The sequence below is a fragment of the Neolamprologus brichardi genome, chromosome 11 (genome assembly GCF_056152115.1).
Source record: "Neolamprologus brichardi isolate AB-2024 chromosome 11, ASM5615211v1, whole genome shotgun sequence".
Classification (NCBI taxonomy): Eukaryota; Metazoa; Chordata; class Actinopteri; order Cichliformes; family Cichlidae; genus Neolamprologus; species Neolamprologus brichardi.
Window position 1 is genome coordinate 15,183,573 of NC_142114.1, and position 1,074,127 is coordinate 16,257,699.

Sequence of the window (1,074,127 nt, forward strand, 5' to 3'; positions counted from 1 at the left end):
CAATGATGAAGCGCACACTGAGCCGGTGGCCAGGGGAAACATCGGTAGTCAAAACGAATCAATGGTCTGTTTTCTGTACATGTGGTAGTCAGAGAAGAGGATAATTCAAACTAGCAGTCAGTGCTCAACAAGGCCAAAGCCATCAATGCGGTGCATGTGGTGTATCCAGCCACTTCATGCATCAGCTAAGAGAAAGATTAGGATCAGTTAAGGAAAAACAGTTTTGAAAAGCAATGCACAGTGTGAAAGAAGTGAAACTTTGTTTTTTAGACCACGCTTTGTGGATGAAGTTTATTAAAGTAAAGTCAGGAATTCTCTCAGCTGCTTCCGTTCTACAAAGTTTCACAAAACTGAAATATACACTATATTGCCAAAGGTATTCACTCATCCATCCAAATAATTGAATTCAGGTGTTCCGATCACTTCCGTGGCCACGGGTATAAAATCAAGCACTGACTGCATGCAAACTGTTTCTACAAACATTTTTTGAAAGAGTGGGTCGCTCTCAGGAGTTCAGTGAATTCCAGCGTGGTACCGTGCTAAGATCCCACTACCAAATTTCCTCACTACCAAATATTCCACAGTCAGCTGTTAGTGGTATTAAAGTTGGGAATAAGAGCAATGCAATTACAGAGCCAGGACAGACGATGTTGAGGTGCATAGTGCACATTGTTCACCAACTTTCTGCAGAGTTATTTGCTACAGACCCCCAAACTTCATGTGGCCTTCAGATTATCTCAAGAACAGTGCAAAGAGAGCTTTGTGTAATGGATTTGGCAGTGCCCAAGAGAACAGTCTGACTGCATTGGGCCAATGTGTGAGCTGTTTTGCAGGAGTTGCGCTTTTAGTTCTAATGAAGGAACTTTTAATGCTTCAGCATACCAACACATTTTGAACAATTTCATGCTCCCAACTTTGTGGGAACAGTTTGGGGATGACCCTGTCCTGTTCCAAAATGGTTGCACACCAGTACACAAAGCAAGGTCCATAAAGATGTGGATGAGTGAGGCTGGTGTGGAAGAACTTGACTGGCCTGCACGGTCCTGACTTCAACCTGATCCCAAGAACACCTTTGGGGTAAATTACAGTGGAAACTGTGAGGCAGGCCTTCTTATCCAAAATCAGTGTCTGACCTCACAAATTCCCTGTAAACACTTGTTTCCCAGACAAGCTAAAGCTGTTACAGCTGCAAAGGGTGGGCTGACATCATATTAAACCCTATCAATTAAGAATGGGATGTCACTCAAGTTCATTTGAGTATGACGGCTGATGAGTGAATACTTTTGGGAATACAGTGTAATTGGGATAGATTTACTCCACCTTAAAGGCCAAAAAATTGCAACACAAGTTTTGACTTAAAATGTTACACATACCTTAACCCCTGGCATTAGGTAGAGGGGCATTACCCTTAGCTGTATCTTCCTGTACACTGTGTATATTTCCTGTATTATGTAGCAGCTTTCACTAAATCTTTAAACAGCTACAACTTTTTAAGTACTTAGGACCCAGACACTGAGCAGTCACTGGTGTGTTTACCCGATCTCTTTGCCCTCTGGGTCCTTTGCATGCACAGTGAGCAGCACGGATCCTTTGGTGATGTTTTCATATATGGTCACATCCAGGATGTCCATGCTGAACTTTGGAGCCTCATCTACATCGATGACCGACACAGAGAAAAAGGCGGTGGACTCGCTGCCATACTTGAGACTTTCCATCAGCGGCTCTGGGTTACGAGCATCAATCTGGAGCCTGTAACTGGGAGAGGTCTCAAAGTCCAGAGGCTGTTAGGAAGGAGGAGAAAAAAAGGTTTTAGAGAAACCACAAAAGAAAAGAGAGGCAGAGATGATGATGAAAGTTTACAACAGAGTGTTGAAAAGCACTAAAATCCAAATGAGTTATATGGACATGCAGGTTTAGGGGTAAACAAGGATCATTTACTATGGCCATAAAATCATATATGACCAAACGCTAATGTTGCTGTTACATGCATGATGACTACTACCTTCAGCTCTTTCATTTTCAACAATTATAAGCAAAAATATAAAAAAAGATACAAATATACACAAAGACAACAAAAAACACAAGAATTTAATAATCTGAACTATTTAAAAGGGACCAGAATGAGAAATGTTGGAGCAGCTACTTAAAGATCAAAGTTTGCAAGAAATGAAACAGAGAGAATGGAGATCACCACCTTAGCCAGAACCAGATAACCAACACCTTTGCCGTCGGTTTCCACGGCAAAGACGTCGTCGGTGTTTCCTTCAGAGATGATGAACTGGATCTCCGAGCTGCCGGTGTCTGGGTCGTCATTATCTGTCGCTTTGATGGTCAGAAGTGTGTGTCCCAGAGGAGTGTCCTCTGCCAGAGTCTCGTTGCCGTACTGCATACGTAACAATACCAGCCAGTCAGAATGAGGAACAAGAGCCAGCGTTCGAAAGGTTCACATACTTACATCATTCTTCTCAAACTTGGGCAGCTCATCATTGACGTCAATGACCTTGATGACAACCTTACAATTTGTGCTGAAATCTGTGAGAGAAAAGCCATAAAAACTTCATCCAAAGTTAAAAACGTTAACTAAACTCAGCCTACAGGTGTGCTTTCATACAGTATGTTACCTATGTCACTGACTCGGACATTGAGGTTGTAGACCGCATTTTCCCTTCGCCGCAGCGAGCGCAGTGTACGAATTGTTCCAGAAACATTGTCGATGGAGAAGGCTTTGGAGTCGGTGGGTGGATTTTGGGACAAGATGGTGTAAGTCAAAACAGAATTCAGTGTCCCTTCTTTATCGCTATCATGAGCCAGCAGCTCTCCTACGAGGCCACCTGGAATAAGGAGATGCAGTGAGAATCCCTCACGTCTATCATGAAACTTCGAAAAACTTTTTTACAAATTAGAAATATTCTTGAATTCAACAGGCTGCCTGTGGCTGAAGAAACCACCACCTATATGGATGCTGCGCACCTCGACAGAGACATCCTTACCTAAAGGCTCATTCTCCTGGAACTCAAACACAGTCTCCTCATCGCACACAGGTGCGTTGTCATTCACATCCTCCACCAACACGTAAATCTCCATGGGTGGATCCACTTCGTTGTCATTTTCATCCTTTGCCAGCACCACCAGGATGAACTGGAAACAGAACCAACTGAAGCTCAAGAAAAACTCCTAGAAGTGAGTCTTTATGTTTATATAACTTATTGAACAAATGTGTTATCTACCCTCTCTTTTCTTTCTCTGTCCAGCTTCTCTGTCACCATTATTTCTCCATTTTGTGTGATCTCAAAGGGGAATTTCAGCTCTCGCTCCTTCTGGACCAGTATGTATCTGGCATCAGGGTCATTAGATTGGACCTGGATGGAGAGAGCGAGACAGGCAGGGCCCAGACTAGGATGGTCAGCTGATGGATAAAGATGAGATGCAGTTAGGAGTATGAATATATGAATCTCAGCACACCTTAGCAATGGTTAGTGGGTATGTTTCCTCTAAGTTTTCTCTAATGTGTATGGGTCCGGGATTCTTCCACAGGTTTTGCTGCACAGCAATCTGGACTCTGCTGTTTCCACTTAGCGCATTCTGCGAAGCTCCTTCCAGGTCCTGCACGCGCACAAACAGGGTGTAGTCTGGGTCTTCCAGGGGGTCCAAGTTTTGCCGTCTCATCTCTGACACCACAAGTGGAGAATAAATATTTCAACTTGAACCAAGGAGTTTTTCTTTGGGGTAAAATTCACTAAAACATTCCAGGAAATCTCTCATTCTGAAAAGCTGAGTCCGATGGACACGACTAAACCTCTCTCCCCAACTGAACTCATCAACTCAGCACCCAGCGCTAATTGCTGACAGCAACTTCTTCATTACAGTCTGTTTATCTACATTAACACAATCCTTTAATCTGCACCATCATATGCTCCTACTTTAAAGAGCACCATCAAAGCCCAGATGTTGTTGTCTATGTTCTTATTATTCTTCATCCTTCATCGTGAAATTTCTCCACTGTTGCAGATGCAACTCAAGCTTATTTTCAATATTAATTGTTTAGATGAGTAATTGCTCCATTAAACTGTTCATCTTGACTATAAACCGACGATTCCTTTGGAAACAAACCTGCTCTCTGCACACAGGTGAAGAAGGGGTTGTGTTCGTAGGGGACCTCCTGCACCGAACAGTAGTCATCGAACTTTCTCTTCAGAGTTTCAATGCTCCGATCTTCTCCCCTGGCATACTGGATGCCCTCCCTTGCCTTTAGCAGCTGCTGCCCTGTTAAAACAACACACACGCATCAAACACCAGCGAGCATGCTCACACACATCACAGACGCGCTTCAGGTGATCTAAGAGGGGAAACAAACTCCTAATTGAACTCAAAGTAATCAGTGATGAGCATCACGCGACACATTTAGGCAACCTGCCTTCAATCAGCATTAATCTTGAGTACACAAGATGATCTGACAGATTACAGGCAGAGACAGTGGCCACAGATTAAAGACTTTTCCACGGATGCCACACAGAGTTCTGTGCTTCTATGGCTGGCTTCAGGTCTCTGTGCTACCCAACGTTATTATTGTAATCTAAAACTAAACTAAAATTAGATGTGAAAAAACCCAAACATTTTATTTAACTGTGAAAAACATTTAAAACCAACTGAAACGGTTTTGTAAACTTGGAAAACTAACTAAAATATATAGTATGACCTAAAACCATTAAAATAGTGGTAAGTGAAGAAGTGTGCAGAGGTTATAATAAATATATATTTATTTCTCCCTGTATGAACCGGTCATATATACACATGTCAGGTGTGCAGAGGAAATGTCCTCACTTGTTAATTTGGTAAAATTTGTATCACAAACTGCCTGATGAGGATTCAATGGATGTTTTTATTGAGGTTTGGATGTTTACAACCCTGTGAGTTGACTGCTTTTAAAAATGTTCTTTATATTGTAATATCTAAGCTGATTTTCCAAAATCTTGCCTCTGGTATTTGCTATAAATAATAAAGTAATAAGGACAAAATTAACACTGAAACTAATAAAAATTAAACATTTTAAAAAACAATAAAAAATAAGGTAATATCATAAAACCCAATCTGGAAACCAAAAAGTCAAAATGAAATCAAAATAAATACTTACTAGAAGCGCAAATCCCCCTGAAGCTGTTCTAAAACTTTGATGTTTTCATTACAATATGAAGACATCGCCTGGTTGTGGCTTCACTGAGATTTCGTAGTGCTTCTTACTGAAGAAATAAAAGGCGTGTTGTGCAGCTTTCTTCATGTGCTTTCACATGATATATTACTCAATATTGTTTCTTGAATTTTCTTTCAAGCTTAACTTTGACCTTGGGTGCTAACAATGAAGGTCAAGGTCAAATGCTTAACCAACCCAGATACTGGCCTAGTAAACTGTTGTTAAACTTGAAAAAACAAAACAAAACAATGGGTAATGTAAGGATTTTCCTGATTTTCACATTTTGTGTGACCTTCACCTGATTTTCACTAAAAACAGATCAGCTCGAGCTGTTATTGGTATTTACCATCACACTGAGTGAGAATCGTAAAACTGTGGATGCTGCACTGCTAACAGACAGACTGATTACATACTCCTTCCCTCTCCGGGGGGAGAACTGTGAGAACTTTGGTGCTACCTTGCTCTGTGGTGGAGATCTCTCCAGTGTCTGGGTTGATCTGAAACAGCTTTGTGTCTCGTATGCTGGGGATCTCGCTGACCAGGCTGTATCTCAGACGAGCGTTTGGAGTCTCCGGGTCATCCTGATCCGTCGCAAACACTCGGGTAAATGGGACAGCTAGAGCCACACAGAAAACTTACGTTAAAGTCATAGAGACAGGTATGGTGACTCACACTGTCTACTTAAAGAAATACTGCTTAACCCACATGCATAGAAGGAATCCTTTAAAGGGTTCTCTGAAAAACAAATACAGTTGTGCACGCTTTATCCTTTGAGCTACACATTAGCTGCACTTTAATTTAACACCAAACATATTACTATGTACTCAAATTAATGGTTGTAGGGTGGCTGGAGCCAGCTGCCATTAGCAGAGAGGCGGGGTACACTATTGGCAATATGTCACATGACCAATACAGAGAAACAGTTGCACCTATGGGCCAATTAACTTAACCAAACTAACTGCATTTCTTTGAACTGTGGAAGGAAGCCGGAGTACTTGTGAGATCAAGCAAACTCTACACAGAAAGGTCAGCTGCAGGTTTCAAACCCAGGACCTACTTGCTGTGAGGTGCTACCACCACGCCACACTACTGTCCCAAAACTCTTTCATTTTTGACTTTAAAACTCAAATGTGTAGATCTAAACAATCTTGGTTTCACAACTTGAGTTTAAAGTCCCAGGTTTGAGCAGAAAGCATTCAGTGGCAAAATGAAAAAAGATCAATCATCCACTGTGATGAATGCCCGACTGCACTGAAGACCTCTGCAAGCTGATTTTCATAGTCAAGTAAAATTAAAGCCTCGAAGGGGAGAAATGAAGATCTAATTCTTTCATCTGCTTTGAAAAATCACTCTCATTAAAATGAATAGCACATGTAATTTGCAGGTTATGGACTAAAACATGCAAACTCCTTAAATCACGTGTACTCTTCAGCATAAAGGTTTACTTAAAAAAGATGAAAGTGTTGAAATCAACAGGGGGCAGCTGTTATTACTGCCCGTGATGAACTAGATGTAAGGCCACCTGTTCTTTCGTAAGTACTTTAAAAAAGATCGATTGAGCAAGGATAAAAAATTAAAATATGCAAAGCAAAAATGTCACAACAGGTAGAAGTGTGCACAACCTGCTGGGGTATTCTCCCGAACCACAGCTGTGTAGACACTCTGGTTGAAGTACGGTGCTTTGTTGTTGACATCCAAAACATTTATGGTCACATAAATCGGGCCCTCCACCACTTCTTCATCTGCCAGTGCCTCCACCTGTGCGCAAACATGAGTTTTTATGCACGAGTGTGTGTCCCGTGTGCCTAATGCAATGCGCGCACGGTTTTCCATGTGTTTGAATAAAGATATTGTGTTACCATGATAATGTAGTGCTCCTCTCGCGACCAGTCCAGAGGTTGTTCCAGATAAAGCCACCCATCCTTTGAAATACTAATGTCTTGTCCACCTTCTCCACTCAGCCTGAAGTTATTAACATGTGGATCTATCACCTGAAACTAAGGAGTGAAAGAAGCAGACGAGAAAAATCAGGACACTTTGACCACAAAAACCAGGTCTGTTTGCTTCTTGAGTTTCATTTGATCTCAGACAAAAAAGTGGTAACTTTTTTAGTGAACAAAAAGGGGAAAACACCATAACTTCCTTAAAGGATCACATACTTGACAGTTAATCTGAGTATGACTGCAAGTTTCTGCATTAATGGAAGAAGTACTCTTCTGCATTTTAAACCAGTATATAAATACAACATATTCAAATACAAACACAAGGATGCGCTGTAAAAACCCCACTGAAGTAAAAGTGCACAAAAGTAAAAGTGATAAATGTTAAATGTTTATATTAATGTATCACTGCTAAGTAACATCCAGCTGCTGTTGCCATTGGTCCAGTGGTTTCCAGATCAGAGGCTACACTAAAAGAATGGGGTGTTTAGAAATATCCCTATTTTTAAAAGAAGCATGTATCTGTTTTTTAAACTGAAATAACATTAAAATTAACCAAAAACTCACACAAAATGCCTAAAATGATTCATGGAAACATTAATCGTGAAGCATTACTGGGATATCTGTAAAGGAGTACAGAGCCCCACTTTCAGCAGTCTTTACCATCAGCATGTTACTCAATGAAAATTCATTGCATTTGGGCACCGCTACAGCTCACCTGGCTGAACCGATGACTCATATGCCAAAAGGTTGCCGAGTTCTGGGTCTGATTCTGGCCCATGTTGCGTCAACATATAGAAAGCACTGTATAAAGATCTCAGATATAATGTCACATTTGACCTCTGACCTCTCCTTAAAGGTAAATGGACTGATCTGAAGGTCAAAGTGATACTAATGCAGAGCTGTTTATAACTATGTTTTTTACTGCCATTGTTTGTCTTGATGACAAGGTATACAGGGCATATAGAGAATGAAATATGGGCATTCTAAATATCAGATTAATGTGGACCTTTGACCTCTCATTTCACATCTGCCCTTCTTTCAGGTTCACTCCATAATGCGCTACATCACTAAAGAAAGTGTTTGATGAGAAAGAGAAGAAGCTGCCTAGTTATCTAGAAATAAATTGTAGTGTAATATTGTATAACAAGCTCAGGTTATTCATGTCTAGTTATTTAAATCAATACCTATTATCCATAACCTACTGCTACATAATGTTTGTGTATTCAAAGTAAGCATCTGTGATACCACTTTTCTCTGATTTATACTGCACTATAAATTTCTTAAAGTACTTTAAAAAGAAGAAGAGAAAACATAATGAATATTTCCAAAATCCAATTAAGTTCCCTTAAAAGTAAACACTGTCCAGAGAGTGAGCTGCCTTGGTGGAGGATTGCGCTTTTATTTGTTTTATTAATAAATTTGATTGAGTGCTGAGTGTCTCGAACTGCAGGCTTTGTGGGTGTGATTATGCACTCAGAGCGGTTAAAGAAAAAACTTCCCCCTGGAGCCAGTCAGAGTATTCTTGTTCTAGGAAGTAAAAATGTATTCCATGTGGACATTAAAAAAAAGAAGATGGATGTAGCACCTATTTTCACAGAACAGGTCAAACTGGTTCGGACTCTCTAGAGACTAAAATGGTACCTACAAAACCCACAGAGTCAACAGAAAGGAAAAAGGTGATGCCAGGATGCTGATCTTTTAGGGCCAGCTAAAAATAAAGAGTTACGTCTGAAACTGGCTACCCGGTGGAGCCAGTTATCTTCAACAACCGGACAATGGCCCCAAATACAGCTCCAAACTGTGTGACGACAATTCGAGAGGAAGCAGTCAGCTCATTATGAAGTGCCCAGCGTGGTCACCGGACTTCAAACCTATTAAGCTGTTGTGGGAATAGTTTGACTGCACGGTGTGCAAGAAATGGCAATGAAACAAATATCTGCAAAGCTACAGTATCAAAATTTCAGGAGCGGGACCATGCCTCCAAACACACTCCTTCTGGTTCTTATCTATATATGTTCCCCCAGTTCTAGAAGCTGTTCATTCTCATTTACGTGCCCCTCCCTCCCCTTTTTAAGTCTTTAATTTCTTCACTTGTATTTAGTACACTGGGATCTGCTAGGCCTAGGAGCTGCCACAAGTCCCCTTCGAGGCCTTCTCCAAACCGCAGCTCAATTCACATCCAAGCCATTCACCTTTATCTACTAAAACACTGTCAAACCTAAAATGAGAACACGCTCCCAGCTAGTGAAATAACAATATGATGATGATGTTACCAAACTTTTACAGTAAACGTGAAGGCTTGTGAGATGGCCGACAGAGGAGCAATAACAAAACAACAAAGATCTGCAACAATACTTTATATTCAGAGGTTTTTTGTTTTTTTTTTACTATTTATTATTTTCCTATCTTGATTAAGATAAGCTAACTTCTCAGGTGCAGGTTCTGGTTTAGTGACACTTATCTGACTGAGGTGTTTGATAAATGGAGCGCATGGCACATGTGCAGCTCATCCACCTCAAAAATGGACAATATTACACCAGCAGAGCGCAGCGCTGCTGCCATGCTTATATTACCTGAAACAAAGGATAGGGCACTAGGGTCGCCTCTGGCACATCCAGCACTGTGTTCTCAAAGGGGCCCTTCTTCTCCTCCAGATCCTTCCCACCAGCCTATTACAGCACAGAAATAAAGGTTAAAGGTCATCGAGTACAGAAAAAGGCAAGAAAAAATGAAAACCTCTCACACTCATACCTAAATTTGCCATTTTAGCTTTAGCTCCGGTGAAATCAGTCAAGCATTGAGGGCAGTATTTACGGCCCAGTTATTTATTGAACCAAAATGACTTAACAGTGGAGGAACTTTTATATTCGAGTACATGATGGGAGAGCAAAGTCTACAGACAAAGGGCCCACGCTCCGTTTAGCAACCCTTTCTGTGAGTGTTTTAAAACGAGTCACTGAGGGCTGTTTCACAGACTCTTTGTTAACCTTACTGATAGTTGTAAGTGTTTTCTTTCATGCGCTCCCTGTGTAGCATTAATCAACGCTGACTATTTCACAGATCTTTTAACAGGTTCATGCATTTGAATATGTATTGAAGAACAGCAGCAGCAGTTGGCTGGCGCTCGTGTACTCACAATGCTGAACAGCAGCGGGAGCAACAACAGATGCACCATGGGTGTCATTATCACAGCCTGAGAAGGAAGAGGAAGACGAGGAGGAGGGTTAGAAAAAAATGTTTAAGGAGGTTTCAGAGGTTATGTCATTTTTGTGGAAAATATTCACTGTGCTCTGCTGTTGCGTAAACACTAAAAAACCCATGTAGTGGATTATTACCAATTCCACAGAGGAATCTTTAAACCCTCTCAACCCTTTTCTCCGTTCAGTGCAGTGTGTCATTGATGTGCAATGTCGACAGTGTCACAAAGAAAGCGTGTCCTCTGTCCTTGAATCTGCATATGTGCACTGTATCTCTCTTTGTGCATACTTTGTGCTGAAGTGCTTACACATGGGACTCCACCTAGACCTTCCAGGTGAACCACCCACCCGAGTGCACAGAAGAAAATGAAAGTCGATGCCTTTTAAAGCAGCGTCAGGTGTTCATGTCCGAGTCTTTCTCTTTCTGTAAAGTGGGTGTACACATATGTATATATGTATATGACACCAAACCAGTGCAATGACTTTAGGGCTGTCTCCTCAGACGCTTGAATAAACATAACTTCAATGAATCTGTAGATTTTCCTGCATTTTGCATTTAAAGCAACCGTTTCCCCCGAAAAAAATGTACTACACTGAATGCACTGAATGCAGAAGCATCCAAGTTATAAGGCCAGAGTAATGCTTGTTTACTAAAGAAATAATGTGACAGTCGCTACTGACAATTAAAGAAAACTCACACTTTTAATTCTTTTAGGTCTGTGCTTAACCCATACATCAGGAATAAGTTGGTAAATAAGATATGTAGAGATTCTGGAGCTGTAAAGTGCAAGCGAAACAGAAGGGTAAAGTCAAAGGGTTGAGTGAAGGTGACATTGAGTCGAGCCAAATGACCTTTTTGTGCCAAAGGACACTTTTAAAGTCACCCCATTGTCTGAACACCTTATTTATCTGCAGGTTTTCTGCATTTTATAAGAATATCTGTCTCCATGTTGTTAACTAACATCTGCTGCGAAGCAGACCTTTAACTGGCAAGTCCCTCAGCAGTGTCACTAGTTTCTAAACGTCCACCTACAGCGACTTAGCTGGTATCCAGAGGAGAAACTAACAGACGTTTGACACTTGATTAAATTGAAGCTGGGAGAAATACACAAACATGGATCCAAAGCTACAGGCCCCTCTCGCTTTATCCTCTTAGATCAATGACTGGATGACCTTTGTCTGGCTATATTCAGCTGCTATAATACCAAATTTAAAGTCCCGTTCACTTACCTTCCTCCTATTCTAAAATGCTGAGAACAACCCAGGAAGAAGGAGAGCAGTAAGGCAGTAAAATATGCCAACACCTTATCTAAGGCCCTGCCAAAGTCAAGTCAAGATCATGGCACTTCAGCAATAATCTGAGAACATTTTAAACCCGTCATCGCACAATCTATAAAAACCAACACAAGCAGTCCTGTTGGTTTCTGGCGACACACCCGAAAAATAATTCTCCCAATTCTCCTGAAACAAACCTGAAACTTGGGAGACAAGAGAGCGAGGTGGCTTACCTTAGAGGAGAGAGCAACTGAGACACTCGTCAGACTGATCTGAGCAGCTCCATCCTGTCCTGGTCAAACGTTAACCAGCCACTAACCAGCAATGTTTTATTGGATCTAATGATTGTCTAATCACCCTGCCCTTCTGCCAAGCTGGCCAATGGGAAAGAAGCAGACAAAAGCAACAAAGACAGGAAGAAAAGAACAATTATAAATAAAGAATTCAATAAAACACCTGTCTATTAAAGTAAGATGGGGATTTTATTGAAACACTCAACTGCTTGTGGATTTATAGAGTACTGATTAGTGTTTGTAAAACAACAAACTCTTTAAAGGGAACGTCTCAGCAAAGCATTTCTGAATTTTAGCCGGCATGTGCGTGAATTCTGGACAAAAATAGAACAAGAAGCGGGGACAACGAGGGGGGTAAATTTGTGAAATCGTTCTCATTTCTTCGCTGCTCATTGTTTAAGTTTCTGATTACCTCTTAGACTTTGACCTATGCACCATTGCTGTGCTTCCTGGCAGATCTTCCATCAGCAGCAGTGCCTGATAAGGAGCTATGCGTAGACAATAGGACCGACTCGCTGATTGCACTGACAATCCACTGCCTCATGGGAATGCAAAGCTTTGAGGTCAATTCAGGAGGTCAAGACGCACATGAAACTGTAAAAACAGGAAAAAGAAGGTGTGTCTTAAAGACTTCATCTTTATGACCCAACCTCACACGTATCAGTTGGAATTATCTGTTATATGACCTGATGCATAAAGTCATCCTGAGCTGAGAGGTTTACAAGCTGTGGAGAGCTGCTTGGACACACAAACCATAAAACTGTGCGACTCCGTAGGAAAACAGGCTGCGAGTGAGTCACTGTTTCACAGGCCTCGCTATTTAACCAGAACCTATGACTGGAGAGTCGATGGTTCAGCGCATGAAGCTGGAAGTGACTCTGTTATGTAAAGCGTGGCTCTGTATGTGCACACAGCCCGGTATTGCGGCCAACACCATCTGCCCGACGCTCTCTGAACCAAACACACACACTTCCTCTGAATGTTACCTTGGCAACACATTTTTCTGCTTTTGACTGTTTTCCCAACAAAACCGAGCTGGAAAGCTTGTCAGGTGCCACACTGGGAGCCAAATCACCGTACCCAATCAGAGGCGCAGGGGACTAATGTGCTGAAGTAAGTTCAGGTTTAATGTCACCACCTGACTCATCCTGCATCAGCACAGCGTTGCTGCGAGACCCTATTTGTGCTAGTGTGTCTCCTTTGTGTCAAAGCTGAGTCACCCATTATCATTTCTCATCAGTGATGTGGAGATGGCAGACAAAAGAGTGTTATTTTTTTTCCCTTTCAAATGCTGTCATGTCACTTTATTTCATCAAGCAACACTTAAAACAAAAAAAAGATACATTATCAATGTGGTTTTTGTGTACAACAAGTGCAAAATACGACACGTATAAATAAAGTAACTGTCAAAAGATCATCGTACACATAATCAAAGACATTAACTGCACAAAGTAGCTTACAAATCATAGCACTTTGGGATCAACAGTCAAAATTTGGCAAGAATCGGAGCAAACTGATCAGGAAAAAAGAGAAGAAAGGAGAGAAAAGGCTGTTAAAATGAGTTTGTTCGAAACACAAACAACAAAATAAATAAATAAATAAATAACTTCCTTTTCTCAGTTTCCATCAGCTGGTCTCCAATCTTAGACATTTCTGTCACACAGACACGAGGCCTCTAACAAAGTTCATTTCAAAGGCAGACAATCTAAGCCGAGTCCTCTCAGTCTGTGCTGGATTGCAATGCGTTCCTAACACCGTCCCGGCTGTTTGGAGGGTGGATGTGAACACCGTGAAGGCTGCGTGTGAACCATCCAACTTTGTAGCCACCTCAGATGTAGGCTTATCCTCCACCTACTAACTTGTTCTCCTGCTCAAAGGTGTGATGTAGATCTGGCTTCATCCATCAGGCTCCTACAGCACAGAGAGATCATGGCAGGACTTGGATTTCAGCCAGAACGCCACGCTGGGGTTGTTCTTTGCCACCACTTTGTCAAGGAAACGTTTGGCTTTCATAGGGATGCTCTCTCGGCGGGTAGTGCAGCTTCTATGCCTGCGGCGTTTGTTGGCTTCTTTGGAGTCCCGTCGTAGACGTAGCTGTCGCACTATGCCGTGGAAAGCCTCCCAGACGTTGTGCTGCATGGCGGCCGAGGTCTCGATGAACTTGCAGTCGAACACAGCGGCACAAGCGCGACCCTCTGAAACAGGGAGGAGACAGTTTCAGGCACTTGATCATCTTATCAAAAGAAGAGAAGCATAAACAGACTCAGATTAGGCCTCCTTACCGCTCACTGACACCTCTCTGCGTCGCACCAGGTCACACTTGTTCCCCACAAGGATAATCGGTGTGTTCTGGGCAGGGCGGAAGCGACGCAGGGTTATCCGGAGCTCAGAAGCTCTCAGGTATGAGGCCCGGTCAGTTATAGAGTACAGCAACAAGTAGGCATCCCCAGTCTGCATATACTGCTCGTACACACATTCACTGTCAGTCTGCAAAGCACACACAGGGCTTAGTATGCTCACACACAGGCAGGTGAAGTCTCTTCTTTGATTCATTTTGTAAAAAAACTCACCTCTGAATCCCAGGTGTCAATCAGAGTTATAGAGGCAGGCTCTCCATCCACTTCAATTTCCTTTTCAGTCACTTCATCTGAATTTAAACAGGAATCAAACACTTAGATCTTAGTGAAACCAGCAAAACGTCAAACAGCATTATTATTAGAATAACTACAGTGCTACGGTTTTATTATAGAATAAGATTTATTAATCCCATAGCAGGGAAATTTACATTGTTATTGCAAATTTACATTGTTATAGCAGGGCAGCTAACCTAACCTACAATGCAAAAATAGAAGACAAATATGCACTATACAAAGTAGAATAAATACAATTTATTTCTTATACTTTATGATTTCTACTACTATGTTATTTTATATATATTCATATAACAATATATACACGAGCATTACAGGAAGAATAGAAGTGTAACTTTCTCGGGCACTTTAATAAGGTCTTTCTCTCACCTCCACAGAGCTCGCAGTCGTCGCTGTCCATGCTGTCCGCTGCACCGGCGAAGATGCTGGCGAAAGCCGTCTTACCGACCCCGCTGGCCCCCAGCAGCACCACCCGATACGGTCTCCCGGGCTCCGCGGAGTGCTCCCCGGCGGAGTCGGTGGAGATGACTGAGTCCGAGGAGGACCAGCTCCCTCTGCTCCCGTCCGACTCCCCGGCGGAGCTGGCGCAGGATTTGGAGCGAGAGATGCAGGCGGGGACCCTCGCCAGGAGGCTGTCCGAGAGCGGGTGGCTGCCCGCGTCGCAGATGCTCCACCGGTGGAGCTCATTCTGCAGGCGGAGGCTGTGACGGCGCACACTGGACAGCATGGTGCCGGCGGCAAAATCGGGATGGACTGGATTATACACAGCGGTGGGATTAAACCTCTTCCAGCACAGAAACAAAGAGCCTTCTTACTTCTTAAAAGACACTTCAGAAGCTTTTTATCCTTCTCAGGTGAACCAGAAGCGTCTCGTTTCTCTGAGATTAAAGGTGACTAAACTTAGTCTCAGATAATCAGAAGTTCCCCCCTGTTGGTGTCTACTGCATTAACTCAGCGCCCACGACCTCAATATGCTGCTTAAACCTGTTTCTGCGGCACACCGATTTCAAAGTTTAATTCGTGCATTTCCAAAAATACAAATAAAACACACTTTCTGGATAAATCCCGGAGCGAAATTCACAGCTTCTGCCTTCTTGATGTGTCTGCAGCCTCATCCCTCGGTAATCTCCAGCTGAGTGAAGTCTCTTAATGCCCTGATGGGGTTTCCCTGCAGTTTATATAGACGGATGGGGGCGGGGGGAGGTCACACAAGTAGAGCATGGGAGAGTGGATGCAAAGCCGTGATGTGCTGGGTACTCACTGTTTTGGTTCATGCGCAGGGTGTGCGGCAGCTCAGATGATATTAAAATGACTGTGCGGCAGTGACATGCGGTTCAGCACCACCGCATTACACGTGTGCAGAGCCTGTAACACTGATATGCTCCTATAGAGACGCCTCACTGCTGAAATTTATTTTATAGGATTCAACCAAAGGTTTGTGACACGTTTCCAATTCGTATTAGAAAGTTTATAAATCCAGGATCAATCTGCTTCTGATTACTGTCACAATTACACTCACTGGCCACTTTGTTAGGGACACCTATTCAACTGCACTTAATGCAAATATCAGCCAGTCACATGACAGAAACTCAATACATTTAAGCGCAATACTGAGCATCAGAATGCGGAAGAAAGGTGTTTAAGTGACTTCAAATGTGGCATGGCTGTTAGTACCACACAGGCACTAACAGCCATGCCACATGGCTCAGAAACTGCTGATCTGCTATCTGTAAGGTATCTCTAAGGTTTACAGAGAAAGATCTGAAAAAGAGGAAATATCTAATGAGCCACACTTCTCCAGGGGAAAATGCCTTGTTGATGTTAGAGGAGAATGGCCAGGCTGCTTTGAGCTGATAGGAAAGCTACGGTAACTCAAATAACCACTCGCTAACGGCAAGATATACAGAAGAGCATCCCTGAACACATCAAACCTTTAAGCAGATGGACTACGGGAGCAGAAGACCACTCTGGGTTTCACTACGCTGAGCTAACAGTAAGAAACTAAGGCTTGGGATTGCCAAAACTGGACAAGAGAAGATTAGAAAAACTTTGGCTGGTCTGATGAGTTTCAATTTCTTCAGCAACATTCAGAAGGTAGAGTTAGAACTCGGTATATATCATGAAAGCATGGATCCATCGAGCCTCGTAACAAAGAGAGGAAAAGAACAACCGCTTTCACTTAGCACCATTTCTTTGAAAATGTGGAAATTCAGAGTTTATAAAAAAATAAAACCTTTTGTTCCTAGAGTTTCTGAATAAACTTGTTAGTATATTAGGATCCAAGGTTCTCAGTCATCCAGGTCATCATAGTGTAAGGAGCTTGGAATGAAAAGCGTCTGGACTTCTTTAAGTTGCTTGAAGACGTTTCACCTCATCTGAGAAGCTTCTTCAGTTCTGAAGGATTCATAGGTTTAGATCAATACAGTAATTGAATTATTGAAAAATGTAAAACAATCAGTAACGTATGTATGTTCCCAACTAAAATGCCTTTTCTTTGAAATTTAATACCACCACAAGCAGAATAAAACCAGCTACAATAAAAACAACAATATCTAGACTTCAGTGGTAACATAAACATAAAACAATCAAAATGACTATTTGGATGCTCAAGTTTTATAATGTTGTGTCCATCATATGACCAAAAACAGTTTTTGCTGTGAAAAACATCTTTTATACAAACGCCTGGTGGGGAAATCACTTGTGATCATTCTCTCTTGTGAACCTCCAGCTTTTTCTTTTTGTGAAATCTGTAATTTGTGAGATGAAGGTCAGAAAAAAAAAGATTACATAAGTTTTAATCAATGGTTTTATGATCTTTAATGTTTGGAATCTAAACAATGTAAATTTATCTGCACTTCATCAAGAGAAACTGGTCAAGGGCTGCAGATGAAAACAAGCTTTTACCAATACATTTCAGAATATTGCCAATTTTTCTGTTCAAATAACTAAATAAATAAATAAATGCATGCAGTGCATTCAGGTGTAGTTATATAAATATGGGAGCACTGTGTAAGCCCATGCAAACAGGTCACGGTTGTAAGCATAATAAAAACTCTCATAGAGCGTATTCAAACTGCTTTGGTCTGATTGAATGTCCTTGAGGATAACAGATGGAGGGAGACAGCGCGATGAAGAGCTCGGTCCTTCATACTGTAAATATGCTGTTCAGTGCGACTCGTTCAGACATTCTGGTTTTTCTTCTTACCCTGCAGACGGCATACTGTAAAGCTGACATGTTAACAGCAACCGGTTCACATAAAAGGTTTTACTCTGTACACAATATTTGTGCCGCAATGTTCAGAAGCAAGTGGGAACAACCGCTAGTATTGTTCTTTCCACCTACACTTTTACCATCTGAAAGCAACAGGCGTGTGTCAAGAACACAAAAAGCCTTCAGTACTATGGTACTATTATGCTAACAGAGCACGTCGCCCTCAGACTGCGAGCTTACTTGTGGTTCCTAGTATTTAAAAGTAGAATGGGAGGCAGAGGCTTGGGCCCAGTTTGGATTTGGGAGACAGACACCCTCTCTACTTTTAAGATTCCCTTTTGATAAAGCATATAGTTATGACTGGATCAGGTGACCCTGAATCCTCCATTAGTTATGCCTAGACTGCTGGGGGCTTCCCTTGATGCGCTGTTTCTTCTTCACTTTCCTTTTTTCACTCACTGTGTTTATAATGATTATTATGTTATTATTCATCTCTGGCTTTTTCCCGTGTGCCTTTGTCCCGTACTCCTCCCCTCACTCTCAACCGGTGGCGGCACATGGCCGCCCCTCCCTGAGCCTGGTTCAGTTATAGGTTTCTTCCTGTTAAAAGGGAGTTTTTCCTTTCCACTGTTGCCGAGTTGTTGCTCATAGGGGATCTTCTGAAAGGTGGGATTTTCTTGAACTGAATTAAACTGAACCAGAGCTGCAGCTATTAGTAATTAATTGAATGAAAAGTGAAATAATGATAAAAAAAAAAAATCTTTAGTGTTAACTTTTGCCACTTTCTTTTGTCTAACATGACTGTAAATAGAGATCCCCTTTTATAGAATACAGTAACAGGTTAACTGATAACAAAAACAACAGTCTTTAACTGTGAGTACAAAATGAAGGTGAATCTGCATTGTGCCTGCTCAACTCTGCTCTAAACTATAACAGATGCTGGATTATTTTTTATATGGAGGAGTCAGTAATTACCATTATTCATGTATCAGCGTTGAGAAAGTTCTTTGAGCATAAATGAGCCACACCTCTGCTGCTGCCTGGCCAACCTGGCAGATGATTAACAGACATATCATCATGGAACAAAGGGAGCGCGATTTATTCCCAAATCCTAGTTTTTCCCCAATACAGACCTTTAACATGGCATAAAGCAGCTAACAAATATCAAACATTAAGAAGTAGCATTTAATGGGTTTATTTTAATTTACTAAACTTCCTGGTTAGGTTAATCACATATCAAAAGCTGTGCAATATTTCAAAAAATATTTAACTAATTTTAAATTCACTACGTTTTATCAGCACATGCAAAACAAAAACAGAGATTTGTTCCATCTAATTAGCACTAATACTACAGTGAATGAGGCTGCACCAGACGCTGAACAAGCTTTGAAGGAAAAGGAGTGGCTGCACCTGATAACAGAGTTTTATATCACAGAATCAACACACCCTGGCTACATAGATTTATTAGCTGCAATTCAGCAGTCGCTGGGTTAAGAAACTGATAACTATCATGTCAAACACCCTCATTATCATCGTACGGTGATATTTTCTGTTTTCTGTCAGAGAATCCTCTTTCTGCCAGAAATGTCTAAATAAAAGCTGCCCTGAGATCGGCTGGCAGCAGCATACTGCCAACGGATTGTAAAAAGCAGTATTTTATGAATGACCTCTCTAACAACATATGCAAATGTCCAGAGAGACTGCATTCAACTTGTAAACTGCATTCAACTCGCAAACATGAGATTCTCATTAGGAAAAGCACTTTTTGAGTGAGGGATTGAGCGACTGAGGGTTATTACAGTAATTGTCGGATTATGCAGCCCACCCCCGACTGTTGTTTTTCCAGACTTTCGGGACTGACGGGCTGCGCTCTGATCTGCGGGACCTGCTGCTCTGCATTATAGCTCTGATCTGCTTGACAGATGACTGGGAAACATTAAATCCTTGTTAAGTGCTGGAGCAGGCCCAGGGTCAGGAGGAGGGGATTGAGGGAAGGGTTACACTTTGGCTGGCTGCAGATTGGCAGGGTGATGTTGATGGCGAGAGAGTGAGAAGTGACCTATTTTTTTTTTCCTATCGCCTAATACAAAACAGATTTTGATGAAGGTGCTGCTCATACATGGAAGCTGCCCAGTTCAACCCCGGCTTAATCCCAGTCTGATCTGATGGTTCATTTTGGTGTAAAACATGACGCAGCAGACAATTTAAAGACAAATGCTACACTTGGGGAGAATGTCTCTTGGAGGAAGTATAGTAATGACAGTTGGTCATGTACCTGAAATTAGAAGATGGACGTGCACCTTAAAATAAGGAGCAGCCTGGAAAACTGGGAGATTCAGTCAAAGTTGAAATGAAATGTAAATGCTGGTGGAGGCTAAGGAGAAAACAGCTGCGCATAAAAGACCAGGAAACAGTTTTAGCTTTAATATTTGCTTTTGGGAATTTACACTGAAGTTGAATTGAGTTTTTGTTGTTGTCTAGATGTGTTAACTGGTTTTAATCTGACAATATTATTAACCTGTACAAGTCAGGCAGCATGTACTGCATTTACTGATCGTCAATCTGTGATGTTATGTGTGTGAAATCGTTCCTCGGCACAATAATTGTCATCAAAACACCTACACCATCTCATTTGTACTGACTTCCAAATGATTACAGTGACAACTTTTATTATATATTGTTCTATAATTGATGCAATTATGAGGTCTGAATTAGGAAGAAAAAATAAAAGCTTAATACCGTGACTCAAAAGCAGCTTGGGGCACCTGGGGAACAGGAGATAGAAGGGATGCATAAATGTGCCAAAATATCTGTTTCTTCTGCTTCTCCACTTCAGGCTCAAGGGGAGGATGGAGTCCATCCTGGCTGTAACAGGGCGAGAAGCGGGGAAGACTCTGGGACAGGTCGACGTTCAGTTGGAGGACTAATACACATAAACACAGACAACAATTCACGCTCACATTTACACCTGCAGTTGAATCACCAATTAATTAAGCTTATCTGATTTATGTCTTTGTACTGTGAGGGGAAGACAGAGTACCTGGAGAAAACCCACACAGGCCTGGGGAGAACATGCAAACTCTACACACAAAAGACCCGCCTTGGATTCGAACCCAACTCCTTCCTGGAGTAACGTCTCCCAAACCTCATGCTACCCACAAAAGTGTTGTGATGTAGACAAAGAATATTATCTTCAGGTTTGAGGGATAATCACATCTGTGTGTAAGCTGTTAAGTAGCGAGATAAAGCGAAACCAGATGGAGGCGCACAATCTTAAATATGTGGATCTCAAGCTTTATGCATTTTATAAACCAATTTAACATTAACTGGCTTTTCTGCCTATGCAGTTGCTGCAGGAATACATATTTAAATTTTAAAAGGAGGACTAACACATAAACACAGAGAAAAAAAATGTGTCTGTGATTTAAAGATTTAAATTTAAAGATGTTAAACTAATATTTTCTATATTTTATGCCCTTTATTTCTAATCCTGTAAAGTTATCCAGAGAACAGTAGAGGAACAATAACAAAAGAAGCACCACAGAAAATCAGAGAATAAGTAGGTTGATCAATATTGTCCATTGGATTGGATTCCAGCTAACTGATGGTGAACATTTGTTTCAGAAGGGCAGTCTGCTTTTCAACAATGTAAGCTGTTAATTCTTTGCTAGGTAGCAACTACATAAATCTGCTAAAGCTCAAGTGCGTCCACAGAGGAGCCACCAAGCATTGAGTTCACATCCTGAATCCTAAATAAGAAGCACAGATGGCATCTAGTGTCCATGCTGATGCACAAGCATCTGAATATTTCTGAAACATTTATCCAGCTTTGACGTCAGAGACACCTTGACTATTAATGAATGAAATATGGGAAATGCAACCTCAGTGGGGGTTACATCAGAAGTTTGGCTATCCAGCTGTGACAGTGTAGTTAGATCTTCCACTCAGGTCCTGGGATCACAAGGACTAAGTGTCCAATCTGTCTTCATCAAAACCACCGTGTCCCTTTCTCCCCCTCCAGCGGCGGAAAGTCATTCACCCTTTAAATCGTCGAGCTGGAACTCGGCTTAAAAGGGGGATTGGAGGTTCAGCCAGCGGCAGCCAGTAAGAGCTTTACAGAGAGAGAGAGGAAGAGAGAGACAGACAAATTCCACCTCACGAACCCACCAGCACATGGCCTCAAAGACCTGATTAGGATCAATATCCTGTTTGGAAGAGTGACACTCGTCAGTCCGGCACGTGTCCGATAACAATAGCGAGGAGATGCGACGCAAAATACAATTACTCTGAAACAACAAACAGCATCTTACATCAGCAAAGCCAAGCTGCAGCAGGATCCGTAGTAAGTTGCTTGGTGACAGTTGCTAAGCCACCACTGGTTTCTGTCTAAGGTCTCTCTCTCTCTCTTTTTTTTTTTAAATATCTGAACTCAGGGACTTTCAATTGTGGTGAAGATGCTGTCCTTACTTTACGAGATTACCAAGTATTCAGGCAGATTACCCTGAAATTTTGTTTAATGGGGCCTGAACTAAGTTGGGGAATATTACACACATCAGTAGAATTCTTTTTTAACTTGGTTCTATTATTCACCCACTAAAAGGACTAAAACTAATCAGAAGAGCAGGAGTAATCAGCCTCAAGGTGCTTTATGTTGTAAGGTAAAGACCTTACAATAATACAGAGGAAGCAGAAAACAATCAGATAGCTCACAGAAATCAGAAATCCAGTATTGTGAGTCAAGAGTGTTGCATTTCATATTTTATTACAAATTACTATTTAAACAGTATAAATACTGTATGTAGGTATCCTTCAGCCTAATTCAGTACACGCAGCTACAATCATGTGGGAAAACTGCAGATTAAGATCTGGACAGTTCTCCACCCAGAGGGTAAGTCGCACAAAGTCACTGTTCAGGATGCTGCAGCGAAGCCTGTTGTTGGAAAGTTCACTGGAAGGGAAAAAGTGCAAAAAGCAACCTGGGTGATGGTGACCTTGAGAGGATTGTTAAGAAAGGTTAATTCAAGAACTTGGGAGAGGCTCACTAAGACTGACTGAGGCTTGTGCTGGAGCACCATCAGCACAGATGTCTTCAGGAAAGGAGCTGTGGCTGTCATATTCCTAATATCCAACCACTTCTGAACCAGACACAGTTTTACGTCACTGTTGCTCAATGATCCAAGGTAAGTAAACTTTGCATTTCATTTTGAAAGGTCTGGAAGAACTGTGGAGAGGGGCACAATCCAGTACAGTTTGGTGACTCGGTGGGTCATCTGCTGATGTTTGCAGTGGTTGCTCCTCTGTGTTTTACCAAATCCAAAGTCAGTGAAGCATTTAACAAGGAAACTTTAGATTCAGAGAATTAATGCTTCCATCTGCTGATCTATGATGAAAAATATCCGACTCAGAAATACAGATGATCTGTAGACTGCTGTAAAAGCAGCCTGGGTTTCAGTGATGCCTCAGCAGTCCAACAAGCTGATCACCTCCATGTTACAACACACTGACACAGTAATTTGTGGTAAAGGAGCTCCAACCAAGAAGTAAGCTTATAAATAATTATACCTTTCAGAAGCTGTTAATACCTGTTAATCTCCTTTTTAAAATAAAATTGGTCTCAGGAATTATTCAGTTCTCCGGTATTTCCTGTAAATATAGAGCACTAACAATAAAAATAAATGAATCTTTTTTAATGGCTGATTCAATTTTATTTATTTAGCCCCAAATCAAAACAGTCGCCTCAAGGTTCTGACAACATCCAATATGCCACCTCCTCCAGGAGGACAACAAGATGTTTCCAAGCCAGCCAGATGAGATAATCTCTCCAGCGACTGCCCCGTGTCGCGAGGGCCTGGTGGCTAGGCCTTAGCCCAAAAAAGTGATGTGGGTTCAGTGCTTAGTAGATCAGATGGCGGTCACAGGTGAAAGTCCTGGCGCTCCGATCCCTGGCGTTCAAAACTGGCTATATTAACATGGAAATATTTCAGCTCACGTTTATTGAAAATAAAATATATGGAAGTTTCTGAGGAGCACTAGTATACTAAAACAATAATGTATAATACCACATATCTGTGTACATCTTGGCTCTGTATGTAGAAGCCAATTATCTATAAATTGTATTCCCAACACTAGTCAGTTATCAAGTACCTGCACATCTCAATTAGCATCCACACATTTACTTAGGCAGGCAGGTTCATTTTGCTGTTTTCTTTCATATACTTGCACTTCTCTTTGTGATTTCTACATCCTAAACTGATGAGCTTCCAGAGGGCCTACATTTGATAGCAAAATGACATATTTAATATATTGCACAACATGCAATGTTCATATGAGGCCGAATCCTGGCACAGGAAGTGTTGTGTTTCAATTCCCATTGTGTCCACAGAATAACAGCAGGTGTGTGCGTAATCGTCCAACTGTCATATGCATACAAAAAAGTTATCATCCCAGAGACCCATTTATTATACAACGAAGTTGCTTAACAATCACACACAGTGGTGATCCTCGAATAAATGATAATTGCACTGCATGGAAATGCATTGTATACTGGAGCACAGTCAATCTGACAGACCGAGACTCAAATCATATGTGAATTCTGGGTGTGCACACTCACATGCACATGCACACGCACACACACACATGCAGACACTACATGCTGTAACTCCCACGCGGCAGCTTTGTGTTGAAGAGCATGAACAGACCAGTGTCATCCAAAATAATAGACTGAACAGACTGCAGTATGGCCCACATCGACAGCCCAGCAGATTTGCTCGCTCCACAGTAACGTGTGTGGTCATTGCATAACAAATTCTGACATTAAAGCACGAAGGTGGAGGCAACGACAGTGGAGGCCAGAGACCCCCACCCCCCACCCATCCCATTGGGATGGGTGGGGGGTGGTGGGGGGTGGGGCTCATTCTCACTAAGCAAACTGCTGTAAACAAATTCTTTTGAATGTAAACACATTCTCTCCATTCACTGGGCACGCCACAGAAACATAAATCCTACCAATAATAAATATTCCTTTGGATAGAAATGTCTGTTGAATGGCTGTACCCATGATATAAATCTGTATTTTATATGCGCCTCTTTCACCAGCAAGAACTTTTCAAACACTGACAAATGTTAAACATTTCTTAATCATTTATGCTTATTTTATAGAATTTTACAGTGAGTTATTTTGCATAAATAAACAAAAGGTGAAAATTTTAGGGCAATACAGAATCGCAGGAGCAAAGCGGTTTTAAAACTACTGGAAATAGCGTAACGTGCAGCAGTGGTGGAGCGTTATTCATACGTCAAATCGAGGCTGACAAAGTCCAGAGGACCTGAAGAGGTTTGTGCAGAAAGCTATGCGAGTGTGCGTCACGCGAGTTGGTTGTTTACTGGGTTGCGTGAGAGATGGTGGTCTGGAAGGCGAAAGTGATGTTGTTTCGCGCGTGATCGAGGTAGGGGTCGGAGAAGGAGTGTGTGTCACCGGAGAAATGTCTCCACTGCATGAGTTCGGACATGCTGAGATGCTTCTGTGTCGCCCCCTTACGGTCACCTTGGCGACCGAGCTGGCAGGGCCGTTCGGAAACCAGCTCCTCCTCATCTGTGATAGCTGAAAATGAAGACCGCAAAGATGTGAGGAGGCATGATTTTCAGTCTTTTCGTGCTCTGGTGTCAGCGTGTGTGGCGTGTATGTGAGCCTACCGCTGAGTGTGCCATCCATGCCGCAGCCACAGTTCAGCAGGTCATGAGTCAGGCAGGGCGTCTCCGTCAGGCTGAAAAGATCTCGCAGGTCACTGGTGGAGAAACTCGTGTGCTCTGCCCCTTTCCCCATGTCAACCACGGTTCCAGAGAGTCCCTGTTTGGACACCTGTCGCTGAAATATACGCTCCTCAATGGTGCCTGAGAGAAATAAACAAAACTTTAAAACACTGTTGATATGGTGCACTTTTTTTTTTGTTCGGAATTTGTATTTACGCGTCCTTGCCTGCAGTGAGAAGACGGTAGATGTGCACAGTCTTCTTCTGTCCATCTCTCCACACCCGAGCCATGGCCTGGACAGAGAAGAGGGGGGAGGATAACACACACGTATTCAGTGCCCTCTGCTGGATTTGCATGTACTCGTACACAAGGGCAGCTTCACACTTATTCGATTCATTTCATCTGCCCTAAGCAACGACCTCCGGGCCATAAATATTGGGCCAAAGTGTGTCAAAGGAAATCAGTTCTCACAGATTTCCATATTAGAAATGCCTAATTTTTTTAATACCTATTTGATCTTTTTCTCCCTGATAACAACACTGATAATTTTCAGTTTCTTTTAAGTGTGTCTTAGTGAAATCCTTCACATGTTTTGGTTCCTGTCATTTTCATCGTGGGTTTTTTTAATATTTCCGTGTCATGGTTACCATGTCCATCTTTTACATACAGCTCACAATGGATAACAATAAAACCAAAGGCACTTTTAGACTTCATACAACCCCAACTTTTGAGTTTTTCTACCTTTTCAGACTTACTGTTTGTATTTTACCTGAATGTCATTGGCAGGGTTCCAGTCGATGTCATATAGCACCAGGTGGGAAGCGCCAATGAGATTAAGCCCAACCCCACCTGCTTTAGAGCTCAGCAGAAACAGGAAGTTCTGAGAATAGGGACTGTTGAAACTGTCGACCAGTCGCTGCCTCTGGTTTGTGGGGGTATGTCCGTCCAGCCGACAGAAGGTGTAGCCCATGTGTACACACAGGTCCTGGAGCAAGTCTAGCGTCTGAGTGTAGTTTGACACTACGACCACCCTGCAGGAGCACACCTACTATCAAATGTGACGCTTGATAAATAAAGTAAAAAAAGAATCCAGATGATCCAAACAACCAATATCGTCTTAGCGTCACACAAAAACACACCTGTCTGAAGAGCTCAGCTGTCTAATGGCGGCAAGCAGGTCTGTAAGAACCAGCAGTTTTCCAGAGTCAGCCATGGTGAATCCTCCTGAAGAATAGGATTCTGGGAAGAGATCTGCCAGCCCCTCATATAATGAACTCTCCACAGAGCCAGCATCTGTCCTCTCCTACCAACAGAACAACCCATGTTCATGGTTAGGACTGGGATTCACGATTATATATTTACAGTTTCCACTATGATCACAGGTTTCTGTCCCCCCCAGCCAGCTCATAAAAAAAATTAACCTTAACAGTGACGTGGAGCAGTCCGGGGTGATTACAGAGCTTTTTCAGTGCGGTGATGCAAGCCAGATGTGTGTGGGTTTGAGTGGAGCCCTGAAGGCAGGCCCTGAAGACTCTGTGGCAGAGGAGGTGCTTGTACAGCTCTCGTTGCAGAGGGGACGGCTCGCAAAACAACGTCCAGTCGAGGCGAGGAGGCAGGTAGCGGTTGATGATTTCCTGCGTCCGCCTCAAGATGAACATGCCAGTCAGACGAGAGAGCTCGGCCGCTCGCTCCTCTCCCAAAACTCTCTCCTCCTGTTGGCAGTGGAAGATGTAAGATCGGGTTTAACACCAGATAACATTTTTATAACAACTGCACAGGAAAGAGAAAGGAGATAGGATTACCTCTGTGCATGAGGGCTGTCTGGAGCGCAGGATTGGTTCCTCGTATACTTTTCTATAAGCAGTCGATGAGCCCAGAATCCCAGGGTTCACAAACTCAATGATGGCGTAGAACTCCTGCAGGTCGTTTTGAACTGGAGTGCCTTCAAAAGCACAAAAAACAGTCTGTTATAAAACATCTGCAAGCAGTTGTAGCTGCCATTCAGAAACTCCCTTCAGAAACTCCCTTATTGCTTTCACCTGTAAGTATGACTCTGCGATTACACTCGAGGCTGCTGAGGGCTGATGATGTTTTGATGTTGCTATTCTTTAATCTGTGACCCTCATCACAGATTATAAGACCAAAATCAACTTTCTGGACCTGAAAACAGAAGGAAATTACAAGATAAGAGTACAAAGATCAAACAGCTTCTTTGGAAAAAGCACGCTATGAGACATCGGGAGAACATACCTGCTCCAGGCAGCGCAGCAGCATTTCGTAGCTTATCACAAGAACGGTGTGCAGTGGGGACAAAACGAATTGCTCTATCCTGTGGTCCTAAATACATTTCAATGAAGAAAAAAATGGAATTACTTAATAAACTCCAGATTAAAGTAGATGATTCATTCAGATACTTGTTCTCATTTTAATTATTTACAAAAAAGATATTAAATCAAGAAAAGCCGGCAATAAAAACGGAGTAGCATAATTAAGTCATCGAATAAGAGAGAAGAATTATTGCAATAGAATAAAATAGAAAGCTTATAATAAAATGGATGGATTTTTGTTAAACCACAGACATGTACCTAAGAGCATGTGGGTTCCTTCTGCGTTTTAAGCAGTGTGACTTGTTGCAGTATGCACTTTAATACAGAATGGATAACAGGACATATACATATGCACTAAAGCAGTGAGTTCACATTCTCTTTCCAAATAAAATCATGTTGTTTCATGATTAACTGAACCAAGAACTTGTAATTATAAAACAAAATAACCTGATCCACAGTGAAAACGCTGATCCTCTCACGGCCCAGCCACTTGTTGAATTCTGCGGCCCAGTTCTGTACCAGGCTGCCAGGTGTAACCACAAGCACACGCTTAGCAACTGGCCTCCCACCATAAGGTCCCTGCTTCAGCAACGTCCAAGACAGCGCCACACTCTGGAGAGTCTTTCCCAGACCCATTTCGTCGGCCAGGATCGCACCGTAGCAACCTGCAGCTCTGAACCACAGACACATAAGCACAACATCAAACCAGTGGCTCCGTTTTGTTTCGTTTTTTGTGTGGGGCTACAACAGATTGATTAAGAGGTTTTTTGCACAGCATTTCATGATAGCCAAACAGCACTGTCACCTCATGCCCATGACACACTCGTAAAGGAAGAGCAGGCCATCCCTCTGGTGCGGTCGCAGGTGTGTGGTTAGGTGTGGGTCAAGCACAACATCGACCATAGGAAGCCCTGACTTGTTATTTAACCACTGGTGGTTGGCGGAAGGGCGAGGCATCACCAGTGCACCTAAAACGATATGAAATAATATTATTAAAATACAATATAAATATATTTTTTGCCAATTTATGTAGGTAATAAATTAATGCATCATCAAACTCCAACTTTATCCACACACCTGGAGCGAGGGGGTCATGGCGAGGTCTGCGGGTTTGTTCCTCCTCTGGTTTTGTTTCTCTGTGGCCCGCTCCGCCCACCATTGTTGGAGGGCAAAAAGGTTTGAATGCCAAGCGGCAGGAGGGTGGTGGAGCAGACTTTGTGTTTAACTCCACTCGCTCTGTTTGGACCTCCTGAAAACAGCGCCCCTTGGCAAAGTCCTCAGCAGAAATGACTCCCATCACCTCCACCTCTTTCCCACCAATCGTGAGAGTCTCTCCCTCAGAAAGCGAGGCCAGCTCCGACACCTTGTAGCCACTACCTACAGTTCAGATATGCACACTTGTCAGGATCACATGTACTAGGAGAAATCAACTAGTATTGACCTACTTAGCCCTTTAGCATATTTTAATGTTTAATGCAGTAAGCTTCAGTTAAGTGTAAAAAGTATGCTTGTAGAATTTTATTTAAGATTTGAGTATTTAATTATTTTCCAGTGTTTCATGACTCTTTCAAGAGTCAATAATACCTTACTTGACAGAAGCCTGGGTATTTCCCTGTTATTTTTATATTTGATCTTGAGTAAATTAAATGTCAGGTAAATAATTGTAATTACAGTACTGATGACTTTGCTTTCATTGAGTCTTAAGTCAGTCTTAATTTCTTTATATTTTGCAAGGAAAATGTGAAATAAACAGGTTCAGCAATTTACTGAAATGTGTAAACAGAGTTTTTTGGTGCAAAAATCACATTTTATGCCTTTCACACTCTGTCACCTTTGATATTCTTGTTAGATTAGACCATAAGTGTCAAACTCTGGCCCACGGGCCAAATTTGGCCCGCAGCCTAATTACATTTGGCCCGCGAAGCCATACCAAATTACTATTAGAACTGGCCTACTGGTATTATACAGCTAATATATCTATATATTATTTAGTATTAAGCTTTGCTTATTCCATATTCAGTTTTTCAGCAAAACTTGTTTGAGTCCATAAGAAAAGATTCATTCTTATATCTGGAGGAAGATTTTTTTTTTCAATAAATATTAATGTTAGCCCGCGACTTTGTTCCAGTTTTGAATTTTGGCCCACTGTGTATTTGAGTTTGACACCCCTGGATTAGACAAAAGAAATGTAAAGAAATTATGTATTTTTCTGACAGGCTGCTAATGATAAAGTACTTGTGTTTGCCAAGTTGTTTGTTATGTGTAGACACCACACTGGTTCATCCTTCGAATTAGGTGCCTTTTTATTGCTTGAATGATTCATAGATCTGCATTTACAAGACTGCACTGAAAATGAGTGAAAAAGTAGCTGATGTTCAAAGAAAAACTCTGAAAGTCCTCAAGAAAGCCTGGAGAACTACAAGTCTAGCTCCTTGGAAGCCAAATATAAAGAAATGCAGGCTATCTCAAGGCTTTTTGTATATAGTCCTATATTTAATTGGGCAGTTGTCATTTTAAATACAAGCAACAGCTACACAGGTGACGAATTAAAATTTGATGTTGGTGTCCGTCTTACCCTTTCCAATATCCTTCCCCTCCATATCTTTAAGAGTGACTGTGCGTCCTCTTGTCACCAGCACTGCGTCTCCCTCCCAGCGCTTATGTTTCTTCTTGCTGGCCTTACACCACACCACACTGAAGTAACGCGCCCCATCCTGACTGCAGCCGGAGTCTGAGCCTGCAGGAGGCTGAGGGGTTTGGGGAGACCCAGGAGGGCCATCATTCACTCCTGTAACACAAAGACATAAAACAAAGTCAGATCCACCAGATGTACACAGGAAATTGACCAGCAGAGGTCACTGTCGCATCAAGATTTTCAGCATAAAGGCTTCTACACGCCATTGTTGGCTCCACCTATCATGGAAACAAAATACAACATGTACAAGGCTCAAACAGTTAGCACAGTGAAACAATGCAAATGTCAGCAGATGCGGTCACCTTATGATCTTTCATCAGCTTCTACAAGGCGGATTAAAGATTTCCTATAAAAGTGGAACACGTGACTTAGAAATAAACAGAGGACCAGAGGAAAATGGTTCTTTTTAATACAAACACGTGAACGCATAGACAAACAGTAAGAGAAATGGGCAACACTTGTATAACAACAGTACAATACAATCAATGTTGAACTCACAATAAATAGCAGTAACACCAAAAACCATCAGGGCCCCTCCCTTCTTTTGTTCGCGCAACCGGCCAACAGTTCAGCAACCAGCGAGAATTACTCACTCGAACATTTTTGTTATCCCAATAACAGATTAAGGCCTTCAAAAGTTTACCTTGTGCTGCAGTCCTGGTATCTCTAAAATTTGCTACTACATGAATGGTTTTTGTAGGAAATCTACAGAATGAATAAAAGCGGCTATAAAAATTGTTTTGATAACCAAAACCTCTCCAGAATGGGTGGAAATGTTCTTTATACAGAGATAACAACACGTCACTCACACTGACATCAAGTACTTTAACTCTTACATTCATATTTTTCCAACAATCTTAGACAATAAAGATCATTAATGCCTTGCTGGCACTCCTGTAATTAGAGACTGGTGGTAGGTGTAGGCAGGAAGAGCACCACTGAGGTACATTATCAGTCAATACTACAAATATTCCCTTCCAAAATTTGGACTTTTATACATATTGGCCTGTCACAGTGTTATTGATGTGAGCTTTGTTTTATTACATAGATGTTTGTCCCTACTTTTGGTACTCATGGACACGATGATGCATTTTTAACACAGACAAGCACAAAGACAGATGGCAGCAGGTGTTATTATCCCAATTATCCTGCAGGACGTAAACAGGTTATCTGTGTGTATACGAGGCACTATGTTTCCAAAAGAAAGTCAAGTCCTGAAACTGATCTCACACAACCAAAACAAAACAAAATTGGTGACTGCTCCAAAGCGCTTTTTTTCTTTTTCTTTTTTTTAAAAACTGTACTACTCAGAGCCCCTCCCTTTCTCACAGTGACCACAGAAGTGCATGTTGATACTTGTTATAGAGAAATGGGCAGTCCGTGTCTCAGTCGGGTTGCCTTCAGTTTCTCCACTTTGATCTTGGCTCGCAGCAGTTCCTCCTCCAGTTCCTGCTTCCTCTTCAGCCCCTCTCTCTTCTCCTCCAGGTACAGGGCCACCTTCCTGTGATTGGCCAGCACCAGCTCGTGCTCCTCTTTGGCCAGTTGCAGAGGCCGAAATCTGTCCGGCTCGTGGTGAGGGTAGATGTCGTTGGGGTAGAGCTCATGGCGTAAGGGCAGCGGCGAGGTGGAGAGAGGGATGTTAACAGAGGAAGGAGCTGGAGATAACGACGCTTCATAATCATGGATGCTGCCCAAGTCCTGCTCTCCCTCTCGCTCCTGGCCTCCTTCCAGCCGTGGTCCTGTGTGTGCTGGGAGGATGGGAAGGTCTGGCGGTGGTTTTACATCCTGTTCAGCGTCCAGCTGGACCACCTCATGGGGGATACTTGGGACAGATGCAGAGTAATCCTGAAGTCCAGCCAGAGATGAGCTGCTGCCAGGATGTTCGATAGGAGAGTTGTGCTTGCTGTATATTAATCTACAAATGGGAAAAACAGGATTAAAAAAATAAATAAATAAGTGAGCCTGGAGTGCTTAAGCAGCATTTACTATATCTTGTTTATGTGAAGTGTGTTGAAACCTCTGCAGGTGGGTAAATCAATCAAAGAATTAGGTGAATGATCAGGGAACATTAAAGGGAGTGAAAGGAAAATAAAGGATTTGGCAACAAGTCTTGGTGGTTACAACCTCACACGTGTGAAGCGTTTTTGATCCCACTCTTATTCATCACTAGGATTTCTAACTGTGATGACTGCCTTTTAATCTGAATTATTCAGTGTATTTTTCTCCTCTGCGTACTCTCTTAATCCAGCATGAGGATATTTAGCAGCATCTTACTTTTTGTAGTCCTGAGAACACGAGCTAAATAATTATTTTGGAGCCAAGTTTCTGATAGAATTATCAATGTGAAAACCAGACCTATGTATTTTCCAAATGTACTGATGAGCCGCCAGTAAATGATGGCAGGTCATGCAGTATGTCCTCTTGAGCCTGACAGTGTGCAGTGAGTAATCTGATTGGGTTTGGGAGCATGAACGGCAGCCCCTCCTCTCCCTCAGTATGTCCAAAACTCTCATGTGACTTGTGTTATCCTTTATCTTTGTGTGCGTATGTGTTCTCATAAGTGCAACCGTACCTGCGCAGCGCCTGGTCCTTTTCGTGGATGGGCACGTGGTGAAACAGGTGAGGGATCATCTCCATAATTCTCCTGGTTGGCTCGGAGATGCTTGCTCTGTACTCTGGCTGGGCGTGTCTCCTCTGCATCACTTCCTGCTTGGCTGACTCCTTCAGTCTCTTGTAGAGGGTCCGGAGGCCCTGAGCTGTGCGATGGGGTCTGTCTCCTCCCAGGGCATTGTACTGTTCAGCAACAGTGTCCCAGCACTTGTTCTTGTCCACGATGACCGCGTGCTTGTTGGTGTGCTCCTCCAGGATTCGGATGTGAGGCCGGACCAGCTTCAACAGGTCCAGCTTCTCAGAGAGGGTGAAGTTGGAGGAGCGGGCTTTACCCACCATACTGGACAAAAACACAGAGCTGGATGCCATCTTCTAGCATACTGGGCTCACGCAGACCAAGTCTGGCCTATGGCTGTCACCCTTTAGTAACCACACTCAGTAGTGTGGGCTCCTCTCTCTTCCCACCTGTCTTTTTTTCAGTCCCCGCCGCTCTCTTCTCCTGGTCCACGGTGACACACCAACACTGGTCTAACTCAGATACATGTCACATTTCCCCCCTTCGTCTTCTTCCTCTCCAAATCAAACATAGGCTATGTCTAACAAGTGCATGGATTCTCACACTACTCCTGGACTCCCTCTCAGCTACGTTGCACAACAAAAACAGGCTGTGCTGCACACAATAAGAATCAGGCTTAACTAGGCCAGCCTCGTTTAGGCCCCCGCCTACCGCGGAGGGCTTTGGATGAATTCCTCCCAGCTTAGGCTGACGTAGCTAAGCCGCTTAAGCCCAGCCCGACCTACTTACAGCTCGGTCTCTCTAAACCCCAAACCGAGCACAGCACAGAGCACAGCAGAGATACACCGGCTCTACAGTGTGACAAAGGGAGTGCTGCAGAGGGACACTGCCCTCTGCACATGTGCCACAACAGTTTGCAAACAGCACACTGTAAGGTGTTAAAGTGTCACATGTCTAACGTCCTAAAGTGAGTGATGCTTTGAATCAGCGCCGGCTTAACTAACTGAACCGGGGGGGGAGGGGTTTGTGAGCGCGCTGCGCATGTCCGTGGAACCCGCGCTTCTGGCCGTGCTTCAGTGTAAAACGAATGCAGACGGGGAACGCCAGCTCCGCAGCGCACGCGGCGACTCCGTTGATTAAATACGTGTGTGGGCGCGTGCAAAAACAGCTCCAGGAAAGCGTGCTCGCGCCGCGCGTTCTCAGGAAGTAAAACAGAAGCACTGGCTGCTCTGACAGGAGGAAGGGGAGGAGAAGGAGACGCTGATCCCGAGCACAGTCCGAATCTGGCCGCTAATTTGCATAATGCTGGACCTGCTGTCACTCAGCCTTCGCCCGCCCGGTTTAACATCTATCCTATGTGCGTGTTATTATTAGACAGAGCGGAATGCTATTTATATAAACGTTATATCTCATTATAGTGTCTGCTTGCAGCCTCTGCGCGGGGTTTGCTCGAGTTAGACTTTGCAATATAACAGCGAATTTAAACAGCAGTAGTTGGTACGTGTAGGGCACATTATGAGGAATAATCGCTAATGTGGTGGTGATGACGATGATGATGATGTCCATGTAATTTATAACACATGGACAGGCCAGTAGCTGTAAACTCTCTTTTGGGGCCAGCCGTACCTTATTTTACACAGCAAACATGAAAAGGCTTCAGGTCCTGAATGATCCATTTAGGACCGACAACCTCAAGCCAAATATTTGTGATGAGTAATGTCCCTGCCTTTAATGCTGTAGATCGATTAACCGATTATACAAATGTAGCCCAAAAACCCCCCAAAATGATTGCACGACACATTTTTAAGGAATAAATTACAAAAAATAAAAAGCAAAATGCCTGATGTTGCAAATATGATACAAATTTAATCTCAGTGAATGCAAAGTAGATGGTGTGGCTCAAGTAAATATACAGCAGAGCTTTGTGTTCAAGGTGACAGTGTTTGTATCATCTGTCTTTCTTTTAAAAAGGCAACAGAATCAGTATTGTTCTGTATGTACACATTAATATCCATGATGCTTTTTGCCTGAGGCAAAAAAAAATTGTCAGCAGTGTGACAACATCTGTCCCCCTTCCTCATCTTTTGCATATTTGTCACATTTACATGTTTCAGATCATCAAACAAATTTAAATATTAGACAAAAATAACCTGAGTAAATTCAAAAAGTATTTTTTAAATTATAATGTATTAAGGGGGGAAAGTTATTCGAGCCTACATGAAAAATTAACTGCCACCTTTGTAAAATCATAAATTAACTGATTAACCACAATTTTTAGAAAGTTAAGTTCCGTTTCTCTGTCTACACCCGAGTCTGATTAATGCCAGACCTGCTGAGTTACTAAAACCAGTCTGACAAAGTGAAGTAGGTTCAAAGATAAAGCAACACATCATGCTACGATCTAAAGAAACAGCTGAGAAACAAAGTCACTCACTGTCACAACTGTCAGTCAGGCTTTGGCTTTGGGTCTCCAGTGAACCACGCTGACAGCCACAAATGAAGAAAACTGAACAGCGGTGAACCTTCCCAGGAATGACTGGTCTACCAAAATTACTCAAAGAGTGCATCGACGAGTCATCCAGCAGGTCACAAAAGAACCCAGAACAGCATCTAAAGAAGTGCAGGCCTCATTCACCTCAGTTAAGGTCAGAGTTTATGATTCAACAATAAGAAAGAGAAGGCATCCATAGGAGTGTTCAAGGAGAAAAGTACTGCTGACCAGAGAGATCACAAAGGCTCGTCTCACATTTGCCAAAGAAAAACACCTTGATGATCCTCGAGACTTTTGGGAAAATATTCTGTGGACTGACAGCACAAAAGTTGAGCCTTCTGGAAGGTTTGAATCCCGTTACATCTGACGTAACACAGCATTACATAAAAAGAGCATCGTACGAACAGTCAAAAGTGGTGGTACAGTACTCTGATGGTCTGCGGCTATGTGGACAATTTGCTGCAATTGAACCATGAATTCTGCTCTCTATCAGAAAATCCTGAAGGAGAATATCCCGCCATCCTTTTAAGTCCTAAAGCTTAATCTCAGGTTCTGCAGCAGGAAATTGATCCAAAACACACCAGCTCATAATGGCTCAAAAAAGGAAAAAAAAGAAAGAAGAAGAAGACGGTTATGGAGTGTCCTAGTCAAAGTCTGGATTTAAATGTGTTTGAGAGGCTTTGACATGACCTTAAACAGGCCGCTCATGCTGGAAAACCCTCCAATGTGGCTGAACTAAAGTAATTCTGCAAAGAAGAAAATTCCTCCGTAGTGATGTTAAAGACTCATTGCTACTTATCGCAAACACTTGATCGCAGTTCTTGCTGCCAAGGATGGCCTAAGCAGTTATTAAGTTCAAGGGCAATTACTTTTTTCACACAGCATCAGGTAGGTTTAGGCAGCTTTTCCCACTTAATAAATAAAATCATCATTTAAAAAAATAAATAAATAAATTTTGTATTTGCTTGGGTTGTCTTTTTCTAATATTAAAATGTATTTGATGATGTCAAACATGTAAGTGTGACAAATATGCAAAAAAAAAAAAGATTAGCAATAAAGCAAAATTAAATCTTGCATAGATTTATTGCTTCAGACGCCTTGAGGCAAAAAATGATTGAAAACCATAATTAACGACATTTTAGAATATTTGTCATAAATAAAGTACAATTATCAAAAACAAAAATAGTCCCATTAAAAAATATTAATGTATAAAATATAACGGAGCCCACAGCTTAGTCACTTGAGAGCTAATAAAACAGAAACGGCTGTTTCAGTAGAACCTTCATGACTAAACTACCTAGACCTAATGAGGCCACAGGTATGCTGCATGCTGAGGCTTGCACTGTCTTTGTCACTGTAACACACAGGGTTAATTGGTTTAGCTTTTAATCTCACCTGCATTTAATTAAAAACTAATTGGAAGTCTTGTTTGATTTAGGAGCAATCCATCTTAAATAACAGCTTGTAATGGAACCATGATTTTGTTTTCTGGTGGAAATCTTGAAGCTTTTCTCATTTTCAAACGTTGCATCTCCTCGTCTCCTCAAGGAGAGGGGAATGCTTGCTGGATTAACTTTAAGCAAAGACACGCAGGTATACTCTTCACAGTCAAGAAAAATGGTGTGAGGCACAGCTGGAATACTTAAATCATGGTACAAGAAGAAACTACCTCTGAGTTGTAGCAATAACTCAGTGATCACACCATCAACCCTTCACTATTTGTGGGTGTGATTAAAAAAATAACTACATTTAATTAAAAGAAATATAAAAGTCATCATGAGCAATGTTATGTCCATCTGATTCATCAGACTCCTTTCCCTCCTGGCCTTGCACTCTTTGTTGTGGTCTTTTTTTCCTCTCTCTCTCATATGAGGCAAACATATTTGTCCCCATATTTGTCTTTGCACATTCCCTGACATACATTGCTGAAACTATGAGAATCTCCCTCCAGGAATCAACTGACATTTGTGAGTTTTTATATTGCTGCTATGATTATTAAATTGGGCATAAGAAGTGAGAAGATGGGGTAAGAAAAAGACAAGGCTTTACATGGCTGTATTGTTGTTTTTTACCTGCTGTTTTATAGTCTTCAGCAGAGGCTCCTAATCCAAGGTTCTGATGCTTTGTCTCAGCCTCATTTTCCTTACTCTCAGTTGCACTGAGAACACGAGCCAGAACCTTTGACAAGGCTGGGGCAGCTTCAGGCTGGACGTTAAACTCTGTCTTACTTGCACCTGGTGTTGCAAGGTTTCTCTGGATCTGCGAAATGAAGTACGGACAAAAGAGAATTCTTAATATGAGGAAGTGTGATAAAAAAATAATGGAAAATAATCAAATTAGAATGATAAATACTGAGGGTTTAATACTGTAGGAAAAATGTTGAGAAAAAAACTTACTTTATCCAGTGCATTGCCTGAACCAAGTTTGGGGGTCAAAGGCTTGGATTGAGCCACAGAAAGTGAAGTACATGCACCAGGTGGCACAAATCGAGGCTTTTTCACTGCATTACCCAAGAGCTTGCTGGGAGCTCCAGAGCGCCGCATCTTTCTTTTTCCTAAAGACAAAAAGCAACCAATACAATAGTCAGATTGTCTATTCTTATTTAATTCACTTAATGTACAGAATTCACGTGCTTGCTGCATACATGCTACTACTGTACATTACCTAATGTATATATTATATATAATGCCCCCCCCCCCCCCCCCCCCCCTTTTGCACAAGTCGAGGAGCATGTCAGGTTACATTTCACTGTGTGTTATACTTGTATAACTATACATGTGACGAATAAAGAACCTTGATCCTACAAGCAGATTAATAACTGCCATTATATTATTTTTCTTAGCACATTATTGCACCGCTTTAATCAGTGACGACGAAAACAGCACATTCTGAAATCAAAATTTTCAACCCTCTTGAGATTTGATTCAGTGTCGTGAGATGTATTTTTTGCACTGTGGGTTTCATTCTCCAGTAAGTCAGTGTTTCATCCAGTAATAAAACACTAATATAAAGCTAGAAGACGGGTAGCTTCCTCCTGCTTTTCTCTTCTTTTGTGTATATTTCTGATCAGTGATCAGTTTTACCTCCTCATAAAATATAAGAGGAATGTATGCACACTAATATAGTAAATTTAATGCATTACGTTTTATGCAAATACAGTAACAAAATCCCAACAAACACCTGGACTTGCCTTAAGGCGTTACTGCATGATTACCGCTTATTACAGACGGTTTAATATACTTTGAGTGGTTTAATATCAGGGGGAAAAAGAAAAAAGAAAACAAAAATATCTTCCTCAAAGGTACTCACTTAATAACTTCGTAGGAGGCATGTAGCAAAAACTATCTCGTTAGCTCAAAACAAATCCAACTCCAACACTATTTATTTTAATGTCACAGTCCTTTAGCATTATATAAACACACCTAGCTAATGATTTGTCCCTATTAATAACAAAAAATTGAAAACTTGGATTATTTGCATATGTAAATTCTGCACTGGGTAAACTGCATATCGAGACGAAAATAACTCACTCAATCCTTTTTTATCATACATAAATCCTTGGGGTCACTATCCCTCTGATGGCTTTCTAGCTTTTTCATGTCCTCAATTCCTGCTTATGCTGGAATAATCGGCATATCAGGATAATTTCTAGATAGCAACATGAACCTGTTACACAGCCAGCTAGCTAACACTAGCATAAAGATAATAATAACGCGGTTGGAAGTCTAATTTAGGCTTTATTATCAAGTCAGATAATGTGTGACAACGTATTGTACATACCCCGACGAGCTAAAAGTTAGATGAAAACACCTGACATCGCAGCCTTTAACTCAATTGCAACAGAACTCGTCTTGTCTTTCCTCTTCAGTGACTCTAGCACCGGTTCAGTTTCTCCCGCTGAACAGTTTGAAGAATCTGATTGGGCGAACCAATACAAATGGGCGTGGTTAAAACGAAAGGGTACGTTTGGTTCTTCTGTCCCTACAGTTTAGCCGTCGCATTCAATGGAGTTTATATCCCGCTTGAATTTCAGCAACCGGTCGATCGATAACTTGTGAATCGAGCTCACCTACTACTCACTTCACCCCTTCATTAAATCACAGTGAAAGCGTGAAAGGAGGAATATTTGGGAAATATAAATATTGGTATAACCGTTTAAGTAAGCTGCTATTCGTAATATTTTGTTTCACTAGCACAGCTACCACAGTAAACTCGCCTCACATGTTTTTTTGCAAGGCTAAGGCAAACGTGTCAACTTTTCAAAATTTACCGCAAATTACTCAATTTGAGGGTACCTGAAAGTAATACTTATATAGTAGTTGTATTAAGTTATTTTCGCTAATACTTAATTATATTGATATTTAATAATATTAATTATTAATACTGATATTAAATGATAATACTGACAGGACCTTTATTAAGGGGAAAAAAAACCCTATCCAAACCTCCAAACCTTTCTGCATAATTCAAGTGAGATTGAGCTTCAGGGTAAGAACGGATGGCTGGAGATTCTCTGTCAGGATTTTCTGGTAGACAGTAGAATTTATGGTTCCGTCAATTACAGCAAATCATCCAGGTCCTAAAGCAGCAAAGCAGCCCCAGACCATTACACTATCACCACCTTGTTTGACTGTTGATATGATGCTTTTTTTTAAATGAAGTGTTAGTTTTATGCAGTTAGTTTTATGCAGAGGTAACCAGACTCAACCCTTCCAGAAAGTTAAACTTTTGTCTTGAGGATCATCAAGATTGACGTATAATGACTTTCACTGTGGTTCACTGGCATCCCGAAGATCTTTGTCTAACATTAAAATTAGTTTGATGATCTGAAAGATTTAAGTGTGAAAATATGCAAAAAAATAAGAAACCAGGAAGGGGGAAATACTTTTTCAGAGGACTGTATGCATAAGAGAGCTTTACTTGGTACGGGGTCCTTTTGAATTACTGTTTGTGTGATTGTAAGTCTTACTGAGAGGATATAAAGAGAACAGGATGATGAGTCCAGGCATTTGGTGTGCTCTTTGATTTTTGTGATCATGCGTTCTTGTGCCATCTGATATTGAGTCTGTAATCCAATCATGGAGGGAGAGAGTGTAATCCATCTTAATCCCACATTCAGAGAGAGAGAGAGAGGGAGAGAGGGAGAAACCTAGGATCGGGTGGGTCATTAAGAGAGAGAAAAACAGCTGAAGGACAGCAGTAATCTCTGAATGCTTCACAACAGCAACACAGGTTTTTAAAAGCTAGACAACAACACTGCTGCAGAATTTGTCTGCTTTAGACTCAGTGTTCAGTGTTTTACTGTAATTCGGCCTGTCTCTCTCATCTGATCTGGTCCCGTCTGACAGCTGCCTTCCTGTGTCCTGAACCCTTGTTGTCAGGGTTACCTCTCCACGGAGACGCACTGTCAAAGGTAGGGGAGGGCTTCAAAGGAGAGGAGACCCTCACCTTTATGGTGTTAAGAGCGAGGATGTGGCAGAGATAGGACGCCAGGTTGCCTGTGGAGGAAAGAGTGGAGTCAAAACCTGCAGAAAGAAGGAAGTAGGAGTTGGTTGAAGTGAAAGTTGACATCTGAGGTAAGATAAAAAAAGAAAAGAAACAAATGAGGAAACAAGACTGCTTCCTGCTTTCCCCGTGTGTTGTTTAATCTGTTTAACTTTTCTTTTTGTTTTTTTATTAGGATGGGCTATGATCTGGAGAGGTTTGTAGGTTACGTGAATGAGGGTCTACTGTGCTGTGTATGTCGAGACGTGCTGGAGCGCCCCCTCCAGGCACCCTGTGAACATGCTTACTGCAGCTCCTGCATCAGCACCTGGCTGGTCCATCACCACTCCTGTCCCGAGGACAGACTGCCACTGGATGTGGGTAGCCTCAAACCACTGTACAGGTCAGTCTCCGTCTCCTGCAGCTGTGCTGCTTCCTTCACCTCCTCGTAACCATGCACTCTTAAGTTTTGCAGATAAGTTTTCATGCAAGTCAGTAGCGTTATAACAGTATCCTGCTTTTCTCACTCTAAGAGTTTCTGTCTGTGTTGGTTTGATTTGCAGGTACATGCGTAATGATCTGAACCGTCTGCAGATCCGCTGTGTGAATGCAGCACAGGGGTGTGAGGTGGTCTGCTCCCTGGAGAGCCTCCACTCACACGAGGACGAGTGTGAATTTGCCTTCATATCCTGCGCTAACACAGGTACATGACAACATCACACCGGACAAAACACTATTCATGCAGTGTGTTTTTATGAGTCTTTATGACAGTAAAAGTCAAACTGCTATCCTCATGGATGTGTATGTTACAACTGTAATGTGACACGTCTGTGGGGGTGAACAACAGGTGGGCCCTGTTGTTGTCTTGGCTACCCCAGGAACAGGTGCACTTTTAGGACAGAAAGCTCCCACAAGCCTCACACAGAGAGCACTGTGTGAGAGTCGGCTTTCATTCATTCTTTAATGAGTGATTTTTAGGTCTGTTTGAGACATGTACATGCAAGTGTGCGCTTTTGTGCTCACCATGTGTCTGTGACCCGTCTTTGGCAGGTGGAGAGTACATATGTTACCACTGTGGTAGGTTGAATCACATGTGGTGTGCGTGCATGCGGTGTGCAGTTTAAGTCACTAAAAACACCTGAAATTTCTGCTGTTGTGTGACTGCAGTGATCTGTGACTACACTGTAGATTTAATAACTCTACTTTAGATACACAAAGTGTTTACAAAGTACATTTTTGGTGGTGTTAGTAGATTATCTCCTCTTTGTACACACAGATGATTTTTATGGAAAAATTTGTGCCTGCAAATAAATTTCATCTTTGTGGAGATGCTTTAGAAGCCTGTCTTATACACTGATAACGTGGTGGCTCCATGCGAGCCTTTGCACCCTTGTGACTTTTCCCCTCTCAGGCTGTCCCGTGCAGGTCGAGAGGCGGGGCTTGGAGGCTCACCTGTCAGAATGTAGCTTTCGCAGCAGGGAGTGTCCTAATGGTTGTGGCCACACGCTGCTCTCCATTGACCAGTCACAACATAATTGTGTAGCGGAGCTGCGCACTGAGGTGGAGATGCTCAGGTAAGCTCTTCTGTGCTCTCTTCTAAGCCTGAACTCAGAGGTAACACCACCATCATAACTTGGTCTCATTAAATGTCAACTGTAGGGTGGAGATGCTGTGCAAGGTGGAAGAGGTGAGACGAGAGATGGAGTCTCGGCTGGACTCGCAGAGGAGGCACATGGTGCAGAAAGAGTCTCAGCTGAAGAACGAGGTGGAGGAGCTCAAGGTAAAATGTCCTGTTACCACATAAATGCAACAGAAGATTTACTATATGAATAGTACTAAAGCACAGATTTGTGACCTTGGGATACATTTACTATGAAAGTACAATGCAGTGTTTTGCAAATCATTTTAAAAAATGCTGAAAGTTTAAAGGAAAAATGCTTTTAGAAGTCTGAACTGTGTGAATGTCAGCTTAGTATTCAGACATTTTTGCTCGGGTGCCATATTTTTTAAAAACAGTGAGAACTGTTTTTTTCACTGTCCTTTTGAAATAAGCAAGGCCTGAAAATTATGTCTGATTCCTCACACCACAGGACACCTTCTCAGGCCTATAAATGGTGGCAGTTTACAGATCTTTTTTATGTCCATAAAATCACAGTAAAAAAAGCTGTTTTGGAGCATTAAGATGTGTGTTAAGACAATGCCAATGAGACTTAACATCAGTAATGATATTAACAATCTGGGAAAGGTTATACGGTAATTTCCAAACTGTTTGATTATACAGCAAGGAAGATTATTTACAAGCAGAAAACACTCAAGACAGTTGCCAGTTTTCCCAGAAGTGGATATCCCAGTGTCAGACTGTGCAGTGCTGAGAGAAACTGTAAAAAAAAAAAAACCCAAACTACCTCCAGACTCTACATGCCGCAATTTATTAAAAGTTGAAGTTCATGACAGCACAATTAAGTATGGCGTGTTTGGAGGGGTTGCAGGAGAAAGCATCTTCTCTTTAAAAAGAACATGGCACACAGCTTAAGTTTGCAAAGATGCATTTGAACAAAGAGTTCTGGAACGATGTTATCTGGACAGATAAGATGAATATTTGGAAGTCAAACACAGCATATCAAAACAAACACGTCACACCAACTGAGAAGCACGGTGGTGGTGGGGTGATGATTTGGGCTGGATTTGTATTCACTGGAATACACCTTGTAATCATTGGGTTAACCATGAACTCCTCTGTCTCCTCTGTCCTCAGGGTCAGCTATCCCGTGTGATGTGTGACATGCGTGCACTGCTAGGTGCAGAGCGTTTGAGGAGACAAGAGCTGGCAGAGGCAGAGCTGGAGAAGAGAGAACTGCTACAGCTCCTCAGAGACCTGCAGCCCACCAGGAGCCAGAATCCCACTGAACAGGCAGCCAGGGACCAGCATCAGGGAGAGGTGCAGACATCAGGCTGGGAACTCCACACCGAGCCAACCAGACATCAACAGAGAGAGGCTTCTTCACATGCCTCCAGTCTGTCACTGCATTCAGCCCAGGCTTCACATGCATCAGGCCCACCCCCATCACCACAGCTGGGTGAGGTAGGGCGCAAGGGTGGGACCCGGAGTCTGACCTTGGACTGCATCAAAAAGAAGAGCAGGGAGGTGACAGTGATCTGAAAAAGCTGCAATATATGAAATCTTTATTTTTGTATTATTTAGCAACAAAATTAGGGTTTGGGTAAAACGTGTTACAAAAGGAAGGTTTTGTTACGCTGTGTTTTTAATGCTTAAAGAGCAGGTCTTTGTGTGTTGGATTTCCTTCAGACCCCCAATAAAGATTATTATTATTTGATCATGAGATCAGACTAAACCATCATTTTAAGTGTATCGTCAGTGAGCTTCAAGAAGTTGGAATCCCCAAACATATATTTTTACAACTGAGGTTAACCACATAACGATTCAGCGTGGGTTTTTGTGAAATTGAAAATGCAAAAAATAGACAAGTTTAAAAAAATTATGTTGAATTCATTTTTTCAATGGGAGAGAATGTTCAATAAAAACTGAATTTTTCAAAAAATTTGAATTTTCTAGCAATTATTTCATGGCTCCGACTTTTAAGGGTTAACGGTCACATATTCCACCTATTTAAGATATATTAATGTTAGTCCCACATGACCACATAGTTCAAGTTTCCATAATATCCCATAATACCAACTGTGCCTGTATACCACTGGTTTTGTGCTCCTTTTAGAACAGTTTCAGGGTTTGCAGCTTTAAATGAGATCAGCCTTAGAAATAAAAAAAACTAAAACAACAACAACAAAAACGGGAAAAACTGAATAATTCTGCAGCCGCTGCAGCTGTTGCAAACAGCGATAGACAGCACAAGAGGGATCGCATTTGAAACATTTTATCTGAGAACCACAGATGATTTATTTATTTGACATTCCCTTAAAAAAACACACACAAAGGCCTCATTTTGCTATCACTTTTACTTTCTGAATACAGCTAATAATAACAAAACTGAAAACATCAACACAGTCTGTACATTATTTGTGACAACATCATACCACCACGTTTCCATGGAGGCAGCATATATAATATCCTGATTGGCCCTTTTGTTGCCGTGAGAGGCTGCAGTCATTGTCCAGGTGGATTTACCTGGTGAAGGAGCGAACATGTCTGCCCCTCCCACCTCCGCTCCCTCCTCCACCGCTGAACTTGCTCCCCTGAGATCCTCTTCCCCCTCCACCGCCTCCACCGACGCCTCCCCCGGCACCACCGCCACCTCCTCCGCCGCTAATCCACGACAGGCCAGTACCTCCTCTGCCGCGTGGAGCTCGATCCCGAAGAGCCAGCCGATACGCACCTGAAGTGTGGAACGAGTGAATCAAACTTTTTTTTCCCCCTATAACACCTTTAATACAGGTCAAAGCGATAAAAAAGTAAAACAAATGCAATAAAACAGAACATAAAAGACTGAAAAAGAGAGCGTATAAAATGTAAAACTGTGTGTGTGGTCCTTACTTGCAGGGGATTGCCGAGAAGGCAGTGGCCCTCGAGTGAAGTTGCTCTGTCCTCCGCGGGGTTCACTGTAGGTCCCTCTGTGAGTAACAGCTGGAACCTGACCGCTCCACGATGACCCTCGGCCTCCTTCTCTCCGAGTGTAGTTTCCTACAGAATGGGAAAAAGGGGGGATTTGTCACCCTCTGCTGGACAATTGATGTATTTTAGTTGCAGTTTGTGCAGGGCTAAACTAAACACAGTATTTCCCAGGATAATGACCAGGATTCCCTGCTGTGTGCTGCATGTAATGATGAGGCAACTATGACAATGTCCTGGCAACTATGAGACTCGTGTGTATCTGATAGTACATACCTGACAGCAGTACACCTTTAGGCTGTGGTGGAGTGAAAAAGCGAGTCTGGCTGTGGAAAGTAGCTCTGCCTCTGTTACCAGTGAACAGCCCTCTGGTGGGAGGTTTGGGCGCGCTTTTTGGAGGTCGTTTAGGAGGCAGAAGCCCTAGAGGGGTCGTAATGTCTTTAAACTCCGCTGCAACAAAGTCATCCACGTGCATGCTGGGAGGACGGGAAGTATTCTGTTTGCGCAGGCGGAAGATATCATGCGGTCGGGAGACATTCTGCCCAAACCCTCCTCGACCTCCTCGGCCACGAGGAGCAGCCATGATGTGAGCTCTCTTTGCAGGCTCGACGTAGTCAGACTTCCCGCTGCAGAGACAAACACAAGATGACACCATGAAACTGATCTTAAACTAGATTCTGTGCGAATAAAAATATATAGAAATCACAATGACGCTGTACCTAGACGTAATGAACGTCTCATGTTTGTGTTTGCCCAGCCGGAAGCCTTTCGTAGGTTTTGTGTGACCCGGAGAAGACGGCTCAGACAAGAAGGAGCGCTCCAGCTCCGCCTTCAGGTCCAGTTCTGGACAACACTCCTGAGCCAGACCCACCAGATCCACCTTCACCTGCCACACAGACCAAAAGGTGATCATACATATAATGTAGAAAACATAAACAGACCATGTAATGTTGTTGCTTGTGGTATTTCCAAATTCCTTACAAGCCAGAAAAGCAAAGAACCTCAACTTAAAAAAATCCTTTAAATCCCTTAAACATAGAGAAGCAAAGAACGTTTACTTAAAAAAGAAGAGGAAGAACATAGCACTGAACAGAAAGTACTTAAAATATGTGAGAGGACTCTAAGAAGTGGATAGTAGTAGTAGATATATTATAAAATATTCATATAAATATCCAAAATATAGGACTCATCCTACTGAATCTTCCTGTCATAGTAGTCATTTTACATCCATCCCATCCTCTTCTGCTTATCTTGGGTCACGAACCCAGAGAAACTCAGACCTCGCTCTCCCCATCCACTCCCTCCAGCTTATCGAGGAGTTCCCTCGCCAGACCAGGTAAGACATGCCCAGAACACTTCGCCCAGGAGGCGCCCAGGAGGCATCCTAGTCAGATGCCCAAACCCCCTGGACTGGCTCCCGTTAGATGTGGAAGAGTAGCAGCTCCAGTCTGAGCGCCTCTCAAACGACTGCACTCCCTATCACTCACCCCATCACTAAGGGAGGGCCAGCCACAACAACTGCAATTTTGTAGTTACACCCATATGGTGCACAGTGAATCAAATACTTTTTTACAGACCATGATGCTCCCACTAAGCTAACATGGTAACAGCAACAAATATATATATATTGAGTTTCAGTAGCAGAATAGGATTCATAACTGCTGGTGATGTGAAAAAAAATTCTACATCGACAAAGATCAAGTTAAAAAAAGAAGAAGCAACAATACAAAAACGCATAAAACAGTGAATAAAACAGAAGCTGTAATCAAATTTTCATCCAAAAATGATTAACTGTAAATGTGCGCGCCAAACATAAGCTCTAGAGATTCTTGGAAATGTGCTCACACAGACACACACACACACTTACCATATCAAGGTCTGTTTCAATGTCATCAGTCTGGAACGGAGAGAACCACAGAGCCTTCAGCTGCTCATCCAGAGCTTCAGACAGAATGAAAACCGTCCTACAGACAAAAAAGGCCCAGGGCAATGATCAGTTTACCGTTCCCATTAATTTTTCACATGGCTCATGTGTAAGTGGTTGTTGTTATGAATATCTGATTCAATCAATCTGTCACCGCAAACTGCAATCCTCCCTCGCTCCAGCTGTATAAGCTTCACAACTCAAAGTGATAAGAGAAAATGAATCAGTATTAATAGGTCACGCGGAGGACCAACCTGTGATTAAACTGGGCCCCGAGTGTTTCTGGTGCTGGCAGAGTGGGCTCGGTGTCAGCTGCAGGAGGCGTGTCTGTGGCCGCCTGCAACGTCTGCCTCAGAGCAATCACGTTCTCCAACATGGTCTCCAGGGAATCGTCATCTTTACATAGTTTCTAAAGACATAGACAAAAGCATTGAAAGTTTGATGTCAAGGCAGCCCGGACCTTTATTTTGATAAACACAATGTACTTGTGTGCATCTTTCATACCGCTATCTGTTTTTCCAAAGCAGGTAGTGGATGTGACTCCGACTCCTCCCACTGGAGCAGAGCTTTCATTTCAGAGCCCGACAGCAACCGTGGAGGAACAAAAGCAGGATCCTCGCTCGAGCCGTGACCCTCTTCAGCACACTGGATTAAAACGAGGACAGGTACAGAATGAAGAGCAACTATGATCGCAGATAAGCTGGAAAAAGCTCGAGAAAAGAAGCAATTATCAGAAGGACAAGACAAAATAGGCAATGAAAAAGCCTTTCCTTTATGCAGAGCCAGTCATTTCTGTGAGGCGATGCATTATTAATAGAGCTTTTTTAAGGCGGCTGCAGAAGGAAACTCTTAGAAAAGGAAAATTAAATTGCTAGCATGAACACGTAAGGACAAGGAGAAATGCTTTCAAAGAAGCGACGTCCTTGCTGTAGTCTCTTTTGTAGTCTTTTGTCCAAATATTTTTCACAGAACTAACACTTACTTAAAAAAAATGATCCTGCTTACACTTCTAATTAAACACCAACCGACTCTGATCAGCTCCTCTTTATTACTCCGTCTCTAAAGAGGATTGTTTGTTTGCTTTTATTGTTTAGGGCTCCTCCAGACTAATCATTTAGCTGTACGTATTCCTTCAATGCTTCATTTGTTTTTTTGAAAAACTGCTCTGTTCTCAAACAGATTACCTTTAATCTAATGCTGAGCCTTTCTTCTGTTTTTATTGTCAAATATACAGTTTTATTTATTATGTTGTGATTTGTGTTTGCTGTATTGCTTTGTTCTCTGTTAGTTTAAAGCAGGGGTGTCGAATTCCAGGCCTCATGGGCCAGTCTCCTGCAGGTTTTAGATATCACCCTGGGTCAACACACCTGAATGATTAGTTCATTACCAGGCTTCTGGAGAACTTCAAGCCGTGTTGAGGAGGTCATTTAGCCATTTAAATCAGCTGTGTTGGCTCAAGGGCACATCTAAAACCTGCAGGACAACGGCCCTCAAGACCTGAAGTTCGACACCTGTGGTTTAAAGGGACAGATCCTGATTTTAATGATCATCTAAGCAGTACTTACCATTGGTTCTGTGTGGAGGATCTGCCTGAGAAAGTCGAGCAGAGATGAGAGCAGATCTGCTGAGTCTTTGTTGAAGGACAACACCAGCCTCTTCAGCAGCGAGCACAGCCCAGCGCCATGTTTCTTCAGAGCACTGAAACAGAGATAATCAGAGGTAATCAAGGTCTCCTTTAACTAAGACAAAGGCACAGTGTGCCGTAGCAACATGGCAGGGTGGTATTGGTGGGGAAGCAGTTACGCCAAATAAACAAGAAAAGGTTCTTGTTTACACTTTGAGGTGGTAGAGTCCGTAGTCATGCTCTGTGAGGAATGTCAAAGTCCTGATGCAGGTGAGGAGGAGGGGCACGCTGCTCTCTGCGTTCCCCAAAACCTCCAACAGAGAACTGCACACCGATGACATCATCTCTCGTCCCGGAAGTGCATTGGCCAGCTGCTCAGCCTCTGACACACAGCTTTCACCAGGTGGAGACACCACGAGAGAAATGTCCTGGTGAAGACAGTTTTACAGATTTTAGTATTTTTCCATTAAAAGATTTTTTTTTTAAATTTGTGTACTTCCAGCTTTACCTGGTCACACAGTGACTGTAATATTGTCCCCACTAGTACACTGCACTGCTGCTGATGTATGGAGTGATCCGTTGGAGGAACCAACAGAGACAACAACAAGGGGAACAGGTCGGCCAGCTGTTCATCTCCAGAAACTGACCCGGACAGCAGATGCAGTGTTGCACTCTTACAGGCTCTCTGAGACACCAGAGTATCCATCAAAGAAAGGAGCCGCAGGACCTGGGTCCAGGAGACGCTTTTTCCCTCTGCCCTGCAAGTAACAGGTTACAGACATTTGAAATATGATTTACAGGAAAAAACACAGACGCTATGTTGATGTGTGAGTTTGTGCATCCTTCACTCACGGCTGCAGCTCCTCCAGCAGGAGCTCCAGCAGGGTCTTCATGATGTGTGTTGCAGTGGGTGAAGACAGGTCTGCCAGCTGAACGCACACTCTCCTGAGTATGGCCAGGAGAGGAGGGCAGGTGGTGGTGCACACACATTTGAATGCCTCGGAAAACACTTTCCACTGTGCGCGAATGTGCATGCTCCACAGCTTCCTTGTGTTTAAGGCTACAGCCACATCTTGGACTGATGTCACCTGTGGAGCCAAAGGCCTTCTAATATTAATGTGTGTATGAAGACAAGAATATCAGAGCAGGTTAAAGCGCAGGATAGAAGAGTTACCTGAGTGCTATGCATTGGCAGTGGAAGAGGCAGAAGCTCAGACAGCAGCGTCAGACCAGAGAAAAGGCCTTCAGAAGCTTTGAGAAGTGAGCTCAAAACCTCCTTTAGCATCAGAGACCACGTGTTGCTGGCCAGAGTCTCTTCTGTATGGGTCACCTGTAGCATGACACAAACATGGTGTCTCTTAAAAATCTCAACTGAAGCCCCATTTAGTATCAAAACTGTTATCTGATGCCACACACACCTCTTCATTAACACCCTGCGTAAAGGTGAGCAGGACGTCAACAATGAGCACTTGCACTCTGGTCTCCTCCCCATCGAGACGCCCAGAAGCAGGAATGGAGCACACTATCATGTGAAGCGTCACCAACACGCTGGCCACGCGAGTGTCCCTGAACTGGAAAGCTCCGCCGCGCAGCAGCTCGGTGAGCATGGTGCGAAGCAACCGGAGCGTGCTGATACATATACTGAGGATCATGCAGCGCTGCGGCGTCGGACCCATGTGCCCGTGCACGCGCCACGGCTGCAGTAACACGCTGCATAGCTTCTGCAGGACACGCACACACGTATCGAGACCCTCCCCAGAGAAAAGCTGGACTCCTGCAAGGCTCCACTTCAGATCCCTCTGCTGACCTGTGGAGTGGAGAAGGAGCTGCTGAAAAACCATCTAATCTAATCTCAACATAAAGTGAAAACTATGAAAAAGCAAACAGAATAAAAACAAAGTCATATTTGGGGTCAAAGTTTGTTTGGGGTCCTTACCTTCTACAGCAGGAGGTGGGCAGGCGATGTGACAGAGGACCCTCAGAGCAGTGACCAGCCCGGTTCCCTCAGCAGTTAACACATTTTCTACATTCTGGAGTCAAAAGAAAACCATGTTCAGGATGACAAACCTCTTTGAAAAATACATCACACAGCACTTCAGTGAACTTTTTTTTATCCCCCTGGATTTTTCTGTGGATTTCAGAGATGTGAGTCACCTTACCAGCTTGCGTAGATGCTTATAAGCCAAAAAACATTTCATTTACTTTACCTTGCAGAGTGCTTAATGAGTGAGAGCTCTGTACCTGTTTGATATAGTCGATAAGGGTGGGAATGCTGCCAATCTCAAAGCGAAGCTTCTCCACTGGCTCCAACCATTTACTGAGCTCTGAAGAAACGCACACACAAAGACACTCAAACATTTAAAGCTGTCTTAAATAGTATCATCCAACCCAACTGAAAAGAAATTCACCATGCTGTGTAAAATATAAATAAAAACAGAATGCAATGATAAATCATAAACGCACATTTTATTCTCCTCCTGAGGGCTTATGTGATGGTAAAAACCAATGAGCTTGATTTCATTTTGGAGAAAATCGGATCAAGATCACAAAAAATTTAAACAATATACTAAGGCTTGGGGGACATCGTTGAGACATGTTTACTGTGTAACACCCCCTCTTTTAACAGCAGTCCATAATCTTGAAACTAATGAAACCCATAAGAGATGGAAGTGAGTACTGAGTACAACAAGCTAGATGATCTCTTCAGTCTGGAGAACATGGTGTCCGTGTTTTCCACTCTGTACATTTTAAACAAACTTTGGCCCAGAGGAGACAGCAGTGTTTCTGGATCATGTTCACAAAGGGCTTCTTCACTGCATGACAGAGCTTTAACCTGCATGGTGAAATGTGTTTACATTTCTGGAAGCCTTCATGAGCCCATAAAGTGATTTCAATGACAGAATCGTGCCTGTTTTTAATGCAGTGCCACCTGAGATCAGCGGCAGCAATACTGATTTTCTTGTGCTCAGATATTTCTCCAGATTCTTGGAATCATTTAAAGATGAGACAGTCAAATTCTTTACAATTTACATGTTTTGCAGACCAATTCTTACTTCTAAGAAACTCAGCCTCTCTAAGATGTGTTTTTTTATACCCACTCATGTTACTGACCTGTTGCCAGGTAACCTAATTAGCTGCAAAATGTTCCTACAGCTGTTTCTCTTACTTTTCCAGTCTTTTGTTTCCCTCTCCCAATTTTTTTTAAAACATGCAGCATCCCAACTATATTTGAGCTGGCGCTTAAATATAGTTGTGACATTGATGAGAATTACCTTGTAACTTGGCATTGGTGTCATCAGCCTTGGCTATAGAGAGCAGCGGAGCGGCATATTGTTCCATCATCCGCAGCTCATTAGAATTCTGCACCACCAGTAAGACCAGCATGCAGGCGTAGTTATATGTCACCGCTTTGCGAGCCTTTCCCTCACTAACAGAGGAAGAGAGACAAAAAAAACATGAATTATACTGAAGTCAAATCAGAGAACAAGAAAAAAGGTTGGGGAGAAGAAATGGTAGGGAATAACAAGTGTACCCCTGTCCGTCCTTGCTGTGGTGCTGGAGCAGCGTGACCAGACAGGAAAGGTTATTATCCAGGCTGAAAACATGAGCTACGGCGCTCCGTCCAGTCTGCGTAAAGGTCATCAGGTAAAGCGCGTGGAGCGTGCCCAGTATATCTGGATTGTCACCTTCATCTAGACCTGCACCACCGTCTCCTCCTGTAGCCACATGGCTCATGAGTTCTGACACGCCTTGCAGAGCATGCAGGGCCTGTATCAGCCACACGCCAAAGCCCTCTTCACCGCACCCTGGCCCAATCAGACCCGCTTCTCCCCCAGTACACATGCTCTCCTCTGCCTCGGACTCTGCCATCGACGCCAGGAGGCGCAGCAGCAGGTTGGTGGGTGTGGGCTGGGCGAGAAGGAAGAGCAGACCCGACTGGGTGAGCGACAGGAAGCGCAGAAGCTCTCTGACGGCTTGAGTGACCCCAAGATGGCCGGCTGCAGCAGCTGCTGACAACACCACTGTTGTGCTCTCCAGAAAATGACATGCATGCATATACCTGAAAGAGGTCCAGGGCAAAAATACACATTTATTAATGTGTCTAAACTATATTTAAATTTATGCTACACTGTGATGCTTATGTCTGAGTATGTACCTATACAGTGATGGGTAGGGGTTGTCCCTCTCCTGTGGCCCTGTAATTCTAGCAGTAGTGGGGAAGGCTTTCCCAGGAGGTTGCACCATGCAATGAGGGGCTGTTTCTAGCAGGTGATGTAGCTCTTCCAAAGCACCTGCCAACCTATCGAGCTCTGCCTCACTCAGAGCGGTGGAGCTTAGCGAAGGCTCCTCTTCCATAGGGCTCTCTGCATCATCCATCTCCTCCTGAGGATGATGGCCAGGCAGGATTACCACAAAAACATTCTCAGCCACTGAAACATATATGAAAGTGTGGGTGTGAATGGGTGTTGTTACCTGTTGTGGTTCACTCAATGCAGCTGCTGCATGCTGTAGGTCAACCAGCACCTCATACATGTGGCTTTTCTGTAATATGGCATTTCCAGCTGTTATGACCCTCACCGTTTCCTCATGCAGGAACAGCTGGACTAGACGCTGTGAAGCAGGATAAAGTATAGATGGTCAGACTTGATCAGTCAGATGAATTATTTCAGACACAATCATCTTAATTTCGATGTGCATAATTTAAAGCTGCTTTAATATTCAATTTATTCTCTAGAAACCAACAAGAACATCTGTATATGATGGAAATAAAGGTAGATGAATGATGATTGGATATTTCTTGCTAACCTGGTAGCCACTCTTCTCTGAATTTCCTGCATGTAGGAAGGCCTCCACCCCTGCAGGAGCACTGATCAGAGCATCCAAAGCTCTTAGGATACTCAGCTTCAGTGTGGAGGAGACATGGTCTGTATGGAGCAGCTCCAGCAGCACATTCAGAACCCCTTCATGCAGCAGCATCGTGAGACCCTGAGGACACTCTGCCAGGTATGAAGCCAGCTTAGCACCAGCCTTCAGCTGTCTGAGGTTAAGGGCAATGGGCTGTTTGAGAGCAACCTCCATACTGAGAGCTTGGAGAGTCCACTGGACTAAAACTCTAACAGAGTCCTCTATCTCGCCCTCTCCCCTTTTAACTAAATAAGCCAACCCTTTGGCCAGAAGTCCGGGAGCCTCTTCCAGAGCACTGACCCATCGTGCATCTCTGTCATCACCAATACTAGCTAAGAGTTCTTTCAGCTGAGCCACAGCCTCAGCTTCCTCTCCGCCTGCTGGTCCTTCTGCTCCACCTGCCTCCTTGGGCTCCTCCACAGTGGCCTTCTCAAACTGTATATCAAAGCGAGTTTTGTATGGAGGCGTGAAGTAGAGCAAGGGTCGGAGTTCTCGTTCATATGGGTCGTACTGGACCGGTGGAACAGATGCAAGATCCTCAGGAGTGTAGTCCATGTCAAAGTTCTGCAACTTGAAGCTGCCGTTATCCAGATCGTCCTCATCGCTGGAAATCTGTTCATAGCCATCATTATCTATAAGAAGGTGGAAAGGTTGTTTAGCAGGGAGTTTATTCACTGTAAAAGCATTATAAAAATCCATCATCTGTTTCATAATAATGTATATAAAACCGAGTGAGAATAAGGAGGCCAGCGGAAACTATATAGTCCCTTTCTCATACAGAGGTGCATACACTCACAAACCTGGCACCACCTGGCAGCATCACTCACAACATGCAGGGTTAGTTTTGCATGCATGACGTAAGTACAACAGAAACTCAGCGATGGCTGTGAGGACGTGTCAGGAAGACATCCACATGTCGGCTTATGAAGTCTAACCATAAGCCTTCAGAGCTGCCCTCAGGGGTGTTCTGAGAGTTTGCTCCACCCAGCAGTTCGAGATGGATGCAGCATGCCAGAGCACACACTCTCACTCTCAGTCCCAAATGGACCCTGCTCCCGTGGACCCGAGATATCTGGCAACCACGAGCAGAGTTGATTTTCTAGAGGAGAAGCGTCCATTTGGGTTTGCAGACAATCCTACTCTTGCATAAGAACTCCCCTACCTTCCTCCATCTCCTCTTCCTCGTCCTCACCCTCATCCTCCTCCTCCTCTTCTTCATCCTCCTCCTCCGGCGCACTCCCCTCAGTCCGTGTATCTTCTTCCTCCTCCTGCTCCTCCTCTTCCTCCTCCTCCTCGGCCTCTTCTTCTTGTTCAGCATCTGAGTACGCCTCGTCAGCGGGCAGCGATCTTTCAGGCGACACGTTCTCCAGGTAGTCGTCACGGCCCTCGGTTGGCTCTTCCTTGGCCGCGCCCACTGTAGATTTTACAACAACACACACGGCACACAAACATACAGAGTACAACCCATTTAAAAAAATAACAAGAACTCATTAATAAATGATACTGTATCATTCTTATTGAGAATGTGTTACATTACTTCTCCCCACTCTTACTCTAACCAACAAATCTTATCACCCCATTGTTAAAGAGTCTGCACTGGCTTCCGGTTAAACTTGGGTATAAGTTTAAAGTCTTGGTTCTTACTTTAACAGCCTTATGAGGTGAGGCCCCCACTTGTACTGTCTATCCACCCCATTTTTCTAAGCAGGATCCTCAGGTCCGCAGATAGAGGTCTTCTACTCATTCCACGTACCTTTCTGAAAACTACGGGGGATTCATAACCTCAGCGTTAAAACTGGAACAGCTTACCAATCTTTCTCCGCACCCTTGACTCTCTGGCCTTCTTTAAAAAACAGGTTAAAACCTATCTACTAAGAAGTTTGGTTTTGACATTGTTTATTTATTTATTTATTTATTTTTCACCTCTCTAAAACACTTTGACACTTTGGCCTTTGGTTTCATATTTTTACATAACTTTTTAGTATGTGGAGAATTTTTCTATATAAAGAAACACTTTATTATTATTACTAATTACTGTCTCAGCAGCTAAAGCAATAGCCAAATACGTTTTTTAAAAGCGGCTGAAATAGTGAGATATATTATAGTTCATACCCGTCATTTGAACCTGCTCCTCATCATCATCATCCGGGGGTGGAGGACCAGGTGGGGTGCGAGGCCCTCTGGGTGCTGGTCTTGGTGGGCTGCCATTGTACTGGTCATCTTTTTCCCACTCTTAAAAGCACAATTTAAAGTAGGAAAATGTGGGAGAAGAAGAGATTTACAGGTTTGCAATCACTATTTTTTTTCTAGTCTTGGGGAGGTTTCTGCCCAATGAATGTATTTCTCGTGACGGTCAGTTTTAAATCACCTTGTTTAAGGATCCTCTTGTGCCCGCTGGGCTGTTGAGGGGGTGGTGGTGGAGGGGGAGGAGGTGAGTCTTGGTCGTGTCCATGCGGCCGCTCCGCTGTCCCGTACACCGCAACAGTCAGAGTCGTGTACCAGCCACGCAACACTAGGCCATCTGTATTCACCTGCATGAACAAATCCATTTAATTATCCACAAATCAGCAGGGTGGGAAGAAGAATGAAAAAACCTACTCGTCCATGAATGACCATTTACCTTTCCACTGGGTCTGAACACAATGGACTTGTTTTCATCATATTCCAAACTGAGGGCAGAAAGCAAGACAGAGCAGGTTAAAGCGAGAGTGCTAATATGAACCAGTGATAAACTCACGTATGTTTGTTCTTCATGAGTCTCTGTGTTTATTTTCAGCACGTGAGTTTAAACTAGCACATAATTGCTGTGTAGCTATGTCTAAAACACACATACACCCTCATCGTGCTCTATATCGCACTCTGCCCTTACTTGCTTACTACTTCTAATAAAAGGCATTACCCCCCGTTAAGGCTTCTTATGTGACAGGTCACATGACATGATGACCTCTTCTAAAATGATAATTATCTGGTTCAATTGGTCACAACATACTGACATATATGGTAGTTATTCCAAGCAGATACAGTAGTTTGAGGGTTTTACAAGTCAAACAAGTCTTAATCAGGCTTCATGTTAGATTGATTTGTTATCTAAGAAATGTTGTTCATAAATATTACATTCACATCTATTAAAACATTTGTAACATACTATGAAAGCAATCACACTGGTTTGACAAATCTCCTCCCAAACTTCCCAGTAGGGATAATAAGTCGGGTGTGTTATGTTTGCACAGTTTTTTTGTTTTTTTTAATAACTCTGACACAATGGCCACCTTTAAGTACAGGCTTACGCTCTGGTGCTACTGCATACACCTGTGTCATTATGAGGTTAGAACAAAAATACTTGACTCAAGCATTCCACCAATCACCTATTTCACTGAGACCTTGACATTTTTTCTGCTGCAGTGTGGGCACGGTTTCTGGAGAGACCAGTTGACCAAGCATAAGAACAAAGACACCTGAATATGGGAGCGTGCGTGAGAACAGGTCTCAGATGCTACCGTGACTGGTTCTACAGGTGAGACAGACTTTTTGAGATTGAACCAGGAAATGGAGAGGTCGAGAACGAGAAACGGTTTAAAAAACAAAACAGGACAGGGGAGAGTGAAAATAATTCTCACCTGCCCAGTCTGTGGAAGGTGGGGCTGTTGGGTTTGGTAACATTATTGAAGAACAGTTCCAACTGGAAGGCATGAGGAGAAGTCTCTCTGGAAACAGAAAAAAAGAAAGAAAGAATCAGGACTCGAGTATCCAGAGGACCTTATAACTCTGAGTGATCATCAAATCATCAGTGACCATCAACGATACGATTTGATATTAAACACTCAGTTGTAGCTACATTTGTAAGTACACAAATAGTATTTAATGCCTAAATTCTACCCTGAGGAATCTTATAAAGCCCAGTTTTTACTGACATCTTTAAAAATGCTTATATAACTCAGGTCAAAGTTAAAGGTGTGGTTGCAAATATTAGAAAAGCCACCACCTCCGTCAGCAATGATCCCAATATAAAAAATGAAACTGATTTCAACAGTTATGACAATCAACAAAAAACGGATCATAGTAGCTATGATAAAAGTCGCTTTTATGGCAGAACTTTGAACCAGATGTTACTTATACATCATGAGTTTCATGGATAAAATTAAAAATAAATGCACTTTATCACAATATCAATACTACCACAATGCATACCAATGCTAGAGGACTGTGCATTCTTGAGTCTGTTCATTCAGCTAAATTACATCACTCAGCAGGTTTGGGGGGAATTGAGACCTGTTCAACAATGGAGCTCAGGTGTCAAATGCACACACTTCTTTATTCACAGAAGCTTCTCCATTTCCCCCAGACACACACATTTATCTCAGGTATCCATAGCAAAAAAACCAAACAAAAAAAACAGCGACCCCAAAACATCTCTAAAGGCAATATAGCAATAACACCCAAGGTTTTTTGCAACTGAAAACCAATTCAACGTTCGCTTTTCTTATATAATTCTGATTTCTAGTATTGGGACAAAGGTGACACCATTGAGTATTGCCTCTTTTCCACTAGCATCTACTTGACTTGACCCAGTTTTTCGGGGTTTCCATTAAGTGGTAGTACCAGGTGCAGTTTAGTACTTGGCCAGGGTTCCAAACGACTTGAATCGAGCTAAAAATCTGACACTAACAGACTGCATGTCATTGATTGGCCAGAGAATGATATCACTGGATGAGTCAAACGCCTTCACAAGACTCAAACATGCCATTTTTTAAAACTCAGCAACGAAGAAAATGCAAACAAACCAACGCCGTGTTCCAACAACGAGGTTCAGATATTTTTGTGCTGAAGGTAGCCAGAACACTGTTGTGTTTGTGGCAAGTACAAATGATATCAATCAACTTTCGGGCTGCATTGCTATAACGGGCCCACCCACATTGAGGTGGTACACAGTTATAAGGACAAAAGACTAAAACTGAGTAGAATAGAACCCACTACAGCAGAATAGAGTCGAGTCCAGTCAAGTCAAGTGGGTGCTAGTGGAAAAGAGGTATTTGTTATACCAAAATTAAAATCACAATTACAGACCTAATGAGAGCACTGTTTAAAGAACTCTTTCCAAATGTTCTCCCTCAGACACTTACATCAACATTACAGTATTCCAGAAACCAAATTCATAGTGCACAACACTGTGTGTGAAAAATGTCAAGCACAGCTATCAACAGTGTCGGCTCTTCCACTGAAAACTGGACTGGTAATTAAATGGCACTTTTCTACCTTAAACAGGAATTTATGCTTCAGCTGAAAACATACGCCATGACCTGACAATAACCTCTCTAGAAATGTAACTAAATGTTGGGTCAGCGCAGCCCACAACAATTGTTACTGGCCTGTTCAGTACCACTGATCCCTCATGTGCATTTCTGGTTACCACAGTTTTTGAATTTATTGGCGACAGAATAACAATCGTCACTTCAGCATGAGAAAAAATAACCATAGATATAAAGACCCCTGGAGGGAGATTACCAAAACTATCGGAATGGACTTAAGGGAAGGTATAAAGAAGTGGAACAACTACAGGGACAAAAGTCACATCATTTCATTTGTTTCTATCAGCTGGCAACACATAAAACACCGGGACATCACTACAAGGTAATTAACATGTAATGCACCAGCGCAAGCTTCAACGTCAGCATTGACATCAGCCATTTATGTAGAGTGTTGTAAACTTCCCCATAGATTCCCTATAGAAGTCTGAATCAGACTTGGCTCATGACTCAAAGTGCTTTAGCCCATGGCTTTAAGCACTTTCTCAATATGATGCACAAATCAATGGATTCATCTGAGGCAATCTGTGTTCTGAAATGAAACCTTATCAGTTCTATGCAGAAGTTAAAGGTTTCTCTGCACAATTCTGAGGTAAAATGGTCCAATGAGTCATGTAAAGCTCCGGTTGTGGTTTTGCTTTAGTAGGAGACTACATTGAGGAGGACGGTAGCCACACTGAAATGGTGTTTGCCTTTTAAAGGTACAGTCTCAAAATTAGTAAAAAGACAACAGTGCGATATACATGCTGGCAACGCTATTAGAATTCATTTGGCTTGGCTGGGTGTATCCAGTAAGATGCATGAGTGTGTTTTCAAGCGGGGATGGTGAATCTTACCCAAACGCTCTGCTGTCAGGTAGGTTACTATGAGCTTTGATCCCTGGAGGAATGACCCGCACCTCTGTGATCAGCACCCCGCAAGGAAACCGCACCACGTCTATGTTGGTTAACTGAAACAAAGGAGACATGATTGCTGATACAAATAATGATGAAATGTTTCATTTATAACCTCCGCCTTCCGCAGAAGTCACTTTTACTCCCGCTTCGAGGTAAACATGCTCCCTGACACTTTAAAGTTAGCATTAGCCACCTGGCTAACCACCAATCAAACTGTGCAAAGACACAAAAGACGGCAACTCTTTGAGCTACTAATGTATGAGGATTAAATTCACATCAAACAAACGCGTTATGTATAATTGGGCAGCTGTGCAGTAATCGCTGCTTAAAACCAGGATAATGACATCACATAGCTGCTAAGGTTAGCTAACGGCGTTAGCCTGGAAGTTAAGCATCCTTCCTCAAAACTCCTAAATGCGCTTGAAACTAACTTTTAATGCAGGTAGTCATGGAGTAAAAATAAAAGCGCGTGTTTAAGTGTTAAAAAACACTACCTCTGCACTCTGATGCTTAAACGTATCCAGAAAAAGAAGCTCCGTTGAAGGGTCCCCCGCCATCGCTCCACTGCTATCGGCCGGGCCAGGGGTAAACTTCCGGATTAAAGTCAATACTTCCGGAGCAAACACCCCTCCCTACAAAAACAAAACAAAATAAATAAAATAAATAAATGATTATTATTATTATTAGTAGTAGTAATAGTTGTTGTTGGTATGAGAAATATAGTTGGAAAATTTATATTTGCTTCGATTTAGATTTAGGAGAGAAAAAAGTTGAAAAGTGTTCTGAGGGATATTTTTTCTGTTGTAAGACATTTTATTTTGTATTTAAAAAAGTTTAAATCAGTTAATCATATCAGAAAATCATAATTTAATAACTTTATGATTTAATAACATGATAGCTCCACTTGGTCTGTAGTAGTATTTTTTTTAACTGATTTCACTGATTTTTCTTTCTGTATTTCAGCAAAAAATTAGATTTTTTTCTCACACTCATTTTCTCTTCTTCTTCTTCTTCTTCTTCTTCTTCTTCTTATTATTATTATTATTATTATTATTATTATTATTATTATTATTATTGTCAATTCCCTTAAAAGACAAAATATTTCTTTTTTTAAAAAAAAAAAGACTACAATTCGAATTATTGAATTGTTATAGAGACATTTACTATTTATGAAATTATTTTTAATAATTGACTACATAGTAACTAAAGTGTATATACTTCAAATTTGTTATTATTATTGTTATTATTATTTATTTATTTTTTATACTAATAACCATTTATTACCTTTTCTGTCCTGCGTGAGCTGCCACGTACTAAACTTTGAACCACCTGAAAGAGGGAGGGGCCAGGTAAAGGGGTCACGTGGTCGCACAGGTAGCTTCCCTACAAAAGCGGTGAGCGTTCAGCCATTGCTTCGCGATGGTGACTGCGGGAGGCTTCACATAAAATCTCACAGGCGACAAAACTTTGGATTTACGGGCTCACCTTTGCGCTCAGGTGTCAGAGTAAAGGCGTTTCTACCTCCCGCGTCCTGCTCGCGTCTCACATCCCGCTGATCTTCAGTCCCTTTTAGTCTCGTTTAGTATTAGATTAGTTTTCTGTGTGTTTGCGGTTCTTTTTTTAAAATTCAGATGACGGCGCAGGTAGACTACCTGGTGGTGGTTTTCACCGCCACATCTGGCGCGAGCGGAGATCTCCTGGGGTCTGACGAGAAGGAGCTCGTGCAGTTGGTTTGGCAGCTCGTGGATGTAAAGAACAAAAAGGTAAAAACTCACTTGTAGGCTGCTTGTTCTTACTTGCTAATCATCGTGACTCCAAAGCAGGAAATGTGGTGTTCAAAGGAGTGGACAGGTGGACTGCAAACAGCGATACATGATGTCAGACCAATATTAATAGGGAAAAAAAGTGTGCCAGGGGGATTTTTGTGGGATTCCTGATTACACGCACCTGTTCAGAAATCATTGTTCGCTTTAATTACAAAAAACCTTCTGCCTTATGTGTAAGACGTTTAAATTGCTCCTTTGCTGCTTTCCACTGTGATAATATCTATGTAACAAACACACATATTTCACGCTGGTTTTATTATATTGTTCCAAAGCCTCTGAGTTTCTAGCTAGGCTGGCTGTTTCAAGGCTGACTTGTTTTTTTCCTCTCTGAACCAGTTGGGCAAGGTGAATGAGCTCCTCATAAAGCCTGACCTCTCAGACTTGACAGAAGAAAAAGAGGAGGAGGATGTGGTGGAGGAGAGCGTGGAACAGGAGAATGGATCTGGAGCAGACTGTGTGTACAAAGCACCGAGCGTTGATAAAGCTTTAAACATGGTAATGTCTTCAAAGTAGCCAGAAAGCCATTAATAGGCCATTTATTGATTATTAATTACAGTTACAGCACTGGTTAAAGCAGCTGTATTAAAGTCCATACCTCTAAATGTTTTTACAGTTTCATCTGCAACTGACAAATGAGGTGAACAGCGCGGGCGCAGGCACGTCGGTGTGTTTGTGTACAGACGGGCAGCTCCACATCCGCCAAGTGATTCACCCCGAGGCCGCGAGCAAGGTGAGCGGGGCGGGGGAACACGCCTAGCAGCCAGGGCGGATGTTTCACTCACTCACTGCTGCGGGAGCCTTCGACGCTCTCAGAGGGCTGTGTTGTGTCAGCACCGCACTGCTCGCTAAACTTTAATGTTAACACTGAAAGTTGATCTACAGGAGAAGCCACTGCGGTGGCACACGCCCATGCGCATACCGCACACTCGTGCACATAAAAGACAGGCACACAATGATGCTCATGAAATGTCTCCCGAGTGCCTTCAAACTGTGTGTTAATGATACAAGAAGTAGGCAGTGCATGCTCTTGTGGCCTGTGCAAACATGAGTTTCACAGCAATAAAAACAGCAGCTGCTGATGGGCCTTTCACTCACACTGTATTCCTCTCCAGAACATCCTGGTCCCAGACTGTTTCTACTCTTTCTTTGACCTTCGGAAGGAGTTCAAGAAGCACTTCCCCGCTCCTGACCTCAAAGCTCTGAATGTCCACACCATGGCGGAGTGTATCCTTTTAACACGTCATCTGTTTACATTAACATTTCATGTCCTGTTGCCCGTTTACGCCGTCTAAGTCATGGATTTCCAGACATTTGTATTTTTTTGCTCGATTGATTTGATCCTATTGATTGGTTCTTTCTCATACTGTGCATTGCATTACCTTCAAAAATCCACAACACACGCGCATTAAGCTGTTGGCTGTAGGGATAAAGGTTTTGAAATGCAAATAAGGAAAGAGTGGCAGCACCTTACTAAGCCCTTAGTGAAAGAGTGTGTGTTTACCCAACAGGACCAACCCCATACACACACACACACACACACACACACACACACACACACACACACACACACACACACACACACACACAGGTACAGGAAGAAAAACATGTGAGTGTATTGCTGTTCTGTTTTCACTTTTTTCATTTTTTCACACACCTGTGTATTCTGTCATGATTTGGGGAAAAAAAATTTAGTGCTGGCAACTCTAAATACAGATGAACCTCCTGGTTAAATGGAACTCAAAGTTACCAAAGAGGGCCTGGTTACGGCCATGATGATCGGTGTAGCGATCTTGCGGATATCCTGCCTTTTAATACTCCAGGTTGATTCAGAGCAGGTGTAGAAGAAAGCTGAGAGAGTGGGCTCCACCCAAAGCATACAACTCCAACTAAATTGAAAATGGACTTAGGAAATGAGAGAGAGGAAAAAAAAGAAGAAAACAAACCTCCAATCCTGCTGGACCATGATGCATTCATGATTAATAACACTGTCGCTCCCTTGCTTGTGCTCCTTAACCACCTCCTCCTCAGCTCTTAGTATACCTGTTGATGTGCCCACCATGTGGGACCCCTCTGCCACACCGGATCCATCGGTCCCTTTGCCTGCAGAAGTAGCCACACAGCAGCTTCAGGTTATGTCCAGCGTTGTCCTGGCACTGCTATCCGAGCCATTTTGTAAGTACCACGTACATTACAGAGTAATGTTAGCAAACACATCAGTAAATCGATTTACTACTAATGAGTTCCAAAACTGTGTTACTTTAAGTAAAACCTTGCTGTGAACTAAACTATAAAATCAATTAGAACCTCTTTTGAGGATAACTGTTAATCATTTCCCCCCCCAAAAATGGATGATCCAAGATTCATAGTACTACTTTTGAGCGTGCCACTTAACAAACCGGTAATTAAGAAAGGAAAGAAATGTAAGGTCTTTCCTGATTTAGACTTTAACCATTTGCTTTGCCTTTTAAAAACTGTCTCAGCTTGATTACTTTGTGTGTTATCATGGTGACTCTGTCACTTTGCTGTTGCAGGCCACACGTTTTCGAACCCCGAGAGAGTTAGTGAGAAGTTCGAGAGCGGCACTTGGTGAGTAACATTTATTAAAGATACACGTTGTTTTTGTTCCCTGATAATCCACTGTAATAATACCTGTGTGTGTGTGTGTGTGTGTGTGTGTGCAGCAGTAAAATGGAGAAAGTGTGCGACAACACGGTGATCCGAGCCAGAGGATTGCCGTGGCAGTCTTCTGACCAGGATATCGCTCGATTCTTCAGAGGCCTCAACATCGCCAAGTACGTTGCTGACATCTTTAAAGGCGCACATTTTTACACTGTTTATCATCTCTTTTTTTAATCACTGATGACACCCAGAAAGCTGCTGCTGACAGAGGTTTTCAAAGAGGCTTTATAACCCCCTTCAAATGCTGTGCTCTTTAGAGGAGGGGTTGCGTTGTGCCTGAATGCTCAAGGGAGGAGGAATGGAGAAGCTCTGGTTCGCTTTGTGAGCGAGGAACACAGAGAGCTGGCGTTGCAGAGACACAAACACCACATGGGGAATAGATATATTGAGGTAAGGCGTCTGGACACAGTAGAATCAGCCACATCACCAAATTATTGTCCCATCACTAAACATTGTTCCCCTCTATCGGCAGGTTTATAAAGCAACAGGAGAAGACTTCCTGAAGATAGCAGGAGGTGGGAAGTTCATATATCTGTTAGCTTAAGTGCAGCCGCCTGGTTTATGTATGTATATAGTGAAACTGAGTTGAAAAAGAGGACTTTTGAAGTCTTTGAGATCTTTTATGGTGCTATTTTAGTAATTCGTCAGCAACTTCTTATATGAGCTTGAATTCATGTATTTAGTAATAATTATTTTTAGGAGTTGAAAATGTTTCAGGACCTTTGTAAATGTCTCCAGGTCCATTGGGATTTTTCCTTCATGCCACTTGTAATCTTAAAAGGAAAATTATTATTAGCACAAAAAGCTGTTAGTTATGACTCAGTGATACCATTTAATGGCAACACAGCATTTTATGAAGGGCAATAAGTTTGTCAACAAGGCACAGCTCAGTGATGAGCTATTCAGGTCATTTGACCTGAATATTAATTTTACTCACATGATGAACGCCTCCCAGAAACCAGAAGTGACCTCATTACGTAAAGCTAAAGTTTATCATCATACAGATGAGAGATTTAGACTATTACTCAAAATCACAGAGGCTTGAAAAGTCAGATTTAGCATCACTCTTATCAATTGCAGAAGAAGAAGGAGGCCAACTAACACTAGTTGAACGGGCTTGCCCGTGTCATTCTCTCTGTGTCAGGTACGTCTCATGAGGTAGCAATGTTCCTGTCCCGCGAGGACCAGATCATAGTGAGGATGCGAGGCCTCCCTTTCACCGCCACGCACGAGCAGGTGCTCGCCTTCTTCTCGCCAGAGGATGAACTTAAAGAGACGTGTCCCGTCAGCGGGGGAAAGGATGGCATCCTGTTTGTTCGCTACCCAGATGGACGTCCCACCGGCGACGCGTTTGTTTTATTTGCCTGTGAAGAACATGCTCAGTGCGCCTTGAGGAAACACAAGGAAATCCTGGGGAAAAGATATATCGAGCTTTTTAAGAGTACGGCAGCAGAGGTGCAGCAGGTACGCCGGGGTGTTTCTTTGCTTTGTTTTACGGTGTGCGGTGGAGTGAAATGTGCTTGATGGTGTGCTCACTTGTAGGTTTTAGAGGAGAAAAACTGTTTGTTTATTTGGCCACAGCAGCAAAGAGTGACAACGCGAGGGTGTGTTTCTTATTTTCTCAGGCAGTTGTAGGCATTATAGGAGAGAAGCTCATGGGTGGGGACCAGTAAAACAAGGTGGACTGTGTGTGCATGTTTCCCTACAAACGGTTATTCTAGCTGCTCCTTTCTCTTTTGAACTTTCTTTCGCTCTTTGTGTGCTCCACTGCTCTTCATGTCTCATGGCATTCATTTTCTTATCTTTCTGGACTGATAAGCAGACAGTCCACCTACATTTCTATGCAGAGGCCTTTTGTGGTGTGTGTGTGTGTGAGACACTTGCGAGCTTTATTGGTCCTCTCCAGAAATGCAAACACGCTGGTGTCCTGTTGGCACCACGCCAGCTCCTGTCTGACGTTGCGTCATATTTAAACACAGCTTGGACTTGGGCTTTTTTCTGCTTGAGATGTTTGCTTTTGAGTTATGGTTAGTGACTTTTACCTGTCAGTACTAGAGGAGAAAGGGTTTCCTAAAACTTCACTGCGCACTCAGTAGGTTTTTGCTTTAGGCAGGGTATGTAATATGATACTGTGTCTTAGGTGCTAAACAGGTACTCCTCAACCCCTCTGATCTCCGTGGCCCCTGCCCCTCTGATTCCTGTGCTGCCCACGGTGTCTCTTCTGCCCCCTCCTGGTGGAGTGAGAGACTGCCTGCGGCTGAGAGGGCTGCCGTACACGGCGAGCATAGAGGACATCCTCACCTTCTTGGGCGAGTTTACACAGGATATCAGACCGCATGGAGTCCACATGGTCCTCAACCAGCAGGTACATGCAGCACCCACACTGACACACCCATTGACTCACATGCTTTCTAGCACAAATTTACAGGTGTTGCGGAGTAATCTCTGATTCGTCTCCGCTTTCAGGGTCGTCCGTCAGGTGACTGCTTCATCCAGATGACATCAGCTGAGCGAGCGCTCCAAGCTTCGCAGCGGCTTCACAAGCATGTAATGTCCAGCCAGCGTGGGGCAAACAGCCGCTACGTGGAGGTGTTTCCCTGCAGCGCAGAGGAGATGGGCCTCGTGCTGATGGGAGGCTCGCTCTCGCACACGCATACACACACACACACCCGGAGCAGGAGTGGGACAGGGCTCAGCCCGCCGCCATGTAAGTCAAGACGTAAGTGCTGCTGGGAGCTGGGTTGCTTCGGGACTGCAGGGTAGGTGGGCTCCTGCCTTGTGCAGGGTTGCTGGGTTTTTCTCCAATCTCAAACTGTGGGAGGATGAGGAAATCTGGTCTAACCAGGAGGATCGAAAACTGTGTGTCTGAGAGTTTGTGTCGGTGTATGTGAGTGTGTCACCTCTTTGTAATTTAGTGTGATTAAATTACCCATCTGCATGACCTAATAAACCTAATGGGGTAACCATCCTTTTTTTCAGTTGTTGACTGTGTTCACACATTTAGATGAAAATACTGTAGTTTGTTTTTAGTGGCATGTTTGTCGATCTCATAAATTCCACTCTCTTACACTGCTGAAGTATTTCATAAAAATCTGAAAGGGTTGGGAAAGTGTAAGCAAGACAGTTTGATTCCAGCTATCTTCATAAAACATCAAAAATGGCTTACATCTCTCTAATCTTATCAGATGAGTAGAGGTGGTTGTGGGATTAGGCCTCAATGGCCTGGCACACCTCTGGTGTGTGCATTTCCTGTGCTTGTCCAATCAGGAGCTGTGTAAAAGTTGTGGGCATATCTGAACGCTGGTGCGTAGATGGTGCATTGATCTCTGTGTGTGCAGTCCTTCGACTTAAATGTGGACTCTTAGTTTTCAAAAAGAGAGGATTATAACACGTCTAATGGTTATGAGCCGTTTAATATGAAATAGTTCACATGAGTGAAAGGGACACAACACAGGGATTCAAGGCTAGACATGCAGGTTTTAAAAAGGGTCCATGATGAGATGAAATTAAATGTTGAAAATGCATACACAGACTGCAGGAACTACCAGAATCACCATGCAAGGAGGATAAAGTGCTCAGGCGGCACTGTCCCCTGCATTTAGACAGTGTCTCTGTTCTCTGACAGCACTGTGGCTCTCGTTTTGCTAATATTTAATACTTGGAAGGCTTTTTGCATGAATGCATATGAGAAAGTATAATACAGTAGATGCTGCTAAACACTGACAACTGTCGAGTGAATTAAAAGCATCTTACCTGCTCTGAAATTACACAGAGGTGATAATAAAATACTGAAATAATGAAACATACAGGTTACAGGCCCATCGGTGGTCCAGCATAGTGTACAATACGCTGACGCTTTCATTGTTTGCCACGTGCATACATTCAAAGTGTGTCAGGTGCTGAGTGATGTTGTGGAGGGTCATTGTTTGTAGATTTGCATGAGCACCTCTCCAAAAAACAAACAATGACCTTGCAGACTTCTCCACCATGTCTCTGTTCACGCGTGTCAGTGTTTGTCTGGTTAAAAATCTTTTACCTCTCCCTCTCCTCCTCGCCAGGTTTATCGCCACCATCTTATTCCTTCACACCTGCTCCACCTGTCCTGCCTCCAGAGGCTGCTGCTGCTCTCTACCCTCCCATTGGGCAGGTGGTCCTGGCTCCTCGCCCCCTACCACCAGGACATGCCTACTACCCCGCCTCAGCTCAGCTATACATGAACTACGCAGCCTACTACCCCAGGTAAACAGTGGTATTTACAGATGAAGGGATTTATTGAATCAGAGATTAAATGGCTCAGCTTGTGAAAATGTTTAAATATTAAATATTTGCATTGGTGAATAGGTGAGAGGTATGTTAGAGGAAGGTCCAAAGGGAAAACTCTCTTCATTGCCGAAATTATTATTTGATTTTATCTGTTTGAAACGTTTTGATTTGTATGATTAGTTTGCATAAACGTCACAGAAAGTTATTGTTTTAACAGTGTGCAGGAATTCTCACAGTTTTTACCTCTCATAATATAAGTAGTAATATCAGTAATATCTACTAAAAATCTCAGATGAGTTCAAATCTCAGTGACCTTGACAGAGGTCAAGCTTTCTGAAAATCTTGTGAACTCAAAAAGGAATTCACCTTGTTCCAGCTGAAAATCTGTAAATATGTACACATTTACCTGAAATATCCTTGATGCTTTGTGAGAGCTTACTGTTGTGTTTCTCCCATTAAGTAATCTTCCTTTCTCACATTAAATCAACCACTCCTGAATTTCTATAAAGACATTTACGAGCCAACCGACGCTAAGCCAAGGCTGCCGGGTGGTGTTTACTTGTGGGTTGTTTACTGATGGGTGAAGTTGCTCTCACACAAACTCTCAGATCCAGGCAGAGCTGCCATTTCTCACATGTAGCACATAAGACGGGGATTCCCCGGTCCTGGCATACCCCTGTGAATGAAAATAGTCCATTTGGTTTAGGGAGCTGCCCGTGTAGAGCTGCTGGACACTTATTTACTTGCTTTATTCATAAAGATATGCACACCTTGTACTGCAAGGCCGGCAGGTTAAAGACTGAGCGTTGGACTTGAGTGATTCATATATTTATAATTCTCTCATAAAGCCCTGCAAAAGTTCAGGATGTGCATAAGAAATGTGGAACTGCTATCCACGCTTAATCTTCTTCATTCTTAGCATAGCATAGCATAGCCTGCATAGCATCAATCAAAAATAGTTTTACAGAGGTGGAGCATTTTGTACTTGGTTGAATTATGTACTGCCAAGGAGAAAGGCTGGGGCAAGGGTAGTTAATGACTGAAGTCTGTGTTATCAAAGTACTTGGTAAACAAGCATTGACCTCTGGTTCTCTTTGGTGAGCCATCAGAGACTGAGAGAGCAGCTCACTCAAAGACAACACCCAGAGTTACTCCCAGTCTTGTTTTTCCTGAATCCTGCTGCATGCGTTGTGTTTTCTGAGAAGATACATGTTTATGCTGGTTTTGTACGTAGGATAACAGTCTCTCTCCTTTTTCCCTTCTTGTTGTTTTCTTTTTTTTTTCTTTTCCAGTCCACCTGGCTCACCTAACACCTTAGGTTTCTTCCCCTCCCCCTCCTCCATTGCCTCGCCGGGAGGCCTGGTGCGTATGCCCGGTCTGACCTACAACAGCAACGGAGTCAAAGAGCTCATAAATGCAGTGCAGGGTTACCAGGTAAGTGGTGGCGTCCTTCAAATGCACCGTGCACTTAACATTTTATTAATGTAGTTCCTATAATGGAGATTTTCTGTGCCTTCAGAGCTCTCATACCTCACTGTAGGATCCAAAGTGTTGTATTCAAATCTCCTCGTATTATGGGTGTATATTGTCAGGCATCCACTGTGTTTGCCCAGAGGCTATCAAACTAGTTTATCCTGTCTCCTCTCCCTGTTCTGTCACACACGGATTGCTGCTTGCTTCAACTTGAACTGGAGAATCTCGGATCTTATTTAAACCTGAAAGAGTGCGAAGATAAATTATGACATGATAAGGACTACTTTAAGCAATATATTGAGACAGACTGGGTTTTGTTTTCTGTATTTTAAAGGCCTTTAGATTAGTGTCTATGGCTACATGTGTCTCAGCCCCCATCTCTGTCATTCCTCCCCCTTCCTCATGCCACAGTATGCTCCCGAGGATGCTTTCATGCACGCCCACGGGCCCGTGCACACTCATGACCCGACCAGGACATTGCTTACGCAGCCCAAAGAATGGGTGTGTATTTAAGGTGTCTGAGGCAGGTGGCAGGTAAGGATTGGCTGAGGGATCAGTCAGGGGGATTTAATTTAGAGAAGGTGTTGTAGCTGTGGTTTTACTGGTCACCAGGGCTTACAGGGCACCATTTTCCACATAAATGGGGAATTTTCAGGTATTTCCTTTTGACTGGGTTAAATGATTGGAGGAAATCTCTTGGTTTTTAGGTATTTCATGGGTTTTCACATGGCGTCTGTTTAACTTTTTTTCTGTCCACTCGTGAAGTCTTTAATGAAAACACTGAGCACCACATAGCCGACTGACCGTCCACTGAACCCTCTCCCCTCTGACTGTACAGGCATGGTCCAGCGTGAAAGTCAAATAGCGGGCGCAAGAAACTCCTCGTTCTCATACCCAGAGAACCAGTAATAAGTCCTCATTTTTAGGTGTTACATTGCAGTATTAAAGATACATTTTTTTAATGTTTCATACATCAATACAAGGATATTATGGGTATGTAAAACGAAAAAAAAAAACTAGGTATGAAAATGTATATAGTTAAACTAAATTTAAAAAAAAAACTTACCTCCCTCCCCTCTCAAAACTCCCCCTAAAACTAACTAAAATAGCATTTTGTACTTTATGCTCAATTTCTTTTTGAATGCATTAATCCTGAGGAGGTAATGACACAGATGTTTAGTGAGACTGCGATATCCACTTGACTGTGAGTCATGTGTTTTTATTGTAACGCTTGTTCTGAGCTTCTAGAATTTTCCACCTGATAAATGATAATTAGAAACACTAAAAAGAACACAGAAACTAATAAAAATGAAACGGTAAAGACCCTACAATAACAGAAGAAAACTGCAACAACACACCTAAGGGCAAGCGCTTGGCAACAGTGAGAAGGAAAAACTCCCTTTTTGCAGGAAGAATCTTCTGGCAGAACCAGGTTCACTGTAATCTTATATATATTAACGCCCTTTATCAGACATTTGTGATTACCTGCTGCTTCACGCCAAAATGTCTGCTGCGAAACTGGCCTGCTGAAGAGTAAAATTACTTTACAGAACAATTGCAACAATACCTAAGGGGGCGGGGCTTAGTCGACGGTCAGATGGTGCTGTCGCAATGAGGTAGTGTAATAGATGGGTAATAACAGCTTTAGCCTTTAGGTGATTGAGAAGGTGATGGGTAATGTCTGGTGCAGGTGCTCTTTTTTTGTTGTTGTTGGGGGCTAAAATTCTTTCCTCACCCTTGTTCTTCTTCTCTCCGCAGAATCCTGCAGAGTCTGTTTCCCTCCTGAGCAGCAGTCTGATTGGTCAGTGCAGCTCAAGTGAGGCTCCTCTTATGTCACTACCTGCTCTCATGACCAAGCCAGGGGGGCAGTATTTGGATTTGACCCTGCTCTAGGGTCACATGTGATAATTTGGTATATGTCAAAGACTTGTTAGATTTTTTTTAAATAGCCTTTTAGATGTGTTATTTATATCGTTAGCAACAGAAATTAATGTATTTTATACCAAATTCTCTGTGGCCTTAGCCAACGATAGCATTCTCATCTTATATTGCACATTGTGTATTTTAAAAGCTTTATAGAGATTTTTTAACCTGTTCTATTGTAATCATTACGGTACATATTTGTTAGCCAAACTAGAGAAGAGTGACTTAGTAGCAATTGAGCTAAATGTTTAAGCTTTTCTGTGAAGAGTGAAAGTGTGTGAGTGTGAAAGAGATGAGAATGAGTATTACGCATGGCTGTGTTGAGATGTTTTATTACATAATCTGTTAATGCAGTACATTGTGTGTGTTTATATACATTTGATACAGTACACAGTGATTGTATTGGAAGCTTTAGTGCATGAAGAAGTTAGTAGTGAAACTTTAAGATGTTTACATAATGCCAAATATCAATGCACTGCTAATCAATAAGACTACTAATGAAAATAATAGCAGTATGTTTGAATGATATCCTATATGTTACACTGTGAGTTTGTCTGATAGCCTGGACCTTGTTATGAGGCCTCAATTTACAAAAACTGTGACATCTCACACTTCATTAGCCCCCTCCTTTATGTGTCTGACAAGGGTATTTTTCCATGCTGCGCCACGCCAAAGTTGCCTTGTTGTGCATTTGGATTCAGCTGAAAAGAAGACGGTCCCACTTCTCAGTAATTTAACTACAAATTTGCATTCTTCAAGAGGGCTCAGATCACAAGCTCTCAGCTTACTGTGCAAAGAGTAAAGCCAGAGCTGGTTTATGACCACTTCTGTGACATATTTTTAGCAGTCCATCACACTTTCCTTGTCTTCTTTCCACCATCTACGCTGTTATTGGAGAACGTTATTGAACAAACAGGTTGCTCTAAGAAATCTAATCACCGTACTTCTTTTGAACCTGTAGATTTTTAGGAAAGGCGAAAAGGAAAGGAAATGAAGGACATGCCGGATATGTTTCATGTGAATTTAAATGCCGTTTATGCTCAGCATAAAGTTGATGTTTGGGCTTCATGTTTCTGTACGCATGTCCCACAGCAGGATTTAATCCTCCTCAGGACGCCCTACTGCAGGCATGCTGAAAAAGAAAAACAATAAACTTAACATGTCAAGTTTGTCATCCTCCAGCTGTTTGATTTCACTGTTTACCTTCTGATCATTTCACTTTGCCGTGTAGTTATGTTCCTGTTTGTGTCTCATGAGGGTTTTTAAAATGCAGGAGTGCAAATATGCAGGTGGAGCTTGTCTCGTGACACAACGTGGCTCAGGGCGAAACTGTGGGAACTCCCTCTCACTGTCCTCAGCGATTACCTCTGCGGTGCCCGCATACACATGCTATAGCAAAGGAGCTATTGTCATCTAGACACACTGAACACATTATGTGAGAGGATGGCCTCTCTTTTTACTGCGTGGAAAAGAGCAGAAAATAGATCAGGAAGTGGGAAGAGAGAAGGAAAGCAGACAAAACCATGTCAGACCCCCTCAGGGCAGAGTTACATTGTGTAATACAATCTTCTGCACCCCACCCAAATGATCTCTTTTAAAAACACTTAGTCTCCCACTCACAAAACACACACACTCACACACACACACTGTCCAAACCAGCAGCAAGAACATTTTTTTTATCCGTGTGACAAAGTTTTTCTTACCTTTTTGACGTCTGGAAAATAAATGTATTGTCTGTAAGATGTTGTTGAGAAATCCAGTGAAGTTACACTGGTATGAAAAAAGTGCAGATAAGTGCAGCTGATTTAGGGAATTTTTAATTTATTGATTGAACTGAGCACGTCTTAGATTTAAAGAATCAGAGTAGATTAAATCAAATCTTTTATTAAGAAAATAATCCAGGGTTTGTCAGGGACAGACAACTATCAGGAAAAGGGAAGTTTTTTTTAATAACAAGAGGATTATTTTAGTTATTTAACATTTAGCAGGAGATGATCTTTAATCTTTTTCATGTTCCACACTTATATCCTGTCCTTGCAACATTTACTTATGTGGATGAAGTCCCCACAAACCCAAAGAAACCCCATGTCACTCAGTATGAAATGTTTTTGGAGCCATTTTCACGGAACTAGTGAAAATAAGTGTTTATTTAAAAGTGTATAATAGGTATAAACTACCTGTGCAGGGGCGGGTCTAGAAGGTAGCACTTAATATCATTCATGAGGTATGTTTGACATATGTTTTATAGAGGCCATATATAGGCCAGTTTAAACACAGGCAATCATTTTTTCAGCAAATACCTGAAATCACTTATTGGCACAACACTGTCCATGTGATCTGAATGCTATCGCTATCTTTTTTCAAATAGCAGAGACACAACTGGATATCTTCTTTCAGTGAAGTTGAAAAGTCAGGTTGATGAAGCAATGACAAAGAAAAAAAAGAACTTATTATTATTATAATGGAGAGTTTTTTAACATTTTCAAAATGCTGATAGTTTAGACGCAGCATGACTGACAGAGAAGATTTGCAGTGGTCTGCAGAGTTACAGCCTGGAGTAAAACATGCAGTTGCTGCACACATAAATGCAGTGGCAAAATATGGATTCTCTACAATGCACATAGTCTGGTTGTAGTTGATACAGTTAAGCTCCTGAGGAAGCATGTTCTTTAACTCATTTGAGAAGCCATACACTTTCATGTAAGGCTCATACATTCACAACGAATGGCTGGAAGTTCAGCAAAAAATGTGTAGAGGCCAGCCCAGAGAGCTTTAGAAAATGAGCATGCAGTCACTTTGCATGGTGCAATATGATGGACAGTCTACCTGCAGTGCTCCAGGTCTATTAAGATATGTACAAGTAAAGAAGGTCTGTGGAGGTTTAGTATATAGAGTTATGGAGGGCAACATATTCGACTGTCTACCCACTCTTTTACATTAAGTACATTAAGTGAGTCGGCTTTCTATTTTTGCCTGTCTTTATGTAACATCATGTATGTCATTTTCTGTCTTTCTGCAATGTGACCTGCAGCAAGGTTATTATAGCTAACTACAAAACATATAAAACATTTTAGTTGTTTTGAAGTTGCACACATTTAAGTGTGTTTGTTAGTTTGAATCAAAACTTGCCTTATGAGATTTTGAGAGACAAATATCTATTGTGGATGTCCACGACACTGTGAGTCAGCTGCTTTTAGAAAGTTCTGTTTTTATTGTAAAACCTGTACTGACTTTCCAGAATCTTGCCTCTGACACACATACATGTACAACATAGTTAATGAAGATTAAAAATAACACAGAAACAAACTGAAGTGAATTAAAGAGTGAACAGCTTTTTGTATGTAGTGACAGTTAACTGCAACAAGCTGCCTAGTTTCTTTACTAAGGCATTCTTTTATTCCCCGATGCAGTCTAACAAAGGGTTTAATGACAGAACAAAAGCGTCTACGTGTTTTATATAGTTTCAGGTGTTTGTTTCTTAACCACATTGTCCTTGTGGTTAACAGGAGACCATTCAAATTCCACTTAATATTGGTTTTTAAAGGCGTGGCTGTCACTTTAGCTTACGTGATTGGCTTCCTTCAGCTGCTCAGCTGTTAAAAGGTTAGATTTGTCCTGTTCATATGTAAAACTTCTTGTTTGTGAGGGAACCAAGCCCTGTAATCGAAGTATTTTATCATCTATAGATGTGCAAGAGGGCACACAGTTTTTAGAATGTAAAAAACGTTAATCATTGTTTTATTAATGCTTAAATGTTAATCAACCTTAAAAGACTGAGCCCATTAAAAATGGTAGAAACACCTCTGTTCCTTTAACTGTTCCTGTGCCTGTTAATTTCTCAAATATCAATTCCCAGAAAAGCAGAAGATCCCATTTGTTGTGGTCACCATAACTGCGGCGTTTGCTCGCCCCTCCTCTGCTAATGTGCAGCTTTGTAAGAAAAACAAATTCCACAACGAATTTAAGCTTGTAATGCAGGTTGAGCTGAGAAATTATGAAGGATGATTTTGCAGTGGTTTCAAAGCCAGTGGGAGGGCCAAATGCCGAAGTCTCCGCAGGCTTCCCCCATTTTTAAAAAAAACCTGAATCATTTACAGCAGAGTGTGTGATTCACTTCGAAGCAGTTCTTCTCTCCCTCCCTCTTTCTGCCGTGCTGCATCTCACCTTGAAGATGAATTATCTAACACTGAGTTCTTCACAAAACAGAGGTACAATTAACAGGCTGACTCACCGCACTGGCAGATACCTCACTAAAGTCCCGCACAGCACACATCTTTTGTTCCTTCGCAGGGAGGGTGAGAGGCACATACCTAACAAACCGGCAGGCAGGGCGAGGCCGAGCCACATTCCCATGTCAGGAAGGAAGAAAAGAAACAAAGATGCTGCTGCAGAGTTGTCAAACCGATGATGTGGCCTTTATTGAGATCCAGTCCAAGGTAGGAAAACTCAATCAGCAACATACAGTACAGGTGCAGATCATGTGCCGCCTCGGATTGTGACAAAGAAGGGCTGAAGTGAAGTTTTTGTTTTTTGCGCACTAATAAAATATTTCCAAGGGTCTGACCTCTGAGGCCAGATTTGGTTTTGAGCTGCATGTTAAAAACACAGCAAAGGGACGCATGAGCTGTTTTTCATGAACACCTGTAACACAAGATCAAGGCTGCTGCCACAGGAGCTTTGGCGCCTCCTGGTGGGCACACGGAGACTGAGGTGTCGATGTCTTCTGCCAGTTTTCACTTTCAACTCACACTGTTCAGGATTTTCTTTAAAACCACAGACGCTGCTGATGTTTTTTTTGCGTGTAAAAATGGATATCTGATATAGGAATTACAGTACTGAGGTAAGCATTTACAACACCTGCTCTGTTCTCAGGATATCAATGAGTATTTACATTTTGAACAAACTGATTTGAAAGTGAAGTGACTTTCATTTCAGGGGTGCTTTTTACATGGAGATCAAAGCTTCAACAGTCGCTGTCTGAAACACAGTTTAGGCATCAGCACGGACACGGCGATGAAGACGATGAGGATGAACTCACACATAAACAGAAGTCCAAAGCAAAATCCGTTAATCGTTTAGGGAAACATATTAATCATGCAGGCAGCACCAGGAATACAGTCTGTAGCTTGTCTGTAATGCATGTGAGTGAATCCACTTGTTTCCTTTTCACTTTTTTGTACAGGTTCAGTTCAGTTATTACAAAGAGCCTTCTTTCTAAAATAACAATTAAGCAAATATAACAACCGCCTTTATGCAAATATAGATTTATAACTGCTAAATGTGCAATGCAAGTATACAAATGCTGACTGACACCAGTGACTTTGGGACTTCTTAGCTTCCGTCTGAAGGGTCGAGGTCTCAGAGCTCTGTCATCAGGAGCGCTCTCAGGATCTTCTCTCTGTCCACCCTAATTTCTTCTCCGCTGCAGACACGAACATACGATTTAACAACTCAAAACTTGAACTTTTGTTTCTGCAACAAGGTGAGATATAATTTTCATAACAGAAAATTTAAAAAAAACAAACATTTTACAACAGTAACTATGACAGAAACAACACAAAGTCTGCTTTACAAAGACAAAGAACAGCAGCTACAGGATAAGAAGTTGTCTGGCAATTTAAGCTGGTCATACACAGATCTTACACTCATCTGATGCTTTGTTAGGTACACCTTGCTAGCACCAGTTTTTACTTTCAGAGCTGCTTTAATTCTTCATGGCACAGAACAACAAGGTGCTGGAAACATTCCTCAGAGATTTTAAGGCCCACATGACATGATAGCATTGCGCTATTTCTGCAGATTTGTCAGCTTTGCATCCATGACATGATTATCCCGTTCCATCACATTAAAAAGCTGCTCTATTGAACTGAGATCTGCTGATTGTGGAGGTCATTCGAGTGCAGCAAACTCATCGTCATGTTTAAGAAACCGGTTTGAGATGATTTGAGCTGTGGTGCGCTATCGTGCTGGAAGCGGACAGACACAGTAGCAACAATCTTCAGGCTGTGGTATTTAAATGATGCACAGATACCATTGATATGAGCAGGATGGGTGGATGTTTTCATGTTGTTGTCAGAAATAGACCAGCAACATTTTTTCAATCTTCTATTTTCCAATTCTGGTGAGCCTGTGTGAACAGGAGCCTCACTTTCCTGTTCTTAGCTGAGTGGAACCTGGTGTGGTCTTCTGCCGCTGTAGCCCAACTGTTTCAAAGTTTGAGGTGTTGCGTTTTCAGAGATGCTTTTCTTAGTTGGAACATGTGGTTATTTGAGTAACTGATGGTGATGATGAGTTTCCTTCCCACAGCTAAAAGCAGTCTGGCCATTCTCCTTTGACTTCTATCAGCAGGACGTTTTCATGCAGAGAATTTCCTCTTTTTCACTCTTTAAATCATAGAGATGAGTGTGTGGGAAACTCCCAGAAGATCTGCAGTTACTGGAACACTCAGACCAGCCTGTTACCAACAACCATGCCACCTTCTAAGTCACTTCTTCTCCATTTGGGGGCTCGGTTTGAACTTCAAGAGGTCATCTTTAACATGTCCAAATGCTGCCACGTGATTGGCTTATTAGATATTTTGTTAATGTGCAGAAGAAAAGGTGTACCCAACAAAGTGGCCAGTGGGTGTAAATCGTGTTAGATAACATGAACTTCATGTCATCTAAAGGCTGCAGGGAATGACTAATGAGCTAAATGTCTAATTAGCACGTTCATAAAAGGCTAACGTCGCCACAACAAGTCATGTGACTTTCAGTGAAGCCAGAGGCTGCGACTGCTTCTGATGGGACTTCTCATTATAGTTTATCAAGTTTTTGTCTGCAGTGTAATTAGTTACTGCACTTCTAATTTAATTTTTCTAGGTTATATTAATTTGCGGTGCATATTAAGTTGTGCAATATTATTTAATGTCGTTGCGTAATTGAGTTTATTATGTGATTGATTATTTAATTAGCACTTTATAATTTTATGTGAAACTTTTAAGTTGATTATTGTAGCACCTTGTGAAAGGCAATTATAGTTCCTACTTGCTTGAGTACATGGTGGGACTGCTTAGAGCGTAACATACCCTGAGTAACGTGGACTTTGGAGAAGAGTGTGATGCTGGCTGTCTCGCCATGTTGCTGTTTATTATGGAATTTGTATATATAGGCAAACAGATGAAGTCAAAAAAATTAGACTTAAGTGAGCTTTTACTGAATGTGTAGCTCAGCCTTCAAGCTTCTCTGTCACGTCCTAAAGAAATGAGCAGCTATTTTAATCAAATCAAATCATCTTATTGGTTTTGGAATCGCTGATGGGATTTTATTACACTGCATTATGTTTTATAAAGTGGTCAAAGCAGCCCGGCTGCCAAATAAATGTAGAAGATTAAAGTAGCATGAAAGTGAACTGCCCCAAAAGTTAACTTTTCAGTGGAGGCTCGTTTTCAGTTCTAGGGTGCACGTGTTTATTTTTTAAGCTGTACTGAAGGGGCCATCTCAAACTTCATTGACTGAAATGCAGATGTTGTTCGTTACGCTCAGCTTCTGCTGCAGCTGTTAAAAAAAATAAATCAGTGTCATTAGCTTATTATTGGTTTAAGGTTGCAATTTACACCCTGATAAATAAATATGTGGGCGATTTTGTGTGTGTGTGTTCGTCTTTTGTGATGTCACTGTAATTCTGGGCTTTTAATGATTTCTTAGAACTGTTTGTTTTCCAGGGTGCAATGATTGTACAGCATATTTGGGGAATTGGATGCACAAGTTTAAATTTGCTTTTGGATTTTCTTAATCTACACAGAGTCCACAGTATACATAGAGGCTCAAATGTACCCACTAATATTTGGTTAAATTTCCATTTAGCAAGTTGCATCTCGACCGGACATTTTTGGCAGCCTCAACAAGCTCCTGGCATAATTCCGGCTCGATATTTAATCACTCTTCTTGGCAGAATCCATAGAGTTCATTTCCTGGAACAGATCTAGTCCACGAATATTCAATCGGGTTGAGGTCAGGACTTTGGGAACGCCGTACCAGACACTTAACGTTGGCCTGCTTTATCCATTCCAAACTAGTTTTGATGTGTGTTTGGGATCATTGTCCTGTTGGAACAAACAACCATGTTCAAACTGTCTAGCTGTTGGTTTGAGGTAAAATCTTTGGAGGTAGTCCACCTTCTTCATTATTCCATCCACTTTGTGATGGTACCACTGGCAGGGGAATAGCTACCGCTAACACCACTTATTCCAGACCTTTGCAAAGTGGAGACGCATCCGAATAACTTGTTCTTGTGTACAGCTGTTTGAACCGATGATCCTGAAATCTGCAGTTTTTTAGAAATGGCTCCAAGAGACCTTCACAACTTCTTTAAATCTACTATTCTTCTCCTCAGATTCTTACTGAGTTGTTCTGAGTATTAGTCAGTCTAATGAGTGCCATCCAACAAATCAATGAAACTACTAGTTGCAGTCAATCACAAGCAATAAGGACAAGTTAAAAGGTCTTGGCCTTGTGAAGATGAAAGACATTGTAGAATCATCGGCACCGCTTATTACAAGATTTAAGTAAGTCTGTGTGGATTAGAGAAAATAATAAATTCAAACTTGTGCTGTATGCCGTATGCTCATTCCACTTTGGAAAAACAACAGCTCAAAGAAGTTAAAAGCCCCAAATTATCATGACATCCATTCTCGTGATGAGTGGATGTAAACTTCTGACGATAACTGTAACCATACTGTAACAGGAAAAATAGTGAGATATTGTCTTGATATTTTCAAGATAATATCAAAAACTAGTCTGGATCCAGACATCCTTTTGGATCCAGGGGCTCAATTCATGCATGGTGTGGAGGGTCATTTCAGCACTGGTGGAGGTACGCAGTCTCGGACAGCTCTTGTTTACTGCTTTGACATGCTGGAAATAAGATTTCCAATATTAGCCAGTTTTCCCAAATCTCACTCTGAAAATCCTCCTGTCTGCGTCACACGGTTGTTCACTTTGGCCTCACAGTTCAGCATCAGCTACTAACTGAAACAGGGGATTGTTTTTCATGTGCAAGCATCAAACAAGAGCCTGAGGCTTCAATACAGCACTTGAGCAAACCAGCGCTGTATAAAAGTGTCCAAGAGATAAGAGCGAGGAGGTACGTTTACCTGTCATTATGGGCAGCAAGGTAAGGAACCAGGTGAGGAATGGAGCTACGGTAGTAAGAAGGGGAGAGATGAGGGGAGGGCGAAGGAGAGGGACAGCATGGACTACTCAGCTCCAGTGCTGGCATATTATCCCCCTGCAATATACATCAGTGTAGACACACACACACACACACACACCACACAGACAGACAGACACACACAATTACAGATAATGCAGAGAGGTGTGGAAATAATCCCCCCATAAGTGGAGCATAGTGTACTACACCAAGACCCATTTTAAAGGGTTTTTAAAGTGTGTGTGTGCGCATGTGTGAAGATGTGTGTTACCTGTGGGTAGATAGACGGCTGTATCTGTTTGTCCAATGAGCTGCTAGAGCCCGACTTTGCTGTACTTTGGGAGGAGATGGCTGCGAGTGCTTCAGGGAGATTATCTTCATCTTCGTGGTTACTGATAAGCAACAAATGGAGAGACTATAAGTGGCTTACACGACCTACAGATCGCTCTGAACAAGATGTCACTATCAAAGAGCAGAGATAGCACCGCTGCTGCTTCAAGTACTCTGTGGAGTGTTCATTTTCCACTCACAGCAGGCGATCTGTACTCACAAGCTGAACTGCCGGACCAGCCGTTTTCTGCGGTTGGTGCTCGGGTTGGCTTTGGGCTGGAGCCTCTCTGGCGTCAGGTTGTGATCTTGCCTGTGGGGTGTCTTTTCTGCTGTCAGACTGGATGCCGCCGAGTCTTGGGAGGAACTCTGATACCTGGAAATGAGAGCAGTTCTTCAGGAGGGTAAGTTGTGTTTTCAGAAAGAGGTCTAAACATGTTAAAAAGCGGATGAGCTACTGGCCTCTCATTCAGGGTCTCAGTTGAGCTCTTCCCTCTGGGTGTTGTTGGGGCTTCTTTCTTTATTGTGGAGAAGAAATGGATAGATATGCTGTTAGTGACACCGCCAAGTGCGCAGGATGTAGGTCAAATAGCCAAAGGAGAGCGTTATTTGGTACTCACTCTGAAGGCTGCCTCCATCTGGGCCTTGAGGATGTTACATTTGAGGTGGTCGGGGAGCATGGCTGGGGAAGCAGGAGGGTGCAGAGACTTTTCAGACAGCTGCTTCTCCTCTCCCTGCCGGGAGAACAAGGAGAGGTGAGGAGACTAAATCTCAGTGAGTAAACATCGTGTGGGAAACGTGACTGACCTTGTTGTCGATGTTGATGTGCAGCGAAGGCCAGGGAGGAGAATCGCTTTCAGACTCCAAAGCCTTGAGCAGCGACTGAGAGATGTCAAACTCATCTGCAGGGAAGAGGGGTGCTTGACGTTCTGATTGAGACAAATTGTAATGAGAAAAAACAAACAACAAGTCACGTTTTTACTGTAAAGACACCACAGACCGTTTGACAAAGCAGGGATGGAAAATGACTATAATCTAAAAAGGTTTATAATTCAATATACGCTGGCACAAGAGTTTGACTGTCCTTAATTTCACCAGAATTTGATGATATTATAAATGATTAACAGCAATTTTGGCTGGGTGGGGGCTTTTTGGTGTTTGAAAGTTGGCAGGTCAAAGAAAGTTTGAGAACCGTGAGATACTTTAAATCCATATTAATGTGTTTGGAGATGCATCTCGACTTATAAACAATGCCCTTAAATGAAGAGTGCAAACACAAGAAAAATTAGCAGTATTTAACCACGTTTACTTTACTTGTATCCTAGCTCACTACAGCAAAAGGCAACTGAATTATGTTTGATGTTCTCAAACCAGAAACCCAATTTAAAACTGCATTAGACACATTTAAAAGCAACCAGAATCATCCCTCCTTCACCACTGAGGAGTAAGTTCAAAGTGTTTTCACCAAAAATCTCCACTTTGGTCTCGTGTGTCCAAAGGACGTTATTCCAGGAGTCTTGTAGACTTGCTGTCATGAAGTTAAATATTTAACATGCTAACTGAGGCCTGTAGAGTCTGAGATGTAGCTCTTTGGATTTTTTTGTACTTTGTCTGAGCATTGGACCTTGGGGTAAATTTTTGCAGGAACATCCACTCCTGGGAAGATTATGGTGAATAGTCCAAACCAGTAAATTGCCAAAGTGCTCAAACAACAGTTGCTTTAAGGTAAAGATCCTATATTAATACAGAGGAAAAAAAACCCTGTGAGCAAGCACTTAGTGACAGTGGGACCATATTCTTTATTTCGGATCATCCAGGTTTGAAACAACACACTCATATCATGTGCATCTTTAAATCTGCTTTTACAAAGTTGAAATCAAACTACGTCACGTTGTAGTGGAAACATTACATCTCAAAGTCCTCAAAGTGAACCTCAAAAACAAAAAGAGCTGACAAACAGGCGGCACCGAGCATGAAAAGAAGCATCAGCGTGGCGTCTAGACACACCACAGATGTGTGCAGCCCAGCCTCAGGCTGACAGTACTCACTGTTCTTGGTGTGTGTGTGGCAGAGCGTGTCCTGGCTGTGTGTGTGCCGACGGTGGCGGTGGTGGATCTTGCCAGAATACGAGTTCTCGTTCTCCTCGACGCTAAACTGATGATCTGAAGCGAGCCCACTCAGCGGGAAACTGAAGATGACACATGCAATCAAAACACAAACAACCCCCCCCCCCAAATAAAATCCCACTTAAATATGACAAAAAGTGTAAGTACCGCAAATAAGTAATTATCGTGTAATAAATCCAAGCTCGTAATGTGAGTTTTTCATAGCAATGTAACCCTCCCTGTGTGGATGCTGAGCTGACTGTGTAACACAAAACCAGAAGTGCAATTTCAACAGTGCATTTGCTTTTCTACATGGTAAAGAAACACTGCTTTGGACCTAAAATGTGTGTAAAATTACATGTAATTTCTGTTAAATCTGTTATTGAATCATTTGTGTTACTTCATTAGTAAAGTACAAAGAACCATGTGGGGGCATTTATCAGTGGGAAAAGCTGTAAAGCTTATAAAAAAATACAGTTAAATGTCTAAAATTTATGCTCTTATTACATTTTCCAAAGCCATCCAGTGGGCCAGATTGAATTTGTTTGCGGGCCGATTCTGATCCTGGGCCTTATGTTTGACACTTCTGGTGTAAGACAATGAAGGAATGGGCTTTGCAGTTTCTGCATTTCACTCATAAACCCTTTATTTCAGAAGCAATACGGCAACAGTCCTAAAGGCATAATGTGATTGGAGTAAACATCGAAAGTAAAAGGCGACACACTATAACAGCAACACACCGGCCACATCTTCTGTAAACACTTGGTTAATTTAGCAAATCCATAACCTGATGTAACATTAATATAATGTTTATTCAAAAAAACCAAAAAAACAAACAAATATTCACTCTGAAAGCACAACACCACAAATGCAAGATTCAGCTTCATGTTTCTAAGTTCACACTGAAAACCATAAATTATACACAAAGCAGCTTAATCCCTAACCCAGCATTCACTAAGTGCAGGACTGGACCCCTTCCACCTGTTCAGAATCACTTTATTCAGCACTCACAACACTTTATTTCAAAAGTGAGTTTAAATAATTTAGATGTCACACGATTTACTGCAAACGAACAAAGAAAAACACGAAAGCACTCTTAAAGGCAGATTTGAGATCTGAGCAACCGTAATCACATAAAACATCCACAAGCAAAGCAAGGCACAAACGCATCACACCCGGTCCTATCTTTGTCTTATTTCTGTTCCACTGGCATCTTTTTTTTCCTTAAATATGATGCTGAATGTTTGAATGGAAAGAACAGAGTGTTTGAGAAGTATAAGAGCTACGTCGACTGGGCATTTAGAGCCATAATTAAATAATAACAATATTAAAGTGCAACAAAATTAAAATATATCATCTTATTTCAACAATTCTTAGCTTGTTTTTTGGCCTTTAGTTTATTTATATTTTAGCAAATTGCCACCTAATACAGCACCAAGAACTTCCTGTTTGAACGTCCCTGTGAGTGCACAGAAAACTAAACACGTGATTATTTTCATATGAAAATAAAGTAAATTTTCAGGCACAATCTTGATTTTTATAGAAGATGCTTTCAACATTATTTGAAAATATCCTCAAAGAGACTTTAAAAATGCACCACATTCTTGTTTTATCTTTACAGAGGAGCAATTATGCCCATTTCCAGCTTCATAATGTTATTCTTTGATTTTACTACTGTAGCTCTGCATCACTTAGAGTTGAAAATAACCCTTATGTATCTTATTATGGACCTTGGTGCAGCTCCTCAGTTTATCCTGTTGGAATAAGGCTGTTTAGCTCATCTCTCTCTAATCCTATATTTTTCAAGCACTCAATTAAAAAAGAATAATAATAATTTATTTATTTAAACATCAGTAAATTAGCATGAGCAAACTCTTTTCCTGCAAAAATCATACTTATCCGTTTCGCTCTGTATTATTTCCCCAATCATTTGTGCACAACCTGCAATGGCCCCCACCAATCGGGAGGTTTCAACAGCAGGCAGGAACATCCACTCTCAAGGGAAATAATACGGAAAAAAATCTGAGTGTTTTGAGTGGACTCTCATCCTGTGATTGCAGCTTTATTATTAAGATGAAGGCAACCTGTGTCTAAAAGGATGTGATGATATAAACTGAGCTATGACCCGCAGAATGAGTAAACTGTAACGATCAGAGGTGTCGAGGCTCTTTACCTCGATCGCCTTCGTGATCTGTGTCACCGCTGCGTAACCACAATAAATAACTTCAACATTCACCCACCCAGTCCCCTTACCCGATGTCTTTGCACAGTTCTCCCTCCACGTGACCCCCTTGAACATTATAAACCTCCATCCTGCTTGATAAAGTCCTTTGCACTTGATGGGGGTGTGTGTTTTTTTTTGCTTTTTGTCTAGTATGCAGACACTGAAACACATGAGATGACGTGACAAATGGATGAAGGCGTGGGACATTTCACGAGGATGAACGGAGACAGCTCTGTCACCGGAGCGTCTCTCTTTGGGGGTTGCCAGTCTGTGCCTGTGAGTTTTGAAATAGATTCCTGGGTTAAGAGGGAGGTCAAAGTTCGGTCATGACCTTATCCCTGTTAACCACAGCCACGGATCCTTTGGCGATGCTGCTCTTTCGCTCCGGGACGGGGGGAACGATGGATACCGGACTCTCAGCATCAAAGGAAGGCCTGAACGGTTGATGAAGGGACGCACACACGGATGTAGGCAGACGAGACACACAGGAAGACAAACAGACATATGAGGTGTAAGAGGGACATGAAATGTGATGAAAAACAGAGCATGTGGACACATCCTGAAGCTCTTCAACAATCCTGTCCTTTGTCTCTTACCTGTGAGGTGATGTATGACTGGAGGGCTGCAGGTAAACTGAGGAAGTGAGCGTGGGGTGGGGTGGATGCCAGGGCTCGTGACCAATGGGAATGTTGTGTTGGTACTGGAGAGGATCGAAGAGATGCTCAAATTAAGCGTCGCTACTGGGACAAAGCACACCGCTCTCTGCTGCTTGTGTTACATTTTGAAAAGTGGGTTAACTGAGGTCGCTTACCTGATGCAGACTTGGATTGGGGCTGGCGTGAGAGCTGTGGAGTAAAAAGCAGTGGTATCAGATGTGTATCATAACTTCTTTTTAAAGCAGGTGCATATATATTACTTTCGAGTGCACTGCACAAGTAAAACCCTCTCAAAAGCAACAACTTCTCTTTTACAAAGGGCTGTTTCTGTGTTAAGATTAGCCAGGCCATTAGGTGGATTAAGGTCAAGGTTAGAGGAGGAGGAATGAATGCAATAATCTGAAAGTGCATGCGTGCATTATTTATGTCTGTGTCTGTTTCACCTGATGTGTGGAGGCTTGGCTGGAGAAATCGCAACTGACGGAGAGAGAGACACAAGGTCAATTAGAGCAGAAAAACACAAAAGTCAAAAGCAGCTCTGCAGTTTATCTGCGAGTCTGTGTGCACTTTTTCAAATGCCCTCTCTGGTCTAACTGTGCCGTTCAGTCCAGACTCGCTGCAGACATGTTATTACTCCAATGCTGAGCTATTACCAACACTCAACTCTCGGTTCATTCGTATTCCAGGGCTGCGTGACGAATTCAAATCCAATACATAAAAGGTGTTTGGACGTCAATACTGACAGTCTCAAGGTAAATACAGTTTGCAGTGTGCATTTGATCATTTATGTGGGATAGATTAAAGTGAGCTGCAGGCTGCTGGACCTTTGAAGCCTCTGCAGCTCACAGAAGGTGGGAATTATGGAGGAGTGAAGAGTACAGCAGGTGCCTTTGACAAAGTAAAAAAGGTGACGCTTAAATCTAACAACCTAGAGTTTCTGAGCACTTTCATTAGAAAAGAAACCAGGGCTGCTTTTAAGCCTATTGAACTTGTCAAATTATCACTTAGCATTGGACATTTTTTAAAAGAACAGCCCTTGAAAAAAAAGGAAAAAAAAGGAGGGGGGGGGGGGGGGGTCCACTTTCCCTTTCCTCTGAAAAATAAAACAATATGTTCAACAGTTACTCTCTGCAGCAATTTTTACATTCTAAATCTGAAAACACGCTGAACTAAAACAGCGCAGAGCCTTCGTAACAACGCTCGCAGCACATAAAACACAAATCAGGCGCAGATACTCGTCGTCTTTTGTATGAGCAGATAAAACTCACTTTTGCCCAGCGACTGTGTGCGGGACGGGTAGCGTCTGCTCGGCCTTCTCTCGAATGTGCTGGCCCTCCTCAGTCTGCCTCCATGAGTGGCCTGGTACTCTGTTTTCCCACTGAGACAAACACACAGCAGATGCGGGTGAAGAGTGGAAATGATTATTACTAAAAGCATCGACACTAATGTCAAAGTGCCACTGAGCTGCAGTCTGACCGAATTCACGGAGTTCATCAGAGGAGACTTAAATGGAGTTTCTAGATGATTATTCCTTTTGGCGTGAATTTTCCAAAAGTTTTCATCAATTGTTTAGAATTTAGAGTTGTTTTTATGCACAGTGCTGCGTTTACAGAGACTCGTTCGCTTCAGTTTTGTATTTAATAAATGAAAAGTGTGAACGACTTTGGCTTTAGAAAGTCTTGGGTTGGTTTTGCAGTATGCCTAAAGTCTTTTAAACTGACATAAACTTTCTAACATGCTTATCTTAAAACTTCTCTAACGAAAACTCTGAATGAAGACTTAAAGTTGGCACCAGTATGATTGTTATGTCAGACTGCAATACACACAGTTCCAGTGTTCCTGTTTTTACTTCCACCACCTGTTACACAAGTGTTTTTTTTTAATCCACAGAGTGCTTTTACAATGCTGTGATTTAGCTGCTCCGACAAATGACAGGAAGTGCCCTTCAAGTGAGAGAATTTGCTTCGACCATGTCTGATAATAGTTGCAAGAAAACAAACAATATAAAGGGAATATCTCAGTCACCATAGGAACAGATCCGTGTAACCATAGATACCCTGTAACCATAGATACAAAGGCTCTGTTTTATGTGACACATTATTCCACATATGCTGCTAACGAGTGCTGGCCACAACTACCTGAGAGTGCCAGCTTCTATTATCCCCCTTCAGCAAGTCAATTAGACGCTGCTCAGATGAGGCGAGACGCCGTCGCTGCTCTCTACCTGAATCTGAAGCGGGACCCGAGTCGCGTGAAGTCACTGTGGCCGGCCCTGCCCGCCGTTGGCTGGCGCAGGCGAAAGAAAGCGTGACTTTCCACGGCACACTTCCACAGGTGTTTGCAGCTCCTGGCGCTGGCCAGCTCGAACACGAAGGTGTGCTCCTGCTCCCGACCCTTCACAACAGAGAATAACCATAATAACCTGTTAGTCGCCTGAGAGATGACCGCGCGCGGTCACGGCATGCAACGTGAAGACACAAACCTGATCGTCGTCCTCCACCACCACCAACGTGAGTCGACTCCTTTTGAAGTCCAGCCGAGTGATTTTGGGCCTGTGCAACACACCGAGACACACGGATGAATGACAAACACACAAAGAGACACAACAGTTTGAGTGTAAGTACGAGTGAGGGACAGGTGATGAGAGCATGCAGTATGAAACATCGGCTCCTCGCAGAGTGATTTTGGATTTCTTTTCACTTCCCATACCTCGTCCTGCCCCTTGGCGAACAAATACTCAGCTCTCAGTAGCTCTCTTTTTTCCTGGCATGCCCTTCCTTCAAAGTTTGCAAGGTCCACACCCTCCACCCAGGCTGAGCCCGTGCCCCACTTTACGTTTTATCACTTATGCCACATTTTGATTGGCTCTTGGTTGTAAATGTTGACACATGCCTCTCCAGAAACACGTGGTTCAAAAAAAAAAAGAAGGAAACTCATATTCAATTAGCAGAAGAATAGCAGCAGACAGAAGTAGTAACAGTTTAAACTTCTTTTTTTTTTACCTCCCAGAAAAGAGCAATAATTAATTTTCGTGAACAAACTCTTGTTTCTGTTTATTTTTCACTTACATTCATTAAAAATGTCGCTACATATTAAAACATCAGCTGTTTGTGAGATTTCCTTTTCCAGTTTCATTATTTTTCATACAGTTCTGTGCAAAAGTCTTGAGTCAGCTCTTTTTTTTTTTTATATATATATACACATTTTGCTTCCAAAGCAGTGGTGAGTAAAAGTTCTCCAGGTCTTTCTGAAGGTCTTTCAGGGGTTTTCTTTGGACATTGGCCTCTTCTTCACTTATTTTCAGTCCAGTTCTTGTTCCTGACAATTTTCAGAGGAATGCTTTTCTGTTATTTGCTAATCCACTCAACACTGACCTATGAGTCATTCAAGCATAACAGCGGCACCTCACTCAAGGAATGAACCAGTGTTGTGTCTTAACATCAGAGTCAAAACACGTTTATCCTGAAGGACCAATTTTAAATGGCATCTTTAGGCATCTTTTGTTGCCCGCCCCCCCATTGGTCATACCAAACACTGACGTTTCTATAATTCTGCAACAGAATTGTCCAGACTCTGTTTTTGCCTCGAAAACTGTACTTCCGATGATGTTTGCAAGTGTTTCAATAAACAGCTGCACATATTTCCCATTTATCTATCCAAACACAGGGAAATGAGGAGTGACTCCGGACTTTGGCACAGTACTGTGAGCAATTACTGGATTGTTTTTAGTTGTTAGGCTCACTGACAATGTGAAAAAACAAACAAATGGTCCTTCATGGATTTCCAGAGCCTAGGGTGACACCTCAAACCATCTTATGTCACTCAGGTGAGTTTAAACTGCCAAATTCTCCTAATCTAAATTTACAATGACACAAGTGACACAAATAAGTGACGCAAGAATTATTACTTATGACGACAGTTTTGTTTTTTCATTATTGCATCAGTAAGGTTAGGAATTTTGGAAATGTACGGTGTTCCTACATTCACATTCACTGCTTGTGTTTTCTTACATTTTTGTGTTAAAATCATTTACATAAGAAATTTAAATGAGCACATTTCAGGAAACACAAGATGAGAGTTGTGCTCTTACCAAAAGAAAAGCCCGATTTTGCTGACGCCCTCATATACCAAGATGCCAGTTGGAGTGAGACCCAGTGCATATTCTCCTCCATCTCTGCCCTGTGGACGAACGAGCACACATTTATTTCTAACACACCTGAACTTCAGTGTCACACTAAAAACAACACTGGTGATAATAAAACTTTCTCACGCACCTTGACAAAGTGCATATCTACTCCGTAAAGTTCCAGCCACTTGCATTTGTTGAGAAAAGAAATCTCTGCTTGAGAAGGACTTTTTCCCCTGAGGAAATAAAAGCAGACAACACGGTGAGTTTTCACAACAACAATACCGCTCGCTCCATCACCTGAAGCCCCGGCCACTATATTTGGCAGCTCAGTCGAAAAGAGAAGGAGAAAACTATCAAAATCGACGCTTGCTGCGTGACCTCTGCTGGAGATTGGTGTTAGTTCTGAGGGAGACGCTCAGTGAGTAACTGTCTGTCTGCATCCTGATTCAGTCTTTGTGTGTAGGCATGACTCAGTGAACTCGGTCTGTCCTTGCGTGGCTAAGTCGGCCCAGTGAAGCGCGGCATACGCGTATGTAATCTAATCCGAGATGGGAGCAATCAGTGCACTGCTGGGTTAAATACTGCCCGGAATCAATCAAGACCCTCCGGGAATTAATCCCATAATCCTTCACGCAGACCAGCGATAGCCAGGCCGAGGAGGAGAGCACAGAGGGACGATGAAATGAGATACCCGGTCAGTGAAAACATTGGTGCTGAAAGGCTGCAGCAGAATGACTTCCTTTGCTGCTCAGTGCTCAACTTTTTGCCCCACTTGTTCCATCCGACGAGGAGAGAAACCAGCTCAGGTCAACTGGACGCCCTCCAGTAAGCTGCTTTGACACAGCAGAAGTATTGTGGTAACTGGTGCAAAAAAAATGTTTGTGTCCTGGGTTTTAGTTTTAGAAGATCCCAAATTTAAGATGACTAGAAACACAGCAGGCTTCTCACCTGAGACTCAGCCACTGGTTGAAGATGTCTGCCTCCATCGCTGCGCTCTGTCTGGGAGTGAAACGAAACTCTGACACCAGCTCGGGAGAGTGCTCCAAGGGGTCGCAGTCTCCCAGCTCACCTGCATACAGATAATTCAATTACACATGCACAGATGCACATCAGGTGAGCAGCATTCAGACCTTCGCTTACAAACAAAGCTTTATTTAATCAATAGAAAGCAACAACACAATAAATTGCTACAGACTCAGCTGGTCTGGTTTGGCCAGTAGCTTGTAGTGACTACTTCCAAGGTGATTATTGCACCTTGGAAGTAGGTGAAGTTGTGCCAGAAATTTTTGCAGTGACTATTTTTTAGTAAGCTTTATATAGACACTGGCTTTATTGCCATTACCGAGTAAATTAGAGGTGTGACTTTCACTTAATTGTATGACCATCCCAGTAAAAAACAACAACAATAACAAAAAACCCCGAAGAAAACAAAAGTATTAACAAGAAAAAAAATCTCAGACATCTCAGAAACATTTGCGTGTTTTTTTTGTCATGGAGCCAAGGACATCACGTCTCAGGTAAACAGGATGTGCCACACGTACACAACAGCCATCGCCCTCTGAGCAGTTCCAGTTCATTTATGATGATAATTTCCTTTAGTTTGATTTTCATTGAACACTCATAACACACTGCAGCTGTTTTTTCCCCCTCTTACAAAAATTTGGGACTTTAATTTTGGAGGTTCTGGATCATGAAATGCATATTTTTGTGTCCAAGTGCATCATTCCTGTTTAAAATCACTTAGTCTGATCGTGACTTGCACAAGTTGATTCTATAAATTATCATCTTTTAAATATAACTAAGAAGAAATCTAATTTTAGAGCTTTAAATAAAATCAATCATTTAATTACTTGGCATTTCTTGCTTCTGCAGCACTCGACTTACTGGTTTTGCCGCCTGACTTTTGGAACCATTTTCAGTTTAAACAGACTGTTGCTTGGACACCTATATTAACTTTTGCATTTGGAAGCAAAAGCACCATTTCTAAAAGAAATAAAGATTTATTCATTTATTTTTACATTGGTTGTGCCACCTGACTTGGAAAGTGCACCAGCCTGCATAAGAGATACGTTTCTAAGCCTTTTCAGACAGCCACATAGAGTCCAAGGGGTCCTCTGTATAATTAAATATCACTTTCACTACTATTACTTCAAAATAAAATGTTTATGGTTGTGCCACCCTGGCATTTGTGAACATACAAACTGCTCGACAACATAGTTTTAATTATCTCAACAGCTTTTAAACTGTTAGTATTTATACATTTTGGTTATTGTATCAATAAAAAGTGTATATTGACTATTTTATTTTGAAATTCTTAGCATTTAAACACCCTTTTTAATAACCTTCTTAGTCTTTTCATTTTTAAACAGACGTATGTGCCGCCTGCCAGTTTGGAGTATTAGAAACCAAAATATAAAAGCATATACATTATGCCATAATATTATTAATTACCCTGCAAATGGATTCAAATTTAAAAAGTTTTTTGATTTATTTTACAAAGTAATGACACACAGATGCAAAAATATGAACATATGCAAATATTCTTACCTAAAATGACCCTGGTATGCCTGTGGTGCTGTTACACTGTGGATTACTCCATAAACATTACTCCACAGTTTGCTGATTAGTCTTTTTTGAGAGCGCTCATCAACACTAATATTAACTGATTTTACTTAATGGCTGGCTCCCATGAGTGTAAAATTAGGACAGTAACCTCATTGTGATGAGAAAAAAAAATAGTGGTTGCCTGGTAACCGCACTGATTTTTTTAAATTTTTTTTGGCTTATCAGTAATCGATTGCATGAAGGTGTGGAGACCACTTTAGATTGCAGGGTGACTGCACAGGTGGGAGGCAATCTGTCTCCAAACAACTGCAGTCTGACTACGGCTGATTCCTAATTAAGTAACAGCCGTCTAATTTATAAAAAGCCAGATTACAAACATGCTGCAATCAATCTGAGTCACTCTGAGCTGATGAGCTCAGTTTCTTTTTAATAAAGGGATGTCACTATTGGCAGAGGGACGCCTGTTTCACATCCTTGAGGTTTCCCGTTGGACTTAATGTGAATTTTTGTGGAACTAGACGACAACAGATTGCAGCAAATTGACTTTTGCCATTTTTGTTTCAATGCATTATCACAAAATGACTGTATGTAATCGAATATACTGAATTTAGCAGAGTGACTTCATCTTATTGCAGTTTAATTGTCCTCCAGACGCACCACAGTCACTTTGAAGACAGGGACTGACTACGAGTGGTCATAGATTAAGCCCCGTCTTTGAAGCGACCGTTTGAAAAGCAATAAAATCACAAGTTTGTCGCACACAGTCGCAGTAATTTTGGTCAAACTGCTCCAACCACTCTTTGCCCTTGTGTAGGTGTAGCAGGAAATCTTTGAGGTTATTAGCTTCTGTAAAAAAACTTTGGCATTTGAGATGAAAGGACAGGCATCTGGAGGGACTTATTTAATGTGAGAAGCCACAAAATCTCACATTGAACCATGGTTGTGGTTCAGGGGGTTTGGAAGCCGGTTCGATCACCAGCTCTGTCTGTCTTGGTTGTTGCGTCTTGGGCAAGACACTTCACCTACCACCTACTGGTGTTGGCCAGAGGCTCCGATGGCGCGATTTGGCAGCCTCGCCTCTGTCAGTCTGCCCCAGGGCAGCTGTGGCTACGACTGTAGCTTGCCTCCACCAGTGTGTGAATGTGAGAGTGAATGAATAGTGGAATTGTAAAGCGCTTTGAGGGTCTCGAAAAGCTCTATATAAATGCAATCCATCATCATTATTATTATTAAAATCATTCGGAGCTTAGTGTAGTACTGTTCTCAGGGTTTCTGCTGATGCATATCATGTATGTCAAAGTAAACACAAGTGCATTATGCCACAAATAAATAGCAGTTTTCCTATCACAGTGAAATAAATGGATATTAATGGCTTTGCACTCAGTCCAAATCAATCTAACAGGTTACACCAGGGTTTGGAAAACTGTTAACACTATGAGGAATAACTGATGAGGTTCTTGGAGAACATAAATCTCTGCTTAAGAGTATAAATAAACACTGAGAGTGAGTTTCCAAAGTCTACTTACTTTGTAAACAAAATGCCGCAAGCTCTACAGCCACATCATACGGACATTTCAACCTGGAGAGAGAGAGAGAGATGCTGATGGTGAGCGGTTTTTAATGCGAGTGACACACTGCATGAAATCAAAACCACTGCCCTGCCCATGGTGCGATGTGTACTCGTTATCATGTGTCAGAGAGACATAAAAGTGGATGAATGCCCTACGCTGTGTGTGTGTGTGAACATGTCAAGGAGGAGAGGCGCAACCCTTTTGCTAAAATAAGCAGCCCTCTGCTGTTCTTGATCTTGAGCTATATAATAGAGCTGGACTCCAGGGATCCATGGCCCAGATAGAGGCAGGAGGAGGGAGATGGGGAACACACTGTCTGAAGTGTGTGTTTGTGCAGGCAGGTCTGTGTTTGTGACTCAGAAGCAGATGCCACTGTGCACAAGTCTCCCAAACTCCAGTGTAGGTGACCTGTGTGCATGCCGCTACAGGTGAGTGTGTTTACTCCAGTTTTAATGCTGCTGATGAGAGCCGGATGTCCTCATAAATGAAGAGGAAGTGCCTACAAATGACTTGTGACTTAACAATGAGCCGAGCTAACCGAAAAAGGAGTGGCAACAGTTTTTCTCACCTTCTCTACAATAAAGAAAATATTCACAAAATATTCAGCTGTGTGTAAAGAAAACAATACCTTAGTAGGTAAACCTGTTAAACTGCTTGCAAGTAATCACATGGCAGCAACTCAGCGCACTTAGGGATGTATGACAAAAGACCTGCTGAAGTTCAAACTGAGCATCAGAATGGGGAAGAAATGTGACTTCAGTGACTTTCAGAGCAGAGGAGAATGGTGAGACTAGTTTGAGCTGACTAGAAGGCAACAGTAACTGCAATAACTAAGAGGATATGCAGAAGAGCATCTCTGAATGCACAACACATCGAACCTTGAAGCAGATGGCCTACAGCAACAGAAGACTTCACCAGATGTGATTTCTGTCCCTTAAGATCAGAAAACTGAGGTTATAATCCTTTTCAGGCTCCCACAAAATGTGTGGCCTGGTCCGATGAGTCTGCTGCGAGGTTCGGACCGATGGTTGGGTCAGAATTTGGCGTGAACAACATGAAATTATGGATCCATCCTGCTTTGTATTAATGGTTCATTCTCATTGACCGTATCCATCATTTTTTGACGACACTGTACTCATCCTCTGGTTCCACCAGGATCACACACCATGTCACAAAGATTACCAGTCATCAGATCTCAATCCAACAGAGCACCTTTGAGATGTGGTGGAACAGGAGCTTTATATCAAATCTGCAGAATGTGTGATGCCATCATGTCAATATGGAGCAAAAATCTCTGAGGAATGTTTCCAGGGCCTTGTTGAATCCGTGCCATGGGGATCCCAACCTGACACTAACGAGGTGTACTTAATATGTCATGCATGTGTGTGCGTCCTGGGTTTATTTGGAATTATTTGTGTGCATAAACTGTGACGATGAAACTTACTTGTCAGACAGAATGTCTTGTCGAAGCTGCAACACAAACAGATACCTGTTGGCGAACAAAACCGCAAAACAAACAAGTGAGACTCTCGCCTGAAGACAACATAAATCAATTGATGTATCAAAGGCGCTCCTCATGTCTGACACATAATTTGTTTTAACAAGTCTCTGTTCTTGATTTAAATCTGCCCATAGCAGCAAAGTAATTAGCCCCACGTCCCCTTTGGACCTTTACACCAGGCTCAAGAGAAAACAGTGTGTGTGTGTGTGTGTGTGTGTGTGTGTGTGTGTGTGTGTGTGTGTGTGTGTGTGTGTGTGTGTGTGTGTGTGTGTGTGTGTGTGTATTTTTACCTTGTAAATTCCTCACGCAGGTTGTTTGGCTCTGAAGAGTAAAACTTCACCCTGAAAAACAGCTTGTACGGCGGACCGTCTGAGAGAAAGATTAAAAGATATGCGAGTGTGACAGAAAGAGCCGAGGCCGGAGAATAATTCAATCAAATAAAATCTTCTCAGAATTTATTTCATACGTTTAGTCTCGTCGACTTTTCATCTGCTGCATCCATCACTGCCACGAGGTCGGAAATCATTTCATCTCCCAATTTACTTTAACCTACTTTCATACTTCTTCCCTGCTTCGCTTCCACATTGATCAGAGTTACTTTCAGGCTACAGACCTACCACCCTGTGAATAAACGACCGGCCGACAAGTACAACATCCATCTCCCCACCTCCCGTGAACCATTCGGCCCCCTGTTACAAGCCAGTGAGCAAACAAGGCTACGGCTCCTAATGCACATAGTAATCACTGTGTCAACATTTGATAATGCTCCACCTGCTCCCCACTCACCTGCTACCACATGCGCATACAGTGCACTGCACATTTTCCTACACACATGCAAATAATCCTAATTAGAAAAACAGCCCAAGGCGACCTGAGCTTACCTCGGATCTGCTTCTTTATAAGCTTGGACATATCCAACCAGTGCTAAGAGAGAGAGCGACAGAAAGAATAGAGAGGTGAGAATGATTTTCATCAGCTTGCTTTCCACATTGATGGATGTGAGAGCTTGTTACTCACTGAAACTTGATCCACGTCCATGAACTGCAATCCAAAGTAGTCTGTCTCAATCAAATCTATGTGATACATGATCTGGTCGAAAAGGTCCTGGCCTTTGGACTTGCTCTGGGAAAAGCGAAAGTAGAACACAGGAGGAGAAATTAGTTATTTCTTACACTATCTCTCCTGTCGTGGTGAGCGGATCTCCCACGGTGGATGGATTGAGCTTTTAAAATTGAGTTGGGGGCGTCAACCTGTTAGCACAAGCTTAAAAGTGAATTAGAAAGAGGCCTGGTGATCACATTGGGAGGAGAAATGACTTTTACTGGACGTGTAAGTGGGTGTGTGTGTGTGTGTCCAGGTCAAAATGAGAAGGACAAGCCCCACAGGGAAAGGCCCTTATTGAGGCCTTTCCTATAAACACACAACCAAGACAACGAGTCGGTGCACTTAAGCACAAACTGCAGCCGTTTGCCGTTAAATTTATCAGAGCATTTTACAGCATCCGCTGATGAAGACCTAACCCTGGTCTGACCCACATAAAACACAGTGGGTGTGTAGGAAGATGACAGCCTTGTACTGTGGATCCTGATAACCAGCCTAAACTTCCTGGTGGGTGTATGAATGAGTGAGGAAATCAGTGGTATTAAAGGATTGGGGACAGAAAGAAATCGCTCCTGCCCCTTCTCTCTGCAGCGTGCGTCGTTTACAGGGGCTGATTGTGACCTCCATCAAGAGGACGCGCAATCACGCGACTCGCAGAGTCACGCGCAGCGAGGTGAACAGCTCGTTCTTCCTGTTGTCTCCGGGCCTACACTCAGTTTCAGGTGACATACTGAAAGGCCTTATTAGTTGAATTTCAGCCCCGTTCAGTACACTTGTAGGAACAACAAGAGCACATGAACAAACTTGTTCCAACACACCTGTGACTAAGCCGGCAGCTCGTCGAGCCATGTGTCATTTTCAACTGTAATGCCTTGGCAGAAGTGGCGGCTTAGTGTTGGAGCTGTAATCTCGCTGCAGGACGAGAGAAAGGCTCTCCACGGCACAATGCAATGGCCGAGCGTTTCGGAGGTGACGCACGCACGCAACAGCTTCGCTGACACACGCAACCTTGGAAATGAAAACATCTTATGAGAAGCCACTTACGCACACAAGGGCCCACACGCTCGCTCATCATCCCACCTACCCCCTCGCACAGCTCGTAGCACTCGTCTGTGACACAGAGTCCCCACAGTGGTAAATCAGATCAGGGAGTCGGGGAATAGAGAGAAAGGAGAAGAAGGTGATGGATGGAGAGAGACAGAAGGAGGTGGAGGATGCACAGGAGGGAAAGAACAGGAGAAGAGTGAGGAGGCAGAGTGTGAAAGAGTAAAATGATGAGCAAGGGAGCAGGCAGCAGAGGGAGTGTAAAAGGAGATTAGGAGGGAGAATGGCACAGGGGAGGGGAGGTGGGGGAAAGTGGAGATTGCTTGAGGAAGATCAGATACAAGCAAATAGAGAGAAAAGAAAGTGAAAGGAAGACGTGCAAAAGAGCAAACAGGAGGGGGCAGCTTCATGTCTGACTTAGTTCCCAACAGTCAGAATGGGGAAGCAATGCGATGAATCGGATGATCATAACACCATCTGGAGCTGCAACCACTCACTGTACAAGAAGAGACGTGCTCACAGATACGCACACACACTACAGGCACTGAAACTTTGGTAAAAGGGTTTGTGCCAAAATCCAAATAAGTGCAGAGCACACTGTTTTCAGTTTGAACCGAGGGCACGACTAACGACAATGTTATTCTGTGGTCATGTTTTTTGTATTGTGTAGTTAAAAGTGCCAAAAACAATACCCCACATTCCAACATGAGGTCTCAGAGCTTCTCATTTCCTTGACCCCTGTGAAGTCTAAATCCAATAGAAGTCACCAGGAGCCAGAAAAGAAATTAAAGTGTCTTCACGTTTATTTGGGCAGTTAATTAAACTGAGGGGAGATATAAAAAAAAATCTTGCTCTCCCCCTCATGGATTAATCAGCAAGACTAATTGCCCGGGTCCTAATTTGTCCTGCATGCCTTTTAGATAAACAGAGTGGTAAAAGGCTGTAATAAGTACTCAGTTTTACACGTCCTCTAACTACTACTGTGCTCTGATCGTTTAAGAGGCTGGTGTTGGACCTGCAAACGGCTCTGACTCCAGGCTCGTTAATTTTCAAGACAGGAAAGCTGCCTCGCGTTTGTTTTTTGTTTTTTTGCTTGGACCCCCAGGAAGATCCACAAAGACACGACAGAGTAGGTGGGGGGAATACACAACTGATGTGCCTTGCCACTTGAGCCACTCACGGGCAATTCCACATTGACATCCGAGCCGTCCAACAGCAGGACCCGACAGGTGATGGTGGTCCTCGCCGTCCCGGCGGCCGGGATGTGAACCGACGATCCCCCGGTGACCACGGCGGGCGCGTGGACGACCTGCTGCTGGTGGGCCAGGAGCAGGGGGTTCCCGGATACCCCTCCTGCTCCCCCTCCTCCTCCTTTACCGTCCCGCTCATCCCTCTCCCTCTGCTGGAAGCGGCTCAGGGAGCGGCGGCTGAACGTCCGGCGCAGAAAGCCCATCATCTTCTTGATCCACGATGAGAGGAGGTCCGCGCCGCGTCCGTGAAAACTGCTCCGTACAACAGTCACTGCAGCCGGGGTCCTGTCACTGCTGCCTCCTTCACCACCTCCACCTCCTCCCCGGGGCGAGGAGTCACTCAGCAGGCACGGAGGAGACTTCAGGGCTGCCGATCAGTCCTCGGGCTGGATGTCGGCAGCAGGGGGGGACTCCAGCCGCATACTAATGAAACTACCACAGATCGACCACCGAGCAGCCAACCAGTTGATTTCCAATCATCCAGCCCTATGTGAACGGCAGGAGTTGCGGAAATACAAGCAGCCCTCCTCCTCTTCCTCCTCCTGTCCTGTCCTCTCCCGTGCACCTGCCTCCTGCTTCGCTCGCTGTTGCGCACCGACTCTAAAATCCCGGAGAAATCCCGTCCGACGCTCCGCAGTGGGGACCCCTGAGTCACAAGGGGCCGAGGGGGGGAGGAGGGAAGTCTCACCACCTCTGGACCGGACTTGACCCGGCGGCGGTCGCTGCTGATTATTCCCACCGGCGAAGCGAAACTAGTCTACCTCACAGGTAAAAGTCAACCAGCGAGAACTGGACAAACAGCGTGATCTGCGCCTGCGTAAAAACACAGCACATAACAAACTTCTGTTCCTCCCGACTGGCCGACCCATCAACACCGGCGAACCAGCGCCACCTGTCTGCCATGGACGCGCCAGGGCTGGGAATAAATCAGAGCAGATCATTACTCGGGTCCCAAGGTGGGGTCCGCGGTGCTCCAGGGGGGGCCTTCCCCAGCATAATGATGATGATTTATAACCCTCTGCTCTTCAGAGTCCTACCCACCGCTTTACAAGTAATTCAATCACAGTTTCAATCAAACTTTATTAGTGCAGCATCTGTCATGCAGTGTAATGCGACTCCAAAGTGCTTCACACACCCAACAAATGCAAATAAGTTACACATTATGAGACAAACGCACGCAAAAAGTACAAATAAGAGATCAGATCTGTAAAGAGCCAGTGGCATTACACACCCTCCATCATGCTTTTATTTAACCTGCTTTATTTTATTTATCTAATTAGACTAATAATTAGATGCAGGGTTTGTGAAACATCTGCACAGCTAAGATAAAAATCTGGAAAAGGAACAAAATGTAGCGAAAATCTGCTTAACTCCTTCTCATGTTCCGAGTTTATGAAATAAGTGCACATGCTCTACTTTTTCAAGTGTTTTTATTCCTGTTACACTTCCTAAAACATGACCTCGTTCTACACTTTCCCTCACTTTGTCACCCTGGAGCTTCCTCTGCTGTAGATATATACATTTCTTTACACAGCAGACTGAAAATATGAGCCCTGTGGAAGCTCCAGACCCATTCCTCCTCTTCTGTGATGAGTTCTGTGAGTCGATCTGTTGGCTCTGAATGCATTTATGAATGAAACGATCCTCTGATTACACTATTCACAGATTTTGTGGCATTATGTTCATTAGCGGGGATTTAAATAGCATCGCACTGAATCCCCACGAAAACAAAAAACAAAAAACACAGCACGGTGAATGGCACATCCCATTAAAACATCATCATCATCATCACGAACCAGCAGAGATGCCGCAGTCCTCCCAGCAGTGATACAGTTTGCTAATATTTTGTCATAACCACACCATTTGGGCTGATTTGTGATGCTTAGATAGCTTCCCTGACGTGATGCCAGCTGAAGCTTAAATGAGAGCGCCGCCTTTTTACCTCAGCGAGAAAATTCATTCTGTGGGAAGATGTGCACAAGACATTTCTTCAGCTACAGTAAAGGACAAAAGCAGACGCATCGGTATAAATCAGTGTTTATTGTGTGTCTTTAATAATTTAATAGTGATGGATGGTGCTCAACTTGGCGTGTTGCACCACCATGACTTTTTCTGCTGTAGTGATCTAAGGTCAGCCTTAATCTTCATCTCTGGACTCACGGACAGACTACAGATTACAATGATCCCAGTCAGCTTCAGCCCCCCCCCTCCGTTTGATCCACTGACTGAGAAGCATCAGTCTAAGGCACATGTAGCTTAATAGGCAGAGGCACCAAACCAGAGTGGCCTCTTCTTCAGAAATTAGCAGCAGCTCACGTCAGTCTTACATCAGTCTCTATGGAGACCACAGCCTCTATAAACTTAATGCACTTTCAGCAGAAACTAAGGCCAGCTAAGGTGTAAGATCCATATTCTTGCACAGACAGGCAGATCACAAACAGCTGTGCAGCTAGGTTCACTCTCGTTATCCATGTCTGTGCTCCTGTCCTATAAGAGTCTTATCTGTTTTGTTTTTTTTTTTGTTTGTTTTGTAGCTCTGTAGATCTCTCTGTGGAAGTCGTCTGCTATGAAAAGAGGCAGAAAAGTGCGGTTGTCTGGTCCTGGTGCTGATTTGGGTTACGGTGCTGCAGCTCTCTCCTGTTTCTCTTTGTAGACTCGCAGAATGGCTTCACACACAAACTGGAACTGACACTGCAACAAATAAAAACACAAAATATTATTAGTTACTAGGAAACAAAGCAGTTTCTGATGTGATAATACTGGCAAAATAATGTAACTTTCAAGAAAAACTCTACGTAGAGAGCGCACTAGCAAAAGACACAGTTCAGTGAGTTTGCAGTTCTGATGATGATGGTACCAGGACGAAGAGTCAGAGGAAGGAGATATTAAACTCAAACCCACATGTGTGACATTAGAGGGAAATCAGAAGAGTAACCGAGAGAACAATGTCACTGTGAGTAAAATAACAGCGCTGTGGTGAGATTGATAAAAAGCTCTCAAACAGCTACTGAGATGCCTGATAGTGTAATTGATTTGTAAGAAATTCATCTCCGTCCTGTTTTCAAAGAACTGCATTACCAGTAAGAGTCTGTCTGGGTGGTTAAGAAGCCTCAAAGACCAGAAAGATGAGGATTTTCATGGGATTTTAAGAAAAAAAACCAACCCCAAAAAGCACAGAATAACAGCCACATTCTCTCCCAACATTAAAGGACGTCCTCTGAATGTTTCCATTACTGATACACAAACATATGGGGGAAACCTGTGGAAGTGCTCCATCAGCACAAAAACATCACAGAGATGAATCCTCAGGGAGTGGCTCTCCTTTCCAAAATAAGGGTGATAGTGGTAGCAGCAGAGGCTCAGGAGTACGCTTGAAGCAACGAGTAACACCTGTTCTCTCCTTCGACAGCTACCACCGAGGTGCTACAAAGGACGGCTTCCAACCCCAGCTTGTGCTAGTGAAGCTTCTCATAAGCCGCCATCAGTATTATACAATGGCAGTCACAAGGTTCTTAATTAGAGTTACAGATGGCAGGAACCAGCAGATGTCCACATCTGTGACAGTGGGCTTATATAAAAGGGCAATTCTGGAAACAGCAAGTCTTCTCTCTCTTTCTGAAATCTCCTGTGGAGTTGCACAAGGTGGTTTAAGAGAAAACTTTCAAGCATGCAACTAATTCTTTCAGGATTCGAAAAGCCTTCTAATAAACCAAATCAGCTAGCTAAGCTCAATATTATTTTCCAGTTAATATCTGCATGTTTAATGTGAACCCATCCTTTACCCTCACGCAGAAATGAGCTAAATGCCTCTAACTCGGAGCACAGCTGCTCCAGGTCCTTTTGAGCTGAAATGTGCCAACTGGAGTGTCTCGGATGATCCTGGCGATCACCTATCAGCTGCTTGCCGAGGAGTTACAGGTATGTAGCAGCCAGAAAGAGACGCTGAATTAACCCCGGGCCCCTCTGGGGAGGAAATCAAGGTTTGGAACTTCCTCCCGGAAGTGTGATTTTTAATCTATGGCTCTCTTCCACAGCTTGTATTTGTCCCGTCTTCCTCTCTGACCACCAACTGGTTGCAGGAGATGACTGCAGCTCCCTGAGCCTGGTTCTACCAGAGGTTTCTCCCTGTTAAAAGGGAGTTTTTCCTTCCCACTACCGCCAAAGTGCTTGCTCATAGAGGGTCATATGATTGTTGAGTTTTTTCCCTTTTCTGTGTAACACTGTAGGGTCCTTACCTTACCACTTTGTTTAGCTATCTGTATAATCAATAAGAGCTGGAATCAGAGGAGTACACAGGCAGCCAAAAAACCTGGGGCTGCACGGCATCAACGCAAGGGGTGAGCCGCGTTAACTTGCTAACGGAGATTTGGGGCGTTAACGCGGTTATGGCGTTAATGTCATTTTAACAAGATTAACGCTGACAGCACTAGTTTTAATACGACTTTGGTAAGCTACGAAGCCGCACCGTTTGATCATTACGGCTACCGTAGGCAGGAGCCTTGCGGAGTGATACGTACTGTGCTTCAACATAATATTACCCTATTGTGTGTGTGTAACCTCTTTTTAAGTTTTGTGGATATTAAACATGGTTATGCTCAGGATATGTTGGCCCATTTCCACTGGAAATGGCCCATTTCCACTGGAAATGCTTTTTGGTTAAACTGTCACAGCAAGGAATTTGCATTTGCACTGTTAAAATTTTATATAGCTTTAATGCACATAAAAAACAGCTGCTTGTTTAAGTGAAAAATATATTGAGTTTATTGCACTAATAAAGTTGTGAAGTTGTAAAGTATTTTGTCTCGAGTCAATTATATCGTTACCGCAAATTTTCAAATATATATCATGATAAATATTTTTGGCCATACTGCCCTATGTGCAGCACACAGAAGCTACAGGACAACAGTATGTTCAACCTTCAGAAGCTCCTCCAGAATGAACTGAATGGAAATGTGACTAAAAGTACTGTGAGCACCTTTTAGGCTGTCTACAGTCCAACAGCCAATGAAAAGACAGAAAAACAGAAAGCAGCTAGAAAATCTCTTCAGATACAGATTATCATAATAATAAAATCATAAAATAAGGAGGTTAATGAGGCAGAGAACAATCACAGAGTTCAAATCCTTGTTCTGTCTCTGTACCGTGGTCTGAACCATCATGGCTCGTTGATCTCTCAGTGTTTTGACAATGTCCAGTGGGGACATTGGCTGACCCTGGTCCAACTGACTCAGCGCCGTTTCCATGGTGATCAGAACACCTGTCCGCCCAATCCCAGCGCTGCAAATGTAATTCAAAACAAACACGGCATTAAGTTTAGAGGAGATGAAGGTGCAGGGCGTGCTGGCAGTTTAAGTATACCTTGTGTATGTGTGTGTGTGTATTTGTGTGTTACCTGCAGTGTACCATTAGTGGCTCTTCACCTTTCCTCCTCTCCCTGACCGAGCTGATGAACAGCAGGAAGTCTGAAGGGTCGTCCGGTACGCCGTGGTCCGGCCACGCGACATACTGCAGGTGTGTGACTGCACGTTCCTCTCCCAGCTAAACACACGAGTACAAAAAACAGAACACACAAATGACAAACAGATAATGAGAGAAATTAAAATGAAAGCGTTGCATAATCAGTATTTAATATGATAAACATGGAGCCTTTTGGGAAATATGCCCACATTAGACGGCATGGGGCTGCAGGCTCAAATACTCTGACATTATTCAGTATGAGAGGAAACAAAACACCACAGAGAGAGCAGTGGAAAAAAAAGAGCAAAACAAGCATGTTGCCAGTAGGTGACACCGAGATTAGGAAGTGAGGGAGGGACGCAGAGAGATGAAAACAGGTGGAGAGTAGAGAGCACAGAAGACCAGAGCTAAAGGGGAAAAAAAGTGAAGGCAGGGAAGAGAGTGGCTGAGCTGAGAGTTTAATATGGGCATGTGGCCTGTGACTCCTGTGACTCCATGCAGGGATTAACTCGCTCCGCCAGAGGAACAGATGGGCCCACGCAGCAGTATCTGTGTACGCATGTGTGTGCATTCATACTTCATGCCTCCTTGAGCATTATCTGTTTATTTACCTGCTCGCCCAGAAAGGTGATGCGAAAGCCTTTAATCTGATAATCTACCATATTACAATCAAGCAAACAAACTTCTCGCAAGGATCCTCACGTCAGCACAGCAGCCCACTCCCACCGACACACAAACGGGGCCATGTAATTTGTCTGTATTCGCTAATGCACATGCCCACCCACGCACACATACAGGCCAAACCACCCACATGGAAGGGACTTGTATGTTGGCTGCAGATAAGTTTGGCAGCTCCCCGTGGTGAGCTCCGTTATGTGGCATATGGCACGAGCATGATACATGCTACTGCAACATATAAAGAGAAAAGCCATGTGTTGGGTCACTGAGGTCATGCCTCTCCGTGCTCCACGTGCACACGAGAGCAGGTGGGAACTTTGCTGTGGATAAAATGCAGTTCCTTGAATAGCCACTTGAGGCTTCAACTAAAGTTAATCTCCGTAAAAACCCATGTTAAAATGACCAACTTCAGCCTGGTACAAAAACAGTTTTAGTCTCTTTTGCTAATTTGTCCCTTTGTGATAACTGTACCGGAGTAAAATGTTTAAATAACTCACCTGTTTAAATGTTTCATAGGCTTAAAGTTTTGAGTGGGAGCTGTCTTTTGGACATTTCTATTAGTCACCTAATGCAAGATGTGAGTGGGGGTCAAGGCGCCTGGGAAGGTATCTCAAAACTGTGTTGTAGACGGCTGACAGTTGGTGTCATAAGCCATCCCCTCGGTTCCATAGTGGTCGTTCACATTGGACATACATGGCCTCTTACTCTCCTTTCAAGGAGTCTCGTAGTGGTTTCACACAAAACCTCTTGTGGTACTGACCCATACCTCTATTTAAACCTTGGCTCATGTGATGAGGCACATCATTAATAGTAGGGACAACCCCCATTAGGGTTTAAATACCTGGGACTCTCTACCATTTGGTTTCAGAACTCTTAGATTTCACAAATCTGAAAGAAGTCATCCACCTTCTTTCCAAGCTCTGAGAACTGACTGAGAAACTATGCTGGCACTTTGCAAATCAATTTACTACTGGTACTTGGATCCTCTCAAAAGCAAAGAAAGAAACTGAGAATCCCAACTGTGCACAAAAAAAACAGCCATGCAATGACGCAATGAAGAACAAGCTGACCTTCCAATGTTTTCAGTGTTTGCTATCTTTAACTTCACTCTCTGCAAACATCACTCCGAACTATGTTACAAAACAGTTGTTTGTTAAAACAGTTTTTGAAGCATAAACTTCAAATAAACAAGCTGAGATTTTCCCTCAAATCTTTGTCCAGCAAACCTTTCAGCTATGGGGGGAAAACTCCAGCCACACATGCCGTGAAGCTAAAACAGCAAAATTTTCCCCTTTAGTGATGCTGGTGACTTTTCCCTCATTAGCCTGTGGCAATAACACCACGTGGCTACAAGTAAATATTTATCTATCTACATTATTACTAAACCAGAATAATTGAGAGAATGGACACCGTTTCAAGTTAGACATTCATAGAAAATACAGGACAGACATTCAATGTTAAGTGCACAACACTAATCCACAAGCTCAAAGGAAGTGGTGAGTTTTTGGCAAGAGATATCAGATTTCATTTTTTTTTACTATCCCACATATCAGAACCAAATTTTCCAAGCTGTTAGAGCCATGTTGGAGGGAGTATTGAGACTTGGACGCCAATCACTCGCACATGTTTTGTCCCAAAATAAAGTTATTCTGGAGAAACATCTGTTTGCTGCTAAGTAAAATACTACAATATGGGTTCCACATTACTCTTGAGGTCTTCTCTTTCTGTCTTCTGTGGTTAAAAACACTGGTTTGTAAAATACTTTTAGTGGCCTACAATTTTTTTTTTACAAAGAATTGGTATAAATCCAAATCATCAAGCCTCAAACAATGACTGGACACTGATAACGATGGAACTAAGATCTAGAGCAGAAATATTTACTAGAAAACGATAGAAACAAACTGCTGTTTATCAATGAACTGAGGACGCCGCCGGCAAAGGAAGCCTTATGTACAATCTAGGGTCAAAATACGAGGGCAATCCCAAAAGTAAGGTCTCCTATTGTTTTAGAAATACGAACAGTATTGTTGGTTGACTTTCTGCCTGTTGGGACCACAAGAAACACTGACAGGTGAAACAGTGGAAAAACTCAGAACTGGAGAAGAGGAATGCTGAGCAAGGGTGTCAGCATTCTCCACGACACGGCGCGTCCACACGTTGCCCGTCAAACTGTCACTCTCCTGCAAAACTTTGGTTGGAACTTCATCACCCACCCACCCTACAGTCCGGACCCAGTGACTACCACCTGTTCCCAGAGTTGAAAGAACATTTGTCCGGAAGGCGAAACTGCGGCGGCGGCGGCAAGCAGCTATGACATTGGCATTGTAAAACTGCCACAGCGTCTACAAAAATGCATCGAGTGAAATGGCAGTTATGTAGAAAAATAAATAAGTCTTCAAGCTTTAAAATGATGTAAATATTATGGAAAATAAACAGTTGTTTGTATTTCTAAAACAATAGGAGACCTTACTTTTGGGATTGCCCTCGTACATTGCAGTAGTGTTTTTTTTTTTTTTAAGCTTGTTTTGTTTTCCTGTCTGTGTAATAAAAACGTAATTAGGGAGTTAAAAAAATAGAAAACAAACACACAGAATACGTATAATGTGCTGTTTGTAACTTAATCTAGATGTTTTTAAATTTGAAGTGAAAAAAAAAAGAAAAAAAAAGGGAATTTTGGGCTTTAGCCTGGTAAGCTGCATAACATATAATCATTTGTGGCTCCAAAAAAAGTGCATGCAAAAATCAAAACAGGAGTGTGATTAGTATGTTTGAATTTTGTATACAGTCTTTGACCTACGAGACAAAGCTGATTAAAAGAAAAAAAAATTGATTTTCCAGAGCACAGAGAACAGCAACTTTACCGCATGTGAGAAGTTTAATGAAAATAATATTTTCAATTATCAAAATAGTTGCAGGTTTATTTTATGTTGACTAATTTAGCAACAATTCAATTCAGTTAAGGTTTACATACATAGTGCCAAGACAATCGAGACAATTTATACTCCAAAATAAAGAGCCCATAGGATGCTGAAGAAAACTCCAACAGCAAAGTAACCCTTCTATGAACAAGGTCTTGGTAACAGCGGGAAGGAAAAACTCCCTTTTAACAGGAAGAACCCCCAAAAAGAAACAGGCTCAGGGAGGCCTAGCCAGTTTGAGAGGACAGAGAAAAGAAAAACTAGTCGATTAACCGCTGCAGTTGCTTTTGCTACTGTACCTCTGTGTGTGTCAGGGTGAACTGCCGCGTCACATATGCCAGGTTACACTCCTCCGAGTGGCACTTCACTCGCATGGGCCCATAATCCTTGGTTTCAGGCGGATGCGGCCAGTACTGGTGGCACTTGGTCTGCAAAGTGTATGACATCACCAACAAATTGCATTACTTCTGGCATGAGTCATGAATCAGGATAGAGTTTACTACTGCTACTACATCAGCTGCGCTCTGCTCTCAAGAAATCAAAGTCATATTAGCAGCATGCTATGTTCCACCTGGCAATCTGAGGAACAAAAGCAAGTCATCAGGAGCAGGATGCAAACTGAGAGTCAATATGTGTGCGTGTGTGCGTCTGTGCAATCCTCAAGTAGAAAGAAACTTAGGAGACTTGATGAATATCAGGAAAATGATCAATTAATGAGAACATCTGGTTTCCAAGCAACAGGCAAGCTGAGACAGAGACATGTGCATTCAGCAAGACCTTGATATCTCGCTGCCTCGGCGTGGATGCGCCTTCAACCTCGAATTATTTATCTCATTGGCATCCCGCTCGCACTTTATATTTAGCTATTCTGTACACCGCAAAACACTGTAATTACTCACAACAGTGCAAAATAGATCATTTCTGTGTGCCAACATCAACGCGGAACCTTCCAATTACAGCAATCATGTGACAAATTAAACATGAAACAGCATGTAATCACTATGTTAATGCACCGCTGATTGGGAGTTGTGTAATTTCAAGCGTTTCCCCTCTCTGTTCGCTCTTTACTCCTTTGCAACGGTGGCTGTTACAGGATAAAAGCTCAAAAGCATAAAATGACGTATACCCGTCCCCTCTCTGTTAGAGTCGTAAGCATGATGATGGTGTGTGTCTGTTGCTCCCAAACAGTCTGCCAAAAGTGAGTGAAGGTCTGTGGTAGTGGACCCTGAGCTGCAATGTAACGTAAACATACACCAGACACCGGGGGCGCCACCTGAGAGAAATACAAGGAAACACACACATATACACACAGAGAGACACACAGAGTGGATGAGTTTACATTAAAACATCAAACAGAGACAAGCCCAAGCAGCAACGTCTGTGGACGAAAGAAAGAAGCTAAGGTGGAAGTGCCAAACAACCTGCAGTTCCTATAGTGGCCACTTGAGGCTTGCTCCAAGAGTGAGTCAGTCCACACAGACTTCCCCCTCCTTAAATGATCATGTTTACAGCATTAAAGTACTTTTGGTCTCTTTAGTCAGTTTAAGCTAAACTGTACAAGGCATGCATTTCATAACTTAGAGCTCCAACCATATGTCCCAATAGAGTTTCTTTATATTTCCGCCTCTGAGGAGCCTGACTGTTTTGTCATTTTGAAGGTGGTTTGAGGTTGAGCAATTGTTTTCCCGACTTTCTGAAAGTCATTCAAAGGTTTTGTTTGGACATGGGCTTCTTTTTCACTCATCTTTAGTCCAGTCCTGGACCACTTTGAGAGTAACATTTTTTTTTGTGAAGCCACTTAGCACTGATCTAAAAGACATAACCCAAAACATGAACCGGTATTGTGTCTACACATAACAGAAACAGAACCAATCCTAAATGATATATTTAGACCTTTGTTACTAGCAGCCTGTTGCAAAAACACATAATTTGTTCCCATTTAAAGTTAGCGCAGTTTGACAGACATAAAATAGCATAGAAGTGACAGGTCTAAAAAAAATATTTTCAGTAAATGTAGAGTATCTGAAAGTCATGTCTTTCAGAAACAGGAAAAAAACCACCAAGACCTGACACAGTGCCTGAGAGACGCATCTGGACCTTTAGCTGATCTATCTACTCTTCACTGAAGCCTCATCAGAAATGGTCTCAGTGAAGGCTGGCTGTCAAGAACCCATTCTTAAGGGAGGGAAACAGGGAGAAAAGGCTGAGGTATGACAAAGTACAGAAGGACTGGACTGAAAATTAGTGGCAACAGTTCTGATACAGTGATAAATCAGGAAGAGATCAGGAGAGAAGTACAACTGTGTCTCCAGCCACTGTGAGAGCATAATGTGTCATGAACACTGCTGCATTTCAGCCAGCGGTGTTGGGAATCTTAATGAAAATAGGGTAGAACATACAGATTTTTATCCATCATCCATTATTTATGTCTTTCAAGAAGTCTGGAGAACTATTTCTGAACACTACTTAAAGAAATAGCAAGACATCTTTACTAAGAGAGGTCAGGATGTGTTGAAGAATAAAGGTTGTCATATCCAAATATTGACTTTTAAGCGTGACTGAACTGTTTTTGCCTTACATACTGTATTTTCATGTATACTTCACATGTTTCAATAAATCACTGCACATATTTCCCATTTCCCTAGCAAAATCTAAAGGAATGAGGGGTTTGGCACAGTACTGTACGGTCACTTCTGCATCCATAAAATCAACAAGTGTGCAGACACAATTTTGAATAAAAATAAGACTTGGAAGTGGCTGTTTCAATTTTTTATATGTAATCTATGAACAAGACACAGTTTCATATCAGTAATATTTACCGTGATGTGGCTGGCATTGATATAATCCTCCTTACCCTGCAGCACCACTCTGGTAGTGTCATCTGAAAGTAGAGGAGGACAGCAGTGTGAGAGGTTCACAACAGAGCTGTCAGCAGACCCAATTAAATTTCATGAGGAGTCACAGGAGAAACTTCCAGATCAAGGTTAGAAAGTCAGCACGGAGGTGGGTGGTGGGAGGAAGTGAGGGATGGGGAAGCACCCGGCTGTGATGAGACCAACAGCAGGGCATAAACAAAGAAAAAGGAGCACTTACAAGGCAAAATATCCCTATATCGATTCTTCTCCACATTCTCAGGGAGCCGAGCACAGCTCAGTGTCAAACCGGGCTTCCTCCTGTATAAATTCTAGAAAATACAAGCACGTAAACACACCGAGAAACATACACAAACTACAAATTCCAGGCCAATCACAGTGTCTTGGCTTTAAATCTTCATGGATCAAATTCAAGTGAAGATTAGGGCCAGCATCTGTTCAAACACAAACACTTAAAAGCTTGTTATGATCCCTCACATAACCGAGAGGGACAAACTAAATCCTGCTTAAAATAATAAAAAAATAACACAAATGTGCCCGCTCGACATTCATTCACGTCTATGAACATAGTACACCTTAAAATAATAATCCAGTATTCAGCTCCAATTTGCATCTTAAATACCTCGAAATGGAAACAGAGTGAGCCTGTCTGTATCCCCCTCTCTAGTTGCCTCATGGATTCCTCCAGTGTGGGAGGGCGCTCTGATGGGCCAGGTGAGCGTGGCTTTTCTTCCTGTGGTTGGATGTTGAGCGTGAGGGTGGGCAGCGAATGCAGCAGGGGTGTACCCCGGCCAGGACCTGTTTTAGAAGGACAGTTCAAGGCTGTAATAAATATTCATTGAAACATGACAGACAGAGTGCACACTTGGATCACATGCTGTCTCAGCACTTTTCTCTGACAGTGACACACGCACACACAAACATACACACACACACACACACACAAACCTTTACGTCTGATGAGCAAGGTCAGCTGCCTGGTGTGCGACTCTCTGCTGGCTCGTATGAACATGACAACCTGGTCATGTGTGTGTTCAGAAATGTCTCGACCGTTGATTAGCACCACCAGGTCTCCTTCCATGAGTTTGGGGTCGCTTCGATCTGCCTACAAACAACAGTAAGCAAACTTATGAAGCTTATGAAGTCATTTAAAAACATTCTTACTATCATACATTTTGTCCACCAGAGATGCGCGCCATGGCAGCAACTCAATGCATTTAGACATGTAGATATGGTCAAACCGAGCATCAGAAAGGTGGGAGAAAGATCCTTAAAGTGACTTTAAATGTGCCACGGTTGTTGGTGCCAGACAGGCTGGTGTGCTCATATCAGAAACTACTCATCTGAGCCAACCCAACCATCTCTCGTTTACAGCAAATATTCTAAAAAAAAAAAAAAAGAAGAAAGAAATATATATATAGGGAGCAGCAGTTCTCTGTGCCATAATACCATCATCCCGGTGGGTGATGGGATCCGCCAGGGCTGCCCTTTGATTCTGTTCATAATTTTTATGGACAAAATTTCTAGTCGTAGTAAAGTAGTGGAAGGCTTTCACTCGGGTGGTCTCAGAATCTCATCTCTGCTTTTTACGGATGATGTGCTTCTGTTGGCTTCATTCGGTGATGGCCTCCAGCTCCCACTGGAGGAGTTCCTGCCCCAAGTAAAGGAGTGCAAGTATCTCGGGAGAGCGGGAAATGCGGTTGCAGCACTAATCCGTCATGGCAAAGAGAGAAAGCTGAGTGTAAAAGTTTACAGGTCGATCTATGTCCCTAAGAATGAGATCATGGATACAAGTGGCAGAAATGACCTTCCTCATTTGGGTGGCTGGCCTCTCCATTAGAGATAGGGTGAGAAGTTCAGCCATCCAGGAAGGGCTCAGAGTAGAGCCGCTGCTCCTCTACATCGAAAGGAGCCAGTTAAGGTGGTTCGGGCATCTTACAAGGATGCCTCCTGGGTGAGGTGTTCCGGGCATGTCCCACCGGGAGGAGGCCTCGGGGTAGACCCAGGACATGCTGGAGAGATTATAGCTCTCGGCTGACTTGGCCAATAGATATAAGCTCGGACATAGTCTCTAAAATATTACATTTTTCTGTCATATTTATACAATTAGAGTGTCAAACATTCATATTAAACATGACCAGCATTTCAAAGACCGTGGTCAGCGTGTTTAAAAGTAGCCGTATGAGGTAAAAACACAGGAGTGAGATGACTCGTAACACTCGGTATCCAAAGTATTTCATGCTTGGCACAGATTTTCTCATATTGTCATCTTAAGAGGCAATATAACAAGGATGAAGAACTTGTCAACTCCCAGGATAGAAACATGGAACTGGAAATGATCATAACAGGGTCCCTTATGTTTTCTGTTGGGTATGACAAAGATCATTAAAAATGTCACTTAATAACACATTTTAGAAGCTGGCACCAGAATATTCCCCATGTAGATTTCATCTGATGAATTAGCTCATCATTAGTGCTTTATTTCTTTACAAATACATAACCACAAGCCAAAGCTGATTTTTTATTACGTGTTTATGTCTCATTGTTTTTTCATGTAAATTTGTGGAGCAATCTGAGTGCATTCTTACCGGCGAGTCGGGTTTAACATGCGATATGGCCAGAGGCATCTTCTGATCAACGCCACCCTAACAGGAGGAGGCATCAGAAAATTAAACAGAGGAAGAGTGCAGCAGTAATAAACATAAAACTCTGAGTGTGTGTCGTGAATAACAAGCACGGACCTACCTTAACATTAAACCCAAACTTGCCCTCCTTATCGGGGGCAATGCATATTAGCATCAAGTCACCGTCACCGGGAGCACCCTGCATAGATGATAACTCATAATCAAAACACATATACTGAATACACACACATGAATAAATACACCAAAACACACAGAGCTGATGGTAAGATAACAGACCTTATTGAACTGGGGTAAGCTATCCTCGTCTGTTATGCTGTCATCGGCTTGCAGTGAAATGTCATCTGTCGCTGGGTTATAATCGCCAGAAATGCTGAAAGACATTAAATAAACAGAATTTTTTTAACAGTTTGGATGAACCGAAAGCTTTGACACATTCCTACTGATGCAAGTCTGTTTTATTAGACAGCGTTTCTGTTATAAGAGATACTAACTGCTGAGGTGAACCCTGCCCCTCACTGGTCTTGGAGCTGCTCACAGACGCCCGGTATGTGTAGAAGACATCTTCCCCCTCTGACATGTCTTTCAGGTCAGTGGTCAGCTCCATCGAGGACGGGCGAGGTTTACGGATGCCGTGGCGAACTCGAGGACTTCGCCTGCCGCAGACAGGAGAGAGCGGTCACTTTTTTAAAATCACATTACAGGAAATGGCACAAGAGGAATGAAGAAAGGTTTAATATGAAGCGCAGCGGAAAACTTAGTGCTGGTGACTGTACCAGTTGGGGGTGCTCGGGGGCGATCTGGAGGGCAGACTCTTGGTCTCCAGGTGCTCCGATGACAGCGACCTCCTCAGGACTGGGTTCCACACCATCCCCCCGACCACTCGCTGGCAGACTGGCCCACTGCAGTCAAAGACAGAAATGGCAAATCAACTTAAAATTTCTTTGCCTTCCTGTGAATAAGTATTGCATGGATGTCCAAGGCCTCACCTTTCAGGTTTACTGTTGCCCAGGCCTAGGTGCTGTGTGATCAACTTTCTGTAGGACTGAAGTGTGGTGTTTTTTAGCCTGGAGCTCCTGGGAGAGCGGTTAGAGGAAAAGAAGCAGTGATGGTCCACACAGGATCGCCACAAGTTCTTACAGGTCTTGGGGCAGGGCAGAAGCAGAGACATCTCACAGTCCTGGGTTTCTCCCTGCAACATGCAAAGTTTAGGCTCTAACTTGGTCTTTATACTGTAAACTGTAGCATTCAAGGTCACATCAACTTATGCTGCTCAGGTTGCAGTTTTAACTGGCAATAAAATCTTCTATCGCCATATTTTCTGAATGATTTATTAGCTGTCAAGCAGAGAAATGCAGAAAAAATGTGCCAAAATTATGGAAATTAAAATCAATGCCATATTTCTGTGCGTCTGTGCACACGACGGAGAATAAAAATTTATTATAAATCTCCATGTGCCACAGAGAAAACAGATATGCCAGCCAAGAGTGTAGTGTAATTAAGAGCAAGAGTTTGCTGAGGGCAGACTTCCAAACTATTAATAAGGAATACTGAAAGGGGAACTCACGTGCTTTTGTTTCAGATGTATATCAAAGCGTTTCCTCTTAAAAGAAATCTTGATGATGTTTCCCCTGCATGGAAACAAAAGGACGGGATTGGTCGAAAGGTGATGAATCACGAGAAAAATCATAGAGAGAGAGACAGAAAGAGATGAGCTTTCATAGAAACATAAGACCCAAAAAGTTCCACATGACAAGATCAAAATAACAGCAAACATAACATATACACTTCTGTGCAAAAGTCTTGAGACACCACACGTTTAAAAAAAAAAAAAACAACTTTACTTCCAAGCAGCCGGACTTTGTCGTAATTTTCAAAGTGCTCTTGAGCAATAGTTCTCCAGGCTTTGTAAACATCTTTGGACATCGGCTGCTTTTTCACTTAGTTTCATTCGTGTTCTTGTACCTGACCATTTTTGGTACAATGTTTTTTTATCTGTTAAGCCACTTAACAGTGAACTATGAATCATATGTGAATCATCTGTTATGTGATGATCATTTCATCATAACAGCCAAATTAACAAAGAACCAGTTTACTTGATATCTTTAGGCTCTTTGTTACTAGCAGGCTGTTGCAAAAACATGTGAATTGTTCCAATTTCTTTAGTTGGATCTATGAAAAATGAAAAAGATAAAGTTTGACAGGCATAAAATAGTATTTTTGCACCAAAAAATTGTTTCCCGAAGACATATTAGTTGAAAACTTGACATATCTTGGTGTAGTGTACATTGTGTGCCTAAAATTGTTGAGGAAACTGGACAGGTGGATTAGAAAAGAAGAAATGACAGGTCTGAAAAACTGCAGCAGATGAAAAGTATTTTCAAGTCATGTCCTTACAAAACAAGAAAAACATCCAGAGACATACATCTGACCCTTCATTTGATCAACTTACTGTTCACTGAAGCCTCATCAGAAATGGCCACAGTGGCAGGTGGCAGACAATCCATTTGTAAGAAAGGGAAGCAGGAGGAAAAGGCTGAGGTACAACAAACTAGGGTGAAAATCAGTGGCAACAGGTCTTGTATTGTCATGAATCCAAGTAGGAAGATTTTGGTTCATCATCAATATATATGGAGGAGGTCAGTAGAGAGATACATTAGTGGGTGTCTGCAGACATTTGTAAAGCTCTGTCATGGTTTGGGAATTTCAGCCAGTGTTGTTGAAGATCTTGTTGAAATTGAAGGAATTATGAACACAGAAAAATACCATCCAACTTTGATCACCATGCAATATGATGTGGAAAGGGTCTGATTGGCCACAGCTTCATTTTTCAGCATGACAGTGAGTTGTGGATTGGCCTCCCCAGAACCAGGACCTTCAACATTATTGAAGCAGTGTGGGATCATGTTGACAGCGAACGGAACAAAAGGAAGTCAACATCCACAGAAGAGCTTTGAAAGCCTGGAGAACTATTGCTGAAGACTACAAGGAAGCTGCCCAACAGAGTTCAGGCTGTGATGAAGAATAAAGGTGGCTGTACCAAATACTGGCTTTTTTTTTTTTTTTAGGTTTGAACATGTTTCACACGTTACATTTTCTTAGCAACATATAAAGAAACGAGGGGTGACTCAACAAATTTTGGGAATGCAAAAATACCTGGATTTACATAGCAAAACAACAAACAAACACAAGAACAAAATAAAAGCTGCAGCATTAGGTTGTAATAGTACTCCAAATTAAAAGCTTGATTAAAATAAGATAAGCAGGACCATCACTCACCACGGGAAGAAACTGGAGCAAATCATATTACAGAATATTGCAACACCACTTGAAGCCAAACCCACCATGAGAGGGGCATTGTTGGTGTCCTGGGAAAGAGAAGATGAGGAAAAAGACAAAAACAATCAAATCTAAAAAGAAGAAGTAGAGGTCAAACCATGACACAAGATGTTAAAAGTTTAGTCACAGTACCGTGGCAGCATGCAGCTCCACTCCGTACAACTCTAGTGTCCGTGCTGTGTTGAGAAAACAGAGCTCTGCATCGCTCTTCTTAAGCCCTCTGAGAACATGCACAGTCATATATAACAACAGCAACTAACTGCACAACAAAGCAGCCATTTTTATTATTTCAGTGGTGGCTAGATGTAGTGAACTGTCTTAATTACTTGTGTTGTGGATGCAGATCCTCCACTTTAGATAGGAAGTCTTCATCCTGTTCAGGGATGAAGTGGCATTTTGAGAGGTAACCAGGGAGCCAGGACGGACAATGATCTCCCATTTCCGCTGCAGATGGTGGAAAGAGACATTGAGCATCCATCCACACAAAACAACATAACCAGCAGCAAACATCCATGTATCCTGACATCTGGTGTACTGTAAGAGCTGCTAATTGAGAGGATCGAGAGCATCCTCACAGGAATAATTACTCACAAGGTTATTATTGAGCCATTAATCATTTGGGTTTTTTCTAGGAAGAGATCGTGAGACTTACACTGCACAGCATAAGAAGCCAGCACTACAGCTGCGCTCAGTGGGCACTGCAACCTGCAATCATATTTGATGATTACACTAAACATAAGCTGTGCACAAGGGAGAGGATACTTGAATTTGATTTTCTGTTACTAACCGTCCTTCTCTAATGTCACTTCTGATCTGGAGGAAGTACAGGTGCCTGGAGGAACAGGACAAGAGGAACTTTTAACAACCCACACCTTTGTTCTGTAGCCTACAGAAAACCCTTTGAGGCGGTTTGACCTATTGGTACTGCTAAATATGTCAGCAGGCTAGCCTTACTGGCTACGAGTCAGAAGGTCCAGTCACACTAAAATATTTCAACAAAGATTTTCTCACACACAAATACCCCCAACTGTTCCAGGTTTTTCGCTTACGCTGTAAAATCTCTCACTGAGAATCAAATGGGAATGGCAGCACACGTTTTACACAGAAAATAACCATGAAATATCTGTTATTTTGGATCATCTGGTGTTGCAGATTTTGTTTTGAATGTTTCAATAACTGCTGAGGCTACTGAAAATCTACTTTCAGACATTCGTGTTGCCTTCAGGATGAATCCTAACAATTTTTGATGAACGGGTCCCTTTTCTATCCAGCGCTTCACGCCGAACAGATCACATAAGTGCCGTCAGCGAGAACATTTAGTTCAAAGTTTCACTGCTAGAATACCACAAGACTCTTCGTCTCGTGCAGTCATCATTTGGAGGAGCCACTGCTTCACATGAAACTAGTTATTTGGCCTAGGAGTAGGCCTGCAAGATGCAAAGAAAATCTCTGTTATTCAGTAACACTGTATAATACTGTAATGACAATATAACACAAAAAAGCAAATACTTGAGTGTGCATTTAAGATGTAAAAGCTTAAACAAGGGTTTTTCCTTTAGTTTCTGAGAGGCTAAGGTACATTGTTGTAATGCTCAGGCAGTGGGAGGTTTTCTCATTTTCCCACTCGCTATTATCCTGCTGAAGCTACTTTCCCTTATTCACAAGGGGGTCGCCACAGCAGGTAGCTCAGCATGCTTGACTTGGCAGATTTTTTACACCGGATGCCCTTCCTGACGCAACCCCCAAAGGGATCTGTGTCTCTTCCCAGGACCAAACCAGGGAGCTACTGCTAGCTACCTATCCTGCTCTTGGTATAAATATAATGTTCTCTGTCTGGCAGGTTTTCTTAGCCACTACACTACATTCCTTCTTTTGTGTTGTGTTTATCACATATCTTTGTATCCCAGTGACGATAAAAGTATTAACTAGTCATCACAACTTAAGAGTAAGCCAAACTACTAAAACCCAGTCGAAAAAATGAAAAAGCCATCTATGATAAGCGTCACGTACTAACCTTGTCTGTTCATCCTGCAGAGAGTTGGGATCAGAGATGAAAAATCGTACTCTAAAGTTCAGATAAAAGGGGGACACGAGGCCTGCAGAGAAATAGCAGCTTGTCAAAAGTGGAACACATCCATGGGCACAAGTTCACCTCAATCTTAAACTGTTCCTCTTCTATTAGACTCTCTCTTTATCTAAGCATTTAAATTATATTTAAAATGGCTAGAAACATAATTCCAGCTGAAGGCAGTTAATTCTCTGCAGGCAGAACAACAGAGATACCTTTTATCTGCTTCTTCAAGGGCTTCTCGGGCTCCAACCATCTCTGTAAGAAAGGCATTCATTAAGTATAATGGCTAACTGGGGCTAAATAAAACCATTTATGTAAGCATGCCCCGTGGTTATCATCAACTAAACAGCAATCAGCATGTGCAGTACATTACAATCTCCGTTGCAATGTGCAGCAGAGGAACAGTGAGCTCACTGGAGAGTGTGTGTTGGCTGTGATAGAGGCAATGGCTGTGCTGGATTCTCTGATCTGCAGACTGAAGAGCTGCCTCTCCTGCAGGCGCAGGTGGTCGCATACTAGGTCCAACAGAACCACGCCTTCATCCTGCTTCTGAAAGATGGAAACAACAACAAACAGCATCACAACCAGCCAAACTTTCCGGTTGCTTATCTGTACACAAAAATACACCGATCAGGCATAACATTATGACGGCTGACAGGCGAAGAGAATAACACTGATTATCTCTTCATCACTGCACATGTTAGTGGGTGGGATTTATTTGCGAGCAGGTAAACACGCTGTTCATGCGTTAGAAGCAGGAATAATAGCCAAACGTTGGCATTTGAGCGAGTTTGACAAGGTCCAGATAGTGATGGCTGAACGACTGGTCAGAGCATCTACAAAACTGCAGCTCTTGTTGGGTGTTCCCGGTCTGCAGTGAACCAAGGAAGGAACCAAGTGGTGAACCAGCGACGGGGGTGTTGGGTGCCAAGGCTCAGTGATGGATGTGGGGATCGAAGGCTGGCCCGGGAGGTCTGATCCAACAGACGAGCTACTGTAGTTAAAATTACCAGAAACGTTCATGGTGGTTCTGATAGAAAGGTGTCAGAATACATATAGTAATGGTGTCCATGCTGACCCCCATCCATCACTGAAGGCACCAACAATGCAAGCATCATAACTGGACCATGGAACAACATGGAAGAAGGTGGTCTGGTCTCATTAATCGTATCTTATTTTACATCACGTGGTCCGGTGTATATGCGTCACTTACCTGGTGAACTCCTGGCACCAGGATGCACTATAGGAAGAAGGCAACACCGGGGAGACAGTGTGATGCTTTGGGCAATGTTATGTTATGTGGATGCTACTTTGACACATATTACCTACATAACCACTGCCACAGACCCATACACCCTTTCATGGAAACAGTATTCACTGATGCCTCTTTCAATAATAATAATAATGCGCCCTGCCACAAAGCAAAAATGGTTTAGGAATGGTTTGAGGAGCACAGCAACGAGTTTGAGGTGATGACTTGGCCTCTAAATTCCCCAGATCTCAATCCAATCAAGCATCTGTGGGATGTGCTGGAAAAACAACTCGATCCATAGAGGCTCCACCTCACAGCTTACAGGACTTAAAGAATCTGTTGCTAACATCTTGGTGCTGGAAACCACAGCACACCTACAGGGAGCCTAGTGGAGTCCATGTCTCAACATCTCAGGGCTCTTTTTACAGCAAAAAGTGGGGCTAACACAATATTAGGCATGCCATTGATCTTATCAGGCAAAGGCACTATTAATCATCTCGATCTATTAAGTTTTGCTTTGCAGCAAGCTCCATAAGCTTATTTCTCACCATATTAGGCACTTCAACAAATTCTAACAATGGTTTTGGTTTAGATCCACCTTTCCTCAGAACACATCTTTGGTTTACAACTCTCCCTTCTCGAGAAAATTACTCTGTCACCCCCGGTCCAGCTGAAGCCATAACCCAGAAAGCGCTCTCTTCTTGGCTCATACACAACCCACATCTGACTTTTCTTTAGGCTACATTTCACACTGACGAACAGAATTGACTGAGGCATATGACTGCCACAGCTCAGCCACAGGTCTGCCACATATGGGCCAGATGTCAGGTGTCACACCCAGCACCTGTCATAGCCTGTGTCGCCACAGCTCATGACATTTTGAGCTACGCAACCACAGCCCAAAATGTGTCTACAGACTTTTTTCTTTCTTTTTTATGATGCTTTTCTTTTTTTTTACTGAACACCAACGTGACTTAGCACACCATGTGCAGACCCCTGCTGTGAAGTGTCTTGGCATGTATTAGTAAATCAGATAATGTTTATAATGTACACATCCAGGGATTCAGAAAGCCCATCAGCAGCACAACATTCTGTACTTTGAGCTGTTCACTGATTTATGAATCCCTCTGAGGGACAACCCCAAAGCTCATCTGCATTTCCTTCTCTCTTTTTCTTTCCACTTTCTGTTACAGGAAGCATATTCACATCACCAGAGGACCTTGTTTACTAGAAACTGCGGCAAACAAGGTGTGTTATTCTTTTGTAGCAATGCACACTATCTGGACACAAAATCCAGGTGATGATCAGTTTAAACCGCCTCTGCCTCCCTTAGAAATCTTCAGTGAAAGTCGGCGAACCTTATCCAAACAGAAGCAGCACAGGAGCCAAATAAAGACAGTAATGGAGAGTTGGAATTGGATGCTCTTTATGACCACAGCACTCTCACTGCTCTCCCATTGTTCACATAAAAATGCTGCACAGAGCCTGTCCTGGAAGGCAGTATCACGCCTGTCAGTGTGTATACTGCCATCAGAGGCCAATGTGATACGCCGACAGCGTTAAAGGCTTCAAGTGTGGCGATCACTAGAAGGAGATGAGCATGCCCTTCGAACCAACGTCGCATTGTTGAGTGAGAGATGTGGATCAATGGGAACAGGAAAGAATAGTCTGCCACTTCATCACGTGTGACACAACAATCATTAATAGAGTGCACGGGCAGAGAGAAGTAACATGTAATCTGCTCAGAAAGGACATGTGTCTGTGTGTTTATGGGTGTGTTTGCGTGTGTGTGTGTCTTACGCACACTGACTCTGAAGGTCTCGATAGTGCCGTCCAGCAGCTGAACCAGGCAGAGCAGGTCCGGTTTTGGCATGTCTGTTACCAGGGTAACTCTGCCTCCCTCTCAAGACAAACGCCCTGCCCTCAGCCTGTCGCCGAGAGGGGACCTGGAAACACACAATCACACACAACCACACAAAAGTGTCAGAGGTTTCCAGCCCGTTGTCTTGCACAGAAAGCACCTCCCTTCTGGATGACACTGTGTGGTGAGTAATATATGTGCCTGATGGAGCATCAGACTGCAGTGAGTAATGCACTGTGAATGTGAAGGAGTGACTGTAAGTGTATGTGTGCATGGTTTGTGTAATCCCTTATTATTTGGCCTGGGTCTGAACATGTCCATTCCCTCTCCCTGCTGCTCTCTCTCTCTCTCTGCATCTCCCCGCCTTTCACAGGCAGCTGAATGATAAGAATGTTAAACATTTTCAGAGTTGAACACGCCCCATCGACAGTGCTACAACTGATCCCAGACCAACCAGAAAAGGAATGCATGAACACAAAAACATGCACTACAAATGCACACATGCATGCCTCCATGTATTCATACATGTCTGTGTGCACGCACGCTCAAAGGTAAAAACAACTCTGACACTGCGTTCCATGTGCAAGCATTGCATGTGTATGTACATACTTACATGTGTGCAGTCCTCAATTTCCAGGTGAACCGATTACTGGATCTGGCAGGCCTGTTTCTGAAAGAACACACAATGTCTGAGTTAATGTTTGAACACAGTGACACACTCTGAATATATTAGAGCAGAGCTGATGTCAATCTGATGACTGGTTTTCCATAACAACCCGCTCACAGGCAGACCTCTGATGAATTAACAAGTAAATGTTAGATTTAAAGGCAGATTCATCATCATGTGGCGACTGTGGCTTCACTGCGTCCTTTGCATCTTGTACCTATTACTCATATGTTGTGGCTCAATCGTACCAACGAGGGAACTGGGGACGGATTAGCCTATTTTATTGTGGTAATAAGGCATACTTATGCTATAACGTTACCAGCACACAAGTTACAAACGTGTACTGTGGATAAACTTAGACGATAAAGTTCAAACAACCCGGTTTGTGCTGCTTTACCTGATAAATCACTGAACAAACAGGGCCTGTCTCAGTGTATTAGGCCCGCATTTCTGAGCTCCGTCTGTCTCAGCCTGTCGATAATAAACTCTGTCGTGACCTCGCTGTACTTTGTACCACAGCGCGAACAAGGAACCTGTTGACAGCCTAAAGTTTCTCTGCAGCTACACCCAACAGGAGGAACGCAAAGTACTGGCAAACTTTCCTCCAACCACCGCAGTCCTCGCTAAAGCCCGGCCAAGTTCGTGTTTTCTGGGAAGAGAAAGGTTTAAAGGACATTAAAAAAAGGCTTTACTACCTCAGTGGTGCCGCTTCAGAGACGGGTCATATCCCTCCGGAGTGTGCGCGGAGAAAACCTCGGAACGGGGCCTGTCGGAGGAGCCAGGTAAAGTAGGTAAATATCCGGGACAAGTTTCTCATCCCTGCCTGCGCTGACTCCGCGCGGCCCCGCCCCTTTCTGCGCGCCCACGCTGGGAGGCGAGCAGGCAAAGCAGAGGAAGTCTGGAGCATAGACTGTATATAAAGACAGCCTGTAAGAACAAGGCCCTGCATTAACAAGCTTGCAGTTTTATGTATGCTTGTGCTTCAGTAACAATAAAGCTTATCTTACTTTATCTTTTTAACCCCTCAAAGCCTGAATCATGAAATAATTGCCTTGAAAAATATTTTAACAATTAAAACAAAATTAATTAGATATTAATTAAAAGCAGAACAACAAACGTTATCGCAAAATTTTAAAGTGACATGAAAATAAAATACACAATGAAATGTTTTAAGTTTGCGCTTTACTCTACTCAAAGATGACATTTTTTTGTGATTATTAACCCTTTAAAGCCAGTCAGAGCGGACATGCTCCATTTTGCGTAACTATTTTTAAATCCCGGTAACACTGCAACCACGTAAGCTAGTGCAATAATTTTTTTTGCATATGAAACCGGAGGAGTTGTACTTACATCTTATGCCATCAGCTTGTCCTAGGTCACAGTTTCCTTCCACATATAGCTTTGCAAAAATTGCATAAAAAGCACTTGCAGCAACAAAAACATAATATTCCAGAAACAAGCTTTGCCGATCCGATCAGCTGTTTATAACACTTCCTACGTCCATCAGTGCGCCATGACCTGCCTGTCACCGGAAGTGACGTCATTTTGCGGAAATGTAGTTTTTTTTTACCATCGGGGCCTTATGAGCCTATACTTGTGTTTTTAAAAGTTATGCTTGACTTTATGACTTTCTGTGTCGTTTCTGGGATGCTTAGGACACATATTGCACTGCTAGATATAGTTTATTTTGATGCATATGCTGTTTTTTTTGCAAATTTGCATCATAATATTTATTTTCGTTTTTCCTGCAGTATGTGAAAATTGGTGTATTTCAAAAATAAAACTATGAAGACACTTAAAATAAATTTCCTGTGGTGGGAAACTATTTTGTGCAACTTTTTTTTATTTACAGTTTTGAGGGATAAGCCTCTTAAATTTCTCTAACTACAAATATATGTTAAAAAAAACAAAAACGATTTTCAATTTTGCTGTAGTTTATTGCACTTTTTTTTTTGCAATTTATGTAATTACTATGCACTTAATGCATATATATTATTAAAATTTGGGCTATAATGGTTGTATTGATGTATATCAACTTGAAATGCTCCCAAAAATGGCTCTACAAAAGTAAAATATAATATAAACTCTGGTGGACTTGGTTCTATGGTAGGTCTTAAATGGTTAAAGGTGACTGTGTCTTATTTTTATAATAATAATAATAAGATAATAATATATTAGTCTCATTAAGTCTAAGATCTCTTTTTCAAACCAGACACAAAAATTAAAAATATATACACAAATTAAGACAGACAGCCACCTAATAAAACAACGCATTATACATGATCACATATTATATGTTTAGAAGTGTTATTCTTCCCATTTATTTATCCAGGACTCAATAGTAGCTTTAATAGTTTTAATCTTTAATTTGTTTAGTTTATGACAGGTGCACCACTGAGGGTAATTCAGAGTATGTGAAGTTTAAAATCATGTTGGCATGAAATATTCATGAAATATTCTGAGAATATTCTGTATTAAAGCTCAATGAAGTGCTCTAGTTTCAAAACAGGAGAAGCAGTGCAGCAATGTGCAAATACATATATCGTTTTTTTCTAACAGCAGACTGATGATTTCGTAAAGCTGCTTGCTCAGAAAAAGGAAAAGGTGTTTTTTGTCCAACTTTAGGATTACAAAAACAAGAAAAGCCTCCAAGGTTCTTCATCAGACTTTATATGCTTCAAGAAATGTTCTGGCTTGATGTCACCATCTACAGGACACTTGAAGTACTGCGGCTCTCTCCTCCATGTCCTCTCATAGTAATACATAATAACAAAAATACACTTCCAATAGCTCATACTGACCAAATACGAGAGACATGTAAAAACAAAACTGTCTTTAACTGTCATGGTGTTTGATAGTAATGATATGCAAGTGTAAAATATTTGAAATTCCCACTTCAGACAGAGATTTAAAAAGTAATGATGGCACACAGTGTGAAAATCTGTCTTAAAATGTTCCAGCATAGTGATTTTAATTGTTCTTTGTACTGTATGTAAGCTGAAACAGGCAGAGATGAGATGCGTGCCAACCAGGTGCTTGTTCACCAGCAGTGAGTATTACACAAATCAAAGCAATAACATTGCTGACCACAAGTGGCATGCTGTTTCAGTAACACCCTCTGATCTTAACTGACAGCCCTTTGCTACTAGATGACTCATAGTTGGATGAGGCAGCCTTGTCAACAAAACTAATGAATTAAATATGTTTGATACATGTTTCATCACCTCTTTTATTACACTTCATGACTTAAACACCACAACACTCACTGACTTCTACCTAAACTCAAGTTATTATTACTTTATACTGGCACAACTAAGCTTGCCATATTATTGTATACCATATGTTCCTTCTCAGGACAGACTTCCACAACCATGTTTGCAGTATCTGTAGATTACTAATGTAAAAATTTAATGAATTTATTACACACATTTTTCTCTTAAATAAACATCTTAATATATATATATATATATATATATATATATATATATATATATATATATATATATATATATATATATATATATATATATATATATATATATATATATATTAAGATGTTTCTGATTCAAAAACCTGTGTCTCTGGATTCTTTAAGTTATAATTTTCTCAGAATGATAAAAAAAAATAAAGAAAAAAAAGAAATGGTAACTGGCCTGTATTTGTATAGCGCTTTTCTAGTCCCTAAGGACCCCAAAGCACTTTACACATTCAGTCATCCACCCATTCACACACAGGCAAGCTACATTGTTGCCACAGCCACCCTGGGGCACACTGACAGAGGCGAGGCTGCCAGACACTGGCACCACCGGGCCCTCTGACTACCACCAGCAGGCAACGGGTGAAGTGTCTTGCCCAAGGACACAACGTCCGAACTGGGGCTCGAACCGGCAACCTTCCGATTACAAGGCGAACTCCCAACTCTTGAGCGACCATCGCCCCTTGAAAAGGTGGTATACGATCGAGAAATAAATAGATTAATAAATCAAGCTCTAAATGTAAAACAATGCAGAGCTTAATAAGTCAACATTAACGAACTCATGCAGGTGGTCTCACGCAGAAAAGATATACAGTGGCCAGAAGTCAATATCCATTCATCATGGGCATGAATGTTATTTGTTTGTTTTCCAGGGTGGAATGATTGTACGGTATCTTTAATTATGTTAAAAAATAAAAATGTTTTAATTAATTTTGGATTTTCTGTAATCCACACATGTCAAAAGATATATACACAGGCTTTAATACATACACAGACTCAAATCTTTTTATAAGCGGTGCTGAAGGTTCTACGGTATCTTTTAAGCTGATGAGCCCATAACCTATTAACTTCTCATTAGTTATTGACATGATTGACTACAACAGTTAGTTTGTATTTGCCAACATAAAAAAAGATTTGTTTGACAGCCATCGCTAGAATGACCAATACTCTGAACAATGTGAAACTGCAAAGATCTAAGAAGGAGAATTATGGATTTACACAAGTTGTGAAGGTCTCTTGGAGCCATTTCTAAACAACTACACATTCCAGGATCATCAGTGTAACTACAGGGGTCGCACAAAGAATGGCCATGCATCATACTGATGTCTTCATAAGTTGTGCGCCTCTTGGACCACATGCAGAATAACATTAATGTTGTGGCTGTAGCCGAATCTGTAGCTCTGTATCCATACTAGTTCTGACCCACAATGCCATGGTTGTGCTCTCAGCCAAACTCTGGCCATGATAAAACGGGCTAACTTTAAGCTTTTGAAATGGCCTTCCCAAAGTCCCAACTTCAACCTTATTGAAAATTTGTGGATTGTTTAAAAGCTGGGTTTGTGCCAGGAAATGAACTCTACCAATTCTGCCAAGAAGAGTGGTCAAACAATGGGGGTATATGTATATATCTGACCCTGTGTGGATAATTTGAACCTTTGTGAATTAGGGAAAATCCAAAATAAATCCAGACTTGTGGGCCCAACTTTTGTTTCTTGTAAGTTATTTAAGCTTTGCAATCATTCCACCCTGGAAGAAGAGCTATTATGGTCCCTCTGCGTTAGGCTCTTGGTTTTAAGTTTTTTGTTTGTCCATTATTTTCTTTTCGGTTTTGCAAAGTTATTGAAGTTCATTTTCTGTATTATTTTATAGTTTGTTATAAAGTTATTTTGTATTTCCTTGTGCCTAAGTTTCGTTATGTCCTCATGTTTAGTATAGGTTCCTTATCGTTTAGCCTCATGTTCTTAGTTTAGTTATAGAGGACTCTGGGTTTATTAATTCCTGTTAGCATTCCTGTTCTGTTCCTTCAGTCTCCTCGTTGTGTTAGTTATTTTTGTCTTCCTTGTTCTTATGTTTATTTGTGTAAAGTTAATCCCATTTCCCCATTCAGTTGTCTTCCCTCCTGTTTTATTTTGGTAAGTGCTGCTCTGTGTTTGTGTTTTTTTTACTTCCCTGTCTCATTTGATTAGCTGCCTGGAGCTGTGTTCCCTACCTGCTCCCACTTCCCTCATTACCTTTTGTATAAATTAACCCAGTCTCTCCTTTTCTTTTCTCAAGGTTCAAAGAAATGATTAAGAGACCAAAAACCATTTCTAGCTGCAACTGTATGTATATTCATTGTAAATTTATATTTACATTGTGTCCACCTTTGGTACATTTGTCATACAGCATGTGGCAAGCTGACTTAACCTAAAATTAACAGATGTTCAGTGTTGTACTAAAGAGGAGAAAACCAAGGAAAAATGTACTCAAATACACTTTAGGAAACACAACTTACTCCCACAACTTATTCCCAAGTTACAGGCATATGCCTGTTTTAACTTGTTATCTGGTTTCATGATCACCTGGCTTCACGGTTCCATTGCTTCACAGAGACCCTCCTCTGTACAGTTGGGCAGGCTGATCTGGAGTCTGTGCTGTGGGCTTACGCACTTTTAGGACTGCTTTTGGAGTGCTGAGATGTGTGACCTGCGTTCAGTGTGACCTGGAAAGGTAAAACCAGCTCTGATCAGTTCCCATGCCGTCAGAGTGATGGGACAAGAGGTTTCAGACTGAGGGCAGTCCATCAGACCAGCATAGACTGGTTCACTTTGGGGTGACAGGGTTTCTAGCTTTCCCCTTCCTCCCCCCACCCCACAGGAAACCTCCCCCTGTTGCTATCCCAGGATCAACTTTCTGCAACAGCAACCAAGACACCCTGTACCAGCTCTACTCCGAACCCCACGGCTCCAAATTTAGACACTGGAGACAGAGGGACAAACTCGAAGTTATTTCAGTATCTGAACTTCATGTCCCATTTAATTCACACCCTCTTATTCTCATTGCTGACACGACTCTTTTGATCTTTTCCATCTGGTAACTGTACACTGCGGGATTTATTAAATCATCTCACAAGTGCTACAGTGTAGCATACCATGTAAAGATTTCTCACTTTAAAATTTCTTCTATCATCTCTTTCTAATCTCTCTGCAGCCTTCCATAAGAATTTGTTTACCACAACCTGTGCCAGACCCACCTGGTTCCTATTTCCATTCATTATATAATTTCGTGTTCATATCAATTTAGATTATGTAATTCAGACAGGAAGATTTGAATTTCACACGGCCTCAGTATGTAAATCCTATCTGGAACAAGCAGCTACTATGAATGTGAAATGAGTTTGATCAGATATCACAAGCATAAAACTCTTTAACGACATAGCAGGCCTTGCCAGTTTTTCAGACATCCAGCAGCCACGAGACAGAATGACCAACTTGCCATGTGTTGGAAAGCTGCCATGATACTGGGGTATAGTTTCCCTGTTGAAAAGGAAACCGAGGGCAACTATTCTGCTCTCATAAAAAATTATGTCTCTGAGTAAAAGCCCTTCTGGAGTAACATGAACCAGTTTGTTCTCAGTTTAACTGCCATTATTTATCCTATTTTAAATACAGTATCAACACTGTAGCAGTACTAGTGTTGTCACCCACTCAATGACATGCTGGTGGTTTCTAAATGTTGGTGGCTGGAATTTCTTAGGAAGCTTCCATACAGTAGTAAATGGGATCATAAAAAGATGTTACAAGTTACTAAAAAGTTCCCTTGACATCACCACATGGGCCCTGCAGGGTCAGCCTGAGAGCACGATTCCCCTGTGCTGCATTCAAGTGCCAGGAGATTATTTTGACAGCATGTTATGTGGACAAAAATACTGGGCCACCTACATATTACACTTAGAGCTTCTTGTGAGAGGTATTTCTTCAAGATTTTGGAGTATGTTTGAAGGAATTTTTTGGACGTTCATTATTCAGAGGAGCATTTGTGAGGTCAGATGCTGATGTTGGTCCTGGCCCACATTCTCCTCTTTGGATCATGTTAAAGGTATTCAGTTGGGTTGAGGTCACAGCCTGTGTGGGCGAATAATGTTCTTCAAGACCAGACTCCCTCCACTCATTTATGGCACACCCGGGTACAGTCGTGCTGGAAGGGAAAAAACCTTCTCCCCAAACTGTTCCCACCAAGTTGGAGGCAGAGGATTGTTCACGTTCAAGATTTCCCTTCAGCAGATACTCACCCCCAGAAAAACAATCCCACAGCATTATTTAATCCAGCGATTAAGAGGCATGACCCAATACTTTTGTACATCAGCAGTACTAATGTGTAATGTAACACCAGCTGACATATGTGGATATTAACAACTCAGTAAAGGGTTTACATTTAATTTTTAGCCATTCAAAAATTCTATTCTTGATATCAACAATTAACTTCTTGTTAGTGAAAAATACCCATTAGAGGCATCAGTAACTTCATTCAAAATAAAGTTATAATTCCATGTGGTCTAATTTGTGGTAAGTTAACTGCATTTGGGACTATTAGCTACATGTAAAGCACTGCTTACTTTATAGTCAGAGTTTGTCTTTCGCTTTGTTTGTTAGAGATAATGGTGACACGTCTGAAATGGAGTTGTTGATCTGAAATGGAAAATCTCCTTTAAACATTATGAAAAACAGTTGTAGACCTCTGTAATTTTTGTTTTTACTAATAAAAGTTAAGAATTTATTGACTATTAATAGATAATAAAGAAAACTGTAGCTTAGTTTTTGGTTTACTGGAATTCTAATGTTAAAAAAATGATTTACAAATGACTTACAGATATATAATCTAATGCAGGAACGAGAGTCCCAGATGCTGCCGAGGAAAAATGAAACATGCTGCTGGCCAGTGGCTTGTCGTAACTTACGGTTGTCCACGCATAATATAATTTGGACATCTCCGAGGGCACTTGAACGCAGCTTCACTGGTATTCAGCGTCTCCCCTGCGTCACCGGTCCTTAAACTAAACGGCAGGTCAGGGGCGACGTGAGACAAGTAGGGCACCTCAGAGAAGGACAGTCCACCCGTGTGCCTTCAGCAGCAGCTACCTGCGCTGTGCTCCTCAGATATTTTCTTTTTTAATTTTAATTTTTCAAGTTAAACCAGCTGGTCGTTTTTTTTCTTTTCCAGATGACCGTGTCTCAAGAAAGGCCCATGACCTATGCCAAGATGAAAGGCCTTGTCTCGTTTCTCTCAGGTAAGAACATTAAATATAAATGTTTAAGATAAGCTTTACTTTACCTGTGATCTTAAAGCAAGCTCGTGTATAGCATCTAATATAAAGATAAAAGCTAAAGAGGCCAAAAGAGAGTAATTAGTCATTACTGCATAAAATACCACAATGTTAAAATTATTTATCTTGACTTGAAAGGTTCAGAAAGTCTCCATATAATTAGAGAAGTTTGATCACTTGAGAGAAGTGCGGTGATAAAGTGACACCAACCTTCTGCTGAGTAAATACAGCTGTTGACCTCTTATGTAAGGGACTAACCCCCTTCCTGTGCTACAGCTCTGCTCAAGGGGAAGAAAGTGGGCTTCAGTGACTTCTTGCACAAATTTGTTTCCAGCCAGCACCTCTGCCAACAGTAAGTTGGCAACAGTCATTTTTTTCACAGCTTTTTTCCTTTGTGTTGAACCTCATAAAACAAACCCTTATATTCTGTGTCTGATCTCCCGATTGAAGCCTGAACACTGAGAAAATCCTGCGGAGACAAAGCAAACCGGGGAGAGGGAAGGAGGAGAAATCTACTTTGGTGAGTTCAGAGAGAAGACTTTTTTTTAAAAGTCTTTGCTGAGTGTTGACAGAAGATGAAACTTGAGCTGACCTCCTGACCGTCTCGTCCCTCTGTCTTTTCCTCAGAGCTCCACGAACACAGAAACCTCACAGTAAGTCATTTTCTCCCTTTACATCGGGAAATATTTTGTCTATGTTGTCAATGATGCACAATCTGGACTTAATAAAGTGGCCAGAAGGTTTTTTTTCTCATTCATGAGCTTCACCAGTGGCAACCTGAGAGTTATTTCTTATCATGCATTCACATCCAATTATTATGCATGACTTATTTGTACTCGGACATGCATTATTAACTGTTTTCTGCTGTTGTATTAACCAGGATGAAGCCATCAGACTTCGACTACCTCAAAGTCATCGGCAGAGGAAGCTTTGGAAAGGTGGGGAAAAAAATCCTCAGCACCTACCCCCCCGACCCCCCTTTAAGACAGCCGATTGGTCTGAAACATAAGGATTTGTTGTTGTTCAGTACAGGAGAGATCCACAGCGAATTCTCAGCATAGAAAAACACATTTAGACTCTGTTAAAACCTGCTTTTAAATCAGTTTTACACCCACTCCAAGTGACCAGCTTTAAGCATCAGTGCTCCAAACAAGCACTGGTACCCTGGATCTTAATTTCTGGCAAATTTTCGGTGGTCATATCATGATATCAGAGAGGTGGCTGGTCAAAAATAAGTTACAGCTTTAGGAATCGCTCATTTCCCAACCGTGATCCATTCTGTGTGAAAAATACTTTTCTAACATAGTCACAAATCTAACTCGTCGCTGTAAAACAGCTGGTTGCAGTTTTTTTACTCTCATTTTTTCATTACTTACAAACAAACAAACAGAAAACACCTACATGCACTCACGAACAACCTGGATTGCCTCGTCTCTGCAGTTTGTTCCTGTAACATCAATATTTCAGTCCTCGCCCTGTCTCTGATACATAAACACACATAAACACAGTCCATTTCTTTCTTGAATACCTCTTGAATTCTTATCTGATGAGTCAACAGCTCCAGGACATTTTTTTTCACTCACTAATTTCAGCCATTTGTCTTGTGTTTGTGGGTCTGGCTCGTACCATCTCAATATTTCCTCTCATATGATGAAATTAGAGCACTATACATGACCTAGATATGTCATAATTTTTAAGAATAAACAAATGAGCACACTTCCAAAATATTTAATACCAGAACAAAGCCAAAAAACACAAGAATTACTTACATTTACTACTCGACACTGTCTCCAGCTTGGCTGTGTTATAGGTAAAAATGTACCAGCTGTGTTGTAGTTTTTACAGTTTGTAAAATGTGTTTTTCTGATGCTGACGGGGTCAGATGGGAACTTTTTCCCCCAGATTTGGTTGACCTTGTAAGTTGCTGTGTTTGAGGTTGGTGCTGTGAGATTAAATGTGAAAATTCAAACTTTTACAGGTGCTGCTGGCAAGACATAGAAAACAAGGGGGTTATTATGCCGTGAAAGTGCTCCAGAAACAGTTGATTGTCAAGAGGAAAGAGGTAATCTATCTATCTATCTATCTATCTATCTATCTATCTATCTATCTATCTATCTATCTATCTATCTATCTATCTATCTATCTATCTGTCTATCTGTCTATCTATGGATAATGTGTGTGTTGTGTCTCTGTAGCAGAAGCATGTGATGGTTGAGAGGAGTGTACTCCTGAAAGGACTACAGCATCCATTCCTGGTGGGACTCCACTTCTCTTTCCAGACACCAAACACTCTCTACTTTGTCCTGGACTATGTCAATGGAGGGGAGGTGAGTGTATAAGATTAAGGATTTCAACATTTTCTGCATTCAGACATTCAGATGTTTAGTTGTTGTGTACGCTATGAGTTTGTAGAAGTGCATGTGTTGCTGTTGTGTTGAATTCCTCGCTTTGCTTTCAGCTTTTCTACCACCTGCAGAGAGAGGGGTCATTTCCAGAACCCAGAGCTGCTTTCTATGCTGCAGAGGTGGCTGCAGCACTGGGCTACCTCCACTCTCTTAACATCGTCTACAGGTATATATATATATATATATATGCATGAAAACACAGCATTAGAAAAGTGGCAGCATAGTCACCCTTCCAAGTTTTTCTCGCCTCTGTGCTCTCTCTCTTTCTTTGTGCATGTTTGATTTAAACACGTTCTGCCTGCTTCATTTATTCATGCGGAGAATTCCCAATGAAATTTTCCCACTCAAATCCACCATGTTCTCTGGCGCCACATTAAAAATTAAAGAGTGAGGAAAAGCAATGTGAAGCTAAAGGAAACTAACAAAGAAACAACAGCTAATGTGAGATTTTGCAGGACTCATTGTTCTTTGTTTTTATGCAGGGACCTGAAACCTGAGAACATCTTGCTGGACAGTGAGGGCCACGTGATGCTGACTGACTTTGGGCTTTGTAAAGAAGGTGTGGCCGCAGGTGGGATCATGCACACCTTCTGTGGCACTCCGGAGTACCTTGCTCCAGAGGTGCTACACGGCCATCCATATAGCCCAGCTGTGGACTGGTGGGGACTCGGCACGGTGGCTTATGAGATGATCTGTGGACTGGTGAGTGCAGGTGCAGTGATCTCTTTCCTTTACATCATCAGCATCTTCACCTTAAGCCATCTCCCTCTTCCCCTCCCTCTCTCTCACAGCCTCCATTTTATAGTCGCAGTAAACTGCAAATGTTTCAGAACATCCTTCACGGCCCTCTGCAGCTACGCAGCGGCATCTCTAAAGCTGCCTGCTCACTGTTGGAGGGCTTATTGGAAAAAGATGTCTCCAGACGCTTAGGAGCGAGCTGTGACATTGTAAGTGCCGCAACTAAAAAGAAGAGAAACAGTAATGAAACATGGCCACGGAAGGGTTAACTGTTATTGTGTTTCCAGGCGGAGCTGCAGGAACATCCCTTCTTCGCCGCTATCGACTGGGATGACCTCCTGGCCAGAAAAATCAGACCCCCTTTCATCCCAAAAGTGGTACGAGTGAATCAGAAATGAGCTCGACGCACTTTTCTTTTTAACCGAGGCAACATGGCTCACTCCTCTCTCCTCTTCAGGCTGGTCCTTGGGATGTCAGTTACATTGACCCAGCGTTTACGCGACAACCTGTACCTGCCTGTGTGAACGACAGGTGCCAGGAGGCCGGGGTCAGCGAGGCCTTCCCCGGATTCTCCTACATAAACCCTGTGGAGTACCTGGCAGCAGAGCCGGTTTCATAACAACACCGAATCCTCCGGGGGCGTGTTTGTTCAGTTGTCTCTTTTTTACGTCATTAATTTTTAAGTGGGTGTCTATTTTTAAGAACTTGAGCAAAAAGATTTTTATGCTAACAGTGCAACATACTGTATGTTTCATTGGATGTTTTGTTTGTTTTGTGTTTTTGGTTATTGATGTTAATTCACTATGTGGTTGTGATGATGGAATGGGCTGGTCACTATTTCATGCATCCTCGCTGCTTTAATGCATTATATAAAGCACTCAACAGTTTGGAGTAGATTTATTTTTCAACACTTTGCATTTACAGGATATTAAAATATACAATGTGTACTGCAAAATTCTCATTCTACCATTACATTCACAGCTTACAAGTGCACTCAAAATACTTCACTGGCTGCTTTATTGCTGCATAGTGACAGAGCAAAATACAGAAAGCATCTCCATGCGGTGTTTAGATAAGAAAAAACAACAACAGGATGCCAGCCTATTGGCAACACTAAAACACAAATTGGACCCCAGCTCCGACTTCACGTGTGGTGTTTTGGTGTCTAATTTTAGGGATGAACAGAAAAAGCCCATCACCGTGGAGAACCTAATGGGTGTCTTTCCCTCAAAAAAAAAGAGAAAAAAGGAGAGCATCTGTTCTGATCCTTTCTACCTCACTTCACAAGACTGTGGAACAGTTTGGACACAGGGAGGGTGGCTTTCAGTCTGTCAGTAGATGCTGAAGGAGGCGTAGCTCTGCTCACTCTGGCATGTGAAGTAAGCAATCAACTGACCGTTGCAAATCATCAGAAACAAGCCACTGCCTAGGGAAAAATGAAGAGTGACATATTTGAAACAGCTAACCTCATGAAGTTAAGACTGATAGTAACCGATGAGCTGGCAGTGTTTGTCTTACCTAAAGCCAGCCACCACTGCCACACAGTAGGAAACTCCAACATTACTGCAACATGGAAACAAAACGTGTCATTACACAATGCATTTGGTTATTCAAGCATACACCTGGGTAGATGCACTGATACATTTCTGCTCACCTAGGCTGGTGATCATTACATGCACCAGTGTGACAGTGAGAGCGTAGTCCCAAACCCGCCTCCTCACCACTGCGGCAAACAGAAGGCCACTGCAAAAGTAGGTGAGCTCCAAGGACAGGAGGTTCACTAGAAAAAAAAGAAGAGAAAATATATTATGTGTATAAAGCTGCCACTCTGTGTCAACAGCATTGCACGCATTAGGTGTGCTCACCCAAGTATTTGGAGTTGGATTCGGTAGGTTCGGTCTTAAAGTCAAAAGGAATCAGTCCATCAAAGTGGTCCAACCTGAGATGAGAGATATGATAAAGTTATAGCAGACAAAACATTTAAGCGCAACCTATAAGTAAATATCTTTAAGTAGAATGACTAGAATAATCTATAAAATGAATATCTTGAATAAAGAAGGATAACCTATAAGTACAATGATCTATTAGTAAATACCTTAAATAAATTAAAATGATCAATAAGTAGAATAACCTAAGAGTAAATAGCTTAAATAATGCAGAATGACCTATAAATAAAGTAAAATATGTTGAGCATAATACGATATGGCGAAACAAAATAGGTCAATAAGTTAAAAATTCCCCAAAAGAAGGAGCTCAAACAGAAAAATTATGAATGCAATAAGTAGAAATTAAAGTAAAAATATATAGCAGTTTGAATGGAATACAATAAAACATACCAACAAAAACCAAAAATGAATGTAATACATTAAAGAGACTGTGGAGAAAAATATTACAATAAATGTCATACGTTTAAAAAGGATAATAAAAAATACCTTATTAAATGTAGTTAAAGAAAAATAGCATAGCAGTGCAGTTTGCAGTCTGTTTTTAGGGGTGGGAAGTGTGTGATTGGTGTAACTTTTTTTCTCAGATTCTGAGATTAATCTTTGAATTCAGAGGGAAAAAAAATCTCCAAATTCTGAGATTAATGTCAGAATATTTCCTTTTTTATTCACAATTCTGACATTAATCTCAAAATTCTGAGGTTAATTTCAGAATAGTCTCCGAATTCTGACATTAATCTCAGAATTCTGAAATTAATTTTAGAACTCTAATGTCAAAATACTGACTTTTTTATTCAGAATCCTGACATTTGGATTCTGAATATTTGTTGCTATTTATTATAATCATCAATATACTTCCAGTTATTATAGGAGACAAACCCTCCTTTCGATCCCTTGCGCGTGCGTGGCTCTCACCTGAAGGCACCAAAGCAGACGCTCCCGATCATGTAGAAAAGCGAGTAAAATATGAGCAGACACAGCAGCAGGTTGAGGAGCACGGTCTGTTGGGATGGATAGAGAATGGGGCGTAATTTAAAGATTCTTGTCCGTCAACGCTACATATTTTCCATATAACGCAACATGAGCAAACACCAACCCAAAGCTGAGGATTGCACTCTCTCAGTATTATAGACGCAGATCCCCGCAGTGGGAGGGATATGCGTGGTCTGTAAGCAGGCAGACAGGCAGGCTCTTTTATGTGCTGCAGCCCGACCTGCTGCTGGTTTATAATATATAAGAGGTATGATATACATATTTAACGTGTGTGTTTACATTATATATAAAACAGCCTGTAATAGCCAGCTTATTCTGTTGTTTAACCGCACATAATTCCCACTTTCGATCCACGGCTTACAGAAACGCCTGAAAATCCACAGGACAGTCGGATAACCTCACAGCACACGATTTCCCCATCTTACCTTCGAGTCGACCGCTCTGCCTTTGAATGCCATCTCATGGTTTCCCTTTAATGTTTTATTCCCAAATAACGTGGGCTGCAGCAGGCTGCACGACCTCCGGTTAAATCCCCCAGCTCTCCTCCTAACAAAGTGGACTCCTACCGCCACCTAGCGGCCAACAGGAGACGCGGAGCAGCGCCGCCGCTTTTACAGCCCAGCTGAACTCGTTTCACCTCGTATCAGGGCGGCCTTTTTTATTTGTTTTTAACTGAAAACAATAAAGACTTTCCTCTGCATGTGCCACTTGTATGTCGTCGTGGATATTTGTTATATTCCCCAGCCCAGGTGTTTACCATTTGGGGGGATATACCTCGCATCTACAGCCTTGCCATTACCGTGGAAAGCCGCCCAGTGTGCATGGGAGATTTATACCGGCAGGTTAGCTGCTTATATTCTGGTTGAATATGAGTGATTTTGCACCCAGTACATACTTCCAAGCCCGTGTGGTGACCAGACGAGGCACCTGTGTGGTCAGGTGTTGCGTTAAATTGATAATTTGTCACAGTAATAGATACATAAAATAAATAAATCGTGCACCCAGCAGCCTCGCTGTGTTATGAAACGTGATGGCATCACCCTTATTGTAGTCGGATGATATTTCAGTGCATAAGATGTGAGATGTAAGACCGACACACCTCAGTACACGCCATCCGACATCCGTGCAGCAGCCCCATTGTGTTCGTTTTTCAAGTGATATTACAGGCCTGAGCGTTTATATCTATAGTTAGCGCCGGTGGTTGTAGTCTTATTAACGCTTGTGTCCTGAATATGTCCGCCCCAAACGCGCTACTACAGTGATCAGAGTGTGCTTAAAAAGTGGGAAGTGACCAGTTTTTGACCATCGGGGAAACCAACGGCTCCTCAGCGGCTCTTTATGGGGGGGACACGGTGCTCCCTGCGCTCCGCTCATACACAGTCGTATTTAACGCTTTTATATGCGGTTTAGGTCAAAGGGGGAACCCGGAGCCCCTGTCCGGCGGATAATTGTCGTTACACCGGCTCTAAATCGAGTTTTGGGGCGTGTTGTGAACGTACGCAGGCCCGGTATTGACCACCAACAGTGAACTTAACTTTTCCGAGACCCAAAGTTGTGTCAGGCAGCGCGTCTTGCGCGCATGCGCACCACTCTATCCAGCTCTAAATAAGAGTTAAAACAGAAACGAGGTGAGTTCCACAATTGTTAAACAATACGGGCGTTAATAATCATTTGTTGTCGTTGACGAGGACGGCGTTTGAAAAGCAGGCGTTCGTTTTTGTAAACTGGCGACAGTTTCCATTATTTCCACTCTGATTTAAAACGGCGAGAATAAATCGTTTTTTTCCAAGTTTCTATTGAAGAAATTAATCAAGCAACAATGTTAAAGCTCGTAACATTATCGCGGTGTTGTTACGAGTGTGCGTGATATTCTGTGATGTATCTGCATTTTGCAAATGCGTTTTCCTATTGTTATTAACCGGGAAACTTATTTATTACAGATCGTCCTTATAGCTGGCTCTGCATCCAGTCTCAATGCTACGGCTAGCCCTCTATAGCAGCCCTCAGTTCATATGAACTGAGTGGAGCTAGCGACTGTTAGCTTTATGTCAGCGCTAGCTAGCAACCTGGGCTGACATTCCGTGACAAGGGGAAAGTGAAGAAAAACGGCCAGAGTGAATGAAAACACCAAGTCAGGAAATTACACAGCAAGCGTTTGCCTGTGTTTAACGTGTAGCAGCTTTGCGGCATTTGTTTAAAATGGTAACTTGAGTAATTAACATAGTTTAAACGTGTTGGTGGCCTCTTCCTATGCTCCGCCATTTTGTATAAGACGAATGCTAATCATGGGCGCTCTTACATACACTTTATTTATGGCTAGAATAAAACTGAGGCATGGGATGCAAAGTCTAACTTAACCGAGATCCAGGAGCTCTGATTGTTGTTTACTTTTGACACGGTTGTGACCACGATGCAAGCAGAAAATATAACCTTAATTCAGTGTTGAACATGCGTCGGGACTAAAACGTTATATCGTATTATTAAGCGGATAAAGACGTTTTTAAGTTTGGCCAGTGAGTGCAGAAAACAGTGTTCTCCTTACAGCTGATAAACAAATGAGCCCCTCACTTGCTCATTGCCAGGCAAGCAGTCGGTTTTAAGAGATACTGTTAAAACAAGGAAAAGACGAACTTGTCTGGTTAACTTAAAGTTGAGACGTCTTTCCTCTTCTTTGTCAATGATCTGGACTAAGGTTTACCCTAATGGGGTCGTTTGTGCTCGCATTTCTTTGGTAGTTGGCCGGCAAAACAATATTATTATTGACTGTTTTGTCTGAAATCGAAGTGCATGGTGTATCCTGCACGCCAGCGCGCAGTCGCCATCTAGTGGTGATGCTGCGCAGAGCTGTTTACAAGTGCAGGGAGGAATAAAAACTGCATTTGTGATCGGAATCAGTTCGCTGATCAAGCCGTAGAGGACCGCTTGGCTCACTGCAGTTATCATGTACAGGGAAACAATAGGCCTGGAAAACAGAAGCGTAAAAGTCAGAGGTGCAGACTGTGCGCATAATACCATGCCTTTCCATGTGACTCTTTGCAGGTTGGTCATATCAGCAGAGTGGGAATGACTGACACTCCACCCAGTGATGGCCCCTCCCAGGGAGCTGAGTTTGATATGATGGGTGCCTTAGACTGGAAGGATGGCATTGCAACGCTGCCAGGCAGTGATATCAGGGTACAAAAGAGATTTTTGTTGTTGTTGTTTTTTGGTCCAGGGTCTTTCTTGCTTGTGCAAATATTTGTTTATAGGGGGAGGAGGCTATATCTATAGCTGTTTCTCAGGCTGAACTCATAATCAGGACCATAGTAGCACACCAACTTGGCTGACAGGAATGTGTCTCTTTTTTTCAGTTCCGCCTGACCGAGTTTCGGACTCTTGAGATTGTCACAGATTTAGAGGTCAAAGGGCAGGAGGCAGAGCCTAACAGTGAGACCTTGGACCCCGCACCATCTCACACGCCCACCCCTCCACCTGAAGGCCAGTCACAGACAGGGACAAGCAAAGCTTCAGCCAATCAGAGTAAACCAGGATTGTCTCAAGCTAAAGGTATGATGGCACATGATTGTCATTGTTATAATGAAGACTTTCACTGTTTGGTTTTTAAAGTCTACGCTACGTTTCGGCCTCAGTTTCAGCCCTTCTTTCTCCTCCGTCCTTTAGCTCCTGGTCCTGTGCTTTTGTCTTTAGAGGAGGGACCCAGTATGGAGGGCCCCAGTGTGGAGGTTGGGCCCAGTGTTGAAGTTGGTTCTAGTGCAAACTTGGGCTCAAATGGGGAGCTGTCAAGGTGCCGGGCCTGCGGTGGCCGTGCTCCTGGGGATGCCCTCCTGCAGGGGAAATTTTGCTGCTCAGCTTGTGCCCAGCCTTCCAGTGGCAGGTAAAACCATGCCTCTGTTATCTTTAATAACGCCCTCCCCCCATTTAAATTTTTTTTTTAGATTAACTTAATATTTTTTGTTTCATGTGGACCTTCTTTGTGTTTGTGAAGATCGTCTCCGGGAGAAGCACGGGAGGGTCAGGCAGTAGAAGGAGAGAGACTTGGCAAACGTGTGCGCAAAAAGAGGAAGATCTACATGGACTCTGGTGAGGAAGAGGAAGAAAACCAAGAAGAACCAGAGGTGAGGAATATACCATCAACACTTGTGTTCGGTGGTCAACTTCAGAGCTACATACATACCAGATGTTCAGGCTTAAGTTTCCTCTCATCTACGGGATGAGAAGAGTTGGGATAGTCCTGTGTAACACGTTTTGCTCATTCTGCTTTTTTCTTGTAGGAAAAGGCTAAAGCTACAAAGGGCAGGAGAGGAGCCAAAATTGCCAAGCTGGGTATGATGAAACTCTAAACATTATTAGAATCTGTTAATGCCCTAAATCATTTTTTTGTTGTGTTGTTTAGCTGGTGATACATTCTCAGCTTTCCAGACTGTCCTCTGATTTGATTGTCAGATTTTTTGATTAGCATTTGCATTATTTTCCAATTCATGAAACCTACAGGCAATGTATTTCTCAGAGCGACAGAAAGCAGGAATGAAGAATGAGTTTTTATTAATTTGGTTAGACTTAAACCAATATTATGAGCATGCTGTTTTTGCCCATTTTTATATCGGTACTTCGATAGAAAGAAAATTGTCAAACTGCCTAGAATACATCCACGTATTCATGGTTTTATATGCATTGTGTGTCATTGGCATACACTTAATACAACACTTAATATGTCACCATTTGTTCACCCAACCATTAGTTGCTGCCCCACCCAATAAGAAACGTGCATGGAGCTGGCCTTCTTACCTCGAAGAGGAGAGAGCCGTCGCTGCTCCAGTTAAACTATTCAAAGAGGTAAAAACCTGCATTGTATATATATATTGTATATACCTGCCATTTGTACCCTGTTAAGTAGAAACTCACAGTCTTGTTTATCTGACCTGTGCTGTTATTATTCTTGCAGCACCAGTCGTTTCCACAAAGCAGGAACAGTTTTAAGGTGGGGATGAAGCTGGAGGGACTTGACCCGGCGCACCCGTCTCTATTCTGTGTGCTCAGTGTTGCGGAGGTATTAATGCTAATGCTTGACTATGCTACCTATACGCTATAACATTTTTCTAGATAAAGACTTTGACTCATGGATGCCTGCCTCTCTTTGCATCCCAGATCCAAGGTTACAGAGTAAGGCTCCACTTTGACGGATATCCAGAATGCTATGACTTCTGGGCTAATGCCGATTCGTGGGATCTGAAACCAGCCGGCTGGTGTGAGAAGAACGGACACAAGTTATTGTTGCCTAAAGGTAACAAGAATACCACCAATAAACATGAAATTCAAGGTAGAATTTTTATTTTTTATTTTTTTAACAAAGTTGGGTCGCAACTCAGCTGACTGGGCTTGTCGTGTTGTAGGCTGTAAGGATGGAGAGTTCAACTGGAGCACGTACGTGAAGAACTGCAGGGGTCAGCTGGCCCCGAAACACCTTTTTAAGAGCCTCAACACAGTGAGTGTTAAACACATCTGAAGCTGTCAGATGGTTCTGTGATTCAGTGGATTTTATAGGCTCCGTGTGGCTAAATTGGCTAAATGCATATCATCTTTTTGTTTGTTTGTTTTTAGTCCGTGACTCCATCCGGGTTTAGAGCTGGGATGAAACTGGAGGCGGTTGACAGGAAGAATCCTGCTTTGATCTGTGTAGCAACAATTGCTGCCGTTGTCGACAACCGCCTGCTCATTCACTTTGACAACTGGGATGACACACATGATTACTGGTGAGAGATTATTACCCAGAGATGTTCGCCGGTCTGCCTTGAGGGCAGCTGGAGATTTGAATTTGTGTGAAAGCAGTGCTAATTTAGTGCCTGTCTATTGAAGACAGCGTGCCACTGTATTTTAAATAAACAGACTAGCATTGTAACTAAAGAGTTTCTGAACCTTTTTATTGGTGAATATTTTTTTCAAAACACCCAGTGTTATCGTTCGCCCATTTACTTGTGTTTGTTTTAAGGTGTGATGCCAGCAGTCCATACATCCACCCTGTGGGTTACTGTGAAGAGGCTGAGCTAACACTCACAACTCCAGCTGGTAAGACAGACCAAGACACATGTGAGTCAGTATGAATGTAATATACTGTAGGACCCAACTCTTGCAAGATCTGAGATGATTAATTAAAGGCCAGCTAAATAAAAAATGATAAATAAAATAAATAAAAATGGCAACAAAAAAAACCTTGAATCCTGAAATAGTAAAATCTGATAATAAAGCCACGGATGAATTATTCTGTAGAAAGTAAGTGTGCTCATGCTAAGTGTAATAATAGTAAGATGTAATTTCCTGTAGATCCCCATGTTGCCACCTATTTCTAACCTGCTGGGTGTTGTTGTTACACCTGTAGAATTGGCTTTGTTTACATGGTGTCTGTCTGCAGTATCCAGTGCACCTAATGAGTCTTTATCTCCTCTCCTTAGAATGTAAGGAACCAAAGAGTTTCTCTTGGGAGAAATACTTGGAAGATACGGGCACACAGGCAGCTCCTGCACGAGCTTTCAAAGTGGTATGATATACGAGTATGCAGATATTTACGGTACTGTGCTACAGTAGTCTAAATACAGTCATGTGATTCTGTGGGGTTTTTTTTTCCAGCGACCTCTGCATGGTTTCCAGGTTGGAATGAAAGTAGAAGCTGTTGATAAGAGGAATCCCATGCTCATTCGTGTTGCCACTGTAGCAGACACAGAGGACCACAGACTAAAGGTGGGAGATGTCTCTTCATCGTGATGCTTTTTGATTTTTTTTTTTTCTGTGCTCAGCCTTTGTTTAAATTCTTGTTTACCCTCCTCCTTCTCCTGCAGATCCACTTTGATGGCTGGAGTTCAGAGTATGACTATTGGGTGGAAACCGACTGCCCAGATCTGCATCCTGTCGGGTGGTGTCAAAAAACTGGACACCCACTACAATATCCTAACGGTGTGACACATTTTACGACTCTCTCTCACACTCACACACACAGACACACAGACTGTCCTTGTCTGTCCTGCTGGGTGCTGAGGGTGAGGTTGCCAGATTTCTAATTTCAACAGATGAGTCAGCACACTTGATCTCTGCCTTTATTTTACTTGGATAAGACATTAAGAGGAATGTATAATGAATTCAGAATGGATGGTTGTTTGCATAGTTTTATTAATTTTCCCGTTTGTGTGTGTGTGTGTGTGTTTCAGGCTCCAGTGATTTAGTGACTGCTCCAGGACAAGGATGTCCTACCCCGGGATGCAACGGCGTTGGGCACATCAGGGGACCTCGCTATGGGACTCACTACACGTTCGTAGCTCAACTTTTCACAGTCGTCTTTTGTTGCAACTCTTATGTCTTACATCTCCATTTTCATTTAAGATGTTTTATGCATTTCCCCAACTGCTCTCCCGGTTTACCTCAGGGAATATTTGTCATAGTTTCTCAGTCGCTGCAGTGTTGCCTTTCTATCCTGTTTTTAAAATACTTTTGACACTCTTAAGTGCACAACTTTCCAAATGGATTTCAATAAATTATCATAATTTCCATTTTTGTTTGTCCAGTCAGTCGTCAGGTAATGTCATATTGTTATATTAAGGTGTAGTAAACACGTCTTAACAGTAACTAAAAGATGAGAGACGTCTCCAGGCTCTCAAATATTGCTTTTATTTGTGTGGGCTGCCAGCACTCTACATGTGTTACTTGTGTGTTTGTCTGTATGTAGGAGGGCGAGGCGATATTAACTGCCTTTCTGTTGTCTGTGTTATAACCTCTTACTGGAGTTTTAAAAAATGAAGGCTGTGTGTCCCAGCGATGTTTGTGTCTCTGTGTGCAGTCAGGTGAGCTGTCCCTACTCAGAGGTGAATCTGAACAAAGAGGGTTTGCTGCCAGACCGTCTCAGCGGAGAGCGGCCTCCCACCCTCAGCGGGCCTCATCCTCGTGGGCGACGCCCTGACCCAAATGCAAACAACACAACACAAAACTCCTCGACGCAAGATCAACCCGAAGGACCGGAGGACGCCCAGAACAGGTTCAATCCTTTGTCGACATACTTTAACAGCTCCTATCATATCAGGGGATTTGCATGCAACTATATGTAGTGGTTTGTACCTGAGCAATGATTATCTGTGTTGCTAGGAAACCGGCGACGGTGGAAGCTGAGCGTACAGGACGCAGTAGCCAGGCAGAGGCACTGAGTGGAGCCAGCGAGCAAAGCCACAATGGAACGAGGCCTAAACGGTACCTGTCGCTCACGATAGCCTCACACTACGCTGCGCCTGATATGATTTGTTTGTTTCAAAGAGTCATTCTGTCGTTTTCATTTCAGGACAGCTCCAGTTCCCAAATACCTGAAAATGCATTATGTCAAAGAGGAGATTGGCGATAGTAAAGGTAAGCGAGGAAAAGTTGCAGAAGGAATCATACCTCACACCCTCACTTCCTCCCACTGACTCCTCTTAACTCTCCTCAGCCTCTCCAGAGGCCATCTCCCTCCAGCAGGCCCTCCACGAGTCGGTGTTCTCCCCCGGCATCTCTGCCTCGCCTCCCCATCGGGTGGCTCTTTGCTGGGACAAACACTGCCAGCTGCTGCCTGAGGTCCTGGGGCTGACTGCCAAGAGAGTGGCCACTTGGAGTGCCGAGGAGGTTAGACATGCTTAGACACTCAGACTGTGTAAACACAAGAAAAGCAGGCACACAAACTCTGAATCCACTCATCCAACATGAAGGCGGCTAGTTGTTCAAGGAGACCGCAACTGTGCATGAATATTCAGCAAGGGCTTTTCTGGGTGTTGCGGTGAGCTGGAGCCTTCATTTTGGCAGTCAGGTGAACGATTGAGGGTCAATAGAGGCATGTAAAGAATCACGATTAGTAGATAAACACGCATTGATTGACATCCTGCGTTTGTCTGAAGCTGTTTTCTGTATGTTTATTTTCTTTGTTCTTCAGGTGGCTGGTTTTGTCAAAGGGCTTCCAGGGTGCAAAGAACACGCTGCTACATTTAAAACAGAGGTAAGCACTTCAGGATGGTTTGTAAAAAGAAGTGAGAGTGAAAGTAAAAGCCTGAAGGATCGATGCCTCTGCATGCCTTGCATGTAGGGTACAGAACCATCACACATGCCATCACAGAACATAATTCAGCGGAATCACTACAGAGTGTAGTCTGGAGAGTTCAGCAGATATTCCAGAACAGTTTGAAATGAAAATGTGTTTTATGTAGGGGATCCATGTAAGAGTGAAGTGGGAGGCTTTACAAGAGGGTGCTGAGACCTGCTGTGACGTATGAGGATGGCTCAGAAAAAAAGACAGGAGGCCAAGCTGGTAATGTTAAGATTTCACTGGGAGTGACCTGAAGGCGGAGCGGTTGGGGACAGAGTTAGAGCAGCAAGGCTGAGATGGTTTGGACATGTAGCAGAGGAGAGACAGTAAACATACTGGACAAAGGCTGTTGAATAAGGACTGCAAGGCAGGAGGAAAAGAGGAAGACCTCAGAAAGAGATCATGGATGTAGTGAAGGAGGACGTGCAGAGGCTTGCATGGGAGGAGGAGACGCAGTCCCAACCTCCTAACTGATTTATGTGCACTTGTGTAGCGTGTTGTTTTACTGGTGTCCTCTGCTCCCTGTTTCAATCTGTGTGTGGTGTGTTTGTATTTTCTCTTAGTGTGTAAACACATACAGTGAAACAGGGAGCCAAGGAGATCACCAAAACAGAATTAGAATTAGATAAACCTTATTTTGGCGGTTTCAGCATCGGTTGGTTTACAGCGAATTATAGCCTCTTTTTTTCCCTCTACATTATTTTTTGGTGTTTTGTCTTTATTGGATAGTGAAGCAGTGAAGACAGACAGGAAAGTGGGGAGAGAGAGAGGGAAGACATGCAGCAAAGGGCCACGGGTTGGACTCAAACCTGTGTTGATGCACTCGGGCCGTGTGGCATGTGGCTGCCTGCTCATCCACCCACTGTATTTTACATTACTAGAGTGGGATAATGGTCGTGGATGTTTTGGCTCTCGCCCACACAACCTTTCTGTAAGAAGTACACGCTCATTTGTTTTGCTTTGAGATGCTGGTGCCCAGCACAGAAAACGGCTTTAAACAGGGCTTTAACTAATAACTGCTCATTGTTGATTATTGTTTAATGCTTTATCATTAGACAAATCAATTTAGAACTTGCTTTGGATGTGAGGCAGATGCTGTTGAAGGTTATTCATTTTTTTTTTCTGGATCAGTCCTTATATGTTATTTAACTGAGTAATTAATCAACTAAGGACTTCGGACAATACCTAACTGACCGAGGTTCAATCAGTTTAGCTTTCCCATTATTTCCTAGCCTTGTTCAGATTATCAAACGTGTGTATTTCCCTGCTGACATGAATGAGGTTATTCTCTAATCCAGCAGCTGCTTTGGCTCTCGCTCATTTCCTGTGAAGGGAACAAGTGAGAGGTCCTTATTTTGCATTTGAGAACATGTGAAGAAAGCATGCATAAATAAATAAACAAGGGAATACAAGTGGCAGCAATAAGCAACTTCATCAGTTTAGTCTGTGTGTGTGTGTGTGTGTGTGTGGTCTGAAGTCTGGCGTAAAGCTGGCTTAAAAATAGCTGCACATTAAATCGTAGATGTTGTTCTTTTGCATCAGTCATGGTTTGCAGTCTTCTCGGACACTTTTTTGCTGACTGCATAATTTCATGCAGTCTCCAGCTTTTTCATCTTGCATATATTTTCATAAATTTTAGGTTCTACTGAAAAATGAGATGAAAAAAAGCCTCAGTTTTAGTGCTTCCAAAACAAGTCATATGTCCACTCTAATGTAAATCCCTGTGCTAGTTCAGATTTACGTTGCACGTTAACCAATGGCAAACAAACCCTTAGTGATTTTTATAAAACAATAAAAATGTCAGAACGTTTGTTCTCTAAAATGAGCTTTTTTTGATGTCTAATTTTGTTTTGTTTAACTTTATTTAAATATCACAGCTACAGTAAGACAGAAAGCAGGGTTAACAAACTTTAAGATGGGGAACTCTGAAAGGCTGATCAGAGGACTTAGTGAGACTGATTTAGGTGACTGTCAGTGGAAACAGTTTCCAGGTTCAGACTTTCAATTTTCAGATGTACCTTTCAAAATGTTGCTCGGCTGAATTTTGCTGTTTACACAAAAGCGACGCCGCATGGGAAAAAAGCCAGCCCGTGAAGCAGACCGAGAATCCCGGCTGCACAAAAACAGCCAAACAGTGATGCAGTCGAGAACAACCAGACTTTCCAGTGTTCCTGGTGTTTATGCTAACTTCACTGTCCGTAGTATCGCTCCAAATTGTCTGAAAAATTAAGTTTACTAAACAGTTTCTGACACGTAAACAGCAAATAAACAGACTCTTTCCCCAAATCCAGCAAACCTCGCCGCTATGAGAGGAAAACCTGGCTCAGTGCAGACACTTAGTTAGGGGTGCGATCTTCCCCCCTCAGTGATGCTGGTGACTTTCTATGGCCTCCTGCTTTGTTAACGCTGGCTATCAATCGTTTCTTGCAAACACAGCAGACTTTACATTAGAAGTTAAATCATTTATGAGCTTGCCCGTTCACCTGGGGACAAGGTACTTTATTCATTCATTCATTTATGTATAAATAAATATTTATTTATTTGTTTATTTATTGCATTTTTGATTGTTTTATTTCTTCTCTTCTATCTGCATCTTCTCCTTTGTAATAATTTCATTTTTTTAGAAGTGTTAGCTGTTAAGTTGATCATTATTTCTTTTTGCTTATCAGATTATCCTAATGTGTATTTTAACTTCATGACCTGTAGTGAAACAATCGAAATCTTTGACAAAACTCATAACACATCTAAAAGTTGATCCTAAATACTTATTTTGTCAAATCGTACTTTAAAAGTTAAGAAGTGTTGCTGTTGGTTTGACCCCTCCTAATGCTTCTAGTATTAGAGGTGTTCTGTGTTCCTACTGTTTGTGCGTCAACCAGCGTACAATAGAAATTCTTTTAAAGTAACAAAGCCTTTACTTGATTTTTTTCCTCTTCAGCAAATCGATGGCGAGGCCTTCCTGCTGCTCACACAAGCAGACATCGTCAAGATCCTGTCAATCAAGTTAGGACCCGCTCTGAAGATCTACAACTCCATCCTCATGTTGAAGAACGCCGATGAAGAGTAGAACACGACTCCAGTGGGACTTTGTTTTTTGTTTTTTTGTTTTTTTTTAAATGTCCAGAACAAGTTTAACTTGTTGAGCTCTGTGACGGTACAGCTACACAAGAGAAACAAGCGGAAGTCATCATCTCAAAAAAACGTCCATCTCTCCTCCCTCCTCTCTCCATGATGGATGGCCCTGGTCAGCCTGAGGGAGAGTTTTTCATCATACCCCGAGGAACCCTTAACTTATATCGTGTTTGTTTACTGACTCTTTAAAAAAAACAAAAAAGGAGGAGAAGAAGAAGCTACAAGCACCTTCAAGATTTCTTAACATTGTACAGCCAACAAATTGGATTTTGCGTCACAGTTCTGTTGCATTTTTTAAAATCTGAGCTGTAATGAAACGTTTTTGTGTTGCGACTTACTTGAGAACGCGCGTCGTTTTTTTTTCTTTCGTTTGTTTGTTTGTTGTTTAAGCTGCAGAATACAATCGTGAGGCGGTGGGACATTTTTAAATGTGAAATCCAGTGGAGCAGAAGCACTATGTAGTTCATCTTTTCTCCTGTAGATGGAGAAAGAGGGCCACTCCACGGGCCCAAAGGGCGTGAGTGAATTTGGAGTTTAAGTTGAATGAGGAGGGATGGGATGGTTAAAAATACGTGTTTGTGTGCGAGTGTGTTTGAGAAGTGAGGATGCAATTTCCTACTATCCCGCTTGTGTTGGTTGGTCGTGGGGGTGGGGGGGTTGACAAACAGGGCCAAGGGCTAACTGTTAAATTAAGGAAGCTTGGAGGTTTTTTTTTCAGGTGGAACAAGCTCTGTTCTTCTACTTGTTTTTTTTGGGAACGCTCCATGAATATGAATGTTAAACACGGCTTTCAGTTTTGTTGTTTCTGGTCACAATGTTCTTGGTTCAGATTAACCTCTGGTCTTTTTACAGTGTAAATAGTATACAGCTACCAGAGTTTACTCCTGTTTGGATATGCAAAGGCTTCTCTACAGGAGAGGACGCTGTGGCAGTAAACTTTAAAAAAACACAAAAAAAACAGCCTTGCTTCATAGTTCTGGAGAAAGAGGAAAGAAAATACCCACAACAAACATATTCAGTGTCCTTGTAAATCTGCGTGTACTTCAGCAAGTTGGAATGTGTACATCAGCAACTGTTTATATGCAAACAGCTTTTATTTATGTATTGTAATTTAAGGGGTTAATGGTACGCCATTCTGGCTCCGAGGTAGCTCTGGCTGTTTGGAAAGTCTGAATGGGTGAAAATAAATGAGATGCACACTGTCGGCTGTCCTCATTTGACTCTGGACATTTCATCCTCTCCCACACACTTGCACAGACAATCTAAAACTGCTTTACACTCAAACAGCTAGTACCAGGTTGGACCCCTTTTTTTATTTTAATGGCACAGATTCAACAAGGTGCTGGAAACATTCCTTAGAGATTTTGGTCCATATTAACATGACAATTTCACACAGTTGCTGCAGATTGGTCAGCTGTGAATCCCCTGTTCCCACCATATTCTACAGGCGCTCTTTGTGAACTCATTATGTTCAAGAAACATATTTATTATTTGGGCCTTAGAATATGGTGTGTTGTATGAAAGTTACAATGTGGTCAACAACACTCAGGTAGGCTGTGCCATTGAAATAATGCTCAGTTGGTACCAAGAGGCTCAAAATGTGCCACAGAAAATGCCAGCCTCACAATGGGACCAATGCCAGGCTGAAGCATTGCTACAAGGCAGGATGGATCCATGCTTTCATGTTGTTTACACCAAATTCTGACCTCAGCATCAGGCTGTTGCAGCAGAAATCGAGACTTATCAGACCATTGATCCCATGTGAACTATGTAGCTTCAGGTTTTTGTTCTTCGTCGACAATGTCAAATGTCAGTGGCATCGTAATTATTCAGTAAATTTGCTCCAGACTTTTCAAATCTGTGATGGAAATTTAATGCAGAGTCAGTAAGAACTGGAACATCCTGTTTAAGCTATTGTTTTTTTAAAATCTAAGAGATAAATTTGATCACATTTGGCAGAGCCATCCGTAACATCACGCTGCAGTGAGGTCTCAATGGCCCACAAACCTAGAACTCAGTTGAGAGCAGGGGCACCTGGTGTGAGCTTTCACCCGGAGAACTGCTGCTCACTGGATATTTTCTCCTTTCTCAGATCATTCTCTGTAAACTCTACAGATGGTTGTGTGGAAAAATCCCAGCCGATCAGCAGTTTGTGAAATAAATAAAGCAACCCGTCTGACGTCAACAACCGTGTCACGTCCAGAGTTGCTTAAATTATATTTCTTCCACAGTCTTGATCGTGTATACATGCCTAAATGCAGTGAGTTGCTGCCAATGTGATTGCCTGATCCTATATTTGCATTAAAAGAGCAGCTGAACGGCTGTACCTAAGAAATCAGACTATTGCAGACTATATAGGTGTGCTTTTTTTTTTTTTTTTAATTTATTTGAAGTTTGATCTGTTGATGTTCACTGGATATGTGTTTGCAGGCTGTGGTAAACATTGTTTGTATGCTCTGTTTTTGTGCCATGCAGTCATTAACTTCCATTTATTTCTGTATGTTACATTAATTAAGCTGCAGATGTGAAAAATGCAAGTGGCGTCGTAATTATTCAGTAAATTTGCTCCAGACTTTTCAAGTCTGTGATGGAAAATTAACGCAGAGAGTAAGAACTGGGACATCAAAGCATCTGTTTCTTGTTTAAGGTACTTTTTTAAAAAAAATCAGAGAAAAACATTTGGTCAAGAGGCAGAGCCATCCGCAACATTATGCTGCAGGCAGGTCACAGTCAGGCCACAGTGGCCCCCCAACCTAGAACTCACTTCCTGTGTCTTGCCCACATATGGCCCACATGCAAACTTACCCACAAACCAGATTGCTAATTGAAACACATGTGGCACATCGGCAGCAGGCTGAAAGTCACACAAAGCCACTGCTGCGCATGGCCTGAATCTTACACTCGTAACCCAGAAGCTTTCAGGTATCTTTAATACTTATATTCCTGTTTTCATCTAAGCTGTAAAGAACTGCAGATGAGCTCTGAGTGGATGAAACAAAATGTGTTTGTGGTGATGTAAAAGCTACATCTGTTGGCCCGGTGTGACTCATTCTATCTTCACCACAAACGGAGCCATCGCTTACAAAATGGACCTGAAATCCCCCATATTTATATCCTGAATAGATTTTCACAAGTTTAAACCGTTTTTGTTTGACCTTATCCACAACGCAAGTTACCACTAACAAGATGGACTAGCTAGGAAATCTGGGCTTAAATGCTTAAAGGTGTTAAGCATTTGGACAGTTTGGACATTGATTATTTTGTTTGTTTGTGTTTAATTAAGTAAGGTGCACTTAATTGGAGCAGGATACATAAAGTTAGGTCTGTAATTTTTTGGACAATTACACAGTTTTGTTAGTTTCAGTGCATTTTAATTTAAACAGTCAAAATGTGACTGAAGTGCAATGTTTCAAGTTTAAATAAGCTGCTTTAATAAAACTCATTTTAGGATTTATAGCCATTTTATACACATTCCCCCAATTTTCAGAGGCTTGAAAGTAATTTGGCTAACTAACTTAATTTTAAATCTGAGAACTGTTTGTAATCTTTTGAAGTCTCGGCGGGCCTTTACTGCAGACACCTTCTTGTTTGCGGGTCTGTCTGAATTCAGTTTTGTATTTAATGAAATGAAAAGCAGCTCTGTTGGACAAAAATCAGGTGACTGACTTGGCCACTGAATAATGTCTTTGCCTTAGAGACTCTTGGGTTTCTTTTGCAGTTTGCTTTGAGTCATGTTCCATTTGCACTGTGAGGCGTGTCCAATCAGTTTTGCAGCATTTGGCTGAATCTGAGCACAGAGTATTCTTCAAAATTCATCCTGCTGCTTATATCAGCAGTCACATCCTCATTAAACGCTGGTGACTCACTTCCACTGGCATACATACGCACATGCCATAACACTACCTCCACCGTGTTTGACAGTGGTCCGCTTCAGCTCATGAGCCGTTTCTCTCCTGCATTTCCATTCATGAAGCCGTCTCTTGATCCTGGACCATGGCAATGATATACCTACATCCTCAAGACTGTTCCTGACTCGGTTAGATGTTGTGAAGTTGCTTTTGTTAACTATGGAAATAACTCAGTCATCATGCCCTTTAGTTGTCTTCTGTCTTTCAGGCCTTTCTTCTTTTCAAGGGTGTTCAAGGGTTGTTGTTTTGTCCTCTCCTAAAATGTTTTGCTGTCTCTCTAATAAGGTTATTTATGTAAGCTTGATGGCCTCGCTCACTCGCACTGACATCCATTTTAGCCTCGAATTTAAAATTATAATGAAAAGCTGTAAAATACAAATGTAACACTTTGTATCAACTTCAGATGTTAAGCTTGCTCCATTTGTCATGAAACAACAAAGGGACAGACCTTACCTGGACATTAAACTGCTTAAAAGTCAATTGTACAATTACATACGATGCTCTGAAAACAGGGGACTGTGCATAAATCCTGTAAATTCTACATTAACAAAACAAAACCAAAAAAGCCCCGCTTGAATTAAAGTCTGCGCTTCAGTCACATGTTTGATGTAAAATATAGAGTGGTGGTGTGCAAAAGGAAAACTACAAAAAACGTGTCCTTGTCCTAAAAATGATGGGTCTAACTGTATGGACAGACACATTTTTCCAGGGTCTCCTTAACAAGAAAATCCCACCTAGAACCAAAAGTCACTCTCTATCCCTCTCTCTCTATATGTGCTCATTTTATTATGGGAGGGTACGTTTCTGCATTTTTTGTATTTTATGCACTTACATATTCCGCTTAGAAAAACTTCTTGATGGGTGGTGATGATCGCAGAGAATAAATTTACCGTGGGACTGGCCTGGACCAGCCAGAGATTCCCACGACCCCTCCTCTTCACACACACACACACGCACACACACATATCGGAACACAGGCTGCATAGACGCACAAGCAGCGCAGAGACGGAGAGGCAGAGCAGCTTTGCACCACTTTTATCAAGACTCTTATTTTACTATAAAAGCCTCGTTTCAGGCTCCGTTTCCGCGCGGCACGCGCAGTCAATCCATGGATGAAAAAGGTCTTCATGTGAGGAGGAATTGGGTTAAAGTGCGGAATCCTCCGGATCAAAGTGGAGGAGTGGGAGGAATAAGTCAGCGCTATTTATTTTGATAATGCCGAGGAGCCAGTATCTGCTTCGGATTTACGTCCAAAACAAGGCAAGTACCCACTCCGACTGCACACACACTGCGTTAAAACAGCAGGAAGTGGATTGGTGTAGTGAGCAACAGTGCTGTCGAGCAAAATGACTCAAAATATTCTGTTTAACACGGATGCGTAAAAGCAAACTTGATCATCTGCGTTCGGAACCCCCGGTTAGGTCCACTTGCCTCGGGCAGAGTCGGGGGGAGGAATAAATTATGAGTTCAGTTAGCGCAGGGATGTGACTCCAGTTTATTTTTTAGCCGCAGTGAGATCGTGAAGTGAAATCATAAGGTCTTGAACGGGGTCAGTCATTGATGGTGGTGGTTCATGAGCTCCTCAGAGACACCAGCGGAGTTGCGGGAAGCTTGGCATCTCATTAACTGAGCCACATGTCTTATTAAAGCAGCTATTTCCTGTTGTGTGCGGTGCAGGCTTAACTGTCTTCTCCCCAACACTTCCAGCGCTCTCCTGATACTGCATCCAGCGCTTTCATGTTTCATTCCTTTATTTTCTGATGCCTCTCTCCTCTCCTCTCAGTCTGAATCCAGACGATGACAGCTGACACTCCAGTCTGCAGCCCTGCCTCTTCCCACTCTTCCCACTCCTCACCTGCCTGCCCCCCGGAGTGCCACAGACACCTGAGGAAAAGCAAAGCCCTCCAAACCAAACTGCCCCTGGCTTCTGCCCCAGGTTGGTGGCTCCTGCTGGGTGTAATGGTGGTGCTGGTGGGGATGAGTGTTGCAGTGGCGGGCTACATCTCTGCAGAACCGAAGCCCGTGGGGCGGCGCGGCACCACCCCCGTGGACAGGATGAAACTGGCTGGCCCCGTGGTAATGGGAGTTGGCCTCTTCATCTTCATCTGCGCCGCCACGCTGCTGTACGAGAACCGGGACCGTGAAGTCTGCAGGCGAGAGAAACCCGACGACCTGGAGGATCTGAAGGGAGGAAGCTTTTGTGAAGATTCCCAGGAGCAGCCCAGCTTCGGGTGCCAAGAGCAGTGGGAGTGTAAAGAAGGAGAACAGGGATCCTGGGCCGCTCCAGCCCACATACTTCCCCTCTCAGACCCTCCTCTTCCTCATTTGAACAGACACAGCACTAGCAGCAGAGCCTCAGAGCCACCTCCTCCGGACACACAAGGTAAAGATAAAGAGGACGAAGACAGGAATGAGGAGAAGGAAGGAAGGTCAACCCTGCTGGCCCGAGTTCTGCACCACCAGGAGCCAACTCCTCACCCTTCCTCCCCCTGCCTGTCCATCTCTCACTCCCCCGTCTTCTCAGACTCCTGCAACTCTAGTGAAATCAACTTCAACGTACGGACAGACCCTTCTGTACCGCCTCAACTCTGAACCCCATGCTGCCTCCCCCCCTTCCACTGTCTCATGAAATATGCATGATGAGACACACTTAAAGGTTTCACGTGCAGATACACAAGACTATGCAGTCCTCAATAAACAGATGAAATGTTTTTTGGGTATGTTATAGTGCCTCCGAATGGCGCAGTTGCTCTGAGTCACTGTCTGTGAAGGGTGTTTTTGTCCTACATCGCTCTCTGACTCACCCACATTTGAAAGATTGGAGCTGTGCTGTTTGATGTCAACTCACAATCTTGTTGTCTTTGAACTCAACCGTGCCCAAAAATCCCTAAAGCCACCACTGGATTGACCATATTAGGACGTGAGGAGGTTTGCTGAAAAGTTATTTGGGTGCCATACTGGGAGATGGATTCCGTCTCCTCTCCCCTCTCCCTCCTTCTGCTTCTCTGCAGAGGTCTACATTTGCTTGCTGGAGAGGTTCAGTAAAAGAGGATGAGCCAGATTAGGCTTCAAATAAGTATTTATCTTATCTCATACATAAGTGTAATCTGCTCTTTATCTGAGGAAATTGTGTCTTGGTACAAACAAGAGAAGCACATAAGGCCACACTCCTCTCACTCGACACCTACAGCCACTCTATAAATACCAGCTGGTGCTCTGCACACATGCAGGATCTTTTTTTTTTCTTTTTACTGTAATTCAACATTTCTTTTTAAATTCCTACTGTCAACTGCTCAGTTTTTTCCTTTTTCTCAGCCACGGCGAGGCAAGATCTTAAAGATTTTCAATCACAGGCTCTATGGAAAGAAAAAGAGCAACAACTTGACACAAAAAAGACACAAAAAAAATCTGGTGAGGCTGTTATGAGTTATTCCTGACGTAGCTTAAGTGAGAAAAACAAGTCCTGCAAGTGGAGTAACTGAAGCCTCCCTCTCCCACCCATCACGACCTTTCATCTCCTCTCTTATCATCCGATTCCCACGCTTTATTCAAATACTCCATCCTCCGTCTCCATCCTTGGCTCCCGCAAAAGCCGAGAAGTGGCGAAAAAAAATAGGGCAAAACAATGCAAAGGGAAATGTTAGCAGCTACAATTAAGCCAAAGTGAGAATGTTTGAACAGGGAAGAGGAGGAGGCGGAAGAGGAGGGGGTTTAATTTTAATTATCGCCAGCATTTTCTCCTCCAGTCTTTAATTACACTGGGGATCAGTGTGAAGGGTTTTATAGGTGCTGTAGGACTGCTGAGTATTTCCTTGTTTCGGCCCATGCTGGGATCCAGGCGACGACCGAAGTCTGAGCAGTCTACAGTAATTTGCAGCCACACATTTCACTCACTTAAAACCAGCACCCATCTGTGTGTCACACACACACACACACACACAGACAGACTCAATGGAGGGCTTTTGTGTAGGTACAGTATGCTGGCTGTATATTCAGCTGCAGAGATGAGCCGGTGGTGGTGGTGGTGGTCGGGGGGGTGGGGGGGAGGGACGCGTCTGAATCTTGCAACATCCTGCAAGCAGCCTCCTTCGCACTCATGCCTCTCAGAAAAGCAGCTCTGTGTTCGCTCTCTTCTCACACGTCGGCTGCGCGAGTGCTTTGCAGTGCGTGAGATGATCCGATGTGTTTACATTTGGAGGGAAAGACGATGCACCGTAGAGCTGTAACTTACAACTTTTATTACCATTTAATCTGCACATTGTCATGTTGCACTCAACTGCCAGTTTGTTGTTGTTTTTTTGGGCTTTTGTTTTTCAATTTTAAGTAAACCAAGCACACAACAGTGTTGCAATAAAACCTTCCCCCTGCAAATGTTTTTATTCAGAGCTTTTTATTCGACCGCATTGTGATTTTGGGAGCCTGCAGTTTGTGGTGCAATGGAGTTCATATTGTGTTACACTACACATCAGGTGCTACTTCTGCTTGTCCATCTGAATCAGAGAGAGGAGGCTAAATAACAGCAGCCTGTGTGCATAATCCAATAAAGCACCACAAATTACATCTTCCATACGAGTCATAAAGTTGCAGATGCCCTCAGGATATTACATTTACCACCACATGATCGAAAGTAAGGCAACAAACTTTTATAATTCAGAATCTGGAGCCTTTCTTTTTAAAAAACAAAGTTTGATGCTCGGAATTATTGCAGTTGTTACATGACTGAGTTAATTAGAAAAATAAGTCTCTTCAGATAAATGTTGTATATACAGAGGGATTGATTCACAGGACAGGGGGGAATCCCTTCAGCAGATTTCTGTGTATACAAACACTGCAGCACCACACAATTTAATAAATCTTCTCATGTGTATTTCTGTGTGGTTGTGTGTGTGTGTGGCACGTGTTACATAAGTCGGCTGCACAGCTCTTAATGCTGCATTGAGAATATAGCTGAATCGAATGCCCTCCTCTGAGAGGCCAGTGTGTGTGTGCGCATTGATACATATCTGAGCAGACGGACGGGTGGCTATAAGCTGCTTAACCCTGCGCTGACTCAGGTTCATGCAATTTCTCTGCTCCTTAACAAGCGAGAGAAGCTCTGATCACCGTTTCTGTGTTGGTGAAATGTTTTCCGTTACTGAGGAACTTCAAAAGTAAAAAGATGTCAAAACAGAAAGGCGGGTTCAGCTCAGCTCACAAATCTTTGTTATAAGTCAGAAACACGGTTTGCACCCATGTGGAGGAATCTTAACCTTTGAAGTAATTTGCTAATTAGAAACAAAGGCACGTGTCATCCTCTTGGTTATATTTTTGACACTGATGCTGTATCTTCTCTTGAAAAACTGCAGGTTTCAGTGCACATCTCTGCAGTTATTTCCAGAAACGTCACTTGTTTGATCGTCAGCACCCTTCTAGCAGCTGTGATTGGTGTCACGCAGGTGACAGGTGCATTCCTTACTAATCCAATTTCCCTCCACCCTCCGGCCACCTCAGCAGTCCTCATGGTGGAGTTGGTGGAGGAAGCATCACGCTCAAAATGAAAGGCCTCATATTGTGTGTTTTTGCCATCACGATGCTCACACCTGCTCAAGGTAAGCTGACAGAGTACCCGAGTTCATAGCAGGTGTTATTTTTAGTGCTCTAATGCTTTTTAAGGACATTTTCTGAAACTTTTCTTCCCTGAAAAGTATTTGCGTTTTTGGCCGATGGCTTGTCAGATTCTCACTGGCTGTAATGACTACATTTATTTATATCAGATCAATAATGTTTGAGTTGTTAAATTCCATGATTAACATCATCTGCAATACATTTGGTCTGTAACTAAAAAGTATTAATCTGCACATTATTTTATCACTAAATATATTAACTGATAAAGCATCACACAAACTGCCTCAGATTCTCATAGTGTAAGACGACTGCTTCAAACTGGTGGAAAACTGAAATGTATTCAGTCTGCTGCAGCGTAAGGCAAGATAGAAATACAAATGTTTGGGACTTTACTTCATAAAATAGTGACCAACCTTTGTTAAAACTGTTTTAGAGAGGTTCAGACAGGTGAGACCTAAAGAGACCCACTGCACAATGCAACAACAGGAGAGTTTGGTTAAAATCCTCCAAAATTACCTTCAAGTGAAACCATAACCTCAAAAAAAAAGTCTATTATAATGTGCACTAAGGAAAAACTTATTATAGGACTGTGTTACGCTGTATTAGACAGGCTTGTGGACTTTGGATCTTAGGTTATAAAAAGTAAGCCTGGCCCTTCCTCATAATGACCCCCCACCTCGGTACTCTTTTGTTTTGCTCATTCACCTGAGCTAGCTAGCTAGGTTAACAAGATGATAGGGGATAAGGATTGTCTCACCAAAATGCATCCGATTACTCTGAGGAAGAGATTAGTCCCTTTTGCCGACAGCAGCCAATCGCAGCACTAAAGTCAGCCATTTGGCAGCCAAAGCTCCCTATAACATGATATTCTGTTGTCTCCTAAAAGGTGATCTTTAGAATAAAACAGGACACTGATGATAAGCTTATTAACAATTTTCAGTTTTGTTTTATGGACACTAAGAAAATCTTTTAAAACTAGTGACATGATTCGGAGGGCTCGAGGAGTACATCACAGTAGGAATAACTGAGGTATTGTCCCCTGCCTGCATTATGTTTCCCTGCTCAAGTTTTCCATTAATCCCAGTATCTGTGCAGTTAATACAAACATGATGCTGCCCTATGACTTGGAGCACTCCCTGAATAACGCACTCAAGAAACAAATTCCAGACTGCTGCAGAATAAACAAAGCATTTCTGAGATGCTCAAGTGCTCAGCAGTTTGCTGGCCATGAGTTTGGCTTAATGTCCTGTAACAGTGCTGCAGTACTTCACACATCCAGCAACCCTGAATATTAATGTGCCAAAAAGGCTATTACATAAAATCTGAGAAACCCAAAGTATTTCATTAACTTTAGCCTGTTTATAACTTCATTTTTTCTGTTCTTACCTGTATTTGAGTCTTTCTCTTTACTGTTACCTGATTATGTTCAGTGTCCTGGTTACCAGATTTACCAGTGGTGCTTATTTGCTTATGCAAATTTAAATAAAGGATAAGAAATCTGCATTTTCTGTATCAGCCACATTCATAGATCTTTGGGAACGACTTCGTGCTTAACAATGGTTGTTTGGCATGTAATTAATGTCTTTCCATTTTCCTGTTATTTTTGGTTGTTTAAAATGTGTTTACACTTGAAAAACAATACCCAAATGTTAAAAAAAAAGTATATATTTTTATTGTTAAGCTCTGATGATTTTTTAATGGTGAGAGGCCAAAATATTTTACATGCAGGAAAAACCCTCTTCATCTTTGTCAGCTGTCACCATAATGGACACATTTCCATTTTAAGTTGTTCAGAAGAATCTCCTTTAGCAGCACATTCAGTAAAAATCATTGTGCATTCAGTGTTATTCGTTGGGCTCAGGTGAGGAAAAGGAGCAGGTAGAGCAGCTCATGGAGTCAGTGGCATTCGAAGCAGAGGAGGAGCATCTGGAGTGCTTCCGCTGTGATTTAGGCTTCTGGGATGCCTGCTACACGACTGAAACCAAATGCAATCTCGGGGAGCACTGCTACACAGGCCGTGGGAGAGCAGGTGTCTGTTTACCAAATATTATACGAAGAATACAAGAAATGATGTCAAGGTTATTGGATATAAAATACACAATGATCATGGCTCTATGCTACTGCCCTGTCTCCCCAGCTGATGCTTTGGATATAAAGATGCTCGGGTGTACCCAGGCAGAGGAGTGCGAGGTGGAGACGACCTTTGAGATCTTTCCAAACAACACCATCTTTGTGATGACCAAACACTGTTGCGACACGCCCTTCTGCAACTCAGCAAGCAAACTTTCCATCTGTGCACTGATGTATATCACAGTGGCTCTAACTACCTGGTTTACTGAAGAATCAGCATCATCATAATAAAGTGAACTTGTTTATTATTTATTACAGACTGTGTGAAGTGATGCTGAAAGGACTTCAACCATACGGTGAAGAAAATCTGCCAGATTTACAGAACTTTTTTATGAATGACTAAGAAGACATTGGATAATTATAGCATAAAAGATAATTTATTATATATTATAGAAACGCTGTTTGGTGTTACATTTCATATTTTTGAAGTGTGAATATGGTACTTAAACATAAAAAACTGTTTTTTGTCAGTTTTTTTGTCTTTTTTGCTACAACATAAGTTTCAGTGTTTCTTGGAATAAAGGTTCTGTCATTATGTATTTTGCCCCGGCGGTCTTCCAACACCAACCCAAAACATTTAGGAATGAATGAACGGACTGACCACGTGGTACAGAAGCGCGTTTGCCGCAAAGCCAGAAGCATTCAGCTGCGGTTTAGCAGATCTCCAGCAGAGGGCAGGAGCTCTTCCTTCAAGAACCTCTGCACATCCAAATCTTTGTCCTCCAGGTTCAAGCTAAGGAACTTCTCCACAACAAACTGGCATCTGTTACCCACAAACAGAAACATTTCACACACTGCTTTAACTGTGTGTCACTTTGTGCTGCTTAAGTTTAGCAAACCTCTTTGTCTCTTCTTCCAAGGATGCTTTTTCAGTCCGTTTGATGGGCCTTCCTACCCTGTACAGCTCAGACACCTTAACAAACACAAAAATCAGTCAGTCTGTCAGCCTATTTCTGTATGTGTGCGTGTGTGTGTGTGTTTACCTCCACTGCTCTCTGTACAAGGGAAGTTGGCAGGCCCGCCAGTGTAGCAATGTTGGCAGCATAGCTGGACTGGCAGATCCCTTCCTTTAGTTGGTACAAAAACACCAACTCATCTCCGTCCACTGCTGTCTCTAGGGTCTAACACACACAAACACACATACCAGACGCACACATACACCCAAATGATTAGTCATACTTGTGAAATGGGGTGAAACAAATTTTATTACCTAATCGGCCATTTGGATGTTTCCGTTCTAAACATTTTTCTGTAGCACTTTAGTTTACCATTTTTAAACTTTACAGAAGGTTTTTTTTAATCACTCTCAAAGTTTCTCAGTACCAGAAGAGACAGCAGGGCCGAGGATGGTAACAAACTCAGCTGCACCACACTGTGGAAGTTAGTAGCCACCAGAACATGAGGAACATCCCGCAGGGCTTTCCTCAGCCAGTAAGAGATCGATGCAGCCAGCAAGGACAGTCCGTCCACCTGCACAGCAACAACTACGATTTAATAATATTTTTAGTGACAGTGGGATTCTGTTACGAAAAAATGGGACATCAGTTTCAAATTTGTGGATGAAAAAAGTCCACCCACCAGATGCCCTACTTGCTCATTGTTCAAGGTGTTAGTAAAAAATGTCAGTTTACCTAATGCTAATGTTTTTTTTACTGGTTTTAATCATCCAACAGTAATAAATATCATACAGGTACACCTGTTCATCTACTTGTTAATGCAAATATGTAATCAGCCAATCACATGTAGACATGGTCAAGAAGACCTGCTGAATTCAAACTGAGTATCAGAATGAGGAAGAAAGGTGATTAGTCTGAAATGGTCTGAAAAAGAGAAATGAACATATAGCTGTCCTGTATGTTAACATTAAACCGAGGCTACAATTCACACAGGCTCACCGAAGTTGGACAACAGAAAATTTGAAAATATTTTCTAGTGTGATGAGTCTCGGTTTCTCCTGCAGCATTCGGAAAGTAAGGTCAGAAGCATAAATAATATAAAAGCATGAATCCATTCTGCCTTGTAACAGTGGTTCAGGCTGCTGCTGGAGGTGTAATTGTATGGGGGATTATTTACTGGCACGCTTTGAGCTCCTTGATACCAACTGACATTAAAATGCCAGTGTCTACCTGAACATGCTAACAATGTTCAAGAGAGCCACTGATTAATAATAACAACTAATAATTAAATGCAGATAGAGAGTGAAAAACCATGACTTGAATGTATTTCTTTATGATTCCAGTGCACCCATAGGAAATTCATATCATGGATGTGCAGCTGAAAGATCTGCAGGAATGTATTTATCGGTGCACCCAGGAATGTTTATATCTATGTTTGGATACCTGAAACAATTACAAAGGAGTAAAGTAACAGCAGCAGCAGATAAGATCAGCCGATGTAGATCTGTTCACTGGAAATTCTGTCTTTTTCCAACCATGTGCAGCAAAAAGACAAAAGTACACTGGGAAAGTCAGGCATCAACTGGTCTTTGCATGCATGTTATCAGGAGTGGGAGTTGAGTTTCTTTTTTCTGATTTTTTGAAATGTTTTTGGCCAGAACTGACACATTCAGCAGTTTCATAGTGACATTAGCTTTATTCAGGATAATAATCAACATTTCCTCTTTTTAAATTCACATTTCTGTGTGTGTGTAACTGTCCAGTGCCCCTCTGTGGTGTTTATTAGTTAGTGTGCAGCAAAGTTTTAAGAGCTTTTTTACTGGAAATGACAGCATTAGAGCAGTGAAAGTGAACAGAGACAGAAAAGCTTAACGATCCACTGAAGCTCATTACAAAGCTCTGAGGGGATTGAGGGGAGCTGCATATTTAGTCCATTACAGTGACTAATACTTCAAATTATCAAATTGTTTTCACATTGTAATAATAATTTTTTTTAATTATACCCACATGTTAACTGGATTAAGATGGAAGCTATCCTACACTGATATTTTGCTCTTGTTCTTTCTGCCTCTCACACCTATGTTTACTCTCTAGATGAACATAACTGGAGTTTCTCATCCCTCCTCAGTAAAACATGGTACACAGAGATGGATTAAAATGCTTTGTGTGCATAAGTGTGTGTGTGTATATGCACATACCCCAAAGTTTCAAAACTGCCCGTAGAAGGTGCAAAATAACACTTCTAAGTCTGTAGGTCCACACAGCTGCTGCTATTTTCTTGCTAATAGGTGACACATGTTTGGCTGAACCCAGAGTCTGTTTGTGCTGCAGCTCTAAACTTGTGACTGGTTTCAGGTGCGTAACATTAATGACATAGTGTTTCCCCTTTTACCCTCGTGCATATGTGTTCAATTCACAAAGTGCTGGGACAGTCTGTTCTTACTGTGTTAGTTCCTTTTCCGAATTCATCGATGAGGACTAACGAGTTGCCAGTACTGCTGTTAAGAGCCTGTGCCATCTAGAGAAAAGAGATGCAAACTGTTAGACTACACTTTGCATTTCATTGTGTGTGTGTGTGTGTGTGTGTGTGTGTGTGTGTGTGTGTGTGTGTGTCTCTCTCACATTGCTGTAGGCAGTGGTTGCTTTAAAAAATTTGACAGGTGGAGAGTGGGAGTGGAGCATGAAGAGAGCAGTGATGAAAATTCATATATTTCATTTGTACACCTACACACACACACATACACAGTGGGAGCTGCTTGTTATCATGAGATTTCTGTGTTTTTGTGTGTGCGTGAGATACCTGGTTGAGGTCTATCATGAAGGTGCTAAGGCCCACAGACACGGACTCTCTGCTCTGCATGCACGCAAAGATGCCGTCCACTAGACCAATCTCTGCCTCCTTTGCAGGCACGTCTGAGCCAATCAGAGCCATGAACACAATCAGACCCACCTGCAAAATCAAAATAGAAAGCAGGTTAAGCGTTAAGTTTCAAAAACTGAGCTGTCTCTTTGTTATTATGGAAATCTAAATATATTTTTCTGATGAGGTTGTAAATTTCGGAGCAATGCCTGATTAAATAACTAAAGTAAAAATAGTGTGGAACGGAAATAGATAAATGTTGTGGATCTTTTCTAAGGTGCAAATGCAGCTGCTGAGAGAAAAAGGCAAATTATGTGCAATAATGCTGATTATTTTTTTGTCTCTTGAATGCCATCATTTTTAAAATTCTTCTTCTTATTATTATTTTTAAAACTTCTTGCTTGGCTATTTGGCTCATAGAAGCTTGTCACTTGGGATCACAAAAGAAGAATAAAATTCAGTTTAGTTCAATTCATTTTTATGACAGCCCTACCTGTTTGAGGTAGATGCTCTTTCCGGATGAGTTGGGTCCGGTGATTATTTTGACTCTGCCCTCCAACTCAGAGCTGTGGAAGGAGTTGGCCACAAACACAGGAGAGCACAGCTCCAACAGCGGGTGCCTGGACAAAAACAAACCCCCCCAAAACAAACAAACATAAAAACAGTAAATACAAAAAAGTACACTCTTGTACCGCAGTAACAATTTTTCCTCTTGTGTGTCAGCGCTTACCTGCCCTGTGTGATCATTATCTTCCTGTTGCTGGCTAGCTTAGGCGAGGTGTAATTGTACTCCTGGGAGGCGCTGCTCATGGCCATCAGACAGTCCAGCTCAGCAGCAAGATCAAGAACCTATAAAATGTACAGATTAAATGCCTTTAATATCCTGAACAGAAGAGCTATTAGAATCCAACAGACCTTCCTTCCTACCTACAGTCTTCTCTGTTGATATAGTCGATATATGACTTTGAACACAAGTGGTCAACATTTAAGCAGACTGTGTTGCCCCTCTTTATTGAACTCAGTATTTCTTTTAAATTATTTCTTTTAAATCTTTTAAGTTGCAATATGATTGAAAGTTATTAGGGTTACATTTTGACCACAAATGCATTTGTTCTTAATGCTCGTTGTTCCCTCAAAAATAATATTGTTTAGAACAGCTGCAGTCACATAGTGCAGCACTCATACATCAATAGACAAGTATCACAGCAGTTAAAAAATAACTTGTAATGGGATCGGGGCCTGTTTCATAATCAAAGTAAACAACTCAATCCAACCAGAGGAAGCACACAGTTAATCACAACAAAACCCACCTACACACATCAAAAACATCACTTTGATGCCAGCAATCACTTAAACAGAGTGGGAGTCATGTGTTAAACCCTGGAATCTGCATACACAGTGATGAACACGAACCTTACAGAGGGAATCGCTCCTTTCAAGGACTGCGCTCTGCAAATGTGCCATGACTGCCATCTCCATGTCTGACAAACAGAAGGTTTGTGATCAAGGTAGTATCTTGAGAATTGCAGTTATTTCCTCATAAAAAATGTCAGAAACACGCCTGTGATGTGACTGTTTTGTGGGTGAAAGTAAAAGACCTCTAATGTCGCAGTGCAAGTCTCCGAGGAACTCGTTGAGCTCCCTGGTTCTCTGGCTGCGGTAGTGGAGCCGGTCGTCTGAAAGAAACTAGCCCACACACAGACATATAGAAAAAAACATATACTGTATATATGGAATAATGATCACAAAAATGTGTAAACAATGTAATTATTAGATACGATCATGAACATACCAAAAAATCAAGTCCCTCCATCTCAAAATCCTTTTTCTCTACCATACTAGGCAGTCGAGGCACAGACAGCAGGAATCCAATCTGTACAGAGAGTTTCAGACATGAAAGGTACTGAAATATATACGCATGGTGGTCCAGAGTAACAATTTCCTCAATATCTGATCATCAATAAATCAAAGAACTACTGCAGTATACAGTGCTGTGAAAAAGCATCTGCCCCTTTCTTGATTTCTTAGGGGTTTTTTTTCTCCATACTTTTCACAGTTACGTTTCAGATCATCAGACAAATTTTGACATTAAACAAAGTTTATGTCAATAAATACAAAATTAGACCTGCTGACTAAAGAAATCATTAAAATAGAATGTGTTTGACAAAGTGAAGTAGACTAAAATATCTCATAAAGCAACACATCACACCAAAATCTAAAGAAACAGCTGAGAAAGCCTTAGAAACAACATTTCTAAGGCTTTAGGACTCCTATGAACCAGTGAGAGGCATTAACCACAAATTAAGAGTGCTAAACCTTCCCAGGAGTGGCCGCCCTACCAAAATTACTTCAAGAGCGCATCCACGACTCTTCCAGGATGTCACAAAAGAACCCAGAACAACATCTACTCACTTGCCTCAGTTAAAGTCAAAGTTCATGATTGAACAATAAGAAAGAGACTGGGCGAAAATGGCATTGAACACCCCTGCTGAACAAAAAGTTCACAAAGGCTCATCTCACATTTGTCAGAAAACATCTTGATGATCCCAGAGACTTTTGGAAAAATATTCTGTGGACTGACGAGAAAAAAAGCAAACTTTTTAGAAGTGTTTAGTCCCATTACATCTAGGGTGAAACTAACGCAGTATTACAGTAAAAGAAAACATCATACCAATAGTCGAACATGTTGGTGGTAGTGTAATGGTGCTTTGCTACTTCAGAACCTGGGCGTTAAAAAGGTTGTTCGTGCTCGAAAACCCTCCAGTGTGGCTGAATTAACATAATTTAGCAAAGAAGAGTTGGCCAAAATTACCCCACAGTGATGTGAAAGACTCACTGTCAGTTAATGCAACCATTTGAATTCAGTTCTTGCTGCCAAGGGTGCCACAACCAGTTATTAGATTTAGGGGGCAATTACTTTTTCACACAGAGCTTGGCAGGTTTGTTCCTTTAATAAATGAAAGCATCATTTTAAAATTGTGTTATGCATTTACTGTTTATCTTTGTCTAACAATAAAAATTGTTTAATCATCTGAAATAAGAAGTCAGGAAGGGGGAAATACTTTTTTGAAATACTGCATGACAGATGAATTTGTAAAAAAAAAAATTGAGAAAGCATTGTGTGTGCCAGAATTAAATCTCGGACCACAGGGATATAGATGACACAGCAGGATGGGATTCGAGCATCCAGGTGTTCAAGTTCTCTTCTGGCAACATCTGTCAGGAAGTCAGAGAGCCCCATCATCCTCCTCTTCTCTGGAAGAGGGAGTGTAATTATGGGTTTAGGTCAACAGTCATACAAAGTTCACATGGGCTTACAACTAAAACAGGCACTTACTCTCATCAATGGCAGGATCCACATTCGGTTTGACTGTGAAGCGGTTGTCTGCCAAGCTGGCTTCAAAATCCACCTACATCACACATCAGAAATCTATTAACACTTTACAAAGGCGCCAAATGTGATTAAAACAATAGGTGTGATTTTATGGAGGAACTCACAACTCTGCTGATGAGGGAGGTGATATAGTTGAGATCATCAGAGAACCCTTCACTGATATCACGAAACAGCTGAATGGACTGAGGCAGGTGACGCGCTGTGTCCCTGATACACACTGCACTGTACACCGTCTGACAAACACACACTTTGTTGAACATTTAACAGAACCTGTCACATGGAAAAGGTGTGCTTAGTAAAACTGTCCTGCAGCTCCAACCTTGTAGAGGCTCTGCCAGTCAGTAACTTTGGTGAGAGAGAGAGTCATCCGCCTTAGAAGAGTCTACAGCAAACAGACAAAAACTGGATTTTGGTAGTTGTCATATCAGTGGTTAGGTGATGAATCTGTAGGTAATGGTGTAATTAAGTGAGAAATGATAGATTTGTTACAGGTATGTTTCGGATGTTGCGTAGCGATGACTGCAGGGTTCTCAGGGAGTCCGAGTTCTGAGGAGACGTGAAGAAACGTATCACTTCCTGCCTCCTTTTTAACACTTTCAGGTCTTGAGTCGGCTGCAGAAACCACTGACTGACAGAAGACAGGATGCCACAGTAGTAGTACAAACAAGCAACCCTCAAGAAACCACAGTTTGTTGATGAAATGCAAAATTACCTGAAAATAGGGGTGTTTTACCACCAACATTCAATACTACAAAAATACATTATTATTATACTAGTAAAAAAAAGCAAACGGTGCATCTTGTCTATAAATAAAATCTGCTTTATACAAACTCATAATTTCATATCTTGCAGAACTTCAGCACTACGGTTTATTTATTGAAATACATGAAAGAAACTCGACTGTTTATTTTTTGTTGCTATGATAGTGTTTGTAACTGTGTAGGATTTTTTTCACACATTTATTTGCTAATTAAATCATCTTTTTATTTGCTGCTAGGACATTTTATTTTGCTTATTATGCTGTAAGCCAAAACTACCTTTATATTATTAAAAGACGGTATTTGCTGCTGATCAATAACTTATTGTGTAATTGTACTTTCTTACCGTAGCAGTTTGGAGCCAAACTTGCACTTGCAGCGGTTCAGGATCCCTGTGACACACACACAATACTCGGTGTAAATACAACTGGATAAGAAAGAGCGATAATGCACTAACTACTATACATACCATAGAGACTGAGTCCCTCCTTTTCTCCTGAATGCAGCTTGTAGACTGATGGGTGCAGCTCTGATTTGAAGATCTGCAGAACACTGGAACAAACCTGTTATTGTCCCGTTTTCTTGTAGTGTTGTTGGTGAACTTTTATTTTACTGCTATTCCTTCTTGTATTTCCAAGAAGGAGCGTCCCCACTGTTGCCTCCCTTTATCTAGTCTGTGTGTTTGCACATTTTTCTACCTTGTTTTCCACTTCCTTACTTATTTTGTTATTGTGCTTCATTGTGATTGACTACTCTTCCTGTGCACCATTGTACAATCAGCCTTTTGTGTATATTAGTTTCACCAGCTAGTTTTCCCTTCAAATCTACCCTAATTCTTTGTGGCATAGATTTAAAAAAGTGCTGAAAACATTCCTTAGCGATTTTGGTCCATATTGACATGACAGCCTCACATAGTTTCTGGAAATTTGTCAGCTATACATGATGTGATTATTTATTTTCATTACATCCCAAAGGTGCTCTACTGGATTGGGATATAGAGACTTTGGAGGCCATGTGAGTACAGTGAACTCATTAGGTGAACTCATTGAGTGTATAGTCCTATTGTGCTTTGTTTTTCATTCTTTATGCTTTAGTTTTTGACATTTGCTTCTGTGTCCTGTGTTTGTTCTCTCTTAATACCACGATAAAAACCCTTGGATAAACAGTCAGAACACAAAACTGAAATTTCAAAAACTGTAAAACAATGTCAGAATAGATAAAGAACAGAACAGAAAAAGCAAAAGAAACTCCTAAAAGTTTCCTAAACAAGTAAACCTGATTTCAACTGAATTGAACAGTTGCTTGGTAGGCTCAGTTGTTCTACAAGGAACAATTTATGAAAACTGTACATCAGTATTAGCTTTTAGGGGCCTATGTAGGACAAAGACAGTTTATACACTTACCTGTATGTGTCTCGGTCAATGTACACCATTCCTTTACTACAATGAGAATGAAAAGAGAAGCAACATTTTTTATTCATGAATACTGCTGAATGGCATTAGGCTGGTCTGGTTTGCTAGATGGGCAGGAAGGAGATGCACTTGTGCTATTAAAACACAGTTGGACAAATTCATACTTCTGCAGCACGTCTGACTGACTAAAAACAGGCTAATGAAATTTCACACTTTGCTGAAAAAATGGTTTCAGGGTTCTCATTATAATGTGTAATCACAGTTCTCTGTGTGTGTGTGTGTGTGTGTGTGTGAGTGCTACATTTATGCAAGTCTCACAGTGTGTAGGCGTGAAACTGCAGGATGGGTACTCCAACACTGCTGTCTTCCAACTCCACTCCCACTCTCCTCCTGTCCAGACATTTCAGCAGGGCACCCACTGCCCTCAGCTATCCCACAGATGTACACACACACACGAGAAAATGATCATCTCCTGCAGAACCATGACTGATGGATAGGATAATGTTGTATGTAGACAGCTGGCTCACCATCAGGGACGAGTCAAAGGAGATACAGGAGGAGAGGTAGGACAGTTTGTCTCTCTCAGAAATGCAGGCGGGGAGGAAAGGCAGATGGGCAGAGAGCAACCTTTGCTTACTGACCTCCAGACCTTCAACATTGATACAAAATGAAGCCGGAAAACTGTGCAATTTCATGCTAGATTTCTTCTAAAGGATTGAGGAAGAGAGTATTACAAGAATGTGTTTACCAAAGTCGACATATGGATACGTGACCACCTCTGGTCTGTAATGTGGGTTTGAACCTGAGAAGCAACAGAGAGTAGTTTAGAAAAAAAAGTTGTCACTTTAGTGAACACAGTAAGGGCTACATAAAACATTACACTAATCAGCAGTTCAAAAATGTTGTCAATTGGAATTTTATGTCAACCAGACTTTATTATTAGAACTGTGAAGTTAATGAAGTAAACTTACATTTTCTATTCTGAGAGCCATATTGCAGTTTTGTTTGATAAACTCACCACTAGGGTAGCAGTGGGGCGACTAATTTGACTCAGGTCATTTAATCAAAAGGTTCACTTTAGACAGCTTTTGTTGTTAGATCTGAGTCAATCCAATCACTTGGTTTTGTTTATATTTTTGCAAGCGGAAAATAGATGAATACTTCTTGTTTATCAAGAATAAGAAGTAATGAAAATCTGGGTTGCTGAAAACATTTTTGGGTTTTGTTCTGTTTACCACGATGACCTGTTTTTGAGAAGCAATTTCGTCAGTGCGACTACATTAGCAGACTTCAAAGGGTCTGACTAATACAGAGCAGGATAACATTTGTTGGGGATGGGGATCCAGTCTTCTGTGGAGTAAACCACAGAAGAATGTAAAATAGCTGTCTGGTTAGGTTGTGACTGTAAAAATATGTTATTAAAAATACCTTCCTCTGACAGAATATTCAAAAGATGACATAGAGGCTGTTTATCACAGATATGAATACAAGTGCGCTTTGAAAGTTTGGCTTGCCATTTGGGGTACTTTGGTTAGGGCTGGCACTTATATAGCACTTTTTAACTTTATTTGTGGCCCATAGCCCATTGCTACGGGCCATTCGATCCCTATACAACCATTGCAAGGGCTTGGTTCGCATTGCCGGCAATAAGTCGGACTCGTTCCCTGTGGGTGATGGGCTCCGCCAGGGCTGCCCTTTGTCACCAATTCTGTTCATAATTTTTATGGACAGGATTTCTAGGCGCAGCCAAGTGGCGGAGGGCTTTCACTTCGGTGGCCTCAGAATCTCATCTCTGCTTTTCGCGGATGATGTGGTTCTGTTGGCTTCATCGGGTGATGGCCTCCAGCTCGCACTGGAACGGTTTGCAGCCGAGTGTGAAGCAGCGGGAATGAGGATCAGCACCTCCAAATCTGAGGCCATGGTTATCAGCCGGAAAAGGGTGGAGTGCCCACTCCGGGTCGGGAATGAGTTCCTGCCCCAAGTGGAGGAGTTCAAGTATCTCGGGGTCTTGTTCGCGAGTGATGGGAGAAGGGAGCCGGAGATCGACAGACGGATTGGTGTTGCGGCTGCAGTGATGCAGATGCTGCACCGGTCCGTCGTGGTGTAGAGAGAGCTGAGTGTAAAAGCAAAGCTCTCAATTTACCGGTCGACCTACGTCCCTACCCTCACCTATGGCCACGAGCTGTGGGTAGTGACCGAAAGAACGAGATTGCGGATACAAGCGGCGGAAATTAGCTTCCTCTGAAGGGTGGCTGGCCTTTCCCTTAGAGATAGGGTGAGAAGTTCAGCCATCCGGGAGGGGCTCAGAGTAGAGCCGCTGCTCTTCCACATCGAAAGGAGCCAGCTGAGGTGGTTCGGGCATCTGACAAGGATGCCTCCTGGGTGCCTCCTGGGTGAGGTGTTCCGAGCATGTCCCACCGGGAGGAGGCCCCGGGGCAGACCCAGGACACGCTGGAGAGATTATATCTCTCGGCTGGCCTGGGAACGCCTTGGTGTTCCCCTGGATAAGCTAGAGGAGGTGGCTGGGGAGAGGGAGGTCTGGGCTTCTCTGCTCAGGCTGCTGCCCCCGTGACCAGGGCCTGGGTAAAGTGGAAGAAGATAGATGGATGAACCTTATTTGAGCACACAAAGTATTTTCTTAGTGCAAACCTCACAACACTCACATTGTAATGGGTTCGGTGTCTTGCCAAGGATACTTCGACATGCATACTGGAGGAGCCAGGGATCAAACCACGACCTTCCAACTGGTAGAGCCACAGCCACCCCGGGAACAGGATGTTTAAAAACTGCACCACTGACTTACCACACGGGCTGGTTTCAGTGTCAGACATACCTCAACCTCATTCCTCTGACCCAGACTACATGTACCACACCACGTCTTAAAGGAAACTGTCTAAAAGGTCTTTCTGTTTTCCCTCTTTTGTGGTAAGATAAGTATCATCTCCCAAAGCTCACCTAGCTGTTGCAAAAAGAGAGTCATGGAGCGCTCCTGCTTTGCACTGGTGATAATTACATGGGGACTAACCTCCTGAATGACTGTAAAACAGAGAAAAAGAGAGTTTATGGCAACACAAGTGTTTTTTTAACACATACTGTAAGTCTCCCTGAGGGTTTTACAATTTACCATTGTGTGGAGATAAGTGTATCCATTCTACAATACCTGCCTCATACAGGTGAATTGCTTACCTCTGACCAGTAGGTGGAGCTCTTGGTTGTCGGGCGTGTCCGGCATGTAGTGTAAAGATGAGTCCTGACTGTCATAGAAGCAGAGGCCCACCTGCCCATGCTGGACCAAAACACTCAGTAAAACCTGGAAAACAGACATGCAAACGTGTGCCCTCAAACTCTCATATATCTCCCATATAACATTAAATGAGTGCTGCTGGTGAATGTGAAAATCAGAGCTTACTGCAGGAGAGTCCTCCTCATCTTCTTCATCAAAACTAATGGCAGAAGGTCCAAAAACCACACCTCCTCCTCTGAGGTTATCCAGAGCTGCTGCCATGAATAATTAATTCTACAAGGACAAGTCAGATTAAAGTAATTTGGAGTCACCCGATAAATCCAATATTCATTGTATTTTATGTGTTATGTTCTTCTCTGTCTTTTCTGCCTCCTTAGGGAAATATGGAGCCATTTAACTGCTAAATGAGTCACTCTCATTAACAGGCTGTCCAAGGCTGTCTGCCTTGCACTTTAGTGCTGAGCAGGGAGTATAATGTGGGTTTTTAGAGCTTTTTCACTGAAAATAGCTTACTACTACTGATGCTTAAAGAAAACCATGGCTTCCTAAAACAACTAAACTGCAGGTCAGACAAAAATACCCTTTTGAAACTCGCTATGGGGTCCTTTAAATATAAAAACAAAACATGGAATTGATATTACAGACATTATTATGATAATAATTGAAATTATTGTAGCTCCAGTTAGCTTGTTGGGCTAACGATGTAAGCTAGCTCGTTTAAGTTAACTATAACTTAATTATATTCTTATTTAGAAACCGGCTATAGAATTAAATTTCTGTTTTAGAGTACTGCCACTTCAATAAATGCCACGTCAATAAATCTTTTATATAACTGATAGAGTCCAGCTTATAACAGAAATGAGGCTGATAAAATAACTTTAACAGCGCTTGTTTTCCACAAACTCACCTTCAAGTGCTCAAAGGCGCCTTCCCGGTTGCCATAACAACCACATCTCTCTCGCTATTAGTTCTGTACGATTAATCAGTTCAGAAAGATCTTTCAACATATGAAACCTTTTTGTTTGTCTGTCTAGCTATCTGTCCTCTATGTAGCATAGGTGTGGGGTGGTTGATGGTGTGAGTGTACAGCTGATGGGATTACTGCATCCACTCCTGGTGGGACTCCAAACACGACTTTTTTGTGGATTACGTCGATGGAGAGGAGGTGCCTGTATGAAGGATTTAAACATGTCCTGCATGCAAGCATCGATCAGCAGGATTAGCAAACTTCTACTAGTTTGTCTGCCACCTGCAGAGGGAGCATCTGGTTCTTAGCAGGTGAGCAACAACACACAACACATCACACTGTGTGATTATTTATTCAACAAAAACAAAGCCAAAATAAAGAAGTGTGTGAAAAAACAAGTACAAAGCAGCCAGGTGACTGATTAACTAATCATCAGTAAGTGTGAGAACCTCTATAAAAGCTTCATTTTTGACAGTTTGTTGGCCTCGAGCATTACAGTGTGTGTTAACACAATATCAAGGAGGAAAAACATCAGCAATCATCTTAAAAAAGCAACTGGTGCTGCCCATCAATGTGGGGCGGTTTATAAAGTCATTTCCAAACAATCTAAACTCCATTATTCTATAGTGAGGAAGATTATTCACAAATGGAAAACACTGAAAGTAGTTGCCAATCTTCACAGGACTTGATTTCCCAGGAAATTAACCCCAAGATCAGATCAAAAAACCCAAGAGCTACCTTTCAAACTCTACATGCCTCACCATGTTAAATGGTAATGTTTATGACAGCACAATTAGAAACCTGATTCAAATTCTGTGCTGGGACCTTAGGGGAGCTGAGCTGTGATGCAACGCTGTAAGTTCCCAAACTCCTCCAGAATGATGCGAGAGACTGATGAAGTAATATAGAAAACCATTACTTCAAGTTATTGCTGCTAAAGGTGGTTTTATAAGCAACTGATTCGTGGGCTGTGCTTAGTTTTTCATACACTGCTTCTGCATTGTGGTCTAGTTTTTGTTACGTAATGACATGTTATAAAATCTTATGTGCTGTTGTTTTTAAAGGTCGTATTTAAATAATATTAGAACCTGATATGTCCTGATTGATAAAACCTTAGAATTAAAGAGGGTGTATTATTGCTAATGTCACAATATAACCTAAATTACAACTACAAACAAATGTGTGGAAGTATGGGCATGTTACAGTATAAAGGAATAATATGAGTACACCTGTATATGAGACAGGCTTTCAGTCACGTAAACAAAGTATATATCTATCTTGCCACTGTACTTGGCTTGTTATGCTGGTTAAAAACATTACATCAGTATTTCCATAAAAATAATGTTATGTTCCTTATTGGATCTGAGCTTTATTGTCAAAACCAAACATTGTGGTTTGTGAAAGGACAGGAAAAGAATAACAATCACTTGAAACAGCTCATTTATTAGATACACAAAAGAAGAAACCAGACCTGTACCACACAGAACTGCCTCTAAATCCCCCAAATTTCTTTTAAAAATAATACAAAACATCTATAAACATATACATTTGTAATAAATAAGATAAAAATAATTATACTAGTGCATATAATGGAAAATTTACAGAATTTACGTCAGTATTTCATAGAAAAGGGAATGGATCCTTGGTAAACTACAATAACTGATAAAAATATCCATCTTGTCAGTTTGTGTGGAAGATTAATGACTGGAAGCCAGGCAGTGCTGGAGAAAAGGGGGTAGAGGCAATTTGTCCATATGTTTTAACCTTTTCTGTCCTAAATTCTGACGAATCGACAGTCCACATAAAGCCATGAGGGATGGAGGATCTCCTGAGAACAAGCCAGAAACAACATAGTTTAGTATAAGGCTGTGTTTTATCTTTATATTTCTGCGTACAAAGACAAATAAATAAATGAGGAACTCACGTGTAGAACCATTCATGTAGCGCAGTCGAATGCAGGCTCCTCCTCTCACACTGCTCACTGCTGGGAACAGCTCCACGTCTCGAGGGAGGTCCTTAAAAGCTACGCCAAGGAAGCTGCCATTGACAACAAAACCCAGAGTCCCAGCATCGGCATCCAGAACCAGCAGGACACGCTCAGGAATGAGGAGAGGTGTTTGTGCCGTCTTTGCACTTGATGAAGAGGACTGTGACTTTGAATCAGCTGCCGCCTCAGAGTGACTCCTCTTACTCCCATTTTCTGGGTAAAGCTTCAGAGTTTGCCCACCATGCCAGAGCTGATTGGTTTTGAGCTCCCATCCCCAGGACTGTGAATCTTCCCCCACCAGCACATTGTACCCTGAAGACTGCAGGGGACAGTCCTGCCTCGAAATGCCCACGACGGCATGAGTCCCTCTGTGTTCGGGCCTCCACACCACCTCCCAGACATGCAGTCCACTCTTCACTCCTATCTCCGCCCTCACGCCATCGCTACTAAGCTCAGTGGGTGAGCGGGTCGCTTCCTGTTTGCAGGGGGACAGCAGGAAGTGAAGAGAACGGTGGACTGTACTCCAGTGTGAACGACTGTCTCCTGGGGAAACTGCAGGGGAGTTCAGCGTAACTGCAAGGCGAGAGGAGGTTGGGACGGCCAGTGGGAGGAACGCTGATGACGAAAAGGGAGGCCTGTCGGCTGTCCTGCTGCAAAACCAACGTGACAGACTCAGACCCATCAGTGCAAACGGCAGGGTCACTCCTATGTGTTGTCAGAGGTGAACTATGGAGAACAACAAAAAAAAAACAAAATACAACTTAATATTAAACCTTAGATATGCAGTCATTAGAGAAAGAAAGTTTGAAAAAACGAATTGGACGCTTAATGCTTCCATAGAAATTAAGAGTGTAAGTAGCAGCCAGGTCCTGCTCATCAAATGTACTTAATTAACTGATCATCAGCAAGCATGAGCACTTCTATAAAAGCAAAAGGTTTTCAGTTTGCTGGTCTGGAGCATTCACAGTGTGTAGGTTAAAAACCCTCATTCAGAAGGCAGGCAGGATTAAACAAACAATGAGCCTTAGTCCATGAAACAAAGTCCAAAAGGCAAGGCAAAGCAAAAAGTCAGTCCACATAAACATCACAAGCAAACAAAAATGACATCTAAAACAGGCAGGTAACACGCTGGTACGGTTAACAGATACTACCACAAGGACTGAAATTAAAGCCAAAGACAAGGACTGACAATGAAAGACAACGAGACAGGAGTACGATAAAGCAGATAAATAACTCACAATAAAATATGATAAAAAAAAATGGAATCACTAACAGAACCAAAGACTTGACAAGTACAGGATGACCCAAGAAAGGCGAACGTTTTTCTGTTGTTGAAAATGTCAACTGCGAAAATAAAGCTGCCAGATAAATGGACAGAGAAGCAGAAGTCCAAAGCAGTTTGGCATGAAAATATACAAATAGTTCAAATGTGTCCTTAAGTACAGTCCTTGAGTATAGGACTAAGTGCAAAGGTGTCGTATATTTAGAACTCATAACATTACTCAGTGAGAAATGCCTCCGTCAACGGTGGGTCTATTTAATTTAAAAACCATGAAATATGTGGTAAAAGTAATTATCTCAGACACACAGTGTTCTCAGTTTGCAGCAGGATAAAAGGAGGAGGTGGTTTGATATGAGAATATATATTCCAGAAAATGAACAAAGTTCTGACCCCCTGGATAGTGTTGTTTGGTTTTTAGAAATATTTTTTCTAACTAATCCTGAGTTTCAGTTACACAGCTGAGAAGATTGCTTAAGTTTATCTTACAACAGCGATGCATATATGTGTTATCTAAATAAAAAAGAATTGAATTTATCTTCGAAGCGTACAGATAACACTGCACAACACACACCAATAACACTGCTGTTGTGATAAATTTAGTGTTTCTATCATGAATTTCTCTGTCTTAATCTACTTTCCTGGCAACTTTGTATAGTTTTTACAGGAATTGGAACATTGGTGTAGCAGGGGATACTAGGAAGCTGTATTTCAACATTATACACTTGGATTTTTTTTTGGAAATTATTGGATAATTATTTATGACAGTTACAGTTTTTATATTTAAATATAGTATTTAAATACATTTAAATAGCTTAAAGCATATTTTTAGTAATAATGAAACAAATACAATGTTAAGGAACAGACAAGGGTGGCCAATTAAGCTAAAAAAAAATGGGGGTTTTAGCATAAAAAATTGCTGAATTTTTTTTGTTAACTACATAAAATATAAAGGAAACAAATAGTTTTATAAATAAATACAGATTTGTTAAAGGTTAAGAAGGGTACTTCTCCGAACATGATACAAATGCTCTATAATAAAATTCACCAGAATTGAGGAGATCGGGTGTTAGATGCACAAACTTTTGGGGGAAGGATCCTCAGACTTCTTCATGATATCCTCCCCATAAAGCCAGACCTACTCCCGTGTATTTATTTAACGTCACCTGTTAAGGTGGAGCAGAATAAAGTGAACTAGAAGAATACAGTAATTTTTTTTTTTTTTTAAAAGACAGAAAGTCTCCATCGAGCTAAGCAAACAGTGTAGATAGGGACTTCTATCAGCCTTACCCGCTGGTGTGGCTCCTTCTCTGGTGCTCATGAGATTTCCTTCACGAACCCTCCGCCTGGTTCCCTATCTGAGCTTATATGAGGCTCTTATCAAGCATCTCCTGCGTCTTATCGCCGCTCGGTAACGTAACCGCTCCGGTATTTTGGTGATGCTTCTCGACTCGACCTCCGGAACGGGAACAGCACAGTCCATCACTGCAGTCTGACGCCTGCAGAGATGCAGTGACAAGGACGAGAGAGCCGTGACGCTGTTTGTTGTTTATCTGCAGCCCTCATCACTTTCCGTCTTTATTTCTCCCTCCACCTTTTTTTTTTATCGCGTCCGGTAGTGGATGTAAACATAAATGGCAAAACATAGGAACAGAATCAGACTCGGACTTTTAATCAACAAGAAGAGAAAAATAAAATAAAACCCGAAGCGGCTCATCGTTTGACAGAGCGCAGGCGCATCAGGGGACTGTGGGTCTTGAAGCCCTCTGTGCTGTCTTACAGACATGTGACGCACTATAGAGCGCACTTTGGACAGAAGCTTCAAGCAAATAAAGATATATACTGATATATCTGCGTCCACAGACAACAGATTATAAATATATACTGCGTTTAGAGACAACACTCCTGACACTAAGATAGGATATTTATTTATCACAGGGCTATGAAACTCCTCTGTTACAGCAGTTAGATTAGCTACAGTACTTAAATTAGCAGAATATTATGTAACTCATTAGAATACAATGCAATACTACATGTTTCATATTTAATTAAAGTTGGTGTGTGTGTCTGTGTGTAAGAATGAGTTGTGTGGTTATGTGGATGTGAATTATGTGGATACGTGGGACTCTATTCAGTCCAAACAGAGAGAACATATAACTAAATAAATAAGGGTGTAGGATTAAAATAAACTGTTAACATGTGAGAACAGTTGATTCTTCTATGGACAGATGTGTTGCTCTCAGGCTGTTGTGATATTTGATACCACAAGTTACTACATGTGAAAAATGTGAAAGATGTATCTGTGATTATCCGTGATCGATAACAGTTTGTTCAGTGATCAGCCAATCACAGAGCTGACTTTCCTGATCAGTTTATTCAGTCTGTTGGGTCTATCAGCTCTGACGCTGCTCCCCCAGCAGAGCACAGTAAAGTACACCACACTCACCACAACAGAGGAACAGAAAATCTCAGAAAACTCATATCAAAGATCTCAGCTTAATTATGAAATCGAGCCTGCTCATCCCCTGTGTCGGTCTACCAGTTTAGCGTCTTTGGACCACCACCAATAAATTTTTGTGTTACTGATGTTTTTAATACTTGTTTTATGATTTTTTTTGTCAAATTGGAGATTCAGAGATTAATAATTAATAATAATAATAATAATAATAAAATTTGCTACAAGAAAGTGACCATTATTCCAGCAAATTGAAATAATAATGAATGAAGTATTTACATGCTCCCATTTGTTGGCTTTCCTAAGACCTTTAGAAATATGATCCTAGCTGTGAATCTCTGAATGCAACTCCCTGATGTATTTATAACCCTAAAACCCTGCAGACCATATTAACACAGTAATTAAATTCTGGCTTATTTATATAGTGCCAAATCACAACAGTCACTTCAAGGTGCTTTATATTGTAAGGTAAAGGCCGTTCCGTATTCTGGAGAAAACCTCAACAATCAAACGACACCCTACCAGCACGCACTTTGTGATGGCAGGAAGGAAAAGCTCCCTTTTTGTCAAGATAGCGCTGTGTGGTAGGCAGGAGTAGCACCCAAACCCAGGACTCATAACACAGAGGGATAAAGAAAAGATTTTATTTGCTGTAAAATCCAAACACTAAATACAAGGAAACAAAAACCTAAAACTGGAAACTAGGAATTACAAGGAATCCAAGAAGCACAGAGGAAACACAGCGATGTGGGGACAACACAACAACAAGCAGAGGATGACAGAGGACATAAATACACAGAAGACAATTAGAGGATGGGAAACAGGAGGGATCACAGCTGGAAGTAATCAGACACAATGAGACACAGAGGAAGAAAAACTGAACACACTGAACAGCAACGCAGCTGTCCCCCAACACAGCTGTCCCAAACCATCAACACAGCAACACACTGAACACAGGACGGGAGACTGTCAAAATAAAAAAGGAAACACAGAGAGGGTGAAAAGGGGAGAACTCAGACGAGACCAAGACAACCAGAGCACAAAAGGGAACAGGCTAAATGAACAAGAACCTAAGAATTAGAAATACAAATGATTAAACTAGGAAGAGCAAGGAAACTCAAACATGATTAAAACTAATTCAAAGAATATAAATTAAACCAGAAAATACACACACTGAGATACAGACCCAGGACCATGACACTATTAACAGAAAGAAACCTTCAGCAGAACCAGGCTCAGGGAAGCCCCTCAGCTCATCGTGGGGCTTCCCTGAGCCTGGTTCTGCTCGAGGTTTCGAAGAAAGAGAAGATAAAAAGGGCAAGTAAAGCACAGGAAGATGGGACAAAACAAAGCCTGTTGCTTTTGTTTGAGCCTTTAGGATTTGCCATCCTATCTTCTGTACTTAAACAACTAATCAGCATGGCCAGCAGTCTCATCTATAAGACACTACTGAGGGCTTCTTTAACCCATAGATTACCAAAAATACCCACAGGAGAGCAGGCTATAGAGGGGCACATAGCTTTGTTTACCACAGGAAAGAAAATGGAAAAACAAAAACTGCCGAGCTTCACAAATGATAAATGATTTCAGGTTTTTGGAATGAAGATAAAGTAGATAAATCAGACTTCTTGCAGATTTCTCTAAATTCAGCTTTGAAACCTGTGGGAATGTTGATATATGAATTGAGAGAGAAAAATGAGCACAGATAACTCAGCAGAGTTCTGTTTACGAACACCTGCTTTAAAGTATTTTTCAGTATCCAAAACCATTAAACCAATGTCTTTAACACAGCTGATTTTATTGTAGAGACATTATATGTGTCGGCTATGATGACACACAATCAGGACACTTCACTAATTTGACTTTAACATTCATGAACATTTGATATTGAGATTTTACTGATTTCTGCTGCTCACCTGACTTCATAAATACTCACATCCACAGAGTTGGTTGTCTTCTAGTATTCTGTAGCCCTGCTCTGTTATTTCAATTCAATTTTTATTGTATTCTGTGGAGTTCTTGGCTGAATACATCCTCAAATAAACAACAACACATGACATATCACACCAAGTCATTATTTATTGAACAAAAACTAAGCCAAAACCAAATACATAGCAAGTATAAAAGCTTATAAAGAAGAACTTCTAGCAGTAATGGTTTTCTGTGTGACAAAGATAGCCTCACATTTAACTCAAAAAATAGCCAGTTAGCATATTTGTTTGCAAGAGAAGTATATGAGTTATAAGTATGAGCTTAGAGAAAGGCTGTTCTTACAGCGTCTCATTGTAACCTGTATAAACTCAATGTCAGCATTCGTAACAGACACACTGCTTCTTTATAGCTTGCCTTAAATTTAATCTGGAGCTCATTATTTTGCGTTTATCCGTTAGATGGCACATGCTACACTGCCAGAGTTTATTCGTCCTGTTTGGTGACATGTCCAGCTGGCGTTATCAAGACGTGGCATAATTTTTAAAACTTGTCAGAATGACTGAATGTAGAAAAATATATAAATATTTAAATTTGTAGTCACTATCATTTTATCTAAGTGAAAATGGTTGCAGACCTTCAATACAGCGACGTCGCTGACAAGAACATTTACAGCACAGAGAAATCTACATAAATTAATGAAATATATAAATGTCATATAAATGCAAATATAATAGTTCAACTTGCCTTTTTTAATTCATAGTGATGGTTCATAAAAGTCACAACTGTTAACCTTTTCCCTGAAACTTCACCTCACTCGTTTAACACTAGTGTACGCCACAGCGTACGAGATTATGAATGACAATAACAACAAGTCACAAACTTCATCTGTTTTCTTCCTGAATATTTTTTAACTGACCAACCTCAGTGGCCAAAGTAAGGACATCTTTTATTAGCTCACAAACTCACAATGTTCAGTCATTTTATATATATATATATATATATATATATATATATATATATATATATATATATATATATATATCATAAATAATTTTATGCATTTCAATCTGAGTGTAAAAGTCTGATTTAATCTCCATCCTTCCATCACTTAACTACTTCAGGGTGGTGGTGGGGCTGGAGCCCAGGTGTCACAGGGTGAGAGGTAGGTGACCTGGAGAGGTCACCAGTCTGTTGCAGGGCCTTTAATCCACCTTAAACCTCATTTTCCCCACTATTTCAGTTAGATCGGCCTGTAGAATAAAAAAAAACAAAAAAACAACAGAGTTGAAATTTGTTCATTTTAGATTGCAGACATTTTGTGTTAATGTGTTAAAACATTAAAGTAAAAACTGCAGCTGCTACGGTAACCGTGACAGAGTTAGAAGTGGGAATAATGACTGTTAGAGTGAAATGGGGAATAATCAGCACACTGCTTACATTAACTAATGCAATTACCCAAGTTACAGTTTCAGAATTTGTCGTTCGAGGTTATTTTTGGTTATGTGTCTCACCTGTGGCCTTCCTCTTGTAGAAAATAACTCCAATAATTGGAAACACCAAAGCCAGCAGCAGCCCTGCTGCACCAACAGCAATCTTATTCTTCCCTGCTTCAGTTATTGGCACTAAAAACACATTTATCACTGTGTTAGATATACACATTTATTTAATATGTCTTATTTTAGAAGGATAACACCAATATGAGGTCTACTGATAAACTTTCCTCCAATCACTCTCTTACCCCAGTCATAAACCTTGGGCTCTGTGAGGCTGGCATGCTTCACCACGCAGCTGATTTTCTCTCCAGGGTTCGATGAAATCTCGATGTAGGAGTGAATCTGGTAGAGCCAGTTTCCGTTGGGTAGTTCATCAGTGGAAGTCACATTAGATGTTGCCTCCTTTCCGTCCCTCAGCCACGTCAGTTTGATTTGTTTGGGATAAAAGTTGTACGCGCTGCACATAAACAAGCCTGGATGTTTGCTATCTGCTGACTCAACTAACCTCAGCCTGACAATGGGCTTCACTGGAGGAAAGAACAGACAGAGCTATTTAATATAAAATGAAATATCATCAGTTAATACACTGATACTGGACCAATAACACTAAGTTTCTGTAATTATTTAGATTACAGTCAGACATGTGTAACAGTGGAACAGATGAAGAGTTTCAGGAGCTGCATTTTGCCGCGTATGTTGTCCTGATTCTAAAAAAAACATTGCAGGTGTTTCGACGATGATACATGAATGCTTTTCACTAAGGAAATGATCTGAACACTTCTTTCAGCCCACTTGATGAACAGATTCCTGCAATCATTCCCTCATAAAGGTCTTAAAACATTTTCAGAAAAGCCGCTCTAAAGCATCAAGTTGTTTCTAAAGAGACCCCAGAGTGAGCAGGCTGCTGAACCCTAAAACATCATTAGTTTCAGCTGTGCTCACCTGGTCTTGAAAGAATGTCCAACACGAGTGGGATGTTGGTTCTGCACTTCTCTTTGTTTTTTTTCTCATGTTCCAGGAAACCTTTGTTTTTATTGAGATTGTCTGCAATTTCTTTAGTTTTCTCTGTGTAGCCGACATATTTCCCCAAAGTGCTGTTGTACTGGCCCAGAAGCATCTTATTCAAGTAGACTTGCGCCAGATAAACAACATCATCTTTGGAAGTAAACAGGCAACGGATCACACCGTAACCAAAGTAAGCATCTGTAACACAAAGTCAACAATTAGCCAATATGGAAATGCTCATGTTTTTTTTATCTTCTCACACACAACAAAAGCACCAGTTTAAGGTTTGCTTGTATTTTTATTTCTCTAATGATATTATTGTTGTATTGTTGTAACACAAACAATATAGTTTATATATTAAAGTTACTTACCCGCTGTTGAAAATATCAAGAGCACATGTGGTAGTATCAAAAAGTTGTGAGTGTGCATGGTGACGAACACGAAATCACGAATGAAAGTAGCAATCAGTCTGATCTTCTCGCATAAGGAAGTGAATCTGCAGCTTGAGTAACAATAAACTTTTTAAAGACTAGGCGTGGTGCCCTGTGTATGTATGTGGTGTGATTTATTTTCACCCTAACTCACCCTGCAGACTGTAAAAACTTGTGTAAAATTTCACCTAAAGCTGGTTTAAACTGTTTTTGAAACCACATACAGGAAGGCCGTAACACATCTGTTTGATATCCAAGCAGTGGTGCCTTCATCATGGAGAGAAAAAAGAAGGTTTTTGTAAATGATAAAAGAAGGAACTGTGCTTGAGATGAATTAGTAATCAAAATTTGCTTCATTTCCCCGCTTGGGCAATTTATTATAGTGCAAACAAGGAATTTAGTTCCAAAATCAGAACTCTAGTATATTGTGTTATGTATTTCAAGTTGGAGTAAATTCCTAGCAGTAACGCCCTCTTTCCGTTTAAAATAACCTGAAGAAAAATTACTGCTGCAGGTCTGATATTTGTATCTTAATATTGTGCAGCGAATTGTGTGTATTTGTAGTTTCATGCCTATAATAGATTGAGATATTAGTTTCTTTTAAGTCCTTTGGGAATAAAAAAATATTTAAAAAAAACCATTTTTTGGACCTTATAAAACTCATCGGTTTTACATTAACCTGAATACCTGCAATATTGTCATTACTGACAAAAGTAAAAACGTCTTTTTATTTTTGCTTTATTCATAAGACTAAATATTTACCCCAGATTCTTGTTTGGGGTCTCTCCAGTGCTCCACGGTGCAGCTGTAAATGTCGCCCTCGCTCAGGCTAAACGTCAGAGTTGAGAACTGGTGGAAGGTTTGATCTTTATTGGGAACATACCGACTGAGCGACACCCTCTCAGACACTGGATGGCCGTTTTTGGTTTAGCTGAAATTGATGGAAGGTGGGTTGAAATGATTCACAAAGCAGATCAGGCTATTTTCAACCCCCAGCTCAACTTCTTCAGCAAGACAGAGGATGCTCTCAGGGGGTCTGTGGTGGGTTTAAAAACAACTAAGATCCATCATATCTTACCAGTTATGTTACATCAAAGATAAATGAAGTAAACAGCAGTAAAACTCATGTACCTTTTTCCTCCGGTGGATTTTTCTGTATTTTTCTGTAATGTATAACACATTTGTTCTCTGTGTTCTCAGATCTCCAGATATTTGACTTGGGTTAATCATAAGATAGGTGGGCACTGTGTATACAACCCCATGTCTTTTATAATTAACATTAAAAAAGCTCTTCAGCCTTGAATTTAATTAACTTATATCATTGTCAAAACAGGTCACTATTGCAACTGAGAATAAAAACTTAAATGATAAATGTATAAATTTATGTCAATAGAAAATTAGACGAACAAGGTCGTTCTGTTTAACTCTCGGGTATTTGGTTGTCTAGAGAAACATCAAAAGACGCCCATTGAAAGGTGAAGTTTGAAGGAATGTCAGAAACTCATTCTTAGATTGATTATTATGACCACAGAGCGCTTCATGTGTGAGTGGCCATTGTCAGGAAATTCAACATTGTCCAATTCAAGGCCACACATTTAATCTCTGTCAGGTCAATGAAAATAACAGACTGATCACACCTTACTTCCTAGGTTCCTTCCTGTAACTGAGACATTCTGAATTTGTCAGTAATTACATAAACAGTTCTTGCATCATCAGCCAGAAATATGAGAAATTACACAAGGTTATGAGTAATACACCACATTCCTTGGTTTTTACCACAGTTTTAGTCCAAAACTTTCTAACTTCCTTGTAGCACGTGTGATAAGAATGACTACACACAAGTAGCATAAACCCAAAAAGCAGAAGTTGAAGGTGTTGCAATCACAGCTGCAGGGTTCGCAGGTCCCTGTGGATTTACTATGGTAACGAAAGAAGTTACATCCAGTCCTTCTCACTAAAATGCACAAAATACTTTGAAACGTTCCATCCTCATAAACATCTGCAAAGAAGATTTGAATCACTGTTTACCAAACTGCACTGTTTACCTCATAGTTTATGGCTTCTTCTTTTCTGCCTTTGCTGGCATGTTACTGAGTTTGTTTTAACAACAACACATTAAATGCTTTTACAAGTCTCTTTTTACTTCACTAAAACCACTTAGTGGAGGAATTTAAGTTGTTCGGGTTAAACCAGATTGGTTTTTAAAGATTCTGATGATAAGCTAAAGCAAAAAAATTAACTGTGCCTACATGAGGAATATCAATGAGAAGATTGGTACTCAAGGTTTCTTAGCAGAATATTACAAAGCATCACACTGCCTCTGCAGGCCCAGCTTCTTACCAAAAGGCATCCTCGCAGCTATCTTACTGGCTCTGTCTGTCTGGTAATATTCTGGTTGTAAGGTTGTAAATATTTTTGCAACAGGACTCAGCTCTCTTACTGTGTTATTGAAGAGCATACAGTCAGATTTAATTCAACGAGATAAACGATAACTAGAAAAACTAACATCCGTTTAAATATAAGGTTAGATTTTAGTACTTGGATGATTCCTTTGCAGTCAGTAAAGGCCTGAAGTCTAGAATCAATAGACACCAAATGGATTTTCTGTCATTTGAGATGCTCATCCAGGCCTTTACTGTAGCTGTTCTCAGTATTGCTTGCTTGGGGGTCTCTCTGCCTTAAGTCTTGTCTTCAAAAACTAAAATGCTACTGCAATTATACAGAATTTCCTGGAGCAACCCACCCGAGGGATTAATAGCTTTATCTAATCTAATCTAAAAAGCATGCTCTGTTGGGTTGAGATCAGATGACTGAATTGATGAAGCTGTTTTTCCTGCAGCCTGAGAGCAATGGGCTTTGTTAAAATAATATGGTACTGTGAGGTCTGTAAATTTACGCAATGTGTAACAAGCGGGAACCACTAGATGTCAGCAGATAGCTGTCAGTTCTGCTTTCTTATCCATCCCAATTCAAGTACATACACTACACATTACACTACAGTGGCCATTGTAGGACAAACATGTTTTAGTCAGGCAAGACAGATCAAAAACACAAATTTTAGAATGCCCCCCACAACTGCAGCTGACCAATGTATTTCCACTACTGTTTAAAAAATAAAATAAAATAAAAATGCAATCAAGTAATGGTCAGTTAGATAGTTTTCAGTACTTTATGTTTTAATCCCAGAGTCACTTCAAAAACTCTGGCCACCTACCATCTGTAGTGAGTGTATTCAGATATGAAAGTGACTCTAGACCAGATTCACCCCAGAGCTTTTTCGCTATCTCTGAAAGGCTGTCAGTTCACTGTTTATCTCAGTTGTCAATGCCAGGTGAGAAGCATCCACCTGGCATTTACAGTTCAGTACAGAAGCAACTTTAGTGAAGGTGACAAATGATCTTCTTATGGCGCTCTGACAGTGGACTCATCTCTGTACTTGTCCTGCTAGACCATAATATTCTATTAGAGCGATTAGAGCATGCTGTAGGTATTACAGATAGTGCTGTAATAGTGTTGTATCATATCTAATGCACTCCAGTTTATTCATGTAAATGGAGAGTCTTCTTCACACACTGAGAGTAATTATGGAGTTCCACAGGTTCCCGTGCTGGGACCAGTTCTCTTTACATTATACATGCTTCCCTTTAGGTAGCATTATCAGAAGGCATAGCATACATTTTCACAGCTATGTGGATGACACCCAGCTTTATCTATCCATGAAGCCAGGAAACACACACCAATTAGTTAAACTGCAGGAATATCTTAAAGACAAAAGGATCTGGATGACCTCTAATTTTCTAATTTCAGATAAAAGTAAGGTTATTATACTCTGCCCTAAAAGTCTTAGAAATATGGTATCTAACCAAATTCTTACACTTGATGGCATTACCTTGGCCTCCAGTTACACTGTGAGGAACCTTGGAGTCATTTTAGACCAGGAAATGTCCTTCAGTGCACGTATTAAAAAATATGTAGGACTGCTTTGTTCCATTTGAACAACATCTCTAAAATTAGAAATATCCTGTCTCAGAGTGACGCTGAAAAACTAGTTCATGCATTTATTACTTCTGGGCTGGACTACTGTAATCGTTATTATCAGGATACCCTAAAAACTCCCTGAAAAACCTTCGGTTAATCCAAAATGCTGCAGTACGAGAAAGAGAGAGCATATTTCTCCTGTAATGGCTTCCCTTCATTGGCTCCCTGTTAAATCCAGAATTGAATTCAAAATACTGCTCCTCACATAAAAGGTCTTAAATAATCTTATCTTAATGACCCACATTTCACTCTCGGACTGCGGGCTTGCTTGTGGTTCCTAGAGTATTTAAAAGTAGAGTGTGAGGCAGAGCTTTTAGCTTTCAGGCCTCTCATATTTGGAATCAGTTTCCAATTTGTATTCGGGAGACAGACACTATCTATGCTTTTAAGATTAGGTTTAAAACTTTCCTTGTTGCCAAGCATATAGTTAGGCCTGGATTAGGTGACCCTGAATCCTCCCTTAATTATGCTGCAATAGGTGTAGACTGCTAGGGGGGTTCCCATTGATTGACTGATTAATTAATGTCTTTTGTCCTGTCTTCCTCCCCTCACCCTGGTTGCAGCAGATGGCTGCCCCTTCCTGAGCCTGGTTCTGTTGGAGGTTTCTTCCTGACAAAAGGGAGTTCTTCCTTCCCACTATCCCCAAAAGTGCTTGCTCATAAGGGATCATATGATTGTTGGGTTGTTCTCTGTATGTGCTATTGTATGGTTTAGCTTTTCATATAAAGCACCTTGAGGTGACTGTTGTGTCTACTGTAAAAACTTTACCTGAAAAGGACTTCAGCCTCTGCTGTTGAGACGGACTACACCATGATGCTACTGCCACCATGCTTCACAAACATGAACATCTCTGATTGCTTTTGTGCAGCAACACATGTTCTGCAATGTTTGTCTTTACTGCGACGGGCCCGACTTACTAAACTAAAAAATGACCAGCAGATGGCAACAAAAATTAATATCATATGCATAGATTAAAGTTTTTAATGATTTTACTATTACCTACTGTGATCACCTTTAAAATTCTTAATAACCTTTTTTAGTTAACATTAACGACTTCACCACACAACTCAGTTATCGTATATTTTATATATTTAGAACTGAAGAAGGCATCATCAATACAATTATGAAATAAATGTAGGAAATTATATATTATTTTATAAATATACCACTTAATACAAAATGTAAAAACAGTGGTGAAAAAAACTCAGTATACCAGTTCTATTTTTCTTTTCCTTTTGAGTTTTTGTTTCATTTTTCCTTTGTAATCCAGACCAAATTCAGCCCCTTGCTGGGATCAGGTTAATTTTGATATTTCACATCAAATAATCCTTATCCTGCCACATTGCTTTTGAACAACTGGGCCCTACAAACCTAAAGGTATCCAGTTCACACTTGACAAAGAAAAGAACGAAATCTTTAAGTTAAAACAGCTGGAACAAGAAAATAAAGAACATATTGCACGATGCAGTTTCACATTAAGTCTATAAATAAATCAGCTTGTTAGAATAACTGAATGACTAGATTAATAAAATATATCTATTTTATCTAAGCCCCAGATACATATTTTTAACATTTTCAGTAATATTAATAAAACATTTCACGATCAAGTAGACCTTCAAAACAGCAGCATCTCTGTCAACATGAACATTTACAGCCCACACTCTGAGAAATCTAAATTAATTAATTAAATAATTAGTTACATTGTTAATTTAGTTGTGATGTTTTATAAACAAAAGTCTTAAGTCATATTTTTTCCTTTTTTTGCTGAATATTTCTGAATTCTCCAGTCTAAATGGACAAAGTATTAGTATATTTTCCCAGTTGGCAAACTCAAAATTGACTTTTTTCCATTTGCTGCCATTGTTTCTTAGATGATTCCACCTTCAGACAGTACCTCCAAACAGGTAGATTAACTTGTTGGCACCAATATCCGGCCTATACAATAATAACAAGAAGACAGAGTTAAAATGTATCCGTTTTTAAATAACAATAATTTTGTGTTAATGTGTTAAAATTGCAGCTGCTACAAAGTGCGGTAGAGTTAGATGTGGAAATAATGACTGTTAGAGTGAACAGCTTGTTACCCACAGAGCAAGTAAACTAGTTATTCCTAAAATTTACTAATATAAATGCTCAGGTTACAGATAGAGACATTAAGGAGGTGACGTTTGTCATTTTTCTCACTTGTAGTGTTCCGCTTGTAGAAAACAGCTCCACCGAGTACAAACACCAAACCCAGGAGCAGCCCTGCTACACCTATAGCAATCTTATTCTTCTCTGCCTCGGATGTTGGATCTGAAAACACATGTGTCACTATATTACATTTATAAACTGTGAATTTAATAAGTCTTACTTAATAACATCACAAACCAGGATGAGGTCCAAGAATAAGCTTCCTTTCACTGTCTTACCCCAGTCATAAAATTTGGGCTCCATGAGGCTGGCGTGCTCCACCATGCAACTGATGTTCTCTCCAGGTTTGGGTATAATCTCCAGGTAGGAGTGACTCTGATAGAGCCAGTTTCCGTTGGGTAGTTCATCAGTGGAAGTCACATTAGATGTTGCCTCCTTTCCGTCCCTCAGCCACGTCAGTTTGATTTGTTTGGGATAAAAGTTGTACGCGCTGCACATCAACGTGCCTGGATGTTCACTTTCTGGTGACTCAGCTAACCTCAGCTTGACTGTGGGCTCAACTTGCAGAAAGAACAGACAGTCAGAATTATTTGGTATAAAATTAAATACCATCAATTAACACTGATTAGGCATTGCAGCAATAACACAGTTTCTGTAATGAGCCTTATATCCTTCTCTGGAGCTTCAGTTTTCCTGTAATCCTCTATTCCGATAGAGGATGGCGTGTTACCAGTCGGGCAAAAAGCAAACCAAAAATCAGATTTAAATTAAAAAATTCACAAAGAAAGCACAACAAAGCACCCTCAAGTGCACTAAAGAGTAAACAAATATGTAGTATTAAAAATTAGGTCTCTGTCTTCTAAGCCTTTGTGAGTAAATGATTTAATAATTGACAAACATATTGATTTGCTCCTATTACAAAGACTTGGTTACAGCAGATAGTTGAAATTAATCTGAGCCATACTAACTGTGAGAATCCTCAAAGCACAGACCAAAGAGGAGGAGTGGCAGCAATCTTCCACTCAAGCTTTGAATAGATCCAGATTTACAACTTCTTAGATTTCATTTGAAAGCAGAACTCTTAACATTGTAAACTCTAATCGGAAAACTCAGTTTTATTTGCTGTTAACTATCATTCATATGGCCCTTACTCACAGTTCCTACGTGAATTCTTAGACTTTCTAATTTAGTCCTCAGCTCTAATAAAAATAATTATAGTAGGTCATTTTAATATCCATGTATATCCTGATAATGACCTTCTCAAAATTGCATTTAACCTGTTAGTAGACTCAATTCTCTCAAAATGTAAAAGACCCCACCCACCACATTAATTTGGATCGTGTGGGAAAGGTGGAATTAAACATTTAACAGTATTCCCAGAAAACCCTCTGTTTGATTAAGCTTATAATTTGGGCTGGATCTTTTGACTCGGAACATTCCCTTAATTAATAAACTACGCTGCATTTAATCATTGCACTCAGATCTTCAGGTTTATCTCTGGCTCTCTTCCACATTGTGTCTTTTGTCCTGTCTCTCTTTCCTCACCCCTGACTGTTCATGGCAGATGGCTTGGGTATGTGTTACCTAGTGGTTGTCTGTTTTGTGGTATCTTTTTTCGAATTTTCGCTAATATTCCTCGCCATTCTGTCTCCTTGTTTCCTGGTGATGAATTCTCTGTTAGCTCTGTTGTTTCTACTAACTGTTTTATTTCGGGAACTGCTTTTTCTTTCGTGTCCTCTGAGCTTTTTACTTTCAGTCTAGGGTTTTCTCATTTCTCTAATTTGTTCATCCATCTTCCTGCTCGTGACCAGGGTTAATAGAGGGACATCTTAATTCCTAAAATGCATCAAGAGGGCTGAAGAGCAGTAACTAAGCACGCAGGGGTGTTTCTTTTATGGAAGTGTTTTCACTTTCAACATTTAAAAGAGATGGCGCACAAATCAGGAGAGATTTTCATTCATCAGTAATTCATCAGTTTGGAGTGTATAAGGAAGTTGAACACAGGGAGGTAATGGTAACTTCGCGCAAATCCACAGGTTGGGTTAAAACTAGGAACCTTCTTTTTGTGAGGCGACAGTGGAAAACACTTCAGCACTGTTAGTAATTTTCAAAAACCTACCAGTCACAGGATTCAGTCACTGATTCAGTCACCAGCAATCTTTTTCTCACGTACTTAAAAACATTTTAGGGAAAGTCCCTGTAGAGCACCATGCTGTTACCTAATGCTTTATTGATATCACAGAAATAAGAAGTGTAACTATCAATGGCTGCTGGAATCTAAAACATCGTTAGAGTTTCAGAGTTTTTCTATGCTCACCTGGTCTTGAAAGCACATCAAACACTAGCGGGACGTTGGTTCTGCACTTCTGTTTGTTCTTTTTTTCTTGTTCCAAGAAACGTTGGTTTTTGTTGAGTTCATTTGCAATTTCTTTCATTTTCTCTGTGTAGCCGACATATTTCCCCAAAGTGCTGTTGTACTGAGCCTGAAGCACCTTATTAAAGTAGAGCTGTACCAGATAAACAACATCATCCTCGGAAGTAAACAGGCAACGAATCAACCCGTAACCAAAGTAAGCATCTGTAACACAAAGTCAACAATTAGCTGATGCCGAAATGCTCATGTGTGTTGTCTTCTCACACACAACGCAAGCACCAGTTCGACAATCTTAAACATTAGCTTGTGTTTACTAAATAACACAAATGAATCAAACGCCTTTTTTATTTTTACTGTAAGACCGATAAACAGCTATTATCTTGAAGTTACCTACCTGCTCTTGAAAATAAGAGGAACATACTTGTTAGCAGTAAAGTGCAGCAAATATGCATGGTGAAAAAATAGGAATCACGAATGAAAATAGGAAGAAGTCTGATCTTGTTGCAGAAGGAAGTGAATCGCCAGATTGAGCAACAGTATTGTTATGCAGGCTTTTAGTAGGCGTGGTGCTCTGTGGGACAAGATTTACTTTTATTGTCGGATTTGTGCAGACAGTAAAGCTTTTTTTTTAAACACAGTCAAGCCGTAATTTTTATGTAAGATCCACAGAGTTAACCCTGATTCGTTTGAATTACTAAACACAACCCAAAACAAGCAATTCTCAAGTCTGAAGTTACTAAAAACATTTATATTTGATTTTATAAAACTTATTGGTTTTGCATTTATCTGAACACTAGCAGGCTAGCTGCTTATATCTATACCTATAGCATATCAGGAAATATGTTTTTATTTATTTGTAATAATGCTGATTTTAATGGCCGATGTGTTTATTTAATGGGACATCAGAGCTTTACAGGTTTTGTAACCAAAGATAAAGAGCTGAAAGACAATAGTCATTTTTTTTCAACAAAGATTTCTTTATTTTGCTGGTATAGAAAAGAAGATTAAATAACAACCAAAGTTACATAAACAATAAAACTGGTGTTTGGTTACAGACAAAAATTAGCTTCATTGCCCAGCTATGGCAAACTATATTTATTGTGCATATAATGCAAACATTTTAATCCAGTCTTCACTACTTGAGAAAACCTTGTTACATTTTACTGCTGCCCCCTAGAGACTCTGTTTTAGCACATTTTATTTATAATTCATAATAACAAGATACTTCTCACTGCTTTTGTGTCTCAAGCATGGCCAGCAGCTCCCTATCGCTTACTTGGCAAACTTTTCTGCCCTTCCTGACACAACCCCCAAGGGATTTGTGTCTCATGCCAGGATCAAACCAGAGATCTTCTGCTTGTTAGAAGAATGTGCAAACCACTACACTGCAGAGCTACTACTGCAGAAAATGACTGCATGTTAACTAAAAGTGCTGCAACAGCCTAAGCAAACAGCAGCAATTTAAATAAGGAAATAAAAAGTCAAATGGCCTTTTGAATTTCCTGTGTGAATCTGAAACACTTCTCACAATAAAGACTGGATGTGATTAGTGGATACTGTTTCATTACAGTTAATTTTTAACCTTTGGACTGACATAAATGTTGAATTATTCATTCTTTATTGAATGAACTGACTTTGTGCCCCAGTTTTGTTGTTTATTTGTGTGATTTTCATGTGTGGAATCTCTTTAAGATAGATATTGTTTTTTGTTTTCAAGTCCTTTTACAATTAAAAATGTTCCCGTTGCCACTCCCAGCAGGCCCAGAGTCAGGCCCACTGCACAGAAAACATCCAGTCCATGACTTTCATGGCTTTTCATTATTTCTGTTTCTGCAGAAGAAGAAGAAAAAGAACATAATTACTGACAACAGTAAACAAATCTTTTCATTTTATTTTTATTCATTAGGGCAAATATTTACCCCAGATTCTTGTTTGGGGTGTCTCCAGTGCCGAGTGCTCCACGGTGCAGCTGTAAATGTCGCCCTCGCTCGGGGTGAACACCAGAGTTGAGAACTGGTGGAAGGTTTGATCTTTATTGGGAAAATACCGACTGAGCGATACCCCCTCAGACACTGGATGACCATTTTTGGTCCAGCTGACATTGATGTCAGGTGGATAGAAGTAATTCACAAAGCAGATCAGGCTGTTTTCAACTCCCAGCTCGACTTCATCTGCAGGGTAAAGCATGCTCGCGGGGGGGTCTGTGGTAGGATCAAACACAATTAACATCATCAGATCTTATCAGCAATGTTACAACATGAAGTTAACACAAGAATAAAGATCCTTTACCTTTATGTTCAGGTGGATTTTTCTCCTCTACTGTCCAGTATGACAGAAGCGCTGGACATGTTCTCTTGGCTTTTTGTGCATTGTTATATACATTCAAATTCTGAAATGTTTCACTTGGGTTAAATATAAAATACCGGGGCACCGTGTATACAACTTCATGTCTTTCGAAATCTGTATACATAACCTCCTCAGCATCAAATTCAACCTGTGCCTCAGTTCTCCCATCATCAAAGCAGGCCACGACATAGGTCATTTCATGTGAAACTGAGGGAAAAAAAGACAAAAAATGCAAACAAGAGAATAACAATAAATGTATTAGTATGAACAGAATAGAACAGAATAGCCCTTTATTGTCACTGTACATAAAATATAAAGAGTAAGACATGAGTATTAAATAACAAACTAAAGGAAAATAAAGGAAACGTGTAACACATTTCATAACATCAAATCAATCATCAAAAATAAGACTGCATCACGAAGAGCAGTGATGAAATACATGCCAGTGAAGCTGGGGTGTTATTGTTAACCTCACAGTAGTATTAATGAACAAGAAAATTCAAGTTACCAGACGACTTGTTTTGCTGTTTTAACAACTATAGCCACAAGTTGAGAAAATTCAAACATACATTGAATAGTATGAGTTTATAGTAAAGGAGTAAATTAGAAATTCATCCTTACTTTGAGAGAAGACGCAGAAGCTGTTGAGCAGCAGGATTACGAGAGCAGAGCGCCTCATGTGTGAGCTGCAGGTGGCCATCATCGGAAATTTCCCCACTGGTCCAAACTGAACAAAATGCAAACTACGATCTCTTTCAGGGTCAGTTAACAATAAAGCCCGGCTACACCTTCTTAGCACATGACCACTGATGGTAATGCAGCAGTCTAACCGGTTGAACAGGCGAGATACCTCAGAGAGATTGTTTGCCAGTAGCTACATAACTTTCGTGCATTCACTGTCCTACAGAAAAGTTGCCTCCAAAATTCACATGATGTTATGAAATTTATTACACCATCTTTTTGGCTTTACCGCAGTTCTGCTCCACATTTCAATACTTTCCGACTTCCTTATCCTGCAGTTGAAGCTCATTCTGAGGTTTTTGTTCTAAGATGGGTCACATGTTTAGTTTCTCAAAAAAGAGGAACTGTTAAAAAAACAAAACAAAACTGCACTATAAGCTGAAGACCTTGCTTATAGACACACACACACGCGCACACACATAAGGGTATAAAATCCTTTCCCTCTTGTAGTTTAGAGAGAAAAATCTGTGTCTCCTATACTCACTTAAATTGTGGTTCTCATTTAATAATAATGAAATGATGATGTTTTTATCCACGTTACGCCACAGAAATCTGTACGTTTGAATTTTTTAAGTATACAGAAGTAGTAAAAACCCTGAAAGCAGAAGTGGTATATAATGAATGAAGTTAGTGTCCACAGTTGCAGGGTTCACAGGTCCCTGTGGATTTCTCATGTTCTCACCAAAATGCACTCTGTACTTTCAGACACACTGGATGCATTTCCATTTTTCTTAAATATTTCCAAAGGAGATCTGTAGTGAAGTTTCCTTTCACTGCAGTGTTACGTCATGGTTTCTGGCTGCTGCTTCTCTGCCTTTGTTGGTTTTTTGTTGACTTTGGTGGAACAGCTAATCCAGTGATTACTGACAAACATGACTTCAATTAGCCTGAAGTCTCTTCCTTTATAAGTTAAAGCAAAAGAAATTCCTATTGGAGCTCTTCACTAAATTTTTTTTCTTTATTTTTGAACTTGCTGTTTCAGAACAAAGACATCAAACAAATCATTCCCGAACTATATTTTTGGTGTGGCAGGGTGTGTCATCCTGGACAGAATTCATTGCCAACAGCGAATGTTATTGACTGACAGTAATTGCTCTGCATCAATGTTTAATCTACATTAAGGATCAAAGTAACATCCACATGACTGGTTTTCTGGCTGAATATTACATTGTATCACTTCCCCTGTGGGCTAGTCTTCCTACTATAATGTATCAAGTTTTTACAATAAGGAGAGATGAATTATTTGTATATTTTCTAACTGGGGACAGCTTGTTTTACTTGCAAAAAGCACATTATTTTTCACTCAGCAGCCTTTTTATAAGGTGTAACTTACTAGTATCACATCGCCTTCGGAGCTGCTTTAATGTTTGATGGCACAGATGCCTCGGAGAATTTCCTGATCCACCACATACCAAAGGTTCTCTGTTGGATTGATATCTATTCACTTGGAGGCCATTTGAGGACAGTGAACTAAATTTTGTGTTCAAGAAACCAGTTTGAGATGATCTCAGCTTTGTGACATGGTGTGTTATCCTGGTGGAAGCAGCCAGCAGAAGGTACACCATGGTTATACTGTTCACGAGCATTGTTACACCACCAACAGGCTGAACTGTTGATACAAGGTAGGGTGGATCCAGGCTTTCATGCTTTTTACACCACGTTCTGACTCTACCATCTGAATTTTGCAGCAGAAATCAACTCATCAGACCAGGCAGCAGTTTTCAAATCTTCTATTGTCCACTTTTGAGCCTGTAAGAACTGTTCTTGTTCTTAACTGACAGGTGTGGTCTTCTGCGACTGCAGTGCTTTTTCTTTTGCAAACCCCGGTTGTATCGAGTGGTTATTTTAGTTACTGAGGCCTTCCTATGAGCCCAAAGCCATTCTGTTCTCAACCTCTAACATCAACAAAACATTTAAACCCAAAGAACTGGCGCTGATTGGATATTTTCTCTTTTTCAGACCATCCTCTGTAAAACCCCAGAGACAGTTTACCTGCATTAACTGATTTTTGGCCACTTGAGGGCGGTAGAGTAAGCAAAACAAAAAAACAAAAAACCCCATCATATTACATTCAATTTTTAAATTCTCCTTTCCAAAATGAAGCAGACAGGAAACAGTACACAGCTGTTTGCTGGTGGAAGCTCAGCTGATGTGATGCAGAGTTTGGATTGAGTTTACAGTGTGAGGAGAAAATGTGGATGATGTGAGTCTCTGCGTGTCTGTGAAAAGCTCAGACGACAGTTTAAGGACAAGCAAGTCGACCACAACGTTTTACATAATCAGAACCAAAATCTCAGTGAAATCCAAAAGGCTGCTCCGACTCAAAGTGTGTCATCGGGGTATAAAACCTGCAGAAAAAAGAAAATCAGATTTATTATAGTCTGGTAGATGTTTCCACATCTGTTTCAAAGTGATGGAAAAATAACTGTTAAATATAAACATCTACCTCAGTTGTTGACACCATGACCCGCCCTGCAGAAAGGTTCAACATTTTTATTATTAAATCTTATCACAAGTATTGTTTTATGTTTATTAGAAAGAATCTCTCACCACTGGATTTTGTCTTGTAGTAAATGAGCCCAGCAACTGAAAACACCAAACCCAGCAGCAGCCCTGCTGCACCAACAGCAATCTTATCTCTCCCTGAGTCAGGTGATGGTTCTGAAAACACATTTATCAGCAGCAGCAGATTACATCTACATATTTTACACTGATATATATCAAATATATGAATCACGAGTCAATTTGATGACAATACTTTTACTTTATTAATAACTCTAAAGTGCATTAGACTACAATGTGTTGTATATTCATGCAGTATTTTATTAAGCTTCCTCGTGTGGATGGCCAGTTTAGAAGTACCAGCTGACCTAGAGTAACATGCTTGTCTTTGGACTTTAGGAGGAAGCTGGAGTAACTAGAGGAAGCCCACACACGCACAGGGAGAAACTGCATACAGAAAGGCCTGGCCAACCAGGAGTTTGAAACCAGAAACCTGCTTGCTGTGAGGTGACAGCGTTAACCACATCACTACTATGTCGCTAAATCCTCTTGGCCGTTTTTAATGTGTGGCAAAATCAGCCTTCTACTCTGTGAATTCCTCGTTGATGTTTTCTCATAAAATGTCAAATGAATACCTGCTGAAAAATGTTGATTGTATAGATCCAAGAATAAAGCAAAGTCACATTTGAATGATAATCAGTTATGACTGAAAATACAGAAATACCGGTAGAAAATGTACTTAAATCATTTGGAGTAAATGTAAGTGGAATTTACTTATTATTAAGTAAATTTGCTTTAAGATAACATGTCCAAAATAGCATGAAACACCTTTTATAACATCTCTTGTCTTAAGCTGACAGGTTTCTTGTTTTACGCAAACAAAAAGCAGAAAATTTGCATTTGGGTCAGTTGTATTTAGTATCAGCTAACTATATTTTATGTTTAAGCTCTCACTGAGTTGATTTAGATGTGTAAACCTGTAAAATGAAGTAACTAATGAAATACTGTGTAATTTTCTAATCTAATGCTCAGATACAGGTGGCATTAAATACTCTCTTACCCCAGTCATATATCATGGGCTTCATGAGGGTTGCATGCTCCACCATGCATGAGATTTTTTCCTCAGGTGTGGGTGTATACTCCAAGAAGGAATGGATCTGGTAGAGCCAGTTTCCATTTGGCAGCTCCTCAGTGGAAGTCACATCAGTTGTTGTCTGCTTTCCGTCTCTGAGCCACGTTAGTTTGATTTGTTTTGGGTAAAAGTTGTACGCGCTGCAGACGAGCATGCTTGGATGTCTGCTGTCTGCTGCATCCACAGACCTCAGCCAAACGTAGGGCTCGACTACAGGAAACATTCAATGCACACAAGTCATTAAAACAAAACTTGACTTTCTTTGTAGACTGAAAGAAAGAGAGACAGTTTCGAGATAATTGCTGTGATGTTTTGTGAAAATTACCTGAATTCTGGAGCTCATCATAAATCAGTGGGACATTTCTTTTGCAAAGGTTTGATTTCCATATCTGATGTTTCATAAAGCCCTCGTTACAGTTGAGCTTATCTGCAACTTTTATTCCGTTCTTTGTGTAACCGACTACTTTCCCCACACTGCTGTTGTATTGGCCTTCTAGCACCTTATTAAAGTAAAACTGCTCCACGAACATGGCATCGTGGCCGTCAGGGGAAGTAAACTGGCAATGAGCCACATAATATCCAAAGAGAGCGCCTGAAAAATGTTTTCCAACAAACAGTAGTTAATATGGCTAGTTAAATGTATATCCTATCATCACACATCACATGCTACAGCTAAACAGATAGCTGCTAAGTAGCTATTTGAGTCTGTTGTATCACTTTGATCAGCAGTATAAATAAAAAGTCTAACTTACCGTCTGTTGAAAAGACGAGCAAAAGCACAAAGAAAGGAAGAAAACTGCGAGTATGAGACATCATATTGTAGCGAGTTGACTGAATGGCATCACACCTAGACAGTAGTGGTTAAAGTTGGGACTGAATTGTAAAAATCAGGAAGTTGAGTTCCTGAAATGTATTGTTTTGATTTCAGTGCTCATAATGTCAGTGGGTCTCATATTGCCTCCTCAGTTATTTTTGCATAAATATTACCGATGGAAAAAAAAAAAGAAGTAAAAAATACATTTGGTTAAAAATCCGGAAGTAAAGATTTTGAACCAGCATTTTTTTTCATTCAGTCAAATGGAGAACTCAGGATTTATATATTTTCTAAGTGTAATTTATAAAACAAAACATTACACATTGCTAGTAAAGCAAATTTTGTATCGGTAGATTACAGTACTTATGTAAAACACAAAGCGAAACACACAGAATACAAAAAGCTTTGAATCACTTTATCGTCGTTTTGTATAAAATTTAGTGTTGGCTAAACAACCATGATGTGAATTTCCTGATCCACTACATCCTAAAGGTGCTCTGTTGGATTGACATCTATTTACTTGGAGGCCATTTGAGGACAGCGAACTAAATTTAGTGGTCAAGAAACCAGTTTGAGGTGATCTCAGCTTTGTGACAATGTTGTATTATCCTGGTGGAAGCAGCCATCAGAAGATGGTACACCATGGTCATAATGTTAAGAAAACATCACAAGCATTGTTACACCACCAGCAGGCTGAACTGTTGATACAAGGTAGGGTGGATCCAGGCTTTCATGTTTTTTACACCACGTTCTGACTCTACCATCTGAATGTTGCAGCAGAAATCAACTCATCAGACCAGGAAGCAGTTTTCAAATCTTCTTTTGTCCACTTTTGAGTCTGTAACAACTGTTCTTGTTCTTAGCTGACAGGTGTGGTACTCGGTGTGGTCTTCTGCTGCTGCAGTGCTTTTTCTTTTTTCTTTTTTTTGCAAACCTTGGTTGTAACGAGTGGTTATTTTAGTTACTGTGGCCTTCCTATGAGCCCAAAACCGTTCTGCTCTAACCGCTGAAATCAGCAAGACATTTAAACTCAAAGAACTACCACTGATGGGATGTTTTCTCTTTTTCATACAATTCTCTGTGAAAGAATCAATAGTTCTGGAAACACTCCAGTCTGGCACCAACAACCATGTCATGTTCAAGTTGGTTAAATCACCTGCCTCCCTTTTGATTTGACCATCTTTACATGCCTAAGTGCATTAAGATGCTGCCATGTGATTAGCTAATTAAATATTTCTGTTACCAAGCAGTTAAATGGATGTACCTAAAGAAATGGCCTGTGAATGTATGTCCTCAACCACACATGGATGGAATGTTTAAGCAAACACAAGTGTTATATTTATTATCAGTAGTTAAACGACATTAATGCTGAAATTGATTTACCATCCACACCAGGGTAGCTGGGATAGAAAGACAGGATGACACATGTTTGTTACACAGACTAGATAAACATGAATTTAAATAATTACACGTTTTCTCTGCAATGTCTAAATATTATGCCCTTACTGCCCATTTCCTGTTTTCACCCAGCAGTGCTTTACAGCTGCCATTTTCGACATGTGCTGAAGGTTTACCTGCATTAACAGATTTTTTGGCCACTTGAGGGCGGTAGAGTAAGCTAAAAAAAAAAAAAAAAAACCCCATCATATTACATTCAATTTTTAAATTCTCCTTTCCAAAATGAAGCAGACAGGAAACAGTACACAGCTGTTTGCTGGTGGAAGCTCAGCTGATGTGATGCAGAGTTTGGATCAAGTTTACAGTGTGAGGAGAAAATGTGGATGATGTGAGTCTCTGTGTGTCTGTGAAAAGCTCAGACGACAGTTTAAGGACAAGCAAGTCGACCACAACGTTTTACATAATCAGAACCAAAATCTCAGTGAAATCCAAAAGGCTGCTTCGACTCAAAGTGTGTCATCGGGGTATAAAACCTGCAGAAAAAAGAAAATCAGATTTATTATAGTCTGGTAGATGTTTCCACATCTGTTTCAAAGTGATGGAAAAATAACTGTTAAATATAAACATCTACCTCGGTGATTGACACCATGACCCGCCCTGCAGAAAGGTTCAACATTTTTATCAATAGATCTTATCAGTAGATGCTGTCATGACAAAAACATTATTTTATGTTTATTAGAAAGAATCTCTCACCACTGGATTTCTTCTTGTAGTAAATGAGCCCAGCAACTGAAAACACCAAACCCAGCAGCAGCCCTGCTGCACCAACAGCAATCTTATCTCTCCCTGAGTCAGGCGATGGTTCTGAAAACACATTTATCAGCAGCAGCAGATTACATCTACATATTTTACACTGATGTTTAATAAATAAATATATGAATCTTTCACTTTTCTGATCAGATAATCCTTTTTCTAATGACTACATAGTGCTTTGATGTCGTAATGTAATGTATTCACATTTAGATGACACTTCTTTTATATTATTAATAACTCCAAAGTGCATTAGACTACAAGTTGCATTTTAATCATACATTCATGCAGTATTTTATTAATCTTCCTCATGTGGATGGCCAGTTTAGAAGTGTGAGCTGACCTAGAGTAACATGCTTGTCTTTGGACTTTAGGAGGAAGCTGGAGTAACTAGAGTTACACATGCACAGGGAAAAAATGCAAACTGCATACAGAAAGGCCTGGCCAACCAGGAGTTTCAAACCAGGAACCTGCTTGCTGTGAGGTGACAGTGTTAACCACATCACTGCTATGCCGCTAAATCCTCTTGGTCGTTTTTAATGTGTGGCAGCATGGGACTTTTACTGTGAATTCCCTGTTGGAGTTCTCTCATAAAATTTCAAAGGAATGCTGCTGGAAAATGTGGATATATCCACAAAGAAAGCAAAGTTGCATTTGAATGATAATCAGTTATGACCGTAATGATTTGGATTAAATGTAACTGGCATTTACTTATTATTAAGTTAACTGGCTTTAGGTAAACATGTCAAAAATAGCATGAAATATTGTGTAATTTTCTAATCTAAAGCTCAGATACAGGTGGCATTAAATACTCTCTTACCCCAGTCATATATCATCGGCTTCATGAGGCTTGCATGCTCCACCATGCATGAGATTTTTTCCGCAGGTGTGGGTGTATACTCCAAGTAGGAATGGATCTGGTAGAGCCAGTTTCCATTTGGCAGCTCCTCAGTGGAAGTCACATCAGTTGTTGTCTGCTTTCCGTCTCTGAGCCACGTTAGTTTGATTTGTTTTGGGTAAAAGTTGTACGCGCTGCAGACGAGCATGCTTGGACGTCGGCTGTCTGCTGCATCCACAGACCTCAGCCAAACGTAGGGCTCGACTACAGGAAACATTCAAGTCATTAAAACAAAACTTGACTTTCTTTGTAGACTGAAAGAAAGAGAGACAGTTTCGAGATAATTGCTGTGATGTTTTGTGAAAATTACCTGAATTCTGGCGCCCATCGTAAAACATTTGGACACTTCTTTTGCAAAGGTTTGATTTCCATATCTGATGTTTCATAAAGCCCTCGTCACCGTTGAGCTTATCTGCAACTTTTATTCCGTTCTTTGTGTAACCGACTACTTTCCCCACACTGCTGTTGTATTGGACTTCTAGCACTTTATTAAAGTAAAACTGATCCACGAACATGGCATCGTGGCCGTCAGGGGAAGTAAACTGGCAATGAGCCACATAACATCCAAAGAGAGCGCCTGAAAAATGTTTTCCAACAAACAGTAGTTAATATGGCTAGTTAAATGTATATCCTATCATCACACATCACATGCTACAGCTAAACAGATAGCTGCTAAGTAGCTATTTGAGTCTGTTGTATCACTTTGATCAGCAGTATAAATAAAAAGTCTAACTTACCGTCTGTTGAAAAGACGAGCAAAAGCACAAAGAAAGGAAGAAAACTGCGAGTATGAGACATCATATTGTAGCGAGGTGACTGAATGGCATGACACCTAGACAGCAGTGGTTAAAGTTGGCACTGAGTTGTAAAAATCAGGAAGTTGAGTTCCCGAAATGTATTGTTTTGATTTCAGTGCTCTTGTTGTCACTGGGTACCTCCCCAGTTATTTTGCAAAAAATCTCAGATTACCGATGGAAAAAAAAAAAAGAAGTAAAAAATACATTTGGTTAAAAATCAGGGAAGTAAAGATTTTGAACCAGCATTTTCTTTCATGGTGCCACTTCAGTCAAATTGAGTGCTCAGAATTTTTTGTGGATCATGACTAAACAGTCATTACCCAAACAAAACAGAACATTACACATTACTAGTAAAGCAAGTTTTGTATTGGTAGATTATAGTATTTATGTAAAACACAAAAAGAAACACACAGAATACAAAAAGCTCTGAATCACTTTATCGTAGTATAAAATTTAGTGTTGGCTAAACAACCATGATGTGAATTTCCTGATCCACTACATGCTCTGTTGGATTGACATCTATTTACTTGGAGGCCATTTGAGAACAGCGAACTAAATTTAGTGGTCAAGAAACCAGGTTGAGATGATCTCAGCTTTGTCACACAAAAAGCTTTGAATCACTTTATCATGTTTTTGTATAAAAAATGTAATTAAATATATGTATATGCAAAGTATAAACAAAAATAACAGTTATAGTTTTATAAGAAGCACAATCTCTACAAGTTATGTGGTTAATATATCAAAGAAGACAAAATCAAAAATACAACTGATTTACATGATGTACATCGAAGTTTATTAAACACTGTATACATTGTACAAACTCACACTTAGTCTCTATCACATGTTGAGTTACTGCATTTGTTTTGTGTTAATTTTATTGGCTTTAAATGGTACTGTGCAGAAATAATATAGTGTTTGTTTATCATATGCTGACTATATTTAACCTCACAGAAGTTACTGTCGTTGGTGTCCCTTTACAAAGAAAAATACTCCGACTGTGACTCCCAGTAAGCCCAGACTCAATCCCACTCCACAGAAAATAGCTGGTCCAAGACTTTGATCACTGTTCATGAGCTCAGCTTCTGTAGAGAAAGTTAAAGACAATATAAGTCATTACAGACACAATGAAATTTCTGTTTTTAGTGACTTCATAAGGTCAAATATTTACCCCAGATTCTTGTTTTGGGTGTCTCCAGTGCCGAGTGCTCCACAGTGCAGCTGTAAAAGTCTCCTTCACTTGGTGTGAATGTCAGAGTGGAAAACTGGTGGAAGGTTTGATCTTTATTAGGAAAATATCGACTGAGTGACACCCCCGTGGACACCGGATGGCCATTTTTGGTCCAAGTAACATTGATGGAAGGTGGGTAGAAATGATTCACAAAGCAGATCAGGCTGTTTTCTATTCCCAGCTCAACTTTGTCAGAAGAGAAGAGGACGATTTCTGGAGGGTCTAGAGGAGGTAAAAACACAACTAAAACTTTCCTCACCTTTTTCTCAATCATGTCTGTACAGAGATTGATGCTGAGGTTGATTTACCTTTTTCTTCTGGCACATACTTCTCTTCCATTGCAGCAATGTCTGTAATTAGTAAACACCATTTCCTGTTTTCCAAAGCATCTTTAAGGATACTCAAACCCACCAAAACATGACTCGGATCGGGAAAAATAAAATTGGGAACGGTGTAGACAATCTCTTTTCTTGGGAAATCGGCATATAAAAACTCTTCGCCATCAAACTCAAACTGAACCTCTGTCAGGCCTTGGACGAAACAGCCCACTATGTAGGTCATTTCATGGGGAACTGAAAAACAAAACTGGTTACTACTGAAAAGTATAGATGTCAAGTAATATGACTGCTAATATGTACAGTTTATGTCTAATAATGTCTTTTCAGGCATTTGCATTCTTGAGAAACAGAAACAAAAAATTACTCTGGGTGCTTAACATGTCTCGACACATGAACTGCATGCTCCAGAACAAACAAGTTGCAATAAATGGTTAGCTTAAAACATACTTACTCTGTGAGAAGACACAGAAGTTGTTGAGTATGAGGATTAAGAGAGGAGCGTGCTTCATATCTGTTGTGTTGTGACATCAGTGACAGCAGACTGAGTGGTTCAGTATTGGTTTTAACTTTACCACTGCTGCCAACAGGGAACTTCACAGTGAGTCATATGACCAGACCAGGTCCTGGGGTGGAGTAAAACAAAGGAGTAACTGGAGAACATTCCATTTAAATTTGTTCCGTGAGCTGTTCTTTGTGGATTTAACCAACTAAATTCAAGAAGATATAAGCAGAACCCTATGGCTGATTTCCTGCCACTACACACTATAAAGCCAATATAACAGGTAGAATTTAGTGAGTGTAAATAAGACCCTAGATGTGATCAATCATTTGAATAACACAAAGTTAGCATACTTTAATTTGTTTTGCAAGACATTTCACGTTAAACATAGTCAACACATCATGTATGGATCCAACATTTGATTTTAAAAAATCTAAAAAAAAAAGAGTTTTGATTAACCTACAAATTTCACTTGTGGATCTGGGCTTTTTTTTATAATCTCTCACCTTCTTCTTTCATCTTCCTACATGTTTCTCCATCTCTGAACGCAACACGTTGGCATTTTTGTCTCCTTGGGAAATACAGCAACTGTGACAAACTGCAAAGAAACAGTTTGATGTTCGCTCACATTTGTTGAGGTCTTTGAAAATTTGCATTGAAATTACATGACAAAATGTGACTCCATTTATGCTGACATACCAATGCAACTTTATATAAAGATAGCTAGACAGAAAGAAGGTGGGGGGAGGGGGGATTCTTATTACATAAAAATGGCAATAAAGAAAGCAAAAAGCAAAGGCAACTACAAGTTTCTCGGGAAAACAACAGCTACATTTATCCTCTGTTTAATTTCCTTATACTAGACTTCCTCTACTATACTAAGATTTCAAAAATTATTTTAGTTTCAGACTGGTTCAACTGCTTTATTTATCAGAATTACCGAGGGTGTGTCTGTCTGGAGTCTGTTGCAATCTGGGTAACTGATCTAACCAGGTGTCCCAACTGTTTCTCCACGTTTGATCTTTACTTTTTGTTTCCTACAGTTTGTCCTGTCAAGTTTCGGCTGAATAATAACCTAAGCTTTGGAATAATCTTCCTCTTCACATTAGGCAATCGACGTCAGTGATGGTTTTTAAATCCAGATTGAAAACGCGTTTTTATTCACTGGCTTTTGACTCAGTGGTTGACTGACTTGTACTTACTTATATTTTATTATTCTTATGGTATCTATTATATTTCTATTGTTCAACACTTTGGTCGGCCTTGTGTGTTTTTAAAGTGCTATATAAATAAACGATGATGATGATGAATAATTAGCTATAAAATCAAATGTAAAGTTAGAATACAGCTTTATCTGATCAAAGTTCTTGCTGGCTAAGCGAACACTGACAAAATGTATAGATTTTTATCTCAAACTTTATTCTTTCTTTGATGTGATGATGCCAAAGTGGCACAAACTGATCAAATTGCTCTGTTTTTCTTCCTGTTTTTATATGTAAAGATGTTACGATGGTGACTTACTCTCTTAACTCAGAATGAACGTACTCAAAGTTGATTGAATTTCCTCCAATCACTGTTCTGGAACAGGAAACTCAGAGTTCCCATTTGTTGAACAGGTGATATGACCAATCTGTTGCCATGTCATCAAACCTGCAGCTAAATACTTTGTACACCTGAGTTAAGAGGAGCAGAGCTGTCAACTTATCACCACCTGGTGGAGAGTTTGATCTGCCTTTGAACTCCAAATGACAAAAAAATTCTCCTGCATGCTCGGGGACATGAAGCCGAGAAAGCCATAACTAAATCTGTGATCAGGGTGTCCCAGGGCAATGTTTTGAAGGACACTGTAAGAGTGTTTGTGTCCACCTGACGTAGCACTATGTATTTCAACTGGGCTTTGCATGTTAAAAGAATATTAAACTGAGTCAGTCACTAGAGGCTATTGGCACAAAAAGCAAATATGCAGCATGAGGACTTTGACTATTTTGGCTCAAATACAGTAGTACTTAATCTATTCAACTATGTACATGTTTTATATTTTCTATAGAAAAACTGGGCATTAAATAGTGATTAGATGGCTAATGCACTGATAACAGCTCAGCCCCATACTATTCAGTGTCCCAGTGTGTCATGACAAACTGACAGAGTCTGCAACAGAAACACAGTGAAATATGATTAATGCAAATATATATTTTTATTCATAGCTGTGACATGATTCAGTCCACCAGCAATATATATCAGGTTTCCAGTAAAAACATATGAAGGGTCACTGTTGGATGTGGAATTTGGATATTTACAGAAAGGTCTTGAGTCACCCCATGTTTCTTCATATTTTGCTGGAAAAATGAATTTATTGAAACATGCAAACATGAATGAAAACATTGTACATAAAATTACTTAAAGTAGTCTTCCAGGTGTCTTGTAGTTCACTCTTCTGTTGATGTTGGCTGTCTCTTGTTTTGTTGTATGCCTATATAACCGTATAATCGTTTGCATTTTTTCATGAAAAAGAAAGAAAAAAAAGACAAAATTTTATTTTTATAACAGGCTGGTTATGACAAAGTGCCTAAAGATGGAGGAGTATTACTCAAGTCTGGGTACATGGAAGCAAAATAAAGAAATGAATGTTTGCACAGTGCTGTACATAAGGTGAAGACTAGATGTTAGGGTCAAAGTGCACAGACAGTCTATTTTCCGAATATTTTAATATTGAAACTGTATTTCTAGAGTCATTGTTACATTTAGTTCTTGAATTTAAACTGCTAGAAATTTATATTTCTTTCCATCACCCCCCATAAAATTTACAAAAAAATTCATTGTTGCCCCTTGGAAGCTTTTTTCTGTTCCTAGAAAGTAAAAGTTGTAAAAACTTTGGCTGGCAGGTGGAGGCGCTGGAGGTCCGTGGACGGTGGTGGTGCTGCGTGTGGGAGAAGCCGCCTGTTGGTGCCGTTCTGGGGCATGTGGCTCAGAGGAATGGGGCCGTCTTCCACCCTGACCCATCGATGAGAAAAAAAGAAAAAAGGCGACCGAAAGGGGGATGCACAGCGGGGCAGGAGAAAGGCAGCTTTACAGGCGGAAAATCGTGGCTGCTGAAGCTGCTGAACATGGAGAGTCGCTTGGTTTGTGGGATAAGCGGTGCCGTGGGGGAACAGTGAGTTTTTAGCAGACACTGGTTTGATTTCCACTTTGTTCCTCGAGCCGTTTGCGTTGTTAAACACATCTGCAACGATGCGGGCTGTGGACCGGAGCAGGACCGCCGCGATTTTACTCTGCCTTTTCGGATACCTTTTCTCCAAAGCTGCGACCAAAACATTACAGGAGCACACGGCTACACAAGGTAAAAAGTCCGTGCGAGGTGTTTTGCCAGAGAAAGCGGCTCGTTGGTTGTTGTGGAGGCCAAACGGTGCCGCTAGCAGCTCGGATGCTGATGTGATCTAAACTTGGCTAACGTTAGCGAGTAAGCTAACGGAGAGCGAAAACTTCTCCGTCTGTGCAGCGCTGCAGATGCTTAATTATAAGCACGGTGCTGTGTTTAAGGGGTTAAAACCATTTCAGGTCGTTTTATATGAGATTTGTGGGGTTTAAATAAAGAAAAAAATACTTTGTTAATGGTCGGAGACGTGCCCTCATGTTGTCCAGCTGCTGTGATTTATCATTTAAAACACTGCTGCGTTTAGTAAAGTCGCTTTTAACCAAGTGTTTGTGTCTGTATATCATAACAAACCTGAACAAAGTCAGGTTTACGTGCTTTTTTTTTCAAAAGGTAACATGGCATTTTTGGAAGAAGGCAGCTGTGTGTCTGTGTTCCTTACATGTAAGGGTCGTGGTTCGCGTCACAGAGTCTGCAACCATCGACCTTACTCAGGGGTCCTGTTGCAAGTATATCAGTACCTAGAGGTTATATATTGTTCAAGTAAATCTTGTATTTGAGCTCGGGATTGTAGTACTTTTGAACCATGATAAGTATGCAGATTATGTTCGTAACTGAAATGCCTTAAAAGGGAATGAAAACAAGAGTCCACTCACGTTTTCTCATCAACAGTTGGGCACTTTAATATTAATATGTGCTAAAAATGTAAATTTCTGAATAACAATATCTCATCGCTAGATTATAGCTGTTTTGTGCTTGCGTATCGTTTTTGTTGTGTTAATAAAGATTATTTTTTTTAAAGAAATGACTTAATTGATATTACTAGTTACACTTCCTCAATCAGCTGGCAACTAATCAAATGTTTCCTCAAATTCATAATGGCTGCTTAGTGTGTATAAAACAGACTGTAGTAAACGTTGTGAGGATGTCTGACGTAAGAAGGGCCCGTTTGCACAGTGTGGATGCAGCATTTACTGTAAACAAAGCATGTAAAAACTAGCATAAAATGTACTAAATGACATAAGTGATCCAATTAGTAGAGTGACAGAAAATTAGCTAGCAGTTTTTTTTGATGAATGTGAGGAAAAGCAATTAATGGTATTGTAGGTTTTCCACTAACAATATGCAGGTTCTCTTTGTCTCATAAAAACAGAGTGTTTTTGGCTTTGGCCCTGTGTGTTATTAGCAAATAACACAGGGGGTTATATTCAACCACAGATTCAAACTTGTGCACCCAGTTCTTGTCGTTTTTTAAGTCGTATAAGATGTAGGCTTTGACATGATTCCCCTAAGAAAAAGTAGCAGTTCAAAAAAAATCATTAAAAGCTCACAGTTTACATTCAAAATCTGCCCACAACATTGCAACAGTATTACAAATATTAAGGGCAAAGTGAAATCACATTAGCGCCTTCTGTTAAAAAAAGAAAGAAAGAAAGAAAAACAGGGGAGCGTGCACGTTAATTTCCCTTCAGTTAGATCTGTACAGCAAACTTTTCAAGAGACACGCTCCTCAGTGTGTCAAACAGCATCCTTTTACCACAACAGCAAAGTTCCAAAGCAATTATAAATCACAGCAATCTGCTGGCTTCTCATTCAGTCTCTGACTTCAAAGCTACCTTGTCATACGAGCTACTAATGTGGAGCCACATCTGTTTAACCCATCGCTTTTATCTCTCACTGCACAAGCACACAAACATCAGTCGTCTGTGTTCGCTTAGGTTTTTCTTTTTTAATAGGGGGTGGCCTACATGCGGTTCTTTCACTACACCAGGAGTGCAAATGTAAACATACAGAAACTGTCACTGTAAATCAGTCAGAGTTGGAAAAGTGCAATGCTGGGCTCTGGTTTTCCTTTAAATCATGATTATTTCCTGATGTTTTATAACTGTTATTATAGCTTGGGAGATTCTAACCTAGTCTAGGTTTAAGGTTTGTGATCAGGCATGGAAATGGCTCGTTTATTATCACAACAAGCAGCTCTTGTTTGAGGTAAAAACAGGGCGTAGATGTTTTGAAAACTCGCAAGATTGGGGCACTTTGAAGTCGATCCCAGCCTCTATCTGCACTCTTGTTCCTTTCCCTTTTCTTTCTCTCTTCCTCTGGTTTTCATTTCGCCTCAGATTGACCTTCGCTTGTTCCCGGGGGGGTGCGTTCAGGTCGATGCTGAGAATTTCTCCTACACTGTCCAGCAAGTATGGATGAGTGGAGCCAGACAGACGATCTACCCGCAGATATAGATCTCACTCACATTACTGCTGCCCTTAATAGGCATGGCGTTGCATCTGAAACAGACAAACATTTGCTGAAGCTGGACAAGAGCTGCCAGGAAATACACCAATCAAATCATATTGTCACCAGCTAGCCAAGCTTGATTTTAATCACGAGATGCTGGCGTGAGTGTTAACATCAGCCTGCTTCAGGGAGGTCATGAGAACACACTGCATTTACAGACAGGGTGAATGACCTGCTTGGCCACAGAGGAGTATTGCAGTAGTACAGAGTACAGTATTTGACCTATATATTTACTGAAGTAAAATAAAGCAGGCCCATTTACCCCTCTCAACCATGATGTAACGCAGTTGCTTTGTCCCCTGCTGAGTTAATGGGATTGACAATCACTACCTAATCTTACTTTTAATCCAGTTGAGAGAAAATAGCAGGCTGAATCTACTGATAGCTGGTTTCTTTGCTTGCAACGTGTGCAAGAGTTTTGAACCACCCCTCATATCTTTACATTTAGCAATAAAAAGGAGAAATGGGTGCAGTGATTTATGGAAATATGTGCAAACATAGATGGGAATGCAGTGTATGAGGCAAAAACAGAGTTTGTACAATTTTAACGAGCTTGAAAGTCAATATTTGGCATGACCACCTTTATTCCTTATTGCTGCCTGAACCTTTTTAGATCAGCTTTCTTGTAGTGTCTGTAAGTAGTATTTAGGAATAGTTCTCCAGGCTTCTTGAAGGACATTGAAAGCTCCTTTTTGGATGTTGGCTTCCTTTTGTTCCATTCACAATCAACATGATCCCACACTACTTCAGTAATATTGAGGTCTGGGCTCTGGGGAGGCCAATCCAGGACTCGTAGTGTGTTTTTTCTATCCAGGTTTCCTTTTACTGCACTGGAAGCATGCTTGGGATCATTTTCATGTTGAAATGGGAAGCTGTTGTCAGTCGGACCATTTCCAGATGGTACTGCATGGTGGATGCAAATTTGACAAGTTTTGACAAGATCTCCAACCTTACTGGCTGAAATGCAGCCTGAAACCATGATGGTCTCCACCATGTTTTACAGAGGCCTGTAGACACTCACTGTTGTACCTCTACCATATTGTTGACAATTTTAACCAAAAAATTTCATATTTGGATTCCTCCTTCAGACCTGTCATTGGTTATTTCAGTCTAGCTTCAGTAAAGAAAAGTAGATGGATAAGCTAAAGGGTCAGATGCATTTCTCAGACCCTGTGTCAGCTCAAAGACTCCACTTTAGATACTGTTTCTCTTGCTGTTGTTTTTTCATTTTCTTTTAACAGTTCTTTTGTCCTCCACATGGCCAGTTTCCTCAAATTAGTGCAAAAATAAGTTTGTCTGTCAAAGTGTGTTATCTTTGGTATTTTTGCATAGATTCAGCTACAAAAATGGAAGAAAAAATGTTTTTGTGACAGGTTGCTAGTAACAATGTGCCTAAAATATAATTTAAAAATTGGTTCTTTGCCACATTTCCATTAGGTGTTGACACAGCACTGGTTGCCTGAGGAAGTTGCCTTTTTATGCTTGAAGGATTCATGGATCGGTGTTTAGTAGCTTAATAAACAAACAAAAAGAGCATTCACTAAAAATGATCTGATACAAGGACTAGGTTTGGAGCTATTGCTCATGACAACTCTAAAAATTACAAGACATTTGGGCTTCTTGGAAACGAAATAAAAAGAAAAGAGGGGTGGCTGAGGACTTTTGAACAATACTGTGTATTATTTTTCGTTTGCACCTGAGTGTTTCATGCCGTGACATGTCAAGGTCCTGTTTTGCAGTTTGTGTGTGTGTGTGTGTGTGTGTGTGTGTGTGTGTGTGTGTGTATCCAGTGTCCCTGTCAGTGATTCATACTGTCTTCTACATTTATGCCTCTATGTTGTTCTTTGTAAGATCACCACAGATGTTTGTCGTTTATCTGAAGGGTAAAATAATAGCCACAGTAATTATGATGCCTGTTTGTTGTGGTTAGACAAGCTATTAAACCCAGAAGCAAAAACAACAGTCTATTGGTGCCTAAGGTTGAAAAGGCATGCATGTTGTAGACACTATAGTCCTAAAACTGTTTTTGATTTGCCTAAATTATGAATTGTTTGGGGGGGTTTTGCCCAACATTCTTAAAATAATAATATGATAGCATTGCTGTTTACGTTTACAGGGCAGCACGTGTGTGATTTTTATTGTTTCTTCTAGTTTCTCACATGATTTCTCGGTCTTCTCGTAATCAGCCACGTGCTTCTGCTTGAGACGGTGAAATTACCCCCTTGATGTCACAGTTTCCTTGAACCACTTTAGAGCTGTAACCATTTCCCAGTCATTTGACAATGAGAATTACACGTTAACAGAGAATAGCATAATAGTCATTGAAGTAGCTTAAGCAAGGAAACTGAAGGATTTCAATTTCTCTCTTTTTATATTTTTTAAAATAATTATTTTTGACAAAGACATTTTAAGGGACATCATCTTGGAGTTTCAGTGATTTTTATTTTTGTTATCATTTCATAGACTTCATTTAACTTATTTTTGTTTTCAGCCATGCAAGTTTTTTGGTGCCATGTTTGCCCATGATGAAGTACATAAGCATGTCACAGTCTCTTTAGCAGAGGAGATTAAACTGTCCTGTGTAGCACGACAGAAAATGCGTAAAGCTTAAGCAGTTTTGTAGACAATCAGGCTCCAATTGGTTTACAAGGTGTTTAATTGAATGGCCTTACTGTTCTTACTTCAAGTGCCCAACACAATTTTGAGCTAACTAGACACAAGTTAGGTGCTAGTCTTGTGCTAAAAACACGTGCTTCAAAATATATCTGCAATCACGTGTTGTCGGTCTGATGGTAGCCAATGAAAATGATCATAGCTAGATTTAGGAAGATCTGGGTTGACCTGTTCAGTTGGCATCTTGTCAAAAAAAGTTATTGGGCATAAAGTTGAGTTATAGTTACTGGATTTATGAGTTTTTGAAGTCCGCTTGAGTCCAAGTGACAAATTGAAGTGCTTGGCTCTGAGTTTATAAATACCAGGACTGTTCCAGGACTAGCTTTAAGGCGTTCTTGTCCACATCAGATTAAAATCCCTTTTATAGTTTAGCCAGATTGCAAAAACATCCTGATATCTGTGTGTTGAACTTGCTTACTAACATGGGCCCAAAGATGGCAGAACAAAGAACACTCGTTTTAATTCGTTGCCTACCTGTTAGTTGATGAAGACATAGGAAACCAAACAGCTGCAGGGTTGTTTTCATATATCAACACAGGACTTTGGTGGGATAGCAGTTATTAGACTGATTCACATGACGTAAAGGCCAAAAAAGCTGTTTTACCCTGTTTTCTTGTTATTTCTGACCATCTGAAATAAAGGTCAGTTTACAGTAAAATGAACACAGTTAACAAAGTTGGTGTGGCTCTGATTTTGGAAGATTCACGAGCTGAATGTTTTGCAAGTTTTTATAATGACATCACTTTAAACTGGCGTAGCTCGTAACAAAGTGCTGATTACAACGCGCGCTGAGTGCTTGCATGCCTTCTGCTGTCATATTAAATATCTTCACTTAACCAAACCACGAGTGCAGAAAGCTTCTGCTTAACTAAGCTCTGCTTGGAAGAACACCAAACCATCTCACACGCCCAGTGGAGGCCAGCCGTGCTACCCATTCCTCATTTATCACACCTCATTTTCATAAGGCTGAAATGATCGCTCTCTCCCAAACTTAATTCAAACTAGAAGGAAGGAAAAAATCAGGTACACTCATTCTCTCTTCCTTGTTGTTTACCTCTTGGTTGCATCTCTTGCATCCAAGCACATTCACGTACACACAGCTATCCTGCTGCTTTTGCTGCTGAGCTGGGGATAATTGGTCTGAGATGGCAGTGCTGGTCAGGGGGAAACTCTTTGAAGCCTTTATTCTCCATATGGTGCTCAGTGCACACACAAATAGGCAGCTTTGGAGGTTTAGCTGGAGAATTGGGGGTATTGGCCATCCCTCAGGGTGCTCAGAGGAGACTTTTAGCTTGTTTAACAATGATGTCACCTCGGTACTGATTTATTGGACGAGGACTGGGAGGGGACTACATTTGTGTGTGTGTGTGTGTCAGTCTTGAAGTCTCCCAGGGGATTTTTTTTTTAAGCGAGCACAGCTGGTACCCGTAACAGCATATCAGGGGGAGTGGGACAGGAAGTGAGGTCAACAGCTCTCCAGTACACTCGAGAAAGCAGTGGAGGGTTTCCGTCATGGGGAAATCCAGTCTGCCTGTTTCCCAATTCTCTGCTGACGCAGTCCAAATGTTTAAAAAAATGAAATCCCAGGAATGAAGTGGATCTTTACACCTGTGGATAATTATGTGTTGCTCAGCCAGATCTTTTCTTGTACTAAGCAGCCTGTAACTTCCTCCCTTCCCAAGTTATAATTTGGTGCAGAGCTTGGGTTTTTTTTTAGGTGGAGCGTGCACTCGGGCTGAACTCTCTCCTACACATTGTCAGAGTGGTTTCCCGCTGACCAGAGGATCCCTCGGTGGGGGGAGGGGGATTTGTCAAGCCATGTATGTGTTACTGTGTGTGTCGCTGCGGGTGAGGTTTAAAGGAAACATTAAGACAAAATTCAGTGAGAAGGGGGGGGTGGGGGGGTGGGCATGTTTTGGTAATGGTAGGGGGAGTGGTGGGGGGGAAACCTTTCAGCCACAATATAAAGGCCACCGTTGGTCAGCCTGTGACCAAACAGGACGCAAATTGTCATGTGTGCAAAGATGGGGACGGTGTGGGTTTTTGTAGCTGTGAATTATAGTGCTCTCTACCAAGTTTTTTATGATGACTCTGGAATGTGAAGATTAAATTTTAACATTTGTTTGTTTTGAGTGTTTGACTTCCCTCCTTTAAGATCTGCAGGTTAGCTTAAGGTTAAAATTCTCAATTAAGGCAATAGTGGAGTGAAATAGGGGGATGTCTTTCTAGATATGACAGCTGATGTAGGGTTTCTGCAGTGAAAGACAATCTGAGTGTGTCACAGTGTGACTGCTGCAAGAAGTGTGTGATATCAGATAGATGTGCCGCATATTGATTTCAAAATCACTTTGGAAATTTAACATCGCACCTTCCTTTAGTTCACTTGATGTGACCGTATGTGTCGCTGCGTCTCAAACTTTATGTGGAATGCTCCAGTTCTGAAGCCTGTAGAAGGTCATGCCTCACACACCCTGCTATTTTAATCAATCATTAACAACAAACAATGAGACATAGTTTATTTTTGCTTAAACATATGCGCAGTGTTTGTTTTCCTCAAAGTAAATTTGTATACCCATTAATTTCCTAAATCTCACTTCATATTTTTTACATGGTTGTTCACCTACATCCTGCAGTTTGAGAAGCATGGGTATATGTAAAGATTCACTGTTTAAATAATATCTGATAATGAGGGTATATCAGGAAATTAAAAAAATCACGCAACCAACTCAAGCACAGCCTGATGGGTAGTGGTTGGTTGGTTGTTAATGTCTCCAAACCGCATTCGTATGACCTCCATTAAACTCTTTTGGAGTATTTCAAGAAAAATAAAAATAGACCGGTCCTGAAGAAAGCAGGTTTTTCCTGATCTGAAGTCTGAACCATAATGACATCAGTGGAGGTGTCATATTCTGTTGACTTTATTTTATTGTGCAACCTTGATTAGTGTGGTTCAGCTCAAAGTTTGTGGAAATATGGGTTGGGTGGCTAGACTATACAGAGCTCATTTGATGGAAAAGAGCTGCATTTAAACCTGAGAGCACTCTGGTCATGGCTTGTTTATTGTTTGCTATATTTTGAAATCAAGGCTAGTTTTTGTGGTCCTGAATGACTCAGGCTAATGGACGATAGAAGGTGGATACTCCCCCCCCCCCTAAATAATAGAGAAAAATCATTATGATAAAGTTTCAGGGCATACATTGCAGCAGTGATATTCACAAGCCAATTAGTTGTGCAATACATCAGGGCTTACCTGAAACGTGATAGTGTATACAGAACGTAATAGAGTCCAAGATTTATTAATACCAGTGTTAATGCTAATGGAACATTTTTATTACTCCATAGGCAGTTTTCGGGACACAACGTTTGTCTTTTAACGTTTTAATTATTCTTCGTCTCCGTCGGAGAAGGTGTTTGTATGTGCAGTTGTTTTTTTCCCCCTTTCAGCTCCAAGGCTTCTTTGAGAGAGGGAAATGGCCCATTGTTTAGAGGGGAAGTGGCACTGGCGGTTGTCCAGGAAATGGTCAGACAGCCATCACTGTGTGACTGGCTGGGATTTGGATTTGTAAGCCAAAAGCCTGGCACTGACGCTGAAAATAGCTAAGACGATGGCATTTTAGGTGGCTGTAATCATAGAGGCCTTGTGGGTTTCTTTTGTATGTATATCAATCACTGTTCACGGAGATTTGACATCTTACAACCGTTACAAATAATGAACTCTTGTCTTCACAGATGTGACTCTGAAGGTTCACCTGAGCGATGCCAGCACTCACCAGCCCCTGGTTGGAGCCACCGTACAGCTTTTTGCCAATCGTACTTCTTTAACAACTGAAACCTCATCAGCCGACGGCAACATTTACCTGCGTTTTCCCTATCGCCTTGGGACGCCGCTTGTTGTCACCGCAACTAAACAGGGATATGTGCCTAACTCTGTGCCCTGGACTCCCTCCAGATTACCTGGTAGGTGTGTGTGTGTGTGTGTGTGTGTGTGTGTGTGTGTGTGCGCGCGTGCGTGCGTGCGTGTGAGAGAGAGAGAGAGAGAGAACTTGTACATATATTTTGAGAAGTAACCAGATTTACAAGAACAGTGTCTCACTAAACTGTGGCATTAACGGATTATTGTTTTTATGTTTTTATGTGTGAAGAAAAAAAGTACAATTTTTGTGCCAGGTGTGTGAGCTAATGAGTGGAGTGCTCCATTACTAATTTATAGCTTTAGATGCCAAAACCCAGCAAGGGGGCTGCTTAAGCTTCCCTTTCACTAACACACACTCACGCAAAATACCTCCCAGGAGCCCGGAGTGTGTGTGTGTGTGTGTGGGAAGGGGCTTATTATGAGCCAACGGAATGGGGGCCAATTGGATTATCACGCTTACCAGCTCTGAACAATGGGCGAGTGAGGGGAAAAAAGGAAGGAAGAGCAAAGAAGTGCAGTTTGCTGGGTCAGGCTGCGGTCCTGCACAGCAGACAGGATGAAAGCAGGACTATTAAAAATGCATAAAGATGATTTAATGACTTGTGTTTCAGAGTGATTAGTAAAGTGGTAGATTAGAGCTTGTTTCTAATCTCATAGTGAAGTTATTCACACTGTGTGTGTGGGGTTTTTTTCCGTCTCTAGTATTTTCATCCATCAGCCTGGACCTGCTGCCAGAAAGAGCTGCAACTCTGATGGTGTACGAAGATGTTGTTGAGATTGTTCCAGGATTACAAGGTGAACACACGGTCTGTGTGTGTGTTTGTATGCATGTGTGTGTGTGTGTGTGTGTGTGTGTGTGTGTGTGTGTGTGTGTGTGTGTGTGTGTGTGTGTGTGTGTGTGTGTGTGTGTGTGTACAGTTTATTGTTTTTAAAGAAAATCAGACTTTTAAATAGAATTATTTTATTGAAATAGAAAGATTATAACATTTTGGTCCATCACACCTTGGGCAGACATATTGGCACTATCTCTGCGCACACACACACGCATAGGAAATGACTCAGTCATAATGTTTATAAGGCCTCGGTCACACTGGTGACCGGTCACAGACTCCATGGCAACTACAGGTCACTGTGGGAAACTGTATTCCCAAACCTGCTGCCAAGCGGTTCTTGGTATTACTGGGTGGCTGCACCACCTTGTTATTGCATTTAGAGCCCAACCGGCAGGTGGATATCATCACCTGATATTTGCTGTATCTGCATTTGTCATGACTAATAAATAAAAATTTTAAAAATTAAAAAAAAACTAAAGAAGAAACATCACTCAACCAAGCATTATTCTTTGTGTTACATAGTTGCTCCATTATAGGAATCACTGCAATTTCCCTGTTAGCAACACATAAAGCTGCGTCCCTACTGTAAGCGATTCACACTTTGTGCATTACTTTGAAGCTGAACGCTATTTGCTTGTGGGCGTTCCAGGCTCTGGTTCCCTCTAAACTTATTTACTATTAGTAGGTGAGGAAGACGGGACAAAAGATACACTGTGTAAGAGAGCCAGAGTTTAATAATTAATAATGACTAAATAACAGTAGTAGTGTTTAAACACGCAGAAAGTAAAAAAAGAGGAGTGAAGGAGAAATACTGCATCATGGGAAATCCCCAGCAGCCTAGACCTACTGCAACATAACTAAGGAAGCATTCAAGGTCACTTGATCCAGCCCTAAATATAAGACTTTTGAAAAAGGAAACTTTTAAGCTTTACCCTAAAAGTAGAGAGGGCGTCTGTCACCAGAATCCAAACTGGGAGCCTGAAAGCTGAAGGCTCTGCCTCCCATTCTACTCTTAAGTACCCTGAGAACCACAAGTAAGACTGCAGTCTGAGAGGGATGTGCTCTGTTAGGATAATTAGGTACTGTGAGATCTTTAAGATATGATCAGGCCTGATTATTCAAGATTTTATTTGTGAGGAGAAGGATCTTAAATTTGATTAACGGAGCCAATGAAGAGAAGCCAATATGGGATAAATGTGCTCTTTGTTTCTAGTCCCTGTCAGTACTCTCACTGCTACCTTTTGGATCAACTGAAGGCTTTTCGGGGGGGGGGGGGGGGCTAGGGGCTAGGACATCCTGATAATAATATAGTCCAGCCTAGAAGTAATAAATGCATGATATTTTCAGTATGACTGGGAGACAGGATGTTTCTAAATTTAGAGATATTCCCCAAATGCAAGAAAGCAGTGCTACATATTTGTTTAATGTCCTCACTGAACTACATACCCTGGTCAAAAATGACTCTTAAGATTCCTCATAGTGTTACTGAAGGCTAAGATCATACCAGCCAGAGTAAGTATCTAGGACAGAGTACAATAACCTCAGTGTTTGAGTATTTGTAAGAGAACTCAAGTTGTGATGTCATATTTTGTCATTGGCGACAAGTGTTTGTTGTTGTTTTTTAAACATAATTAATACACTCCTAATAAAAAAAAATGCTATTTTATATTAAATGGCCTGTTATCAGGAAAATATCTAATACCTGATATAAAGAAAACACACCATATAGACATAAATCACAAGCGTGTCTTTGTTATTCCGCTTCTTTGTTTGGGTGTAATTACATTAGATAAGGCTTTTTCATTCAGGCAAATCAATTTGGTCTCTTTGTCTGTCGACTCTTTTGTGTGTCTCTGGCCGACAGGGGAGTAATTTAACTTGTCAGCTGTGTTGTCTGACTAAAATAGATTTCTCACATAAATATACAGGCTCCATTAACATATGAACCTCTTGCATACACACTGCCCGTAGCACGTGGCTGAGCCGGGCACAGTCCAGCCCCCTGTCCTGCACAGTCTTTCATGATGCTGTGAACTTGGACACCCAGGGGACTGATGAACCCGGGCGTGTGGCAGAGGGAGGGATAATAAAAGAGGGGGAAAGGAGAAGAGGAGGAGGAAGGGAATGTGGTATGCATTGGGAAGTTGTGGGCGGAGAGAGTGGGAGAGAAGGGGGGGATGGGTCGAGCAGTGTCCAACAGAAGGAGGAACAGATGAGGTGAGAAAAAAGTGGAGGGAAAAACACAAAAAGAGTCAAGGAAGGGGGCACACAAAGAACAGCAACAGGCTCATTTCCTCTCTGAAAAACAGAACCGCAGACAGGAAATAACATTCACACCTGAATTTTTAGGACGAGCTTTAGTCTGAAATGTGAAAGTGTCGCTCATACTGCACGCCCAAAAATCATGTTGAGCACAAGGAGAAACCCAAACACAGCGAACACTCGTGTACAGCTTGATCCATGTCTCACTGCTCAAGAATGTGCACTCGGCACAGTTGGACCACAATGACATCACCTTGCTGAATCCCACTACATGCTTTTTGTTTTTCAGTTTATTGTTTCTAATCTATAATTTGTTGATTTGTTGAAACTAGATGCCAGGCAGCCATGATGACAAATCAAAAAGAAACGATTCATTGCAAAATATCAGAAAAGAGAATCACTTTGGCCAGGAGAGAAAGTCGACCAGGGCGTTATTGATCTAGAGCTGCCTCCATTAAGCTTAATTTGATGTCTGAATTTATAAGAAGGCACTAGGAGTATAAAGCTGCCTTGTAAAACATGTTCAAACAAACATCAGTGTGCATGATGGACTCTTGAGGTCAGGTGATTTCAAGGTTTTAAGCTCACATTGCTCCATAGTGTTTAATAGGGAGACTGAATATATCCTATACCTTATATATTCTATACTTATACGCTAAATACTAACTGAATTAATTGCCATTGTCTTGTATAAATTTGATGAATTCCGTGGAATTTTAGATGTCATTCCCACTTTCTCCACATTATTATTATTACTACTATTATTATTATTTTATGTTAAAGTCTGTGTCAATCATCCAACTAAAATACTCAGACGTATTTCAATAACATTTTAAATGGCAACTCAGTTTCATTTTCTGTGTCACAGGTTTAAGAGTCCAGCCCAGGGTTAGTTTCCTGCACAGAGCTCTCAGTCTTCCTCCCAACACATCGTACGCCAACCTGACCGCGCTGCTCACCGTGGCAAGCTCCCCCTCACACATCCAGCACTTTCCCCACCTGGAGATGCTCAGTGGCAACGGCACAGGTAAAGGTTAGACTGACAGGTCAGAGCATATAGTTAAAGACACCTTCATAGAAACAGGACCGAGGAAAAATGTGCTGAGAGAGGGTGAGGCGTGAAGAGTAGCAGGAGCAGCTCATCAGAAAGACACTACCCTCTCTATCTGACCTCCTGAAACACAATAACCTGTGTGTGTTTGTGTGTGTGCGTGTGTTTTCTCTCTGCTCTAACACAGCCCGCGTGCCCACACACTTTCAGGCACTCTTATCCACATCTTGACATTGCATGGACTACACTGGCCTATAATACGAGTGATGACAAACATGTTCATCAATATGTGCAAACAAGGCTTATTTTTTAACATAATACAAAAATATGGATAATTAGAGATGGTCTTATCATAACATCCAGAAGACAGACTCTGGCAATGTTTTTGTTCACAACACAGCCAGATAAATAATAAACAACGATCTCATAAATTTATTTGTTTATAATAAATATGAGCTGATACATCAACATCATAATCCTTAAAACCATGCAACAGACTGGTACGTTTTTTGTGTGTGTCCCCTTTTTTTTCATGTGACTTGAATACCCCTTCAAAGCTGTCTCCCCCGACAGAGCATACCTTCTTCCTCGAGGCGGCTTTGTGACACTTTCCATCTTCAGTCTTCAAGTTTTTTTCCGCCCTCCACCCCGTTTCCTTCTTTCCTGTCTTTTGCTTGTTTTCTTTCCTGTCTGTCTTCCTCTGACAGCCCTCCTTTATCTGAGCTGTTTTATGTTACCTCCCCCGCTGTCTGCTCCTTTCTCCGCTTCCCCTCCTGTGCACCTTACTCCCGCTCCCTTTCCTTTTCCCTTCATTTTTCTCTCTCACGTCCTCGTGTTTGCACTCTCACAGGCACGGAGAAGACGCTCGAGTTGACTCCTGTCGCAGCCATCTCTGTTCACCTGTTGGCCGGCGATGGAGTGGAGCTGCAGGTGACTGGGCCAATCACCTTCTCTGTGCCCCTCCCACCTGACAGTGGCCTGAAGGAAAATGATCACCTCCCTACTTGGAGATTTGACCCGCGCTTAGGTATGTATTAACAGAAACTCACACGTAAGCTTTTCTGACTTTCTACATTTAAGTTCAGGAAGTTTTTAACTCTGAAGGCTTTACTTCTGTTTATATGAGACCTGCCCTAGCTGATGTGTCGTAATTATTTGTGAAAAGAGCACATTACAAGCACTAACACAAACCACGTGCATGCTCACATGGTGCAGCCAGGTCATAATTTGTGGCTGTGTATCAGAGCGATGAATAGAATTATTCATACGATCATAAAAATTGCCAACATACAGCTACACATTAATCTCTTCACATCACAAGTTTGGACTGTGGATCCATAATCTGCCCGTGCTCAGTTAAATCTTGAACTGAACAATAGCTAAAAGCCCTGCGGTGTTGGCTCATGCAGCAGAGACATTTCAAATCTCTCTCAGCGCTCTGATTTACTCCTGCGATCTTAAATCTTTGTTGTCAGTCGTCCTGCACTGTGACACACCCAGTTCCTCTCAGAGAGGCTCCACTTAAAGACAGTGATTCGATCATCAGTTGACTCAGACGTGTCTGCACTACAAAACCTCCTTCTGCATGAACATTAGTGTCTCACCAGACCCACTGCTTCCTCGCATCAGCAGGAAAAAGCTCTGTTAGGACCCACTGGAATTATTTGGGGAAAAGCTGTAAACACACATCATAAGATTGACATACCACCTATTAATCTGAAGACTAGTGTATTAGCAAATATTATGTAGACATTCATGAAATTATCATTTTGAAGGTGCACTTCTGTTTATTATTAACTCTCCTTTAAGCTCTGTTTTCTGAGGACAGCGTTGGTTTTCAGCTGTTAAATGTGTCAGTTTGTTCTCCACCTAATTATATTATCACTGTTGTTTGTTGCTGTGCTTGTAGCAGATAATTTTTCACTAAAAGCAGCTGTCTGCTATGGCTGGAAAAAGGACTGATTAAAGCAGCAAGGGTGGGAAAACAAAGTCGTAAATTTCCAGTCCTGAAAAACAAAATCGTGAACTGAAAGATACTGAAACTTGTGGAGTTGAGGGGAACTCCTGGCCGGGCATATTTCTTGGTTAATTCATCACTATTACTGATATCTTACAATTGGATTAAAATCCTAAACAGGTCGTACTTCCCACGTGTCATGATATGTGTACTACATTGGTGCTACAGTCATTTCACAATAAACATTTTAGAGCTCTGATTTATTTGGCCAAACAGTGTCTAAAGATTGCTACTAGAAGTGTTTAGTGAGCTCTAGATGGGCAGATGAATGGATAGAAAGAAAATAAAAACATTTGAATGGCAAGTATTTTGAATTTCTCCTTCATTAGTTCAACTTTATTCCCTGTCTGTGCTGTGCAGTTTTCATCTGAACTGTAATCGTACGTCAGAGTGTTACACTGATTAAAAAACAGATCCACATTGGCTCCTGTGATAGTTTCAGGATCTCAGGAGTCTGTTTTAAAGCGCCTAAAGTATCAACATGCAGGGCTTATAAAAAGGGCTTTCATTAAAGCTGAATGAACACACACACACACTTGTATCCTTCTCACAGCCTGTAGCTGCGAGTGTTTCAACAACAAGAAGCCGTTCCCGGACCCCTCTCCAGGCTACATCTCATGTTCCTTAGCAACCCAACAAATAAGTAACACAACAGACCGGCCCATCTCCTGATTGAGTTTCTTCACTGAGCATTTAGTGGGTGAAATGTGTGCAAGTGTTAAACTGAAGATAATAAACAGACAAAAAGAAGTTTAAAATCCATCTGGTGCCTGCGGTGGAAGACTTCAGGCTGAGGATAGCAGCCTCACAAAGACGCTAGTATTGTTTCTGAAGTGCTCGCATGGAGGAGGCATGAACATACAGAGAGAGAGAGAGGGAAACTTGTTTCACTTGTGCAACTGGCAACATGTCATGTATTGTTTGATGTCAAGCAGGCATGGGGAGGACTGATGTCATTCACAAACAGATCATGTTCACCTGGGTGTGCGAGTCGGGAGTCTGACGATGCAAATAAGCGCCGCTCGCTCAGATCAGCCGACGACTCTCTGCGGCTGGCCGTGTTGGCTTTGTGTGAATGGGCGAGAAGCAGAAGTAATATATGGGCTGTATTGACTTTATAAATGTTTGCCTTGTGTCTGAGTAGCTGCCCTGCTGTCTGTCAGTGCTGTATTGTACCGAAGCGTGGGAACAGGTCCGTCATTTGTAGCTATGAAACAGGTCAGCCACACAGAGAGGACTCCCCTGTGGAAAGGATTCAGAGAGGGACCTGGGTGAATCTGGGCAGGGCTGGGCACAGTGGTGTGTGTGTGATCGTGTGTGTGGTGCTGAGTCACACAGCCTCGCTCTCATTTCTCTTCTGTTTCTTGTGCCTGTTCCCTTATCTCTCCTTCCACTCCTCCTGTTTATCCCCTCGTTTCCTCTGCTTGTGATGTTTCCCCCCGTCAGCATCTCTTGTATATTTGCCTTTCCTCTTTGAATATCCTCTTTACCCTTTTGTTTCCTCCTTTTATTTAACATTGATGCATATTCCTAACCACTTGATGTTATATAACTTTGTATAAACATAGAAACAAAGTAGGTCTCACCGCGTTAGCCCTGAGAGCCCGAGGATCGGAAGTGTAAAGGCACAACACAGTGTTTTCCTGTTGAAGCAGATTTACTGGGAGCCAATCAGTCAATGCCTCTAGCTTTGTAGTGGTTTTCCATTCTGGCTATGCGGAGAGCCACTATTGTACTCAGTGTACACTGCTCATAGGGTAACACTGTTATCTACACATTGCCTCCTTGTGGGAGAGTTAAGTACTACCAAAACACTGCCGTCTCTAGAACAGGTCAGGGCAGACGTTTGAGTCGTTAATCAGAGTATCTGCAGCTTTGGGGAGGGCAAAGAAAGTCACAAGTCAGTAGAAGACATTAAGCTGTGCGTATAGGTGGCACTTCAAACTATTATTTTGAATCTGTGCCACCAGACACATACACTGCTAACTAGACAGTTTATTATAAAGCTTCATCATCAAATGTTGATTTTAGTCAAAGAAGAGGTGTGTTTGGTCACCTTTTAGCCGTTCCCTTTAGCATCACCACAGTGCACAGGTGTCGAACTCCAGGCCTCGAGGGCCGGTGTCCTGCAGGTTTTAGATGTGTCCTTGATCCAATACACAGTACTCTTTTAATCCCAGTCTTCAGCTTCAGCTCTGCCACCTCCAGCTCCACCTGCTGCCTTTTCTGCCAGTGTCACCGTGTCCAAACCATACATCAGGGGTGGGCAACTCCAGGCCTCGAGGGTCGGTGTCCTGCAGGTTTTAGATCTCACCCTGGGTCAACACACCTGAATCAAATGATTAGTTCATTAGCAGGCCTCTGGAGAACTTTGGGACATGTTGAGGAGGTCATTTAGCCATGGTAATCAGCTGTGTTGGATCAAGGACATATCTAAAACCTGCAGGACACCGGCCCTCGAGGCCTCGATTTGCCCACCCCTGCCCTACATTATAGGTCTCACTGCCAACTTGTAAACCTTTTACTCTTATGTTTGAACAAATATTTCAGAGTGAAATACTGTAATTAAATTGACTGGTTTATCCAAACGGCTATCATTTGGCTAAGATCTTGACCATAAATAATTTACTCCTAACACATTAAGAGATTAGCTGTCTTAACTCCATCCAGCCCCATCTTTACATAATTAAGAGGAGGCAGGTGAGCAGTTGCTGCAGCCAGTCCTCACAGAGTAATCTTTACAAAGTTTGTTTCCACATACTGTGATTTTTGTGTGTCTGTAGGTATCTGGATAAAGAGCAGCTGGGCTCAGGTGCAGAGGGAGGGAAACCAGCTCAGTCTAACCTACATTGTTCCTCAGCTGGGGTATTGGGTGGCCGCCATGTCGTCTCTACACACCGGTAAGAAAATCCATAGACACAAATTAAATTTACTTCACAAAACACACATTTTTGTTCTGTCATTTCTGTGGTTTACTTGACTGCAGACTTCCACCAAAAAGCTTTTTCTCTGGTGGTTCAACACATGTCTTTGTAACAGGTCCAATGGTTGCAAAGGACATCAGCACGTACCACACTGTGTTTCTGTTGGCCATACTGGGAGGCATGGCTCTCATCCTGCTCTGTCTGCTCTGCCTCCTGCTGTACTACTGCAGGTGTGTGCAACGCTTTGCCTTTACACAGACTATAGCTTCCAGATTAATTAGGGAAGATGATTTCAGTCCGTTTCTAGAACATGTGTACTGCTGCTTGGGATTTATTTCTCCGTTATTGTTCCAAATTTTACCTTAGCAGACCGACAGGACAGCTTGGGCTTATCTCATCTCAAGAGCGGGAGTGTTTGTATGCCACATTTAACTGAACATTAACAATACTTCTTTTGAATACATTCCTTTTTTATTGAATCCAGCCCCATCTGTCATCCTTCTGTCTGCCTTGGTTTACACGTTTATTATTTCTTCAGTTGTGATAACAGTACCAGAAAACAAAGCCCTGTACTAATAAAAGTTCTCCAGAGTAAGTCACATGGCAGTAATATAATTTTTATGTTGTTCAAATGTAAACAATCTGGACCCGGGCAGCTGCGCTACACAGTAAATATACGCCCTCACAAATGCTGTTGTCAGTCTCAACTTGTTCCAACAAAAAGTCAGGGATGTATTTTTCACCATTAGAAACATTTGTGTGTAATTATTCAGATTTTAAAGATTAAACGTGCTCTGTGTCTGTGTTCATCCAGACGTCGATGTTTGAAGCCACGAGGGTCTCATCGCAAGCTCACGCTGTCCTCTGGACTGGACAGCAGTAAGAGGGACCAAGCCACGTCCATGTCTCACCTTAACCTCATCAGCAATGAGGTGTGTTTGCTCAGTGATCAGATGGCACAGTTTAAGGAATTTACACATTAATGACTGTTTAAAGGTGTTGGAAATAGAAAACACACCTAAGTCGTTTACTAAATATTCAATATTTTGGATGTTCTTTAAAGGACGTATTGCATAGCTAGGCTTTCTTTGCATTTGCTGTCTTTGTACACCCAGGCTTTGTACTTCAGGATCAGTCTGCGCTACATTAAAACAGGGTGTCTGATACATTATTTCACTCTTATTCTGCACAAAAAGACTGATTGTGTGTAGCCTACCTCAGCTGGACATACTATTTATTTAATGTATTAGGAAAAAACTGCTAAAATTACTCATTAGTTAATTAGTAAATATATTTATTTCACCACTCTGTTAACTCTAATGTGAAATAGCTGCATGTTAGAGCGCCAAACCTTAAACTGATTCTGTCTAATAGCCTTATAAAATGAGGAAATTGCATTACATTAATCATGATATTACATCATATTAGGTTAACATGTGCTGTTTCCTTGGGATAAATAACCTACAAATAACTTGTATTATGTTACCTGTAGTTCAGCAGTGTTAAACTAACTATTATACCTTCATTAATTACTGTGGGAATGCGTGACTCAACAGTTTTCATTTATACAGTGGTGTGAAAAGGTGTTTGCCCCCTGCATATTTGCCAGTGTTTCAGATCATCACACAATTTTTTAGAATTGGACAAAGAGAACCCGAGTAAAATGCAGTTTTTAAATGATGAAAATTTATCCAAACCTGTCTGGTCCTGTGTGAAAAAGTAATTGTCCTTGTAGTTAAATCATAAATTCACTGTGATTTTGAAAGCTGAGTTCAGTTTCAATAAAAAGCCTGATTACTGGAAGACCTGTTGAATTAAGAATTCGCTCAAATAGAACCTGACAAAGTGAAGCAGGCTAAACGATTTCAAAATGTAACACATTACGGTACGATTTAAAGAAACAGATGAGAAACAACACTGACACTGGCCCAACTAGTTATTAGGTTTTGGGGGCAATCACTTCTTGGACTTGTTTCCCACTCCATAATCAACTCCTTCACTTAGAAACTACATTTTATGTTTACTTGTGTCATCTTTGTCTAATATTTAAATTTCTTTGATGATCTGAAACATTTAAGTGTGCCAAACACAAAAAAGGGAAATCAGGAATGGGGTAAACACTTTTTCACACCTCTGAAGAACATAGAATCTACATCATTTTATAATTTTTACAGCTTGTCGATGGAGGGAAAGGCAGTAATATGTGGCCCATGAATTCAATTTAAAACAAAAAAAGAGAGAAAAAAAAAAAGACCGTGGTACCTGGTTCAGCACATGTTGCTATGGGGATTTAGATGGGTAAAAACTGAAAGCTCTGGCTTTAGGCTCAACATACCTGACTTGCTCATAGCTCACCCCTAGGAAGGAAAACATGTATCAATGCTGACCTGTGCTCCTTAAGTGCACTGCATGGTTGTTTGTTGGTCCTGTGCAGAGCTTCAAGCTGCGTTTGTGTGGTTGGTCCTTTAACTTGGCCCCTGGAGCAGAGAAGACAGGAGTCATAATAACAAAGAACTTCTTTGTAATAAAGTGAACCTGAGTGTTTCAAAATGTTAAAAATTGTCAGCTGCAGCCACTGTTTATGCTTTTCCCCTCATTTTGATTTTTCAACCAATCAAAAGGCTGTTTTTATGGATAACAACACACCTCCTTCACCCTTCTTAACACAAAAGAACACCAAGATGGGACCAAACACATGAATTACTCACACTATAGCACTCTACGTGTTTGAAATTAAACTACAGTGTTTGTTATGGTTTGCTTCATGTGATGGTATTTAAAAACGTTCTCACACCTGAATTTTGTTGTTGTCTTCAGGTGCAGCTGGAGCTTGTTTCCACGGGGACTGAGCCTGACATGACCACTCCGATGCTCAAGCCTTCCTCATATGAGCACCAAGACAATCAACGTCAACACAGCCTTATCCATCAAAACAAACACAGCCGCTCCTCTCTCGGCAACAACAGCCACCACGGATCATCTCTGGGCAATCTGACGCCTCGCAGCCGAGACTACCGACAATCTGTGGAGACGTTTCAACTGAGGGCTGCTCTATCATCGGGGACAGAGAGGGGTTACCGTCAATCATACACCTCCTTCTGTTCATCTAGCAACCAGATTTCAGATGCGTTGTCATCCACTAATCATGGTCAAGTGTCAGCTACACAGCTTAGCAGTGTTGGCATTATTGATTGCATCTCCCCTTCATCTCCTCCGCACTCCCCCAGCAGAGGGGAGGGAGGTGAGTGCAGGGCTGCTGACCACCTTCTGTCCCGGTCTGTGGACCACCTGGAGCGGCCCAGTCCCCAGTTGCTCTCCCGCCCAGGCCAGCTGCTCTGCTGCGGCTCTGTAGATCTGCTGAGTGGAGGGGAAGGCTACTCACGAGTGCGACCCACACTTGTAATCCCAGCACACTACATGCGGCTGCCTGGGGAGCACCCTCTGTCTGGTCAGGCACTCCTGCTGCAGACTGACCAGCAGAGTGACTTAGAGACCATCCAGGCTGAGCTCAATGCCTCACATTCCCAGCAGCCCCTAGGGCAAACCCCCACTGACTGCGACCCAGGTCCAAAAAAGCAGGGTAAAGGCGAGGGTCTCTCAGGTCTGTCAGAGTCTCTGTCTATTCCAGGAGCTCTCGGGGAGTCAGGTCTTGTGGAAATAAACAGCGAGGACACCTTGCTGGCTGAAAAGACTTTAATGGAGCTGAGAGGAGGGAAGCCTCTGCCTCACCCACGAGCCTGGTTTGTCTCCCTGGATGGACGCTCCAATGCTCACATTCGCCACTCCTACATCGATCTCCAGCGGGCAGGGTGCCACAACAACAACAACAGCACACCAGGTGCAGGAGGTCAGCAAGGTAGCAGCCGCCAAGGGAGGCATGGCAGTTGTAACGATGCCAGTCTGGACTCGGGTGTGGACCTGAATGAGCCGAGAGCGGGGCGCAGGGGGAGAGATGCTGAGCAGGAGGAAAGGGGGATTGAGAAAGACAGATCAAAGGGGGCGACGCCAGCCTCGGCCTACACTCAGCTGGTGTTTGTGGATGATCTGAACATGGGAGGCTGTGAGGAGGAGAAGTGCACCCACAAGGGCAGCAAATCTGGACCTGTCTTGTCAGACAAAGGAGAGAGTAACAGAGTGGATCAGGGGCAGGGGGATGCAGTGGGTAAAACAGCTGAGGGAGTCCAAATACAGGAGGAGCCACCCTCACTTTCCTCTGCATCCCCTACTTCTCCTCCGCCCCTGCCAACTCCAGAGGGAGTGACTTTCAGGACTGATCACGCGCTGCTGTCAGTGTCTCCGGATGAGGACGCAGCACACGATGATGCAGAAGAGGAGAAGAAAAGCCCCTGGCAAAGGAGGGAGGAGCGACCCCTGCTGGCCTTCAACCTCAAATGATTCACAGATGACAATTAAAGGAAAGATTTACATTTTTTCAAGTCTGTTTGAAGTAGAACACCAGTTTAAAGCTTTTTAAGTTGCCATGCTGTTTGTTTGTTTTTTTAAAAATCAGCGTTAATTAAACAATCTCTTTCCCATTCTGGGAAAAATTAATCAAAGTTAACAAGATGTTGAGCAAAGTTAAGTAAGGTTTAATCATAAAATCTCAGTGAAAACTGATCTTCAAGTTGAAATGAGAAGCACGCTAAATATTTAACATTTCAGACATGGGAGAGAGTCTCAGTATGAGTGCCATAAAGCAACGATAAAAAAGCATAACCACACTGCACAGCATTGCCGCTAAAAACTGGATTTGTGTGTTGCCGAGAGAGCTGTACCCCACCCCTCCAACTCACGCTCAAAGAATGAGGTGTCCTGTTCCAAGCAGAAGTGGTGTTGTTGAGGTTAAAGTGTCATTGTGTTCTTTTTATTGCTGTTTTGAGCATTTTCTAGTGAGCTAAGCAACTCACAAAGTCACATTAGAGGCATGCTCAGTGGCAATCCTGTCCACTAATGTGGCTGAATGCATCCATTCTGGGGAGTGCAACTGTGATTTATTTCCTGCATTTTTCAATACACTTACTTTCAGAGGCAGCATCTTTTCAGGCACTATGTGGAGAAGGAAAGGTACTAGGAGGAGGAAAAATGATCAGGAAACACACGTGCATGTCGGTTCTGCTTTGAAACAGACTTGGAAGAGTGTAAATCTGCCCGTTAACCACAACTCCTCCTCTGCTCAGACCACAACATGAAGGATATGTGTTTAAATTGAAGCCGTTTGTTCTTAATATAGCACTGAATCAATACTTTAGCACTGGGAGCCCATCTGGTTGAGAAATGAACACTTCTGCTGGACTCTTAATGACCACTGTTGTACTTCACTTTTCATGAAACACTACATAAACAGACCACTCGTCAGGCTTGGCGAACACATTGCCTGAGGGGAGACATAAAGACGCTGGAGGCACGAAATTAGGATATTTTATGCACAACAAATATATGCCTTTTTAATAAATAGCCTTGCAAGCATAAATGAACTGTAGTAGAAGCAGTCGATGGGTGGTTCATGGAAAATCCGAGACTACAAAAAACTTTTTCTTGAGCCATATTGGCCTCAGTCCATTAGCTTAATCTAGTAACATGCAGCAACACTCGTTTGAAGGTTATAACCCCGGTTTGTTCACACTGACTGATGTCTGAGATTATGAAACATCTGTGCAAAACGGGGCAGCCGTGTTCGAGGGATTTACTTTGAACGGTTGGTGGTATGTTGCTAGAGTTTAATCTAGCCCATCAGAAGGCTTTGTGGGAGATAAAGTTTCTGGACTGAGGAGGTTTAACCACTATCTGCTCTGTAGCATAATCAGATAATGTGACACACCGCTATGCTGGTGGGTAAGGATGTAATACCACTTCAAAGCCACCCAAATTAGTTGTGAGGGATATTGGTATGAAGGGTTTTGTAACTGTTGAACCACTGACTGGTGTATTTTTTTATGTTTTGCTTTGAAGGCTATGCATAACTTTTATATGGCTGCTTGATGCCTTTTTTTTGTAATTTTAATCATTATAATTTTAATTGCCAAACATGAAGTATTTTATCTGAGAATAGGCTATTTTTTTTCTTTCTTTTAAATATGTTAAGGGCTTTTCCTCCGTACCCACCTTAACGTTCAAGCTATAAAAGCAAACGCTCGATAACCTTTCACCTGAAATGCAAACTGTATTTGCTTGCTTTGTTTCACCTCCATTTGAACCACTCACCCACGATCCAAGTGCCTTTGAATAGCCTGACTCTACAGCAACTGATTACCTTATTTATTTCTCACCTCCTTTTGCCTTCGTCCGCCCTCCCCCTCCTTCCTACCTCAGCCCTTACTTTCTCTCCTGCTTGTGAAAGAAAGCATGCAGTAAACTTTCCTCAGCACTAGCGTATAACAAGCTCCACTGCAGACATCAGAAAATGTCTACCAGCTGCTGCAATCGTAAAATCCTCTACAGTAATCAGCAAGAGTTCAGTCTCCCTCAGAGTAAGCAGTTAAAGATGTTTTTTTTTTTTTAATGTGTGTGTCTGTGTGTGTGCGTGTGTGTGGCACTGGATATGTGAAACTACACTGCAGGTCGTTTCAGTGCATTTTTTTATTTTTGTGTTTTGTGGGTGAACGTATATCTGAAATGTGTTTTGCAGTTGCGACTGAGTTGATGCTGACTGATCAACATGCATCCAGTCAAAGTTCACATAGACAAAGCAGCCATATTACAGAGTGTGTATAGTCTTTCCTTACCTCTGCCTTATCAAAATAATGTGTGTCTTTGTGTTATGAATGGCCTTTTCTCTTTTAGTTTCCCACACAGCAATCTCCCCTTTTAGGGTGGATGAGCAATACAGTATCTTTGAGTGTGTAAATCAGATGCTTGCATTATATTTGAAGCCTGTTATTCTGAATAAACAGCCAAACTGGAATTAACTGAGTGTGCATCTGTTTGCAAAATTAAACCTCTATATCTCTTAGAGCAAAAACTGTGTTTTTAGGGGAGTGCATTTAAAGGACACTATGAGGACGAAGTACTGTTCATACGCTAATCCAGATAGAAGTTAAAATGTATTCATGTGGGCCACTTTATTGGGTACACCTTGCTAGAATCAGCTGGGAGCCCTTTTTGCTTTCAGGTGGCTGCATATCCATGATGGGAATCTCGAAACAGCTGCCAAGAAGATGTCCCGCACACCTTTACACTACCAGCCTGAACCGTAGAATCAGGATGGCTCGATGCTTTTGTGGTGTTTACTCCAAATTATGTCAGTACCATCTGATGTTGCAGCAGAAATCAAGACTCGCTAGGCAACGTTTCCCAATCTTCTGTTGTCCAGTGTTGGACTGTATACTCAGTTTTTTGTTTTTAGCTGACTGTGTGGTCTTCTGCTTCTGTGCTTCTGCATATCTTGGTCATAACGAGTGGTTATTTGAGTTGCTATCACCTCAAAGCAATCTGGCTATGACCTCTGGCCTCATCCAGAAAGCTGCCGCTCACTCGACCATTCTCTGCAAACTCTATAGAGATGGTTGTGTGGAGAAAAATCCCAGTAAATTGCCAGTTTTTTAAGAAACTGTTAAATTGACCTGTCTAGACCAGCCTGTTTACACACAGGGTGGTTCTTGGTGTCAGATTTACTTAAATCACTTTTCTTCTCTATTCTGATGTTCGACTTGAACTTCAGCAGGTCATCTTGATCATGCTTGCATTCCTAATTGCACCAAACCGCTGCCATTAGATATTTGCATTACAGAGTAGGTGTACCTAACAAAATCGCCGTTGAGCGTAAATTAATGTCCTTTCTGAGGCTAATTTTTTTTTAAAACAAATTTATTTGTAGTACTTATCATTATAAAGCTTGAGAACATACAATGGCAAAAACATTTCTCATCCTTATTTTCAGATAGGTCAGATATCTACAAAAACATCAGTTATACCTCCATGGTCACCAACAGTCCCAGACTCACTGAGGATGGTTTTTATTAATGGATTAATTAGATTAACTTAAGTAACTGAGAGGGATCTGTGTGTTTTTATATGTATTTGATATAAGAAAACTGAATAATCCTAAATGATATCAAATCCCCGAAGTTGCTGTCCAAAACCTGCCTTATGCAACGCAGAGTTGTTATATTTTTGTCCATTTAAGCAGGTATTTTTATTTAATTGTAACCTTTAGGCTTTTTGTTTCTTCTGCTACATCATCAGTTCTTTTCCAGGATGGTTTTGTTTACCTGATTTAAATGTGTTTAAAAATGTTGAAGTAGCAAAAAGTGCTACTTTGCACGTGTTTTTCTCATTGATAGTATGAATTTAGAACACACTTGCTGATAGTCCAGCAGATTTCCCAGTATCTAGTTTAAAAACTGACAAACAATTTATTTTTACTTTGTATTTTCTTATTTAAAAAAATAATTTTAGATTTTTGTCTTCTTTTTATTACCTGTAATTTGTAATATGGATTTATTTTCCCTCTCAGTATCAGAAACAAGTGTCTAAAGTGTCTCTAACATTTAAATGGCTATATGTTTGAAATAAGGTAAAAGTCTAGTTTGGGTACCACTCGGCTTCATGTTAAAGGCAGCAGCTCAGGTCTGAGTTCCCGCCTTTGGCCTCTAGGCGGCGCGATTTCCTTCGACATTTTCTTTGTTTTTTCCATCTCTCGCCCGCTCCCCGTTAGCTCTGTTAAACGGTGGCTGACTATATTTTTAAAACATTTTTATGATGGCGGAGGACAGTGAATCCGCAGCCAGTCAGCAGAGCCTGGAGCTGGACGACCAGGACACCTGCGGGATAGACGGAGACAACGAGGAGGAGAATGAGCATATGCAAGGGTGAGGGGTGGCCTGTCCGGTCGGCTCGGGGAAACGCAGTAACGTTATTCCAGGCAGCCTGCTTGTGAGCGGCTAAGGCAGTGAGCCTGCTAGTATTAGCAGACAGCAAACACAGGCCGTCTTGAACTGTTTATAACGTCGTGACCTCTTTAAAGCTCTCCGACTGAATGACATGGCGGGCAACCATTAAGACAAACCGCTAGCTAGCTAACGTTAAGTAGCTGAGCTGTCATTCGTTGCTATGGTAGCTAACGTTAGCTCTGTGTGCGGGTCTAGCCAGCATCCATCCTCATCGTTTGTTTTCATGTCTGTAGCAGTCCAGGGGGAGAGCTGGGGGCCAAGAGGAAGAAGAAGAAGCAGAAGAGGAAGAAAGAGAAGCCAAGCTCGGGGGGAGCAAAGTCTGACTCTGCCTCGGACTCTCAGGAGATCAAGGTGTGATGGTGATGATGACCCAGTGAAAAGAGTGCACACACCCTTTTTTAGGGCAGGGGATACAATACAAAACAAGCTTCTTTTAATATGCTGAAAATAAAAGAGGAGGGGTAAGAAAAGGGAAAGCAACAACCCAGAATTCAGCTTGTTTGCTGTCAATGTGTCATGGTCAGTAAGGTTTTTCCAGCCTTGGCATGCTCCCTGTTTGTATTCTGTGATAATACTGGAATGAGGTAGTTTATTTTGCTAAAAGGATATATCACAAACTTTTAGCCAGCTGTGAGATTTCTACATACTGCATGCTGCTTTAGAAAAATAAACAATAACTACATCCAGACTCTGATGTTCTGATCGGATGAAGAAAGCAAATCAAGCTTAACTAAATGATTTAATGACAGGGACTGTCATATTTGCGTTTTTGCATTTATAATTTAAAGACCATTGACTTCATCAATCATTTATACAGTGACATGATTAATCCGGTTTCTCTTGCTCAGTGGGAGTATCGTGTCCAGGAAAAGACCTGTGTAAACATGACTATAAGACTGTTTATTTGCATGCACTCTGATGTTGCCTCTCGTCTACATTTAGATTATTTAAAGCATCCAGTGTTTGGTTGAGTGATACAGACATTAAGTAATCTGTGTATGTGTGCCCGCTCTAAATCAGAACCCTGGGCTGCCCATCCAGAAGCTGCAGGACATCCAAAGAGCTATGGAGCTGCTTTCCTGCCAGGGTCCAGCAAAGAGTATAGATGAGGCAGCCAAGCACAAGTACCAGTTCTGGGATACTCAGCCTGTCCCAAAATTAAGTAAGTATTTAGTTAAATTCTTTTAAATGAACTGCACTCCTGTTTAAATTGGTATTATTTCCTCTGTCAACAGAAATTATTTTTTCTCTGCATTTTTCTTTCTGCACCAGCGCCATCTGCTGGTTTTATCTCCTCAGTCTGCTGATTTAGGCCAGTATCTTAGAAACATGTCAGCTGCAATGTACAGTAGGGGTCCATGCATTCCCACTGGGCATGCTCAGCAGCATTAGATCAAGCTGTTTCCATAACAGCCATGACCCAACGAGTCAGGCCTTTGTGCAGCCACAGGCTGTGGGGGTCGACGCAGGACAAACATCAGCAGATTTATATAAAGTCTGATTGATGCCATCAGCGGTTTTGTGCATTGCTCACAGTTTCAGGACATGGAGTTTTATGAGGTCCCGTGGAAGTGTGGTGATTGGAAAACAGTTGCAAACCTTTGACAAAAGGCTGTGCTATTTTTGTAGATGAAGTTGTGACGAGTCACGGGCCAATTGAGGCTGACAAAGAGAACATCAGACAGGAGCCATATTCTTTACCTCAAGGTTTTATGTGGGACACTTTGGATCTCAGTAATGCAGATGTTGTAAGTGCAGTCTTTGTTCAAAATACACCAATGAGATTAATCAGATTAATCAAAACAGAATGATTTATTGTCACGCTCTTTTGCAGCTGAAGGAATTGTACACGTTGTTAAATGAAAATTATGTGGAGGATGATGATAACATGTTCAGATTTGATTATTCTCCAAACTTTCTTAAATGGTAAGCTTCTTCGTGTTTATCACATGATGCAGTACAGTAGCTTTGAATGTATGCGGTTATAATAAAAACATGTGTTCCCCTCTCAGGGCTTTACGTCCACCGGGCTGGTTACCACAGTGGCATTGCGGAGTGAGAGTGTCTTCAAATAAGAAGCTTGTTGGCTTCATCAGTGCCATCCCTGCAGATATACGAGTCTATGATACGTGAGTGTTCATTACTTATTGTATGCATTTAAGAACAGCAGTGATGGGGAAAGTGTTTTACTCATTCAATCCATCCTTTTGTTTCTTTTCTTTTCTCGCTTGTGGCTCCAGGCTGAAGAGGATGGTAGAAATCAACTTCCTGTGTGTTCATAAGAAGCTGCGTTCAAAGCGCGTTGCTCCTGTGCTCATCAGAGAGATAACAAGGAGAGTGAACTTAGAAGGAATATTTCAGGCCGTATACACCGCCGGAGTTGTGCTGCCTAAACCCGTGTCTACGTGCAGGTATGTTATTCACTAGTCACACATGCTGCACATGGGCAGCATGTTAAAATATATAAAACTCCAAGGCACTCTCTTTTCATATAAAATTAAAATACTATACTCACGGCGTGGTCATATTTAACTTAAAGCTCTGATGGGGGAAAACCGAGTCTGAATCTTTTCCACCAGTAAAACTCCACCAGTACTTTACTGGTCAAGTTTTCCACTCTTAACCATAGGTTTTCTATTGGTGGAACACCACTAGAAAGATTCAGCCATTCAGTGCCATGAGAATATAAGCATTTTAATTTTTTAATGAAACAGAGTGCCTTGGTGTTTGTTTGTTGTTTTGATATGTTAGCTTATACGTATCTCTTCTAAAGAGCACATCTAGTGGAAGTGTTTTGAATCCAGGAAGCACTCCTTTTTTTCTTTTTAATCTTGGTTTCCTGTTTTGTTTTTTTGTTTTTTTTTTATCCCCAGGTACTGGCACCGCTCTTTGAACCCTAGAAAGCTTGTGGAAGTTAAATTTTCCCATCTGAGCAGAAACATGACCCTGCAAAGAACCATGAAACTCTACAGACTACCAGATGTAAACACTTACACTCATAAGTCCTGCATTTCGCTGTTCCTCTTGATAGCAGGAACTCTTAGAGATTTTAATTTTGCTCTCTCCACCCTGTGCAGAGCACCAAGACTCCAGGTCTGCGGCCGATGGAAAGGCGCGACGTCGGTCAGGTTACTGAACTGCTACAGAGATACTTGAGACGTTTCCAACTTGCCCCTTCTATGGGAGAGGAGGAGGTGGCTCACTGGTTCTTACCACAGGACAACATAATTGACACATATGTAGTAGAGGTGTGTGGATTCAGATTTGCAGCCTGATGTTGATGCTCTTCTGCACTTAAATGACATTGTTCTTGTTTTTATTTCCCTCAGGGTGCTGGTGGCATTCTCACAGATTTCACTAGTTTCTACACTTTGCCCTCGACTGTGATGCATCACCCTCTCCATAGGAGCCTGAAGGCTGCTTACTCTTTTTACAACATTCATACACAAACCCCTCTACTGGACTTAATGAATGATGCACTGATCCTGGCCAAACTGGTAATCTTACTTTCTGCATTTAAACACTTGCCAGTACCAAAGACAACAGCTGATGAGATCAGTGACATAAACATAAACAGCAACAGGAAGACGCACGTGTGAGGGGGAAAAAATGGCACGATACAAACCAGACTCATTATATAGATGGATAGATATTTTATTTTATGTACTTTTTCTTTTTTTTTCTTTTCTTTTTCCTTTTTTTTTTTTTTACACAAAGCCTTATAAATCATTGGGAGTCAGTGACGTTTGGTTAGATAGATGAGGAGTGAGAGTATGATCCAACATTTTACTTGTGCAGTAGAGGATAAAAATGAGAGAGACTGACCCGGTCTGATCTTTATTTATTTGAGGCCAGATCAGGGCTCTGTGCTGAGAACCAAGTTCCATGGTAGTTTTCTATTATCTCAAGTCACTTCCTCTAACATCGGCACTCAAGTTGATTCAGAGTTTCTGGATCTAGATACAAGCACATCTGACCAGTCAAACTTTTTATTGTACCGGAAGCTGAGTGTCTGATTTTACAAACGAAGAATAAACTGTAATATTAGAAAAATATGAAGAGGCTACACACAATAGAGAATGCAGGTGACACAGCTGCTGCAGAAAAGTCAGGGGTGTGAGAGGAAAAACAAAGTTTAGCCTATTTTGATGGCAGAAAGAAAAGCTGACAAAAATGCCAGTTGTGTGAGTTAACAGACTTACTAATATCACAACTTTACCATTAAGAAACACGAGAATCTGATGGGTTATAGTCAAGTAGTCCAGTGTTCAGATTTGCATATCGTGGTCTTGTTTTTTGTTTTGTTTTTTTCATCTGCACCCTCGATGGTGTTGAATGGTCTAAGAACATGTAAAGAACAAACACAAAAACAGAATTCAAATGTAGACTTAGTCTACCTGCGACTGATATGAAGTCAAGTAGAAATGGGTGTCCAGATTATATTCATGATATTTTTGATTAAAAAAACTCAAGAAATAAAATTGAACGAAATAAACCGTATTTATTACTAATAAAATGAATGGTGAAGCTATTTTCACAAGACTTGATCAGTCAGTAGGCGATATAACTGGATACCTAACTCAGGTTAGGTTTGCAGCATAAGTTACTATGGCGATGTACTCCGAGAAGAAGTGAACCACTTTCATAGTGCAGAAAACCCAGGGGTAACCCCCAAAGTTACTGGGATAAGCTAAAATCCTGCTACTTTGTAGTACGAGCCTGGTGTCAACCAGCTGGCAAGGCTACTCTGAGCTCTGCATACAAACGCAAACTGAGAGCAGGGTTTCCCCAGATACTTTTGATAATTTTCTTGCTGCTGTGTTAGTTATCATGGTGTTTGTTCTTTGTGTTTTAACAGAAAGGTTTTGATGTGTTCAACGCCTTGGACCTAATGGAGAATAAGGTGTTTCTGGAGAAGCTCAAGTTTGGGATAGGAGATGGAAATCTGCAGTATTACCTCTACAACTGGAAATGTCCCCCTATGGACCCTGATAAGGTCAGTCTCAGGTGGTAATCACGCACCAACTATTGGTCAGCATCCTGTGATAAGACTCCATGACAATTAGTGGAAAAAGTGGAAATAGTCTTTGGTTCAGATCTCAGTAGAGCTGCTTCTTGTGCCTGATTGTGCAAGCTTCACAGTCAAATAAGTCTATAGCTTTGAAGCAAATCCACAGAAGCCTGATAAGGAGAAATCATCCTCTGACATGATTAAGTATGCCTTAGATCATGGAAGCCTAGTTTTGATTGCAAAGGTGTATCCTGGGAAAAAACACAGGACTTTTGGAACAATGTCCTTTTGACAAATTAGACCAAAGTGGAGTTTCAGTGCAAACACCTCATACCAGCAGTCAAGCACGGAGGTAGAGGGTGATGATGTGCACTTGCTTTGTTAGCCCACGTCAGATCATAAAAAGTTTGATCTGTGTGTTTCAGGTTGGCCTGGTCCTTCAGTAGCAGCTCTCTTCACGGCAGCTGCATAAACTCGGGAGGCTCTCAGCGATCTCTGGAAATACCTTACCTGGACACGCAGGTGGCCCGAGCTAGACAATGAGAACTGCGACAGTAAATCCAACCTGGCGCCCGAGTGGAGCTTTCACTCGGCACTTGTATCATCAAAAACATTCTCAGTTCACCCAGAGGTGAAAACTCTTAAACCATCCAACATCCTGAATGTGAAGTCATGCTATGCCTGAGATACTCATACGACACAACGCTCCTGACATAAGCGCTCACGTTTAAAAAACACACACACACCGGTCTGACACTCGAGGATGCCTTGACATTGTGTATTCTGTTTTAAGTTCTTCTTCCTCAGTAGACACCAATGGACCGGCACGTCATTTAACTTTACTTACGTGGAACTATGTAAATGATAATCAACTAAGCAAGCAAGACCTGACATAATTAACAACTGTTGTAATTTTATTTATCTTGTCCATACAGATACTGTTCCCAAACCCCTTTCTCCTCCTCCTCCTTCCTGCTCCTGCTGCACTTATTTTTGCTCCAGTTTCATATCAGTGTGGTCAGTCGAGTGTCTCTGCTGGCTGTTTTGGGCCTCAGTAGAATTAGAAATGCTGATCTTAACTTTTAAAATGACAAACTGCAAACACTGAGAGGGAGGAAAAAAGGATTCATCCCACTGGTGCATTGATATACATGTGTTTTGTTAAAGAGCATATGGTAGTTAATTGTACATTTAAAGGCAGATCATATTTATTTGTGTAGTGTGAGTTTGAGGGGTTTGGGAGGGCTGATCCAAAGTATTCTCCTCATGAGTAGCTTAGAAGTCACCGAGTTTGTTCAAAGTGTTTGGGGGTTTGTTTATTTTTTTTAATGAATGTATTGCAGAGACGAAGCACAATTACTCCGTTCTTAAATATACAAAATAAATGGGTCCTCGTTTCAAATCAGATGGGATTGCCCTAGAATCTGTACAGCCAGGGTTTTTACGAAGGACGGGCGCAGTTTTCACCTTATAAAACCGTTTCTAGAGCTGGCGTTTTTTAATACATTAAAACAACATGTTTGGTTGTACACTCTTTGTAGTAACAAACCCAAGCGTAGGGTTGTTTGCATGTCAGTGGTGTGCTGTCCAGTTAGTAAAGCTGTTCAGTTAGAAGTAATAGGAGCTGGTCTGGTCAGTGCATAAGCAGGGCAGTGAGAATGACGCCGGTGAACGTGGGGAAAAACTTTCAATTTTATACAAAAAAGTTTAAAGTTTCTGTTTAGAGCCAGGTTTAAAAAAAAAGAGGTTTATTTACTATGGAAGGTCTCTGTTCAGCAGCAGTTAAAGCAAACAGGGCACATCTTCTGTTACTTTGGTCACTGCCACCCACAGCAGTGGATAAACTGCTTCAGAGGAAACACTCTGTGCTTATTAAACAAAGGACTTGTTTAATCACGGGTGCAGTGGCATCAGCTTGAAGTGTCCTCTCCTCCAGATCCGCTTTCATTGACTTCTCTGGGTTTATTTTTTTTAATGGTACTGTATTTTGTGTATGTTTTGTTTTTTTTCTACATGTGTTGTGCAGCTAAGTGCGTGAAACAGTTGTGATATTTATAACTGTACCTTTTTCTTTTTTTAAATGTCTTACATCATTTCTTTCTTCCTTTTCAGTATTTAAAACAAACATGACTGTCAGATTTGTGATTTAAGAGCTGGAGGAGGATCTTTGATAAAACTGTTTTATTTTTTTGTCTGTGGTGGAGCTGCTGGTTAATTTAAATGTTCTAGTTCCTTAATGTTCACGGGGCTCTGCGTAACTTGCAAGGTAAAGAGGCTGCTTTTTATTTTAATGACTTTATTGTTAATATTTGATGTACTTTTCTAATCATCCCTTTATAGATTAGCCAGAAGAGGATAAATATTTGTCCTGTTGGTGCTTCAGGGCTCAAAGATGTTGTTGTTTTTTTTAAAATCACTTAAAGGTTGAATGACGTTATCTTCTACAAAGGTGTTCCTGGCATTAATTTAACTGAGAGTGGGTCGCTGGGTCAAAGCTGTGTGCCTCATGGATGTTTCTGTGTCACAGATGTGTTGCTTGCAGCTGTCTGAATGAACTCTGAGCATGTCTGTTTTGCTGCTGCGTTGATTTATAGCATCAATGTTTCTAGCCACGCCCTTTAGCGAGAACTCGGTCAGAAGTACCTGCCTTATTTAAAGGTTGTTTTTTTTGTTTTGTTTTTTAAGGTTTGGAGGTGGGGTGCGGGAGGGTGTACTTTTGAAATGTCATAAAGCTTTCTCTAACTGAAGAACAATATTTTTATTCGATTCCATTGTAAGCTGTGAAAAAGCTGAAGAACTTGTACCAGCATCATTTAGACATGACCCCATGCAAATAACAATCTGTTTCAACACACGTCGGCTATACCAGCATGGATATTTGATTGAATAAACTCACTTTAAAAAGGAACACGAGTCATGACTCCTTTGTGACGCACTGCAGGAAACACTTTTTCACAGCACATATTTTGAATTTAAGTATTTGTAATTCAGGCACCACAGTGGTTAGCACTATTGCTTCACAGCAAAAAGGTCCTCAGTTCAATTCCACCATCAGGCTGGGATATTTTCTGTGTTCCTTCCAGGTACTTTGGCTTCCTCACACAGGATAAGCAGAAGAGAATGGATAGATGGATACTCGGAATTCTTTATCAAGACCACAGGGTACTCTCTGCGTGCTCCGGGTTTCTCCCACAGTCCAAAGACATGCAGTTAGTGGGGTTAGGTTAACTGGTGATTCGAAATTGCCCATAGATATAAATGACTGTCTGTCACTGTTTTAGCTCTGCGACATGCTGCTATACCCTGCCTCTCATCCCATGTCTGCTGGAATAAGGTTCAGCTCTCCTGCACCCTAAAAATTGGATAAGAGATCCACGTAGTTAGTCCATGTTAGTTATTGATAGTTCTATTTATTAATACTCATTTTATTAGAAATAAGTAATGGAGCTGATATTTTGTTTGGGATGTGTGGTGTTATGTCTGTGTCTGCAGAGGCAATGTCATTTCCTGCAAAGGATTAATAAAGGATCTTTCTATCGATCTTAATCTTTCCCCTCCAGCCATCGATTTTCTGCTTATCCGGGTCACGGGAGCAGCAGTCTAAGCAGAGGCACTCAGACCTCCCTTCCCAGGAGGGCATCAAGACATTCCCAATTCAACCACGTGATGTAATCTCCCAGTACCTTTGTCCATCTATAATTATTTACAGCAAACTAAACTTGGAAAATGATCATTAAGTTGGCTCATTTTTGCCTACCTGAGGTCTAAAATGTCTGCTTACATTTCAACATAAATGTACTACTACTTTCTACTTAGTACCCGAGTAATCCAGCAGAACAGCTCCAAGATGTTGGTGGTGTAAAGGCAGCCCTCTGTATGATATAGAGGAAATATATTTCATTTGAGGGTAAAATATTACAAGCTCCATTTAAAACAAACAAACAGCACTATCAAAATACCAGGAAAAACTTAATTGTCTTTATAAAAAACAATGTGTGCAGACCAGCTTTAATTATGGACAAATTGAAATTCAAACTTCAGTCAGACCATATTCAATTGTATAAATATGCATGAAACCAAATGCAATGCTACTAATCTGCTGAAACAATGAATGCAAACCTGAAGGTCTGAGGGTTCCCCAGATAAAAAAAATACTTGAGAGAAAAGTCTAAACCTTGTTCCCAAAAAGTTTTTTTTCTCTTTACGCTTCCAGAAATTCTTTATATAAAGTATTCACATAAGTAATGTCCAGACTGAGGCTGCAAGCACTGTTCAAAGTTTCTCCTTCACTTTACAGCTATTTCTTCGGCTTCCCTTTCTTTTTCTTTGCAGGGTTAGCAACGATTCTCTTCACCTGGAGCGGCTGCAGAGTGCAGGAAGAGGGAGACTCTGACACCTCCTCAGATTCACTTTCCAGTTTCCTTTTTTGTCCCCTTCTTTCACCACCTTCCTCCTCCTCCATGGCAACAGGTTCTTCAGGTTTAGCACCTTGCAGCCATGCCATGTCCAATGTAGGCACTCTGGGCTTAATGGCATCGACAGTGTCGGTAAACACCCCATCGTCACTGGAGGAGCACCGTCTGAACCCTAGGGCGAGCACGCTTTTCAGCCCCAGCGGCTCCGACACGCTCTGGCTCAGGCGAGGCACCTGGCAGGCCGGCACTCCTCTGGTGGTGCTCAGAGCGATCAGGTGATTGGTCATGTGTTTCGGTTTGACAGACTTGCACACGAGCAGCAGTCTGAGTTCGTTTCTCTCCAGAGCCTTGGTCACCTCGTTGATGCCAATGGCCAGCTGCCGTCTGGCTGCCACATCTGTCCAGCCGTTTTTGGAGGAATCGCTCACCTGGGGAACAGGTTCTGGTGCGACATCAGGTTTTTTGCCTTTCTTTTTCCTCCATGTGCGAAACACTTTCACTTCTTTTTTCTCCAGACCCATTGAGATCAACTTGTCCTTCAGAGTTTTCAGGATGAAGTGCATGTCCTCTTGGGGGAGTGGGCTCCATTTTGAGGCAAAGGGTGAGGTGAAGGAGGTCTTGGCTGGAGTCTGCTTTTTGATTTCCTTTTTAGTCAGCTTTCCGGGAGCTGCCATGACTGTTTGGAGCATAAAACAACCGACACTGTAACAAAAGAGAGAAAAACTGCTTTAGAGTCTGGCAACCAATCACTGGACACTTTATTAAGTACACCCGTTCACCTGACTGATAATGAAGGCAATCAGATGAGTTCACTGTACTTAACCTCCACAATCACTAGATCTCAATCAGATAGAGCACCTTTGTGATCTGGTGGAACAGGAGAGTCACATCGTGTATGTGCAGCCACAAATGTGATGCTGTCACGTCAACATGGGTCACATGTTGATCCCCCAAGAATCTTTCATGAAGAAATAAAGCAGTTCTTAAGGGAAATGGGGGTCCAACCCAGCACAAGGAAGATGTACCCTTATGAACTGGCCAGTAAATGTAAATAATTGTTGATGTTAAATTAAAGCACAGAAATGCCAAAGATGAGTTAAACAGCTTATTCACATATACAATACAATACAATTTTATTTATATAGCACATTTAAAAAACCACAGGTATGCCAAAGTGCTTCACAGAATGAGTTAAAAGCAATAATAAATACAAATATAAAGCACAAAATACAAATAAAATATACTAACAGGCGGGTGACATAACTAACCAATAATACACCAGGCATAGTAGGCACTAGTGAAGTCCACACACAATGCTGAAGGTTAAAACATAAACATTAACAAAGTGATAAAGATAAGTTCCAGTACACTAAAATTGTGGGCTCTAGGAGGCGGGGAAAGCAAGGCTAAACAAATAAGTTTTTAATCGAGATTTAAAAGATTGAATTGTATCAGACGCCCGAATAGCTAGGGGGAGGTTATTCCAGAGGTAGGGTGCGAAAGCGGCGAAAATTTGTAAAAAAGTAAAAGCAGTAAAGAGTAAACACGACTAAGAGGAATAAAGTACATTTTAAGATGAGTGAATAAAATAGAAAAAAAACAAGAGCACATTTGTTAATTGTTTTTATCCATAAGTCAGACTAAACAAACAAACAACGCCATTATACACTAATACGATTAGCAACGTTTTTATTTCGCATTTCTTTAACCCACGTGGAAATGTCGTTAAATTTCGGATCTTCTTCGGCTCTAATAAAAAAACTTTTCGCTTCTGCAGAAGCGTTAAAAACAAACACAGCCGCCGTTACCTGTAGTTAAAGCAGATAACGCATTTCTCCTCGTCTTCTTTACAGCTTCAGCCCAGCTGCATGAGAGACACGCAGGGCGCTGCCATTTTGTTTCAATTTAAATAACTTTATTAAAAAACCCCACAGCGCCGAAAAGCGGCGAAAGGGCGACACGACAGTCAAATCATCAAAGAGTCAGCGAAGGCAGTGAAGGTGGAGTTTAAGAGGCGGCGAACACTGTTATCTGACACTGTAGTGTCTGATGAAGGGGAAAGTGCATGAAGTCTCCTTCATGAATCCGTTGGAGTAAAAGTGCACGAGCACAGGGAATATAAAGTAGGCTTTTCTAAACCAACTAATCAATTCGTTTAAATGCACTCAAAAGTGATTTTTTACACCAAGCAATAATATGAATAAAAAGGAAACATATAAAATAAAAGGTTTATTTATTCAAATACTTCATCGTTAAGGAAAATGTGTTTCGTATAAACTGAATGTGCACGAACCAAGTAAATTTAATTTGAGCAGACTCCAATAATTGTAACATTTCACATTGTACTTGTGGAACAAAAAAAAAATCAAATCAAATAATAATAATACACATTCACATGTAATGAAATTAGTCCGCATTTTGGGCAGATTTAAAAAAAAATATTTTTACATGGAGTTCTGGAGGAAGCATATTGTGGTAGAGGTTGTATTAATCCTGCTGAACTGATATGATTATATCTCCCTAAATTTATTACACTGTTGCAAATGACACGTCATAAAATCGACGTAGTCAGTGGACTAGGTGCCATAGTCCACCATATCTCCCCACTTTATTAAAGTCCGTGCGCGTGTGCGTGTCGCTGTGAGTGAGGGTGACAGGCAGCCAATCAGCACCTCCGCAGCTGTCTGCTCCCTCCCCCTGCAAGCCTCTGCTTGGCTCTCAATAGTGCATCGATCAGCTGTGCTGCAATTACTGCTGCTTAAAACCCTTCAAAGCAGGACATTCATCTGCGCTCCCAGCCTTTACCTTTACCAAGATGACCCTCCAGGTAAAATCCTGCGTTTCTTTGCTCTTTTATTATTGTTATTATTATATATTAGATGCTACATTATCGCGATGAACCGAACAGCGCATGCCATCTTCTGGCCGTATGCAGTCATCCATCTTTGACGGGGTGGATGAAGGAAAGTAGTGCCTAAACGCGTTAATGCTCTCGGCTCAGTGGTCCTGATGCTGCTCTTAGAATATAAAGATTTGCTGCTTAGAAGCAGAAAATATGAAAACATGATGAAAATTCACTAGATTCAGAGTTTGTCTCTATGAGAAATGAGAACATGTGGAGGTAAACTGGATCTATATGCAAACATCCGCTTTTTGACCAATGGTCAGCATTCAGAGCTGGATCATTATATATTTCAGCTGCACCTCAGTAAAGAGTTAAAAGGTTTTTTAGGTCTTTGCGCATATTAAAAATGGTTCCTGTGATCTATAATTATCAGTTCTGCTGTGTCCCAGATCCTTTGAAAAGCAGATTATTTGAGTAGGCACACAGGCTCTGGTCTCATATAAAAGCCCATTGTTTATGTCAAGCTTGTGCAACAATCAGTTTCCCAGGACTGCCCCGTGCCTAGAATACCACACTCACATTTCTTATTCAGTGCTTGTAACTCATTAATATGCACACTCTCGTATTTGATGTAATTACTTTACATTCCTGCTGGACTTTATTGCAAAGAGAAGAAAGCCTCCAGTCCAGTGTTTTTCCATCTCAGATACACTGCTTATGTTTTCTGAATAATTAATGGAAAACATAAAGAGTGTTCATGTCACCTGCAGGCAGAATTTGACAAGGCAGCAGAGGATGTGAAGAAGGTGAAGGCCAAGCCCACAGACGAGGAGCTGCTGTTCCTGTATGGCCTTTATAAACAGGCGGTTGTTGGAGACATTAACACTGGTAGGACCGCTACAGAGAAACTGAATCACTCCCATAAAGAGTTCACTAAGTTCAGATTGTTTTCCCTCCTCTCTGTGTGCTTTCACAACTGTAGAGAGACCGGGGATGCTGGACCTAAAAGGAAAGGCCAAGTGGGACGCCTGGGAGTCGAGGAAAGGTAACAAGTTAGGAAAGCTTGTGAATGTTACATTTGTCCACGAGAACTTAACACTTTAACTGAAGGTGCTGGGAAAGTGATTCATTAGCAGGTTATAGATCATACAAGGATATATGAGACAGATATTTTTTTGCCAAGTTTGCAGCTGGAACAGTTTTTGGTATTTGTCTGTACAAAATAAGGTAAAGGAATTGGTTCTTTTACACTACGAGCCACACACACACATTTACACTCCACTGGATGCAAGGACGCATGCAGACTGGAGGGGCTCCACCTCCTGGTTGCCTGCAGAGTAGTCTATCGCTGTGTCCCATTTCAGGATCTGCACGCTTGAAGTATGCATTTTAAGTGCGGTTACGTCACCGCCACGCGACGACGGCTGTCCCAATTCGAAGTGTACTTGAAATGCATACTCCAAATGCGCCGTCGATTTCCCCAAATATCAAGCGTGGTCCGGTGCACGCTTCGTGGTCCCATATATCCCACAATTCATAGCGCGGCGGTGGGTGTGGATAATTTTGCCGCAAAATACGGCAGAAGGGAGCGGCCGAAAAGTGAACTGTCAAAAGTAAGTACTGAATATGACGTCACTTATTCATGTGCGAATGTTTAATAATGAAGAACATTAAAACATTGCTGTTGGCCACATGTCGGCAAAGTTATGTGACACTAGTGATGTTTGTACTTTCAGCATTAACTTGGTTTTAAAGCCTCTACTTCTAAATATACATATACATATACATATAGTCGACCTTAATCTTACAGAGAATCTGATGATTTTATGGATAATTAAAGTCAGTCATATATCCACAAACACAACAAGCTGAAAGTCAGTGATATATATATATATATATATATATATATATATATATATATATATATATATATATATATATATATTGTCAGATTATTATATATATCATAATAATCTGACAATACTATAATATTGGCCATATTATATTTACATTACCATAGTGAGATGACTTTAGTCTCATGAACAACATTAACTAATTATTATTTACTAGCTACTCTTAAATGACTGTTCAGTACAGAAATGAAGCCCAACAATCATGTTTTACAGTCCTGTGGTCTCAGCCTCAGATACTCAACTAATCAAAGTGATGTCATGACAAAAATGATTGACCAACAAAACAATTTTCTCCTTCATTTCTGTCAAACAAAGCTGTATGTAACGTGTCTCGCGGTTAGTATCATGGTTGCTAGGCAACCTGAACAGCGCGATGAAGCATATACCGTCCCATTTCACAAGCCTCTCACTTCCGCACTTCTCGTACTTATAGTACGCACCGTACGTAGTACGCGTAGTGCGCGTACTTCAAGCCTGCAGACCCTGAAATGGGACACAGCCTATTTAGTACTCAAAACCTGCTGAGTCCACAGGTGTAAGTCATGAGAATGAATTTTGTAAAAAGTGTTTATGGAGCATGAGTTTCGCCCCTCTGCAAACATGGAGGAATCTACTCCAAATTAGGTGTGTTCAGTGTCAACTAAGACTCACAGGAGGTAACTTTTAGGAAATTAGAAGTTAGTCATTGTCAAAACATCCAAATATTTTCACCACTTAGTTTCATCCAACATCACACAAATGTTTTAATTTTACTCACTTATTCATTGATTTTTTAAAGTAAAATTACCCTCAAAAAATGTTGAGTTAAGGCATTTGCAGGTTAACTCCATGATTTAGCTGCACACGAGCTGTTTCTGCAAGTCTGTGTTTAGTGTTGAGTACTTGAGAAAAAGGTGACTACACGCAGATTTTGTTGGGTTTTTTGTTGTAATAGGTTCATTTTTAGTGACATCACACTTGTGCAAAGAGTCAAAGGGTGGTGTTGAGCACCACTCATTTCTTTGTATTTTGCTTCCAATGACTCAGACCATGTAAATGATCTTGAGCAATAGCTCTCCAGGCTTTCTGAAAGTCTTTCAAAGTTTGCCTTTGGACATCGTTTGCCCCTTTAACTCATTTTCAGTCCAGTCCTTGTACCTGACCATTTTCAGAGGAACTGTTTTATTTGTTAAGCCATTTAGCACTGAATCATTCAAGGAATAAAAAGTTGCCTAACTCGAGTAACGATCGAGAGACAACTGATCAAAGTACCTTTTTTAATCTTTATCTTTAGGCCCTTTGTTACTAGCAGCCTGTTGCACAAACACATTTGTTCACATGTCTTTTGCTGAAGCTATGAAAAAAGCCAAAGATAACACAGTTTTTTAACAGAAGTATTCATGACACAGTTTATAATCTGGCAGCATGATAATGATCCCAAAAACACTGCACACATATACACACAGATTTTTAAAAATCCAGTGTTTTAAAGTTTTATATCTTTACTTACACATTACCGTAACAAAAACACAACCCAGATGCCAGCTTCCATTGTGGTGATTTATCAGAACCTGTTGAGCTCATAAAAGGAAGCGTTCTGTGCTGCCTGTGAAATACTCTTTGGGTTTTTTAAATTTATTACCAATAAACAGACCTGACCTTTTCTCAGCATCTTCATCATGAGAATTTCTCCCATAGTTTAACCAGCTTTTCAGTGCTATGGGTGAAAGGCTCTCTAAGCATGTGTACAAATAGGAGAAAACTCCTTTAAGACATTATTATTTATGTCCAAATCACTCGTAATTTGAACTCTTTCAGGAATGTCCAAGGATGACGCCATGTCGGCCTATGTCACGAAGGCTAAAGAAGTCATCAGCAAGTACGGGCTGTGAGATGTCCATGAAGTGAAGAGGCAGCAGCGATGAAAACAGACTACTAATTCAGACTACTAAAACAAAGCTGCTCTTTACTTAAAAAAGCAGCTTTGCTTCCAGAGGCCATAATTCTGCAAAATAATATGATTTAAAAAAATATCTTTCTATCCTTGATTTTTTAAATTACATAGCTCAATTGATTTATGCATTTTAACCATATCTATGCAGTCTTTAACATATTAATCTTTCTATATGTACTGCATACTGGACTTAGATTTGCAGCTTGAATCAAAACAGGACAATTTAAATGTTGGCAAATGTGAACAAACACGTTTTGAAGATTAAACCTTTTTCTGCACTGTTTCCTTTCTTTCATTTGTGCTTGTTTTTATTGAGAGGTTGATTTTGCTTTGCCTTCAGTTTAAATGTTGGCATCAATTATGTCCCTCTTATGTTAACACATAAGAGATGCTTGCCAGTTAATGACTGATAAATGGTGATGAACAAAATGAGAAAACAACCTACATAAAATCTTTCTAGTTTTTGTTTTGCTGGTGTCCTGACAGCTGCCGGCATCTTCATGGCATAGATTCAACAATTTTCTGGAAATGTTTTAAAATATGTCAGCATCACACAGTTGCTGCAGATTTCCATGATGCAAATCTTCTACTGTACCACATCCCAAAGGTGCTCTCTTGTATTAAGACCTGCTGACTGTGGAGGCCGTTTGAGTACAGTGAACTCATTGTCACGTTCAAGAAACCAGCTTAAGATTAATTTAGTTTTGTGACACAGTCCATTATCCTGCTGGATCCATGCTTTCATGTTGTTTCATTAGACCAGCCAATGTTTTTCCAGTCATCAGTTGTCTAATTTTGGTGAGTCTGTGCAGACTATAAACTATGTTTCCTCAGTTTCTTGTTCATAGCTGACAGGAGCGGCATCTCGTTTGGTCTTCTGCAGCTGAAGCTCATCTGCATTTAGAGATGCTCTTCTGCATGCAGTTGTTATTGCAGTTACAGTAGAGATGGCTGTGTCGGAAAATCCCAGTAGATCTGCATTTCCTGAAACACTGAGACCAGCCCATCTGGGATCAAGAACCACACCACATTTAAAATCGCTTAAATCACCTTTCCCCCTCATTCTGATGCTCGCTTTGAACTCCAGCAGTTCCTTTTGTTCACGTCAACGATGCTTTGAGGTGCAGTGTGATTGGCTGATTAGATAAACAGGTGCACCTAATAAAGTATCCGCTGAAAGGTGTGGGTTCATGTATTTTTCAGGCCTAATCTTTCTAAAGTTTTAGGTTGTTGCCACACACTGCCTGCCTGACCTCACCCTTCAAAGCCCCTTTATTGTTTCACTCATAAGTAATTCAAGCCAGGGCAATTGCCCGCGCATGCGCAGTGAGCTGTTCCGGGCTGGCTTGAGTCTATGGTTTAGTGGGGTAAAGGTGAAGGGCTACAGCTGCAGTCCAGCACAACAACTGAACGGCTGCTACACCGGCTTATATAAGAAACCAAACCCGCACAAGTTCACAACATTTCCGCTGAAAGCCTACAGAGCCCGCGGTAGGTGAGTAACGGGAGCTAACAGTCCAGGTTTACAGTGCAGTTAAAGTAAGCTAACGAGCTGCTCCTCTACTGTTGTTTGCGTTCGCACTCGACATTAACGCCGACAGGGGCGAGACGAGCGAGTGCACCTTATCAGCTCAGTGTTACCCGCTAATTAAGTGTTTATTGTAAACAGTTTGGTCGTTTGCACTAACAGGTCTCTGCCCGAGTACGGAGAGGTAGGAGTTTAATAGTTTTAATGTGGTGCTGATAGCTGAGCTCAGGATTTGCTGAGCCTTGTTCAGAAACATGTCAAAGCTGTCACTGTCTGTGACACAGTATGCAACTGCTCATGTTTGAGACTTGCGCAGTGCAAGCCTTACTGTTGTTTTAAATCTGTTACCCAAGGCAATAAATAATATGAGTGTTTTTAACTGGAAGTAATGATGAATGCACTTTCAGCATTGTCAGCTTATTATCCCGGTGTTGCTGCTTTAAGTACTAGATAAGGTGGTTGTTGAAGGTAAAATGCTATGAAATGCACAGTTTAAATGTTTTACAATGATTTTTTTTTTAAATGTCATAAACCACAAAAGCTTCATGTGTTCAAAGCAAAACCAGTCATAATCACAGGGTCTTCAAATGGTTTATAGTGCTGTTATTTTTCAGTATTAAAACAAATATATAACTGCTTTTAAATAAAAAAAAAACAGAGTAATTAGTGTTATCAAGGTTTGTCTATTGTATAAGTCCCCACCCTGGTATATCAGTGATATAAAGCGTGGAAAGGCTCTGCTTTATATCACTGTAATGTTTCTTTTGTGACAGGGGGAAAGAAATGGCAAATCAGCTGTCTCAGTCTCTGCCGGAGCAGACCTTTCAGTACCAAAACAGTCTGCCGCCCCTGCCTGTGCCCTCACTGCAGAGCAGCCTTTCCAAGTACCTGGATGCAGGTAGGATGTCTCCTGTCATCAAGTTAGTCGGTTTCCAGGCTTTTGTAAATATTTGTCATGTGAACTTTCAAAGTCCGTATGTCTTATCTGTTTGAAACTTGTCTGTGTCATAGGTGCAGTCTGTGTTTCACCAAAACAAACACCAAAGATGATACAATATTAGGACTAAACACTGAACTAGAGCAAAAACAGTCATACCGTACCCCAGTTTTATATTTGTTTACTGCCTGATTTTTGAGCATTTTTAATTTACATAGTGAAAAATCTTTTATGAAGTTAGTTTTCTCATTTTTTTCCTGCTCCAATTAAAAACAAACAAACATGTAAATAACGTTTGTAAAGCATGTTGTTGCAGTGCTGAGATCCACTTACTACTTTTAAGGCATCGAGTTTTATGAATATTCTGCTGGTTTCTATAAATAAAAAATAAATAATCAATTTATAACTCTTATTTAAACTGGATTAGTGGTGGTTGTGTATACGTTTGTGCAAACCTCCACACAGTAGATCATATTAGGATCAATATAGCATGTGTGTTCATTTTCTTATTTAAAATGTCTTGTTTTATACATTTTTGCAATAGTTTGTTTTTAGCTCATTTATGTGAGCATTCCAGCATAATTTATAGTCAAACTGTTGGTTTCATACACTCATTAAACTTAAATTAAACTTTGTGCACCCCTGAGCCTCTGACAATGGCTGTAAATGCTAAACAGTTATGGCAAAATGTCTGTGAAACCTGCTGAATCAAAGCTGAAGCTGTTACATTTTCATTGTTTAATTTGAAATCCACTCTTGTGGTGTGCAGAATTGTGTCATTTTCTAAAAGCTTAAGGATTTAACTGTAGCAGGAATCATGCAGGTGTTATCAGATATATGTGTGAATGTTTTAGAACAAGTTTATATGCGCTCAGTCAAACCATTAGAAACACCTATAAACACATATATGAGTATTTTCTGTATCCATCCATCCACCCAACCATTTTCCATGTTCTGTATCTGGGTGACGGGAGCTGCAGTCTAAGCAGAGAGGCAGCGAGACCTCCCCTCTCCCCTGACACCTTCTCCAGCTCATTTGGATGTTCCCAAGCCAACTCAGATATATAATCTGTCCAGCATGTCCTATATCGGCCCTGGGGTCTCCCTTCTAGTGGGACATTTACAAAACACTTCACCAAGGAGTCGCAGGAGGTATGTTGGTCAGATACCTCAGTTGACTGGAGCAGCAGTCGAGTCCCTATCTGTTTTGACTTCTGCTTGGGAGTGATAAAGAAGTGGGTCTGGTTTTTCCAACAAAAGTCCCTGCAGGTGTGAGAGCTGGTGGAAGATGATGTTTTCCAAGTGTGGAGCCATTCCTCTTCAGTAATAACAATGTTCAGTCCCTTTACTCTGCGCTGTTTAGCATAGTTTGTTTTGTCCTTATTCATTGTTACAATACTACGGTACAGCCGACTTACTAGACCATTTCTATTCCCTAAGTTTTAAGCATCCATGAATATCTGGATAACATTAGGGACTTTATTTGGACACAGACCTTTAATTTTTTTAGAAAAGTAAATCACAAAGCTGCAAATATCTGTTAAAATCATGTTTATCCTACTTATGTTTCTGACACATCTCCTTAAAACTACACAAATGCCACCTCTTGGCAATTCAAGATATAGATGTAATACTGCAGTAAACCCACTGTCTGCATCTTATGTCTTGTAATGGTGGCTTAAAAACAGGATTATAGGCAGGCCACCTTAATAATTTGATCTCTTTTTGCAGTTCCTAAGGATTGGCCACTTTCACCCACGCTTAAAAGAAAAAATGTCACCCACTGACTTACTGTTTTGGAGATTTCTCCTTCTTTTTCTATCCAGCCAAGTAATGATTATGTTGGTGTGTTCAGCGGAGATAATTCTGTTGTCCTGCGTCGATCCAAATATTGATAGTATCGATACCAACGCTGGTACTGGTAACAGGTCAATGATGGCATGATTGTTGTGCATTATCTTGTTGTTGTGGAAAGTAAAAATCACTGATTTACTGGTCATTAAAATGTGTCCAGAATTTGCAAATTGATGTTGATTCATCTCATAAATCATGACATGCTGCACTCCACAAAATAAGCTGCCTTTATGGGATAATTATAGCTTATTAATTATGGATCACTTGATATTGAATACTAAAATTACACTAGTACTCTGAGCTCCTCATGACTGAACTCCTCATGCTGACTCAAAGTTAGAGGCAAGCCACCCTTCAGAAAAAGCTCATTTCCACCTCTTGTATGTGCAATCTCATTCTTTCGGTCACTACACAGAGCTCACTTTGCTGTCTTTGGTTTCCATCTCTACACTGGTTGTGAGGAGGATTAGAAGGACTTCCACTAATAGAAGTGGAAATTCTACAAAGCGGCCACATTTTGTTTTCGTTACTCTCTCAACCAGCTGTTTAATGTGATCAGCCTGAGCTTTTCCAGCAGTCAGCACGTATGCAACTCAGTCAAACAGCTGGATTTAGGTTAGGTTTGTTTGGGGTTTATTGCCCTGCTTTTACCTTTAACATCAGTCAGAATTTCACATTTCTGCTGATCATCATCATCATCATCAACTTTATTTATAAAGCACTTTAAAACAACCACAGCTGACACAAAGTGCTGTACATTGGAACTGTAAAATAAAATTACATGAGATATAAATAAAAACCAAATAAAAGAAGAGTGAAATCTTTAATTAAATAACTACTTCAATTAAAAGAGAAACTAAGTCTCACTGAGGTTAAAAGCCAAGGAATAAAAGTGGGTATTAAGACGTGATTTAAAAGTGGACAGTGAAGGGGCCTCTCTAACGTGCATGGGCAAATTATTCCATAATTTTGGAGCCACGATAGAGAAGGCCCTGTCCCCTCTGAGCTTCCTCCTGGATCTCGGTACCTCCAGGAGCAGCTGGTCAGCTGACCTGAGAGACCGACAGGTTATGTGGGGATGAAGAAGCTCAGAGAGGTAAGGCGGGGCAAGACTGTGGAGGCATTTAAAAACAAACATAAGAATTTTAAAATTAACTCTAAAAGACACAGGCAGCCAGTGCAGAGAGGCTAGCACGGGGGTTATATGCTCTCTTTTTCGAGTTCCTGTTAGGAGTCGTGCAGCTGCATTTTGAACCAGCTGCAGACGTGAGAGCAATGACTGACTGACCCCCCAAGGCTCGCAAAATTTCAAAATCTCTGGTAGCCCTTCGGGCAGGCATTCTTCTGTTTTTGGTAGCCCAAAATAAATTTAAGTAGCCCGAATAAAAAAGAAAGCAATTTTTTAATGTTTTGTTTCCGTTACAGTATTATACATTAAAGTATAATATTGTAACGGAAACAAAAAATAATCAAAAAAATTGTTAAAATACAAATCACAACAACTGTATAAAAATTACAACCATCAACTCAAATACTTGGTTCAAATTGAACAGAAATTTCTATGAACTTGTAAGAACTGTGTAGGACATGAATCTGTCTGTGTCAGATCCTGAATCTGAAATTTCCACTGAAGTCACGGGTAAGAAGTAAGTGGAACCAAGATCTAGGCCATTTGCTTTTTGATGTTTGCAAAGGCTGCTAAATTTTGCCAATGGTAGTTCACTCTTTGCATTATAGCACACTGTTCTAAACAGCTTTTTCAGGAGTTCTTGTTGTGCTTGGTTTACTTTGTTTTTTTGCAATTGCCGTTTGTTCTGGGAAAGATACTGCAGACTGGGCAATAATGCATTTCTTGCATTTCTCATGGGTCCTGATGGGGTCTTTCTTAAAATTACTGGTCCCAGTAACAAAGGCGCTTATCGACTCAGAAATCAAATGATACTCACAACACACCTGGCAGAACATTGTTATTTAGCTTGTCATATTCCAGCCACAGAAATTCTTTTGTCCATGAAACCAAATAAGCTGCGCTTTCTTATAGCCTCATAGTCTGATTTGTCATAATTTTTCCGTTTTGTGGTAGGCTTTTCTTTGGCTGCCCCTTCTTCACCCTGACCCGTCTTATTTGGCTGAGCAGAACTAAAATACCTGCGTAAATCCTGCTGCTTTTACACACGTACTTACATAACGGTCAGCGATTCTTTGTGCACTCAACCTCTCATATGTTTAAGCTTGCTGCGAGAGATTTCACTTGTCGCGTTTGAATAGTAAGCTAATGAATGATAAGACGATGTCAGAGGAATTGGTGCGCAATTAATCGTCACTCACCAATCAGTGCTGCTGCTCTCTACACACCGTTCGCGCGATCGCAAAATGAAAGTGAAAGCAAAAAGCAAGCGCAAATTCAAACGTGATTTCAATATGTCACATATTGACAGTGACTCATCGATGCCAATGACATAATTACTCAGCTACATTGGCGAAAGAATGTAAAAGCATAGACATATATTTTCCTTCCTATGATAGCCCGACGGGCAGGGGGTGAGTTAGATTTTGGTAGCCCGACTGGAAAAATCGCTAGCCCCGGGACGTCGGGCTAGCGATTTTGCGAGCCCTGCCCCCACATAAAGTGAGTTACAGTAGTCCAGGCGGGAAGAAATAAAAGCATGGATCACTGTTTGAAGGTGCTGCCTCGAAAGAAAAGATTTTACTCTTGCCAGTCGCCTTAAATGATAAAAACTGGACTTCACCACTGCTCTGATTTGGTTGTCCAATTTAAAATCACTGTCCAATAACTGTCCGATAACTCGAACCATAATTTTTCACCTTATTTTCTCAGGGTGGTCCTGCCTAAAGTTTATGGACACTTCAAACCATTTTACATCAGGAGCCACATACAGCTCACTTTGATCTTATGTGGGTCAGACGTGACCCACATAAGATCAAACATACGTCAGTGTAAAGAAGTTTAACTACACATTTAATTGCTGAGATGTTTTAATATAAGACAAAGGAGCAATTTCAATAGTATCTGTTAGTTTTTCTACATTATGTAGTAAATGAATGAAATCTGTCAGCAGGACTGGGCTTAAATTTAAGTTGTAAATGTAATATTTAATTACTTTGGTATAGCATGAACGCCCATGGGGTATTTCGTTATCAGTAGGAAAAGCTGTAAAACTTGTAAAAATACCGTTGAAGGTCCAAACTTTTATGTTCTGTTTTATGTCCTTGACATTTTCCTAAGCCATCCAGTGGGCTAGATTGGAGTCTTTGCCCGGCCAGTTCTGGCCCCCGGGCCTTATGTTTGACACCCCTGCTTTAAACAATGTTAAAATGTTTCAGACTGACGGTCTGAAAGTAACAATGAGTCTTCAGTTTCTCTTTCATGACCAATTTGTCTAATAACATTGATTGAAAGAGTAGCATGACTGTTTCTTTTTCCCTCCCCGCTGTCACCAAGTGATTTGATTGTTGTGATTTAGCGGTATATAAATAAAGTTGAATTAAATTGAATAGGACTTTTTCTTTGTACCAAAGGCTAAAGAAATCATTAGTAAGATAACTTTATTAGTGTGCCGGAAGTGTGAATGAAAAACAAAGCACTCTAGCTTTGTTGGCACATTTGTGTCTCTGCATCATTTCATGTGTTTCATTTGTATATTTTCTGCTCGTTCTGCTGTAAAGTAAAAAAAACAAAAAGACAAAGAATCCTTTGAATAAACAGGTGCGATCAGTCTTGTTGTTTTTGAAAGCAGTTACTACATCAAAACAAAATGACCAGAAGCTGGCGCCCTTGTTTAACAGAGGGACTAATCTTCCATGTTTTCACTTTATTGTGCTTCAGTTCGTCCGTTCGCCTCTGAGAAAGACTTTAAAGCTACGGAGGAGACTGTGAGGAAATTCCAAGCGGGTGTTGGCCAGGAGCTGCACAAGAAACTCCTCCAGAGAGCCAAGACAAAGAAGAACTGGGTGTGTGTTTGAGAAGATATAAAAGCCTTGTTTTTGTCTTTAGCGTCTCCTCTTTAGTTACAAGTGTGATGCAGTTGACTGTTTGATGTTTTTGTTTGCTTTGACCTCTAGCTGGAAGAATGGTGGTTGGACACAGCGTATCTGGAGTTGCGCATCCACTCTCAGCTCAATGTGAACTTTGGTGGCCCAGCACCCTACCTGGAGCACTGCTGGCCACCTGCAGAGGGAACTTACCTGCAGAGGGCCAGTATTATCACATGGCACACACTGCAGTACTGGAACCTGCTTCGCACGTAAGACGGGCACACTCGCATGTATGAAAGCTGTGTTTTAGGATGTGTTGCTCTGTCTTTTTTACATTTAAATATCTTTCCGTCACTGCTTATTTTAGAGAGAGGCTGGCTCCTCAGAAAGCAGGGAAAACGCCGTTGGACATGGACCAGTTCAGAATGCTCTTCTGCACCTGTAAAGTACCCGGAGTGAAGAAAGACACCATCCGAAACTACTTCAAGACAGGTAGAATAAACTCTGCTCTTCTCTTTGCCGCAAACTTACCTGCAGCACTTTGACCCGTTTTCTCTGCTTGCTTGTCACCCTTGTGTAACGTGCATGCTGTGCTGTGTCACAGAGCGTGAGGGTCCATGCCCCTCCCATTTGGTAGTGATGTGCCGGGGGAGGATATTCACATTTGATGCACTTTGTGATGGAGAAATCCTCACTCCTCCAGAAATTCTCAGGTAAAGATTAAACGCACTTGAGAGTAAAACCCAATTAGAAACCTTGTATCCAGACTAAACAGACTGAAGGCCTTTACACAGTTAGTGCAGCCAAAAAGCGACACAATTCTGAATGTCTCAGATTCATACTTGTTGTGTAGCGTATATACAAACAGAAGTGTTGTGTTTTTAGATGTTTCAGGATGTCAGGGGGGCAATTTTATCTCAGAGCCAGAGCAGCATCTAGCTGTGTGTCTGAGATAAAATAGTATTATTGCACTATGTGTACTTTCAGCTTTGAACTGTGAGCACAGTGTTCTGATTGGTCAGATCTGTGTATTCACATGTAAAACATCTGAAAAATCAAGTTTGGTTCAAAATGAAAAGCCATATTAAGAATTAGTGAATCCAAAAAATAATTTTTATACACAAAATATTTGCTCATATTTTACATATCCGGCATTTGTAAGCCTCAACAGAACCAGTAGCAAAAGAAAGAGGACATAACTCTTTCAAGAGAAAGAGTTAAAAAAAATAATAACAATATTATAAAGCTTGTTGACCAGTATTCCTCTACGTAGCCCAAAGAGCTCTTCTGCCTCAGCTGAGGAGCAGGGAGGGTGTGGTCACATTTGGATAACATGGCAGCTTGCTTCTCTTTCTTTGCATCCCTCCTACAGAGAGAGGAGAGAGGGACAGAGAGTTGCAAAGATGGAGGAAATATTTTAGCAGAAGTATTTATGACACTCTATATTTATGTAGAAGTAAACAAGTAGAACTATTAAAGAAAAGCGCCTCGTCATCAGAAAATTTCTACTGTTTTTTATTTATCGTCTTGATGCATTCTCAATCATCCAGGAAAGTAAATCTCCAAAAGTTGATTCTGTTCATCTGGACATAGCGTTTTGTGGGAGAAACATTTCGTCACTCATCCAAGTGACTTCTTCAGTCTCAGCTGACTGCAGGTTTCCCCAAATCTTATAAACAGTACATTTACATAATGATAATGAGCCCACTGAGGAACAATGGGCTGGGAGGTCAGTTCCTTAATCTTAATTATGCAAATTCTCATGACCATTGATCAACAACCACTGACCAAAACCTACTGATCAAAGGCCACTGATCAATGGCCATGAGTACCATTCACAGAGAGTTGGGGAATGGCTGCAATCACAGCATTGTAAGATGGCAAAAGATGTCCCCTCCTCGATTCAGAGATGGTCTTTCCCTTTTCACGTAAATGGCCTCCTTGACTCTCCGCTCAAACCAGCGTTCCTCCCTGTCCAGGATGTGTACATCCTCATCCTTGAAAGAGTGTCCACTGGCCTGTAGGTGTAAATAGACTGCCGAGTCCTGGCCTGACGTGGTAGCTCTGAGCTACCTAAGATTAAGGAACTGACCTCCCAGCCCATTGTTCCTCAGTGGGCTGGTCTCAGTCATTATGCCAATGTACTGTTTATAAGATTGGGGAAACCAGAAGTGACTTGGGTGAGTGATGAAATGTTTCTCCCACAAAACTCTACGTCCAGATGAACAGAATCAACTTTAGGAGGTTTTTTATTTATTTATTTATTTATTTTTACCACCGTAAGAAAAGGCTTTAAGGTACAGTAAGAAAAAAAAAAAAAGCACACGAAACCTGAAATTATGCTATCAATTTGCCTTCTTCATATGCTACAGGTTTACAGCATAGTGTACTTGTACAGTGTGTCCACCAGGGGGCTGTTTCACATGCATAAACATATAAAACATGGACAGAACCATTGTGATGTCACCCACTGGGTTTGGACTTTAGCGCTGGTTTGGTTTTTCGAGTCAGAGGTTATAGTACGGATGCTAAGGGCTAGTATCGGACTTACCCAAACTGAGGCACAGACTTCTTGGATGATCAGTATCGTAGAGCGAGCAGTAATATTAGTTAGAGAATCTATTTAAAATGTTCCAAAAAAAGAAAAAAAAATCATTTTTTTCTCCATTTGATTATATAGCACCAATCCACACCAACGTTTGACTTGACTTTGTGCTTTTATATTGAAATAAGTCTCAACTATCAGTTGATTCCCTTTGAGGAAGCACTTGGCAACAGTTGTGACCTCCAGCAGAACCAGGCAAGCTGAAAAACGTAGCCCCTTTAGTCTCACGCAGCAGACTAGTGCTTGTTTGGATGAACCAATCAGCTTTCTTGATGCGTTGGTCAGCGCAACACACTGCTGAGATAAGTTAGGGGTGTATACCATTTCCTTTCTGCTTCAGTTTCAAGAAGATCCCCAGTATGCAGGAGGTTCATTTCATTTCATTTCATTTAAGCTGAAGTCTGTTTATGTTTAGTGTCGTTTGGCTTTTTTCAGGTTACATAAAACATACAGAAGTCTAAAATATTTATTTTGTCTGTTTTACATATTAAAGTGTTTTATTTTCGTTATTTACACTTTTAATGTAACAGAGTGCTTAAACATAAGCTGCTTGAGTCTTTTGGAGTTTCATGCAGCAAAAACCTCCGTCATGACTGCTAGCTACAGTTAACTGGCTCATCATTATGGGCTCAGCAGTCCACACTCATCGCCTAATCATCCATTCATTTTCCTCCAGATGTCCTGTATAATTTGGTTAAAGCTGCAGAGTGAAGAGCAAACAAGGCTGATGCAGCATGTGTTTGTTTACCTTTTCAGGCAGCTGAGCTATGTGAAGGAGCGCTGTGACTCAGAACCTGAGGGAGACGGCGTGGCTGTGCTCACCTCAGAGGAGAGGACTCGCTGGGCAAAGGTAGGGGTGCTCATGTTTGGAGGATTTTTAAAAAAAAAAAGTGAATATAGTTTGTGAAGAAGGTCTCATGTTATTGTGGCGTATCTCATGATTAGCGCTTTGTTTACTTTCACTGCAGGCCAGAGAGCATCTTATAAGCATCGATCCACACAATAACACCATCCTAGAAACCATCCAGAGCAGCTTGTTCGTCATTTCTCTGGATGAAGTGAAACCCTACTCTACCCCAGAGAACTACTCAAATGTACGGACTGCACAGATCTAAAATATGACTCGCTATTTAAATCATGAGAAAGAGTTGTGTCTGATTTACTTGTTTATTTATTTTCTTTCCAAATTTTGTACTTTTGAGTTCAGATGACCGCAGAAGCTCTCACCGGCAACCCCACCATCCGCTGGGGTGACAAATCGTACAACTCAGTCGTGTTCTCAGATGGCACGTTCGGATCCAATTGTGATGTGAGTGGCAGTGAAACATGCAGTCCAACCAAAATCAGCTGTTTTAATACATTAAAAACTCGACTTGTTTCGCAGCATGCGCCGTATGATGCTATGGTCCTGGTGTCTATGTGCTGGTATTTGGACCAGCAGCTCAAAGCTACAGAGGGCAAATGGAAGGTAAACACTTGACGGTGCACATCGTGTCAAACATTTCCTGACTATTCTTTTTATTTTTCTGACACACATGCATGTCTGGGATTTTCAGGGCTCTGATGCAGTCAGACCGGTGTCCTTCCCCGAGGAGCTGATGTTCACTATGGATGAAAAAGTCATTGGCGATATCAGTAATGCCAAAAAGCAATACATCGAGTCGGTGAGCTATCGTTAATAGAATAGAATAACAGAATAGGCACGTTTCCATGAACTTGCTGGAAAACACATAATTCTGTCAAGGAAAGATGTGAAAACACATTTACAGATACCTAATAGAATAGCATAGAAAAGCCACTTTATGGTCATTCAGAAGTTATATCAGAGCAAAGATTCAGCGCTTTTACTCGCCATCAGACTGCACAACATGAATCTAACATAAAATAAATAAATATAAATATAAAGATATGAAATATAAAAAAGGATCTAGAATATAGTCAAGTAAGAATATAATAAAATTGTATCTTTATATATGGATAAAATATTATTAGGGGGGAAAAACTGTACAGGAACTTAGGAAAAAAGCTTTTTTCACCCCGTATAGCAGCAGAAAAACAGCATACATCCACGACCCCAGACATAAAAAAGCTCTGCCGTGGAACGTCAACAAGTCGTGGAACGTCTTAAGAAAAGATGAGTGTAGCGTTAAAAGAACTGCTCCTACCCTGAGGAATGTAGTATGAAGGAAGTTCAACACCTAAAACCCCACACGGAGATAAATAAAAAAGGGTCTTTTCACACGTCATGTGACTCCTCTTTCAACCCACACAAAATGATCCCTTTGAGAACCGCCCGCTTCAATCAGATACATTATCAGAGGATGGTAATAAAAGGGTAAAAAAATACAGTAAGATGTAACACGTGCAGATTAATGCTGGTGAAAATCCTTAATCAAAAAATGTCTAAGTTTCAGTTTGTTTTAATGCTCCTGGTGCTGCTGTTTATTTGTGACATGACAGCTACAGATTAGAGATATGAAACTTGATTAGAGACTTGGAAATCACTTCAGTTTGGTGTAGATCAAAGTGAAATGAATTTTATTGATTGAACAGCTTTTCATGTTGTGTGTCCTCTGTTCTTAGCTGCAGATTAGAGTCAAGCGTGATAACCTTTATACATTTCAGTTATTGTCTTAAAGTCAGGTTTCAGCGACAGTGTGATGCACAGTTTGAACTGCTGTGTCTTTACAGCGGGATGTAATTCTTGATGTTATTAAGGTACAGTTTAACGAGCACATATAAAAACCTGAGAAAACACACGCACACAGGACACTCCTCTGAACAGCCTAATAGTACGAGAGTGGATGTTGTTGAGCTGTTCCTGCTGTGGTGAAACTAAAATCCTCCATAGATTAACTGCAAACACTGAATCTGTGATGCAAGGTTAGGATTGAAATTTGAAAAAAGTCACATTTGAAATAGTTGTGCAGCCTTTTTTCCACTGATTTTATTTTCCTGCAGAAGAAAATCTGATTGAGTTAAAATCCATGTGGCTGAACAATGAAAACATATTAGAAGCACAGCAGCGGAAACATAAGATGGGAAATTGATTATTTGCAGGCATCATCAGTCATGCTGATGTTTGCTTTGTGTTCCAGAGCATCTAACCATTCGTTCTCTCTCGGTTTTCCAGGTACAAGACCTCCAGGTTGTGTGCTATGCTTTCACAGCATTTGGTAAATCCGCCATCAAACAGAAGACGCTCCATCCAGACACTTTTGTTCAGCTGGCGATGCAGCTGGCCTACTACAGACTGCACAAGAAGTAAGCTGTGGTTAAGTGTAACCACGGTGACTTCTGTTCCCACTTCCGCTAGTCCCTTTATTGTGGCGGGAATGAACCCCATATAACTTCCGGGTCAATCAGCTGCATCTTCCCTGCTTCCCTGGCTGCTGTTGTCCCTGTGGTTGGCGTACTTGTCAGATATTGACAAATTTTACATTGCATACTAGTTGACAGCGTGCAATAACCCGGCCGATTCATTCATCTTTACACTACCTCACAATCGACTCAACGGTCAGGTTTTTTTCCCCGCGATCAGCCCTGATCAGCGCGGGATGGCGAGCCACCCAACCACCGCTATGTTGCGGTAGGAATCATAAACCTATGGACTGAATTACAAAAGCTGTTGTCACGTGACCTATCACAGGTCCATGGAACTGAACCAAATCTCATGCTGGACTAAACCTCGTCCCACCTCCTTTTGGAACATGATAAGCTGTTTTGTATTGTTAGCGTTATTTTGTTTGTGATATATTATACATATATATATATTTTTTTTTTGTATATCTGTCTCTATATTTATCATAACAAACACAATATATATATATTTTTGAGCTCTACTTTTGGTTTCCTGTGTTTTCTTCACACACTCAGGCTCCATAGTCGAGACTACTTCTGAGAGCTCAGTGTCTATGTAGCTGCAGTCAGGCGCCCTGGTCCAGGCAACCGCGTTACAAGTGGCGAGCCAGCCAGGAGCCTTTGTGTGTGAATATTTTGGGGTCACGAACACAACTTTTCTTTACTTAATTGCTTCGTTTTAGTTGAAAATCAGAAATGGATTCAGTTGCACTTTCCGGCATAAATATATCACAGTCTGTGATGATCTCCGGTGTGTCTAACACAAAAGCTGATACCGAAATACTTGATTACTTGCGTACTTATGGTAATCTTAAGCGTCATTTTTACGTAAATGATCCTGCGAGTACTTTCTTTAAAAACCTGATCGCTGAGTTTGTGGATACCTCTGCTTTTACAACTCTAGAGCCGCTTCTGCCTTACACCCACTGTTCTAAACTTGTTGCCGACCTTGTCTTCCGCGTCACAGCTTTGGCCTGTGAGTACGCCGCCACAGAGGACAGCAGCAGTCCCCCTCCCAACTACCTCAAGGAGCTCAGGCATATTGCTGATCGTAGCGGGCACCGGTTTGAAGATGTCTTGAAGACAGTAATGGGGCAGATTGGTCAACATTTGCATGACGCAGGAGCAGGTGATAATGGAAAAAGTGAATATGATGAGGAAAATGGAGCAGACGAGGACATTGGCGTAGAGGAAGAAGAAAGGGAACTGGAGCGGCAGAAACTGTCTTCACCTCCTACCAGACAGGTTTCCACTGACCAGCAGGGGGCACGACCTCGTCAGAGCCAGACTGGACCAGCTCCAAGAGTATCACTCACGGCACATGATCTCAACCCACCACAAATACAAAGGGTTGTTGTTGAGCATGTGGTCCGAAACCCAGACATAAGCGCCACAACTTCACTACGTCTCCGTGCTTTTTCAGGAAGGATTCCTAAGCCAAGTAGTGAAGCAGATTTTGAATCATGGCGTTCCCAAATTGATCTACTGCTCGCCGACCCCAGTTTGTCAGCTCTATACGTCACCAGACGTATCATAGAGAGCCTGTTGTCACCTGCTGCTGATTTGGTTAAGGGTCTAGGTCCCAACACATTGCCTGCAGTCATACTCAGTGTACTTGACTCAGCTTTTGGAACAGTGCAAGATGGTGAAGAATTGTATGCTCAATATTTAAATATTCTCCAAAATCCAGGTGAACGACCATCCGCTTACCTCCAAAGACTGCAGCTCACCCTCAGCACTGTTGTAAAGCAAGGAGGCCTTGCAGTTGCTGACATGGATAAACATCTGCTGAAGCAGTTTTGTCGTGGGTGTTGGGATAACACTATACTAACCAAATTACAATTAGAACAGCAAAAGGACAGCCCACCACCTTTCTCTGACTTATTGTTGTCGTTACGGACAGAAGAAGACAGACAAATTGCTAAGGAGTCACTTATGAAAAAATACATCGGTTCATCAAAACAAAAAGCAAACATCCAATCCCAAAGTACTTGTTCTTGTGGGCACTCAACAGCCAATGAAGAGCTAAAAGAAATGAAAAAACAACTCCAAACCCTCCAACAGCAAATGTCCCAACTTTTGTCCCGAAAAAGTCCAACCGAGTCAAAGTTTAAGCCACAACAAAACAAGACCTGTCATTCTTCACCTCAGTCAAATACCAAACCCAAGCCATGGTACTGTTTTAACTGTGGAGAAGATGGCCATGTTTCTTCCACCTGCAACAACAGAGCAAACCCCAGTCTCGTTGAACAGAAAAAGAAACAACTAAGGAAAAAACAGCAAGAATGGGATGCTAGAAATACTTCATCTTTAAACTAGAAGGAGCTTCTGCGGTGGGACACACAGGAGCTGCGTGCACTAACAGTCCCAGAAACCACAAGAGAGTTCCATTGCTGCCAAAAGGGCTGGTGGGGACCAAAAGCACAGGACAAATTCAAATCAAGGGCGACCATTTCAGCTGTCTTCTTGATTCTGGCTCTCAGGTTACTACCATTCCTTATTTCTTCTATAATACTTATCTTTCAGACCATCCAATCAAACCATTAAATGATCTGTTGGAAATAGAAGGAGCAAATGGACAAGCCGTACCTTACCTGGGATACATCGAGATTAACATGACGTTCCCAGCTGATTTTCTTGGTTCATCTATTAATGTTGATACACTTGCTCTTGTCGTGCCTGACGTCCAGCAATCACACCCAATGATACTTGTTGGTACCAACACTCTTGACGTTGCGTACAGCAAACACTGTGATACCCACTCTGAGCAGTCATTCCTGCCAACTGGTTCCGGTTACATTGCAGTTTATAAAATCCTCCAGTGTCGCCATGTCCGGAATTCAAATGACCAGTATGCTCCTGTGATCTTGAAGTCAGACCAACCACATACCATTACTGCCGGCCAAACCACTGTCCTTGAGGGATCCCTGGTCACAAGGCTATTCCAAGGCGAGAAAGCGGTTATTCTGGAATACCCCACCTCCAGTTCTCTGCCTGGTGGACTCCTGGTAAAAACCTGCCTTGTGGACTTACCTAAATGTCGGCCATGTTTTCTGCCTGTTGTAGTAAGTAATGAGTCTGACCATGAAATCCATATTCCAGCTCGAGCTATTATTGCAGAAATCAGCGCCCTCCAGGAAGTCATCTCCAAAGAGCAACACATGCATTATTCAGATCCGTCGACAGAGTCATTACCTCCATCTCAACCAAAATACAACTTTGGAGATTCCCCTTTGACTCCAGACTGGAAAGAACGCATTGTTCATAAACTCAACAGTATTCCTGAAGTATTTGCCAAACACGATCTGGATTTCGGCAGGACCGACAAAGTTAAACACCAAATCAAATTGTCTGATCCAACTCCTTTCAAGCAAAGACCACGACCAATTCACCCTCAAGATCTTGATGCTGTAAGGAAACACCTGCAGGAACTTCTTGACTCTGGCGTTATCAGAGAATCAGACTCCCCATTTGCCTCTCCAATTGTGGTTGCACGTAAAAAGAACGGCAGTGTACGTCTTTGTATTGACTACCGCAAACTCAATCTGCAAACAATCAAAGATGCTTATGCTCTGCCCAAATTGGAAGACACCTTCTCCGCACTTGCAGGATCAAAGTGGTTCACGGTGCTAGACCTCAAGTCGGGATACTACCAAATTGAAATGGAGGAGAAGGATAAAGCAAAGACTGCCTTTGTCTGCCCATTAGGATTTTGGGAATTTAATCGGATGCCACAGGGGATTACTAATGCACCAAGCACATTCCAACGGCTAATGGAAAAATGCATGGGAGAATTGAATCTAAAAGAAGTCCTGGTTTTCATTGACGATCTCATTGTTTTTGCACCAACTCTTGAGGAACATGAAGCTCGCCTGATGAACGTTCTCACCAGACTGAAAGATTTTGGCTTGAAGCTTTCACTTGAGAAATGCATGTTCTTCCAGACATCTGTGAAGTATCTGGGCCATGTAGTGTCCCAGGCTGGTGTTGAAACTGATCCGGACAAGATTTCCACACTCACCTCTTGGCCAGTGCCGAAAAACTTGAAGGAATTAAGATCTTTCCTTGGTTTTGCTGGGTACTACAGACGTTTTGTCCAGGGGTATTCAGCCATTGTCAAGCCGTTGCATGATCTCACTGCTGGTTATCCACCTTCCCAGAGGAAGCTGAGACGAACAGTAAAGCCAGAGAATTACCTCAACCCCAAAGAGCCATTTGGAGGACGATGGACGCAAATGTGTCAACAAGCTTTTGAGTCCATTATTGACAACCTAACTTCTGCCCCAGTTCTGGCATTTGCTGATCCCAGAAAACCATACACACTCCACACTGATGCCAGTGCCACAGGTCTTGGTGCAGTGCTGTATCAAGAGCAGGATGGAAAAAACAGAGTTGTAGCATATGCCAGCAGAGGTCTTTCCCAGAGTGAGTCAAAGTATCCCGCCCACAAATTGGAGTTTCTTGCTTTGAAATGGGCGGTGACTGAAAAATTCCACGACTATCTTTATGGTGCTCAGTTTACAGTTGTGACCGACAGCAACCCATTAACCTACCTCTTATCATCAGCAAAACTTGACGCTACCGGTTACAGATGGCTTTCAGCTTTGTCCACTTTCACCTTCAAATTAATCTACAGAGCAGGAAAGCAGAACTCGGATGCTGATGGTCTGTCTCGCCGACCTCATGGTGGATTGTCTGATGATCCTCTGTCACAGAAAGAACGTGAGCGAATCTGGAGATTCGCATGGCAACATCTCAATGAACCAGATCTTGTCTCTATTGACCAGCATACCATCAACGCAGTTTGTGACCGTCATCTGGTGTACAGTTCAAGCACTGATCCTGATCTTGCGCTGGTGTTATCCATGTCTGTCAATGTCAACAGTCTGCCTGACAGTTTCACGGACGATATCCAGTTCACCTCCATGGTACTCCCCCAAATCTCAACAGCTGACCTTGCAGACAAACAACGCCTTGACCCTGTCATTCGGCATGTCATAGCTCAGCTTGAGCGAGGAGAGTCACCACCGCCATTCCTGAGGGAAGAACTTCCCGAACTACCTCTATTACTGCGAGAAGTAAATAAACTGGAGCTCCATAACACCCTTCTCGTCAGGAAGAGACAAGTGGGAAGTGACTTCACATACCAGCTAGTGCTACCCGAGGAATATCGACCAGTTGTACTACACCACCTACACGATCAAATGGGTCACATGGGAATTGACAGAACGCTGGACTTGGTCCGTTCCCGGTTTTATTGGCCTAAGATGACTAGTGATGTGGTCAATAAAATAAGACACTGCGAAAGATGCGTGAGACGCAAATCCCCATCTGAACGAGCCGCACCTCTGGTCAATATCAAAACCTCTCATCCCATGGAACTGGTGTGTATGGATTTTCTCTCTGTGGAACCAGATCGTGGAGTCAAAGACATACTTGTCATAACTGACCATTTCACAAAATATGCCATTGCTGTGCCAACACCAAACCAGAAGGCCAGGACTGTTGCCAAATGTTTATGGGACAACTTTCTTGTGCATTATGGTATCCCAGAACGCTTGCACAGTGACCAAGGCCCTGACTTTGAATCCAGAATCATCCGAGAGCTTTGTGAAATGGCTGGGATCCACAAAATAAGAACCACTCCATACCATCCAAGAAGCAATCCTGTTGAACGGTTTAACCGAACATTACTGGATATGCTAGGAACACTGACAGCTCAACAGAAATCTCATTGGAAAGATTTCGTAAAACCCCTGGTGCATGCATACAATTGCACAAGAAATGATGTTACAGGTTTCTCACCATATGAGCTTATGTTTGGCCGCCAACCTCGCTTACCGGTGGACTTGGCCTTTGGACTACCCCATGCCAAAGAAGGAACAACATCCCACACACAATATGTGGAGAAACTAAAGTCCCACCTGGAAGAAAGTTACAAGCTGGCCATCGAAAACTCAGAAAAGGTGATGAAACGTAACAAAAACAGATTTGATAAAAATGTCACTGCGTCACAGCTGAATGTTGGAGACAGAGTTCTTGTAAGGAATGTGCGGCTAAGAGGCAAACACAAGCTTGCAGATAAATGGGAGTCATCTGTGTACATTGTAGTGAAGAAAGCCGGCACTCTTCCTGTGTATACAGTTCGACCCGAAGGCCAAGACAAGCCCCTGCGAACTTTACATCGAGACCTCCTACTGCCCTGTGGGTATTTACCACCTTCTGAAAAGGACATGCTTACTAAGCAGAAGAGAAAAATGCCTGCCTTACCTGTGTCTCATGTACATGCTGATGATGATGATGACAATGACGAAGAAGAACCCATCTCATACCTACCTGTTCCTGTCTGGGCTGAACCTGTTACCTTCACAACAACCATTGACTTACCCAATACTCCGCAACCTGTTCCAGTTATCAACCAGCCAGACGTCCCTGTAGTATTGGCTACAGAGGAAGAGAACGCTATTCTCTCAGAGGAACCTATACTTGTACCTGTTGAAGAGGAACAAGTCATTGATAACGTAACATTGGAAGCTGGCTCTGTGCCAGTTACTCTTGCTGAAACTTCTCCCGATGAAGAAAGTCTGTCTGCCGATTCAGAAGCATCCAGAAATAACTTGTCACAACACTCACCTACTGAATCAGAACCTCTCAGTCCTGAGGCAGAACCACCCTTGAGGCACTCAACCCGCGCCAGGAATCCTCCTGATCGGCTGCAGTACATCAAGCCTGGTAAGCCTCTGTTAAAGAGCGTTCAGACCTTTCTGCATGGGTTAAGTTCTGTCTTCTCCTTCGCTCTTCAAGACGATGAAGAAGAGGAGACGATGCCTTCGCACCCCAGCCAACCAGTCATTCGCTGCCAGCCTAGTCCATGTACGAGGACGTCCATGAGATTAGGAGGGGAGAGTGTAACCACGGTGACTTCTGTTCCCACTTCCGCTAGTCCCTTTATTGTGGCGGGAATGAACCCCATATAACTTCCGGGTCAATCAGCTGCATCTTCCCTGCTTCCCTGGCTGCTGTTGTCCCTGTGGTTGGCGTACTTGTCAGATATTGACAAATTTTACATTGCATACTAGTTGACAGCGTGCAATAACCCGGCCGATTCATTCATCTTTACACTACCTCACAATCGACTCAACGGTCAGGTTTTTTTCCCCGCGATCAGCCCTGATCAGCGCGGGATGGCGAGCCACCCAACCACCGCTATGTTGCGGTAGGAATCATAAACCTATGGACTGAATTACAAAAGCTGTTGTCACGTGACCTATCACAGGTCCATGGAACTGAACCAAATCTCATGCTGGACTAAACCTCGTCCCACCTCCTTTTGGAACATGATAAGCTGTTTTGTATTGTTAGCGTTATTTTGTTTGTGATATATTATACATATATATTTTTTTATTTGTATATCTGTCTCTATATTTATCATAACAAACACAATATATATATATTTTTGAGCTCTACTTTTGGTTTCCTGTGTTTTCTTCACACACTCAGGCTCCATAGTCGAGACTACTTCTGAGAGCTCAGTGTCTATGTAGCTGCAGTCAGGCGCCCTGGTCCAGGCAACCGCGTTACATAAGCACACACTTTTATTATCATTATTGGCAGTGACATTCGTGGCCCTGAAGGTGTCCTCTTTCCTCTTACAGGCCAGGAAGTTGTTATGAGACGGCAATGACGCGCAGGTTTTATCATGGCAGGACTGAGACGATGCGCCCCTGCACCCAGGAGGCTGTGAATTGGTGTAAAACCATGACAGACCCCACATGCAATGTGAGTGTGTGACAGTATTTGGGAAAATCACAGAAAAGCAGGAGAGAAGAAGCAATCTCATATTCGACCTAAACGTTTTCCTCTCAGGATGGCGTCAGGAGGAAGGCCATGCTGCAAGCCTTCAGTAGACACAACGACCTGATGGCTGAAGCACAGGAAGGACAAGGTTAGTTTACTTTGTGATTCCTGCTTTGTGCTTTTTCCTGACTACACTTGGCCCTGTAGGGTGAAGTGTCCCGTTTTAGTCTCAGATTTGAGGTGCAGCTACAAGCAGTGTGCAAAATAGAGATGTAGGGCCAAAGTATCATCAATAAAACAATGACTTTGATCACTGGTAGTTTTGTTTCTGATATTAAACTTGTTGGCTTAATTTTTGTTTGCCTGATTGAGCAAAATGGAGCTGCTCCATCCCCCACTGGACTCTTCTGAGCCAGTAAAAATCTGCTTTAGTTCAACATCTACATTTATCTGTTGTACAAAATCGTTCAGCCCGTCAGCTTCCCTGTGTAGGACTTGCGGGCTGAACCAAGGCTGCTGACATCAGAAAGAACCATATTTGTAGTCTCTTTGAGTTTTTATGCCCTACTTCATGCGGTCATGTGATATTGTTGCCAGGTTTTGACAGGCATCTTCTGGGGCTGTATCTTATTGCCAAGGAGGAGGGACGTCCAACCCCAGAATTATTTATGGATCCCCTTTACACAAAGAGGTACGCCACCCAGAGCTGATTTATCACATGAAAGTAGTAAATTAAATTTCGGCTCTACTAGTTTATAATGTATGATCTATTCAAAATAATTTAATTAAATATTAAATCCTAGAATGTTACAGTGCAGTATCCAGAAATCTGCTTCTCCATAATAGCTGCTGCAGAGCATTAGGTTTCTGTCTGTGACTGTTGTGTTTATGTCTGCAGTGGCGGTGGGGGTAACTTCGTGCTGTCGTCCAGTCTGGTGGGCTACACTACAGTTCTGGGGGCTGTGGCTCCCATGGTGCACCATGGCTACGGCTTCTTTTACCGCATCAGGGATGACAGGTGAGCACATGAAACGCGCTTTCACTGACCTGAAAACCTGTGTGTGGGTTTTTGATGAACCTGTGCTGCATATGTAAGATTTGCCAGTTCTGTAGAATTTATAAAAAGCAAGCTAAAGATGTATACACTTACTGGACACTTTATTAGGTACACCTTGCAAATACTGTGTAGCACCCAGGTTTACCTGCACAACTGTCTTAATTCTTCATGACAGACTCAAGGTGCTGGAAACATTCCTGAGATTTTCAGTAGCTGTATTCAGATCTCCACTCCTCTTTCTTCTAGGATTGTGATCTCCATGTCAGCGTGGAAATCCTGCCATGAGACTGATGCTCCATCACTGTTCAATAGCTTCAGTAGCTGCCTGCATGAGATGCTCCACTTAGCCACCACTTCTCAGCTATAAACCTACTTAAGCAGGGAAACAGGATAATTTAATGTCCATGTTGTACCACAGAGAGCCTGTTTTAAATATCAATGCACTTGTAGTTCTACTCAATGGTGACAGCTAGATCAGCACGAATCAATGCAAAGGTGCAGAATCTGTACCTGATATTTTTTTTAATGTAAACGTAAATTACTCAAGATTTTGTAGTTATTAACATTGCGTAAACTGTTCTTTTGGGTGTGTACTTTTTTTCCCCTCTTTCTTCCTGATTCAACGCTCGTTTTTATTTTGACTATATAGTTTGAAATCCTGACAGTATTATTCCACATTTTAAGATAAAATGTTAACCGCTAAGTGGCTAACGACTCCTGTTCGCCTTAGTTTTCACTGTGAAAAAGCTCTTTTCCAGTAACCGTAGAAAAGAGCTGTTAGGCTGAGTAAAGTTAAACACTACTGAATTGTAACAACTGTAGGGAAGCTCGTTTCTGAAGCTTTTGCAGAGTTAATTCAACATTTCTACTTCACTCTAAAAGAACCTGAAATTTGTACTAATGGATGGCAGAAACAAGCTTCTACTGACTATTATTTAGACAAATATTTGATCGTCTTGTCAAAACAGTGCCTACAGATAAAGGAAATGCACTTGAATACCACAAGAGGACGTGAATGTACCCCATCACATGAAGTGCACACACTGAGCTAATTTAAACTCATTAAAAGAGAGAAGTAGGCACGACTCGTGTAAGTTTGTTAAAGCCAAGGTTTGACTTCCAGTTTCTCCAGGTACCAATTCCTTCTACACACTATGCAGCTTTGTTTTTAATTTCATGTCCAAATGTTGGTGATTGTGTTTACTTTGGGTTTCAAAGAGTGGCTGACGTAAAAATCTGTTGAAACACTTTCTACATTTGGAGCCTCACACCAACGGGATTATTGCTTTGATAAGGTGAAATTTCACTGTGATTGTACCACTTTGAGGGAAGCTGTAGTCAATTTTTTGGTCAAATTTTCTGAGAATAAAGTTCAAAGATATCCACACTTGCTTTCTTCAAATAAAGGTTATTTATTTGAATATAAAACATTAACAGTTACAAAGCAGCACATCCTCTAAAAAAAATAGAAACAAAATTACATTTTAAGTGAATTCCACAGAAACTTTGCAAATGAAAATTAACATTTGCGTAGCATTTCCCAGGCTTTAACTGCTCAGGCACTTTGGTCCTCCAACTCAATCCAAGACGCTGAATTGAGTCTTAAAGATTTTACCCAAAACTATTCCAGACAGTGATGATCCCATCGTCAGAGACAAAACCACAGTGCATAGACAAACGAACAAAGAGGACTGGTCATTGAATTTACTTCTTTAGCCCGTTTAAAAAGAAGAATGCAGCCATTTTTAATTCCAGTGTTCTCCCTACAAGTAAAAATATCTACCTCAAAGGTCACTTTTTCTACTTGCACAAAAAGGCTCTTTAAAAGCCAAATCTACCGCTTAGCTAAGCAGGAAAAGTACACATTAATCAACTTTTATCCACCAACAGTGAGTAAGCAAAAAAAAAAAAAAAAAAAAAAAAAAAAAAAAAAAAAATCTATTTTACCGTTTACATCTGCACCCCACAAATGTCAAAAATCTCTTGTGGGAAGGACAGTCACAAGTGACAGCCAATCAGAATTCAGATTTATACATTTAGGTTTAAGCCACAGGAGCCACTGTCTGAATCTGCATGGGAGGAGTGATGATCTAAGGCACCAGTGTTTAATCCAGAACTCTCAAGATTATGGACACTATGGGTTATTTGTCACCGTGTCCCATCTGTCTGTTGACAAGCATGTGGTAGACCCCCTTCTTTGCCAGCAGCTGCTGATGCGTCCCCTGCTCCACCACGACTCCTCCCTGGAATACAGCAATGCGGTCTGCGTTCTGGATGGTGGACAGACGGTGGGCCACGACGATGCACGTCCTGCCCTTGCTGGCCTGGTCCAGAGCCTCCTGCACCACCTACCGAGAGAGCATGGTCTTATAAGAGCTCCTACTATGAATGTTTTCAGCACTAAAGATGGTTTCAATTTAAACCAGAGCTGTCATCTTTATCAACATGGCTATTTTCCTGTGTTCCTCCCATCATTAGGTTTAATGTGAACTCTCTCAGCCCAACATTTCCCCCAGTCTGAGTTTGTTCCCATTTTCTTGTGTGTGGATTTTAGCTGCAGCAGTCGTTTGTATGAGCTGGTGACTACTCACCATTTACTTAATCTCCCTGACAAGCATTACAGGTGAAAATGGAAAGATGTGCTCACCATCTCGCTCTCAGTGTCCAGCGCAGAAGTGGCCTCATCCAGGAGCAGCAGTTTGGGGTTGCGGAGGATGGCTCGGGCTATGGCTATTCGCTGCTTCTGACCACCTGACAGCTGTGTCCCCTTATCACCTGCCTGCGTGTCATATTTCTGCTCATGGAAAAAAACAAAACAATACAATGAGAGGGCATAGTTGTGTTACTATAGATTGTCAGAACTATACAAAGTATGGATCCAATCACTCACAAATTTCTTAAAAAGTGTACTTTGAGGTTTAATAATAATTGCTACATTTATTGCCAAGTTATTAAAATGCTGGCAGGAAATCATTTTCACATGTAGAATAACACATTCATCTTCAGCTGGCCTCCTGCATGATTACCATTCACATTTGTTGACTGATTATAAGGCTTAATGATACAAGCCCTCCAGTAATCAGTACAGATTCCTCTGGTGTCTTGAATGGGAGAGGTGGTAAACCACTTCACTGGGATTGTCAGGTGGTCACTGTCCTCAGTGTTACAGTGATTTTATGCCCATGACACGTAATGTGCCCCCTTCTGCTATCACCCCTTAATGTCCCAGCCTAGCTGTACTCCTGTCTCTTGATCCACAACCAGCTGCTGCTTCGTTCAGCACCCTCAGAGTGACTTGACTGCTCGTTGAAAGGCCTGCCCTCACACCCCCACTCTCTGTAGGAGCTTAGTTGTAGATTTAGCAATAAACCCTTTACACCCAACCTCCACCTTACTACACCAATTGTGTTCTGTCTGAGCTGCCATTTCCATCCCAGTTATGCTTTTTAACCTTCAGGTGGAAAAATAAGGCACCACCAAGTTTGTTTATCACAGCAGTAAAAAACACTGATCAAAGGTTTTTCAACAAAGGTTTTTCACAAAGGCCTCTTTAGGAGACTTGCATTGTTTCTGTAATTACCTTTGTACACCATTTCGCAATTTTTAATTTTAGCTGACTAATGGTCCCCTTTACAGCATCTCCATCTGACCTATGAAGCCTTATCTTTACAACATCTTAAAGAAATCCGGGGGAAATCACACCAACCTTTCATCTACAGCTTTATCATGACAAAATATTTCAGGTCCACGAGAGTGGAATAAATGTTACTAAACCCAACCTCGTCCCTCTTGGGGTTAATGTAGTTGAGCAGAAACAGAAAGGCACGAGACCTTTACAAAAGGATGGAGCTTTATTCAATGCCAAATAACAACAGTTGCTCAAAGCACTTTATATTGTAAGGTAAAGACCCTACAATAATACAATACAGGGCTGAAAGAATTACTCAAAGATGACTCGATACTGACAGCAACCACAACAGTTTGTATAGTGCTTTTTACTTTTAAACTAATGTTTGAAGATTTTAAATTGGTGGCAAGATCCCAGATCTCTCAAAAACCACAGACCAGCATCTAGTCTACAGTTCATCAGCAAAATGCTTTGAAACCACCACATTACTATCAAGTTTCAGTCTGCCTCCTGATCAGAGCACTTTAAAGTCTCAGCACTGACCAGTTAACTGCTTGTCAAATACAAGCAGCAAATTCAACATTTTAAAGGACGTAAAGAGCAAAAGAAATGCCAGCTGAGCGATCTGGATGACGAGTCTTAAACACTGTATCGAAGACATTTTGGAAGTTTCAAAGTTAAATTGATCTTCGTTTGTTTCTAATGTGAAACCATCACATCAAAAACCAGCAGTACTGAGAGAGCATAAAACAAACTTGAAGTGTATAGTTAGCTCCAGGCAATAAATCAATGATTTCTTGTAGTCATCTATTATCGGCAGCAGTGTTGCCTCTTACGGTTACGTTTTTTTAATCTTCTTTAGATGTTTATCATCATGTGATATGATAAAATTCTCTGGAGTAGGTGACACTCATAGGGATCATTTTATAGCAGCCTGAATCAGAAAAAGCATAAAGTTGAGACTCATTCTAAGGCTTTAGGTTTTGAGGACAACACAAAGACATCCTGGCTGTACTAAACTTCCCTCACAGTAAAACCCTGTGGTAGCTGGGCAGAGGCAGATCTAGGCAGCTTTGTGAAGCATTGAAAACAAAGCTGGACATCAGAGTCCACCTTTGGTTAGATTCAGTGTTTCAGCCTACTTTCTTTCTGTAATCCTGACTCTGCTTTTTTTGACCACCTCTTTATCCACCCAGTCTGTTTTACTGACACTGGATTTGACCCTTATCTTTACATAGAATGTTCTATAAAATAGTATAATGACATTACCAGTGGCAAACCCTCTATGAAGTTGTGAATGTTGGCTGCTTTGGCCGCTGCCTCTATCTCGTCCATGCTGACTTTGCGGCTGTTGTCTCCATAGGCAATGTTTTCAGCCAAAGAGCAGTCGAACAGCACGGGCTCCTGGGAGACTATGCCTATCTGGGACCTCAACCAGTGAATGTTCAAGTTTTTGGCATCAGATTTGTCCAACACCTGAAGGAGAAAGAGTAGCACAAATAGGCTTGCATGCTTTGGCACCTGGACCGAGCATTCATTTGATTGTGCAACATCATTTTAATCACCAAGCCCTGAAGGAAATGTCTGATTTGTTAATGGCTAAAAGCTTGTTTAGCTGAAGAACTTGTCACTTCTTACTTAAAGTTAATATTGGTTTTACATTAATTCTGAATCAGTGCAGAAATTCAGTTAATAAGTTATTTTGCCAGAGACTTTTTTTGTTTTTTTAAAGTGACAAACACAAACGTACTAGAAAACCTGCAATGTGCATATGATGTTCAAAAACACCAACAGGACACGAGACAACAGGCACACTATTCATTTCCCTCCCAACCAGATAAATGTTTATGCAGTAATCCAGATAACAGATCCTGTTACATGGACTTCATATCAGCAGAGTACTGGAAAGCACTGGCCAGCTAATCATTACCCAACTGTCAGTAGGTGAAGAGGCATCAGTGTGAGGTAGTGCACAGAGCGTGGGCGTGCAGTTGTTTTCTCACCACTTTCCCATCCAGCGGGTCATAGAACCTCTCCAGCAGCTGGACGGTGGTGCTCTTCCCACAGCCGCTGCTTCCCACCAAGGCCAGAGTTTCTCCCTTCTTTACACTCAGATTCAGCCCTTGCAGGATGGGTACATCAGGACGTGAAGGATAATTAAACTTGACCCTCTCAAAGGTCACATTACCATCAAATTGGTCCTGGAAGAAAAGAAAGAGTTAGAAATGTGGTAAAATATCACTTTTCTAAAGCTGTGTTTGGTGCGCGGGCTTTGCGTCATGTACCGGACAGTCTCCGTCCTTTGACAGATTATCAATGGCAGGCTCCTTGTTTAACAGCATCATGATGTGGGCAGCAGACAGTTTGGCCTTCGCGTAGTTTGGAGCGAAGGAGTTGACTTGACCGACGGCCATGGCACCAAACAGAACGGCTGAAATCACACTGGGAGAGGAAAGTTAAACACATTAGATTCGCTGTCATTGGGGTGTAAAACAGGATTACATAAGGCTAAGCTAACACGAACCTACGATATCTGTGTGCCCAGCATGTTTGTAATCACTGATAATCTTAAAGATGAGTTTGTGCTGTTCGGTCCCGCCGATAATGATGAACCGACTGACGAGTTTATGCCTACAACAGCTGTAGTCAGAAGTTTGCATTTACTCATCGTGGGCATGAATTTAATGGTAATCTTTTGGCCTTTAATGTTGCGTCACCACTTCGCCAAGAACTGGAAGAAGACCCAAACCATTAGTGTGAGATGAAAGGGAGCTGGTTAAGGTGTTCAAGAACAACCCAGGAACCACAAAGTCTGAAGCCTACCATGAACTGGAAACTACTGGAACACCAGCACCACTGTCCACAGTTAGATGTGTTTTACATCACTATTGACTGAGAGGGCACCAATGCCTCTGCTCAAAAGTCAATACCTTTGAGCTCGACTGAAAATAGCACACGCCCATGTGGACAAGCAAATGTCTCTTGGAGAAAAGTTTTCTGGTCAGACAAGAGAAGATTGAGCCATTTACCCACCACGACAAAACTTTGGAAGCGTAAAGTTGAGGCTTTCAAACCCAAAAACATTAGCACTGAACCAGTGTGGTGTTGGTACCATCATGCTCCAGGGCTGTACTGGCAGTGACAGCATTGATATTGCATAAATTGGCTGGAATGATGAATAAGCAGAACCACCTCCACATTCAACTCCATCTCGAATCAACAACTATATGGTTGACCAGGGCAATAATACCAAACACACATTAAAACTGGTTTAGAAAGGATAGAGCAGGTTAACACCAAATTAATGACACGACTGTCCCGAAGCACAAACCTCAGTCCTATTGAAAACTTGTGGATTATTTTTGCTTTCCTGGCACAGACCTGAATTTAAGCAAACTAAAATGGGCTCTACCAATCCTGCCAAGGAGTGATTAAATGATGCCAGAGGCTCGTTGATGGTTACCAAAGGGGTCTGGTTGAAGTGCAAGTTTCTAAGGCACATTTAACCAAACATTAGTGGGGTTGTTTGTATATATTGGAGCCTGTGTGGATCCAAAATTCACTTCACTACAGTAATGCTGTACAATCATTCCATCCTGGAGAGTGGGAAAAAGAAAAGCTCAGACAATAAATCAATAAAAGCTCAAAATTATACTCATGTCCACGATGAGTGGATGTTACTTTTGTCCACAACTGTAAATACAATAAATGAAGGTCTAGGTGTGTTAAAATGACTTCAAATTTGATTTGTGTTCTGTTGCACCAACAAATGTACAAGTCATTTTCAACAGCACTGAAACATTTAAAACAAACAAACAAAAAAAACCAACAATCCAAGAAATCAGGAAGGGGGCATGTCCCTGAAATTTCCTAAAAACTAGTATCCAAAATTATATTTTAAAGATGCTACTGCTTCGTCTTCCTAACTTCAAAGCAAGGCAGCCTCAGTTGGGTGTACAGTGTTCATTAAGAGGTAAAGAGTTCATATTTTCTTCTTTTATGGACTCTGAGGCTTCGGTTTGCCATGAACTTTGGACTTCCCAGTTTATGCAACACAATATAAATGAAAGCAGTGGCTCCTCCCAGCAAAAGAGTCTAATGTATTACCACACAGTGTACATTTGAAAGCCACCCCAACCCCCCAAGCTGAGGCTCTTCATGTGCTTCTGACTAAGATAATGATTAACAGCCACATGAACAGGTTCTGTCCTGCTTTGTTTGGATGTTACCATGAAGATACAAGCCAATGTCTCAGTTCACTCACAGAAAGACCCCTTCGACATTCATCCTTCCCACTATAATGAGCCAAGCACCAAAACGGAAACAGGCCGCATAAGCAAAATAGATCATCGCCTGGGAAAAGGAAAAGGTGAGGCCGTAGATGTGTGCCATTTTCTTTGAGTTTCTGTAAAAACATGAGAAAGGTGGCATCAGAACCTAAAGAGCGTATAATTGAGCAATCAGGTCCCTGTGGTACAAATTATCGTACTTGTAGGGCACATCGAGGTTCTCCTGATACAAAGCTTCAAACTTTTCCTCTCTTGTGAGGCAGACCACGGTGCGGATGTTCTCGATGGCCTCTGTGGCAATCTGCAGAGACGTAATGCAAATATCTCATGAGTTCAGAGTTTCAACAGACTGAGCCGTGAGGAATTTTTACTTTCACTCTGGCACATCTCGCACCCAATCCTCACCTTTCCAGCCTTCTCCAGCTCCTTTTTGTCTTCAGCAGCGTGTCCTGCGAGCATCTTCATCTCAATGGCTCCAGCCACTGCAATGATGGGCACCAGAGACAGGAGCAGCAGAGTCAGCTCCCAGCCGTACACAAAACCCAAAATCAAACCGGTGCCCATGTTGGCGAGGTTCTGAGCGAGCGTGGCCATACGCACGCCTGCAGCCTAAATGGATGATTTGACACTTTAGTGTGAGCCTTTGGTAACCGTTGGCCAGCTGTTGTTGAAGCTTACCCCCTGCACTTGGGCTGCATCTGTGGCCAGTCTCGTAGTGAGCGCACCAACACTGTTTTTTGGTTGGTCAAACCAGCCCAGATCCTGCAAAGGAGATTTGAAGGAAGCACTGAAGGACCTGACCAGCTTTTATTATGGCTGCCATGTAGATAATCGGTTCACTTTAGCCACCAAGGAAAATGTATTTTTCAACAACATCCTCCCTGCTCTCTCATTTGACTTTGTCACTTACATACCTGCCTCATCATGGACTTAAAGGCCCTCAGTCTGAGCGTCAAGGTGAGGACCTCTCCAGATTTACCAAAACAGAAACCCTGTTTAAAAAAAAAGACAACAACAAACAAAACAAACAAACAAACACAACCCCCCCATGAAATTAGCACACGTGTCACATCATCCGCATGTGTTGTCACATCAGCATCCTTTCAACTTGTGTGCACTCTCCTAAAGTTTGACAGGGACCTGTGTGACCATTTCCCTTTCATTTTTAACCTTTTTATTTACACTGTTATATCCTGCTAGTAAGTAGAGTTTACCAAGGTTTACCACAAACCCTCTCCCATCAACCGCGTGCGTGTGCGTTTGCATACCTGTAGAAACATGGTGACAAAGGAAACTGCTCCAATAGCAGCAAACATGAGGGAAAAGAAAACTGATCTTTGTCTGACAATGTCTTGGTCCGGTTCTGCAAACACCTGAGGGGAGATAAAAAGATGAAGCTTTCTACAGCTGCTGAAAACACCTCCATTCAGCATGAACATGTTATCAAGAGTAACCTACATTGATGATCTTTGAGAAGACGATGGCAAACGCAGGCTGCATTCCACCATTGATAATGGCACAAAGGGTCCCCAGCAGAATGTATGGCAGCTCTGAAGTGTTCAGAGCCATCACTTTGAGGAACGACACAGGGGGAACGTCTTCATCCTGCAGACAGGAGGAAAGATTAAAAAGGCTTTTAACGCAAGTGGTGAATGAATGGTGTGTATAAGTAGATTCTCAGCATGAAAATGATCCCAAACACATTGCTAATGCAGTAAAAGCATAGTTGATAGAAACATACAATAGATCATAATCAGTCTAGGGAGCCCAAACCAACATTATCGGATCAGTGTGGGATCATCTTGACAGAACAAAAGGCAGCAAACATCCAAAGAAGAGTTTTGAATGTCCTTCAAGAAGCCTGGAGAACATTTCCTGAAGACTACTTAAAGAAACTGCCTTAGAAAATAAATTGCAGCCCCAAGTTTTAAAATAAATAGTACTGTATAATTCAATTATTACTTGGCAGAAAAAGTAAGAGGTGTGAACACTCATCCAAGTGAAAATAACAATAATAAAATTTTTTTTTTTTAAATATTTTAGACTAAGAATAATTTTTTTCATATTTACTTCACATTCCTTTATTGATAGAAGGATTTAGGTGTTTGCTCACCTCCAAGTTATCACTAATCAACTTGTTCTTTTCCTCTTTGTCTCCTTCTGAAGTTTTAAAGGATGCACCTTTTGTGCTCTTCCTCTTGAAGAGAGAAGACTCAGACAACGACCTGATTCCTGGGCTTCTCTCATCTGCAGACGGCTCATGCTCCTCTTCCGCATTTTTCTGAAACGTCTTCAGGAGGAAAACCACAAATGCAAAACAAACAAATAAAGACTGGGTGCTGTGGAAGTTCCCATCTGCTAAAACTGCCTGTGTGCAAATATTACCTGCATGGAGACCAGTGTTTGGTAGACTCCCTTTCCTTCCATCAGCTCGCTGTGAGTTCCCACCTCTACAACCTTGCCATCTTTGAAGCCAGCAATAACATCAGCGTTTCTGATTGTTGAAAGGCGGTGAGCCACGATTAGTGTGGTTCGACCCAACCGGACCTGCACACGGGCAAGTTTGTGTGTTACACCGAGTTAAATGTTACTAGCATGCTGCTCTGATGTGAGGTACACAAGCATTTAACATAAACTTAAATGATTGCAGGAGGGTAGGTTTATGTGCACTGTGGCTCAAATCCACCATCCATGCAGGAGACATTTATACAAGACTATGAATCAAGTCAGATTGCTCCTCTGGACATGAGTTAACATTTCTGCTCTGTCTTTATTTTTTTTTTTATTACAGTGGTCTTGAAACAAGAATAAAATAACCGTTGATCCGTACCTTATCAAGCGCCGCCTGCACAATGGTCTCACTCTCAGCATCGAGCGCAGATGTGGCTTCATCCAACAGGAGGATTTTGGGGTTGCGGACTAAAGCTCGGGCGATGGCGATCCTCTGCTTTTGTCCTCCGCTCATCTGAGTCCCCCGATCTCCCACCAGAGTCTCAAACTTCTGCTCAACACAGAGTCCAATGATTAGCAAGTGGTGATCAATCATTTACAGGGACAGAGGAATTGTAAGTGTTGCCCTACATCAGGTAGCTTCATAATGAAGTCATAAGCGTTTGCTTCCTTGGCAGCTTGTTTGATCTCCTCCTGCGTCACGTCGGTTCGGCCATATCGGATGTTCTCTGTGATGGTGGTGGCGAAGAGGATGGGCTCCTGGCTCACCACCCCGATCATCTCCCTCAGGTGTCGGACGTTAAGAGAACGAAGATCGTGACCGTCAACAAACACCTGCATGGACACACAATACTCAGTTTACACCGTTGTGTAGATTCGCTGTTTCCATTTACTGGTTTATGCAGAGCCCTTTATACACAGAAGCCATTTAACAAAAAAATAATATAAAAAATTCCACATAAATCAGTTTACTGTATTTAAGCAAACAGACTCAATTTTCATAAGGAGTGTCCAAAATAAGCAAAGTTCTTTAAAAGAAATCCACTTTACATCTACTTAAGGCATCAAGTTGTTGAAATTAAAAAGGACAATAAATATAAAGGTCTGATTTCTGAACGGTTAAGTCTACACAGGACTGATCTGATTTGTACATCTTGCACTTCAAAGTACTTGAGGTCCCACTTACGTTTCCTTCCTGAGGATCGTAGAACCGCTGCAGCAGCTGGATTGTGGTACTTTTACCACAGCCACTGCTTCCCACCAAGGCAAAGGTCTGCCCCCTCTTCACAGTCAAGTTCAGGCCATTTAACACCTACAGACAACATGAGTTCGGGGATATAAAAATGTCCGCATGCTATTTTAGCACTTTAAAGTTGAGTATACAGCGGCTATGAGAACATACTTTGATATCGGCCCTGGAGGGGTAGCTGAAGTGGACGTTCTTGAACTCGATGTCTCCTTTGATGCATTCAGGTTTGTAGCCAGCCTCTGAATAGCTGTCGATACTGGGGACCTGTCGAGAAGAGAATCAAATATGGCAGCTTTCACTTCTAAGAGGCCAAACTAATACAGCAGAACAGGGCTTATTCTTTTCATAACCTCAAAGAAACAATGGGAGGAAATGCTGTTAGCCCTTCAGTTTCAGCTGAGCACATTTAGAAAGCACAATGTTTATTTTCACAGCGCTTTGCGTTTTCACTGCATCTCCTGTTGCACAGCTCTGTTATTCTCCCTTTTGCCTTGCAACTTACAAAAGCTGAGCTCTGTTTTGGCAGAATTTGACACTTATGTCTCACCTGGAAGCCTCATCCTTTACATTTCACCCTTGAACATAAGAATAAGTAGTAGCCACAATACAAGAAATGATTTCAGTGTGAAAACAGGTAAAACAGAAGTGACTTTCAAAGGCTTAATATCCTCCCCTTCAAGTTTGGAGCAAGGAACACGTTTCAGAGAAGATCCCATTTGTTTTGCTTGAGGTTGTGTGCATTTTCGTTTGTGTGCAAACAAAAAAGTGCTGCTCAGCCTGCAGTTTTTCAGATGAGGCCATCCTTTATCTGCATTTCTAAACTAGCATGAGTCTGTAGTCATACACAGAGACAAACACGTGCAACAAGCTAAACAAAGCCCCGTCCCAGAATAGCAACAGGCAGGAGTTGACCCTGCAAGCCATCCTTCAAGTGGCTCAGTTAAACAGACTGGTTATGTTCCAAGCTTCTGTGGCCATAGGAGCCCCTTTTAAATTCTACTAAAGCTTATTTCACAAAACACTATCCACCATCTTCACAGTGTCTGCAAAACTCATGATCATACTCGAGTTTTAATTACTTTTTGGAAATGAGTCTGATTCAGCGAGTGGAAGAAATTTACAAAAGCCAAGGCTGTGCAACGTCAACTGAATGACCTGCGGTGTCTTCAAACAGCAGGAGCTCCAATTACAGCAAAATCCAGCTCCAGGTTGCTGGCAGCATCAAAGCAGCTCACCGGAGCACCACCGTAAAGCAGCATGTTTGGTAATACAAAGTGACAACAGGGCAACAACACGAATGGGTGGAAAAAAAGAAAGAAAAGTAAGCGTTGAGTGAAAAACACTGCACTTCTTACGTGATCAATGATGTTGTACACTTTATACGCAGCTCCCCGAGCACTCGCAAAGGTCTGGATGTTGGGAGAGGTCTGTCCCAGTGAGAAAGCGCCAATGAGCACAGAAAAGAAGACCTTTTAAGAAAAGAAAAGAAAAGAAAAGAAAAAAAAAGAAGAAAAAAAAAAGAAGGGAAAAGCGCACTGTTGTTAGCCACAGCAAAAACCTCTAACTCACGTGCATGTTTATTCTACAAACTGACAGGTGACAAATCTACTCACAGTGAGTACGGTTCCAATCGTGTACTCGTCACCCAGGATGAGTGTACTGCCATACCAGAAGGCCAGAGCATAGGACAGGTAAATAAAGAGGAAGGTGACACCCATGGAAAGGTTAGCAGAGATCGCCTTCTTTATTCCCATCCTCTTAGCATCCTCTAGGTTCTTATGATATCTAGAGTGCAACACAAAGAGCACAGTTAGGGGCAAATATAGTATAAAATACATTTTTAAACTCCACAAACAGTGGATTTCTGCCAAGGCTGACCACATCTGCACAAATAATGCCATTTGAGGCTGTTGATAACGGTTAAAGACACGACACCTCTCGATCTCCTTCTCTTGACCACTGAAGGCAAACACAGTCCTGATTGAAGAGATCACCTCCTCGGCTACAGCACCGGCTTTAGCATATGCAGTCTGCTCTTTACTGGTGAACGATGTGAGCACCTGTACACAGACAAAAGGTGGTGATGCATACAGAGCCCAGGGTGTTTTAAGCATCAGAAACACAGGGATAAACTTCTGCAGCAGCTTACCATACTGAAAAGAGCAGCAGAAATGCCAAGCACAGGGCTCACAGCCAGGATGACCAGAGTGAGCTTCCAGCCTTTGCTCAAGCCGATGATAAAAGACACAACAAAGCTGGTGAAACCCTGGATCAGCATCCCCACCTTGTCACCGATACCTTCTTGGATCTTATAGACATCACTGCACATGCACATATAAACATCAAGCTCCAGTTTTGAAAAGTCAGATACTTTGAAATACAAGTGACAGACACACTCATCTCTAATTAACACACAGCACTGTGGGACCTTTAAAAATCACACACTTCTCATCTGTTACCCACTCTGTGAGACGCGTGTTGAGCTCTCCCGTCTCATTGACGTCAAACCAGCCAATGTCTTGCCGCATGATTTGGTGGAAAAACAGGATGCGGATGCGTTTGACCTGCCGACCAGCTGCCAGGGCCCAGAGGGCCACCTGTAGGTAGGCTGCAACCAGCACCCCAGCTCCCATGATGGAGAAGTATATGGCATGGCTGGGAGAGGACAAGTGACAGATGCGGTCTGATAAATCTGCTTCAGTCAGTCTCTCCGCCTGATGAGGCAGCTATGAGGTGTCAGGCCATGATGTCTTACCCAGTCATTTCCTCTTCTAAGGTTCTGTTTGTGGAATCTGGGGACACAGGAAGGAAGAACAAAAGAGTCATTTTACCCCTTAATGATTATTGCCGTGCTACCCATGTGCACACAAGCCTGCATCTGAAACTCACTGGGGAAAGTCTGCTGTATGAAGCTGTCCGTCATGTCGCCGAAGACAATGCACATGAGTGGAAGCACTACGCCGTTTGCCATTGACATCACCGTCCCAGCTATAATCATTAAGACATCCCAGCGGTCTGCAAACCTAAACTGCACACAGAAAAAAAATAATAATTTGAGTGGGAAAAAGCAGCTTTCATCTCCTCGCTGCAGGAGTCTGGTGGAGTTCACTGAAACAACGGGAGGATGTGCCTCACTCCCATCCTCTCCAGACTTCCCCATTCAGCACACACACCTTGCTGTTATGCTTGTAGGAATTTACAGTCTTACAAGGATAACTATAAACAGTCAAACCAACTTAAAACACTGCTGCTTCCATTTTGTCTTCACATGCACACACGCACACTCCAATAAAGAAAAATAATTTGCACACCAGAAAATAAAAAAAGATAAAAATGAGTCTTGAAAAGAAATAAGTGTATAACCTGTTTTTTTTCCTGGCAGCAGGTGATTAGTATGAAGATGAACCTACCACTTTGATGGGGCTAACCATGGGCATCTTAGGAGGCTTCTCCTTTTTCTTCTTCTTCCCTTTCTTCGAGTCATCTTTTTCAGTCTCCCTGGAGAATTCATAAATGCCATGATGTCAAATATCTCCCAAGCACCGATTTAAAAAAAAAAAAAAAAAAAAAAAAAAAGGAACTACTTTAGGAGTTTGACTCAAGTCAAACTGTCACGTAATTAGTAGAAAGGTGATTTAGAATCTAGAGTCTTCTTTTTTTTTTTTTACCCTGTATTTCCATTTTGTTGGGGTTTGGCTGCAGACATTTCCATCTGCTCCCTCTCCATGGCTGGGTCCTGTCAAAATAAAAGCCATCCCATAAACATGCCTTCGCCCTTTGGAATACATTAAGCCTGCAATAAAACACAGTCTGCGAAGTTAATCCTTTACAAAACTGAAATTTGAGGAATTTGAGGGGTGGAAAAAGTCAAAGTACAGTAAGTCCGTGAAAACCGGGGTGCAGATATTCTGCCTTTTGGATGGATTTGAAAGAAAAGAAAAAAGGGGCCCCCTCCCCCAACAACAGTTAGTCTTCTTTAACCTCCTAGGACCTGGCGTCCATATATGTGGACATCACATTTTTGGTTATTTAGACCAAAATACTCAATTTTGCTCTACAAGGGTCTGATATCCACTTACGGGGACATTATACTGCTACTATCAAAAATTTAAACAAATATCCTCATATGTGGCTCTCATTTTTCTTAAAAACAAAAATAAGGTAAAAAAAAATAAAAAATAAAAATCTGGTAATTCTTTGTTTTTACATTCATCGGGCCCCAATTAGCCAAAATATCAAAGAGAAATTAAAAATGCATGCCGTGGAAGAGTTCGGGTCTTAAGAGGTTAAATATTGAAATGATATAATTTGCTTTAAGGAAGTTGCTTAACGTACAAGTAGAGCATTGTGGTAAAAGTATAAACCATTCACTTATCGATATAATATATATATATATATATAAATAATTTTAAATTTGTTTTACATTTCCTTTCAAGCAGCTTTGAAAATGGCAACAGTGTAAAGAGCTAAAACATTGAAAAAATTAATAATTTTACCATTTAAAAAAAAAATAATAATAAAAATAAAAAATAAAAATCACATGTTAAACGAGTTAACACGTTTTTAGACACCGACAGTTTAACACAGCGGTTTTATTTCCAGCACCGTCACCACCGCCTCTGTCTCTGACATGGTTCAAGTATAAAACCATCGTCGTGGCTCTCAGTCAAATAAAAGCCAAATAAAATGTGTAGAAAAGAGTACAGACCCACCGTTTTTCCCCGCTGCTGTTCTTCCCTGCTTCTCCTCTGCTGACAGAGGTGTCGACCACGCGCATAAAATCGCGCACACTTTTCCTCTTCCTCTTCCTGCCTCACGCTCTCTGCTCCTCACGTGGCTTTAGGACGTCTAAATCGATGGGAGAACTGAAGTGTTATCCCCTGATCAGAGAAATGACTTATGAACGTCTCTTTCTTCTTCTTCTTCTTCTTTCTTACATATGTATTGGCTGTTGGCAAACAAGAACGTCTCTTTCCGTCCTGCTGTTTCTTTTTAAAGGCCGGTTGTCAGAATACCGGACGGTCGGAGGGTGTCATGTTTGGAGAACAGCCAATTATTGACCGCTGTCTATCAGCAGCTGTGAGGGGGCGTGGCTTCAGGTGCTGAAGTTTGTGGTAAATACCGTGATAAATAGTTTGTTTTATTGTATTTTTTATTTATACCAAGTTAGTGTACAAACTGACCATGAAGGCTGTAAGAAGGGCAGTGATTTCACTCCACTTTGTTGTGATCTTAATTATTTTTTTAATTTTAACGTTATTTAGTCTTTTGGGACAGACCAAAGTTTCTTGTTACATAAGATAAGATGAGATGCTGCGATAAGATGTGGTATTTCTTTAAAAGGAGTGACTGAGCAATGATTGAGTGGTGGCCTTGTTTGATAATTGAAGAAAATGAGAGAGGGGCGGAAAGTTAGTGATCAGGAAGTCAGAGGATTACAATTTCCTTTGTGGTATCAATAACTCTGAATCTCAGAGTTAAGTGGTCTTAAACTTTTGATTGGGACTGTATTTAATAATCGATTAGTTTCTTCTGGATGGATTAAGAATGCTTTTTTTCCCGCATTGCAATGCATCACAATTGTAAATCATTATACGATTAATTGTGTCAGCTCTATTAGATGTAAGATTGTATATTTTCTTTTGAAATGGGCAGTTTGCAAGGAAAGAAGGCTAGTCTACACCTAGCATCTGAAGAACAACATGCAAGACCTTCAGCACATTGAATCCAAAACCTGTTCCAGTTCCTCAGACACCGTCAGAGACTGTTTTGAAAGGCCTCTACTATCAATCTGGATAAAAAGAAACTTTGCCAACCACTGCAAGTATCAAGTGTTTTAAATTTTGTTTGACTGTTTAATATGCACTTATTTGTTTTTGGTTGTATTAAGTTTGATAATAATTAGATCAGTGCCTTTTTTAGTCATTAATTTGATTATTAAATATTAACTGTTTAGGGCAGCACGGTGGTTAGCACTGTTACTGCACAGCAAGAAGGTCCTGAGTTCAATTCCACCATCAGGCCGGGGTCTTTCGTGGAGTTTGCATGTTCTCCCCGTGTTTGCGTGGGTTCCCTCCGGGTACTCCGGCTTCCTCCCACCGTCCAAAGACATGCAGTTTGTGGGGATAGGTTAATTGATTAATCCAAATTGTCCATAGGTGTAAATGTGAGTGCGAATGGTTGTCTGTCCCTGTGTGTTAGCCCTGTGACAGACAGGGCGTACCCCTCTCGCCCTATGAAAGCTAGGATAGGCTCCAGCGCCGCGACCCTGAAAAAGGATAAGTTAACTGTTAACTGTTTAATTTAATCATTATCTCTACTGTTTTTTGTTTTTTTTGTTTTTGTTTTTTATGTTTCTAGCAAATTATGACAACAAGTCAAAGAATGTAAGTTTTATACCAGTTAGTCTATTATGTTTATTGCCTCATTTGTTGGACCTTAATTTTTTTTTAGACGACATTCTGGCTGCAACAGCTGCCAATAATTTCGTGTAAATATGAACTTTTGAATAAAAAGGCATGCTTTGTATTATACAGCTCTTCTGTGCTTTGTCAATAGGAGACAGTAAACAAGCTTATTAAAATGTATTTTAACCGGTTTACTTTATATTAGTTTTTTATTTCAATGTAATAATTGTACAAAAACCAAAGTTCACTGTGAATTTTACATTTATCAACAAGTATAGCGTTATATATTTTACATTATCACTATTTTCCACGGTGAAATTCTGGCAACCACAGCTGCCAGTAATTTACCGTAATATTCAACTTTTTAGGCATGATACCATGATACCGTATTATTTCATACAGTTTCACTATATTTAACAAAGTAAGACTGTAATCAGGTTAACGGAATGTCTGTTGTTTTCACATGAATTTATGTTTAAATTCAGTCATTTACTGTAAAAAATAAATAAATAAATAATTTACTGTGAAATTTAAGGTTACCAAAATAGGATACCGTTTTGTGTTCTACATTTATAATTTATTTTTCACGGTGAAATTCTGGCAACCACAGCTGCCAGTAATTCACTGTAAATTCTACAATATTTTTTTTTACAGTGTAGGACAAATGGGACTGGAGTTGTTAAACAGATTGTTTCACAAAGTCTTGGAGAGTGAGAGGAGAAGGAAGAAGAAGGGTACTGGTACTGATTTTCCAGAACAAAGATGATGTAGTATATATATGTGTGTGTGTGTATACATATATGTATGTATGTGTGTGTATGTTTGCAGGTGTATGTATTACTTGTACATATCTTTCTCGTGTAAATGTACTTCATTTCTTTCAACATGTAAATTAATCAGAACGTTTTTTTGTATGTAATTTGTATAGTATTTTTTCTCTCTTATTTTCTTTTCTAAATGTATTTGTATATTGTTCACATGTTGAAATAAATTACCAATCAATACACATGGTGAAATGCCAAACTGCCTTTCATTGTTCTTGTAACAGTGACAATAAAAAGCTTCTATTCTATTCTAGTAACTACAGAGGGATAAAGCTGACGAAACATACCATGAAGATATGAGAAAGAGTTGCTGAAGTTATGTTAATAAGAGAATTGACAATCAGTGAGCAGCAGTATGGCTTCATGCTGATAAAGAGTGCTGCAGATGGATGGATGAAGTATAGAGACAGTTAGAATGAACTGCACTGTGTGTTTGTGGATCTACAGAAACCATATGATAGGATGCCAAGAAAGGAACTGTGGTATCCATGAGTAAGTCACAAGTAGCAGAGATGTATGTGAGGGTGGTGCAGGACATTCAATTCAATTCAATGTTATTTATGCAGCATCAGATCACAACAACAGTTGCTTCAATTCACTTTATATTTTAAGGTAGACCCTATCATAATGCAACAAAGAAAACCACAACAATACCCCTTATAAGCCAGCGCTTTGGTGATAGTGGGAAGGAAAAACTCCCTTTTAACAGGAAGAAACTTCCAGCAGAACCAGGCTCAGGGAGGGGCAGCCATCTGCCGATACCGGTTTCGGTGAGAGAAGGAAGACAGTTCAAAAGACATGCTGCGGAAGAGAGCCAGACATTAATAACAAGTAATGCAATGCAAAGAGGTCTATTGGAGATTATGTATCGGAATTTCAGGAGCAGGACCAAGCCTCCAAACTCGCTCCTTCCGGTTGTCATCTATATAGGTTCCTCCAGTTCTGCAAGCTGTTCATTCTCGTTTACGTGCCCCACCCTCCCGCCCTCCTTGTTCTCAATTCTTTAACTTCTTCATTTCTATTTAGTGCATGGGGATCTGCCAGGCTGTGGAGCCATCGCCAGTCCCCTTTGGGGCCTTCCCCAAACTGCAGCTCAATTCATGTCAAAGCATTAATTTTTACCTACGAAAACGCTGTCAAACCCAAAATGAGGACGTGGGCCCAGCTAGTGAATTTACACATAGTGAGTAAGAAAGGTGACTAGAGAAGAGACATATAGGAGGACAGTGAGATAGTGGCAATGTCTGCTGTAGGAGTTGGAGTTCAAGGCGAGGTTGTGGACAGACTGACAGATGAGGTCAGGTAGGAGTCTCTGTGGACTATGATCTGTAGTGAGAGCAGATAAAGGACAGCCTGGAGAGGTGGAGGTATGCTCTGGAGAGAAGAGGAATAAAAGGCAGTGTGAATGAGAGGGAGCCAGGTGTAACAGATGCAGGGTGTAAAGATTAGTGAAGGTGGATGAGTTTAAATACTTGGGTTCCAAAACAACAGACAGGAGAGGTGAAGAAGAGAGTGCGGGCAGGGTGGAGTGGGCGGAGTTGAGTGTGAGGAGTGATTTGTGACAGAAGGATGGCAGCAAGAGGTAAATGGAAGGTTTACAAGATGGGAAGATGTAAGATTAGAAATGGGTACATCACAGAGATGGCTCAGGCCGAGCAGTTTGGAGACAAAGTTAGAGAAGTGAGCCTGAGATGGTTTGCACACGTGCAGACGAGGAACAGTGTATATACTGGACAAAGGATGTTGAAGATGGAGCTGCCAGGCAGGAGGGACTCCAGGATGTAGTGAAGGAGGATATGCAGAGGATTTTGTTTATTCTGCAGTCACATATTTATGCTGAGGTTGAGTGATTTACAAACAGTTCTCTTGTGTCTGCTAAAAAAAATATTTCAAATGACCACAATGACTCCGCTTTTGCTAGTTCTAATGAAACACAGTCAGGCAGCACACTCTCATTTCATCCTTCGCTTCACCTTCAGGGAAACCAGAGCAGCAGCAGCTCCCTCTGCAAATCATGTGACACAAGCTGAGCTCATACTGCGAAAACTAAAAGTTAATCCAAGAAGTCATTTCTACTGATATAACTAACTCTCAGCAACACCTGCATCGCGTGACCTCCATGTTTACATACAGTAGCTGCACATTGTGTCCTCTAACCTTTGTGTTTGGTAACATCAAATGAACGCTAACAGGAAATATCTGATGTCATATCTATCATATTTAATTTTTAGTTATTATTCGTCACTGGCTCTCTATCGTATGAGCCCATCGTTCATGTTTCCTTCCTGTGATTTTAACACTTTGTCTGAGTGTCACAACAAAACAGCAGCTGAAAACAAACCAAAGCTTTCTAAGGTGGCTGAAGTGAAGACTTGATTCACACTGTCCTCTCTCACTAGGGTTAAGTGCACTCTGATCTCAGGTATCATTATGAACAGTAATGAACCTCTGCAGGTAAAGCAGTCCTCACGAGCGCATATGTTTTTGAACTTTCACATTCCCATATTTTAAATTATATGGATTACTACAGCAGGTGAATACAATTAGACAAGAGACTTTTTTCAAGTACATAAAGAAGACAAGAATCTCTGTCAGTCAGCATTTTCACAAGGCTCACCTGTTCAAAAATCTTTCCAGGTGAAGCTGGTGAAGATGTTGAAGATATTGTGCAAAGATGAGACATCTTAAATGCGAACCAAATATTAGAGCAACAATATATCTGAGATTCATTCATTGATTCCTCTACTGTGAGCTAAGAACAAGAAACTGAGGCTACAGTTCACACGGGTTCACCACAATCAGACAGTGGAGTAGAATAGAGTGGAAGCACGATGCCTGGTCAGAACTTGGTGTAAACAACATGAAAGAATAAAACCATCCTGTCTTATATCAGTGGTTCACGGTTATGGTTGAGGTGATGGTGTAAAGTGTGGGAGTATTTTCTAGGTGACTTTGTGCTCCTTAGCAGCAACTAAACTGCAGATTCTCATGACGGATGCTCAGCCAACAAATCTGAAGCGGCTGTATGATGCTGTCATTTTGATATGGATTGAAATCTCTGAGGAATGTTTCCGGCACCTCATTGAATCTCTGTCATGAAGAATTAAAGCTGTTCTGATTAACCACCTGCTTTATCTTGTGAACCTGAGACAAGTCAGGACAAGTTCCCCAAACTTCATATAAAGTAGTTAAAGTTACACCAGATACTGTAATAAAATGCTCATTGAACTCTGATCATTTATTCATTTATTTTCCTGATAAAACACAGAAACACAGAAATTCTCTCTCAGTGGCATGGAATTATTTCAGGATAATAATACTCTACAGTCTAATTCTTAGTTATCATTTCATGTGTGAATTTTGCCTTTATTTGTGCAGCTTATCATTTCTCATTTTATATTGTGGTTATATAAAGTCAGTACGTGTCAGAGTTCAGTATTCAGGACTGGTAAGTCACGGTATAATTTCACAAGAGACACGCGAGCGATTAAAATCTTCACTGCGTTAGCCTTAAAAGGTCTAAAATGTTAGTTTATTTGTTTACACTCACATCACATCCATGATTTCATTTCCTGTTAAACTTTGACTTTGTGTGACTCACAGATAAAGCGCCATAAAGACAAAGATTTCACAGCATGGTGTCTCCTCCCCCACCCTTCCCCAAGAAAATACAAAATATACCAAAGGAATATAATTTATTGTTAACAATAAACTAAACAATGGTAAACTCAAACTTGTGGTTTTACCAATGTTTAATTTGTAATTGCGTCAGTAAAATTTTACATCAGAGATGGAGAATTCATTTATCTTAGCAGCAGTGCAGGTATGAGGCATGAGGGTCATGTTTACAACAGTGTCACATTGTATCCTTTTAAGGCACGATCTGCTCTTTCCTGATAACGTGGTTTGTGGTTTATCATAGTTTCAGTTCACATGTTTAAAAAGTGCAGATGCTTGCTTTGCAGAGGTTAATGGTCTGAAGCTAAAACCACAAAGACACTGATGACGTATTTGTTAATCCCCTGCCCACCAAGTTTTATTCACATTTTAATATCTCACAACCAGAGAAAAAAGTGTCGCTTGTGTAACTGAGGAACTGAAATGATGCTTGGTAGGCAAATTTTATTTCACGTGGAATAAGAGAGTGAGGTCATAGAAGTAGCTTTGGTACATTTGGTATTCTTCTTCCATATTTGGATTTTTCGATGGGTTTCATTATTGTACCTAGCTTGGGGGTGGGGGTCTTTAGAGCTTCTTACTTATGTGTGATTCCTTGCATTGGTTTATTTCCCTTTCATAGTCCTATCAGGCCTCAGCTAATGCTACACTATATTGCCAAAAGTATTCACGTGCAAATCCGTTAGGTTCACTTCCAAGGTCACAGGTGTATAAAATCAAGCACCGAGGCATGCAGACTTCTACAACAATCTGTGGAAGAGTGGGTTGCTCTCAGGTGCTCAGTGAATTCCAGCGTGGTGCCGTGATAGGATGCCACCTGTGCAACAAGACCTGGCATGAAATTTCCTCACTACTAAATATTCCACAGTCAACTGTTAGTGGTATTATAACAAAGTGGAAGTGATTGGGAATAACAGCAACTCAGCTAAGGAAATGGTAGACCACATAAAATCACAGTGCAGGGTCAGAGGATGCTGAGGTGCACAGGGGACAGAGGTCAGTTGCTACAGACCTCCAAAGCTCACGTGGCTTTCAGGTTAACTCAAGAACAGTGTGTAGAGAGCTTCAGGAATGGGTTTCCAAGGCCGAGGAGCTGCATCCAACCCTTACATCACTAAGCGCAATGCGAAATGTTGAGTGAAGTAGAGCATGCCGCCACTGGACTCAAGAGCAGTGGAGATGTGTTCATGCTTCTCCATCTGGCAGTCTGATGGATGAGACTGGGTTTGGCAGTTCCCACGACTTCTGTTTGGTCCCTTTGTTCCAGTGAAAGGAACTTAATGCTTCAGCATACCAACACATTTTGGACAATTTCATGCTTCCAACTTTGTGGCAACAGTTTGGGGATGGCCCCTCCCTGTTCCAGCATGACTGCAACCTGTGACCAAAGCAAGGTTTGTAAAAATGTGGAAGAGCTTGACTTCTCGTCCAACATTAGTGTCTGACCTCACAAATGCACTGGTCAAAAATTCCTCTAAACACACTCCTAAACCTGTGGAAAGCCTTCTCAGTAGAGCTGAAGCTGTTATACTGACAAAGGGTGGGCTGAAATCATAATAACTATGGGTTAAGAATGGGATGTCACTCATGTTCATGTGCATGTGAAGGCAGATGAGTGAATACTTTTGGCAGCGTATTATTGTATTTAAGGACCGGCTTGTAGGCCTCTCAAAATAATAATCATATTAAATCTGTTCAACAGTGATCCACTTAAATCCTGCAGAACTACCCTGCTTCTTTGGACTGCTTTTGCTTTAAAATGATTAGTGGACACTTTCAGTTCAGTTTAACCAATCCTCCCAGCTGGTTACTCCACCTGTAAGGAAAAATATGTACCTGTAGCTCACCTGCCCACTCCACCTTCCTGGAATCCTGTCTGCCTGCCAGCTGCCTCTCTGGATCACCTGCATGAGGACCAGACAAATAAGGTCTTACCTACTCATTCAATACTCGCTACACTTTTACGATAAAATCTGTAAAGCTGCAGCTGAGTCTAGTTGTTTCTGTGTGTGTCTATTTTACTATGTTAGCCTCTGTTTTCTCTTTAGTTTTGCCTGTGTCCTCACTTTGTTACTTTCAGGTGTGTCTTGTTACCCTGCTGTGTCCACTACCCTGATTACCTTCATGTGTTTCCTGTGTATCCCTCAGTCCCTGTCTTGAGTTTTTTTGTGTTTTCCTTGTCTAAGTGTTTTTCTTGGTCTCTCGTGGACCTTGCTCTTTTGACTGTGACATCAACCTGAATAAAGGTTCACATTGGTTTATGTTACGGGTCCCAAGGATGAAGACCACGATGACAAATATGTTACCTGTAAAAGCAGGTGAAGAGCGGAGTAAGGAAGACACGATGCGTCTCTGCTTTCCTCCAGAACGTGTCTGAGTCTGATTTATTTCACACAAATAAATGCTATATAAACACTAAACATGAGCTTTCAATATACTGTTCAGCTGGTTCCTCATTTACATCAATTACATTTACTTATTTCACAACCTCAGTGAAATATACTCTCTTTAACTGGTTCAGTTTCTCAAATTCACACTTCTTTCCATAGCATTTACATTCCTTTATCATATCAATAAACACATCACATTGTCTTCTGCAGTGTCTTACTGGTTAAACAGTTATATTCAATAACAGCATTGGTAAATACATCACATTTGTTGCCTTCAGTAATTTACTGGCAAAATCACTATTTAGTGCATCATGAAACACAGCTTGTTTAATTAACCTGTGAATGCCTCTGTTAGCTACACAGAGTTGCTCAGAGTGCTTGTGTTACACTAGCTAACCTACTCAGTCACTTTAACATAACTATTAACATTCACATCTCACAGAACTGATTTGTTTGGAGCATTACAACACATTTGCACAGAGCATAGGAGCGCACTGACTCTGCTTCACGAGCGCCCCACCTAACGAGCGGGCTCGCGGTGCGGTCGCGCGGGATACCCCTCTGGTTTCTCCCGTGTTTACATATAAATAACTCGGGCGGACCGCCTTAACTCTCTCATTCACATTAACGTGAGTAACCATGGTAACAATAAACAACATTTTCGGTGCGAGCACCATTTACCGACCTGTAAAAGCAGGTGAAGAGCGGAGTAAGGAAGACACGATGCGTCTCTGCTTTCCTCCAGAACGTGTCTGAGGAAGCAGCGGAAGGTGGGCTCCACTTACTGCACCCCAAAACTCCGGAGCAACCACCAAAGTTCCGCCCTCACTGCTTTCTAACATAAAATGAATCCCTGTTACATGGACTTTTAAAAAAACTGAAAATAAATACATATAGTAATGAAAAATGTCCCGTTACATGGGTGTTTTACACAAAATAATATTAATGTGGTCATTCCCTCACAGGGGTGCCACATTTATCCACAGCACCTTTACTTTCTGAGGCAAATTAAGCTGACAACCTATAAGTGGACTTGTTTGGAAGTCCATGAAATATTGTTCCTGATGTTTACTCATTGCAATTACTCATTATATTATGATGGGAATTAGCACAGGGATCCTAAAAAATAAATGGTTCACAAGTCATACATAGCAAAAAGCTTAGTTAAACTGAACCTTTCCACAATCAAACAGAATGTTAATAAGCACAATCGATGAGAAAGCCTATTGAGTTGTTTTAAAGTGTTTTAAAAGGCAGTTTTACTGTTTAAGATTTTCTTAAAAGTATGGAAAGTAAAAGTATTCTTAAAAACATGCTTTATGGTAGGCTTATGAGAAAGCAGCAGCATCTACTGTCCAGATAAGTTTTGTCATTCATTAAGACACCAGTGATTAAAACCACCCCCCCCTAAAAAAAACAGCTTAAAATAAATCACACAAAAATCTGTCCCTCAAAAAAAGAACCAAAAGAACCCCAAAGAGATCCCCCAAACTATAAGGTACATAAAGACACCAGAGAAAGGCTCAATGACTGATTGTTATAGAGCATTATATCATATCACAGCTGTTCCTGTGTATGTAAATGAATAATATTGTCATGGTCCCTGTGCCTCCCCGGCCAGCCCAGTGTGGCCACAAGTGTTGTTGTTCTCTCACGCTCTCTCTCTCCTACCTGTCTGCCTGGGCGGAGCTCTGACTGGGCTCCTGCCCTTGGCCACGCACCTGCTGCTGATCAAGCGATTGCAGTTCTCTGGCTTTTAAGGCTGGGGCTCTGAGCCATTCGTCGCTGGAATATTGAGTTTGACTCCACGTTAGTGTCATTAGCACCAAGTCCAGTGAGTACATGCCCGCGGTAGTCGAGTGTCCTGACAAGTTGCTTCTTGTTATTTTTCTCCAGGAAGGAGCAGGGAAGACAAGAGCAGCGAGCACGGGGTGCGGGGACACACTGGAGCGAAGACCACGGAGCACGAACTTGTGGGTGAAGACACGACACGGAAGTCAAGGGGAAAACATGGGGTTTATTCTGTGAACTGTTGTAAATAAACGCACTGCCTTCATCACAAGTCCTGCATCTTGGGTCCTCATTCCCCTCATCCCCACGGTCTGCCCCAGAGACCGTGACAAATATAACTACTTTACAGGAATGCAGGTTGTTTTGTCCAAGTATGTGAGCCCTAAAGTACTCAATATGTAGACAAACACACACGAACACACTTTTGATTTAAAAGGAAAGAACTCCGTGATATTTGAAGTATGTCAAAGGCAGCCAGCTGCTGAGCTGTGTGACCAGTCCAAAAGGTCCCGACCAACTGGTTTACTGATTGTAGGGGCTTTGTCCTTCATCTGAACTGTCATTTAGTGTTGTAAGTGAAATGTAAAATGTTTCTCTGTGAAGTGCAAATGCTAAAACCCCCTTAAACAAAGCGCATCCAAAAAAACCCCCTTCGTATGGAAAGTGTCATTGTAAGCAGGTCTTGAGAGGTCCAGACCCAAAGGACTAACCCATCATGCATCTGTGGTCTTTATTTACCCTTTCCCCATTTAACTCATTCCTTCAACTCTGCTATTTAGAAAGTGGAATAAAATGAAACAGAGGAGAAAAACGAAGAAGAGCGCATGGATAAGATTTTGGTGAAAAGAAAGAGTCTGCTGTTTTCATTCAAAACCACTAGAGGTCCCTCCCTCCGTCGACGCAAGTGAAAGAGATCATTATAAGAGCCAGGAGGAAACATGAACAGAAGCACATGTGAGTTTTAAGATGTTAAATATAAAAACGCTGTAGTAATACCGTTCAGGATTATGGTATGAAATCCCTGTTACTCACACAGAAGCTCAGTCTATCATCTGGTCGGATGATACACAGAAACTCATCACACAGAGGTCAGGCGATGGGATTTTGAAAGGAAATCTTTATTATAACAAACAACTCTTTTATTTATGTGTATTATTTGGTTATACTTTAGGGTTTATATCTTTTCCACATAATCATTTATAGCTCTGTCTTAATTATAATAACACATTTCCTTTATTATATTTAATAATAAAGGAGGAGTCAGAGCTTCTTGTAATTTTAAGGTGGTCTTGACTAATAGGCTTCCTGAAGTTATTTCAGGGTTTTTCTTTGGACGTTGGCTGGTTTTTCCCCCCCCACTCTGTCTCGGTCCATCCTTTGTACCTAAACCGAGAAGAAGAAAGAAGAAGAACACATGGATGCTGACCATTTTCACTGGATTGGTTTTTGTTTCTTAAAGCACTTAACACTGACCAATGAATAACGCAAGAATTACAAAGACATGTAACTCAAGGGATGAACCAGTGTTGTGTTTACAGGTAACAGCTTAGAAAATAATCAATTATAAATCGTATCTTTAGGCACTGTTACTTGCAGCCTGTCACAAAAACTCGTTTATTTCCATTTCTTTAGTTTAATCCATTAAATTTTTTTTAACGATAACACAGTTTGACAACTATAAAATAGTTTTTTATAGATTTTAGGGTGGCTCGAAATTTTTCCACAGTACTTAATATAATATAATATAATATAATATAATATAATATAATATAATATAATATAATATAAATAAGTATAAATAGAGAACTGTGTTAAATATTTGTCATTTTCTGGTCGGTTGCACAAGCTCTTATTTTGGAAGTTCCAACAGGAAGATCCTAGCGTGACTTATCACAGTTTTCGGGCCCCTCCTTCAGTGGAGCATCCTCTGTACCCCTCACAGACAGACGGGCGTAGACAGCTGGTCGTTCCCTGGCGCACCGGAGCCGTGGAAAGCTCACGGGGACCAGCCACAGACTCAAGCCCGGGGATGGCGTCGCTCGGCGTGGGTCTCCATCCCGTCCGCAAGCGCGTTGCAGGCAGGAGTGCCGTGGTGGAGAGGAAAAACCTGCTGACCGTGTGCAGGTGGGGACTCCTCATGCTCTTCAGTGCTTTAACGACAGGGAGGACAAAACAGAGTCTGCAGCTGAATTCATGACGGCAGATAATTTAATTTCAGAGTCAGGTGCATGCATTTATTAAAGGTTGGCTTTAAGGTTGCAGGATTACAGCCCTGCTCCATCCTTCAGTTAAACTATGAGCTAATGTGCATACAGAGCTGAGGGGAGGGAAAGTCACTGACTGTCTGCTGGGTGGGTTTAAAAACAGAGATGATCTCAGATCTGTTATGATGATGCTTATTTTGCACAGCAGGATAATTCAATTTTTCCTCATTCGCCCACTCACCCCAGCTTTACAACCCTTCCTTAAAACATTCATGCCACCACATTTCAGCTCACACCAGTGGAGAGTTAAAGCCAGGAATCTAGAAATACCCCCCCCCCCCCCCCCCCCCAATACATTTTTTTGACACAAACAGAAAAACTTTAGTTTTCTTTGGATTTTTGTTACCCCCTATACACACAAATGAACCTTTTCAAAACAGTTAAAACTCCTACACATAAAACCAATTCCCTCAAAACATTTATAAGCGATTAGATGTTTGGGGGGGGGTATCGATGCCGAGGTGTGCACACATGTCACCGGTCAGGTTCTCCTTCAGTCTCTTCCAGCTGTAGTGAAAAACACCCTGCTACATGTATTGATTTGTGGTGCTTTTTTGGTTTTGCTGGCAGATGTCAGTTACCGACTGATAGTCCCTGTGGTGTTTTTGAGGCAGAGGGAAGAGAATATGTGGAGGTGTCTGTATTTTGGCACCAAGGGAGCGTAACGACTCCAAAAACAAACTGATAAAAATGCTATCAGCTCAGCCTTGTTTTGAGAGCTGGCGAACAAATCCAGTTATAAAATCACTAACAGTGTTTTGAAGCTTCAGGAGACCTTCTGATATTGGTCACTTGAAAGGAAGGTAATTGGACACAGGTGCTCATACTTTCCCAGCTCTTCCTGCCTCCGCAACAGCCATTATCTCACTGATTGGCACAAAGAGAGGAGAGAAAACAGAGAAATCCTGAACAAAAGATTTGGCTTTATAGTGACTGCTGTTTTGCAGAAAATGAGCAATTTGAATGTCAAATTGGGCTTGTTGTTGCTCTTTCCATTTTTCTGACAAAACAATCGAATCATGAAAGGAAGATGGCAGACTAATGAACTGTACTCTTAAAATTATATAGATTTAGATAAATATATCTATATAAACCCAGTAAATGTAGTAATGTAAAAATGCTATGCATGTACAGATAAATGTACAGTGAAATCTCTCTGTTTTAGATGCTCTGCTGTCTTCAACATGATAACAAATTACTCAGCAGTCTCTCTTTTTTTCTCCCGCTGCAGTAGATGAGTAAACGGTGAGGATCACAGCAAATAAAGGGAAGTAAACAGAGGTCACCGACAGCATGCTGGCTTCAGTGTTTGCCCTGAGACCTTAAAAGCCAGCTTTAAATTTGTTTATGCTGTCACTCGAGTTTTACCTGTCACACTTACCAGTATAGTTAAAACACAGACTCATCGTTGTAAGTACTTACAGCAGAATCCATCCATTCATTTTTTCATGCTTATCCAAGTCAGGGTCATCGGTGGGTTGAGCATATGCCAGTTGTTATAGGGTGAGAGGGGGTCTTCACCCTGGACGGGTTGGCAGTCTGTCGCAGGGCTAACTGAAGAACTCTTTCCCCAACCTTATAAACCGGATGGCGAAAGACCATTGATCAATGATCAATGGTCTTTCGATCAGTGGTTGTTGATCAACAGTCATGACAATTTGCATATTAATGATCAACAAACTGACCTCCCAGCCCAGTGTTCCTTCGGTGATGCTAGTTTCAGTCATTGTGCAAATGTCCTGTTTATAAGATTCAGCTGAGACTGAAGAAGTCACTTGGATGAGTGACAAAACGTTTGTCCCACTAAAAAACGCTGCGTCCAGATGAACAGAATCAACCTTTTGGGATTTACTTACCTTGATGATTGAGCATGCATCAAAACTTTCCTTCCCACTGTTGCCAAGCGCTTACTCAAAAGGGGTCATTTGATTGTTGGGGTTACTCTCTATTGTTGGAGCGTCTCCACATTACATTATAAGCACTTTGTTGTGATTTGGTGATATAAATAAAGTTGAATTGAATGAATCTTTTCTGCATATCTTTGGACTGGGAGATGAAGCCAGAGAGAGGCATGGGGAGAAAATGCAAACTCCACACAGAAAGGCACCGGCCAGCCAGTGGGTTTAAAGTACTAGCACCTCAGAGCAAGAGGGTCCTGCTCTGAGGTGCTAGTACTAATCACTGTGCTGCCAGCTTAAAACAGAAATGGGTGAAAATTAAAATGATCCCTGTTTCCAAATGATGTGTAAGGATGCACTGTGGGCTTGCCAGAGACTCTGCATGGTTGATATCTTTATAATTTTTTGCTTTAAACACATGTGCACAGAGTCATCGTAAAAGAGTGGCAAACAAGCAGGTTTGCGTCCTAGGCGCCTGGAAACGCTGTTAAAATGGTGAACAAACAAGACGGCGGTGTTTGTATGCTGTTATAGAGAATCAGAAATAATTGTGCTTCTACAAACTACAGAAAGCTCAGCAAAAAGAGATGAAGCTGTGCTTTCTAAGAATCTGTGTATGGTCATGTATCTGACCACGCGGTTTCCTGAATGAAGATGAACGCTTGATTTACAGTCATGTGAAATATTAAGTACACCGCTATGAATTAAGAGGGTAAGTAACAGCCAGGTGCCAATAATCAAATTTACTTGATTAGTTGATCATTAGGAAGTGTGAGGATCTCTCTGAAAGCAGATGTTTTGGCAGTTTGCTGGTCTGGAGCATTTAGGTGTGTTAGTGCAATAACTCGAAACTCAATCGTCCCAGGAGTGAATGTCAAGTTAATTCACTGACTCTACTGTATGCTTGTTAACTTCACGACAATGCAATTAGAAAAAGATTGCGCAAGTATAGCTTGTTTAGAAAAGCCAGCAACCCACAAGACTTCTGGATAAAATGTCCTGTGGAGTGGATTTTTTTTTTTTTCTTACCATTTTTGGATTCGCGTCATAACAACTGTGAAGCACAGTGGTAAAGGGGTGATGGTTTGGGCTTGTTTTGCAGCCACAGTACCTGAGCTCCTTGCAGTCTTTGACATGACCACAAACTCCTCTCCATACCAAAGTATTCTCTAGTCAAATGTCAGGCCATCCATCCAACAGTTTAAGTCAAAACTGGCTCCTGTGATCCTAATCACAGCAGCAAATCTGCAACAGAATGGCTGAAAAAGAAAAGAATCAAGGTGCTGAAATGACCCAGTGAAAGTTCAGATTTCAACGTGACTCAAATGCTGTGGTGGGACCTTAAGAGAGCTGTGCATAAATGAATACCCCCATGGTGTCTGTAAGTTAAAGTATGTGATGTGTGATTAATTTAAGGCTTTTACTGCTGGAAATGCGTCAGTTTTTTACTTTCACACTTGGTGATCACCCTGCTGCTAAGCAACGGCAGGGAGAAAGAGAGGCAGGGTGCGATATGAAGTTAGATTATACACACACACACCGGCCAGTTTCATAAAGCACACACACAGTGACACATTGCATCTTTCTCTATTAACTTTCCTTCCTGCATAATCAGTTGCAATGAAATTAGGCAGAGTCGGTAGACTGTCATAGTGGGCTGCACATCATGGATGGTTTCATCAGAGGAGATTAATCAAAGGCCTCGTTACACGTACTGAGGCCATGTGTTTATTTTCTCTGCCTTGTAATTGGCAAATGTTAAGTGTGGCGGTTAATGTGTGGTGGTTAATTACGATTTGTTTGTTCTCGTGGGCTTTTGAGATACTGTGTTAACAAGTCCCGAGCTCTGGACTAGATCATTGCAGACGCCTCGTCTGTCGGCGTTTATCCTCGTCTTGGACGGTGTTTGGCTCGCATCAGATGGCAACAAGAAAAGTGTTTTGCCACTGTGGCTGTTTGGATGTCGGTGTGGAAAAGTGGGAATTCATGTCTCACGTGTAAACCTCAGTGGTAAAAAGCAGAGACTGACACATCCTAACTTTAAGCACTTAGTTGTTTAAGCTTCAAAAAACAAGTGAGACATAAAGCAGCTATCGTTCTCCCCCATCTGGTAAGTGAACTTTACCTTCAAAGACTCTTCCTGGACTTTTCAATGCAAGCCTTTCCTCTATATTTACAGTCACGTAGCTCTCCTTCTGGAGCTGAGTCTGTTTATACAGGCAATATTGGTGCAGTGTCCCTTTAAAACACAGACCCAATGACTGATTTTGATACCCGTGTATCTGCTTTTTATGTTCAGGTTTTCAGTGAAGACTCTGCTGGACCACTCCTGTTTCGAGACCATAGATGACTCATCTCCAGAGTTCATTAACTTTGTTTCCATCCTGGAGCACATCCTCAGCCATCGACTCAAAGGTAACAGAGCGGCGCAGCTGTAAAAGCCTGCACACATTAGCAGAATTAAATGTAATTTTGCCTTTATTTGATGAGCTGGTGGGCGAGATATATGATGTGCAGCGGAGGATACCTCAACCTCTTGTGTGCTTTAATCTGCAAATATACATTCAGGTTTGTTTAGATGTGAGCAACTCAGTTTTAATTTACCAGGTGAGTATCAAATATCAACAGTATTTGGGCTGCTTTTTGTTAGCGGTGCCATCTCCAAGACGTGCATCATATCAGGATGTCACATGAGACCTACTGTGATGCCCTAACAAAAAAGACAGGAGGCCAAGCTGGAGGATTAGAGATGAAGACATCAGAGAGTTCAGGTGGAGAGAGTGAGAGAGGCCGGGCTGAGATGGTTTGGACGTGTGCAGTGGGGGGATAGTGGGTACAAAGGATGTTGAAGATGGAGCTGCCAGGCAGGAGGAAAAGAGGAGAACCTCAGAGAAGATTCATGGATGAGGGTGAGGAAAATGGAAATACGTCACTGGTTTGTAAATAGAAAGAAGAAAAGTGTGTGGCGAGATGCTCCGTAAGTTTGACTATGAGCGTGCATATAAGATAAGATAAGATAAGATAAGACTTTATTGATCCCACAACGGGGAAATTTTTGCGTCACCTCAGCTCAGGTACAGATATATGAAGGAAATACAAAAATACAAATAAGTAGGGATGCAACGATACCAATTTTTTCAAACCGATACGATACCGATACTTGGATCTGAGTACTTGCCGATACCGAGTACAAAAACCGATACTTCTACCAGACACACACACACACACAAATACAATGAATTGGAAGACAGGTTTTATTTTATTCTCTGCCGATAAAAATTAAAATCTTAACAAAAATGACCACAAAAAAATTTCAAGTGAAAAATAAGCACTTCTGTTAAATTATTGCAGAGTCTCCACATTGTAATTTAACAAAATATTGGTTTAACTTTAATTTAACTGAACTATTGGCACTGTCTCGAGCTTTCAGAATAATAAATAAACACTTCTGTTTGGAATAAAATAAATACAAATTAGGTTTGAGAATAAAATAAACTTTTAAATTATTGCAGAGTGTCCATACTGTAAACAAACAAACAAAATAACTTAAGTATTCGGCATTGACGAACAAACTCCTCATCTGCCCGTGGATCATCAGTCCACTGTGCCGTTAAACCAAGAACTGACATCGCGCACACACTGCTTGTCTTTACCTCTTCAGAAAGTTTTGGCACCATTTTATCCCTGATTTTCCACGACCGGCATTGGCTGGTCATCCAGAGCGATAAAATGAGTCACAGCCTCTGTTATTTAAACTGCCCGTGGATTTTCTCTTGACATTTTTCATCGCTTTTCCAAAACCTGAGTTAAAGTTGGCTGTTCTGGTCCACACTGCTGACATTTTGCTTAGCCTAGCTACAGCAGCCTCCAGTTTCTCTTTTTTATCTGGAGCCGCCAGTCTCACTCGCCTAACCCTGTGCCTGTTTAGCACTGGATGTCCCCCTAGTGACCAATCTAAAAAAATACAACAGAAATGACAAGCCACCCTCTGATTAATGAAATAAGTTAGTATCGGTTCATGGTATCGGTTAACTTTTACGAGTATGAGTACACACACATTTTACAGTATCGGCCCCGATACCAGTATCGGTATCGGTGCATCCCTACAAATAAGTACAATCAATGAAAAAAAGTAAGATAATACACTATATACAATGGTAGCATACACAGTATGTGATTATGGATATAGTTGGAAATATGGAAGACATAAACTATATAGCTTGGAAGGTCATGGAAGGTCCATTATGCATGAAGTGGTGACCGTGGATGTTCACAGTGTCCAGTGACTTATGACATCGTGATTGAGGAGTTATCCCAACAGCAGTCTAACTGCTGTTGGGATGAATGATCTGCGAAAGCGCTCCTTCCAGCAGCGAGGGTGTTTAAGTCTCTGACTAAAGGAGCTGCTCAGCCCACTCACATCCTCATGCAGTGGGTGATGTGGGTTGTTCATGATGGATGTCAGCTTTACTAACATCCTCCCCTCACCAACCACCTCCACAGACTCCAGGGGACATCCCAGCACGGAGCTAGACCTCCGCACCAGTTTGTCAATCCTGCTCCTGTCCCTGTCCGTGCATCCACTCCCCCAGCAGGCCACTGCATAGAAAAGGGCAGATGCTACCACAGTGTCATAGAATGTCCTTAACAGAGTCCTGCAGACTCCGAAGGACCTCAGTCTCCTCAGCAGGTGGAGTCGACTCTGGCCCTTCTTATACAGGACATCTGTATTTGTAGTCCAGTCCAGTTTATTGTTGAGGTGAACATCCAGGTACTTATAAGAGTCCACTATCTCAATGTCTTTCCCTTGGATGTTCACCGGTGTTGTAGGGGGTGACTTCCTCCTGAAGTCTATGTTCATCTTCTTTGTCTTGCCGGCGTTGATTTGGAGTACGTTGGTCTCACACCAGCCAACAAAGTCACTGATGACCCCCCTGTATTCCTGATCATTCCCATCTGATACACATCCAATGATGGCTGTATCATCTGAGAACTTCTGTATATGGCAATCGTCCGAATTATAACAGAAGTCTGAAGTGTAAAGGCTGAACAGGAAAGGTGAGAGAACCGTGCCCTGTGGTGCCCCCGTGCTGCAGATTACCACCTCGGACACACAGTCATGGAGCCTCACATACTGTGGTCTGTTGGTAAGGTAGTCGATGGTCCATGCAGTCAGCTGTTTGCCTACTCCGGCTCCCTCCAGCTTCCCTCTCAGTAGTGCGGGTTGGATGGTGTTGAAAGCACTGGAGAAGTCAAAAAAACATGATCCTCACAGTGCTCCCCGCCTGCTCTAAGTGAGAGAGGGATTGGTGTACCAGGTAGATGACAGCGTCATCCACCCCAATTCCAGAACGGTAGGCGAACTGCAGGGGGTCCAACACTGAGCCCACCAGTGGCTGAAGGTGGTGCAGGATGAGCCTTTCCATGGTCTTCATCAGATGAGAAGTCAAGGCAACAGGCCTGAAGTGGTTGGGCCACGTGGAGCCGGTCCCTGGCAGTGACAGCATGGGAGGCCTTCTGAATGAAGCTGCCTCGGACTTCAGCATACCAACAAACCTAGGTCGTTTACGCTGAAGTCCTTTCAGCTCCCTGCTGTGACTCTTCACCTGCTCCCTCTGCTTGAAATGGGAGAATTTGGCCACAATAGGGCGTGGTCTCCCGGCCCCGACCTCTTAGCCCTGATACAATGGACTCTTTCGAAGGTGATGTTCTTCACGGTGTCCTCCAGCAGATTCAGGTGGGTTTTAATGAAGCTTTTCACCGTTGCTTCCGGTTATCTCTCATGCTACGGGCTTGTAGATCAATAACAGTCTCTTTTTTTTTTTTTTTTTCTATGTTAAGCTGGGCCACATTTTCAATAAGAGACTTGACCAAGTCCCGTAGCGTGCCGTTTTCAGCAGCGAGCATTTCTACCTGCTGCTGGGTGAACTCAGGGATTCTCTCAGGGAATTAAATTCATGGTGTCAAATCTCCACCAGGGACAGCCTCGCATCGAAGCTGGACAACCGCTTATCGATTGACGCCAGGATGTCGGTAAAGTCTTTGCTGGCAGGCGACGTTGTGTCTACTGGGCGACTTCTTTTCGATGATGGGGTCTCATTTTTGACCGGGGAAGATGCGCTCTGGGCCTTCTTCATTACTATACCCTTTTGACTGTGGTGGTCATTCAGTATGAATGCACATGCATGCTCATACAAATGCTTGTTTCTTTCTTTTTCTTTTTTTCCTCTCAGGTCAGATGTCTTGGTTCGGCTACGAGACTCCTCGGAGTTTCTGGGATTACATAAAAGCTGCCTGCAGTAAAGTACCTCATAACTGCATCCGAAGCATTGAGAGCATGGAAAATGTGCGATCATCTAGAGCGAAGGTAATGATAAAACTATCTGTTGATCTGATTTGATTATTCTGAAGCTCTATTTTTCAGAAAATTATCATTTTTATTGAACAACATATTTGATTTAGGAAAACTGTAGGATAGAAGGCAAAGGCAAAGTCAAAGTATCCAGATCTGCAGCACACACAGTGCAGAATCAGTGCGTCATCATTTGCTCTGCTTTCCATTGTCCTCTTGGGAAAAGAACAAAGGGCAAACTTGTGATGGAGAGCAAACAGCCGCATGGTTAACGGCCACGTATTTTACAGGCACATTTAGACGTGTAGCTGTTTTTTTAATTCAAATATCAGAAGCTTCCACTAACAGCTGCATGTCACCTGTTTGTCTCTGCAGGGCAGGGCGTGGATCAGAGTCGTCCTGATGGAGAAAAGACTTTCAGAGTACATCACATTTGCACTGAGGGACTTCAGAGCCAGCAGGTCTAAACAAACAGTCAACCTCAATCCAGTTATAGTTGTGTTAATGAAAGCTATAACCTACGCACTCAGTCTTTGCCCACTACTCCACGTTCGTATACACAGTGAGCCTTACTGATGTGTGTTGGCCGCAGGAGGTTTTATGAGGACGGAGCGATCATGCTGGGAGAGGAAGCTGGGCTGTTAGCCGACACGCTCATCGGACTCAACACCATCGACTTCAGGTACTCGTCCAGATGTTCTGAAAAAAGAAACATGTTGCCAGAAAACTCAAAGCTACTAAAATAATCAGTACAGTGGATTTGTTGCAGTTTGACACATATCCCGAAGGGTTTTTAGTAGTTTATTTATTTTTGCATTTTGAAAAATAGGATCATCCTAAATTATATCTATAAATGTATGAAACATTTTACCAGTGAGTGTGGGAATGTTAAAGTATTGGAAATGTAGGTGGCCAGCTGCAGCTACAGCTGTGGTCAGATCGAAGGCTTCGTGTTTCTGTTTTCTATTAGAAAACACATTTTCATATATTTAACGAGTCATCCGACCAAAGGAGCAGTGAAGTTACGCCATGGCCGTCTTTGATGTCAGTCTGTCCACAGTTCACATAAATCGCTATTCCTCCTACGGTATTCGTCTTAATTTAATCTAATTTAATTAATTTAATCTCAAACTCCAGACCTCGAGGGCCGATGTCCTGAAACTTTTCCATGTGTCCCTGCTGCAACACACCTGAATAAAATTAGTAGGTCATTAGCAAGACTCTATGGAAGCTCATTTTTCCAAACATTTACATTTACTTAAATTTGCTTGAGTATGGTTGGGGGTTGCTACCTCAGCATGCGGTCAAGTTCTATAGAATGGGGACACATTTAAAAGTTTCAGGACACCGGCCCTCGAGGACTGGAGTTTGACACCCCTGACCTAAAGGGTCTTCAGCCAGACTGTGCTCGAGGGCTAGTTGGATTTGCCACGCATGTTGTGTACCACTTGCATCCTGTTAGGTGGTAAAGATCATCATCTTATTGGTCACTTTCATGGATGAGTGACCCTGTTATGTTAAGATCAGTAACCTGGTTAATGAGGTGTGTGTGTGTGTGTGTGTGTGTGTGTGTGTGTGTGTGTGTGTATTCATTCCTGCTTTTTGTGGCCATTGTTACTGCTGACCATGTAGTCATAATATTTCCGAGGAGTTTCATTTGGTTCTGAACTAGATTAATTTGTCCTGTATATGAGTGTTTGCCAACCTGCCATTTGTGATGGAGTATAAGACGACAGACCAACAACATCACTGGCGTTCTGATCTACTGTCCTACGTACGCCAAGAGGGATCAAGCAAAAGTACAGTTCTGTGCAAAAGTTTTGAGCCACCACTCATTAATAGACCTTCTGAAAGCCTGAAAAACTACTGCTCAAGACGACTTTGGAAATAACAAGAAAATCTGTTTTGTTTTGAAGCAAAAAATATAAAGAAATAAGGGTGGCTCAAGAGTTTTGCACAGTACCGTAATTGAAAGAGTTTCATTATTTACTCTCAAAACTTTAGAGTAAATAATACTGCAGGGACATGATACCGCATGCTGTGAATGTTTTTGTGTTTGCAGTGCTTCTTCTGAAATTTTTTTAATGTTTTTCTTTTAAAATTATAACTAAATTACACCATTATATGGAAAATTAGTTACATAAGCCAAACGTTTTAAATCCGGCTTCATTATTTCTGATAAAATTAGAGCTGCTTTGGAGAATAAACTGTTATCTGCTCCTGATGAAGGGCCTGCTGATTGAAGAGTGCAGTTCAGGTGACAGATGCAAAGAAGTTGAGCTGTGAAACACTTCATCCTCAGGAAGCTGAGAGACGTCAGAAGAAGGAAAGGATGAGGGTGGACACTGAAGCTCTGATTAACATGCCATCTAAATTAATGTGCTGCATTTCAAACGGTCGCAGACAGACCCAGCTTTAATGTTTCATCTTGTTCTGTCTCAAGCTTCTGTCTGAAAGGTGAGGGTCTGGATGGCAGCTGCCCTGCTGTGATTGACTACACGCCTTACTTGAAGTTCACTCAGAGGTATGAGATCAAATAATTCACATCACACGGTCTGTCTCTGGTGTAGTGTGTATTTTATTAGTGTCTGAGCACTGATGGTGTTGAGCTTCATGAAACATGGCACGCGTATCCTTTGTGGAGCTACACCTCCCCATGCAAAAGCCATAAAATGCAAAGTAGCCCCGGTGCTGCATTTCACCTGTATTTATGAAACTTTGTATCCTGTATTGTCCTAAGATGTACAAACATTTTTACCATAAGCAGACAGGAAGTTGTGATTTTTGCACAATTCTTGCAGTTTCTTAGTGTCACACTTGAATAAACCCTTCCTAGAGATTGAATTAGATCAGTGGTGTTGAACATAAGGCCCAAGAGTCTTTGTCTAGTGGCTTTACCTTTGGATGTATAGCTCCAAAATGCTTGTACTGCCTTGAAGTCATGTCCTTGTCAATCATTTTAGTTTCAAGATTCAGTTTTGGTGCCTTTTTTGCCAGTTGTACTTTAACAACTGTCAGAGATTTAATCTGATCTACTGGTCAATTTAATCTAATGATCTTGAGTTGTGCTGAAACGTTTTTAGTTTAGATTGAAGTCATGCTTGCTGAGAGTTTGGGCCTGGAGACATCTGTGCGCTAGTACTGAGTCACCCTCACGGCACCACCGAGTGGTAACAGCATCGTGTAAAAAAACATCTGGAATACATGATATTTTCATTGTGGATTCAACACCGTATACAGCAGTGTTCTCATAATTAGTGTTTTCCAACACCCTCTAGTGGGCACAGGAAGTGATGGATTCGTGCTCTTGGGAATATCACAACCATAGCACGTCTCAACAAGCAGGAGGTGTGAAGGCTTGAAGCTTTTTAGTGGAGAAACCCTAAACAGTGCAGCGGGAGTAATGTACCACATTTTCCTGTATTGTATCATGAAGTCCTGAACAGTTTAAATGCACAGACGGTTTGTGTGCAGGGTGAATAATGAGGGAAGTGGTCTTACCACAATTTACTCACCAGTATCGACAAATCTTGCTAAACTCACTTGTCATTAGGCTTTAGATTGTATTGCTTTTGCAGGAATTTATAACATATTATATTCTTGAGAGTGACGGGACTTGTTACTACCTGAAAATAAAGGTTAGTGTGAACATGACAGTAAATGATGAAATCATGCAAAGCAGGTGTGGTACATTTCAATAAATGGCAGCATGCATTTCCCATTTTTATAACAAAATCTGAAGAAATGAGAGGTGTCTCAAGACTTTTGCACGGTACTGTATGCGAGCTGTGTAATAATCGGGTACATACTTTTGTCCTGTGCAGCGCAGACAGCATCAGTAGTGACGAGGAGGAGATGAGGACTCTGGGGAGTAGTGGCAGTGAGAGCAGCACACCTGACAAAACAGCCACGGCTGCCTCCATCTTTACTGAGCAGAGCAACCTGGTCAGCAAGTGCAAACGCTTCGAGCAGAAGTATCGCATGGCACTGGAACAAAAGGTAGCATCAGTGGGAGTTTCATACTAGTGTTAATTTGCAATGACGGTGCAGGAAGGCAGTAAATGCCAGTGTGACATTTTCCTTGGTATTTGCATGATAATTAGGAGTTTGGGTTTGTTTTTATTTTCTCACACAAACAAATATTCAGCTTTATTTTATATCTTCATTGTGGCTCCTTGCTGTGGTTGTTCCTGCTTCAGGGTTCTTGTTTGTAGTGAAAAGCAGGCCATTCAGATGCATGTGCAGCAGTTAATAAACCTGATGTGTATTTGTTTGCCTCAGGGCTACCTGGAAGAGCTTGTCCGTCTACGAGAAGCCCAGCTGTCAGAAGCTGTGTCCCAAAGCAAAGCCCTTCAGCAGAGCCTCGCAGACACACACCTCTCCCACACACTGGAGAAAGAACAGCTTGAGTATATCATATTGGAACTACAGGACCAATTGTGAGTCCATTCTGGTGTGTGTTTTTTTTTGTCGGTGTTGGGTGGAAAGGTTTGCAATTGCTCCAACTGTGAGTTTGACATTCAAGACACAGCAAGTAGCCTGAAGGTTGCAGGTGGTTTGTTTGTTGCTGAATCTATTGCAGTCAGCGCTGCTTCAGTCAAACGCCATCAGCTTTCCATTAATATTCTGAGACAGTGATTCCCAACCGAGTGCCACGTCGGGGCACTCTGGCAGTAGCCTGTGGGTATGTGGAAAGATTAGCTGAGCTAATGAGAAAAAACAGAAATGACAGTTTAATTACAAAATTGCGTGGAGCTCAATAGGCGTGAGCAGAGAAGCGTCATGGTCTTTGGGTCTTTCACTCCAGCTTACATTCTCTCGCCACATGATGCTGGGAAATGTCGTGCACCAGGAGGAACCCAAGACCCCCTGCATCTGCGAAGGGTCTGAAAATGGCTTCAAGGATTTCCTCAAGATACCTTATGGTATTTAGGGTGTTGTTGCCTAGCCTGTAGAGGTCTGTTCATCCACCCATGGATATGTCTCTCCACACCATAACTGACCCACCACCAAACTGGTCAATGCTGAACGATGTTACAGGCACTATCACTTCTACCTCTTCTTAAAGTCAATAAAGAGTTCTTTTACTGATGGCATGAAGTTGGCTTTAATGTTAGTTGTAAGGTCTTGGGGTTGTTACAGCTTCACCTTGATCACAAACTACGCCACCGTCAAACTAAAACATAACATAAAATTCAATGAAATAGTAAGACGAGTGAAATAAAGACATAAAATGATCTATATAACATACAAACGTACCTCGCTGGCTGACCCATGCTTTGAGGCAGAAATGAGCACTTTACAGATACTTTTAAGAAACAACTTTCTCTGAATTAAATTGGCTTCTCTTGCTTCAACTTGCCATGGGCGTGCATCTCCCTCAGGTGCACCAGTGGAACCAACATGCAGTACAATAGTTCCTACACGAGAATTTTCACAATAAATGACCTAATGGCATATAAAATATGCATAGTGCAAAACAAAATACATTAACTGAAAGTAAGGCAGTAAAAGGCACCATAATGTTCTCCATGGCTTCTCCAGAACCTTCATGTCTGTCACTGGTGCTCAGGGGGAACCTGCTCTTATCTGTGACAGCAAATTGGGCTCTAAATGCTGGGCAGTGAACATGGGGCCTTCTAGAGGACATTGTGGGCCCCTAGTGGACACCCATGAAGTCTGTTTCTGTTTGTTTGGTCAGAGACATTCACATCAGTGTCCTGCTGGAAGCTATTGTGTAGATGTTCCCAGTGCTCCTTCTCTAGTTTTAAAAAATCCTGATTCTTCTTCTGTTGTCCTCCATTTGTCCATTTTCATGTAATTTTTTAAGGACACCCATAAAGATTAGTCTCTAACATTCTTTATTCATTGCCAAAGAAACTGGTTTTAGTAGAGACAGTGTGCCGGTACTGTGGCCCAGGCCTAAATATGTCAAAACGTTTCCTGTGGGATTGCAGATGCCCCCAGAAAATGACTTTTCCACTCGCACCACATCCTGGCAACTGATTGATGAGTTTAATTTCCTTTACTATTGTTTGTTTATGTTACATATAAGCAGGCTGACATGTTAGGCTGATGTGGTGAAAATTGTAAATTGTACAGTTTCCTGCAAGATTAATTTACAGTTTGATTGATTTTGATTGACAAGATTGATTTAAAAAGTATTTCAATTATTTAGACTTTAAAGTTTTTTAAAGATGATTGTGACATTAGAATAAATATTACTTACTTTGTCTTGTGTTTTCAGGACAGTGCTTAAAAACAACGACTTGCGATCTAGACAAGAGTTAACGGCTCATCTGACCAATCAGTGGCCATCTCCCGATGCCATGGATGCCAATGCTGTTGCCTTGGATACACTGCTGTACAGGAAGACTACAGGACCGTGGGAGGAGTATGTACAAAGTCCTTGTAAAAGAAAATCTTCAGCCTACAAGCAATTATTTGGACAGTTATTTTGAAGTGTTTTCTACATTTGCTTTTATTTTGATGGTTACCAAGATATACTGCAAAGCAGGGTGTCAAACATAAGGCCCAGGGGCCAGAATTTGCCCAGCAAAGGCTCCTCCAAGGCTCACTGGATGGCTTTGGAAAACGTGAAGGAGGACATATATTTTTTTAGTTTTCTTACAGCTTTTACCTACAAGAAAAACCTCCCCCATTGCCATTTATACATAACCAAAGTAATTAAGTAAAAGAAAAATAACTAAATGACAGAAAAAGTCCTCTTCTTGTACTATCAATTATAAAAAATTCTGCTTTTTTTTTTTTTTTTTTTTTTTAAACAATGGGTCCAGTTTTTAAAAAAAAAAGCTACTAGAAACTTTTCTGTAACTTAAATGTTTATCTATTAATATTGAAAGATTTCTTTCATTTACTACAGCAGAATTTCTTTATCATGTAGAAAACAGAAAAAGAAGTTGAAATTGCACTTTTTTCATATTCATTTGGATTACATGTATATTTCATAGTGCTGTCAGCACGCTAAACGCGTTAACGTGGTCATCATGATTAATGCGATTAAAACTTTTAACTCTCTCAACCCGTCTGGAGTGCAGAATGGACAAACTTTGGACAAATTGCCCGAAATGCGTTGACAGCGACATTCCAGGGATTTTGAGACAGTCTGCGCTCCAGATGAGTTAATTGTTATTCGTGTTAGTCATGATGACGGCGTTAAGCTACCTTAACGCATTAATGCAGAGTAAACCCCACACAGACTAATCTGCGTTAACTCGTTAATGGGGATTTGCCAATTTTGCGCTGACAGCTGTAATATTTAAACATCTTTACAGATATTCAAGTTTTGCTGGTTTCGTCAACTTAGGATCAAAGTGGGTTATATATGGCCCACGATGTAAAAAGGCATCCAGACAATCCAGATGTCTGCAAGGCCAATAGTACAACACTCTATGGTATGCAAACCAAAACACTAAATGTTTATTATTCAAACTTTTGGGTTCAGATGAAAAAAAAAATTTGAACAGCCAGCAGGTGGAGCCTCCGTCCTCACGAAGGAACAAGTTAATTATATCTGCTCTCATTTACATCATTCAGGTCAAGGAACTTTAAAAATAAGCAAGAAGTGAAACAGAAACAAAGTGTTTCAAGGTTTGATGTGCTGTGTTCATGGATGCTCTTCTGCATACCTTGGTTCTAACAAGTGGTTATTTGAGCTACGGTTGCCTTCCTATCAGCTTCAAGGAGTCTGGCCGTTCTCCTCTTTCATAATACTTTATTGATCCCTAGGGGAAATTATTATTATTGTTATTATTATTGTTATGAACATTGTCTTTACACAATTTGAGTCCGTTGTTACATTTTAGTTTGTACACGAACTTTTGTCTTGCCCTAAATTACCAACACAGTGTATTTAAATGGCTTTTGTCTCATGAAGTACTCGAAGTACTGCCATCAAAAACTCATTCAACTGATGAATTTTTTGTTCCTATCAGCACCAATTATACTGTGTGGCCTTTATTGATCTTTGTCCATTCATTGCAGGAAGAGTTTCCGGAGTCTGGAGCAGCTCTCTGCAGACATGAGCATTTCCCAGAATTCTCTCGAACCGTCCCACATGCTGAGTCTGGAGGCCAGGTCGGCCAACTCAAAGTGGACTCACCAAGGTACGTCTGCACCTGGTAGCAAGCACTGCTGTCTGCGAAGCTTTCCATCGCTGGTGTGAACATTTACTGTACGTCTTGTCATCCAGGCAAAGAAGAAACGCCTTCTCTAAGAGGTCTGTGTGGCTCCCTGACCTCAGTCACCAGCTACAAGTCTCTGGCCAGCCTGAGGTCGAATGAATGTTTGGCCAGTCCTACAACAGAGGTCAGCAGCCCAGGTTTCACTCCTTCATAGGGAATGAAGAGTTAAAAACGCCTTTTGGCCAGGGCCAGATAATCCAGGAACCTTCTCCGTGTTGGAAATTGTTTGTAGAGGTTTATGTTATGTATGTGGAACTTGAGGATCTGGTGTAGCATGATCTTAACCAGCTCCATCAGTCTGAATGACGTCTTAATAATGTTCCACACCGATGAAATGACAGCGGATCTTCAAATGGAACTTTATCAGTATGTGTTCAGTGTTTAGTTTTGTTTGTTTTTATCTGTGGAGCATTGTTGATTTCTATTTTACGAAGTATTAGTCTGAATTATGTCACTTTACAGCCCAGAGGGGGCAGTGAAAAGGCTGCGCCTCTCTTAGGCTCTATAGATTATACCATACTGAAAATGCTGACTAGGTCGGAGGTCTGAGGGGGAAAAATGAAAGACTACAAACCAGAGTGTCACTGAATTGTTTTCTGTTGATAAAGGGATGTATTCATATTTTTGGTTCTGTTGGTGGTGCCATAAATCACCCTTTTCTTCTATTTGTGATGGTTAATGTGCCTGTGTTGTCTCAGTACGTCATCAGTGTTTGGGATGAGGCAATCTTTGTTGTCGGGTGTAGATGTTTTTCTTCAGTTTTTCATCAGCCTTATGTTGCCACTGTTGTGTATCAAGCAGTATCACATGGTTTTGTTCTCAGGTAAGGATCACTATGAGTAATAACCACCCCAAATTTCTGGGTTTTATTTTAAAGTTGAGCTTTAGTCCCTTTAATTATTAAAATGCAGTATTTCACTGTAATGGCTGGTTACCGTGGATAGATTATTGTTTAAAGTCTGTGTTGCGATTCAGTATGAATACAATTTGTATTGTTGGTAACTAAGCCGTGTACCTCAACACTAGACTCATTACTTTTTGCCTTCACCTCGTTCCAGCGGTCGTTTGCACAGACATACAGCAGATGTTTTACTGGATTTACCTTGTTATTCTTTATTTGAATAAACTCCACTGAAACACCGACAACTTGATGGTGACATTTGAGTTTCTTGTCAACAGCAACAGGTGTGAGAAAAAGGTAATCGGGTATAGAAAATGACACATTTTCATATAGTATAATCTGAATAATGCTATTTTATTTACACTCACGCTGTAGTGGCACTCTACTGTGCAAAATCAAGGAGACATTTTAGGGATTCTCACAACACAGAGGAGTAAAATGGAGACAAATCTTGTGTCTCCAATTTAAGGAGTTCAGGCACAGAGCACATGATCTCAGTGAGATACATGGAAAATATATTACTAATAAAAAGTCTTTCTTTGATATACTAGCGCCTAAACACGTCTGAAATGAACAAGGTGTAGATGAAAAATATTTATTTCCAACTTCACACAGAATCTACTGCATTCAACAAAAACAATGTAAAAATTAATATGAATAAATATGAATAAATTCATATCGATTCTGATCATCTTTAATATTTTACAATGCAGGAAGACAGACAGTTGTTTTTTAAACCCCATTTCTGCTAATGTTTTAAATTTTGGCAACATTAACTTTATCATGCTAAAGATCTGCACCGCAAAATAGGACATCTGGCTCATCCAGACAACTTTAGGAGTAACACTGTGCAACTTCTTGATTGTCTTGCACTATGAAAGGAGAATATGGATTCACCTCAATGAATTAACTGCTCAGGCCCCAATAAATCTATCTAAAAAAATACCATCCTTTCCTTGATCTCATGGAGCTCGTTGTGTGGAAAGTAAAATCTCTATATACAAACAGACAAGGAGTCCTAAAGCCCCGAGGCTACTTGTTCACCTTATATACACGTCTTAATTATTGTTAAAGTATAATTTAACATCATTCCAACCCCTGACTTTGCTCAATAACCTCAAGTTAAATCTACGTGGTTTGATAGTACAACCCTCAGGTGCGGTCTAGGAGTAGCTGTCGTCGCGTGCGTCGTTCTTCCAAGGGAAATCTGTCAGGGGTTGGTCTGCAGTGGTCCATGTGTCCTCTCTTTGTTGCGTTTCCTGAAAAAGGCCTTTCCAAACTCATAACTGCTGATCATGATGGCACAGGCTGGAGCCACTTTTATCACCCTGGGGAGAAAACCTGATAGAGAAACCACAGATATGAGAAGAGTTTATATACAGTCTAAACAGAATGTATGCACTCTTTCAGTAATAAGGTTTCATGTATCAGGACATGAAAACAATCGGGCCCTTAGCAAGTCTTAAAATAAAGGTCAATACAACCTTAAGACGAACTATAAGACAGGATATATGTATGTATTTAAGCTAAAGCACAGAAGCAGGGTTAAAAAGTAAGCACACACTTAAACTCCTAATTTCTATGGAAGCTGTAAGTAGCAGCTAAGTGCTACTAATCAAATGAAGTTTTTCAGCTGATCAGTAAGTGTGAGCACCTCTAAAAGACCAGTTGGTCTCAAGTATTCACGTGTGTTCACACAGTGTCAACGAAAAAGCTGCTTCTCTCTAAAAAGAGAGAGGAGGCAGCATAACTTGCATACATCTGAAAAAAACGCAAGACAGACGAGACCAAACTGGACATGTTTGGCTATAACGCATAATCCCACATCTGGCCAAAAGTCACAAACAGCATGTCAGCACAACTGTGTCATAGTGACTGTCGAGTACAGTGGTGGGGCGGTCATGATGAGGGCTTGTTTTGCAGCCACAGAACCTGAGCACCTGCAATCATTAAATCAACCATGAAATCCTGTGTATACCACAATGTTCTTAGCTGAAATAGGGTCATGCAACAGGACGACTGAACCTAAGAACAGCAGCAAATCTACAACGAAATGGCTAAAAAAGAAGTCAAAGTCCAGACCGTAAACTGACTGAAATGTGGTGGAGCGACCTGAACAGAGCTGTGCATAAGCAAATGTTCGTAAAGCTCATTTAATGGAAACAGCATTGTAAAGAAGAGTGGGCCAAAATGTATTTAAAGTCATACAGGAAATTATTACTTCATGTTACAGCAGCTAAAGGTGTTTCTACAAGGTACTAAACAGCAATATGGTATGTATGTAATATGCTGTTAATCTGAGGTTGTATTTACCAAATGTAAAGGTTGTCAAGAAGTGAAAAACTTTCATCATGTCCTGAAATGTAACGCTTTAGATTTGAAAGAGGGTGCAGGTTGTTTTTACAGCGAGTGTTTGTGACTACCTCAGACTCGCCACTCACTGAGTCAAGGGTCAGTGAAGTACTTACCTGCAAACAGCCCTCTAAACCCGTTTTCTGCCACAATTCTGCACATCACATAGAAGGTGGAGGAGCCCTGACCTGGCACTGCAAACACAAGAGCACCAATTAGCAACAAACAGCATCATCCAACCAAAAACAGAGCACAAGAAATGTGGGTTTAACAATAAAAGGCAGCAGCTTTGCCTCACATATTCCATCACATCCTTACAGATGAGCTGAGAAATATCTTCATCACTATGTTCATCTGAAGCTGTTACACTCTCTAAACTCCTCTGAGTTAGAATTGTTTAGGAAAGTCTTATTCTACACTGTGAGTGGATATTCTGCCAACCGTCTTCATTGAGACCGTTTGATGTTTACACCGAGTGGTGCACGGTGGCTTAATGGTGTTTTTAAGGAGCACATGCAGGAGGGCCTGTATCTCACTCAGCAGTCTTTAAAGGGCAAGGCTTTGAAAAGAGGAGTGGGGTCTGAAAAAGGAGAGAAGGGGTTCGTCTACAAACAGCTGGAGCAGCCATCACCATCATCCATAGAGGAGGAAGCACACACTTGAGGTACTTATTCGTGTTGCTTATCAGCACTGAGAAGGTTTAAGTGCTCTACAGGGCTTGACTTGAGATGCTTGTCGACTGTCACATGAAAGTGTTGTGGCCTCTTAACAGAATGAGGAAGCCTTTTTGATGAGAAGTAAAATGTTTTAAAGCTCATTGTTGCTTTTATTTAACTCTGCAGACTTGGGTTATTTACCATGCCAACACAAATATGAACATATATTTCTTTTTTCTTTAGGTCACGAGCAGTTGTCCAAGCATTTCACTACATATCATACTGTGTATGACTGTGTATGTGACAAATAAAAATTTGAATTTGAATTTGAATATAGCATCAACATAACCTCCCCAAGCAGCTGCAGATGTACATTTACAATCTTCAGAAGCTTTAATTTAAAAGAAATTAAGCATATTTACAGTTCTTTGCTTGCAGCTCTCCAAGCTCCACCTGTTTTCTTGTTTTGACGACATCAAAAGGCAAAGTTACAATAGATGCAATCTGAAAGAAATGACAAAAATGAAATAAGAAATGATACGCTGTAGTTTACTTCTGTTTTTTTGCTATCAAATATGTTTATCTGCAGGCTGGAAGTTGAATTCTGTGCAGTTTTAGATGAAAAATTAACTTACAGATCCTGAAACAGCTCCAGATACAAAGGTGATGGTCAGCGTGGGTTCTGTGATGTTAGACAAGCCACACAGCCAGCTCTTGCCCATCTCGTAGTTGTACCAGTACATGGCCGAGAAGGGAACGTCTCGGAGAAGCGTGGGCCCCCAACCCCTCCACAGAGACAGCCAGCCCTCTTTGGCCACTGCTGAGCGGATGCACTGGGTCAGCTCCCTGTACGACTGCTTCTGAGACTGCAGTTTAGTGCGGATCAACTCCAGAGGACTGATCACCGTCACCGAACCCACTTTCACACAGAGGAGGAAGACAAAGCAGTTCATGAAGTGATATGTTAGTGAAAGTAACATACTGCTGTGGCACTTTTAATGATTGAGCCTCTTTTTTTCTACTTTAATAATCACTTACAGGCCTGTAAGTTAGACTAAAAATAACACTAACATTTTCTAAATAAAATCTAGCTTGTTGGATAAAATCAGGAAGTCAAGGCCACGGTGCAGAAGGTAAGGGTGGCTGGCCTTGAAACCCCCAACATTGTTAAAATGCTGATGTCTGTTATTAGGCATTATATGGCCATTATTGTCAATATATGGCATATTTCAGTAGCAGTAAGACAGCAGTCAGCTCACCTCTAGCAGTAGCTCCTGCAAGGAGAGGAGCCACCTCAGCATATTCTCCCATCCTGACCCTCAGTGCTGCACAGAGCTGGTCGTAACATGTGAAGTAGATCACTGTCGCTGGGACTGCCATCACACTGGAGAAGGCACATAACAGAAAGCACATAACAGAAGGTACATAAATCATGCCTTAGTTATAAAATTTTCTAAGCAGGTAAAAGACAGCCACAAAAATGCATCTAAATTTAAAAACTGTGAAGAAAGTTCTGTTTAATGATGCGTAACATAAATAAATATTTGGTTACGATCATTGAAGAATCATTGCGAAATACCACATCAAAGGAAAACACTCTGCTGTAATCACTACTGACCCACCACAGCTCAATAACTCAGTATTAAAAGGAGGGGAGGTGCCCAATCAGGAAATAGAAAAAAATAGACTTTACACTCACAGTGTTGGAGGCAGACCGCTCCATAATGACCTGATTCCCTCACGCCGTACTATGTTGACAAATGCATCCTGCAGAGATTCAGAGTTAGGAGTCAGTGAAGGGTGATGTGCTCTGTGGCACTCAGAGGTTTTGTACTACAACACCTCTGCTAAATACAAGCAGGAAAAGTTCAATCAGCCACTAAAGCTAAGTTTAGCTTGTCAGACTGCTAACTTTAAAACATTATACAGAACAAGAAGCTCACTCTCTGCACAGCATTTACTTTTAAGGGAACATTATTGGATTTTGCATATATTCATTTTGTTTTCTGTTTCTTTTCTAAAATGTACTTTAAGAAGTTTGTAGTGCAGTAAAATCCACAGATGTATAATTTGATTATGCATCCATTCTGAAAGAGCAGGTAATGGATAATAGGTACTGATTTGTAAATAACTTCAGCTTATTATCTATTACACTGCAGTATATTTCTAACTAACTGGACAGCTCATTCTCTGATAATACTTTCTTTAAAGACATAATGCCTTTTGGAGTCAACTTGAAAGAAAGACAGATGTGAAATGTAAAAGTGAGGTTGGAGGTCAAATGTGCCATAATATTTAGATGAAATCTATAACGTGATATTTAGAACATGTACAATTTCTTAATTTTGCCAATAAAAACAAAAGCAGTGGAATTTAAAGCACAGTTTTACAGATAAATTACATTTTATGAAGATTAGACCTTATTTGATCTTGAGGAAAGGTTCATAGGTCTAAAGTAACCTGATATGTAAAATCTCCATTCCCAAAGCTCCCAAACAAAGGCAGCAGGAAACATAGTGGTAAATAGCTCTATAAAGCATTCTTCTCAATCTGCTGACCTTGAGTAGAGGTCAAAGGACAAATGTGACATTACATTTAAAATCTTTATACAAATAATATAATATTTATATTATATGTTCCCACTACACACCACACTTGTCACACATTCTACGTTATAAGGCTTTTTGTCAATTTTCGACCATTAAATCATTAAGTTGACCTTGACGACCAAGGTCAACTTAATGAAGCAAGGCTTAATGAAGCAAGGCTTAACGTGTTTACAGACAGAACGACACACAAATAGGGCTGTTCGATATAACGATATATATCGGATGACGATATAAAAATGTCTATCGTTTCATTTTACGCTATCATTTGTTTCTTGGTGTTGCAAAATAAACTGTTTACGGCAATATTTTTTCATCGTTTTGATGGTCACTATTCTGTCCCTCCTGTTATTTCTAAGGTATGTTTTTTATAAGTTTGTTACATGGCGGGTCATAATCATTCGTTCTGTAATTAACTGTTGCAACGTGTCAGAAAATATGTTTATTCCTGATCTTGTCTGGGCAAAGCCTGCCATCTAGTGGGTTGACAGGGTAGCGCCATGTTAGAGCGCAAGCAGTGGTTTTTAGTGATGGGATTTCCGGCTCTTTTTAGAGAGCCGGCTCTTTCGGCTCGGCTCACTAAAAAGAGCCGGCTCTTTCGGCTCCGATCCGGCTCTTTCGGCTCCGAACCGGCTCTTCAGGTTGTTTTGTTGCTTTAATTATTTAATCATTAACAATAATATAAAATTATGCAGAAAAGGAATTACTAATGTAAAAAAAAGTGGTTTTATTTATATATGTTTATATATGGCCCCTAGAGACAAAGCACGTACAAACTCTAAAGCATATACAAACTCCAAAAAGCACGTACAAACTCCAAAACACATTTCTAGCGTTTACTGAACTTCCAAAACAGAGCTACCACTAGCTATCACTTAAATTACACAATTGAAAACATGTGTGTATTGTTTGTGTATTTATAGACAAGCACTCATATTTATTCAAATAATTTAAAAAAAAAGTTCATTTACCTGTTACTACCACACACCAAATCCGGTTGTTGATACTTCCTGGCTTGTGTAGCCACTAGGTAACAAAAGCTCAACACTGGGCCCAAGAAACCTGGAGCACTTCTGTTGTCTTTTGTACGTGTTTTGGAGTTTGTACGTGCTTCTGAGTTTTTACGTGTTTTGGAGTTTGTACGTGCTTCTGAGTTTGTACGTGCTTCTGAGTTTTTATGCGTTTTGGAGTTTTTACGCGTTTTGGAGTTTTTACGCGTTTTGGAGTTTGTACATGCTTAGGAGTTTGTACGTGTTTTGGAGTTTGTACGTGCTTTGTCTCTAAGGTCCACTATAAATATACTCTATTTATTCACTCCACATAAAATGTAATAAATAAATCATAATACAAAAAACAACTATTTACATTTTAAACTTTTAACTATTTAAATTTTCAGCTTTTTCCTTTTAAACAAATTTAACGTGAAACAACACAAAACACTGCAAACCACAACACAATTAAATATAAATTAAAATATTAAAACAAAAAGAAGATGCACATTCTCTGTCATATGGGCCTGCATGATTTCTGAATCCTTTATCATCTGCAACTGAAAATAGCGGATGATTACTATACCTTTCTAATGTGACGTTGTTGTCCCTTGCTCTCTTTCTCTCTGGCTCTGTTCCTGTGCTACTGCGAGTGTAACTAACGCCCCTCCCCCCTCTGCCCAGCGCAAAGTACAGGCCGCGCATGCGGAGTTTAGTGGAAAAAAAGGGCGAGAGAGAGGGTGAGAGAAAGAAAGAAAGAAAAAAAAAAAACCCCTCACGGCTCCCAATAAGGAGTCGGCTCGCGTCGTTCACTTCAAAGAGCCGGCTCTAAGAGCCATTCCGTTCGCGAACGACCCATCTCCCAGCGCTAGACAGGGAAGGTCCATTTTAATGTGTCTCTGTAATTTTCTGCATCTGGCGCCCTTGAAAAGGCATAATCTGTAAGTGTGGCAAAACGGTTTATTGTTCTCACTTATTAGTACCTTGTTCAGCAAAGTAATGAGTTTCTTGTGTGTTTAGTGAGTTTGTTACATTACTAGCATAAGCTAGCTGTTAGCCCTTTCTTTAGCCTGCTAACGTGAAGCATACCAGCATGTGGTGTTAGCTGTATCTCTTGACATGTGTTGATACTGAGATTGTGTAGTGACTGTTTACACAAGTCAACAACATTTAATGTAATCTTTGTGTATTTGTATGGAGAGTGAATACACTGTATTCTGTTTCTGTTATTACAGTTTTAAAAAAAGAAAAAGAAAAATAAGGATCAGTAAAGCTCTGAAGAATGCCACGCGGTCTCCTGAGTGTTTACTGAAGCCATTTAATGTTTAGCTCTCTGCATAAGCTGAATAGAGACATTCAGCTGAGGGCAGAAGAGTAAAAAGATTGTCCACGCATCAAGTGCACTGCCAGGATACTGAGACACTCCACTCCAGCGACAGCAATCATGTCCAACCACGGAGACACCTCGCAGCTTTCACAGCTGGAAGTCAGGTCGGAATGCAGATCAGCAGCTTCACGCTGGTCAAACAGCTCAGCAGCAAGCCTTGCTGCAGCACAAACACAAGCTGAAGCCGAAGCTGCTCGAGCAAGAGCAGAATACGCCAAACGCCAAATAGACATGGAGGTCGAAAAGGCCCGGATGGAGGCAGCGCTAAATGCTCTGAAGCAGGAGGGAGAAGCAGAAGCAGCACTTGCCGCTGCGAGGGTCCTAGAGGCTGCAGTTCTGGACCAGGCAGAGTCTGTGAAGCCACCAGACATTCCTGCGGCTGTCAGTCGCACTCAAGAGTATGTAGATACCCACTTCCACAACAACACTAATATGGAAGGTGAGTCAAAACACAGTAGAGAGCAAAAATGTGACTTAGACAACACCCACACTACAGGGCCGGACATATCAGCAGCAGCTCCACGTGGGTACCCCCCCAGTTCTTCACCCGTTTGGCAGCCCAAACTTCCACCTCCCCATTGGTCCAACCATGTTGGAGTAGCCACACCACAACGACAAGCAGATGTATCAGACCTCGCTGCCCTCCTCTCACGCCGTGACCTACTGACAGCAGGACTGACAGTGTTTGATAACAAGCCAGAGACTTATCTAGCATGGAGATCTATGTTTCACAATGCCACTGAAGATTTAAATCTAAAGTGCAGTGAAGAACTTGATCTGCTCACTAAGTGGCTTAGTGGGGAGTCTCTCCAGCATGCTCTGAGAATCAGGGCTGTCCATGTTAACAATCCAGAAACAGGTCTTCAGCGTTTATGGCAAAGGCTAGACAGGATTTATGGCTCATCGGAAGTTATTGACGCTTCTCTGTTCAAACGCCTGGAGAGCTTGCCCAGAGTTACTCTGAGAGACAATCACCTTCTTCAGGAACTTGCAGATCTCCTCCTGGAACTTGAAGCAGCAAAAAATGAAGGATATCTGCCAGGCCTCAGCTTTCTCGACACTCCAAGAGGCATAAACCCAATTGTGGAAAAACTCCCACATACCCTGCAAGAGTCATGGATCAAACAGGGGTCCAAGTATAAGAAAGAACACAGAGTGCACTATCCGCCTTTCTCCTACTTTGTTCAGTTCATGAATAACAATGCTGAAATGAAAACTGACCCCAGCTTCATTCTACAAAATTACAGCACTGGGCACATGAAGATAGAAAGGCCACTGGTGAGACAATCACATTTTAGAGCCCCGCTAACAGCAAACAAAACACAGGTTGGGACACCCAGCAACAAATCTAACACTCACTCTCTTGATCCCGACAAACAGTGTCCAGTACACATGAAGCCCCATTCACTTGCAAAATGTAGAGGGTTTAGGATGAAAACACTGGATGAGCGGAAAAGTCTGCAGAAGATAAGACGTTTCTGAACATTATGCACAAAGAGTTTGCTAAAGATGATGCAAATAACTGGGTCGCTCCCCTGCCCTTTCGTCATCCCCGACGTCGCTTACCCAACAACAGAGAGTAGGCTCTCAACCGCCTCATGTCCCTACGGTAAACACTAAAGAGAAAGACGGAGATGAAAGATCATTATGTGGCGTTTATGAAAAGGATCTTCGACAAAGGTCATGCAGAAAGGGCACCCCCTCTCAAACCCCACCAAGAATGCTGGTATCTCCCACACTTTGGTGTTTACCACCCCCAAAAGCCAGCAAAAATCAGAATAGTCTTCGATTCAAGCGCCCAGTTCGAAAATGTATCTCTGAATCAAGTGCTGTGTAAAGGCTCGGATCTCAATAACAGCCTTGTGGGCGTGCTTCTCAGATTCCGAGGTGACCCACATGCTGTGATGGCCGACGTGGAGCAGATGTTTCACAACTTCACGGTCAGAGAGGACCATCGTGATTATCTGCGTTTCCTGTGGTTCCGCGATCACGACCTGGATGGAGAAGTGGACGAGTTTCACATGACAGTCCATGTTTTTGGGAATTGCCCGTCCCCCTCAGTTGCTATCTAGGGACTCTAGAAAACTGCTGTGGAAGGAAAGAAAGAATATGGCAGTGATGTAAGGGAATTTATTGAGTGCCATTTTTATGTAGATGATGGGCTAAAGTCATTTCCCTCTGAGACCCAGGCGATCGACGTCCTTCACAGAACACAAAGGATGCTGGCTCAGTCTAACATCCGCCTTCACAAGATCTCATCCAACAGCCCTGTAGTCGTCAGTGCCTTCCCAAGTGAAGATCTAGCCACAGGCCCGCAGGAACTCCAACGTGGACAACACACCCCACTCATGCAACGCAGCCTTGGGTTAGGCTGGGACCTGTCGACAGACCAATTGTCATTTCAAGTTGAAATCAATGACAGGCCTTTCACCAAACGTGGTGTATTGTCAGTCATCAACAGTTTGTATGACCCACTTGGCTTCGCTGTGCCAGTCAGCATCGAAGGCGGCTCCATTCTGAGAGAGATTTCTATGGACATTAGCGAATGGGATGCACCGCTGCCGAGGGAGAAACAGGACAAGTGGCAACAATGGAAAGATTCCCTAAAGCACTTACAACAGCTCAAGATCTCCCGCATGTAGACATCCATCTCACTATCTGAATCTCAGAGAAAAGAAATGCATGTTTTTTGTGATGCATCCACAAAAGCTGTTGGAGCCGTCACTTACCTGAAACTCACAGCAGGCAATGGGCTCAGTGAAGTTGGGTTTCTTCTTGGAAAGGCCAGGCTGGCTCCAAAACCAGACATCATAATTCCAAGACTGGAACTTTGTGCTGCTGTGCTGGCTGTAGAAGTGGCAGAAATGGTCCAGTAGGAACTTCACACTACTATTGATGAGGTGAACTTCTACACCGACTCGAGGGTGGTTCTTGGATATATTTTCAATGAAAAAAGATGCTTTTATGTGTATGTGCATAACCGTGTAGAGCGCATTAGGCGTTCTACCCAGACCCACCAATGGCATTACGTACCCACACAGCTAAACCCAGCTGACCATGCCACACGAGCACTGCCCGCTGAGCATCTGTCTCACTCTACATGGCTTAGCGGACCTGCCTTCCTTAAGAATTCAGGCCAATGACAAACACAGAAAGAACCTTTTGACCTTGTTTGCCCTGAAAACGACACCGAGCTGCGCCCAGATATCTTATCCTGTGCCACCTTTCTGTCAAAAAAAGAGCTCGGGACCACAAGGTTCGAGAGATTCTCAAATTGGAGTCGTCTGCTGAAAACCATTGCCAGACTGCTGCACATTGCCAAGTCCTTTAAAGGCGAAACAGAGAGCGCATGTCGTGGATGGCACAAGTGCAACAGCTATGCTACAGAAGAACAGCTTCAGCAGGCCAAGGTTACTATCATTTGTGCAGTTCAAAAAGAGGTGTATGCGGATGACATCAAACGCATGGAGCAGAGTGAGTCCATCCGCACACAAAGTCCACTTAGCAAGCTGAGTCCTTACATAGACGCTGATGCAGTTCTTAGGGTCGGCGGCCGGCTCGCAAGAGCTCAACTGTCAACAGATGAGACACACCCCATGCTCATTCCCAGTAAACACCACATAACCCAGCTCATAATCAGACACTTTCACGCACAAGTATGTCATCAGGGCAGACACTTCACCGAAGGTGCAATCAGAGCTGCAGGTTTTTGGATTGTGGGTGGGAAAAGAGCCGTCAGTAGTGTCATCTTCAACTGTGTCATATGCCACAGATTAAGGGGCAAGCAACAACAGCAGATCATGTCAGATCTACCAGAAGACAGAATGTGTACAGACCCTCCTTTCACGTGTGTGGGCCTAGATGTTTTTGGTCCGTGGCCTGTTACAGTCAGAAAGACACGAGGAGGTCAAGCAGAGGCCAAGAGATGGGCAGTGATCTTTACGTGTATGAGCACTCGTGCCATACATATCGAAGTGATAGAAGCAATGGACACTTCATCTTTCATTAATGCTCTGCGCCGTTTTGTTGCCATGCGAGGTGCTGTGAAACTACTCAGATCCGACTGCGGCACAAACTTTGTGAGTGCTTGCAGAGAACTCCAAATTGACAAGAAGGGTTGTCATAATGGCAAAATCAACACGTATCTTGGAGACAGAAGCTGTGAGTGGCAATTTAACCCTCCACATGCATCGCACATGGCTGGATCTTGGGAGCGCATGATTGGCGGCAGTCGGCGGATCCTTGACGTAATGCTGCTGCAGCACGGAAATGCAAAGCTCACACATGAGGTGTTAGTGACATTCATGGCGGAGGTCACTGCAATAGTCAACTCAAGGCCACTTACCACAGTTTCTGCTGACTCAGAGCATCCTGAGATTCTCACTCCTGCCATGCTACTCACACAAAAGGTTGGTGCGCCCCCAGTACCACCAGGTCAGTTCCACGATCAGGACCTGTTTAGAGCGCAATGGAGACGTGTACAGTACCTGGCCAACGTCTTCTGGGGACGATGGAGGAGAGAGTACCTCAGCGGACTACAGGGTCGTCGCAAGTGGAGGGCATCAAAGCCCAATCTACAAATTGGAGATGTGGTCCTGCTCAAAGAGGGACAAGAAAACAGGATTGACTGGCCACTAGGGCTAGTCACAAAGACCTTCCCCAGTCAAGATGGCAGAGTAAGGAAGATCGAAGTCAAGATCATCCGCAGTGGCGAATGTAGAGTGTACCCGAGACCCATCAGTGAAGTCGTCTTACTGGTACCTAAGAGCTAATTCTGAAAGACTCTTAATATCCTTTGTAATAGTGGGATTCAGCTTTAGTTGGTGTGACGTCCTGCAGACGTCAGGCGGGGAGTATTCTGTCTCTCCTGTTATTTCTAAGGTATGTTTTTTATAAGTTTGTTACATGGCGGGTCATAATCATTCGTTCTGTAATTAACTGTTGCAACTTGTCAGAAAATATGTTTATTCCTGATCTTGTCTGGGCAAAGCCTGCCATCTAGTGGGTTGACAGGGTAGCGCCATGTTAGAGCGCAAGCAGTGGTTTTCTCCCAGCGCTAGACAGGGAATGTCCATTTCTCTGTGTCTCTGTAATTTTCTGCATCTGGCGCCCTTGAAAAGGCATAATCTGTAAGTGTGGCAAAACGGTTTATTGATCTCACTTATTAGTACCTTGTTCAGCAAAGTAATGAGTTTCTTGTGTGTTTAGTGAGTTTGTTACATTACTAGCATAAGCTAGCTGTTAGCCCTTTCTTTAGCCTGCTAACATGAAGCATACCAGCATGTGGTGTTAGCTGTATCTCTTGACATGTGTTGATACTAAGATTGTGTAGTGACTGTTTACACAAGTCAACAATATTTAATGTAATCTTTGTGTATTTGTATGGAGAGTGAATACACTGTATTCTGTTTCTGTTATTACAGTTTTAAAAAAAGAAAAATAAGGATCAGTAAAGCTCTGAAGAATGCCACACGGTCTCCTGAGTGTTTACTGAAGCCATTTAATGTTTAGCTCTCTGCATAAGCTTGATAGAGACATTCAGCTGAGGGCAGAAGAGTCACTATAGTGGCTATATTAATTTCTTAAAGTTCTCTCTTTCTCTTATATTTTATATAACCACACTACAGATGGACTAGCGCCCGTTTTTAGTTGTGGTTAGCAACAACGATGGTAACACCATCGCGTGTCCGCTTGTTTATGTTCCACATAAACCTTTCACAATAAAGCTCAAGATCCTGTTGAGACTTTTCAAAATAAACTGAATGACGTGAAAGAGCAGATTATTTACGGATGAGAATTAAAAAAGAGCTGCCAGGTGCTAAAAAAATAAACCTTAGACTCAAACGTTAGAACAGGCTTTTCCCCGCAGCACGCCATGTAATATATACTCACAAAGGAAACGGCGGCCTTTACAACTTATGTCTAAAAATGTATCGTTTCATGCATTGGTTAAAACACTCGACTCCAGCTACATGACGCGCAGCTGGAAACACTTCCCGCAAGTCGAGCTGCCCGAAATTCACAGAATTTACAGAAAATGTTACATTTTTGTGATTTATATCGTTATCTGGCGATAGAATTCTTATATCGGGATATGAGATTTTGGTCATATCGCACAGCCCTACACACAAACGGTACCAAAAAACATGGCGGGAGGTAATTATAGTGGTAAACTGTAATGTGGATGTAAAATTTTACCAGCGTGCCACTAAAGTGACCTGGAGCTTTGTACCAGGCCTTGGAATTCCCATTTTCACATATACATATGTGGTCCATAAGTCCATTGCAGTAGACAAAGCATTTGCCTGAAAAATATTAACATTAACATTTAATACAGTGACATCAAACGCAGGCCAGCTGGATGTTCAGGTCAGCAAAATGCGAACATTTCGATGAAGTTGTTACTGGCTAAACCAATTATTGAGTAAAATTCACTGCTGTTTCTAGTGTGGTAATGTGAAGCTAGCAGTACAACAAGGGTATGAAAATGTATGGAAATATAAAAGCAGTTTTGGCGCTTTGGATGTTTCATTGCAGGTATTAAACTCATCCACCTTCACTGTTACACTGTCTCCCTTCCATTCACACACATGTATTCTGACTTTCATGCCTCCACTTCTCCAGGCTCTCTTCTAGCTGCTTCCTAATCCCACTCCTGATTCGTGTAGGTTATAAAGTTTATAAAGTGACAGTTTATACTGCCCTTAACGAAAATTAGTTTGACTCCCCTGGTTTAGTATATAATGGACCCACAATAATGCTTGTTTTTGCATGCGCAGTATCACGGTCTGATATATGTAACAGAATTTAAAAAACAAAACAAAAATACAGTCAGTCAACACAGTGTAAATTCATTTCACCTTTGGGAAAGGGATTTTTCTGTGCTTGTAGCCTGATCTTCACAACATCCAGAGGTGTAACTGTAAAAAAAAAAAAAAAAAAGCAACTCAACATGAGTGCCTGTGTTCAGGATGTTTGTCACAATTTTCATTTAATCAGAGAACAAACAAACAAAGCAGCAGTTCAGGAAACTTCTCCAAACCTCCGATTGATCAAAATAATTTTATAACACAATAACAAGTTGTACCTCATAAACCACCAGCTGAGTGTTAGTTATTAAACAAAGGCATGCTTATTGTAATGTAATGAGCTGAAGTGTAGGTGCCTCACCAAACAGCGACGTAAGGATAGCACCGGAGCAGGACGCCACCATCTGTTGGAGGGGAGTAATGGCGCCGGTGGCAGGAGGAGCAGGACTTTCATTATTCATCCTGTCTTCATAGAAAACAAACAAACAAACAGACAAACATTTGATTGCTTTTAATACGGCTCCTATTTAATATTCACACAATAAATCATGACAAGGCTACGATCCCTAAAAAAAATTACATGACAGGTCTCTGGCTAACTTTAGCAAGCTAACTAGCACAGCTAACTCCTTACCTACCTACTAAAGTCAGTCAGAATCAGCGACGTCTTTCGTGAACACGCACATTCCTCTCGGGGTTTAAACTATCCTCCTACTATGCCAGTTCCTGCTGTCCTAAAGTCTTTGGAAGCATAAACACGTGTGAAATTGCAGCAGGGTAGTTCCTGACGCAAACAGCGCGTGATGACATAATTTAATTTCCAGCTGAGCACATTCCTTGACTTTAATAATTGTATTTATTTTTTGTAACTTCAGATAAAATGACACTAAACATGCATGTATACTACATTAAAGTTATTGTAAATGATAAAATGTACTGATATAATTGTCTTCGTATAATTTACTTTAGTTTGATAATAGTGGGGAAACGCCACATCCAAGCATCAAGAATATGTTTACGTATTTTTTGCGTTGCCAGGTTTGGATAGTATTCCGTTTCATATCAACACCTCTGTTTTTGAAGCTATCGATAATTGGACGGCTGTAACGTTCATAAAAGACAAAGCTTCAGATAAATAATATTACATTTGTTCAATTTAAAAACTAACTCAATAACATAGCGCCTTTAACGTGGAAACGGTTACGAAGTTGGAAAGCGTCAAACATGGCAACATACACCGTCTCCGACTCCGACACCGGATTTAAAGCGGGAAAGGGACGTTAAGCAAACGGCATTGTTAAAGTTTATTATTTCTGGATGAGGAGCTGTAAACCCGTATAACCGTGGATATTCTGTGAGAAACAAATCTGCCGACAGAAGTTTAGGGACGTTTTTCGACATTTACTTGCATAAAAATGTGAGCAAAGAGGCTAATCGGCGAAGCTGTGTGTCCGCTGTGGAGGGAGGCTGTCAACGTACGTTAAGTTTACACTTAAGACCATTAAAATTGATTAACATGGGGACAGCACTCTGCTTCAGCTAACGTTAATGTTACATTTTGTTTACGCATTACTGTGTAATAGATGATTGTTTCCTTGCATTTTACGTCCAATTTTTCAAATATGCGTTTTCTTTTGTTTACACACAGAGGACTGACGAGGCCTTTGTGGAGTATGTTAACTCAAGACGAGGGGAGAAGAAAAGCAGCCTTTTCTCGATGAACGAGAATAAAATGAAGACAAAACGCAGTCAGAGGCTTCCAGGACCCAGCTGGCAAGGTACTTGTAGCGTTTATTTCCGTGTTACACCAGCCGCGACTTTTTCCGTGTTTTGCATTTAAAATTTAAAACGTAGATTTAACCAAACTAGCGAACAGCTAACACCGTAACGTACGAATGTAACGCTAATGGATCTTTTGTGAAGTTATTTGATTGTTACTTTTCTTAAAAATAAGCTGTTTTGATCCAGATTGACTTGAATGTTAAAACAGTTGATATAGGTTCGTTTATTTACTTAGCTGCTAATTCAAGTAAGGATAAACTTGATATAAAACGTGCTTTAAGCGTCAAGTTTGTCATTGGAGATCCTAATCCAATCTCTCTTTTTGTTTATGTTTAATCAGTGTCTGGGAAACTCGCTGTAAAACTCACTTGTCTGATAAAAATCACTTGTGAAATGGTTTAACATTTAAGTCTTTCTCTTGTGCTATAATGTTATTCAGGAAAAGGTGGACATACTAGTGACAAGGTGAAGCTGAGTCAGGCGAAACGTACATCAGTTCCCACACAAGTCAAGCCTTTTGCTGGAAAAGTGTTTTACCTGGACCTGCCATCAAACAGAGTTGCAGAAACTTTGGAGAGTGACATCAAACAGCTTGGAGGGGTGAGACATTATTTGGTTACATTCACTGGCTGAAACTTGCATTTTCTCACACTGCTTTACATAGCTTAACATATGAACTATGAAGCTGCGTATACACACCAGCCACTCTGTTGGGTACACTTATTCGTTCATGCAAATATCTAATCAGACAGGCTGGTCTGAGTATTTCAGAAACTGCTGATCTAATGGGATTTTCCCACACAAGCAGAAAATATCCAGTGAGCAGCAGGTCTCTGGGCAAAAATGTTTTCTTCATGTCAGAGGAGAATGGCCAGACTGCTCCAAGCTGCTATCAGTAACAGTAACTCAAATAGCCACAAACAATGTACATCACATCAAACCTTGAAACAGATGGGCTATGGCAACAAAAGACCACATTGGGTGACGCTCTTGTCACAAAAAAGAGCATCACATGCCTACAATTAAAGCTACAATTCACACAGCATCACTTAAATTGGATGACAGTAGACTGGAAAAAGAAGCCTGGTCTGATGAGTCTTGATTTATGTTCTAACATTTGGATGGTAAGCTCATTTAGAAAAAAACAACAAGAAAGAATTGCTCCATCCTGCCTTGTGTCAGTGGTTAGGTTGTTGTTGTTGGTGTAAGGATAGGGGGTATTTTCTTGGCTCACGTTGGGACCAGAGTCTTCTTGCTGACCATGTCCATCTCTTTATGTCCACATTGTACCATCTTCTGCTTTCAGCAGGGTAACGTGCCTAGCCTACATTTGATTTCTTGAACATGACAGTGAGTTCACTGTTCTCAAATGGGCTCCACAGTCACCAAAATCTCAATCCAATAAACCACCTTTTTGACATGGTGGAAAAGGTTTTTATTCACGGACATGAAGCTGATAAATCTGCAGCAACTGTGTGATGCCTTCATGTCATTATTGACCAAACTCTCTGAATGTTTGTTGAATTAACGTAATGAAAAATTAAAGCCTGAGGTCCAGCCAAATACTCCAGTACTTACTGGAGAAATAAGCCAAAACTGAATACATTTCACTCAGAAGTAGTATGACTAGAACATTTTTAGTAAGGTTACAAACATGACCAGACATTCAGTAATATTTTTCTTTTAAAGGCTCTGGGACACGTTTACTCTGTGAATCGAATAGACAAATAATAATTCTTGAGTTTTTCTCAAAAATTTTTATATTCTTTATCTTTTCGCTCAGACTGTGGAGAAGTTCTTCAGTAAGGACATCAAGTATCTGGTATCTAACAAGCGAGAGGCTAGATATGTGAACTGCCTCAGACAGGACTCTCCTGTTCCTAGCCCAGACTCTGGACCGAGTTCGCCGTATCTTTGCTCAAACCCACACCGGCCTGGCAGCCATGGCGACATCAAGAGCAGATCTCAAGGACAAACCGACACGGTGAGTTCACCATGATGTGTCTGTTTTACCGGGATTGATCTCACTTCTTCTCTGAACCTGTAGATCATTTTTCTAGTTATTGATATTCTTTTGCATTATCTGTTGTTGTTTTGCAGTTTGTTGCAAGCCGAGGGAAGTCTCTGGTGGAGAGAGTAGTGAAAGAGCAGGTTTGTTTTGTCAGCATGAATGATACTTACTGAGGGCTCTTAATTGCTCTGCTAATACACACTTGTTTGTTTTTAGGAAAGGATTCAAGTAAACAAGATCCTGTCAAATGCCCTGGAGTGGGGTGTGAAAATCCTATATGTAGATGGTATGTTGTGTGTGTGGTATCTGTTTTAGTTGAAGTAATTTTTCTTCTTTGTATGAAATTAAGTTCATTCTGCTTTGACATCTGTGACTTTTCTAAATGTATTTGTGCCAATTTCAGATTTAATAGCATATGTTCATAAGAAAAAAAAGATCATCAAAAGCTCAGTTCCTGCAGCCACTGTGGCCAAATTATGTGTAAGTTGAGAATTTCCAGTGTATACTAGGAAAAATAGTCCAACTTTATATTAAGTTATTTGTTTAACATTGGAAGTGTTCACTTTTTTCTGTCGTTTCTAACAGGACAAAGCTGATTCTGCAGCAAAGCAAGGCCTAGAGAAATGCAAAGGTAGACCCCACCCAGACAAATTACTGAGCTTTGCTGGTATATTTTAGTCGACCTTTTCAGGCTGGTATTCTTCTTCTTGCTTTGCTAATAAACGATCTATGTTTTGTATTCCAGGCGGGCGGATTGGTAAACCTTTCATCAAGGTTGAGGATTCAAGTAGGTAAGAAGTCAGTCAGATGAACCCAGCATCCACCTGCTGTCATGAAATTGTTCCTGTGATTTTTTTTTTTTTTTTTTTTTTTTTTTTTTTAAATGGTTTCCTTCTCTTTTGTCAGGCACTACCGTCCACTCTACCTCACAATGTCAAACATGCCTGAGTTCAACCTGAAAACCACTGCTCCCTGTAGTCCATTCTGTCCTGAGGAGAAGGATCCTCCTGCAAACAAACAGCGGGGACAAAGGTATTTCCCCTTCCTTTTTAAAAAATCTCTCGCCACTTTAACCCCACCAATTTTATACCGAGTGCTGCTTAAACATTTTAAATATGCTATGGAGTGCAGTCACAGTTTCTCCATGTGTCTTATGTAAATTGATCAAAAAGTAATATCAGGTCATCATGGGCATGAATGTCATGGCAAGTCTGGTATTTCAATCATTTGACCCTGAAAATGATCAAGGAAATCCTTAAAAGCCTGAAAATACCATGACAATTGTGCCCATGATAGGTGTAAGGCTATCTCTGATCATAGCTGTGGGTCTGAAAAGTTCTGAACCATGCAATTGTAAATGGTACTGCTGGAGCTGCTCAAAAGGTCTTAAATGAACTCATGAAGAGTTTATCAAAATACTAAACTTTTTTTTTATTTATTTGCTAATCCTCTGGGCTACTCTGGAAACAGATGTGTGAAAGCCTCAGTCAGTGAGGAGAGAGCTCATGGACGAAAGAAGAACAGAGAAAAGAAACGAGGCGGCTACTGCGAGTGCTGTATGATCAAATACAACCAGCTTACGATGGTAAGTTTGTAAAACTGTCACACAGCACAGTGCACACACTGTTTTTACAATCCTGCTATTTCTAAATGTGAGAACTTCCACACAAGCACTTATTTTGAAAGTCTTTGTGCAGATGCTAAGAGATAAATAATCCCTGGTGAATGATCTGGTATGAGGCGGTATGATTTTGGTTTGGTTAACATCCATGAATTTTCATTTAAACTTGTTTTTGGAAACAAAATGGAGAATCTTTGACTGAAAAACTCTAATGGCAAAATCCATTTTAAATGCTAAACAAGGTGGTTAGCACTGTTGCCTCACACCAAGACGGTCCTGATTCATTCCACCATCAGGCTGGGGTCTTTCTGTGTGGAGTTTGCATGTTCTCCCCGTGTTTGTGTGGGTTCTCTCCAGGTACTCCAGATTCCTGACTAAAATGTGTCATCGTTTTCGAAAAGGCTCCGGGTTCGCTGTCCACACTGCGACGCAAAAACTGCGTTTTCAAATGTATCTGCTTTGGAGAGCGTTTTCAAAACGCTTCGTTTTCCTTGACCAAAAATGCCATTTTAGTGTAGATGGACGGCCAAAACGGAGAGAAAAAGATGCGTTATCAAACGAAAACATATTAGTGTGGACATGGCCTTCGTGGGGATAGGTTAACTGGTAACTCTAAATTGCCCATAGATGTGAATGTGAGTGCGAATGATTGTTTGTGCATGTGTGTTAGACCTGCGACATGTGTCATATTTTTTATATGGCACATATATACAGGACCCACAGCGTATTATCCTTGTTTAATTACACTTATCAGTCAAAAAAGTCACACTCTTAATATTTTGATGGACTGCCTTTAACTTTCATGACACCATGTGCTATCCTTTGATAAGCTCATCCAATATCTCGAATCAAGAGAAGAACGTTTTTGTTTTGTTTTTGTAATTATCATTACTTTTTCACTAGGATCTTTTAAAGTCATTTGTCTGGAACAGGATAAATCTGGTCATAAGACCTTTTTTATAAGATTTGTTTTTTAATTGCTTTAATATTTATACTCCTTTTGCAAACTGTAGAGCTTTTCAGGATGACCTCAATGATAAATGGTTGGATGGCTACACAGCTGTTTAGTCTCAATCCCTTGCGTTCTCTTTGCATTGTATGTGTGCAAATGCTCTTACTTGCGCTTTAAAATACAAATTTTTTTTATTTTTTTTAAATTTTTTTTAATGATTTGATTTCACCAAATCTTTAAGTGATCTCAGGATTATTCAAGATTTATTTATTTTTATTTTTTGGGTGACCACTTTGTCAGACAGTTATTCACCCAGTTTCAGTAGTTTCAGCATCCTCCTTAGTAGTTTGCTTAGCTTCATGCAGGCTAATGTGTGGGTGTAATTCTGATTACAGCCACACATTAGCTAAAAGTGTTACAAAACACTGTTTTACTTATTGTGAGAACTGCAAAGTAAGAATTTCATTTTTCTGCGTAACCATTTGTGTTTTGCCGTGTACATGACAATAAGCTTCTTGAATAATTTGACCTTCTGAAACAGAGTAATATCTTCTCCACTTTGATGAGCTGTGTCTTCTTACTTTAGCGGTTTTAAGAGGTTACCAGAACATTAGTTAAGGTTAAATGTTTTAATTGCTGCAGTAATTATCTGATAGAAGGTTCTTTATTTGCTTAGCTAGCAGATGTGTGGTACATTTCTTTGTTGGCATTTCCTAACATCATGTAATATAATGTGAAACTAACTGATAAACTTGAAAACATTAAGTTTTTGTTTTGGGTGATAGATGTAGTGTATATGGAAAAAAGCAGATTTACAACTTTAGATCTGTTACTTTGATCACATTAATGCAGGTTATCTGGTCCAGAATGAACCACTTTTATTCCAGTTAAGCACAGTATTGCTTGCAGACATAGACAGAAATGTATTAATGATAAATTGTGTCAAATAAAGTATTTAACTGAGAAGAAAACTAACCAAACCTGTCTGTTCGTACATCTGTTTCAAGTCCCTCATCAGTGTTCTCTGGTGTTTAACACAATCATGGAAAAACTGCTCATTGGCTGCTTTGCTCTAATGGGTTGCTCAGTAAATTGCTTTTATTCACTGTGAACAGTTATGTGGCAGGAGCTTCAAATGCCTCTTTTTGTATGTAGGTGTTTGTGCCGTAGAGGCTCACTGGCCTTGGATGGACTGCGGTAATTCTCCATTATTTAACTGTCTTTTTTGTTCAGCATCTGCAGAGTGAGAGTCACAGGGCTTTCTCTAAGAGTGATGAGTACTTGCTGGTGGACAGATTGATTTCAACCTTGAACCACAACTTCATGCACGTTAAAGGAGCTAAACTCAAAAGGTAATTTTTGTTTGTTTGGTTTTTGTTTGTTTTTTTTTTTACCAAAATTTGTCAAAAAACAAAACCCAATTTAAATCTCTTGTAAATTGTTTTTCCTTAATATTTTTATCCCATTTAGCTAATTAAAGGTTTTGTTTTGTTTTTTCTTTGATTCCCATTAGACCAAAGTGCAGTGTTTCCTGTGTTCTGATTGCTCCTGGACCATGTAGAAAACCTGAACTAAGGTACAAGGGAGATCCTTCAGAGACGGTTCAAGAAGAGGAGCCATGGACTGTTGATGTGAACGAAGAATTAAATTCCAGACGGGATATAAAAATCGCGTCCGTGCCTGCCTCTGCTGAATTGATTGACAGAGAGGGCGACCAGAGGAACTGCTACACTTACTCAGACAGATCCAGGCACAAGTTGCTTGAACGTAAACGGATGTGCAGACAGAATTCACACACTTCCCGCACCCAAAAATCTAATCGGCCTCAAAGTCCTCAGTTTGAGTCAGAAGAAGCCCCATCAAGAGGTGAATTTCTTCCCTCTTTGCCCACCAGAGATTGCCAGGATGACCTGCTGGACCAGATACCTCATGAGGATATAAACAGCTCAACTTTGCGCGTTGATAATATGAACATACAGAATAATTTGTCCTCAAAAAGCCTCAGTTTTTTTGAAAATGAACAACAGTCTGATAAGAAAGTGACTGGAAAAAATGACTCTGGAAAGAAAGAAGGATGCCTTCCTACAGAAAGCTGCTCTCCAGTCCAGAAAATTCAGAGGAGGATAAAAGTTTACAAGCACAAAAGACGAAAATTGGACACAAACATCGAACATGTAGAGCCTGGCGATGTTTCTGATAACTCTTTATTGAAGCTCTGGAAGCTTTTCCAGTCCAGTGATGACATGGATGTGGAGTTTCATGGCTTCGAGGACTACAAATAGACAAGCTAAAGGGATTAGCTTGAATTCCTGTGTCCTGGACTACACAGGCTGTTAGATTTAAGATGTTAATAGAAGGTCCTGGCTTTTGTGTTTGATAAGAAATGCATCAGCTCTCCCTCTTCAATCAGATGATGGTGATTTTTAACATTTTGTTTACAGAGTAGTATATATTGTAAAACTTAGAGTGGCCCTAGTAATATTGTTATTGCTAACCATATAGCCCTAGTCTCCCCCCCCCCCCCCCACTAGAGCCTCTCTCTATGAAATCATATGGAGCTAAGAATGGGAAAAACAGTCTGAAGCCTAAACCTTTTACTCATTGACATTATGTTCATATACAGTGACATCTTTATATGAAGCTTTGGCCGTCCTAAAACAAACTAAATAAGGGAAAACACAAAAGAGTCCCTTTTTAAAAGGGACAGCAACTGCAAGTCAGTATTTTACATACTTGAACCTGTAAAAAGTACGTGAAATCAGTCAAAACATTTCTTTGACCAGAGTAATCTGCTGAGTACATGAAATGTAGTGCCAGCTTAACGTTAGCTCCAAGTCCCTTTTGCTCAGTCTACATCTGACTTGACTTTAAGACGGTGTGTGGTTGTGTGGCTCTCCTGCTTCTCCTGTGAACGGGCATGTGTTTAATAAAGGAAGTGAGCAACTGTCTTGAAATGGTCGTCTTCTGTGAAAGAATATTGTGAATACATTTCAGTATTTTGACACTGATGGGGTACGGTAATGTCAGAGCAGCTATGTTTTGTTTTATTGCCATTTGAAGAAAAAAAAAATCTATGAAAAATTGGTGCAATTTTCATTTTACATGATTTTCTTTCCATGAATGCTGACTGTAGAATATAAATAGTATCTTATGGATAAAAGGCAGCTTCAGTCATGACAATTATCTTTAATCCTCCAAGACATGTGGATGTGTAATTCAAATAAATGCCTGTTGTACTGCGAGCGTCTCTTTCTGTGTGTTGTAATGTGAATGACCTGCAGGTTGTCTGCATGGTATTTGGCGTTATGTGTGACATTTTAAAAATTCTTCCTAAGTGCACTTTTTATGACCCCCGCCATGCTTTTTTTTTTTTTTTTTTTTTTTTTTTTCCCCCTCCCTCTCCTCCTGATGCATTAGCTCAGCGTCTTCCTTTTCCCTGCATTTAGTGCATTAGCATAGTGCCCTTGTTCTCCCTCACCACTCTCAAATGGATGCGCCGGGTCAAATGGGAGTCTGCGCCACTGGCATTAAGAAAATGAGCATCGATGTGTTCTGAGGTACAAGCACAGTGATACTGACGACTGCTGAATCCTGACATGGCCATCTTTCATGCTGGTTGCATCCTGTTAGCACTGTTTTATCATCATACTTAACAAACCATCATTTCTGACCAATATGGCTTACATGCATACCTGTATAAATATTGGCTAATAATGGAATACAGCATATATTATATATAAAGGAAATTTAAAGAGTATCACAAATATATAGTTTGTCCATTAGAGGGCACTAAAAAGTTGCTTTTTTTCAAGTGTGTAAGGCCCTACTGAGCACACATATTGAATATTTCCTGCTGCTGTTTACTAAATTTAAAAATTAGGACTTTTTCTGCTTTTACTGGACTGGTGCCATGTTTGGGATAATTGTCATGCTAAAAAATAAGCTGTTGTCAATCAGATGCTTTCCAGATGGTACTGCATGGTGGATCAAAATGTGATGGTACTTTTCTGTTTTCAAAGATTCATCAAATATGATAAAATCCCCCAAACCACACTCTAAAATTCTGCCCCACACCATGACTGAGCCTCCACCGTGTTTCACAGATGGCTGTAGGCACTCACTGTTGTTCTTTTTTCCTGACCTCTTCTGAACAGCCAGAAATTTTGACTTTGAATTCATGACTACACAACATCTGTTACCACTGATTTTCAGTCCAGGTCTTGTGTAATTTGTCATACCTCAGCCTTTTTCACCTGTTTTCCTTCCTTGAGAATGGCTTCTTGACTGACAGCCACCCTTCCACTGAGCCCATTTCTAATGAGGCTTCAGATAACAGCAGATCAACTATAGGTACAGATACATCTCTCAGGTCCTGTGTCAGGTCTTTGAATTATTTCTTTCTATTTCTTAAGAACATGGGTTTCAGATACTGTTCACTTGTTGTAGATTTTGCTTTTTGTTTTTTTGTTTTTAGGCCTGGTACTTTTATATCTACTTGTTACTATATTACCAAGACAGCCAATAGCCTTTTGGCAGTCATGTTGTTGGTGCAAAAATATAATTTTATTTCTGTCAAACTATTATCTTTGATATTTTTCATAGATTCGACAAAGCAAATGGGAACAAGTGTATCTTTGGCAGTAGTCTACAGGTATGTATTAAAAGTGAGAGGATAAACCACGCACACTAAAAGGCCGCTGTGGTGTGATGGGTTTGTCACTGATCCTGGCTCATGTATTAACTTCAGTTTTTGAGTGTGGAGTTATCAAGTGTAGGTAAATATTTATAGGTAGTTTTGAATGAGCACAAATAAATGTGGAAGCCTACTGTACATTAACCGACTTTGGGATCTCCAAATTTACCTGATCAACTCATCTCTGAAGGAAGATGAAGAAGCAACATCAACAAATAAGAAAATATCACTTGACTGGAGAGACAAAATGGTCATTTACTCTAAATTGCACAATTTTATCTCATTTCTTGTTTTTGTTTTTTTCCTGGGTAGGGGTGAAGGATGCCTTTTTTGGAGGCCTGGCAGATGATGGAGTGAGTCATTATGATAACAACAGGCAAGACTGGGCAGGAATGGCGCTTCTGCAGCGATTTAACATGGAGGAGCTTTTATGTCGTCCCAGATAGGTCCAGTCGGCGGAAGGCCGAGCCCACATTTTCTCCTCATCCAACCTCCGCTCATATTTATGCATTAGGCGTCTCTGCAGTGAGCCGCCGAACACTGATGTGTTTTAAGGAGGTGTCCCTAGATCTCCCTCCCATCCTCCCGCCCTCTCTGTTTCTCTCTCTCTCGCCTCCAGCATTCTCCGCGCTGCTGATCCGCGGGGTTTCGGTGCGCTCAAACGCGCTCGGCGTTCAGACTCCTAAGCACCCCCGATGGCCCCCCATCAGCGACACTGCACTAACCAGACGACCAGCCCCGGCTTCAAGCTCCCTTAGCGAAGGCAGGACCCCGAGAGTCCTCTCCTGGAATACCGCATTGTTTATAATTTTCAGCCACACAGAAAGAGAGAGACGGAGGAGATGGTGCTGATGATGCGCCCGCGATGGTGGATTTCCCTTTTGTGCGTCTGTGAATTGATGCACGTCGGTCACCAGAGCAGCCCTAACGCCGGAGATGGTAACTGATGCTATTTTGGATGATGCATGAATTGTTATTGCGCAGCCAAAGCGTTAAATCACTATCAAAGGGCCTGTGTTTATTTGTTAATCAACGCCTCGTCTGCTTCATGCTTCCTGCATTTAAAAACATGCACGCAACCCACAGCTTTTCCACTGTGTGAAAAGGAAATGAAAATCATCGACATTTTAATCATAACTGTTTGTGATCCGCGCGTTTCTATCACTGCTGATCTCCGCGCGGAGGAACGGGGCGCGTAATGAAGTCGGTGTTTACCCCTTTCTCTCTATCTCTCTCTCTGTGCAGGAGACGCCTTGTCGAGCTTGAAGGCTCTTCGTGATGCGGGCAGGTTTGTCGGGAAGGAGGACACGGTGCCTCTCCGCCTGCTCTACAGCAGGCACAACCACAGCCAGATCACACAGGACGAGCTCAGCACCAGGATTAAAGCCAGCGCCAGCTCTGACTCCACGCAGGTACACAAGGTGCTTTCGTGTTGTGAGGGTGGAGTGTGCGATTGTGGAAAGATGCCTCTGTGTTTACAGTTGTCTATTTTATCCATTCAACCCCTCCCTACATGTCCTCACGGGGGTGGGGGAATCATTACTTAGCAAGCAGGGATACAGAAAAGGACGCTGACAACATTTTGACACGAGCAGGTCACACTAATTACACCGCCTGGAGGTGCTATATGGGTCATAAGCAAAAGAAGAAAAGGCCCACCGCAACCTACACCCATAAAATGCTTTAAAATACTAAGGTTAGCGATAGGACCTCTGAGTTCATTTATCCCCACTCAAAATGATCGACTATATGTCACCTGGTCAAACCGGATAATTAATATTTTAGCTTGCATCTCGTCCGTCCAGCTGGGTTGTTGTCTCAGCAGCTGTCTCACCTACCACCTCAAAAACGCTGCCTAATGTCCCACTAGGCAGCATTTTTCACCTTACACATGAAAACGAATGACCAGAAGCTTTCTTATTGAGCCTATGATCAGCAAACTTTGGCTTGTCACATGTATACCAGCGTCAGCATGTTCTGCGAGCTCGGCGATCACTGTTGACTTAGTCTTAGAAGCGCTCTGGCCTGTCTTATGGGTCATTTAGAAATAGGGTTGGGTTGTTTCTTTTGTCCACTAGAGGGCATTAAACTCTATTGTCAGCAAATAAAATGGGCGGTTCAGTATTTTGTATAATAATACTGTGATAATAACTACTTTAAGGACTCATTATTTTTTTAAATGGAGGTGGTGTTTATTCATAGTTATGAAAAATTGATATATGTTGCTGATGTTAGCTGATCTTTTGGGTATGGCTAAGTGAATATTTTAATATTTACTCTACAGTTCTGAAAGAGGACTGGTCTCTAAAATGGCAAATTACTTAAATAAAGACATAAATATTTAAATGCATCTGCAGCTATGTATATGATTGCATATACTGTGTACTATGTAATATGATTGCTTGCAGCAGCCCCTGTTTTTGGATGTTAGCGCCAAGAACCAAGAAATACACTGTAGACTTACAGGTAATAAAGAGTATGGTTGGATTACACTTTGGACATGATCACCCACAAAATTATTAATGTTTGAAAATTATTCAGAGAGCTGTTATTGAAAACTACCAGCTGCGGAAAAGCCTGGAGGCATTTGGCTTTGCCTGCCTACCATCACTAGTACAGTGCGGTAATAGTCATAATCAGTGTAGCTGTGTTCACTGAGTCAGTTCAGTCTGCTGGGTTCCTTTCAAGGAATGAGTCAGTTAGCATTGTACAAACATGTTAAGTGTTTTTAATTTGTATGGCTTAGGCTTGAGTAAGGCTAGCCTACTCAGGGCTCAGCGAGTGGAGAGGGCTACAGATGGCATCAGGCAGGGAGGTGTTAACCCTTTGTCTCTCTCACACCTCAGCCTGAGCTGCAGCCCATTGGGTAAACAAGCTAAGTTGAACCATCTGCCGTCAGATATCATTTTAATGTTTTCCTTTTGAAGCTCATTCTAGTCTCACGGCAGGTTTGTGGCACAGGCTTGCTGTGAGCTGAATTTCAAAGGTAGCGTTTCTGCAGAGCAGCACAACAGTTTTCTACAAGAGATTTTGCTCAAAATATGTCATATTTTGATCTAAACCCTCATTATTTCCTGAGCCACTCTCCTTCTCTGGAGTTTACAGCCCAGGAGATGCGTTTATTTTACTCTGATATCATATTGTGCCAACTCATAGTCATAAAAGAGCTTGCGTACAGGCAGCAAGTTAAAGCATCAAAGTCATAAAATGTACATTGCAAATGCAGATGATCGAGGATGGGAGGGTGAGGAGATTTGATTTGTGCTCCGAGTCTTTTAATCTCCAGAGAGCTGATGCTCGTGATGTCACTTGCGCAATGTTTGATCAGTTATTGGCTGTTTTTAGATCAACAGCCTAAAAACAAATCTGTCAGATAGTTCTGAAAATGTGCGACACACATGGAGTTATTTATAGGCTTCTCTCACATCGCCTATTTTTAAGTCGCAGACACAAACAGCACTGAATGAGCTGTGGGGAGTTCAGCAAGGTGCTCTTGTTGTTTTGGTGAAAAAACAAACACTTCCAGTGAAATCAGTCTAACTGTGTCGGTTTGCATGTTTTCCTGCCTGCCTCTCTGCAGAGCAATGATAGGCTTACAGTCATTCTTGAACAATCACGAGTGGAAAATCAGGCTCGCCATGACTCAGAAATCAATGCGAGAGGAGTCACCAGTGGTCTCCTCATATTGGTCCTGCTAAGTCAGGCTGGGATGTGCTTTCATTAACCACAATTACTGGTACCTCCTACCCTCGTGGATACAATCTGCCAGATTAGATTTCATCAAAGTGTGGAATTGCCATTTGCACATGCTCTTGCACACACCCACACAACCTCTTAACTGCTCATATATGCATTGACCGGCACAGGCACGCTCCTGCAGACAATAGAGTCTGTGATCACTGGGGACATCAGGCTATCCTTGGGTGAGCACAGGGGCACTTCCTGAAATGACAGCCTACACGCATGCACGCACACACACACGCACACACACACACACGCACACACACACACACACACACACACACACACACACACACACACACACACACACACACACTCTCTCTCTCTCTCTCCTTTGTTGTCATGTAGTGTCCAGTCTGTAAAGCAGGTAGCCCAAGCCTCAGGGAGACAGTAAGCCATGCTTAAGGTCTCCACTGGGGCTTTACTGGACCTAAAGGAATTACTGTGGGGAGTTATTATTATTGACCCAGGGAGCACACCCCATACAATATGTGTCCAAGACTTGGAATGAATCAGACCCTCCTCCAGCCACATCAATCAAACAGAGTCCATGCACTTAGAGATGAAGCAATGACTGGTGAAGAAACATTAAATGAGTCGGTGTAGGGTTAGAATTTTTTTCCCTTTTGATGGTAAACTTAATTCACTTCAATTCAATTTTATTGTTCAGCTGTATTTATATAGCATGAAATCACAGCAACATTTGTCTTAAGGTGCTCTATATTGTAAGGTAAAGACCCTTCAATAATAGAACCCCCCCCAACAATAAACAATTGATCCCAGTGAGCAATCACTTGGTGACAGAGGGAAGGAAAAACTCAATTTTAGCAGGAAGAAACCTCCGGCACAACCAAGCGCAGGGAGGTGCAGGCATTTGCTGTGACCAGTTAGGGTTATGTGTGTGTGCAGACTTGGCTTACTTCATTCCTACAGCTGATCGGTGCTATAAATACACAATGCAGCCGTCCATCAGTGTAGGTGAGACTTATCCATGTCTATGATACTGAACTGGACCATGCATGTGATAACGGGGACTTTAGAAACAGTGTGCAGCTTCTCTTCTCTGTCTTTTTTAGGTGAACCATGTGGCCCAAGCGAGCTTTCAAGTTGATGCTTTTGGTCGGAAGTTCATTTTGGATGTGGAACTGAATCAGTGAGTATTTCATTATTAAATCTGTCTGTCTGGCTTTGTTTGTCTGTGCTTGTATGTCACTGTGCCTACTGGGCACAGTCCAAAGACAGGTTTAGATTAATTAGCGATTCTTAATTGGGCGTGGATGTTCTCTCTTTGTCGGTCCAGTTCCAGCACATCCCTAAATTGGAGAGGCAAAAAAACAAACAAAACTGAACACGTGGATGCATCTTGTGAAAGCAAAGGTTGCCTCATTTTCCAGGAAAAGACTGTAGTGTGAGCTTGCTTGTTGAAATAACTGCTTCAGGTGTCAAACTTGTATTTCTCAGTGCCTCTTGTTCTTGTTTAGCATGAATCCCCCCGAGTGCATGTTGCACATTAAACTAGTGATGACTTCAGTGTTTAAGTGAAGTAGGTCACTGTGGTGCTGCAGTGCTGTTTATTACCTGTTTTAGGGAATGCACATAACTGTACCTCAGCGGCTGCTCTGTGGATAAATGCATACAGTGTGTGTGTGTGTGTTAGCGTGTTTGAAACCAGTCAGTTGTGTGTGTGATATAGAGGTTCCATCATAATAGGAAGTGATTTACAGTAAAGGCTCGAGCACAGCCCTGTCAGACACTAATATTGATCACAGCTGTGCTGATGGAAAGTAAGCTCCTCTCTCTCTTTCCAGCTCTTCTTCTGTTTCCACAGCTTTCACATTTTAGTGTCATCCTCTCTAAACCTTTCCCTGTTCTTGTTTTGCTTTGGCTCCAGCCTGCCACTTTTACAGTCCATGTTTGTCTCATTTATCCCAAAAGCTTGTGAACTTGGCATGCGCATATAGTGAAGCTGCCTACTCATCACAGCGGAAGTCACTCTCTTGCTGAGTAAAATGTTACATCAGAGGAATTCCCAGGTTTAGAGGATAGCCTGCAACTCCCTGAGTGACATGTTGGCCGGTTATGCGTGCATGTATGTTTGCACCATTTAATGCAGACTGCTATCCTTCTCTATACAGGCAGTGTTATACAGGTAACGAAATAAGTGAAAAGAGAAAAACGCAATAATGACACGAACAGGCGGTTTGCAGTTTGAAGGAACAACGGTGACAAACAGGAAGTAAACATGACACAGTTGGAGTCATGTGCATCAAGAGTGATTTCAGCAGGAGTGGAGAGAGATACGAAAGGTGTCAGATCCTCCGGTTTAGCGCTAAAGGACTCAGCATCGAGCCTTCTTATGATTAGATTAACATGGAGTGCTATAAAAAAGTACGCATATGAATAAATGAGTATAAAAGAGGGGTGTTTAGGAAGGTTCAGGGCCTGTAGGGCTGAGAGCAACATTGGAAGAAGGGAGTTCACATTATTAGCAGGATAAATTATTTGGATGCAGCCAGTTAGAGGTAGGCGAGTCTCCTCACCCTCACCTTCAGTCAGGTTCTGCATTGCCTGTTGGGGTATGCCCCTTAGAATCTGAACCTCAGAGAGCCGATCCAGACTTCCTGTACGGAGATAACTGGCTGATCCACACAGAGAGCCGTACAGCTGTGTGCAGCTGTTCCAGATCTGTTACACCCAATAATAGTAAGAGACTGAGATCAGTATGATCGAGCATCACGCTGTCTTTTTTTATCCTTCGACAGAAATGAAATGACTTTTTAGGGAACATATTAGAATGTATTAAAAATATAAATTAACTGATAATCGCTTAATTACTTTAATCACGTTCGGAATAAAAACATTTAACATTTCCTATTTGAATTTCCTGCTTTGTGAAGGTGAACTTTTGCAAACTCTTAGCTGCAAATGTTTTAAATTCATGATGATTTTTTATGATAACGTTATTTTAAAAAGAACAGTGAGGACACTTAATCGATAATTGATTTGTAAAAATTTCAAATTCTTATTGATGATTAAGAATTTTATTTCAATTGAATGTCTTTGAGTTTTTAAGCTGTTGGTGGAACAAGAAATAAGTTGTTGCTATGCATGTTTGCATCTTTGTCCCAGTGCCAGCTGTCTTCATTCATGAAGGAAGAGCTTCAGTTTTCCTCCGTCTCACCTGAGACCTCCTCTTCCAACTCTCGTCTCCCCCCTGTCTACTGTCACTCCTCTGTGAACTGATCCCCTGCATGACAGCCACACTGATTTTGTTTACAGATAGCTTTCATCCCAGACAGAATAAACCCAGTTGATATGTGAGTGGGTGCAGGAGTGGGAGCTTTTTTAGCTGAATGAGCCAACACTGTTTTTTGGCTCCCTGTAACAAAGCCTCGTTCTCTCAGTTTGATCAATGAGTGCTGTGCATTTTTCTGTGTTTAGCTGTTGCCATGAGCAATCAAGAGTGGTGGGTTTTTTTTTTTTCTTCCCAGTTTTCACTGTCGACTGTGTCTCGAGTGCTACATTACATGTTATTATCATCGTTTTTCTTTCTGTGCCTGGAGTTAATGCTTTGCTCATAGACTGTGAATAATAGAGGAGCGTGGGTGTTTTGTTATAAAATCATATGCCTTATGCTTTTTAGACACATGTTGGATACTATATGTATTTTTTTTAGTGTAGTCCTTGTCACGGTCTGCGGAGACAGGCCGTGCGGTGGTGTGTGTGATTGACCCAGGTGCGTACACAAGTGAGTAGACGGGAGTGAACTTAACAGAAAGTGAGCCTTTATTATGGCTGAAGACAAAGTGTACAAACAAAGCAGGGATAGCGTGACTAAACTAGACTATAACTAAACTGGGAAAACTAATACTGTGACAAACTAAGAAGTCTCAGAGACTATGATGATCACTGCAAAGACTGACCGTGAAAACATGGAGGTGAGAACACAGACGACGCGACACTGAACACAGCAAGACTGAGGACTAAATACACACATGAGGTGATCAGGGGAAGTGGAGACACATGAGGACACAGCTGACTAGAATGAAGCATAATTACAGCACAGGGGAGAGTAAACCTAAATGCAGTGAACAAAGAACACCAGACTCTTTCAAAATAAAACAGGAAACCCAGAGACATGAAGATAAATCATGACATGAACTTAACATAACCACACAGACATGAAACATGACAGGTAGACGCACGAATCAGGGAGACTGAGTACAGGGGGAGATGACAGAAACAACTAAGAAATGAAGGACTAAATAGCCACCTAGAAATTAACTAGATCAAAAATGGATACAAAAATACGTAAAACTCAAACACTGGGTCACACGACCCAGCCCATGACAGTCCTCTTAATGTCAGATGGAAAAAAGCATGATTGGAGATGCCATGTGAGATGAGTTGCTCTGTAGGTGACTGTGTTGCTTTTATCTTTAGTTTAATGTCCTGACAAATTCTAGATTCATGACATTTGTGAACCTCTCCCTTGCTTTTGGTGGTCCCCTGACTTTCTGCCTACATTCATCACATCACTGATAAATACCAGCTGATGTTTTCACCTCAGTTTTATTACACACACAGTATACACTGATCAACCACAACAATAATAACCTTCATCTTGTTACAATACAATGTTCTTTTGGGTCACACCAACCATCTAAACATGATCAAGTGCTCACCCTACCTCATAGCAGTGATACTCACTGATGGTAGCAGTCTCAGCCAGCACCTCTAAGAGTGCAAGACGCAGAGCAGGCCTCAAACTCTCAACATCCCAGGCGAGATGTCCATCTGTGGAATCGGCTGAAACAAAGACTGATCCACAGAGACCCCTCCTGGCAACCCTCCAGACCCAAAACGCAACCCACATCCCGGTGTTACACCCTACAACAGACCTGTGTCTGTGCTCTGGTGGGCTGTATTTTTTTGTTTGTTTTGTTTTTAATGATAGAGACCAACACTATATAAAGTGAGCGATGTTGTTGTGGCTGAGCGGTATGTTTTCAGATGGGACTGATCATCCATCCATCTATCCTGTCATGCATTGATCGTGTTCGTAATCATGACCAGGATCCCATTGTGCACTCTGCAAAAAGGCTTGAAAATGTGTTTCCTGTCACAGAACCTGGATCTAAACATTTTGTTTAGAGAAGAAATGCCCCTCTCTTCTGTGCTCACATGAACTAAATACATAATTGTGTGTGCTTTAGTCTTTGATGCTTTCATCAGTAACATGCCGTATTGACACAAGCCACCCATCTGAACTGTGGCAGTGTATAGAGAGGAAGTCAGGAGGGGGGTTGGTGGGTCATGAGGTCTTTATACCCTTTCTCGGTCTTTGTCTTCCTCCACTCCTGCATCTCAGCAACTGCCTGCAATTTTCCATTCATGGGACAAGAGTAAGCTGAAAATGTGAAAAGGGTTGGGGGTTGTCTCTCTTTTTTCAATCATCCTCATCTCCAACACACACACACAAATCGTCACCCTTGATTGCCCCACACCCACCCTCCACACAGCCCTACCCCTGCTACCTCTTACCCCACCCCTCCCACCTGCTCTTGCTGAATAATAGATGTCGCTATAACATTAAAAGGGGAGTGTGCACAAGATGGCTTCTTTCGTCGTCCATCACGTGAAGAAGGACATTTAAGCGATATATGTTTACACTTCTACGCATGACCCCGACACATGCACCAACTCTGTTTTAGTCCAGTGGCTACAGTATAAAGTTTGATGTTTGGTTATTTTGTGTCATTCATATTTGCTCATTTTTACGACAACTATAAATCTAACATTATTCATGGACATGTATCACAAGTTGGCAAATGTATGCAACAAAATAAACTGATTAGAGATTATTAACCCCCCCCCCCCCCCCCCAAAAAAAAAAAAAAAAAAAAGTTTATTTATTGATGAATAAGTTGGCAGAATTAAAATATGACTCTATGTTAGCATGTTAGTGTGTGTGTCTGACGCATCGCGGAAAATGTGGTCCTGGAAACAAACCTACAGTACTGCAGTTTCTCCACAAAGGTGGTTTTCAGCACATTAGCAGATGTTTATGTGTGTGTCTGTGGAAACATTTCGCCAGCAAGGGGGTTACACACCTGCAAGAAAAGTCTTATAACACAGTGTTGCAGGTATGGAGGTGAAAAAAAAATCAGGGGTGGGTAATTAATTTTCCCAGGGGTCTACATGAGGCCCTGGGACTGTTGTGGAGGGCCACACCAAGAAGCTGAACTCAGTTCTGCTTGATATTAGTTTGATCACTTTATAAACTTGTTGGTGACGCTCTCATATGGCCCCTTTGGGAAAATGAATTGCCCACCCTCAGGATTGTTTTTACTAACTTTTAAGCACTCGGGTTAGGCAAAATCTGATTCTGGCTTTGGAAATGTAAAGAAAAACAATATGCAGATGGAGAAGATGTAATTTTGAAATGATAAACCTACTTATACAGCGCTTTTCTACTCTATCTGAGTGCTGCTTTAGACAGCGTATCTTATTCCGCCATTTACACAAATTCAAACAAGGACTTTTTTAACGTTTAAGTGCTTTCTACGTAACATTCAGATGCATTTACACTCATGAACGCATCAGGAGCAATCTGGGCTTCAGTATCTTGCCCAAGGAAGCATTTTGGCAGCCAGGGATCAAATGGGGAGGTTTGCGTCAGGAAACATGGAGATCAACCAGAATGAGATTTTCCAACCAGATCGATCGGGGGCCAGGAGGGTGCAGGTGGAAATTGTTGTAGTGTTGGCTGAAGATAAAGGAAGAGAAAAGTGTGGATGGAGTTTTAGGATGAAAGTGCGCAGGTGAGAGAAGTGACTCATAGATGTAGGGGATGCGGTGAAGTGGAGATGGATGATCTGCTGTAGTGACCCATAAAGCGATGGTATTCCTAATGAAGAAGATTATGAATAAACCAGCAGTATATGATGACATTATGACTGCATAAATAAATATAAAGTCATCTTCCTACCTGATTGTGTTCTAAAATTGTAGACACTTCCCAACATCTTTTTCTGATATCAAACATTATAATTACTGTATCGTCAACAAATCTGCAGAGCTGTCACAACATAGTGTATGACTACCAGCAGCCAATACCAGCCTGGCTGTGCTAGTGTGTATGGTTACTGTGTGTTTATGTTTGTGTGACAAAAATAGAGAAAAACTGAAGACACTGAACATATCTGAATCATTTAGTATTTGTGCAGCATGCAGAATATGTACGTATGAAAATATGTGAGTGCAGACAGGAGAGGAGAGCTTCGTACATCCAGCTGGGACTGGAGTGTTTCGTAACCTCGCCTGTGTTATGAAATAAGCGGCTGCAGCAGCTTCAAGAGCCGAGGGCTTCTCCTGCTCTTTGTTGACACTGACAGACACTCTGCTAGTTTTGTTATTTCTACAACTGTGTCAAGTCTGCTTTTTCTGCATTCAGACAAATTCTTTATGCTAATGCGAGAGGTCAATTACAGGCAGTGCTAAATGCATTATTCATCTGTGTGAAGGCAGTGTGCACCAGGGAGGGCAGTGTTGGTGGGGAGGGGGGGGGCTGGAGGCAACAGTGCTCCAGTATAACCACAGAGTCCTTCCAGATAAATGTGTTAGGCAGGAAGCTAACCAAACATCCCATGGTTCAGTGGTTTGATGAATGAGTGACTACACGTTGGTGCATCTGTACATCAGCAGGATTGTGTATGTGAAGAGCAATAAGACATGAACTCATAAAAGCTGCAGAGTCTTTGTGTGTATCGTCTCGCTGGGTCTCAGGTGCAGAAGAGGCACGTAAAGTGCGGCCTTAATGAGAGATAACTAAAAAGGATTGAAAGGAATGGTGCTTAGACAGAATGAGAGAGGATCAATACATAAAGGGGGGAAAATTAGGAAGAATAATACAAAGAGAGAAAGGTACATGACGTGCTCATGCTTTGGTTTATTTTCACCCACTTTTATTGGTGATTTTAAATTGAATACTAAATTTGATATTTGAACTTAAACAGACTGATTTATTAATGTTTGCAACAATTTACTGTTATTTATGGAAATTTTAATGCCAAGTAAAGGATGTTTTTTTCATGTTTTTGCACTTGATATTGAAATAAACTCACTGTGCCTGTGTTTAGACAACAGCACAATGTTTGTACACACACCTATGAGCGCTATTTGGGGATTGTGTCCACATGCTGGTTTGCCCCATTTAGTAAAACCTCTGGCCCCAGGTGTCTTCTGTGCCGATGTGAGGGAGATTATTAGCCAATAAACCTGAACAAACCAGTTTACTATCTTTTATTTTTTTGCAAATAAATTTAATCGAGGCTTGACAAATGTGTTGAATGCTGTTTCTTTCACACATTTTTGCAAATCTGTTTTTGCAAATAATTCCAATCATGCATCCTTTTGTTGTGATGGTAAGAGGTTTGATCATAAGTTACAGGTGTCAGCACTTGTGCCTTTGTAGTATGTGCTGAATCTCTGTTGTACTTTGGCGCGGTCTGTCCTGTGAAAGAGATTTGGGACTTTGCTGTGATATTGGGTTGCAAAGTGATTTATATTGTAAGTTAAACACCCAGCAGTAATACAGAGAGAACCCCAACGATCAGATGACTCCCTATAAGCAAGGACTTGGCGACAGATGCAAGGACAGAAGGCACACTGGAAGAGAGCCAGAGATTTCTAACTAATGATTAAATACAGTCACAGTGAGTGAAAAGAGTTGAGTGATGAAGAAACACTCAGTGCGTCATGGGAAGCCCCCAGCAGCCTGCGCCTATTCCAGCATAACTAAGGGAGAATTCAGGATCACCTGATCCAACCAAAACTATATGCTTTATCAAAAAGGAAAGTTTCAACCCTGATCTTATAATTAGAGAGCGTGTCTATCTCCTGAATCCAAACTGGGAGCTTGAAAGCTGAAGGCTCTGCCTCCAATTCTACTTTTAATAACCTTTGAAACCACAAGTAAGCCTACAGTCTGGGAACAAAATGCTCTATTGGTTCAATATGGTACTGTGAGGTCAGATAAAATGGGGCCTGATTATTCAAGACCTTGTATATGAGGAGATAAATAGTAATAATAATAATAATAATAATAATAATAATAATAATGCATAAATAACTGTGATCCTTCAGTTTGATTTTTTAAGAAAAGAAGAAAAGGTCCCAGTGAAGTAAATCCGATGAGCAGGGTGAGTGGTGAGCTAAGATCTGCGCATGTTTTAGGAGCTTGTTGAAATCACAGGGACAGAGTAAGTGCTCATAATGAGACAACCACAGAGCCTTCTAAAAATAACCACAGCTCTGAAGGTGGTCTAGATTTATCTGAGAAGATCCTCTTGAAGGGGAGCTCAGCCAAGTTCAAACAAGCTAACTTTTTAAAAAATTATGTCTCATACATTTCTTTACAACTCTTTTGCAAATGTTTTTAATATATATTTTTAGCCAAGAGAAGAAAGATCAGAGGGAAGATGCACAGTAAACTCCCTCGATATATGTGCCACCTGCTCCACCCAGTGAGCTAAACTGGTGGTCTAATACCATCCAAGAATAAGATACCAAAGCTAACAAAACGAAATGATTATCCCGTGCAGAAGTTTGTTTTAAGTCACTAACAGAGAGATGGCAGGTTGTTGTTGTTAAAACATAAAATATTTTGTATAAGCGACGTTGGTTGCTGAGTAGCCTGCTGGAGTTACTGTAAGGTATAACATTAGTTACATTATGCTAGCTTAAGCTAACACAACATTAGCTTAGCTGATTGAGCAAAGATTTCACCACAGCTGTGTCAAACAAAATGGTAAAGTATATTTCAGGATAACCCTAGAAGGATATTGTTTTGAATGCTGTGTGATTTTGAGTTTAAATTCACCCACCTTAAATTCTTTAGGCGCTGTCTTTTTTGTGTGTCACTGAATTGAAAGTATTTCCTCCCTTGTCTGAAAACCATGATAGCATCAGTAAGAAAGTCCTGCCTTTGTTATTGATGGGTTGGAGCAGGGCTGTGTTGGCAGGTGCATGTTCTTTGCCTTCTTCTTGTTGTTGTTTTCTTTGTTAGATAAAGTAGGCATATTCTAACTTGGTACCTACTAATAGAAAAACCCAAAGTCTTGTTTTCATCATTTTGACATAGAAAGATCCTGGAAGGCATCATAAGTATCTGTTCTGGTAACATTGCTAGTGCAAATGTCCCCCCCCTCCTCGTGACCTGGAAGTCCAGGATGTCCACCATGGAGACAAAACTAATTAAAACTCTCCTCCAATGTTATTAATGGTCCAAAACTCCACCGGGTATAACTGAGGTAGAATTGTCCAAACTTATTATTGATTTAACTTTTAAACTGAGTGGCAAAACATGGCATGGTAGTTACTCCTGGGCCTCGGACACTCAGAGTAGCTGTAAATGAACAAAACATGAAGTTTTTACCTTTTTTCCATACTAAAGAGAGATATTTTCCTAAAATGTTGTTCTTTGTATTGATGATTCAGCTGGAAGATTTGCCCATCTAAGTTTTGGCAGCATTTTAAAATGCCAGTTATCTAACAGTGTCTGATTTTACTTCTAGAACTCTAAACTTTTAAAATATCTCCTTCCTACTTATGCTGGAGAAGCTCAGTGGGAGTAGCTGGTGGGTCTCAGAGTATTTTTTTTTTACCCGACAATGATCTCTTGTTCACTCCGAGAACAAATAAGTGCATCAAAGTGCCATTGAGACTTTGCGTGATTTTCAGTGGATTGTGTGGCATTTGCCGCTTGATCGATAAAATGTGAGTAGGCATCGAGTAGCTTGGGAATTACTGCTCTGTGTCTCTGTACTGTGCATGTGCCTGCATGTATGCAATTATTGCTCATCCTTACATCTTCACATTTGTATAATTTAATGATCTCTCATGTCCCGTTCCAGAATAGTCTATCATCCAGCCACAAATCAGATCTCTCCATCCCGATGTTGCTACAACCAGCTTTTCTCCTTTTCCACCTCCATCCTGGTTTCCCCTTTTCTATTCCCGGGCTCTGTAATTTATTACAGAGAGGCGTGATCAGATTTACGGCAAAGTTAATGAGAAAAACACTGAGAGGGGTGTGTGTGTGTGTGTGAGAGAGAGAGAGAGCGACAAAGAAAGAAGCAAAGGGAGACATGGATGAGTTTGGAAAGAGGTAAAAGGACAGAGGGAGGTATGAGGGTGTCCTTCATGCACCCTTGAGTTTGTGGGTGGGTTGAGTAAGTGCAGGAGATGGGGAGAGATACGGAGAGCACGCATGATAGAGATAGGTACTTGAAAGGAGTTTCATAAAAAAAACCTCCTCTCCTCTTGCCTCAGGCAGAGCTTCTCACTGTGATCCTTGTCAAACGTCTCTCTCTCTCTCTCTCTCTCTCTCTCTCATACATGCAAGCACTTAAGCTCATAGCTTTAGCTATCACATTGGGGATTATGTTTGTGTGTATGTGTGTATGAGCTAATATAGTGCTCACAGGTAGTATATTACAGATTGTGTTTGCTAAGAGGCTCATTGGCACATCCAGGACTGTGTATTTACAGTCTGTTCTGGCTATGAGGCGGCGAGCATCTGTGCTTGGAGGTGAGCGGGATTAATGTAGGAGAACAAATAGCATCGTGGATGTACATAATAGTAATGCGTGCTGCGGCCGAGGAAGGTGAGGCAGTTTGGAAGTCCTGCAGAGCTTCTGTGTGAATTTGTGAGAAGAGTGAGGAAGATCGAGTCTTTGGAAAGCAATACTTGTTTTCTCTGTTGTGCTTTAAAGCAGTGGTTTTGGTTGCTGTAATAAATTCTTCTATTTAGGGCGGACATTTGGATGTTTTTCTCATACAAAGTCAGCGTGAGTGGTAGCTGGAAACATCTGCAGTCCTTGTATTGAAGGTTTACTTGGTTCTGAGTCAGTTTGACTTATGCAGTTATTTTCAGTTTAGTATAAAAAGAGTAAATGTCAGCTCCATTCATCATTAGGGTTCATGCTTTTGGGAAGATGAATGGCTGTAATATCACAGCATATCACAGTAAGGCGTCCGGTAATTGTTGGAATTTATCAGTCTGGACTGATTGACCAGCTGACGCTATCGTGTCTACGCTAAGCTGCCATTTAAAGGACAGGGCTTGTGTTGCAGATACCCAAGCATCCTCTTGGTTTATCATCGTTTCTCTCCATATTCACATTATTTATCCCCCAGCCTGCCTCTCCCACCCTTTCATTCCCCCTCTCCTATGCTGTGCCATCTCACTCAGTGTGGAGGATTAGTGAAGACAAAGAGAGATCCTGGAGCCGGCTCTTGTTGAAGACAGAAACAGGAGGTAGACTGTTGTTCTCCCAGCAGGAAAAGATACTAATGCCTCACCAAAGACTATTGTCTCAGATAGCTTACCCATTTTATTCTTTCACGCTGAAGTGCGGTTTACTGTCAGGAGATGAACTGCTTAACAAAATTTACCAGCCTACAAAATCCGATGTGTAGATGGAGACCAACATTACCACCAAATACAGACAGAAAATGCAAACACATAAAATGACAGGGTGTATTAAATTGATGCACATTTTTGGGGGGATATACCTTAGTAGTTATTACTACTCACTCCCAAGTGTACAGGTCTCCAAAGTCTCTTTGTCTCCATTATCCTCTCTCTACATGACACGGCTGTCACAGATAGAGCTTTGCATGTTCTCCTTAGTTCCTGCAGTCTCTGCATAATTCAGGAGTCAGCTCTGGTTGTCCTGTATGTTGCGTGCTATAGACCTAAGTGCGCAATGATGCCAAGAAAGTGGGAATACTGTATAGCTTTCCATCCTTGTTTATTACCTCTACCAAGGAAGTTATGTAACTGTTTTTTAACTGGTTTAAAAAGAAACTTACAGATTTGCATGAAAACTTTACTTTGCCTTTTCTTTTTCTTTAAAGTTTTCAAATAGGGCAGAATTATGCACTTTGAAATATATATTAGTACATGCATTGGAATAAATATCACAGGCTAATGTGGATAAAGACATCCCCCCCTCTCATTTCTTACATGGGTTAAAAGGAATTTCAGTCTTGGCAGTCCGGGGCGGCTCTTGTTTGTGAGCATCAGTATTCCCTCTGCAATAAGAGCAGGGGTCCCAGGGAGTCTGCTGGTGGAACTGCAAGCCTGATAAGTGATTGGAGAGTGAATGAATTATAGCCTGGAGACCTGTAATGAGGCCTCAGTGGGAGGCAGGGGTGGGGAGTGGTGGGCAGGTGAAAGCAGCTGCAGCTTTCCCCAAAGAGAACAACCCCTCCTCAGTTTTTTCTTCTTTTTCTTTTTCTTTTGCCTTTTCACATCCTTATTTCTCTTACACACCTTTCCATCTCCCTGCCTCCCCCCTCATGCTTTCTCTTGTGCACTTATCCTTCCTCAGCACTCCCCCATGCTCATTACAGACTCCTGACACAGCACATGTGCCGTCCTTTGTGTGTCCTTATGTGTCCTTTTATTACTGGGTTAAATGTCAAATCCATACATTGAGTCCATTTGATGACAGCAGTGCCTGTATGCTTATGTGTCGCTATATGTGGTTAAATTTGCTGTTTTTCGGTATCTTATTGTGTTTGTGTGTTTTTGGGTGTTGAGTTTATTAAGAAGGTCCTTTTGAAAAGCCTGTGTGAAAGCAGTGAAAAGCCTGGTACCCCAACACTTCTGCCAATCCACTCGCTCACACGCACAAACATTAGTCCTGCCAATCAAGCCTTTTAGTGCTCTTTTTCATCCCAGCGCCACCGCAGTGCTCGGCGACACAGATCGTGAGAGGAATTTTAGACCACGCGGAAACTTCGTTTATGTGTGCGTGCATGGCTCACCTCAGGAGATTGGACGGGGTTGCCACAGCAGATGTCTTTGCCCAGAGCAACTCACAACAAAAATGCTTTAAAGGAAGGCTGAAGTTTTGATGTGATGGACTCATTGCTTCTCGCTGCTTCAGTCACTTTTTACCTTTGCAAAGGGCCATTTAATGAAGTTGAATAAGGCTTTTTAGAACAACAATTTCCCAACTGAAGCTACGTCAGTGCTCTTATGTTTCCACTGGTTCAGTGTGTGTGAGTGTTTGATGGAGCGGGGGGTTGGCTGACATTAAAATGTAGAGGGAGATGTGATTGCTATGTAAATGGCTGTTCTAGGTTGGCTATGAAACACCGTGGGCTGTAAGCGAAGCGTCTGTGGCTTTGCCTCCAAAATCTCCTCCAGGGCTGATTGACAGCCGTACGCCAGCTCTTAGACAGATGTTGCTGCGGCAGCAGGGCCAAGAAGACTCTCTTCAATTACAGCTGAGGATAAGCAGACTATTTATAAAAGCAATGAGCTGAGAGGCAGACGCTGAATGAGACAGAAAATGAGCGAAAGCTGTGGTTGCCTGTTTGTACTGTCCCTGTTGCAAGTGCACATCTGGGCTGCACAGATACTCTCACGTGCAAGACACAGCACAAATACAACAACGAGCCACATTATTAAAAGTGACAGGTGATTGATCTTCTCGTTATAATGCAGCGTTTCCCTGGATGCATGTTGATCTTAGGCTGGAACATTGATGCAGATCGAGCACACCTCGTCATGGCAACTGCACTCTCCTCCAGAGGGAGAGAGGGGTGGATTTTCCATTTACATCCCCCCAAAATATCAGGAACAGCAAAAGGAAAATGACAAAGAGGAAAAAGCAGTGACTCAGCCTGTAAAATCCCAGATCCCGCATTTGTTCAAGCATCTGCGGGATGCGCTGGTGCACGCCTGACAAACACAACCCAGAAAATCTGATGCCAACATTCAGGCACTGCAAACCACCCCACTGGATCTGATGTTCTGGCAACAAGAAGGAGGGGGCAGGGTACACAATACAAGGTGCATGATTTGGCTGATTTTGTGTGAATAGGTGCATGATTTAGACTACTTAACAAACTAAAAGTAATAGATTAAAGGTCTTAAATGGATCTGTTTGTGTTCCTGGCAACGACATCCTCAGCCTCATTTTTACAAACCACATTTCCCTGATCATCATTTACGTTGCGGATTTGCAGCAGAGGGCTAGACCGCATGTAAACAGTTTATTTCTGTCACATTATCTGTTTGATGGCACATAAAGACGTAGCTCTCAGTTACACATTTATACATGCGTGCGCTCATCTTAAGCAGGGGCGGGGTGTGGGCGGGTGGGGGATCTCTCTACATAAGAGTGTGTCGGTGTGGGGGATGGGGGTGAGGCTGAGTTTGCGTCTTTGTCTGCTCAATAAATTATTTAAATCCCACAACAATTAAAGCTGAAATCTGTTATCGGCATCATCCATTAGGAGCCTGTGTTGGTGCCTTGATGCCTCGCTCGCTTTCCCCCCCGTCAGGGCTCAGCATGGGCCCGCACAAAGATCACAAGCTCTGAATCTTAAACACACATCCCAGCAGAACAAAGGCTAACAGTGCACTCCTGTGACCCGAACACTCTTGAACACGCCAAATGTCTTCATCACGGGAGTGCATGAATATGTTCACGGTGCTGTTTTTTTTTTTATGTCAAATGTTCACCGTGTCTCCAGAGTCACGGTGTGTTTAATTTGCACTGTGGAGGTTTAGTCTGAGGTGATGTTTGCTCCATGCATGCTCTATTTTTCTTTCCTTTACAGACGTGATGGCTGTGCATGGGATATCTGTTAGGATCCCGAGCGCTCTATTCACACCTTGTGTTCCGTCTCTTTCCCTTCCTTCCGTGCCATTATTCTCCTCTTCTTTCCATTTTATTTCTCCCTCCTGTATACCCACACATGTTTTATAGCCATAGCAAACTGCCCATTAGTCATCATAGAAAGCAGCATCATTCCCCTGTGGGTGTGCGCGCAGCTATGTCAGGACTTTTTTCTCAATAAAACAGTATATATGTGTGAGTATCAGCATCAGAAAACTTTTGCTTGCTCGCTGAAAGCTCAGTTAAAATATGAAAAATGCACCTGACTTCAAAACTGAAATCCTTTAGTAAGCATATATATATATATATATATATATATATATATATATATATATATATATATATATATATATAAAATTTATTTTTCTGCTTGAAAGAGTAAATTTAGTATTTCGTCAAAGATCCTGCTGTTTTTGTAAAAGTCCAGAAACTAAGTGGTCCATGAAAAAATGGATATGAATAAATTAGATGCGGGTCTTTAAGCAGCATTATTAAAATTTTACTTGTAAATTGGGGGACAGAATAACAACCACTTAAACTCTGTGGAAGCTCTGAGCTATGCCTGATTTTCCTCCAATTATGACAACCTGCGTCTGTCAGCTCCTCAGAAAATCCCTCATTAACATGCTGACTTATATTTGTTTAATGAAAATAGAGACGTAGATAATAACTCCTGGTTGAGGGAGGAAAGCTGAAGAATGGTGATGTAAGTGACTTTCAGGGAGAGGATGACCTACAAAAGAGACAGTTACAACCAACGTATGCAGAACATCATCTCTGAATGCACAGCATGTCAAATGTTGACACGAGAAAAGAGAAGCAGAAGGTCTCACTGGGTTCCCGGGGAACAGGAAACTGAGGCTACAGTTCACACGGGTTCACCAAAATTAGACGATAAAGATTGGAAAAACTTTGCCTGGTCTGATGAGTCACAAGTTCTGCTTGTGACTTTAATTTGACTGGGTCAGAATATGGTGTAAACAACATGAAAGCGTGGATCCATCCTGCCTTGTATCACCAATTTGGGCTGTAGTGGTGGTGTAATGATGTGGGGAAGGTTTCCCTGTCAGGCTTTGGGCTGTTTAGCACCAACTGAGCATCATTCAAATACCACAGCTGGTCTGAGTGTTGTTGCTGACCATGTCCATCCCTTAATGACCACAGTGTATATTCTTATCTCTGCTTGCAGCAGAATAACTCACAAAGCTCAAAACTGCATTCAAATGTCTCCCACATTTGATCTATTAATCTCAATTGAATAGAGCACCAAAAGTGGCTCCAACCCAGTACTTGGAAGATCTATCATCTAATGATTATTAATAACCATGCTATTTCACCTGAAGATGCAGTGCCTTACTCTTTCTTCATGTTTTTCTGCACACTATATATCCAGTGTGAGCTCGTGCATCTTGTATCTTGTAATTAAGTTCCTTCAGTGCTCTTTTCTGTAAGTGTTTATTTTGTCTACCCCCCACTTTTCATTTTATATAAACAGATTGGAGCAGCTCAAGATGGTAATGAGGCTGATTACTGCTGTTGTTTATTGGCAGCGTAAAGTGAAATGTGGTGGTGATAATGAGCCCCGACCAAGTGCTGAGAAAAAGCAGCACCAACTTACAACTGGAAGTTTGTTGGGTAATTTTAGTGATACAGTCCAAATCTAGCCTGCAGACGTCACTTTATATGAGCAAGACAAAAACATTACAAAAGATTAATCACAATAAAATTGTTCAGTTACAACTGAAACAACAAGAAAAGGTTTCTAGGACTGAGCAGGTGTTCAAAATTATGAATGTGATTTATCTTCTCAGAAACGAATAAATATGTAGGACATTCATGTAGATGCTTCGATACAACAATTTTCCACATAAAGATAAACATAAACTTCAAAGACAAAACAGTATTTGCCCTCTTTCTGATGTTTTTTTTTTTTTTTTTTGCTGAAAATGCAGATTTTAAATAATGATTTCATGTATTAAATGGCAAAACCCCCCAACTAGCCAAACAGGGAGGTTCCAGTGTGCAGTTTGTACTTTTGTTGTGTCAAACATGTTTGTGCTCAAACTTTCTGACATATGTTCAGTCTTCCTCTACGCCCGCCAACCCGAACAAGTCTGTTTTCCACCTACTTGTCTCCTTATTGATGTCTGGTTGTTGACAGGAAGTTGGAGTAGATTGATAGCTCTCTGGATCAGTGCGGTGAGCGGCCTGCTCAAATACTGCATTCTGTTTCAGCTGCACATTTTATGTTGGTTATTGATTAATCCTGCCTGCTTAATTTAACTGCTACACTTGAAAGTCTACAATACAAGCTCAGTTTAAGAGATTTAAGAGAGACTATCATGCTGAGTCTATCCTCTGAGTACTGTTGCTCTCTCTCCGTCTCTCACTATATATATATATATATATATATATATATATATACACATATATATATATGTATATATATATGTATATATATATATATATATATATATATACATATATATATATATATATATATATATATATGTATATATATATACATATGTATATATATATATATATTAATATATTATATATTTATATATGTGCATGTGTGTATCATAGGTTACTGCTAGCTCTGGCGCTGATCACTAAGTGCATTAAAAGCTCCCACACCTTCATGGCTTTATATATGAGTAAACATTTGCCTCTGCGTCCATGTTTAGGTCACGTGTGTGAAATAAAAGCCTAAAACTTTTAGCTGGAGTATATTTGGAGATAGATGGAGGAAGGTACAAACCCCCATTCATATGCTGCATTGTGTGTGTGTGTGTGTGTGTGTGTGTGTGTGTGTGTGTGTGTGTGTGTGTGTCTGTGTGTGTGCGTTCACCTGAGCTCATATATCTCTGTCTCAGTCCAGGCCTGCAGTGTGTATCTCCACTGGGATTCTTTGGTCCAGCTCTGCTGAGAAAGCACACACACTGAGTTCCTCTTATTTATGTCAGTCTTTCTCTTCCTTATACTCTCACTTTACTTGCTGCCTCCTTTCCATTCTGCCTGCTTTGTTTCCTTTGCTGCTTAATGACCTTCATTTGTCCTTTGCTCCTCTGGTAAAGGCACATGCACACACAAGACAGTTGCAAGAGTGCGGCGTTTGAATAATTATGTTTGTGCGAGTTTGTGTGCTGGAAATAGCCGTGTCCCTGTATGCTGGTCGTAATTAGCTGGGCTGGTGCTCTGAAGCTCTGTGCCGCCAAGACAGAATGCAGCTGTAAAACACGAGAATACTCGAATAACTGAGTGACACTTGAAGGAAAATCGTACATTTTCTAACTTTAATTTTTCTCTTTTATTCTTCTGTTTCCAGTGATCTCCTGTCTTCGGGCTACGTGGAGAGGCATTCATCAGAAAACGGGAAGACTGTCATCACCAGTGTAAGATTCTGCAAATCATCTCCCCTCGTGCTCCCTCGCACTTGACATTAAAACCCCAAATTACCCCTGTGATTAAATTCTGCATATGTTTTTTTGGATAAAGAGCAACTGTGCTGCCATCCTGTCCTGTGATGACAGCAGGCAGATGTTTTCAGTGTGAAAAGTTGGATGAAACTACTTTAAATGACCTTTCCAGCGTTAGCAAAGTTAGCAACTAGCTGGTGAATGTACAGAGTCTCAAGGAGTGAAAGTGCTTAAAGAGTAAAAGAACAGAACAAAACCTCATCAGGTCTTCAGAAAACCTCCAGAATAATCCAATAATCATGTTGTTGATCAAGTATTTTCTAAATATCTAAATATTATTTTTAAATATGTTTTTACAAAAATCCAAAACAAAAGAGTACAAATAAGATCCCTTTGGCCAAGGAATAGGAATTGTTAAGAATTTGGCACTTCCGATTCCATTATTGATATCACTTATTGATTCAGTTCCGTATCCATTCTCATTGATTTCTCATTAGCGACTGACATCGCTAATCAGAACATCAAAGACATCACATTCATGCAAAGTAATCTCATGCTGTGGGTCAAACGTTTGTTTGTGTTGGAGGTATTTCCCTTTGTTGTGATCAGTGTTGGGGTCGTCACTCAGAAAAAGTAATTATTACAGATATCACACCGAACACTTTTCTTTAAAGCAATGCAGTACTTTACTTAATTAATCCCAGGAGAAAGTAATTTTATTACAATACTTCTTACATTACTTTTGCTTTTCTCCGTGAAATGACCTGAAAGGCATTGTCTCAGAATTACCATTTACCTATATAAACGTGTAGGCTACAGTCCCACACACCATGTCTACGCTGTAGACTGCGCCGCTATTTTTCCTCCTCCGGACACAAACTGAAATCAGCTGATTACAGTGCAAGTGCAAGAACCGCTAAGCGGGGTCAATAAACAAGTGGACTAACAATTCCAAGGAACTGAACTAATGGAAACCAATTTGCTACAAGAATCAGCTCTTGATTCCCATTCCTAGTTTGGAACATTGAAATCTTCCAGGATTCCACCCACGCACACTTGATTATCAGTGATTATCTTCTCCTGCACGTCTGGACCAGTGTCAGAGCCCCTGATCGCTCCCTGTCAGTCCCAATCGTACATGTGTACTTAGTACTTACATGTGAACTCTGCTTTTCATTGTAGACCGACATGGAGCAAATTTACACTTTCTGTCACAAAGAGACAAAACAGCACTTCCAGGGACTGATACAAAAACATCAGCACCACTGAAACTACCCAATTAACACATCAAGATTCAATCACAATGTAGGCAGACATGAGAAAGCGAGAAGCGTTACCCACACCGAGTAAAGGTCAGATGTCATTATCAAAACAACATTTGCAGACACTGCTCACATGCTAACACCGGGTGAGTAGCGCAGCAGGGAGGTAGAGATGTCTGACAGTAGCTCTCATGCTGTTATGTGTGCAGCAGCGGAGCTGATGGTTCCACTGTCGACCCTGTGTGTTATTCTCCCTCCTTGAGTTTTTTATTGGTTAATCAATCAGTTAAGTTTTCCACACAGAGATAAACCACTCTTCATTCAGCTGCCTGGTCTCTTTGATAGCTCGATGAATCTTCTGCAAGCGTCGACTAACGCAAGATTAAGATTCCTGTGATAATCCTCTAAAATCTGGACTTCAGTTACAGGACACCCGCTGAGGCATGGAGGGACATCATATAAGTAGCGGGGATTATAATGGTCAGGAATTACTCAGCTAAGCAGCAGATTAGTGAGATATTAGATGCTTTACAGCGAATGATCCAAACGATTACATCACACATCGTACATTATGGTCACCTGTAATTATGGCTCATTATAAGGCAGTCTGTAAATTAATTAATCTTGGAGCTGAATATCCACAACTGCAGCCCATCTGCACTCTTCTAATGTCATCGTTTCCCTTTTAGTAGCAAAGAACCAGAGCCTATTTTTGATTATTAATGCTTCTGTTCATGGAGGTTAATATGAGACAAGACCCGGTTGTTACTCTGCTCACTGTGGAGGGCAAAATGTCAGCCGATGTAACGCAGCTGCTGCTCTGATAGATCTAGGTCAGAATCCTCCAGTGCTCATGTAGCTCATACGTAATAGAAGTAATACAAACTCCTGAAACTGGAAGCATTCAGGCTTTCTGTCCACGATTTACCTTCAGTGCAAGGAATGAATGACAGGCTCCTTATCCTCGTTCTGCACAAAACACATCGCAGAGAGCAGATGCTATTGAGTTTTATATGGGATGTTAAACATGGCACCTGTGACACGATGATGGTAACAGCCAGATGTGGCCCAAACATCACAACACACATCTGTCGGTGGAAATCAGCCAATTCCGGTCGATGGATGGTCGATCGGTGTGCCTATAGTCCACATTAAGAGATGTGGGTCTGCAAAGCTCTATGTAGCATCCATTATTGCACTCATAATCTCAACATTAACAGACATTATCTTTAGTTTATCACAACACTGTCATCGTGGTTAAGTCGGGTACCATCAAGCAGCCATAAGACACTATGAATCAGTTTCTCTTCCTGAAAGCAGAGGAGGTCAATTTTAGCTCATCCAACCAAAGGACTGATGAGATTATGCCATGGTCACATCTTTGGAAACGCTGTGATATCTTTGCACATTCATCTCCTGCTTTGTGAGCATCAGCAATGTTTTTTCTCAACTGTAAGCTGATTTCTTTTGTTTTTTGCCTTGATGCTTTCTCACGTGATGTTTTTATACTGTGCGTAAATTGAAGACAACGTACTTGGTTTTACAAGCTTTGAGCGCTACAAAGTTAAAGCATATCATTGCACAGCAGTGGTTTGTTCTATGGCTCAATAAAAAGATACATTTTTAAGTTGGATAATAATACTGACCATGGTAAAAAAAACCAAACTTAAATATTGTGTGCAAATAGAATTAATTTGCACTTTCTAAAGTAAACTACTAGTTTTGTTTAAAAAAGTATATGGGGAAAATTTTGATGAAAAAATAAATTTTTCCTTATTAAAATACTTTCATTACCTTTTAATTAATCTAAATGGTGATTTCTATGAACAAAAAAAATGAAAGAAAAAAATAGAAAAGCCCCAATAAAAGCTTTTTTTAAAAATACTTTGTCTATAAGAAAAGCTTTGAAGCAACAACTTTAAAGTCTAATTTTTGACTTGATCCTCACATATAGGCTTGTTTGCATTTAATCCAAAACTGCGATTAGTAGAAAACATACCAGTTTGATTAAGGATCCTTTTATTGAGTGCACACTGTATCCCTGCATATTTGTAATGATTGGAAAGTTTGGGTTCTGCACTACAGCTGAAAACTTTGGTTTTGTTTGTTTTGAGGAAATACTGCATGCACAGAAATGAACTCGATCCCCTAATGAGGAGTAAAGTACAGCAAAGTGTGTCTAATGTCCTTATTTCCTTGCATTATGTGATCGCGGTGATCAAAGTTTCACTGACATTCAGAGGGCAGAGCGTCCTACTTGTTTACCGAGTGTCTAACCTCGACCTTTTTGTTGTGCATTGTGTTGTCCAGATAAGATGATTAATTATCCTCATGTGTGTCTTAAGAGATCGCAGATCTCACAAATTTAGCAACACAAGCTGAGGAGGTACCCACAGTGCTGATGTTGGGTGTTTCTTCCTTTGATGAGAAGTGGAGCAGAAGGTTCAGGGCGACGGAAAGAGGAGAGACGCTGGGATAGTGGAGCACAGCGCCACTTATAAATAGCCCTCTCTGTCTCTTCGTTTCACACTCGCTCTCTGTCTCTTTACTCAACCTCTTTCTCTTGTGGCTCTATTTAGGTTTATCTAGCAAACCTTTCATATGCTCTGACTCTCTGCTAATGTAAAAAAAAAAAATCGCCTCTCTTATTACAGTGATGGCAGCCTGCTGCTAACTTGCTTGAATCTTATTTTTCTATTCTGGATTTCATGGATAGGGCATTATGAAAATAGCGAGAGGCAGAGTTTGTATCGCGAAAAGGAAACCGATAGCTGAATGTGATTTAACTGGAAGTTGCAAATAAGTGGTTAAAAGGCAGGAACAAAGAAAGAAATCAGTCTCAGCCTGATGGGTGCAGTTTCACTTTGATAATTCAAAGATGATTGTGTATGCAGATGACTTCCTCACACTCACATACGCACTCATCTGTATTACCACAGTGTAAACTGCATGAATGCCTGATTCATTCAAATGAAAAAGACATTTTAGTGATGTTGTAAGCCTGATTCTAGTCTTTACCCACCACTCTAATTCACTGGCTAAATGCTTTGAATGCACTACAGTTTGATTTAAATGCATTTGCTTTATTTCTTGAATGTATCTAATAAATATATTAAAATGAATGACTTTAGATAAAATGGATGTGCCTTGTTTAAAGGAAGTTTTGATACTGTGCTGAACAAAGTTTTCCTTCCAAGGTTTTAGTTCAGAGAGTTTTAGCTCCATCTTTGGAAATGCAAATTGTTTGTAGTAACGTCTTTGTTAATTGGGATTTCATTTTTTTGGTTTAATTTGGTCCAACTTAACATGAAAATGTGTACCATCCACCCATTTTCTTAACCGCTTGGCAAGTTTAGAATCACAAAGGTCACTCCGTCTAAAGGTGGGGTACACCGTGTACAGGTTGCCAGTGTATCACAGGGGTACCACACAGAGACAGACAACCATTCCCACTCCTGGAGTTATGATGTGTTTATGCTTGCTGCTTGGCCCCTGTCATGTGGTGGCACATGCGAGTTTGATGTCACATCCTCTGCCACGCTTCACCTTATCTGTGGTTCTTTGGCCGATCACCAGTTAATCTTAACATGCATGTCTTTATATTGTTGGATGGTGCAGGAGTACCTGGAGAGAACCCATGCAGGCACAGATAGAACATAAAGGCTCCAACCAGCAGGTGGATTTTGAACCCAGGACCTTCTTGATGTGAGGCAACGATATGCTGTATAAAAATGATAGATTTCTGTCAAAGAAAAAAGGAAAAACTCTTTGCTGGAACAGTTGGGTTTAATTGGCTCCTCACAGGAGAGGGCAGAGGAAGATGAAACCCTGATTTGCTTGAGGACTGCTTTAATGTCCCTGTGTCCAAAGTCAGGCAGATAAAAGAGCATTTGAAAATTTGTCTTGCATGCACTCTGAACTCAATCCCGTCCGACACCTCACTGGACTCTGCTGTAGGATAATAAAGCACACAGATTTCCACATGCATGTGTAGTTCAACAGTGTGCACATACATGCATCCTAACAGAAGCTTATGCATCAGGATGGGGTCTACTCAGAAAGCTGGAGAGTGGAAGTGGATCTAGAGGTGCATTGCTGTGAACATGCAGAAATTGATCCTCTGATAAAAGCTGCGTTTCCTCAGGGAGAACTGCTTCCTGCTTAATGGCTGTTAGGTAGCAAGAAATGGACCAGGAAGAGATGGCCTGCCTGCAGAGCACTTAGGTACTTAGACATCATGCACATCTATAGACGATAAAAGTGTGCAGAGAGACACGTAGATCAAGAGTGAAGACAGAGAGACGGAGATGGTAAAAATCTGACTTCCTGCTGCAGAGAAGTTCGGATAGAGGAGTGAAGTCGCTGAGGCGTTAGCGCGCAGATGGTCGGATGTGAACGTGCAAAGCTCAAAGTGCAAATTGTCAAACAAACATGCGAACAGTATATTCACATATCTTCAACAGATCTTACTTGCACTTGCATGTATTAGCAAATGAATTCTGTGTAATGGATTGCTTTGGACTCATTTCCTGAGTAACCTTTGTGGTGTCCTCGGATCAAAAATGGTCCCCAGGCGAATGGCAAACAAGCATATGGGAATCCCGAGGACACCACAAATTAAACATGGTAGTGAAGAGGGGAATATTTCACTACATCATGTGTGTGAATTTCATCTGTGTGTATTTGTGTGTTTCCACACAGGGCGGAGAGCACTGCTACTATCAAGGAAAGGTCAGAAACATCCCTCACTCCTTTGTGGCTCTTTCAACCTGTCACGGGCTGCAGTAAGTACAAATAATACAGATGCGACTTTTTATATGCATGTGTGTGTTTCAGCCTCTGTTCTAAGTCCTGCTCCCATTTTTTCATTAGGTTAATGTAATTAGTTTTAGCCAGGCGTCGCTGCCTGTCTGCATTTTAGGTTTCATAGGTTATCACTCTGGCAGACGGACAGACAGACATCTTCTCTTCTTCTCTTTTTCCTTTCCTGTTCTCTTTTCTTTTTTCCCCCTTCTCCTCTAGCCTCCACTAACGTTGGTATTTTTAGCTTTTTCTGCTTGAGGCGAGACGGGTCAGAAACAAGGCCTGCTGTGAGGGATGCATGCACGCTTTATGCTTTCTAAGTCAATGTATGTAGTCTCCTGTGTATATATGTGTGTATATATATATATATATATATATATGCATGAAAAGAGGCGAGACGCTCTCCATCCCGCATGTGAGAAATTCACTGTTTGTTGGTGGATTTCATTGTTTGCACAGAAAGCCGCCGTGAATAACAAAGCATCAAACGTGCCTAAAATGAGAACCGTGTTTCCACAAAAAGTTACAATGCCGTGTGACATTTAAATAAAAAGACAATGCTAATGATTTGAAGCCTATATTTAATTAAAAATATACAAATACAACTTACACAGAGGAGACCAGCTGTTGTATTTTCATGTAGGACTTCAGCTCCTCAAAGGTTTGAAGTCTGCTTTGTTTGCTTATCATTTCATGATGCACCAAATTTTTAAGACTTATTTCTTAGTTTGCTTTATCGTGTCATGGAAAATAAACGCTGCTATGAAAAAGATGTCATCCGGAGGGCTGCATCTTATCATCTTATCTTTAAAAAAATAAATAATCACTATGGTATTCTTACAGCACTATCGCTTTTTATCCTTGATCTATGACCTAATTCTATTATAATGTCCTTATTGTCATCATGCTTGCTTGCACTGTACATGTCTTTTATTTTTATTTTTTATGTGAAACTCTTAGTAAATGCTTGTCATAAACGTATATACACTTACCGGCCCGCTTCATTGGGCACACCTGCAAAACATCTAATGAACCAATCACGTGGCAGCAACTGGTTTATACATGTAACTCAAGATGAGCTGCTGAAGTTCAAACTGACCGTTCAAACCCAAATGGAGAAGAAAAGCAACTTTTAAGTGACTTTAAATTCTGCATGTTTTAAGCTTCAACACTTGATATTTTGTACTTTTTAAATTACATAAAAACTATAAATGAGATGGAAAAATAATTTCTTGAAAAGAGGCTGAATTTTCTCCAAACATTTTTAATCAAATCTCATACTGTCAACACCATAAACTGCTGTATATTTTGAACTTGTTGCCCGTCATCAGTTCTTGTAGTCATGTAAAGAAAACCACATAATAGGAGCTCCTGGTCTGAATTAACCTTCTGCCAATTCAGTGTACATTGTTTAATCTAATTATCATTTTCAGCTGTTTCAGAGACCATGATTATTTACTTCTGATCCATTACGCAGTCTCAAAGCTTTCTCCCACCGAGTATATCTTGTTTCAACATAATACCAAGCCAAATAGACAGAGTAATTAGTCTAGACATGTCTTTCCAACTAATTAGGGGAAGCAGGAAGAAGCAGACTAATATCTGCTGAACAAGCTAAACTAAAGTCCAAGCCTTAACTTCTTTTATTCTTAAAGTTTTTTTTGTGTGCTTCATGAGAGTTTTGCATGAATTTGGGGAAAGTTGTCAGCACAGCAAATTATAAAATGCTGGATGCAAAATAATGAAAAGAAAGCAACTACCAAATAATTTATAGTATAGTTACCTGCGGTGAAATCTCATATTTAGAACGCAAGAGGTTGTAACGGGATAGAATCACTGAACTTTGAAATTACTAATGAGGAAAGAAAGAAGCACTAAAATGTTATGTGTGTGTGTGTGTGTGTGTGCGTGCGTGCGTGCGCGTGCGTGTGTGTGTGTGTGTGTGTGTGTGAGAGAGAGAGAGAGTAAGAGAAAGAGAAAGAGCGAGGGAGTCAAGGGCTTCCTGCTGTGGAGTGGGTCAGAGCGTTAGCCATTAGAGGGAGAGCATTCTCCTATGCTGAGTCAGGTGTTTACCATAATATACATCCTGCCCCCCCACCCCCCCCCCCCCCCCCAACTCTCTCTCTCACACACACACACACACACACACACACAGAGGCAAATTTTGTTCTTTGTTGGATTCATTGCCTTGATGCAGCACAAAAGTGAGCTAAAAGAATCCATCCATCCATTTGTTTCCTAATCACTTATCAAACTTAGCTATAATTTAAAGCCTTATCTTTAAATTAAAAGATTACATTTGCACGCTGAGCTGACTAAAACTAAAAGCTAAGCTAAACTTTCTATACAGTCCAGCGATAGTTCTTATTTGGTGTGTCAGTAAAAGTAAAGCTGCATCCCAAACTAAGCAGCAACGACATGTAAAGTCAGGTAAAGCCATAATAACTGAGGGGATTGTGTAGGTGTGGTTTGTGCACAGATGCATGACATCACCTTTCTTCCAAATCCCACTCACTCACACCAGCACTGAACAGATTTAAGCATAAAATACACACATTTAAATTCTTTCAATTTGTCTGACCAGGAAACCTGAAAAACACAGAGAGGGTAGAGTCGGAGGAAGAAGATAGATTGTGTATTTCCTGCAGTGTTTACCCTCCTGACTTCACAGTCTGACCCAACCAATCTCCTAAAAGCTTCAAATAAACTTAATTAACGGATGATGTGTTCATGCGCACATGAATGTGGGCAGGCGGCCAAAGACCTTCAGCCATGGTTAAAATGCTGCATAGCTCTGTGCTGTTCTCTCGCAACCGTATATGTGATGACAGCATGGATTTTGTTTTTATTCTAACAGCTGAGCCATTATGGACTAATTAGACTAAATTAATCCTTTATTATTATTCACCAACATTAACTTCTTGCAACTATGTCTCAGCTTTATAGTGTACATAGTATTTATTAGTCATACTTTTTACTCTTCTTTAACTAAACCTAGTTTTTATTTTTTACTTTCCTGTTTTTTTTAAATCACAGTTTTGTATATATAATTTTTTTTAAGTATAAGGCCCTTACTATGCGTATGTTTATTTATTGTAGTCTGTACTATTTTTATTCTTTATTCTGCTGCTGTAATAGCCTCCCTTGTGGAATCAATATTACATATATATATATATATATATATATATATATATATATATATATATGTGTAGAGAGAGAGATACGTAATACAGATATATTTAATGTTGTTCTGTAATAACCTAGTAATAGTAAGACTGTTCATATTATCCACCAGCAGTAATGTTTATTAAGTAGTTATCTCTTTACATCCATTCTGAGGATCTATACCCCAAATATATAGCCTTCTTACTTGGTGAATTTCACATTTAAAAATGTCTTGAATGGCACAGTGTATCTCTCTTTACTAGTCTTTATTAAATATGCCAGTGGTTGCACATTTTTCCAGCAGACACTGAGGTTATAACACTATAGATAGGTTTCTGTGCGAGTGTAATAAAAAATCTTCCATGGATTACGCTTCCATTGTAATCTCCACATCACTGTCCATTACACCTCCTTCTTCCCTTACTTTTCTCACAGTCATATCAACATAGCGTCCCATCTGTAAATATCCATAGAAGTCTTGCTTTTCTAATAAGCATTTCAAAACTTCAAACTTCAAAACTTTTTTTCATTACGTCGAACATAACTGTTGTTCCCTTAGCTGTCCAGTCCTTAAACTTGTTATCTAATTTATTTGCAGAAAAATGAGAGTCATATGCACATTAAGGACTGTAAGGTCTCCCTCTGGTTTATGTTCTTTTATAACAGTTTTCCATATGAAGTGACTAATCTGTCCGGAGGACTTGATTTATTCCATTTGATGCTGAAAAAAACAGCAGAAACCTGTACTGATATGTGCTCTCGCCTCTCCCCCTCTTTCCCTTTTCAGTGGGATGTTTTTCGACGGCAATCACACCTACATGATTGAACCTGGAGGACACGGCGGCAGCAATGTAAGTACTGCAGATGGCTCTTCTCAACAGGGATTATCAATTTGTCCTTCCTCCATGTTTTTGCATCCAGCTGCTTCTACGTCGTGTTGAGCTGTCTGAGGTCAAACAATTTGTTGCAGTAGTGCTGTGTTGTGTCCAATGTCCACCCACAGCCCTGCAAGTTCCTCATCACTGATGGTACCCAAAATCTTTCATATTGTTTTCCTTTGAAATTATTGTGAAATGGGTGCTCTTGAAAAGGCCTGGATAGGCTGTTTTTGTGGTGCTGATTTGGTAAAAAATTTGCACATCTGCTGCAGATGATTCGTTAGAACAGGAGAACAGGAGGTTCAGACAAACCAGAATCAGTTACAGATCACAAACCGGTCACTGCAGCTGAACCCTGAGTTCAGCCCACAGGTTTCAAGACAGAGAGATTCACTGGATTACAAAGCAGCAGAAAAGCCCACAGACAATTAGATAATAACAATTAGAGGCATTACGGCCAGAACGAACAGACAGATCCGAGATTTCCAGACAAGCCTTAGGCACGAGAGTGAAAGAACAAGCTGCTGATACTCCGTGTGTGTGTGAAGGGCTTACTTTCTATCTAATTAAAACCTCCAGAAGAAGCGTGTGTCTGGCTTTAATCAGTCAGGGGCGAAAGAAGACCAGATAAGAGAGGTCAGAGGCCTAGGTGTGTGTGTGTGTGTGTGTGTGTGTGTCCTTGGTAGTTGCAACCTAACCCATGGAGCTACTTAAGATTCATTCCCATATGAGAGTTTTTGTGCCGGCAGGTAGGAGAGAAAATCTGGTAGATGGACAGACAAACAGAAGATTAGGAGGTGGAATAGTGTGAAAAACCAAAATGTAATTAGGGCGCATGTCATTGTATTTTCTGCAGAGAAACTGCAGTACAAGAGGATCTAATCCAGTTTTAGAGGCAGTTGCTATTTCACAGTTAAACAGTAATGAAAAGGAGAGGAAACATGAAGTTAATTAAGCAATAAAGTGTCTTTAGTGTGAGGATGGAGGAAATAAAGTAGAACACGGAGAGGGAATGAGCGACAACAGTGCTCGAGGCCGCTGCGTTTATTCGGGGCCTGTTACGACTCTTCGTTGCTCACTCTTTAGCTGCTTCTGTCCTCTCCAGCGTTTTCTGGAGACACTGAATTATTGAAGCAACGAGAGAGAGAAGATTCAGAAAATAGGCAATCCAATTTGACAAAGTAGATAAACTCAGAAGGGTGCTGCAGCACTCTCCTTGCAGAGATACAGGGTGTGTAAGTATATCATGACAAACATTTGGCTGAAATGTTGCGTTTCTATAAAGTCTTTAAAAGCCACAGCTAAAGCAACATCTTATAGAGTCACTCCAGAAAGCCGAAAGACAGCAGTCACAGTCTTACTTCAGAAGATAACGTGGTCAGTATTTTGGCACTAACTAAAAAAGACCAGAGGCAGAGCTGAAGATGCTAAGATTTTTATTGAGAGTGACCAGAATGGACCACATTAGAAATGACCTCAGATTGAGCAGTTTGGACACAAAGTTAAAGAGACAACGCTGCGATAGTTTGGACATGTGCAGAGGAGAGACGGTGGATAAATGCAGCTGTCAGGCAGGAGGAAAAGAGAAAGACCTCCAAGAAGATTGATGGATGTAGTGAAGGAGGCCATGCAGAGAGTTGGAGTGACGGAGAAGGATGATGGGACAGGGTGGGATGGATGCCACTAGCCCAACTTGGCATTACTCTTTGGTTAATCTGAAAATGACTGAGTAATTTAATGTTTAACATGTGATTACTCAACTTTGTTTATGTTATACTAAAGCACATTTTCTATATTATTGTGATGATACTTTTTTACACTGGTGTAAAGTACAGTTATTAACAATCAGTGGCACAGTGGTTAGCACTGACACCAAGCTGCAAATTAATTAATAAATGTTGATTCTAAACTGGCAGGAGGTGTGAATGTGATCGTGTCTCTGCGTGCTGGCCTGGAGACAGACCCGTGACTTGTGCCTGAATTAGATGTGCAGTTAAGTAAAAGGATGGATTGATTTATTTGGTACTTCATTAAATATGTCAGCAGATGATGCGGATTTTACAGGCGAGAAATAACTTTTTTATAAATCAGATGTAAAGTCTGATTGTAGATAAAATTTATAACATTGGTTAAAACTGGCTTCACTTTGGTCTTCTACAGCATGAAGATCCAAAAGATCAAAGGTTTGAGACCCAAGAGGAGATGCAGTAGACCAGCCTCAGCTATTGCATTCCCAATCTAGCTGAGGGACACTGAAAGCACCTTTTTAAAAAAAAAACAATCAAAACAGTAATAATGATTCAGCATATAATATATATTATAATATATATTTTAATAACACTCACAGGAATCATCGTTCAGCTTAGGGGCTATTTTTGCTTTTTAATCCTTCTCCTGAACTCTGTGCTGTGATGCACACAGCACCTTTGTTTCCGCCCCCTCTGGTCATGTGGCTATTAAAACAGTTTTAAGACCTTTACTTGTATTTTTGTCAAATATAAATGTTACACAAGTACATGATCTGAGTTCTTGTATTTTTTCAGTTTTGACAGGAAGTTCTGGTTCACAATAATTTTTACTGAGAGCTCCGGTAGATTTTCTTAGTGTACAGGCTGTGATCAGCTGACCTGCTGCTCTGTTTGGATGTAAACAACCAAATTCAACCAGATATCAGCAGATGTTTCATGAGCTGTCCTGCTCAGTCAATGGATCTAAGCATCATCAACTAAAATTCATATGAATCTCTGCTACACTTGACATAACCTTACTTTGACTGTGAAACTGCAGATGATTTTCATGCAATCTTTAAATAACATATAGCTAGCTCAGTTTGTTTTGCAGCAGGTTTCACAATATAAAAAAACCCATAATGTCACGTGTACAGACCCAATATCTGATTTAAAAACATGAGGACTTACATGGAAACTTTAAATCTGCACTATATCAAATTCCACTGAGCAGTCTGAGCAAAAACTCCCCCAAAATGCAAAAGTAACAAGCCTGTTTTGAAAATTTAAGGAGTATAAAATACAGATATTTGTTTAAAAATATAGGGAGTAGAAGTAAAAAGTAAAAAAAACTACTCAAGTAAAGTACAGATACCTGAAAACTGTAAATACCAGTACTTTGTAGTGTAACAAAGTATTTGTACTTTGTTACTTCTCACCTCTACCAATCTGTGGCCCTTTTAAAAATATCACATAAATCAAGTGTATACAGAGTAGTGTGCAGAGTGAACAGAGTAACAGATTTTTGACAGTTGTGGTAGTATTGGTTTTGGCTTGATGTTTTTGGAACGCTGGCTGCATGACAATGCCGGGGACGGCGCTGCCCTCGAGCCCGGCGGTGCCTGTCAGTTTGTTGTTACTGAGCTCTGGATGTCTGCTCCCCTCGGGCAGTGCTCCATCGTTTCTCTCCCCGTGGATTCCTTCTTTCTCTGTTTCACTCTCATTATGTCTGTCTATTTGTCTGCTCGGTCTACAAGTCTGCCTCAGACACACAGATGTCTTCTTCAAAACCCTAGATGCCCTCCATGTCCGGTGTGAGATTTAGTGGCTCTTTTACGAGGAGGCTGTCTGCACTGTCATGCACTTGTTACACTAGATAGCATTCACATATCATCCCTTATTGAATGGCACTGGATGCAGATTTTTTTACCCACCTGCAACTAATTGTAGCTTTCCTAAATGTAAAAAAAACGCAAGCAAGAAAACAGGGTTGAAGTGGGGCTGTGAGAGTCAGCGTGGCTCCTGTCGGCCATATGGCAAATCCATCTGCCCTTCTTTCACCAAGGCAGAAAAAGTTATGCAGGACATGAGGTAAACGTGTCCTGAACAAGCTGCTCTTGTCACTTTATGTGGCTGAGCCGGAGTTAAAGTGTCTTGTCGTGTTATGTAAATGGTCTCGTATATAAGCTGAAAAGCTAGATCTTCAAGATTAAAGCTCACAAGCGAAGAACGAGCTGTTCCAGCGCAGCATGCAGTTGATAAATCTTGCACTTATTGACTGTTAGTGTCGGCATGAGTGTGTGTGCATGTTGTGTGTGTTTATATGTGTTCATGTAGGGAAGTTGTGAGGAGGATGTGCGATTGACTCGCATAGACAGAAAGCACCATATGTTTAGTCCTCCTGTTTGTGTTGTTGTTTTCTTTTTGGACACCTTGGCAGCTCCACCTGCACCTCGGGGCCACTGTGGCTACACCCAGAAAGCATAATGCTGTGTGTGTTTTTTGTTCAATGGTGGAGTGACCATGAGTTTAGGCTTTAGGACATTTCAACTATGAAGCCTAAGCAAAGGCATGACGTGTTTTAAGTGTATGTTACGGTTCAAAAAACAGTTGAAGTCCATAAAGTGTGTGGTTGAGGTTACGTGTCAAGTTCAGGCTCTCCTGAAGGTTTGAATGAATATATTCAGCCTATATTCAGTAATTATAAGTCATATACTCATTTTGATAAGAAGACATGTTTTTATTGAACATGAGTGATGAAGCATCATAGCAGAGTGGAGTCCCAGCAATGATAAGCAGGAACCCCCTGAAGTCTAGACGCTGGTGGTTGGTAGTGAAGATGAGGAGGAAGTGGCACGAGGCAAGATGATATAAGAGCAGTGAGGTTTAAAGCAGACAGTGGAGGCTGATTGGCTCATAGAGAGCAGCAAGAAAATGATTAGACCTGAGCAATGATGTCATTATTTGGTGTAATGGCATGGTTAAGAGGAAGTGATGTAAAAAACACAGACTAGCAGCAGGAATACCCAGTAAAGCAGCCTTTAGTATCCTTCGTCCTCTATGATCCATGAACACACACTCATAAATTCATCTTCGAGTAGTTTTTCAGTGATTTTCGGGGTGAACCAAATGTGGTAAAGTGTCAACAGACCTGTTTCTGGTAGGAAATTGTCACATTTTGAGGCAAAGATGACAAGACTTCATATCAAACCACGTTTGTGTAAAGGTTACATCTGAAGCTAATCAGAAACTTCTTTGTACCATTTATAAAGGTATTTTTACCCACCTATGAGGCCACAAGTTGATTTTAAAGCTCATTATATAATCCTACATTGTTTAAATAAATGTTTCTTGGCAATTATGCAGTTTTTGGGAGGTTCAAATTGTAACAATGCTTATTAAAAATCAAACAGAGAAGCACCCATAGTAAAGAAACAAACAAACAAACTGAAAACGGGATTAGAAACACTGAAATAGATCCAGTGCCTGAAAATTTGTGTTGGAAGTGGTGACCCATCTTGAAAACCCAAGTGGCTATTGGGATTTTTCAAATTAAAGGCTCCAGAGGGACAAACACACCAATTTTGGTGCTTGTTTCCACTTTTGAAAGATTTTCCAGTTGTCTGCTGCACTAGAGGGGATAACTGAAGATGAGGGGGTCGGGTGGTGAAGGATGCAGAGAAAGAAGGGGGTGTGTCGAGTGGCAGGTTTTAGCATGGGGGTGTTTGCATTTGGTGCCAAGGGAGGATTTTTTACACGGACAGCACAAGCTGGGAATGACACACTGTGTGTGTGCTGGAGCTGATGGGATATAAAAAAAGGAGGTGTGTGTGTGTGTGTTGGGGGGGTCTCCCTGTGGCCTGAAGCCATGTTCATGTTACTAAACCTGGACCGGTTCATTCACACATGCAAGGAAAGAGTGAGAAAGAATGAAAGGCGTGTTTATCCCTCCCCACTTTATGTTCATGAGCCAGCGGTCTGTGTCTGAGGTCTCCCATGGCAACCCAGGCCCCACCCCCTATTTCTTCCCAGCTCAGCATATGAAAGCCATCTGTGTCGACCTCTAATCTCCATCCGTACTCGCTCCCCGCTGGGTCTATATGCTGTGTGTGTATGTTTTTGAACTGAGATTACTGGCCGGGAGCGATGATGCAGGGAACAAAGAAAGCATGGCGTTATTACAACAGTTAAATCAGACTTTGGTGCTCTGATAATGATGATTTGTGCTGCGTGTGCGCTACAGATACATGCAAATGCAAACAGATATGCTTATTTTCATTAAGGTCTTACTAACCATCCGCCACTAAACCTTGACATAATTTCCAATTATACCTGCCGCAGTGATCACTTCACATGCTTGGTCGACTTACATCAAAAACAAAACGAAAAGCTGTTTTTCTTTTTTGTTAGACTGCTCACTGTCATCTACTTCCTTTGTTAAGCTATGAACTTGATTATATCTTAAGTATTTGCTCATACGGCAGGTGACAGCTTTCAGCAAATATCATATTGTGCTGTGCAGTAGTGCAAATTTTGGTATAGATCCTACACCAGGTAAATACAGGGCCGTTATTGACAATAATGATGAATAATGAATAATGAAACTTTTAACCTGTAAAAGCTTATGCAGGGGAGAGAAGTGTTTCATGATTTATGAGTTGAATCATTGTCTGTTTAATGACCACTAAATGACTGTGATTTTTACTTTCCATAATAATTAATTAACACAATAAAATGCATCTTTAAGCTTTCATGTATACTGAAAAGGATTTTTGGAAAGCTGGAACATAAATGTGCCTTCTGTTGTTTGGATGTGCCATATCCTTTAACATGACAGTCAACACAAAAAGGCTAAGATGTAGCGCATGTTTGCAGTATATGTTTTTAATTTAAACAAATATTTATATATAATAATAATAAATATTTTATTTGTACAAATAAACTGAGTTTAGTGCAGACTGTCAGAAAAAACAGTATTTAATTTCCTCTGAATTTTGGTGAAATCTTCTCTTTCATGAGTGTACACTCTAGAAAGCAGAGTTTATAATGAGATTAGTCTGCCAATGCTGTGCTGGCCATTTTCCCACTCTCCCCTGTTAATCATTTATATTCATAAACAACAAATAAATAAATTTTCCCATTTAAACACCACATTGATACTTTTTAGAAATGCTACATAAACCACTTCAGTGTCCTCTGGCGTAAAGGGGATTGGGTTGGAGAAGGGGCTTTAACATTTTATGATACATTTGTTTGAATTAAGAAACCCACAGGCTCCTGATTTCTCTCGGTTAAAGTGGAACGAGGAGCCATAACCAGCTGAAATCATGGCTGGGCCACATAAAAAAAAGAAATGCCACAGCAGACAGATGCACATCTTTCCTTTCCTGACACAGCCCTCCTATTTATCCAAGCTTGGGACTGGTACAAGGAGTATACAACCTTGCGTCCCCTCCTTGCTTTCAATTTGGGGAGTTTTTGTATGTTAACCACTATTCCACTTTATTAGGCACATGTTGCTAGTACTTGGTTTACCCCTCAGTATTGAAAACATTCCTCAGAGATTTTGGTCCCTGTTGACTTGATAGCATCACGCGATTGCTTCAGGTTTGTCAGCTGCACATCCATGATGCAAATCTTTAACTTTACAGGGTCGTCTTGACCTCATCTACATGCCTACATGCGCTGAGTTGCTGCCATATGACTGGCTAAATAGATAACTGTGTGAGTTTGCAGCTTGTATAAAAAGAGAAGCACGTGATTACAGTGATTTATGTTTTATTTAAAACAAAAACAGTGTAGAAAAGCATGTTTCTTTGACATTTTCACTTTAGAATCACATAAAGATCAGTACTTCATACGCAGAACCTGCAAGAAGGCAACAAATGTGGCTTAATCATGACTTACAGCCTTAATCAGTGCTTCCAGCTACATTAGCAAGTTTTTTTCTACCACACTAGAGATGTCTTAGTGTTTCTGACAATACAGTAATGTTAACTGCATTTGTACATCAGACTGAACACAGCTAAAAGGTTTATTAGTGGCACCTTTTTGATGTTTTTTGACACAAATACCTTGGAAAAGTACGCTCTATCAAATGATTAAGTACTATATAGGAGGCTTTACATAAAAAAAAAATAGACTCAAGGCTAACAACATAGGTAAACAATGGCAATTAAACCAGGCACATTATAGACACACTTAGTGCATTTAACAAAGATATGACAGCTGCTCTTCAAAGTGACAGTTCATTAAACACTTCGTGTTAGAACAAAAACAGGTGAGTTAGTTAGTAGTTGTCCATTCAGGACACAGAAGTCAAAGTTAATTGCAGTCCATAATGCACTTCAGCAGTGATAACAGACAATCCTCATACTGTAAGCTTTACACAAGCAAAGGTCACTTGAAATTAAGGATAAAGTGTCAAGCACAAATGTAACAGAAAATTAGGTTGGTCCATTAGCCACTTCAGCAAGTAATAAACTATTATTTAGTGCTCATACTCTGATATAAAAAACAGTGAAACAAGTATTTTTTTTAAAACAATACTAAACTGAATGCAGTGTTTTAGTTTCGAGGTTAATCTTATCCTTCATGTGGTACATCCAGGGCTGTTTCTACCGATTCTCATCCTCTGCCATCAGCAGTTCACAGGCCTGGACTGACTTCCATCTATCAAACTCTGTTAGTTTTATCAGTGGTGAAATTTATAGAGGTTCATGGACAGAAGTGATGAGGTTATCAGCCTCTCCTCTTTCACTACTCTTGCGTCAGCACAGGAATATCAATTTCTATTGCTGACATCCGCGAGCGGGTGGAGTAGCGGTGGCCTGTATAGCTGGATGCGTACCCCTGAGAGGGAGCGTAACTCTGCGAGGGGGCATAGCTCTGCGAGGGAGCGTAACTTTGTGAGGGAGCGTAACTTTGAGAGGGGGCGTAGCCATAGGCGTGGTTTCCTTCAACCTCTGATCCATAGCCATTCGGTGCAGAAACCTGAGACACGTACACCTGTGGTGGAGCAGGTGCAATAACGCTTTGCACGTAGCCCTGCGCGGGCACATGCGGTTGGGCGTTAATTACTGTAGGAGGGAAAGTCTGTGGTGGGAAAGGCTGCGGAACATAAGCTGAGGCAGGAGAATGTGCGTTGGCAATGAGAGGCTGGGTCGACATGGAGTTGGACGTGGACATGGGCAACCAGAAAGGTGAAGGCAGCTTCTTGCACATACAATACCACATGAACATCAGCAGCGCGGCTAGCATCAGTCCTCCAGAACAGCCTATAGATATATACACAGCAAAGCCATCAGAGAAGATGTTGGCATATCTAGCGTTCATCTCCTTGGTGCGGAAAAGGAACCACACGGAGGGCGCAATGGGGACTGCGCCGCCCAGGAAGAAAAACATGCCGGCCACCAGGTGACAACCTGGACTGTTCACCAGGAATCTAACTGTTTTAATGTCCGGTTCAGGCTTGTCTGAGCAGCAACAGGTTTTACACATCCCAGTCATGGACAGCAGCAAGGCTAAAATGCCGAACCCGAGGCCTGTGGGAAGGCAGAACTGCAAAAGCCGCAGATCCAGCTGATCCAACTTGGAGTACCACTGGAAACATAATAATATATAATTAATGCTGGGACTATTATAAACACCTGAGAATTAAAAAACAAAACAAAACATAAGCAGAATAGATCAAGCAATACCTCTGAATCATAGTAGAGGCATCCTGAATAGCCATCCTGCATCACACATTTAGCCCACAGCCCATCATACACACTGATATTCTTGGCATTGCGATTAAAGGTGACGAGTTTCGTTACGCGCCACTGCGGAATTAATGCTGCCACTGTGAGCCCACCTACAGACAAAATAGCAATGATGAAGGCAAAAGCGTTGGTGGCGTGGATGTCCCGGCACGACATGGCTGGTTATTGCTGACAGGGGAGTTTCCGTTTTCCTGGATAAACAACACAAGTCAGACAGAAAGCAGCAACTGATCAGTTTGATGGACACAGAATTCCTGAAAAACGTGGTTATACAAGTTTATCCGAATGGCCCCATTCCTTTATAGAAGCAAGCTAACTGTGCCACACGCTGACCTAGCTATGGGCAACCCCCCTGTATTTCAATTCACCACAGTGTGGTCGACCCAATATCTGCTGTCCCTGAGAAACAATGCTCTCATTTCACCAGCAAACAAAGTGGGAATGACTCGATGACTGAGGCTGCACTGCAGGAGTGTCTATACAGCAGTGCATTACACAGATTACTGTGCAGCTGAACAATGAGCAAGGCTCGAACTTTATATGACGCATGCAACAGTGACTGACTCAGACAATGCAACTTGCAACTGCTTTTTATTTTATCATCTTAAAAAAAGAGCTCTTATTGCCACTTTCATCTCATCTCTGAAGGTTATCAGGGTCTAACTGAGTATGTTTAAAGCACTTTATGGGCCAATTCCTTGTGGCATTGATGGTCTAAAAAAATCAAGGTGCAGCCAGGTGCACTAGCTATTTAAATTACAGGGTCATTCCACCTCAAATCAACAATTTTTTTCAACATTTTCTGCTCAACCATCTCTGATCTGCTTCATAATTTTATGGCCAAAGCTTGGGTTGTTGTGAAATAGCTTCATATATCAAAGGCTTTGTTTTGTTTTTTCGTTTAGAAAAATGTGAGCTTGAAATTTTAACCTGAATCAAGACTCCTCCAGGATATTATTTATCAACAGCAAACAAATTTATGTATTATTTATTCAGTTATAATTAGAGTACCATCTGGAAACTCAACTAGAACTTTTTCTGTTCGGTTAGGACTATCTATTGATATTTTTGTTTTCTGTGGTACAACTTGTGATATTTGCTCAATTTTCTTCATTTTACGAATAAGAATTTCACATCAAAAAGCATTTCACAAGTTTTCTTTTGTATAACTATATGCAACACATAAATTGTCACCAGCTGTATTTTGGAATGTCATTTTTATTTTTATTTTTTGGTGTCATGTCTCAATAGCATTTTGTTTTACAGTTTTCGTTTACTCAGTCGCTATCTTATTGTGTTTTATTAAATGTAACTTTCAAAGTGCCAGCTGTTACAGACCGGTGAATCCAAACTATTTATTCTAGATTATGCTAACGATCAACGTGAGCAGGGTTAATAGCACAGTGATTATTAAACCCAAAGCAGTATAATTATACATACAGTACCGACACAGTGTGAATTGTGGTAGTAAAAAAAAGACCTGAACTCTGTAATAACTGGTTAGCAGATAGCACAGTCAGCTAGGCTAATTACCGCTACTTTTGCTAGCCGTCAGGCTAGCTCTGTTTGCTCAGACGAATGGAAAGGGCCTGTAAAGTTGTTAATACGTGTTAATAACAGTAACAAAAGCCGATCGTTAACATCAAGTGACTCAAAACGAAGAACGTAGTAGAAAATGTGAACTCCGAATTCGCTAACTAATTAGCCACCTAGCTACAAGCTAAAGAGGTAGCATTACCGCAACTTGTTGACGCCGATTTGTTTTCATACTTTAACTACATTTACTAAAGGGTACTATACCTTGTTGAGCTACGTTTACAGTGAAGTCGGTAACATCTCAGCCTGTTTCTCCTTTACATACTTGAACACAAACCGAGTCTCATACAGTGGCTCGGAGAGTAAACAGGATGTGCCCTCCGCAGAGCTCGGGGTGTTTCCGCCCTCAGAGCTGACTCACAGGAGGTAAACACACCCTTTAACTCACGTTCTAAAGTATTTTTATTTATTAATTTATGTCTGTGATTCTTAAAGTTTTACGTGGAAACAAAAAACTTAACCACGCGGATGATTAAAAAATGAAGCAAATAAAGGGTAGATAAAATGATAAAAAACAAACAAACTACAAATAAAATAAAGTAAGGCATAAGAATTCATGAAACCACACTAGGGTGTGTCTATGTGTAATCACCACATACAGGTCATTAATACAGCTAAACCGGAATTCATTTTTCTTTGCTGAGTTTGCTTTAAATGAACAGAGCTGATTAATATCCTTTGTTCTTATCAACTTATAATATTGGTATTAATATTTTAGTAAGGTACTACAACTTACCAAGAAGCTCTATCCATTCTCTTTGACGTCACTTCTCTCTCAAGCAGATAAATCAGTCTGTGCACTGAAACTGAAAAGTCACTCGGCTCTGATCTGTCTCGCTGATTAACTGGATAATTATTTTTTCTGTGCATGTGTGTTTTAGGGGGATATTCGCATTCACATGATCTACAAATCTGCTGGTGAAGAGGCAATTAACGATCTCCTTGGTGGTAAGCTGATGGTTGATGTACTGACCAGGCTTCTGATGTGCTTTAATTAATCTTACATACTGAATGTGTGTCCGTCTGTTTATAAGGCGCTCTACCAGAACCACCTTTCCCCAGCCCTCCATTTCCAGGGTCAAAAGTTGTGCACAGGAGGAAAAAGAGACAGGTATGAGTCTACTAAATGGTAAAGCGGTCTGCACTTATGCAGGGTCTTTTCACCTTAAAAGGGTGCTACAAAGTGCTTTAAAATCTGTCTCCCATCCACGCACACACACTTACACACTAATGGTGGCAGCTTGACTGCCATTGAGAGCTGCTTGAAGTCAGTGTGCCCAAGGATATTTAGGCAATATAGTAGCCGGGGAAGGAAGCGCCGGCCCCGGACAGTCCTCTACCACCTGAGCCACAGCTGCTCAGATGGCAGAGGAAAATGATCGCCAATAGCAGCGGAGGCGTGCAGATGCTTATATTTTGTGCATGCCTGCATGAGTGTAAGACAGAGAGATAATTACGCTACCGAGGCTGTTGTCTTGATTACACTGCTTTCCGTCAATATGTTTTATGTTAATTCATAAAGAGTGTGCTGTTTCCAAGCTTTCCTCCCACTCAACAGCTCTCCAGCCCCCTCTTCTCCTCTTCTCGTCTTCTTCGGTTTCATGAAATATTTATCTTATAAGTAGAGGCTGCTTCCCTCCTCGCCTTTTCTCAGACATAGTCAGGTGTCTGCAGCTGTCTGTCTCTCAGCCCTGAAAGCTGCGCTCATATTTACTTTGATTAGGGCTCACAGACAAACCTGGTTTGGCTTTTGCTAAGCTGATGCTCTTTGATTTGTCATTTATTTTTCTTTGAGTCTCGAGTTGACCTTTGTTTTTAAGGTACTCCTTTGAAATTCTCCTTAATTTTTTTTATTTAGAAAAAGATGGCGTCTGCCTCCCGTTAATATGATAAAACTGTCGTCTCTTTTCAGGCTCCACATTTGTCACGAAGTGTAGAAGATGAGACCAAATACATCGAGCTGATGGTGATCAATGACCATTTAATGGTAAGCTTATTAGAGACTACAAAAAATAGACATGAATGTGACCTGAAGCCAGAAATCATGTTATGCTGGCCCACTGACCACAAATCTCTCTAGATTGAAGTGATGCAGGTGTGAAGCGTCACTTTTTATCACGACTGTCTGACTGTTGCATCACAAACAGTCATAGTAGAAAGAGTGCACATCCCTTTTCAATTCTACGGACTTATTTAGAAGATCATAGTAAAAATCAGCTGGTGCTTATCAGGTTTAAAATTATTTAATTTCAACCTCAGGTGCACAGCAACACGAAATACTACACAGAGACTGTATTTATTTACTAAAAACTGTTTTGTTTGCAATATTGTTGCAGTTCATTGAAGTTTGCGGACGTCCCTTTATGCATAACTCTCTTGAAGTCATATGACAGCATTTCATGGGTTTGGGGTTAAAGTCTAGGTTCACACTTGACTTTAGAGTATTTTGGTATAAAGAGGAGTCCATGGTCAACTCAATGACTGTAAGTTGCCAAGGCGCCGTCACTGCAAAACGCCCACAATCATGTGTTTCACAGTTGGTATGAGGTGCTTTTTTGCTGATGTGCTGCTTGGTTTTCTCCAAATGTGGCGCCGTAATGACAGCCAAACATCTTTGCTTTGGTTTCGTCTCTCTAAAGGAGATTCAGCTTTTCAAACCTTAGCCGTGCTGCCATGTTGTTTTTAGAAAGGAGAGGCTTTCTCCTGGGAACCCTTCCAAACACACCAAGTTTAGTCATCTTTGACATTTAACATACTAACTGAGGCTGTAGATTTAAATTTCTCCGAGCATTAGAAAATCTGCTCTTCTGGTTGAATTTGCTGCGTTGTCCACTCCTGGCAAGATTGTGGCATTGTTTTGACACACACCATGAATGCCTCAGACCAGCAAAGTGCCAAAACGTCTGCTTTTTATAGAGGTGCTCACACTTGGTGATGATCAATTATTAAATTCCATTTGAGTACCAGTACCTGGCTGCTACTTATCATCCTAATTCCTATGAAGGCAGAAAGGGTGTACTTAGTTTTTCACAGGACTGCGTATCCAAACAATTCTGTCAATATTAAGAGTTGTAATAATTCGTTTTACATTTTATGCTTCAAAGATGTAAAATACATAAAATACAGCCAAGATGGAAAAGTTTGGACGCATATACACTTGTTCTTGTAAATTAATATTGTGGAAAGATTCATGTCATCCACATAGATATTGACGTAAATCTTGGTGTTACCATTTCCAGTAAACAATAGTCAGACAGGGGGTTGCACGGTGGTCATGTGGTTACCACTGTCACATCACAACAAGAAAGGCCATGGGTTTGAACCTGCTAGCGGGATAAAGATGTTCCGTGTGGCGTTTGCATGTTCTCCCTCTTCTCGTCCTCCCATAAAGACATGCATGTTAGGTCTGCATTGAACAAGAAGAAGATGGATTGATGAATACTGAAACAGGAAGAAATAGTTGAAGCATGTCAGGCTTTGGATTTAAGACATGTATGAAATTAGACTCATTCCATTGTTGGTTGTGTGGTTTCTTGGGTTTTGTTGAAAGAAAACCATCTTTTAAATAGCTCAGAGTCTACAGGAAGCTGGGTGGGCTGAGAGTCAAGGCTGTAAACAAAGTAAGAGCATGCACTCAAACGCTGCCTTTACTGAGCATGAAAAAACCATTCTGATCAAAACGTGCCTGACTAAGATCCACTGGAATGGAATTGACTTTGTTTTTATATCGTAAAAGCAACATTAAGACTAAATCCAATGCGCAGACACAAGCTTTTTCCATACATTAAAATGGCTTAAAGTAAATTTGTTCCAGATTATGAAACCCATTTATATTAATTTATCCTTCTTGTCTCTCTTTCTCTTTGTTTTTTTCCTTTCTACAGTATAAGAAGCACCGGCTTTCCGTCGGGCATACGAACAACAACGCTAAGACAGTGGTCAATATCGCTGACATGGTAAGAACTGTATCGATCCGCTTCTTGGAAAGCTTGCCACAAGCACTCCCAGGTACTGGAGTCAAGCGCACACTGCACTGATTTCTCATTTAACCAACCTCACTCTCCCCATTTAAAGCCTCTCCTGGCCCATAATATGCCGCGAGCAGCCATTAACTGCCCAGTTATGAGGTTTTCAGATGACTGGATGTCAAAAGCAGTGGTGGCATCTCGACAGCTCAGAGGCAGATTTTAAGTGTTTGATTATTTGTTGCCACGTCTGTGTGTTGTATTACTGAAATCTGAGCTGGGACAGGGTCACGTCTGTAAGTTGAGAGGCTGGTGAAGCTGGAGAAAGGTCGTGCTTTTTGTTGTGCCCTTGAAGAAGATCATATGAAGCAGGCTTTATTTAGGAGGCAGAGCATTGATTTCTTTCATCTATGCTAAACACTATAGCATACACCTGGAAGAAATGTTGGAATAAGAGCTGGAAAAGAAATAACGCAACAATGGTCTGGAGCAGGCTTAGTGTCTGAAGGTATTATTGTTCCTTCTGCACTTTTGGCAGCAGTGAACTCTCCACACAGATGCACCAGCAGAGGCAGATAGTTTGAGTTTGTAGGGGCCACATTGGGATTAAATCATGCACACTGACCCCTCCATCCCTGCACTGAGAAACCATTAGCATTTATTTTGAATGCAGACACTTTGCTCTTATCCGGTGTTTGTCTGGCCCGAGGCACCCGCAGATTTGCGTCTTATGAAAGCAAACATTATTATTTACAGCAGAGTTTGCTCCCACTGTGTCCTTCAGACGGTTACCTTTGTTTACTGTCTGTCTGGTTTCTTATGATGTGCCGCAGCTGTCTGGTGGCAGGATCATACTGAGCATTTGATCACTGTCGTATTGAACAGCTGGAGATGCCGATGCTCATGACACATCAAACCGAATATTTTTCCCACTTTCTGTTACACAAGTATTTAAACCTTCTTGACATTTTTCCTGATATCAAGTTTGCTTTTTCCACAGATTTTCAGGGAACAACTTAATACTCGAATTGTGCTCGTTGCAATGGAAACCTGGTCAGCTGACAACAAATTTAACATTGACGATGACCCCATGGTGACCCTGAAGGAGTTCATGAAGTACAGGAAAGACTTCATCAAGGAGAAATGTGACTCTGTTCACCTCTTCTCGTGAGTATGACAGTTAGGAAAATAAAATGTTTTTTTTCCCCTTATACACTCAGCATCTTTTGATAAAACACCCTTTTCTTTCATCAGAGGGTCTCGCTTTCATAGCAGCTGGGGTGGAGCTTCCTATATGGGCGGAGTTTGCTCTCTCACCAAAGGAGGGGGCGTCAATGAGGTGAGTAAGAATTAAATAATTTTAAAGTTAAACGATGGAGACAACGTGGAGTTCAATCAGTTTACATTGAACACCACCAACACCGACTGTTTTCTCTGATAAAATGAGGGATACAGTGCTGTGCAAAAGTCTTGAACCAACCCTCATGTCTATATTTTGCCATTTTTAACGTGGTCTTGAGCAATACTTCTTCAGGGTTTTCTTTGGACATTGGCTGCTTTTTCGCCCACTTTCAGACGAATACTTTTTTGTTTGTTTGCTTGTTTGTTGTTAGGTCCCTAAACACTGAGCTATGAATCATTCAAGCATTAATAACGGGGTGAATCATAGTTGTGTCTACACATAACAAACAACTTAGCAAAGAACTAAATTTAAATGGTGTCTTTAGGCACATGGGTCCATCTAATGGAGTCACCTATCCAATTTTTAATTTTCAATTCAATATCTTTAGTAGGGGTCAGGCGAGAGGTACAATAGTGAGTGTCTACAGCCATCTATAAAACATGGTGGAGGCTCTGTCATGGTTTGGAGCTGTATTTTAGCCAGTGGTGTTGGAGATCTTGTAAAAATCAATGGAATTATGAGAAAAAGAAAAGTACCATCGGATTTCGAAACTCACTCTCCCCATTTAAAGCCTCAATCTCATCTGGGCAATGTCTGATTGGCAATAACTTAAGTTTTCAGCATCTGAATGATGCCAAACACACTGCTAGTGCAGTAAAAGCATACATAGATTAAAAAAAACAAAACAAAACACACACACACACAGTGGATAGCTCAAACCTCAACAAGAAGACTAAAAAATAAATTTAAAGAAAGTTTATGTAACAGAGTTCAGGCTGTATCGAAGAATAAAGTTGATGACAATAAATACTGACTTTCAAGCTTGATAGAATTGTAAAGATTTTGTTTTTGCCCTTTTCCTGCACATTTCAGTAAATTGTTGCATTATTTTCAGTTTTCCCACCAAAATAAACAGACATGAGGGATGACTCATTTCTTATGCACACTGCTACATGTCAGTACTAACCATATCATTTCAATTTTCTTTCATTTAAATTAATTACTGTTTTTTCTGCTTTACAACAAAATTTTCTACAATAAATCAAAGATTCTTGGTCTTTTTTTCATTGATTCACTTCATTCTCTCTTCCTCTGCATTTTTTCTTCAGTATGGGAAAACTAATGAGATGGCCATTACCCTCGCACAGTCTCTTGGACAGAACATCGGCATCTTCTCAGACAAGAAGAGGATCCTTAACGGTAAACCGTTAAATCTTAATGATCCCTTCTGTCTTCTCTCACTCTCTTCATGAGATTTAACACTGATTATTATTTGTTATTTTTGTTTTTTGTTTTGTTTTTTGTTGAGGTTTCATCATCTACATTCTCATATATATTGTAAATGCACCCCAGAAAAGGAGAGGAGGAATGAATGGCCAGGCATGTGTTATAACCTAATAGAATAATTAACTATACTATCTATAATAATTAATATCTTTATTTTTTCTATACTTACGTCACAGAACAATATTTTTTTGCTTGTTTGCTTTGTGTTTTTAAGTTTTCTTTTCTGGACTTTTCTATATATTTATGCATTTACACACATGCAAATGCATCTAACTTTAACCGTCTCCTGCAATATGAGGTTAACTAGTAAAATATGTGTAAAAAATACATGTAAATACCCGCATTTTTTTGTCTTTTCATTTTCCTTCTCCAACATTATGTGTTTTTATGTTTTTCTTTTCCAAACCTCCCTAATTTTATTATTACTGTGTCCAGTATTTTACACATCTGTACACTATATATGAATTGCACTTGTTTTTGTAAATATTGTCAAATTCCACCCCCCCCCCCCAACAATAATAAAAACACACATTCTTCTTAAAACTCAATTTTGATGATATCACAAATGTATTTTTGCAGGTGAATGCAAGTGTGATGATCGCTGGGCCGGCTGTATCATGGATGACATTGGGTAAGTTCCTTTTGAAAGTGCATTTCCTGATCTCACAGCTGAATTCTTGTCAACTCTCACAGATGCCGATGATTCAGTCTCATCAAAGCATTTTAACAAATTCTGACACAGCGTGGAGTTGGATGCAATGTTACCCAGACTATAAGTTGCTTTCGTTCCCTTCCCTGTATGAGTATTTACTTAAATATTGCTATAACTGCAGTTATCAATAAGTGTCATCCTGCCTTGTCAAAGCTATGTGTTTTAATATGTAAACATAAAGTTTACATGTGTGTCTCTTATGTATTTAAAACCAATTAAATCTCAAATATCAATCTATTTATCCATTTAAATTACATGTATGTCATTCACTGCTGTGTTCTTGTACCTTTATAATTCACCACTAGGGGACAGTCCAGGTTTAATTTCCAGTTGCTATCTTCTTGTTATATAACATTGAGCATTTTTCTGCATAAAGGCCTTGTGTAATGTCTTATTTGCTTAGATAAGAAAATAGATGATTAAAATATTTTTGTGGACTGCACAGGCCTGCTTGGCATCGTGCCACTGTGAGTGTCTGTGTGTGATCTGTGTGTGTGTTGTCTGTCTGTGTGTGCGTGTACCTCTCTTCTTAAATACTTCTTACAATTCCCCCCCCCTCCCCATCCCGAATGGGACAGCAGGTGAGCTGAAGCTTGTGAGCGTTGCTTGTGCTGGTTTTGAACCAAATGGCTGCGTCAGAGGGAGGTTGTCAGTCATCACAACCTTTCCCTTTGTCATCCAAGGGCACTACAGCCACTGTGGCCCCAGCTTCTCATTTTACCTAGATGATATGAACAAATACAGCTTGATGTCCTGTTTGTAATACACTGGCTGTATTTTTCATGATCACTTTGTAAAATATCACATACTTAGTGTGTATTTTTCAGTTTTTGGGCAATGTTACTGACTGAATAGCTGATAAATGTCATTGATTTGTTTTTCCCGATTGCCGAGAGGCTTCTTCTCCACCCTGCTGTTTAAAAATTAAAACTTCTCATTACTGACTTTTGTTCATCGTTATCCAGTTAATACAGTCTGCAATGTCATTCTCATCTTAGGTCAGTATTTGTCTCATTCCCCTGTAACAACACAACAAGTACACTTCCCAAACACTGAGATCCTGCTCTATTGGCTTACCTTAATAAACCTCCTCTATTGTCACAAGGTCACATGACAGAGGACAGGTGACTTTGTGCTTATTTAAACCTGTCACCTGTGAACAGACCCAAGCAATTTCCCTAAAATCGAGTCAGTGGTATTTCAGACGATTGTATTCAATGAGCGGCCTCTGGCATATCCGCTGACAGAAGTTTATTTTTAATCCCTCAGCACCTGCATGTCTGATTTTCTTCACCTGACCATCTTTAACTAATTTTTTCACAGGATGTAGCTCCTCTGTTTGCTTGTGTGTTGCGTGAGTGCGTGTCTGAGTGGATTTGTGTTAAAATACAGACGGGACACAAATTAAAGGAAAGAAAAAAACAAGATAAGTAAGGAAGAGACTTCTTCGTTAGATGTTTTAATCAGCGCTGTCCAACACTCAAGTCTCTCACAGGTGTTTGCGAAGACAGCAAAATGATTCACATCATTTTCACACTCATTAAATCATTCAGTGACATTTGTACAGTTTTCATCCTGAAAGTGGCCTCTGCCCTTTTATAGGATCAGTCAGAGCAACTTTATGTAGGTTTGGAATATTTGACACATTTCTTTAAGAGGCCAAAGGCTCCCAAAGCTGTGCCAGCAAAGCTCAGGTTTTTCCTTTAATGTGTCACCCATCTGTGGGTATGTGTGCTCCTGTGCAGTGTATACAGTAGCTTTTCTTAAGATCTTAAATCCTAACTACACCTTGTATAAACTGAAGTTTCTTAAAAAAAAACACACACACACACACACATTTTCCATTAAGGTTAAGTTAGGATTTGGTAGCAGTTAAATTCTGTAGGTTTTTCTATTTTTATTTCCTTCCTTCTCCTGTGAGAATGGGTGTTGCCATCAGCAAACCGGGTCAAAATATGTATTTCAAATGGAGCAACCTTAAAGCCTTTAATATTTTTTAATTTAATGAGGCCAGATAGCCTAAAACGCACAGTACCAAGAATAGACAGGCACAACAAAGACTCAAATCCCACTTCACAGTTTTAATGCAGAGATTAAGAAATTAAGAAATGGCTAAGCTGCTGATGAGCGTCCTAATAAGCACCAGGTGTTATAAGCTGACTGCAACGGAGCGAAGGAAGGAAGAAGGTTGCTAGCGAAATAGTTTGGTTTTTATAGTGGTCTTTTTATTTATATTTTAAAAATATAATACATATTTTGATCATATTGTGTGCATGCTGTGAAATAAAGAGTGAATAATAGTGTTATTCCACGTGGTACCAACTGGGGAATCACACAAGCATGTTTCTTCTTTGCTTCACCTCATCTTGATGTTTAAAAGAGAATGAAAGCTACAAGATTTCAAGAACAAATCCCGTATACGAGCCGGGACAACAATGAACCTTATTAATCCCCAAAACTTGCAGAAATATTGTAGTGTACTTCATCCATTACCTCCTCTTTATATAACCATCGTCATCATTGGCGATGGCTTCATTTAGTCACATTACACATGAAACATCAGCCAAAGCCTCTCGCACCCTCGACTCTCTCATTATTGCATTGTCTGGTTTGGCAGGCCTGATGAGCCACTCTAACCTTTTCCTGCAGAATAATCAGGATTAAGACTAACAGTGCAGAAGAACATAATAATATTTAAGTGCTGCTCACTGTTGGGATAATGCCATTAAAAGCATCAGCCTGGCCAGGCATTTTTCAAGCTCCGCTGAGATCGGACACTGAAGTCCGGATGGATGTGCCATCCAGCTGGACTTTAGCCTTTAATTATAAATGAATTGAAGCAATCACAGTGAGAATTAAAGAGCTGATGACACTCTCAGCAGAGCTTGATTTCTATTCTGAGCAACTCATTAAAAAAATTAGTCAGATATTCTTTTTGTTCTTTTGGGGCTTCAGTGTCAAATGATAATGCAATGCCGGCTTAAAAATGACTCATCGATAATATTAGGCTTGTTTTCCAGGACAACGTAAAAACGGCACATCTTAGAATCCATTTACAGCCCGCTCATATCTCCGTACGATGTTCACAGAGTCAGTTGTGCTAAATGTCTGTCTCCATGTTATTATAAGGATCTCCTCTGAACTGTGAGTATAGTGAACCTGTCGTAAAACCTCTAATATTTAAAGTGTGTTTTATGTTTGGTAAAAGAAGAAGCAATCTTAAGTATATTAATAAAAAACAGTTCACACTAGTAACTGTAAAATTGTGTAAAACTAAATTGTAATTAAGTAAATGCACGATACAAATACTGAACGGGTTAAGGTGCTTAAAACTGTGTTTTTTCAGTCTTTTGTTCTTTGGTGTTGGCAGGGAGGAAACCCTCTCACACACACAGTAAAATCTGCACACGTGGTTTATTTTGTGTCCACGTTAACAGCCCGATGCGTTCTTGTTGTTTTGAACAGTTTTTACCTGCCCAAGAAATTCTCTGACTGCAATGTGGAGGAGTACTATAACTTCTTGAACAGCGGTGGAGGAGCCTGTCTGTTCAACAAACCTCTGAAGGTACATCATACTTTCAACCAAATGCTACATACGTATATAATCTATATATACTGGAAAGTTCATTAGGTATGCCTTGCTAGTATCAGGGTGGACCCTCTTTTGCCTTCAGATCTGCTTTAATTCTTCACGACATCGATTCAACAAGGTCCTGGAAACATTCCTCAGAGATTTTGCTCCATATTCAAATAATAGCATAACTCAGATGCTGCAGATTTAATCAGCTGCACATCCATGATGTGAATCGCCCGTTCCATTACATCCAGCTCTGTGATATGGTGTGTTATCCTGCTGAATGAAGTAATCAGAGATGCTCTTTTGCATACCTTGGTTGTAACAAGTAGTTATTTGAGTTACTGTTCCCTTTCTGTCAGCTGGAAGCAGTCTGATCATTGACCTCTGACATCAAACAAGGAATTTTTGTCCTGCTGTTCACTGGAGATTTTGTCTTTTTTTGACCATTCTCTGTAAATCCCAGAGATGGTTGTGCAGGAAAATGCCAGTAGATTGGGAGCTGTTAAAGCTCCATGCCACGTTTAAAGTTGCTGGAATCGCCTTTATTCTAATGCTCGGGTTAAATTTCAGCAGGTCTTCTAGACCATGTCTAAATGTAGTGAGCTTCAGCCATGTGATTGGTTGATTAGATATTTGTGTCAACAAGCAGGTGAACAGGTATACCCAATGAAGTGGCTGGTGAGTGTATATATTAATTTAGGTCTTTATTCACTCAGCTGTTAGACCCTCCAGAATGTGGCAATGGCTTTGTGGAGCCAGGAGAGGAGTGTGACTGCGGAAACCCAGCGGTGAGTTAAACATCCACGGATGAATGAAAAATACACAGATATATATACTGAAGGCTTAACCTTTATGATCATCCAAGGTCAAAGAGATGAGTTACAGCAAAATAAACAATCAAATAAAAACGGTTAACATCTGAAGCAGTGAAGTAAAGTCATTGGAGAAATTAAGGCAAAGAATAAACTGTGTTGAGAAAAGTTTTTCTTCCTTTCAGGAATGTGCAAAAGAAGGAGAGAACTGCTGCAAGAACTGCACCCTGACTCAGGGCTCTGTTTGTAGCAATGGACTCTGCTGCAATAACTGCCAGGTACTAAACCGGACAAGCTGCTCGTGTCAGGGTCGGCAAAACACAGGCCGTATTTAATGAGGGTATAAGCAGCTAACAAAGAAAAATTGTGCTGCTGTAGAATTTGACACTGTTTGGAAACAGTAGCAGGTTTTAAGTGGTTTTTATCTGAACATACTGATCTTTATAAACAGATATGGAGCTGCAGAGTATGGTGGATTTTTGGTTTAGTCACATTCAAGCAGGGTTTGGTTGCAAACAGTCCATGAGGAGAGCAGAAGCTGAAATACCATTAGCTACGATCTGGTGGGGATTTAGTTTTAAATCAGCTTTTCAAAAATGTATCTGTGTAAAATCTAACAAAGACTGACAAAACAGGAAGTGTTGAACTAGATATCCTTTTTCCTACATTGGAAGCACTGAAAAAATGGCCGTGGTCTCCGGGGATTATGCCACTTTCAGGCACTCCTCCGCTACTGAAACTGAAACGGAAACTATTTAGGACCATTAAATCCTACAAGAAAAGATATGGACATAGTTCACATTGATGGGGTGTGTTTTAGCTGTGAATGGGCAGACTTGTCACACACTTTACTTTATGATGGCAAAAAACTTTTGACTTTTTGTTTTTTCTGCCGGACGTAGAATGAAACACAAAACCTTTTCCGATTTCATTTGTCTTGTGTGCTGCTACAGATGGAGTTCAGGGGAATTGTGTGCAGAGATGCGGTGAATGACTGTGACATCCCGGAAATCTGCTCGGGCAATTCCAGCCAGGTGAGCACAGATTTTTCCTTCTAAACATCTGCTCATACTTAGATTTGCATCACTGTATTTTTGAGGTTTTCTCTATTTTTTGCAGTGTCCACCAAATGTGCACAAGATGGATGGTTACACATGTGAAAAAGACCAAGTAAGATGTTGATGAGTTTTATGTGATCTTGCATTAAAATGTTTAAAAACCTCTCAGCTGATTGGCATGCACTTTGTTAACAATCACCTTGTTTGCCTGTAGGGTCGCTGCTTCAGTGGAAGGTGCAAAACCAAAGACAGACAGTGCAAGTTCATTTGGGGAGAAAGTAGGTGTTTTCTCTACTGTGCATTCAAACAAAAGGAGATCTAGAGGAGCTGCACAGAAAACACCCTTGTATTATTCTCCTTAAAATTGCTTGTGTTTCCCTCAGAGTCAACAGCAGCTGACAAGTTCTGCTACGAGAAGCTTAACATCGAAGGGACAGAAAAAGGCAACTGTGGAAAAGACAAGGACACGTGGATCCAGTGTAACAAGCAGTAAGCCAGTCGTCTGTGCCTCCTGTGGAGCTCTGGGTTACTTTCCTCTCCTGCTGATATGTGTTTGCACCTTTTGTGTTCAGGGATGTTCACTGTGGCTATCTGCTGTGCTCCAACATCTCTCCTGCTCCACGACTGGGAGAGCTGCAGGGAGGGCTGACTTCATTCTCTGTAGCCCAACACAGTGCCTCTTTGGACTGCAGGTAGCCAAAGGAACGAAAAAGAAAACACCTAAAACAGTCTATAATGATCATTTGTGATCTGTGTTTAGTCTATGGAATGCTATTGTTTGTGCAGCACTGAAGGAGGAATGCTCTAAAAAAAATCTCCTCGCTTGTTGCTCTCTCAGTTGTTTACAAAGCACATAACTCTAGCATCGAGTAAATCCTTCATTGATTGTTAGAGACCCACCGTGCCGGGAAAACTGCATTCTTCTAAACATCACAGATGACCTAAGAAACAGCAGCCTGCACATCACGCCACGTTTACTGCAAGCCAACATAGCCTTTCAAGTCACTCAGTCTTGTTTGCTCTTCAGTGGCGCTCACGTGGTGATCGACGGAGATATAGACCTGGGATATGTCGAGGATGGGACGGCCTGTGGCACAGACAGCATCTGCTTCAACCACAAATGTCTCCCCATCCAGCAGTTCAACTTCAGCACCTGCCCAGGGACGACTGACAAGGCCATTTGCTCTGGAAATGGGGTACACGCCAACAGCGAACTCATACACCAACGCCTAGAATTGATCCAATCAGCTAAGGGTGTTTAGAGAGGTTGAGATGGGGGTGATATTAACTCTCAGATAAGATAAAATAATACAAGAAATACTTTATTTATCCCACATCTGGGAAATTCCCTTGCCACAATCTGCCACAATTGGGCACTAGAGTCATACTGACAGTTCTCGTTCATTAACTACATCAGGATTTTTAGAACCAGGTAGAAAAAACTGAGCTGTACTGTTGAAATTGCACATCTTAGGGATTAAATGTGTATTTAAACTTGTTTACCATAACAGAGAGAAATGTTCCACTGGTCTGGGCCAAAATGTAAAATAAGTTTGGCATATAATATAATATAATATAATATAATATAATATAATATAATATAATATAATATAATATAATATAAGTGTTTCCCACTTATAGTATTTGGGAAGTATCTATTTAGCTGCTGTCGGGTTTTCTTTTTATTTTAATGTTTTGATGCCTGATTGGGGACTTGAAATAACTTGAGAAACATAAAGACTTGAGTCACCAGATTTTGTGGTTGCAATCAGACCAACTTGAATTTTGACCCATAAAGTGCCCATAACAGACTTCGACAAATATTTAATTATGTTACATTTTCATCCTGTAGGTGTGCAGCAATGAGCTGAAGTGTGTGTGTAACCAGGGCTGGACAGGAGAGGATTGTAGCTTCATGTTTCCTGTGGCCAAAACCACAGCCTCTGTTTCAGGTAGACATTTTATCCGCCCTCTGCACCTGTTACACTTGGTCCTGCCTCTCTCTACATCACATTTTCCCTCCAGTCATATTTCAGGGCTGCTCTGCACACCTGTCCCTCTGTAAAAACCCCACCCCTCTTCCCAACCTGCTACACCAGTTTCATTTCTTTCTTTATTGTCCTTCCACTTCACCACAGATATGTCATCCTTTTCTTTCTTTTTGTTGCTTTCCAATTGTCTTGTAATTTTTGTTATTTTTGGGGGCTCACGTCTGTTCATTAAACCTGCTGCATTTGTATTCACTGAACCTTGCATGTCATTCTTTTTGTTTGTCATTATTTTCACATTCATTCTTTGTCGACAGGCCGATGTCTTTGACGGAGTGATTTGAGGTCAGATTTAGGTTCCTTTTTCATTGTGTTTGTCTTGTCTTTGATGTCATTTCCTGCTCCTCCTCGTCTTGTCTCACTCCAACTTCAGTCCCATCACAGTTAGATCATTACAGCCCTCATTCAATTGAGAAGCAAGCAGTTTTTATTGTTACCCTGAATGGGAAGCGCTTGTAGGTTCCCCCTCAGAGTAGCGTTGGAGGGTGACTGAGGTTTTGGTGTTTTTTTTCTCCTATGTCTTCCTGATGAACTTTTCTTGCTAAATGTTCTGTGTTTTTGTGCGCTGCTGCACTGTTTTGTGGTTTGTGTATCCCCATGTGTCTGCATTGTTCCAGATACAAGAGACACACACATCTCAGTTAATACACATTTGGCTTCCCACTCTACTCTCTTCCTCTGTCTCAGGTATCAACAGCACTAACATCATCATCGGGGCTATTGCGGGCTCTATCCTCTTCCTCGCCCTAATACTGGCTGTAACAGCCTGGTGCTACAAGTGAGTCTACACATAGTTTGTGCATGTCTGTTGATGAGTGATGAGTGGAAATAATAATAAATAAAAGTATGAACTTTCTGGATTGTTATAAGATTGCTGTTTTCTTTACAGGAGCTACAAGCAGAAATGCTACATCGAGTCTGAGGTTCACCGGAGATTCTGCCGGTTTGCACACTTTAACATCTTTTTCTTACTCTGTTATTTAAAGCGTGACTCTAAAGTGCATGACAGAGCTGCAGCTTGTTTGAGTGTGTTATTGTTGTCTCAGTAACTTTTTCTTTTCTTGTTTTGTTTTGTTTTTTTGCAAAGACCACAAAACCTGTAGTTAATACTTGGTCGTTTCTTTGTGCTCAAATGATCCAAAACCCGGAGCAAGATCTGAAATACAAATCTGCAGCGAGACCCTGAGGAAATCTGAAATATCCTCGCCCTGCATAATAACAAAAATGACCAAAAATGTTTTCTAATCTGCTACAAGTAATCGTCTTGCACTTAAATGTCATCTACATGAAGTTATATAATCAAAAGGAAAACTAAATATCAAATGTAAAAATATGTATTATGAGGGCCGTGAGTCTGTGGTGGGCAGTGTTGGGGAGTAACGGAATACATGTACCGCCGTTACGTATTTAAAATACAAAATATGAGTAACTGTATTCCGTTACAGTTACCGTTTAAAAAGGTGGTATTTAGAATACAGTTACTTTGTTGAAATAAATGGATTACACGGCGGTACTTTCCTGTTTCATATTGTGGCGGGTCAGGACTGTTTGGGTTTTGTTTGACAGCTACGTTCTGTTGTTCCAGGTGGCAGCGTTACGGTTGCCATGGTTACAGGGTGACGCTCCCTCTGAGTGTTTCCTGGGTGAGAGAGGCCTTGTTGTTGTTGTGCTAAGCTAATAGGCAGAATGCTACAGGCATAACTCTAAAGAATGTAGCATCATGGGCAGTGTAGTCCGTGCTTCAGGGAGAATGGACTGCCATACACGTTATGTGTCTGTGAGCGAGGGAGGGAGAAAAAGGAAAAGTATGAGCTGTCATCGAGCAAAAACGGGAGCTGGAAGCATGTAAATATAATAATAACCACTGCAGCCAAGAAGAGTCCCTGACGAGCCCAGTTGTAAGTAAGCTATTAAGACTCGACTGTACACCGTGTTCGTGTTTTCCTCCAAAAACAATAAGTTCCGTTGCAGCAGCCTTTCAACGCCTCTCTCTGTCTCTCGCAAGCAGAGTTGACCCAGACAACAAAGTAAAGCTAGTTTTCGGCTACGAGCCCGACGTATGAGCCAGAGGTCCCTTTACTACGGTTTGGAGCCGCAGACCTTCAGTAACAGTAATAAATCACAGCAATAGTACATTCACGTAGTTGTAAACAGCATGATAATATATTAAGTAATCCAAAGTATTCAGAATACGTTACTCTCATTGGGTAACATAACGGAATACGTTACAGAATACATTTTGGGGCATGTATTCTGTATTCTGTAATGGAATACATTTTAAAAGTAACCTTCCCAACACTGGTGGTGGGTCCCGATCGTACTGCATGCGGCTCCAGCAGGCGATTTATAATAACAAAGTTTTAAATCAACAGACTTGTAATTCACTTTTTTAGCATAATTTATAACATTTATAAATGAATAAATTTTACTCTTAAGAGCTTGGAAAAGAAGGCAGATTGACTTCTTCAGCTTTGTAAAGATGGGTTTGTGAAGTTGTTTCATCATTTTTACAATTCTAAAACAACTGGCAAGAAATAAACCCCCACTGGGGTCTGTCTCCTATATAGAAGAAACAAATGGCCACTCCACAAACGTCCTTCTTCCTTTATATACATTTTATGGACATCCTTCATTTATTTGTATGACCTATTTTCATCGTTGGCAAGAAAAAGTTGTAAGAAAGTGACGAATATCAGGTCACAAAAAGTTGTTTTGAAAATTACCTTCAACAAGCCAATTATTAATGAGGTCAGAAATCTTTTACATTTGGGTTTTTTATACCACTTCTTAAACTAAAAAGCAAGAAGTAGCCAAAACACTCTTTGCATATTTATATTGCCAGTAAAAGTCTTTGAAATGCTTATGAGTGTTTTTATTATAGAAAATAGAGAAAACATATATATAAAAAACATTTTTCCCTTTTTTTTTAGACATGAGAGTATAATGATGTTAGCCAACTGGACTGAGCTAGAACAAAAATAGGGAGAAATGTAAATGGGGGCTCTTAGTGCAAGCTTAGTGCAATAACTGAACAGCTAATTAAATCATGAAAAATACAAAGCAGTCACCAGAGTAGAAGAAAGCAAAATGTGGCACAGATCATAAATGGACTATAAAAAGCTTTTAATTAAAATCTATGCAGGTGACTGTTTCCTGTCATGGTGTTCATCTCTGCAGCATCTAAATGAATTCTTCTGTACTTCCAGGCAAATGCCTCCAGGTGACTATGTCACAAAACCTGGGGATGCAGATTCATTTTACAGCGACATGCCTCCGGGTGTAAGCACAAACTCGGGCTGCAGCTCCAAGAAGAGGTCAGCCTGCCTGTCGCACCTGCAGATTTGCACCCCGTCCTTCACTCCCTCCATCCCATCCATTTCTCAGAACCGCTCACTGTTTGCCTTCAGGTGTGCCATCTCACCATCACTCGTTCATTTGCTGGCAAGTGTGTGCGTGTGCATCACCGGTGTAGATGAGCTCAACATGTTTTCGTGCTTTCATTAGGTGTCTTACCTTTTTCTGGAAATGACCAAAATGCAGAAACTTGTGAGCATTTTGGCAGTTTTGCATCAAGTGCTTTCATCTCATGTCATATTAATCTGTCATGATATGTTTTCATGGCTCATAATGATGACATGGCATCTTCATCTTCTGATTCATTTACCTCAGCCTCATTTTAGCCTCATTTGCAGCAGACTTGCAGCATCTTAGGAAGACGTTACTGAACTTTTCTTTTGTCCGTGCTTCATGTGACCTAGATCTAATGGCCTGTCCCACTCGTGGAGTGAGAGAATTCCAGATGCCAAACACATCACTGACATCTGTGAAAATGGGCGACCAAGAAGCAACTCGTGGCAAGGTAAGTTGTGCTTTTTTTTTCGTTTCTCAGGATGAAAGAAAATGAATGTGTCTGTTCCCTGCAGCATAGGGACAGGAAACAGTGAAAGAATCTAAGTCACGTTCTGATCTTTAGGCTAAATTCAAACCACAACTAACAAACCAATTGTAGCCCTTCTCATACAGGCCTGCTTTTTCATTATCATCCCATTAAATACTTAGCATGTGAATCTAAATGTGCACTTCTGTTTTGTTTGTCTTCAGGAAACTTGAGCGGTAATCGTAAGAAACTGAAAGGAAAGAAGTTCCGTGCTCGCTCGAACTCCACAGAGTAAGTGATATTTGGGAAACTGATTAAGTTGTGATGTCAGTGAACGCTCTACTTGCAGATAGAGTGACACCGTAGTAAAAAACACTAATGTATCAGGATCTGTTAAAGAATCAAGATGACATTATCTTTATAATTTTCATTCTTTATTTTAGTAAATCTCACAAAAAGACCAAAACCAACAGTTTTTAGGGAAAAGGAGCAAATTTAGATCAGTATTTTCACCTGTGGATTACTGAATAATTATATTTACAACACTGGCAGTCACATTGGGAACCCTTCAGTCTTGGCCAGACAGCGAGACTCTGAGGATGACAGTTTAGGCCAGCAGATGTCTGTGCCAAGACCGTGCACCTGTTTATGAATGCAGATCCGATTTTATAGTAATGAAATCCAAAGCAATATCAAAAGTAGTTTCAAGATTACATTTCTGTGCCGCATGTGACTACCAATGACCCACAGAGTCTGCATGTTCATATGCACATATACAGTCATATGAAAAAGAAAGTTTTTGCAGGACTCGATGCACATCTGTGAAAAACTTTGTCTGTCTCTCACAGCTTTGCCACTGCACACGCTGCAGGCTTGGGATCATTGTCCTGTTGCATGACCCAGGCCAAGCTTTAGCTGTTGGACAGATGACTCAAGAAAGCTTTGGTACAGAAGAGGTCAACCATGCACTCTTCTGTACCAAAGCTTTCTCGAGTCATCTATCTAACAGCTAAAGCTTGGCCTGGATCAAGCTTGGCCTGGCCCAAATCATAACCCCTCCACCACCATGCTTGCCAGTTGGTATGAGGTGTTTGTGCTGATATGCGGTGTTTGGTTTTTTCCAAATAAGGTACTGTGCATTATGGCCAAACATCTCCACTTTGGTCTTATCTGTCCAAAGGACACAATTCAAGGAATGTTGTTGTTGATAAGATGCAACTCTGCAAACCTGAGCCATGTTGCCAACTTGTTTTTCTTCAAAAACAAGGCTTTGTACTGGTAACTCTGCCAAACTAGCCAAACAAGTTCAGTGTTTTTTCATTTGTGCTGTCATGAACTTTAACATATAACAAGCTAACTGACGCCTGTAGAGTCTGAGATGTAGCTCTTGAGTTTTAAGCAGTTTCTTTGAGAATTACACTGTCTGAGCTCGGGGAGAATTTACTGAGACGTCCGGTCTTGGGAAGATGGTATTATTTGTGTATTAAAACACACCTGAATGCTTCAGACCATTACTCTGTGTTTGTAGAAATCATAACATTAGCAGGAAGAGACTTAACTGCAGTGCTTGTGTTTATTGTAACAGCAGTGTGCAGTTTCAGTATTGTGTGGGCAACAATTAATTATTATGACTGTTTTTTATTTGTGGCTTTTCATCTTTGGCCACAGTTAAATGGAGACAGAGAGGGTAGAACACGTACGCTTAGTCAGTTTATTGTTGGTTTTGGTCTTTTTATTAGATTTGTTGACAGTCAACAAATAAATGATAAAGTTTGATATTCTTGTCATTAAATAATTTCTGTAAAGAAAATGAAACAATGCTTCTGTTTGTATCAGACAGAAAAATGTAATTGTGTCTCGTTTTGCATTGTTCACATTGATCTGCTCTATCAACGTGAACTCTAAGCTTCTGTTTGGCTTTTGAGGCCGAAGCTTTAAATCTTTTAGACTTTACCCACAGCCTGTGAACAAATAAGATATGTGCATACCTGCCTGTTGACTGTGAATGCACAGTGAGCTGTGTGCATCAGCTGCCTCCCAGCCTCGTATGTCGGTCGGTTTGTGCGTCTGAAGGTCTTGGCATAAGGAGTAGTGTGTAGTGCACATGTTCTCGATATAAGCATGAGACTGCCGGAGTGGCAAAGAAGCTATAGCTGCTTGGAATGATGAGACCAACATGCAACCGAGCCTGTAACACGCGACACAGGTGTTTGTGATTTTCATAGTGCCGTTTTCATCTGAAACCACACACAGGTCTGTCTGCCATCTTCTCACCATTTTTTCCTCAATTGCATCTTGTTCAGAATATCTTTGCTCTGCTCTGCTTTCCTAAAATATTTCCTCTTCCTCTCTCCCTTCCCCCAACCTCACCCCCACCCCCCCCACACTCGCTTATTTCTGGAGAAATTTCTGTCCGTTTCTTTTTTCTTCCTTTCTTTTCTCTCTTCTCCCCCTCACCTTGTGTTGTGTCCCTTTAACTTCCCTCCCCCTCAACCCTCCCACAGGTATTTAACCCCTCGCCTCAAAACAGAGTTTTATGATGTAACTAAATGGGTAGAAGATGTGAATAGAAACACTCAAGGACCTTACCTTAGGTATTACCTCGGACCACGTCCTGTATACCCCACACGCTTGTCTAAAAACTCCCTCACTTTTTGGTTTGATTTGTGGTTTGGAAAGGAAGGCTTAGTGCCAATCTGGTCTTTTTTTTCTTTTCTGGAGACAATTCAAAGCTATATCTCAGAGAATGGCATGTTGCAACGGAGAAAAGGTTGCCACTGTGCATAAATAAGGATGATGAACAGACATTTTTAAGCTTTACTTTTTTTCTTACCACTCCAAGTGCTGAATTTTTAAGTTGCAGACTTTTATTTTCCTGCTTTACTGTATTGATGCAAAAACAAAGATGGCTATTACTGTCTGTGCTAGTGTAAAACTATAATCCAGTCATTTTTATTCCTAATTTCTCCTTATTCCCTTCTTTGCTCTCCTCCCTCCCTCCCAGTCTCTTGTTACCTCTGCATGTTCAATGTTGTTCCGTCAGTAAGTGTTTTGTGTTGTTCGGCCCTCCGCCTCGCTCACAGTGACCTCACGAGCCTTCGCGTCAGTGTGATGTCACCGCAGAGCCAGATATTTCGGGTGCCGCTCTGACATCATCATTGCGCTGTTGTGGCAAAAGCTCTGATCGTGCCCAAGGTCTATAGATGGTTACAAACACAAGCTGAAGCTCGCTAAAAAAACCCAAACATCAGTAAACAGCAAACCAACACTGGAATCTATAGACCTTCACTGTCCAGGCGCACATTTCTAACCCTCTCCCTCTTCTAATTTAGAGTAGAAACAGGCCCAAAAAATGAAGAGACATGGAGTAGCAGGTTGCAGAACTTTTAACTGCAAACTGAATATTGAATCCTCTGTAAAAAGACTTAGAAAAGGAAATAGACCAACAGTAAGCTACAGAATGAATATGAAGCTGATCAGATGCCACTGTTTTACAGAAGAGACACGTTAAAGGTTTAAACACTTTAAAGTTCCTTCATGTGAGGAGAAAAAAATAACTTCTGCAACCTGCCGTCAAATTTCTCTGGTCTTTCCATCATTTTGGCCGACCCAGGACCATTCAGTCACCACGGTGCAGTGATGTATAGAAGCCGCTGCACACGCTGCAGGCTTTCTGCTGCTGTTTCACTGGACTGGATCTCTTCCTCTGACTCTTGGTCTTTTGCTTTTTTTACCCAGCTCCGGTCTGGCCCGCTGTCCCAGTCGCCTTTTCATGCTCCCGCAGATTGAGCTATCCCATCAAGACAACACACCAGCTAAGCTTAGAGCAGAAGTTACCTTTAGCAGCATGCTTTGTCCACAGTGGCTAAAGTTATTGTTCTGCAGCTTCTAGCTGAGAGTGTGTTGGTGCTTGCCGAAAATGCTGTGACACGGTGAAGCATGAAGGAAACTATGACTGTGCCCACACTGCAGCCGGGAACTGTTTACTGCTGTGTAAATAAATACATATCATGCACAGGGTTTGCTCTTAAAAGCGAAACATTTTTTGCAGTGATTATTTTATAATTTTGTCTCTTTGCTTTCTGGTGAGCAGCTTCTAGGAGCAAACTCTCTATTTAGGAAGGTGAAAACTGAATAGGTGGAGCAGCTGAAGGAGGATGTTGTCCAAAGTCACAGATCTAACCTGATTTATGTATCTGTGTCTTTGGACATCTTAGTCCTACCCTAACTAAAAAAACAAGGGGGCAATAGTTTTATGATCACGTCACATCATGATCACTTTATTTCTTTTCTCAGGACGCTATCGCCTGCCAAGTCTCCCACCTCCTCCACAGGATCTATTGCATCCAGCAGGAGGTACCCATACCCTATGCCTCCTCTCCCCGATGACCAGAGGAAAGCCAACAGGCAGAGTGCCAGGGTAAGTATCAATCAGAAACACAATACAGGGATTTATGCATTTAATGGTGGTTGTGTGTGCAAATGAAGCTACTGAAGCACGTTATAATGACATAAGGTTTAAGAAAAACAGCAGAACTGTAAGTCCAGCCTGAACTCTGTGGAAAAAGGAAGTGATGTGACCGACCAGCAGTAAACTTTGGGAGATGCTAAAAGGCTTCTCTTTCTTCTCTTCTATTTTCAGTTGTGGGAGACCTCAATATAACAGCTGTCTTGCCCTCTCTGCACAAGACTATAAAGAACTACACATCTCTCCTTTTCTATGAATGAACAAACACAAAAACGATACAAAATTGACTCTAAGCGACTAAAGAGGAAAAAGAGAGAGAGCCCCACCCACCCACTGGACAGGAAACAGGCAGAGTTTGAGTTTGAGTTAATGTGACCAAGCATCTGCGAGGCCGTATTGCCAAACAGCCTCATTCAGTGGATCTTTACGTGACGATGTGGAGTCCCGGCAGAGACACCAGCTCCACATCCTCTCCAGACCAGCTGGAGCTCAGACTGAGCTGTTCCTGCTGTCTGCTCAAAGCTTCACCAACGTGACAGAACCCCACCCAAAACCCCCACACCACCCTTAACCCTCTTTAGCTTGTCTCATGTCGTATTCACTTCAGCATCATCCCATCTGAATTGTACAGGCTCCTCTGTGAAAGGAGCTGTGGGAGCCAGGCCATCGCCGGATCTGCGTCGGATCATTTTGACGTGAATTACTGTAGAAACGCCAACACTGTATGCATGAGACGACTGTGTTTATCGGCAACTCCCTCCGACAGGCAACGGTCTGACCCGAAAGGAAAGCATGCAAATGGGGCTGTGATTTTATAACGTCTGTAGGCTTAATGCTTTCTCTCCACTAAAGGTAACTCATATTGTATCACCGCAACATGGACCCCACTCTGCTGTTCCTCCCTTTGGTTTGTGTGTAAATATGTACAGTAAAATACACACAGAGTATGGGTTTTCTTTTGTTTTGAAAGACAAAAAGACAGAGAGAGACATTTCTTTGTTTCCTGTTGATTTGTAGATAAGTTCAGAGACCCTGTAGTCTGGGTTTCTCCCGCTCTGTGACTGTGACCTCTATAGCCTTCTCCATCCACAGCAGAATGTGTGTTTATTTTTTACCTTAGCCACTATTTTCATGCATCTCTGTGAGACACACACACAGACATCCAGCGATGTTGACTGTGGCACATTAATAAGAGCGTCGCTTAGACTGTTCTCGATCGATATTAATTTAGCTACATTTTTATTAGTTTTCCCGAGTGAAACGAATGGACGAGATGTGTTTGGTGTAGTTATAGATGTGCCGCTTGTCACTCACGTAATTTCCTGAAAATTTCCCAATGATGGTGACAAGGTGTTTGTGTGTTTGAGACGGCTGCACTCCCATTTTTCCAGTGGCGGCCACTTGAATGTGAGTAATTGAACATCTGGCTGGTGACCCGCCTCAGCCAGCATCTGGAAATTGACTGAAATGCGCATTTTGAATTTAGCTGTGACGACTGAGATATTTAGCCTTGTAAATGATTAACTATGCTGTACAGTGCTTGCTGTTCGAGCTTATGAAGACCCAACAGCATGACAGATCTATATCAGATTATTTCGCCGGTAGGCTCTTTATGAGGTCATAACAGGAAATGAGCATGTCACCGGATGAGTTTTTCCCCCCTATTGCCTTTTCCTGTTGTTTTTAATGGGTCTGTGTACCACAGTTGCTTGTAAAGCTCATGGCAGGTGGTTCGAAGCTAACTGTCGTGCCAGTGTAATTATTTAAGGTGGGTTTTTTTTTTCTGGATGCAAATCCCGCTCACCAACAAGTTCTTTGTACAGTCAGTGCTCTACACTGTGGAGAAACTGTTGTGTCAAGGCCTCATGTTTGTCATTTTACTGTTGTTAGCTTTTGTTCCAGTGTGGGCACTTTTACATTTGTAATTCATGTATGCATTAGGACTGTATAGGTAATATGAGCTTCACAATATTGGACTAATATTGCTACTAGTATCTTTTTTTTTATTAAGTACCTTTGTAATGTTCACCTTTTCCCCCTCAGCATTATGTACAGCAGCTATTTAAACATTAATTAAGTGCATTATTGTAATTACGTGGGTTGATGAGTTTGATGGAGAGCATTTCGTTTCATCACCTTTGTCCTTTGGGGCCAATAGAAGCCGTTGTTCCTTACGCATGTGCTGATACGATGCTACGTGCTGATGTAAGGTTTGGACACATGTTGCTGTCTGGGCTCATGATTTGCCTTCTACCAGAACTTTCTTTATTTTTGTTCCTCTGGTCTTACTATCGGTGTCCAGCGGCCCAGTGATCTTTCTGGGCTTCCCCAGGCTGGGGAGAGCATCATCTCTGAGCTCCTTAGAAATGTTTCTAACATCATAATACTGTGCAGCAGCGAGACATTTGTCCTGGTGCCTTGGGCAAAACTCTAGAGGATTCGCCATCGAGGACGGCAGTAGTGATTTGGCAGGCAGTAGTGATTTGTGTGATTGTACAGGTGTTACTCCAAACATATCTGCTGTATCTGCCTCCACACACAGCTGGACTGACCGATCCCTGCAGAGCAGCTGTCTGGCCAGAGACTTGAATGTATTTGTGTACCACCCAGTCTCAGCCATGCGTTCCCGTCACACCAGAATCATCAGCACTCTGCTCCAGGAACCCTAAAGAGCCCCATATGTACTAATTCAGACACTGCAGTTGTCTTTTTTTATTTTTTAATTTGCCTGTATGCTGTACAGACTGATGATGCAAAAATCCCCATATTTTTTCCTCTTTATCATTCAGTATTGTAATATATTTAATATAAAATAAAACTTTCATCAACACCTCTGTCTGTGCAGACTTTTCTATTATCTTCTGATTTCCCAGGATGGTTTGATAACCAGTTAATAAAACCTGATTCAGGGTTACATGACAGTTTAATTCTCAGTGTTATCAAAACATTTAAGTCACTCTGCACAATACTCCTCGGCCTCTTAGCATTTTATATACTGTAGTATGCTTTACATCTCTACCCTGTGTTGAGGTACAGATTGGTGTAACCCGAAAAATCAGACTGTAAGAGCGTCAGAGTCTGTAGGTTTAAAAGAAAAGGGAAAGGAAGAGAAGAAAAATTAGCCTTCCTTCTTGCAGTGGAGTGACTCCACTGGTTGCAAATTATAGACCATATATTTACTCTCTCACTCACACATGTCTGGTTTGCTATCCTCGTGGGGACATCCCGTTGACATAATGCTTTCCCTAGCCGCTTACCCTAACCATCAAAAATGAATGCCTAACCCTGACCCTTACCCTAAACCTAACCACAACCTAATTGTAACCCTGACACTAAAACCACATTTTGAGTGTGAAAATTGCTTTCAACCCCGAGGGGACCTGGTTTTTGATCCCCACGGTGCAGAAAGTCCCCACCAGTATAGTAAATGTCAGATTTTGGTCCCCACCATGATAGTACGAACACACACACACTGTCATATCTTAGTGAGGACATCTAATTGACATAATGAAAATATCCAGTGAGTGGCAGTTCTCTGGGCTTAAATGTCTTTGTCAGCAGTCAGAGCACACCAAACCAAGGTATGCAGAAGAGCATCTCTGTATGAACAACACATCAAACCTTGAAGCAGATGGGTTACAGTAGCAGAAGACCGCATGAAGTGCCACTGCTGTCAGCTAAGAAAAAGAGCTTACTAGAATCCAACAAGAGAAGATTAAACAATGCCTGCTCGATTTCTACTGTGACATTCAGACAGTACGGTCAATTTGGCATAAACTGCATGAAAGCATGGACCCGTTCAGTGATCTTGGGCAACCCCCAAGCACTGTTCAAACCCCATGGTCCATCTGGGTATTTGTGTTAGCAGATCTCAATAAGGTTGATCCCCTTTGAGATGTGGTGGATGTGCAGCCAACAAATCTGCAGCAGTTGTCATGTCAATATGTAGTAAAATCTGATGACTGTTTCCAGCATCTTGTTGAATCTGCCATGTAGAATTAAAGCAGTACTGAAAGCTACTAATAATTAAAAAGGGGGTCAAACCTGATATTAACACTGTGTACCTAATAAGGTGACCAATGAGTTAAAGACAACAAACACGGCCAGTAAGATATCATCTACTGGTTTTGGACTTGACACTTGCATGTTTCTTCTGGAGCTTGGAGTGTCCATATTTAGTACCACTGTATTTTCTCAGGCAATGCTAGCATGTGCACCCAGAAACTACATGGGTGCACTGCACAGACGCATGTAAACTTAGCACAAAAAGTAAGGAAATTTGTTAAATCGATTACATCTTTGTACTAAATGTTTGCTAGCAATAAAATCAAAAATCACCAAACACAAATTTGCTTCAAGTTTATTTGCCAATTTTAACTCGCCTCCTTATAAAAATTAAAATTTCCCCCTGTCAAAAAGTTGAGTGAACCCTTAGCCCAGGCTGTACCTCACAGCAAACCATATGACTGATCAAAAAACAGTCAGGAGATCCAGTTCAGTCACTCAAATTAGCGGAAATGAGGCCAAGTGGAAAGCAACGGGTTACCTGTGTCGGTACACCTGCCGAGCAAGGCAACCAAACTCTTACCTTTAGGTCTTATCAGCATTGAAACTGTTTAGTTATAGCAAAGATTCACCCCCACTGGAATTGCTTTGAAGGGGGAAACAATGAGGACAAAACCCATTTTTGCATCAGAATGTATTACTGCTGTTGAGCATTTTAACATGGGAGTCTGTGACGACTGACTCACTGCTGGAGCCAGCCTCAACTGGTCATTACTGAGGTTCCTGCTTAGTTGCAAATTAAATCAGACTCTATATAAGCCTACAGCAAACAAACTATCTCAGTTAACATGTTCCTAATAAGTTTATGGCCTAAATCGCTGGTATCAAGTTTTCTGCAACACTGCATGTTCTTTGAATTGCAGATTATGCCCCCATGTAAAGTGAAACAGACGATGCAGCTGAGTATGCACAAAACATAAATCGATAATAATAAAAACATTTTAAATCGTAGTGAGAAACTGGATGAAACTGAATATATTGTATTTATCATTTAATGTAGTCATCTTGACTATAATCCTTTTATGCACCAGCCTGTGAATTTCTATGATATTCACAAAGTTTTATCAGTCTTATACAACAGATCACTTTTAAATAAATAAAGATGGAGTTTGCATCAGTCAGTGAGAATTTGATCATCTCCAAGCAGAGACCTCCATCACTTCTATCAATTGAAGTGGTTTTGCTCTCCCAGGAGCTTCGTGGTAGAGGATGTTTATCTGCAAAGTCCTGCGTGATGACGCTTGATGTCGTCTACGTTACTCACGCACGTCCTTGTGACTGCTTCCTCAGTGCTTGCAGCTTTTCTCGATGAGTGGCTTTAACTTCTAAGGCTGCGTCTTCATCGAGGGACTGTCGAATGCAGCTCTTAAGGTGGCTGATGCCAAACCCGGTGATTGCAGAAACGGGAACCATGTGTCTGAAGGTCAAATAGTTCTGTGGTATCATATCTTCAGGGAGCAGATCAGAGAACTCTGTCAGGGAAAAGAAAAGGAACAGAAATACTCTTAAAACTAATTTTTCCTCCCAACAAACTGCAAAAACATGCTCACATAAAGGAAGTTCAGATGCACGAAAACGAAAAAGTCATCATGCCGCTTGTGTCGATATCTGACAGAGTAAGCGGCATGGCTCAGACAGAGCCAGAGAAATGTTTGGAACAGACTAGGACGCCTGTGAACCCTGGAAGTAGAAATTCGTCTTCAGTCTTTTCTCCTAAGTAACTTTTCTACTCATTAGTGCTAATTCTAGTCTAACCTGCTGGGTTTTGTAGTTGCTCCTTCAGCTCTGCTAGCTTGTCCTCAGCATCAGGCAGGTCCATCTTATTCACCACCAGTAATGCAGGCTTTGACAACAGCTCCTCTTTATACAACTCCAATTCCTTTAGGCAGCAGTCAGAAAGCAGAGGAGAACGAGGGACAAAAAAATAAATAAAAGGAGAGAAGACTGAGTCAGGAGATCAGAGTTAATATCTAAAAACTAGTCATCAGCCTTTGCAGCTTCAGGCTCACCTTGGTTAGAAGCTGCACAGCTTCGAAGGCTGACCTAAACGGTGTTTTACTTGCCAGCTGAAAACCACAAACATCGACCTGCATTCAGACAAAATGCAAAATTGTCATCAGAAGCAATTTTCACCTGGTTACACTGAAAGCAAAAACATAGTTTGTGTTAGTTACGCACCACAAATAACAGCTGCTTGGTCCTCTCCACGTGTTTCAGAAATTTGTGGCCCATGCCTTTGTTCATGTGAGCCCCCTCAATCAAGCCAGGGAGATCAGCAACAGAAATCTACACCGCCCCCCCAAAAAAGAGCAAACAATCAAGTAAGCCAAGTAAAAAGAAAAAAGAAATGATTTTGCAGACAGTTACAGCACAAGGCAACACGTGAAATTCTCGTACCTGCTTATAATCGTCATATATCAGTTTGCCAATCTCTGGTTTTAAGGTTGTGACTGCGAAACGGCAGAAAAATATTAAAGTTTAATGAAACACAGAATTATTTCTTCTTTCAAAGCATATTTTGAGAATTTAAAAAAAAGACACGTTTTCTTTTTCTATATGCGTGTGGTTATCTTCTCACAAGCATAGCTGGCAATCTGAGGTGTGGCGTTAGACAAGGCTGTCAGCAGAGAGGACTTTCCTGCATTCGGGAACCTGGTGGTGATTTAACAGAACAAAATCAGATGTTCCCCTTTGCTAATCTGAACCTCAGCATTCAGTTAGTGTGGTTTGTTCCCCTTTTATTCTCACCCCACAAGGCCCATGTCTGCTATAAGCTTGAGGTCCAGTCTGATGTGTTTAGCCTCGCCTTTACTGGGCTGAAACGCAGAGTACAGCGAGCCTCCTGATCCTCCTTTTGTCACCATCACACGATCGCCCTCCACATTCAAGTCACCTTGTAAGAAGAATGGTAGAGGAAATAAGAAGCTTCACTGCAAAAATCAGGTAGCTACTGCACTGGCAGTTCTTTTTCTGTCAGAAAAAACAAGATTCACATGACTGACTGTGAAAGATTTGACGTACCGAGTGTTCTGCCCTCATCAGTGGTGACGGTGATACCGACAGGAGCAAGGATCTCCTTGTCTGCCCCTCTTTCTCCTTTCAGAGCTCGAACGCTGTTGATAAAAGAGATCCAAACAGCTCTCACCATCTCGTGCTTACAGGACTATTTCAAAACCTCTATGAAGGTCTAAAATATAGACATTTTTTAATGATCGACAGAATTTAAAATAAAAATTGTATTTCTACCCGCTGTTGGCTCCTGCGTCCGCTACAAAACGTTTTTGTGGGAATTTGTCCTTTATCCTTTTTAAGGTCATGTTCTTCGTCGCCACCACCCAAACATCTCCCCCTTTCCCTCCTTGTCCTCCAAGGCGGGGTAAACCCATCCCTCCACTGCCTCCACGGACGTACAGCCGCAGATTGTCAACAAAGTTTCCATACTGCAAAGAGTCAAAGACACATCAGACTGGTATTAAGAAATTGAAGAACACCAGAGACCCTAACAGGCAACTTCAAGTGATTGAATCTTTCAAAAGTTTTACTGACATCATTTACCAGGGTAAGACCAACATATCTCACAAGAATAATGAAATTTGACCGCAGCTTGAGCATCCTTCCTATTTTCTTCAGTCCACTAAAGCTAAACAGTAACTCATATATATTTTATATATACAAATATGCACCTATGTATATTCTATAGGGACTTTATTGTTGTTTTACTGTTTACTTGATGTACTTTATTTGTATGTAATGTATGTAGTTTATTTTGGTAACATGACGTAGTCTATACAGAAAGCTGTTCTGGGTTAACAAGTGTATTGATCAGTGGAGCATTGGTGAGCAACTAGAGTGCTCAAAAACTCCTCGAGGATGGCACGTTCATATATGTGCAGCCACAAAAAAGGTTAGCCAAGCCTCCCAGCACAATATCAAGAGTGTGGATGAGACAGCAGGAAATTGATATTTACTCAAGGAGAGCTGGACAGGGCATCATCTCAACAGCAGGACTGGTGTCTGCCCCTCTGTGTGAGGAGGAGGAGAGCTGGCAGAGCCCTACAAACAATCTCCAGCAGGCTGCTCATGCGCAATAGCTATAGAGATAGTTGGTGTATCATCTAACATACCACATGAGAGACAAACACGATTACTGCTTGGTGTATTTAGCGTTGACAGTTAGCTTTCCAGCTAATGTCAAAAACCGTATAATATCCCCCGTTAAATATGTGACATTCACAATACAAATCTTCTATAGTACTCACCTTCCGTAAGCAGATCCTAGTGATGTGAACCATCTTCAGTGGCACTTATTGCCACTCTTAAGAAGTATTTTCGCCAAAGCTAACTGCTAGCATACGTACATGTGTTTGGATCGGGGACAGGAAGTAGTGGTTCTTTTCTCTCCGCTTATTGGATGATGAAGCGGGGAGGCGGGGCTCCCATTCTCACTAACTGTGAATCAACTTCACCTCAACCAGGGATGTGTCAAATGGACGTTTCCTTTATCTTAAGAGCAGAGGCAGAATCAGCGGTTTTATAAGTGATTATGCAAGCTGTTAAAAGAAATTTTAAAAAGCCAAATTGTTTGTATATGTTTTTAACAAAAGGATAAAATCTATTCTTCCAACATTATTATTATTATTATTTTTTGCCTTTGCCACATACTGGTTCAGAATGAGCTAGGTCAACAAATACTAGTACAAAAAAACTGGTGAGGAATGACTTATTGATTTGTATGAATTTATTTTTAAGGAGCCTGTTTTATGAGTGCATTTTTTATCTGCTGAGGACATATATAAACTTTTAAGGATTATTTATTAATATGCTATATCCCTATAAAGGTAGTAAAGATGTACTCAATTTTTCACACACTGCTTTCTGCATTTTTTTTTTTTTATTAAATAATAACACTGTTTCACGTCTTGGTGTTGATCTGAGGTTGTATTTGCCTAATTTTATGACCTGCTAAGAACCAGATTTTTTTTTTTTTTTTAAATGTCCTGATACATTAAACATTAAGGAATGTAAGAGGGTGTACTTTGTTTTTCAGAAGATTGTGTAATGTCTCTATGTGCTTTGGTCCTAGACAGTTCTCTCTTGAAAAAGAGATCTGAGTCTCACTGAGACAACCTATTTAAATAAAGGTTTAATAGTGATAACAGTAAAAATAATAATATGGTTACAATAATAAAATAAATGTAGTTTTTCATCTAGAGTAACTGAAATATAGGTGTGTCACAACCTAAAATGCACACAGGCTGTATTGTCCAGAAATCTGGCAACTATGAGCTACAGCACTGAATATTACCTTTATAACTTCAAGAAAATGCAAGTTTCTAACCAAAATCGTCCCATTCTCAATAAAAAAAAAATTCAAATTGAAAACGCCAGATTTGATATTTAAGTCCTTAAATAATAAAGACAGACCATAATATGCAGCTGTAGCAGGGCTCACTGTGTCTGTCCTACATTTGAGCAGTGCACGTCTTATAAATAAAACTGTTCTCTCAGGTAAGCCCACCTAGCGGGCAGCAGTGTCGGCGGAGCTGCGAGGATGCTGAGAGAGATGCTCTGATCTTCCCCCGTGAGCGCGCTCGCGCCCGGCGGTGCAGAGATGCGCATGTGACGACGAAAACGGAGACGCAGTTTCTCTCTTTCACACTCTGCCACCAAGGCACACAGAAGATCTCCCCCCTCAGTGGACATTTGCACATCGATCAGATCTGCATACACCAGGTCTGCTCGGATTTAACCTCGCGGAGGTAAGGCTGTGTGTGTGCGTGCCTGTTCGTGTGTCTGTGTGTGTGTGTGATGACGAAAGAGAGGTTGGCTTATTATTTCTCACAAGACCCCAGACAGCTGGGTAGGTCCTCCCACCGGTGTCTGGCTATTTATACGATTTGAAACGCTGCCGTGGGTCGTGATAACTGGACGAGACCGGGAGATACTGACACACATCACAGCTCGGTAAGAGATCCTGTTACTGAGTGATGCGGATGGCCGCATGTGTGTGTTTGACCTAAATTATGCAATGATGGTGTAATAGCGGCTGTAGCATGTGCTCGTTGAGATTCAGTGGACGCAGGCTTCCTGGAGTCAGCGGTGTAGTGGAAGATATAACGCTGCTGGTCCATGAGGATGGTGTTTGGGATCGGGTACCAGACTGCTGCATCATTCTTTCCATCCTTTAGCGCGTGCTGCAGCATCATTCCCGGATACCGTGTATAACCAGCCCGGCCCTGTTTTGAATTTAATCTAATTTTCTTAAGTGAGATGCAGACTGGTCCGTGCAAAATGATCTCCAGTTGCAAAGAGGAGGGTGTAGTTAAACCTGCTGTGAGACGGAGTGTACACATAAGGGTTTATACACACCAATATTTCTTAGCATGCTTTTCCTTTAACTTCAGATAGGTTCATTCCTGTGAAGCTGTAAAGGCTTAACTCAAAGTTTCAGTTGTTTGTGGTAGGTAGCTAACAGTACATCGTGCACCATGTTCTAGAAAAGTATGGTGCGTCCTACACGCTGGCAAACGCGCACACGTAGGCGCGTACACGGGCTGGAAGAGAGTAAAACAAACCCCAAAAGGATGAAACGCACTAACACCTGGGGTGTATTATTATTATCGTCACATTTAAACTATGACTTGTGCTGTCGAGGTTTCACTGAACTTAAAACGGCGTTTTTGGATTATCCGAACTGGGTTTTTTGTTTGTTTGTTTTTGCGCACTGAATGACAATATACCTTATCACAAAGATACAGTAAATGCAGCCCACAGATCTAGCTTCATGATTTGCTCATGATGCATCATGAGCTGCTGTGGCATCATGTAGAAATTACAGAGCACAGGTGCTCTGTGAGCCCTTGGAAGGGGCTTTTTACATTTTTTTGTCCAGTTTTATTTGTTATCTGTAGATGAAATCAAACATAAATCCACTGTGGGATAACATAAGCACTGGTTTATGGGTGAAATTTCAAACAAAAGAAAACAACTGCACACACGGGTGTTTTTTTTTTTGTCAGATCAACCAGGGGCCTGAACAGTATCAGTCTGCCAACTGGGGGCATGGATACGGTATGCAATGTGTGGAATCTCGTTGCTTTTATTGAAGAGGGTAAATAAGCCGACAACCAAAGACAACTGGTTGGTCTACAGACACAGGTCAGACAGGGGGGAGGGAGAGAGGGGGAGACTGGAAGTGAGTCAGATTGTATGGGCGACGGGGAGTTTTAAGGGACGTGCCAGACTTTTGGGATGTACAAAGGCGGTGTGGGCACTGTTTTGGTTGGTATGAAAGTGGGGCAAGTGGGCACTGGTTTGCTGTAGCCATTGGGTAATGTTTTGGCGGGAGTGAGCGTGAGTGTGTATATTGGGGTGGAGGTGGGGGGGCTATGAGAGGAGCGGGTGTTCTGATGATTTGATCTGTCAGCATGCCAGGACCACATTCTCATCCTGCTGCCATTGAAAGGGGCGGTAAAGACATAAACAGGCCCAGTGGGATTAGGGCCCACTCGGAGGAGTGATCAGGGGGGATTTGCTGCCCGGCGGGCACACAATGGCACTGTCGCGTAACACACAAACACACAGTACACATGCTCAACGGCTACATTTCACAACAGACCCAGGCCTACATAAATCTGATTAGAAGTCCCTTTTGTCTGGAAAGCAGTACCGGGGTTAACAGAGGCTAGCTCTGCCCCGGGCCATGTGCGGTAGGACTTGGGGTTTGTGGACACGGCGGGACGGCAATGAGAAAAACTGGGGGCATGCTGTGTTGTGGCGGGGTGTTTCCACGTGTGTGAAGCCCCAGACAGACAGGGAGGGCCATAGCTGTGCGTGAAAACACAATAACAGGATGAATAAAGCCCCCCCCCCCAGTGTGTGTTTCTGAGTCAGCTGATGATGGTCGACGGAGACAGGATCTAAGCTAACATAAGACAACAACAACTCTGACAGACAAAAAGACAGTAAGCTGGTTTGAACCTGTTCAAATAATTTGACCCAGAAACATGGAAACAGTGGGACAAAGAACAAATGAGGCTCTGCTTTTAGTTGACTACTGAATGGACGCAGCTACAGGAATTTCTAGAACTTTCTTCACATTTCTGTTATTCCTGTCCTCCTCAGTGCCGGCTCTGGCCCAGGCTGCAGCCATGCCTCTCCTGGAAGAGACCACTCTGCCACAAGAGCACCCACCCACCGTCCCTGTGGTCATCATAGGTAAACCTTTTGCCTGACCTTTCACTGGTTTAACATACAGTGGGGCAAAAAAGTATTTAGTCAGCCACCGATTGTGCAAGTTCCCCCACTTAAAATGATGACAGAGGTCAGTAATTTGCACCAGAGGTACACTTCAACTGTGAGAGACAGAATGTGAAAAAAAAATCCATGAATTCACATGGTAGGATTTGTAAAGAATTTATTCGTAAATCAGGGTGGAAAATAAGTATTTGGTCAATAACAAAAATACAACTCAATACTTTGTAACATAAACTTTGTTGGCAATAACAGAGGTCAAACGTTTACTATAGGTCTTTACCAGGTTTGCACACACATTAGCTGGTATTTTGGCCCATTCCTCCATGCAGATCTTCTCAAGAGCAGTGATGTTTTGGGGCTGTCGCCGAGCAACACGGACTTTCAACTCCCGCCACAGATTTTCTATGGGGTTGAGGTCTGGAGACTGGCTAGGCCACTCCAGGACTTTCAAATGCTTCTTACGGAGCCACTCCTTTGTTGCCCGGGCGGTGTGTTTTGGATCATTGTCATGTTGGAAGACCCAGCCTCGTTTCATCTTCAAAGTTCTCACTGATGGAAGGAGGTTTTGGCTCAAAATCTCACGATACTTGGCCCCATTCATTCTGTCCTTAACACGGATCAGTCGTCCTGTCCCCTTGGCAGAAAAACAGCCCCATAGCATGATGTTTCCACCCCCATGCTTCACAGTAGGTATGGTGTTCTTGGGATGCAACTCAGTATTCTTCTTCCTCCAAACACGACGAGTTGAGTTTATACCAAAAAGTTCTACTTTGGTTTCATCTGACCACATGACATTCTCCCAATCCTCTCCTGTATCATCCATGTGCTCTCTGGCAAACTTCAGACGGGCCTCGACATGCACTGGCTTCAGCAGCGGAACACGTCTGGCACTGCGGGATTTGATTCCCTGCCGTTGTAGTGTGTTACTGATGGTGACCTTTGTTACTTTGGTCCCAGCTCTCTGCAGGTCATTCACCAGGTCCCCCCGTGTGGTTCTGGGATCTTTGCTCACCGTTCTCATGATCATTTTGACCCCACGGGATGAGATCTTGCGTGGAGCCCCAGATCGAGGGAGATTATCAGTGGTCTTGTATGTCTTCCATTTTCTGATGATTGCTCCCACAGTTGATTTTTTCACACCAAGCTGCTTGCCTATTGTAGATTCACTCTTCCCAGTCTGGTGCAGGTCTACAATTCTTTTCCTGGTGTCCTTCGAAAGCTCTTTGGTCTTGGCCATGGTGGAGTTTGGAGTCTGACTGGTTGAGGCTGTGGACAGGTGTCTTTTATACAGATGATGAGGTCAAACAGGTGCCATTCATACAGGTAACGAGTGGGGGACAGAAAAGCTTCTCACAGAAGACGTTACAGGTCTGTGAGAGCCAGGGATTTTCCTTGTTTGAGGTGACCAAATACTTATTTTCCGCCCTGATTTACGAATAAATTCTTTACAAATCCTACCATGTGAATTCATGGATTTTTTTTTCACATTCTGTCTCTCACAGTTGAAGTGTACCTCTGGTGCAAATTACTGACCTCTGTCATCATTTTAAGTGGGGGAACTTGCACAATCGGTGGCTGACTAAATACTTTTTTGCCCCACTGTAACTAATACATCCTTCAATCCTGCACACATTTTAAAGCACAAATCAATAGTTGGGAAAATCAGGACAAGATGCTCTTCACAGAAGACAGAAAAGAGAATAGGGAGGTCCTGTGTGAGGATCATTCCTTTTTTGTAAATGCAACAAGATAAAAACTCAAGCAATATAGTTGTTTTTTGTATGATAAGTATTGCTGGAGCTTTAACCTCTTCACATGTACTTTGAACCACTGAGTAGGAACAATAAGAAAGGTTTTGTGGCCAGTTCATCTATTTCTGTGTCATGTGCACCTTCTTCCATAAACGTCTAGATGTTCATTGCAGGTTTGAAAACTGCTTAAAAAAGCACAAATTTCAACCTAACATGTATTATATATCACCTTGTGCCTCTTTGCAATGCTATCCTGTAATTTCCCAAATGTGGATTTATGTTTAGGCAACGGGCCATCGGGTATTTGTTTGTCCTACCTGCTGAGTGGATACAAGCCGTACTTAGACCCAGCAACTGTCCACCCAAACCCAATATTATACAGGAAACTACAGGACACCAAGCATCTACCCATTACCGAACAGGTAAAAAAACAAAGCAACTACCAATCCTTGCTTATTTTAAAATGGCCAAAGTCAGTCTGGTACCTCATAGGCATGACTTTCCTCATTTATTTATTTATTTTTTTTACAGGATCTGGAATATCTGAGTGAAGGTCTTGAAGGGAGGTCAAGTAATCCGGTGGCTGTGCTTTTCGACACACTCCTGCATCCTAATGCTGACTTTGGCTACAAATTCCCTTCTGTCCTTCAGTGGAGGAGGGACAAGCAGCAACACATCCCACATCTGGTTCTGGGCAGGGGAACACCTGGGGGTGCTTGGCATGTAAGTAACAAACTTTGATCTTGATTTAAAGTCAGCCATTTTGTTTTCACCTGTCTAATCTATGGCGTTCCCTCTCTCATCACTTCAGGCAATGGAAGGCTCCATGCTGACTATTAGTCTTGGCATCTGGATGGAGCTCCCCGGGGTCAACTACAAAGACTTGACCAATGGGAAACGCAGGTAATGACAGAGGAGAAGGTTTACAGCAACGATATGGCTCAAGCTTTAGTTCGGTTCTGTACTATTGCTCCTCTTTGTTTCTGTTGTTGCTCTAGGGATGTAACCAGTGACAGAGCCACACCAGAGGAGATCTCATCCTATTACTGTAACTATGTAAAGCTAAAGGGTCTTCAAAAGAACTTTGTTGACAACACCTACGTGACCTCCATCCAGAAACTCTACCGGGGGCATGATGGAAAAGGTCTTGAAAACGGTCACACTCATCAAGGAGATGGAGGGGTGGGAGATGGAGTGAATGAGAGCTTTGAGGGAAATGGAAAAGTGTGCGTAATGAGTGGAGGAGGGGGGGCTCTCTGGGAAGTAAGGGGATACCAGCAGGTGCAGAACGACACTCACGTCCCTTTCTGCCTGTTTGCTGAAAATGTAGTCCTGGCCACCGGTGCTTCCGACTCACCAGTTCGACTGGGAGTAGAGGGGGAGGATCTGCCTTTTGTGTTCCACAGTATCTCAGACCTAGGCTTGGCAGTTAGCCAGAGGAAACTGGATAAGAACTCCGATCCCGTTCTAATCGTGGGTGCTGGTTTAAGCGCTGCCGATGCAGTTCTGTGTGCTTGCAACAGCAACATTCGAGTGTTGCATGTTTTTCGCAAGAGAATTGACGATTCAGACCTAATCTTTAAGCAGCTTCCCAAGACACTGTACCCAGAGTACCACAAAGTCTACAACATGATGTGCTCTCAGGCTTACACAAACGTGGCTCCCTCTTCTGTTTCTAACAGACCCCAGGCAGTTAGTATTGCCTCTTCAGTATGTGCCAAGATGTGCCCAAAGCCTCAGCTTGCTGCGGGTAATGTGGCTGGTAACGCTAGTATTAACCTGTTTCCTGACTACACCAGTTTCCCCGAACACTGTGTGGTGTCCTTCCAGTCTGACATGAAGTGTTTGCTGCAGGGAAACAACTCCCTCAAGGCATTCAAGATCTCCATGGTCCTGGTTCTGATTGGGACCAACCCAGACTTATTTTTCTTGAAGGGGCAAGGCCAGTACCTGGGTCAGGATCCAACAAGACCCATCTCCTGCAAGCAAAATCCAATAGATATCGACCCCTACACTTTCGAGTGCACCAAGGAGCCAGGTCTGTTTGCCATGGGCCCACTGGTGGGAGACAACTTTGTTCGCTTTTTGAAGGGTGGCGCGTTAGGCATTGCCTCCTGTCTGCTGAAGAGACTCAAGAAGAAAGGGAAGCTCATCAGCAACGGAGGAAACAACATAATGTGAAAACACGATGAGGAAAAGAGTTTGACACGTTGATCTTAGGGCACACATTTCAAACCCTTTTACCATGATATAAAAGGTGAGGAGAAACTTTTAATATATTTTCTTCATTAATGCAGTGTTTTCTCATCAAAGCTAAAGCATTTTTACAACTTTTTAAGACCAAAAAAGACAATGGTTGTACTTTAATTTGTTTCTAACGAAACAAAAGACAACTTTCAAGAGTCTTGTCTGACTTCATGTGAAGTCCCCATATGTCCAAGCTACTGTGTGCCAACGTTTTCTAGTCAGTCTGTAACCTCATAACTGAACAGGACCTTACACTCATCAGGGTTATTTATTCATTCACCATGTGTCTTCAATTCATCTACTAACAATGCTTAACTCGATGTTGTATCATGCTTTAAATCTTTTTTAGCTTAGCCTATAGGGAAAACTAAAAAAATAAGGACACTTGTTAATTCCCATCCAACTTACTGATGTAAGTGATGGTTTTGTGGTCCGACTTATAAAACCTACAAACTGGAATTCAGCCACAAGTAGTGTTTGTTCTATGACACGCTGTAACCCAACAGTTTCATGGCTACAGTCACACTAGGGAAAATAGAAATGTATTGCAACTATCTGCAATGAACTTGCAATTGTGTTGCCTTTGAGATGGTTGCTTTGAAAATGGGGACCAGGTCTGCAACTACTCGCAATCAGCTGGTGTGTTCAAAGCAACTTTGTGAGTGACCGAGCCAATCTGGGATCAGTTTGGGTCAAGAAGGAAATCATGCGCAATTTGTTTGTGATAATACAGAGATAAACTGTGAAAAATTGGTGAAAGACTCAAATCTGTTGCCACAAAAATATTTATTCTCATTCTGGATGGTGGTGCCATCCAGAACGAGAATCTGTTGGGGCTTTGGAGGTGTTGGCATCATATCAGGGCTCTCCAAATTATCCAATGCAGGGTGTGAAATATGGGGGAAAAAAACTGAGGGGAATGTTTTGGGGTTTTTTTTCCAATGAAAAATAATCCAGGAACCACCTATTTACTCTGAACCCTGTCAGAGTATTTATTATTTATTTATACCTGTCGATGTAATTTAGTGAATTCAGAACTTAAAACACCACATGGCAACCTGCGCAGCCACCTTGCTAGAAGTTTAGTATGTTCAACACTCAGCCTCTGGGTCTCCACTTGGTTGCTGACAGAAAAATAATTAAACCCAATCACCGGTGACCACAGATTTTTCCTTGTTGTAATGAGGTTGCCATCATATTTTTAATCTAGTGTGACTGAGGCTTCAGAAATCCTAATGTTCCTGATTGTTGAGCCTGCTACGGGAGTTTCTGCTTTTAGCTGCTATTGCAGGTAGTTGGAGCTGATAAATTTGACCTGTTGCTTCAGTTATACTGCTACTCCAAGGTTTTCTATGCAAATCTAAAGTAGATCTGAATGTATTCTTGCACACCCACTGCTAATTTTACTGTTTGGACTCAAATATCATGGAAAAACTTAGGTTTATTAAAAGCTCATTCTGGTGTTTCACATTTTTCTCCTTTTTAAGTATTGTCAAAGTCAGTGTGTGAAACACCTCAGCCAAAAACTAACGTTTTTATTTTTGTTTAGATGCACGCTTCCTATCTTTACTCAGAGAATTATTTAAGAAAAAATTTACTGAATAGGAAAAAAATAAGAAACACCAGTATGAGTCTTAACTTTACCCTTGAAAATAAATGGCAATTATATATTATTAATTCAAATCTCACTAAAAGAGTAATGAGTCTCGCCTTGATAATGCATTTCTTCAAATACCAGAATTACAATACTTACTGCACTTTTAAAAAATAAATCTGGGTAGAATAAACACCATCTTATCCTAATCTAAACCCATATGGAGCTAAAGAGCTTTAAAACTGCAGAATACACACTTTTACAGTTATACCAAATTTAATCCATTTGCATTTATGTAATTTGATAATGGTATTTTAAAGGGCTAAAAAGCCCACTACATAATCTCATATCAGGATTTAATACTGAGCTATCATTATATTAATTTAATAGGTTTTTACTAATGGCGTGAAACATGATCCACCTAACAGGTCAAATATTCACTGCCGTTTTCCTAAATTGTATTGACATGTAGAGCTATACTGTTTTGTAAAGCTCTACTTTTATACGTCTACATGGTACAATCAAACAGTTGCACATATTTCAATTTAAATTTTTATTTATACAGCGCCAAATTACAACAAAAGTCACCTCAAGGCTTTATATTGTAAGGTAGACCCTACAATAGAGAAAAACCCAAGAATCATATGACCCCCTATGAGCAAGCACTTTGGCGACAGTGGGAAGGAAAAACTCCCTTTTAACAGGAAGAAACCTCCGGCAGAACCAGGCTCAGGGAGGGGCGGGGCCATCTGCCGTGACCAGTTGGGGTGGGCTCATAAGCAACAACAACAAAATAAAGATCTCTCCTTCAAGATCCTCTTCTTGCACATCTCCAGGGCGCTGTTTTTAAATATTTTCTTGAGAGTCCAAAGTCTGTGATTTTACGAAGCTTCAAAATCTCTGTTTAAACCAACTTTACTCATGTCTGAGTACAATCCTGCAGATGTCACTGTAGAGTCCATAGTTTCCAAGCTCAGAAGTAGAGCACCAGGTGAGGCGTGAGACCCGAAGCATGCAAACCCAAACCAAAAGTTTTTGTCAGAAAGAAGAAGATTATTCACAAAAACTACTAAAAATTATTTATTAACAAAATTGACACCGCTACAAAGCGACCTAAAAATAACGTCAAACTGACAGCAGCCCAGCGGTGCACAGGAAGTTAACCTTGAAGGGGGATATATACCAAATTTAAGTCAAGCAAGCATTTTGATTTTTACAAGCACGGTCCTAGAACTTTTTGATTGCACCTCATGTCTGCCCATTTCATTACACTATCACAGTAAACAGCCATGACTGTTTTGTTAAGTGCCAAATAAGAGAAAGGTTATTAAAAAGTGACCGTAGCAATCAATTTTTAATTCCTGTTTTTAATTGAATCCCTGTCTGAATAATGTGCATGAATATTTTTTTTTGCCGCTCACGCACAGCTCATGCTTTCTTTACTGTGATGTGATGTTTTGATCTTTTTTGTTTTTTGCCCCCCTTCAGTACAAAATAAGTCAGTGTCGGGGGCAATGCTTTACTAAATAAGATGTAACGTAGTCATATTACTTTTTCCACTAACAGAATAGATTAAAGCGGTACTGTTTTGACACTCAAATAACAGTTAACTAGTGAAAATGTTGATACTTGTGTTCCACCTGAGTTATACCCTTGAACTATTTTCATGTACTTGGACTACTGTTTTGATATAAATATTAAATATATGCATGCAGGCATGAACTTTTGCCTAGCAGCAGCTGCTGAGCTAACAGACAGTAAAGTGCTACGAGGACAGATGCGAGAAGAGTGAATTTAAGGACGACACAGGGGGCTGAATGATTCAAAAATGGAGATTACTGTCTTTGCTTAAAGAGAAAAATATGAGGCTGTTACATCAAGGTAAGACACACCTGATCATAGCTTCTAAAGCAACAAGATTATTTATATTTTCTGTTCAGACTTGTATAGATTTTGAAAGGTAACTTAGGAATCAAAAACTTAAGCTATGTAACCTTATTGTTATTTCAAATTGTGTTTGAAGGCAGTCTCCTGACTACTTTTGCCACACTGTAGCCCACTACAAAAAAAACAAAAACAAGTTCTGTTATTGCACAATTTATGCTGAATGCCAAATTAACCCTTAACTTATAAGCCACACTATCTGTGATTATGTGGGGGCAGGTAGGATTTAGTTATCTGCACAGAAAGGCCAACAAATACTTGGCACGAGGACTCTTTATCTGAACAGTCTCAGATCTGGTAAAGTGCCTGCGAGGTCGGCTCTCTAGAGATCGCTTAAGAAACGGTAACACTTGAATCCCTCTGGAGTTTCTACTGTAGTTCTGCTAAAACCAGGGAACACATTGGGTCTTAAACTTCAAAGTGAAGGAAAAGCTGCTTTCAGCATGTAGAGTTTTGAAGCTCAACTGAAGCATTTTTAATGTTTTGTATGCCATGTTTTTTATTATTGACAAATAAAAACTGGGAACAAAAACCTCTGAACATGCGACTATTTTTTTGGTTACATTACTTCTGTCAGTGGCTTAATTAGACGAGCTAAAAAACAAAACAAAAAACAGAACAGGAACAGCAACCAAAACAATGACTTACAAATGAAATACAAACATAAAGAGATACATGAAGTTAGAGTCCTTCCACACAGGGCTGATACTTCCTGTACCTCTGAAATGAATCCCCTCTGGAGGATGTTGAAACGAAGGCATTTCATCTTCTCTTGCTTAGTTTGGTGGGGTTGTACCTAAAGACACACACACAAAAAGGACAATCTCAGTACGGGCTTTTAACATTCCTCATGCATCACTCCTCAATGTCCTAAGAGGCATTTTGAACAAACAATAAAAAACAGCCCAAATTAGCCCTGTAAAACGGGGACAATGTTTGAACAGCTCAAAGCAAACAAGCTCCCAATAAACCACGTCTGGAAACTTGGTTTAGACGTTGAAAAAAAAAGTACTGGACTGTTTTCTTAGCAGCAGAGTCTGTTCCCTGACTACGCATGACTGACTGAGCATGACTCAGTGATCAAACAACTCAGCCTTGACACACACACACACACAAAATCAATCTCAGACGGTCTCTTTTCTGCTTAGTCAAAGAAAACACGCCAGCGCCGGCTCACATCACCCGTTACCCAGGCAACGGTGGTGACGAAACAATCTCTAGGTTCTGACTGGTTAAGCTGGAGCTGCTGAAGCCCCGTATCCATAATTCTCGGCTAATTATGTCTTGTGCTCCTGAATGTAGCAGCTGAGGCTTCGTAGAACCTTTGGAGTATTTTTACCTCCCAGGCTGTCATGGATGAGAGCAAACAGCTCTTCTATGAGAGACAGAGATGTGAAGGTTTCACTTGAATGACAACGGGGTCAACAATTACTAGGAAAGGATTTGGAGCTTTTTGTAGGAACTGTTAGGAAGTATTATCCAGTGTGAATCCATTTCACCTGCTTTGGTGCACATTAAACTAACAAGAGGTGCACAGGAGAGGCAACAAGAAAACCTCTAAAAAGCAACATCCAGGCATCCTCCTGGCATCATTTGGACCACCAGTTTGGTCACAAACATGCACATGAGTAGCTCCCTGGAGTTGAGTTGTGCTCGACTATAGACTGAAACAGGACTCTTCATGGATAGTAAGACGCAACAAAGAACATAGTTTTCAAGAAAACTTTTATCTTTCTAAGCAGATTTTAAAATGCATCACGTTTTCTTGTGCCTTTACTGAAATTGTGTTTACTTGCTGTATCATTTGTTGGTTTGAAAATGCTTCTGAGGCAAGACAGCAGCACGAGCTAGTAAGCTGTTGGGAATTGCATTACCAAGCTTAGAAAGCATTTATAGGGACCATAGATGGAGTAAGGCAAATAACGTTGTGAAGGATGTGAGGCATCCCCCCCCGCCCCTTTAAACTACTACCATCTGCACGGCCCTGTTGTCCCTCCTAAATAAATCTGGCTTTTATTCCTCAACGCATCGAACTTTTGAACATGAGCAACACATGGAGCATGCCCAGTTGCTCCAGTGAAACATAATTTACATATAATTTCTTAGGAAATGATTGCTTAGATGTGCTTTGTGTTTTCCTTATGGTACAATTTTTCAAGGCTGATTTCATTTCAAATATAAATGATGTAAATTCTATTTTGTGTTTACCCTATTTTTGATAAAGTCAACACGTTAGTGTGATTGTGTGTACAGTGTCTATTTATGTCTGTCTCCACGTTGGGTGAGTGCTGAGTAATTGCATACCAGATCACGAGGATGGGAATGGATGTTCGTATCTGTGTGTGCCTGTTTGTCTGTGTCTATATGTCAGGTCGGGTATCAGACGCCACCTCTCTGGGGACATCTCAGGCCCTCCATGGTATGGAGGCCTATCTCCCCCCACCACTCCCCCTGCCAGTGGCAGACGCCCTCCGACATCGGTGCGTTAGTGGTTCTTTGTGTCCGGGGATGGGCGTCCAGGTACACATCGGCTCACTCCTGGTGGCTGTAGGGATGGGTACCGGTATTCGGTGCCATTACGGCACCAGTTCTGACATAAACGGTAGTAACCAGAGCAGCGCACATTTCGGTGCTTTATTTCAGTGCTTTTTTTTCCTCAGATGTCATACACTTTGGATTCTAGCCAATCATTTTACCTTTCCGAGGATAGTAGGCGGGTCCAGGTACGTACGTTCTTTTAGAGCAGAGCTACAGATTAAAAAAGCCCAAGGCGAAGCGGTCAAAAGTCTGGCTGTACTTCACAGCAAAAGATGATACTGTCTGTTTGTTTTGTTGGTTTTTGCTTTTTGCCATTTATCACTGTCCCACTTCCCCGCTCTTTTTCTTTCCCTCTCTCTTTCTCCCGTTTCTTTTCCCCAGTCAAATCTGTCCCCTGTTCAGCAAATGAAAATAAAATAAACAATAAAAGCAAAGGTGAATCAAATAGACCAATACGGCAAGGCTGGGATGGTCCATTTGGTAAAGTAAATCCGTTGGGCATCTTTCTTTGCCTTTCGACAACAATTCTGATGGCAAAAGAACCAAACGGGACAGGCAAAAAAAAAAAAAAGTCAGCACGTTAGTGTTTGACTTGTTCCGAGTTTTACACGGGTTTCCCTTAGATCAGGTCCAAAGTTTGAGAACCCCGGCGAGCTGGCCTGTCCCTTTTGTTGTCAGACATCAGGTCACAAAAAACAAGCAAAGCTAACAATATACTAAATCTGTATGACAAACTGAAGAAGTGGCCAAAATAAAATTGTCAAAGCTGAACCGTGGCACAGAAGGCATAGATGCGTTTTAAGGACACTGTAAAGGAATAACAAGGTTACTTCATGTGGTCTCGTTACAGATTATTAGATCCCATTTCTCACCTAAATAGATCATCTCCTATGGTCTCGTCCCTCCTGCTCTGTTGCTCCTCCTGAGACAGACAAAAATTCATTCAATTCAAAGTCATAAATCAAAGAATAGAACAAATAATAAACAAATAAGAGGGGCGACAGCACCTCAGCTGCATCTTTCAGCCATTCATCCAGATCAGAGTTCTTGCCCCGGTTGTGAACCAGCAGATCAGATCCTCCAATAATGTGATGAAAGCCCCCCGAGCCCGGCACACGACTCTGTGTCACAGACAAAAACAAAAAACAAAAACACGGACGTGGTCTTTGTCGGGTCTTAAAGTCAAATTAGAACATCTGATAAACTCAGAAAAACATATCTTTAAAAATAAAGGAAATTTTATAAAGAAGATTAACTGATTATGCAAAAATACTTAAAACAATTAAAAATCTTTTATTTTTAAACTTTTACTTCATATCTTGAAATGTGAGTGTGTGTTTTTTTTTAACTTACCCAGGAGGTGACACGTATTGTTGGATGGAAAACTGAATTAACTGAATAATTTATTTAATGACTTATTTTACATTTGAAATGAGCCTCTGCTGTGTGTGTGTGTGTGTGTGTGTGTGTGTGTGTGTGTGTGTGTGTGTGTGTGTGAGTCATCACCGGCTGACCTTGCGGAAACATTTGAAGTTCTTTATGTGGCCATTGCCCTGCATCTGATTTTGCTTGGCTTTGGGAGGAGCTGCCACGGTGAGAGATTTAAACTCCACCAACAGCAGCTTCTTAGGAAGGTCTTCATCGATCTTTGACTCCTGCAACAACGCACTTCTGTCAAGCAGGCTTCTTTCTAAGACATTTATATGATATCAAACAGCAGCTAAAACAGAAACACAGTGCTCAGGCTATATGCAGTATGAACCCTGAAAAGCTCAGGCTAAACTACCAACGCCTGGATGACAGACTGCTTCAAATAAAGGCCATGCATGCTCCAATGCGATTTCTAAAATGCTGTAATATACCGAGTATTGCAATAAGATATTTTTATGATTTATCACCTCTTTTCAACAGCAAATTATGTCCTAAAATTTCAACTTTATCAATATCTGGTTTATTCAATAAGATAAAGTTATCTCACTTCAGCATCACTGTCACTAAAACCCACCATATCAATCTGCTGTCTGATTTTTACTCATGTGACTGGACCACGAGTTAGCTCTGAATTATTATTGTCCAGCTGTTGGGCATTTTTCAGTTGAGCTGATTACATGGGTTGAAGCCTCTTGTTTGTAGTTTCACTCAGTGTTTTAATATATTTCATAAAATATCGATATTTGGTGGCCCTGTATCGATACAATATCACCACGCAAAATATCACGATACTGCATCGTATCAGGTTGTTTTTTTTTTACCCCACCCCTACCCGATAGGAGATTCATTAAATACACAGACTGTTAATATAGTCACATATATAAAGCTTAAAATATTTCTTCTACTAGAAATGAGCAAGAAAACTAAGCTTGGTCTTCAGGAGGAAAAGAGAACAACTCACTTGGACTTCCTGTTTGATCACAACTGGTTTCAGAGGGCTTTTAATCTCTTCTTTAGGCTGAGGAATATCTGCATTGAGTAGTTCTAAGTCCTAAAAAGAAGGTGGAAACTGAGAAATAATCATTCTCAAACATAGCTGGGTTATAGTTGAGTATACTGATGTAGTTTCAGCTTCAGCTTCAGTTGTCTGCAGATCGAATTACAGACAGTAAATCATCTTTCCTCACCTCAATGAAGGACACATCATCTTCTTCAAAAGGAATCACATCTTTACTCGTACTGGCTGATGACATTTCTTCTAGTTTACTCGACCCACGATTAGCCGTTGTGTAGTCAGCTGGGTCAGCTGGCTCTGTCTTAATACGGACAGCGTGCTGTTCAGATCGCTGGCTGTTCTTCTGCAAACTTGATTCTTTCTCCGAACCTGCCTGTGTCCTTTGATTGGTTATCCCATTTTTCTCTAGGTGGACCCGTTGCCTCTTGCTCGAAGACTCCGCAGTATTTATAACTTGTTTCTGTTTAGCTGAACTGTGCTCAGGTTTTGCTTGCTGGCCTTGATTAATTGAGGGTTGCTCATTAAAGCAGTCCATATCTTCAGACATAATGGACTCCAGTTCCTCCATCTGTATCACATCTTCCATCTCCTTCCTCTTTCTACTCTGTGGTTCCTCTGAGCGAGCCTCTGACCGTCCTGCGAACAAATCAGCTCCTGACCCGAGTGGAGTCTGGGACACAGTAGCAGGGCCTCTGTGTGTAAGTGGGGGGATTTCTTCAGACATGGCCGGGGTGTGTGGTGCCCGAGCAGTGACGGATGATGCTAGTGCAGGTCGCTTTGGCTCTGATGTGACAGCCGAGGGCTCGTCCTCCAAATGCCTGGATGAGAGGATAAAATAGAGAGAGATGGGCAGAAATAGATTCTTTAACTGGTTTCAATTAAATAATTTATATTAAAGTAAATATATATATATATATATATATATGAAAAAGATTCCTTTCATGTGGTACTACTTCCTATTTATTCCAGTATGACAGAGATTAATTTGCAAAGATCTGAATAATTTGAGGTCCCATGAGAGAAAACAGTCACACATTTGTCTTCAAAAAAAAAATCTAAACAGTGTGATTTCCTGCTATGGGTTTTCTTTTTCAATCCTAAACACAGATTTACCTTTTCTTGCTGGCTGGCTGAAAGAAAGTGGTCAGAGTCGACTGTTTCTGCGGAGAAGCTTGTGAAGAGATTTTTGGTTTCTGAGGAGACTGCTTCGGAGGGAAAGTCTTGGTGCCACTGTTAGTCTTAGGAGCTGATGGCTGTGGTCTGATGTCAAAACCGTCTTCACCTGAAACAGAAAAACACTCAATTTTAAAAATAAAGATATTAGCAGAACAGGTATTAGGCTGGAACATGCATAGCTGTTGACAAGGTAGATGACTGACCATGAGGTCAAGCTCGCCATGTTTTAAACTCGTCTGAGATTTTTAGTCATTTCAAAATCCTATATCGTCTTGTTCTCGAGTTATCGAATTCACGGCACCCACAACAAAACCCTATACCTGCATTTTTTATGGCCGAGGAGTAAAAATACAACACGGGTGCTGGATTAGTCCTCTGTTAAGCTCAGACAATGTAAGAAAACTATCAATCGCTGTATTTCTGATTCACTCATGCAGCTACCTGCTAGCTTGGATTCAGACTTCTTCTTCTGTGATTCTGCGTTTGCTGCAGTGGTGAACGACGAGCTCATTGTTTCATCCACAATACACTGAGTGGTCGTTTTCTGAGCCACGAGGCTGGATACACGGAGCTGACTGGCATACTGGTGCGGCTTCCTCTCAGGCGTCTCCCCTACTGACGTCACCCCGGTGACCTCAGAAACCCGCATCCTAAAAACGCAAAAAAGTGAACTGAAACACCTCAGATGAAGAAGATGACTAAGGCAACGTTTTTGACGGGGACATCATGGTGAACCTCTGTGATGTCTCTGTGTTCGCTGCATACGCCGTGATGTTCTGCGATGCTGCAGGTAACACGGTCTCATCCACAGCTACGCTCTGTGACAGCGAGGCGCTTGGGATTCTGGATGTCACTTTTGGTACAGAGTCTAAGACACAAAAAAGAAACAAAGCAATTCAAGGAAACATATAAGAAAACAAACAAATATAGAAACTCTTGTGTGTTTTTTTTTGTTTGGTCAGCCACCTGAGTCTGAGCTTGAGGGATTGCAGTATTTTTCACAGGAAGCATAGATGGCAGCCAGACCGATTTCAGACTCTGTGATGACTCGAAGGCCTTTTCTGTGCCCGTGTTAAAAGGAGAAAGATTCAGAAATCATTCAGTGAACACAAACAAATGATCAACACCCTGCAGAACAAAGGAAGTGTGAACCTTTCAACGATGCTCTTCACAGAGTTTGCCCACTCTGTTGCGGAGGGAGACAGCAGAGTTTGGGAGGCACCTGTTGTAAAATCGACCACACAGCTCTGCGGAGACTCCAGCAGGTCACGAGGCAGGCTGCCCTCCTCCAGCAGCTGACTCCTGCCACCTCCAAAACTCACTGCCACATGAAGGCGCTTCAGCTGGGAACAGCACAGAAGAGCCGCATATTACACAAATAAACTACAGATAAACATAGAAACATCAGTTTAACAAGGATGCCCCTCATGCCAAACTCTTGAGTGAATATCTGCCCAGAGATTGCTTTTGGCTCCTTTGAATTTCACCTTTACCTCCTTTGCCTCCTCAGACAAAAGCTCTTTTTGCCTGGTGAAGTTTCCATAGTTATTTCAATTGTTCCAGCATCCAGCACTTCAGCTACCTGGGGAAAGTTACCCAGAGCTACAGAGAAAACAAAAGCACTGTTTTCTGCTTTCATTGTGCGCGCATGCCTTCAGTTTCCTGAGAGATTTCATCCCTGCTGCACAGCAAAGCAGATAAGCAGACAATCTAAATATGGACGGTGTCATATTTATTTACATTCTAATGATAATTTGAAGCCAAAAAGTTAGCTATTCAAAGCATGGATGCAACGTAGGTTGTATAAAGTTAACAAAAATATCACATTACAGTTAGCAGAGTGTGCACGTCAAAAGAAAAACATGTAAAAAGGATAAAAAGATGAATCCATTAGGTCTTTAACCTCATTCATCTCACATAAGAGAAAAGGCCAAACAAGACAGCAGAGATAAGTTTATGTCCCTGATGAGGTTTTATAATGTGAAAATGCCCTGCGATGCACCAGAACTCACCTCATCTGCACAATCAGGTGTTTTTATTTATTTATCCATATATGATTTATCACAGTGGGACTTAACCATAAATTCCACACAAGAAGTACTGAAGTATGCGCTAATGTCTTTGTTAAATATTAGGATAGATGGATCCATGCTTTCTTGTTATTTACACCAAATTCTGGTGCCTAAATGCAATGAGCTGCTGCAATGTTATTGTCTGATTAGATGTTTTTGTTAAAGAGTAGTTGAATAAGTGTATCTAATAAAGTGGCAGGTGAGTGTATATTGTGATTAGATAAGAATTTGGTTTACTTTTTGCATTAGACTGTGTTAATACACATTTTAAATGAAAACATTTAGTTCTAGTTGGTGGGAATTTGTAGTAGGGATGCAACCGATACTTGGATCTGAGTACTTGCCGATACAGAGTACAAAAACCGATACTTCTACCACACACACACACACACACACACACACACACACAAATGCAATGAATTGGAAGACAGGTTTTATTTTATTCTCTGCCGATAAAAAATAAAATCTTAACAAAAATGACCACAAAAAAATTTCAAGTGAAAAATAAGCACTTCTGTTAAATTATTGCAGGGTGTCCACATTGTAATTTAACAAAATACCACTGAACTATTGGCACTGTCTCGAGCTTTCACAATAATAAATAAACACTTCTGTTTGGAATAAAATAAATACAAATTAGGTTTGAGAATAAAATAAACTTTTAAATTATTGCAGAGTGTCCATATTGTAAACAAACAAACAAAATAACGAAAGTATTTGGCATTGATGAACTCCTCATCTGCCCGTGGATCATCAGTCCACTGCGCCGTTAAACCAAGGACTGACATCGCGCACACACTGCTTGTCTTTACCTCTTCAGAAAGTTTTGGCACCATTATCTCCCTGATGTGTGGGCGGTTGGGAATTTCATATCGCAGCTCGAGTATGCTGAGAAGACGGTGCAACCCTATGTTTTCCATGACCGGCATTGGCTGGTCATCCAGAGCGATAAAATGAGTCAGAGCCTCTGTTATTTAAACTGCCCGTGGATTTTCTCTTGACATTTTTCATCGCTTTTCCAAAACCTGAGTTAAAGTTGGCTGTTCCGGTCCACACTGCTGACATTTTGCTTAGCCTAGCTACAGCAGCCTCCAGTTTCTCTTTTTTATCTGGAGCTGCCAGTCTCACTCACCTAACCCTGTGCCTGTTTAGCGCGGGATGTCCCCCTAGTGACCAATCTAAAAAACTACAACAGAAATGACAAGCCACCCTCTGATTAATGAAATAAGTTAGTATCGGTTCATGGTATCGGTTAACTTTTACGAGTATGAGTACACGAACATTTTACAGTATCGGCCCGATACCCGATACCAGTATCGGTATCGGTGCATCCCTAATTTGTAGAATAAAAAAAATTCAGAGGTTTCCGTCAACCTTGCAAATGAAACCCAATCATGTGAGAAAGAAGCAGAAGGCAGTTATACTGCCACCACAAGTCATGACAGACAATATAACTTGCAACCCTGAACTCTGTACAGCAAGATCAAAAAAAGGTGACTAACCTGTTTGGCGCTGAGGAAAATAAAGGTCCGTCCACTGAAAAGCTGTTTGCGAAGTGGAACCGCTCCAAGATTAACATCGTCTTTATTCAAGCTGGGCTCATCGATCTCAGGAATGAAGCTTAAAAAACACAGAGAGAAGACGGCGTTGAGCTCAGCTTCAGCGTTACCGTGTATCCATGGGAATGGTTTGTACTGTACCTCTCGGCTTTAGGAGGCGGTAACTTCTGCTGAACAGCTCTGCTGAGCTCTAAGAAGAACTCTGGCTTCACGATGGGACAGCAGCACAGCAGAGCAGAAATGGTCTAATTAAGAAAAAAACAAAAACAAAACAGTAACGAACAAACGTGTCACAGGAGCTAACGATGGTACAAAGTCGGGTCCTGACCTTAACGGTAACTTTAACAGAAGACATAACCAGGTGAGTGCAGTCCTGAGACCAGCTGCTGACCAGCTTTCCACCCAAAGCTAGCACAGCCTGAGAGAGCGACGCTTGGCCATCGTTGTCCAAACACGATGAACACACGACTGGCTGCAGATGAACCACACTAACACAAAGAGGACACGGTGATTGAGATACAACCAACCACAATCAGAACGTTTTATTAATCCAAGAGAAAATTACGAGGTCACTGTTGCGCCAAGATTTGTATTTGTTGCAACAAACAAGTACAAATAATAAATAATATGACAAAACAGCTCTCATAATAGTATAGCTAACCAAAGTTGAAACTGAGCTTGTTATTTTTTGTATGCATGCGCAGATAAAACAATCCTTTTAGAATTAGCTTTTGTAAAAGTTCTCAAAAAGTTGATTCTGTTCATCTGGATGAAGTGCTTTCAGTGAGGGAAACGTTTCATCACTCATCCAATTGACCTCTTCAGTCTCAGCTGACTGCAGGTTTCCCCAACCTTATAAACAGTACATTGCACAATGACTGAAACTAGCGCCACTGAATGAATAATGGGCTGGGAGGTCAGTTCCTTGATCATTAATATGCATAACCATGAAACATTTCTCCCACTGAAAACGCTACGTCCAGAACAGAATCAACCTTTTGGGATTTACTTACCTGGAGGATAAGCATGCATCAAGACATTGTGTAAAAATTCAAGAAATATAACCATATCTCTTCTGCATACCTGAATTTGCTTTGAAAAACCCCAAAAGTCACTAAATCCCCTGATTTCAGGTTCACCGGTGTTGTAATCTGTTGGTTGTTGACAAATGTACCATACTTGGAGGTGTCTTTCAGAGTCAGCGTCTAAAAAGCAGAATACATGAGAGCAATCATCACATGTTCAATGTCTTTACTGAAGATCAGTCTCAGTATTGCTATCAGCGTTCATCATCTGACCAAACGTGTTGACTATGAGCCAGACTCCATCACTCCCATCACTTTTCTGATTAGATATTAATGTAAAATAATTAATGCATTCTTAAATTATGAATAAAACCATTTTTGGGAGGTCATGGTGACATCCAAGGGAGATAAAATGGCACAGAAGTTAAACTGTAATGAAAGTCAAGCTTTAATAGACATTTTTATCATTTTAGATATGTTTTATAGTCCAGCAGGTTTATGAATGTATCAATAAAAGGCATCAAGTAAACAGAAAGAGAAAGAAACAAATTCAGAAGCTTCTTAAGGCAAGCAACAAGAAACCACACAGATCTGGCAAGCCAAACAATCCATATTTGGCAGCTGATAAATACTGTGGGAGCTCCACGTGAGTCTCAGAAAAACATAACAATGTGTGAGCATGTAGCAGTTTTTTAAAATTGCAATTAAAATGACATCATATGTGTTTTATTTTGCAAGTGCATCACTCAGCACAGCTTGCATAGCTTTTGGTAAAAACCAAATGGAGAATTTCTTAGACTGCACAACAATTACAGCTGAGTGGTGGCATAATTTACTACATTCAGGCGTAGTTATGTAGAAGTAGCGCAGCAGCACCACCTTCTGTACCAAAGTGTCATCATGCAGGCAAATATTTCACTGGTGCTTCAAGGAATACCAAGAGGATTTTTACTGATAAACCAGGAAAAAGATAAAAAGGCATTAAAATGTCTTTGCTTCCTTAACATTGCATATAATAAATAAGTCTTAGCACAAACTGGATTAAAGTTTAGGAATAGGCCCTAAGCATAGATTTAAAACAGGCCGGTAAAGCAGATCTGACACGACGGGGTAAACTCTGAGAAACGTTTGAACCCCTGGATTTGGGCTTTGTTAAATGCCTCTAAAAGCAAGATGTGAAGGAGGGTGTTCACTTAAGGATTTAAAAACAAGTAATTAAATCTTAAAATTTATCAGAAAAATAACTGATAGTGTGTTCTTCCCAGTTGAAATGCAAGCTGCAGCATTGAAACAGCTGCAAAACTGAAATGGAAAACATTAAGACCAGCATCTACATTAGTCTAGCCTTGATCAAATAAAAGCATGCAAGATTTAAAGATTAAAGCTTGTCATAGCAGTAGCAGGGTTTGTGTTGTTACATACACCTCAAACGATGATTTAAACACCCTCAGCATACGAGCACATGGGGAGTAAAAAATGCACATTTAAAGCCCAGGACAGCACAGCTGTATTTGATTGCAACAGATTTCACTTGTGTACCTAATAAAGTTACCACTGAGTGTGTATAAACTGTATATAAACACCACAACTGTTTGTTCTCTGTTCATACCACCTGATTCTTTCCCTGCCTTGTCTCACCTGCTCTGTAGCACTTAGGTGAGCGTGAGCCCTGCTGATAGACTGGTCACTCGGAAGAAGAATGTCACAATTCTTTCGGCCCACCACGTACGCTTTACCCGAGAGGAGATAGCAGGCCTCAGCTGTGAGTGACAGACGGCAGGTTAGTGATTTTCTTATCTTTTCTTCAACTTAAAAGTTATCCCCTTTTAAAGTTTTGCTTCCAGGAATTTTTTAAGAAAATTGGAGATTTTATCTTGTAACAAACAAAACGTTATCGCAAAATGATCCAGACTCAGACATTCTTTATATCTTTGATATTTGTTTTCTGGGTAAACTCAAAAATTTTGGTTTTGTTTTGGGGTTTGTTTTTTTTTGTATAAATAACTGAGGGTCATGTGATAGAGCACATGACTGACAAAGTAGCGATCCAATCTTCTTCTACCTACAGGTTACCTGTGGTGTAAGAAGTTGTGCACCTACTGTAAACCAATCCATACACAAATCTTATTAATTACACATTCAGGTCATTAATTAGAAAAAAGGTTTGAGTTTTTGACTTTGACTGCTGGAAACATATTCAGATCATTTGACGTCTTGTTTATAGTTGCTACCATTAATTTCAACTTGCCACAAGCTCATTTAGAACCAAAGCATCATATGTTGATACTTAGATAACACATTAACCTGTTTAGCAACATTAAATTAACACAGAGTATAAACACATGACAGCACAGCAAACATGCAGGCTAACGGGCTGCTAACCAGACAGGCCTCCTGTGTGAAATATGCTTTAAATGCTTTAATCTACTGTTTCTCAGATAGCTGCTAACTCCATCATCAAGGTGCTAACTTTGCCCGGCCTGCAGCGTCATAAATAAAGCTTCTATAAAACGCCGTCATGACACGAAATGTTACCTCTAGGCTGCTGGGGCGTCAGTATCCACATTGTACTGCCCTCTGTTGCTTTGGCATATATCAAAACTAGCCGCAACTCAGAAATAAAGCAATGTTTTGAGCAAACAGTTAAGAACAACTATTAACTCGCCGGACCGCTTCACCCTCGCCACTGTGTCGTCATAACTATGCGCCGCGCTTTCAAAATAAAAGTTCGAAAACTGCGTTTCACTCTCGAAAACTTTAAACGCTATCTGATAAAAAAAAAAAAAAAATTAGAGTAAAAGAAATAAAGAATTAGCTGTGCACATATACAGAGAGTGTCTCGTCTTGACCCACAGTGATCATAGAAGCACAAATCTAATGACTCCCATTAGCTGTTTCTACACCACAACCATACCGTACCTTAGAAAATTAGGAATTTGAATCAATAAATAAATTAAATATAAAATGCTGGAATAAGTGTGGAAATAACCATGGTTGACACACACACACACACACACACACACACACACACACACACACACACACACACACACACACACACACACACACACACACACACACACGCTATTTCTTAGTACTTTAGTGTAGTATAAACGTATACACTTACAGCTCAAAGTCCGAAATTCTATTTGCGATCCTTTATATTTTCAAAACACTGACCTCTCTTCAGTTGCCGACTTTTTCGTTTCAGGTACAGATGCTCTAAATACCAGTTAGAAAGCTAGAAAAGCCATTGTGCAGTTTATAAACACTATGGTTACAGTTAAGTGTTAGAAAAATAACAAAGAAATATATTTATATAAAATAATGACACAGTAACAAATTTGAAAAAGCCATAAATCCGATATATTTGATTTTATTTGATCTTAAAAGGTAAACCAGACACATGTAACACATTTAAAGTTCAGTTCAATAACAAACGTCAAAATATTAAAATGACAAATATAATTATTAATATAATACGGCAAACAGATATGGAGGTAATTGCTTTTTTGTGTAAAATTGACTAATTTATGATAAACTAAAACCAATAATTTATTTAATTATTCTTAATAAATATCACATTTTATCTATTGTTATCTTTGGTTTTATTTGCTGAATTCAAAATAAGGGATCGTTGTCAGATTTCCACGGCTGCCCTGCAGCTGTCCTGAGACGGCCTTGTCCCCAGAGGCACGGCAGTTTGTGATTGACTTTCATCACTGCAACGCTGGTGCAAGAATCTGGCTTACGGATGACCTCGCACCAATCTGGATAGTCCACAGGCTGAGATCCACTGCAGGAAAGATTTGTGTTTAGTTATTTAAGTTGTCAATGCCACATCAAAATACAGTCTGTGCTTGTTGTGTGTGTGTGTGTGTGTGTGTGTGTGTGTGTGTGTGTGTGTGTGTGTGTGTGTGTGTGTGTGTGTGTGTGTGTGTGTGTGTGTGTGTGTGTGTGTGTGTGTGTGTAAACTCACTGGTCACAGCATCCCACTCCGAAAGGCTCCATGCAAACACACTGGTAGCAGTCACTGGTGATCCAGCTTTCTCCTATCCCGTACATCTGTCCCATGTGTTCACAGGTCCCTTAAAGATGACAAACATGAGAAGGAGAAGTAGAAAATTAAATAAAACTCATTCCATGCCATTACATTCAAAATTTACGAGAATAAGTCCATATATTAAAAATGTTCATCACAGCATTAAATTATATTTAAAAAAAAGGGCTAAATACTTTTTTTTTTGTTGCAGTTTTAGAAGTTAACTACACCAGAACAAAACAAAAACCACTTTAAATGCAGCTTTATCCCTCCACTGAATTACCTTCTCTCAGGTATAGATGCTCTGAATGTTTGTGTAAAGAAAACTGCAACCTCTTCATACTTTGTAGCTTATTACATTAGTATGCATCTGAAGCTTTTGAACCAATCCTGTTATAAAATGTGCATCTGATGAGTAACGACAGCACACATACTAAGTGGATGGAGACATTCAGAAAATGTTAGGTATGAGCACCCAAAAAAAAAAAAGAAAAAAAGAAGTGTCTAATTGCATATGTAGGATATATGATACCTTTAGTGTTGAAGAAGCATTCGCCACTGCTGTACACAGAAAAGCATGGCACAGTGGCACTCAGGAAAGACAGTAGAGCCAGGAGCATACTTGCTGTGTTTGCCATTTCTGAAAATAGAAGAAGTGCACAGGTTAAAGAAACACCATGAACACATCAGTCTGACTCAGGTTCATCAACTCAGTACTCAGGTTGATGCTCTCACTCGGGTTGAAGTTTCCAGCACTGTGTATAAAAATGTTCTGCTGCTGTATTGTCTCTCAGGTCTCCTCTGTGCGTCCTCCTTCTGTCATCCACCCTCTTCTTGCTTCTTCCTCCGTCTCCTCCTCAGTGCCCCTCCTGAACTGATGCACTCTCTCCTCCTGGTCTCTCTCTATTTATACTGCAGCAGCACGTTCCCCCCAACCCCCCCCCTTTTTTTTATCAGAACACACTCACTTTCTACTTTCTTTGTTGCCATGTGTCCACAAACCTCCCACTCATTAATTACCAGCAGATGTTTACGCGCACATATACACCACACACACATTATATGCACACACAACAAGCACATTTGTTGCAGTGTTTGTCATTCCCCCTTGCACTGCTTTGCAGACAGTGCCCCAGAGTATACAGTGTGCACTCTTTCAGATAACATTTGTTTCACGGGGTGCCATTTGACCCTATCTGTAGATCGTGCTGATGACACCCTATATAGGACAACCAGGCTCTGGCCTATTGTCTAACATATGAGCAGCTACATGCGTGTGCATGAGCATAAACATAAACCTTTGACCCCGCTGCTAAAGAAGTAATATGAAAGGACAGGTTTGTTTCTTTATAGTTAAGGACTGATATTATATTTTAGCCTTCAAACAGAGATCTTGGCTGATTGTCTTTTGCTTACAAATGACTAATTTTAAAAGTCACTGAAGCATATCGCTTGCTTTATTCAATTTCATGTCCTTTAATTAATGAATCATCATGGGAACAACATTAGTCCAAATAGGATTTCAAATGATTCAGTGAACTTTATCTAATTTTTCTTATAAAAGTCTCTTCATGTGTGGCGTGCGTCATTGTGGGGTTTATTTTAGGAACACAAGAGACGACGCAACATCTAACAATATCTGAAGGCCGCCTGATTAAATTTGAGCTCATTATGTTTTTTCTTCTTTGTTGTGGGCTGTGTTTGAAGAAGCCACCTTGAATCCTGTGATAGCATAAGCTCATATGCACACACACACACACACACACACACACGCACACACACTGCGATTTTTTTTAACCCTCGTTCATCTGATCGGCCATTGGCTAGTCATATTTGATTTAAAGCATAGGAACAGTGTACGTGTGTGAGTGAGGCTTTGAGTGTTAGAGCTATATAAGAACCAATCTGTCTTGATATCAGAAAAGTTTTGTTTAAAAAAACAAACAATTAGAGTCAATGTAATCCATTGTAATACACTTACACGTACTTACACGTTTACTAAAAGTAAACAGAGGTGTTAGTTCTGTTTGTCATAGAGAAAATCATTTATTAAACCTGTCCCAGGAATGCACCCACAGCGAAGTACTGCCATGCTGAGTTAATGGGAATTCTCAAATTGGAAAAACTGACATTTAGCTTACATGACTTTATTGAGGTATTGGTGACAGTTAATCCCAGTGGACTGGAAATTTTGTGCACTGTCTCATCATAGACTTATCATACAACAACATTTCTGCTGGTCGTTATGGGCGGGGGCTCTGCTTTATTGTGTTTGTCAGTTTGTTAAGTTTACCTTTAAAAAATTGAAGGGAGCAATAATCACAAAGTACGGTATGATTCGTTCATAGGGAGCACGTCCATTATCTAATTGAAAACCTGCAAAATATAAAAAGAAATTAAAAAAGAAAGAATAAAAATAGGAGGTAACCATCTTTCCTACCGGCTCCACCAGTTTTGCATTTGACACATTCCTTCCAGCCTATTCATATAAGATGTTGCATAATAAAATGTCCTTTGAGGAATGCAGTGGGTGGACTCTTTGTTGAAGTCAAATTGCATGATAATACTATGTACAATGAGAATAAAGGTTATTCTATTCTATTTTATGGGAAAGGATACTTAATAGTCAGACATTAAATAAAATAGAATTTCGCATTTTACATTCCTACCAGAAGAAAATGGGAAAAGAAAATATCCAGGAGAGCAGATGGGGAACCAGAATATTACCTAAAGTCCTTATATTTTGTTTAAAATTTTTTTTTAAATTGTTGAAATGTAATAAATAAATGATTGGAAGAATAAAGAGGAGGAAGTGAAAGATCTGACTTCTTCTCTGGTAAGACAAACACTGACAGCAACGCCTATTTGCTCATGAAGCAGGATGTTTCCATACAGTCAGATCCTCGTTTAAAGAGAACAAACAAAACAAAAAACAAACAATGCACGTCTTTACTGTGTCAGCTGTCTGTAACAAGATTGTAATTGTGTACTTGTGTACATGCCTGCATGTGTTTGAGAGAAACAGTAGACAGACAGCTAAAGCCGATATTCACTCATTTTTTTTATTTGTGTCATTCAGAGTATAAAGAGATCATTCTGAAGCTTAATCATGTACGTATATATTTTAAAAATTTGCTATTTAAGAATTGCAATCATGTACTTGTAAAGATTTCCATTGGCGCCATATTTATTTTGCAGAACGTCACACAGGCCTTTTTTCAGGGATGAAGCAAGGTCAGAAGTCAGTGCCGGACTCTGTAGGAATATGTCTGATATTTAGTTGACATTATAAAGCACAAGAACAACCGAATATCAAACATATCACACAGCTTCTGGCAAACCAGGAAGAATCCTGCAGGCTGGAAAAACCTGTTGCACAAAAGAGACACGAGGCATGAAGGTAAAAAAAAAATTAGGAAGTGACAAACATTGCACAATCAGTCAGATTGTTTAAAGCTCAATTTAACTAACACTGACTTGAACAACCTTCTCCAGAAAGAAAAAGACAGACCAGAGGCCCAGAGGGCGAGGGAGCCAGAGATCGTGTTAGCATTTGAGATCAGCGTCTCTGTTAGCTTCAGAAAATACACAGTTGGTGCAAAGGCAAGAGAAGAGGAATGATCTATATAAAGAAACACTCTTGATAACAATGAAACACAAACAAAAATAAAGATACTCACTCATTCTCTCTATGCGCAGGTGGAGTCCCAGCATCCCATCAGCAGGTCCTTCGCAACACTGGCATGCTGATTAATAAAAAGTAGCCTGTCCCCAGTGGGACAGCATTTATATATATGCAGTCCCTTGATTTTGGGGGGGGGGGGGACCACCAACATCCACTCTTTCAGTAACACACACTCTGTGTCCCATGTAATTAAAGGTATATTGATCAGCTGCTGTGGCCTGCAGTCTTTCCTCCCCACATTAGCTGGATCAATAGATGTAATGTTCATCCCACTGTGAGTACACACACACACTGACATGAGTGCAGAGTCAAATAACACTCAGTTATTGCCTGTAGGGAGGACAAGCGTGAAATGTGACGGTCATTTCAGTAAAGTCACTGGTCGTATCTAAGATTATCTTTAAAAATATAAATATATTTAAAACAAATAAAACTTCTAAATTATGTTTGTTTGCATCGAACATGGTTACAGGAGGAAAATAAAATCCTTTAAAATGTGTTTTCCGTCATTATTACAACAATCGAGAGCATCTAAATGTGAGAGAAATACCCAATTTTATTGTATTAAGCAGAACTTTAAACAATATTGACTTAATTTCAAACTCCACATCAATTTAAAGGCAAAAAGTTGACTTTTACTTCAAAATGTGGACACTGCTTAGTGTCCATGGATCGACATTTATTAAATAGCTCTGTGATGTTTTCAATTGCTTGATATTTTTATTTTAACGTTAGAATGACTGTAGAGTTTAACCGATTCTGCTACACTTGTGACATTGAGGCAGACTGAGGATTGACTCTAAAATCTCAGTGACCTCCAGCTGTCAGTGTGACCTCTGAATGTCAGGGTGGTTTATTATAACTTCCACTTTGTGTTCGACGACTCTAACATGTACTGAATTCACGTCATCTGCTGCATGAATTGCCTGATAAAAAATACACTTTTACCTGTGGTGAGTCACAGTTTTTCTTTTTAATTTGAAAGCACTGGGTGAAGCTGAGAAGGTGGACATTTCTGTAGCTGGCATATATTTAATGTATATTTTTGCTCTAAACATAAAACAGTGTCATCGCCTACAGAGAATCTGGCTATTTTTAACACAGGTGCATTCTTAATTGTACATTTCTGCTCATACACATCAAATCACACACTACAGTTTACGTTTATGACATCAGTCAGATTAAATGTCCCTTGCTGCCGCCTCTGTATCCTCTCCTGGTATGACGCCGACCTTGTCAGCCTATTGGGGCGGAATGATAGCCCCTCGATTGCCTAATTGTGAGCCTGGGGGAGTGATTTAATCTCCAGCAGATGGCTGGCAGTGTGAAGCAGAGTGAGAGATGACAGGGTGATACAGAGGAAAGTGATTTTAAAAATGAATTGCATGAGATTTAACAAAACAACTAACATCCTTTGCATTACTAAAGACAAAAGAGTTTGCTTGAAAGCCTTTTTATAGCGCCCTCATCTCAAAGACCTAAGAGGAAAATTACATCCCTTTAGTTTAGTCCAAGTTTTCCTGTTTTCTAATAACATGTTTAAGGTTTAAGAGTTAATTTAAGTTAATCTGAAAGGGGTTTCAGTTTAGCTGAAGTATTAGTTTTTAACACTGTGTTGCTTGCAGCTTGTCTTAGTCTGACAGAAAAAGGATCACAAGAGTGTGAAAACTTGTTTATTCTGTGCTTTTATAAAAAGGGGCAGATAACATCACTAACAGTAAATCACTTTAAACACAAATTACAACCAATGAAGTGATTTTGTAAACCTGATCATGCAGTAACCGATCGTTACATGCAGTCATCAGTTAAATTTAATGGGTCTGATCTCATATATAATCACTTCTGTGCAACTGCTTAACAAATCTAATGGAATAGCAGACCTTCTGTAGGATTGAGCTGCTACGTCCCTGATTTGACACCAAGTGAGGATTTCTGTCACATGTCATTTTACACCTGTCTCTTCACCTCTTGTCTTCTCTCTGCTCTGGTTAAGTTTCTAGTTAAAGGATAAAATGCTTTTTTAAAAAAAACCTTTAATAATAAAGTCATAATTCATGAATGCTGAACCCGACAGACAGACACCCTTAAATGTTCTCATCTCTGAGTAAGACTTTCAGTCAATCAACTCTTCATTTCAAACGTATACGTGTTCATGCACATAAAACAACCAACACGATATCAGTGAAAGTCATCATCAGTCAGACAACACAAAAACAAAATGTTGACCGTTTCCTGATTGGAAAGAAGTAGGAAGAGGAAGGAAATGCTGAGTAATTTCTACCCCCTGTAGCTCATGTTATATATCGTTTAACATATATGCTATGAATAACCCTATGTAATATTCATGTTAATGTGGACTGATGGAGGACTCACAAATAATGACACTGTACGATCGGCCAGAACACAAGCTGTACAGCCGAAGCTTCACAAGAATAACAGACTGAAGTTTATATGGAGTGATGCATCAAAGCTGTGGGTTCTGCGATTGGTCAGTTGATTATGCTTGCTCTTTCTCTCTCATGCACACACATACTGACGCAGCGGCAGGGTCACTAAAAAGGAGCGAGGCAGACAAGGTTAACAGTGGTTATTTAATATCTCCGTGTTTTCAGAGCTGGACGTGGAGGAGTTATCTAACAGAGGAAAATAAATTAATAAAAGTGATCCAAACTAAAGGCCAGAACACAGTGTCCAGTAGAACAAGACACAAATCAGATGTACATACGGTTAATAGGTTCACAGTGAAAGCAAAAGTGGAGGATGCTTTCCATTTTTATTTTAGTTGTGCAGCATTTAGTTTTTTTTTCCGCCAGCTTATATTTACATGCAGTCAAATATGAAACCGACACACAAACGCCTTCATGGAGGAGCAGAATGGAGGAAAGCAGCATTATTCAATACATAAAAACACTGTCTGACTGGTTCATTGTTCTTTCTCATTCTGTCTGTGTTTGCATGTATAAATTATTACCTGTGCAACCAGGATACAGGTTAGTGGGCAGGTACAGTATTTCACAACCATGCGCCTTACAAGTCCCACACCTTAACTATTGTGTGCAATGTGTTCTCGGCCAACTAATATAAATTACTTTATGGCAGGGAGAGTGAGAGGAAGGTCACCATCTGTTTGCACTCTTTAGCAAAGCTGTGAGAAATGTTACATATATTGATTTTTCATTAATGCTTTCAGACCCTTGTTTTTTGTTGTTGTTTAAAAAACAAACAAATAAACAAACAAAAAACTTTAGCTCTGCTTTACACTTTTAGGTACAGAGAAACTCAGGGGCTAGTTTACTAAGTGCACCTGCTGCAAGTCAAGTCAAAGTTTATCTCTATACTGTATTTCACAAAAGTGCTACACAGGTTATGCTAAATATCCACATAAAAAATAATTAAATCACCAATAAATACACTAAAATGCATAATAAAGCACCATACATAAGACTGCTTTTGCATGGTTTGTAGGCCTCAGTGCTTTGGCAGCAGTGTAGGACTGTAAAAGCTCAGTTAAGTAGGGTGGTGCCAGGCCTTTCAAACTCTTAAAAGCAAGTAAGTTCATTTTTAAACTGGATCCTGAAATGTAAAGATGCCAGTACAGGTGTGACATGGTCACGTCCTATTTTTCCTACCAGAAGGCAAGCATTTTATACAGCCCACAGCCAACAAGTGACAACGGATCAAACAATGAGAGAATTACAATTGTCTAATTAAGTGATATTAAAGGTTTGAATTACTCTCTCAAAGTCACGTGAAGGGTGGTAAGCCTCCAGCTTACTGAGGAATTTACTTTGTATAGAAGCACAGCCAAAAATCGCACAAAGGTTCTTTGCAGCTGGGTGGCAATCAGAAACTAAAAGATCATTTCTGAACAAAAAGTATTTCTTCTTGATGCTCATAATGACATTTAACACCATATCAGAATGGTGTTATTCTGACTATTAGATGTTTCAAATATTTCATGGACTCATGGATATAAATTGTACGATTTCATTGTTTTGTTTTTGTTTTTCATATGTTATTACGTTGGCTGCCCTGAGATTTTGTCCTGTTAAAGGGGTGTCTTTCCTTCCCACAAGTGCTTGCTTTAAAAGGGCCCTTTGACTGTTGATGTTTTCTCTGTGTTATTGTAGGGTCTTTACCTTACTATAATGTGCTGGTTGAGGCAACTGTTGTTGTGATTTGGTGCTATAAATAGCTAACCTAAAATGGGCACCTTTGCTGTAAAACATGTATCTGATTGAAATGTATTGGTGGTATTTTAAAGGATACTGATAGGGATCAGGATAAAATTGTGATTGGTGGTGGCCCATAGTGTTTTTTTAATCTACTAAGGAAGAATTTTGTCGGCTTAAAACAACAGCAGTGTCATCCCACAGCAATAAGGTTCCTGGTTTGATCCCCAGAGAACCCCAGAAACTGAGAGCATCCTGCAGGACTGTTTTGCTCAAACAGATTGGGATGTGTTTCAAACTGCAGCCACTAAGGAGAACTGTTCTGTCAACATACAGGACTATGCTGAATATGTGACTGGGTACATCAGCACCTGTGTTGACAATATTGTGCCCACCACACAAATCAGAAAGTTCTTCAACCAGAAGCCCTGGATCAAAGGCTGCGTACTCGCTCTCTTGCATTCAGATCAGGCAATGAGATGGAGTACAAAGCTGCGAAGTACGGACTGAGGAAAGCCATTACAGCAGCTAAGAGGCAGTAGAGAGAGCAGCTGGATTGTCACGGTTCTGGGTCCGTTGGACCCAGTATTTTGAGTTTATTATATTTTGGTTTTATTCAGCTTCATGGATTGTTTTCTTATTCTCTTGTAGTGATGATGATGATTATTATTAGTTTCTTGCTTCTGTTTATCCGTGCTTAAGGATTTGTGGTTTCATGTATTGTTTGAGTTCCATGTTATTTTGTCTCTCAGTGTCGAGTCTGCGTTCTTGTTTAGTAATTCATGTTTCCTGTTTTATTGTGAAAGTCTTTGTCTTATGTTAGTGTGTGCAGCTTGGTTCCCCCTGTCTCGTTAGCCCTGATCTCTCCCAGCTGTGTCTCCCTTCTGTTGCCCATTCCCTCATTACTACCCTGTATATTTAAGCCCTGTGTTTTCCCGAGCTCGGTGTTGTGTCGTACCCTCAGATTATGCCTGTGTGTTTTTGGTTTCTGTATTCACTTCATGTTTGGTTTTCATGTCAGCAATAAAGCTGAGGTTTTGATTTACAATTCTGTGTTCGAGTCCTGCGCTTGGATCCTCCTCTCCGCCTGCCTGCACACAGAGCCCTGACAGAATGACGCGACCAGTAATGGATCCAGCGGACTCACTGTGGAAGCGCAGCTCCCATTTTGACGGGACCCGGCTAGCGCTTGGAGGGCCTCCGTGCTGCCGTTCCTCGCTAGCAGCCTACCCTGCGGCCCACTCGTCTGCTTCCTCCCCGTGGACGCCCCGGTCTTGCAGAAAACGCTCCAGCCGGTCCCGGGAGGATTACTACGAGCCTGCAAGCAACCAGCTTACGCCTGCATCTATAAGATGTAAGGTATTATTATCGTGCCACCCGACTCACCCAGCGTTTCCACATCACTGCAGGAGCAGCCACAGCAGAGTCTTCCCTCGTCACATTCCGCCAGCGCCGCTCCCTCTTCAACAGGGAGGCAGCGAGCGCGCCGCCAGCACTCACAGCTCCAGCAGGAGCCTGGGATTCATCTCAAACAACCGCCTAGGGTGAGTGACAGAGTCTCCCTTCATTCGCCTTTTTTGTCAAGGGATAGACAGACTGTTTCCCCCAAAGCTGCGAACGCCAGCTTCATGAACACTACAGCTCGTGTTTCTCCGGTTCGGGAAAATAAAAGTTTTCGTTTTGAGAACGATTATTTTCCCATTGGTTCAAAACACTGTGCTCCTGATGTTCCTTCAGACCCAGGAGTTAAGACTGTTTCGTCTGGAACTGTTTATTCTGGGGCTATGTTTATTCAGTCAGCTGCCCGTCCGCTTTCAGCTCAGTCACCTGCTCAGCAGCCACCTTCAGCTAAGTCTCCAGTATTTTCTGCTCAGCAGCCGCCTGTAGCCCAGTGTCCAGTGTTTCCTGCTCAGCAGCTGCCTGTAGCCCAGTGTCCAGTGTTTTCTGCTCAGCAGCCGTCCAGCCTCAAGTTTCGTCAGCTGGAGGGCCCGAGGAGCCCGTCGAGCCTCATGTCTCGTCAGCTGGAGGGCCCGAGGAGCCCGTCGAGCCTCATGTCTCGTCAGCTGGGGGGCCCGAGTCGCCCGTCCAGCCTCAAGTGTCGTCAGCTGGGAGGCCCGAGTCGCCCGTCCATCCTCAAGTGTCGTCAGCTGGGGGGCCCGAGTCGCCCGTCCATTCTCAAGTGTCGTCAGCTGGGGGGCCCGAGTCGCCCGTCCATCCTCAAGTGTCGTCAGCTGGGGGGCCCGAGTCGCCCATCCAGTCTCAAGTGTCGTCAGCTGGAGGGCCCGAGTCGCCCGTCCAGCCTCAAGTGTCGTCTGCTGAGGGTTCGGGAGAACCCAGCCAGCACCACGTCTCGTTAGCTGAGGGTCCTGGAGGACCCAGCCAGCACATCCTCACATCTGCTGAGGATGTGCTGGGAAGGGAAGTCTGTTCAGGGTAGGGATGGGTATTGATAAGATTTTCACGATTCCGATTCCATTTTCGATTCTGTTTAACGATTCGATTCTTTATCGATTCTCTTATCGATTCTTTTTTAAAAAGGAGAACACTAAGGTCAAATAGCTTAGAACTTTGTTTTATATCTTCTCTTTGAACGAGATAGAAATTTAGGAGTAACATGGCCTTACAAACCCAACAGTGAGATCTTAAGAGATCCACAGCCTACGGCTTTTCAATGGGGTGTCACAGGGTCCCCAGGAAAAAAATTGTAAATGTAAAATAATAAAATAAATATTCTTCTGTAGCAATAAAACAAGAATATCCAGTAATGTTCCTGCCTACAATTAAACACATTCACTTACCTAAAATCGGGGCATCTGCTGTGGCAAATGGGTGCAAGCCTTTGACCACAAACTTAGTCACTGCTCGGTGACATTCGTCTATCTTGGCCTGAAAGGAGACGCTAACGGTAGACTGCAGCGACAACTGCCAGCATCTGAGCCCGACTCTGTCTGTCTCTCTCATCATGGTCACCTAAATGCAGAGTAATGGCAGGTTTTGTAATAAGGCAGATTGCGCTAACATAATATGCACTGTTAGTTGATTATTTACCTGCCGCATTAACGGGAGAGGACGTGCAAACGTTACCGCTGCTGCTGGGTTGAGATTCACGAGTCCGGAGCGGAATTAAAAACACGACATTCATTTAAGGTCATCGCGTGTTTTGTGAGCAAATGCTTTTGCATATTTGTAGTGTTTCCTCCCTTAAATAAAATATCTACTTTGCAAGTATTGCAAGTTGCCCTGTTGTCATCCGTTCTCGTAAAGTATAACCAAACTTTTGAGCGTTTGAGCCGCTTAGGCGCCGTGTTTCCTGCCAGGTAAATGACGCTCCGCAACGTGGTGACGTCATTCGGGGCGACTGGAATCGATAAGGGAATCGTTTGCAAAAATGGCAAACGATTCCAAGGAATTGAAACAGTGGGAACCGGTTCTCAACAAGAACCGGTTTTCGATACCCAACCCTAGTTCAGGGTCCAGGGAAGTCTGTTCAGCCGTCACCTGCTGAATCATCCCCCGCGACTTCTGCATCATCGCCTGCAGCATCATCGCCTGCAGCATCACCGCCTTCACCATCGCTGCCGTCAGGTTCTGCAGCCGTCCCGCTGCCATCTGGTCCAGCCTCTGTGTCTTCATCCACGCCTGGTCCGGCCTCTGTGTCTTCATCCACTCCTGGTCCTGGCCTCAGCTCCGCCTTCGCCTGGTCTGGCCTGGCCTTCGCCTGGTCTGGCCTGGCCTTCGCCTGGTCTGGCCTGGCCTTCGCCTGGCCCTGCCTCGTCTGGCGGTTGCAACACCACCGTCAGAGCCAGCTCGACCTGTTCTGCCTTGCCTCTGCCGGCCGTTTTCCAGGCCTCTAAGTTGGCATAATGGCCGTCGCAGACGGCCTCCGGAAAGAGTTCGTCGCCACCGCTGGCATCGCGGCCGACCTCCAGACCTGCTCAGTGGTCGGCCTCCTGATTGGTTTTGCCTGCGCTGTCGCCGTTGCCATGTGCACGGTCGGCCTCCAGAACTGTTTGCCCGTTGCCGTGTGCACGGTCGGCCCCCTGAACGTTTCGTGGACTCTTGCTCCTTGTTTTTTGTTTGGTTTCTGTTTTCTCTCCCAGCTGTGTCTCCCTTCTGTTGCCCATTCCCTCATTACTACCCTGTGTATTTAAGCCCTGTGTTTTCCCGTGCTCTGTGTCGCGTCGTACCATCAGATTATGCCTGTGTGTTTTTGGTTTCTGTATTCACTTCATGTTTGGTTTTCATGTCAGCAATAAAGCTGAGGTTTTGATTTACAATTCTGTGTTCGAGTCCTGCGCTTGGATCCTCCTCTCCGCCTGCCCGCACACAGAGCCCTGACATGGATGGCTTCTATTCTTCTGCTGGCCCCAGGTGGATGTGACAAGACCTGCAGCATATCACAGAGTATAGGGCCACCACCAACAGCATCAACTCTATACCCGCTTTGAGACCCCCCAGACCTTCCAGACCTCCCAGAAACCCCAGATTACCCGACCATCTCCCCCGCCAGCGGTCTCAATAGACCAAGTGCACAAGATCCTGAGGAAGATCAAGCCCCGCAAAGCATCAGGACCAGACAACATCCCTGGATGGGCCCTTAGAGCATGTGCTAATGAGCTGGCTGATGTTCTCACCTCCACCTTTGACCTTTCCCTCAGTCAGAGCATCGTTCCCACATGCTTCAAGACCACAACTATCATCCCTCACCCCAAGAAAAGCCCCGCCACCTACCTAAATGACTAAAGACCAGTTGCACTTACTCGAATCATTGCAAAGTGTTTTGAGAGAGTGGTGATATTAAGAGAAATATCAGGGTAGTCTTTGCTGACTATAGCTCCGCCTTCGACACAGTCATCCCTCACGAACTCATCAGCAACTGTCTGCACTCAGCCTGCACCCCACCCTGTGCGACTGGCTACAGAACTTTTTGACTGGCAGGCCTCAGTCTGTCAGGATCGGCAACAGGACTTCAGTCAGCATTATTACAAACACTGGAGTTCCACAGGGTTGCGTCCTCAGCTCCATCCTCTACACCCTGTACAGTCACGACTGTGTCGCCTCCAACAAAGAGAACATCATACTGAAGTTCGCGGATGACGCTGCAGTGATCGGACACATTACTGGAGGGGATGAAGCGGTTTATAGGAGAGAGTTGGCTGGTCTGGTGTCATGGTGTGAGGACAACAACCTCACCCTCAACACTAACAAAACAAAGGAGATGATAGTGGACATGAGGAAGAAGAGGCCTCACCAGCCGCTGTTTATCCGGGAGAGTGAAGTGGAGAGGGTGAGCAGCTTTAGGTACCTGGGTGTCCACATCACTGAGGACCTCACCTGGTCACTGAACACTACACAGCTGGTCAAGAAGGCTGAGCAGCGGCTGTATTTCCTGAGGAAGCTGAGGAAATTTGGGCTTCTACAGCTGCACTGTGGAGAGCAACTGACCCGCTGTGGAGAAGATCACCAGTAACCACATGTCTGCCCTTGAGACGAAGGTTTAGAAGTCCGAAATCCAGAACATCTCGAGTCAACAACTCCTTCTTCTCCACTGCTATCAGACTCCTGAACATCCATGAACATATCCTTATTTATCTTGTTCCTTCAACCCTACTTAACTTGGCATTTGTGTATGGACAGCAAAGGAAGAATTTCATTGCACAGAGAAATGCTATTTCTTCTGTACACATGACAATAAACACTTTGAATCTTGACTCTTGAATCTGGTTAATGGTTCTCCTGTGTAGGTACTCTGTATTCCTCCTGCAGTCCAGAGATGTTAGGTTACTTGTTTCTTCTGAATTAGTTGTGGATGTAAAGCAGATACAGGGGTTGAACTTTGTTGAATGAGGTGCTGTATAAGAGTATGTGACTTGTGGTGTACAGCACTTTGAGCGGTCAGTAAGCCTGGAAATAAAGCAAGCACAGCAAACTGAAAATCATTGGTGTGCTTAGTGTGTGTGGTCACAAAATAAATGATCACATTTTGGATTATAATGGCAATGACATTTTGTATGTTTTATAATATGTTGTAATAAGGTTGAATACTTTTCCAAGGGATTTTTATTTCACACTTCTTGTCCTCTACATTTCAGAGTTAAATATTCAACTTTTTGTTCAGCTTTGTGGGTTTTATTAGAGGTGGGTGAATTGATCCAAGTTACGATAGTATTGATACCAGCGCTGGTAGTGGTATCATATTGATACTAGCGCAATAGGATCAATACCTTGTTTCTATCCTCTAGTTCAGTATGTAGCCGACTGGATTGTGTCAAATTAATACTTTTTAAAAAATTTAAATATTCCGCAAACACCCAATATAAAAATATCTGAACCTTTTTGTGTTGTCACATCTGTTTTATTTATAGCCTATAGCACATTTAAACAACAGAAGTTGACTCAAAGTGCTTTAGAGATTGGTACATTTCATTTCAGGTATCCCAAAATTTAAAAAAACAAAAACAAAAAAAAAAAACATGAAACGCTGAAAGGTGTGATGTTGAAAGTAAAAATCATTGATTTACTGGTCATTAAAATGTGTTCAGTAATTGCAAACTGATGATTCATCTCAATGGTTTTGACACGCGGCTCTTCCCTCCATAAGCTGCCTTTATAAGTAATAAATCTAAAAATATTGATACCATTATTCATATTGGCAATATTGTCCCTTTTACTTGGTATTGGATTGATACCAAAATTTGCAGCCTGCCACAGCACTCCATCTCACACACAAATGATCATGATGTTCCATTTTTAAGAACAATAATGTGCCCTGCACATATAATTGTGGTTTTTTTGCACTATAATAACTCTTAGTGCATTTCTGTGTAATTATTCTGCTACTTAATTTTAAAAAAGACTGCTGTGGAGACTTTGAACTTACATTACAGAAATATTCCCCTTACTGTTTGAAAATGCCAAAAGACATGCATTTCATTTCTTTTCATTTAAATTGTTTAAACCTAAACTCAAGCATACTGTTTACAAGATATTACATGCATACAACCAATCAGTCAAAACATAGTTAGTTTACAGTTTTGCATTACTTTTGTGCCATGAATTCAACTAAAGCAGAGCAGATAAACATTGTTCCTCTTAAACAAGGTTAATATTAAAAGTTGGGATGGAAACAAAAGGCTGGAAGAGTGAGTAGTACAACTAGTAACAGGTCAGGGACATGACTGAGGGGAGAAAGATATATATGGGTTTTAAATGAACATATTCTCCCATCCAGGCAAACTCTTTTACAGGGAAGGCCTTGTATATCACACACCAAATTAGACCAAGTCCAGGATACTAGTATCCATGCCTGATCTTATGGGTCCAATTCCTTTAGCCTTTTAAGCCTTAGGGGCCTCAGCCTTTGCCTCTTCTTGTTTGGGGGCCTCTGCCTTTGGTTGCTCTTGTTTGGGGGCCTCGGCCTTTGCCTCTTCTTGTTTGGGGGCCTCGGCCTTTGGTTGCTCTTGTTTGGGGGCCTCGGCCTTTGCCTCTTCTTGTTTGGGGGCCTCGGCCTTTGGTTGCTCTTGTTTGGGGGCCTCGGCCTTTGGTTGCTCTTGTTTGGGGGCCTCGGCCTTTGGTTGCTCTTGTTTGGGGGCCTCGGCCTTTGGTTGCTCTTGTTTGGGGGCCTCGGCCTTTGGTTGCTCTTGTTTGGGGGCTTCGGCTTTTGGTTGCTCTTGTACTCCACACAGAGTTCTTTTAACAGAAAAAAATTACAATAAAAAAATAATAAGTGCATCAATATCACAATACATATAATAGTAGGCTCTGCTGATTTATGTTAATTAAAGTGGTAACCATACCTAGCTTCTGCAATATCTGTTTTTATGAACTTGCACACTGAGCTGTATTTTGCTAGTTCCTGCTTCAGTGTGTCTTCTTCTGTTGTCCAGCTCGTCTTCTCTTTTTCCTGGTCAGCTGTAAGTGTTATAAATTACATAAATTACAAGATGGGTTTGAAGCTAGTATGAGCTTAGTAAAACATACAAAAAAAGTCTTTACTTTCTTTACTTCCAACTACACGACTACTTTCATTCACCGGACTTCATAAACCATCACTTACCTTTCAGACTTTTTAACTGTATCTTTGCTGCTGCCACCTCATCTGTTATTGTCTTCTGCAAATGCAAAGAAAAAGCTCAGCAACACAAAGCACTGGTGAAACCACAGAGATCAAATTTGCACAAATGGTTTGCAGAATGTGAATGTGATAAGTATGTAACTATAAATGATTTGGAGAAAAAAAACCCCACAAGAATCAAAGTGGAGTAAAATAGTGGCTCGCTTGGCTTTCTCCTAAGCCACATGCACAATGATGCTACACAGCAAAGGCACTTCCATTTGGTAATGTGGCATGTAACATATATGTAGCATTTATAGCAAAAGTACTAGCCTACATGCTATTTTTCTTACAGTTGAAAGCACCATCCACTGCTGTTTCTTTGGGTGAAGGAGTATGCTAACTTTCCCAATAGGGCCTGCAATATATACAGATAGTCTCTATAATATATTGTTTGAATTAACAAAAAAAAAATCTTTTTTTTTTTTTTTAGATCCAAATCACAACATCAATCACATCAAGGCATTTTATATTATATGGCACAGACCCTGTAACAATACAGAGAACAGGCCAACAATCAAATGACACCTATGAGTAAGCATTTGGTGACAGCGGAAAGGAAAATCTCCCTTTTAACAGGAAGAAATCACAGGCAGACAGGCCAAAACTACTGCTGCAGCAGAAAGATTTAGAATTGGGTTATATCATAAATCAGAAATGACTGAGCCAGAACAGTTCACATGATGAAGAATTTACAGGTGTTTCTTCTTGCATTAACCATTAGACCACCTCAAAAACCACGAAGACAAAACAAGCTATAAATCAAAACACTGTGCTGCATCATTAGTAAATTTACGTACACATGAGGAACTTGCCAATACAAACGACCATGTACGCTGTTACTCATATTAATTAATAATTGGATGCAATGTGGTGAAGAAGAAACGTGCATCATGGGAAGTGAAATCACAAACCCATTGCAGCATAGCTACGGGATCCATCTATATGCTTTATCACGTATTAAGCCTAATCTTCAAAAGCGGGGGTGCTGAATGTCAAAGACTGATATTTTGTACAGTAATGTAGGAAATCAGCTTCAGTTTAGTGGTGGCATAAAGTCCACTGTCAGGCGGATAAGCCTGATTTTCTGAGTGCACCTGAGTACACCTAAGCTCCTCCACAGGTGGAACGGGTTTTGGGAGTTCCACTAGCTCTCTCTTCCCGTAAGAATAACAAAGAAACAAAAGGAATATGTGAACCTAATAACGCCGGATAAATATTTCTACTCACCAGGTCTGACTGGCAGGATTTCGTATCTCCCTTTAACTTGTCCCCGTCGGTCTGGAGCTTGTCCACCTCCTCCTCCAGCGCTTTATGCTCAGTGCTGGCCTTTTCCAGCATGTTCTGCTTCTGTGCCTTATCGTTCTGATATTCTCCCAGCACATCATGGGCAACCCGCAGTCTGACATCCTGAAACTTGAACTGCTTCTCGTATTTTTCGTGCTCACCTTTCCGCAGTTTCATGATCCCCACCAAAGCGACCGACACCACTATGGTCGCAGGTAGCAAAAACGACTTCATTGTTTGCCCGGCGTTGAGAGCCTTCCTTTACTGTGGAAAGTGAAGAGCGGATCTTCTTACAGAGCGGCCTCTTCGACGTTCACGAGCAAAGTTGCTCTGTGCGTGACCCTGGCAACACCGTGAATGAATTAGTGAGTCACCTGCGGTTACCTGGATTGGACTTTAATCATTGTGGTTGTTCCTGAGCTCGTCAGTAAACACGCCCTCTCCTAGCATGCCGTGTCTAAAGATAGACAGGTTGGGCCTGTTGGCTTTGAGCAAACTGGTTTGCCTTAATAGGCATGTAGTCTGTATATAGGCCTGTACACACGCACACACAAACACACACACACACATGTATGTATATAAATTAGTAGGCCAAATAATAACCTCCATAATTCAAAAAAATATGTACGAAGGTAAACGCACATATAGTTCTGTAGAAAATATAGTGAACTGCCTTTCTTAAAAAAAATAAATAAAAATAATATATATATATATATATATGTGTGTGTGTGTGTGTGTGTGTGTGTGTGTGTGTACTATGTTGAAAGCAAACAGCAGATGTTAGGCCTGTAAGAGAAAGGCTCGAGATAGGCTGATCATGATGTAAATACATCCCAAGTGTTTGTTTAAGTGACTGCCAACAAGAGCAAGCGAGAGAGAGGGAGTGCCACAGGAGGAAACAGGTGGTTTGTCACGCCCATCCAGTTCAGCAGGTAACGCAGCCTGCAAGTTTCGCGTCACACCGGTGGACTGGTCTTTAGGAGACGCGTGCGCAAGGTCGGAGACCTGAGATGAACGAGTGACCCTCAACAGTTCTCCATCGTGTATCCCGTGTCTCCCCGTCGAAACCAAGATGAAGCTGGCGATAGCGTTAGTTGGCGTGAGTGTTGTTGTGATGGGTGTCTTGATTTTCCAGGTCGTGCATCAGGAATTTCGCCTGAGTCACTTAAAAGTCCGCTTAGTGGAGAACTCGGCGCAGATCACCAGGAAAGAGGAAGGCATAGTCGAACTGAAAGCCAAAATCTCCGAGCTGCAGAAATCGCTGGACGACGTCAACACAAAGGTGGAAACACTGAAAAAGAAAAAGGCAGAAATTGAAAAGTCATCGGAGGACGCGGGTAAAGGTCTGACGGCCTGTACCACGGAGAAGGCAAGGCTCGCGGGCGCACACACGCACACAATTGCACTTTGACTCTCCACAGGTTTTAATTCATTTGCATGCTCTTGCAGTCTCAACATTAACAAAAATTTAAAAAAAGAAAATGATAATGTGACTAACTGTAATACATTTAAGTATTTGCTTGATTGTCTCTATTTGAGCTTCATTCCGCAGTAAACCGTAACTGCTGACTTCCACTTGTTTTCGCAATAGGAGAAGGCGGAGAAGACGAGGGATAGTACAACTGAGGAAATAGATAAACTCAAAGGTAAGCCAGCTTTCTGTTTAAGTTCTGCTTTGTTGTTATGAGCTCTGGACTGACAGATCTACAAATATGTTTGCTTCTACACAATGATATGGATCACATAGGAGAATAAGCATTTCTCTGTTTGCATTTTTAAATGCACTGGGTGGTCGTCCCCCCCCCCCCCCCCCCCCCCCCATTGTCTACACAAGAAGAAAAAGGAGTGTTCCATTTTTACATTCCTTTATGAAAAACCTGTAAAACCAGCTTTGCAACAGCTGGTTTTGAGCCACACGGGTTTACTTTGAACGCAAAGCTACCAGTTTCTAATAATAGGCCTACATTTACACATTCTCAGTTTTTGCTCTCATTTGTTATTATCTTTTATTGTCTCAGACGATCATGAAGCGGCTAAAAGTCAAGCCCAGGAGAACATTCAGAGCTTGAAAGAGGAGATTTTTAATAGAGATAAAGCTGTCTGTGCCTTTCTTGATACAACCAAGGACGAAGGACGGTAAGATTTTAATCACCAGCATGCATCATCAATAATAAATTGGATTAACATAGATCACTACTGGGGGCTACTGTAGAAGTCTATTTAGCACGCCTCTATTGCAAAACTGAAAACTGTCTTTTGTTTTCTTGATTTTTCAGGAAGTTGTGTGAAAATCTTCAACAATCACAGTGAAGTCACCTCAGAACTGTTCAACAATGACTACCAACTTTTTCAGAAAAATATTTGTGCATCCAAGTTTTGTATCACCACTAAGGTTATTATGAAATAATAACAAAAAAAGAAAAGAAATTCTGTGCATTCACTCAGAGAACAAGTATACAGACATGTGGAATAGAGAAATAGAATTCATTTCATATCATAAGAAGGCAAAGAAGGTTGTATTTGTAATGTATAATGTGGGGATCATCCGACAAAAATTCTATGTGCTCAAAATGTTGCGCCTAATATGATGATATAACAATAGAAATAAGCAATGTAAATAATAGAAATAACTCTTTGATTAGTTATAGGGAAAGATTATGGTTTGGTTAAAGTAACCCTCGTTTCAATGTTTGCCACATCTGTCTGAGCGTTCTGTGATAGTGTGTTCGAGCTGAAATAACCCCTGCAGAAGCTGTTTAGCTGCTATGGTTGGGTACCTGATGTCAAACACTGTAGTGTCTCCTGTTATCATATTATGTTTTACTATTTTTTAATTATTCTTTCGAATGTAATACAAAATAGAAAAAGTGCACTTATTATTGTAACAATGTACAACACTTTCATTTTAGCTCAGGCAGTAATGAAAAAGCGACATTGCAGTTATTTTGCACTGGTTTTATGATTGTGGAAACAATATTTTTGCTAAAAAAGTTCCTGTAATTTCTTGTAGTAAAACAAACCAGATAGTTTTTTTTAAAGGACACACGGACCCAGATTTTATTCAGTTTCTGTTTGGTTTTTATAAATTTGATGTACTATTTATGCTTCTGGGCCATAAACAGCAGACCTTTAAGCAGTCTAGAAAATAGATGCAATGTGTGTAAAAGTGTAAAAGCATTGTATATATCAGGTAATACGACTCTGAATATAAAGGAAGCCAAAATGATAAAACCTTTTAGATTTAAGAGGCAAAACCTAAATTATCACGTCTGTTCAAATTAATGCTCCTTGAACTCCCCCTAGTGCAGAACCTAGGTTAAGACAGACCATGTTACTGACATTGTGCTGATACAACTGAGGAAACACTTTCTTACAGGGGATCTTGTTTGGAGGAAACTATTACAAGTACAATTTGAGTACACTGAACTTGTTACAAAACGTCTTGTATGAAATTAGATCACCAAAAGCATTTATTGTGTGTTTAATGAGTGCTGTATGGATGTACAATTACTAAATAAAGTGTTTTGTGTTCCTAAAGTTCCTATAAGTTAACAAGCGCAACCTTATTATTGCTCATTTCTAAATATTGTTTTACCTTTACCTTTGCGTTCATGCAGTTCCCTTTACCGGCTTCAGCTAATCTGCAGGCAAGATGCCTTTCCTTATGGTTTCATGATAGCCTTGTATTGAAAATAATTTGTATTTGTAAAGTATATAACGACACTGAATCAATTACAAACATATGATAATCACAAATTATTATTATAAATAATGCATAAATATTATAAATGTTTTGTTTTGCTGTTGTTGTTCTTTTGAAAGTTGTTACAGAAATAATTGTTACCTCTTCTTCAACCTCCACCCACTTGCAAACTTTTTAAATTTCATTTTATTATCTTTTTAATTAATATCCAAATAGCTAATCATTTGGCACCAACTCAAAACATTCTGGCATGTAAACATTTAAATGACCTGCTCAAGTTAGAACTGAGCATCAGAATGAAAAAGGAAAGTGATTTAAATGACTCTGAAGGTGGCAGGGTTGTTGGTCCCAGACAGGCAGGTGTGAGTATTTCAGAAGCTGCTGAGCTGGATTTTCCCACACAAGCTATTTCCAGTGTTTACAGAGAATGGTCTTAAGAAGAAAAAACGATTAGCCCTTTATTGTCACTGTACACATACATCAAAATATCAAGCAAGCAGCAGTTCTCTGAGTGAAAATGCCTTGTTTATGCCAGAGGTCAGAGCAGACTGACCAGGCTGCTTGACCATGCTGGGCTTCACAACCCTCAGCTAAGAACAGGACACTGAGGCTACAATTTGAACCAAAAATAGAACGATAAAAGACCTGGTAAATGGCGCTTGGTGTGATGAGTCTTGATGTCTGCTGTAGCATTTCAATGATGTGGTCAGAATTTGGTGTTAACTACATGAAAGTTTGGATCAATGAAAGCATGGATTCAAACTGCCTTGTGTCAATGCTTCAGACTGGCGATTGTGGTGAAATGTTTTTTGGGATACTTACTTGTCCCATTTTGGGTGCCTTAATACCATCTCTTTGTGACTAAAGTGTAACCATCTTCTGAAGGCTGCTTCCAGCAGCATAATGCACTATGTCACAAAGTTCAAGTCATCTTTGTACTCAAATGGCCTCCACAGACACCAGAGATCAATCAAATAAAGCACCTTTGGGATGTGGTAGGACAGTAACAGTTGCAGATAGTAAACTATTATCTATTATCTTGTCTCTTACATTTAGATTTTTATTTGCACATTAGTTTTCAAAATTGCGTTGCATTAGCTAAGTTAACAATATAGATTAAAAACTTTATATGTGCTATACCAGAAATATGTTCCAAATATTGCAATATGCGTAAGTAAAGAAAGTTATATTTCTAATAAAATAAATGTTACGCACTTTAATCTCTAAGCTTTATGAGTAAAATAACTACAGAAAAATAATAATATATAATAATAACTCTATTAATTTTTGTTATTGTCTAATCCCCATGTGACCTAACTAAGTCTCTCTTATAAATGATTATTTCTCAAACTACTCACTTGTTTTCCACAAATGTGTAAACTTTTTTTTTTCTTTTTTTAACTTAATCACTATTAAACTTAAACTTAATCAACCATGAAAATCTGTCTTTTTGTCTCGGTAAAGTTAGAAAACATAATGGTGGTTACCACGGGAACAGAAAAAAAGTTCTATTTGACACCCAATCATATTGGAATCTGTACGGCACGTGACTCTACCCAAACGACGCAACGGCAGAACTCCCTCACGCCGGAAGTTTACAGCCTGATCTTGACAAATGAAAGTCACTGGCGGCAGTGACACACGCCATAGGACGTATTCCTATTCTGTGAGGCAGCGGAACATAAACACGAGTCAAAGATGGTTAAGTCACTTTTATTTTTAAAGCAGACCCGTGTTTACTGCAGCGACCGTAGTCTGTTTGGGCGCTAACTGACGAAAGCATTTGTCAGCTAGCTCTCAACAACCAGTTACAGGATCATTTATCTACCTCAGAATATAGAAGATATCACCGCGGTGACAGTTTACAGATGGCAAGGAGACTGGGTCGAATATTCAGGGGCTTTCAGAGCCTCGGTTCACTCGCATTCATGAAGTCTGAACTCAGCAACCTCCCTGCCAGCGTGTCATTGAAGAGTATGGTGGTAAGTAGATCGGTGAGCCGTATTTTATGAAAGACTTTTTCATGCGGTATGTGAGTTGTTTGCCGTGTCATGTTTTCCTCACTCCTGCCAGATGTTTCTCCAGTGTTGTGACTGTACTATCCCACAGCTAAACAAAGTCAAAGCACATCACAGCTAAAAAACCAAAACAAAACACATGGCCAGCGTGAGAGTTTGTTAGCTTGTCGCAAAAACAACAACAACAAACGAGCACATTTATATAAGATGACTATAACGTAGTGATTACAACTTAAAATAGCAGGCCATGTCACTACAACACGACCACAGAGGTCAACATCATCACAGATAACATAAGAAACACTTTATCGAAGAGTTGGAAAATGATTTTGTTAGCACAATTAAAAATGAAGTTCATTCAGTTTTTTTCTTTTTGCGTTCTGCTTTGTTTTTGCCCTCCATCTCCCCTATATAATGTTTTAAGAAAAACAATAAAAAGAAAGTGAAAAATGAAGTTCATCATGACAAACATGTAAACAGTAACAAATAATAGGGTTATAGCTAAATATAATAGCATACAATCATGTGAAGAAGAAGGTTTTCCGTACTTCTTCCTGTTAAAAAGTACTACTAAAATCTACATCCTGACTGTTTCCATAGGAATTAGGTATTCGAGTTTATATGAGTTAGAATTTATAAGATCATAATAACCTCCACATTTACATCAAGAAAATTATCCTGTTCTAACTCTTTACTCTTTGTGCTAACAACTAGTTATAAGGTCATTTACAATAGCAGAATGTCTCTATGCATGCAAGTGTACATATGCACCTCAAACACACAGGCATACAAACAGAATTAGGAGGGTAAGTATCAGTCAACTTCTCCTAATGGAAGTAAGACCAGATTTATTAGATTTTAAATTATCAGCAATTCCTAAGATCTTTATAAAGGCAGACGTTTTGGCATTTTGCTGGTGTGGAGTATCCAGTCTTCCCAGGAGTTGACATCACAGCAAATTCTCCCCAAGGTCAGATCGTGCAATGCTCAGAGAAATTGCAACATCTCAGACTCTACAGGCTTCAGTTATGAATACAAACACCTCAAACCCACAGTGGTGGAGCGGTGATGATTTGGGCTTGCTTTTCAGCCACAGGAGCTGGGTACCTTGCAGTACCCGTATTAACAATTCAAATGTGAGGACATTTGTCTGACAGCAAAAGTGGAGCTGACATTGAGTCATGCAACAGGACAATGATTTCAAACACAACAACAGTAAATCTACAACAGAATGGCTGAAAAAGAAAAGAATCAAGGTGCTGCATTGGCTTGCCAATATCAAATATAATAAATATAATATCCAATATCAAAATATAGCTATAATAATACTTCATCATTAATACGCTCATTTGGAAAATGTTTTCATGACCCCCGTTGACTTAATAGAACCACAAATATTAAAGCAGTATCCATATGGTATCTATGTGAGACATCCACACTTTGTCATTACCCTTTCACTACTAACAGACATTGTAATTCATTTCTCTGTTTAGCGAGCGCTTCCATCGCTCTTTTCATCCAACCCCCGGGACTTCAGCCTTCCTAACTCCTCATGGGGCACAGAAATGAGGCAGCTGTATGAACATTATAACAGCCAATGTGAGGCGGTGACAGATGGAGGAGAGGAACAGAGTGGACTATGGAACAGACTGCCAAGCTACAATCGTTCTCTGAAGTATGCTGCAGGTAAATATACGACCGAAAAGTGTATCTGAAATAAGAACAAAAGAATTTCCAAAAGCTTAATGTGGCTGCTGAATGTTCACTTGTGTTCTTTGCCATCAGGTGGAGTCTACCTTAGCAAGATAATCCAGGCAAAAGCTCGTCTTTTCACCCGCAACATCAGAGACCCGGGGGCAGCATTTGAGTATGTTATTTTTGCTAACAAAAAGGAACAAAGGTGTGTGTGCATTTTCCAGGCTGGACACCTTCTGGAGGGACCACCAGGGTGAGATAACACACTCCTGTCCAAGCTTATCGAAGTCTGTGCTTTTCACGTTGTCATCCTGTCAGCCAGCAGCTTTCCAGTAAACCCAAAGTGGCAGAAATAAATGGGAAAAAATAAAGGAAGAATTGTGAATTTTTAGCTAGACTTAACTCTAAATGTTCCGTCAAATCTCATAAGTTTAACTGTCTCATGTACCAATGTCTGTGCTTCCAGAAATGTCCACGGGGGGGCGATAGCCACTATGATTGATACCGTGACAGGAACTCATGCTTGTGTGCATTCTGGACCTGTTATGACTGCCAACCTCAACATCAACTACCGCAGGTACAAGAACAAAAATCAGCAAATTGTACATGATAAAAATATTTATTGAACATGTAGCACACCTTACAGAAATATGAGGATTAAACTGTTTAGTATATTAAAGGAAAAAAATGTTAGATGTTTTCATGTGTGTTGTCCTGCTTGTTAACATGGAGCATATCTAGCTGCTGGGCAGGGTTTATGGAAGTATCACTGAGGCGGTCATGCAGAAGTCATGAAGGTTTCTCCCTGCTCCAAGTCTGTATAATGAAGATCGACTCTGAATGATGTCACATAGATAATTCATTGTGGAAATTAAATATGCAGCATCAGTATCACCGAGTCAGCCCAAACGGTTCACTTTCTTTGGTCAAGCACGGACCAACAGACATTTGCTCGACCGCCCGGTTGTTCTGTTTAACACATAGCAAAATATGAATAATTACACATATAATTAACACAAAGTAACACCTCTTAGTGCATTACTTTGATCATTTACTGTCAGTTTGATCATTTTGTCTTGTTCCAAGTCCCATCCCGCTGGGAAGTACAGTGTTGATCGAATCCTCTCTGGATAAGAAGGAAGGCAGGAAAACGTTAGTTAAGTGTAAAGTGACCAGTGCTGACGGCGCCAGATTGCACACAGAAGCAACAGGTAAAGCAACAGGTCCCCTTCCCCCCCCCCCACACACACACACACATACAAAATCTCAGATGGACATGTTACTGTGAAAGCTGCTGGTAAGTGACACGTCTGCTTGTCTGTTTTCTTCTCTGCAGCACTGTTTGTGTCAATCGGCGTCAGCCAACTAATACAAGGGTGACACGAACACGCCAGCCAGCCAACTATGAAGAAGGAGACTTCAGAAACAGTGTGCATTTTTTTTGTTTTGTCTAAGTGGGCCATTAGTTTTTGTTTTAAATTAAAAGGATGTACATATTTTCTAGGCGATAGAAGGAAACTCTTAAAAGTTAACCTTCTATTTATACTACTAATATGTTGCATTTGATCTGATACTGATTTGATGACTGCCGATGCTTCACATTACTAACTCATGAACAAATTTACTGAAAAAATTCAGAAGTATTGATGGTATTGATGCAGTATTGATGGTTTTAATTAAGACTGCTGTATTTGAGAACAACGTTATTGATTTAAATGTACTGTTCATTTATTTATCATTTTATTTTCTCCAAAAAAGCCTTTTCTATTGGTATTGTGTTGCTCATGCAGGTGGTGTGTTTATCAGAGTTAAATAATCTGCATTGAAAAATAAAACGGTTTTTGGGGATACTTTGAAACTGATGATCTTTACATTTGAGTAGATACCGTCAGACTTTATCCTGAAATAATTCTGTGGTAATCTGCTGAACTTAATGATATTTATAAATGTTGACTGGTTTAATTAAGGGATACTGAAATATATTTGATACAACATCAGCTTACTACTTTTTGTAAGTAAATCACACAACTGAAGGACGAATGGGTTCTAAATTTATTCTTGAAGTTTTGTGCCCCTTACATCACAAATGTTACACAGTTTTGTTTTTCATGTGTGGGTTGTAAACTGTTACCCCACCGTGTGGTGGTTGTGGTTTTATTTGAATGTGGGGTGTGAATTTGCATGCCATGAGAAATTATGACATACAATGAAGGCACGAGGACTTCAAATCCAAAATCGTCACGACAACTGGCTGTTTTTTACATGAGCTGGTTATTCTCGTTCACTCTGACACTTTGAACGCGTTTCTACATTCAGAAACGGCTGACGGATGCCGCAGTATGCCATAATAAGTAACACAGTCCACATCACAGAGATCAGTGCTGCTCTAGCAGCCACTGCAGACCACAGTTCTACAAAACATGACACCTGAGAGTGTGTAGAGTACTGTTTTTGATTAAACACATACTGTACTAACTATAGGTTGAGGACAACATACCTCCTGAATAGGCTAGCATCTTGTAACTGAGGAGCAATTAGAAAATGACTCCAAAACATAAAAATACTATATGTGGGGTTCGTTTTTTTAGGGAGGTAACCGGTTCACTTTCCAAATATAATTTTAAAATGTATACGATGACTACCTGACCTTTCAGAGCTAAGTTAAAGTCATAATGCACCATGTCCAACCAGCCATATTTAACCTCCTAAGACCCGAACTCTTCCACAACATGCGTTCTTAATTTCTCTTTGATATTTGGTCACATTGGGGCCCGATGAATGTAAAAACAAAGAATTACCACTTTTTTTTTACCTTATTTTTGTTTTTAAGAAAAATAAGAGCCATATATGAGGATATTCGTTTAAAATTTCGACAGAACAGTAGCAGTATAATGTCCTCGTAAGTGGATATCAGGCCCTTGTAGACCAAAATTGAGTATTTTGGTCTAAATAACCCAAAATGTGATGTCCACATATGTGGACGCCAGGTCCTAGAAGGTTAAGAGCAAAGCCTTCCTGCTTGTAACTTTACATAGACTTTCAAATGGCTTCACTACAGTTGCTGAGACCATGACATCAAATGTGAATGTTCATTATGCAGTGCAACCCAATTAAAAAGTATTAGTTTAGCTATATTTCCATTTCAGATTAGTTTTTACTAATCTGAAATGGAAAACAAGTCACATGAAAAACAAAGATTGTATTGGTCTCTGTGTAGCCCTGTTAAAAAGCCAAGTACACCCCATAATTCAACGTCTTGTAGAATCAACTTCAGCAGCAATAACCTGAAGTACTTGTTCTCTTCATGCTTTTGTCAGTCTCTCACGTCATGGTGGAGGAATTGTGGCTCACTCTTGTTAACAGTGTTCCTTTAGTTCATTAAGGTTCATTCATGCACACCTCTCTTAAGGTCTCACTACAACATTTCAGTCTTGTTCAAGCCTGGACTTTGACTTGGCTGTTGCAGCACCTTGATTATTTTTCTTTTTTCAGTCATTCTGTTTTGCTGCTGTGGATCTTTCTCCTGTCGCATGATCAAATTCCATCCAAGCGTTAGCTGTTGGACACATTGGGATTGGAATAAGATAACACAAAGATAAGAATCTTGACGGCCCCTATACTCTTTAGCCTGGAAGACTTGCAGTTTAATATTTAACGTCTTGATTTCTCAGTCCACAGGCTGATTTTCCACTATCCCACACTCCACCTTAAATGAGCTCAGCCCTGGGGAAGGTACAGATGGTTTTCTTTGCGTGGTACTTGTTTGTCTTTGTCCTGTCTTTCTCCCCTCACCTTCAACCAGTCGAAGATGATGGCTGCTGTCCCTCTCTGACCCTGGTTCTGCTGGAGGTTTCTTCCTGTTAAAAGGGAGTTTTTCCTTCCCACTGTTGCCAAGTGCCTACTCATAGGGGGGTCATCTGATTGTAGGATCTTTACCTTACAATGTAAAGCGCCCGGAGGTGACTGTTGTTGTGATTTAGTGCTATATAAATAATAATATTAATATAAATGAAATAAAACAGTACAGAATTTAATTTTTGTAAGCAATGATGAAGTATGGTTTTCAGAAATGTTCTATATGTGGCTCTATAATATAGTGGTTTGCACATTTGCCAAACAAGCAAAAGATTCCTGGTTTAATCCTGGGAGGAGACTGGGTTGCATCAGAATGGGCATCAGGTGTAAGAATATGCTGAATGACCCCTTGCGAATTAGAGTGCAGCCTTCCTGGGCTCATGCAGTGATTTCCACTACAGATTTGTGTGTCTGTGTGTTTTTAAAATTCAGTGCTGCTCAAGGGTCTGAACATCGCAGTCAGTCTATTAAGATAGCGTAAAGAGATTTATAAATGTATGTAAATATATATATATATATATATATATATATATATATATATGTATATATATGTATATATATATATATATATATATATATATATATATATATATATATATATATATATATATATATATACACACACACACACATATATATGAAGAACCACAGGTCATGAAATCTTAAAAATTCTTGGTCATTTTGGAGAATATTTTTAAACCTTTAAACAGAGTGCCTCTGTTGTAAAGAGGTTTTATGCACGACTGCAAAAAGTGACTGTTTAAAGGTAATATGAGAATAATTATTTTCAAGAAAACTTTTTTTTTCTGTTCTGCTTTTTAGTAGATCCTGTCAAGTAAGTTTTTATGCAGCAGTCAATTAGTGGTTTAAGGTCTACAAGCCATACAGACTTTCAACTGCCTTTAACTTTAGTTCTCACACAGTTTGGTCGATTGTGTGGTTTCTGAGTGTATGGGCTCATCACAGTACAGGCCTGGTGGTCTTTTCAGGGCCCCTCATAGCTTTAACCTCAGTAAAATTGAGATGGAAATGCTACCAAAGTTTTTTAAAACCTTAATGGTGTGTGAGCATCTGTGTGTTTGTGTGTACGTGCGTATGTATGAGTGAGTACAGGACAAGTGAGCACCAGCAGTGTTTTTTTTTCCTTTCCCCTGAAGAGCCATGTGGTCAAGTTGGGTATGAGGAAGCGGGTGGAGGTGTTTCCACTTTCAGTTAAAACCACCTGCAGCATGCTCTGTCCAGTAGCATTTTAGTCTTCAGTGCTTTTTTTTTTGAGGGGCCACAGTTTCACAATCCCACGGCCTTGTCATGAAATGTTTTGGTAGCTCTGAAGAGGATTCAGTGTTTTAGTTCTCTAGTTCACAGGTAGATTCTCAAATACTTAGATATTAACACGTTTTCTCATAATTTAGTTTCAGCACACCCCCAATAATAGATTTTAGATCAAAGGTCAGTTCAGTTTTCATCTTCAATAAATAAAAAGCATGGCCCTGTTGGGTTGAGATCAGGTCATCAGGACATGGCCACTGAAGAATATCCCACTTCTGTGCTTGGAGAAACTCTTAGGGATGTTTCCTGGAAAAGTCTAATCTGGAAGTGGCTTGCACCTTGTGAAGCTGTTTTTCTTAATGATGGAAAGAATATTTTGATCCTCCAGTCTTTCAGGCTTCTTGGTATTACTGAGCTGGCCAATGTATTTCTGCTGTTTGAGAATGAACCAACCTGTTCCAGTGAGCAGCTATCAAAGCTAACAAAATGACTTCAACACATGGGATCAACTCCAGATCCTGCTGAATCTGTTCATGGAATGACAAGGAACAGGCCTCACCTGGCCATGCAACTGCTGGTCAATCAATTACCCCGTTGCTTTTGAGGCAAATGGGGGACTGTGTATAAAAATAAACAATTAATTAAAACTTGCAGTTAAACCCCTTCAGTTAAAGTCTGCACATCGATCAAATCTTGATTGTTTGATTCAAAATAATCCACTGTGGTGGAGCACAGAGGCAAAACTAAAAATAAAAAAAAGAACAGTACAAAATTAAACCAAAAACAAACAAATCAAAATCCAAAAACTTAAGCATTTAAAGATGCTTTGTATTGTTCTTTGCTGCAGTTATTAGCAACATTTGAAATGAAAATACTCACGTCACAGGTTAGCTAGCCAACACATCACTTAACTGTTTTTACAGCACGTGTGTTTGTTTGCCTATTAGTTAAAGCGAGCCATGCAGCATTCACTCCCTCACTGCACCTCTGAATTATTTTTTTAAGTACTTTTAGCATAAAAGAATCAGAATCAGAGTCAACTTTAAACACAGGAACTTTAACCTCTACAGCCTTTGAGACTTAATCTGTAAATGCTGGTAAAAGTGAAAGGACTTGATAAGACCCTGAAGTGATTCTTGGTGACTTAGATGAACTCCAGTGTTTTGAGTGAGTGTTGGATTATGAGGATTATGATTTATTATTGCGAGTTAATTTTTGTAGTAAAATGAGTTTAAAATATAGCTGAACAAATGATTAGTAGTTTGACACACAATTATTTATTTATTTATTTTGATAATTAATATAATTAATAATATTAATTAGCAGCTCAGTTGTTGTGTACATAATAGTTTAACTTAGTTGTTAAAGTAGTTAGAACAAATTATAATTGACTGCTCAAAGACATGCTGATCTAAGGACATACTAAGATTTTTTTTATTGACGTTTAAAAACATAGTTGTCGTGAAAGAAGTACGTCCTTACGAAGAATGAAAAGTGTCACTATCACGTGGCAAACATTAAATCAAGATAAGATTTTGCTGCCCGGGTTCATATGAGTTGTCTGCTACAGGCTACTTGAGTAAATGCACTCGGTTACAGTCTGTTTCCCTCCTGACATGCACGTGTGTCTGCACCATGTCTGCAACCACTGTACGAGCCATGTCTTAGAGGAGGATTTACCACAATGATGTAAACCGAGAAGACGTATCGATTATTCATCGTTTTCTTTTTGTCCTCCCACCCGTGTTAAAATGGGGCATAAAATAACCCCTCCGTATATGCCATACTGTATGGGCAGGGCCCTGCGAGTAATTCTAACAAAAATGACACCAACCCACGAAAAGGGATTTTTAATTTAAGGATGTTCCATTTCCATACAGACTGAAATCTAGCGTCTCCACCGTGCATTTTATTTTCTCGATTGGTGTGGCGGAAATTTGTGGCAGCAACATGGGATTATATTTCTCAACCGAGCACTTCAAAGCAAAACCCGATCCGGTGCTATTACGTAAGAGCCGGTGACATAACTCTCTCCAGCCTGGGACGGCTAGGGCGCACTGTGAGCGCAAGGGGAGGGGGGTGGCGGGCGCACGGCCGGCCGGTCCAGCTGCACTCTCCGCACTGCTGCTGCCACAGGGGGGAACGGGATTATTTCAAAAACAACCACACAAGAGGAGGAGTGCTGTTGAATAAGGGACCCTGACACACACACAGAGAAAGAAAGAAGCCAAGGAAGATGACTGCCGATTTTGGGGAGCCACTGTGAAGACTCTTGAAGGAGGCGAGATGGCAGTGCACGTTTTCAAATGCCTGCGCCGGCCTGGGCGCTAGAGCGACCAACAGGTAGTATGAGTCTCAAGTTTTGCTTCGTTTCTTTCTGAGCACTGCAGTGTCAGCAGATAGAGTTGAAAACTGACTGACCTTACAGGAATTTGTGGTTTGTGTGCGCCAGAGTGCGTGAGTGAGAGAGCGAGTGAGTGAGGGGAGAGTGTGTGCAGGCCCACCCACTGGTGTTTTGACAGGAGAGTTATGGAATATGAAGAGCCCGACGTGCCCTCCGCTGACACCCACATCAAGAGAGGTGAGATTTTCCCTCTCCAGGTTACATTTACACTGTGGCAGGTGCAGGAAAACTGAACTTTAAAGTCACAGCAAGAAAAATACAATTTGTTTGAATAGTTTCAGCTCACTAAACAGTGTGCCTTGACATTTTATGCCCTCATGTCCCTCGCTTATTTCCCAGCATGCCTTTGTGTGCCCACTCACTCCCATCCCCTCCTTTCCTCCTCACTTTTATCTCATCCTGTTGGCCTCTAGTGCACCAGCTGACTCCCTATCTCTCACTCTCTGTTCACTCTTAACTTCTCCCCCTTCACTCTCATCCATCTTTACCCTAGTAAACCTCCTCATCCCTTTAACTGGGGTATGGTTAAGGTGCTGTGAGTGTGTAAGAATGGCAGTAAGCCGGAGTAATCCATGGGAATTAGCTCTAATTTTTGCCTCTATTACTGGCCAATGCCTTTCTGTTCAAAGCCTCTCCCAGGCCATAATCAAACTATTGGCAGTGACTGGAGATAAGACTGTCCCTCTGTCACAGAAACCCATAGCACACCTTTCCTACAGGATAGCAACACAGCTTGTCTGAAGTGCTGCAAAATTTATTTATGTGTGTGTATGTGTGTGCCTCCATTTAATGCATGTAAGGGGCAAAGCAAATAAATAGATTCTTATTTCTAAAGAGGTGAAACAATAACGAGGCCTGTCCCCTTTTCTCCAGTAAATGTAGGAGGATCATAGCAGCAACAGTTTACATTCAAAGTCCTGAACTTTGTATTTTACCTGTGAAAATTTCACCACACCGCTGATATAGTTTTTGATTTTCTTGACTCAGTATTTGCCACTAACATTGACAGATTTATACTTTTATCTACCCCCCAAACTCCTCCAGAAACATAACATAAACAATTTGCTGGTTACCCTAGATTACCTTTAGACCGCAATGCCAACAGTTTTAATTTGGAACCATTAGTGATTTAATAGTATTATGTAACCATTAGAAAGAAAGAGACCAGCAGGCAGGTCAGAGAGGAAACAGGCACAATTTAGTGTTCATCATAGATGTATTATAGATACACAATTATAATTGAAAATGTGTTTTCTTTATGTTGCAAAGTGTCAATGGTAATCAAGGGAGGAAAATAGGGTAAGATTAAAGCTGAAAAAAGAAATGCCAGTATCAACAGGGACACTGAAACGGCTCTTAAAAGTTTTATGTCCTTCTGTTCTTCTTCTTCTTCTGGTTTTTATTTGCAAGTGACAATACAAACAAATAATTCCAGAGTGGTTTCCTTTGGAGATAGCTTGTCTTGGGTAAGTTAAAGTCATGTTGTGCAGAATTTAGTGTAAAAATGACAACGTTTGGGGTAAATTTGTTAAAATGATGCACAGCTGAAGCTTGAACATTATGTGCAGGATACCTAATGCATCTGGCCGTGGAGCTGATGCTTTATTCAGGTTAAACTAGAGTGTGGTTGCACTGTTTTATTTTCATATTTAGTTTCCGTACTGCTGAGACGGCTCTTCTTGACTTGATGAGAGTCTTGGTTTTAGCGGCTGTTGTGGGCGTCACTCACTTTTCTCAAGCAGTAGTTTTAGTCTTGCTCCACATTTGGGGTTTTTTCTCCTGTCTGTACAGTATAGGAAAAGAAAAAAACGAAACAAAACAATCTCCTTTTCATTATCCAATAAACGCCCATTTGTGGTGTCCCTCAGGGATCTATTGTAGGTCCGATTCATTTCACCGTAAATCATTCTGCAGCCATTTATGAACCAAAAGCTGTCTTCACAGCAATGACAGTATATTATTCTTTTAACCAAAATGCATCTGGCCTTCTTCAGCCGTCTGCTATTTTCTTGGAAATCAATGCAGACAAGTCAAGAAATACTTTCTGTTCTAAAAGAACACTACCCTTGCAGCCGTCCTACTGATGTTTTCAGAAACTCTTTGAAGCCAACATGTTCAGATGACTCTTTTTACAGAGAGATTATCCACAATTTGTGACACTGTGAGTGCTACTCCTTTTTTGTCACTCTATACCTTACTTTTCTTAAACTCCTGCAAAGGTTTGCTTCACCAAATTGGTAGCGACTTTTATTTACAGACTTGTGATGAATTACTTACGGTGTACTTCTGAGCTACATGACTGTCCTAAAATTTTCAGCTGGGTAGATGTTTTGGGTTTAAGATTTTAGAGGAACTGCACGTGTTGGCACATTCCTCTTGAAACCTGGCGAACAGCTTAACCATCCAAATCAGACTTGCTTTTAACTTGATTTGTACATATTTCTTTTTGTTTCAGCATCTAGCATATATTCCTTTTCATATTTTATAGTTGTTATAGTACTATATGTTGTAATTTCTTTTACTTGTTTCAGTAATCTTCTTCTCAAATGTATGCTTTTCTTTTGCTTACTGATTAATCATTCTACCTAAACCTAATTTTTAAAAAGCCCTTTTTTAATCTTGTTTACTGTATTTGGCACCGGTCTTGGATGTTCACATGTTTTGTATGTTTTCTGTGCTAGATGGGTCGTGGTTTCTATTCAGACAAAATTGTCGCCTCCTCTCTGGGTTCAGTGGTCTTCGGTGCTGTTATGTAACACAGCAACTGTCACTTCAGCAGTGAGCTTAGATGTCAGTGCAGAGAGTGAGATTTTGCCTGATGGGTGGTGTTGATTTTTGTGCCTCCGCTGTCACTTTTGGGTGTGTGTAGCTGGTTCATGGCCTGGCTAACAGGTGTGCCTTGCTAAATATGTACGTGCTGTGTCACTTTAGTTTTCACAGGTGCCATCGACCACATGTTTATTTAATTCTGCTGCAGCAATATTTTAAACATTTAATACCATTGGTGACACATTTCAGGAATAACAGCGGTGCAAATAGGTGACGTCAATTCTCGCTAATTTCCGATCAGCGTATCGGGGTTCAGCATTTTATTTATTTTTTAAAATCAGATTAGTTGCCCTTAAAATCATCTCCGTAAGGCGAGAAGCTGCTGTGCGTTTCTGTAAATGACTATTTAAGGAACGCAGGGGAAAGCATTGATGTAACACTAGTGTAAAAAACACTGAAAAAATTCAGGCCGTCCTCATTTGGAAATGATGCTCTAGTAAATGTAGCTGATTTTTTGTGTGTAATTAATCAGCCTTTTTTTAATCGATCACCTTTAAAACAGTTGCTCTGTGAGTGTTGAAATTTTCTTTTCATTTTCCGTGCGTGCACTGCTGCGCTTTCATTCCATATATTCTGCTTATGAAGCAAAACTGATTTGATGAGGGTAGGAAAACAGAGGAAACCACAAAGGGCCTGATCTGGCGCCAGACAAAGACCGGCTAGCTCTACGTCTTCCATTGATACTTATCTGCCCTGCATTCAAACCTCTGTCTAACACACACAGCCTCTCACACGCAAATACACAGAGAAAACGCACACATACCCTCACACACATGCGTATACATACACCCACAGCAGTAAACCCCCTGCTTAAGAACTGACCCTTAGTCGCTCTATCTGCACTTCAGACTTTCTCACAATTGCGGTCACAAAGGCAGACAAGAAAGAGGACCTATTGCTTCACAGACACCCACCTTCCTCTACCTTTATGTCCTGTGTGTGCGTGCGCTGAAACACCACACAAACATATCATAGACCCACACTAGTGTAAATAGGAATCCTCTAATTTAGCCTCTCCGCTCTCACTGAGGCTTCTTATCTGTCCACATGCTATTGTACACTAGAAAAGAAGCCAAAGAAAGTGCTGCCTTCTGCAAACCCCGTATCAAACTGCCATTTAGGAGCTGACAATGGCTACAGTGTAATTTTACTTTCCCTCTCATTTCAGTCTATTTGAAAGTCAGGATTTTACTTGTTGTTACAGTAGTAACATGCTCATTTGGATATTTGATTATGATTGGTGAGTACGATATGTATTTGAATGTCAAACGTGCTTTTGTAATCCATTCATTGCACTACGAATAGCTCCTGTGTAGGTTTCAGTGGTATTTAAATTGTTTGCTTAAGTAAAAGTAGAGATACCACACTCTAAACATGATCACTTCTTTTTTTAGTAGCAGATGTAAAGGGAACAATAAGTTGAGGTATCAAAGGTATTCATCAGCAATCAAAGAGTGTCTCATCTAACTTTTGTGATGGGGTTAGCTGTCATTTGTAACTCTTTTTTCCTAAAATGTTATACTGTACAACATTTATCTCAAAAATGAAGTAAATCCATTGCCTAATTTATTTTCCAGCAGCTATCACATTTTCAATTCAAAGAGATGGAAAACTATTGGTAAATGTTTACTCCTGGATTCAATATGAAGCTTAGACGCCTCTGTGTAACGCCCACCATGTATTCATATGAGTATACAGCAGGTTGAGTTTCTTTCACTAAAATGCGCTTTAGGATGCTCGTACAAAGTATAGACTCACAAAGTTGTTTAGTTTGAATCCACTAACTGCCTTTTTTCCTCCCTTTAGGAGGTGCCGTGTCCAAGAAGAGTCATTTGAGTAAGTTGTCTACATTTGTGTGTGTGTCTGCAGTAATAACTTTGCTTGTGTTTGTGCTAGATATTTGTGCATGCAATGTGGTTAACTTCATAGTTAGTGAACATACAGCATGCACCTGTACAGCAAAGCACACATACACACAGTGGTGTTGACGGGGCCGGGGCCATTAGCGACACACTCTGCGCGCGGCGTGTCGCACCTGTGCTACCCCCCCTTGCACAAACACACTCGCAGACAAACAGTGATGAAAATACCAACCACTTTGGCATCTGAATGCAGATGAAAGCGATAACATCTCGTCTTTTTTTAACTTTTTTGGTTTAACACCTTCTGCCACAACTTTAGCACACCTGTGTATGTTATCGAGAGTGAAGGTGCTGTGTGTAACACACCACCGACCTTCATATTAGGTGGCGTGATGATAAACCAACTGAGACTAAATAATAATGGTTTTCATTCATCACACGTACCCAAAACCAGAGAAGACAAGAAAGGAAGGGCAACGTTTGGGGGTCTTCTGTGGTTCTGTGTGGCGGGATGGAAGTGGAGGGAAATATGAGTGGAGAATGAAGAAGCTGCGGTGGATTGCAGCTGCAAGTGTTTACTTAAACGCAGCACTGAAGACATAAAATAGTCTAAAATACATTTTTCAGTTAAGTTGAAGATCTCACATAAAAAAATAACAGATCTCAAAATACGTACTTTTTTTTTTAGCTACATCATCCGAACAATTTTTAATAAAATGCAAACCTCACATTGAACACATGCAGCATAATAATTAATTAATGTAATATTTAACTCGCGGTACTTTTGAAACCTAATTGCTAATTGTATGAAAATGATAAATATGTAGATTTTACTTGGAGCATTTTCAGTGGAGGAGATCTGTAAGCTAAACTCAGATAACCTGAATCAAGTGTGTAAATATGCTACATGGAGAAATAAATAATTCTTTAAAATGATTTTCTCTCTCTCTCTCATATACATATATATATATATATATGCATTATTTGAAAATATTTGAAATCTCCAAACTGAGTTTCACAATAACAGAAATGTAAGTTTGTGTGACTTACATATTTTTTTAAGTTCATCTCCAGTGATTCCTGTCTGCTGGTTTGACTTAAACTCTCTCATGGACAGTCTCAAAGGTGCTAGACATTATAAAGCATTTTTTGACATATGATACAGAGTGAGGGGGTGAAGGATAACAACAAAGGTATGAAGAAAAAGTACCTTGAGAAAAACGACAGGGCAGGGGACGGTCCCCCCTTCTTTGTCTTGATCTCTCTCTCTCACACACACACACACACACACACGCACACAATCATGCACACGCAAACAAGGAAGGTGAGGCGGTGACTGACACTCAAAAGTCTGAATATGTATGCTGAAGCTGCAGTGAGCACCCGACCCAGCTTGATAAAGGACGAGCAAAAAAAGGAGCAAGATTAAAAGATATAGGTGGTTCCAAAAAAACGAGTGTGTGTCAAAAGAAAGACTATTCTTAGACAAAGTGAGAGGACAAGTGAGTTTGTGAAAGTGGGACAAACGTCTGACACAAGTGGAGGAGTGAGGATGATGCGAGGTAGGGATGAAGCTCTTCAGCGTGTGTGTGTGTGTGTGTGTGGGCACTTCAATCAAAGATATTTTTATCAATTAAATCAGTTACATGCTTTTTGATGACGTTTTTCTCCAAGCCTCCCATATTTCAAACTTTACGATTATAAGATAACGTTGCGACTGATGCCTCTGATGGTGCGCGAAATCGGTACCGTTCGATAATAACGTCACCTTTTGGTTAAAAGTAGCTGTGTCTTTTTAAACCTTCACCAAGTCGCCCTGAAATATCTGTGCTTTCATGCAGACTCAGACACCTGTGGCTTCAAACACATCAACTTTCTCAGGGTGTGTCATTAAGCTTTTTGTTCAGGTTTGCACTTTAGTTTCTGGTGTAATACTTCGTTGAACAGGAAAACGCCGCTCAAGTTTCAAGTGCCTTTATATTTCACAATTTTTGCTCGTGTGCTAACTAGAATTTTACAGCTTTACAAGTTTTATTGAATCCCACCGACGGATGTTTTTAGCAGCCTTGTAGAAAGCATGAAAACACACACGTGTGTTCCTGTGCTTATGGTTTTCAGCGAGTAAAGATTATCTAATCTGAGTCCCTCCATTGGCTGAATTTTGAGTACCTTCACACTGATTGATGTGTTTCAGTTTTACGGTTTGGCAATATGACTCAATTTTGAGCTCTCTTTGATGATTTTAAGATTTGAATCATGTCTCAGATATTTCTGCCCTCTGATACTCCCACATATACAGTATACCTCAGGCTAGGCTAATTCTGTAGAGTGAAAAGGTTGTATAAAAATGTATATTTCTGGAAATAATACCCATTCATAACATTGTAGTAACACCTTTTGTCAAGTCAAGTTTCCATTGCAAGTAATTCTTTTAATGAAGCCAGTGATTGGTGGAAGACCAGTGTGACCAGGTTATAATATAATATTTAAGATGTTGAGTTTTTATTTATTTTTAAAATCATATATACACACACACACACACACACACACATATATATATATATATATATATATATATCATAATCAAGCATCATAGTCTTGCACTTGAGTGCGGAAAACAGGATGTTTCACTACCGCAGTGCGTTGCTTTTAAATGGACCGACTCCAAGCACGTACAGGATGCAGAGGAAATGCTAAAAGTGTGATACTGAAAATGATTTCTCACACAAATAAGTCCCAGATTACCTGAATAAAAATGGACAAAATACACAAAGAGGTGACAAGGGAGAAAAGGCAAAGGGAACAATGAAAATTGATTAATTTGTTTTTGCTGCTTACACACTTTTGCCGTTGCAACCTGCAAACACTTATAGACACACCAGCACATGCAAGCACAAACACGCACACACAGATGCGCAGCTGCTTTTTAGATGGCGGCTAGATGCAGCATATCTCTGCCCTGCAGCTGTGCTGTGGATACTGCCTGTGTGAACAAAACGACAGCAGCCTCTGATGAAAAATAACTAACTAAATATATTTGTGTTATGACCACAACTGGGAGACAATGAATTATCTCTGGTGTTACACACTTGATTCCATCAGGCACACTTGAGACGGCTTTGTTGCTGTGTTTGGGGGGATTCCTGTGTAGATTGTTACACAGTTTCTTTATCAGAAAGGATTTCCTTGTTCCTCTGGGTGCAGAAGCCTGCAAAAGCACTTCCAAAGCAGCAGAAGCGGTTGGCTACAGATCAAAGCAGACATGAAAATGGCAGGTGACACATTCCCCCCCAAAATTTGGTAAATGAAATACACAAGTCGAGCTGATTCATACCCTTTGCTACTGTCAAAACATTACCTCTTTCAGACACCTCCGAATTCAGGAGCAACTTCAAAGTCAAATATGTGAAATCTGATGCTAATTGGTGTTTAGATCTGCTTTGAAAAATTCCTCAGATAATCATCTCTCAGTAGGTTTTTCCATCTGTTTTTTGTTATTGCAAATTAAGAAAACTCAGCGAAAGAAGTTTTCGCATTTATTAAACAACCACAGTCTGGCTCTGAAACCTAAAAATACATTAGCAGTGAACTATTTCTGAGTGAAAATGTTTAGTCCAAAAAAGCTGACGTGAAATGAAATTTTTTTAAATTAATTTTATTCAGTGGCTGCTTATTTTGTATTTTCTTCTAAATCTTTTTTTCTTTTAATGGAAAAAAAAGTAACCTGATATTTTATTGTTATTTGTTTGGATTTGCACTGCAAAGTATCGTGTGATAGGATGTGTAGCAAAACATTCATATTTTATCTAATGTATTTAAATGCAGTACTACACATGCAGTTATTTGTTTAAAAAAAAGCTGTGACAATCTGCTTTTTTTGTCATTTAAAATTAGTTTTAAATGCAGCAGAAAAATAGTGGTTTTAAGCTAAAGTTCCAGAAGTCTCAAATTTTACTTCAGGATGACCTTAAATTAAAATCATTAAGTGTGTTTTTATGTATTAGAGATAATAACAGTACAAATAAAATTCAATTCAATTCGCCATGAGTCATATTAAAGTAAGCTGTTAAAGAATTTGTCTTCACTGGTGTTGTAAACTCAAAAAATGATCCTACATTAGGTTCAGCCCTCCTGTGCTGAGTGTTAATGTGCTGTATGAGGATAAACAATCTGTGCAAGCGTGTTTGTTTGTGGATGCAGTCTGTATACAAAGCTTGTTTGCACTTTTGCTTACGTATGTCTCAAAGGTAAGCTTCCGTCAGAGGAAAGATTGAGGGTTTTTTTGTCCGTTTACAGTTCATAGAACAAGCTGCTGACAAGGTAATTTCAGGCACAGAGAAGAAAGTGTCTGGTTAAACGCTGCAACAGTGGAGCTGGTACAGTTTTCACCCGTGAGTCTGTCTGCCTGTACGTATCATCATGGTAAAATGTGATTCTTTGCCCATAGTGTCACAACCGTGAGAGACACGGTCTCAGAACTGGCGTCTTTGTGAGGTCAAACTGAAGGCCGAGTTCAGAGATTTGGGGCAGTCCGATGTACTAGTTCGCTGATAGCGGCGATGTGAAAAAGGACGTGAGTTTCCACGATAAACCCCTGTCAAAAAGTCTTTTTAAATACCTGCAGTGACAGCGGTGCCGTTAGTGTTTTGACTTTACGAGTCCGTTTCTCTGTCTGTGTCACAGCGTCGTGATTGAAAACCTTTACAGGTGAGAGCTCAGTTCAGAAGAAAGGCCTCGATTGATGGTGGTTATAGTCTGACTCAGGAGTGCTGACTAAAGGGAACTAAGAGTCGAGGGGCTACTCTACTAATTTTATATCACAGTTGTTCTGATCCCATCATAAAACTGGTGCTGGTTTGCATCAGTATTCACACACACACACACACACACACACACGCACACACACACACACACACACACACACACAAACTTGTGCTCACTTTCACTTAAACGTTGTGAGAGGACTAATTAATCGTTTTTGATTTGAAATTCAGGAATAAAAAACTGTCCTTGATCTTTTCTTAATCCTTTTTATTTTTTCTAAATGATTTTGAAAACGTTCCTCATTTTGCAGTTTACTTTATAGCTTTGGAAATGTTTGAGAGTTTATTAATTTCATTATTATTATTTCTTTTTTGGGGGGGGGCTTTTTTGCTTTTTCAGTTTCCCTAAAAAGAGATTTAATGCTTGCACCATTATTATTTTCTTTAATGACTGATATTTATTATCCAAATTTCACTGAAAAGCCATTACAACTACCTTTGGTCATCTCTGCTTACAGCTCTAAATGAAAGCCTATATATTATGTTATTATATTTAATATATGATTTTTTTATACTTTGACAGTAATCCTGCTTTGTCATTTAAGTTCTCAGTGAAAGATCTCAATACTGTTTTAAAGATCATCAGATCATCTCTGTGTGGCGGCATTTAGGTGTACAGTGCACTGTGTGCGGAAGCGTGGGAGGTGGCACGCTGTTGTTTGTACTGACAAATCAAAATATCTCCACCACTAGTGTACTTAAACCCCTACACTTGCCAACAGCATGTGTCAGGCAGTTTTGGATAACCTTTCAGTCAAATGGTTTTGTGTAAATGATCTCATTTCATTGTTCCTCCATCATTAAGTGGTTGGTATAGGATTAGTTTCACACTGTATGTCGTCACTCGTAGTTTGTGATTGCTTACGTAAGGTGTTGGCAGCCATGACTATCAAAAGAGACTTTTTTGAGTGGAAAAATCTGTGTGGACTGCAGAAACATGTTTAAAAGATATAACACCATACCTGCTGCAAAAACAGTAAAAGTAAAGTAAATAGTACCAGTTTAATTCTGACTAAACTTCGGCTACATATGCTAATTATTTTTATTTTTTAAAATTTGGACCTCCACAACTAGGAGGACTCAGGTCATGACATTTATGTGTTTGAGGTGCTAAGTGATAGACAAAGACTAGGTATTAAAACATTTCTTTTTTTATTGGGTCTTTTGGCTGTGCCGTGTTTTTACAGCTGGAGAATGTAAAGAATCGCTAACAGCACTGATAAATAAAAAAACAAAATGCCAAAAAAAAAAATTAAAAATCAGATCAAACTGAAAAAGGTTACTGTTGCACCCAAAGGCCTTGTGATTGCTTCACTGTTGCCAGTTGTGACAGCATTTTAGCATTTTTCTTTTTAACATACGTGTATTTGTAAAATCTTATTCAGTAGTGCAGATTCCCTGCAACAGTCGCCTCAAACCGCTTTATATTGCAAGGCAAAGACCAAAAAACCATTAGAGAGAAACCCAGATAATCACAAAACCCCCCTGTGAGCAAGCACTTGTTGAAAGGAAAAACTCCCTTTTAACAGGAAGAAACCTCTGGCAGGACCAAGATCAGGCAGGCGTAGCCATCTGCAGCTACTGGTGAAGGGTGATGGAAAAGAAATGAAGAGAAAGAGACAGGACAAAAGGCAAAATAACTATAGTTTAATTCTGTATTAGCATCTGTTGTAGCAACCCCTGAAGGGAATGATCAAAAGAAAAAGAAGAAGTCATCTAGTTTTTAATAAGGCCATCGAGAGTCACTGGAGCTTAAACAGATCAAACTGAAAAAGGTTACTATTGCACTCGAAGGCCTTGCTGTTGTTTCACTGTTGCCAGTTGTGACCGCATTTTGGCATTTTTCTATTTAACAAACATGTATTTGTAAAACAAGCGCTGTGTTTAGCTACAATGCGCACCAGACGCAATCGCTCGTGACTGAAAAAGACACAAATGGAAGAAATAATGGTGGCGCAGTATTTTTATCACTCTATCTCACACAACCATACAACCATGCAAGCACGCACACCAGGAGATGCTGGGTTTGATTGGTCTGTGCCTGTGGCTGGAGATAACCAGGTGAGACAAAAATGGCTATAATCTGCTGATAGAGGGCTGTTCGGTGGCTGCCTGGCGTTTATTTCTGTTTGGCAGTCGGCCTTTTAAAGGCAGATTGATTCTTGTTTCTGTGTGGCACCAATAAAGATGTCACAGTTGTGTTGGGCTCATTTAAGGTGAGCGCAGGTACGACTACATGGAAAGCTGTTGGAGGAGCGGTGTGCGTGATTGCCATGAGTTTGAGTGTGAGATTGCATGTGTGAGATTGCATGTGTGAACAGCGAAAAGCTTGTGGGCCACGGTGGATTTCCTGTTGTTTGAGGTTGACAATCAGAACTGAAATAACTAAAAAAACAGAGACCACTGATGTTCTCTCTGACTATCCAGCACTACCAACAGGAACACAATTTTAGTCACAGCTCGGTCTCTTTTCTTCGTTCTTTTTTTTTTTTACATGTGATATTCAGCTGGTGGCGAAAAGCTGCTGGTCAAGCTTAATGGTTAATTTAAAGGGACAGATTAATGAAATGTTAAGCATCAGAGTTAAATTGGTGAAATATTCTTATCATGGTCAATCATGAGGTTAATCAGACAGTTCCATTAGTAGAAGCTGCAGTCTTATCAGATTTGTGGCTCTATTATTTTCAGCTCGATCGTACATGCCTTTGCTCTGTGTCTATATTTATTTTATCTCAGACTGGCTGTTCTCAGAAACCTTCTAGTGATCCCTGTGGCACCAAATAAAGAGGGCACACACTGACACACTAACACACACTCGTGAAAACAAATCTGACACAGTTATGCACGGAAACGTAAATACTCCCGTATATTGTCAAGTTGCAGCTATAAGAGCTCGTCTCGAAGAATGCAGGCACACTTTCTAATGAGAGACGATGGCGGGAAGAGATAGCAGCCTACATTATTTTAGGTTATTTGAGGCTGGCGATGCCTCTGCATCACCACACGGCATAATGTGAAAGAAAAAAAGCGCACTTCCTCATGAGCTTCTCAAAAATATTTTTGTCAAGGATCCGTGATACAATTCATCTTTTTTAATGAATCAAATGACATCTGATTGTGACAGAAATCGCCACTAATCAAAAGACTGGGGGGGTGTGAGAGTTTCACAGTGCAGTGGCATGGGGGGAGGTGAGAGGGGATGGCCATTACTGGCAGTGATGAAGGAGAGTGCATTACTGGCAGCGATGTCCTTTATGAGCGAGATAGAGAAGGATTCACAAAGAAAGAAATGACATGAAAGCAGGAAAGTCAGAGTGAAAGAGAAGTCACGCAACCACTTGAAAGCACTCTGAGGTTGACACCTTCATATTCGCCGCTTTTCTCCATTTGCAAATATTCCATGTCCTCAGAAGTCTCTCGGCTTATTGCATTTGAAGGTATTTTGTTCATTATTATTAAGGCAAGAGGTGCTTGAGAGGAAAATACCTTTGGTCTACTATGGTCACACAACAACTGATAGATGCTTAAGGGAAAGTACAGAATAAAGCAAAAGTTGTGGGAATCACTTTGCAGTTTAATTGTTTAGATAAAAATGTGCAGTGTCATTAGAATAACAGTTGGTATAGTTTTACTTACTGCTATGAGCTCTGTGCTGCAAATGTTATAAAAGAAGGATTAAAAATGCTTGCTTTTAATATTAATAACAGACTCTTTATTCTGCTATTTTTTTTGTTTTGTTTCCATCTATACTGTAGATGTGTGTGCACATACAAAGTCTGAACTATTGAGCTGACATTAGAGCAACAAAGGTCACGTTAAACTACACTGATCAAACTTAAAAAATTCTGCATTTAAGAACTGTATTTTATTTTTTATAAGGTTAAAGTTTGGATTTAACAAACTTTTTCTCTCCTTCTGTGTTTGTTCAGCCCAGATTGAAGTTATCCCATGTAAAATCTGTGGTGATAAGTCCTCTGGAGTTCATTATGGAGTCATCACTTGTGAGGGCTGCAAGGTGAGATGGGCCACAGCAACCTCATTCCCACATCATACTGATCCTGACCTCATGTCACTCCACTCATTATGAACCTACAGCCAGAAGCCTTTAAGGTTTATGCCACAGCTGCCTTAAATTAACAATGTCTGTAATTTACAAAAAAATCTGTTTTTATATTTCTGTAATTGTTCATCCATCAGTATGTGCAAGCTCTTTGATCAAAATTATATTTTTAATGCAAAAATATAATGAATGTTGTCATCCAGGAATTTTTAAATGAACTTTATTACAAATAAGCTTAAAACACACAAAAAATCTTATTTTGTGATGAAGATGTCAAATTAGATTAGTTTTAGCAGTTGAACATTACTCTTGATTAACTTCTGACTTTCAGTGTGCCGCACCACATTTGGATACAAAATCATGAATTCACTCATTTGAGGTTTTTAAAATTTCTAATACATTTTAGTTTTTATAACACTTGGTTTAAATAATTTGTCAAGCAATGTGCAGGAAACAGGAAACACTTAGCTATGCTAGCATAAAACAAATCTAGTTATCAGTGTCTCTTAAGCGTAATAATTTAATATGTATTCATGTTATATCTTTAACTCATTAAAAAGTGTCTTGAAAATTTAGCCATGTGAATCTACAGAGTTACTTTTCTCGTCCAGGTGCTTTTATTTTTGAAGTTCTTGCTAGCAGGCTAACTGGTTTCAATCAATGAACATTTCATCTGTTTTTCTACAAGAAAGCAAGTCGATATTTCCCAATACTCTAGTTCCTAGAAGAATTCCTTTGACGATCGGTGACCAATAAATTTTCCCAATAGGAAAAAAAAATCTGGGACTGTTGTGGAGGGCCGCACCAAAAAACTGTTGAGCAAAACTGAGTTAATCTTATCAGTGCGGCCCTCCACAGCAGTCCCAGTTTCTCACTAACCTTTCACTATTACAGTTGGACTGTTGAATAGCAAGTTTTAGCTTATTTTAGATATTTTGTATCACTTATACCTGACAGATTACAGGAAATATGAGTTATACTGATTTAATTTAAACTTGTCAGATGATAATAAAATAATTTGGCCACCAGAGAACATTTCTGCTCATTAACAAGAGCAAATAAAAATGTTTCTCTTCTAACTTTTATGTGTAACTCAAAAATCACTATTTCCCAGTCAAAAATTGAGCTTTTGTTGGACTCTGCTAATCCCTCAGGGATTTTTCCGGCGCAGCCAGCTGCCTACCGTATCTTACTCCTGCTCCAGGCAAAGTAACTGCCAGATCGACCGGGCCAGCCGCAACCGCTGCCAGCACTGCCGTCTACAGAAGTGCCTGGCACAGGGCATGAGCAGAGATGGTGAGAGAAAGCACACATGCACTGGCAGGCAGACAAATCTATTTACTGTTAATTCGCAGCAGCTACTTAGTCATTTGTTGATTGTTTATTTCCAGCGGTGAAGTTTGGACGGATGTCCAAGCGTCAGCGCGACTCTCTGATCGCTGAAGTGGAAAGGCACCGACAGCAGCAGCAACAGCAGCTTCAGGGAGACGCCCAGACCGTGTTGTCCTACCCCACCAAGAACCGCCAGGACCGCTCCCCCCAGCTTCTTCAGCCCATGGCCCCGACCTACTCATACAGCGGAGATGCCGAGCTGTTGACCTACACCGCTGATATTCACCCTTACCTGATGTGCTCCCCGAACGACTCACAGGTGCCTGCTATGATCTACCGCACCTCTGGGATCTCTCCCACCTCAAGATCCCAAGGGAGGGGAGACAACGCCGGTCATGCTGATATAAGAGGTGAGGCTCAGATGTGGGAACTTCACCATGCAGGACAAATCCTCCTTTCTCTGTTACTTATTTGTCTCTCTTCTCTGTTCTTTATGCAAGGATTTGACTCCAGGCAGTCGTCTCACGATATGATGGGGATTCATCCTTATAGTGGTCTGGAGGATCCATACAGCCTGTATCCTCACTCCCTGCGAAACATAGGTGAGAAAATGAGCACAGTGAGCCAAACTAAACATGTAACTTTATCATATTTATAGTATTTATAAGTGCGTCTTCTTCTTTTTTTAGATGAACTGTGTGCCAGCATTGTGCGTTCCCACAGAGAGACCAGTCAGTACAGAGTGGAAGAGCTCCAAGCTCTCAGGTGGAAACTCTTCAGCAGAGAGGAGATCCAAGCATACCAGAGCAAAGTATGTGCACTGTTTTCTCTTCATTTTTTATTTTTATTTTTTAATTTTGCGATTTCTCCTTCATGTGTGCGAGCTTACTCAGACAGTCTCAAAACAAAACATGTCATTTCACATGCTTTACGTCTGAGGCTAGTTTTGTTTGATGAATCAAACAGGAAACTGAGAAAACGTCTTTCATCGCTTCCCCCTCCTCTTCTTTCTTTGATCTTTTTTTCAGTTGATCAGTGAGAAAACAGCAGGGTAAATTGAGTGATAAAATACAGAAACTTGAGCAGCAGACTGAGTTGTTGGGACACTGAGGATGAGTTTTTGTGAGACGAGTGAAATGTTTTGCCCTTTAGAGCCCATTTTAAACAATCTATGGTGAAAGAAAAGGATTAATGAGAAACAAACTGAGCTAACAGTCTTTCTGTCTGACTCTCTTTCCCAGTCAGTAGATGAGATGTGGCAGCACTGCGCTATCCGACTTACTGATGCCGTCCAGTTCGTGGTGGAGTTTGCAAAACACATCCCGGGTTTCCGTATGCTGAGCCAGAACGACCAGATCGCCCTTTTAAAGACTGGTGATTTTCCCTTTTCTAGAAGGATGTGCTTAAAACACAATATATATAACTGAACAGGTTTGATCTTATCTCTTCTGACCTGCCTTCCTACTCTTTTCAGGCTCCATGGAGGTGGTTCTGGTCAGAATGAGCCGGTTCTTTAACACAGAGAACAACACTGTGTTCTTTGATGGGAAGTTTGCTGGAACTGAGGTCTTCAAATCTTTGGGTGAGGATTTATCTGAAGGTGTGAAACCGTCTATCTAAACACCATAACTTATCAATGCTCAGTGGTTTCTTGTCTTGCAGCTTGTGGTGATTTAATCGCAGCAGTATTTGACTTCGCACATGGCATGTGTGCCCTAAAGCTGACTGAGCAACAGATTGCTCTCTTCAGTGCCCTGGTGCTCATCAACGCAGGTAAGCCCAGCTCGGTTTGTCTCACTCGTACTGCGTTCATTTTAAGCACATCAGGAAGGAAGCGGTCTTTTCTTTTCTCGTCCTCCATGATGGCGGCACATGGTGCGGTCTTGGGTTCGGCCTTTATGTGTTCATTTGGCGTTCTCCCTGTGCCTGTGGGGACTTTGTCTTGATACTCTGACTTCTTCTCAAAGACATGACTGTTAGGGTTAATTGGCAATGGCGTCTATGAGTTAGTGTCATAAGTACCTTGAACTGGAAATGCAGTTACAAAAATGGGTGGACGGATGTCATAGATGAATAAGCTTGACCTTACTGTCAGATGTGCATGAATAAATCTTGTAGGTTTATCATATTACTGCCCAAATATAGATGACAGATATGTTTTGTGTCTGTGTCTTATCCAGTTTGCCTTTTTTCCATTTTGTCTTGTGTAATTTTAATTCATTCTGTCCCATTAAGTTAACCTTTCTGCCTCCTAGTGGCCGTGAATAGACATAATTCAGTTAATAGGCCGCAGTGAATGAGGATGAACTGATGAATGAAGGAAAAGACACAGAAAAGGAAAAAACAAAAAAGACGAAGAACACTTTACAAAAAGTGTTCTTAGGTGTTGTTGGAAAGGTGTGACAATGTTTCTGGCCTTTGAATGAAGTCCTTTCCTGTCTCGTTGTTGTTGTGTGAATTTTAAACCGAAATTAAAAGGAATCAAAGAGAATATTTTAACAATGGACATTCAGAATAAGGGCGTGATAAATATCTGGATCCTATCATCTCATCGCTTCAGTCCTTATTTTTACTGCTGTGCTTTATGGGTTCCACTGATGATTTTAATGTCATTATATGTCTAAAGTATAGTATTGAAACAAACCTCTGAATGTATTTGTTAAAAAACTCTTTTATGATTTCAACCCTGCTATTTTTGCCTGCCAACACTGACTAAAGTTCACTGCTGAGAGCATCAGCCTGCTGCCAGGGACTTAACTTCCATGCAGCAAGTAATGCTGTCTACCCTGTTCTGCAAAATGCTTTACTTTATGATTTTTGTTATGTTTTTCACCTTTAAAGGGAACAACCTACTAAACAGCTTGAAAAAAACCCAATCCTTCTTTCATAAAACATCTTTGTGTTCAGATCGTCCGTGTCTGGAGGACAGGAGCAAAGTTCAAAGAGTTCAAAGAAGCGTGGAGTCGGGACTGACGCACATTCTGCACCGAGACAATCAAGAAAGTTTGATGCACAAGGTAAATTTCAGTCACCTGGCTGTTCAAACACTAAAATTAAAGGCTTGTGTGCTCCATGTTTCATATCTGTGAGTGCGCAGGCTTTCCTCGCTGCTGTAGAAAGCTGACGTCTAAATGCTTGTGTCCACCCTGCAGCTGTACCAGAGGATGGCGGTGTTGCGCTCGCTGTGCAGTCTGCACATGGAGAAGCTTCGCTGGTTTAGTCAGCGGTACCCGCTCACAGCTCACTCTCTGTTTCCTCCGCTCTACAAGGAGCTGTTCGCATCAGAGGCAGAGCTTCTGCCGGGGACCACTCACTGATGATCTACGGGAATATGCAAAAACAGTCGCGCACCAACGTACAGAGACTCCTATTAGTTTGAGTCTCATTACTTTCTGGCAGATTCTATTTTTCTAATAATAAAAAACACACACAATAATTGTAGCGTGTGTTAAGTGTTATATGACTTCCAGCAGAGCTTTTCTTTGTTAGATGATGTCAAGAAGAATTTTTTTTTTTGATAGCTTAAAATTATTTTGATGATGCCAGAGAAACATATATTTTGATGTTCTTCGAGAGCACATTGTCGGTGGAGTAAGAGCTTCATTTTCTCTCAGGTTGTGCTGTTGTGATTCTGTCCAGTTGTAGCTTCTGTGTGTCACGGTGTCTTTCAGACATACAAATTCAAAAAGGCAGGCCACTGTTCATCATTAGTTCAAACTTTTAAGTGTTAGTCCACAGAAAGTCTGTATTTCAAGCAGAAAACACCAAACTTCAGAGGGATTCAAATGTGACTTTATAAAGTTTGTATCTTCACCTTGTAGTGATTTCAAGTGGATTCTTGCTTGACTTTGTCAAAAAAAATAAAATTTGCGCTATATAAGTTAAAGCTAAAGCCAACCAATGTGCTTTCAACAAACAACAATATCAAGCACTAAAAGCAATCATATGCAACTACAGATGTTGGTCTAAAAACAGAAATCCACTTTGTCTTTAGCTTCCATACTCATAATAGGGTTTAAGTTTTGCAATGCTCCTTAAGGATCATGCAATGCCCTGCTGAGCCTGTGCATGCTAGCTTGCACAAATTACATCCTGTTCCTGTTTCTTCTCGGTTGTTTTTGCCCTCAGGAGTATTTAATGCAGCACTGGTTTAATGCACCTGGAAGCTGAGAAAGTCAATCATCTTGTCTCTTCACATCAGCAGCTTCAGTCACACCCGCCGGCCATGAAGAGCAGAAAGTGTCATTTAGATGCTGAATACTAAATTAAAAACTTGCCTCTTTGCGTCTGTATGTCTCCAGAGAAGTTTCTCCTCCTCAGGCTGGTGTCTGTCATAGACTGACCAATAAATACTACAAGGGCAGCAGTACCACTGAAATGGTTCCCTTTAAACGAATCCTCACATGCTTTTATATTGTGTGAGCTGTTGCATTAAGTGTAGAGATAATACAAAAAGGTGCAAGCGTGTAAAGTAGAAATCTCGTCCCGTGTGTGCTAACTCTTCCTCCTTTTCCCCAGATGAACTTGTTTTGTTTTCTCTACATATCTTTGAATAAAGCGGCGGGTGAATGAGAAATGTTGAGATGTTTCTGCATTAAGTATGTCTGTATGTAATCCTCTCTGTCCCTGGAACAGCTGGCATTTCCCTCAAGATAATTTGCTGTAAACCTTCTAATAAACTGCTGAAGCTGTGACACCAAGCAGATGTTTCACTTTATTTGACTGCTTGTGAAATCACCATAAATATTTATGCAAAGAAAAATTAACCGAATTATAGGGAAATCCCTATCAAGTCAAACATCACAGTTTATTTGTTGCAATCAAAGCTCTATAGCGAATATATTGAAAAACATCCAAATAAGTTGTCTCCAGCAAATTTTGGTAAATTTGCAGCTGCAGCAAAACAGAGGAAATATTAGTCATTGTGGGTGACTACCAGTGGTCTGTGGAAAGTTTTTTTGAGGTTGTCACACATCGACACACGCACACAACGGTTGCTAGCCAAATTAGAGAGGAAGCAAATTAAAAGCTTCTAAATCCGTGGGATGTGATTAACCCAGCAAACAGATTTTATGTTAAAGACAGCTCCGATCAAAGCTGCTCATGTTTTCTTTAATCGCCTCCTGCATGCAGGTTTGGGCAACAAAACTCTCTAAACTACTTTTGTATGTAGTGGTCTTTGGTTTCTTTTAATATTCTGTTATGCAGAACAATAGAATAAAAGGGTCCTTTTTGCCTTTGCTTAAATACCATTTCCACTCTTTTTCTTTTTTGCTTAGATGTTTGTAAGAAAACTGACAGTGTGGCTGGATTTTAGTAAGCGGAAGGAGAGTGGTTTAGTAGTTTATTACCTTATAGGAATTTCCAGTTTCCACCAAGTTATTTCACTATTACAGATGAGTGGTACACATGACTCGAGGTCATGGGAAATAGGAATATTTGGTCCTAACTACTGTAAATCAAAACACTAGTTTACCATTAAACATAAAGGCAGTATTAATTATAGCAAAGATGCTATAGATGATGTTTGCAGAATTAAAGAAAACACGAGACGCTGACAACAGACTTCAAACAAATGGCGAACTGCTTTATTACTTCAAACATCAAAATCCAGAAATGCAAATCATGAGTGCCGCTATAGCTCACCAGGCTGTGCTGCAAAGTCTTGCAGAAGCCAAGTGGGTTCAAACCCACACTTGGCCATTTGTTGCATATCATCTCCTAGTTTTTCTGTCCACTCACAACTGTAACATTATAATAAAAACCTAAAAGACCCCCCCAAAAAATACTCACATGGAGAGGATGCTGCAACAAAGGCCGAGGGGAAAGCAGGACTATTCACACAAAGTGGGTAATGAGGGAAGTGGAAATAGCTGAGCAAATGAGATACAGGTGTAGACAGTCCCGTGGGGGGAGTAACCTGAAATAACCGAAAGATAACTACTAAACACAGAGATGTGAACTCACACTGAAACACGATACAGAAAAAACACAAGGGAGGCTTCGAACACAAAGTCAAAGACAGAAATCCAAACACAAGAATATTACAAAAAAACTCATAACACACAAAACTTAAAACGCAAGTATTACCAAAACAAAGTTAAGAGGAACAAGCAGGACACTAAAAATGTAACAAACACGAAAATCTCCACACAGGGGAATAACCAGAGAACCAAAATAGAAACTCAAACTCGAAGACTTCAAAACAGAAAACTATCAGATAGACACCGAATCAGCTTATCAGCTCACATCAGCTGGCTGTTAAATCAGAATTAATAATGATTACTTTGATTTGTGTTATTTCTTACTCAGGTTTTCTCATTTTATCTTTTCTTTCTTAAATTATGCCATCTTGTCCTATGTTTTTATGTCATTTGATTATTTTTGTTGCGCTTTGGTCGGCAGCCGTTGTGTTAAATGTGCTAAAGAAATAACTTTGACTGACTGGATAAAGTCCCACTCCCAAGTCTTGGAAAGCAGATGGGTTTTTCAAATGTAGTAAAGCATCTAAGAAATAAACATTATCAGTCTGGGTATGTCTCTGTCTTTTTTTGGAAATGATAACATGTGAATCTGTTTTCCCTGCCTGTGGAAGGGAGACATCTAGTTGCCCAAAGAGGAGCAGATTTGGGGTCATGAGTCTACGATTAGCGAGGTTTAATGACATGTTCCAGGAAATTTGAGTTGAGTATGTGTTCAGTAGTTATCAAAACAGCACCAAGAATGTCTGCAGTAGCTATTTGACCATAATTACTCTGGAAAACGGACAAATGAGTGATTTGGTGAAAGAGAAGAGTTATCTTCCTTGATGGAAGATAAAGTTGTGGGAATTCTGAAGTTTCATATGGGTAAGCTCGAGAATTATTTTGCCAGGTATTACACTGACTTACTGGTTTAGTAGATGTGAGTGCTTATAGGTTGGTTTGAGGACTCAAAACAAAGGATTTATTAAGTCAGGAAAAGGAGCGTGAGGTGGCCACAGATCAAAAAGCAGAGGCAGGAATGCTGAGCATCTGTTCCATCTGCACCATTTGGTCCCATCTTTCACGGCCTCCCTATCCTGTTTGGATCAATGATTCTTGTTCTTGGGGGGAACAATGTGCATTTAGTTCTATGAGTATCGGGATGATAACACATTTGTTCTTTTTATAATTTTTCCTCTATACACATCAGTTAAAGACCTGAGTGTATACTTGGTAGTTGGCATGCACCATGTACACACTGGCTTTATGTGGAATTAGTAGCTTCATAGTCTGCCTCACATAACTTGAGTGATAAAAACAGCAGGAAACTGTAATTTAGTCATTTGGATTATGTGTTGTGGGTGGGCTGGAGAGTCTTTTGTTCATGGGCACAGCTGCGTGAGAATGTTCTTGGAGGTGAAGAAGGATAAGAGACTTTATAATACTAACAGTCCTGTGTGCATGAGGGCATTTTTCTCAACTGAGCTCCCCTCCTAGGTTTCTTTTTTATTATTGTGAACTCTCAGATCTGCATCCAGTGTCTAAGTGCTCCAACTCCAGGAACCATGCAGAAAACAGACTGACCTGGTGTCTAGGCTTTAGTAAGCACCTCTGCACTGACACACCAGTGAAACAATGAGAGTGAGCAATTAAGTGGTTTAGATGAGGTAACTGACTGGTACAGATGACTGCTGCAGATGTCTAAAACAGAACATTTAAGAGTCAAATTAAAAAAAGGAGGGTTGTACTTTAATAGGGAACTAATTTAACTTTGAAATAATGCAGAAACAAACATAAGAAAAATGCTAAACCTTACTTAGAAAACATTTCAAACACATTTTAGTGTCATTTAAAAAAAGACATCATAGCATGCTTGCTTGCAGGCTGCAGCACGCAAGACAGAACAGATGTCTGATCCAGGCTTCTGATTGGGTTCAGTGCCACCCCCAAAGGCTGGGCAGGGCGTGGGATTTTCAACAATATTATGATGTTTTTGCAGTTCTGTATATCTCATTTCCACTGACACATGACTTACCCAAAACTCATTTTTACCAGAGAACCATTTACTGTTAGAGGCTGTCAAAGCAAAAAAAAAAAAAAAGAAAATTGTTGCCTTTAATTTTCTTAAACATCCATGACAGGCTGTGATTTATCAGCGGGGTTTGTTTATTTTTCCATAACCCTGACCTCCAAGAGGAATTTCATCTTTTTCGTACAGCTCCCGGCATTCACCAGCACCACCTTTAATACTCGTATTTGTTTGACTCAACAAAGCTGCAGCCAAAGCAGCAAAAGAAAAATACTCCTCCTGGGTAAACAACATATGTCCAATAGTCAGTATTAAAGTTTATTTGGACTGCAAAGGAGAACTGAAGGAGAATTAAACTGGCTGGAGAAGCTGTGTTACAGTCATTCTTTCATACACTGAGGCCATGATGACCCTGGACCTAATCTCTACAGATTACAGACATAACAAGGACAGCAAGGCTTTTCATATCTCTGTCATATAAAGTTAACCATCACATCACTGCATTACCTTGATACTGAATCCTGGTGTTATTTTATGAAGTGTCTATAACCATATTCCAACTTCTTTGATTTGATTAAATGCAATTCAATTTTACAGCACCAAATCTAAACAGCAGCTGCCTCAACACACTTTATATTGTAAGGTAGAGATCCTACAGTAATAGATTGAAAACGTCAACAATCAAATGCCTCCCTGTGAGCAAGTGCTTGGCGATAGTGGGAAGGGAAAACTTTTACAGGAAGAAATACCTGGCAGGATTCTGGCTCAGGGAGAGGCCATGATCATTTGGGGGTGAGGTGTGGGAGACGGGACAAGAATACACACTGTAACACAAAGTGTATGACAATGAAACACTCAGCAGCCTAGACCTACTGCATCTTAACTAAGGGAGGAGTCAGGGTCGCCTGATCCAGCCCGAACTATATGCTTTATTAAAAAGGAAAGTTTTAAGCCTAAGCTTAAAAGCAGAGAAGGTGTCTTTCTCCCAAATCTAGTGGGTGGTTCCACAGAAGAGGGACCCGAAAGCTGAAATCTCTTCCACTGAATCCTCTTGTAAATATGCCTCTAGTTGAGGAACTTTCTAAAAGTGGTTGACTAAAAAGCAAACTCACACATCTATTACAATAAAACAAAAGTTATGATGATCAGTTTATCTCATCACAGAGATACATATTTAGCATTGTGTGTCTAGACAGGTCTCCACAAAGTCTGACAAATAAGCCTGATGACTGTGTCGATGTCAATGACAGCTATGGAAACTCATTCTCATGAGGCAGGAAGTCGCCATAATCCAGAGCATAAACTCTGGATGGAATTTGTCATTTATCAGGCAATAAGCAACACAATCACTGAGCTAAGAATGATTCACCTATTATTAAAATAAGGGTTACTCAGGCTCTGCTGCTTTCTGAAAAAAAAAAAAAAATTAAAAATATTTATTTTCAGTCAGCCAGCTTTAATGGGAGTATTGGCATTTATGGTCTCACACTGTGGTATTTCAATGTAAACACAGTATATAGGTCAAGATAACATCAAGGCCAAGTAAACATCTGATACATGATGAGGACAAGCTTCTGATCCTTAAGAAAAACAGACTGTGTTGCATTAAGTTCTCGGTAGCCTTGAGAAATAGGACAGCATAAACATATTTTGTTTTAACACTTTCTAATTAACAAACTGTATTTTATACGTTATTTTACAAGACATATTTGTATTGTTATTCCAAGATTGCCTATGTTTTTGTTTGGTTTATTTTCGTTGAAAAGTTTTCTCTTTTCCTCTCCATGTTAAGTTTTTAAGCAGGAAAAACTGTTAAAGCTGAGCTTTTCCACATAAGGGTTCCATACATTCCCATTAAACAGCACCAGGAATTTGAACGCATCACCAATGAGTCATGTCAAAAAACTTCCTTCCCTCCCACCTTTTTTCCGCTCCCTTAAATCCCACAACAATTGTAAAAAGTGTTTGTCCTGTTGCGGGCTTTTGCTCCTCAGACAGACAGCGCAGCGGCTTCTGTTGGACCAATTAACGGGCCCGTCTGTGCGCTGCCCCGCGGAGCGTGTTTTCCTGGGCGGCCTCTGCGCACTCTGCCAGGACAGTCAGCTGCAGCTGCAGAACATAAAGCACGCATAGCACGGCACGGCACGGACACGATCAGGTCCAAAATGGGTCCGACTTGGGCGCTAATTTGTTCCACCGCTTTGCTCTTGGTTTTACTGAGCTCAGCATCCGAAGGTTGGTACACTACTTTTTTGTTGCTTCCAACTAGAAATCCACGCAGGGAATTCTTGTTTGCTTCATGGCCGATTGCCCAGCTCCATGTTTGATCGCTCATGCTGCAGTGGGAACGTCTATTTTGCAGTGATCTGGTGCCAGGTAGACTTTTATACAAAGCAGTCTGCTCTGAGCACTTTGATTCAAGTTCTTCATTTCAGACATGTCTCACGTGTATTTCTATAGATTACACACAGATGCACGTATAAAATAACATTTTATTTATTTGTTTGTTTATAAAACTTCCAAAACTTCTCTTATTTTGTCCCACTCTACCTTTTACAGCACTTTACAGTTTTTTCCGATGAAGGATCTGACTTCTTCAATACTTCCATCATTTTTCGCTCTCAGTAGTAATAAACAAAACAAACAAACAAACAAAAAAACATGCGTAGTTATGGTTATGTAACTTTGTCTCACTCTTTTTTCTCTCTCTCTGTCTCTCCTTTGTGTGCCGCCTGAAACATTATAGATGAGCGCTTTTTTGAGCAGCGCGAGGTCACCTTTGACATTCCCCAGCTGATGCCAGGTGTGTGCGCGCGCATTCACATATTAGCGCAGCATCTCCACAGCTACCAATTATAACGTCACATGCTCATACTTGTATTTGGCCAGCTCTCACTTCAAGAGGAATGTTAGGGCTTTGAGATGAAAGTCTTTTTTTAACCGGTTTGTTTTATGATTGCAGTGAAATGTCTTCTGTGGTTAGAAGGTTAGAAAATGTACTGATAGTCTTGTTTTTCTTCTCTCTTTAGTGACATTCTAAACCCCGAAAGAGCCCACCACTCTTGTTTTAAGGTTATTTGTAGCCAGGTTGAGTTAGTTGTGGCCCAGTTTGAGTACAGCACTAAAATATAATTAGAAAATATATAAAGCTGTGTCTTTCTGTCTGTTTTGGTGTTTTACTTCATTTAAAATAATGTATATAAAAATCTGGTATTATGTTTTGTATCTTTAGAGATGCAGAAAGAGGTGGACTTGAGAGATTACTTTGGTATGGGCACCGTTTATCTTCTTACCTCTAGTTATAATGTTTTGGCATAAATGCACTACATACCCCCCCCCCCCCCCCCCCCTTAATTTAATTAATATATTTTGTGTTTTTTTCTGTTTTCCCAGATTTACAGCGGCCAGTGCAGCCTCAACCAAGGCAGAGAGGTGAGCAGATATTCACAGTAGTGTGCAATACCATGGAATGTCTTTAAGTAGTCTTAAAAGCACACTCAAAGCTTTTCTTTGTATTTTGGCTGCCTTTGGTCCATTCTCTGTTAAGAGTTTCTTCCAATTCTTTAAGGACATACTGCACACCATGCTGAGATATGGCTCCAGTTTTCAGCTATAGCTCTTTGTGAATCAGCTTATTAATGTAAAAATACAATTTTATGCCTTTTGAACTTTGTAATCTTTCTCATTTTTTGTAGAGCCTGTTTATACTTGAATGATTCCCAGGTCAATGATTAGTGCCATAATTTAAAATAAAAAAAGACTGGATTGTAATTGAGCGAAAAAGGTAGCTATGGTCCTAAGAAAAACTTCAGAAGGTCTGCAATTTGTTTTTCAAGTGGCTCAAAACTTTTGCACAGTACTGTACTTACCTACTCATAAGTACCACCTGGGTCAGGGAATCTTTTTTGCCTTCTCTTGTTTGATTTTTAAAAAAAAAATGTTATTTGTTTTTCTTAGGTTTCAGACCAAGACCAAGAGGACGTATGCATCTACTTTACTTACATTTTTTTTAAAACTTGCTCCTTCTGTACTACGTTCTACTGCTAAAAGTGCCGACTGTGGTCTTTCCCCTGCAGGCCCACCAACTGTTGGTCCCCGTTCTCTTCCGACAACTTATAACGTTCAGTTTCCTCTCGGTCGGCCGACGTCAGAGAATCTCCAAGCCATCTGTGGCTATAGCGACCTTCGTCCTCGCTACCCATCATCCTACTTTCCTGACTCAGGCTACGGAGTTGACAAGTTGAGGGCCTCTGCTGTGAATAATGCAGAGGCCTGGCTGAGCACATGCTGCAAAGACAACCAGACGTGGGAGAGAGAAGTGACCCTGTGTTGCGCCACACAGGCTGTATGTTTTCACAACAGCTCTTATAGCTAATTCAGCAATACTTTTTTTATTTCTGCATAAATATAAAGTGATGTCATGTTGACCTGTGTTTGTTGCTCGAGTTCCCCTTCTCTTACTTTTGCTGATGATTCATTTTTTTCAGATTAGGGAAGTAGTGTTTTCTTACTTCCATGTAATAAAAAACACAATTTGTGCTGTTTAGGAACAATGCACTAATAATATACAGTAACATATACAGTTTTTTATTGCGCTCATATTCTTTTCATTTTTGAGTCTGTAAATGTAGAAAAAGCAGCATTTTTTTTTTTCAACCACTTTATGAATTGGACCTGAACATAGTTGGAGCATGAAACATTCTTCACATTGCAGAGGTGATGGTACTTGGGTTTTGTTTTTTTAAAAACAAAGTTGAAAACCTTGAGCGCTTTCAGTCGATAAGCCCGTTTAATCAACCCAGGCAGACATAACAGGCGGGCAGGCCTTGGCACGAGCATCAAAACTATGTTGAATTCCTCAGTGAGCGTTACCTTAGCAGCTTCTTGTTTGTTTTCTAATTTGTCTCTTGACAACATAACTTCAGGTGGTGAATTTACTCAATAAGTAGCAGACAAGGTGCAGACTTCATGGTATTATTGAAGAATTTCATTCACACTGTGCACCCTGACTGTCTGTGTTACTCTGTTTTGTGCTTACTCAAGTGGGAGCTGTCAGTTAAAAAGTACTGTGAGGAGGACCTTTCAATAAAGCATCCTTGGTATCACTGCTGTAAAATAAACGACAACAACAAAAGACTCAACTGCTTCAGCAATGATGCTCCAAACCCAAACTACGGGCCGACACAGGAGCTGCCAGTGGAACCTCTTCCCTCTACCGCTGAATTCACCTTTAACCCGAACACTTGCCAGAGGTGCGTAGAAAAGCAAAAAAAAAATGATTATCAATATTTTTGCTCACTGGGATTAAAGAGGATAATACATTTGTTCTCTGTCAGTCTCAATAAACAGTACCAAGGTTAAACCATAAATACTTTGCTGCCTCAGCCACTAAAGGCAGTACTTTAAAGGTACATTAAGTAATTTTTTAGATCATTTAATAGAAAGAAAATATTGTACTCATAAATGTATATTGATTTGTGTGTAATTACGCCTTTCAACAAATTAATAATTCTTATAACCTTAGAATGAATCCATTAAAAATGCATAGCAGCAGGCACCATTTTTAATACAGTAGCTGAGATGGTTATCGCTACATTGCATTTATGTTTATGTATTAATCTAACAATACACTTGCCAGCACATAATAGTACTAATGATTTTATTACTGTGGAAAGATGTTATTGTGCACTTGCTTATATTGATTTTGTTGGGCGTGCATCATCTGTCAAGTTCAAAAGTTTAATTGCAATGAAGAGAAGAGTCCTGTAGAGGAAGTAATGTCAGGGTTATCATTTAAGACAAAGAGAAAAAGTAGCTTCATATTGCAAAACACATTTCCGTTACGCTGAATGCATCCTGAGCCCGTAGGAGGCATGTCTGTGTCTGATCTTATGCCTCATGCATTGCAGGACACACAGCCCTGTTCCCTTAGCCCTCATAGAAGGGAAGCCCAAGGAACTATCTACTCCCCGAGCTGCTGACATCAGCTTTCCTCCTGGACGACCCACCGCAGATACCATTGAATCCATGTGTCACAACCAGAGGCTTCGCCCCGTCTACAGCATCAAGTGCCTCCCACGTTCAGGCTATGAAATGGTGGCTCTTCAGGCGAAGACCATTAATCTTATAGAGAAGGGATTCAAAAGTTGCTGCAAAAATAAGAAGACTAAACTCAACTGTGCTGACCAGAAGGTAAAGGAATAGCAGCTAAAAATACAAATTTTTGCTTAACTGAGTAGTTTCCATGTCGTGACACTTCATTCTTGCTCTTCATTTCAGTGGAGTGAGGAGCTGAACAAGTTCTGCTTGCGTGAGAACGGAGGACGAGTGAATTACCCCTGCTGTTTGAACCAAAGCGATAAATACAGCTGTTTCCAGCAGATGTCTCCAGACCCATATTATAATGTGACTTCTGCTCATGAGGAAGTGTCGCTGAACAAGATATGTGACACTCACAAAACCATCAAGAAGAAGTAAGACACTATTTATTGCATTTTTTTCTTTGATCTGATCTTCATATAATTTCTTTTTGTTTCTTTTGATGTTTTTTCCATTTTTTCTATTCATTTTTCTCTGTGAAATGTCAACACATTTGTTTAAGTATATAATCTGTGGGCAGTTTAACATGAGATGCATTGGCATCAATGTGACTGTTTTAGATTCCCTGTTGGGTTTCCTCTTAAGGACTTTGTGACACAATGCTGCCCCCTGCAGGAAGAAGAGAAGACCGCTTGCTCTGCGCGACTGGTAAGTCCCATTAAAAGCCATTAAAAGGGGAAGTTTGTCTGCAAAAATAAGACAAATTGCAAAAAAAATTGGCCTGGCAACATTTAAAATTTGAACAGAGAGTTCTGATTTCCCGCTGCTGTTCTGCCTTTGATCTCTCCATGACATCAGCTTGAAGAAATGGCACAGAAGCTGTGCACATCAAAGAGGGCTGTTCCCACTACTGTCCGCCGCTGCTGCAAATCGTCCTCACAAGAGACTCCACAGTGCATCTCCAAAATTATCATGAGTGCCATCACCAAAGCAACCAACTTCTCAAGCCAGAAGAAGAGGAAAAGGTGCCCTATCTCCTAAGCTTGTATGGCCTTTCGCTGCTGACCTCACTGTCGCTGGGCTGTTCAGGATATTGGTGAGATAGCAGCAGACGTGGCATTCGGTCACTGAACAGAAACGATTTATGCAACACTTAAATGTTTGTAAGACAAAATGAAATGTAAAATGTTGACCGAGTTTTCTAGCTTCAACTACTGCCGGCATTCTGAGACCAAATGAGCATTTCTACCATTTATACTACACATACTTAAACAAGCATACTGTTACATGCATAGTTGCTAAAACAGACTATTGTCTAGGACACTGTACCACTATTTTTAGAGGCTGCTCTTTGCATACTTGATTATTAATTTTTTAATTCTTTTGGAAATTCAAGATCTTTTTTTTTCTCTTTTATGTGGTTTCTAGTTAAGATCTTCTCTGAAAAAGTGATAATAAACACATTTTTAAAATCTTCCTTTCTGTGTGGTTTACTGTGTGACACCTTGGATACAAGTCCATGCTGCTTTAACCACAGCCTTTATTTAACCCACACTGTGAAAATTCCCTTGTAACAGCAGCACAAGGTAGAAGTTGAAAGGATAAATTAGGGATGTATTAGAAAACAATAAAAAATAGAAAAAAGACAAATGGTTTACAACAACAACAAAAAAAAACTGCCTGGCCTGAGGATGAAGCCTGCCCTGCCTTCTCCTTCTAAATGAAGGTGGAAAAAAACATTCTGTCCTGTGAATAGGGGTCTTGTTCCCTAGAATAGACCCCTCCCCTCGGGAACAATTATTTTTCACAGGACGGAGGTGGGTGCTCTGGTTTCATTTGCAGTTAATCTTTCCCTATAAAAGAGCAAATCACTATGCCAGCTGCCATCTGGACAGGTTGCCAGTCCATCACAGGGTTCATGCAGAAAGGCCCCAGCTGACCAAGAGGTTCTTAACCTCTTAAGCCCCAAGCCTACCTGATCTCCTGCTTTTTGCCCCCGTATCAGGGGGCGTTGGGGCTTAAGAGGATAAACTGCTTGAAAAAATTAAATACATAGACTGGATCATATGTTAGTGAAAAGATGCCACATTGTTTCATGAAAATTGTCAAACTTTAAACGGCTAATTTAAAGACTCCCCAGAAATACTGCAGGCCGTTTGCTGAAGTTTTGTCTCAGCAGCTCAAAATGGTGCTCAGTAGTTTGTATGGCTGATCCCAGGACTCCCTGCACCAACTGTAGGGTCTGACAGTTGGTCCAAGGATAGGTCAGACCCTGGAAGTGGTCTGACCTACCACAGGAGCTCAGTGACCCTGAGACAAAGTGCATACACAGAAGAGGAACAATTTAACACCTTTAAACTCCGTCAAAGGTATACTTCAGTTCCAGTGGGTAGGTTAGGTTCAGAGTGTACATAAGTTCAAACAGCATAGCAGCTGCTAAGGCATAGTTATCCAAGTCCTGCAAGACTCTCTGGCCTTCAAAGACTATCCGGATGTCCTCGGGGCTGCCACTGGCATCTCTTGACTTTATGATGTAGATTCCCATGGTTATTTCCTCAATACAGTGGCTAGTATTCGGCCCCTTGAACCTTTCCACATTTTGTCACATTACAGCCACAAACAGCCACAAACATGAATCAATTTTATTGTAATTCCACCTGAAAGACCAATACAAAGTGGTGTACATGTAAGAAGTGGAACGAAAATCATACATGATTCCAAACATTTTTTACAAATAAATAACTGAAAAGTGGGGTGTGCGTAATTATTCAGTCCCCTGAGTCAATACTTTGTAGAACCACCTTTTGCTGAAATTACAGCTGCCAGTCTTTTGGGGTATGTCTCTACCAGCTTTGCACATCTAGAGACTGAAATTCTTGCCCATTCTTCTTTGCAAAACAGCTCCAGCTCAGTCAGATTAGATGGACAGCAGTTTTCAGATCTTGCCACAGATTCTCGATTGGCTTTAGATCTGGACTTTGACTGGGCCATTCTAACACATGGATATGTTTTGTTTTAAACCATTCCATTGTTGTCCTGGCTTTATGTTTAGGGTCGTTGTCCTGCTGGAAGGTGAACCTCAGCCCCAGTCTCAAGTCTTTTGCAGACTCCAAGAGGTTTTCTTCCAAGATTGCCCTGTATTCGGCTCCATCCATCTTCCCATCAACTCTGACCAGCTTCCCTGTCCCTGCTGAAGAGAAGCACCCCCAGAGCATGATGCTGCCTCCACCATACTTGACAGTGGGGATGGTGTGTTCAGAGTGATGTGCAGTGTTAGTTTTCCGAGCTAAAACTCAGCGGAGATTTCAGCTGTGTGCCGGTGATTGGACATCAGCCGCTGATAAAGTGGGTTCACCTACAAAGTGCTCTGTAGGGAAACAAGCTCCAGCAGCTCTGCGCTCAGGAAACAAAGTATATTTACTTATCTTGTGCAGAATAATGCGCCGGCATTGAGTTATATCGAGCACCGGCTCCAGTTAAACTGTGACTATCACCAGGAAACGTGGGCGTGTTTCTTGAATTAGCAGAAGGTGTTAAACAGCTGACAGGTGAGCAGGGTGTATGCAGGTAACTCGAGGGCCCGTTGAGCTGATCGCTGGTGTCCTGAGGAAAATGTCAGCTCGTTATTTAACACAGAGACACAGCCAAAATCATCTAAGCCTTAGATGATTAAAAAGTTTTTTTTAAACCTAAGAACAAGAAATGGCAGATTCCCCAAAACTGCTGTAAAAAAACTATGTAATAATGTTTTTTTCCACTTTAAATCACTCAGTCTTTTAAAAATACTTCAGCCTGAACAGTATATATTAAATATTAATTACAGTTTGGGGATTTTAACCCTTTAAAGGCCAGTATGTTTACATATCTCCATTGATTTTTATTGAATCCCCCCAGCCAAACAAAAACAATTTCCATAAAAAACATTTCAAGATGCATTTGATCATTGTTTTTATTAGGCCCTGAGATGGGCCAATGATTAGCAGCGACATTCATTTTCATGCATTTCTATTTTTTCTGCAGTGTCAGATTTTTGTTTTACAAAAACCGATACTCCAGGTCCTAACAACAAAAAATGCCACCTTCCCAAAAACTATTATATAGTAATAATTTTTTTCCACTGACACAGTCTTTTAAAACTACTTCAGCCTGAATTATACGTTTAAAATATTAATTACAGATTTTGGATTATAACCCTTTATAGAAAAATTTTAAATTTAAAAGAAATTCTCTGGCAAATATGGGATATATTCATTTAGCACAGCCAAATAGCATGAAATGGTTTCCCAATGTTGTCCCGATTCATTGTTTCATTCATTTTTTGCAAAATTTGCAGACATTGAAGCAGCAAACCACCAGCTTTGGCATCCGCTCTTTATTTTAAGGATGAGGACAAAGGCATGTCCTCTCTGTCATCACACAAGCCAGATTCACCTGACCAGTCTGGTAATCCATCTAAAAGTGGTGGTCCACAGGATGCCGATAAAAGCAGCCTTCGAACAGGTACAGATGGCACCTCAAAGTCTATCAGTGTCACCACCTGACTTACATGAAAGTCAAGTAAATACAAAAAGGAAGCAGACTGAATCAGGGCATCTTTGGAAACATCACTCCAAATCGCAGTCCTCCACCTGCAGAGCTACAGCGAACAAACAGAACAAGAGGAGGCAGGAAAAGGCAAGCAGAGGTCATAAACCGGTGGAAATTAAACCTATTAGCTCCCCAAGAGGTTTTGACTTGTACCACGGGGCGGAGCTGTTTTATTTTAACAACAAGAGTCAGTCGAAGCCAGCCGACAACTTCTTTTTTGAGTAGTGTATATATTCAATTGCGGGCGCCTTTCTGTCGCACTACAGCAAACTGAAACCGTCCCACGTCCCTCCACTGGAGGCGCTGTGGTGCTGCTGCAGCAGCAACACGAGCATCAAAATTCAAGTGTCGGCTCTGTCTATGATGTTAACAGTCAGATCGTAATGGCGACTGCTGGAACAGCAGACATGGGATCAGCAGCCCCGACAGGTATCTAGCGATCAAATCTCATTCCTTCCGCGTCTCAAAACTAGCGTAAAAAGCTATATCTACAGTGTTTTAAAGCATTGAAAATGATGCAACGCTGGAGCTCTGGCTGTAATTGAGCCTTCGTTAGCCGTTAGCTAATTAGCATCGAGGTTTTCCACCAAAGAAATGAACCAATCTGTGGTTCGCTTGTTTAGCTGGCTCTTTAATAAATCCTGGTGTTCTCGTGTTAAAACACAAGAAGATTTTGTGTGCAGGCCACTTGTAAATATGAGGAACAATCTATTGATTTTATAGCGCGCTATAAAGTAATTCCCGACACCACGTTGACCAAACTGTTTTGTTATCAAGCCGGCTGTCCTGTTGACGCTTTATGGTGTTTACACGCAAACGAAGCAGGTGAAGGCGAGTTGAGATTTTATAAATAAAGATCGCCGTTGCTTGGTAAATGAATGGGACGTGTGTAATACTCCGGGTGTTAAAAAAAAAACCCCTCCCCAAAAAAATCAAGCATCTATGGGAAGTTAACGGTAACTGCTCTCACTCACGTCTTCCTCGCCTGTTACATCCCGTTTCCTCTTCCTCTGAACGTTTTGTGATGTACATGGATAAAAGAAATCCGCTTTCACTTACTTAAAGGCTTCATTAAACACCTCCGAACTGTTACTGTACAAATATTTTCAGTTTAGGTGGTGTATTGTCTGTGTATTGATTTTCTGCATTCCTTTGTCACGCTTATCTAAGTCAATAAAGCAGCCTTAATTTATTTAACCACCTTTGTTTAGGATCACCGATATCAGACCTGTGCACTGCACATGAACTGGTTCCACTTGCTTCACAGATATAGATTGATCATGTGCTTTCAGAGACTTCTTTTTCCCCAAGATAATGCACGCAATGGGGAACATGCATCTCTCTAATCCAGTTAGTTGTGCATCACTCATTAGCTTCCCTGTATATGTTGGAGTTGCGCTGCTCCTGGTAACCACCCAGTCTGAATCAGTGAATAAAAATAGTTGCTTTTTAAAGCGCTCCTGTGGCTCCCAGATGGCTGAAATCCAGGGACAGCACAAGCACAAGATGTAGCATTCACGCTCACAGACACTTGAGTGACAGTAACTCACTGTGGTTTCCCTAATAGCTTTTATCAGCGTCGTTTCCAAATCAGGTCAAGAAACAGTATATTTGTGGACTCTTCAGAAATGACCTTAAAGAGTGTGTCCATGGTTCATGGTATTGCCGTGCAGGCTGTGGGCTGTGTGTAAACAAGGCTGGCAGGGACTTGTTTGGTACACAGAGAGGAACAGATGGTTTGCCTATTGTAGTGAGGCCTGCCGCTGATGAGCTAAAGTCATTGTTAGGGAACTGACTTAGTCTAATTACCATCCATAGTCTGCTGCACAATATATGCCATTAACTGGTTGTATATTGGCCTTAATAAATACAGATGGTAGTAATAATAACAATCATAGCTAAAACCGGGCCATCTGGGGTTACTACACATGCAAGTACGCATGATCCAAATTTAGTAACAGTCTGTGTTATCTACCTTGAACAAAATTGTCCATTTCTAAGTTATTTTTGGCCTTTTTTAAACAATATTCTATTTTACATGTTGAGCACATTTAATCATGTTTGTTTTGTAAACGGTCCTGATGGTTTTCCTTTTACAATCAAAGAAAAGTAGCAGTTGCTTAACTGACGTAATTATTTAGGCCATGCTTCCTTTACTTCTGTGCACACCTACTTTAAATGAGTTTAGTGTGGCGCATGTACTCGGTTAAGCCAGTTAGCCTGACCTTGTCCTGCTCCGCAGATATCAGGACTCAGTTCTGGAGGAGAGCGTTGCAGCGAGGTATTCGCATGGGTGTGCTGTGTTTGTGACTGTGAGCAGCAACTGCATGAGTAGTGATGATATAGTGTGTTGTTTTACATAATGAGAGGGAATGTGGGCAGAGCGATGCTCATTGTTTCCCAGCAGATTGCAGTGTGTCCCTGCTAACTCAGGAGAGATGCATGGCATTCAGTGAGTCTGTGTAATTATACATACTCCTGCATTTCTTTGGTTGAAAATGTTCATTTTCTGTGCATTGCCAGGTTTAGATTTGATGGGCGTAGAAAGACAAATTTTCAGACTCACACTTGTTACTACAGGTGTAAAATCTAGTAGCCTTCAGTCTTTTTTGTGTGTATATTGACCTATGGTACTGCAGTGGAGGAGATGTTGCCATTGGTTACAGGCTAGAGGTGATTGCAGAGTGGGCGATGTAGTAAGTGTATACACCAAGTTTATATAAGGACAGGACACAGGAACTCATTCGCTGTATTTATTTTGTTGCACTTGAGTGCCTTTCTTACCAAACATCTGTATGCTGGGGTTTAATGACTTATCTTTGTTTAGCAATTAAGCAAAGGTCTTGGCTTGGTGCTTGCATTATTATTTTACAGGCATACAAACAGAAGCTGTTGTGTTTGGGGTTTCATGCAGGCATGAAAACCCTCCAGTGTTCCTTCATATCGCCATGCTGCATTAGCTTGTCACATGGTGAAATAAACATTGAATTACACAGAATTGAACAGAATATCAGTCTCATAGATCTCTAGTCGGATAACAGAGTTTACTAAATGGCCTAATTTAAAGGGGACCTGTTACCTCATTTCCTGCTTCATATTTCATTCTTGGGCTACAAGAGTAGCTTTGCATGATTCACTGTTCAAAAACAAATCCCTATTTATCTTATACCAGGCCTTTGTGCAGCCCCTCAGTCCATCACCGTTCGAAACAAAGCATTTAAAGAGTTGTTAGGTTGCCGTTAGGAAACATCTGAGCATTCATGAGCATGCTGGAGTGGATCTCAGTTATAAAATCAAAGTTAGTTTGAGGCTTAAAGTAGGCTGGGACAGCAACAGCTAGAAATTGCACCATTTTTTGAAAGGAGGTGGTGATGTTGACACACATCCTGGGGGAACAGATGAATGTGGAGCAGCTAGCTCATGGGAGAAGTAGTTCCAGTTCACATACTGGGTGCAGCCGGTAGTAACTGTGGCCACATTTAGGTTTGGGTTCATCATCGGTCTTATAGTCATCCGCCAGTGCTGGAAATAGCCTAATTAACCAGCACAGGGATTCATAAACAGTCCCTAACAAATTCGTCATTGGTCAAAGCCTTTCCAACTCAAACCCTTCAAATTTATTTCAAGCCTTGACTTTGAGTACTGACTGCATGGGTTGGGTTTCAGAGTCTCAACAAAGGAACTATACAGAGTTCTTACTCTATGTAGGATTTTCCTTGCAGGTTTTCGAGCACTTATCTTCCTCTCAATTTAACTTTTTCTGTTTTCTTTTTAGGGACCAGCAGCATTCGAAAAATGGCCCCCGCCGAGGTAACTGTGGCAGATACTGTAAATGTAACTACTCTCAGCTCTAAGGGGAAAAGGAGAGCAGAGCAGGCTTATAGGGCTGAACTTTTTTTCATCCAGACATTTGCAGCTTGAGGCATCGGTCACTAAAAGTTTATTATGGAAGTGAGAGAGTGGCTCTTGTAACGCAGGAGAGCCACATTGTTGTTCCACAAAGCTCTACATAGATTAATGTTTATAAGTTTTCTTACTTTGAAATATGAATAGTTACTCATAATAATACTGTAGGTTCAGAAACAATTCTGACATTTTTTTAGCGCCAATATCAATAAAAGGAGGAAGTGCAGAGGTAGTTTTTTGGTCAGGAATAGTAACATCAGGCTGATTGCTGTTTCATTAGTTTCCTGCCTTACAATTTGACCTTCCTCTGCAAGTTCAGTTACTTGTGAGCCCAGTTGATCGCTTGGTTAAGGTTGTCATGTGAAGCTGTTTATCCATCTGGCCTAAAGCTTGCATACTACAACAGCTAGCTCATTGTTTTCTGCGTTTACCAGCACAAACACACATCAAACTGTGTTTGATTTTCCTTTGACAGCTTTCTGCCTCTCTCCTCAGATGCCCGGCTCTTCAGGCATGAGTATGAAGAAGACCATTGGACACCGGGGCGTTGAGACTACCACAGGAGAAACTACTTACAAAAAAGTAAGGGCAGGGGTCGGGGTCAGTGACAACAGTGATTTGTTGACACCCGCAGCACTGAGCCGGAGGAGTTTACATCCAAGGTGTTTACAGTTCAGTGGGTTGGCCTGCATGTTTTGGTGTCTGTATTCTAAAATTAGTTTGGAAGTTCCTCTTGCTGGAAACCCAAGAATAGTGAGTGAAACAGCAGAAGTCACAGGGGTAAAATGCTGTTTGTTCCAGTGCTTACTCTCTTTTCCTCGCTGACCTCCCTAGACTACGTCATCTGCCCTAAAGGGAGCAATCCAATTGGGCATCGCTCACACAGTCGGCAGCTTAAGTCAAAAGGCGGAGAGGGATGTTCTCATGCAGGACTTTGTAGTTGTTGAAAGCATCTTCTTCCCGAGGTTTGTGATATGAGTTGTTTGAATGCATGAGGTGAACGGTTATTTTTCCATTTTGCATAGTTTAATGGTTTTTCTGTTTCTTGCTTTTTCCAGCGAAGGCAGTAACCTGACCCCTGCTCATCACTACAGTGACTTTCGCTTTAAGACCTATGCTCCTATCGCCTTTCGTTACTTCAGGGAACTGTTTGGCATTCGGCCAGATGACTACCTGGTCAGTATTAACCCCAAGGCTTATTCTGCCATGTTCACCACAGCTGTGTGTGAATCTCTACATGCTGCATATATATTCAGTGGTTTAAGCAAACATGATCCCCTTTTGGAGAAATAATCAACAATAGCTGAAGGTTTTCTCCTTTTTTTTTTCTTCTCAAAAATGATGATGCTTTTGTCTGCATCATCACCACATTTGCTGACACAGTGGGCATGGAGCTGCGCCATCTCAGACAGAATGATAAGCCGTGGTCCAAGTGCTTTTTGGCTCTGTTTTATTTTCCTCCTGACGCTTTCTCTGCTGTCTGTTTTTACAGTCAGCACTAGAAATGCTGATAATCATGTCTCTGTAGTTTAAATCGATCAATTGTGCAATCAGGAGCCAGTGACCCATATATCTTACGTCAGAAACACAACATCTGTTTTGTTTTTTTTGCATTTCATATTAATGCGTTTTCATCTGTCTCTTTCTGGAAGTATTCTCTGTGTAATGAGCCGCTGATCGAGCTGTCGAACCCCGGAGCCAGCGGTTCCCTCTTCTACGTCTCCAGTGATGATGAGTTTATCATCAAGACTGTCCAACACAAAGAGGCAGAGTTTCTCCAGAAACTGCTGCCTGGATACTTCATGGTGAGTCTGGATAGAGTGGGAGGTAGGAGTTTGTTTAGAATGAGTGACTATTACTGCAACAATTCTCAGGTAAGGGGAGTTTTTTCTACTAATTTCAGTGTCTAATTTTGTTTTTGTCTGTTCTCTCTCCCTTTCAGAATATAAACCAAAACAAGCGCACCCTGCTGCCTAAGTTTTATGGACTGTATTGCGTTCAGGCAGGCGGTAAGAATATCCGTATTGTTGTGATGAACAATCTCCTGCCCAGAATCATCCCCATGCACCTCAAGTATGACCTGAAAGGCTCCACCTATAAGAGACGGGCTTCCCCTAAGGAGAGAGAGAAGGCCGTCCCCACTCACAAAGACCTGGACTTCATCCAGGACATGCCTGATGGCCTGCTGCTGGAAGCAGAAAACTACAATGCTCTGTGCAAGACTATACAGAGGGACTGCCTGGTGAGTTACAGAGATGTGGTCGTTTTGTATAGATTGTTTATTGAAGTACTGAGCACTAAAGTGTATGGAGAATGGCTTGGCAAGCTCAAATAGTACACCACCACTTTATATTGTTGTTATCCTCTTGCATAAAAGATACAAAAAATGATATTTCTCTACATACAGCATAAATGTGAAGAAATATCAAAGACTTTTTAGATTCATTTAGTTATTTTAGGCTATTTTTATAATGAAAAGTCCTTACATTGTAAATGGCCTGCAGATGGCTTGACAGATTGTACAGCACATGTAATGTCGCACTGGCACTTCATTAAACTTTACATTTTACAGAGACTACTATAATTTCCAATTTCTCCAAAGTCGATTAGTGGTTGTTGACAGTTGGCATTGGTTGTTGTTTGCTGTCAAGCTCCAGGATCATCAACAGACAAGTGTGTAGTGCTGGAAAGATGACTCAAGCTTGCATGACACTGCAAACTAATACCTTATTTACTGTGAGGGATGGTATCTTTTGAAATGATGGGAGTAGACTGGTGCCAGTCTGCACAGAATACCAGAATGTTCTGTATCATTTTTCCTTTTAATCAGCAGCTGCACATGGTTTATTGATTCGATCCATTTCCATTACCTCATTGTTCCGGGGTTTTCAGCCACCAGAGGTTCTGGCTTTCCATCAAAGAAAAATCATTAAGACTGTCATTTGTATTTTTGTTTGTTTGTTTTTTGCTTTTTTGATTTGGGTGTGTTATTTAGTTAAGTTTAAAATAGATTTTCTGATCAGATTACTTTTTTGTTGTGTCATGTAAAGCAGATTATTTGAGTTATATCTTTTCACCAAATGACTGTGGCTAACATCTAAATATTTGAATGCAGTTTGAAAGTAAATCACAAAACCCAACTCAAAAGACTTTTAAGGATTCCAAAATAATTTAAAAAAAAATTTTATGTAAGAAATTACCTCTTGTGGTCCATACTTTGGAAATAACTGTATTAGAGGGTTACCTAGGCAACTGGAGCCTTGAAAAATCTCTTTGATCCCTGTGTAGATGGGATGTATTTCAACTTTGGGCTCAAACTTTGTTTCCAGGATCAAGATTAAATCAGAATCAGTCAATCAAATCAAAATTACAAATATTTTTGTTCTTAACTGTTGCTGGATTGAACACTTAGACCTGTTTTGTCATATTTTAAAACCCTGCTGCTGTAGCATAAGGAAACAGCAGCAGGGTTTTTAAATGAGCATAATATATATGACAGCATGTCACATTTATTATTGTACACTCGTATCATGTTTTATTGTAGTGTTGCCAAAGTCTTTGGCGCCTGTTGTGAAACAGTGTGTCTTTACGTTGATTTACAGTTGGTTGTTCCAGTCGTTGCCAGCCGATTCTCATTGCACTTGTTTCTTTGTTGCAGCTCCTGCAGAGTTTCAAGATCATGGATTACAGTCTGTTGATGGGCATCCACAACATGGACCAGGCCAGCAGAGAAAAGGAGCGTAGTGGAGGCAGTTTGGTCGACAATACGGGGTCCGAAGGAGCAGTGACCCCAGATCAGCGCCGACCACAAGCCCAGAAAAGTCTGTATTGCACCGCCATGGAGTCCATCCAGGGGGAGGCTCGAGGGAAGGGAGCTTTGGATTCAGAAGATCAGTGAGTGTGATCATCAGCACACCTGTGTCAGCCTGTATTTGCTTGCTGGGGAAATTGTAGCTGTGAAATAATGGTGAATGAAGCAGTGTGTTCTTTCTGTGACCTTGCAGCATGGGTGGTATTCCTGCTCGCAATAGCAAAGGAGAGAGGTTGCTGATTTACATCGGCATCATCGATATTCTCCAATCTTACAGGTATGTGTGTCAGAGCAGCAGAATCCACTCTTTATATATGCATTTGATGCTAATTCATAAGCAAGATTCACGCCACTTATGTGAGTTGCACTAAATTGTTTCATTATGTGATATTATTTAGGTTTATTAAGAAGTTGGAGCACTCCTGGAAGGCGCTGGTCCATGATGGGGTAAGTCGTACACTATACATCACAATGTGTATTAATAGACTTTGATTGTAATTGTAGCTTCCATATTAACTGATTAGCTTGGACTACAAAGAATTATGACTGCTTTTTTTTTTCACTTTTAAGAGTTGGTGAATTAAAACAGAAATGCTGCTTTATAAGGTCTGTTAGGTTTTAATGATCCTTTTCCTGTTACTTAGGACACAGTTTCAGTTCACAGACCTGGCTTCTATGCAGAGCGCTTCCAACAATTCATGTGCAACACAGTGTTCAAGAAAATTCCACGTATGTCTGTCTTTTTAATTTTACTGCATTGAGAACAGAGGTGTGAAAAGTCCTGATGATTGCACTGATCATTTCCTGTTGTCCTCTTCAGTTAAACCATCACCATCCAAGAAAAGCCGTGGTGGAGGTCAGGCAGGGCTTAGGAGGGCGCCCACTCTTGGAGCACCCACACCGCTCTCCCATGCGACAGGACAGTCATCTGTGGATTCCAGACTAGTTTACCACTCCCATTTTAAAAGCACAGAGTCCGAGGTGGACAGCGGTAAGAGCCAAGAAGATGAGGTCACATTAAGTAGATCTGTGGTTAAGTGGAGTGGTCACTGATGTGGGAACAAGTTCAGGCCCCAAATTTTTATCAAGCATTAAAAATGAAAGTGGTGGGGAAAAAAGTGAGATAAAGGTCAGCAGATAGCATCAGCAAACTACACATTGTAGTGATACTCAGTGACATTTGAATCACTAAAATTATGTTTCAGATGTCACTGAAATGTTTGGCGCTTTGTGTCATCTGATGTCACACACAGACATGTGCAAAGTCAGACCTGTTAGTTGTAGTTAACGTGAGCAGTGAGAGTCCATGTGTCTGTGCAGAATGTGACTGAGCCAATGTACAGTCACAGAGTCCTGCAGAAGCACACAGCTGTCGTGTGCTTACTTTTCACCTGATTACAACTTCCCATCATAGAAGGCAAAAGAAAGGCAGTGCGCAGCGTCAGCCTTGAAAAGACTAGTCAACTAGTTGCGCTCATCCCTATACTGAATCTGCAGCAGCTCCTTGCATTCCCAACAGGCTTAATTTTATTCTAAACTGCACTCAGCTTTGGATAAGATTGTTAAACTCTCTGTAATCGCCATATTAATATCTTTTTTTTCCTCAGGTGTGCAGTCAGGAAGGCCGGATCTGGTTCCTAGGACTCCTCCGCTGGTAGACAACCCTGCAGACTGCGAGGCCAATCTGTCCACCTCATCACAAGGCAGCACAGGAGTTGTCTCCACCTCTCCTCCCCTGCGGTAAAACCTCTCATCTTCCTTCTCGTGCTCACGCTGTGTTTTTTCATCTCTTCTGGTCTGACTCTGACTTTCCTCTGCAGTTCTGTAGGCGTGGAAGTGCACAAATCGGCAAACACGGACTGTGACCAGGCTGTTTCCCACAGGTACAGAGTACAGCCAATGATAAGTCTGTTTAAAAAAACAAAATCAATAAATATGTTTGTTTTTTTTAACTCCTTATGTTAGTCATTGTGTCTCATTGATTGCTTTTTCCGCTTTGCAGTTTGGGAGTAGAAGGGGCTGCAGATAATTCAGGCAACCTGTCTGGAAATGAAGATGTAGTTTCTCTGTCGGACATCGTCCCTGAGACCAACATCTGTTTCGTAAGTGTGTTCATTCGCTAGTGTTTATGCATGGTGTCAGAAATACAAAACAATCTGAATTACATTTTTTCTTTGCAGTAAAAACACTCCCAGCAATGAGAGACTTCTGGAAACGGCGAGGTGGGTAGAAGAAAGGCAAAATGAACTGGAGTCAGTCATCCACCGCAGACCCTCCATCGCTCCTCTGCTGTTTTGTGACCTCTGCAGTTTATACAGTAGCCACCGAATAAAACAGCATGGTTTGCGACCGTGAGGAAAGCAGTGATTTGGACCATGTTGTGCGGTAGGCTCCAGACTTCCCCAGCCATCAGCACTGTCACTGTGTGTACATATTTGTCCACACCGATCCAAAACTGTCCGATACACACTCAGAAAAAGGCTTTCGGCCCTGAATTGAAGATTTCCCTTCATGTCCGTCTGCAGCAATGATATAGTAAACAATATAATGAGTTGTATATTGTATTGAAAGAGAAATAACAAAAAAAAGAGGTCATCTTCACTATCACCAGTTGATTGTGGAAGGCAGTCAAATTATCCCTTGAAGAGCCAGTCATCCTGCCCACTATCCACAGCATGAGGAGATGTGGGTAGGAGTGGGCAGGGACGGTTCAGCAGGAACACACACACAAAAGCACATGAAGGGCATAGCCTACATAGGAGGAATGAATGTTACTGTGCGTTCGTGCACAGTCTAGGTGGGTTCACATTTCCGTGACTCCCACTCCGGCGTACCTGTTATTGCACATCCATCTCCCCTCAGCACTCTAAGCTATCCATGGCTCTCTCACCGCCATCGATAGAAATCCTTCAAATCAACACCTGCTGCTGTCGACTCTGTAGTCGTGTTTGCGTTTTTCTTTACTGATTGTACAGTATTCATTTAAAACAGCAGAGCGATGGGGTTTTAACCTGACCTATATGGTCATTTTTTTCTTATAAGTTATTTTTCTGGAAGCCTCAGTGGTGCCACATAGATCTCCCCACTGCTGAATGTACATTGTAGTGTTTTTCCGCATAAAAAAAAAAGTGTCTTATTTAGGGATGGGTATTGATAAGATTTTCACGATTCCGATTCCAGTTTAGATTCTGTTTAACAATTCGATTGTTTATCGATTCTCTTATCAATTCTTTTTTTTAAAAAAGGAGAACACGAAGATCGATTAGCTTAGAACTTTGTTTTATATCTTCTCTTTGAACAAGATAGAAATTTAGGAGTAACATGGCCTTACAAACCCAGCAGTGGGATCTTAAGAGATCCACAGCCTACGGCTCTTCCATGGGGTGTCACAGGGTCCCCAGGAAAAGAAATTTAAAATTTAAAATAATAAAATAAATATTCTTCTGTAGCAATAACAAAGTATAACATAAATTATTCTGTAGCAATTACACAAGAATATCCAGTAATGTCCCTGCCTACAATTAAACACATTCACTTACCGAAAATCGGGGCATCTGCTGTGTCTTTGACCACAAACTTAGTCACTGCTCGGTGATGTTCGTCTATCCTGGCCTGAAATGAGACGCTACCGGTAGACTGCAGCGAGAACTGCCAGCGAGCGCCAGCCAGACTCTGTCTCTCTCCTCATGGTCACCTAAATGCACGGTTTTGTAATAAGGCAGATCGCGCTAACATAATATGCACTGTTAATGCACTCTGCCGCATTAACGGGAGACCGCTGCTGCTGGGTTGAGATTCACGAGTCCGGAGCGGAATTAAAAACACAACATTCATTTAAGGTCATCGCATGTTTTGTGAGCAAATGCTTTTGCATATTCGTAGTGTTTCCTCCCTTAAATGAAATATCTACTTTGCAAGTATTGCAAGTTGCCCTGTAGTCATCCGTTCTCGTAAAGTATAACCAAACTTTTGAGCGTTTGAGCCGCCATGTTTCCTGCTCCGCAACGTGGTGACGTCATTCGGGGCGACTGGAATCGATAAGGGAATCGTTTGCAAAAAAGGCAAACAATTCCAAGGAATTGAAACAGTGGGAACCAGTTCTCAACAAGAACCGGGTTTCGATACCCATCCCTAGTCTTATTACCATGGCAGATCACATTTATACTAACCTGAACATCTCCCCTCTCTGTTTATGGCCGTATGTGCTGAAGTATAAGTGTAACAGCATTGCTAACCAGTAGATGCTGTTGAATTTAATTTAAAGTTGCCGTGCGTCATGTCTGTGCCTTTCCGTGTTTGTCCCCTTCCCTTACATGCGATGAAAACTGACACTTTTTACAGGTGAGTGCACTGGTTACATAGAAACCTGCCTTATCACTACAGCTGAAGTCCTCAAACTGCCATTTATACGTCCCGACCAACCAGTGAGTCAGTTTTCAGACTTTCAGTTTTAAACTCTATTACAATCTCCTTTTTTTTGGTTACGTCAGGTATTCGGTCACTGCGGTTTTTCATCTCAGCCAATCACATTGCTCCCTGTCACATCATACATTGAAGGATATACCGGCCTCCTCATTTCTGCTGGTTACAGAAATGACACTCGCTCACGTCCAATCAGACCAATATTGTTAACGATAAGTAATTATTGTATTGTGTTTTTATGAAGTCTTGCTCAGCTTCAATGTGGCTGTGTTTATTCTACCTAAGTGATTTTTTTTTCTAACCCCAAGAGATATTTCTGATAGAGAAATCACTACAAAGTGACTGAAGGAAAACTTGAGACATCTCATTTAAAGAATCGTTATTTATGTTTGTTGAGCACATGTGGTCTATGCAGCAGAGAGGCTTGGGAAGAAATATGAGCTATGAATAGAGAAAGAAGGAAAATTACTCATGTTCATCAATGCACAGCTGACGATTTAAGTCTTTTTGTATTATAAGCAAGTCACCAAAGAGAAGAGCAGAGTAGACTGAAGATTTAGTGCAGTTAACGTGAGGCTGAGGGCGAGGGCTTTAGATTACTGCATGGACTGATGGTTTCTGTATGGTAATAACACTGGGCTGACCTGTGTTTAAGGATTTATTGTTAAACTGGATGTATTTTGTTTTTCCTGACGTTGAAAGTTTTATCTGATGTAAAAACCAGAGCCTAATAACATTTCTTTGTCAATTATTTCTTCATTTCAAGATTTATCTCCACATTCCTGCGAAATTCATTCATTTGTGGTAGCGTTTAGAACCTTTTAGTTGTACTTGAAATGAAATAGTTCTGGTAGTTTGCTGAAATGTAAACTAATCACAGTTATAATACAAAAATGAAATGCCACAGCCAACAGAGTAAACACTCTGACAGTGTCTTCAGATCAGAACGAGTCCGGGTTTGATTTTGTGAGAGCTACATTTTGATGTTTTTATGTGATGACTTCTTTAAATTGGTTGCACTGGTTAATTGCTGGCTGCACACCAGTTTTGCTGGAGTAATGTACTACACCGTGACAAAAGGAAAAACCTCTTTTGGTGCTTCTAAGGCAGTACACTCAGTAGTAGACACTACAATGAATTTGAAGTAATGCAATATGAACCATAATCTGCCACTTTTCAGCTCTAAGAAGCATATTTATTGATACGACTGATTGCTGTAGGTTGAAGTGATGTGTTATGTACCTTTTTAGATGATTGTAAGTAAAGTGTATACTGACAGAAGGATGTCTGAAACTTTATAGCATGTGTTGCCTATAAAGGGAGACTGTTTGACAATTTAACTTTTTATATTTCATGTTTGGATTGTGATACGATAGATATATTCTCTCCATGATGATTTTCTCCATGCTTTTTTTCTACATGAATGTGTTATACGGCTCCTGAGCCTCCGTTGCTGGTTGTCCTATATGCTTCGATTACTATATTTTTACTGTGTACAAAATGTGTATATGTACATATGAGTCACGGAAATGCCTTCTCATGCGATATGTGCTGCCTGTCCCTCCGGCCATGTTTCAGTTATGTGGTGGTGGTGGTGGTGATGTTTTCATGTCTGATTTTAAATGAATAAACACATTTTGTAAGTCTTCATTTTGGTTGGTTGTTGTTGTTGTTGTTGTTTTTAAATCTGAGCATCGCAGTGAATGCTGCAGTTACTAAAATTGATTTCCTGTTTTGCACCCTATTATATCACTTCCTGCATGAAAATATGCACTTTGGTTTCATACTGAGCTGGAAAGGATTAACTTCACTTTTTCCACTTTTTGCCATGTTACAGTTTATCCCAAAAAGGTTTGTGAAGTGAAGATTTAATCTGTTTTGGGGAATTCATATGACTGAAAGTCTTACTGGTGTCACACTGCCTGCTGGTGGGGTGCGGGATGCTCCTTGAGTGGATCCTGATGGTAGGTGAATCTCATTAAAATTAGCTTGCCATCCATCCTCAGGTGAAATAACCTGCTGTCAGAGCTCCAGGTGATGCTTACAGAGTAACGAGTGTTTGGAGGTAATGACAGCAACAGGAACTGGCTTTATCTTTCCAGTTTGCACCTGGATGACGTCGACTGACTTAATGTTAAAGACCAAAAGTTCATTTATTGTTTTGCTCCAAATTGGGAAAGAGCACATTGTTCCTGGTAATATCAGTGAGGGATCTAAACAGGTGTTCCAGATGCTAGAAACTGGGACAAACTGTTCTTGAAACACTGAAATGAACAAACTTTGTTTGCACTGTCTGATCGCAGACAGGAACTCAGAGAATTGCAACTGTTTTTAGATGTAAGGAGTTTCACATGACCTGTGTTGGTCTTTTTTGGGAAGACCAAAACTTTCCCTTAGAGATCTGCACAAGTGGAAGATGAAATAAGTCACAAGTGTGTGTGTGTGTGTGTGTAGCATGTTGCAGACATTAAGAGTACAGTTATTTTCACCTAAAGGTTGAACCGTTTAGTATCAGTGAAGATAGTGAGTTATTTTGATATAATTTCATGGTCATTCAGTCACTGTCAGGTGAATAATGTCAAGGTTTCGAGCTTCTAAGTTTTTTTTTTACAGAGAAATGCATATCTCATACCTTGCATCCGAGTTGTGAAATCTTCTGCCTCTGGATGATTTGGACCCCACTTTAGGATGTTTAACCCACTTTTATTTGCAAGGCCAACATCGGTTGACCTGCTTTCTTTCCACTGGACTGTGGACGGTTTCTTTTTCTTTTTTTAAACTGGAAATATGAACTAATGGGGGCTTTGATGTGTGAGTGTGTGTGTGTGAATTTTTTCCTATTACATATTAAGTGCAATTAAGAAAACCACAGCAAGCTGTTGCAGCATGCACAATGAAATATGAACAATGTAAAACCATTATTTCTTCTTACATCTTTTCTAAATTGTATGCAATGTAAAGATTTTAATTATCTCGGTATAATTTAACCTGTTTTCCTTTAGTTTATAACAGCTTATAACAGTCGGGCACTCCAGCTCACTGTACCAGCAATTGAAATTGAAATTTTGAGATAATAGCTTAAAATTTCTTTCTGACTGGCAATTTTATGTATTTATTTTTCAGAATCGAAAACAAGCTCCTATACGCTATGGAATCCGTAGATTGTACACAGCAAGAAATATAAAATTTAAAGATTTGGCTTTATCGGACAAATTTCGATTTAACTTCATTACCCACAAAGCATCACGATGACGTAGTAAACGGCAGACGCCAAGATGGTGCTTGAAAGCACTATGGTCTGGTAAGGAATTTGAATTATGTTGAAAATGAACACTTTTGAGTGCTAGCTTTGTTTAAATGAACCCGTGACATGAAAAGCTGAATGTGTTTCATTTTGGCGCTGTTTATATAAATTATTTTGGACGTGTTTTTCTCGCTTTGTTTAGGAATTAATGAAGTCCGTCTATTCCCTGAGTCACTGCACAACCTAACGTTAGCCAGCAGCTCAAAGCAATCATCGTTAGCTGAACAGCAGCTCTATAATCAGGACCTGGTGATGCTACTGCTTGTATATTTGTAGTTTAATTCATATCGTTTCTACCCAACTTGAATTTAATCTAGCTGTAATTTTTAGGTTGCTTCTGGCGGTAGATTAAAAGCAGTTTAATACGTTAGCATTAGCCCGCTAACAAATCAAAAGGCTACTGTCAATATGAAAACATACATTTCGCCAACGCAGTAAACAAAGATGAATGCTATCGCTTTCCTTAAATTAGACCTCTATCTTTTAACGTAACATAACTCATCCTTTGAGACAATAAAAGGCTTTCAAACATTGTTATTAAAACATTGTATTTATTTCTATATGAAGTCGGTAAAATCCTAATTTTACAAAGCCCAAATTGTAAACATTTATATAGTAGCTGCTATGTCCAAGAAGCTGCCTAAAAAAATTGTTTTTATTTTTTTAAGGCATTTTTTTTCTTTAAAGAATTTGAGTGGTTTTAGATTCGTTTATTTGCATAATCAACCTTTAAATGCCAATTTTGAGCAGGAAAAATCCTGATGATATTGTTTTTGGCCTCTTTTCACAAGCAATATTTATGTTATTTGACTTATATCATTCATTTACATTGAACAAGTGCTTTTATTTTAAATAATCTACTTTAAATTTCCTTAGTGTGGACAACAGTGAGTACATGCGAAATGGAGACTTTCTACCCACTCGGCTGCAGGCTCAGCAGGATGCTGTTAACATCGTATGTCACTCAAAGACTCGAAGCAACCCTGAAAACAACGTGGGCCTCATCTCCATGGCAAAGTAAGCAGCAATCCACTTCAGTATACTGAGGTTTAAGATGGGATAAAACCTATGATAACACAAGTGTTGTGATTCGCTCTGCAGCAACTGTGAGGTGCTGACCACGCTGACTCCGGATACGGGGAGGATACTGTCGAAGCTGCATGCTGTGCAGCCATGTGGAAACATTAGCTTCTGCACCGGTATCAGGGTAGCGCATGTGAGTTTGATTTTTATCATACAACAACTGCTATCTTGGTCTTATTGCTGGACACACAATATACAAGTAGAAATGCTTGAATGCAGTGACGTTTTAAGACATGTGGATGGATCATTAGTCCAGAGTTTGATTAAAAACTCTGGACTAATAGTGTTGTTGTTGCTCTCTGCAGCTTTAGTGAGGTCCTTTTAAATTAATGGATACAGTAGCAAATTTTGTTGTCTAAGTGAGGAGCTGCTGGGTTTGCAGAATTGCAGGATATTTTGAAGTAAAGGTTCTTAAGCCCAGTTAGTGTAGTAAATATTAGACAAAACAGAGCCTAGTGTTTCAAAAAAAGGAGGCCGATGTGGCCATTGCAGAAGAAGTTGTGGGTTCGACAGTGCAGGAAAGGCTAAGTTGTACTCTGTTATTTAATTTGTACGAGCAAGAAAGCAATCAGGAAGAACGGACGTAAGGAGTGAGCTCGACTGCAGTACAAGAGCTTGAGTTGGAAAGGCTTAAAGTAACAAGAAGATTGTGAGAGGAGCAAAACAAACAAACTGGGGATTTGTGTTAATCTACGTCGTAGCTACGTCATAATGACAAACCCTCCTGAAACCCTGATGTGCAGCTCCCTAGAAATTCCAGCCCACATACAATTATTGTGATTAGTCTGTTCAGCATTCTCGAATCCTCCTGTGCATTTATGGCTACTTTTGGTCACAGTCTTTAAACTTATTAGTGAGAGAATAACGATAATCGTCTCAATATAAGGAATAATAATCATAGCATCAGTATAAGTATCAGCAAAAACGTGGGCCACTTATTTAGGTTATGCCACAAACCTCACCTGACTCAGTGCCGAAGTCTGAATCCAGCATAAGTGTTACAGACTTGTGAAAAAGGGCAGCTTTCCACAGGTTTCCTTGAAATTCCATTTGATACTTTCAGTGTAGTTTGCAACTTGAAATTGTTCCCTAAATTTAACGAAAGCAATTTGGATATTTCAAAAGGTTTTTTGTGTGTTTGGTTGTTTTTTTTAAACACATTTGGCTGTATTGCTAAAAGTTCATGCAGTTGTTATCAGTGGTACTGATTGTATTGATGTTGGTAAATGCTATTCTGCCATTTCTGTTTTTATGTTCACACACAGAAAATCACACAGATGCATTTTATTTTGTATGTGTTTGTTTCTCTTTTTTAATGTTCTGTCTTTCTGTCTGTAGTTGGCACTGAAGCACAGACAGGGCAAAAACCACAAGATGCGAATAATTGCGTTTGTTGGCAGCCCAGTGTGTGACAACGAAAAAGAAGTAAGCCAAACTCTTATTATTAGTTATTATTATCTTATTAGGGTTCATGTATTGCTCAAAAAGTGTTGCTTTCCCCCACCTTGGTTAAGATAACCAGTGAGAAGACTTGCAGCTGTTTCAGACTAGCATCTGGAAAGCAATCAGTTTATATTACAGTTAACTGAGTTTACTCTGAAATCACTAGTTGGACAGCAGTATCGTATCTTAAGGTTACGAAAGACGTGACAAACTTGACATCAAACATTACTATCTCACAGCATGTAGGCCACAATCTCAATGTTACAGCATCGGTTGAATTGTTTACAAAGGAAATGTACCTCACAGAGCGATTCTGTTGCTTTAAAGAACATAAAGTCTTCAAATCTTGGCCTGGGAGCTGAAGCTGCTTCAACAGCTCCTTTAGTGTTGCTGTTTCCTTAAACAGACACCAGTTCGTTAGCTAAGTGGTCTCTGATGTCAATGTTGAACTTATAAATGTATGACGCGCCTGATAAATTAGTGTTTGTTTTAACTCAAGTGTTTCTCTCTTTTTGTAGTTGATCAAAATGGCAAAGCGTTTGAAGAAAGAAAAGGTCAATGTTGATGTCATTAACTTTGGAGAGGAGGTATTTTTATTTTTTTTAACCTTCTGAGCTTATAACCCACTCAAACATTTTAGTGTATATATTGTCGTCAGAACCACATGCACCTCTTAACTTCTGCTCTGCCCGCAGGCGATGAACACAGAGAAGCTGACAGCCTTCATCAACACGCTGAATGGCAAAGAGGGAGCAGGTTCCCATCTGGTCACAGTACCCCCGGGTCCCAGTCTTGCCGATGCCCTGCTGTCCTCACCCATTCTGGCAGGAGAGGGTGGTGCCATGTTGGGTCTGGGTGCCAGTGACTTTGAGTTTGGAGTAGATCCCAGTGCAGACCCTGAGCTGGCTTTGGTGAGTGAACACAGGACATAATTTTTGTTTTTGTTTGTATAGTTTGTGCAGTTTAATATAGCCACAACTTTTTGTGACTACATTAAAAGTTCTTCAAATGATCTATTTTAGTCTTTCTTCATTATATTTTCTGCCTTTTCTTTGCTTTTTTCTGCACAGTTGTAAGACTCAATGAGTTTCATTAGGAAGTAATTTTTGTTTTGTCTCCTGCTCTTCTCACTAGGCTCTGCGTGTGTCCATGGAGGAGCAGAGACAGCGACAGGAGGATGAAGCTCGCAGAGCCGCTGTTGCATCAGCTGCTGAAGCTGGCATTTCCTCCCCAGCTGCAGATGGTGAGAAAACATTGCATTCATAGATGCCCATTGCTGCCCGTTTTCCCTCAGTAACGAGTGATCTGAGTGTATACATGTAGCCGCTAAACTGGTGGACCTAAATCTTAACCACCACGTCCGTATATATACAAGCAGAAAGGGAGTGAGTGGGTCAGCGCTCGGAGAACAGAAGCTAAGCCAGCTTTAAACACACCATTTATTTTTAGGATAAAACACAGTCCGAACCCTCAAATACAGGCTAAAATCCCCGCTATACAATAAAAATAATGTTCGCAACCTGCTAAAAGCCCTGCCGGCAGGAATAACTATACACTAAAAACCAAAACTAAATGAATGTTTTTTGTATGGTAAAAACTTCCCCCCCCAGAGTCCTATATTCCCTCTTGTCCAGCCACACACATGCGGGCAAATGTTCCTTAGCTGGAAGAGACAGGAGAGGAACTCCTCTTCCGGGATGGTAAAACTCGCCAGCAGCAGACCAGGGAGGAGGCTCCTATCTCCGCCTGACGGTGCGCGGCCGTGCAGTCCAGCCACTCTCCGCACCTGCACACGGCCTCCCTCGCAGCCCTGCCCTGAAACAACAGACACGGGCCAGCAACGTTGTCGGCGCAGCCGCTGTTACCCTCCCCCGGCAAAGCTACGCCTAGCGCCCAACAGTGGGAAAGTGATACTCACAAATGCAGGCAGAGGCGTCCCCCTGCCCTACTGTGGATTTCACGCGTCGCCTCCCACTGTTGCTATTTCGTCCGTCTGGACTGGATCGCCGGGTTATGCTGGCCGATCGTCGGATATCTCGTGACGCCCCACAGGCAGGCCGGTCTTTCTTTGCAGGTGCTGGGCTGCACACGTTTTGTTTCGTGCTCCTCGCTTCTCGTGTGTTTCTCCTCTGCCGTCTTTGTGCTCACTATCTCCCTTAAGTCCGTTTGGCGGCTAATAGGCCACCTCGGGGAACGCCCCCACCTCACAGGTGCCTACAACTGTCCGCTTAATACACAGTGGAATAAAAATACTATACAACAACACCAAACACACACTATAAATATGGGGATAAAATCATGCAATAGGAATATCAATAAAAAAACATGCAATATCACTATTCCAATAAAAACATGCAAATAGAATCGACACTATGTACCAACACACAGTCTGATCCCAAAACAAAATATAAAAACACAATTTTCCACTGTGTGACATACATGCAACATATTCTTTTTTTGTCTGCTTCAGAGTCTGAGGATGCCTTGCTGAAGATGTCTGTTCCACATACAGACTCGGCCACACCTGCCCTACCAGACTTTAGCCGCATGACAGAGGATGAGCAGATCGCCTATGCTCTGCAGATGTCCATGCAGGGAGCAGGAGCAGGTTTACCTACATTTTTTTTCTTCTTCTTTTACTACAGCCAGTCAGCAAATTATTATAGAGGGTTCATAACTTATAAGTGCTCTGTATATGTTACGTGCATAATTTGTATTAACTTGTATCTAGAGTTCACCTGTAAATTTGGGGTGAAAAAATGACTACAGCGCTGGATTACTGTACGAAAATACCAGATTTGGCTTGTAGGTCATCAAGTCCCCAAAGAGTTTTAGTTAGATATTTATGAAGGTAGTGTTAATGTACAACTTGGGTATAACTTGAGCTAACTGAGGGGAAAAAAATTCAAATTTTAGACCTTTTTAAAAATTGTTTTTTCCTATTAAAATTTTCAGGTTAAAACAACTACAATTACTTTCAGTCCCCTTTTTGTTATGCACAGACATCACTGCTTTCATTTGTTCTGCAGAGTTTGGTGCTGAGGACATGGATACAGGTGCTGACATCGACTCCAGTGAAGCTAAGGTGAATATAAGCAACTGTGGTTTGAAATCAAAGTTTTCATCACACTAAAAACAAAAACCTTATATATTTATTTATTTAAAAACCTCTGCTCAGGATGAAGAGGATTATGATGTTATGCAGGATCCGGAGTTCCTCCAGAGTGTTTTAGAAAACCTTCCTGGGGTCGACCCCAACAACGAGGCCATTCGTAATGCCATGGGCTCTCTAGCTTCCCAAACGGGCTCTAAACCCGACGCCAAGAAGGACGAGGAGAAAAAGAAATGAGCATAATGCACAGTGTTATAAATAAAGGATGAGAATTGCTCTGTGTGTGTTATTCACCATAGCGTCATTCTCCTCAGAACAGGAAACAGTTTGTTCACCTTTTGTTTATATAGCTGTGTAAACTCTAAACATTTGCCTTTTTTATGTACTCTTCTGATGTTAACCCTTCTGTGTTCAGGACTTGTGTTATCTTGATTTTTTGTTTGTGATGTAACTAAGTTACATGGTTACATGGACAGATTTCCTCAATAAATTTCCAGAATTCAAAAGTTTATTTACAGTTTTTAATGTCCTTGCACAAACTAGAAATAAATGTTTGCCTGATACTTGCATACACTTCCATTTAAAAATATAATTGAAATATTTATTTATTTATTGTACAACTTATTAGTACAGGTTGGATTCCCTTTTGCAGGAAACATTCCTCAGAGATTTTGGTCCATATCAAAATGATCACACAATTGCTGCAGACTTGTCAGCTTCACATCCATGATCTCAATTTTGCATCGGTGCATTGCCCTGCTGGAAGCAGTCATCAGAATGGAAATGTTGGGGTCATAAAGAAAATATCCTGCTCATCAGACCAGGCAACGTTTTTGAATCTGGGATTCAATTTTAGTGAACCTGTATGAATTGAAGCCTCAGTTTTTTTGCTCTTAGCGGACAGGAGTGGCGCCCAGTGTTGCTGCTGTTGCCCATCTGCTTTAAGCTTTGGCATGTTCTGTCTTTAGAGGTACTCTTCTACATATCTTAGTTCTAAGGATTGATCATTTCTGATGTTGTTGCTTTCCTACAATCCCAAAGAAGTCTGGGCACTCTGACATCAACAAGACATTTTCACTCAGAACAGCGGCCCACTGTGAACCCTATGATTGTGCGGTAAATCTTAGTAGGTCAGCAGTTTCTGAAATAACATTACATTTCTTCCCCAACCTGATGGTGGGGTCGAACTCCAGCGGGTCGTCTTGAACCTGTCTACGTGCCTACATGCATTTAGCCGCTGCCATATGATTAGCTGATTCGATATTTACGATAACAATTACCTGAACAAGCACCTAATGGACTGATGATATTGTATGTTAAAATGCTGTGAATCACATCATAGTGCGTAAATAAGACGAAGTCGATAACAGAATTATTTTTTAGTTGTTTTCTTTTGTGGGAGATAAGATAGTAAAGGTACGTGGAGATAACAGAGGGCACTTTCTGACGTCTGAGTTTTATTTGGTGCAGTAGCTCACCGTCGCATTTGATGACGCAAACACGTATGAGACCAAGTGCAAAGTGAGGAACCAACTTCGCTAACTTGCAGGTAACATAATTAAATTACAGTTCTCGTGTCCTCTTTAATGCTAGCACACTTAACACGCAGCGGATAAGATGGATTAGAGCCCGCATACCCGAGTGCTGCACTGCTCCAGTTATTTGGACTGCTTAAGGAGAGTTGGTGTGTTTTCATTAGGAAGGCCAGCTAGCAGGTAACTGCTAAAGTAGCTAGCTGTTAGCAGTAGCACACACTTGTTGCAAAAACGACTGTGAAGTTTGACTTGATGGTGTGAGAATTGTGCAGTAGTTTCCGTGTTTTTCTTTTTTAAATGTGCTGTTCTGCACCGGTAGAGTCTCTCCTCTTGTAGTTTTGCTTTGACTAACCCCTTTTCATGCCAACTGTTTTCGATTTTAGTCAGCGTAAACCTGCAAGCTGTTATGGACAAAAACAGAAGTTTGCGTGTTTAAAGCAAGTAGAAATAGTATCCCAAATCTTTAACCTAAAGTTTAACGCTGTTTTGGATTTAATTGCTTTTTACTTTTGAGAGTCTGAAGTGAATAGGTACAGTCAAACCATGCATTCATATAAATGTGTAATTTGGACATGGTGATATTGAGATATGTGAAGTACAGGTAAGTGTTTATACGCGTTTTATTGTCTAGAAGAGCAAATAATTCATTCATTAAAAATTGCAATCAAATTTTGGTCAATACTTTAAGCGCATACACTTCGACCACTTCATTAGGTACATCCGTTCTACTGCTCTTTTATGCAAATAGCCATCTAGCCTCTCACGTGACAGCACTCAGCACATAGAGGCACGCGGACATGTTCGGTACGACCTGCTGAAATTCAAACTGAGCATCAGAATGAATTGATTTAATAAGTGACCTAGCATGTAGCGTGGTTGATGGTGTTAGACAGCATGCTCTGAGTATTTTAGATGATTTGATTTGCTAGGATTTTTCCACGCAACCATCTCTAGGGTTTACAGAGAATGTTCCAGAAAAGAGAACATAATCAGTGAGCAGCAGTTCTCTGTGTGAAAATGTCTTGTTGATGTCAGAGGTGAATGGCCAGACTGCTTTGAGCTGATAGGTAGGACACTAGAGGTGGGAATCACCATACATCCCACGATACCATATTATCACAATACTTAACGCACGATACGATATTATTGCAATTTTTTAAATATTTTGCGATATTCAGATTTGTACATAAAGGTAAACTTTATCAATATTCATTTTATCTAATATGAAAGTCTCACACTCAGTCTTTCTCTCATTTCAGTCAGTTTTATTGTTGACAAACTGAACGGTTTGTATTACAGTCTAGTCCAACTTAACTGAATGCAACCATCTGGTACAATTATAGCTATTCTGAACTATGAAATTTATGAAAACTATGCAGCCCCTTCAGCAACTGAAGAATTTGAAAGTAAATTAAAGCAAAATATAATTTTACATTAAATAAAAAAGTATTAAACTTAATTAAAATAAAACATGTCTTAAATTAAAATAAGTAAACTGTCATATTTATATCGGCCAAAAAAAAGTTAAACACATTTGGACAGTGAAGGAATGTCAGGATTCTTGCTCAGAAAAAGGAGCTGATCAACATGCTCTGAAGTCAGAGCATGTTCCAGTCCACAAAAACTTTTTTTGTAACAAAATATTGATTTCTGCTGTCCCTGTATCGATACATTATTAGCAAACAAAATATCACGATACTACATAGTATCGATTTTTTCCCCCCACCCCTATAGGACACAGTAACCAAAAATAACTGGTTAATACAACGAAGGTATGCGGAAGAGCATCTCTGAGTGCACAACAAACTGAACCTTGAAGCAGGTAGGCTACAGCAGCAGAAGACCACTCTGAGTGCTACCCTGTCTAAGACCAGGAAACTGAGGCTAAAATTGACCACCGAAAATGGACAACACATTAGAAAAATGCTGTCTGTGTCGATATTTAGTTGGTTAGGTCGGAATTTGAGCTAAACAACATGAAAGCATGGATCCATCCTGTCCTGTATCAGCAATTTAAGCTACTGGTAGTGGTTTAATGTTATGGGGGATATTTTCTTTATGCCCATCTGTTGATGGCTGCCTCCAGTAGGACCACCACTCAGATCATCTCAAACTGGTTATTGAGCAGGATGGGGAGTTCACTGTGCTCAAGTGACCTCCACAGCCAATCTCAATCTAAAGCAACTTTGGGATGTGGTGGAACAGGAGATTCACATCATGGATGTGCAGCTGACAAATCTGCAGCAAATGTGCAGATTTCTTTTCTTTTTTTCTTTTTTTTTACTTTACTGGTGAAACAAATATCACATATGGGATTTTTCTGGTGGCAGTGCATTTGGTGGCTGAGATTTAAAAACAATAAAAATTCCACAGAGTATTACACATAATCTGTAGCTTTTACATGGACATTATACAACCAACAGAAAGACCTTAGAGGCATCGAAGCACTGCCAACAACTAATTTCCTGTTTTTCTCCTTTTTTGGTAAAGAATTCTGTGTAAATTGTTTAAAAAGGGTACAGAAAACAAAGAAACCTTCAGTATTAAAAAAAACAAGCTGTATTAGTTTTTTCAGCTGAATGCTACGTTTAAATGCTTTGAACTTTCATTTTACCAGCATTATAGTTACAGTTTAATGTGGGTTAGGGTTATATGTGTAATCTAACAAACACTAAGGGATTCTCTTCTGATTAGTAAATATAGAACATGTAGTTTATTGGAATTTTATAAGGAGCAGCTTTATCAGTGTATATTAATATATATTCATCTTCATAAATGTGTAACCTTTGTAGTTTATCTGTGTCAGCTTGTCCTGACTAAATTAATCAGTTGTTCCAACTCATTTGTTGCTTTAATTGGTTTTGCGTGCAGTGGCAATGGGGGATATGAAGACCCCAGACTTTGATGATTTGCTGGCAGCGTTTGACATTCCTGACATTGATGCCAAAGAGGCCATTCAGTCCAGTCCAGACGAGGAACGGGATGAGGCCCAGACTAACGTGCATGGGAGAGAGAGTGGATCTCCTTCAAGGTTTGCCGACTCTCCTGCCCCTCAAAGTGAGCCTCCTGTGGTCAGTGTTATTGTTAAGAACACAGTGCGGTCAGAGTCTTTTGAAGAGGAAGAGAAGTCTGCCAGGGATAAAACAGACAATCCTTCAAGCAGTGCCTTAGCCTCTCCTGTGCACGTTAAGTTGGATGACATCACTTCACAGCTTTGTCCCAGACTCCCCTCTGAGTCTGCTGTGGAGGGTGAGACGACTAATGGCTTTGAGGAATCTCCCTCCAGCCGGCAGGGACAGTCTAGCACAGAAGCATGGCACGAGGCTTCACCTCTGAGGTCCACACTGAGTGAAAGTGACAGTGAAACCGATAAAAGGCCTGAGCCTGGATCTTCCCAGCATGCGGTTGATGTTATGAACAGTTTAAGGCCCCTTCTCCACCTCAAGTCGCCAACCACTGGTGTTCCCACCCCATTGTCTCCTCCTTCCCCAGCCTCTGTCAGTGATCACCTTTCTCTTCACTCCCCTCAGCAGGATGAAACCTGTCTCAGAGATAATACACTATCATCACCGTCACTACAAAATGACAGCGTTGAAACTGGAATCAAGCATGTTATGCACACAGATGAAGATGACTCAGAACCAGAGCTGGTGATCCAGGAGAGCCCAGAATCTGTAATCGCCCCACCTCCTAAGTTTAAATACAGAGCAAAATTACCACCTACTTTTCTTGGGTCTCCTGAAACGAGACCTTCTGATCCTCCTAAGCTCACTTTTTCCAGAAAACCAAAACCCCAACACGAGGAGGATGGGCTGCCTACCACACCAAGCTCTCCACCCTCACCTAAAAGTTCCCAGGACCGCCTCCCACATGTTAGCACCAGCTCTGCATCAGTCCAAGAGGAGAAATACCCAGAACATGTGATTGATGAGAGGGAGTCGCCTGAGAGCCCACCACCCAGTGAGACAGGGTTTTTACTCCAAAATAGAAGCAGCAGCCCTGATCCTGGCTCAACAGCAGCTCTAACTGCAAACCATGACGATTTCCACCATCAGGAGGAGCACATGGAGAGTGAGGACTGTCAGCAAGACAAGCCGGGTAACAGTGAAGGAATGGGTGAAAAGGTGGATGGAGATGGGGAAAATTTAGACACGGAGAAGTCTGATGCTGACACTGAGGATGCTGCAAGCACCACAGAGACGGTTTCACCTCCACTGCGACCACTCAAAGTTAAAATCAAAATGCCCACAGGCAGCATCACAAGGACTGTCACTGGTGTGGCGCCTAAAAGAAGCGGAAGAGCCACCAGTAAGGGTGTGACTGCTCCAAAACCATCACCACAGCGTCATAACACAAGAGCCAAAAGGGAGTTACCACAAGAAAGTCAGCTGACTGCAGTGGAGATGCTGCAGGATGCCTGCGCTGCCACACTAGAAGGTGTGAGTACAGTTAGAGAGAAAACCCCCGCTGACGCCAGGCCTAAAGTTTCCCCCACAGCAGTGAACATCACAAAAACTGCAGCTCTGCCCTCTATTACTACCTCCTCCTCCAGAGTCAGTGCGAGTACAGGCAACCTGCGCACCCTGGGCCAAAAAACTCTCAACAGTGGGGTGACACTACCTGCTTCTTTACCTCTGCTGCCCCCTCAAAGCAGCAGCAGGCCAGCATCTATAGTCAACAGCACTGGGGCCATCATATCAAAGAGCCAGACCAACTTAGTGGAAGCCTTCAACAAAATCCTGAATAACAAGAACCTGCTGCCCAGTTATAAACCAAATCTGAGCGCCCCTCTTCCTGCAGAGTGGGGCATTTCTCTACCTGCGCAGGTAAGCTCTCTTAGAAATTAAAGAATTAGTTGGTCAGGAGCTAAATGAAGCATTTGATTTCAGCTTCTTTTTCTTGTTCAAGCCCAAAACAGATTCGATTTTTCTCATTGAAGTGCATTAAAGTCAGATTAAATGTCTGAGGTGGAAATGCGAACAACAACAGAGAGGTGATTGTCATTGATAGAGGATCTGGAGTTAAATGTCGTCACTGACTGTTCACATATGAGAGTAGATCTTCTGAGGATGTGGAAAGTTCTTCTCTGTGAGGGAAGACTAAAAATCCAGCAGGGACATTGACCTAGAGTGCTCTGCCAGCAGTTAATCAGAAGTGTAGCAAACTCTTATTCAGTGGTTTTACCCTGAAGAAGTTACCAACTTTAGTTACTAATCAGCAACATGGTTAATTTTTGTCACTCACTTACACAACACCACCTGGTGTATAACATGGTGAGAGAATACCAGTTTCACTCCTTTACAGTTTTGTCAGAATTCAAAAAGCTGGTCTTGAATGTTCCCTAGATGTGTAAAACTTGATGCTTGTGACGTCTGGTTTTAATACAAAAACAAGGCAGCTAAATGCTAAAGTTCAGGCTTGAAAACAAGACTTCACAAAGCAACGGGTGACATCACAGTGACTATATCCATCATTTATATACAGTCTGTAGCGCTAAGCAATTAGATTAGATTAGAAAAAAAAAGGAAAGAAAATGTGGGCAGTATATCTCGCAATGGATTATTTTTCATGCTCATGTAATGCAAAGTGAGTATTTTTTCATTAGAACAAAGCTGTAGCATTGTTTAATATTTTAGCTCTATGTCAGTTTGAGAAAGAGGATGTTTGATCCCCTGCAGGGTTACCGGTGTCTGGAGTGCGGTGACGCCTTTGCCCTGGAGCAGAGTTTAGCACAGCACTACGACCGGCGCTCGCTCAGAATCGAGGTGACCTGCAATCACTGCGCCAAACGGCTGGCCTTCTTCAACAAGTGCAGCTTGCTGTTACACGCCAGAGAGCACAAGGACAGAGGCCTGATCATGCAGTGTTCACACTTGGTCATGAAACCAGTGCCGGTGGATCAGATGATCAGCCAGCAGGAACCAACAGCAGCTGGTATGGGAATGTTTTTCTTTTTTGTCTCCACTCCACTGTTTTGATTTTTGGATGTGCTTCAACTGCCTCTTCCATCCTTTCAACACCATGCTTTTAGGCCAGACCAACCCAAAGGCAGCACCCCAGGCACATCAAGCAGTAGCTAAGAAAGCAGAAGCAGTGCAGTACACGGGTAACAAATGTCCTGAGTGTCAGGCTCAGTTCTGCAGCAAAGAAGAGGTAGCCGAACATTTCCAGGAAATCAAGCCAGCACAGAGCACCGTAAGTCTCCATCGTGTATGGAAGAGGGTCAAGTAATTGAATTTAAATTTCTCTGACTTGCTAAATGGACTCAAACTTAATTCTTTCCTTTTTGGCTTCTCCTGTTTCCAGTCGTGCTCCGAGTGCTCGCCTCCCATGCTGCTACCCAACAGCTGCAGTGCAGCAGCTCATCAGCGCATTCATCAAGGCTCCTCTCCACATGTGTGTCCAGAGTGTGGGGGCATAGCCAAGCAGGCACAGTTCAGAACACATGTGGACGAGACCTGCTTGCACTTTTCCCGCCGTATTGGCTACAGGTGTGACGTCTCCCCATGTGATTGGTTTATTAAACCACTGCTACACCAGTCATGATTCCACTCTGCTGATTTTTATTTTTTTTAAACTTTTCTCTTTTCCAGATGTTCTAGCTGCCTGGTGGTGTTTGGAGGTCTGAACTCGGTGAAGTCTCACATCCAGCAGGCTCACTGCGACATGTTCCATAAGTGTCCCAGCTGCCCCATGGCTTTCAAATCTGCCCCCAGCATTCAGAACCACATCACTGCCCAGCATCCGGGGCTCCCTGAAGGACAGCCAATGTATGTGCAGCACACAGAGTCTGAGTGTTCACGCTTGGATTTATTGCATCACTTTCTGTTTCTTTACCCCGAATTTCTTCCTTCACAGGCTGATCTATAAGTGTGTCATGTGTGACACAGTGTTTACCCACAGACCCCTGTTGCATGCCCACTTTGACACTCATTTAACCAATCAAAAGGTCCATGTGTTTAAATGCCCTGCGTGCACCAAGCTGTTTTCTCAGAGGAACTCCCTGCTGGACCATTTCAAGGTATAACTGTTATAGTTGAGGTAGTGCTAAAATCTTGTCCTCTACTTACTCATTTAAAAAAAAATCTTTTTAAAATTAAACTTTATTCTTGTTTCCATCAGACCCACAAGACTCCCAAATCAAAAGGAGAGCTACCTTTGCTTCCAGGTGGTGCTTCTCTGAAATTAGAGAGCTCTGATGGAGATGAATGGATGCGTAAAGACAAAGAAGAAAAGGTGAAGCCAGAAAAGATGAAGACCCCTTCAGGGTGGAGGTGTTCATCTTGTAACACGCGCTACACGGACCGGGAGGACTATATTACCCATATGGGTGAACTGCACGGCAAGGTTTGGAAGCCTCAAAAATCACAGCACCGTGTGCTGATAAATGTGCAGATGAGTTCATTTATAATCACATCTGAAATGGTTACAGATTCAACATCAGTTAAGCATTTATAAGTTGTTGTTAGCTTTGTGGTGCAGTGGTTACCGCTGTTGCCTCACAGCAGGAAGGTTGTGGCTTGAAAGCTGCTGGGGGACTGAGGGTGTGGGTGCTATGCTTTCCTCCAGCAGTCCAAAGATATGTATGTTAGGTTAATCTAAACTGGCCATAAGTGTGAACGTGAGAGTGTGTCTGAGCCCCTAATTTGTTTATCCACACTCCTGGTTACAAAGTACTGATTCATACTTGAGCACATTATTTTGACAGTTTTTGGTTTTACATATGTACTTGATTGACATAATAAAACCTTTCAGCTTTTCATGTATTTTCAAACTGGGTTTTTGGAGACCTTGAACCTTTCTGTGTTGACTGTCACATCTATTTTATCTATAGCACATTTAAACAATAGAAGCTGACCCAGAGGTTTTTCACAGTTCATTTTTTTTGGAAAGGAAGAAAAAAACATAATTAACAGAGTTCAGTGGGATACATACTGAACCAGCGTAGACATTAATACTATCGATATTTGAATCGATCAGCACGCCTCTGTCCATGGCCATTACTTATTTATCTAAAACATTTCTGCATTCTCTCTGTCTCTGCACCCCTGGCTGTGAATCACTGGTTTAAAATGAATTTAATCAAATCCTTTAATCTTTTTGTGTAGATTTTGAAGAAGTTTCCCTGCAACAAATGTGAGAGCTCCTTCACAACCACCTCCAGTCTGAGGCGTCACATCAGAGATAAGCACAAAGCCATGAACCGCAGCTTTCGCTGCCAGTGAGTAACTTCCCCATCCAACCTCTACTTACAGGGAATTTTTTCTTTTGTGTTAAATGTACAAAATAGGAAAACTCTGCTGTTCAGTACCAGTCAATCCTATGCATTTCTGGTTATTTTTTGACCGCAGCTTTTGAATTTATTAGTGAAAGAATAACAATCATCACCTTAGTATAAGGAATAATAATCACAACCTCAAAATAAGGACTCACAGATATCAGAAAATTAGTTTGCCATAGCCTTCCTGTTTTGTTTGTACTTGCTCTGCATGTTAGACTGGGAACAACCAACAACTTTTACCCCACAATGTTGTTTTTTGTTGTTTTTTGGTTTTTTTTGAAGGATTAACTAGCATTTTATTGATTTCTGTTGTGGTGCACATCAAACACACCCCCACTAGCTGGTAACAGTGTTGGTTATGTTGTAGGCTTTAGAAGATTCACCATAGCCATTACTCCCTAATGTGGGATTTATATACTTATATAATGTCCACTGTAGGTTCATCCTAACTGTAAACTCTACACTGCTTAATGTTTAATTTATGGTACCGCAGTTGTGTCCATTAGTGTTACATATTTACAAAGGCAAGTGTGCTTCCCTGCAGACTCCCAAATTCCCAACTGCATCCTTCTTGATGTGAATAAGGCTGACTTGTTGAAGTAGGCTGCAATTGGGAAGGAAGCAGGTGAACAGCAGAGTTCACCAGGAATTGGATAAGCATGAACACAGACTCATTTCAAATAATGTTGCCATTGTACTTTTTCCAGATGTTGAATCTAAAGGTGGTATGTGTATGAAGCAATGTGATTTCATGTGGTGACACAAAAATTGTTGAGCAGAAGGTTTAATTGTTCCACAATTATGAAAGCTTACAAGCCTGTAAGCTTTCATGTTTTTGGGCACCTCATATACTTTTGTCAGACCCTGGTCCCCAGTGCAAGGTTTGGGAAGCTCGTTGTAAACTCCTGAATACTAACTTTAAAAACTCTTAAATGTATGAAGTCATAACAGAGGACATTTATGACTGTAATTTGGTGTGTGTGTGTGTGCGTGCGCGCAGGTTTTGCACTGAAGGTAAGAAAACCTTCAGCAGCAGAACGATGTTGGAGAGGCACCTTCAGCTGAGGCACAGCACAGAAACTGCAAGCCAGAAAACCACAATGGTAAGCCAGCGGTAATCCGATCACACAAGAAGTCAAACAGTAAGTATTTTTTTTACTAAAGTTTGTATCTCGATATCTCAGAGTGGTGAAGATGAAGCTGACAGTTCATCGGAACAGGACAGCAGTTTGGGGGCTCGCAAGAGACGGAGAGGAGCCGTGAAGGTGGAGCAGAATGAAGAGTCCACAGACAGAGTTAGTCCGGGGAAGAAGCTACGGTCCTCTTCCTCCTCAGCTCTCGCTCCGTCCTCTCTTCCCGAGTCTGGGTTTCGGTGTGCCGTCTGCGGCTTCACCTCAGAGGAGCAGGTGGCGTTCCTGGAGCACATCAGCCAGCACAGGCGCGGAGGCACGGACGATGGCGGCCTGCAGTGTCTCCAGTGTGGCGCCTGCTTCGCATCCACCTTCTCACTGTCACGCCATCGCTTCATCACCCACAAAGTGAGAGATGTGGTCAATGACACCCAACAAGCACCCAGTGTGCACCTGTCACCCTCCGTTGGAAATAGTAGGCACCACGAGGATAAGAGTTCTCTGAATGGCTCTGCACCAGCATCACCCTCCACTCAGCCCTCCACAGGAGAGGGGAAAGAGGAGGAGGGAGCACTGGCCTGTAAGGTGTGTGGTAAACACTTTGACAAGGTCACAGATCTGAATACACACTTCAGAACTCACGGTATGGCTTTTATCAATGCGAGGAATGCAGGAAAAACGATCTGAGATGGCAAACATGAAGAATATGTCATGATTAAGAGTACTCACAAGTGCCTTTCTGTTACCGAGTACCGGTTAAAGTGCGAGTTCTGCTCTGATTTTACCAAAGATTACCAATATAGTCTGAAAACGTGAAATGTTCAGATGCGATTCTCATTGTTCCAGACGAGCTTTTGTGACACTCAGGATCTAATGCTGTGCTTCTGTGTTTAGTTAATGTAATGAAATTAGAGTTTAGTCTGTTTCCCTCACAATCATGTGCCTGCAGAGGCCGGTGAACACTGTTCTAACCGTGCTGTGATAACGATGGCCGTTTAATGAATATGCTTTTTTTTTTTTTTTTTTACTTCAATACTTTCCTCCTACTTTGGAGGTTTTTCTTCTTCTGTAAAATCTTTTTTCTTTGTAATATTTTTTTTATTTTATTTTATTTTTTTTAAGCAAATTGTTGCAGTGATTTTGATGCGTTTCTTTGAATTTATTGCCAGTCATTCTCCAAAGCATGACGTCTCTTTCAGTTCATTCCCAGCTTAAGCTGCAGCCGCTGGCTTCTCTACATTTTAGTTTCAATTTACAGATACTTTCGCTTTTCTTGACTATTTTCACTGACTATTTCTGTACTGAGCTGAAATGGAAAAGTACACGTTTGTACTTTTAGAAGATTCTCTCTGAATTTTGCTTTGAGTCACACTGCTGAAAGTTTTTCATTAGCTTTCACTTAACTTTGCAATATATGCTTGCATATAGTAGAATCATGGTGGTGTCATCACTGAATGAAAGCAGCAGCAGATGCATATTGCACTGAAATAAATGCGGACCAAAAATTTCTGGAAATTTTTCTAAGAACTTTTGACTATGCTTTGGAAAATGTTAAGCAATAATCTGACTCGCAGACACACTATTTGTAGGGGTGCAACTTTCTGATGCATTGAAATCACGTTTAATTCCTTATAAATTGAATGTATTTATATCAGATTGAGTAATTTATTCAGTGAGCAAGAGGTGGAAAGTGAAATTGTTATTTTTTTGGTATGCAGGCCATATGTTTACCTAAATCTTGCTTTATGGAATTACTGTAAATGGAGGATTGTTATATATGTATTTTGTCTAAAGTCCTTGGAACTGCTAAAAGATTAAAACTTTTGTTCCCCATAACCGACTACACGTTCTCTCGTGGTTCTTTCACCTATAGGTGTCAACGTAGCATCCTCATCAGTTCAGAGAAACTGCAAAATCAGACATGTTTAACACAAGTGTTCTAAAAAAAATCTGAAAGGAGGAATAAGTGCCAGTTTGATCGAGACACCTGATTATCCTGTTTAGAGAAAAAAAAAACCTTATCACCCCATTTAGAGGATGTTTATTCAGTACAGATGTAATGCAGATTTATTAATTTGGTAGCTCAACAAATGTTGCACCTCCTCAGGTTTTGTCACTTCTGAAGAATACTCTCAATAAATGTAATCCTACCTTAATCAAATAGAGTTCACAGCTGAGGTCTGTAGGGTGGATTTATGAACTTTCATGTAATAAAACCATAAACCATAGATGGATGTTTGTATTTTCTGTCCTGATGTTTTGGTGTCTTCTGTTGACCTGATGGTTTCCTTTCACAGCCTTCCCATTTTGTTTGTACTTGCTCTGCATGTTAGACTGGGAACAACCAACAACCTTTACCCCATAATGTTGGATTTCTTTTTCTTCTTTTTTCTTTTTTGAAGGAGCTGTTATACTTTTTCAGCTGACCACTCTCTTGTTGAGGCTGACTGACAGGCAGCTGACAAAGATCAAACACTTGCTTTTAACTGCAGACTATTTTGCATATTTACATTTGCAAAGGTATTTTTATTTCTAAAACATGGGTATTTTTTGTTTTAGTTTTTTTTTTTTTTTTCATTTTCTCGAAAAAATACAAATAACTGAATTTAATTGGTTTTGGAAAGGTTGCAGCCAAGATGTTCAGCCATAAAACAAAATTGTCTTCAAATTAGAAAGGCTGAATGAACGTCTACATGTGGTGATTTCATAATGTGAGCCTCAGTTGTAACTTTGTATTAACATTCTGACAGGCTGCAAGTTCTGAGATATTTCTCACCACTATACATGAATAATATCAATAGACAGCTAACAGTTTGTTAAAAAAAAAACTGTCAAAGTTAGCTCTCCCCTGTGCGTGTTTAGCATTGATAAAACAATTTCAAACCAACCATTTCAGAGAAAGAGGGAAAAAAGTCACTTGTAACTTGGTCATTTCTTTCAACAAACTTCGCTGTTGGCTGCTGGCGTAACAATAAGGTTTATTAAGTTGAATCATTCTTCAGTTTTTGTCAGTAAATATCAACTTTTCAAAAAACAGACTCATACTGAGAACATCTGAAAATTAAACATGAAATATTTCTCTGCAATTAATAAAATATATTTTCTTATTAACACATAACAGAGTAAAGGAACTCTAACACATCTCAGAAGGTCATCTAATCGTGTGAGCTACAGTCACAAACATGTATAGATTATCATAAAACATCAATCTGTGCAAACGTTTTCAACACTAAATAAACCTGAAGAATTGCTGAACTATTATTTATTATTATTATTATTATTCTAGGTCTGTAATTAGCTTAAGCAGATGGATGTGATGACTCACAGCAGGAGAAACCCAATGAGAAGCAAGAGAAGGGGCTTCATGAAGGCTGAGAGCCCCTCTGCACCCAGCGATGGAGCTCCTGTACATAGCAGTGAAATATAAAGATTTCTCAGTGATAATATTCAAAGGCCATTAAAACCAAAGTCTAATATTTACACATTGATATATAAATATATCATAATAATTGTTATTATATTGTTAATAAACAATTTAAGTCATATTTATGTTGAAAACACTCTGAAATTAGGTTTTTCAGAATAAGCCAAGCCTTCATGGCAGGGTTTAATGGCAGGATGAAATTTAACTTGTTCCAAATACTTCAAAATATTTAGATGACGAAGAACGTATGAATTAAATGCTATGCAAATTTGTGTTTTTACCTGATTGAACAGCTCCTTGTGCCTGGTTACGAAAACCAGTTAGAGCCGTTTCAAGTGTGTCAAGTTGATCATTACTCAACAGATTTCGCTGTTCAGTGGTCACCATTGCTGCAATGTCAGGCCCAAGGGCCTCCAGCTGAGCAGCAGAGAGTGCCTGCAGGGAAAACAGTCAGGCATACAACATTTAATAAAATAAAAGTCCTGCATTCAAAATTTGTACTGACATATATTCACACACGTAGAACAAGCAAACTTTAATTTCAGTGTTATTAGTGATGCATTTATCCTCTTCATAATGACAATATTTGTTGTCTTTCACTGTACCCTGTGAAAACCTTTTTCTGCCTTATTGTAACCAATTACGTTTTTATGATCTGCTTTGAAATGGAGTGAGCCTAATAAAAGTAAAACATAGTATACATTTGAGCTCAGTCCACCTGAGCTCATTTTTCTCTTATAAAATATTGGTAAAAATATAAATTAAGGGTTTTTGTATGTAGGACTATTTTGGCATGGCCCGACACTCGAGTGAATGTATTTGTTAAATCTGGTCTCTAGGTTTGGCTTCTAGCTTAAAAACAATAGTAGGAAATAAAAAGCTGCTTACAGCAAAATTGTTTGGAGGGATGAGTGGGATACACGTCCTGCTGACAAATGGAAAGACAGATGGGTCCAAAGAAGCCAGCTCCGATGCATCCAGCCCAGCTTAGGGACACGGATAAAAACATTACCAAAAGTGAAAGCTAATTTCTCTCCCAGGTGACACTTTACAGGTATTTTTATGAAATATTCCAATGGGTTATTTTTTTTGTTGTAGATTATCTTACCAAGTATGTTGCCCAAGTCTGCAACCTGTGGTTCTGTCCAGGTGCTGGGTTTCCCAAATGCAGCCACAGCTAGAGTTTTTAATTGCTGTAAAACCTGAAAGGAGCACTTAATACCATCCATTGAGCCCACAGCCCTCCTGTGACAAACACAAACTTTCACACATCGTGCAATTGTGACTCTGTATCATTGTGCAGCTCTTTAAAGTTAAAATAATCTTAGCATCACTACCTGTGAACAAATCTACTCTAAAAAAAGGTTTGTTTATGCACCTGACCAGAAAGAAAGTATTTATGAACTATTTATGATCACTGCTTTAGAAATAAGAAGACATCACAGCTAAAACTTTTAAAAAAGAAACTTTTAAAAAGTCTTGAATGGGTGGCAGAGGTTAAGATTTCTTTTATCTGCATATGACAGGATATCACTTGAATTTTCACTTCTCAAAAGTACAATAAGTACTTTGACTACTGTTACAGAGGTGGGAGGAGATGGGCTGTGGGCAGTCATGGATCATTAGATTAACAAAAAACAATCTGTGAAAATAAGAGCCTGGAAAAATGGGTGACATAAATAAAATGAAAAGTGAGATGTGCGGTGGACAAACTTGAAAGCGCTGATGTTGAGCTGTCTGATCTCGCCGGAGCTCAGGCCACAGATGAGCCGGTTCAGTGATACCATCTCTGCAGCTCCCAGCTGCTGCGCTTTCAGATTGTTATATTTGGCAATTCCCCTCCACAACGACTCCATCTATTGGCACATGAGTTATGTCATGTGTGTAATCGATATAGCGGTGAGCATGCAATGCTGTTTCTATGCTTCACCTGTGATTGAGTCCACCCACAGCGGGAAATTCCCTCTACAATATCCATTGGCAAGGGGAGATTCTCCAGGTCAGAATTAGAAAAACCCTGATTTATACATTCAAGCTGTAGGACCACGCCCTCGTTCATCTGTGACACTGGGCCAAAAGCCTAAAGAAATATACAGAAATATTCACACTAACACAAAATAACTAAATATAGGATTTCTACATACAGGCCAGCAAATGCAACCTTAAGAAGTTACAGATTGCATTTTAATTTTGACACCAGAAGAGTGTAGCGTTTTATTTGTTTGGATATTTACACAGACGTTATTCCTCAGCTGCAGAGCAAATTATACCTAGGTCAGTTTATCAGTTAAGACAAACAGGGATAATAACGGCTCAATTGGATCTTGGTTCAATAATATTAAAATATTGATAATTCAAAATGTACACCTTAACTTTCATTAGTGAAGCTGTATTAATTATTATTATTGTGGGAAAGTGGGAAAAACCTTTTATGTTCCACCTTGATTTACAATAATTTTTTATTACTGTGGCAATCTCACTGTGAGTGCCCTAATCAAAGCCAACTGTTAAAACTAGATATGCTGGAAAGAAAAAACAGACTGGCGAATGAACGAAACCAAGATGACTGTGTCTCACTGTACCTCAGTAGCTTTTTTGCTGAGCACAGCCAGTTGATCTGCACTGTAGTTCGGGATTTCTCCAAGTATTTCTACAGTGGCCAGGAAAGTGCTGTTTGACATCTTATCCAGCTCTCCTGCTGACCAGTACACATTATCCATTCCCAGTTCTTGAATCAAATTCTCAGTGGGTTCTCTCAGAATCTCTACAGGTATAGACAATATAATCATAAGGCTTTTTAAAAACCACTTTCAATAAAATGTATTTTAATTTAAACTAAAAACTAAACTGTGGCAGAGATTCAAATAAAAACTTACGCTGCTATTACCATGATCAGTGTTGCTCTTGCTGTTAGAGACACAAGAACTACAAAAACAGAAATATAAAACTGAATTGTTGCAAAACAGATAAAGCATGCCTCCTTCTCACCCCTCTTTTTACGTGTTGCATTTGATCTAGTGGTGGTAAGAGCAAAGATTTTCTTTTTCAGGGCATCTGAAGGATCAGAGGACAGTGACTTCATGTAATGAAGAACATCCTTCATCCAAGGCTAACGGAGATACAGAGAGGGACAACATCAAGAAAAACTGAAAATATATATCCATTTTTAATCACAAGCAGGAGAGTCACTTCTGAGTTCTGAGTGACTTAATAATGAACATGACAAAAACAAACACAAGATGAGCTGCATGTAATGGACAAGGCAGATACGCACTTTGTTGGGTAGAGCAGACGTGGCAACCTTATCACAAAGAAGAAGGGGACCGACTGATTCCACAGTGTCTTCGGTCCAATCAGAAGAATTTCTACAGATGTTTAAAAAAAGTACACAAGACTACTACTTTAACTTTTTTGTTTGGCTCTATACAAAAAACGTATGTATGTAAGCTGGATGTCACTCACACAAAGCACACAGGCTTTGTTCCCCTTATTCACTCAAACAGAAGCATATATATATATATATATACACACACACACATATAACTTCATGTTATATTCAGTAAGAACCATAACTTTTCTGGAAGCCTTGTGCATCTTTTATATACAGTCTATGGTCTTTCTTTGTACTAACTTTAATGCTCATTAGGAGGGTGTCCTACCCAAAGGTCTGGTGAACCATCTTAATGATATCTGCCCTGTATTGTTGAGGAATATGTTTGCAGGAAGCCATCTCCTGGAAAGCGGACTTGAGGACATCAGGGTTCATTAGACGCAGCTGGGAAGGCTGCAGCTCACATATGAGGGGTCCTAGCTTGGGCAGATCACCACGGGTGAGGCTGGATAAATCTGTCCCCTACAAAAACACGGCAGACATCTCTAACTGCTGTTGAACAAGCGGATCAATTTATCAGATAATACTTATTGTTACTATGTGTATCCTTGAGTGTACATTGGTTAGGCAGAACAGGGCTTTCTTGGTGAGTGCAGGACGAGACGGGGAATTAAGAGGCAAAGAGCTGATGTTGGCTTCTTCCATCTTGTCAAGGAAAATAGGACAGACAGAACTAGGCAAATCGTCCACATCTGAAGGGCTACGATAAAAGGAATGAGAAAACAGATTTCAACACAAACTTAAAAAAATCTAAACAAACTTTAAACTAGTAAATACACCATTTGCTTACAGCAGGTGAAGAAGCAAAGCTGAAGGAATCTTATCCAGTTCCTGTTCAGTGATGGTTTTGAAACAGTCTGCTCTCTTTTTCACCAAAGTTGTGAAAAGTTTTTTGGCAGCACATCCTGCCTGGAAACATGTTTGTTATAATAGTTATTCTGTGCGGACTGCACACACTATATAAAGACAAGATGTTTATGTGTGAGTAAATACCTACCTGAACTTTGGAGAGCCACTCTGGATACTCTGCCATGGCCGAAGCCATTTCCATTACACCGCTGTCAGGAACTTCATTTATCATCTTACAGGTTATGCCCTGAAGGACCGAACGCATCTTCCTGTGTTAGACAACAATGTTTCAGATGTAGGAGCAACAAACACAGTAACAAGAACACGACAGTAACTTAAAAATTGTAAACCTGCATTAAAGGCTTTGGTAAAGATCACACGATAATCTTAAAGAGCTTCACAGAAACAACTAAATGAATAAAATTAAGTAGTAATAAAAATTATGGTGCAGTGAATTTGATTTTATAGTAGTCTGCAGAAAAAAAAACATATCAGTACTGGGGGCTCTTGGTCTTAATGTGGTTGTACTTTGCATTCACACAGGTGCTCCTAGATATGATCAAATAAGTCACAAATGTAAGTGAAACACTTGCATTTACATGGCAGAAAGTGAGTGCCAAAGAGCTGTAGACTAATGCATTAACGAGCTAACTGCGCTAACACACTGATGCTGTGCAGCCCCACGCACAGGGCGATCCGCAATAATTCGCTAACGGAGATTTGCCGCAATAATGCGGTTATTTTAACGTGATTAACGCTGACAGCACTAATATCTATCTATCTATCTATCTATCTATCTATCTACATATATATATATATATATATATATATATATATATATATATATATATACATATATATTTTATGAACCATTTCTGTGTACAAATATTTGTCAGACTTTGCATAAACATAAAAACTTGGGTCTATTCTTATATTTGCAGTGACAATCTCAGCAGCATATTTGTACTATTTATAAGCTCTGCAATCTGTTCTGTTTTTTTTGCCAAAAAGAGTTTCAGATATTTTGTCAGCAGCATACTTCTCTCACCTAAATTGAAGCTGTTTTAGGTCAGCCATCTTCTTTGCCAGGTATGCTGCCTGAGTAAGAACACACCACAAGTGGCACCATTTTTTGAGTAAAAAAGAAAATCACAAAATCAGTCATATACTTACTACAGCAATGCATGGTAACAGTAAATAAATTAGGAAACTCAACAAAATAATACAATGAAGCTGCCTAAGGCGTACTTAGCATCACTACCTGTGACCGAGTCCAAGTTTTGTTTGTTACTTGGTCCAAAGAGGTGACATTTGCATCGGCCAAAATGTTAATAGAAACGACGTTAAGTAACTGGGAAGACAACATTGGCACCAGCGCAGGAGGATGCATTTCCTTAAGCATCTACAGGAAAACATTTAATTATTTTAAGAATATGTTTAGAAATTAAATCAAAGAAAGAATACATACTTTTTGTTTAAGACACAATGTATTTGGTGTGATGAAATGAAGAAACATGAAGAACTCACCCCTGCCAGCATGGCCATTAGCTGTCCCCTGCTCAGTCGTTTGGAGATGTTCTTTAGGCCCTCTGGCTCATTCAGGACCTCTACAGCTTTTACCTGTTTCAGTATACAGTTTGGCAAACCTTCTGCAATGGGCTGAAGTTTCATCAGCTCCATCCCGGATATCTGTTTACACTGAGGCGGAGCAGAATGAGGTAAGTATCAAGCAATGAGGACAGCTATCTGACACAAGCTGTCAGCTGAATCCACCCACTTTCTTTTCACCCAAATGTTTCTCGATAAGAGCATGCAGCTGGCTCCTTGTCCATCGGATGTTGGGTCCCAGATTTTTGAGAGCCTGTGTGAGATTGGTGGCAGGGATTGCAGCAATTTCTTTGGCAGACAATGCAGTAACAGTACTGCTTAAGTCTCGTATTATTTGAGCAGGGCTTGACAGTGACCTCAGAGAACTGAGAAGCCGTGTCTTCAGCTTGTGTGGGGGAAGGATAAAAGAGAGAACGAATAATTATGACACTATTGAGATTCAAGAAACAATTCAAATCTTTGATCAAAGAAGATAAATGTGAAAGTTTGGGTAAGCGTAAGTGAAAAATACCCCTTTGATTTGGGAGCTGTCACACTGGTCCAGTTGAGAGAGGAGTTTCCCACTGAAGTTAGCATTCAACTCTGGGGGATCATAATAGCAAGCCAGTGGGCCAAGTCTGTGGAGATTCAAATACCAGACAACGTAGTGATTATTTCAAATCCTTCACACATTTTTGTGTGAAACCTTGTGTTTCTTTCTGTCCCTATAAGATCTAAGATCAGAAACCTCAGTGATATTGTGTTATTTTGGTATGTAGTGGGTAAAGTAAAACCACTCAGCAGTCTTTTAAAAAATGACATGACATGTTATGTACAGCTAGATCCTTTTCCTGAAATGCCTCCTATCACTTCTTTCACAGCAGACATGAGCAGAAAAAGAAGAAGACTCTGGGCTTTCCCCATAGTGACAAATCAATATTTTTACTGTTAACACCTGCACCTGCTAATGTACATCAATATACGCATGTATACACACGTTTCCACATGTTCTGGAAACTCCTGTGAACTGAAGCACTCTTGGATTCTATGGAGCAACTTCTTACTCAGAGTGGGGTTCATCGTGGTTACCTTCATGATGGATTTGAACTTAGCTGAAGAGAAAAAGTTGCATAGCTAGAAGACAAAGCAAAGCAGACCAACCAGGAAAAAATTATAACCTTGTTGTTTTTTTTCTCTTCCATGTCTTATTTCTTATTTATCCTTCTCTTACCTCTACTTTAGAAGAATAATTAACATCACTTGGTGGTAAATAGGACAGGTAGGGTCCCAAAATAGTCAGTGCTTCCAAATTCAGCCATTGCAGTGAAGGGGAGCAGATATCCACATGCTCTATTAATAAATCAAGGTTTTACAATGCACATTTATACTTATCAGAAAAGCAACGAGAGAAATGAGGCAGAAAACAAAGCATCTTAATAGCCTCTTAAAATGTATTTGCGAGACTGTGGTGTGTTGGTGGATCTGTCTGTATGGTCATTTAAATTTTACTAAATTGAAATAGAAATTGTTCAAATGGGATAAAACTACAAATTAAGGTTTAACATAGATCAGAGTCAGGGTTTTGCAGGTTCTGGGTATAATGGAAGTCCCAATGTAAGTAACATGAGTCAATTTACAGTTTTTCTCACATCAAAAATGCCATCATGAAAAACTGTAATAGCCTCTGAAGTTATGCTAACAAAACTGTATGTGTGTACATAGATTTTATCAATTGATTTCTGACTTTTCTTACTTAATGTTGCGTTAACCCATGGCTTTATTGAACAGCTGAAGTAGTTTCGGGTGATCTGATCTTTCGCCCATTGAGCCACACGAGTCCTTTGACCAGGAGCTATGCGATCATACATACTCTTGAACATGTCCATCCTGGAACCAACAACAGGTTTAGTTATAGGAAAGGTTATGAAAAAGCCAGACAATATTATTGCATAAAAGCATACTCACATGTTTTTTAGCTTTGGGATATCTACGTTCATCAGAAGTTTTGTTTTTAAGAAGGGCATAAGCCCCGTCATAGGTGTAACAGCCCACATCAGTTTTCTGTAGTCATTTGAGTCCATGCTGTTTTTATCCTGTGTGGTCAATGTTGCCCAGGAAAGAGGGGCTGCAAACGCTTGCATATAACATCCAGAATCCTCCTAGGGTAAAAGGATAGATGGCAGACATGATAAGACTGTTAAAAAACAGTAACAATTTATCCATTGCATTTATTTTTGGGGGGGAGGGTTTCCCTTGCCTTTGATATACCACCAGAATAGTTTCTCATCACCTCAATCATGCCTGGAAGATTGCTGCAATTCCACATCTGGTTAGTCTAATAACAGACAGACAGAAAAAACATTAACGGTCAGAACTCAACAACAAAAAATTCATACTGACTATTAATAAGACAATAAGTGCTGCTTTAAATAATCAGTGACTTTAATGACTAACCTGGTACTCATAGTTATAAAAAAAAAAATGAATTACATGTTTCAGTTAATATAGAGTCCATCAAAAAGAATCATCCGATTTCAAAAGGCTATATTTTTTAAGGAAATGGAGATAGGTTATACAGTATGTGTGATTATGGGTGTATTGATGTTTATATTATATTATACCATTTTTTGCGAAATATCCACGGGGAGTTGACCAAATGACTTCATGTTTGTTCCTGTAGTGACTGAGGTCAGGAGATGACGAAAAGTGGAAAGGAGGGCGTTCGACTGGTTAGCGTCTCTGTTCTGCACAGAACCACTAAGGCTAATGACAGAGGAAATAAAAGCTGATGAGAAGAAATGTTTTCACATATGAAATATACCAAATATCCTTTGATTAACTAGACACATTTGACCAGGCAAAACCATATTCTTAAGATGGAGTTAAATACCAATGTCATAGCTTATCAATAACTTATTTACTAACATTTTGTAGCAAAAAGCAAAAGCAAATCTTTTCTTTACACTTACAAAATACTGGCAACCACCAGTTTTACCCCTCAGCCTCCTCGTAGACACATGTATGGTACCAATTTTAAAATCTTATGTCACCTTGTTCTGAAGTTCACTAGCTGAGACCAAATCCTAATTTTTAGGTTTAACGGCAGATAAGCATTGAAGGAGTATGTTTCCAAGTTTTAGACTAGTTGGTTAGTTACATTTCCTTTCCTTGTTTATGCACAAAAATTGATAAAGAATAACTTGAGGGTCAAAATAGACAAGAGAACTAAATTATTCCCAATTATCACGTTCAAAAGACTTTCAGAAACCTTTCTCTGACCTCGGGGTCGAGATCACTCAGATTCAAACTTGTCCAAGATTTATAGTAGATGCACCTATGGTATCAGTTTAAAAATCCCACATTGCCTCGTTCTTGAGTTATTGCATTCACAACATTTTCAGAAAACTTGACCTCTGGCCTTTGACCTTTAAAGGCCAGAGGTCGAGCTTGTCCGCAATTTTTAGTAGATGCATCTATGGTATCACTTTGAAAATCTACGGTGACTTTTTTCTTGAGTTATGGAAATCACAAGAGTTTCAGTGGGGTGACGACAAAAAGTGGATAAGCATAAAGAAAAATATTACACAACAGTCCAAATAAAGATATTTCAAATGGATCCATGGACATTATTTGACAAAATGTATGGCTCACTGTTAACTGAAGTGACCACTTGATTCTTCAGGACAGCAACAAAATACAAAAACGAATTACCTGGAGTTGAAGACACTGTTGACCTGCATCAAATTAGGTTCTGGGTATCCTGTAAAATCAAACCATTTGCCACATATCAGTTGTGGCTCATATTACAGAATGTGGTCAGGGTACTCACACGCTCACACTGACGCACTCAGTATGGTGACTGGAGTTACATTACAATTATTCCAACAAAACATTTTAAGGTTCAGCTTCAGTACACCCTGTGTCAGTTCCAAGATTTTATACATGTTAATTTTTTAATGAAGCTATTCATTTTGCAGGGGAATTCACTCCTGGGACTGGCAACTATGTTGAACGTACAGTGGTCCCTCGCTATAATGCGATTCACTTTTCGCGGATCTTTTTTTGGCATGATTTTTTTTGCTGTTGTTGTTTACAGCACTTTGTGTTCTGCGTCCTGGTCGGCTGTAGACCATTGTCAATCAATCTCCTCCGTGCTGTGTCTCCTGTACAGTACAGAATGTGTTCGGCTTGTCAAATTTATATAAATCTATATAAATCACTATCTCTAGCAGTGTGACTGTGAAGTGCTGTACTGTATGTTTGTAAGTTTTCTCCCTCACAAACACAACAATGTCGACAAAACGTTTTTTCACTATCAAAGGCACCTGCGCTAGCACCCAAAAGGCAGAGGACGATGCTAACCATCGCACAAAAGGTTAGATTTCTAGACATGCTAAAGGAAGGTAGAAGTTAGCGTATTTCTCAGACCGTAAGGCACACCGCAGTATGAGCAACAAAATAGTCAGATCAGTCAAACTTTACTCAACTCATTCTTCTTGCTTCCTCAACGTCCGTATCATTGATTTGTTAATGTTGAATTCTCTCACAGCTGCTCTATTCCCATGTTCTGGACCTGAAAACAGGGTTTGATCTTTGGTTTCATTCTATAATACTGGACTTATTTTTCTACGAAGACTTAAACTGTATGGTCTTTAAACAAGAGAGAAAAGTGTGAAAATCTTCATGCCTGTCTGAGAAAACTGTATAAAGTGTGTAGTGAGGGGTTTTAATGTAAAAAATAAAGTTGGGATTTCACAGATCGCGGGTTATTTTTAGAACGTACATCTTGCGATAAACGAGGGACCACTGTATTACACTTGTGAACAATGTTTTTCACAGAAGAATGATCGGTTTGCTGGTTCGATTCCAGTCGGAGACACGAATCCCTTTTTGGGGGTTGCGTCAGTAAGGGCAGCTGAAGCACCGGGCTGGTACTTATCCTCTTAATTCCTATGGAAGCACTAAGGGTGTACTTTTGTAATTAATGTGTCATGCGTTGCTGTACATTTGAGGTTGTGTTTGCCTAGTTTAAAGACTTCATTAAAGACTAATGAACAGATTATTTTTATTACGCAGTGATGTATAAAAATGTGAAAGAGGGTGTACTTTACACACATACACATTCTTCTCTTTAAAAAGTGTATTGAAAGTTTTCTTACCCCTATAGTAGCACTTCTTCATCTGATAAAGAAAAAAAAATTAAAATTAAAATCACTGGCCCCAAACTGAATATGAACACATTTTATTCGCTTTGATGCTCTGTTTAATGCATGGCTCTATGCGTTCAATTGTCACTATGTAAATGCCAGTGTTTCACCCGCTCCATTAAAGGCTTTACTGGGAAAAAGCTGATGGGAGGTTGACCAAACCTCAGCCCTCAGAATGTTGATATGCGCACTTTTCTTAATGCTCTTTTAAAGGCTTACAGACACACACACACATTCATTTATTAGCACACTAAAAACATACATGCACAAAAAAAATACACATCCTACTAATATAAGAAACTCGATAAATTGATAACAATACTTAATTATTTAATAATTGACAACTCCAGCCCTACTCTTAAACCTGAAAAATAAATTTCTACTGACGTGAAATTCAGAAAACACCTTACCAGTTTTTCAGTCACTTTTTCTAACTCAGCTTTTTCTTGAGGCCCCATATGTGGAAGTTGAGCTAGGCAGACACGTAAAGGTGTGTATTAATGAACACACACTTTTAATAGCATTTATACATGCATGTTTATGTGCCTATGAGAACACATATTTACATTAACAAACATATAGTATAAAAAAGGGGTAAAACGGGTATACTGAGTGTGATGTTTTTGGAGCTTACCGAAAACTGCAGAGGCCAAGATGAGCAGAACCAAACAGGCTCCCCCCTTCGGAGCCATGTGGATAGGCTGTGTGTCTGTTCGACAGGATGGTATTACATAATGTGTTAACATGAACACAAATGACATGTTTGGCACAGATCTTCTAGTTGCATGCAGTTAATCCTCATTGGTCTTCACTTGTTGTTGAAACTGTCTCTATGTGAGCCACCTCCAGTTTTGTGATATACTTCCTCCAGTGAGGATTTATGATCACACTTCCCTAGTAACCATCTGAGCTATTCATCCTTTGGGAATCTCTGAGGACTTTGGAGGATAACTTGCAGTGAAAAACAGGTTTGGTAATGCACACAATGTACTGTGGAACAATATTTTAGCACCATGTTTTTGTCTTCTCTTCTTTCTTTTGTCCTATCATTTTTACCTTTCTGTAATGTATTTGGTTCACATTCATTAGGATTTCCCTTCACCAACATTTGGATACTGTTATGTTGCATTCACTGTTTACGTTACAGAGATTTTGCTTCTCATTTAAATATTTCAGCAGATTATGAATAATAAAGAATGAAAAGAGTATTAGAACAAAAATGAGTGTTTTAACCACGCAGTCTCAACAGTGTGTATGTAAGAGCAGGATTTAGAGCATATCTTTTCTTTACTATTATATCATCTATTAGCGAGAAAAACAAAATATTAAAATATAAATGTTCATCTGTGCCAGATCTGTACAGGTTTACAGTTAAATTTAAATAATAGTATTACAAGAACTGAGAAAGAAAAAAAATAACTTATGCAACTTATAAATATATAAATTAGTTGTTACTTACAGATTACCAGTCTTCTCCTTGGTAGATCTGAGAAAAAACAGGATGCATAAGCATAAGAGTGTTCGTCCTCTGTGCCTGTACTTCGTGACTAATGTGATCTGGGAGGATGTTCACCTGTAACTGACGCAGTCAAAGCAGGCAGATGGCATTAATACAGCACTGTGAGTGGGAGTGTGTGTGTGTGTGTGTGTGAGTATTTGCTTTTTTAACAATCAAAATAAGTTTCACGTTGAATTCACAAAATTTCTGATTCTTCAGGCAAAACCTCAGTAATAAGTCAAAACAGTTTTGTCTTTACGCATTGCTAACACCGCTGAGCATTCATTATTACATTCATGTAACTCAGATTTTTCCAATCAATCATGTCTGTATTGCAGTTCTATCAAAAATAAGAAAACATTAAGCAAAATTAGAACTGTCACCCCACAGCTACTACCTCCTAACTATTTTATAACGTGCTACAGAGGGTCTGGTGCGATTAAGCTCTTAAGTTCCTCCAATCACAGAAGAAAAAGAAACATCAACTTTCACATTTTATATATACACGGTATATCTCATAATTAAATCCTATATCACAGCAAAGCGTCTAATAGACATGCTGGTCCACCATGTCCATTTCACGCTTTGCCTATTCTAAGTGTGAAATGGACACACATGCAGAAATTGCAGTACCAGCAGGGGGAGATACTATATTGAAAGCCAAGAAGTCGCTGGCGAGCAAGGAAGGTATGAATCCAGGGTCCTTGAACAATTAAGCTAGGCTACCAGTATGTATTTACATGTAACTGTTGGTAATGTCTGTTTAAACACTTTCCTGTGATATTTTCATGTTTAAAATTAAATATCTCTCTCTGCTGGTACTGCAGCTTATTGAAACTTACTACAACTTTTGCATGTGTGTCTATTATTGTTTACTTTGCCATTATATTGAGTTGCATAGTTATTATCAAGTATGAATCAAACAAACATCGTGCTACATAAGAAAAACCTTGAAAGAGGACACTTCAATGGGTAAATTGTGAAGTGACATATAAATCTGGTCTTATAAAATTCTGTTATTTGTTTGCATAAACTATATAGAAAACCGTATGTGGACAAAATCAAGCACTTAAACACTCTGCTTTAACAAACATTTGTTTAAGAATGGGTAATTAAAAAGAGCTCGTTGAATTTGTGCGTGGCATTATAATACATTACAACAAGTTTGTGAAATTTTCTCTCTCCTAGATACTCCTCGATTAACGATATGTGATATTGCAAAGTGGAAGCATTTAGGAACCACAGTAGCTCAACCATAAAGAAGCAAAGTTGCTGCTGAGGTGACTTAAAGTTTCAGAGCAGGGCTAACAAGTGCGTGCCTATTGCCTGACTGCAGACCTCCAAACCTCCTCTGGAGTAAGTCTAATGTGTGAGTGGTCCAGGAGATTTGATCATATCATGTATGGGCATGTATGTATATCATGTAATTCTCATCTGCTGTGCACGTATACTAGTTAAACTACATTAGTAGCAAGTGTCAACAAAAATTAAGTGCTGTAATTGCGTATAAGGTCTGGTGAAGAGAACATTAATTCACAGAATTCACCTAAAAGTTATGAATAAAATCATTCACAAATCATTAATAAAAGTAATAATTGGTAACTCTGAAGCTGTTATTCTAATAAATTCAGTGAAGCACAATGTTTATTTAGAGTTTATGTCATGATAATATATATCTCAGTTAAATTGTATTTAAGATAAACATACCACAGCCCAAATACAAGTATTATTCATATAAAAGTGTGAAGTCAAAACAAAAAAAGACTATTTACATTTTCCAGGGCGAAAGCACATAAATATGAAACAATTGCCACTGGTGGGTAAGGCTACTATTTAAAAAAACAGTCAATAGCTCACCCATCGGACTATTAAGTAAATAAAGTATCTGACAGGACATTAGACCAATAATATTCTTTAAAATTCATCATAATATCTAGAGCACTGAGCACTGTGCAGTTGCCTCACTAGTTCCTAACAAGCAGTATTTAAAGAAGTCCATGTGGCTGAGCTTATATAGCTCAAATGGGATTAAAGCAAATCACACATGGGGCACAATAAAATCCTTGTCTCTTTACAATAATACATCAGATGGACATCCTTTTTTCGTTAAAATATAATTACACTATTACCTAACTGTTATGTTAAAATCAATAAAGAAATTAAATTGAATTCCTTCTTAACTCTTCTTCAAATTAGACCAAACTAGAAACGGAAATACACATCAAAATAAAAACACACCCCAACCAAGTAATCGCACTCATGTCAGTTTAAGTCTGGTCAAGTGTTAAGCTCAAATTTTTTAATTTAATATTTACTAATATTAAATATTTACTTACTAATATTTCCAAATATAACATAAGCTAAATGAGCTAATAGTTAAGGGTTAGCAAACGTTTACTCATTAACCTACTATTACCATTAGCCGTTTTTCACATACACCTAAAAAGACTGAAATGGTTACAAGAAGAATAAAGAACTTATACGGATGTTTTTATTTAATGTGTTTTCAGCTCACATTGATCCATTTACCTTCACTATTTCTGTGTCACCAGCTCCTTGCCCTATGTTAAAACAAATTTCTGTTAACTTAGCTAAGTAAGCTAACGAGCTATCTTTTACTTATTAGCCTATTGTTACACATTAAAAAAAATGCCTGTAAGGATTATAGGAAGGTGAAAAAAGTTAATAATGCAAATATTCTTGCTTAATATCTTTTACCTTCAGCTGTCCAACTTTTTTCTGCTTATGGCTGCCGAATTAATTCTTTACTTTGCTTGTTGTTTTTAAGTTAGCTAATATTGCCTTTATTTATTAGCTTACTGTTACTGGCAGAACCATTCAAACAGTAGAAAATCTGTCTATAAAGATTTACATAATCACAGAGAATAGTTGCCAAAAAGAAGACAAATGCAGTAAATTGGCCTATACCTTTTTACCTTCTGTAATTTTGTCGTTTAGCCAAGTCGATCCTATTTTCACTGTAAAAGGATTATTAGTTTATGTCCACCTCCTATGCACATGGAACTTACACTGTGAAGGAGGAAAAAGTGATTCTTTAAATTTAAAAATGGTTTAGGTGTCTGTGTTTGATTCCTAATATCCACGACCACTTGCTTAAAAAAAAAAAAGAAAAAGAAAAAAAGAACCGTTTACATTAATTATATTAGTGGTCTGGAGATAAAATTGGGCTCTATAAAGTAAGTAAACTTATGCTACAGCTGTAAAATTGAGTTAGTTAGGCATCTAAAGATACTTATATTTAAACACTTTTTTGTACATTTTTTATGATGTTATTGTTAGGCAGGTTGTGCTAGATCTGTGTATTCTGCTAACAACTATATGAAAAGCTTATCTTAAATTGTCTTCAAGGGTTAGACTGATAAATAATTCCTGTATATCAGCCAGGTTAACCAATAATTTGCATTTTCTTGTCAGTATGGCTTTCTAGAGTGTGGATCTTGGCTTTAAAAAACATTTTATTGTGTAATCTATATAAATACTTGTGGTGATGTGACAAAATCTTTAATACCACTCAAGGTATATCAAGGTAATTATACATTTAAGGATTTTGATTAATAAATAAGCATAAAACCCTTTAGGACCCTTGTCCACAAACTGGACAATGGAGCAACTGAAGCAGCATCATTGTTCCAAAAAACATAGTCCATAATTTTTTTTTTATCAATATAGAGAAAACATAGGTGAAGTTGTTGGAAGTGTTTCAGGTTGTCTCGCTGTTTCCTTCCATTTTGGGGAGAATAGTTTCTTCAAGGTTTGGGTTTGAGAAGTGATCTAAAAAAGTCCAACAAAAGAGAGAAATTGTAAAAAACCGTGGCAGACTTTAAATATGTATTTATATTTATTCACTAACTAAACACTGGGCACTGTTCAAAGAAAAAGGATGAATGTGAAAACAAATAATAGTGACCAACTGGCCATTTTTGGTGTTGATGCACACTGCAGACAACTCACCTGCAGCAAACTCACGGATGTCAGCTGGCTGTTTATGAAGCACATCCCTGTGAGGAGAGGTGGAAAATGACAAATTATTGCTCAAGTAGACTTGAGTGATGGTGCTTTAAGCTTTGGGCTGGAGACTTTTTAAAATTATTCTTTGGACTTGGGCTCATTGTCAGCCCATCAAAAGAATGGTTATTTTAAGGTTGTTTGTTTGTTTATTTGTTAGTTGCAAAAGGCAGACAATATCTGAAGTAGAGCTCTGGGATGTCCTTAAAGAAGCCTCGAGAACTATTCCTGAATACTACTTAACAAAATTACAAGAAAACTTTTGTAAAATCGTTTGTATTTTGCTCCATACTGTATCCACATGCATGTTTGCACAAGTTTAAATAAATCACTGCACATATTTCCCATTTCCCCAGACAAATATAAAGATATGAGACACAAGACTATCGCACAGTATAAGATGATGATATATTGCTCAGATATTAGATTAATTATTCCAGAATTATTGAATTATTATTTTATTTTTTGAGGCTGTTAAAACCTTTTTTGGCAGCTCCAAAATCAATTTAAGCAGGGAAAACTCAGATTTTAATACTAATGTTGTAACATATGTTAAAAATATGATAGAGAGACTAAGCTTGAATAGCAGAAACCATATTGCAGTACATTTATTGGTGTAAATCCTTTTCAGGGTATACATATATTGTATTATTATATTGTAAAATACATTGTAATCTTTCATACATTTCTTTGAAATGGTGGCTGGTTCCACTGAATGTACAGAGGTTATTAACATAATATGTTATACACAGTGAAAATAAAATGAAAGTTTGCATATTACCCTAGAAATGTAACATTTGCTGTAAGATAAACAAATACAAACAAAATTAAACTTAAAGCAGACAGTGTTAAGTTCAACAATAAAACATCACAAACATTTTTCCCCATTCAGCATGTATTTTTGTGATATTAATGTGAACTTGAACAGACCTTAGAAAGTCGCCTATGAGTACGTCTACTTCGGGATGCGACCTCAAATACCTCTCGTTGTCGATTCTCGTCTTGATCTGGGTCAATGCGAAAAGCATTTCAGGACATAGCTTACAAATAAAGGTGGTATTTTAGCGTTGAGAAATGCAACACGTTACCTTAAATTGTCGCAGTTTCTCTTGCTGCTCAGCGTTTAGTACAGAGACGTCTAGCTTGGTCACACCGCCTGTCTCAGCCATCATTTCTCTAAGAAAATGCTATTTTTCTGTCTAAGTGCGAACCCTGCAGTGTGCACTGACTGCAAATCTACAGCGAACCCTGAAGTCACGATAAGCACGAGTCAACCGTTACTAACACAGTGGTTTGGCAGTAACGGTTGCTATGGAAACGAAGTACCGTACACAATGAACGGCAGTGTCCGCGAGGTGGCGGCATACGTCAATACCACGTTTGAGTCGTTGCTGTGCAAAAAAAGTGATTGACTACCAAATAACGATTTAATTCTCTCTCTCGCTTTTGAAATCGTTGATCTATTTGCTTAAATGGGCTGAAGTAAACATGATTTACAAAGGGGTTATATATTAAATGAAGAAATATCCTGCTTTGAAACCATCTTTATTACAATTCATCCAGCCCTTTTTGGCCACGTTACAGAACAGTGACACTATGTATGTATACCGTGCAATTTCTGTTGCCTTCTTGGCCAGATTTCTCTTGAAAAATAGTTTTGTTTTTTTTTATGTCAGTGACACTTTTAATTTGGAACCCCCTGCAAAACCGATTACATCTTCTATCTTGTAACGACAATGTTTTCTCCGGCTCAAAACGAGTTAGTATCATTCTTGACAGATCGATATGCTTGACATATTATATAGCCATCACGTGGATATGAAGTCACCAAAACTGCCCCACTGCTCCTTGCCCATCTCATTCTCACAATTACACCTTCACAACATCTTCTGACAGCCAACAGTTTTCATCAACTGTTTATACATTTGTTAAGCACTGTATGTGTTGGCATTGCCTACATATTACATATATATATATATGTAAATATTTATATCTCTTGGCATGTTACTGGGGTTACAGAAAATAATATATGTGGTAAAATGTAAATAAGGATTTGTGGTTGGACAGGATAAAAAACAAAAACGAATCCACACATGTCCTCCTCCTCCTCACTTTATAAAAATGTCACACTATTAAGCATTAGTAAGGTATTAGCAAGTGCCTGATTTATCATTTATATATCATTACCCATTACCCCCTTAGTATGCCATTTAGACTTGCTATTAATTCTTAATAGTGTGACTTATTAAGAAGTGCTACTAATGTTATTTATTCTTATGTTTTATTGTTGTTTTTGTACTATTTTAACATGTTTAAAAATCTATCTATGCTGGTCTAGAAACATACAGCTTATTCAAAAGTAGCTCACATTTGTTTATTTGAAAGGTTCTCTTGCATTCTTATAACAGCAGGTGAACCATTTAAAGTCCACCACGTCACTGAAAAACTATACAAAATAAGTTGTTGTTTTTTCACTGTGCAATAACTACAAAAATCAAAAGCATGTTGGGGACTATGACTGTCCCAGTCTAAAATCCCAGGCAAACAGATGAAGTATTTACAAGACCTCAACCACTACTTCTGCAAACCCTGCATACATTATGAACACCCTGAAAGGAAACAATGTGATATATTTGATAACCTTTAGCAATATATACAAAATTCAGACAGGTCAGGTTGCTCAAAAATTGTAAATTATTTGACCTGCATAACACATATTTCAGTTGCTCTGATGCAGGACAGTAAACTCTACATAGCTTCAAACCTGGGACCTTCTTGATACGAGGTGATGGTGCTAACCATCAGACCACCATGCTGTGTCTGTGTGTGTTCTCTGACATGCATGGCAGGCTAGGTTGCGATTCTAAATTGGCCGTAGGTGTCAATGGTTATCTGTCTCTCTGTGTTAGCTCTGAGACACAATGACCACCGGTAAAAATGTAGCCTGCCTCTTGCTCTGTGTCATCTAGAAAATGGATGGTTAGATGGATGATGTAGAAAAGAGAAGGTAAAGGGCAACTCTTTGGACCAGTCACACAAAAAAAGTGTTTAAGAGGTATTTTAGGTATGAGATAAAGTTAGATAGATAAAGACAGATAGAAGTAAAGTCAGAAAGCTGCCTCTGACTTTGCTTCTTAAAGTTCAGTGGAGAACATCGTGCTATCTATAAAACTGGCACGGAACTGGAAAACAGTCCAACAGTGTAAGTTGCCACATTTTCTGCCTATAATTCTTCTTTCTGCACGGCTCTCATTCCCTCTGGAGGAAGAAATAACTTGTGTTGTTGAAGTGCTTGGCGTCTGTCATCTCTCTCAAAGGCTTTTGTTCCTCATTTTCTTCACTTTCGTTTTCATCACTTGGTGGGTGCTCTTTGTTGCTCTTTGTAGGGACAAAGGTCACCAAAGCTACTCCTTCTGGGGCAACCGGGACAGAGGGCGAAGGTTGAGATGAGTCATCACAGAGGGTGGTGAAATAAAGACTGTGCAGTTTAGAGATAAATCTGTCCTTGTGCCTGAATGACAATTTAAAAAAAAAAAAAAAGAAATATGAAAATGAAGGAGCTGACCGTGCATAAAATCTACGACGTACATCACATCTTAGAAATGACTAATGTTATGTCATAAATCTGCCCTTTTTTGGAGAGATGCAGTGAAAGTGCCAATGTCAGTACCCGAAAGTGTAGATGGCCAAAATGACAGACAAGATAGCGAATAAACCAAATATCCACAGCAAATGATGTGGCCACTCTTCAGGTCCTGGTAGAGGTTTTGTGGGATCTGTGGTAAAAAGAGGGGTAGACTGTGATAAATCTTAACTGAGCAAGACAGCATCCATCTAAATACATCTGAGTGCAACTGAACGTCTGTGTTTGCGTGTAGGTGTGAGGAACCAAAATGCCTGAGGCCTGTTTTTGTTGCAAGCCTGAGTTGTTATGATGACATGGTTTCCTGTTAAAACCCAGGGGGCAGAGGGGATTTTCAGCACTAACAGCATTTAAGAGTTCCCTCTCTTCTTTTGGCTCTCTCGCACACACACACACACACACACACACGCATAAGTAACTGTAATATTTCACAGTTTGCATGCCAACTCACCATTATCTGGATCTGGATCTGGATCTGAACCTGAACCTGAACCTACGGGGTAAATAATATATTTTAAAAACATATTAGTAAGATAAACCTGAGATAACAAGACAAAGTTTTATAAGGCAATTTTAAAAAAGACTGAAATTGTCCATTTCCTAAAGAACTATCTGTCAGACTGCAATAAGTAAGACATAGTTTAAGTGGTCCCAATAAGCAGACAGGGAGGTGTTACAACAGGGAGGAATAACTCCTGGGGGAAAATTATTCTAAACTGAATTCTGCAAACTTTTCAGGTGTTTATAGCTATGTTAGTTGATAGTTGCCAAACAGCAAGACTTGCTTCTTTGGTTGTAAGAACTTTTGGGTAATTTAGCAGACAAATTCTTTACCAATTAAAAGTCAATACGGCCTAACACTTGCTTTCAAAATAAAAAAGACTATAAAGAATCCAACGTGATAGTGCCTAATCCAGCAGAATCTTCTTTCTCTCTTTCTCTCTCTCTTTTTTTAGAGGGCTGTTTCTTCCTTATTTTAAAAACAGGCAGGAATGAATTGACCATTAAAGAGAACAGAGAGTTGGACTGATGTTTAAAAAAAAGGGTTTTTTCACCTCAACGAGGGGAAATGCACTAATGGTACAGGGTCAATATCTTGAACCCCTAAGCCACTGAGAAACTTCTTAAACATCTTGATACTTGGGTTTCACTTCATCTCAAAAACTGAGCACATGTCACAGGATTTAAAGTTTAATTTCATTCAGCAAACATCATCAGCACAAATAAAGTCCACTCAGCTACTTCTGTGAAAACTTACACTCCTGTACTTTAAGTGCTTTAATTGAGCATATAGAATACTTACTGATAAACTTAAATATACTTATTTATTTTATTTTTTAGAGGTGTGTGCGTGTATTTATTTACCCGTTGGGGGGGTCACAAGATAAGGTGCACTCCACTCACTCCACTGACCATCATGTTCTGTCTTATACCTCAGCTGTATCAGGAAGTCAACGTCAGGTGTAGGAGTCACTACGATGGTGTAGGAGCACTCCCCTTCAAACTGCTGTACCAACATGGACACATACAGGCAAACGTCTCCATTTACTGACACAACAGAGTGTTCAACTTTTCACAACTAAGTAAAACCTTGTCTACTTACGTTTTCGCTGTGAAAGGAGATGTTTGTTTCCCCGTATTTGATCTCAAAGATGAGTCTAAAATTGTGTGGCTCCTCAAAGTTTGTCGGTAAACTCCAGACCACCTTCATCATCGTCGTCATATCCTGTTCTTCCTCCAACGTCGCTGACATGATTGATGGACGCTGAGGCTTCTCTGAGGGATCAGGGACGAACATGTAAAGGTCTTGTATGTGGAATAATATGACTAGTTTAAAAGATGCCGAATTTGTCTGTAATTTACTTGAATATGAAATATTAGTCAGATATATTTCACAATTAAATGTTTTGCAATTAGGAGCATTACAACTTATCCAAAGGTACAATAATAAGTCTTTAAATCATTACTAATGTGTTTAATATAAACCAGAAGACTTTCCTAAAAATGAAAATATGCATATTTGTTTTCTTCTTGGGAAATTAGCTAGTACTCCTCTTTCATGTCTGTAGAGCAATTGTGAAACTCAATCAGAAGGCCTCTTAACTTACAGACTGGCAAGATTAACCGATAAAAACAGAACAAAACAAAACATAGACCACAAAGTGGTTTCACTTTCATGTCTAAACTTCGACTTTAAAGGGAATTTGAAGTATTTAATCTGGGAAGGTGCAACAGGACACTGTTACTCATAAACTTTTTCAACCACTTCATCAACTGGTATCTTGAATGCTTAGCCAATCTGCACATATTCAAGTCATTCATAGAGGAAGAAAAATTGGAAGCTGTATAAATGTACATGAGAGGATGTTTATGCAAAGTTTTTCATGAGAAGGTCTAATCATATGGCACAGAAACAGAAACACTACCTCGTCATGACTCTGTGTCTAGGATGGATCATTTTTCTGATTTTTTTTTCTTGGGTTTGTGTAAATTTACCTGTCCAGCTCTTAGCATAGGTGGATGGACTCCATTCACTCCATTGTCCATCAAATTCCTCTTTAGCTCTGACTTGTATCAGGTACTCAACACCAGGCATTATATCAGTGATGGTTGCTTGCCGCTGGCCATTAACCGGCAGTACCTGAATACATAAATAAAAAACAAAAATCTCTGAAACAAAACTGTGTTTTCTGTTTCATGCTGGCGTAATGAACATTGAAAAAAAAAAACATACACACTTAGTAGTTTGACAACAGGTGTCTCAGCACTGACCTGTTCGTTACCAATTGACGGTTTGACAGGGTTGTATTTAACTTCATAGATCAATTTATAGAAGTTATCTTGCACCTTCCAGGATGTCGGTAAATTCCAGGAGACCGTCAGCCTGTTCCTCTTTCCTTTCTCCTGTCGGACTGACACATTTGACGGAGGGTCTGGTTTTACTGAGGAGTGGGAACAAACACAGTGAGCACAACTTTAAAGCACTTCAGAAGGCCAATACTCAGTCCTGTCATGGACACATGTACACTTGAGCACTTACAAATTTTTAATGGTGTAAAGTACTTAAGGGGGCTGGTGACATTGCCTGTGATGCTTGTAACACACATGTAGACCAGGTGAGGGGTTCTCCGATCATCCTCAATGTGGTCCAGAGCACACCAACAGCGAGAGAGCCGAGATGAGTATGAGCATGACACTCGCTTGAATTTCTCTCTTGGACTGAGAGAAGGAAAGGAAAAGAACAGTCAGTCACACAAAGATGGACATAAAGGAAAAGAGAAAGTGGCCTACAACAACATTTCTACTACATTAGGCCCATTTACAACTTTCATACCTTCTTTTCTTTTTAATTTTTGATCTCAAGTAGTTTACTGGAAATAATATTTATTTATGTAACAACAATGTTAGCATTTTGACTGCACAAGATTACAGAAGTTTTACAACATACTCCAATATTGATCGAGAACACACCACTGTATGCACATTTCTTTATCCATGGCTTGCACACATCAGTTTTCCTGTATGTATGTAAATACAGGAGCAAAATATTACTTGATGGTCCTTTTAAAACACAACACAAAGCACTCATGGGGGACTTCAAGTGCAATGAACTCACTTTTTACTCAGCAAGAGGTAACAACTAGGCTGCTTTATGGCGGCTTTCTGAGGCATTCCTTCACAGCGGATTTTACTACTGGGCGACTTTTTGTAGCAGAACAGACTGGGAGGCTCAGGAGAATCTAAGAGATAAAGAAGACATGTAAACACACACTGTTCACCCATCCATTTTTAAAAATCAATTATCCAAATAGGGTCCTCTCAGGCTCTACAGCCCTCAGGTAGCTTGTTATATTGTTGGCCTTCTGACAGCACGATTAGAAAAAGACTGAACTATGTCTTGTTTTAAGGGCTGCCAGGAGAAAGCCTCTACTCTCTTAAAAAGATCATGGCAGCATGACTTAGATTTACAAAGTGGCATGTAAACAAACCGGAAGAATTTGGGAACAATGAACTTTGGACAGACGATAGTCACAGCACCACGTTTGGTGATGCATAGCAGCAACAGTCTGGCACAACAGTGGAGGCGTGATGATCTGGGCTTGTTATTTAGCCACAGGACCTGGGTGCCTTACAGATATTGAGTCAACCGTGAATACTTCTATGTAAAAAAAAAAAGTATTCTAGAGTCAAATGTGAGGCTTTCTGTTTTACAACCAAATGTTGACCCATACTGGCTCATGCAACAGGACGACGAGCAAGCACAGCAGCAAAGCTATAACATATCTTCCTCCTCCATCACAAAGTCCTCACTATGAGAACTCACCTGCAACGATCACCTTTACGCTAAACTTTTCTTTGCCTTTGTGATGACAACTGTATTTTCCAGAGTCTTCCATTCTCACTGAGGCCAGAGTTAGCGTTGTCCCACTCCTCCCAAATTTAATTTCACCCCAGTCCCTGTCTTCTGTCCCCACTGTCATCGTGTTCCACTTCCACTCAGGCATCACTTTTATCCCCCTTGTTACCCGGTTCACTCCTTCCCCCCCTTCATCCTCCTCATAGTCATCCTCAACATCTGTTTCTCCAGTGGTCCAATGAGATTCGTCCTTCAGCGATCGAGTGGCCCTGGTTGGCTGGACGATGTGAGGAGAAGTTGTGTATCCTGCATCTGAATATATGAGGCTTCTGTTTCCTCCTGCCTCTGTGAAATGAGGGCTGTAGCCCTCACTTACATTCTTCAGAGAACTGTCATCACTTTTAACTGAAACTGCACTGTTTTGTATATCATTTGGAGTGGCTGGTGTCCCGTTCGAAGAACCATCCCTTTTGTTGATGTTTAAGCTGCTTCCCTTCAGACTGATCTTTACACCATCCACCCTCACATGACCGCCACAGGTCAGAAACAGCTTACTGCCCGGCGATAAGACCAACACACCTGGAGGAGGGTCTGCAGAAAAACACACAAACACAGAATCTGTAGAACTAATAAGAACTAGTGCTTATGGTGGCTGTCATTTTTGATGTGTGTGTGTGTGTAAAAATGATAGCTTCTCATTATTTTCAGTACTGGTTGTAATCGACTAGGCACAACACAGAGCGACACATTGCATAACCTCCACCCCAACTTCCTCTTTTAACGTGTCTCTCATCTTCATCATTTCTTTTCATTCTTGTATTATACGTGCTTTGTAACATCTGTCAGTTATTTAGATTTCTAACATTCCCCGTAATGTTTCAGATTTTCTGATTCTGCTCAGACCTCACACAGTCACTTATAACCTGACATGTTTTGGTTTAGTATGACTTGCCTGAACTTGACTGGGTTGAAGTCATAGTTTCATTCCCCTTAGTCTTTAGTAAAACAAATCTTTTTGCTCTTGCCCAGTTAACCGTTGTGTCTTTTTAAACATCTGATAAGATTTTATCTCATAAATCTGATAAAATGGAGACTGAAGCTGAAGCTGATAAGGGCCTGATGTAGAGTCAACAGCCACTATGTTATATGCTGGTACTGGGTTAGTCCTTCTCTGTTCATACTGACATGATAACATCACGCAGTCGCTCCAGAAAGTTATGCTTAATTCAAACTTAAAAATAAAAATAAAACTAGATGTGAAAAAAATAGTTACTAAAAAAAAGTAGACTTTGAATTGAAATGAGCTTAAATGATTTTGTAAACTTGGAAAACTAACTAAAATAAAGTAAAAATAGAGAGAAAATATCCTTTTAACAGTTGTTAGTTTTGTGAAATTTGTTGTCACAAATTTCCTAATGAGGCTTTGACTGACTTTTTTTTTTTTTTTTTTTAAAACAACAACAACTTGTTACTTGTTACTTTTAAAAAGCTCTCTCTGTCTCTGGTATATGGTTTCCAGACAACAGTCAATAAAGAAACTAAAACTGACATTGAAACTAATAAAAACTAAATTAAACAAAACATTTTCAGTAAACTGAATTAAAAACAAGAGGTCAAAATAAGATCCAAATAAAAACTAAGCTTTCATGCTGTTTATGTCTGATCCTACCATCCACATGTGCAGCAGAAATTGAAGCATCACAGCAGCCAATATTTTCTGTCCAGTTTTGATGAGCCCTGTTAATTATAGCTTCACTTTCCTCTTTTTAGCTGACAAGTGTGCTGCTGCTATAGCCTATATACTTCAACGTTCAATGTGTTGTGCATTCAGAGACCTATACACCTTCATGCTTCTGTTGTAACTAGTGAATATTTGAGTTGCTGTTTCCTTCCAATCAACCTGAAGCAGTCTGGTCATCCTCCTCTGACCTCTGGCATCAACCAGACATGTTCACCCAGAGCACTGTCGCTCACCTCATATCTTCTTATTTGAACCATTCTCTGTTTACCCTAGAGATAGATGTGTGGGAAAATCCAGGCAGATTCTGAGATACTCAAATCAACCTTTCAAGAATCACGCCACATTCAAAGTCAGCTACATCATCATCTCACATTCGGATGCTCAGTTTGAACTTCGTCAGGTCGTCTTGACCACGTCTACACGCGTAAATCCGCTCAGCTGATAAGACTGGCATAGTTGAACAGGTGTACCTAATGAAGTGGCCGATTAATTTTTGTTTGTTTGTTTTTATATGATTTTTCCTGACTCTGTGCCTATAATATTTATAAAATGTAAAGTTTACAACAAAATAAAAAAAGCTTGTAAAATTAGCTGCTACAACGCGTCACAACATTTCCCAACAGGATAAAAACGCATTTTTCGCCGAAAGAACAAAAGCGGAAAGAGCAAGAAAAAAAAGCTTACTTTATATATTATCCTGTAATAATACAGTGAACTTCGATGAAGTAAATATTTTTAAACGCTGTGATTTTCAGTTAACTCCAAAACTAGACTCCAAAAAAAATCCCAAATTATAATAACTTTAACTTTGTCACTAAATTAGCCTAAGTTTTTGTTATTCTTAATAACAAAGTAAACAGATGAAGAAAAAAAAAATTACATTTACACAGTATGAGAGGAGAGGTTACCTTTTCTGGGACATGTTCCTTCAAAAACTCCGCTGACCGGAGCGAAGAACAGCAAAAGGAGAAAAATCCCCATTTTTACCCAGAGATCCTCCTTCCAGCGGCGGCTCCTCACACCATCGCCGCCGGCAGCAACTGTACACTGACCCCACTCAAACCTTTTACACCGTGAAAACAAGACCGAGCTATTTACACCACGAAAACCGCTTATGCAACACCAAAACTCCCTGTGCAGACAGCAAAGTTAAAGGCGGCTCTCTCTGGTTGGCTCAGTCTGCTGTCCATGAGACCCGTTATTGTGAAATCCCTGCGCTCTTCCCCTTGTTCAGCGCCGTTACACAGAGGAAATCCTCCTCAGCATCAAAATAAGCCCCCCAACCCAGCGAAAGCTGAATATAGCTCTGCTATATTAATATTCATTTATGAAAAATCTCTTAACTTAGAAAGTTCCTTAAAAATATTTTCACATATCCTGTTTTCTTACTGTAATGTTTTTAGCACATAGACCATGGCGCACGAAAGGAAAGTGGCAAATGTGGCAATACAGACTGAAGCTTTTAATATTTCATTATATATATATATATATACGGGGAGTCATTTCCACCTGAAACTTCGTTTGATGCGTAAATCATTTGCACAGACACAGCATGTTTCCCTCATGTCAAAGAGAAATCAGATTTTTATTCAATATCATTCACATCCACACTTCCACAGAGACCTGTCTCTTGCTAAAACTGTACAGTACATTCATTTAGACCAGATTTTGCAGATCACGTGAACTGTGTTTCAACTGCCTGTTGCTGACCGTAGTACAGAGAGATGTCCAAGAGCAGGTCAGTGTTCCTTTGGTTACCCTATTTAATGATTATCCAAGTCTGAGGTGCATCAACACTTGGATTAGTGGAGGGGTGGAAAAAAGAAAAGAAAAAAGGGGGCGATATTTTGGCTTTGTTAAGGCATGATTGTCCACAAACAACTTCCTTTCTTTAATTCATGAACAAAAATGAATATAAAGCACTTTACTGGAGTATATGTTTACAGTACGGATAAGCACTACTGTTCACAATGACAACAATCATGATTAGGAATTTAACATATCACTTTTTAAAATTTTTTTTAAATTTTTCTTCTACCTTTTCTTTTCTGCAGAACTGGCCTAAAGTGAAGTCTTTCCATTCTGTTCTTACGTCTGCGTTACATCAGAGGCACATTAACATGATCTGGCCTTTGTTAGACCAAAAAAAAGGCCTAGCTTTAAATCACACATAAACACATCAATGTGATGCAAAAAAAGCAAATGTGGGAAGAGTTACAGTATAACAAGTAAGAACTAAAGAAAACAGACCTTTGGGAGAATACTTTGAATTAAAATACCATTCTCATTGAGAACCTTTGCAGATAATACAGCTTGCACTTCACTGGTTAAAACTGTTATGATTCTGCTTGCTCATTCGTCTCATTACTGAGAGGTGCTGAGTGGCTTAGTTGTGAGTGAGGCTTGTGAAATAAGCAGAAACAATCTTTCAAAGGCTACTTTGACATTTGTTTCTGCACCTGCTTCTGTCCCTCAGTTATGTACTGTAAATCTCAAGCATTCATTAACATAACCACCACACACTGTGCGCTCAAATATCTCACCAGTAAATCTTAATTTATGGCTGAGAAAGTTCATGTCATAAGACGATATGTCGCTTCCTGCAGAGATCCGGATGTAACTGATGCATTTTGAGACAAGAACACTGTGCGGGTAAAGTTTTTTTTTAAATAACAGTCTTTGTGTTCTCTCCAGAAAAGCACACAGTGTGTACAGTTTGTGTGTCTGGTACACGCAGTAAATATAGAATTCATCCATCAGATGTTTACGTTTCACTTAATCTGGTTGGTTTCCTTGGCAATAGAGGTTGGGCCCGGACTGTTGGATGAACTGGCACGAGATGCAATACCCTTCCAACCAAACAGAGCTTCCTGTTGGACAAAGAAAGGAAGGTTATGTTTTAGCTTGGTGTTAGAAGAGTTGCATCACACAGATATAAAAGTGCTAGTGTGTATTGTTGCATATGTTATATAACTGTTGTGTTACTGCTACATCATAAAACCCCAAATGACCTGCACGGTCCCCAGAGAAAGGGTCCAGCCTCCAGGCGAGTCTCCCCCCTGGGACTTTGCTGCAGTGGGGGTTAAAACGCCAGAACTGGTGGCCTGAGCTGAAACTTGAGACGCAGGAGCTTCTGCATCTGGTGCCAAAGCCGGGAAGGTTTGTGTGACTGAAGCAGGGATCATCTGTGTGTTCTGAGCTGGTGCCACGACCGTTTCCTCTTCGATCGGTGTTTCTTGAGAGCCGCCCAGAACAGACGAAGAGTTTGAAAGTGGTGGAACCGACACAGAGATGAAACTGGGTGCTGGGCTGCACTCCCCTGAGGTGCTGGGGGGAGTGTGAGTATGCTTCTTCCTGCGGAGCGTGTCAATCCAGCTGGAGCTATGTCTGGAGGCAAAGGATGCCAGGGCCAGAGACGAGAGCCTCATATTTTTCCCTGATGTGATTAGCTCTCCAAAGCCTTCCTGATGGGCGAAGGCATAGCCGGATCTCCTTGAACCACCACGGGCGCCCAGACGACCCTCTGACACACTGCCGGTACCACGCCAAGCACTTCCAGTGTTACGACCTGGCGGCTTTCGTCTCTTCTGCCGCACCAGCTGAGTGTAACGAACCTGGAGAACGATGAGACAGAATATGGGACATTGTTTCAGCTTATAGGAACACGGCTAGTTCACCATAGCCACACAAATAAGATCATCCAAAAACAAAAAACAAAAAATAAATCCCCCCAAAACAAAACAAAAACTCAAACTAATATTTGCACCATTTGACAACAAAATTAAAACTGAAAGTTTCAGCAAAACTTTCAGTTTTAGGACTTCTAAACCATCACATTTTTTCAAACTTTTATGCATCCTGCCTTATTTTTAGTCTTTGTAGGCACTGCATCTATCCAGCAGTTCATCAAACTATTTCTGCTGCTTTTAAACTCATGTTTTAGGTCATCGAAACCCAGAACATTTTGCACTTAAATTAAACCAAATATCAAAATTAACCTCATCATAAAAAAATCAGTAATAGTGACTGTTGAGAAACTACATGCAAATCAAAGCAGGAACTTCTTCACAACATCTTGACATCGGCTTCGGTTGGACGCACGGCTAAGCTCAAGACATAACGTCTGATAAAGCCACACACTTATCTTGGATGAATTTACTGAAAGCAAGTCATGACATTAGGGGAAACTGATTAGGTCAATATTTGCAGGGTATTAAAGTGCACTGTGTCGGTTAGCAATAAGTCCCGACCACCCCACACAAAGACACACAAAGATAAAATGTTTTTACACATGCAGTTAATCATTGCACAGAGTTCAAACTGACGTTCTAGAAAGACTGTAAAGCATGTTGCAAGGAAGAAGATGGAGACATCAGTGTTAGAAACGCTGTGTTTTTGTGTGTTTTCTCACCGTGTCTGAGAGCTGAGGTTTGAGGTCCAGCTTGAGGAAGCGGAACGCCAAAACTGGAACTATGCATATTGCTGTTGCCAGTGCAATCGTTAACCACACGACTGGCTGCAATAATGTGCTCTGGGCACTACCTGCACTTACAAACAGACAGAGAACAGACAAATGTGTTTTAGACACGTCTTGCTTTTCACTGTGTACACATGATTATTATTATTATCTCCAACAGTAATGCATGTGGTGCAATGAAGTGATATCAGATTATACAAAATCAATCTATTCTCAGTACTGAAACTTACTTGTGTTTAGTTTTTAGACTCACAAAATGTGAGTCTAAAAACTGTGAGTGATTTTCAATACAAAAAATGGAAGTATGTAAATTATCAATGAAAACAAATTGGTGTTGGCAGAATGATATCGGCTAAGAAGAATTACAGTATTTGATTTGCTGGCACACATGTGGCTGAGAAATGGGAGCAGGGACGAACCTACAAAGTGGAACTGATTAGGAAAGATCCTGAAGAGGGTCTGACTGTGCAGAGCAAACATGATGATGAAATAGGAGCCCAGAGAGCCCCACACAAACACATGGTTGAACACTGTCCAGAAGCCGGTATCGAGAACAATCTACAAACACAGACATGCAAACAAAACAAAACAAAAAGAATAAACCCCCAGAAAACAGCAGATGCTCACAGTTAATATGCCACTCCTGAACAATTAATTGTTATACAACACTGAGCTTGCCACTTCCCTGCATTTCTTTATATTTTGCTAGTAAAATGGGAAACAGGTGCAGCGGTTTATTGAAATCTGTGCAAATATACATGGAAATACAGGATATAAGCATTAATACACAATTCTAATGAGTTTGAAAATTAATATTGTGTATGACCATCTTTAATCTTCATCTCAGCCTGAGCTCTCTTAGACAAGCTTTCTTGTAATTTCTTTAAGTAGTCTTCAGGAATATTTCTCCAGGCTTCTTTAAGTAGAGCCTCAAAGCTCTACTTTGGATCTTGGCTTCCTTTTGTTCTGTTCTCTGTTGACATGATCCCACAATCCTTCAGTAATGTTGAGATCTGAGCTCTGGGGAGGCCAGTCCATGACTCATAGTGTTTTTTTAGGTGCACCTTTACTGCATTCCCAGTGTCTTTGGGATCACTGTCATGCTGAAAAATGAAGCTGTTGCCAATCAGATGCTTTCCCGATGGTACTGCATGGCGGGTCAAAATCTGATGGCACTTTTCCGGCGTTTCATCAATTTTGACAAGTTCTCCAACACCACTGGTTGAAATGCTGCTATAAACCATGACGGAGTCTCCACCATGTTTTATAGATGACTCACTGTTCTCCGTACGTATTGATGATGATTTGAAACAAAAATTTCACATTTGGATTCATCCTTCCATAAAGCCTGAAGCCACTGATTATTTAAGTTCAGTTCATGTGTAATTTGGCATACCTCTTCTAAAGGAAGAGAGAGTTTCTCATCCACTGAGACCACTTTTGATGAACAGTAGATGGCTAAACTGCAGCGCCAGATGCATCTATATTTCTTCACGATGTTATTTTCAATACAAATGAAAAAAAAGATCCTTCTCTGAAAGTAATTAGGTACAAAGACTAGATGAGAAGAAACTGGGAATGTAATTTAAAGAAAAACCTTGCAAGACCAGAAATGACAGAAAGTCTGGCTCCTTTGAAGTAAAATATAAAGAAATGAGGGGTGGCTCAACACTTTGCACAGCACTCTGTGAGACAGTCGCCTGCTTAAAGCACTCTACAGTTCCTCACCTGTACACTGACCACAATAACCAGGGCTGTCGCTGTGGTGACTGCAAAGGTCTGGTAGTCAGCGAGGGGTACTCCGTTGCTCTGAGTGGCATTGGACAGGACAGCATATGGAACAAAAAACAGCACCACTGATGTGTAGATGCCCTGGGCAATGCAGATGAAGAACTCTCTCTTGTTGAAGAGGAGGTTGAGCTGCCCGGGCTCATACAACTTTGGATATTCCAAACTTCTGTGATCAGGAACATCCTGCATTCATAGAGGAAGTGAGACGCTGCGTTTACTAAAATAACATTATATAGAAACTACAGCCAAAAATTGTGGCTTGGTGTTCTGAGCAAAATGCTAACATCAGCATGTGAAAACAGTTCCATATTTCACGCTAATCCTGAGTACTGTCACCTCAGTTAAAAGGATGTGGTGTTGAACTTGATTGTCTGGGACCTTTTTGTGTCTGTTCTAGTTTTCTCCCACAATGTGTGCAGTATTTTTAGCAATGGTCCAACGTGATAGACTCTGGCCAAAAACGTGTCTTATATACTTTTTTTTTTAAATTCATGAGGCAGATTTCAAATGCAAAAGAAAATTTTTTTCTGATTCATGAAACTTCATGGAGTTTTATAAAAATGAAATGTAAAATAAAATCTTATGAGAGCTCAATACAAAGGAATAAATGTGAAAGACCTGGTCAAATATCCCCATGGCCAGCACAGGGAGGGAGGTGTAGACAATGTTGAAGAGTGTGATGAAGTACTGATCGTATACAGTCTACAAAAAAAACCACACACAGACAGAGTTATAATCATGACTGTAACTCTTTATACTATGCTTTTATCATAACCTCTACTCTCTGACCTGGGCAGAAAAACCACAGAAGAAGCCAAACCAGAAGTGCACCATGGTGAAGGCAAAGTTCTTGTAGAAGAAGTAGCAGAGGAAACGGCACATACGCAGGTAGGACCAGCGGCCGTGGACCAGCAGGAGGCGCTGTAGAAAGCGGAACTGGGAAAAGGAGTAGTCACTGGCTAGCACAGCCTGGATGCCCTCCTGACCTGAGATACCAACTCCAATATGAGCACCTGGAAGCGTGCAGATGAAATGAAAAGACAAATTCAAGAGATTTTTTCCCCCAGTTTTCTATACAGACAGTGCTGGGAAAAAGGATTTGACCCCTTCCTGATGTCTTAGTTTTTATACATATTTGTCACACTTACACGTTTCAGATGATCAAAGAAATTTTACTTTCACTAGACAACTCTAAATCTTTCATTTTTTTGTGTGTTTTTTGAGCCACTCAGAGGTGGACTTGCTGTGTGTTAATTGTCCTGGTGCATAACCCAAGTGAGACTGAGCTTCAGGGCACGAACTGATGGCTGGAGATTCTTCTTCAGCAGAGAGCAGAATTTAGGCTTCCATGAATTATGGCAAGTCGTCCTGAAGCAGCAAATCAACCCCAGATCACAGTACAACCACCATGTGTGATTATTGGTATGATGTCCTTTTTATGAAAAGCTGTGTTAGTTTTATGCCAAAGGCACTCAAACCTTTAAAAAAGTTCAACTTTTGTCTCATCAGTCCACAGAATATTTTCACAAAAGAGATCATCAAGATGTTTTTGATAATTGATGTTTTTGAAACAAGCCTTTGTGTTCTTTTTGGTCACTAGTGGTTTTTTAACTTTTGAATTCACCCATTGATGCCATTTTTGTTGAATCTCTTTCTTATTGTTGACTCACAAACTCTGATCTTAACTGAAGCAAATGAGGCCTGCAGTCTCATATTGAAATTTCTTTGAACCTTTGAAACACGATGAGTGTGACAAATATGCAAAGAACTAAGAAACCAGAATGGGGCAAACACTTATTTGCCCCAGTGTAGACAATGGTAAAAGTTTCACACTGTTTTTTTCTCAGATGTGTATGATATCAATGAGAGGGGAAAACCAAAATGGTCATCCAAAGCACTCAGCTTTGACACCTCACACGCCTACTGTTCAAACCTTCTGTTTATCAAGGGCAGACAGTCAGAAGAAAGACTGAAATAAAACAACTGTTGCATAAAGGACCAGAGCATAATAATAAATAAATAGGATTATTATAAACTGTGAATAATATAAAGCTACTTGCAGAGTCCAAGAGAAAAGAAATAGAGTACAGGGACATATGGACACAACAGGTTACCTTTAGGCCCTGCTGTCTGTATTTTACACAATCTAATAAGTGAAAACTGTGGCAAAAGCTAACTCTAGCTAATAAAACTTTATCATTTTCTAACCTGTTCTCTCGGTTATGAGCTATAGTTAATGCCATGTTGAATAACTTAGCAACGTTAGCATGCTCATTACCTTCCTGTTGAGAAGACTAATGCCACACAACATTATGTGGAGGAAGAAAGCGGTAGCCAGAAAATGTTTTCACAACTTGGGAACCCAAGGTTCCCACAAACTTCCCACAAACTTCCCACTAACTGCTGGTAACTGATTGGGAAACCAGCATTACCATCAGTAAAACCATAATTCTCAGTTTAACTAGAGTATGTGTTCCATTTTCAATAGCTGGACAAAAAGAGCACAAGGGGGGAAAACGTTTGATTGTTTCGAGATTTTTAAATCAGAAATTACAGGAAGTGAACCAATCCTCCTCCTCACTACTGCACTGATTGCATTTCTGTTTTGCACTTGCATGCAGATATGTAGACATGATGTACATCCACAGACAAACACACACAGGCTGATGCACTTACAACACACTGATTACAAGACATGCAGAGAAACAGAGTGCTGAGGTATTAATAGTTTTCTCTTTTAGTTTGCCTTTAAGCTTAGAAATAAATATTATGAAGCAATGATTGACAGTATAGTTCAGTCTTAGTACAATTATTTGTACAATGAACAGTTCAAACACAAGCCTCCTTTCCATTAAACACAAATACGTTTTCTTCTAAACATCTTTTCAAAGCTTAACAGGACATATTTGGTGTTTTGGGATTTTAGGAGTGACACTAAAATTAAATGTGACTTCTGTCGATTTGTTTTGTTTGTCGGCGTCACATCCATCTATAAGCAGTGAACAAATCATTTTTAATAAGGCCTAAAAGAACACTGACAACCAAACCTTTACCTCAGGAGGAGTCCTGCAACACAGATTTCCACATGACCTACATCACTACTAGGAACAGCGTGCAGATAAACAACTTCTACAGCCGTACTTCTGCTTAGGATTTCCATTGCTTAAAAGTAGACAAGCCACCCAAATGGCTAAACCCAACTTCTCTCTTCTTTTCTGAAAACAATATTTCAGTTACACTTTTGCACAACTCACTTTTGATCATGCTGATGTCATTAGCACCGTCTCCTATAGCCAGCGTGACGGCCTTCTTGTGCTTCTTGATGAGCTCCACCACCTGAGCTTTTTGCAGTGGCGTGACTCTGCAGCAGATGACCGCTTTGCACGCGCACGCTGTCGACACAAACTCTGCCTCCATGTCTGCTTCGAGAGCGTGGGCCTACCACAAGACAACGGAGAGAGGTTTTAGACGTTCAGGCGGTAAAAGGAGTCCAAGTTGCTGCTTTGAAGAAAAGTACTTAATGAGAAAGAATTGTTTTTATGTAACTAAGCTTAAATTTCCATGACAGATATCATGCAGGAGTGTTATTCATACCAGACTGTGACCGTTGATTACGAGGGCAAACTCTCCTGAGATGTTGTCCATTAAGTTAGAGAGAGGCAGAGGAGGAGGAAGGGGAGAGCCATGCAGCTGCTTCCCCACTCCTCCTCCTCTTCCACTTCCGCCTGCCGTATCACCTCCTTCTTGTCCTTCTTTGAATCCATTTCCATTGAAACATGGCTCCCCCCATCCCTGCATTCCCTCCTCTTTAACTCCATCTCTGGTACGTGACAGCTCAATCATCCTTTCCCTCGCTCTTCTAGAGAGGAAGACAAACAAAGCCCACATCAACAGTGTCTATCTGCATCACAGAGACATAATTACATGACAACATGATCATGCACAGCAAAAAAAAGAGATCTGAGTGTGGGATAAGGAATATAGACTCAAAAAAGCAAGTACATAGGGGATAGTTGGAAAAGTAACATGGATGTGAAGAAGATTAGTGATAATGGCAGGTTTTATCCTGAGCCTGATATTCCAATATAGGCTCTTTATAACTTGAGTAATTGCACTTTCCAAGTGAATTTGAACATTGCACAAAGAACATCAAAATACCAATTTAGAGTTTTGTCTTTGAAAGATAATTTTATTCTTTGGCTGTTTTGTTTTTTGACTCTCAAAGTGTCTTCTTTGCACCATTACACTGGATTTGCTCACTTTCTAAAAAAAAAAAAGAAAAAAGACTGACTTCATAGTTAAGGGGTATGTTGCAATGCTGCTCATATTTAACCTTGGGAGTTCTCAGCCATAATCAGTGATGACTGGGACTCTAACCCTTTGCTATCAGTTCATGTCATTTTGAATTGATCACTGAAGTCTGGGAAAAATCTCTTTAAATGATTCCTTTTTGCTTTTATCTAAAATGTCAGGGTCATGAATCAGTCCTTACAGGGTGAGCTGGATGATTTGACTAGAAATGAGTCAAGAAGCTCTGGTCACTGTCGAGTGATTCTCACAGAGTAGTTGGAACATTTTGCTACCACACCTACCGACTTCAATCATGCATACATTTCTTAGTTTCTGCCCGCCCGTCATCTGGAGTTTGGCATTTATCTAGATCCCACAGTGTACAGTCTAGTACAGTGTGCACATAACCAGACTGACCTGAGTTCTTGCCGTACGCTCTGGACGGTGTGGCCACTGATGATGAAAACCTCGGTCATATCATCTGTCAGCATCTTGCAGGAGTAGCCTATGTTTACAGCCGTTTCTGTGTGAAGGAATGGGAGAGGATCTAACAAATACAAGTGCTGCTTCAGTTAAAAGCTATTTGCTAATGTACTGCTCGTCATTTCAGCTACTTCTCCCTTTGCAGGCATGCCTCTGGCCTTATACTATAATAGCTGCTGCAGGCATGTCAGTCAACATGTCCCTTTATTTTTCATTCACTGCACTCATTCCTACAGCCTACGGTCCTTTGGTTATGACAGAATACATAATAAACTTCCAGAAATTAATTTTTCCAGTGCTAGCCCAGTAAATAGGTTCAGACTACAAAAGCAAGAGGGGTGTAGCAGTACTGTATGTTTACATGAATGACAATACACCCACACAGTCAAGGTGCAAATAGATGCACTGATGCTTAAAGTTTTCAGTTTCAACAACCTCCTCATCACAAGGATGCTGCTCTATAATTACTTTAAATTTTGCAGATTCTTTTGCGTTTTAAACCCTTGTCTAAACGGTTTAAATGTTTTAAACATGCACACTAAGTTCTGAAAGCTGGTGCAAAACTGTGTGCATCTCACCCTGTTTATCTCCAGTAAGAACCCAGATTTTAATGTTAGCCAGAGAGAGGACAGCGATGGTCTCTGGAACGCCTTCCTGCAGCTTGTCCTCTATAGCAGTGGCACCCAGAAGCTAGAACCACAGGCCGAGAGAGAGAGAAACACAAACAAATAAATGTCATATTTAAGGAAATTTAAGACGGGCTTAAATGCAATTTTTGTGATAACACTATGAGTAGAAAATCCAAACTCAAAAGCATATGTGTGCTCCAAATATAGAAAGTAAAAGAAAGGAATTTCCCTCAAACTGCTTAAGTTTCAGTGATCCCAACAAGTTCCCCTTGCTCATTGCAACATTTTTACTTTATTTGAACTTACATGAAGGGCAAATGGGCCCACACACACACACACACACACACACACACACACACACACACACACACACACACACACACGCAATAAATAAGACACATTATCTTGATACAGATTCATACATTATCTGAAAATAAACTCACTGACCATCATATTTTGTTCTATTTCCTCATAAGCTGCTGCCAGTCTATCCTCCCTGCAGTCTGTGGCCTTATCAGCAAAGCGGTGGCTCTCTGACCAGGCCTCCCATTCATCCTCTGACAGGTCCCTGTAGGCCAGAGCCAGGGTCCGTAACCCATCTGCTGCATACTCCTAGCACCAAAATTATACACATAAACATGTAGAAAAACAAAAATAAACAGCAGGGACATTAATAATCACATGACTAAGAATTAAGTAGTGTTGTTTGATGATTTTTAACTTATACTTAATCTAAGAAATGTGTCCTGCCATGATGAGGTTGACTGTCTCATTAGGAGAAGGTAAATAAAAATAAAATGCTGTTAAAAGTTGTTTTAAAGTGTGGAGACTCTAGATGGCAGTGCAGCTCAAGCCATCCGTCCAAGAGCTGACTTACATTGAGGTGGTCTGAAGTAATACTCATCACTTCCTGGTTACAAGGGTGGAGTCTTTCCAACAGAACAGTGTCAGCTCCTTTACAGTAGAGACGAATCCTGCCCTCTGGGTTACGTACTGAAAATAAAAAAGAGAGAAATGAAGAAAAAAACAATCTCAGCAATTCAGACAATTTTTCCATCACCTTTACAATAACAGAAGAACTCTTCAACAAAGGCCACCGGTAGTCTTTATAATTATGGGTGTATGTGTGTGTCCTCAGAGCCTGGCAGCAGAGGTAAAAGTAATTTATGACCAGAGGTCAAATTTACAGCATATTCATCCATTCATCCAATTCAGGTTCACTTGTTTTGGGCTGGAGCATATTTCAGCTGTAATGGGTCTAGAGGTGAGATACACCCTACACAGGTCACCAGGTTATTGCAGGGCCGCCACAGAGAGACAGACAATCATACACGTTCACGGGCAGTCCAGAATCACCAGTTAACCTAACATGCACGTCTTTGGACTGTGGGAGGAAGCCAGAGTAACCCACTTCACACAGAAAGACCAAAAAACCCTGAAAACAAAGGTTAAAACCCAGAACTTTTATGTAACAATGTGGCAACAAAGATAAAGATTGCACCACAATGCCATCCTGTACAACAGCACTGTACAGCCATACCAGTTTCTGCTATGGCAAGCTGTTAAGTGATTGTCTTGTGACATTGCAGATACACGTGGCCCTGAAAGGTCGAATGCACTGCAACTTACGAAAACACAAACAGAAAAATGCTGCAAAAGCACACAATGCACAATGAAAGTTAAAAAAACCGAAAGCTCACAAAACAAGACAATAATGTGACGTAAGTGACAGAAACCAAAATATGTGGAGGATTGCACTGAGACACGCTTGAAAGAAGCCAATGATTTATAAGTGTTGTTTTTGCATAATTGTTTCCTTTTCCATTGTGTGCTTTTGTAGAATTTTTCTATTTACTGGTGTTTTCTTATGTTGCTGTGCATTTGACCTCTCGGGGCCACCATACACAGGTCATCCAGGAAAGTTAAAAACATGAAGAAAAAGCACACATTCTTCAATAACGTGGCTCTGAGTAAGTACAAGTGGTTATTTTCTTAAGCCAACACTGCTGAGTGATTTTTTAGCTTCTTTCTTTTTTTTCTTCTTTTTAAATATAAACTAAAAATATTCAGATTATTATTATTATTTTTTTGTAGTTAAATCAGAAGAAAAGGCACGGATTGCTGCATACCTATAACAGACATTCGCTTGCGTATGTTGTTGAAGTCCAGTATGGCGAGCAGCGAGTAGGTGACGGTGCGTCCCATTTCTGTGGTGGTTATCGTCCCAGGTGTTCGGGAGCGAAACACAAAGCCAAAGTTTCGAGCCGCCGTCACTAAAGCGCCCTCGTCTGGAGACTGAGCCTTATAAACCAGCTCTCCTGTGCAGGCAGGTAAAACAGTCGTTAAATATTATACGATAACAAATGAGCAGATGTTGAGTTTTGATGTCATTATTTGCTGTTTTGCAGCTTCTCTCTTTTTTTAAGCTCACCCTCACTTTTCTCCTCACTCATAACAGTGTGACAGAGGGAGAGCAAGCGGAAAAACTCATGAGTGCACGAGTCTCCCACTTTCACTGATTCCAGCAGCTTGTCATCATAGAAGCAGAAGTCTGGGTCCGCCAGCGGGTTGAAGGGACTGAAGTCCAGCCTCTGAAGACAAATGAGTGATAAATAAAATCACAGGTGATAACAGACATGCATGTGATCTATGATTTATCAAGAAATACTCATACGCACCTTTGGCTGAGTTTCCAGTGGGTCTGTTAGATCACCTGACAAACACATCGGTACCACATGTATGAGGTCTGATATACGTATATCACGTATATACATACGGTCTCTGCTACATGCACATGTATTGTGTGTGTCCTTACCGTAACTCTGTCCATTGATGGAGCACTTATTGAACGTCATGATGTTCTGAGTGAGCGTTCCAGTCTTGTCACTGAAGATGTATTCAACCTAGGATCATTTTAGGAGTATATAACTACTCAAAGCAAAGCACGATGGATGGATTTGCAGAGTACAGAGTGAGTCTGGACACTTACTTGTCCCAGTTCCTCGTTCAGAGTGGTGGTCCTGGCCTCAGCTGCTGTGTTACATTGTGAGCAGAACATCTGTTGGTCCCAGTTAATGAAGTAGCTGTGACCGAGCCTGATCACCTCCACACTGAAGCAGGCGAGGAAGGGGAGAGGTTACAAACTCCGAGCCGTTCACAGTTTAAAATAAATGTAACTAAGTAAGCACAGAACAATACAAAGATTTTCTGGCCAAATACATTTGGCATGCAGTCAGTGCAGTTCACTGAGTTACTGATTACTAAGGACCAGATCTCTGCATACACAGTAAGATTGTGTGCATGTAAAGACAGAAAAGCATGTAGTGATTTTTTAAAATCACGTTTATACAGCTGTGTGCATGTTCCTCTTTTCTAAATCTCAGTCATTATGAAATTTACACATGTGCACAACTCTCATTTCCACTTCTCTGACTGGATATAGACACCAATACTTTCAATACTTGCACTCGTATTTGCACCTGAAGCTGTCTGGAAAACAAAAGACCACAACTAGCTTGACTTCTGGAGACACAAACAGAAGAAAAACTCTCGTAAATGAAAAATAATTGGGGCCATTGTACCGCTAGGCACCAGCGTTTTACAGCACTAATATTACCAATGAATGACTGCAATAAGAGGACTGATAAAACCAAGTACACGATAAATTTTCAATGATGTTTGCAAATGGCAAACACTATCTCCAACTGCTGCTTTATATTAATCGCTGTCTAATCTTTATCTCTACTTCCAAGTATTGTGGTTGACTTTCTATGTAAAGTTGGGAACACGCATGGTCACAAGTCCAGTATTATGCAAATTGTTGTGCAACCCATCATTTCTTGATATTTTGAAGTACAGCCATCTATTGACACACAGATTGCAAGATATAAGGAAGAAGTAAAGTTTATAAATGTTTATATATATGTGTGTGTGTGTGTTTAAATCCAGGTATGCTTTAACTGCTTTGGCAGTGTGTTTGGGATCACTGAAATGCTGAAACCAAGACAGAGCCTCGACTGTGTTTTACAGATGGCTGTAGACACTGTTGTATCTCTCTCTTTACCTGCTGTGAACATCTTGATTTGAACGGTCACTGTGAAAATTTCATATTTGGATTCATCACTCCATCAGACTTGTTGCCACTTCTTAACAGCTGCACTACTATTGAGGCCATTTCTAATGAAGCTTCAGAGAACAGCAGACGCTTCTTTTAGGTCCTGCGTCAGGTCTTTGCTTTGTCTTTTCCAATTCCATAAGGACTTTCAGATGCTATTCATCTGTTGTAGATAGTTCATTTTAGTTGTTGAGGTGTTAGGTTTTGAGTTAGTCGTCATTTTTATGTTTTAATGATTAACAAACACACAAAAACAAGCACTCCTACGAACATTGTCAGGTACACGGACTGGACTGAAAATGAGTGAAAAAGAAGCTAATGTCCAAAGAAACACTATAAATGATTTTCAGAAAGTCTGGAGCACTTTTGCTCAAGACCACTTGAGCAAAAGTAAGCAAAATATGAGGAAATGAGGGTTGGCTTAAGACTTTTGCACAGTATTCTATCCATGAGGTCCATACATTCTTTCTTTATAAACACCAGTTTATATGTGGGAAGGGCAAACACAGGGTTTTTGTCTGTAAGCATCATTTATATATTCTTATAGAACTATTGTTTTCTTCCTACCTGACATATAGAGAGATAGGCACGACGGTATTAAGAATGATGACGTAGGACCAAAAGGAGAGGAAGGCCGAGAACAGGAAGTTATTCACAGGAGTGTCCCAAGCCAGGTAGCTCTGGAACAAGGACCCCACCTCTTTCTCCCACCCTGCATTACCCACAGCCAGGATCATACCCATGCACACCAGGAAGCCAAATATCTGACAGAAAATGGACACAGAAGAAAAAGTAGAGAGTAAATAAATGAATTTTACAGTAAGATCTGTAGTCATTTAAGCCTAAGTTAGAACAGAATACATCACTAGTGTAGATATATGAAACTAAATTCAAGCCAGTGAGATCATCTCCTGAAATAGTTATGAGCTATGAAAATGAGAAGTGTGGGATGTCCTACCCAGAGGACCAGTGTGTTCATCAATCGATCGATACTCGTACGCTTAAACTTGGTGCGACCGCTGTTCTGCATTAGCTTGGTGTCTGGGCCTGGCAAACAGAAACAGGGTAAGACTTGCAACATACAGCAAATGCATTATTTTTCTGTGCAAACATGCACACACCTACCTGCAAAGATGACCAGGCCATAGCAAGCCTCTGTGTTGCGGAGCACACATCCTCGGAGGAGCATGTTCTGATTGGTCAGGCTGTATTTCTTCTCTCTCCAGTACAGAGTCCCGGAAAAACGATCCAGCTTGTTGTTGGGAGGCTCACACACCACCTCGCCTTCACACAAAGAAGAGTGTGGACAAGCAAAAATACAAAAATGTAAATTAGATGCTCATTCATAGTCATCTGAATCCAGTCACTGCTATGTTTTCAGAATTGAATTAATCACCCGGATGACATCACGCTGTTGTCGTGCACCTGAACACGTGCACAGAGGGAGGATCACACACCTTTTGTAAGCTGATGTCAGGCAAAACGTGAGCAGATTTGCTGCAGTAATGCATTTTCCCGAGCAGGTGAGGAGTGTGTGGGTGTGATGTGCTGACACAGTGATGCGGTGGCTGTGTGATAGGCTGCCATTCACTGGTGGTGGAGCGGTACAGAAAGTGTGTGTCTCTGTTTGTGTGTATGTGTGAATTTTAGTGTGCATTTGTTATCAGAAATGTGCATTAGCATGATTCTCCTCCTAACTCACCGTCAAATGAAGCCAAGTTGTTCGGGTCTCCAAGTTCAGATGTCACTGACACAGACTGACGCACCTTCATATTGGTCTCTCTGCAAGATAAAACCACACACAGCAGTTTAGATGTAGTGTTGCGTTCCTTCTGCAGATTTTAGGGTTTTTTTGGTCACGCGAACAGATGTTGAGGTGCAGTGTGTTTTCTGACCCGTCTAGCTCGGCTGTCTCGATGTAACAGAGACCATGAGGTTCAGTGCTAGACAACAGGAGCAGGTCAGCCTGAAAATGGATACAACAGCTGAGATTAGCATCAGCACGGTCAACATGGACTGAACTAGAAAAGCGCTGATGACAGAGCAACGACTGTTTGCATCTATTACAGCTACAAGAAAAGGCAGAATAATTGCAACTGAAAGCATGTTAGTGATTAAATGTAGCACTTCTAATGAGGCACATAATGCATTACAATCCATTTAGCATCAGAGCTTGTGGTCTACTGAAAGCTATTATGATCAAACAGAGGTCTAAAAACACGAGGAGATGCTGGTGCTGAACACTAAGCTGTTGTAATGGTAGATAAATGGGCCTTTTCGGACTACTGATCACTATGTTTTCTTTTGTTTCTGTGCTGGGTGCACACTTACTGCCACAAACTGGTTGTTTTCCAGTTTAATAATATCACCCACTCGAACATTCATCCACTTTTCATTTTGAAGCCTGGAAGAGCAAAACGAAGAGAAACAGTAAAAAAAAAAAAGAAGTAGCGGATGCTGCTCTATTTTAAGAAACCTCTTAAATCAAGATGGGTAAAATCTGAACAGGTAAGTTGTCAGATGTAATGACTCACGAGCCACGGATGAGGACCTGAGACTGACGATTGTTCACTTGGTTGTCGCTCTTGTGACGAAACTGGAGATGACAAAAGGCAACGTGTAGTAGAAATACAGACTCGTATCTGTGCCTGTGGTGCATGAAAACATACTCACGTAGTCATCCGTGGCATCCTTTACTGCAGTGATGCTCAGCACCAGAGCTAAAGGCACGATGGTGGTGAACCAGGAGAGGGAGGAGATCTGAGGTATCAACTAAACACAGGGAGACAAAGCTTATTATGCAAATTACTTTTAAAAAGGAAGACAAAGGCAGTGGAAGATACAGAGATAGCTACGTCTAACCCCAGCCACATCAAAGACAGCTTGTTATGATGGTGAGTGTACCTGATGGTACAAAATCGTGGTAAGACAGTACCAAGGAGGCAAAAACAACAAAGCTACAGTACACTGGTTTGTTTGGGTAGTTTTAAAATAAGCATTTGTTCAATAATAGACCCCTAACTTCACCAGAGTGTTAGGAACCAAACCGTGCTTTTAGTTTAACTATAAAATAATATAACATTTTGGGGCTTTGAAATGAGTTTAAAGGAGCTGAGGGGGTATGATTTCATTTTATCTAGCAAGGTTTAAGATTGCAACTAACTCAATATCTCTAGCCTAATGAACAGGAGAACTTACAGTGGCTTCTAAAAATCCAAAAACATAAAATAATCAACAGCAGCTCTGTTAGCCTGGACTTAAAATCAGCATCCTCACTGCCCCACAGTCACGTGCTAATGATGTGCAGGTTTCCCTGCATACCATTTGATTACACACTCATTTACTATTATTTAAAATATTGATAATTGATAACATGCCATCACTACAATCATACAGTAGAGTGCCAAAGTACTGCACGTAATGAAATTTTGCTGCTGGTGTGCAGAAAAAGTTCCAAGGATCAGCGGGGTTCAGCCTCTGGTGCGTGTGTTTTTCTGGCTTTATTATGACAGGAAAGCTAGAGGAGAGAACAGGGGGAAGAGGCGCAGCAAGTGGCCTTGGGCCTCTGGTCTGGCCTTACAGCATATAGTTTGCCTCATTCACACAATGAGCAAACTGTGTGTATGAATTTTCATGTTACTCCATCTACTAGACATTATGACATTATCAAGAGGCAGTTGTTGCCAGTGAAATGTGTTTGAAATGATTTTTTATGAAAATAACTAATCTCATATTCCGCATGGATGTTTTTTTCATCTTATTCTCAAGTGCAGGAAACTGTGAGGCTCACTACTTCCCTGAAAGTCTTTTATTAATAGCTTATTTTCCATTTCTACAACAGATTAGATCAGCCATTTGGAATTTGAATGTACCAATATTCATCTAATTTTGTACCACCAAACTTTAACTAACAGTTACTGATCACGGTCCTTTAAGGGCGTTAACTAGAAAATCATGTGCCCCTTATGCCTCCTGTCTGTCTTTGATTTCTCACCTGTAGTATGAGCAGGAAAAGAAAGTAGGTGTTGGCTACTTCCTGGAACTGCTCAAACAGATTGACGGGCAGAAACGTGATGATGTTGTACTTGGATGTCATGATGCAGTTACTCTGGAGGATTAGGAGGGAAGAAAATACCTCTCAGTTAAATTGCTTTATGAGTATAAATATTTCGAATATGTACAATAGAAAACAGCAAACTCTCTTACGGCATACTGAAACTTTTCGTTGTACTCTCTGTCATTGGCTCTGACCCTTCTCTCCTCCTCTGTGGAAACACAGCACACAAGATGAGTCATTACGGCATCAAAACAAACACATGCAGTAAGTCTGCATAAGAACGAATTTTTAGCATGTCTAGCAAACTGCAGAGTTTAAAAATGTCGGCACTATTCACAGCTTCCTAAAACCTGGAAACAAAAGACAGGGAATCAAGCAGTGCAATCAAGACGTTCATTGTCATATACACCCCAAAACACAGTGGTTACACTGAGCAATGATTGTTTTACTTTGTGAGTTGCCCTCACAGTAAAATAAATAACTACACTAAAAAAAAAAGAAAAGAGTAATAAGCATAGAAAAACAAATAAGACAAATGAAGTAGTATGTACAGAAGGCTCAATTGTGGTTAGAATATAAAGTACAAGATACTTATGGATGCTATCTTACTTACTAATGGTAATGGACATTCAGAATGTATGAGTGTTATTATATAAAACTGTATTATATTGTGTGCAATTGCAGTTGTACCGGTCAGTATGGAAGAAAACAGCCGGCAGTGTTGAAGCATGTATTCATACTTTTGTGCACCCCTCCTCCTGACCTTGCACTTTATCCTATTGCTGTTTTAAGCTTTCTGTTATGCTGATGCAAAGTAGGTTGGGAGTTCCCCTCCTCATCTTCCTCCAACACCAGTTGCTTCTCTTCTAATATTAATGAAATGGCTTTTAAAATGAAATGACTGGTCATTTTGAACAGGGTTGCACACACACACACACATGCACACCAAAGTAATAATATCCAAGACCAAGCGCATGTTTTGTGCACAAAAGCACAGTGCTTAGCATACTTTTGACAGATTTGTGAAAGGCAGTGAGGTGCCACAGGAAGGGACATCACACAACAGAAACCGATAGGCTATAATCAAATGCCGGCACATAAACAAAGACACTGTGGTTTCCTGTGTTTCTGCAGCACGGTGAAGCTTTCGCACTGCTCATAACCTACATCTTTGTCCCTGCTGCATTCAGCTTCACCAAAAGAGACAGAGGCCACTTAAAGTGATCCCATTAGAGCTGCACTTTACCGTCAGGTTATAAGACAGATCTGATGTGACAGATTAGCTCTGGTCGGCTTTAGACCAGCTGCGCCTTTGTCAGGGTTGTTTTAGTAAATTTAGAAAAACACGTTACGTCCACTTATTGCTGATGGTGTTGAGTGAGACTGACAATGAGAGGGACACTAGCAGAAATGATTACATCATTGTTTGTTATGTTGATAAAATATTGGCATATTTAAATGTTTTTTGCTCCGGTTTATTAAAGAGGTCAGTTCACAACTACGGTCCCCATATGGAAAAGATATATATAAATCTTATAAAGTTTTTATCTGTCTTGTATGAAACTTGTATGAAAAGCATACAAGAGTGAAAACACATATAAGATCCCTTGAAAATTATATAATGAAACTTGTATGTTTTGTATATTTACTAAAAAAATATATGAAAGTAATGAGAAAGTGGCCACTTTCATGAGTAAATCATATATGTTTTTACTATTTCTTTTCCATATGGGTCACCTCATGGTGCTTTACACTGTAAAGCAAGGACCATACAACATTATAGAAATAACCCCAACAATGCAATAATTTCCGGTAAAGTGCTTGTTAGGCTGGCAACTCCCTGTTACCACATAGAGACCTCAAGCAGAACCACGCTCAGTGAAGAGTAACTATCTGCCAGGACCGGAAAAAGAAGGCCGAGAAAACAAAAGCATGGTCAAAATTTGTTGCACAGTGCCCTGAAAAAGCATTTGCCCCTTCCCAATTTCTTTTTTTAATATATTTGTCTAACATTCAACAATTTGGGGGTTCAGTATCTCACCCAAGGACACTCTGGCATGCAGACAGAAAAAGTGCAGGATTGAACCACTGCCCTTCTGATTAATAGATAACCTGCACTACCTCCTGAGCCAAAGCCACAAAACCAGATTTAGATATTTTTGCGTGACTTGTAAAAGATTGCCCATGCTGGAAAACCATCCAGTGCAACTAAATTAAAACAATTCTACGAAGAAGAGTGGACCATAATTCCTCCACAGTGATGTTAACGCAAGTAAATACAAAACTGTAGTCTTTAACTTTGTTCATTATTAAAATTTGTTTGTATGATCCAAAGCATGTAAGTGTGACAAAGCCCCCAGGAAGAGGCAAATTGTTTTTCATTGTTTCCAAAAGCAAGTGAGTTACTTTTGTTTTTAATATTCCTATCTGTCACTGCGGCTGTTGTTGAGTAGCACGATTTATTAGAAAAAAAATCTAAATAGTTACATAAGAAAAATTATTTTAGGCATCAACTTCCCTTTCTTGGAGTTTCTATCTGACAGATGTGAGATTTCTGGGTGCATGCAAAAGAGCTGTGAATGTGATTGTGCACAATCCACAAACTTTTCCAATCCCTCTGGCATTTCTCCTCCTAAGACGAAGGTCATCGTGCTGTTTTCTGAGACAAATGTCCACCAGAGAGATCTGTCTGACGTGCAGTGCCAAGCCTGCTGGGAAAAGCCAAGATCCTTGTGCCAGCTAAGCACCAATGTGAAGTCAGGACCAGCCTGTGTCTGTCCCAGCCACTGCTGTGCAAGCTGAACACCTCAGCCTAAATGCATGAGCATCTTTAACAAACTGCTCAGTAAGTGTTTAATGTCTCTGACAACTTCAAGGGCATTAGAAGCCCTGACGCAAGCTGCACACCATACAGTAAACCTGCGTGAATCTATAAAGCGCCATTACGGAGAAACTTTCAGTGGCAGCCTTACTTTCAGCATAAGGTTTCCATAAAGGGCTGAGACACAAACGAGTTAATATATATTGATTTAAACTAAAATAACTAATGTCATATAGAAAGAGTAACTGTAACCTAATACAAAAGCACTAATTTTGTTTCATCTACCTTCCTGTCTCTTTAACACTGTCTCTGCTCATGGCTGGACATGTGAGGACACAATCTCCTTACATCTCCACAAGCGACACACTCGCACAACAGAGTTAGTGCAGATTGAATTCAGAACAATAACGACCACAGTCATTCAATGTGAATTGCAGTACGGGAAGCGCTAATGTCCCTGCCACGACTAAAACCAAGTCAGGGTCAGATCAGACTGCGGAGAAGTGAGCATCACTCACAGTGGCTGATCTAATTAGGTGAAAAGGGGATAGCGGAGTCGTGTGCAGCCCGGCACGCGCATACGGTGATCTAATTTACTGGAAAACAATGCTAGTGACACAGTCAGAGAATGATGGAGTGGAGGTCAAATGAAGGTGCACATCCAGGGTGATTTGAGATAGTTAACCTAAGGAATAAGAATACAGATGGAGCAGTGCAGAGGAGGGCTGGCGCCTGAATGATTGATCAGGGACTCACGCAGCAGAGACATGAACATCAGCCACATGAACATCAGCCACATATTTAGACAGGACCCAAGCAAAACTCTGGTGTTTGGCATAATTCACTGACGTAACAGAGATTCACTGTCAGCACGAAACACCGGAAAACAGCTGAGATTAAGCAACTAGTTTAAGGCTGTTGGGGTCAACTCCAAAAGATACAGACTGAAGTGTGAAATCAGAAGAACAACAGATATCTCTCTGTTATCAAATCTTAGGAGAATGCTGATGTGTAAAAACGTGAACAGTCACTGATGACACAAAGTGCTACAGTGCAAAAAACCCCAAACAAACCAACTAGGTCTGTGATGCAGAGATGTAATATGACACATATGCAAAAGAGAGTGAGACAGAGATGAAGCAGCAGGAATGAGACTTGGACTCAGATGGGATGAAGATGAGAGATGATATTTATTAGGAAACAAATAAATAAATAGTTTGCACGATGAACAGCCTCCTGGCGGTGAAGACAGTAAAAACTTCTTCCCAACTTCAGCCTTAATTTTCCCCGCACAGACTCGTACCTGTCCGCCTCTTTTTCGATTTTCTTCCATCCAGTCCTCTCTTTTTCTTTCCTTGCAGGGGGAAAAAAACGACTGGAAACCATTTCTCCGGGATGTCTTTGAGCACTGTCATCTTAAATTTCTTTAAGTCACAGTGTGATTTTTTTTTTTTTTTCCTTTTTAAGTCGCTGGATATGCGCTGTTTCAGTAACAAGTCACAGCCACATCTGACCGTCACGTCTCCGCAAGGACGCGCGCACGAAGCTCCGGCCCCAGCTCAGTCAAGTTAGATTAGAGACTCAGTCCCAGTCTCTGTTGCTTATTGCTCCATCCCCTCCCCCAAAATATACACACGTGCACGCGATGTCCACCCCTTGCTGATTTGTCTTCCTCCTTCCGCGGGATCAGTGATGTCATCTTTTTTTTCTAATTAGGAAAATAAAGCGCAGGGCTCGGACCTGTATTTTCTGTGAACATCGTGCTTTATGTGAAGTTTGCAGGAACGATGTCAAACAGTGCAGCGTCATCAAACCAAGTATCCTCACTGCATCCTCACTGTCAGCCTCATCCGAAACATAAACACTGATGCTCATGTAGGCATTACGCAATCTCAAAGGCGAGAGGCGTTACCATGGAAGCCGCATTACCACGGGTCCTACAGCCGAAACTGGTCGCCATTTTGGATCCAAAGTCGTTTTTTCGTGTGTGGAGTCCAATTGTCGTTTGGCGCCAAAATGTCCGGTGCAGGAGTTCAGTGTCCTGCGTGATCCTAACGTTAGGTGTGCCGCAGTGGGAAGGGCCAGACAGGTGCCCGGGCACGTGCTGAGCGGCGATCCTCGTGTTGAGGCTGAGGCTCTCCCTGATCTATATGTCAAGCATGCGCCTGAGAAACCAAAACAAAGCACCGCGGGGGGCGAACAGGCAACTTCCTCTACAAACAGCAGGTTGTTTTGGCACATGAAGAGTTAGTTTACACCTATCAGAACTGATTTGACGGGGCAGGAATTATGGATGGGGACTGATGACGGCAAGGTACAACAATTACATTATGGCAGTCTCTTTAATGACCTGCAATGCATCACTGATGAAACCACTTCACTTTGATCAGCATCTGCAGGCGTCTTGTATTCAGAGATCATGAGCTCTGATTTGACTTTTTCTTTTCAGAGATGAGCGCACACAGATCGTGTGAAGGCTTAGGGATAGATAGATAAAAGCACGGCTAATACTTCTGTATGACTCTGAGTGTGATTGGGTGAATGAGACTGCAGTAGAAAGCGATTTGAGAGCTCAAATTGAATAGAAAGGCAGTATATAAATACCATAGGCCACTTACCACCTAATCAATAATGGCAATTCATTCATTCATTCATTCATTCAACATTAGTCAGGTTTTTACCATGCATAAATCTCGTATTTCACCTGTACCTAATCTCTATTCTTTTCTTGTATTCTAATAATTAGTATTTCTGCTTACACCAGTGCCTCTTCTCCAAACGAGCATCAACTGCAGTCAAAACACCCGCTTTACAAAACCGTCAGACTGTGAGAACAGAGAACTTTTCTCATTTCTCACTTTCTCTAATCTGTGCCTCCTAGTCTCCCCTTTCCTCTGTCGTCTTGCTTCTGGCCCTGAAATCCATGTCAGTGCGCCTCACTGAAGGACGTCTCAGCTCCTAAAATGCATCTGGAGGACTGAGGAGAGAGGAGGCTTGCCAGAAAAGATGTGTCCTTTGCAGGAGCGTGTTTAATTTAACACAAAGCGGTGTCACACAGCTGGGATATATGCAACAAACTCTACAGTCCTTTCAGTCCATACGCCGTTCAGTTATTTAACTGTGTGATCAAACTTTCAGCCCTTCACAGTTTGTGTGGGTTTGATTAAAAATCTTTTCACATTGGGTTACGGCTCCAGGATGTCTCATTTTGTTAAAGTGCTCTCTCTCCGTCGCCTCCTCTGTTCATCTTTCTGATGGGAAGGACCAAGATGAGAGGAATTGAGAATGCAGGAAATGAGAAATGAGAAAGGGGACAGTATGACTTGTTTGGAGATCCTTTGTTAGTGTTCACTAGCTTGAACTAGTACTCTGGTTCTGTGCGGACTTAGCACACACCTGAGACACTTGGCCTTTTCCCAATTATTTTTTCGGGGTCTGAAAAGGGACTTCTCATGGCTAAAATGCCTCTCGGTGCTTGGAGCCTGAGTTAGGCATTACCATACATCTACATCAATGCCACATCTATCCAGTTCAGGGTCGCAGAGAGGCTGGGAGCCTATCCCAGCTGATGCAGGGCAAGGTATACCCTGGACAGGTTGCTAGTCTATTGCAGGGCTAACAACCATTCACACCTACGGCCATATTTATAATCCCAGAGTAACCAAACAAGAACATTACTAGTATATAGATTCTTTATTGTCATTGTGCAGCTTGTACAATGAAAGTCTTTTCGATGGCAGTCTTTCTCACAGCAGCGTATAGAACTAATAAAATAAAAAGAATAAAAAGGAAAATTACTAGACAACAAGACAATAAATACCAGGAGAGAGTCTGCACTGGTACAGCGATAACATGCAAAGTCCACACACAAAGCAACCAATGTGCTGCCCCATCGGGTTTAAGAGCAAGCAGTGAGCTATAAATAACTTATATAGTTAATTTAATAATAATTCGGGAACCTCTTTTGTTTTATTAACCACAGAAGCATTTAATGATACTGTCAAACTATGTAAAATAAGTTGTGGCAGATGGATCCCCCAATCTGAGCCTGGTTCTGCTGCAGGTTTCTTCCTGTTTAAAGGGAGTTTTTCCTTCCCACTGTCTCCAAGTACTTGCTCAGAAGGGGTTGTCTGGCTGTTGGGATTTCTCTCTATTATTTTAGGGTCCTTATCTTACAATATAAAGTCATGTGAGTCAAATGTTATTGTGATTTGGTGAAATATAAATAAAATTGAATTGAACTGAAGGCTAAAGCTGTGTTCGGCCAGGGTTTGTGAAAACTTCTTCTATCTTTCAGTCATTTCCATCTGGTTGTTTTAGAGCCCCCCACCCTCCCCTCCAGAGAACTGGTGTCATAATACATTGTCTGTCTGGGAATCTGCAGATGAGCTTCAGTAATAAGTGCTGTTTAATACATTATGATAGTCTGAAATGTATTCAATGTTTGTTTTCCAGCATATTGTTCTGCCTGTAGATAAATATGTGAATGCATTCTTGCTATCGTGCAGCATGCATCACACCTTCCATGTCTACGTTGTCATTTGGTTAACTGCATTTCTCATTGTCAAGCCACACTGGATGAAACTAGTTTAACTGCAGATGTGATTAATGCACTGACCTGGGGGAGGCCTCTTTCTGAACATCTCCACTCTGCTGGTGTCCTTCTGCTCTGGCCCATGGGACTGTCTGCCAAGGGAAAGAAGGGAGGTGGGTGAGACTGAGGAGGATACAGGGGAGACTACAGAGCTGACTGTCTACAGAGCATGAGCACGAAAAAAAGTGAAATGAGAGCCATACAAATGTGATTGTGCATGGAAGGGAAATAGCTTTTTCAGTTTCAAGCCAAACCACGGCCAGGTGATGCAACCTACTTACTGTAATGTTTCTTTTTTTTTCTTTTCACAGCTTTGCCCTCCTAGTTAGACAGTGAAAATCAGTCAAGCATTAAAACCACTGCACAACACGACATATGCGCGCACACACACACGCGCACACACACACACACACACACACACACACACACACACACACACACACACACACACCAGGCTCTCTCTGGTCTCTTTTGAGCCATAACGAGGATATGACATTCAACAGAGAGCTGCATCTGTCTCTGTAGCACACTGTCTCTGGTGGCTGGGGCCAGATCCACTGTCAGCCTCTCCCTATAGTGGATCAGAGTAATGGAGCAGCATTTTTTGCATGCATAGCACAGTTAAGCATCTTCTCTTCTCTCCTGTCATCATTTATGCTGACCTATTAATATCACACACCTCACTGCTTTTATTCACTCTTTTACCACAGCTAAGTACATGGGCTAAAAGGCATGACAGGTGAGGCATTATAATCTTTGCCTTGCCTTTGTTGTGGATACTACAAGATACACACAATATGACAGTCAGGGGTAGCTGACTGGGAGCCAGCATCCAATCAATACTCCTGAGAAAGAGCTGCTTTGTTTTTCTCCATGTGAGCTGAGCTGATCAGTTTTCAGCTAGAGTTCCCAACATTATCTCTCAGCCTGACGTACAGTCCCCTTTTTCCATGTCCTCTGCTCACTTTCCACCCTATATATACCACCCATTTATAATTCTAACAGGTACTAATGAGTGAGAGTGTTTGCCATGTGCTTGCACATCTCTCCACACACACGCACACACACACACTCTCCATCTGTGAGTGGCATCTTCTATAACCCACAGGACCAAAGAAATGCCATTATGAAATAACGCTGGCAGCCAGGGGAGTGAGGGCACAGTAAATATCCAAACACCTTTCTTGGCCTCTGAGCAGAATTCCTTTCTTTGCTCCTGCTGGATTTAGGCTTATGTATCAGAGGATTTGAAGCTCAGAAATTCATTATTACGCTATTTTACAGTGTTGTTAATCACCTAAAAAGCTAAAATTTGAGATACAGCAGGATAATAACTCAGCCTGCTGGGATGTAATTAGGGAAATGGTCAGAAGGGACCTGCTAGGTTCAATTTGATCCATGCTATAGAACAGATTTTACAGTTCTTTTCAATAATGTATTGCAATCACTTATTTTTCTATAGCTGAATGCAAGCCTGCTGAAATAAATCTCAAGATCACCACTTTCATGTCAAAACTTTCGTAAGGAAGCACAGAACATGAAACCGAAACAACAAAAGATTAAAAGATAACTAACAAAGTTAGGTTATTATGCAATGAGCCTGCTAACAGACCAGGCTATGTATTTCCTGAGGCAAAATTAAATGACTTGGTTTTTCCTCGTGTCTTGTAGGCGGTGCATCGCTTTGAAATGATCTGCTCCCAGTATGTGCTATAGTCTCCGTGCCTCCTCTACACATGGTCACATCAAAGCATTCTGCAGGCAAAGCACTGGCACCACTATAGCACACCTTACGTACATGAAATCTGCATTATGTTCTATCACAGTAATGTTACAAACGCCACAAAACTGCCTTTTATTAACAATGTCATCAGGAAGCCAACAAAGTGGAACACTTTCAGAGTTAAACCAGCATACACTTGATGTTCTGATAACAGGCCGTGCAGGCTGTAACCTTCTTTTACACAATGCCTGTCTGATTCAACACCTTTCAAACCATGCACTCCATTACAAGACTGATCTGTTTGATACCATAATAAATACTAACTTGCTAACAACATGTTGCGCTGTCTGCTGACAATGCAACCCGTTCAAAGAAAAAGCAACAACACTGCTGTATGCCACTGAGGCAACTTCCAGAAGGAATAAAAAGCACAGCATTGGTTTAATATTCTCCACTGTATGCTTACGCACTCAGGACATTATCTGTGTGCTTTAGGATATTTGCTCCTCTCCACAAGTATGTAAATAAACACTGATGTAGCTTTAAGTATAGCTGCACAGCATCCCATTAAAAATAATGCTATCATAGGTAAAAGCCATCAGGCTCTGCCTTGGATGTAGTCGTTTATTAAATAAGCTTACTGTACCACAAAGCTCACGGCCCTGGTTTAAGTAACCTTAAGAGCGAATGCTTTCAGTCTAGTGATGCTCGCCACAGTGGCGGGACTGAGTTTCACTTTGAGTTTGGAAATGTTATTATGACTAATACCGACATACAGGAACTCTGTGCCTACTGCAGAGGTGTGAGGGTGAAACTAGCCGTACCTACTGTACAGGATGAGCCTGGTCACACTGGAGCAGCAATAAGAGCTGAACGCTTCACAAGCAAAGCGAGACTCGCGTCAATATTTACAGAGGATAGAGAGACTGCACAGCAAATCCTCATGACCATGTTAGAAGAAGATGATGATAGGGAGCAGCTACCCAAAGCTATGAGAGAACAGCATAGGGATCTTACCTTGGCAACTTTGCGTTATAAACAGGGTTTCTGAGACGTCCTCGCTGCTCCTGTCGCTGAGGTCATGATGAGGTCTGGGGGATGAAAAGGCGACGCTATGTGATATATGATAAAGGCCAGTGAGGTGGGAGGGGGGAGACAGGCACCGTGCAGAGGTAAGGGAGGGTTTGGCTTCAGCTGCCGGAGAGGAGAAGAAGGAGCAGGAGGAGGGGTTGCACCTCCTTCACTTTCTCCTCTCTCTGAACTTCCTGCAATCAGGAAGCCAACATCACACCGGACAACCCATAGGTGTTTTACTTCTGTATTTAATGTGGCAGCACAGTCTTGCGGCATTTCACTCATGCTGTTTGCACGTGCTGACGGCACGCTACCCGTTTTTAACACTTTAAACTTGATAAACAGTCGCTCCTTCCCTCAGCAGCCTGAACACACCTCATCGCCTTTCAAGCGTTTTATTTGGTCTCTGTGTTATATCGCCCTCTACAGGTCTGTCAGCGCCATCTCCTCCAACATCTTTGTAAGCCTCCACTCATTTCATACAACCAGGTGTGGGAAGTCTGATTTTCTGATTAATTATTTATAGTGAACTTAACTGATGAAGATTTGTGGCTGCTTTGCTACAAGTTGCTCCAACTTATTTTGGAAAACTCTGGTCAACATTACTGAGACTTTGCCTCGGGTTTAATAATTTAAGGGTTCAGCCTAAAAGTGGTGCATTACATTGAAACTTATAACTATTCATTCTGAATTATTCTTGGACACTTTTGAAGGTAACATTGTAATGTGTGCCTGACTCAGTTGAGTTTCACAAAGGCGAAAAGAACAGCATATTCCATTAATATCATTGCGAGGCATGAAATAATACAGAACAAAGTCTGCAGAGGTGTGAGGCTGTTTGATCCCAGAATCCCTCTCTGCTGATCACAGAACAGCGTTACCCTTTGCCCAGTGAGCTTTGGCCCAAAGAACATGCTGGATCATGTTCAGACAGCTTCTTTGCAGTTATTGAGCTGTAACCTGCACTTGTGGACAGGAGGGTGAACTGCGTTCACAGACAGCGATTTTTGGAAGTGTACCTGAGGCCCTGCAGGGATTGTCGTGACAAAAAAATATCACACCCAAAAGGGCCTGAAGATTACAGTCATCTAGTACTGAGCTTCACACTGTCACGATCCTGCGTCTCTGACCCAGCGTGTTCAGTTTGAGTTCTTAAGTTATCCCTTTATATGTTGAGTAAATTTGATTATCTTTTGGTTGCCTTTAGTTTATGTTTCACTTAGGTCTTCTGTGTTAGTCTGTCATGTTTCTTGTCTTCTTGTCCATGTTGTGAAATTGTATTGTCATGTCTGCTTTACCATCTTGTTTCTTGCTTTATTTTGAAGGTCTGGGTCCTATGTCAGTGTAGCCAGCTTTGCTTCCTTTGTGTTATGTCAGATTAGTGTCAGCTGTTTCCCCATGTGTTTCCACTTCCCCTAATCACCCTTGTGTGTATTTAGTCTTTCTCTTCATTCTTTGTCAGGTTGTTTGTTGTCCTTTGTGCCACATTTCTGTGTCTCATGCTCCAGATTCCAGGTATCTGTGTTTCCACGTCAGGTTCCATGTTTGGTTTTTTAATGTTTATCTTTAGTTTCCCCAGTTTATTTTTTTAGCTTCATCTCCACCTTTTGTTGTGTAGTTTATACCAGCCTTAATAAACGGCTCACTTTCTGTTAACATTCAAGTTTTGTCCACGTTCCTTGATGTCTGCATTTTGGGTCCTCTTCGCAAATTCATACAGTGTGCTGCCACAGTGTGTTGCCGCATACTGTGACTGGGCAGAGGTTTCTCTGGATTTTTTGATATTACAAATAAAAACCTAAAGTGGAGTATTATTCTGAAATTCTTCCACAAATTACTGTAAGTTTTTTGCAGGTTGGTAAATCTCCGCCCAACTTTGCTCCTAAAAAATTCTCCAAGATGCTCTTTTTTTATATATCACTCAAGTTACTGACCTCTTTCCATTTAAACCAGTTAGTTACATGAGGTTGTAAGTATTATTGTGAGTCCACTGAACTAAATTAAAACCAAGTAATTATTTTAATTACTTGGTTTACTTCATTTACTTCAAATAAACGCCTGCAAAAAAACAAACCATCTACTCCGATGATATCCTGCCCCCCAGAAAAGAAAAACAAAACAAAAACGACGCCCCCCAAAATAAGTTAAAACATTCCACCGCACTGCTGCCAATAGTCAGTTTAATTCATTCACATGTGGGTACATACACTGCAAGCAAGTTGGGTGTCAGTCCTGCTAAGAATTAAAGATATGAGTCACCTGTAGCTGATTTAGGGAAAGACAAGTGGCAGAAAAAAAAAAAGGTTTGTCCTCACAATTAGCAATCCAAGTTTTTTTGTAGTACAACTTAAAAAAGAAAGAAAATTCGAAAGACAAGTCACTTCAATGAATGTCGCAAAACACGTTTAAAACAAACAAACATTTGAAACGGACAGTTTAATTTTTTAAATCTTAACAAACAACCAAACCCTTAATCTCACCACCCAAATGCCCAAAGACACACTTTAAAGAAAAATAAACACTTGTCATCATTCGATCCAGCTCTAAAAGTCCTTTACCGTAGCACAAACTCACACATGGCAGAGCGAGTCCATCGTCTCTTGGAGCTTCCACAGATGAGAGCTGCCTTGCCCTCCTCAGTGTGCTTTCAAGACTTCTCTGCCAATCACACAACAAACTTCCAGGTGGCATTCGTTACAAGATTTACAAATCACTGCACTCTATTCATTTTGCACAGAATCCCAACATGTTTTGGGAATGAGGGTTGTTTTCAATGCCATCAGCAAAAAACACTGAGGTAGCATAATTAATACACAACAAAACAAAGTGAAATGGAGAATCAGCACAGACCATGAAGATTGTTCATGCTTTTTCCTCTAATCTCCTCCTAGATCCCTCAGTAGTTTGAAATGAGAATAATTTGTTCAATTTACATAAAATAATGTGTATATATATATATATATATATATATATATATATATGTTTATTCTCTCTCTCTCTCTCTCTCTCTATCTATTGATAGATAGATAGATATCTCCTATATGAGAGCACAGAAACCTAAAAACACTGAAAAAAACGTATCTACAGTGTTCCTCAAATACTACATGCATCTCTTGACAGACTAATGTATAAAATTCATAATTATCATCAAGGGGAAACAAGACACGGGTTAAACAAAAAAACATAAAACAGGGGAATAAAACATAACAGAAAAAAAAATAAAAGTAAAACCTTTTCACAAATATTAAGTCATAGCTAAGCATGAATGTTTGGTGTTGTTTTCTATAAAAGTGAAATATTTGCAGGCTGAAATGCCAAAATGTGAATGCGTTAAAACAACAGAGGGGAGTAAAATAGACCAGCCAGTGAACTAAGATGGATTTCACTGTTTAAATCTACATAGTCCTCTATATCTGATTTACAAAGAGGTGAACATGCTAGCAGTTTTCTCAGCTACAAAGTCAAAAAAGGACACACAGTGATTATTATACTAAACACACATTTCATTGTAAACAAACAGCTTTATCTTATGACTAATACATATCTCTGTTGGCTGTGTTTAAGGAGCAAACAGCTACATCATTTGAAAGAAGATATTCCTTTTTGTTTTTTCTAACAGTAGAAAAATAGTTTCAGCGTTAAACTTTAAAAATTCACAGCCTTTAACTCATCTCCTTTTTTTTTTCAAGTTTTTCACTGATGGTGGAAATCCTCTCAAGTTGGTCTGGGTCAGGCAGCTGCCAGTCGATAAAGATGAGATACATCAAACTACCAAAAACGGCTCCAACAAGCGGAGCCACCAATGGTACCCAGAACCAGTAGTTGTAACACCTGCAGAACAAAGAGCAGCAGGACATCACGGTTAAAGACTGAAGATTCATTATTTTTTAACAAGTTTTTCTTCGATAGAAGAATTTATCACAGTGAAAAAAAACCCAGAGAGTAGTATATTAAATATTTAAATATTAAACTTCACTCAGAGTTCTTTAGTCTAAGATCAGCAGTTTTTGTTTTGTAGGTCAACACCTTCCATCAAGATCATTTCCATAGAAAACCAGGTCCGATTAATCTATCTGCAGCCATCAGCAGTGTTGTTCATGTTACTTGAAAAAATTAGTAACTAATTACTGATTACTTCTCCAAAAAAGTAATCCCGTTACTTTAATAATTACTTATTTTCAGAATTAATTAGTTACTTTTTAAAAAACATGATACACAACCTGAATAGGTAATAAAGCAATAGGCCTTTCAGCCCAATTCTAGTTTTTTCTGCATACTCCATCATATAAAATGTAATCAAATGAAAGTCTCTTTATAAAAATTGTTTAAATCTTTTAACTTTTTGCACATTGCATCTTGCAAAAATTAAATTATATGCAACAGTCTTTGACTTGAAGAAATTTGTTTAACATTTAAACTTATTTTCTGCATATTCCAGCATATAAGTAAAACTATTTTTTGTGTTTACACTCACTCTTTCAAAGAGATGCAAGTAAAACATAGCAGAAAATAAATAAAATCAAAAACTCAGTCGTCCTGTTGCTCTTAAATCTATTTTCACCTGTTTAGCAGGAGCGGAGCAGGCGGAGGTTTGCCCGGTGCCGTTTCTTCTCACGCATTGTACAGCGGACGCTAAAGTTTTTGTCACTTTTTACGTAATCAAACTCAAAGTAATGTCAGCTTCTATATGTTATCCATGGTTGATCATTGATCTGCACACGTCCGTTACCACGAACATCACACGCGCTTACATCATTGTCATGAGACACTCTCGCAAAAAAAAAAAAAAAAAAAAAAAAAAAAAAAAATCACGGTCTAGTAACGCAGTAACGCAGCGTGCTTATGGGAAAGTAACAGTAATCTAATTCCTTTTTTGCAATAGTAATCCCTTCCTTTACTCGTTACTTGAAAGGGTAATCGCGTTACTGCGATCAGTAACAAAAACAATCTGTTATTTCTGATACAGCTGAACAATAAGCTGAAAGGCCTGATAATAATTAATCAAGAAGCTATAACTCAACTCGGATGAGATAAATTCCTCTTTGTCTGTTTAATAAAAGCCTTACGTGTTGATCTTATGTTAAATTTGTGTTTCTCTTGGCCTGTTTTGGTGTTTTTCGGCCCATAGTGTTAAAACGCAGCTTTAAGTGTTTAAGACACTGCGCACTGAGCATTTGTGGAACCACACATCTCACAGGAACATAAGATTATAAAGAGAAAACAGCTGTTTCAAGGAAAAACCCTCAGGATAACTCTTCCATTGTCCAACAATCTTTGACATACTTTTGTGAAATTAAGACATAAACAAAGTTTAAATAAAACCAATAACTTAAGCAGATAAGATACTTACGTGAAGACCTCAGTCCCCCAGCCTGCAGCTAGGGTAAAGAGGCGAGGCCCCAGGTCCCGAGCAGGATTTATGGCAGCACCACAGTTAGCCGACATTGAAATGGAGATCCCCAGAACGACAGCTGACACTACAACAGGAACCAGCTCAGAGGGAGCCGGGGTGTTCCTCTTTTCCTCCAAACCCAGGATACACAACAGCAACATGCCGGTGCCCACTACCTGAAATGTCAACTCATTACGTTACGTACGGGAGCAGCTGCTAAAAGATCAAATCCTGTTAATAATTATACTCACTTGGTCAAAGAAACTGCTGCCCACAGAAAGGTAGTCAGAGGGGTATGTGGCAAATATCGAGGCAGTCTCATTCCTGCCGTACACAGTCAACACTCCTCCACTAAAAGTCATTATGGCATCTGCGACCGAAACAGAGGTGTTGCAGGAAACAAAACAAACTATTTTTTTTAATTTATATGTCACAAAAATTAAAAAGACAAACCATAGTAGACGAGATAGACAACCCCCGACGCCACGAAAGCCCCCACCACCTGGAAGAGGGAATATGGCACAAGCCTCGACCAGGACACCTTCCCCAAAACACAGAAACTCAGGGTCACCGCTGGGTTCAGATGGGCACCTGCAGGGATGTAGGGTACATATTTAGAGAAGGATACAGGAAGGTGAAAGTTAAAAATGAAGGTAATTAGACACACTGGCAGGTGATCGTGTCTCTGATTATCTGTGTTATTGGTGCCATATAGTATCATATAACAGTGGATTGTCAAAGGTATAAGCCAAAGCAAACACTTTGCAAAAGAAAGTGGATAATGCTTATTTCTAGAGAGCTCTGGTGATAAATTTTGTGTACTCATTTAATAACTGCAATAAAAGTCATAATTACCTGAGGGATTTTAGACTGTGCAGAGCATATTGTAATGAGTTTAAATGTAATACTATGTAAAAAAAAAAAAAATGTTAGTGCCCATTATGGATATCTTTAAATTCTTACCTGAGATGCCCTTGGTGAGATACATGGCTGACATAACACCCACAGAGAAGGCCATGTTGCCAGATAGAAACTGGCCTTTAGTCTCATTGCTGGTTTTTACTTGCGCAGCAGCAGCGCAGCCAAAGAACTTTGTTGCAGATAAAGAGGACAGAGAAGGTGGAAGGTGCATGAGAAGTCAGAAGTTACTGCAAAACTCAGGTGAACAAAGAAACGAGATTTTCCATAGCTAAAAATCCTGACATCAAAACTAACTTAAATAGACGTAGAGGAAAGCACATGAGCAAATTTCAGTATATCTTTCTTGACTAACTTATTGATAAACAGAGACAAATTTGTTCTTGTTAAAGTGTAATTTAATGCCCTCCTCTTTAGACTTTGTAATGACCCGTGTTATCTGACTTGTTATCTGAATGACCATGTAAGGGACAGTATGGCTGTTACATTGGGATCTCACACACACACACACACACACACACACACACACACACACACACACACACACACACACACACACACACACACACACACACACACACACACACACACACACACACACACACACACACACACACACACACACACACACACACACAATGCTGTGTAAACCAACTATAAATAACTAATCTAAACTTATATACATAAAATACAGAAATGAAATGAGGTGGAATGAATACTACAGAATGTACATAAGGTGCAGTTGCAGTCTGGCAGTGGGAGCAGTGTGACAGGTCAACTGTTTAGAAGGGAGATGGCGAGGGGAAAGAAACTGTTCCTATGTCGGGTGGTCCTGGTCTGCAGGCTTCTATACCGTCTGCCAGATGGCAGCAGATCAAAAAAGTCTGTGTCCAGGGTGTGAGGGGTCTGTGATGATTTTCCCTGCTCGTTTCCTTGGTTCTTGAGATGAGAAGATTTATGTAGATAATTGCGTAAGCTGCAAAATCTATATAACTTATTTTTAATATTTTTTTAATCTTTTTCTTAATTTTAATCTTTTTAATATTTGATATACAAGCATAAATTATTGTAATCTGTTCTAACTCCAGGCAAAGTTCCCAATAAAATCTCAGTAGAGATTCTGCAGTCAGGTGAAAGCTGTTTTAGACATGTGGCACAATTAAGGGTTATTAATTTCAACTCATATGGATTGTGCTTTCTTTAAATGCATTACGTCAATTTATGTATCTAACTTCATACGCCTACATTTTTCAGATTAGTTCATTTATGTCTTGCAGAGCTGACTTTGATTCTTACAGAAAACAAACATGCTTGAGATAAGACTGAGAACACCTTATAAATCCCATTCTAGGAAGCAATTTTTTTTATTTTATTTTTAAGAAAATTACCTTCACTTGGTTTCAGCCTTAGTTTTAGTGATACATGTAAAGTCATGTGACAAGTTTTCACAGAACAGGTTCTGCAGTACTGTGTAAAACTGAAAGCTCCCAGTCTTTCAGTAGCGTGTGAGCCAGCTTTATCAGCAATAACTTGAAGTAATAATTTTCCATGACTATTGGTCATCAGTTTATAAGTCTCCCACATCATTGTGGAGGATTTTTCCCCCAGCCATTAAAATATTGCTTCAGCTCATTGTGATTTGTGGGTATTTGTTTATGCACAGCTCTCTTAAGGTCTCACAACAGCTTGAGGTCTGCACTTTGACTTGAAATTGCAGCATGTTGATCATTTTGATTTTCAGTCATTCTGCTGTAGATTTGCTGCTGTGCTGGGATCATTGCCCATTTGCTTGAACTGTTGAGCAGGTGGCCTCACATTTGACTCTAGAATACTTTGGTATACACAGGACCTTGTGATCTACTCATTGACTGTAGGTGCTCAGGTCCTGTGCCTGCAAAATAACCCAAATCATCCGATACAGTGGCAAAAACAATTTTAATCTGATGCTATTATGTAGTTTCATTTTTTTTCTTGAGTTGTTTGATTCCATAAACATTTAGTCAATGTGAGGGTATAAAATCAAACTCAAGCTACTTACACGTTTTACGCATAAATTTAGAAAATTAAAAAATAATAAACCTGAAAATTAAATTCTTAGACTGGATCTGGAAAAATTGTCCAGGGTTTGGGATATGCATATACACATTTCAACTCTTCTTTCTCTAAACTGTTTTCCAGCTTTGATTTTTTTTTTTAAAACCCCCGTTTGATTGATTCATTTTCTCCTTTTGATTTTGAAAATTACAATCCAACTCAAAGTCACTCACCATTAAGACGAAAGTTCCCAAAAATTCGGCCATGCACTCTCGCACGAGGGGACACCTCACCCTCATTACACGTAGCTTCAACATAGCCGGAGTGAAATGAAAGGCCTCCTCTTATCTCCCCGCTGAGCACAGTGGCAACTGAGTGCTTCTGTATCCCACAGCCCCCCTACCCTCTACCTACAGCTCTCTATTCACAGCTGGACAAACACTAGTCGTTTACTCGGTCGTCTCACCTCACGATTGGCCAGCGCAGTGAGCGTAATTGGCCCAGCTGGTAAAGACTGATACATAAACAGACACCATAAAGCCAAGAGATATTACTTAATACAGATACCAGTTGACTACTCGGAAGAAGCCACCGAGATAGTTTTATGACAAAGTGTGTGTATATAAAATGTGTGTGTATGTGTGTGTGAATAGTGTTTTACGCATTTCCCTAACAAAGGAAAGCTCCTCGAGGCTCGACTCTTAGGGGGTTGGTAAAAAGGCATCCAACCTGAATAAAGCGACCAAATTAAGCGAAGCTGTCCGTGGCGACTCCACGTGAATAAGGGAGCAGATAAAAGTCGCTTCTGTGTACTGAAGCACTGCTTTAATTTGGCTTTTAACCTTTAGAAATACCATAAAAATTAAAAACAAACAAAAAAATATATAAATATGCTTTGTGCACGAACGTAAAGTAATGAGGAATATTCTTTTGGAGAAGAAAGCTTCGTGTTTATATGCAGCTAAAGAAAGTTTCTAAGTGTGTTTATATACAAGAAAACCAAGTATCGTTAAAGGGAACATTATCAGTTAGCTAAAATCGGTCTCCAAAATATGTCAAATGGTTATTTATCAGGATTGGGATTGGATTGTCAAATCTATTAACTTATTCTATCACGGATTTCCACAATAAAAGCACAAATTGTTGACGATAGAAGCCCCTCTCATCATCGCTGTGATGCATGTCACTGTAACCTGTGTCACTGAACTCTGGACTCTCAGAAGATTATATAAGCTAAATATTTGCTGTATTATTGCTGATAATATCCAGAGCGGTACGTATTCAAGGCAGTAACATAGGATGAGGATTTGATCAGATATAAAACATATAACTGCCATGAGAGATTATCGTGTTAACCTTTTCTTATCAAATTATCTGAGAAATCTCTCCAAAACAGAAACCTTGACTTTGTGATGGGTGGCTGTAAAAGACACATAGGAATGAGGTATTATCTTGTGTTCACTTTTATTAATGTTTAAAAGGAAAGATACCTTTAACCCCGATCTAAATGAAGACGAATTACTCCCTCTGCTGGTTGTAATAATAACAAACATCAATTTGTTAGCTTTTATTAAAAACAAATATAAAGTCTCAATGGAAAAGTTATTAACTATTAACAGTATAGTACAACATCGTTTTTCACTTACAGGTACCAAATGATCTGTTTTGAACTGATCAATCTATCTGATACAAATGTTGGTTGATTTGGTGCATGTAGGAGCCACAATTACTCAATGATTCAGCTGATATAGAGGTTTGCCAGGCCTTGAGGTAGATGTAATCCTGTTAAAAAAGAGCATGTAAGAAAAATATACACCCTTGACCTGGTCTCCAAGCTTATTTTTCTTTTTCTTTAGGATATTATAGTTATTATACTGCCTGTACATAAACACATTTTGAACTATATCATGTCCAGATTTCAAGTTCTTGCCCACTGAAGGAGATACGGTCTCTCATAGATAGCGTTTATGTTTTTGGTCCATCCCCTTAATCTTACAAGGAGTAAACTGCTTCCTTAATCTTCATGTTTCTGGATGCTTATGGGAGCGACGTAGCACCACATCCACAGGCCCAGGAGGAAGTGCTCTGATCAAAGTCCAGGCTTCTAAGCGCCTCATCCCCACCACGCTTGTCCCTTGGACTTCTAGGACCTCATCACCAGGATATACCATGTCAACAGGACCTCCTGAGGGTGGAAAGAGGGAAAACAAGTAATCAGTAACGGTTTCTCTGAATGGGAACATGCTCCCTCCCATCATCCCCAACCAGGCAGATATCTGCCTCTCCCTGACACCTGTTCTGCTGGAGGTTTCTTCCTGTTAAAAGGAAGTTTTTCTTTCCCGCTGTCCCAAAGTACTTGCTCATAGAAGGACGTCTGCTATAATTGTCTGCTGTTTCTCTGTATTATTGTAAAATGTTTAACTTACAATGTATAACAAGGATCTTAAGATGACTGTTATTGTGATTTGGCCCTATATAAATAAAAATGAACTGAATTAAATAAATAGCCGAAAATCTACATTAATGTCAAATTTTAACTTTATGCTGCCATAATAGTTCATATAGTAAACATATAATATTTAGAACTGAATCTTAGATGGTTCTTTATGATGCTGTTTTCTTTAGTTATGAAGAAATAATGCACCACATCAGATCACCAAGTACTGTATAACTTTAAGGTATTTGAGTATTTCTGTATTGTTTTCATTTATTGTATTATATACAACTCATGTCAAGAGTAAATACTGCATTTCTTACACTACAGCCAAGGTAAAAAATAAATAAATTTGACTTTAAATACAGTAAATTGGTTAGTTAATTCCGATATGAACAGCCAAAGTTTTAACAGTCAAATTGTGTAACAATATAACCCTATATATGGTCATGCTCTATTGTGAGTGCTTTTCTTCTGCTGGAGTTGGACCTTCACCCTCCTGTCACAAGGCAAGAGATGGGGTAGACCCTGCACAGGTTGCCAGTCAGTCTAACCCACAGAGAGTGATAACTATCTATGATCAATTTTTGAAGGCCAATAACCCTAACATGCCCTAACATGCATGACTTGGGGCAGAGTTTCATGCATGACTTTGGGCAGAGGTTTGGTTTTTACCTTGGAAGATTTTCTGGACGGTGAGTGGTCTGTTCCCCAGACTGGAGCCTTCACCTCCCTCCAGACTGAAGCCCAGATCCCGGCTGTTTTTCTGTAGTTGCACACATACTGTTTGACCTAAGAGGAGGGGAAAACACAAATAAAGTATCTCATTTTCAGTTCAAGATTAGGAACGTCATTATCAGATCTTTGTTAAAGCAGTACCTCTAATACTGACCTGTCTCATACTGTTCCGGTGTTTGTCCCCGACTATTTCCCTCTTCTCCTTTCTTAGAGCTGTCTATGATGCCCCCCCTCCTCACCACCACAACTACCATTTCCTTCGCCTTTGCCCTTCTTAAAACCCTCAAGGCTTCCCAGTGGGCACTCCCAGATAGTGCTGTGCCATTGATGGATAAAACCTGGTCACCTTCCTTTATAGAGCCTTGCTTGGCTGCAACACCTGAGTGAAATACTTTGTGAACCTGAGCAGAGGACAAAAGAAGAAGAAAAAGAAAAAAAATAAAAATACTGCAGACACACATTTGAATATTTGCCAAGTCGAAGCAGGAAGTAGAATTTTCTCACAGTGATGGGCTTGTTTTGGTCCACGCCTCCTGCCAAACTGAAGCCTAGTCCGACTCCGACGTCTTTATGGAGAACCACTACCTGCACATCATCATAGTCCTGAGGGAAACAAAAGGATGTCAAAATGTACAAAATGTTCTTGGTATATTGGGCCTCAGGTGCTCAGAGTTGAATTTTTTGTCCTTTTTAAACTCAATTCAGTTGGTACATGACCTGGTCAGCTGCAACAGCTGTAGCAATATTAACATTACATGTAAAGTGCCTAGGGAAAGTCTTATCTAGATGGAGGTTACTGGACCAGTGAACTGACCACCACAACCACAGCCACAAAAATATCAAACAACTGATCATTAAAACCTTTCAAAAGGTTTTTAACTTCATGCTGTTTTTACCTGCAGGGCATCATCCCCCAGGTTCCTCACTTCCTCTACAAGCTTGTCGAGCTCCTCAGCGGGCATCACAGACACACAGGAAAACACTGACATATCTGAGCTCATTGAAGCGGTACGCTGGTTTGTTGACTGCCAGTCATCGCTGTCATTCTCTGAATCGTAGTCAGCTCCAGCAAAGTTACACAGGTCCGAAAGACTACAAGAAGGAAAATAAAATGTTTTAGGCGTAAAACTAATTATCTGCTTCAATGAGCAACTCCATTAAACCAGAAATAAACAAGCACGGTACGCACGTGACAGAGAAGCTCCTGCGATCTGACTGACTCATATTGCTGGTGATGGTAACCGAGGACTCTCCTGAGTCTGAATCATAGTTTGAATCGTCATCTTTTTGGGTGCTTTCATCATCATCAACATCCTCATCATCACTAAAGACTTTCAAATCTGGGTTCAAACCAGCTATCCAAGCATTCAGGTCCAATAACCGTTTCTTGCCTTTCTGGGGTGTTGTTTGGATGTCTGGGGAGATGACATCTTGAAGGTTGTTGTCAGAAGATGTAGGAAGAGGACGAGGAGAAAAGTCTGGATCTTTTGCTGGACATGTGAAGACAGGAGGGCTTTTGTTGTCACTGTCGGCAGTGGGAGTGACATCCCCCAGCTGTGCCACAGGTGAAGTAGTCAGTAAATAGCTAGGGCTGTTTGTTGGAGTCTGTTCATCATCACTAACTGGTGAAGTAATATCAGAGTGTGACCTTTCCTTGTGTGAAGGGTCACAGGGTGGTAGTGGGGTTGGTGTACTGCTGCCTGTCACGTCTCTCTCACTTGCCTCTTCAGGGCTTGAGGCTTTGAAGAAATCTGTCTCGTCTGTGCCAAGCTTTCCACTTACAGCTCTGTCACTTTTATGAGGCATTTCTTGGGTAGTCTTGAGTCCGGAAAATTTTAAATCATCAGTAGAGTCTGTTTTTCTTTTCTGATCCAAGTCATTTAGTCCTGTCTGTTCCTTCTCTATTCTTAGTCCAATTTCATCCACTGATAAATTTCTGTCAGGCCAAACCTTCTTTACTGTTCCCATCATTTTGTCTTCACTTTTATCTTGTGCCTCCCCTTCTTCTTGGAGTCCTGCCCACTTTTTCCTTAGCTCATTTATTTCTTTTGCAGACCCGCTCTTCTTCACTCCTTCATGTCCCCTGCTGACTTGTGCTGGTACAGAAAAGGTACGTCTGGGTATTTGGACTTGGCCTGTCGCAAAACTCTGAGCTTGCTGTGTCAGAGCCTCAAACTGGTTGATCTTATTTCTAACACTGGCTGCTGAGGAGACAGACAGAGCCTTCTTTCTCTCTGCTGTTTTCACATTGGTTTTCTGTGGATTCGTCTCAAATACATCCTCATAAGCATTGCCACCCTTCAATTCTGTTATTTGATCTGGTCCATCAACACTTCTAGTCCTGTCTCTCAACATCCCACTTATTACATTAGTTTCACTCTTTTCCTCTCCGTTGTTTGCAGAGCTCTCGTCTTTGCTTTTGTCTCTGAATTCAGATGACTCTCTGAAAGAATCTGGTGTCTCTTCTAACAAAGTTTTTGGCTGTGCGTTTGCCCTTGCAGATCTAATCTGTGCAGCTATACAGGACCTACTCCTGGCTCTATCCAGGGACCTTGTACCTGTTTCCATAAAACCCTTGCCCCAATTAACTCCACTTTCCTCTGAATACCTTCCCTGCATCCACCCTCCTAGTGAGCTATCTCTGGTTATGCTTGCCCCAGATGAAAATGAAGTCTCAAACCCTGAGGCATTGGCATCTTTTTGTGTCCAGAGTGAAAGTCCACTTTTCACCGCACTATCGCTGTCCTTCGAGAAGAAACTCATAGGGAAGGTGCCCCCTGCTGTCTTCTCATGAGGCTTTTGCTGCTGTGAAATGAGGGATTCTGTTGATGATTCAGAGTTATTAGAGGAATCCCTATTTTTGCAGTCATCCGTTTTACCAAAACCAGTAGGTCCAAAGAGTTTCTCTATCCGCTCCGTTATACTTTGGCCACTTTTGGGCCCCAATGAAGCAGATGTCTCTGTGTACCTAGAGTTAGATCCAGACAGGGATCTTAACCTGGTAGGGAGAGTCTTACCCCTACTGCTCCTTTCCAAAAGCTCGCTTCTCTCTTGAAGATTACTTACAGCTACAGAATTAAAGGCCTTTAGTGATGAAATCCTGTCCATGACGCTGCCTTCAATTTGTGTCCTCCTTCCCTCCAAAGCTCCAGCATATTTACTGGTGTCCCCCCTATTGTTGTTGGACAGCTGAGAAAAGTCAGCTATGGTATTGGGATCAGGTGTTCTAGCGCCTGTTTTGAAATCTAAACTCTTACTTCTGCTTGTAAGGTTGGATCCCCTCCACGCCGATCTTCCCTGGCTTTCAAATGCAGGGTTTTCTCTTCTGTCAGTGCCAAACTCTGGGATCGTTCTGTTTGTGCTGACACTGCTGCCACTCCTAGTCCTGGTTTCACATCCAGTGACTGTGTCGTCATCCTTATTTGTACCGTTTGTGTTGGTGTGTGTCCTATATCGTTCTCTTTCTGCAACTTCTCCTATGCCCTCCCGTTTCCTGACACCTGAGCTGCGAGAGAGACTGTATGTGGGAGAGTTAGCTGAGCGGACGGTGAATTTCACCCCTGTCCTCTGCTTGCCATACTCATTCTGTGAAGCGGGCAGCAGAGACGAGTCCATTGTCTGAGAGTAAACAAAGTTAATGACCTCCTGTCAAATGCCAGATCCCAAAAAAAGAGCGGAAGAGTGAACTTGATATTTTCTGGGAGTCCAAGCGACTGTCTTTTAGATTGCACTCTGGAAGCGGTTCATCTAGGAGGCTCGCGTTTTGGGCGTGTAGAAAACAAATAGTGTCACAGTTACAATCCTCTCATTAGATTCTTCCACAGACAGACATCCTCAGTGCAGTAGTTTGATATTCCTAATTGTGCTCTGGTTTTTGCGGCCTGGAAGTGGTGACTCCACTGGCTCTTCTTCTTGTTTTGACCACAGGAGACTCCAGTTCCCCAGCTCGACCTCACTGAACAGCTCCCATTGCCTGCCAAGCATAAAAATGCACAAAATTTTATTCTCAGAATGGATTGGACTGGAATGTAGAGATGTGGATTGTGGTCACTTTGGCCACTTGGAATGGTCAACAATATCTCACAGTGTTAGAGGACAGGAAACATAAAATGTGGAGACTGATTCGGGTAGAAAGCATTAACAAATGTTAAGAAATTAGATCAAAACTAAACAACAACTCACTTAAAAACCTCTGCCACCAAGCTCATTTTGCAACATGTTCTTGCTGTCCTCTCCCTGACTCACAGTATGACTCAGATAGTGTTCTCTGCTGTACACACGTATGAGACACCATGTTTACATAGGCAACATACTTGAAGTTACCTGTCAGCATCAGCTAAGCCTGAACCAAAAACTGGTAAAACTCACCTAACAGCAATCCACTCAGCAAAAGCAATCTCTGCAGCACGTATCGGTCTCGTGGTCAAAGAGAGACAGCAGCTTGTTCAAATCGAACGGTCATAAGAGCACAGATTTACTTTGATTTAAATACAGCCTGCAGATAACATTACTGAGGGGTAATGACTCATCATGGTTATCTGTGCGTACAGCCAATGAAAACAATGATAACCGTCTTTGATCGCTAATCATGTCTGAATGAAGATCTAATCATTCATAATGTCATTAAGGATCAATTCTGCAAGCTGATGGTTTCCTGTAATTATATATCATAAGAGTAGATTTACAGTATGCAGTGCTTTGTTTAGTTTAGGCTACAGCATGGCACTTCCAGGGAGTCACTGGAGGTGCTTTCCAGTGCAGGTGAGCCTGAGAGTCAGTTTACAGAAACACCTGTTATATTTTGCCCCATCTGCGTAACCAGGGCAACACATAGTCATTCACTTTAAACTCCCCTTTGAACCGAAAGAAGGAAACAATTGCACCCTCACATCAAATGAAAATACACACATTTGCTCAATGACACAGTTACAAATTAGCCAACTAAAAGTCCGCTCCTATATTCACAAAACAGGTACCTTACCTCCTTTAAGTGTGTTTTCTGTGCTTGTCCTGGGTCATTGTGTTAACTCGGATTCGTAATGAAGACATCGCCAAGTAATGACATCAGCTCCTCGCTCCTGACTGCCCTTCTCTCACTCTTTGTCTGCTTCTCTTTCCATCAGCTTTGCATGATAGAGTGTGTACAGTGACGCAAACCTGCCACACTGGTTTGTCCTCTCTCCTTTTCTTCCTCCCTGTGTCTCTCTGTCTTTCTCTCTCCTCCCCCTCCTATTGTTGTTCTCTCCCTCTTTTCCTTATTCTCACAGGGTAACATTCCTGACTGAGGTTCAATGTGTCACCCTTCAAACGCCTCGATAGGGAATGCACACACACACGTTTACCCACGTTTAAACACACACCCCACTAATCATTTGATATGAACATCTTTTATAGCTTTAGGGAGATGAGATACAGTTTTGATATTGTGTGAAACGGTACAAGAATGACATTTCCTAAAACAAGGCCTGTAATGTCACCCCACCTCAGGCAAAACCGAGTCCAATCATCTGGGCTGAGCAGGTATCAAAATACATAATAACAGAGCACCTTTAATTGGGTCCAGAGATTACAAAGAGCCAGGAATACTAGCAGGGATAAATATTGCCATAAGAACACATCTCATATGTCATCTGTTCAACAAAACAGAGCTTCACTCCACACACACACACTTGGTGAGAGTCAGTGGGTTTGTAATGCTGACTAAAGGGAAAAATATCTGCGATTGCTGATAATTTTTGTTCTCACAGAACAAGCTGTTTGTGGGAACAAAAAGCCTTTTTATTACAAATTTTAAAACAAAGGGAAGCACACATAAATGTATAAAATCATTAAAAAAAAAAAACGCAGCTACTTACAGTTTTGTTTTTCATGAAGAGGCTATCTACTTACTGCCGCCTTTTTGCATGCACCTGTGACTGTTACTTGTCTTCCGTTGAGACAGAGGAAACTGTGGTTACCACGCTAGCTTGCTGCACAACTAAATAAGAGAAGTCTTGATGTTTATGTGTGCCTGCTGAAATAAATAACTTACATACACAGACCCTGGGATAAGAATTAGGACCATAATGATCCAATCAATTACCAGCCTTCCGGACAGAGGGCTGGTAGCTTGCATAGTGCCTCTCAGGACAAAGATAAGTGTGTGAGTAGGGGTAAATAGCCCCATGCAACTCCACAGACACCCACCCTTGTTCCAGACAGAAGAATAGCACCCACTGTCTCTGCAGGATGGATGCAAATAACAGTTCAGCTCACACAGACACACACTAGTGCTTGAAATTCATTCTTTAGGGTGTAGGACTGACAGACTGTGTGTTGCAGAAGCATTGTGGGAAAGGACAATGTATTTTATAAGTAGGTCATACGACGTTTAGTGTCAGGGAAGATAGAAATGTAATATGAAGAAGGAGAAAAATCTAAAAGCTGAAAGCTGGAGATGGAGATGACTTGAATTGACAAAGCATTTCAGTTTTTATTTTTATTTTTATGATTTGTCTGATATTGAGTTCCTTTCAAAAAAGTAAATTTTAGTGAAGAAATAATGAAGGTAACAAAGAAGAGGGTATTTTTTCAAACAGGAGAGGACAGAGAAAAAGGGGAGAAGATGACAATAAAGACTTTAAATATCCAGTCTTATAAGTTTTTGTTTTTGGGGAAGAAAAATAGAAACACATTGCTGAACTTCCTTTATTATAAAACAAGAACAGGCGTTTTTTTTCTCCTATTTACACGTGTGAAGCAATGACTCTGTTATACAGTCTTTGCAGTAAAGTAGCATCCGTAAATATATAGTTTAAAAAATTAATAAATACATGCACACACAATAGGGGCAACGTCAGACCTGACGTCACCCCTGTCCGTACCGGTCACGTGACTACCGCGGAAGTCAACAAATCAGGCAGCGAAATGTAGCAACAAGCACTTTAGTCCGCTCAACTTCCCCGTTTTTGTCTTTTGTTCCTTTAATGTTGGCTGCTTGCGGTTTGAAAACGCCTTCTTAAATGAGACACGTACCGGGCACTGGACGCACTTTGAATCGACATTTATCCAGTTAGTTCAGTTAAAATAACAACAAAGTAAAAAGAAAACCGGCAGATCTTCAAAATGTTTAACGACTCGCTTCCTTCGAGAATTAACGTGGTGCTTGTGATGGCCTATGGCAGTCTGGTGAGTTTGTTTAACGTTGTTTGTGCTGGTTTAATTCAAACTGAAACAATGAACGCAGTCCCGGGTTACAGAGGTAATCGCGATGCTTGGACAGGTGCCTCATTCCTCATCAGAGGCTGGCAGTGGTTGATACTTTATCCAAAGACTCATTTCTACTTGATAATCTGCTGTTAAACACAAATAAAGCTGTTATTACAAGTTTGAACACCTGGATCCCTCAACCATGTTGTACTCCACTGAAAGGTACTAATAGTGTGTAAAATCTGTTTAATAAATATCACTGCAGCCCAATTTCTCCTCTGGTGCCTGTAGTTGGGCGATTAATCATAATAACATTCATAATTATTGTAATGTTTAAAAAATGTCGACACTACACTGTGTGATTTAAGGATTTAGAGTGATGACTGACAACATTTACCCTTTGGAGGTGTCACAACCTGGCTCAGGGACTGTGGCAAAGAAATGAAGACAACAAAAAACAAACAAAACTATTTATTTATAAAACCACAATTAGCCAATGGAGCATACTGCAGGGCCCAGGCGTGACTCATGTTGATGGAATTTAATTTATATAGCATGTTTAAGTGAAACATGAAAACATATGTCGGTTTAAGATGTCTTAAGGCAGTGAAAACAGCAAAATAAACGTTTACAATGAGGTAAAATACAAGTTAATGTACATGTGCATGCACACACACACACAGCTATTGAGTGGAAGCGTCTGAGAATAAAAAGATTTTGTGTCTGTTGTTGACTGTATGCACAGATGTCATTCACCTCAGATCAGCAGGCAGCTTGTTCCAAAGAACAGCGTGATAGTAACTGAAAGCACCCTCATGTTCTCAGCACACTTAGATCTAATTCTGGGAACATTTAAAAGATCTGCACCTGATGACCTGAGAGGTCTTTTTTTTTTTTAACTGACTTTATTTGAAAAGGCACCATGTACAATATTAACATAAATGTTACCATGTGATGCATTGTTCCAGAAATATCTTAAAGCTAATTTGCATCTGCTGTCCCTTCAGTGGTTTAGTGACTGTTTCCCAAGCTTGTGTCTAACATATAGTTTAACATATGACAAAGAATCATGGCATGCATGAAGGTCTTACCAGCTTCTACTGAGAGGCAGGCTTTATCAGATTATATGTAATAGTTTTGATCAATTGCTTTATATAAGACTTAAAACTGAAATTTAAATCATACCCAGATATTCAAACTCACTCACAATTTCAGTCTTCTAACCCTTAGTGAAAGTTTCTGGTCTGAAAAGACCTTCCTTTATTCTTACTTGTATTAAGAGTAAGACAGGACTTGTCAAACCCCTCCATGAGCATTGTAATTGCAATTGCATAGTGTATATGTGACAGTATCATCTGCATACATTTGCATATTACTGACATGAGCCACTTGTAGAAGGTCACTGATGTAGAGGCTAAGATAAAAACCAGTACAAACCATATCCACGCTGCAGACTGTGCCATTATTGTCCTCTTCAAACACATGAAATGAAATCACCTGATTGCAGCACAAGTGCAAGTGGAACCGGTAAGAGGGAGTGATAGGCAGGCAGACTAACAATTCCAAGGAGTTGGACTACTGGGTCATTAATCGAGAATGGGTTATTGTAGAAAACTGGTTCTTGATATTGATATTCTCGTTATTGGTCCAAACCAAATATTTCGGTCTCATTTCTGTTTAGTTCTAAAGAATATGCTGCCATTTACCCTCAATTTAGCCCCTACGCAACAAAACAATGAAACAAAGACACATTTAACCCTAGGACTTGCATTTATTTACACTATATGGACAAAAAAACAGTGCCACCTACAGGAGCTGCTTGGCCATGGAAATAATGTTTTTTTTTAAAAAAAGGGAAACATCCATCTAACATTTAACTTTCTTTCAGATTTTTGTCTTGCTGTTCATCTTTGTCAAAAGACAAATTATGCGACTTGCCATGAAGTCTCGAAGAGGACCACATGTACCCCTTGGCCACAACGCACCAAAGGTGAAACGCACACTGTTATAATGCAAGTGTGTTCCAATGTTTTTTGTGTTTGTGCTGAAGAATTGTGTCATTGTTCCAGGAGCTGAGACAAGAAATTGAAGCCAAGCTGAACCTGGTCCAGAAAATCCACTTTGAGCCTCGTCTGCTGTCTCCAGATGATGACCGGTTAATGCAGAGAGAACAGTCTGGTAAGAGGAGCAAACAAACACACACATAACACGCACCACTCCTGAAGCTATTCATGTAAATAGTTTCCATGCCCGTGCACTAAGTAGTCTGTGTGTGTGTGCACATGTTCCAGGTTCCTGTGACTATTTGTATAGAATGAAAGCACTTGATGCCATCAGAGATGCCGGTAAGCTTCTCTGTTACAGTTTGTTTTGTTTTGCCATGAATCCAGATTAATTCCTCCTGACTGCTACAGCAACATCTTCAACTGTTTGTCATTAGATTTTCCTTTTCGTGAACTTGGAGGAACGTCCACCGCTGTTACTGGAAAAAGATTTCGGACCTGGCTTCTGCAGCTACGAAATTCCCACTGCATATTCAGAGAAAACCAGAGCTCTGTCATCGACACGGTGCTAGATGGCTACAATAAAGCTCGTCATGGGGCAGAGGTCAGCATTTTCTCAGGCGGTCCACAGCTCAGTCCTCTCTTATTTACTCACTGACTCAAGTACCAGGTTGGACCGCCTTTGTCTTCAGAACTGCCTTCATTAGTTCTTTATGGCTCAGATTCAACAAGGTGCTGAAAACATTCCCCAGAGACTTTGGTCCAGTTTGACACGATAGCATCACAGAGTTGCTGCAGATTTGTTGGCTGCACATTCATTACAGCACGTTCTAACCCTGCCATTCAAATGTCACAGGAGAAACAGAGACTTATCAGACCAGGCAACATTTTATGTTCCGTTTTCTGATATTAATGAGCATGTGGGAGTTGTAGTCTCAGTTTCCTGTTCTTAGCTGACAGCAGGGAGACCCAATCCGGTTTTCTGCTTGACAGTTCAACGTGTTTTGCTTTCAGAGATGCTTCTCTGCATACTTTGCCTTGTAACAACAGCTTATTTGAGTTCTCCTCTGACATAATTTGCTCAGAGAACTGCCGCTCTCTAGATATTTTCTCTTTTTCAGACGATTCTCTGTAAAACCTACAGATAGTCGTGTGGGTACATAATTAGAGTTTCTGCCATGTAATTTGATGATGAGAGTTGTGTTGACATGTAGCTGAATGGATGTACCCAATAAACTGCCTGGTGAGTGTATATCATCATCATCATCACATGAACAAACAGTTCCATATTGATCTTCCAGTGGGCTCCCAGTTTGTGTTGTAGTTCCAACGCACTTGATGTCATTTTGTTTGCTAATTCTTGTGCTTTTTCTTAAATAAAAAATGTATGGGGTCTTTAACAGTAGTGCTTTTTGTAACATACTGCGAAGCCCAAAGTATAAAGCTATATAATCCATAAGATTTAAGTTTTCTCCGTATTGCCCAGCATGGCAGTGAAAATTTGACAAATCTTTAGGGCACTTAAAGATTTTATTCTGGTTTCAGTATCAAATCACTGATCTTGATGTTTTCCTGCTTTTGTCTTCAGGCTTTTGGTGAAGCAGAATTCTTGAAGTACCAGGAAGCCCTAACAAAACTGGCCTCCATGTAAGAAAACACAGCCAAGCCTCACGCTGCTCCCTTACAGCTTTTCCTTTAATCCCAGCATGGAATGTTAATAAGGCAGCGGGAACAATTGGTTCTCCTTGTATTGTTTCAGAGTAAAGTCTCAGAGCAGCAGCACTTTAAATCAGCACCATCAGTCTGCAGCCAGAGACCTGACCGGCACCACAGAACCTGCAAGCACCTCCTCTCCCTCTCCGACCCAACCCACCTACCTCTCATCTACAATGCAGCAGCGCAGCAAGAGGTCCAGACACTTCCTGGAGCTGAAGAACTTCAAAGACAACTACAACACTCTAGATAGTACGCTCTGAAAATGAGCCCGTCCAACAGAAGGTCAAGGACAAGGCAGCGCTGCCAGTGATTACGGAGCCTGAAGTCTCAGAGTGAAAAGACAAAAACACTGCCTTCATACTCTAACATGTATTGCCTTGTTTACACTGTAGTGCATATCAGATTACTGTTACAGTGCTCTTTACCTAAGTGTAGCTTATGCATATTATTGCATGTATGTATTATTGCATGTATGCGTGCTATATGCGTGGGTAGAATGACTCTAACCGACTATAGTAAGTAGGTTTGATTTGACCAAAACAAATCCAGAGCTATTAGGCTATGCAACAGCATAAGACAATCAGTATTTATTGCACAATGTAAACACCTATGCAGACTTGCTGAAAATAACCAACTGTTTTAAAATGTTAATAGTTACATTTTCAGAGAAAACCAGCATTAATTGTTGCTTAGTGAGAAAGAAATCTGCTGTTGATGTCACTTATGTTTACACGTACATCTTTGCTGTCTTTTGTTGCAGTGAATTTGGCAACTTTGTTTTTTAAGTCTTGATCATTTTTTTACAGAAGCCATAGTGCTACTTGTTTTCAGGAACTGTGATTAATAAGTGCATTTTTTTTAAAAAATCAGTTATCTCAGCGCAATGTGAATTAACAGTATTTCAGTGTATTGATGTATTTTAAATGTGGGGTATTGCATTATGGGAACTCTGTTCCTTGACTCTTAATGGTATACTGATATGAGAGCTGTGTTTCATTTTCATCTGCTTTTGTGGTTTCCCAGGGAGGCTTTTTAATGCCTGAATAATTTATTTTATGTGGTGCCTACTATACAATTTACCATCCAAATAAAACTGTGACATACAGTTGATTCTTGAGTCATTGGGAATTTTCTTTGACAAGAAAATTGCAAAATCAAACATGCAAACCTACCCACTGTGGCGACCCCTTGTGGCAAAGGGAGCAGCTGAAACTAGCTGCATTAGGCACACCGTGATAGTACTGTGTTAGACCCTCTTACCCTTCTGCTGCCTTTAAATTCTTCGTGGCATAAATTCCACAAGGTGCTGGCGTCCATATTGACATGATAGTGTCACACAATTGCTGCAGATTTGTTGGCTGCACACACAAAGCTAATAGTTATGCTGTCGTGATTAAACAATTGGATTTCATCAGGTTGTATTGACCATGCATTCACATGCCTAGATGTACTGCATTGCTAAATTATTTAAATTAAATGTATGCGTTAATGGGTAGTTGATGTACCTAATAAAGTGTATCATTATATCATTTTGTAATGCAACTAGCGTCCAGCAGAAGGAGCCCGCGTCACCTTATTTCACTTGTGCTCTCTGCGCAAGAACTGAAAGGAAACTCATTGATTTTCAGTGATTTTATTCTAAAACAAACACAGATAGCAGATTAACAGGTACGTCGTACAAATGCTTCTCTATTAAACAATCTCTCTAGGCATTTCATTTAACATTAATAAATATAGAGGAAAAAGCTGTTAGGTAGAAATCAAAACATCAAAATCACATTGATATGTACAACAAGAAGGTGACTGTCTGCACAGTGACTGAAACGCTTTACAAGAAATATTAAGAAAAAAGGACGCCTCTCACGTGTCTGACTTCCCAAACATCTTCATTTTTCTTTCCGCATCCTCACAGTTTCATAAAGTGCCATACTTTTCGTTGGAGGCTTGACAACCATATATTTACTTACAAACAGCTCAGAGAAAAAAATAAATAGCCCATAGAAATAATCACAGGGTGTCGCCCTTATAGAGGCTACAGTCAGTATTTACACTCTAAAGCATTACACTGCTCACACAGAAAGGGAGCGGAGTCACGGAGGAGTCAGCAACGAAGACAAAGACACAATTCAGATAAATGTGTTAATGATTCTTCACATCATGTGTCCCGACGGTGGCGTTAGCTACAGTTTATTGGCGCTGCATTGCTGTATGTGAATTTTATAATGTTGTTAGGAATTATTACCCCCTGCTCTTACAGTTAATCATCATTAGAAACTTAAAGCAGGGCAAGCAAAAACACTTGCATACAGTTTGCAGTACTACACGTAAACTCAGACACACATCGCTCTCTCTAATGCACCTACATTAAAGCGGACATTCTTTATGCATATGCGCAGACACGCAAGTGTGTGTATGTTTGTATGTGTGCTGATAATCCCCTCCCACCCCTGTTTTTCCTTCAATATTGTTTGGTTTGGTAGTTGTGGTCTCTGATGTTCAGCACGCACATCGAAACCGTTCACTTCAGTCGGCATCGAACAGCCAGTTGGTGCTTCTGAGCCCTTCTCAGCAGTAACTGATTAATTCATCTGCCCAGCTGGTTCATGACTTGATCTCGATGACTTTGATGAAAGGAAGCGGTTTGTTGGATGAGGTGGACAGCTTGATTGGTTTGCTGTAGTGATGAGAGGAGGATAAATTACTTTTTAGGTGGAAAACAGCATTTAACGAACCTAAATGTGTTGTTTATAGGTAATATATACTGGAAGAGCGTTGGCAAAATAAGTCACCTGTAGACAATCTGAGCGTTGCGTTCTGATGAAAGGTAGGAATTTGACCTTTGTCCTCCCAGAAAGTAGTCCACCTGGTCGTGCATTTCTCGGTTCTGTAAACACAGGGAGATTTCAAAGGGTGCAAATTATAATCACAGAACAGACACTGGCTTCAGCTTTTCTCCTTTTGTCTTCTCTCTAATTGCAGAGGCTGGTCTACGTTTTACCCTGACCCTTCAATTTAAATTCCTCAGACATATTTTCTCACAGGAGAAGCTGTCCTCACCTCAGCCTCCAAAAATGCCACTTTCTCCTCCAGCTCTTTGATCACGCGGTCCCGCTCCTGGATCACCATGCGAGAGTTCTGGAGCTAAAGACGAGCAAACACGGAGACAGACAGTGAGCGATCCCTACGCAAAGTAGACGGAGACAATGTGTTTGCTTTATAGAGCCGCACATGCTCATCCCACCTGCTCGATCATGTGTCTGACTTTCCTCTGTTGGCTTTTCAGCATGTCATCCAGATGGTGGATCTTTTCTTTGAGTATGGCCACCTCCTTCTCCAACTGCTCAGTCCTAAAAACACACACAGTAAGTTACAGCACGCTATTGACAGATAATTGATAAGTGGAGAATTTAACACCTATATGTGTGTGTGTGTGCTTATTAGCTGACCTTTCTGCCCCTTTGTGGCCCTCCTCTCTGATCTTTCGCAGTTCCCACAGTTCATCCTCACGGTTGCGGATGGCCTCCCGCAGCGTGGCGCTCTCCTGCTCCATTCCTCCCAGCAGCCTCTGGAGCTCATCAATGCGCTGGTCTTTCTTCTCATTGGCTTCTTCTGTACTCCTCAGCTTCTCCTCCTGGTCACTCAGACGCTCTCTAAGCCTGCTGCCTTCAGCCTGGATTGGTCAAAAAGTTTTGTTCTAAATATCGCTTTCGTGCAAATTACGTATGTGTTTACTTTGTATGTAATATGCACGATGAATGCAAAGCCAGTGTAGGTTACCTGCAGTCTCTCTTTCTCCTCCAGGTGTTTCTTTTCTGCTTCCTGCATCTGTGCATATAAGCGTTTACTGACTTCTCTCAGCTTGCTTCTCTCTGCTTCGTCATCCACGTCCTAACAGAAAATAAAGCGCTGGATTACCCTAATAGTACTCAGATGTTTTTATAATGATGTAATCAATACAATGATGGCCGAGTCTCGTAAGAGCTCTGTGGGCGTTGCCGCTATAAAGAAAACAGGCGTGTCCACGTGCGTCAGTGGCGCAGCTGGAACCTGACCTGTGTTTCCCTCCTATTTGTGCCTCCCACACCTAGAGCGAGTAAGCTGTCGTGTGAGTCACAAATGCTGCTATAAGTGGCGCAAAAACAGTAAAAACCAAACACAACAGTGTCAGCTTCTTTGTTGTGCGTGTCTGCAAAACACTGCTGACACGCACAACAAGAGGATGCAAAAAATGTCTGGCTTAGAGTCAGCGAGGATGAAGCATGCGTGGAATGAAGGGGGCCTGAAAACAATAACACACGCAGGCAGCGGTACATAGTGTGCCGGAACAGCTCTTCCGCACATTTTCTTACACCCTGGGGTGCTGTAAACGTAGCTGCTTTTTGTCTGCCATTTTAATCCTCTCTTTTTCCCCCCATGATGACTTCGCTGTTTAACTTTACACCACATTCTATCTGTGAGCCTCCGGGAGGTGATCGCTTTACAGGAATCGTATAGAAAACGCAAACTGACGCAGATAGCCCGTGGAAAAAAAACAACAAGACACCACAGGACTGAAGCTATGATGTGCATACGTGTGTTTGCTCACCTGCCCGTCATCTTTAGCTCCTGGTTTAGTGGATGAAGTGCTCTTTCTGAAGGGGATTCCAACCTTCCACCCATTTGTGTGCGGCTGGACAGATAAAAGGAGGAAGTGCAGATGGAAAATGTTAAAGACAGTGAGGGGAGAGTTAAAGGAAATGCCATCAAGAGCTCAGGATGCAAGGCTAACAATGGCTTACCTTGTTTTTGGCTGCCATCTGCTCCCTCAGAGTCTTCAGGCAGTATCTCACCTGTGTGACACAAACACACAAAAAAGATATTGTTATAAATTAAGATATTATCTGAACATGTATGTTTTCTACTTGAGCAAATAACCAACACAGGAAAGTCGGGAGCTGAAGGGAATCACGAGAGAAAAGAGGCGTATGAGTGAGGATGATTTTACAAGATGCAAATTCTTACATAAGCTATAAAACAGGGACGACAGACTGTAGAGTTACTGTGTGCATTTGTGTGTTAGTGAAACAGCCAGTTAGATGCTGTCCAGACACTGACCTCCTGTATCTGTGAAACTTCATCTGACAGCATCTTCAGGCTCTCTTGGTGTTTCTGCTGCTCTTTTTTGCGGGCCTCTAGATACACCTGAAACAAGGACATACATGAATGTATATACTGGTTTAAAACCAACAGAAGAAAAAAAACAAAACAAAGAAAATACGAAGAAGCCTACCTTGATGATTTCTACCTGCTCCTCTGTGGATTTGACTGGTTCAGAGGTCAAAGCAGTCCTCTCGTTGGCTGGCTGCACCAGTGCAAAAGCTCGTCCGATTGGCTGGAGATTAGCAGACATAAGAGGAGTTCAAAATTTTGTTTTGCGTGAATAGATGGGTGTGATAAATTTCTAAATAAAATGTCAAACTAAATGCAGATGATCCAGAAAGGGTTTGGTCATATTTACAATCAATGCTGCAATACAGGATTCGTGAGAACTGGCAGGAATGAATCTGACTGATAATTAATACAAAACGTTTTGCCAGGACTGTCTGCATGCTTGGTCAAATTAAACTGTTAACAGGCAAAAATGAAAAATTTCTTTCTGCGTGGGTGTGAAAGACCGAGAGCCTCTGTAATCAGGAGCCAGAGACTTTGAGCACTAATCGCTATGGCGACTAACCCATAAACATCTGGTCAAAACCACAATACGCAGAGAGGGAGTGAGAGAGCGAGGGGGGGGGGGGGGGGGGGGGGCATGCAGATAAAGGTGGAGACACGTTATGCAACTGTGCTGCTCTGGTGGTCCCACTGGTATTGGTATAACAATGGTTGTCTTGAGACACTGAGTGTGGGAACCCCACTAATGAAAAGCTGATGGCATCTTTATACGCGGCTGGTGTCTTTTCTTTTTCCTTTTTTGAAAGCGCAGCTGTTCTGAGCTAATTAGTGAGGATCGTAGAGAAGATTAAGCAACTGTCTGAACCTTCAGATCCAAAAACGGGGCGAACAAACCTTCAGCACTTTTCTCATCCGATAACATTTTAAAATCAATTCTCTCAGTCTAGTCTAATAGGTGACAAATCTATTCAAATATCAAAGACTCGTATTTTAAAATTCTAAACACCAAACACGCTCCATCTGCTGCTGATCTAATGCCCAGGATCTGCTCTGTTCTCCCTTCTGGTGGTCAGAAGTTATCAGGTACAAGAAGTGCTTACCTTGTCCCTGTGCTGCTCTGTGCTCCGAGCCGCCGCCTGGTTCTGGTCGTGAAGTGTGAGCCGCAGCCGCCTACACCCCTCCTGGAAAAGGCAGCGAAAGTAAGAGGTTGATGAAGTGAAGCCACAAAGAGACGGTTATGTGATGGAGAGGCTGATTGGGGACTATTTTGAGGAGGAGAGGGGGAAAAAAAGAGGAGGAGAGACTGAGTCATACTCACAGAGTGAAACAGAGAAGGAGGGACAGAGGGGTGGGGGAGTATCCAGTAAGAAAGTGTGCTGTAGGATCAGAACGAAAGAAAAAGTTTTCTCCCTGCTGCACAGGGACAGATTGTTTGATTTAAACCAAGTGCTACAGACGTCAGAGGGACTTAGGCGGAAACCCTCCAGATCCTCGCAGCCAACTGGAGACAGTGGCTGGATTTCTGGGAAAGAACTCAGCAAATGTAATGTCAAGCAAGACGGAATATTTCCATGGCAACATAACCTCACAGTAGCCATAAACTGTCTGGCAAACTAACAATACAAGAGGGCGGAGTAAGATGGAGGCAAAACAATGCACAGAATCAACGCTCGAGCAAAACGCACAGATATTTTCTTTCACAGGATAAAAGTCCCAAGGACGGGACTCCGTGTGTGTCTTCCTGTACACGGCGGCCTCTAATAAACAGTGACCAGTCAGCGTCTGTGCTAATGCAAGTATGCGGATGTTTGGGAGGAGGTCGGAGACATTATATAACTCGTTCCAGCCAACACAACTTGTTCTGTTCATTTTCCCGTGGGTATTCACTGTGTCGTCCTCAAGTCACCGCCAAACAACTCAAAACAGAAACTAATGTATGAACGAGTAATACTTCCAATCAGATTAATTGGTGGTTGGTTAAATCGTAAACAAAATGAACATATCTGTGTGTGCTTGCTCTCTGGTGCGTTTGAGTGGGAGTGTCTGGTCATGTTTAGCCACTGGTACGTTAATAGTTTATTCCTTTGTTTTCTTTTGGTGCTCATCATGCACCTCAGCAGCCCTACCTACATTTTGTTACCTTGCTTTTCCTTTCATAGACACTGCTTTAGGTGGTGTCACAGCAATCTCGCCTAAATGTCAGTTTAACTGGCGTTACAGAACACCGATCAAGTCGCACGATCTTCATCTGCGGATGGACTTCGCCCAGCTGTCAGACAGTTATAGATGCATGTTGTTCTCTGAGCCTTTAATACAACTCGGTGAAAGTGCGGCTAGAATGAACATTCGTGTGTGATTGCCTTTATCAACAGCTGTTTCTGTTTTGGTCAACAACTAGAAGGGAACCCAGTGAGCCCATCCTCCACTGGTCAATGCCAGTTATTAAGGCATTTTGTCTGGATTGACACTTTAATGGGTCTTTCCCTCCCAACAAGCTTCATAATCTTCAGCTTGGTAGTTTCAGCCAAAACTTTCCCTGTTCTCCCCCCGTAATTATAAGGAAGTGTAGATAAATGAAATGCAAAATCACCTGTCTTCAAGAGATTTTTGAATGTAGATGAAATGCCACTTACCAAGCAACTAATTAAAAAAAATGTATCAATGATGGATAATAAAAACAAACAAATAACCAATTCTAATCTTTCTAATCTCAGCTTCTGTCCAGAGACCCTGTCTGATGTGCAGAGTGCGTCTCGATTCTGACCAGACGAGGGGAAATGAACTCGCTCGTGTTGCGTAATGCCACCATAAAAAGCTGCTGTAAAAGAAAAGCTTTGTGTTTAGAGAAGGTCTAGGGCTAGATTAGCTGGTTATCTTTTCAGGATGCAGTGAAAGGGAAAAGGCAGACAGCGAGACGTGTGGGACTGATATTCAGGAGACATAATAATAGAAAATGAATGTAAAAAAGGAAATAGAGTAATAGTCTTGATGGAGGTCCAACCACAATGAAGAAAACTCAGAGAAATGAAAGCAAAAAAAATATCCCCTCTCTTTCTTCATGCTCTCCTCTCAGATTGCAAATGTCTGTAAGCTCTAACAGGGTGCACGACTGGGGGAGGACGAAAGGGGAACAGTGGGATAGTTGTTAAGAAGGAATCCATCATTACACGACTTTTCCGGACTTCCACAGACAGCCAAACAAAGACTCCACTAATCCCAGCTCTGAGCTATTCAGTCTCTCTGCTGGTTTGCTCTTTTATGTCCGCGGACACACAAAAATGCGGTCCTTTCCACCTTCAGCAACAACCTGTAATACTACACTTCCCAGGAACACGGACAAAAGGACCAGTTGGATGAGCTTATAGACAGTGACCCACGCATGGCCACTGACACGCAGCAAAACACACATACGAGGTTAAGTGCACGCTGCCTTTATAATGGCAGAAACATGACACTGAGCCTTACGCACAGAGTCCACACAGCTGGGTGCACGACAATGGACACAAAAGATCACGGGGTACCTGCAGGCAGAAAGGCTGAAAGGATACGAGGATGCTTTTCATCTCAGACTTTGGCATCAGGAGGCTGTAACTGAGGGTTGACTAGCAGTTTAGGAATGTTGCTGTTAAACATGCAGAGTTTCTGGATTTGTCCCTTAGAAATTGATCGCGCTTAAAGAGGAAAGACTTTATATTTCCGAACGGAGGTAGGAGCAGGTATCGCGCCCTTTAATGGTAAAGCATCCCCTTGTCTCTACAAGTGTACTTCCTGCATTCCACAAACACAAAATCCTCTAATGTGTGTGTGTTTGAACAAACGTCTTTGAATTAAATGACATTCCTCCTCTCTTGCACTGCTTTCCCACACGCTGCACAGGTGTCACTTTATCTTTTGTCCAACTGCATCGTAAACCTCGGCCTTTAAAACGACAGGTGCAATCCGAGCACGGCCGCCAGCGCTTCCTGTGTGATTTCAGGTAGTTTAGTAACAATGTTCACACTGTTATTGAGTTTCAGTGTCTTGCTTGCATAAAGGAAACAGGAATATAAACACATTTGTATAGAAAATCTTTATTTCAATAGGCGTAACCCAATAAAGCTCTTACTGCATCATGTGCTCTCTTGACACAACTGATTGGCTGAACAGCAAGCACTAACACAGGGAACTATGTGATCAAAGATTAGGTAAACAAAACTACACTCGAAGCGTCAACACCAACTTATCGGTAATAGAAAATGGATTTTATGACCACCTTTATATTCTGCTCCACCCAGCTTTGGCAAGCACATGGAGTTTTACACAAAACCACAGAGATGAATCAAAGTTAATCAAAATAGGACTGATGCACAGTTAAACTGGTAACTTATTTATCGTTTCAGGGTTTCTTCATGTGACTAACCTGGTGCTTGCAAACCTCCAGAGAGGCTGCTTTTCTTTGTCACATAAGAGAATAAATTAAAAACCCACTTTTGGATTTTGGAATGTGCTGAGAAGCTATGATGATTGTTATTCAATTAATCATTTAATCTTAGACCATTACTGGACGATTAGCTGATAATTATAGTGTTGAGCCCTAGTTTATCCATCTGTAGCTCCTGCGGCAGTGAAAAGGTGTCACTGTCCCACTGACTCAGCAGGCTGCGCCAATTAATGGGTTAAATTAGGTTAAGTCCATTTTAAAGAGGACAGAGGAGCTGATTGTTGCGTGAAATGCCATCATGTGAGAACCTGAACAGGTGATGATAAACAAGCAGTCCAGGATCAGAGTTCACAGCGACAGAGGACACTAGAATCCCTATAATCAGTCGTTTTTCTGGTCTGTGTGGCAGGTAAAAAAGGTGTTTGCGGGCATATTGCAATCGTGTCTCAACACAAATGTGCCAATAAGTCATGTCTGGCCCATTCCCAGCTGGTGATGTCAGACTCTCCTGACTAAGATGACTGATGATGAGAAGAGACGTTGGGAATGTGTTCAACAACATGCAATTGTGACATCACTCCTAAACATTGCCTGAGCTGAAAATAATACCTTGATAAATCCTGCTGTGCAGGAAAGAGAAAGCGCTACAGTTTCGAATAATAGATTAAAAAATCCTGGGATTTCTGGTCAGTAGTACTAACTTTAGAGCACTCTTTGTTTCAGAGTCAGTGCATCTTGTTCCTTCTATTTTATTTTTATCACATGATCCCAGTTCCCGAAAACATACTTAATAAATGAGCTGTTGAAGGCCTCTCTGTGCTACATCAGGCACATTCCTCCTCCTCTTGTATCCTTACAGACGTATCACTGATAACTGTGTCATTAACTAATCTTTCAGTACCCTGCAGTCGCTACAGTACGCCGAGGTGAAAGTTCCTCGGCTGCTTTTTTAACTAGGAACAGCCATATCAGATGCAAATACTGCAGGTGGGTGACTATTTGACTGCTGAATTTGACTTTGTTACAGATAAATTTATGTTCTCTGTGAAGCTGATGCAAATGTGCTATCAGCCTCATGTTCAAACGTCATGTATGATAAGATAAAACAAAGACTGGACAAACAAAGTTTCATATATTGCCCTATAACACATTCCTGAGAGCTGTTAATCAGTGTGTGTGTAAGTGGCCCTTTGTACACGTTGACGTTTATGTCTGCTTTGTAGTTACACAACAGAAGATCTAGATCAGTGGGTCCCAAATGGTGCGGGACTTTGTGCCAACCATAGATTTTCATCACAAATGGACAAAAAAATAATGAATTCGATAGAACTTTAATACATTCATACACATCAAAGGGTCTGATTCGTTGTAAGTAAAATAATTTGCCTTCCCGTCGAGCTCAGTCAGACAATATCTAATTAAATTAAGAATTTCAACGACCTTCGGGTTATTTTTAAACAAATATGAACGTGTGTGTCTTGAAAATTTTACATGTTTCTGTAATATGATTTGATATGAGCTCAGCAGGAGAGCGCTGAGGTGGAAGGTGGAGGGTATCATGTTGCCCCGCAACCTCATAAACCACAGCGCAGGTCAATAGTTTGTTTTTTCAGGTGAGGTAAATGATTAATGCTTTTGCTGTCACGCAAGCAAATAAAGCCTATTCAAGGGATGTAAAGTATAGCTTAGGACTACTTTCTTTACAGGTTTGCAGCAAAGCACACACATAGTGAGCTGATTATTTCTGGTGATCAAACCTTCACATGGGCAGGTGGCACACATACTGCACAGCCTTTAGTTCCTGAGCTGCCTTCACTCTCTGTAACTGTAAGCCTTTAAATGATGTGTCCAGAAGGTACTTGTGACAGACACAGATGTTATTTGGATTAATACTGAGCTGCCACCTTGTCCCTGTGGGTAAGAGGGGTTAATACCTTAATTGTAACAAAGCCAGGGACAGTAAATGCACCATTTAAAGCAGGTGAAGCCACAAAATCGGAGGGCAGAGTACAGACAAAAAATGAAAAATTAAAGAAATAGTAAATAAATTAATTACAATGAATGAACAGGAAATTATCCACCTTGATTTATTTCTGGTTGGGTCATCCATTGATTAGACCTACTTCAGTTAAGTACAGCAAACGCACAAAGACACAGAAATCCACGTAAGCTAACGTATAAGTAACTTACCCCATATTCTTGACTTCTGATGTCCTCAAAGGTGCACAGACTTCTCGTCACTCCGTTCATCTCTCACAGAAATAAATACTCCACACACACAATAAATAAAGAATTCAAAGCTTCGTCACGGTGTCTCTCTGCTGACCGCACACGGCAGCTCAGTCACTTTATCAGTCTTCGGCCCGGTAAGTGTGTGGGGAGCTACTTTTCTCTGCACGTCACAGTGGGAGTGAGCCACAAAAGCATGCGACCCGCCCACAAGGAGACCGAAACGGCCAAATAGGGAACTAGGGGAATCGGGAATAGCTGAGAGGGGAGGGTCAGCACCGGTATGACAACTTCTGGCACAGTGACTTCTAGAAATTTTACATCCCGATTTTCACACGATGTTCAGAGAGCCATGAAAAAGTAGTAAACAGAGGAATGTGATGGCCCCTTGCTGAGCAGCGGAAGGCAACACCTACTGACTGCTGTCCAGTCAGCACACTGCTCAATGAATTATTGAGTGAGCTTGAACTCCTGACTGAGCCTGTTTAAGAAGACTCTCTCCTAAGATTACAAAGCAATGGAAACCAAAAGACTGAGTTCAGTGATTTGAGGCATTTATTCTTATTATTATTGATGTCGTTGTTGAACTTTTCTCACCAAATTCGACATGTAACTGCAAACACAATTGTTAATATAATACATCTGCCCTATGTTAACAAATCCCAGATACTGTAGAAACCCATCCAGCCACAACAGGTTACTCTGCAAACATATCAAGGTGGAAGCAGGCTAATTAATCTTCTGCAATGCATACACACTGTTACTATGGTGGTGGCCATATTCAGAATATACAAGTAATACCTGTGAACTATAGCACACCGGCCCCACCCACCTGCCATTCAAAGCTTCTGTTTACAAGGGGCAGCCAATCAGAAGGGACAAAACTTAAAGCACGGTATTGGCCTTAAAGGGAGAGTACGTATAAAAAAATAAAGAAGCAGATTATCTCAATTAAACGGACAAAAAATGCGGTAATATGGGGAAAAATAGGTACTCAGTAAGTAAAAAATCTGCAGTACTACAAGTTGCTATGTAAAAAGCAAAAATATAAGGCAACGAGATTGCTCTAAAAGTAAAACAATCAAATAAAGCTAAAGAAAACAGAGTGTAATTAAAAGGAGAAAAGAAGCTGTCACAGTGAACATGTGTTACTTATTTATGTCTTGCCATACTTTGAATGTTTTAGTAATTGTATTAATGTGTTTTTGACTCCATGTATGAGTCTGAAGAATTGGTTATACTGTTTGATGTTTAATATCCATTATAGTTATGCTTTTTGGTTGCCAGTCATATCCTTCACAGGCTGCATCCATGGCTTTCCCTTATTGTCTGTAAATGACATCAGCGTGCCAGGGACAGGGGGTGAAAATGAACGTATATGGCCAAATATAAACCCATTCCTGTCAGGTCAGCACAGCTCATTCACCATATTACTCAACTGCAATACCAAGATAAGCTTGTTTTCACTACCAGGTAAATGGCTGATTTACTTTAACTGAATTGTGAAATTGTTTATTCTTTGAAAGCAAAGCATAACCACATGTCCTCACATAACAGTTAACAGTTCAGTTCAAAGCCTAAAAATGATTTACAGCATTTCAAAACAGAACACATGAAATATTAAAATGTTCCCTTTTATCCCTTTAATGTTGACTTTACATAAAACAGCACAAAAAGCTGTCCTCCAGTCACAAAACAAATCAGTCGCGTCCAAAAGCTTGACAAAAAAGGTTACTTCTTTATTTTCTTTATGTCTTTATTAATTTGTTGGTGCCAGGCAGATTTTTTCAGCAGTAATGTAAAACTCGCAATCCAAAGCTTACTAAACATTTATTGTTCCTGCAGAATTCGTACTGTTGCACGACCTGGGCTGCATATTTCTACAGGCCACCCCGAAGGCACAAAGGTGACAGAACAAATGAGTAACAGAGCGAGCGTTCCTCTGCTGGCATGTAGCTGATGCAGCAGCAGCTGATCCAGCTCTGCACAGACCTCAAATTGGATAACGACTTTAGCGGCGTTTAGGAGCAAACAACAGCTCAGAGCGACACACAAAAGGATGATGTTAAGTGAATTTGAACCAGGAGCAGAAACAGACTCGAGCACAAAAGCAGGAAAAGCCTAACCAGACATTAGTGAAATTGTCTACATGACCCGCATTTTTAATAAGTAATCACTTCAGGGTAACCAGTCACTAACCAAGAATGTAACCTTTATATCAGAGTGGTTGCTTTTCACTAATGGTTGATTTATCACTGGGAATGAAGTTTGTCCACAAACTAGAAGACCAGCACATGTACACCTAATGCACACACCAAGCAACAATCCTAGTCCTGATTATGAGTTTACATCATGCCATTGGTCGCATACAGACGCACTGATCCAGAGATCAGACAGCAGACTGTTATGAGAGTCTATGTTTTCATACATGCACGCATTAGACTGAGATCACAGAGTGAGTCAGACTCCTGCTCGTCACATTCAGTCACCCTTCTTATCTGTTTGGAAGAGTATGTCTTAATTTGTGCCAACTTCAAATATGCACATAGCCCGGACGAGCTTTGTGTTTTCAGATCCTCAAGAATCTGACAAGCCTGTCTGGCCTAAAGTCTTTGTAGACGACTAAATGGAAATGTCTCATTGGCTACCTTAAAAGGTCTAACACAAGTGAGTCAGGAAAAGTGCTGCTCTGTGAACGTGTCCCTGCTGAAGCCCAAACATAACCAGATAACAGTTTCAACAAACGCTGTGACAGAAAAAAGGTAAACGCAAATATAACAAAAGACCATAAAACAACCTTCATTTTATACTTACTGGAAGTACTTGGTGAGGGAGAAGGAAAATCACACTCAAATAAAATACAGTATTTATCTTTCACATACTTGATGTCAAATCTGGAACCACTCTGTGTTCGTGTGTGTGTTTCTTAACTTAGATACTTCTAGCTTATTGGGATTTGTTCATCTCACTCCCCAGTGAGCCAGTGTGCACGTCTGATATGGTTCAACAGAAATTCCACCAATACTGTAGGATTTTTTTTTTTAACTTTATGCACTCATCCTTTAACTCATTCCCACTTACAGACAACATTTGATAAACCTCTTTTGCACCTTGGTATATATCCATAAAGATGTGGCTTTCAGCTTTTTCCAAGGGTAGCTGCACAGGCACAGATCACACTCACTACTGATGCACATCCAGTTGTTTTGAGGGTTAATCCTAGTCGGCTTTCAAAGTGTAACGAGTTAAAAATAAGTCGACATTTTACGCATTTCTTGAGTTGTACACATTGTTCTGGGGCATTAAAAAATGAGTTTAAGCCAAAATTCAAATATAAAAGATTGCATTAAGTTTTTCCTAAATTGAGACATTAAAATATTGATATCTAACCATGTGACCTGAACAAGAACACAACATTGACTGACCTGCTGTAACTGGGTTAAAAGTGCACTTCTGTGTAATGCAGAGAGGAGCTGACAAACTGATGAAAATAATAATGACGCTATAAGTGTGGTCACATACTTTAGATTATCAAAGTGAAACTTACAGAAAACAATGGCTCATTTCCTGTCATGAGGGCTGCGGTTACCACTGAGGATGCACAGGTCATGTCCTTACACACAGATAAAAAGGATGAGTCCCTCTGGAGTGACTCTTTTTAATTATGTTTACTTCTAGGGAACAAAATCACAAGCTAATCATCTACTAAATTATAACAAGCAGAAATATAGGAGGTGGGTTTGAGCAGTTAGTTAGAAAAGTTGAATTTGGGCGCTGTTGTCAGTTTCCTTGTAAAAAAAAAAGAAAACTTACATAACACGCTTTAGTGGAATCATGATATCAGAATCTGGACACAGCCCTCATTTAGTGCTGAACACAAGAAAAGTTATTTTTAAAGCACTGCATGATGACAGTCTTTGCTCCACTCCTTATCTTTTTATTAATTGTGCACTGCAATTACAACAGAACAACTGAAAACATTAGTCACAGTGTGTGGGTAATTTCACTGCTTGTGTTTTTATTGTGTTTCTACATGTGAAACCCCTGAAGGCAGACATAAATATTTTCACACCTTCGGCAGGGCTGTTTCTGAACAACAGGAGCCATACATAACAACAAACACGCCACGATTTCTAAAGCCAACACACCCAGCTCTTTGGCAAAGCAGCTCTCAGGTTTAATGCTGTGTCCTGGAAAACAGGAATCATATGGAAACCCAAACCCACCCATGGAAAGTATGTTCTAGTCTAGCAAAACAGGTATTGTGCAAACATTAAAGGTGTGACTTCATGCCAATAAGTTTGTTCCAAGAAAATATTTTAAAGTTCAACTCCCAGTGAGAAGGAAAGGAAAGGCGCATTTTACCTCTTTTGTAGATCAATCGCACAATAGCTCCATGGGAGGTAAAACGACTTTGTTAAAAAATCAGCAAGACTTAAAGTCTGTCTGTGTGTGCCGATGTGCCAAAAAGGATGTAAACACATAAATAACCCAGGGAGTTGGTGAAGTGTTCCCTCCAGGGTGCTGACTTTGATATCTTTTTTAAAAATGCAGCAAAAAACCCCCCTAAAGTCATAAAATGTTGTGTCTTAAAGAGCAAAATCCACAGATTTGTTCCCAGTATAGTGAGGAGAATTTGCTGATTGTCTCCTTTCATTATTTCACTCATTTGCACTTCTGTAGAAGCTTCCTTGAACTTGTTTTCACGTGGACTCGGTACATTCCTGGAACGCTTCACCCAGTGGTGCTTCTGACACCAACAAACCATCCATCACTGGGCATCACTGGGAGATTTGCGGTGCCAGCTCAAACACACTGGCCTATTTGTAGTAACCTGCATTGCACGCCCTAATCCTATTTACACAGTTAGAGCTTTGACAAACAGACGTTTTTAATTCGTCTTAAGTCTGTCAGGGTGTTGCACAGGTTGGTTTCGGGCTTTTCACGCTTTCTGCTGTGTGAATGTCCACTTTTAACAGTGTAATGTCTGCAGTGAGCCTACCAGTTAATTATGATGATGATAATAATCGTGCAACTGTTTCTTTAAAAAAAAATTATGATTCCAGTCACACAATAAACAAAGTTAGTGGCAGATTTGGCTTAGAGCATTATTGTCATTTTTGTTCCAGAAATGTAAAAACATGATGATAACAGTGTACTGAGTGCGCGGGAGCCCAACACACGGTTGATTTCTGCTCTTCTTCTGATGTCTCTTTGTGAACTGTCAGATTTAACTGAGAAAAGTGTCTTCCAGTTTAATGTTACTAAGTCTTGTTTGCTTGTTGCCTCATCTTTTGTTCTCTAACTGGCCTCATCAATGTGCCAGCATGTCAGTTTGTTCTGGGGTGTTGGAGAATGTATGAGCTGAGTCACAAAGCTGAAATCTAACAGACAAGAAAGAAAAATATTCATCCAGATTTGACTGACCCCTGCAATCACATGGATGTGTGCCTGTGTTGATAAAATCTTTTATCAGCACAGCAGCTGTGGTTGATTCTGCTCTGCTTGATGGATATCACAGGCGTGATGAGCAGAAACAGTTATGCAACAGGAGACACCCGGAGTCAAAACAACACTCATTTGTGGCCTCTACAACAAGCAAAATGTGCAGTTTTAAAACAATTTATAGCTTGTTGTTCTATTCCGCCACAGAGCGGAACATCAGGGGTGTACTTTGGATCTCGCCCCATGACAGCTTGGACAGACTCCAGCCTCCTGACAACTCTGAAATGGATAAGTGGCAGAAGATGGATGTTGTTCTGTTTGTTATTTAATCTACAAAGTGCCAAGCTAAAATCTGTGTGAATCTGCTGTCATTCTCTCAAGTGTTCATGCAGGATGTATAAGCTACTTCACTCACTTAAGGAAAGACGGGCATTTAAGGACTCAGACACTTGAACCTGTGTGATAAAAAAGCCACAGAAGACTTTTTACCACAGAATAAAAGTACAGCTATGTTAAAACATTTATGAATGAAGTGTAAGTCATGCCACTGTGTTAGAGCCTTGGGGCAGGTAAACTGAAATAAACAGAAACTGTGTTATCAGAGTTATTAATTACACCTGTGGTTTTCTGTGCACACTGGCAACATGTCATTTTAATAAAAAAAAAAAAAACCAAAACAAAAAACATTCCTCCAAAAGAGCTGGAAGCAGACTGGAATAAAACTGCTTAGAAATCATAGCCAGATCCAAATACGCGCTTATCAAACAGTAATAGGAAACAGACTTCAGTGGAACTCACCTTTAATTCCTGAGAAGTTTGGTGCTGCTGCCAAAACAAACATGAGCAATCTTTGCGATATTGTACAGTGGGGCAAAAAAGTATTTAGTCAGCCACCGATTGTGCAAGTTCCCCCACTTAAAATGATGACAGAGGTCAGTAATTTGCACCAGAGGTACACTTCAACTGTGAGAGACAGAATGTGAAAAAAAAATCCATGAATTCACATGGTAGGATTTGTAAAGAATTTATTCGTAAATCAGGGTGGAAAATAAGTATTTGGTCACCTCAAACAAGGAAAATCCCTGGCTCTCACAGACCTGTAACGTCTTCTGTAAGAAGCTTTTCTGTCCCCCACTCGTTACCTGTATGAATGGCACCTGTTTGACCTCATCATCTGTATAAAAGACACCTGTCCACAGCCTCAACCAGTCAGACTCCAAACTCCGCCATGGCCAAGACCAAAGAGCTTTCGAAGGACACCAGGAAAAGAATTGTAGACCTGCACCAGACTGGGAAGAGTGAATCTACAATAGGCAAGCAGCTTGGTGTGAAAAAATCAACTGTGGGAGCAATCATCAGAAAATGGAAGACATACAAGACCACTGATAATCTCCCTCGATCTGGGGCTCCACGCAAGATCTCATCCCGTGGGGTCAAAATGATCATGAGAACGGTGAGCAAAGATCCCAGAACCACACGGGGGGACCTGGTGAATGACCTGCAGAGAGCTGGGACCAAAGTAACAAAGGTCACCATCAGTAACACACTACAACGGCAGGGAATCAAATCCCGCAGTGCCAGACGTGTTCCGCTGCTGAAGCCAGTGCATGTCCAGGCCCGTCTGAAGTTTGCCAGAGAGCACATGGATGATACAGCAGAGGATTGGGAGAATGTCATGTGGTCAGATGAAACCAAAGTAGAACTTTTTGGTATAAACTCAACTCGTCGTGTTTGAAGGAAGAAGAATACTGAGTTGCATCCCAAGAACACCATACCTACTGTGAAGCATGGGGGTGGAAACATCATGCTATGGGGCTGTTTTTCTGCCAAGGGGACAGGACGACTGATCCGTGTTAAGGACAGAATGAATGGGGCCAAGTATCGTGAGATTTTGAGCCAAAACCTCCTTCCATCAGTGAGAACTTTGAAGATGAAACGAGGCTGGGTCTTCCAACATGACAATGATCCAAAACACACCGCCCGGGCAACAAAGGAGTGGCTCCGTAAGAAGCATTTGAAAGTCCTGGAGTGGCCTAGCCAGTCTCCAGACCTCAACCCCATAGAAAATCTGTGGCGGGAGTTGAAAGTCCGTGTTGCTCGGCGACAGCCCCAAAACATCACTGCTCTTGAGAAGATCTGCATGGAGGAATGGGCCAAAATACCAGCTACTGTGTGTGCAAACCTGGTAAAGACCTATAGTAAACGTTTGACCTCTGTTATTGCCAACAAAGGTTATGTTAGTATGTAAGTATTGAGTTGTATTTTTGTTATTGACCAAATACTTATTTTCCACCCTGATTTACGAATAAATTCTTTACAAATCCTACCATGTGAATTCATGGATTTTTTTTTTTTCCACATTCTGTCTCTCACAGTTGAAGTGTACCTCTGGTGCAAATTACTGACCTCTGTCATCATTTTAAGTGGGGGAACTTGCACAATCGGTGGCTGACTAAATACTTTTTTGCCCCACTGTATCTTTGGAAGTGATACTATACAGACACAGACAGGAACGGTGGCCCACAGCATTTATCAACTGCAGGTTTAGATTAGAACTGCCAAATGTTAGTTTGTAGATTTCTGTGTTATATGTGGCAGCTGAGGGTTAATGTCTAGGTGTCTGTGAAGGTTCTGTCATCCAGGTCATGGTAATGTAAGGAGCTTGGAAAGAAAAGCGACTCGACGTCTTTAAGTTATTTTCAAGAAACGTAAAAATTCGTCCAGTTGCTTTTCTTTCCAAGCTCCTTAGGCTAACGTCTGCGGTTACAAATTCCTTCCTTGTATCAACAGTTTAGGCTGCTGCTGGTGTAATGGTGTGGGGGATATTTTCTTGGAACACTTTGAGCGCTTGGTACCAACTGAGCATCATTTAGAGCAGCGGTCCCCAACCCCCGGGCCACGGACCAGTGGTCCGTGAGTCATTTGGGCCGCGAGTTAAGACTCGGGTGTGAAATGTATGGCTTTCAGGGTTTTTAGCGTTATGTTATCGTTTTTTTTCGTTAACTCTGTTTTCCTGGGTCTTTTCACGTGTGTTATGAATAAATTTTCTATTTTCCGGTACCGGTACTAGTTTTATTTTGTTGTATTTATCCGCGACACCTTAAAGGCTGGTCTGTGAAAATATTATTGGGCATAAACCGGTCCGTGGTGCAAAAAAGTTTGGAGACCGCTGATTTAGAGCGTATCTGAATATTGTTCATCATGTACGTACTTTTATGACCACACTGTGCTCTTCTGATGGCTGATTCCAGCAGGATAACGTGTCATGTCACAAAACTCAAATAATTTCAAACTGTTTTCTTGAACATGAGTTCACTGTATTCAAATAGCATCCACTGTCACCAGATCTCAATCCAAACCAAGCCTTTGGGATGTGGTGGAACGGGAGAATCTCTTCATGGCTGTGCAGCAACACTATGATGCCATCATGACAATATGGACCCTGCTGTCTCAGTCAATGAGAGACACACAGAAAGGGAGGCAGGCTAGGGTACAAAATTCTATCAAGTAAAAACTAAAAGTAATATCTAAAAGATTTTTCACTGTGAAGTAGGGCTCTGGGTTTGTGCACTTTGGGAAACTCTTCCTCGTACCACAAGTCATACGCTACTCCCAATCAAGTGCATGTTCTGATGTAAATTTTTGCGCAGGTTTTCTTAAAGCTGTAAGACCATTTTAGGCAGAATATAATAACAACAAGGAGAAATCTGACAAATAATTAATAGCATAGTTAATGCTACTGCAATGGTATACCCAAAAGGAAGATGTCTATTCTTAAATGTGCAAAAACAAACCGCACAGGAAACTCAGCTCATTAAAAGCGATCAAGTAAAACATGTCTTATTTAAATTAATAGATTTAATGTGGCTTAATTATTGCAATACAAAAAAAACCAAACAAACTTAATTACAGACAGCTTTAAATGTTTCCAGCCAACAATGACAGTGTACCAGCATCTTTTGATTCAACATGTTTATCTGCATTTAATAAATCATATTCATTACCATTTTCCAGTTTCTCTAAAAACACTACGGAAAAAAGTGATTTTAACTTCAACTGATTTTTCAAAATGTTTACAAAATTTAAAAAAAAAAAAATCTACAAATGTTAAATACACTTTACAAAACTCATTGTCAAGAGAATTACAGATGATTCTTTAACAACTTCAAGGCATTATAATTACATACAAAGTAGATACAGCATAAGTTTAACTGGTTTGATATAAGGGAATGCAGAGGAGCTGCGCAGCTTTAATTTTCTGACTAATTGAAAATTTTGGCCACTACTTTTGCTCTAAAAGTGAAAACGCTTTTTCATTTCATATTCAGAACAGTTGTTAAGTGAAAAGACTGTTTCCTGTCTGGATGGACCACAAAACCAAAACACTGGAAATCCTGGAAAACCAGGAATCTTCTTCAGATGCAGAAAAGACTCAGCAGGTAAGTCTAACCTGAACTTTCACACATTCTTCCCATTTCTCCCATCACACCACAAACAGAATTTGTGTCTCTCCCCAAAACAATAAATATAAGATGCCAATTTTGTTATAATTGTACAATTCAGCTTCCCTGTGTATTATTTGACATTGAATTCTGTCATTGAATGTCTCAAATGTATCGGACATATTCCATAGCTAAAAATTTAAACAAAAACTAAATATTTTTGTTTTCAGTGAAAAAAAAAATCACTTTTTATTCAGAAACAACAATGTGCAATCCACATAAGGTTGTGTTAGTAATTTAACTTTCAGAAAATGTAAGATTTTTCTATGCGAGGTTGTTTGTATCTACAATTAATGCTCGCAGTGTCAACATTTGGTCCACGTTTGTTAGTAAATCTACGTCATTTCTTTGCATTGTGTAGAACAACAGCAGAGGAAAAAAGTCCAACATGTAAATAAGGAAATGATGAGGATTTCGCTCAAGGCAAGACGATCAGCTTTAAGTGCTTGACCAGAGGCTTCATCCCTGAAAAAGGGATGAACTTGTACCAAAAACTGACAAAAAAATGCAAATCATAACCTGCTTGTTTTTTGTTTTGTTTCAGATTGTATTTCTTCTCATGCAGTTAACATACCGACTTGGTTAGTGATAAGTTTTTGTATGCTGGAGGTTTTTGACTAGTCCCCAATGTCTGCTGGTGTACAATGTGCATCAAGTGGAGGCATTTCAACTGTACCCTGGAGGACACCTGTGTATATTGAATGCTGAAGGAAATTCCCTCAAATGTTGAGGATGTTTTGTTTCCTTCAATTCATACTGGTATGAAAAAAAATATATATATATCTCCTGTTAACCCACAATATGTCATTACCTCCCCAAGTTCCCCTGCCTCATTGTCTGTAGTGCCTTTTGGCTTTACTCCAAGCCTATAAACTGCACACTCTCCTCCATAATCGTCTTGGCAGAGTTTTATTTTCCCACCTTCGACCTGCTCCCAGAGCGTTGCTTTAACAGGAGCTGGTCTGAAGGTTGCTCTCTGTGAGGATGGAGGTGATGGTGGAGGAATCGTAAAGACTGTCGTCATCGTCTGAGCTGAGAGCTGATGAATCCAAAGCTGGGCGTATTGCTGCCTGAGTTTTCCTCCTGTGAGACATAATAATCACTATCAGTAACCACATTCACAAAATCAGCTGCCGTCAGTCTTTTTTCCCTTATCAAACCTGTCTACACAGCTACAGTCATGGCAGGAAGTTTACATACACTCATCAGGAATCCACACAGCCTTTAGGCATAGTGTAAAAATCTTTCAATACAGTTGAGGTCAGGGTTTTGGGAATGCCATTCCAGAAGCTTAATGTTTGTCTTTTTTATCTATTTCAAAAAACAATTTTGATTTATGTTTGGGATCATTGTCCTGTTAAAACAAACAACTGTGTCCAAGTTTAAACCATCTAGGTGTTTACATGCTTGACAGCTTGTACAGTGTTTTTACGTTTGAAAGCTTCACCTTTAATCATCCAAACATACCTCATGTCATTGTGGTTAAATAACAAAATCTTGGTGTCATCTGAGGTTAACCGTTTGGGTCTTCTTGGAAAACTGGTGACAGAGCTGAATAACTTGTGCTTACATTATGATTGGTTGAAATCATGACCTTGGAATCTGCAATTGTTTAGAAATGGCTCCAAGAGACCTTCTAAAGCCATAATTCTCATTCTTAGATTTTCACTGAGATCTGTAAAAATATTATTTTTATGCCAGCAAAGAGAAACTATCAACTGTAGTTAATCACGATCACTAATGAGTGTTAATAGGCCTTGGCCTTACCAAATTTTAGAACGTTCAGGATCATATATTAAAAGATTTGAGTGAGTGTATGTGTACATTTGAGCCTGTGTGGATTAGAGAAAATCCCAAAGTCAATTTAAACCTAATTCTTGTTTTTTATTAGTCATTGAAGATGCTTGCTGTACAATCAATTCACCATTGAAGACAGAACAATTCAAAGAAATCTTTAAAAGCCCAAAATGTCCATGTCCATGATGAGTGTCAACTTCTGAGCACGAGTCTGATCATCCTTAAAGTGGTTGTGATACCCCGCCCTCTGCTGGTAAAACCAAAGAACTACATGCAATTCATTGGAACTCGTTAGAGGATGTTTGTAATTTAATTTCCCCTGTGGTATATGAGTAATGTACCGTTTTAGTTTAATGAAATCGACGATCCACATGTGGCTGATTGCTGGAATGTTTTACACACATCAGACTGTGTAATGCTGCACCTCAGGGAGGCTGTGTGAATCTTTACCATGTGTCTGTATCAATGTGTCACAGCTAAACAATGTGGGTTCACTGATTATTACATCAAAAGAATGCAGTTTTTTTTCATTCTGTGACGCAAGTAGGAGGAGATGGTGTCTCTCTCACTTAATCACACACACACACGCACACACACGCGCACACACACACACACACACACACACACACACACACACACACACACACACACACACACACACACACACACACACACACACACACACACACACACACACACACACACACAGCTGTGATAATCTGGCTGCCAAGAAGAGCCTTGCATAATCGTTACCAGAAGCTCACATTGAGTAACAAATTGGAAGAGAAACAAAAGGAATGGGACAGGAAAAGGAAGCGCTTACTTAAGCTCAGTCTCCAGTGCTGTGACTCTGGTCTGCAGAGCCTCTTTCAGCTCCATTTGTTCCTCCAGGTCTCTCTGAGCTTTTCTTCTTATTCCGTCTAACCTTTCCAGCTCTGTCTCTCCTTCATCCACCTGCCTCTTCAGAGCCTTCACTCTAAGAGCAAGCTGCAACACCAGTTGACATTTAAGCATGGTTTGCCAGTATGTGTTTCAACTTTTCCACTTTCTGTGAGTGGATTTCTGTATTTACATTCAGCACATGGTAAATATTTATACCTGGTCTCTCTGTTCAGTGTGTGTTTGTCTTTCCTCATCCAGTGTCATATTGAGGTCTTTTAGCTTCCTCTCCAAACGACGTTGTGTTGCCAACACAGCATTCTTCTCTCTTGAAGTCAGAAAAAGAAAGCAAGACTTCTCAGCTACTGAGCAAAACCGCTTACCAACTCACTGCTGTTACATGTTACAACTAGAAACAGTGACTCAATCACTTGACAGGAAAACGAGTACAACCTACAAAACCAATTTAATGAAACGTTTAATTTACTAGATTTTAGGATTGTCCTGAACAGGGCCGTGCAGAGAGGTTTAAAGGGGCGGGTGCTCAAAGTTAAAAAAAAAAAAAGGGGCACATTGAACCAGGCTGAATAACAACAACACACATTCATCAAGAATCTAATATGGGAAGGGCAGGGCTGTGTTGATCTGAGACTGTAGACATTAAAAAGTCCATAGGAGAGATGGTAGCTGATTAAACAAGTGTCATGAGATAATAACAAAATGCAAAGATTGGTGACTGCGCTTGGAACCATAAGGCAACAGAAAACTGTGAGAAATAAATTAGGCTCTGCCTGTGAATCACTCTTTGCTTCTCTTCTTCCTTCCATCCCATCATTTCATATATCACTCTCCACTTGCTGTCTATCTGAGAACAAGGAACAACTTGCTATTGCAATAAACTATAATCTAATTATCCACACCTAACAACTCTTGCACTTAATCTATAATAAAATGACAGATGACAGAAAAATGTTATAGCCCTGCCTTTAGTAGCGTCACACAGCTCCTACTGTTTCCTCCTCATGTCCTTACCAGGCATGTCTGGACAATGTTATATCATGAGTAAAAAAAATTTTTTAAATCCATCTAAATAAAACACACACATGCACGCACACACAGTGACATTTTAGACCTTCTTCAGAATACTGTATATACTTTGGGGATCACTGTGCTGATCCAGAATCCTTACATTATTATTTATTACTAGAGCTACAATAATAAAGCAATGAGGAGGGGGAAGTAATAAATATGAAATAATGTATTTATGATGATTCCATTTGTTTCACTATCCACTCTGTGCAGGGAGAAAGCTTATTACATTTTTAAACTGTAGAGATAATAATTTTACTGCTGTAAAATCCAAATTTTGTCCTATTTAAAATATAAATCTAATATAATCTGCTTCTTAATGTATGTTCTTTAAAATACAGCGTGTGTTTTTTTAATATATTATAATTATAATAATGCATAATTATGTGGACATGCATATTAGATCGTTTTTTTAGTGAAATATAATCCCCAAAGAAAGGCAGGAAAAGCCCGGAAACTTACTTTAAAACTAAATATGTTCCCTAAAACGGTGGACAGAGCTACAGACCCATGACAGCCAGGTAGCCAGCAGCTATGACCAGCACTACTTGTGCAGTTAATAAAAGGACAGGTAATGTTTGTCAGCTTACCAACGTGTACATAATAAGCTAATACTCCTGTGTGCTATACACTACAGTTTACGCTGTACACCTACTTACTGGTTTTGTCGCATCAGTCTGTGTCTCTGAGTTAACTTGTGTTTCTCCTACAGCTCCGGACCGCTAAAAATGCGCGTGCTCTTTATGAGCTCGTTCCCGGCTCGTAACCAGCGCGTTCTGCCGTCAAGGGCGATCATTGGTTAAATGTGATCATGTGACTGATGCAAGCCAGATCCTTTTATTTAGCAAAACTGTGATTAATAGTTAAATATTATTGTTAAGGGGCACAGACAGGACTCCACACGCACACACACACATAAAAAAAAAAATAAAAAATTTTTTTTTTAAAAAGTTGCCTCAACAAAAGGGCACTTTGGGCACCCATCAGGAAAGGGGCGGGTGCTGAAGCCCCTCTAGCCCCCCCCCCCCCGCACGTGCCTGGTCGTGAACAACAACTCATGATCATCATCAATTAATACCTGTGATGCCATCTGGAACAAAACAGTAGCATACTATATTTGGACAAAAGCCACATCTCCTAATCGTTTAAATCAGATGTTCTCGGTCACAGGTATAATTTCAAGCACCTAACCATACAGTCTGCCTTTACAAACATTTGTGAACAAATGAGTTGTTCAAATGAGCTCACTGACACTGAGTGTGGTACTGTAATGGTCTGTGACATTTCATCATTTCTGCAAAGTGGAAGCATCTAGGAACCACAGGAATGAAGTGGCAGACTACATAAAATTATAGAGCAGGGTCGCTGAATGCTGAGGCACATTAAGCATAAACGTCACCAGTGCTCTGGTGGCTCACTAATAACAATGCATAATAATCACTTTTGTGAGTAAGAGGAATGTCAGACTCATTCTTTACATTTCTATACACAAATCTACAAAAACGTTCTCAAACACAGCAATAAATAAATACATAGTTCCACTATATAGATCAACATGAGTGCTGTAGTTGCTGTTTTCACTGCACCTCTCTTCGCTCCGCAGACGGTCTTCCAGCTCCTGGATTTTGCTTTCCAGCTGGGAGACTCCTACAGAGGAACGCGACTGACCCTCCATGTCAACCACACGACTCCTCAGCTCCTTCAGCTGCAGGGACAGACATGAGCAAATATGACGTTAAAAAGTATAGATATGTTGGATGTAACCCCAAAGGCTTTATTTATAATTAAATCGATAATACACGAGAGTTAAACAATACTTTGGTTAACTTAGCAAACACAAATTTGGTGCATGTGCACATACATGTCTCTCCATTGCATTCTTGTCCAGTTCCAGGTCCTGCTTCGAGGATCTCTCCTGCATGAGCTCAGAGCGGAGCTGATCGATCTGGTCTCTGCTGCGAGCCACACGATCAGTCAGCATATCCACACTACTTCTCTCCTCCTCCACCTCCACCTCCACACGCTTTAGTTTGTCCTGATAGAAACAAGAAGAGATCAGTTTAATAAGCTGCTCAGAGGAGACACCGCTGGAAAAAACACAAACTAATAAATAAATCACACTAATTGTGTTTATTAAAATAATCAGCATTTATCATATTTTGATAGCTATGCTACCCTTGATTTATAAATGTAATAGATGTGCAGACTGTCACAGAGTCAGTGCATGCAGAGCACAACTATTAAAAGCTGTGAGCACAGTATCCATGGGTTACACTCCCAAATGATTCATTCTCCCAAACCAGGAGAGGAGCAGATGAGCCGCTTACCTCCAGGATGCGAATCTCTCGGGTTTTCTCATTGTGGCTGTTTTTACTGGCCTCCAGCTCTCCCTCCAGGTGGCGCAGCCTGTTGGCGAGCAGCTCTTTATCCAGCTGGTGGTTGTCTCTCTCCTCACATGCAAGAAGTAGCTCCTTCTTCTGCCGTGATATCTAGTTAGAGCGATCAGATTTTTTTTAGAAATGTCATGCATGTGCTAGAGCAAGTAGAATTAAACCCTTGATTATTATTCAGACAGGATATAGTGCCGTAACAGCTTGGGTTGATTCCCTTTGAAATGAAGGATCATTTTACACCATGCAGGGCCTTAATCAGACAGTTTTTTTCTTCTTTGTTACCTGTCTATACATGAATACAATGAAAAAAAAGAAAATCAGTCAAAAGGTTAAAAACACAAGTCCTTAAACCACAGGCACACACCTCTTCCTCCAGTTTCCTTATATTCATCTGGCTTTTTTCCAGCTCAGAGTGAGCATCGTTTTCGTGACGCTGCACCTCCTGCACTTCCTTGCGTGCTCGCTCTTTCTGTTCTTCCAGTTGAACCCTGAGAGCCTGTGTTTCTTCTCTTAAGGACACGTTTAGAGAGTCATACTGACAGAAGGACGGAGGCAGACAGGACAAAACAAAAACAGAATGAATTGTGCTGTGTATCCTCCAGTGAGCAGAGAGGACAAGATATAGACTTTTTTCATTTGCACAGGTATAAAAATGATCCATTCTTCTTACGTCTTTGTTGAGTTTCTCTAGAGCTCTCTCCTGCTGTTGTTTAGTGTCCTCAAGCTGGCTGATGGTCTGTTTGAGGGCCTCCTTGTCCTTTTCTGTATCCTCCAAACGCTGGCTGAGTTCACGGTGCTCCTGGCTCAGCCTGGAGGCTTTCCTCTTAGCCTCATCGAGCTCAGATCTCAGGCCTCTAACCTCAGTGTGGAGTGCGAGCTCTGCCTCTGAGCTCTCTGTAGCATTGCTTTGCAAATGAGCCTGAGGAAACCAAAGAGGACATCCAAATAAGCCCGAATGTGAACAGTTTCCCAGGCATCACTAAGCTGGGTGGTGCTGTAAGGGATGCAAACTTACCTCTAATCTTGAGATTTTCTCTTTTAGACGAGCAGTCGCCTCCTCCTGCTCCTGCTGGGCACCTTGGAGCGAGTTAATGTCCAGGTGAGCTCTGCTTAGCTGTGCCTTACTGGTGTCCAGTTTCTCTTCAGTCAATGAGAGCTTCTTTTTGAGCTGGGCAACTTCACCCTGGGCCTCATTAAGCTTCTGCTCTAGCTCTGAGATGGTTGCTGGGTCTGGCAGCTATAGGCAGGAAGACAAAAGATAAACCAGAAGATAAACCAGAGTCATTTAAACAGATGATTTTAATACCAAAACTACCACATTCAGAGAAATGTGTCAACCAAGCTGGCTAGTTTTTATGATTAAAACAGGAGTTTAAATTATTATTTTTTTGCTGGGAGATTAAACCTACCCGTTTATTTTTCTCTTGTGCTTTAGCAAAGTCCTCTTTGGCCTTCTGTAACTGGCCCTTCAACCTGTCAATCTCATACTTCAGTTCAGCCTCTTGGTTCTGGTGAGATTTTTTCAAAGAGATGACCTCCATGACCTTCTTGTCAAACTCCACCCTCATTTTCTCAACCTCAGACTTGCCCTTCTGCAAATCAGCTTTGCACTGCTGGAGCTCCTAAACAAAAATGTAATATCTTGTTAAACAGATCATTCAGCAATGCCTCCATGATCAGATGAAGTATAGTGTTTGTCTACTGCACCTGGCTGAGAGTCTGTGTGTGGCTGGGGTCTGGTGTCTGTTGTTTCCTGGAAGTCATTTTGTCTTGGAGTTCCTTTAATTCTTCCTCAAATTCCTCCTTCTCCAGACGGGTTTGCAGGAGTCTAAGAAATGTGCATGTGCATCTGATCTTAACCAATCAATCCATATATAATTGTTTTAAATAATGTTTTATTATCTGATCAAGAGCAGTTTGATTGTATTCGTTAATCATTCTGATATATCAGAATTTGCTTTGGTGTTTTCATGGAGCTAAAAGATTATTTTTAAGTGACACAATAAATTGATTTCCAGCTACCACATTGCAGTCAAATAAATTCACAAGAAAAAAGGTCTATATTATATTTTTTGCTAAACACACACAAATAAGGCCATCCACACCACTCTTCAGCATCTTAAAATGGACAGTTTATGCCAAAATCTAATTTACACATTTTTTCCCTTTTTTTAAAATACAGATTGTGCACGTGAAAAGTGAAAATAGTTATTATGGATTGCATTTATATAGCGCTTTTCGAGACCCTCAAAGACCTTTACAATTCCACTATTCATTCACTCTCACATTCACACACTAGTGGAGGCAAGCTACAGTTGTAGCCACAGCTGCCCTGGGGCAGACTGACAGAAGCGAGGCTGCCATATCGCACAATCGGCCCCTCTGGCCAACACCAGTAGGCGGTAGGTGAAGTGTCTTGGCCAAGGACACAACGACTGAGACTGTCCAAGCCGGGGCTCGAACCGGCAAGCTTCCAATTACAAGACGAACTGCCAACTCTTGAGCCACGATCGCCCCAGTTCTTAGATTAAACTGCTGACTGAGTTTAAAAAAAAAGTTTTATGGTTATGATTTCTCCATAGACATTAGCAAATAAAATAGATGGATATATACTCTATCATTATTTTACTAGGTACACCTGTTTAACTACTCATTAACACAAATATCCAATCACATGGCTGTAACTCAATGCATTTAGGCTCACAGCTTTAGACATGGTCAAAACTGAAGGTGAAACAGCATCAGAATGGGGAAGAAAGATGATTTAAGTTACTTTGAATGTAGCATGGTTATTCGTGCCTAATGGACTGGTCTGAGTATTTCACAAACTGCTGATCTATTAGGATTTTCCGCACTGTCTCTCTATGGTTTACAGAGAATGGTCTAAAAAAGAGAAAATATCCTTTGAGCAGCTGTTCTCTGGGGAAAATGCCCTGCTGATGCCAGCGGTTAGAGGAGAATAGCCAGAATTCCTTAGGCTGGTGGGAAGGGGGCAGTAACTCAGATAATCTCGTATTACAACTGAGATGAGCCTCTAACACACAAAATATTGATCCTTAAAGTAGACGGGCTATTGTATAAAGAAGACCACACCTGGTGCCTCTGCTGCCAGCTAAGAACAGAAAACTGAAGCTAAAATTCACACTGGCTCACTAAAAATGGACAACAGAAAAGGATGCCTGGTCTGAGAAGTGTCGATTTCTGCTGTGACATTCAGATGTTGGGGTCCAACACAAAAACCATGGATCCAGCTTGCCTTGTATCAAAGGCTTAGGTTGCTGGTGTAATAGTGTGGCCTCCACTGTTACAAGAACTCAACTCAGCAGAGCACCTTTGGAATGTGGAGAACAGGAGATTCACATCACGGATGGACAGCTGACAAACCTGCAGCAACTCTGTGATGCTATCATGTTGACATGGACCAAAATGTCTGAGGAATGTTTCAGCGCTTTGGTCAATCTGTGCTACAAAGGATTCAAAAGTGTTTTGTTATTAGCAAGGTGTATCTAATGGACACGGACAAAAGATGTAAATTTGATTTTGGAGTTAACTGTCCGTTTAAAGGTTTATGCTTAGATACTGTTTTACAGTAACTCAGCCCACTATATCAACACAACGAAGAACAGGAAAATAGAATTTTTTAAGGTTCAAATTGTGACTAGACAATCATCTACATTAAAAGTAGAACTAGAACAAATATGATCCATATTTGATTGTTGGTTTTAGACACACACACACACACACACACACACTTGGATTTGGGCTAAAAATAAAATCATGAAATACGTTTATTGAGAGCGAATGGCCTTGACACTATAGACAGTTGTTAGCACAGTTCAGCACATCTACAGCTCAGTAAAGCTAAACAAACACTGTTTAGTTTGCGACTCTCACTGTGTTTCAGGGTGGCTGGGTGGCTCTCTGACAGAGAGGGTGAGAAACATTTACCAGGTAGAATGAGAGAGAAAGAATGGAAACACATTAGTAAAGAGAGTGCAAAGGAAAACATGACAAGATGATGACAAAAAATCCATGTCCACATGAACACTGGAAATGTCAAAGTCAGGTCAGCAATGATGACTAAACACTGCGAATGATACGACTGTTACATCAGATTGTATTAAGACTCACTCTTGTTTAGTTGTTCGAAGTTCGTCTCTGGTCGAATGAAACTGCTCCATCCAGTGGCTGCTGTCATCTCGACAGTCCTCCAGCTGCTGCTGCAGGGAGCGAACTGACGCATTTACACGCAAGCGCTCTGCTTCAATCCCTGCATGAGACTTAAGTAGGAGACAGAAAAACTGATCACCTGTTGTGTCATTTCTTTTTCGTAGCATGTGTTAAATCGCTCTTTTTGCATTTGAATGGCTTTTCCTTTCAAATATTCAAGTAAAACTCAACAAATGCTGCACTTTCAAAAACACCTTTGTGTCACAGAAAAGCTTTCATCTCAGTCCTTGGAAAGGCTATTGAAATTAAATTACTTTCTGTTGTATGAACCATTTTCAGTTTTAAAATCCTTCAACTTATTTTAGAAATATAAAGCAGCAGCAGTATGGCTTCATACTGAGAAAGAGCTCTACAGATGTGATGTTTGCTTTCAAAGTGTTGGTGAAGAAGTATAGAGAAGGTCAGAAGGAGCTGTGCTGTGTCTTATGGATCGAGAGCGAGCATATGATAGTAGTAAAGAGTCAGGAGTAGCAGAGAAGTATGTGAGGCTTGTGCAGGACATGTATGAGGACAGCGAGACAGTGGCTAGAGTGACAGATGGGTTTACATCAGGGATCAGCATTGAGCCCATTCTTGTTTGCGATGGGGACAGGTTAACAGATGAGGTCAGCAGGAAATCACTGTGGACTGTGATGTTTGCAGTCGACACTGATCTGTAGTAAGAGTAGCGAGCAGGTGGAGGTATGCTCTGGAGAGAAGAGGAACGAAGGCTCGCGGAATCAAGACAGAGTACATGTGTGTGAATGAGAAAGAGGCAGGTATAACAGCGAATATGCGAGGAGTAAATATAGTGAAGGCAGACGAGTTTAAATACCTGGGGTTAAAGCAGCAGACAGTGCACAAGAGAGGAAAAAGAGTGCTGGAAAGGTGGAGCGGATAGCAGGAAGAGTGAAAGGAAAAGGTTACAAGATAGTGAGATCTGTTTTAATGTATGATTTGGAGACTGTGGCACTGACATTGAGATTTTCATTAGGAGTGACCAGAATGGACAAAATTAGAAACGAGTACATTAATGGAAGCGCTCGGATCAAGCAGTTTTGAGACAAAGAGAGGCTACGCTGAGATGGTTTGCATATGTGCAGAGGAGGAATATAGTGGTACAAAGGATGCTGAAGATGGAGCTACCAGGGAGGAGGGAGGAAGGAGAAGACCACAGAAAAGGTTCATGGATGTAGTGAAGGAGGACATGCAGAAGGTTGGTGTGATAGAAAAGGAGGCAGATGAGCCAATGTGGTGACCCTTAAACCAAGCAGCTGAAAGAATGAGACAACCTCCTTGCTGCTGTTTCTTAAGAATTACAGGCTGTTTGACCAATTTCAGTTTTTTAACTTATTTTTCTTCTTTATTTTTAACATGGTTGTACATATAAAATGTTTTGTACCTACATAACTTTTATTCTTTATCCCGCTGCATTAGCGTGGCAGGATAATGATGACAGAATAGAATTTCCTGGATCAATAAAGTATTTATCCATCTTTCTACATGCCAACTGTAAGTGATGCTCAGTTTGCTACTGTGAGTGCACACCTGAGACACCTGCTCCATGCTGCTGCGGAGCTTGTCCATATCCGCACTGTACTGCTCTCGCAGCGCCTCAATCTCTTTGTCATGTGATGCCACCTCTTCCTTCAGAGCTCCCTTCAAAGCTGTAAGCTCCCTCTCTCTCTGTCGCAGTGTCTCCTCCAGCTTCTTTTTTAGTTGCAAAACTTCCATCAGCTGCGCCTGACAAGAAACCAGATCCTGCACATGCAAGGGAAATACAGCATTAACCTGATAACTCTGACCACTCGCTCATAAAAATGTCTTAAATTAACATCAACTTCCTGTTTCAGAGTAAAGTATTTTTCAAAAGAGTGTAAAAAATAGAAGCTACACAGCAGTTTATTTAAAAAGTGGGGTGAGATAAACTATCCCGGTGCATCAGTGCTTGTGTGTGTGTGTGTGTGTGTGTGTGTGTGTGTGTGTGTGTGTGTGTGTGTGTGTGTGTGTGTGTGTGTGAGAGGCCAAATGTCTGAGATACCGTCTTGTTGCTGCTCTTTCTTCTCAGCTCATCTTGAAACTCAGCCATCTGGTCCTCCATATCTCTGACCCGCTTCTCAGCGTTTTCTCGATCCATACGCAAATGAGTCAGCCTTCAAGGAAATGAGAATAAAAACACGCCTGTGAGGGATTCTTTGAATATAACCGGCACATTTGTTTTGTGAATAAGCTACAGTAGCTGCTTGTGTCATCCAACTGTCTAGCATGTAGCAGTACTATGCCCTTTGCTGCTTTCCCTTGTAAATGTGTTTGCGTGTGTGCATTCTATTGTGGTCTTACTCCGATTGTGTTTCGTTTAATTCGTTTTTCTTCCGGTCCAGCATCTCCTGGAGTTGCAGATTTTCATCCAGACAACTCTCCAGCTCTGCTTTCAGAGCAGGATCAGAATTGCTAACAGAGTCCTACACACAGACAGACATGATGAATAAATGAGGGCAGTGAAACATAACACCGTCTGCTCTGCTGGCATAAACAATGGGCTTTTAGGAAATGTTGAAGCAGGGTTGCATTTGTGCACCAATCAATATGCGTAAGAGATTTAAGTTATAAAGAGCTATTAGAGATTAAGACTTGCCCAGCTTCCTTAAGACAACATATAATGGGTAATTATTTAGATTATTGTGTGTGTGTGTGTGTGTGTGTGTGTGTGTTGCTGACCCGACCAGAGAGCTTAAGGGATTAATCTGAGGATTAATCTGAAGCACACTCCAAGCTAAGGAACCCCCCAGTCCTCCTGGTAAGATTTGTTAAAAAGGCACAAAAACTCAGAGGACAGTTTCTGAGTTGATTTGGTTGGTGGAGTAGCTGCTCTCATTCCAAGAAGAGTGGCTTGAGTGTTTATGTGTAGCACTAGATGTGATCCGTGTAATCAGAAACGAGTTACTCTGGTAGGATACTCTGAATGTTAACACCTTCTCGAGGCTGATTTGAGAAAAACTAGTCAGGTCCCACAAGACACCGAAACTACAGGAACCGTCTTAAAATCTAGTGCACAGTTTCCACTGAAACTGAAGATAATGTGACTACAGATACGGTTCAAAGTTCACATTATGGCTCAATTTGTCCTACTCATTATTATCATAATGTGTCACTTTAACACTGCTGAAGTTTTAGTTTAGTGTAAATTTACTTACTCAGTGCCAGTTTACTGAAACAGTCAGCTCAAGGTATTTATATTGAACTGCAAAGGATTGTTGGGACTACCCCAACAATCAGATGATAAAGCACTTAGCAACGTTTGCGAGAAAGAACGCCCTTTTAACACAAAGAAAACTCGACTGATTGGAGGGTGAGGGGACCAAAAAGAGAGCAAAGAGGAGCACAGTGAGACCAAAAAACAATAAATAGGACAAAATACAAGCTACAAGAAATGCATGAAAGTATAGATATCAATATCTCTGTTTTACTTCTCTTTTTCTATGCTCCACTTACCTTCCTTTCTTCCAGCAGTGCAGTTTGTAGTGCAACCACCTTTTCCTCAAGCTTTCTTTTCTCACTCATCCACTCCTCCCTCATGCTTTGTTTGGGCTGTCAACATAGTGGACATAGATGAAAACGTCTCTTCAGTGGACAGCAAAAGAAAAACTCCTTATAGAATTTGACACTTTCAAAACAAGCAAACCTTAAGGTGCTGAATGTTCTGGAAGATGAGCTTTACTTTGTGCCTCACGATGACATCGGTTTCACTACTCCTGTGAAAATGAGAAACTGGTCAAATGACGAATTTACAAACACGTAACTATTTGCTTTTCTACCATTTTATTTAATTAACTGAATGCGAGCAAAGCTAATAACATGGAAGCACGTACCCTTGTCTCAGGATGTTGTATATGGTTTTCATGGCCTGCTCCTCCTCGCTGCTCAGCTCTGCACTCTGACCCTGGTCCAGCAAAAGGTCAGGGGTCACCTTAAGATATAGATCAGAAAACTACTCTTGCAATAGTGCACGGTTTACGGTGGTCAAAGCTCACTGAAAATCTACTTCATTGTGCAACCACAAATGGAACCAATTCTTACTTGTGCCTCAGTCAGATTTGGTCGTTGTGGCTCCAGTGAGGCCCACTGATTCGCTGGCTGTCCGGGAATTTTGATGACATTGCCCTGGCTGCGCCTCAAGCTGCTGTGAGTTGGCGATGGGGGTGAGGTGTAGGGATTGGCGGTGGTGAGAGGAGATGTAGCTCCTGGGCGTTGCTGGGCAGGGGGGAGTCCTCTCTGCTGGCCTCCAGCATTAACACTATCAAACCTGTTTATTAGCTTGTTGACAGACGTCTGTCTCTTGTTAGAGTGTAGCTCGTTTGGCTGAGGAGGGGGCTCGGGACTGTCCCTCACTGACCCCAGTGACCTGTTAAGCCCTGCCTGATAAGAACCGTGCCAGATATTTCTTTCAGTGCCCCTCTCTCTATCACTGACATGCCATCCCTGCTCTCGATCTCCCCTTACTCCAATTCCTCCATCCAGATTCCCATAACTACCAGACTTCCCATCTCCTGGTGGTCTAGATAACTGATACTCCTCGTTACTCGGCCCTCCATCCCTGTCGAGAAGCGACCCATGAGACTGAGCCCGGCGTAGTAGCCCTCCCTGCTCTCCTCCTCCTATGTAACCTCCCTCTGTTCCTGGCTCTGCCTTCCCTCTGTTCCGAGGAAGGCTATTATAGCCAGAGGAGTACTCGGTCTTGAGCTGAACCCCATATGAATCTCCTTTTTGTCCATCCTTCAGAACCACATATGGTTGGCCAGCAATTCCCTGCACTCTGACTGCTACACCATATTTAGATGTGGTCTGAGTCTTGCTCTTGGGCTGGGGTGCCGGCTGCCCTCCACCATTCTGATAGTCATTGATGAAGCGGATCTGGACACCATAGTCCACCGGGGTCGTCTGACCTGAAGATGGTGTGGTCATACTGGCAATAGTAGAATAAGAAGAATAAGTAGTAGTTAGATATATTTTTGTAATTAAAAACAATAAATTCTGGTTTGAGACTTATAGTACTGTGCCACGTATTAAGCGCACCCTCATTTCTTTATATTTTTCTTCCAGTGAGCCAGACATTCTTGTGTTTTCTTAACATGGCCTTGAACAATAGCGCTCCAGGCTTTCTGAAGGTCTTTCAAATTTTGTCTTTGAGCACTAACTACTTTTTCACTCAAGTCCTTGACATTTTCTTTTATTTCCCAAGCAGCAGGCCCCCAAAAAAACAATCATGAGCAGCTAAACAGTACCTGAAATTCATGTCCTTAAGAAAGGAAGAAATGTGTCAAGACCTGATACAGGACCTAAAAGATGCATCTGACCCCTTCAGTTGATCCATCTACTGCTTTCCAAAGCTTCGTCAGACTGATGAGGCTTCATGCAATACCATCTAGAATTACTCTGACTGGCAGCAGCTTTATTTTTCAGCTTGAAACACACTGCCAATGTAGGAAAATAATACCTGGATGTAAAAAAACAACAACCCCACATTGGAACACTATTGGTTATGGATTGACCTCCCAGAGCCTAGACCTCAATATTATTGAAGCAATGTGGAATCATCTTAACAGAGAAAAGAACAAAAGAGCTTTGAATATCTGTTAAGAAGCCTGGAGAACATTGCAAAAAAGCTCACCTAAGAGAGTTAAAGCTATGAATGAAGATGTTCATGATTTTCAACATGCAAACTCTGTTTCTGATATTTTGATTTCTGTATGCTGTATTTCCATTAATGTTTTCACCTGTAATATTAAATGTCTGCACCAAATTTTCTTCATTCAAATCAAATTTTAGGTAAAACCCCCTCATGACACACAGATCTTTTGTTTCATTTTATTTTTTTGGCTCAGTTTTTTTGCCAGTTTCTCTCTTGTATGTTTTTAATATTTCATCTATATGATTTAAAAGTGCAGGTACAACAATATATACCTTATATGAATGTATTTTTATTTTTTATTTTTTTAAAAAGGGAAATGATCAAAGATACTTGTACTTTGCTTTCCATGAGGACATTGACTTCTGGACCACCAATAATGGACAACCTGCTTTGTTACAACCACCCTCTAGATAAAATTCTGTGACTCTACCAAAGTATGACTACATAACAATGTTGCACATCAAGCTTTTATTCTGATAAGATGGTTACTTCTATCAGCTGTATTACTGTATTGAAGCAGGGAGGGAAAAACTTAGAGGAATTTGTGCATGTGTCAGATTTTTCCCAGAATAGAAAGAGATTTCTACATGCAGGGTTTAGCTGAGGCATGTGTGTGTAAGTGTTCCCACACCTCAAATAGAAAATGAGTAATACTGAAAAATACATGGCGAGAGCCACACCTCAAACATCAGCTGATAATAACTTTGAGTAAATAGCAGTCTTTGATGTCATTAAGATACTGTGACTCATCGTTTATCCACCTGACCTGCACACATGAGATTATTTTTCACTGTAAACTGTAAGGCCATTTTTTAGTGTCAAAAAAATCTCATGGTTCTATAACAAGACTGATTGTTTATTAAAAATATATCTTCATATAAATAGTTATTTGCTGTTTGTCAAGTATAATATTAGTGTCAGCTTTAAAATTCCTCAAATTGTGAAAACAAATGTATAGACAGTAGACTTTAATTAACAGGTAATTCTGAAAAGTAAAAAATAACAGACACAGACTTCCTTTTAAAATACGTGTTCTGAGATTTATAGGCGCTTTCTGGCTCTTTACTGCTTATGTGGACTTTAACCTCAGTGCGCTCCATTAGTCATTAACCTGAGAGCACACACCCACATATCACTTTCCCCTGTGAGGACCAACTAAGCCTTCTGAAGCTCTTCGAAGTTTCCAAATCTAAAGCTAATTCCCTCAACTGAACTTTGACACCTTGAACACAGACAGCTACTACAGCAACTAGTCAAGTGTCACTACTGCTTTCATTAACTATATCTGAAATTTCTCAATTCGTCTTTTTCTTGACTGCCTAATCCTAACTTTTTACACTTCCTGAATACACAAAATGAGGATTTCTAAAATAATGCTTCCATTCATCGTACTTGTTTAAGCTTAGTCACTGCCAGCCTTTTTCATCACTACTGATAATAACTTGTTTTAGGTCACCCAGTAAACCCCATCCCCCAGGACAGCACAATAGTATGGTTCATTCAACTCTCTCCGAAACTATTACAAAACTACCCCCCAACCTCTGCGCTCTGCACCTTCCATTTCCTGTCTGCAGCCTTTGGAGGTGACAGACAGAAAGTGGGCTGGGAAACAGAGAGGGAGGGTGAAGTGAGAGAGAAAAAAAAAAAACACTCCACTTTTCTCTTCTTATCAGTGCTGAGTGTGATAAAATCCAAAGTCAAGCTGTTCCTCCGAAACAACCCTCCCTCTCCTCCAGTCCTTACAAAGGACTGGCTACAAAAGTAGCCATCGAATAGATAATTCGATTTCCACAGACACATACTTCCATAAATTATTGCAAAAATTTCTATACTAACTTTTTAATCTGTATGACAGGACAAACCAGCCAAGCTCCTCTGAGATAGAAGTGGGGCAAGCAGGAGTGGTCACTATGAAAAGGGGTTTTATATATGAAACAGTTTCAGAGCAAGATAAGAAGGTAATGACTGGCCCAGCAATGAATGGAGTGACGTCATTGAGAATGACCTTCGAAGGTATCTGTGTGCAGCTGGTTGATTTTTTTCCACCCTTTGGGAACCACAGAAGAAGCGCTGTGTGTCACAACAAGTTTGTGAAGCCGAGCATAAAGTTTTCAGCCCACTCTTGTAAACCAAGGTCAACCAAAAGTGTGGTCCACTGACGACTGCAGCACAGACACGCAAGATAGTGCACTAACTAGTAATCTTTGATTTAATGGGACATACTCATCTAAACTGGTGTGACCCGTAAAGCAACAAGTGAGCCAAACTGATGTAAAGAAACCAAACTGTAAAGCAGAAACATGTCTGTCTGAGAATATCTGTTTATTTGTCACAGAGGAGGAAGGCACTTCCAGCTCCGACAGCGGGACGAGGTTGAAGGAGAACTCATCCCATTGTCCAGCTGATGTGGGGCGGAAAATGAGGGCAGCAATTCTGGAATGCTATAACTACCCCTGCTGCTCCTGCCCCTTTCTCTTCTGTCACACTGTCCATCTGATTAAAAGAAGTCATTTTCAATACTTAAATTTTGCTTTTAGGCTTCACTCCAAAGTTTTTTTTTCTCCACAGTACTCTAAATAAACATGCTTTCTATACTGAGAGTAGGATGGCAAACAAGCTCTCCTTTGATCTTAAACTCATGATGTGAAACTAACATGTCACACCTAAGGTGATTGTTTCAGGTTTGTAAAACACAGAAATTATTTTTTTAAATACAGAAAGCAATCCATTACCCAATAAGCGACTAAACAGTGTTCACTCTGGAGATCCAGAATCTTAACTATGAGTATTGCAACTTTAATAACAGACCAGCTTTGCTTGCACAGCTATATCTGGAGCTTTTGTAATTTCATGAGAGTCGTGCTACCCTGCAGTTATGCTGACGAGCCTGCGGCCTCAAACTCAATTCTCAAATAGTAAATTGAATTGAAGCTGCTTTCGTCTTAAGACCTAAGGTGGAAAGGAAAAGAAAAAAAGAATTAGGACATCAGAATGGGTGAGGAGAAAAATTAAACAACGGCAACGTGTGAAATCACATGCCTCTGCTGACTCAGAATCCACATGGCTAATGTGATAGCATCATCTCTAGACTGGCCCAAAAATGACACTGCTGGAGATGGCAGACAAGGGTGATGGCAACATGTGCCAAAAACATATCCTTAGGGTGTAAAAACAACCCTTCATGCCAAAACGTGAGCACTACAAATACGTAAGCATGTGCTATGTTTTTAAGAAAAGCCAGTCTTCTCTCGTTCTCGTACGAAAACAGCTTTGCATGAGTCACAGTTCAAAACAAACCTTGTTTATCCTATATTGGTCTTTGGTTTGATTCCTCAATTAATAAACACCCAAAACAATTCATTTAGCTGCTCTCCCTTTAAACTTTCTTTTTATTGGCTACCAAAAGCAAACAGAAGGTTTGAAGAGCAAGTGGGCGGAGCTTCTGTCCTCATAAAGCCACAAAACGAGACTAGGCAGAAAAGGTTTTTCTAATTACACATCTTAAGCAGAAAAATAATAATGTGCTTTACTACTTCTGTAAAAAATAAAAAAAATAAAGCAATAATTAAGATTTTTGCATCCAAAACAGAATTTTGATTAAAGAACTTTTAAAGAACAGAAACATAAAAATGATTTTGGTTACCGATACTGTTAATTTAGGGCAGATGTGCCATAAACCCTACAATGCGTGGGGGTCTAATAAATTTGGTAAGCATTGTATAAACGTCGTAAGAATGAAAATGTAAACGTCTGTGTGCTGAATGAGGTTGAAAGTGATGGAAAACAGCCGGACACTAAACAAGGAAGAATCAAAACACCACATCTGAAAATATTTGCCTTTAAAAAACCCCAAACAAAACAAATCAATTCAAACTGTCATCAACTCATTGCTAGTTGGACTATTTGAGAGCTAGTTTACAGCATGCTATAAAGCTGGCATATGGATGCTGTAAAAACACATTTAATCCTCCTTTTCTTCCAAGTGAATCGTAAAGTTTTACAGGACTGTCCTGCAAATCACAAATGTGATCATGTAAGCAACAGAGATACAAGTGCTGTACTCTCTCTTCTGCTTTTAAAGGACAGTCAGGTACTCAGAGTATACTCCCTCTTCATTACATTCTTGACATAACACCAAGCCCTCATCCTCTTTCACCCTCAAACAAACACCCATTTATTCCTCTTCTCAGGCCAAAGGAGTTCATTGGCATAACAATGTACAAAAAATGACACAAAAGTAGGAGCACATAAATACACCCCCCCCCCCTTTTCCAAATTCCTGACACTGGTCTCTCTGTCCTTTACACATACAGGGGCGGAAAGTGTGTCAGTGTGGGAGACTCACTTTATGGCTTTTTATCTGCACACTTGAGTGTATCAGCTGCTTGTACGTGTAACATGGCACAGGTCTTTATCTGTTAGTCCAATGTGAGGCATTCCCACCACATCTGAAACTGTACCCGAAGCTTTGCAGGCTCAATGCTATAATTAGTGACATTCATGACCCAATCCATGAGCCTTTCCCCACCTCAAAACTATAATCTGCTATTCCTTCTTGCCCGTGTCATCAGTTTCACATGAGCTGTGAAGAGAACAAAAGCAGGTGTACTTTAAATGCATGTTTATCCATTGTTTACCCGGGTTCAATCCTTTAATGGTTTCCCTACAGTTGCATTTATCCCTTTGAGCTATGTGCTAAAAACGTTTCTCCTGTACTGTTGTTCCAGTGACAGATCGCCTGGTCCCACAGGTGTACACAGAAACAGAAACACCTGGCTCATTTCTAAACAACTTAATGGTTTTAAAAGTTAAACCTCTGACATTAAGCCTACCTTCGCTATTCTTACATTTGTCTTAAAGAGACGTATTATTCTGTTTTATTTGTCATTTCGTTCCCCTCATTAACGGGCAAATCCAAAAGTTATCTTGGAGTAACGTTAGCTGGTAGCGCTGTTTCTCTCGAACCATCGTTAGCTGCTCAGCTACACTGGCTCACAGTGACACACTACCAAATAAACTATTAGATAACTGCCATAAATCAAAAATAAGTGCCGTTAGGCAGCACCAGAAACCCACAAAGCGTCAAAGTAACTGTCCGAGGAGCGGCGCCTGTCTGGTTTAGCTGTCTCGCTATGAGAAGTCCCAAACCCAGCGTGAACTTACCTCTTTTTTCTGAACTTAATCTTCTGCTCCTCTCGTATCCTCTCGCCTCCTGTATGCCGATAATAATTCAGATATATTGACTGACATCCATTAAAGCCCACACAGAAACGTGAACAGAAATACCTAACTCCTACGGAAACTACCACAGCAATAAGTTCATTATGCTGCTGCTGGGAATGCAACCTGTTACCTTTTTGTCAGGGATGTAAACGTTCCGCCCAGCCCCGCCAAGCACGGCGCTGTGATTGGACCGTTTCGCTGGCTTGGGCGGGGCTATTGATACTGTCTAGGTTTGTAATTGGTGAAACCTCCATGCCACTCATTCCTTGTTTCTGTACCATTTTTTCCACCTTTTTTGCTGAAAATGGAACTTTTATTTTTTCTCTCCAAATAATGACCCGCGTAACCTAGATAAACAAAAATATTCTAGGATTACTGATTGATGCAGGTGCCTCAAAACGTTTATTTCTCCTCTTGACCAGTAGATGGCGCAGCCGTACACCAGCTGGTTCTCAAGGGTGGCAGTTTGCTAGATAGCGTGTGTGAAAAACACACCTATATATTTAGAATATGTCTGTTCAGAAGATGGTCGCTTAGGTTTAAGTTGCTATTTTTTTTTTATTATAATTTATAGTTTCTTTCTTTCTTTCTTTCTTTCTTTTTATACTAAGTTAGTATAGTATCGATACCAACGCTGGTATTTGTATCAGATTGATATTAGTGCAAAGGACTGACACATTTTGATTTGTTTCTATCCTGTAAGTTCAGTGTGTAGCCCACGAAATTTTGTTAAACACTTTTTCTTAAATGTTTGTTAAATAGTTTTTCAACTTACACTGGGCTGTAGCACTTTGCTATCATAGCAACAAGATTGTAGATGGCATCGGTTGGTGTCTTCCAACCAAAATTGTGATTTTTTTTCCTTCCCACTGTCACCAAGTGCTTGCTCATAAGGGGTCATGTGATTCTTGGGACTTTTCTTACTAATACTGTTGAGTCTTTATATAAATATAAATCACATTGAGTTAATTATTGTTGAGAATTTACACTATATAACAAAATTACATTGAAAATTGAGAGCTTGAAAAGAAGGCAACAAGACTTCTTTAGATTTATGAGCATGTTTCGCCTCTCATCGAAAGGACAGAACTGAAGAAGCCTCGTGCACAAGAGGGGAAACATCTTCATGAACCTAATGAAGTTCAGTCTACTATGACCTGGATAACTGAGAACCTACAGACATATTTAAACTTCACTTTTCCATTTTAAGCACAATGCTTGACATTGTAATAGGTTACCCGTGTAACTTTCCATTTAAGAAATCCTGGGAACATCCCTGAGTGTAAAAAACATATAAATAAATATAACTTTTATGTCCTTTGTTATCTTTTGCTGTTGCAATGTTATGTGTGTAGAGCTGAGCTGAACACAGTTATTAAACGTATTGTGTGTTGAATAATAATTTTAAAAAAAAAGTTTTACAGGTTGGGTTCTGGAAATAAAAAGTTTTCATGAGATTTACAATCTTCCTTGTTGAGTAAAAGTGCCACTCCGCCCTGTGCGCGCAGCTCCTCCCCAGAAACCAGCGACATCCCCCAGTCTGCTCACTCCAACTTTCCTCTCCTTTCACTCCTCTCATCACTTCGCCTGGTCGACAGACTGGACGCACCATCTCACGCTCCGGGAATGGGATCTTTACTGGGTTCAAAGAAAAACTTCCAATTCTTTCGAGTTTATGCTCTGCAAAAGTTACTTTTCAAATTGCAGGGATAGTTGTTACTGCAGGTGCAAGGTGACAGCAACACAGAGCTGCTGGCTAATGATCTCCAAGACGCACCAGAAGTTGTGAGAGAGTCGCAGGAGCTAGGAATCAGCATAGAATCATAAAGTGGGCTCTGCTTAAAGTGATTAGTCAGATACCCTTGCATGCCAAAGTTACTTCAGTCGAAGTGTGAACAAAGTGAGTGTGCGTAAAGTTGGAGCTGTTGAGAACGGCTAAAAGTAACTTTTAGGGGGAGGCTAATGCAAGGAGGTGGGGAAAAATCCAGTAACTTTTAAAATCAGTAAGAAGTGTCATCAACTTAACAACCATGGCAAAATGGTTCAGAGATTTCCCCATCAACCTGAAGAACGGAAATGAAAGAGTGCGCTCAGCCTCCGAATCTGGTCCACAAACTCGACCCAAACCTTCATTTTCACGAGACAGTTTGAAAGGAAATCAGCGCAGAGATGGGGGAGTGGGGGGTTTGTTGGCAGGGAGAAATAGGAAGAATTCGGCTACAGAACTGGGTCGTAACAATGCTGGTTCTGGTGGAACAGTCTGGGACAGTCTCACGGCTGGAAAAGGTCGCAAGAACACCAAGAGCGACACCGGGTCATCGGATGAGAACCGCCAGGTCAGGACCTCTAGTGTGGCTCAAGCGTACATCAGCAGGATGATCAAAGTGGACAAACAAGAAAAGACCCCGAAACTCAATAAGATATGTCAACAGAAGCTACCCGAGAACGAGAAAGGACGATCTGACATCAAAACAACGGTGAGTAACTTATAGAAATTATATAACATGCACATATAACATGTCTTCATATTTCAGCAGCTATTTATTTATGAATTAGTTAATTAAAACATCATTATAGTACAGGGCTTAAGGTCAGTGCTTCCCTTTGTGTTTTCCGTCCATGTCTCAGATCATAACACTGTATTCAGTTTCCATCGTTCTCAAAAGAATACAATACAGTTTCACTTCATTGTTTCAGATCACACAGGCAAACACAATGCGCTGACCTCCTTGCACAAGTATTTCCGCTTGTCCCTCCATTACTTGTCACTCAGTCATGGACACCACACACATACACACACGCACAGACTCACACACACACGCACACTGCTTGTTGTCTCTGTGACTTTTGAATAGGTAGCAGCCCGGCATTGTGCTTTTCCCTTTTCAACAGCTGATTATCCTGGAGGACTATGCAGATCCCTTTGATGCGGAGAAAACCAAGGAGCAGAGAGAAGCCGAGAGAGCAGGAGTGAATGATGGGTACATGGAGCCTTATGACGCCCAGGTCATCATCACAGGTGAGGTCAGGGTCACATGATCTCGTATCTCAGCAGCCAAAATTTTATTATGAAGGTGCTTCTTGGCTTTCCAGAGTTTTGGACTGTTTTCTCAGCAGTTGAGCAAAAATGTGAATGACATATTTTTGTGAATTTAGCAGAAGAATTCAGCCGTGAACTTAGCACATCTTTAAAGAGAATGCCAGAGACGCTTATAGAAACACAACAATAACACTAGCAATGTCCATTCCTACACCTTCACCTTGTATTTTTTTCTTTTATTTGACCATCTTTTGTTTTTCTGAGAACTTAATTCCACTATTTTAACATTTTGCCTCACTTTGTATATCATGCTTGATAAGCCAAATCTATTCTGAGCACATAAAGGAACACTAATAATACATCTTATTTAAGTTTCTCAGCACTTAGACCACATCACATTCTTGTTAACGTATCATTTTAAAGGGACTGAGAGCCGAGCTAGATCCTCAGTCTCTCTACTGACTTCCCTCCCCGCTGGCGGTGGCTATAGTAACAGTGTTGTGCAGGGACAATGGGTGCAGCTTCCTCTTCCAGCTTCCTGTCTCCTGCCTCTGTTTCCTTTGCCCCATTCTCTCGATAGGACATTGGCCCTAATGCCCTCCTGCCTCCCCTTCCACACATACACAAACACACAGAGACAGACACCAGCTACTCTATGGTCCCCTGTATGTGACAAGAATCGAAAGCCCCCCTCTCACCCCTCCCTAAAAACCTACAGGTTTCCCCCCGGTCTCACCCAATCACTTCCCAACAGTCAGGAAGCGGTCCGGTTAGTCAGCCAATCAACGGCTGTGTTGACCTTTTCTTCCTGTAAATCCATTGTTTGGTCACACAATAGTGTAGACACACAGGCTACCTGCCGGGCACCAAATGAAAAAAACAAAAAGGAACATAACAATTAAAATTCCCCGAAAATGTTAAAAAAAGACAATATTCAAACAATACTTGATTTATTTAAAAGAAACGAGCAAATGAAGGACAGAACAGTGGAGTCTATATATGTAATCGGCACAATGTTGCTTTATAGACTGTGGTGTAAACTCCTAATTTGTGCACTTGAGTGAAAGCTTGTAATAAACTAAGGATATTTCTAAACTTCAGTTTTGTTGTTTATTTTGTCCAAAATATCTGATTTGGACTATAGTGGTTATGTTTGAAATGGCACGTAAATTATTTCACTAAAAGTACATTTGTAATTTCTTTCTACTGTAATTTAGTTGTTTTTCTGTGCCTTTAGCTGATCAAATCTTATATACAGTTAGCTAATCACATATCCATTTTGCTGTAGAGGTTCGTAGACGGGGCTCCAAAGACCTCCTGAAAGTGTGTGTCCTGTTGGATCGAGGCCAGAGCGAGGGGAAGGCAGAAGAGGGAATGCCTTCACCCCCAAACATCTATGACATACCCTACGAAGGAGGACTGGAAGGCGACAGTGAGGGCGTGTGGATCCCTGTCACACGACCGGAGTCTGATGTCCGTCCAGCTGGAGAGTACGAGCTGCCGTGGGAGTGGAGAAAGGAGGACATTGTTAGAGCACTGTCAGGTAGAGAAAAGGAGGGAGGGATCACGGGAAGGGTGGGGGTTTAGTGTTTAGGGTGTGGAGGAATAACGTGGATTTTGTTTGTACAGCACACACATAACAGCAATTTTGTGTTTACTTTATTGAGGAAACAAAACAATCCTTCTGAATTAATTTCCAGAGATATGTTTACTTTGGTATCACTGGCATTCTTTGATAGAACGTTTTTATGAAAGGTTGATATTGTCTCTCCTGCTTCTTTTAGCTCAGTTTGAAGCAGTGGATTGTTCTCTCAGTAAAGAGAACAATTCAACCCCTGGTCGCCAGCAGCAGCAGCAGCAGCAACAGCAGCAGCAGCAGCAGCAGCAGCAGACCCTGAGGCAGAGAAACTGGAGCCATAAAACACTTGTTTCCTCTTCTCCTTCATCTTCCTCCTCCTCTTCCTTTCCATCTTCTCCTATTCTTAAACTTGCCCCTCTTACACAGCCAACTTCCTCCTTTCCCACCCTCAAGCTCTCACCCTCGTCCAGCCCTACCAAACTTTCCCCTCCATCTCCTACCTCTCCCATTCCCCCACTGGATGGGGAGGCGAACAAAATGGACCCCAGCGTGCCCCTGGAGAAGCAGAGGTAAGGAAGGGGGGAAAAGGCATATTTGTGTCCATAAGTAAGGACTGAAACAAGTAAAGTTTTGAGTAACAAATGAAGAATACGATGACGGCAAGCCACCAGATTTATTACATGGCGGTGTTGTGAGGTTCAAAAATAGTACGTGCATTAACAGAGACATTTAAGACAGAAAGACATTGAATAAAAAGTCAAATAAACAAATCTGCAGTACTTAAAAAAAAATTACATAACTGTATAAAATTTATTAGACCTTCATCTCCAGAAGGAAATTCCCTGTAAAATATACATATACAGTGATATAGATACCTTATTTGTCAGCTAGCATGGTGTTAAGTGAATATGTTCAGGGTTTAAATCCAACCTGTTAATCCTAAAATATTCCCCAGGGAAGAGTCTTTTCTTTTTATGTATCATTTCTTTGATAGACCTGTGACCTACCTCTCACCTCTGCATGCTGAAATCAAATTTAGCACCCACTACAACATCCCTGAACAGATTTAGTGGTGGAAAGGGATTAAACAAATGAGATGACAGGTTAAGAAATCTGCTCACCTTTATCTCAGATCTGTGCATTGTAGGTCTTTATTTAAATTAATCACATTTCCCAAAGCATCATCAGGGTAAAGAGCACCTCATATTTGCTTGCTCTGTAGCTCCACGCTGCATTTTTTAATTTATTTATGATAAGCCTACAATTTTTAGAAGAGCCCTCCCTTCCCACCTCCATCTACCCAATTGTTTGGCTGAAAATCAGTTTGACTTTGTAAAGGTTAAAAGAAATCAAGGAAATTTCCATCACGAAGAGCCGCAAAGCCAGATACAGTACAGTACAAATACAGGGATACATAATATATTACACATGGAAGTGCAGATAATTCTTAGTGAAACTAAGCTTTTGATACCAGATGGGTAAGTCAGCAACAAACCTCCCGATGAGACGCTGAGCATAAATGTTGGATGAGAGGTGCAACCTTAAGGTGAGACAGAGAAGTCTCACTGTAACTCTAAACTTTCCTTCCCCGTAATATTAAAGCATGGCGTTTCTTTTTAGATGGGACTTAGCATTTGTTCTTCTCACGTTGTGGTTGAATATCAGTGTGTTTTGGCTCCTGGCATCCTGTTTATGTATGGTTCCTGCCCGTGGCCACTGTCAACACCATCTTGTGTCCTAATAGGCCTTTCTGGACACCCTACAGAGTCACATACACGTTCATTTTATTTACCTTGGCGTCTCCAGTTTACCTTTGACTTTGTTGACTCATTCCTTCTGCAGTACATACCTGTCAGTCTAATTTGCACTGACTGCAATTTATTGTCAGCGAGTTTTTTTTCCTCCTGTCAATCTGTCTCTTTTTTTTCCTCTTTCAGTGATATCATGAACTTGGCATCTCTCTTAACTCCATATGTCACAATGCTATATGTCACTGATCTGTTGTGTTTCTCTCTGCACCCTGATCCCCGCTATCTCCCTCCTCCATCGCCTCAATGCCAAGCTGGTACCATGGCAGTGTGAGTCGGCAGCAGGCTGAGGCTCAGCTGCAGCGCTGCAGGGAAGCCAGCTTCTTGGTGAGAGACAGCGAATCAGGAACCAGCAAATACTCTATTGCTCTGAAGTGAGTGCACGCTGTCATACAGCATTGTCATGAATGCGCATAGATTTCATAATCAAATCCGTCTTTCCGATTTCCTTCCTTTGACTGTACGCAAAAAATTGTAAAAATTGACACAGCACATTTATCCTCTGCTGTCACATGTATTTTACAGCTTAAAATTGTATGCTCTCATTTGCCATTAAATACATTTAGGCGTTGTTTCTCACTGACATTTTACCCAGGACCGATTAAGCCAGATTTTAGCGCTTTTTTTGAGGCACTGCTGAGGAGCTACAATAGCTGCCATTGTAGTGGAAACCTCTAAGGTGTTAATGCATGAGAATGTGTGTCATTTGTAGAGTAGACGCTTCCAACAAGCGTGCCAGGAACAGGTTCTCCAGGATAAAGACTGAAATCCTGTGGTGCCATTGTGTGTGGGAGTGTGTGCGTGCGTGTGCTCATGCGCCTCAGTGCACATTTGTTGTACGCTGCTCATTCATTTGAGAGTCCACATCATTAACCCCATTTAAACATCCACTGAACTCAGAGAATGCACAGCCTCGTTTGGAGAGAGATAATATTTCCTTTTTTTTTTTCATCTCCTCCGGTTGTGTCATCTGTGTGCAGGACTGTCTCTTCGGAGAAAACTGATGATAAATACACATTTTAAAATGCATCTTTCTCTCTGTCTCGTTCCACTAGGACCAGCCAAAGCTGCGTGCACATCATTGTGGCCCAGACTAAGAGCAGTAAGGGCTTGTGCTACACGCTGGATCAAAGCAGCTGCGTTTTCTCCAGTATCCCTGAGCTGGTCTACCACTACTGCACACACAGACTGCCTTTCACTGGAGCAGAGCACATGACCCTGCAGCATCCTGTGCCCAGGCCACACTGAAGATACTCAAAGAAAGACACACTCAGACACAAACACACATACTCGCACACATGCGCAGACATTTAGACACAACTCTGCACAGGCATGTACATAAATATGTTGATATATGTGCACACACACACTCAAAGACATGCTGCTTTGGATTCTCTTTTCTGCCCTTATAGTTTATAGTTTTTGTCACCAACATGCGCTACCTAGTGGTCAAAATCAGACACTACAAGTAAAGCAACTAAAGACCTGAATATTTTTACCATTTAAACCAACAAGGCTTTGATTCCTGAAATCACCACCTGAAATGATATGTGTATCTATAAATAAAATTTCAGGTGGACTCCCCTTTGCCTTCAAATTTGCCTTAATTCTTCATGGCATAGATTCAACAAGGTGCTGGTAACATCCCTCAGAGATTTTGATCCATACTGACCTGATTGCAGTACAGAGTTGCAACAGAATTGTCATTCCTAGTGGTTTGAACAATGCTCAGTTAGTACTAAGTGGGACAAAGCATGCCAGTAAATACCATTACACCAACACCACCAGCTTCAACTGTTGATATAAGGCAGGATAGATGCATTCTTTATCCCACTGTTTTGCTATATTCTGACACCACCATCAGAAATTGAGACTAACCAGACCAGGCAACATTATTCAACACGTTGTCCAGTTGTGGTGAGCTTCTGCAAACTGAAGCCTCAGGTTCCTGTTGTTAGCTGACAGGAACACTAAGACCAGCCCACCAAGCACCAATATTTGAGCCACAACCAAAGTCACCCTTTTAAGTCACCTATTTCCCCGATTCTGATGCTCAGTTTGAACTTCAGCAGCTTGTGTTGACTATGTGTACAAGCCTAAACGCATTTGGTCGGTGCTACGCAATTGGATGATAAGATAACTGCTTGATAACAAGCAGTTGGACAGGTGTACCTAATAAAATGGCCGACTCTTGTTAGTCTCTCAGTGACATTCACTCATCCATCTGACATGTCAATCAGCCTATTGGTCTATTCTTAAAACTGGGCACATTTGCCGACCACTCCTAATGTCAAGAGAAAGAGCTTTATTGATTGGATGATTAGACCTGGTGTAGCGAGAGGAGTCTTATCACATTAAAGTGCCCCGTCAGCAAAAATGGTTTTAGTATGTATAAGTGTTCTCTACTGCAAATATGTGAATATCAGCCTTTATTTACCTTCCTTCACAATCAATTAAATACTGTATGAAGCCTTTATGACTTAAAATCTGTCTTCCTTTGCTGTGAATGACCTGCACCTGTGCATAAACACTACATGTATGGAGCAATTGTTGGCTATCCACTGTTTTTTTGCATCCCTGTTCCAATGTTGTGATCTGTATATTAATGTTGTAAAACATTTATTCGGTAAATAAAGTACAATTCATTTTGAGTGAAGAAAAACAGTGTTATTCATAGACACAGAGATTGCCAGGAGCAAAAAGTCAAAGGAGGGGGGGTTCAAGGAAAAAGGCAATATGACAGAGATGAGAAGCTAACCAGAGTAAATCTGCTGGCTGTTCTTCTGTAGCTAGAAAACCCATTGACCTGAGTGTGAAATCAAAACAACACACACACGCATGCATGCATGCACATATTTGTCATAAACAAATTACTGACAAACCTGAGCACACATACACCCAGAATGCATATGTAACTAGTGCACACATAAATAGCATTTACTCACACAACCCCAAAGGTGCCATATTTAAATCCTTGCCAACACACGCTAGGCTACTCACAAAACAGGAAAAAGCTTTACCCTCGCAGTGACGCATGGAAGCGTGTGTTTGTGCTAAGATATGTCTTACCAGCAAACACCAGTGTGCTGAGTTGCATGAGCATCTCTTACAGAATGTGTGTGCATGACTGCATGTGCAAGCATGAGCGTGTGCACCCATGTGTACACACAGTTCCGCTCTGTCTCTGTGTGTGCGTATTTGCGTGTGTGTGTGTGTGAGAGACATTTTTCTGTTCAGGGATTACCATGTTGCCATGGTGATTAGTTAGAGTGAGGTAGTGCTGTCCCTACAGGGAATGATGAGAGGGAGGAGAGAGGAAGAGGGAGGAGAGACAGGCTGCAATATATATAAGAAAGCTATGAATAATTGTAGCCATAGTAGCATCGAAGGTCCCCCACAGAACAGACTGCCTGGTTTGTGAATGGAAAGCTGCAACATGTAACGTCGCAGAAGTTAAAAACTAATTAACTCCATTTACTGCTAGCTCATAAATAAAATTTATTGATTGTGTGACACCTCATTAACCGGCCAAAGTCTGTGGTCTGCTCTAAAACAAAACATCTAGCACTCGCTGATACTTCAGCAACTCAGATGCTCAGTTTTGCACAGGCTTTATTTAACCTAGACATTCCGGTTCAAGGGCTGTCCCTAATCTTGGCTATCCTGCTACCCAGTGTGTCACAAATGGCAATGTTACACAACAGACAGCACTAACTATTTTGCCCTTCCTGCCATCCATGTGATCTGTCGTGGTTAGTCCTGTATGTCCTCTTAATTAAATCACAGAGCGGGTCAAAATATACAAGAGGCCTGGGGTGCTGGATGCAGGATTCTGGGGAGTCTGTTTTGGGGAAAGTTGTTTCAGGTATTCATCCAGCTTAACATCTTAGATGCTTGTTTGCCTTTTGTTGGCCTTTAATATCATTGGTACCCAGTGAAAAGCATATGTGCATCTGTGATCATGGGCATGTTTTATCGTGCACTGCTTAGTTTAAGATCTTTGCTGTTTGCATATAAGATGTCTTCTTTAACAGTGGTGGAAATTAAATGTGCAAAATAAACAGGTTTGTGATTATTTTACAGTGCAGTCTTTATTCTGGACATCAAAGATTATCTCTGAGTGAAGGTCTTGAGCCACACCTCTGTATATTTGGCTAAAAAATTGGAAATATGTGGAGTGATTTATTGAAACATGTGCAAACACAGTATATTAGGAGTATATAAAGTTTGGGATCATTCTCATGCTAGAAAATGAAACTGTTGCCCATCAAATGCTTTCTAGATAGTAGTGCAAAGTGGATCAAAACCTTATGGTACTTTTTTACCTTCATGGTTTCATACATTTTTACAAGATCTCCAACACCACTGGCTGAAATGCAGGTCCAAACCATGACAGAGCCTCCGCCGTGTATTACAGATTGCTGTAGTTGTACCTGTTGTACCTCTCTGCTGACCTCCTCCATAGATACTGATAATTTGAACCAAATATTTTCAATTTATGATTCATCACTTCCATAAGCATTGTGGTTAGCACTGTTGCCTCAGAGCATTTCTGTGTGAAGTTTGCATATCTGTAACTTAACCCCACAGCCCACAGGGGTACCCCTCTTCTAGTATCCTCTTAAGTATTGTGCTATTCATAATTTCTAAATTATACAGAATTTAATTCCTCTCGTGGCTAATGCCAGAATTATTTAGTGATTTTAGTGATAATAATACATTTCCCAAATCCTCCTGGAAAAAATAAATATCAACTCAAATAGTATCTATCCATCATCTACCCATTGCTCTTACCTACTTTTCTAGTTTGGGGTAGCAAGGGGCTCAAACACATCTCAGCTGTCACAGGGAAAGAAGCAGAGCACACTTTAGACTGGTTGCCAGTCCATCACACGGCCAACACAGAGAGAGGCAGATAACCATTCATGCTCACATTTACACCAATTAGCCTAACAAGCATGCCTTCGGACTGTGGGAGGAAGCCAGGGTACCAGGGGAGAACCCACAGGCACAGGGAGAACATTCAAACTCAAACAGAAGGGCCACAGCTGGCCGGTGGTTTCTATAACCATGAACCCTCTAATTTACTACAGAATATTGTAAGCAAAAAAATATTTTGAGTGAATTAACCATATTTATTTCTACTTGTTAAATTTCTCAGTGTGAAAAAAAAAATGACAAGAACCGGCTTATGTCAATGACAAGACCTGATACATAAATTTAGAAAGTAAATTAAACGCAGGAGGAGATTTTTGGTTTATAAAACTCAGACACCTAGGGAGATACAACAGTTTAGTAAGAGTACAATAAACTTATAGCAAAGAAAAATAATATTAATTAGAAATACTACAGGTTTTTATAAGCGCAGTCACATTTCCCCACTGTAATTTCTTAGACTTTGTTGAGTCTTGTTCCGGTAATCACTGTGTGATTCATAGTTCTGATTTGTGTTTCCCAGACATGACAGAAGCACAGGAAGTAACTGCAGCCACTAGAAGACGGAATGACAGCAGGAGAGGAAGGGACAGAGAAAAGAAGCGAGAGAGAGGGAGCGTGAGGTGGTGTTAGGGGAAGACAAGCACTCGTGGGGGTCCCAGCTTTTAAATAATTCAGAGAGAGACTCACAGCACTCAGTGAGGGGAGGAGCACTGTCAGGTCAGCTCATTTCGCTGCAAAGCAGAGGTGGGGAGGTGGGGAGGTGGGGGGGGTGGGGGGGGGGGGACGGAGACGACTGTACAGCAGAGGGAGGGAGGAAGAGTGTATAAAGATAGCATGAGAGAGAAAGACATGCAGAGGACTGTGGAAGAGTTTGCTATTGTGTGCATTTATGCATGAGTGTGTGTTTTGTGCACGTGTGTTCACCTGTGTGTATGTGTGCTTCAGTGACAAAAATAGACAAAACGAAGGAGAAACAGGTCGCTTCCTCCTGGAGCTTTCTGGTTTCTCTGAGTCACTATGGCAACCGCCTCCTCCCTCCATCCCATACTTCTGTTTACTTGGCTTTTGTGTTCTCCCACGCTCTTTTGACTTCCTTCCTATACCCCTCCTATTTTTTTTATTATTTGCTGGAGTCCCATTGCCCTTCATCGCCCCATTCAGTTATCATCAGATTGTGAGTCTTTCTCAATGCCTGGACGCATTTGTTTCTTAACTTCCATTTCCAACTTCATTATGTGCAGCTCAAACATGTAAGAGTGGCCTAAAGGGTAGAGAAGAAGGGCACACAGAAGCTTCAACTTTCAGACTACAGACCATCCTGGGGAGCCTGTGTGAGGATAGGGATAGATGTGGGGTGTGGCAGATACCAGAGCATCAAATTAACACACACACACACACACACATACACCAATCAGATTTCTTATGATTTATATTTACAGTTAATATTTTCAATATAAGCAAAGGCAATGTAATCACATTTATAGCTTATGTTTAATTATCACAGCTACCACCTCCACAAATATTTGACCTGGAACTTTAATTAAACATAAAAATCCCATTAAGTTTGACAAGGTTACTATAAAGTCAGACTGAGCAGCGCTCACACCCTAGGAGTGCTTATTATTACATTATGGTGATGTGTGACTTTGTGCGGGGAACACACTGGCATCTCTAACTGAGATACGGAGTCTCAGAGGTATGCCACATCCTCTCCTCCCGTCTCCCCCACCCTGCTCCTCTGCGCTCCCCCCCTCACCCGCCCCCGCCTTTCCAGCGCGTCGCATCGCTGAGCAACGTTCAGCACGGACAGCCAACACAACTCAACCGAGCGCAGAGCTTACCTGGCTCCGCCGAGATATTTATATTTTCCCCTGAAAAGGAAGGAGTGTGGACCGCCGGAAAGCCCTGACGTCACCATGACAGGTAGACAGTAAAGAAAGGTTTGGGTCGTGAGGAGGAGAGGGAGTTAACACTGCGGGCGTGCTTGAGGTGGCCTCTCCATCCCGGTGAACACCTTTCCGGGCTCGGAGCGCGCTCGGACGCACGTTTGACGATGGACGGCTGGCCGCCGCTGCTGCTGCTGGCTCTCCTCGCCATTGCGGGAGGTGAGTAGCCTACCTTGTCCACATAATGGCTCCATCGAAGCTCTTGTGCGTCACCCTCATAGGGCAATAAAACACCGCGCGTCTGTGCATTAAGGGAATCCGAAAAGGTTTCTTCAAAGTAATGAAGGAGTGAATGCAATAAAAAAAAGGACTGGTTAGACGCTAGGGAGAGGCAGAGGTGGAGAAAGCGACTCTTTCACTGCTGTGTCACCATCTTTCTTTAAAACAGCAGCGAGCGCGACGGAATGATGTAGTGGAGAAATATTACCCACTCCATAGAGCACAATGAAAATACATTAGCAAGTGTAAAGAGGGAAAACACTTGCATCGTAAGCATATAAAATACAAGATATATTTAACCTGAGATTCTGTTGGGGTTCATATAATGCGTTTAGGGACGTGTGTGATGTTCTTCTATGGAATTACTGCTATTTCAGTGTTGAGTGTGCGGGAGTTAGTCACATTTTGGTAGATCAGATGAAAATGATACGTATTAAAAGACTTAAATCAAACTTATAATCTTTTCTACTGAAAATAAAACATGTGATAAACATACACATGAGAAATTTACCAGCCTACTGCAACAGCTAAACCACTGTGGCATCTGTTAGCATATTCCTTCTAATTAATTGAGAGAGAAATAAATTATCTTATCACTCACTCTCCTTCTCTCTCATTAACACTGAGGTCTTGCATTGAGTGGGCAGGTTAATAAGAGATATGTTGGGCTAAAACAACTTCTTCTTCCTGTCATCAAAGGGCAAATGATGTGTCATCAGGCTGCACAGGGAAAGCCTTCTGTTTTTGCACAACAGCTTAGATGGATAAACTTATTGTTATGGGGCGCATGCATTGGGTGGTTATCTTATTTATGGCTCTCGCAGCACATTTAAAGTAAATACTGTAAGCTGTTAGGTTGTTTGGACATATTTTACCTCTGTAAGTTGGCTTTATTTTGGTGTCGCTCCAACACATCCGCTCAGTGGCTGAATTATGACTGCCTTAAGATTTTGTAACCTATCTACAGCAGAGGATAGAGCAGAGGCCAGCTCAGCAGCTCAGAGCAAGGCTGCCTGTGCAGCAACACACACAGCACACACCTCTGTCCACTCACGCGCATGCACACGCTTGGCCATCTGCCTTGCACTGACTAACCGTTCATCATCACCAAGGGCGAAAACATGCTGCTTTGACTCCTCTTTTACACCCTCCCCCAAAAAAAGACAGCTTTACACCCATAGTTCATCACGCTGCATCCAGAGGAAATGACGAAGACAGATAGTATGAGATAAAGTGCTTCAACCAACATTAACCTGCCACTTATCACATCAAGCACCGGTTGCAGACGTCCCCACCGCGCACACAGCAAACATACATCGTGTTTGGTTTTGGTAAAAAATAGCAGCTGTATACTAGTTAAAGCATCAGTTTAAGATTATATGGAAACAACATTTAATGCTCGATTTTGTTAGCAAAAATACAAAATCTAAAGTCTTTAGAGACATACAATAAAATGAAGATAACTAAAGAACATGAAAATAATCAAAAAATATCAGGAGTAACATTCATTTAATAACAGACTTTGTTTTACAGTGAAAATAATGAGTTCCAGTGAAAATCTAACAAGCTAAATGCCAATAAAAGCCTGAATAGAGCTAATTATTAAAATATCAAATGTCAAAGGACATGCTTTTTTGTATGAAGCTGGTGTAAATTTGCACAATATTCAATTCTTGCCCTATATTCGGTTCAAATAGAGGTGTTTGCACTAAAAAGGAAATGCCAACATGAAATATCACTTTAAGGAGCCTCATAAGCTGTGGAGTACTAATGAGTCATCTTCCCTTAAGGGAGAAAATCTGATTAGCATCATCCTCAGAGACTATAAACTCTGTCCACACACAAGCACACGCAAACACATGTTTGAAGAAAAATGCACACTGGGCACATATAAACACACACACACAGACACACACACACACACACCTGGAGCTTATAAGGCGTTTAAGAAGTTTCCTACAAGCGAGCAAGCAAAAACACACAAATGTTAAATACTTAGGAAACACAACCTTTCCCTAGTTTGAGGCTTACGTGTTGATTTCGGTGTTCTTATTTAGTCATGTTTGTGCTTGATTGTAATGTTCACGTCATATAAGAGGCGAAGAAGGCAAGAGACATGTGAGAGAATCCATGCATTTCCCACAACAAAAATAGCCGGCATAAAAAAAAAAGGTGGTGATCGAATGAAGAGGAGAAAAGTCATAGGTTTACACCTCCAGAGCCACGGCATCATTTACTTACATAAGCATCCACACACACACACACACACACACACACACACACACGGAGGAGCCTTGTATTGAGTGGCTGTGCAAGGACGCTCAAGGACATTTCACCACCTGTCTAAGAGGCTGCCGTGAGGATTTGGCCATCTCGCTGTGTGAGGAGGATGTCTCTTGTCATTTCCCCAACAGGCCATGCATAATAAAAAGAGTCTGTGGGGCTGAGCTGACCTAATGCAGGGGTTACTGGATATGGAGCAGAGTCTGCGACACTCTCATCAGCCAGAGATGTAAAGTGTACTTAAATTAGTTTTTCTACAACACCCCCAGTCTCTGCATCTTAAAAGATATTTTAATGAGTGCATGCATACGCTGGAACGGCAGTCCTCTGCTATGTGTGAATGCACATCAGCAAATCATCTCTGTGCTAGCGCTACAGTCTAGAAAGTTCTGCTCCTTTACTTTAGTCTGTCATCACTTTTTTTTTTTGGTGCACTGATTTTCCTCATCTGATCTTTGCAGAATCTCATTGTTCACATGACAGCAGCCCTCCTATCGTCTCGCTCAACCTCGCTTTCTCTTTCCGCGCTTTATCTCGCTTGCTTATTTTCTCTGTCTCTATCTCGTTGGACCGACTCCCAATACACAGCAGCAACAGGATCAGATCAGCGGGTAGGGGCAGCATCTGTGATTAAAAAATGTGCAGCGGATTCACCGCACAGGCCTGCACTCGCATGTGAGAGTGTGTGTGATTCCATGTGTAAAACCCTGTGCTCTCATGTGTGATTTGTGGAAGATTGTGTGTGTGTGTGTTTATGTGAATGAATGTGCAGCAGTAGTAGCAAGAGCAGCAGCAGCACACAGCAGTGTGGCCCGGGAGATTAAAGGGAAGCAAAGGGAGAGCACAGAGGTTTAATAGAAACTTAAGCAGCAGAGAAGAAGAGGCAGATAAGAGACGTTTGGAAAGTTAAGAGTTTTAAATCTGACCTTGTCTAAGAATATTTAAAAAAATAAAGGTGGACTTAAATCGAGGCAGGTCTGTGCTTACCTTGCACTGATACAGCTTTTTGTAGAAGTGCATTCAAGATAACGCACACCTTTCAATAAAATCAAGTATAAGAGATGGAAAAGACTTTCTAACTTCAACAAAATGCGACATCAAGAGTTATGTCGAATCATTTTTGCAGTCAGTCCTCTTGTTGTTATCTATTCATGGGCACATTTTGGCTGCAGGCGCTGACCTGGTGCAAGCGTGGCCTCGCGATTTATGAGTATCTAAACGACAGTGCAAATAATAGCTGCGACGAGAGGCATAATGCATTTCAAGTGATGCATTTTATTGCAGCCCCTGAAATAGGCACCGCTGTTAGAAGGCCATATCCTGTCATCCAGCAGCTGAGCTCCATGCGTTTTAATAAACAAATGAAAGCTATTACTGCTTATTTACAGTATGATTTCTGGATGAGTTAAACTGCAGCCTCTGACGACGATGCTTTGCAGCCTTCATTATTCTAAACTATTTTAGCATATTCTCCTCAAATTTCCCTTGATGTGACTTCAAAATGAATGAAACACTTTCCACAGCAGCAATATATTCTGTTTTGTCCCAGTGATTCACTGAGCTAATATCACTCATGCACCTATATATTAGAAAAATTCAAACCTAAGATGTCATTTTAATAGCTCTAGCATATAGCTAGAATATTTATGGCATTTGTAGCAACAACAGTCTATCTATAAATCTAAATATGGGCGTATATCTATGTATCCATGATACACGGACACATTTGTTTTAAATGTGTCAACAAATTAAATAGCTGTGTTGATCTGTGCATGGTTTTCTCTTAGTATTTATCCAGGTTCCAACTAATTTGTTTAAAAATTAATGTTTAAAAATGAACTCAGATTAAACAAATGGTTCTTGGGTAAATAATTGAATTTATGTCAGATTATCATTTTGGCTTCCAGTGATTATAAAAACAAAATAAATGAAAGAAAACAGCTGTTATCGTGTTCCTGTTTTTGTTGTGTGACATGCACTCACCTGTTTATTGGGCACACCTGTTCAGCTGCTTGCTATAGCTCGCATGGAGACGACCTGCTGAAGTTCAAACTGAGCATCAGAAGGAGGAAGAAAGGTGATTTGGCATGGTTGTTGGTGTCAGACAGGCTCGTCTCAGTGCTTCAGAAACAACAACAACAATCTGCTGGGATTTTCCCACATAACTATCTCTAGACCTTACAGAGGAAGTTCTGTAAAGAAAATATACCATGAGCTGCAGTTTTCTGCGTGAAAATGTCTTCTTGATGTCAGAGGAGAATGACCAGACTGGTTTGAACTGATGGGAAGGCAACAGTAACTCAAATAAATACTTTTTGATTAAATTAAATTCAGTTTTATTATATATAGTGCCTCAAGCCACTTTATATTCTAATGTAAAGACCCTACAATAACACAATATAAGCTTGTAATGCAATTACCACCAAGATACGCAGGAGAATATCTCTGAACTCACAACACATCAAACCTAAACAGATTGGCTACACCAGCAGGAGACCACACCATGTGCCACTCCAGTCAGCTAAAGACAAAAATCAGGTGTGATGCATCTCAGTTTCTGCTGCAACGCTCAGATTTTCAGATGTTAAGGTCACAAACAATATGAAGACGTGTTGTTTACACCAAATCCTGCCGTGTAGTGATGGCTCGTTATAGTGGTGCATTGTTGCCCCTCCCTAAAATCCAAACACGCTCGCAGCCAAGTCCTGGCAGGTTTCATTTAGCTCAAGCCAGGATCCTGCAAAGAAAAGTTTTGGTCAAATTAAATCGTCTCTAGAAACTATCTGATTTCAAGACGTCACGCTGTGAAGCAACAGCAAATACTGTGCATGGTTTGTCACTTGTTTTAAAACAGGTCTTTATTCATTACTGCATGTTTACAAAGTCAGTCACTGATCTAACCATATAACTAAGATCTAAACGCTGGTCAAAAATAAATCATGATTATGATCTTTACCATATCTGTGGATCTATTAAATAAAAGGTTGAAAAAAAAATTCCTTTAAAAAAAGCTGTTTTTTTTAAATTAATAACATGTGATGATCAAAGATTTAATGTATCAACTAATGTTTCAGCTCTAATAATAGAACAACATGCTGGAGTGATTTGTTAGTGCTTTCTGCAAAAAAATGAAAAACCTCCGTGGTTATTAAAACACAACAAACTCGACTGACTTTACATCTTTGTGCGCAGCGTGGAAAGACAATAAAGCTTCATGCTGCAGTTAGCCCACAGTGGAATGCCTCTGTTTTTGTGCTCTGATATTGCAACTAGATGGAGGATCAATATTAATATCTCAGTTCTATGGCCACTACAGAGCCAATTGGGTGTTGCCAGTACATCAGTGGATCTCTCCATTATTGACTTAAGAATATTTCAGCATAAAAGGTTTCAGCTGCAGCCAAAAAACCTCTTTAGCCGTCGACAGAAAGGAGGGCAGAAAATGACCCCAGTTTCCCTCCAACCTTTTCTCATTTGAGCGAGCTGTATAAATAGAGATCATCACTGTAACAGTCTTAGTGGGATAATTCAATTTAGATCTCGCCTCGCCTTCATTTTCTCCACGTTTGTCTTTACAGCGTGTACTCTAGTCTCTAAGCAGCATTAGAAATTATAACCCGATGCTGTCAAAAGTAAAGCTTTTAGAAACAAGTTGTTGGGGACACAAAAGGTCCGTCAGCACGCTAAGATTAATGGCTATTTTTAAGGACGAACGGATTGAAGGGGCAGACATAGCTATAAAGCAATCTGACCTAATGGCTACCATCTTGTCTCTTCCGGTCCTCCTGTCACGGAAGCGTGTGTGTGTTTGCGTGTTTGCATGTGCATGGTGATGTGTAACTTCCCTAGCTTACGGGTCTAATGGGGAGCCCTGCTGAAATATTCATAATGTCACATTAAGTTTGCAATATCTGCTCTGGAAAACAAATATAAAGCCACCTGAACTACCAACAACATTAGAGCCCCTCAGTTCAGCCTTTAGCATGTGGAGACAGAGGCACATCAGTCTGTGGTTAGTAGCATTATTTGAGTGTTGAAGATGAGCGGCCGAGTTAATGTGTTTGCACAGTGAGCAGGCTCGAGTGTGTGCGTAGTTTTACATAAAAAAAAAAAAAAACGAGATAAGAAAAAATGAATCTTTCTGCCTGATTAGTTGCAGTGCCATAAAATATTGGTGTATCCTGAGCCCATGCTCATTTTTGTTTAGTTATTTTAAGCTATTTCTGTAGTAAATGCTCTAGTTCATGAAGAAGTGGTAAAACATGGCGTGCTGAAAGTGTTGTGGTATCTATCTAAATTAAGTACATGAGGCAAAAACAGAGTTTGTACAAATCAATATTTGGTATGAATACCTTTATTCTTAAACACAGCCTGAAGTCTCTTAGCCAATCTTCAGGAAAAGTTCTCCAGGCTTCTTGAAAGACCTTCAAAGCTCCTCTGCACATAGTGATGATCATTTTAGGTTAGTGTTAAGTGGCTTAATAAATGTAAAAAAACATCTTCTAAAAATGCTCAGGTATAAGGACTGGACTTAAATGAATGAAAAAGAGAAACATTGAAAGATCTTCAGAAAGCCTGGAGAACTTTTGCTCATGAGTGCTTTAAAGATTACGAGAAAGTCTGGCTCTACTGAAGCAAAATACAAAGAAATGAGGGACTTAAGACTTTTGCATTTTTAAGTGCAAAGATGCTTTAAGATAATTAATTACATTTTGTCTATTTTACTACATAGTACTTTTATAGTAAGCAGAAATCTTTCATTTACACGTATGAGCATGGTTGAATGAACCGTGCTCTTCTTTTTTTTCCTCTGCCAGTCTGGCTTCCTGTCTCATCCAACAGTGTTATTGCCTTGTGCTTCCGGGAATAATATACATTACTCATATGGTTCTGACACAGACAGCAATGCTTATTTCCCTGCTGAATGTGTGTCCACAAAATGGCACACATGCACGCATAGAAAAAAAAAAAGCCAGCACTTGTGCACAATAAAGTACAACACTCATGCTGACAGGACTTGTATTGATGATGCTGATTTAGCGAAGGAAAGGGCAATAAATGTACACTGGCTGTCAGCGACAGCGAGATGGAGATAACAAACAGGATGGGAGAAGAAACGGGCTGACTGGGATGATGAAAAAGATGGTAAAAGTGTTAAGGAAAATGTGATGACAGAGAAAGAGCAGAAGATTAAAAAATAGGGGATGTGGGAGCGAGGGATTGCATCAAGAGGTCACGGGGTATGAATAGAGTCCTTATTGATCCAGAGATAGAGGCTATCATTCCTGTTCAGTGAACACAGCAGTGCTACAGGGCAAAGAGGGAGGGGAGGGTGGCGGCAGGGGATAAATAGAGGAGGAGGACAGAGTGTCACAGAGGAGCTCGGAAACATTCAGAAGAAGTTTGGTACGTCTTCTTTCCATTTCTGTATTTTAATTTACCTTTTGAGCTCTCATGTTGCAGTGCAAGCATCAAAATCAGACCAAATAAATATTGTTTTAAAGTTTTTTAAATACAGTTTTTGTGGTTTCTTTATTGGCAGTGACTTCCATTCCTCCATAGCCCTGTATAAAACAGTTCTTTTATTTTCGCTGATTCTTGCTATGGGTAATAAACAGTGTCCTGTGTGGGAAAATGTTTATCTCTATCTGCGCTAAAGTACAATTTTTTAAAACAAAAAGACTGAAATCTTTTAAGCTGTACCAACTGAACTCTAACAGTTGTTAATTAATTCAAATTTGATTTATTTTTGTGCAGATTCATGGAGAAATTGAGAGTCTAAGCTCTTTGTATACTTTTTAATATCATTGTGTTCATTAAAAAGAAATAATTTTACCTACATCAGCTTTCACGCGTTTGTTTTCCTGCAATGTTAACGGCCTTTAAAAGAGAGTATGACAACATCGGTACAGTTAGCAGCCTGTGTTTATCTTCAGGGGTGGAGCGTGAGGGTGAAAAGACGCAGCGCAGGGATGAGCAGATGCCAGAGAGACAGGGAGTGAAAAGCAGGAGGGAATGAGGAAGGAAGCAGGAGGTGCAGAACAGTTGTTTTTCTCAGTGCATCACTCTCTCAGCGAAAAAAAAACCCCGGAAAACCCTCCCCTCCTGTGTGTGGTGTTGTGACAGCTCTGCCTAAATTCAACCACTCACACAGATAAGACTACAGTCTGCTACAGATGGAGGGATGGGAGGGGGAAGAGACAGGGGAAAGGACGCGAGAGACTGAGTGAAAATAACCCAGAGCTACAAAAGAGTGGCAGTTGGGGAGAAGTGCAGCAGGGCAGAGGAGAATACATAGAGACAGAGCAGCGGGACGAAGTGTGTGATAGAGACAGGAAGGAGAGCGATAGAGACATACAGAGTGGTTGACTCATTCTCGTGATGTCAGATCTTGTGAGATCTATGCATTGAGGTGTGCTGACGTCCTCCAGCCGCCGGTGATGAGCAATGTCACGGCTCAGGCCGCGCGGCTCTCAACAGAAGCACCTACGACAAACAGCGGCACCACAGACTTCAAGCTCCAGTATGTTTGTATTGCAAATGCAATTTGATAAAACACCTTTTAAATAAGGCCAAGTGAGACACAGATGCCTGCAACTTTGGTGCTTCCTGATAGAGCCACACGATGATGGTGATGATGCGCTCTCATTACAGGCGGCCTTGGGGCAGACACAGAGGAGCGGTTGGTGGAGCATCTCCTAAACCCAGCGCATTATAACAAACTGATCCGTCCTGCGACTAACGGCTCTGAGCTGGTTACTGTGCAGCTGATGGTGTCTTTGGCCCAACTCATTAGTGTTGTGAGTATGGACACGTCTGGGATTGAATCTGTGTGCATGATTTAATGTGATTTTTAGAATTTAATTTGGATAATAGAACAAACAACATAAACACAAATGGTGATTCATGATCATGTTTTTCCCTCCTGGTAACCTAAACGCCAGAATCTTGATTTAAAACTCAAATTAAACATAATCACAGACAAACCAGCAACACTGAGCAGTATTTTAATATTGTGGCATTGCTTACGTGTACTTGTTACTCTCCACGACTGCAAACAAGCTTCAGACAAAGGGTAACGTTGCTTTTGTCTCGAGGCTGAAATTCTCTGCTCAGGTTTATTTGTTTTTTTTAATTTTTTTGTTGTAAATTTAACGGCTGCACGGCCGATGTTGCACATAAAGATGATTTATGGTGATGAGTTCTAGCCAGCATATATAAAAGCAGTTACAGGATTCCTTCTGTGGCGCGGGAGGAGCTCTCTAAAGAGAAATTAATCTTGAAGACATCATTAGGGTTATCTTTGGCCTCAGCTTGAAAACAACATTTATTTCCCCCCTATTACAAAACTGGGACATGGAGTTTGAAGGATGTTTTCTGAAGCTTGACCCTGTTTAAACATACTACAAATCAGGACACCTCATCCTCACTAAGTCTTTTACATACAAATAACAATGAGCCGCTTCTGAATAATTTCATGCAATAAAACTACAGCTTTTAATGTGAATGTGTTCCATTGCAGCATGAACGAGAGCAGGTGATGACCACCAATGTCTGGCTAACACAGGTGAGACTTTTGACTCCCCATCTGATCTAATCACTGCGTATCCAACATTATGCTACATGGAAAAAGAGAAGGCAGAAAGCTTAGTGAAATGCAGAGAAAACAATGAGTAAATATTTATTTTTAGGTGTGTTTTTTTCTTAGATTTCACAGTGTCGCAGCTAGGTCAGTGGACGTGAATCACAAACCGCGAGGGACTTGGACGGTAGTCATAAATGTGACTTAGATAAACACAAACACACACACACATCGAAGGTTCCTCTCTCTAAAATATACTACTGTACGTGATGAATTTCATTGGATAATCAAATTCCTGAAGTGTTATCACACCAATAGTACACGATTCACGAGTTACGGATGCAGTTACTGGGGTGGAAAGATGCATTTTTCTTTTCCGTGTTGTTGCTGTTTCTGGATAGCTGAGTATGACCCTGCCAGAAATCATGTAGAGCTTCAGTTCAGACAAAAGTCGACAGGACTGGTGAAGAGAGACATCAAAAAAGAGAGTCATGCTCGTCCTCAAACACAATCCAGAAGAAGAAAAATAAGAGATGGGAATTTACCAGAGAGTGAGAAATGTACAGAAAGACATTTCTGAAGCTGAACTCATGTTTCTGCGCTAATGTTGTGATTTTTGATGTTCTGTAAAGTCATACGTGACCTCTTATAGCTGAGGTATATAGATATTTGGGCTTAATACTTAATAATTTATTCAACAACATAAACATATTCTAGATATTCAGACAAATGACCAAAGACTGGCTTAAGCTGAGATTCACAAACCTAAAAACTTTGAAAAAAAAAACAACAACAAAAAAAAAACAAAACAGCAAAGATGGGGTGTAAATAAATAATAAAAAAAATCCAAGGATTTAAACTCTTTGTTTCTCTACAAAATTGTAACTGTGATGTGCTGATAAGCAGCAGGACTGTAATCTATTTCTATAGCTCTAAGGATGCACATTCATTTCCCAAAAGAGTTTTTTTTTTTTTAAGATCACAGGATATTTTTCTTTAGTCTTACTCTTCTTATCTTTAGTGAGCTCTTGTCCAGAGAAGCCATCTTTGTTTCTGGATCTTTTTTAAATATGTCTGCAGTGGAGTCAGTGCAGTGAATATTGCATAATACTGTTTTTTGTCCTTGTCCCCTGAGTATAGAGATTTCCCTCAGATTCTCTGAATCTTTCATTGATTTGATCTGCTGTAGACGATGAATTCCACAAATTATTTCCAATTCTGCACAAAAATATTTTATATTGTAAAACTCTTTGGCCACATAGTCTTACTAGGAGTTGTGAACCCCTTCCCATCTTTCCTTCAGAAAGACTCAGCCACGCTAGGATGATTTTGTATACTCAATGAAATTCTTCTGTTTAGAAAACGGTACAATGTGGCCATTGTTGATGGTGTATATATTCTGAACAAAAGGTCAAGTTTTGAATACCTGGTCAGGGCATGCAAGGCAGATAGCTAAAGCCATAGGTCAGGTGTTGAAGGACGAGGACATATTGATGAGAAGTGGGCATGTGGACATGGAGTATATGGCACAGCATACACTGAAAGACACAAACAAGTGGCTGGGATAGTGTGTAGGAACATCTGTTTCCCAAGTCCCAATGGGAGACACCACCAAAGGTGGGTAAAAAAACCCAAAAAACCAACAGGCTAAGGTCCTTAGGGATTTCAAGTTCCAGTCAGACAAGCAGCTGCTGGCTAACCAACTAGACGTAGTGCTGGTTGACAAGGAGCAGAAGACCACAGTTGTGATAGGTGCGGTGTTCCCACCGGACAGCAACATCAGAAAGAAGGAGCCAGAGAATAGAGAAGTGCCAAGGGCTGGAGGAACAACTGGAGCAGATGTGGAAGGTAAAGGCCAAAGTGGTCCCAGTTTTAATAGAAGGATTAGGAACTTCAAGCCAGAAACTGCAAGACTGGCTCCAACAAATTCCAGGCACAACATCAGAGGTCTCTGTCCAGAAGAGCGCAGTCCTAGGAACAGCTAAATACTGCACACAACAACTCCCAGGTCTCCGGTGCTTAAGGAACACATGCATACCACACCGTTAGGGAGTGAGAGGGATATATATATATATATATATATATATATATATATATATATATGTGTGTGTGTGTGTGTGTGTGTGTGTGTGTGTGTGTGTGTGTGTGTGTGTGTGCGTGCCAGTATGTTGTCACACACTGGCACATAGGCAGACACACACATGAGCCAGATTAGGATTTATGACGTGTAACGGAGCATAGAATCACCATCAGTGCTCTATGGATTCTTTGCCATCAGAAAGCAGGAGTGCCAAGGACAGCTGTCGTGAGCCGAGACAAACTGTAATGACCACAATGCATCACAGTTACAGAGGACAGTCTAGCATGAGCAATACAGCTGCAACCTGGTTATACCACACACAGAACTGTGGTAACAGGTCACAGAGGCTTCAGTGTGGCAATGTCAAAGTCTGATCCACAACATGGAAAACAAGATAACGTTTGTCTTTTACACAAAGTTGCACAGAGGACTCAGATGTCTGCTGATGCATTCACATGCACCCACACACACATACCTGGGAACAGCTGCTGCATTATAATCATGCTGAGTGGTTTGCGGCCGGGTGTGTTTTAAAGACCATTCAGGGTCAGGACAGACACGAGTGTTACTCTGGCTAATGGTAGAAGTGTGATGAAGGTGCAGGTTGGGCAGATAGCACATAACGTACCTTAGGCTTATCTTTATTGCAACATGTCATGTTGACCAGTGACTGAGTGACGAACACAAAAAGACAAACAGACACACCTTCTCCTCTCTGCTTCTCTCAAGATGTCATTTCCTGCTGTGTGGTTGGCAGATGAGTGACTAAGCGTTGTGTTTTTATTGGCCTTTAGGAGTGGCAGGACTATCGTCTGACTTGGGTCCCCGAGGAGTTTGATGGAATGCTGAAGGTCAGGCTGCCCTCCAAACACATCTGGCTGCCTGACGTGGTGCTTTACAACAAGTGAGTCACTCTCTTGTCCACCTGTCCTCACTTTGTAAAGCCTTCACAAGATACAAAATGATAGTGCATACACTGCACCATGAAAGTACAGAACAAGTCACCTGCACTGCATACATCGGCAAATGCAGTGATGAGTCGGTGCACACAGTTGTTCCACAAGAATGCAAACTTCTGTCGTCTTGTCTTTTCCACTTGTAAAATATATGAAGCTTATTTGATGTGCTCGCTGAGAGTCTAGATAATTACCATTGCCTCTCTTTTAATGTGGCACTTCTATCTAGGACCAATGGAAGGATTTGAAATTACTTCTACACTGTCATACAAATATGCAGCCATCACTTTTAATTCTGCTATTGAGAACAGATTACCTTATGAAAAGTCTTCAGGGGTGCGCATGGTTGACTTAGCCTATTATGCACCTCCAGACCAAAACTTTTCTGCTGGGAATTTAATGACTTTCAGCCTTATTCCTGTCCCTACCATCTGTGCATAGTTCATATCCCTTCAGCTGCATTCCAGAAACCATCCAGTACTCCTGTGCCGACATCATACATTTTTATGTGTCGATTAATTTGTGGTTTGTGGTAACTAAATACAAATTTACAACATTTAACAAGTTGGCAAGATGAGCGGTAGGAATCACTCATGTGCAAATGAGTGTACTATCACATACATAGTACATAAATGATAACATCCAAAATAAGCTTCGCTGTAATGTATTACACAAAATGATTAACGTGTAAACTTCATCCGCATGTTTTGTTAATTAGAATTCTCCTGCATGTCTGAGAGAGAATGGGGATGTTGCGGACCACTGGTCTTAATGTAATGGAAACTGAGTGTCAGCATACAGTATGTAAATCAGCTCATCAGAGCACAGCGATCTGTCTGGCCTTCTCCTCTTTCCCTGCTTCAGGCCTTACTTGACTAAAGATTATAAGATCCCTGACCCAACTAACTCTGGAAAAGTGATCCCGTTAATCCTGTGTACCCCAGGTTGGGGTGTTATCCTCCATGACTCCGATGAGTCCAACTGTCAGTCCTTTAAACTGGAGGATTAACTCAGCTTACGCCACTACCACACCACTTGTTATATTATTATTTCATTTGGAGAAAAGATGAAGCGTGTCGTAGTGCACTGAAAATGTGCAGCTATGTGTTCGTGCAGGTTCTTCTTTTGTATGTTAAAAATATTCTTGCTGCATGTATGTTTCTGCCATTATCGTAAGATGACATGAAATTCATACAGCTCACAGTTGGTAGCTTACATGTGCTGTTTAATCGAGCCCAGATTACCTTAAAAATGATGTCTTCTGCCTGGACTTCACATTCATTTGGTTCCTTATCCTTCTTCTGTGTGTTAATATAAGAAGGAGTCTGTGACTCTGCTAACCAGAGAAACCTCAAAAAGTCACACCCATAACTTCAAGATTCGTTAGTGTGTCGTTGAGGTCTAATGAAGCTGCTGCATAATAAGATAAAGCACTACCACATTACCCTATTCAAGAGGCCTGGAAGAAACATGGCTCCTCATGATACTTTTTTATTATTTAAATCATCACACCAGCATCTGGATTTATGTTGACTCCTGTTTTTGTCTTTATCCTCTCTGACCTTGTCTCTTAGTGCTGATGGGGTGTACGAGGTGTCGTTCTACTCTAATGCAGTGGTGTCTTACGATGGCAGCATCTTTTGGTTGCCCCCGGCAATCTATAAATCAGCCTGTAAGATTGAGGTCAAGCACTTTCCCTTTGACCAGCAGAACTGCACGCTGCGCTTCCGCTCCTGGACCTACGACCGCACTGAAATCGATCTGGTGCTTCGCGCTGATGTAGCCAGCATGGATGACTTCACCCCCAGTGGAGAGTGGGACATCATCGCCCTGCCGGGCAGACGAAATGAAAACCCAGCTGACCCTACTTACGTGGACATCACATATGACTTCATCATTCGCAGGAAGCCTCTTTTTTATACTATCAACCTCATCATCCCGTGTGTGCTCATCACCTCGCTGGCGATCCTGGTCTTCTACCTGCCCTCTGACTGTGGCGAGAAGATGACACTCTGCATCTCAGTGCTGCTGGCTCTCACTGTGTTCCTGCTGCTAATCTCCAAGATCGTCCCACCAACTTCACTGGATGTTCCTCTGGTCGGAAAGTATCTGATGTTCACCATGGTTCTGGTCACTTTCTCTATCGTCACCAGTGTATGTGTCCTGAATGTGCACCATCGTTCTCCCACCACACACACCATGCCCCCTTGGGTTAAACTAGTGTTCCTCAACAAGCTTCCTGCCCTGCTCTTCATGCGCCAGCCGAGAAACAGCTGCGAGCGTCAGCGGCTGCGTCAAAGGAGGAGGGCACAGGAGCAGAGCGAGGGTGGTCGAAGTGGAGAGGCAGGGGCCTTGATGGTGGGGCTCGGGCTGGGAAATGCTGGTGGGAATGGAGGGGGGACCTCCACAGTGTTTGGTAAGGAGGACAGTGACCCTTGTACGTGCTATGTGAACCGCGCGTCTGTTAAACAATTTGGAGGGGATCTGGGAGGTGCAGGAGGGGGATCCATCGATGGTCTAAACAGAGTCAGAGAAGGTCGAGAAGGGGGCTCTGGAAACCTTCCAAGAGGGAAGCAAGCAGCTGCAGGTCCTGCTTTGACCCAGGCCCTGCTGGCTCAAGCCTGTCCAGGCTTTGAGGAAGCTGTGGAAGGAGTACGCTTCATCGCAAATCACATGAAGAGCGAGGATGATGACCAGAGTGTGAGTATTATCTGTTGCTTCATATCAGAGCCTGGAGCTGATAGTGTTGCACTAGATTTGTTTATGTTTTATAGCTGGTTAATAAACTTTATTCTCGTGGTAACTGCAAAAATAACATTTGACAGCTGCTCAAAATAGATTTTTATGTTGACAACAGATTAAATAAGTTAGGACCAGATTAGCTAACTGTCTGCATCAGTGCAAATGCCTCTTTTGGGATCAAAAATCTTCTCTTTGCTGCTGAAATGTGTGGACAATAGTTTTTGAGGAGCTCTTATTGTATATAAATTTATGGGAAAATTACTCAGAGTGGAAAATTGAGCTAAACATATTTCTGGTATTTCGGTATTTCAGTAATGCAAAATGCATAAAGGCTATGTTTGTGTTACAGGAAATATGTCTTTACTTTAAGATGTAATTTGCAGTATTTTAGAGAATTTGGGCCACAATGAGAACTGCAGAGGACACAAGAGCCTCTCAGCACTGTGCACACAGAGCTGTGCAACATAAAAAATAATGTGAATTAATGAATTTATTTTAAACTCTCTTTAGCATCGGCTCTATTATAGAATAAACAGACATGTCTGCCAAGCTATTCATGGGACTCAGATTTCCCTCATATTAGAAAAATATCAGAATTTTACAAACTGCTGTTCAGGATTTTGAAGAAACATGTTTGTTGCCCACTAAACTCTTTGATTCCACAGAGGGAGAAAAAGAATAAAAATTAGAGGCATTTTTAAAATAAAAATCTTAAAGAATAAAAATAATAATGCCAATGACAACAATGTTTTGCCCAACATATGTACTTTACAGTAACATAACTGAGCAAAACACACATGGCACCATATTTTAATTGTATTTATATATCAAAAATAAAATTTAAATATAACATAATGCAAATATAATTGAGCTGTTAAGGTGGGTGCTACTGCTGGTAGATTTGTCTTTGCTTCAATGTCTGCCTTTAAGAAAAAGAAACAATTCTGTTATACTTTTAAATTATTCATATTCTTATTAGCCATAGTTGCTAGCTACCAACTGAATTATTATTATTTCTTTAAATGATAACTTAACACATGGCTAATGTAGCTATCCAATATATGCTAGTAGTTAAAGAGCTAACATTCATGTGTTCACTGGCCAAGTTGACTTTTATAATAATTGTTTAACACTTAAGTGTTGTTGAAGCAGGAGCTTTACCAACTTCACGTTTTTCATAAAGTGTTGTTCAGATTTATGAAAATCAATTCAGCTGCTAGTGAGGTGAGGGGCTGTATGCTAGCTGTGTAACGTTGTGTGCCATCTGGAGGAGGCAAAGACTGCCCTGATGGGATCAATACTTTTGCAAATGAGTATCTAATCCAACCAATCCCGTTTTTAATATCTGAGCCTATTTTTTAACAACCTGATTGCCCACAGCTGCTGCTGAGTCAGTCTTTCCTTTGACTTTAATAAACACTTGTAGGCTTATATGTCACATAGAAAAAGCAAGAGTAATGTGCATTTACACACATGACACAGTAACAATAACTTAAAATGTGCATCGGTCAGGACAAGAGAAAATGTTGTGTTTTCTTTGAGGAAGCTGTGGAAGGAGTCCGCTAAATCGCTAACAAACCTGTGCAAACCTGAAACACAGGTTTCACGTTTGCACACTGACCCATTTTCTAATAAAGCAGCTCTTCTCTGCATAAATCCTGCAGTCAACTTGAGCCTTGCTGTATAATGTTTGTAGATTATTCACTGACTAATCATTTCTACTCTGTTTTGAGCTGTGAATTTGCCCTCCTCCTTATAGACCGTCCTGGGCATTATTGATGTCAAAAAGCTTTTTCTTTGCTTATAAAATTGAAAAAATTTATTTTTAGATCGTTTAGACAGTTAGTTTTGATTACCTGATAACGGTCCACTCACACCTGTGCTGTTTTCTGTGATTGCAACACTACACTAATTTATTCCTCTCAGTAAATCTGTCTTTTTTTGTGTAATCACAGACTCAGAGATAGCTTTTATCCCACTGTAGCTGCCCTGCTTTTAAAGACTGCGATTCTACTGTTTGTGCGGACCTTAGCACAAACAGTAGAGGATGGGGCTTAAATTATCTAGTATTTGCTCACTCTCTCCTTATGAAAAGAAACACAGCTCCAAATTAATGCTTTGGTGCTTCTTGTCTACTTTATTTGTTGAGCAGCAGCTTTTAACTTAGTGCTATTCAACTAGCTTAAAAAATGTAATACTGTAAATTTAAACAGCAATTTTAGCAAAAACAAATGACATTAAAAAAGTGTATTTGATGTGGTGCTGCAGTTTACAGCTCTGACACCATGCATGCTAATATAGCCTGTGATAATGTGAGATGAGCAGCAATATATCGGCTGATAATACATACCTCCATATTTATTACTCAGATTCAACTGTGTATTAACATAAAAAAAATTATCATGTCTCCGTGCGTGTGAAATCCTGCCATAAATAATCTTCTTTTATGCGCATATGTTACCAGCCATAAAAAGTATCCAGAGCAGCACAGATCAGTGCCATATCATGTTATAGTCAAGACCGAGCTGTGCGACTCTGCTGTTTAGTACTGCCATTTAAAATGCAGGGGTTAGTACAAAAGGCCAGAAGCAAAGGAGACAGATCTGGTGATGCAATCGCAACCCTCTGAATATTCGACACAGACATGTAATTATAGCAGCAGCGGCAGCATGATGTGTGCATAGAGAAAGAGTACAACTGGTAAAGAGCTGGAATAGAAGAAGCGAGTCAGCAGAGTGAGGGTGTTATTTTTTATGTCTTATCCTGACCGCATCTTATTGGAGCGTGCGTCTGACATGGGAATTAATAAACCGCAGTAATTCTGTCTATCACTGATATAGTTACCATCCCATTGCCTTTAAAATCCTCCCATTCCCAGCGCAGTGCATGGCTCATCATTCATTCCCCTCTCTCTTTAAGTTATCATCACAGGGGTCACAGTTTCAGAACACCCTCTGTTTCTCTCCGTCCTCCATCTCTCTCCAGTCTCTTACATCCTTCTCCTCCTCCTTGACTCGTGTCAGACCTCATCAGAGCTGTGTAGCTGAACGAGTCTCCATTCACATTAACACTTCACCTCCATTAACGTTGCGTCTAGTTAAAGGCAGACGGGTAGGTCGAATGATAATGAGCATGCCTGGACTTGAGAGTGGGATTCTGCTCACCTTAATCTTTCTCTTCACCCTGTTCCACAACCACAGGTGAGCGAGGACTGGAAGTATGTTGCCATGGTGATCGACCGCCTCTTCCTGTGGATCTTTGTGTTTGTATGCGTGTTCGGCACGATGGGCATGTTCCTGCAGCCGCTCTTCCAGAACTACACAGCCAAGACCATCAACATGCCAGGTTGACCATTTTTCCCCAGCCACAAGCACGCTGACAGACAGCTCCCCGACCAATCAGCACAGCAGGACATGGGCCGGAGGCGGGGGGTGGGTCTGGGTTTTAATGTGTCTATGGTACAGGAACCGGAACTGGAATAAACAACAATCACATCCATTACCTTTATAGTAACAGTTTTTGCAACAAACGATTTTTCTCCTATGAAGATAAAGAAAAACACCATCTTACTCTTACCTGCAGGTTTTTGGTTGTTGTTTTTTTTGTCCAGATGCTTAATGGTGTGACCTCTTTCTGGTGGAAAGGTCTCTCCCTGCTTCCCTCTTCAGCCAGCCAGGGAGTGAGGATTCTCCGAGTTATTCCTTGTTGAACCTTACGCCAGCTAGTTAACACTTTCCGCATTACACTGACTGCTTAACTGACACGTGACATACCTGCCTTCAGCTACGACAGACATTACATATTCACTATGTTGATTGATGTCAGTATCAGAGAGGAAAGGGAAGTTTATATCAACGTTCTTACCCCCCCCCCCCCCCCCCCCCCCCGAAAAAAAAAACCTAACAAATCCACTCAGTCAACTGATTCAGTATATTTTATCATAGCATAGCTGCTTACCACAGTATAGCATTGAGTATATATTATTAAGATTTCTCTATGTTTATTAGATCATGCAAGGATATGACGCTAATAGAGAGACTATGGTGTGTTGTATGATTGTATAGATATAACCAGAATGTGATATAAACTGTAATACACAGCCTGTGATGCGCACACTAACACAATATGTGTAAAAGCAACAGATTGTGAAGGAAAAATATATAGAAGGCAGTTGTACTTCGAAAAGAGCCAGGTTGCATTATTACATAAAAGTCAAAGGGATGAAGTAATAGATTATGCATGGACAGTTTTCTGCTCAGACTGTTGTGCACAGTAAGTAGAGAACAGCCGCAGCCTGCTGTGCCAGAGTGCACAGCTGCACTGAGACGAATCTAGCTCCTGAGAAATTGAGGAAGCTGAGCCAAGAGTGTGGATATGGGCTCCTATATGATGGGCGGTGGAACATGGTGGATTGATGGGAGGTGTATCATGGATATTAAGTCATGTCACAACTGTTCATTTTCTGTTATCAGAGCAGGACAAAGCCTCATTCGCTTGTCATTTTCTCCTCTCCTCTCCTCTCCTCTCCTCTCCTCTCCTGAATATATAATTCTACAGTGGATTTTGTTCATGTATGTAATGTCCAGAACATATGTACACATGTACATCTGTGAGATGCAGTGTTCAGAGGAGCATAACACATGTATGTATCCCTCCCACCCTTCCACCCTTTCAATTAATCTCTGCTGTCCTCTCTCCAGTCCCGCTCTGTTTATCTGGTCTTCCACGGGTGCTCACTTCTGACATTTAGTCCACTTAGAACAACAGCTAACTTCCAGTCATTAGTGCCGTATTCTTTTTGTGGCAGATTTCCACAATCTTCACAGGATCCCTGACAACAAAGAAGATGCAAAAGGTCTTTTCAGGCACACATGCAGTTGGGTGGGGGTGGGGGGAATTAAATTTTTAGTAAACAAGAGCGAAATGCCAACAGGAGCAACAATGAAGCAGCATCACAAGCAGAAAGGATGAATGCCGAGGAGGAAAAAAAAGCAGGATAGGCAGAGACAAAAGACTCTTGTTATTAGTGCAATGGAAAGGTACGATAAACCTCTGGAAAAAGGCCATCTCCCCAGTCACTGTCATTTGCTACAGGTTTCCTGGCTTTATGCAGTCGTGTGACCAGCTCTGCAGCTCAACTCAGTTTTGGACTGGAAGGCGTCTCTTGCTGTGTCTAGGGCGGATGGGATTACCCGCGGGGGTTCCTGGGCAGATCCCGAACAAGTGTGAAAAGCCTATCAGAGACCTGTGAAAACTGTAGGCTGCATGTCTCCACACGGAGAAAGTGCTGCTGTCCACTCTCTTCTCTTTCTCTTTTTGACCTTTCCACTCTCCTTCCTTTCTCTCTCACTTCCTCTCTCATTATGCTCTCCCATCTTTCACCTTCCCCTTCCTGACTCTAAAATCTGCTCCTGTGCACACCTTAACCAGTCCAATAAAGGTTGTAGGTTCAGATTAATCAAAGTATGTCTGCGTGACATGTTTTCACATGAAAGGAGGAAACATTTCCTGGCTTTCTAACACTGATGCTGGCAACTTCCTTTTTTATATGAACAAAAATGCACACACACTCGTCACACAGTACTTTTTTTCTCTTAGGAAGCAGGGCTTTTAAACAATAATGTGTTTAAAGCCCTGTCAAGGTCACTCTGGGTTCTGATTATTCTACTGTGAAAACAGGACTGTAGGTAGTTCTTATCTACACATATAAACCTGACATTTTTAGTGCAGAGAACCAGTTTGAATAATTCACACCACAGCAGGAATAACTGTCTCTCATATCTTACGCTTAGCAAGACTTAAAGACAGCATCTTAGAATGTGTATTTCGTAAATACCACATAGTATCTCCGGTCTGCATCCATCCACCTCTGGCACAAACTGCTGTACCCATGTGCCAATGCAAATTAGAAGTAATGCACCAAAACCGCTGGATTCAGAGGACCACTTGCTGCCACCTGGTGCTCGTTGTTTGTTCATTCTCGTTCTCTTCTGTAATAATGCATAGCCAACTTGTTTGAGTAAAGGTCACATTTATTTTTTTCCGGGAAGGGGGGCATCCCTTAGTTAAACATGTGACAAGATGCACAAAAAGAGCAGAAAGAGACATATACAAGAATGACAGCTCTTGAAACACTAAAGATGTTCACTTTGCAGTAATATTACAGTTTGAATGAATTCAAGAGACATTGAAGACAAAACACAACATTTATTTCTCTATTAGAGGTTTGTTTGTGTGTGTGTGTCTGTGTGTTTGTGAACTTGAGGTCCATGACAGGATGTCCCAAACGGGCCTTCTCTCTCTCCTTAAGTGCTTCCTCCCTGGAACATGTGGGATTTTTAAGTGGAGACTCTGGGCGAAGGGTGTGTTCACTTCTTCTTCTCTTGCTTGTCATTGTACTCCAGGAAGAAGTCGTTACAGGCCACAGTGAGAGCTCCAACCAAAATGATGAACTCTGTAAAATCTACCTCTCCATCATTGTTGGAATCCAGGTCTCCCATAATCTTCTCCACAGCTTCCTTATCCTGGGCATTCTGCACGTATCAAGATACAAAAAAAAAGCAATGTCTTTTCTGTACACATAATCTACATTTGCATCTTCTCTTCCTAAGTATGAACATGTGCTTTCTTACCCCCAGATAGCTGCCAAGCTCTTTGGTAAGCATTTCTTTGAGCTCAACCTTGCTCAGTGTATATTTGTCCCCCTCATTTCCAGAGTACTTGTGGAAGGTCTGGATCATGAGCTGCATGGCATTCTCCAGGGTGGTAGCATTCTCGGAGTTAGGCAAAGACATTCTGTAGAGGAACAGAAGGGTGGGTTGAAGATACAGTAAGAACAGTTCATGTCAGTACATGTGCTCTGTCAAGCATTGGGGGAAGTATGGAAGTCTAATGCAGAAAAAAATCAGGTGAGAAAAGCCTGTCTGTCGTTCTGTTTTGCACTTAAATGTGTTTGCAAATATGCATTCAAGTAAGATGAGATTTGCACACAGAATTTGGACAGAAACCTTATCTAGCTTAACAGTTTCTTCATCGTGTCCTGCCCCTGGCTCTGATAAGATTTTGCCACAGATAAAAGGATCCTGCTCTGCCAAGGTCCGGGAGTCCGGACATAGTCAGCAGCAACCGGACATGTGAGCCAGCTGATAAGAGTGAAACTCTAAGCTGGTTAAAAAGCCCATCCACTGGAGAAGATGTAACGGGGACACACAGTGGCAACCTGATCTGGCTTTTACTTTAGCTTTACCAGATAGCAAAAAAAAACACCACAAACAGGTGTAGGTCCTTACCTTTCTTGAACCTGTATCACCTGTGAACTGTGAAGACTTTTCCTAATTGTCAATCACAGCTTATAGCAGTTTTCACGTAGATTTTATTTCCCAAAACAAATCAGCAGGATGTAAAAATGACTAGAAATGCATTTTTGGCACGCTATGTCTTTCCGATGTCTAGTTAACCAGTGAAATTGTTTTTTATAACTTATCAGTGAATCAACTGAAAGTTCTCCCTGTCCTTATTGCTCTACACGAAGGTACTCGACAAGTGATGAACCAACAGACATGCACTAGCAGCATCAGCACCAGTATGCAATCATAATTAGAAAAAAAGACAACAGAGAAATGTGGAGACAGTTGAAATCTGTCCCTCTGTTTCTTACCTGAGTGGAAGATTAGTGCTGGCCTGCTGTTCAGGTGCAAAGAGAGGAGGTAAAAGCAACTGTTAAGGAGGATGAGGACTACACCGTCTTAAATACATCCCTTACTCCACCCATCCCACTTACCCCTTCCTCCTCCTTCTCTACCCCCTCCACCTGTTGCCCCTCTCCTCTCTACCTTCTCTGTTTACGCCAGAGACACCTGCTATCCGCTAATTGGACATACACAAGAGCCGGATGCAGCTACAGAAAGACTTAAGGTAAATTGAGGTATTCACAATAAGTCCACAAGCCAAACCTGCCCTAATGTGCTCAAATGTGCTGAAATAAGAAAACTCACTAAAAAGAGAAGAAGTGCTGGAGAAAAGATCTATTTGTTTCCAAATATTCATACGTTGTCTAAACTCACTCGACCAACTGCGCGCTCCAAGCACAATTGGCTGTTGTGCAGTGACAGTGACATATTGCTTACCGTGTCACAGGTTGCTATTGCAATAGTGGATTACCCTGCTCCTCTGTTGTGCAACTGCTTTGTACTTCATGTCAAAACAAAGGAAAGGCTTGCAGGAAGTGCTTAAAATACTGCTATACCAAGGCAAAGATTATTAACTCCATAGCTTTCCAAAAGCACCCGGTTTCAAGCAGCAAAAACATTGTTAGGTTAATTGTAGGGGTAGGATGGTCACTGGAGGAGGGGGGTGCGGCGGGGGCTCATGCTTGTTATATTATCCGAAGGATCAGAGTAGCACCGATGAATGGAGACATCGCACCTGGCAGTCATGCAGAGAAATCCCCACACAAAGGAGAACATGACAATGCGAGGACACACACACACGAGCACTTTCACAAGCCTATTCACACCTTTGGCTTCAAAACACACCATACATGCAAAAAAAAAAAAAAAAAGTACAAATAAAGACATATTTGAACAGGAACAGAAAAAATTCTTGAAATAGTTCAAGACACACCTTTAAAGCTGCACACCACCCTTGCACAAACCACGTGAAGAAAACCGAGAAGCAAGAACAGAGAACTGGAACAGAAACATACTTTAAATAGTTCGTGTGAGGCATCCACCGGACTTGGAGACATCTGGATAATGGTGAGAGCGAGAGCCAAAGACCATGAAAGTAATTGCGTTTCTGAATGAATGATAGACAGGCTTGTGCTTAAAATTAAACATTAAAGCTTTTCATATGAAGAGATCATGTTTTAAAGTGCAGTGATGGTAAAGCATCTTCTCATTAATGAGTCTTTGGAGCATCATACTGTGCCAGTAAGGGGGGTAGCACGGAGTGTGTGTGCACATTCGTATACGCCGAATGTATAGAGTTGCTGAGTGAAGGGTGGAGCACAATAGGAAGTGTAGACTGTATATCAGGATCAGGTTGCAATAAGTGATACATCTAAAGGGTGCTGAGTTTGACTAGTCAGGGATGTCACAGCTATATTTAGCAAGTGCTGCTGGTATCTGTGGAAAGGAGCGGGCATGATTCAATTAGTGTCAAATCATGACAGAGAAACTACTGCACTTATAAAGTACTTCCGCATATGTAGAAAGAAAGGAAATGTATATGAGAAAGGGAGGTTCAAAGGTGAAATCTTAAAAGACTGACAAATGTGCAACAGCAGCAACCACAGACCAAAAAAACAATTAAATTTTAATATAAAGCTTTTATTTTGAAAACATTGGTATAAAATGTAGGATTGGTATAAAAAAAGACCAGCTCAGAATCCTTCAGTGACAGTGTTACTACATAAAGGTTCATTTGGACAGACATTAAGATCTAGTATAGCCGGTTAACTATCTCAGAGAAAAATATTATGATCTGATGTATACATGGTGGCTGGAATGTTTGGAAATGAAAAAAAAAAAAAAGACATTTAATAAGCTCAAAAAGAAAAAAATGGCTGAATGCAGATCCTCTCCAAATACTGCAACTTCAAGAGTATCTACGATGAATCTGGATTGCTTTCAGTCTTGCGCTGACTCATGGAGTTAGCCACGTAACCTATCAGGGCAAGGTATTCCTCAAAGCTGACTTTTCCATCGCTGTTTTCATCCAGTCCCCTCTGCATCTCCTTAACAGCAGAGGAGTTGCCTGCATCCTGAGTTTAAAAACAAAAAAACAAATATCAAAGAGATTAGAGATTACAACTGCTTTTAAATTCATGTTCTAATATACTGGCAGCATGACGGACAACCACAAAACACTTACTTCCATGACACCACTGAGGTTTTTCTCCACCAGTTTCTGGAAGGATTTGCTGTCTAGGTTCTCCTTCCCCCTGGAAGATTTAACAAACGTGGTCACCAACGTCTTAATGGCGGACTCCATATCTGTATAAGAGAGTGAGACAAGGACAAAGCAGAAATGAGAATTTAGGACAGATAAGGACATATCTTAGAAGACTCTCAGACTCTCAAACATTGTGCCATGAGATACTTTTCCTGTGAACTTTAATAATATCATAATGCAAAAAACTAAACAGGGCATGGAGTGGATGAGACGCTTATTTCATATTGAACATTTCATGCTTTGTTTGGTTCTGATTGTGAAAAAGAGTAATGTCAGCTGTGAGTTTGTGGAAGACTTGTGCACAACTATGTGACCTTTAACTCTATACAACCAAATTATAAAGCATATTATGATGTATTTAAATTGACAAACATGTCATTTATAATACCTGATGATTTTAAAAAGGCAAAACCCAGACAGAAAAAAAATCCCCCTAAGACCCTCTTGTCCTCTGTGGGAAGAACAGAAGTGGAGAGGAAATCCTGGGTTTTCTTCTGACCCCCTAAAAACAAACCTTTTACTTAGTGTCCTTTGCAGTGGACAGCAAGACTTACTAACTCCCATTTTTAACCATTTGTCCCATTCAGAAAGCAGAGGACCAAGTGAGGCAGGAAGGACTTTACTCATACTTGTAGAAGCGAAGTCAGACTTACAGATGTCAGCGGACGAGGTGGACATGGTTGAGACATTAGGGCGGGAAGGCGAGAGCTCAGAGGACACACCAGCTTCTGAGGAGCCTGAGCTGGGATTAAGTGACCCATGGTCATGAAAAGCAATGTGTAATGTGGAAATTTAACAATTTATTCATTTAACAAACAGGGGCCTTAGTAGCATACGGAAGAACCATACACAGCCACGACAGCCTGGCACCTCCTCCTCATGCTGCTCATAAACTTGGTCCAGCTTGGTCTAGGATGACATCTCATTCTTCAACCAGCAATTGTCACAAGCCAGCCAGTGTGGTTGTGTTGGACGCTATGGCCCAAACAGCACGCACAAGCGGATCACACAAGTGTTTAACGGTGTTGAGGTCGGGGCTGCAGGTAGGTTCTTCCATCCTCTCCACACCCAAATTCTTCAGATAGTCGTTGATAAACCCTGCTCTGTGGGAGCGAGCGTTGTCATGTTCGAGCACAGAGGTCAGTTGCCAAACCTCATCTTGATATCTTTGCATTGCGAGTGCCTCCAACGACGACGATCCTTGTTTATCCAGTGAGGGAGATGCTGCCTCACAAAATCACACCTCCTCTACCCTATTGGTGCAACAATCAGAATGGTTGCTGCACCAGTGGTGAAGGATGGTCATATCAGGCCTCCTGGCAGTTCTATGAGACCAGCGACTGGCTGTGTGCTGTCTTTTCTGGATTGTTTAGGTAGAGACCCCTCGGCCATACCGTCCTGCAAACCTTGACTGCAAATCTGTTAAAGGCTGCCTAAAGTGCTAATAGGGTGAGGAAATGATCTTCTTATGTAGTAGCCTTCTTGGGACGTCTATTTCGCGGCCTGTCTCTGACATACCTTGTTAGATGGAGCTTGGCCTTCAGTTTGGAGATGGCACTGAAGAACAATCCAAATGATACTGCAAGTTGGTTTTGTGCAACACCCACTTGAAGTTGTCCTATAGAACAAGCCTAATTCAGATCAGTCAAATATGGCGTGCTTGAAGTAGACACCAGTTGACCGCTATAGCAAGGCCTGCTAATCACAGACAGTTAGACACTTGATAGCCAGAACTGGAGTACCAACAGTTCAAAACAAGAGTCAGTAGCAGAACAAGCTATTTGGCATTAGCAGAGAAGATTTGGCAACTTTTTCATGGGCGCAACCCATGTCAACAAATGTGGTACCATTTAAGGGGAAATGAACAGACTTTAATGGTATAGGATTTCCCAAGAAGCATTGTTACAACAAATAAATAACGGACTAATCCATGACTTGGATCCGGATACACCGAGTCCTTATTATAGCTAATTTAATAAGTTGAGACATATTCTTCAAGACTGGGCAGTCCATTGAAGTAACAAATTAGATAATTTTCTCCTCTGATGTTGAAAAAGAATAATGTGAGATTTCTGTTAAACAGCGTGCAAGAAGGCTGCCTCAATCTGCTGAGACCAGTGAAGGTCTGTGCACTGTAGATGAGCTGATGTTTCCTTTCCCACAACTTCAGAGCCCCGCCTTGTTGTCATCTTGCTTGAGGTCAGGCTCCTTAAAAGCCTGGATGTCATCCTCTGAGCGTTTGCCTTGCTTTTTTAATCAAAAAGTTCAACGATGTGAGTTTTTTTTTTATTTAAAAACAGTGTTTATGTGTTCAGTCGTAACTGTTTTAATGTTAAATAAAAGGAACTTTTTTAGCAGAAATCTACACAAAAATGAAACCAATATCATTCCATCACATCATTCTGTCATCACGCAAGACACCATGTTCATGACAAGGGGCAAACAATTAAACAAAGAAAAACAAAAAAATTAATGAATAACAATTTTTACAAGGATTTCTAAATATCAAATCCTTCTTTGATATTTAGAGATTTAGAAAATTCTTGTTCAAGCGGATTTTGAAAGTGCATTCAAATTGGTTTATGTAAGTGTCAAAAATGTGAGAAATGTGAGACACACAATTGACGTCAGCATGGAAGGGGAAGAGGCTGGATGCCGGTGGAGGTAAACAGAGCAAAAGAGAGGGAGTGAGGGGAGGCTGAAGAGATGGGGAGTCTCTAAAGGTAAACACAATGGGAGCTGTGATCTCTGACGGTGGACATCTGATCCCCAAAAGCGAACAGGAGGCTGCGAGATCAGATTACTGCCTAATGCCCGACTGCAGCAGCACACACTACCGCGCACTGTAGGGACACAAGTACGCACTGAAATATGTCACCCAACTAGTCAGCCAAACACTAACAGATAACCTGAATGCCAACGTCACATCCTGCACTCACTGAGCAAACCAAAAGCAAACCATTTACAATCTCACTGGATGTCAAATCCGGTAGCTCTAATAAATAAAAAACAGCAACATCAACACAGCACACACTGGAAATATGACAGAAAGCTAAAAAACAAAACTCCACTGATCTATTTTAAGCATGCAACTAATTAATTCCATTAGTCTGTTTTTAAAAGCAGGCACAATAATAAAAGCAACTATTTAAAATACTGTAATTAATTATGATAAAAATAACATTTAGACACTGCAGTTACAGGGTCCCGGCTCACTGTCACGCTGGCAGGGTTTTCCGAGACATTTCAACATAGCCGTGCCATTAATAGGAACACTGGTGCTTTCCCCACTGTGACAGATATCTGCTGTGAAAATGTCTGTGGTTTCATAAGTGACACAGAGATGATATATATACATATATCTATATATATGTATATATATTCTCAAATGAGCTGGTGGTGCTTGCTTTTTATTTAAAATGCAAAGCACCAAGAAAATGCAGGAACTGCTCACAGCTGCAAAGGATTACAAGTAATTGTGGTAAAAAAAAAAAAAAAGAAAAAAAAAAGAGAAAGATCAGGGGCCACGTCAGAGCCCTGTACCTCTAACAAATAAACAACTAACAACAAAAAAAAAACCTGTAAAAAACAACACAAAGAAATAACCATAGTAATTTGACTGAAGTACACAATTAATATGCAGATTAATCAGAGAGATTTTCAGTTATTTTCTGTTGCATGTGCACATGGAGTCTTTTAAGGTCACTCCCATGTAGTTTTCTCTTGTCTCAACAAAGTAGAATTCCAAGGCAATGGCTCGCAGAAAACAAAAGCCCTGAATGAAAGCTGAAGATACTTGAGCAGCATTGATAAGTATCTCAGCAGCGTGGGGGCGAGGCCTTGCTGCAGGATTTCCAGTGTGTATTGGAAACTACCACAAAGCAGCAGTGGACACTGGATGGGTAATAATCATTGGTGCCTGGAGTGATGTCGCTGAGGTAACTTTAGAAGCTGGTAAATCTCCCATCTGACACTGATGTCACGCCTCACCGCTCACACTACTCAGCTACTCTGGCCCACACGAGAACACATAGACATGCAGAAAGACGGAAAAGCACACACACATATGCAGAAACACACTCATCTAAAGAAGGACAATGCCAATTAGGACGTCTGTTGCATTAACCTAATTACTGGGTGAATGAGAGCAGGCACCCAAACCCTGGATTTTGTTTCATGTCTCCCTGCCATGCCAGCACACACTGACACACACACAACTCTTTTCAACATTCAAGTTAGCATCTGTCATCAGCCTGCTGCTCATTATTATTTAATACGTTACTATAATTGTCTTAACACCTTCCTAACATCCTCCACAAGTCAAACAGCTCAGGAGCAGGCTGTTTACAGGCCATTTATCAAAATGCTCAACAGGCCACAATCCATTAGCATATCTCCTGAATGTAACAAGATTAGCAGGAAACCAAGAAGGCTCCAGTATGAACCGGAGACATCAGGGCCACAAAAATACAAAATGAGTAGAAAGGAACATGTGGCAGGGCAGTAGGGTTTGTCTGATGAGGGCAGGGAGCGTGTAATGATGACAATCGTGGCTCTTGTACAAGCTCTTAGTGCATACACATTCCAACTCGGAGTGTGGAGATGGTGATTAGAGAGACTGATGGCAGCTCAGTAGTTGTCAAACACAAGCAATGCGTTTTCTAGTGATTTGTCAGTTGCAACTGTAATGATTAAATGGAGATTGAAAAACAAAACAAGATCTGATACAGACATTTGAACAGGAATATACTTTTTAAAAGTTTACCTCATGTGTCCACCAAACTTTGATAAGGTGAGAGTAAAAATTTAAAAAGCTGCAAAGAGCAAAACTAAGAGCCAGGAATACATTTGAATAAATGCTCTATATTTGTCTGTTTGTGTGCAAAATAATAATGAAAATAAGTGGAATGAAAGCCTGAGTGGAGCCCAGTTCATATTGTTGGTATCAGGGTTTTTTTTAATGACACTTTTTTGCATTTCACACAGAGTGGTTCAGCAGCTGCTAATGTGCTTGTGAGCATCATGGATTATTACCAGTAAGATAAGAGAAGGGCTAGATTTTCCTGTTTTAAACATCTTTAGAAGCCTAAAGTTACAAAATCATCCAGCACTCACAAAAGAAAAAAAAGAAGAATTCGAGTTTTAAACAATAAATATTAAATAAATTAATAATGACAGTTATTTTTTTTATATCACCGGTGTATTATAACATGCAGCCCATTAAGCTCCCTTAAAATTATACACATTGTAGCTACATGAAATCCTGAACTAACGGAATAACATGAATATTGAGCAGACCTAGCAAAAGAGAGGGAGGTAATGTGAGGTAATGTGAGGTAATGAGCGCTGAAACTAGATGAGACTTGTCATGTGCAAACCAGTTTTAACCCAGTATGTCCATCTAACCCACCCCTCACTACTCCACTGAAGAAGACAAACTGAGAACGCGAAAACCGAGAAAGTTTGAGCATGCTTCCCATCTCAGACCAAACGGATCTCTCTCTCTTTTTTCTGTCTTCTTCTGCGATGGCAACCGACGTGAGCAACCATTGATCCTTGTGGGTGACCAGCTCCACCCTGGTCGTGTTGTTTGCACTAGGTGTGACTGACTCACTTCCCCCGTGACCATACCTGTCATCGCCCAGGTCGCTATTTCTCCTCCGCTTCATTAACTACACCGGGTCGAAGCCATTCGAGTCTCACTACCGGAGTCTTATCATAACGTTAATAATTCACAGTGATGAGAGCCAAATCTGACTGTCGGTACAACGGTCACATTATGATTGACTAACGGGGCGATAACAGCCTCGGCTCACAAGCCAAAATTAGTAAGCGCCGCGCGTAACGGAGATGTTAGGGGCTTGCCCACGTCGCACATTTACATTTAGCCCTAACTAATCCTCACAATTTGTAGAATGACCACAGGCAGGAGTGACACACAGCAGATAAATAAGTAAACGCGACTGGAGACTCCGGTTTCTGTGTAAGTGTAAAGGGATTGGGGTTACATTACCAAGAAGATGAACCCGATCCCTGTGGCCACCAAGCTGGGTAATGACAATAGAGAGGCTGGCAAGTAATAGAAAATTGATGACACGGTGCAGAAAATAAGTTCAAGTTTTCAATTTTTTGTGTTGAGTAGAAAAGTTTGAACTCGTAATTTAAAAAAGAAACAGCTGAATTTATTAATGAAGAGAACTTGTAATGGAGAGAAAAAAGCACTCACCTTTGAGAGCGAGAACAAAAGCCTATATAAACTGTCTCAGCAAATGCTCTGCTTCTTTCTTTCAGATCCTCCTCGCAAGGCTTCCTCTAGATTAAGCAGCTACACATATCTTTTCCGTGATTTAACTTCTGACTCAAGCCAGTTTTTTTTCACAGTTTTAGGGCGTGTGCCTGGGAGAGGAGGAATGTGGAAAGAGGCGCAGCTTGAGCAACGCAGCAATATTTTCTTAACAAAGATTTCCGTTGTTCCACAAAAGAGTCTAAAAAAGCGTTTTTGATTTCAAAAAACTTTCGGCCTTTCTGCTTTTGTTTTATACTCACACCCGCAACTTTGCTATTTTTTAAATATATACATGTATTATATTATATTGTTCTTTTTTTTCTGGCACAACACAGTTTCTCTCAACAAGTAGGGACAAGAGCGCGCGCATGTTTTAAGCGCGTGTGTGTTCAAAGCTTTAAGAACAGACAGATGCAGTCAAGCCACACCCTGAAAGTGGTTCAAAGAGTGGAAAGATGGAGTTATGTAGCAAAAAAGAAGACCCCCCCCCCACACACACACACACACACACACATACAGAGTAACGAATGAAAGACTGGACAGCAGAGAACACAGAACTATCCTGTTACATTAAGTTCAGATTTCTTTTATAAGTTGAGATTTTTCCCTAAACACCACCTCTGTTGGCGTCCGGAGGGGAGATGATGATTTCCAGGAATCAGGAGGCCAGGAATGCGCACACAGAAACACACACACACACACACGGTTGTAACACACTACATTCCTATTCTGCAGTTTCATCATAGGACTGTGAGCACGCGGGGCTTAAAGCATGTGTGTTTTCGCTGCGGGCTGGGATTTGTTCTAAAACTACCGAAACCGTGTAGTGTTATGTAAAAGTGACTGAATCTACCTGACAGCCTCTTGAAACATGTGAGGTGGAACTGAAACACAAAGTATTGACTAAAAAGCACAGAACTGTGAAACTGAAACGGGCTTTAGGGTGTTTTTCATCTGGCTGAAATCCCGTTTTTTTTAACTGCATGGCACACAGGCGACACAGTAACACACAGAACTGCGAAAGAAAGAGTATCCGAGGACACTCTTATTGGCTAAACCTCCCATGCTTGCTCGCAAGTTGCCCAATCAGCTGCCAGAATTCCAAGAAGTTGAGCTCTCCATCATTGTTCTTGTCCAATGAGCTCACAAGTTAGTCAATGGCAGCAGGGTCATCAGCTTTCTGCAGGAAAACAGGAAATCACATGTATCCAATATTAAAAAGAACCGTCTCGGTCCGTGGTTAATGCAAAAATTCGGTTAACACTGCTCATGTGTATGGAGCGAGAGATCAGAGGCAAGCAGAACACACTGGCATGCAAATGAGTTAAAAAAAAAAAAAAAAAAATCATGCTTCATCAGCAGAAGTGGTTTGGCACAGAACTCTATTGACTCTGTCCCCATCTAGTGGTCATTGCGATTATTACAACTATTCAAACAAGAAGAACCATGTGGAATTTTCCACACTGGGGGTAAAGCAGACCTTTATCCTTCGAACATGTAGAGCACAGACAAGACAGTCTCAACAACACAAGACTTTTTTTTTTTTGAGGGGGGGACATTTAGCGTGAAACAATAAATGGAGATTAATATCCTGTCCCAATATGAGATGATGCAACTGCTCATTCATGGTCAAGATCACAGGCAGGAGAGCTGTTAAATGACTCAAAACTCCAGTAAGACTGCAACTGTTGATGAGAGCTCACATAGATGATGACTAACGCTTAATAACATCAGCTTCCTCCTTATGATTAATTTCGTGAGAAACAAAACTCAGTTTGAGCAAATTGATTCTCCCTGATTATACTTTAATAATGAAACTGCGGGCCTTCAAACTGACATCTAAGTATGGTACTTTGTGTTGCATCTGGTCTTTTTTCAGTGTAGTCAGCGTACAAGAAGTGCTAACAGTTAGTAGCCTGCAGCTTAAATCCGCATATTAACTGTCTGTAAGTACAGAACATTTTTGAACCAATAGTCAATACAAAAAAGAAAACAGGCATCTATAGAAATAGAAAATGTAATAGATACTTAAGTAAAGCCACCAACCTGCTGTGACTATTAGATCAATAAATAAAAGGTACAAATGAAACTACTGTGCACTGATTTTACCTTGACGAAGTTAAGGAGCTCTGATGACACCAGTCTGTAAAACTCATCTCTCCTCAGCATGTCAGAGGAACCATCCCTGCCAGCATAGGCCTTGAACCCAGACACCAGCGCATTAATGGCCAACTCTTTTAAAAGAATATACTGAAGTTCAACAGAATTCTAACATTGATTTGGAATAAAAGACAGTGGAAACTCACCAGCTGTGTGTGTGTAGGTATTTGGTGAGTACAAACGTCTTTCTTCTCCTTTTGTACCCTGCTGTTGACGGGTTAAGTAGATAAATCATTGGAATTGGTAAAAGTGTAAACCATATTTCCAAAGAAACCACAAATGTTTTTCCATGACGCAGCTGTGTTTTCAGATGCACGCACAGCATGTAGCTAATCTTTGAAGAAGGATGGATTACTAGATGCATCATCTCATTCAGGAAAACCACCACAAGACTGAGAAGTGAAGTTAAGCGAGGTTAACATTAACATTCTGCACTGCCTGTGAACTATTTTTAATCATTTTTGCGGGTCATCCCAGTGCACAGACAGTTTATTTCCTTTGCTTCTTGTGAGTATGAAAATGTGGGCAGAATGCTGTGGAGAGCAAAAAGTAGAGCAGTACGTCAGGTATATAATTATACTGTCTGTATATGGAAACTTTTGAATGAGGATGAGAATGAGGCACTTGGGTTTTACCTCATAAAACAATTTTTTTAAACTCTAAAGCTCTGACAGGATGTGCACAATTGGCATATTAGGGAGGCAGTTAGCACTAACAAGCACATCGGCTTTATCATCCAAATATCCCCTCTTCTAGTTTTTGTTTCTCTCCTGTATGACGCACACACCCAGACACACACATCTTTATCCCCTTATACTCGAAAAAGCAGTATTTAGTTCTCCTCCTTCCATTCCCTTGGCTGTCATTGGGGAAGGAGAGTGTGGCAACTAACTCAAAATAAATGGCTTAGTGAGGGGGCTGGAAATTGCTTCCCTACACACAGTCTTAGAAAAGCATCGGTGCTTTCAGTGGGCCAATGCTTCTAGTTGTTTTAAGATTGATATCCTGGGACTGTAGCTGCAGGTGTATCTCTGTCTGAGGACTTGTCTTAAAGTTCTCAATTGCTACTTAAGTCTACAACACCAGCATTTGGCCTTGAGGCAAACATCATAGGCCTAAAGGTTTCAAGCTAAATATAAACTTAAATTACTGCCTTGGGGTTGTAGGCCATTCCCAACCAATCAATTTAGGCCCACATGTGCCCACATTTATTATTAAATGAAGTGAATTCAGTAGATTAGTGTCACCAGTTCAGTTTCTGACCAAATTTAAGTAAATACGTTCGCAGTCTGTTATTTTGTAAAAGACTGTCCTGAAACATGTTCTCTAGAAAATTGACATGTAGTGGTGAAGCTGACCTTTGACCCTTAGGACATGAAATTTCACAGCTTAATTCATTTATCCTATTAGACATTGGTGAGAAATATAGTCACAATTAAATTACTTTTGTTTAAGGTCACAGTGAAGGTCAAAGTGTTAGTATTCCATCTGAAGAAATTATGAGATATGTTGCTCTTGAGAGTACGACCTCTGCAGGGTTGTACAGACAATGCGTTGAACCATGACTGTTTCTGACGCAGGAAGGATACATGTGGAAAACTGTAATATTCAACCAGGTCCATCATCCACTCTCCTGTCTCAAAGTGAGTGATTCACTGACATGACAGACTCCGTGACTGAATAACATGAAATCACAGTAATCTATATGTCACTATCTCCTGCTCTATTCTTTCTCACATTTGTTCCCAGGAGTGCAGGTAGTTATGCAGTGGTTGGCCTCACAGTAAGAAGGTCCTGTGTTCAAATCCACAGCTATTTTGGGCCCCATGCTGAGCCTGCACAGATTCTCTCCAGGTACTCTGACTTCTTCCAAACCTAGACATGGGGTGAGGGTACTCGTGGTGGTGCATTCCAGTGTGCTCATAGTGCCAGTCCCAAGCCAGGATAAATTGGGAGGGCTGTGTCAGGAAGGGCAATCTTTGCCAAATCAAACATCAAGAATGAGATTTCCATACCAGATTGGGTGCAGCTTGGGCTACTAACAATCGCCTCTGGTGCTGTTGGCCAAGAGCATGCCACCGGAAACTATGCTACTGTTGGTTGAAGACAAAGGAAGAAATGCGTATATCAGACAAGGAGATGACTCAGCTGGATAAAGTTAAGAAAAATGGATGGATGGATGTACACAATAGGAAGGGACAATAGATTAAAAAAATATCCTAAGTTCTTCTCTATTTAAGATTAACTTAAAATAACCAGGTATAAAGGCTGCTGATCTCTCTTTGCTGAAGCAAAGTTAATGAAACAGTTGATGTACAGACAGACTACATTAGGATAAATGTTCACTAACAAACAACTTCTTGTTCTCAACCTTGTAGAATTGTCTGTATCAGTGTGGCACAGCAAGAAAGGCACCCCGAGCTCAATGCATCGAATAAGAGGAGTTTGGCAATGTGGTGTGGTTTAATGGCTTGAACAAAGAGGTGGAGCAGGCTGGTTAAGGTTGGCACACAGCTACTAATCATGATCCCTCCTTTATAGTAGGTGTGGGCCCAGAGGAGTGACGCACGAATGAAATGCACTGAAAAGGCAGTGACGCTGCAGCTGGGGCAAAGTGTCGGAGCTGTGTGTGGCAAGAGCCCGTGGCTTATCTGTCATCACTATGGAGAACTTGTTACAGCGAGCATACACTTCAGGAAGTATTCTTTAAAGACTAAACAGGTGAGTTAAAGGAAGACAAAAAGTATTATTCATCACAGAGAGGAATTACATTTATTATTTTTAAATGCCAAGAACATGGGAAAAACACAACTGTAATGACATTTAAAGTTCTCTGTGCTACCACACGCTGTGTGGCAACCTTTGAAAAAAACAATCTCTATGGTGCTGAAGGCCTTTAAATCTGCTACATTTCACAAGTTTATCCACACGTAAAGAGATACAGAAAGCGTTTTTGAAAACAAATCTCTTAAGTACCATCACCAACCACAAACAAATGTTACAGTCATCACAAAGCAATAACTTAAGGACATCTGCACAAGCTCCACACCTGAACAGCAATAAACATGCTCAACATGTCAAAATCTCATGTGCCCATCAAGTCTCTATATTACACCTATAAAATAAGTTAATTAGCCATTTGTAGATTTAAGCAAGTTCCTAAACACAAGCATAATGTATGTACAAACACAAGTGTCATGAATACAGACCCTCGCTCAATTCGTTCAGCAGTCCATGCTTAATTAACAAAAACAGCCATGATCAGCGAATAAGCAGATTTTAAAAGTGCACAGTGCCGCTTGCAGAAAATAGTGAAAGTGTAGTGTTTGAATAAGACTGTGCAGCATCTTTTAGAAATCTTATTGAGAGCAACAGTGTAAGAGAATTGTGACTAGCAATGACTTTCACACTAACGGACATTCACAGTAGCTGCAGGTGGTCGGTCCAAAATAAACAGCTGTAAGTAAATGTTCAGAAATTTAGTGGGACTGTTTTGGGCTAGCAATATTTGTCTGTCACCATCTCTAAGATGTATTACACAGATTCTTAAAATATCAGACTCAGCACTTCACACACACACACGACGTACGTTCAAGCCCTTCCTATGTAACAGTGTTTGCATATGAGCACTCAAAAAAAAAAACCCGCAAGTGGACAGCAGATGGAGGTAAAACACAAAAGGCCGTCCTGCAAAAACATGACAGGTTGATAAATGTATACTTTAAGCCTTTGTGGTCCAATAAGAAATGTTCCCTTTGAGTAAACCCTCGCTCGCTCCGACTCCTTTTAGCCGCTTTTGACAGATCCATCAATTCTATCATTTCATCAGCCACGTCCTTGTCCGCTCTCCTTTCTCCAGTCCCCTTTGATTCTCTCCTCTTTCTCTCCAGCTCCTCGCAATGAAAACTTTCTCATGACTTCTCTCTCAAACTCCTCCATTTCATCCTCTATGGCGCTATCTTGTTCGCCATCCTCGTCCTCTTCCACCATGTCTTCTAAAATATCGCTCAAATCTTCAACAAAATCTTGAAAGCTCATCTGATCATGAACAAAAACTCCATCCTTAAAAAACTGCGTGGCCAGCTTTTTGAGCTCCTCTCTTTTGGAATCATCGACACCTGCCTGCTCTGCCTTAGCTAGATAGGTTTGGAGGATGGCCTCAAACTCGGGTAAGTGAACAGGGAGCAGCCGCTCAGCCTTTGCACAGGACTCCAATGAGTCGCACTCCTGTGGAGGTTTAGGACTGTGCTGGAGACGCTCTCTCTTCTGGACCCAGTACTCAGGCTGCCCCATGGAGGGTTTGCGGTGTGTATGAGGCTGCTGGTCTCCGTACTGATGTTCTTCCTTTTTGCCATGATTATTTTTAACCTTGTATACATCTTTGCTTTTCTGGAATTGCAATTTGTCTTTTTTCCAGTCTTCATTAGGCTTCTTCTCCTTCCTCCCGTCTCTCTCTTTCGATTGCTCCCGTTTCGACTGTTCCCACTTCTTGTCCTTGCTCTTCCATTCCTTATCGTGTTTCCCATTTTGACTCTTCCGCTCATATTCATTCCATCGCTTCCTGTCATCTTCCCTCGATCCGTCTTTGCCATGATTTTTACTGCCTTCCCACCGTTTCCTTTCATCCTTTTCTTTCCCTGCTTTACCCTGAAGTTTGTCATTTTTATCATTCCTCTCAGTGCCTCTTCTCCACTCTCTCTCTCCTTTCTCCTTCCACTCTTTATCTTCCCACTGCACTTTGCCACTTTCTTTGAAGCCGTCTTTCAGCTTCTTCCATTCCTTTTGTTCTTTTTGTCTCCCCCCATGATCCTTTCCTTCCTTCCAGTGCTTGTTCTCCTCCTTACCTCCCAATTGTTTACCCTCATTCACTTTCTCATGCTTTGGTCTTTTCCTATCGACATCTTCATTCCATTCTTTTTTCTCCCTCTTTTCTGTCCACTCTCTTTTTCCTTTCCCATCTTTCCATGGCTTTCCTTCATCACCTCTGCTAGTCTTCTCTTTCTTCCAGTCTTTCTCCTTCCACTGTTTTTCCCCTTCACTATGCCTCTTCTGTCTACCTTCCTTATCAAACATTCCTTGCTCATGTTTTTCCTTCTTCCATTCTTTTTTACTGCCATCTTTACGGCCCTTTTTCTCTCCTTCCGTCCCTACAGATTTTTTTCTCTCTTTTCCCTCTTTCTGCTCGCCCAAGTCATAACGATCTCTCTTCACATCTTTCTTTTTCTGCTTTGGGTCATCCCGTGGATGCTTTGTCTGTCTCCCTGTGGATCCAGCCGTTTCCTGCTTGCTGTCCTCTGGCTGACCAGGTGGGGGCAATGTAGAGAGCTTCACGGAGGCTTGAGTTGTCTGACTGCCTGCTGGAGCAACCACAAAAGTCAAAGTTAGAAAAAGAAAAAAAGATACACGTGTGCATTGTGTTTCAAAAACAGAGAGAAGAAAGCAAATCACTAAATGACTAATCTACTCCCAAGCTCTCTTATAACTCTCATCCTTCTATATCTCCTACTCTCCTCCACATCCCCTCCCTTCTTCCTCCCTTGCTCCCTTTGTACCTGAGGAGACTTTTAATTCTGTCACAGTGGATCTCAGAGTTTCTAGTTCTTTCTGTAGGGCCGGGAATGACTCCAGCTCTTTCTTCATCCTCTCATTCTCTTTCTGAAGGACAGGAAGAGAAGCCATCTCTGTCTTCAACCTACTGTTTTCCTTCTCCACCGCCTCCCACCTCAGCCGCTCCTTTGCTCCCTCTGCTGCCTGTCCCTGGGCTACTTTTAGCTCCTCGTTCTGTGCCTGTTTAAAGAAGAACAGAAAAAGAGGGTCCTGTGAGAATACCACACACTCACTGACACCTTTATCCACAGACGCACATTTGTATAAATACATGTGTATTACTGTACACACGCAGAGGAGACGAGGTGAGAGACAGAATGGAGTCACACCTGAAGTTGGGCTTGGAGCACAGAGATCTGCTCATTCCCTTTGGCTAGCTTGTTTAAAAGCTCTGAATTGTCAGCATCTAGTGGGGACGGAGGAGCCTCTGGGTTAAGCCACTCCTGTCAACAAACAGAATTACACATCTTCTCAAAATAACTATTGTCAGGTGGAGGAGCGGAGAAGAAAAAGAGGTGTTAATGGAACGGGAAAGAACAAGAACAAGTCACTGTACAGTAAATTTTTTTTTTTTTTTTTTTTTTTTTTTTTTTAAATTGCCATACTCATTATACAGTAAATAAAGGTTAGACTAGAAGAAACATACACAGTGGAGAGAGAGTAGACATTACACTGACCCGTTTTCCTGGTAGCTCTGTATCTTTCAGATCCCTTGTACTATAGTCGCTCTCTGCAACGCAAATATTAGTTTCAATGCAAGTAATAAATTAAAAATAGCATGCAAAACACACACACGTACGTTACTTTTCATTTAAAAAAAAAAAAAGGAAAAAAAAAGTGCAATTACCCAGAAACAACATGCTTAAGGTTTCTGACAGTAAAATGAAATTCAGCTGAGCAGAAAAGAAGCATTCATAATACACTTCATTACAAATTTGTAAATGCAATAGAAAAAAAGAAATGTATGGATTCCTTGGTGAAGTCCTCATGAATCCTGTTTTCACCTTTACCTCATTCTCACGCCTTTGCTTTTCAAACTGTACGTCAAAATCAAGTGACTGAGCTTACAGGCTTCTAAAGCTAATATTTGCTAACTGTCGTTCTTGGTCCCTTCAAAGCAACAAGGTTGTCTTTTGACAACACCTACACCAAGTATCAGGACAAAACCCCACATTTAACAGCGTAAAGAACTTTGAAAGCTTTTTTTCTGCAAAGTATTACATGCAAAGGCTTTTTTCCTGCATGCACCCTCACACATGCAAACATGCTGTGGCCAACAAAGACTTAATTAAATCAGTGACCCACACATACACACAGAAATAACCTACCCTCATCCAGATCCATGAAGATACCTGCATGTATAATACACCTCAGTCTCGGAGCATCCTTCATCTAATCCAGTGTTAGTTACTTTCTATTCTTTTAAGCTTTTACCTTTAAAATATAATTTTAAAACAGGCAAACAGCTTCCCAAAAAAATCTAATGAAAAAAGAAAGAAAGAAAGAAAGAAACGTTAACCTTCGTAACATGCCTACCTGAGAAAAAAATGGTGCCAAGGCCTAACAGAATGAGAGCACCTAGGATGCACTTGTTCACGGAAAACCCGCTGTCGTCTTCTCGCTGGGGGAGCTGAAATTCTTCCACTTCCTCTTCCTCTTCTCTTCTTCCAATCTGCTCCAGAGATGCTAAAAGGGACCTTCTCTTCCTCACCTCTGACTCTCCCTCCTCACCAGCCTTCTCGGTCCTCTCCTGACTCACTTCTGAATCTGCAGGGGGGTCTGGAGGGGTGAAAGAACAGTATTAAGGTGTAGTTCTACAATAATTAAGTTACAGGAACACCTCAAATATAAACTGAAAACACCACAACAATATGCAATCAGAAATTTCAGCCCCCAGCAGAATAATTATTTTAAGCACAAAGTTGCAGTACAGATATTTCTTGCTTTTATATAGCTGATATAAGATAGCACTGCAGCTAAGCAGAGTATGCTGGTTAATTTGCTCCACTTTCTTATATTTAAACTCAACAAATCAGTCTGGCTTTGAAAGAAAAGAGCAATAATGATATAACTGGCTCTGTAAAGACGTCACTAATGCTAAACTTTACTTTTTAAACACAAATTGTTAGGAAAAAAAAAGTGCAGAACAGAGTAAAAGAAGACCAATCATTTGATGGTGCAGCAGTAAAAAGTGACACAAACCAAAACCACTACACTGCAAAATATTTTAAGTGGTTCCTGTCCCTCTGAAGCCAATTTACTTCTGCAGGGTGTCATGTAACTAAAGGTTTCTGTCACATCATGCTCCCCTCCACACACAGCCTCTCCAGACAACCTCCTGGCCCAGATACTGAAAAAGTCCATAACCAGGTGTTCCAACAAATACACTTCAAACACAAATAGAACATGTGGCTTAGTCTCCAATAGCAGAAGAGAAAGGCTGCATGCCATGTATACAGTGACATACAAAGTTTTTCAGTAATAATGACCCGACTTTCGCCCTGTTCATACCCGTTTCTTTTTCCAAGTCAGTTATCTTTAGATACGGATCTGACTCCTCCCCTTCTTGTTTTAGCTCCTCCCCATTTCGCAGATGCTGCGTTCCTTCCACCTGCACACACTCTGCACCTCCAAGAGTCTCTGTGCTCAACGGTAAGCGTGGGGGCTCATCAGGGGAAGGAGCTACATGAGTGTAGGAGTCAGAGTATGAATCGGGGTCAGAGCTGCTCTGCGCCGGGCCCTCAGGTAGGCCCCCTGCCTGGCTGACTTCATCACTGCCATGGTTCAAGTTGCTGGAGACTTCCAAAGAGGAAGGAATGGGGTTATCCGTGACAGAAGTGGGCACAGAGGTGGGCTGATCTGCACTCAAGCCTCCACTTAGCTCTGCTGTTTTTTCTTTTGGTACCTGGATATAAGAATAAGGTCATTATAAAAAAAAAAAAAAAAAGTAGTTGAAAGTTTTTGCACTTCTTATAGTTTGGCACTTTTGGTTAAAAGCCAAGCAATACAAGTTTGGTCTTAAATGTTATTTAAAACAGAAATATTGTGTTGTGTTATCTTTAGCATGAAGAACGCCGTCTCTAAGCTACAGCTGAAATGAGTCACTTTCCAAATCTGAGGAACAAATGAGAAGGATAATGCTGCTACCTGAAAAAAAAAAGGCAAATTCTGTCCAATCAGAATCAAGCATTCTCACTACACTATAAATAGTTTTAGTATTTATTCTCTGAGCATTCAAAAATTAGCAATCATTCAAGCCCCAGGATTATTAGAAAATTAAAACGTGGGAGAGGAGAATGCTTTCTTTGGCCAATCAAGGCTACACATTCAGCAAAGCTGCGTGACAAATGGTACTGTTACAGAACAGAACATTGCATGTATTGCTGCCTTACTAGGTAGTTCTCCACAGGGAGCCCTTCTGCAGACTTTGCACCATTTGCAGGCTGGTTGTTGTCCCCAGAACCTGGATCAAACACAGACACAGGAGGGGAGCCATTTAGGGCAGCAGTTCAACATTTTTCAATCCTGACTCTTTGAAGTGGAGCAATTCCTACTCGTGACACCAACACCTGCCACCAGTAAGCACAGGCAAGGTGAAAAGCAGTGGTGATGAGGTGTATTTTTTCTACTTTACCAGTTGTTTTCTTTGATTAACAGTCGTTTCTGATTGCTTAGGTAATAACTTTGCAATAATAGCTGGAAGGCTCAAAGCTCTAATGCACTAACTGCAGAATATTACATCAAGCCAGTAAAACTATTTTTGAGATGCTCTTGTAAAAATTTAATTTATAAGTTAAACCCAAACCATCGTTTAAAGAACCTCTTGAAGCACCAACTACACACTGATGTAGTGAAACACACACACTTGGCTTTATGTTTTCTGTGTGCAAGGCATAGCAGCTCACATTAATCAACTGACATGTGTGTGTAAGTATCCATGTTTGCATGTATGCATTTTCGGAACCTTACTTACCTTTATTTCTGCACACTATCAACAGAAATAAAGGTAGAAAAAAAAAAAAGTATAATTTTGCATTTTAAATATGCAAACACTCCTCAAAAGACATTAGCAGTAGAACAAAACAAAACATTTCCAAGGAAAATACAAGAAAGCCAGCCAAATGTCTTTCTCTGTGTCAATCCAGACTCACAACTTTATCCACAGATCATGGAAAGCATCAAATGAGTGCAAAGCAATCACTTGCTTTAAGTTCTGCAAAAACATTGCTATAAATTTACAAACTGCCTGTAAAGCAGAGAAAGCACATTCAGTTTGCCAAACTTGGTAAATGCACTTGCTACAAAAGTTAGTATTTTCAGGTATACTCCGAACCTAATGTGGATATGCGATTGAGAAAATGAATGAATGTGAAGGCACCTGGTGCAGTTGTATGGCTTTCTCCATGGTACTCCGTCCCCATTATCACAGGCTTCAGGGTTTCAGCAGCAGTTTCCTAAGAAAGACAAACACCCAGTCAGAGAACAATCCAATGCTGTGCAAAATATTAAGCCACCCATCAGGGTGCAGTGATTTACTGCAATGTACAAAACACACATTATATAAAACCAAAAGCAGTCTTCTTGAAGGACATTCAAAGCTCTTCTTTGGGTGTTGGCTGCCTTTTGTTTTGTTCTCTGTCCACATGATACCACGCTGCTTTAAAAATATCTGGACTCTGTGGAGGTCAATTCATAGCTGAGTGTTCCACTGTGTGTTTTTCTATGCAAATATGCCTTTACTGCTCCATCAGTGTGTTTGGGATTACTGCTGTTTTGATGTGACCCATAAAATTTTACATTTGGATTTATCACTCCATAAGACTTGCTGCCATAAGTTTCAGTCCAGTTCTTGTGTAATCCAGCAAATCTCGACCTTTTCTCTGCGTTTCCATCTCTTAAGAATGGCCTCTTGACAGCTACCCTTTCACTGAGGCCATTTCTGATGAGGCTTCAGTGATCAAGTGAAGAAAAAGATTCTCTCAGGTCCTATGTCAGGATACACTGCACACCATGTCAAGATCTGCCAATTTTTTCCCCTAATAGCTCTCTGGAAATCATGTTGGTGCAATAATGATTCAGTGTTAAGTGAAAAATAAACAAAAAAGAAAATCATTAAATTACAAAAACTGGACTGAAAATGAGTGAAAAGGCAGCCAGTGTCTGAAAGAGCTTCAGAAAGCTTGAAAAGCTTTTAAGACCACTTGAAAATCAAAGAAACCTCCCAGGTGTTTCATTTTCAACACCAATACCAATTTTGATATTTAGCGAATTAAAAAAATCTAATATTACAATGTATTTTTTTCTTTCAGACTTATGAAGCATAACTAAATTTCCCACAACATGTGTTATCTGTAGTTATGGACGAGTCCTTACTGAGAAAATATGGCAACTTTTAAAGATAAAACAAGATTCTTTATATATATTCATTTAGATATCGTTACTGGAATAATAATGAGTGACTGAGCATCACCCTCTTTAACAGGCTCACAAATGAGAAGATCTTATAATAGTTTGCCTTCCTGAATACTAGTCAAATCAGAAAGATCAAGACAGACTTAGCACAGAAAACAAACTTCATATTTAGGTAACCGAAAGAAAATAAACTGAGACCAGTAATTTTTTTTAAATAAAGTATTTTGTTTAAAGCCTGTGTATTCCAGTGATCTATACAGAGTGAGGATACCTCAGGAGTTAGGATGGTCCAGCTGTTATTAGCACTCCCAGTGCCAGACATGGCCCCCAAGAGACTTTGCGTGTCTCTCCTGCAACACAAGAACAACATAGAGAACAATGTGAAGAGCGTATATACGTACACCCTGAATCAAAGCCATGCATATTTTACAGTTTGACTTACAGAAGAGACAACTAACAATGTGCCACTAGCTTACAATTACAGTAACAACATGAGGACTGCAGCTTTAAGAAATTTACGCTCAATGTTTACCCGATTTGAATACAAGCCTCTACTACTCAGCCTCACCCATTTTGCCAATAAAGGTCTGACTGTAATGTGTTACTGAGGTCTTTGTGCGAGTGTGCGCATTTTGTATGTGAGCAGGAAGTCTAATTCCCTCGGAGCATTCAGTTCTTCATTAGTAGTTTATGTGTGTTGTGAGCCTTTTGGCCAGCCTGGCTTTTGACTAGCTGGGAAATGTTTTGGCAGAGACATGGGTAACTAAGGCCGGCACTACAATGGGCTGTCCATTTCAAAGGTACTGGTCTCTTAAACAGAGGTCTACAAATGAGCACATTTGTGGTGTATACTATATCTCCCCACTGCTTTGGAATCACTGATTTTACAGTAAGATCATTCATCTTAACTGCCACCACAGTAGTTGAGAAAATTATCTCCCATGTAACCACTTCAGTGTCACCCCCTTGTTAGGTGGAAGTGTCAGGTATTAGATTTTTATAAAGCTTTTCCTTTCAAATTACACAAGGTAGCATAACAGCGAGACATATTTATATGCATCCAGTCTAGTTTTGTATGAATGCTGAAAGAACGAGGCACTTAAGTTAATACCACACTGTCTGGGTAATGACACACTTCACTCCCCAAATTCAATTCTCTCCCAGCTCTGCTATTTAGGTCTCCTAATCGAGTGCCTCCCAAGAGAAGCCTACTGAATCTAGCCTGGGGCCCAAGGAGCATTGTGGAGGATATAGTGGAATGGTTTAAATGGATGCCAGCTAAATATAGCTACCATGAGATTGACTAGAGACAGACAGAGGGAGCATGCAGGAGATGGCCATGGGGAATAAAATAGAGGCAGAAATGTATTCTAAGGACAGTTTTAAAAAGGATTATTTTACATGCAACACAAGGGAGGGAGAAAAAAAAAATAACATCCTTTTCTGATCTTATTCACTGATCGGTACGAATAGCATTTAATTTAACCTTTAAGCTCTAGATGTAGGAGTCAGTGCAAGATCATACTTTCACAGTGCACGCGTCTAATCTCAGTTTATCTCTTCAGACATTAATCTGCATGTGTGTGTTATCTTCCAGAGACTAGACTGTTAATCTTTTTTCTTTCTTTTTTTTTTGCAGCGTCTTTGCCTCTGCATGGAAAAATTACCAAAAAAGGTCAAGAGATAAACTACAAGACTTTCCATGAGGACAGCCAACGCTGGGCTGCGAGTTAAAGCCAGCTCCACACACAGCATCACCGCTAAAAGCAGACCGCTCTTATCACAATGCAAAAAGGGTCGGGGTTAGTTGGAAGAAGTTCATAACCTGCAACAGGAAATGCCAAACGGCCTTAAAGAAGACAACAACATCTGGTTAAACTCAGAAATATCACTTCTCACATGTGGCGAGGGCCGCTGTTGGTAGGCTACTAAAGGCTTCACAAGCCGAAAGTTGTTGACGTTAGTCCTTAAAAAAAAAACGTTTCCACTTCAACGACGTCTGCCGAGCAACCAGGAAAACGTGAACGTTTGCGACACAGAGGGAGAAGAAACGACACTAGAAAAGACGTCGTTATCTTGTAATAAAATCAAAAATACAGGTGGGTCTTACCGTGGTCTGTCACTTTACTTTAGACTTCAGAGGACGCCACAGACGCAAGCTGGGACTTCTTTGATTCTTCCTATCCAACTTGACAACTTATAACGTGCCTCCAGAACTTACTGAGCCATGCTCTTCTCGCCCAATCACAAAACGCGTTTGCTCTAGTCCCGCCTCTCGCTCATCCAATAACATATCGTTGTCGCTTCACTTCGGCTGGAAAGCTTCTAAGTTGATTGACATATATATATGTATAAATATGTAAGTAATGGAGGCTAAATTAATGTAAAATTAATACTACAGGTTACTGCTACTGCTGCCCTGACATTAGACATGCTTGAGTTGATGGTTTCCATCATAAATAGAGCCTCCAGTTTAGCGATAATAATAATGCTCTTTTGCACACTCACTTAAGAAATACCAAGAGTCACATTAGATGCAAGCTAAAACTGTTTCATAGAAGGTATATTACTGACACTTAAGCATTTTTCTCCCTTTAAAGGTGCCTGTGCAGAATTACTTAATCATCAAATGACCAAAAGAAAAGAAGCAAAAATTCAGACATGTAGGTAATAATTTTTTCTGTTTATGAGTTCCTTTATTTATTGCCACACCACTTTGTGTTGTACAGTGAACATCAGGTGTGCCACAGTCCTGGGAATCTCAGATCATGAGGGCACAATTCAGAAAACTCTAACCCAGTCCGGATATAAAGTCTGTATCATCTTGAAACCTGCTGGCAAGCTTCCTCGAACCCCAAAAGACCTCCCTTCCTATAGAGACACCGAAAAACAAAAAGCAAAAAAATGTTAAAGGGTTGAGTGGTTTTATGATTTTGATATTATTATTGATAGATGTATAAAACACTCTAAATTAAAGCATGTAGTTTATACATAACAGTCATTCAAAACAAGTCATACCTGCCAAGGCTTTACCATATAACACTCCCATTTCTGATGAAATAAAAGCTGGTTGAAATTACAATACAGGACCCAGTGGAGAAACAAGGAAAAATCTGTGCTCTACCACTTGATATACCCTTTTCTCTCAGTCTGTCAGTCCAGGATCTCTTTGATGCACCAGCAGCAGAGGAGGAAATAGAGGCACTCCTTAACCGACTGGATAAAACTGTAGGCAAAGTTTCCTCCCAGGAAGTTTTTGCCTCGTCCCAGGCCCATGGCCATGTCCCGCAGCTGCTGACCCAGAGAGGCGGAAGGCATGGCCTGGGGAAGAGGACGCTGGGGGTGCATGGCTCTGCAGAGAGGGGCCAGACAAATGCAACGAGGAGGGCAGTCGATGAGAAGAACTGGAAGATGAGCTGTGACAAATGGAGTCAGACGAGACCCATGCAACAGCTGAGCTCTGCTCCGTATTCCCGGCACGGTTCACTCCTCTACTTATAACCTCCTATACAAACTGCAAACGCTCTCCACCCACATCTGGCATTTTCTGGACTGTCCTCTAGTTTCAAACGCCCACTGACTGATTAAAGACCTTGTTTACCTTTGCTGTACTCAGTTCCCCTGTGTTGTATGATGCCCCCCTGAATAAGCCCCTGCTGTTCCAGCCACAAACAAGAGAGTTCCAGTAGCTCCAACACATTCGCCACCACACCACACTCTTTGTTCGGGTCAGCGTACAACAAACGCTCATATTTTCTCGTAGTGTGTGCTTTGTTTCAGTCTCTGCTGAACTTTTTTGATTACACAGAGGGAGGCACAGCAAAAGGCAAACTCACAAAGCCAGATAAGTGATATATGTATTTATATATGCAATCTATATTTTTCCAATACAGGTGTAAACAGACACATTTCCCTAAAAACAAAACAAGACAAAAAGTATTAAAACAGAAACATAAAGTAATAAAAATCATTATCTGTGCACACTATTTCAAAAGGAACCTTTGGCTTTATAAAAACACAAACCAAAAAGTACAACAGCATCATCAACACTACCACCATCACCAACAATAAACAACTAATTTTCTGAAAGGATTTTCATGCAACAAAGGCTACTGTGATGCACAATAATAACACAGAACCAGTTCACTAACGATAAAGAGCATCAAATGAGCCTGTTCCAGCCCACACACACATACAACAGGCACGCACAGTAATGGCAGAACTTCTCTGCCGTTTTCCTATTTCTGACCTGCATAAAGCTGAACATGCAGACTGACCCGGCGGTCACTCGGGTATGTGTGTGCATACATGTTCTACAACATGTTAGCCCACTTCAAAGTCTAATGACTAACAGATAGTTAAGGTTTAGGCTGAAAAAAAAAAATCCCTTCTCAAATTTTAAAATTTTGGCTTCAGTCTCTTCGACGTGTTCAAATTCTACATGAGCGACCTCTGTGCTGTGGTTTCTGGCTCTGTGTTATTTATCAAAGAAGTCATTAAATTTACAAAAATGGAAACAATAATCCGTCACTTAAGCTTATCAGTCAAAAATTTATGTTATTTACAGATGATCAGGAAAAAACCCCGATCCCATACCACCCCGACCCCCACTCCCCCCCAGATGGTGACATCAAGTATCTGTGACTGTAAGCTGAACGCGAGAACGTGCATCAGAGGAGATTGCCATCACTAGATCTGTTTGCGTGTGTTTACCGGAGTGTCATTTTTGCAAAGTTGTTGATAAACTGAGACTTTTTTTTGTAAGATTCTCCTGTAGCTGACTACATTTGAATTAAGTACATAAGGTGACTGCATTGGAGTGACATGACTGCATTGAAGAAACAAGGCACGATCAAAAAGATATAAAACAAAAACAACTACATCATGAAGTGAGGGAGGAGGAAAACAGTAAACAATAACGTGAACGTCTCCCTCCTGATCCTCGAAAGTCTGTGAACACAGCACGCCGAGGAGCAACCTTTGGCTGAACATTTCATTGCTAGCAATATCCGTCTAACCTCGGAGCATAAAAGGTTTGGAAATCGTTCATTACTCTCTCAAACGATTCAATAAAACACGAACATCAAAATTACATAACCAGTTACCATGACATAACTTGCATTGTTTTTGCAGAAGGAAATTCATTGCTTAGACCGTTAAACACTTGTCAAAGGGGTCTCCGGCTAACTGCTCTTTTCAATTAGGATATTCTTTAAAAGATATAACACATAGATTGTCGATGCAAACGCATATTAAGGTGTTTAATGTAAACCAATAGCTCAGTAATATCTCGTCTAAGCTTCTCCAAACTTACTGAATTTTGTGTTGTGGTTGATTTTGATGTATTTTTTAAAAATCTCCTTTATTGCCCCCCCATGCACACAATCCACTCTAAAACGGGCGCGTTTCGAAATGCATTTCTTTCTACACACATTTGCTCCGATGCCGCAAGCGCACAAGATCGATAGGAGTTGTTAATATTCATGGCTTCCTTTTCTGCTTCCTTTTCAACCAAGTTCATGTTCTTTGGCATGACAGGTGGTGCTGACTCAGTTGTGTAAAAGGTGTGTACGTCTGCGTTTAGAAAGGGATTGGGAGGATACAGCTGATTTGATCCTTGCGTACTCAGGGTGTCCTTTGATTGATGAGTGCCAAGATAATAGACAGAAATACAAAAAAAAAAAAAAAGAATATACAGTATATGAAGGTCATTGGCATAGCAGTCCTAGATTTGCATACAGGCCTTCCTCCAGGGGTTTAAAAGTCCTTAAAAGAGCAGAAGTTGGGGTTGGGGGTGGCCCTCTGATGAGATCGGAACCAAACTCGTATACCTGTACACATATTCTCCAGCCGAATTATTTTATACTAAGGATTGCTGTGAGAGTTTGTGTTTGAGCCTAGTTCAGTCTCGGAAACAAAGAACTCTTGCCATCCAGTTTGTGTTTTATCTAAAATGCTCCAGCAACAGTCTGAGGAGGATTTTTTTCCCTCCTTTCAGAAAAAATAAAAAAAGCACATGCTTAGAAGTACTGAAGATCTCCCTCCATGTCCCTTAATGTTCCTTTCCACACTCTTCAGTTCTGCCATTTCAGTACACGATCCCATGTAGTATTACGTTTCCATTTTTCTTTCATAATTACACATAAAGATTTTTTTTTTCTTAAAAAACAAAAAGAAAAAAAGATTGCATTTGTTTTCTGCCCCATTCTGTAATTTGCAAAGGGCTCCTTCCTGGTTCACAGTAGGCTGAGAAATTGCAGCAGTGCTTCTCCGCTTTGGAGGAATGCGCCTGATAGTCGGTGATGTCAGCGAAGGAACCGTAGATCACAGTTTGGACAGGAAATATAGCAACAGCAGCAAGTGAGTGATTTTGCAGAGAAACTGGTGATACTTTTTCTATTTTTTTTTTGGCTTTCTTTGCAATGTGTGTGCATATGTATCGTTGTGTGTTAGGTGTAGTGTTTCTGTGTGCATTAAAGGAAATGAGCGTGTGTGTGTGTGTGTGTGTGTGTGTGGTCGTGTATGTTGTGCAGAACTGATATAATAGTAGGAGTGTATGTTTTTGGTGGTGTATTTCATTGGTGTGGGTAAAGTCAGGCCCTGCGCTCTACTGGCTGTTGCAGACACACTTCACTCCCAGCTGACACAATGGGAAGTCTGTTGTCCATGTGGTAACTGATCAGGTGGCTGACACTCGAAAACCGGTGGTCTTTTGTACGGACCTAAAAAAAGAAAAAGGGAATAAATTAGAGTAAGCTTCAACACCAATATAACACTCCACTCTAAAATCTCTGTTATGAATTTGATCGTTTCGTGACGTACCACTCCTTCTGGGTCAACGAGCAGCAGGTGTTTGGGCTGACCACCCTGCTGTCCCGTGAGGACGTACTGCCCAGGTGTGGTTCCAGACTCCCGCACCAGGAAGTCTCCATCTCGGGTCAACAGTTTCTCTGCTTCCTTACGACTTAGGCTCCCGTGGAACCAGATTTCAGACTGTAACTGCTGCACCATAGAGGGCACTGCTGTCACTGAGTTTGGGCCTCCATGCCCAGAAACCCCCAGGGCATCATCAAGTGGCTCTTGAAAAATGAACACACAGAAATGTATTATTTTGTATTTCACTGTGGATAACATGTTGTCCTGTGGGATCCCATAGCACTGTCTGCATTTCTGCACGACCGATAAATAGGGAAGTGAACCACATTGACTCTGACAGATGCTGCACACAGTTGTGGACTCTGCCGTGAAAAGCTTTATGTAGTCAATCAATAATCTTATACAAATTGCCCCTGTAATGGACAAAGACATTCTAATATCCTTATCTTCCTCTGAGGCTGACTTCTGTGGAGAGCTCCACTGCCAATTAGCATCAGTCATATGGAAATGTAAAATACAAACTACTTTACTCATCTCACGAGCCCAATGATTAACCCTCTTTTCTTCTCACATGAAAGAAAAATAGCTGATTGCAATTGCCAGAAATTTTGGTCATCTTGATTACAACCCACACACATCACAAATTAACTTTCTTATTTAGTTTTCTCACAGGCTAATGATTTGCACTAGTGTTCAGGATTCAGTCCATTTGAACTTCACTTAGCAGATTTCAAGCAAAAACGCACAAAAAGACACTTACTCATGTCGAAAGCGTCTTTGTGAGCATTTCCGTTTGCTGCAGCTGGGAGACGAGGTTTATCTACGTTGACGTACGAAGGGTCATCAAACATCTCCCGCCCACCTTCTTTGGCACCCACTAAGAAAAACAAAATAAAAAAGGAAATAAGTAAAAGTTGCACAAACACAGGAAGAACTTTGCCACGTATTCTCACTTCCTTGCAATTCTAAGAATTTTATCAGGACTAAACAGAGCAAAAAACGGAGAGAAAGTTTGACCAATTTCTCATGATTTAACAACAAATAATATAAAGGACAGGAACGACAGATAAAGTCCAAAGAGATGCACACAGGCAGGCAGCGACAGAGCTCACCTGGTAGTGGTGGCAGAGGCTGTTTATGAATGTCATTCTGACCCGGCTGTCCATAAGGCTGCAAACACAGAGGGGTACAAACAAATGCTGAATGCGTGCACCATGTGGGCATCCTCAAAAAAATGTTCTTTTCTGGCTAGTGAAATGATTACATGATTATCTATTTATCTATCACTTAGGAATGACACAAGTAATTAATTAAATATTATTTTTTGTGTGTGTGTGTGGGGGTTATGCTTGTCTTCCTTCTTTCATGTTAATATGCACGGTTCTCACCAGCGTGGCACCAGGCCGGGTCCTCATGTCAATCACTCCAGCAGGGGGAGGCTGTTTTCCAGGGAAATTATTATAGTACGGGACATCAGGAGGCGGAGCAGCCTCATCTTCTTCTTCCTCCCATGCAGAGCCATCAAATGGAGCCATTCTGTCACAGAGAACAGATACAGAAACAAATTATACGAGACAATATGCAAATACAAGTTCTTGGTTTGGGTTTGTGCAAGCGACAGTTACCTGTCATGAGGTGTGACCAGTTTCGGAGGGTTTTTTAGATACTGTTTAAAACGCAGTTCGAAGGCCTGACCAATGGTGCTGATGACTTCCTGGGCTAAACCCTCCGAACACTCCAGGATATGACATGCTGCAATAAGGAAGCACAAAAAGCTGATAAGCAGGCTTCTTTTGAAGGAAGCATGTGCTCCAACATACAAATACGTTCAGATACAGGTAGAATACAAAAGCACGTATGCATGTACATTTTTATTATGTGCGATGCTGTAGGACACATGTAGCAGCTCTAATACACTTTACACACTCTAGTTTTAACTCAAGAAATTACATAAGCAATAGGATGGCTTCTTTTTTTTATATATAAGCACTGCATGTTAGAACTTTAATGAAATAATCTAGCCCAAAGATTTTCACTTTCAGTATTAAACAGAGGAGTGTTTTTGCTTTTTCAGCTGAGAAATGAGCCACAAGTTCACTAATTTAGCTTGCAGACAAACTATGGGACTTCAAAAATCGACATTTGGTGGAAAATGTACTTCTGCCTTTTCTCTACACACTGGGTGTGTAATGTCTTAGCTCTAGCGGGGTATTTGGCAAATTCAAAGGGGAATAAACAGCTAATAAAGCTATTAAGTTTGATTTACTTATATTAAGATTAATTCAGTTCATACATTAATGAAAATGTTTGGTTATATTTGCTGAAAGTAAAAAAAAGAGGACTAGTTGCACAGTGCAATAAAAGCAACTACTCTAACTCGTGTATTAAAGGATCATTTTTATCTAAACTGGCAGCTGCTACCTTGGTGAAGCTGTCATTTTGCCACGTACCTCTCTGGTTGACTGGATCTTTGGCCACATATGCTACGTACTCAGCTGTATCCTGAGGGAGACCGACAAGGAAGACAGTCAGAATGGGAAAAATCAATAGGAGGGAAAAGTGAAGGGCAGGTTTAGGACAGAAAAGCTAAGAAGAGAAATAAGAAGAAGAAAGAGGTAAAGCGAAGACTTTGGTGTTTAAGCCACAGCAGAAGTTAAAAACTTACAGAGCTTAAAGAAAAGAGAGAGAAGATAGGAAGTAAAGAGATAATTTTTTGAAAGAGGGACTGCAGTCCAGGCAATCCAGTAAGGCTGCAATAAAGTGAGTGGTATTCAGAGCAATAGACAATGACAGAAGGCAAGGAGGCAGAGCATGCTGGCTGAAGAAAGATGGAAAAAGGCGAGAGTGAGATTTCAGCTGAGAAACAGGGTTTGGCTGACTCACTGGGTCTCCTCCAGAGGCGAAAGAGATGGACTGCATGTGATGATTGGCGATTATCTGTGGAGAAAGAGAGAGAGAAAGAAGGAGAGGGAGAAAGAAGGAGAGGGAGAGCACGTGGGTGACATGAAGTATGTGGGAAGTGAAATGAAAGCATGTGGATGAAAAGACAAATGTGGAATCATTACTGAGAAAAGTGCTCTTTCCTCCACTGAGCGCTATCAATTGCAGCAGAGATAAAAACTAAGTAGGGACAATGGATGGAACACCTTTTTAACAGTCTGCAACAACCACCCATGTTAGATCAATAACAGCATCAACACTTGCTAATGCTTCAAGCACAGAGTGTGGTCTGTGAGTCCTTAATTGTGATTTGGTATATGTTCTACATGACATGTTTCTTCGTGCTAATGCGAATGCACTACACCACCGTATACCATCTCCCCAAAGATAAACATCGTGCAGCAGCTATTAACTCATTAGAGGTCTAAGAGGAGGATCACATCCTGCCTTGTGGTAAAGCAGGAATCAAGACAATGGTTAAGAGGGATTTGTGCAGCATCCAGAGTAAACGAGGCAAACAATGAGAAGCAGTTCTAAATATATATCGGGGCATCTCCTGAATATTCCAGGAGGTCACAATACATAATACATATGGAAAAATACTGAGAATTTCTTTTAAAAAAATGATGTTTATATCACTGAGATTCAACCACCTTTAACATTTTAGTGAACTAAACATGTTTACACCATTAACAAGAAGCTGAAAGCAGTGGGAATGATTACAATGCAACTCTGAAGGCAAAGAATAAAAACATTTAGAATTTTTGAAATAAATCATCTGTAGATTGGTCTTTGAAATTAAGAAAACATCATAAAATCCACACAAAAATCCCTCAAGCAAAGAGATCCCCAGGTTTACTCTGCTTCGGTAAACTCCACAGGCTAAGTGCACTCAGGGTACCTGAAAACATGCCCCATAGCTACAACAGAAAGCTCAGACAATCAAGTGTATTTCTGACTCAAAAGCGAGATTACTGGCTTTCAAGGACAGCTCAACGAAATGCCTGGGTAGAGTTTGAGAAAACAGCAGCATGAGGTTAGAGCTTCGTTCTAACCTGTTTGCAGTCAGAGGCCAGCAGATTGAGGCTGCTGGTCGAGATGGTGAGGCTGATTGTCATGCCTGCAAACTGTAAATTACTCTTTCCCAGGATGGACGTTAGACAGCGAGAAGAAGGCTGCAAAAGGAGAGAGAGCAGTTTTAGTAATAATCAAATCAAGGTGCCCAAACCAAAAGCAACAGGACGTTTTGTTTTTTAAAAAAATTCAACAAAGCATGATAGTCCACTGAGTGCTCCCTGCCTCAGCATGACTCTGTGGGCATATGTGTGAAAATGCCTGTGTGTGTGGGAGTGGGGGAACAGCTGCAATTGTGAAAGTGATCCTGTCTCCAAGGCCAACTGCGACCAATTGGGAATAGACAGGACAGTTCGCATACTGTAGCCTGGGCCAAGAGCATCACACAGACCATGCCAGCACTATTGCGCCAGCACGTTTATCCAAATCCTCCTACTGTTCTCATGGCTTTCATCCATATTTGTTCCAAAATGTTTAGAGTGTGCAGTGAGAAAAGCAGGAGCAACAGGACAGGAAGCACATGCTTGGCCACATTAACCTCAGTCCTGCCAAATCAGAGGCACTAGACTAGTTTAATCTATTCTAGTTTATATCCTATAACTGTATTTTGTCTGCTGTGCTATACTGTCAGACATTCCTTGGTCAAACCCTGCTACAGCAGCAGGCAGCTGAATATAGCCACCTGTTTTATAGACTGTTTGGGTGGATGTTTTTAGGTTTACAGGAATACTGTGCACAGACACTCGCAGTCTTTAAACAGCAGACTGGCGGCTGTGTCTGCTAATCTGTTGTGCTCCTTTGGCCTGACGCTGGCTCCACACAAGCTTCTACTCCACCTCTCCAGCCTCCCTTGTGACAACAGGGAGGGAAAAGAGAGATCAGAGAGTGACTGGTAATTACCTGTGAGTAGTCGGCTAACCACAGAAGTGTACAATCAGCCCAAATCAAGATTTGTGTGTGTGTATGTGTGTACTTGTAAAACTATATTTGACGGAACCACTGACTTTTAGATCACTGGAGGAAAAGTGGGGACATTTTGGTTGGTCCTGATTTTTGTGTGTAGGTTAAGGTTATAATTAGGTTTAGATTAGGGATAGGCTCTTCTATGAAGATAAAGAGGCAAGGGAATGGATTAAGTCAGTGAATGTGCTCATAAAGATAGCCAAACAAACTTATGTGTGCATGTGGTCCAGCTATACTCACGTTTTGGGGACCTAAATCAGTTAACAAAGACACATTGTGGAAAAAAAGGAAGTGCCAAATGTGTAATGGTTATAGTTTAGGATCAATGTAATAACAAATAGGAAAAACTCCAGGTTATGAATGCAACTTAATGTAATGTCCTCTAAAATCATGCATACATGACTCTTTGTGCATTTGTGTGTATACATGAGACTAAATAGCCCACTGACCAAAGGGTGGACAACCGAGCTAAATCTAGCTCTTATCCAGAAAACTCTTCATAACGCTGTCCACTTAAGTCTTATAAATAAATAATGCTCTTTATGGGTGTGTGCTCCTGTATGTAGCGCCTACCTTTCTCCTGCGGGCTCCTTTGGCACCGGGTACTGCCTCACACACCACAGAGATAGCTTCCCTGAAAAATGAAAAACATGGATGTTTGCAAATGGCATGTAATTAACCTAAACACCTTCCCAGATTCACATTTATGGATATTAAATGAGATCTGGCAGCGGGTGATAGAATTTATCGTCCCTGGCGACTGGGCTCGTCTTTGCCACGGAGACAAACATCATTGCGGAAACCGGATGGAAACCACCAGGATTCCAGAACATTCTAATTTGGGGGCTCTGAGAGCGGCAGGCGTGTACATGCAAACACACACGGGCAGATGTAGTCAGATGCTAAAACAGAAAGAAACAAGCCCCGCAAGCAAAATGGAGCGGAAGCAGGACGGAAAGCGAGCGAGCGGGCAAAGGAGTAAATGCGAGGTGAGTGATGTATGTGTGAGCCGCCAACATTTTTCAAAGTGTAACCACACTTTTAACATCTCGCCCCCTCAGAAACAAAGCAGAAATGAAACGAGAGAAAGGTCAAACCTGCAGCCGATGAGCTGTGTGTAATCTCACCTGGTGACCTGAGTTCTGGTGTTGAAGTCCAGCGCCCGCATTGATTGTAGCACCTCCACGCATCCCATGTACTGCCCAGGAAAAAGGAAGGCAAAACATTAACATTAGACATTTCCTACATCCTGGTCCCATTGGCCCAAGGGAACACAACAGAGGAAGAAAGCAACAGTATCCTTTCCTCATTTCTGACTCAGTTTCTAAAAATGAAGGGTTTATATGCACAGAAACAGCTTGGCAAGGGTGACGTGCAACTTTGCATTTAAGCTAGAGGCTACTGAGAATGTGCCACCCACTTACCCGTACACTGTAGGAAACACCAGTGGTGCTGACCACATTGTCTGAGTGCAGCCAGCCACGGGTGGGCTTGTTGACAAAGGAGCCATGGCGCGTCCACTCGTCTCCTCCCAGCTGCCCTCCTTCCACCCGTGCCCTCCTAGACACCCCTCCTAGCCGGTTCATGTCCTGTAGAGGAGGTCGGGGAGGGGGAGAAGGAGCAGTTAGAAGCGAAACAGGGTGATGAAGTGGTGGGGAGGAGCTAGAGTTGCTCCTGTCATCCCCAGAGGACTCAACAGGTGCCTGAGGTGCCTGAGCTCCCTGTGATTTGCTTGAGGCCTTGAGTCCTGGGAGAAGAGTAGCTGAGACACCCAGACGAAGAGAGCCCATTCTGGGGAAGAAGGAGCAGAAGGTGGTGGGGCTGTTCTCAGCTTGTTGGGGAGAGGAGGGGGGCAAAATGGGAGTGAGAGATGAGGAAGAGAGAGAGGAAGGTAAGCCAGGGGAGGGTGTGAGGGGGGTGACAGGACTGGAAGGAGGAAACGATGATGGATTGGAGTTTGTTTCGTCAGTTGAGCTCAGTGATTCACTCCGAAAATGGGTGTACTTTGTTTTCTCCATAATGAATTGAATCATAATGAATCTGCAGTGTCAGTTTTTATATCCGTGCAAGTCCACACAGGCTCTCGTGATTCAAAGTCTCTTTGTCTCAGTAGTCAAAGTTTTTCTCTGAAAGGACAAACAGCACTCTGTCTGTCTTGCTCAGTGTAAGAGCTGTATCCATCTGTCTGGTTGTGTGTCCTCCACTTGTTTCCAGGCAGCCAAAACCCAACTGCTTTAAAAACGGCTTTATCCACAATGAAAGCAGTATGAGCAAAAGCACAGAGGAAACGTTGGGTGCCCCAGTTAATGGTAAAACACAGACAAAAAAAGCTTTTTAGTGCACCAGTGCAGCTCATGTTGTCATGAGTTCATTTTGAAATTTACTTGAGTGTTTTCTGAGTTCCCAGGAACTGATGAATAGCTTCTTAGCTGTCCACAGACGGTTGCTCTTGGTGTTTTGCCATGACGTAAAACAATATCTGTGACTATCTTGTCCCAACTTAATAGCCTCTGAGTGAGGCCCAGTAATTCAGCTGTCACCAGCACCATGAAGAATCAGCACAAGTGATTGTCTCTCTGAACACCCCCTCATGTGTATGTCTTACTGCTCTGGGGGGTGCGCATTTCTACGTGATGTGTCTACATGCGTGAGGCAGTATAAACCTTGCCGGCCTACAATGCTTCTTTGATTATCTGTGTATGTTCGTGTTGGCATGCGCTTGTGCGTGCACGTGTGAAGCAGCTCCCCTTGGCAGCTCTATCCTGCTTGACACGGGCCCATAAAAATCCTATTAGCAGCCAGCGAGGGGATTGCAAGGAGGGCCGTGCACGCTAACGGGGCAGCGACGCACACATTATACACAGCCTCAACTGGTCGATACGACAGCAAGCACCTGCAGTGCTCAATGAAGCCCAGAACTGCTAAAGAAGAGAGAGGAGGCTTACTGATGTATGGCTAGTCTCCAACTCTTGGTAGCAGCACACTTTCTTTAACGCCTACTTTTCACTCCCTCTCTCTCTTCCTCCAAATGCTTTCATGTCCTCTCTGAATGGCCCTCGCTCTCTCTCTCCCTGCTTCTTCTTCTTCTTCTCTTCTCTTCCAGATTACCTCTGGCGCAGGCGCCCTCCCTTTCTCTGAACTCTTTCCTCCCTTCTCTCTGTCTCCTCTCTTATCCTGGAAGTCTTCTCTCTTCCTCCACACTATGTACTCCGCCAGCCTCTGTCTCTCCAACGCCTCCGCCCTCTCCCGCGCCACCACTTCCTCTCTCCTCTTCCAGATGATCTCTCGCTCCCCCTCTCCCCCTCCCTCGTCTGCTCGCCCGTTCTCCAGGCTGTCCCGTTTAACAGTCCCTCAGTCGAAAAAAATAAATAAAAATAATATTGAGCCCTGTCTTTCTGCTTCCCTTAGCTTTAGGATTATAGATGGTTAAAGGCTAGGCATGGTAACCTTTGACACCAACAGAAACCCTAAAGACGAAAAGTGAAGTACTTAAGACTGCACTGGCAGAGTTGAATCTGTTCCTGACTGATGTTCCTGATATGGCTAAAACAAGTGAGCCTGTCTTGTTTCAAGTGTGTTCCCTAAAACTGGCCACATAGGGTGTTGATTTTTTTCTTCCTGGAGCACCATTAGATAGCGGTAGTTTGAGTCTGAGATGCTGCCTGTGTCTGGTACACTGACACACACTGCAGTAGCACGGTGGTGATGTAACACTGAAGAATGTAGGTCATTGGCTGATAACGACTACCGGTGGTCTTGTTGTGATGGTAATGAGACCTGATTGGTCAGGTTTGAACTCCCAACCCAGGGTTCCCTGAATGGTGCTGGAGGCTCACCAGTGTTGGTGTTGTTAGGCTGATTTCTCTATGCACGGCTGTTCTCACCCTGTAACTTTATTACGGCCTAGTTCAAATAGCAATCGCAGAACAGAGTTATTTACCTGAGAGAAAAATATTGACACTGTCACAGATGATATGAACGAGCCAAGAGTTATATTCCTTCCTTATCTAAGGCAGGGCTTATCAAGCAGCAAGTAAGCTCTCTCTACTGTACAGACACCATCTCACATCTCATAGTCTGCATAGTCCAATCGAGAAGGCAAACAACAGTCTGTTTACATTAACAGTCTCTCACAAACCGGAGCCCCACAATTAAAACAGTCTGCAACAGTTTGACCTCAGTAGAAGGCAAAGCTACACCTACAGTCCAGCAGTAAGCTGGCTGGCTGACCTACAACTTAGTGCTGCTGAGGCACTAGTCATACTTACAATCTGTTGACCTTTGCTCGCTCAAAGGAGAAGGTTTACACCCACCTTTTCCACAACACATACAAAAGTCTGTAAAAGTGGCACCAGCGTTTCAGTAATGCCAAGCAAAAAAGGTTGATTATTTTTTTTTCTCCTCACACTAAGATTTCAGAACTTAATTCTGCCTGAAGGACAGCCCGCAAGCTTGTGGTGGGCGCTCAATGCATGGCAAAGGAACAGTCGCCTACACCAGTCTAGCACCACAGAGGGATTGTCTAGCAATTCTAGCTAGTCATCCATCTGGTCTTGGCCAGAAAGCACCATGGAGGATCCAGTCATACTTATGAACTGCAAGACAGGCTGGGACGATCTCCAGAAAGCTGTAAAGCATCAAATAAAACCAGAACTTAGTCCGTAGAGATGAATAGCACTTAAAAAGGCAAACTATTCAACCTCAGTAGACTTGCTAACACTGGAGAGAAATTCAGGTGCTGTTAAAAAAAAGGCGAGCTGCTGAAATGCTCTATGAGCAGAGTTAACCCTGGCTCTTCCCAGGGATGTTTTAGTGCACCGAACACAGTGTAGGTCAGGTGACTGCAGAGGAGATGACCCTCTACAGGAAGAGAAATCCTGAGTCACCTTGAGACAAACAGCAAAAGGAAAAGGCTGTGACAAACACAGCAAATGACTGGTGATTGGTGGCCTTGGGGCCACGCAGCTGTGATATGTACAAGTGAAATCAGTACTGTAATCTAATTCATCCAGTCATTTCTGATAAGAGCTCATCAGTTTGACTGATGGAAATGGTAGTTGTCATTAATAAATGTGAGATCGGGACAGGCTGGACGGAGATGAGTCGTACAAGGCGAACACGGAGAATTGGGAGGGGGAGACAGGTGACCTGAAACAACCCTGATTCCCGGAGCTGGCCGAGCTCCGCAAAGACAAGGACTGTCTAGTAGAGAGGAAGGGAAACAAAAACTGTAAAAACTGACACAAACAATGAACTAATCTTGTTTTATCTAGTAAATATATACAATTACCTAACGGCACAGCACCAGTTTAAAAAGATAGGACAAGGAAAACCAACTTTACATCTTGTTCTGTCTGCAGCTGCTGCCCGTTGCTATGGCAACAGACATTAAAAGAGATGCCTGCAGAGGATATATACTGAGAAGTCCTGACAACAGCAGAAATCTTCAGACAAAGAGATAACCGCTTTGTCAAATCACATTGCAAGCAATTAGTAGCTCCATCAAAGGCTCCACATTAGAGCTCTTTTTTTTCATCCAACAGGAGAAAAACTACAGACTCCTAGAAAGATCAATATGGTTCAGGAAATGATCAAAGTTTGGCCGGCATCCCGCCAGCCATAAAACCGAATCAATGTTGACATCCGATGTCAGTCGCTTGCACCGACTCCGACTAGGGCATGTAAAACTGACACTGTTTTCAAAGAACAATAATCTCTTTTCTAATAACTGTATGAACAAGAATTTCACCAAGAATTAACATCAAAAAGACAACTCATGTTTAGAAAACTTGCATAAAAACAACCTGAATATTCTGTGCAGCAGCTAACAAAGATTAGAATGATTGTATAACATCCTGCAGAGTAGATCCTACGCTCATGAAGGATAGGAAAAGAAAATAGAAAATCACAAAGGGAGTCTGTATTTCCAAAAAAAGAAAAGAAAAAGTAATTAAACTGTTCTGTATAAAGTGAGTCTTATCGATTTCCCTAAGTGTTTTAATGAATGGCAAAAAAACAAAACAAAAAAACAAAACAAAGACCGAAGTAGTTCCTTTTTTGGTTTATAAAGCATGCAATTGATAATCCACGGTGATTCTCCTAAAGCTAGGTTCCGTATTCACATAAGAACCACATTAATGTTTAAACGGCCACGGCTTGTCCGATCATTCGTCCTCTCCTTCCTCTTCCTAGCTTTCCCTTCGTCCACTCCCCGAAAAACGTGCTTCTCCTCTGATCCGCTCTTCCGCTCGATTAATTCACAAAGTCACTGCCGGCAGCTCCTCTCCATCTATCCTCTCCTCCGTTTGGCTGCCTCCTCTTTTCGTCCCTCCTCTCACTCACTCTCTCTCTCTCACTCTTTCAGCAGATGGTGAAATGGCAGTGTTGCCAGGATGGATGATGGTAGTCCTTCATCGTGCTCCTCTTCTCCCCTCACGTCTGTCTCTCATCCCCACTTTCCTTCCACCTCTGTCTGTCTGTTAGAGGCACAAGCACACTGTCTGTCCTCCCCTCCTCCCAGTCTGGGTGGGTGATGCTGCCTCCCATTCTCAGTCTCTCTCTTTCATACACACACACATGACCGCGCCACAGCCTGTGCCCTCCCCACCTTCTTTTCTCCCATGCTACCTCCTTCCTGTTCCCTTCCCTTCCCCCCACCTCCTCTCTGCAGCCAGAGACATTTAGCAGTATACATGTGTATGCACAGCAAGATGCTGCACTTCTACTCAGAAATGCACACACTCCAAGGGGAGATGGAGATGGGGATGGGGAAGGAGGAATGAAGGGAAGGGAAGAGAAGGGAAGGGATGGTGGATACATGTGTTTGTGTGTGCATGTGGAGGGTGGGCTGTTCATGTTGGGTATTCAACGCTCCTCCCTTATTCATGTTTGGTAACCTGAGAAACACAGTTAAAGTGAGTGAGGGGAAGAGAGTGAGAGAGAGAGGAAGGATGGATATAGATAGCCTCTGTGTGCTGTGACATGAGGTCACTCTATACAACCTTGATAAAAGTGGACAAAGTGAGGGGGAAAAAGAAAGCAGACTGCCCTCGCATGATGATAAATATTTCCAATGTTACTACATGACTACAGCACTCTAGGGGAAAAGACTGGAAGACATAAAGCAGAAATCCCACAGATTGGTCTTGACATTCGAGCGCATCTGATGAGAAGGCAGTGTTGCGGAAAGTAGAGGAAACCACACATAGAGTGACACAGGAACCCGGCAGAGTGGATAGCAGAGAGTCCTCAAATGACACCCCAAAGAGTCCCCGCAGTACCAATTTTCACCACTACACCATCATCGTGAGCTCAAGCAGTGCACTCAAGGATGTGAAGGTTCATAATGAGACAACTGCAGGCAGCTAGCATTCGTCATCATACACGGTGATCTGATTGGTAGTGATGGGCATGATTGGCGAAGAAGACACCCTCCACCCACAGCCTGCGAGATGCCCAGAACCAGCGAAACACACGATACACCGTGGCTTAGGGTTGACCTAATTGAACATTTAGTGCTCCCTTATTAGATTGAGTGAATTAACAGTTCAGGTGCCATCTTGAATTTACATTACAAAAGGTAGCAACCACACTGAGCTGACAGCTTATTCAGTACACCCAACTAAAACTTATTGTACGATATAAAGCACCTTGAGGCAACTGTTGTTGTGTTTTGGCGCTAGATACATAAAATTGAATTGAGTTTTTAGCTCATAAAGGTAAGATTTATCTCACAGCTTCCAACTGCATTTGTTTTATTTGGGTGCAACTAATAAGCTGCAGAGGAAGTAAAGTTAACATTCCATTCAAACCACAACAAATTTACACGCACAGGGCTGTACAATTACTGAAGCACGATTTCAAAATGACTTTAGTTTCCAGTTCTTTCTTGCAGGTGAAAACTTGTGCAATATTAAAGGCAGCGAATGAGGAGTAAAAAAGGAGGGGCGTGTGATTTTTCTGCTTCTTAGAAGGCTGCGCTTTGTTGAAAAATCTCTTGAATAAGGTTTTTGTTTTATGTTGCATATGCTACTTGGAAACCCTTTTAAATGGGTCAGAGAACATTCCAGTTTGTTTCATATCAAAGCTTGAAACGTGACACTTTCATAACGCTCGATTATAATTTCATGAAAATGGAAAGGAGGCATCTTAATTGGTGAAATATTGCACACCAACTACAATCACTCTTGTCTCCACAGTATCTTTGAGAGCAATTTTATTTTATTCTTGGTGTAATTGTGCAGCCCTGAAATTACAGTGCTTTAACAAATAAAGCTTATTTTACACATATGCCCACCAGGGCTGGATGCGAGAGTCAGTTCATTTCTATATCATATCAGAAATGTAGAAGCAGCAACTCCTTTGCCACTGTGGCACGATGTGTTTTTTTTGATCAGCTGCTTGTATCATTTTAATGTCTTACCATATATTCCATCGGCCAGCACAGGCAGCGTGTGAGTCTGTAGCCCTAAAAACACCAAGGTGCACATCAGCACACAGTACACAAAAGCATACACAGGCGCAGACAAGCACACAAATCAAAGAGCAAATTACAGCGTGCTCCAACCAGCGCCCTTGCAGCCACTTGACTTCCAGCATGCTTTGCTCCCAGCATCAGCTGTGGAGAGAGTCATGGGACCTTCTTCATATCGAGCACACAGACACACAACACTGACACAGGGCAGAGGCCGGGCGATACTGAGAGGGATAAAGTAACGGAAAGCGAAGGAAGGAGAGAGGAAGAGTGAAAGGAGAAAGGCAGAAATCCGCTGTGCGTGTTGAAACATACCCTGTGGAATGAAAAGAATCAACTCAAAGGACTGCATGTGTAGGTTGTTTGTGTTTCAGCTTGCCCAGCGCGAGTTAGCAAGTGTGAGTTTTGGTGTTCTCCGCCTGCAGAAGTCTGTGGAAACTGCAGCTAGTCAGTGTTTATTAGATGAAACAGTCGGAGGCAGACTAAGAAAGAGCTCTGGATCTAATGCACACGCTGCAGGGCCACATCTGCAGTCTGCTCTTACACTGTATATCTGTGTGTGTGTGTGTGTGTGTGTGTGTGTGTGTGTGTGTGTGTGTGTGTGTGTGTGTGTGTGTGTGTGTGTGTGTGTGTATAATGTGATTTGACCCACCTCACTTATCCTTATTTGAACTAGTCAAAAAAAAAAAATTAGCAAAGATGAGTAAACAGGGCCTCGATGCTGACATTTTCTCTTGGATTCTTGCCAGAGATGCTGACTAACATCAATTCCCATTATCAAGGCAAGACAGACAGTAAAGAGTCGAGTAAAGAATGAACAATAGAAGGGAGAGAGGGAGGAAGCGTAACTCACTCGGGAAAGTCTCAAACGTAAACACAAATAAGCAGGCACGCTGGAAAAAGGCAATCAAATTTTCAAAAATTAGGCTGTGGGCGAACATTAGATTAGCCACGGCTTCAGCAGGAGTACTTTCTCTCGGCTTCATAGCTCACTACGCACACAGCAAACATGTGAGCTGGCTATTTTGGGTTGTGCTTCCACCACCACCACCACCACCCCTCCTCTAACCACACTCCCACATCTCTATCTCCTTCCATCATTCTTTTCCTGCCACCACTTTCTGCTTTGCTCCACTTACGACTTCCACTTACAACTTCCTTCTCGGTTTAACGGCTTACTTGTCAGAAACTGCGGTGTTTCTTCACTGAGGTTCCAGCTGAACCTTTGAACATTGTCTGGCGTAACCTTTAGTCCTCTGTAGCGGCGAGTATCGAAATTCTTCAAGGGTTCAAGTTTGCATGAAATACTTGGGTCAGGGTTTTGGGTTTTTTTTACACAAACATACATTTCCGGATTTAAGTCATAGCTTTGCAAACTTTGTGCAGTTTGCTTTTGCTCAATTAACAAATTGGGTGAACAGCTGAAAGCGAAGTGCAAACGCAATTTGATTCAAACGTTTTTCTACTGGACAACCACACCACTTCACCCATTAAGACTGTGTCATCTAATTTAAGTACATGTTGCTGAGTCGCTGCTTTTACTGTTATTTTAACAAGTTTCCAAGTCGATTTATTTTAGTGCTGTTTCTTTAAACATTGCTTTATGTCCAAGTGTATCTGAATAATGTTAACCAGTGGCTTCTGAAAAGTGCATGCTGAGGAGCGGATACACAGAATAATCAACGCTACAAAACAGTAACAGCTAGGAGATTTTAACTTGACCCCAAAGAGTTACTTCAATACTACTAACACTAAGCTGAAGTAAGATGTGGGATCATTCCATCTAAAAACATCATTTCTGCTCAGCCACCTGTGATTTGCCTGAAAATGTTACAGTTTAATTCGGACATAAATGTGTGATTACTGGGAAATGTTAACCTTGCAAAAGACAACTGGTGCACATTTCTAAACGTTATATAGCTGTATTCCACAATAAGATTAAATAAAAGATGCAGAATCCCTTTTAAAATGCAATTACTACTCACTGAAATGAAGAAAATGCTATTTTATTCAGATTTTGTGATGATTGATCAAATATGGTAATTATGTTAAGCTGTACCCAGCAGAAAGTCTTCCCCAGATAGTACAAAATTCTGGAGTTTCTTGCAGTACAAGAACTTTACTTAAAACTGAGAAAATAACCGTGTTAAATATATACATATTTCGCTTGCTTTGTGGGCATGCACATTCAGGCTTATCATTATTCACTTTAAAATATACTGAAGACCTCCGGTGAAGCAAGCCTGAAGGAATCCTGATCTGCAAGAAGAGATACTGTTTGAAAATGCAATCTCAGCTTTCTGAGTAAAGAGAGACAAACCACAATAAAGACACAAACAGACTTTCAACTTAGATACGTGGCACCACAGAGTCACTCTGCTGTAACGCGCTGCATATAAAAGTGCAACAATCAGAGTCTCTCATACAGAATTCAGAAAAACCATCAGCAGCCATCACTGCTAATGAAATTCCGCCGAAGCTGCACTAACTTCTGTTTTTTAGCATCGCACGGGACGAGATGTTAATCAAGCTGTGGCTCACGCAGTGCGCTGAGCACGTCGCGCTAGACTGAGCACCGCAGGAGGAAACGCAGCTGAGACTCGGCTCTATTGTATGAAGGCAGTGACGGACAACCACATGCTATGGCCTCAAAAACAAACTCCTACAGTTGGTTTCCAGAATGCGCTCATACACACCAGGAAATAGAAAAAAACGCGAACAAACAACCCCCCTCCCCACATGGCCGGAGAGACAGACAGAAGAAACCTGTGAAAAACACATCCTCACAGGTCAAGACACCCACACAAAAAGCGTATGTAGTGTCGACAGTCTCGAAGTGTTTATAAGCACCTCAGCACCGTGTTTTGTCAATAGCAATGCACCACAGGCCGAAATCCAAATCTAATATCTGCGGTAATATTTGCACTGCTTACAAAAATCTAATTCTTTATTTTTGAATTGGCTGTGCGTCTGAGACACACGGACTCTGTGCACAGCTGTCAAGCTGAAACCGCTGTAACAATCAAGTGTCACACCTCCCGTCAATCAAGGCGAAGGCTTTTACCGGTGACCGAGGGGTTTGAAGGGAATTGGACAGATCCAATTTTAATCGAGTGGATTTTGGTTTACGTTGGAGTGTGATGGAGTGGCCGAGGCGCTCGACTTTGGCTGACAGTTTGTGTCCCAGACTGTCCTCCTGTCTGTGCTGTGTTTGTTTATGTGGGTCTAAGACGCACACGGCCTATTTGTCAGGCTCCTGACATGTGTCTGAATCTACCGCTTCTTGGGATCAGATGTTGACTGGACCTTCCCTCGGCCTCCATTTCATCGGTGGAGATAACTTGAGTCATATAATATCGTGTCAGCGGCTGCTGGTCTGAGCGGTATGGTTGACCCTGATAACAACACTGAGCCCACTGCTTTCAGCTACCTCAATCACAGCACATAGCCTTGAGTCTGCTTCTATAATAGTCTGTCTGCCCTTCACTTGTTTACCGCAAACTTTAACTCTGTCACACTGACCCTGTTTTACACATCTGAGGTGCGTTTTGGTGACCGTTCTCCATGGATGCGCACAAAAGGGTAACATTAAGTACGCTTTTTTTAATGTCTGACTTTGTACAGATTTGCGAGTGGGTTCGTGTGTGTACTGATAGCTCCTAAGGCTTATCTCACTGACACTTTATAGCCTGAAGCAAATCAGGCAGATTTCAGCAAAGCTAGGACAGGCTTTAGTCCCTAAAGCAAAATAAACACAAATTGCTAAATAGGGAAGAAGTAGTGAAGTAGTGCAAGAGTCCTACACCTTTTTTTCGCTTTTATACAAAAGAGGGAAAGTAAGAAGTTTGGAGAAGACGACAGCAGCAAAAAGTTGGCCCTTTATACCAAAAAATGTCCTCAAATAACTGTCTTATTTTGCTCAGGTCTAACTTAGTTTGAGTTTATTGGCGCCTCTTAAAAAGAAAGGGCATGTGAGTGACCTGCTTTCTGTTGTTTTTGCTCGTCCAGAGGACACAACGATGACTTCTGATCACTTTGTCTTGTAAACTTATTCCATTATTTTAACAGAGGCTCCAACAACAGCTCACTTAGGTTTCAGGTTTTAATAATAAAACTTGGCAACACGCACACACACACAGACACACAAAGTTTGAAAGCACGAAGTTAAACATTTAGTTAACTCGTGCACGCCCCAGTCTAACCATTTACATATTTCTTACAGTAACCCAACAGGCTCGACTGCACCGTGGCGTAACATAACAACAGAACTATGTGTCCCCACAAATTTAGCACATAATCAGTTTCCTCACACTTTTCATACGTGCTATAGCTGACGCACAGCACGCAGAGACCGCACCATGCCCCCCCCAAAAAAGTGTGGGCAACTTTAACGAGCAACTTACCAGCTCTGTTCCTCCCTTTCCCTTGAATGCCCCTCCTGCCCACCAAGCTCTGTTGCTGCTGTTGCACAAATTTCAGCTTAATTTCATATAACAGGGCAAAGGGTCGAAAGTTTTGTCCGCCGGGATCCTTGTATATTTGATGCTTAACTTCATAAAAGAAGACTCTAAACTTCTTCTTTCCTCTCCCTTTCCGTCCCTGCCTCCTCCCCCTACCTCCCCCTCCACGATCACGACAGAAGTCACTTCCGCGAACAACGCAGCGTCATCCGGCTCCTCTCTCTCTCTCTCTCGCTCTCTCTTTCTTTCTCTTCATTTCCCCCACTCCCGTGCGAGTATGTGTGTGCGTACGCGCGCGCGTACCATTTTGCACCTGGACCGCTCAGTGTAGGTTGCGCAAAAGTGGAAACCCTGACCGCGAGCCCTAAGTCTGCAGCTGAACATGTACTTTACCGTAGATAAATACAGCGCAAGAACAGCTGTTTTCCGCCTGAAGTTTTGCTTTTTCCAGCATTTAGAAAGAGACCGCGATGACCCGCATCCGCTACCAAAACAAAGCTCAGGGCATAAGCTGCTGGCCCCCGCTTTGAGGTGTTATTACCGCAAAGTGTGGGATGCGCAGACATGACTACATACGCACTGTCGTCCACATATGTTTTAAACACGTTTTTGTGTTGTCCATACATGTCCATACATTTGAATATGATTCTCGTTTCTTTTTTCTTTTTTTTTTTTAAAGCAGTTTGGTGATGAGATAACTTTCTTCAGGCCGCAGCCTTATACCACCAATAAGTAAACATGACATTGTGCAAGACGCTAAAGCCCAAGAACTAGATCTTTACCACTGATTGTATGCACAATACACATATTATCACGTACGAAGGGAAAGGAGTGGCTGAATTCTACAGTTTCAGAACATGCTGATTCAGTGGATCGGTTCATGCGTTGGTGCACTGACACGTGCGCTTTTTTTCTTTTTTCCCACTGAAGCATGTAAAAATGTACCCGTGAAGCAAGTTTGCCCTTATTTGACTCAAATGCATTCCCTCCAGGAAGCAAAACGAATACAGTTGTGCTTGCATCTCAGAATTGCCCATTCACGTAATTATTTCTAGTTTTATATAATTGTATGATAGCCCATCATATAATTGTATCACACAAAGCATTTTTATTTTTCACGTTGATAAGGACTTGTTCTGCAATCCCAGTTTGCTGAGTAAGATAAGATAAAATAGCTGTTATTACTCCTACATCTGGGAAATGGGCATTATTACAGCAGCAAAGTAGACAGATAATAATAACTGGAACAATAATAAAACAATAGAATACTTTATTATTTTGTCGGTCATATGATCTGATAGAAAAAATACATAAATCAAGCATTGTACGCGCTCTGGTTAAGCGGACATAAAGGTACAAGGAGTTACGTTGACTGATCAGTGCTTAAATTGATTAATTTTTAATGAATTCAGACAGACAGAGTATATCTTAAACCGTCAATGTGTTTGAAGGCAGTAAAATGCTGTGCGCGAGAATCAATTCGTCTCTCACTTCGGTTTAATATTTCATCCACAAGCAGACAAAACTATTAAATATATGCCAACATGCTCCACCCACAGGCGAAGAAAGTAATTATGAGTTTAATAACAGCATTTAGGTTTCGTGGAGTTCACTCCTCCAATCAGCAGGGGCGCACGAGTAACAGAAATCTCTTTTGAATCGGGCAAAGGAAGGAGTGATTCTCCGTTCTCTTCCGGGTGGTGGTGCAGCAGTAAAGTTATGTTACTAATCGTTTGGCTGACACTTGTTTTTAAAGTAGATAAGCGACATTTATTACTCCTCATTGACTGTGCTGATTCCGCCACATCTTTAAATGACTTTAGTGTACATTACTTGCTGGTCGTTAAGACCCGCCTCCTGGAATATGATTGGCTACCGTAGTGTGGTTTTAAGGTTACGTCATACCTTGAGCGACAGCTCGAGCTGCAGCTGTAGCAACCGGTGATAGGGAGCTTAGCACGGACATATACAGCTGAGGGGTAAGTTCCCTCGGTTTTAATGAGGTTGGTTATCAAATAATAAATGTAACACCCGGACTTTTTCCTCACACTAAACATATTCGTCGAGAGATATCGACAGTAGAGACAAAATTGAAAGTGCACATCTACTTAAATTGTACTTCTTTATTTTGGCATAAGTAACCTAGCGAGGAGACTTAGAGTTAGCTAAGAATTTACATTCAGGTGTTACACACGCTCACACACTTGTGATATTTGCCTTGTGTTTCAGTTATTTTTTGGTATGGCCATAAATGAATATGTCTGAGTTCACTTTAATTTCGTCCCGTTAGATAACTTACAAATGTTACGCAATGCAAACTGTGTAAGCAGGTGAAAGGCAGTTGTGTCAAAAAGCGAATACTAATGTTTCTACGTTTTTTAATGTCTAATATGTTTGCTTGTGTTGGTTAATAGACTGTAGTCAACGGGATTTACGGAGAACTCAAATGAATTATTCCAATCTCTGCACTCTTTTCCAGATCTCTCTTGAAAAACTATTAATAAAAAACAAACAAATAAAAAACACCCAAAACACTTTTTACCTTATACTTTCTCACTTTGACTTGATATCGTCCATAAGACATGTGTTGGACAGATCATAGGCCAGTTAGTCATCTACAACAGTTTACCCCTAATAAATCTTTGGCAAATACCAGAAGTCACCGTTTTCTTTATCCTACTGCAACTGTGACACCCAGGCTGCTCTCCAAACCAAATGCACAATGTGAAGCTTAACATACAAGACACCTAGAAGTATCATTAAATGCCTGCTTTGGATCTGTTTATCCCTTAACAGTGGATTTAAGTACCATTATTTCTCTTTTTAACACATTTGTGTAATACAGATGTTTTTGCTTTGTTATCACAGAGTTCTATTTTGTCAGCAGTTTGCTAGTGTTTCAAACACTGGATGGAAAACGTGTTTTTCATCTGCATCAAATGATTATCTACCTTAAAAGACAGAAATTATTAAAACTATTAAAACAAACTGTCACCATCTTATTGTTAATGACGCACATAGGACTACTGCAATTTAGTTATATACATTTGAAAAACACTTAATACACACATTTAAATAGAAATAAAACAGTTTCATTAGCAACCAGTGACTTTTAATCATTCAAGTGTTTTAAATACAACTCTTTTCTTATTTCAAGTTCAACCACTTAACTCCAATTTAAAGCCTTATAAAAAGACCTATATAAATAAATAGCCGATTTTAAAAAAAAGAAAAGAGAGAGAGTCAATGTTAAGGAAATGCAGAAGAAATGCACAAATTATTCACATGTTAACAGTACACCCCCCTTCTTCTATAGATACCTCCTGCTAGGGGACACACTATGACAGAGAAGAGGGTCTGAACAACAGCGAAGCCTTTTCTGATGCTCTGTGTGGATTCATGCTGATGTAAGAAACATTTCTTGTCACTGTAAATGCAGTAAAGTAATACAGATGCTATATTAAAATGCACAAATAGCTGACAAATTACAGGGAGATCTTGAATATTTGACCTTAATATGGGTTTCATTTGTTTCCTCTGTTATGGTATTACAGAAATCACCATTTGTAAGATATGCTGGCTTTTCCTTTAATTTGTGGCCCATCTGCATATTAACAGTTGAGCATATGCACACTGCATTCCATATTGCATATGCTTACATACTGTGCTAAAGAGGTCTTATTGACTCGATAGGTTTTTGACTTTGCTGAGTGTTGATAAACCTAGTATAAATTTGTAGTAAGAAGTACTCAATTAATTTGTTTCCATTGTTCCCAGCTTTTCTTTTCCGAAGCTGAGTAGAGCAGTGGTGCGTGTGAGGAGATTGGCAGCTCATCTCAGCAAGGCAACCATGTCAACAAACCTCCAGAGCAACAGTTCGTCTTTTGCAGCCAATGGGGATGCTCCTACTGCAGCCATTCTCATCATTGGAGATGAGATTCTTAAGGTGCTTTTGGTGTTGATAAAGTTTGTGCCTTGTGTGGCTTTTAAGCTATACGTGTGTGACAGCACCCAAATGAAAATCACTGGGAGTTTGTGCAATTGAGGAAATCAATATAAACTGGGTTTTTTTGTAATAGAAGTAGGAGCCTGCATTGTGCAGTGTTTAACATATACCATCATCTGCATCCCTATGTGTTTGGACCTCTATCCAGTCTCTGATGTGCATTTCATGACCTCAGGGGGGGAAAACTGCGACGGTTACTTTATGTGGCAGCTGTGGCTGTTTCTGAAGTCACAAGCTTACTATTATTATTTTTTTTGACTTGACATGATCATGATTTAAACATGAAGTATTTGATTTTTGTCCAGTGTCACATCTCTCTGCCTGAAAATCACCCTTCAGTCCTTGAATTTCATCAAGCAAGACCTTGGAGTTTCCTTTTTCTTTATTTTTTTTTGTTTCTTTTTTTTTTTTTAAAGTTCTTGAATCTGATGTGCATGTGGGTGTCTCTTTCAGGGTCACACAGTGGATACCAACAGTGCCTTTCTAACTAAAGCGCTTAGGAAGCTTGGAGTGTCTGTGCAGCGCATAACAGTCATACCGGATGTGCAGGCAGTCATTGCCAAAGAGGTGGCCCTCCTTTCATCTCAGTATACGCACCTCATCACATCGGGGGGTATAGGTCCCACTCACGATGACGTCACCTTTGAGAGTGTTGCCATAGCATTCCACGAGGAGTTATATGCCAATCCAGACCTTAGCAAGCTGGTTGAAGAATTCTTCGGGGTTAGGGAGAAAAACAGTGCTGCTATGAAGCTGGCGATGGTGCCTCGCTCAGCAAAACTTAACTATGGAACTGACCCTCAGACTGGGCTAAAGCACCGCTACCCTCTGGTGAGTGAACTCGGTACAGAGGAATTTTTATAGAACACAAAGTTACTTCAAATATATCCAAGCTACATGGTGCTGTTCAACCCATAACCTTTCTTTAAGGTAAACAAAAGTGACGGTGTTTTCTTTAGAAGACAGATTGCAAACTAACTAGTTGCTGAAGCAGTGAAAATAGCTTCCTGCAGTGGTCAAAACAATAAATACTCTGAGCACACACAGACACCAGGCGTGAGAAGCATTCACACCTCTTACTCACAGGTCATTAAATTTGGACATTTTTCTCTTTAAGGTTAATGTCATTGGTGCTTTATTAATGTGTTTCAAGTTGAGAAACATTAATGTACAGTATATTATTATCCTATTGAGAATTTAAAATGAAACAATGAAGAACAGCCCTTAAAAAAAGTGCCCTGTCTCCACAAAAGGTGGAGAAGGAGTTGGATACCATTCTCATGCTTGTTAGCTATAAATGGAACCCCAGGCACCAGCCATTTACCTTAGCAAAAATAAATATCTGACATTTACAAAACTGTAAATCTGTCCTCAATTGTTAGCTGTCTCTGGGTTGCAGAGATGTGATTTAATTCCTGCATCATATTTCAATAGTTTCAACAATGATGGCTCGAGTACCGCCCCACATCTTTTCTTACAATTTGATGTGTCTACCTTTTTCTCCCAGGTCAGTGTACGTAATGTGTACATCTTTCCCGGGATCCCATCTTTAATGGAGAAGGCCTTCAATGGGCTGGAGCATCTCTTTGCTGGTTCAGGGACCACCTTTCACACTCGCGAGGTAACTCCATAACCAAACCTGTTACTTCAAAATCCAGTCCAAGTCAGAATTAGTATACATTTGTTTTTTTTCTAATTAATTTTTATGTATTTATTTATTTTTTACTTTTTGTTTATATTAGAGTTTAGTACTTCCTCTATATTTCTGATATTTCCTTGATATTTTTAATGTATTTTACCTTTTAGTTTACTTTTAGTTGAGTACAATAATGTTGATTTGAATGCAGTGTTTAAATAGTACAATTAAGTTTACCAGACATTAGCTTTTTTTGTTTTTAGGTGTTTGTCGATGCAGATGAAACAGACATTGCACCTGTGCTGACTAAACTGCAGGCTGACTGGGGCCGAAAGGTGGCTCTTGGCTCCTACCCTGACTGGTTGAGCAACTATCACAGAGTTAGGCTGGTCCTGGACGCAGACAGCCAGCAGGAGGTGGACAAAGCCCGAATACAGCTGCTAGACAAGCTGCCCAAGGGGAGCGTGGTGCCCTTAGTCACAGACCCGGTGTCCATAGCCCCCGCTGAGGTGTACGGATTGGCCAACAGTGGTGAGTGTGCGGAGAGTAATGGAAGATGATTCTTAAATATGAGTCATCTTGATATAAAGTGAATACTGACTTGTGCATTTTACACAGGCATTGGGACCAATAAAGAAAGTTAAAATATTAAAGTAATTTAAGTCGTAAAGTCAGAGTGGATAATAAAAAAGAAGAATATAACTCTGTGAGACAGAATGGTGAATAGATTACAATAAAACTTCAATAACTAAGCTATGACAAACTACTAACAGCTTTTTTTCTTTTCTTTGGATTAGACGTAGAAATGTGGGCTCATTTCTAAGATGCCTCACAGCTTGACTGCATTAATTATGAACCATCCTCTTACTGTCGATTCCTTCCCACAGGTACAGAGCTGGGTGAGAAAGTCATGTCTGCACTGAAAACAATAGAGGCAGCACTCCATCAGTATTCAACAGAGCAAATCTGTGTTGGCTTTAACGGGGGCAAAGACTGCACAGCGCTGCTCCATCTCTACTATGCTGCACTGAAACGGTAACAGGAGGGGAGAAGACGAGATGAGACAATTAAAACAATTTTGTGGATTTTTTTAATCTGTGGGGGGAAAAAAACAAATGACCTGAGAGATGAAAGATGAAACTGAAGATTCAAATTAAAAACATAATGATAGCATTAGCGCACAGTGGGGTGTGAGATCTCAGCAGGAAGTAAATGGAAAAAGAAAACTAGTTTGAGGGTAGCACTTAGAGAAAATCTTGGAGAAGACTGACTACTTTTTTGGACTTTTCATGACCTGTGCTGGACAGATTGTGAGATATGACAAATACTTATCTGATGTTTTTCTGTGCCAGCATTGCTTATCTTTTTAAAAAATGTCCCTTTTTTCTCTTCCTGTCACTCTCAGCCGATATCCAGATACTAAAGAAAAGGTGAAAGTTCTGTATATTCGTATTGTCTCTCCATTCCCAGAAATGGAGAGATTTCTACAGGACACAACAAAAAGGTGAGCTATCTGTCATCTAGCTATCTATCCAGTTGATGTCATGTATTTTAATATATCCAGTCCAGGTCTTGTTTTGAAAAATGTGGCCTAACCCTGTCTGTGTGGCACCACTGTATCTCATTACTTGGCGTTGTATGTCCCAAAGATATAGCCTGGAGCTGTTCACTGTGGAGGGCAGTATTCGCCAGGCACTGAGCGAGGTGAAGGAACGAAGGCCAGAGCTAAAAGCCGTCCTGATGGGGACCAGGAGGAGCGACCCTTATTCACATACACTCACAGCCATGTGTCCTACTGATCCTGGCTGGCCTGACTACATGAGAGTGAACCCCTTACTAGTGAGTGACACACAGTATGCATGCCGTTATATTACGACAGTATGCTGGCTCTACGTGGCGTGAGGCGGTATGACTCGCCTCGATCTGTTTTCCTTTACAATCGAGTACCACTAAATGTGCGTGGGGTTGTTAGAGCAACTTGGCCAAACATCCCGTAATGTCATTTGTACGTGACACGAACGCTACAACAAAGGTGGACATCAAAGCGATGGTATACCTGCTGCTCAGTCTGTGGCTTTTTGTCAGACTGGGACCAAGTAGGTACTAAAAAAGTACCTGATACCAGATACTATCACCGAGGCAACCCGAGTAAGTACTAATGGAAACAGCTATAAGATCATATCTCATGGTTTTCATTTTTAGCGCTTTTTCTGTTGCAGTGCTGTTTCTCTCTCTTTACTGATTTCATCTCTCTCTAGACTCAAATGAAGTCAAAGTACTTTCAAAATAAAGCTAAAAATACCCCAAAATACTTGAACAGAAAACAACATCATGCACAGATGGATTAAGACCTTTCTTCTATATTTACATGAAATACAACCATCTAGTAAAAAATGTGTATTTCCCAATTGGTTGGGAGTAGTTCCTCGAAGTTGCTTGTTACCAATTCCATCAAAAAACTCTTAGCAATTGAATTTAATTACTTGCAGGTTGCCACGGTTCCATGTAGCTTTTTACCCCTTTAGCTGTAAAAGGCTGATGGGTTATTGTCACAATGAATATGCAAGTTTGTGTTACTTGAGAAGGAGGTGACGTGGGATTTTGAAATTGATACCACAGATGCAGCTACTAAAAATTTCAGAAGAGTTTGACTCCTTGATCTCAAGTTCAAGGTCAGAGGTCAAGTTTCTTGAAAATCTTTTGAATGTGATAATTTGATTTTGAAATTGAAGTTATAGGTGTATCTAATAGGAGGGATACCTCTGGTAAGCCGCTAGTATTTTTCTTGTTTGTCTGCAGTACTTCCCAACCACAAGTTAAAGTAAAGGTGGAAGTAAAACTTGTTTTGTTGAAATGTACAACACAAATCGGAAATGGAGAAAATTCACCTTCAAAGGGAAAGTTGTGCCAACATATTTCAAAAGGCCAGAGCTCAGTTTCTGGATCGTGTCAAACTTTTCATAGTTTCATTACAGCTCTGAGAGCAGCTGGACTGTATTTGTAGACAAGTACGTCACTGTATGACCACAGCAATATGGTAGTGATTAAAGCAGTCACGTGGAGGTTTTTGTCAAGTCATTTGGAGAATACACATTTTTCCTAGCGACAGATGTCACTGACCGATGTGTAAACCTGCGTGATTTAGGCCTTAGCAGTCATTTTCCCAGTGACCACTCATAACCGGTCATTTTCCCTTCATGACCAGTGATTGTCAGATTGTAGGGTCGGGTAGTTATTATTCACTTATTCATTTGACACCACATTGTCACCATGATCGTCACATGTCTAAAACAGCAGGTGTAAAATAATGTGTCTGCAAAAGCTCACGACCTGGGAAAGCTTCACTTGTTATCCTTGATGTTATTTGTCATCTTGATAAAAATTTCTGAATAATGCTTTATTCGTAAAGCTTTAAACGACTATTTTTCCTAAATAAACTCGCACATAATGTGAGTGCACCAGTACATTAAAAGGCTTTCTAATGCAACACCAACGCAGAGTGAGGGATGCATGTTAACATTTCAACATGAAAGGGTCACAAAAGTGAAATCATTGCAGTGCTTTTTGCTGAATAGCTGTAGCGAGCTCACGTCTTGTTCTTCTGTTTAGTCTGCAGGAAGAATGGATGTGCATAAGCGACATGGCAGTCGCCTGCTTTATTTGATTTTATTGTTAATGCTAGTACTGTGTCAGCTGCTGTGATGGAGCACATAGAAGCACAGGTACATTTAGCAGTTGACCTCAATTCAAGATAATTTATGTAGTGCTTTATTTCATGAGTATATCTAAAAGGACTCCACAGAGGATGAGTTATTATAGCTTGAACAAAGGGAGTCAGTTGCAAACCAATTACATTTGTTTTCTAACACTCTCCAGGACTGGACATATCACGACATCTGGGCATTCTTGAGGACATTATATGTGCCGTACTGTATTCTCTATGATAAAGGGTAAGGATGTGTTAGTTGTCTTTATTCAGGTGTACACAGCTTAAAAAGCAGATCTTTAGGTCTAAAATATCTCTGTTGAAATGTAGGTACACTTCACTCGGCAGTATGGACAACACCTGTCGAAACGAGGCACTGAAGATGGTGGATGCCAGGGGGGTGACACGATACAAACCAGCCTACCTCTTGGAGAATGAAGAAGAGGAGCGAAACTCCCGCGCCTAAAACCATCTGTGCTCGTCTTACTTAACCTGTTCTTCGTGGAGCCATTATTTTTTCTTTTTAAGGATGTCTGCTAACCATCCACCCTCATTTAATTCATAAGAAGGACCTTTTCAAAAATACCATGTCTGATTGCGGAATGAGATCACAGAGAAAATGTGTGTTGCTTGTGTACATGTGCGAGTCTAAAGTAATGGCTCTCTGTGCTGTTGAATAAAACATCACTCCTTTTTTTTTCTTCTATTGTCATGTTACTTTAAGAGGGCTCTCACATACAAATGGGAATCTGCAGGGCATTCAATATAGCTCTTCACTTAACTTATTCATGCCTCCCTTTGTCTTATCTCCAAATCCAATAACAACACTCCACCAGAAAGACGGGCTCCATCAAAATGTATTTGTAAATAATGTGAAAAGGTTTTTCTCATCGTGGAGAGAACACCAGATTTGAGAAACTCCCTGATGAAGGCCACCCAGCAGGCTCTCGTTTGCTAATCCGTGTCTCATACTGAATACCCAGAATTGCAGGCTGCAGCACGTTTAGCTGAGCATCTCCCCACCACACACCCGCTCGCTGTAGTTCTCTTTGAAGCCCTCACGGGCGCGTTGTTCTCACGTTTTCTATTTAGTGCCCGTGATTATAATAAATTACCTTCTCCGTTTCCAGACATGATTGAATCCAGGCTCATCGATCTGCGCTCTCCCTCTCCCCGCCTGGAGATTAGTCAACACCGCGCAGCGTGGATCAATACCGGCCGATCTAATAAAGCGGGTCGCTTACGAGGCCACCGCGGGGCTGCACACACTGTTACACCAGCAATTACCACTTCTAGGCCGTCCCTCATACACCCCCCTCCTAACATATCTGTCCTGGCTTCACGGCTTGCTTGATTTATTAATAATAACAGTAATAAAAGAGGCAATGAACAGCGGCTTTATAATCACAGCACCGATGTAATGGTGTGTGTTTTGGTGGTGCGGTAAACACACCGGGACATTGTCTGGAATGATGTTTTTGGGGTAGAAAATTAAGTTACAGTCTGTGTTAGGCCACTTCTAACTATAGCTGTATATGCAGCTTATATAATGTGAGGGGTTTACTTTTAAATAGGTCTAATTTGTGCTTTTATTTATTTAAACTTCTCCTGTGTGTTTGTAGCACATATCCACCATACTTTTAGGTTGAATCCTTAATTATGCGTGTAAAAATGTATAGAAATCCTTGTACATCTCATACTTTTATACATTTATGGCAACAATTGTATATAATAATTTGTTTTGAATGTATCTTGTGTAACTTATTTACTTGCATATCTGTATTTCATATTTCTATCGGCTTCTTCTTTTCTTTTTTTTAAATTGCATTTTATTTTGATTAATTCTTGCTGTGTGTTAGGAGGAAACAATATCTTGATCTGGTGTATATCCTGTAAATATTGTAGAAGTTACAATAACGTTGCCTTTACCTTTGGTTAAAGTAACAAAGTAACAACCCACTGTTGTCCACTAGAAGAATTGTGGTGTACTTTTGTAAATAGGCCTAATTAAGGCGAAAAACAGTGCAATTAAACACATCTAGCCAGTGGTTTCCAGTCATTTGGTTTTCTGACCTCATTTAAAAAAGAAGCTGTTGCCTCTTGCCACATATCTGTAATTTTCCCATAAACATCTTAGATGAAATCATTTGTTAACTTTGTAAAGACTCAAAGCGCAAAGTCTTCCTAATAAAAGAATTAATTAAAAAAAATTAGCGATCACGAGGATGCATGGAACAAAAATAGCTCTTTATATTGTAAGGTAAAACCCTACAAAATTGCAAAGATACCCCAACAACCAGACAACCCTCTATGAACAAGCACTTGGTGACCTTTGGAAGGGAGGTGTGGCAGAGCCATTGTTCTTTCCACTCTCATTAATCACCCCACAATCCCTCAGATTAGGTTTGTGACCCTTAGAGGGGTCCCTGAACGTTAGGAAGGCAGCCGCTTGAACTGCTAAGTAGTTTCTATATAAATTCTGAATACAGGACTTCAATTGAAGACTTCCAGTTAAGCAGAAAATCAAAGTTCTTCCACCACATGGGCAATAATATAAAATGAACTGCAAAGTTTATCACTGCTGTACTTTTTCCTCCACTGGTTCAAATTTCATTCTCATTCTTTCTCAGCTGTCATGTTTGTTTTGGCTGCACCAATCCACCACTGTAGCCAAACCAGTTTCTTACTCAATTCCTTTCTTGTGTATTATGACTCTGAATTCTTGCTCAGTCCTTCTTATGAATTTCAAAATGATGTTTTGATTTTGGCCCAGAAGCCTGAGTCAGAAAAACCTCTTGGGTTACACAGTGAGAGGATATGCATATCGACTACAAGGGACCTAAAAACATTTTGGAGTGAAATACTTTTTTTCCTCTTCCTTTTTGTGGTCCTTAACTGAATATTTATAAATATCTTATTTTGTACTTCACAATACTCTTCCAGGAACAGGGTTTATCTGAAAGCCAGAAAACTTCAAGTACAATAATCCTGACGTTCTGATAAAGCAACTTTTCTGCCATTTGAGACAAAGGGGAACAAGTAGGAATATAAAGTGGTTTTCTTCCCACCCTCTCCCCTGTGCATATTTAAACTTAATTGGTCCTCCAGGTTTTAGGATGGGTGGGGTAGAAGTATGATCAGAGCAGCCGCTTAAGGTGATGCGAGGATAAGAAGCTAATCTTGCTGCTCGCTCAGTACACTCCAGTGTTTCTCTCCATATCCCCCAGGTGGGACTGACTTATAAGAGGATCCACACAGCTAACAGTGTGTGTGATATGGACTCAGCATGACTTAAAATGACACTTAATGTGACTTTGTACAAAACATGTGGCAAGCTTTGATATCGGAGTGAACTATCCATCTGATGCTCAGGTGACTGTGATGCTTTTCTCTAAAGGAATATGTTCTTAATCCAATTCCTCAGCAGCTCCTGCAGTGTAAAACGAGACTTGAAGCACCATGAGACAGCAATTCAGGCGATGTCCTAGGAGGGATGCTTAACACAGAGGATGAATAGACAGACCGTTGTCAGAAAGCATCAGGAGAGAAGGGAGACCTTTGAGTCTATGCAAATTACCAGCCCATCTGCATGTAAAGCCAACCGACCAGAACACGGGAAATAGGATGTTCAGTATCAAAGTGTCACACATTAAAAGTGGATGAAAGTAAGTGAGAAAGAAAGGAAGGGAGGGACTGGGAGCGAGAAAGAGGAGGGAGGCGGCTTTGCTTGCTGCCATGTGAAGTGTGACTGACTTAGCTCATTTGTGCTTGGTTTTGGTATGTTCAAATAAAAGGCAGTTTCATAATCCTAAGTTTGTCACAGCTTCCAGGCCAGTACACAGAACCAAGACCCCCTGCTCATATCCACACACACACACACACACACACACACGGGATGCATTCAGAAATGCTTTTCATAAGGCGGACTCGCTTTAATGTAAAGAACCAGGGTCTGTGAAGCTTCAGCCAGCACACTGAAAACTGATGAGAAAGATTCTGCTCAGCTCAAGCCGACTGGAGCTCATTTGCACTCAACAGCAATAACTTAAACACGATGTGGGCCGGTAGAAAGATGAGAGATGTTTAGCACTAGAAAGTCCGAGCCGATGTCAGACGATTCCTGCTTTTGAACTGGATTTGAAAGATTATGAAAACATTTTATGTGTTTTCTAAGCCCAATTTAATGTATCATTTCATATCCCTAATCAGGCAGGAAAACAAAATTCAGCCGTGTTTACCTCATTCAGCTGATATCTTCTTCAGCTTCTAGTATCAAAAACTGAAATGTGTGCAAATTATGTGCAAATAATGGAGGAGAATGATAATAGGGAACCATACTCTGATTTACAGTCATGTGGCGAGATAAGTACCTCCAACTGAAACAGATTTTTTCAACATATTTGAGCAAGCAAGTATGCGTTCCTCTTTCCTCATAAATAAAAATGCTACACACAGAAACAAATTACATGTCATGTGCAATCATAGTAACAGGTAGATTCTGTCATATTTAACCTGTCTCTGACCCAAGGTATGGTGTTATTTGCTCCAGATATAAAGAGCTCTCTAATATCTACAGAAAAAAGTATGGATGTCAAAAAATCCTGCAAGGCACTGGGAAATATCTCCAAATGATCTGAATAAAATCATTCTACCTGTAACAAAAATTAGTGTCTCAAGTGGTGTAGATATTAAATCACTGCCAGTTTGTCCAGAACTGGCCACCTTATCAAATTCTGCACAGAATTTGAAACAGTCTCAGAGAACCCCAGAAGGATCTGCAGCCAACTCATGCCACTGTTGGTATTATCAGCCACAGGTTTATGACCCCAACCCCCCCAAAAATATAAACAGAAACAGGTATGGTGGTTAGTGCAGTTGCTGTTGCCTCACAACAAGAAGGCCCGGGGTCTTTCTGTGTGGCTGGAATGTTCTCCTCATGTCTTCATGGGTTATCTCTGGGTATTCCAGTAACCCTAGCCCCTTCTACAGCCCAAAGACATGCAGTCGATTGCGTTAGATTAACAGGTGATTCTGTGCATAGGTGTGAATGGTTATCTGACTCATAGCCCTGCGACAGGCTGGTGAACTGTCCAGAGTGTAAAGCACCTCTTGCTCTATGGCAGCCCTACTCAGAGTCGTGGTGGGGGGACAATACGTGGAGGAAGATGAATGGATGGATGAACTGGTGGATGTGTGTCTTTGCTCTATCTTCCTTCCCTTAACCCCAACTGGTCACCGAGCCTGGTTCTGTCTGAGGTTTCTTCCTGTTAAAAGGGAGTTTTTCTTTCCCATTGTCGCCAAAGTGCTTGCTCACGGGGGAGGGGGTCCTCTGATTGTTGGCGTTTTCTCTGTATTATTGTAGGTCTTTATCTTAGAGTATAAGGAGCCAGGAGCCAGGAGGCAACTGTTGTTGTGATTTGAACCTAACCCTAACCCTAGATAAAAAAGTGAAATGAAAAATTGAATGAATAAACATTTTAATGGGCTAAACATTGGCTCAACTAGGATTTCTGCATCATATCAAGAAAGTTCCTGGGGGCTTGAACCACAAGTAGATGTTTCAAACTTGTACACAATTAGAAAACACACCCAGAAATGTCTCACAAAGAAGAAATCTAATGTTATGTTCTCACTATTGTGAAAGTGGAGTTTTTAATGACACAGTGTTGTAAAGGTTTTGGAACAGGGCACTACACGCAAAAATAAAGATGGTCAAAGATTTCAGCAAGCCCACTTACTGTGGGGCCTTCAAGCCTGCAAGGATGTACTTGCTTTTTCTATTAAAAGCAATTAAAAGATTAAAAAATAATACAAAAATGAACCCATAAGAACTTAGAGCTATTCCTCCTCAAAGGAAAATGATAGGAAATAGAGAACAGAAGGTTCACCCTGAACACATTTCTGAACTCTAAACAAATTGGGGTTTTTTTTTCACATTTTTTTTGTCAACAAAATGCACAAAACAAAAAATAATTGAGACTGCTTTCTGATGGCAGTGCTGCTACTGTAGCAGTACAAACCTGAGTCTTATGTAGGGAACTTTATCCTCAGCTTTGTGTTGTCAGTGATGATGGTAGGATCTGACTGTGATTGTCTGCCTCAATGGGACACCTTGTTTCCTTTTCCCAGTATGCTCAATTTCCTGGCATTTGGCACAGACCCATGGGCAGCGAGAGAGTGATCGCTGTTAATGTGACTTTCAGATTTTTGTATAAATTTGTCTGTTCCTTCTGTAAACTGAGCGTGTCTGCTGTGACACTCCAGGGGAGTATCAAGATGATCTGAAATTGTGAAAAACTCTTTTGAATGCACATTCAGGGATAAGACCTATTTCCCCAAGATTTTTGTTTTTCATGTTTTGGTATATATGGTTCATATTTGATTCAATAGTATGAAAATCTATATAAAAAATTAACAAATAAATAAATACATTACATTGAAATAGGATGGATAATTGATACAAGGTACCTAAAATAAACAAAAATGTCTCAGCTAAAGGTGTCGTGTATTTAGCTGTAATATGCAAGGAATGTTGCATAACACATTTATTATAATCATTGAATGGATTTGACATTTTTATGATTTAAATTGAATGATAAAACTACAAGTTAAAAAAAAGATAAACAGCTAAATTAATTGAGCAGATCAATACAGTTTTTTTCTTATTCCCACAGAGACACCATATCCTCCCGAGAACAGAGGAAACAAGCATCTTTCAGTTTAACTTTTTTTGTGACGTCCTGCCTATTTGGAGCTAAAACAGGCCACACAAACACATGAGATTTCATTGGAAAGGCCAGGATGTCCTCTTTTGGACTTATTAGGGTAGCTCAAGTAAGTCGAAAGATATAGACCAAAAACAAGTGTCCATTTAACTATTTTGTTGCTAAAACCCTGATGTGACAAATAAGTCAATGAATAAATGCGGTCAGAAAAGTCTAACTATAATATTAGACACGTTTTAATGCATTAGAAATGTTCAATGACCTGAAAGGTACCTTTAGTAATGACAGTTAAAAAACAAACAATCTTTTTAAAATGAACTAGTTCTGTTACAGGCATCACGCCACGATTTGAATGATTTGATATGAAATTATTTGACAAACAAAGCAGAACTACACTGTGTTTTTCCGTACATGTTATTTAGAGGTCCCGAGCTGCATGAGAACAACTTTTGAAAATATTTAAATGGTTTGTGAGACGTATTTCACAGCATTAGACATGTTTTTCCTTGTGGTGTTGTTCAGGTATGTCGAGTTTAGCAACGGACACTGTTTTACGTGTAACTGAAAGCTGATTTGTCCAAATACACACTTACATTGTACATTTTTTCACATGTCTGTGTGTTGACAAATGATCTGGCTTAATCTACCAAAACACCAAAACAGCTATTTTATTTTTCCTTCTTTGTCATCATCTGAACCTTTCCACATTTATCACTATTTGTTTGACACACTGTAAGTACCTCCTTTGTGAGCGTTGAGCAGAAATAATTACTCTCTTATTGGCTACCTGACATGTGAAATGGATGTGAAAAAGAGTATGTCATAAGCACACCCAGTGCACATAAGCACGCTTCGTTTAGAATAAACTACTTGCTTTCACCCACGGAGAAAATAATTACTCATAAACTGGAAATTGAAATGCCAAACAGATTAATCAAAGCTGGAAAATACTTAATTCAAAAATAAAAAAAAACCAACCAAACAAACAAAATAAGCCCCCACACAGATAAAGACATAAAATCGTGCTTGTCTTTTAATGCTTCAGACACAGTTATTATCATAAATGACGCAGTAAATCAAATTAACTAAAAAATCAAAAAGCGTTTAGAGAGGCGCAGCTCTCCGCAGCTGGTTGTGCTGCGATGCAGCATCTTCAGTAGTCTAATGAGTGCATAAATGCAAATGTGTTATTTCAATAGACTCATTCATTTCAGATTGTTTGGTTGTCTGTCTTCTTTTGACATTTTGAGTTTGTAACATGATAAATTATTGGAAAACAATAAGAAAGAATGAACTTTTTGTTTGTCTAGTATCAGTAATTCAAATTAGCAGCTGCCATTATTATTGTTATTATAAGGCAATACACGCCACACTATACATCAAAGCTTGCAAGTGCATTTTGTAGCCAACCAAGAATCTTTCTCTTGATTTAGGAGCTTGCTCTTCCTTTGCTGTTTGTTGAGCCTTTCTTGCACAACAAATGTTTGATCTACTCATGGATTTTGAATGATTTTCAAGTCAAGGGATCGTGCGGGACAGTAAAAGACATTTAAAAGTCTCTGGTGGTGCTTTTTGAAGTAGTTGATTTTTATGTTTGTGCTTCATTGTCCAGTTGTAGAAGCTAACCGGATTTCAGTTTCAGTTTTTTGGCCGACTGAAGAAGATTAATATACAAATTTCCTTCTAGAATCTACTTTTTTCTGTATCTGCGCAGCGTTTTCAGTGTCCCGAAACAAACCACTTTTACCTATTTGGTGCCAAAGTGTTGGTTTAACCAAACACTGCTCCTTTTCTCGTCATTGAAAGATTAACTTCATCTGTCCATTGCACTTGTTTTCAAAGCAGCTCAACACGTTGCTTAGCAAACCTTAGATGTGAATTTTTATAATGAGATCAGAGGTTACATTTCCTTTAAAATAAACCCCTGTTAGTACATCAGTGCTGCACAGCGGTTCATCGCCACTTATGCGTCAACTAAACCCTATGTTTTTTTTTCTTTGCTTCTTTGCATGGCAGTCTTGCAGTTTTATCAGAAAGTTTTCTGGGTTTCCAGATCTTGTCCTGACCTCCAGAGTTCCCCTTATGTGCCATTTCTTAATGACATTTCAGACAGTGGAAATTGCAAGCTGGAAGCACTTTGATATCTTTTTATAGCCTTCCCCTGCTTTGTAGGCATCAATTAGTTTAATTTTTCTGAACCTCAGTCAGTTTCTCAGCCTATGGTTGCCGAGTATTACCACAAGGTTTGAAAAGTCGTTGGCTGACTGTTCCTAATCACAGTTGCTGACCTGCCTTATAAGTGAGTCGATTAAGGTCTAACAATTAAAAGAAGTTCTGAAGCTTTGCAAGTAGACGGCTGCTAAAACTTGCAACATTATTTCATGTTATTTTATCCCTGATTTCAAGTTGTGCATTAACATAATCAAAAGCATTACAGAGCCCAAATCAACCTAGTGTTTCAAATGAACAGTGCTCCAGAGAGTCCGCTTTAAACTGGTACAGTGTTGTCAGACTCATAATGGGCAGTTAACGAGGATAAAAGTTATATCAAATATTTCCTGGTGTGTTTATTGTTAGTTCTTTTACAAAAGGAGTCATGTACATTTCCCACAATGCCGGTAATTCAAAGACTCAAGTGTATAATGCCAGGATTTAACAAAATGTACAGTAAGCTTGCTTGTTGACTTTCCCAGAGTCAGATGAGGATTCAGTTTCTGGCTCGTTTTCATTTCTCTTCGCTGTAGCGCCTTTATGTCTTTTCACTTCAATTAAATATGTAGAAATCTGTGGAAAACAGGGGAGCCCAAACTTTTTCATCCAACTATATATAAGAAAGAGTGTGGTTTAACTATTGACTTTGAGAGCGATTGAAAATACTCTTAATGCATCTCTGGCAAATCAAGCGAAATGAAACGTCAGAGAAAAAAGGGAGGATATCCTCGAATTGAATTTTGAGAACTCTAAGTAAAAACTCTGCTTGTTATAACCCTCTCCACAGATTTAGCATCTTAAGTCTTTTACTCTCCACTGCATAAAGGGGCAAATTTTTCACCCTCGGAAATATATACTGTATTGGATTATAAAGTATTGAAAAAGGAAACGCAATATGTGCAAGAGATGTCAAGTGACATTTTTCTGATTGCACTCGACTTTAACGTAGTCCTTTATCCAAATATTAGTAAGAGCTATTTTACAGGGCTAAAATACTGCACACAGCTGCAGAAGGCAGTGCCTTCAGGAGTAAATAACACCGAATGCTGCTTAGAGACATCTGAACCCGACAGAAAAAGACTTTCCCCCTTCACGGAGCTTCTGTTTCCTCATGTTAGAAAAGCTGGAAGTCCTGAGCTGCGAGATTGAAAGGTAAGGAGATTTCAAACTGCAATTTAGTCCCGTTTCCTGATGCAAAATGCTGTTCTGTTTGGAAGCAGCGGGCAGATGTGCACAAAGATGACAACTAAAGATTACCACAGATTGGTGAGCTGGAAAGATCAGTGGAGCTTTATTTTGGCACCCATGACATGTTTAACTGGTTCAAGCCATCAATAAAACGTATAAAGTCATCTCAGTGGAACCTTTAAGAACTCTACTTTAATAAAGTTGGGAAATATCACTTTAATGACTTCATCAAAATGAGTTTTAATGAGATTAAAAATCCCTTCCATGTGTCTGAAAACACATTTTAAAATAACAATTTGTCTGATTTCTTTTTCTCATAAAACAGTTAAATTACTGATATAAATCGCTAAACTAACATGTACAAAAAAGTAACAAATACGCTACTTTTCTTTAAAAAGTTGAATTATTGGATGCTTCCACGATTATCACTAAAGAATCGTTCTTAGTTTTTGTGCAATGCGGGCTTCAGTTTTCATATCACGCTCGTGTAGACTGGCTTAGAAAGCCACCATTTCTCAAATCTTACTCGTAGGTACAACTTCTGGTGAGTCCAGTGAAAGCTTCCACTTTCAGAAGAATTCGATACTTACAGACTGTTGTCAAACTTGCATAAATATATACATTATATACATAAATCATGCTGAATAATGAAGGTTGAAAAAAATATCCCTACAAGGTACCAGTACCAGTACCTACAAGAAATGTTGACGAAAACATACATAATACATGATCATTTGAAATAACACATTGAAGGTTTGGTGCCAGATGAAGGCTTCCAGCGACAGAATGACCAAAGAACGCAGATTCCCCAGAGGTGATGATATTAGTTTTTGACTGAAATAAAAGCTAACCAGCACATTTCAGATCTTGAAACACATTTTATTAGGAACCTAATGTATTCAGGAGGACATGCTTTCTCTCATCTGACTTCACTTTGGTTCTGAAAAATGTGAAATATACATGATCGAGGTGCCGATTACATGCTGAGAGGCTCTGAAAAGCATTCTCCAAGTAGGCAAACATTACAGCGTCTTCTATCCCAGACATAATTTTACTACAGCAAATTCAGGGGACTCTTGAAAAAAAAAAAGTATATAATCTATACACCAAAACATTTAAGTGAAAAAACCAAGACTGCACCCTTAAAACAAACAATGAAAAAGCCCTGAATTGAGTAACTAAACTATAACCACACAAATGTAAAACACATAAAATTAATTGAAATTTTAATGCAGATAAATATTCTTTGTCTCTATTAATATCCAACATCTTCTATTTTCAAAATATGTAATCAACACCAACAACGCAAGCCTTCTTATTCAGCCGAGCTGCAATCAAATGTGGGTCAACATGTGACAACAGAGTCTGCAGTCCCGAAATTCCATACACTGTAATTACAGGGTTATTTGCGGAGCTCTGCTTCATCTTGTAAGAATTTTTTTTTTTGTCAGACATAGTTAAAAAGTAAATTTGGCATTGCATAAACTGTTTATGAATGCAGTCATCCCGGAAAACCTCGGCGGAAACTTGGTGGGATTTTTACGATCTTCTAAATTTATATTATACGGCAACATCTGTCTACAATTATAAACTTCGTTTTGGACGTTTACTTCAATTCCAGCATTTGCATATCAACACACAACAAGAGTCAACATCCATAGAGTGAGGAATAAAATATCAGAATTGTAATATTTGATATGATTGTTCCAGTGTTTCAGGTTTTAAATCAAAGCTAGAACTATTACACGAAAGCTTTTGGTGTGTGCATGCTTTTGCAGGAGTAAACATCCATGCAGTTTAACACGCAACACACAGAGAGGTGCTACTGCTTTTAAAGTCCTTTTACGCCACCCTAAAAGCATAATTCTCTTTCTGCTGATTTGAGTATGCTTACTTTATCATTCTCAATGGTAAAAAAAAATAAATAAATAAAAATCCAAGCATGAGCTCTGGAATGTGAAGGTCAAAAATCAAAGCCACTTCACAACAACATGCCTCAACAGTACCAAACATGTCATCAGAAGAGATCATAAACCATGAAATAGAAGCATTAGTCCCATTATCCAGGAAATTGCCTCCCTAGCTTCACAATCTTCACATTCTATATTACAGCCTATATAAATGGAAATGCATTTACAGCTTATTTGGATGAACACCTCTATGTTTTAAAAAAAAACATAAAACAGAAACATCTCCTTTAGGGCTAAAACCAGCCTTCGACCTGACCGAAAATAACTACCTTAAGGTCAATGTATGGACTATGATGCTACAAAGTCTATTAATACCTGAAGTCTATTGGGTATCTGAATCTTATCAGGCTTTGGCCCCACAGATAAAAACTCTGCTCGATATTCCACTAGGTTACTCACATTACAACGGCCTCTTACACCACAAGGTCATTTCAAGTCCCAGAAGTCTCCTTATCTCTATACTCTGGTGTATTGCACTGAATGAATGTGTGTGTGTGTCCCACCAATAAAAACGTGTGTGTGTTGTCACTGAGACGGTGGTTACATAAACAACTCAATATATTTAAAAGATAAATAATCATGTACTCAAACCATTTAAATGCAATCATATTTATTTTGTTGTTTAGCCACATAAAAAAGGCTCAGATTGCAGTTGGCTCTTCACAGAAGAAGCTACATTCTTCACTAAAATGTGAAAGCAGAACACACATAAACCGCCTAGTAGTAGACTACATGATGTTGGGGGAAGAACTACATCACTGACCAGGATATTTAAAAAAAAATCTTCAAACATTTGTCACCCATTTAAGAATAAAATGATATATATAAAAAAACATTGACATGATTGGTGTGATTTACAGCATTTTGACACTCAAGTTGACACTCAAATATTATATATATGTAAAGCTAGGATAAAGTGTACAATTAACCTACAGATTTTTCTAACACAAGTCACTCAAATATTTTGGGTAGATAATTTTGTGATGTAATAAATATATTACCTTAATTTAATTTCAATGAAAAATACACATGTACGTCTTCTCTAATTTAAAAATATCTAATTTGAAAAATAAATGAATTTTAATTTGTTAGGATTTTTTAAACGAGTGTCTATAATTTGGAAGGACTTTCTTTAAAAGCACAAAAAAGCAAAAACAAGAAATAAACAACATTTAAATCATTTAGCTTGAGAAACTACATCACAGCAGAGCGTACTGAAAAATATACCAGTAAATACACACATATATGGGAAAAAAAATCATTGTTTTTAGTCAAATTTTTGTTGTTAAATAAAAAAGGTAAGTTCTCACTAAAATGTGTTGTATAGTCAATACATCTTTTTTTTCTGGCAGATTATATTAACTATACAGCAAAAGCTAAAAGAAAACATGTGAAAAACAAAACAAAACAAAGAACAACTAAAGGAGCAAATAGTTTGTATCCTTATCTGCACAACTGCTGGACCAACAGGAGAATCAACCAATCAGTTCCACAGTGTGTTCAGTGGAGTGAGATGAGCTGATGCTGTCCAGCTACCCACAAACCTCTCTGTTCTGCTTATTAAGGGTGCAGATGCAGAACAGTGGAGTGGCAAATCAGAGAGGACAAACGCTGTCCCAGGTCCCATTATTAACATACAGCACCAGATTCTAGTGTCCAGTTTCTGGGTTTACGGTAAACCCAGTTCAACTCCAGTACAACCAGTTTAATCCCAGCAGGGGGCGCAGGAGCCCAGCCTCACTCTTCGAGAATATTCCCCAGTTCCTCCGAAAATGCCTTTTGTTTCAAAATCTAATTAGTTAAAAAAGTAGAACACACGTGTCTCGAAACGAGGCAATGAAGGATCATTCAGGTATTTGCGCACGGCAAAGTACAGCATGTCAGAACAAAGTAAAGAAGTCACCAGCTAACTGAGTGACCTCTAACCTGAGCCGCTAAGTACAGTAGTATGTGTTTATTTGGCCACTTTTCACCAGGTTGAAAATGAGAAACAAAACAAGAAACAAAGGAAAACTTGGTACGAGTCCAGACTGACTCATTATTCCTCTGAAATCAGACTGGGATATGAGTCTTACAGTCAGGCTTAGCTGTAGAATTGATATTAAGTGGTATTACTTACACAACAGGTAGGAAAACAAAATAATCAGAAATGAATCACTGTGATTCATAATGTCAGTTCCTGACTCACTGTGGCCCCGTTTTGGAGAAGATGTCCGATTCTTTCCAGATTTTCACACGTAAACAGCCACAAGGCAATAAGTGTCATTTTGCAATAGCTTAGCAAATATGGCATTGTGTAATTCACAAGTAGTGCAGACGCGTACTTGTACGCCACATTCCCACGGAGAACTGGTGGGAGGTCAGCGATGAGGACGGACAGTTCAGGTAGTCAACAGGAGCACGATGAGGAGGAGCGGAGGTGACACTGTCCTGAGTGAGGATCCACTACTTAGAGGTACCGTTTCTGAAACAGAGATGTATGAAAAATCTTCAACTCATACACGACATATAAACAAATTTGCTCAAATCTGTTTTCTAAGATTTGGGCTTGTCCTTGCTTGTCAAGAGAGATCTAAACAGTGACAGGATACGATGTTAATTCAGATACCAACTCGCCTTCAAATTAATAGCAACAGTTTCGCAAAGCCTCTGGGTTTTCTGAGTAGCACTAGATGAACTGACTGGCTTAAACAAAGCCCTGACCCCAACCCCATTAAACACTTTTAGGTCAAACTGGAGCACTGATTGTGTTTTACATCTTGTCAACTAACATCAGCGCCACAAATCACTAATGCCCTTGTGGTCGAATTGGTTAAAATCTCTTTGTGGAAACTTCCCAGGCCAGTGGAGGCTGGTAAAGCGACACATCAATGTCCATTAATTCAGCAATCGCTTTTGTTCCACTTCTTTTGACTTGTTTATCTTACGTTTAAAGCGTGTTTGAACATTGCAGTAAATGAGAGAAGACACAGAGGTACGACCTGTCTGTTAATCGTGTAAGCATGCACATATGGCGGAAAGATTGTAAGTAACTCGAGTTTAAGACGTTGCATCTCACCTTGTTTTTGTTTTGAACCTTCTGATGCTGGAATAAGCAAGTGGGATGGGGGGTGGGGGTGGGAGAGAAAAGATTTAGATAAAGTTGAGGCAAAGAAACAAGTTGCTGATTAGTCATTTTTTCCATGCTTAACTTTCTCAATAAAGCTGCTGCTTTGTGGAATAAGAGGAGCAAGAAACAGACAAATGACCAGGGGAAGGTATTTACCATTACTCAAAGACTAACGCCATGAAAAATGAGTACTGACTGGCTGTGCAACCCTAAATATGTCCCCTATGCAAATTCTTCTAAAGGTCGGATAAAAAAAGAGCTTGAGAAGCATGGCAACAGGAAAAGATAGTGTTATGTAAATTAGAAAGAGTAAGAATGATCAAAATTATACAGAGGGGATACAGGAAATGAAAAAGAGGGAGGGAAAAATAAAAGAAAATTCAAAATGACAGAGCGAAACCAAGAAGTGGACAGAAGATGAAAGGGAGAGCAGTGGAGACTCGAGTGAGAAAGTACGGCAAAAAAAAAAAAAAAAAAAAAAAAGAAGGTTGGAAAGATTGAAACAAGGTCAGACAGAGAGAAAAGGGAGGGAGAGAAAGAGACGGGATAAGAGGGTGTTTGTGTCTGGGCGTCACTTTCTCAGCAGGAGGGGGACTAAAAGGAAATAATGGAGGGAAGAATGGAGGATGCTGTGATGCAGGAACAGGGAGGGCTTAAAGAAAGGACAAAAAAAATACAGGTAGTGGGGCTAAAAACGGTTAAAAATCCCTCCTGATAGAGAAGTGCCATATAATACCAGTGAGAGCGTACAGAGGGTCAGGGAACGAGGATGAGCTTGCACAATTGCAGGTGTTATTAAATGAATCTATGGCCTTGAACCAACCTCGGAGAACTGCAACCCTGAACGCTCACAAGACACACAAACTGCATTTATTTCCTGGAGATGTAACCGTAACTTAACTGCTTGTGTGCACCCATGAGGAAGACGCGTCCCCATGACGTGACTGCAGATTTCAGACCCCACAACATTAATAATACCTGCACCACACACACACACACACACACACAGGCAGAATGCGTATCGATGATGCCAGGATAACTAACACCATATCCCACAGTTTCTTCCTGTGTGACTGTTATGCTGACACAAGTCACTACATTATTTCTGTGCAAACAGTGACCATCTAAGGGTTAACAAAGGATTAGAGGTCTGGGCCTTGTGCAGAGCTTGTGTGAGTATGTGTGTGTAAGTGTGTGAGAAACAGCGGGAACCCCACAAAAAGCAAACAGACAATAGCAGAGAGTTCCTATCTAAACGGCCTTTCTGCGCTCCATGAAAATGTTCTCAAAATTGTTTATTTAAAATATGTACAATAAAAATATTTAAACGCTTCTCAACTTGAAATTGTACAATGAAAATATATTAATATCTTTATATAGGTGGACATTTGGATGGGAAAACTTACTCATGGTAGTTTTTAAAAAAAATAAAACCTGTATTTTAAGAGTAACACTTCTCAACGGTACACTAACAGTTAGCGTTACGTGTAACTCGCACATAATGCGCAGTTGGAAAATAAAATTTGCTCATAAATGCCTTGTGTTTGCCCGGGTGTGTTTGATGTGTGTGTTTTGATCCGACTTTAATCACATCATTTGCGCAGAAGCCGAATGTTCGGACATTCGTTTGTGTCAACATCACAATTTTGGTCATGGCGAGCCCACCGCGACAAAATGGTGCCCATGGTGGCGTGACTGCAAGAAGAGTGCCCTCTCTGCACTGCAGTCAGAAACAAGCCGCATGTGTAACTGTACACGCACAACCATGGTTAAGTGAATGTGTGTGTATGGCGGCGGAAATGTGTGTGTGTGTGTTCTTCAGTCAGCATAACGCCCCACTGCAGAGACAGACAATGTTCCACCATCCCACCTCTCCTCTCATGCCGCCATTTTACACAAGCAGGAGGTAACGTTAACCAAATCTGATTTTTAATCGCTTAACTGAAAAACAAAAATAAAATCGCGAACGAATAACGAAACGCGCAAATCGATGAAGACGGGGAAAGTCCATTTTGAGTCCAAAGTTCGGGATCCGAGCGAGCTCGGCTGGGCGAGCGGTTTGTGCACGTCGCCGTTCGAGTCTTGTCCCTGAGTATAATGAGTTCAGAGGGTACAAAGGTATTTGGGCGGGAGGGGAGGGGGTTAAGGAGGGCACTGGAGTAAGAAATTAGAAAAAAAAAATGGATGGAAAAAAGGGAGAAAGAAAGTGGGGAAAATGGTGAAGCGCTGTAAACTGAAATGAATGTAACGGACTGCTCACAGCAGGAGAACGGCAGAAAAAAAAAGGGAAGAGAGACAGAGAGAGAAAGGGAATCAATTAGAGAGAGAGAGGAGAGTTGGTCTGTAATGGTTTCTCACAGTAGGACGGCTGAAAAACAGAAAGGCAGCGAGACAGAGTGACAAGAAGAACAAGAGCGATAAACACAACAGGATGAGTTTTAGGGAAAAAGTTGCAGCGTAACAAAAAAAAAAAAAAGGTGAACGTAGAGTAAGAGGCAAAGCGAGCACATGAAAGATGCAATTGAGGGCTGCAGGGCGCCACAGATTTCACACGACAGCAGTCTGCTGATGCCAATTCAAAGCCCTGTTTTCTGATGCAACACAGGCTTTCAGCAAAGTCCTTTCTCTTGTGTGATTCCTGACAGTTTTGCTCAATTAAACATCACATCATCACACACGTCGCTGTGCTAAAATTCGTAACCGAAGCCTAAAGAGCCGAAACACGCTTTACAACACGACAAAAAACAAGTTAGGGAAACAACGTCGCGGAGAGCCATGTGTGCAGAACATCATTAGGAGCCTCCCGTGTCAACGAGTCTGCCCTGCCTAGTTTGTTGTGTTCTTCGGTTAAATTAAGGCGATAAACACACATTCACACACTGGAGAGGAGATCGAGGGACCGGAGAGTGGTAGCTGACCTTGGAGCAATGACAGCGTACCTGATGGACTCGCTCACTGTCACCACTCTGTCCTTCAGTCCGATGTGAGGCAGTGGGTCGTTTTGTGTGTGTGTGCACTCCTATAATAAATTCAAACACCCACAACCGGGGCATCCCCATATTGAACTTTTAATTATATGGGCTTCTTTCTGTAAAAAGAGGAGGAGGAGGGAGGGAGGTGCGTGTTTTGAAGTTTAGATAAGAGATGTAGCTGAAGGACAGGAGCTGCCATCACCAGCGGCCACACACACACACACACACACACACTCAGCGAGTAGAAAGGCACTGTGTGCCCTGCTGCCATGCTACCTGTCAGATAAAAGGGAACCTGAGCAGGAAGGAACTAGGGAGTATGCGAGGTGTTACCACAGGGAACAACACAACAACAGCTGTGGCAAACCGCCACTAATGGACAGCCAAAGAGAGAAAGAGAAATCCTACAACTCTCCTTCATCTCCTCTCTCATCCATCTAATTTGCTCCCATCTCGCCGGCCTCATGCATGCTCATCCCAACGCACTCGCCGCACAGCGTGTGCGCGACAGAGATGGAGCGAAGAAGAGAAACGGGAAGACGGGGAGTCGGTGAATAACTGTAGATATGGAGATACAACAAAGAGATAGAGAGAACACGGGAAAGATAGGGGAGGTGGAGTGGGGCGGGGTCTGGCGGGTGGGGTGGGAGAGTCGGGTGGAGGACGTGTAAGACACTGCCATGGATGGTGCCTAGATTAGTTTTGCTCCAGTAGCGAAAGATCATAAAAAATGAGGAAGGGAGGAGAGAGCTGAAGAGACAGAGAGAAGGGGGGGATTAGTGCCACTTCAGGAATGACAGCAGACTGAAGAAAGAAAGAGCAGGAGGTTGGAGTAGTGGGGGGAGTCAAAGACAAGGAGACGGAGATCCTGAAATTTAGTCGGGATTAGTTTTGGTTAAGAAATAGGATGAGAGGCTGAGAGGGGAAAAAAATGAGACAAGGAACAGTACATTGACATATGTGTATCTTTGAAGGGGAAGTCTTTCTAATATGAAGTAAATAGATTTTTACAGTAAAGTCAAGCATGCGCTCATGTCTCCCTGCATGCACGATCCAGGTGATTGCAAATATTTTGATTATTTTTGGCTCAGACGGGCTGATCAGGGAAAAGCTGTCAGAAGGTCAAGACTGCATTAGCATTTTCTCACTGAACAACTATCAGTGGTATTTCTAATTAATGACAGCAGGATAATTAGCATATAAAAAAAGTCATCAGCCTTCATTCTGGTAATAACGCAGCAAATTACTCCCCATATCACCAGGACGGTGAGAACCATTCGGAGACGGCTGGAGCTCCTTTTATTCCACTTTAATTGTCTTCTCTTTTTTTCCAAACTGATGAATTTAGTCAGTGCTGATTGATTAGACAACCACGAAACCAGTTTCTTTAGTGCAAGTGCGTGTTAGCGCAACAAACCCCCTGCAGATAACACTGGGATGGGAACTGGGACGGGCGTCTGAGACACGCATGTGGGGGTATACACACACACACACACACTTACACTTGTACAAATTGAACTTCAGAAGAATGCACGCAAAGGCCCATAGATGCAGAAACCCACCAAAACAAAGAAAAGCGCACTTGGTAGTACACATAGAAAGGCTCCCACGCACACACTGACAACTATACAGGGATTCCCACTGTGACTGGGCAACATTCCCAACCGGAATGGGCAGCTCACTGGACTGGAAGACTAACATTACTCCAGGCGGGCTCTGGATTAGATCAACTCTGGGAATTTCAGATGGGGACAGAGTGATTGAGAGAGAATGAGGAAGGTAGTTTTAAAAAAAAGAAAGCGAGGGAGAGGGGAGGGGTAAAATGTGTTTTAGAAGATGTTGTCTCATTTATATGGTAAAGATAAATATTTTGAAGCGTACAGATGCGTTAGGTTTCAATGATTACGGCACAGATTTTTAAAAAAGAGAAAAGAGAAGAAAGCAGAAGGTACATTAGAGGGGATAAGCAGAAGTCTAAATATGATGCTATACAGCCCATGTAGAAGATGTGAGAGGTAGAGAAAAGAGTGTCTTGGTGTACAAAGTGGGGCGGGGGGGGGGGGGGGGGGGGAGCATGAAAGAAACAACAGATGAAAAGAGGAGTGTACTCACTGGGCGCACAGCACACTGTGACGCGCAACTTCATACATGGCAGAGGAGGGCCTTCATCTGTGGGTAGAGCTGGAAAGAACAAGGAAAAGAAAAAATGTAAATAAGCTTCACACTTAATAAATCCAACAATTGGTTGGCCAATATTAAAAAAAACCTTAATTAACACTTGCTGAATGAAACTCTTCCAAAACAAAAATGTCCTCTTTGAGAAGTCCTGTGCTCCTGCTGGTGAATTCATATTATAAGCTTAAGGAACAGCAAGGTTATTTATTTAGGCTTTCTGTTTTAACCATATCAATAACTCATGACATCTCCCCCCCAAAAAACACTCCCTGTGTGTACTTATCAGACTCATCTACACAACTAAATAAAAACAATGTGACACAATCGAGACAACCATTACAGAACGCAACACTTTCGATCCACTCAGATTATGGCTCACATGGGAACATGGCAAACATCAGCGGTATTACCTGCCACTCTAACGCTGCTTTTGCAAAACAAATGTGTCTGGAAACTGCAGTTAAAGGCTTTTTATCTTTGAATAAAAACGGCAACAAATTCAAGACCCAACACAAGTCGAGTGTACGATTACCAACAGTTTGTCTCACTTTGTACCGACACTTTCGACTGATAAGACGCAGCAAGTCCTCCGAGAAGTCTGTGGTACGGCACAGAATGACAGTGGAGCTGCAGAACTGGGTTATGCTTATGACGACTGAAGCAGCTCCATCACAAACAGGAACTAGAAGGGCAATTTGAAAGTGCAGCAATCCAAAATTTGTTCAAACCTTGCGGTTTTAACAGAAATGTAACACGCTCTTCGTTCGCCCATCTTTCACCTCTCTACAACATGTCAAGTTATCCAGCTTTTCAAAGCTTTTTTTTATTGTGTTCATAGAAAAACAAATAATACTGAAAATGAAACGATGTTTACAAAATATGATGCTCCATTGTGCTAGCATAATGGGCCTTTTTCACAGAGTAGCCACTTCAACTTGTCATAGCAGAAAAAGCTGGTGTGCTACCGCTGCTAAGCCAAAGAACCAGAGCTCTGTTTACCCAAATATGCTTTAAAGCTAAGTCAGTTATAAAATCTGTCTTACATGCCCTTGTAAGTCTAACAGAAAAGGCACTTTCACAAAAACATTATTACTTAAGGGGCACTCAGAAATGACAATAGATTAAAACGTTTCCACTAACCAATATTAGCACATCGGGAGATTAAATATAGCTACACTGCCACAACACAGGTTCAAATGAACTGAGCAACTTAATGTTAAGTTAATGGTTAAAAAAGATCATCTAGTTTGTCAATTATTCCATAGCCCAGTCTCAAAACAATTCACAATGATCATTATTCATGTCCCATCTTCACACAAAATGTTAATTCAGTTTTTTCAGAAACATCCAATGTGTTTTCTAAAGTTCTACTTTTAGCTGGCAGGATCCAGAGTTTATTAACAGACCCTCTAGATCTACATTCAGACATGTAAACGGTCAAACTGAATGAATAAATTGCTGCATCTACTCGTCACACACTGGTACATTTTTTCCAGATAAAACGAATTTCACAAAGTCAGAAAGCTGGTGGGAATCTCTACTTTAGCAACTTTCATAGGAATAAATGGAGTGACAACCATCTACACCCACTGGCCACTTTGTTAGGCACAGAAGGTCAACTCGTTGTTAATGCAAATATCTAATCAGCTATTTGTGTTGATCACATGACAGCAGTGCAACACATTTAAGCACGTAGACATGCTTGAGACAACCTGCTTCCACTGACCACCAGAACGTGGAAGGCGATTAAAGTGACTTTGAACGTAGCATCCCATATGGAAAAGATATATATAAATCTTATCAAGTTTGTACCTGTCTTGTGTGAAACTTGTATGAAAAGCATACAAGAGTGAAAACAGATATAAGATCCCTTGAAAAATTATATAAATGAAACTTGTAAGTTTTGGATACTTACTAAAACAATATATGAAAGTAATGAGAAAGTGGCCACTTTCATGAGTAAATCATATAAGCCTTTTATGATTCACTATATGAAGTAGGCCACATCTTATGCAAGTCTTTTATAAGTTTTTACTATTTCTTTTCCATATGGGATGGTTGTTGTTGGTGCTAGACTGGTTGGTGTGAGTATTTCAGGAACTATACTTGGATTTTCCTACACAACCATCTCCAGGTTTTACAGAAAAAAACTGAAAACATCCAGTGAGCAACAGTTCTCTAGGCAATGTCAGAGGTCAATAGTAACTTAACTCACTTGTTACAAGAACGCTATGCAATGCACAACCACGTAAAATCTTAAAGCACCTGCGCTACAACAGCTGAAGACCACAGCGGGCGCCAGCCCTGTCAGCTAAGAATAGGAAAGTGAATTCACTCGGGTTCACAAAACTGGACAACAGAAGTTTGGAAAAATGTTGCCTGGACTTTCTGCTGCAACATTCAGATGTTAGAGTCAGAATGTGATGTAAAAATAAAAGCATCCTGCTTGTATTAACAGTTCAAGCTAGCGGTGGTGAGGGATATTTTCTTTGCACACTTTGGACACCTTACTACAAACATTGTTTAAAACACCACAGCCTACCTGAGCATTGTTGCTGGCCATGTCCATCCCTTTATTACTACAGCAGGATAACGCACAAATCATCTTAACCTGGTTTCTTGTACATGAAAATCTGTTTGGTGTACTTAAATGAACTCCACGGTCACTAGATCTGAATGCAACATCGGATGTGGTGGAATGATAGATTTACATCACGGATGTTCAGGCAAGAACTCTGCAGCATGTGTGACGCTATCACATCAATATGAACCAAAACGTTCCTAGCACTTCGTTGAAAATGTGGCACGAAGAATTAAGGGAGCCACCAGTAAAGAGCAGTAAAATCCGAAAAAGGAATGAGTGTGCTTGTTATTAGCAACGCTGTTTTGATTCCATTGTGGTTTTTGAGGGCCCTGTATAGTGGAAAAAGTGACACGCTCCAGTCTTTTTGTTAAATGGTGAAAAAAAATGCATTGCAATTTTATGACACTGGGCTCTGAATTATGTCCATCAGTTCATAGTGTTTCAACTCAAAACGTTTGTTAACTGTTTATGTGTTTCTGCGTTTTCCTATTTGTAATAATTTACTGTTGACTCTCCAAATCAAGTCCTTTGTTCGTTTCCTCGGCTTTCCTTTATCTGCCGCATTTTTCAAATGTCTTGTGATTGTTGTCAAAGCAGTGAGATCTGTTGTTCTAAGCTCTCTTTGTCACCATTACTCTGGCCACTGTTGGGAAGAGCTGACTATCAGAGGATGTAAAGGTGTTTCCTGTTTTTGGGGATCTAGATATGGAGACCCAATGGGTCTTGGTCAGCAGGGTGAGCAGTAGGGCAGAGACCAGGAGGCAGTGGGTTGTCACTGTCATAGTCTGTGGGAGAGATGAGCTGAGCCCCGCTCAGACTCAGCCAACTAATGCCATTAGTGTTTCTAATACCATTGTACTGTTCTCCCGGGCTAATGCCATTATGCAGTCTCCGGTGCTGCGGGCCCATTCAGTGCACACACCCCAGAGCCAGACATTTGGACCAACTTTACGCCTTATCTTTGATGTGGACAAAACACACACAATCGCCCAGAGCCCGATGTGGCCCAAACCAGGGGGTAAGATCTATTGTTGCTTTTCTGTGAACTGGCATGAACTACCACAATAGCCCAGTGTGCATGTGCGTACATACATACGTTTGTGTGTGTGTGTTAGTGTGTGTGAGCGTGTCTCATACCCTCACAATGCTCCATTGTCCCTCAGACCGCAGCAGTAATTTATGTAAAGATTCTTTCTTTTCCTTCATTTCCATCCATCACTTTTGTTGTTCCCCACTTTTCTCTCACCCATTTGGGTTCCACTCATCCATCCTCCCATCCCTTTCTCCCCCCACCCTTCCCGTACTGTGAGACTGTGTCCATCTTTTGCTCTTTTTCTCCCCGTGTCACTCTTCCACGCTTCTCTACCTCCGTCTGCTTCTCTGCCTGCCTTTTTTTCCTCCCTCGCTGTCGCCGTGTATTGATCTCGATTTCTTCCACCTACACTTTTTTGTCTCTTTGTTGTCACCCTTCCGTACTATGCATTCGCTTGACTCTTTCATTTTCTGCTTTCGTTTCATGCCCTCCCCCCTCTTGGACTTACACCAGAAGTTGTAAAAAAGCAAGCAAGAAAAAAAGGCAACTGATTTTACAGCCACTAAGCCATCTTCTGTATCTTTCCCTCCCTTTTTTCCCCTCCAGTGGTTTGAAATAAATGAGTGAGGGGAGAGGATTGCAGGAAGATGTCACGGAGAAACCATCACTTAAATTGTGCAACAGCCTACAGGTTTATGAAAACATCATATTAATGTCATTCAGCATGAATTTATGGATAACATTAATGGCATTCAGAAAGCTGCAGTTTGCCGACACTCATAAAAAACACGCTGGCTTAAGCAACAGTGAAACCTTTTTATCCTTTAAATATGTAAGGCTTTCTGGCCGCCACATCATCTCCTGCACAGGTGTCTTTGCACAGACTGATGAACTGAAACATTAAATATTTAGATTTCTTTTTCTTTTGGGCTGTTTTATTAGGGTGTAAGGAGCCGGAGCGAATATTCATTGTTTCACTTAAACACGATCATAAAAATGATGACAGATTATGCACAGCAAAAACGTATACTATTGATCTTATTTAAATAATCACGTGACAAAGGCTGGGAATTAATATCAATACCATATCGATACTTCTGAAATGCCAACTGTAGTGCTGAAATGCCCCGAAATGTGCCATTAGGAGTTAGATAGAAACAAAATAATGATTAATACTAATGATTTTAGATGCTTAACTCATATTAATATTTAACATTTATTTAATATTAAATAGACTATATATAATAAGACTCAGCTCATCTATGTGTCAGTGGATCTCCAACTTCCTAACTGGCAGACCACAGGCAGTAAGGATGGGCGGACATGTCTCAGCCTCCACCACTCTCAGCACTGGAGCCCCCCAGGGGTGTGTTCTGAGCCCCCTGCTGTACTCCTTGTACACATACTGTGTGGCCACTACCAGCTCCACCACCATCATCAAGTTTGCTGACGACACCGTCGTGGTGGGCCTGATCTCTGACAACAACGAGACGCCCTACCTGAAGGAGATAAGGAATCTGGAGAACTGGTGCCAGAGGAACAACCTCCTTCTAAACGTCAGTAAGACAAAGGAGTTGATAGTGGACTTCAGCACTAAGCAGGAGAGGAACTACCAGACCCCCGTCATCAACGAGTGCCCAGTGGAGAGAGTGGACAGCTTCAAATACCTCGGAGTTCACATCACGCAGGACTTGTCATGGTCCTGTCACATCAACACCGTGGTGAAAAAGGCCCGTCAGCGTCTCTACCACCTCAGACGCTTGAGAGACTTCCGACTGCCCCCCAAGGTGCTCAGGAACTTTTACTCCTGCACCATAGAGAGCATCCTGACGGGAAACATCTTAACCTGGTTCGGGAACAGCACCATGCAGGACAGACGAGCTCTACAGAGGGTTGTGCGTTCAGCTGAGCGCACCATCCGCTCAGAGCTCCCTGACCTGCACTCAATCTACAGCAGGCGGTGCTGGACCAAGGCCAGGAAGATCGTGAAGGACCTCAGCCACCCCAACAACAGACTGTTCTCTCTGTTGAGGTCAGGAAAGCGATTCCGCTCCCTGAAGACCAACACAGAGAGACTGAGGAGGAGCTTCTTCCCGCAGGCGATATGGTCTCTCAATCACACCACCACACAGTACTGACCCACACATATAGTTCTTACACACACACTGGACATTCTGGACATTGTTTTCACTTCATCACTTAAACCACTTTAAGCATATTTGCATTGCACAAGACACTATATAATGTGGATTGCACAACACTGGACATTATATTCCTCATTTCCAGTTAATATTTGTACAGCTGCTGTTATTGTGTGCATATAGATATTTATATTTGTATTTCTTCATACATTCTTATATATTTCTATACTGTGTATTTTGTTGTACAGTTATTTTATTTTCAACTTTAATTTATATATTTTATCTTATTCTTTCCCAGTTAAATTTACTCTTCATTCTAATTTGTGTTGTACAGTTATCTCATTCTTAACTTAATTTTTATATTTTATTTTATTTTATTCCTTCCTGGTTAAATTTACCCTTTTTTATTTTCATATTTATTTCCTATCTTATTCATAGCCTTTTCTTTTTTTCTTTAGGTCACAAGCAGTTGTCCAAGCATTGCACTGCATATCGTACTGTGTATGACTGTGTATGTGACAAATAAAATTTGAATTTGAAATACTTCAGATTCAAGGCAGCATTCTTCTTATGCTAAACTAAAAATCAGATGGCGTTTGTTGGCTGGACAATCAAAAAATCTCAGGGCACTGATATAATGGAAAAATTTGTATCCATTTATTCATATTTCTGGAAACTGACAAGAATCAAAGCAACGAATAACAACAACAACTTGCAGACCGATTTGTCTGCGTATAAACTTCAAAATTGTTGCATATTAAGACATATGTGACTTTTGATATCTCTAAAAATCAGACAATTAAGTTAGGAATCTTTTGTATGGCTGCTAAATAACTAACGGTATATGTATTTGTTAGATCTGTCAAATGACTGATCATCAAACATCAGGCTTGTCAGAAAATTTCATATAACACTGAGCTCAAGCTGTGATATGTTTGACTCTCTAAATTGGTTTACCCTCTCCCAACACACAAAAACATACACATCATCTACTCACAGCTGTAGTAGTAGTGTCTCCCTGGCAGAAACTCAAACCCCAGTGAGAAGGGCGTGAACCTTTGGATCTTTTCTGAGAAGCGTACTGGTCCATATGGAGCAAAAGGGGTGTTACACTCCCACCTCTTGATGGCCCCTCTGGTCTCTACACAGCCTTGGAACGACTCTTCTCCCACCAGGTAGAGGGCAAGGGTCTCCGGCTGCCCGTGACCCACGGCCTCCTCGTTGGGGTAGTGGGGGCAGTGGATGTCCAGGTAATCGTTGAAATTCAGCTGGACAGACAGATCACCTGCTGTTAACCTGGAAGGAAGAACGACAACGGCATTAATACTGCATGTAGCAATTAGAGACTGATACATGACTGAAGGAGGGGGGAGGCAGCGATAGACTGCAGACACGTAGAGAAAGAGCGAGAGAAAGGACAGGAATTCCACAATTTTCCAAATGCACATCCAACACTTGTGACAGGCAATAAAACAACATTTTGATCTTTTTTAATACAAGAATTTGGTGGGATTCAAATGCTACAGCTACACTTCCGGACCAGTGACGATGCTGAGTGTCAGCTAGAGAGAGCAAAGATTCCTCACATGCTAATTAAGACCACTGAGGGGAGTTCAGCGTAAAATAAACTCGACTCCCTCTCCTTTCCACTCTCCCACTGCACAGCACAGATAGACAGATAGATGTGTGTACAAACGTAAGCGGATGTGCATGTGCATGTACAACCATGTCAGTCAAGGCTGACTGGAGTTTGGCATAACAACAACTCTGGACAAGACAGCATCATTAGGACAGAGGAGCTGCATAATGTGCGATCTTTCAGAGCGAGGATTCTGACTTCCTGTCAGCCCGCAGTATAAAGAGTTTCCCATGTACAAGCTAATATGTGAATGAAAGAATGAGAATAAAGTCAGAAGGGAAGAAGACATAGGACAAAGCAAGAGATGTTAACTTAACATAAAGATATCATAAGACTTCATGAAAGAACAAAGCGAGAGACAAGAAATAGGAAGGGAAATGTGTGACAAATGGAGGAAAGGCCTGTGAGTGATGAAGAGACATGAGAGGGGTCCCACAGGCAGACAGAAGGAGGTTGGTGAAAAGAAAGTTTTGGAGACAGGATGAAGAAAAGCTGGAACAAAAATATGTTTAAAAAGAAGCCAAAGGAAGAAGTTGGACATACAGGTGCAAAAAGTGGAGTAAAGAGAAAAGTAAAGTGTTTTAATTAGTGACCCCAGAGAGCCTGAGTGCAGACACACAGAGAGAAGAACAACGGAGTGGAAGAAGAGAGGAGACGGACTTTAATTGGTCTCCTCTTCGCATGGAGTGCAGGAGCAAAGAATGAGGGGCAGAATGTGGCTTGGGCAGAAGGTTCAGGTCCGTCAGTGGGAGTCTTTATAGAGGGGTGACAGAGCGGAGGAGAGAGGAAGGAGTGCTGAGAGTCAGTCAAGGGGAACATGGGAGGGAAAAGGAGCGTGGAATGGGGAGGGGACGGCGGTGGTGGTGCACGGCAGAGTACTCTGAAGTTAAGTAGGCGGACAGAGAGTAGACCAAAAGAATAAATAAGAGGAAGAAATCAGTGTGGAGAAGGAGGAGGATGAGACAGAAGTGATGCAAGCCAAAATGAAATGGATAGAAATGACAGGAAGCAAGAGACTGAGACGGTCCAACAAATCTGCAGAGAGTATCAAAGATGGATGGAGCAATGAGAGGAGAAATGACAAGAGTGTCGGCGAGAAGGAGGCCAAAGCTCAAAAAGTAGAATAGAAATGAGCGTTGTGTTAACTCTGAAGCTGAGCACGTGTGCAGCAGGTGTGTATTTCTGTGCGAGACCACAAAAGCAGAAAAGCGTGTGCGACTATGTGTGTGTGCGACTATGTGTGTGTGTGTGTGTGTCTTGGGGATGCAGGTGAGACCCTGGAGGCAAATCTCACCAAAGCTGCTTCCTGCTCAATAGCGACCGTGCAGAATTGGCAATCTATCCACAGGACAGGACACCATCGATCAGGATCCCTCGCTCAGGACACACACACGCACACACACACTCTCCCCTGATCAATATCCCCTCTGTGAACGTGTGTTTGTGTGCGCAGTTATGTGCGATAGCTCTATTACCTGTGCGCTCTAATTACAGCCATAGAAAAGCACTTGAATCTCTAGTTAAGAGAACACTAACGCAAAAAAAGCACATACACACAAGCACAACACTACATTTACTCTTCATACTACCCGTGGTGATTTTTAAAGCCCCTCTGGGGCAGAGAAATGTTTGCTTAGGTGCGCCAGCTGTGGAAGTGTGTGTGCAGGTGTGTGCGTGTATGTGCATGTAATAATAGACGTGTGCTGTGTCAACATGCTGCACCCCCTGCTATACATGTCATTCAGCTTCAGCTTCTTCTGCATTCCTTAGGTCCTGTTTTCCCCACCCAAAAGCCCACTACGCATTTTTCCTTACTCCCTGCTTCTACTCCATCTCCTCCCTTGTTGTTCTCTGCTCTGGATGATGTGAACCCATCCTCCATCTATTTCTTCAGCCTGCATTCTCCCTCCTATTTTTGACTTCTCTCTATCCCACATTACCCCACTCGCTACCCCACACAACCTTCCAACCTTGGGTTGCACCATATGTATGCCAGCAATTACAGAGTTGGTGTGCTGTGCTGATGTCAAACTGTCAGCCCTCTTTCTTGCCTCTTCCACCCGCCCCCCCCCCTCTCTGGTCCTAGTAGGCTTGGGTACGCCCTAATTACACTCAGCATCCTCCCCTCCTGCCAGCCGCCATGCAGCAGAGTGGTGACAGCACAGGGGCATCATGGGAGCACTGTGGAGCTGTGGGTGTCATAGAACAGAGCGCTGAAGCAGCCTATCGGTGGGAGAAACCTATGGAAGCAACAAAGAGGATTGGCTGGGTCCAGAGTGAGAGGGAAAAGGCACAGAACACACACTCACTGCATTTTGGCACACGTTGGCGGAAATACACACAAACACATGTTCACAAGGACCAGGACATGAAAGTACTTCAGGAGAATAAAACATGCTCTGTCCCTCATGCCACAGGGCGATCAATGACACCCTTCTCAGGATTGGTGCAAGCTTGTGGTTGATAAAGAAAAATCTCACAGAGGAGCAGAATCAAAAATAACATGCTGGGTTCTTCAGTGAAGAACTTGAAAAGACCAACATTTATCCCTTTATAATCACAGGAAATCAAACGCGGAATTGAAAGACTGAACATAGCTGACATGCTGCGGATGTGTCCATGTAAATGTGTGCAGACAAAGGCAAAAGTGTGCATGTGCGATAATAATGAAATGCAGGGAGTTCACTGTGGCAGAGACCTTTGATCCTTTAATATGAGAGAATAATTAAAGGAGCAACAATCTTGCAACACAGCTTCAGGAATACAGAAAGGATACTTGATCACGCACAGCAGCTGCATGCTATGCATCTTGAATATACTAGAGCACTTAATGAAAGTACTTCACATAAACACCGGGGATACAAATATTCTCCTACAATGAAAATGCTAATAACATACTTACACTGTACTGTGCATGCCGAATGAATGCAGGAAATGTATATATACAGTCAGAGTACAGTAAGTTAAATAAACAAAGCCCTTAGTAAAAGCCTATTGGTTCATTCAGGTGACAATAGGAGGTCAGAAGGCTTGGTCTAGATTCACTCCGTCTTTGGTCAATCACAGCAGGATGACTGTTAACTCTGGGCACTACGCTGACTAGGCACAGCACGCCATGGTCACCCTACCTTGGCTAGGCATAGCGTGACACGGTTTCAGTCTTCATGTTGGATACTGTAGTAACACAGATCTTTGGTGCTTTCAAGAAAGATACGCTTGTAAAGTGTTGTTCATTTTTCTTTTCTTTGTGCATTGCACAATGGGTGGGAAATCTCCTTGATGATGAAAGATGAGTGGATGCAAGGTGAGTCATTACTCAAAATGAATAACGCAACTTCAATATTCACATACAACCATAATGACTGTCATAGTTTTTAATTATTGTTACTGTTAATGAACATTAACACAAACACTGTACTCTTGACCAGCTACAAACTGTCTTGCAACTCATAACCTTGAAGGAAATGGAAACCCATGGAATCATATTGGCTTTATTGCACCATAAAATTTAATGCAACTGTACTCTGCTGTAGCATAAACTGTTCCATTAAGTACAGAATTTGCAGTCAGTTTTGACACTGGAGTCGATGATACGAAGTTTCTCAGGCAAACTTACTCATTAGCGAATCAGCTATCTGACAAGCTTGCTTAGCAGGATGCAGAGGCTGAAATATACTGAAATTTGTTTGGGCTTTTGCCTTAATTGGATAGTGACAGTGGAGGTGGACTGGAAAGCGGGGAAAGAGAGAGGGGAAGACACGCAGCAATGGACTGGTCGGACTCAAACCCGAGCCGCTGCTTTATGGCCATGCCATACAGCATGTGGTCACCTGCTCACCCACTGAGCTAAACCGGTGTTACTGAAATATGGAAAAATATTACCAATGCCCCACCAGCCACAGCAGCTCTGCAATTAGCTCTACCCAATATGTAATCAACCCACAGACTGTATGTAAAAGATGGACTGAGCCTCTGAGTCTGAAAAATAATTCCAGTGTTTCTTAAACCACCAAAGTCACCAAAAACAGTCAAAACCAAAACCAAACAACAAAATAACAAACAAAAACAATGAATTGAGCTAATATTTAGGGTGTGGCTACTTTTGGATTTTTTTTAAATTTATGTATATTTTTATTTTGCAAAAAAAAAAAAAATGTTTGATGCATGATATTTTTAGTTTTTGTTTTTTTTCCCCATCAACACATTCACTAAGCACTCCATTTTGAAAAACATACATTTCCCGGCAATTGTTTTAGACATTAAAGGGTTAAAACAGGAATTTGAAAATGCATCTTTTACATACAGTCTACTTCTAATTTCTATCGGCTTCACAAAGACATACAGTCATGTAAAAATTATTTTTGCATTGCTGCATGTAGTCCTGTATTTTGCCCCCACCGGAATTAAAGTAAGTAGTAGCTGCTAATCCTGATTTACTGAGCATTAGTCAGGAGTGGTTGTCCCATCAGCCCAAGGTCGGACCATGCAATGCCCACAGAAACTGTAGGAAAAACCCAAAAAGCAAAGAGCTACATGTCACATGGCAACACAGCTTAGGTCTTTATGTGAAGGCTTTGGAGAGACAACACCAAAGCAGAGATGTTCAGCCAAAACTCTCAGAAACCCAAACACATCATACCATCAACCTCATACCCACTATGAAACATGGTGGTGGAGGGGTGATTTCGACTTGTTTTGAGGCACAGGGCCAGGGCACTTCGCTGTTCTTGAGTCGATCATGAACTCGATCATGTATGCCGAAGTGTTCCAGAGTCAAATGTGAGCACATCTGTCTGACAGCCAAATCTTGGCTGAAATTGGGTCATGTAACGGGATGATAATCCCAAGCAGCAACAAACCTACGATAAAATGATTTAAGAAGAAAAGAAAAGTACTGCAACGGCCCAATTAAAGCCAGTTAAAGACTTCAACCTGACTGAAATGCTTTGATGGGAAATTAACAAATGCTCAAAGAACTGAACACCAAAATTCCTTCACAATGATGTGAGAGACTGATAAAGTCGTGCCCAAAATTATTTCTTCAAGTTATTGCTGCTAAATATCGTTCTACAAACTTATTTTTTTCAATATGTTTCAGTACCAAATGATAACAACCAGGCACTGAATCACAATTAACTGCTACTAGAGACAGATTTGATTACAGAAGACATGAAAGAGGACTAAAAGTGAGTACGCCTAACAGCTCAACTGATGGAAAGTATGGGAGATTTCATGACAAAGAGAGCCCAAAGACGGTACAGTAGAGAAAAGGGAATGAGCCAGATAACTGAAGAGTCTTTCCTTGAGGTCTGCAAAGCTTCAGTTAACTGCTACTCTATGGGCTATCCTATTTTCAAAAGGAAATTGTGGAGATTCTCAGTCAGCTGGGTCATGGTAGGTTATATCTAAAATGAACTTCTTCAGTTCTATCTAACTGGTTTGGAGGATGCCTGGGAGTCCTTCCCAGTCAGTAACAACTGAAGAAGCCTGAGAGGTGAAACTTCTTGAAGAAACTCAAGCAGATTGAGCAGTACTTTGATAGTCGATACTTTTTGTAAGAATTTGCATGGTTCTAACCTTGCTGTTCACCATGTCCCTTTCTCCCAGTCGATTACTCTTTACATAAACGTAAAAGAAAACAGAGGGCCCCTCCATCCCCCGTTCCCAAAGCCGTGCCCCCCTCCATGCTCACACAAAGCCTTACTGTGTCCAGAGCCCAAACACCAATGTTGTGTCTAACCTGGTGCTTACTTCCCTCAACGCTCACAAACAAGGATGTCACCCCCCACCTCTGACCATCTGGGCCCCCCCCGACCCCGCCTGCCCAGCTGGCTCAGAAATCCTTAAACAACCCTCCTACCACCCCACATCCTCAACACTCTGCAAACCCCACCTCTTTAGATTCTCAGTGTCATCAAACTGTGGCCAAACACTGATCAACCACTCCTCACAGAGAGGAAAGAGAGACTTAAGGGAAATAAGCTGCCGTGCTTATCTACCCTTTCCTGTCTGGTATGCCTCTACACAAGTGTGTATGCATTGGTGTGTCTCGGCTTTGTTCAAGGTCAGCAGGAAGTGTTGCTCTCCTCTCCACCAGACCTTTTGCTTTTCTACAAACTCCCAATCTCCAAATGTGAGTGCTGCGTGAACTTTCCTGCTACATTTCCCCCTCTCCTGTCTTTGTCTGTTTTATCTTCACATGCAAGTTCTGAGCACTTTTGCATTAATATGCATTAGGATCTAGGTGGCTTTCCACCACTGCTCAACATTTCCCAGGAAACTCCTGTGTCATCACCCAGGCAAAAAACCTCCGTCCTCAAAAGGATATATGTGTCCACATGTTCAAATACACTGCATTGTGCTTTAATATGAGTATGTAAGCGCTTACTATGATGGCTGTGGGTGTGCATATGTGAGTAAACTAGATGAAGTGATTGGTTGCACCTTTCCTGCCCTCCAGGCTCTATTAAATGACCAGAAGGCACAGGGTATTCATACCTCTTCACTTCTCATTCAAACTGTGTGAATCAGCAGGTTGCCTCATGGAACCACATTCGCTATCAATTCCCAGACACTGATAAAATACACAGATACACAAACACACAGCCTTGCTGCTTCAGGCCTAAAGGACTCTCAGCCTCAGGTAAAGACAGAGTCTATTTTCTGCCTGTTACGGCAAAGGTTCTCTTCAGTTTGTGTATATGTGTCTGTTCTATGAGACTCAGCAGCACAACAGGATGCATAGCTATGGCCAGCAGAGCTGAAGAAAATTGCCCAATTCCGGCCCAGAGGACCCATCAGTATGGAAACCAATTCATCGGAGCCATTTTGATATGGCAGGATGTCTGCAGAAACCATCATCCCCTTCTGTGACAGACCTCTCTCATACACGGGCACAACTCGCCATGTGTGGTCCAGTCTGATCCTAAAATAAGCTTTCCAGTGATTTTTTTCCTTTGAGGTATGAAATTACGGTCTACAGCATAAATGGCCAAGAGTGCAGTCTGGCAGTCTATGGGTCTTTTTTTTTTTTTAATTTTCACCATTTGGCCAGAAACAATGTATGGCGAAATGTTGCCTCACTGTACCCACCAGTGCTGCAGCAGCTAAAAGTCTGGCTCCACTCTCTCACCTTCCCTGAGCGGCAGCGGCCACACTTTTAAGATTAGTGTAAGGGAGAAAAGAGGCAGAAGGCGAAGAGTTTGAGCTCTCATGAAGAGAAGAGTAATGGTGAAAGTGTGCGCGCGCACGGCTAAAAAAAAAAAAACGTGCACGGGACGAGAGCAGAGTGCATGGACGAAAAGGGGGTGTACAAAGGGGGGTAAATAAGGTCAGTCGTGCCGTTGCTAGGACAACCACCAATCCGGAGCTGGGACTGGTTCCAAGCCAACGCCCCACCCATCCATCCGTCGTTCTAGCCGTCCTTTTCCTGCATCTCTCGGTCGGACAGCCTAAACCTCAGAGTAATGAGTGCTCTCCATGTTTCTGCAGTCTAAATGGAGCTGCAGAATAAATACAGGGCTGATTTGTACAGGTGCCAGGCTCAGACACATAAACTAGCTACAGTACCTCACCGCCAAGACGCTGACAGGAATGACATATGACGAGAGGTGGGGAACAATGACAACTATGATGGGTGGACACCAAGACCAATGATTCAAACTATTTATAATATCTATCAAAGCGTATTGCTACAAAGTGGCAGCTGGGCTCATCTGCTGTGTCAACATCATGTGTCTAATATTTATGTATTGCTGGCTGGGCCCTTCGGATTTGCACAGTTCCAGAGCAGACAGATCCATCTATATTCAGAAACCGTCATGCTAAAGTTGAGTAAATGGACTATAAAAAGGTTTGTTATACAGAGTTGCCAGTGTTGCCATGCCAATAGACTGTAACGTGCATTGTAAAAGGGCACATTGGCAAGCTTCTTAACAGATTAAAAAAACAAGAAAAGGAAGAAAAAGTATCTGTTAGTCTGCTTTATACACATGTGTTTAAAATGGAAACAATAGTCAGAATAACTCCCTTAGTTGGATCGTCACTGTCCGCATCCATAGGCTGTCATACATTCTGAGTTTCTGTCTGTCCTTTGAATGATAAAACGAGCATCTGACAACTCTGAAGGTGAAGGCTGCTTTGAAATTTTATAGAAAGATTCTGTTTCTGTGCCACTTTTATGAAACTCAAATGCTCTAAATTGGCATTCAATCAAATGTGACCCATTTTTGTAGCAGTATTTGGAGTGAATGTGGGTTTTTTTTGGTGATGATGTCTGCTGTTGGTGTCATTTCTCATGTTGCATAAACGAACATTGTTAAACCAATATTTTGTAATTTTTTGTTACTGACTTCTTCTCTTCCATTCAGTCTTTGTAGTATACGCTCTACACTCTCATCTATTATTTAACTATACTTAACTACACTTACATGAGCCCCGGGTCTTTCAGCCCACCTGTGTAAGTGGGTTAAGGAGGACATGCAAGCGACACCCCATAGACACACATTTGCTCAGATGCACTCAATATAGTGAAAAGGGCGCTCATAAAGCACATACACTCAGCCAATAAATCAGACTTGGCTTTAAGAATCCATCATTTACTAAGTAGGTCACAGTTCTGATGCTGTAGACACTCTTTCCCATTTGTGTACTCTGTTTTTTCCCCCTCCCTTGCCATGATGAGAAGGTCAATGCTGGATAGGCAGCCTAGACCATTTATCCCAGGTGTGCATTCCTTCTCACTTTCCCAGTGTCTGATTATTTGGTGGTTGTTACCTTAGGAATGGCCAGTTGGAGGCCTAGAGCTGTCTTTCTGTCTGTCACTCACACACATGCACACACACACACACACATACACAGTTAAGACATGTCAAGGAAACCTGCTCTAATACAACCAACAGGCTTGAATAATTTAAACAGAGGGAAGGAGAGGAAGGGAGACGATGGAGAGAGAAGGGTTGGAGAGGCATACGAGTTAAGGAGTAAATAGAGTGAGCTGGTCCCTTTCAGTCTCTCTGTCTCCCAGTGAACTTATTTAGAAACTTCTATTCTTGGTTTCACTCTCATCTTCTGTCTTTCACCCCATCTTCAGCAGGTCTCATTTCCTTCACCAGTCAGTGTGTCTACACCTTCTTCACCATTCCTCTTCCTCCGAATGCTTCTTCCATCATCGTTTTACCCACTTTGCCCTCCCTCCCTCTCTGTTTATCTAAGCACTTTCACGGTCACTGCTTTGGAATCCCAGGAGTCTAAACTGCCCCCTTCCCTCTCCCTTCCCACCATCACAGCCGATCCATGCTTCTCTCTCCCTCTCCATCTTTTTCCGTCACAACGGTTAAGATTCATATCGCTCTGTGTGTCAGGGGTATGGAGGGTCCCCTTTATTTCCCCTCAAGGCAGCCAGCTTTGTCCTGTTCTAGTCACGCACAGCCACCCACCCTGCCCCACCCTGCCCCTCACACTCATGAACACATATTCACACCAGGGGTAGGACACTTACAGAGCCCGATACAATCAAAAGAGCCGAGAACAAAAATACTACATTATTGCCAAGTCTGCATGGGGTTTCGGCTAGGGTTTGGATAAGACTGTTGAATATGTTTTATTAAGCTGAGCATATACAGCATTTTTAGCTCAAGTACATGAGCTCGAGAGTGTGAAATAAAAATTTATACTCTTGACACTTAGCTTGATTTAAAAGTCTGCCTTGAAGCCGGATGCCTCTGAATTTCTTAGAGGGGCCAGTTGTGTTCCACAACACTGATGAAAGGTTCAGACACAATAAGAGGAGGGGTGGTAGTGGTGGTGGTGAGGATTTAGGAGCGGAAAGGAAGGAAATGGTGAGGGTCAAGAGAAGCGGTGCAGACGCCAGGCTAACGTGGTGCTAATAACAGCCTGGCATTGGACTGGGATTAACTGATTAATTTGGGATTAAAGATGACTGGTCGCTACTTTAAGTAATGAACCAGAATGACCCAAAATTACAAGATTAACACACAGGAGGCATGGTATGTGTGACTGTGGGTGAGTGCTCTTTGTTTCCTAATAGCAAAGCGACACACGCTGCGACAAATACTACAAAAACTCACTTGTTTAGGTGTTAATTATGAACTTTTGATGAAGAACAACAAGGCCCTCACCAAATTTCCATTCTGCAGGCAAATCCATCACATCGATAAATGCAATAAACAAACGCAGCGAGTGAGTGATTTTGCAGCTTTTATGACTAGGCATTTGTCACCGGGTGTATTTTAGGGGAACGCACAGATTAATTCTGCGATCATAAACGCACAGCATCTGCTACAGTGTTTTGAGAAGCGCACCGTGTACAAGAACTCCATTTCCAGCTGAATAGAGGAGCAATGAGATTCATGAGTTCTACTGCTACAAGGCCACAACTATGGAGATTTGGGACAAAGCTATTTCCATCCATTCAGCACAAAACGCAACCACCATTCCCGATACTCCTAGACTATCAACGATTCCAAAAAATAAAAGTTTACTTAAAGGATTAAAGAAAACACAAGTTAAGCCTTTAAAAAACTAAGTGGCAGATAAAGCATAACTAAAATTGAGCTCCAAGTTGGTTTTCACAGTATTTTCCCCCCCACGCTATGCACAGTAACATAACATGGCGAGATACCAAACTAATAACACGCAGATTATTAAGAGATACATATGTGTTTGTGCACATATAAAAAGTGAACACAGTAGGGGGTTAACCGGTGGCAATTATATAGCTACAATTACATAGCAGAGTTGATCAAATAAAGAATTCTGAAAAATAAAGCCCACATTTCCTTGAACTCATAAATAAAAGATCTCATTGGAACAAAATGTTGAGGAAAGAGGTGGAAAAAAGGAACAAGGATGCAAGCGAGAAAAATAGCAGTCAGAGCACCAGGAGACAAGCATCAAGCTGTGCATCACCGCACCCCCCCCCCCCCCATCCCCCCCAAAAAATCATGTGGTACGGGTTATTGCAACAACAAAAGCAAATCTTGTCTGCATGCACGCACATCCCCCCCCCCCCCCCGCCAAAAAAAAAAACCACCAACAAAACAAAACAAAACAAAAAACGTATCTTCATCTTAGTGAAGTCCTCAAAGAATTGCTGGTATTTATTTCTTTAATAAGCATGTGTTATTATATTATGTCTCGGTGGCAATCAGGTAAAGACTGTAGCGCAAACTGAAAGCAGCGTCAGGTCTAAACGCAGCGTGATCCCTATGTGGCTTCTCCCCAGAGTCCGAGCATCCATGAGCGAGCGTATATGCAGGCAGGGTGATGGTAGCGTGTGTGAGCCTCTCTACGACACCTGTATACATGGCTGCGTCACGGTGAATGTGTGAGTAAGCCCCTGTGTGTGCGTGTGTGTGTGTGTGTGTGGAGGGAGGGGTGGAGAGAGGGTTTGCTCCTCACGCCTTCTTGTGACAGTGATAGTAATACCTGCTGACATCCTTTCTTCCCTCTCTCCCTCTCTCCTCATCCCTCCATCCCTGGGGGCCTCCCTGAGCTGTTTTGGGAGTTGAAATCTGTTGACTCTTTCGCTACCATCGTCTCCTTAACGCACTCTCCATCCCTCACTTTTCTCCACTGCAGGTCTAATGTTTTTACCATCTCTGGGGGCTGACGAAAAAAAATAAAAATGAAGCAGGCAAGGCAGCGTGTATATTCATTTGTGGTGTGTGTGGCAGCGCAACGAGAAACAGAAGCGACGTGTGTGTGTGCACGCGTTTTACATCACTGGGGGGTAGGCTGTGCTACCACACTTCTGGGAGGCAATACCAAAATAATATTAGTTTTTGTTCCACCATGGAAAAGTCTCCTAAAAATAAATAAATTAATAATACAGAAGAGTCATAATATCAACACAGCACAACATTTGTCATGTGATCTATCTGGAAATCTCAAAGGACGGGATAAAAAGCAGCTTTAGGAAATAGAAATACTTGTATATGTGTAGCTGAAAGTGTTACTCGAAACTTTTCTGTAACAACTATAAAAAGAGAGCAAAAATGAAACATACACCCCATAAGTACACACGCATGTTCACACCCCTTTACATATCTTTTTAAATCTAAGGATTTCTTTGTTGTGTGTAGATAAAGTGTACACAGCCACACCTATAGCTTTAAAAAAAATCCTTTATACATACCACCAGAATACATAATTGCTAATACTTATCAAAAAGCTGCGAGTTAGCAGCTTGCACAAAACATTCTCCGTAATCAGAATATGGGAATTTATGCTATTCTGTGCTTTTAAGCATTTTCCTCACACATTCTGTAACAGAATTCATTTTTATATAAAAGAAAATTATTTTAAATCCTCCATTACACCCCCCCACTACAGAACGCCAGAGTGCCTTATTATTATTACATCAAGCACATTTATGATATTTCCCCAAATCGTAATAAATGTAGCTTAAAAGCACCACTTCGCAGACACTTTGTGACACGTGAAAGAGAGAATTTAAACCTAAGACAGATTTGTGGGGCTCTTTACTTTAATCCAGTGACACACTGCAGCATTAAAATCAAACACATGAATATTAAGACTTTTAAAAACACATCAAGCCCACAGACCTCTACTCCTCTACTGTCGCTTTTCAGCCATCTACTGGTTACGTGACACATGAGAGAAGCACTCCTGAAGTCGCAGATTTATGATGAAAACACAAAAGTTGTCCGCTAACAAGGCAAAAAGTTAGAGTTTTGCAAGAAAAATGGCTGTCCTGTCTGCACCTGATGACTGTGACTCTCAGTTAGTGACCAAAACAAGTGAGTCATTGCACGGAAATACGCACAAAAGCGGGAGCAATTTCTAGGAAACAGGCTTGGAGATTCTGTGTGAACATATAAGCAATTATCAAGAAACACTTCTGGAGTGAATGTCCTTAAGCATCTTTAAAGAATATAGAGATATGATGGCAAACATGTCTCAGTGCCCTCCTGGTAGTGAGGACCTTGTCTTGTACAATAATCCTGATTCCAGCTACAGCCTTTTGCTTTGCCTCGGTCAATACTAATTCAATTTCTGTCAGCGGGAATTCCCAAGTTGCCTCTTGGCAGGATCTCTGAGCCGAGTGAAAGAGTACAGCGAGAGGTTATAGGTACATGCGGACGCGTTTCTGCCTGCACGCGTAATAAAATGAGAATGGAATATTCTAAAATGCACATATGGGCCAAACAGCGAGCAGATTGCTTTGTTTTGGTCAAGCTCAGAGTGACGGCGTTTCCCACAGTTTACAAATTCTTGCGTGCCAATTTAATTGGCGTTTTGTACGTCAAAGGAATACACAGCTCGCCTGACACTTACAACAATGACATCTCATTGTGTGTCGTGAATGAATGAATGAATGCGCTCCTGCTCGGTGCTCACCAACGGCCCTTAACCACCATAACCACCCTCTTCACACACATGCGCCACAGCAGCCATTTTGTGCCAAAGCTGGGCTGCACCGTGCCAACTGAGCTGCAGACATCACTGAACCTCATTTCATTCCACAGCTGTTCCACCCCACTTGGAGACATTCATACAATGCAACTTATTACAGCTTAATGCAACCTAATATTGATGTATGTGTGTACACAGAGAAACAGGGCAGCGTGGGGAGAGAAATTGGGAAAGAGATGGGTCCATATGCAGTCTAGCGATAATGCAAGAAGCCGGCGATAATATCTGGGTGTTAAATTGGTATCGATTGACTAAATATCCTGACCAGGAGGAGAGAGCGGCCGTCCTTTCATGCTCGTACACCATGTCTGCTCCGACTGCTCCAAGCTGCACTGTGACTATCTGATCCATTTTAATACAGACGTCCTCACTGCTAGGCCCCAAACCTCATTTTCAGCACAGTGTGCTCGAGTCTTCCTATGCATGTGTAGCTCAGCGTTCACTTCAAATGCAAAGATTAGTTTTGTCGTGCAACGATTATGCTGGTTTCATTCTAAGGTATATCACTAAACAGTGAAATAGAGGATTACTGATTTCACACAGATGTACACATGAAAGGTGAGGGAAGCAGTGTCGCATGGTAGATACCTCTAAATATTTCTGGAAAGACTTGCTAGAGATAGTTAGGCCATGTGGCATTTTAAAGTTGCACAATACTCTTATATGAAAGCCCCACCTTAAAAAAAAAAGCCAAGCATCCACAGACAATATTATGCCTTTTTCCTCGAACACTTTAGTCACACCTAAAATCAACTAACGAGTGGAAACAAAACAATGACCTATTTAGATGCGAGGCTGGCAGGCACAGTGGTTGGTAAATGTTCCCACAGCTACATACTGCTGACCGGAACAGACGATTTTTCCTGTTAAACCATTTTCACTACTTGCTGTGAGATGAAGGGAAGTTTGGAGAAAAGGAAAAAAAAAAGATAGACAAAAGCACCTCCAACCCCCACAAAAAAGAAAAACAACCCAGATGAATTATGTGCAAGATCAGAAATGAATCAAAGCCTTGAGTGGTTTAATGGGGCTGGGTATCCCCGTGCATTTCTGGGTTTTGTTTTTCCAGAACTTACACTTATCACACTGCATCTCTTCAAGGAAACAAAGACTTCCCTTCTACGCTAACCAGCCAGTAAGAGCCACAAGCTTGCACGCACAGACACACACACACAGGCACGCACACACCTCTGACAGAGCTATTGTTCCAGTGAAATGAACTTCAACCAACAACGACGACGACACCCAACGTCAATTCTCAGGCATTCAAATCACTAAAAATCACTGCCTTGCATTGTTTTCTGACAGAGATGAAGAAGCTCGAGTGTACACAGAAGTTAACTCAACCACAGTTTACCTCCAGATAATAGACTCGATACCGCAAACAAACAGACAAAGCGCATTTACAAAGACAGATAACGCACACAATTGCACTCGCAAAGGCGTTTCTATATCTGCACAGACCACAGCGCAGCGGCGAAGTCAGACAATAGGCACTGACACGGAGAAGGGAGAGAGACACTGATGCAGCTATGACAGATGAGAAAGAGAGAGAGACATGAAGTGATATTCAGAGAATGAGGAAGAGTGTGTGTGTGAGAGTGAGTGAGAGAGAGGGAGACTGCTTTGTTAGCAGGACCGGGAATAAAGTGGTAATTACCTCACTGTGGGTTTGTTGATTATAGTTCAGCCAGGTTCTCCATGTTAATCATTTACCAGGGGAAGATAGAGATTAGTACATAGACAGACACAGAGAAGAGAAAGCAATCCGAGGAACGTATTCATTTGCATGTCCAATCTACAGAGGGGTAATAGATGCAGACAGATCGCTGGATGAAGGAATAAAATAAGGAGAAGAAAGAAATCAGTCTAAAAGTGCAATCATCATCCTTGACAAGACACAATTACAACTTATCTGCTTTTATTTTACTGTATATTGCATGTGTCTGTTTGTGCAATCCCACAGATCAGTTACGTGGGTGTGTGTACGTGAGTGCAGCTATGGTATGCAGAATGTGATTTACTTTGGTATTTAAACTGGATCATTCACGAGTGCACACAGATGGAAATGATGCATAAACAGAGCAGAGATTACACGGAGGACTTATGAGGGCAGCTTTCAATAAAGATACAGAAAACCAATACAAATATTCATCACCTCATGCCCCGTTTAAACATGCTTCACTGGCTTAGAGCTCACCCTAGGTCTTTGTGCGAGCGGGTGAGAGACGGGGGGAGAAAGAAAGAAAGGAAAAAAAAAAGAGAGGGAGCGCGAGAGCTCAGAGGGGTCTGGTCTGATGTTTTATAATGATTAAGTTTGTGTCCAAACTTTCAGAGTGAGTTCAAGTCTGAGCAAGTGAGGATGCAGGTAAGGAAAACTGGTTACGATGTTTCTGTCGCGGGTTTTAAATGTGAATGTCATTTACAATTAAAACTACGCTTGTCTGCCTCGACGCAAATTCAGAAACAAAAAAAATTGGGGTGCGGAGAAAGCAAAGGAGCTGGCAAGCAGAGACTGAAGCTTGAGCTGTGATCCAGGGGAACTGTTGCAACAAGTTTTCATCCTCTCCGGGCAGATAGGAGGGAAAGCAATAGTACAAGTGAGTGCCAAGAACCAGAAAATGGAGTAGGTGATTAAAGCTCCAGGTATGGGTGACATTTATTCTCGTTACAGATGTATGAGCAGCCCAATCTTTCAAGCCATTTCTTGTCCCCCAAGAAGTGTAATTCAATCCCTAAAGTTTTGATGCTTTGAGTAAACTTCCCGACGGCTCCTGAACGAATTTATGAGGATGCATGCAGCGCAGAAAGCAGACGCAGCTGTATCTGCAAATAGGCTGGTCAACGTGTTTGGCCCAACAGGTTTAAAAGCTCTCCGTGGAACACAAGAAGAAGCTGAATACACCAATAAACCAGTCTGAGCTTGTGGCTCAGGGGAGAGCTAAGGTAAACTGTCAGCACTCACAAACACACACACACTCAAGCTTTGAGCACTGGGGTTATATTATTATACTAACCTTTAACTGCTCCAGGAAGTAAAAAATAATTTCTCTTCTAATAAGGAACTATTGCTCTGAGAGAGACACGGTTATAAAATGGAGAGCGATCGTAAACCGTGTTCATAAAAAATCATAAAAGAGGGCGATCGAACCACTGGAGCCCCACAAAAGAAAGAGGCAGGGGTATCCGATTCTGCAATGTTCAACGCCGACCCCGCAGTCAGTCTATCACTTTCATTTCAGAGCTTCATTTTTCAATATAGGGGGTGCTAAATGTGTGCCAGTTAAAGTGTTTCATTGAGCCTTTGTTACAAGCATATTAGCCAGCAAAGAACAGAGCAGTGAAGCCCTACAGTCTCCACTTCACTGCCCTTGCTTCATTAAAACTATAAATCTAGATGTTGTAGGGAAAGGTGAAGGCCAGAGATGGGCTCCTGTCGTTCATATTAAAAAGAGTCCGTTTTCCCACCAGCTACGGTTGTTATAAGCAGCTTAAGCATTTGTTTTAAGCTGGTCTTTAGATGCTTTCCCAGATTCACATGTGACAGGAATAATGTTGCCATGAATACACTCAATCACTCATTGTTAGTTCATGAATGTGCAAAATACAATTTCTTACATTTCCAAAGAAGGTTGGTGCATGGGGTCAAATTTATTATCAATATTTTACCAATAAATCAAGCAAAGCCAGTTCTACACAAAACTATAAACTGTGTTTAGCTTATAAAGCTATAGTGTTTACAACATTTGCAGTTACAGAGGAATGTTAGTGTGTATCTCAAGTCATGCGTCTGGAAACATGGAGAATGATGATCCAAGATTAACTCTCTTTAAGTCCCGTTTCATCAACTCCAAAAGAAAATGAGGCTTTTCTCTTACTTAGTATACCTCTGGTCACCATCTTTGACCTGCTGCTGGTTTTGTGTCGCCCATGTAGCCCATAGATGATGGACTTACCAGAGCCATTTTAGCAAGAATCAAAGCACTGAAACTAAATCTCAGCCACAACAGTGAGCTGAAAGATGTTAAACAAGGCAATGTAGAATGGGAATGGATGAAATAACACAAAGTTATGCTGAAAATGTCAAAAAAAGGTTTTACACGGTTATTAATAACAGTTACACTGTAATCTGTTGCAGCACTGTGGACGAAAAAAAGCAGGAAGCCAATCGTGGTTATTTTCTGACTGTCTGTACTCAGAATGTCAGACGCAGTCTTTGGCTCTCTTATTGCTACGTTGATCCAACAAAATCACGGCTCTCGTGTCCCTGTGCTCCTCTTCCCCTCACCTGGCTGCATTTACAGGCCTCAGGACAACTTGGCTGGCTCGCTGGCTGGCAGCTAATAGAAAATATGGTATGGGAAAATGACTGAAGCTCAACTAATCACACAGCCAATATCCATCACTGGGCTGGAGGGAGTTGTGAGACATAAAGAGGAGAAGGAGGAGTGAGGGAGTGCAGACAAAAGATGAAAGGGGAAGGATGTAACAAGGGAGGTAATGAAGAGAGAGGAGAGAAGAGGAGAGAGGAGAGGAGAGGAGAGGAGAGGAGAGGAGAGGAGAGGAGAGGAAAATCCTTGTGGTAAACCCAGGGGATTCTGGACTTGGTGCAGCATCACGGCACCACTGATAGCTTTGTGATTGGGTGGTGTTGCTGATGAGAGTGATTCTCTGCCACAGTGGGTTACTCTCCACCGTGATGCTGATGGCATTGTGATTGCGTGGTGTTGCAGCAGACTGTGTGGCCGTGCCACAGGCTGTGACCATTCATCCCTGAATCTCTAGAGAACAAGAAGGTGCTTCCTAATCCTCACAGTGTTTCTGTCCACCACATTTCTGTCAGATCCCAATTACATGACTGAGTTTTCCCCCACATGCACACACCAGGTATAACCTCCACTACAAGAGCCTGCCCCCTAGACAAAGGAGCTCTTGGGGAAATTAATAGTCCCAGGAGTCATATCTCTGTCAGATTTTGAGCATCTACAAATGTAAAATCATAAAGATAAAACAGTTACTGACAGAGCAGTCTCTGTGGCCAACGGCTAAGTAAAAAGGTCGTTCATCTGAAAGAGCATTTGGGGACTGAGAGAGCAAGAGTCTAGAAAAACGTGTAAGAGAGTCGCGAATGTGTTCTGGTGGGTAGTAGCCCGTCGGGCCCCGCAGGTCTCCCACCTCAAACCTTCAATTAGCAAGCACTGGAACACCTGGATCAGCAGGTGAGCCACACTCTGCCTGGCTAATGGCCCCAATCAACCCATTACACACACACAGCTTCCCCTTACCTGACTACATATTCGCTTATGCACAGCAGCACTTTAGACTTTAATATACACCTGTGTCCTGAGAATGCTATCTAGGGCACTATTCAGAACAAACACTTAGGAAGAAACCCTTACTTCTGCCTTTCTATAAGTAGCATAATCACTAACTCCAAGAGGCAGCAGACAGGTGAAAACCACGGTTAGAGTGTGGTCAATATGATAAAGATAACTGGCTGCGGCAAGGAGGTGAGATCACTCAGGTCTCACTCAAGTGGACCGAGGGTTCCACTGTACTCACAGAGTTGAGACTGCTTGATTTAAAGGAAACAGCCTGATAGCTTTTGGTGCAGGTTTGACCTGTTTCCCTCCCTACTGCATTTAAGTAAACACTGACGTGAGCTGGTACATAGCTGAGATTCTTTTAAACAACTAAAGCCTGAGTCATTCACAAGGCATCATTAAAGATGTTGTGCAATGGCATGAAAGTGCAAGTTCAGACCAGCTATGTTTATTCTCACCTAAGCTGGTAGATTAAACCAAATCTGGACCCCTTAACAGTGAACATTTATTTGGTCACTAGTGATGAAAATAATACAGCCTTCTCGTTTTGTACCAAGAGAAGCGTCATTACGCGCACAGACTCCCCCTCCTCACCTTGTGTTTGTAGAGTTCCAAAACACGGTGTGCCTTTTGGCCACAACAGCTGATATTATATTGAAGAAGACAATCGTAGCTTTCCAAGCAGGCGGAGTTCCGAGTGTCCACAGCAAGGTGCCCATCCTGGCCGCTGCGGAAAGGTTCTGCACCGGCTGGGAGTGGTGCGCAAAATCAGGTGACGAGACCCGACTCAAAGGAGCTCCGCGAACAACTTTCTTCAGGAGCTTCACCAACTCATGAACAAACTCACACTTTAGCGTCAACTGCTGCTGCAGCTTCCCATGATGCAACAACGTGAAGTGATGTCCCTCACAAAAAAAAGTTAACAATTACAGGCTGCAAAGAAGGTGTGCACCACCACAGAGAAACGTTGCTGAGCGCGTCTCCACACTGCGCATCGTGGTTTAAGAGTGAGCTCCAGTCACTCTAATGACTTAAAAAAAAACTACTGACTTTAAAGCTTGGGGATTCGAGTACAGTAATAGGTCAGAATATAAATTTCAACTGTCAGATGGTTTGGCAGCAACAGGCTACGGAGCGCTGGAAGGGCGGATGCGCTGGGCCGAGGGCGGTGCCGGGGAAACTTTAGGCCAATCACTCAACAAGGGTGTGGCCATGTTATTGTACTGCAGCGCAAAGTTAAATCCTTGGGAGGTGCGCCCACTGGTGTGGGGAGACAGATTGTCACTGTTCCAGTTTTTCAGGAAAACCTGGGTTCTTCTTAGTGGACCGAATAGTTTCACTTATTCAGTCTCATTACTCAGCAGCAAACACCGCGTTTGTTGTTGGGTGTCTGCTCTAAGGTAAGCAGCTGACTGATACAAAAAGAAAGCGTCCTTTGTCCTCTCCTGAAATTTCTTTTCAGTCCTTATTGTACAGCCCCAAGTAGGCCAACACTGTATGGTGAAGGGGTGCATTCAAGTACCCAATACATGATAACAGCAGGGAGCCACAGCATCTCCGTAACTGGTGTCTGCAAGAGCTACATTTAGTTCAACTACTCTTGGCTGGATGGTGTGTGTGTGTGTGTGTGTGTGTGTGTGTGTGTGTGTGTGTGTGTGTGTGTGTGTGTGTGTGTATGCTGTGATAAGTATTAATTCTCTGGTTGTTGTCAAACACCCCAGGGGAGGGTGTAGCGACAGTAATCACAACGCCTCCATGGGAGAAAGCCACTGGTGGTCCTCTCTAATTATCTGATTTTCCAAATGTGTGTGTGTGTGCAGCCTGTGTGGGTCACACCAACTCAGCTGTTGGTTCAGTGCTATCACTCATCCAAAGTTACATTGATAGCTGTGTGCACATTTGGCTAGTTCCTTTTTGCAGGACTCCCTTCTTGTCTCGCTTTCTGTGTCTTCTACCATGTGTGTGTCTGTCTCTGTGTGTGTATGTGTGTGTGGCACTAGGACTCATTAGCTCACTTCCTGGAGGTCCTGATCATTAATTTCCCATGATGCCTCAGTGCTCCTGTGTGGCTAATTTGTCCCTGGTGAGCCAGCGCTCCCTCAGCAAACGTGGAGAGGACCACAGAGGAGTAACTCACTCTGTGGGGGTCTCTCTCTTTCCCTCTCTCTGTTTGATTGATCTATAGGACCAGACAGTTCCTCACAAATTTTGCAATAGTGCCAGAGGTTAATAATACTTTGTGAAAATTCATTTTATTCTTCCACTCTTTCTCTGAAAATTTTTTTCTAATTTTCAATTTGGGAATGTCTGAACATAAGAGTTTAAGGAGCCCTGCAGCTTACTCTTCTTTTGCACACTATAAATTGGCCCACTCCCTCCTTTTACTTGGATTAGATTGGAGAGAAAAATGGTCTCATTTACCTCATGGGACCACCAATTAAAATCGAGAGTTATGATACACTAATTTAAGAGGCATGTTGATTGCATAGCTGATTAATTCTGCTACTACTAATCCTTCTTGTAACTCAACAGGCAGGAAAAGAACTTCTGGCAACAACTTTGTGTCCTCGTCTTCCTTAAATCTTGCTTTTCTTCCTCCCTTCTTTCCTATTTAATATTTGTCTCATGTTCTGTCTGTCTGCTATTCATCATTATCAGCACTCTTACCAAAATCCTTTACTTCTTTTTACCCCAGTCTCTATCCATCATCTGTCTCAATCTTCACTTTCATTGATCTTCTCATTACTGGCCAAATATATTTTTTCCTGTCTCTTGGCACAGTTTACTTCAGCAAACATTCTCTGTTATACACTAGTTCTTCATCTATCGGGTAACCCTGTAGCTGAAATAACACTCTTATTTACTTAAGATTCCTAAACCCAATTTACACTCAAATCAGTGCCGATCAGATTGGAGTGTAATTAACTCTCCCTGCTAAAAACTGGAAGAACATCCCAGCAACACAACATTAAAAGAACTCTGGAAATAACCAAAACTGATTGAACATTGAGCAGGAAATCATAATATTGCAGTATGTTTATACAAAGTTGTATACAGTACAGCAGGAACGTTTCAAGTTTATTAAAAACCAGTTCAGTAAGGCCTTTTGCATGAAAGATTTCTGCCAGTGTTTTGGGTAAGTGTCATTTTTAATCGTTTATGTGCATGTTTGCAGCGCTGTTTGTGTTAGGAGAATCTATTTAGATGTGATTAGCATTTTTCCTCACATGCATTCATAGATAAACTAGGTGAAAAACAAAGGGAAAGATCGGTAAAGTCTTATTGAGGCCAAATCAAGTTTCACTGTTTATTTTTAAACAAACTACTCTTTCAACAGATATTAATTTGTTTTGTGTTTTGATGAAAAAACAGCATGTTCGACTAGGATTTCATGACTTTTAATAAGTCTTATTAACCCTTGAGTGACCACGCGTGCTTAATATGGAAAAATCTGTGATTGTTCGCCCCCTGTGTCTGTAATTTTATATAGCACTGTGCAAAAGTGTTGAGCCACAAATTTCTGGATATTTTGCTAGGATAACAGGAAAAAGAGTTGCAAACATGCATGGAAATACAGCATATAAGGCAAAAAAAAAAAAAAAAGGTCAGGTTTTTTTTCTTAAAAATGCTTGTACTGTGCTAAAAGTTTGTGTGGGATCATTGTCATCATAAAATGAAGCTGCTGCCAATCAGATCATTTCCCTATAGTAATTCATGGTGGGTCAAAAGCTGATGGTACTTTTCTGTGTTCAGAAGTCCATCATCTTCTGAACATGGAGGCCCAAACCATCACCTCTGGTGACCTTCTCTGTACATACAGATGATGATTTAACCTATACTGTCAAATATGGATTAATCACTCCATCAGACCTGTTGCCACTGATTTTCAGTCCTGTTCTTGTGTAATTTGGCCTTGTCTTCCTGTTTACCTTCCTTATAAAAAGATTCTTAACAAATTACAGTCTTACACTGAGACCATTACTGAGACTTCAGTTTTTCCCCCCCTATTTTTGTAAGCACATGACATTCAGATATGGGTTTTTCTGTTCATAGTTTTTCTTTTCCTTTTAGGCATGCCACCTTTTTGCCACTATTTATGCCTGTCAGATTGTGTTATCTTTGACAATTTTCATAGATTCAACTAAAAGAAATGGGAACAAATTACACCTTTTTACGACAGGCTGCCAATAACAAAGTCCCCTAAGATGCAGTTTAAAATTGGTTCTTTGCTAGGTTGTTTCTTATGTGCCGACACAACCCTGGTTAATCCCTTGAGTTCGGTGACTTTTTTATGCTAGAATGATTCGTAGGTCAGTGTTGAGTGATTTAACAAAACAATCCGCCCAAAACTTTGAACGACCTCTAGAAAGCCTGAAGAAGTATCGCTTTAGACCATTTTTTAAAAATTACAAGACTCCTTGGAAGCGGGATATACTGTAAATTTTACTGAACTCTAGCCCTAATTCTCCAATTGGCATATGGCAAAGAAATTTGATGGGAACGTCCCTTTAAGTTCCTTTTCATTTATTTCTTCCCCCACCAGTTTTCTTGCAACCCTTCCCCTCCTAGCACCACTCCCTCTCCTCCCTCCATTGCTTTTGTACAGTAGTGTCAGTAGCCTCTTAATCCTGTTATCTCTACGTATACAGACTGACACCAAGCTCACCAGAGCTGTAATCAACTACCCTATACACACAGACACACAGACACACACACACAGACACACAGACACACACACACACACAGTATGACCATGTTCCTCTCATACAGACTGTCTGTCTCTCTCTATGTCTCACTCACACACACGCACACACACACACACACACACACACACGCACACACACACCCACACACACACACACACACACACACACACACACAGTATGACCATGTTCCTCTCATACAGACTGTCTGTCTCTCTCTATGTCTCACTCACACACACGCACACACACACACACACACACACACACACACACACAGTATGACCATGTTCCTCTCATACAGACTGTCTGTCTCTCTCTATGTCTCACTCACACACACGCACACACACACACACACGCACACACACACACACACACACACACACTGGCCCCATTCTCCATCTACTTTGTAATGCTGCTATTTTTGGTCTCTTACTATTTTGATCAGCCATATGCCCGCACGTTTCACGCACATCTCGGTCTGTCTATCACTCATCATTCAAGGCTGCTCTTCCCTATAAGATAGCTTGTCTCTGCCTGTCACTCCTCCCTCTCCTCACTTTTACTCCACATCTTCTTCCTTGTCCCATTTCCACCCCTGCATTTCTCTCTGTGTTGGCTGCACCAAGTTTTATATCTCTGCTTAATTATTCAAGTGGCTAATTTGTTTTTTTTGGCATAATGACCAGGCATAATTGTGACCCGTGATCAAATGAATATGAACACTCTCCCTCCACACGTGCTTACAAAAGGCATCATTTTTTCAACTTTCCTTCTGATTCGTCTTTGTCGTTCTGTTCTTACCGGAGCTGCTTTTTTCGCCGGCTTTCTTCTGCACGCCTACGACACTTATTTGCAACAGTGCCAATTTTATGGGGTCATCACTTGTGTGTATCTTTCATTGTCACCTTATCCTTTTGTAAAAGCACTATGTGCGCAGCTCTTTTCTTGTGTGTACCTCCGCTCTTTTCCTCCCCCTCTGTCGCTGCGTCTCAGTTCCGTAATTACAGCTCTGGACTCAAGCAGCGATGGTAAATGCTTTTCTATTCCCCTCTCTCCATCACTCTCCCTCAATCGCCATCGTTCTCTTTCTCTCACCAAGCAAATTACATCTTGGTTACTATAGAGACGTGTTTATTGAATGCTTTTTACCACACTTTCTTACTTCCCCTTAAGCCCCCATCGCCTCCCCTCTTTTTCTTCAACTCCACCTGTCGTTCTCTGCGTTTACTCTTTTCTTGCCCTCTTGTGTATTGACAGTCATCTGTGTCTATTCCTTGATTTCATTTTTCTCTTTTGTTGCCTGGGGAGCTGCTTCAACTTTTTTGGTGACAAATAGTTGCTATTTGTAAAGAAAAGATGAGAGCTGAGTATGTCAGATAGATTTTCAATGCAGCACTTGTGGCTATTGTTGTTGCCATGTACTACATGTAAGCAGATAAAGAGGCAAGGTCTCTTATTGTACTGATATGGCATGAGCTATCCATTACTATTGACTGTATAAGTGGCCCCCACTGAATACAACGCTCTGAGCAATCCAATTGTGCCTCTTCTTTCTCCTTACAGTGTCCAATCTGTGTTTCTTTGTTTCCTATCGGTTTTTCCTCTCCTCTCTGTCTCTCTGTCCCTTTTTTTTTGCTCAAAGACTCAGAGTCTGGTCTTATGTTCTGAATGCAAAACTGCAGATGTCTGCAAAGAGTAGGCAGCCAGGTCTAAAGAAAAGCCATTTCAAAACTCTGTCATGATCATGAAATGTGGTTAAAAGATCAGGAAAAGGTGTGAACTTTATACCGCCAATGTAAAGGGCTGTTTTCTGAACTTATGAGAAGCTTTTTGGAGATGTATGCTTTTCACAGTAGCTTCTGTTTGGTTAATGTGTGGTTCTAAACTGACCACAGGTGTGAATATGAGTGTGAATTTTTCGATCAGCCTGGCGACCTGTTTAGGGTTGTCCAGTGCTTCTCCAGCAACCCTGAATTGTGTAAGCGGTTAAGGAAATGGAGGCACTGATGGTTATTTTTCATAGGACAACAGTGATATAAAGCTTCAGTATGGTTCTCTTCAGTACTGTCCAAATAGAGAAAACAATACAAGGCAGCATGACTAATGTTTGAATAAATACTTTATGTAAAAACATCACATTGACAGAGATGATTTACGCTGATGATGTCCACACAGCATACAGTGTACACAGAAACAGTTAGATGTTTCAAATGCATTTACAGTATTGTTCCATTTAAGAGCTCCTGCTAGTCGTGACCACTTAACAGCGAGTCGGTATGCACAATACCAGGAACCACAGACCAAAGCAGTTTAATGGAGGTGGTCCCGAAATGCTGCGTTTTTTGCTCCTGTCTTAAATCTGATCTGTGCTATTGCACAATGACTCAATAAGTAAGTCACTAGTGTCAGTTTGCCGATTTCTGGGTTTCATAAGAGACAGATGTGCCGCCTGCCACCAGACGAGGCAGACGGACAAACTTTAAGCTACAGCAGCAGCAGCAATGTGTGTTTGAGGTAACAGTAGAAGATATATGATCTCTCTAAAGGGGCCCTACTTCACCCAGCACACTTACCTTGCAAGCACGTGATTCTCTTTGCACTCAATTCAAATGACAGCTAATCCTTGGACCCGGAGAACATAATAACAGCATTTGTACAAGTCGCAGTCCGCAACCAGCACTTTAAGATCTCAACATGTTTATATTTTATAATTTTTCTTGTTAATGTCAAAATATTTATTGATAATGTAATTGTGAAGGGTTGCTGTAAGAGTTGGGAAAGGGAGGACCCCAACAGACTTTAGAATCACCACAGGCGATGGTGACTAATCTTCTTTTTTTAATGTAAATATGATTTATAGATAATGGAGTTTTTACAGTTTTCTTTGCATATAAAATAGAAGATAAACATTCTGAGTAAGAGCTCTTCTTGCTTAACGTGAGTCACAAAAAGATGTTTCTACAGTTCAACATTTCTAGAGTTTGTGCAAGTATTGTTTTTGTAAGGGTAACTTGATTTGATCAAGTGTAAATGCTACATTTGCAAAAATACATTTTTATTAGCTTTAAAAAACATGAAAAAAATCTATTCTGTACTACGAGGTGCAACTTTTTAAATGTTTGATTGGATCCTAAAGCATTCACATAAGATTTCTTTCATTGCTAATAACAACTAAAAAAAAACCCAAATCATCTAATTGTAATTCAGTAACTGATTACACTTATGAGTAATCTGAGCAAACCCTGATGATTAGTAAAGTCAGATGGAAGCACGAGGAGGAAACACACGGGTCGCTCTGCATATTCATTTGTCCTTATGTTCCCTCTGTTCACCAGTTCACTCGCTGCAGTTCTTCTTTTTCTCCCTCTCCTCCCTTTTTTGTGTGCCAGCAGTCATCCTTTCCCCCAACACCTCCACAATTTATCCTCTCCCTTTCTGTCCCCTACTGTACTCTTTCCCTCCCCGCTCCTCCTGCTCATCTCAGATGGATTGAGTGAACTCTCTGTAGTAAAATTAACTTTGAGATGAACGAGGCTATAGCTGTTTGTGCATGCAGTTTGATACTCTGCCAAAAAATGGAGTGAAGGTTATGTCTTGATCTATTTACTGCCAAGGCACTCCACTTTTTGGAGCTCCCACGGTTGATGCTGTGGTATCTCGAAACAAGCGATTCTCCTCAGTGCCAAAAAGATATTTCTCTTTAAATACAGCTGAAGTTGAGAGAGCAGGGTGGTGACTAAAGTGGCTGTCCCGTGACGATCTTTGGATGTCGTTAAAGCGTCCTTTTGGAGGACACAAATCCCATACCGGATCAGTCTTGTGGTTCTGATGCAGGAAGTATACCCAGACAGGACGGCCCAGTACACCGAATATTACGATTTTGTTAAACTGTAAATTGTTTAGTCTTTCTTTAATCATCAGTACAGAAGAGCTAAAATGCTGACTAAGTGCATATCTGCATCTAAGTAGATCCACGTTTGTAGATAAAACACAAGCTGTACAAACAAAATTGCTGTTTTCTTCCTTTCTTTTTGCCAGTTTTACACTAATTTCTTGCTGTGTCATTGCCATTTGCAGTGTTCACAGCATTCTGTATTAAACACCAAATGTTTTTTCCAGTTTGTGTCTGTGTATGCAATCTCTGCCTGTCAGAGTGTGGTTTTTTGTGGGCAGGGATCTGATGGGGATTTGGCAGACATGCTCATGTGGTATAGGAACTAAAAGCAAGTTAATTGTTCCCTTAGGAAGCATTTCAAACAGGCCGGACCACTTAGAATTAGGGGCTGAAGATAAAAATGCAGATTTCTTTCTTTTCTCCCCCTGTCAATGGCTCTCTCTCCCCCCCCCCCCCCCCCCCCCATCAATGATTTTTTTTTCCCCTGTGAGTTATTACTGCAGAATCAGACCCCAGCATTGCGTGTGTGAAGGACTGAGAGAGAGGGCGAGGGAGACTTTTGCATGTGCCAATATAATGTCTGCTTTCTGCTGGTCTTACATCACGACATAATGTCTGGCAGGTTTACAATGAACATCTGCAAACATTTAATCAAATGGGTGCATGTTTTGCAATTAACTTTACTATAGAGTGCACAGCCTGAAGCTAAGACTACCATGTGAGGCTGATCAGGTAGACGCGAACACCGGAAACAAAATGAAAAAGACTATTAACGCTCTGCTAACAGGTTTTTGTAACTCCCAGTACATTGGCTAATAGCTTATGATTTGAATTATTAATTGCTAGTTATTGTCTTATTACTCAAGGATGCAGATTCTCAGACTGCTCTTCCCCTCATCAGAAGACGGGTGAAAGTGATATCTTCTAATGATTGCCCTCTCGTTCTCATCGCACCCCCCCCCCCCCTCTCCCCTTGCTGCCTTTCAGTAAATGAGGGGAAAGTGATATGGTTCTCTAATGACCAGTGTGAATAATCACCATCTAAATAAAGTCTCTGTTTGGCACTAGAAATCTCCCACTTGGTCTCTGACTGGCTGTTTTCGGACACTCTTCAGCTCTCCATCGGGCCTTTCCATCCGTGTCTTTATGTGTTTCACACCTTTAACTCAGTTTTTTCCTGTTTTCACGCAGCGTGTCATGGTCAGAATTTTGTACCGTCGTCATAAAAATATTCTTGTTAAAGTCTTTTTTTCATTTTTTTTTTGGGGGGGGGAGGGTGTCACATGCTTCCCCCTGCCTCCAACCAGATGGTTCATTTTTTATGTGGTTGTCAGTTTTCACATCCTCAGTCCATTACAGCTGTTGGGTGTGTGTGCATATGTGTATTTTCCTCTGCACAGATCAGAGAGGAGCTCAAATTGACATCCATTTCAGCTGCACGTTTAGCTTTTATATCCTCAGCCGGCATGAACAGTGAGAGGAACCGGAAGACATGAAAGAGCAGGAGAGCGCTGGGGAGATAAAAGGAAAGCACTAGAAAAACCTTGCTGTCTGTCCGCACATTTATTTTGTGCTTACTAAAGTTCTTCTTCGCGCACATTCTCCCTCTCTTCGTTGGGGTGAGGAGGAGCTGAGTTATTAAAACGCCAACCTTTCCAACAAGAGGCAATAAATCAAACTAAATATCCAGGGGAGAGAGGGAGAGAGGAGAGAGAGAGAGACAGAAAAGCAGAGAGAAAACATGGAAATGAAAAATAGGGAATGTAAAAAGTCTAGGAGGGGGATTTGATGAGCAGAAGGCTTGGGAAAGTGGGAGAAGAGACGCAATGAGAGAGGGGTATTATAAATTGATGTAAGGGATGAGAGAAGAATAACGTAGCGGGGAAAATAATGAGAGTCTCATCCTGCTGGTCTGAAGCTCGCCTCTGCCTCATCCACTTTGATTACAGTCAGACAAGCCAGCCAATCAGGGTTAATTTCCCATCACTGCAAATCAGTCGGTCAGTGACTGGTTTTCAAGGCAACCATAAATATTTCCCCTGGTTAGCGACAAATGTGCTGATAAGCTGATGAATGAAGAGGTGGATGCTTAAAAGTGAGTTGGAGGTTGTCGGGCCTTGCTGCATGATGATGATTGTGAACTGATGCTCATTCAGGAGTTGGAGAAACCAGGAACATGAAAGCCAAAAGGCAATGAAAGTACACAGCCACAATCTGGCTGTTCTGACGGACCACAGCTCAGAGATTGCAATTAATGTTTGTCTTTTGAATAAACTTTTTTTGTTCTTAAAAACACAGATTGCCTCAATGCAACCTGCAGTTTCACTTAGAGTTTCCTTTTGTTTAGGACTGTAGGATAAGAATGTCCATAAACAATTTCAATTTACTGGATGATCACATGAATCACCTTACGATATAATATGTATAAACTTGAGAATGAGAGTTAGACAGAATGACAAAGAGAAAAAGGTTTTAAAGTGTTTGATAGTGTTTTAAGAGCAAAAATTAAGTTCTCGCCAAAGGGAAAAAAGAGACGTTGCCACAGAACCAGTAAATCATGTCAGAGCATCTTACAAGCCTGGAGGAGAATTCAGTGGTTTCCCATCAACTTTCTGACTCCTGAGTTGTTGTTTTCTCTTGTATTGTTTTATATTCAAATGTTAAAATACAAATGCAGAGAGGTCTCGAAACAACGATTTGGGTTTAGTAACTGACTGAACCTCTTTTGGGTCAGATTCTGGCCACTCCAAACAACTTTCAATCTGCAGTTTTCAACTTACTTAATATTTAGGGTCGTTGACAAGCTCCATCACCCAGCTTTTACTAAGCTTCATTTGGTAAACAGCTGTTATGTGACGATATTTTCCCCTTGCTGATGGACAGCTGTTCAGGTCCAGAGACAGATGTACTTAAACATGTTGGTTTAGTATTTCTTTTACTGCACATAGTTGTATTTTTTTTAGTTTTTTATTGAAAAGCAGTATCTCCCTTTGTGATGTCCTACCACGAACCTATGCAAGTAAATGGGTGGGTGGATGTTGTCTATCTCCACTGAATGCTTTAAGCATTTAGCTGTTACTTTGGGGGGTTTTTTCACTTCAGTGAGCAGTTCAAGTTTTGCTGTATATGGGGATCTTCGTTCAAAGGCAGACAGCAACAGCAACAATGGGCCACTTAGCGTTTATCACTGATATAAAGTCTGTTTAAGTGGGGATGGATCTTTGTCAAATCTCTTTACCTTATTACTTTGTAACACCTTCCAGTAAATGTGTCAAAGACTCCAGGTTTGCCAACTCCTGACACAATTATCGTTTTTCCCAGCCAAAACTGAATGTTTGAACAACATCACGTATTAACACCAACAACAAAAAAAATCTATAATTGGCATGATAATAATCAAATCTATTTTCTTTTCTTGGATCCTTTCATTCTCATTTTCCTTTTTTACATTTTCCTCATCTAATATACTAAATAAGGCACATGGTGCAGTATGGATCAAAAACAAGTCACTCAATAGAGTATTAAATAATTTAACCTACTATGTACCCACTATCCCGTCTCTCCATCTCCAGCTTGGCTTCTTGTCTTTTTTTCCCTGGGCCACTGCCATCTTGTATACTTCCTCTTTCACTCTTTCTGCTATACTTGTGTCACAAATCACCACTGACACTCATCTCCACCCACTCCAGCCTGCCTACACTCCTGTCTTCACCCCTCTTGTGCACTGTCTGCTGCTTTGGATGGTTGACTCCAGGTATTTAAACTCATCCTCCTTCACTACCTCTACTCCTCACACCGTCGCTGTTAAACTCATCAATATAAACGGGAAAACGGAGGGGAATACTATGAAGCAAGTGCTACACAATTCAATTCAGGTCAGTTCAATTCAACTTTATTTATATACCACCAAATCACAACAATTGCTGAAAGCCAGGTTTTCATTGCGTAACTGTATTGACAAAATGTAAAGCCCAGGTAAGAGATTCCCATTATCACGACACTGATTAGCAACTCTTAACCCCGGTTGTCAGGTTCAGGGTCTGAGCATGCTCACATGAAATGGGGTGTTTGACTTGTCATCTGACTCTCCTTCTGCAGAAAAATGGTTCAACTGAACAACACCCACTCCAATCCAAGCCTTTATCAGAGGAAAGGTGACACAGATCTATAAAATACAACACTTATGCTGTAAATAAAACTAATAATTAATTTTGTGATTTAAACACAAGCAAACAGAATGGTAAACTCAATATTTTAACTGAGATATATGTTTATCATGTATTTATTTTACAACTTGGAGCACTCTTGATGTTGTTGATTTCTAATGTGACAGCCTGACATGGTCCCATAGCCTAATAGAGAAGATCAGATAAAATCACAGCCTATGAATGCAGCTGTGTAAAATAGACACAGCAGTGGATTAGGAGGACAAGAAGGTACACATTTTCTGCATTTTGAAAAGAATGCATGAAAATTCCAGTGAGAATGCTTTACTTTAAACTTTACAGCAGCTTCGTTCAGTGAGTATAAGCTCTACAGGTTGCGTACATACTCCCCCAGAAGAGACTCTATATCCCACTTAAAGGCACGCTTTAAATAAAAGAATCAGCGAAAAATGAGGCGCTTCCAGCAGATGTTAAGCAGACACTCTAAACGTAATCTGCTTTGGACCATTTGTTAAGCATAAGTTACCATAGTGCTCCAGCCAGTGACACTGAAATCTCTGATTTAAGGCTCAACATACCTGGCTAACTCATTACTCTCGTCTCACAGTGCACCCTTTTTGCACAATCTGGCAAGAGAGAACCGAGAAGACTAATGACTAACAGGAAATGTGGCAGACTAAACACAGGTGAGACTAATGAGGGCGAAGCGTACAATCACAAAGAAGGGAAAAGAAACAGACAAGACTCAAAAACTGACACTATAAACAGAATATGAATGACAAAATAAAATAAGAAATAGCTAAACAGAAACCCAACATCATGCCAAATGTCAGAATGTGCTGCTTTTATGTTTAACAGTGCAGTAAAAATTGAATTGATCTGAATTTTTTAAATACTGGTCAGATTTAAAACCCAAAATCTCGATTGCATTTTATTCCCTTTTTAAAAACTATTTTTTATATGAACACTGGGGGAAAAAAAACAAGAATCTGCAGATGAATCCATAACTCAGATAATTGCCAGCTGCAGCAAAGCTATGTTTAAAAACCCCCAAAACAGACTGTTCTTTTCATTACTATTATTACATTCTGAATCATTATTCTTGCTTTGAAAACATGCTTTGGCAATATCACGCTTAATTGAAATGAAATTTACAAGCTGCAGTACAGAGAAGACAGAGGACAGAGGAGACAGTGTTAGCCTGACATTGAGAGAGCTTTGAGGTTAAATGGTTAAATGGTCCCAGCCCTTAAGTGCCCCCACCGCACCTCCTTCATCTCATCCTCCCTTCGTCTTCCCCATTCCTCTTTAGATGCCTAATATAAGGAGAAAGACATCAATCATAACTCAGCCACAAACACACACTGAGAAGCACACACACGCACACACACGCACACACACGCACGCACACGCTTATCCCAATCTACATGTATATTATGTAGTATTCACAGATGGACACTGCACTGTGCTTGTGTGTGCATTTTAGAGATTCCAGAGACTTCCAGGGTAATAGAGAAATTCAGAAAGCGTGAAAGAGAAATGGAGCAATAAAGAGTAACTCTCTTGCTCCCACTCCTACATCTTTACCCCCAGCGGACCTCAAAATATTGGCTGTATTCCACTGCAGGTTTTTTTTTTTAAAGAAAGCAATTATTATCTGCCAAGTTTGAGGATAATTATGTAAGTTTTAAGGGCATTATTTAGTTGTGTTAGTCTAGCTATAATGTACGAAAATAGATTTTAGGAATCACCCTGCTGAGATCAAAGTTAAAGTATTGTGATAAAAACGAGAGCAGTTGATCATAATAGTGCATTACAAATGGAACAAGACTGTTTTTCTGCCTACGGTTCGTTGATATGTGATTTACCTCATCATCCGCCTAAGAGAAAACAGTTCAATATGAACAGGATCTACTTAGTTTAATAGTAATCCAGCGTGCCTGTTTTAAAAACATCCACTTTGAGAAATTGACTTCAGTCCTTATTAAATGTTAATGCTTATTTTTTTTTTTACTTAATGTCTGCTGTCAACAGTCAGAGCAATTAAAATCAGGAAAAACTGCAGGTTCTCGGGCTGGAGTTGACCCTTAGAAACAGGCAGTGACGTCATGTAACTGCTGCGAGCGTGGAAAACAACAGTTAGTGCACGAAATCAAGATAATGAGTAATAGAAAAGCATAGAGAGATTATTTGGAGAGAATATTAGCCTCAGACCGCGGATCGACTATTGTTTGCCGTTTTGTGCTTTTAAAGGTTTTTATTTTCATTATTTAAAAATATTAAATCGCACATTTTGATGTAGTATTCATGCCAGCGGAATTTAAATGTACTAGATGGCCTTTTCCTGTGAATATGTGCGTGGTTCCTTTCTCTTCAGGATATAAATTGTTCTTCGTGCTGAAGGATGTGGAAAAGATGTGGGAAATCACCTTATATTAATAAATGGCTTTTCATTAATGAATGGACTTAGTTCAGCTCTGCGCTTGGAGTGCTTACACCCACGCACAAACACACACTTCTACACGCACACAACGAAAAGTCATACGCAGAAGGTAGCTTGCACTATGTGCTGCTACTAATTGAATCACGTATTACATTTCCTGGAGGATTAGCTTAGTCTGAGAAACTGGTGACTGCATGGGCTGCGGGACACTTGGTGTTTATGCATCTGTTTGTATTCTGTATATTCACTGGGACGGAGAACCTTTATATCAATTATTCATCTTGTCTGCTGCTCAATCAGGTACTCAAGAACCCATCTCTCCCTCTTTCTCACCTGCAGGGATTACAGGAGGTGCAGTGATGGGACACACTAAGCTGGTTTCACAGTAAATTAGCATGCTGCTGTTGTGCTGGCCAGGAGGAATTATGAATGTGCCGCAATGGTTCCTGATGGAAGAAAGAGGCCGGGTGACGCACAAAGTGCTGGTTTTACTGTGCTGTTGCAAAAGCTGACTGTTAAGGGATTCCAACCTTCCAGACCTATAGGGGTCACATAAATTATCTATCTATCTATCTACATACTACTTTGCCAGGAAGTATGAAACAATTATAGAATAATATGAACTTTGTTAGGGGATAGAACATAAGGAGTTGGGAACAGCTTTTGACAGATTGGTTTTAGGTTTAAATCTGGATGTTAAGAGAGGCCAGTAGATGGAAATCTCTCACTCAAGCTGATCTACTCTACGATGATCTATATATAAATATAGTTCCTACTTTGAATCTACTGTTTGGCTGGCACATTTCTGTGTGGGTATTATTTATGTTTCTTCTGTGACTGCGTGGGTTTCCTCCTGCGGTTAGGTCAATTGGTGTTTCTGAGGGATGTGAGAGAGTGTCTGTCTCTCTGTGGTAACCCTGTGGTGGACTGGCGCTCACACTGTCCAGGAGGTGCTCCCGTGCCCTATGACAGCTGTGATAGACTCCAGCTGTCCAACTACCTGTCACTAAGTCAGGAAAGTGGTGATGGATGGATGCAGAGAGTTAGATGAAAAACTGATACCACTTCTGCTCGGTGAAAGTACAGGTATACCAAATTCCACTTACCAGACAAAATGGGGTCGGCATTACAGTAGCCCTGTTTTTACCCTGTGATAGTTCAAGCTAGCAGCTGTTGTCTCCAGCTTAATGTTAACTGTACAGATGTGATTCACACATCTTACTTCCAGAAAGCAAAGTGGGACTGTTTCCCCAAATGATAGGCTATTTATTTGAGATGCAGAACATCATTTCCTCCCCTCTTGGTCTCTGTAACGAGACCTGAAACTGCCTCACGTCACCAAATGTTTGTCTACCTTTTGTTTTGTTCATATTATACATTACATTTTGCTGCACCGAGCCTATACTAATAGATGAATTTAAAGACTTTAAAAAAAAAAATAAAGGTGTAGCTGGTACATTGCCATGCTAGTATTCTGGGGTCACCTAGACTTGATGGGCAGGTGGTCAGTAGCTTGTTAGCAGGCTCCAGCTGTGAGCGCACTGTGACCTTTGACCTGAGTTTGGAGCTTCAAACAGTTGGGAGCTCTCTGTTCTGTTTTCTCTCTCTGTCTCTGAACCTGCTCGTGTAAAGTTTGGGTTTGGGTCAGAGGTCAGGGAGTGAGAAGTAAATAAGAATATAGTAAATATTCACACAGGGAGCAATATTACAATATTTATGTTTGATGGTGCTATCCTGGCTGGTGTGTGCTCACCACTGCTTTAGTTAAACAGATTATGGAAACTGCTGCCTCACTTCAACAAAATACTGCTGTATCATCCACTGTAATGTTACCTCTTTCATGTATAAGCTACAGATCTCTTGTTGAGTCACTGATTTGTGTGTGTGTGTGTGTGTGTGTGTGTGTGTGTGTGTGTGTGTGTGTGTGTGTGTGTGTGTGTGTGTGTGTGTGTGTGTGTGTGTGTGTGTGTGTGTAAATGCTGCTGTGTCTGTCTGTTACTACAATTAGCTACTACAATTAGTTACTACAATGTTACTACAATGGGATGATCTCTAATAATCTTTTTTCTGTTCTCACCAGGATAAAACAAGGCGATGTATATTTTTAAGCACTATAATGTCCTTTATATTGATTAAAACATTGCAAATTGTTAAATGCAGACAAACTATGAGGTGGTAGGAGCTACATAAAGAAAATCTACACTTATTGGCCAATTTAATAGGTAGTGATCAACTACTTATTAATGCAAATATTTAATCAGCCACTTAAAAGGCAGCAATTGAATGGATTTGAGCGCATAGACATGTTAAAAACTACCCGCTGGAGTTCAAACTGAGCATGAGAATGAGAAAGGTGATTTAAGGGAATTTGAATGTGGCATCAGACAGACTGGCCTCAGTATTTCATGAGCTGCTGATGTACTGGGATTTTCTTGCAAACCATCACTGAGGTTTAAAGAGAATGGCCCAAAGAAGTGAAAACTCCTTGCTGATGCAAGAGGTCAGATGAGAATGGTCACAGGAATGCAATAACCACTTGTTACAACCAAGATATGCAGAAGAGCATCTCTGAACCCACATCTCGTCAAAACTTGAAGCACGTGGGTCACAGCAGTGCCCCTCCTGTCACCTAAGAACAGGAACATTTTGAAAACCAAAATTGTACAACAGAAGATTCGGGAAACTGTTGCCTGGTCTGATGAGTCTTTCTGCTATGACATTTGTTGTTACCGTCAGAATTTGGCGTAAACAACATGAAACCAACACCCTTCCTTGTATCAGTGGTTCATGCTGCTGTGCTGATGTAATAATGTGGGAGATTTTGTTGCCATACTTGGGGGCCTTTAATACAAAGTGAGCATTGTTCAAATGCCATAATCTCCCTGAATATTGTTGCTGACCATGTCCATCTTTATGATCACAGTGTTGCAATAATTGGATGGCTGCTTCCAGGAGGCTCTGGTTCCTTGAACATGGCAATGGGTTCACTGTACTCAAATGTATTCCACAGTCACTAGATCTCATCCAGCAGAGCACCTTTGGTATGTGGTCAAATGAAAAGCTCTCATCATAGATGCGAAGTCAACAAATCTGCAGCAGCTGTGGTGATACTGTTGAGTCAGTGTGGACCAAAATCTCAGAGGATTGTTTCCAGCACCTTTTGGAAAGCATTAAGGCATTTCTGATTACATAAAGGGCTTCCAGGCCAATATCGGCAAAGTGTGCCTAATAAATTGACGAATGTATTTTTTTTTTGCAATGAAAACATAAAAACATAAACATTACTTTTTTTAATCTTACCACAAGGCCAAGGTCAAGTTTTCAGTCATTTGTCAGTGCTTACTCATACATTTATAATAGAAACTTGATTGTTAACTCCCAAACCAATCATTCCAAAGCTTCCAGTAGTTATCAGATTAACAACATTGTGGATCTTTTATTGAAAACCGTTAGTTTCCATTAGTGTATTAAAACAAAATAGTTAGAATAAAGAAACAGAATGACGGTGATTTTATTTATGTGGTGAAAAAATGGTCACCTAATGGTTGAGTTAAATAAAGATAATGGGCTATGGTATTCCCATTATAGGAATCATGGAATTAAAAAGGTTTTCAGATGTACTGAAATGTTTATAGTGTCTGATGTTGGAGACACTCACACATGGCAACAAAAAGAGATGATATATGAGACGCCAAATGTATTATGAAAACCTTGAAATGAGGTAACTAAATGCTCTCTGTGATAGATTATTGATGGCTAACATGTCATCTCTTTTCTTCTGCCATTCTGGAGTCAGTGAGTAAATCCTGGAAGTCACAGCTCTGAGTAACCGTGTAGATAACTGGTCAAATATGTGAAGACACTGAATACTTGGCTTATTTAAGTACTGCTGCAAATGCTTCCACTGTGACTTCACTCTGGATATAATATAATTTTGCGACATGCAAAAGAGTGCCAGAAGCCAGAACTGGCATGGACCACCCTCAGCTCAATTCACACTTATCCCTCATTATTCCATCCATCCCTGTGGTCTCATGAGGGGACAGTGGTGCAGATGACAACACCGAGGAGCTGATTTGCTCCTCAGTTAGAAGAGAATGAGGGATGAGTCAGAGGAGGACACTGAAACGATGAAGAGGACAAGAGTGGTGTTCACAGGCTGTGTGTAAAAACAAGAGAGACAGAGGGAAGAGGAAAGAAAACAAGATAAGAAGAGGTAAGTAGTTTACAGTGGTGTGTATACTGTGTGTAGGAGGAGTGCAGCAGGAGTAGGAAGAGTAGAAGAGGCATTGACTGGCTTGGCAAGACAATAAAAATAGTGCTGACATGGTACAGTTAACGTGTGTGTGTGTTTGTCAGCATGTAACAGGGAAGTGGGAGTGTAGAAATGAAATCCTTCCCGGAGCAGTGATTTAAAAAGAAAAGAAAATAAGGAATTACGTGAAAACAAAGAATAGAAGTCCGACTGAAGAAAGAGGATAGCACAGGTTGCTTCGATTATGATTCCAGGTGTTAAATGGCACCTATTTAGTTAACTGCTGACAGGATCGATAGGGAAAAATTGAGAAGGGTAGGGAAGATGGAGGGAGGGAAAGTGGCAGAGGAGGATTGGAGACGGTGGGGGCAGCAGGGAGGACTGTGAGAGGAAATATGGTTGCCATGCAAAAGCAATGGAGAACAGAGGTAAAGGAGGGAGAAAAGAGGGATGGAGGGTTGAGATGATGGATGTGCTGCTCTCGTTTTGTGCCCCCTAACGAAGACTCTAATTAGTGTTTGTGTAATTCCACACTGTCTCCTCCGCCTGCTCATCTTAATTAACTACATTCATCTTCCCCTCCCTCCATCCATCCCTTTCTCTCGTCCTCCCTCCCTCTGCCCTCCTAAAATAACATACTGACTGTCTGAACCCCACCTGGACCAGACCTGCTTTTACTTACTCACTATCTCGCGTCCCCTCCCCTCCTTTTCTGCCACCCGCTTTTATTCCCCCTTTCTTTCCATCCTTTTCTTTTGCTGCATGTCTTCTTCTTCTGTCTGATGTCTTTCTGCCCACCTCACCTTGAAAATACTCTGTAGTCCTCTTTTCTTTTTTTTAATGCTCTGTCTCTCTTGTGGCTGACTCTGTTAGTGCTTGGCTAGTGTAAAAGCCTGCCCACCCCTGTGAGTCTCCAGGGCCATGTATTGTGACGGGCCATTTAGTCTCCCTGGTCATTAATTTCATCAATAGGCTCAAGAAGTAGCAGCGACAGAACCAGAGGTACATGGCTACTCTAAGTGACTCATACATTAAAGTCGACTGACATCTCCCTGACCAAAACAACTAGCCAAATTCAGCAGCAACTGTAAAACAAATTGGGGATGACACGAGGGAACCAAAGCAAGGAAACAAGCTAAAAGGAGGCACATAAATGATTTCAGTGGCTCCAGCTCTGCTTTAGCGGCGTGAGGACCATTTGAGTTTAGGGGACAGTTACAGAACTTGCAATGGCAGTCAGAGGAGAGGCAGAGACAGAAGGGGGTGTGTGAAGTGCATTTACAGATGGAGATGACAGGGCTGTTGATGACTGGTCTGTATTGTGTTATTGTAGAGAGCAGCGGACGGATCGGAGTACCTGCCATCATTTAGCTCCGCAGTCTGAAATGGCTTTCCCGCTTTCAGCCTTTCAGCAGTCAGTCAGTGTGACAAAGGACTGCTGGGAGTCAGAGCCTGCATTTCACAAAATCCAATCTCATCTCTGCGCATACACATGAACACAAATGAACACACCAGTGCCCTGGCACACTTGCATACAGAGTGGTGAATATTCTGCCCACACCTTTCGCACAAACCCAGTCAGACAATCTGCCGTACAGGGACCTTAGCACTCACTGTTGCACAAATCAGGTGTCATTCAAAGTCACTGCAAGAGAGGGAAAAAACTGTATTTATGTTTTCTGTACTGTGCATGTGTGTGTTTGCATATGTTTGTGTATATGGATGTTGTGGATGCAGCATGTTTGCTGAGAGCAGCAGAAATTGTTTTATTATCCTCTTTGGTGGAGACACCCAAAACCCACTTACATCCATAATGCACCATCACAACCCAGAATGTATTTCACCCTTTGAATTTGCTGGCAGCCATATAGGCATCACACTTTCTAAATCCAGACAAGACACACACACACAAACACAAATGGATACACACATACCGCATTGATAGCCATTACAAGCTAATAGGTCCCACCTCCCGCTGAGGGTCAGAGGTTAATCTGCGCTTTTTCACAGCAGTCAAGCAGAGGAAAGGGATGGAAAGGAAGAGAGCGTTGGGGAAATAAAGGCTGACAGAGGAAAGAGGAAGCCAAGAGCAATGAGGCAACAGAGATAGCTGAAATAAGGGGATTGAGATAGAATAACAAAGAGGAAGCTACAGGCAAGAGAAAAAAATGGAGATACAGAGGAAGAAAGGAAAGAGACAGAAAGCAACAGAGATATAGGCCCGGATGACACAGAGTGTCCACCATGATGGTCTGGATAGGAAAAAAAACATCTCCCCACAGTTCTTTCAACTTCCTGCACATTTATGATGCCACCATCAGATGCACCAGGAAGCTGTCCTTCAGGGTGGAAGGTGCCTTTCGGCATTGATCTTAGATAAGCTTAGCCACTGGAATACCTAACCTTTAACAATAAAAGGAAAATGCAAATCTGACCTTAGATGACAGTGTATGTTAAAGCTCTTCCCACTCACCTAATCTGGGTGCCCACTGAGCTCGGCATCACCTGTGCTGCTGCTGTGGCTGATGAAATGTAGATGTTACAAAGAACGGGTGGCAGCTGGCTTTTTCAACCTGCACCTGTTCATTTTCTGTGGACGTGTATGTGTGTGTGTGTGTGTGTGTGTGTGTGGGGGGGGGGGGGGGGGGGGGGGGGGGGCATGTGTGTCTGTCTAGGGGAAGGGGTTTTGTTGTTTATGTCTTTCTGTATGTGTATGTGCGTCCGTGCCTGTTGTCTTCAGTGTTTCTGTGTTGTCTGCAGAAGTACACAGTACTGAGACTTCTGATATATGAGGCGTCAGGAACGTTTGTCTAAATAGCCCCAAAGCTGCAGTTGCCCTTACACTTACCCTGCAGTACTGGACATTCACTTTAACTGGAACCTAACAGAACCTTGTGCCGAATGACAAATTCATGAATTTATCTGCATTTTAAAAAAGAACGTTTGTGGAAAAAAAAGATTTCACAGCACTCTTTGCAGTCCATGACTCACTAGCTTGTAGAACCATCTTTAGCAGTAATAACTTAAAGTAATCATTTTCTGTGCGACTTTGCCTCACATCGTTGCGGAGTAAATTTGATCTACTCTTCTTTAAAAGGCTTTGTGGGCATTTACTTATTCACAGTTCTCCTAAGGTCCTGGCACTGAGCCACTGAAGCACCTTGTAAATTTGCTGCTGTACTTGGGACCATTGTCCTGCTACATGACACAGTTTTTCCAAGATTTAGCTGTTGGACAGATGGCCTCATGTTTTACTGTAAAATAATTTGGTAAACAGAGGAGTTTACAGTTGAGTGAATGACTGCAAGGTCAGCAAAACAAGCCCACATCATCACCCCTCCACCACCGTGCTGTATTAATTAATTAATTTTCTCAAATAAGGCAAACATCTCCATTTTGGTCTCAAAGGTTTCAACTTGTTCCCATATTCTTGAGTTTTGTTCAGATGCAGATTTTCAAACTGAAGCCGTGCTGCTATGATTAATTTTACAGAAACTAGGCTTCCTACTGGCAACCCTTCTGATCAAGCCATACTCATTCAGTCTTTCTCTAATTGTACTGTCATGAACTTTAGCATTTGTCATGCCGACTGAGGCCTGTGGAGTTTGAGAAGTTTAAATGTAGCTCTCAGGTTTCTATGAGCATTGCACAATCTGGGAGATTGGGGGGGATTTGCTGAGATGTCCACTCCTGGGAAAATTGTAGGGTTGTGTTAACACACCTGAATGCTCGAGATCAGAAAACTCCCCAAACTTCTGCTTTTGTAGAGGTGATCACAACTTCCAATGATCAGTCAACCAAGTGCATTTGATTAGCACTGCTACTTACCCTATTTACTCCCATGGAAGCAGTAATGATGCTCTTTTTCGTAGGGCTGTGAGGATTAATATTAAATTGCTTATGCTATTACTTTGGGACACCTATATCAAAAGAAGATGTAAATACATTGACTTAATTGAGTTAATTTGGGCAATTAACCCAAAAATAAACCTTAATTCAAAGTTAACAAACTAACACATACTCTGTGGCATTTAGACTACTTTCCTTTATTTCTTTTAACTTTTATTTTGAACTATTTAAACTTTGTTCGTCTTGTATCCTTTCTGCTCGGTTCATCACGCACAGATGTTGCACCACAATGACTACACTGATTCCTTTCATTTGAATGGAAGACCATGAAAGTCTAATCCAATGAGTGCCATTACTTTGCTGCGGTGTGGTCTATCACAGTTTTGCTGCTGTATGATTGTAAGTCCATTCTTTTACTAAAACAAATATTTCAACTTGTTTTGAACTGTTAAATTAAAAAGTATATACTGTGAACTATGAAATTATACCAGCTTCTCTTTTCAGGGAAGTAATTATATGAGTGAATATCTGTTTTACTTATTTCATTTGGCATTCGATTCTTTTATAAAATCCTGGCAAGTAACGTGTATTTGACTAACATGTTGCATGCAGACAGCGGAGGCCTTTGTACAGTTTTGAAATGGTTATGCTATAGAAAAGGTAAGCTCAGTACATCTGCAGTAATTGCTGCATCTCTCCTTCCTCCTTTTCTTGCTTCTTTATCTACAGTGAGCCCATCGTTCTCTTCAGTGACGCACCCTATGTGATTTATGTCAAGATCCTTGCTTTAAAAAAAAAATGCAGAGTAAGTGACTGCACGAATGTGTGAGTGTGATAGTGAGAGAGACAGGGAGGGAGGGAAGAGAGATCTGCCATTGTGCTCGCTCTCTCTATGTGTGAGATGCTGGTTAGATATTTGCATGAGGGCTGTCGTTAAAATGATACACCTCTTAGCCTCGGCTGAAAATCAAGATTCCCTGAAGGCGCTGCATCAATTAAAAATTACAATTATTTATCCAAAGTGAGACATAATCTCGACACTCGACTCTAAATGACAGAAACAGCGTGAGTGTTTACTCATCACTGGAGTGTTGATTGCCGTGTGTTTGCATGTGTGTCTGGATGCCAGGGTGTAGCGTCTTCTGAAGCCAACTAAACTTCTTCCCACTTTTCTAAACGGATCTCTCGCGTTCTTTTTCTTTTTTCTCCTCTAAGAAATCTATCAAGAGTGATTCCCTGCATTAAAATAGCACGTGAAACAGGAACCTCAGCATTCCAGTTTTTTTGGATTAGCGCCAGTCTCTTCTCATTGAAATTTGGGATCATCCCTCTCTCAGCTACTGACGCTGACTTCTGATGATGTGGAAGTTAAATAAATAAAATCATTTCTCCATGGTAATTTTCGTCAAACCTGCCAAACGCAGCCTAAATATTTGACATGGAAGGGGAGAAGATCAGTGAGAAGTGAGATCAAAGGATGTGGGAGTGGGGTGCGCGCGCCGCGCGTGTGTGTGTGTGGGGTGGGGGTGCATGCGTGCCAGTGCGTATGGGCGCTTGAGTGTGTGTTGGGATGGTGCAAGTAGTGATGAAACGTATTCTGCACTGTGATATTTTCAACACCACCAAATTCCACTCCAGCTCCACCACACATGGGAATAATCTAAACTCAAAGCAACATCAGTGCGTGCACTCCTGTGTGTGTGTGTGTGTGTGTACACGCGTGTGTGATGGTCTCCAGTCACAAGCGACTATTCTTCATATTCCTGTCACCTACTCTTCTTCCCTCTCATCTTCCTCTGTCTCCAAAACAACGCGCGCGCACGCACACACACACACATAAACACACACACAAAACGATTGTATTTGTCTTTATCAGGCCCTCCATTTTCTTCGCCCCTCCTTGTGTTCGTCTCCTTCGTTCAATATTTCATGCCGTTGAGAGCGTATCTATTCTGAGCTCTCTCTTTCTTTCTCTCTTTCTATATACGCCCTCTCTACCCCCTCTTCCTCCATCTCTTCCTCGTCTTAAAAAACCCTCTCTCCACACATCACTCTTGCTGTCCTCTCCCTCTTTCTGTACCTCTATAAATCTCTACACCCCCCACCCGCCACCCCCACTCTCTATATCTCATTGCACTCCTAATGTTCTGTGCCCCATCTAACTTTTTCTCCCAACCCTGGCTTCCAGTCTCTCAGTTCCTCTCCCTCTCTTTACTCCTCTTCTCTCTCATCTCCTGCGTCCACCTCTGGATCCGTTTGCGTGACTGTTCGAAAGTATCAGCTCCCCTTCTCCTTCCTTTAACCCCTCACTCCTTTTTCTTCCTCTTTCCCCCTTGGATTCCCCTCCAACCAAAACACATAGAAAGCCCCGTTCTCTCTTTTTGCACCTCTTTCATTTTTTTTGGCATCCACCCCCTCTTCCTCATCCAATCTTAGTGGCACCTTTCCTTCTCTCCCCCTCTTTTCTTTCCCTCCTACGACACTCTTCCGTACTCATCTCCATCTCCACCCCTCACACACACTCCCTCGGTCTTCTCCTCCTTGCTCTTAGGCTGTACCAGTGTTGTTTTAGGCACAGCGGTGAAAGGTAAACAGAGAAATTGAAAATTCGTGTCAGTCAGTCGGGTGAGAGAGGGACAGGGAGGGAGGGAGAGCAGCAGAGGTGGTGAGGGAGCGGGAGGAGGCGGGAGGAGTGTCAGTACAATTTACTAACACAACAGTGAACAGCGAAGCAGGCCAAGAAACGGAGCGAGCAGGAGGCAGAGTGAGAAAGAGACTCCCAGTTCAAGAATGCCATCAGAACAAAAGTATTCAACAAAAAAAAGGCTTTGCTGTATATTCACATGATGTTCATGCACATACAAGAGCCCTGCTGAATTCATCTCTGCAGTGCTTACTTCCTGGTGCCCCAGGAGAGGGATGTGAGCCCTATAGGGGCCTAATATCCAATTATCAGTGCTATGAGAAAGCTCCGATTAGATTTCGAGGTTTCAGAAAGAAGCCCTTGACAGATGTGTTGTTGGCCGGCTATGGGTTGGAAATGTCATAAGAGCCTCTGTGTCACCGCATGCAGTCAGCCCCGAGGTCGTTTCTCATAATAACCCCAATACAAAAGTAATCCAATAGCACTGCAACCCACGCCTGAAAAATCCAACCTGGATGATTAGAATTGACAGGGGCGTTTGCTGAAACAGAGCATGTCAGCGTCTGTTTAAGGGAAACCAAATGGAAAAGCGAGAAACCAAATTTTTATTATTCAAAAAAGGACCAAAACCGTGCCTCTGTGAGGGACAACTTTGTCTTCCTGATCTATAGTTTCCTTTAAAACACAGTCATATAAGATATTTACTGTCAGTATCTTGTAGCCTGTATACACTCAGTCGCCCATGTGCTATAGGATGAGATATAAAGGGCACGTTTACCTAACTGGTGATTTAGATTTCCTCACCTACTTCTATAGTCCCCTTTTTTCCGTTCTCAATAAACCAATTTAAAATATTCAGTGTTTTTGTTACTGAAGAAATACAGATTGGATAAACCACAGACGCTGCTGTTAAAGACGCACGCTTCACAAATATTCTAGTCTTTTAACCGTGTTACACATCCCACCTTATAGGAGGAAACATCTTCAACTGTTTATTTTTTTAATGACCGGGAGAAATAATTATTTGATCACTTCTGCTTATAAATTAATTATTATTAAGTTATAAATTGATTTGCATATCATTGAGTGAAATAAGTATTTGATCCCCAAGCAAATCATGACTTATTGGCGAGCACAGCAGTAGGACGTTTCTTATAGTTGGTCACTAGGTTTGCACACATCTCAGGAGGGATATTGGCCCATTCCTTTTTACAGACACTCTTTCGGTTTATTGGCTGACACTTGGCAACTCACAGCTTCAGCTCCCTCCACAGTTTGTCTAGGACTGAGGTCTGGAGGCTGACTAGGCCATTAAATGACCTTATTGTTCTTCTTTAGTCATTCCTCTACTTACTTTGGTGGTATGTTTTGGGTAATTTTCATCTTCAGTGTTCTGGCTGAGGGAATGAGGTTCATAGGGCACATGGTCCCGTCCATTAGTAGTAAGTCATCCTGTACCCTTATCAGAAAAACAGACATAATGTTTCCACTGCTGTGCTTGACTATGGGGATGGTGTTCTCTGGGTCATATTCAGCATTTCTCTTGCTCCAAACATGAGGTGTCTTATTGATGCCAAAGAGCGTGCTTTTTAGTTTCATCTCACTACGGCACTTTCTCCCAAGCTTCCTGTGAATCGTTCAGATGTTCACCGGCAAAGACGGGCAAGTATGTGCACTTTCTAGACCAGGAGGATCTTGCAGGCAGTGAAGGTTTCGATCTACTACGACATAATGTGCTACCATTGGTGTTCTAGGTGACTTAGGTCCTAACTGCCTTCAAATCACAAATAAGCTCCTCCTGTGTAGTTGTGAGCTGATCCACCATCTTTCTCATTTCGTCACGATCACCCTCGCCCCATGAGGTAAGATCTTGCGAGGAGCTTTAGACCGAGGGCGGTTTGCTATTCTGTCTTTTTCCATAAAAACAAAACCCAGCATTAAAATTAGAGACTGTTCATTTCTTTGTAAGTGAGCAAACTTACAAATTAAGCAGGGGATCAAAAGATTATTTCCCCCACTGTAAGGTTACACAATAACACCTGAACAAATTTCATTTGCAATAAAGAGGCAATGAGATGGAAGTTAAACCCCCAGAAAAAGTTAATAAGTGTCCCTCGAGTTTTTAATATTGCATCATAGCCAAGAATGAAACTGGTCAACATTATAAAGGCTGTGTGATAATAATGATAATAACTTGGGAAATTTACTTATTTTGTGAAAAATGAAATATATCTGACTGCTGATTAAGATGCTAGTCAGCAGTTAGCTTAGCACAAAATCTGAAAATGGAAAGTGTGTTTTTATTTTTGAAACTTTTTTTTATTACTGTTTTCTATCATGGTGGCAGCATGCAATTAAAAGTGGGCAGGTAGAGAAAAAAAAAACAAAACAAAGGAGGGGGGGCTTCAGAAGAAAGCACAATTTATGCTGAGCTGAAAATAACCTTTTTCATATTTAGCACACAGAGTAACCTCACGCTCTGAAAGAATATCATTTTCTCAAAGTTCAAGCACCAGTCTTTTTAAGGCAGAAAGATTGAATACGAGACCAAATATTCACTAATTAACTGTACCAGATGTTTGACTGTGCTGCTGTGATACTACACTGTCTAACAAGATCTATGAACTGGACAGGCTGAGGAAGAATGATAGACAGAGGGGCAAGGAGAAAGGGAAAAAGAGGAGCGCTTATTAAAAAAAACAGCCTCCTTGATGGAGAGAGAAGCAGAGGAGATCTGGACACCACCAGAAACAGAGCTAACAAAGGACAGAAGCAAACTACCAGGTAGAAGGTTGCATACAGAGGAGAGAATTTTTATCGAAATCTGAGGGGGGGAAAAAGGTGAGGAGAGGAAGCAAGGATGGACAGAGACAGAGGGGGATAAAATGGACAGCTCGTGAAAGGGTTGGAAGTACCGGAGAAGACAGAGGGATTCCCCAATGGTATTTCATTCCTTTCTCTCTCTTTCTTGCGCCCCTTCTTCCCATTTCCCTCCTTTTTTCTCCCAATAAATCATTCTGACTTATCCTTAACCAACTCATTCCCAGCAGGCAGCTAGAAAACTGTAACAATCTTTCTCCTACCTGCAATTTCTCTCTTTCTCTCCCTCTCTCCACGTGTCTCCGTTCCTGTCTGGTCTGTCTCTCTCTCTGTATCACACACACAAACACACACACCTTAAACACATGGTTGTGTCAGTGGAGGTGAAAGTGGTGGTCGTGGTGGGGAGGGGATTACACCTTGTCCCTGCAGGACATGCAAAGAACTCAGAATCTATCAGACACTGTCTGGATGTGATCTATTTGTGCATTAAAAAAAAAGGCTGAAACTTAATATTACGGAGGCACATGACTTATCTGCAAGGGTACAGTTTGTATATTTCTGTGTATTAGTGCCCGCAGCGCACGGACGAGCCTGCGTGCGCTGCACCAATAACAGAATAGCAGGTGATGGTCCAACAGCGCTGTATTAAACTGACTTACAGTGTCTGGGGATCAAAGACGGGCAGTTGTGGAGAACAGGCCTGCAAGTGCGCCAGTGTATGCGTGTTTGTAGCTTTTGGAATAAACGGAAACATCCGACAACTCAAGGATACACACACACACGCACACACGTCCTTCGGTGTGTGTGTTTGAGTGCGGTGAGGTATAAATACAGATGGTCGCTGCAGACTTCTCTGGCACCGAGGGAGATTCGGAGCTTTTTACTTTCACGCCATCGGTGGAGGTCGAACAGTTGACCAAAAAAAGAAGAAGAAAAAACTTAAAGTTGCAGTGATGCCTGATGGACTGCAGCTCGGCCACGATATTGGAGGAATGCGCTTTTGTCGCTCGCGGGGGGTGGAGTTAAAAAGTGAACGAGTGCTGCCTACCAAACAGAGAGAGGCGGAGAAGGAGGAGAGAGAGAGAAGGGAGAGAGACGGGTGGGCAGGGTGCTCACCGTAAAGGATGGTTGTCGGAAAGAGTCTTGAAGACCTAATGAAACTGGCTGCTTGAATTGTTTGCAGCGATAATAGAGCTCAGTGGTGTGCTTTGCGTTTCTCGGATCCTTGGACGGAAAAAGAACTGCAGTAGCATCCTGATAAAGAAGAAAAAGAACAGTTAGGGACAAAAAGAGGTGGACTTGCTCAGTGTCTTTTATTTTTGCATCGCTTTTTCATCCTTCTTTTTTTTTTCTTCAGTAGCCTGAGCCTTGTTTTTTTCCTTCCACATCTGCAGCACGTAACTCTTTCCCGGCGCACCGGGCTGTTTGGTGCTCAACGAAAGACCGACCTCCCGTTTGGACCCAGTACCGTCCTCCCACACTCCTCTGGCGGGCTCACAAGCAGCAGTTCCCGGTGAGAAGAGAGGATCAGCTCAGTCAGAAAAAGCAGGGGGGACCGCACATACGGACAATACACCCCCTCCCCCCGTTTCTTTCTTTTTTTTTTTTTTTTACTTGAAGCCCCCAGGATTTGTTGGGGAGGGAGGGAAGGAGGTCTGGTTTACGGAGGAGGGGAGGGTTCTCAGTCACTTTACAGCGCTATAGACTTTTGAGTTTTTCCAACACTTATTTACTACATCAGGTATGGACTTTGAACGTTTTGTATGAATGCATGAAGCATCTGTTTTCCCCCTCTCCCGTTTGTTAGGCATTTGCTGGGATGTTTGAGTCGCGTTGGTTGGTGGGGTGAAGGGACCGAGAGTGTGGCCGGAGAGACCAAAGGATCGGAGGCCGAGAGAGGAGCCGAGAGCATGGCTCTGGTAGCGCTGTCTCTCTGGGTGCTAATGAGTCTCACCTGGGCGAACCTGCTCCAGGTGTCAGCCAACAGGCATACCGTTTACTGGAACAGCTCTAACATACAGTAAGACCCCATTTTTCTTATGTTTACCAGTGTGTGTTTGTGTGTGTCTACTATTTCTCTTAATCTGCCCCATCTAAAGGGAAGAAAATGATGTGCTCTGTCAGGCCCGAGCTGACGTATTTGTACCATCACACTTGAACTTCATCAGTTGTTTATTTCTCTTGTGAGCCTTGCTTCTAAAGCCTCTATCAGCCTTGCAGCAGTCACCTTCTCCGTCTGTCTTTTTTTTAAACTTAATGGAAGAAATGATGTAGATCCACAGGCACTGTTTAAGCAGGCCTCTCACGTTTCTCCTAAGCTATTTTTGAGCCCCAAACAGCTCTGTCAGACCCCTGCTGTGAAGTCAAGGTGGCTCCAAACCATCTTTTCAACACCTTCTGTTGCACAACTGGTCAGACATATTTGGTTTCTGTTCCCTACTCAGCCACCAATCTCTGCTTGTAACATTTTACCCCCTCCTTCTCTCCCCGTCTCTGCTACACCTATGGTGGATGAGAACAGAGAGAAGAAAAGGAAGGAAATCACATGTGATTCTCTTGCCTTCCTCTCCTCTCTCTGTCTTCTCCTCTATCTGGTTCAATTAGGAGCACTTCTTCATCCTGACCCCATTGTGTTGTAGCAGTGTCACTATTCAATCTCTCCTTCCCGCTCCCTCTCCAACTTGCTCTCTCCTTCTATCCCTTCCTAACCCCCTTTCTTGTTTACACTCAGTCCGTTGGCCTTTTTGTTATCCTCTTAATCCCTCGCTCCTCGCCTCTATCTCGAATCAAGTGAAAAAGCTTTTTCTCTCTCTCGTCTTTCTTCTTTTCTCCCCCTTTTTTTTTGGGAAAAGCTGCCTTTCTAATACTGTCCTCTTGAGTCCAGGGCTCTGCCACTGGATTCTTGAGAATGAAGTGTCAGTCTGCTGCAACACACTCTGGGTTTATGTTTCCTGGTAGAATTCATAGTAAAATGTTGCATGTTTTAACAGCCATGTTTCAACATGGCCTACAGGCACTTTGTCCTGTGCTTGAATTAACACAGTTGAAACATAGAAGCCATATTTTTAGTAAGTTGTTAGATTTAATATAGTCGGCTTGTCTCAATAATGTCAGAAAATCACAGCTTTATGTGTCAGAAGTACAGAAGAGAGCACACACCTACCTTTTTGCGCTCCATCTTGCAGTGAATCCTGTCTTTGTGCACAAAGTGTTTCGGATACCAGGTGTCCCTCAGAGCAGCTCAGCATGTGATATTTACCTCTTCAACAGAATTTACCAACCTCCTCGAATGAGCAGTCGGATATAAAGCGGTTCTTTTATGACTGTGCTTATTAAAAGCATGAATAAAGTGAAAGGTTGGAAAATACGCCGTTGTTTTATTTTAAGGAGGATGAATGAGTCTGCCCGCCAATGGTTACTGAAGGCCAGTGATTTTAGTTTACAGCGTGGAATAAAACAAAGAGAGGCAGGTGTATTTATACCTCGCAGCAGAATTACTACACATAAAATGCTGCGTGAAGTAATAGACGCGGAAGGTATGAGGATATTCGTTGTGACGTGAGTGGAAACAATATTAGTTTTCCTGAAAGTAAGAAAATAATCTCTGCACATTTTAGAGAGTAATATTGCACGCACAGTTGCTGCTAATGCATTTTAGCCGGTATTTATTCTCCAAGCACCGCCCGCTTGGAAGGTGCTCATATTCAATTTCTATATTTTTTTCCCCCCGCTATAAAAATTTGATAATAAATGCTAATGAAATTCCACCTTCGCTTTTTATATAAGAGACAGAAGTTGATTTTGGTAAAACGCAGGAAAAAGAAACACGCTTAAAGGCATAAAGGAAAGGCGAGACGTGAACCCCAGACCTCGGTTCAGTCAGCTCGATGTAACGTGAGCTGCGTTAACCTTGGTGAAGTGCAAACTCAATTAAGCAATTTCAGCTGATTTTTTTGTTGTAAATTCAGCGTGTGGTCATTTTTTTTTAAAAATTTTCTTCTTTTTTTTTTTTGAAAAAGCAGGGGAAGAACTCAAGCAGTCTGGAGCAGCCTAACCTTTAACCCTACTGTCCAGGACTCGAGCACTGCAGAGCCCAGCAGTCAGTCTTCTCTTTCTCGGCAGGTTCCCTGCCTTTACTGTTTTCATCCCAGTGGCAGAATATTCTTAGCCCCTGCAGTGTGAGTCTTTTATAAAAGACTGTGTTTAATTAAAGAACAAGCCGCATCTCAGCGGACCTGCCTCATCCCTGATCTTCCCCGTCTTTTTCTCTCTTTCTCGTTCTCACTGCACACATGCACAATGACAATGCACGAGCAGTGAGTGGGGCTAACTTTTTCAATTCAGCCTACTTAGTGAGTTAGGAGACAAAGGGGCCATGGACAGTGGGACATAAAAGACAGATAAACGGCAGGAGAGCCTGTCTAATCTACTCTTTCATTCACTACTGAACCATTTTTCTGCAGCGCAGATCCTATTTCCAGCATTTATTTTAATCTCTGTACTCAACAGCACAACATCCGACATTTGTAAGGTTGGCTGGCGTGTCTTTAGCCGTTGGCGATCCGCCTCCCTGGAGTTTCTCTAACTTGCTGTGTAGTGTGGAGGTTTAGAAGGCCAATAATAAGCTGTAGTATTGCTGTCAGATTGAGTGGTAAACACATTGTAAAGCCTCAGGACCCAGCAGTTTCTCAACCAGCTTCTGACCCCAAGCCACTCATCAACCACAAGAGACAGGCTGAGACTGTTACCAAGCATTAACTATTTCACACACACACACACACACACACACACACACGCACACACGTACGCTTGCAGAAACGTGGGTCTGCAGGCCTACATTTGTGCGCATGCTAGCTCGCCCACTTACATGCGCAGCTTTGTGTGTGCGCGTAAAAACACACGCACATCACTGCTGTGTACTTTTTTAACTTCTATAAGATGGATCATTTCCCACGTTTGCGTCTCGCACAAAGGCTGGTGCCACCGCCTATCAGTCACTTGTCACGGATATCCCTGGGCATGAATGTGTGTGTAACGGTGTGCATATTTTTTTTGCGTGAGAGTGAGTGTGTGTGTTTGCCCTGTTACAGATGTCTGTGTTCATTGATGGGTGACCGAAACAAAAACAAATCCATCAGCCTGTTAAATCACACATTATCTTCCACCACCTGGCAATTAACCACTGCTGCGAGTGTGAGCGCGCGCGTACGCGAGCGCGTGCGTGGCTATACATGTGTATGCGTGTAATTTAATAACACAGCAGTTAACTGATTTGCATAATAGATATCTGCCGATATCTCTTTAATTTATCAGTTGTATATTTTTCAAGTGATTAGGCTGCGGATAAACAAACACATAAGAAACTGTAGGCATTACGTGTGCGTTGTATGTGTGTGTTTCTGTGCGTGCTTGTGCGTGTGTTTGTTCATGACACTGTCACCTCTATGCATACCTCTGGAATAAAGCCAGCTGTTGCAGGGAGAATTTACTCCTCATACCAATGCACATGTGCATGTGTGGTAATCGATGCCAAGGTGGAACTTGTTTTATATTCATCCGGCTTGTCGGAGTGCACAGAGACACGTCACGCAAGGCAGGAGAGAAATAATGCCAGGAATATGAGAAGACTGAGGCAGCGAGAGAGAGAAACACTGCGAGACTGGTTGGAGAAGGGAGGACGAATTCAGGTGGATGCTGTGTTGAATTGTAATAGGGCACGGGCAGGGCGGCCTTCATAATAATGATGATAATAATGCCCGGCCGGTGCCCTGATCCGCGCGGCGAGTTCGTACACGCGGCTGTGCCTGAGAAAGAAAGAGGGAGACTCTAAGACAGACGGGAGGGTCGAGCAGGCCAATCAACACTCTCCTCGACAGCAACGCAAAGCTATCGGTCTCTGAGCCCTACTCGGGACAACAGTATTTACATTTATAAGTAGCTGCACAAAGAAGAGTATTACTCACAATCACCAGACCCGTGGCGTGCATGTGTGTGCACGACCCATCTATCCGTGATGTTTGAGGTGCCACAGCTGTGATGTGTGTTAATGCACCCTTGCAGCAAAAGCCTCACACAGGGTTCTAACTGTGCTATAGACACATTGATCAGACTGTTCATTAGTAAGGAATCATGAGGCCACACGGTGTACAGGTGTGGGTGTGTGTCCATGCGTGGTGTCAGACGTTCACACAGAGATGTCATTAATTAAAAGCAATAGGGAACACCTGTGTGACGGATGACTCCTGTTTGCGTAAGAAGATTCAGTGGTCTTCTCTGTCCTACATTTCCTGCTTTGTCAAATAAACTTGAACTGCATGTATGTTGCATTGTTTTGAGTTCTTCTTCACCTTCCGCCACCTACACTTTCTTCCTGTTTCTTCTCTCCTCTCCTCTTTTACACTTTGAAATGTTGGCTAAAGCCATTTGCCGTGCATCTTTCTCAAAGCTCACACATGAAACACTCAAAAAAAAGGAAAAATCGAGCCCACCATGTTTTTTTTTTTTTGCATCTCGATTGGCCCTTTCATTTCCTCAAATGTTGTCTCGCTTACACCATCGACTAATCGGAAGCGTTGCTGTGAAAATGAAGTACTGATGTTAAGTGTTCGTGCTTGCTTGGCCTTGGGTTTAGCACTAACTGGTCACTGTAATGGTTGGATTCAAAAAGAGCTTTTGGGGGGTCGAGGTGTGGGGGAATTTTACAGCTGTAATTCTACTAACACACATCTGAGAGTCACTGTGAGTCCGGCAATTGTGATCAAGCCTGGCAAAAAGTAAAGGTCTCACAGGTACAAATATCTGACCCAGGATTGGTATTGATTTATGTGACTGCTGATCTTGTTCTGGTGGCTCAGTGGTTAGCACAGGCTGTTGTTATCAAGCCTTTTAGATTCCCTGTTAGAATTACCAACACAGTGTTGTTGGGGAGTAGAAATGCTTTCACCTCAGAGCTGAGTTAAACAGTCTTTGCCAAATTAATCTTCCTACACGACCTCTGTAAGAAAAGTAAACTATCGATCTAGAAAGAATATGCCTATTTTTATGACCAGGAAAAATTAAAAACTGGTGCATGTGTTTGATATTTATTCGGAACAGTGGCCAGAAAACAAGGATTATAAATACAGGGAACCACATTACTACCAGTGTTTCTAACTGGTTGAGAATTTATTTTTGGTTGTCAACCTCATGGGAGGTGGAGGTGTAGCTTGGTGGGCTGCAGTGGGCTGCACATAAATGCTGTATTGTTGCAGACCGAGTCAGTTTTAAATTTCATCTGCGTTTTTACACAACCTTGTCGTGAAGAAATACTGAATAAATCAGTATTCATTATAGATCAGTATGTCAACCGGCCAAAACGTCAAGGCTAATCCACATACGACCAGTATGTATTGATAATGTGATATCGATTTACTTTTGTCAGTGTTGGGTCTTGGATGAGTGACCTATGTGATTAATGACACTGACTAATAAAAACAAACACATATTTGGGACACAGAAACCTCTCTTGTATATTACAAACAGTGATTGGTATTGAAGCTTTGTAGGTCAGTGGGTATAATTAATAACGCGTCGCACATAATTTCCAGATTTGCCCTTAGTAAAAGATTTAATCACGCTAGTATAGTAGTGTTTCATCCAGTCTGTAACTTAAAGTTGGTTTTAATTGCTTCAGTATATGTCTACATCTACTGGAATGTGCATGTATATTTATGAAGAAAGCACATATTTTATTTTGGAAATTCTGTGCTAATAGTCACAGTGATGTTTAAAATACCATTTTAAACGTCAGTTTGACTAGGAAAAGCTGATTTAAATAACAGTAGAAAAGCTTGATCATGCAACAGACCCAGTGGTGTGGCTCAAATCATGCATCAATCTGAGATTAATTTCTTTAGAAGCTGTTATTTAAAAAAAAATTCTAGGTTGGTGCTCGTGTGGCATTTGGAACGTGCATGTGTTTCCTTATTGGTGCTTCCAGCCACTGCAGTCTAACCAAAGATGGGACTAAGAGTGTGAGTGATTGCTTTTCTTGCTGTGTTCTGTGTTAAGGCCACTGTATACTCTCACAGAAGTGCTGTCTGGACAGTCTTAAAATGATTAAAAGCTCAGGTGTTCAGGTGTTCAGACACGGTGGGCGAGTGTTGTCCAATTAATGCAACTTTCCTAAAGCAACAATCTGACAGCCACACCTGGGCTCTGGCCAGGTGTGAAAATTGGGTGATCTCAAAATGCGGTGCAAATTCTTTCCTCCATCTCACTCGTCTCACTCTACTCACTGTCCAACACTCACTGCTAAACTGCACTGTGTTATAGTAACAGTGGGATTGCTTTTGTAGCAAAGCACAAGAGATTGCAGCCAAAATAGGATCTGAAATACAGCCAGGGACAAATATGAGTCAGCTCTCCCGTTACTTACTCTCAGTGTTTTTGAATTACAGTAACTCTTCTGTGGTCCTCAACAGAGAAAGAGTCTTACTACAAGGAAATCAAATCATTTTTTAAGCATCTTTGAGTCTGTTGTTCACCATTTCCATTTCTGCGTTGTCTGGAGAGGTGGGCAACATAGCCGCAATATAGTCTCAAATTTACATCATGATACCTAAAAAAATAATAATAAAAAAAAAATAATAATAATAATTGCAATAATGATATTTCTGATGATACAGAAAAAAAATGAAAATGATGATTCATTGATGCTTGCAGGCAGCAGAATTTATAAGTATAAGTAAATGAAGGGCATTTTTCATCCTTCATTTCCAATAAGATGCTGTCACTGATGTCATTGTTTCTACTTTGAAGTGTGAATCTATTGACACAAGGTGCCGGCAGCAGCATTATATTACAATAGTAGTGACACAGCATTAAACACAGTGACACAGCGTAACTCAAATGAAAGCACAAAAGTACCCCTGTAGTGTTTTTCTGGGAATTTTAAGTAAAAGTAAAACATGACTTAACAGTTCAGTTTAACAATAGCCAAAGTAACTTTATGTTGTAGCCCTAAAGGTGTATATACACTAAAACAGGTGTGTTGTTTCGACCTTTATCAAGAACAGTTTACTTGCATGTTTTGTTGGAGGTTTCTGAAGTAGCTCTCGTATTAGGTGCTCTTCCTCTCAGACATGCCTGGACTTGTCATATTGTTTTCTGTATCATTGAGTGTTTCTTGTTGTTGAACATAAACCCATGACGTTGCAATATGACACTTTTATATTGCATAGTTATTGTGAACTCTATGGTATGGCACAGCCCTGGTCGTCTAGCCTCTCACTTAAGCGTACTCTAAAAATATTTAACCTTATATGCATTGCTAATAGTTCTTTCTTCTTACTGCTGTACCACTGACTCAAACTTGACCACTTTCTAAGCTTAAACAGATGCAAATCACCACGTACCTTAAAATGTAAATGATATACTTGCACAATGGCACACACGAGTTCACACAGTCAACCACATTATCATCTTTTCTGTTAATGCTCTTAAAGTCGAGGTCTGTTCAGCATAACCTGGAGTTTATCTCAGGACAGAAGCAGTGAGAGCACTAATCAAATGGTGACTGCAAAGAGGAGTATCCTCAGAAATCACGTTGCAAGAACAAGAGGGGCCACATCAGAGTCACCGAGTCACGCAGCGCTTTAACTTAAAACGGTGCCGTTTGAAGCGGATGAATTGCCTTTTTCCTTGACAGCCAAATTATTGAATGACCGTCTTCCCTTGTTATCTGTAGATTTTAGGCAAACTATGGGGTGCAACAAGAATTTATCTTTCCCACCCATGTGTTAAATTTGAGCAAATTGTCCGCAGAGAACAAGTCCCGTAGCGACGAGCTGGAGTCAGAGCACACAAAACACACACACATAAACACAGATGCACGCACCTGATGTTGTTGTTGATATGTACATAATACTCTGAGCTGCTGTCTAAGCTCCAGCAGTGTAATCAGGTGCTAATAACAAGGCTGCGATGTTTACAAGCTGTTTTGGTGTGTGTGAAGTATATGTGAGCATTCTCTATATTCTATTCCCCACCAGCGCTCTAGGGGCTTTGGGGGTACTAATAATGACTGTCAGCTCCTGCACAGACACACACGGACGCGCACGCACACACCAGATGCTCCAATGGTGTGTTTGTGACGCGGCTAATGATAGCAGCAGAGCGGCAGTCTGAGGCCATATGCTGAGCCTGATCACAACAGAGCGGAGTGGTCTAGCGTTAATAAACTCTACTGACGTGACAATTAGTATTCCTCTGCATAAAGACAGTACACTTCCACGTGAAAAATACAGCTGTTTGCATCCAACTCTGCACAAACCAGGAATCAGCTGATGCCAGCCAGGACAATACAGAGGAGCAGCAGGGAAGGAGAAATGTTTCTATGTTGATGTTTATTGTTGAGCTTCAGTTATGAATATTGTTATCGGCTCGTCAAGACGTAAACATCATCAGATCTGAATTGTGAGGGAATGATGGGAGCTTTTATTGGGAAGCTTCTCTGTAACAGGTTTTCGTAAGACAGGAAGAATTATGGTGTGAAAGGTCTTGACTGTGAAGGTTTGTTTTAGCACCTGGTAGTAGGGAAAAAGGTCCTCACTTCAGCAAAAAGCACAGGACACAGAATTATGCTTATTCCATCCACAGAGAGACAGCATGTAGAGAGGGAGAGAGTCTTTAATTGAGGTTTTATCCATTTAAGCTGTCACTAAGAGGCCAACTCTGAAACCTTTTAACCACTCTCTTCTCAGTAATGACACAAATCAGAGAGGAAATGTGTTTGTGTCTGAGCTTCAGTGCGAATGTGTGCGGGTGCAGATGTGTTCATGCGTGTTAGCGTTTGTGAAGCAGGAGGGTAATTATGCGGAAATTGGGAAATGGCTAAGTGAATTATGACCTTGTTTCAGCAGAAGGCTTTAATCAGTCCCAGCCAGGCCAGGGAGGGAGGCAGAAATGTTCGCTGCACAAGCACTCTGCTCCTGATGGCCACAGCAGCCAGTCAGTAAAGCTGACAATCAGCCGGTCTGATGGGTCAATGCAAAGCAGTCACTCAGACTGCTTTAGTCCCAAAACCACCTGCAGAAAATATATGCATGATGATAAGGCTGAAATGAGGGTTGTTGCATTCATGACACTTTGGTTCGTTTTTCTTCATTCTGTATCTGCGCGGCACATAGACTGTACATAAAGGATGCAGCCACTGAAAATTCCAGCCTAGTGCCGGCATCATCACCATATTGTTATTCTGGAGCCAGCAGCCACATTCAGAGAAAAAGAAGTGCTCTGCTATTGGATAATAATAGCAGGCTTGGATAGCAAGCTAATGGGTGCAATGTACAGAGTTATACAACAGAGCAACAACAGCAGCAATTTCATTCTTTGAAACTGAAGCAAAAACTTCTTGAACACCTCCTAACAGGCCATATTATTTTTGATATAATTAATAATACTGCAGAGGTCACTAAAACCACAAACACTGTTGGGAGAGCTTCACTGAGACGAGGATCGGCTGCCGCTCACTGTGTGACTGAGTGACCCCCAACTTTAAGCCTGAATATAAAAAAAATAGTGAGTTAAACCGTGTTGTAAACATGCTAATATCATCTCTAAGCTTGAGCATTTAAACCTGTTGATCTAATGGGTTTGACTCCCAGTTTAAGCCGTCCCCAAGTGGCTACTGAAGGGTACTGTTGGTTTGGTGGGCTGGTGATTTATTTTAATTATCAATGTCATGTGACGGGTATACTGAAAACACAGAGCCTTTTTTTTTTTTCATTTTTATACAGCCTTGGCACTAATTAAAGAAAGATTTTGAAATGCAATTATTGCAACAAGATCATTGTTATTTAAATCACTTAAATTGACATTTCCATTACCAATTAATATATTGTCTGAAGTCTAATCGACTGTGTAATATTCTTAGATAATTTGTGTGATATAACAGGACAAGTGAAATTTGCTTGTCACATTTTAATGGAGGCCAAAGTCACATGTGACATCACCACATTGCTTGTTTTCTGACCGCTAGCTCAAAATCCCCAAAAATGTTCAGCAGGAAAAGCTTAACCAACTTACTCATATCTGATTGATTTCATGTCCGATTATTGTAGCTTTTGAAAGTGTCCTGTTAATCGTTTTACGAGGCGCTACAATCCAAACGAATGATATCAGGCAAATTTTAATGAAAAGGTTTATTATGATATACCACATATTTGTCGTGATCAAAAGTGGAAACTTGGTTTGAATATGAGGCAGGAAAAGCCGGGGTTTGTATTTGTAGCTATAGCTTGCTGTTTTTGTTTGTGTGCATAAATCACGACTACAAGTTTTGGATTGATTTTGGAATGAGCTTGAAAAGATTGTTGTGCCGTAATGCTAACTGTTCCAGGTGGTGTTGCATAAAACAAGCTGCATGATTTTATTTATTTTTTAATCAGAAAATATGTAGTAGTTCTGCCAAGCATGCGCGTGCTGTTGATGTTGGTCTCAATCTCAGTTGTTTTGCCTGTGATTTCCTGGTGGTTTTATCTGTGCCTTCATTGTTAATGTGTTTGTGCGTACACATGGATGCTTGTGTGTGGGTGTTAAGTGTTCATGTACAGCATGAAAAGCTCCTGCTGTTCTGATGTGTGTAGGGCCAGCCATGCTGCTGTCAGTCAGTGTGCCTCAGAGAGCCTGTGCTGCTCTTGGTCTGGTTGTCTATTTCTGCCAAAGCTGGATCGATGGTGTCCTACAGACTCTGCACTCTTCTCTTGGATGTTTCAGCCTGTTCCTCTTCTCTCTCGCCGTGTATCTGCTGCTCGGCCCTCCCTCCACCTCTTCATCTCACTTGTTGGCTCGGCCTCTTGGCATCACTTCCTCTTCTCCTCCTCATTGTCCTCCTCTGCATCATCCTACTACTCTCAAGTCTCTCTTCACATCAGACAATGAGCTCTCAGTGCATGTGTATTAAGTGTATGCATTTATTAGAGCTTCGTTATGAGGGATTCCTCTTGTTGTATTCACATCTTGTCCAGGTTGCACTTGTGTGGTGAATGCCAATGTGATGCAGCGGTTTTGTACTAGTTTTTACTGGTATGTGTTCGTGTGTATGTGGCTTTGTACCAAAACAGTTCATTCTACAGAGATTAATCCACAATGATTCATAAGTTTGTTGTCTCTCATTTGAGGACTTGTGTGAAATGTGTCTAGTTTTGGATAAAAACAAGGTATTTCACTTTTTTTTTTTTTTTTTTAAAAAGTAAATCATTAAGATTAAAAATAATTATTTTAACTACTTTTGGTTGGCAATAAGAATACAGTTAGTATGTTGTAGGCTAAAAAAGGAGTTTATTAGTTTTTAGCACAAATTTGCTTAGAGTTTAAAATGTGATCTATTTATATATTCCATTATGTGTATCTCTGATGAGAAAACTTAGCTCAAAGCATTACCTTAGGCTAATGGAAATTGTGTTGGAAACACATGAATTATTGAGAGATTAGCTGATGATTCGAATCATAATCTGCAGCCTTAAATTGTAATTTTATATTGGTTAGTGCTGTATTGTTCAATTTAAGATGCTAAAATTTCAAACTCAGTAATGATAAGCTGGAAAATACTCAGAACTTGGTAAAGTTTTCAGTACTAGTGGAGAAAAAATTGACAGAAAATTAAGAGGCATCGTTTTTTTCGTAAAGATCCAACAAATCGTAACATCAATGACAAAACTGTGTTTAAGTACAAAAAACATCTAACTGTAAGGTGTGTGTATGACAAACACGTTAACACTCTCCTAGTGCAACAAAGGAAAAAAAAAAAGAGTATTTTTAGGTCGTCTGAGGTAGTGCTCTGCTTTTGCGTCATTCTGCAAAATATGTGCTTTTGCGACACCAAGATGTCTTAGAATTGATTTATTTTTTTGGCATTAACTTCGACAGCATTATTACATAACTCGTTGACTTTATGTATTTACAAAAATGACAGATTTAAATCTTATTTTCCCTACTTATTTATAGACACCATGTTCTGCTTTTTTGTCGCTGGTGTTACTTTAAACCTTTAGCACACGTAGCCAGAGTCACAGAATATTAAAAATAATACAAAAATAAATTATATGTTACCATTTCCAATCAGGTGTATGCAGCCATCTGTTTGCTATAACTATGAAAATACTTCAAAATAAGTAATGATTCATTCCTTAAGTTTAACATAATTTCATTGATTTAACTTTATTATCATGTTAGTGTCTGTGACACATTTTATTTGAGACAGGAAAAAACACACACACACAGTAACATCGAGGTAAACCGTTTGGAGACACTTTGTTTGAACGTTCCTGACAAAAGGAGGATTATGTTATAATATTCTGTGAACAGCTTTCGATAAAGTTTTTCTATAGATGGGCATCAATGATGTTACCATTAAATAAGTAACAGCAGTGACAAATTTTCAGGAAAAATGCTTTTAACAAAATGGCTGCTAAAAGGCATCAAACCTGTGAGACATACTCTACATAAAAACATATTATTATTATTATTAATATTATTATTATTATTATTATTATTGACAATAATTTCTGTATCCTGTTTTTTTTTTTTTTTTTGCTGTTTTTGTTTTTTACAAAAAAATTGGGTCAAACCAGTGACTTAAAGTGTCTTATGAAATTATGAGACAGAAGAGAAAAATTACAATACATTCTATAGACCGTCAGGAAATATGTCTCAGGAAGTCAAGTGATGTCATCAATGTGATGATTTTATTTCAAAATTTTATTTCTTAAACGGAAACATATGTGACATAGCTCCACGGGACAATTGCGTTCTTTATATATATCACATTTATTTTAAAAAATTGTTATGTCATGTTTATTGTACATTTGATAGGTACACTTATATTTTTGTATTTAAAAACATTTTTTTAACCTCAAAAGTGTGTTTATCGTGGGAGAAACCCTTGTCTGTTACTTGCGCCTATATATTAAATTAATGCCTCCAGAAGGTTTAATTGTTTAAATAAGATATTTTGTTCTTATATTATTTTTAACAGAAATAAAAAGGTGTTTTTCAAGTGTAATATTTCTGTAAAGGCTATGGACAAAAATCTGATTTGGCTCTATTTTTTCGTTGCTGATCAAACAGAGTTGCTAAATTAGCCTGTCACTGGTTTTGTCTAGTTGCTGGTAGACTTCTCTCTGCTCCAATCTGGGATTTTAGGAGAAACATGACACTTTTTAGACACAAATAATTGTGTTATCCTGATAAATTAACGCTGTCTCTTAACGTTTAAGATGGCCAGGCTTTACTAACCTCACGAAATTCCTCATAAAATGTTATTCAGTCATGTGAAGGTTCACTGCTGTTCAAATGTTCAGCTGCTACTGAGTGGAGAGGCTGCGTGAAGGTATAAGTCAGCTGGAGGAGGCAAAGATAGGAGTGTTGGTGTTGACACTGCTGGATATTAGTGTCTAATCCAGTAGTAATTTTTAATATCTTTTAATCCCTGATGTCTACAAACACCCTGTACGGGTGACAATCACAGAGAAACTGATGATGACAAATATTATCTTGATACATTGTCCTCTATAGCGATGGCGTCACAATCTGTAATATGTAACAGCATCTTTGTAAATGAAGGAAAATAAGCCCTCAAAAAGCAGGTATTAAGTCTTCACTGCAATCTATTGTGAAGATGGGTGTGTGTGTGTGTGTGTGTGTGCGTGCGTTATATTATTATTCAGTTTTAATAATTTGTCAGTTAATTACCTCTCTGATTTGCTTTCTCATTTGTTCACCATTTTCCCTCCTGTGAATTGCTTTTTCTTCACTGTGAGTTAGTTAACTTGCTCATTTTACACTTATTCATTTAATAAGCTCGATGATGAGGAGTCGTGAAGTTGTGACTCTGTTACGAATTTTCTGGGGAATCCATTTTCGAGCATGTTTTAATCAATCAGATAATGTTTGACGCCAGTGTGTCATTGACGTATTGGAAGAGAAAGCAATGCAATACACAGCTTTAATGATATTTGGTCTCCTAATTCTCTGGGTGAAAACCGATAGATATAATCAATTTATAAAATCCTTTATTTATTTATTTATTTCTTGTTGGCATCCACTAATAATTGTGGTTTTGTGGATTTATACATCTGAGGAGCTCCATAACAGCTATACAAATCTAGTGCTTCTATAAAGCAGCTGCAGTTATTGATTTACATGAAATGGATATTAATAAATCTATGTGTGTATTGTCTATGCTTGCTCTGTTTTTAAGCGTGTTCACGTGTGAGTCTCTGCATAGCTTTGAGTTTTTGACCTTTAGTTTGGACTTCAGATGTGGTTTTTTTTTTATGTATGTATGTTATATATTTTAATGAGGTGCATACATGAGTACACTGAAAAGAGTTGATGGTTGTCAGTGGAGGGAGAGGAGGATGGCTGAGAGCTAGCAATGCTGCCTGGCCTCTACGCTAACACCCACGCTGTCTGTAGGCTCTACTCTCTTCCCCTACGCTTTGAGGTACGGCAATGTGGTAGCGCCGCCGTAGTAAGACTGCATATGAATGAGTGTGTACTATCTCTCAGCCAAGTTCTCTGTCCTGAGCGCCTGTCTTGTTTTTAATGAAAGCTTTAAGTCCAGGACGGCTGCTGGAGGTGGCTACATCCACTTTCTTTATTTCACATGTGCGATGGAGAGGGAGAAGGAGAGTAGAGGATTGGGGGGTGGAGGGGCGCGTGGAGGATGTGGGGGTTGCAGGGTTGTTGTAATGAATGTACTGCAGTTAAAAAGAATTCTGTGTCACTTCCCGGGAGAGAGGGAAATAAAGGTGGTGGCGGGGGAGAGGGAGATGTGGGAGGAGATGTTGGGAAATAGGATGTGTTGTGTTGATGGAGCTGAGTTCTTCGCAGCCAGACAAACTCTCCTCCCATTCTAGTGTTTGCGTGCATTTGTGTATATGTGTGTGCGTGTGTGAATATGCGTATATGTGTTGCAGTGGGGTGCAGAACGAAATCAAGAAAGAAGGCATGTGAATGCCCCACAGCCTACGAGCATACCACCCACACATTTTACCCACATGTATTAGACCCATACATATGCATACTTCTCCCTTTTCTCCTCCTGTGCTGTTCTTTCCATTTTTCCCCTCTGCTTTCTCACCTCCATCCATGCACAAACACACACACACACACGTACTATCTTTCACCAACACATGCACATATGCCAAAGAAAAAACTGGTTACACAGGGGCAATCTCTGTCATTGCTCCCCATAGATTCCTCAAGGGGGTACATTGTTATTTGCTACCAGCCCTGATCAAATAAAATGGAACAAAGAGAACACACTCCGTCACACACAAATTCATAGAAACACATATACAGTCCTGTTTGCAAAATTGTGACTGAGGAAAAAGAACGGTGCCACCCAACCACCCACTCGCTGTGTGTAAAATGTCACTCACACTGCACACACTCGAGTGTTTTCCCCTAGAGGTGAACAGTAAATCCCAACATATGTATTGCATCACGCATTGCTATAGTATCAGATGAGATAATCAGAGCCTCCAAGCTACTCTCCTCTTAGGCTGGATGTGGCTTTGGAGATGGATGAGGATAGGCAGAGAGCGGGAGAGCAGTTTAACTCTGCATAAGGCATATCTGCTGGCAATTGTTGTTACTTAAAAAAAAAGACAGGGAGCGCATACAACAAGACGAACCAGACAGAGAAAAAAAATCATTGATGGAGGGTGAAGGAGAAGGAAAGGGAGGGCACCAAAGAATAGAGAAAGGAGGGCCCTGCCGAACAGTACTGCCAAAACCGAGGTCAATTGTGATGAAAATGGCCGTTCACATGACCACAATAGCGGCTGAGTGACAGCACTAAAGCGGCATGGACGGGCTTATCCTGATCACTCAGGGCCTTGACTGGGGAAATCACAATACCCTGGAGATCTGTCCTTTTTGGGCTTGGAGGATCACAGAGCGCCCACGGTCCCAAGCTTTGGCCCTGAAATGTCCCCAGCATTACCATATCAATGCTTCCCCGGCTATTCCGCCAAGGACCAGGGCGGCTAGTGATAGTGCCTGCCGGTTAGCATCGTCCTGTGCCTTCACAAGACTATTCAGCAGGGTGTCAATGCTAACTCAATACTAAGCGTGAATGGGAAGAAGTGTAAGCTCACCCCTGTAGCGTGAACCCATGTCTGCTGTGCATTCAGGCCAGCGTTGGCGTGTATATGATGCAGCTTTCACACATGCACTGCAGCCCTGGGCTTTTCTAGGCATTGCCGGGTGGATCTGTATGTGTCTTAGATCTGACTTTAAACGGACTTCAGCTTGCCAGCTCTGTGGTACAAAGTCTGTGTACAATAACGCTCATGTGGGAGCAGCTAATTGTTTGCTGAATTCACAGCAAGCGAGGGGGCGTCATGTGTGCCTCCTGCACACACTACCCAGGTGCCACCCCTCGCCTAAATGAAAGTTAATATTTCAGTAGTGAGAACGCGTCTGATGCGGACTTCATGCTGTGTGCTACATGTGAGAAAGGGCAACTTCAGACAATACTCGGACTCTTGATGTTGTCTGGAGTTGGAATGTGTGAAAACAGCCCTTTTCCTCGTCTCTGCCTGACTTTTTCTTTTCATATTTCAAGTTGCTCTTATATTCTGGGGCTGAATGTTGAACTTTTTAAGTTCCAACTGATATGTGTCTGCTTGCAGAGATTTGAATACTTGAAAAGTCTGAAGACAGGCATCCAGTTCTTGCTAAATTCAGACCAGTTTCTGATTCTAATCATATTTCTGCCAGTTTGGCACAAATTTTGTAATAGAAAGTTCTCATCCAATATTTAAGTGTGTTTAAAAACACAAAACGTTTCTTAAAAACGACATGAACAAATTTGAACATCCACATTAAGAGACAACAGTGTGTGTGGCACTTATGTGACTCAAAGCTCCACAGCAACAACTTGGAGATTGCACGGCTAAAATTATTGTGACCATGTGCAAAAATCTTGCACACTCATTGCCTTTGAAATTCTTGCTTTGAAGATGGCGGCCAGGTCTGGGATCGCTTGAATTCAGTTGCCATCTTGAAATGATCAAGATAGTAATAAAACAGCAAAAAGACACATGGTGCAGAAGAAGTGACGTCATTCTCGAGTTAAAAACATTCCAGTAAAAAAGTTAGAAAAAGTAAGAAAAATAGAATTTGTTTATCTTTTTAGCCACGGAGAGGCATTCATGTATTACTGCCAATAAAGTGCAGTACTTGTTTGTTTGCCTGATCAGCGGTCTGTGCATACCTGACTTAGCAAGTCTCAAACACACAACAATGCTGGTTCAGATGAAAAGTTTTACTAATGTTTACGTTCACCACGGCCATCTTGGATTAACCTGGATTAACCTGGATTAACCTGGATTAACCTCGAGTTGGTGCGGATGCTTTGAATTTCAAAGTCGAAAATTTGGACTTCAGACTGAAACGTCAGTCTGCTATTAGCTCGTGACTGAACAGGGTCCAGTTGGCAGCTACATGTTGTAATTAACTGTGATAAATTGGTGAAAATCAGAAATGTGTTGAGATCAGCTACAAATCTCTTCCTGTCTACATACAGACAAATACACGATAACTATTTACATCCAGAGTCCAGACAGAACCTCACAAACTTGAAAGAGAAATTCAGAAATTCCTCTCCAAAACGAGTTACTGCAGTCAGTCTGAGTCAGATGCGATCGTTTGGAGACAGCTTGCCTCCCACGAACCAACCTGTACAGATGCTTTGTGATTTAAAGCGGTCGTCCAGTTACATGCTGAACCTCTGGGCAGTCAGTTGGCTGCTGAAGATATTTTCAGTCGTTCTCTGACAGCAACAAACAAATGTAATCACCAGTCAACCTTAAAGTTTTCTTAGTTGCTCTCCTATTTTTACTCCAATATGACTGAACAACAAATAGTTGTTCTAATAAAAATTATGCCCCCAGCTGTTGTCAGTGTCAGGAATAAACTAATTTGTTTTGAGAATATGGACAAAAAGAGTGAAACTTCTTGTGCTGCACCAAATCTTTTCATATTCAGTCGTTTCAAACTGGGAAACTGCTAAATTGGGTGGCACTGGTCAGATTAAAGCAGTGCTGTAAAATCTGATACCACATTTCTAAGAATTATTAGAAGTACAATCAATTGCGCTTAAAACTAAAAGAACAAGTTACTGCTGTGAATTGACTCAGTTTAGTAACAACCAATCTCGGTTGCCTGAGTTTAAACTTAGTGTATGTGGCTCTCGCAAATAAAAAGTGATGATTGAACGCAAGAGAACAAATTCTACGTGAAAGTTTTGGTACATCATCTCTGCTCTTACCATCTTTGTGCAGTTTGCTTCCGATAGAAGACGACCGGAACAACACAGTCGAGCAGGGTGTGAAAAATGAGAGCGCATGATGTGAGAGCAGGTTACAGCCTCCCCGTGTTCTAAACATATTATATCACATGGCACTCGCAGTATATAGCCTTTTAGATCATTATAATGGAATTAGAGATAGTAGTCAGTAAGAGTACAAGCCACAATGTAGTGATAACCTGATTATTACGCAACGGGGAGGAAATGGATGATCTCGAGAAGAAGGGTTACTTTTTAAACTGCGAGCAGAAGGTGCGGAGTATGAGAGGGAGAGGGCAAGGAAGGAAGTAAGCAAGGAGGAAATCGATGAAAGTAAAGTGGAGGATGAGAAACTAAAAGGGCAGTAAAGAGGGAAAGAGGAGGAAAACAGGTGAGATGTTGGCTGTAGACTTTTTGCTTTGTCATTGGAAATCAGTGCCACGGGGCAGGACACTGTTTGATTTGGTGTTCTTGTTTAATCTGTCAGTCAACATGTTCACAGAGACACACACACACACACACACAGATAGCCTCCAGTCTGTTACTGAATATTGGCAGAGAGCTGAGAGGTTATCATGCGTCGTCAGGTGCCAGACCGACTCTTGGTAGCAGGTTTGTCATTTGTAATTAGAGAGAAAAGGAGAGTTGGCTTGTTTTTTTTCTCCCCTCTCTCTCCTCTGTTCTCTGGCTGAAGGCTGTCTCTTGGTATCGACAGACAGAAGTGATGGGACAAACACGCACACACGCACACACAAATGCATGCACTGACACACATTTGATGGGCCAAGTTTGATTCCATTAAGTGGAGTTTGTCAGTTAGTCAGTGAAGTTTTGGGGGTGAATGCTGATGGGCCAACAGTGAATCCCACACAGATAAACAGGATCTGAAGCAGCCTGTTCAGACGCTCACAACATTGAGGGTGACTGAGCAGTGGCAGCCCTAACTATGACTATTTTATGTCAGTCACATACACACACAGTCACACACACAGTCTATCTGGTGTTGTATGGCTATGTGGTCACGGTCCATGCAGCTCTGAGTTCTGGTCACGGTTAAAAAGGCTTCCTTCTGGAGAGGAGGGGGGAGTGGAGTCTTAAGACGCGGTAGGATGTGGGGTGGAGGAGGGAGTAAGAGGAGTGGGAGATAATAGGAGAGGGCTAACAGTGGGGGTGGGATGAACCAAAGAGGGAGTAAAAAAGGGGAAGATAGAGGCTGAAGGTGGGTTTTTCTGAGTATGAAAGCCTGCGTGCCTCCAATCCTGTGCCATTGATGTATTCTAATGCTAAGTGTGCAATGCTGGGCCTCGACTGGTCTCTGGGAGAGACGAGGCTTTGATAGGCGCAACCAAACTCTGGGACAGATCCCTCGCATGCCATTCATATGTATATCTGTGTGTGCGTGTACATGTGTGTGCATGTACAAACAGGTTTTTTTTTTCACCATTAAAGTAACTGTTTTTTGGGGGTATTTGGTCGTATTTCCATATCAATGTGAGCATGTTTTAGGCTGTTTTAGGCATCACACACCCTAATCCCAAATTAGCCCCAGGTCCAGTGCTGGTGGATGTTTTCATGATCTGTGTTTGCACAGTTCGGTGAGTGGCTGCAGTGCAGCGGACCATAGCTGATCATGTAACTGGCCATCTGCAGAAGAGGGCAAAGTGCAAAAATCTCAAAGCCCACCAGATCTCGCCAGCCGTTGCTTGAAGTGCGCGTATGCAACACGACGCTTGCGTGTGTGTGTGTGTGTGTGTGTGTTGCGGCGTGTTTTTGTGCCGATTGCTTTGTTTGGCGTGTGTTCCGGTCTGTGGCTGATTACGGCGTGAAATTCCACACGCATTGTATAGCAGTGGGGAGCTTTACATGTGGACAGACACACACAAACGGGAGCACACGCACAATGAGAAAGCAAAGCGAGAAGTCAGAGAGGCCTGTTAATGACTGTCAGGGACAGAAAGGGAGTAGGACTGTGGCGGTGTCAGGGCTTTGTGATAGATGCTGGTTGTTAAATGCCTTGCTCACAGGTTTATTTTTATGAAAGAAAGTGACCATTCAGATTCAGCAAGATTGATGCCATTCCTTTCCTTTTTCTCACTTTTTCACACACGCACAATCACGCACTGCCCGGATCCTAACACTCCTCCCCTCCCTCCTCATCAAGCCCAGAAGAGTCTCTCCCATCAAGCGACCCATCTTCCATTTGAGCCCTTTGCCTCGTTTTTCTCCCCTTTCCTGCTCAGATTTGTTCGTCTACTTCAACCTCCTCTCATGCTTGTTCATCTTACTTCACCTCTGCTCACCTGCTACTTCATGGGCTGCTGTGCACACGCCCCCGTGCATATACGTGTAAGCATATATGTGCTTTTGCTAGAGATAGGCAGAGGAGTGTGTCAAAGGGTGTTCGCCTTAATGCTTTCATTGCTTTCTTTTCTACTCAGAAATATGATGGATGTTTCAAAACAGAGCGAAACTTGAATATCAGTGCCAGCCACTGATGCTGCGTTCACCTCGTGCGCGCGCGCGTGTGTGTATGTGTGCGCCTGTGCTCAGAGGCACTGGAGGTTATTTGATCTCATTGTGTTGTTGGAGAGGAGGCTGCTCCCATGCTTTATGACCGGCGCTGTAGGGAGATATACAGGTTCACCTGCTTCTCCTCAACAATCCATCATCCCTCTCTCAGCAGACAAACGCACTCCCCTCATCTTATTACTTCCTCTCACACTCTCAGAAACATTTAAGACTTTCTCTCGCTAGCTCGCACTTACATGCAGCGTAATGTATGCACATATTCTCAGTCTTTCTCCAGTTTGCTGCCAGAAGTTGATAGAAATGACTTAAAAATGACTGCGTGCTCTCACGGTGACAGACAGCGTGCACGCGCGTTGTATTTTGGTAGTGTTGCTGCAAGTGATTATAAGTCGTTGCGGTGTGGAAGCAACACAGCGTCTTCGTTAAGATGTTAAGTGTGTGGTAAACTGAATGAGGACGACGACTCAGCTAATGACTGTTTCTGCACACTTCATCAGATTGTTCGTCTGCAATATTGCCTCATATCACTCTCTGGCAACATTGGCGCTTAATAGTCTGTGTACGTTAGGATAGTGTTTGTGTATGTGTGCGTGCGCCTGATCACGACGTATATTGCTTTGTAGAGCCATTACAGTTTAATAGGCATAGTAGAATGTGCAGTGCATTAATGCTGCGGCAACATGAAGTAATGACACAATAAAACAATTAAATATGGTGGAGGAGAATTACTTTTTGAACAAGCCGCACCTAGAAGCAATTTTGAGCGAGACAAAATAAACAAAAAAGTACAGATCAGGCTTATTAGGAGGGGAGGATGAGCTCTGGCTCTTCTTTTCTTCTTCATTGACTAAAAAAGGTCAGTATGACTGTAAATCTGCTGATTCATAGATGGATGAATGAAAGAGAGGGAGGGAGGTGATTTCTGAGTAATTATGGCCCTATTAGAGCAATTGCTGTTATCAATCAGTCTCTTTTTAGCAACATTGTTTAGAAAAAAAAAACCCATTTACAATTATGCAGAGCCAAATTCCATTTCTTGTTTATGCATTTTTTTTCTAATAAAAGGTCCAGAATTTGAAGATGTTCAATTTATGGTGATGGAAAATAAAAGAAAGCTAATTTAAGAAGCTGGAAGCAACAAATGTTTTGCAAATGTTCGCTTGAGAAATGACTTAAATAATGACTTGATATGTAAATTGCCAGCAGTTTTTTTGCCATTCAGTACAAGCCAAATATTTTCAGTGGTAAAATTTAATTGCAACACTTCCCCAGCTGCTGCATAATATTGTGAGACGTACACATAAGAAGGCTGTTATTGTCGTTCCCTTTGAAGCTTGCAACATTGGCTGTTTTCTGCATCGGTTTCCTTTGGGTACTCTGGTTTGCTCCAGCAGTACAAAATCAAGTATTTTATATAAACCAGCACTTTAACGGTCCTGCTGAGTGTCCTGTCTTCAATTTACCTCTCAAATCACAGATGGATAGATTGATATTTATTTTGTTTTGTTTTTCCCAATATTTTCAGCTTGTAAAGCTGACCAGTGAGTGATTGCTTATTTCTAAATCAAACAGCTTGTTTCTCACTTAGAACTGAAAACTAGCCGTTTTCACAAAAATTACTCCCTGGAAGATTTTCTTCACACTCAAGGGCCACGTCGTTTATATACTGTAGGGTTGTCACAGTACTAGAATTTCAAAATCATTACTGAACACCCCGGTGCACTCAATGCTCTGTACTATTTTTGATATGATGAAAGAAAAGGGTTTATTTTAAATAAAGATTACAAAAACAAATAACAATATCTATTTACAACACTATTTTTGTCTTTATGTGTGGCAAAAAATCATTGGTATCAAATAAGTATCATAACTTTAAGGTGTGTGAGACGAGTGGTTTAATATATGAAACTTTTAGGTTGCGCTTCTGCTGACTTGGCTCCATATTTTATTGCTTTCCAATGGACCTGGGAAGGTAGGCTGCCACTGTTTATATGCATTTGCTGGTGTACTTTTCTCAGCTTTGGTGTGGGAATTTAAGATAAACATAAACTTTTTAGACATAAATAATTAGCCATAGCCACTAGCTGCTTCCTTAGTAATAGCTTATGTAGCTATCGGCTAATCGCTAATAGTTTATTAGCTAACCATAGCGTGTGTGGGCAGGTTTACATCTATACTCGTACAGTACTCCACTGTAGTTCGAACGGGAGCTTAACTGACCTCTCGAAATTCCTGACAAAGGGTTGTCCAGCTGCTTCAGCAATGAGTGAGAGAAAGGACTGTGTTCACACCTTTGTGCAGTCATACTGTGCAAAGTTGTGTGTCAGCTGGAGGAGGTGAAGGTAGCATTGTTGTTATACATGCAGCCACAAATGAGTATGTAATCACATAGGGATTTTTAGTAGTGATTAGTATCTGAGTATTGTTTTCTTTTACAACCGCTGAAAAAGTAACACAAGGACACTTTAATTTTTCTCAATGAAAGTGCAGTAAAACAGAAAACAAACTGATGCTCTGCTTTGCATTTAAAGTAGCAGCAGTTCTTTGATGTACGTTTGTGTGCAGCGCTACTTTCCAGGTAGCTTGTATCTGTTTTCTGGAGAATTTCCCAAAATTCTTCTACAGGCTGTCTCGACCGCTTCTGTCTTTTCATGTAATTTCAGGCTGTCTTGATGACGTTGAGATCGGAGATCTGTGCGGGCCGCAGCATCTGTTGCAGCGCTCTTTGTTCATTTTCTGGCTGAAAATGGTTTTTCTGTACAGTAATTTTGCTCAGTGTGGTAGCATTGCTCTCTCTAAAGCCAGCATACATGCTAGTGTCCATCTCAGTTGTGGTATGTTTTTCTTTTTTTTGTACAGAATTTTTTTTTAAATTGTTTACTTACTAACTTGGTTAGGTTAGTTTAGAAGAGAGTACTGAGATGAGATAAGCACTTCCATTGCATCCTTTCAATTACAAACCGTTCAATGCTGTGTAAATCTGAATCTGTCATGGTCCTGGGTCATTTTGACCCAGCGTTTTGTGTTTTCTGGAGTTTAATGTATATTCAGCCCTACCTGTGTCTGTCCTCGGTGCTTTGTTCATGTCCCCGTGTTGTTATGTAAAACAGTCTGTGTGTTTCCTGTTTTACTTTGTAGGGTTGTGTCTCGTTATGTCCATTGGTTCCAGCTGTGTCCCCGCCTGTCTGCCATTACCCGATTACCGTGTGTGTATATATAGTGGGTGTCGGTCTGTGTTCGTTGTCGGCTCGTCTGTGTTTCATGGTGTCTGTTCCTCGTCTGTGTCGCTCTGCCTCCCACCCCATTTGTATGATCCGGTTTGTTATTTAGCTCACCCAGTTTAGGTTTATGTTCTGTCCTGCCCTCAGTTCTGTTATTTGTACACTGTAAATTAAACCCTCACTCAAATCATCATATCGGCTGTCTGCATTTTGGGTCCTCCGTTTCCTCCACACCACACGGCTCACCCCGCCAGCCGTGACAGAATCATAGGATGCATAATTTCTGAGGTCTTCTGAGCATAGGTCAGTGGTTGCTGAATGAATAATGTCACAAACATTCTACGAGATCTTCTTCCAAGAGATTATGCAAACCGCCAAACGGTGGAAGACTAATTAAGATCAGACCTCAAACCATATGTAGTGTGGGCGACAGCCGTATGTGTATATCTGTGTTTAAATTGGTGATATGTTTATGTGATGTTAAGTGTAGGAGTCAGATTGACTGTAAACGTTGAGTCACTGACCAGACTAAGAAACCACCGGGAAATTCTGTGGTGATTCGCCAGTTTTTATGTAGGTGTTAGTTTAAAAGTCTCTCCCTCTTATTCTTTAATCTTTTTCGTCTTCTTCTATCTCTCTCTCTCTCTCTCTCTCCCCCCCCCCCCCCCCCCCCCTTGCTCTCACGTGTGTCTTTATGTAGTTGTTTATTGGGATCTGTTGAAAATTAGAAATCGAAAACCCATTTACAGAGGTTACCTACGTAAAGTCAGCCTATTTGTCTCCTGTGAAATCGAAACTTTACCCTTTGCCTCTCTCTTCCTTTCTCTTTTCCCACCCTTTGAAGCTGTCTTTCTCTCAACCTCTCTCTCTTGTGGGGGGGGGGGGGGGGGGGGGGGGGGGTCACAGCTCCACAATGGAGAAGTGATAAGAGAAGAGATAAGGTGATTGGGAAGAAATGAGGGAATTTCTTAAAGATATAGGGATGGACAGAAAGGTCGTTGTTGGGGAATAAATTGGAGACAGTGTTAGGGTGAAGCCAATTGTGGCACGAGATGAAAGCTTTTTTATCCTCGCTGAACAAGTAAAGTCAATCTTTTTTTAAAAATGTATAATATAAATATGTAGTTCAACATGGTGGCAATTTCTTTCTACCATTTTTTTTATCACTGTAAGACATTTTTTGAGAGTCTCAGGAAGTGACCTGAGTTACTGAAGAAGTCACTTAAGTGAGTAAAGAAACGTTTCTCCCACTGGTATCTCTACGTCCAGATGAACAGAATCAACTTTTTGGGATTTGATTAAAATACTGTGGAAATTCACATTTGTTTTCAGGGAAAAGCGGCACCAATTGCAGCTTTCTGAGCGTCCCGAGCTGCACAGGTCATAAAGCTTCCATCAGAAAAGTTGGTAGAGCCAAGTGCTGCTGGGACTGATGCTAATGTCACTAATGTCCCTCTGCATACTGGTGTGGGGAGAGATTCTGTGGTCAATGATATGTTTAATGTTTCACACTCTGTACCAACAGTGACAGTGAAACACAGTTATGACAATGTCAGCAAAAAGACAACAAAGATGATGAGACTCTGGGGGTCAAATTTTAGAAAGGAACAATAAATGCAAATGTACGTGGATATGAAAACTGTGCTTTTAATATATACTTGCAATAGTGTGGCTGTGGCTAAAGTAAATGTGAAAGAGAAATGAAAAGATGGGTTGAATGATGAGGGTGTCAGATAGGGAGTTGTTCGATTAAACCCAGGAAGTAGTTTAAGTAAATACAGCTATTTGGAGTAAAATAGTGCATAGAGCAGTAAAATTGTATTTTAGGAACACTGCAATGCTGTCACAAAATATTTAGAAAGTTGATTATATGATCAAATTGTTAGAATAACTTGGCATACACTGTAAAAATCAATATTTGTGGGGAAAAGCAGCACTGATGCCAGCTTTCTGAGCCTCCTGAGGAGCAAATATTATAAGTAAATAAATAACGTCTAAAGAAATGATAAAAATAATGAGTTGATGCTTACACCTGGTAATACGAAGCGAGTTCACCATACCCATGATGTCTTTTGGTTATCTGGCTTTACCTACCTGGCAATCAGGATAAGTGGTCACACTAAAGTTGTTATCAACTTGATAAGTTCACCCAGGGTTGCCCCTGTGTGTTCACATGAAAGAGGCAACGTGGGCAGCATCTGACCCGTCACAGCGTGGAAATCAACTGCTCTATCTGCAGAGCGGCTGATTTTACAAAGAAAGATGAAACTATAGTTTGGGAAAAATATGAAGAAGTTACACACATAATACAGACTGAAAACAACACAGCTGCTAGAGCCAAGTCAGTATCACAGCTCTGATGGATTCTAATAGAGTATATCAATAAATTAGCATTAAAAGACAGCCTTGGTGGTGTTTAATAATCTGAGCACATTTCAGTATAAAAATGAAATTCATTATCGTCTATATACAAATTTGATAAAAGGCTTATAAGTACAATGAGGTGCCCTGTTTTAGCATCATATATATATATATCAAACAGGAGAAAAATGAATGAAGTTGCTGCTTCTCATAACTGATGCACATCAGCGAAAGCTTAGACCCTTTTACTTCCTGAATGCTGATGTCTGAGGGATGTTCCAGGAATGGTGGCATTATTTCCTGGAGAATTGGTTGACCCATAGGCAGTGAATTCATACCTGTTGATCTCTTACCTTGAGTATAACCTTTTCTCTCAAGTCACAAGTTACCGTTATACCCTTGTAAGAAGTGAACCACTTTTGTAGTACAGAAAACCCAGGGTTAACCCTAAAGTTACCTTCTTACTGGATAAGAGGAAATCCTGCTTGGTTCTACAGGCCTAAGGCGGGTCTCCGGGCTTGAAACCCTGAATGTAAAACTCACAGGAACCACGAAATCTTTAAATGAGTCACAATGAAATGATTACTTGAAAGTGATTACTCGAAAAATAGACGTATATTTGGAGTTTAAAATCCAACCCAACAATCTGAACTCTGAACAACTCTCCTTTTAAATAAATATAGCTATACCAACACAGAGCTTCAAGTAGAAGTCTCTGTACTTAAGCCTGGCGAGGGGTCAGCTTAGGTCTTGTTCCTGGAATCTATCTTCTTCCACACCTCCAGCTGAGTCCTGTATTAACATTTAACTGTACCTGAGGTGGGTCAAGGGGGTTGTGGTGAGAGCAGACAGTGTGCTTTAGGCTTGCAGAGATTTCTTCAAGAGCCAACGAATATAAATTGTTTCAATGCATAGTTACACATGACTTCATGCAGTCTTGACACGTGTGTGAGGTTTTAATGTGTCTAGTTTCTGTTAACAATGAAACAAACAGTGATTTAAAGGATGGTCACAAGGCAGGAAAACTAACAAAAGAATAAATGCAGATGCACATGGACACACAAACTGTGATTCCATATATATCTGCAATAGTGAGAAAGGAAAAAGATGAGTTAGAGTGGTGAGAGCGTGAGATGGGGCGTTTTTAGAAAAATCCTAGGAGATAGTTTAAGTAAATACAGCTATTTGGACTAAAATAGTGTGATGACAGACTGATAAAACTGTACTTTCACTGTAACACTAGCACTGAACATTTATACATTTGATTATCTGATCAAATTGTAAAAAGAACCTGACATTTGACAGTAAAAAATATTAGATATTTGTGGTGAAAAGCTGCACTAATGGCAGCTTTCTGAGCCTCTTGAGCTGCACACATTATAAAGCCTCCATCAGAAAAGTTGGAAGTGAATGTAAATGACAGGTATTAATGCTTTTAAATGACTGGTTCTTTTGTTACTTTTTAAAAACTTTTGTAAAAACAGTAGCAGGAGGCTAAAGTATCCAAAATGTTCTATTTTATGTCTAAAATAATGAGGAGACCTTAGACCTGAGCCCTGTGTGGGTTAAACAAACCCAGGATATCAGGATGATCAGTCACACAAAGGTTGTTATCAGCTTGAGAAGTTCACACAGGGTTTCCCCTCTGTGTTCACATGAAAGACGCGGCGTTGGAAGCATCTGACCAATCGCAGTGTGGAAATCAACCGCTCTATCAGCACAGTGGCTGATTTCCATAGTGTGATAGGACAAATGCTATATTAACATTTATTTGTACCTGGTGGGGGGGGTTCGTGAGTCGGTTGTGGTTAAGGAAGAGGGGGCAGTGTATCGATCTTACAGGGATTTGTTCCAACTTTAAACCACCAAATAAAGTGTGAATTATTTCAATAAATAGTTATACAGGAGTTTATTCAGTCGTGACATGTGTCCGGGTTTTAGTGTTTTTATTTGCAGTCAATAGTGAAACATAATGTGATTAAATAGAAGGTCACAAGGCACGAGAACAAAGTGTATCCTTGAAAAGGCAAGTTTGTTTAAATGTTTGACACTCTGTACCAACAGCAACGGTGGAGCATAATTACATCATAGCCAAGAAAAAGACAACAAGACGAAGGTGGTAAAATGTTTGCAAGCAACAATAAATGCGTGTACGCACAAAAAAAACTCCAAAGCAAAACAAAAAAACGGTGCGTTCACATATTTCTGCAATAGTGCGGTCATGGCTAAAGTGAATGTGAAAGATAGAAAAAGATGGGTTTGAGTGGTGAGAGTGTGTTATTTAATGATGCGTGCTGGTTTGAGGGGAGGGTGGTTTGAGGATTTATGGTGAGAAATGGCATGGTGTGAGTGTGAGAAAAGAGAGGGGAGCGCAGAATGATGGAAAACAGGATTAGATAGACAACGCCGCGGGGAAGTGGTTTGGGCCCGTAGCGAGGAAAACTGTGCGAGCAAAGTGACAGAGAGAGCCAGTGTATGAAAGCGAGAGAGAGAGTGTTTGTGTGTTGGTGGGAGACGTAGAGCGGGAACAGAGTGGAGCCATAAACGAGTCAAGGTAGGAACCAAGAGCTGGCTAAAGAAGGAGTAAGGAGATGTTTTGGGAAAGACAGACAGGAAGTAAGGGGAGAGGAAGATGGAGAAGGGAGAGAGAAAGTCAGTGTAACTGTAACAGAGTCTGACACAAAGCTCTGACCTAAGCTAATAGCCTGTCTATTAATATCTCCTGCTAATGACTGCCACTCCCTGTCACAGAGTGGCAGAAATCGTAATCCTTGTTCATCAGTTTTAACTTTTACTTCCTGAATAATGATCCTAATAAATTCTTTAAATATGGAGAGCAGAGTGACCTCCTGTGTGATATTTTATAATGACACTGCTGCAGTATCCTGGAAGCAGTGCGGCTGTGGGTTTAAAGGGCGTCTGCTTGGTTGAAACTTTAGATTTACGAGAACGTGTAGGAGGGGATATGGATTGAGTAACAAATACTGTTAATGAAAACGGTACCGCGTGTGGCATGTGGTGAGATGCGCTTGTTCACGTTCTTGATAAGAGCGCTGACACCACTGCCATGTCTGCTGGTTGAAGCTACAGTCAGCAGAAAACTGTGTAATATAAAAGATGCAGACGTTAGGAGGCGTTTGCATCTCTAGACCAAGCTAGGCTCCCGGTTTCCCCTTGTTTTGTCTTTGTGTCAAGCTAAGTTAGCAGGATGTAGCTCACTTTAAACAGTTGCAGTTGTACGCCTCCACCAACCAGTCAAAACTGCAGTTTCGGGGCGCGCTCACACCTGTAGTTCATTTGAATCAGAATCAGCTGATGAGTTTGTAAACTTAGAGCTTTTCCTTGAGGCTTGGTTTCTTTTCACTCACAAAAACGCCAACCGATGTCCAAGCAAATCAAAACACACAAGAGAGCCTTCAGTCTGCTTTATTGCCCAGATGTGGGACAAGAGCAACAAAAGTAAATACAGGAAGAAGGTGCTACGTTCTGGTCTAGTGGATAACATTTAGGGTTTACATTAATTTTACAGCTAGCTGTAGTCTGTGTATTGTACATGTCTATGGTGTTCTGCCACATCCCACAATGCAAAACACACCTGGCTATGGGAAGGTGCTCAATCTTGCAGTGTACACAAGCTACATGGGTTAGTTTGAGGTCAGATCACATTCTCACTATAAATAAACCATTATAGAGTTTGTTTGGAACCATATGGAGACCACCTTCTCCAAAGGGTCTCTGTGGGTTTGTTTTGGTCTGCACGCGAGTCCAATGACCATGTTCGCGTCTGCACAATGAATTGCACAACGGGAGAGTGCACAACCCAGAGTTCAGTGTAAACAGACATAAACATTGCAGATATGAAAAACACCCCTAAATCTCTTTCCATCCAGCTGTGGACTTTGACCTTTAGGGTATAAATTGTCTTTTTTTTAATCCTAATAGATATTTGTGTGGGAGTTTTTCATAATAGCATCATGGCTTCATAGCTTAAGAGCATTTGTACCAAATTTAGTGAAAAGTCTCTAAAGACGTTAAAGAGATTGATTCAAAACAAGAAGACAGATGGATGAATCGAAAACCTGAAAACATAACATTCCTTCCCCTGCATGTTACAGCTCGATGTGGTATGATTGTACTTGTTCTTTTCATGGGTTTTCATTGTGGATAGTACCCACTAATGTCTTTGGTACTAAGAGCACCTGCTAAAACGCTTTTCCCCCCTCCCCTCTGCTCTTGTGGCTCACTGGCTTTAGCCAGGAGTCCAATTCAGCACCATGTACAGATATCTGTAATTTCTGTGTTTCTGGTAGAACCCTTGACATCACCCTCAGTATAATTTCAGTGTGAATTCTGAAGCCAAGTATTTTGATCATTTTGAAATTGGCAGTGACAACTGAAGAGTGGATCTGACTGAGAAAATGAGGGACACTGTGTGCTTGTACAGTACTATTCAGTTACAGAGTGTACCTCCTAAAAACATAGTCTGCGTTCTCGTCCTTTTATCCTTTCTTTATTCTAATGGAGACCATCATTTACAAAACAGCTGTAATAAAAAGGTCTTGAAACTGGTCAATGGGACCTTAAATATCAGGTAAGTGTTTTAGTGAGGTCAAAAACAATACCCAAAGGGTTGTTTTCTTATAGACTTTTACAAAACTTTTATCTTTTTTGTAGCCAGAGGAGCTGCCCTCTGCTGGCCATTACATATAATGCAGGTTCTGCATTGGCTTTACTTTTTAGACCCACAGATGCTTCCATGCACTTTGCAACAAGCGACACTCTTTTGATGAGCGTTATGTAAAAGAAAGAAATAACAATAACCAAAAATCTGTTTTGTCACTACTCTGCATTTTTGTCTGTGCACTGTGAAATGAATAAGGAGAAGTGCTAATGCTTGTGTAAACACACGCTAATGTTCCTCTTACTTGACACATTCTGAGCAGCAAAGCTATTAAAACTCGATTCTAATGTGGCTAGAATTTGATTTACTTATATCTTACGTTTTTCTGTCTTCATTGTTAATTCTGCTTTAATGCACAGGATTACATACATTTTAAGCACGTCTTGAAATACCTCTCAGCCTCATTGAGGTCAACAAATAACAAACAGCTCAGAAAGCCTCAGGAGCCATCTGATTCAGTCAGTGTAGGTAATCTGTTTGTGTCAGTGAAAAGCTAAAAACTGCAGCGTCCTGCTCATCATAAAAACTAACGACTCTGGTTTTATCTGGAAGTTGTGTTGGACGCACTTTGACTGAAGAAAGCTCAAAATCACCAGTCACATTTGGAAGATGAGCAAAAACAAAGACAACAAATTTGACTAAAAAATTGTGAATTTTTTTTGTCTTTCTACATTTTTCAATAAATAAAATTTCAATAAAATTTGATGAACCTTATTTAGTTTATAAAACAGTTCCTTCTTTGTCCCAGTCTTTATGCTACAGACTGTTCCTTCATTTGGTAGGAGCTATTTTTTTCACAACTACAGAAAGGGGAAGCTAATGGGGTTCAAAATCTGTAATCATCTGACCTACAGCTGCATTACAAAACACTAGGAAAACATTAAAAGCCTTTGGACAAAAGCAAAAGACTGCAACAAGTGAGAAGAAAAGATGGAATCATTTTTTAAACCTGTGCTGAACAAAGGTCAAACTTCTCTTGGTCCAGAAAAAGCAAGCACAGGTTAGAGATGCAGATGATACAACATTAGCAAATAGTTGTGCTACTAATGGCTCCATGTTTCTCAATGAAAGTTAGGTGGCCTTTTGAATAATCAGCAAAAGAAATACAAATAATAGTCAACGAATGGATTATTTTCTCTTTTCTTTTTAAAAGTACATATTTACATTGAATTGTGCATCACTAACAAATTGCTTTATAAACACTACATATAGCAATACTGTCCAATCCCTCCTGGTTTGTCTTAATGGCTTCTTTCTAAACTGTAGTTGTTGCCTCCTAACATTCTCTTGCATCCCATCCTTGCACCTTCTGCCTGCTCATATGGCCAGAAAGATTATTCAAAAAGATGTAATGCTGTAAACAAGTCTGTGCAACACACGCAGGTTTTGTTAAGTGGGAGGTCTTTGCTTAGTTAAGCATCTTTGTCGGTGTCACACGCTCCAATTAAAGACGTCTGCATCCTGGAAAGCTTAACTCTTTTGAGAACAAGCGGAAATATTGTAGATGACAGTAGATCCTTCTATTTTCTGTAAACAGAGCTAGAGAATGGTGTGTGGCAGAGATGAGGCTCTTCCCTCATCTCCTCTTGTAATCCAGACAGCCTGCCTGCCTGTCTGTCTTCTTCCATTTCTTTCTCCCTGTCTCGCTGACCCTTGACACGTACGCGCATACGCAGACCAATACACACACAAAAAAGTATGCATGAGACAAAACACACACTCGAATGTTTTGCTGCCTCTCTGCCTGCCCCACTTTGCTCCTTTCTCAGCGGTTATGTAAAAATGGGACTAATGTGTTATCAGTGCGCCACCACAATGCAAAATACCATACATCGAGTAACGGTGTTATGTCACTGTTAAGCGGCGCATTTAACCCTCTGTAATGGATGGCGATGGGGAGCAGTGAGACGTATTAACAACCTAATATAGGCGCGAGTACAGCGGCGTGAGACGCGCTGGTGATCGCTGCTCGCTCTCTTCACAGAGAGGGATCCTTGCAGCGAGTGTGGGAGGAAGGGAGGAGAGAGTGAGGTAGCGAATAGGTTTTAACAAGTTGAGAAGAAGAGAAGAGAGACAAGAGGGTAATAAAAGACAGGCGGAGACATAAAAGCTGACATTGCAGATCCACACTCAGTGGGAGGTCCAAAGTGTTGTGTACTTCGCGCACCTCTGGAGTTTCTTTGTCTCATTTAGTGTATCCAAATGCACTGCTGATGGCTGTGTTTGCCCGTGTTTGTGCATGAGAGGGAGGGAGAGACATGTCCTGGCTGTCTGCTGCTGCGACTGTCAGAGCCACCAGCATGGCTCACACACACACTCACACACATACGCTACATATTAATGAACTGTAGTCTGTTCCTTGGTATTGCTAGCATGACCCACTGAAACGGAGCAGTCCCTCAGACAAGAGGCCACACAGACACGCAGCACATTAGCCACGCATGAAGCTTCATGCCGCAAGAAACATCAGTACAGCCTTAGCCCTCCTCTTCATTTTCTTGCTGACCACTCTGGCCTCTTGCTGTCTCTTTCCCTGACCACCCTCACATGCTCCTTCCATCTCTTGCTCATGTGATTCACACATCACTCACTCTTCTTCTTCTTTTTCACCAATTTTCACCACTAGCATCTTCTGTCTCCAATAGAAAATTAGCTTAAGGACTGCTTTTTTTCCCCCCAACGCAAACATATATCAGCACAAAAATATGTGCACACATCATAAACAAGGATTTAATTTGTGTGTTTATGCAAAGCCAGCGTTTGCTATTCAAACCAGCCGACCACAACCAATTACAACCAATCCAATTACTGTCTACATGCAACACTTGATATCAAGAAAAGTGTGCTCAAGCCTCTGCGAACAATGCCGCGATTCAAACGAGCCCACGCTGCCGATTGTGCGCGCATGCCAGTGTGCGTGCATGTCGCCGTGCTGGCTGACCCGCAGGTTATTCCCCGGGTTGGCTCGTCGTCATGTCTGATTGGCTGCCTGCCGGTTTCATCACATTGCGCCAGAGACAGAAGCAGACCTTGTGGCCTCCTCACCCACAGGTCTCTCTCTCTCTGATTCTCCTCCTCTCCGTCTCTTTCTGTCCCTCGCTGTTTGCCTTTCAGTCCGATTGAGCCGAGCTTTGAGGCGAGTGTTGGCTGACTTTGGTTTTGTCTGGCAGGCCGAGCTGTGGGGAAGCACTTTGATTGAAGAGACAGAACAAAAGCTCACACTGCTATCTTTGAAGCAGCTGTCCTCGTCCGCAAGATGGTCTCACAGATGATACGCACATGGCAAAGAAATCCACGTGAAGACACCAGCGCACGTGCATACGGGATGGTTTACTCATGCGACAATAGGTCAGCTGACAGGAACAGTAATGTATGTAGAAGCAAACAAACATCCCTCTCTCTCGCCTCATCCAGCATATGCTTCTCAATTTTTTAACAATTAAGATTTTGTTCAACACACCAGATAACAGTAAAAATATCTCGCTCTGGCCTCCCAGCACTCCCCAATCACTACATCTTTAATTTCCTGCAATTTAAAGTAAAAAAGATAAAGATTCTTATATTATAGAGCTAAATTCTGTCTATTTTCTCCCCTTTAAAAAAATTATTTTCTCTGAAAATATACAGTTTTTTATAATTCTATATTAAAATATGCAATTTAAAGTGTGAATCATGCTATACATCCATCCTTCCATTTACTTATCCACTTATTCAGCTGTAGTCTGTCCCAGCTGACGTGGCATGAGAGGCAGATTACACCCTGGACAGGTCGCCAGTCCATCACAGGGGTAACACAATGGCACAGACGCTCACATCCATATCGACAGCCTATTTAGAATAACCGATTAACCTTACACGCTTGTCTCTGGACTATCAGGGAAAACCTGCCGGAAACTACAAACTGAGAAAGGCCACAGCCAACCAGGAGGTCTGAACCAGGAGCCTCGCTGCTGTTACTGCCAAACAGTGCAAATTCATGTTGCCACGCTTACATTATCCCGAAATTACATGTAAGTTCCTTATAGATTAAAATCAAGTCAAGTGTTAACAAATTGTAAAATAAAGGACTAAACTAAACTGGCAGTAATAGATTACATTTTCTAATATTTATTGCACTTTCCCAAATGTCCACTCAAAAGTTGACCTTCATCACTTCTTTTTCCGTCTCACTGCCGCTCTTTGTTTTGCTATTACTGAAAAAATGGAGGTGGTGGAGAGTGGAGAAAACACAGATGGTGCCACGTGGCGTTTGCTGCACATGAGCCGATGAGCGAGTTAAGTCTGCCTCTGAGAGATGAACCAGGTTCAGAGTTCAGACAGAAGAGCCAGAGCCGGCCGGCTGCTGGTATTCTCAGCTCAGCGGTAATGATAAACATTACAGCAAACTAATGGATGGGCGAGTCGGTCACCGCGGCCTCTGATGCCGCTTTATCTTCTTTCTTAACACCCAACACCAGATTGCTCACAACCTCCATGGCCCTGGACAGGAATGTGCGCTAAGCAAATCACTGACCGCACGGGCCGTCAATAAAGCTCGGGTTTGAATTTCAGTCGTGCCGTGAGCGGGGGGAGGGAGGGACGGAAAGACGGAGGCAGGGAAGCAGAAGGAGGGCGCTGATGAGGGGAGGAGGGATAGAAGGAACGAAGGGAAGGATGAAGGGGTCAGTCCTGTGAGATAAGGAAGGGCAGGGAATGCGAAATGGAGTATGAAAGCGAAAACAGATGGAGATATTTTACATAGAGGCAGATAGATGGTTGACAGGAGGTGCGACAAGGGGACAGGGTGGAGAGATAATTACAAAGATAGAGAAGGATGTAAACGACAGGAATGAAAAGGAAAGGGATTATAACTTTACACTACGGTGGCTAGATTGGTAGTGGCACACAGAGAGAGACAGGGGGAGGACAGTGGCACAGAAGACGAGAGGAGCAGGTGATGTCAGACAGAAAAGACTGGAAAAAGAGCGTGTTTGAAGGGGAGTAAGGACAAAGAGTGAGGGAGAAAGTCCTTGCCAGAGGGGACAAAAACGTCAAATAGCAAACACTTGATTCATTTCTCTTGTGTGTGTTTTTTTTTCTCTCCTTTTTTTCCGCTCCTGGATGTCAGTTGTGGCTGTTTGTGTTCTGACACACATCTTCGAAGAACTACACACGCCTACGTACGGCATCAAACCTTAGCCAGGTGTGCACATACACAGCACCTTCCGTAACGGCACAACAACGGTCTCCCAAGACATACCAGCATCTTTTCATAATCCTGAAATTGGCTAAATCAAAGTGCTTTTTACAAGAAAGCGAGTCGGTTTGTGTCAAGAGAGCTCCACAGCAGCTGAGGTGAGCAGGTGGCACATCTGGTTTCAAAAGAGATATTTTTAAACCCAGAAAGGAGCAGTATACCAATGACTTTCCTTTACTATTGTTGCATTCACATGTAAAATTTGCATTTGGCAATATGTGGGGGATAGTGTAGTGAAAGCGGAGGTGTAGTGCATCCCTGGATAGGTAGTAAAGTCTGGGAAAGTCAGCTTACTATGAGTCAGAGCTTTTTTTAAAGTCAAATGACAAGAAGGAAATCAGTGTCTGGTGATATCAGGGTTAAAACTATGCTTTGTGTATGTTCGACTGAATATAAAGAAGGTATTTGACTCGATGAATAACACAGCTGAGTACAAAATTAGTGTAAAAGTACAGTTGGACCTGAATTGAATGAAGAATGAACAGACTGAGTTCAGTTAGCTCCTGTGAGAATGATTAACCAGGCCATGTTCTCCTGGCTGCATGAAGATCCACATATACTCTGTGCAAAGAATGTGCACTAATGGGAATACGAGTTGGGGACACTGGAAATTTGGTCAGAAACGATCACACTGGATGTCCCTGCATGTCTTAATGTTGTCTTGCTTCTCTGGAATAAATAATTCCACCAAGTCCCTCTGACATGTTTTTCTTTTAAACAAGTGTTTTTCATCAGGTTTTGTTTAGTTTGTTCAGGTTCAGTAAGTTCACTTTAATTGCAGTGAAATTGTTACAGTATTTACTTTAGGGCAGTATTTAATTTTAAGAAAATAGTATTGTATTTTGTATCTATTCATTTTGTTTTTTTTGTTCCTTTTAACATCAAGAAGATTGTAGGGGAGTAAAAACAAGTGCAAAGTTACTTCAAAATCCATTTTGACATACATGACATAATTTCTAATATAATTATTTTGTATTATTCTTTATACTATATATATACATATATTACATATATAGCATCATATTTAAATCTTTATACAGTACTTTCTATATGTTGACAATACAAACCACATTTGTAAGAATCATGCAAGTGTATGATTCTAAGTTCTTAGTTTTTGATCAATCATTAATTTCACTTGTTTTTAGTTTTAGTCTTTGTCAGTATTATGAAATATACTGCGATGGTGCATCTCATTACTTGTCTTATTTTAATAAATGTTCATAGGTTGGGGTTTTTTTTCAGCTCTTGTGAATACACGCCTTTTAAAAAAACAATTAAACAAATTTAATTAAAAATAATGCAAACTATCCTAAAACTAAACATTTTCCAAACCCCCCCAAAAAAACAAACTGTAGCAGATTTCTCTGGAAACTGCAAAGTACATCAGTAAAAATAAACTACACAAAAAAAGCAGAGTACAGTACACTACAGTATTTAAAGTTAAATGGTAAATTTCCTGTATTTGTATAGCGCTTTACTTGGTCCCTAAGGACCCCAAAGCGCTTTAAACTACATTCAGTCATCCACCCATTCATACACACATTCACACACTGGTGATGGCAAGCTACATTGTAGCCACAGCTGCCCTGGGGCACACTGACAGAGGCGAGGCTGCCGAACACTGGCGCCACTGGACCCTCTGACCACCATGAGCAGGCAACGGGTGAAATGTCTTGCCCAAGGACACAACAACCGAGACTGTCGGAGCCGGGGCTCGAACCGGCAACCTTCCAATTGCAAGACGAACTGCCAACTCTTGAGCCACGATCGCCCCATGCAGTATCAAAGTGGCAACAATTATTTTTTTTTCAGAATTGGACAATAAATATTTAAAATTGTTCTTTGGATCATAAAACCTGTCACGTATATTAACTGTACCCTCCTGTGTACGTGTGTTTTCCCACGTTCCCAATTGTAGAGAGTGTGAATTCCAACCAGGAGTTCCTACAACTTTGAACCTCCACACATACACATAAAGTTTGAAAACAAACACTCGCATCTTGTCGGCCGTGTATTCTCGCCTCGCTCTTCCAAATAAAATAAAGCGAGAGCTTTCCGCTGACTGGAATGCTCTCGTTAGCCTGCAGAGTGCAGTAACTAGAGACCAGTGCCCATTAGCAGATTGATGTTATGCTCACCTGAGCTGACAACTTTTAGGGGAAGCTGGATGAAGGAAGGCTGACTGAAAGAGTAAAGAGATTAGATGGAAACGAAGCCCGTCTTGTAGCTGTCCTGTTTGTGTGTGTTCCCGTCTCTGTCTGCATGGATGATAGAATTTGACGCTGACTTAGTGTCAAACTCCTCGCTGACACATAGTGTAGTTAAAGATTAGAGAGATGTGCATGAAAAAAGGGATGAGATGAAAGTAGAGAGATGGATAGATTTGGATACACTAGTGCTCTGTGGTAGGCTGTGTTTTTAGTTGTCATCTCTGTAAATTTTGAATAAATGAAAATGGACTTTCTGCCCAAATAATTTTCATTTTCTTCCTCTTCGCCCTCGCTTCTTTTATGCCTTTCTCCTCTTCTTCTTCCGGTATGCTAATATGTCTGTTTGTCTATCTGTTTGCCTGTCTGTCTGTCCACGTGTCTCACTTTTTTCCCCTCCCTGCGTGGCTTATATTAAATTTTAATTCCCTGCAGTGGAGGGCCGGAGAGCCTGACAGTGACGGAGCCTGACAGAAGTGTGGCAAAGAAAATAAAGACAGTGTGACAGCTTAGTGGGGTGGCACATGCGTGTGGATGTGTGTTTGTTTATGTCTTTGAGACAGTCGAGACATTTGCTTGTGTTTCTCTGTGTGAGGACTCTTTTCGCCTGTTGTTATGTTGCTGCTCTTTGTAATGTCTTTACATCAACATGAGGAACTTCAAGTGAAAAATGTACACGAATCAGTGTCAAATCTCTTCCCTCTCCTAAAAAGTGTTTGCTCGGCTGTGTGTGCGTGCTTTTGACTGTTATTGCGTGTGCACTGTCAGCAGAAAGTTGGTGTTGAAACTGATAAACCATTATGCACAACGTGGGAGTGCATGTTTGTGTGCCATTTGGTGTGTACGTAAGTGTGTGCGTGCACACCAGTGTGTGTTAGGTTTAATGATCTTTTTGATGGTTTTCTGTGGCGCGTATTGAGACGGATGGTCCATATGCTCTTTATGGCCCATGCATATTTCATATTCCAGCAGCAGAGCAGGCATTGCTTATATGGCCAGGATGTTGCACTGGGACGTGGGCTGACTTTATGAGAGCTCATATACCCATCCCACAGCTTTGTCCCCTTTGAATAAATGCCCGAGTACGAATAAATACAACACATTTCAGAAAGATGTCCATAAACCTTAAAGTTGGGCAAAGGCACGAGATCTCAAATGGACCCATGTGGCCATCGGTTACATGATTTAACATTGGTTTACCAGGTGTACGTTTGCATGTCGTTTAATGCAAAGGACATCACTTGACTTGAAGTAATAACCTGCAGTGTCTTTACATAAAAATGCTAACTTTGCTTCTTTCCGTTCCCGCATAGAAAACACACAAAAAACACACAATAGTGATTGAACTGATTCCATTTTCATTTTCTCTTCTCTCTTGAGAAATACCTCTGGGCACACGCAATGTGATGCTTTTTATGCCTCCAGCAGCAACTGCAGTTTGTTTTTGGAATAAAAAGATGAAGAGTTCAGTAGTTAGAATGAAAGAAAAGACTGAAACCCAGAAAAGCTCATCAAAGAAAACTATATCACCATGATGTATTGTTGGGTTTTTTTTCTCATCAGTCTCTGCGAAAGATGTGAAGTCACATGAAGTACACGCACAAGAACATAGAAGGAAAAGAAACCTTGATATTTTTCCCATGTTTATGATACTATTTTATTTTTTAGAAGTCTTAGACTCCTTTCACATGCAGGTGTTCTGCATTTGTGAACCACTTGTACACTTGTGTCCAAGTATGCGCTTTGTAGTCGTTTCAACAAATCAGCTTTGGATCGCCTTCAGACTGTGCAGAATGCTCCGGCAAGACTTTTAACTGGCATCAGCAGAAGATCGCATATCAATCCAGTGTTGGCTCCAGAGGTTGCTGCTGGCCCCACACAACCTGTGGTGATCAGGCTTTTCAGGCAGTGGCACCATAGTTGTCTTCCACTGTTATTACACTGTATAGACGCCACTGACTGTTTTAAAAAGCAGTTGAAGACATTTTTATACAGACAAGCTCTTAATTAACTTGTTGTTTTATGTTGAATTCTATTGCTTTACGTTGTTATATGTTACACTTTTATTTCTTGCGTTTTGTTGTGAAGCACTTTGTGATTTTTATGTGTGCATTCAGTAAACCCCTGGGAGACACACAAACACAAAGTCCAGATGAAAGCACAGACTGTCACATGATGATTGGCAGGTCGCCGCCACATCGAGAGGTGTATCGACTTCATGAGAGAGCGTGTGTGTGTGTGTCTGGGGGGGTGGGGGCAGATTGACAGAGGAAGACAGAAGGGGAGGAAGAGGTGTCGTCAGAGGAGGAGTAAGCAGACGTCAGAAAGATTGAACCTGAAATAAAAATTGAACAGGAGACGGATGGAAGGACGCTGATAAGGATGGACAGACAGAGGAGGGAGAGTAGGGCAGAACGAGTGATAGTGTGTGTGTGTGTGTGTGTGTGCATTTGGGGGGATGTAGGAGGGGATGTGAGACGGATGTTGCACTGATAGACTGTCGAGTCTGACAGAGTCTGCTCATGTTCAGCAGAGAGAGTCAGCCACATCATCAGACAACGACAACGACACCCGCAAACGTGCACACAGAGATGCACGATAAGCTTATAAAATCCACACGATCTAAGGCTTCTAGCTCATAATCCTACACTATCAGTTTCACTCACTGTACTTCAGTGCATTTACATTACTATGGCAAACGAGGCTAGCTCGTGTCCCTTTGATTATCTAAACACCGCAGTGATACTGTGCAAATAGTCCACTTTACTGGTTTATTGTCCTGCAAATTAAAATGGTGTTTTTCTGAAAAGCACTATACCCGAGTGCCAGGAGGTTTTGTGCAGCAGGCCCCATTCAGATCTGACCATTGGCTCAAACTGGTAGCATTTCTCAGGCCTGATTAGGGGGAATGATTGAGCATATAGTGAAGCAAAGCATATACAGTTGCAATGAGTAACAGAGATCACCCCCACTTCCTTGCACACAGTCGCTGAGTGATTAAGTATACTCCCCAAAGTCAAAGTTTCTGTTTCCGCACCAGTCACCGAGTAGAGTTAAAAAACTGGCATTGATAGATTTTTAGCTCATTTATCACCCAACAAAATCCGTTTGTTTCTGTTATCACTTTGGCCCGCACACTGGAGAAGGTCTTAACGCTGAAACATCTGTGCTCCGCTTGTCTTTTATGTTCAGCTTTGATAAAGAATAAAAATAGAAAACTCTCAAGATCAAGTGAGGCAGAACATTGTGCAGGTTTTTTTTTCTCTCCTTTCATTGTTTTACTCCATTGATTCCATCTTTCCTAAACGGCTAATTGAACGCTTGCTGTTTCGATTAGCGCTGCGCTTCAGTCTGCATTCTTTAATTTCAGGCCTTTTTGAGCTAGTATATGCGAATATATGTAATTAATTCTCCCCGTCACAATGCATTAATAGAAATGTTAGAGCTCAATGTCATCTCCTATCTGACAAGAATACCCAGACGCTTTTAAACACTTAAATACTTCATGCTGGCGCCTGCTTGTCCAACCAAGTCCACTGTGTGTCTTGCCACTTTGATGTATCTTACCCTGAGAGTAACAAAGCTTATAATTGCCTTTAAAATGTGCTTGTTCTGTTGTTATTTTCTTTTTTACTGAGAACATTGAAAGGTCACAGGGGGCTTTTTGTTATAATGACGTAGTACTCAGAAGACGTGGGAATCGCAGAGAAACACATTATATACTAACTGCAATATTGCGATCTAAACCTCGTATCACAGCACAGCGATGCCCAGCACAATTCAAGGCAGTAATCATGGGCATATGACAATATCTGTGGAATAGAAGAGGAAAAATACCCCTAAAAGGCAAATAGGATGAGTTATGTGTTTATTCACTGTATTGTGTTATCATTGTGCGGGTATATCATCATCATTCTTGTGTCATTTCACATAATTAGCTCTCTCTCGCTGTCTGCTCTGCCTGTCCCTCCTTCCCAATCAGATTCTTCTCCATCTAATGTTGGTAAACTTTTCTCAACTTTTCCCTCATATATTTTTATAAGCGCCCACCATGATGAGTCATAAAGGAGTAAATCCGGTAAGTCAACCTGAATCCATTTAGCTCGACTTTGTGTTTAATAAAAGTATCAATATTTAATCCGATTTGTCAGTAAAAAATTAAAATATATTGCCATGTCTTGGTAAGTTAATTGTACATTTTCGGGCAAAAGCGCTTCTCTTTGGGGCAGTCCCCTCCCCCCGTTATGTACAAGTGAAGCACTGTATGTCTGACTGGTCGTAAAGGACGTGACCGACTCGAGTTTTGCCTGTAGCCGTTAAAAACACACCCCTGCTCTCTCCCACTGCTTTTAGCCTTTATTTTTATGTTCATTTTGCAGCCGGACTGAGACGTAACAAAAGAAACTCTCCACCTAAAAACAGTGTGAAACCAAATTTGCCACAGTAATAGCTGATGATTTGTGATAATGGCAAAGAGTAATAAGTGGTACTTAATTAGCCATTAGAGACACAGAGGGGAGATGGTGGATAAAGAGGGGATGGGTTTTTTGCACAAAGCAATGAACCCCTGTAGTCCGCCCCCTCTCCTATTTTTTTCTTCTTCTTTTTTTTTGCTACAATAGCACCATAGCAAGGGCTTCTTCAGTCGTCATGGAGACTAATGTTGAAAGCCAGCTGTGGTTTTGTCTTGGCAGCCCATTAGGCTGGAGCTCGGTTGGCACTTCTCTCGGTTTCTTTTTTTTTCTTTGTGGCTTTGCCTCCTTTGACTTACAATGGTGAAATATAGTCTCTCTGGGTTTAACTTGAGTTTGCGATATTGGCTGAGGGTCATATAAGGGTTTTAAATTCTTCTGAGCTTTTGTTTCACCTTGTTTGAAGTGCTCGTTGAGGGATACTTTTTCTTACATCACCCGAGTTGGTCTCACAGAGCAGCACAGCTGGGTATGGCACAGAAAATCAACTTACTGAGTTTTAAAGAGTTTGGTTAAGTAGCTCCAGCTTCTATATGGTGGACCCCACCCACCTTACAGTTCAAGTAGGTTAAAACAAGTTCAAGCAGATAAAGAATTATCTGCCCGACCCTGTTCTGCTTGATGGATGGCGTTTCTTCTCATTCTACATTGTCCCTACGCCTGGCAAGCAGCGTTTCTTGCCCCGGATCCCTTATTAAAGTGGCTCAAGAGAGGGATCTGAGTAATGTTTTTGTTGTTGTTGAGAACCGTTTATCCCAGCGCTGGAGCTCTTTTCCCCACAGCCCTGATATTCAAGCCTCCCTGACCCAAACACATCAGTCAACAGGACATTGGTGCCGTGTGACTCGGCCAGGAAGTGGGCTGAGGCAGGCAGGGAGAGCGATTGTTATGCAGCAGATTGATCAGGTTTCACAGGACACCGCAAAACTATCAATCTGTAGGACTGTACACACAGCGTGAGTGTTTGGGGGTCAAGGCTAGAGTTGTGTGTTTGGGGCGGGGAACGCAAGAATCAATAGCTGGGTCAGAGGGTAATGTCTCACTGAGTGCTGAGTCTATACACAGCCATCAGACAGGATCACTATCAATCATGGGAGAGCTTAGGGAACATACACTCTCTGCTCTCAGTGCGTCTCTTTGCCTCTGCTGGCCCAGTGTCTGATGGGATCACTATTGCTCATGTAAGGGCTTTAGGAACAGAGACAGAGGGAGATGTGGGGAAACAGAGGGATAGAGCAACGCAGGGTGGATTGATGGCAACAAAGTGACAGAATAAGAAGGAAAGATGGGTTTGTATTGGCAGACACATGGAGGGTGACACTTGGGGTTTGGGAGATAAAAGAAGCCTTAAAGTGAAGAAAGTCTTTGGAGCGTAAAATAGGCTGTGTGGGTGGGATGGTGGTGAAATGGACAATAAATTAAAGCTGAAAACAAAATCAATAAACACGCAAATTAAGGTAAAGACCACAAGTCCCGGTCTTACTCACAGGTTAAACAACATTTTTCTTAATTGAAGTATTCTGTCTTTCCTCCTTCCTGGTGTTGTCGTTCACGGTTTTATCCGCCTTCGTCTCTGATCTCTGTTTTTTTTGCCTTTTGTCTTATTCAGCATGTGTTTTTTTTTCTTCTTTTTGTTTTTTTTTCCGACCTCGGCTTTTGCCATCTGGTGTTCCATGTGCGTTTGTTCATTTTAATTTCCTCACATTCATCCATCTTTGTCACAAGTGTTTGAACAAAAGCCACAAAAAGCACATGTATGATTGATTGCAGAAACACACGTGTGGAAGAGAACATGCTTATTATTATACATAATGGTGTGGGAGTGTGTTCGCCGAATGTGGCTCTGTGTGCGAGCGAGACGGCTCGGTTCAAAGGGCTAATAACGCTCGCCATTAGGTTTTGTGCTGCTGGGACAGTCTCTCTCTCTCTCACACCGTGCAGTCAATATCCACAGACACCGAGAGGAAGGGAAGAAGGGAGACGGAGTGAGCGGACAGGACAGCGAAAAAGTCAAATGAGAGCTGAGAAATTAAGCAAAAGAGGGAGTGAAAGAGATTTGGACAATGCTACTTGTGTGATCATTTCGGTGCTTTGTGTGTGTGTGTGTGTGTGTGTGTGTGTGAGGCCACCTGGGAATAAATCCTGTTACCTCTAATATTTTGATCAATTACCAATGATGAAACATCGCTCAGCAGGCCTGGGCTGTATGTGTGTGAGAGAGGAAGTGTGTGCAGTGGCCTTGAGAAAAGGGAGCATATTCCAGGCTGTTGGACACACTCAAGACAGCTATTGATTTTAACGGGGAGAATTTAGAACCATTTCAACCCTTACACCCTATCAAACACTGCTTTACACACACATTCAGGCACACACACATACTGTACATGTTCTTCAACTAATCCAGCTGGATTCAAATAAAGGGATAAATTCATCTGCAACCAGTATTTAACGAGACGGCATCATTTGAGCAAGCTTCTACGCAAGTTTTTAATCAAAATTTGTCTGCGCGCTTCTTCTCATGCGGTGTTAAACGTAGACAGAAACAGATTGAAGATGAAGGTGATGAGAAAAGAAGGAAAGGCAGAGTAGAATGACAAGGTAGTGGGAAAGACTCGTGTCTGCCTTTGATGAGGGCCTCATTGATGCTACAGATCTCTGGGAGTCTCCATTCACCGGGGGAGCCGTTCAATTACACCGACCACTCCGCTGGCTGATTGGAGTCCTCCCGCAACAATGTTAGCATCTCTGTAGCGAGCTGAGATGGGATTAAGAAGTCTGGCCTCTGGAGGCAAAGTGGCTTTTAAGTCCTGATTGGCAATCATTTGTAACACTGCTGGACAAGTTTTAATCCAGCCCTACCATGTGCCCATCAGGTGTGTCTCTTTTGATTTCTTTAACCTTGATTTATCTTGGCAAACAGTAACGCACACTTAAAGTCTTACAACCCAATCAGCCACCTGTGGTTTTCCACTTTTGATCAGCAAATGATTAGAAAAATTAAATTAAATGCTTCATACTTAAATCCAAAGATAAGTTAGCATTCACTGTGCTGAGGTACTATAGAAAGCTGTGTTGCTGAAGCCTAATTTATAGGCTTCAAAATGGTTAATCTTCAAAGGTTGATGGAAAAAGAAAAAAGTTGTTAAGAAGTTTAATAAAATACAACGTCTGACATCCTTTTTAAAAAATGTATTACTACAAAGGGGAAAAAAGCATAAATGATTTATTTTTGCCTTGTTGTCAGCATTTAAAAACATAAACATACTTTAATAAGTAATAAAATAACACCATCTCTCCAGTGTGCAGGGTGATGGTTGTTTTTATCATGGGACGGTACAGCTGTGATGCTTTCTGATGCACCTGAAGTTAAATTTTTTTTAGATCAAAATAATATTTTAAATAACTGGAGAGTGGGAGAGTAGGCAGCTGTGCATGGTTATAACTTGGAGAGAGTTGCAACACGTTAATTTCCATCAATCAGGGACAAATGAGAAATTTTTGTCTTCCTCCTCACTCCTCCCCACCTTCCAAAGGTGGAAACACCCACTTAGGTAAAAAAGAAAATAGGACTATAACACTATATTTTACGGAGTAGTGGTATTATTAAAGATCTAACTGTGCGACAATATTGTTTGGTTTATGTGCTGCTGGCAACAAAATAGCAAGGTTAGTTGTTGTTTAAAAATGGGTCATTTTAGCTCATTGCTAGGTGGTTGTGAGGAATGTCTTATTCAAGTTTTGTGGATATAAATGAGATGTTATTGTGATGAAATAAACCAATAGTGTCGTAGGTAATAAAAGGTAAACACAAGTCATTTTCTTCTGCTACTAATTGTTTGCCAGGGAGCTTTATGACATATTATATAAGGTATAATTTAACTTTTGTGGATATAAATTAAATGATGTATGATAAAAGTTATATAATTCTTTTGTTCAAGGCATTATAGGTGCATAAAAGAAAAAAAAAAGACAGGTCATTTAACTCATCCATTGCTAGGTGGATGTTGGCAACATGATGACATTAAAATGTTTTACATTGATAACCATCAGGAAACTTAAGATGTACATCTTTGCCAAGTTTTGGTACTGAACTCCCGATGGTCTGGGATGTCCACCCAAGGTTAACAAATGAGAGCTTAGCCAGTGGACCCCAGAGTACATTGTAAGAGTTGCCAAAGAATTTAAAAACTGTAAACCCTTATTTGAATTATTTACTGTGGCTTCAGCTAACCCCCAGCATGTATTACCAAGTTGGTAGAATTCAAGCAAAACATGAGGTTATCCCCCCCCAGTGAAATTTGATCGAATCGATATAGAGTAGGAGAAAACAAACTCTTTCTTTCCAGGAAGTTTAACAAGGACATTCAGACAACATTCACAAAGTTGAGGTAACATCCGTGAAGTCAGCTCAACTTTTATTCTGAACATTTTTCTACCATGAGTACACATCGACGGATATTCAAACGAGTGTGATGTATTTGACATGAACCCACAATGTTAAATTTTGTGTCATTTATAGCAAACGGATTGAGCATCTTGTATTAAAGTTTAAAAGCTCTAGTTCAGAAACTAAGTGAGTCAGAGTTACTGAAGGAAAGTTTGTTACAGCCAGACTTGGCCTTTCTTTAACTATCTTGACACTATCATAGTTTTGAAAGGGGCAGAATGTAACGTCTCCAAATTACTGTGCGTCTGTCATGGTTGCATTTTCAGAAATATCTCTAAAACTAAATCTGATTCCCCTAATAAGGAAAAATCAATCAGATGGCCTTCTTTGCAGCAAGCATTTTGACTTGGTGTATAAAATCATGTCGGAAAAAACACTGGTGTGACTAATAGAAGAACTGTACTGACAGCGCCACAAACTTCTGTAATAGCGTGATGGTAAACCAGGCGATCCACAGCCTAAGAACACTAAAACAAAGCAGCATTACTTTTATATTCTTTGATTTATTCTTTTTTTTTCATTCTTTGTTTTTATAGATCTATGTACAACTAATTGTAACGTGACAAAGTGTCTTCAGTAAAAAAGACCGTTTATTCCCAGAAATAATGTTTGCTAACTGTTACATTGTGTTTTTTAATGTCTTTCCTTTTGTTTCCATGGCGATTTTCAAGCCCACTGCTGAAATTGAGCTGCTATTTTAAAATTTGCTACAAAGTAACGTTCTCCCACATTTGCTTACCTGTCATGGCAAGGTTTAAGAAGCCATAAGAAAAATATGCTTTAATAAGAAACATTCCACCTTGGCCGGGGCATCAACGAGCTTTCACACCATCCCTTGTTTAAAATACCCTGCATTAGAATAATTGTAACAAATGAGAGCATTTTCAGCAGTTAATCAAACACTGCTGGTACAGTGAAATAGTGGAGCTATGCCTGGATACGTATCCCACGTAATGGGAATCACATAGATGTGCCATACACTATGCAGCATATTGACCAATGTGCTGTTCTCACAAAAAACATGGTCCTAAGGGGGAGACCCTCTCACTGACTTAAATATTTGAGCTTCTACCTATCCTTATTGTCCTCCGCCGTCCACAAAATCTTCCATGTAACCAACAGTAGAGCAGAGTAAGCCAGTCCCACTAGCTCTTGTTACAAAAAGGAACGATGGCGCTTACTGTCAAGTGCTTTATTGATATATGATGCTCCAACAGGCCACACAGATAATAAGTAGATAGAGGGTAACTCTGTGGCATTATGTTGCCTATGACTGATTTATACAGGCAACATACTCTCTCTCTCTCTCTCTCTCTGTATCTCCCTCACACTCTCTGATGTGATTTTACAGTAGTGACATTGATCCAGGCCCACTTTGATCTTGCTCTTAGCTGTTGCTCACTCTCACTCCCTCCAGCTATCACCCTTGGCTCTCTGGTTGCTAGAGTCTGCTGTTTTTAACCCCAACTACCCCTTGTCTCATCCTATAAATCTTCTCATCTTTCTCTCCATCTTTCCATCGCTCCATCTCTGTGGCGGATCTGTATACAGGTGATCTTTTGCTCTTGGAAACCTTTGCTCAGGCCGATGAAATGTCCCATCAGGTCTCTGGCTGTTATCAGCGTCACCTAGCCAGGTATCACTTGTAAGAGAGGAAATTAGTTGTGCCTCAACACAAAAGGAAACTGAGGCATCAGGAGGCAGCATCTGCAAGCAGCACACTCTGACTTTTCATAACCTGCTGGGCTGTATCGCTGCGTCTCTCTTTGTTTGGAATTTCAGGAAGCGTCACGATCTAATAAACTCCGGTATCATAGAGGGGAATAAAAGAAAATTCCAAAATGAGGCTGAACATTTTGTGATAGTCTTCTCAGCCAGAGCGACTTTCGCTCACGACTCTAAGGGAAATTCGTTTTTAAAATTAAAATATTTATTGCATTTTCTTTGGACTTGAAGCAGACGGCAGAGACGATATGGCTGGTATGTGACTATCGCAGCTTCTTTGCTCAAAAGAATGTTTCTGTACACGAATGATAGTCGTCAGTATTTCAGTAACTGTGAGTCGACTTTTTGTTGGTAAATAAAAATGAATAAAAAAAGTGTTTTATTGAAGAATTAACACATTTCTCTAAAAACATGAGTACATTAGTGTGTACCATATGCTTAAAAATATAGCGAGCAAAGCATGTTAACAGCGTCTTGCATATACTGGAAATGCTGACCCAGGATTCTAATGCAGTGTCGCACCCATGCAGTAAATTATAGCTTAAAAGCTTTTTGTTTATTTGTTGGCCACATTATTGGACATCTTTTGAGCCGTAGTTAAACTGAACTGCTTCATACTGAAACGTTTCTATATTTACTGACATATGCATCGACTAAAATGCCTTACTGTGTAACGCACTCGAGTAAAACCAAAACGTGCTTTGTTGGCTCATTTTTATCACCTGCATATTTTCTGATTAAAATTTATCTCAACTTGTCTAATTCATTGGGGTCATTCTTCTGATGAGAGAGTCTCAGTTCACATCATTCATAACTACGTTTAAAGCGAATATTCAAACACACTGTATTTTTTTTATTATATGAGCAACATATAATGAAATCTGATTGTTCTTGAAGTTTACATTGTGTTGTTAAAATTGTTCTTGTTGTTGTGCTTTTTTTTCAGCTTTTCGTGTCTTCTGTGTCACGTAGTTGGTCATTAATCGAGTAGTAATAATAATAATAAAAAATCCTTGTGTATAGTTCAGAATTTGGATCATTTTCGTTTAATGCAATCAGTCTTTCTGCTTATGCAAGAGCCGTATAATTATTGTGATATATGAATAAGACTGCAGACATGATATATCATGCAAGCCCCCTCAATGCTCTATCTGCTCTTTAATCTCACTCTGAAATTGGTCTGATTTTGCGATTATCCACGGCGTGAAACAAAGGCGTATTATATGATCTGATGCCACTTTTATATAAGATTGGTTTTGCCATTAAGTCACTTATGTTGGATTTTATGTGCGTACATGTGTGCGTGTCAGAGATGGGGGCTCCTAAAGATGTCAAGATATCAAATAAATGGCTGGCAAATAGCAGCGCTGTACGCTCGGAGAAATGCTCATTTGCACCTACTACACACCAAACCAGGACATACACAGTGGGAATCCTGTGGCATCTTTTATCTTGGAGGAGTGATTTGCTTTCAGATTATTCAAGATGCCCTGAGATGCCCTCCCCCTCATTTTCTCTCACTTTCTTTTCTGCCATTATCCCTTCATCTTTCAAAACTTGCTTTTCTTTGGTATCATAAAACTCGCCAATTGCTTCTTTTTTCTTTTCTTTTTTTTTGTCTGCTCTATTCTGGCTTTCACTCCTCTTCTACTCAATTTGCATTCACACCTCCCTAGTGGAACCAAACTCATCGCTCACTCGAGTCCTTACTCGCTTGCTTTCCATGTCTCTCTCTTTTGCATTCACTATAAATATAATTCCCTTAAAGCATTTTCTGCATTTTTCTACCACTAATGCCAGAAAAAGTAAATCTCTTCTGCAGGCTATTAAGTGATGTAATGAGTGAAAGTGAGAGGGGTGGATAGGAGACGAGGCAAAAGGAGTAAAGGATGAATGTCGAACAATTAGTCTTAGGTTACTCTGAAAGAAAGAGATGAGAGAAAAATGAAGAGCTCAGAGAAAAAAGAAATTCAGGATGGATTTAAAGAGAGCGGTAAGAAGTGATGGAGAGAAGGAGACATTGAGAGCAGTGTTTCGATCTTCATTTAATAATTGAATAATAATCTCCCTGGAGACATGACCTAGAACTGGCAAAGAGGGAGCGAGGCATAGTCGGGCTGAGGATGACACACTGCTGCCCCCTTGTGATTTTATGGTGTCACCACTAGAGCGTCTGAGTGAACGAGAGCGGATGTGTGTACGCACATGCTCATCGGAGTGTGCATGATTTACAACTGCAGCCTGTCTCAGTCTCACAGATATGGGCCTGTGTCTGTGATGGGGAGAAAAAAAAGGACTTTTGGATGTCAGGAAAGAACCTATTTCACTTTGTCACAGAAACTACACACACACAGGCGCGCACACAAGCTCCCAGACACAGAATCAGACCTTATCTTCCTGTCAAGCCGAATCTTTTTTAGGGTTGACGCTGATATATGAGCTTTGGGGGGGAAGAAACGTTGCCGGGACGTTGACGGTTGACGTGAGTGCAACGTTGCGCTCAGGTTGATGTACGAGCAGTGGGGTTAGGGGACAACGCCGCGCTGACACCAGGAGAAGGAGCTGTGGCCCTGGGGCCTTGAGTCCATTCTGAAGAGCCAGCTCCGCATTCTTTGCATGCAGCAGCCCCGCAGCCACGAATACACACCCTCGCCCCCTTAAGCACACACCCGCTTACTGGTATTAATAACTCGATACCTCTGAAACAAAGATTTGTGTTACGCCCGGTGATTGTTCAAGCAGAAAGCATCCGAAAGACAAAATCCCGTGCAGCGATCTGAGATGTTACATCGCTGCTGCTGCCGTGCAGTGATGTATGTGATACTGAGTGTTGAGGAAATGCCCAAAGCATGTTTATGTTTGTGTGTGTCATCTGTGTACGAACATACTCAAAAATTAGCACTCATAATATAAAGAGTGTAAAATGTGTGTTCATCAACACCTCTGTTCAGCTTTGCAATGGCACTGATTTCAAAAAAATGATGTAAATGATGACAGAAAGTGCCAGAATTTAGATAAATAATACAACTTTTCATGCATGCACCTTTCCAAGTGGCTTTTGGCAAGATGATAAACCTCAAATTGGCCCGATTCAGCCTTTACTGTGTGATCTGTGATAAATGCTGTATATATATCAAACGCTGTATTAAAAAAGAAAAAGAAAACATTTTTTAAATGATAAATCCCGCTTGCATTAAAAAAAAAATCAAGTAATATTTATATATAGCTGTTTTGAGTGTTTAATATTCTAATCTCTGCTGCTTCTCTGCTTGTCCAGTCTGCGTAGGGAGGGCTACACAATGCAGGTGAACGTCAACGACTACCTGGACATCTACTGCCCTCATTACAACGACAGCCAGCGCATGGTGGGCACCGGAGAGCAGTACGTCCTCTACATGGTCAGCTATCGCGGTTACAGGAGCTGTGATCCCCAGATGGGCTTCAAGCGGTGGGAGTGTAACCGGCCTCACGCCCCCCACGCGCCCATAAAGTTCTCCGAGAAGTTCCAGCGCTACAGCGCCTTCTCGCTGGGCTACGAGTTCCACGTCGGCCAGGAGTATTACTACATCTGTGAGTGGAATCGAACCTGCTGTATATCTTATAAAAGACATTTCACTAATGTCGTAAATGTCTAGATATAAATATTAAAGAACAATGTTATTGAGGTCTGAGCAGCAGGTTAAAAAAAACCCTGCTTGTTATAATATTACACATATTACTTTTATCTTTGAATATTCGGCTCGATCATCCAAGTCATGTCCTCGAGTAATATGGGGATGACAAATTGCAGCCTCACATTTAATCATATCGCCCTGCAGCCGTGCAGTCTCATCCATTTTGTTGATTGCTAATCAAATTAACTTGCAGCACCTTGTGCCAACAAGCCACTGTATAAATAATGAACTTTTAGCCTGTCATAAAACAGTGCCAAAACAGATATTACGAGGCACTGACTGTATAATCGGCGCAGTACTCATTTACTCGTGTACATATTTGTGTGTATTTGTGGGTTTGGTAATATTAACGTAGGATTCTGGTAGGTAAGTGAGCAAATCTACAAGAATCATGTGCCGTCCTAACATTTTCAGACCACTGCTCTCACTGCTTCACGTGAAAAATCCAACACTAAACTATACACCACAGTGAGTCGCTTGCAATAAAACATTCAACCCACCTTCTCGAGTCATTGTTTTGTGTCGCTGATTGTCAGCCAGTTGATTAGTCAAGTAGTAGTAACATAACATCTGGCTGATTGTTTTTCTGTTTAACAAATGCATGATAATAGTGATCCAAACGGTTAATTCTGCCTATATTTAAGTACAAGCTCTGTAACAAAAGTGCACACGGCATTTCATTTATTGTGTATTATTTTGTTGTGCAGCCACGCCCACTCATCACCACGGACGCGCCTGTCTGAGACTACGAGTGTACGTCTGCTGCTCCACGGGTAAGTCTCCTGCTTTGTGTTTGGGGGGGTGATGTTTGACCTATAATGCTTGGACTTGTTCGCAGGCTTTACCTGGACCCATCTGGCCACTCTGCCCATCTGGAAAGCACCAATCGCCCAACGAACTCACACACTCTCTGCATACAGTTGCACACACAATCTAAATACAGGCTAAAACAGGCAGAGCTATTAATACTGCTGCTGAGTCTCCTGCAGCATTTTCACTCACAGCATAGCCCCCCACGTCCCAGCTCCTCTTTTTTCTCTTCTTCCCCGTCTCACTCTTCTTTCACTTTCTCTCTCTCTCTCTCCCTCTCTTTACAGCAGCAAAAAAGGGAGCAGCTTCAGCTTTGAAGGCCCTCAACCCCCTCCTGCTTCCTCTCCACTCCTCTCCCTCTCTCTTCCACCCCTCCTCCCTCTCTCCCTGTCAGAATCCATTTATTGCCGTGTGCGGTCAGTGGGTGGCTATGTATATGTAGTGTTATCCTCTCTCGCTCTCCTGCCACCCTTCAATCTCTCGACCCGCTCTCACTCACTTTCACACACACGCGCCTACACACACACACACACACATACACACACAGACTTTGATCCCTGGCCTGTCCGGTCCTTTGTAGTATTAACCTCTCCTCCCTCTTTCACCCCCACAACTCCATCACTCTCCATCCCTTTTCACACACTGACTCTCTTCAGTTTGATCTGCCTCTCCTCACATTCCCTCTTTTCCCCATCTCTCTCTATCTTTTTGTCAGGGCTTCTTGTGATATTGTGGCTTGTCAGTCGGTGTGCTGTGGGGTTTTTCAACCCTGCACCCTTGTCATGCCACTCTATTGGATGTCATGTTGGAAGTAATTAAAGTCCTCTTAGTTGGAGCAATAGTTTAACCCCTGCTCCTTTTTTTTTTCTCTACCCAGCTCAATTACTTTTCACTCTCTCTCTCACACACACAGCTTCTGATGTGGATGATGAGCCAGGGCCTACAGATGGAGTCTACACGCTTAGACCAGGCCTAAAAATTGATGAGCTTGGTGAGTAATACACACAGGAAGTTCAGGAAGTGTAAGACACATCTGTCTGTTGCAGCTCAATTCACAAAAACAGCGATAGACTCTGATTTTGATCACTTTAGTACCAAATCAAGGAAATCAGATTATTTGCCTTTTACAAAGCGTCTCATTGAAGTTAAAGCAGAGTTCAGAAATTCATAAACAAGCAACAATGTATTAGTCTGAAATATTAAGTGATTGAAAATATGGAATAACAACGTCCTATTAATGCTGCTCGCTGTATTTTCAGCAGCGGATTATTGCAAACATGGATACGACACGCTTGTATTGGATTTGCTTGCAATTTTAAAAAAAAAACGCATATGGTAGAAGATCATCAGCATTATTCTTTGAACGCGTCAGCTGGCTGACCAATGATATTGATATAGATGGCAGTGGGACTGTGCAGCATCAAAAGTGGCTAACCAAGTGAAATGATATTCAGCGCAGTTAACTTCACAGCGCCAGCTGGCTTGGCAAGCTGCTGATCCTGCTAAACAACGACATGAATATTCATTTCACACATTTCATGCCGTTTTCACCCAGATGAGCAGAGAACACAGAGTTTCTTGAAAATTTACAACAAAAAGTCTAAAATTCATTCAGAAAAGCGGGGCCTCTTTAGATATCCCGTATTCAGATAACCCCTGCCCGTTTGGAAGTGCTTCCTGTTTGTCTTTGTGTTGCTCCGATTTGGAGCTATATGAGTAAAAAGGGATCGTGTGTATAATGTGAAATCTGTTGGCAGTGATTTAAGGGAGAAGCAGAGGAGTAAATCAAAAAATGACAGACTTTGGGATCACCTGTTCATATTGTTGATTTTTAGTGTTGTGGCAACAGCATAGCAACACAGTAACAACATGCAGGTAGCTTGGCCTACCTATCCAGCAGCCGTTACACAACCAGGCATGCTGGTATCAATCATAATCCTGTCTAGCTATCACACGCTCTCCTCAAGGTATCTTGTAAAATATGGCGTTGCGTTGTTGTTAATCTCCCCGTGTGCCTGAGTGTTTGTGTGTGCGCTCGCTCGCATGCGCGCACGCGTGTAAGTCAGTTTGTTCTAATAATTGTCGTAAGAAAACTCATGACTGGCTGCGGCAAATAGCTGCAGGTCATGCGAGTTTCTGTGAGATACCGCTCCCTCGCTTCTTTTTCCTCTCATCATTCTTTCATCTTATTTCACTCTCACTCCATCTCCTTTCTCTATGCCCTCCTCATGCCTCTGCCTTTTAATTCCCATCTTCCGTTTTTCCTCCGAGAGCACAAGTAGCAATGCAGTCGAGGAGAAAGCCACCTAAACTCAGTTTATTCACCTTTTGATGTGTGAAATTGAGTTTTTCCCTCGTTTAATACTTTTCCCGCCCCGAAGCGATATTTATCTTAGGTTTTATGGTATTCATTAACACTATCACAGTGATATTAAAAAAAGTTTGAAATATTTTTATGCCAAAACAATTTTTAGAGCTAAAAATTCCCATTCGCTACTGAGCAACAATATATTACAATATGTACGATATATTCTTATCACATTTCCTCAGTACTTGGTCCTTCCTTGCTTTCTTTTCTAATACAGTAAATGCAAAACATGATCACTGCAAAATAAAATCTGTTCGCTACACATGTACAGATTTTTTATGCGAAGGAAAAGGACATTAACGATCATTTCAGCAGAAGAATATCTACATTTAATGTGTTAAACTGATAGAGACAGCTCAAGGACATGGTACTCTAGCTGTACTGTTGATAGTGAGCGGCTAACACAATAGCTGAAAAGAAATTACCCCAGCCCCTATGGGTCTTTTTCACCTGTAGTGCTGTGTTGCCAATTAAATTAATACGATAACCCAAGTGGTGTGAGAGGAAGTGAGAAGATCAGCAGGGAGCTGTGAAACGAGCTGAACACAAAGAAGTGCTACAGTTTCCTGTTCTCCTCCTTCGCTCTCAGTCCTCCTGGCTGCCGGTTAGACGTCCTCACATCGTAGTTTTAATTACTGTTACTGAAGTTTCACACAGACTGCGCAGTTCAAATCTGCCTGATTATTGTGTGTAGAAATGTTGAAATAACTCAAATGTTGTTTATTGGAACCCACCCGTGTCTTTCTCCACCCTTCTCTCCTCGCAGTTTATTTCCTGGGCACCTTCCCCTTTCAATCAATGTGGTTCCCTGAATACGGCCACTAGCATTAGATTGCATTTAGATCTCATTTACAACGCAGATGGAATGGCGCTAGCTGCTCCCCGTGCAACCGTGCGATTACTGAAGGCTTTCAGTGGGAGGACGCTCATTTTCCCACCCTGTTGGCTCAGATTACTGCATCCGATGATCAGCTCTGGCCATTAGTAGAAAAATCTGTAGCGTGTTCTTCTTAATGGGGCTTGTTGTAGCAATTACTATTCCTATGAGCACAGTGTGTTTAAGGTACTTGGCAGCAGAAGAAGGCTGGATGTCGGCAGCAGAAGACAGCACAAACAGTTACAGATCAACGTTTTCATAGCTGCAGTTTGTAAATTTTGTAAATTCTCCTTATGCTTTGGTTTCTTTTTGAGGAAAAAAGGTAGCAGGTAATCATGATGTGCCACTGCAAGGGATGTGTCAAAGTTCAGCCCACTGGGTGTTAAGATATAGCTGGCAAAGCAGAGGTGAGAGGAAAGTCAGGTGTTCAGGACCGCAGTTTGTGAGCCCTGCCGCATTACAGCACACCTGGATACAGGGGCTCAAACTCCAGGTCACCCGGTAGTTGCATCGAGGTCAAGAGCCCGTGCTCATCACAATTAAACTTATTTCGGATTGTTGTGAGGACCTTTTTCCAAAAAAAAAAAAAAAAAAAACAAAAGGTTCTGTATGTGAATGATCACACCTCTCCAATCGAACTGCCCCAAAAGGGAAAAACAACTGTTTTAGCTGGACTTAGAATGTGTGAAAGTACCTGTCACTGTTTTTAGGTCAATTTGTAGAAAGAGTTGTGAGACAGTTTGCATTCAACCAGTTTAAACGATCTCTATCTGGCAAGCTTACACGTGTGCTGTAACATGCAAACCGATTTGTGCACTTTTGTGGTGTATGGGAGAGCTGAATAACACAATTGCAACCTTTAAACACGCCTTAAATATTTGGTTTACAAAGCTAAGATTACACGAGAAAAACAGAAGCGAGATGGTCGAGTGCATTCTGGAGCAAAGTGTAACAAATAAGTAAATATTTAAAATGTGTTTTATTTATTATTTGCCCAATAACATGAATAACTCGAGCTTACCATTTATCCCTTCCAAATGTCACAGCTAATGATTCTGTTTACTTGCAGTTAGACTTGTAATTATTTGCATACATGCATGCGGTCTGCTGTCAGTTTCTTTTGAATTTCTTCAGCAATCTAACAGCTGTTTGTTTGTGGTGTTTGTTTGGACAGCCAGTGTTTGTTTAGCTAACGTTCCCTCTTTATTTTTCAGTGACCTGCCTCTGATTTAGCATGTCAAACTCTATTTACTAGTCACGGCGAGAGCTGCGCGGCTTTTGCAGACAGTTGACTATTGTCTTCGGAGGCTCTGCGAGATGTTTGTTAAATGAAGACTATGTTGAAAGACGTGTGTATGAACCAGTCAGGCGGGATCTGATGAAAGGCGCTCTTGTAACAGTCTTGGTCACAGTTTTTGTGTGTTTGTTTTTTTCTAACCTGCGTCTCTGAAGCCTCAGTACTATGTAAAAATGCAGTACTAAATCACTGCAGTGCCCCTTTAATGAGGGCTTTCTGATGCAAGAGCGCCACAAATTATAAGCTCTGAGAAGACTCAACACATCTCACAGTGTCAACAAAGTCACTCTTAAATTATTTATGCCAGGACGTTTCTACTGAATTGCATAATGCTGTAAAAGTTCTTTTTAAATTACTCAGTATTCATAAAATACAGAATAAGGTCAGATTTATACTCCCACAGTAACATAATGTAGTATAAAATGTGTATAAAAGAGGATTTAGCGCACACACTCCTTCACAAACACAGATTAGACAGACGTAATCCAGTCTAAGCTACAGTACTGTGCAAAAGTCTTGAGCTACTCTTATTTTCTTATATTTTAGAATAGAATGCCTTTATTTTTGATTATATGGGAGTGCAATGACATTTGAAGCATGTCTCTGAGTGCTACAGATAGATAGATTGCCGTTTGGACATTGATTGTCTGTAGACCTGCTCGAGTGAAGGTAGCTGGTTGTCCTCTATGTTGATTTAATGACTCTCTGAACAGCTTTCTTGTCAGCCTCAGTGCAGCTGGCATACCACACCAAGATGCCAGGCTAAGTATACTCCACCGAGCTGTGGTAGAAGGACACAAGCAGCTGTTTGGGCAGGTTTGCTCTTTGCAGTGTTTCTAAGAAGTCAAATGGCTTCTGTGTCTTCTTCACGCGAGAGGTTGTGTTTAGAGGCCGTGTGAGATGAGTGTGCCGAGGAATTTAAAGCCGGGCACTCTCTCCACAATGTTTCCACTTATGCAAAGCGGAGCAGGTTCCTCTTCATGTCTCCTAAAGCTGACGATCAACTCTATATTTGGCTTCCAAGGAGACTTTCTTGCAGTTTTTAAAAAGCTGCCGTGAGCAATAGTTCTCCAGGCTTCCTGAAAGTCTTTCAAAGTTTTTCTTTGGGCATTGGCTGATTTTTCACTAGTTTTCAGTACAGTCTTTCTGTCTGAGGGGAATGTCAGATGATTTTTATCACTGAGCTATTAATCATTCAAGCATAAAACTCAATTTATTTATTTAACTCAAGTGATGAACCAGTATTGTGTGTTGGCACATCTTTAGACACTTTATTATTAGCAGCCTGTAACAAAAACACACAATTTCCTTTCATTTCTTTATCTGAGTCTATAAAAAATGTCAAAGATAATATAGTTTGACAGAATAAAATCTCTCTTTCTGGTGTGTAGTGCTTTCTTTAAAAAAAACTGAGGAAACTGGACAAGTGGGGGACAAACAAGTGCCAGCTCTAAAATAGTATCTACACCAGCATCTGGAAATAAATGACCTGACACAGGAAAGATGCATTTAGATATTCAACTGTTCCATCTACTGTACTGAAGCTTCATCAGAAATGGCCTCAGTGGAAGAGTGGCTGTAATGAAGCCACTCTTAAAGAAGCTTAGGGAAGGGAAACAGGTAGAAAAGGCCAAATTACACAAGAATGGGACTGAAAATCAGTAGCAACAGGTCTGATGGAGTGATGAATCCAAATGAGAAATTTCTGATTTGATTTAAATTAAATACCATCTGCAAAGCATCTGATTGGCACGAGAATGATTCCAAACACACTGCCTGTGCTGCAAACACACACCTAAATAGAAAAACACACAGTGGAACACCATCAATCATGGATTGGCCTCACCAGAGCCCAGCCCTCAACATTATTGAAGCAGTGTGGGATCATCTTGACAGAGAACAGAAGAAAAGGCAGCCAACATCCAAGGAAGAGTTTTGAATGTCCTTCAAGAAGCCTGGAAAACTATTCCTGAAGAAATGACAGGAAAGCTTGTCTCAGAGAATTCAGGCTGTGTAGAAGTATAAAGGTGGTGATTTTCAAGCTCATTAGAACTGTAAAAACGTTGCTTTTGCCTTATATAATATATTTCCATTTCGGTTTACACATGTTTCAAAAATGTCTTGGCAAGTTTCCCAGGAAATATGATGGGTGGCTCAAGACTTTTGCACAACACTGTATTTCGTGACTTCCAGATTTATAGACACTGACTGAGCTTCTTAATTATTAGGTAGATGCTACTTGCTTTTTGTGCACTGTAATATGTACACGCAGACGTTTGTATGTTTAGCTCAGCGCAGCATGTCAGAAGGTCACAATGCACCTCACATGACCTCTGCACAAACAACTTGTACGCCAATAATTATACGTTTATTAACAGCAGTGGCAGACTATGAGTGTCTGTGTGTCTCTGTGTAATGGGGCGATTAGCAGAGCCACACTTTGGAACCAGTTGTACGAGATTCTCTGCCGTCTGCTGTTGGTGTCTACAAAACCACATTCCTCTGTCAGTCAGCACCAAAACAACAGTTTGAAGCCGCACAGTGTCCTGACCCCTCAGCTGCATACTCAGTTACGCCACGGTCAAAGCATTTAACCTGAGCTCCGCTGCTGCATGGACCTCATTAGACTGGCTGGCAAAGCATACCAGAGAAGCCCATCTCTAAAACCAGGTGTCAGAGAGTCATTACTCTCCTGTCTGACCCACGGAGCAGCTGGAAATATTCTGGAGATAGATACAGCGACGAGTGGAAACACTGAGAGCAGCCCTGCTTTATTTCAATGCCATCAGACCGTAAACACAATAGTTGCTAATCAGCATCAGGGACCTTCTGTACAGACAGAAAATTGTGCTCCTGTCTGGTCTCCAGTCTTATTAATCACATGACTACAGAGGGAGTGTCTGCCCCTGCGTGTGTCTCATAGGTGCAGGCTTGTAGCAAACTGTCTGCTCGGTCATGTGTTTCTCACTTTGACTAGACATCAAAGTTTGGTGTGTAGCCCTCAAGAAACCTATTTTTAGCCTGTTTCCAGGTGTAAGTGCAGGGGTATTGGGGCGATTACAGTGCATACAGTAGATTTATGTCTCAGGTATGATGGGCAATGTGTCACCTTATTAGAACAATGAATGCCGTCTGGTAACAGCTGCAGTCTTTGTGTTGTTTTTAGTGCAGACTGACCATATTTCAGTGGGAGTAAGACTGAAAGCTGCCTTTTGTTCTCTCAGCCTGTCATCATTTTTTTTGTCACATTTGAGAAAAAGTTGTGCTGTGAAACCAGATTATAGCACATTTAGGAAGCCAGATAAACGCTTTTAAATGTTCCACTGAAGGATGAGCCGAGTTTTATTTATAGAGAACGCTTCAAAGCAGCAAAAAAGTGTTGCACAACTATGCCAGCAAAACACAGGGAAAAAAGACAACTGGCCAATAGATAATCTAAACAGTAATCGCTTTATTACATTGCCTACCCAATTACATACGGGTCTCAATTCTGTCAGACAGGTAGGTCTTAAGCGAGGATTTAGAGGGGAAAATGTAGGACAGATCTGATATGAATGGGTAGTCTGTTCCGATGCTTAGAGGTGCCAGCTGAAAAAGTAGAAAACCTCTTTGTTTGTAACTTGGACTTGAAACCACCTGGAGCATCTGGTCAGATGATCTAAGTCAGGGATGGGCAACATGTCGTCTGAGACAAAGAGACAGACTTTGAACAACTGAATTCAAACATGATGCAGACTTATGCTTAGCTTTGTGGATTATGTAAGCATGGTATTCTTGTTTCAAAAATCAAGATATTTCTTTAGGAAATGTGACAGTTTTGTGTCAGTGGAGCGTACTGTAAAACAAAGCGGTCCATTTGAAGCCAGTGGTAGTCCTGGTACAGAGGCCAGGTAACTAGAGATAGCAGTTAGCTGAAAAAATGATGCTTGTTTAAAACTAAAAACACACCAACAGAAATCCTGAAAGGCTCAGTGTGTTTGGGTACTGTACCCTGTGATACTTTGCCATACAGAATAACACATCCCAGCCACGTCACCTGAGCTGAAGTCTCAATTAGTAGAGGCTCTTGCTAATATTTTATATTATCTGTTATTTTAGTGTATTATTGTGTACTCCAGCCACTTGATATTACTGGGTTGAACCTCTTTTGCCTAGAGAGCATCTATTTAACAAGGCACTGACATTTATTCATGATGTGAATCTCCTGTTCCACAACATCTCAAAGGTGCTCTACTGTATTGAGATGGATTTCAGGTTGTGATTTTGGAGTCCTTTGAGTACAATAAACTCATTTTCATGTTCATTAAACCAGTTTGAGATGATCTGATCTCTCTGACGTGGCATATTATCCTGTTGGAAGCAGCCATCAGAAGATATGGACAGTGTGGTCATAAAGGGATTGTCAGGCCAGCAGCAATATTTAGGATCACTGTGGTGTTTAAATGATGCTCATTTGATGTTAAGGAGCCCAAAATGTACAAAGAAACTACCTAATACTACTTGACCATATCTAATGTTCCTAAATGCATTTGAGTTGTCATGTGATTGGTTGATTAGATATTAGATATTATTATTAGATTAGATATTTGCATGAACAAATTGCTGAACATTTGCACCTAATAAAGTGGCATGTGGTTATAGTGGTGATAAATTGGAAAGTTGGAAAAAAAACTATCCTTAACATGGTCTAAGATCAGACAAATTTTGCGGCTAATATAAGGAGCGCTGCCGATGTTAAAGACGGCGTCTGAATGACCAAATAATAAAACCTTGGATTAAAAGTACAGAAAAATTCTCATCTGACATGTTATAATTAAGATCTCTCTGTCTCTGTCCTGTTGTTGTTGCGTTCTAATAGTTTCTCATTCTCTTTTATTTTTCAAGCTGAATTTAATCCTGTTATTCCCAAGCTGGAGAAGAGCGTCAGTGGAAGCAGCCCATCCAGGGATCGCCTTCTTCTCACCGTGACGATGCTCTTTTTGGCCGCTCTCTGCATCTCCTAGCAACGGCCATCCCATTAGCGTCACCATGCCAACTAGCCTTGGGAAGGTGTACAATATCTGAGGAGAGGATAGGAGAGGAGAGGCAAATAGAGCAGAAAGCAAGAGGAGCAAGACTTTGAAATTAGAGTTTGGAAGAATCACAATGTGTGTGTGGGGGTGGGGGGAGTGCGCGTGTCTTTGTGTGCGTGCGTGCATGTGTGTGTCTGTGTGTGTACAGCTGTGTGTTTGAGGGAGTGTGGTTTTGGCAGAGTGCAGGCACCTTCAGACACTTGGTGACACAGACTGAACCATATCTGGCATTAAAGTCAGCCTGTGCCCACAGGTGCAGGTGGGGGTAGACTGTTTGTGAGTGTGTGTTTTTCTGTTTCTGTGTGCGTGTGTGTGAATGTGTGTGTGTGTGTGCATGAGCAGGCCGAATGTTGAGCTTGTTGAATCCTGCACACCACACAAAGCATTTATTCCACAGGTGAGGTGGAGCTCAAATCCTAATAAAAAGATGAAATCCAACCACCAAACTGAAACCTATTTGAAGACTTTCCCTTGGATCTGATTGGCTGTAAGAATCCTTAAGTCTAGTTGCCATAGTTTCTTGCAACAAATAGAACTGAAATGAACTGATTCATATAGATTTCAGCGGTACTGAACTGAAATTGCCTTTTTGTTGTTCTTGTTGTTGTTTATCTTGATGCTGGGAGCTTTTCCCAGCACACAGAGGAAAAAAAAAATGGAGCCAGCTGATGAACTATGTTGGCCCCGTGTAGTCAAAGTAGCCGGTAGTTCATACACAGACAGACCCTGGGACTCCAGACCACCAGTGTTTCAGTTGCCATTTCCACTATGCTGTGTCATTCTGTGTTCACCATCAGCGCTCAGAAGGCAAAAGGACAGAAAGGGGTCATGGGAAAATACAAAGCATTTAAATGTCGACTCACCATTTTGAGGAAAAGATAGAAGAGGGGGAAAGGAACCTGAATATGTGGCATTGACAGACAGTGCAAGGGTTTGTGGACGTTAGAAGTTGCTGTGCTACTTTTCTGTCTTTTCCTTGAAGTACTCAGTTCGTCCTCTGCCAGCTCCGAGGTTAATGAAGCACACGATGGCCATCGAGCAGCCATGGATACACTCAGCAATACTACGCTCCTCACACGCGACTGCAAGCTGTTCAGAGGAGAGGAAGAGGAACCCGGAGGAGGGGACGAGAGAGGAGGAGCAGTCAATCACACGAGCATCAATAAATAGGTCCTGTCCAAGCCATGTTGGTTTAGCGGCCTGCTCTACCAACCCTGTTCTCTGTACGCCCATATGTCAGTTGCCACATTTTTGCGTTTCTGTTTGAGTGTGTTTTATGCGTGCCCGAGTGGGGAAAAAACAAAACCATCTCCAGCGTGCTGTTTGTCTGTGTTTGAGAGCGAGAGAGAGACTATTTTAAAAGGTACTAACAGCCTAAAAAATACATACATCCACATACTGTACATCTTATAAGTATGAAAACGCAAAAAAAAAAAAAAAAATCAAAACACGACTAAAGCAGCAAGTTATACATACAAACCAAGTGCTTTGGTGGGGAGGTACAGCAGTCCAAAACTCAAACAAATGTACCAGTTGGTTGCTTCAGAATAGCGTTTCCATAGCAACTAGCACCTTATTCACCATGGTTACCCTACCCTGCCAACGGATGGACTCTAGTAGGGCATGGCTTACCATAGTAGCTGATAACAATGATGAAGGTGATGTTGATTATAATGATAATAAAGAGGACTGTGAGCTGGCCGTTAGTCGATAAGGACTGACGCCACGCGGCTCGCCCACCGGTATGTGAGGCGTTCAAGTACTCGTGTAAATGTCACAACAGAACAGAATGGAATTCTAATGTATTGAAATCTGACGAGGTGAAATGTGATGTAAGCATTTTTACAAACTTGAAGCTCAGTTTTCTTTGCGGTTGTTTTCCTTTCCTTTCTTTTTTAAATTTTCAGTTTTCTTGAGTTTGCTGTGGTACATAACTGCTTATGTTGAGATGGGAAGACGGGTTTTAAAAGTTTGAAAATTGGGTTGGGTTAAGCTTTATGTAAACCTGGGCTGCACTCTGTGATTCTCTTCAACTCGTTCAACTTTAAGGTAAAGTCATGCTGCATACTATGTTTTTAACAACAACACTGGCGCGTCGCTTTATTTCCTTTAAAAGACGCTCCGGTGACTATATACATGAGTTAGGAGATAATTAGGAGCATTAGTGAACTCGTGAGAACTTTTTTAATATAATCTCTGGCTCTGGGGTATAGACTGTAAATAAAAGATGGGCACAGCAACAGTGACATCACATATTGGTTTGTGAAGTCCGGTTTTGAAGCCATTATTTTAGCCTTTTGCCAACACTGCAAGCACAGGAAAGAGGTACAGTTCAGTGGCTTAACAGACAACTACTGGCTACAGCTTCCTGGCAGTCCACATGCCTAATTATGATAACTTTAACCTTTAGAAAAGTTAAACGGATAAGTAAACTAAGCTGAACTTTAGCCTTGAAATTTTAAATAGATGTCTTGTTTAATCAGTAAGGGCCATGACATTTGAAAAATATAGGCTTGTACAAGACATGACTTCTGAGAGGAGTTACAGAGTTGCATCATGGGAATTGTAAGATCAAGTATTTTTGAGTTGAGGATTTTATAGTGTGGACAGAAAGTTGGTATTTGTTATCTGTTTTAGCTGTTCTCGTTTTCATTTTGGCCATGTGCTTTTATCTTTAAAAAATCCCAGATTTATAAAAGGGAAGTACTAAAGTGATAACCTTTTAAAATAAACTATGTCTGTTTGCTATTAATTGTATATAGATAGCATATGTTTCACTGAGGCAGAGATATATTTTGAACCTTTTTAAAGGTCTAATTTTTACCTATTTTGGCCTTTTTGGAGACCTAAATGGGTTAAAATGATCAACATGTCTAGTAAGAAAAACCTAAAAGAATGCAAGAAAGTCTAATGAAATGTCACCCTGACAAGAGATTGTGCCTGTGGAAATAAACAACCAATTAAAAGACCATGTGTGATCCAGCCCCAGGTGTACATATAGCTCATGGTGGGAGGGTGAAGGAGGAAAGGTTTGGGTTCGGGTGTCGAATGGGAGGATTGAAGAGTTTGAAAAGTTAAATCACTCTTCAAGAAGTTGCACTTAAGAACTCAGACACGCGGGCGAGAAAACATGTATGTGTGTTCATGGGTGCGTTCGTGTGTGCAAATTATTGAGAGCGAGCGAGTGAGTGAGCGACAGACTCTTTGTTTCTGATCTTTCCATGTGTGCGTATGAATGAGAAAATGTGACCGATTGTTGTCTGGCAAAACAATAAAAGCATTTACTAGTGTTGGAAACAACAATTACAATCATGTTTACCTTCGACTGGAATGACTTTAAATGAACTTGAAAATAAACTGTAAACTGAACGAACCATAACAGAGGTTATAACAATGATCATGATAACAAAATAATAAGCTTACAAATGTTACTTTTAACAAGACGTGTGTTCGCCTCTTTATTTGCTTCCCCCTGTTAATCTCCTCCCTCACCCTCCCTGCTCTCTAAGTCTTTGAGGATCTAAAAAAAACAAAATAAGCATGGAGCTAATCCAAGACAACAGATGGAGGGGTTGCAGAAAAAAGGTTTTACCTGGTATACTCAGTTCTCTGTAGATAATGTTGTTTGGGAGCTCACAGATGTGATTTTCCATATCAAAGTTGGTGTGGCAAGGCTCTCCCTCTGCAGTAATACCTTTACACACTCAGATTAGGAGAGATAAGCACTTCAATCACCAACCCAACATTTGAATGACAATGGGACAGGGCAGCAGTGTGTACCTGTATGTCTGGACCGGCTGATGGAGGGATAATGCTGCTCCTGATGTCAGAGTGCAGCCAAGCTTAAAGGCTGTGATGTTATGCAACAGGTTTCTGTCATATAGGTAAAGGTAACATATTCACCACTGAGTGACAGGACAGCACAAGGGTTGAGATAAACAGATAAGAGTTGGGGTATAGAAGGAGATGGAGATGTGAAATGCAGAGTTAGACATTTAGAAAGATGAGATTATACAGGAAGTCAAAATGTGGATATTTACAGGATATTTGAAGTACAATCAAATGCACTTAAGTGATGATTAGCAAGTTTTGGCAATTTGCAGGGCTGAAGCATTCAGGTGGTTCTTAACATAATGCCACAATCTTCCCAACAGTGGATGTCCTCTCAAATTTACCACAAGATCAGACTGCAATATTCAAGAGATTTTTTGTTTAAATTCAAGAGCTACATCTCAGACACAACAAGGCTCAGACAGCATGTTACCTAATTAAGTTCATGACAATACAGTTAGAAAAGAACTGAACAGGTGTGGCTTGTTTGGATGTTTTGCTGTGAGAAAGCCTCTTCTTTCTAAAAGAACATGTCAACGCGGCTTAGGTTTTGAAAGCTGTATCTGAACAAACCACAGGACTTCTAAGATGTTTCGCCATAATGACTAGTTTAGAGAAATCCACACACATATCAGCACAAACACATCATACTAACTGTTAAGCACGGGATTGGTGGTGGAGAGCTTGTCTTGCAGGCACAGGACCTGGGCACCTTACAGTCATTAAGTCGACCATGAACCCTACTGTATGCCAAAGTATTCTAGAGTCAAATGTGAGGCCATCTGTCTAACAGCTAACGCTTGGCTGAAATTGTATCATGCATTGGGACAATGACCCCAAGCACAGCAGCAAATTCGCAACAGAATGGCTGAAAAAGAAAAGAATCAAGGTGGTGCAATGGCCTAGTCAAAGTCCAGACTTTAACCTGATTGAAATGTGTGGCAGGACTCCAAGAGAGGTGTGCGGCGTGCGTGCAAATTAACTGAAGCAACAATGTAAAGAAAAGACGGACAAAATTCCTACGCCATGACGTGAGAGACCAATAAACTCATAGAGAAAACAAGTCCTTCAAGTCATTGCTGCTAAAGGTGATTCTACAAGCTATTAAATCATAGGGTGTTCTTAGTTTTCCACAGGACTTCAGAGACCTGTGGAACTTTTCTAATGACTTTCACATGACTGTACACCAATCCGGTATGACATTATGACCACTGACAGGTAAAGTAAATAACACTGATTATCTTTTCATCATGGCACGTGTTGGTGGGTGGGATGCATCATGGAGCAAGTGAAGATTTTGTCCTTAAAGTTGATGTGTTAGAAGCAGGAAGCATTGGCAAGTGTAAGAATTTAAGTGAGTTTGACAAAATTTAATGGCTAGACAACTGAGTCAGAGCATTTCCCAAACTGCAGCTCTTGTGGGCTGTCCCTGGCCTGCTATGGTCAGTATCTATCACAAGTGAACAATGGTGAAACAGCGTCATTGGCGTCCAACTTGATGCAAGGGGGTAAAGGCCGGCCTCTGCGGTCTTATCCAACAGGTGAGCTACTATAGTTAGAACGGCCAGAAACGTTCATGCTGGTTCTCATAGAAAGGTGTTACAATATACAGTGCATCACAGTTTGTTGCTTATGGGGCTGAATAGCTGCAGAGCAGTGAGGGTAGCCATGCTAACCCCTGTGCACCACTGAAAGCGCCAACAATGGACATGTGAGCATCATGACTGGACCATGAGGCAATGGAAGAAGGTGGGCTGGTCTGATGAATCACATCTTTTACATGGATGCGTGTGCATCGCTTACCTGGGGAACACCTGGCACCACAATGCAATATAGGAATGAGGCAAGACAGGGGAGGCAGTGTGATGCTTTGCCTAGTGATCTAGGAAACCTTGGTTTCTGCCATCCCTGTGGATGTTACTTTGACACACATCATCTACATTGTTGCAGACCACGTACACTCATTCATGGAAACAGTATTGCCTGATGCATGTGTCCTCTTTCAGCAGGATAATGCTCCCTGCCACAAAACAAAAATAGTTCAGAAATGGTTTGAGGAGCACAACAACGAGTTTAAGATGTTGACTTGGCCTCCAAATTCCCCATGGGGGTCCCACCTCACAACTTACAGGACTTTAAAGATCTGTTGTTCTTGGTACCAGATACCTTTTAGCTTGGCTGCTATTGCTGGCCAAGATCCACTCTGCAACACAAAATAGAGAGTAGCAACTATGTCTACAAGAACAGGGTTTTATTTCAAATACTTCAGGTGCTGTGAAAACTCTACGGTTATATATAATCCAGTCTGCCTGCTTTCTCTCACATAATTCCAGTCAACAAAAAGCTAAAACAAAAAACCCAAAACAAACAAACAAAAAAATGAATCTTAAAAAGAAAAACAGGATAGTATGATGATGTAGAGTGTTGGATATTCCAGGCTACCACAGGCACTTTTTCCACATCTTCACATGTGTGGGCATTTAGGTAATATGCCACTCTAAGATTTTTGCATTTCCACTACAAGGCCAGTAGGAGCTGCAGAAGGGCTCAACAATGTTTAGTATAAAAATAATTATCTGAAAGGAAATACAATCAGACACTCCTATGCTACCTCTGGCAGATCTGTAACCAAGATAAGAAGAAGCAGTTTGATTGCTTTCTTTATTATCATTGAAATCGCAAGAAAACGAGCAGCTGTCCATCCTCCTGATCTAATGTGCTCATCATTTCCATCTGGAAGCAGACACATCATCAGCCTTCTGGGAAAGGATGCAGTCAGTGATTCAGACTTCCAGCAGCATTTGAGAAGTAGGTTTGAGGGATGACTACTATGACTGACACCATTCAACAAATCATTTTCTGCCAGAATGAAGTCTGCTTTTTCAAGGAGCACACAGTTCAGAGTGTGTGATGGTCCTTTAACCCCAGTCTTTATTCACATCAGGCTATTGTTCTTCGTCATGCTCACGGATATCAAGTCTTTCTGTTCACATATCTTCATTTTAAAGATGACGCAGCCATATCTCAGTTTTGCACAAAAAAGCAAACGCTCCAAACTTCCAAGTATTAAAAACAGAGAAATATATTGAATTAAACAGCCACTCCTCACACAAACACAACTGTGACTCTTCTCATACTTCATGCTTGTCATAACGAAGGAAGCGCTTACACATCCATGCTGCAGCACCGAGTTCTGACCACTTGATGATGCTGTTCAGTCGCAGCTTTGGCGAGCAGAGGCACTGCTCCCTAATGCCCCTGACTTGTAATCCTTTACCTCAATACATAAATCCATTACAACCACAATGGGCATTGTGTAACTAGAGCTGCTGGATTAATCGCACAAATGTATGTCACTGTTATGATATAACCGTTTAGTTTTGCACACGTCACAATAGGTGAGTTCGTGGAGAAGGCTTTGCTGTGGCTTTGTAAAGGTTAAAATCAATGTGACTGCGTCTTAGTACTCGTACTATAACATATTGAGCAGTGAAAAATTATTCAAGGACTGCTCATCCAAGGATTCAGCAAATGACTGTGTAAACTCAAGGTCTTCCAGCCAAAGACTTGAAAGCAGCTTTTCTTTCTGCATTCATTTATCACAATGAGTCAGGCTGAAGAGAGCGAGAGAAAATAACCCCGACTTTCTCTGATTGTGTTTGTTTTATAGAGAAACCAACGTTATGCATGGCCAAGCTTGTAAATATGAAGCTGTTTACGATAGGCTTGTTCTACCCGTGTCTTTTGCTCTGCAGTGAAAACCTCTGACACTACAATTAAGCTGAAAAGTCTGCGCTGCATGGCTAACCTCAGGTCTTGTCTTACACTAAAGCTGTTTTCAATTTTAATGCAAATACAAAACACCGCCTCCTGTTTTTAAAACTCTTATCCTTATCTTAGCTAATGTATTCTTAACAAGCACAACACCAAAAAGCTATGAGGGGGTAAAGCAACCACTACACACTCGCCTCATTAGTTAAACCTGTTCATCTGCTCATTAACACAAATATCTAATCAGCCAGTCTCATGGCAGCAACTCGGTGCATTTAGGCATGTAGACAAGACCGAGAAGACCTGCTGAAGTTCAGAATGAGAAAGAAAAGTGATTTAAGTGACTTTGAACGTGGTATGGTTGTTCGTGCCAGATGAGCTGGTCTGTGTTTCAGAAACTGCTGATCTACTGGGATTTTCCCACATAACCATATCATAACTATTTAGTTACTAAAATAAAAAAATAACAAAAATAAAGAGGAAATAATTAATTTTAGTATTTTTTAGTTTGCTAAAAATTTAGATGCTTCCATGATGCTTTTAAAAAGCTCTGTGTTTATTGTAATACTTTTTTAAATTATTGGATCCATCCTGCCCTATATCAACAGTTTGGGCAGATGCTGGTGGTCTAATGGTGTAATAGAGTGGGTGATACTGTTTAGCACCAACTGAGCATCATGTAAACACTGCAGCCTAACTGTGTATTGCTACTGCTACTTAACATGCACATCCCTTTATGAACAGAGTGTGCCCATCTTCTGATGAATACTTCCAGAAGCATCTCAGATGTGTCTCTTGAACATAACAGTAAGTTCACTGTATTCAAATGATCTTCACAGTCACCAGAAGCCAGTCCCATAGAGCACCTTTAGATGCACTGGAACATCAAATTCATATCATGAATGCCGTCTGACAAATCTGCAGCAACTGTGTGATGCTTTCATGTTAATATGGACCAAAATTTCAGAGCAATGTTTCCAGCACCTTGTTGAATCGCTGCCATTAAGACTTAAGGGAGTTCTTCCAAGCTAAAAATGGAAAAATGCCAATAGAGTATTAAAGCTACATAATTACACTGAGCAGTGCAGTGTTTGAACCAGTGTTGGAACAGGGCGTCGAGTAGTCAATCAGAAAATGCAAGGTCCATTCATGTTTACTCACTCAGTTTATTCTTTGTGACTTTCTGAGCTTAAAAATAACTTTAGTCATTACACTGTTATCAGAACTGTTGGGCAAGGTGCTGGAATTTGTACTTTTACTTTAAGACGTGGTTTTAGCCAGACCTTCCTTCAACCCACAGAAATGACTAGAGCATATATGAAACAGACGATCCCCCTGTTGAGACACACCAACTTTCCATGTTCCCTAAGGCACGTCTGTGTGCTGATGAGTCCTGTGACTGATGCAGCCACAAGGGAAGCCCTCCTACTCTGCCTTATGGTTCCTGTTTGAATAACCTGACCCTGACAGGCCTTTCTGCCTGCATGTTAATTCAGTATTTAATGTGTTTCAGTCAGGGCTCTGACTGAACATAAGGGTGATTGCGTCAAGATGTACTGGATTACATGTTGTTTGGTGCTGATACATATGATGTGTCTGTGTATGTGTGTCTATGTGTGTGTGTGTGTGTGTGTGTGCTTAGTGATGCAGCATCTTTCCAGAACCAGCCCAGAAGGTGAAAGCTAGCTGAGTCACTGAATGCGGTGGAACCTGCAGCCAAATTCACAAAGCCGTCTCACCCACCTTTTTAATCATAACGCCTACATGGTGTTTAAACCTGGGTGTGGGTGATCAAGCAACACACCTCAGGTAAATTCTCCTACATATTAACAAAAATTCAAAAGGTTTTTCTCGTTTTTTTGTTGTTGTTTGTTTTAAATTTCAGGATAATGACATGTATTTAAGGTCTCAAACCTTCTTACACAGTTTCCATGTTAAGCAACTCTTTGACCCATTTGAGAGATGTAGTTTTATCCCTGATTACTGATGCTGATCATTTAACCTGTCTTATATGACTTGAATTAGTATGATTATTTATTTATTTATTTATTTGCAATTTCTGCTTTTTTCTCTCACATTAAATCAGCACATTTGTTTGTGAAACACTGCGTGTGATTTACATTTCAGTTGACCTTTTAACATTGATGGCAGAGTCAGGCTGTCACAAAGCATGAGATCTGAACCCAAACGCAGATTCAAAAAGACAACTAAAGGAACAAAAGACGGGCCTTTATTTCAGATGATGAAAGGTCTAAGATATAAAGTCCACTGAAAGTATATAAAAAAAAAAAAATCAAAACTGAGTGAGACATGCAGAAGACATTAAAAGATGCTGAGACCAAGACTGAGACTGAGATAGCACCATTTATACACATGAGGCCAGTTAGGAGAAGTGAACAGAGCAGGACACGCAAGTGACAATAATCAAAGACAATGAGACAGGAGGGAGGAAGTAAAATTAGACACAAGGCACTAGAGACAAAACTATCAAAATAAAACAGGAAGTGAGAACCATGATTAAATGGGGAAACAGACACATGAATAAACTTAACTGGGCAGCTGACAAAAACTAAAGATTCCACTAAAGGCTTGTAAGACTGAAGATTCAAATATATCTATATACACAGACCAATAAATAAAACTATGAATCCCAAACAACCTAAAAAAAGAAGAAGCAGAAACCACAACCAGACGTGGGAACATGACACTTGTTAACAGGTAGCCATGTGCTATTTACTTATTGGAGAAACAACAATAAGTTCTTCTGAGTAAACAGAAGAAAACTCATATATTATAATGAGTGTAACCCCTGCTGTACAAACACTGGAAAGGACAGCTTGGAGCAGCTCATTAGCACCTCTGTAAACGGCATATTTTTTGCCAACCTTATAGAAAAATTATTTTCTTTTTTCTGTCCGTTCTGAAGATTTGTTGAACAGCATGTGTCTGTAAAAACTGTAAAACTTTTCATGTTAACTTTTTTTGTCTCTTTGAATCTCTTGCGACAAAAGCTGCCCAATTCTCTGTTCTGCATTTAAAGCACTAAGATAATCATCTGATCTCACAAAGCATGATGCTAAAGGAATAACCAGAGGACATGATTTGTGGATTTTGCTTCTAAGTTCTGTTCTATAATAGGAACTTTTAGATGAATGCAACTTTAAGTTTTTCTTAGAAAACTCAGCAGCATACCCAGAATTTTAGCTCAGAGGTGAAAAGACAACCTTACTTTGTTCATCACTGAGGACGTTTCCATGGATTTCTCATGAAGCAAAAATCTTTTTTTTTCTCTGAAATACCTAGCAGTTTTGATGTGAATCGTGGAGTAATCCAGTCTCTGTAGACAGAAACTCACACACTCACATTCACTAAAAGCAATTTTGCTTTCATGCTCAAAGAGATTTGCTTTTTCTTGCTTCAACTGCTTAATCACCCTGACTAGGGTATGGATATATGTGTCCAACCATACTTAATGGCCTAATGAGATAAGGAATTGTGCGAGTTCTCTTTATCATCCTGTCTTCCTTATCTGTACATTTTCCTTTCTCCCGGTTCCTCATCTCTCGTGTGGGCGCAACATGCGCGGCCCTCCAGTCACATCACACACATGCTCTGCTGTCTCTCTGTTTTACTCATCCTCCCTCCGAGCGGCTGCTCTGATGCTGTCAGTCTCCCCCAGATTTATGCCTTTGGCATTAGTCACCGCCTAACTTGCCCCTTGTCCCCTCCTCACAAGTCCCCCTCTTCTCCAAGTTTAGCACTAATCTTCTGCTTCTAAGACAGCACCTGCACGGCCCCGACAGATGGGATGGTTATATTTACTCTGTCTCTCTGTCTGGCACACACATCAGAACACATGTACTTTAACACTGTGCAAACATTTAAATGCACACTTGAGATGAAAGACTCACCGAGACCGGAGAGTGAAAACATCCTGCTATGATTTGTCAGATCAAGATACTAGAAAAGCATATTGCGTATATAAAGTATTTGAAATGTTTCCAAGGTCAGTGCACCATTATGAGAGATAGCAACGTTGCAACGTAGTGTTTGTACTTCTTAGAACAGGTTTTACTGTGAGACCGTGTCTCAGATAGACTTAATGGAGTTAGGTCTAATTGATTAATCAGAGAAATGGAGTTGTGCGCTTTAATCGCCAAGTCCTCTTTTCTTATCCTGTAAGCACCAGATTATCTGAGCCAGGATTTCCGGAGTGATAGTCTTTAGTCTTTATTTTGGAGTGTGTGAAATGCTAATGACGACAACCAATTGTTCTACCTGTTTATATGACGTGTGCAGGCAGGAAGTCACATAATAGTGGCTTACTGTAGATGTGTTACTTATGCATTGTTTTTGTTTTTATTTTTATTTAATTTTAGTATTTTGAAGCCAGTGATCCAATGCAAGTACTGTCACTCCTTCACCAAATTTGTTTATACTCTAAGGACTTACCCTGGTAGATATACAGCATATATACAGCAACATTTTTGATGAGAGAAAAAGGCACCAAGTAAAAGGCCACACCAATAACAGTAGCTGAGGTAGTAGAAGGTGAGTTATTTGATTCTTGGCTCCTTCAGTCCACGTGTCAAAGCATTCCTGGGCAAGATACCAAATCCCAAATTACTCCAGATGCATTCATTGTCATGTGAGTAGGTGTGTGCTAATTAGAAAGCGCTTGTCCTCTACCAGAGGCCTTGGAGCTTGAGGGTCCTGCAAAGTATCTTCCTAGGACTGCGCTCTTCTCGGATGTCGTTCCTGGGAACTGCCCGATGCTGGATCCACTCGCCCAGTTTGGAGGTCGCTGTCCTATTTGCTCCATTTTATCACAGGAACCACTGCTGCCTTTACCCTCCACATCTTCTATTTCCTCGTCAGTGTAGATACTGTGTGTTGAATATTCCATAGGTCCCACATCCTCTTCATGTATCTCCTTCCGCTGGGACTGCTTGTGTAGTAGTAACAGTTACCTTTTAACAGAAACACGGTACTATGGTTTCCAAAAAGCATGTCACCCATGAACACACACCTCAAGCTTTTCAAAACAGAAGAAACACTACACAGAGTTCAACTATGAGACACTAACAATACACATGTATAACAAAGAACACATGACATAGAGACGTGTGGTCTGTGACATATGTGGCAAGCCTGGGCGAATCATTGTCATTGTCTGATTCATGTCAAAATGTCACACATGAGTGAACATGAACAAACTGTTGTACCTGTGGTCAATATCTCTGAATGATACATATCTTGTCTCTTTTCTGCCAGTTGATTGGTTTTTAGCCAAAGTCTAGAGAGCATATGATGTACGGAGCACACTTTAACCTAATTCTGTACATACGTACAACACAACACGTAAACACAAACCTAAGGCTGCCATCACGGTGGACATATTGTGTTGTTTGTCATGTGAGGTCTTCAGACCAAAAGGATTTATCACACATGGTGACACACGTGCCATCACACCACCTGCAGAAGAGGGTACGGTTGCCGTTCCATTATTCATCCATTTATCCATGTCACGTGAAAAGAGAAATATGTTTACTTCACAGCCAAAATGTCAGGTCGGGATGGTGAAAGTGATTCTCTGATGCTCATCAGAATAGGACTATAACAAACACAAAGCTGTTTGCTTAAATGTGGCAATTTCCATTTCGATTTTTCTTAAATTGCATTAAATTAAAAATATTGCCCAATTATACTTTCTCATCTCATGCAGTGTCACAGATTAAACATTGCCATAAACCTTAAATGCACTTTTTAAATGTCACACCCTCTACGTCTGTAGACTCACAGATACATAGAAATGTGTTTTTTTTTTTAAGGGTTTTAATTTCCCCATTGGAAAAGAACGCCTGTGGTCAGCTTGGGGTCATTCAGGTTTAATGGAATACATTTAAGAGGATTCATATCTATTGTTTAGGTTCTGCATGTTCAGACTTTCTTAACTTATTCAGCCAGAAATGTAAAGCCACAAAATTACATATAATCCAATATAAAGGCTCCATGTGTCTGTGACGCAGATAATTGTGGAGCTGATTGAATGTTATACTGTATGTAGTCTGATGGTTTAGTTTAAAGACCGACACTGTTGAAAAACAATAGTTCACAATTTAAAAATCAACCTAAACATACAAAATAAATTGAAACTTCACAAATTAAACCTTTTGGTATGAAGCTGTAGAGATCCTGGGACATTTGTTTTACAATGTACATACACCCCATGGTTTAGTGGCTTTATTACCACCTTTAGCAGCAAGAACTTGAAGTAATGAGTTTCTGCATAACTTTATCAGCCACACATTGTTGTGGAGGAATTTTGGACCGCTCTTCTTTACACCTTTGCTTCAGTTTGTTGCATTCATTCATGCAAAGCTCAAACAAGCACAAATCATCACACCTAAACCACCGTGCTCGGCATTGCTATGAGGTGTTTGTGTTAATGGTTGTATAGGAGTTGTATTTCGTTTTGGACAGATATGGTCTTGTGCATCATGGCCAGAAATCTCCACTTTGGTCTCTACTGTTTGAAGGACCTCGTTTCAAAAGTCTGTTCAGATGCAACCTTGGAAACCTAAGTCGTTATTTTTAGAGAGGAGTGGCTTTCTCCCAACAACCCTTTCCAATAAACATACTTCAGTCTTTTAGTTCAGTCCTTTTCCTAATTGTCCCGTCATGAATTTTAAATGTAAACATGTAACATGAGGCTGAAATTTCTGATGATCAATTAACCAAGTATAATATAACGGCTCATTCTTACCCTCTTAAATTCCTTCGGAAGCAGTAAGGATTAAGTTTTTTTACAGGAATACTTGGGGTGTTTTGTAAAAACTTTCTTTTCCACGTGACTGTAGTTATTCACTGTCAGTCTTCGTGCTAAGTTAAGCTAAGACCCACCTCTAGTGCATTTTCCATTATGTCTTTTTGAGTGTGCGGGTTACTGTTTAATACTAAAAACACTCAGTTGGGAGTTAAATTATTTCTTTAATTTATGAATGAGCAGAAAAAACGATTCTCTTGTGCGTAAGTAATTTATGTGGAAATGAGGAATAAAATGGAAAGCTCTGCTATTATTTGTTGGTTGGCTAAGTTGGTCTTTGAAAATCCGTGGCATTCAGCTAGACTGAAGTGCTGCTTAATGGACCATGAGGCATATGGTGTGTTGTCTAGCTGCTGTTTTGTCCCTAGATTTCCACTTAATCTCTTGCCTCATTTTGACTCTAGCTGCTTTTTTTTGTTGTCCTGCATAAAAAGCAGACATAATTTTTTTCTTTACTCTAAGACTGCCATCGCCACTATTATCCACAAGTCCCTGAAATGCCCAACAACTTTGAAGCAAACAGCTGAGCCGTCATGGCCCACACACACACACACACACAAGCTGATGAGCACGACTGAAGCTGTGAGCATGCTGCAACTTGCAAAGTAATGCTTGGCCCAAATAGAGGAATTAATGGGGGAAAAATAACAACTAGTGGGACACTGACAGTGTGCACATGCGTGTGCATGTGTGTATAAAACAATCGGATCTCAAATGGCTGTGTAGCCTTGCTACATGCAGTGTATAAGAACTTTTTTGGTTTGTTTTTACTGCATTCAGCTTTCGATGTGAATTTTGGCTCTGATTTGCTGGAACAAAGTGACATGGCAGAATACAAACCCAAGGCCATACAGTAGGTGTTGATTAAAAAGCCAGTGCAGAAGCTGTGCTCTGTTTTTACCTGCACACTGACGACACCATCACCGCTTTCCACTCATTCTACTTCCAAACAGAGAGCACAATGGAGACGCTTACGTTTCATTTTTTCTTGAAGGAGACATCCTTGACATCACCAAATGTCCTAGCTGCATTAATACTCATAATAAAATAAATTCTAAACCGACTCTTCTAGCTGCCGGCGAAAAAACAAACACACACTCACAGATGCTGATTAGTAAACGAGGCTGTAACCTGCATCCTGGCAATGTAGGTTATGTTCATTTAGTTCCAAGCAGGAAATAAAGAGCGGGAATAAGGATCTTCCAGACTGTCATTACACATGAACACGTGCGCTCCTGCATCGGCGTTTAATTACACGTGGATTTGTTAGCACATGGAAGCACAAAAGAGAACGAGGCAAAGATCCTCTCGTGGCCTTGATGCTCTGAGCAGGCAGTGCAGTGGCCTAAGCTTGTAAAATGAGTGTATCATCCCGTGCCCCCCTGGAACACAAATAACCTCTCTCGTTTAGTCAAGACATGCACTAAACCTCCACTCATCTTCTTATCTCATGTAATTACAAATCAACATTGGCTTAATGTTGCAGGAGCGTCATGTCGAGTTTCTGAAAGCTGTTCTTCTTGTGTCCCAGCATGCCCTTTCATTATATGGGGCTATGTTAGAGGCAAATGAACCCCTCTGATTCTAATTATAGAACATCCTTTTGATTGGGATTCATCTTGAACTGTATCACTCATACCCTGTGCCCTTTGTGCGATCGGGGTCGAGATTTTTGAGGATAAATGCCAGATGAAAAAGCAAGAATTTACAAAATGACGGTTTAATCTTTTTGATTGTTTTTAAAAGATTCACAGACATTGAAATACACTTTCTTTAATGATCTCCATAATTCTGGCGATGTTTGTGCGAGTAGTTTTTCGTGATGGGATTTCACCAAAGCCTATGGCTCGTAATTTGCAGCGATTTCATAACTGTTGGCTTTTTTGCTGCGCTGTCCTGATCCCCTCTGACCTTTGCATAAATCAGATGCCAGAAATACACCAACTGTTTTGATAATGACTATGAGAATCGGGATATTATAATGACAATTGTATAACGCAGTTATTGTTATTACTGTGATAAATCTTATATGCAACTGACATAACGGGTGTGTTCAGGTCACTGCATTTCATAATATAGACTGAGCCACGTCCTATATTGTCAGCCTTATTTCAATTGTGTGCTACTGCGGTGAAACGCATTAGAGACATTGTTTTGTACAAACATTTATTAATAATAAACTTCATATGACATTCATGCATTATCTAACGCATGGCTGTTATCTAATGTACTTCGCCTTTGCAGTCTTCTAACCTTAACCCCTATTTTGTTTTTTTGAATCTGAAAAAGGTCATCCCTTGATGCACAGCCATTTGTGTCTATTTCATTTCACCACAATGGTTTCCCATTAAATCTAACTACTCAGCCTCACTGTAATACTGTTTGCTTTCGCCAGTATTAAACACATACATTCAGCTTTCCATCTGTAACTGCAATTGTCATTTTTCCTGCTAGGATTAGAATAAAGAGCGCAGTCCTGCTGTGATGGGTGCTGCAGATCAAACGATGCATTTCTGCTGATGCTATCTTTCTGTTGCAGGCTTCAGGGGTCTGTTTTCACATTGGCCACAAATTAAACGCTATTGGGGGGGGGGGGGTTTGTTTCTTTTACAGCATCCAAGTGGGGAAATCTGTGAGGCAAAAGCCAATATTTTTCCTGCTTGTGCACACACCATAGAATCAGTGCTCACTGACTGCACTTTCACCATGACAAATCCTAAATAATGCCTATTTCTCTTCCTCAGATTTGGTCCAGATATGCCACAGGGAAGGATGGCCGCTTAAAGTCTTTAACGCCTATGTCAAAGTCAAAGTGAACTTTATTGTCATCTCTGTATTAGTATAGAGAGGGATGAAACTGCGAAGCTCAGGGTCCACAGTGTACACAGCCTACAAATAAAAACAAGACGTCGTGCTTTAACATAGAGAACACTATGCATATAAAATACAATGTACAATAACTCTTAATATAAAATTATATGGTCTGCCTGTAATATATTATTCATCCATTTGAAGAGAGAACTTAGAATGATGGTTAAATGAACAATATGTCCTGAATGTATGGACGGCACAGTTGAGTTGAAAAAGAAAGTCCAATGCATCTTAACCTCTGCTCCCACAGAAATTCTTTCACCATCTGATGATGTGGACTGTACTAAGGCATGAGGTAATTCTTATCAATATTTACAACTGAGGACAAGATATCTGAGGAAAATCGCTTCCATATCTTTCCAGAAGGTAACAGCTAGAAGGCAGGTATTCTCTTTTTATGTTACTTCCGATTTGTAATGTACAGTTATACTTGCCTCATACAGTGCAGCCTTGTAAACTGTACAAAATACACAAAAAGTTTGTGTTTTTATCCCAGCCTTCTCTGGTTGCACAAAGTTTTTATTTCACTTTCAGAAAGTATAAGCTTTTGGATGGTAAGATCTTTGGTTGTCTAGAAGAAAAGTCCAGAAATGAGAAATCATTTAAATCTTAAACTCTGTCGAGACCAAATTTAATAACAAACCATCCAAAGACCCAAACATAATTAATGTGATTGAGCCTCTGCAGATAGTGAATGTATACACAGAAAATTCACTGAAAGAAAGTCTGCAGCATTGCTAATTTTGCTAATTTACCTGTTTTTGACCTTACCTTTAATTAGCAGTGATTACTCCGCACATTCATGTAAACACAAATGCATTAACTGAATGTATCAGGGTAATATGTCAGTCATCAACCAAAGCTGAAACTAAAAGCCTGATTATTTCTGACATTACGCAACCAAAAACCTGCTAATATATTTTTCCGTGTTTCCAGCCCCCCTGGGATAGGATCTGAGCGAGGGTGTATATTTATTTATTTTGTTCTGTATCTACTGTTGTTCGTTTAGCCATTGCAGGACTACTTTATACAATCGAATGTAGCAGATCACGTGTTAATGAAGCATCTTTTGTTGATGTGGTGTCAGAGTGGTGTTGATTCAGCTCTATTGTTATTTTTAGCCATTCAAGCTGTGCAACTCCAGAGGAGAAATGTTTCTCTGTTAATGTATACACCACTTTAGTCTGGAGTGTAATATTTCCCCTCCAATAGGATGGACTGTCTCACTTTTTTTTATACAGTTGTACAGATTTTCATGCTCTCTTGACTTGCTCTAAAGCACTGCACTGAGACTGGTATTGTTTTTATAAGCTACAGCGGCGTGTAAAAGTCTTGAGGCACAATTTCTTTGATCTTTTATTGCTTTTTCACTCATTTTCAATCTGTCCACTGACCTATGAATCATTAAAGCATAAAAAGACACTTAACTCACAAGGTGAGTCAATGTCATGTCTGCACCTCAGATTTACAGTCAATATCTTTTGAACAGTACTTTAGATTGATACGAGATATGAAAATATAACCAAAAACTTCTTTACTATATACTATCTATACTTTATACTGTAAAGGATCCTGGAACATTACTGAGGTTTTACAAACATGTGACTTCTAACCATGGTATGTTAATTTTTCTGCCATTTTGGGGATGACAATGACATAAGGAGAGAAATGGTCTGTTTGACATGACGACCATCTGCAACCATCTAGCAAACACTGGTCTTGAGGGAAAAATACACATTCCCCAACATGTTGTAAGTGGTTGCTGGAAGCTGATGACAGTCGCCAGGAAAATCTCTGCTAAAGCTCCATTCACACTAGCCCACAGGCCGGTCAGTGACCCCCCCCCCCCCCGGCAAAAACCTGTCACTAGGTAAAAAATGTGTATTGTCCAACCAGTTGTGAATGATCTGGTTACTAGTACATTGCTGCAGTTGTAGTTTTAATGGAAGTGACAGATTTCTCTTCAAATACTCGCCTTCTGCTCTCTGAGCTGTAGCAAAATGGTGAAAAGTGTAAGGCAAACAAGCAATTTAGTGAACAAGTAATTCAATTAGGAGAGATCACTGGAAGAAACTGAATAGGATTTAATGATGTACAAAATCAGCCATGCTATTTGATGATTTGAATGAAATTAACACAGAGATGGGAAATAGGACAGGACCTCTCAGAATATAAATGTTGATGATGACAAAGATGAGATTGAGGCTTGTATGGAGGGACTTGTGTGAGGTGGAGATGTGGAGGAGGTGGGTTGCATTAAGGAGTCTGCAAGGGAGGACGAAAGATGAGCAGTGCAATTTAAAGTGCAAGCATGTAGGCTGATTGACCTAAACAAGGTGGGCAGAAATATGTCTGGACTACAGCAATGATGTATTGAGTTTTAGAGTGTGGGAAAGTGGAAGTGATGCAAAAGAACTGACTGGCAGCCAAACATGAACCTTTTTATTGAACTTGCTAACTATTATTTCAAGACAGAACTACAGGCGACTGTTGCAATGTGCTAGCAACCACTAGTAATCACTAGAAGGTTTTTGGTGTAGCACCTTCCTTGCAACTTTTTTGATGGAGCTACTGCCAGAAACTACCAGGAACCAGTGCTAACTGGAGAAATACTCCAGCATCCAGCGGTTGTATCATAATACTATAGTATATATCTTAATACCTTTGACCTTGTGTGTATCGATGTTGTGGACAAAAAAATGGAGGGCTACACAAATAGTACACACTAATTAAAAGTTGATTTGACACCTCTTAGGCAGTGTAAGTTCTCATGTTTCTCTGGTATTTGCATTGGTCTCTACCTAATTTAACATGGATTATACATTGCTACTTGAGAAAGACTGCATTGCCTTTGAAGAGATACTAGTTTATATAAACTCAGAGGCATCAATTTCCTCTTTGGTCTGATTAAAACTAGCATCACAAACTTTAGTCATTTATTTCAGCAAATGTAAAAAGTAAACTAACACAAGAAGAAGGGGCATTGCGTTATCTCCTCATCCATTGGTTAATGAAAAATAGCAACTAAACTTTCATTTATATTACATTTATTGTATTAAATAATTTCAAGTACAGTTAATGTATCAGTGCATATCCATGGCTCAAAATCGTCTGTATTTTACTGTATAAAATGTTTTTTTGTTGCAACCATTTAATTAATTTTTAAGGTGATATATTTATGAATTGATGAAAAAAAAATCTCCCTGTTTTGTTGTACATCAGGAAGGGCTACCTGGTATCTTCAAAAATAAAGATTTTAACATTTTTTGTGGTCTAACCCTTCTCCTGACTTCAGCTTATTTTTTTGCAATCAAAATGTCATCCTACATGACGGTTTGATAACATCTATTTTGGACTATTACATAAAAAAAACAAGTTATTAATATAGAAAATCTTGCTCTGGTTTTACAAGGGGGGATTTGAGCCTGCGCGCTTCCTGTTTTCGCTAAGGCTGAGCATGTTTGTGCAACTCCCATGAAACTGGTAGACAGAAAAGAAAAAAAGAAAAACACGCACACATATAGTATGCTACATTACAATGAATCCAAACACCTCATTAACACCAATTCTGCGGGCTGTCCTTGTTTCTTTCGGCATCATCAGCATATTAACACGTGTCTACTGAAGGGTCGTACCATAGTTTATGAGCTATAAATACACCCACGCCCTCTAAAGACCTGTTATACAAAAGAAGTCCAAAAATACCTCCTGTAGCGGAGAAGAGATTAAATTGGGAAGAGTGATGGACAGAAAAATACATAATGAAGACACGGCCGTGGGAGGGGGGGGGGAGATAAGAGGTGGGATTACACGTATCAACAGCAGTAAGTCAGTGGGGCAGGACAGAAGGGGAAGGATGATAGATGATGATGAAAAATAATCCGGGAACATCTGGACATGCTGTCTCGGGGGTGGTTTCTTATACTGACAAATGCTCGCTCATATGCACAACATAGAGATAATAAATAATTTCTACTACATGACCCAAAGAACAGATCTGTTTTTGGTTGGCCTCCCTTCTCCGTCCAAGACGACTGTCTCTTTGCCTGCTGCTTTATGTAGAATGTTTTTCCTTCTGTATTATTTTCCTCACAACCTGCCTCACTATTTAAGTGTTTTACTACATTTCCCAGAACCACTTTCACCAAACATGCCTGGACATATCCTGCCATTGTTTATATCCTGGCGCAGACCTCAGCAGTGATAGTTAAGGTGTTAGTGGTAGTCGCAACAGGAGGTCCCCGGTGGGTGAAAGCCAGAGTTTTTGTGTCCATTACTCAAAACACGACATGCCTTTTGGCTGTGTTGCATCACGCTCTACTGAGGCCACTGTCGGTGAAGAATTTGATATTTTGCCTTTCCAGCTCTACAGAGGATTTCTCCCTTTTGGCAGCGTTGAAAGTGCAAGATGGTGAGTGGCCTTGATCTTCAGATCTGGCATAAATGAGTAATAAAGCTGCCTTATGTTACTGTGTCTTGTTTTTTTCTACGCAAATCTGCATTGCAGCTTACGTATTATTATTATTATACTTGTAATTTGCCTCTCTCATTTTGGTGTTTTTGTTGGAATAACAAAGGTACTGACCTACGGATGCAGCTGTTAACTGTGGGATCTGTTTTGTTTCTCTTTTATCCTTTTTTGCAGCTTTGTAAGAGAAGCACAGCTGTTAATGCAAAAACGAACAAATACAAAAACAACTTCTATTCAGTCCATTCAATGAGCCAGCATGCACAAATAGGAGCACCCTGAAAAGGACTCAATGAAACTGAGCCATCATTAATTTTATTTTCCTTTTTCTCTTGAACTAGATATAATATGAAAAATCTCCTATTGAAAATATTATTAGCTGTTGTGCTTTTAAACTCAAAGTATAACAAATGTCTAAACACAAAAAGGAATTTTGAACAACAAACATATCAAGTGGTCATTTTAAATAACTACACAGCACAAAGTCAGTAAATCTTCAGGGACATCAATCTGTCCACTTTGCAAGTATAAACAAATGTGAATCAGTTTCATCCACTTTGGTCCAAATGAAAGTGACAACAGGTGCAGTGGAGAGCCTGCTACAAGACAACCTCCCAGAAAGCAATGGTTTGCAGGTGGTTGCCACAGATCATTGCCCTCTCCTTATCCCGCCTGGCTGATTTTTCTCCAGTTTTGCTTTTCCGAGGAAACTACAGCAAAACCAAACAGAGACTCTGCGATTGTTGGGAGCATACAATTACTCGAATAAAGGGAAGAGTATAGCCTCTGATCTCCCTTGGCCTAGAATACAAAGGTTCCTCATCAGTGCTGGTAGTATGAGATGGTACCTGCAGCTCATTCAGGTTGCACAGGGTATCCAGCTCCTGCAGGATATTAAATCCATAAATCCATACATGTCGTCACATGTATCATTACGCTATTTGGATATGTGCCTCCTGCACAGTCTCAAAACTGTGAAAGACCAACTGAACACAGCAGCGGGAGTGGTATCTGCATCTTTGTGCAAGGAGGAACAGGAGGATCGCGGCTAGATCCCTACAGATGACCTCCAGCGATCATGTGCATGTTACTGACTAACGTATCAGACTCCATGGGTTTGGCATAAGGGTCTTTAGAGGAACCTATGCTCAAAGCCCAGGACGATGTGATTGTTTTCAGGCAATTTACCAAGAACAACCGAACTGGCATGCTACCACTGGCGCCCAGTTCTCTTCGCACATGAGAGCTGGTTTGCGCTGAACATGTGACAGGCGAGTCTGGAGACACGATAGCAAACACTGTGCTGTCTGCAGATGTCAGGAGAGAGGAATGGTCTTTCGGCACCGCTTGCGAAATTGTTGCCATATTGTTGGTGGTCTTGTTGGCTCTCCAGTGCACCTGTTGTCACTTTCATTTGCACCAAAGCAGGTGGAACTGATTCACAGTCATTCGTGGTTCCTACAATGATGTGCAGATTGTGTCCCCTTCAGTAGATTGTTGGTGTTAGCAAGCAGACCTGTTGATGAGACAGGGTCAAAAATAGATAGAAACATGACTGATTGACTGGTTTTGCAGCTGCATCAAGTAGAGCCCATTTTTCATGGTTTTCCTAATGCAAGAGGACAGTATTATTAAAATGCGCCATCCATGCATTATTTAAAATATATGGCGCAGAAGCTGAACTACAAACTTTAGTTTTTCTTTATTGCTTTTTCTCAGCACTTAAGTTTCATCATTAATGTCAAGCTGAATTGTGTTTCCCATATGGAAAAGAAATAGAAAACATATATATAAGTTTTAAAAGACTTGACGCATATTAGCTGTACTCATGAAAGTGCCCCCATTTGCATTTTCTTCATAACCCAGTCCTTTGTTTTATAATGATAAAGAGGACAATTTCTGTGCTAACAAAAGATCATTTTTCAAAGTAATGTTTAAATAACTCCACACCTAATTCTACTCTATCATTTTAGCACTTACAACCTATAAGAAAATTAGACCTATACTATACAATTTATGGTTTTCTTTTTTCCGTATGAATTAGAAATCACACGAAGCATAAGTGGCTGTTGTCAGAGTGTTGAAGTTTATTTAACAAGAATGTGTAATTTTTGGATGACAGACTTAAACATGTGTAACAATGCGTACACATTCACAGACCACTTTATTAGGTATACCTGCCTAATGCATGTGTCTTAATGTGTGGACAAAATATTAGGAACATGTCTGAATTTGATGCCGTGTGTTCCACCAGCAGCACCCACCGTAGCCTCAAAAACAAACATCTGAGAGAATTATCACATAAAAGTAGAATGAAAAATGTTCATCAGATGTCACAGCTTCACCCAGCAAAGTGGCTAGTTAGTGTACGTATCTTCAGTAAAATTAGGCCTCCCTGTATATGTGTTTGCTAACATCTACTGTGACTGCAGATTTAAATACAATGATTTGTAACCTGACCATAAATTGAGTTAAGGTCAAATAAAAAAAACTATTTTGAAGCCTGCTCTCTTTCTCAAACGTCTGTTATCCTGCTTCTCTCTGTATCTTGTTTGGTCCTGTCTCAGGCCTAACAAACGGCCAGTAAATGAGTTTGTTCAGTTACAGCCTTGAATGCCGGCTCTCCTCACTCTGTTACCCACACCCACATCCCCTGCACACACTAATCTAATTGTTTGTCTTCGGACAAAAGCAGAATTCTGCTCAAATCCATCGCTTTTGAAACAAACACATTTTTGACAGCCACAGTGGGCTCTGTGATACGAGGAAACTACAGCAGCACCAAACAGAGACCCAGTTATTGTTGGGCGCATAAAACGATTGGAATAAAGGGAAGAGCATAGCCTTTGAGCTCCCTTGACCTAGAATGCAAAGCTGGGCTACACTAGGTCCTGCCATGGCAGACTTAAGCTGTTTCTACAAATCAAGTCCGGACACTGTCGGGAGAATCAGGTCAGGACACTGTCCCATGTAGCACACAGAAGAAGGCTGTCCACATAACATGTGTCCTCACTACTGGAAATACTACAGTGGTTTAGGCCAGGATGGCGTCTGGGTAGAGAATTATACATTATAGGCCTGCTCTATTCCCACATGTGCTCAAATAGACATTACATGGACTGAAAATGAGAGCAGGACATGTCTGTAAGAAACAAATATTTTCATTTCTTCAGTGGTTTAGATGATGACTTAATTGCTGGTTTTGACGTGCCAAGCACAGAACTGAGAACTACATGTGAAAATGACAAAACCGTGGCTTTTTCCTTAAATCACAGTCATTATTTTTTATATGATAAAGAAGAGCATTTCTGCGAAACACCACATCATTCACTTTGGCCTTGGGCATTATAAAAGAAAGGTACAATAAAATAAGGGAAATTCACACTTCGCTGCAGGACTCTCAGCAGCTGTTGCTTCATAGATTTACTGCACTCCACTGTTTATTCTGCTCAGTCTGCTGTCTCCTGAAACCACATCAAACCTCCATTTACAAAGGCTATGCAAACAGGAACACAAAAGCTACAATTATCAGGTATACTTGAGTGGGAATACTAAACTAGTAACACAGACTGTAACACTTAGCAGGAGGCTTCAAATTTCGATGCCTGGAATAATGCTGACCGCACCGTGGCATCACAGAGGAGTGGACACTGTATCGCATTAATGGTTGACTCAGATGAGAAAGCACAGAGCATGTGGTGAGGTAAACAAGAGAAGTATTTCTGGTGATGTAAATAGTATAGTATCAGTGGCCGGCCTTACCAGCAGGCATGATGTCACCTTTTACAAGGTTTGATAAGACAAAGCTCCAATGGGTGTTTCTCCCCTTCTTTTCTTTTCTTGCTTGCCATCATGTTTGTGCATGCCCCCTTTTTTATGTACTAATGGATGCCTCCACACACTGCTGCAAAAGTGCAACCCGATGCACAAAAAGAGACAATGCTAGTCTGATGAAGGGACAATAGTGTCTGTGTAAACCTTGAGAGCATTGCCGTGCCTGTCTCTGTGGGAGTTTGCAGGCACAGAACAAGAAAGCTTCCAGAGCTGCGATTACAGTTTACATTGTTCAGGCCAAAACAGTACAACTTTCAAAGTCAATTCTTGAGAAACACAGGTGAACTTTGCGCATACAGTTGTAAGATAAAAGTTTTTACTGAGTCGTGATAACACTTGTACAGGTGCACAGGCCCGCTCTCTCTTGGTTTATATCTTCTTTATATGACTTTCTTATCTGCTCTTGAACAAGGTGCACGCACAACTGGATAATAGTACCCGTATAATATTAAGCTTGCTGTGACCCAAAGCACGTACGCTCAAAACATGTGACTCAGCAGAGCAAAGGTAGATATAGCAGGTTAACGTTAGCATCCAACGAGTGTTTCTTCACGTACGTGCTCCTTTCTATTAATAACCCAGACTTGCAGGTTGTGTTGGCAGTTTGCATTGGCATATCCCATATACCCCATAATAAAACCCAGCTGTGTCTGCTGTTGCCGAGGTAACCTAGACTGATTGACCAGTAGGAAGCAGGGCCAAATTACAATTTGTGGCCCTTCACTTGCCCTCGTTTCCATTCCTTTGCCCGTCTGTCTATGTCCGATAAACTTCTCCAATCCTTTCATTTCTTCACAACTCAGCTTGACAAAAACAAGGAAATGTGTGAGACAGAGCTTACTGTCTGTCTCCCGCGATGCTGTCAATTAAATCTAGCCTGTCTGAATCTGTCTGATCCTCCTGATGCAGTCCGGTCACTGTAATGACTCGTCCTTAATTTGTGGAAACTCTAGCAGACTGGACAATGCATTAAGGACACAAGGATCAGGGCTGAATGTTTTTTTTTTTTTAAAAAACTGCCCTAAATACAGATTGTCCACTGACTGTCTTTCTGCTTAATTCTCCGACAGCTTGCAAATGCACAGCCGTCATTTTCTCCGACAGCTGTATTAACACAGTGCCGATGGCACCGGACCAGGATCCTTTAAGCTGCAGTAGGTGTCCGTAATGTTGTTCATAAGTAAGGCTTACCCTACTGTTTGCTGTCTGAAGCTATGGGCGATGAGATGTAGGTCAGGCCAAGCATGGCAAGAGCACTGTGAAGTTGGAGACAAATTGCATGTGTATACACGTGCATGTGTTGTTTGTTTGTTTGTTTGTTTTTCTGCCGTCTGTTCCTAATTGAGTCAGACAGACAACCTGAGTGATGCCGGTCTTATTTAGACTGCTTTATGTCCACGCATTTAGTCATTCACCACAGAAAAGTCAACAGCCCCGACAGTGCCAACAAGCACACTGACGTGATCGAGAAACACCCTGTGGCTCAATCCCAAAACACTTGTGCTCCACCCAAACAGTTTGAAAAACACCACCCAGGCCTCAGAGACCAGTAACTCCAGTGAGGTTGCACTGGGTGTATCACAAGAAACTGTGATTTCACTGACGTTATGTACATTTCAAAGTGACATCATGAAGTTTCTTCTGTTTCTGTCATTTCTGATTAGCACTTGTGCGATATATGTTCGCTCAGCCCACGTGCACTTTCATCGCTCTCACTGTCAACCCTGTGTCTGACACTCTGGTTCGTGCAGAGACATAAATGCTGTGAAGTAATTGGCTTTATCTGGCCCCTTCAGACAGCTGAGAAAGCTTTTTAGTCCATTCTTTCAGTTCTCTCGCTTCTTTCTTTCGGGCTCTATTTACTGCTGAAATTGTCTGCACTTGTCATTGCCCATGTCTAATCTGTCATTTCTGTTTTGCTGTTTCTCTTGAGCCCAGTCGACATGTCTCTAACTTCGTAGTGGACTTGGTTATTCCTCTTCTTCCATGGTGTGCAGATCTGCGTAGTGACACGGAGCTGTTTCTGTTGCCCTCCAAAATAAATTTGGCTTTATCAGGACAGGGATCAGGTTACCTCCCTCGCCCTTTCCCACTTTCCTGCTCCGTGTTTTTTTTCCTCCTTCCTCGTCTCGCTTTGCGTGTCTCTTTTTAATATCCCAGTTTCCTCGTATCTCTGAAAACATTTCCTCTCCTACCTAGTTCAGCCGCTTTATTTCTTCTTTAAATGTCTCCCTCACGCTCATTTCCTGTGCTCTCTGGGTCCTTCGTTGAGTGGTGCATAGTAAAATTGATGGAATAATTAAAATCACACACTCTTAATTGGCTTTTTCCCAGCTCTAGTCATAATACCTCTATTTAAAATCACTCCCTTCACAGGGTGCTGGTGACTGTGTGTGTGTGTGTCACTGGAGGCAAAAGTGTGAAATTAAGCTTGCCAGAATGCTGTAAAAGCACAGTGAACTCTGGACACTGTGTATGTGTTTTGTGTGTTGCTGGCGTATGTGTGTGGAGAGCACTCATTAGCCCATGTCCTCTAATGAGAGCCATGGGTGGTTTAACACCTCGGCCCTATAGATGGGCCTGGCTGTACCAGGCTGAATCCAGGCTGATTGTAATTATAGCAGTCAGTCTGAACATTAACAGCCCTCTCTCTGCTGTGTCCTGCTCTGTAATTAGAAGTGCCAGAGCTGGCCTATTGTATATCTTCCCCATTTTTCTGTCATGCCTCTACTGAGACATACAAGACAAACAGCTGGTGGGAATTGAACTGGCAACCCTGCTGGCAGCCATTTGTAGTCAGGGAATTATTTCCAGGGCATTCATGATGGAGTGGAGGCCAGCAAAAAGGTGGTGCAAAACTACAGGGATTGGTTGCATGACCGTGAGAGTTGTGCGAGCACATGAGTGCAGCCCTGAACCACACTGAGCAAACCACAAAGGAGGACTGCAATTAAATTCTTTTTACTGAGAACAGTGAGAAAACAGCAAAGTAAACAGTCAACACCATATAGCTTGTAAAAAAGCATCATTGTGTGATGGACTTGCTAAACTACTCCAGTTCTCTGTTTTAAAATATAATTTTAAAAAAGTCATTAAACATCAAAACATCTAAAATTCCAAAGGCCATTTGCCATTTGCTTGCTTATCAGCTAACAGACACACCTTCCAGAAGATGACAACCCTGAGAGAAACTGACTTAAACGCTTTTTTTGAGCCAGCGGGGTTTGCTGATTAATTGGAAAATTATATCATTCAGCAAACTTATTTTATTAACATGTAAAGTTTGCTAGATTTGACTTCTGTCTGTTTTTAAGCCCCTATAATACAAGGTGCAGGGTTGAAGCCAGCAGCACAAATTGATTGAGAAAGTTGACATTTCATTAAAATATCTGGCAGTATTGTGTTTCAGATCCCATAGTGCTAATAGTCAAGGAGGGTAACATTTAACAGTTTGCAGTGAACCGACAAAACATGTTACATACAAAGGTGTACTGGTATGAATTCGTTACTATTGTATGTACTAATCACAGATATGATTTACTTTTTATTTTATATGTAACTGACTGGGACACAAGTACTCAGATCTATCAGTATGAACTGCGATACTATTTCATCACATGAGAATATAGGAAATGTTTGTGCATTCAAACTAATAATTTTACATTTGGTACACCTATTCACCTTTAAATCAGCCTTTCACACGGCATCAACTCAGTGCATTTAAGCATGTAGACATGGCTGAAACAACCTGCTGAACCTCAAACCGAGCAATAGAATGATGAAGAAAAACGACTTTGAACATGCCATGGTTGTTGGTGCCAGATGGACTACTCTGAGTATTTCAGAAACTGCTGATCTAGATCTGGTTTTCTCGCAAAGCCATCTGTAGGGTTTACAAAGACCGACATGATGTCATAGGTCAGAGGACAATGGCCAGACTACTTTGAGCCAATAGGAAGGCAAGAGTAACTCAAATAACCACTTGTTTACAACCAAGGTATGTAGAAGTGGATCTGTGAACACGTAGCATCTCGAATCTTGAAGCAGATGATTACAACAGCAGAAGACCACACCGGGTACAACTATTGTCAGTTCAGAACAGGAAACTGAGGATATGGTTCACGCTGGGCCACCAAAATTGAAAAATGTTGCCTCTCTATTTCTGCTGTGACATTCTGATGGTAGAGTCAGAATTTGGCATCAACACCATGAAAGCGTGGATCATCCTGCCTTCTGTCAGTGGCTCAGACTGCTGCTAATGGTGTGAGGGAAATTCTCTTTTGTCTTAGCACATTGGGTCCCCTTGTACCAACTAGGCATTGTTTAAATGCCAGATCCTACCTAAGCATTGTTGCTGACCATCAGAGGATGGGTATCCTTTATGGCGGGGGTCTCCAACTACTCCAACACAGCTAAATCAAACGGTTGGATTACCTCTTCAGCATGTCATCAAGTTTGGTAAAGACCTGGAAACAAGCCATTCATTTGATTCAGGTGTGTCAGAACAGGACAGTAGCTCTCAAAGATTGGACTTGGAGACCCCTCCTTTATGGGCTATGTGCTCAGAGTACTCATCTTCTCATGGCTGTTTCCAGCAGTATAACGCACCTTCTCACAAAGCTTAAATAATCTCAAATGTGTTTCCTGACATTATAATGAGCACACCATACTCACATGCCCTCCACAGGCATCAGATATCAATTCATTTGAGCAGCTTTGAGATGTGGTGGAACAAGAGAGTCACATCATGGATGTGGAGCTGATAAATCTGCAGTCACTCTTTCTTCCAGCTCTTTGTTGAATCTATGCCACGCAATAGATGATTCTGAAGGAAATAAGAAGTCCAACCTGAAACTAGGAAGATTTACCTAATGAAGCGACCACTGAGTGTATTTCCTTATGTAATGCAGATATAGAAAGTAACAACTTTAACATACGTGAGTAAAACACCAGTGCAGAACAGTACAGTTCTTACTTTTTAGGTTCCATCTTTGCACAATAGCTAAAAGATTTAAAAACAGTAAATGAACCCGTAGATAGGAATAACCACTGTAATGAAATACACATGCAAATGATCTAAATGACAGCATACTAGCAGGCACAAGCCTCCAGACATCCACTCTGCTATGATGTTGATAAGTGATAAGCTACATTGTTTCTCAACCGTAATCATTTCCAAATCTGACATGTTTCTTTGACTGATTTAGGACGATGCACTGACATCCTCCACGATGTGTTCCTATGAAAACACACTGAAGAGTTAGCTGCAGTCACACTCATAATGCACAAATACACACACAGGCATACACACACTTATCCCTGTAATAGGCATAGCCACTGATGTTAACCCACTTACATATAATATCCAATAATGGGATTAGAGATTTATTCTAGTAAGAGAGAGCAGAGGAGCGGAGGAAGGTGGGGTCGCATTTGTACTCAGATGACCTTAAAATCAGTTTTCAGGAATCATCCTTCATTTTTCCATCAGTTCTGTCTCCAGTTGAAGTCAAACCCACAACATGTAAGATTTTAGTGAGGCACTACACAGTTTGCAGGCTAACTAATGTGCTTCTGAGTTCATGGCCTTTAATAACTCTTAAGCCTGTTATAACCAGACTTAGTGTGCCTCCTTAGTATACATTATCCTCTCTTCAGACGTGGGTGCAGTAATGTGATTGGTTCTAATCGTGTAATAGTAACAATACAGTCTCACATCCAAGTAATCCCATCCGGTACTGTTCTTTGACTGTCCTTTGGATAACCCCCTCACCTGCCCTTTCAGTGCATCCCAGCTAGGGATGGGTATCTTTAGGTTTTATCCGATACCGGTGCCAAACCGGTACTTTTAAAACGGTGCCGGTGCTTAAATGGTGCTCAAACCGGTGCTTAAAGAATGGAGAACACAAAATTGGTCCAAAAACCTCTCATGTTCAGCTGTTTTTTTGTAAAAAAGATATCAATGTTAGCCTTTTCTGCAGCTATAGGGCATATATGGTATCACTCTTGGCTGGAAGCAGTGCTTAAACAATGGAAAAAACACAAACTTTGTCCAAAAACCTCTCATGTTTAGGTGTTTTCCACTTTTTCTTTGGTCAGTTTAGCCTTTTTAGCCAGGGTGAAGGGAGTATCTGCCATCAAACAAGAAGACAGCCGCATGTAGCTATGATGATGTTTGCTAGTTCACCTTACATGCATTAATGTAATAACGTGGTTAGCCTACTCAACGTAAATTACACACGAACAACATTAAGCTACTCACGCAGAGAAGAACGGCTGCTGCTGCCATCACCATACGTCATCATTTCTGCTACACTGGTAGGGCTAGGGGCCACGACTCTACTCTTCGGGTTTTTCGGGGATGTTGCTAACTCCTGGTCCGATAACAGGCAACCCACCCGCAGTAGATGTGCACGGTGTGAGGTCTCGCAGCAAGCTATCAAATACGGCGCATTTCTCGGCTTTTAAAAAAAACGCTATGCGTCGCCAGGTGTTTCATCGGATTAGAGGTGTTACCTTCTTTGACAGTATCAGCTTAAAGCACTTGTTGCAGGCTGCTGAGTTTGCATATTTTGCTGGGGAGTACAGCCAGACTTTTGACCGCTTGCCTTGGGCATTTTTAATCTGTAGCTCTGCTCTAAAAGAACGTACGTGCCTGTACCCGCCTACTATCCTTGGAAACGTAAAATGATTGGCTAGAATCTAAAGTGTATCACAGCTCAGGAAAAAAAAGCACCGAAATAAAGCACCGAAATAAAGCACCGAAATGTGCGCTGCTTTTCGGTCTGGTTACTACCGTTTATGTCAGAACCATCATGGCACCGGATACTGGTACCCATCCCTAATCCCAGCTAATGTGACTTCTGGCTAATGAGTAATTGAAAAAGCCTCCACTGTTGATCATTAGTTAAGGAGGAGAAAGCAGATTTGTGTTTCATTCTTTCAAAACCTAAACTTTTAAGATCTAAATATGAAAGGTGTCCGTTCAAAGTGTCCCTCTAAATCACTTCTTCTAATAATCCTCAATATCTTAAATATGGGGCTAAATCTACACCCAAATGTCTCTGAGTCAAACGTGTTAAAATCTATTCCAGCATTTTGAAAGGTTTGGCAAGCCAGCTGATCCAAACGGCAGATATCAAAACCAGATAAGGTCACAATGTATTCTTCTTGCTTTAACACAAAAATCAAAGTTTTGATTTTGTTTGCTGTTAAGTTTCAGCTTTGAAAATCTTTGTCAGAATCATATGACAAAATGATATGTTTTCTGCAAACTTTATAGCTATGCTTCTCATTAATTTTTGAGGCTGTACTGACTGCGCACCATCCAGTGACTAAGATGTCTTGGTTCTGAGCTTATTCCTTCCCGGCAGTCCTCTAAAAGCCCACATCAGAGGAACATTTTAGTTGGTTGAGTAAAGTCCCTGTTGAAAAGACTCCTCCAAAAGAACCTCCTTTTTGCTTAAAATGAATAATCTCAAAAACATTCCTAAGATCCCCATGAGCCTCTTCCCCTGCAGGATCAATGTGTCTGCGCATGTGTCTAACTGCATCGTGGTATTTTATTCTATTAGTTCATTTTGGTAGAGGAGACCATCTGTTAGCAGTTAGGAGCTTGGGAGGAGACCACCACCACTACTGATCCTTCCTTCTCTGTCTGTTTTCAACTCTGTCTGTAACCTCCAAGATATGACCCGATCTTCCCTCAGCCCATCACGTACTCTGATCAGAAAATTGGATGCACAACCTGTCCATGCTTATGTAATTTGGATCATTTCAGTCCTTGCAAATCCATAAATCGCCAACATGCCTATCTGTGTGTATGGATGACCCTGTACTGATCAGGTTTGGCAGCAGTATAGAAAATCCCTCAGGAACATGTTGTGCATGTATCCATCTGCCAAGGATAAACCATCAAAACCTCCAAGCATATCTGTGTGTGTGTGTGTTTGCATGTGCTCTGGTTAAGTTCCTGCACAGTTGTGGGGACTGTTCACTGACCTAATGAGGGCACTTTTCTTAATAAGGACAATTTGATGAATTCTTATTATAAAGGCTTATTCTGACACACAATCAGAATAAGCCTTGTGCGAGGGTAACTGTCGACCCTGCTTCACCCTGTCACAATTCACCCCATCTAAAGTTAAGAGACGCTATACAAACTGTCCCCGTTTGATCACTTGTGGCCCTGCTGCAGCTGGAGGTTTGTAGCGGATTACTGCAGTAATACACTGGCAATACCAAGTCCTCACTAAAATAGTAAAGCCAGTGTGTATTCGTGTGACTTTTTTCTGCCACCCACTTGTGTCATTTAGAAGACCCTGGTTAAGGAGATCACCATGGTGACCACTCTTTGCCCACAGCTGCACACACAAATACACACACACACACACACAAAGGCACATCTCCTGTTTGACTGGAGAACATCAATTATTAATGAACTGTGCTCACTAAATTGATTTTCAGTCCCTCATTAGACAATTTCTTCAAGAATCACATCTGCGCTCTTATTCTGAGCATTTCCTCTTTGAACTCTCTGTAATTATGTGTATTTGTAAAATATGATTGTGGGGATTTATAAACTATATAATTACAGAAAGTGCACAAGATGCATACAAAAAGAGAAGCGTAATAATTCTAGGTGTGTGGCTGAACGGATGAGTGTGGGTGGAAGTTGCTTTCTGTAATTGCATCCACAGGTGTCTTTGTAGTAGCACATTAGCTTTATGCCATGCTTCTTCTCAATAGGAACAAAAAAAAAACCAACAACAAAAGATGCAGAGATAATGGTTTAGGTAGCAACAGCAATCGATATTGTGCATCTGTGTGCACCAGAGTCTGTGTCGAGTGTGCTTATGTTAAGAAGGGAAAATGGACCGGTCCCTGACATGGCAAGTGCTAGACGGCGTGTTCTCGATAGTTAAGCAACTGTGCAATTATGCAACGATCGTGACCATGCCAGTGATAGACAAAGAAAGAACAGAGAGACAGAACAGGAGGCAGAGGGAACAGTGTGACAGGGCTGAAAAACTTACTGAGAAAAGGAAAGAAGCACCACAGAGAGATAGAAAAAAATAATGTAGAAGTATTAAAAGATAAAGTTAAGTTGTTGGTTGGTACGTTTTGTTGTTTGGCTGAAGTTGGATGGCAGTGGGTGTTTATGGTGCATGCATACTGAGATTTATCCTACTAGTGCAATAAACTATATTTGGCGGGTGGGTCAGGCAAAGTGTGCGTATACATTTTAAGAATGCTAAGGTATCTGTGACACACATATACATGCACTCTGCCCTAGCATCTGTAACATTGTAACCTTAGCAGACTGTGTGTTTGTGTGTGTGCATGTGCACCAGTTGGATCTCAACTTGAGCAGGGTTTTAACTTATTGCCTTCACTAACTTGATGATCCTTTGGACCTATCCCTAGACGCATTTAACATAGCATGCATGTCTGTGCCCCCCACAAAATGATATATTGTTTAATCATTAAGCAGCTATATTACTTTATGAACAACTCGCATGGTCAAAAGCAGTGTTGATGCAGGAGCAAAGTAAAATGGGATGTTTTGGAATGATAGATATCTAAAAGATTTTGGAAACTTAGCTTGCAGAAATTTGCTCAGGTTATGCCACATGGACATTAGTGAAATCCTGCACTGGTGCTGATAAGGCCTGGCTCACAGTCAGCATTCAATCCATCACACTGGTGTTGGCTGAGCTCAAACTCAAGGCTCTGTGCAAACAGGTCAAGTTTTTATACACCAAATTTGTTAAAACACTTCTTGGTGGACCTTGATCTTTCTCACTTTGCATTGTGCATAAGAACATTGACACGTGCAGTGCCTTCTGCAAAATACTCATAAATTCAAAAACTTTCTCATCTAAAATGTAATTGCATTCTACAGGATTTAGACCTTTGTTAATAGGAGCAACACTGGCTGACCTGAAACCATTTCAGGAATAGCTCAGTATTTTACTAGAGCTTGCAGTCTTTAGCTGTCCAGCTTCCAAGTACAAAGTCAGTGTGAAGTTTGATTGCGCAAATACTCTGGTGAATTTGCAGTGGGCGAATGAGTGTCCAGTGCCCCTCCTACAGCACACTCTGTCCAAGTAGCACCCCTGTCCAAACTAATATTTCCAGTAGTGAGAACATGTCTGAAGCTCTGTGTTACATGCAAGAAAAAAGCCACTCTGGACAATATTCCAACCTTATTATTATTAGGTGTCTCTGAAACCAGAAGCAGAATGAGAGTGCTGAAAGGAACTAGAAGGTCAGAGCATGATTCTCCAATGTTGGTTTCTCTTCATCAGCTCCCTGTTAAATCTAGAAAAAATTGAAACCCTTATTCTCATATACAAAATCTTGAATAATCAGGCCTTATCTTAACTACTTCATATTACCTCATTATTATAACAGAGCTCCCTGCTTTCAGACTAGAGACCTACTTTTGGTACCTATAGTTTTCCAAAGTCTCTTCTGAGAAAGCAGTTCGCAGATCCCAGTGCATTTGGGAGACAGACACTCCTTCTACTTTTATGATTGGGCTTGAAACTTTGATTTTTGATAATTAATTGACTGATTATAATTATGGCTTGATCGGGCAACCCTGAACCAACCCTCAGTTCTGCTGCAATAGGCCTAAGCTGCTGCTGGGCTTCCCATGATGCACTGAGTGTTTCTTCTTCACTCACCTGTTTTCATCGCTGTATTATTGACTTCCTTCTTTCTAATATTTTATGGTCTTTATCTTACAATGCAAAGTGCCTTTAAGTGACTTGTTGTGAATTGGACTGTATACAAAATCACAAAAATCTGTTGGACATAGGTTTTTGAAATCTCATGAAGAATTTGCAGACAAGTTAATGGGGCAATCTAAGAAACAATAAGCTGCTGGATGTGTAGCTTTGTGGAAGCACTGGTAAAGTCTAGTTTTGTTTCCACAAATGTGAAACTTAAACGTGTGACTTGCATGCAGTGCCACTGACATCCATCAAAGTAATTTAGCATTGAGAATTTTTTTTCAAGGCCAATTCAAGTTTGTCCCAAAAATGTAAAAAAAAGGACTTTAATACCTCGGAGATGTCCAGAACTGTTACTATCCCCAACCGTTTGCACTCACTTGATACTGAAATGCAGAATAAATTCCCTGTGAACGTGCTTGGCTGTGGTGTGATCAGCTTCATTGTTTTCTTTCTAAAAGCAGGGCATGAAAGATGCTTATCATCAACAACAGAGCAATCTACCGCCAGAAGAAAAAATTCCTGATACGAGCACATGTGCCCACACATGCACACATGTACGTAGACACAGGCATGCACGTGTGTACACACAATTATGCACATGTGTACCCAACAGCCGTACATGCCCACACAAACATACACACACACACCGGCACACAACCACCCACACACACCCTGGAAGAAGCCATTCACACTTCGCCACCATAGAGTACATGTCAGTCCATCTGGGATCATTAACACTATGTTAATGAATACAGGGCTGGGGCCAGAAGCAAGTGAGGAGAGGAGAGAGGAAAAGATACAGAAACAGACAGAAAGAGACACAGAGAGATAAAGAGGACAGAGGGTGGGAGGATGAATGAGGATAATAGATTTGCTCCAAACCAATGCACTGCTTAAGGTAGTTGAAATTGGAAAAAAAAGCACACACACACACACACACACACACACACACACACACACACACACACACACACACACACACACAATGAGATAGGAAAAGAAAATTATTCAAGGAGGCAACGAGCATGAAGAAAACTGGACAACATCAAGACAGGCGGGGAGAAAGAACTGTGAAAAAGGAAGAAAAGTGCATAAAAGATGGGAAGGGAAAAGGGTGATGTTTAAAAGCCACACAGTGTGAAAGACAAGAGAAAGGCAAAGTATCAAGCAGAGTTGCACTCGGTACGTTCTGGCCAGGGGCTGATGAGGGCTCCGTGGAAATAACTGAACAGATGAACAGAAGAAAGGAAAGGAAGGAAAGACAGCAGAGACAACAGATGAGCCGAGAGCAGCGAGACAGACAAGGAGATACAGTATAACAAATGATGGCAGAGGCAATGTGAGCTGAGTAGCGTGGTTAAATATTTCACTGGGGCTTATTTGTGCTTTTGTGTGCTGCTGTGTTTGTGTGTGCGTGGGCATGTGTGCGAGAGTCCCTGGGAGACAGAAAGGAGGACAGAGGGGCAGTGAGAGAGCGAACGAGGGAAGTGTGCCTGTTGACTGGGCAAGTTAATGATTCCTGTGGTCTGAATAGTGAGACAGTGTTAGTCCAGGAGGGAGGGAGGAGGCTCATTTACCCCCTGCTGACACACAGAAACACACATATAACATTGTTTCAGTGTGTGTGTGTGTGTCCATGGCTTGTTTTGATACCCTGTCAGCTTATGTGCAGCACGTTTGAAACAGCTCAGCCTCCATGGCTGTTTTCCAGAGTGGCCCGAGCAGAAACGTGTTGCAAATCTGAGTTGTTTCTGCTGCTAATGTCTCGGTGTGTGATACCACAAGAATTAGTACCCCCCCCCCCCCCCCCCCCCCTCCCCTCCCTGCTCCGGGGCTAAATCTAGACACATGGAGATCTGCAAAGCAGAAGCGTGCTTCTCAGTGGGTGAATAGAGGACCACCTGTATGCAGATGAATGGGTTTGAATGAGCGCCAGGAGACGTGCCTTTGTGGTGCCAGAGAAGGAGCAGCTTGTCGAAGTGTGCCGCTATGAGCCAGAGGGCCAAGGGTCCGCAGGAGGCCGGGGATAAAGGGACAGAGGGCAGCAGGGTGACGAGCTGTCCATGTGTAGATGAAACAATGGCAAGTGTTAACAAGCCTAAGCTAACGGTAATGATAGAGGTTGGGTGAACAAAAGGCAGCTCTTTGAAATACAATCTGTGATCAACTAGAGTCAATACACAAATTACACTGATTTAGCTCCTTTAAGCCCCTTTATACCCCTTTATTATAGCATAATGTTAATCTTCCATGTGACCTTTTTTCCATTGCTAGCTAAGGCTCTTTTTTGTGAGGAAGGTTAAGCAACATTAATGGTACACTAGCAGCAGAGGCTCGAGGGCAGACGAGCGATGGTGTGATAACATCAGGACAAAAAAGACGACGGACATGTGATCAAAAGGATAACATCTCGCTTCTGCTAATGCACCAACGAGAGAGATAAAACCAGGGATCAGAGAACTCCTACACATCTTTAAACTCCACAATAAAAACCTGTGCGATTGTGTTTGGACAGATGTGTGAATACACTATTAAACAACAGCTGCTAAGATTGGTCTCCACCATCCCCGTTTTGGTTTTTGTTGCACTCCAGTGCGGCTCACGCCCAGTGTTTCCATGCCTCTTTTAAACTGTAACACCTCTTTGTTGTTCTTTCAAAGTTTCACTCCACCTCATTCCAATTTATCCTTGCCTCCCTGTTAAACACTCCTTCTTCACATTTGTGTGTATATGTGTGTGTGTCTCTCTAAAGAAACCTCTTCAAATCTTTAAACACAGATCCCTGGCCAGCTCTGATCCCCACCTGGGGGCTGACAGGATGAGAGCAGAGAGGAAGGAGTAGAAGAAAGAAGCAAGACTGAAAATTTAATAGACTGATAGAAATCAGATTTTTTTTTCCTTTTTAAAAAAATAGCTGCCTCCCACATATTCTTCACTCCTCCAATCAAAACATTTATTCGGTCTGGACCGAAACTTCTCTTGTAGCTCTGACACCATATGTTTTGGTTTTATAGATTTGTTCCTTTACACAGCACTCTGTTGTGTGTTTATCTTCCGTCAAAATGATGATCACATTTTCGATGTGGTTGAAAGAGAGCGAAACTGAAAAAACAGGCATTGCCAGGTACAGGTAGCGCCACTAGCTTCCTGTCTTAATTAAACAGGTTATGCAATTGTAGGATTTCCACAGCGTGCTGAACAACATGTGACAGATACTTTGAGGCCTGGAGACAAGTCCTTGGAATATAAACAAGATGGTTTATGCTCCCTGAAAGGCTTGTATGGCTGTCAGGTCTTCCCCAACTTCCTTTAATCCACTTTTAGAACTGTCAAATTTTCCATCTTCTGAAACACTTTTTCAGTGAGCTGCTTTTTTCTCTCTTTTTCAGACATCTTTTTATTCTCTGCCTTTCTGTCATTCACAGGATCCCCGGTATTCCCTTTCTGTGTGTGTGTGTGTCTGTTTGTGCGTGCGGGCGCACTATGGGAGGATTAAGTCTCACTCTGAGAATCATGTATCGTTTCTAGTGGCAAGAACACTGTCAAACCGGCCGTAGAGAATGCTTACATCTTTGTGTGTGCTTGTACACTTGTATATATGATGCACGTGCACGCTGGGAGATCCCAGCCATCTGACTGTTGGCTGCAGCAGCACAAAGTAAGTGCATGTGGGGGTTGTGAAATTCTGAATGTGGGTTTCTGTTTTATTGCGAGCTTGGTTGTGTGTTAGATGAACAGATCATCGGGAGACACCGAGCATGAGTGCCGGAAGTGTGCTGGCAGTGAAGGACAGTTCAACAGTCACTCCTGGTGCTGTGTATGAGAGAGAACTGGAGAGTCCTGTTGTTGGTAGTCTGAAAAGATCATAGACATATTTATCATCCCACAGAAGAAAAATATACACAAAAGACTGCAGAAATGTCTGGGTTTGCATTAGAACAAATTACCAAAAGGGTTGATTTTTGTTAAAACTGACCTCTTGTCCCAGTTTTCTTTTTCAATTCTTCATCATCTTACTTTACTTTACCCTTATTTTGGGGGGAGGCATTATGGAAAAGCACCCTGAGCTATGATTAACCCCCACCGCCTGCAGGATATACAGTGTGTGTCTGTGTTTGTGATCCAGGACGTGTGTATGCCTGCCCAGCTAAGCCTAGGGACAGTCAGGCATATAAAACACACACACACACACACACACACACACACACACACACACACACACACACACACACTGCCTCCTGCCTTTTCCCTGAAGTCTTGGGCCTCTGAAGCAGCTAACCCAGGCTGCGCTCCATGCCTGCTTGAGGGAAGCCCTCTCCTGCTGAGGCCACAATCCCGTCGACACCCCACGATCTGGACTTTATCCATTCCATCTGTGAGTTTGTTTTCTAAAGTTACCTGTCTAGGACCACAGCTATAAGCAGACACCACAAGATTAGACTTACTGATAAGATTGTAGTAATTCTTTACTATCTGACAAAACATGCCTAGACAGCAATACCCTTAAAGACCCCGTGCATCTTTCTGCAGAACATTCTCAAGAGATCAAAGGACAAGTAGTAAAACAATCAGATCCAAATGATGTTTAATACACAATATTTAGTTATTTTGTGTTGAAGCAACCTTTGTGCATCTGTATTACTTACAGCTCAGTGAACAAGCTGGTTTACAGTGCATAATAACAAACCAGCAACTACAGACGTCACAAAGAGAAGCAACACTGCCTAAGAGTGACACATAGCAGTGTTACAAAAGAACAACAACTTTAAAAAACAAAACAACACTTGCTGAAATCTGTATGAATCTCCTTCAAGTCTTGGATTCATTTTTAGTTATAGGAAATAAAAAAGTATAGTACTTGTGATCTAGTGGTACTTTAAATGATTATTTCTCCAACTACTTGTAAGAAGGAAATTTTGTCCGCTTTTACCACTAAAGTTTCTGTAGAGCTGGTTACTAGTTATTTCTCAGATTACTGTTTCATATACAGGACAAATGTTTAGTTTAAGCATGGTCACGCGTTAATCCAAATCCATGAGTTTTTTTTTTTTAAAACAAAATACTTAAAACAAATTAACCCTTAAGAGCCCAGACCTATTTCTACTTTCATGAAAATTACGGGGGTCTTATATCAAATGAATCATATATAACCAAGTCTCTAAGTGTAAAGAGGCAGTGACACCAGTGTCACTGTGGGTCCTTAAGGGTTAAAACGAGTGCTAAGATAAAGTATTGCTTACATGATAATGTAGAGGTAATTATGATCTGCCAACACTTCAAACACCGTACTGTAGCGTTTTCTACCATATTTTCTTAAACAAAGCAAAAACAATTTTTATATTTACTTTCGTTTCTATAAAGTTATCCGTTTACTACGAGCAGGGCCGGGCTGTTGTTTTCGTGAGCAGCTGGAGGGCGCGTCTCCAGTGGGGCGGGGACTTCACTGGTGACACCACGACGGGGTGGAGCTTCTGCAATACAAAATAGAGTTGCGCTCCTGTGATACAGCCAAGACAGCGTGTAGTGAGAAGCGTTACTTTGCACTACTTACTACACACAGCGCGTAAAATTCTCAGTTGGTTTCCCCGCGCGCATTTACGCGCATTAACATCTTCCATAAGTGAAGTCCTTTAAACGTTAGTTACCGCTTTAAAGGTGTTCATTGTTCCTTTCGGAGAAGAGAAGCTATGGATGTGGTGTGTCTGCTGTGTTTGGTGCTGACCATCGGTTCTTGGTTTGCCTGCGCGGAAAGACACAGCGTCTACTGGAACAGCTCGAACGCAAAGTAAGTGCTGATCTGTGCTTTGGTGTAGTGTTATAGGGGATGTTCAGTGCAGCATCGGAAGCCAAGTGAGTGGTGTACTGGGTCAATCATACTGTCTGGTGTTTCCCAGTTTGTCCAGAGGGGAATGACGGTAACATCCTACTTTCTTAAGTTTGACACATGTAAAGTCTTATCCTACATTCTCGCATCCGCGGACTTGCCAAGCTTTCTTCATATGTCAATTAAAGATCTCTGTGACTTTATAGCCGTGGCTTTAGAGTGCTACAGCACCCAGCAGCAGATGGATGTAAAAGCAGAAGACTGTGAGCAAGTGCCTGGACAGATTCGTCACTATATTTAACCGCAACACATAGACACAGACATACTCTAATAGTAAAAAATAGACCGACGAGTATGAACTTGGCCAGTGCTGTCTGCAGGGTTTGCACCTGTGTGCACTGTGCGTGTCATGGAAAGATGACTCTATTAAGCAATAAAAACGAGTTAATTCCCTAATATATTTACAAAGATACGGCATCAGGCAATTTAAAGAGGTTTTTCATTGGAGAGGAGAGATAGTGAGTCACACAGAGAGGGGCGCATATTGCTGATTAGTTTGTTTTGAGGTCAGAAATGTAATGCTATCCGACCACTCAGCGGGATCGATCGGGCCTGACATATCGCAGCGCGATTTATTGAGCTTTTAGCGTGGAGCGGGTGATCCCGACGTTTGAAAGACGGTATTATTTTAAAACCGAGCTGAAACAGAAGGACGCTCTGCGAGGTTCTGCTGCCGAGATAGGTCGATTAAAATCCACCACAGAGAAGAAACAAGGGCAAAAGCCATTATGGCTTTTTAGTCTGATTAGCTTACATTTCTAATTGCCCTTTAACATTGTTAATAGACACGGGGCTAAAAAGAGCCCTGCAGCATGGAAAACAATTGTCCCGATAATTGGATAAGAAGTCTAATGGAAAAGTCCTGTCGTCACGAGGAGTGTTTGTGTCATAAGTCAGTCCGTGGGTGAGTCAACAGACCAGGTTTGACCCACCTGAGTTATACACCTGAGTCACTACAAACCAGGGAGGGAGTCTGGTTCAGGTGGGACAGGAGGTAAAGGTAACTTCACAGAAGAAAATTGTAACCAGAGTCTCCCAGTCAGTTCCACATAAAGGACAGAAACTGGATCTCGGAGGCTTACTTCAAATAAGAAAGGCTGGAGGGGGAAAGGAGGCACACAGAGAGAGAGCAAGAGAGATTAGGGTGGTCTAATACAAAGTCAGATCTTATGTCTGCTTTTTTAAATCCAACTCTGCACTATTTTTGCTCCAGGAAGGGAGTTGCATAACTAGAAGAAAAATCACAATATAACACTAATCCCAAATGTGCCACATGGCTAAACATAGACTCTGACAAAGACAGACAAACGGGCAGAGATAAGCTTCATAGAACAGTTAATGGATCAAAGACACTTGTGGATATATTCTGCTTCTACTCTGGCACACTTTCGCTTGCTTATTGTCTGTCTCTAAAACACATTTTCACAGGGAGTGGAACTAAACCCCCATTCCACTTATTTTTATTTTTCTCATATTTTACAGTCTGATTTCTATTAGCCCCTCAGTCCATCACCCCCTCGGCTCTACATCACCATCCCCCAATTCACTCTCACTCCTCCTCCTTCTTCTCTTCGCTCTTCCATCGTCTCACAGTCCTGTGATTTCCTGCCCGACTAAAAGCCCACCTGCCTACTACTGTCCCCAGTGATCTATCAGTCACCTGTTCAGAGGATTAAGTAGACTCATCAGCGACCTTTGGTGGAAGTGGGCCGTGGATAATTGATGCTAATTGATTCTTGGTAGGATTGTGAGCAGCAGTGATCTGTCTTAGGTGGAGGACAGTGACCAGATGGCAGTAGCCTGCCCACTCATATAGAGATACGAAGAAACCGGTAACACCTTAGGTGTGCGTGTTTGCCTCTTAATACAATCTGTATGTGTACTCATGTGTAAGCGTGACTTAATGATTATTGCTTAATCCTTCACTTCAAGTCTTTTCAGGGACTTGATCCAGTGTTTTTGTTTGCGTATCGTTTTCTTACATGACAGGTGGCGAGGCATATTTTTCACAGTCTGGTCTGGTCTTGTTTTTACGCTACTTGTCTCTACCTGTGTCAGCTTTATTAGTGTGTGTGTGAGAGAGAGAGGGAGAGATTTAACTTCCTGGCTTTTAACAGGAAGCAATTATGTTTTTGTTGTGAACTGACAGTTCACGGATTGTTTCTGAGTCTTCTGAGTTCACGTGTCTCGGCGTCAGAGCAAAACAGGGAGTGACCGGTTACCGTAAGCAGCCTTACCGAGACGTGATAAATGTGTGACTCGCACTTCCACACACTGGGGGGCATAAGGGGGACGACTTCGCTGTTAATATTAGCCACAGCCAGCATTCCACCCTGCTGTTACTATACTCAACTCTGTCAGCTGTGCATGAGTGTGTGTCTGTGTGTGTATGTGTGTTTCTCTGCCTTGTACCTGTCTGTTCCTCTTCTCCATCTTTCCACTCCTACTCCTCTCTTTTAACAGTTGGGTCTTCTCCCAGATTGGCCGCTAGCCTCAAGCCCTCCTTTTCTCTCTACTTACTGATTCAAGCACATTGGAGATCGCCTCGTTTTTAAATCCAAATATGGACGATACCGACACACTACTCCGCTGCATCCTTTTAATCTTTCATATCTGAGTTGTTTGGCTGCCTTCATCCATCTCCAGTGGCCTGGGTTTGTGTCCCATGCCTCTGCTATCTATGCAAATATCTTTATCAGGAGTTTGGTGTAATGTAATATTCTGTTTATCTCAGCCTGTGTCTGGCTCAGCCTGCCTTCACTGTTGTTGATGCAGCCAGGCCTGCCTGTACATGTACACGTTGCCTGCAGTTTTAGGTGAACGGGGTCAATGTACTCCCACCTCCTTTTAAATCCCAACTATTACACACTTCGCCCCCCCTCCTCTCATCACCCTTCTCCCTCTCTTTCGCTCTCTGTCGTGTCTGGTTGTTGGACTGTAATCTCACCAGAATGGGAACACACACATACGCACACACACTAACATCGAGTACAGACAGCTTGTAATCTGACCATCTGACCCAGAACACCCGACACAAAACCATCATCCTAGAATATTCATTCTATGTATATGCCCCTGGGATCCTGTGATGTAACTCTTCTCTGTTTTTCTGTGTTTGTGTGTGTGGATTAGTGGGTAATTTTTAGAATGTATGTAAACTACTTAAAACCTTTATTTGTCACATTGCATCATTCCCACAATAATCTCCCAGATGGGATCCATCAGAACAATCAATTTCCAGCAATATCTCAGTTTAGCTTTACATGATTCTTGCCCCATCGTTATCAGGAGGCTTTGTGCCTATTCCCTGCTGATATAACTGTCCTCTTACCTAATGTGCTTATAAATGTTCTCGCATATCTTCACACATGATAGCACTGAAGCACCTGGGGTGATTTAGTTACCATAGTTTACAACAACAGTATATATTGTTTTTTAGGTTTGTTTTTGGGCTTTTTTTTTTTTTTGTTGCATCACGTCTGCAGACTCATCTGTTTTACTCTCTGCTCTTCCTCTCTGCTCCTTATCTGTAGTCCAGATTTCCTTCCCCCCTCCCCTTTCTCTACCAGTCCCCCCTCATCCTCACAGACCTTCCTCTGTTTTTGCCCCAGTAGTTTTCCATCAGAGGAGAACGAAGCACCTATCAGCTCCCGTTCTGCTAACATTAGAGAGGCCTGTTTTCGCCTGGTGTTATCGTCCTAAGCATGGGCAAGCACGCGTATGTGTACACTGCTCATTCATAGAATTTCAGACATACCGTGACCAGTGCTGCCCACTTGAAGCTCACTAGCGCCCCCCCTAAGGCTGACTCACCAGCAGATATACTTCAGCTCATGTTCTGGCAGATGGTTTATTTTGCATCAGTTAAAACTTATTTCATTTTTTTTAAATTAAAAAAAGTTAAATATTTGATGTAAATTCTTAGAAGTTAGTGAACTTGCGCCCTCTCTCCCTCAGCTAAACGGGCCAACAGATTAACTCTACGTGACCTCCAGCATATTAAACCAAGCATGATACCATTTGGCCTCTTTCTATTCATCACAGACAGAATAGAAGGCTACCAAAAAGGAGGGGACTGGTGAAAAGAGAAAAAGGAGGCGGGATAGAGGCCTGGGCGCAGGGTGAGAGAAGGGTGAAAGGGATTTGTGTTGAGAAATTAGCTTGGATGAAGAGCTCTGGTATATTATGTCAGCATTAAGAGACAGGACAAATAGAAGATGGAGAGTGGGGGGTGGGAGCTAAATTTGCAAGAATAAAAGAGAGGCAGACGGAGGGAGGAGAGGCCGGACAGTGATGGATGAAGGGAGGGAAGAAGTTTAGAAGTGAATAAGTGAGAAAGGCCATTGTTGACAGTTTTAAAGGCTCTCATCCTGCAAAGGGATTGCTTCATATATGAACACACATTTCTTGAAACTGCTTAAAATGTAATCATTTTATCGACATCAGGTTGCATTTGCACATAGTGGGGAAAGAAATCCCCCGTGGTTTTTGTTTTTATTGTAATACAATGAGATATAGAAAGAAGGGAGTAGATTACACAGGAAGCTGAAGTAATATAGGAAGACTTTTCATTTTATATTAGATTGGCTCTAATGGAGCAGCCCACTAGTGAGCAGCTAAACCCATTAGAACCACTGACAGCTCCTCACGCCCGTGTGAAAGGAGGTGTGAATCTGTCATACCACAGCAAATTAAACGGGTATTAAGTGTACACCTCAAAGTAAAAGTGTGTAAGAGTGGGGCTGGAAATTTGATGAGCGCGCCTTGTGAGAACACTGTAAACTATCCGAACTGCAGCCCCCTCGCCCCCTCTGCTGTGACATTCCTGTGTGTGTGTGTACACTTACTACTGATTACCTGAGGAGCAAATGGAAGAAGAGGGGGGAGTGGTGCGTGTGTTTGATGTTTCAGACGTGCTGACTCTGTTTTTGTGTGTGTGAAACATATATCTTCGGTGCTGACTCGGATGCTAGTGCGGGTGAGAAGTGGCGACCCTGAACTGTAACCTTTTGACCTGGCTGCCAGTTTGCGACTTTCCCCAGACGGACAGTGAAAGACAGACTCCTTGTGTCAGTAGTTTGAGCGAGCCCAGAGCGAGCTCAGGGGGACAAATGGTGGGAAGGGCTGTAGAAGGGAGACAGGAAGGGGGGGGGGGGGGGGGGGGGGGAAGCAGAGCAAAGACAATTGCAAAACTTCAAAGCTTTAGTGACTAGAAGTGTTGCAAAAGTCACCTGCAGTAAGGAGCAGTAATAACTATTCTGTTTTGTACCTTCACGACACATGCACCGCAATCAGAGTAGCTTTGTATTGAGGAATGACCTGCAGAAAAGGAAGACTAGAGCCACCTTCAACCTTTGCTGTTTACCCATACCTCAGTCTCATGCAAGAAAACGCACACACACACAAACGCACACACACACACACACAAGAGGCTCCAACAGACCTTGATAAACAGATGTGCTCATAAGCCCGGGGCATGAGACGCCCTGGATAAGGGGTCTTCAGAGAATCCCTCTCCCTTGAAAACACAGACACACAAAGCAATAGGTGGGAAGAAGAAGATGCAATGTGGAAAGTAGGTTTGTGACAGCTCACACACCTGGCTCTCCGTCTCATAGAGGACATAGTTATCACATTAACGCGACTCTCACTCTCCCGAGAACTGCCAGTCAGAGGCTAGTGTAGACGTGGGGAGATGCTAGAGTGCAGAGCTTTGATGAATGAAGACGTAAAGAGGGTGGTGGAGTTGAAGACGGAGCAAATTCAGTGGGCATGAACAGGTGGAGATTTAAAGAAAAAAAAAAACCCATTAATTGAAATTAAAATAATACAGAAGTGTGAGAAGGTTTTATTAAACCACCAAAATCAGCCACTGGGACACACATTAGACACGTAAACAGCAGCCAGGGTAGTGAAAGCTCCATAGGGGTTAAGGTAGAAGGGGTTGAAGGGGCCCTGTAGCCTTCAGGCATTCTGTCTTTGGGGAGGGAAAGGGTATAATTACATCCCATTCATTCCTCCTCCCCTCCTTTTCAGGAGAACACATTGGCCCCAGACCCCTAACAGCTTTTAATTAGCCAGACCAATGGTGGCGAGGAGGAGGGGAAATGAGGAGGTGAAGAGAAGAATAAAAGGAGAGTTTTCTTAAAAGCAAGAGCCGTGAAGGAAATTAGCAACAAAATCTATCTGTTTTGTTGGCTTTTGACAAGCCCGTTTTCACGTGGAGGTCGGCCAGACCGCTAACAAGGACACACTGTGGGAAAAAGGTGTATCCTATACAATTTAAAACTACTCGTTACTTCAGAGGGAACCACTAGAGACCTCCAAACGTCTTGTTTTACCCAACCCTGTTATTACTGGTTTGACTGAAGAAAACAGTAGAGAGGAGCAACATGAGAGGCACGGCTTATTCGGCTAATTAGGCTGCTACAGATGTGTCTTTTCATTTCAGTAAAGCACTTGCCCTTGTAGACCCAAGACACACACACAGTCGCAGGTAAACACACAAACAAAGGCGTACACACCTGCACAGAAGTGTACACACTTACAAAGGGCCTTTTCAGAGAGAAAGCTCAGTGTAGTGATCAGCTTATTAGCCCTGGAAAACAAGTATAGAGCTGTGCTCAGCTAACAAAGCGTGTTTTGACAGGTAGGTCAGCACTAACCCTTACACACACGCACACAATGCACACAAACAGTTACGCACACACAGAGGCAGGAAGAAGGGGTTAGAGGCCCTCATTTTGGAGCCAGGGTGTCTGTGACTTGGTCAGGGGTGTCCTGACGGGAGCCACAACAACAGGAGGGAAAGAAGGGGGAGGGTCTCAGAGGCACCGCGTCTCGCTTTGATGACAGGACACGCACATAAACAGGGGTTGTTTTCTTGTCACTCTCACTCCGCGCAACATGTGAGACGCAAGCGTCCACAAGCAGTTGCTCAATTTAAGCACAGATTGAATTTGCGGATTAGAGCTTTTATCCCTGAGGATGTCATGGAAGTAATGCGCAAATATCAGTCTTTCTTCACCTCCTGGTTGATAGCGAGATTTGTGCACAGGCCAGCTGCACGTCGCACGCATGATGAAACTGAAAGGTTGGAGTTCATTAAAATCTCTTTTCCCTTTGCGCCGATAAATCTGGTCCTAATGGATTAGTAGCTTATTTTTTAACAAATAGTAAGAGTTTTACTACAGTGAAGCTTTTTTTTTTCTATATCCTCGCTGAACATTGTTATCACTTAATGTGCAGTGAGACTTTACAGGAAATATACTTATTTTTCTACCGCCTCTCCATACTTCATTAGGACACCCGGGGCGAAACAAGCATAGGAAGTGAGCACAAAAAGGAGCCGGGAAGCCTTAAAAGAAGCCATAAAACTAAATGAAGGGTAAAGATGAAAAGGGAAAGAAAAAGAGTGAGATAGTCTGGCTTCCACCTAGTCTCTCTGTGTCTTTGAGGAAATCAGAGAAAAAGAAGATAGAGATAGAGGCAGCAAATTAGCCAGAAAAGCAACGGCAGGAGCTCCGCCACAGATGGACAAACATTCAGGTGAAGAAATTAATGAGACAGAAACCAGAGAAGAGCTTAAAAACACTTGACAGAAAGACTCAGTGAGCTGTACCGAGAGGAAAGTGGACCGAAAGAGAAAGTGGGAAGAAAAAACCCCCCAAAAGATTGTTGGGACTGAGCTGTCATTTGTAATTTAGTTTCAAGCAAGTGCATCTCACCCAAAGGGAAGAGAAAGAGAAAGGTGTGCGAGTGTGTGGGATGGCGGGATGGGCTGTGTACGATTCTGGGTGTGTTTTCTCGCCCCAAAACAAATTGAACAAGTCCAGCCTGATCAGCCTCTTTCTAATTCTGTTGCTCAGACAGGTTTGCACAAGCACACAGAAAAACACATCCTCACACGGCATCACCCAGCTTTACCTGTCTGTTTATTTGTGTTATTCATGTCTCTAAGACTCTTTTCAGTTGCCGCACGTGTCTGTGTTTAACTAGTCCTCATCAATATCCAGAACACATTCAGCGTATTATCTGCTCTGCTGGGTGTGTGTCGAAAACAACAGATGAGATCCGCCTCTGTTACTCATTTTGGAAAACTGGGTGAGGACATTTGTCAGTAACCTCGTGTCTCTTTCTGTCTCCCCTGCAGCTTTCAGTGGAATGAGTATACGGTGGAAGTGCGCATCAATGACTATCTGGACATCATCTGCCCTCACTACACCCACGACGAGGTGCCGTCGCATGCAGCTGAGCGTTACGTGCTGTACATGGTGGAGAGAGAGGACTACGAGGTGTGCAAGCCTCACTCCTTCGATCAGCTCCGCTGGGAGTGCTCGCGGCCCTTCGCTCCTCATGCGCCCGAAAAATTCTCGGAGAAGTTTCAACGCTTCACCCCCTTCACCCTGGGAAAGGAGTTCCGGCAGGGAGAGAGCTATTATTATATCTGTAAGTATCTTTAATGGTATTTCTGCTCAGTCTTCTGTGGTTAGAGGAAGGTTCCTTGTGTTAAACTTTTCCCTCTGTCTCACTTTGTCAGCAAAGCCAATGCATCACCATGGGAAAGATTGTCTGCGGCTGAGAGTGGATGTAGTTGGACATAAAGGCTCTGGAAAGAATCACTATGACAAATCCAAAGCACGTGAAACAGAAAAAATCTTGGAAGGAGAAAAAGTGAATTTCCTTGCTACAGGAGGAGTTCACAACCCCTCTAACCGTCTCCCAGCAGGTGAGCATTCTTTAAAAAATAGATTCCAGACATAGAAAATAATCACAGCGGTGCTGTGACTAAGACCAGCTCAGCTGGGCGTGTTTACCATCCCTGAGTGATGAAATGCTGTCCTAACGGTCCTTCCCATCTCTTCTCTCAGATGACCCTGCTGCGATGGAGCCAAATGTCCAGAGGAGTGTCGGCAACTCTGCGGCACAGCTGATCTCTCGTTCACTTCTTTTTGCCCTGATCCCAGTCTTATTAGCCCTGATGCTACACTAAAGGCAGTGAAAGCTCCGCAACAGAGACATTACTAACCCGATGCTGGTCATCGGGACGTGAACGATCAGAGATTCTTTTTATACAGACTTTTTTTTTATACGAGCATGGACAGTGTGTGTTGTTCAGCGTGCGCTTGATGTGGTTTTTGTGTGTGTGAATGTGGAGCGTGGATCGCTCCAAAATAAAAAAAAGAGGACCTCAGAGACTTTTTTTTTACTTTATTTTGAGGATTGAAATTCTCACTTATGACCATTTAAGCTGAACATTTTTGTTTTTTCATTATGAACGAAGTCGCAAACAGAACGATCCAAATGCTTTGTTATAAATCGACGGCAGCAAGATTACATTATCCTCACTGTCACGTGTCATCACATTTTCATAGCACTGGTACAGCTGTGCGTTTCATTAGTGAACTCTCTTTTTCTTCCTCTACATGTAGAGAAACTATTGATATTGTGTATTGTTGTCGGCAGCTGCCACAATATGTAGGATAATGTAGGATATTTGTCATGTTGTGTTGCACTCAACTCCTCGTTATAATGCTCCACATTTCTAAAGTTATCTGACATGTTATCAGTCGTAACGCAACCTGAGAAAACAAATGCTCTAACAGTGCAGCAGTGGTTCTCGCCCCGATTTCTGGCTTTTAGTGATGTCTATTGGTGCTCATGCTGATGAAATCTTTTCATGTAACCACGATTAAAAATGTATTCCAAGAACTTAAAGATATGCATATATTTAAAAAAAAAAGATGCAGTGATATTTATGTTTTTGTTAAGTCCGCATCTGTCAATTACACGGTTTCATGCGTTGTTGTGAGCCGATGTTGAGAGCCACTGAACAAAGCAAAGATTACAAACTCAGCATCTTCAGCACTTATTCACTCATTTCTATTGTTTCAACTGTATCATGGTACACTGGCTGATGTTTGCAGATGTCGTCCCACTTGCACTTCCTGAAACCTCAAACTAAAGGTATCTCCCAGAATACATTTTTTTGTCTTTTTTTTTTTGCTTGTGTCATTTTGTAAATGTTTATATGTACATTTGTACATACAGAAAACTATATGAAACTGTTTTAAGATGTGAAAAATCTTTAGTGAAATAAAAATGTGATGTAATCCAAAAAAAAAAAGAAAAAAGATCTGTCTGTTTTTTATCATAACTTATTTTGGATCTTGATAAGCCGCTGAGATCATCGAGATTTGGATGGATGACACAATATTTTGGCAGAGCCATCTATCCTCTGTCCGTCTCCACATTTCCACCCCCATGTCTTTCCCAGCCTCTCGTCTCTGCCCTCTCTTGCTTTCATCTCCTCTGATACAACATACAGAGAGGCTTAGATTTCAGACTCAAAACCAAACATGGACTAAGAGGGGGACAAAAAAAACACCCAAGAACCCAGAGAGAGGGAGGCCCACAAGCGAACTGACAGCTGGGTGTGAAAGTGTCACTCTCACCTCCTTGCTCATACTCTTTCACTCTTTTTTTTTTTTTTTTGCCCTGTTTTTGCCCTTTCTTTTTCTTCTCTGAACATCGCCTTTTGAGGAAAAGCTGAACATCCGTCCACACAGCTGTATGTTGGAATGAGGAGAAAACAAACCTCAGAGCTGACTGAAAACTGTCAAAACTCACCGTTCCTTGTAAAACCGCACAACATACACACTCAAAATCAGAACATTAGAACTGAGCTGTTTGCTTTTCCGTGATAACGTCATAGCTTAAATTCAATGCAGATGATCACAGAGTCTCAGGTATCTTGTGCAATGCTGCACCCACAAATGTGTACAGTAGGATAAAGCAGAACATCATTCAACTGTGCCTGATGGGATGGATTAAATATGGTAGTCTCCACCGCTTTGATGTTTCGGTTCAACATTATGTCAGGCATTATGTGAAAAAGTAAATGTATGCTTTATAATACAAAAAATGTTCCTTTAGCTGTGCAAATACCATAAACCAAAAGTGAGCTTTCAGATTAGTTTGAGGACAAGCTTTTACAAACATGGCATAAAACTGTAGAAACATCATTTTAAGGTTTTATTCCAGTGCAGTAAATCTCAGTATCGCAGTAAAGTCAATGAAAATTCTACTAAAATACAATACTTGAAATTTAAAATTGGAATTTACTACATATGACAATAAGTTTTTGAAATATAAATCATTTGGGCACTTAATTACATTTACATGTACAACTACTCATTAACACATTTAGGCAAGGTGACATGCTTAAGTTCAAACTGAGCATCAGAATAAGGAAGAAACATCATTTAAGTGACTTTGAATGTGACATGGTTACTGGTGCCAAACAGGTGGTCTGAGTATTTCACAAACTGCTGATCTGCTGGGATTTTCACACATAAGGTTCACAGACAAAGGTCCAAAAATTCAAAAAAATCCATTGAACAGTAGCACAAGAGGTCAGAGAAGAATGGACAGACAGGAAGGCAACAGTAACACAGATAATCACTTGTTACACCCAATATGCAGAAGAGCATCTCTGATTGCACAACACATCAAGTCTTGAAGCAGATGGGCTACAGCAGCAGAAGACCGCACAGGGTGCCACTCCTGTCAGCTAAGAACAGGAAACTGAGGCTAAACTTTGCACATTCTCACCAGAATAGGACGACAAAAGACTGGAAAAATATTGCCGGGGCTGATGTGTCTCAATTTCTGCTACAACATTTGGATAGTAGAGTCAGAATGTGGCATAAACAAGACGAAAGCATGGATTAATCTCACCTCGTATCACTGATTCAGGGTGCTGGTGGAGGTGTAATGATGTGAGGGGTATTTCTTGGCACATTTTGGGCTCCCTAGATCTTACCAGAGTATCACTGCTGATCACATCCATTCCTTTGGGACCACAGTGTACCCATCTTCTGATGGCTGCTTCCAGCAGAACAATGCACCATGTCAGAAAGCTGAAATGATCTAACACTGGTTTCTTGTTCATGACAGTGAGCTCACTGCATTCAAATGGCCTCCACAGTTAAGCCAATAAACGACCTCTGGGATGTGGTGGAACAGGGCATTCACATAATGTATGTGTTGCCAACAAATATGGAGAATTGTGTGATGCTATCATGCCAAAGTGGAGCAAATTTCCAGCATCTTGTTGAATCTATGCCATGACAAATTTTGCAGCTCTGAATAGAAAAGAGGCAATTTTTTTTACCAAAGTGGCCAGTGAGTGTATTTTACCATCTTTCTTGTCCAAAACTTTAGCTCTTATTTTATGCTTTAATTCCTACAAAAGGTCATTAACTTTCACTTAATGAAGGCAGACACGTAAACAGCTTCACTGGCACAACACTCAAAGGAGTCTGAGCAGCTCCGATAAAAAACACTGTCACAAAAAGAAAAGGGATTGCAAATTAATAACAAAGAGATCAACCATAAATTTAGAAAAATAAAATTCTTCTAAATCAATATAGCAATGACCTTCAAGTAAAGAAAAATGTGTGAAAAGACTAAATGTCAAACAGATGCAAAGCTAAAACTAAAAGCTAAAAACTAAAGAAGAAGGGTGACAATTATACACCAGAGACTGCTGAGAAAGGTCAAGTTTTGAAATGTCTAGAGTGACAAAGCAGCTTGGCTCTGACAGCTGTACACAGGAGGGAGCAGTCAGGTGACGAAGGGGGAGTGGGTGAGGCGGGGTGGTTGGGCAAAAAGGGTCAAAGAAAAGTTAATGAGCAAACTTTAGATGATTCGTATAAAATTTACCCCAAGAGACGAACAATAAGTGAAAGTTTTAATGCACAACTTTTAAATATGAACCTTAATTCTTGGATGTAATACCCATGAAATGACACCCAGCACGCTGACTAGTTGAAAAATGATGCATATGAGATAAAATTAATCAAATAACACTGGTGCACCCCAGTGGAGTGCATAATTAATTTTTCAGTTTAAACAGTGAAATTATCTCATTTTGAAAGTATAAAATCCAGCATATATGCCTGGATCCACACACTGACTGTTCTGTGTGATATCACGCTACAAGCATGTGATGTGGGATTGGAACAATGATGTAATGATGAGACGCTTTTTTTCTCCTTCTTCTTCTTATCATAGGCTAATAGTTGGGTTTTCTTTTTTGACTGTGCTACTGGAATACAGGGTGAAAAACGAATGTGTGATTCACGGAAAGGAGGAACTGGAAAGAAAGACTGCTACACATAATAGAGAAGACTGCTTCATATAATAATGTGAAGCAGTGGAAAAGCTTGCCTTATTTTCCTATTCTGTGCATCAGCTTAGTGTTATACTTCCACAAGGTAAGATATAACAAAAAATAAAAACATCAAATTGCTCCCAGTGTGATCTTTTCATTTGGAGAACCCGTATCTTCAGCGTCCCTTTAATAACTACTGTACGAATGCTTGATGATTTTTCTGGGATGTTGAAAGCTTGTAAAAGTGGGTGCATGATTTGTACTGTTCCAGTTATACTGTTCTGTTTATGGTGTGAAACCTGACATCTAATACAGCTTTTTAAAGAGTCTTGTCATGGTTTGCAGACCCAAAGAGGACAAACATCTAAGATTTCCTAATCTTGATTTTAATATGGTCTGATAATAAGTTTAGTGTCTGTAATAGGCTCAAATATCTTGGACATCTTATTACAGATCAAATGACAGTTATTGATATTGCACAAGCAAAACCCCCACTTATCAAATTTAAGACTTTAATAAACCACAATTATCAGCTGTCAAGACAATTTTCATATTTTAAAGCCTTTTTAATTATTTATTTTTTTGTGCTTATTTTACTTGATCTTTTTTTTTTTACTTTGTGACTTTGCGGGTCAACATGCTGGAAGCAGCCATCAGAAGATGGGTTCACTGTAGTCATGAAGGGATGGAGATGCTCAGCAATAATACTCACGTAGCTGCGGTGCTTAAACAAAGCTCAGATGTTAGTAAGGGTGTTCTGGCAAAGAAATGTCTCCACACCATTACACCAGCAGCAGCAGCATGAACCAATGATATAAGGCTGGCAGGATCCATGCTTGCAAGCTGTTTATGCCAGATTCTGACCCTATCATCTGGAAATTGCAGCAGAAATTAGAACTCATCAGAGCAGACAACATTTTCCAATCTTCTGTTGCCCAATTTTGGTGAACCCATGTGAACTGTACTCTCTGTTGTCTGTTCTTAGGTGTGGCACCTGGTGTAGACTTCTGCTGCTGAAGCTTATACGCTTGAAAGTTTGACGTTTGTGTATTTAGAGAAATAGACCTGCTTTTCTGCTCTCCTATCAGCTTCTCCGTAAACCCTACTGATGGTTGTGTGGTCAAATTTTAGCAGATCAGACAAGTCACCTACAAAAGTTTTATGTTCAAAACCTTGAACATCACACTTAAATCATCGTAAATTATCCGCCCCTCCCATTCTAATGCTCACTTTGAACTTCCGCAGGTCTTGGCCGTGTCTACATGCATACATGCATTCAGTTGCTGCTGTATAACTGGCGGGTTATATATTTATAAAATCCAAAGCCAATTACAGACCTACAGAGGACATATAAAGTTAAATGCGTATGTAAAATCGGAGACTTCCGGGTCGGGAAACACTGAATGTTTTCATGCTCGCTGACTGCTGAAAAGCTTTGAATAAACTGTATGAGTGCCATGAGTTTTCCCACATCCGTGTCCCTCTGGCAATCACTCGTCATCATCCAGCTCGCTGGACATTTAAAATTCTTGCAACGTAATTACGTCCAGCGCTACGTTTCTTATCGTTTCAGCACCCTATTGGACCAGCCCTTTGAGCCTATAGCCAATCAGAGGACAGGAACCAGGAGGGCACTGATTGCAAATACGGAAATACAGTGAGAGCATCCGCGTCGTTATATTTACCTTTCATCTCAGGCAGTTTAAGAGTTTGTGATTAAAAAGAGACTGTGCACAAAGCAAGTATTTTTTCCCCCGCTCTATGGATTTGTTGTCGCTTCTGTCATGGGCCTGCATCGTGTTCACAGTCGGGATGTTCTCGACTGGACTGTAAGTTTAAATGATCGTCAATTGCATGCATCTATGTTTTATCTTACTTCCTGCGCTAACTTTGTAAGGATGGGAGAAAGTACGAAGAAAGCAAGATCCCACTGAGACAGGATGGAGATTTTCTGAACTGCTTGCACTTGGTAGCATCACAACAACTTTATAGTGAAGGAATGCAAGAAAGTGCTAACACTAAACATGGAGTTATTGGTTTAAATTGCTATTAGCATCTCCAGCCTATTCTTTTGTTTTTTATTCTTTCTGTGTGTGTGTATGTCCATGCGTGTGTGTGTGTTTCTAGGACCGACCTGAAAAAGATGCGAGAATCCAAAAGTACAGACAATATCCAGTTTCTCCCTTTCCTCACCACGTGCCTCAAGTGAGTTTCTCTTTCCGCTTTTGCATAATTCACTGTGATGCATCATCACTAATGTTCCTGTTGTTTCTATAGTAACCTTGGTTGGATGTATTATGGGATTCTGAAGAGAGATCAGACGATTATCCTGGTCAACATCATCGGTGCTCTTCTCCAGATACTTTACATCATCATGTACTTCCGCTACACGAAGCAGAGGGTCAGCATAGTCAGACCTGTCATAAAGCACTCTCCTTACTTGCTGCTGGATCTTTAATTTATCTGTCTCTGTATTTGTTGGTTTCAGAGGTTAGTGTCCTCCCAGACCCTCACAGCAGGGATTGTACTGATCTGCGGTTGGCTCTACTTCACCATGTTTCTTACTGATGGAGACATTCGTCTCAGCCAGCTGGGACTCACCTGCAGCGTGGTCACCGTCAGCATGTACCTGTCACCGCTCACCGACCTGGTACAATTCACACCACAGACAAACACAACATACAGGCAGCGTGTAGAACGTCGCCTGTGTTTGTTTTCTCTCACTGAACTGAATAATATTTCAGAACATGATCTGGAAATCAGTTACATTTGGATCATGGTACCAAAAAACTCGTCTTAATGAGTTTTATATTGTAAAGGTAAACACTTTTAGTAGTAGAGAGAAAATCCTGCTAACAGCAAGGGTGTGAAGGAAGAACTCAACATGCGAGTCGATTTCCACAATGCTGCGAATCGCTTCCTATGTTGATGCAGCTTAAGGGCTCCAGCCCTAATTATAATCTTTATCAAAAAGTGAAGTTTATTTTTAGCACATTTAAAAACAACAAAATTTAAAAACAACTTTACGAATAAAGTAATCAAATTGGATAAAACAGAGTTAATGACAGAGTTAAAAAAAAGAGTTAAAAAAAGGAAACCCGGATTTAAAAGAAACACATTTAAAAGTACTCAGAACTCATTTTGATTTAAAAGCCAAACAATTTTTTTTTTAAAAAAAGGAAAATCTAATCTTAAAGGTAAAGAGGGTGTCTGTCTCCTCAACCCAAACTGGGAGCTGATTCCACAGAAGAGCATCTTAAAAGCTGAGGAATCTGTCTCCCATTCTACTTTTGCTCCAGGAACCCGGCTGGTTTAGCTCAGTGCATTGAGCAGGCAACCCATACGGCTGAGAGCGGTCAGCCTGGGTTCAAGTCCGACCCGCGACCGCATGTCTCTCCCCTTCTCGCTGTCCTTTCTTCACTGCGTCTATCAAATAACGCTGAAGAAGGCCAAAAAAAGTATTTAAAAAAATGCCCCAGGAACCACAAGTAAGCTAGCAGTCTGTGAGGAAGATATGACGAGGCTTGACCATTTAGGACTTTCACATGAGAAGATGGCATTTTAATTAAACTTTGGATTCAACACGGAGCCGCTGAAAAACATGTAATATGGGACACCAGTGCTCTATTTTTCATAGTTAGAAAGATTTCTAACAGGTGCTGTGTTCATGAATCTTTTAGAACATCCTGATAATAAGGAATTACAACATTCACACCTCAAAGTAATGAATGTGTGGACTAAAGTTTCATCATCACTGTGAAACAGAACATTTTTCATTTTACTCATAGCAATATTGCAGAGACTAAAGAAAGCAATGTTATTTGTTTAACGTACATGGTATTTGTTTAATGTGCACGGTTGAAGGCAATGTCCTGGTAAGAAATGACTCTAAGATTCCTCACAGTGTTACTACAGGCCAAAGTAAAGCCATCCAGAGCTTAGTGTGAAATACAATAACCTCAGCCTTTTTCAAATGAAGTAGAATCAGAAAATGACTTGCCAAAAATATTTATAAAAACTAGTGTGCATTATTATCTGATATTATCTGCTAATATGGGGATAATTAATAGCATACCAAACTGATACTATTTTTGTTCAGTTAATGAAGTCAGTTTGCAGTTTGCTGCTTCATTTCCAGTAAATGGTGATGGGCTTGGCTGGTAAATGTTTTTTTTCCTTCTAGTTTTGGTTTTGTTTTCACTTTTGTTTTGTTTTGGTTTTCCATCCTTTCCAGTTTTGCCTGTTCTATATGTTACTACATAATCCTCATATCCATTAATCACATTTTTCAGGACATAATAAAAACACTAGATGGGGGGAAATTAATTTTTGCAAAATGCCATATGAGAAACTGGGACTGCTGTATAGGGCTGCACCAATAAGCTTATAAAGATATACAATTAGTATTGAGTTCAAATTTTGGACCCTTCAAAAACAGTCCCAGTTTCTGTTGGGAAAATTAATTCCCTTCCTCTGCACTATATAAAGTCAGCCACTGGGGGCAAAAGTCATTTTGTAAAGTAATTTTTTTTAATCTCCCCACAAACTCTGAGGTCCTCGAGGAGCCCAGAAATGGGACTGGCTTTGAGTCTTAAAAGAAATACATATGCCAATCTTACACATGTACGGCACCTGTGAGCTTTCTTAGAACTTACCCAAAGGAGGTTCTTGTGATAATGCAAAACCCAGCAGAGTCTGATCAGGCGTTGAACAGTATTTAATCTGCCAGGATCAAAGTCCATGTAACATCTGTTTTCACTGATATGAGAGTCAGTGTCATGTGCTCTGCCTTCTGCACACTCTACCCAGGCAGTACCGTAAATCAAACTGAATATTTACAACAGTGAAGACGTGTCTCTGTGGTGTCATTATTAACACATTTGGCTAACACGTGAAAGAGCTAAGCCATCAAAGCCTCAGTGGGGGCATCAGTAAGACTTGTATTATAATACAGCATAGCAGATTACGATGAACATCTATCTAAAAACTGGTGCCATGTCTCCTGATGATACACCCAAGGGGCAGCATTTAAAGGCTAAAGAAGGTTAGTCCCAGGATCGAGCCATGTGGTGTGCCACAGCTATTATAACAATTCTCGCTCAGAGCAACAACAATATCTCTATCCAAACTACTGAAGAACATTTGCACATAAGTCCAGACGTTCCTGTACTACATGAGAACATCTCAACAATTGGGTGTTACACTAAAAACAGTCATTTGACAGGTGGTTGGATTCAAAAGGACTTTCCTTCAACTAGAGGCATCAGAAAAGTTGATCTTTAATAGCATATATTGTGTGTGCTTTACTGCACACCTCCCCCCTCAACTAAAAGTTAGTAGATGAAAAGTGTTGTAATCAACAAAGTGTTTGATTGGTCGGTCGACCTCCACAGTGAACTCAGAATGACGACACTCGTTCACACAAGGACAGTGTCAGTTTCATGTCTTGCGCCTGCAGTTAATAGATTAGAAATGTCAGGCAGGAAATCTAAAGGGTTGAGAGGGTAAACAGTCCCACGAAGCAAATACTCCTCTACTACGTGGCAACCTCAAACAGCATAGTATACTATTTGAAACTTGAAACTCCACTAGTAGCGGACTCCTTGCTGGTTGTTGCCGCTCATTCAGAATCATTATTGCTTTTTCCATTAACAGGCAGCCCACACAGTGCTTGCCCTTGTGCAATTCATATATTATAGGCTTGTTAGTGTGGTCATATTTTTCTGTAATGTAGCACAGCATTAATAGTGTTACATTGTTTACATATTTGTGAGTCGCTTCAAAACATTTATTTAAAAGATTCTATTGAACCTAACCTTGCAGCAGCGAGTTAAATAATCAGTTGAACTAATGGCTGCTACTAGGAAGATTTTTTTTTTTTGGGTAAACTTTTTTGCAATATAGACTTACTGAACAATTTATTAGGTACCCCTTGCTAATAACATATCAGTCCTGCTTTTCCCTTTAGAACTGCCTTAATTCTTCATGGTATAGATTCAACAGGGTGCTGGAAATACTCTGAGATCTTTCTCCATATTGACATGTTAGCATCACACAGTTGCTGCAGATTTGTTGGCTTCACATCTGTGATGTACTATTGGTTTGAGATCTGGTGACTGTGGATGACATTGGAGTACAGTGAACTCATTGTCATCTTTAAGAAAGCAATTTGAGATGATTTAAACTTTGTGGCATGGGGTGTTATACTGCTGGAAGCAGCCGTGGGCACACTGTGATCATAGGATGGACATGGTCAGCAACAATACTCAGGCAGGCTGTGGCGATTAAATCCTTAATTGATTCCAAGGTGGCCAGAGGGTACAAGAAAGTCTCCCCTACACTGTTATACCCCCACCAGCTTGAATCTCTCACATAAGGTTCGACATGTTTTACATTTAAAGATATTCTTCTGCGTGCCTTGGTTGTAATGGGTGTTGCCTTCTTATCAGCCCAAATCAGTCTGTCCATTCTCCTGACATCAACAAGGCACTCAGAGAAAATATCCAGTCAGCGGGAATTTTCTTTCTCATACCATTCAAACCTTAGAGATGGTTGTTTGGGAAAATCCAAGAAGATCAGCAGAGGCTGAAATATTCAGACCACCCTGTCTGGCACCAACAACCATGCCATATTCAAAGTCACTTAAATCACCTTTCTTCCCCACTGTGATGCTCAGTTTGAGCTTCAGCAGTCATGTTGATAATGTCTGCGTGGGTAAATACACTGAGTTGCTACGATATGATTGGTTGGTTAGATGTTTGCGTTAATAAGCATTTATATAGGTGTATCTAATATAGTGGCAGGTGATTGTGTACATGCATTACAGTTCATAGTACCCTCACTGTATTCATGATAACACTGATTGTGTTTAGTATCTACAATAGGAACCTCATATCTTCAGTCTCATTTCCTGAACGTGTTCCTCGTTGAACCCACTGCACTGGCAGCAGCTGCTCGCTTTAATTCATCTGCTCACATCTCAGTCTGCATGTGCAGCTATGCAGTGAAGGGATAAATCCCCTGTTCTCGCTCTTTCCTTTTGTCACTGTATTTGATCTTCTGGTTCCGTCTTCTATCCTGTTTGTCTCCTTCCCTCCATCTGCCTCACAGCACCGAATGACCCCCAGTCAGCTTCCTGCCTTTCTTTCCCTCATCTGTCTTCCTGTTATTCCCAGTTTCTGTCTTGTGTGTTCCCTGGCCCTTTGGTTCCATTATGTTTTCTGCTTAAAGTTTATATAAAATGACGTAGGCACTGCACAAATTGCTTAAAATCCAAAGCTGCCTGCTTAAAGATCATTGTTTTGTTTTTTTTAAATTACAGGTTGGGAATGTGGTGAAATTTCTAAGCAAAAATTGGATTTAAAAAAAACTCCAACAAGCAGCCAGATAATGTATACTTTAAACTAACCCAGAGGACAACTAAATATATTGTGAAAGTAAAACAAAGGTATAAATGTAAATTTACTGCCTAAGCTCTTAATTTAAAACACTCATAGGTTTCCTTTGCACTGAGTTATCAACACTTTAGTTAAGTTCTCTTTTGGGTTTCAGTACCTTCAAATAAAATGGAGTACAGTGTGTCATCTGACCACTTTAGAAGTACCCAGTGTTTACATCACTTCCAAATGGCCCCTTTTAAAAGCAGCATGAAGAGTCTGCCAGTCATAAAGTGGCGCACGATACAATAGTTAAAATGTGGGCAAAGCAGTGCACACTTACTCCTTCCGGCATTGGAAGTGTGTGACAATGTAGCTGTGGGAACGTCTATAGAGAGCATTTCTGAAGAGGCATGCTGGTATGTTGATATTTGAATAGAGTAATTCTCTCTCTCAGGGGTTATCACTGAAGGCACCTTTCATGTAGCAGTTGGTAATTCGATCCCTTGTAAATATTAAAAACTGTAATAATCCAGCTTTGAAGTGTATGTTAATGGCATCCCTCCTCCTCTCTGCCTTTGCAGGTAGAGATTGTGCGTAGTGGTAACGTGCAGTGCTTGTCCTTCCCTCTGACTGTAGCCACCTTCTTCACTTCAACCTCCTGGGTCTTCTACGGCCTTCAGCTGAGCGACTACTATATTGTGGTAAGACATCATGAATACGCACTTGCATACCTGTAAGCTCAGCTGTCAGTGTTGTGTGAGGATTGAAGCGATAACATGTTTGTTTTTTTTTTCTTCTTCTTCCTTGTTTTGCTTGTTTTCCAGGTTCCAAACACACCTGGTATTTTCACTAGCCTCATCAGATTTTATCTATTTTGGAAATTTGCGTCAGTCAATCAAGGTTCGCCTTCCTACAAACCCGTGCACATATGATGTTGACAGTTGAAAAATTCATCTTCACGGATGGACGGTTGGCAACAAAGCTTTAGAGTTACATGTTGGAACAAACTCACCGAGTGACTCGACGTGTAAAGTGTTTTGTTTACTTTTTGGGGGGGAAGAATAATGAGGACTTTTACTCAGCTGAGAGTAAATTTCATGATGTCTTTAATATGATTCAACTGTTACTGTTCTGCGGATAGTTGTTAGACATGTAACCACGTGTCTCTCTGTGTGTCTCTAAGTGCCTTCTTTTAGGTAATGTTTGCCATTAAAGATTTATGTGAATTTTTAGAGGTTAAAAACGTATATATTGTACAGTGGTTAGCACTGTTGCCTCACAGCAGAAAGGTGCTGGTTTGGATGCACTGGCAAGCTGGGGCCTTTCTTGTGGAGTTGATCTTTGGGTGCTCTGGCCTGTTTCCTTCCACAGTCCAGAGATGCACTCATTTGTTTAACCGGGGATTCTAAATTGGCGATAGTTGTGAATGTGAGGGTAACTGGTTGTTGGTTTCTCTGTTTAGTGGGATTTATACCTCTGATTTAAATCTACTCCATAACGTCATAATCACAAACTCTTCTTAAACCCTGCACCCTAACCAATGTGCACCTCCCTAGAAATGTAATGTAAAATGTAATGCCAGTTAGTGAACCAACTGGAAGAGAATGGATAAGCTCAAAACTAAAAGTTTACTGCCAACTAGTGTATTGGAGGTGAAATTGCAGACTTCTGCGGGCACACTACACAGAAGTACGAATGCTAACAGCAGCGTTAGCCAATTGCTTAGGCTATGCTGTTTTATGTTTTAGACTCGGAAGTATAAATTAAGCTTTTTCCCTGCGATAGACTGGCGACCTCATCAGGGTGTACCTCATCTCTCACATATGACAGTCTCCAGCTTCCCTGAAAGCCTGAATAGATATATAACAGCACATGCAGTTTGTTACAGTTATATTAAAAAAAGGGAAAATATTGTAAAGGAAGAAATTTATGTCCATTTTCTGCTGGACAAACAATGTGTTTTATTATTAAATAATGAAAGGTGCCATATCAATAAAAATTTTTTTACCGTAACTGTCACTGTGTGCTGTTTTTTCTCCTTGCTGAGGCTGTACTTGACCCTTTGAAGTAGAGGAATTTGTGCTTTAGTTTGGAGGTTTTGTTTTGGCTTCAGTAATGAGCTTTCATGCATGTGACGAGGTAAGTGTGTATGATTGGAGTGGCAGTGCAGGAGAGACAAAAGCCTGTTTGATGGTGCAGCAGTGCGAATGAGCTTGTTTGTGTGAGCCTGTTGATTTAGTGAGGGCAGCGGTGGGAAAGGCTATGCCAGAGATTCTCATCCTCAGTGTGTGTGTGTATGTGTGTGTGCGCGTGAATGCTACTTGGACCGCTCTTCCTGAGCTCAAAGAGCTTGCCCCTGACAGAGAACACACATGCACAACAACAAGACAGCATTGTGTTGGAAGCTGAGTGTTATGTAGAGGCAAAGAGAAGACTGGAGGTGGGAGATAAATGAGATATACTTGAAAGAAACGTGGGGGAAATATAAGCAGCAGGTGAAAAAGCAACAAGAAAGGATGTATAAATGAGATGGAGGTAGTAAAGCGTGGGAAAAGAATAAAGGAATTTCACGGATAAATTTAGGTTTGGCTTCTAATAGGTTGTAATTATGTAGCACCGTTTTTTAAGTATTGTTTGCTAGTATTTCATGGAGTGACACAACAAGGACATGTGCATAGAGTGTCTTTACCCCTCCACCAGCGCTCTGATTTCCTTTTTTTTTAAGTCCAGTTTTGACCTTTATGAATCCATTTGGCCTTTGTATCGTATTGTCTGTCGGATCTCTATCTAGGAATTCAGTTTTTCTTGTTTTTGTTTCCCTAATGCAATCGATACACAACTAAAGATAACAGCACACATTCTCAGACAGTCTCTCCAAAACATTCATGGTGCTGTTATTGATTGTACATGCAAAAGGTGGCAGAATTAGTTTTGTAGAGAATAAGAAAACAGGTTGAAGGTGAAGTTAATATCCTCCCTATTTTCTCACATCTGTACATTTGGCTAAATGCTCAGTAATGTGAGTGTTGCAGAAATGGCCTGATACATTACGCCCCCTCACTGCTCGCTAAGAAGCTCTTAAATAAATGCTTTATCACGCTAAGTAATTTAACCTGTGGTCAGGAACAATTAAGTAAATAAATAAAGTAAATACAATTTTATTCAAGATAAAAATAATATTACAGTGCTTTACAATGAAATGCTAAAATTAAAGACAGAAAAAAAGTCTCCTTTCATCCTCAGCCTTGTATTTTGCACAGCCAGCAGGTCCTGATCACATGACCTCAGGGATCTGCTTTGAATGCATTGATGTAAAAGTTCACTGATGTAAACTGATGCTTGTCCATGCTTAGCTCTAGAAGTCAAAACTGAATCTGGAACCAGGATCTCACAACAGTGTGATTCGAGTATTCATTACCTTACGCACAAATCTCTTTAGGAGACAAAAACATTTGACTTATTTGTTTTTATTTATATTAAAATAGCATAATAATCTATGCAAGATTTGTAACTTAGAAACATCTTAGGGCTTTAAAGAAACACATCACGCTCACGTAAACGACAATGAACATCTTGTAGATTTGGTGGAACATACATAGATATGTTCGGAGGCGTGGTCCGGCTCCTGAAATTCAGATACTTTATTTTCAATTATGCTTTTTTTTTCATTTCATTGCACTCCACTAAACTTTAAAAAAGTCTTCTTGAATATGTAGCAATTCCATGAATGTCAATACATGTTATTAAATTATACAACTTTACAGTATTAAAAAAGTCCTTGTAAGATTTTCTCTCACTTTATAACAGCTCTGAGGTGGTGTAACCAAATCAAGTGTGCTAGGCCCCACTATCACTAACTATATTTCTTCATCCTGTCTGTGCTGTTCTTGCCTTTAACAGCCTAAAAACAGTTTGGGCGTCAGTTATGCTGAGTAAAATTTTACATTAGCTGTACATTAAAACCGTAATGTTTGATGACCAAACTTAGTGGCATTTGTAGCAGCAGCCTAAACGCCAATAATGAGCCCCTAAAATATGAATGTAAATAAATAAATATACATCTAGTGGTTGACGACACGTTGACTCTGTCCGTCTTCTGTGTAGGCAATCAAACAACAAACACTTAAAGCTCAACAAAAAAAGTCACTCAAATTCATCTTATGCTATAAAACCTTTCAGATCTACAGTGGTTTCCAGTCCTGTCCAAGGTGGACAAAGAAAACCTTCATCATGCAGAAGGTATATAAAACCGTTTGTGTGTCCAAAACATGCCAGAGGATAAACCAAGTTCATCCACTGGGAATCTTGAGTGTATGATGATGTATAATTGATCTGTTTAAAGCAATCCATTCGTTGCCATCCCTAAAGTCAAGCTGTTAGAGCTTTTTACTTGTGTGGTAAATTATAAAAACATTATTTTAAAGGAAACATGTGACAGGATACTGCAGACGAGTGACTCAGAGTTGAACAATAAGTCGGAGTTTTGTGAGTAGAAATTAGTCATGAAGGCTGAAAGGGAAGAAGGGGTATCTTGAGAAACAGTAAATGATGAGTCGTGGAGAAGACAAGGCAATACTGGAAGCTGGAATCATGCTTCTGTATAAAACTGATAGACATCAATAAGACGAAGAAAACAATGGTTGGAGTCAGACTGGCCAGACACACCCTTAATTAGAAACCGTGGCTGTGTTGTGAAGAGACAACGTGTTAAGTGCGAGGCAGGAAATCAAAACACAGACCTCACGCTGATGAGTACACGTCTTTGGTCGGCAGCCAAGTAGTAAAACGAGCTCTATCTTGTGTACATGAGCCCGTTTGTGTGTGTGGTGTAGTAGCGTTGATGAGGAGGGGGTGAGGAGCTGAACAATGAGTACGACTCACAAACAGGATCCCTCTGTTTCCTGTCACAGAGACTGTCTCCTTAAACAACACACACAAGCTGACTCTTGTACTTTTGCCCATGTCCTTTTAAACATAGGCGTATACACATTGTATATACAGCAACTACAGCATGTTGTGTCTCACACAGACACTCCCACAGCCTCTCCTTCGCAAACACCATGTGTGCATTCAGATGTCTATTTTTATCGTTATGGGCAAATTTTGATCTGTGGGTTTTGTTTCCCCCGTAATTACACACAACAAAGTCTTTGCTAACATGCAGTCAGCAGCCAAACAGTGTGCACACTCAGCATTTAAACACACACACACACAAGGCATACACACAGCACACTGGGAGGTAGTCAGCAGCTTGTGCACTTTCTGCCATCAGTAAAAGCACACCTGTCCCAGCTGCTGTTTTGAAGGGAATAAGAGGGAAAAAGGAATGTGCTTCTCTCAGTTTTCCTGTGAGCCCCTCACCCTTCCCAACCATCTCTGTTATCCTCCTCCCTTTACTTGTTTATCCATTTATTCTCATGGTCAGCTACTGTTCTTCCTTTTCTTCTCAATGCTGCCATCTTTTTTTTTTCTGTCCTCATCTTCATTGTGTGTTTTCCTCTGTCTCTTCCCTCATTGTTTTTCTTACTCACATCTTTGCATTCTTTTGCAGTTTCCCTCCTGCTTTGCATTACACGCCTCGAAATTGTCTCCGTGGCCCCGCGCTCAGATCATCTGCAGTGAAAGTCAATTCCATAAATCTGACAGTCAAAGATTTATATAGGTTATATAAGCAGAGCAGAAAGGATAAGACTACAAAGGGAGAAAAAAAATGCTGTTGCATTTTCATGCAACAGATCTCATTGACTGGCAGAAGACAACTATAAAATTCACCCAGTTACCAATTATACTGAAACTGTCAGTTACAGTGTTTTTATTGGTGTGCCTGCTTTTCACTTTCTGTGCAGTTGTTGGTATAGGTATTTATGATGAGCCATGTGCAGCAAGTGGTTTTCTGTTCCCAATTTTACCAGCGTCTCCACCTTGACTTTATAATCAGCGTTTTCTCCTCAGAGCCTGGAGGCTGCACAGCTGAAGAACCTAAAATGCCCACATTGTAGGTTGCACACAGAGACCACCTTCCTTCTTCTCTCTCTTTATCTCACACACATGCACACACAGAGTAACACGCCAAATGTGACTCCTAAGCTCTTTCACTGTTTCCAGCAGCTGCTGAACGACATTTGCTCGGTACCTTGAAGATTAACAGGGAGAACCTCCGGTGTGTCTTAAGGGTTTGAGTGTAGTTCGGCGTGTTCTGTCTCCCAGATTGTTTTTCTTCCTCCTTCTTCCTCCTCCTCCTCCTTTCCCGCTTGCTTCTGTCGCCCTTCAAAATTTGAGCCGGGAGTGAAGTGATATGTGACAGCTAGTCATTAAGCTGTCAGAGGAGAGCCCATGGACCAAAACCCTGTCAGCATGGATGAACATACACATTTCACCTTTGATATAAATCATTTGTCAGGTATCCTCTTGTTTTACTGGCAGAACATATCTGAGACTCCCCAGCTACGCTTGACAGCAGTGGACCCAACAACAGAGGCATCAGATGTCTTTGGCACAACATTTAATTTAAGTCGTTTCTTTGGTGGTTTTATAACTTATTTGCGTGTTTTTATTTCTTTGTAAAACATGACTCATACTGTACACCGGATATGAAGAAGCAGGTGAGATTTTCTGAAGAAAAACAAGCTGAGCAGGTGGTATAGGACATTTAATGACTTTTTAAAGAGGTAATGTTTTTTTCCGGTCTAAAAATGACACACAGACGTAACTACTTGGAGAACCCGTGGGGCACTGGTCCTGTCTGAGCATGCCGTCCCATTCTGGCATCCATCCAGAGTGCAGATGGATCACAGATTTGTGTGTCTGCGTGTGGTTTTGGTTGTGTTTTTGAATGGCAGCTGGAAAGTGGAATTGAATTTGATTACGTGCATGTGGAATTCTGTGCAGGGACACGCCAATGTGTCAAACCTACTGTGCCAGTTGTAATGTTGCCATATTTGGTTTAATTTTTCTGTTTTTTCAGGGGAAAAAAGTTTCAACCAGTTGGAGCTTGCTGAGGTCCTCTGAGGGAGCTGAGGAAGAGTGTATGTCTGCGTGGTTGCACGTACGATGTACGCGTCCACTGCGATGCGCAGAGATGCTGAGAAATGGGAGACACAGCTGTTCAGGGGATTTGGAGCCTGTGCTTTCATTAGCAAACATTTTTGTAGCTTCTTGCACTGTATGCACATTTGAAAGTTTTCTGCATTTCATTGCATATGAAACTTATTCTGCATGGCAGCATTTTTAACAGTATTCCCAGTAAACTGTAAACAGAAAATCTCAGGTTTGCATACCAGTTTAAGATTATTACCTGTTATGAAACAACTATATTTACTTAGCTGATACTTTGTTTCATTATTTTTTTTAGTTTGTGATATATCAAATATGTAAAGAAATCAAAATGCCTTTTAACCTTCAAGTGGCCAAGTCTGATCACTTTAAGGTGTCCCCTGTCATAGAGATATTTTTAAATCTAAGAATGTTTCCTACCATAAATTTACTTCTCAGAAAACTCTCCACAGGGCTTTTTTTTTTTTTTTTTTTTTTTTTTTTAGCAGGAACTGTAAAGGTGTGGCAAAGACAGCGGAAAATTGTGTGGTTTCATTTATGACCCGGAAATATCTGAATTGTTTTTACTTTTATTGTGAACACTGTAGGCTTGGATTTCTTTGTAATTTACTGGTAATTTTTCCATAATTAGGCACTGATGTTGACGGTTATATTTTCAGATATTTCAGTGTTTAGACTGTTATAGATTTACACGGAAAATATTTGTCTATATTTTGTTCTGATCAGGATCACGAGATGGACAAGTTAGGATGAAACCCTGCACAATTATAATGACAAAAAATATCGTGGAGTCACTAGTTCATCTATATTTTTAATGTCAAAATGACACTTCTTCACTGTAATACATAATTCACTCAAGCCTGCTGTGAGTTTCATCACATTTTGTCTATAGTTTTGCTGACACCAAATCGAAATACATATATATACACGGCTATACCTCAGAGTAGCCGTTCAGTGGATTCGAAACCGACCTTCCGATCATGGGGTGACCACTCTACCTACTGAGCTATCCCTGCCCCTAGTATGATACACAAACAGGAATTTAATAAGAATTTTAGTCACTAACAATAGCTGGGCTAAGCTGAGGGTTAGAATTCCTTGTTATCACCGAAGATCTCTTCTAAAACAAATTCCAGGATTTTCAGGTATAGGTGCATACTGCAGATGATTCATGATTACGTACTGATTCCCCTGAAGTCACAAATCACGACAAATTTCTGTTGAGACACAGTTACGTGTTTACGTACAGATACAGAGTTTTGTGATGCGGGGTTTTCTCTGATAAACACATTTACGCTAAACTCAGCCGTAGCTAAGAAATGGTGAAGCCACAGGGCAAACAGAGGCCTGCGGTGAGAAAAAACACCAGGAAACAAAAAGCAAGAATGTGTCTGTATAACGCTTCACTGCCAAACAGTGTGCTGTCAATGTAGATTTTTAGATTTGTGCCCTGTGGGAGGTTTTCTTTCTTTTTCTGTTGTGACCAAAAAGAAGAAGAAAAAAAGACGAGATAGATACAAGCAAGATTAATATTCTTCCAGGTCTAACACCATGAATACCACAAAGATTGGTTCAGGTGAACCAAACAGAAGCTGAATGCTCCCATTACCTAACATTATCTGACATGTCATCACAGATTTGTGACCAGACAGCTCGGTGTTGACACAGTGTGCACCTGTTGTGAACTTTTTTCCAAACAAAAAAGAGGACAATTGGACAATGCAATGTTGCCCCCTAATGCTGAATATTCCATACTGCAAGCTCCTGAAGTGGAAGAGCTTCAGCTCTGGTTTGATTGCAACAGCTCCCTGCTGATGTCAAAGGACAAGGACAAATTCAGAGAAATTTTGAGATTGCATAAGATGTATCTAAGTCATCTACCTTTCTGGAAAATATCTTTCTTTGATGACTACGCTGTTAAAAAAAACAACCCACTCACCTTGTCCCGTCTAGTGTTAACATGCTATAATGCAAATGTTGAAATCTTTCTGCTGCTTTTAGTGTCAGATTTCCAAAGGTGTGTCTTGGCTGATTCTATTTAAACCCTGTGGCACAAAACATCCACTTTATCCATTTAAGCAGCCCTGGCACACTTGCCCTTACACGCAATGGGGCATCACACGCTGAGAGGCGTTTTTTTCCATGACATGCAAACAAATAGGGTTTGTTTTAGTAAGCCCTCTGAGACTACTGTTCTGCTGTCTGCAGTCAGTCAAAGTGTTTATTGTGTGCAGCAATTTAACCACTAGTTGTGTTTATGTTAATGTTGGGTATTGTATGAAAACATGTCAGTTGATGATGAAATGCTTTAATTCATGTGAGTTCATTTTCGGGGGATTCAAATTTAAAAGACAGAATGACAAAATGTTAAGAAGCACTAAAGAAATTGTCATGCATATCTACTTATGATTTCTCCAGTACAAAGAAATCTATTCACATGTTGTGGTGCTCAAGGGCAGGGAAAAGAGAAAATTTACTGATACATATACATATGTAATACTGTGAAAAAGCCACCCTTGATTTCTTCATATTTCTTCATATTTTGTTGAAGAAATCAAGGGTGGTTTGGGGCACCTTCAGCTCTTCAGGCTGTATAAAAGTCTTTTAAAGATTTTCTTTGGACATTGGCTGCTTTTCCACTTATTTGCAGTCCAGCCTGTGTACCTGAACAATGTCAGATGATTTTTTTCTCATTGTTTGTTTGATCATAAGTTATAGAACTTATGTCTACACACGGCAGTCGATATAGAAAGTACCGATTTTAAAGTAAGTCTTTGCCACGTAGCTAGTTGCAAAAACACTTCAGTTGTTCCCATTTCTTCAGCTGAATTTCTTTTAAGAAAAGAAAAAGCCAAAGATTCAGTTTTGGCAGGCATAAAATAGTATCTTTGTACCAACAGGGTTAAGTGCGAAGAGATATTAGCTGAAAACTGTAAATATTTTGTATGCAGTGTGTCTTTTGGACAATTTGGATAAGTATAAGTAAGAAGTGGAAGGCCTAACAACCATCTAGATGAAAAGTATCTGAAAGTCATGTCCTGAGAGATGCATCTGGTCCTTTACTATTTATTGAAGTCTCATCAGAAATGGTTTCAGTGGAAGGGTGGCTGTTAAGAAGCAATTTACAAGGACGGAAAGGAAAGGCTGAGGTGTGCTGTATTACACAAGAACTGAAACAGGTCTGATGGAGTCATGAATCCAAATATGAAATCTTTGGTTCCAGTTGATGTCAGTATGCACGGATGAGGTCAGGGGAGCGGTGTATACAGTAATCTGTAAAACAACGTGGAGGCTGTGTCATGGTTTTGGCTCCACTTCAGCCAGTGGCTGTTAGAATTGCACAACGTCTGTTTTTATTGTATTCTTTCCATGTACATTTGCAGATGTTTCAATAGACTGTTGCACCCATTTTCCAAGAAAAATAAAAATAAACGAGGGATACCTGACGACATGTTCACAGTACTATACTTGTGTTGGGAATTTTTCAGCACAAAGTGACTCCACATCATAGTTGCCATTCTTTTATTGTTTTCTCTTGACTTGATAGAAACATTCCACCAGCAAGGCAAAGTCTAAATCAGGAGGACTCTGATTTCTGAGATGCTACAGTCTCGAGTCATTCAAGTGCTGTGCTGGAACATATGTACGGGGTATAGACGAGTTATTCAAGACAGGACAGGACAGGATACACACACATACATACCACAGAAAGGGTGCCACACCCACACATACCCACAAAAAAAAATCATATCAAAATACAGTCAGAGCCTGTCATTTTGAAAATACTACAGTGTAAACTCTTTGCATTTAAATGATACATAACAGGAAATAAGTAACTTGGCTAATATTGTAGGTTTCAAAAGGTATAGGGAGGAAAAGTGAACTATAAAGTGTACTTCAGTTTGTCTCCTCAGTAATCCACTTCATTTACCTGATCATTAACACTTATGTGTAAATCACTCAAACACCATAAACACAAGACACAAACAGGCCATGAACATTTCCAACTTTTCAAAATGTGACACATTGAAATGTATTCACATGGTTATGTCAGCCAGCATAACGAGAACAGTATTCCTTCAGAAGGTTTCTTTGATTTGTGTTATAATCATACACACACACAAAAAAAGTAGGCAACTGTGAGCATGTTTACGCAGCCAAAAAGCCACACGATTCTTTTGAAATGCAAAACAGTGACTATATAAAACCAAAACTGAAGAAAATTCACATTCTCTAATTTTGTTTTATATTCACATTGCTGGCGCTACATAAAAATTTAAGATAAAAAAAAATTAGGCATACAGTACATCTGAGTTATTTTCACAAGGTGACAGTCAGTTATCTGCATATACGCAAGTTATGGATCTTAGTTACACCTGCATGCAGCTTATGCTATCCAATTATTCTGGGAAAAAATTAGCCAAAAGTAAAGGGAGAGCAGATTTTTTTTTTTTTTTTTGCGTTGCACACAGATTATTGAGGAGATCCTGTGAACAGAATTCTGCATAGTCTAAAACCACTTTGGCTACAGTGTCCTTAGTTGTAGCATCCCAAAGTAATTTTTATAATAAGAAAAAAAAGAGCCAAAAGAGAAATGTGATCAATTCAGGCCAAGTGCAACTGTAAAAGAACATCAGATATTTATATTGATCACACTGAAGGGAAAACTAGAACTGTATTTAGCAGTCACAGTTCAGCCAGAGAGAATTTTCTGCCTGGGATCATTTCACAGACTCATCTCTGAGCTGTTTATTTACTTAGATTCGTTGCTCTTGTTTGGATGGTTACTCTCCGAGGTGGTGGCTCCTCAATGCTCCGGTTGGCCACGAGGTCCTGCAGCTGCAGGGCTCCGCCGCCAATGAAACAAAATGCCGGACACACCGGAGCGGAGCAATCCACGTGTCCCTCCCATAGGATACGCAAAGAGTGGGCATCGTAGAAGGTGACTCGTCCTTTGTCGCAATCCAGACACACTCCTAGCCGAGGTGGCAAAGGAGCAGTGTGAGGGTGAGACATGCTACTATGGCTGCTACTGTGGGAGTGCATTGCTCCATGGCTCTGGCTGTCACCCTGGCTCTGAGTTTGACTGTGTCCTTGAGGAAGCAGGATTTTGCCCATGCCCATAGTGAGGAAGCAGAATGGAGGGGAGTCCTGGCCATCCTCAGCCCCACTGTCATGGCCGCTGTCTGGGTCACAGCTGGGAGGAAGCAGAGGTAAGGGCAAAACTTAGAGTAGACCTGATTCAGTTTCTTCTACTTAAAATGCTGTTTCCAGCAGTGGCCAACAGTAGTAATGTTATTCATGTGTTTACAAGCTGTTATGTTGCCCCCAAGTGGTTAAAAATATATTTAATTTACTGGCATGGCTCCTATCCATCTGAATAAGAGGCATGTTACTGAATGGCAAATGAACTGGCTCTTATTTAGTGCTTTTAAACTTACTTGAGTACATGTCTCATTCACCATTTCATAAAAACAGTCATTTCCATCTAAGTTCTTTCAGTATGTTGTGATTTTGTGCACACCGAGCAGCCAGAGACTGAACCAACAAGTTTCTGATAATAGAAACTAATAGATGGCCGGCTCTACTACCTCAGCCACAACCAGCAAGCAGCTCAAAATATAGGTGACAGGACACTCCTATTTCTATCATGGATCTTAATGTCATGGTAATTTGAGGCTTTTAATGATTTTTCCAGCATTGAATAACTATATAGCATACATGTTTAATGACTTCACATAACAAGAGTTGTGTGCATAAGTTTGAATGGGGAAGACCCAAACTGTCAACCTCAGATGAGAGGATATTGGTTAGCATGGGAACAACTCAGGAACCTCAGAGGCTCGAGTCTGGTATGAACTGGAAACTGCTGGAAAAAAAACAGCAAAAAACTAGTTTTACATCACCATGGAGGGTGCCAACTGAGAAAGACACCCCTGCTCCATAATGAACACCTTCAAACTCAATAGAAATTTGCGGCTGCCCACACTGACAAGCCTTCTGAGGAAAACTGTCACGCATGGTGGCAGCATCATGCTCTGGGGCTTTTTTGCTAGCAGTGGTACTGGAATAATGCACAAAGTTAATGAGATAATGACGGACAGGGACTACCTCCAAATTCTTCAACTTCACCTCAAATCAACAGCTTTATGATTTAAATTTGGACACAGTTTTGTGCTCCAACAGCAAAGTAATCCCAAACATACATCTAAACTGGTTGTGGAATTCAAAAAGCAGGCTAATATTAAGCTTTTAGAACGGCCTTCCCAAAGCCCTGACCTCAACACTATGCTTAAAAGCTGGGTTCATGCCAGGAAACCAATCAGTTTAAATCAACTCAAACACAACCCTGACAAGGACAAGCAGAAGACGAGGTATGTATGGATAGTTGAAAAGGGTAAGGTTTAGTTACCGAGGGCTGGCCATGTCCTGAGGGAGATGGAACCACTCTTGTAGCTTAGCCTCCTGCCCAACTCCTATCTGCAAATGAGAGGAGCAAAAAGAAAGAAGCTTTGGTCACATCCATTGTGAGTCTGCATGTAAAAGATTTTTTAAAAAGCCTTCTTCACAACATGATCGACAACACTTTCTCTTACCTTTACCAGGTAGGAACTAGGCTCTACAGAGCATGCCCAGTAGTGTTTGCCTTGAGTGACAGCCAAGTCTGCCACCAGTAAGTCAGAGGTCAAGTGGCAAGATGTTAGTGTGCGATCGGCAGCCTGCAGAAGGGAGAGGCCTGGCACACTGCGGGCGTAGGTTTGGCCTTTACCCAGTGCCAACCGGTCAGCATGCAAGCCCCAGCGAGAGTCTAGAGAAAAACTCAAGACTGGTAGGAAGGATAAAGAAGGAGAGAGATGACAAGAAAGGTAAAGGAAAGGAATCAGAAAGAAGGAAAGGTTAGATCCTGCAGCTCAGGCATAGAAAATGAAAAAGGGGCTAAGAGGAGCATGAGACAAACACATAAAGGACAAATGAAAAGAAAACTGTTTTCAAGATGAATAGTAAGAAACGTCTTTACAACAAAAACATGAAAAACGGTAAAGGGTAAAATTTGATTGGTGTACATATCTACCTTTTCAAATATGTTTATAATGACAAATACTTTTGAATGAAATATTATTTAGAATAATACCAAAAAGGAACAATGGACAAAATGTACGAACACAAGTGATTTTGGAAAGTGCAGAAAAACAGACCTGTGGCATATAAGACAGAAGCAGATTTAGTATGACTGGGATGGCACTGGAATGCAGAGCAAATAAAGGAAGGCTTTTGCAGAAACTAAAACAATGGGAATGGAGGAAATCAAGGGATGGAGAGAAAAGAAACAAAGATTAGTCAATTGGCTGAAAATGAGTACTGGCAATATGAATACTGGGGGGAAAACAGCTTTTGTTAATCTTAGAATTTAATTAAAAGAGTGGCAAGATGAACTTTTTGTACTGAAACAACTGTGTGTACACATCCTACCAGGTGCTGGTGGAGTGTGGAGGTAAACCTCTTCGCTGTACTCTCCAAAGCCAGCCTTGTTGCACCCTCTCACTCTCAGCACATACACGCTGTCCATCTGCAGTCGAGCGACCACAGCACTAGTGCCCTTCACTTCATCGATGCGCAGCCAAGCTGTGGCCGAATTAGGGGATCTGATGCCACCCCACGTGGCCGCAGCTCCTCCTGCTCGCCGCTGGTATTCAACAGAAAAGTGCCACGCTGGAGCTGAGTCCTGAGGGAGCCGCCAGCATAAAAAAAGCTGGTCGTAAGCTAACGTCTTCTGAGTGTCAATGACTGGAGCCAGTGGAGCTGTGGAGAAAAATTGCAAAGATATGGAGGTTAAACTATTCATTTTTAACTCTTTAACATACCATGTATTGCAGGAACAAAGAAGCTGACAACCCACATTGTATAAAGTCCAAATTGTTTATAATCTTGATCTCTTTGGATGCATCCAGGTGAAAGTGTCTGAAGGAGGGCTCGGCAGCAAGACAGAAACACTGGAGATTTTCTATAGCCTTCACCAGCCTGGAGAAATAAGATAATAAAATGAATTTAAGAAAATTCAAATAAAGGTAACAAATCGAACTGAATGAAAACGGCTGAATCTCTTACCTGTTGTGTGTTATTCTCGCAGCCTGCACAAAGCAGGGTGCATCCGTCTCTTTCAGCAGCTCTTGAGTGTAGACCATTAGACCGGCCTGCTCCAGCAGGCCTTGCTTCTCAAAGACCTGAGAGGACAGGGCCTCCTCCTTTCTGCTGCGGGATCCCTCCAAGGCCAAGGTCAAAGACCCCTGGCGCTCAGCTACAGCCGCTCCCAGCTCATGGATACAGTGAGTCAAGTGCTGTAGAGCCACTGCGCTGTTGGCCTGCAGAAAGAGAGAGGATGCAAAAACAGCTGGAAAGAATGAAGATTGGAGATACTGTTGCTATTCATTGAAAAATCACGATGCTTTTGGAATGGCATTTACACATTGTGTTGCAATTGTAGTTAAAAGAAAGTGGTCAGTTAAACTGAAGTTCATTCATATTTTACTGAAGCATCACAGTTCCTCTAAATTCAGTGAAATAATTAAATCTTTTTGCTGAGAAACTCAGGAGAAAGCTGCAGGTAAGATCTAGACAGTATTGATATCCCAATGACATATTTTCTGCTAAAAATGTAAAATGAACCCCCAAAATATTGCATTTGAAGCCCTAGCAAATACTGTTGCACCTGTACAAAGATCAAAAGCTACTTTAACAAAGCAGAGGAGAAGCACACCTCCATGTGTTTGATGGCAGCCTCCAGTTGAGTGATCTGACTCTGTATTGTCTCCTGGTTTGCCAAAATGAAGTTGACTTCCTTGGTAATCTTGTCCTGTAAAACCAAATAGAAAGCTAACACTGCTATGCTGCAATCACCAGGGCTGTAGCACAGTAAAAACATATTACCACCACCCTCAAAATCACCTTGAGTGCCTGGTAGGCTTGTGCTATAGGCAAAACTTTGTGCCCATGATGGATACGGCGTAGCTTACAAAGTGGACACAGCAGCCTCTGGCAGGTACGGCAGTACCACTGCAGTCTCTCCTGCTCATGCTCTGTGCATGTTAAAACCTATAACACAAAGGTGGGTTAATGTGCTGGAAGAGATGCAACTTTGTATCATGTGCGGAGATAAAAACAAAGACCAACCTTTGGCCTGAAGTTGTTGGTAGGTAGAATGTGTTCATGCTGAGCTCGAGGCGTTCCCCACGGGTGGTAGAGCTTGAAACACTCGTTGCAAAAGTTGGACTTGCAGTCAGCACAGCCCTTGGTAGCCTCCAGAGACTGGGGAGGCTTACAGAAACTGCACATGATGGCTACGCTGCCCAGACTTACTGTGTGCCTGTACCTAAAGGACAGACATGTGTACATGGAGATAAGAGCAAGGCTGTGATAATTCTGCAGCGGCAAAGAAAGAAAGCAACAAAAAAAAATAAATGGGAATAATGAGCTTATCTGACTGTGGCCTGCTTTTTTCAGTAGTTAGGAAGGCAACTCTTCAACTGCCTGACCTGGATACATCACCAGCAGCTGCCATGTTAGTGCATCCTGCACAGTAAAACATGCACCGTCACACTTTCCCGACCAATAGCAGTGATTCTAGGGGAGGAAGCAGCGGCACCCAACAAACTGCTGTGTGTGAAAGTGTCTCTCCCTGTCTCACTGTTTCAGAAGCAGCTCCTCTCACTTTGATCTCCTTTGTTTGAACTGATAAGGGGTGGGGGAATTAAAAAGCCAGAGGAGTGTTTCAGTCCAAACAAAAATTAACAGTTTAACCAATGCTGCACTGCATTTTTACAGCTGCCCCTGCACTTTGCTCTCAGCCTTGGATCAAGAGTAAAGGAAAAGATCATTATTGCAACTCCTTCCAGCAAATGATTTCCTGTCTCATTTATAAAGCAGCACTGGCCTCACTCTTCATTCGCTGCCTTTACACATTGCCTGCATGACTGGTTAGAGTGCTTTTCCAAAACTATTACAGCTCTTATAATGCGACATTCCCACTGGATAAAATAAAGCCAGGTGACATGCATGGGGGAGCTAAAAGGTGTCTGCTCTTTCTCTGCCTGACCTGAGGTTGTGATGCTACAGCACTTATATGATATTCATGGGGTTGGTGCGTATACACACCTCTCCACAATGCGCTCCAGGGTGAGGTTGCGAAGGCAGTCTGTCAGGCCTTTCTCCCCGAGCTCTATATCCTGCTGACAGGAAGGACAGGGAAACAGCATGGGGGGATGGGTCTCCTTCCGCCGTCGCCCTGGGTATGTCCCGCACACTGGGAGAGTGATGCAGGTGTGGGGATAAAAAGGAAAGAAACACAGACACAGAAGAATAAAAAGCAAGGTTTTTAGAGATAGTTTATGAGGAATTTAACAAAGGCGGACTAGTGAGAAAAGGAAGGAAGCAAAACTCTAATTTGCCTCCACATTTGTGCAGATCATCATGAAAAATAAACTTCTACAGGAAAAACTATTTGCTTACATAGACACCTTGGCAACACACCTGCTCGGCAGATGCTTACTGCCTTTCGTGTCTCCTTGAGGGAAGGACTCTCGGACTCTATCTTCTTGCTCTACACACACTTAAATAAGTCATTAGATGAATCCATAAAGCTCTGGATGTGCGGCAGGATGCTGATGTGTCTGTTAAATCATCTATGACACTCTGAGAGGACAGTGACATCATGCCACGTCAACATCATCCTTGTTCATTTGAATGCCAAACACACACACACACACACACACACACACACACACACACACACACACACACACACACACACACACACAAACCATTTCCTTTACCTGTTCTAAGGACCCGCTCCAGGCGATCAGGCGTCCTGGGAGCAGGTCTGCGTGTCTGTCGTGGGGATCGGGTGTTGGGTGTGGAGGATGGTGAGTAAGGCTCTGGAGGGAGATCTGGAGGAGGATAGCCTCTTTGTACCAACACCTCAGCTGCACAAAGCAGACACACACTGTGCTGGCAGGGCAGGATGATGGGCTGCTTCACCATCTCATCACACACTGGGCAAAGCAGCTCCTGTTCCATGCTCTTCATGTTGGACTGAAGAGGAGGACGAAAGAGGCTGAAGACTAAATAACAGCTGAATCACTAGAATAAATAAGGAATCGGCTGCTCTATACATTCTGTGTCTTGTGATATAATGTATAGTCAATGTGTAGGAGGCTGGCATTGAATATACAGAGAGCAGAGAAGGCCAACGTGGATGAATAAATAGCTTTCCCCTGAATACTCATCTAGCTTTACCTGTAAAAAAAAATTAGATGCACTTTACACAACTCAGAGAAGTACAAAGCAGTGAGATTTTTAAATCTGTAAAATGAAAATGCATTTTTCTGCTCATTCTGTCCACCAGCATCAGTTTTACTGGTTCTGGAGGCCCCTTTCTATTGCTGCAGCTACTTAAACGCAGCATCCCGTTTCTATGACAACGTGCATCTTTCCATCATGTGCATCACGAGTATTTTAACCTACTACTCGCCAACATATTTAATTGGTTTTAATGCTCAAACACTCATTTGATCTACTAGAACTTTTTGTTTACTTAATTAATGCATTTGTGGTCACAGTGGCCCCGTTTTACGTTTCCAGCCACAGTGCTAGAGCATTGCCATTTCTCGTTGATTCAAGATGCAAAAAAAAAAAAAAATAGCTTCCAAAGGAAGAAATGCTACACATTCCTTCATCATCAGCGCACATATGTGCAATATGGAAAAGATCCACAGGTAAATGCACAGGTGGTAAACAGATCGCTTTTAAAAAGAGCACACATGGTTAAAAAAATGGCTAATAAAATGAGCGTCACACTTACACTGATACGAACCAGCGCGTCCATGATAGATGTAAAGGTTTGTAAGTCCGCTTCTGCCATACTCCCTAGATGCAAATGCCTCTGCGATACAATAACGGATCGCCTTTTTTTCGTCTGGAGAAAGGCTGAGCAGGGTTACCGTACCGAGGTATGGCAAGCCCGGGCCTCGACCTGATGTAGCCGTGCTAGAGGTGTGTTTTTGCACACACGCCGATTCAGTGCCGTCTGTCTCAAAGCAACGAGTCCACTCCACGTAGCAATCAGATGGGAGGAGGGGGGATTTGTACTGGTTTAGGCTACAGCTGCCACAGTCGCATTGCTCAAAGACCGATTAATACAATTAGAATGGAACTTGGCACTATTATATTCGAGCTAGATTTATTTTATTTTAATGTATGACAAACCTTCAAATAAAAATGTCCGATTACATATTAACATTTATACAATTACAGCATTTTATAGGGTTTTTCACGCATGGCATTCTGGATGTGTGTCTAAAACAGCTTAAAACAATTTGCAGTTCAGTTTTTCGAAATAAACCTCCAGCTCCTTGAACGTGCAGCTCCTCCGTAGTATTTATATGTTGATACATATGCTGGTGGCAGTTTTTCGTTTTGCCATTAGATGGCAATGTTTTATTTTTTCAAGCACACACACACACATACACGAGTTCTTAAATTGTTGTTCCATGTCCGGAACCTTTGTACGTTGCTCTTTCATGCGGTGGGTCAGTAATACTGGATGCACCCGTTCGCTGGTTGTTGTAGCAACCAGAGCATCCGCCTTTCGTGTAATAATCACAGCAAGGGGAAATCGGATGAATTAGTTCGTATTTTATATGGAATACGAGTTAAATCAGTGACATGGGCGGATGTGTTTATGCTGCAGTTATCTTATTTGTACTTTTTGCTATCTTACAGTAGCTACTATGCGCATTTGAATCGCCGAAAAGCTGCATTTCCCGTCCAGCATTAGTACCGTAGTTTTTCTGAATTGTTGTCTAGCTATACTTTATTCAAGCATGTCGGCGGTCAGTAGCCTCGTCCCCGCACGATTTCTCACCATCATAGCTCACCTCGTCATCGTGATCACAATCTTTTGGTCGAGGGTAAGTAAGCAAGCACGGCAAACAATTTTTTGTATTCTGTGATAACTTGTTGTAAATATCCATGAACACAATAAAGGGTGACGATAATCTGCAGATACTGGCACTGAAGCTCGACAGGAAAATTAAAAAACAACAACAACAACCAAAAATAAACTAAATTTTAAAATTTTAACATGTGAGAGACCTCAGAGTTTAAGACTTAAAAAGAAGAAGACATAATTAATTTCTCCCAATGCGCTAAAGAAAAAAGAATTGCCAAGGTAGAAAGTAATTCAAATTCAGATTCAAATCTGGACTTACAAGATGTACGAAACAAAAAGAAAAATAAATGAATATGAATAATCTTTGTCAGGTGATGAAGTCAGGAAAAATAAATAAATAAAATAGAAATAAATAAATAAAAAACAAGAACTGGAGCAGCTGCATGGCATCAGGAAGCCAAAGATTTTGATGTCCACCAGAAACAATATGATAGAGTCCAAAAGAGAAACTGTGGTACTTCATGAGAAACTCAAGGACTAGCATGAGGGTGATGCAGGACATGTATGAGGACAGTGAGACATGAGGTGTCTCACTGTGTGGTAGGTGTGACAGGTTGAAGGTGATGGTGTGATTACATTAGAGGTCTGCTCTGAGCCCCTTCTTGTATCCAGTGGTGATAAACAGGCTGGCCGATGAGATCAGGTATGAGTCTTCGTGGATTATGATGTATGCAGACAACATTGTGATATGTAGTTAGAGTAAGGATCAGGTGGAGAAGTGGAGCTATGATCCAGGGAGAAGAGGAACACACGTGTGTGAATGAGAGGTGGGCAGATGTAACAGTGATGCTGCAAGGGTGTAGCAGTGGAGGTGGATGAATTTAAATACCTGGTTTAGAGGTTTGGAGATAAAGTCAGAGAAGCAAGGCTGATGGGGTTGGGACATGTGCAGAGGAGAAATAGTGGATAAATTGGACAAAGGATGTTGAAAATGGAGCGAGTCAGGAGGAAGTTGTCCATGACAACAGAAGCATTGGAGTTGACACTGCTTCTTTTTCCTCATGTCTTAAGAAGTAATTACACCAATTTGTAACTTTTACTTTACAGGAAAATAATGTGAAAGCTTGTTTGCCTTTGGATTTCACACAGGAGCAGTATGACACTGAGGACAGACAGTAAGTAAATATTTTAAACACATTTGACACATTTGTGTACACATCTTCCAATTTATTATATGTATTCTCTTTTTCAGGTTGGTGGTGGCATTATCAGTGACACTCGGTCTGTTTGCTATAGAGCTGGCTGGTTTCTTTTCAGGAGTGTCCATGTTCAACTGCAGCCAAAGCCTCCTTTGTATCCTTTTCACTCACATTTTACACTCTTATTTATTGTCTGTGTTTTGATTCCAAAGGGTTACATTTATTACTTATTATGTATATATATTCTACATCCTCTATTTGTGACTGGCTGTCCTAAAACATGCAAATACACCAAATAAATATAAAGCTTGCATAAGCTTGCATATAAAGCAATAATTTCAAAAGTGCTTGTGATCAGTTACACTTCCATGACTATCTTTTACCTGGTATAGCAACAGGAGTCCATGCCAGTGCCTCAGTGGCTCTGCTTTTCTTTCTATTTGAGCAGTGGGAGTGTCACATCTACTGGTGGATCCTTGCCATCTGCAGGTTGGTGTACAAGCTTGCTCAATGTTGTTGTATTTTTCCAAAGTTCTTTTCCCTGACTCACGTTTCAACCAGCACTGGCTGCCCATTGCAGTGGATCAGTGTCTTTGTCTTTTTTTGTGTTTGAAAAATGGGAATGCTGGACTTACTGGGTTATTTTTGCCACCTGCAGGTTGGTCTGTATGCCTGTTGATGTGAATATTAGTATTTATGTCTCTAGTTCAAAGTGGCATAGCCTCTTTTAAGCATTATAAGCAGAAGTATAACCTACATTGGTGTCTCTCTGGCTCTTCCTTTAGTGTTCTACCGGCTTTAGTGGAGATTCTTCTGTTCATAGCAGTTTTTGGACTGAAGAAGAAGCCTTTATGAAGGAAAGTCCGGATGTAAAATGGTACAAACCGAGATTGGATGTAGACATCTGTCAGTTTGTTAACAGATATACTGTAGCGACAGAAAAAGAGTGGATACCAGACGTATATCAGTACAAAACTCCAACAGTAAGGGATGCATAAAACACACTTTTCAAAATGTTTTTTAATCTATTTTTATGTATTTTGAATAAAGTTGATGCAGCATACGTTTTTACCTTATGTCTATTTTTGTATGTTGGAACTGGAGTGTTTTGTTTATATAGTGTGTTTGTAGTGTCAGTTACTCTGTAAAAGTAAATAAAGCTTGTAATTATTTTTGTTGCTTTGGTTGTGTGTGTGTTAAAATTATTTATTTCAGCTTGTTCTAGTGCATCTACTGCAAAGTGTTTCTTGGTAAATACATTTAAGTTGTCATTTCTGTTGAAATAAATTGAAATCGAGTTAAATTATTTAATGCTAGCATAATTACACACTTGTTCTGAACTGTACCATGAAGTTCTACTTTTAGAAGTCCACAAAACATATAAACATAATGTATATAACGTATGTGTGTGTGTGTGTATTTAGACGATAGAAATGTAGTTGTAATGCAAACACATAATTGTATTTTATAAATGTTTCGATTTGAACTTTAGTGGAATCAAACAACCATTATTTGGATTTTTATTCTTTTATTGATTTTTTTTTTCACCCGGAGAGCTCATGTGGCTCCTCCCACCGGTCCCACCTGACTTTAGAGCCGGGTAATCAGTTTTTTAGTTCCTAGAGCCGGGGCAGCTAGCTGGCTCGTCGAAGTTAAATTTAATTTACTGGTGCTTCGTCACGGGGACTATAATTAAGTATTACAGTATGGGTATGTATTGCATAATTATCAATAGACACATCGTCAGCACAGACATAGATGTGCAGATATCCTCAGTCTCAGTGTGCAGTCATGTCTTATAGTCCTGTGTAGCTAATGTTAAATGTAAGCCACGCTAACACAGATTTCTTTCTTACAGTCTAGCAATCCCGGCGTTACTGTAAAGTACCAGAAATGTTTTTATGTACTGAGTATTTAGGAAGTATAAAATTGAGGGGTGTTTTGGTGCAGATGTGAGTTGATTAGCACAGAGCTAACAGCTATACGTGGGAAACGTTATGCGTGAACACTGACGTGGCGTTAAGTTCCAAAGCGTATGACTGCCCAATTCAAACGAGATATGACATTTAAAACCATCGTTTACTTTCGGTTGCATTACAGTTCTATACTAGATAACTCTTTAGCCTCAGGTTTTGTCCAGATGACAGTTTATCTCTGTTGTTTGTAGCGGTGAACACTGGAACCTCCCTGGTGCTATCCAGTCTGCTCTCCGTGCTGGTATTCGCGGGGATGCAGATGTTCAGCAAGCAGCTGGCATCCACCGAGTGGCTCACCATCCTGGGAGGTTTTCTGGGCTCAGTCCTCTTCATCTGCTCCCTGACTGTATCCTTTAAGTGACATGTAGAGTTGAATTGCTTTGCCAATGTTGTTAATCAGTAAACTGCACAGTTCTTTTGGAAATTGGTATTTATTGAACAACTTTCAGACTTTTATTATATATTCTCCATAAAAATGTCTCGACGTCACTGAGGAGAGTCGCACCTTAACTTTGGCTTCAGGCATTTAATAATCTGGAAAATTTGGTTTTCGGAAAGGGATTCCAGGCCAAGATATTCCCTGAGAGTAAGTGATGATGGCCCATGCAGTGGCCTTTTTCTTGTTCACATGGTGTTTAATATTTCTGCTGAGTCAACTGTTAGCTCAGCTTTACCTGAAACATCAGAATTGTTTATACCAAACTGTAGCCTAGAAATAATAGGTGGAAATCTTGGTTGAGGTTAGAGAAGCCAGGTAACCCAGATCCCTGGTTTAAGTCCCTGTTCAGGTGAAGCGATCTTCTCTGAGATGTTTGATTTTGTACACAAACCCTGCAAAAAATAATCAAGAAGCAAAAGCCTGGCTAAATTAACAATAATAAAGCTAAATAGTTTCTCTCAATATATAGCCGATGTATGCTGGTTTCTGCAGGCTGAAGAGCAGCGGTCAATATGGGAATCAACATCTGCAAAGTAATTTAGTGTAACACAGTTAACATGCACTTACAGTGGTTTGCTTCTGATTGCCACAGCAAAACCTGTTCAGGGTTTTTGTGCCTGTTAAAATGCTAATTATAAATACTGCTCCAATCAATGTCAGTAACGCAGTCATTACAGTAAAAATAAGCTGAAAAATTCACCGGAAATGCAACGTCTTCACTAAATGTCTCACTGTCGAGTTCATGTGCAAATATAAGAATCTCTGAAGAAGAAAATGTAAAGTGCTTATTTGATAAGGAGCATTTTTTTTAATGTTGTTAGGTAGTCCTAAAATAAATTAAAACATAAAAAAAATTCATTTTAATTATATTAAACATCTTGCTGATGTTAAATCTACCACGTCAGGTAAACCAGAACAACAAAACATTTGAGCTAATGGAGAGAATAAAAGTTAGATAAATGTTGACTCAGACAACAAAATAGGGTGGTGCTGATGATGATTAGTAGTAGTAGTAGCATTTATAAGTGGCAGCTGGTTTCTGTGTGTGCTTTAGTTAGCCAAGGTAAATAAAACACAGCACTGCTACTAGACTTGAGGTGAGCTCATGCACTACCTCTGTGCAGGACGGCTCTAGGCTTCCCACACTCACACACACACACACACACACACACACGCAAATCTTTTGACTGGATGGGCAAGATGCTAGTTTCAATGAGCTGAGTCTACCCTCTGGTCCAGATTTGAATATCCTAATGACAGCCCATGCAAATTTAAAATAACATTCTAACATTATTACCTCTATGCACATCTGTATGCTCATATTAATGCTCATCACTTATATGATTTACTGTGTCACCTTGCAGTTCTGCTGTGTCTGTGCCTTTCACTGTTTGCCTCTGGCCTGGTACACCGTGTCTGTGTCACTACTTGGTAAGTGACTCCTCTGCAGAACACGCTTACCCAAAGCATCTAGAAAGCACTTCTAAATGTATTTAATAATTAAAATACTTCTTTCTTTTTTCCTGTTCAGCCTCATCTTTTCCCTCTTTGCCCTGTACTACATCAACAAAGTGTCTGCCGCCCTCTACCAAGCAGCTGTTCCTGTAGTAACACCAGCCAAAGCTGGCAGCAAGAGCAAAAGGAAGAACTAAAGAACCCACTGGATCACACTTGTATCACACTTCGACCAGTCATTATTCCCCAGGTGCTGGTGGTCATTGCTACACAGCTGAATGCAGTTTTGTCACAATGATCCTTTGTTATTAGGCTTTTTTAGGTATATAAAATTTGGTTTGGAGTTATTATTTTAAGTCATCATTTCATTGAATACAAGCCTGTAGTAGTTAATCTGGTCCTTTGTTTGTATATTTTTTTTATTTTATAGTTCTCTTAAATTTGAATCACAAAGAAATGGTAGATATAAGGCCAAACGGTGTTTTATGTTCCATCCCTTTCTAATCAGCGCTCTTTTTAAAAAGGTTGCAGAGAGATTCTTTCCTCCATCACAGCACCTGTGTATTCAGTTTTCTTCTGTTTTGTTTTTTCAAATCCATTTTTGTAATTAAACTTTCTGAAAGACTTTCAACGTGTTGTGCTTCCTTCTACCTTTGCTCCGTTTGTAATTTGCAGTCTAGCTGTGTGGGGATGTAATAAAATCATGATATGCAGTGGCATATGTGTAAATATTCCTTGTGCAGCCATTCCCATAGTCAAGAGTGCTGCAGCCCACTTATTTTTCTGTTATATACTGAAATATGCATTTAAAGAGGACAGCAGTGGTGTAAAGGTTAGCAAAAAGCACTGGTGGCTCTAGTGCTAACACAAGAGTTTAAAGTTTTAGTTTTCACTTTTCTCTCAGCTAAATTTGTGTCTGTCTTTCAATTAGTTGCCAGATTGGGTTGGATGATTTTGTTTGAGTTTTCAACTTTTAGGAAATATTTAGTTTTTATTAGCATCAGTAGGAAAGTTAATGCTTTTTTTATGTTAATATTGATGAGATATATGCTAACAGAGTAATTTTACAAGTTCAGCACAGAGAATTTAAGGACAACACTTCTTGAAGGTATTTGATGCGGACACGGAGAGAGCCTTGACTGAATAAATCATGCATCAGGTTGTCTTCATGCTTCTTCGACCAATGTAGTAGCAGTTTTCTTTCAGCTTTGCAAGTAAACAATGTTGTTTTAGATTTCATTTTTCTGTAGATCATTTAAAAATTTTCATTCAGTTTCAAGTTTTACTTCAGTTTTCAGTTAACCATAACAGTCTTCAGGCCCTTCGCTCCTCGTCTCCTTGGGGAACAGGAGAGAGTGAAATCACAGAGGAGCTGTTGAGCAAGTTTTAAAGGAACTGCCAAGTGACAGTAAAGGGTCAGTTTGAACAGGGTGCTCCTGCACTGCTGCTGAAAGCGGTATCTGGGAATAAACTCGCAGTGGAGATTCCCCATTGTCCACAGCCTCACACTCCCTTCCCCCGGCTCGCCTTGTTTTGGGAGAGCATCCTGCTGCTGTCATGTATCCAGGTGTGCCGACTGTTACAGGTAAAGAAGACGGCCCAGTGCAGACTTGCTTAGTCTTAGCAGGTCCCATCATACATGCGTTATTCTGCTTTGTGCCATCTTTTGTTTTACTTTGATGATGAAACACAAACAGAGTGTAGATTTTTGTGAGGTAGCATCTTCATGTCAACGCCTTCTACGTCTTGCAGTAACTGTGGGAAAAAGGGACAGTGTTCCTTTATTTGCTCTCCCTGCCTCTCTGTATCCCTCCTCCCTCCCATCACTTGGGCGTTGCCTAGATGACTATAAAGTGTTGAATAAACTTTCAGTCAGCCCACGTCGAACTCCACTGAAGCTCTGCCACAGTTTCTGCATCCTCGTGATCCGGTAAGGCTATTAAAACTTATTTTAAAAAGTTAGAAAGTTGGGTTTTTGTTTTTTTTTTCTTTTTTCCATTGAATGTTACGTTGGGTGGGCTGAGGTGCTGTTGGTGCATTACGTAGGATTTTCCTCCTTTGCTATGCCAGGACTGGGTGTCTCCAAAAACATTAGGCCTATTTCTCTCTAGTCTATCTTTACTGTGTGTCTGTGGGCCTAGTTTTTTCTTTTTCTGAAACTGAACCACTAAGTGTTAAAGTTTATAAAGAGAGGGGAGGTAGAACCCATATATGGATTTTGGGTTTGGGGCCAGAAGGTGATTTGCGCCAGAAGAATTTGCTTTGAGTGCCAGTAAAAACCAACACCCACATCCTCTTCAAACAATGTGCTGTAACCTAATGCTTGGCTGCATGTTTCACTCATTTTTCTCCAATGTGAATGTAACAAGCCAACAGTAAAAGTTAGAAAAACACTGTTATATTTATGTCCATTCCTGCCTTTTGTCCTTTCAGCACTCATTTCTGCAACCATGACTGAGTTGGAGAAATCCATGGAGTCCATGATAACCGTGTTTAACAAGTATGCCCATGATGGCAAACACGGAAAGGCCTTAACCAAGAAAGAACTAAGAAAACTAATTGAGGCTGAGATTCCCAACTTCCTGAAAGTAAGGATCTTTTTTACTGTCATACCTGATCTCTATCCTCAGTGTGAATCATTGTCCATATTTAAGTTAAAAATGTTATTGCTCATGCGCTTTGCACCCTGAACCCGTCTCTTGTTACATCTGTTTCAGAACCAGAAGAATCCCAACTCCGTGGACCATATCATGAAGGATCTGGACCAGAACAAAGATGATGTCTTGGACTTTGAAGAATTTATGCCGTTCATCGCCGGCCTCACAATGGCCTGTGAAAAATATTGCTCCATGAGTGCTAAAAAGAAGTGAAAGAACTGATGTGCAAATACGCTGCAAGAGAAAATAATGCTTGTCTTTTTTTTCTTTCTTTTTTTGTAACAGATAAAGTTGATTGTGTTGCACAACTGTGTGCCGGATTTACAAGTAAAAACTGCTTTTGACAAAATTTCCCCGACTGTGTGTTTGGCTACTTTGATGTAAATTTTATTCAAAAACATTGGGTATGCTAGAGTTTTAGCTACTATCTGATAGCTGACTTCTGCAACACATGTAAAACTAGAAGATGAATTTGAAAGTAGTGAGAGTATTCATGAATTAATATCTAATGTGCAACATTTCACTTCTCATTGAAAGTTCAACTGAGGCAGCAGTTTCTACACAGCGTGAGGGGGTAACTGCTTCTATACAGGAACGTGTCAGGATCAGATGTTTGTGCTAAAAAGCCTGAAGTGTGGTGCAGCACACATGCCTGTGAGGCGTGAGCTCATGATTTATTTAGGGTGGGTCAAATAAGTAACATTTTTGGAGATGGTGGAGTTTCTCTCACAGAACTCCTCCAGATGAGATACAAACTGCGCTTTTTGAACTTGGTGCAGATCCATCTGGTAAACATTAACTACTTGGCTCATTACAAGTTTGGAATTCCACCTTTAAACTGACTGAACTCCAGTTCAGTAAAAATACAAATATATTGTGCACACAGGCATACACACTAAGTAAACGTTAACATGCTCATTACACTGTGAAGGATCTCTCTTACTGCAAACATATCAGACCACGCTTGGCCTTTGCAGTGTTTTCAGTCTGCCAACTACACACACATCAATATGTTCTGTGTGCTTCACAGTGTATACAGTAATCCCCTTTTGAGAGTTCATTTTAAAATTATTTTATTTGTTTTGAAGTCCTTAAACAGTCTCGCCCTGCCCTATCTCTCTGGGCTGCTGCACTCGGACTCCCCTTCCCGCTTGTTCACCTGAGCTTACCAGCTGCTCCTGGATGTGCCGAGGACACAGCAAAGGCTCTGCACATCACTAAATCAACTCTTAAGATCCACCTTTTCTGCTCAGCTTGTGACCCAGGTTGACTTTATTATTCTTATCTTATTGTTTTTACTCAGATTTGCCTTTCTGTTATGCATATTTATTCATGCTTTTAATTTGCTTGTATTTTATTTAATATATATTTAATACTCAAGTTGACTTGATACTGACTGTATGACATGGCCAGCCAACTTTGCTGAAGCCAGCATGTAGTGCATGCAGCACAGAGGTGCAGATTCCCCAAGGACAATTTTTAAGGCACAGGGTTACAGAGTTAAGGTGCACAACAGTTGTTTTTTCCCCACACAGATCACATGTAGCATAAGTGAACTTTAAATCATCTTGAGGAGATTGAGGTAAATAAAGTGAACTGAGAAATGTTCACTCCAGTGTATAACTCAGATTTATGCTCATTCTTTTTTTCAAAAATCATTTGCACATCTTCTTTTTTGTTTGTTTGTTTTTGCAAGGGGTTCTTCTTCTATTCTTGAACTTAAAAAAAAGACAGATCATGATTTTATATTAAATGAAGCCACCAAGGAAGATAAAAAGAAGTCCAACTCTGGATTGTAAGGTGGCGAAAGATGTACCCTCAGGCCCCCTCCTCGATTCATAGATGGTCTTTCCCTTTTCACTTATCATTATGCAAACGTACAGTTTATAAGATTGGGGAAACCTGCAGTCAAGTTTCCCCAATCTTATAAACAGCAGTCAGCCTTAGACTGAAGAAGTCACTTGGATGATTGACGAAATGTTTCTCCCTCTGAAAACGCTGCGTCCATATGAACAGAATCAAACTTTGGGGATTTGATTGAGGGGATGATTGAGCATGCATCAAGAAGAGGATGGATGGATGAAAAGTTTGGAAATCTGTGAGTAAAAGTGAATTTAAAAAAAAGATATGAGGATTTGAAGCTTGTTCCACATTTGTCATTGCTATTAATACTGCAGCAACAAGGACTACACTTAAAGTTTTAACGCGGGGCTCTTTACGCACTAAAATGATCATGTGATTTGTTGTAATGCTATGATACAAGATGTAACTCTTTCTATATCAAGACATTTTTTGTAGCCACACAGTGCCGAGTCCATGCTTTACTGAACTGAAATGAGTCAGGTGACTGCTGCATCCTGTTTGATTTATTGCTTTTGAAGTCTAACACATTTTGGGATAAATAAACAATGAAATGCACTGGAATTGACTGGTGGAAATTTTTGATTTGACATATTTTGATATAACCAGAAGATGGTGCTACAGTGTTTGGAATGAAGACAGACAGCAATGCAGGCAACAGAGGATGTGTGTGTAACTTTTAGGCAGTGCATGGCTCCATTTAAACAACAATGTTTAAACCAACCATAATGAATAAATACATTTACATTTAAGAAGTCCTGCAACACTGTGTAGTCTAAACTTCAGGACTGCAGGACAATGAAGAAAGAAGCAAGCCTCGAGGAAAACAGTGTTAAGCGACATCAATTTAATATACAAATTTTGGATTTTATATTTGATTTAATAAGTGTGCTTGGCCGATATATAAAAAAGGTTAATAACAGTGTTTCATGCATTTCATTGATGCATGCACTAAATAATAAATACAGTCACAGCACTGCTGCGTCAGTGTTTTGCTATTGCTTGCTCATCATGTTGGTAAAACAAAATTGGAACAATTTCAAATTCAGTTTTATCCCTACCTGCCATAACATTCCTGAAAGCCAATTAGAGAGTCTGCTGGTTCACTCAGTGATTTTTCTCTTGGTTTTTCTATCCCTCTTTCCATCCTCAATTAAGAAGAAGCCCTGTTTTCAGTTCTGAGTTGGTGTATTAGGGCAGATGTAGTTGCATTTGGAGGATAGTGGATGTTTGGAAGTGCATGGAGTTGAAAAGGAGCACCCACGAGAACAGAAAAGGCATGAAAAAGATGAGATTCTTTTGCTCAGATCTGATCACTTTGCCCCATTGAACCCTTAATAACCTCTTTACTTTTGGCTGTAGATGCTGTAAGTGGGAAGAATGACTATATGAAAAAAAAAGTCTAAACTTTAAAACTCAGGAAGTTACTAGAAGCAAAGATGGATCAGAGTTATACCTGGATTGACCCAAGGAGGTCTGGTACTGCTGGTCTTTGTCAATACAACTGGATTTAGCTGACTAGATTAAACTGATGACTGAAAAAAATTCCTTTGAACTGATAGCTATGCACACACTTTATCAGGTCTGTGTCCATGTTTTTTCATTAATGGAAAATAGACTGTTTCTTATTTAGCACTTTATGCAACATGCCTCATGAGAGCAACCTGGAGTTAATAACTTGCCCAAGGGTATTTGGCATGCAGTCTGGAGCAGCCAGGAATTGAACCACCAACCTTCAAATTGGTGTGAGCAGTGATCACCTGCTCTACCTCTACCTGAGCTACATAAAAGATAAAAAAAATATCTGAGAAGAAAGATGACTATGATCAGTTACAGTGGGGGATGCACAGCATACATCATTAAGAATTATTTTTTTTCACATATAAACTAAATGAAGTGTTTTCTTGTGTTTTACCTTTACGGTAATCTAAAAGTAAAATATAAACTTGAAGTAGAAAAAAATGACATAAGGCAATAATACATAATTGCTCCTCTTGCTATTGTATATTGAGGTAAAGCGAAAGACCTGTAACAGTTATATAAGAACTACAGTTGAAAAAGAGATAAACATGATTCACACAATGCAGCTACTTAAGGTTTAAACTATCTATTGCAGAAAAAATGTGATGATTAGAAGGTTTAGTGATGAGCTGTGACACTTTGATGAGCAGGTACATTATTTGCTAGTGTTGACACAACACCGTTACTGGATTCACTCAAGGGCGTTTGTGCAAACCAGAATGCAGAGGAACCTGTCCCTCACACGCATTATTTTGAGGAAAACTCTAACACACTTCTTTTGTTTCAAGCTCCAATTAATTCCAATGTTGTTGCAAGTTCTAGCAAATGTGGCTTGTTGCTTTTCTGGACAGTACACACTCTACAAACAGAAAGCATTTTCACTCCAACCATCAGCTCGTAATGTTACTCACTAACTTAAATAAGTTATTTACATAAATATATAGACTGTTTGCTGTGGCCATTAAAAAAGTGGTCATACGGATCCTGTTTGGTTAACGATCCTTAAAATATTTCTTACTGGCTGTCAGATGCCTTTTATTCAAGACTGGTGTTGCTCTTACAGATGATTAATTGATGGAGTGCTGTCTTTGTAGAGGACTTCTGGAGCTCTGCTAGAGAGATCTTTGTATTCCTGGTCACCCCAGTGGCAAAGGCTTCTCTCAATCACTAATTCCTTTTGAACAGCAAACAGTGCTGTGCAAAACTCTTGATTTTTCAATCATTTTGAGTCCAATACTTGTACCTGAGCATTTTCACACCATTGTTTCCTGTTTGTATGTTTGTTAAGTCACTTAACATTGATCGTTGAATCGTTCAAGCATTAAAAAAAATAACCAGTGTTGTGTCTACACATAACAGAACACAAGAACAAAATCTAAATTATTGTAATCAAGGACAAAAGAAGACATGACAGGCCTAAAAGAAAAAGAGTTCATGAATGTATGAGAAGGTCATGTTCTTAAGAAACGGGGAAAAAATCTTGCAAAGAACTGACACAGGAGCCAAGAAAAATACACCTGGACCATGAGTTGAGACATCTATTGTTCACTGAAGCCTCATCAGAAATGGTCTAAGTAGAAGGGCAGGTGTCAAGGAGTCATTATTAAAAAAGGGAACCAGGAAAAAAGACTGAGGTGTGCCAAATTACACAGGCACTGGACTGAAAATCAGCAGCAACAAGTCTTATAGAGTGGTTAACTGAAATTGAAAGTTTTTGGTTCATATTGCCGTCACATATGTATGGAGGAGGTCAGGAGAGAGGTGCAACAATGAGTGTTTACAGCCATATACAAAACACGGTAGAGGCTATGGAACACTCAGTGGAACCCAAAGTGCCAACATCACCACTGTTGAAGCAGTGCGGGATCCTCCTGACAGAGAACAGAACAAAAGGCAGCCAAGATCCAAAGAAGAGCTTTGAATGTCCTTTAAGAAGCCTGGAGAAATATTTCTGAAGACTACTTACAGACATTACAAGAAAGCTTGCCTATGGGAGTTCAGACTGTTGTAGAATAAAGGTGGTCATATCAAATATTCACTTTCAAGCTCAATAAAATTTCTCCCTTTTTGCCTTGTACACTATGATTCCATGTATGTTTGCAAGTTTCAATAAATTGCTGCACCTAGTTTACATTTTCCTAGCAAAGTATTTTTTAAAATGAGGGGTGGCTCAAACCTTTGCACAATACTTTAAGAGTTCTGCAGGTCAGAATCACTGAGGCCAGTGTGTTTTCTGAAAAAAGCATTAGAAATGATTTAATGCCTTTGCTGTAATCATTTTAACTGCAGGGTCTATAAAGAGTACTCTGCACCTTCTGACTTGGTTATTGAAAAAAGGTTTGCATCCTATTTCTCTTTTACATAGTTTCACTTTATCATTTTGGGTCATTAAATGTGGACTGATGTGAAAATGCAGATTTTTTTATATTAAATCTATAAAAAAAAATCACAAAAAAAATGAAGCAGTCTGAATGTTACACAAAGGGTATTTTATACAGCCACCATTAAAACATTAACTTCCATCACAGTATGGTCAAACAAACATGAAAAAAAGAATTTAAAGTTATGTATATTTAATAAGAAACTTTCAAAAGAAACTGAGTCTTCATGCTCATGGTGCGAATTCACCACCGAAAAGGTTCATGGCCTCTCTAGCAGTGAAACCGTAATGCATATGCCTGCCAGCAGAGTGTGGAAAGATAAAGTTTTTTTTGTAATTAACACCACATGATACTTCATCTCCATTCTCTTTTCCTCCCCTGCGACGGGAAACTGATAGTATTCAATAAGTGAAAGTAATATGACCTAAGTGAAGAGAGTGAACTGACCTATAAAGGCGACTTGGCAGGGGGGCAAGAGAGAAGAAGAAAATGCTGCCTTTCTGATGCCTTGGAACGGAGGAGTGGAAAATGAAGAGTGAGTTACATAACGGATGGACTGAGGTGACTTTCGTGAGGAACAAACATGTTCAAGCACACAGGGAAGCCGTTCACTCTGACATAAATCTGAGTTTTAACTGCAGCTGCTTTTATTTAGTCTGAATAAGTAGTGAGAGTATTAAAGTAGGACGATCACAGATACCTTTAGTGAGACTGAGCAGTGTGAAGCATCGGTTTTATGGTCACGTCACTGCATTTATTTGCAAAGCTTCCTGAACGTGGTAAAAAAAGAAAGAAAAAGAAACTAAATACATGCCTTTGAGCGTAGGCCATTAGCAACCACATACACACACATGCAGTGTAGAGATTGCACCAACTGACTGTAACTTTCCATTTAGTCTGGCTTTCTATTTTTTTTCCAGAGGGTCAGCTCCAGCCGAGCTGCTTTTTGGTGAAAATATTCCTGCTTTACTCATTTTAATTTGTGTACCAGATCTGCACATAACACTAATGTAAGGACAACAAGTCCAGCTACTTTTTCTGCACATAAACATTAACGTCCTCCTTATTTTACAGGACTGAGTAGCAGAGACAGATTTGGTACAGCTCTAATGGGTGGAGTCAGGCACATGTCAGAAGCATGAATCACTGCTGGTTTGTGTTTGTGTGGTTGCCTACATGCCAGTGTTTGTGTGCATGTGTGAGTCATACAGTGTGTGGGTGTACCCTTTAAGAGGAGGCTTTCCCTCTCAGTTTGACAACAGTCTCTCCTAGGACCAAGCTGGTGACACAGACGCGATCTCTCTTCACCTAGGGCTCTAAGGTGAGTAGTGATGGGAAGCGGGGTGTGAGGGGAGTGAGTTTTGAGGAAGGAAATAAAAGGAAATGGTTGCATTCAGTCTAGATACAGAGCGTTATTCTTGAATGATACAACAAAAAAGACAGATTGAAGAAGCACCGTTAAGGTTGATCTAATATAGGAAAAGTATTCGCTACAACTTTAGCAAGTAGCTCTGAGGATTTTTTAACGGTGACACAATTGACGTTTCTTCCATTTGTGTGTGCAAACATTAAACTTATACTGCATGCAGTTTTTAATGCCATTCTGTTTTTACGTGTAGGTTCAACCATGGCACGTCTCGACCAGGTCATTCCAAACATTGTGGATATATTTATGCAGTATGCTGATGATGGTGAAGGCAAAAAATGCCAGCTAAACAAAGTCGAGCTCCAGAAAATGTTGGAGGAACAAATTCAAAGCCCCGAGCTGAAGGTAAACAACTGAACTTCATTTGTATGAGACATCTATTAATAGAGGAATACAAAGTTTTTCTGTTCATGAGCTTCATTGTGTTAACTGTATGAATGTATTCTACAGGATCAAATTAATGCAGGTGATATTGAGGAAGCCATGCAGTTGCTGGACAAAAACCATGATGGCGAGGTCAACTTCCGCGAATTTTGCCGGTGTATTTGTGTCCTTGCCAAATGCTACTACCAGAAAAAGAGAGGCAGGGGTGGGAAGAGAGGCAAGGGGAAAGATGACAAAGACGACTGCGATCAAGAAGACTGAGGCAGCTACAGATATTAATATTCATTTTGTAGCGTTGTGTTTAAAAACGTCTGGTACATGTGATGGATACAGTACATGTATATCTGCAGGCTACTGGCTTTTGACCATTGAGCTTTCTCTGTGTTTAAGTGTGCATAATTTCCAGATTTGTCATCATCATCTGTATAAACTTGATTTCAAAAACGTTTCCATCGCATACTGAAAATAAATAAAACCTATTAAGTCTGAACTGGCCTTATTCATCTATGCATGCAATTACCTCATGTGTAGTGTCTGGGTGTTCAGTGTCATTGCAGGAAAGCATTGGCTCATCACACTTTAAACAGATATCCCTCACTTTGTTCTTCAGTCACATGTCACTGTCAGTCCTCCTACAGAGGATGTCTTATTAATTCAGAGTTAAAGCTTCATCTAATATATAGTTTCTATGCTATAAATGAGGGAAATGAAAATGTTTGTCTGTGTTCTTCTTTATTTATTTGTTTCAAAACAGCTGTATTAAACCATGAATGTGTCATGACATCAGACATCGCAAAGAATGATCAGAATTTAAATCCCAAATTTTTAGCTTCATCTTGATGAAAAAAATTTCTTAGTATTTACTATAAACAGAGCAAGTGAAATGGGGGGGGGGGAGGAGGCTATTTTTATGCTATTTCTCAATAGATTGATCCGTAAAGTATTTGACAGGGCTGCATCTCTTTTACCCTGTCATACATTAAGTTAAGTTACAGGTTTGAACAGCTCTCGTGAGAAAGCTGTATAGTGAAAACAGGTTAAGCAGGACTCCTGTGTTCAAAAGCCTCACCCAGTATAACTGACAACAGGAGTAGGATGTCAAACGTCCACGGTAAGCAGAAATATTTTAGTCACTGAAATAAAGTTTATTTAATCTATCAATTCCCCCTGTTTGCTGCCAGGTGGAGCAAGTGTACTGCGTATGTTTGATAGATACACGCATCCACCACCACTTTTAGTCATGCAAGCAACATCAAAGTTAAAACATGCATTAATTTCTGGATCAATTTAAGCCTCCAGATATCGAATACTTAACATATCCATGGATTATCCAGTTTACTGTATAAGTGATCCCAGACACCTGACTGTAACTGCTGCATAACTATAAGTTGTGTAAGGAAAAACATCCCTAATCCAAAACATTTCTGAAATAAAATCAGGGTGAGATGCAAAGACGTAAGCTCTGAGAGTCTGCACAAATTTGTTGAATTTATGTTTCAGAACAGTGGGGTTGTTTTTAAACTATTTTCTACGAGGCTGAATAAAACTAAACACGGGTTTCTGAGCAGAGAAAGTTGCGTCCTTAGTGTTTATGTGTTAAGTACTCTATTTGCATATACTTGTTTGAAATATAAACTTTGCCTCAAATTATAATTGCCCGCATGCGGTCTTACACATTAAAGCATGGATATCATACTTTTGGTCCAAAGGCATTAAAATGAAAGAGGCTAGCCAGAGAATATAAATGTCATGCTGATTTCGTGTGTGAATTTAATTAATTGGCACAAAACTTGTCTAGAGCAAACCATCCTGCACATCCTGCTATCTATCTATCTAAAGACAACCCAAGTAGTTTTTAAGTGAAGATTTAATTTATAAAATTAATTACCTCCCCTAAACCCCTGGTAAAATAATGACTTAACTGTTATTAACCACATTTTTTTGAAAGATGAGCTCAATTTCACTTGCAACACCCAGGCCCGTTTACTGCCAGACCTGTTAAGAAATCACTTAAACATAATCTGCTTGATGAAGCGAAGTAGGCTAAAAGATCTCAAAAAGCAACAAAACATGCCATAATCTAAAGAAACTAAAGCACAGATGGGAAACAAAGACTGACATTGATCAGTCAGGAAAGGGTTATGAAGCCATTTCTGAGGCTCTGGGACTCCAGTGAATGATGGTGAGATCCATCTCCTTGAGAAAACTCGGAACAGTAGCAGACCCTTCCCAGGATCAGCCCATCTTATGAAATAACTCCAAGAGCAGATGAGCGACTTATCCAGAAGGTCACAAAAGAACCGAAGAACTGTAGCCTTCACTCACCTCATTTAGGATCAAAGTTTATGATTCTTTTTTTTTTTTTTTTTAAAGTATTTCAGTGGTTACAGATGGGACAGACATGACTGGGGGATAGGAAAGGAAGAAAGAAAGAAAGCGAGGGAGGGAAAGAAAAACAGAGGGGAAGAGGGACAGTGAGAAAGGGCACAAGGGAAAAAAAAGAGAAAACAAGCAAAAAAGAGAGCAACATGATAAACACAACACCACTGCAATAATCTAGCTAAGTGTAAATAACAGTTGTGGCGGAGGTGTGGTCCTGGGCGCGGCTGCAGGGGAGGAGTGGTGCAGTGAGCTCAACGGGGCGGTGCTGGAGACGCAGGTGAGAACAGCTGATGACGTTTTGGACTGATGGTGGTTTCCTTCCCTTTTATAGTGAGACGGGAGAGGAGCGGAGGGGAGCGGGAAATCAGCTGAGACCGACAGCTGTCAGATTGTGGTCGGTCATAACACAGGAAACTATAAATAAACGTGGCATCTGGAGACAAAGACCTGTGCATGTGTGTACCTGTGTGTAGTGCATTTCACAACAGTAAATACTAAATATTGAATGTTATTGTGCAGCACACAAGACCGACAGTACACAATGTGCTTTGAGGTAGCAGCCAAGAAAGGTGTAGTTTGTGTCTGTGAACACCCGTGTGCACATGTGTGTGGATGAGCACGCTTGTATTCAAAAGGTTTCTCCATGTAACAATCTGCTTGAGGGTGTGGGGAGCCATAGCCCCATCCCCCAGGGCATGAAGGAGGCATAGAAAAGATCCAGGCCCCAGACATCCAGAGGCCAACAGAGTGTGAGAGCTCAAGGAGGACCGTTGGAGGGGCAACTGCTCTCTACCAAAAAATCCTGAAGGTGAATGTCCAGCCATCAATTCAATGCCCTGAAACGCAAGCTCACTTGCATCATACAGCAGGGAAATAATCTGAAACACACTAGGAGGTCCACCTCTGAATCGCTGAAAAAGATAAAAGGACAGTTTTGAACCTACCTAATTAGTCCAAGTCCAAAATTAAATCTAAATGAAAAGCGTTGGTATGACCTTAAACTGGCCACTCACGCTTGAAAACCTTCAAATGTGCCTGAAATGAACATTTCCCCAAAGTAAAGTGGGCCAAAATGCCTCCACAGTGATGTAAAAGACACATTGTCAGTTATCACAAATCCTTAATTGCAGTCATCATCAGGTTTCACAAAGAGCCTGGCAGGGTGGGTTGGCTTTTTTCCCATAATAAATTAAATCATTATTTAAAAACTGCATTTTGTATTTTTTCAGGACATCTTTGCCTAATATTACTATAATTTTTCATTATATGCAATCACAGCAATATGTACATCAGATTCCCCCTTGATTCTGAGATCGGTAATACAGGAAACAAAGGAAAATGTTTTTGACAATAGGTTATGCATGCATGCATAAAGTACTGCCGTTAATATCATCCAAAGTGCTGGTAGAAGGTCATATCCATTCAAGATATAAGGTGCACTTGTTCCACCTGGAAGAAGTAAAGAGATTGCATGCATAAAGCAATATCTGCAGGCAGTCAATACAGCTGGCTGCTGGCAGATTTTTAAATCAATCAGATATACACAGCACACTTGCTCCACCTGGAAGACAGTAAGGAGAATGCAGTCAAATTATCATATTGGCAGGAGTGCCTTCTACAGTATGTCACTCCTCTCTGTTTGAGTCCATTCACACCGCCACGGTTCACTGTAAAATAACGAAACTATGAACTCGCTCACATGCATTCTGGCCTTACACTTCATCTGCTGCCAATTTATATTGAATTTGCGTCTTTTACATCACTGTGGAAGCAACCTTTGTGGAAGTTAAGAGGTTAAGGATCCAGTTATAAGCTTACATAATATTTAAAATATAACCACTGGATGCCTCCCTGATTAATGAGCTAAGAAATTACCCCCTGCGTTGCACGTGTTGAAAAGCCAGACCATGTTTTCAAAAGTGATTTTATGCATTACATAAGCTGTTGTACAAATCAGGTTCTTTCATGATTTGTTCTTTGTGTAGAGATAAAACAAGAGAGTAAATGTCACAGCATTTATTATTGTTAATTGTCACTTCAGACAATGAACATCAGTTATACTCAAACACAGCGTATACATAATATTATGTTTAATCTCAAGAGTTGTACATTCCTTGTTAAATGAAGGAGAAATAAATAAAACAGTAAAATGTTGAATAAACGTGTGATTAATCGTTGTGTATTAGACCCAAATGTTCCAGTTAAAAGCATAAAATATTTGACAGACCTGGCTTAGCTGTTGTGAAGCACTCACTTTCTCATTGTACAGATTGCATATGTACAGCTGAAGTGTTTATCTCACAGAACCATAAATCATAAACTTTGTGAATTCAAACACAATATCAGAATATTGATCCAGCGTGTTAAAGAGCCATCTGCCTTTCACTATCGTGTCCCAATTAAAGAACAAAAAGGTTATATTGTTAGACATCAGATTTATATTTTTTTGTGCTATTCACAGCTTTTTGTGATGCCACTGCATTTTGTCTACTTGAGACTCACTGTAGAGCATTTCAGTCATTTCTAGATTGGTTAAAGTGTTTTTGTCTTCAGCAGCCTGGAGCATAAGCACTGAACTTAGCCTTGAGAAACCGACCTGCCTCAGCTACACTTGGATGATTTGTTCAAAATGTTAGATTGGTGTGATGGACACATTCTTCTGTGAAGCTGCATTTAAACATTTCTCTAACAGTCTGATTCAGCTCTGCTTCCTTCAGGACACACACTGGAAATTATTGATACCTTGTGTGATACCTCTTTAAAAAAAGAAACACATCTGTCTAGCAGAGGATGATCTGTTCTGTCACTACACTTTACACGCTGTCATACTGAGTCCCTTTAATGTCTTCTGACATGTACTGTGCTTGTCTTTTTACTAAATTTAGTCAGCTATTTCTATTCTGGTACAGTTTGCTTTATGGAGCTATTTTAATACATGAAGCCACTTATTACATTCAGCTGTTTCACTTTATGTACTATTCATTTATTTTCACTTTTATTGTAGTATCTAGTTAGTGAGCTCTTTATTGCAGCGCATTCAGTTTTTTACAGGTGAAATACACTAATATATCGTAAGACCTATTTAAACAGTTGGAGGTCGACAGAATTACAACAAATTGTGAATAAATAAACATCTTAGCAAGTAGTGGCCTGGCTGTGATAGAGGAGGATGTGCTGAGGAGTAAGGAGAATAGAGGATGCAAAAGGGTGCAGGTGATGGATGATGCAGCATATAAACTGGTTCAAAGGAAGGTCAAAGAAACAGGAGCGACAGGACAGAAGCAGTGATTCCCCAAGATGTCTTTTTTATTAATTTATTATTATTAGTTTATTATTACTGTATTTAACCAGGAAAGATCTAATGAGATTTTTTTTAACGTATTTTACAAGGGTAACCTGGATAAAAACAGCACTAAAATACACCACTCATAAAATGTTATGAATTATAAAACATCAGTGATCTCCAACATATATAAACAAAAGAAAAGTCCAACAAGAAGTTCAGCAGTGTAGTCAAAAAGTCCATCAAAACATTTACATGCAAATCTTTGGATGTGTAAAATGTGAAGTATTTGTTTAAACTCACTCAGAGAAACAAATCCTTCAAATGTAGCTCATTCTGGTGCTGATTTCATACATAAGGGGAGAAGTACTTGAAGCCTTTTTTCCCCAACTCAGCGCGAATCCTTGGCATCGTCACTAAGAACAGATTTTGTGAATGAATGTAGTAAGATCCCAAACTTTTCTAGATAATATAAGGTGTAAGTAATATACTATTGCATACAGTGGCTTGCAAAAGTATTCGGCCCCCTTGAACTTTTCCACATTTAATCACATTACAGCCACAAACATGAATCAATTTTATTGGAATTCCACGTGAAAGACCAACACAAAGTGGTGTACACGTGAGAAGTGGAACAAAAATCATACGTGATTCCAAACATTTTTTACAAATAAATAACTGAAAAATGGGGTGTGCGTGATTATTCAGCCCCCTCAGTCAATACTTTGTAGAACCACCTTTTGCTGCAATTACAGCTGCCAGTCTTTTAGGATATGTCCCTACCAGCTTTGCACATCTAGAGACATCTAGAATGCTTGCCCATTCTTCTTTGCAAAACAGCTCCAGCTCAGTCAGATTAGATGGGCAGCAGTTTTCAGATCTTGCCACAGATCTGAAAAAGTTGCAGTCTATGTTTATATGAAACGTGTGTTTACTTACTGCATTTGATGTATTTTAACCATATGTAATACAGATGTTACAGAATGTATCACGTGTAATTGATTGTTGTTGATTTTGCCACCCCATTTTCCATCCTAATCTCATGAAACCCTAAATAAATTTCTCTAGATCCGCCCCTGTGTAGTGTTTGAAAGGTGCTATATAAATAGACTTGCCTTTTGTAAATATGCCAAAAAATGTACACGTTTACAAAAAGTGCTCTTTTTGTTCTACAAAAAGGGGGGAAAAAAACACTGTAACTTCAAGGGTTGATAGTTTAGACCATGATTTAAGCAGTGGCATGTGTTCTCAACATCTCAATCAGGGATTTATCAGTGAAATATTAAACAAAAGCGAATTTAGGAGTGGTGAGATTTCTTATGGGGTCCGTGTTAAGTCTGTGAATCACATTTTAGGAGACTCAAAGTTACGGTCTGATCTCTTTCTTCACTGATTTAGTTTAAAAATTGCAGACTTCTGTTTGCTCTCGACACAATTATGTGCACTACTCAAGTAACTTAACGGTCAGTCTAAAAAAAGCGTCTCTGATGGTCGACATGGAACGCCTCCCGCGCATCCTGCTACGGTCTCGCGAATCATCGTAAGATTTCGGCTTTTTCCGGCTTACCTCATTCAGTTAGCTAGCCAAGCTGATTAGCCTGCTACTACAAGCTAATGTTTGTATGATATTTAATGTTGTAGCCGAATCTGATTGGATGATACAGTGAGTGCAGAAAAATGGCGGACGTAGCGGGGCAAGAAATTTGTTCCCCGGTCCCTCCGTCACCTCACCCTTCTTCTGGTAACGGCTCCGGCAGCGGTAACGTTACACCGGGCACCGGCGGCAGCTGCCAGACCGCAACCACCGTTACTTCAGGCCCGCGGCTGGTTCGGATAGTGAAGTCTGACTCCGGCTATGGGTTCAACGTTCGGGGGCAAGTAAGTGAAGGAGGGCAATTACGGAGCATCAACGGAGAACTGTACGCCCCACTGCAGCATGTTAGTGCGGTCCTTCCGGGGGGTGCCGCCGACAGAGCCGGCATTTCGAAAGGGGACCGGATTCTTGAGGTGTAAGTACTGTTTTTTAGCTAATCTCCAAGCTGCTTATAACGTAAGTGATGAAAATAACCTGTTTCACTTTCCGGACGGTCACGCAGTGAGCTCAAGGCAAACGTGACTTTATAGCATCATTCAGTCAAACTGGGAACACCAAGGTGCCAGTGTGTGCATGCACTGTGACACCGGTCCTGCAGAAGAGCCGTTCATCCCAATGAAAGGAGTGTCTGTGTGTGTCAGAGAGAAACGATCCGGGGATCATTAGAAATTCGCGTCACACTTAAATCTATTCCTCTCATCCACTGCATGCCAGATATTTCCAACTCACTCCTGTGCACATTCACATCATCCTAAGCAGATGCAGTGTGGGTCATTTATCAATGAAACACTTTGTTTACACGAATCATGAATGGTAAACCAGCTCACATCTTTAACATCAGCATCACTGAATTAGATGTTACTTAGCACTGAGGATTATTGCACCTGGTTGATTTGGCATTGAAGTGTTCAAGTGTGTGTTGAACTGTTGTTGTGTGGAGTAACACACAGCATCAGCATCAGTACTCATGCTTCAGTGTGTCTGTGTGCATGGAATACCATGATGCAGAGAGGGAGGGATGCCTTGAGTTCAGTTCTGATTGGCTTTGTCCTCTAAAAGTCACTTTCTGATTGGCTGGCTTTTGCACACTGCTGTGTCAATGGATGGCCTGCAGTAACCTGGCAGTTTGTTGACCCCATTATTTCTGTGTGCCAGCATGTGGATGTGTGCATGATCATTTTGTTATCATATACAAGATACCCTTCTGCTAGTATTATTAGGATGGTATATAGTGGTAATGTAAAGCTACAGTACACTTACTAAATTTACTAGCCACATAGTATCCTTCAAGACCAGAGTGTACATAATATATTAAAAAACAAAACTTTAACAGTGTGGGACAATAATGAAAACATGAATCAAAATGCAGGATCACACAATGTAAAACTACTACTTAGAAAAACATGAAGTGAGCTCAGAAATCAAAGACTCGACAGGAACAGAATAAGTCAGACTCAGGTTTAGAATAACAAAGAAATCAAAACAGGAGTCAAGAAGACTAGAATAATAAAAGCCAAACAGCAACCCAAACACAAATATATGCACTACGAATCCTAACCTTGAAAAACCACACACAAAAAAAAAGAAAACTGGGACCATGGCAGTCTGAGGTTATATGAAGGTTGTAAGGTGGCACATTAGAAAAAACTGTAAAACTGTAATCACCACGTGGTCATTGAAAATCCTCGGTTGGCGACTTAAATGTTAGAGTTACTGTTGACTTAAATTTTTCTCTGGCCTCTCCTGTCAACAAAGCATTTCAGTTACTGGATGTCTGTTTTGAGATGCTTCTGCCTGAAATCCTGAAAGAGCTACAGTTTCTGAGTAACTCAAAACAGCCAGTCTGGCGCCAGCAGCCATGCAACATTAGTGACTTGATTTTAACCAGGTCCTCTTCATCGTGCTTAATTAACATGTGATTGGCTGGTTCAACATTTGCTAGTTTAATACAAGTAAGTAGTAAAGTGAGTCTAAGCACTCACATTCACACTGGAGTGGCTGCATACTAGCTGCAGCATCTCAAGTATTTTTATTTATTTGCACTTTTATAAACAGCTCCTCCTCTCATAAAGGTTATATATATTGTTTAAACACTTTTCAAGGTGTCAAATGCATTTTAATTTGGCCTTTAAACTATGCGTGAGGGGTTGAACATTTATACATGGAGTACAGAACACTGCATAGTGTTAGTCACTTAATAAATCCTTAAGCTGCAGCAAAAACAAAATGAACACATACTAGTAATTTCAATTATAAAAGCAGAACTAGAAATCTGTCACATGGGAAGGGTGTCTACTGTAGAGTGTTTATCATAGTCAAAAGTGCTGATAGTGGCGGTGCAAAGGCCTCTGTGTCAGGTCCTTATTATATCATCATAAAGCTGCAGGAAGGAAAGAGCTGCCAAAATGCTTAGTCTGCATTTTTTCTTGTAGGATACGTTTGCGCTTTCTCCCACTCCACCTGCAAGATTGTTATATTTGTGTCCTCCATATTAGTCTTTTCTTACTTTTACCTACATAATCATCATTCCCAACTTTGCTATGTGTGCACTGGCTCAGAATGCCTTCTTTATGTTGAGTACATGTGTGTAGCTATTTTGTTCCACTGTAGGTATAATAGAGCTTATGTTCATCGGGCTTCAACCCTCCATCTAAATGCCAGCATGGCAAACATAACAGATATGTATTCATTCAGTTGAAGCATTTCCTGCATTTCCTGTCCTGGCTTGTTACCATCTCAGTGGTTGTCTTTAATATAAGTTAGTGAAACATTTGTGGGCTTCTCACAACGTGCTTGTTTAGAAAATGTGAATTAGGACACTCAAACCTTTTGCATACTATCACGCTGCCTAAAAGATGTCACCCTGTGGTGATGTGTTTTTTAAGTCTACTAAACCCTAGAATTGGGTTTTATTTTCTGCTCAAAGCTCAAAGTGTATCTTAACAGCATATTAACACACTTTATCCTGTATTTATCACAACATGTGTTTTCACATTAGATGATCAGAGCGCATCTATGTCTACTTAATGTGAGAATTTGCCCCCAAACCACTGACTGTGATACATTTAGGTTATGCAAATATCATTTACAGCACTGCTGGCTTCTGTAGTCTTTGGAAATTGTTCAAATGAAGTTTGGCCTGATTCCTCATTCACTGTAATATTTCCAAGCTGTTGTTTAAGTCCTGGAATGTAAAACACAGAATAATTTATTGAATCTCATTCAGGCCTCGTTCAAATACCGCCTTTATCTGCCAGCCAACGCTGGAGCTTGTTTTAAAAGTGTGAGAAATATCCAGTGGTGTCGCTGAGAGCTTTTAGATGAGGCGACATGGTTGTTTTGGAGCAAAGTTAACTATGGGTTAGGCTGCTACAGCTCTGTCATTCACTCTGTTCGACACAACTGCCAAAGTGCACACACCCAGTGTCGCTCACTTTCAGCTGTGCTCATGACATAACCAAAGGTCTCATTTCTGAAAGAGATGATGCAAAAGTTCTACAATATGCGCACCAGTATTTCTTATTTGAACCCTTTTTTTTTTGCTGTTTCCCATTTCATTCAATATTTTATATTGTTTAGCAGTTCAAATAATTCTTGTTATTTGTGAATCTTATAATTTCATGTGTTAAACTTCTACCCTGAGAGAAAAGAAGCAAAGTACAAGGCACTGATAAATTATGTCTGAATATAACAGCCCTGCAGTAATGAAACACTTAGTCATTTCTCATTGGTGTTAACAGCATGCCGTCTGTGTGTTGATTCAAGTCTCTGGTAATTAAAGGCTGCTGTTTAGATTATTTGATTGCATTAATTTATAATTGCATTTTCACTATTGTATTTCCTAATTCAGTGGAAAAAAAACTTTGTACTCTTTTATGCTTATGAAAAATAGAAAGTTAACCTTTAGAATATTAAAAAAGAAAATGCTTGCCACTCTAGTATATAAATCTCTTTATTCAACAGCAATGGGGTGAACGTAGAAGGAGCAACACACAAGCAGGTGGTAGATCTGATCCGGGCCGGTGAGCGAGAGCTGGTGCTGGCCGTGCTGTCCGTTCCTCCCCAGGAGGCCGACTGCCTGGATCCCGGAGACGACGGGTCGGCCCAGTCCTGTTACGACTACTCCGACAAGCAGGCAGTGCCCATCTCTGTTCCCAGCTACAAACACACTGAACTCAACCATGAAAAGTTTGTGGTGGGTACACTCGTGCAAAAACACTCGGATGGATAAAAATGTTTTTGTAGTTGGACGCAGCCAGTCACAACTCAAGGCTTATGCGATTGTTACATTCATGAGATATTTATATTCAGGTCTGTGAGCAACCTAATGTTCTGGATATTATAAATACTATCCTGTTGACTAAAGATCACCGCCTTTTCATTTTCATTTTTCCACTTTAACTCTTCCAGGTGTATAATGTGTATATGGCAGGCAGACAGCTGTGCTCCAAGCGTTACCGGGAGTTTGTGATTCTACACCAAAACCTGAAGAGGGAGTTTGCTAACTTTACTTTCCCCAAGCTGCCTGGAAAATGGCCTTTTTCCCTGTCAGAGCAACAGCTGGATGCACGACGCAGAGGCCTGGAGGAATATCTAGAGAAAGGTGAGGAAGAGAGGAGGAGAATCAGGCTTTCTTCATAGGGCTAGCACACAAACAGTTCACTCGCTTACAGTTGCCTTCCATATTGTTTGGAACAAAGATACAGCTTTGTAGTTTTGCTTCTGAACGCCACCACAGTTGATTGTAAATCAAACAAACAACACGTGATTATTCAAGGGGTTTTCCAAAACATTTGCATGACCTCTTTAAGGATTACACACATTTTTATAAACAGGACACCATTTTCAGAGGCTCAGAATTAATGTGACAACTGACAGTTTTATGGCCAGGTGGTGAAGTCGCAGATGTCATTGTATAATGACTTTTATTTCACTTACACACACACACACACAAAAAAACTGTATCTAATATAATGTGTGTTTCATCTGCAGTGTGCTCTGTCCGAGTCATTGGAGAAAGTGACATCATGCAAGAGTTCCTGTCTGAATCAGATGAGGTAAAAAAAATAAAAATAAACGTGTCTTTTTGCCCGTTCCCCGCCTGTGACTCACTACGCTGTGTCTGTCTTTCTGGCTGTCTTTGCTGTGACCTAGAATTATAACGGTGTGTCGGATGTGGAGTTGAGAATAGCGATGCCAGATAAAACCACACTCACTGTCAGAGTTCGCAAAAATTCAACTACAGACCAGGTCTATCAGGTAAAGCCACACAAACACAGTCCTGTCCCCACTATAATCACAACATAGTTTCAGTCTCTCACTCTCATTCTGTCGCAATCTCTCGCGTTCAGGCTGTTGTTATGAAGCTAGAGATGGACAGTGTAACAGCCAGCTACTTTGCTCTGTTTGAGGTCATCAACCACACGTTTGGTGAGTAAGGACAAGTAACTCAAGCACAGGTTGCATTTTTGCATAGCACAAATGTTGCTGTAGTTGCTATCTGTGATCACTAACAAGTGACAGAAAAGAAAATATCTGTATGCAGCCACCTTTTTTATAACCATCTAGAAGCAAATACCTTATACATGAATAATCATGCTCATAATATGGTTTGTAAGGGCATTTATAATGATGTCACATTCGTTTGACAAAGGTTAGTGTGTTGTTTGTGCCTAATTTAAAAAATGAAATAAAACTACAGTAGTAGCATTTCTGTTTAATGCACAAAGTTCTCTATGACCTGTGTCTATTACAGCAAGGACAAATGGACCACAACATTAGCAATAACCAGTCATATTTGATGAGAATTAAAGTTTTGTGTGTATCCACAAAAGTTTCAATTTGTTCTTTCTTTCAAGGAATAAATCAGCAAATTCTATCCCCAGTGATGTGAAGAAAGCCATCCCCGTTTTATTTTTAATCAGCTGAAGAGCTGATAATTACAAGTGTATGCACTTGTGCTGTTCTTCCCCACCCCTTCCACACCCACACAACACTTTTTTTCTCCAAACTCTAGGAAGGAAATTGTTTAGCAGCACGAAGGAATCTTGCACAAGTAAAAAGAAGCATTTGTCCTGCAGTTCTAACATCAGTTACATTTACTTCAGTGTTTACTTTAGAATGTTGTAGTATAATGTCAAGTTACACTCCTTATGCTGTAGATGTAGATAACTCTGGCCTGATTTATTCTGTCTCAGAAGGCTCAGAAGCGTCATCTGTTTCCTGAAACGATCCTTAGCTTTGGTTTCACAGTAACATCGCTGTCTTTGGTTTTTGACCTTGCTTTGCCTTTCTTTTTTCCTTATTCATGTTGCATTGTTTTGTATGGCTTGGTTACTGTTACAACATTGTATCACAAAGCAGAAAGTAACAAGCCTACAACCACATTAGCAGCTCTTGAAATTTCATTAATAAAACCTATTATGAAGAATTTTGTTTGTTTGTTTTTCATGCAAATTATCGTTATTTTATTAAGAACATTTCTAATGGATCGCCAGTCTTTTTCCCCCCCTAGTGCTTGTATTAAATCTCATGGCCATCATTCTGGCAGTTGCTGAACAAAAGACACTTGATTTACTGCTGTACAAATGTCTGTCAAACTGACTGACACACTGACAAAGAAACTGACCTTCTTGTGCAGCTAGCCTCACAAAAAACACAGCACAGGTTATGTGACTTTATTGACATATCCAATAAAATGAAATTATATAAACTTAAATGAAACCCTATTGATTTTTGGTTCATAGATGGTATCCATCTTTGTGGAAGAAGTACAGTTAAGTCTTAGGAGGTAGGATTTGTGCTGTTAAATGTTCTACAAATTTCTTTCATGTCTTCTTTCTTCTTTAGTACGTAAGCTTGCCCCCAATGAGTTCCCCCACAAACTGTATGTACAGAACTATACCTCAGCGATCCCAGGAACCTGTCTCACCCTACGCAAGTGGCTCTTCACCACAGAAGAGGAGATTTTGCTTAATGACAACCAGCTCGCTGTCAACTATTTCTTTCACCAGGTGCGTACACACTGTGTATTTGTCTGCTCTGTTCGGTATGCTTAGTGGGTTTTGTATTTAATTGTGTCTCCTGTCTGACCTCTTTGCAGGCTGTGGATGATGTGAAGAAAGGCTTCATTAAAGTTGAGCAGAAGTCTTATCAGCTACAAAAGCTGGCCGAGCAGAAGAAGATGTCCATGGTCAGCCTTTTATATACAGCACACTACTGTTTGAGAGTAACATGCACATACAGAGACACTGTATTCTCACTATATCTGAGTGTGTCGTCCACTTTGTCACACTGCTTCATTCTTTCATTCATTCATTTCACTGAGTGATATACCGCAGTGTAAAAAGGAAGTAGTCTAAGAGCGAGTGTTAGCTCTAACTGGAGCATTCTTGCCAGCAAAATGTACTCGCTGAAAGTGAATAAGTGAGTGAGAATCAGTGAATTACTGCCATTTTGAAGAGATTAAAGCTGCTCCAGCAGGTAAATAATCACATCGCGTTTCTAAATCAGTCAGGCTACAGAGAATAACTGCACTCTGCTTTATAGCCTTAAGTGTTTTTTCGCAGTTAAAAAATGCACCCTGCATCTAAACTTCATTCAGCTGCAGAGCATCCTCGTGTTTTTCAGTTTGTGAAAAATATTTAGCTCACATTGCCTCTTCTCCCTCTTTTTTTTCACAGTACCTGAGTTTATTGCGAACTTGCGAAGGCTACAACGAGATCATATTCCCCCACTGTTCCTGCGACTCTCGACGTAAAGGCCACGTGATCACGGCCATCAGTATTCACCACTTCAAGCTGCACGCCTGCACAGAGGAGGGGACGCTTGAGGCAAGGCCTGCTCGTTGCTGTGTGTGTGTGCGTGTGTGTGTGTGTGTGTGTGCGTGTGTGTGTGTCTGCCTTTTCTATACCTCTTGTGTAACAGGGTGAGTGTACTGAAGCCTTCGTGTTGTTCCAGAATCAGGTGATTGCATTTGACTGGGGGGAGATGCAGAGGTGGGACACGGATGAAGAGGGCATGGCCTTCTGCTTTGAATATGCACGAGGAGAGAAGAAGCCACGCTGGGTCAAGATATTTACTCCTTATGTATGGATCACACACAGATCACTGCATGCATATTATGTTTATTTGTTAATACTGCTACAAATGAAATAATTTTAAAGAACTCTAAAAGAAAAAGTTCAGGATGAGGAGAGTTACTGCTGTATTAAGAAGGAACAGATCATGGTAAATGGTAAATATGGTCTCTGCAGATATTTTATTGAGTAGATTGACACCACTTGTATGCCTTTACAGTAAACAAGCAGCCAGTAAATTATTATTTTTTTAAAAAGTAGTGGTAGTAGTGAGCCTAGTTCACTTAACACATTACATCATAGCAAACTTCCCTGTTTGTATGGATAAAATCAGCCAGATACACAGGCTAATTAACCAAAAAAAAATGTTTGAAAAGACAGAAGCCCATATTTAATTGGAAATAGTACAAAAACATACCCGGTGATGGCACCGAGAAGTATCGAATCTTGAAAAATCATCATCTTAAATTTAAGTCCTTTAAAAAAAGTTAGTACAGGTGCTTGTTTACTACTGTGTTACATCACATCTTCTTTCACCAGCTCTTAAAGCCTTTGGAAACCAGTTACTGTTGCTTTATAAAGTGTGTTTATGCTGAGATAAGTTAACAAGTTGGTGGATGTAAGTTAAACTATATTTACAGAAAAGTACAAGAAGGTGGTATCAAAGTTCTTATAAAGTCCTTGTAAAGAAAAAAAAGAGACTTAGCGCTCTCATTCCTACTACTCTTTTAGAGCAGCGATGTTAGGCTCCTTTTATATGGTGGGTGACATGCAATCACTTTGATCTCAAGTGGGCCGAGCCAGTAAAAATACAGGATAGATGTGTAAAATTAGAGAAAAGGGTATAATGGTTCTCTGCACAGACTGTCCTGTAATTATAAAATATAATGGTTTTGTTAGTTTACTGCTGACTAATTAACAGTTGAAAAACAGGCCCATTTATGTCATTTAATTATTTATCTGTTAATTACTTTAATTTAACATGAAAGCTAATGGGGGTGGGCAGTTTGTATCAATAGGAAAAGCTGTAAAACGTATTAAATACAGTTAAAAACTTCAAGTCTATGCACTCCTTCAAATTTTCTAAAGCTGTTCAGTGAGTCAGATTCTAGTCTTCGCTGGGCCCATTCTGACCCTTGGGCCTTATGTTTGACACCACTGTTTTAGAGAGAACCGTATAAACGCCAGTCTAAATCTGTGCTTCTCTTTGTCATTGTTTAGTTTAACTACATGCATGAGTGCTTTGAGAGAGTCTTCTGTGAGCTGAAATGGAGGAAGGAGGTAATGCCCTTCTGCTTCTTTACAGAATAATCTGCTCTAATACAAGCCATTTACTTCTGTCCTGTACTTACGGCAATAATGCATCTGTGCCTTCAGGTGGAAGAGGAGGCTACAGACAAGGACAATAAGAACTGCAGTAAAGATGGTATGTGTGGCAAGGTAAGGCTTTGCCTGCCTCTGTCCAGTTTGATACCAGTGATAATCCTTTTACTTTTTTGTTTTGGTGTTTTATTCAGTTTCTTTTCCTTCTGTGTCTAAGCTTGTGGTTTTTACCCCTGGTTTCTGTTTCTGTAACAGAATATTTTCCAGCTGCTGAGGCACAGAAGGGATGGGGGCACCTAGGAAGGGAGATCGTTACCTCGTAACTACATCGCCATCACCACCTCAGCTCAGTTTTGGCCCTGACCTTCCCCCCCATACCCACCAGAAATCAGCTGTTAACTACTCGGACGTCATTTAAACTCCATCAACTTCAACATGAGAAGCTCCTCCTTACATGCAAACCAACAAGCATCTGCTGATGAACACGTTGAATGAACAGACGCATAAAAAAACAAAAACAACTAAAGACTTGTGTACCAGAACTCTCGAATCCAGCACATCACGACCATGCATTAAGCAGAGCTCCGTTGAAAAGAAACGAGCTGCCTACAGAATCAAAGTGACGGATTCATGCGAGCCTTCCTCTTATTGGCAGGGACTTGAAGTGGAATGTGACGTGCAAACGATCGGGGTTTTGAACCTCCTTTTAAGAAGTCCTACTTGAAAAAGAGAGCTGAAAAGATTGGTGGACAAAGAAAGGAAAGTAAAAGTCGTTAGCTGCCCTCAGAAAGGGGACCACAAGATCACATTAATCACTGATTCGGAGGGGTGACCACAGGAAGACATTTAGCTTCTCAGTTTATGGATTAGAGCCTCAGTGTCCTGCGTCTCCATGCGTGTTATTAATATATGCAGAAAACCCCATCAGCTAAGAGAGAAGGGGCAAACCAGAGTCGAGCCCTGATAAAGTAAGTTACAACTGAACCACGTCACATACATTAATTTCCCTGTGTTGCAAATTGCATTTGCATTAATAATGTGACAAACGAGAGAAGGGATGAAGAACGCAGATTTTCTTTATAGGCTGTTTGTTTTTTTCATATTTGGGTGCATATCAATGCTTAGACATATGTTGCACTTTATCCAGCAGTATTATTGACCTCCAAATGTGCATAGTATAATGTAAAAGGGCAATAGATGGAATTATAATGGAATAAGTACAGGTATACGTTTATCACTGACTACGGTGGCGTTATATACTGTGTGAGTGTGCAGAATTGTGCATTCAACTCTTAGGTATTTATAATCTTTTTAATGAACACGCCATGCAAAATGTTTAAGGCCATCGTGGAGCAGCGGTGATGCGGAGCTCCGCTCAGACACGTAACATCGTGCTTTACCCAGAAGAGGCAGCAGGGGTCCTTGTCCTCCTGCCGGCTCTTGAGCATGCAGTTATTACTTTTTTTTCTGAGAGCTCCCACCGGATTTATAACGGGCCTGTAATTCAAATGGCCTTTCCATGCAGCACTATTTATCTGTCTAGCTGGTGCTTTGCTGTTGAATCACTTATTCTCTGCAGATTCGGGTTAAACAGGATGACAGTCTCCGAACAAAAAAGCGATGGCTTTATCCTTCGACGATTTGACAAAATAAGGATTACAGTGCGCAGCCCGTAAAGACGTCCTACCAGCCGATGATTCAAAAAGGTAAAGCTCAACACTTTAATGCCATCTCTAAATGAGCCCAGTTCAAGTTCCAATTAAGAAGATGTAATCAAAACAATTATGCAGTGAGCTAGAACCTAATTATTTGATGGTGCAATACAGAGCCTGACAAATAAACAAAAATTACAATTCATTGCATCATTAAAACCTGGCGCTGCGATGGCTGAAATTAAACATTTATTATTGCTTAGTGCAATTTTGTGATCTTGCATCCTTATTAATGAAATCTTAATTTGTTGCACTTTTTTCATTTTGAAAGTTACCAATGAGTCGGATAAATATTACATGGTTGTTTCTACACCAGTTGCTTTTACAAGGTGAGAGAAGAGTGGCATGTTCAGTTATTATTATCTTAATAGAAGTATTTTTAAAAATCAATATATTGAAAGCTGAGATTTGTTCTTAGGTTTAAATTAAAGCTTCTTCTGAGTCAACAGCAATTTTATAAAACAATCACGTTATAGGTTGTAGAAACAGAATATGATGCCACTGGCTTAATAGCATTAATATTAAAGATATTACAAGACAGTAGGGAGCTTTAAATTTACATCAGTGAGTCTACCTGAGAGTCCTCGTTATCATGATAGCGCTGTTCACGGAAGCATTTTGGGGTGATTAATGAGCTTCAGCACACCTTTGTGAGGGTAGAAAAGAGGTTTAATTGAATGTGTTGAGCCTTGAATTGAGAGATTGAATGTGCAGTCCTAAAGGCTGAACACATTTCCCCAGGATTCGTGTCTGCTTACTGAACCATGTCTGACACAGTCGATTGTCTGGCATCGCCTGATCTGCCCACCTTCAAGCCCGTGGGCTCACCCATCCACCCATTTCCCCTACACACACATGCACACACTTTCTCATGCTGACTGAAGTTAGATGTCACGTACAGTTAGATTCGATTTTAAATTCAGCTGATGAGCGTCACACTAAGAAGGGGATGGAGAATGACAACCTACAGAGCCTTTGACATGTCGAAATGTAAAATTTAAGCAAGTGTTTGGTTACATCGCTTACTGTAATAAATTGTAACATATTCTTTTAAATAAACCGATTTATTGATGCAAAGTTGGTTCTTGTTTATTTGCAACTAACGTTGTGTGTTTGGAGCTGAGTCAAGGAGTGCGGAAATCACAAAGTAACAGACAATCCCCACAGTGGGCAGAGCCAGATTTCTCCTATAAAGTTGATTTTACACCTGTACCCGTGTCTTTATTCCACTCTTCCTCTTTTCCTCTTCTCTCCTCACCGGCTTCCTCTTCTTTCCCCAACTCCAGCATCTTATAATGAGATCTGGGAGACAATTACCCAATAGGCAGCGAGATAGCCGTTACATATCGACCTGCATGTGTCTGCACCCAGTAATTAATAGGTATTGATTGCTGCTGGTGAGGTGGTGACTGAAAATTATCTTGGAATGGGTGAATTTTGAAAAGCTAAAATCTTTGGCCTGAAAATCTGTCCTGAGAGACCTGATGGAAGTATTCAGACCTGAGTGCTGATTAGTTTCTGAGAAAGACACTTCACAAAATAATTAAGCTTTATTCTAATAGTAGATCCACTGCTGATGGGAGTGTAAACTCATTTTCAGCTTCTGTGCATTTATTGCATGTGAAATTAGTTGTCATTTTGATATAAAAACATAAAAAGACCCAAGCGCTTCTCTCTTCATCTTCCCTCCAAGGAATTGCGTCTCCCTGCTTGCAACACACCACAAACGTGTTGTGAAGCTTCTTTTGATTGCTTGAAAATGTTTTTTGCACAGCTGGAGCAGTGCCAAGTGTTGTTCTCTGTTGTAGGGAGCTTTTTAACGGCCTCCAGCATGAAAGATTACAGGCTGGCCTAAAATAAAAAGGTGAGCTGTTTCTGAAGGTTTGATCACCTTTTGTAAAATATTCACCAGCAGGCCTGAAAAACTTACTTTTAATGGGTAAGCACTTGTATCTCACAACCCTGATACATCCCACCCACATAATATGATGGCTCTGATGACTGGTGACATATAATGGAAAGAGTCACTTAGGTATTTAGCTAAATTGCTTAGTTTCAGTGATAGTTCAGTTTTTTAAGTCCAAATTTCAGTGAACGAAATGACGTCTTAAAATTGGAGGATGATACGGCTGGTAGTATTTCAGAATCTGCAGATCTAGTGAAATTTTCACACACAACCAACTCTAGGGTTTACAGGGAATGGTCTGAAAAAGAGAAAATATCCAGTGAAAATGCCTTGTTGATACCAGAGCTCAGAGGAAAAGAGCCAGACTGCTTTGAGCTGATAGGAAGGCAACAGTAACTAAAATAACCACTTGTTGCAACCAAGGTGTTCAGAAGAGCATCTCTGAGGGCACCACATGAAGTAGATGAGCTACAGCAGCACTCATTTGGATTTTAGGGTCAGAATTTGGTGTAAATACCATCAAATCGTGAATCCATCCTACTTTGTATCCACAGTTCTGGGTGCTGCCTGTGGTGTAATGATGTGTAATGATATTTTATGACCATCTTCTCATGGCTGCTTCCAGCCGGTTCACACACAATGTCACAAAGCTCAGATCATCTCGTGTTTGTTGAACATGACAATGAGTTCACTGTCTCCACAGTCACCAGATCTCAATCTAATAGAGCACCTTTCTGACGTGTTGGAACAGGTGATTCACATCATGCATGTGCAGCTGACAAATCTGCAGCAACTGTGTGATGCTGTCACATCGATATGGACCAAAGTCTCTGAGGAGTGTTTCCAGCACCTTGTTAATTCTATGCCGCTAAGAATTAATGCAGCTCTGAAGGTAAAAGAGGTCCAACCCAGTAAAGGCAAGGTGTACGTAATGAAGTGGCCACTAAATGTACATTCTGAATTATAGATAAATTTTGATATATAAAATTCAACACTTTAGAGTTAAAATATTAATAGATGAGTGTTGTTACAGTGGCTGAGTGATCCCCCTTACTGTCTCGGTTGTCTAAGTCTGTGTATGTGTGTGTATGTGTGTGTGTGTGTGTGTGTGTGTGTGTGTGTGTGTGTGTGTGTGTGCATATTGCATATTCTCGCTGCACTGGTGGGTTTCTTCAGTTTACATCTAAGTAAGAAGGAGTGAGCTTCTGTGGAAAACCTATTATGGGCTGGCAACCTGACAGCTCCTGCTTGTCATGCTGACTGTGGCAAAAGCTGATTGGCAAGTGAGTGAACTATAAAAACAAGTTTCAGCTTATTTGATTTCAGCAGCTTTTTCACATTTTGATCAATTAAACCTCATTAAAATACAAGACAAAATGGTATTTCAGCGATTACGCCATCCTTTTAGATTGTCTCTCTGCCTTATTTTTCCCACATAAGCAAAAAAATTGCAAAGCGAGAGCACTGCACAAGCAGCCGTAAGTGAACAGTTTGTGTGGAAGCGATCTGAAGCAACAGAAAGAGACAGCTTCAGGACCATGAGTGGTTACTGCATTAGGTCTGCAGCAGAGCCCTTACTTTACCACTCGATGTGTGCGTGGGTTTGTGTTTGCGCTGCTCTTGGTATCTGTGGATGTGTGTGTGCGCGCGCAGGTACGCGCGACAGCTGCAGCCACAGATTGCAGTGGCCCCTTGATAGACACGACGCGTCTTCTGCATCCCGCTGCATTGTGCTCGTCTGTTTGGATGACTCAGTGTGCATCTCCTCCCAATAAACAGATCTGCATGAGCTGTCGACACAAAGCAGGTGGAGGAAAGAACCAGTGAAGGAGGAGAGTATCTCAGATTTATTACCTGCGCTGTAGTGCAAATCTCAGCAGCCCAGTTTTACAGACAAAAGGAGTTTAGTAGGCCGTTGAAATACACAGAGATTTCTCCAATAGTGAACTAGCCTACAGCACATAGAGGACAAGTCAAATTAATAGCCTCGGGGTAAAGGTGCGAGTCCGGCTGTGCCAAGACACCAATTTGCCAAATTCAATCCTCATAATGTGCTTGCATTATTTCCCAGTCAATCATTTTAAGCGAGAATTTTTGCCAAGATCATCACATAAATCCCAGTGAGGACATCCTCTTCCAGTTCTGAATAAACATCAAGTCACCCATAAATGCTAGACACAGTACAGTTCAGCAGCAGTATAGAGGAGAGGGAGGAGGAGGGAACGTTTGTTCTTCACGTTCTTCCTTCCCCTGTCTCATTAACGAGCAATCAGTTAAAAAACTTTATTGGTCTCTTGCCGCTTTCTCAGCACATTTTTTTGCTCCCTCCTCTGTTTCTCTCAACCAAGTCATGAGACCACCTTGTTCTATTCGTCGTCTCTTCCATTCTGCGTCCTTTCTGTCGGTGTCTCTCTGCAAAGCCCTCCCTTCCTGCGACGCCCTCTCTTTTTTCCTTTTGCCCTCTCTATTGCTGTGCTTCATTACCTCTATCTTCCCTTTTCCTCTTTGGCTGTTCCCCTTCTCCTTCACTCCCCCTGTCCTCTGTTCCTATGTCGCTTTGAAAACTTGGACTGGGAGGAGACGAACGAGTGAAAAGACTGAAAATTTGATGCATGTGTAGAGAATACAAAAGACAAGATTGTTTATTTCTACTGCCATTATTTACAGCTCAGTCTGTCACAGCCCTGGTAATAAAGTGTCCAACATCATACATTACATTAAAAATCACAATCACAGGGACTGCATTTTTCTGCATACACAACAGCGCGAGCGTGGCAATAGATGAGCGAGAGTATGTGCATGTAATTAAATAAAAGCCTTGGGAAATTTACATGACTGATCATCGATTCTTCCTTTGCAGTCTGAATTTTACTGACACCAGAGCAGATAAACTATAATATTACAAATCATGAACAAAATAAGGAGTTTTGAAACATTTCTTTTCAGTGCAGTAAGCTCTTATAGATAATCAAAAAGCATCCTCCTTAACGATAAACAGAGGGCATGTTTGAAACATCACGTCGATGAAGTGTGTAAGTTTACAGAAACTAAAATGCAATAGACAGAAAATATTCCCTTGACAGTATGCGAGATGTGTTTTTTAGCACTTCACTACCATCTCAAGCAAACACAGTTGCTAAAGAAGATGCAGAAGTTCATCCGTAGCGCCTCTGATTCATCACATTTTTTGCAGGCAGACATCCTTCTAAAAGAAAACCTTGAAAGAAAATGAATTCAATTGAAACCCATACATCACTGTGATACTGTTAACAAAATATGGGCACTGCAGATTTAAGAAATAACCGTTTTCACTGATACTCATTACACAAAGCTAGGCTTGATGCAACCCTGAACTTTTAAACTCTTACATAAGTTCTGCTTTAAAACCTCTTTGTCTAGTTTCTCTTGACTGGGCAGCTGTAATCCTATTTTACAAATTTAATAAAGTCAGGCTGTGGGATAACTATCTTTAAGGCGTCTATTTCACAAAAAGCATTTATTTCTAGACTAAATATATGTTAGTTAGTCCACAAACCATCATTAAATAATGAAACAAAGCACTGTAACAGTGTTGGAGGCATGATGAGGTCTACAGTATACAGGATAAAGGACGAAACTGACGCGTCACGGTCCATGAAATACTCGCTGTTTACTTCCGACTGTCTTAGAGAGCAATTGTGCTTCCAGCACATCCGTATCTGTGTCATCTCTTAACACCTCCTTGGTCTATCAAATGTCTTTTTTTGCCTCTTAGAGGAAGTCTTTCGAGAGTGCTATTCCAAAGTTGGGTGCAGCCATAAGGATAGCGATGGTACAGATAATGTTGAAAACACTGAATCCAACCAGGCACAACCGGTCGATGACCGCCGCGGCAAACTGCCACTGCTCTGCCAAGCTCAACTGACGGTCCTGCTCACGAACACGTTCAACTAAGAACTGCACCTCTGCCAGAAGAGCCTGCAGCTGGTTGTCCACTGCCACAGATCGAATCATCCCACTGTGGGCATGCAACACAGCTGATCTCCCAGTCCCAGCCTCCAAGCCGCAGACTCCAGAAGCTGTGGTTGATTGGTCAGGGTCCAGGCACACTGGAAGTTCCTGTGTGGGGCTCACAAACTTAGAAGATTGGTGTTGGTGATGAAGTGGTATATCGCTGACTGGTCCCCCTCCTGCTCCTGCTCCCTCTCCTTCTCCTAGTTCACTGTTACCCCTACCATGACTGGTGGTTCTGTTTCTCTGGATCGGTTCCAGCTCTGCTGTGGTGTGGAAGGTCTGGAATCCCATGTAAGGCAAATGCCCATTAGGCTGGGGTTGTGGGTTGGGACTGGGATCTCTGTGAATGGGATTAGGGAGGATGATAGCCTGAGAGTTTGGACGGTGAGGCAGTGAGTGTGGCAAAGGGAGGTTGAGCTGTGCCAGGCTGGCCTGCAAGGAGTTCAGGCCCTGTGGGAGGACGGAGGGCGCTGGTGTGGGGATGGTGGTGGTGGTGGTGGTGGTTGGAGAGGACAGGGTCTTGCTTTGGGAGTCTGCCTGACTGTTGGAAAGAGTAGGCTCCACTCCCTCACCTGGACGCTTCATTCGCAGAAACCAGGGAACCCACTGCAGCAGAACTAAATTCACCTGAAAGATACGGACACAGATACAAATCGAATGAAAGAACACGGAGTCACACACATAAACACACACTTCAGATAAATATGTATTGTATTGTGTATAATATCTCACTCACACTCGCAACTTACCCAGCGTGGCATGTGTCCACTGTCGGGGTTATGGTGATGGAACTGGAGGACGATGACTGTGGCTACCACTGACATCCCAACTATCACCATGGTGCTGGCGAAATACTGACCTGAAACACACGTGAGACTTTGCTTCTAATCTGTTGGCTATAAACGGGATTATCACCCCGCAAAATCTCCAACACTGACATGCAAATTCACATGCAGTCGAGAAAAAAAAAACCCTGACCTATCAGTGGTACAGAATCTGAAGTGGCGGGCATAATCTCTGCAACCATCAGCATGAAGACAGTCAGAGAAAGCAGAACTGTGATGCCTGGAGGCCAACACAAGACACCGGGGAGTCGTGGGTTGCAAAAAAAAGAAAAGAAAAAAGAAAAGGCCCTTAAGAGAAGAAAATACATGAGTAAACTTAGTAGAAGTGTATATTTGGTATGCTGTACTTGACTTCTCGCCATGATCATCTGGATTACTGACACTCCCAGGGAAACTTATTCGATTTTACTGTTTTTCATCTTCCCTCTCATCTTTTCTGCCTTTGTCTTTCCTCCCTACCACGACATCCCTCCTGACACTGTACAAAGGCTCTGACTGAAGGTTTTCCAATATTGTTAACAGAGAAAGACTGCTGGAAAAACACTGGAGTGAAATAAGCCATTGCCTTCTCAAGAGGAGTGAGCAATAATATGCAGCTAGAGAACATATTTTATCTTACAAGCAGATTCACCTCTTGTTTTTCATTATCTCCCTTGCTTATTGTCAGACTGTGCCTTGTCCCTGCTCCCCTGGTCACTTATTATTCCTCACCCAGACTGATTTTCTCCCCAGAGTTGGCAGGCAGCAGGAAGACCAGCAGGGTCATGGAGGAGAGGAGCACACAGGGGATGAGGAGGTTGAGAGCGTAGAACAGGGTCCTTCTACGTAACATCACCACAAAAGTAACGTCGGGGTAAGGCTCTACACAGCATTCATAGAAAACCTCATTACGACCTCCTGGGACCTCTGAGAAAAATTAGGAAGCATAGAGATATAGTAACTGCGTAAGCGATGAGAAAGCAGGGAAGCAAAAAATAAAGAATATCAGAAAATCAATATAACTAATGAAATGTATTTTGGTGCATCCACTGAATATTTGTGATTGTGTGTGGGGAAAGCTGCATGTATATCCAATACTGTGCAACAGTCTCGAGTCATTTCTTTATATTTTGCTTCCGAGAAAACAGACTTTCTTAAATTCTTTTTTAAAAATCGACATGAGCAATAGTTCTCTCCTCTCTCTGAAGGTCTTTCACATTTTTTTGTTTGTTAAGCCACTTAACACAGACCCGGGAATCATTCAAGTGTAAACAAATGTGCCTATCTCAAGGGATGAACCAGTGTTGTGTCTACACTTAACAGCAGACAAGTTAGCTAAGAACTATTTTAAATTATTAGACACTAGCGGCCAATTGCAAAAAACAATGAATTTGTTCAAATTTCTTTATTTCAATCTAGGAAACATGCCAAAGATAACAGTTTGACAGGCATAAAATAGTGTTTTTACACCCACAAGGTGATTCCCAAAGTACTATTAGCTGAAAACTTGGCATATCTGGGCAAGGTGGGCAATGTGTCCTTATTAAATTTGAGGAAACTGGACAAGTGGAGGACAAAAAAGAAGTGAGAGGTCTAAAAAACAATCTACCAGAGATGAACGGTATCTGAAAGTCATGTCCTTAAAAAACAGTAAAAAAAAAAAATGCAGCAAAGACCTGACACAGTGCCTGAGATGTATCTGGCCATTCCATTGATGCATCTACTGTCATCAGAAAGCCTCAGTGGAAGCGAGGCTGTCAAGAATCCATTCTTAAGGAAGGGAGACAAGGAGAAAAAGGCTGAGGTATGCCAAACTACACAAGAACTGGACTGAAAATCAGTGGCAACAGGATGGAAGGATGACTTCAAATTTGAAGTTCAAATCATTGTCAAGGTCAGGAGAGAGGTACAACAGTAAGTTTCGACAGCCATCCTTTAAACACAGCCTGCTGTCATGGTTTGTGGCTGCATTTCAGCTAGTGGTGGTGTTAAAACTGATGGAAATATGAATGCAGAAAAGTACTATCAGAATTTGATCCATAATGCAACCCATCTAGAAAGCATCTGATAGGCAGCAACCTCAGTTTTCAGCATTAAAATGATCCAAAACACACTGTCAATGCAGTAAAAGGATACCTGGATAGAAAAACACACATGGGAACACTATCAGTCATGGATTGGCCTCCCCAGAGATTGGACCTCAACATTATTGAAGCAGCGTGTGATCATAAAAGGCAGTCATCATCCAAAGAAGAGCTTTGAATGTCCTTCAAGAAGCTTTGAGAATTATTCCTGGAGAAAGAGTTCAGGCCATGCTGATGAATAAGGGTTGACTTTGAAGCTCATTAGAATTGCACAAGCTGTGGTTTTTACCATATATACTATATTCTGGGTGGGGGTTTTTTTTTACACAGGTTTTAGTAAAATATGTGCACATATAATTAATATTATCCTATCAAAGTATTTAAAAAATAAAGAGTAATACAAGACTTTTGCACAATACTGTAAATCAGAAATGTAAGAAAAATCTGGCACAGGACCAGCATGATAAAAAGCCCTTAAGAGACTGTAGAAACCAAGGACTGATGCTATAAAAATTATGATTCCGTGTTGCATGGGATATTTTATCAGGATGTAAACGTGTATGGAAATATAAAACATCATAGCAAAAAGCATTCATGTTCTTCAGGTTCTATGGCAACAAATCAGACGTGCACTCATATATAATATGTATTCATTAAGTGAGTCTTTACAATTGCAATACTGCATGGTGTTAATGTAAGCACAGTTACTAAGCAACACAGTCTATCATCCATGCTTTTGACAGCTGATCCTACCCAGTAGGTCCCACTCGCCATTGGGCATGTATCCTGATACATCTGCCTCCTTCATCTGGATGTCCAGCAGCCAACCATCAAATGTCCATGAGCCAAACTTCAGCTCACAGCGCTGGATGTCAAATGGAAACCATCTCACATCGACATTACATGTGCTGATAAAAATTCCTTGAAATGCATAAATAACAAGAAAAAGCAAGTAAACACTGGATAATAACATGAATGTTGCTCAGTGGTGCAGCCATGTGGAATTAAAGGAAGACGAAGTTATTTAATTGCAGTAAACGTTTTTTGAATTGAAACGCTGCAGCATTAATAATAGTGCAATTATGCAGAATGATTAAAGACCGTAAAGGTCTAAATGGTTTGAAGGAAAATATAAACCTCTGCTAAAACGTACCTGGAGGCAAATACTCACAGAAACCACTGGAGTTGACCAGCACATAGGTCTTAAAAGTCGCATCAAACTTATCATGAGCACTGAAGGACAATAGCACAGTGACCAGTCAGCAATTACCAGCAGCACTGGTTGCACACACCTGTATTTGTACGTCACATACCTGTTATACAGCAATATGTCAGGCGTCCAGACCTGGTCGGGGGTAAAACGAAGGTTCTTAACTCCAGGATATTCTGACTGGTTCCACTGAAGGTAGTGGTCGTACCACTGCTGGGAGACACAATTACAACTGCATGAATGGAAAATGATATTTAAAAAATACTTTCCACAAATACATAAAAAAAACTGAAGGAAGACACACCCATTATAATTTCTATAATAGATATACAAGCAGCTTATCCTTCACAGCAGTAATGTCAAACTCGTTTTAGGTCATAGGCCACATACAGCCCAAATTGATCTTAAGTGGGCCGGGTGAGTGAAACTCCCCTTTCTGTCAGTGCAACAAGTCCTTGAGATATCTTGATATAGGAAAAAGAAGTGTGATTTCCACAGTACATCTCAGTTTTTCTGCATGATAAAAATGCTGCTGTAGTAAATGAAAGGAAGCTGCCAGCAAGATTTTGGGGGCTTGTGAGAAAATGTGTAATGAAAATGTTCCCATAACTCATTTATTTATTTATTTCACAGCGGACCCAGTTTAAAAAATTAAATTTTGTTTTATAGCAGATATTTTAAAAAGAAGAGGAACTTTATGCTGTACTTTATTATTTTGGTGTAGTATAAATTGCCTTTCTTAAAAATCCTGAACTCACACCTTCTTTAACATTTTCTAAAGCCACCCTGTGGGACTGGAATCATGCCTGGCCAATTCTGGCCCACTGGCCTTATGTTTAGCACCCCTACTTTACGGTATGTCTCTCCTCTTTTACAGTTACAGTTCTGAAAAGTTTCTCCCTGGTGAAGAGGGAATTCCTTATCTCAGCAGAAGATGGTAAAGTTGTCTGAGGCAAAACTTTGATATGGGTTATAAAAAATAACGCTGACATGAGACAAACAGCTTAGTCGTTTGGCCCAGATTCAGCCAATTCTCAAGATACTCATAATAAGGTCATATTTGGGGTTGAAGGAAGAAGCTGTTCCCTGCTGAGCAGCATATAAACTAAAATCCAACTTGCATCTAGGTTGATACTGTGCATCTGCAATGGCCTTGGGTAGACACAGATCAATATTACATTAATGTTATCCATTATACTCACCATCTGCAGCCAGGCGTTTGTGGTGAGCAGCTGGTTCTTTTCATCCTTGCATGGCAGAAAAAAAATGAGAGAATAAATGATTTCGTGTTTGAAAGAATGAGCTCACATGTTTCAAAATGGTCTTAAAACAACGTACACTGACTTTATATTTAAATGATTACTGGCTTTTGTAATTGGTTTCTTCACGTCCATGCTTTCTTATGCTTTTCTATGTATGTGATATAAAATGTCCACAATCCCCTTTACGGGTAAAAATGTCCTTTTAAAATCTTTCATACGGGATAGAAAATCATGTGGATATCTACCAAAGTAGAGTTTTTTATATTATGCAAGTCATTAGTAACTTTTCTCTTTTTGTGACTGTCCCTGCACTGAAATTAATCAAGAACATGCTGTCAGGGGAAACAGAATAAGTGTCTGAAATTAAATTTACATAAATGAAAGACTGAGGATTCGTGCCCCTATCTCAAAAGGAATGAAACTTTTGATTATAAAAGGGAAAAAAATGCATTATGGAAAATGAGGAAAATGTGACTTTATTTTTTGTCTGATTGTAGTGCATGCATGTTTCATGCCAAACGTACCACATCCATGACCTGCATTAGTGTAAAAGAGAACTGAACAGTGAGACTGTGGGAGTCGTTGGCCACTGGTCTCTCCATGGGGTTGTAGTCCCGCAGCAGCTCTTTGAGCAGAAAGCGTTGGTAAGGACCCTGCATTGATACTGAACATGGGAGGGAAAGGGAGTGTAAGGGAGGGGAGAAGGGCGGAAAGAAAATTGCAAGAGAGATAAATAAAGACATAAGAGCACAAGGTAAAAGTCAGACACAAAAAGAAAGCTGTGTCAAAGAAGGCAGGGAGCTAGCACTTTAGGAAAACGGTGCGATTACAATGATAGAGTTTAGAGTAGAGTGCTGTAGAAATTATATAGGTGGCTAGAAGCGAAGAAGAGGCACACTAAGAGAGGGACAGATGACAAGCTCAAATTGAGGTGAAATGGAGCGCAAAGCTATACGAGAGAGGATGTAAGACGATAACATAGGCAACAAAGAGAAACGGGTGGGAGAGCACAGAGAAAGAAGCCGAGTCTTTCTAATCACTTACATCGCTGATTGATCGCCAGCATACTGTCAGAGTTTTCTACTGCTGTAAAAATGTCAGCTTTATTCCATGCGGAAAATACTGAGGCCATTAAACACTGAGACACCCTGGACAGACACACACAGCAACTTTGTCTGCTCACCCTATAACTCCGAGAGGGCTTCAAATCACTCCTGATTTGGATCACTGGTGGATACAGGAGGCACACTAACTTATAAACAGTTACTATATGCTTAAAATGGAAAAGCACATGAAAAGTGCTATAGTAATTGGTGTGAGATTAATGCACTCAAATTTACACTAACTAAAACATACGATCTATCTATCTATCTATCTATCTATCTATCTATCTCAGCATCTAAAAAATCTAAACCTCAGCCAAACCTATGGGATCTGCAGTGGAGATGATTACATCGTGGTGTTGCAGGCTCATCATAAAAATAAATCCATTTTTCTGTACGGCTGTGCACAAGTGGCCACTCTCTTTGTCTAAATCAGCTGCTTTGTCCCCAGTTATTATGATCCGCTACCTTTACATGCAACAGCACATACAGAACAGGAAACACACACTTGTTCGAGCACAGTCTCGCTCAAAGCGCAGTGAAAGTCACTCACCCCGGAGCAGAGTCGCAAGTATCAACAGCCACAGAGCCACAGTTTGCTTCATTCTGCATTCCTCTGTATCGGCAGAGAAAGAGTGGTAAAAGGAGAAATAGAGGGAGAAGGTGAAGATGAAGGAAGATTAAACAAGTAAAGTGAGGGAAAATGGGGGTGTGAAGAGAAAGAGAGGCTGTAGAAAACAAGTGGAGAGAGCTCAACACCAGCAGCAGCTGAGCAGGGAAAGGAGGAGAAAGGGTGAGGAAGAGAGAGAGTGGGTGAGAAATGCAGCGAAATGACTGCTCCTCTAAAGACGGAGAAGCTGTTTGTTGGAGTCGGTCAGGTTTGGAGACATGGGGATGCCCTGACCTGTGCTAAAACTCATCATCCACGCCTCCCCTCTCAATATACCCTGCAGACTTTATGATATGCGGTTATCTGTGACTACATGTCAGTCATCCTCCATCATTTTATGATGGATTCATTCAGTTTTTCTGGATTGGTGGACATAAAGAGCAGCTTTATTTTTGGAGGAGATATAATACACAGAGCTGTCTGGGTGATGGGATTTTTAGTAGCTATTATCCAGCTGTCTTTAACAGTTATTAAATCAGTTAAAATCACAGGAGATATATATATATATATATATATATATATATATATATTTTATTATTATTATTATTATTATTTTACAATAGATTTTATGTATGTGTTTTGGGGTTTTTTCACTTTCTAATTTATACCAGGAAGCAATATTTAAAATCTGTCTTGCTTTTGAACTAGTCTGATCTGACACTAGCGTATTCACAGAGTAGTGGTGACACCCAATGGCTATGTCAGTAAAATGCAATATGCACATTAACACACTGAGCAAATTTCGATAGATTGTTTATTCTTATTAAGTGCAAATGCTGTTAAAAAGCATCTCCCAGATTTCTTTACGGCTTGTTAAGGACATTGTAAACAATTTAAAATAATTTTTGAAAGCAAATAAACAATTATAAGGCAGAGATCAATATTAGCTGTAAAAGACACTGCTACAGTAACAGTGAGAACAAAGGGGGAAATACATAGAAATACTGTTTATAAATGCAGCCACGTACTGTTGTTAGCCTGCAAAAAAAAGTCTAAACCTTGTGTGTCAATTAATAAATCACTTCCACCAAAATGGCAAAAAAAATAAAATAAAAATAAATCCACCTTGTTAAACAAAGGTGGTGTCACGGCCGAGGCCGCCTCAAAAGTGAAAGGACTCAAATGCTGGACGCCGAACAGCACGTAAGTAGTTTTAGAGATGACGTTTATTCACTCAGTAAGTGTTCATAAACTGGAAAGTGAGGTTAACAAGTGCGAAGTGCCACAACTGAATCAAAGGGGTCTTAAGCAGCCTGGGCTAAGTAAGCAATCCGGTCTTGGTCAGTGGAAACAGCAGTTCCGGGGATTGGGCTGGAGGGAGAGTCACACTGGGTCCAGGGAAAGGGTCAGAGTCACTGTAAATAGAGTATAGACGTTCAGGTATGGTTCAGGAGAAATATGGATAAGCTGTTCGTTCTGAATCTTCCTTCGTACTGCGTACTTGCTGCGGGTGGTCGGTGGTAACGTGGAGGGGTGAGTGGTCCGGGTGTGTGGTCCGAAATTCCTGGCGTGGAGGCAGGCAGGTGGTTCGGGTGAACAGCCCGTGGGACTGTCAGGTGGTCCAGCGTCCGGGTTGGAGCTCTTGGGCAGAGATTAGTGTTTGGCAGCTTGGTGTGGCTATGAGAGAAACACACGATGAGACCAGGTAATTCACAAAGCAAGTGCGAAATCACGGTGGTGGCCTGCACTAACTAGGGTTAGCTGAGAATCTGGCGAAGAGAGGTCGAGTGCGCTGGCCTTACGAGGCCTCATGGGTCCCCGGCTAAATTACCCACAGGTGTGAGCAATCAGCAGAACACTGAGGCCCCTCCCAGGGGTGGAGATGCCGGCTCGGAGGGAGACACACTGGCACACACCCGGACCATGACAGGTGGTCAAAATATTTTGTTGCTTTGTCAGAACACCAGCGTGACAGATGGAGAACCGTCACCTATCACCAGGTGATTTCTCTTTATTTACAGATCGCATTATCTGTGGTGTGTGGCAAGGTTTGAAATTCAGTCTGATTTTGCTTCTACTTGATAATATTTTAAAAACTCACCAAGATACCTGTGGCACACAGATATATGCCTCATGATAAATACCTTGGGATATTCTCAGTAATGTTAAACATTGAAAAATGTTCAGTGACTCAGTACCACAAAATCAGAATTCCTATTATTCACTAAACATCACTGAGCCTGTTGCCAAAAACCCCCATTGGTATTCAGGTATTAATTTCTATCCAGCCCTTAGCTTTACCCCTCACATTAAAACGACTGGACTATTGTAACTCCATCCTCGCTGCTCTCTAATGGAAAACTACTGTCTCACTTCGAACTGGTTGTGAATTCAGCAGCTCAGCTTCTTACTGGTTTTAGCAGACAGAATCACATCACCCCTCTCTTGGCTTGTCTCCACTGGCTTCCTGAACATTTTACAATAGATTTTAAGATTTTACTCATCACTTTTTAAAGCTTGTCTGAGTCTGGCTCCTGACTGTAGCTCTATGTCTGCTCACAGCTTTTCCATCAGGGGCCCTCAGCTTTGTAATAGCCTGCCTGAAGAGATCTGAGCCCTGTCCAAAGAGCCAACTAAAAATACCCCAAATATCTTTCTGTTTTCTGGTTTCACTTAGTCTAACACAAAGCTGGCTATCAAGTTGTTGAGTTAACCCAGGTTTTCCTTTTTTAAGTTCTCAGGAAAGGAATGGTGTTGGCAGCATCTGACCAGATTATGTATACATCCAGTGGCAGCAGGGTGGCTGATTTTGAAAAGGAAGCTGAAACTATGCTATGGGAAAATATGGCGAGATTAAGCAGCTGCTGCAGACAAAGTAAGACTGGAAATGAGCAAATAAATTAAAATATTGAGCCTATTTCAAGCCAGGAAAGAACAGATTTATCAATATCACGTCTCTGTTATTAAAAGAAGGGAGAATCTCATGGGTTACAGCCACATTTTTGATTCATTAATATATAAAATAGAGTCTTAGTTTTTATTCTTTCAGCTGCAGCCTCAGTTAAATAATGCTTTGAAAGTAAAGGATAAATGTAAAAACAGAATCCAAATATCTACATGCAAATTCGATATAGCACGTAGTTGCTCTGTTTTCAAATCACATACTCAAGCTTACAAAACAATAAAATTAAAGAACTGCAGCCATTAAAAAAAGGAATAAAGTTGTGTCTACGAATATATCATCAACAGGGAAACACAAAGTATGAGATGCTATTAAAAACTTTAGATCTTCTTTCTGTCTGGATCTTCCAGGAGTGCTGACAATGTTTTCCAGAAAATTGATTGGTCAGTAGATGGTGATTTCATACTTGCTGATCTGTAGTCTGGAATTTTGCAGTAAGTTACCATGGTGATATAACAATCCTTTCTAATAAAGAAAAAACAGGCTTAACCCTACAGTTACCTGGATAAGATGAAAACCTGCTTCGTAGGACAGGCCTATACAATCCTGGTCACTCCCAGTGAAAACTGAGCATCTTCAAGTCTTCCTCCTGTCTTTTTGTCAGTACTACTATGTCCAAACCATACATCATAGCAGGTCTCACTACTATCTTGTAAACCTTCCCTTTCAGTCATGCTGCTATCCTTCATTCACAAATGATCCCACACAGTTGTCTCCATCCACTCCTGCCTCTCCTTCGCTTCTTTTGTGCACAGCCTGTAGCTTTGGCAGTGCTACATATTTAACTCATCCACCTCCTTGCACATCCCTCTCATTCACATGCATGTATTCTTTCTTGGTTCCACAGATTTTCATTCTTCTTCTCCTCAGAGCATACCTTCACCTCTGCAGGTTCTCTTACAGCCACTCCCTAATCTCATCATGGATCACAATGTCATCTGCAAACATCACAGTCCACAGAGACTCCTGCATGACCTCATCTGCCAGTCTGTCCATCACCACTGCAAACAAGAAGGGGCTTGGACCAGATACCTGATGTAATCCCACTCCCATCTGGCACTCCTACCACACACCTCACCACTGTCCCATGTCCTCACACATGCCCTTCACCACTGTCACATACTTTTCTGCCACTCCTCACTTCTTTATACAGTGCTACAGTTCCTCTTGTCCCCCCCTATCATATTCTTTGTTTAAATCCACAAAGACACAGCTAAGCGCTGTCTCACCTTCTCTATACTCTCTATACTCGATGAACACTCTAAAAGCAAATGTAGTGTCTTCCTCACAAATTGAATGATGTTGCACCTAGGTTGTATGTACTATTATTATATTCTAACATATGTTTAACAATGCTCACACACGACTCAAACTTGTAGACTCAGCTTTGAGATAATCTATTATGAATATTATGTGTTGTGATCACAGAAAGAATGAAATGCCTTTTCCAGTTTATTGTAGGCCTACAATGCTTATTCTAATGTCCTGTGATACGTTTTTGTGATGAAGACCTATGTTCACATACAGCTTTTATAGAATGATGAATGAAAAGTACAACTAAGTTCTAGGTTATACCAATTTCAGTTTTCAGTTATATTGTTTTTGGCACGTTTGACTGTTTTCTACAGTCATTGGTTTGAACAATATTGAAACTTTAGCAAGGTTCTACGTCATTTGCTTGCGACGTATAATCGTTAGTCGCAGCCTCTGCGTCACTATTCCCCGCATCAGTTCTTTGATTGTTTCTTTCACCGCATTAAAACATCACACACCAGCAACCACGCACTACCAGGAAACACGGCGAAGTGAGGTAACTGCTAAAGGCTATGGCTTGTCCTGAAGTCATTTTGTAGGCTTTGTGTGAGGCGTTTATCGCTGTTTAACTGTAGCAGATAACGAGCCTGCTGCGATGCAGGCGACAGTTAGAAATGGTGCAGTGCCAGTGCGGAGCTAGCAGGCTAACCTCAGTTAGCCGGAGGAGGAACGATGCTCAGTTAGCTGCTGTCAACTGGTCATTTCATCCCCTGATACTGTCTTTTCAGTCGATTTATTAATTAATAATAGTGAGAGCTGTTGTGTCTGGAACAAAAATATGAAAATCAAGTTGGTCTAACCTGTAGCTCCTAACGTTTAAGCCTCATGTTTCTCTAATTATTAACCTTGCCTTGTTTGTCAGACCTCCAGTTTTAAAGTAACTGAATTTAATGCTAACCTTCGTGAAAGTGATGAGAGACAGATAATATTCGTTTGCTTTGATTAACAAAAAAGTTTGTAAGTTTCCGTTTTATTTTTATAAACCCCCCTTTTACGTTGTGCAGCTGTTTTCCACATTAACTGTTTGGATTCAAGCATTTTCTTTTGTAGATAAAGCTACAACAGCACATTGCCAATATAATTTATTATTTAAAAAATATTTCAGGCAATTTGAAATCAGGTGGAGCCCAGAGTCTTGATTTAGTATGCCATCTAAAGTCATAGCAAAATTTTGACGCTTTGGTACAATATTTGAGTCTCCCAAAATGTATTACATTCCTTTCACCCGCTTCTTTCGTTTTCCTTGTTTTATTTTTAAAGCGAGAAATTGATCCGAGCGAGTGTTGTCTCCTACAGCGAGCACCGAGGAGACTATGCCCTGGTTTGTTGTGGAGCAGCAAGGACGTCGCTATAGCTTTTTTTTTTTTTTAATCGGACCTCTTCGAACAGAGATGAGGAAGCTTAACCTTTAAACAGTTCCGGTGTGCCTCGTGGTCACGTGACTGGCGACAGAAACCTAAGTTTTCTTCAGAAATGAAATCGAAACTTAACCCTTTTTGTGGAGGACAGTTTCATTTTTATTACATTAACAACCCCGCGGATTTTCCCTTCATCATTGCCGTGTAACAGTGTACTAACGCATCTTGCAGCAGGTTTTATAAGCGCGCAAACCTCTCCGGTGTTTATCTTTGTGCTGCGAGCAGGACCTGATCACCCAAAACCGGAAGACCCTGCATTTTGGACAACACCTTCAGCACTACATAGATTTGTGATCATTTTTTTTCACCCATTCTACCACGGGTTCCGTCTTTATTCTTGCATTAATCTGTAACGTGTCTGTGAAGGTTCTTAGTTGACCTTAGAACTAAAGAAGCTTCTCGGATGAGAGGTGAAACGTCTTCAAGTAACTTAAAGAAGTCCAGACGCTTTTCTTTGCAAGCTCCTTTGATTAATCTGTAACGTTTATTTTATTGTTATAATTATTATTACCTTATTTACATGGGATCGAGTCTTGGATTAGTCGCCTTTAGGAATCTGCAAAAGTAAGGGCGCTTTTTACTACTTCTATTTACTTTTTCAGCGCTGCCACTTTCATTAGAACTACTGTAGGTGAGAACTGTTAAAATCAGTGTGTTATAATGCCTCTGGTGATGCTGTAAGACTCCACGGGCCCTTTCCTGCTTGTAAATATAGCATATTGCGTACACATGTGGAGGTGTGTGCGCTAAATCTAGAGACTTCATTTCTTACATATTCAGGAAACAGAGGGCACAAAGGTTAGTGATGATAGAAGAGGGTGACTCTCAATGCCAGGCTGTGCGCTGGAGGTGTTTTGTCTTTAATGGGTTTTTTGGTTTGTTTTTTGTATTAAATAGTGTTTTCAATCAGTTGTCAGATGCACAGTCTTGTCTACATCTCTGTCTAGGCTAACAACAAAGGAGAATGTAGTGAACGCAGATTCTGAAAAACACAGTTGTTATTTTGGCTGTCAAATGTTGCCTTGCATCAGGGTCAAGATGAGTCGGCTTCAGTACTGTTTGGCCCCTCTGCTGCCGGCCCTGTCGGCCCTTATTACAGCGATAAACCAACACTGTGGTGTTCTCTGTTAATGCAGTATGTTAGGTCCACTCAGTTCTCAGCGACATGCCGTTGATGCTGACTGTGCCAGAGGTGATGAAACCTGACTCAGTATTGGGTGTCTCCTTGTTGTCATTCTGCCTGATATAGACATTATTGAGTGTTGTCAGATATGACACTTGAGGAGGAATCAATGTTTGTTTCTCCCATAGAAGGATTTTAAAGTTCTGGGACAGTGTAGGTCAAAATTTCTGTTTCAGATTGCTATTTTTTTAAATGTTTTATTTTCATGCATGCTAGAAGAATTACTCTAGCTAGCTCTGTGAAAAATAACATTATAACCAGAATTGCTAGCTAACCGCTGCAGGTTTTTTCCCCATCTGCAGTTTGTTACTGATGACTTTTTAGCCCATGTCCCTCTGTGCCCTTGTCTGTTCTCCTTGTCTGCATCAGTCTCACTTTCCCTCTCTGCTTCGGCTTCAGATCCAGCGATAATTTCTAAGGCCAGAAATAATACAGAATAGTTGCAACAAGGTCTGCATTATTTATCAGCTTCCTTTTTAACTGGGATTTGGTTTCAGTGTGACTGGAAGAGATAGTATGTCACCCTGCAGTATCCTTGTAGACTGAATAGTTATGATAATCTGATGATATATGCAGCACTCCCAGCTTGTCGTCTCCACATTTCCTCCAACCTTCCATATTGACCACATTTTTGATAATCCTCTGTGTTGTTTGCTGCTGTATTTTAAGAAAGCAGTGGCATAGACAGTTGCTTAAAACCCTGCTCTTGGAGTTGTTATAGATTTAGTAACTTATCCAAGGACACTTGAGCAGGTTGGAGGGTTGCCAGCACAGTCTGAACTTGTGGTATTGGCTGGAATGACAGTTTTTTTCTTAACCTCCCGACTGCTCCTTAATTATTTAAAGTTTTCTTTCTTTTCTTTCTTTTTTTTTTTTTTTTTTTTTTTTTTTTTTTTAACAGTTGAGTTATCTTGCTGTTATTTGTCTCAATTTATTGGTATTCTCCTAACTTTGCCCTTTGTTTTTATTTCAGGGTCTCTCAGCATGCAACTGGCCTGCCGTGACTCCTGATCAGGGCATTCTGTTTGCGCTAGAGGACATACACTAATACAGAAGCTGCACAGCCGGCAGCATCGGCCCCCTTCACGCTCAACCCCTGCGCTATGAGCAGAGGTAGAGGAGGGCCTTCCAAAGAACATTACTACAGGCATCCACAACCCCGCGTGCAGGAAAGGGATAACATCTATAGACCTGGCCCAGGTGTATTCTATCCCAGAGCTGGGCCACAGCAGATCGCACATCCAAGTTACTACGACGGTCCTACCCACCCTGAAGCACACATACAGCCCTCATCTCCCCTAATCCCTTCTACCCCCCCTACACCAAGCCACATTAAAGTGGTCCCAAACTCTGTAACCCATAATAGCTTGTACAGCCCGAATCACGGTGCAGGTCCAAGCCCTAATTCCTTTTATGACAAACAAAGAGAGTTCCTGACAGGACGGATCTCTGAGGCTCCACAGTTTAGAGCCACTGTGAGTGGAGGAGGAGGAGGAGGATTTGTACCCAACAGGTCACATAGTACTATATACCAGCCTCAGTCAGGATACTGTAGATATCCAAACAGCAGCCCTTGGGGTAGAGGGGCTAGCCAAGACTGGAGACCATACCGACCTGGTGCAGGAGCTTCAAGAGGTAACCTAGCACCTCGACACTTGAATCAAAACCAGTTCCAAGGTAAAAACCATAACCAACACTCCAGTAGACAATGGCGCACCCAAACAGATTCACTCTGTGACCAATTTCAGGGTTTGTTGCTCAAAGACAGGCCCAACAGAGGAGGAGAAAGGTTTGACAAACATTCTTCATCCAGCAGCACAGGAAATTTAAGTTTTTGTAAACCTAACATCACTCTCACAACTCAAATACAGGGCGAGGTACATGAGGCTTTGGCTGCGTTGAAGCCAGGTGAAAGTATTTCTGCTAAAGTGTTAGCCAGAAAACTGCATCTTCCCAAAAAGGTAGTCAACAAGGCTCTGTACTCTTTGGAACACTTACAGAAAGCTTCCAAGCAAGGATTAACCCCTCCTGAGTGGACACTATACAGAGAACCTCTCAGAGTCGAGGAAGACCAAAGCACAAAGTATCACGTACAAAATCAACCTCCTTATTCGTTAGCTAGTTCAGAACCCCCACAAAAACCTGAAGCAAAGGTTGAAACAGAAACCGAAGAGGAAGTCCAGGCCAAAGAAGAGGACTCTGACACAGAATCAAGTTCTTCATATTCCTCCTCTTTAGAGTTTTCTGACTCTGAAGATTCCCAGTCATCAGCAAAAGGTCAACACCACAAGAAGCAACATCCCAGCACTTCCAGCTCTCCCGATCAGGACATTAAAGGTGCTGTGATGGCAGAACAGAAGGAACAAATTTTTAAATACCTTCTTCAATCAAGGGAGGCAACAGCTCTTAACATAGCGAAAAATATTGGACTCAAGACTGCTAAGCAGGTCAATTCTACTCTGTACGCCCTAGAAAAGCAAGGTGAAGTCGTTAGGAATGTTGAAGTCAACCCTCCTACATGGGAGCTCTCCACCCACCGCCGAGAGAGAATGGAGAGGAGTCTCAAAGCTGCACAGAGCAACCCGGCTGTCCTGGTTAAAATGGAAGTAGAAGAGGAGGAAGTGAGTGCCATCTTTTCCCCATCACCGCTACCACCATTACCAGGCCTTGAGGTACTTACGGGGGGTTGGATACCAGACCAAATTCTTAGTGAAGCGGTAGGTATAGTTAGAGTTTTTGCTTTATACATTTTGATTTGTTTAATTATAAATGGCTTTGGGTTTTCACTCAGCTGCAGGAGAAGAAGTGAGGCAGAGTAGTTCAGGGGGCAGTGTGAGGTGGAGTGACCAGCACACCTGCCTTGATTTTGCCAATCAGCCAGCTGTGACCAGATGGCACAAACCAGCCACCCTTCTTATTTCCCCTAAAATTTTATTTAGTTATTTATTTTGTGCATCTGTGTCACACCAGAGATTCAAGCGAAGGAGGCAAAGCAACAGGCGTTTAATCAGATTTGAAATCTTTGCCTCAGAGCCTCTTTCCAAAACACGATTGGTTCAGTTTGATGTTGGACTCAACTTGTGTTTTTATTCTACCTGAATCCCTGCTGTATTTTATGATCTCAGATTTAGGGCCACGTTTAATTAAATTCACAGCATGGCGCACCGTGACAAGGCATACTCTTTTCTAATCACACATAAAGAAACAGTGAAGAGCACAAAGTTTGATCATCTAACTGGAATAAATTGTGAAGAAAAAGGACAAGTTGTGTAAAGAGTCCTCCTTTTAACGTTGCTTGTGTTTTCCAGCTACACCTCTTTTATACACTGAAGGTAAAAACACTTGATCCAAACCTGTGCATCCTCCATTAGAGCTCTTCTGGCAAGCCTCTTCTTTCCTCTGTCCTCCAGTTGGGTTTTGGGAATTGTGACACCCTTCAGCATAGTGTACTGAGATTGATTTCCAGGTCACCGTCGAGAGGACAGAGAAGACGAGAAGGAACATATTAGTGAAATAAGAAAAGCCTTAGGACTCCAGCCAGACTTTTTCTCCAAGTTATTGTTTGGAGTTCAGTGTGATTCACCCTGCCGGGCAGGCTCCACCTGAGTGCACAGGGTTTTGATTTATTCTGCATGTGTCCGTGCAAAGTGACAATAATCAGCATGGTCCCTGGCTTTGCCTGCACTAAGGTGAATCCATCTGTAGTGTAGGTCTGCTACATATAGAACAATACAAAGATTCCTTGAAATGTGGCAAACCATATCAAACCATAATTTAAAAATAATAAATTGGAAACTCTTTCAGCTAAATAGGTCAAGCTCAATGGATAACAAATTCTAGGTATTAAAGATATTTCCACAGTAAAACACAGCATGCATTCTGAAAAGATTAAAATAGTAGCTTGACATTTTGAGACATAAGCTTATTTGCTCATTTCCCGTTTCCAGCCTTTATACTAAGCCAAATCAACCATCTGTGGATTTATCCAACAAACATAAAAGCAGTGTCAATCTTTCTTTCTAATTCTCTTCCAAATGTTGAACTATTGCTCTGAGAGACACTTTGCTGAAAATGTGAACTTTTTATTAATCGCATTTAGATAAGACTTGAAGATCTACCCTGCCTATATTAACCCTTTTACCTCAATTTTCCCTTTCTATCTCGTTCCTCCTTTTAGCCCCTTTCCTCTGCCTCATGTAAAAGCGAAAACGCCAATGAAGGACAGTGGTCCACTGATGACATCCCTGAATTCCTCAATGCTATTCGCAGAGAGACGGATGCTGAAAAAAAGGCAGCCGAGAAAACCAATGCCATGGGGACTGTAGCTGTCTCAGTGGCTGCCCCGCCTCCCCAGAATCTGTGGGCTAAATTACAGGAGGTAAGGTTGAAGAACCCTGTGAGCGGTCTCATGGAGTATGCCCAGTATCTGGGCCAGAACTGCGAGTTCCTGCTGCTGGACCAGTCAGGACCCTCCCACGATCCTAGGTTAGTGAAATGATCCACATACACCAGGCTTTGTAAATGCTATTATGGCACTTACTGGTTTGTTACGGCTAATCACTAACTCAGGTTTTAGTGCCACAATAATTACTTTACCAAGTTTAACTCATAAAATATCGCAATTAATAGTGACAGTCCTGCTGTGTTATGAGGATTTTCACGAGCTCATGAATTCAGTTAGGTTCAGTTTTGTTTATATGGCTCGAAATCACAACAACAGTCACAACAAGGCGCTTTATATTGTAAGTTAGTGACTCTTCAGTAATACAGAGAAAACCCCAACAATAAAATGTGCCTTTTGAGCGAGCACTTGGCGACAGTGGGAAGGATAAACTCCCTTCTAACAGGAGGAAACCTCAAGAGCATAACCACGCTTAGGGAGGGGGAGTCATCAGCTGGAACCCCTTGGGGGTGATGGGAGGAAGACAGAACAAAAGAAATGCTGTGGAAGAGAGCCCGAAATTAGTAATAACTAGTGATTAAATGCAGGGAGGTGTATAAACATGTAGTGAGTAAAAAAGAAGAATGAACAAAAAAAACCACTCAGTGCATCATGGGAAACCCCAAGAAGCCTAGGCCTATTGCAGTGCCACTAAGGGAGGATTCAGGGTCACCTGATCCAGACCAAACTATATGCTTTATCAAAAAGGAAATGAAATGAGAAATATGCTCTCTTTCTTTCGTTTTCTTTTGTACCGAAATATTTCTACACAGATAAGACTTAACCGATATAGAGGGTAAATCCTATCCTTGTTTTCATTATGTGATAGTTTTGTTTTTACACCTACACAGATCTGTGTATTCAGAGTCTATAAGAAATAAATCTGCCGAAGTGAAATCAAACTAAAATCAAACTAAAAATGTAAATTACTTTGCTTGTTAGTCAACGTAGGAATCTTGGTCAATTTTTCTTGAATTAATCATATTTGCAGATACTTGTGTCACATCTGTATTTTCTTTTTTGCTTCTGTTAGATTTCGTATGCAGGTGATGCTCAACGGGAGGCTGTTTCCTGTCGCGGAAGCTTCTAGTAAGAAAGTTGCAAAAAAGGATGCTGCTGCAGCCACACTGCGAATCCTTGTCAAAGAGATGCAGGGGGGGACGTGCACCGCCGATGAGGAAAATACTGGCAATGTGGACCAGGTGATGGAGCTACCTCCAGACACCAGTGTAAGTTCTTTTCTAATCTGTGAAAATACGACCCCTTATGCATTTTAAGAAATGGAATCACATTTAGTCACAGCACGCTTTAACTAATTGCCTGTGACTGGTCAGACTTTCGTCAATTGAGAGTGTTGAATTTATTCACCAGGGCATGAACTGTAAACAGAAGTCTAATTACCTGTGCTGGCTAAAACTGTGTCCATAGCAGTTATCTAATGTTGGAGACCAATTAAAAACTGTGTCTGAGAAGCGCCGTAAATTATAGTTGGCATTTTTGTTTACTCTCTCCACAAGGGGCCTGCTGAAAGCACAGGGGGGATTTTGGGGTCTGGCGGTGTGGAAGGGACGGCAGAGGGACCTCGCCAACCCCTGTCCCGCTCTCTGCCTGGTGGCAAGAATCCGGTGTCTGTCCTTATGGAGTACAGCCAGCGCAGTGGGAAGCCCATCGAGTTCATCAACACTGGGCAGGCGGGTCCACCACATGATCCAAGGTACTGACTCATTCACTTCCCTTTGAATCTGTTTGGATGTTCTTCTCCACACTGCATGCTCATAGGCTGAGTTTCTCTCTGTGGTCATACTTTTCTGCCTCAGAGCAGCAGCTGTTCAATATCTCTCAGTACTGTAGTCATCTGACAAAGGCACAAAAACGGTCTTTGTTCAGTTGATGGCCGGGTCAGACAAACAGTATAAACTTGTGTTTTCTTGCCATCACTTTCCAGAAAACATGATCACTAGTCTTGATTATGATCTTAGTACAGGCTCCAGTTTCATTGTGATCATGGCGCATCTGTTCAGGCTTTGTAAATGTGGAGTTATGAATCTGATCTCAGTTACAATCCAATAATCCTTACAATCCTTTTGTTTCCCTTTCTCTGTTCTGGGCTCAGGTTCATGTACAGGGTGAAGGTGGGAGAGAGCTTGTTTGCAGAGGCCTCAGCTCCAAACAAGAAGGCAGCTCGCCAGCTGGCAGCAGAGGAGGCTGTCAAAGAATTAATGGCTGATGGGAAACTGCAGCTCAACAAGGTGTTTAATGAGAAACCAAGAATAGATGGGGATTGCATATTCCTAAAATTAAAGGGATAATTGATTTCTTGGGCATAAAGAAATTATTTTTGTCACATCTGTCACAAAGCTCTTTTCTTTACTGTTCACATCTTTCTTTTGCATCACCGCCTCACCCATCTGTCTTCTCCAGCCTCAGCTGCCCCTGGGTCCTTCCAGTGGCAGTGATGAGAGTTTTTCTGGGGCAACATGCCCCAGTTTACCTCCACTTACTGCAGATGAGTTGCGAGCAGCCCACGAGGCAGGGGTCGGGGACCTCATCAACCACCTGAACAACAATGCAGTGTCGGGTCTTCTGGAGTATGCCAGAGCCCGTGGCTTTGCTGCCGAAATCCGCCTTGTGGGCCAGTCTGGACCGCCACATGACCCTAAGTATGTTAGACCATGATGCAACCAAACCCACAGACCAGGAGTTCTATTACTGTCTGGGCTGCCACATACTTGTGAAAGGAATATTTTATGTCGATTTTCGAATAATTTAAAGTTTTCTTTTTTTGCCTTGCTTTCCAGGATCTTTGGTGTGTTGCAATAGCAACTCACGCTATGAGGGAATTATTAGAATAGATATTTGTGTTTATCTCTTTGTTAAAACAGCTGGGGTTTCCATGCAATCACGTGAGGGGGGGGGAAACCAAGCAAAATCCTCTGCTTATTTTACTTTTTGCCCATCTTCTCAGGTTCACCTACCAGGCCAAGCTCGGCGGACGCTGGTTCCCTCCAGTCTGTGCGTCCAACAAGAAGCAGGGAAAGCAGGAAGCAGCTGATGCTGCACTGCGCGTTCTGATTGGAGAAGCTGAGAGAGCAGCCCGCACTGGGGAGCTTACACCAGCCGAGGTACTGACTATTCAATGAATTCACGCATTTCATCTTAAAAGTTAAAAGTGCACCAGCTTTAAAAGAGCTTTCTGTGGCTCAGCGTGGGATTACAGCTGAACATAATGGAATGAAAGAGTAGAGCATAGCAACAGGTTCTGCTTAGCTTGATTACTGGTGCTGAAAGATTAAGCTCAAAGTAATCTACAGTAAATGCTTGAAGGATAATCAACTAACCACTTCACTTGCTCTCCTGAGAAAATAATATCAGAAAATGTCTTCGTGTACATTTGAAATGTATAACCTCGTTCAAGACAAAAGCAGTCTAATGCCGGGCTCACACTATGCGATTTTTTTCAGTTGCGCGATTCAGCTCCTGCTCAAACTGTACAATTGAGTCGCAGGGGTTAGAAGTTCGTAGGTCACGATGCAGGGTCTCACACTATATGACCCGATGCTCTGATGCGACCCGAGTGTTCACACTGTGCGTCCATAAAATGAAGGTTATAACAGAAATTCTGTCGCTCGCTCTCCCTCTCTGTCTTTCACTCACACAGACATGCACACGACCGCCATCAACTTTGCTAAATTGCTACTGAAAAGCATTGATCAGGCAGCTGTGATTGAGCAGTGTCAATGGAAAATTGTACTTAGTAGTCAGTATAATCTTTTAATGATATAAGTTTGTATATGGTAGAATACTACATGTAACCATTTGTGTTTATTGAAAGGATGTCTCATCCTAGGAAGTCTGTAACATTCCAGGGTGTTCTGGCTTTCACCCCCACATCCTAGGAGCATGGGAAAGTTCGTACCTTGTTTTATTGTTTTACGGTAGGATTAACGTAGTTATATCTGTTTCCAGTCTACGTGGTTTTAGTTTGATGAACTGCTGGACTTTCCAGACCAGCAGTTTTAGGGAAGTCTTTATGGGGTCACACTCTGACCCCCCCTCACACACACACACACCACACAAGCACCCACTGAAGTGTATAAATAAAGGACCAGGGCAAGTCCTCAGGGCGGGTCTCTGAGTCTCACTCTAGGCTGCCCTTGCTAGCAAGAAAATCTGTGTGTTTCTCCTCTCTGATTCTCTGCTGAAGAAGTGTTTTAGAATATATCTCTTAACAAGCAGCAATGTCCATCCAACTATTTTCACGGTTGTTGTGGTCGTGATAATTTTGTGAGGCCACATCGAAAAGGCTCGGATGAGCTTTCCAAAGTTCTACAAGTGCCTCCATCGCTTGTGTCCAGATCACACGCTGCACTGCCGTGCTGCGCCGTCTTTTTCGCTGACATTTGTGTTTGCGCGTGCGCAGTGTGAGAAACTGCGGTGACACCCTCACGACCAAGCGATTGATGATCGGGAGCTGGTCGTGAGGTGTTAATCGCTTCTCGTTACCCCACGTATACTACACGATGCACGACGCACGATGAAGGCCAAAATCGGGCCGATCGCCAAAACGGTCGCACAACTCAAAAATCGGCTCAAAATTGGCCAAAAATCGCACAGTGTGAGCCCGGCATAAGGTAAACTGCTTCATAATAAAGAACACAACACAAGGGTGTAAGGAAGTGACACGTCTGTATAGACAGCATACTAAAACATGCAGTTTGTTATATTCTCCTGTTTTAGTTTCACATTTTTGTCCAATTCATATTTAGAGAATCCTGAATGTTGAATAATAATGTTTCAAATAATGCTTCCTGTCTTTCTTTCATTTGCATGTTTTTGTACTCCCCTCTCCTAGTTACCAGTGAGCGGCAGCACACTGCACGATCAGATAGCAATGTTGAGTCACCAGCGCTTCAACGCTCTGACCACACGGATCCAGCACTGCCTTCTGGGACGCAAGATTCTGGCCACGATCATCATGAGGAGGGGGGAGGGCCTGGGGACTGTTGTCAGCCTTGGAACTGGTACATCCATTACCTTTAGCGTATAACAAATGAAATGACCAAAGTAGTAAAAAATGTTAATTGTGGAGCACTGTGGGGGTGGATGGGGGGGATTGCCCATGCATTTTTTCCATGATGTTTAGTTTTGTGGATTTCTGCGCTTAGAGGTATGTACTGTCACAAAGCTGAAGCAACTAGGTCACCGCTGAACCGAGAGGCGCTGCATTGTCGTGTTTTTTGACATTGAATTTGTCTTTTTTTCTCTCCCTCTCTCTCATTCTTGTTGTCAGGAAATCGCTGTGTTAAAGGGGAGGAGCTGAGCCTTAAAGGAGAGACTGTTAATGATTGCCATGCAGAAATCATCTCCAGGAGAGGATTTATTCGGTAGAAATTGATATCTTGCTTCTTTATCAGTGTTTCTCCTACACTTCTAAAAATAACCCCCTCTCCCTGAAACGGCGTCTGTGGGACATTATAAGTCTAGCTCACCTTCTCCTTTCCTCTCAGGTTTCTGTACAGTGAGCTGCTCAAGCACTATGAAGGTGCAGACGATAGTATATTTGAACCGGCGGAGAATAACAAACTACGGATCAAATCTGACATCACCTTTCACCTCTACATTAGGTGGGAGTATGAGATGTTTTCTTTCTCTTTCTTCACTATCCCCCAAGCCTTCACTTTCACACATCAGTGTTTCCTGTTTAGCTCTGTGAGGTCTCATCTCCTAAACTGCAGGTTGCTTTGCTGTGCATCATAGCAATACCTTATCTCTCTCCTTTTTCTCTCATCCTTAGTACGGCACCATGTGGGGATGGTGCTCTGTTTGATAAGTCATGCAGTGAGGCGGGGGATGAAGCTCAAGGCCACCAGCCTCTATTTGAGAATGCTAAGCAGGGCAAGCTTCGCACTAAAGTGGAGAATGGTGAGGCACGATACTAAAAGAGAAATTGGCTTTTATGTACACGATCTGTCATGAAATGTAGATGAAAGCAAATGATACCACATCCCGGTTTGTAAGCAAGAGTGTGCCGTTGGTCTTTGCCAGGTGAGGGCACCATCCCTGTGGAGTCAAGTGCCATTGTACCCACCTGGGATGGCATCCAGCACGGTGAAAGGCTGAGGACAATGAGCTGCAGTGATAAGATCCTGCGCTGGAATGTGATAGGCCTACAGGGGGCACTGCTTACCCATTTCCTGGATCCCATCTACCTGAAGTCCATCACACTTGGTAAAATATAAAGATTTCTTTGTGCAGACTCCCATTGCATTGGTTCTGGACTTGGATACCAGTTTTACAGCATGTCTTTGCGTCTCTTATCCAACAGGCTATTTGTACAGCCACGGTCACCTGACACGCGCCGTTTGCTGTCGGTTGGCCAGAGACGGCGAGGCTTTCACGCAAAGTCTCCCCGCTCCCTTCAAGCTGAACCACCCTGAGGTAACTGCACAGGTTTTTGGCAAGGTCACACTTGGAACATTAATCATGAACATTAAGTTTATTCTCACTAAATCCATCAAGCTGCCAACAATCCTATTTGTGCCTGCACAGCTTTTCTTTTTTTTTTATTGCTCATATTATTTTAAATTTGGCTCATCCATCAATTAACAAAAAGCCAGCAGGTTGCTGTTGTAACACCAAGAGAAAAGGAAGAAATATAGCAGCTGGCACACTTTCAGCTTTTTTTTTTTTTTTTTTTGAGCCTTTTTTTCTTAACATTTTCTTCGTTTGTCATTTAGTTTGACACTCTTACACATCTCTTACACATCAGTGATGCACGTGTTACTCATCTAATTAAAGAACTGCTAATTTACAAAATGTGCTCTCTCTCCCCATCCCTTCTCCCACACCACCTCATTGGACTTTTAGGTCGGCAGGGTGAGTGTGTATGATTCCACACGTCACACAGGCAAGACCAAGGAGTCCAGTGTGAACTGGAGCTTTCCAGACCAGCACAGTGTTGAAGTGCTGGACGGGACCAAAGGAAAAGTAGATGGGTATGTAGCATGTAGGGACTGACATGTATTATCTTTACTGAATTTTTGTTTTCTTTTTTATTATTAATAGTAAGAATTGTGAGTTGATTCTAAATCTACAATTGACATTACATTCAACAGCTTCAAGACTTATTGTATTATCCTTTTCGATCTTTATTTTCTTTAGTATAGATTATGTTTGTACATATAGCTGTTGGAGACAAAATGCAAGTAGTTGCAACAACCAACTCATTGCCTAGTGGTTTAGGATGTTGCATACTCAACCTCTGGGCGATCAGTTTACTCTGAAGGTGTTTGTACAGGAGGAATTTCTGGATTTCTGTTCCATGTGTAAGATTTGCACTCTGAGTATAAGTAGATAATGTCAATTTCTGAGTACATAGAAACAACAGATTTGCAGTTTTTGCTGATTTATCACAGTTAATCATCATGGTATTACAAACAGAGTTCATGCAGTTGCCAACTTGACCACATTCAGTCGCAGACTGATAGCAGACTGACTCAATCTTCCTTAACCACAGTCGCTTGAAGACAGCAGAGGATGGCGAGGAGTCGCAGACCTGGTCCCTGTCATTAAAGAAACAGTTTTAAATGGCCTGTATTTGTATATGCAAGAGGAGTCCAACATTGTTGCACATGGTTGCAGTAATGTTGGTCACGCTGAGGTGTACAGCCACTGCTTTTCCTAGTGTGACTTTTGCATAACAAGGAAAAAGAAGTCAGACATTCTGATTTTAAATTGGATCACTTAATAGCTCCCAAAATGCTTTGTTGCTATCTTGAGCTGTTGTTCAGTGTGGGCCACATAAAGCTTTGAAAATAAGTGTCTTGATGCATGCTCAATAATTCAGATAAAGGAATCCAACCAAGTAAATTCGGTTTATGTGGACCTACATTTTCAGTGGCAGAAATGTTTTATCGCTCATCCAGGTAACCACTACAGTCTCAGGAAATGTCTGGTGAGACTTCTTCAGCCTCACTGGACATTTGTGACATCGCTCATCCAAGTGACTTCCTGTCACTTGGATGAGCGATGAAACGTTTCTCCCACTGAAAACGTTGCATCCAGATGAACTGAATTAACTTTAGGGGATTTGAATGGATGCTGACACCCACTCTGGGGGAAACGCTGAAGCAGGTTGTGATAATTCAGTTTCAGTTTGTGGAGTTTTTTCCCCTTATTTATCTTTATAACGTCTTCTCAAACCCTCCTATACCACATTAGTAATAAAAACTCTTTACAAAACACCATAAACTGAAAGCTGTTTGCAGATTTTTTGCTTCATTGAATTTTAATTAAGTGAGTCAAAACAGAGCAGCAGGGAGCGAAGTAAGCTAAATAAGAAACACTGCATGATCTGAGGAAACACTTTGTCATGCCAGCCTGCCAGACAAACCATAATGCTTTTCCTGTCACACTTGTTTTGCATTTTTTTAAACACTTTGCTCATGTCTTTTTTGTCCAGGACCAAACTGGCCGTGTCCCGCGTGTCCAAGTCCAATCTATTCCATCTTTTCCGCTCCCTGTGCCAGCGAAGCGGTCGCACTGACCTCCTCTCCCTGCCCTCCTACGCTCAGGCAAAGATGTCTGCTGTGTCCTTCCAGCAAGCCAAGCAACAGTTTTTCCAAGCTCTCAGCGCCCACGGCTACGGAGCCTGGATCGGAAAACCCCTGGAAGAAAAGAGCTTCGAGGCTGGGGAGGGAAACAGGAACAATGGGGCACCTGTGGGAAACAGCAACAATGTAGGAGCAGTGGAGGCGTAGAACTGTTGTGTCGAGTGCTTTATAAAATAATACCACTGGGTGCAGGGAGAAAAGCTCAAAGTGCAAACGGGTTAAAGACAAAAGGATAATCAAACAATGTGACGACGCTAGTGCCCCAAACTATGGAAAGACTAAAGAGAGAGTGAAAGAAAGGGACACAAGAAGTGAGTGGAATAGGTCAAGGAGGGCAAACCCTAAAGGATGAGTGAGTCCACAGCTGACAAGACAGAGCTCCGCGGGGTGTACAGAATATTGTAGACACTACATGCAAAAGGATTAGTCTGAAGTCAGTAAACCAACATGGCAGGCACTGCTCGGAAGCTCAGACAGTTTCAGTTTTTCTTTGTCACCGTTTGGCATTTGTGGTTCTTGCTTTCCTATTGTACTACTTGATGTTCCCGTTGCAAATGTCTGCACCCAAATCACTTGTTCTCTCTGCAGAGGAGAGAAACTGCTTATTGGAATTCAGCCTGGTGTGACCAGTGCCATGTAGCAGTGTTTGTAATTGTGATTAATTTACTTTGCAGTGGAAGTCTTCTGTCATGAAGTATTCCCCCCCCCCCCCCCGGGTTCATTATGCTTTTATTGTGTTTTTTTTTTCTTTTGAAACTGCATTGATTTAATTTTGATGTCAAAAGGAAAATTACAAGAATGTACATAAGAAAATCATTAATGTTCATTGTTCAACATTTCAGTCTTTAATTCCCGTACATGCTTTAAAGTCTTCAGTCAGACTTATTTTTAGTTAAACATGCTGATCGTACGTCTGCCGGCTGTTGTTGCAGCTTTTTGTCTTTTTTTTCTTGCGTTTTGAGTATTTCTCTTCCTCCTGAACCCCCGACCCTCTTCTGTCAAAGTGTTCATCAGTAGCTGGGTGTGTTTTTAAATCCTGGGAAGCCTCACGTGTCCTGCCTGTGGGGAAAGCCACCTTATATTTTTGAAAATATAAATCTAAATAAACAAACGTTTGAAGCTCTGGTAAACTGGGTATTTTTACTTTTGAAAACTGCGGCTTAAGTTTTGTCTTTGATTTGAGTGTATGATGTTATATATATATATATATATATATGTATAGGTGTATATATACATACATATATATATGTATACGTATACATATATATGTGTATACGTCTACATATATATGTAGACGTATACACACATATGTAGACGTATACACACATATGTAGACGTATACACACATATGTAGACGTATACACACATGTATGTGTGTAGACGTATACACACATATGTAGACGTATACATATATATGTATACGTATACACACATATATATGTATACGAACACAAAGATGTACAGTTGGTTCCAAAAGTTTAAGCCTTGTTACAGAAGCTTTTATTTTAATGTGTGGCTGTTTTGTTTTGGGTTTTTATGTTTGTTTGTTTTTTGAAAATTTGAAATACACTTCTAGAAAGATGAGCAGTTTTAAGATTTGAACGAGCTGCTGTTTCCATTAAACAGACCTCGGGTTTTGGGAAGAATTTGGACGCGTCGCCGCAAGTCAGAGATGTAATGTGACGCAGGATGTCTCTCTCAGATGTTTGTGCTTAGTGTCTGATAACTACGAAGGTAAAGCTATGCAAGTCAGCTCTCTGATCCTTCAAACGGTTTGGGGTAGCTTTGATGCATGTATAGAGCCATTGTTTTACTGGAAAATAAATCTCTTTTTTTGTCATTGGTTTTGAAGTTGCCTCTGTAAAAACAAGAGCAGCACCTCCAGTGAATTCTTGTCTTCAGCAGCGAGTTATGCAGCTGTGTATACTTTTTTTTTTTTTTTAAACTCTTGGTAAATTCTCATCTATATTCGCTGCACTGAGTTCTACATGTATGTGAATCACTTAGCTCAGAAACTCAGACTTGTGGGCCCTCACTATGATAAAATGCGCTTTTTGGTTTAACGGTGTATAGACGGTGTGTCTGTGTGTGTATGTATATGTGCAGGATTAATGTATATAAATCATTCTCAGTTGCTTTTCTATATATTTCCTGATATTTTAATTAACTGACAGTGAAATTTATTCTTTTTTTTAACAATGACTTTTGTTAAAGTTAAAAATAATAAAAAAGTAGCAGTCTGTCATATTTTCATATTTTTCATCTTATTTCTTTGTGGGAGGCCTTGAAAGGCCTGGGGTTTGAAGTGTCTGAATGATACAAGGGCATTTAAAATTTGCAGCTCAGAGCTGCTGTTGAAGTGTTTTATGAGTTCTAAAAAAATTACGTGCAATGCCCTTGTTGCTCACTCTTCATCTGTGACTAAGCTGTGGATTACACCTATGCAGAAACAACGAGTGGAGAAGAGAATTTCGAGTGTGAGGAAGATGGTAATTTCTACAGCAGGGACTCCTTCCCTCAGGGTGGTGTTTTGATCCAATCTGCCTTCTGATAGCTGCAAAGCCTATTGCAGTGCCCCAAAGGATCAGCAGATGGAAACGTGTGCACACCTTAAGCCTGCGGGTCTGTTTTTGAATGCATGCATCAGGGAAAGCCTACATGAAACCAGCCATGGGTGACCTGATATTCATGGTGCATGCAAGACAGATTTCTGGGTAGATATGATTTGTGACTTGCAGAGTTTTGATCTGTAGATTAGCTCATTGCATTCAGCGATACGCCAGCATTAACTGTGTCATTTTCTAAGCTGTAGATGTTTAGAGATGCGCTTATTTTCACTCATTTTTTGTAAGAGTACTTGTCTTTTGTGACCAACTGCATTAGAGTCACACTGAGTAGAGAAATAGTGTACCCTGGATTCAACTTGATTGTCACTGCATGATGTGAAAATGTATATATATATATATATATATATATATATATATATATATATTTATTTATATATTACAATTACAGCCCCACTGTTCATTTATCTTTACTAATATATATATATATATATATATATTAGTAAAGATAAATGAACAGTGGGGCTGTAATTGCAAAAAAGGATGTGATATATTCCATATAAAAGTAATCGTGGTGGTAAAGTCTAAAAAATTAACTTGGATATTAGAATATTGGGGAGAAATTGCATGAGATTTTAGTTATGTGTAAATCATAAAAGCAGATTTCCTGATACTTCACGCTGTTTTAGCAGTGTCATAATAGGATGCAATAACACAGCAAACATTTAAGCAAGCCGTTTAGAGCTGTCGCTTCTGCAACATCTCACTGGGAGAATACAGTGAGTGGCAGCGATATCACGAGCCAATCAGTGCAGTATTTTTATTACATTTTATTAGATGTGGGTGCACACAAGTCGAATCACGAGCTCCCTAAGAAAAATGCATTTCAAAAGTCATTTAAAGGCATAGAATGCCCCCACTGATTTATGTGTACACACAATCATACTTAACTACAGTTTGGAGCTAAGAAATAAGAGAGATTTCTCTGGTGTTGTATTCAAAACCTGTACATAAGCATGTTTTTGCTGTTCCCTGTCGTCGGTGTGCTATAGAAAAGGCCTGTTTCACTTGGGATCTCGACCCATCAAGTTGGATTCCTACTGTCTCTCAAGGCAAGTGTTTGGATGGTGGGAGGGCAGGACTAATGATAGGGGGAGAGGAGTAAAGCACGGGTGGAGGAAAGGATAGACGAGTGGAATGAGGCTGCATGAAGTGAAATATTAGTCAGGACCGAGGGGCTTAAACAAGCCAATCGATGCTCTCCAATGGAAATAAATGAGAGAGGGTAGGGAGAGAATACATGGAGGCTGAGAGGGGAGAGGAGTGGCTTAAAAGCTAAGCTAAAAAAGCACAAGATCATGGTCATCCGAGGCGTGACCGGGTGGAGTGTCAGATCATTGAGGCACCAGGGAGGAAAAGAGAGAGCCTGAAAAGTATCACGGTGCTGTGAGGGTAATGGATGGTATTTTGAGTTAATGACAGTTGTACTGCAATGCTTCTTCTGATGCCTGACATGGTTAATGTGCCTAAAACTTGCAGTGTTAGTGCTGCAGTGGTGTACTCAGTGCAGGGGCATGTATGCACGTAGAGCATTGTTTGCAGTGGTATTGATCACTTTGAAGTGGTTCTCAGAGAACTTATACTTAAAGACTAGTACTGCATTAAAACATAATGACAAGCCGAACCACTGGAAATATATTTTGCCACAGGCTGAACCATGAGTAATGCCACAAAGTGTCATTATTAGAATGGTCTGGTAGCTTTTGTATTGACTAAATCTATGAAACATATCTACTGCTTTATTGATAATGCAGATGTAGTAGTTGTGGTTGAATGCTTAAAAACCTATACATGGTATTTTAGTTGTGACCTAGGATTGGGAGAGATAAATAGATTTTGTTCTGCTATTGCAACCAGTAAAGCAGAAATACAATAAAAGCCCATTTATGAAATGAAAAATGAGGGGCATGCCCCCGATTTGGGAATTATTAGTATGTACATTAAAAAAAAATCTGTCCTCGAGACATATCAGGAGGACAACAATGGGAAGACCTGAGGAGTAGGGGGTAGGGGGTGGTGAGTCTATTCCTGTAATATAATAAAATGAAAACTGTGGATTGTAAGAAGCAATGCAAAAGAAAGACTGTATAGCCTTTCTATGGCTCTGAGAAATTTCAGCCTGGTGTATGGTCTAAAGTTCTAGATCAAGTAGTTTTTTCCCTTTCTGATACTTCAGATTGGCCAACCGTGAACCTTTTATCCAGTTCATTTGTGAGCGCTACAGTATATTGCTAATTAGGGTCATATTTTATAGCCTAATTTATCAGGTTATCCGGCCTAAAAGGGTGAAAAGCAGAAAGATGAACTTGCTAATAAGGAAGAAGCTTAAGAAAACCGTTTAAGAGCCTGAATAGTTAAAACTGTATCTAACTATTTATGTACTTCTATCTACTTTTTAAACCATAACAAATACTGTAGTGTTGGACCCAAGAAACATATGCTGGAGCAAATATGTTGACAGCAGAACTTTTATTTGATGTTGTGGTTTCATTGACTGGGACACAGACACTCCCGCTCTCTCTCTTCTGTCACGTCTGCTCCTCCTCCGACTGTCACTGCCAACATATAAAGACACACAATCACTGTCAGATCCCAGCACACCTGTTCCCCCCCGCCCCTGCGCTGCCCCGGGAGCTCACTGTGTCACCCCTCCTCTGCAGCTGGCCAGAGACCACACCCACGCCACAAATATATAGAACCAGTTATTTGTATTTTACTTATTTCATATTAACATTACACACTGGCCTTTGAGGTGCTGATTCTTTAGCAGTTTGCTCATTTGACTCTATGGTACCAGTGATTTTTTTTTTTTTAGGTCGAGTGACATTGTAATTTGGACTCTGCCGTGATTGTCAAAGTACCTTAAATCAAGGTAACTGATTTCATTGTGCAATGGTACTGTTGTGACCAAAATAAATCCGCGTCGCTCAGCTGAGAGACTGTAGACAGCTGACTCAGGAATACTGCGGTCACCTCAGAGACATACGATCACCAGCGCTGCATGGATTTTACTGTCATCGTGACGCTTTAAAGCTGGGCTTTGCCTCTGAACTCCCTGTAATACTTTAAAATGTTAGAATAAGGTCATCTGCACACACTTGCAGGCATACTTAGTGAGCGGCCTCTTCAATCCAGGGTGGCACGTAGCACACAGCATACCACGGCATTCCTTTTCTCGGAGGCCTGGAGGGAGCCCTTGACCTCCTGCTACCTATACATAAAAGATATCTAAATTTGAGACCACCTCTCTGATCTGTGAAGAAAGAGAAAAGGCCACATATCTCTCACACCCCCTACATCACAAAAACCATGACCGTCGTTACTATCGGTGGGAAAAGGGCAGCGAGGAGGGAAATAAGAGACAAACACATGTTGCTCTCTTTTTTCTTTTTGCAGTTGATCTGTAGATTCAGAGTAGTGGTAAGGTTGATAGAGGCCTGAAAGTATTTTAGTTAATAACCTGATCATCTTCTGTTTGCCTTTGTTGACGTCTTAAGAAAAGCCTATGTAGTAACATGGGCTGGTCCTATATAGCGCCTTTCTACTCGAGCGCTCGGAGTGCTTTAATGCAACATGTCTCATTCATTCATTCACAGTCACACGTTCATACAAGCACTTTTTTCTGTATTTAAGTGCTTTCTGGCTAACATTTACAACTCGGGATTTGCCATCTTGTCCAAGGATACTTTGGCATGCAGACCGGAGCAGCTAGGGATCAAACCATTAAGCTTCTGATTAGTAGATGACATGCTCTACCTCCTGAGCCACAGCCTCTCCCAATGAGCTGTGAGGAAACAGACACCTGGACGTGTCAGGAAAAGTTAAAGTGATACTTCAGAACCTGCTCTGCTACTTAATCTTGAGGGAATGAGTAGCTATTAAAGTAGGCATAAAGAAACTTCCTATGGAGGGGGAAGAAACTTAGAATGAGGTAATTCCTCCTTTTCCTCCTGTTTCTCTTCTCATGATACTAAGTGTTTCTGTCTATTTTCTATGCATTAATCTCCCCGAAAGACCATTTCTGCATGAGAAAGCCTGGTCTCACAAAATTTCCACGACTCCAGATACAGCTCCCATATTTTCATGGACTCAACGAGGCTCCTTAATGGCTGCTTCAGCTGGTTGGAGGAAAAAAAACACAGATTAGGGGACAGGAATGTCATTTTCTTCAGGCCTGCGGGTTTAAGGCACAAACCATGAAGCGCAACATCCCAACCAGGTACATTCACTTATTATCACTCGCCATTTTCGACACCAAGTAAGAATAAAAAATCCCTAAAGATATCAGCAACAATTTTTTAGTCAGTACAGCTTGACAATGACATCAATGAGACAGTAAAGTCATTTATTTTTGGAAAAAACACTGAATATGGGGACAATAATTATGCTGTGAAATGAATTCTATCCATCAACCCAGATGAAGAACGTCTAGCTCGAGTCTTTGCCACAAAATAACTTTGTTGGGGTCTGTTAGAAGCAGCTGTAGGCAACAAGAGCTGGAGAAGCAAGAAACAGCACATCAAAACACTCCTTTACACATCCAAGACATCTTGAAAGCGCATTGAATTTCATTCAGCAGAGAGGATACCAAGCCAGAAATTGTTTTAGAGGAGCTGAGCAGCATGGACTATAAAATCTGGAAGAGAGACGTTCAATAAAGGAGTTACCGCCTCCAGCCACGAGCTGGGTTGACAGCGCACCCTGGAATAAGAGCTTACCAGCTTCTCCGACCCTGTGATAGATTTCTAAATCGAAAGCCAAAACTAATTACTAATTACCTTACTTGTGGTATCCCTGACTTCAAACCTTAAAGCCATGCATGACTATGAAAGAGGGAAAATGATCCTTGAACTTGAAAGTGTCAGGAAAAGTGTGAATAAGTGAAAATCCGGCAGTGACACTAGTCTGCTGACTGCTGGGGTTTTTTTCCTTCTTTTTTTTTTAGTCAGCAGACAGCTGACACAAACACTCATCCAGTCCATCAGCATCACCACAGCACACACTTTGGTTTCATGCTGACACTGTGAAACTGTAGTTACCCCCTGAACTCTTCAAACATCGACTATTACTAACATGACAGCTGCACACACTTGTGAGCGGCGCACTTAACCAACCGGCTCTTCAGTCAGGGGGTGATGATGCCCTTTTCTATATAGATTTTAGAAAAGATGGAGTGGTGACTAATATTTTGCTTGGCGTATGATACAGTTTCTGACAGACGCAGATTCTGATAAAGCTGCACAAATATGCTGTGTTTACATATGTTTGTGTGTCTGAATGTGTGTCAGTCCTTTCATTAAAAGGGCACAGTTGTTTGGAGGCAAGATGTTCTGCTCTGATTGCCCGCCTCTTAAACAGGAGAGCGCGGACGCATTACCCGCGGCTTTCAAGCTCCACCATTCACTCCCCCTCTCTTTACGCCTCTCCCTCCCTGTATCTTTTACCCCCTGCAGTCTCCCATTCTCTGGATTTGATTAGTCTGTCTCAGGCAGCAGGTTCAGGGAGCTGTTTGCTCTGCAGAAATCCATCTGCATACATCCATCGTTACTAGGCTGCGGGTTAGACTACACAGCTTCTAGCGCTCTATAGTGCAATCTGAGCCATTAGGATACAGTGGAGTCGGTGTAGGGCAACGATTAGAGCATGTCTGATAGAGTGAGGCCAGCCCAGTGGTCTATTAAGAAGAGTCATGCAGCTATGCAATGCACTTACTCATCACTTCCCTGACATCTATCATAAATGCAGTCAACAACACGTTCATTATTTGGACAGAGAGAAAAATCGGCTTCTCCATTTCCTGTCATTCAGTGGCTTTGTAGTTTGGCCAGAGTGGGTTTATCTTTCAGAAAAGGAAATGTTTGCAGAACATTTTCTTTGTTCCATTTTTTTTTCTTAGCTTTACTTGTGTATTTTGCAACCCCAAGTCCAAAAAGCTGTCACACTGCGTGTAAAAAAAACTCACAAAAAACCCAGAAGGCAACGATTTTCAAATCTCATAAACCCATATTTTATTAACAAAAGAAGATAGGAAATGTGTCAAGTGTTTAATCTGAGATTTTGAATGTGATGGCAGCAATACATCTCAAAAAATTTGCGACAGGGTCATGTTTACCACTATGTAGCATCCCCTCTTCTCCAAACAACATCAGTAAACATCTGGGAAATGAGGACACCAGGTGCTGGATTTTTTTGGGAGAGGAATTTAGGATTCTCAGCAATCTTTGTTGTGTGTGGTTTTTTTTGTAGCCAAATGTTTTGGCATGTCATGCACACTGCATAATTGGTGTATGCAGTGTGCAGTTTATTACTGATTTGCTGGGATGACCGCTATGATCCAAGCTCCCAGTTCCATAGGCACTAATGCACCCCCATACCAGCAATATGCAGCCTTTTGAACTGAGTGCTGCTGGATGGTCCCTCTTCTCTTTAGTTCAGAGGACACAGCATTCATATTTTCTAAAAGGAATTTAAAATTTTAATTTTTTGACCACACGACAGCTTTCCACTTTGCCTCCGTCCATTTTAAATGAGCTTTAGGACCAGACGAGTGTTTGTGGTTCACGTTCACGTGGCTTCTTGTTTCGTTGACAGAGCTTTAATGTGCATTTGTGGCTGGTACAGCGAACTGTGTTCTCACTCAGTGGTTTCTAGTCATCAGAATTAAAAATGATATAATGTTTTTTCATTAACGATTAAAGTATCTCGGTTCAAACATTTGACATGTTTTCTTTGGGTTTGTGAGATTTTCACATCATTGCATTCTGTTTCTATTTACATGTTACACAATTTATACCTCCTCCTTCGTTCCCTCCTTCCTTTCCTACTTGCACTCCACAACATTTCTTTAAAATGTTTTAGCAGGTCTGCTCTGTTTTTGTGTGACAGTGGAAAAACTCATTACGCACAAATATCTGTAAATATTTAAAAATATGATGAGTTGTAATTCATTAAACTGCCCATTGGTGTATGAACTACTTGAATTGCTTTCTTCCCCTAGCTATGCCATTAAAATGATGGCTATACATCGATGCAAGCATAAGACTGATTCAGTCATAAAAAATGCATATTATAGAGGCATTTGGTATAATGATTTTTTATGCAGTAAATACACTTTTCTGTATATATATTTAATATCTTTATATGGTTTCTCAAGCAAAACCTTTTACAGCAGAACTTTTACTTGTGATTGAAGTTTTCAGTGTGCTACTTTTGATTAAAGAGGGGAAATTCAGATATAATAAATGTGTGTTTCTTATCACCAATGAAAATTTAATGCCTAAGCAATAAAACCCACCTTTCAAAATGCAGAACTGTCGCAGTCCTTATCTTTGCCCTGCTTTCGTTTTTATTCTTCCACTCCTTCCTTTACCCTATCCACCCACTAGCTCTCCAGCGCCTTCCTTCTGTTCCCAGTCACCTGACACACACCCACGTCACTTATTCCCAATTTCTCAATCAGCCATGTTGTATTTATACCTGCCATCTTGCTATTGTTTTCTGCCAGATTCTCTCACACGCTCATGCTGTGTTCTCAATTCCTAATTCTTGTCTCTTGCCTGCCAAATTGCCTGTAAATCTGTACTTTGCATTTTGAATTAAACCAGCTGGACAAGTGAGCATGTAGTTCTTCCGGCTTAGTCACAGAAACGTTAACAGAAAGTGAAGGTAGCACTTCTTAATACAATCTGTGACTTGGGATATAATTTCCAAATATTTAAGTTTTAGATGTAATTTTTAAGTACCTAAAAATACCAGGAGGTACAGCAGAACAAGGGGGTAGAATTGCAGTTTCGAAGGAAAGGAGGCACAAGTTTTCAACATACATGGTTAAACTGAACGTTAAAATTATGGATTCTCCTTTCCTTTAAATCGGTTATGTTCCTTCCTCTTGTGTTTGTGTCCTCTTTCCTTCTTTTCTCTCCTTTCTCTTTCTCAACTGATTGCACAGCCCCAGACTAGAAAAAGCTTGTGACCAGACCGTGCAGCTCTCCAGCTTCCTCAGATCATTGGGGGGTTTTTTTCACAAGTATTTTGTTTTTGATTTCCTTTCAGGATTGAGCCTGAAAGGTTGTCAGTTTTTTGTGGCTTTATTTGATAATCCAGTTTTGTTATTTCATTAGTTTAGGAGGGGAATTTCTGGGTCCTACAGCCCATTGTGTGTCCTCTTTATATGTTGCTGTCACTGAGATGAGTTGAGCCTTTATGTTTGTGGCTATAAGTCTGTCAACTGTTACTCCCTTGTTCTACTACACCAGTAAATAGTAACGGCCCTAAATTTATTAACAGTAAATGTTGGGACGTTGGTTTTTGGCAGTAGTGAGACGTGCACCCAAATTACCACACATACTTTGTTTGTGTTATTGTTTCCTCAGGGAACGGGCACCAAAACTCTTTTTGTACCATGCTGTAAACATGTAAAAACTGGGCGTTTTAACATGGTGACTTTCAGATTTAGCCTCATTTGAGGATCTGCAGTTTTTACCACTTTGTATTGGCTTCATTTTCTTTTCATATCTAGAGGTTCCTGCTTCAGTGATCAGCAGCATATGGAAATGCTGGTAATGTTTGTAACCTTTAGATAAATACTGTGCATTATGTATTAGACTCACTGAATCAGAGTGCTTACATTAACAATCTCCCCATTCATATAGTTTTTTTAAATCTAAATTGTCTCTACGTATCAACTGTGCTGAGAGTTAAATGAGAAGACCACTTCCACTCACATGTCTGTAGTAAACATGAATGTACGTTACCCCATCTGGTGAAAAAACCCACTTCCCACAACCCTAATGGTTCACTGTGTCACATCTTGTTCAAGATGGCCTCAGCTATATGTGCCTCCCCGTTCACTTCCTGTAATGACTACACTGCAGGAAGCTACAAGGCTACACCTGCCCAAGAAATAGTTCTAGTGGTGGTCACATAAAACCACAACGTGCAATACATTTCAGCTTTTTATGCAGTACTGGTAAGCTGATTTTGCTTCTTTAAGCAAAGCCAGCCTCACTATTCCTCCTGTTTCTAGTCTTTGTGCCATGCAAGCACAAGCAATTTCATATTTACTGGAGAGACGTGAGAGTGGTATCGATCTTCTCACTCTCATCTAGCTATCCCTTCTAAATACAGGACTTGAATGGAGTACTTCTTCCACCCCTCTTGTTGTTGAAAGGGAGACTTAACAGCCAGAAGATGTAAAGGGAACAGCAAACCAGTGTTTTCTGAATGAATGAACCTGTATATTTCAGCAACAGGAAATAAAATGTGTAAAACAAATGTGAGTAAGTTTGTGAGAAATATGAACGGAGGAAATGCATGTGTGATTGCTGCTTTGTGTGTGTGGAGGGGCAGAGGGTCAGCTGTCCTTTCAGTTAGAATCTAATCAGCCCCTCTCTCTTTTCACTCATGAGCTTCCTCGTCCAAAATCCACATCGCTTTCTCCTCCGTCCGATTGCACATTACTCCCATCTTCCATTTCCTCTTCCACCCACCTGCTTGTTGTGTCATTTAGAAGTTTTATGTGATTTATACAGTATCATTTCCTGTAGTCTGGCTTTTGTGTGGCTTTAAACTCAGAGGGAGACCAGGAAGAAAGATGGATCGGCAGAGTGAGAACTCATCTGTACGCTACAGCGTTGGCATAGCAACTGTCAACCCACTTTATTATTTCTCTTTGTATTCTATTATTCACTTTCTCTTTTACATATTTCTCACACCATACATATGACACATGCTGCAGGGCAAGACTGTGGACTAACCTTTTCATTCAAAGGGCCCATCATTTCTCTTTCTCGTGACTCCCCACTCTCCATCTTTTCCTCCTGCCCCCTAACCGCTGTGCACAATATTAAGACTTGTGAAGGGTATACATTGTGGCCGGCCACCATTCCCATTTCCTGTCAGTTCTAATCTCCCTCCGGGCCTCTGACACTCCTTTTTCCATTTACCAAGCTTCACTGTGTTGTGTTGTGTTTGTCAGGCTCCCCCTCTTTCTCTTTCTCTTTTTTGCTTTCCAACTTTCTCCTCTGTGTTCTGCTGACCAAACACCTGTTTGAAAAAATCATGCCAGAACATTCAGGTTCAGGTGTGATTAATGCTGTTTTACATAATGTACTTAAGGGTTTTATTTCAGCAGATGAGATGAAACAACACATAAGAGAGAAACAGACGGACTTTGCCGGTTAACGCTCCTTCACAATCAGCCTTTGCACCATCTATTGTGTCATTTTAATCGCCTATTTCTAAATATAATACCATTGTTTGAAAAAGAAAACATATTTGATCTGTAAAATTTTGAGGAATTGTAAAAATGTTCTCGTCAAGAACAGTTTTTATGCAACATGACATCTGAAGGAATAGTTCAAATAGTTGCTATAAAGGATGGAGCTGGAACTGAAAAGAGTGTGATGAAAGACATAAAAGACGTGAATTATATTAAAAAAAGATTTGTCGAAATTTTTAATAGAAACATTTTTGCAGCTTTGCATTCCTCATTTGAAACTTGAAGCTTAATCATAAAACTCGCTTTCTACACTAAAACCCACACATCCTTTTTTCTCTCACTCTTAGGCTGCAGCAATCCCATAAATAATCAAATAGATATTATTTGTAGAAGAGCATGCAACAAACCCTTACAAATAAGGTGTTGAACCAGCCACTTTCCAACCGTTACCCACAGAAAAAGACACTGATACAAGTCATGCCAATGAAAACCATGAATAAAATATCACATTTAGAGCATTCAGACTGGACAAGATATACAAATACAGAGGCGTACTGAGAGAAGATTAAAACTTAGATGTATAAGGTCACCATCATTTTCTCTATCACTGAAGGACTACTGTCTTTCTTTCACAGTGAGCGCACAGTGAGCGAGGTGTTGGTGTATGACTGCTGCTATATAAATACTTGGACACATCCTTCACATGCTATGATTTGCTTTATTGATGTCTGTCATGTTGCATAATGGCAGGATAGGCTGACCTGTCATAAGGAAACGGTCTAATCCACTCCCACACAGTTCTGTGTCTGCTCTCATCAGATTATACCGTACCCAGAAAGCCACAGCCTAATGTTAAACCGATTAGGCCAGGTAGAATAGTCTAATTATATAAGATTATACCCGAGGATATAGACTTGGCTGAATTGGGATTATAACCTGATAAGTCTATAGTAATCAAATCAGAGAATCCCAGTGAAGATCTAGTATAAGTAGTCTCTTATATATTGCAGATCTTATAGATTTTTACAATTATTTTCCTGTAGAATAACTTTAATATGTCAGTGATGTCATGCAACAATCTAAAACCCATTGCCCAGCAGGAATATCATTGCAATAACACAAGTAGTGATACTCGTGTTATACTTAACCCTGGTCAATATGTGGCTATCGTCCATGACTATGCATGGTACTTGCAAGAGGATATATTTGAGAAAAAATATATCCATCTAGATTTCTTGAAGATGAAACATTTTCCTGGTGCTTTATAAAAGAAAAGTGCTGGTTGCCAAGACTACAGATCATCACAGCTTTACAGAGTCTGACAATAGAAGAGGACAACAACTTAACGAGTACAGGAGGAGAATTCAAAAGATTCTCAACCAGACCACAAATTTCTGTGTGTTAAAAATCTGCATTAAAAAATATTTTGACACAGAAGGAATCACAACTTGTTTTGACCATCCCACATGGTTACCCAAACTACACTTTTTCAAGTTTTCTTCATTGAATTATCAGGGGGAAAAAAAACCAAAACCAAAAATCATCCAAGGTACCAGTGATTATAAGCATTAGACTGGTTTCAGATATCCTCATGATCCTGACGCTCAAAGTTTGTCAGAGAAAAAAGATGCTCTGGGAAAAAAATAAAACCAGGTTTTGGCTTTAGATTGTAACACTTGGAGTTGGTGTAAGAGTGATTTGGTTACAGTTTTTAACAAAACCTAAATGTGTTTTTCAGCTCTACAATTTTCATGTGGCTCTCCTCCGCACTTAAGAAGTTATGACGCATCATAATGCTGGAAAAAATAAGGCGCCAAATTTCAACTTACCTCTAATGTGTGCACTTTTGGGACTGTAACTTGGAAAATATTCACAGTAAGAAGTTAGAATAGTTTCCTTAGATATCTCAGAGTTGTCACAAAATATACATACAGTGCTGTGCAAAAGTCTTGAGCAACCCTTCATTCTTCATATCTTGCTTTCAAGGCACCAGAACCTCACATTTTTTTTAAGTGGTCTTGATCAATAGTTCTCCAATAGTTGTCTTTGGACATCGGCTACTTTTTTTTTCAGTCCCATCCTTATAGCCGAACATTTTTTGTTTGTTTGTTTGAAAAAATCACCTAGTTCAAGGGATGAAGCAGTGTTGTGTCTACACAGACAACACACAACTTAGCAATAACCAACATTTTTCCCAAAGGGCTGTGGGCTGAAAAGTTGTCATATTTTAGCTTGATGTGCAGTGTGTCCTTAAAATTCTGAGCAAAGTGGCAGCCTTTAAAAAGCTCTCTACACCAGATGAAAAGTACCTGAAAGTTGTTTCCTTAAGCAATAATAAAAATATGCCAAATTACACAGGAACTTCAATCAACAGGGTGGAGTGCTGAATTCAAATGCAACATTTTTGGTTTACATTATTGTCAATATGTCCAGAGGAGGTCAGGAGAGAGGTACAGCAGTGTGTGTACAGCCATCTGTTCATCACAGTGGAGGCTCTGTTGTGGTTTGAGGCTGCATTTTAGCCAGTGGTGTTGGGGATCTTGTTGAAACTGTTGGAATTATGAATGCAGAAAAGCACCATCAGATTTTGATCCACCATGCAGTGCCACCTGGAAAGCATCTGATTGGCAGCAGCTTCATTCTGCAGCATGAGAATGATCCCAAACACACTGCCAGTGCAGTAAAAGCCCAGATAGAAAAACACACAAAGGAGAACTCTTAATCTTACCTCAACATTATTGAGGCAATGTGAGATCATCTTGACAGAGAAGAGAAGAAAAGGCAGCCAATATGAAAGAAAAAAAAACGAGCCTTGACTGTCCTTCAAGAAGCCTGGAGAACTGTTTCTGGAGACTACTTAAAGACAACTACAAGAAAGTTTTCCTAAGAGAGTTCAGGCTGTGCTAATGAATAAAGGTGGTCATACTAAACCCATTTCAACCTCATTAGAATTGAAAAACGATCTTTTTACCTTATGAACCCCTGTGAAAGGTGGCTAAAGACAAGGACAATATACCAGCTAATGGTTTCAGATTTGACTGATTATATATCAGAAATGTATCTAAACTGCTTTTCTGAAAGTAATTCGTTTCACCTTATAATCAATCAAAATTTGATTCAATGATTTCAAACATATATTGCACAAGCTATGTTGCCGGATTGCTTTTATAGACCCGCATTAACATCTATATTTGTCTTAGGCATGTGTTTCCCCTCCACTGCAGTTTTGATTTACACGTGTGTTTGTTCTGGAAATGTTTCTCTGCGTGTATTTCTGACGTGGAGTTGGCGGTCCCAGCATCCTTCAGTGCCGTGTTTCAACAGGTGCCATAAAGAA

General features: G+C 41.1%; 74 protein-coding genes, 2 long non-coding RNA genes and 1 pseudogene across 135 annotated transcripts in view; 35 read left to right on the forward strand and 42 right to left on the reverse strand.

Annotated features, from left to right (window-relative positions):
- cdh17 (cadherin 17, LI cadherin (liver-intestine)) overlaps nt 1–11,859 on the reverse strand; it is a 14,557-nt gene extending 2,698 nt beyond the window's left edge. Inside the window, exons 1-14 of the mRNA XM_006801315.3 lie at nt 11,837–11,859; nt 10,268–10,324; nt 9,705–9,800; nt 7,048–7,185; nt 6,811–6,946; nt 5,646–5,804; nt 4,111–4,263; nt 3,463–3,668; nt 3,228–3,359; nt 2,991–3,138; nt 2,622–2,831; nt 2,456–2,532; nt 2,195–2,383; nt 1,537–1,781 (exon numbers count right to left, since the gene is read on the reverse strand). Of these exons, the coding sequence (XP_006801378.2) occupies nt 1,537–1,781; nt 2,195–2,383; nt 2,456–2,532; nt 2,622–2,831; nt 2,991–3,138; nt 3,228–3,359; nt 3,463–3,668; nt 4,111–4,263; nt 5,646–5,804; nt 6,811–6,946; nt 7,048–7,185; nt 9,705–9,800; nt 10,268–10,315 (1,937 nt within the window). The 5' untranslated portion in view covers nt 10,316–10,324; nt 11,837–11,859. The remainder of the gene's footprint in view (nt 1–1,536; nt 1,782–2,194; nt 2,384–2,455; nt 2,533–2,621; nt 2,832–2,990; nt 3,139–3,227; nt 3,360–3,462; nt 3,669–4,110; nt 4,264–5,645; nt 5,805–6,810; nt 6,947–7,047; nt 7,186–9,704; nt 9,801–10,267; nt 10,325–11,836) is intronic.
- A 1,334-nt stretch (nt 11,860–13,193) lies between these two features.
- Nucleotides 13,194–15,683, reverse strand: gem (GTP binding protein overexpressed in skeletal muscle). The gene is made up of 4 exons (XM_006801314.2): nt 14,917–15,683; nt 14,467–14,543; nt 14,179–14,383; nt 13,194–14,091 (listed from the first exon to the last, which is right to left on the reverse strand). Exons 1-4 carry the CDS (start codon nt 15,272–15,274, stop codon nt 13,808–13,810), a joined length of 924 nt encoding a protein of 307 aa, XP_006801377.1. The 5' UTR covers nt 15,275–15,683; the 3' UTR covers nt 13,194–13,807.
- A 7,814-nt stretch (nt 15,684–23,497) lies between these two features.
- rad54b (RAD54 homolog B) lies at nt 23,498–41,020 on the reverse strand. 3 transcript variants are annotated; one of them, XM_006801311.3, is made up of 16 exons: nt 40,616–41,020; nt 38,043–38,200; nt 37,719–37,905; nt 30,410–30,622; nt 28,912–29,211; nt 28,640–28,802; nt 28,282–28,507; nt 27,758–27,844; nt 27,547–27,667; nt 27,310–27,449; nt 26,929–27,219; nt 26,647–26,810; nt 26,277–26,538; nt 25,734–25,800; nt 25,451–25,648; nt 23,498–25,358 (listed from the first exon to the last, which is right to left on the reverse strand). In XM_006801311.3, exons 1-16 carry the CDS (start codon nt 40,812–40,814, stop codon nt 25,138–25,140), a joined length of 2,997 nt encoding a protein of 998 aa, XP_006801374.2. In that variant the 5' UTR covers nt 40,815–41,020; the 3' UTR covers nt 23,498–25,137. The 3 variants fall into 3 exon arrangements, with proteins under 3 accessions (XP_006801374.2, XP_006801375.2, XP_087704310.1); XM_006801312.3 differs by lacking the exon at nt 40,616–41,020 and adding an exon at nt 39,427–39,534; XM_087848184.1 differs by lacking the exons at nt 23,498–25,358; nt 25,451–25,648; nt 25,734–25,800 and having other exon boundaries at nt 26,422–26,552.
- Nucleotides 30,917–34,101, reverse strand: LOC102791825 (fibrinogen silencer binding protein). The gene is made up of 2 exons (XM_006801310.3): nt 33,102–34,101; nt 30,917–32,444 (listed from the first exon to the last, which is right to left on the reverse strand). Exons 1-2 carry the CDS (start codon nt 33,506–33,508, stop codon nt 31,889–31,891), a joined length of 963 nt encoding a protein of 320 aa, XP_006801373.1. The 5' UTR covers nt 33,509–34,101; the 3' UTR covers nt 30,917–31,888.
- rnf41l (ring finger protein 41, like) lies at nt 40,837–44,682 on the forward strand. Its single transcript, XM_006801313.3, has 6 exons — nt 40,837–41,222; nt 41,327–41,533; nt 41,694–41,833; nt 42,542–42,704; nt 42,790–42,910; nt 43,886–44,682. Exons 2-6 carry the CDS (start codon nt 41,328–41,330, stop codon nt 44,288–44,290), a joined length of 1,035 nt encoding a protein of 344 aa, XP_006801376.1. The 5' UTR covers nt 40,837–41,222; nt 41,327; the 3' UTR covers nt 44,291–44,682.
- Nucleotides 44,683–44,983: 301 nt separating this feature from the next.
- virma (vir like m6A methyltransferase associated) lies at nt 44,984–60,946 on the reverse strand. Of its 7 annotated transcripts, none has more exons than XM_006801308.3 (27): nt 60,862–60,946; nt 60,308–60,420; nt 57,786–57,872; nt 56,789–56,837; nt 56,537–56,699; nt 56,281–56,400; nt 55,361–55,582; nt 54,070–54,800; nt 53,737–53,874; nt 53,420–53,646; nt 52,796–53,323; nt 52,536–52,690; nt 51,505–51,587; nt 51,200–51,293; nt 50,682–51,070; nt 50,438–50,593; nt 50,116–50,351; nt 49,772–50,021; nt 49,474–49,691; nt 49,205–49,337; nt 48,144–48,284; nt 47,894–48,048; nt 47,583–47,679; nt 46,435–46,604; nt 45,992–46,341; nt 45,641–45,787; nt 44,985–45,530 (listed from the first exon to the last, which is right to left on the reverse strand). In XM_006801308.3, exons 1-27 carry the CDS (start codon nt 60,922–60,924, stop codon nt 45,271–45,273), a joined length of 5,475 nt encoding a protein of 1,824 aa, XP_006801371.2. In that variant the 5' UTR covers nt 60,925–60,946; the 3' UTR covers nt 44,985–45,270. The 7 variants fall into 7 exon arrangements, with proteins under 7 accessions (XP_035768182.2, XP_006801370.2, XP_006801369.2 ...); XM_087848183.1 differs by having other exon boundaries at nt 55,331–55,582; XM_035912291.2 differs by having other exon boundaries at nt 44,986–45,482; nt 46,435–46,601; nt 55,331–55,582.
- An 844-nt stretch (nt 60,947–61,790) lies between these two features.
- esrp1 (epithelial splicing regulatory protein 1) lies at nt 61,791–73,700 on the forward strand. 3 transcript variants are annotated; one of them, XM_035912358.2, is made up of 16 exons: nt 61,791–62,130; nt 62,530–62,688; nt 62,807–62,923; nt 63,306–63,417; nt 64,222–64,365; nt 64,725–64,779; nt 64,875–64,985; nt 65,130–65,262; nt 65,345–65,387; nt 66,017–66,336; nt 67,013–67,237; nt 67,339–67,591; nt 68,931–69,111; nt 70,428–70,569; nt 71,020–71,109; nt 72,367–73,700. In XM_035912358.2, exons 1-16 carry the CDS (start codon nt 61,999–62,001, stop codon nt 72,499–72,501), a joined length of 2,352 nt encoding a protein of 783 aa, XP_035768251.2. In that variant the 5' UTR covers nt 61,791–61,998; the 3' UTR covers nt 72,502–73,700. The 3 variants fall into 3 exon arrangements, with proteins under 3 accessions (XP_035768251.2, XP_035768252.2, XP_087704311.1); XM_035912359.2 differs by having other exon boundaries at nt 71,020–71,142; nt 72,367–72,501; XM_087848185.1 differs by having other exon boundaries at nt 67,339–67,579; nt 71,020–71,142; nt 72,367–72,501.
- A 2,057-nt stretch (nt 73,701–75,757) lies between these two features.
- Nucleotides 75,758–101,031, reverse strand: epb41l4b (erythrocyte membrane protein band 4.1 like 4B). Its single transcript, XM_006801303.2, has 23 exons — nt 100,124–101,031; nt 97,816–97,920; nt 97,680–97,722; nt 97,089–97,167; nt 96,742–96,786; nt 95,253–95,305; nt 92,110–92,230; nt 91,307–91,394; nt 91,123–91,211; nt 89,515–89,584; nt 89,257–89,426; nt 88,301–88,410; nt 87,476–87,509; nt 87,188–87,221; nt 86,973–87,076; nt 84,096–84,235; nt 82,855–82,976; nt 82,668–82,781; nt 82,510–82,565; nt 82,271–82,423; nt 81,992–82,112; nt 81,665–81,798; nt 75,758–77,953 (listed from the first exon to the last, which is right to left on the reverse strand). Exons 1-23 carry the CDS (start codon nt 100,397–100,399, stop codon nt 77,890–77,892), a joined length of 2,325 nt encoding a protein of 774 aa, XP_006801366.2. The 5' UTR covers nt 100,400–101,031; the 3' UTR covers nt 75,758–77,889.
- A 1,183-nt stretch (nt 101,032–102,214) lies between these two features.
- ptpn3 (protein tyrosine phosphatase non-receptor type 3) lies at nt 102,215–124,788 on the reverse strand. Of its 2 annotated transcripts, XM_006801302.3 has the most exons (27): nt 124,647–124,788; nt 123,898–123,954; nt 123,228–123,369; nt 120,586–120,720; nt 120,384–120,426; nt 120,115–120,196; nt 118,888–118,932; nt 118,753–118,805; nt 118,427–118,544; nt 118,233–118,320; nt 118,041–118,129; nt 116,329–116,392; nt 115,751–115,953; nt 115,538–115,663; nt 115,256–115,417; nt 115,041–115,134; nt 114,865–114,942; nt 114,708–114,764; nt 113,068–113,224; nt 112,742–112,917; nt 112,340–112,430; nt 112,066–112,127; nt 110,373–110,519; nt 109,546–109,674; nt 105,586–105,731; nt 105,335–105,470; nt 102,215–102,884 (listed from the first exon to the last, which is right to left on the reverse strand). In XM_006801302.3, the coding sequence occupies exons 3-27, from the start codon at nt 123,294–123,296 to the stop codon at nt 102,810–102,812; spliced, it is 2,625 nt and encodes an 874-aa protein (XP_006801365.1). In that variant the 5' UTR covers nt 123,297–123,369; nt 123,898–123,954; nt 124,647–124,788; the 3' UTR covers nt 102,215–102,809. The 2 variants fall into 2 exon arrangements, with proteins under 2 accessions (XP_006801365.1, XP_035768194.1); XM_035912301.2 differs by lacking the exon at nt 110,373–110,519.
- Nucleotides 124,789–132,244: 7,456 nt separating this feature from the next.
- Nucleotides 132,245–136,654, forward strand: sgk2b (serum/glucocorticoid regulated kinase 2b). 2 transcript variants are annotated; one of them, XM_035912300.2, is made up of 12 exons: nt 132,245–132,473; nt 132,786–132,861; nt 132,960–133,029; nt 133,137–133,162; nt 133,390–133,447; nt 134,488–134,571; nt 134,708–134,836; nt 134,968–135,080; nt 135,397–135,616; nt 135,706–135,861; nt 135,940–136,029; nt 136,110–136,654. In XM_035912300.2, exons 1-12 carry the CDS (start codon nt 132,407–132,409, stop codon nt 136,269–136,271), a joined length of 1,251 nt encoding a protein of 416 aa, XP_035768193.2. In that variant the 5' UTR covers nt 132,245–132,406; the 3' UTR covers nt 136,272–136,654. The 2 variants fall into 2 exon arrangements, with proteins under 2 accessions (XP_035768193.2, XP_006801361.2); XM_006801298.3 differs by having other exon boundaries at nt 134,705–134,836; nt 136,110–136,650.
- Nucleotides 136,534–139,872, reverse strand: LOC102789243 (putative transmembrane protein 244). Of its 3 annotated transcripts, none has more exons than XM_006801299.3 (6): nt 139,688–139,872; nt 138,511–138,596; nt 137,518–137,591; nt 137,307–137,432; nt 137,171–137,215; nt 136,534–137,078 (listed from the first exon to the last, which is right to left on the reverse strand). In XM_006801299.3, exons 1-6 carry the CDS (start codon nt 139,724–139,726, stop codon nt 136,984–136,986), a joined length of 465 nt encoding a protein of 154 aa, XP_006801362.1. In that variant the 5' UTR covers nt 139,727–139,872; the 3' UTR covers nt 136,534–136,983. The 3 variants fall into 3 exon arrangements, with proteins under 3 accessions (XP_006801362.1, XP_006801363.1, XP_006801364.1); XM_006801300.3 differs by lacking the exon at nt 139,688–139,872 and adding an exon at nt 139,014–139,159; XM_006801301.3 differs by lacking the exons at nt 138,511–138,596; nt 139,688–139,872 and adding an exon at nt 139,014–139,169.
- A 34-nt stretch (nt 139,873–139,906) lies between these two features.
- Nucleotides 139,907–152,007, forward strand: l3mbtl1b (L3MBTL histone methyl-lysine binding protein 1b). 6 transcript variants are annotated; one of them, XM_087848187.1, is made up of 22 exons: nt 139,907–140,216; nt 141,628–141,762; nt 141,939–142,134; nt 142,249–142,462; nt 142,574–142,703; nt 142,860–142,911; nt 143,327–143,421; nt 143,531–143,635; nt 143,734–143,905; nt 143,979–144,070; nt 144,187–144,338; nt 144,575–144,651; nt 145,035–145,120; nt 145,210–145,320; nt 145,419–145,533; nt 145,785–145,884; nt 146,411–146,605; nt 146,713–146,814; nt 146,903–146,967; nt 147,047–147,219; nt 147,524–147,586; nt 150,612–152,007. In XM_087848187.1, the coding sequence occupies exons 2-22, from the start codon at nt 141,652–141,654 to the stop codon at nt 150,738–150,740; spliced, it is 2,535 nt and encodes an 844-aa protein (XP_087704313.1). In that variant the 5' UTR covers nt 139,907–140,216; nt 141,628–141,651; the 3' UTR covers nt 150,741–152,007. The 6 variants fall into 6 exon arrangements, with proteins under 6 accessions (XP_087704313.1, XP_087704312.1, XP_087704315.1 ...); XM_087848186.1 differs by lacking the exon at nt 139,907–140,216 and adding an exon at nt 140,247–140,790; XM_087848189.1 differs by lacking the exon at nt 139,907–140,216 and adding an exon at nt 140,247–140,790 and having other exon boundaries at nt 143,734–143,869.
- Nucleotides 152,008–155,695: 3,688 nt separating this feature from the next.
- Nucleotides 155,696–158,719, forward strand: LOC102787586 (uncharacterized). The gene is made up of 2 exons (XM_006801292.2): nt 155,696–155,973; nt 156,497–158,719. The coding sequence occupies exon 2, from the start codon at nt 156,511–156,513 to the stop codon at nt 157,303–157,305; it is 795 nt and encodes a 264-aa protein (XP_006801355.2). The 5' UTR covers nt 155,696–155,973; nt 156,497–156,510; the 3' UTR covers nt 157,306–158,719.
- A 1,505-nt stretch (nt 158,720–160,224) lies between these two features.
- LOC118454965 (uncharacterized) lies at nt 160,225–162,930 on the forward strand. Its single transcript, XM_087848197.1, has 4 exons — nt 160,225–160,301; nt 162,179–162,346; nt 162,455–162,620; nt 162,706–162,930. The coding sequence occupies exons 1-4, from the start codon at nt 160,247–160,249 to the stop codon at nt 162,788–162,790; spliced, it is 474 nt and encodes a 157-aa protein (XP_087704323.1). The 5' UTR covers nt 160,225–160,246; the 3' UTR covers nt 162,791–162,930.
- Nucleotides 162,387–176,128, reverse strand: msh5 (mutS homolog 5). The gene is made up of 26 exons (XM_006801287.3): nt 175,919–176,128; nt 175,177–175,284; nt 174,954–175,077; nt 174,723–174,803; nt 172,516–172,569; nt 172,295–172,416; nt 172,086–172,195; nt 171,759–171,794; nt 170,825–170,907; nt 170,702–170,747; nt 170,087–170,225; nt 169,917–169,979; nt 169,702–169,830; nt 169,541–169,613; nt 169,349–169,458; nt 167,996–168,076; nt 167,802–167,889; nt 167,617–167,684; nt 166,934–167,052; nt 166,697–166,823; nt 166,144–166,293; nt 165,787–165,861; nt 163,771–163,917; nt 163,431–163,568; nt 163,287–163,360; nt 162,387–163,210 (listed from the first exon to the last, which is right to left on the reverse strand). The coding sequence occupies exons 2-26, from the start codon at nt 175,270–175,272 to the stop codon at nt 163,090–163,092; spliced, it is 2,454 nt and encodes an 817-aa protein (XP_006801350.2). The 5' UTR covers nt 175,273–175,284; nt 175,919–176,128; the 3' UTR covers nt 162,387–163,089.
- On the forward strand, nt 175,950–201,194 carry LOC148100524 (uncharacterized). Its single transcript, XR_015719775.1, has 3 exons — nt 175,950–176,289; nt 200,763–200,844; nt 201,094–201,194. It is a non-coding gene; the product is annotated as an uncharacterized LOC148100524 (long non-coding RNA).
- Nucleotides 176,957–180,957, reverse strand: LOC102786088 (SPRY domain-containing SOCS box protein 1). Its single transcript, XM_006801288.2, has 3 exons — nt 180,535–180,957; nt 177,903–178,691; nt 176,957–177,806 (listed from the first exon to the last, which is right to left on the reverse strand). The coding sequence occupies exons 2-3, from the start codon at nt 178,645–178,647 to the stop codon at nt 177,676–177,678; spliced, it is 876 nt and encodes a 291-aa protein (XP_006801351.2). The 5' UTR covers nt 178,648–178,691; nt 180,535–180,957; the 3' UTR covers nt 176,957–177,675.
- On the reverse strand, nt 185,120–186,558 carry LOC102790016 (DLA class II histocompatibility antigen, DR-1 beta chain-like). The gene is made up of 4 exons (XM_087848192.1): nt 186,501–186,558; nt 186,067–186,327; nt 185,370–185,651; nt 185,120–185,253 (listed from the first exon to the last, which is right to left on the reverse strand). Exons 1-4 carry the CDS (start codon nt 186,556–186,558, stop codon nt 185,120–185,122), a joined length of 735 nt encoding a protein of 244 aa, XP_087704318.1.
- Nucleotides 191,810–195,601, reverse strand: LOC102786385 (H-2 class II histocompatibility antigen, E-S beta chain-like). The gene is made up of 5 exons (XM_087848196.1): nt 195,500–195,601; nt 195,049–195,309; nt 193,010–193,291; nt 192,783–192,893; nt 191,810–192,533 (listed from the first exon to the last, which is right to left on the reverse strand). The coding sequence occupies exons 1-5, from the start codon at nt 195,555–195,557 to the stop codon at nt 192,508–192,510; spliced, it is 738 nt and encodes a 245-aa protein (XP_087704322.1). The 5' UTR covers nt 195,558–195,601; the 3' UTR covers nt 191,810–192,507.
- On the reverse strand, nt 196,539–198,446 carry LOC102786689 (H-2 class II histocompatibility antigen, A-U alpha chain-like). Its single transcript, XM_006801290.3, has 4 exons — nt 198,073–198,446; nt 197,395–197,658; nt 197,025–197,306; nt 196,539–196,935 (listed from the first exon to the last, which is right to left on the reverse strand). The coding sequence occupies exons 1-4, from the start codon at nt 198,152–198,154 to the stop codon at nt 196,793–196,795; spliced, it is 771 nt and encodes a 256-aa protein (XP_006801353.2). The 5' UTR covers nt 198,155–198,446; the 3' UTR covers nt 196,539–196,792.
- Nucleotides 200,514–202,642, reverse strand: LOC102786998 (rano class II histocompatibility antigen, A beta chain-like). Its single transcript, XM_006801291.2, has 6 exons — nt 202,579–202,642; nt 202,152–202,418; nt 201,755–202,036; nt 200,743–200,853; nt 200,639–200,664; nt 200,514–200,540 (listed from the first exon to the last, which is right to left on the reverse strand). The coding sequence occupies exons 1-6, from the start codon at nt 202,640–202,642 to the stop codon at nt 200,514–200,516; spliced, it is 777 nt and encodes a 258-aa protein (XP_006801354.2).
- A 1,393-nt stretch (nt 202,643–204,035) lies between these two features.
- On the reverse strand, nt 204,036–206,645 carry LOC102789433 (rano class II histocompatibility antigen, A beta chain-like). The gene is made up of 6 exons (XM_006801474.3): nt 206,484–206,645; nt 206,057–206,323; nt 205,669–205,950; nt 204,792–204,902; nt 204,670–204,695; nt 204,036–204,571 (listed from the first exon to the last, which is right to left on the reverse strand). Exons 1-6 carry the CDS (start codon nt 206,545–206,547, stop codon nt 204,545–204,547), a joined length of 777 nt encoding a protein of 258 aa, XP_006801537.2. The 5' UTR covers nt 206,548–206,645; the 3' UTR covers nt 204,036–204,544.
- A 679-nt stretch (nt 206,646–207,324) lies between these two features.
- Nucleotides 207,325–208,724, reverse strand: LOC102785038 (H-2 class II histocompatibility antigen, A-R alpha chain-like). The gene is made up of 4 exons (XM_006801284.3): nt 208,561–208,724; nt 208,080–208,343; nt 207,712–207,993; nt 207,325–207,625 (listed from the first exon to the last, which is right to left on the reverse strand). The coding sequence occupies exons 1-4, from the start codon at nt 208,616–208,618 to the stop codon at nt 207,498–207,500; spliced, it is 732 nt and encodes a 243-aa protein (XP_006801347.1). The 5' UTR covers nt 208,619–208,724; the 3' UTR covers nt 207,325–207,497.
- Nucleotides 208,725–211,546: 2,822 nt separating this feature from the next.
- fam171a1 (family with sequence similarity 171 member A1) lies at nt 211,547–236,848 on the forward strand. Its single transcript, XM_006801285.3, has 9 exons — nt 211,547–211,945; nt 220,673–220,900; nt 221,559–221,651; nt 224,820–224,978; nt 225,853–226,029; nt 229,803–229,919; nt 230,059–230,173; nt 230,758–230,875; nt 232,761–236,848. Exons 1-9 carry the CDS (start codon nt 211,837–211,839, stop codon nt 234,336–234,338), a joined length of 2,694 nt encoding a protein of 897 aa, XP_006801348.2. The 5' UTR covers nt 211,547–211,836; the 3' UTR covers nt 234,339–236,848.
- A 1,670-nt stretch (nt 236,849–238,518) lies between these two features.
- Nucleotides 238,519–246,750, forward strand: nmt2 (N-myristoyltransferase 2). Of its 2 annotated transcripts, none has more exons than XM_006801282.3 (12): nt 238,519–238,750; nt 239,065–239,182; nt 239,852–239,993; nt 240,461–240,579; nt 240,666–240,757; nt 240,844–240,960; nt 241,072–241,242; nt 241,705–241,813; nt 241,909–242,079; nt 242,161–242,328; nt 243,690–243,827; nt 244,268–246,750. In XM_006801282.3, exons 1-12 carry the CDS (start codon nt 238,638–238,640, stop codon nt 244,286–244,288), a joined length of 1,479 nt encoding a protein of 492 aa, XP_006801345.1. In that variant the 5' UTR covers nt 238,519–238,637; the 3' UTR covers nt 244,289–246,750. The 2 variants fall into 2 exon arrangements, with proteins under 2 accessions (XP_006801345.1, XP_006801346.1); XM_006801283.3 differs by having other exon boundaries at nt 239,068–239,182.
- Nucleotides 246,751–247,804: 1,054 nt separating this feature from the next.
- Nucleotides 247,805–250,157, reverse strand: rpp38 (ribonuclease P/MRP 38 subunit). The gene is made up of 2 exons (XM_006801281.3): nt 250,066–250,157; nt 247,805–248,959 (listed from the first exon to the last, which is right to left on the reverse strand). Exon 2 carries the CDS (start codon nt 248,944–248,946, stop codon nt 248,140–248,142), a length of 807 nt encoding a protein of 268 aa, XP_006801344.1. The 5' UTR covers nt 248,947–248,959; nt 250,066–250,157; the 3' UTR covers nt 247,805–248,139.
- Nucleotides 250,158–250,926: 769 nt separating this feature from the next.
- Nucleotides 250,927–255,231, forward strand: acbd7 (acyl-CoA binding domain containing 7). The gene is made up of 4 exons (XM_006801279.3): nt 250,927–251,084; nt 251,873–251,990; nt 252,085–252,147; nt 254,813–255,231. Exons 1-4 carry the CDS (start codon nt 251,073–251,075, stop codon nt 254,884–254,886), a joined length of 267 nt encoding a protein of 88 aa, XP_006801342.1. The 5' UTR covers nt 250,927–251,072; the 3' UTR covers nt 254,887–255,231.
- A 1,046-nt stretch (nt 255,232–256,277) lies between these two features.
- crot (carnitine O-octanoyltransferase) lies at nt 256,278–279,469 on the forward strand. 2 transcript variants are annotated; one of them, XM_035912315.2, is made up of 17 exons: nt 256,278–256,439; nt 257,250–257,374; nt 263,115–263,239; nt 263,351–263,532; nt 263,631–263,755; nt 263,868–263,976; nt 266,625–266,718; nt 266,837–266,962; nt 267,076–267,177; nt 267,253–267,336; nt 267,425–267,532; nt 269,002–269,132; nt 276,884–277,007; nt 277,095–277,173; nt 277,623–277,716; nt 277,924–278,043; nt 278,329–279,469. In XM_035912315.2, the coding sequence occupies exons 2-17, from the start codon at nt 257,260–257,262 to the stop codon at nt 278,447–278,449; spliced, it is 1,839 nt and encodes a 612-aa protein (XP_035768208.2). In that variant the 5' UTR covers nt 256,278–256,439; nt 257,250–257,259; the 3' UTR covers nt 278,450–279,469. The 2 variants fall into 2 exon arrangements, with proteins under 2 accessions (XP_035768208.2, XP_006801341.2); XM_006801278.3 differs by having other exon boundaries at nt 256,279–256,443.
- Nucleotides 279,470–279,475: 6 nt separating this feature from the next.
- abcb4 (ATP binding cassette subfamily B member 4) lies at nt 279,476–294,700 on the reverse strand. 2 transcript variants are annotated; one of them, XM_087848194.1, is made up of 28 exons: nt 294,408–294,700; nt 293,368–293,435; nt 293,110–293,197; nt 292,589–292,727; nt 292,455–292,491; nt 292,163–292,354; nt 291,849–292,020; nt 291,635–291,759; nt 291,313–291,484; nt 291,055–291,168; nt 289,853–289,963; nt 289,637–289,762; nt 289,081–289,284; nt 288,830–289,000; nt 288,385–288,546; nt 288,113–288,289; nt 287,458–287,604; nt 287,268–287,372; nt 286,914–286,991; nt 286,678–286,761; nt 286,405–286,608; nt 286,200–286,300; nt 285,975–286,115; nt 283,996–284,152; nt 283,714–283,911; nt 282,980–283,186; nt 280,730–280,876; nt 279,476–280,430 (listed from the first exon to the last, which is right to left on the reverse strand). In XM_087848194.1, the coding sequence occupies exons 1-28, from the start codon at nt 294,474–294,476 to the stop codon at nt 280,224–280,226; spliced, it is 3,903 nt and encodes a 1,300-aa protein (XP_087704320.1). In that variant the 5' UTR covers nt 294,477–294,700; the 3' UTR covers nt 279,476–280,223. The 2 variants fall into 2 exon arrangements, with proteins under 2 accessions (XP_087704320.1, XP_087704321.1); XM_087848195.1 differs by having other exon boundaries at nt 279,477–280,430; nt 294,412–294,699.
- Nucleotides 294,701–306,719: 12,019 nt separating this feature from the next.
- rundc3b (RUN domain containing 3b) lies at nt 306,720–324,646 on the forward strand. The gene is made up of 11 exons (XM_087848198.1): nt 306,720–306,913; nt 311,251–311,366; nt 315,185–315,318; nt 315,679–315,764; nt 315,896–315,985; nt 317,747–317,827; nt 319,128–319,302; nt 319,585–319,742; nt 321,551–321,697; nt 323,308–323,429; nt 323,516–324,646. Exons 1-11 carry the CDS (start codon nt 306,819–306,821, stop codon nt 323,659–323,661), a joined length of 1,350 nt encoding a protein of 449 aa, XP_087704324.1. The 5' UTR covers nt 306,720–306,818; the 3' UTR covers nt 323,662–324,646.
- A 343-nt stretch (nt 324,647–324,989) lies between these two features.
- slc25a40 (solute carrier family 25 member 40) lies at nt 324,990–340,027 on the reverse strand. Of its 6 annotated transcripts, none has more exons than XM_087848200.1 (10): nt 339,846–340,027; nt 339,569–339,669; nt 339,259–339,318; nt 338,597–338,703; nt 329,116–329,183; nt 328,676–328,800; nt 328,052–328,335; nt 327,839–327,920; nt 326,877–326,954; nt 324,990–325,749 (listed from the first exon to the last, which is right to left on the reverse strand). In XM_087848200.1, the coding sequence occupies exons 2-10, from the start codon at nt 339,666–339,668 to the stop codon at nt 325,619–325,621; spliced, it is 1,035 nt and encodes a 344-aa protein (XP_087704326.1). In that variant the 5' UTR covers nt 339,669; nt 339,846–340,027; the 3' UTR covers nt 324,990–325,618. The 6 variants fall into 6 exon arrangements, with proteins under 6 accessions (XP_087704326.1, XP_087704325.1, XP_087704328.1 ...); XM_087848199.1 differs by having other exon boundaries at nt 339,569–339,673; XM_087848202.1 differs by having other exon boundaries at nt 339,842–340,027.
- A 413-nt stretch (nt 340,028–340,440) lies between these two features.
- On the forward strand, nt 340,441–348,809 carry dbf4 (DBF4-CDC7 kinase regulatory subunit). The gene is made up of 13 exons (XM_006801277.3): nt 340,441–340,682; nt 340,856–340,985; nt 341,429–341,589; nt 342,773–342,973; nt 343,090–343,140; nt 343,217–343,286; nt 343,404–343,480; nt 343,586–343,631; nt 343,746–343,791; nt 343,907–344,032; nt 344,471–344,585; nt 346,807–346,925; nt 347,087–348,809. The coding sequence occupies exons 2-13, from the start codon at nt 340,925–340,927 to the stop codon at nt 347,853–347,855; spliced, it is 1,842 nt and encodes a 613-aa protein (XP_006801340.2). The 5' UTR covers nt 340,441–340,682; nt 340,856–340,924; the 3' UTR covers nt 347,856–348,809.
- A 2,053-nt stretch (nt 348,810–350,862) lies between these two features.
- Nucleotides 350,863–420,358, forward strand: adam22 (ADAM metallopeptidase domain 22). 3 transcript variants are annotated; one of them, XM_087848207.1, is made up of 32 exons: nt 350,863–351,205; nt 351,512–351,678; nt 355,084–355,160; nt 373,043–373,109; nt 379,097–379,179; nt 383,151–383,214; nt 395,209–395,275; nt 395,362–395,438; nt 396,240–396,314; nt 398,212–398,283; nt 399,293–399,459; nt 399,547–399,631; nt 400,804–400,894; nt 401,561–401,612; nt 405,159–405,258; nt 405,987–406,058; nt 406,268–406,360; nt 407,036–407,116; nt 407,202–407,252; nt 407,355–407,418; nt 407,524–407,629; nt 407,713–407,832; nt 408,168–408,336; nt 408,993–409,092; nt 409,876–409,966; nt 410,078–410,131; nt 412,395–412,595; nt 412,947–413,047; nt 413,290–413,356; nt 415,570–415,659; nt 417,362–417,485; nt 417,708–420,358. In XM_087848207.1, exons 1-32 carry the CDS (start codon nt 351,109–351,111, stop codon nt 417,726–417,728), a joined length of 2,946 nt encoding a protein of 981 aa, XP_087704333.1. In that variant the 5' UTR covers nt 350,863–351,108; the 3' UTR covers nt 417,729–420,358. The 3 variants fall into 3 exon arrangements, with proteins under 3 accessions (XP_087704333.1, XP_087704331.1, XP_087704332.1); XM_087848205.1 differs by lacking the exon at nt 415,570–415,659; XM_087848206.1 differs by lacking the exon at nt 415,570–415,659 and having other exon boundaries at nt 412,395–412,502.
- cldn12 (claudin 12) lies at nt 390,740–394,667 on the reverse strand. Its single transcript, XM_006804935.3, has 3 exons — nt 394,532–394,667; nt 392,669–392,922; nt 390,740–392,570 (listed from the first exon to the last, which is right to left on the reverse strand). The coding sequence occupies exons 2-3, from the start codon at nt 392,885–392,887 to the stop codon at nt 391,728–391,730; spliced, it is 1,062 nt and encodes a 353-aa protein (XP_006804998.1). The 5' UTR covers nt 392,888–392,922; nt 394,532–394,667; the 3' UTR covers nt 390,740–391,727.
- Nucleotides 420,359–422,576: 2,218 nt separating the features above from the next.
- On the reverse strand, nt 422,577–426,003 carry gtpbp10 (GTP-binding protein 10 (putative)). The gene is made up of 10 exons (XM_006804934.3): nt 425,858–426,003; nt 424,845–425,038; nt 424,620–424,711; nt 424,347–424,491; nt 424,177–424,250; nt 423,996–424,048; nt 423,777–423,884; nt 423,608–423,685; nt 423,354–423,477; nt 422,577–423,070 (listed from the first exon to the last, which is right to left on the reverse strand). The coding sequence occupies exons 1-10, from the start codon at nt 425,888–425,890 to the stop codon at nt 422,859–422,861; spliced, it is 1,113 nt and encodes a 370-aa protein (XP_006804997.1). The 5' UTR covers nt 425,891–426,003; the 3' UTR covers nt 422,577–422,858.
- A 1,133-nt stretch (nt 426,004–427,136) lies between these two features.
- Nucleotides 427,137–437,933, forward strand: osgin2 (oxidative stress induced growth inhibitor family member 2). Of its 3 annotated transcripts, none has more exons than XM_006804932.3 (6): nt 427,137–427,357; nt 429,723–429,815; nt 431,891–432,027; nt 432,137–432,328; nt 432,417–432,508; nt 432,604–437,933. In XM_006804932.3, exons 2-6 carry the CDS (start codon nt 429,749–429,751, stop codon nt 433,784–433,786), a joined length of 1,671 nt encoding a protein of 556 aa, XP_006804995.1. In that variant the 5' UTR covers nt 427,137–427,357; nt 429,723–429,748; the 3' UTR covers nt 433,787–437,933. The 3 variants fall into 3 exon arrangements, with proteins under 3 accessions (XP_006804995.1, XP_006804996.1, XP_087704334.1); XM_006804933.3 differs by lacking the exon at nt 427,137–427,357 and adding an exon at nt 427,454–427,562; XM_087848208.1 differs by lacking the exon at nt 427,137–427,357 and having other exon boundaries at nt 429,659–429,815.
- On the reverse strand, nt 437,863–450,889 carry nbn (nibrin). Its single transcript, XM_006804930.3, has 17 exons — nt 450,742–450,889; nt 449,845–449,966; nt 448,265–448,386; nt 447,510–447,669; nt 447,323–447,426; nt 447,125–447,242; nt 444,703–444,893; nt 444,517–444,611; nt 444,286–444,418; nt 443,992–444,200; nt 443,488–443,656; nt 442,547–443,192; nt 442,321–442,410; nt 441,443–441,583; nt 440,936–441,049; nt 440,801–440,850; nt 437,863–438,186 (listed from the first exon to the last, which is right to left on the reverse strand). The coding sequence occupies exons 1-17, from the start codon at nt 450,770–450,772 to the stop codon at nt 438,153–438,155; spliced, it is 2,529 nt and encodes an 842-aa protein (XP_006804993.2). The 5' UTR covers nt 450,773–450,889; the 3' UTR covers nt 437,863–438,152.
- An 804-nt stretch (nt 450,890–451,693) lies between these two features.
- Nucleotides 451,694–453,123, reverse strand: msmp2 (microseminoprotein, prostate associated 2). Its single transcript, XM_006804929.2, has 4 exons — nt 452,984–453,123; nt 452,781–452,888; nt 452,186–452,294; nt 451,694–452,002 (listed from the first exon to the last, which is right to left on the reverse strand). The coding sequence occupies exons 2-4, from the start codon at nt 452,884–452,886 to the stop codon at nt 451,828–451,830; spliced, it is 390 nt and encodes a 129-aa protein (XP_006804992.1). The 5' UTR covers nt 452,887–452,888; nt 452,984–453,123; the 3' UTR covers nt 451,694–451,827.
- A 13,338-nt stretch (nt 453,124–466,461) lies between these two features.
- zgc:174935 (uncharacterized) lies at nt 466,462–470,051 on the reverse strand. The gene is made up of 4 exons (XM_087847772.1): nt 469,449–470,051; nt 468,162–468,216; nt 467,902–468,016; nt 466,462–467,794 (listed from the first exon to the last, which is right to left on the reverse strand). Exons 1-4 carry the CDS (start codon nt 469,737–469,739, stop codon nt 467,443–467,445), a joined length of 813 nt encoding a protein of 270 aa, XP_087703898.1. The 5' UTR covers nt 469,740–470,051; the 3' UTR covers nt 466,462–467,442.
- A 408-nt stretch (nt 470,052–470,459) lies between these two features.
- On the forward strand, nt 470,460–473,097 carry LOC118455313 (uncharacterized). Its single transcript, XM_035913940.2, has 4 exons — nt 470,460–470,874; nt 471,097–471,151; nt 471,524–471,641; nt 471,782–473,097. The coding sequence occupies exons 1-4, from the start codon at nt 470,578–470,580 to the stop codon at nt 471,813–471,815; spliced, it is 504 nt and encodes a 167-aa protein (XP_035769833.1). The 5' UTR covers nt 470,460–470,577; the 3' UTR covers nt 471,816–473,097.
- Nucleotides 473,098–474,754: 1,657 nt separating this feature from the next.
- On the forward strand, nt 474,755–478,779 carry them4 (thioesterase superfamily member 4). The gene is made up of 6 exons (XM_006804928.1): nt 474,755–475,190; nt 476,720–476,912; nt 477,012–477,174; nt 477,388–477,498; nt 478,008–478,132; nt 478,258–478,779. Exons 1-6 carry the CDS (start codon nt 475,077–475,079, stop codon nt 478,299–478,301), a joined length of 750 nt encoding a protein of 249 aa, XP_006804991.1. The 5' UTR covers nt 474,755–475,076; the 3' UTR covers nt 478,302–478,779.
- A 5,342-nt stretch (nt 478,780–484,121) lies between these two features.
- Nucleotides 484,122–504,049, forward strand: rorc (RAR-related orphan receptor C). Its single transcript, XM_006804927.2, has 13 exons — nt 484,122–484,388; nt 484,498–484,626; nt 489,085–489,114; nt 497,893–497,978; nt 499,178–499,319; nt 499,415–499,765; nt 499,856–499,957; nt 500,045–500,166; nt 500,597–500,729; nt 500,830–500,937; nt 501,018–501,128; nt 502,263–502,372; nt 502,508–504,049. Exons 2-13 carry the CDS (start codon nt 484,575–484,577, stop codon nt 502,670–502,672), a joined length of 1,512 nt encoding a protein of 503 aa, XP_006804990.2. The 5' UTR covers nt 484,122–484,388; nt 484,498–484,574; the 3' UTR covers nt 502,673–504,049.
- A 5,282-nt stretch (nt 504,050–509,331) lies between these two features.
- Nucleotides 509,332–514,862, forward strand: LOC102786117 (extracellular matrix protein 1-like). 2 transcript variants are annotated; one of them, XM_035913948.2, is made up of 11 exons: nt 509,332–509,582; nt 510,094–510,150; nt 510,580–510,615; nt 510,741–510,779; nt 511,305–511,328; nt 511,424–511,692; nt 512,391–512,599; nt 513,257–513,539; nt 513,627–513,820; nt 514,007–514,094; nt 514,245–514,862. In XM_035913948.2, the coding sequence occupies exons 1-11, from the start codon at nt 509,513–509,515 to the stop codon at nt 514,425–514,427; spliced, it is 1,452 nt and encodes a 483-aa protein (XP_035769841.2). In that variant the 5' UTR covers nt 509,332–509,512; the 3' UTR covers nt 514,428–514,862. The 2 variants fall into 2 exon arrangements, with proteins under 2 accessions (XP_035769841.2, XP_006804989.2); XM_006804926.2 differs by lacking the exon at nt 511,305–511,328 and having other exon boundaries at nt 509,416–509,582.
- A 3,426-nt stretch (nt 514,863–518,288) lies between these two features.
- LOC102785646 (phosphatidylinositol 4-phosphate 5-kinase type-1 alpha-like) lies at nt 518,289–531,760 on the forward strand. Of its 3 annotated transcripts, XM_035913938.2 has the most exons (17): nt 518,289–518,402; nt 520,216–520,254; nt 521,749–521,783; nt 522,375–522,461; nt 522,714–522,844; nt 522,938–523,055; nt 523,532–523,684; nt 523,822–524,121; nt 525,538–525,773; nt 525,884–525,967; nt 526,089–526,137; nt 526,335–526,419; nt 526,511–526,681; nt 527,298–527,430; nt 527,511–527,573; nt 527,693–527,792; nt 527,871–531,760. In XM_035913938.2, the coding sequence occupies exons 1-17, from the start codon at nt 518,357–518,359 to the stop codon at nt 527,871–527,873; spliced, it is 1,833 nt and encodes a 610-aa protein (XP_035769831.2). In that variant the 5' UTR covers nt 518,289–518,356; the 3' UTR covers nt 527,874–531,760. The 3 variants fall into 3 exon arrangements, with proteins under 3 accessions (XP_035769831.2, XP_006804987.2, XP_087704335.1); XM_006804924.3 differs by lacking the exon at nt 520,216–520,254; XM_087848209.1 differs by lacking the exon at nt 518,289–518,402 and having other exon boundaries at nt 519,993–520,254.
- Nucleotides 531,761–533,325: 1,565 nt separating this feature from the next.
- On the forward strand, nt 533,326–539,560 carry LOC102785350 (26S proteasome non-ATPase regulatory subunit 4-like). The gene is made up of 10 exons (XM_006804922.1): nt 533,326–533,413; nt 534,293–534,433; nt 534,518–534,632; nt 535,838–535,924; nt 536,461–536,529; nt 536,638–536,853; nt 537,077–537,185; nt 538,413–538,550; nt 538,972–539,027; nt 539,121–539,560. Exons 1-10 carry the CDS (start codon nt 533,388–533,390, stop codon nt 539,289–539,291), a joined length of 1,128 nt encoding a protein of 375 aa, XP_006804985.1. The 5' UTR covers nt 533,326–533,387; the 3' UTR covers nt 539,292–539,560.
- A 987-nt stretch (nt 539,561–540,547) lies between these two features.
- On the forward strand, nt 540,548–552,228 carry znf687a (zinc finger protein 687a). Its single transcript, XM_006804921.3, has 11 exons — nt 540,548–540,603; nt 543,461–545,415; nt 546,268–546,523; nt 546,621–546,784; nt 546,896–547,080; nt 547,183–547,359; nt 547,448–547,610; nt 547,712–547,936; nt 548,698–548,810; nt 549,871–549,973; nt 550,055–552,228. Exons 2-11 carry the CDS (start codon nt 543,466–543,468, stop codon nt 550,685–550,687), a joined length of 3,969 nt encoding a protein of 1,322 aa, XP_006804984.1. The 5' UTR covers nt 540,548–540,603; nt 543,461–543,465; the 3' UTR covers nt 550,688–552,228.
- A 732-nt stretch (nt 552,229–552,960) lies between these two features.
- Nucleotides 552,961–569,325, reverse strand: otoa (otoancorin). Of its 9 annotated transcripts, XM_006804917.2 has the most exons (31): nt 568,675–569,325; nt 568,486–568,517; nt 565,918–565,944; nt 565,093–565,167; nt 564,869–564,930; nt 564,411–564,432; nt 562,963–563,011; nt 561,873–562,014; nt 561,509–561,586; nt 561,217–561,410; nt 561,005–561,138; nt 560,483–560,601; nt 560,249–560,385; nt 559,784–559,889; nt 559,442–559,657; nt 559,192–559,362; nt 558,926–559,066; nt 558,713–558,762; nt 557,813–557,933; nt 557,606–557,724; nt 557,374–557,515; nt 557,084–557,277; nt 556,699–556,789; nt 556,413–556,533; nt 556,007–556,188; nt 555,355–555,504; nt 555,138–555,280; nt 554,533–554,669; nt 554,313–554,410; nt 553,706–553,859; nt 552,961–553,404 (listed from the first exon to the last, which is right to left on the reverse strand). In XM_006804917.2, the coding sequence occupies exons 4-31, from the start codon at nt 565,148–565,150 to the stop codon at nt 553,322–553,324; spliced, it is 3,414 nt and encodes a 1,137-aa protein (XP_006804980.2). In that variant the 5' UTR covers nt 565,151–565,167; nt 565,918–565,944; nt 568,486–568,517; nt 568,675–569,325; the 3' UTR covers nt 552,961–553,321. The 9 variants fall into 9 exon arrangements, with proteins under 9 accessions (XP_006804980.2, XP_006804979.2, XP_087704338.1 ...); XM_006804916.2 differs by lacking the exon at nt 568,486–568,517 and having other exon boundaries at nt 568,893–569,325; XM_087848212.1 differs by lacking the exon at nt 568,486–568,517 and having other exon boundaries at nt 565,918–566,037; nt 568,893–569,325.
- A 137-nt stretch (nt 569,326–569,462) lies between these two features.
- On the reverse strand, nt 569,463–571,271 carry riiad1 (regulatory subunit of type II PKA R-subunit domain containing 1). Its single transcript, XM_087848215.1, has 4 exons — nt 571,071–571,271; nt 570,913–570,989; nt 569,929–569,975; nt 569,463–569,748 (listed from the first exon to the last, which is right to left on the reverse strand). The coding sequence occupies exons 1-4, from the start codon at nt 571,152–571,154 to the stop codon at nt 569,678–569,680; spliced, it is 279 nt and encodes a 92-aa protein (XP_087704341.1). The 5' UTR covers nt 571,155–571,271; the 3' UTR covers nt 569,463–569,677.
- A 111-nt stretch (nt 571,272–571,382) lies between these two features.
- Nucleotides 571,383–580,872, reverse strand: il6r (interleukin 6 receptor). Its single transcript, XM_006804913.3, has 11 exons — nt 580,632–580,872; nt 577,950–578,573; nt 577,242–577,365; nt 576,666–576,844; nt 576,398–576,567; nt 576,122–576,266; nt 575,229–575,401; nt 574,991–575,132; nt 574,077–574,118; nt 573,653–573,758; nt 571,383–573,493 (listed from the first exon to the last, which is right to left on the reverse strand). The coding sequence occupies exons 1-11, from the start codon at nt 580,702–580,704 to the stop codon at nt 573,232–573,234; spliced, it is 2,040 nt and encodes a 679-aa protein (XP_006804976.2). The 5' UTR covers nt 580,705–580,872; the 3' UTR covers nt 571,383–573,231.
- A 457-nt stretch (nt 580,873–581,329) lies between these two features.
- Nucleotides 581,330–603,836, reverse strand: atp8b2 (ATPase phospholipid transporting 8B2). The gene is made up of 29 exons (XM_006804912.2): nt 603,689–603,836; nt 599,714–599,772; nt 599,502–599,615; nt 598,181–598,279; nt 598,042–598,103; nt 597,839–597,911; nt 597,403–597,473; nt 597,210–597,289; nt 596,633–596,791; nt 596,466–596,554; nt 596,075–596,271; nt 594,383–594,503; nt 594,209–594,296; nt 594,072–594,106; nt 593,825–593,984; nt 593,523–593,711; nt 592,271–592,386; nt 591,841–592,005; nt 591,343–591,454; nt 590,699–590,804; nt 589,586–589,850; nt 589,246–589,429; nt 586,781–587,004; nt 586,610–586,693; nt 585,929–586,174; nt 584,620–584,758; nt 584,135–584,265; nt 582,735–583,337; nt 581,330–582,593 (listed from the first exon to the last, which is right to left on the reverse strand). Exons 1-29 carry the CDS (start codon nt 603,798–603,800, stop codon nt 582,495–582,497), a joined length of 4,182 nt encoding a protein of 1,393 aa, XP_006804975.2. The 5' UTR covers nt 603,801–603,836; the 3' UTR covers nt 581,330–582,494.
- A 9,220-nt stretch (nt 603,837–613,056) lies between these two features.
- Nucleotides 613,057–618,468, reverse strand: aqp10a (aquaporin 10a). The gene is made up of 6 exons (XM_006804911.3): nt 618,354–618,468; nt 616,132–616,258; nt 615,622–615,759; nt 615,420–615,538; nt 615,127–615,344; nt 613,057–613,607 (listed from the first exon to the last, which is right to left on the reverse strand). Exons 1-6 carry the CDS (start codon nt 618,435–618,437, stop codon nt 613,439–613,441), a joined length of 855 nt encoding a protein of 284 aa, XP_006804974.2. The 5' UTR covers nt 618,438–618,468; the 3' UTR covers nt 613,057–613,438.
- A 1,199-nt stretch (nt 618,469–619,667) lies between these two features.
- si:dkey-92i15.4 (uncharacterized) lies at nt 619,668–626,408 on the reverse strand. The gene is made up of 7 exons (XM_006804910.3): nt 626,274–626,408; nt 622,482–625,265; nt 622,189–622,384; nt 621,797–621,895; nt 621,447–621,693; nt 621,230–621,346; nt 619,668–620,305 (listed from the first exon to the last, which is right to left on the reverse strand). Exons 2-7 carry the CDS (start codon nt 624,905–624,907, stop codon nt 620,142–620,144), a joined length of 3,249 nt encoding a protein of 1,082 aa, XP_006804973.3. The 5' UTR covers nt 624,908–625,265; nt 626,274–626,408; the 3' UTR covers nt 619,668–620,141.
- Nucleotides 626,409–628,185: 1,777 nt separating this feature from the next.
- Nucleotides 628,186–633,304, forward strand: ltap1 (lipid transport auxiliary protein 1). The gene is made up of 7 exons (XM_006804909.3): nt 628,186–628,459; nt 630,369–630,470; nt 630,550–630,658; nt 630,772–630,825; nt 630,921–631,087; nt 632,072–632,130; nt 632,243–633,304. The coding sequence occupies exons 1-7, from the start codon at nt 628,397–628,399 to the stop codon at nt 632,457–632,459; spliced, it is 771 nt and encodes a 256-aa protein (XP_006804972.1). The 5' UTR covers nt 628,186–628,396; the 3' UTR covers nt 632,460–633,304.
- A 512-nt stretch (nt 633,305–633,816) lies between these two features.
- tuft1a (tuftelin 1a) lies at nt 633,817–644,127 on the reverse strand. 2 transcript variants are annotated; one of them, XM_006804908.3, is made up of 12 exons: nt 643,961–644,127; nt 638,451–638,531; nt 637,469–637,570; nt 637,294–637,380; nt 636,978–637,028; nt 636,785–636,868; nt 635,977–636,087; nt 635,646–635,869; nt 635,441–635,546; nt 635,257–635,340; nt 634,989–635,083; nt 633,817–634,873 (listed from the first exon to the last, which is right to left on the reverse strand). In XM_006804908.3, the coding sequence occupies exons 1-12, from the start codon at nt 644,018–644,020 to the stop codon at nt 634,801–634,803; spliced, it is 1,158 nt and encodes a 385-aa protein (XP_006804971.2). In that variant the 5' UTR covers nt 644,021–644,127; the 3' UTR covers nt 633,817–634,800. The 2 variants fall into 2 exon arrangements, with proteins under 2 accessions (XP_006804971.2, XP_087704342.1); XM_087848216.1 differs by lacking the exon at nt 643,961–644,127 and adding an exon at nt 638,669–638,723.
- Nucleotides 644,128–653,312: 9,185 nt separating this feature from the next.
- Nucleotides 653,313–675,347, reverse strand: cgna (cingulin a). Of its 2 annotated transcripts, none has more exons than XM_006804907.3 (20): nt 675,166–675,347; nt 668,391–669,276; nt 668,183–668,253; nt 667,996–668,065; nt 667,806–667,901; nt 666,654–666,775; nt 666,355–666,466; nt 665,862–666,074; nt 664,236–664,384; nt 661,812–661,932; nt 661,514–661,726; nt 661,120–661,341; nt 660,775–661,023; nt 660,469–660,639; nt 660,039–660,200; nt 659,573–659,746; nt 659,298–659,416; nt 656,842–656,950; nt 656,567–656,730; nt 653,313–655,029 (listed from the first exon to the last, which is right to left on the reverse strand). In XM_006804907.3, the coding sequence occupies exons 2-20, from the start codon at nt 669,273–669,275 to the stop codon at nt 654,894–654,896; spliced, it is 3,558 nt and encodes a 1,185-aa protein (XP_006804970.2). In that variant the 5' UTR covers nt 669,276; nt 675,166–675,347; the 3' UTR covers nt 653,313–654,893. The 2 variants fall into 2 exon arrangements, with proteins under 2 accessions (XP_006804970.2, XP_035769808.2); XM_035913915.2 differs by having other exon boundaries at nt 668,183–668,280.
- Nucleotides 675,348–676,813: 1,466 nt separating this feature from the next.
- she (Src homology 2 domain containing E) lies at nt 676,814–684,314 on the forward strand. The gene is made up of 6 exons (XM_006804905.3): nt 676,814–677,702; nt 678,118–678,244; nt 679,554–679,808; nt 680,050–680,413; nt 681,907–682,026; nt 682,708–684,314. Exons 1-6 carry the CDS (start codon nt 677,256–677,258, stop codon nt 682,898–682,900), a joined length of 1,506 nt encoding a protein of 501 aa, XP_006804968.2. The 5' UTR covers nt 676,814–677,255; the 3' UTR covers nt 682,901–684,314.
- A 4,066-nt stretch (nt 684,315–688,380) lies between these two features.
- chrnb2 (cholinergic receptor, nicotinic, beta 2) lies at nt 688,381–708,275 on the forward strand. The gene is made up of 6 exons (XM_006804904.2): nt 688,381–688,695; nt 697,693–697,838; nt 698,561–698,605; nt 701,495–701,604; nt 703,231–704,356; nt 707,599–708,275. Exons 1-6 carry the CDS (start codon nt 688,644–688,646, stop codon nt 707,746–707,748), a joined length of 1,629 nt encoding a protein of 542 aa, XP_006804967.1. The 5' UTR covers nt 688,381–688,643; the 3' UTR covers nt 707,749–708,275.
- Nucleotides 708,276–710,417: 2,142 nt separating this feature from the next.
- Nucleotides 710,418–712,172, reverse strand: s100t (S100 calcium binding protein T). The gene is made up of 3 exons (XM_006804903.3): nt 712,056–712,172; nt 711,031–711,193; nt 710,418–710,931 (listed from the first exon to the last, which is right to left on the reverse strand). Exons 2-3 carry the CDS (start codon nt 711,190–711,192, stop codon nt 710,767–710,769), a joined length of 327 nt encoding a protein of 108 aa, XP_006804966.1. The 5' UTR covers nt 711,193; nt 712,056–712,172; the 3' UTR covers nt 710,418–710,766.
- Nucleotides 712,173–713,706: 1,534 nt separating this feature from the next.
- Nucleotides 713,707–720,853, reverse strand: si:ch211-105c13.3 (protein S100-A16). The gene is made up of 3 exons (XM_006804902.3): nt 720,579–720,853; nt 714,272–714,393; nt 713,707–714,161 (listed from the first exon to the last, which is right to left on the reverse strand). Exons 2-3 carry the CDS (start codon nt 714,389–714,391, stop codon nt 714,006–714,008), a joined length of 276 nt encoding a protein of 91 aa, XP_006804965.1. The 5' UTR covers nt 714,392–714,393; nt 720,579–720,853; the 3' UTR covers nt 713,707–714,005.
- Nucleotides 720,854–721,683: 830 nt separating this feature from the next.
- On the reverse strand, nt 721,684–724,722 carry LOC148100526 (protein S100-A11-like; annotated as a pseudogene).
- Nucleotides 724,723–725,560: 838 nt separating this feature from the next.
- pbxip1b (pre-B-cell leukemia homeobox interacting protein 1b) lies at nt 725,561–736,033 on the reverse strand. Of its 5 annotated transcripts, none has more exons than XM_035913942.2 (11): nt 735,928–736,033; nt 734,089–734,167; nt 732,784–732,859; nt 731,798–731,868; nt 730,917–731,310; nt 729,942–730,184; nt 729,734–729,757; nt 729,083–729,135; nt 728,735–728,848; nt 728,495–728,585; nt 725,561–728,152 (listed from the first exon to the last, which is right to left on the reverse strand). In XM_035913942.2, the coding sequence occupies exons 2-11, from the start codon at nt 734,137–734,139 to the stop codon at nt 726,624–726,626; spliced, it is 2,646 nt and encodes an 881-aa protein (XP_035769835.2). In that variant the 5' UTR covers nt 734,140–734,167; nt 735,928–736,033; the 3' UTR covers nt 725,561–726,623. The 5 variants fall into 5 exon arrangements, with proteins under 5 accessions (XP_035769835.2, XP_006804964.2, XP_006804962.2 ...); XM_006804901.2 differs by having other exon boundaries at nt 725,561–728,155; XM_006804899.2 differs by having other exon boundaries at nt 728,351–728,585.
- Nucleotides 736,034–736,491: 458 nt separating this feature from the next.
- On the reverse strand, nt 736,492–737,165 carry lenep (lens epithelial protein). Its single transcript, XM_035913946.2, has 2 exons — nt 736,836–737,165; nt 736,492–736,688 (listed from the first exon to the last, which is right to left on the reverse strand). Exon 1 carries the CDS (start codon nt 737,163–737,165, stop codon nt 736,971–736,973), a length of 195 nt encoding a protein of 64 aa, XP_035769839.1. The 3' UTR covers nt 736,492–736,688; nt 736,836–736,970.
- Nucleotides 737,166–737,584: 419 nt separating this feature from the next.
- On the reverse strand, nt 737,585–752,358 carry shc1 (SHC (Src homology 2 domain containing) transforming protein 1). 2 transcript variants are annotated; one of them, XM_006804892.3, is made up of 12 exons: nt 747,095–752,356; nt 746,798–746,868; nt 746,244–746,304; nt 744,689–744,808; nt 743,577–743,630; nt 743,144–743,195; nt 742,319–742,445; nt 742,082–742,229; nt 741,806–741,863; nt 741,454–741,570; nt 740,640–740,896; nt 737,585–740,539 (listed from the first exon to the last, which is right to left on the reverse strand). In XM_006804892.3, the coding sequence occupies exons 1-12, from the start codon at nt 747,701–747,703 to the stop codon at nt 740,411–740,413; spliced, it is 1,803 nt and encodes a 600-aa protein (XP_006804955.1). In that variant the 5' UTR covers nt 747,704–752,356; the 3' UTR covers nt 737,585–740,410. The 2 variants fall into 2 exon arrangements, with proteins under 2 accessions (XP_006804955.1, XP_006804956.1); XM_006804893.3 differs by lacking the exon at nt 743,577–743,630 and having other exon boundaries at nt 740,400–740,539; nt 747,095–752,358.
- A 7,983-nt stretch (nt 752,359–760,341) lies between these two features.
- flad1 (flavin adenine dinucleotide synthetase 1) lies at nt 760,342–768,646 on the forward strand. 2 transcript variants are annotated; one of them, XM_006804895.3, is made up of 11 exons: nt 760,342–760,582; nt 761,920–762,010; nt 762,381–762,549; nt 763,063–763,440; nt 764,117–764,230; nt 764,509–764,776; nt 765,133–765,280; nt 765,651–765,749; nt 765,895–766,084; nt 768,122–768,195; nt 768,282–768,646. In XM_006804895.3, the coding sequence occupies exons 2-11, from the start codon at nt 762,003–762,005 to the stop codon at nt 768,415–768,417; spliced, it is 1,584 nt and encodes a 527-aa protein (XP_006804958.1). In that variant the 5' UTR covers nt 760,342–760,582; nt 761,920–762,002; the 3' UTR covers nt 768,418–768,646. The 2 variants fall into 2 exon arrangements, with proteins under 2 accessions (XP_006804958.1, XP_035769838.1); XM_035913945.2 differs by having other exon boundaries at nt 760,507–760,606.
- A 12,017-nt stretch (nt 768,647–780,663) lies between these two features.
- efna4 (ephrin A4) lies at nt 780,664–815,563 on the reverse strand. 3 transcript variants are annotated; one of them, XM_006804890.3, is made up of 5 exons: nt 815,075–815,563; nt 795,057–795,355; nt 788,239–788,307; nt 783,104–783,130; nt 780,664–782,509 (listed from the first exon to the last, which is right to left on the reverse strand). In XM_006804890.3, the coding sequence occupies exons 1-5, from the start codon at nt 815,197–815,199 to the stop codon at nt 782,427–782,429; spliced, it is 603 nt and encodes a 200-aa protein (XP_006804953.2). In that variant the 5' UTR covers nt 815,200–815,563; the 3' UTR covers nt 780,664–782,426. The 3 variants fall into 3 exon arrangements, with proteins under 3 accessions (XP_006804953.2, XP_006804954.2, XP_087704343.1); XM_006804891.3 differs by lacking the exon at nt 783,104–783,130; XM_087848217.1 differs by lacking the exon at nt 815,075–815,563 and having other exon boundaries at nt 795,057–795,507.
- Nucleotides 815,564–844,295: 28,732 nt separating this feature from the next.
- efna3b (ephrin-A3b) lies at nt 844,296–912,017 on the forward strand. Of its 2 annotated transcripts, XM_035913937.2 has the most exons (7): nt 844,296–844,551; nt 844,653–844,771; nt 845,066–845,278; nt 897,756–898,048; nt 898,860–898,925; nt 899,876–899,953; nt 908,389–912,017. In XM_035913937.2, the coding sequence occupies exons 3-7, from the start codon at nt 845,169–845,171 to the stop codon at nt 908,505–908,507; spliced, it is 666 nt and encodes a 221-aa protein (XP_035769830.1). In that variant the 5' UTR covers nt 844,296–844,551; nt 844,653–844,771; nt 845,066–845,168; the 3' UTR covers nt 908,508–912,017. The 2 variants fall into 2 exon arrangements, with proteins under 2 accessions (XP_035769830.1, XP_087704344.1); XM_087848218.1 differs by having other exon boundaries at nt 844,296–844,771.
- On the reverse strand, nt 907,574–910,116 carry LOC118455312 (uncharacterized). Its single transcript, XR_004844098.2, has 3 exons — nt 910,053–910,116; nt 909,440–909,665; nt 907,574–908,564 (listed from the first exon to the last, which is right to left on the reverse strand). It is a non-coding gene; the product is annotated as an uncharacterized LOC118455312 (long non-coding RNA).
- Nucleotides 912,018–950,438: 38,421 nt separating the features above from the next.
- Nucleotides 950,439–960,913, forward strand: efna1b (ephrin-A1b). The gene is made up of 4 exons (XM_006804888.3): nt 950,439–950,704; nt 958,956–959,251; nt 959,343–959,531; nt 959,674–960,913. Exons 1-4 carry the CDS (start codon nt 950,607–950,609, stop codon nt 959,793–959,795), a joined length of 705 nt encoding a protein of 234 aa, XP_006804951.2. The 5' UTR covers nt 950,439–950,606; the 3' UTR covers nt 959,796–960,913.
- A 4,703-nt stretch (nt 960,914–965,616) lies between these two features.
- slc50a1 (solute carrier family 50 member 1) lies at nt 965,617–973,361 on the forward strand. Its single transcript, XM_006804887.3, has 6 exons — nt 965,617–965,809; nt 966,108–966,185; nt 966,258–966,381; nt 966,469–966,630; nt 971,941–972,060; nt 972,184–973,361. Exons 1-6 carry the CDS (start codon nt 965,742–965,744, stop codon nt 972,289–972,291), a joined length of 660 nt encoding a protein of 219 aa, XP_006804950.1. The 5' UTR covers nt 965,617–965,741; the 3' UTR covers nt 972,292–973,361.
- A 9,269-nt stretch (nt 973,362–982,630) lies between these two features.
- trim46a (tripartite motif containing 46a) lies at nt 982,631–990,636 on the reverse strand. The gene is made up of 12 exons (XM_006804886.2): nt 990,267–990,636; nt 989,239–989,497; nt 988,562–988,709; nt 987,581–987,779; nt 987,356–987,502; nt 987,168–987,263; nt 986,519–986,772; nt 986,310–986,431; nt 985,883–986,212; nt 985,009–985,238; nt 984,825–984,892; nt 982,631–983,609 (listed from the first exon to the last, which is right to left on the reverse strand). The coding sequence occupies exons 1-12, from the start codon at nt 990,324–990,326 to the stop codon at nt 983,162–983,164; spliced, it is 2,361 nt and encodes a 786-aa protein (XP_006804949.1). The 5' UTR covers nt 990,327–990,636; the 3' UTR covers nt 982,631–983,161.
- A 374-nt stretch (nt 990,637–991,010) lies between these two features.
- Nucleotides 991,011–993,726, forward strand: tmem107l (transmembrane protein 107 like). Of its 2 annotated transcripts, none has more exons than XM_006804884.3 (5): nt 991,011–991,374; nt 992,463–992,530; nt 992,608–992,708; nt 992,947–993,043; nt 993,340–993,726. In XM_006804884.3, the coding sequence occupies exons 1-5, from the start codon at nt 991,288–991,290 to the stop codon at nt 993,407–993,409; spliced, it is 423 nt and encodes a 140-aa protein (XP_006804947.2). In that variant the 5' UTR covers nt 991,011–991,287; the 3' UTR covers nt 993,410–993,726. The 2 variants fall into 2 exon arrangements, with proteins under 2 accessions (XP_006804947.2, XP_006804948.2); XM_006804885.3 differs by lacking the exon at nt 992,947–993,043 and adding an exon at nt 993,116–993,212.
- Nucleotides 993,727–994,117: 391 nt separating this feature from the next.
- Nucleotides 994,118–997,049, forward strand: krtcap2 (keratinocyte associated protein 2). Its single transcript, XM_006804883.3, has 5 exons — nt 994,118–994,264; nt 994,722–994,876; nt 995,053–995,116; nt 996,334–996,400; nt 996,501–997,049. The coding sequence occupies exons 1-5, from the start codon at nt 994,261–994,263 to the stop codon at nt 996,619–996,621; spliced, it is 411 nt and encodes a 136-aa protein (XP_006804946.1). The 5' UTR covers nt 994,118–994,260; the 3' UTR covers nt 996,622–997,049.
- Nucleotides 997,050–998,223: 1,174 nt separating this feature from the next.
- On the forward strand, nt 998,224–999,430 carry s100a10b (S100 calcium binding protein A10b). The gene is made up of 3 exons (XM_006804882.2): nt 998,224–998,354; nt 998,858–999,012; nt 999,142–999,430. The coding sequence occupies exons 2-3, from the start codon at nt 998,875–998,877 to the stop codon at nt 999,292–999,294; spliced, it is 291 nt and encodes a 96-aa protein (XP_006804945.1). The 5' UTR covers nt 998,224–998,354; nt 998,858–998,874; the 3' UTR covers nt 999,295–999,430.
- Nucleotides 999,431–1,006,013: 6,583 nt separating this feature from the next.
- s100w (S100 calcium binding protein W) lies at nt 1,006,014–1,007,143 on the forward strand. The gene is made up of 3 exons (XM_006804881.2): nt 1,006,014–1,006,164; nt 1,006,463–1,006,614; nt 1,006,720–1,007,143. Exons 2-3 carry the CDS (start codon nt 1,006,471–1,006,473, stop codon nt 1,006,912–1,006,914), a joined length of 339 nt encoding a protein of 112 aa, XP_006804944.1. The 5' UTR covers nt 1,006,014–1,006,164; nt 1,006,463–1,006,470; the 3' UTR covers nt 1,006,915–1,007,143.
- Nucleotides 1,007,144–1,013,841: 6,698 nt separating this feature from the next.
- Nucleotides 1,013,842–1,026,096, forward strand: snx27b (sorting nexin 27b). 2 transcript variants are annotated; one of them, XM_006804880.2, is made up of 13 exons: nt 1,013,842–1,014,327; nt 1,017,876–1,018,107; nt 1,018,323–1,018,515; nt 1,018,905–1,018,969; nt 1,019,067–1,019,171; nt 1,019,264–1,019,342; nt 1,020,762–1,020,925; nt 1,021,015–1,021,104; nt 1,021,595–1,021,744; nt 1,021,872–1,022,000; nt 1,023,212–1,023,271; nt 1,023,368–1,023,430; nt 1,023,569–1,026,096. In XM_006804880.2, the coding sequence occupies exons 1-13, from the start codon at nt 1,013,996–1,013,998 to the stop codon at nt 1,023,611–1,023,613; spliced, it is 1,707 nt and encodes a 568-aa protein (XP_006804943.1). In that variant the 5' UTR covers nt 1,013,842–1,013,995; the 3' UTR covers nt 1,023,614–1,026,096. The 2 variants fall into 2 exon arrangements, with proteins under 2 accessions (XP_006804943.1, XP_006804941.1); XM_006804878.2 differs by having other exon boundaries at nt 1,013,846–1,014,327; nt 1,023,368–1,023,416.
- A 4,585-nt stretch (nt 1,026,097–1,030,681) lies between these two features.
- LOC102798582 (neuronal acetylcholine receptor subunit alpha-7-like) lies at nt 1,030,682–1,038,080 on the reverse strand. 2 transcript variants are annotated; one of them, XM_006804877.3, is made up of 10 exons: nt 1,037,961–1,038,080; nt 1,036,829–1,036,968; nt 1,036,245–1,036,289; nt 1,035,146–1,035,255; nt 1,034,986–1,035,065; nt 1,034,586–1,034,753; nt 1,032,481–1,032,675; nt 1,031,903–1,031,989; nt 1,031,674–1,031,783; nt 1,030,682–1,031,551 (listed from the first exon to the last, which is right to left on the reverse strand). In XM_006804877.3, exons 1-10 carry the CDS (start codon nt 1,038,010–1,038,012, stop codon nt 1,030,682–1,030,684), a joined length of 1,857 nt encoding a protein of 618 aa, XP_006804940.3. In that variant the 5' UTR covers nt 1,038,013–1,038,080. The 2 variants fall into 2 exon arrangements, with proteins under 2 accessions (XP_006804940.3, XP_087704349.1); XM_087848223.1 differs by lacking the exon at nt 1,037,961–1,038,080 and having other exon boundaries at nt 1,036,829–1,037,047.
- A 4,595-nt stretch (nt 1,038,081–1,042,675) lies between these two features.
- adar (adenosine deaminase RNA specific) lies at nt 1,042,676–1,059,131 on the forward strand. 4 transcript variants are annotated; one of them, XM_006804872.2, is made up of 16 exons: nt 1,042,676–1,042,789; nt 1,045,868–1,047,611; nt 1,049,072–1,049,379; nt 1,050,369–1,050,564; nt 1,050,853–1,051,049; nt 1,051,449–1,051,584; nt 1,051,757–1,051,995; nt 1,052,301–1,052,457; nt 1,054,188–1,054,356; nt 1,054,626–1,054,719; nt 1,054,843–1,054,959; nt 1,055,130–1,055,257; nt 1,055,381–1,055,563; nt 1,055,661–1,055,773; nt 1,056,203–1,056,330; nt 1,057,797–1,059,131. In XM_006804872.2, exons 2-16 carry the CDS (start codon nt 1,045,998–1,046,000, stop codon nt 1,058,092–1,058,094), a joined length of 4,077 nt encoding a protein of 1,358 aa, XP_006804935.1. In that variant the 5' UTR covers nt 1,042,676–1,042,789; nt 1,045,868–1,045,997; the 3' UTR covers nt 1,058,095–1,059,131. The 4 variants fall into 4 exon arrangements, with proteins under 4 accessions (XP_006804935.1, XP_006804938.1, XP_006804939.1 ...); XM_006804875.2 differs by having other exon boundaries at nt 1,045,868–1,047,566; XM_006804876.2 differs by having other exon boundaries at nt 1,045,868–1,047,515.
- The last annotated feature ends 14,996 nt before the right edge of the window (nt 1,059,132–1,074,127 follow it).

Coding starts and splice junctions, on each gene's coding strand:
- nmt2 (XM_006801282.3), top strand. CDS start 238,638: ATGATGGCGGAGGACAGTGAATCCGCAGCCAGTCAGCAGAGCCTGGAG. Junction 240,961..241,071: donor GATATACGAGTCTATGATAC/GTGAGTGTTCAT, acceptor TTGTGGCTCCAG/GCTGAAGAGGATGGTAGAAA. Junction 242,329..243,689: donor CACTGATCCTGGCCAAACTG/GTAATCTTACTT, acceptor GTGTTTTAACAG/AAAGGTTTTGATGTGTTCAA.
- il6r (XM_006804913.3), bottom strand. CDS start 580,704: ATGGGGATTTTTCTCCTTTTGCTGTTCTTCGCTCCGGTCAGCGGAGTT. Junction 577,366..577,949: donor CGTAAAGGTGATCGTTGCAG/GTGAGTTCTCAT, acceptor TTTATCTCTTAG/ATTCTCCTGAGCCTCCCAGT. Junction 573,759..574,076: donor AGATCCAGATCCAGATAATG/GTGAGTTGGCAT, acceptor TTTTTACCACAG/ATCCCACAAAACCTCTACCA.
- ptpn3 (XM_006801302.3), bottom strand. CDS start 123,296: ATGCCAAAACCGGACCTGCTCTGCCTGGTTCAGCTGCTGGACGGCACT. Junction 112,431..112,741: donor CACTCTGTTTCCATTTCGAG/GTATTTAAGATG, acceptor TGTATTTTCTAG/AATTTATACAGGAGGAAGCC. Junction 105,732..109,545: donor TCACCCTGACACACACAGAG/GTACAGTAGCAA, acceptor TCGTGTGTTTAG/CTGGGAGAGGAACGTGCAGT.
- virma (XM_006801306.3), bottom strand. CDS start 60,924: ATGGCGGGGGACCCTTCAACGGAGCTTCTTTTTCTGGATACGTTTAAG. Junction 56,700..56,788: donor TGTTCAGACCCAGTGGAAAG/GTAAATGGTCAT, acceptor TTGTTCATGCAG/GTGAATACAGATGGCCTAGT. Junction 56,401..56,536: donor CAAGAGGATCCTTAAACAAG/GTGATTTAAAAC, acceptor TGTGCTTTTAAG/AGTGGGAAAAAGATGACCAG.
- LOC102786385 (XM_087848196.1), bottom strand. CDS start 195,557: ATGCATATTTGCTGCACTTTACTGCTAACAAGTATGTTCCTCTTATTT. Junction 193,292..195,048: donor TGATGTGCTTTCAAGACCAG/GTGAGCATAGAA, acceptor TCTTTCTGCAAG/TTGAGCCCACAGTCAAGCTG. Junction 192,534..192,782: donor CTACAAGCGGAACACTACAA/GTGAGAAAAATG, acceptor ATTATTGTATAG/GCCGGATATTGGTGCCAACA.
- flad1 (XM_006804895.3), top strand. Junction 764,231..764,508: donor CCACCTTTCACACTCGCGAG/GTAACTCCATAA, acceptor TTTTGTTTTTAG/GTGTTTGTCGATGCAGATGA. Junction 765,750..765,894: donor CTACAGGACACAACAAAAAG/GTGAGCTATCTG, acceptor TATGTCCCAAAG/ATATAGCCTGGAGCTGTTCA.
- them4 (XM_006804928.1), top strand. CDS start 475,077: ATGGCAAGGAGACTGGGTCGAATATTCAGGGGCTTTCAGAGCCTCGGT. Junction 477,499..478,007: donor CTCAACATCAACTACCGCAG/GTACAAGAACAA, acceptor TCTTGTTCCAAG/TCCCATCCCGCTGGGAAGTA. Junction 478,133..478,257: donor ATTGCACACAGAAGCAACAG/GTAAAGCAACAG, acceptor TCTTCTCTGCAG/CACTGTTTGTGTCAATCGGC.
- znf687a (XM_006804921.3), top strand. CDS start 543,466: ATGGGGGATATGAAGACCCCAGACTTTGATGATTTGCTGGCAGCGTTT. Junction 547,360..547,447: donor CTCCCTGAAGGACAGCCAAT/GTATGTGCAGCA, acceptor CTTCCTTCACAG/GCTGATCTATAAGTGTGTCA. Junction 547,611..547,711: donor CCCTGCTGGACCATTTCAAG/GTATAACTGTTA, acceptor TGTTTCCATCAG/ACCCACAAGACTCCCAAATC.
- ltap1 (XM_006804909.3), top strand. CDS start 628,397: ATGTTTAACGACTCGCTTCCTTCGAGAATTAACGTGGTGCTTGTGATG. Junction 630,659..630,771: donor AATGCAGAGAGAACAGTCTG/GTAAGAGGAGCA, acceptor CACATGTTCCAG/GTTCCTGTGACTATTTGTAT. Junction 630,826..630,920: donor TGATGCCATCAGAGATGCCG/GTAAGCTTCTCT, acceptor GTTTGTCATTAG/ATTTTCCTTTTCGTGAACTT.
- rundc3b (XM_087848198.1), top strand. CDS start 306,819: ATGGCGTCGCTCGGCGTGGGTCTCCATCCCGTCCGCAAGCGCGTTGCA. Junction 315,765..315,895: donor AGGGACTTCAGAGCCAGCAG/GTCTAAACAAAC, acceptor TGTTGGCCGCAG/GAGGTTTTATGAGGACGGAG. Junction 317,828..319,127: donor TACTTGAAGTTCACTCAGAG/GTATGAGATCAA, acceptor TGTCCTGTGCAG/CGCAGACAGCATCAGTAGTG.
- otoa (XM_006804916.2), bottom strand. CDS start 565,150: ATGGCTCCGAAGGGGGGAGCCTGTTTGGTTCTGCTCATCTTGGCCTCT. Junction 561,139..561,216: donor ATCCCAAAGCTAAAAAACAT/GTGAGTATGCTT, acceptor TGTTGGTTCCAG/GATGGACATGTTCAAGAGTA. Junction 560,602..561,004: donor ATGGGTTAACGCAACATTAA/GTAAGAAAAGTC, acceptor ATTTATTAATAG/AGCATGTGGATATCTGCTCC.
- LOC102789243 (XM_006801299.3), bottom strand. CDS start 139,726: ATGGGGCTGCTGCACGGATGTCGGATGGCGTGTACTGAG. Junction 137,216..137,306: donor TGTAATGATCACCAGCCTAG/GTGAGCAGAAAT, acceptor TCCATGTTGCAG/TAATGTTGGAGTTTCCTACT. Junction 137,079..137,170: donor GCAGTGGTGGCTGGCTTTAG/GTAAGACAAACA, acceptor ATTTTTCCCTAG/GCAGTGGCTTGTTTCTGATG.
- krtcap2 (XM_006804883.3), top strand. Junction 994,877..995,052: donor TCTTCATCTGCTCCCTGACT/GTATCCTTTAAG, acceptor CTTTGGCTTCAG/GCATTTAATAATCTGGAAAA. Junction 996,401..996,500: donor CGTGTCTGTGTCACTACTTG/GTAAGTGACTCC, acceptor TTTCCTGTTCAG/CCTCATCTTTTCCCTCTTTG.
- msmp2 (XM_006804929.2), bottom strand. CDS start 452,886: ATGGCAAACACAGCAAGTATGCTCCTGGCTCTACTGTCTTTCCTGAGT. Junction 452,295..452,780: donor ATGCTTCTTCAACACTAAAG/GTATCATATATC, acceptor GTCATCTTTAAG/GGACCTGTGAACACATGGGA. Junction 452,003..452,185: donor GGAGTGGGATGCTGTGACCA/GTGAGTTTACAC, acceptor TCTTTCCTGCAG/TGGATCTCAGCCTGTGGACT.
- riiad1 (XM_087848215.1), bottom strand. CDS start 571,154: ATGATGGCTGAGACAGGCGGTGTGACCAAGCTAGACGTCTCTGTACTA. Junction 570,990..571,070: donor AGAAACTGCGACAATTTAAG/GTAACGTGTTGC, acceptor GCATTGACCCAG/ATCAAGACGAGAATCGACAA. Junction 569,749..569,928: donor CATCCGTGAGTTTGCTGCAG/GTGAGTTGTCTG, acceptor GGACTTTTTTAG/ATCACTTCTCAAACCCAAAC.
- gtpbp10 (XM_006804934.3), bottom strand. CDS start 425,890: ATGGTTCACATCACTAGGATCTGCTTACGGAAG. Junction 424,251..424,346: donor GCAGACATGGGCCTTGTGGG/GTGAGAATAAAA, acceptor AATCACCACCAG/GTTCCCGAATGCAGGAAAGT. Junction 423,478..423,607: donor CTGTGCAGCTTCTAACCAAG/GTGAGCCTGAAG, acceptor TGCTGCCTAAAG/GAATTGGAGTTGTATAAAGA.
- rorc (XM_006804927.2), top strand. CDS start 484,575: ATGGAATATGAAGAGCCCGACGTGCCCTCCGCTGACACCCACATCAAG. Junction 500,167..500,596: donor TCCAAGCATACCAGAGCAAA/GTATGTGCACTG, acceptor TCTCTTTCCCAG/TCAGTAGATGAGATGTGGCA. Junction 500,938..501,017: donor TGAGGTCTTCAAATCTTTGG/GTGAGGATTTAT, acceptor CTTGTCTTGCAG/CTTGTGGTGATTTAATCGCA.
- zgc:174935 (XM_087847772.1), bottom strand. CDS start 469,739: ATGAAGTCGTTTTTGCTACCTGCGACCATAGTGGTGTCGGTCGCTTTG. Junction 468,217..469,448: donor AATCCTGCCAGTCAGACCTG/GTGAGTAGAAAT, acceptor TTGCATTTGCAG/AAGACAATAACAGATGAGGT. Junction 468,017..468,161: donor ACAGTTAAAAAGTCTGAAAG/GTAAGTGATGGT, acceptor TAACACTTACAG/CTGACCAGGAAAAAGAGAAG.
- LOC102791825 (XM_006801310.3), bottom strand. CDS start 33,508: ATGGCATCCAGCTCTGTGTTTTTGTCCAGTATGGTGGGTAAAGCCCGC. Junction 32,445..33,101: donor AAGGACCAGGCGCTGCGCAG/GTACGGTTGCAC, acceptor TCCCATTTGTAG/ATTAATATACAGCAAGCACA.
- crot (XM_035912315.2), top strand. CDS start 257,260: ATGGCAAATCAGCTGTCTCAGTCTCTGCCGGAGCAGACCTTTCAGTAC. Junction 263,240..263,350: donor CCAAGACAAAGAAGAACTGG/GTGTGTGTTTGA, acceptor TTTGACCTCTAG/CTGGAAGAATGGTGGTTGGA. Junction 278,044..278,328: donor TACCGCATCAGGGATGACAG/GTGAGCACATGA, acceptor TCTTTCTTCTAG/GATTGTGATCTCCATGTCAG.
- acbd7 (XM_006801279.3), top strand. Junction 251,991..252,084: donor TGTTGGAGACATTAACACTG/GTAGGACCGCTA, acceptor TCACAACTGTAG/AGAGACCGGGGATGCTGGAC. Junction 252,148..254,812: donor CGCCTGGGAGTCGAGGAAAG/GTAACAAGTTAG, acceptor GAACTCTTTCAG/GAATGTCCAAGGATGACGCC.
- si:dkey-92i15.4 (XM_006804910.3), bottom strand. CDS start 624,907: ATGGACTCGTCTCTGCTGCCCGCTTCACAGAATGAGTATGGCAAGCAG. Junction 622,385..622,481: donor CGCAGGAGCTTCTCTGTCAC/GTGCGTACCGTG, acceptor TCCTTCTTGTAG/TCTTTCGGACCTGTGTAACT. Junction 621,896..622,188: donor TGGGGGATGATGCCCTGCAG/GTAAAAACAGCA, acceptor TGTTTCCCTCAG/GACTATGATGATGTGCAGGT.
- osgin2 (XM_087848208.1), top strand. CDS start 429,659: ATGGACGCAGCTACAGGAATTTCTAGAACTTTCTTCACATTTCTGTTA. Junction 429,816..431,890: donor CGTCCCTGTGGTCATCATAG/GTAAACCTTTTG, acceptor ATTTATGTTTAG/GCAACGGGCCATCGGGTATT. Junction 432,329..432,416: donor CACCTGGGGGTGCTTGGCAT/GTAAGTAACAAA, acceptor TCATCACTTCAG/GCAATGGAAGGCTCCATGCT.
- s100t (XM_006804903.3), bottom strand. CDS start 711,192: ATGTCTTTGCCTAACTCCGAGAATGCTACCACCCTGGAGAATGCCATG. Junction 710,932..711,030: donor AGCTTGGCAGCTATCTGGGG/GTAAGAAAGCAC, acceptor TGATACGTGCAG/AATGCCCAGGATAAGGAAGC.
- LOC102786117 (XM_035913948.2), top strand. CDS start 509,513: ATGGGTCCGACTTGGGCGCTAATTTGTTCCACCGCTTTGCTCTTGGTT. Junction 510,616..510,740: donor GGACTTGAGAGATTACTTTG/GTATGGGCACCG, acceptor CTGTTTTCCCAG/ATTTACAGCGGCCAGTGCAG. Junction 512,600..513,256: donor AACCCGAACACTTGCCAGAG/GTGCGTAGAAAA, acceptor CATGCATTGCAG/GACACACAGCCCTGTTCCCT.
- fam171a1 (XM_006801285.3), top strand. CDS start 211,837: ATGCGGGCTGTGGACCGGAGCAGGACCGCCGCGATTTTACTCTGCCTT. Junction 226,030..229,802: donor GAGATTTGACCCGCGCTTAG/GTATGTATTAAC, acceptor GTGTGTCTGTAG/GTATCTGGATAAAGAGCAGC. Junction 230,174..230,757: donor CTCCTGCTGTACTACTGCAG/GTGTGTGCAACG, acceptor GTGTTCATCCAG/ACGTCGATGTTTGAAGCCAC.
- adam22 (XM_087848207.1), top strand. CDS start 351,109: ATGGTGCTGATGATGCGCCCGCGATGGTGGATTTCCCTTTTGTGCGTC. Junction 412,596..412,946: donor CGCTCACTGTTTGCCTTCAG/GTGTGCCATCTC, acceptor CATGTGACCTAG/ATCTAATGGCCTGTCCCACT. Junction 417,486..417,707: donor CCAACAGGCAGAGTGCCAGG/GTAAGTATCAAT, acceptor TTCTATTTTCAG/TTGTGGGAGACCTCAATATA.
- si:ch211-105c13.3 (XM_006804902.3), bottom strand. CDS start 714,391: ATGGAGTCCGCCATTAAGACGTTGGTGACCACGTTTGTTAAATCTTCC. Junction 714,162..714,271: donor ACCTCAGTGGTGTCATGGAA/GTAAGTGTTTTG, acceptor TTTTAAACTCAG/GATGCAGGCAACTCCTCTGC.
- LOC102798582 (XM_087848223.1), bottom strand. CDS start 1,037,047: ATGTCTTTATTTATCTCTCTTGCAATTTTCTTTCCGCCCTTCTCCCCT. Junction 1,035,256..1,036,244: donor CAAACGCCTGGCTGCAGATG/GTGAGTATAATG, acceptor TGTGTCTCCCAG/CAGTGGTACGACCACTACCT. Junction 1,034,754..1,034,985: donor CTGTGAGTATTTGCCTCCAG/GTACGTTTTAGC, acceptor ATGCATTTCAAG/GAATTTTTATCAGCACATGT.
- she (XM_006804905.3), top strand. CDS start 677,256: ATGGCAAAATGGTTCAGAGATTTCCCCATCAACCTGAAGAACGGAAAT. Junction 677,703..678,117: donor GATCTGACATCAAAACAACG/GTGAGTAACTTA, acceptor CCTTTTCAACAG/CTGATTATCCTGGAGGACTA. Junction 680,414..681,906: donor GTGCCCCTGGAGAAGCAGAG/GTAAGGAAGGGG, acceptor CTCAATGCCAAG/CTGGTACCATGGCAGTGTGA.
- LOC102786998 (XM_006801291.2), bottom strand. CDS start 202,642: ATGATGTCTCATACTCGCAGTTTTCTTCCTTTCTTTGTGCTTTTGCTC. Junction 200,665..200,742: donor CTACAAGACAAAATCCAGTG/GTGAGAGATTCT, acceptor ACCTTTCTGCAG/GGCGGGTCATGGTGTCAACA. Junction 200,541..200,638: donor TCATGGTGTCAACAACTGAG/GTAGATGTTTAT, acceptor TTTTTTCTGCAG/GTTTTATACCCCGATGACAC.
- LOC102786689 (XM_006801290.3), bottom strand. CDS start 198,154: ATGATGGCCACCTGCAGCTCACACATGAGGCGCTCTGCTCTCGTAATC. Junction 197,659..198,072: donor CTTCTGCGTCTTCTCTCAAA/GTAAGGATGAAT, acceptor TTTTTCCCTCAG/TTTCACATGAAATGACCTAT. Junction 197,307..197,394: donor AAATCCACCTGAACATAAAG/GTAAAGGATCTT, acceptor ATCCTACCACAG/ACCCCCCCGCGAGCATGCTT.
- rad54b (XM_006801311.3), bottom strand. CDS start 40,814: ATGACCCACCCGATCCTAGGTTTCTCCCTCTCTCCCTCTCTCTCTCTC. Junction 27,845..28,281: donor GCGTTTTCACTGTGGATCAG/GTTATTTTGTTT, acceptor AAATGTATTTAG/GACCACAGGATAGAGCAATT. Junction 25,649..25,733: donor CTACCGTCTTCTCACTGCAG/GCAAGGACGCGT, acceptor TATTTCTCTCAG/GCACCATTGAGGAGCGTATA.
- tmem107l (XM_006804884.3), top strand. CDS start 991,288: ATGTCGGCGGTCAGTAGCCTCGTCCCCGCACGATTTCTCACCATCATA. Junction 992,531..992,607: donor TATGACACTGAGGACAGACA/GTAAGTAAATAT, acceptor TCTCTTTTTCAG/GTTGGTGGTGGCATTATCAG. Junction 992,709..992,946: donor CTGCAGCCAAAGCCTCCTTT/GTATCCTTTTCA, acceptor TACCTGGTATAG/CAACAGGAGTCCATGCCAGT.
- LOC102790016 (XM_087848192.1), bottom strand. CDS start 186,558: ATGCACACTCACAACTTTTTGATACTACCACATGTGCTCTTGATATTT. Junction 186,328..186,500: donor CTTGATATTTTCAACAGCGG/GTAAGTAACTTT, acceptor TTTGTGTTACAG/ATGCTTACTTTGGTTACGGT. Junction 185,254..185,369: donor GCCCAAGGTTTATGACTGGG/GTAAGAGAGTGA, acceptor ATGTGTTTTTAG/TGCCAATAACTGAAGCAGGG.
- LOC102785350 (XM_006804922.1), top strand. CDS start 533,388: ATGGTGCTTGAAAGCACTATGGTCTG. Junction 537,186..538,412: donor TTCCTCCCCAGCTGCAGATG/GTGAGAAAACAT, acceptor TGTCTGCTTCAG/AGTCTGAGGATGCCTTGCTG. Junction 539,028..539,120: donor TCGACTCCAGTGAAGCTAAG/GTGAATATAAGC, acceptor ACCTCTGCTCAG/GATGAAGAGGATTATGATGT.
- atp8b2 (XM_006804912.2), bottom strand. CDS start 603,800: ATGACAGTGCTCAAAGACATCCCGGAGAAATGGTTTCCAGTCGTTTTT. Junction 596,792..597,209: donor CAACTTGGCTTCATTTGACG/GTGAGTTAGGAG, acceptor CTTTGTGTGAAG/GCGAGGTGGTGTGTGAGCCT. Junction 589,851..590,698: donor AGCGTACGGCAAGAACTCAG/GTCAGTCTGGTT, acceptor CTTCCTCTCTAG/AAGAGCGAGGGAAAGGATGA.
- slc50a1 (XM_006804887.3), top strand. CDS start 965,742: ATGGATTTGTTGTCGCTTCTGTCATGGGCCTGCATCGTGTTCACAGTC. Junction 966,382..966,468: donor TCCGCTACACGAAGCAGAGG/GTCAGCATAGTC, acceptor TGTTGGTTTCAG/AGGTTAGTGTCCTCCCAGAC. Junction 972,061..972,183: donor TGAGCGACTACTATATTGTG/GTAAGACATCAT, acceptor CTTGTTTTCCAG/GTTCCAAACACACCTGGTAT.
- s100w (XM_006804881.2), top strand. CDS start 1,006,471: ATGGCACGTCTCGACCAGGTCATTCCAAACATTGTGGATATATTTATG. Junction 1,006,615..1,006,719: donor TTCAAAGCCCCGAGCTGAAG/GTAAACAACTGA, acceptor TGTATTCTACAG/GATCAAATTAATGCAGGTGA.
- chrnb2 (XM_006804904.2), top strand. CDS start 688,644: ATGGACGGCTGGCCGCCGCTGCTGCTGCTGGCTCTCCTCGCCATTGCG. Junction 698,606..701,494: donor CCAATGTCTGGCTAACACAG/GTGAGACTTTTG, acceptor ATTGGCCTTTAG/GAGTGGCAGGACTATCGTCT. Junction 701,605..703,230: donor GACGTGGTGCTTTACAACAA/GTGAGTCACTCT, acceptor CTTGTCTCTTAG/TGCTGATGGGGTGTACGAGG.
- gem (XM_006801314.2), bottom strand. CDS start 15,274: ATGCTGTCCAGTGTGCGCCGTCACAGCCTCCGCCTGCAGAATGAGCTC. Junction 14,544..14,916: donor CGACTGCGAGCTCTGTGGAG/GTGAGAGAAAGA, acceptor GTTTAAATTCAG/ATGAAGTGACTGAAAAGGAA. Junction 14,384..14,466: donor TTGACACCTGGGATTCAGAG/GTGAGTTTTTTT, acceptor TGTGCTTTGCAG/ACTGACAGTGAATGTGTGTA.
- LOC102785646 (XM_087848209.1), top strand. CDS start 520,152: ATGAGTTTAGTGTGGCGCATGTACTCGGTTAAGCCAGTTAGCCTGACC. Junction 522,845..522,937: donor GAAAGCATCTTCTTCCCGAG/GTTTGTGATATG, acceptor TGCTTTTTCCAG/CGAAGGCAGTAACCTGACCC. Junction 525,774..525,883: donor GCTTTGGATTCAGAAGATCA/GTGAGTGTGATC, acceptor GTGACCTTGCAG/CATGGGTGGTATTCCTGCTC.
- trim46a (XM_006804886.2), bottom strand. CDS start 990,326: ATGGCAGAAGCGGACTTACAAACCTTTACATCTATCATGGACGCGCTG. Junction 986,432..986,518: donor GCGAGAATAACACACAACAG/GTAAGAGATTCA, acceptor TTATTTCTCCAG/GCTGGTGAAGGCTATAGAAA. Junction 985,239..985,882: donor CCACACTCCACCAGCACCTG/GTAGGATGTGTA, acceptor CCTTCCTACCAG/TCTTGAGTTTTTCTCTAGAC.
- snx27b (XM_006804878.2), top strand. CDS start 1,013,996: ATGGCGGACGTAGCGGGGCAAGAAATTTGTTCCCCGGTCCCTCCGTCA. Junction 1,019,343..1,020,761: donor GGTCATCAACCACACGTTTG/GTGAGTAAGGAC, acceptor TTTCTTCTTTAG/TACGTAAGCTTGCCCCCAAT. Junction 1,021,745..1,021,871: donor CAGAGGAGGGGACGCTTGAG/GCAAGGCCTGCT, acceptor GTGTTGTTCCAG/AATCAGGTGATTGCATTTGA.
- efna4 (XM_087848217.1), bottom strand. CDS start 795,507: ATGTGCATTTGGAAAATTGTGGAATTCCTGTCCTTTCTCTCGCTCTTT. Junction 783,131..788,238: donor CACAGTGTGCTGTGCGCCCA/GTGAGTACACTC, acceptor TGCTTATTCCAG/CATCAGAAGGTTCAAAACAA. Junction 782,510..783,103: donor AGGTTCAAAACAAAAACAAG/GTGAGATGCAAC, acceptor TCTCTGTTTCAG/AAACGGTACCTCTAAGTAGT.
- LOC102785038 (XM_006801284.3), bottom strand. CDS start 208,618: ATGAAGCACGCTCCTCTCTTAATCCTCATACTCAACAACTTCTGTGTC. Junction 208,344..208,560: donor CTTCTGTGTCTTCTCACAGA/GTAAGTATGTTT, acceptor TTTGTTTTTCAG/TTCCCCATGAAATGACCTAC. Junction 207,626..207,711: donor ACCCAAAACAAGAATCTGGG/GTAAATATTTGA, acceptor CTTTCTCTACAG/AAGCTGAGCTCATGAACAGT.
- efna1b (XM_006804888.3), top strand. CDS start 950,607: ATGGATGTGGTGTGTCTGCTGTGTTTGGTGCTGACCATCGGTTCTTGG. Junction 959,252..959,342: donor AGAGAGCTATTATTATATCT/GTAAGTATCTTT, acceptor TCACTTTGTCAG/CAAAGCCAATGCATCACCAT. Junction 959,532..959,673: donor CTCTAACCGTCTCCCAGCAG/GTGAGCATTCTT, acceptor CTCTTCTCTCAG/ATGACCCTGCTGCGATGGAG.
- aqp10a (XM_006804911.3), bottom strand. CDS start 618,437: ATGTTGAAGCTACGTGTAATGAGGGTGAGGTGTCCCCTCGTGCGAGAG. Junction 615,539..615,621: donor TGTCTATCTCGTCTACTATG/GTTTGTCTTTTT, acceptor TTTCGGTCGCAG/ATGCCATAATGACTTTTAGT. Junction 613,608..615,126: donor TGGGGGACTGAGGTCTTCAC/GTAAGTATCTTA, acceptor TTTGTTCTGCAG/GTGTTACAACTACTGGTTCT.
- cgna (XM_035913915.2), bottom strand. CDS start 669,275: ATGACCACACCATCTTCAGGTCAGACGACCCCGGTGGACTATGGTGTC. Junction 668,066..668,182: donor TACAACATCCTGAGACAAGG/GTACGTGCTTCC, acceptor TCATTTTCACAG/GAGTAGTGAAACCGATGTCA. Junction 666,075..666,354: donor GAAAGAGCAGCAACAAGACG/GTATCTCAGACA, acceptor TTGCATGTGCAG/GATCTGGTTTCTTGTCAGGC.
- LOC102789433 (XM_006801474.3), bottom strand. CDS start 206,547: ATGATGTCTCATACTCGCAGTTTTCTTCCTTTCTTTGTGCTTTTGCTC. Junction 206,324..206,483: donor GCTCGTCTTTTCAACAGACG/GTAAGTTAGACT, acceptor AACATTTTTCAG/GCGCTCTCTTTGGATGTTAT. Junction 204,572..204,669: donor TCATGGTGTCAATCACCGAG/GTAGATGTTTAT, acceptor TTTTTTCTGCAG/GTTTTATACCCCGATGACAC.
- LOC118455313 (XM_035913940.2), top strand. CDS start 470,578: ATGAAGCTGGCGATAGCGTTAGTTGGCGTGAGTGTTGTTGTGATGGGT. Junction 471,152..471,523: donor GGAAATAGATAAACTCAAAG/GTAAGCCAGCTT, acceptor TTATTGTCTCAG/ACGATCATGAAGCGGCTAAA. Junction 471,642..471,781: donor ACAACCAAGGACGAAGGACG/GTAAGATTTTAA, acceptor TTGATTTTTCAG/GAAGTTGTGTGAAAATCTTC.
- dbf4 (XM_006801277.3), top strand. CDS start 340,925: ATGAACGAGAATAAAATGAAGACAAAACGCAGTCAGAGGCTTCCAGGA. Junction 340,986..341,428: donor TCCAGGACCCAGCTGGCAAG/GTACTTGTAGCG, acceptor AATGTTATTCAG/GAAAAGGTGGACATACTAGT. Junction 346,926..347,086: donor AAAGGAGCTAAACTCAAAAG/GTAATTTTTGTT, acceptor GATTCCCATTAG/ACCAAAGTGCAGTGTTTCCT.
- rpp38 (XM_006801281.3), bottom strand. CDS start 248,946: ATGCTCCAAACAGTCATGGCAGCTCCCGGAAAGCTGACTAAAAAGGAA.
- shc1 (XM_006804892.3), bottom strand. CDS start 747,703: ATGATTCAATTCATTATGGAGAAAACAAAGTACACCCATTTTCGGAGT. Junction 743,631..744,688: donor TGGCCTCTGACTGCAAACAG/GTTAGAACGAAG, acceptor CTTTCTCCACAG/ATAATCGCCAATCATCACAT. Junction 740,540..740,639: donor TCGTTGACCCAGAAGGAGTG/GTACGTCACGAA, acceptor TTCTTTTTTTAG/GTCCGTACAAAAGACCACCG.
- esrp1 (XM_035912358.2), top strand. CDS start 61,999: ATGACGGCGCAGGTAGACTACCTGGTGGTGGTTTTCACCGCCACATCT. Junction 64,366..64,724: donor ACTGCTATCCGAGCCATTTT/GTAAGTACCACG, acceptor TTGCTGTTGCAG/GCCACACGTTTTCGAACCCC. Junction 65,388..66,016: donor CTTCCTGAAGATAGCAGGAG/GTGGGAAGTTCA, acceptor TCTCTGTGTCAG/GTACGTCTCATGAGGTAGCA.
- msh5 (XM_006801287.3), bottom strand. CDS start 175,272: ATGGCAGCAGCTCTGGATAACCTCAGAGGAGGAGGTGTGGTTTTTGGA. Junction 169,831..169,916: donor ACTGGCAGAGCCTCTACAAG/GTTGGAGCTGCA, acceptor TGTGTTTGTCAG/ACGGTGTACAGTGCAGTGTG. Junction 167,685..167,801: donor CTTGCACTGCGACATTAGAG/GTCTTTTACTTT, acceptor TCTGTTTGTCAG/ACATGGAGATGGCAGTCATG.
- cldn12 (XM_006804935.3), bottom strand. CDS start 392,887: ATGTCGTGCCGGGACATCCACGCCACCAACGCTTTTGCCTTCATCATT. Junction 392,571..392,668: donor GCCTCTACTATGATTCAGAG/GTATTGCTTGAT, acceptor TTATGTTTCCAG/TGGTACTCCAAGTTGGATCA.
- adar (XM_006804872.2), top strand. CDS start 1,045,998: ATGAGCAGAGGTAGAGGAGGGCCTTCCAAAGAACATTACTACAGGCAT. Junction 1,051,050..1,051,448: donor GGTCCACCACATGATCCAAG/GTACTGACTCAT, acceptor TTCTGGGCTCAG/GTTCATGTACAGGGTGAAGG. Junction 1,051,585..1,051,756: donor GGAAACTGCAGCTCAACAAG/GTGTTTAATGAG, acceptor TGTCTTCTCCAG/CCTCAGCTGCCCCTGGGTCC.
- sgk2b (XM_006801298.3), top strand. CDS start 132,407: ATGACCGTGTCTCAAGAAAGGCCCATGACCTATGCCAAGATGAAAGGC. Junction 133,448..134,487: donor GCAGAGGAAGCTTTGGAAAG/GTGGGGAAAAAA, acceptor AAACTTTTACAG/GTGCTGCTGGCAAGACATAG. Junction 135,081..135,396: donor TCTCTTAACATCGTCTACAG/GTATATATATAT, acceptor GTTTTTATGCAG/GGACCTGAAACCTGAGAACA.
- epb41l4b (XM_006801303.2), bottom strand. CDS start 100,399: ATGATGGGCTTTCTGCGCCGGACGTTCAGCCGCCGCTCCCTGAGCCGC. Junction 97,921..100,123: donor ATGTCAATGTGGAATTGCCC/GTGAGTGGCTCA, acceptor CGCTTTTCCCAG/AGCAAGTCCAAAGGCCAGGA. Junction 87,510..88,300: donor CACACAGTCGCTGGGCAAAA/GTGAGTTTTATC, acceptor TCTCTCCGTCAG/TTGCGATTTCTCCAGCCAAG.
- slc25a40 (XM_087848200.1), bottom strand. CDS start 339,668: ATGAATAATGAAAGTCCTGCTCCTCCTGCCACCGGCGCCATTACTCCC. Junction 338,704..339,258: donor GAAAAATCCCTTTCCCAAAG/GTGAAATGAATT, acceptor AATATTTTTCAG/GCAAATGCTTTGTCTACTGC. Junction 328,801..329,115: donor AGCGGTCTGCCTCCAACACT/GTGAGTGTAAAG, acceptor TGCCTTCTCCAG/TGTGATGGCAGTCCCAGCGA.
- nbn (XM_006804930.3), bottom strand. CDS start 450,772: ATGTGGATACTGACGCCCCAGCAGCCTAGAG. Junction 449,967..450,741: donor GACGCCCCAGCAGCCTAGAG/GTAACATTTCGT, acceptor TGTCACTCACAG/CTGAGGCCTGCTATCTCCTC. Junction 447,670..448,264: donor GTTTTTCAAAGCAAATTCAG/GTATGCAGAAGA, acceptor TCTTTGTGTTAG/TGTGGTTCATCTGCAGCCAG.
- efna3b (XM_087848218.1), top strand. CDS start 845,169: ATGGCTCTGGTAGCGCTGTCTCTCTGGGTGCTAATGAGTCTCACCTGG. Junction 845,279..897,755: donor TGGAACAGCTCTAACATACA/GTAAGACCCCAT, acceptor CTGCTTGTCCAG/TCTGCGTAGGGAGGGCTACA. Junction 898,926..899,875: donor GTACGTCTGCTGCTCCACGG/GTAAGTCTCCTG, acceptor TCACACACACAG/CTTCTGATGTGGATGATGAG.
- LOC102787586 (XM_006801292.2), top strand. CDS start 156,511: ATGACAGCTGACACTCCAGTCTGCAGCCCTGCCTCTTCCCACTCTTCC.
- lenep (XM_035913946.2), bottom strand. CDS start 737,165: ATGCACCCCCAGCGTCCTCTTCCCCAGGCCATGCCTTCCGCCTCTCTG.
- l3mbtl1b (XM_087848186.1), top strand. Junction 145,321..145,418: donor CAGAGGACCACAGACTAAAG/GTGGGAGATGTC, acceptor CTTCTCCTGCAG/ATCCACTTTGATGGCTGGAG. Junction 145,885..146,410: donor CGCTATGGGACTCACTACAC/GTTCGTAGCTCA, acceptor CTCTGTGTGCAG/TCAGGTGAGCTGTCCCTACT.
- LOC118454965 (XM_087848197.1), top strand. CDS start 160,247: ATGAAAGGCCTCATATTGTGTGTTTTTGCCATCACGATGCTCACACCT. Junction 160,302..162,178: donor GATGCTCACACCTGCTCAAG/GTAAGCTGACAG, acceptor CGTTGGGCTCAG/GTGAGGAAAAGGAGCAGGTA. Junction 162,347..162,454: donor CACAGGCCGTGGGAGAGCAG/GTGTCTGTTTAC, acceptor CTGTCTCCCCAG/CTGATGCTTTGGATATAAAG.
- LOC102786088 (XM_006801288.2), bottom strand. CDS start 178,647: ATGGGTCTGAGTCTGTCACGTTGGTTTTGCAGCAGGACAGCCGACAGG. Junction 177,807..177,902: donor CTACATGAATGGTTCTACAC/GTGAGTTCCTCA, acceptor GCTTGTTCTCAG/GAGATCCTCCATCCCTCATG.
- rnf41l (XM_006801313.3), top strand. CDS start 41,328: ATGGGCTATGATCTGGAGAGGTTTGTAGGTTACGTGAATGAGGGTCTA. Junction 41,534..41,693: donor AGCCTCAAACCACTGTACAG/GTCAGTCTCCGT, acceptor TTTGATTTGCAG/GTACATGCGTAATGATCTGA. Junction 42,705..42,789: donor ACTGAGGTGGAGATGCTCAG/GTAAGCTCTTCT, acceptor TGTCAACTGTAG/GGTGGAGATGCTGTGCAAGG.
- tuft1a (XM_006804908.3), bottom strand. CDS start 644,020: ATGAACGGAGTGACGAGAAGTCTGTGCACCTTTGAGGACATCAGAAGT. Junction 636,088..636,784: donor GAGCTAAAGATGACGGGCAG/GTGAGCAAACAC, acceptor ATTTTCTGTTAG/GACGTGGATGACGAAGCAGA. Junction 635,870..635,976: donor AGGAGAAAGAGAGACTGCAG/GTAACCTACACT, acceptor TGACCAATCCAG/GCTGAAGGCAGCAGGCTTAG.
- pbxip1b (XM_006804898.2), bottom strand. CDS start 734,139: ATGTCTGGCACTGGGAGTGCTAATAACAGCTGGACCATCCTAACTCCT. Junction 731,869..732,783: donor AAGCCATACAACTGCACCAG/GTGCCTTCACAT, acceptor TGTTTGATCCAG/GTTCTGGGGACAACAACCAG. Junction 728,849..729,082: donor CAGAGCTACCAGGAAAACGG/GTCAGTGTAATG, acceptor GTTTGTTGACAG/GAGTGGCTTAACCCAGAGGC.
- abcb4 (XM_087848194.1), bottom strand. CDS start 294,476: ATGCGCGTGGTCGACACCTCTGTCAGCAGAGGAGAAGCAGGGAAGAAC. Junction 286,762..286,913: donor TTAAGTCCATGATGAGGCAG/GTATGTAAGTGA, acceptor TCTCCTTTGCAG/GATCTGGGCTGGTTTGACCA. Junction 286,116..286,199: donor AACCTCGATGTGCCCTACAA/GTACGATAATTT, acceptor ATGTTTTTACAG/AAACTCAAAGAAAATGGCAC.
- s100a10b (XM_006804882.2), top strand. CDS start 998,875: ATGACTGAGTTGGAGAAATCCATGGAGTCCATGATAACCGTGTTTAAC. Junction 999,013..999,141: donor AGATTCCCAACTTCCTGAAA/GTAAGGATCTTT, acceptor CATCTGTTTCAG/AACCAGAAGAATCCCAACTC.